Below are 1,153,433 nucleotides of genomic sequence, written 5' to 3'. Positions count from 1 at the left end.
GAAATGAGTCTCCAACTTGAGATGACCTGTGACTAAGACTCATTCACACTAGAGTATCAGCAGGTACAATTTTGGAAATGGAGAGGAAGTTCGAGTATGAGAGGAATTTGGAAAAGCCCTGGACTAGGATAATCAAACAATAATGATATAATATTTATTGTGTGCTAGGTCCCAGGTGGCGTTCTAATTGTTTTCCATGTATTTTCCTCACTTAGTCCTCATACCAATCTTATGAGATAGGTGGGATGATTTCCTTCATTTTTGCAGATGAGAAACCGGAGGGGGTGTTTACCCAGAGGGGGTAAATAATCTAGTCAAGGTCACGTAGCTAGAAAGCTATGGAGTTGGATTCTGTGCAGACTCCTACCCAGTATTGATTCTCGTCTTCCTTGGTCAGTGCAACCCTATATTGCTGACTGTGGCAAGGTACCCACCTGTGAAACTGCTTCACCCAGCCTACTAATGAGAGGCAAGAAAAGGTTGCTGAGTGTGGTTTCTAGAAAAATTCTTTAAAGGGGACCCAACTGCACAGGATATCCTTTTGCCCTTATCACCTCCCATCCCCCTTACCAGGAACGAGGATGTGTAGCTCACTGCAGCCATCCTGGGTCATGAGGTTATCTTGAGGATGGAAGCCAGGCGCTGAGAATGGTGGAGCAGAAAAATGGATGGAATCTCAGTTTCCAGTGGTAATAGAGTCATCATATGAGCTTTTGATTGCCTGCTCCTCCTTTATTTAAGAAAAAATAAACTCTGTCTTATTTAAGCCACTGTTCTCTTAGGTCTTTTAATTAGCAGCTGAATGCAATTCCTAACTGATAAAAGTTCTGACTTGTTCCTATTTTTCTCTCCTTACCACCAGGCTATTTTTGTTAACATGAGGTTACCTAGGTTCTTGTTGCTATTTTGTACTTTATTATAATGTGACCTTGGACAGATAACTTAAAGGCCCCTCCCTTTTTGCATCTTTTGAATGGGAGTTATTCATTCTCTAAATACAAGTTTACTATGGGAAACATGCTTTTAAGCGTCACATTTTCTCATGAGTGATGTACATTTCTTGAAGAGGGTCATGGTCATACTTGGACAAGTTTAAGGGTATTGCAAAGGAAACCTATAGAATCTGAAAACAGTTTTCTGATTTTGTCATTTTGCTGAGTGCCAGGTCTGAATACCTCTCAGGGAACAAATAAATAGAAGCTGTGACAGGAGGTGATTTCGTCCTGCTCTGATATGCATACGAGCAGATTCTCAGTGGCACCACTGATGAGCGTATAACTCATGCCGGGGCTGCTGCGTAGGATTCAGAGTTTGTTTCCGATGCGGCTGCCTTCAGTGTACCGGAGTGTTGTTTTCTGAAGATACATTAATCAAGGAATCACTATACTGGAAGAAAGGTAAATGCTTTTTCTGAGAGCCGGCCAAGAACATGGCACAGAAGAAAACGTTTGCAACATGTGGAGAATAACTATCACCATTTCCAAAGAGTCCTTTGAAACTAGTACAGAGGTGTTCACAGAAAACTGGAAGGCCCCTCCCTCAGCACGGGGCCACCCATGTAAATGACCCTTTCTTGCTTTGTCATCACCCTTGTTTCTTTATTTCCTCACAAGGACTCCCCCTCAATACACACTAGCTCAGTGGAGATGAGCTATCTGGAGATTATAAGGTAGATTTGTGTCACTCCATTGAGGTATAACTCTTGCCAGTGGAAGGTGTGGTTTGTAAGGGAAATTCATTTGGAATAAGGCGTGGTATTTCGAGTTTTAAAAGGTGCAGACTTGTGTTTGAATATTACTCTTAATTAGATGCTTAATAATGTGAAATGCCTAATATCACAAACATTCTATCTGTTATGCTGTTCTATTCCTGTTTCTCCTTTCTTCTTGAGGCATTCAACTTTAAAACGTGGTGTGGTATTTCTCGCATTTCTGTAGCAATGGGACCTTTAAACAGTGCTTCTCAAACTTTAATATGCCTACAAATCACCTGGGGATCTTGTAAAGATGCAGATCTTGATTTAGTAGGTTTGGGGTGGAGCCTGAGATTTTGCATTTCTAACAAGTTCCAGGTGATGCTGCTGCTACTGGTCCCTGGACCACACTTTGAGTTACAAGGTACTCAATTACCTCTACCTCAGTGCCAGGGTTCTCAGTGCTGGCTGGACATCAGAATTAAGTGAGGAGTTTTTAAAAGGACCTATACTCATGACTCCACCCTCAGATTTTCCTGATTAATTACTTTTGGAATAGTATCTAGAGAACTGTATTTTGGGAGTTCTATGTGAGGTGAGACTCACTGGCTTAGTGTCCTATTAAAAAATGTGATGTTGAGTGGTTTCAGTGTGCTTTCTTGTAATTTGAACCGTAATATTTTTCCATCATAAGTAATTTATGTTGTGATGCCTTTTGGTCAAACAGAATAAATAAATGGGATCCACATGCATTTTATACATGGATTTTATTAAGTCCCTCTGTTATCCATAGCCTACGAAGACTCCACATAAAGAATGATGTAAGGACCTATCATTGAAGTAACTGGAAAGCAACGTATGGGATAGTTAACGTTCTTTCAGATTGCAAGAAATAGAGGTCTGTTCTAACCTCGGCTGACGGGAGGCAGCTTATAAGGATACTCCAGTAAGTTGGAAGACACAGGAAGTAGCCTTGGAAGTCATTTGGAAATAAGAGTAGCTCTAGGAAACTGACAGCAAATATTTACCCCAGAGAACATTCCTTTGTAAGTTGCGAAGGCCGTTATTCTTTATGTAACTAACACCACCATTCTGGTGATTCAGTTCACTTCTGTCTCCTTCCATGGCTTCTGAACTTACTGAATAATTGGCTCTTGTTTTTCTTACAGTCAGCCTCCCTAAGAAAGAGACTCTTAAGTAGGCTGGCCAGTCAGGGTCCTGCACAGAGTGCCCCTTTGGGGCAGGGGTCTCATGCTGGTTGACCTCAGAGGCTAATGACAAAGTATATAGTAGCCAACTTTTCAGGCCCATCCCTGGTCCCTTCTCCTGGAGGGGATGGTAGGGTCTTGTGGTACCCACACGAGAATTTGAGCATCGCCTGCAGCTGATTCTGTCAGATGGGACTCTGGGCCTGGGGGGGGGTGTTCTGAGGTTTCTTAGAATGGAGAGAAGGTAAAATTGGCAGATTCCATGCGGACACTCTTTCAGTAATGAGTTCCACGAGGGAAGATTTATGTTGTTCATTGTTATAGCCCCATAACGCAGAACGGTGCCTGGCACATATATTCGATACATGTCTGTCAAATAGAATAGAATTTTTTAAACGATGTAATGTCTTTATTGTTCATTTGATTACATTTTATTCTAACCCGAATGCACGGGCAACTGTGGAGAGTGAATTTGTACTCTGCCCGTGGCTCACCGAAGCAATATGCTCTGACGCGCCAGATCTTTCCTTGTTGCCTTTTTTTTTTTTTTTTGCAGTACGCGGGCCTCTCACTGTTGTGGCCTCTCCCGTCGCGGAGCACAGGCTCCAGACGCGCAGGCTCAGCGGCCATGGCTCACGGGCCCAGCCACTCTGCGTCATGTGGGATCTTCCCGGACCGGGGCACGAACCCGTGTCCCCTGCATCGGCAGGCGGACTCCCAACCACTGCGCCACCAGGGAAGCCCTCTTGTTGCCTTTTTAGCAGTGATGAGCTTTAGATGTTTGCCACTTGGCGGCATCAGTACGGCTGGCGTCAGGCTTTGGGCTGAGGGGCAGCAAATGGATGTCAAGTCCAGCGCTTGGAGTCCTTCCTAACGGCCTCCCTCTAGGGTAACCTTGGCGGCGGTGGTTTCTCCTCTGGGAGGCGAGCGGCCCCTCCCCATCCAAGGGCGCAGCCATCTTGGGTCCCAGTCGCATCGGCTCTGAAAGGTCAAGTGTGGATTTGGACGTTTGGCCAAGGAAAGGAGGCTACTTTTCAGGTAAAGAGGGAGACACTGGGAAGATGGGAGTCGTCGTTACTTACAGCAGCTGCTGCCTCTTAAAAAGCTCCAAACCCCCTATCTGTGTGGAATGGGTGGAGGGTGGATGTTAAGGATGTTTTCGAGGAAGGATGGACCCGGCTGATGATGGATGGGATGTAGGGCAGCACAGCGAGCGCCAAGTCCAAGGATGCTGACCTGCCCCGACTCGGGAAAAGGAGCTTGGAGTTGGCACCTTCCCAGGAGAGAGGAGGCAGTGATACCCACCATTGAGTACTAAGCCTTGATTGGAGCGCGTTTGCTCTTCGTGTGAAATATCACGGCCAATACCCACGTAGCTCTGGGAACAAGCCTTTCAGTAGTAGCTCCTTGAGCTCAAGGTTTCTATAAAACTTGAAGAACATAATTTGATACTGATCACCTCATAGGTTTCCAGTGAATGTTTAATGAATGTGATGAAGAATTAGGGGTTTTAATCCCAATATTCTTCAATTCTTTGCTCTTTTAATTAAAAACTAGATTTCTTCCTCTTGCAGTGGGTGTTTTAAAAGTACCAACTTTTTAGCATGTCTGAACAAAACATTTTATAGATCACTCACCAATTTAGTGCCTAGCATATGCTAGGAACTCACGTAATCCTTCAGCAACACAGAAAGTCAGGTTGTTTTTAATAACAAGGAGGCAAAGAGAAATAGAGCTGGGATTTGAAGCCCTGCAGTCTTTTTTCTCCTTTAATTTTTAAATTTACATACAGTAAAGGTGACTTCTTTTGGGTATGTATTTCTGCGAGCTGTGATACACGTACAGATTCTTGTAACCACTCCCATAGTCAGAATACAGAACAGTTTCATCACCTCGAAATTCCTGTGCTGCCCCTTGCAGTCATATCTTCTCTATACCATTTAACTCCTGATCTGTTCTATGTCTCTGTAGTTTTGCCTTTTCCAGGATATGATATAAATGGAATCATTTCACCCAGCACATTGTTGTGGAGATTCATTCATGTTGTTAACTGTGTCAATAGTTTGTTCCCTTTTGCTGCTGAGTAGTATTCCATTGTATTAATGCACCACAGTTTGTTTATCCATTTACCTGATAAAGGATATTTAGGTGATTTTCAGTTTTTGGTATTTATGAATAAGCTGCTGTAAACATACAGGTTTTTGCATACACACAAGTTTTTATTTCTTTGGTTTAAGTACCTAGATGTTGGTTTAATGGGTAATATGTAAGTGTATGCTTAACTTTACAAGAAAATGCCAAACTGTTTTCCAGAGTGGTGCTAAACCATTTTGCACTATTATGAGCAATGAATGAGAGTTCCAGTTGCTCCACACCCTCATCAGCACTTGGTATTATCAGGTTTTTCTCGTTTGCTTTTGTTTTTGTTTTAGCCTTTCCGATAGTTGTGTAGTGATACTTTGTTGTGGCTTTAATGTATGTCTCCTTAATGGATAATGGTGTTGAGCATCTTTTCACGTGGTTAATTGCCATCCATTATGTCATCTTTGGTGAAGAATGTTCAAATCTTTGCACATTTTAAAATTGGGTTGTTTGTTTTCATATTATGGAATTTTAAAGAGTTCTTTATATATTTTGCATTCAAATTGTTTGTTGGATATGAGATATGAAAATATTTCTCCTAGTCTGCAGTTTATTTTTTCATTCTGTTAACAGTGTCTTTAGCTCTTTGAATATATTGGAAATAGCTGATTTGAAGTCTTTGTCTAGTAAGTCCAATGTCTGGGCTTCCATAGGAACTGTTTATATTGATTGCTTTTTTTTTCTTTTTCTTTTTCTGTGCATGGGCCATTACTTTCTTGTTTCTTTGTGTGCCTCATAATTTTTTGTTGAAAACTGGACATTTTGAGTATTACAGGGTAGCAACTCTGGAATCAGATTCTTCTCCCTCCCCAGGGTTTGTTATTGCTGCCTGTTATGATTGTTGTTGCTTGTCTAGTGATTTTTCTGAACTAATTTTGTAGAGTGTGTAATTTTTGTGTGATGTGAGGCACTGAAGTCTCAGTTTCATTAGCTTAGTGGTCAGCTAGTGATTGGACAGAGTTTTCCTTAAATGAATGCCTAGAATCAAAAAAAAAATCTCCCAGTCTTTGCAGGGGAGCTCTGTGTGTGTATCACAGCACCCCTTCAACTCTCAGCCAAGCAGTGTACAACTAACCTTAGCCTTCACTTTCTGCTTGTGCAGAGCCTGTAGTTCAGCCAGAGCTGAGGTTAGGGCCCTCTCAGATTCTTTCTGAGCATGCACGCACCCTGGGAATGCACATGGACTTCTAGATTCCTAGGAATATGTGGGACCTTTTCAAAGCCCTTATTTCCCAAAGCATCTCATCCTTCAGCCTTTCCCCCCAACTTCTTTGGTTTAGTCTGTTGTTTGCCCCAACTATTATCCATTGCCTCATGCAGCAGCAACAAATATATTTATTTGCCTGTAAATGATTTCAGTAAGCTTTCTCGAGCTAGCCACTTCTTAGCACTTGGAGAGTTTTGAGTTAGGCAAGATAAAGGCAAGTCTTTTGTGCTGGTCTTCCAGGGTTCCACCGGACAAATCAAAGCAAATTATTATAGTCCTTTGTGAATGAGGTCTTTTCTGCTCCCTCTGGTACTGGTACTGGTACCAGTACCAAGAGTGCAGGCTATTATTTTCAAGGCTTCACTGAGCTGGAGAATGAGGGCTGGGACCAGGGTAAGTTAAAATGCCACAAAACTTGCTACTGCAACCAACACCCAGCTAGTTTTCCTTGATTAAGTGTTTCACTGTACTTAAGTGCATCAGGTGGTTGCTATAAGCTTTTGGTTCGTTTTCAGTGTTCAAAAAGGGTTGATTCTGCCCATTTTAAATTGCTTTTATGGAGGACAGACTTTCGGAGTTCTTTACTCTGCCATTGTCACTGATGTCCCTAAAGTATGGATTAAAAGAAAAACTGATTAAGATTGTTGGTCTTTTTATGAGCAAATTGGCCCAAAATTTCCCAATAAAATACCAAACGAGAAAGTATGGATAGTCTTACTCATTTTTGAAGTGTTTGCACATCCCACAGTAGCATCAAGGTATTTGAGGAGCCTGACTCATCTGGTTACAGTGCTGGGGTCAAGACCCTCCGTTTAAACCCTGCATAGGCAGCTTGCTTTTCTCAATTCCAGGCCACAGACCACACCTAACCTGTCTGTTGCTTTTTTTTTTTTTTTTTTTTTTTTTTTTTTTTTTTTTTGTGGTACGCGGGCCTCTCACTGCTGTGGCCTCTCCCGTTGCGGAGCACAGGCTCCGGACGCGCAGGCTCAGCGGCCATGGCTCACGGGCCCAGCCGCTCCACGGCATGTGGGATCTTCCCGGACCGGGGCACGAACCCGCATCCCCTGCATCGGCAGGCGGACTCTCAACCACTGCGCCACCAGGGAAGCCCTGTCTGTTGCTTTTTAAAAAACATGATTTTCAAGGGATATCTGGTCAGGAAACCTATATTCCTCTTTGTTTTTGAAAGAATGACTTAGAGAAGGTAGCTTTATTGCACTCTCCTGATATAAATCAGTCACGTGTTAACACTGGGGAGTGGAATTGAGGAGGGTGCGGACTGTTTAACTTTATATACTTCTGTATTCAGTTTCCTCCAATGAGTATTATTTTGGAAATTAAAAGAAAGGAAAATAAATGAAAAACACCATGTGAAATAATTGCCTTCTGGCCTAGTGTATTTGTTGCTCATTTTGTGGTATGTTTTTAAACCGGTTTTGCCTTAAGATGAGTTACTGCAATGACCATAGCAAATGCTGTCCTGTTGATAAAAGAAATGATTGATAAGTATTGGAGAAAATGATAGTAGGAAGGAAGTATATAATTACGTTTCCTCTGAAGATCATTTTTCAGACACTGGCTAATTTATCATTCGTTCACCTATTCCATCTTATGACATTCACTTGTTTTTATGAAAGCCATAATCACTTGAAAAGCAAATCCTCATCTATAACCACACTGTTGAAAGCTGTTTAACATAATCAAAACCTACCCTTAGCGTTCTCCACCTTATTTTTTGCTGTGTATTTCATCTCCACGTTGTGATGCAACAGAACCTGTTCTAAAGCAGTAGATTGAGGAGACCTGCATTGTAATGCTCAGCTTGCCACCAGCCAGCTGTATGTCCTTGATTTAATCTCTCTAGGTCTTAGATTCCTCATTGACAATATGAAGGATTTAGACCAGGGATCTGGAAACCATAGCCCTGTGGACCAAATCTGGCTCACTGCCTGTTTCTGTAAATAAAGTTTTATTGGAACACAGCCACGCTCATTCTTTTATATATTGTCTATGGCTGTTTTTGTGCCGTATCTCAGAGTTGAGTAGTTGCAACAGAGTCTGTATGGCTTGTGAGCCTAAAATATTTACTGTTTATCCCTTAACGGAAGAAGTTTGCCGACTCCAGACTATCAGCTTTTCTTTCAGGTTAAAAGTTCTCTGTTTCAGTTTTGGGATACTTGGGCCAACTATTTCTTTTTTCCCATCAGATTGCTTCTTAGCAGATCACCAGAAAATTTCAACTGGAGGAGGGGAAATACAAATCATACATTGTTATTTGTTAAACACCTATATCCATCATACGTCTGTCATATTTTGTTAATGCTGTGGTTACAGACAACCTCTAAAGCTCAGTATCTTATGACAGGTATATTCAGAGGTGAGCTACAGCTCAGCCTCACTTGTCTTCTTCATTCTGGGATCCTGGCTGGAGGAGCAGTTCCTAACTGGGAAAAGGAGCCGTGGACAAACGATGTGCCAGCTTTTAAAACTTCTGCTCAGAAGTGGCATATATTACTTCTACACACATTTCTTTAGCCAGCTGGGTGTTAGTGGTACAGGGAAGGATAATCCTTCTGTAGGATACCCTGCAAGTCACCTGGTACCTCGAGTGGGTGGCTGGCTCATCCTTCTGCAGGGAGAGCTGTGGAACACTGAGAATAACGTCATCTACCACAGCCTCCTTAAGGGTTCCCTGGTGTGAGCAGACTGAAACTAATGGCAAAAACTTGGTTTCAGAATTCTTTGTGTGTTACATTTTTCATGAACTCTCTGCAGTTAACAAGTAACTAGAAGTTGGCCTGTTGAGCTTTTGGAATATATTCTAAATCTCTCAATGTGCTTATTTAATAAATGCTCATTGTAAGAATGTAGTATCTGTTTGGATTTCTCTTTTATAGACTCCTGATGTCTTTAACTTATAATTCTCACCGCGAAGCTGTCTTCTCCAGGGTTCCATATAATGACACAACTCAAGTTGCCCCAGCCAGAAACCTGAGTGAAGTTCTTAACTTCCTCCCTCCCCATTATTACTTATATCTAACCAGTCAGTTACCAGAGTCTATTGAATACATCCCGTAGGTAGCCCTTTGACTAAGTCCTCTTCCCTCCATCCTCATTGCTACCATCCTTGTCCAGGCATCTCTCACCATGCACAACAGCCTTGTAACTAACTAGCCTTTCTACCTCCTGACTTGCTTGTCTGTAATCCATTCTCTACACAACCACTGAAGTGATTTTTCTAAAATGCAAACTGATCATGTTATTCTGTATTAAAACCTTTCAGTGTCTTATTTAATCTTCCCCTTAAAGCTCAAATTTCTTAGCATGGCCTTGAACCTTTTTTTCCTTTTTTTTTTCTGGGAATTCCCAGGTCTGTCCTCTTATACTTAGCTTACATTCATGGCTGGAAAAATATAATCTTTCTTCTAGAAAGATTTTTCTAGAGCATATTTTATGAACTCACATAGTATTTGGCAGACGTTTTTCACTTGTAGAGATTCAAACACTTGATAAAAAGCATTGTGCAAAGCTGACTGTGTGCAGTATTGAGGATGCTCCTGTTCGGATGCTCAGTGGGTTGCTCCTTCTTGGAAGGGTTTGGATAAGCCAGATCGGCTCCAAAGAAAGGCGGGTTGACACAGTTTTGTTTTACTTTCTCAGTGACCTGTTTTTAGAAGTTTAAAATGTGCCCATTTTGGAACTAGTCATTTATTGGCCCTCTTTAAGTGAGCTAACATTTTTCCTTATGATACCAACTCAGCAACTTCAGACAAAAAGAATGTGAAGCAAATGCATTTTTTAAAAATACCATCTCCTCTAGGTCTTTCATGTTAGCTCTCTGTTTCAGAAATAAAAATAGCTTCATTGAACTCATAGGGGGATAGTAGAAATCCAAATACTTGCCTTTGAAGATGCTCTAGTGATTTTAATTTTTCAGGCAAAAATGTTTTCATTATTTAAAATTCATTGACACAAAATTTCTTTGATCAACCAACTGCTATCCTTCTTTTTATCTAGCCTAGTTATGTGGAATTTTTTTTTTTTTTTTGCGGTACGCGGGCCTCTCACTGTTGTGGCCTCTCCTGTTGCAGAGCACAGGCTCTGGAGGCGCAAGCCCAGCGGCCGTGGCTCATGGGCCCAGCCGCTCCGTGGCATGTGGGATCTTCCTGGACCAGGGCACGAACCCGTGTCCCCTGCATCAGCAGGCGGACTCTCATCCACTGCGCCACCAGGGAAGCCCTATGTGGAATTTTTAATAGAAGGAATCAAAAGTCTCAACTCTGAAGCTTTGTAGTTGTTGTAACCAGCTTTCTGTTATCATAAGCTAATTTTAAAAAGCAAGCTTAATCAAAGAAAAAAGCAAGGTTAAAAAAACGTGTATATCTGTATACACATTTAAAAAGGAGTCAGAGGTGTGTTGGCCACATCTTTAAGCAAGAGGAGAACATGTAAAGGGTGATAGTGATGAACACAGTGGGTACATGGGGATTTGAACTTCCTATGTTAGATATTTCTGTAACATTGTGGGGTTTTTTTTTAATAAGCAGAATTAGGAAAAAGAATTTTTTAAAAAAGATTTTTTTTTTTAAATGAGTTACTTGGTTTCCTCCTCCTTAGGGAGGGAACAATCATCAGAGTTAGAACAGGCTGCTTTGTGATTACTTACACTATTCTAGAGGTTCCATGAGTATAGAGGTTCTTGACCATCTTGAAATTTCATGAAAAGTTGTGTTTGTGCATGAGTGCTTTTTTGGGATGCAGGGTTAGAGTAATGTGGGAAAGAGGGTCCATAATTCAAACAGATTCTTCTAATTTTTTTTCTCTAGTCCTGCCCTCTCTGAGCTCCAGACTGCCTCCTCAACATCTCTACTTGTATATCTAATAGACATCTCAAATCTAACATGTATGTATGTTTCCCATTGCTGCTGTAACAAATTGCTACAAATTGTCCTACAGTTCTGGAGGTCAGCAGTCTGGAATCAGTTTCACTGGGCTAGAATCAAGGTGTTGGTAGGGCTGCGTTTTATCTCCAGGCCTAAGGGAGAATCATGTTTTCCTTTTTAAAATTTCTGTAGGCCAGCTGCACTCCTTGGCTTGTGGCCCCTTGCTCCATCCTCAAAGCCAGCAGCATAGCATCTTTGTTCCTCTCTTCCTTCTGCTTCCATTCTTCTGCATAGTCTCATAAACACCTCTGACTCTGACTCTCCTGCATTCCTCTTTAAAAAGATTTGGGATTATATTGGGCCCACCCGGATAATCCAGGATAATCTCCAGATCTCAACATACTTAATCATATGTGCAGAGTTGCTTTTACCAGGTAATGTAACATATTTACAGGTTTGGGGATTAGACAGGGACATCCTTGGGGGCCATTATTCAGCCTATCACTGCATTTGATAGCCCAGCAAACTGTTCCTCCTCCAGCCTTCCTCATTTTATTTAATAGTATGGCCGTTCTCAGGCCACTAACCTAGCAGTCATTCTTTTTTTTTTTTTTTCATCTTTATTGGAGTTAAAGATTGCTTTACAATGGTGTGTTAGTTTCTGCTTTATAACAAAGTGAATCAGTTATACATATACATATGTTCCCATATCTCTTCCCTCTTGCGTCTCCCTCCCTCCCACCCTCCCTATCCCACCCCTATATACACTGCCATACGTAAAATAGGTAGCTAGTGGGAAGCAGCAGCATAGCACAGGGAGATCGGCTCGGTGCTTTGTGACCGCCTAGCAGTCATTCTTGATTTCTCTTTTCAAATCTTTATCTTTCCCATCCTTCTATTCCAGTTACCACCCTCACTCCCATCACCCACATCCAATCCATCGAATCACATCTGAATCCAATCAAAATGTTATCACAGTCCTACCCAACTGTGTCTAGAATCTGTCCTCTTCTCACTAATTTCCACTAAAATCAGGATGCCTTTAGCATTTTGGAGCCTTAGGGCCTCATCCCATCCTATTCTTTTTACTCCTGGGTGTTAATTATCAAAGTTAATTATGGTACAGGGCAGTGTGGGCTAGGTGTCATAAGAGTGGCACAAAGAGCCACGGGACTAGACTTCAGTCACTTCATTCCAACCACATGGAGATGGGAAGTGAAGACTTACATGGTAGAAGACACTGTGGAGAGAATTTGGATTGGTTGAGGATAATTATCCTGGAAAGCAATTAGAATTTCCCATTAAAAGGCTTCCCTGGTGGTGCAGTGGCTGAGAGTCCGCCTGCCTGTGCAGGGGACGCGGGTTCGTGCCCCGGTCCGGGAAGATCCCACATGCCGCGGAGCGGCTGGGCCCGTGAGCCATGGCCGCTGAGCCTGCGCGTCCGGAGCCTGTGCTCCGCAACGGGAGAGGCCGCAGCAGTGAGAGACCCGCGTACCGCAAAAAAAAAAAAAAAAAAAAAAAAAACAAAGAATTTCCCATTAAAGATTTCAGTCTTCTTTTATTCTTATGACGGTGAACATTTCCTCTCAATTATTGATTGTAGGGGAATAAAATTAATCTCTGGTTATTTTGAATGACTCCTTCCCTTCCCTTCCTTCCTGAAGAAGGAACATGTTTAACAGAATTCTCAGGCAACTGATTTCTAGTATGTAAATAAACTGTATGTAGTCAAATTTGGTGTAGAGAATATTATAGCTTCAGGATGAAGCCAAGCATCTGAAAAGGGAAAATACCCATTGTTGAAATAGTATAAAAATAAAGCGTCCACATTTTATTATTCTGAATCCTTTTTCTGTAATATTGCTACATGTTGGGGGTGACTTTACAATTTAATGAAATAAAGAATAAAAAGGGCGATTACTTGAAATAGTCTATTTGTTATATGAATAGAAGACCTGGAAATAACTGTATTTCCTCACTTTTGGGGGAAAAAAAATTCTGGTTGGATTTCAACAGCCTTAGTGTATAGCTTTATTTGTTAAATGTGACCTTAGCAAATCCAACCTTAATTAAAATTCCTCAAGACAAGAAAATGAAAATTGGAGCATATTAAAGCAGATATTCCAAGGAATAAAGTATTCTGCAAATTAAAATAGATTTTTAAGGCAGAAAGGCTATTGAGCCCACCTCCAAAATAAGATGTAAAGTTGTTCCTATTAATTTTCTCCTCATTTGGTCAGTAGTGGTATGGACTAAATTCGTTACCAGTAAGTGTGACATTTTAGTTTTGTGAATACAAATGTTTATTGATTTTTTGGTCCTCCAGTAATGTGTTACCAGTTGCTGTACTCATATATTGGGTTAAGCTTTATATTTTGTGTTTTAGCAAGGAAACAGAAAATGTATATAGTTATTTTGAGCCTTTTCTTGAAATACAGTCACAAGAATTATTTAGAAGATCTTTAGAAAGCCCTAAATACACCATAGACTAGTTGTTTTTTGTATAAGCAGGAAAAAACTTCCCTGCTCATTTTTTAAAAAAATACTTTATTGAGATATAATTCACATACCGTATACTTCACCCATTCCCTGCTAGTTTTTAAAACCATTTCCTAGGGTCCTTTCAGTGTGTATTTCAGATATTCACTGCCTCCTTTTCTAATCAACAGATTGATTGGGTTGAGGTATACAAGAGTAGGGCATTCCAGGTATAGAGGACAGATTAAATAAGGCCTTGAGGTGGAAATGGGAGGAAGGAATGAGAAAAATACTGCTCTGGGTAAGAAGGGAAAAAACAAATAGGAAGTAAGGTAGGTGTCTTAGTGATGAATTATAAAGTGGATGGTAAAAAACTTGGGCTTGTGCCACCTTGGTTCATGGGGCCTTATTATAAGGGTGGTGCAAGTAGGGGACAGGGAAAACAAACAGCCCACAGCCTCCTGGAATCGAACCTTCCTCACTGATGTTCAGGTGCTGTAGTCCTCTCGTGTTTTGCTTGTTAGCTCACTGGGGTTGATTGTCTTTTTCTCTGCTTCTTGTCTAATTCTGCTACCATCCAGCTACCCTGTGTACCATCCTAGCTCCCTCACAGCCTCTGCAGACTCCCATGAGCAGTGGTGTGGGATCTTCTGTTCTTCTATTCTTTGATCATTCCCCTGCTCTCAGCCCTCAATACCTTCCCATCCCACTGAGAATGTGATTCAGAGCCCTTACCTAGGGCACTGCTCCCCCTCTGCTCCCAGTTCCCAGCCCTGTCCCCCGGCCTCCGCTCAGCAGTGACCTCTGTTCAAGCTCACACACACACAGCCGTGTGCTAACTCATCCTCCCACCTCAGGACCTTTGTACTTGCTGTTCTGTCTACCCAGAAGGTTCTTTCTCAGGTATTTGTTTTGCTTCCCTCCTTCATGCGGGCCTCTGTAAATGTCAACTCCTTAGAGAAACTTCCTTGACCACCTGACCTAAAGTGGAGTCCCGCACCCTGATACCTTATCTGCTGCTTCGGTGTTATCTTCCTTTATCAGACTTTCTCGTACTTGACATTATAATAAACATTTGACACTCCACAGCCAGAGTTTTGCATCTGTGGGATTGGTTGAATCCACGAACATGGAACCCACAACAGATTTGGAGGGTCAGCTTACTATGCCATTTTATATAAGGAACTTGAGCATCTGCAGATTTTGGAACCCCTGGAGGTACTGGAACAAACCCCAGTGGCTACTGAGGGAGGACTGTATTTTGCATTTGGTTATTGTCTCTCTCCCCCACTGGAATGTAAACTCCTTGAAGGCAGGCTTGGTGCACTGTATATGTTGCAGTATCCTCAGTACCTAGAATATGCCTGGAACGTGGTGGGCACTTAATATTGTTGATTGCACACGGACATACTATAGGGCCCATTTTCAGACTTCCCATGAGAAGAGGTCTGTTGGATTGTCCAGTATTTAGTGCATCTGTTGGGTAAGATGCTTGGCCAACCTGCCCTGCTACCTGCTAGGCAGCTCTTTTTTTTTTTTTTTTGCGGTATGTGGGCCTCTCACTGTTGTGGTCTCTCCAGTTGTGGAGCACAGGCTCCGGACGCGTAGGCTCAGCGGCCATGGCTCACAGGCCCAGCCGCTCCACGGCATGTGGGATCCTCCTGGACTGGGGCACGAACCCGTGTCCCCTGCATCAGCAGGCGGACTCTCAACCACTGCGCCACCAGGGAAGCCCTAGGCAGCTCTTAGGTCAGGTGCTCATCCCTAGTAAGTCCAGCCAGTAGTGGTCAGGTCAGTGAGGTCATGTGGTCTTCTTCTATAGTTATCCCTTTCTTCCCACTTGAATGGCCTGGTTTCTCCAAAAGGTTTACATTTCAACTCTTGTTTCAGGAGAAAAATTTTGTCAGGTTCCCATGCTGTGGAACAGTTGCTTCCTAAGGGTCTGGAGGAATGATAGGAAGCAGTGTTTTGGCTTTCTGGACCTTCTTTATGGCCCCTTGCCGTGTCATTCTGGCTCATACATTTGTGTGTTTTCTCTTCCTATTTGTTCTTCTCCAGTTCTTGAGTTTAGTCTGTCCTTTCTCCTCCATTTTCCTTTCTTGACCCTCCTTTCTCTTTTTCTTTTCTCTCAGCTGCCATCTTGCTTTGCTTTGTATCATTCCAGAGCTTGCTTAGCTTGAATTATTGTCTCTGAGAAAGATTTCAGTTTACCTGCTTTGTGTACTGTTTGTTCCTTTGTGCCGTATACGTGGAGAGAGGTAAGAAAGAGAATGGGGCCCAAACATTCTTTCCTTCATCCTTTTATTTAACCTGTATTTGAAAACCTACTTTGTGTAAGACACTGTGCCAGGTTCTGGGCTACCTCAGTAAACAAAAGGTCCTTAGTTAGGGAGACAAAGAGACTGTGTATTTATTTCTCATTCATTCATTCACTCATTCAACAAATACTTATTGAGACTGGAATATAGTGGTTGGCAAAAGCAAAATTTCTTCCTCTCATGGACCTCATTGCATTTTGGTAAGACAGACATACATTAATTAGACAGTTACACAAATGAATGTTAAATTACACCTGTGTTGAGTCCTATCAAGGAGGACACCATAGTGCAAGACTGTATATTGGGGGAATTTGTTCTGGGAACAGCTTCCTTGAGGAAGTAAAGAATGAACTGAGATCAGTAAGACTTAACTATGCAAAAACAGCAGGGAAGGGGAAATAGCAGGATACAGAAGTCTGGTGCTGAGAAGGGGCTTCTGGAGCATTTGAGGAAGTGGGAGTGTAGAGAGCAGGTGGGGGGAGGCCAGATGAGGCTGACGAGGCAGCCTGGGATCAGATCCAGCAGGACTTTGTAGGTCCTGTTAAGGACTTTGGTTCTTATTCTTTGAGCAATGAGATGCCTTTGAAGTGTGGTAAACAGGAGAAAGGAGGAGAAAAGCATTTTAAAAATCTTTATTTTTCAAACACTAGTCTGAATTCTGTGGAGAACAAATGCACTTGAGCATAGGTGTGAGTGACGGTAAGGAGGTGGGAACAGCAGTTGGGAGGCTGTAGTGGCAGCCTAGAGGAGAGGTGAGAGGTTCAGGGTTAGCAAGGGCTTTAACTTTCCAAACCTACCCTCACTTCCTGTTAAATGTATTTATTTATCCAAAAACATTGTTTTTGAAGTTGACTTACCCCAAAAGACACAGATGCAACAAAACTTAAATTCATTCAAATGAGAAATGAAGGATGATTGAAATAAAAAGGAGTATGAGTAGAATTATACCAGAGAGTATAGGATAAAGGTAATGACTGAAATCATGTATAAAACTTAGCTCTGAGCTCCTGGAAGCCTAGGCAGAAAAGGAAATAGTACAGGTCACGTGATTGTTCAACAAAAAGAAGCATGCTAGTTAAGCAAGGGAAATAATCTTTTCCTTATAAACATTTAAAGTACTTTATTAAGAAGTAAAATTAACCTGGATAGGTCCAGATTATTGAAGCCCAAAACCTCAGTTCTTGAGATTATTGCATTAATCCATTTTTGGTGGTAGTTATTTCAAAAAGTAAACATTTCAGAAATATTCAGAGCTGAACTACATACATGGATTTCTTATTTGATGCCTGGTTACAGAGGGGAAGCACAAAGCGAAGAGAAAGTAGAGAAAGACAGACCAGATAAGATGCTCATAATGTAACCTATGGGCGCGAAGTAAACCCATAATGTACTTTCTTGAGGACCTTCCCATTTGCTTTCCCAGATACTTTTTTTGTTGCCTGCTTCTGTCCCCATTTCATTTGTGTCTGTAAATACTTCTTCATGGAAGGCATCCCTCCTGCCTTGCAAGATGCATAGTCAGGGACAAAGAATGCCATGCACAGAAGTGGCATTCTTATTTCTCAGTTGTTCACATTCCAGCCAGTGAAAACCTCCTTCCAGAATCAAGAATCTCAAAAACAAAATCACTTCTCATTTTAATGAAGTCATCCAGAGTTCCCAGCGACTCTCCTTGTGAGTTCTCTGCCCCTGGGGCTTCTTCTCCACGCATTCCTTCCTAGCCCTGTACTTGGCCAGCAGCTTCAGTTACACTGCCTACTCTCCCGGTAAAATGTTAGGCCCAAAGGCGCAGGAGGGTCCCAGGAGAGCCAGAGACAGCAGTACAGTAGGGAGCAAGAAGTCAGATAAGTCCAGGTTGTTGGCATCCAAGGCCTCAGCTCTTGAGATAATGGACATAATCCATTTTTGGTAGTAGGTCACGTTGGTGTAGACCCCAGGAAAAGAAAGACCACATCCTGTTCCCCAGCTTGACAATCCTATCTGGATCCATATACCATCAATATGACATGACGGAGGCCCTCCAGAATCGCCCTAAGGAAGAGAGAAAGATCATGAGCCTAGTGAAGAAGGCCCACGAAGAGGAGCGTGGTCACAGGGGTGGAGGTTCCTTCGAATGGGGCAGCGGAGCCCATGGAGCTGTAAAAATCCGGAGGGAGCTGGATTTCCCACTGACATGGAAATTTAGAATCATAGAATCTGAAATTGGCAGAGACCTTAGCTAAATACATCAGTAGTTTCAAACTACTCATCTCTGATTGAAAAGAAATAAATATGATGAGTTTTTCACTAAATTCATTCAGTTGAATGAACTGTCCTTATTTTTCTATTTTTAGGTCCTTTTTTAGTGTTAAGATAATGCTCTCTTATATAAAATGGTGGTGACAGTAGTTGGTGATGTATCTCTCAATCTTGCTATTATTTTGGTAACAGCTTTATTGAGATATAATTCACATACTGTACAATTCACCCATTTAAAGTTCAGTTTTAGTATATTCACAGTGTTGCTCAACCATTACCACAACCCATTTTTGTCACCCCCCAAAAAAAACTCCATACCCTTTAGCAGTCACCCTCATTTCCTCCCATTCCTTCCAGGCCTAGGCCAGCCAGTTACCTACTTTCTGCCTCTGTGAATTTGCATATTATGGATATTTTGTATAAATGAAACTATATATGACCTTTTATGTCTGGCCTCTTCCACTTAGCGTACTGTTTTCAAGGTTCATCCATGTTATGTCAGTAGCATGTGTAAGTACTCCATTCCTTTTTATGGCTAAATAATATTCCGTTTTATTGACATACCACATTTTGTTATCTAGTCATCGGTTGATGGTCAGTTGGGTTGTTTTCACTTTTTGGCTATTATAAATAATGCTGCAATGAATATTCATGTACAAATTTTTATATGGATGTATTTTCCATTTCTCTTGGGTGTGTACTTAGGAGTGGAATTCCTGGATCATATGGTAAGTCCATACTTAACCTTTTGAGGTTTTCCAGAGTGGCTGCACCATTTTACATTCTCACTAGGTATGTGAATGTTCCCATTTCTCCACATTCCTTGCCAACTCTTGTTATTATCTGTCTTGATTATAGCCATCCTCCTGGGTGTGAAGTTGTGTCTCATTGTTGTTTGATTTGTAAATAATGAATATACAGACAGGAAATTTTTGCAGAGATATAGAAAAATGCGTGTGAGTGGGGCGGGAGGGAGGGAAGGAGGAAGTAAAACCCAAATGGTCATTCTAGAACTAAAAAATAAAATACCTGAAATAAAAATTTCACTAGATGAACTTAACAGTAAAATGTAGTTGGCAGGAGAAAGAAGCAATGATTCTGAATATAGATTAAACTATCCAATTTGAAAAACAGAAAAAGGTAAAAATAAAACATCAGGGACTTGTGTGAAAATATCAAAAGTTGTAACTTACAAATTTTCAGTTTCACCCAGAAGGGGAAAAGAGAGAAATGAGGCAGAATAATAGTTGAAGAAATTATGAATGAAAATTTCCCAAGTTTTGATGAAAGGTAAAAGAGTAGATTAAAAAAACAAGTCAGTGAATCTCAAATAGGATAAAGACAAAGACAATCACACCTAGGACATGACATTCAAACTTCTAACAATCACATATGAAGGACAGTGTATTGAAAGCCACCAGAACAAAACACATCACACCCAGTGGAGGAAGACACAAATGATTGCTGAATTTTCATCAGACAGTTATGATCAGGAGACAATGGAATGACATCTTTTAAGTGTACAATGAAATGTTTCTTACTTCAGAAAATTAAAAAGTTGGCACTTCTATGTCAACCTCTTAATATATTTATAGAAACATATGAGACTGTGAAAATCGAAGCACCAGTGGTTAGCATTGCTCTAGATCAGTAGTTGAAGAGATTAAATTAATAGATAAAGGTTAAGTGACTTATCCAGGTTAACACAGAATTATCGTCGGAATATTTGTCTCCTGATTCCCAATTCACTGTTGTTTACAGATGGGCAAACCTGGATCCAAATTAAGATCTCATGTTAAAATAATTTCAAGAGCAAACCCTGACCTGGCAAGTATCCTTTCTTTTCTCAAGATCACCAGTACAAATCGTGCTTTCCTGGATGACAGGCTCTGTTTGTGGTAGTAGGTAACCCACCGGGTTGTAGATTATTTCTCAATGCTGGTGTTCAGTGATGGGTATTTCTGCTTCTTGGAGGATGGTAGGGTAGTCAGAATATGTAGAGATAAATGGGAGTGAAAGGAAAAGCAGCCTGGAAAGGTGCAGGGACAACATTCAGTCATGATATGCAGACATCTCTGAATGGGAATCCAAAAGCAGAACACAGTCACTTTCCAATCATGTTGGCTAATGGAAGAGTTTTTTTGGTACAGTTAATCTAAAACAATGGATAATTCAAAATTCTGTTTGTTTGGGGCTTTTCTAATGTGCCACTTGGGGCATTCCTAACGTTCTAAATAAAGAGAAGTGCTGATACATTTTGATTAAGTAAAGACGTGAGTATTCAACAGTATTCTAAAACTTTTTCCTTTCTCATTTTTCTGCTCCCAGATCATTTCCTGTCTTTACCTTATCCTGGGAAAGAGTGACACAACACAACACTTTAAAAACAGATTTAAAGTACTAGACTCTTTCCAGCCTTACATCAGGCTTGTTAACCTCTGTTTCAGAGGGGTAATTGTGTGTTTAGATTGTTAGTATTAAAAAATAAATTAAATAAATTGTTAGTATCTTTTCTTGCTGCTATAGCTAGACTCTAGGCAGGATATAAGAGTAAATAAACATATAAATAAGCAAACATTTTATTTGAAGACTTTTAGATAGTGTCTGGTTTTGTTGAAAATATTTGCCGTAGTAATGAAATGCCTAGAATATGAATATTCTAGAATGGGTACAAGAAGGTGATGTATAAAACAGTCCCTTTCTCTTCCCATTCTCACCTTCATCTTCTGCTTTTCCCCATCCAGTCACCCAGCAAGAGTCTGGAATTGTCCACTGCTTTTTGACACTGGACAAGCAAATAGGCAGGATGGAAGAACTGTAGGTGACTCGAGAACAGCCTCAACAAGGCAGTGTCTGCCGTGGTACCGTGGTGTTTGGGATGGATGACAATTTGGAACACGATACTTCACGCCTGTATTTGAATGGCCTATGTCAATTGATCCCAGCCACACAGTATATAAGAAAGGAATCCAGCGCCTAAGGGGAAGAGAAAGAGGAGAATAAAAGTGGAGCATGCTTTTGTGCTACAGCTGGGTCAGAACAAGCTGCCTGTGTGTAGCACTAAGTCTTTAGGTAAGAAAGGAGAGTAACAGACTTGGAATTAACCAGGCTGCTTCCAACTTGGCATAGGGTTGGTTTGTCTTCTTTTCTCCTTCCCTCACTCCCTGATCACTCTTTCTTTTGTTATCTGCTGTTTCTGTGGTCTCCTTTTATATGATTATGGCCAGAGTTTTGTCCTGTATTTTTTCCCTGGTTCTCTTATTCACTTCTACTATTCTCCGTGGTTTCAGCCATAGCCTATATGCTTAACAGTCATTGTTGTTTTATTTTCACTTTTGAGTTCTGAGCACTAGACCTTCATTTCTAAATTTAAAAATTAAAGCAAAATATAACCACCAAAGTTCATATATATATATGATATATATGTAATTTAAATGTTCAGTAGTTTGATCAGATTTATAAAATAAATAAATAACAGAAGTTCTCTGCCCTACTGCCCTCAATTCATGCTATCCAAAGGCAATCACTTTCAACTCTTAGCTCTTTCTTTTAGCATTTTCCCTAGTGTTTTCAAGAAACCCTATATATTGCCATTAATATTTTTCTTTCAGTTTTAGAATATTGTATTCCTCCTGTAGAAGGTGAGGATTGACCCAACAATTACTGCCAACTCCGCACTTCCTTTTCACCATCCTCCTCATCTAATATAACTTTCTGTTAGATGAGTATTTAGTATGTATGTTCTTGTGACTGTGAAAACATTATTCACTATGAGGCCATATTGAGTACCATAATGCGATTTCTTGTAAAACTTTTTGCTTCTCCTGGAATTAATAATGTGGTCTCACTTGTTTGTTTTTTTTAGTTTTCTATGTACCTATCACTGACTCATTATTTGTTCCCCAAACTGTCTGCCAGAAGTGTAAATCTCTCAATATGTTGACACCTGTTAGGCTTTTTATCAATACTATCCTTTTTTAAAATTAATTAATTAATTTTTTTGGCTGCATTGGGTCTTCATTGCTGCGCACGGGCTTTCTCTAGTTGCAGTGACCGGGGTCTACTCTTTGTTGCGGTGCGCAGGCTTCTTATTGCAGTGGCTTCTCTTGTTGCAGAGCTTGGGCTCTAGGTGTGTAGGCTTCAGTAGTTGTGGCACACGGGCTCAGTAGTTGTGGCTTGCGGGCTCTAGAGCGCAGGCTCAGTAGTTGTGGTGCATGGGCTTAGTTGCTCTGCGGCATGTAGGATCTTCTTGGACCAGGGCTCGAACCCGTGTGCCCTGCATTGGCAGGCGAATTCTTAACCACTGCGCCACCAGGGAAGTCTTTTTTTTTTTCTAAGACCTCTGCCCTCTAACTCCAACCTTGGTACTTTTCTTTATGATTTTCTTGAGGGTTTTCTTCTGCGTTTTATTCTGTTTCTTCTGGATCCCATGTTTTCCTGTCCCCACTCCACCCTTTATTTTGGTAAAGCGCATTCTCCTATGGCTTCCTGAGAAAATATGCATGAGGGGTAATATTTTTTCTGCTTTGTATATGTGAAAATGTCTTATTTCTGTCCCACACTTGATTGATCATTTGTAAATATGAGCAGAACTCTAAGTTGGAATTCTCTCAGCATTTTGAAGTTATTACTCTCTTTTCTTTGAGCTTTCAGTTTGTTATTGAAAAGTCCTGTCGTTTTGATTTCTGTATATATGTCATCTCCTGTGGCATAACAAGTTACCACAAAGCTTAGAGGCTTAGAACAGCAAACATTTCACGGTTTCTGTGGATCAGGATCTGGGTGCCTCTGACCAGGCAGCACTCAGGGTGGACTGCAGTGTCGTCTCAAGGCCCGACTCAGGAGGGTCTGTCACGTCTTCATTAGCTGTTGGCTGGAGACATCAGTTTTACATGTGCCTCTCTCTACAGCTTACTCACCACATGGTACCTTACTTCTCTCAGAGATTGTGTTTGTGACCCAAAGCAGCTTAAGACAGAATTCCCTGACTGGTGTTTAGGAAGTGATGTGGTGAAAAGTAAGCAGTTTCTAATATAGTGACTATTTTCATCATTTTTTTTTCTACCTCTATGCCCCGTCCCTAGTCCAAGATGACCTAGGTTTCCTTCTGCCTGTTCGTCTTGGCACTTTCCTTAGTCTGTTGGTTCATTCTTGGGTTCATTCAGATATTTATCAAGAACCTCTCTGTGTGCTAGGCGCCAGCTAGGACTCACCTGTGTAGGCGGTGTGCTGCTGTCAGTATCCACCTGTCACTGATGAGGGAACCTCTACAGACGTGGGACTCGCCCAAGTACGGGCTGACCTGCCAAGGCCAGTGCTCACCACACACAATACGGCTCGAGTGTACAGGTCGTCTGCACACTAGAGAAAGAGGAAAGAGAGGAACATGGGAATCTGGTTGTGCTGTTCTTCTGATCCCCATCTTATCATCTCCAAACTCCCATCCATTCCTGGGACCTGAGTCCTCCTGAGCCTCCATACTCCATCCTCTTCCAGTTCCAAACCCAGCAGTTTTGGGCCCAAGGGGAGACCACTCACCTGACTGCAGAGATTTCCTTTGGAAAGAAAAGGATAGGCAAGACCTTAAAACAAATACAGCACATCATTAATATATAACAACACCTCTTATATCCAGATTCACTGAATAGAGAGGCTTCCTACCTACTTAAATTTCTCAGATTGGTGTTAAAGGCCAAATTTTTTTTTTTTTGCAGTACGCGGGCCTCTCACTGTTGTGGCCTCTCCCGTTGCGGAGCACAGGCTCCGGACGTGCAGGCTCAGCGGCCATGGCTCACGGGCCCAGCCGCTCCACGGCATGTGGGATCTTCCCGGACCGGGGCTCGAACCCATGTCCCCTGCATCGGCAGGCGGACTCTCAACCACTGTGCCACCAGGGAAGCCCTCCTCCATACATTTTTAATGGTTTTTGTTTTATGCATCCTATGTTTTTTGTGTGTGTGGTTTATCCATTCATTCTGGTTATGTGTCCACCACTCACTGTGCTTTTTATCATTATATGATGACCCTCTAGGTACTTTTCACCTTAATTTTTTCCTGAAATTAATATTGCAACCTGCAATTTTGTCCTGTTCATTTAATCAGAGAAAAGATTCCTTATTCATATCACAGTTGATATTCCAATTAATTTATTGTATTCACAGGCAATTTTAACTATTTAATCAACTCACTTAAATATAGCTTTTAAGAGTCAGACCTCAATTTGAGATTTGCCTTCAGGTCATGTTTGGAGTAAAGATCATCTTTTTGCAAAGTTACTAAAGGTCTGAACAGGTCTTTCTGTTGATTTACCAAACGAACAAAATTTGACCAGACACTCCTTTCCCTCTGAGGGTCCTGTGGTTGTCCTAGACCTTTGGACGTTTTTAATATCCCTGGACAAATCTGTGGTCACTGAAAACTCTTTACATATTAACTGGGTCATTCAGACGATCTTTTTTCCCTTTTGCTTAAATGTTTTGTGAAAATATATTTTTGGTTCTAATTTAGTTGGAAGTAAACTTTATTGTAACTAAGACATGAGCTCCTTACTATTAAAATTGGAAGTAAAAGGAAAGAATTAAATAGCTATCTTGCTTTTCTTGTCCAAACTGTAGTTCAGGGTAACAAAACGGGCTTAGTTGATGAGGGAAGAATTTCAGCTAATAAATTCTTACTGGTTGGAAAGTGATAGAATTTGAAAGCAATACTTACAGCTCTTTATGAGATAATTGATTCAGGGGATGATTCTCAGTAGTTGAAAGTTTTAGATGAAACAGCTCAGGCTGTTACTATTTGAATGATCTGTTCCATCTTAACATCATGAAAAGTGGGATCAGGCAGACATGAGCCTCCCGATGTGACGTAACGTGAAGGAATATCCAATGAAGTTTTCTTGTCAAAAAAGTGAAACCTGAATCTCTAAAGCTACTTCCACTTATAGCAAATACAAGGGATGAAGGAGTAAGTTAAATTACAAGGCCAAGGAAGTTAACAGTCACATCCAGAATGTGGGACATTTTATAAAACAACTAACACTGGTTTCTATAACGAGTCAATGGTATGAGGGTACAAAGGGAGGGAAACTCCTCTAGGTGAAAAGAAACATAAGAGTCATAAGTGTGTGTGGCCCCTGTTTGGATCCTGATTTAGCAAATCAACCCTAAGAGACATTTTGATACAAGCAAGGAAATTTGATAATTAACTGGGTCTTAGATGTTATGAAGGAAGTATTGTTAATCTTGATGGGTGTAATAATGATACTGAGTTATGTAAGAAAATGTCCATTTTTAAAGAGACAGTTGGAACCTATGAGTCCTTTCTAAATCTAAGCTAATCTCTTCTATCATATTGGAGAAATCGTCTTTGGTTTTCAGCCCACAGAGCTATGCTGTCGTTTTTATGGGGAAGACTGCATGACCTTAGGCAAGTCACCTTTCCACTAGGGCCTGTGTTTTCCCGTTGTACCATGAAGGCACTGGAATCAGCTGATGATCTCAAAAGTGTCTTTGCAGATGTAACATTGAATTTTGACTTCCTTATCTATTTACCTGTATTTACTTATCTTTATCTATTACCTCCATTACTCCTCTGCAAATATTTCATTATTGTTGGTTTAGCAATCAAGAAATGTGTCGGGTCTTCCATTTTAATGCTCCCTTGCTTCTTCTAAGGTAAGGAAGTACCGAGGAGTTGGAAGTGAGAGAGCAGGTGCTTGATATCCACTCTAGAGATTTTCCTGAAGACAGCCCTTGTCGCTTTCTGCCTTCTCTTCATGCCCTGTCTCGAGGTCCTAGAGTCTCTGTTCCCAGATCATTACCCTGTTATCATTAACGTTATCTTTAAATACCTCTACCGTACACAATAACTGTTGGTTTGGGAAGTGGCCATGTGGTGGTGTTGGTAAGAGCTTTATTGCTTGCCATGTGGCTGTTGCCTAGTTACAACCTTTTCATCTCAGCAAAATGGGAATAATAATACCTCACAAGATTTTGGTAGGAATTAAATGAGATAGAGGGCAAGTACTTAGCTTGCGTTTAGGCTATTTAAGCACAAACTAATAAATAGTAGCCACTGTTTTTATTATTGTTTTTGTTGAACTAATATCCTAGTTTTAAGTACTAACTTAATTCTGGGCAAACAGGTCATCTTGGTGGTGGCTTAGATTGATGTGAATGGTACCTGTAGACCAGGATTTCTCAGCCTTGGCACTGTTGACGTTTGGGGCCAGATGATTCTTTCTTGTGGGGGGCTGTCCTCTGCATTGGGGGACGTTATGCACATCTCTGGCCTTAACCTGCTGGATGCCAGGAGTACCACCCATCCCTAGTGGTGACAACCAAAAATGTCTTCAGACATTGTCAAGTATCCCCTGGGGTTGGGGTGGGGAGCAGAATCACCCTTGGTTGAGAACCACTGCTGTAGAGTAAGGATGCCACTTCAGGGTGCAGTCTTCTCTTGAGCACCCTGAAAATAAAACAGGGACGACAGTAGAATTGCAAGTCTTGTAGATTTTGTTTTGTTTTGTTTTCTTGGCCACAGCTTGCGACCTGCAGGATCTTAGTTCCTGCAAGCCAGGGATCAAACCTGCGCCCCCTGCAGTGTCATCTTAACTACTGGACCACCAGGGAAGTCCCCCAATTTTGTAGCTTTTTATCTGTAGTTCTAAGAAGGGCAAATGGATTCCATTGTCCCTTTTCTAATTCAATCCATCAGATCAATCTGTTATATTGATCTGAAAATGAATAATTGAAAATGAATAAATCTCTTTATAAAATGAGTAAATGTCTTTATAAAATTCTCCTAAAGAATAACTAATTTCTCACTGATTCCACTTACACAAGGTACCTAGAATAGTCTAGTCAAATTCATGGAGTCAGAAAGTACACTGGTAGGGCTTCCCTGGTGGCACAGTGGTTGAGAGTCTGCCTGCCGATGCAGGGGACACGAGTTCGTGCCCTGGTCCGGGAAGATCCCACATGCCACGGAGTGGCTGGGCCCACGAGCCATGGCCACTGAGCCTGTGCGTCCGGAGCCTGTGCTCCGCAACGGGAGAGGCCACAACAGTGAGAGGCCCATGTACCGCAAAAAAAAAAAGAAAAAAAAGAAAGAAAGTACACTGTTAGATGCTAGGGGTGGGGAGGGGGAATGGGGAGTTAGTGTTTAATGGGGACAGAGTTTCAGTTTAGGAAGGTGAAAAATTCGGGAGACGGATGATGGAGAGAGTTGCACAACAAGGTGAATGTACTCAGTGCCACTGAATTGTACAGTTAAATATGGTTAAAAGAGTGTGTTTTCTATTATGTGACTTTTACCACAATGAAGAAACATTAAAAAGAAAAGCATAATTGATTTCTCTAGCACATGTGTAGCAGCAACAGACGCCTATGCCCTCTATTAAAAGATTCAGTTTGGTCTTCGTTCTTGAACTTGGACAGGAAACTTTTAGTCCAGCTGTGGTTCCACTAACCAGTATGTCCTAGAACTAGTCCGTATACCTGGCCTCCGTTATGTCAGGGCCAAGGCCTGGACAGCCTTTGAGAGACGGCCTTCTTCCTCCTGTTGCTCTCCACCTCGTTGTCCAGTCTACGGTTTCCCTCCCCTGCACTCCCCTCCTCCACAGGGACTGATCCTGCTCGGAACTCCATCCTGCTTGCCTTAGGCCCTACTGCCCTTTAACTAGTTCCCCTCTGCAAGAGTTGGTCCTGTTCTTTTGATCACTAAAATAAAATGTTTGTATGTTTATTCACTTATACTAAATGAATTCTTCCTTTCTGTTTTGACAGCTAGCCTTCTACAGTCTATTGCTCTCATTTTGTTATTTAGAAAATAAGATTTGATACTTTGTTTGCGACACTCTAATAGATGCTGTTAGAAGAGCAAGAAGATGACTAGGACAGCAGTTTCTCTTTCTCAAGGTTGTTCTTATCTATTCAGAAGAAGTAAAGCTGTGTGCGCTCAAATAATTACAGATGGAGACTGGAGTATAATAAGAGGTACAAATAACAAGAACCAAAGGGCAGATGTTATTTTGGCATTGTATAAGGAAGACCTTTATTAGAGCTTTCTAACAGTAAATGGAGGTAACTTGGTATAGTGGAAAGAGCCAAATCTTTTGAGTCAGACAGTCCAGGGTAAATCTGTTTAATCAAATATTAGCTGTGTGATCTTAGGCAAGTCACTTAACCTCTCTGATCCTCAGTTGTTTTTTGTGTGTGTGTTTTCATTTGTAAAAGTGGAATAAGTAATACCTTCTTGAGTTGTTAGGACAAAATAAGATGATTTTTAAGTGGCCCGCATAGTAACTGATAGAAGGCATAAGTAAGTACAAGTTCCTGCCATAGTTAGAGGTAAGATAAAGATGGCATGACCCTCAGAGAATCCACTTTGGCAGGCAGCATGACTAGGCTGAAGTCATCCCGTAGCTTTTTAGCTTCTGAAGTTCTTGTCAGAGCACCTAGAAGAGATCAAATTCAAGAGACTAACTCACTAAAATTTAAGAGACTTGTATATGAACCAGAATGTTGATTTGCAAAGAGGACTATTCATTTTTATCATTTGGAATTTGCATTTTTCCCAGCCAGGGCACACCTTCTCGATATTGAGTTGGGAAACCAAATAAGTAGGTGGGTGGTGGTTTGATGAAGAGTCTTCGGATCAGAACAAGTGGAAGTGGCAAATCACTCACTAGGAGGAAATATCCCTTCTTCACAAAAACTGAGTGAGTCAGTGCTTATCGATAACAGAGCGTGTTTTTCTAAATAGATACAAAGTTTATATTCATCAGACTCAAGAGTCTCTCTTCCTTTACAGCCTAGGGTCTGATGAACACAGAGCTGCCTGGCTTGTGCTTTCTTAGATTCCATGCTGACCATTCCCTTTCCTAATGATGTTTTTCTTCAGTTTAGTGCCCAATACTGTTGATTACACTTAAGCATTCTCAGGTATGATCTTGTTCCTGGTGTGCTGCTTTGAGATTATACCCAAATCTCCAAGTTTAGCTTACTCCTAAGACACGTAAGACGTGTATTTACTGAAATTTTGGGCATCCTTTCTACAGAAAACCATCTCCTTCCATCTCACCCATTTTGCGTATATTTTACTTATTAAGTTTCAGTTTTAGAGGATTCTGGTGGGCAAGTGGTGGGACAGTGCCATGTAGTAAAAATAGTTCCCTTTCCTCCATTACCAAAAGTTAGTTAGTTAGTTAGATAGTTTTCCAGTTCTATGATATTAAGAAGCGTAAGATCATCGTGTCTGTGAAACAAGCAAACGTGCCTTGAGCTGAGAGTTGTACCAAATAACTTGTAAGGTACCTTCCAACTATTTTATTTTATGATTCGAAAACCTGCTGTTATCTCTTTGTTGGATTTCTTGGCTTTAGTATCTAGATCCATCCTCTTCGCTCACATTCTTTTATCGTTTTTTACTTATTTAGCATCTCACATGTTTAATAGGTTTATCTCTTCTTTTGCCGAAGCATTGGCACAGTGTCAATTATGCCTTGCTTCCAATTCTGTAGTGTTGCCATCTAAAAAAAAAATCTGAGAAGATCTTGTTAACATGAACAGTGTTCCTTTGAGAATAAATTGTAATCAATCTTTGAATCCTGCTTATACTTTGTATAATTTTTGCATTTGGAAAATTAATTTTTTTCCAAGTTCTTACTATTTTCTTTGTATGTGTGGAAAGCTTTTTAATGGCCCAGATTTAATTTCCTTATTTTTATGTAATTATCTTATCTTTGCAGTTATTAATGAAAATTTTCATTCTCAAACAGTGATTTTATTGGTATTTAATGAAATTTGAGCAAGGGATGATCATTTTGCTGCTGTTCATTCCACCATCTTGCCCAAACTCCTTCTAATCATTTTTCACTATTATTTGTTGAGTAATACAGAGCATCCTGTATTATTTTAATCAGTATCTTATGAAATCCATAAATTAACTCACTGCTGGCCAGGGTCAGATCCCATGTTCCTAACTACTCTTTGTATACGTATACCACAGGCCCAGGAAAAGGATGGGGATAAAGCAGCCATACGTTTCTTATATGAGACATGTTCTTGGACCCCTCTCTGGTCACAGGATATTGCAAGTTGGATATCTCTCTAATAAACACCTTCCCTAACCCCAGTGCACCTCTGAGCACAACCATGAAGTGCTCTTAGTGGGTGGGGTGAACAGGAGACTCCGAAGGCATTCTCCCTGAAAACCTCAATTTAAACCCGCCCCCATGCCTCTCCTTAATCTGTGACCACTAAACACAGTCAGTTTTCAGCTCCTTAATCCAGACCCTTCCCTTATTGCATTTACAGAATGCAGCCTTTGAGATGTCCTCAGTGATTCTTATCAGCTCACTTCTGAAGAATAGAATACAATAGAAGTAATGAGATGTCCGTTTTGAGTTATAGAGAGACTATAGCTTCCATTTGGGGTATTCTCTCTTGCTTTATCTTGTATCACTCATCCTGGGTGAAGCCAGCTGCCCTGAGACAGCCCTGCAGAGAGGCCCGTGTGAGTGAGCTTGAAGCAAGAAGTCCTTTCCATTTGAGCTTGGAGGTGACTGTAGTTTACAGCAGCAGCCTCTTGAAAGACCCTGAGCCGGAACTACCTGGCTAGGCCCTCCCTGATTACTGACCCACAGACACCAAGAGATAGTAAACATTTGCTATCTTCAGCCGTTATGTTTTGGGGTAATTTGTTATACAGCAATAGATAGCCAATACACTGCCCTAGGCTCCTTTTGCCTGGTGTGCTTCAACTGAAACCTTGTAATCTTCTGAGTCCCTGCTTTTTCTTCAGAACCCGGTCTAGTCCCGGACTGGGTGGTTTTCATCTTGACTTCAGCCAAGGGCAAACTAGTTAACCTCTCCGTACCCTAGCTACTTCTTCCTTAGAATGTGATGAATTGGTTGGGTCAGGTGATTTCCAGATCCCTTTCAGCCCTAAAGTTCTTTGCTTCTGTATTTCCCCAGACCCTGACTCCAGTTTCATAAAAAAATAAGTGAATATGAGAAGTAATAGTTAGAACCAACCAAACTTTATTCATGCCGGGGACCTTGCTTCCCAGGTTGACCTTCAGGAGACAAGGCAGCAAGCAGACTGGGCTCCTGGGGGCTGCACCCAGTGGTAGCAGAACTGCATCTGTCTTGCTAAAGCTTCGGAACCGCTCCTCAAAATCTTCAACTTCTAGAATTTCCACTTTCTCCGTCATTCTTAATTGCCACTTCACCTTGGCCATACTGACCTCATCCAGTTAGGGTAGCCCTGGGAAAATGAGAGGCAGAAGCACAACAGGGAAGAGCCCGGAGAAGTCCGGCCTGAGGTCAGCGTGTGAGATGGCTGACTTCTCAATCCAAGACTTGCAGAAACTGATGTTTGTAAATACTCCAGGCTCATTGGTTCTGATGCAGTTTGATTCCCAGCTCACCACTCCTGCCAGGACCCAGAAATCCTCCACTTTACACATCAGGGGATCTCCTCTACTGCCCTGGGGGAGAGAGGAAAGATGGCTGGGCCATGCACGGGGCAAAGGGAGAGACTCCAGTAATTCAGCCAAGAGCAGTGGAGTTAGGGCCTGTCCAGACACTCCTGGGTTCACGCAAGGACCCCGAAGCTACGAGACATGGAGGAAGCACACTGGGGAATGGAAGGGCTCTGAAAGGTGCCTATAGAATGGATTCTTACTATGCACTGATCTGTCTGACCCACTGGGAGCCTGGAGCAGATCATGGCTTCACTGATGGGCTCAACTCCATGCAACAAGCTTTCTTTCTGTGGCGGTTGTTGCATGTCTGGAGATCACTGAGGGGCACTTTTAGCTCCTTCAGCGTATAAGATGGTTTCATAGCTGTAAGGGCAAAAAGAGTCAAAGTTGTCTTAAAAAATTAGGAAGCAACTTTCAGCTATGGAAATAGCTTTCATGCCTTTGATTTTCAGGGATAGCTCTGATTTCAAGTTTCTGCCCCCATAACAGGCAGCATTCTGATGTCTGGTTTGGCAAATGGTCTAAAGGCTGAGTTCCCTGGGTCTGAACAGGACTGATGGCAGTTGCTCCTGCTGTACCACAAAAAACAGAAGAATCTTCTGATTCAGAAAAACCTAAAATCATGAAAGATGTAGTATTAAGTTGTTTGGCTTTGGAATATATTTTTATATTCCATAGAACATAAGAAGGTGGATCTAATAGATTAAGAAGAATCAAGACTATTGAGGGCTTCCCTGGTGGCACAGTCGTGAAGAATCTACCTGCCAATGCAGGAGACACGGGTTCGAGCCCTGGTCTGGGAAGATTCCACATGCCGTGGAGCAACTAAGCCCGTGCGCCACAACTACTGAAGCCCACGTGACTAGAGCCCGTGCTCTATAACAAGAGAAGCCACTGCAATGAGAAGCCTGTGCACCACAATGAAGAGTACCCCCCGCTCGCTGCAACTAGAGAAAGCCTGTATGCAGCAATGAAGACCCAAGGCAGCCAAAAATAAAAATAAATAAAAATTTTTAAAAAAGGACTATTGATACATGTAGCCCTACTCTCCTAGTCTGACTTGGGACCTGCTGAGCACTCTTAACTTTCCTGGATCCATCTTTGTGTCTGCTTCCCCCTACCCACCTACCCGCACACACTCTACCCAGGTGCCGAAGGAGAACTGACAACTCTCCTTAAATTCATTGCCCTGTCCTTTTCACTTTTAAGGTCTTAGTAGTATTGTGAAACAAGAGCAGAAGCAGATGTAGATAAGCAAAGCAATTACAGCAGCAGAAGTATGAAGGAGGCAGAGGAAACCTGGGGGTTGAGGAGAACTGAAGTCTGCAGTACCTCGGATTAATTTCCGGAGAGCGGGAGTGCACCACGTCTGGTGCCAGGAGTGGGATAGAGAGTAGGGGGAGGGACTGTCAGTGGAGGAAACAGAGCTCAGAAAGTCTACTTATCCTCACCTTGGGATATCCCAGAATTGCCCCATCCAGTCACCCAGCAGGAGGTTGAGTTCTTCAGCTGGACTGCCGATGATGGGAGGCAGATGGGCAGGACAGCGGGGCCTAAGGAAAGCAGGTGGGCCAGTTCTGCCACAGCAATGGCGCTGGATGCATTTCTCTGGAAGTTGGGGTAGAGAATAATCCTGGACACGGGGATGATCGTCGTTTTGGAGTCTTGGTGACCAGAGACCTGAAGTGACCCCACCAATACCTTGTATTTTCTGGTGTCCTTAGACCTGAGAAGAAGAGGAGCAGAGCAAGTACCGTGGGTTTCTTGTGACTCTGTCATGGAGTGTCACAGCAGAGCCCAGAGTTCTGGAGGTTGTATTTTTCGTCTAGCTCTTCCTAAGCATATGTTCCTTCAATAAGTGCTGAGCATCTCCTGAAAATATAAATGAAACTTAGACACAATCTGGCCCTCACAGGGCTTTTGGTCTCAAGGATTATGTGTGTGTGTGTGTGTGTGTGTGTGTGTGTGTGAGAGAGAGAGAGAGAGAGAGAGAGAGAGAGAGAAAGAGAGAGGGTGGAGGAGAGGGAGGGAGGGAGAGAGAGAACACACAAGTAAACAGGTATAAAATTTTAAATTGTGATAAATTTTATGAAGAAAACAGGATTTTGAGGTAGAGAGTAAAAGATGGGGGAAGAGCCTATGAATTGGTGATCAGGGAAGGTCTTGTTGAAGAGGTAACTTTTCAACTGAGTCCCACAAGGTGGGAGTCAGCCATGAGAAGAGCTATAAGGAAGAGCATTCCAGAGGGAATAGCGTATGCAAAGGCGCTGAGCATAAGAAAGAGCTTGGCAGTTTCTAGGAATTGAAGTATACCTGGAGTAGAATGGAATGATGTTAGGGAAATGAGCAGATACCTGGCAGTTCATAGCTTAATAGGTTTTATTCTAGGTGCTTGAGCAGCGACTGGAGGATTGGAAGGGGGGAATGACACGATCCTGCCTCTGACTTTAAAAAAAAAATCACTTTGTTGTGTGTATGAAGGTAGCAAAACTTATTTTGCTATTGCAGTGGTCCAGAACATTTGTGCTGGAGTGAAAGTATTCTGTGGAAGTAAAACTGAAGAATTGGTTTGTGCAGTGAATATGAAGGGTGAGGGAAAGTGAGACTTCATATTTCTGGCTTGAGCAACTGGCTGTGTTGTTGAATGAGATGGGAAGAAAGGGAGAGGAAAGGTTTGGGGATATTGCTGGTGGTAGAATTGTAGTTCTCTTTTGATTACATCACCTTTGAGATACCAGTGAGATATCTGAATGGAAATGCATCAGAATTAGAGTTCGAGCTGGTGATGTTAACAAATCTATGACATTTTAAACCGTGGGAGTAGATGAGGCCACCTAGGGAGAGTGAAGAGGGCTCAGAACTGTGCATCCAGAGTGGTATGCGGATGTGGGCATGCAGTAGAGGGAGTGGCTCCCCCTGGGGAATGTCTCCTTGGGTAAAGAATTAGATGGGGGGGGGTGGGGTGTGTGTGTGACATTTTCTAGGCACTCATTTCAGTCAAGATGATTGTCAAACGTAAAGATACCCGAAGTCTAAGAGTAGTCGTATTGAACTGAGAGCTAGGGCAAGAAACATTTGGACCCACTCTTAGGCACAGATACTGTATCGGGCAGTGCAAGGTAAACAACTCTCTGTCCTCAGCCCAGGAGCTCCAGTCACCCTCGTCCCTGATGGGTCTGCCCGAAGCAAGGCTCCGCACTCACCGGAAGCAGCTTGCCACCGTCAGTACCCACTGCTTTCAGATGAGGGTGGCCACACAGATGTGAAACAAGCCCTGGCGGTTGCTGACCTGCTAGGGCCACTGCCCCACGTTGGCCTCCGTGCCTGAGGCAGTGCCAGATAAGGCCGTGGGCCACCCACAGACTGCGGACAAAGAGGAGAAAATCCTGGGAGGCCTGCCCCCTCCCCACACTGGTGTCCCCTCCTCCCTCCTCCTTCGCCCCATCCCCTCCCACCCCCCCTCCCATGCTGGCCCTGGCTGGGGCGCCTTACTTGACTTCACGAGATTCTTTGGTCATCTGTGCCTAGGAAGAGGAAAGGTGGACCGTGGGGACACCCAGGATGGCTTCTTATTGCCGAGGGCGGCCCACACCCCAGGCCCTGTGCAGCCCCCTCCCGGGACTCGCCTCACCCCAGGGGTTCACCTGAGATCCCCAGCAGAAGGGGCAGCAGGAAGACACAGCCCGCAGGGCCCATGTTACTGTCCTCAGAGCCAGCACTTCCTGCCGTCTGGACTCAGGCTCCCAGGGCGAGGCCCGCCGGGGAGTAGAGAGGCAGGGCTAGCTTCACCTCCTAGCTGGTCCTCGGCTTCGCCCCCTCCTGTCCTTTGGTCCTCACCCTGGTCAGCCCAGATACTGAAGGGTGCAGCTGCAGGACCCAGGGGGCGGAGCTAGGGCCCGAGGCAGAGCAGGGTGCCTGGGCTTCCTGCCTGCGGGTGGAGAAGGGGCCGTTGGGGGAGGGCGCTGGAAGGAGTAGGGCTCACGCAGTGCAGAGACCCTGGTGTGGGCCGAGGCCAGGCTCACAGGCTCCCTCTGCCCCGTCTGCCGCATCTCAGGGACTTGCCCTAGTTGCTCCCATCTTCTCCCCCACCCCCCGGCCGAGGGTGAACAGTCCAGGGCAGGTCCCTGAGCTTGGGTCATGGAGGGCTGTGCAGCGGTCTGCCCCGAGTCCTGGGCCTCGAGAACGGCTACAGGACTGACAGGAGAAGATAAAAAAGAGGAAATAAGCCAGCCAGTTAGCTGACCAATACGTCCTGCTTTCTCACTTTCCCTTTTCTGCTTCAATCTCTACCTGTTGTAACTGGTTCCTTGCCTCCCTGAGTCAGGGAATATTTATTGGATGTTTATTGTGTACAAGGAGCAGGACCTATAAAGGGGCATGAATCATGGGAGTGCCTGCCCCCCAGGAGCTGACGGTCTAGTCCGAGAGAGGCGGAGTAAGGAAGTAACCCTGGAGGTTTTGCCTTACAATTGGTACCCTGTTCATTAGAAAAGGAGGGGCGGGTGGCTCTGAGACCCGAGGGCAGAGCGCTGGGTCCTGGTCCTGGTCCTGGTCCTGGTCCAGAGTGTTGAGCCTCTTTCCTGGCTCCGCCACAGACTGGTTTTGAGAACTTTTAAAGTTAGACAAGACACAGAACCTAAGTACTGAGCAAGTGTTGCTGCTGTTTTTAAAAGCATGGCAATGATGAGACAGCTATTGAGACCCTAACGTTCCATGCCTGTTGCTTGGCACAGGAGGGCATCGTGGGTACATAAAGTGAACGGGATTAGAAGGCCTGTGGGAGGAAGGGGGAGCTTATACTTGCAAATATTGAGAATGGGATTATTACAGTTACTGAAATCGAGAATTTATTTAACTTGAAGCTTTCAAGATCAAGGTGTGGGGAAAAAAAAGGTGAACTACATAGCTCACATCATCTGATAATAGGAACCATATTCTTTAGTCAGGAGATAACTTTTTCCCCCTTGGCAATTAATTCAATGAGTTTGTTACAATATTATAAAAAGCACATTTATAGGTGACTAAGAAGCATTTCTTGCTTTTTACATTATCTCTCACTGAATGGGGATGCCATCATTTTGAATCACGATTAAGTCATTTCTGTGAAGAACTAAACTAACTTAAAAGAAGTATTGATATTTCTCGTTATGTAATTTGAAATAAAAGTAGAATTTAGAGAAGATGCCTCTTGCCGCTTCCAGATGCCTCTCTTGCCAGCTGTGCTTCGGTGGGGTCCACATTCTCTGGATACCTTTTGGACTGTCTTGACATTTTAGTGATGTTTTATTTCCTAAGGAAGCTGGCTCTTATTGCTGCCTCTATGAGATCCCGCCTCAGCTTTGCCTGGTTGTCGGCTGTAGGAAGGGCAGTTCCAGAGCCAAATGCAAGTACCAAAGACCTCAAGATACCAAGTCTCTTCTGTCCCTATTTAGAAGAGAATAGATAAGGTCTCAGAATAGGAAACAAAAATAATTATAGCCATGAGGCTAGAAGTTAGACACCAGTATTAAGATACTAATGTGTATAATTAGGGCTTCCCTGGTGGCACAGTGGTTGAGAGTCCGCCTGCCGATGCAGGGGACACGAGTTCGTGCCCCGGTCCGGGAAGATACCACATGCCGCGGAGCGGCTGGGCCCGTGAGTCATGGCCGCTGAGCCTGCGCGTCCGGAGCCTGTGCTCCGCAACGGGAGAGGCCACAACAGTGAGAGGCCCGCGTACTGCAAGAAAAAAAAAAAGATACTAATGTGTATAATTAATAGTGTAGACAATTAAAAATTCTAGAGCAGGAAGGACTGTTTAAAATCTTTGTTATAATTCAAGTTTGGTTTTTTTTTTGGTTTACAAAAAGCATGAACTAGTGTCTACAAATGTTACATTGATTCTAAACAGTTTAACGTGATCAGTTACAGAAGCTTGACAGTATTTTACATTTGCATAACATTTTCATCCACACATTGACTCTGTGAGAGAAGCATGTTTTCATTTCTATTTTATAATTGAGGAAACTGAGGTTCTTGGAGGTTAAATGACTTAACGAGTTGTATCGTACTGTTCACTAGCAAAGCTTCTATTTCCTAGTCTAGTAATCAGATTTAAATCTAAGTCTTCTGATTTGTTGTCTAGAAATCTGCCTCCATGCTCTGGCAGCCTCCCAGGTCCAGGGTCAACACTCATTTATGTAGCAGTCATGTTCTCAGTGCCCATGCCAGGTGCTGTTCTAGAATAGTCAGGTGACAACATAGCAAAAGCCCTTCATCATGGAGTTTATATTCTAATTTTAGCTCAGATCATGACAGATTCTTTGGAGAAAAGTAAAACAGGGTAGGGATGCTGGGGTGGGCATCACTTTTAGATAGAGCCGTCAGGGGAGGCATCGCTGAGGTGGTTTCTGAGCAGGACTTTGAGGAAAGAGAGGCAGTGAGCCAAAGGGTTATCTGGGATAAAGGGGTTGAAGCACAGAGCATAACTTACAAGGTTCCTGAGCAGGGGTGTGTTTGGGATATTTGAGAAAAACTGAAGCTAGAGCAGAGTGGGCCAGGGGCTCCAGTGATAGGAAATGAGGTCAGACAGGGAACAAGGCCAGACCACATGGGCCCTCATAGGCTACTGTGAGGCCTTTGGTTTCTGTTCTAAGTAGAATGGCAACATTTTGACCTGACTTAAAGTTTTAAATGGATCCCATTGGCTACTGGATTGAGAATGGTCAGGGGTAGAAACAGGGAGACCAGTCAGAAAACTATTGCAGTCATTTGGGCAGGAGGTGATGGTGGCTTTGGACCAGGGCCATTGAGACAGAAGTGGTTAAGAAGTGGCAGATCTGGTTGCATTTTAAAGGCAGAGCGAATGGGACCTGCTGATGGATTTGGTTGTGGGTAGGAGTCAATAATGACTCCAAGATTTTTGGCCTGAGCCCCCGGAAGTGTAGGCTCTCCATTTACTGAGATGGGGTGCACAGTAGAGGGAGGTTGTTGTTGAGGGGTAGATAAGAAGTTCATTCATAGGCATGTTAAGTTTAAGATGCTTGATAGGGACTTCCCTGGTGGTCCAGTGGTTAAGAATCCGCCTTCCAATGCAGGGGACATGGGTTCGATCCCTGGTCAGGGAACTAAGATCCCACATGCCACGGGGCAGGTAAGCCCATGCGCCACAACTACTGAGCCCACACGCCTCAAACTACACGTAGAGAGCCCACGTGCCGCAAACTACAGAGCCCATGCGCTCTGGAGCCCACCCGCCACAACTAGGGAGAAGCCCACACACTGCAAGGAAGAGCCTGCACGCCGCAACGAAAGGTCCCACACGCCGCAACGGAAATCCCGAGTGCCGCAACTAAGGCCCAACACAACCAAAAATAAATAAATAAAATATTTAAAAAAAAAAGATGCTTGATAGATGTCCAACTGGAGATGTCCTCTAGGCAGTTGAATATACCATTCTGGAATGAGGAGATTCCACAAACTGAAGGGCTAGATTAGGGTGCTGTCAGCATGTCATAGTATTTAAAGCCAAGAGATGAGATAAGGTCACCTAGGGAGTGAACATAAATAAAACCCTCTGAGTTTTAAGGACTGATCACACCAAAGTTGGGATGAGATAAGCAGGAAGCAATAAGAGACTGAGAGGAAAGCAGAGAGGAAGGCAGAGAACTGACAGAAGTATTCTGGAAGCCAAGTATGTAGAGAAAGTGTTTCAAGAAGGAAGAAGTGATTGGCTGCTAAATGCTGCAAACAATGAAGAACTGACCGTTGGATTTGGTATCGTGAAATGGATTCAAGAGGAAGAGGAGAGTGATTGGAGACAGCAAATATAGGCAATTTTTAAGAGTAGGTTTGCTATTAAAGGAAGTAGAGACACAGCTGGCAGAAGAACCTGGGTGGTGCAGAGTTTTTAGTTGTTTTGTTTTAAGATGAGGGAAATTACATCATGTTTGTGTGCTGATGGAGTTATCCAGGAAAGAGGGGGAAATTGATGATGCAGGAGAGAAAGTGAGAGAATTACTGAAGTGGTGTCCTTGACAGACAGGAGGGGACTGAGCCTAACTCACTAGTTGGGGGTGAGGATGCTTAGATTGGAGCACAGACCGGTCTTTCCTACAAGAGCACAAGCAAGCATGTGGGCACAGATGCCAGCTGGTGGGAGATGTGGTTGTAGAAGTCGTCTGCTGATGGCTTTCGTTTCCTCAGTGAACTAGGAAAGACATCATCTGCCGAGGATGGGAAAGGAAGTGTTGAGGACTTAAGGAGTGAACTGAGTGTGGGAGATGAATGGACCAGAGAAATAGTAGTGTGACTGCTGAGCACAGAATAGGACGTGAAAGTGGCATCGTTGTGTGTTCACAAGCAATGTTCAGTAACGTGGGTGGAGGCGTAGAGAGGGCAGAAGGTTGACTGTAACCGGGTTGAGGATTTCTGACGCGCATGTGGTGAAGAGGGGGGGAGAAGAGAGTGATTATAATGATCAATCAGGGACTTCAGCTGGAAAGGAGGGAAGTAAGGGATGGGGGGGGGGATGTGCAGAGAGTAAAGCAAGGTGAAAATCAGTGGATTATAAATCCTAATGGTGTTGAAAAATAGTGGAATTGGCATTTTTGCTATAGGGAGTGGAAGAGAGATAATTAATGTTCTGGGAAGGTGAGATGCTTAACATGGAGATCATGGAGAGGGTGCAGTTCTTGGTGATTCTGAGGCCAGGGAGGACCACAGAAGTAGCATCTGAGGCTGGGTGAAAAGATCAGTTAGTCCTAACGGTGGATTATGCTGGAAAGGCAGTGAATGTTCGGCTAATCAGGAGCACGCAGAGATCCGTGGCTCTCCTTTCACTTTCCCTGAGTCCTTCAGAGTGAGGACCAAGATAGATTTCAACCCATGTTTATGGTTCCAAAGTCAGTGCTCTTTCAACTTCTCCAGGAGTCTATTTTCTGTTGATTTTTATCATTGGAAGAAATTCTTGATGCTCAAAGACGTTTTGCTAATCTTAGATCTAAATGTCTCCTGACTGGATTATGCGTGTTTGAACATGTAAAAATATTTTCATGTTAAATTAAGTTTAATCTTTTACTAAATGTTCCCTATTGTATGGGGAGAACTTTGAAGCAAAGATCAGAAATCAGATGACACTAATGCTTCCTAATTAAAGAAATTTCTACTTAATCCTAACTAAAAATATATTGGCTGGACTTCTAGTCAGCTGGGTTTGATTCTCAGCCCTACATTCCTGAGCATTATGGGTAAAACACTTTGTCCAGTTTAGAAATAGCCAGACTCTTATTAGGGGAAAAAAAGAAAAGAAAATGAAAATTATTTAAAACTATTTTATTGTTAGAGAACAAGGTATAACGCACAGTAAAGAAGAACGGCAACCTCTGATGTGTCAAAAGGCAAGGCGATCATGTTTTAGTATTTGCTTGCTGCCCATGGGGCTATTAAGAATAAGTGTTTCTGGAAGTCTCAGTACTGAAGATAGGAAAATGAGAACAATCATACTGCTTTTTTCCCATGAGTACCAGGTAGCTTTAATAAGCAATGAGAAAATTATACCACTTGTTCACAGCACCACATTGTGGTCTCAAAAGTAAAGAACTTTTTAATATAATATAGTCACATTATATGCAATTCGACTCAAGATTTGAGTCTTACTGTTCTATTTAATCCATATAAAATAGATGCATCTTTCCATAAACATTAAGGTTATAGACTTGTGCTATTAAAATGGAGGGGCAGGAGATGGCAGCAGGGGTTGACTCTAAATGGGCAGATGGGATCTTTTTAGGGTGATGGGAATGTTTGAAAATGATCGTGGTAATGAATGCACAACTCTGTAAATTTACTAAAAATCATTGAATTGTATGCTTCAAACAGGTAAATTTAATGGCGTGTAAATTATGCTTCAGTAAAGCTGTTAATTTTTTTTATTGAAATGGAAAGTATGTGACCCCGGAAGACAGAAAATCTGAAAGAAAATTTATTATTGATGAAATAAAGCTGTTAAAGAACTACCCTCCCTTCCCTCTCCTTCAGGTTTACAAGGCACATCTGTCACACCTTAACACATCATCCCAATATGATTTTTTTTTAACATCTTTATTGGGGTATAATTGCTTTACAGTGGTGTGTTAGTTTCTGCTTCGTAACAAAGTGAATCAGTTATACATATACATATGTTCCCATATCTCTTCCCTCTTGCGTCTCCCTCCCTCCCACCCTCCCTACCAATATGATTTTAAACTGTTTCAGAAGATAGAAAATGAAGGGAAGTTTCCATATTCCTTTTTATGAAGGGAAAATAACATTGATATAGAAACAACGAAAAGATACTTATCCTAAAAGAAAAACAGAGATCAGTTTTGCTGTGAATATTGAAACAAAAATCGTTGGAAGAAAAATTATAAAATAGAATTCAGTATCACATTTGAAAAGTAACATACAAAACAGCAACGTAGTATATGCTGAATAGTTTGGGCTCTGGAGCTGGACTGGCTTGGAATCCCAGTACTAGGACCTAGCTTCGTGACCTCAGCAAAGTAACTCAACTTCTTTCTTTTCTGATCAGTAAAGTGGGACCAGTAAATAAGAGAACTTACTTCATAGGGTTCTTGTGAAGGCTGAATGAGTAAAGCACTTAAGTAAGTGCCTGACACTCAGTAAATGTTGAATATGATAATAACTGCATAGCTTATAAGAGTATGAATGTGTCAGAATTTATTTTGTCATTCCTCTATTGTTGATCACTTGGATTTGCTATTATAAAGAACAGTGCAATAATTATCTTCATATGGAAATTTCCCTCACTTTTCTCTCCTGAAGATAGATCTTTAGGAGTAGCATTTTGGAGAAAAAGCCATAAACTTTTTAAAAAAAGTTATTGAAGTATAAATGATTTACAGTGTTGTGTTAATTTCTGCTCTATAGCAAAGTGAGGCAGTTACACATATATATTTAAGTTCTTTTTCATGTTCTTTTCCATGATGGTTTGTCACAGGATATTGAATATAGTTCCCTGTGCTATACAGTAGGACCTTGTTGTTTATCTGTTCTATATATTGATGTAATATATAGTTTGCACGTGCTCATCCCAAACTCCCAATCCATCCCATCCCTCCCCCACTCCCTACCCCCTTGGCAACCACAAGTCTGTTCTGTATGTCTGTTTCTGTTTTGTAGATAAGTTCATTTGTGTCATATTTCAGATTCCACATATAAGTGATATCATATGGTATTTGTCTTTCTCTTTCTGACGTATTGCACTTAGTATGATAATCTCTAGGTCTATCCATATTGCTGCAAATGGCATTATTTCATTTGTTTTTATGGAAAAGCCGTAAACTTTTTAAAGGCCCATGTTGCTCTTCAGAAAGATCATACCCCTTCCTATCGATGGTGATAAGAGTGTTTATATTTGCATTACTCCTACCACTACTGAACATCATCATTGCAAAGAAAATCTGAGGTGATTGGATTAGCCCCAAATAGAATGTAATCATTTTATCTTCATTTATTGAGAGCATACAACGCAACCTTAACTCAAACATTGTCCCAAAACACCTGAAACCCTGAAAAATAGAAATGTTTTCAGTGCTCCTCTAGATGGATACCTGGAGTTGAGTTTTCATTTTCATATTCAAATTTTACATGCTGTTAGGATATTTGCCTTTTGTAGCTTTGCTTTAGCTACTTAATCTGATGGAGAAATTTTCCCTAAAAACATGAGTTAAAAAATAATCTACCAAAACAGTTACCACCAGGGAAAACTGTTTATATTTTCAGCTTTATTTTAATTATTTATTTTGCCTCCAAGACAGTTCTAAAGGCATGCATCTTTCCAGCCCTTCTCTGTATTGTTCCTTCTCCAGGTAACGTCATCCCAATCTTTCAAATGACTTTTTTTTAGGCCGTGCCTCACGCGTGGCATGCAGGATCTTAGTTCCCTGACCAAGGATCACATCCATGCCTCCTGCAGTGGAAGCACGGAGTCTTAACCAGTGGACCACCGGGGAAGTCCCCCAATCTTTAAACTCTTTGGGAACTGAGAATGGTTCGGGTCTCAGAGAAAGACTCATAAGACTGCATCGGGCCAGTGTAAATCCATTCAATTAAATCTGAATTTAGATGACTTTTCAACTAGAGCACACCAGGAACTTTTATGATCTTTTACAGGGAACAGGTATGCCTGTCCTAGGACCATCTAGCAGAGCCTTGGGTACAGTCATCACTAAAAGCCGGGAGAGTGAAAAGAACCCATCTCTGTACTGGATTTGTTCTCCTGCAGACTTGACACTTCAAAGGGAGGAGTCCCTTTTCCTGTGGTAGAACTTTCATCTGAAATCTTGCCATATAGCGAGGTCCCCTTAGTTTTTCCCTAAAAAACAAATTAACAGGGAACTGTGTCTTGTTACACTATTTACTCGACTTGAACGAATTAATATTAATATATTAGTTTTAAGACTTAAAGTCAGAAAGTTCAGCAGTGATAAAATTCCTTAGAAGTTTATTCTTGTATAGATTTGAATTCTATTTAATAGAGATTGCTCCTGTTCACCTGTCGTGTTTTCTATGGCTGTGTTTTAGACACAGCCATACCCATTGACATGTGGTTAACATTTCAATCCAATATTGGAAACATGTTCTCTGTACAGATTAATTATTTTAAATTGGATGGCACAACTAAGAGACTACCACGGTTCTGATGTGCGCTAATGTCTCAGGCTCTTCCAGAATGTATGTTTCACTTGACATATGTATCTTATGGTCTCTGACTATAACATGGTATAGTTAGACCTTTTAAAAATAAACATTGGATTTATATTTAAATCTTAGTTTTAATCTCCTTTTTTGTAGTTGTTATTTCCTTTTAATTTTTTAATTGAAGTACAGTTGACATACAATATCATATTAGTTTCAGGTATACAGCATAGTGATTCAACATTTATATACATTATGAATTGGTCACTGTAAGTCTAGTAAGCATCTGTCACCATATAAAATTACCATAATATTATTGACTCTATTTTCTGTGCTGTACATTACATCCCCGTGACTTAATTATTTTATAACTGGAAGTTTGTACCTCTTAATCCCCTTGGCCTATTTCACACCCCCCCAACCCCTTATTGCTTTTTTTTTTAAAGGTAATTCTGAGAAAAAGTCATTTCTTTTATCCTCAGATGTAGAAAGAAGCAATTTAGAATCAAGTATTAGCATCCTCCTTTCTTAACCTAGTTGCAGATTCTGTTTTCCTTAGGTTAACTGGATGTTGAGCTTTCCCCCGTGCCCTATTATGGTTTGCTTTTTTTAAAAAAAGATCTTTATTGGAGTATAATTGCTTCACAATACCGTGTTAGTTTCTGTTGCACAACAAAGCGAATCAGCCATATGTATACACATGTCCCCGTATCCCCTCCCTCTTGAGCCTCCCTCCCATCCTCCCTATCTCACCCCCTAGATCATCACAGAGCACCGAGCTGATCTCCCTGTGCTATGCTGCTGCTTCCCGCCAGCCAACTCTTCTACGTTCGGTAGTGCATATATGTTGATGCTACTCACACTTCGCCCCAGCCTCACCCTCCCACCCCATTTCATCAAGTCCATTCTCTATGCCTACCTCTTTATTCTTGCCCTGCAACTAGGTTCATCAGTACCTTTTTTTTTTTTTTAGATTCCATATATATGCATTAGCATACGGTATTTGTTTTTCTCTTTCTGACTTACTTTACTCTGTAAGACAGACTCTGCGTCCGTCCACCTCACTACACATAACTCAATTTCATTTCTTTTTATGGCTGAGTAATATTCCATTGTATATATGTGCTACATCTTCTTTATCTAGTCATCTGTCGAGGGACATTTAGGTTGCTTCCATGTCCTGGCTATTGTAAATAGTGCTGCTGTGAACATTGTGGTGCATGTCTTTTTTTGAATTATGGTTTTCTCAGGGTATATGCCCAGTAATGGGATTGCTGGATCATATGGTAGTTCTACTTTTAGTTTTTTAAAGAACCTCCATACTGTTCTCCATAGTGGTTGTATCAATTTACATTCACACCAGCAGTGTAGGAGGGTTCCCTTTTCACCACACCCTTTCCAGCATTTATTGTTTGTAGCTTTTTTAATAATAGCCATTCTGACCAGTGTGAGGTGATACCTCATTGTAGTTTTGATTTGCATTTCTCTAATAATTAGTGACGTTGAGCAGCTTTTCCTGTGCTTCTTGGCCATCTGTATGTCTTCTTTGGAGAAATGTCTATTTAGATCTTCTGCCCATTTTTTAACTGGATTGTTTGTTTTTTGATATTAAGCTGCATGAGCTGCTTGTAAATTTTGGAGATTAATCCTTCGTCAGTTGCTTCATTTGCAAATATTTTCTCCCATTCTGAGGGTTGTCTTTTCGTCTTGTTTATAGTTTCCTTTGCTGTGCAAAAGCTTTTAAGTTTCATTAGGTCCCATTTGTTTATTTTTGATTTTATTTCCATTTCTCTAGGAGGTGGGTCAAAAAGGATCTTGCTGTGATTTATGTCATAGAGTGTTCTGCATATGTTTTCCTCCAAGAGTTTTATAGTGTCTGGCCTTACATTTAGGTCTTTAATCCATTTTGAGTTTATTTTTGTGTATCGTGTTAGGGAGTGTTCTAATTTCATTCTTTTACATGTGGCTCTCCAGTTTTCCCAGCACCACTTATTGAAGAAGCTGTCTTTTCTCCATTGTCTGTTCTTGCCTCCTTTGTCATAAATTAGGTACCCATATGTGTGTGGATTTATCTCTGGGCATTCTATCCTGTACTGTTGATCTGTATTTCTGTTTTTGTGCCAGTACCATACTGTCTTTTTTTTTTTTTTTTTTTTTCCTGCGGTACGCGGACCTCTCACTGTTGTGGCCTCTCCTGTTGCGGAGCACAGGCTCCGGACGCGCAGGCTCAGCGGCCATGGCTCACGGGCCCAGCCGCTCCGCAGCATGTGGAATCTTCCCGGACCAGGGCACGAACCCGTGTCCCCTGCATCAGCAGGCAGACTCTCAACCACTGTGCCACCAGGGAAGCCCCTGTCTTGATTACTGTAGCTTGGTGGTATAGTTGGAAGTCAGGGAATCTGATTCCTCCAACTCTGTTTTTCTTTCTCAAGATTGCTTTGGCTATTCGGGGTCTTTTGTGCTTCCATACGAATTGTAAGATTTTTTGTTCTAATTCTGTGAAGAATGCCATTGGTAGTTTGATAGGGATTGCATTGAATCTGTAGATTGCTTTGATAGTATAGTCATTTTCACAGTGTTGATTCTTCCAATCCAAGAACATGGTATATTTCTCCATCTGTTTATGTCATCTTTAATTTCTTTCATCAGTGGTTTATAGTTTTCTGAGTACAAGTCTTTCGCCTCCTTAGGCAGGTTTATTCCTAGATATTTTATTCTTTTTGTTGCAATGGTAAATGGGAGTGTTTCTTTAATTTCTCTTTCTGATTTTTCGTTGTTGGTGTATAGGAATGCCAGAGATTTCTGTGCATTCATTTTGTATCCTGCAACCTTACCAAATTCCTTAGTTATAGTAGTTTTCTGGTGGCATCTTTAGGATTTTCTATGTATAGTATCATGTCATTGGCAGATAGTGACAGTTTTACCTCTTCTTTTCCAATTTGTGTTCCTTTTATTTTGTTTTCTTCTCTGATTGCTGTGGCTAGGACTTCCAAAACTATGTCGAATAAGAGGTGAGAGTGGACATCCTTGTCTTATTCCTGATCCTGGTGGAAATGCTTTCAGTTTTTCACCATCAAGTATGATGCCTGCTGTGGGTTTGTCATATATGGCCTTTATTATGTTGAGGTAGGTTCCCTCTGTGCCCATTTTCTAGAGAGTTTTTATCATAAATCAGTGTTGAATTTTGTCAAGAGCTTTTTCTGCATCTATTGAGATGATCATATGATTTTTATTCCTTAATTTGTTAATGTGGTATATCACATTCATTGATTTGCGTATATTGAAGAATCCTTGTATCCCTGGAATAAATCCCACCTTGATCATGGTGTATGATTCTTTTAATGTGCTGTTGGATTCTGTTTGCTAGTATTTTGTCGTGGATTTTTGCATCGATGTTCATCAGTGATATTGGCCTGTAGTTTTCTTTTTCTGTGACATCTTTGCCTGATTTTGGTATCAGGGTGATGGTGGCTGCATAGAATGAGTTTCTGCTGAAAGATCATCTGTTAACCTTATAGGGATTCTCTTGTATGTCATTTGTTGTTTTTCCCTTGCTGCTTTTAATATTTTTTCTGTGTATTTAATTTTTGATAGTTTGATTAATTTGTGTCTTGGTGTGTTTTTACTAGGGTTTATCCTGTATGGGACTCTCTGTGCTTCCTGGACTTGGGTGACTGTTTCCTTTCCCATGTTAGGGAAGTTTTCTACTATAACCTCTTCAAATATTTTCTCAGACCCTTTCTTTTTCCCTTCTTCTGGGACCCCTATAATTCGAATGTTGGTGCATTTAGTGTTGTCCCAGAGGTCTCTGAGATTGTCTTCAATTCTTTTCACTCTTTTTTCTTTATTCTGTTCCATGGCAGTGATTTCCACCATTCTGTCTTCTAGGTCACTTATCCGTTCTTCTGCCTCAGTTATTCTGCTATTGATTCCTTCTAGTATATCTTTCATTTCAGTTACTGTGTTGTTCATCCCTGTTTTTTTGTTCTTTAGTTCTTCTAGGTCTTGTATTTTCTCATTCTGTGCTTCCATTCTGTTTCCGAGATTCTGGATCATCTTTACTCTCATTACTCTGAATTCTTTTTCATGTAGATTGCCTGTTTCCTCTTCATTTATTTGGTCTTGTAAGTTTTTACCTTGCTCCTTCACCTGTGACATATTTTTCTGCCACTCCAATTTTTCTTTTTTTTAATATGTGGGATTGTGTTCCTATTTTAGTGGTTGTTTGGCCTGAGGCTTCTAACACTGGAGTTTGTAAGCTGTTGGGTAGAGCTGGGTCTTGGTGCTGAGATGAGGAACTCTGTGAGACCTCATTCTGATGAATATTCCCTGGAGTCTGAGGTTCTGTGTTGGCCCAGTGGTTTGGACTTGGAGCTTCCACCGCAGGAGCTTCCGCCTGACCCCAGGCTCACAAATCAAGATCCCACAAGCCACATGGGGTGGCAAAAAAAAAAAAAAAAAAAGAAAACAATAACAAAGTAAAAGATAAAATTAGACTAGGAAACTAACAGATGTGTTAGAAAGAATCTAAAAATAAAAATATGATGAATCAACAACTGGAAAGTACCACAGTAGTAAAAAAAAAAAAGGAGGGAAAAGGAAAAAAAAAAGGTGGGGCAGGGGGTGGGGTGGGGGAGGCCGTGGCTGTGGAGAGCAGGGCCTAATCAAGGGTAAGGTTGGTCGGTGGGCGGGGCCAGTGCTTAGGACCCACAGGGCTGGAAAAGGCCCCGGGGGCTGTGGGGGGTGGGGCTTAGGCTCAAGGAAGAGAAGGGGCCCAGGCATGCCCCCACCCCTGGTCTCAGAGGGCAGGGGACCTCACCTGGGAGCCTAGCAGGCTTCCTGGGCTCGAGTGGGCAGGGCAAACGCCCTCCTTTACTCTCGTGCTCCTCTGGTCTGGGGTCTGGGAGGGCCCCTCCCCCCTGCCTCTCCTGATCTCTCTGGCCTCAGGGGCACCGATCCTGTCTGGCCTCCACTGCCGCTCCCTGCCTCAGTCCCGCTATGTCCTACCAGTTCATTCTGGGGTTCCTCCCATCTCCTTGAGGGTCAGAGTCTCCCACCAGCGGCCAGCAGGTGCCCAAGTTGTGGGGAGATGCTAACTCCAGGCCTTCGCACCCGGACATCTTGACTCCTTCCCCTATTAAAGTTTTGAATGATGTCTCTAAAATCTACAGGTGTAGTTCCCCACAGTCATGTATTAGGGTGTCTTTGAGCTCAAGAAAATCCTTAAGCATTCTTTTTTCCAAGATGTGAAAAGATTCTGTGGCTTCACAGTAAGATGTCCATGTCTTGTTTACTATAGACTCTTAAAGGTCAAATCAGCTTTCGTGTCCTTATTATTAAATTCAGGTGCCAGTAGCTATTTCACTAACCCACAGAAATCACTTAGCTTCCCTACCAATCAGCGCCTGCTAATGCTTTGAAGAAACATATGTTAACACCTTGGAAGTTAAATTCCACGATGAGTCTTGAAAATCCATTGAGTTTTTCACTTTTTGAAGAGGATGTGTTTGGATATATATTCCCTGTTCAGTTCTTGTTCTTGCAAGGATTCGAAAATTTCCCTGTTTATGGTTTGTCTCCTTTTTAGCAGTGATTCTCAAACCACATTACCCGGTCTTCCCTTAGCTTATATCAAAGAATTACAGTTTTCCTCAATACTCAGGAAAGGAGTAATAAATCAAGAGTTTTTGAACATTCAGTTTTTTCCCAACAGTTGTGATGCATTGACTTAGGAAATAGCTTTGGGAACACATGGTATAGATCTAATATCTTATGCTTTGTTTTGGTCTTTCAAAATAATCACAATATTGATTACCATTTGTTAATCTCTTTGTCCATTTATGACTTAATTTCTGCCAGTAGGCAACATGGTATGAATGCCTAAAACAGTTAAGAACTTCATGTTGTCAGTTGTCCTTACCAGAGATGGAAGTCACTTAACTTACCCCTTAATACAGTTTGATTCCAGCATGTTAATGGTATTTATGGAGAGAAACAGAAAGCAAGAGACATTTCTTTTTCCCTATTATAGTGTAAGGACTTACATTTTTATTTGCTATTTATTGTATTTTTTATTTGATCTTAGCAGAGTACTCTCAACTTACATATTAAGTGATTTTTTGCAACTTTATTTGCCTTTAGTTGATTAACATCGTAAAGTTTGAGGAGAGAGAACCAGTGAGAGGTCTTTCCTCTAAACAATGCTGTTTGTTTCTGGGAAAAAGGAAGAAAAGTTTGGAGATATCCTGTTCTCTCTAAATCCTTTTACAATGTGTCTAATAGTCAGAATTATTCCTGTGGAATTATCAGTGTGTCTTTCACCTGGAGTTATTATTGGAAATTTCTTCTGCTTATTCTTTTTCCCCTCTTGATTCCTCCAGCTTAATTAGCTGTACTACTATCAGTGCCAAATCTATGTCTGGGGGAGACTTTCTTACAGCTTTTTATTGAAAGATCATTTTTCATTTTTATTTCCCATGTATCATATTTAGCGATTAAGAATCTTCTAGCCCTAGTTAAATACAAACCCCTTTATTATTGAAGCTGTCATACCAGAGGCTTTATGTCTTAGAATATTGTCATTAATTTCCCAATCAACTGTCACCCAAGGGTATAAAGAGCAGCTTAAAGTCATATAAAACCTATACTTCTAAATACATCTTCCCCTTTCTGTTTCATTGCAGTTTTTTTCTTTTTACAAGCAAAATTTTGACTTATTAATAGAAATGTGATGTTTTTACTTTCTTTTACTATTTATTTTAAAAGATAGATCAGGAAAGCCTATGCGTAGTAACGAAGACCCAACACAGCCAAAAATAAATAAATTTATGAAAAAGAAAGACCAGGAATGGGCTGTTGTGAAAAGCCATCTTGAGCATGAGATTGGAGTCAGATCAAGCTGAGTTCCAGTCCCAGTTCTGCCCTTTGCTGGTCTTGTGATCCTGGGCAAGTTAGTTACCCTCTGGGAACTTCAGTTTCCACATTTTCAAATGAGAATAATTGCAGGGCTGTGAGGGTTAGGGTTGATGCACATGGCACATGAAATGGAAGTCAGTAAGCACAGCTCAGATTATTACCAATTCTCTCCAGTTGGGCCAGGTCAGTATGTGAACTTCACAAATATTAAAGAACCAGAAATCCACTTCTACAGTATTTTAAATTGGAAATCTGAACTTTTAAAATGTGAATATTCAGAGTTCCAATTCATGTCTTAATCTTCCATAAATATTAAAATAAAAACCTCAGCCATTCACTCATTTAATCTGGACTGTTATTTTTAGCAACTTTTTTTGGGTAAAAGCTTCATTAAATATAATTCACATATCATATAATTCACCTATTTAAAGTATACAATGCAGTAGTTTTTAGTATGTTCACAGACTTGTGCACCCATCACCATAATCAGTGTTGGGGCATTTCATCACCCCAAGAAAAAACCCTGAACCCTTTCACCCTCACCCCTCATCCTTCCCAGCCCTAGGAAACCACGAATTGACTTTCTATCTGTCTTTCTATAGATTGCCTATTCTGAACATTCCACATGAAATGGAATCATTGACTATGTGGTCTCTTTGTGACTAGCTTCTTTTCCTTAACCTAATGTTATCAAGGTTCATCCATGTGTAGCATATATCAGTACTTCATTCCTTTTTATTGCTGAATAATATTACATTGTATGACTATATCATATTTTGCTTATCCATTCACCAGTTGGTGGATTTGGGGATTGTTTCCACTTTTTGACTGTTATGAATAATGGTGTTATAAAAATTTGTAAACAAGTATTTTTGTGGACATATGTTTTCATTTCTCTTGGGTATACATCTAGGAGTGGAATTTCTGGGTCATATGGTAACTTTGGGCTGTTTTCACAGAGGCTGCCACATTTTACATTCACACCAGCAGTGCGTGAGGGTTCCATTTTCTCCACATCCTTTTTCACACTTATTATTGTCTGCCTTTTCAATTATAGCCATCCTAGTGGGTATCAAGTGGTATTTTCTTGTGGATTCTTAGCCAATTCTTAAAGTCAAATATATGAAAATCATATGACTCATGCTTTGGTACAATAATATCTGATCAATGCTGAGAGTGATGGAGAAGTTAAGCCTCATATGCAGAATCTTCCCTTATTGAATACCTAGTGAACAGAACTTCCCTAGACTTCTTTCTCTTCCCATAATCTCTATTTTGTCTTCTCCTGATTTGCAGTTTTCTGTTTCCAGCAGTTCTCCTGGGCTTATGAGCTCTCCTCCAGCAACCCCTCTCTGTAGATATTACAGCAGAGTGAACAGAGCCATAACAACCTTTTCGTTTTGCCTTTCCTTTGTCCATCCTTCTTGAGAGATTTTCTCCTGACAGAATTTTACAGCATGTTCCTAAAATAAATCTCCTTCTGGATGTTTATGTACTAAGTCCTCAGGATAGATTATTTCTTGTTCATAACTTTTCATCTGTCACTTCTTGAGCATTTTGTCCCTTCTAGCCTCTCTGTTTTCTTCTCCTGAAATGCTAATTTTAGAAATGATGTGCACCTCCCAAATCTAGTGTCCATTGCTGTTAATTTTTTTCTTCATCTCTTTGTGTTTTTAAAAATTCTGTCAACTTATTTTTCAGATTTCAAATTCAGCTTTCAGCTGTGTCTATTCTGGTTTTTAGCCTGTTTAATCTTTTATATTCACAATCATATTTAATTCTTATTTTCTGGTTGCTCCTTTTTCATGGCAGAATCTTCTTCTTTTATAGATGTAACATGCTTGTTCATGTATGAGGATGCCAATTAGAATATCTTAAATGTTCCCTTTTATTCCGTAAATTTTCTTTCTTTTTGATCCAGAGATGATCGTACATTTTGGTCTTTCTATTTTTATATCATTGATTTTCCGTAGATGTTTGCTTATCATTGGTTGTAGGTACATGTTTATGAATAAAAGACTAAATTGACTGGTATAGGTAGTGGGTTTGTTTCTCCAGAAATGCTTTCTTCTGGATGATATAACTGCCTGTGTCAACAGGTACAGTAATGGGTGTACCAGTAATAGGTGGGCTTTTCTGTAGGGGAGGAGGAAGGCAAGCTCAGGACCCCCCCAAATTGCCAAAATAAGGAAGGGGTTAGATGTATCTGGAGATGGAGTAGTTGACTGTGTTTTACCTCTAGGACATGTCTTTCTCCTCCATCTCTCAATTTCTGGGACTGAAGTTACCGTAAATCATAAATTACCTTAAACTCTAGTCTTTTTCCCTCGCAAGCCCCAGGTCCCCCACAGGGAATCTTCCCAGGCAGATCACCAACTTTGTGTGGACAGTAGTTTTCTGCCTTTAGCTCAAAAGGGAAGCCTTGACTGCCTACTAAGGTGTAATTGGTTGTGGAGTGGTCTGGGCACTGCTGAGTAGCTGGATCTGGTAACCTGAATGCAGCTCTTTAATTAACTGTCTTTTTGGTTGCTTCAGGGCCTACTTTTTATTCTTTGATGCAGAAGGAGCTCCCTAGGGAGAATTCCTGTTTAACCTCTGATGTCTTGGACTCTGGTTTCTCAGGATCTCTGATCCCTTGATGACTCTCATTCTTGGTTTGTTTGTTTGTTATGGTTCCACTCAGTTTTTTTAAGTTCTGTTTTATTGTCATTTCACATCTAGAGGGAGGGGAGGTGGATGTAACTACTTATTCAGCCATCTTGAATGAGTCAAGTAAACATGTCCGTGTGATTTTTCACTTAGAAGCCTCAAACTTAATATATCCTAACGCTAAAATCTCCCTGTCTGTTCTCTCATCTTGCTTTTCTGCTAACCTCAGTTACTGGTAGCAGATGCCCCGTACCATGTCATTACTGCTGCTTCCTCCTGCAAAACCGTACCATCCATTCCTAATCCTGTCGTATCCCCTCAACCTTCCCACTTTCATTTCTTCTTACTCACTCCTTATGTCTGCTTTTAATCCTGGTTTATACTGTTGTTAGTGGTCTCTCTGCTTCCATTCCCCACCCCTCTACCAAGTCCATCCCACCAGGTTACTTACCTTTCCTCCATTGCCTACAGAAAAGTACAGATGCTGAGGCATGACATTGATGAATTGCTCCAAGTGATCCTGAATTAATTTTGTAATATTATCTCCCAGTATATTTTCCTCACACCTTGAGGTCTACCTACAACTGGATTACTCAACACTTTCCCTCAGTTCTTCGCACTGTCACACTTTTGTACGTATGATTCTCCTAAACTTAGATGCACTTCATCCCTTTTTACTTCTCAAATTTTGCCAACCTGAAGTGATGCTCAGGGAATTCCCTGGCGATCCAGTGGTTAGGACTCAGCGCTTTCACTGCCATGGGCCCAGATCCAATCCCTAGTCAGGGAACTGAGATTCCACAAGCCACGAGGGGCAGCCACATAAATGAATGAATGAATGAATGAATAAATAAATAAATACTGTTTTAAAAAAATAAAGTGTTGCTCAAATCAAATGCTATCTACTCTGGGAAGCCTTTGGAGATTTCTTAGTCACAACTAAACCTCTTATAATTCTGTATTTTGGTAACTCTTGGGCATTCATTTATTTTGATATTCACCATTTGATTATTCACTAGCAACTCTGTAAGTCCAAGTAATTTGCATGTCAGCTGATGCAGGAAGTTTTTTATTCCTGCTGCAAAGTAAGTACAGCTGTGCAAGTGATTGATAAAACTAGTGAAAGATGAAAATGCAGTTGACTCATGCTACAAAGATATACACAGGAAATACATGGATTTTGATGATATTGTTATTTGAGAGAGGTCTGGGAATTTGTGCAAATATTTTTGTTGAAGCCTTGGCAGATTCTCACAATTCTTGTTGATATGTCAATCAAGAATGTTAAGGTTCTTGGGCTTCCCTGGTGGCGCAGTGGTGGAGAGTCCGCCTGCCAATGCAGGGGACATGGGTTCGTGCCCCGGTCCGGGAAGATCCCACATGCCGCGGAGCGGCTGGGCCTGTGAGCCATGGCCCACGTACCACAAAAAAAAAAAAAGAATGTTAAGGTTCTTATGTACTTTTTGTATTCGCATTATCCTTTAGAAATTGTTTGTTCTTAACAGTCCTCAACATGGATTGTGAGTTTGTCGAAAGCAGATTTTGATGTGTTCCAGCTGTATTCCTTAATCTCTTATCCTCCTAATCTCTTATCCTCCAAGACAGTCAGCGTTATCTTTGTTTCTTTTTTCTCTGGCCCCAGAGCTGAGTAGATCAGAGGGCTCTCTACCTGAGCAAACTGAGCCAGAAAGTGGCTGAGATCATCTCACTCACCTGCATCTGCTGGTGTTTCATTTATGGCTCTGTGAGGAGAAAGCACACAACACCTTACTCTGGTTTCTGACAACGTTGAATAGGTCCTGTATTTCATCCCTATATTGCTGCATTTGTCCCCTGATCAAATGATCACTCTGTTTTTCAGATCTAATTTTTAACTGCCTGTGGCGCATGGGTTAATCCATGAATGATGCAAACAAACATATTTCACCATGTGCCCATGAGTCTGGGTGTGGAGTAGTGTGGTGATGACAGGCAGACCCAAGATATCTGAAAGTCTGGTGTGCATAAAGGACACACCAGCTGCCCCAGAGCCAATTTCTGGTCACGTGGCTAATATATCTTATAGTTCTTCCTCCTCATCCCCCAATGTTTGTGTGTCTTAGCTGTCATTAAGAGTGGACTTCGCATTGCAATAAAAAAGATAGCTAATTGTATTTGAAAAGAAAATCAGCAACATCCAGATTGGTATCCTATAAAAATATAATAATTCTCTGAGGTCACTTTATTCTTTTTTAAAAATTTCACTCCGAGGGTACAAGAATTAACAACAAACAGTATTCCAACAGAATTCAAGCTTTTCTCACAATCTGTTAATTTTTAAATGAATTGTCCCTCCCATCATGTACCTGTGTCCGTACTCTGCTGAGCCCATAAATTTCATGTTAGTAGCATAAGATTATTGAGAGCACGAGGTAGTGAATTGAAACGGTTTGCCCAGACATCTTGTTATAAGATGCCCAAGTCAAAATCTTCTGTATTCTTGGGAATTTATAAGAGGGCGTTTGTATGTTTTGTGGAGCTGAGGAAAACATCAGAAACAGTTGGAAGGAATTTGAGGCCCTGGATTCAGTCTCTACACAAACAATATACCATCTGATGCTGAAATATAAGTGTGGCTTCTGGTGAACAGCATTTCTGCACATTTACCCTCTAGTTCATCAAACGAGTGGGACTGCCAGCCTTCTGATGTAGTGGGAAGAGCAGGGACTTTGGGATTCTTCAGATCCAGATTGAAAATTCATACTCCCTTTTAATTTAACTGGCTTCTCTGAGACTCTGTTTTCTCATCAGTAAAATGGAAAAGACTTGCATCATGGGACTTCTGTGAAGATTAAATGCGAATGTATTAAGAATGCTTCTAACATAGTAAACGCTGGGTGAATAACAGCTGTCATTGGTGGTGGAGTTGGCCCACTGATAGCCAGTTCTCGAACTGACCTCAACTATTTTTTGTGACCAGGCACCCACAGAAGTGAATCCCTTGTGCAGCTTCCTGTACTTCTTTGTGATCATTGCCTCCCCGCCCTCACTAAACAGTGCATTTTTTCATGACATGAATATGTTTTTACTAATTCTACAACTCTGAAGTAGCACTTCAAAATGCTTTCATTCCAAATCAAAATTATTTGAAGCCTTCCCATGGTAATGCACAAAATCTCTTCTCTAGGAATTAATAACAGCCGCCTCCTCCAAAAAAACACCAACAACACAAAGGCTGTCCACTTTGCAGAGGTGTTGGAGAGGTTTCATACCAGTATATTCAATGACAGATACTTGGGTTTCCCTACTGTGTGTAAGGGGCTCTGCCAGGCATTACAGGGTACGTAAGGCCCTGTCTTAGAGGAACTGATAGTGGTGGAAGCGTGAAGACATAAAGAGAATTATAACATGAGTCAAAATGTGATAAGTGCCAACAGGTGCGGGGCACTGTGTGTGTTGGCGGGGGTGGGAGGCCCGTGGGGGTTGGAGGGAAAGCATTATTTCTGCCCATGGGAAACAAACAAGCTTCAAAGCAGAGATGGAAGATGCCTCTCGGACCTCCTCTCACCCTGAGTTCCTTTGAAGAGTCAGAACTGAGCCACAGAGCTAAAGAGCAGGAGGCCACTGGGCATGCTCCTTGTCTGTGTTCCAGTAGCCTTTGAAGGTGCCTGCGTGGATGGTAGTTTGTTAATGGAGTGGAGAGGAGGGAGCTCGGCGGGCCCGAACTTGCAAGAAGCCGTGTGGTGTTGTACAGAGAATACATTCTCTACCCGTCAGTAAGGTAACGTGGCCAGGCTTGGATGTGACCTTACCTTTTCTTGAGTAAAAGAAAAAAAATGTTTTTCATCATTCTAGATTAGAGGCCAAGACTGCCCCACTGTGGATAAAAATAAGACTCAGATCAGAAAACTCCTCAACCATGTAGGAAAGGTTTGCACATCAGAGTGAGGTGTGTGGTGTTTGGAATAATGTGATCTTCCCTTTGTTTCCTGCTTGCCCAGATAAGGGAGTCTCTTGATTCCAGTGGTTTCTGATATTTGCTCACTTTGCAGAGTCAGTTCTACCAAGGTAAAACCTTGTTGCGACATCTGTAAATTCATCCTGAGTTAAAGGGAAAGGAGCAGTAAGAATGGACCTTTAGGGCTTCCCTGGTGGCGCAGTGGTTGAGAGTCCGCCTGCCGATGCAGGGGACACGGGTTCGTGCCCCGGTCTGGGAAGATCCCACGTGCCGCGGAGCGGCTGGGCCCGTGAGCCATGGCCGCTGAGCCTGCGCGTCTGGAGCCTGTGCTCCGCAACGGGAGATGCAGCAACAGTGAGAGACCCGTGTACCACAAAAAAAAAAAAAAAAAAAGAATGGACCTTTAAGGGGGAAAAGAATCATCTTTATTTTTACCCTAACAGCTGAAAAGGCAACCTGTGGTTAGAGATGTTACCTATCCTTTGACACCTGAAATAACACATTTTAATCTTTGTTTTCTGGGTTCTTATAGAAGAAATCCATAGAATCCTAAAATATAGAGGCAGATTTCAGTCATTTCGTAAACAGATAAAATATCTATATTTAGTCTATTTAGTTTCTGTCCTTATATCACTCATTCATCCTTGAGTCTCAGAAAATGACTGTGAGGGCTTAACACCTTCAGGATGAACTCGGATTGGGAAAGGACTTCAAGGGGTGGGAGGGGTGGTGATCCTTGGTTGGCACAGTTTTTCATCCTGAAGGAACTACCTCTGTCTGCCTTTTAGTTCTCTTTCTCCCTTCTGCTGCTTACTTTCGGGGCTTATTTATCACTTCTGTCAGAGGCTGCAGTGGGAAACTGAAAAAAAAGTGAAAATCATATGTATTAATTTTTTGTAGCAGCCCTTGGTTCAAAAGAAGGGGAAGGGAAAGAGGCTGGAGCCGTTGGGTAAAGGAAGATTTTGGAAATTATTTATTAGTGCATTCCTGTCCTCTTCACCACTAATAAGCAAGAAAAAAATCCTACAGAATTTCAAAATCCATATTGGACAAAGGATGATTAACCTTTTAGATAATTCTACTCACAATATTATGAACTCTATGAATATTCTGTATCCCTCCTATTATCATCATAATAGTAAACATTTATTGAGCATTTATCATGGTCAGCCACCATGCTATCCTTTTTATGCATCTCTTCATTTAATCCTTGTTCAGCTTGATAAGATGAGTACTACTATGACATGTCCCCCTTTTACGTGTGGATGCTGAGGCTTACAAAGGCTAACTATCTTGCTAAGGTCATTCAGGTAGTATACAAACAGTGGAGCAAGAACTCAACACAAGGCCTGTCTGACCTAGAGTTCCTGCCCTTAACCTCTATCTAGGTTGTCATCCTGAAATAGCAACTGATTTCCCATTATGGGTATGACCCGGTAGTCGAGACCTGGAAGCACTACATGCACAAACCTTCTTTGTGGAACCTGTAATTCTAAAATGCACAAATTAACCCAAACAATGCAAAATTAAAGATAAATAAGTGACGGGATTAAAGGAAGGACGCATTTAATATAATCTTCAAAGATCAGGGTTTAACCCGATCGGGTTGGGGGATTTGTTCATCGTTAGTTCCTTCTCCTTTTTGCGTTTGGGTACCGTGCCTGGCCCTACATCGGCTGGAGTTGAGTTAATTAGAGAAGTGCCATCTACATGTCAGGGGTGGCACTGGACGTGGAGATGCAAATACTAGCTCTGTAAAGGGGCCTTGGGTTCCCAGGGGAGTGGATGGTGATAATTAAATAACATTGTTCATGCTAAGGTACCAGATATCAAGTCTGATTTTGTATGAAATGTTTCCTCTTCAAATTAGTTTGGGAAATGCTAGTTAAAGTCGAACAGATTTTTTTAATTGTAATTTTTCTTAGAGCCTTTAAGATACTAATATGCTTTGTGACTACCCCAGAGGTTTTTAGAATTTGGGAAATACTGAAAACAATCCCTGTTATTGGGTCACTTTCTCAGGTTACCTTTCTTGTAGCATATCTTATTCCAGGTAAAATTTATGCCTCCTTTAGAAAAACCCTTAGGAGTGGCCTAATATTTTGAATATGGGTCTAATATTTTTAACTTGGCAGTTGGGGGAATAGAGATTTTTTTTAACTAAAAGTTCTTTTTATCCCATCTTAAATCACAAGTTTCACTTGCTGAAAAAAGTGAGATTTTGTAACAAGAAGAGTTACAAAAGGGGCTTCCCTGGTGGCACAGTGGTTAAGAATCCGCCTGCCAACGCAGGGGACATGGGTTCAAGCCCTGGTCCAGGAAGATCCCACATGCCACGGAGCAGCTAAGCCTGTGCGCCACAACGACTGAGCCTGCGCTCTAAAGCTTGTGAGCCACAACTGCTGAGCCCATGTGCCACAACTACTGAAGCCTGTGAGCCTAGAGCCTATGCTCCGCAACAAAGAGTAGCCCCCGCTCACCACAACTAGAGAAAGGCCGTGTGCAGCAACGAAGACCCAACGCAGCCAAAAATAAATAAAATATATCAATTTATTTTAAAAAAGAGTTACGAAAGTAATTATTAAGAGACTCACTAGGGAGCTTGAGGTTGGAGCAGCAGGGAGTGTTGAGGACACCTTGCTGCGAAGCCTGCTTCCATCTACTCCCCTCATCACCTTGCCTACCAGGACCTGAGTGGCTCTGATGGAATGCCCACCTTCCAGAAGTCTCTACTGAATTCACTTTGAGGTGAACATGGGCAGTGTAGATGGTGGCTCTGATGTTTCATCTGTGAAACTAACACAAAAACCTCAAATCATATAAAGCCTCTTTCAGTAGTGAGTTGCACTCAACAATCAAAATGATTCAGTTGAACTATTTAAGGAAGAATTATTAAAAAGAAGTAGCAGCCTGTTATCAAATAGCTGATTCTTCCAGTTCAAATGTGCTATGTAGTTTTTTTTTTTTTTCTCCTGTGTGTAGTTTGGTTTGGTGAGAGCTACTTTGAGACAGAAGAATAGACCAAATGTGGATTGTTTTAGGGCAGAGGTGATCCTTAAATCACTAGAGTGTTTATAAAAAGTAAAAATGTTTGGGAATTCTTAGGAAGGCACATTTTTCAGCAATATCAGATATATCAGTGAACCAACCACAGCCTAAAGAATGCAGCGCAGGAAAGGAAAGGGCTTGGGAGGGCATTGGGTCTTACCATTATCAACAAACGTTTACAGGGGGCAGTCTGAAGCAGAGTCTAAGATAGAGTTCTGCGTTCATCAGACACACTGATAGGATAAGGGGGTAGACAGATGCCTAAAACTAAATAATAGTACAGTATTATTTAGTATTGCTAAATGTCAAGTGAATGGTATAGATAGTACGAGAGTTCAGGTAGGATGTGGTAGGCAGAATAATGCTCTCCCCTCAGAGATGTCATGTCCTAATCCCTTGGCACTTGATCATGTTGTATTGCATGGCAAAGAGGAATTAAGGTTCCTCATCAACTGATCTTGATGTAACATTATTTTGGATTATCCTGGCAGCCCCAATGTAATCAATAATAAGCCTTCTCCACAGTGGAAGAGGGAGTCGGAAGAAGAGGTCAGGGTCAGAGATTTAAAGATGCTACATTGTTGGAGGAAGGGACCACAAGCCCAGGAGTGCGGGTGACCTCGAGAAGTTGGAAAAGACAAGGAGACTGATTCTTCCCTAGGACCTCCAAAAGGAATATAGCCATGCACACACCTTGATTTTAGCCTTGTAAGACCTATTTTGACTTCTCACCTCTAGAACTGTAAGATAATACATCTTCGTTGTTTTAAGCCACAAAGGTTAAGGTGATTTGTTACAGCAGCAACAGGAAACTAATACAAGGGTGCTGAAGAGGAAGAAGAGTTAGGGGCAATTTCATGAAGAAGGTGGTTCTTGAGCCAGGCATGAAGGATAATAAGAATAGTCATAACAGGGGAGTTCCCTAGTGGCCTAGTGGTTAGGATTCTGGGCTGTGGCCTGGGTTCAATCCCTGGTCAGGGAACCAGACCCTGCAATCTGTGCGGCATGCCAGAAAAGAAAAAAGAATAGTCGTGGCAGAATTTGAGTTGTAAAACTTATGTTCCAGGTACTGCACTAAGCTCTTTATACAGTTTAATTCATTTATCCTCACAAAAACTCTACAAAGGTAGTATTCTTCCCCATTTTGTAGATAAGAAAACTGAGGTGTAGAGAGGTTAAGTAACTTGTGCAATCACTACTCTGCAGTACTAGTCACTCCACCTAGTTAATAGCTGGCCTTTTAATGCCAGATGGCAGCTGACATTTATTACTATGCACAGGCAAAGTTCTAAGGATGTCACTGTCATTACCTCATGGAGTCTTCTCAGGGTCTGGGGCACATAGTAATTTGTAATTTTCCTGAGGCATGGACTTATCTGGCCAGCAATAAGGCTGTATTGGAGGGGAAGAGACAGGAACCAGAAAATTCGATCAAGACACAACCATTCATACGAGTGCTGATCAGAACCTAAAATGCAGGTAAAGGCAGCAGGCATGGGAAGGAGAAAACAAGATTCCAGAGACAGTCTGCTTCTTTGTTGAAACATAACTTCCACATGGAAAAAACTTCCCTTCCCTCTCTAATTTCTCTCCCCCTGTGATTTTAGCCTGCTGCATTTGAACGAGTTGAGGCGCTTTATAATTAGAATTAATGAAAGGCGTCAGTATTGGCAGTGATGTAGACCAGACGTTTCCACTTACCCACAGAAGCGTGGGCAGCGCTCATGTAAATACATCTCACTTCTCTCATGCAACAGTCACTCACAGATGTTGTCTTTCATTCCTTGGACCAAGAGAGTAGTAACTTTCTTGCTTAAATTCAACAACAACAAATACATATGTATTGAAAACCTACCATTTAAAAGAGCAATATACTAGGCACTGTGGGAGTCTCAAAAGTGGCTAAAAATCAGTCTGTAAACACCTGAATGAGAGTGGTGAAATGGAATTAGAAAGGGGAGGTGAGGGACTTCCCTGGTGGCACAGTGGTTGAGAAGCCTGCCAGTGCAGGGGACACAGGTTCGAGCCCTGGTCCAGGAAGATTCCGCATGCCGCTGAGCAACTAAGCCCGCGAGCCACAACTACTGAGCCTGCATGCCACAACTACTGAGCCCATGCGCTGCAACTACTGAAGCCCGCACACTCTAGGGCCTGTGTGCCGCAACTACTGAGCCTGTGTGGCACAACTACTGAAGCCTGTGCACCCTAGAGCCCATGTGCCACAACTACTGAGCCCACGTGCCGCAACTGCTGAAGCCTGCACACTCTAGGGCCCATGTGCCACAAATACTGAGCCTGTGTGCCACAACTACTGAAGCCCACACACTTTAGGGCCCGTGTGCCGCAACTACTGAAGACCCTGTGCCTAGGGCCTGTGCTCCACAACAAGAGAGGCCACCGCAATGAGAGACCTGCACGCTGGAACGAAGAGTAGCCCCTGCTCGCCACAATTAGAGAAAGCACAAGCGCAGCAACAAAGACCCAACACAGCCAAAAAAAAAAAAAAGAAGAAAAAAGAGGAGGTGAATAGGTATTAGCTGGTGTCAGTAATTTCTAGAACGAATGCTGAATTTTTTTCAAGTAGATGTATTTGCCATTTTCTCAGCCTACATATAAGAACCATTTAAAGATTTTAGGAAAGCCTCTGAAACTCTCATCTGAGATATATAAAATTCCATTCACGTTCTATTTGAGTAGAACCAGTTTTGCTATCTTTTAAAGAGTCATGAAAGTAGGATTTGTGAACCCTGCGTAGATACCCTGTCTTCTAATGGAGGGATTCATTGTTTTATTTATTCTGCTTATCATAAGTAAAGAGGCAATAATACCGTAGGTGCAAAGAATTCTTCAGGGCTTCCCTGGTGGCACAGTGGTTGAGAGTCCGCCTGCTGGTGCAGGGGACATGGGTTCGTGCCCCGGTCTGGGAAGATCCCACATGCCGCGGAGCGGCTGGGCCCGTGAGCCATGGCCGCTGAGCCTGCACGTCCGGAGCCTGTGCTCTGCAACGGGAGAGGCCACAACAGTGAGAGGCCTGCGTACCGCAAAAAAAAAAAAAAAAAAGAATTCTTCAGAGTGTGTGTATCTTTCAGTTAATACTGACTGGCATTGACCATTTTTTTAAAAAACATAAACTATTCATATGTACTCCCAAGCCGGAGCACGTAAGTAATGCTTTGGAGTCTGATCCAGAATCCCTTCACAGATAATAGCCATTCTAAAGAGACATGTTAGTATTCTAATATGAGGTATAAGACAGATTCCCAGTCTATGTATTTTCATTCCCATGGACTGTCTTCCCACTAATTTCAAAGAATGATTTCGGACCTTTTGTTGCCGACTTGAGCAAGTAGTGTAAGTCCCTACCCAATGGGGTTTGATTTTTCTCTCCAGTTAAAAGTGATCAGAACCAAATCCTCAAAGTCTGAATGTCTTACAGTAGATTCTAATAAGCTCTGAGTTGGCCATTCTTCTTAGTTTTAATCAAAGCAAAAGATGACATTTGCATTTTTGTCATCTTCATTTCAAAGTGTTTGTCGTATTATTAGATTCAGAATCACTCTGAATGATTAGCATCAGTAGAATCTGTCTAGCCATTCCCAAAAAGCTGTCCCTGCCAGAATAAGGGCCTATTTCTACAATGGTGGTATACCACCTAAATATATGAACATTGGAATCATGTATGTCAGATTACTTAGAACCAGGAGTCATCATGGCAGGAAAATTTGGGTAATCTCGACTTCTCACACAGACCCACGGAAAATTCCCAGCACTCTCCTGATTCTTGGTCCCCTTGATGTGCACGTTGCCTCCTTTCCATGTCCTCACAACATTTACACACATCCAGGCTTCAGCACCCTTTGCACCAGTTCTGCCTACTTTCTGCCTTTGTTCTTCTTGCAGGGTATTCTTCCATTTCCTCAGTTAGCTTTATCAACTAGGAGACGTGGATGAATGGGGACAGGGAATGCAAGGTTTCTCGCTCTCCCTCTCTCTGTCTCTCCATTGGCGTGTGTGTGTGTGGGGGGGGTGTGGGGTGTGTGACATACACCTACGAAACCAACACACTTTCACACAGCCACCCAGCCATGCTGACCTTCACATTGAGAGTGTACTGCTCATCTTTGAGTGACCTAAAGATCATCACGCTCTACTCAGTGGGCCCCCAGAGTTAGTGCATTATCCACAGCAAATGTGCACCATTTGGCAACTAAATTTTAGAGTTAGGGCATTCTTATCTTTTTTTTTTTTTTTGCGGTACGCGGGCCTCTCACTGTTGTGGCCTCTCCCGTTGCGGAGCACAGGCTCCAGACGTGCAGGCTCAGCGGCCATGGCTCACGGGCCTAGCCGCTCCGCGGCATGTGGGATCTTCCCGGAACGGGGCACGAACCCGTGTCCCCCGCATCAGCAGGCGGACTCTCAACCACTGCGCCACCAGGGAAGCCCGGGGCATTCTTATCTTTAATAACTCTTTTCTTTGTGGAAATGGTGAGACTTTGGGCTAGTAAGTTATTTGTGTGATTTCTAAGTATATAAAAGTTTGGGAAGCCTTTGCAAGTATATTCTAATTATTTAAAAATTAGAAACTCTGAAAAAAATTGGGGGGAGTGTGCCAAAGAGTATTTAATTTGAAATAAATAGAAACCATATGCTTAAAGCACTGTATGTAGTCAAGATGAAATTTCTATGTTTGCTACAGATCTGTTCTCATTTTTCGTAAGGGGATTTTAATCCAAATGTTTTATTATTGTTGGCAAGATCCAGATCCCAAATCTGCCCTCAGTGCTTTGTTTTGTTCAGTCTTAGCTTTTGGATCAAAATAAGCCCTTACTATTTTGCCAGAAATTCAGTGTTACCGCTAATGTATCTCCTGACAATGGCACAATAGCCTCGGCTCTCATGAAAATTACTTTGCTTAAAATAAGTATATAAAAATATGTGTAGACACAGAGGTACACAACATACAGACACTACATATTTATATGTTTTCAAGCTAAAGATGACTTATGGCAAAATGTGAAGTACAATTATTTGTATACTTTAAGAAAAAAGATCAAGCCAAGAACATGTATTTTAATTTGTTTTCCATTGCCAAGAGCTAGGGGCTGGGGAATATTGTGAATAATGGATAATTTACCCTTACCCTCAAATTATCAAATATATGGGTCTTAGGAGTAATTGTGTATGCATATTTACATAGAAATGTAACACATGTAACACTAAGAGTGAATTTGGGAGGAAATGTTTAAAATGTCCTCCAACAGATTATCAAGTTATTGTCTCAGATTTTAATTACTTCTCAATAGGGAAGTACAGTGGGGAGATATTTGTATTTTCTTAGAGCAGAAAGTATTAAAGTGACTGTAGAATTTCCTGTTTTAACCAGGAAAGAAGGAGAACCATGAGCCATTCACTTCCTGAATGGCCACATTCCAGCTGTGCAGACTGATGATAACACATCTGCCAATCAGAACAGGCCCTGGAGGGAAGCCCTCAGATGCTGGGTCTTGTTTACATGCATTGTGACTCTGTTTCTCCCCTCCTCCTGTGTGTTGTACGACTAGGAAGATTTGTAGGGGAATTCGCTATTACATGCCTAAAAAAACTGAACGAAACTGGGACCACAGCCACAGCAAATGGTTTTACGGGCAGACTTTTAGCTCATCCTTAGCCGCAGGTAAGACTTGTTGCTTTGTTATGAGGATAGCTGATCTACATCTAGTAGATGTGCACTGCATTCCTGACTTTAAATTTTTAGTACTCAACAAGTGAAAAACTCTATTTTTATTTAAGGGAGGGGTAAACCAAGTTACATTAAAACAAAAGTTTTAAAAGCAGCAGTAGCACTCAGTGTGTAGAGAAAGTGGAACCAGAAGCATATTAACCTTGTGCCTTTTGAAGAGCATTATATCTTAACAAACATGTTTTATTGTGACTCTTCCTACTTGTTAGTATTTCAGAGTACAGTGTCTTCCTGTGTGCTAACTCCTTGGTTTAAAAAGACGTTTCTTGTTTATTATGAACCATTCAGAAAGAATTTATATTTAACTATGTAAATCTGATTCCTTTTCTTCCATAAATCTCTCTAGAAGTTTTAGAGAATGTCTTCGTTGCCTTTATGCTACTCCATCAGCAGTAAAATTAAGGAAGAAAAAAAATGAGAATTCTTGTCTAATCTTTGTTTCACCATTAAATTATATCATGTTAGTGTTAATTCAGAAGATACTTTAGAGAACTGTATTTTGATAACATTGCATAGGATTTTCTTTCTTTTTTTTTTTTTTTTTTTTGCGGTACGCGGGCCCCTCACTGTCGTGGCCTCTCCCGTTGCGGAGCACAGGCTCCGGACGCGCAGGCTCAGCGGCCATGGCTCACGGGCCCAGCCGCTCCGCGGCATGTGGGATCCTCCCGGACCGGGGCACGAACCCATGTCCCCTACATCGGCAGGCGGACTCCCAACCACTGCGCCACCAGGGAAGCCCCTTACCCACTGCTTTCTGTTGTTAGTTTTTTCATAACACTGAGATCTTTTTACTTCATTTATTTATTTTTAAGCATGCCCTGAAGAAAAAATAATTACTCAGAGTCAAAAAAAAGACATCCTGTGGGTTTCGTGGCTCTTTCTCTTGTATATAATAGTCTTCAGGCTGATTGTGACAACCAAAAAAAGTCTCCAGGCATTGCCAGATGTCCCCTTGGGGAGGAGGAGCAAAGTGGACACTGGTTGAGAAACACTGCCTTGTGGCACATTAGACCTAATTATCTGTGAAACATGGAAATCCAACTTCTGAGAAGTTCTGGGTGGTAGAGAGTTAAGGAAGAGGCTCTACTGGTCTCTGGGTATTTGCAGATGTAGCTGACTGCTCATTTTTTCCCCCTCCGCATCCTGTTAGAAGCTTTTGCCAACCATGATTCATGGAATGATTTTTTTGAGCTGAGTAATTTGTGGCTTTTCAGTTTCCTTACTTTCTTTCCTTAGCTAAATTTGTTTTGGTTTTAGCAAAGTGTTTAAAACAGCAAAGATCTTTGAAAATGAAACAATACATGTAATGATATATTTTCTAAGTAGATGATTTTAACAAACTGTAAAACCCTTACACGCCTGTCCTTCTTTGTATCGTTCGTACCTCCTCTGTCAGACAAATCCTTTCAACTCTGAAGAAGAGCCTTACAAGGGGAAGACACAGCAACCTTTGAACAGTCCTTTGTGAAATCTAAGGGTACGGCAGCTGGGATGTAAGAACTTCTTTTCCAGGACGTCTAAAGAGCATTTTAAAATGTAACTGTCTTCTTTCTTTACAGATCGAAACGAACGAAATAAACCAGAGCATCGTTCTTCAAGGTATGAATTTATAGTATTTACTAGCTCTGTATAAAGCTTCTCATTTGGAAAATATTGTTTGGAGGGAGTGCAAGTATCCCTTTTAGAAATACTGTATACCTGAATCCTCTGTAGCACTCAAGCTTCACAAGGGAAATACTGTTCATTCTCTGAACAAAAATTCTTTATAAAATTATTGACTACCTGGAAGACATATTTTATTTTGAGAATTCCTATCAGTGACAGGTATATCTTTGCAAAAAATTATTTTATCCCTGCTTCTTTCCTTTTGTGGTTTACTTTCCTCCTTGTTCTTTAATTGGTATTTTTATAAATATGTACTGTTTTTTTCCTAATTATAAAACTAACATGGGCTCATTGTAGAAATTTTTAAATTACTTTTTAAAATATAAAGCATTAAAAAAAAACAGCATGTCTTTCATCAGCTAGAAATGGCTGGCTACTGCTAAAAATTTGATGTAATTCTTTCTAGATTATCAGTATATATGTATTCCAGCTGAATTCTTTAAGTTCTTGTTAGATAGTTTCAAACGGCTGGGAAGGTTCTATTACTTCAGCCTCTTTCTCATGCTGTCTGAGAGTATGTCTCACAAGACCTTCACCAGCACTGAAGAGTATTTTTTTAAATCCATGTCAAACTTATATGTGGAAAATTGTCTAACTTCCACTCCTAGGCAAGAATGACAGACCTGTATTTGATTTTTTAACCCAGTTCTGTGAAGGATTGTAATTTTTTAAATACTATTTTCACCTTATTCCACATTCCATCACTTTTTCTTTGCATTTTATATTGTGGGAATTGATAAAATGGTAATAATACATTCACTGGGTTGAGTGGCCTGGTAAACAAATCCTGATGCTTTTTCAAGGTATCAAACTCTAGAATGCATTGACCTCAGATGAATAAAAATACAAAATCTATGAAAACTCTATTAGTTAGAACAGCAATACATTTTGCAGAGATTGTCAATCAGAATAAGTTAGTGAGACCTAATCTGGGAGAAAAATGTAAATGAGTATTTGGGATATAAGGCTGATTTTTTTTTTCAGTTGTAATTCACATACATTTAAATTTACTCTTTTTGCTGTATGATTCTATGCGTTTTGACAAACACATACAGTTATATAACCACAACCACATTCATAGAAATATGTGTAAGAGTGATTTTTTAATACTTAAAAAAATAATAGAAGGGACTTCCCTGGCGGTCCAGTGGTTAAGACTTTGCCTTCCATTGCAGGGGGTGTGGGTTCAATCCCTGGTCGGGGAGCTAAGATTCCCACATGCCTCGCAACCAAAAAACCAAAACATAAGACAGAAGCAATATTGTTAACAGATTCAATAAAGACTTTAAAATGTCCAATTCAAAAAATTATTTTAAAAAAATAAATAATAGAAAAAAAGACAGGGACTTACTTCCCTGGCGGTCCAGTGGTTAAGACTCTATGCTTCCAATGAAGGGGGTGAGGGTTTGATCCCATGTCGGGGAAGTAAGATCCCACATGCTTCGCGGCCAAAAAACCAAGATGTAAAACAGAAGCAATATCGTAACAAATTCAATAAAGACTTTGAAAATGGTCCACATCAAAAAAAAATCTTTAGAAAAAAGAAAAAGAGACAATGTAAGAGGACTCTGACGGCGTGCTTGACTGACATAAAGTTGGAAGGGTAAAAAATAACTAGGATTATAAAATCAGGATGCATAAGACCCTTGACATACCAAAAGTTTAACTGAATTAAGCAATGTGTGTTTTCATTGAAACAAATGTAAATCCTTACACCTAAGGCTGAAGGATCAGTGGAGCATGAGGAGATAGGGGAGGTAGACCTTAACAATATGTTGGAAAAGATCTGGAGGATTCAGAAATTCATCACGAGGGGAGTTCCCTGGTGGCCTAATGGTTAGGATCCTGGGCTTTCACTGCTGTGGCCCAGGGTCAGTCCCTGGTTGGGGAACCGAGATCCCCCAAAAGCCCCGTGGCGGGGCCAACAACAGCAACTAAATAAATAGATTCAGTCATCGTGAGTCAAAAATTTCATGTCATTGCCTCCACCTCCCCAGAAATGTCAGCATTGATTTAGTTACGCTGAAAGAACTCTAAAGTCCGGTACAAGAAAAGTGGGTAGCTCTAGGCCACACTTTTGATATTGTATCCAATACTGGGTCCACAAGGCCTTAAAAAATTGGCATACGCAGTGGGCTGGCTATGTTGGTATTACTTGGGGAACTTAAGAAAAAGAAACAGAGTCCCATGATCTACTCCAGAGATTCTCATCCAGTAAGTGTGGAGTGAGTGGATCCTGGGAATCTGTGTATGAAAGAAGTCCTCCAGTGAATCTGATGCAGAGCCGGGTTGGGAACCAACCACTGGGATAGAAGACAGCAGCTGAGTTGGGACAGGGACTATGAAAGAGACGAGCTGGGTAGAAATCAAAGCTAAGTTGCAGGAAGACTTGTGTAAGAAATTGGGTGAAGTTAGCCTCGGTTTGGAAGTTTGGGGAGGGGTATGGGACAGAAATAACTGGCTTCCAACACCTGGAGGACTGTATAGAAGAGACTAGCAAAACTGTTCCTCATAAGTGCTGTTCCCTCTAAGAGGAACCAGGGAGCCTCAGAGGAATGGCTAATTCTAGGCCCTGGGAAGGGGAAAGTACAGGTAAGCTTGGACCCCTAGTGACAGAAAGTAGGAAATGCTCAACTAATGGGGTCATGTCAAAAAGGCCTAGGAGGCAGCTTCAAGAGGCTCCCACTGGCCAAATCTGGGACAATTTGAGTAGCAAAAAATTTTTAAACGATAGTGGATTCTAACACACTGGATTTAAAAAAATCCATGTAGAAGAAGAAATAGAATCAGAAAATTAGCATTTTATAATTCTCAATGTAATAATAGTTGATTCAGGTAAAGATCACCAGTGGCTCCTAAAACTTGGGTAAAAAAATTGCTGGAGGAGTAGATATTCATACTCCCATAAGATGATATTTAAGTTTTTAATTATAAAGGGGAAAATGTACCTTTCCAATGAAGAGATCTGGTGATCACATTCTTAATCAAGTGGTCAACTTATATACACATCACCACTAGTGAGACAACCTGACAGTATGTGGCTCCAGCTGATGCTTTAGCAGTGTACACAGATATCACTTATGTAGTAGTGTTCCTGGCCAAAAAAAAGGTAATGTTATGAAAAATACAAAAAGGCTAGAAAAATATTCTAGATTAAAAAAGGCTGTGATTTTTTTTAATCTGGAATTTTAAAATCCAGGTTTAAAGAAAAAAAAACCAAAAAACACTTTGGGGAATTCCCTGGCGGTCCAGTGGTTAGGGCTCCATGCTTCTTCCACTGCCGAGGGCCTGGGTTCCATCCCTGGTCAGGGAACTAAGATCCCACAAGCCACGCAGTGTGGCCAAGAAAAAAATAAAGAATAAAAATAAAATAAAAGAATAAAAAAACCACTGGGGATAATTAAGAAAATTTAAATACGAATTTTATTTTAGATAATATTTGATTAATATTACTTTGTTTAGGTGTATAGTAGGAAAGCTGTTATGTGGGAGAATGTCTTTATTCTTAGATGTATGCAGACATATTAGAGGTGATGCAGGCTTATGTTTGCAGCATACCCTCAAATAATTCATGAAGAAAAAAAACAGCAAGAGATAAAACAGTAAATATGGGAAGATATTAATAATTGGTGAACAGATGATAAGTATATATGGGTGTTCATTGTACTGTTTCTTTAACTTTTCTGTAGACTTGAAATTTTCACAATAAAAAGTAGCAGTGGAGGGGAACGGTTCTGTGTGTTCTGTGGCATCCCAGAGGGTAGAATATGCGTCTGTGGGTGGAACCTTGAGGGGGTGGATTTCTGCACAATGCGAGGAAAGATTTCCAGGTGTAGCAGGTCAAGGATGGAATGCGCCATTCTGTAGGGGAACATGTCAAGGAAAAGCTGGACAAACTAGTGCTGGGATAAAATAGGAAAGATTCATGCATGGCTACATCATGATTCTAGATGGCTCCAGTGCTTGCTCATTCAGTAGCAGATAAATATCCAGGCTCAGGATACAACAGAAAACAAGAAAAAGTCTCCAGCTTCCTGGAGCACAGAGCGCCCATTGTTTGGGATTTACATTCCCAGTCTCTCACGTCAGGATCCAAGTCTTCCTAGTTCTGCTTCAGGCAATGCTTGTGGTACTCGGTCTTCAACCTCTAATTTATACTTTCAGGTTCTCAAGGACTCTGCTGCTGGTCTTGGTAACCTTCCCTACCAGTTAGCTTTGTGCCTGGTCCACAATGAGTACTTAATAAATGAATATGGAATAATGGAATGAATGTCAAATGTAGCGCGAAGAGAGAAAAGAAGTGCCAGTGTTTTTCCCTTGCAGATTGGGAAGAACCTGACTCTCAAAAGCTCGCCCATGACTGTTATTGAATGTTTGTTACTACAGCAGCAAGGAGTAATGTCCTGTAAGAAAGGAGAAATGTTTTCCAGGAAAGGCCATCGTTGTCTGTCCAGGGTGTCTGCTGAGATTGGCAGCGACCTTCTCTTCCCCTCCCATCCTTAGCTGAGCCAGGCCACCCTGCCAGTCCAGCAGTGCGTCAAGCAAATTAATACCTGCTGCATCAACAGAGCAGAAAGGAGAAAATATAAATAAAAGTCACTTAATTTTGGTATGTTTTTTGGTTCTCCTCAGGCCACTTGGCAGCAAGAACATGGGCTCAACGCCCAGCAAGGATAAGAGATGCATTTCTTTGGTTTGTGTTTTTCTAAGGCCAAACACTCCTATAGCTTTCACAGTGAGAGGTGAATAAATCTGGGATGGCTGCCTGTTCTTTCATGTCGGTGCTGAAATAAGAAGGAAAGTAAAACTCTTGTCAAGTTAAAGGAAAAGTCTTATTAGGTATAGGTCAACACTAAGACCCCAAGCTAAAAAACATCACTAAGGCATTTTCAAGAGGCTTGCTGGGTGCTATTTGATTAGTTTGTTTTGTAGAAGTAAGAAATATCTGAATTATTCTTGTCTTTTCGTTATTAGTTTAAATATACCATTTCCCAAATTGCTGTCCCATGGAACATTCTTTGTGGGATATCAGGATGCAAGAAGTGAATAATTAGTGCATGCAAAAAGTTTGGAAATGGTGAGTTAAGACAAAATTAGACATATTTCTTTACTGAGAGTCTTTGATATACTGAAGTGCATTATAAAACTCCAAGTGAGAGACTTACTATAAAGGATTTTAAAAATTTGTTTGAATTTGTTACTTCCTTTCCCAGACACAGCTATTAATAACATCTAGAAGAATGTACTATGGAATGGCAGTTTGGGAAACTAATTGAGAGGGAGGTAAGAGCTAAAGATAATGAAGAAAGTTAAGCCTTGTGGCAATCCGTGCCAGCAATGGAAAATTAGGAACTCTTTTTATCACCCCACCAGCTCTGAATAATAGATCCCAGTGACTTATGGAGGCTGAAAAACCAGCTACTTTGCCTTAAATGCTTTACCAACTGCAAGGAAATAACTTACAGTAGGAAAAAAAAAGAAGGCAGCAAAACAGAGAACCCTTAATCTCTTTCTCAAAAATTATCATTTGAGGGCTTCCCTGGTGGCGCAGTGGTTGAGAGTCCGCCTGCCGATGCAGGGGACACGCGTTCGTGCCCCGGTCCGGGAAGATCCCACATGCCGCGGAGTGGCTGGGCCCGTGAGCCATGGCCGCTGAGCCTGCGCATCCGGAGCCTGTGCTCCGCAACGGGAGAGGCCACAAAAGTGAGAGGCCCGCATACCGCAAAAAAAAAAAATTATCATTTGAATATTAGTCTTCCTAAAGCCTGTCATAATCCCCTTTGATACCCATTTATAAAGTTCAGTGGAATTTCAGTAAAAATCACAAAATGTTTTAAATATTAGACAAAATGATTCTAAAATTTATAAGGAAGAACAAGAATAACCAAATAACCAAGGAAACTTTAAAGATCAAGACCAGGAGGTAGACTCTTGCAAGTGTTTTGTCAGCAGAGAAACAGGTCAAGGGAACAGGATAGAGAGTCCAGCAAAGACACAGATGGATGCGCATGGTTCTGTGTCACATGCTGTGATGGAGCTAGCAGTACAGGTCAGCAGGGAAAGCGGATGTGTCAACAAGTGGTGCAGTTGATTACCCGTATTTAAAAATCTAGATGGAATTTGCTTTATTTTATCCTGTAGGGTAGAATCTAAAGACATACAAGTAAAGAAGTAAAACATTTTGAAGAAATACATAAGGATATCTTTATGACTTTAGAATAACGAATGAGTTCTTAGACAAGTACAGACCACAAAGAAAAAGACTGATAAATTTGACTGTGAAAACTTTAAACTTATGTACATCGAGACAGCAAAAGCATGTGAAAAGACAAGTCATGACTGCAATGCACATAGGCAACAACAGGTAGTGTCCAACATAAATAAAAAACTATGCATCAGAAAGAAAAAGACAAATAACTCAGTAAAATAGGGGCAGGGAGCTCAGAAAAGATGAAATCTAAGGAGCCAACTAATATTTGAAAAGATTCTTTACCTTGCTACTACTAAGAAGATGTGTTCCGTGGGATAATGAGGTACCATTTCACTTCCATTGAGTTGGTACAGGTATGTCAAAGATTGACAGTAACAGTTCTCAGAGGTTGAGAATAATTTGGTACGCCATATTTAGAGAGTAATTGAGCAATGTCTCGTAAAGGTAGAAATGCCCATACCATACAACCCAGCAGGTGTTATATACCCTAGAGAAATTCTTTCACCTGTGCCAAAGGAACTATGTATAGGAATGTTGAAAGCAGCACTCTTTGGACTGAGGGAAGTACAGCTACGTGTGACAACATAGATAAATCTCAGAAACAGAATTTTGGATGATAAAAAGCAAGTTGTAGGGAACTATATCCAATCTCCTCAGATAAACCGTAATGGAAAAGAACATTTAAAAAAAGAATGAGTGTATGTGTCTAACTGGGTCACTTTGCTGTACAGCAGAGATTGCCACAGCATTGTAAACCAACTCTACTTCAATTAAAAAAAAAAAAAGCAAGTTGTAGAAGAAAAATAGATACAGTATGATACCATATATGTAAAGCAGAGGTCAGCAAATGGTTTTTATAAGGACATGAGTGTAAAATTGAGTGAAATTTTCTTTGATTATTTCTGAAAGAGGAAAACAAAAAGGAGGAAGTAATCAAGAATGTTCAGAGGGGCTTCCCTGGTGGCGCAGTGGTTGAGAGTCCGCCTGCCAATGCAGGGGACACGGGTTCGTGCCCCGGTCCGGGAAGATCCCACATGCCGCGGATAGGCTGGGCCCGTGAGCCATGGCCGCTGAGCCTGCGCGTCCGGAGCCTGTGCTCTGCAACGGGATAGGCCGCAACAGTGAGAGACCCGCGTACCGCAAAAAAAAAAAAAAAAAAAAGAATGTTCAGAAAAAAACATGATCAAACACTGCTCCCATTTCATTTCTACTCATAGTCTACTCCTGTAGTTCCCACTACTCAAAGCACTATTTATTGCTCTGTGGATTTTTATCTCATTTTGTTACCCAAGAGTTAAACAAGTAACACGTGAAAACATTTTTTAGTAGTATAGAAATATGTGGTGTCTGTCTTTATTCCACAAGCAACTATTATTAAAGGAGTCTGATGGTTCATTGTCTATCCTAGTCTGCTTTCTATGCACATACATAGTATATATTCAAATAATATTTACAATAAATGAGGATATATATATGTGTGTAGTGTATATGTATATATATGTGTGTATATATATTCATATATATATTTATGCCAACTTGCCTTTTCACTGGTATCTTAGAAAGTTTTATCATGCCACTTTCCACTTCATTGTTTTTTTCAGCTGCTACATAGAATTTTCTAGTGTAGTTATATTATTATTTATTTAACCAGTCTTTTATTGGTAGCATTTGGATTGCTTATTGATAGCATAACAGGAATGATGCTGCAGTAAACATCTTTATGTTCATACCTTTGTGTACATGTGTGAGAAAACCTCTTGCTTCTTACAAGATAAATTTTTTACTCAAGTTTCTGTCGAACTCCTATTCTCATTCACACTTAAATTTTGACATTTTATATACCCTACATTTCTGTTTTCTTCGCCAAATCTCAGATGGCTTCATGGTGGTTTGGTCCCAGCGCAGGTTCAGTAGGGCCTGTTGCAACCACTGTCCCCATAATGGGCCTGAACTGTCACCCACATAGGGAGGTACGTGAACTCAACATGAAGAATATTTATAGCACATAGTTTGGTGCACTCACAGTTAATAGTTGATGATATTAAAACTCATAGCAACCACTTTGTCATTAAGAATTTGAAAGGGTCTTGGTTTTCTGCATTGGTACCCTACTGTTGGTCTTATAAAGATGTTTAGGATTTTGACACTTTACCATTATCACATTATGGTTTAAACAGATTAGCTAAAAGCAGAAGATTTAACTTGTTTTTGCTTTTCTCCTTTCTAAATATGTCTATTAAAATGTCATGCTCTGCTGGGCTTACTTTAACTACTGTCATTCTGTAGCATTTCCCTACCCTTATGTTCTGATTCCCATACCTCTACAAACTATAGCTTGTGTGTACTTACTTTCTGGCATTATGTTTTCTAAGCTATAAGAAAAACATTACTTTTGCTGTAGCATCTCTAATGCTGTAAACAAGGTGAAAAATTAAAGTGTATGCAGGTTTTGGGGGAAAAAATCCTTTTGCAATGGGAGATGAGAAAGGATTCTTAACATTTTATGTCATTCTGCAGAGAATATATACTTTTTATTGTGGTTTTAAGAAATGTGACTTTAGCATTCCCCCCTAGTGTGATGGGAATGAAAATGAAGCATTTATATGGTTTATCAGTTGGGTAATTGAAAAGTTTTATCAGCTGGCCTATCACTGCTCTAGTGCTTAGTGTGGGGGGTGGGGGCCTCTCTGAAGCTGTTTCAAATTAAACTATCAGCAGGCAGTTAACTTTGGAACAGCAGCTGGTTCTGTGTTTGCTGCTTTTCTCAAAACTGGCAGGTGCGGCCCACACTTCTCAGCAGTCCAGGGAGCGTGTGGACATCCTGGCCCTTAAATCTTTTCATCCTAATTCTTTTCTCTCTTTCCCTTGGGTTATATTTTATATTAGTTCTTTACTTTTCTGCAGTATAATTTAGAAGCAGTTATTTACACAGTTCTACAAAATCTATATTAAATAGCCTTCAGTTGAGTGAACTTTGTATACATCTTTGTGGATCTCTGTCTGCCCTTCAGTTATGATTTTACCCCGATTAATAAATATCCTTGTACAGCTAGACTTTAATTTTTTATTTTAATTTTTTATTTAAGTGCTTTCCCTTACTGGCAGAGCATGATCACATTTTTCAGTGTGTATATTGAATAGGACTATAAACCATAAAAGTGTACTAATTCCTGGAAGCATCTTAGTGTGGACAGAACTCCTAAACAGTCATTCAGAAGCCCAGTCACCTGCTGTCTCGTTAACAGTAAACTGCTGTTGATCAAAATTCAGTCTTGTTTCATACATAAAACGCTTCCTTATTTTCTTTTTGTTTTAAGTTGAAGTATAGTTGATTTACAATATTGTGTTAATTTCAGGTGTACAGCAAAGTGATTCAGTTATATATATGTATTTATATGTATTTTTTTCAGATTGTTTCCCATTATAGGCTATTAAAGGGTATGGAATATAGTTCCCTGTGCTATACAGCAAATACTTGTTGCTTATCTATTTTATGTATGGTGGTGTGTACCTTTTAATCCTATACTCCTAGTTTGTCTTTCCTCTCCTCCCTTTCCCCTTTGATAACCATAAGTTTGTTTTCTATGTCTGTAAGTCTGTTTCCGTTTTGTATATAGATTCATTTGTATTATTTTCTCGATTCCACATATAGGTGATATCATATAATACTTGTCTTTCTCTCTGACTTAATTTCATTTAGTACGATATTCTCAAGATCCATCCATGTTGCTGCAAATGCAATATTTCGTTCTTTTTATAGCTGAGTAACATTCCATTGTGTATATATACCATATCTTCTTAACCAATCGTCTGTTAATGGGCACTTGGGTTGCTTCCATACCTTGGCTATTGTAAATAACGCTGCTATGAACATTGTGGTGCATGTATCTTTTTGAATTAGTTTTCATCTTTTCCAGATATGGAATGGAATTGCTGGATCATACAGTAGCTGTATTTTTAGGTTTTTAAGGAACCTCCATACTGTCATGAAACCATTCTTGAAACCAGAAATCAGGCCTGCTCCCAAATATATAATTTCAGGGTTGAGGACTTCCTTTCTGATGAGGGGTTCCTCTGGACACCAAATCAGAGCATTCAGTTCTGCCCCGTGAGAAGTTTCTGTCACTTTCCATCTCGTTCCAGTTGTAGAGCAGCTCTCAGGAGATGCAGAGTGAGCCTGCCCACCCTTGTACAACACTTCTGTTGATAAATGCAGCAAAAATAAGGCAGGTGTGCCAAAGAAGGACTTCGTGTGATTCTCTCTCCTTTTGGAAAGGAGAATTGAGAATGAGTTCCCTTTGATAATTAAGAAAATAAAAGAATAGAAGGAAAGTATAGATTGTCTGAATGCTTCAGAGTAACATTGTGTCTAAAATACAAACATCCCATCAATTGTAAACCTGTTTTCTAGAGATAAAGTTGTCCCTGGCTGCACTGCCTTGTGTAGACAGTCCAGGGATGTTATCACGGAATGACAAGCAGGCCTTAAAGTTTATCACCATCCCTTGCCCAGTGGTTTCTCTTTGGTTACAGATTCCAGAGAGATGCTGTAAGTAGAAAAAGTCCTTATATGCTGAATTGCACTCTTCGGAATTATTTTTTTTTAATTATTTAACTTTGGGCTTGGTCGGGGCGTATATATTGATTAACGCTGCCGAGGTATGCTGATGAACAAGCAGAAAGAGTCCAGCTCTAGCAGGAGTTTTAAAGAAAGAAGCAGGGATAGCGTGGTCTCAGAGGAAGAGAGCTTGTGTAAGAAGCTACCTTATTTCCAGCGCTGCATGAAGTTCAGGTGTACTTCCTCTTTGTGGGAATTCCTGAGATAACCTTGTATACTCATAATGAAAATTCCTTTTATTTAATTCAAGTTGAAAGGGTTTCAGTTGCTTTTAACCTCGTGAGTTAATATAATATCATTAGAAGGAATATCAACAATACTGTAATTTAGAAATGAAAATCAAATACTTACATTGACTTTAGGACTAGCCCAGACTATAGCCTTGATTCTAGGATTTATTTCCACAGAGGTTAGGGTACCATGAGTATATCGACCAAATCCCTGCCATATAATATATTGTGTGTACAAGAAAATGTATTGCTTGTCTTATGAACACTGACAGCAGATCTATGCCTTGGGGAGTAATAGAAGGCTTTATTGTTCTGTCGTCTTCAACAAAAGGCCAAAAAACAAAACAAAACAAAACAACCCCTCTTTTATTTTATTTTTTTTAAACATCTTTATTGGAGTATAATTGCTTTACAGTGGTGTGTTAGTTTCTGCTTCATAACAAAGTGCATCAGTTATACATATATCCCCATATCTCTTCCCTCTTGCATCTCCCTCCCTCCCACCCCTCTAGGTGGTCACAAAGCACCGAGCTGACCTCCCTGTGCTATGCGGCTCCTTCCCACTAGCTATCTATTTTACGTTTGGTAGTGTATATATGTCCATGCCACTCTCTCACTTACCCTTCCCCCTCCCCATATCCTCAAGTCCATTCTCTAGTACGTCTGTGTCTTTATTCCCGTCTTGCCTCTAGGTTCTTCATGAACTTTTATTTTTCTTTTTTTAGATTCCATATATAAGTGTTAGCATAGCGTATTTGTTTTTCTGACTTACTTCACTCTGTATGACAAACTCTAGGTACATCCACCTCACTACAAATAACTCAATTTCGTTTCTTTTTATGGCTGAATCATATTCCATTGTATATATGTGCCACATCTTCTTGATCCATTCATCTGTTAATGGACACTTAGGTTGCTTCCATGTCCTGGCTATTGTAAATAGAGCTGCAATGAACATTGTGGTGCATGACTCTTTTTGAATTATGGTCTTCTCAGGGTATATGCCCAGTAGTGGGATTGCTGGGTCGTATGGTAGTTCTATTCTTAGTTTTTAAAGGAATCTCCATACTGTTCTCCATAGTGGCTGTATCAATTAACATTCCCACCAACAGTGCAAGAGGGTTCCCTTTTCCCCACACCCTCTCCAGCATTTATTGTTCATAGATTTTTTGATGATGGCCATTCTGACTGGTGTGAGGTGATACCTCATTGTAGTTTTGATTTGCATTTCTCTAATGATTAGTGATGTTGAGCATTCTTTCATGTGTTTGTTGGCAATCTGTATATCTTCTTTGGAGAAATGTCTATTTAGGTCTTCTGCCCATTTTTGTTTTGTTTTGTTTTGTTTTTTGTTTTTTTTTTAACATCTTTATTGGGGTATAATTGCTTTACAATGGTGTGTTAGTTTCTGCTTTATAACAAAGTGAATCAGTTATACATATGTTCCCATATCTCTTCCCTCTTCCGCCTCCCTCCCTCCCACCCTCCCTATCCCACCCCTCCAGGCGGTCACAAAGCACCGAGCTGATATCCCTGTGCCATGCGGCTGCTTCCCACTAGCTATCTACCTTACGTTTGTTAGTGTATATATGTCCATGCCTCTCTCTCGCCCTGTCACAGCTCACCCTTCCCCCTCCCCATATCCTCAAGTCCGTTCTCCAGTAGGTCTGTGTCTTTATTCCTGTCTTACCCCTAGGTTCTTCATGACATTTTTTTTTCTTAAATTCCATATATATGTGTTAGCATACGGTATTTATCTTTCTCTTTCTGACTTACTTCACTCTGTATGACAGACTCTAGGTCTATCCACCTCATTACAAATAGCTCAATTTCGTTTCTTTTTATGGCTGAGTAATATTCCATTGTATATATGTACCACATCTTCTTTATCCATTCATCCGATGATGGGCACTTAGGTTGTTTCCATCTCCGGGCTATTGTAAATAGAGCTGCAGTGAACATTTTGGTACATGACTCTTTTTGAATTTTGGTTTTCTCAGGGTGTATGCCCAGTAGTGGGATTGCTGGGTCATATGGTAGTTCTATTTGTAGTTTTTTAAGGAACCTCCATACTGTTCTCCATAGTGGCTGAACCAATTCACATTCCCACCAGCAGTGCAAGAGTGTTCCCTTTTCTCGACACTCTCTCCAGCATTTATTGTTTGTAGATTTTTTGATGATGGCCATTCTGACTGGTGTGAGATGATATCTCATTGTAGTTTTGATTTGCATTTCTCTAATGATTAATGATGTTGAGCATTCTTTCATGTGTTTGTTGGCAATCTGTATATCTTCTTTGGAGAAATGTCTATTTAGGTCTTCTGCCCATTTTTGGATTGGGTTCTTTGTTTTCTTGATATTGAGCTGCATGAGCTGCTTGTAAATTTTGGAGATTAATCCTTTGTCAATTGCTTCATTTGCAAATGTTTTCTCCCATTCTGAGTGTTGTCTTTTGGTCTTGTTTATAGTTTCCTTTGCTGTGCAAAAGCTTTGAAGTTTCATTAGGTCCCATTTGTTTACTTTTGTTTTTATTTCCATTTCTCTAGGAGGTGGGTCAAAAAGGATCTTGCTGTGATTTATGTCATAGAGTGTTCTGCCTATGTTTTCCTCTAAGAGTTTGATAGTGTATGGCCTTACATTTAGGTCTTTAATCCATTTTGAGTTTATTTTTGTGTATGGTGTTAGGGAGTGTTCTAATTTCATTCTTTTACATGTAGCTGTCCAGTTTTCCCAGCACCACTTATTGAAGAGGCTGTCTTTTCTCCACTGTATATTCTTGCCTCCTTTATCAAAGATAAGGTGACCATATGTGCGTGGGTTTATCTCTGGGCTTTGTATCCTGTACCATTGATCTATATTTCTGTTTTTGTGCCAGTACCATACTGTCTTGATTACTGTAGCTTTCTAGTATAGTCTGAAGTCAGGGAGCCTGATTCCTCCAGCTCCGTTTTTCTATCTCAAGATTGCTTTGGCTATTCGGAGTCTTTTGTGTTTCCATACAAATTGTGAAATTTTTTGTTCTAGTTCTGTGAAAAATGCCATTGGTGGTTTGATAGGGATTGCACTGAATCTGTAGATAGCTTTGGGTAGTATAGTCATTTTCACAATGTTGATTCTTCCAATCCAAGAACATGGTATATCTCTCCATCTATTTGTATCATCTTTAATTTCTTTCATCAGTGTCTTACAGTTTTCTGCGTACAGGTCTTTTGTCTCCTTAGGTAGGTTTATTCCTAGATATTTTATTCTTTTTGTTGCAGTGGTATATGGGAGTGTTTTCTTAATTTCACTTTCAGATGTTTCATCATCCGTGTATAGGAATGCAAGAGATTTCTGTGCATCAATTTTGTATCCTGCTACTTTACCAAATTCATGATTATATCTAGTAGTTTTCTGGTAGCATCTTTAGGATTCTCTATGTATAGTATTATGTCATCTGCAAAGAGTGACAGCTTTACTTCTTCTTTTTCAATTTGGATTCCTTTTATTTCTTTTTCTTCTCTGATTGCTGTGGTAAAACTTCCAAAACTATGTTGAATACTAGTGGTGAGAGTGGGCAACCTTGTCTTGTTCCTGATCTTAGTGGAAATGGTTTCCGTTTTTCACCATTGAGGACGATGTTGGCTGTGGGTTTGTCATATATGGCCTTTATTATGTTGAGGAAACTCCCTCTATGCCTACTTTCTGCAGGGTTTTTATTATAAATGGGTGTTGAGTTTTGTCGAAAGCTTTCTCTGCCTCTATAGAGATGACCATATGGTTTTTCTCCTTCAATTTGTTAATGTGGTATATCACATTGATTGATTTGCGTATATTGAAGAATCCTTGTGTTCCTAGAATAAACCGCACTTGATCATGGTGTATGATCCTTTTAATGTGCTGTTGCATTCTGTTTGCTAGTATTTTGTTGAGGATTTTTGCATCTATGTTCATCAGTGATATTGGCCTGTAGTTTCTTTCTTTGTCACATCTTGGTCTGATATTGGTATCATGATGATGGTGGCCTCGTAGAATGAGTTTGGGAGTGTTCCTCCCTCTGCTATATTTTGGAAGTGTTTGAGAAGGATAGGTGTTAGCTCTTCTCTAAATGTTTGATAGAATTCACCTGTGAAGCCATCTGGTCCTCAGCTTTTGTTTGTTGGAAGATTTTTAATCACAGTTTCAATTTCAGTGCTTGTGATTGGTCTGTTCATATTTTCTATTTCTTCCTGGTTCAGTCTTGGAAGTTTGTGCATTTCTAAGAACTTGTCCATTTCTTCCAGGTTGTCCATTTTATTGGCATAGAGTTGCTTGTGGTAATCTCTCACGGTCCTTTGTATTTCTGCAGTGTCAGTTGTTACTCCTCCTTTTTCATTTCTAATTCTATTGATTTGCGTTTTCTCCCTTTTTTTCTTGATGAGTCTGGCTAATGGTTTATCAGTTTTGTTTATGTTCTCAGAGAACCAGCTTTTAGTTTTATTGATCTTTGCTATAGTTTCCTTCATTTCTTTTTCATTTATTTCTGATCGGATCTTTATGATTTCTTTTGTTCTGCTAACTTTGGAGTTTTTTTGTTGTCCTTTCTCTGATTGCTTTAGATGTAAGGTTAGGTTTTTTATTTGAGATGTTTCTGGTTTCTTAAGGTCGGATTGTATTGCTATAAACTTCCCTCTTAGAACTACTTTTGCTGCATCCCATAGGTTTTGGGTCGTCATGTTTTCATTGTCATTTGTTTCTAGGTATTTTTTGATTTCCTCTTTGATTTCTTCAGTGATCTCTTGGTTATTAAGTAATATGTTGTTTAGCCTCCATGTGTTTGTATTTCATACAGATTTTTTCCTGTAATTGATATCTGGTCTCATGGCGTTGTGGTCAGAAAAGATACTTGATATGATTTCAATTTTCTTAAATTTACCAAGGCTTGATTTGTGACCCAGCATATGATCTATCCTGGAGAATGTTCCATGAGCACTTGAGAAGAATGTGTACTCTGTTGTTTTTGGATGGAGTGTCCTATAAATATCAATTAAGTCTATCTTGTTTAATGTATCATTCAAAGTTTGTGTTTCCTTATTTATTTTCATTTTGGATGATCTGTCCATTGGTGAAAGTGGGGTGTTAAAGTCCCCTACTATGATGTATTACTGTTGATTTCCCCTTTTATGGCTGTTATTATTTTCCTTATGTATTGAGGTGCTCCTATGTTGGGTGCATAAATATTTACAGTGGTTATATCTTCTTCTTGGATTGATCCCTTGATCATTATGTGGTGTCCTTCTTTGTCTTTTGTAATAGTCTTTATTTTAAAGTCTATTTTGTCTGATATGAGAATTGCTACTCCCTCTTTCTTTTGATTTCCATTTGCATGAGATATCTTTCTCCATCCCCTCACTTTCAGTCTGTATGTGTCCCTAGGTCTGAAGTGGGACTCTTGTAGACAGCCTATATATAGGTCTTGTTTTTGTATCCATTCAGCCAGTCTATGTCTTTTGGTTGGAGCATTTAATCCATTTACATTTAAGGTAATTATCAATAAGTATGTTCCTATGACCATTTTCTTAATTGTTTTGGGTTTGGTATTGTAGGTCTTTTCCTTCTCTTGTGTTTCCTGCCTAGAGAAGTTCCTTTAGCATATATTGTAAAGCTGGTTTGGTGGTGCTGAATTCTTTTAGCTTTTGCTTGTCTGTAAAGGTTTTAATTTCTCTGTCAAATCTGAATGAGATCCTTGCCAGGTAGAGTAATCTTGGTCGTAGGTTTTTCTCCTTTATCACTTTAAATATGTCCTGCCACTCCCTTCTGGCTTGAAGTGTTTCTGCTGAAAGATCAGCCGTTAACCTTATGGGGATCCCCTTGTATGTTATTTGTTGTTTTTCCCTTGCTGCTTTTAATATTTTTTCTTTGTATTTAATTTTTGATAGTTTGATTAATATGTGTCTTGGCATGTTTCTCCTTGGATATATCCTGTATGGGACTCTCTGTGCTTCCTGGACTTGATTAACTATTTCCTTTCCCATATTAGGGCAGTTTTCCACTATTATCTCTTCAAATATTTTCTCAGTTCCTTTCTTTTTCTCTTATTCTGGGACCCCTATAATTCGAATGTTGGTGCATTTAATGTTGTCCCAGAGGTCTCTGAGCCTGTCCTCAATTCTTTTCATTCTTTTTTCTTTATTCTGCTTTGCAGTAGTTATTTCCACTATTTTATCTTCTGGGTCACTTATCCGTTCCTCTGCCTCAGTTATTCTGCTGTTGATCCCTTCTAGAGAATTTTAAATTTCATTTATTGTGTTGTTCTTCACTGTTTGCTCTTTAGTTCTTCTAGTTCCTTGTTAAATGCTTCTTGTATTTTCTTCGTTCTATTTCCAAGATTTTTGATCATCTTTACTCTCATTATTCTGAATTCTTTTTCAGGTAGACTGCCTATTTCCTCTTCATTTGTTAGGTCTGGTGGGGTTTTACTTTGCTCCTGCATCTGCTGTGTATTTCTCTGTCTTCTCATTTTGCTTAACTTATTTTGTTTGGGGTCTCCTTTTCACAGGCTGCAGGTTTGTAGTTCCAGTTGTTTTTGGTGTCTGTCCCCAGTGGCTAAGGTTGATTCAGTGGGTTCTGTAGGCTTCTTGGTGGAGGGGTCTAGTGCCTGTGTTCTGCTGGTTGAGGCTGGATCTTGTCTTTCTGGTGGGCAGGTCCACATCTGGTTGTGTGTTTTGGGGTGTCTGTGGCCTTATTATGATTTTAGGCAGCCTCTCAGCTAATGGATAGCATTGTGTTCCTGTCTTGCTAGTTGTTTGGCATAGGGTGTCCAGTACTGTAGCTTGCTGGTCGTTGAGTGGAGCTGGGTCTTAGCGTTGAGATGGAGATCTGTGGGAGATTTTCGCCATTTGATATTATGTGGAGCTGGGAGGTCTCTTGTGGACCAGTGTCCTGAACTTGGCTCTCCCACCTCAGAAGCACAGCCCTGATGCTTGGCTGGAGCACCAAGAGCCTTTCATCCACATGGCTCAGAATAAAAGGGAGGGAAAAAAGAAAGAAAGAAGATACAATAAAATAAAATGAAGTTACTGAAATAAAAAATAATTATTAAAAGGAAAATTTGTTAAGTAATAAAGAAAAAAAGAAAGAAATTAAGGAGAGAGCAACCAAACCAAAAAACAAATCCACGAATGATAACAAGTGCTAAACACTATTGTAAAAAAGAAAAAAGGACAGACAGAACCCTAGGACAAATGGTAAAAGCAAAGCTATACTGACAAAATCACACACAGAAGCATACACATACACAGTCACAAAAAGAGAAAAAGGGAAAAAAGTATATATATCGTTGCTCCCAAAGTCCACCTCCTCAATTTGGGATGATTCGTTGTCTATTCAGGTATTCCACAGATGCAGGGTACATCGAGTTGATTGTGGAGCTTTAATCTGCTGCTCCTGAGGCTAACACCCCTCTTTAATGTAGGATTTTGTAAAACACAAAATACAGCCAGACCCATGAATTTTCAAACATTTATTTGCATATACTCCTTGACATTTTATATATTATGAATAAATCCCAGAAGTGATGACAGTCTTAAATAATTTTCTAATACTCTTCAAGACACCTTCCCCTTTCCTCTGATTTTAAAGCTTCCACCCATGGAGAGTCAGTGAAAGAAGACAAGTTCTCAAGTATCCTTGGTAATTGATTCACAATTCTTATTTAAGTGTTTTTTTGGTGATTTCCTCTCAATGTTCAGCTGTAGGTAAGGCAGTGATGAACAGTAGTAGCTAAGAACTCAGGCTCTGGGACCAGATCATCAAAGTTTAAATCCTGGCATCATCATTTGCAAGCTGTGAGACCTTGAATGTTTAAATTACATAAATTCTTTTCTCATCTGTAAAATTGGGATAACAATAGTACATTCCTCTAAGGGTGGATGTGGGGATTAAGTGAGTTAAAAGATGTAAGGCATTAGAGCAGTGCTCAATAAGGTTGGCTGTTATTACCATTGGAATGGATGTTACCAACTCCAGTGTCCTTCATTCCAGGTGGATTAAGTAATTGATTCTTATTAAGTGGAATTTAAATTGGGATCTTGGAGTTTTTTAAGTTTCATATTGAAAAAAAATTTAGAAGGTAGACTAGAGATCATCCAGTCAAAGTGTATGATAGATGAGGAAACTGACATTACGGTTATGCTCAGAGTAGTGGCATGGCTGTAACTGGACCTCGGACCTCTGAACTCTTCTCACGGTCCACTCTCTGTGTCTGACAACTGTCAGGATCCTTGATTCTGAGCCCTACATGCCCTGTGTCTCCAGGAATTCACTTGTAGCATTATTGCTATCAGATGCTTTATGTACAAGGGTGGATCACCTCTCCCCTCTTCTGTTTGGCCCTTAGTTGAATAGAGTAGAGACTTGATCTTGGTATTATTTTATAATAGTGATTGTTGAGAATATAGCCTTCAGATCTCCCGTAGGTTTGTTCTGCTTAAGTCTGAGGCAAAACCACAACTTGCATTTAGGGTAGGCGTCATGTTGGGAAAGGATCGTGACTTAAAAAAAAAAATCTCCATGAAACATCGATGAATGCAAATTTGATATCAAACAAATGTATTGGGGTTTCTGTATGATGATATATTTGAAAGTGGGATTCACTTATATTCAACAAGTAGTTATTGTGTGTGATAAACATTTATAGGGCATTGAGGTAGTTTTATACTAAATCTGGGGAATTGGAACCCTAAAAAATAATCTACAGAAATTTTGCCCCTCCCTGATTTACCTTGCATTCTTAAGGTTAGCAGTCTTTCTATCTTCCTTTTATTAGTACTTCTCTTCTCTGTAAAACAGCACTCCAGATGTTCCTTCTAGTGGTGCTAGTCTAAGTGGCGAGCCCCATGATTGAGTCTTCTTGACCTCACTCCTCATTTTGAACGTGACCTCACCTTGAGAAAAAAATATTTGGGTTTTGACAATGTTACGATTCCTGTAGGGGAGCTTTTCTAGTGCCTCCTGTAATCTCTTACAAATAAAACATGGAAAAGCAGAGTCTGCATAATCAGAGTGGGTTTTTTTTTGTTATAATTTTTTTTTAATTTATTTTATTTTTGGCTGCGATGGGTCTTTGTTGCTGCGTGCAGGCTTTCTCTAGTTGCGACGAGCGGGGCTACTCTTCGTTGTGGCACATGGGCTTCTCGTTACGGTGGCTTCTCTTGTTGCAGAGCACGGGCCCTAGGCGCACGGGCTTCAGTAGTTGTGGCACGTGGGCTCGGTAGTTGTGGCGCACGGGCTTAGTTGCTATGCAGCATGTGGGTTCTTCCCAGATTAGGGCTCGAACCCATGTCCCCTGCATTGGCAGGTGGATTCTTAACCACTGCACCACCAGGGAAGTCCCAATCAGAGTGTTTAAAAACACACAATAGGGCTTCCCTGGTGGTGCAGTGCTTAAGAATCTGCCAACCAACGCAGGGGACACGGGTTCAAGGCCTGGTCCGGGAAGATCCCACATAGCGCAGAGCAACTAAGCCTGTACGCCACAACTACTGAGCCCGTGTGCTACAAACTACTGAAGCCCGTGTGCCTAGAGCCTGTGCTCTGCAACAAGAGAAGCCACTGCAATGAGAAGCCCATGCACCGCAGTTAAGAGTAGCCCCAGCTCGCCGCAACTAGAGAAAGCCCGCGCGCAGCAATGAAGACCCAATGCAGCCAAAAATAAATAAATAAAATAAATAAATTTAAAAGAAAAAAAAAACACAATGATGATAAATGTAACATTAATGTAAGATGTGAACAACGGAGGGAACTGGGTGTGGGGTATACGGAAACTACTAATCTTTACAACTTTTCTGTAAATCTAAAACTATTTACAAAAATTTTTAAAAAGGTCTTCCCCCCACCCCAAAATACATATAAAATTACTGTGACAAAATAAGTTACAGCAATTCAGTATTAGCACAGTGAGCAGTTTTTATTCTACTTTACCAGATAATCTAAGATAAAATGGTCAAGGCTGAATCACTTCAATAAGAGAAAGGTCACTATTCTTATACGAAGTCCTAGTTTGAAAACAAACGTTTCTAAGGAAATGTTAGATGTAAAAGGGAATATGAGTACAGTCTTTATGTTAAAATTTTAAAATGGGGCCTAAAGTCATTATCTGTAACATTTTGATATCCAGGGACAAAAAGAAACAAACAAACTGACCAACTAAAGACTGCTTCCTAATTACTTCAGCATAGTTCTATCTAGAGCACAGATCACCCTGCATGATAGTTCATCATTATGTTTATAAGTCTCACTCCCCACCTGAAGGCACTTGTTCATCTTTGTATCTCCAGGTTTGGTACATGACAGATGATCAGTTAGTGTTTCCCAACTTGAGAAGAGATACTTTCAAGTGAACTAGAAACAACTAGAAATCTGAGGATCTCAAGAAGTGTACTCCGTTTTGAGGCTACTTGCAAAAGTAAATAAATGATGTAGAAAACACTTTCTGATTTGTACTTGTGTCGGTTATCTCCACACGCTGCTGTTTTCTCCGGCTGCTGAAATCCTCCAGAGGCCCTGCTGCCCCATCACCAAGCATAGTCCCACATCAGCAAACCTTCTGGTAGAGGTGCTGGTGGGAACAAAGAGGGAACCTTTGCTGTTCCTGTCCCGGGAATCCCACCCCGTCTTTCTTAGACCCTTGCCATCAGGGTTGTGGCTTGTGGGAATGAGGTGAGATTAGGAGGAGAGCTTGGAAACATGTCTTAGATTCTAACCCCACCATCAGTAGTTATGTTTCTTTCCTCTTTTGTCTCCATCTCCTTCTTTCTTCTTTTCTTGAAATTCCAGAAAGAACCCTAAGTATCGTTGGACTGGGTTCAACTCAGACTGAAACAGTGGTACATCTCTCCTAGGAAAACTGTGGCCCCAGTTTTAACAGAGTGTTTGTCTAGAAGCAAAATGTGTAATATTATCACACCACCTTCAGGTGTGTGTGGGGCTTTCCTCTTTTTGCAGCTCCATTAAAGCAGGAATGATATTTGCTACCTAGATAGGTGGGATGTATAGGCGGTAAGAGTTACTAAATAATGTATCTTCTTTTTTAAAAGTAACATCATTAAGAAAAAACAGGTCTGTCTACCCGTCCATCTGCCTGTCTGTCCACCCACCTACCTGTCCATCCATCTGTCCATCCACACATTCATTTCAGTTGATTTCCGTTGTCAGGAATGCTTGTAACAGGAGGGGCCTTGGCCCAGGAAACAGTTGGCGTATCTTATAGGCATTCTTAAGGTGACATAGGCATTGGTGGCAGGTGAGCAGGTTGTCCCTGGCGCCCCTGGAAGTTTGAGTTAGGACTGGATTGTTGTGCTAAGCCCATTCTAGAAACGCCAGCCCTGGACTAGCTGGGAGCTTGAGGAGTGGTTCTGGCTTTGGCTGCTGCAAGGAGGTAGATGTGACTCTTCCTATCTGCACCGTCTTGCCACTCAGAACCCATTTTATTATTTTTTAAAGTTTGATTATACTTTACCATCTCTTTCAATTGCATTTCATTTGAATTGACATTCCTGATTTGTTTTATATTTGCAATATTATTTTTTAAAGGATATCTGGAGATGTCCTTAGGTTGTCCCACACTTCCTAATGCAGATTAAAATTGCCTGATTAAAAAAAAAAAAGGAAAAGGAGCTTACCTGTTTACTTTTCTGTCTTTTCCACTAAACTATAAGCTCTTTGAATGTGGGGCTCACCATTTTTATTCTTATCCCCAGCACCTAGGAGAATCTCTGGAACATAGAACACACTAAGGAAGTAATAGTTACACTAATGATTTTTAAACTCTAGATGCTCGTGTTCATTTAATTTGATTATTAACTCCCTCTTTTAAATTTTCATGCTGGAGCAATAGGGGTTTGTAACATATGTAGATCATTTTCTTTTTGTAAACTGTCGTGAAGTTGTATGCATGCTGCTATCCATACTAGGATTCTGGGGGATTTTCACCCCATAATGGCATTTAGGTTTGACCTTAGCCTGCTGCTTCCATAAAGTGATTCATTATCTGATGGTTTGAATGTAATTTTAATAATTATAAAGTCATGACTTTGATATAAACCGGTCACTTTTTTTGCTTTTTGCCATAACAAATCTTTTTTTTTAATAAATTACAAAAGTAATAATGTTCATTACATAAAACTTGGAAAATACAGAGATACAGGTAGATAACAAATCATATGCAGTGGTGTCCTGATAAACGTTCAACAACCAGCTAAGTGTAATTGCAGTATGAATGTTGGTTGATACTTCTGTTTATATAGATAAGATGACAGTGAAACAAGCAAAACATAGGTCAGAATTTCCACTCATTTTGTCAGTGACCTGAGCAAATTTTTTGCTGATTCAGATAATAGTTTTCAAATACTGGAAGACTGTTTCCTCACTTTGGGGGTATGTTCCTCATGGAACAGCTACAAACACAACATACTTTTATTTTGAATCTGCATTATTAACATTTTATCCATCACTTTCTTAAGTCTAGACAATCAGTAAAATGATAAATTCAACCCTGGTTTGCCAATTTCTGCGGTGTAAATACTCCCACCTTGACCAACATGACACCACTGATGATGAACTGGAAAGAGTTGCACAGTAGCTCATCATTATTATAGAATTTCCACCATTCAGAAATGACAGGCATACGTCATCTCGAGAGCATAGATAATAGTGAAATGTAGTAAAGTAATTAGGAGATGATAAGTTTTGAGTATTACCTTTTTTATGTGATTTATTTGCTTGTAAGTTTATATAATTTAAATAAGTTTATATAATTTTTAATAATGGCTATGTTTAAAAAACTGGCCTGTAGAATTTCTGAAAATTTAATTGTCAGCTTTCATGAGCCAGTATGAGCTGTCTCCAGTGCACTGCTGGGTAGATGTATTCTCACTTTTCTTGTATAAATATAAAATATAAATATATAAATTATATATGTGTATATATAATGTGGGTATATATATATAATATGTATATGTGTATGTATATGGTTTTTTAGGTAAGATTTAAAAAATAAGATTGGGATCACACTGAATATTCAGTTTGGGGATCTGTTTATCTACCTTATAGAAGAAACTTCTGTACTGGTCACACTCTGTTGCTTTGCCACAGACTGTACTTTAGGCCATTTCACTGTGGTATAGCTGGTCACGAGGCAGACTGGGTGAGAATGGCTGAATACAAAGCCTCTCCTCTCCAGTGTGGGAGGGAAGAGGAAAGAATGAATGGGGAGGGGACCCCAGAAATCTCCTGAGTAGCGGGCCGGTTATATCACGGTGTGGCACTGGTGTGGGCTGTTCATTCCTCTTCTCTTTAGAGCCTTGGCTCATCCACATTCTATATAGCTGGACCCCATCCCTGCCATTCTCTCCTGTGTTCTCTTCAGCATTTTCTTGCTTCCCTCCTTTCTGCTGCTTTCTAGTGCTTATAGCAGGCAGATTTACTCTCTCTGAATCTTTTAAAATGTCCTGTAAAGATAGAACTGCTGGGACCTCCCTGGCTGTCCAGTGGTTAAGACTTCGCCTTCCAGTGCAGGGGGTGTGGGTTCGATCCCTGGTCGGGGAGCTAAGATTCCACATGCCTTGCAGCCAAAAAACCAAAACATAAAACAGAAGCAGTATTGTAACAAATTCAATAAAGGCTTTAAAAAATGGTCAACATAAAAAATATCTTAAAAAAAAAATAGAACTGCTAGTTTGGGGGCAGTTGTACTCGGTGGCTGCAGTCTTCATCAACAGTCATACCCTTAAATGAAGGTATCTTCAAATATCTAATGTGTATCCTAAAACCTGTTTTTCTGTGGGCTCCCTAATCTAGCGATTTACTGTACCTGTTAGGTAATTTCATGTAACTCTTAGTAGTCATCATTTTAAATGCCTTTAAAGTCTTTTGGCTGCCAAACATGTTCTTGTTTTACAGTGAAAAAGATTTCCAGTGGCTTTGCAAAAACTAGGTATTAGCTGGTAGGTGCGCTGCTTGCAATCCTTATTGTAATGGAGAAGTTGTTGAATATTGCAGTAAACGTTTTCATGCCTACCCGCTGCTGAAGTTCTGTTCCAGTTCCCAGAGGAGAACAAATCTGCATGTTTGTTGTTAGAATGAGCTCAGCTATCTCCGTGTTCTCTTTTACAATTCTTAGTCAAAGTTTTAAGCTTTAACAGAAACTCTAAGAACTGCCAGCTTTTGAAGTACTTGGTTAAATGATTTTTTTAATGTATTTGTTTTTATTAGCAAAACAAAAGCCTTTTTAGGCCTTCAACATATGAAAATGATCAGATTTTTCTGTTTTTGTTATGTTTATTGCTTCATTATTATTTCCTCCACCATTGATTGAACCTATTTTATTCTGGCTTAGACATCACTGAGATTTGGTGAAAAGATAGAAATGTAATGCTGTAGGAAACTATAAAAGGGTAAAAGGAAAGACTTAGCCAACCTAAAACCTTTGATCAAGAAATTACAAAGCTAAGAAATGTGTGGCTACGACATTCACTTTTAAAAGAGATTTTTAAAAGAGTATTGGTCTAGAAAAATCTTGTAGTGCCTTATAACAAATAATTTATGCATTTTTATTAATAACATTTAAACCTAGCTTTTAAAAAATATCTGCCTCACTATTTCAAATAAAAAATGGAGCCAACATTTTACAAATAATACCTTTGTAAAGTTTTAAAGTCAAGGTTTCAAACTGACCTAATTTTCTATCTTATTGGAAGCATCACTTAACTGATATTTTGATCAGTTTCAGATGCTTAAAATATATATTTGTTTTTGCAATGAAAAATAGCAAAACTGCCTTGTGGCAGTTTTATTTTCATCCCATAAAGAATGGAGAGGGGACTTCCCTGGTGGCGCAGTGGTTAAGAATTCGCCTGCCAATGCAGGGGACACGGGTTCGAGCTCTGGTCTGGGAAGATCCCACATGCTGCGGAGCAACTAAGCCCATTCGCCACAGCTACTGAACCTGCGCTCTACAGCCTGCGAGCCACAGCTGCTGAGCTCGAGAGCCACAACTACTGAAGCCCGCGCACCTAGAGCCCATGCTCCGCAACAAGAGAAGCCACTGCAATGAGAAGCCCGCGCACCACAGCGAAGAGTAGCCCCCGCTCACCGCAACTAGAGAAAGACTGCACGCAGCAACGAAGACCCCACGCAGCCAAAAATAAATAATGGAGAAACACGAAATCATGTTTCTCACCTTTTTCCTTTCCCTGCTGCCTTCTACTAAACCCACTGATTTTTCATATGCTATTATTAATAGTAAGATTTCATTTTTTACAAGAGGATACTACAGTGGTTAATTGAGATGAATTTGATCTCATTTGAAAACTACCACATGCTGAGGTTAAGGCATCTTCCCAAATATTCATATGCCTGCACACACCCCTTTGTTTGGAACATATTTTGTTGCTAGCCCAGCTCCAAATATCAGCTGCTTCTGGAACTTCTGAGTTTTGGTACTGATTTTTTTTTTTTTTTTAAAGAAGATGTTGAGGGTAGGAATTTATTAATTTTATTTATTTATTTTTGCTGTGTTGCGTCTTCGTTTCTGTGTGAGGGCTTTCTCTAGTTGTGGCAGGTGGGGGCCGCTCTTCATCGCGGTGCGTGGGCCTCTCACTGTTGTGGCCTCTCCCGTTGCGGAGCACAGGCTCCAGACACGCAGGCTCAGTAGTTGTGGCTCACGGACCTAGTTGCTCCGCGGCATGTGGGATCCTCCCAGACCAGGGCTTGAACCCGTGTCCCCTGCATTAGCAGGCAGATTCTCAACCACTGCGCCACCAGGGAAGTCCTTTGGTACTGATTTTGATTGCCCATGTCATCAGGAGACACCAAGCATCTATGCTATGCAATTATCTCTTCTAGTTAATCCTGAATTATTCAAAGTGAGTTAGGAATGATGTCAAAACGAAGGCCAAAAATATTGGTCTGTACTAATTGTACCTAATTGTACCTCCACTAAAAATTAATCCCCTCACTTTCACTCTGATAGATTTATCAAGTTGTGTGTAGAGTGTAATTCCTCTTTTCCTCCTTCCATCCTTCCTACCTTGTCCTCCTGCATCTTTTATTTATATGACCTAAAATTCAAATAATCTATTAATCAGATACTCTCCCTTACTTATCTATATATATATTCCTTTGATTTTTTTTTCAGTGTCTCCAAAGGAATAGAGTTAATCTCAGGTTATTTTTTAAGTGTTAGATTTGTTCACGTACTAAGGAAGGAAAAAGATAAATAAAAGCTGTAACCAGAAATGTTAGAAAAGAGCCCATCTCCATAACTGACATCAAAAAGTGTTACCAGCTACGTCTCTGAGTTTACAGCAGCAGTGAAGGGGTGGGGTCATTACCTCTTTCTGCGTCCCACCCTCTTCCATCCTTTTGCATAATAGGACAAAGAGAATAGAAAAATAGATTACATCTTCTGATGAGAACTGTCATATAAAAACACACTTATACCAAAAAGCAGATTTTTCTAGGTAGGTGATAAATTAATGTTATGAGAAATTCTTCCTCCTTCTCTTTTCTCCCTGAATATTTTTTTCATCCTTGAGCAGAGGGTTTTCACTTGGTGTTTGCTTCTTATTATCTAGGCATTAGGACTCTGTATATGGTCTGTGATGTAGGAAACATCTGCCTTTAATTGTTCCTTCTGTAGTGTGACCAAGTGACTCTGGATTTCCACCAAGCTTCCTGTGTCCTAATTTTTCTTGCCAGGTGGAGTCCCCTGCCAGTCTCCTGTCTGTCACAGGAGTTTATCCCAGGTTTTCCCTAACATCCGTAAGTGTCCAAAGGGATGTGGCAACCTTTTCCAGTAGAAGCTCTGCCGCAGAATGACAGATTTTAGGGAAGGGTGTGGATTTTCTTTTTTTTCTTTTTTAAAAAGAACTTCTCTTTAAAAAATTTAAAAGTCATTGTTAAATAGGGTGGAATTGCAGGGGTCATTTGTTTTTAGGAGACTTGTTCTTTACTTATGATCTAAAATATTTTATGGCATGGAATCTGAACATGCCAAAAGTACTTTAAAAGTTGTCTTACTTTTTATAAATTGGCCCTACTTATTTTTTTTAATTTAAGGTTTATATGCAACATCCTTCCAATATGTACCTTGCCTGAGAAGGAGTTTATAGACTAGCAGAGGAAATAATACAACAAAACACCTCTAATACAAGATACCAAGAATATGAAAGACCTAATTTTAAGAAAAGCAGAACTACACACAAATTGTGAGCTCCTGCCCACAGGCTTCTCGCTAGACCATCAGCATCTTACAGCCAGGGACCATGTCCTAATTGTAGATCTTATTTCTTTGGTATCTAGCATAATACCTGGAATAAAATAAGCATTAAAGTTCCTGGTTGAAAATTAAAAATTTCTCTTCATAACTGGGTACATGCCTGTCTTTTGGTCAAAATTACAGACATCATCAGCTAATGAGACAGAAGTTTGAAAAATCAGGCTCTGGATGTTTTGGGTGCTTCAAACTTGAAACTGCCATCTATTTATTTGACATTTTATTATCCCTCACTCTGTCCTGGCATATATATAATGGACGCCCCTTTAGAACCGTGAGATCTTTTTCCTGCCCTTTACCAACAAATAACTTTTAATCATAAAATTTAATCCTCCTATATTGCTATATATCCAGCAAGGGGAGGGGTAAATTTTAGCCCTTTTTCTCTTTCTGGGTTTTCTATGTAAACTCATTCTATAGATCACTTTAGGTTGACTATAAAGGAAAGATATAAGCCCAGAAAAGATTTATTCTGATTATTATTTCCTCGGTTCATTCGATAGGTGTTTGTTGAACACAGTTATACATCAGACCCACAGTTTTCACCCTTTTTGTGTTAACATCTGAAGATCCAGCTAAAGACCCTATTCTCACATGTTGCAGTAAATGCCACCTTTCTTAGGTGCTGACTTGACGTTATGCCTATTCCTCTTAGAGTAAGTTGTACGTGCTCTACATCATATAACATAACCCACGGTTGCATCTGATTAATATCACTGTACGCTATTGTGTATGAGACATGGTTTGAAATTTAGCAGCACACCAGTGAAGTTCGTGCTGCTTATGGGTTGGGAATTACCAGAGGCTTAACTTATAAAATTACCCCTGAAATTCCATTAATTGACACTTAAAGTACAGTATTTGTTGCCAAATTAGGTGCCGTGTCGATGCCATCTCTTAATAAGGTGAACCTGGCCAGTTTTCCATCTACTGTTAGGAGAGAGTTCTGTTCTTCTTTGAGCACCCAGATGCTCGTCAAGGTGACATTTTGTAGGAAAAATACCTATTTTTAAACATCAGACCCAGACACTTTTGGCAAGATGGGCATACAAGATGTACCTGGGAACTGAAACCAACAGAACAAAGCCAGCAGCAAAATTATTTCTGGGGATTTGCTTATTAAGTAGATTGTAGGTGGGATCACCTGTACTATTCAAGTTACATGTGTTTCTGCCTGTGAGTAGGATTGAGTTTGCGTTGGTTCAGTGAGCACGTGATCCCACTGAGCTGCACTGTAAAAGCGAGTGGAGACCGTTTCTTTCCTTGAGAAGTTTGCAGGCTAATTAGGAAGTCGAGACGTGCATGTGTGGGAAAAAAAGAAAGAAACAAAAAAGTGTTGGAAAGGACAGGGCAACATATTCTAATTTTAAATGTACTCTAGTTATTAATAGTAGAGCTGAAAGCCTCTTTGCAGGATCTTTGAACACTTTTGTGGGGTTTGTTTTTTAATAGAGCTAAAGAAATATGAAACTCTGCAGAGCTACTGATCACCCTGCCCATTTTGTGAGAAACATCATGGGAAGCATGACCTAAAGGAACAGAGATCTGTGTTCTCAATGGGGAAAATACAGCGCTCACAAAAGCCTGGTGGTCTGCTTTGTTCTCTCGGCTTTGTTGTTGCTTCAGCTTCGTAGGAGATTAGGTACACGAGAAGCATGCATTGTGAAACTCAGAGTGGTTGTTAAGTTGTGAATAATCATTGCAACTGAAATGCGAATGGTCAATTATTTGAATTTATAAGGCAGGGTTATGATAACTACCGGGCAACTCAACGGGCGTGGGCAGAATAGCTCCAAAAATTTCAACCACATGTAATTATGGACTCCAGAAGTTTGTGTATTGGCAAACAGGGTGGGAAAGAGAACTAACGTTTTCTGAGACTCTAATAAATGCCAAGCACTATGCTGTATATTTTATGTAGTATTTTTTCATTCAGTTTTAGTAACAAGCCAAAAGATGGGCATTTGTATCCACATATTACAAATAAGAAACAGTCCCAGCAAGTAAGTAAATTGGCCGAGCTCACACAAATAGGAAAGCAGGTCTCTGGCCAGCTCCAGATTCTGTCGTTTTCCTACTACAGTCATGATACCCCAGAGGTACATCATGCATTCTGTTTGCTTTCTTTCTGCCTGTCCTCTGTATTCTTCAGGTTCACCGGCACACTGTCAATAGAACTCATTTTACAAATTTTATAACACGTAGAGTGTGTTAATGAGACTCATTAAAATATGTATTAACTTTTTTTGTCCAGAACCCAAATATGTAAATAAAGGTTGTACATATGATTTTCTTGTCTTTGAAAAAGATTAAGTAGAAAAATACCTGATGTAACTTGATGTTATATTATAGATCTCAGTGATTATACTTGAGCTGTCAACGTGATGAAAAAGAAAGTTAGTAAACTCAGAACTCATACAACTTTTTGCCTAAAGCTTTCAAAGTATTAATAGAAGTATTTTATAGTTTTGTTTTAGTTTTTAACTTTAGCAAAAGTCATTCTAATTGGATCTCAATTATTTTTCTTTACTAACCTTTATTTTCTAATTCTGAAGAAGGAATTCACTCCCCTTGCCATACCCAAACTTTATGGAAGCCAATCAGAGTTTTAGAACTAAAACATAATTTGTTTTCATTAGTTTCAGATAACTACACTTAATCTTATTTTTTTCCATTCCCCACAGTGTATCAGATCTGGCTCTACATGTTATGATGATGATATTAACTTAGACACTTTTAAAATGACATCATAGCTTTATATTTGTCTCAGTGCCAAAATATTATTTACTAACTCATACTTTCTTCTCCCATTACATGATATTGTCTTAATCTAGCAGGCAATATAGGGTGATAAATTTTGATTGATGCACGGAAAAGATGAAAGCACAAGTATTTTTGTTGTTCTGTAACACTAGTGCTTTCTGTTTCGAGAAGCAAATCAAGGTTGGCCCAAGGCTTTGTTTATAAAAGTGCTATATATGTAATGATTTCTTTTTCTGCAGTGCAGCAAGTCAAGGTTTATTGTAGTCCTGAAATTAGTATCATAAAAAAAGCCGTGCACATAATCCTTGGTTTGTAAACACCTGACTTAAAAAGGTTATTTTCATAGAATGACTGACTTCTTTTGTTCCTTCTTAGAAAGACTAATTTTTTCACCTGATATAGCCATAGTACCGCTTTTCTAAAACTGTTCTTGGTGCTAGAAGTTGCTTTTACTTCTTCTCTTCTCGTCACTGCCTTTGTCCTATTCCCTCGCATTGAGCCTCTACCCCTGCCCCATTTATTCCCACTGCTGCCACCATCAACTTGGCAGCCGGAAATGGCAAAGCCAACATCTTTCCCATCTGTATAAGCACTGTTACTCTTTTTTGTTGCCATTGGCTTAGTGGTCCAACTGAGGGCAGTTTTCCTCCACGGGACATTTGGCAATGTCTAGAGACATTTTGGGTTGTCAGAACTGCAGAGGGGTGGGGGGAGTGTGCTTTTGGCATCTGGTACGTATAGGCCAGGGATGCTGCTAATCCTCCTATAATACACAGGACAGCCCCCCACCCCTACCCCCTTAACAAATGTCAGTAGTACCAAAGGTGAGAAAACCTGCACTAGTTCTATTCAAGCATCAGCTCTGTCCTTTCCTCACCTCTCCCAGGGCTAAACGTAGACACTCCTCTTTTGAGCTCCCATAATACCTTGTGTAACATTTTTTTCATATCCTGTTTATATCTTTTATTTGTTGATCTTGTCAATAAGATTGCATACTTCTTGAGGGAAGAGGGTATTTATTACCAATATTTGTGTCGCCAGTTTGTGGCAAAATGTCAGATACATAGTGAGAACTCCATACCTAAATAAATGCATTTTTGAATAAGACACCCTAGACTTCTCCAGTGCCTTTCTGGAACTTCCAGAAACCTCCTCTTGCTCACTTTTATCTTCTTTTTCCTACATCTACTCATTACTTATTTTTTAAAACGTTAGTGTGTCAACCCTGTCATTCATATATTTAGTTCCTAAAAATATGGATCTACCCACAATTCAAGACATATAGTGGGATAGGGAGGGTGGGAGAGAGACGCAAGAGGAAGGAGATATGGGGATATATGTATATATATAGCTGACTCACTTTGTTATACAGCAGAAACTATCACACCATTGTAAAGCAATTATACTCCAATAAAGATGTTTAAAAAAAAAAAAAAGACATGTAATGCCAGATTCCCGGGTTTATTCATAAACCCTTTAAAAATGTCAGGCATGCCATAAACATCATGGCTGGTGCATACAGACCAGCTACAGTCAACAGGGCTTGTTCTAGGGAGATGTCCCAGACAAATTCCTACTTGCTTTTGAGGCACTTTGCTGTCATATCCCTGACCCATGGATTCTTAGTGTTTAACCTAGCTAGTCATGCCTGGCATCAACACTGCCCTCTGTAGCACGTTCCCACATCCTTTGGCATGGCATTTGGGTTCCATTCCTTTCTTATCTTTGACTATGGCTTCTTCATATGTGGGGCTCAAACCATGCTCAACTGTCTGTTTACTCCTGATGGTTTGCTACCTGACGCTCTCTCTTTAGAACCTTTCCTCCTACACATTCTTCAGGTCTCAGTCAAGACACATGTCACATGTTAGAAGCCTCTCCTTGGACCCCAAGATTGAGTGATGTATACCTTCTCTGCATTCATAGCACCTTGTGCCTACCCCTGTATACTATTAATAGAAAAGCAGTTGCAGTATTTGTCTTTCTTACCAAGGTCAGAGTCTGTGCTTTCAAGGCATTTCTGGTGCCTGGTACATATTATACATGTAATAAGTATTAGATGTATGAGAGAACGGATAAGACAGGATACCTCTTCCAGCCTGCAAATATCACACCGATCTGGTTAAACCTTTCTGCTGGGATGTGGAGATAAATCAGTCCAAATGTTGAGAGCCTTTGGAGAAGATGCTACATACAAGGAGATAACGTTTATGTTCACTGGCAGCTTTATCAGGTTGACTAGAGGGCTGTACCTCTAGATCACATTAGTTTAACTCCTTGTTAAGCTGATGGCTTTATTAACTAGTACTCTAATGATATGCCCATGGCCTTTATTGAGGATTTTTATATAGAATGCATTTTTAAAAATATACTTAGTTGCCTCTGCACATAGAAAGAACTCCAAAACCTATAAGATGTTGCGGGATGGGCACTTGCAGGCATTGTTCTGATTTGTTTACCAGATAAGCCAAATCCAGCAACTCCTGGATTTGGGAAAACAGTTTTTTCCTTACCAGAGAGAGTGGTGGGGCAATGAATTTAAACTTGGGAACAAGCTGTTGCTTTGAAAGTTGGATAAAGATTTTTTTTAATCTGTTTTATTTTGATAAAACATGATCCAAAATAAAGAGAGATTGGATTTTCTTAGATTAAGAACAACCATTGTGTTTGTTGTTGACAACATTACAGTGTCATACTTAGCAACTTTTATTTTGTTTTTTCCTGTCATCTGCAGAGTCTGGATGAAACTTCAATGTGAAATTTTGGGGGCCAGCTTTATGCCTAGGGGCGATTTGCTTACATATTGAACTTTGTGGAACAGTGGAACATTCAGAAACTTAACACCCATCCACCCAAGCCTGAATTGTAGACTTTTGGATTATAATCAGACACTAGTGAATCCACATCTGGCTCTGCCACTCACCAAGCTGTGTGACTGCAGCCCTAACCTCTAAGCCTCAGTTTCCTCCTCATTTTCAAAATGGATCGTGTGTTTGGCACACGTTATAATAAGCTGTTCTCATCGTCATCTTCATTGCTGAAATCTCATTTCATTATGTTGAGAAACTTTTTTTTAATGCAATTTTCTTTGTTAAGGACACTTTCTTAACAACTAAGCAAGGTTCTGTGCAAAAACAGTGGGAGGGAGTGATCCTACAGCACAGCCTGGGAAGGGCTATTGGGAGAAAGTGGGAAGAAAAGATAGAAGGGGACCGAGAACAGCTGGGGACCCCAGAGTCCTGGAGGAAGACAAATCAGCATCAGCAGTCACACCTGAGACAATTCTGTCTTGACTGCAACTTTTGGTTCTCCTCCTCAGGATAGAAAGCCATTTCCCCAAGCCCTCGTTTCCCTTGGAAGCTTCTTTGACTCTCATACTCTGTAGTGGGTTTATCTGCCGCACCAAGAACAAGGGCACCTGATAATAGGGCAGCAGTGCTTGAAGAGCAGAAGGCAAAAGATCTGGGTCAGCTCTGCCAGGCGCCAGGACGTGGGCTTATAAAATTAGAATGGAGTAAAGATGCAGTTTCACAGTCCTGTGTTTTGTCATGGAGGGGCCTGGGCTCAGGTTCTGTCTGAACAGCAGAAACCAGAGGAGAGCAAGTGAATCTCAAAAGAAAAAAAATCTCTTGAAAACATAAACTGTTAGGCCTACTATCTGTATGATATCAGACCCCAAAGTGAGACCCTGTCAAGGGCTGTATGTGTTGTCAAATGTGTTGTGATGGCCCTAAAGATTGTGAACAAACATGAACCATGCTGATAGCAGCTCGCGTTTATTGAACGAACACACACTTTGTTCCAGGCACTGTGTGAAATGCTTTAATGGATTCTCTCTCTTACTGTTCACAATGACCTCATGCGGGAGTTGAGTTATTCTTGATTTTATACGTGAGGAAACGAGGGGCCTTGGAGAAGCTAAGTAATTTAATTTGCACAAAGTCACACCAGCCGACAGGCAGAGGCGCCAAAAGTGAATATGGGCAGTTGGACCCAGAACAGGCTCTGCTGCCCCCTCCTCTGACCAGGGGTCATGTGGCCGTGTCTACTGTCCCGTGGTGGCCATCCTGCTTGGATGTTCCCAGCTGAGACATGAGCCTGAGCTCGTGCTGAGGGAGGATTCCTCTGAGGTCTTCTCTTAAGACTATAGAGTGGTACCTTCCACTGCAGTCTGGGCTCTGCAGAAAGATGGAGATAAAGGCGCATCTTCAAAACCCCAGATTTTGCACCTACAGCTACGTTTGAGATACAGACATTGTATGCACTGCACAGCCTGGAGGCTACTCCAGCATCTCCCAAAACTGCTTCCCATAGAGATGTGTTGGACCACTGGCCTTCTTTCTAATTCTCCCTTCCACAAAACATGTCAGCCTCTAAAGGAGAACTTTAGAGCTTGGAAAATGTTGTTTTAGACATAAGATGGTTGTTTGGTTGGTTTTTAGATCTAGCCTGAACGTGGTGCTGCAAGTCTTGAATTGTAGAACCTGAGCTGACCTCAGTCAAAATTCTATTTTGTGCCAAAGTTTCCACCCCCGACACACAACTTTTCATTAAAGTATAACATACAGAAAAATACACAAAGTGTACAGCGCCACGAATTATCACACCTACTCAGCACCCCTGAAGGCCACCCTGTATTAGTTTCCTAGAGCTGCCCTAACAATACTATAAACTGAGTGACTTTTAACAACAGAAGTTTATTGTCTCACAGTTCTAGAGTCTAGAAGTTTGGAATCCAGCCTGTCAGAGGGGTCATGCTCCCTCTGAAAGCCGCAGGGGGTCCTTCCTTGCCTCTTCTTAGCTTCTGGGGGTCTGCCAGTGTCTTCGGTGTTCCTCGCCTTGCAGCTGCATCCCCGTCTCCCCACCTCCATGGCGTCTTCCCTTTGCATCTGTGTCTTCACATGGTCTTCTTCTAATGACACCAGTTACATTGGAATTAGGGGCCCACCCCACTCCAGTATGACCTCATCTTCACTATAGTAATGACATCTGTATTGACCTTATTTCCAAATAAGGTCACATTCTGAGGTACTAGGGGTTGGGACCTCAACGTATCTTTTTTAGGGAGGAAACAGTTCAACCCAAATGACCCCTACCATGTTCCACCCTAGTCAATATACCTTTCTCCTTCACAAAGGTAACAGAGTGTTGTAACATCCCTTCAGATCAGTGGAGACATTCAATAACACCCCTTATACCCTGCCTGGATACATACATGAAACTTTGCATTTTTTTTTTTTTTTTTTTTTTTTTTGGACCCTGCCACACGGCATGCGGGATCTTAGTTCCCTGACCAGGGATTAAACCCTTGCCCCCTGGAGTGGAAGCGCAGAGTATTAACCACTGGACCACCAGGGAAGTCCCCTAGACTTTGGCTTTTTGAGCCCTGCTTCTAAGTACTGTTTCTGATCTTTTTAATTACTGTACCTGAGTCAATGTAATACTGACATGCAGTCTCTGCACTTTTACACCAGGAAGTTTCTTCTGAAAACGTCAGTCATCCTATTTGCATTTTCGTGCTGTTGCCTGTTCTGTGTTACCTTATACTAATTTTTTTTAAGTAGTTTTTTACAGAAAGACTTCAAGAACCTTTTAAAAAAATAAGTATTGCTGAAAATACTTATATTTTTATATTACGATCCTAGCTTCATAATATTGGAGACCTCCTGGAGCTTTTTTTTTTTTCTTGTCTGTCAGAATAGTATATTCTTAAAGTATCCCTCCCATAAAATGAACTGATATATCATTATATCTTCCTGAAGTTTTATCTTATCTACCTAAGTAACTGGCAAGAGGATTTATACAGATTACCACAAGCATAAACTTTAAAAGAGCACAAATTCAAAAATAAGTATACATTTTTTTAAAAGCATTCTGAAAAAAAAATTTATAAACAAGTTTTTTTTTCCCTAAATCACATCATTAAAAGTTCATGGTTGTATATTTTTTCTAAATGACTCCAAAGTTTGAATAAAGACAAGAAACAAATGAGCAACAACCTTACAAACTAGAAGCACTAACCTTTGCAGCTGGAGAGTTTTGGCCAGTGAGTAAGGTGAGGCACAGAAGGCTTCTGTGACTCGCCCAAGGTCACATAGTCTGGGGTAGCCAGGACCAACCAGCTATTGAACAAAACTCAAAGCAAGCAAAGACTTCTATTTTTAGGTGGTGATACTTTTAATTCTAATCTTTGAAAGAAATGCTGTTGGTCCTGAGGTCAAATTGACTCTAAAAATGATCTATTTTGATCTGACATGAGAAGACAAGAATTCTGATTTCAAACACAAAAGAGATATAGGGGGGGTCAGAATTCTTTGGGGCGCCATGTAATTTCTACCTTATTTCAAGTAGTGTCCAGAAGTTCACTGGAAGACTCAGTATGTAGATAGCTATGAAAGCAAGCTTAAGGCAAAATTTTATTTACGCTGTAGACACGTCACCAGCCTCGTCAGTTCCCATAAAGCATCTTAAATATCAAAGGCAATTTGAAAAGTTTTAAAATTTATGTTTCTTAAATAGGATAGACCAGTAACTCATGTATCAAATTTGCTGCTTGAAGCCATTTGAGTCCCAGAAATGACCTGTCATTGTAAGTAATTCTTCTTTAAAAGGATTAATCAATGTGTAATAATTTTTCTTTCTTTCTTTTTCTAGCCAAGGACCCTTGTCATCCATTAGAGCAGTAATCAAGAGATGTAAGTTTGTTTCTTCCTGCTCTGTATTTTCCTCTGCAATAATTTTGAATGATGATTTAGATTTCCAGCAAGTGATTGTATTTGATGAATCTTACAAAGAATCTGACAAGAGTAGTTTCTCCTGAGAAGTAATAAACCATTTCAGACAAGCAGCTAGGTTTTCAGCGTTCTTTTCAACTTCTGTTTATTGATAAGCGAGTTCCTCAGAACAATATTTTTCTCTAGAGAACTAAGCTGTTAAAAAAAACCCAAAAACTATATTATGTAGTCAGTTTTAATGATCTAATATAAATTGTATGTAACCATTTTCTATAGGTAGAGACATCTGATGGGTTTCAAAAATATCAAACCCTGTCCTTTGTTATTGATTTACTTCCCCAGTATTTTAATTTGACTCTGTAAATAAATGCTTATGGAGATCAGCTCACACTTCCACATACATGCTAGAAGTGCCGTAACAGAATTCTCTCTAAAATGGCACATTCATACTTTCTGACTTTACTTCTTGGTTAAAGCCTTAAAACTTGCTTTTGGTGCAGGAGTTCAACATTCTTTTTAATAAAAGGCTCTGCAAATGTCCCTTTTCCAAAAAACGCATGGATTACCTGTTTTTATTTTTTAAAAGATAAGAAAGGGATATTAAATGTTCTTCGCATTCTTTGAGCTGAGGTCACCACCCTGAGGAGAATGTATCGTATTTCTAGAAACATAAGTTATAATATTTAGTATGAATTTAGGATCTCCACAGGTGTGAAGAGCATGCATTTGAGCCATTGCAGTGAAAAAGTTGTCAGGTGGCAACACAGAAAGATATTCCACGCTTTCCCACGTTTAATTTTTTGTTGGTGGTGGTGAATTATGAAGGTGTGGGAATGCCACAGTGGATATTGATGGGAATTCATATATGAAAATGAAAAATTCATGGTAACTTTATATGCCTTAGAGCCCTTGGGGAGAAAGGGGCAGATGGGGCAGGGAGGGAATTTAAAAAGGAAAGTAGGGTTTGGAATTTAGACAAGATGTTCTTGCTGAAGATATAATTTGGGGTAATTAAGGTTATAGGGAAAACCTTGGGAGTCGCTCAGTATTTAAGGAGATAGTGTTGAGAATAGAGAAGGCGGGAAAAAAAATTAAAGAAAAAAAAGAGAGAATAGAGAAGGTGACAAAAGACAGAATCTTAGGAAATATTGGTGTCAGAGATCAAGCTGTGCCTTTAAGGTTCCATAGGGCCAGAGAGGCGTGAGGTCCTCTCACCGAGTCCTGTCTGCTGGCCCCTGCCTTTGTTCCCTGGCTTCTTACCTTTCCTCCCTCTTGGGTTTCAGAAGGGATTTGTTGGGGATTGTAATCCATTCCTGATTTCCCGTAGATCCTCCAGCATGGCACTTGCTTACACTGAGGCCCCGGTGCCCTGCAAGGCTTAGGAGAAGGCAGCTAAGGAGGAGTGGGCCAAAATAAGCTGAAAAAGAATGATCCCAGTAATAGAAAAACTAGGAGACAGCTATATGTTAGAGGTCAAGGCGGGAGAGGTTTTCAAAGAGAATGAGTGAACCACAAATAGCTCTTAATGCTGCAGCAGGTGAGGTGACAGGAGCTGAGAATAGGCCGTTGAGTGTGGTGCTCAGCAGTGACCTTGGAGCGGGCAGGTTCAGGAGAACGTTGAAGCTGGAAGCCACACTTCATTTCAACAATGAATGGAGCTCGTGAGGTTGGGGCAGCTGAGTAGGCTACTCTTTCATGAACCATGGTGGTAAACAGGAGGAGAAGGATGGAGGGTCAAGCAGAGAGGAAATCTGGGCACATTTATACACTGTGTAGGATGAGGAAGCCTGGAGACTTGGGGAGGGAGGAAGTAGGGGTGAGACCAGATTGGAGCAGGAGAAGAGAGGAAATAGTGAAGCTGGGCCTAGGAGAGAGGGAGGGAGGAGGAGATGAAACAGAGGAAAAACGCCTGCTTTGAGGTGTCTTTAAAAATAATAATAACCCAGTGATCTTTTAATTCTTATATGTCACTCACTTTGTATACACTGAAGAAATATGTGTTGGTTGTATTTATTCCTGACGTTTAGGCAAGAAGGCCAAACAGATCCTTAGGTGCTGCCACGTAAATACAGAATGAAGAATAATTGTGTCATTCCTTCTATGTTTTCCCTTTTTGCCCATTCTATAAGAAAAAGTTGTAAGCAAATTTTGCCTTAGCCAACTCATTAAAATGTTTGCTTTCCTATCCCAGACTCAGTCATCTATCCTTGGCAAGGAGAAAGACTTTACCACATTGTTAAAGTAATATTCCTTAACTGGTTGTATTTTAAATTCTTTCGGAATGATTCTGGATCCAATCAAGACTTGAGATCCTTCTTTTTGTGTTCCTTCTTGGGAGCCCTAAATATTTTGGGCAAAGATCTTGAAAGTGTTCTAAGTGGATGTTTCTGGAAGTTCGTGCTTTTCCTTTCATTGACTTTTTAAGAGAAAATTATTCTTTGAAATTCACAGACTTAACTAGTATTTATTGCTTTCTGTGAGTCAGGAACTATTCACTTACATTGTAAAATAACACTCTGCGTGGTAGGCGTTAACCCCATTTTACAGATGGTAGGGATACTGAGTCTCGGAGATTAAATGGCCTCACAAGGTAGATCTGAGATGTGAACCTAGACTTCCTGACTCCAGCGCCATTTTGAGCTTTCCACTCCTTGGGTGTTCCTGTTATCATGTCAAACACCTCTAGTTTATACCCTGTCCCAAGCAAATGTAGTTAGTGAGTTATTTTTATTATTGTGATTTTCATTGGTAAGGTAGCACTGGAGCAAGGATGCTTGTAATATAATAATCCTTCTTTGTGTTTTTTTCTTCTGACAATCATTTAATTGATAATTTTGAATTATTTAGAATTAGGATTAGCATCCAGCTCTCCTGGCTCCACAAAGAGTTTAGTTCAAGAAGCAAACTGCTCCCAGCCCTTCCCATAATGAGCTGTGTGAGGCGGGATAATTCATTGACCCCCTCTGATCTCAGTCTCCTCATCTGTAAGGTTGGAGTAGGATGATCATTAAGGGTGCCTCCAACCCTGGTGGCACAGTGGTTGGGAATCCACCTGCCAATGCAGGGGACACAGGTTTGAGCCCTGATCCAGGAAGATCCCACATGCTGCGGAGCGACTAAGCCCGTGCGCCACAACTACTGAGCCTGCGCTCTAGAGACCACGAGCCGCAACTACTGAGCCCTCCTGCCACAACTACTGAGCCCGCGTGCCACAACTACTGAAGCCCAAACCCCTAGAGCCCATGCTCTGCAACAAGAGAAGCCACCGCAATGAGAAGCCCGTGCACCACAACGAAGAGTAGCCCCTGCTCACCGCAACTAGAGAAAGCCTGCGCACAGCAATGAAGACCCAACACAGCCAAAAATAAATAAATAAATAAAATTTTTTAAAAGCAGAAATTTACTAAAAAAAAAAAAGAAGAGGGTCCCTCCAGGCTTATGATCCTGTGGAAACTTAGGAGAATTCTTTATTAGTGCTAATAATGCAAATCCAGATCTCAGTCTTTTATAAACAGCTGAATATGAATTTGCCCTGTACTTAGAATTTAGCCATATGAACTAGAGAAGTTTGAAAATAATTCTGTAAAATGATATAACTTTGACTGAAAAACCTGCCTTTATTCTGCGGCCTTAATCCAAAATGCATGGAAGACTGGCCTTGTGTGGCAGGGTTTAAAAGGAACATGTTCTGTGTGGGCCCTGGGGGCAAATTTGAGTCTCCTGGTAACAACCACATCAAATCTGTTTAATCTGGGAAAGTGAGAATGAGATTAAGCAGATAGTTGAGAGATTAGCAGGAAGAATGTGAGGCACTACATGAAAATCTGCCATGAAAATCTAAAGTGTTTCTAGCTACTACACTTGTTCAAAACTGACAAAAAGTGCTAGTCATTCTGTAAGGATCAAGAGAAAAAAGAGATTTCAAAGATGAGTGAATATGAGAAAAAAAAAAAAATCAGAGCAGGAGAGGGGAGAGCAAGTGTTTCTCCAAGAGTGTGGAGGAGGTCTGTAAGCATGATCGGGAGCCCTTCTCTCCCCTCATCCTGCTGCATGCAGTGCAGGAATACCACTGTGCCAGCCGGGGGTTGGGGTGCTGTTACTAATGACTGCTGGGGTGAAGGGGCAGAATCAAGTGGAAGGCCACTGATTTGAAAGATGTAAACTGACTACTGAATTACCTTTTGAGTACTATTCATACTTTAAAATTGATCCCTGTTGAAGTAGCAAATCGATTTTGCAGAACGATTTTTAGATTTTTTTTTTTTGGCACTGTTACTAAAAACTGTAGGAAGATTTTTTTTTTTTTTTTTACCGTGGTTATATGTGTGGATATCCTGGTCTGTACAGATATATCTTTACCTGCAACATATTTCTTTACTCTCTGAAACTATGGTTCATCAACTTTTCCATCGAAGCACAGAGGTGGGTAGAAACAGTGGCATGACAAGACAGTTTTGCTGCTTATTCTTTTTAGAGCTTAGGCAACTGCATTCACTCTTTTTTCTCCCTTTCCTCTTCTGTAACCCCATCTTTTTTTCCCTTAGCACTCATGAATAGTGCACAGCAAAAATGCCCCGTGGACGAGGTATGTTTGTGACGATAAATAACATGATGTCTTTTAAAAGTGCTGTGTCTGCTGATTCTGGCTTTAGTGATGGTGGTGATGGGATTGTAGCACACTCGGTGAGCCTCTGACTTAATGAAACCGTTCTTACAAATCAGACCTGCCACTCAGAGCTTTAGCCTCTCAGTCCTCCTTTATTTCAGTAGAGAAAATGCACCTCAAGTTGGTTAACTCTTGATAGAAATGTACTAGTCCATCATACCAGTTGATGGTATGAGTACAGAACATCCTCCAACTCTAGATCCAAGGGTTATGGTTTCAGATGTCAGGTTTGCTTTGCTAACCCCACGTAGGTTTGCTGTCACAGCTCCAACCCCAGCCTAAATTTCATCCCCACCTCCCGTCTTCACCCCTGCCTTCCAGCTTTGGCATCCTCCTTGTTCAGAGAGAACCAGAACTTAATAGGAGGAAGAAAGAAAAGATTCATACCTTCAACCTTTTCAAGTCAGAAGAATTGAAAAAGTAGAGTATTGGAGACATAGGAAAGTAGAAGTAGTTTATGTCTGAAACAAATTCCCCTTTGTCCACAAATTTTTACAGTATAGTATTTGAAGATTTTTTTTGAAAGGTATCTTTTAAATGTGCTCCTTAAAATAGAAATACTATTCTCTATTACACATGTGTGTAATATGTGATCCCATATGTGACACATTTTCCAGGTCATCTGGTTAAGACATAATTTAATTTTAAAGTAAAATTTGGAAAAAACCATCTAGCTTTTTGAGTTTGAGGTTTAAGGGAAAAGTTAGTGCTGCAAATACAATAATACTATCTACTATAAACATTTTTATAAAAGTGCTTTGAACACTTTTTGCATGTATTATTATTATCTCAATGTAAGTAATAAAACAACTTAAGGCTTGTAAAACTCCAGAAAAATTAGAAAATAGATGGAAATTTGACCACTTCCACTCTCTTTACAATAGAGTTATAAACAAACATTACAAAAGTGTAGTAATATGGATTAGAATAGATATTTAAAATTTTTTCTGCCCGTTGTTATTTCGTGTCATCATAATGCTCTTACCATGCAATTTCTATTTAGTAGCTGTCGTCTTTTCTCTGTTCATTCTTCAAATTATTTTTCAGAACCACGGAATGTGCTTTGAGGAGTTTTTGAAATCTATATTTTCTTATGCAATTCAGATATATAACTATAATTAACTTTATGCCATATGAAAAGATTGTTTTGATTTGCTTTTCTACTATGGATGTTAAAATTCATGCATTCTCTCTGATGTCAAATATAAGCTAACTTTTTCAAATAGTATATCCTATAAAAATTTAAACCTTTATTGAATATACGAATTTTGTACTTTATCAGTGTACTCTTTCTTTTATAGCTTCTCGGACTTCTATTCAGAGTGAGCTTCATCGAGATAGGAGGTATGGTTATATTTATAATAGAGGACATAGATTCTGCTAATTATGAAGTAATAGTATGTCATCAGTTAGCAAGTTAAATATTTCTCTCTCATAAGGAGTGTATTACAGCCTCATCAGTACGTTTTCTGAATTAATCTGTAAGTTTGAATGATGATTTCGCTTGAGAGAAGAAGCAGTACAAGCCTGAAAATCTTCTTTTGACAGTAATTATTTACTGAAGCCAATCTAAAAATGTTTATTAAGCAACTGCTCTATGGGAAGCATTGTAGTAACTACTTCAAAGAAATGCTTTGTACCTCATAGCTACTTAGTAAATGTCACATGGATGAATGAACTGGTGACAGCATAGAAAATTGAATAAAGGAAGGATAAAGAAAGGAAAAGAGTCAGGCAGACTAGGTGGATAGCTGAATGAATAAAAATGGCTAGACGGCTGGTGGGAGGGAGGGATGGAGGGGAGCAGGGAGGAGGGAGTCACTGGATAGATAGAAGGAAGGGCCAATAGACAGACAGATGATAGGATGGATGGAAGTGTGGGCAGGTGGATAAATAGAAAGATAGATTTATGGTCCCTACTGTCAGATTTCTTAAAGTATTGTGTTGACTAATGAAGAGCAAGGAGTTTATAGTCAGACATAGCCAAGTTCAAATCCTGACTTCGTTTCTCACCATGTGACCTTGGGCAAGGTCCTTAACCTTTCTTAGCTTCTATATCCCCACCTTTAAAATGGCGCTAATCATACTTACCTCATAGGGTTGTCATAAGGGTTAATGCATGTATAGTGGTTAACATTTATTAACTAGTAATTCATTATCTGGTTAGATAAAAGCTATATAACAATTGGAATGACTCATTTGGATTCCACACAGGGAAGTGAAAGTAAGTTCACTGTGGCACACTTAACATAATGTCTAAGAGGGGATTGGCTAAATGCAATTTGTGAACCGCTTTTTCTAACTCTGAGTATAATACATGCTCATTACAGAAAATATTGGAAAACTAATAAAAATATAAAGAATAAAGCACAGCGTATTCACTCTCCTACATAAGGACAGCAACAATTAATAGCTTTGAATAGTACATTCCAGATTATGAAGATAGGTAACAAGATTCTGTACATACATCTCAGAATCTCATTTTTCTCTATAATTAGATCTTATATTTCCCTTTGTCAATCCAGTCTCTTCTAATATATGACTGTTTGTGTTTAAATAATATTTGTCTGTGAGGTGATGATATTCTTTGTTTAATCATTTTTCTCATGTTGAATATATGTGTTCTTATTTCAGTTATTTGTGCTAATAAATAATCCTTGTTATTTAAATTTTTAAAAGCTATAAGTAGAGGTTCTTAGGTAATGCAATTCATTTAATCAATGGGCAGTTTCTCCTGATTCACAGGCTAGCATGAGAGTGTGTGTACGTGTACAGTTTTTATAATGGCGGTGCTTTTTATTTTTATTTTCCATAGAGTTCTAGAGAAAGGCAGAGGAGGTATCATCATACCTATTTGTTAGATGAGAAAAGTGAGGCTCAGAGAGGTTGACTGATTTGCTCAGAGTCACGCAGTTGGTATTTGTTAGGAAATCAGGTTGAAGGTAAAGTGTAAACATGACACCGTAGAATCAGGTTAAGAAAATGATGAAAGAAGCCACACCTAAATCACTGTGGCTCCAAGTATTGAAGATTAAGCATCAGATTCCTATACAAACTGACCAGGAACACAGACACACACATCAGGGTCTAGAAGTGAACAGGTAAACTCTAAACACTTAAAGATCATTCTGAATGGGGGAAAAGATCATTCTGAATGGGGGAGAGGTAGAGTGAGGAGGAGGGCGCTGTTCTTCTAATACATAGTATCATTTCAGAGTATGTACTTTATAACGGAAAACTAAAACATTTCCATTCAACCAGTGCATTTTTCTGTCTTATGATACCCTATGTTTGTGCCATAGGCTAGATAGCAGAGCCCTGGGTTGAAGAGGTTGTATGGGTCTTGGTCCTCATTCTTATCAGCCAGGGCAGAGCGAAGTGTACTCAGGGTACATCTCTAACTCTCTGAGGCCAGTGTCATGGAGGATGGCTGTCACGTGCTCCCTCAAAGCCTGCCTCGGTGTACTGTTAGAAAAAGTGCGGGTGAGACAGGTCATTTCTGTGACTATGGCAGTTCTTATGTCACTTTCTTGGGTGGTAGTTATTTTCATGAATCTTTGAACATTTACAAATAGACAATAGCTTGTTACCAAGCTGTAAAATCTCACTGAGGCTTCTGTCTGCTAGGCGCCCAGAGATCACCATTGTGGCAGCTGAGCCACTGAGGCCGACCTCGTGGTTTCCAGGAGCCCCACCCCCAGGACTGGCATTTCCCCCATCTTCCGCAGCAGGCCCTTGGAGGCCCAGTGAGCTGGTTCCTGCCGAGGTGAGTAAACATCGCATTATCTCTCTGCATTTTATTTTTAATGAAGTTCAAAGATAAGAACAGTGAGACCGTTAACACCTTGGCTGTCACCCATAGGTGTCTAAAATCTTCATCCTTCATTCTGCAGCTCCCACCATCGTATGAACAAGTCATAAAAGAAATCAACCAAGTTCAAGTTAACACTACAAATAATAATAATGCTGCTGCCACTCCAAGGCACACTATTACTTCAGCAACTCAGACTGACTTTTCAGAAGAAATAGACAACCATCTGCCTCAAAGTAATGCAAGTAATTTGTCTTCCCTAATTCTGACCTAGTTCTAGGGAAGTAATCAGTAGGCTCCAGCCTTTAAAATAATTTGCAATTTGTGCATAATTCATTGAGCTCTGCTTCCCAGTCGTTGTGATCACTGTGCTTGCTTTATTTGGGTTTGCTGTGATTATTATAATAGGCCATTCTTCATCCTCACAAGCCGCAGCCCCAATCTCTGGGGTTCACCCTAGTTCATATCACAAAAACATCATCTTTTTTTATTATTTTTTTAAATTTCTTTATTTTATTTTATTTTGGGCTGCGTTGGGTCTTCGTTGCTGCGTGCGAGCTTTCTCTAGTTGTGGCGAGCAGGGGCTACTCTTCATTGCGGTGCGCGGGCTTCTCATTGCGGTGGCTTCTCTTGTTGCGGAGCACGGACTCTAGGTGCGCGGGCTCAGTTGTTGTGGCATGTGAGCTCAGTTGTTGTGGCTCGCGGGCTCTAGAGCACAGGTTCAGTAGTTGTGGCGCATGGGCTTAAGTTGCTCCACGGCATGTGGGATTTTCCTGGACCAGGGCTCGAATCCGTGTTCCCTGCATCGGCAGGCAGACTCTTAACAACTGCGCCACCAGGGAAGTCCCCAAAACATCATCCTTTTAACTCATGGTTGGTATTACTGCTGATGCCCTTTATTCCCATTGAGAAAGCTGTTATATTTAGCACTTAACTTGATAGGGTGCTAAAAGTGGTTGTCCCGTTAGGCTTTTAAAAAGCATTCTATTAAGATAACAAATGAGAGTAAGTTACTTTGGAAAAGTAAAGCAAGAATTTTGGGAATTTTGACAAGAGAGAAATGGTCATTGATAAGTCTACTGAGAATCAGGAATGTAATGGTGTTTTAAAATATTATATAGGGACTTCCCCAGTGGTCCAGTGCCTAAGACTCTGCATTTCCATTGCAGCGGAAGCACGGGTTCCATCCCTAGCGGGGAACTAAGATCCCTAGCTGCACAGTGTGACAAAAAGTAAATAAAAATAAAATATTATATAATGAATATTTAATATAATATGAAGAACCCTCCTACAGGAAGCTGAATATAAACATCTCTCCATTGATTTTAGAATTACTTTTTCCTAAGGAAGGAAACCAAAATCTCTTGATAGTCTACATGTATCTTTTTAAACTCTGTGTATCCTTTTTCTTTGAAATTATAACATGGCAGCTTCTGTTCGTTTTGGTCTTGTCAGCACTGCCGGCACCTCTGAAACCTCTCCTGCCTTCCCCAGCAGCCTCAGCCAGCGATCCTCCGACAGACGAGACGCCTTTAATAGTCTTTGATATTTCTGAAGAACAGAGTTGTCCAGAAAACTCCAGTGCTACAAGATGTCCAGTGCCCAAACCAAGATCAAAAAGCAACCTCAGACCAGTGGCCAGAGAGCCTCACGTTAAAGAGCAGGATCCCCAGAGAAGCAGCCCAGCGGCCACGCCAGAGGAGGCAACCCCGAGCCGGCCCCAGCCCCTGTGGGACGATACCGGCCACTCGGACAGTCAGGCAGTGATGAACATTATGAACGCAGAACGGAGCCCAAATACCGTCGTTTCCAGGATCAAAGCACTTGAGGGTCAGACAAATGCGGGAAGCGTGGGACTGCCCAAGAAGCCAGAAATTGCCCCCCGCACAGTCCCCCCGAGGCCTGCTCCTGCCTCAGGGAAACCCTCTGTGGCTCCCAAACCGGCAGCTGACAGAGCCTCTGGAGGCTGGGACTCCTGGACCACAAACAGACTCCGGGGGTCCTCTAGGGAAGGCCTCACCCCACACTCTCCACCGCAAGAAGCAGGGAGCGTCCCTGCAACCAAACCCGAATTGCCAAAGAAACCGAATCCTGGCCTCATACGAAGTGTTAATCCCGAGAGTCTGGGAGGAGGGTCCATGGCCGAGAGCCCCGCCAGTGGGAAGAAAGCCCCGACTCCGGCTCCTCGGCCTTTGCTGCCCAAGAAATCAGCTTCTGCGGGAGCGGCCCCGTACCCTGCGGCCTCAGAAACACCCCCCTACCCTGCGACTTTGCTGAAACCCATCACTGTGCCTCCCCGACTCTCCGTGGCATCACAAGCCAAAGCGTTCAGGTCCCTGGGAGAAGGACCCCCGGCCAGCCCCCCAGTCCCGGTTCTGCAAAGCAAGCCTCCGGGGGACATCGACCTCATCAGCTTTGACGATGAGGTTTTACCCGCCCCATCTGGGAACCTGGCTGAAGACTCTATTGATTCAGAGATGGTTCTGGGTGAGTAAAACTCAGAAGTGGAGGGCAATCTAAATTCATCATAGGGTATCTCAAATGGCACTTGCTGTTTTCGTTTCTGGCACATAAGTTATTGAGGCGTGGACGTGCATGTGTGTGCACATGCGTGCATGTGGATGTGTGTGTGTGTGGATGTGTAGAGACAGGGAGAAACACAGCGAGATTAAGAAACAAGGAGCCGGGGCTTCCCTGGTGGTGCAGTGGTTGAGAGCCCGCCTGCCGATGCAGGGGACACGGGTTCGTTCCCCGGTCTGGGAAGATCCCACATGCCGCGGAGGGCTGGGCCCGTGAGCCATGGCCGCTGAGCCTTCGCGTTCGGAGCCTGTGCTCCGCTACGGGAGAGGCCGCAACAGTGAGAGGCCCACGTACAGAAAAAAAAAAAGAAACAAGGAGCCGGGTGGGAGATGGAATCAGAGAGCGAAGGGAAAATCTGGGATGGGGAGATGGTGACGGAGAAAGAGGGAGGCACACGTGTTGATTACTCTCACATGAGCCAGAAATAAGCAGACTGGGACCAGGGACTTAACTAGATGAGAGGCCGGCTCCCTCCTCGGGCAGGTGGAGGTTCAAGCATTAGGAGGAAGAGAGGGAAAGTTCTCAGAGTGGGGAAGTCATGCCCCAGAAGGGCTCCTCAGATGGAGCCAGCCCCACGAGAGTGCCGGGAAAGGGGCCAGCCCTGCGGAGGGCTCTGGCAAGAGCAGTAAACCCGGCCATATGTTGCAGAATGTTGTTCCGTCATCTTCACAGAACACCTTCCCTTGGGAATGGAAAGTTTTGTAAATAAACTACAACAGTTGTAAGCTTCCTGCCAAGATCGGGACAATTAGATTTCCTAAGAGGCAGAGAGTATGTTTTCTTTCCTCACACTGTTCAAATGGAGAGTGTGATGGTAAAGCTTATCTTTGATTTGTCAAACTAAACTGCTGTACTTGTCATTGCTAAGATTCCTTTCACTGCTGTTTACTTACTTGGGCACAATTTATGAACATGTAAGCGTAATAGTATTTTCAAAAGGTTAGCTGTCATCTTCTAAATGTTTAACATGCATCAAAATGATATAAGCTCTGTGATTCAGAACCAAATCCTGCTAAGTACAGGCATATTTTAAATGATAACAACCACATATTTATTAAATATTTGTCATGCACACAACATTGTAACTGGCTATAGCATGCCTCCTGTCCATAAGGAGTGGAAAGAAAAACATTAGGGTGTATTGAACTTCTGCCTAGCTCCAAACCCTCTGCTAGATGCCCAGGCATACATTATTTAATTTAATACTTACCCTAACCCTTTACAAGGCATCATTGGCCTCAGTTTGCAGATGAAGAAAATGAGACTGAGGGAGATCAAAGGGTAATTACTCGGTTTTCCAAAGCAGGATTCAAAGTCCGTCTTTTCTTTCTAAGTCTAGTTAAATTTTCACTCCATCATGTTGGTACTCAGCATTTTCACGAATCCTTAAACCAGGCGACACATTAAAAACTTTTCAAGTTTTTGTTATACCATTTTCTTATTTAAACCTTTTTGGTGTTAACAGGGTTCAGAGTAGGCCAGGGAGGGGTAGATCCAACAGCAGTTCAGGGGTGGAAACAGTACAAGCCAAAATAGTAACCACCTTCTGTAGAAGCTGCTAGGTTCCGTGGGAACGGCAACTTGGTTAATAATTGCTGAGAATTTATTCTGTGTCATCAAGCAGATAATTACAGTCATCTTCAAAAAGGAAGGTCAACAGTATACATCAGCATGAATACCGTATCGTGCTTCCTACTCAGCCTTTTCTGTTTCTTGATTTCTACCACTTCCTTGCACAATGTTTAATTACTGAGGCAGTCTTTCAGCAAAAGGTCTAATTTGCTTGCCCCACCTGACTTTAACCATTGCTCTTACCTGTGGAGTTATCCTGAACTGAACACTCTGTCTTCTTTTTTTTTAAATTTTATAAATTTATTTTATTTATTTTTGTCTGCGTTGGGTCTCTGTTGCTGCGCACTGGCTTTCTCTAGTTGCTGCGAGCGGGGGCTATTCTTCGTTGCGGTGTGTGGGCTTCTCATCGCACTGGCTTCTCTTGTTGCAGAGCACGGGCTCTAGGTGCGCGGGCTTCAGTAGTTGTGGCTCGCGGGCTGTAGAGTGCAGGCTCGGTAGTTGTGGCACACGGGCTTAGCTGCTCCACGGCATGTGAGAGCCGGACCAGGGCTCTAACCCGTGTTCCCTGCATTGGCAGGCAGATTCTTAACCACTGCGCCACCAGGGAAGTCCACTCTGTCTTCTTTTTAAACCTGCTTCTCTTCCTGTATTCTGCTCCTGTCCTAGTGACACCATCACACACCAGCCCCCACAAAGGATCCTATCCATCATCCTTGGGCCTTCCTACCTGTCACACACAGTGACTAGTTGTTTGGACTTAGAGTCAGGCAGGTCGGAGTCTACCGCTTAAATGCTATGTGACCTTGGGCAATTTACTTAACTCCACAATGCCTCGGTTTCCTCATCTGTAAAACACGATAATAATACTCCTCCTGGAGGTATTGCAGGGTTAAATATGATTATGGAGGAAAGCCCTATCACATTGTCTGAAACATGGTAATAATACTCCTCCTGGAGGCATTGCAAGTGTTAAATAGGATTATGGAGGAAAGCCTTATCACATTGTCTGAAACATAGTATGTGCTCAATAAGTGGTAGTCATTATTCTTACTTCTTGTCCTTCACATCCAGTTAGTGGTCAGGTCCTGCTGGTTTTATTTTCTGAATAGTTCTTAAATTTTCCTCTAGTTTCCATCACTCCTGCTACTGGCCCACTTTTCTAATCTTTAGGCCCAGATTCCTGCAGTAGCCTCCTAACTTGAGCCTCTGCTTCTGCCTCAAATCCATCATCATATCATGGTTACCCAACGGACTTTTCTAGAGTGTACATTGGACCTTGTTGCTTCCTTGCTTATTGCCCTCCAGAGGCCTTCAAGATCACCTCTGAATTCCTCAAACTGTAGAGGGAATTTTTGTTTGTTTACTGACTGGGGCTTTGTGACTTTTTTGGGGTGGGGGAGCTACACATTTTTTTAATTGAAGTATAATTGACATACAGCACTATATATAATTGACGTACAGCACTATGTTAGTTCCATGTGCACAGCCTAGTGAGTTGATATTTCAAGAGGCTCACCATAAGTCTAGTTACCATCTGCCATCATACAAAGTTATTACAGTATTATTGACTATATTCCCCATGCTCTAAGGCTTTGTGACTTTTTGATGGTGTATTAATAGCATTGTCTTGTAGATAAAGGGTTATGGTCTCTTGGTGAAACCTTGCTTAATCGTCCTGGCATCAGCCAAAAACTGGGGGAGGAACACAGGAGAAAGGAGAGAAACTCACAGATACGTCTTTCCTTCTTTTTCTTTTCCCTCAAAAAATAAAGAAAATCCAATAAAGTGGTTTTCATAAAATGAAGTTGCCATATTAATCTCAGGAAATAGAGATCAGAAAATACTGAAGCTATGAAAACACTGTAAGGATTAGAAAAATTATTAAAGGGAAACTCATAAAACAGGCAATTTAATATTGGATTCATTTCTTAGGTAGAATGCCTTCCAGGTTAATGTAGTGGAGCTGAGAAACATTAGCAATTCCTCGTCACACCTTTACAAATCATACCCAGTTGTCAAAAAAGCAGAATACTTCTGCTGTCAACCCCATTACACGGAGCAGAATGATAGTTTAGCAGCCAACTTCTGCTATTAACAGAACTCAAGGGCAAGAAAGAAATGACAGAAGAGCTAGCCAAGGATGGTGAAACTAATTATGATGACAAGCATAGTATTGGAGACAGGTAATGGGCAGAAAACTACATTATCATCAACGTTTTTCTCAACCCAGTAATGAAGACCATGTGGCTATAGGTGTAAAGGGGCAGCAGGTGTGAGGGGGCTGGAAGGAGGGCAGAGTAAACACTGCAAATAAAAGTAGAGAAGGATGCCATGGACTTTCCTTAGACTTGGTTAGGAGATGCTTTTTCAGGTAGTTGGGTTTTCTCTATAGAAGCAAGAGCAAAGAGTCTGTGATAGAGGAAATTATGACACTGGGGTTCTTAACCCTTAATGGATCACAGAACTCAGCCTATGAATCTTTTTTCTCCCTTGAAAATAACCCTTTTGCACACGTATGCACAGTTGGAGGTACAGTTTCCAGAGCTTCAAGGGCCTGTTCTTGGAACCCAGATTAAGGACTTCTACAGAATGTTGGAAATTGCCTTCAGTGGACTTCTGAAATAAATTCTGGTTGCATCCATACAATGGAATATTGGGCAGTAGCTAAAAAAAGAGGCAGACCACCTATTATCCCCTACTATGGACCAACCGCCAAGATACTCTGGGTGAAAAATGCAAGGTATAGATAGTATTCATGGTATTTTAGCTATAGTGTTGGTGTTAAAACGCATATCTACGTGTAAATATGCTGTGTCTTTGGAAGATGTATTAAAAATGCTAACAAAGGTTGTCTTTTTCAAGGGAACTCCATCAGCAGGAGAGGATGGGGGAAGCTGGTTTTCAAATAGATGACCGTAAGCAGAATTAGGATGAAAGAAACTAGGAGGCATATCCCTTGTCTTTGCCACAGAGAAAGAGCTGCCCCCCACACTGTTCCTCAGCCTGTGAGGAGTAGAAATTTTAAGAATAATAAAATGCGATTTTTCTAAACAATTATATTATTCAAGGTTACAAATAAAAGCTAATTATTATGAACTAAATATGTCTAAATTAGACAAATTCAAAAATATGTATCTGCATTATTTCCTATTAAATAGAATCACTGAGGAGTATTAGCCAAAAAAAAGAGTTTTTCTCGTTACTTTATGGAAAATTTTATGGCCATTATTGTCTTGAAAAAGCAGCTAAAGGGACAAGTATTTTCATATTTTTCCTCTTCTTTCTTTCTTTTTTTTTTTTTTAATTTTTATTGTTGGCTGCAGTGGGTCTTCGCTGCTGCGTTCCGGCTTTCTCTAGTTGCGGTGAGTGGGGGCTACTCTTTGTTCTGGCGCACGGGCTGGGTTGCTCCGTGGCATGTGAGATCTTCCCGGACCAGGGATCGAACCTGTGTCCCCTGCATTGGCACGTGGATTCTTAACCACTGTGCCACCAGGGAAGTCCCTCCTCTTATTTCTAAGTGATTTTTGTTTCAGTTTGTTTGGCAGGGGTGTTACTTCAGCTTAATTTTGTAACTTTTTTCATGTGATTGAATTTATTTTATTGGATTTTTTTTCAGTCACAAAGTAACATATATTTGCGGTAACAAGTCTAACAATATAAACATTTAGTAAAAGGCAAAAACGAATCTCCCTCCAATCCATTCAAATCCCCAGGATAACCAGTGTGAACCATGTTGTATGTAGCTTTCTGTGCCTTTGGACGTTCCAAGCCGAAGCTTACAAACACGTACACATACATGTACTTCTTCCTGTTTTTTACAAAAAGTTTTACCTAACTGTACCCATTACCCAGCAGCTTACTTTATTCATTTAGTAATGAGGTTTAGGGACTTCTCTCCAGGCCAGTAGATCTAAGTCTGACTCCTTGTTCCCTGATACCTGCCTGATATTCCCTGGTATGAGTGCAACACAGTCAAGTCAACGTTTCCCCTATTGATGGACACCAGTACAAAAAATGCTCTTGTAAACACTCTTGTAAATATTTTTACTTCTACTAGTGCTTTTATAAAGAAATTTCCAAAAGTGGGACTACTGGCTTAACGATCATGAACTTTAAACTTATTAACAGTACCAACAATCCAGTTTCCCACCTGGCAGTGCCAGGAGTTCCCAAACGTGAGGTGCCATCCTTGCCTTCTAGGTTAGGTTGCCCACTTAACATTGCTGTTGGAGAAAAATACCCCTCTCATGAAAAGACGCAAAAAGTTAACATACTGTGTAGCTAGAGAGAGACTCTCACACCATCGTCAAGATGAAAAACAGGCCACTGGCTCCACCTTCTCACTGAAGTGATGCTGTCTCTCCTCTCCGCTCATCGGCACGCCTCTTCTGGAAGGCAGCCTGGGACAGGGCGCAGAGAGGCACAGGCCGAGCTCACTGACTCAGGGAGCACAGCTAGGGGAAGTCATTAAGCAGACCCACTCCTGCCAAACAGCCACAGTACTGGAACACTCAGACTTCCTTGCTTCACTGTACTGAGAAAGAATTTTTTTTCTTCTTTGTTTTGGAGACGTGTATACTAGAATAATTACACATGATCTGAGTGCCAGTTATCAAAGAGCAGCTAATGATACTAAAAATAAAGACCAAGAAAGAGAGAGAAAGTGGGTAGCTGGGACACTTTGAATACTTTGTATTTAAGTTGTATCTTGCTACTTCAGTTTAAATCTAGCAGGTTTTAAAAAATGACTGGACCCTTTAATGCGGTAGTTGAGACCTGCAGGATTTGGGACGGGGTTCCCTGAGGCTGGTCCTCCAAGAACAAGCACATTTGGGATCCCCCTGTGCCCAGCCCTCCAAGGGCACTGAGTGGCCTCTTTCTCCTTCTCTGCCCCCCTTGTTCGTCCTCTCACTCCTGGGATGTGAGAGAGAGAGACTGTACGTGGTATCCTGGCCCAGAACATCAGATGAGTTGGGAAACAATTGAAGTGATTCCATGCTCAAGATTTTCTTCTCCCTCCACACTCACCCCCCCCAAAATCACCAACTAAAAAACCTATCCTAATAACCACCAGATCGTAGGGGCCCAAAGCAGCTGTTAAAGCAGAAATACCACTTGAATGGGAGAGCACTGTGAACAGTTATCAGCCTTAATCCTTTTCTTGAATTTTGGTCCTTTTCCCAGCAGGAAACAGCCCTGAGAGGATGGGCTGTTACAACCAAGGTTGAGGGGACGGGGGACAGTCAAGTCTGCAGCAGTAGGGGAAGGAAATTCGCTCCTTGGAGGTCAGTGGGTTCCAACGAGGGCCAAGGAGGCAGAGCAGGGGCAACGGCAGGGGAGAGAGACGAACAGGAAGGAAAGGTGTGCCCACAGGAGAGATACTATGTTTCTGTGTTTGAATAAAATATATGTTGAGATTGGGGTCTGCAAATTCTTTCATTCTAGCTAGCATTACTCAGAACAGATGACACGTTCAGGGAGTTCAGTTTCAGGTAATGTTTGCAATAATGGGCTTTAATACCAGCCTACCTTCCCCTTTTTATCCATCAGCACTGCTGTTTCCTAAAAACCCAGAGTGTATTTTTCAGCTTGGAAGAACTGTTAGAATATGCAAAATCCATCTGTTGGAAAGAGGATCATGGAGCCCTCCTCTCCCTCGCCCCCTGCACTCCTGTGTCACGCTGCAACCTGCTTCCCTTCTGCCCACAACTGAAGTTCCCCCTTGCTCTACGTTTCCCTTTTTCAGTAGCATGTCTCACCTTCTAATATACCACATGAATCACTCAATATATTTACTGTTTATTGTCTCTGTCTCCTGCTGGGGTGTAAGCATCACAAGGGCAGAGTTCTTTGCTCTGTTCACTGACGTATTCCCAGCATCTAGAATAGCATTTGATGTGTAGCAGGCACCCTATCAATACTGAATGAAAAAAAGTGAAAGAGTAAGTTACAAAGAAATAGGTATAAAATGATCCTGTTTGTGTTTTTCAAAATACCTATGTAATAATACATATGATACAGAAAAAAAATCTGTAGACAGATACACATATTTTAGATAATAATTACTAATGCAGGGATGGGATTACAGGAGACTTTCTATCATATATTGCTTTTTTTTTTTAAAGATCAACTTTATTTTTTAATAAATTTATTTATTTTTGGCTGTGTTGGGTCTCATTGTTGCGTGCGGGCTTTCTCTAGTGGCGAGCGGGGGCTACTCTTTTTTTTTTAAGGCATCTGAAGAATCACCACTATCTTAACCTGAGTTTTGGCAACTCAGGTTAAGGTTTTTTTAATTTATTTATTTTTAATTTTGGCTGTGTTCGGTCTTCGTTTCTGTGCGAGGGCTTTCTCCAGTTGCAGCAAGCGGGGGCCACTCTTCATTGCAGTGCGCAGCCTCTCTTGTTGTGGAGCGCAGGCTCCAGACGCGCAGGCTCAGTAGTTGTGGCTCATGGGCCTAGTTGCTCCACGGCATGTGGGGTCCTCCCAGACCAGGGCTCGAACCCGTGTCCCCTGCATTGGCAGGCAGATTCTCAACCACTGTGCCACCAGGGAAGCCCGGGGGCTACTCTTCATTGTGGTGTGAGGGCTTCTCATTGCGGTGGCTTCTCTTGTTGTGGAGCACAGGCTCTAGGCGCATGGGCTTCAGTAGTTGTGGCATGCAGGCTTCAGTAGTTGTGGCTTGTGGGCTCTAGAGCGCAGGCTCAGTAGTTGTGGCTCACGGGCTTAGTTGCTCCACGGCATGTGGGATCTTCCCGGACCAGGGATCGAACCTGTGTTTCTTAACCACTGCGCCACCAGGGAAGTTCCTATCATATATTTCTTAATGTTTCCTATTTTTACAATAAATGTTACTTTTGAAATGGAAAATAATGTTATAACAAAATAAGGAATTGACGAATTTCCTTAGACCTAAAAGAAGAAGCTTTGTTTGTTTTCTGGAGATACAGGTTACAATGGAAGAAAGTGATATTATTACAAGAGCCTTTTTTGAAAGTTTGATATTGTTTTGATGATGTTGAGTTGGATTTTTGAGCACAGACAAGACTCGCCTCACTAATGAGCTAATAGACCGGTTTCCATAGAGGGGTCATCTAATTTTTTTTTTTCTAACTAGCCTAATAATTATTATTTTACCTAGCATGCCATCTGGGGGCCTTACTTAGGTGATAGATAATAAACTTAAAATAGGATTGTACTTAACCATCCTATCTCCCCACCTCGCACCGTTACTGGCACGTGGTAAGCAGACATGTGAGATCAAGTGACTAGTGAGTGGGTGATGCTCTGGTAGCAGGTCTGAGAGTGGGGTTGCCTGAAAGCTGGGTGGAAGGGAAGGGCAAGTATCAAGGAGCTGAAAGGCCATCTTATCCTTAGCTCAGCTCTTCGTGTATTCTGAAAGGAGCTGGTCAGCAAAAGATGCTTTATTGAACTGCAGCTCATAACAGGCAGAACATGAATGCTGTTCATCACAAGTGCTGTGAAGTGCGTTGTTTATAGGGAGTATCTCCCTACAGGCGAGATCCAGAGAACAGGTTCTGAATACAGTATGTATTCATTCTGCCTCTTGCTGAATAAAGGCAAAAGTGGCCTCTTGAGACCCTGTGCACTGTATAGAGTATGCATTATACAGCATTTGATTTTATTTTTGCTAATCTATTTATTTTTAGGTTTTTCATCTTCTAAAAATTTTTTGGTCATCTTCCCAAACTACTAAAAAGAACATTTACATTAAAGAAAAAAAGACTATTTCTTTCAGTAAAAAAGTTTGGTGGGGGATTTCTCTGGCGGTCCAGTGGTTAGGGCTCCACGCTCTCACTGCTGAGGGCCTGGGTTCCATCCCTGGTTGGGTAACTAAGACCCCACAAGCCTTGCGGCATGGCCAAAAACGAAAAAAGGAAGAAAAAAGTTTGGTGGTTATGCTTTTATTTAAAATACTCTCCCTAAGCACATACTGTCCATTTTAAATGAGTGGGTTAAGATGGAGAATATATATCCTTGGCCCAAAATTAAATATTTGAAGGGTGATGTCTTATTTTATTTCCAGGATAAAACGTTTTCCGTTTTCATGTTAGCAAGGTGTAGTTTCACTTCACTACTCAATCCGAGAGTGCTGCTGCCAGGCTCCGGCAGGGTGGGATGAGGGGTGGGGACGAGGCCCAGGGCCAGCCCTTCAGGGAGGTTTTCCAATGCAGGCACAGGGGTGGGGCAAAGAGACCTTCCTTCCTGGGGGATCCTGGAAGCTTCACTATAGGGGGGAAATTGGCTGCATGTTTCAATTGCCCCTCATTTTCAGGCAGACACTTATGGAATGATTACACTCCTGTGAAAGATAGCTTCTACATAATTGAAGATTGTCCTGGATCTCTCTCATCAGAGAGGAAGAAAAGCCACATGAATTATTTACGGAGCGCCAAGTTATTTCCTTTCATGAGCCCTGACTTTGTTTTTGTCTCTGCAAACTGAGATTTTGTTTATCCATGAATAGTTTTCCCTAGGGCATGAAAAATATGACTCTTTAATTATGAATGAGGTTTTTTTGTTTGAGTCCATGTTAACTAAAACATGCAAAATACACTGTGTTTTTCATTAGATCCCTTTCAGCTCCCCACAAGAACAGAACCAGCAAAGGAACGAGCAGTTCAACCAGCACCCACCAGGAAGCCGACTGTGATACGAATTCCAGCCAAACCAGGAAAATGTAAGCACTTCTCTGCCTCATTTATTTGCTTCTCCAAGAGCCAGGGAGAAATATATGCTAATTATCAATGTCTGCTTTTGAAATTATGTGTAATCAGCCACTTATTATTATTTTTCTGTCGAGAACATTTTCTTTTAACATCTTTATTGGAGTATAATTGCTTTACAATGGTGTGTTAGTTTCTGCTGTATAACGGAGTGAATCAGCTATACCTATACATATATCCCCATATCTCCTCCCTCATTTATTTTTTAACATCTTTATTGCAGTATAATTGCTTTACAATGGTGTGTTAGTTTCTGCTTTATAACAAAGTGAATCAGTTATACATATACATATATCCCCATATCTCTTCTCTCTTGCATCTCCCTCCCTCCCACCCTCCCTATCCCACCCCTCTAGGTGGTCACAAAGCACTGAGCTGATCCCCCTGTGCTATGCAGCTGCTTCCCACTAGCTATCTAGTTTACATTTGGTAGTGTATATATGTCCATGCCACTCTCTCAGTTTGTCCCAGCTTCCCCTTCCCCCTCCCCACATCCTCAAGTCCATTCTCTGCATCTGCATCTTTATTCCTGTCCTGCCCCTAGGTTCTTCAGAACCACTTTTTTTTTAGGATTGCATATATATGTGTTAGCATATGGTATTTGTTTTTCTCTTTCTGACTTACTTCACTCTGTATGACAGACTCTAGGTACATCCACCTCACTAAAAATTAACTCAATTTTGTTTCTTTTTATGGCTGAGTCATATTCCATTGTATATATGTGCCACATCTTCTTTATCCATTCATCTGTCGATGGACACTTAGGTTGCTTCCATTACCTGCTTATTGTAAATAGAGCTGCAATGAACATTGTGGTACATGACTCTTTTAGAATTATGGTTTTCTCAGGGTATATGCCCAGTAATGGGATTGCTGGGTTGTATGGTAATTCTATTTTTAGTTTTTTAAGGAACCTCCAAACTGTTCTCCATAGTGGCTGTATCAATTTACATTCCCACCAGCAGTGCAAGAGAGTTCCCTTTTCTCCACACCCTCTCCAGTATTTATTGTTTGTAGATTTTTTGATGATGGCCATTCTGACTGGTGTGAGGTGATACCTCATTGTAGTTTTGATTTACATTTCTCTAATGATTAGTGATGTTGAGCATCCTTTGATGTCTTTGTTGGGAATCTGTATATCTTCTTGGGGGAAATGTCTGTTTAGGTTTTCTGCCCATTTTTGGATTGGGTTGTTTGTCTTTTTGATATTGAGCTGTATGAGCTGCTTATAGATTTTGGAGATTAATCCTTTGTCAGTTGCTTCATTTGCAAATATTTTCTCCCATTCTGAGGGTTGTCTTTTCATCTTGTTTATGGTTTCCTTTGCTGTGAAAAAGCTTTTAAGTTTCATTAGGTCCCATTTGTTTATTTTTATTTCCATTTCTCTAGGAGGTGGGTCAAAAAGGATCGCGCTTTGATTTATGTCATAGAGTGTTTTGCCTGTGTTTCTTCTAAGAGTTTTATAGTGTCTGGCCTTAACATTTAGGTCTTTAATCCATTTTGAGTTTATTTTTGTGTATGGCATTAGGAAGTGTTCTAATTTCATTGTTTTACGTGTAGCTGTCCAGTTTTCCCAGCACGACTTATTCTCCATTGTATATTCTTGCCTCCTTTATCAAAGATAAGGTGACCATATGTGCATGGGTTTATCTCTGGGCATTCTTTCCTGTTCCATTGATCTGTGTTTCTGTTTTTGTGCCAATACCATACTGTCTTGATGACTGTAGCTCTGTAGTATAGTCTGAAGTCAGGGAGCCTGATTCCTCCAGCTCCGTTTTTTCTTTCTCAAGATTGCTTTGGCTATTCGGGGTCTTTTGTGTTTCCATACAAATTGTGAAATTTTTTATTCTAGTTCTGTGAAAAATGCCATTGGTAGTTTGATAGGGATTGCATTCAATCTGTAGATTGCTTTGGGTAGTATAGTCATTTTCACGATGTTGATTCTTCCAAACCAAGAACATGGTATATCTCTCCATCTGTTTGTATCATCTTTAATTTCTTTCATTAGTGTCTTATAGTTTTCTTCATACAGGTCTTTTGTCTCCTTAGGTAGGTTTATTCCTAGGTATTTTATTCTTTTTGTTGCAGTGGTAAATGGGAATGTTTCCTTAATTTCTCCTTCAGATTTTTCATCATTAGTATATAGGGATGCAAGAGTTTTCTGTATATTAATTTTGTATCCTGCTACTTTACCAAATTCGTTGATTAGCTCTAGTGGTTTTCTGGTGGCATCTTTAGGATTCTTTATTTATAGTATCATGTCATCTGCAAACAGTGACAGATTTACTTCTTCTTCTCTGATTTAGATTCCTTTTTTTTCTTTTTCTTCTCTGATTGCTGTGGCTAAAACTTCCAAAACTATGTTGAATAATAGAGGTGAGAGTGGGCAACCTAGTCTTGTTCCTGATCTTAGTGGATATGGTTTCAGTTTTCATCATTGAGAACAATGTTGGCTGTGGGTATGTCATATCTGGCCTTTATTATGTTGAGGTAAGTTTCCTCTATTCCCACTTTCTGGCATGTTTTTATCATAAATGGGTGTTGAATTTTGTCGAAAGCTTTTTCTGTTTCTATTGAGATAATCATATGGTTTTTCTCCTTCAGTTAATATAGTTTATCACATTGATTGATTTGCGTATATTGAAGAATTCTTGCTTCCTGGGATAAATCCCACTATATCATGGTGTATGATCCTTTTAATGTGCTGCTGGATTCTGTTTGCTAGTATTTTGTTGAGGATTTTTGCATGTATGTTCATCAGTGATATTGGTGTGTAGATTTCTTTCTTTGTGACATCTTTGTCTGGTTTTGTTATCAAGGTGATGGTGGCCTCATCAAATGAGTTTGGCAGTGTTCCTCCCTCTGCTATATCTTGGAAGAGTTTGAGAAGGATTGGTGTTAGCTCTTCTCTAAATGTTTGATAGAATTCGCCTGTGAATCCTTCTGATCCTGGGCTTTTCTTTACTGGAAAATTTTTAATCACAGTTTCAATTTCAGTGCTTGTGATTTGTCTGTTTATATTTTCTATTTCTTTCTGGTTCAGTCTCAAAAGGTTGTGCTTCTCTAAGAATTTGTCCATTTCTTCCAGGTTGCCCATTTTAGTGGCATATAGTTGCTTGTAGTAGTCTCTCATGATCCTTTGTATTTCTGCAGTGTCAGTTGTTACTTCTCCTTTTTCATTTCTAATTCTGTTGATTTGAGTCTTCTCCCTTTTTTTCTTGATGAGTCTGGCTAATGGTTTATCGATTTTGTTTATCTTCTCAAAGAACCAGCTTTTAGTTTTATTCATCTTTGCTATCGTTTCCTTCATTTCTTTTTCATTTATTTCTGATCTCATCTTTATGATTTCTTTCCTTCTAACTTTGGGGGTTTTTTGTTCTTCTTTCTCTAATTGCTTTAGTGTAAGGTTAGGTTGTTTATTTGAGATGTTTCTTGTTTCTTGAGGTAGGATTGTATTGCTATAGACTTCCTTCTTAGAACTGCTTTTGTTGCATCCCATAGGTTTTGGGTCATTGTGTTTTCATTGTCATTTGTTTCTAGGTATTTTTGATTTCCTCTTTGATTTCTTCAGTGATCTCTTGGGTATTTAGTAGTGTATTGTTTAGCCTCCGTGTGTTTGTATTTTTTACAGATTTTTTCCTGTAATTGATATCTAGTCTCATTGCGTTGTGGTCAGAAAAGATACTCGATACAATTTCAATTTTCTTAAATTTACCAGTCCTTGATTTGTGACCTAAGATATGGTCTATCCTGGAGAATGTTCCATGAGCAGAAGAAAGCGTATTCTGTTGTTTTTGGATGGAATGTCCTATAAATATCAATTAAGTCCATCTTGTTTAATGTATCATTTAAAGCTTGTGTTTCCTTATTTATTTTCATTTTGGGTGATCTGTCCATTGGTGAAAGTGGGGTGTTAAAGTCCCCTACTATGATTGTGTTACTGTCGATTTCCCATTTTATGGCTGTTAGCATTTGCCTGATGTATTGAGGTACTCCTATGTTGGGTGCATAAATATTTACAATTGTTATATCTTCTTCTTGGATTGATGCCTTGATCATTATGTAGTGTCCTTCTTTGTCTTTTGTAATAGTCTTTATTTAAACATCTATTTTGCCTGGTATGAGAATTGGTACTCCAGCTTTCTTTTGATTTCCATTTGCATAGAATATCTTTTTCCATCCCCTTACTTTCAGCCTATATGTGTCCCCAGGTCTGAAGTGGGTGTCTTGTAGATAGCATATATATGGGTCTTGTTTTTGTATCCATTCAGCCAGTCTGTGTCTTTTGGTTGGAGCATTTAATCCAATTACATTTAAGGTAATTATCGATATGTATGTTTCTATGACCATTTTCTTAATTGTTTTGGGTTTGTTATTGTAGGTCTTTTCCTTCTCTTGTGTTTCCTGCCTAGAGAAGTTCCTATGGCATTTGTTGTAAAGCTAGTTTGGTTGTGCTGAATTCTCTTAACTTTTGCTTGTCTGTAAAGGTTTTAATTTATCAGTTGAATCTGAATGAGCTCCTTGCTGGGTAGAGTAATCTTGGTTGTAGGTTTTTCCCTTTCATCACTTTAAATATGTCCTGCCACACCCTTCTGGCTTGCAAAGTTTCTGCTGAGAAATCTGCTGAGGAATCAGCTGAATCCGTATGGGGATTCCCTTGTATGTTACTTGTTGCTTTTCCCTTGCTGCTTTTAATATTTTTTCTTTGTATTTAATTTTTGATAGTTTGATTAATATGTGTCTTGGTGTGTTTCTCCTTGGATTTATCCTGTATGGGACTCTCTGTGCTTCCTGGACTTGACTGACTATTTCCTTTCCCACATTAGGGAAGTTTTCAACTCTAATCTCTTCAAATATTTTCTCAGTCCCTTTGTTTTTCTCTTCCTCTTCTGGGACCCCAATAATTTGAATGTTGGTGCTTTCAATATTGTCCCAGAGGTGTCTGAGACTGTCCTCAATTCTTTTCATTCTTTTTCGTTATTCTGCTCTGTGGTAGTTATTTCCACTCTTTTATCTTCCAGGTCACTTATCCGTTCTTCTGCCTCAGTTATTCTCCTATTGATTCCTTCTAGAGAATTTTTGATTTCATTTATTGTGTTGTTCATCATTGTTTGTTTGCTCTTTAGTTCTTCTAGATCCTTGTTAAACGTTTCTTGTATTTTCTCCATTCTATTTGCAAGATTTTGGATCATCTTTGCTATCATTACTCTGAATTCTTTTTTGGGTAGACTGCCTAGTTCCTCTGATTTGTTTGGTGTGGTGGGTTTTTACTTTGCTCCTTTATCTGCTGTGTATTCCTCTGTCTTCTTATTTTGCTTAACTTGCTGCATTTCAGGTCTGCTGTTAGCAGGCTGCAGGTTCATAGTTCCCATTGTTTTTGGTGTCTGCTGCCAGTGGGGAAGATTGGTTCAGTGGGTTGTGTAGGCTTCCTGGTGGAGGGTACTAGTGCCTGTGTTCTGGTGGATGAAGCTGGATCTTGTCTTTCTGGTGGGCAGGACCATGTCCTGTGATGTGGTTTGGGGTGTCTGTGACCTTATTATGATTTTAGGCCGCCTCTCTGCTAATGGGTGGTGTTGTGTTCCTGTCTTGCTAGTTGTTTGGCATAGGGTGTCCAGCACTGTAGCTTGCTGGTCATTGAGTGGAGCTGGGTCTTAGTGTTGAGATGGAGATCTCTGGGAGAGCTTTTGCCATTTGATATTATGTGTAGCTGACAGGACTCTGGTGGACCAGTGTCCTGAACTAGGCTCTCCCACCTCAGAGGCTCACGCTTGACACCTGGCTGGAGCACCAAGACCTTGTCAGCCACTCGGCTCAGAAGAAAAGGGAGAAAACGAAAGAGAGAAAGGGAGGAAGGGAGGAAGGAAGGAAGGAAGAATAAAATGAAGTTATTAAAATAAAAAATAAAAGAATTATTAAAATAAAAAGGTGATCAAAAAAGAAAAAGAAGAGAGCAAGCAAACCAATAAACAAATCCACCAATGATAACAAGTGCTAAAAACTATACTAAAAAAAATAACCACAAAACAAACAAACAAAGATAAAAACGACAGACAGAACCCTAGGACAAATGGTAAAAGCAAAGCTATACAGACAAAATCACACAAAGAAGCATACACACTCACAAAAAGAGAAAAAGGGGAAAAAAATATATATATATATATATTTTTTTTTTTTTTTTTTTTTTAAAAAGGGGCGCTTCCCTGGTGGCACAGTGGTTGAGAGTCCACCTGCTGATGCAGGGGACACGGGTTCATGTCCCAGTCTGGGAATATCCCACATGCCGCGGAGCGGCTGGGCCCCTGAGCCATGGCCATTGAGCCTGTGCATCTGGAGCCTGTGCTCCGCAACGGGAGAGGCCCACATACCGCAAAAAAAAAAAAAAAAAAAAAAAAATATTATTTTAATTAGTATAACACTACATTTTGATACACTTCCTTACTTGATTTTTCAGTGTTACAATAAATGAAATTTTGGATGAATTTTATTTAATAAGTCCTGCAGATACATCTGATATTATCATAAGAGAGAAGCCAAGAGGGCCAGAACTGTTTACCTTAGGCCCTAGAGATTAGAAAAAGCGTGAGTATGTATGCACATGAATGCACATACAGTGGGTTCCAGAGCAGTTCCTGGGTGATCACAGAGCTTTCTCTGTGAGCCTCTGCTTTCCTTTCATTTCTTTTAGTGCTTTTGCATAGCCCAGTTGCATCTTTGCCTTTGTCTAATGAGATTCTGCCACTCCATTCCTGCCAACAGCAGAGCAAGTGTCCCAGTACTTCACCTGCAGCATCCCAGGGTTACACTGTAGGCATCCCCTGGCATGCCATGAAACTTAGTTTAGGGGTATGGTTTCTCTATAAAATACTACCTAGAAGAATCATATTGGTTTTAGTCTCTTGATGGTTTTATTAACTGATGGCTCTAAGCCAAGTAGTGAGAAGATTGAACGGAGTTTCTATGAAGAATGAGGAGGAGAGAAAGTCAAGGGTACCAAATTCTAGTGGGTTCTCACTTCTTAGGAGCTTATATTGTAGTGTTAGACTGAAGAACTGGTCGTATGTTTCTTTTGACAGTATTATATAGCCTACAGATCAGTGACAGGACAGCTCATTGGGTTGTCGGCCTGCTCACTGTTACCTTGTTAAAAGTATTTGGGGGCTTCCCTGGTGGCGCAGTGGTTGAGGGTCTGCCTGTTAATGCAGGGGACGCGGGCTCGAGCCCTGGTCTGGGAAGATCCTACATGCTGCGGAGAGGCTGGGCCCATGAGCCACAACTACTGAGCCTGCGCGTCTGGAACCTGTGCTCCGCAATGGGAGAGGCCGCGATAGTGAGAGGCCCGCGCACCGCGATGAAGAGTGGCCACCCGCTTGCCACAACTAGAGAAAGCCCTCGCACAGAAATGAGGACCCAACACAGCCAAAAATAAATAAATAAACAAAAACAAACAAACAAAAAAAGCCAAGCATTTAAAAAAAAAAGTATTTGGGATTTTAATAAGCTGCGTGAGATAGAATAATAATAGATATTACCCGAAGCTCATGTGGCTTTATGCAATACAACTTTTACATTTAAATGTATTCTCCTGTTGTGTCAGGGTCCCCCAGATCCCCATGTTTGAGGATTTGCTAGGAGGACTCACAGGATTTAGCATATAGTTGTGTTCGTGGCTGTGATTTATTATAGCAAAAGTATGTGAAGCAAAAGCAGCAAAGGAAAAAGGTGCCCGGGGCAAAGTCTGGAGGAAACCAGCACAAGTTTCTAGGAGTCCTCTCCCAGTAGAGTCACACAGGGTGTACCTAACTCCACTCAGATGTGAAATGTCCATCAGGGAAGCTCATTAGAGACTCAATACCCAAGGGTTTTTGTTGGGGGCTGGTTACATGGACACCTCTAGGAATTTGGGCATGTACCAAAATTCCAGATTTCCCAGAAGGAAAGCAGGTGTTCAGCATAAACCATATTCTTTTGTTCTATCTATTCTAGAAATGGTGCGAAGCTTCCCAAAATCCAAGTTCCTAGGTGCCAGCAAGGACCAACCTTGTAACTCAGGCCTGCTGTGTTTACTCTTTTCTACACACTTATAAATTGGATTAATAGTCCTGATATCCTGAGAAGGGTATATTGAGAAAGCACCTTTATTTATTATCCTGACAAACCTCCAGGAACTATTAGAAAGCTGAGTTCTGTACTGCTATATGTGAGAGAACTGAAGTGCCAGTTCCTAGAGAATTCTTTCTATGTATATCAAAAACCAGTTCCCCAGGGCTTCCCTGGTGGCGCAGTGGTTGAGAGTCCGCCTGCCGATGCAGGGGACATGGGTTCGTGCCCCGGTCCGGGAAGATCCCACATGCCGCGGAGCGGCTGGGTCTGTGAGCCATGGCCGCTGAGCCTGCGCGTCCGGAGCCTGTGCTCTTCAACGGGAGAGGCCACAACAGTGAGAGGCCTGCGTACTGGGGAAAAAAAAAAAAAAAAACAAAACCAGTTCCCAAGAATTTTATTATTACGATTATTAAGCAATGCATATATTGCTGTGGAGGAAAAAAAATAGGACTTTTGGGATCCAAAGAACTTGGAATGGACAAGAAAAGAAAGGAACAGCTTTGTGGTGCAAAACTCCTTGCTCTGAACCTGTCAGCTTCTTCCCCTGGGGACCTGTTTCTTCTGACTAGGATGTCCTTTCCCCAGATCTCTGCATGGCTCGCTCCTTCACTGTTCCTTCAGGTCTTTGCTGAAATGCCACTTTTCTCACTGAGCACTCTGCTGACCACACAGTTTGAAATTGAAAATCTCCACCTCCCCCACATACCCACACCAGATAATTGCTATGTCCCTTCCTTCCCATAAGCTATCTCCTCTCTGCTTTCATATTCTTACTGCTTTGTACCCTTCAGTAAGGAAACTGCAGCACAGAGAAAATCTTCAAGATGGTGACTGAGTTGGACCATCCCTGTGTGTGTCTTAATTCCCCGCGCAGCACTGCCTCTCAACTAAGAACGCTCGTCTGTCTCTAAATCATTGTTTTCCTAGGAGCTGGCCTGGGTATTTTCCCCCTTTTGAGAGTGTTTTCCTGTCTGTGGATAAAACAGGAACCTGACAAATCATCCTCTTGTTTTGTTATAGGTTTTTCATGTGAAATGGAAGCAGAGAGTGTTCATTTGAACGGGAAAAATTCCTCTCTCTCCTTTAAATGCCCGAACGAGTAAAAGGTGGCTTTAGCCTCCTTTAGTATGTTACAGTCATCCTCTCTCCAAGTGTTTTGCACACAGATTTTAATTAGCTGTCACTAATTAAATCTGGTCATCTTTGTTTTCTTCTTTTTAAAATAAGTTGGGAGTGCACTATCTCTGGGTTAAGGATGTAGTTTGGATGTAAAGTTATTATTGCTTTTTAAAATGGAAGCAATGAAGCCCATTAATCTGGAGCTAATATATTAGAAAACACATTTAATTATTTGGATGGGGGAGGGTTGGATACACCACCTATTAGGAAGCCGCATGCTTTACTACAATGAGTACAGGCTTTTGGTTTCCAGCCCATCTGACCATTACTAGCATTAAGACCTGGCTAGCGCATTTATTTTCTTCTCAGCGTCAGTTTCTTCATCTGTAAAATGGGTAGGATATTATCTAGTATAGTGCTGTCCTATATGGTAGCCAGTAGCCACTTGTGGCTACTGAGCACTTGAAATGTGGCTAATGCAACTGAGGGACTGAAATTTTAATTTTATTTAATTTTAATTAAGATTTAAGTTTAAATTGCCACATGTGGCTACTAGCCAGTAGACTCAACATCTAGCACTTAGATTGAGGTTGGTTTGGAGAAATGTATATGAATAAAGTGCCTTAACTTAATGCGCGGCCCATAGAAGGTTCTCGACAAGTGCTGGCTTGCTGTTACAATTATTTAGTAGTATTTTTAATCTCTATAAAACTTTTGGTAAAAATTAAACGATGCCTACTAGCTCATCAGTTTTCTGAGGTTTGCCAGAATACCTTTCTCATTTGCTTAGCTCTCCATTCTTTGTGTGCATCTTTTACAATAGCCATTTTCCTAATAGGGAACCAAGCTGTAATCATTTCATCCCTTGAAACCCCGGAAGACTAGAAATTATTGATTAATTAATTACTGCTATTTTTCCAGGTTCACATGAGGAGGATCCACAAAGCCCACCTCCTCTCCCTACTGAAAAACCCATTGGAAACACCTTCAGCACAGTATCCGGAAAACTCGGTAATGCTAACAGAACTAGAAACTTGGTAAGTGGTCATTATAGGTAATCTTAGGTTGAAGACTAAGCTATGCACTAATTTTAAGTAATCAGCTGATGTCTAAATTATTTTACTATTGGCCAGATAAAACCAATTTCTAAGCTCCATGTACTTATTTAATATTTTTTAAATTCCTATAAAATAAAAGAATTAGGCTAATTCATTGTACTTCATCATAAAATAATTTGCCCTATACCGATATTATGGCATTGTCTTTTAAATAGCACTAATAATGAGAAAGTTACTGAAAATCTCCAAAAACCTTTAATTTTTGTGGGAAGATTTAGTTCAGTTATCAGGTTTTATTTAAAATACCAAATTAGGGACTTCCCTGGTGTTCCAGTGGTAAAGAATCCGCCTTACAATGCAGAGGACGTGGGTTCGATCCCTGGTCAGGGCACTAAGATCCCACATGCCCCGTACGGGGCAACTAAGCCTGTGCACCACAACTACTGGTGGTGTAGTTGTACGCCTCATCCAGAGCCCGTGTGCCTTAAACTACAGAGTCCACGTGCCCTGGAACCCGTGCGCCACAACTACAGAGCCCATGCTCCCTGGAGGCTGCGTGCCACAACTAGAGAAAAGAAAACCCACACACCTCAACTAGAGAGAAGCCCGTGCGCCACAACAAAAGATCCCACATGCCTCAGTGAAGATCCTGCATGCCACAACTAAGACCTCATGCAGCCAAAAATAAAATAATAAATAATAAATAGATCTTTAAAAAAATAAAATAAAATACTGAAATAGTGACATAATTTTAAGATAATTATCATAAGAATTTGTTCATCTGAAATTTAGGAGAGAATTATTTTTTAAATTTAAAAAGTAGTGCTTTATCATGTACTTGTTAACAGATGGTGGTAAAAAGTTTTTTTTTTTAATTTCAACCTCGATACTGTTTTTCTGTACTTTTTCAAATTCCCATATGATAGATTATCTTTAAGGTTTGTTTCAAAAGAAACCAGTTCTTTAAAGTCTTTGAGCAAAATTTTCAGTTCAAACTTCATAATAGTTTTACACTTGTGCATTAACTATGCTATTATACATGCAAACCCATCTAATCATCTAGTGAAGAGAAATTTCTTTGAAGGAGACATTAAATTGAATTAGCCAATGTCAAGTTAATGAGATTTTTCTGTGGGCTGAATTAAAATTTAGTGATCACTTGCATTTCAAAATACTTGGTTAATAAATTTTTATTAAAACTGGGCTAGAGACTTCCCTGGAAGTCCGGTGGTGAAAACTCCACACTTCCAGTGCAGGGGGTGCGGGTTTGATCCCTGGTCAGGGAACTAAGATCCCACATGCCATGCATCAGAGCCAAAAAAATTTAAAAAAAACGGCCAAGATGACCCAAAAGAGGATGATAGGGCTCCCACCATACTATTGTTGAATGGGAAAATCCCAAATTTCCATAGAGGAAAAGTTACTTGAGAAGGTTACTGGCTTCTACTCTAAAGGGTTGTAAAGAGGAATGAGAGGATGATGAGTGGGCATACAAAAGCATTCACTGAGTCATGTCATGGGCTTTGTAAACCCATAAAGCTCTATTAAAATATTAAGTATTATTCCATTTGGTGTTAAGGAGTCCACAGAGCAACTCAAACATTTTAGAAAAAACAAGGAAAGGAAGTTAGGATAAACTAAGCCATCTGGAGAGGGACCATATTCATAACTGCATCTCGCATAAACAACATGAGGGAAATCCTGTCCTGCGCTGTTTACAAAGGGTGGGGGCCGGAGGGGGGTGTGGTCAAAGCACTCTTTGCTGTACTGTAATGAATACATACCATAATAGACACACTGGGTCTGAAGGAAGAAGATGAGAGAAAAGGACCCCAAGTTAAATGATTTGGCTGAAGTCATGCACTTAGATTTCCAGGGCCCAAAAGTCAAAACTGTGCCTGAGAAATTCCTTTGGTTTTGAGGATTACAGTTACTGAGCGAATTTTAGATCAGAGGCCAGAATGGCTTCAGGTGTTGGGGAGGGTCTCTAGAAAGAGTGCTTCACCACTGGGATGACCCATGAAGAAAGGCACGGTCTTTGAAAGTCGTGTCTTCTGATGAGACGCAGGACAAAGACCCTTGACTATTTCTCCTGCCTTGAGTGCCAGGGAACTTTCCATCGCAGGACAAGGTGGCTGTAGTTGCAGAATCTCACTTTCTTCGCTTAAACGATGAGGGAATCCAGGGTGAGGAACCACAGGAGCCACTGGTGCTATTCTCTCAGCAGGAGCAGACGCTTCCGTGGAAACCCAAGGCTGCCAGAGCCACCCGCAAGGTGTCTGTCAGCCGGTGCCAGAGGAGAGTCAGGGGACGCTGCCCAGAAGGTGGAAGGAGTCACAGCTGCAGCATAGGAGATGGCTAATGAATTCAGGACATGAGAAGTGGCACCGATTCCTGGAGAAAAAAGAGAAGGCACATCTTCAGAGGCTGCCCAGTGATTCCAACAGACAAGAATGTGGTTTTGGAAGAAATATCTATTTTTTGAAAAAACAAACAAAAAAACAGGGAATTATTTTGAAATTAGAATATAAGAAACCATTCCAAAGAACATGAACAAAAAGATGGCAGCAGGCCTCCCTGGTGGCACAGTGGTTGAGAGTCCGCCTGCCGATGCAGGGGACACGGGTTCATGCCCGGTCTGGGAAGATCCCACATGCTGCGGAGCGGCTGGGCCCGGGAGCCACGGCTCCTGAGCCTGCGCGTCCGGAGCCTGTGCTCTTCAACGGGAGAGGCCACAGCAGTGAGAGGCCTGCGTACCGCAAAAAAAAAAAAAAAAAAAAAAGATGGCATCTGCAGGGCTGTACAAGGCAAAAAACCAACTTCACCAGGAGCTAAAATGCTTACCGGAACACATCAGAAGCCAAAGTTCAGGGATGTCAGAGCTAGAGAAAAACTACAAAAAGCAGGTACAGAGGAGCTCCATTCATGTGTGGACTATTGAAGAGCAGGAAATCCCTAATCAGTAATCTTCCAAAGACTGTCAGCAGAACCTGCACACAAACCTGGACTTTGGCAAAAAAGAGACAGTGGCTCCTACAGGAACCAAGCCCCTACTCTCAGTATTTGACGTGTGTCAGGTGCAGCAGTGCCTTTTGGAATGTGCCTAACAGTCCCAGGGGATTTGAGTGTGCTGCCTTTTTTTTCTGATTTATTTTTGCTCATTATAGAAAATTGAGAAATTAAAAATATATTTAAGATTGCCCATAAAAGTAAAACCAATCAGAGAAAACTATATTCGGTACAAGATTTGCATTTTATGGTATGTGTTTATTAAAGTACACCATCTATAGCTTTCCATGTCAGATTTATATATCTATATTTTTTAAAATCTGCCCTTAATTATTAAGGTATCTAACAACTATAATTTTGAGGAAAGCTATAAAAGTTCCTACCTATCTGCTAGAGTGTTTTTCTCTTGGCTTTGGCTTGTTTGTTTTAATTTTAAAGGCGGCCAAAGAAATAAATGAGTTTTTCAAGTATCATAGCAGTTATTTGTCAGGGGGCACATAGGCAACAGTGTATTTATAAGGCATGGATGATAGCCTGGAATATTGCAGGGTTTATGAGCTGGTGACTTGCCTCACTACATTAACTGAGTTCATTAGTGAAACCAAGTTTTAAGGGCAAGCTTAATTTGTTTTTCAAAATGGGATTATAAAACACTGAAACATATTCACTTGATCGCAGTTATTAGCAATTAATCATTTGGTATTTAAGGAAAACTGGTAAATATTCAGTTTGAATTAAAAACCATAGAAGTGAGTTTTAACTCATTTGTAAGATAAGAAGGGGGAAAACAGGCTGAATTAACCCAGAGATTTCCAAGCTATAGTTAAACCTGTTTTACAAAAAAAAGGCAGTATATGGACTTCCCTGGTGGTGCAGTGGTTAAGAATCCACTTGCCAATGCAGGGGACACGGGTTTGAGTCCTGGTCCGGGAAGATCCCACATGCCACGGAGCAGCTAAGCCCATGCGCCACAACTACTGAGCCTGCGCTCTAGAACCCACGAGCCACAACAGCTGAGCCCACGTGCCACAACTACTGAGCCCGCACACCTAGAGCCCATGCTCCACAACAAGAGAAGCCACTGCAATGGGAAGCCCGTGCACCGCAACGAAGAGTAGCCCCCGCTCGCCACAACTAGAGAAAGCCCATGCGCAGCAGCGAAGACCCAACGCAGCCAAAAATAAATAAATAGATAAGATAAATAAATTTTTTTTTAAAAGGCAGTATAATTTTAAAGAGCTGGCATTTTTCCCTCTCAGGTGGTCTTGGAGAAATATTATTTTCTGGAGGTCAGTGGTGAGGGCTTAGAAAGTAGGAAAGGTGAAAAAAGAGACTCAATCAGAATTAGAAGGATTTAGTGAAGACTTTTGCCTAAAAAACAGAAGTCTTGGCTTTAAGATCCTTTGACTTCTCATTCAGCAGAATATCTGAAAATGTTTTCCATGTATTATACTCATTTCCCAATCCCTGGACCATAACATGTTCGGAAAACCTATTTAATTAGCACAGTTTGAACCCCTTCTGAAGAAATCTTCTTGTTGATCCCCATACTTCCAATTTCTCTCATCTACTTTGAGGCCAAAACATTCCAACTCTCCCTATCTTTTGTTTTTCACACTATCCCCCTTTGCTTTTTCCTACAAAATTCTTCTCAGCACATCCAACCCCTTTCCTGTAGTGGTACAAGCTAAGCTGTCTACTTTCTTGGGCCTTTTCTGTTCTTCCTCACATGCCTTCCTTTCAGGCCACCCCTTAAGCTTCTGTTGTGTTCCACCTCCTTCCAGTTCAAAACCCACCACACAATGTGGAAACCATCCAGTATAAGCAAAACGAACTGATCACCACCTCACTTACTATGTGTTTAAACTTAGGAGTACTGCATATCTTAAACGTTGTCATGGGATAGATAGCTGCCATATTTTTTAAAAATTCCCTACAATGTCTGCTTAAATTGCTGCTGTGTAACCCAACATGGTTTAAACAGCATCCTTAATTCCTCAGAACATGCTGGATGTGTAACCATGCAGTGCAGTTGGTTGAGCTGGTGCCCACAGTAGCAGGACACCCCCCTCCCTGCGCCAGCCTCTTCCTCTCTGTTTTCACTTGCATTGTGACATGGACAATGTAGGTAGGAATGAGAAATGAGTTAATATTGCTTAAGACTAAAAAACTCTTTTAATCTCCTTTCTGTAATTCAGCTACATTTCCACTTTATAGATCCAGCCCAAAAGTTGTCCATAATTCCTCTTGAAAAGCTCTTGTTTCAGATTCATCTTAACTAAAAATCATTCTCTGATACTTGCAGGAAACTGACCATGCTGGTCAGTCAGGAGGTTCTGTGCGAGGACCCCCAAGGTTGCCACCGAGGTAAGTAAGCATGGGAAAACTTCTAAAAAGTCAGTTAGAGAAAAACTAATGACTCCGAGACTGGACTCTTTTCTATCATGAAAACTGAGTGTTGCTGGCCTTCGATCTTCTTTTAGAGGTACATTTAACTCACAAATTCACCCAGGCCACTAGCCCACAGTCTGCTTCTGACAGCAGGTGTAGGAGTCTCTGCTCCTTTTTTAATGCAATCCAAAAACTCACAGAGCACAAACATAGATATCTATTACTTTTCCTCAAACAAATGAACAAGACTCCTTTCTGGACCTAAAACTCCACTTCTGGAACACACACGCGCGTATACACACACATACATACATACACACACTCGCTCGCTCTCTCCCTGTTCCCAGAAACCAGCCTGAGTTTTGGCGTTTCCAAAGGGAGACAGGCCTCGTGAGCTCAGAGGTGGCCAGCCCTCCTGAGTTCCAGGGCTATTTAGACAAAAAACTGTGATGTTATCATAAGACATTACTATGTTCGAAATTATTTTTATCATAGGGATTAAGGAAAGGCTTTCAGAGTAATAATTGTCCTGTCCCATTTTCGGAACTAGCTTTCTTTATATTAATCTAAATTAGTGTTTTAATAATGATTCCTATAACATGAATATTAGGGGAGTTTGACGTACCTTTTCTAATCATGTACAAGACCCCATCACATATACCTGATATCTTACTATAAGCTTTTCATCTCAGACTTTGGTAGAAAGTCCTTAGTTTTCTGAAACAGTCATGGTGTGTTTAAGAGCAAATGGAGCCTTAGAGAGCTCATGATAGTAAATGCTTGTTTGTCTTGAACTAATGAATATATAGTACAAGATAAGAGGAAGCTGGAACATCATGGCATTTCCTCAGATAATATAATGTTTAATGCAGCAGTCATTTGCTAAAAAATAGCATAGCCTGCATGTTTCATTAAATGGTATTTACACTAGCAAAACGCTGTGTGTGTGTGTGTGTGTGTAAGAAAGGACAAAACAGAACCTACTATCGATCAAACACTGACTCACAGATACCACGTTGACTTTCAGACCTGTGAATGGAAAAGGCGTACTAGCTCGACAGCCTCCTCCCAAGGGGGCCCCTGAGAGACCACCTCCCCCAAAACTTCCTGCAACCAGAGCAGCAGATAAAAAACTGCCTTTTAATCGGTCTTCTTCTGACATGGATCTTCAGAAAAAAACAAGTAACCTGGCATCTGGACTCTCAAAAGCTAAGAGTCAAGTCCTTAAAAATCAAGATCCGGTGCTGCCCCCTCGCCCCAAACCAGGACACCCTCTCTACAGGAAATACATGGTAAATTTAGCTTTTAAAAATGTTTGTGGTCAAGAGGTTTGTCCTAAAGTATACATAAGATCCTTATTCCTTAGAAAAAGATGATGAGACAACTGTGGAATTGCCCCTTGACACTGAGTGCTTTAGACAAGTAGGCCATGTTTAAACCTAGGTCTTTTAAAACAGGGTTTCATTATTAGGAAAAATACAGGAAAAGGAAGTAGGGCAGACAAGGATTGCAACCTGCTGTCTGGCTTGACCAAACAGAAACTCTGAAAAACCTGACCCAGTAGGTTACACTGATGGCAGTATCTCTGCCAGATATTATATTCATATCTTGATATAGTTTATATCTTATAGCTACCTTGCCCACAGAGTAAAATTGGAAGTAGAAAGTTCTTATTAAAATGGATGGTTTGGGGCTTCCCTGGTGGCGCAGTGGTTGAGAATCTGCCTGCTAATGCAGGGGACACGGGTTCGAGCCCTGGTCTGGGAGGATCCCACATGCCGCGGAGCAATTAGGCCCGTATGCCACAACTACTGAGCCTACGCGTCTGGAGCCTGTGCTCCGCAACGAGAGGCCGCGATAGTGAGAGGCCCGCGCACGGCGATGAAGAGTGGCCCCCGCTTGCCACAACTAGAGAAAGCCCTCGCACAGAAAAGAAGACCCAACACAGCAAAAATAAATTAATTAATTAATAAACTCCTACCCCCAACATTTAAAAAAAAAAAAAAAAAAGTCTAGCAATAGAAAATGGAAACCTGGCTGCCCTGGGTTAAAAAAAAAAAAAAAAAAAAAAAGGATGGTTTTTCCCTCATTTTCCACTTTTGTAAACCTGATTATCATGGTCCATTTAATAGTTACCAGTTAGAAGTTTTCATCAGTAATTGAGATAGTTGAGATATTAATTTTGTTCCCTTTGAATGTTTTTCTCATCATACGACCTTAAGCCTTTGTCTTCGGAGTTGATGTGCTCTGTTTTGGTCAGGTTAACCTGATGAAATCTAGAACAAATTAAAATGATAAGGAGAGCAGGAGTGTTGGAGCTTCTTAAAACAGTTGTACAACAGTAGGTCTTAACAAGAACAGCAATTATTCATTTCATATTTGTTCTACATTTCCATCACTGAGCTGGAAATTGTTTTCACTTTAAGCAGTTTAGGGTTTTTTTCATCTTCCTAAGGAAGGGTGCAGACAGATAAGAAGGAGGTAGGATATTCATATATATTCATATGCATTTAAACTGATAAAATTTTAATTGCTAAAACCCAGGGGTGTACTTTGGGATAGGATACTTAAAAATAATGAATAAATAAAAGCAGTAGCTGATGTGTTGAATACTTATAAGCCAAGGCATGCTTCGAAGCACTTTATATGTAAATAACTCATTTATTCCTCACACCAACCCTGTGAAGTAGATCCTATTATTATCTCTATTATACAGATGAAGAAAGTAAGACTCAGAGAGCTTAAGTAGCCTGTCCAGGGTCACACATCCAGTAATGGTAGAGCCAAGATTCTGTAAAGTCTCTGCTTGCGTTGGCTGTTCCGTCTCAAGAGCCTCGTTTGGGGGAATGAGATTTTGCTTATAGGTCTTAGCATAGTGGTATAATGTCAACAAAGCATTTGAACAAGTCAAAGAAACTTAATAAATTCAAAATGATGGTGTATTAGTGTGTCTCTTTACGAAATAATTCCTTAAATCCCTCATTGTTCCCTGTGGCCGCCCCACCATTAAATTGCTAACCAGGGTAACCTGGGTACCTTGGGCGCCCTGGTGCTCTGACAGAGATGCTGGGGAGCAACACGACCCGCCCCAGCCCCCGAGGGCCACACCCACGTACTCTACATCTTTGCTCCTGAGTGCAGCCTCCCTTTCCTTGTTGGAAGCGAGCTTGTGTGATCCCACGTCCTGGGCACAGGCCCTCCGACCTGTGCTCATCAGCCAGAATTTACCAAGGCGGGGAACAGAGTTCTCTAGCCAGAGTAAAAGCCATTCTAAGATCAGACAGGGCTGAGTGGACCAGGAATGACTGAGGTCAGGCGGTGAGATGGGTTTAAGTAGATGCTTGTACCAGAGCGACTGCAGGAGCACATGAGATTGAAGGCGGATGGAAGCGGCCAGTCCAACCCCGCAGGGGAGGCACCAGTCCCCTGTCAGCCGCCCCTGAACTAAAGGCCGTGAGGCCAGGTGCTGAGTATTTACCCTTCCGACGCCCTGGGGAGTTGGTGGACCTTGTCCTGTAGAGCAGAACTTCCTGGATGTGGTTGTTAAGGGAACTTTAGGCCACTTTCAGCTGCCGAGGTCCTGTGGGCTCAGCCTCAGGCCCCCGAGGACTCTGAGCAGCCTGAGAAACGGCAGCCCCACCGACTAGATCCCGAGCTTGAGGAAGCCGAGTGAAGAGCTTAACTGCCGGAGGTTATACTGCAGCCGAACGTGCCAAATCCCCACGTGATCAGCCGCTTAGGACGAGGTTATTTGATTGTGAATAATCCTTTTATTGGTTTATGTTTAAGCTGTCTGTGCCTCACGGAATTGCCAGTGAAGACATTGTCCCGCAAAACCCTGGAGAACTTTCTTGTAAGGTAAAGTAGAGCTCTTTCTTTACTGACTAATGTAAAAAAAAAAAAAAATCTCTGGCCTCTGTTACTGTTTTACACGTTATTATAAATGCTTTAGGCTCCAAAGATTAAAATGTGGAAAAAGTAATAATGTTTTATTAAATAATAATTGCTTCAGAGACTGATATCGTACCTTCCAGCGTGGGGACGTCCTTGTGATACTGAAGCAGGTGGAAGGTAATTACTTGGAGTGCCGGAAGGGAGCCGCTGCTGGCAGAGTTCACCTGTCTCACATGAAGATCATCACCCCACTTGATGAACATCTCAGAAGCAGGCCGAACGTGAGGAATTAATATTGTACCGCCTTCATGTCACACGTGGCAGCACATTTCATAGAACTATTAATTATAGCTCATTCTCAGGTTTTTATTAGCACGTTTATTTTAACCAGAGTAAAAATTACGGTAGCGTTTTATTCCATTTTAAGAGTAAATTACTTCGAAGAGACTTGCCACTACCATACTAATCACTCTGATACAGAGTGACTACCATGTGTTTTGCCTTTCGTGCATGGTGCTGACTTACAGCAGCCAGGACACTCAGTCATTAATTTTCAACCGTGAGAGCTGTTTATTTTTGAAGTAATGTAAACATGTTTACCCAAGTACTAGAGATTAGTTTTCTAACAGAATGAATAATTATTTTAAAGGTGGCCCTAGAAATGCTAAGCCTGACATTAAAAAATACTTCCCTTTAAGATTTAAGCTTAATATAAACCTCGTTTCTCTGCTTATAGCCCATAAACGTAATGAAATGAGATGTTCCAACAACCTGAAGTCACAGTTTAGGCCTAACAATTTGTCGAGCCTGGGAGAATACAATGATTTTTTTTTTTTTTTAAACTTCACAGTTATTTAATCTGCACATGTTCCAGAGAACCCCCTCCACCCCTCCCAGCTCCCCTTCTCCAGCCCCTCAGTCCTGGAGTCCCTATATCAGCCCAAGGAGCTGTCAGGGACTAGAAGAGGCTGGATTCTCAGGCAGAACACTAAGAAGGGCCCAGGGGCGTGGCAGCAACAGCAGCTGTCTGACCCAGAGGAGCTGACTGTTAGTGGGTGCGGAGGGCCAGCTGCCCCGGGGGATGGCCCAGAGCCATGAAGGTCACAGGGAGGGGTCTCCACTGGCCCCTGGAGTGCTCTGCGGCACAGTGCTGGGCTCCAGGGTAGCCGGAAGAGGCAGGTCGGAGAGGCAGGCCTAGGCAGACAGCAGCTCCCGCCCTGTCATGGGGAGCAAGGTCCGAAGGGGCCAGCAACACTGCCAAGAGCCCGTGGAGGCACTACGGGCGGAACACGGCAAAGGCCAGGAGACTGTGGAGCAGGGTGAAGCCGGCCAGACCCAGAGTGGCGGTCCTGGGAAAGAAGGGCCGGTACTGGATCTGGCAGTCCCAGAGCAGCAGCAGCTGGCCGCCTGCGGCCAGCCCAGAGGGGACTGGCTCTGACCCCGGTGGGCAGGGTGGGTGTGGGGGACCCTCCCGAGTGGGCACGTGGCAATGGAGAATGCAGTTAGGAGGGAGGTGAAGGCTGCCCAGAGGCTGGGTGTCGTCTTCTAACGGCTGCCCTTGGTAGATGAGTCGCACGTGCTGTTCCCGGCCAGGAAATTGGGTCCTTTTCAGGGAGTCGATGGTGTCATGGGGCCAGGCCCTGGCCACCTGCTCTGAATCGTTGAGGAATTTCAGCCGAAGTACTAGGGGCTCCTGGGGGGGGTCTGGAGGCGGCGGCGTTGCTGGGAGCCCCACGCCAGGCTCTGGCTGTGCAGCCTGACATCTGCATCTCAGGCTGGGGGTCTCGGCTCCTGGGGCCTCCCCTCCGATGCTGTTGGTGACTGCCATGGTTCCTCTGGGCTGTGTTGGTGTCGGGGTCCCTGATGGCTGGGGCAGTGGGTCAGCGCCCTTGGCAGTGTGTGTTGAGGCACAGGTGAGAGCCAGCACCGGAAGGCAGGCACGCACCGCGAAAAGGATGGTCACCTCATCACCCACCCCTTCGGTCAGGGCCATGGCACCTGCCTTGCCCGCTGCGCTACCGAGCTGGAGAGGCACAAAGAACCCGAGAGGGGCTGGCTCACCCGCCAGGAGCCCTCTGAACTTCGGGGGGCGTCTAACCCCACCCCACCCCAACTCTCCCACAGTCCTCATAGCTCTGCCCGCATACCCGAGCCCTGCCTTGGGACACGGACTGCTCTGATGCCCAGTTATCCCAGACCTGCCCCACGTACCCCTTCCCATCACCAAATCCCAAGTCATTTTTTGTAACCTAAGATCTAGGTCTTTAACCAGCTCCCCAGTTCACCCAAACCCTATTCCGAGGTCAGGGCCTTGACCTTCTAAGCGACTCTCCCTTAAATTCAACCCCCACCAAACTGCACCCCAAAGCTTACCTGTTCTTCCCGCCCAGGTCATCCCAAAGTTCACCTACTCCTTCGTCTCGTTGACCCAAAGCTTATCTACTCTTCCGTCCCTAAAGTTTCTCCAAGGGAGAAAAAGGTGGTCTCTGCACACGCCCGCGCACGCGCGCGCACACACACACCCACACCGCCCTGTTACCATTTACCCAAACCCCGACCCGCTTCCCAAGCCTTCCCCACACCAAACGTCAACCTGCGCCCTTTGGCAAACTGGAACCTCCGAGGGTTGCCACCCCCCGCCCAACTCAGTCCCTCCTGGTCAGCTCACACCCCAGCCCAACCCCGCGCCTCCCCTGGAAGCCTCTCCACACCCAGCCTGCTGCAGGACCCCAGATCTCGCCTGGGAATCTGAGACTTCGCCCTCCCCGCCCCCGTCCTCCATCACCGCTCCCATCTTCCCGCCCCACACACCCATCCCCGAGAGGTGGGAACGCCAATATAATGACTATTGAAGGTCGTTTGTTCAGCAAGAAAAATGCCATTGGACAGTTTATAGAGTTATATATATTTATTTTTATTTTTATTTTATTTATTTATTTATGGCTGAGTTGGGTCTTTATTGCTGGGTGCAGGCTTTTTCTAGTTGCGGCGAGCGGGGGCCGCTCTTTGTTGCGGTGCGCGGGCTTCTCATCACAGTGGCTTCTCTTGTTGCGGAGCACAGGCTCCAGGCTCATGGGCTTCAGCAGCTGTGGCTCGTGGGCTTTAGAGCGCAGGCTCAGTAGTTGTGGCGCACGGGCTTAGTTGCTCCGCGGCATGTGGGATCTTCCCGGACCAGGGATCAAACCCGTGTCCCCTGCAGTGGTAGGCGGATTCTTAACCACTGTGCCACCAGGAAAGCCCTAGAGTTATACTTTTAAAAGAGCTTCTTAAGGTATCCAGTTAAAATTTCACTATCTATTAGGTAATGTAACAAACATGAAAAATGAGACCCATCTGTCATTTAAACCAAGTAAAGTACTTCGTCATTCAGCCTAGTTTTCATAATCTCGTCCAATTCTTTCTTCTTAGAAGGCAGCTTACCATTTGAGGTTTGCTAAGAAACTAAAAATTTGAATTTCGGAGAGCAGCAAAGCTATGTCTTACGCTAGTTGCAGCTGGGATACTGAGATTTCTGACTTTGGTCCATATGGGGAGGGTTCTTCTGTTAACTCATTTTCTCTCTGTTTTGATGCAGCATTAACATCTGTCACCACTCTTCTTCCTCTCTCAGAGCACACTGATGGGTAACCATGGGAGTTGTACTGTCAAAAAGCTCTCCTTGATGAAAATAGAAGCTGAAAAAATTACAAGTTGTTCTTCTATAGAAGCCCACAGTTTTGTCCACTTGAGACATTATCATACTCAGGCTTGTGCTGTAGACTGGCAGAGAGGTGGCCGCTGAGGGCCGACAGCTGGTGACACTAAAGTGGAGCCTCCCTTAGGCTCTGGGTCATGACTAACAAGACATTTTTTTTTAGAAAAATAAAACTTACCTATTTGAAAGCTTAGTTTTAAGGTAAATATTTCTAAAAATGTGTTATGCTTTCCCCTACCTTAGTCAACAGAAGGCACTGCAGATTATCAGTTGAGGCTGGGCTGTCAGAGCTGGGAGGCGGGGGATTGTCACCTCACTTGGTTCTCAGCACAGACGCGGGTTTCAGTTTCCCTCCCACTACCTGAGGCGGTGATCTGACCTCTCTGAACTTCATTTTTTTAATATGTGAGATAATATGTATGATAATTCCTCACAGAGGTGATTATACAATTGATTTATCATTATGATTCCATTTATATTAAGTCCAGAATAGGTAACTCCAGAAGGTAGATTAGTGGTTGCCCAGGGCTGAGGGGAGGGTGAGTGGGGAGAGACTGCTGATGGGTGGGAGGCTTCCTGAGGGAGTGATAAAAATGTTCTAAAGTTAGATTGTGGTGATGGTCACACAATTCTGTGAATATACTAAACCTAGGTGCACTTTAAATGGGTGAATTTTGTGGTATATGAATTATATCTCAAAGGTGCTTAAAAAATTAAATGAGCTAATTAATGCATATAAGGTGTTTGACACAGTGAGTAGTGCATAGTGGGTGAACAGTGAATATCAGCTTTTTTTTTTTTTTTTTTTGGCGGCACTGCGCGGCATATGAGATCTTAGTTCCCTGACCAGGGATAGAACCCGTGCCCCCTGCAGTGGAAGTGCGGAGCCCTAACCACTGGACAGCCAGGGAAGTCCTGATATTAGCTATTCTTTTTACTCATTAGTATTAACCATTATAGCCATACTGTCATACTAGAAAGAGCTTTGAAATATGTTGGATTTTCCTCCCAGATACCCACCCTAATGGTATGGTCTGAGTTGTACAGTCCCCGGTGGCCAACCCTGTTCACCTGTGCCTCTCGCCCTTCATCTGCCAGGCCAAGGTGATGAGCAGCATTCCAGGGGTAGCCATGCATGGAAGGCAGAGAAGGGAAACTGGGAGGCCCAGGTTACTATCCCACCTCTTCTGCCTTCTCAGGCTTGTGTTTAGATCTTGGTCCATCTGGAGGTTCATGTTTGTGTTTGGTGTGGGGTAGGCCTCTGACTTTACTTTTTCCAGCAGATGGAAAGCCATCTAGCCTAACACCCTTTAGTGAGCGGTCATTCCTTTTTCCACAGATGTAAATCAGAAAAAATGAAAACCACACATACACACATGTAATAAATTGTGTAAATAATTTTTAAAGCCCTCTAGGCTTAAAATATCTCACAGTTCCTTTCCACAATCCCTGAAATTCCCATAATGCCCATTTATTTAGGGAAAAGCGCTGAGCATCCTCTAAGAAAATGTCAATGTTGCTTTGGTAAACTAATACACTGAGCTGCCATTAACTGTTCCTCTATTACCATTCAGCTGACATGAGAGAAGACAGCGTGCCTGTGCAGGTGCGTTTTGACTGATTCAGAAAAGAGTCGAGCAAAGGTGCTGCAGGGCAGAAGTGGAAGGAGTGGACCTCAATCCCTGCTGAACATCATGGCCAGGGGATGGGCGAGCCCTGAGGGGACAGGAGCCATTGAAGGAGGGAAGAGAAAAGAAAGGGCACAGGGCTTCCCTGGTGGCGCAGTCGTTGAGAGTCCGCCTGCCGATGCAGGGGACACGGGTTCGTGCCCTGGTCTGGGAAGATCCCACATGCTGCAGAGCGGCTGGGCCCGTGAGCCATGGCCGCTGAGCCTGCGCGTCCGGAGCCTGTGCTCCGCAACGGGAGAGGCCACAACAGTGAGAGGCCCATGTACCACAAAAAAAAAGAAAGGGCACAAAATTTGCCTTCATTTATTCCACAGGTTTGCCAATGTTATAATTTCAAATAATATCCTTCAGTCAGATTTGATGATGATGATGTGGATAAGCCTGTCTCTTCATGTAAAGAAACTAAGAATAACAGCTGCCTGTCAATAAGAAATGGTCACTCTTCAAATTCAGCTTCTCCTCTGGCCAGTCTAAGCACTTGGTTAGATGGGTAGAGAATACTGAATTCTCTTTGCTAGTTTACTTAGAATTACTGGTGAATAAACCGTTCAGATTAAAAAGGAAATCCAGGCCAGGCATGGGAGGTAGCGTTGGCTTTCAAATTAGAGAAAGCATTCAGTTAAGTGGTAATAAACGAAATGGATTTTAACTTTTTGTGAATTATACTTTTGTGGAAGTCATTAGCTCTTTTCATTACAAAAGACGAGAGCATAAATTGCAGAACTTCTTTCTTTTCCCATCTTAATGAAGAGACTGCTTTTAAGGCTCTGTTCTTAAGGTTTAGTCCTGATCACAGTTTATGGGAAAAGTGACCCTTGAAAGGTAAAAAGGTCAAAAACCACTACTTCAGGATAGAATAGGTACTGCTTTAAAAAAAAAAAAAAAATTATGTAATTTCCTTTTGTTTTACTCTCTTGCTTTAAAAAATGCTAAGGGATATTATAATTGAGAGTTATTTCTGTTTTCCTCTGGCAAGGACACATACCTTTTCAACTTGGTAATGATTCCCTTGTGTGGCTCAACTGTGTGGTTTGCATCTTGCACTCATAATGTAATTGTGTCAAGAGGACCCTAATGAGGAAAAATAAAATGGTCTCAGAGTGAATAATAAATCCAGCGTCCATCCTGCACACTCCATTCACCGCCCTGTTTTCCCCCTAAGGATCCAAGCCACGCTCAGAAGCCTGTTGACAGTGGTGCCCCTCATGCTGTCGTTCTTCATGATTTTCCGGCAGGTAAGGCCATAAGTAATAAAGTGGTAGAACCTTAGGATCTGGGATCAGGCATCCTCCCCAGGTTAACCTCTCAAGGACATCCTTCTCATTTTCTGCACCAGCAGAGCCCTGGACTGGACAGGTCATCTCATCCATCACCCCACCTTCAGGAAAAGTCAACTGTACTCAGGCATTCCAGAAAACTTAGCTGTAATAGCTTTGCCTTTGAAACTCCTTGTGACAGAGAGAGGAGGAGTGTTTCCCTTACAAATGAACAATTAGCAAATTGCCTACCAGTTGCAAACTTTTTCACTCTTTCAAAATGGGGTACCAAATACCAGTTATAATGAAATTAATTTGAATTTAATAAGTGGAGTTCTTTTCTCCTAAGGGTTGTAAAACCAACACACATAGCTCAGCTATTACTTATGAAATGAGTACAAAATAAAAAATAGGGACTTCCCTGGTGGCGCAGTGGTTAAGAATCCGCCTGCCAATGCAGGGGACACGGGTTCAATCCCTGGTCCGGGAAGATCCCACATGCCGCGGAGCAACTAAGCCCATGTGCCACAACTACTGAGCCCACATGCTGCAACTATTGAAGCCCATGCACCTAGAGCCCATGCGCTGCAACAAAGAGTAGCCCCCCCAGCCACACCTAGAGAAAGCCCACATGCAGCAACGAAGACCCAGCACAGCCAAAAATAAATAAATATAAATAAATAATATAAATTTTTGTAACCAATATTTAAGTACCTTTTATATCCAAGGCTACAAATAAAATAAATTCCTGATTTATTTATAACCTGTTTTTTATCCACTTGGTAGACTGATTTTTATTTCACTGTGAGTAAATTTATTTGCAAAAGAGCTGTAGGACTCCCTTAGTTAATATTTTGAGATTGAAATGATTTTTAAGCATGGTTGAGAATAATATGAATATTATACCATGTCTATAAAACTCTTTTCATTGTTAAAATATGTATTCAGCAGAGGGTTTATATTGACACAGGAAGAATCCTTGGCCAGCACAATGTTTTGTGTGTGTGTGTGTGTGTGTGTGTGTGTGTGTGTGTTTTAACCATTTTCTATCAATCAGTGCCTGGTAAATATATCTAATTTGATCTTAAAAGAGGAGGCTCATAACAACGATATCCAGGAAAAAAATAATATATTTTTAAAGTCAATTTGATTAGTATAACCTGTTCTCAGAATCAGTAGAACATACTGCCTCGGTAGACAGAACTAAATGCTACTTTAATCAGATCTGCAAGCAGGGTAATTCATCATACATAATTATTTTATGTTACAGAGCAAGTTGATGATTTGAACCTCACTTCAGGAGAAATTGTTTATCTTCTGGAAAAAATAGGTACAGATTGGTACAGGGGGAAATGTAGAAACCAGACTGGTGTATTTCCTGCCACCTATGTCAAAGTGATTGTAAGTAGATTGTGCTTGTTTAAATTGGTCATATATTCAGTGAATTCTGTGTAATTTGCAGTTTGGAAAAAAAATAACCAGAAGCCTAGATTCTTGGGTTCTGGTTCTCTCTCTTCCATTAATTCATTTGGTGTTTGAAAAATTCAGAAATAAAGGTTTGTTCAATTAGATACTAGCTAATTATTCATATATTATGGAGTATTAGCACTTAATGCTTAAATGCTATCTGAAATCCTAAGGTGAAAAACTACAGGTCCACTGGTGAATCAGCTATTCTTGGAGGGCTGATAAGCACTTGAGGGTATATGTTAATTCTTTGCAACATTCAGCAAACAAGAATTAAATGAGGGGCTTCCCTGGTGGCACAGTGGTTGAGAGTCCGCCTGCCGATGCAGGGCACACGCGTTTGTGCCCGGTCCGGGAAGATCCCACGTGCCGCGGAAAGGCTAGGCCCGTGAGCCATGGCCGCTGAGCCTGCGGGTCCGGAGCCTGTGCTCCGCAATGGGAGAGGCCACAACAGTGAGAGGCCCGCGTACCGCAAAAAAAAAAAGAATTAAATGATACTGGATTGTCCTGAAGGAATGTTTGTTCTCTGAGGTTATGGTACCACTTCTCCTTTTCTTTGGAGTACATTTCGTTACTGGTTTCTTTCATCCTTTCCATTCCCATTTATTTCAACCTTTAAAAAAATAGATTTGGGAATACCAAAGTACCTTCATTGGAGGTAATGGTCCATTAATGATTTTTCACATAATAATTCCAAATCTGACTGGGAAACATATATTAAAGTGTCCGAATTTTATACATCCCCAAAGCCTAACTTGTGTAAGTAGAGCCCTGAGTGCTAAGCCCGGGTGGCTGAGAAACATGGGGATGAAATCAGACTGCCACTTGAACGTTTATATCAGTAGGAAGAGAATGACTCAGTCTCTAATATAACTTATTGATACTGGAACATATCAATAAACCTGGCTTAAATAGTTGAGCATTAACTGCTTGGCGGGGTGGGGGTAAGAAAATGATTTTCCATTACATCAGAAACTTAGCAAACAAACATAACAGAAAACCTGTATTTTTCAAGTATGAATGAGGTTGAGTCTCTTGAATTACGAAATGTGGGTCTTAAAAATTGTCTGGTATATAAAAATACCCTGATTCTTTGGAGAAATCCAACCACATACTCTAAATTAATATTAAAGAGTAATGTTAGTTTTAGCACTCTTCCTCATTTTTCTTCTGCCCAATGTAGCAGTACTTTAAAAAGCACAATTACCACACTGAAATCAATCATACTGAATTTGCCAGATTATTGGTGTAAGTGTTATTTCTAAGCCTACAAGTTTAAAAAATTGTTTTAAGACTTCAAACTTTTGAAATTCATTAAGAAGGGCACTGATTTATTTAATGTAAACCTCAAAGCCTTAAGTAGTTTTCAGAGTTATAGTGCATTATGGTCAAATATTTCATCACAACCCAGTTCTCTGGAGCCTTGTAGATGAGTTATTATATAAAGTGCTCGCCTCTTAGTAGATGCTCACTGAGTACTAAGTCCTCTCTTCCTTCCCTACTCACGTTGAAGGGGAAAAAGTGTTCCAGGGTTATGAAAATGGAGAGAATCCACAAGTTTGATTAAAAGATTTTATTTTAGGGTCATGAAAGTATTGCAGAGTTCTACCAACAGTTTGAATAGGTGTCTATGTAGTGCCTGATGCCTAGTTTCTATCCTAAGCCCTCCTCCCCTGAAGTTTTCAACTTGGGGGATAAGGGGTAGAGTATACTCAGTCAGGGGTAGAACGACATTAATGTGCTTATTCCAGCAAATAAGAGGATTGATTGGTTATTCAAGGAAGGCTACATCACAAGTTACGCATTTTTTAAAAAACCCAAATTCTGGATTTCATACCTTTGTAGCACCTGTGGTACATTTCGTCGGTTTAACACCTAGCGAAACTGGCTAACTTCAGTCATGAATTTGCTAATTACTTAGCTTAAATTTATCTTATTAAAATCTGAAAGAATACAGCTGTTGTCTTGATTTTTGTCTTTACTAGACTGATGTTCCAGGAGGAAATGGGAAAAGGGAATCCGTCACATCTCATTGTGTTAAGTAAGTTTTACTTGTGTTGTTTTGCACAAGATACAAAGGATGTGAGCATTTATGTCATACAGAATAAACACTTCAGATGTATGATTATTCAGATTCTCAATGTGTCTTTTTAATTATGAGGAAAACTACTTGTTTAAAAATTCTGGTGAAATTGCAACATGCTGATAGAGCAACTCTCCATATCCATACAGGCCATATAGACAGGCACAAACAGTCTATCCCGGTGCGTCCCACAGCCTGGCCTCACCCGAGCAGAGAGGTTTCATCATCCAGGGCATTTTGTGTTGGCCTTCTGCTGTTTATCTACCAACAGATTTCTAGAAGGTTCAAATATTTTTGTCATAGTGTTAGGGAACCGCTGACCGAAACCACCCACCTTGGCTAGGCACGATGATAACCACTTGTACGAGTTGTGTCACAACAGGAGGTCCTGATAAGGAACTTGCTGCTAACCAGGAGAATTCAGGAGGGGCTGAAAAGAGGGAAGAGATACCAGCCCATAATATGTCTTGTAAAACTAACTAGAAGAATTCAGGAGGGGCCAAAGGGAGGGAGGATACACTAGCCCATAATATTGTCCTACCAAAGTCCCAGAATCCTTCACACTGGAATCCATCTTGGCTGAGGATGGGCGCACCACCAGGAAGGACCCTGAGTCAGACTAAATATGGGCCAACCAAGATGACTGGGAAGAGACAACCCAGAAACTAACCCCATTACCATAAAACCTGAGACTGCGAGCCACGTGGCAGAGCAGTTCTCCTGGGGTCTCTTACCCCGCTGCTCTCCATCCAGGCGCCCCTTCCCAATAAAGTCTTTTGCTTTGTCAGTACGTGTGTCTCCTCGGACAATTCACTTCTGAGTGTTAGACAAGAGCCCACTCTTAGGCCCTGGAAGGGGTCCCCCCGCTTCCTGCAACAATAGAAAATATTTAAACCTGATAGAGGGACTTCCCTTGTGGTCCAGTAGCTAAGACTCCATGCTCCCAATGCAGGGGGCTCGGGTTCAATCCCTGGTCAGGGAACTAGATCCCACATTCCGCAACTAAGAGTTCACATGCCGCAACTAAAAGATCCCGCATGTTACAACGAAGATCCCACATGCCACGACTAAGACCCAGTGCAGCCAAATAAATAAATATATATATTTTTAATGAACAGAAAAGTAAACCTAACAGAAATATGAACCCTACAAAAACTGCTAGGCATTTTGTATTGTTTTGTTTTTGAGAGGAACTAGAAGAAAGTAAAGGAAGAGTTAATTTGGAGGGGTCTTCTTTATGTTTGAAGACCTTTCCGTGAATTTATGTACCCTTTTCTGCATCACTGTAACTCCTTTGTGATTTAAAACATTGCCACAATGCAACTTTATATTCCAGTTAAATGAGCAAATTAATAGAATTCAGTACCTGCTGAAGACTGTAAACCTGTCTTTGAATAGGTCAGACATAAGAAGATATGCTCCCTGAGGACTTTAGAAAATAAATGCAAAGGTTATCACAAATAAGAAAACTTCTGATGCCACGATAGTTTAATTCTGTTTCAGGTTCAGTTTTTCTCCTATTTTTAAGCAGTGTTTACTGTGTCAGCAGGTTGAATTTAAAGTGGGCTCTCATGGCTGTTGATCCATTGACCTGACTTAAGTCAGACTTCATTGGAGCGAGTACCCACCTGTTCTCTTCAGGCAATTGCGTCTCCTTAGTCATAGCTGTTGAAACTTCCTTTCCAAAGCCTCAAATCAAAAGTTTGGGATTCAATCATGTCTTCTAGGGACACAGTTTCATCTCTGTTTTTATCTTATTTTCAGTCAAAGTTGTAGATCATATAAGGATCATTCTAATTCTCAGAAATGAAGCCTTTTTAAAGGAGATACAAAAATCATTTTTAAAACAACAGTGTAAGATATAAGATTAAATGTTATAATAAGCCGAGTTTCTGTTTTCTTCGAACCTTCTAGTTTTGAAGGCCATTCATCTATATACACAGCTCACTGATTCAGCATACATTGAGCATCTACCCTGCCCAGCTGGTGCCCATTGCATTTCTGCCATGGAAGTTTGATGTCTTGCCCTGAGATTCTCAGGGTTAACACTCCTAAACTCAGTGCATTTATGACTGAGAGGGTTCAGACTTGGCCCTGGATTACTGTGGCCCAAGGATACAAAGACAAGGAGACTGGGGAGATTCTGTCATGAAGAAAAGGTGATCAAAAGATGTGCAACATTAACCAACCACTAGCTGCTTATCTGGGATTCTGCCTGTACTTGTGACGTTGACTTTAGCCTTTCTGAGTGAATAGGTTCATATCTAAAAAGTAAGGACTATCATTTAGAAATATAGCTTATTCTTTTTCATGGAAAATTTTAAACTATGCCTAGTATACCTTGTTCCAAAGTAAACACAGAATAAATATTTATTGAAAGACTAAATGAAGGTTTTAAAGCATTCTGAAAGTTAGTACTCTCTAGTTTAACCCACAAATGTGGTCTTCTTTCTTCAGAGGCCCAAGATGTGTTGCTCGATTTGAGTATATTGGAGACCAGAAGGATGAGTTAAGTTTCTCAGAGGGAGAAATTATTATTCTTAAAGAGTATGTGAATGACGAGTGGGCAAGAGGAGAACTTCGAGAGAGATCTGGGATCTTCCCCCTTAACTTTGTGGAACTCATTGAGGATCATCCCACCTCTGGTACAAATGTTTTAAGTGAGTACAGAGAATATGGGTTTTTATTATGTCCTATCCTAATTCAAATAAACCAGATAATAGGTTAATTCTTAAGTTGCATAATAATCCATACTGCCATATTTTTTAAGGTAGAAGGAAAAATGATTTTTAAATGGTCAACATCATTATTGGGATAGTCATTGTTGTGGCAGTCTCTCAAAGAGCTCGTTTTGGTGTTTTAGGTAGTTAGTGGTGGCTTCATATTAGAAATGGCAGAAAAAAAATCACTGACTTTCAAACAGAAATGGCCTATAGAGTATAACTAATGTGTATCCTCCTTCACCTTACAGTAAAGGAAACAAATCCGGAGAGGGTAGTGCTGGGCAAAGTTATACAGCCAGTACATGAAGAGACTGATCTGGAATCCCAGACTTTTCACTCTCCCCGCAAAGTTTTTCTCCAATACTATATGGTCTTTACAGCTGAAGTTTTGACATTTTTTTAAAATACAGGCACAAAGGTACCACTGAAAACCAAAAAAGAAGATTCTGGTGCAAATTATCAGGTAGGCTGCTTGAATAGATAACTAGTGAAAGCCAAGTTTTATCTCTGGGATGACTATTATTAAAATCATAATTATCAAAAGAAAATGTTATAAATCATTTTTTGTATTTTTTTAAAAAATTTATTTATTGATTGATTTTTGGCAGTGTTGAGTCTTCATTGTTGTGTGCGGGCTTTCTCTAGTTGCAGAGAGCGGGGTCTACTCTTCATTGCAGTGTGTGGGCTTCTCATTGCAGTGTCTTCTCTTGTTGCAGAACACAGGCTCTAGGCACTCTGGCTTCAGTAGTTGTGGCACACGGGCTCAGTAGTTGTGGCTCGTGGGCTCTAGAGTGCAGGCTCAGTAGTTGTGGTGCACGGGCCTAATTGCTCTGCGGCATGTGGGATCTTCCCGGACCAGAGCTTGAACCCATGTCCCCTGCATTGCCAGGTGGACTCTTAACCACTGTGCCACCAGGGAAGCCCTGTAAGTCATTTTTTAATTCATGTAGCAAATATTTGAAGTAAATAGATGATTAATATCTTTATTGCATATAGAGCTCGTACAAATGAGTTAGAAAGACATGCAAACCCTAATAAAAAACAAGGAGAGATATTATTAGAATATTCATGAAAGAGATACTATAAGTGGCTGATATTAAAAAAGTATTTAACCTTATAGTAATCAAAGAAATGCTTTGTAAAGAGACAATAAAATACCATTTAACGTATCTAGTTAATGAAGATTCAATACAACTCAACAGTAAATAAGTGATTATAAGTATGTGAATGTTAAAACAGAGAAAGTGGGCTTCCCTGGTGGCGCAGTGGTTGAGAATCTGCCTGCGAATGCAGGGGACACAGGTTCGAGCCCTGGTCTGGGAAGATCCCGCATGCCGCGGAGCAACTGGGCCCGTGAGCCACAATTACTGAGCCTGCGCGTCTGGAGCCTGTGCTCCACAGAGAAGAGAGGCAACGATAGTGAGAGGCCCACGCACGGCGATGAAGAGTGGACCCCGCTTGCCACAACTAGAGAAAGCCCTCACACAGAAACGAAGACCCAACACAGCCATAAATAAATTAATTAATTAAAAAAAAAATTAAAAAACACATTTGTTAAAAAAAAAAAAAAAGATGTAAAAGTATTTAAAAAAAAAAAAAAAAAAACAGAGAAAGTGCAGATTATTGTTATCATTATTTTTATTTCTCACCCTAAGAAAAGGATGAAAAATGAGACAAGGTTTTAGTCACAAAGATGGTCACGGTGGTGTTATTGTAACAAGAAAAAATTGGAAATAACCTAAATATGGTCATTATCGGGAGAATGTTCTGAGGACATTACAAACTAGATTTGTAAAGTAAATGGCATGGGAGGAAAACATGTATTATAGGGAAGTTGAATATATAGCATAAAAAGACTATGAGGAAATGTGTTTGTTACCATTCAGTTGCCCTTAGGTAGTGAGATTATAGGTGGTTGGGTGTTCTTCCCATTCTTCATATATTTCCGAACTGCCAAGTGTTTAGGAACATTTGTATTATTTTATAATGGGAGAGAGAAAAAAATGGATTAAAATTTTTACACTGTATAACATGGCTTCAGAAGTGTTTAAACTGAGTAGGAATGTGGGTGACTTCCCATTGTTTTTTGTGACATTATTTTAGAAGAGTGAGCCTGATGGGGTCATTGTTTGTCAAAAATGTCAGTGGTAATTAGGCTGTGTGTCTCTCAATTCTTTCATCTTCCCCCCACTGCTAAAGTCAAACAGGAAAGAAAGGGACTACAGTTCTCTAAAAGGAAATGTTCACATGGTTCCCTGTATTTCTTGGGAGTGACAAGTACTGTTCTTTAGGGTTGGTTACCCAAGTACAGGAACAAGACGGTAGGGTTACGGTTTTTTGTTTAATTTTTTGTTTTTCTTTCAAGCCATCAGTTGATGAGAACTTAAGATGTACCAGGCACTGTGCTAAGCATTCTACACGCATTATCTCATTTGATCCCCAAAGCAACTCTAAGATGAAGCTGAGGCTCAGAGTAGAGAAGCTTCTTGCCCAGTGTCAGCTAGGAGGTAGCAGAGCTGACTGGCGGGCTCCAAGCCTTTGCTCTTAGTGTTATCCTTGCCTCTCGCTTGGGCTTCTTGAACATAGGGCTCCCATCGTGACTTGGCAGTGATGCCTCTTCTCAGGGCAGAACCTTCTTCTGATGTGTTTGCAGTAAAAGCATTACTGTTGGAGCATTCCCCCACACTAGCCCACCATATCTGGGTGATTATCCTGCCAGCCTTGGAGCTAACTATGCGTCATAAAATTAAAAGTGTGGGGACTTCCCTGGTGGCACAGTGGTTAAGAATCCGCCTGCCAATGCAGGGGACACAGGTTCAATCCCTGGTCTAGGAAGATCCCACATGCTGTGGAGCAACTAAGCCCATGCGCCGCAACTACTGAAGCCCGCGTGCTCTAGGGCCCACATGCTGCGACTACTGAAGCCTGAGCACCTAGAGCCCATGCGCTGCAACAAGAGAAGCTACCGCAGTGAGAAGCCCGTGCACTGCAACGAAGAGTAGCCCCTGCTCACTGCAACTAGAGAAAGCCCGCATGCAGCAACGAAGATCCAATGCAGCCAAAAAAAAAATTAAAAGTGTGAACTAATGAAGTCCTGTGCCATGGAATCTGATAGCCTCTGAAACATGTAGAGACCTGGGAATTAACAGATTGCCCATTCTGATCCTTCCTAATTTAGATAAAGAAGAACCTCACTGAAAATTATATGCTTTTCCAGAATGTTTTCATAGTGTCATAAATACTATACACAAATATTGCAAGCTTTTATCTAATTTTAGTGTAACTGTCATAGATAATAATTAGAAAAAATTTTTGCTTAAGCATTATATAGCCCTTGAAAGCAGAAAGTCACAAATTTTATCACGTCTATCATTTAGAATTCTATTTTAAGAAAAAGTTATTGGAAACTTTTATTTCTGAAACTCAATAGTGACATAGGGTATTGAGTGATTTAAAGTGGCCTTCAGGCTTTGAAATCTTATGACCCCTTAGCTTTTTTTTCCACCACTTTTTAAGCTTTGCAGAAATTAATCTCAAATAAAATCTCACATTTCTTACCAAACTTCTGATTTGAAACAGGAGAACAGTCTTTCTGCAGAATGGTGCGAAGCTCTTCACAGTTTCACAGCGGAGACCAGTGACGACTTGTCCTTCAAGAGGGGAGACCAGATCCTGATCATGGAACGTGTGGACTCCGACTGGTACAGGGGCAGACTGCGCGACAGGGAGGGCATCTTCCCCGCAGTCTTCGTGCGGCCCTGCCCAGGTGCGACAGCTGCAAGGAAGGCTCTTACCCTCTAAGGGGAGCGTGAGGCCTTTGAAATGATACATATTCCGTTTCCCTCTGGCCATGTTCAATTTAAGTTGTTTGCCTACATTTGCAAGTTGATTCATAAAGTCATGCAAACTTTCTTCATACAATTTATTAAAGTTATGGGGAAAAGAGATTTTAAAATGCCTTCAATTAAGAATGGCTAATTTTGTCTCCTATATATTAATATATTTTGTATAATTTTTTTCCTGCTAAGACAGCATCCTTCATCTTGTTGCCAGTTAAGTAAATTCAAAATTAATTGAAAGTATTATGTCCTGGGAATGACAAGGGGGTTTCTTAAAATGTTCAACTTGTGTTTTAGTCCAATGTCTTTCTATATATTTGAATTTTTGGTGTCTTCACAGCTGAGGCTAAAAGTATGGCTGCTTTAGCACTGAAGGGGAGGAAGGCCAAAGCCTTGTATGATTTCCATGGGGAGAATGAAGATGAGCTTTCCTTCAAGGTCAGAATGTGTATCTTTTTGTAATTGCATTAAGCAGCTATAAATTTTGAAATGTCTTCCACTGAAGGGTGGAACATTTGGGTGGAGTACTGATCATTAGTCAAGAATGAACAGGGCTTCCCTGGTGGCGCAGTGGTTGAGAGTCCACCTGCCGATGCAGGGGACACGGGTTCGTGCCCCGGTCCGGGAAGATCGCACATGCCGCGGATCGGCTGGGCCCGTGAGCCATGGCCGCTGAGCTAGCGCGTCCGGAGCCTGTGCTCCGCAATGGGAGAGGCCACAACAGTGAGAGGCCTGCGTACCGCAAAAAAAAAAAAGAACAGATCTCAGACCCTCATTCTAAAGGATGAGATTAGAGAAAGTGAATAGGGCAAATGTAAATAATCAGCAAGGCATTTAGGTACTTAAAGAAAGCCTTATTGATATCCATAGCACCACAGTCGCCTACCAAATTCCTTAGCCTTATAACACGTCTCACTAATGTTGGAGGTTTCATTGGTAGCCCTAGTAAAGGATGATCCTCTACATGGCCCTTGCAGCCTTCATGTCTTTGAAACCAGCAGAGAAATCAGGTGGCAACTACTACAGCTGGCCTCTGCAGCAGTGCCTCATAAGACACCGGAGTCTTGTCCACAAAGACACTGACTAGACTTTAGGGAAATGATCCCAAAAGGTTAAGGTATTTTGCAGAAGTTTTTTTTTAGAAGCCTAAAATCTAATCTTAATCTTACTTCATCAAGGAAGTACCTTTTATTTTTTTAAAGTAAAAAGAATACTTCCATGATCCTGTTTCCACAGTCCACAGTTCGACGGTGGTCAGAGGAAAGCACCCAGGGTAGTACTTTGGGATTGGGCCAGAGGAAGGAGGGTGGCTTTAGTAAGTCATCGCTGTCAGAAGAGCCTGTGTCAGACAGTGGGAAATTCTCCATTATCAGAGATACTCAGAGGCAGGGGTGCCATAGAAGGAATTAAAGTATCCAGGAGTGATTGGACAAGATGAGACTTAAGACAGAGGGTACCCAAACAAGGTTTTCATCTGTCTACAACAAAATGAGGAAAACAGTGATATTGGGTATGTGCAGGCTTTAGGGGAGCCATGGAGAAGGGGAGGCATGCCTAGATATATAAGGTTGCTAACTTTTCTGTTTTGTGATGGAGCTTTACTTTATTCTGAGAATTTCTTCTTTTTCATATTAAAATGTCATTTCTATTATAAAATATTATTAGTAAATGTATAGATTTCTTATGCAAAATTATAATTGGTAACCCTATATCAGTTTTTTTTAAATTTATTGGTCCATAAAATCCAAATGTTTAGAAACTTTTGCCCTAGTCCTTTTCAATCTTGAGAGTCAGTGGCTCAAAATTAATTCCTTTTATCTTTACATAAAATGTTACTGCAAGTGAACACTCTGGATTCAGACTTTTTGGATATTATTTTGGCCTTCATTTAGGTTATGTCAATGTAATAGAATTCACAGTATCATCCAGAAAATAGGTTGTCTTCATTTTACAAATGCCTGGCTGTAAGCAAGATAGTTCTAGAGATTTTTAGTTAAGGGATTCTGCACCACTTTCAGAGTTGTTGATCATTAATATTTTATTAAATATCCACAGAATATTAGTAAATAAAACTTTTAAAAATTGTCCTAGCCCTCAGAAAACTGACATAGTATGTATGTATGGACCAGAGCTAAGAAAAATAGTTTTAGTCAGTGATTATGTTATAGTTTAGGAAGTGGAAGGAACTTACTTGTTAGTCAGTGATTATGTTATAGTTTAGGAAACGGAAGGAACTTAATTGTAACAGAACCTTTGAATGCCAGAATTTTTACAGATTTTAGCAAGGTAAATTAATGACATGGGATAGTCAGCATTTTCCCTTAAGAAAGGCCTTAAATCAAACCAGTTTTCCAAAGGGCAGTGTCCTAGGGCTACAAATAAATCCATTTAGCCTGATAAAGATATTCTTTAAAGGAGCCAGGGTCATCTTGGACCATTATAGAATCCTAAACCCAGATTCTAAGCAACAGTTAGAAACCATAAAGAACAAAATAGTTTCAGGAGATAACAGATGAAGACATAATTTTTGAAACTGAGGAATTATAATTCATACACGAATAAGATACACAACCCCTTTGACTAACCTGATGAGGATAAATCATGTGCTGAGTCAGGGTGAAGCTCTTTAAGACAGGAAAGAATGCAAATTTGATATTGAGGCCGTGGAGGAATGGAATAAACCAAATGGTAGAGGAGAATACCATTATGTGGAAGAATATAGAGTACAAAGTGCTCAGGATGTTGAGAAAAGGCAATTGCAGTAAAAACCTTTCTAAGTAAAAAGGTCTACTGTAAAACGTGGTGATCTCATGCCTAATAGCAATACGGGCCCTGGAATCACACTAGGTTTGAATTCTGTCTCTACCACTAACTAGACATGCAACACTGAGCAAGTCACGTAATCTGACCTTCAGTTTCCTTTTCTTTAAAATAAGGAAATCTATAAAAATATTTCTCAAAAATGGGGATAATAATAGTACCCACTTCTAGGACTGTGTTGTTTAAATGAATTAATTTCCACTATTCTTAGTTTGTTAAAAAATAAAAATAGGGCTTCCCTGATGGCGCCGTGGTGGAGAGTCTGCCTGCCGATGCAGGGGACACGGGTTTGTGCCCTGGTCCGGGAAGATCCCACGTGCCGCGGAGCGGCTAGGCCCGTGAGCCATGGCCGCTGAGCCTGTGTGTCCGGAGCCTGTGCTCCCCAACAGGAGGCCGCAATGGTGAGAGGCCCGCATACCACAAAAAAAAATAATAATAAAATAAAAATAAATGAGTTAATTCCCATGAAGTACATAGAAGAGGGCAAGGCATACAGTAAACATATGGCTCACTCTCTCATCTTCAGATCTTTGCTTAAGTGTCACCTGGCTGCCCTAAAGAGATGGCAGCCCACACTTTCTGTCCTCCTCTGCTGGCTTATTCATCTCCCAACTCTAGAATAAGGTCTTTACTCTTTGCTGTATCCATAGTGCCCAGAATAGTGTCTGACACACAGTGGGTACTCAATAAATGTTAGATGGGTGAAAAAAATTTTATATATATGATAGCTGGTATTTTTACTTATTAAAGAAGAATTTTAGATTAAGAGTGGTGTATTTGGGGGGCACAAAATACAACCAGGAAAATAAAAGTGCAACAAGGGTGACAATGGCAAAGGAATGTGCTTTGATGAAAAGAGCATACAAGCTAATGGCATCATTAGGGTTAGATCATCTTTGTGGTACATTGTTTAATCCTCTTGGCAAATCAAGATAAATGAGTTATATAAAGAGGAGATGTACATGCCTCTCCAGGTGGGCTGCTTACCATGCTTATCCTCAATAGAAACTAATAATTATTTTCAATTCCTGTCTTCTTACAGGCTGGAGACATAATAACAGAGCTGGAATCTGTAGATGATGACTGGATGAGTGGAGAATTGATGGGAAAATCTGGAATATTTCCCAAAACCTACATTCAGTTTTTACAAGTCGGCTAAAGGTGAAGCTTGACTGTGTTCCTTGGCACAAGAACTCACTTGAACTATCACTTTGACTATCAGATACGTTTTTGCACTATTTTTTTAAACTGAAAGAAATATCTATGCTGTACATGGTATATTAGAACTTTCTGAAAGCAGAAAACATCTGATTTTGTAGTTAGCTTTCATTCACAGTAGAAACGTGCACACGGAAACCCATGAGCACATTTCTACCAAGGAGGACATCAAGCAGGATTAGCAAGGCAGGCAGACCCTTCCCCCGGGAAAGTGTCTGGTGACAGGGCAGCATGAGGACACGTAGAAGCAGAAGTTGCACTTGGACCTCTGTGTTCATCAGCACAAGTAAATTAACCTGCTTCTTCATTTTCTACTTTAGTTTTAAAAGAGGATATTTGTTATTCTACATGCTGTAACTATCAGGCCATGGTTGGTAACCTAAATTTCATTACTGATATTCAAATTAATTCTAACAGCTTGAGCGCATTATCCTTATTACTGGGGCAAAGCCTTGCTCCAGGAGAGGGCAGTTCATTGACTAGTGGGAGCCTTTGTGAGCACATGGTGAATCAGCTCACAGTCACCACATGCGCCTGTGGTAGCGGGTGTTTCCCCTTTGTCCCAGTGTTTGAAAGGTGTTGAAATTTGATGTATCTTAGTCAAAAGAACCAAAACCATCCTGAAATGCCTTGCTAATACAACTAACCCTTCCACATACCTACAGTACTTAATTTCTTTCCTCTGTGTATACTTTATGTTAACAGGGTTATTATAAGCACATTTTCTGAATCTGCAATCATTCTTTTGACTATTACTGGTACCCAAAGAAAAATTCATTTTCTTTGAGTTACCCCAGTAATATATAAAACTATGTCTTGTTATAGTGGTACATTATGAATCACATATATCTCAGAATACAGAGCAACTGTTAAGATGGAAAACAATGCCAAACCCCCAGCTCATTCTTCCAAGTATAATCAGAGCGAAAAATAATTTGAGAATCTGAAGGCTGATACTTTTGGGGTTGTTTTCTTTTTTTCTCCAGCTCTTCCCTGCAGTTATTAGAGTAAATAAAAAACCACTTTCCTGCTATCCATTGTTATGCATTCCAGGCTTACGATAAAAGTGGTTCCTTGCAACACTGAATCAATTGCAGTTTATGGACTAAAGCCAAATAGGTTGAAGACAATCTTCCGAACAGATCGATGGAACAGAATTTCATTGAAAATGTAAAACACTTTCCCAACTATGTTCATAACTTTCTTCTATTTTTGAGAAGAGTTTCATATGCTGGGCCACTTTTTAGCTTTTGGTTTTGTTACCACTGTCTGAATTCAAAGTTAGGCAGTAAGTGATGAAACCATCATGTGAACACCACGTGGGGTTCTGTAAGGGAGGAGATATTTACTGTCTTTTATTAAAGTTCATTTCCCAGTATATGGTTAAAATTGATTTTGGAATATGGGAGCTGTTTGTTCTACATGTTTTGGGTAAAGAGGACAGTATAAAGAAAACTAGTCAAATTTCACTCAAGTTATTTCATAAGAAATGGATGACTTAAAGTATATTATCCCAACTAAATTCCTATTTGCAGCAAGCTTGTACAACAGCAGGAAAGTGAGAAGTGGGGGGTAGTGTCTGGGATAGGACATGAGGTATATTTCTTTGCCTGTGTAATTTTAACATCTTATATCAAAGATCATGAAAACCTAGCTTTACTGGAGAAAAATATTCCTTTTAAATTTTGGCCTCTGTCAGCAGAATGGTAAGTGCAATAGTTGTAAATCTACTTGACACTATAATAAACCGAACTGAACTTTTCAAAGTCGTTTTCTCATACATATTAGACTGAGGTTTTTGAGAACAGAGTTGGTATCTTATATCTCCAGCCCTTTGCACCATATAGGCTCAATAGAGGTTTTTTGGTTGGCTGATTGGTTGGCTGGCTGGCTGGACAACTTTCACATAATAGTGATACTATCTTGGATCCAATATGCTCCAATATCTTTCCTCTTTATTGACAAAAATCTTTATTGAAACAAAATTTGCAGTTTTATGTCTTCCACTCCATCATGCTACATTTTTTGCTTGCCATTTATTACCTACTCAACTGACAAAAAGTAAAAATGTAGCATGGTGTAGGTTTTTCATAGGTACTTTTTTTTAAATTTATTTATTTTATTTATTTTATTTTTGGCTGCGTTGGGTCTTTGTTGCTGTGCACGAGCTTTCTCTAGTTCCGGCGAGCAGGGGCTACTCTTCGTTGTGGTGCGCGGGCTTCTCATTGCGGTGGCTTCTCTTGTTGCAGAGCACGGGCTTTAGGTGCACAGGCTTCAGTAGTTGTGGCTCATGGGCTCCAGAGCACAGGCTCAGTAGTTGTGGCGCACGGGCTTAGTTGCTCCGCGGCATGTGGGATCTTCCCGGACCAGGGATCAAACCCGTGTCCCCTGCATTGGCAGGCAGATTCTTAACCACTGCACCACCAGGGAAGCCCCTTCATAGGTACTTTCTTATTCTGTATATTGACTGAACATGATTTTTATACTCAGTGAATTTCATAGTGAAGAAATAGAAATGTATTCTTGTTCCTTTCAGGAATTTTAGTTGAAAACCTAATGTTCATCCAATCCTCCTCAAACTAGAATCTCCAAATCCTTTTTCTTTGGTGGGTTAAAAATAGCAAAGTCATTTAATATGTTATTCTTACCCTTTTGAACACTAAAAGACAGCAGATTTCTTTAAAAGATGCCCTTGCTTATATGGCTGTCATTTGTGCTCATGGAAATCACAGGTTTTTAATACAGTCTGAAATGTTCATAATGAAAGAAAAATCAGTACATTTATCAAAATTTTAGAAATGGCATTTGAAAAAAACAAAATATATTTTTCTATAGGGTTTGTTATATATCAGTACTCTTAACAATAATTGTTTACAGTTTTTGTTCAGCTTCTTAAGCTTAGATAAATATACGTAGAGAAATAGTGATGATATAGGCTAATTATAAGGGGATATTTGGTATAATCATTAATGGTTTATTCTTTTTAATTAATGTCAGATGTACATGGACCATATGATTCATAATTCAGTGCCATTCTGAATGCCATTTTAAACGAATGCTTTAAATGAATGCTTAAAACAGTGAATTTTTCAGAAGTAAATAGGAAATAATTTTCTAACCTACTCCTTTTTATTTCACTGTAGTTACAGAGAGGGGAAATACAAAGCCTAACTCAGAACAACACCACCATCTAGGGGCTTTTCACCTAATTGCAGTCTCATCCTGTTAAACCACAGAAAAGTCTGAGGATCAGAGCTCAGCCTGCAGAGGTTAAATGATTTGCCTAAGGTCATAAAGGTATGGCAAAGCCTAAAGCAAAACCTAGCTCTACTGATTCCCGATTCAGAACTTTTTATATTTGTTTTGCTAAAGTGATACATTTCTCTTTAACAGTTAAACAAGTAGAATTGATTTGTTTTATTGTAAAAAGTTGTAACTTCTCAAATATAATAGTTATTATTAGAATGAATTGCAGAGAACAAAGCCTTGAATTTATTCCTTTCAAGAAGAAAAGAAGGGGCTTCCCTGGTGGCGCAGTGGTTAAGAATCTGCCTGCCAATGCAGGGGACATGGGTTCAAGCCCTGGTCTGGGAAGATCCCACATGCCGCAGAGCAACTAAGCCCGTGCACCACAACTACTGAGCCTGCAAGCCTAGAGCCCGTGCTCCACAAGAGAAGCCACTGCAATGAGAAACACACGCACTGCAACAGAGAGTAGCCGCCGCTCACTGCAACTAGAGAAAGCCCATGTGCAGCAACAAAGACCCAACACAGCCAAAAATATATTTTAAAAAAAAAAAAAGACAATTTAAAAAAAGAAGAAGATTCGTGCTTGGCTTCTCAGTTTTATATAGGCAATTCATATTGATGTTACCTAGAAACTCAAACATGGACTGATCCATTAATGGGGATTCCTTTTTTAGTTTAATAGGAAATATCTGAATGCTTGGAACATCAGGTCTTGAGAAGATCTGTGTCTGTAGAGCTGTGCTCTTGGCAACAGCAAAGCAATCTTAAGCTGAGGTTTTCATACACATGCAGTACAAAACATTATTTTAGTATTTTGGAGTCTAATAGATCAGCTCAACTACTTATGCCAATAAATTGGTATTTCAGATTCTGGGACACATTTTGGATTTTTAAAGGAATCTTAATTGTATGTACACCATGGACTGTTTATTTATCTACAAATACTACGAATAAGGCAACTCAATGAAACTTTTTTCAGGCAAAGTAATGATTCAAATTCATTATTCAGAAAGGAGCATTACCTGCCAGTTACCTGTCCTCTTTTAACAGGAATTGACTGACAATCTCTTAATACAAAAATATTGGCCCACATTTAGTTCTTCTTTACAGTTAAAATAGGAAACAACTACATTTATCTCTCCAATCATATCCAGGTTTTTAATAGATGACTGATAGAGCTCAGACTCAGAGGATCACCGAGGCCCACCACATTGTTTCTCAGGCCACCATGTGGCCAGCAGCTTTAGAGCAGAGTTGTTGTTAACTGAAGAGCCTTAGAGCATGTGGCTAACTCTTCAGTGCAGTACTATGCCTAAGCTTATGCTAGGGAGACGGTGGTGTCTTCTCTTTAGACATATAAAACATCAAAGCTTTTAAAAGATAAATGTGGTGATAAACAAAGTACCCGATTATTCTGTACGTACAGAGCACTCTAGGGAAGATGAATGCGGGGGTGCAGGCAAAGGCCTGCATCTTTGCTGGCCAGAGGGGCCTGGCTGGGCTATAAAAAAGACTAGTTGTCTACTGCAATGAGGGAATTGGGGGCAAGGTCAGAGAGTAACAGAAAATAGGGCACCAAGACACTGTGCATCTATAAGACTAACTACCAAGTGGGACGACTGCCCCTGTGCATGTGTGTCAGGCTATCCCTGCTGGATGGGAATGGATGGTCTCTGTATCATATTATATTTGAGAGATACACATTCACAAATAGAGCTGCCAAGCAGACTCCTCCCACTGATGTTCCCCACAAAGCCAGGACCCAAATCACTCAAGCTGGTGCTCAGCTACAGAAAGTGAGCTTTTTTTTAGTATTTAGCAATAAGGGCTACTACCATCAGGACTGAACTTGCCTCCTCCCACAGACATGCCAAAATTACAACTACTTACAGAGCAACTATCTATGCAGACAACCTAAAGACTAGCAGAAAAGATTTTCCACAACTAAAGACATAAAGAAGGAATCCAACAAGATGGGTATGGGGGTGTAGACTCAGTATACTCAGGACCCACACCCCGGGTTGATGACCCACAAACAGGAGGAATATCACAATCATAGGCTGGAAGGGAGTGGCACGATATAGTCAAAGTGATGAAAAGAAAACCCCTACAACCAAGCATGCTCTACCGAGCAAGGTTCTCATTCACATTTGAAGGAGAGAGAAAGTTTTACAGACAAGCAAAAGCCAAGAGTTCAGCACAACTAAACCAGCTTTACAAGAAATGTTAAAGGGACTTCTCTAAGTAGAAAAGGCCACAACCAGAAAATGAAAATTATGAAGGGAAAAATCTCATCAGTAACGGCAAAACAGTGAAAATAGTAGATCAACACTTACAAAGCTAGTAGAAAGATTAAAAGACAAAAGTAGAAAAATCATCTATATCCACAATAAGTAGTTAGGGATACACAAAACAAAAATAAGTAAAGTATGACATCAAAAACATTAAATGTGGTGGGGAGTAAAAATGTAGGGTGGTTAGAATGTGTTCAAACATAAGAGATCATAAATTTATGCACACACATACACACGTGGTAACCACAAACAAAAAACCTAAAATAGATACACATACACAAAAGAGAAAGGAATGCAAACATAACAGTAAATACAGTCATCAAATCACAACTGAAGAGAGCAAAACAAGAAGGAACAAAAAAGAACTACAAAAACAACCCCAAAACAATTAACAGAATGGCAGTAGGTACATATCTATCAATAATTACGTTAAATGTAAGTGAACTAAATGTTCCAACCAAGAGACAGAGTGACTGACTAGATTTTTTAAAACTCAAAAAAACAAAACACATATATATGCTGCCTACAAGAGACTCCAGGGACTTCCCTGCTTAGGACTCTGCACTTCCACTGCAGGGGGCACAGGTTTGATCCCTGGTCAGGGGACTAAGATCCTGCATACTGCGTGGCACAGCCAAAAAAACAGACTCACTTCATGTCTAAAGACACACAGACTGAAAGTGAAGGGATGAAAAAGATTCTGTGCAAATGAAAAGGAAAAGAAAGCTGGGGGAGCAATACTTACATCAGACAAAATAGACTTCAAAACAAAGACTGTAACAAGAGACGAAGGGCAGTATGTAATGATAAAGGGGTCAGTCCAACAAGAAAATATAAATGCATCCAACATTTAGGAACACCTAAATACATAAAACAAATATTAACATACAGGGAGAAACTGACAGTAATACAATAATAGTAGGGGACTTTAATACCCCACTTATATCAATGGGAAGATCATCCAGACAGAAAATCAATAAAGGCAACACTGACCTTAAATAACACATAAGACCAGATGGAATTAATAGATATCTACAAAACATTTCATCCAAAAATAGAATTCTCTTCACCTGACATGGAATATTCTCCAGGATAGGCCACAAAACAAGTCTCAATAAATTTAAGAAAACTGAAATAATACCAAGCACCTTTTCTGACCACAAAGGTATGAAACTAGAAATCAACTGCAAGAAAAAAACTGCAAAAAACCACAAACACGTGCAGACTAAACAACATACTACTAAACAACTGAAGAAATCAAAGAGGAAATAAAAAAATACCTGGAGACAAATAAAAATGGAAACACAATCCAAGACCTATGGGATGCAGCAAAATCAGTTCTAAGAGATATTTATAGCAATACAAGCCTACCATAGGAAACAAGAAAAATCTCAAATAAACAACCTAACCTTATACCTAAAGGAACTAGGAAAAGAAGAACAAAAAAACCCAAACGTTAATGGAAGGAAAGAATTCATCAAGGCAAGAGTGGAAGCAAATGAAATAGAGAGTTAAAAAAACAATAAAACTAAATACTGATTCTTTGAAGAGAACAGAAATACAAAGGATCATAAGATACTACTACATCAATTACATGCCACTAAAATGGACAACCTAGAAGAAATGGATAAATTCCTAGAAACATACAACCTCCCAAGAATGAATCAGGAAGAAATAGAAACTATGAACAGACCAATTACCAGTAATGAAATTGAATCAGTAATTAAAAAAAAAACTCCCAACAAAACAAGTCCAGGACCAGATGGCTTTACAGGTTAATTCTACCAAACATTTAAAGAAAAGTTAACGCCTAACCTTCTCAAAGTATTCCAAAAAGTTGAAGAGGAAAGAATGGTTCTGAACTCATTCTATGAGGCCAGCACCACCTGGATACCAAAACCAAAGACACACAAAAAAAGAAAATTACAGGCCAATATCATAGATGGAAAAATCCTCAACAAAAGATTAGCAAACCAAATTTAACAACACATTAAAAGGATCATTTACCATGATCAAGTGGGATTTATCCCACAAATCAGTCAATGTGATACACATTAACAAATTGAAGAAAAATCATGATAATCTCAATAGATGCAGGAAAAGCTTTTAACAAAACTCAACATTCATTTATGATAAACACTATCCACAAAGTGGGTATAGAGGGAATGTACCCCAACATAATATAGGCCATCTATGACAAACTGACAGCCAACATCATACTCAAAGGTGAAAAACTGAAAGCATTTCCTCTAAGATCAGGAACAAGACAAGGAAGCCCACTCTCACCACTTTTATTCAACATAGTATTGAAAATCCCAGCCACAGCAATCAGACCAAAAAAAAAAAAAAGAAAAGAAATAAAAATCCAACTTAGAAAGGAAAAAGTAAAACTGTTTGCAGGTGACATGATTCTATATGGAAAATCATAAAGATGCAACCAAAAATGTGTTAGAACTAATAAATTCAGTAAAGCTGCAAGATACAAAATTAATATACAGAAATCTGTTGCATTTCTATACATGAAGAATGAACTACCAGAAAGAGAAATTAAGAAAACAATCCCATTTACAATTACATCAAAAGAAATAAATTACCTAGGAATAAATCTAACCAAAGAAGTAAAAGACTTATAAAACTATAAACTATAGTTTATAAACTATAAGACACTGATGAAAGAAAATGACAACACAAACAAATTGAAAGGTACACCATGCTCATGGATTGGAAGAATTCATATTGTTAAAATGACCATACAACCCAAGACAATCTACAGATTCAGTGCAATCCCTATCAAAATACCAAAGGCATTTTTCACAGAGCTAGAACAAATAATTCTAAAATCTGTATAGAAACACAAAAGACCCTGAATAGTCAAAGCAATCTAGAGAAAGGACAAAGCTGGAGGTATCACACTCCCTGGTTTCAAACTAATTACAAAGCTACAGTCATTAAAACAGTATGGTACTGGCACAAAAACAGACACATAGATCAATGGAACAGAATAGAGAGCCCAGAAATAAACCCACACTTAAATGGGCAATTAGTCTATGACAAAGGAGGCAAAAATATACAATAGGGAAAAGACAGCCTCTTCAATAATAGTGTCAGGAAAACTGGACAGCTGCATACAAAAGAACCAAACTGGACTACTTCCTCACATCATATACAAAAATAAATTCAAAATGGATTAAGGACCTAAATATAAGACCTGAAACCACAAAACTCCTCTTAGAAGAAAACATAGGCAGTATGCTCTTTGACACTGGTCTTAGCAATATTTTTTTGGATTATCTTCTCAGGCAAGGGAAATGAAGGCCAAAATAAACAAATGGGACAACATCAAACTAAAAAGCTTTTGCACAGCAGAGGAAGTCATCAACAAAACAAAAAGCCAGCCTACTGAATGGGAAAGTATATTTGCAAATAATATATTCAATAAGGGGTTAATATCCAAAATATACCCAGAACTCATACAACTCAACATTTAAAAAAAAAAAAGAAAAAGCCAATTTTTAAATGGGCAGAGGATCTGAATAGACATTTTTCCAAAGAAGACATACAGATGGCCAACAGACACATGAAAAAATGCTTAACATCACTGTCAGGGAAATGCATATCAAAACCACACTTCAGGGCTTCCCTGGTGGCGCAGTGGTTGAGAGTCCGCCTGCCGATGCAGGGGACACGGGTTCGTGCCCCGGTCCGGGAAGATCCCACATGCCGCGGAGCGGCTAGGCCCATGAGTCATGGCCGATGAGCCTGCACATCCGGAGCCTGTGCTCCGCAACGGGGAGGGGCAACAACAGTGAGAGGCCCGCATACCACAAAAAAAAAAAAAAAAAAAAAAAAACCACACTTCACACCTGTCAGAATGGCTATCATCAAAAAAGACAACAAATAACAAGTATCTGGGATATGGAGAAAAAGAAACCCTTATGCATTGCTGGTGGGATTGTCAATTGGTGCGGTGACTATGAAAACAGTATGAAGTTTCCTCAAAAAACTGAAGACAGAACTAGCATACGATCCAGCAATTTCACTTCTGGGTATTTACTAATTTGAAAAGATATGTGCACCAGTGTTCACTGCATTTTTACAATAGGTGAATGGATAAAGATGTGGTATATACATACAATGGAATATTACTTAGACATCAAAAAAATCTTGCTATTTGTGACAACATGGATGGATTTGGAGGGTATTATGCTAAGTGAAATAAGTCAGACAGATAAATATATGATCTCACTTGTAAGTGTAATCTAAGAAACAAACAAAAAAAAAAGACTTAGATACAGAGAACAAACTAGTTTTCTGTGGTTGCTGGGGAGTGGGGAGCAGAATAGGTGAAGGGGACTAAGGGGTACAAACCTCCAGTTATAAAGTAAGCCATGAGGATATAATATACAGCATAAGGAATATGGTCAATATTGTAATAACTTTTGGAATAGTTTAGTAACTTATTGTGGTGATTGTTTCATAATATATGCAAATGTCAAATCACTATGTAATGCTCCTGAAACTAGCATATCAACTATATTTCAATTGTTTTAAAAAAGCATGTGATCAGCCAGACTGAATCAAGATTGTGTTGTTCTGTTTGTACATTTGTACTCATTTGCATTTGGAAGCTGCCGTTGATGGCACCAGGCACAGCAGAATAGTTCAGGACCAGCCATGTCTATATGAATTTTCCTGTTTACATAGCTCATGGACAGAAATGACAAGTCAGTAGCAAGTCAGACTGTTTAGCTGCAACTGCCACTTGATTCAGGTAGCAGTTTTAGATGAAAAGTAGTGGTTCTCAACTGGGGGAAATTTTGCCCCATGGGGGACATTTGGCAATGTCTGAAAACATTTGTCACAACTTGGGGAAAGGTGCTACTGGCATCTAGTGGGTAGAGGCCAGTGATACTGCGAAATGTCCCAAAATGCACAGGACAGTCCCTCACAACTACGAATTATCCAGCCTAAAATACCAATAGGCCCAAGGTTGAGAACTGATGACCTAGGGGTGAAAGAGTGCCATTAATTGTTCCCCTTCCCTGGGATCTAAGTTGTTTTCTTCCCAGGTGCCATGGTTGTCTTCCCTCCACTGCCACAAAATCTGTACCTATAATTTCATATTTTCTCCAGTTATCCCTACTTTGACCTAGACCTTCTGTCCTGATTATCATCCTGGAGGCAGCCAAGATGAGATGATCCTTTTTTGGGGATTGCCATATTCTGTGACCCAGTAAGGTATGTAGTACAGGAGGTGAGGGTGACAGAGTCAGAAACCTTTTTAAAGCTCAAGAGTGCTAGATATCCGTGGATGGTAGGCAGCTGTGAAGTAGCCATCAAATACCCTGTGGGCTCATTGCCAGGTGGCCTTTGTAACAAGAAGTGCTGCATTGCTAGATTGCAAGTGGTCCAGAAAACTAAGAACATGACACATATGACATAATAGCTTGAAGGGCTGCAGTTGTGTGGCCAAAGTCAGTTGATCCGACTGGGACAGCAACATTGTAACCTAAAAGTGTGTCAACAGTGCTGAGGCACCATCAGCCACCCTGAAAGGTGACCAAAGGACCGGTGTAGTTAGTCCATCAGTACTCAGTCTATGTGATATGGCCTCAACTACCTCAAGACAAATGGGCTGACTTTTGGCAGGAGTCACAAGTCTGCCATGCATGAGGAAGAGTTCTTTACTGTGTGCACAGCCCATGATGGTGGACATGTAGCCATGTGTGAGGGCAGTCTGGGTGGTGCAGGCTTGATCAGCACCTTGATTTTACTAGGTCATATCAGAGAACTGGCCTTTACCACAGGCATCTACATGAGTGACCCAGATGGTCCAACCAGCAGCCACAATTTGTTCCCACAACATACGGCCTCTAAAAGGGGTGTTTTAATCTGCCTGAATAGTCTTGGAAGTGGCAGGCCCAAGAGTCAGCAAAGGTGACTGTTCATGACCAGATCTACGAGAACACACCCGAGTTCAGCTCACTGAGCAGTGACCAACCACATTCACTTTAGCTCTGCATAGCTGGCGTTGAGGTTGGACAGCCACAGCAGCACAGTGGATACCATTAGCTTTTAACTTAGCTGAGCCACAGGTGATTCAGGTCCAGGTTCTTAAGGGTCTCTGTGAAGTGAGGGTCCCTTTGAGGCAGCAGCTGTGCTTCAGGTAATGGGGTGGGAGACAGTTTTCCAAGAGTTTCTGAGGCTGGCGCATTCCAGAAAACACTATTTTTACTTGACCAGGAAGGTCTCCAATACCCAAAGCATCCAACAAGGAGTCAGGCCTCCGTTCAGTCAATCTCACGTTTAGCAATGGAAGTGTAATAGTACACTGGACTGGCCCAGAGAACCTCACACATACATAAATACTCATAAAATATTTATTTTATAAATAAAATAACTTTTTCTTCATTGTGAGTTTTGCTGAAACCCTATCCATGGGATTTGAATGCTTTATTTCCTTATTTACAGCATGTGCCAGTAAGCTTTTTCTGTAAACGGCCAAGAGGCAAAATTGAGGATATTACGTAAGCATAGAGAGGAAACAAATCTCTATAATGAAGTCAAACTATGATGATTATTGAGTAAATTTTTTTCTATAATACAGACCTTTCTTTTGGGGAGGAGTATAACATTTCACCTAATTAGGGCTCAAAGTTAGTGATCCTCCATCATTAAATCAATTCACCTGGCAGCTTGGAGTCTAGGTTTTCAACTATTTCTTCACAATTTGAACACTTGATGGTTGTCCCTTTTAATTTATTTGAAGTGCTATTTTTTAAAGATTCATCTGTACATGCAAGAAAAAACTGATTCACCTGTTAATGCTTATGTGTAATGAGATTTTATGTATTACATCTTTGAGGATATTTTCTTACACAGGTCATAGATGTGGCACTCAAAACGTGGAGTTACCATACACAAAAATAAGCTCAAAATGGATTAAAGACCTAAATGTAAGGCCAGAAACTATCAAACTCTTAGAAGAAAACATAGGAAGAACACTCTATGACATAAATCACAGCAAGATCCTTTCTGACCCACCTCCTAGAGTAATGGAAATAAAAACAAAAATAAACAAATGGGACCTAATGAAACTTCAAAGCTTTTGCACAGCAAAGGAAACCATAACCAAGACCAAAAGACAACCCTCAGAATGGGAGAAAACATTTGCAAATGAAGCAACTGACAAAGGATTAATCTCCAAAATTTACAAGCAGCTCATGCAGCTCAATAACAAAAAAACAAACAACCCCATCCAAAAATGGGCAGAAGACCTAAATAGACATTTCTCCAAAGAAGATATACAGAATGCCAACAAACACATGAAAGAATGCTCAACATCATTAATCATTAGAGAAATGCAAATCAAAACTACAATGAGATATCATCTCACACCAGTCAGAATGGCCATCATCAAAAAATCAAGAAACAATAAATGCTGGAGAGGGTGTGGAGAAAAGGGGACACTCTTGCACTGCTGGTGGGAATGTGAATTGGTTCAGCCACTGTGGAGAACAGTATGGAGGTTCCTTAAAAAACTACAAATAGAATTACCATATGACCCAGCAATCCCACTACTTGGCATATACCCTGAGAAAACCAAAATTCAAAAAGAGTCATGTACCAAAATGTTCATTGCAGCTCTATTTACAATAGCCAGGACATGGAAACAACCTAAGCGCCCATCATCGGATGAATGGATAAAGAAGATGTGGCACGTATACACAATGGAATATTACTCAGCCTTAAAAAGAAATGAAATTGAGCTATTTGTAATGAGATGGATAGACCTAGAATCTGTCATGCAGAGTGAAGTAAGTCAGAAAGAAAAAGACAAATACCGTATGCTAACACATATATATGGAATTTAAGGGAAAAAAATGTCATGAAGAACCTAGGGGTAAGATAGGAATAAAGACGCAGACCTACTGGAGAACGGACTTAAGGATATGGGGAGGGGGAAGGGTGAGTTTTGACAGGGCGAGAGAGAGTCATGGACATATACACACTAACAAACGTAGTAAGGTAGATAGCTGGGGGGAAGCAGCCGCAAGGCACAGGGATATTAGCTCGGTGCTTTGTGACAGCCTGGAAGGGTGGGATGGGGAGAGTGGGAGGGAGGGAGACGCAAGAGGGAAGACATATGGGAACATATGTATATGTATAGCTGATTCACTTTGTTGTAAAGCAGAAACTAACACACCGTTGTAAAGCAATTATACCCCAATAAAGATGTTTTAAAAAAAAAAAAAACGTGGAGTTAAGTCACTGCGATTTGCAGTGTAGTGCAAAGTGATGAGGGTACCACATATGGTCTGTCACAACTACTCAACTCTGCCACTGTAGTGCAAAAAGCAGCAACTGACAACACATGAAGATGAATGAATGTGGCTGTCTTCCAATAAAACTTTACTTGTGGATACTGGAATGTGAATTTCATATAATCTTCACATGTAGTGAAATATTTTAACTTTTTTCAGCCATATAAAAATTGAAAGGCCATTCTTAGTTTTGCAAGCCATTCCAAAACAGAAACTGGCCAAATTTATTCCATGAGCAGTAACTGGCCAACGTGTCTTACAGAGATACATCCCAAGGAGTTTATCACCATGGATGGTTAGGGACTACAGCAGCTGCCAGATTATAGGCAAAGGTCCTGTTAAAAACAAGTCAAGAGGGACTTCCCTGGTGGCGCAGTGGTTGACAGTCCACCTCCCAATGCAGGGGACGTGGGCTTGATCCCTGGTCGGGAAGATCCTACATGCCGCAGAGCAATTAAGCCCATGAGCCACAACTACTGAGCCTGCGCTCTAGAGCCCATGAGCCACAACTACTGAGCCTGCGCTCTAGAGCCCATGAACCACAACTACTGAAGTCCAAGCGCCTAGAGCCCGTGCTCCGCAACAAGAGAAGCCACCGCAATAAGAAGCCCGTGCACTGCAACAAAGAATAGCCCCCCCTGGCCGCAATTAGAGAAAGCCTGCAGGCAGCAATGAAGACCCAACTCAGCCAAAAATAATTAAAAAAAAAAAAAAAAAAGTCAAGTAAACAGAACAAATGCCAAAAACTGTAATTTAGGAAAATTTTATCCCCCCCAAAATAGTTTTTTTTGAAACTATACATAAAGAGTGTACACACATTCCTTGGTTTGACTACGCTTTGCATCAAGCAGTTCTACTGGTGTCATTTTTCCAACAGCATTTGCTCATTTCCTGTCTGGGTCACATTTTGGCAATTCTTGCAATATTTCAAACCCTCTGCCAGCAAAAAGATGATTCACTGAAGATTCATATGATGGTTAGCATTTTTTAGCAATAAAGTGTTTTAAAGTTAAGTTATATACATTTTAAGACAATGCTATTGCACACTTAATGGACCACAGTATAGGGTAAACACAACTCTTATATGCACTGGGAAACCAAAAAAATTCCCAAAACTCACTCTGCTGTGATATTCACTTTATTGAGGTGGTCTGGAACCAAACCCACAGTATCTCCAAGGTATGCCTGTACTGCATACCTGAGACTATTCAATCAGACTATTACCAAAACCCATTTTATAAAATTACTCGATTTTAAAGAAAGAAAATATTCTTTGGGCTTTTAGCCAAAACCAGAAAGTGACTTGTAAGGGAAGGAAAATTAATTATCCTCAGACTTCCATTAGCAATTCTTTATTGCCAGAAGGAAATAGGAGTGGTATACTTAAGGTGCTCAAAGAGCGAACTGAGGACTTTAGATCCAATAAAAGTGACTTTCAGATATAAAGCAAATAACCAACTGTATTCAACATACAAGAACTCAGAAAATGAACTTCCTGAGCAATCAACCAGAGAACAAGCTTCAACCAAAAAAACTAGAGCACAGAACTTAAGGACTGCAAGTGGGCATTAAGAACATATACTTGTAGCACTGAGACTACACAAGGGCTAAGAAGGAGAATGTAAGTTCTGGCCATGTGCTCAAGCAGTGTTAACACAATACTGTAAAAATGTAGTGGGCCATATGCCAAAAAGTTTTAAAACTGTTCTCAGTAATTATATTGGTGGTGGTGTTATTTTGAGACTTACGCATGCAATGTGGGATAATGATGGGACATTCTATCAGTCAACTTGTCACTGAGAACTTCTTTGCATTTTCCAGCTTTAAGAGGCCACTCACTTCCCTTGGCCCCTGGCCCTTTCTCCAACCTCAAAGCCAGCAACATCGGGCAGTCTTCACATCGCATTATCCCAACCTCCTCTTCGGCCTCACACTTCCACATTTAAGAACTTGTATAATTACATTAGGCTCACCCTAATAATCTAGGATACTCCCCCTAGTATCTCTTCTCCCCACATGAGCACTCTCAAATTAGTGGTGCTGCTGAAATGTACACATTAAAGAAGCAAAAGCCAATTTCAAATCAAGTGTTAGTTTTGCTACCTATTTCAGTCATACCTTAACATAAAGGTCTTCAATAACATTTTCAAAAGACTCAAAATTTGTATCCCTGGTTACAGAAATTTTCCTGTGAAAGACCAAGATAAATTGTTCTGGGTGGAAAGAATCAAGTAGAGAAAAGCCACCAGTTAATATCTATGTATTAAGTATGTAAGATATTAAATGGGAAACTTAAGAATTACCTCTTATAATATTTTTTATTAGATGGATGTTAAAACTCCTTCAAGTTGGCCTATAAGAAAGTAACTTGATTATATCAATCATCAAACAAGCCAAACCATTTTTAAAAAAGGAAACATTCTTTTTGGAAGCATTTTCAAATGAACCCTTCTAAAAGAGAACCATGCCAAGCCCTATTCAGAGATGTAGCAGATGGGAGCTTGACTCGCAGCATCATCTGACTAAATGATGTCCCCCATCAAGAAAACCACCACTTATGTAACTCAATTCCTGGTCCCCACCCTCAACAACCACGCTATTGACCCAATTTCTTTCTACCCTGAAAAGGAAGCCCCTGTCATCAATGAGCTGGACCAAAAAATAAAAGAAAAAACCTCTCCACATGGAATTTTTCTAGTAGCCACAAGTGAAACTGCAGGAAAAAAAATAATAGGGAAAACAAGGACTGAAGGACAGGGTTTTTAATAAAATGAACCGATCAGCAGGGTCTGACTTAAGAGGTAAAAGAGCAAGCACTGTGGCCATCTAAGTGAAGAGTGTTCCAAGCACAGGAAAAACAAGTGCCAGAGCCCTACAGTAAGAATGTTCCTAGCTTGTCCAGGACAGTCTGGCTAGAAGAGTAAGGGAAGTGGTAGTAAGAGACAGGTCAGAGGCAAGATCACAGGAGACCTTTTGGGGGAACTGACCATCTAAAATAAACTTCCACAAAGTGTGTGGGCAGGGGGACAGACAGGGACATGATGACACAGGGAGACCAGGCAAGCAATAAAAATCCAGGTTGGTAATAACTTGCTCCAAAGTGATAGCAACAGAGGTAGTAAGAACTGGTTAGTTTTCAGATATATTTTGAATGAACTGTGAATGGTCAAGGATGACCACAGAGGACTCTGGTCTAAAACAGAAGGGTGGGTAAAATTGTTGAGCTCAGGAACACCATTTCAAACATGTTAAATGCCTCACTGACATCCAATGAAGATATCAAGTAGGGAGTTGGATAGGCAAACCTGGAGTTCAAAGAAAGGTACAGATTAGAAGTAAAAATCTGACAGCTTATTTAAAACCAAGAGATTGAGTAAGAATACCTAGAAAGAGTATTGGCAAACGTCCAGGGACTAAGCCCTAAGGCTCTCCAACACTAAGGCCTGAAACAAACTAGCAAAGGAGAGTAGCCAGCAACATGGGAGGAAAAACCGAGGTGCAATTCCAGAAGACAGTTAAGAAACACAGGGAAAATCGACTGTCAAATGTCACTAATAGAGACCAAGTAAAATGAAAGCCAAGAATGAACCACTGGACTTAGCAATGACATCTGGTAATCTTGACGGCAACAGTTTCCTTAGACTGGTTGCAGCAGATTCAAGAAAAGTAAAATTAAATACAAGAAATATGGTTAACTGTTTTGAACTTTGCTATAAGGGATTTGAATAGGGGGATATCTGGAAGGGCAGAGGATTTCTGTATGCTGATAGAACTTGTAGAAGGAATATTGATAAAGGTGACAATTGGTGGAGCCAAGAACTTGACTAGGCAAGAGAAGGTGGAATATGATGCTTGTCCTTGCATAATTCACCCAGTTACAAGAGGGAAGGCAGAAAAAGTGAGAAACACAAGCACAGATGGCAGGGTAGAAAAAACAGCCATTGATGAGGTTCTCTTGTCATCCGTTCTCAAGAAGCAAGGTCATCAGCTGAACTGAGAATGAGAAAGTTGGAGGTTTGGGAAGAGAGGTATAGAACAGAATGGGTGACCGACTAGGAGGAAATACTGGATAGTGGGCAGCATTAAATGCCCACTTAATAGGAGACCAATAACCAATTTCTCTATCTCTCTACCCAACTTCAGCTTGACCATTAAGTGATACAGTGGGGCATTTACTGCTAGAGAAAAGAGAGCATTTAGATTTTTAAAAACCTCCCCCCCGCAAAAAAACCCCAAAAACCCAAATGCCAATGAGCTCTTCTGTTTCTACTATGCTATCAGTCTAGCACAGTGGTTCACAAAGCATGGTCCCTGACCACCAGCATCACCTGAAAATTTGTTAAAAATGCAAAATTTCAGAGCTCACCCTAAAACTACTAAGTCAGAAACTCCAGGGGCAGGGCCCTGCAATGTTTTAACAAACCTTCTAGATGATGTGAGAACCACCTTAAAAACTTAACTCAGGGCTTCCCTGGTGGCGCAGTGGTTAAGAATCTGCCTGCCAATGCAGGGGACACAGGTTCAAGCTCTGGTCCGGGAAGATCCCACATGCCGTGGAGCAACTAAGCCCATGCGCCACAACTACTGAAGCCCGCACCCTGGAGTCCATGCTCCACAAGAGAAGCCACTGCAATGAGAAACCCATGCACTGCAACGAAGAGTAGCCCCCACTCGCTGCAACCACAGAAAAGCCCATGCGCAGCAACGAAGACCCAACGCAGCCAAAAAAAACCACACTTAACCCATGTGTTTCCTTTTATTCACCATCTCTAACACATCCAAACCATTCCAGTTGAAAACAGATCACTACCCTTTCTCAGCTACTTAGTAACTAAGAACAGTGAATAAAATCCACACAAAAGGTCAGAAAAATTCACCGCATTACTATCAAATCAGAACACCTGACTATTGTCAGATTATTTAAAAAGAGTGATCAGAAATTAAATATCACAAATGAGGTCTTTTATTTGTCACCATTAAAAGTCTGATTTTTAAACAGATTCCTGGACTGGTGGCTCATATCCATCAGCTCGTTCAACTTTAGCACCTGTCTCGTCCCCAGTAGCTTTTCCAGAACTACTACCTTCACCATGTAGCTCCATGAGTTTTCCCACTAAAAGGAAGAAGAAATTTTGTTAGTTATAGTGTACCGTATCTTAAAACAGTTATGTTCAATACTATGTAGGCAAGACAAAAAAAAGTGCCATCATCTGGACTCAAAACAACAACATAAAACCACCAAACAATGTATTTGTCCACACAATTTTTTCTTTCAGGAATCCTGTGGTTTCTCACTTACATTCAAACTTGGGCTTCTTCAGCATTTTTACTTTTCTAACAAAGACATCATGGAGTGGATAAATAGATTGGCAGGCCTTTTCGATGTCTTTTCCAATGCTGTCTGGAATCCTGCAAACCAGTAGTGATAAATTAGAATAAACCTACACTTCATTTAATCCACAGTAATCCTCATTCTGTTATTGCCCCTTCATAGGTGAAGGTTAAATGATCTGAATTATACAGCTAGTTACTAGCAAAATTAGCACTTGAGCCTTCTGAGTCCAAGCCTTATGCCTTCTTCATATACCCCTCTTAGCCAACTGCATGGGAACATCAGAAAAATGTTAACAGTTTTATCATCGGACATCATCTGGGACCGAAACATTTTCTCATCACTTATTCCCATACGTTACTGATTGTGAAGGGTTTATCTATTCAATGCCTTTTCTAAGGCAAAGGCAAGTCCTGGGCTTCAAGTCTCACTGCCAGGAGAGAGCTTCATCCAAACAAAGGATAAATAAACCAACAAATAACATTTACTGAACACTTAATATGCTTTCATTTCAAGAGATGCAGATAGACGGTTTCACAGATAGAATTTAAACATAGGTCTGACCCCACTTTGTCTCATCTGAGGGTTGTGTTGTGAGGGAAAATACTTACAATTTATTGACCACCTCTTTCAAGTCATTTGTCTGCACCTCTCGGGTCATGATTTCCATCATCTTCTTACGGATCTGGCGGACCTGCTGGTGCTGGGCATAAGAGGTCTTCCGAATCTGATTGTTGCGTTTTTTAGTAAAACCCACACAGAAGAGACGAAGCAAATAACCATCGGTAGTCTTGACATCAACGTGAGCTTCAATCATGGTCTAGTGAAAAAAAGATGCGCCAGGTTTTAATGTTATCTATTTTTACCTCTCAAATCTAATTTAAAGAAAAGTGGGGCTTCCCTGGTGGCGCAGTGGTTAAGAATCCGCCTGCCAATTCAGGGGACACAGGTTCAAGCCCTGGTCTGGGAAGATCCCACGTGCCGCGGAGCAACTAAGCCCGTGCACAACTACTGAGCCTGCGCTGTAGAGCCTGCGAGGCACAACTGAGGCCACATTCTAGAGCCCACATGCCACAACTACTGAAGCCTGCGCACCTAGAGCCCGTGCTCCACAAGAGAAGCCACCGCAATGAGAAGCCCGCGCACCACACCTAAGAGTAGCCCCCTCTCACCGCAACTAGAGAAAGCCCGCATGCAGCAATGAAGACCCAACACAGTCAAAAATAATCTTTTTAAAAAAAATTTAAGTGGAGGCCAAGTACTCATTACACAATATTAACTATAATATAAATGACTAATTTACAGAGTTAACCTCCTTGAAGTGAACTTACCAACAATTACCCCAAATTCTTACTATCCTCCATGTCTAATTAAATAAGTACGGAGTCCTCTCAGCTGTCTTCACCCCTCCCCTCTAGGTAACTTCTCTCATTATCACTATCTCCCCACAGCAACACCCCCTTTCACATATACATCCCTTTTACAGACACATGCCAGCCTTTAACAACCTGCTCCTCCCCCAATCAATTCTTTAACTCTGCAAGGAAGAGAAAAATAGGTTTGAAGGGACTCTACAATACCAACATCTAAACCTATTCCATTTAAAAAAATGTGTTCTGAATAGTTGAAATTTTGTAATAACACTAAATACATATATTTTAAAATGTCCTTTATGTTCCAAACTAAAGCCACACTGAAGATTAAATATTCAATTTCATGACTATAATTTTTAAAAATCCATCATTAGTCTTACTACTACCTAAATTCAAAAAACAAAAACTAGGGCTTCCCTGGTGGCGCAGTGGTTGAGAGTCCACCTGCCAATGCAGGGGACACGGGTTCGTGCCCCAGTCCAGGAAGATCCCACATGCCACGGAGCGGCTGGGCCTGTGAGCCATGGCCGCTGAGCCTGCGCGTCCAGAGCCTGTGCTCCACAACGGGAGAGGCCACAACAGTGAGGCCCGCGTACCACAGAAAAAAAAAAAAAAATTAGGTACCAACAAAAACTGAATTGCCTTCTTTGCATTTTGTTAACTTTGTCTTAGTCTAAAAAATGAATACAATACAAACATAGTGAAAGGACCTTAAAATATTTCCAGAAATGCAACTATAAAACCTTAGGAGAGCATCAGAAATAAATGTAACGGAATAATCATATCATAAGAAACCGAAACATTTTGTCGTCATTCATCCCCCCACAAAAAACATCCCCAAACGTGACGGTTAGCCAGACACATCTGAACCATCATTTCCTGTAGTTAAACCAATAGGTACTAAATGCTGTGTCAAGCTCTGTACTAAGCATGTTTACATGGATCTTTTATTTCATCCTCATAATTCCATGAGCTAATATTCTTTTTTTTTTTGTCTGAGCTGTGTCTTCATTGCTGCGCGCGGGCTTTCTCTAGTTGTGGTGAGCGAGGGCTACTCTTCGTTGTGGTGCACGGGCTTCTCACTGAGGTGGCTTCTCTTGTTGCAGAGCACGGGCTCTAAGCACGCGGGCTTCAGTAGTTGTGGCTCAAGGGCCCTAGAGCGCAGGCTCAGTAGTTGTGGCACACGGGCTTAGTTGCTCCACAGCATGTGGAATCTTCCCAGTCCAGGGCTCGAACCCGGTCCCCTATATTGGCAGGTGGATTCTTAATTACTGCTCCACCGGGAAGCCCCATGAGCTAATATTCTTACCTACATTTTACAGATAAAGAAATCAAGGCTTAACAAGCTTCAAGTTACTTTCCAAAGAGCACATAACTGGGATAAAGAGCCAAAATTTCAGTCTCACACCAGAGGCTCTGCCAGTCCTATTATAGCACAATAGAGAATCAAAACTAGCCCAATCCATCCTTTCACTATAAAATTCACTAGATTCTGATGTCCAAAGGTATTCTGAAGACAGGCAAAGCTAAAACTGCAAACCTGCACCTAAATATTCTTCAACCAGCCACTAATCCATGCAGCAAAAAAACCCTGATGATAATCCAATATTAAATCTTGAACTCAATTTAAACAAATAACTAAATTTAATTTAAACAGCCTCACTGCTGTTGCTCAAGTTCAACAGTGCCAATCCAAGACCGCACACTTAATAACAGCAAGAAAACATCAAGGACTTAAAATGAAATCTAAACCTCAAATGCACAACACGCTCCTTTCCTGACATTAAATCATGACATCTTTGGTCATGCACGGCACAGCACCACGCACTTTAGAGAACTTTTATTCTCACCTGCCATTTTTTGACCATGGAGCACATTTTGTCACGGGTAAGATCCATGCCATGGAAATTAGTCAGGCAGTTTTTGCCCTGAACATCCTCAGTAATAAGCTTGAATTTTCTAAATGCAACTTCATCATTCTGCAGATCAGCAAGGCTCACTTCAAACACACGACCCTTGAGGCCATCAGATGCGATTTCTATAAAACAAGAATCAAGTGTTAACGTTAGGAACCACATAAGCAAAGTCAAGTTAATATTCAAGCATTAAGTTTAGAAACCTAATGATAAAGACCTTAACTTCTGTCAACTAAATCCATATGCACACCAACGACTTACTGACAGGGCGCATTAGAACCTAAAAACTACCCATGCACATTTCACTGGTAATTCTAAAAGTGCCATCTTGCTTCTACAAGTGCTGCACTAAAAACAAGCCCCAAAGGGCCCAAAGCTGCAACCAAGAGCTGACACTTCCTTAATGTATCCCACCACACGACGAAAAGTAGACCAAGATACATACATGTCTCAGTTTAAGAAAAATACAAAGGTAAGAATAATATACTCACTGGTTCCTTGAGTTCTCGTGACTAGTGTTTTCCCAATATTTCTTATATTGAACATAGCTGGTGCTTTCACATCATACCAATCTTTCTTAGAAAATGGGTCAACCCTGGATTTAAAAAACATGCTTAAATTTTATCGCAGATCACATAATTTTTTTTTTAACTTCCCTCATTCCAATTACTCTAAAAGGCTAACTGACATGCAAACACTGGTGTAAACTATTCCTCTCAGTTAGGTGAGGGGCGCATATGTAAAATCTAGTACTTCACACCATGTCTATTTCACTGTGCAAGCCTGACACTTTGGTAAAGTATGCCACGAACATATACACTCCCACCCCACCCACCCACCCATCGGTGCTTCCACTACACCGGCAACACTGCCTCCAAACAACATGCACGTCTCTTCAACTTTACTGGTACGTTAAGACACATACTGGTAACCCGGGCTCCTTACGGCCTCAAGCTATCAGGAGCGCCCAGGTTCCACCCGGCCCAAGCAGGGGAAGGACGCGAGGTCCCGGGTGGACAAAAAAAAGTGCCTTTCACAACTCCAGCTCTTGGAAGGGCATTACCCGAGGAACTTACAAGGCCCGTGAGCTCACAAAACGGAACACGCCAGTCCCTAGTCACGGCAGCAATCCGTCTCAAAAGGGGCGCGCATAAGGCCCACAAGGCCAAGAGGGAAGCAACAGGTCCGCAGCAGAACAGCACCCGGATCCGCTAGGCCGCGGTTCAGAATTTACCAACCCGGAACGGCCCGCGCAATCCAACTAGCATCCTCGCCATCCGGCCCACACCACGACTGAGAAACCGCCCGCCGACTCCAGTAGGACCCCCAAAAGCGGGGGGCCACGATAGTTACCACTTACACTTTCTTCTTGGCTCCCTTTTTACCGCCTTTCGTAAGGCGCTTGTTCTTTCCGACCGCCATGGTGCTGCTCCGAGAGCCAAAAGGACGGAAATTATACTCACGCGAGATCTTAGGGGTAAGGGGGCGGGACGCGCTGTCTACATGACCTTCGATCTTACGTTCTTCCGGCCTCAAGAATATCGCGACAACAGAGAGAGGCACGCGTCTGACCGTGGCTGCGACAGCGCCCTCCAGTGGGGGGAGTCTGCACAGCACGCCGCGGGCCGCTCGCTGGGGGGCCGCGCTCGGAGGCAGTGGCACTGGCAACCTCAGGTGCGGACTCCTTGGTTACCTGGGGTTCCCGTGGCTCTGACGCCCGGAAGTAGGTTTCCGTGGGAGGACGCCCACTCAGCATCATTCAAAGCTGAACTCACCTTCAAGCCTGTTTCTTCTCCGACAGCGTGATTAGAGATCAGACAGCAGATCTAGGTTCATAAGCTAATTTCAGTATTTAGCCTTGTGACCTGTCTGTGCTTCAGTTTCCTCGTATTTAAAATGGAGGCAGCAGTGTGATCTATCTCGTAAGATTGTTAGGATTAAATATGTATAACTTCTGAGATATTGATAAGGTTCTAAGGTACTGGTAAGGTTATTGGTAAGGTTTGTTGATAAGGATGCTGGTTAGTGGAGTACGTTTGCTTTGTGAACATCCATCAAGCTGTACACTTACTTGGGTACTTTTCTGTAAGTTTCTTATACATTAATAAAAAGTGTTGGATTTTTTTGTTTGTTTGTTTGTTTGTTTTAATGGAGTGAGTTCTGCTCATTTTTTCCCTGGCGGACTATGGTTCCAGTGTTCCCAGATACTTCAATTTCTCAAGAAAAGTTTATTTTAATTGCAGGGGATAACGAAATACATTCTGGCTAGATGTGGCCTGCTAGCTTCAAGTGTGACGTCCCTGGAAAGCTGGCCCCATACAGGCTTGGTACTCAGCCAGTGGTATGTTGAATTCCCTTCTCTAACTTCTCATCTGGCAAAAAAACCTGCAACCAAGCCAGAAACCTATCCCGACTCACATCACTCCCACAAGCCTTTGAGTCCTTTAATCTCTTCCAGTCTTTCTAACCTACATCCCTTACCTCCTATGACCCTCACTTTCTAAAACAATCTTCCTAAATCTCCAATCCTAGCCTAAAATCTTTCCATTCCATTCATCTCAGTTGCTTATAGGATAGTCAAGTTCTTATTTCACAACAATGTGAATATACCTAACACTACTGAGCTGTGCACTTAAAAATGGTTAAAATGGTAAATTTTATGTTGTGTTTCTTTATCACAATTATTTTTTAAAAATCAAAGTCCTTAGCTGAGCCTATAAAACCTCTTTTATCTTGAGTTACCTCCCTTTTCATCCTCTCCTTATCTTAGTCTTTAGTGGATACCCCAACTCTGGCCATTTGGAGCTATTTAAAATTTTCTCTTGCCTCCATTGCTTTTCCCCTCATCAGCAGGCAAATACCTGTGCATGTTCAAGACAGCTCAGCTTCATTTCTTCTTTCACTAAGAGGTTGATTCCCCAAACAGGCTTTCCCTCACACCTGCTCCCAGAAGACCTAACACTACTTAACTTGTTAGTAACTACAGATCAATGTGTCCCTTTCTTACTGTAAGCAGGAGGGCATACAGTGCAGTCATTTTCTTATTTGTGCCCATTTCTTAGCACATAGTGGGCCCTCATAATATTTGTTGGCTGAATAAATAATAGTAGACAACATTGATGATATTCCCAGTCTTTTGAACTTGATGGGTCAGTCTAAATTTTCAAAATAATTTTGGGAATCAACATGACAGCAATTTTAAAATTTCAACAATCTGTGAGACAAAAACAACTGCCATTTTCTATTAGCCTCATTTCATTTAAAAATTATATTTTGACCCCCCAAATAAACATAAAAAACATATCCTCTAAAAAGTCAGTGCTTTTAAATAAATAAATCAGCTTTATGAAAAACTCCACAGACCTTATTTTTCTTATCTCCTCGCAAATTAGTGAATACTAGTAACCAGTGGAAATCAATGAGTCCTTCCAAATATAATATTGAGTCTAATAAACTCTGTATTAATTCTATACTTACAGTTACCTTAACTAAGTTTACTTCATACGTGGCACTTCACTAGCTTAAAAATTTCCCAATGGAAAATGTTATCGACCCCCTGGTCAGACTAAAAACTGAACTTAGGGCTTCCCTGGTGGCGCAGTGGTTGAGAGTCCGCCTGTCAATGCAGGGGACACGGGTTCGAGCCCCGCTCCGCGAAGATCCCACATGCCGCGGAACGGCTGGGTTCGTGAGCCATGGCCGCTGAGCCTGCACGTCCGGAGCCTGTGCTCCGTACCGGAAAAAAACAAAAACAAAAACTGAACTTACCTTCTACCTAAGGTAAGTCTGATTCCTCTTTCTGCCCAAGAGTGAAAGAGTCACAGGGGAGGCGTTAATGAAGTCAGCTGCATCTTGTTTATTCTGGAGAAACCAGCACCTAAGAGATCTGTCTGAGGTACAAATTTCAGTCCTCAACTTTGTCTTGTAATGAAAGGTTTTTTAAAAATAAAATTGTATTTCCCTTACACTGTTACATTAAATGGTGCAATCATCAGTTTTAATTAAATTATATTGAATAAAAGATAGCATGGGAGGTGTGAAATCAGTTTATTGGGTCTCAACCATCTAGGAATTTCAAAATTCAGATAGAATAAAATGGAACAGAAAAACATGAGTACCTCAAACCTAGAAAGGTGTCCGTAGCATTTTATTAATTTTCTTTCCATCTGTGACTAATCTATTAAATCCATCCAATGATTTTTTTGAATTTTGATTGCTATGTTTTTTATTTCTAAAAGTTCCATTTCGTCCTTTTTCAGTTTCCGTCACTTTTTAAACTTTATTTTTTATTGAGGTTTCATTGCTTTATAACATCATATAAGTTTCATGCGTTCAATTTATATCACTTTGTTGTTCCTTATTCTTTCAGACATCTTCAATATAGATCTAAACCCAGTAAGCATAATTGTGATTGACATCTGAAGCGGGGTGGGCAATCTTGTAACCTGTTAACCTGTCGAATTGAGATTTGAGTTAAATTGTAGGACACCCAGCTGGTGCCCAAGAATTGCTTGTTTGTGTGGGAATGGCACCTGCCCATGTTGGAATGGGTTCCAAAATTGTTGTAACATCATTTTCTCCCAGTCTGTAAACACCCCCGATCTCATTTCCTTTTCTTCTCAGCTGCAACCCATGGTTGTTCGTGTAAACAACATACTTTTGCACTAAAACTCTGTACTTCCTTGCAGCCTTAGCCTTCTCTGACCCTGCCCAGAAAACCCTAAGCCTAGTTCAATGCGTAATTAACCTTCCCATGGTAGTATTTCCCCCAGTTCTTTCACTCCTCCCTGTATCTATGACCTTGTGTTGTCCCCTCCCACACTGACGTTGGGCTTGATAGTGTTTCTTGCTTTAGTCAAGGGACATTAACAACTCTGACTTGAGCAATGGCTTAAAAGATGCAGGCACATGTGGGCTTTGCTCGTTCTGGTCTTTGGAACACTGAGCTCACTAAGTGAAGAAGCCTGAGCTAGCCTGCTGGAGAACGAGAGGACATTTGAAGCAGAAATAACAAGGCCCAGCTGAGATCTTTCCAGAACAACAAGTCTACCAACCATCAGGTATTTGAAAAAGTCCATCCTAGACCATTTAATCCAACTGAGCTGGCCCAGAACAGAAGAACCACCCAGCTGATGCATAGAATCATGAGAAATAATAAATGTTTGCTGTTTTAAATCATTAAGTATTGGGAGAATTTGATTTGCAGCAAAAACTAGCATGCATTTTTCTCTACCCTTACATTTACCCTTACCCTCATGGTATGGTTAGAGAAGACTGCACATTTCAGACTGGAACTACTAGAAATGAATGGTATTAAAGGATTGGGCCCCTGACAGTCCTTTGACCTGTCAGCTCCCCTTCCTGTTCCTCTCAATATTTCAGTTGCTCACCATGCTATTCCTGCCCCCAACTCAGCCTGTCCCCTGTCATTTTTATAAAATGACCTCGTCACCTACTTCAGATAAGGTGGGGCTTGCAGGCTGCAGGAAGGACTCAATGTTCTTCTGTGTGGGATGAGAAGTCATTGGAGGCTTTTGAGCAGTAGAGTGACACTGGCTGCTGTGGGGAGAATAAGCAAGAGTGGTGGAGCAAGAGTAGAAACAAGAAGTTAAACGAGATGACGGTAGCTTGGTCTAGGGAGATAGAGGAGGGAGTGCAGAGGGTGGAGAGCTGTGGAAACAGGACACTATTCATGGAGACCAAAATGGAAATGACTTCCCCAGGACTTCCCTGGTGGTCCAGTAGCCAAGAACTCGCCTTCCAGTGCAGGGGACGCGGCTTCAATCCCTGGTCAAGGAACTGAGATCCCACATGCCGTGGGGCAACTAAGCCCGCATGCTGCAACTACTGAGCCTGCACGCCACAACAAGAAAGAAGCCTGTGCACCGCAGTGAAGAGCCCACACGCTGCAATGGAAGATCCTACATGCCAAAAGACTACAACGAAGATCCTGCAACCAAGACCTGATGCAGCCAAATAAATAAATAAGTACAATAAATACAATAAAATGCAGATGACATCCTCTGGACTTGTGAAGTGCAGTTGCCCTGGGTGGAAGGACATAGCAAAAATTCTGGTTATATTTTGACGATAAGAGCAAAAAGAATTTGCTGATGAATTGATACGGGAAGACAAAAAGGAATCAAGGATAATCACATTTTACTATAATGATTTTTCTTTAAATTGGTGCTTACCTACCCCATCCCCTTCTTAGAAGAAGGCAGAGACAGTCCTACATATCTCTCTTTGTATACTAGTCTTGAATGAATGACTCAATCAATAGATGAATCCTGAGTAATATTTTTACTTTATGTCAGATTATACATTTTTGTTGGAAATTTAGCTTTTCTCCTTTCTTTTCTATTTACAAAATGAAATAGTACATATAATGAGTTCTCATTGTAGAGGTGTTCCATGTGTGATTATGAAAATGTACCCTGTTGTCTCCCAAAGTACAATGATCAGAACAGTACAGGTCAACAAACTATGATCATCTGGCAATGAAATAAGGAGCTTTTGATAGAATGAAATCAATTATGTCACTGAATACACTGTTTAGTTCAGTTGACTGTTTTTTTCCATAGTAAAACTTTGTCTACTGAGGAAGTGGTACTGTGATTTGCATTCCAGCTTGAGCTCATCTTGTTGCCAGCTGGCATGTTTTGTTGCACTGCAACAAAGGATCGGCTGGATTCTGCAGCAGAGTATCTTGTCGGGCATGCCAAACACATTAAAGGCCTGGAAAATTTCTTGAAGATGCTCTATCAGAATTATATAAGGGAGATGATATATTTGAAAATAAGAAAATAAAGTTTTGGAAAGGACTTTAAAAAGTTTAAAGACCACGAGGTATAGTGGAAAAACATGGATTTTGAAGCCAGACCTGGTTTCAAATCATTGCTCCGTCACCTACTATGTGACTTTATATTATAGTCTTTGTTTTCTCACCGGTAAGTGGGAATAATACCTACCTCCTTAGTAGGTATTGGTAGGTACTTGTAAAGTTTAAATGACACAATATACAGTGGAAGCCTAGCACCGGGATTAACACATAGTAGACACTCAGTAACTGTTAACTCTTTTTCCCTATCCAGTATAAATGTCAGATTTACCATCTAGCTTTGTCTCAGCTGCCCACTCACACTCATGTCAACACCTCACTGTCCTCGACCTTGTTAAACATCAAGGGTCGCTCTCGTTGGAGCCATTTCCCCTGCCTAACTCAGCCTGTGTGGTTTGCTGTGGATGGCAGACAGGAAGAAGGAACTTGTCCAGGGAGCAAAGCAAGACAATTGAGAAGGAAGGCTGAGATTGTATCTGTGCTCAGTGATATTAGTGTCATTGCAGAAGTACAGTAGTACGATCAAACAGGATTCCTTATTACCATTGCTATCACTAAGGACAGCACACATCCTAGTGACACTCACATTTTTTGCTGTTGTTGTTGATACCCATACAGCCATTGCTGCTGGTTTTAGGTGGGAATTGAAACGACTTCCCATATACTGTAAGAGTATAAGTAGTGGAACTTTTCTTCTGGACAACATTTCACAAAGTGAAAAGCTAGGATAGAATCTAGTATTGTCACTATTTGGTATCATGTAGATCTGTGTTCAGTCTCACATCACATAGTAGTTTGACTTCAGGAAAGTTTTTAATCTTTCTGAACTTGTCTTCACCTTACTCCGTTAGTGGGAAGTTGAGTTCAAGGTCGCCATGCTGTACAACTCCAGGGAGCGCCACTCACGTAGATTGCACAGGCTGTTGAGCAAAAACTTGATTCAGAAACTGTAACAAGACTTCAATAATAGTGACATAAACAAGGTAGAAATTATTTGTTACTCATGTGGCAGTCCCAGTGTATACAGTCCGGGGCTGATACATAGGCTCGATGATATTAGGGATTCAGATTTCAAGATTTCATCAGTCTTATTATTCTGCCATCCATAATACGTTGCTCTCATCCATGTAGCCCAAGGTGAAAAGTTAACATTTAGTCCAGCAAGAAGAGGGAAAAGCAAAGAGGAAGGCATGTTTCTTTCCTTGAAGAATACCATCTACAACAGTGGTCCCCAACCTTTTTAGCACCAGGGACCGGTTCGTGGAAGACCATTTTTCCACGGATGGGGGTGGGGTGTGGGGAATGGTTCAGGCGGTAATGTGAGCAGTGGGGAGTGATGGGGAGCGGCAGATGAAGCTTCGCTTGCTCGCCTGCCTCTCACCTCCTGCTGTGCGGCTTGGTTCCTAACAGGCCACAGACGAGTACTGGTCCACGGCCCGAGGGTTGGGAAGCCCTGATCTCCAAGTTCTTTTTTTTTGGCCAAGCTGTGCTGATTTTGATCAGAAACTTAGTTCATAAGAACTGAGTGGGATAATGAAAGTGGTGGTAAGCAAATTTAGGTGAGCAGTACAGATGACCCCAACACAGCGTCCAAATGACTGAGAGTCATTTTGAACTGTCACTTAGGGGATAAACCAGTGGTACAGGGAAGAAAGGATCTTGGTTCTGGAGGGAATTTAGTCTGGGCCTAGGTGGAAATATTTTGTTTGTTTGTTTGTTTTTAAATTTATTTTATTGAACTATAGTTGATTTACAATGTTTTGTTAATTTCTGCTATACAGCAAAGTGATTCAGTTATACATATATATATATACATATTCTTTTCCAATATGGTTTATCACAGGATATTGAATATATTTCCCTGTGCTATACAGTAGAACCTTGTTCTATATATAATAGTTCTATTATTATAGAACCCATTCTATATATAATAGTTTACCTCTGCTAACCCGAAACCCTCACTCCATCCCTCCCCCTTGGCAACCACAAGTCTATTTTCTATGTCTGTGAGTCTTTTTCTGTTTGATAGATAAGTTCATTTGTGTCATATTTTAGATTCCACATATAAGCGATATATGGTATTTGTCTTCCTCTTTCTGACTTACTTTGCTTAGTATGATAATCTCTAGGTCCATTCATGTTTCTGCAAATGGCATTATTTCATTCTTTTTTATGGTTGAGTAGTATTCCATTGTATATATGTACCACATCTTCTTTATCCATTCATCTGTCGATGGACATTTAGGTTATTACCATGTCTTGGCTATTGTGAATAGTGCTGCTATGAACATAGGGTTGCATGTATCTTTTTTTTTTTTTTTTGCGGTACATGGGCCTCTCACTGTTGTGGCCTCTCCCGTTGTGGAGCACAGGCTCCAGACGCGCAGGCCCAGCGGCCATGGCTTACGGGCCCAGCCCCTCCGCAGCATGTGGAATCTTCCCGGACCGGGGCACGAACCCGTGTCCCCTGCATCGGCAGGCGGACTCTCAACCACTGTGCCACCAGGGAAGCCCTGCATGTATCTTTTTGAATTATAGTTTTGTCCAGGCATATGCCAGGAGTGGGATTGCTGGATCATATGGCAACTCTATTTTTAGTTTTTTGAGGAACATGCATATTGTTTTCCGTAGCAGCTGCACCAACTTACATTCCCACCAACAGAGTAGGAGGGTTCCCTTTTCTCCACCCCCTCTCCAGCATTTGTTATTTGTAGACTTTTTCATGATGACCATTCTGACCAGTGTGAGGTGGTTAGGTGGAAATATTTTTGACTAACAGGACAGAATAGGTCTGTTTCTGATTTTGTGGGTCAGAAATAGAGAAAGGTACTTTGACAAGAGGGGAGTAAACAGACAATGATTTTAAGGCAAATGCATTCACTCACACATTTATGTATTTATTCATTCATTAGTGGTAGGTACTATGAGATCAGGGGGGTATAAAACATAAGCTCTGCCCTCAAGAATCTTACGATCTAGCATGCTAAGGAGATTGAGTAATGTACTCCTGTATACTTACATATGACCTAATCTGTACACAGATTCTACTCAGTGACACCTTCAAATGGTACAGTAAAACAGCAATATATGTACCACCATAAAGTCCGTGTATAGTCAAGTCAAATTATGAAGACTTCAGAAACATTATGCATGTTGTCGGAATTCCCTGACAGTCCAGTGGTCAAGACTCTGTGCTTTCACTGCAGGGGGCCCGGGGTTCAATCCCTGGTCGGGGAACTAAGATCCAATAAGCCCCTCAGTGTGGCCAAAAAAAAGAAACATTATGCATATTGTTTAAACTTTTGGTCAGAATAAATATCCACATACAATTTTCTACCCTCAGCTCCTGAAGTCTGTATTGCAAACAGCATGGACATCCTCTTAAGTAGAATCTCTGCAATGATGTTCATCGTAACAAGATTTTTACTTGTAAATCAGATATTTATTCATTCGATAGTATTATCCAGATAAATAGTGTGACCTTTATCCTCTCAGTATGTCCTTTATTTTGAGACCTTCCCCAAAACTGTGATAACTGTGTAATTTGCAACTAACTAACATGCCTTCAATCCCAGCTTCCCCATCAACTAGTCCTGTAATCACAGGCAAGTCACTTAATCCCTCTGAGCTTTAGGTCCCTGCAAAATGGAGAGAGTAATGCCTGGCCTATCTACCTGGCAGGATTATGTTCATACTCTCATAAAAGTATTAATAAAAAAATACAGAGAAACAGTGATTTTTTTTAAATTGCTATAATTTCAGACCTTGAGCATATATCAGCATCCAAAGTGGTATTTAAATTGCCACCTAATTTTTCTGGGCATCTTGAAAGATGAGCTCAGACTGAATTTCTCTTTTTCTCTGCTAACCTACCACACAACTTCATGTTTTCTATTCCTATTCCTGTTTCTGCAATTTTCCTTCTCAATAATTGCTAACATGAGAAGTGGTTTAAATTATTTAAGCTGCTGGCAGTTACACTGAAAATACAGAGAAAACAGGTAGAAGTTTTTGTTATATTATGGCAATGAGAAAGAAAATTAACACTGTAGAAGTCCTGACGTGGTAGTAGAATTATTTACATTATCTCACTTAATCTCTTACAACCTTCACAAGAACACTGTAAGACAGCATTATTAAATGAGGAAACAAGACTCAGTGGTTTAGTGACTTGCCCCAAATCACACAGCTATAAATGTAGAGCTGGGATCAAACCCAAGTTTGATTACAGAGATTAATGTTTTTCCTCTAACAAATTCCCAGGTGATATTGCCTCTGCTGGTGTTGCTCTACATTTTAAGAACTGCTTGACAAGACTACTGTATTGATCACCTAGTATCTGTAATACTGTACTCAACATTGGGTTAGAAACTCAGCATAATACGGGATAGGGAACAGCTCAGGTTACCCCTCTTGAAACACATACATTCCTTTTGTGTGTGTGTGTGCACTAAAAAATAGTTAGAGGAATAAAAAACACATGAGTCATATAAGAAACAAAAATGACCATTGTAAATGCAGTCCAGTAACTTTTACATGTGAATGGATTAACCAATCGGATCAAAAGACAGACATTGTCAGACTAGATTTTTGAAAAGGTTCAACTGTATACTGTCTACAGGAGACACACTTTATATTCAAAAATACAAAGAAATAGAAAGTAAAAGAATAGAAAAGGATATATAATGCAAACAGCAAAATAAACTAGGGTGACTAATATAAGACAAAATAGACTGAAAGTCTATTAATAAAAAATGTTATTAGAGATGAAGAGGGATAGTTCATAGTGATAGAAGGGTCAATCTATATCAGGAAGCTATGATAATTATAAACATACATGCATCCAACAACAGATCATCAAATACGTAAAGCAAAAACTGACAGAAATGAAGGGGAAAATAGACAGTTCTATAAGAATAATTGGAGACTTTATACTCCATTTTCAAAAATGGATAGAACAACTAGATAGAATGCTGGTAAAGAAATAGAAGATTTGAACAATGCTATAAACCAACCAGATTTAATAGACATCTATAGAGCACTCCACCCAACAACAGCAGAATACACAGTCTTCTCAAATACACATAGGAGATTCTCCAGGATAAAACAAACCTCAGTACATTTAAGAGGATAAAAATAACACAAAATATGTTTGCAAACAAAATGTCAACAAAAATCAGTTGATCTAAGAAAAGAAATGGGAAATTTCATTCAAACAAAATTTGAGGATTATAACCTTGGAAGAGTATCTCAGAAAGCTCCGAGAACTGTTCTGCCAGTTAGAAGTCAAGACACAGTTATATAAGAACTTTTTGAGACAGAGGACTGTACATCAAATGATGTATTACTGACAGTTTACATAATCCAGATCTGAGTGCGACCTCTTATCAAGATGGAATGTTATCTTCAAGGAGTTATTTTAAGAGAATATTGCTCTTTATGTTTGAGCAGAAATTTCTGCCAATGGAGAAGGTTTGGTCAATGCAAAATGCAGATACACAATGCACAGTGGGGAGAGAGAGGAGGCCAAAGGGCAGAGAAAATTTTGTTAAAATTTTTCTTGTCTTGCCATAAAATATGAATTTTATTTCACAAAAGAAAGGAATGAAATTAGAAATTAATAACAGAAAGAATATGGGGAAACACACAAATATTACAAGTATTTTGAAATTAAAAACACACTCCTAAATACCCAAATGATCATAGAAGAAAGCAAAAGGGAAATTAAAAAATACTTTGAGAAAAATGAAACAACAATACGCCAAAACTTATGGGATATAGCTAAAGCAGCACTTAGAAGGCAATTTATAGCTGAAAATGCCGGTATTAAAAAAAGAAGAAAGATCTTTAATCAAGATCTTAATCTTCTACCTTAAGATACTGGGAAAGGGGGAGCAAATTAAGTCTTAGGCAAGCAAGGAAGAAAATAATAATGATTGAGAGGAAATTAATGAAATAGAGAATAGAAAAACAATAGAGAAAATAATGGAAACAAAATCTGGTCCTTTGACAAGATCATCAAAACGGACAAATCTTTAGCTAGACTGACCAAGAAAAAAAATTTTAAGACTCAAATTACTAGAATCAGAAATGAAATAGGTGGGCTTCCCTGGTGGTGCAGTGGCTAAGAATCTGCCTGCCAGTGCAGGGGACACGGGTTTGAGCCCTGGTCCAGGAAGATCCCACATGCCACGGAGCAACTAAGCCCGTGCACCACAACTACTGAGCCTGCACTCTAGAGCCTGTGAGCCACAACTACTGAGTCCAGATGTCACAACTACTGAAGCCCGCACACCTAGAGCCTGTGCTCCGCAACAAGAGAAGCCACCACAATGAGAAGTCTGCACGCTGCAACAAACAGTAGCCCCAGCTCGCCACAACTAGAGAAAGCCCACGTGCAGCAACAAAGACCCAACACAGCGAAAAATAAATAAATAAATAAATTTTTTAAAAAAAGAAATGAAATAGGGGATATCATTACTGGCCTTACAGAAATAAAAAGGATTGTAAAGGAATAATTGTATGAACGATTGTATGCCAATAAATTAGATAAATTAGATAACGTAGATGAAATGGGAAGATTCCTATAAAGACACTAACTACCAAAACTGACTCAAAAAAAAAAAACAGACAGGGCTTACTTGATGGCACAGTGGTTAAGAATCCACCTGCCGGGCTTCCCTGGTGGCGCAGCGGTTGAGAGTCCGCCTGCCAATGCAGGGGACACGGGTTTGAGCCCTGCTCCAGGAAGATCCCACATGCTGCGGAGCAACTAAGCCCATGTGCCACAACTACTGAAGCCTGTGCGACTAGAGCCCGTGTTCTACAACGAGAAGCCACTGCAGTGAGAAGCCCGTGCACCTCAAGAAAGAGCAACCCCTGCTCACTGCAACCAGAGAAAAGCCCTCATGCAGCAATGAAGACCCAACACAGCCAAAAACAAAAAAAAAAAAAAGAAAAGAAACAGACGATCTTAATAGACCCAAAACAAACATATTAAATTAGTAATAAAAAGTCTACCCACAGAGAAAAGCCAGGACCCAGATGGCTTCACTGATATATTCTACTGAAATTTAAAGAAGAATTAGTACCAATTCATCACAAACTCTTGCAAAAAGTAGATGAGGGAACATTTCCCAACTTATCCTATGATGCCAGTGTTACTCTGATTAAAAAAGCTAGTCAAAGCTATCACAAAAGGAAAACTAAAACCCCATATCTCTTATGAATATGAATGCCAAAATCCTCAACAAAATACCAGCAAATCGTGCTTCCCTCGTGGCACAGTGGTTGAGAGTCTGCCTGCCGATGCAGGGGACATGGGTTCATTCCCCGGTCCGGGAAGATCCCACATGCCGCGGAGCGGCTGGGACTGCGAGCCATGGCCGCTGAGCCTGCCTGTCCGGAGCCTGTGCTCCGCAACGGGAGAGGCCACAACAGTGAAAGGTCTGTGTATAGCAAAAAAAAAAGAAAACAAATACCAGCAAATCAAATTCAATAACATATAAAAAGAATTATACACCATGACCAAATGGGATATATTTCAGGAATGTGAGATTGGTTTAATCCCCAAAATCAATAAATGTAATACACCATATCAACACAACTAAAAGGAAAAACCAAAACAAAAAGACAACCTATGAACTGGGAGAAAATATTTGCAAACGATGTCATCACCGACAGCTTAATTTCCAAAATATACAAACACCTCATACAACTCAATAACAAAAAAAAAACAAACTACCCAATCAAAAATGGGCAGAAGACCTAAATAGATATTTCTCCAAAGAAGACATACAGATGGCCAATAGTCACATGAAAAGTTGCTTGACATTACTAGTTATTAGAGAAATGCAAATCAAAACTGCAATGAGGTATCACCTCACACCAGTCAGAATGGCTATCATCAAAAAGTCTACAAATAATAAACACTGGAGAGAGTATAGAGAAAAGGGAAGCCTCCTACATTGTTGGTGGGAATGTAAATTGGTGCAGCCACTAAGGAAAACAGTATGGAGGTTTCTTAAAAAACTAAAAATAGAGTTGCCGTATGATCCAGCAACACCACTCCTGGGCATATACATAGAAAAGATGAAGGTTCTAATTGGAAAAGTTACATGTACCCCCAATGTTCATGGCAGTACTGTTTACAATAGCCAAGACATGGAAACAACCTAAGTGTCCATCAAAAGATGAATGGATAAAGAAGATGTGGTATTTATATACAATGGAATATTACTCAGCTGTAAAAAAGAATGAAATAATGCCATTTGCAGCAACGTGGATGAACCTAGAGGTTATCATACTAAGCAAAGTAAGTCAGAAAGAAAAAGACAGATACCACATGATATCACTTATATGTGGAATCTAAACTATGACACAAATGAACTCATCTGTAAAACAGAAACAGACTCATAGACATAGAGAACAGACTTGTGGTTGCAGGGGGGTGGGAGGGAGGAATGGATTGAGAGTATGGGGTTAGCAGATGCAAACTATTATATATAGAATGGGTAAACAACAAGGTCCTACTGTACAGCACAGGGAACTATATTCAATATCTTATAAAAAAAGACTATAATGGAAAAGAATTAAAAAATGTAGATCTCTACATATATTTATGTATAACTGAATCACTTTGCTGTATACCTGAAACTAACACAATATTGTAAATCAACTATACTTCAAGAAAAACAAAAGCAAAAACGACATGATCATCTCAATAGAAGGAGAAAAAGCATTGACAAAAATCCAACACCTTTTCATGATAGAAACACTTAACAAACTAGTAATAGAAGGAAGCTTCCTCAACCTGATAAGAGCACCTATGAAAAGCCTGTAGCCAACAGTATACTTAATGGTAAAAGACTGTATGAATTTCCCCTAAGATCAGAAATAAGACAAGGATGTCCACTCTTGCTACTCTACTCAACATTATGCAAGAGGTTCTAGCAGGGAAATTAAGCAAGAGAAAGAAACGAATGGAATTCAGATTGGCAAGGAAGAGTAAAACCATATTCACAGATGACATGATCTTGTATACAGAGAATCAAAAAAAACAAGTGTACAAGCAAAAACTTGCTCACAAATATTCATAGCAGCACTACTCACAGTAGCCAGAAGGTGGAAATAACCCACATGTCCATCAACAGATAAATGGAGAAACAAAAGATGGTATATCCATACAGTACATTATTCAGCCAAAAAAAAAGTGCATGCTACAACATGGAGGAATCTTGTAAGCATTATCCTAAGTGAAAGAATCAAGACACAAAAGGCCAAATATTATATGATTCCATTTATTGAAATAACCAGAGTTGGCAGATCCTTAAAGACATAAAACAGATTAGTGGTCCCCTAGGGTGGGAGGTGGGGGGAGAGGGAAACAAGGAGTAACTGTTTAATGGGTACAGGATTTCCTTTCAGGATGATGAAAATATTCAGGAACTAGATAGTGGTGATGGCTGTATAAATTGTGAATGCATTAAATGTCACTAATGGTAAATCTTTTTGTTATGTATATTTTACCACAGCAATAATAATAAAAACAAAGCACATATACCCACCATCCAGTTTAAGAAATAAAAGTTTTCAAATATGAAAAAGGCAAACTGACTTCAACAACAAAAATGGATTAATGTTTTAAAAAAAACCTGGCGACGAAAAATTAATCAGTTGATCTAAGAAAGAAATGGAAAATTTTATTTGAGCCTAACTGAGGATTGTAACCCAGGAACAGCCTCTCAGAAAGCTCCGAGAACTGTCCTACCCATTAGAGATCAAAATGCAGTTGTGTAAGTTTTTTTTTTGAGACAGAGGGCATACATTAAATGATGTATTATTGACAGTTTACATAATCCAGATCTGCAAGTACAAAGTGGTGGGTCATTGTGACCCCTTACAAGAGCAAGAAGGAATGTTATCTTTTAAGGAGTCATCTCGTTGATGCCAGGAGAATGTTGCTCTTTATGGTTGAGCAGGTATTTCTGCTGATGGGGGAGGTCTGGCCACTGCATGATGCCGATACACAATACACAGTAGAGGGGATGGAGGAGGCCAAAGGGCAGAGGAAAATTTTTATGCTTAAAATTTTCTTTTCTTGCATACAATAAAATAAGAATTTTATTTTTGTTTTTATTCACAAAACAAAAGCAAGTTAGAGCCTCTTCCTTCAAACATTATAGTATGCCAAATAACAAAATAATACGGTTCAGAGTTCCTTTGGTAGGTTGTGGGGAGCCATCATTTATTGAGCAATAAAGTGACACAATCAGAACTCTGCTTTAGGAAATCCATCTGGCATCACAAATTTGATAGGAGGGAGATGGACGGAAGGCACAAGACCTCTTGCAGTGGTCTCAGCTACTTGAGGCACTAAATTGGGCATAGTAGGAATGGAAAGAAACATATGAAAGCCTGTATTTGCCCTTTTGTCTTTTTTTTTTAATGTTTATGGAGTATAGTTGATTTACAAATGTTGTGTTAGTTTCAGGTGTACAGCAAAATGAATACATATATGTATTCATATACGTATATCCACTCGTCCTTTTTTTTTTAGCTGCTTCTCCCATATAGGCCATTAGAGTATTGAGTAGAGTTCCCTGTGTTATACAGCAGGTTCTTATTAGTTATCTATTATATATATCGTAGTATGTATATGTCAATCCTAATCTCACAATTTATCCCCTGGTAACCATAAGTTTGTTTTCTATATCCGTGATTCTACTTCTGTTTTGTAAATAAGTTCATTTGTACCCCTTTTTTTAGATTCCACATATACACTGCACTTACAATCAGATTTCTGTTATGGCAGGAGATAGCTGACCAGAATATATATGTAGCAGTACCCCTCTAGATACAAGCATATCTAGAGCTTCCCCAAAGAAAACATCAGACCAGGAAATATCAGGCAGCCTAAGATTTTTTTTTTGTTAAGCAAGGAGTTTACAATGTTTGTTTTCTTAGTCTATATCCAACTGGCCTAAAATAAGCAGCAGCTACCATGTACTGATCATTAGCTAACTGAATCATACATATTTTCTAATTAGCTCACTTAATCCTTTTTTACCAGCTTGTGCAGTGAGTACTACTTAGGTTCATCTTATGGATGAGTAAACTGAGATTCAAAGAAAACAGGAAACTTGTCCTTTAAGGTATGGTGAGTTGCACTTCACACCTGACTCCAAAGCCTGTACTCTCAGGAAGGAAAAAAAAAGTTAAAATTGAGAGGCGTGGTGTTTTTGCTGTTCTAATCATGTGTCTATGCCACCTGAGCTTATCATAGTCTCCTTTCAAAAGGGTTAGAGTAAACTTACCCACTTTCCGGAAGTTTGAACATATTTATTTTAATCAGCCCTTTGGGAACTCACAAAAAGATTTATGTACATCTCTTCCAAGAATGTTAAGCTGTTGCATTATCGTCTCAGAAGGATAAAGCCACAGGGCAAGGTCATGCTCCTGAGGTTGGGGTTGAGGGCCTCCACTAAGGAGCTGGCCTTTACTGTGCCAAGTATCAGAGAAGAGGTGGGAACTGAAACAGGAACCCAGAGACTAGATGGCCAGGAGGGGGAACTGCAGGTATTTGGCTGAGAGTTACTCTGTTGTTTACTTGAGAATTCATTTCAAGTCCCTCCTGGAAGGAAAGGAAAAGATGACCTTTGCAGCTTGGAGGCAGCCAGGCCTAGGCACCAAAGCTGAAGATGAATGAGTCTTATCTTAACAAAAGATCTTCCAGGCTCCTGTTACTCATGTTGTTCATTTCCCTCTTATCATCCCTCAGCCTTTGGTAAAATCTTATTTAAATTAACTAGGCCACAAAGAATTAAGAGAAGAGCTCTGTCTACTTTAGACCAGAGGCTAAAAGGCGGAACAAGAGTTGGGAGTTCAGCAGCCTACCCATGTCTCACCATTGTGCACCAGTGGTGTCCTTCCCCCCACTGCCTGTTGTGGAGGAACAGAGAGGTGATTTGTTTTAAGGAATCAGGGGTTCCTTATCCCTTGACCTTAGAACAGTGTTTTTCAAACTGCAGGTCAGACCCATTAGTAGGTTATGGAATCAATTTAGTGAGTGTCAATCAGCACTTGTTTTTAAATGAAATGGAATAGGACTGGCATGTACTTAGAAAGTTTAACTACTGTTCTGTGAGTTTTTGTTTCAGTTTTAGAAAATATAAAGTGGTGTGTGGGTATTGGTCACCATGTAAAATGTATTTCTTACTGTGCATCACGGCCAGAAAAGTTTGGATACCACTGCTATAAGTATCAATATTTATCTAATGAAATCAGAGTTATCAAGGGAAAAAAATGGGTCCTCATATTTCATTGTATTTTTCTTGCACTTTAGAATTTCAGAGATTTTTCCCTTTAACACATGTAAAAAATAACCTCACTTTAACAAATTCTTTTGGGTGCTTTCATTGAGGAATTTTGCACTATTTAATAGTTCACAGCTCTGCCAACTCCTTTGTTTGGCCTGCCAGGAATGAAGACACAAAACTGCTAGTGAGTTTAGGTGCCTGGAAATAGTGATCTTTGGTGGGACTTGAACTTCTTTAACCTCTTCACTTCCTTTAAGAGTGAAAGGTATACGCTCTCCCCTGTTGCATCTGTGATGTAATTCACCCAGGCCTGCTTCTGGACAGGTACACTGTGACTTCACCTGAAATTGCTACTCATCACCGCCTAATTGCTTGGTCCTTGTAGTCATTATTTGATGCTAGATAAGTGTCATTGTATAATTTAACTACCTGTCTTTCTGGAATTAAGACAGGTTACAATGTCCCCTCTCGTACCCCTGCTCCCTTGAGTTCAATAATAAATATTTATACCATTAATTCTAAACCTTAATCATACTGACTTACATGTGATTAAACTGTTTCACACGTGTATGCCATAGTTAATGTGAATTCATTTCTCTCCCAGACATTTTTCATCACTTTATAAGTTTAGTTTACAAGCCAAGTACTCAGATATCTGTTTCCTTCTAGGTCATCACAGAAGGACAGTAGTACCTCAGTTATGGGTCATGGCTTGGGAGAATAAAAAAGTTCTTTACCAAAGCAGATGAGCAAAAAGATTAAGTAGTATCTCTTTAGTGATAGCAGTCAATAATTATAACTTATAATAATTTACAATTTAAGGGGAAACTGAAGAAACCCCAACAAAAGCAAAATCTTAGTATAAATAGTTAACTCTGACATTTAATCCATCCTAGATGACCAGTCTAAACCAATCATGGCTATTCTATTCCCTTGTCAGTAATTGGTTCCAAATTAGGTGTGTGACCACTGGTACCAGGGTTCTTAGATATACTTCTTCACTTCTAAGATTGGTCTTCTTTCTCTGGATATTGGCATGTCTGGGTTATGATGCCAAGAACTTTTGCTATCATCTTTCTCTTGTCCAAGGATGAAACTGTTACTTGAAGGATGAAGCTCTGTCAGAAGCATGACAGAGTAAAGGTTGGAAGAGCCCTGGATCCTTCATGACATTGTTATGCAACGGCATCTATCAACCTTGCCCTACCTCTGAACTTCCTAGTTATATGACATAATAAATTTCCTTATTGTTTGAGTATTATTCACAGTGTGAATGGGTTTTATTAATTATTTACAGACAAATCATTCTAACCGTACTAATGAATGTTAGTGCCAGTTGGTAACACTGATTTTCCCCAAATGCTGGTAAAATGCTTTCTTCACCTCATCCCATATTTTCCAGCAAAGTTAGAGAACCCTTAGGAGAATATACATGGCTCCAAACTTTTTAGAAGCTCTAAAATTTTTAGAAACTCTCCCAGGTACCCAGCCCTCAATGTCTTGTCAGGATTAGTTTATGTCAAAAGCTGCTATTCACTTCCTTTCAGCCAAGTACTCCATTGACCTCCATTGCAGACTCAGACCAGGTTTGAGAACTTAATTCTTTCCTTAACAGGAAGCATATGGAAGTTCCCAGGTATCAAGATGCTGCATACTGTTTGTGCCTGTATCTGTTACTTAAACTCTGCATAAGTTCTGAACTCTTTTGACTAGACTGCTTGACTAGGTTTCTGACTCCATATTTCCTTTCTTCTTGCCTGTGTTACTAACACACGTTGAAGAGACTACTTCCAATTTTACCCTCACCAGCTCCCCTGTTGTTTAAACCTCACCTGCCTACCTGAATTCCTTATTCATTCCTTCTATGTCTTGCAGTGTCTTTATGTTTCTTTAAAGCATGGTAAAATGTATTTACAAGAAGGAAATAAATAGCCCAAAGTACATCAGAGAAGTCTTTGAGCAGGAGTGACTACAGTAGTGGTTCATAGTTTCTTATGCCCATTTTCTTAGTTAAGAATTTATAAGCTGTTATGGTTGAATGCTCTGCATGAATTGTTGTAAAAGTTTCACATGTATATTGAATTTAGTTTAACTACGAAAGATTCCAGAGAGAGAGGAGAAATTAACCAGAGAGGTTTATTTCAAGAACAACTTTTGTTAATTAAAATATCGTTAGAAATAGTTCAGTATATAAAGTTAATAACTTCTTTCATATAGCCGTTTGTCATTTATAGACACCAACCCATTAACCTGAGTAATCAACTCTGGTTTTGCTTCAATTCCACTTAGTAGGTTTAGGGGTAAGCACAGATTTTTCTCTGGCTTGTGTTTGTAAAATAACTTCCTGCAATCTGCTTTATGTGCATTTACACATATGAAAAGAAATCAAAATATATTACAGAGCCTTTATTCTTATATATTAACTATGTGAAGTTTAATTTCCTCCCCATCAAAATATTTTTCCTTTTAATTAATTATCAATTAGGTTCTCTTTTTCTTCTTATAATACACTCCCAAATTACTTTTCTACCTGCTATATAATTCTATGAAACTTTTATTATGTGTAGGAAAACATTATTCTGGATCCAGATCTCCAAAGGCTTTTCTAAAAAGCAATTTATCATTGCTTGTTATTTAAAAAATTTTATACTTCAAAAGACTACCAAGAAAATAAAAAGACAACCCAAAGAATGGGAGAAAATATTTGTAAATCATATTTGATAAGGGATTTGTATCCAGAATATATAAAGAGCTCTTACACTCAATGACAAAAAGACAAATAACCCAGTTAAGAATGGGCAAAGGACATTTCTCTAAAGAAGATATGCAAATGACCAATAAGCACGTGAAAATACACTCAACATCATTACTCATTAGGGAAATACAAATCAAAACCACAATGAGATACCACTTCACACCCACTAGGATGGATGGTTATAATAAAAAAGACAGACAATAATAAGTGTTGGTGAAGATTTGGAGAAATCACAGTCTTAATATATTGCTGGTATGATTGTAAAATGGTGCAACCACTTGAGAAATCAGATTGGAAGTTCCTCGAGTGGTTAAACATAGAGTTATCATATGAGCTAGCAATTCCACACCTAGGTATATACCCAAGAGAACTGAAATCATGTGTCCACACAAAACTTGTACACAAGTGTTCATAGCAGCATTATTCATAATAGCCAAAAAGTGGAAACAATCCAAATGCCTGTCAGCTAATGAATGGATAAACAAAATGTGGTATTTCCGCACAATGGAATATTACTGGGTCGTGTTATGGACTGAATGCTTGTGTCCCCACCCCTCAAATTCGTATGTTGAAGCTCTTACCCCCAGTGTGATTTTATTAGGAAGTGGGGCCTTTGAGAGGTAATTAGGTTTAGATGAGGCCATGAGAGTGAAACCCCCATGCTGGGATTAGTGCCTTTCCAAGGAAACAAAGAGATACTAGAGCATCCTCTTTTCACTAAATGTGGCTGACTGCTAGCCAGGAAGAGGGCCCTCACCAAGAACCAAATCTTCTAGCACCTTAATCTTGGACTTCACATTCTCCAGAACTATGAGAAATAAATGTCTATTGTTTAAGCCACCCAGTGTATTTTGTTATAGCACCCCAACGTGACTAAGACAGGTTGTGAAATGAATGAAGTATTGAAGTATTGATACTTGCTACACAAGGCATGTATCAAAATATACAAAATTTTGTTTTCTTTAAAAAAATTAATGATTTTAGGGCAGTGAAAACACTCTATATGATATTATAATATAGATAGATATGTCATTATACTTTTGTCCAAATCCATAGAATGTTCAAAACCAAGACTGGACCCTAAGGTAAACTATGGACTTTAGGTGATTATGATGTGTCAATGTAGGTTCATCCGTGGTAAAAAATAATGTACCATCTAGTGAGTGATACTGATAATAGGAGAGGCTATGCATGTGTGGGGGTAAGGGGTATATGGGAAATCTCTGTATCTTTCTCTCAATTTTATTGTAAACCTAAAACTGCTCTGAAAAGAATTGTCTTTAAAAAAAGAGATGAGGAATTTCCCTGGTGGCACAGTGGTTAAGACTCCGTGCTCCCAAGCAGGGGGCCTGGGTTCGATCCCTGCTCAGGGAACTAGATCTCACGTGCATGCCGCAACTAAGGAGCACACCTGCTTCAGCTAAGACCCAGTGCAACCAAATAAATAAATAAATATTAAAAAAAAAAAAAAGATGAATGAGGGACTTCCCTGGAGGTCCAGTGGTTAAGATACCAGGCTTCCATTGCAGGGGGCACGGGTTCAGTCCCTGGTGGGGAACTAAGATCCCACATGAAGTGTGGCGAGGCCAATAAATAAATAAATAATGAATGAATGAATGAATGAATGAAAATTCCCAAGTATAGCAACAGACTAGCACCCAGATGCACACTAATTTGCCTATGCTTCCCTCCTCTACAATTTCTTACAATTTTAAATTGAAATGATCAGAGAAGAGACTGGGAACAGTAGGAAATTCATAGAATCAGAAACTTTGAAATCTGAAAGAAACCTTGGTCCAACCACTTCCTTTCACAGACCAGTTACCAAGATATAGGAATTGATGACTGGTATAAGGTCACACCAGAGAGGCAGTACCGTGTCCAGGGTCCGGGTCTTCTGACTTAAGAAAATGGTTCTTCCCGTTGAAAGGAAAGAAACAAATTTGAAAGCTCTTTTTCTCTACTTATCAAAAACCTATATGTTTTACTTTGATGGGGTCTCTGAATCAGATCAGTGATTCCTAACTTGAAATGCACTTCCTTAATTTACAGTATACCACAATCTGCAGTGTATCCAGGGAAGGGCAATAAGGATTGTGAAGGAGCTAGAAACCATATCGTACAAGGAATCTTGGAGTGAACTCAGGGCATTAAGGGTGGAAAAAAAGTAAATTTAAGGAGGAATTTGGCAGCTACCCTCAGGTATCATAAGATTCTATGGAAGAGCTACTGGAAGGAACTTAAGAGCTAGAAGAGGTCCAACCCCTTCATTTTCATTTTACAGATCAGATGGTGTAATGAGGCTCAGAGTGGTTATGATTCTGACCTAACCTCACATGGCTAGTTACTGGCTGACCTGAGACTATAACTCTGGATGTCTGAATCAAAGGCAGTTGTGCTTTTTGTAGTTCCAGGGATTTATGAATAGAGGATATAGGAAGGCCAATTTTTTTTTTTTTTTAAATATTTATTTATTTATTTTTGGCTGTGTTGGGTCTTCGCTTCTGTGTGAGGGCTTTCTCTAGTTGCAGCGAGCGGGGACCACTCTTCATCGCGGTGCGCGGGCCTCTCACTGTCGCAGGCTCTCTTGTTGAGGAGCACAGGCTCCAGACGCGCAGGCTCAGTAGTTGTGGTGCATGGGCTTAGTTGCTCCCCGGCATGTGGGATCTTCCCAGGTCAGGGCTCGAACCCATGTCCCCTGCAGTAGCAGGCAGATTCTCAACCACTGCGCCACCAGGGAAGCCCAGGAAGGCCAATTTTAACTACTTGTGAAAAAGAACTTTCTGGCAATTAGAGCTCTTCAAAAATGCAATGGACCGCTATGTGGTGTAGTGGGCTCTCTGATGCTGGAAACAGTTAAAATAAATGGCCAGGGTACCTGCTTAATTAGACATTAAGGTGAGTTGGATTGCTTCCAATCAACTCTAACATGTGGTTCCATATTAATTTTAAAGTTAAAAGAATGTAAAACAAGGCAATATTTAGCATGACAGTAAAAGCAGAATTCTAGAATCTTAAAAGCGAAACAAAACTCACTTTGTAGAAATAAACAATACATTTCCATTAAAAAATACCAGAATAAAATGCAGGCCCGGTAATCATTGTCAAAATAAGGGTGATGCTCTGAAAACAAAGAATTTTACTTTTCAAGAAATAAAAACAGAAGAGAAGAGTGTACATTTTTAGATTTGGATTATCTGTCAAAATAGAAATGGACACCACTGTGAAACAGACCGTATGAAGTGGAGTGGAGGACATATTCTCATCGCATTTACATCATAATGAACAGGCTTTGGAGTTACCAGTGTAGGACAGTGGATAATCATGGTAGAAATTCTATGTATAATTTTCTCTAGAGGTAATTAAAAATCAGGAGATGGATAGGCTAAGAGATAATTCCTACAATTAAAGTGCTATACAGACAGTACCAGCACTTCAACACCCACAATGAGACAACAAAACATAAGCAGCTCAGCTGGAGCAAAGATTGCAAGTTGCACCTAACAATTATATAAGAAGTGCTTTTTTTAAAGAACAATTGTGAATTTTTTTTAGTTACCAGATCCTCAGGAATAAAAAAGTCACATTCTAATTCAAGTTGCTTTTTAATAACTAATGAAACATTTTTTACAAATAAATTCATAGCACTTATAAACTCAGAGGCTCATATGCATGATAGAATGTTGTCTTTCCCATCTCAGTAATGGCAACTGAATTCCTCTAGTAGCTCACTTTAGAATTATCTTCAACTCTTCTCTTTTTTCATATTCCACATCTAAAACCTATCAGCTCTATCTTCAAAATATATTCAGAATCTTACCACTTCTTACTATATCCACTGCTGCTACCCTGGTCGAAGCCATCATTATCTCTTGCATGGATTCTTCTAACTGGCCTTTGTACTTTGGATTTTGCCCTGCCTTCAGCCTATTCTGAATCCTGCAGCCAGAGGGACTCTTTTTTTTTTTTAAGTTTTGTCTACAATTTTGGCTTTCAGGATTTCAGTTCCCTGACCAGAGAAGGAACCTGAGCCACAGCAGTGAAAGCACAGAATCCTAACCACTAGACCACTGGGGAACTCCCCAGAGGGACTCTAAAAATAAATGCCAACTTCTCAACACAAAGAAAAAAAATTTTTTTTCTATTTCTTTAATTTTGTATCTATTTCAGATGATGGATGTTGACTAACCTTATTGTGATAATCATTTCATTATGTATGTAAGTCAAATCATTATGCCGTACACCTTAAACTTATACAAGTGCTATATGTCAATTATATCTCAGTAAAACTGGAAGAAAACAAAGTTTAAATAAGTAAAAACAAAAAAACTAAAGTAATGATGTTTTTGTGTTAGTAATCTAATTATAATAAAACAAGGCATTCATGCGTTCAACAAAAACAAAAAAATGCCAACAGCATCCACCCTCCAATGGCTTTCCATCATACTCCTCACAATGGCCTGCAAGGCCATCTATGATCTGGCCCCTTATTTTCTGATCTCATCTACAGCAACCTTCACTCGTTCCACTCCAGTCACACTGGCCTTCTTGTTTATCCACAAATATACCATGCATACACCCATCTCAGGGCTTTGTACTTGCTGTTCTCTCTGCCTAAATTGCTCTTCTCCCAGATAACCTCAGGTCTCACGTCCTCATCACCTAACTGTACTCCAACACCACTTTCTCAGTGACATCTTCCTTAACCATGCTGTTTAAAATCTCAGTTGCCATGACATATGCGTTCCTTGCCCACTATATTTTCCTCCTTGTTTCCTCTTACCTTATTACATGCCATACAATGTAACTGTACTTTTTATCGTCAGTCCCCCCATTAGAATATAAGCGCTAACGGTCAGAGATTTTTGTCTGTTTTATCTACTGTACCCAGTACAGTGTTGTACTGGTACTAATGGACCTAGCATAGTGCTTGGCACATAGTAGGTACTAAATAAAATTTTGTTTAATTAATTAGTTAATTAGCAAGACCTCACTTTTTGTAGTAAGGACTTTTATATGGAAAGTACTTAGGCTATTGATAACTAGAACAAATGACTTATTTTTAGTTTTAGATTGACAATTGCTTGCAATTGTAATACATTTTAGAAATTTTCAGGTAGAGGGTAAATGGCAGTTTTTGGGGGGTTTTTTTGGCCACGCAGCACAGCATGTGGGATCTTAGTTCCCTGACCAGGGATCGTACCCCCACCCCTGCTGTGGAAGCACTGAGTCTTAACCACTGGACTGCCAGGGAAGTCCCCTAAATTGCAGTTTTAATGAGTGATGAATTAGACAACCCCTGGGCATAGGTAAAAGGAGACATTTGCCTGAGGCAATGTATCCAGAGGGAAAATTCGAATTTTCTTAACTATAGCTTATATTTAGCCAAACTAGAAAAATATTTATGTGTTTTATGAACCTGTGTAAAATTCCTTTACCGGACCTCAGCAATAATTCAGGGACTGAAAATAAAATAAACCAAAATCCAAAACAGGAGCATCAAAATGTCACTATGTTTCATCAGCTAGTCTCAAAACCAAAGGTAAGCAGATTCACTTAAGATTGCCAAAATTGATTTAATAAGTAAATCCAAATACTATATATACTTCAGTGTTTTAAGAAGGGTAAATAGTACTTGAGATTGGTCAATTAGTGGCAACATTAGATCTTCTGATTTCTAATATACTTTAAATTACCTAATTAAATATTATTACTAAAATATGTATTTGATATTTATTAGAGCTGCTTATAGAGTTATCGTAAACATTGAGAAAATATTCCTACTTTTTTATGTTTATAAATAACCAAGTCTATTGCCAGTCAGGGGCGAAGAAAATTTACTCAGTGCAAAAGCATGCTCCATTATGCTATTTGAAAGGAAACTGCTCTCTGTTTTCTACATAGCAGCAATATTATTTCATGTGATTTCCTTTCGAATGGAATATTCCATGAGTACAGGAGAGATGAGGGGTATTTTTTTCTAATTTTTTTTTGAAATAAATAATTGTACCAGGAGAGATGAAGTTTTATAAACACTTTGAATCTGATTAAGATATGAAATCAGGGGAATTCCCTAGCGGTCCAGTGGTTAGGGCTCCACGCTTCCACTGCAGGGGGCATGGGTTTGATCCCTGGTTGGGGAACTAAGATCCCCGCACGCCATGCAGTGTGGCCAAAAAAAAAAATTAACAACAAAAAAAAGATGTGAAATCAAAGTTGGAAATAAAATAGAAGAACCTTTTAGTAAAATGCAGTTAAATATTATAATTTTTATTAAAATGCCTGTTTCATTTGTATGGAATAGTGTATAAATATCACATATGCATAGTTTTGAATAACCATGATAAATCTGTGTACCCACTACCTGGGTGAAGAAAGAGCATTACTAGTACCAGTGCTCTGTGTGCCCCTCCCCATCACATCTCCCTGTTTCTTCCCAGAGACAACTATCGTTTTGATTTTGTGTCCACCGTTCATTTGCTTTCCCCAAAGCCCCACCATATGTGTATCTATCCCTACAGAATATATTGTTTGGTTCTGAAAACCAGAGTAGCAATAACAAACTTAGCTGTATAAGGAAAAGGCAATATTGTCATCACTTGTTGAAGGCTATCAGGAAAAAATATGCTGAACAGAGTCTCTGGGTGATAGTCTGGCTTCAGCTCCTCTGAGGGTTTACAAGAGACTTCCTCTATCTGTAGTAACTCCTGGGAAACAGAAAGCTTAATATACTCCCCCCATCTGACACAGATGTGTTGTGGACCAGATACCGGTCACACAGCTGAGGTTTGGTCAGACAGGGAGGGCTGCTCTGAAGTTTCTACTTTTAACTCCTATGGCCTACATCTAGGTCTTAGGAGTAAGTCAAGCCAGAATCCTTTTGGGATAGAATGATGGTCCTCAGATGAAGAGGAGAGTAGACCTTCATCAATACAGGAAAGAGACATTCAAACACAGATAAGAACCTGGGTCAAACTCACACAGGTATCCTCAGGCTAAAAGAGGGTATAATGGCAGAGGATGTTGGTGATGACAGGGCTGACTGTGTCTGATTCTTGAGTCATACTGCCCTACCTGGACTGGTTACCCCCATGTGTGGGGCACAGCTGTCATCTGAGATTCCCTCTCCCCTATGTTGGGTCTCTTACTCCCTTTATTACGTCTTCCCCTTTCTTGGTTTATTCTCCTATATTGGTGAAGCATATCTTCCAGTAGCATCTTAAGAAATGATAAATGGGAAATAAATTGAGATTTAAAAAAAAAAATTTATTTATTTATTTTTGTCTGCATCAGGTCTTTGTTGCTTGGGATCTTTGTTGCAGCATGCAGGCTTCCTCTAGTTGTGGCACGAGGGCTCTGTAGTTGTGGTGTGTGGGCTCCAGAGCCCATTGGCTCTGTCACTGTGGCACGCAGGCTCTCTAGTTGTGGCGCATGTGCTCAGTAGTGGCAGTGTGTGGGTTTAGCTGTCCCGCGGCATGTGGGATCTTAGTTCCCTGACCAGGGATTGTACCTGCGTCCTCTGCATTGGAAGGCAGATTCTCAACCACTGGACCACCAGGGAAGTCCTACTGAGATTTTTTTTTTCCTATTTATTTATTTGGTTGCACCGGGTCTTAGTTGCAGCTTGTGGGGTCCTTAGTTGTGGTAGGTAGTCTCCTTAGTTGCGGCTTGCTGGCTCCTTAGTTGTGGCATGTGGGCTCCTTAGTGGTGGCAGGTGGGCTCCTTGGTTGTGGCAGGTGGGCTCCTTAGTTGCAGCTCACCAGATCCTTAGTTGTGGCATGCGAACTCTGGGTTGCGGCATGCACGTAGCTCCCTGACCAGGGATCGAACCTGAGCCCCCTGCATTGGGAGCACAGAGTCTTATCCACTGCACCACCAGGAAGTCCCCTCATTGAGATCTTGAATGTCTGAAAATATCTTTGTTCAATTCTCATTCTTGATTGATAATTTCTGAGGATAGGACTTTAGGTTGGAGATCACTTTGTACAGAATTTTGAATGTATTTCTCTTCTTTCTTGAAAGCCTATCTTCTTGCTTCCAGTGCTGCTGTGGAGCAGTCCAAAGTTGTTGCTTTTCTTTATCCTTGTGTGTAATCAACCTGTTTACATTTTTTCCTGAGAGCTATAGGAATCATTTCTTGGTCCAGGTGTTCTGAAATTTCACAAGTGACTTGTTATGAATCTATCTTCATCTCTTTTCCTTGGCACTTCATGGGTTCTTGAAATCTGGAAACGCAAGTCCTTACATTTTCATAATTTTTCTTTAATAATTTTGATGATTTTCTTTGTTCTACTTTTTCTGTTTCTGCCATTTTATTATCCTTTTTCTCCTATTTTGCATCCATCTCTCTCTCTCTCTGTCTCTCTCTCTTTCTGTTCTACTTTCAGGGATGCTTTCTTCAACTTTATCTTCTAACCCAACTTTTAAGGTTTTTATTTGTTTCATTTTTGTTTTTTCTCCTTCTATCAAGCTTTTAATTCCCAAAGACTCTTTTTTATTCCTGTTACATGGCATCCTGCTCTTGTTTCATGGAAGCTGTATTTAAAAAAAATTAACTCTTGGGCTTCCCTGGTGGCGCAGTGGTTGAGAGTCCGTCTGCAGATGCAGGGGACACGGGTTCGTGTCCTGGTCCGGGAAGATCCCACATGCCGTGCAGCGGCTGGGCCCGTGAGCCGTGGCCGCTGAGCCTGTGCGTCCGGAGCCTGTGCTCCGCAACGGGAGAGGCCACAACAGCGAGAGGCCCGGGTACTGCAAAAAAAAAAAAAAAAACTAGCTGTAGAGAAAGATGGTGAAGCATTCATTCCTGGCTACTTTGGTATATCAGGAGGTGGGTCTTTTTGTCTAGCAGGACTTTCTCTCCGTTAAAAAATTAGCTGTTATGGGAATTCCCTGGCAGTCCAGTGGTTAGGGCTCTGCGCTTTCACTGCAGAGGGCACGGATTCAATCCCTGGTCAGAGAACTAAGAACCTGCATGCTGTGCGGCACAGCCAAAGAAAGAAAAATTAGCTGTTAGTGTGCCATTTTTTCAGAGCCATGGTTTCCTCTAGATGACATGAGTAGTAATGAATTCGTAGAGCAAATGAACACAGGGACTTACAGTTAAAATGCACGCAAAGAAAACCTTTAATGACTAATCCCACTGTTGACTTTTTAGGTGTGGTAGAGCACTGACTGGGAGATGATTTTGGTCACACCACTTATGCCTAGGTGCAGGATATATTAGGATTCAGTAAAATGTTCCCATTTGTCATCCCTCACCACACGAAAATTCATTATTTTTTAAAAGTGAAAGTGATTAATTTTACAAACTGGGTTTTTTGTGATATGCAAGAAACAGCTAACTGAAATGCTTACTGAAACTCTATGCTTAGAGGCAAAAACAAATGCCTCTGCAAGGTGGCTTCTAAATATACATGGGGCACATAGTTATTAGTGACTGAGCAAGCTTAGCTCTCCTGAAGCTAATGAGGGGAAAGGGCAAGGAGCTAAGTAGAAATTTGTACATTTTACGTGTCTATTTCTGGATCCCTCAGGAAGGAAGCATTGTGAGATAGGACACTTTTTATGCTTCACACATTCTAGACATTGAAAAACGTGTACCTTTTTTTCTTTGACCTAATACTACCATAAAATTTCATCCCTCTCAAGAACAAATCTTAAGCCTCAGTAAATGCTGCAGTTTAATATAATAAAGGATTTCATTAAGAGTTTCCCCTGATTATTTCTGCCTGAATTTTTGTCATTTCTGTAAGATGAAGTATGTCTGAAAAAACTAAGAAATTAGATATTATTACTGATATTTTTACTCTGTTTGAACCTAAGGAAAAATATGATTATATAAAAGTACACTTGGCTCGACCGGCAGAGGCACAGGCACGCGAGCAGGTGAGGGCGGGGAGGAGACCAAGGCAGGAAGATACGGCTCTTGGCCTCAGAAGATTCAGTCTCAGCAGGAAAATGCCAAAAAGCAAGCTGAACAAAAGAAGCAAGGACATGACCAAAAGGCTGCTGCCAAAGGTGCCCTAGTGTATACCTGCACTGTCTGTAGGACACAAATGCCAGACCCTAAGACCTTCAAGCAGCACTTTGAGAATAAGTATCCTAAGACTCCACTTCCTCCAGAATTAGCTGATATTCGGGAGTGAAGCGGTTTACAGTGAATTCGCGACACCTTTGACTTTTCTACTGTCTCAGACCTTAGGTAACAAACCTGAAGCTCTTTTCTAACAAACCACTGATCAGCAGAAATAAAGGGGCTGCAGAAACACTCTTTTCTTTTCTTTTTTTTTGCGGTACGCGGACCTCTCACTGTTGTGGCCTCTCCCGTTGCGGAGCACAGGCTCCGGACGCGCAGGCTCAGTGGCCATGGCTCACGTGCCCAGCCGCTCCGCGGCATGTGGGATCTTCCTGGACCGGGGCACGAACCCGTGTCCCCTGCATCGGCAGGAGGACTCCCAACCACTGCGCCACCAGGGAAGCCCAGAAGCACTCATTTTTATGCTGTTCCCTTTTGGGCTTCATGCAAAGACAATTCTGTGTAAATGTACAGTTGACTCTGATTTGGAAATCTGAGAATTGGTCCATCCTTGTTGTAAAAAATTTGTTTACAATTATAATTATATTGATGCTCATATTGTGTGAATTGACTCATTTAATAAAGTGGTACCTTGATTTCACAACAACAGCAGTAACAACACAAAAGTACACTGTGTGTACCAGTCGCATGTGTACTGATGATAAATAGCCAAAACAAAACAAAGTTTCCCTCCTAGTATTTTATAAGTAAGAGCTTCCTGTAATAATCCAGGAGACTGATGTTCAAGTTATTCCAAAGAACAGAAAAGTTGAAAACTTAAAAGCATTACTAATTATCTATAAAATTGGTCTTATTTATATTTTTGTACCTTATTTTGATGTTCAAAGACATTTATAGAAAACCCTCAATAAAATAAAATGTATGTCAGGTGTCATACACAAATTAGACAGTCAATTAATAAATACTTTTAATTTTTATGAGACAGGTACTTTTTCTAGAAGCTGGGAATTCAGTGGGATGGAGATGGAGGCCCTGACCTCCAGGAAATTCCCTTTTTGTGAGGGAGGGCAGAATTCTTAGGAATTTCATTAATCAGGAAGCCATTTATTGAGCACCTACTATGGTCAGGCCCAGTATGTGCCCCGGGGGTGCCAAGATTAAAGACAAATTTCTTGCCTTCAGGGAGCTCACCTATGTCGAGTCAGAAAAAATAGTCTAAAATGGACTGAAGACCTTTGAAAATCTCCAGATCCTCTAATTTTACTCTAATTTGTGATTTCATCAAACTCTTTATCTATAAAATGAGAATAATATGACTTCACTTAGAGCTTTGTTGTGCACATTAAATAGCATCATGTAGCAATGTGGACCCTGGGTGGTCAGGCTCCTGACTGGCTCAGCGACTTCTCAGCTGTAGCAATCCTATTTCATGCCTCAGCAGACTGACAAATTACTACTTGTCCTGGAGATTCATGGCCACTTGTGATATGTAAAAACTTAAGTGTTAAATTGTGGGATGCTGGGTCCATGTGGTGAGAGATATGTTTGGGGTAAAAACAGGCTGTCATGAGACTATATAGAAAGGACACCTGAGTGGGGAGGTAGGATAGGTGTAGGGAATCCTGAGGTGAGACCTGAAGGGAGTTAGTCTGAGGGTGGAGAAAAGAACAAGCTTTTAAAGCAGAAGAGATTGGGCAAGTAGGTCAAGGTCAGGGAGAGGAGCCTGGTGCTTTAGAGTCACACGTATTTCAGTAGAACTAGAGCCTGAGCAGGGATTTGAAACCATTTTTTGTGCCACAGCTCACTTTGTCCATCTGGTAAAGCCAATGAACACTTCTCAAGATTAATATTTTTATTTTTTAAAATATTTATTTATTTAATTTTGGCTGCATTGGGTCTTCGTTGCTGTGTGCAGGCTTTCTCTAGTTGCGGAGAGCAGAGGCCATTCTTCTTTGTGGTGCGTGGGCTTCTCATTGTAGTGGCTTCTGGCATGTGGGCTTCAGTAGTTGTGGCACACAGGCTCAGTAGTTGTGGCTCACGGGCTTAGTTGCTCCGCGGCATGTGAGATCTTCCCGAAACAGGGCTTGAACCCGTGCCCCCTGCATTGGCAGGCGGATTCTTAACCACTGCGCCACCAAGGAAGTCCCAAGAGTAACATTTTAAAATGTATAAAGTAGGAAACTATTAACTTACAGTGAAGTTATCAGAATACCAAAAATACAAGTGCAACATTTGTATTTTTTATTAATCCATTAATAATAAGTTCTACTAGTGGGTGTAATAACTACTATAATTTCAGAGTAGCAATGAGGATAAATAACATCTGTGATATCTGCAATAACTGGAATGTACTGTGAAAATATCTGATTTCTGTTGGTTGCAAAGTCACACATTTAATAGTACTGTGGTTTATTGCCCACATTTATAACTGGAGGAATTCCTAAATTTCAATGAATGATCAGTAAAAATAAAGATGTATTTTTTTTTTCCTATCCAACTTCAACTTACTATAGACCCCAGGTAATGAACCCCTGTTTTAGGCTCTATCTTCTAAACAAGTTTCCCTGCCTTCAGTCAGATCCTGCCTCTAATCCAGTGTCTGGTTTGGGAATGCACAAATCTGATAAATCCATTCCTTTCCTTAAAACTCTTCATTTGTTCTCCTGGCCTTTAGGATTAAGTCTAAATTCTTTTTTTGTGACTCATAAATCCCACCAGGACTGGTTTCTCTCCACTTCCTAACTCCTCTCTTTCCCAGCCAAACAGGACTTAAACACAATCCTCTCTTGCCTTCCCACTTACTATTTGTTTTTTTCTGATGGGAATCCTCTTCCTTGACTCCAACCCTTCTCTGCTTGGTAAACTCCTTAGTGATCACCTCCTTCAGAAATCTGATTTACCAAAGTCTGCATGGTTCCTGGCCTCCAGGGTTTACATAGCACTGGGGGAGACAGATAACTACACTTCTAATTATATAACACAATGTGAGAACTGCCTTGTTTACTCTTTTACCCCCAGAGCTTAAAACCACTTGCCCCAGTACCTGCTTAGTGCCTAAGTGTTAACAACTCACAATGTTCATTTCACTGCAGTCCATGTGAATGGGTCCCTCTGGAATTGTGTGACTATACTATTTTATTGATAAATAAACAAATGAGTGAGTGGCCTCAGCTGAGTGAGGAAGAGTCCTGCAGAGATTGGGGCAAGAATCATTCTTAGATTACGTGTAATTGTTTTTTTTAATTAATGATCTTAATGTTTTTTTAATTCACTTTTATGTATAGTTTAGAAGAGAGGAACCTTTCAAGGGCTTAAAAGAGCCACTTGTTCTGATTATAAAAGTATTACAAGTTCATTTGTAGGAAACTTGAAAAATGTACAAAATATACAAAAATAAAATCAGATATTATAAACAATCCCATGGCTGGATGGAACTGTCTTGGAGTGTTTATATCAATGATATTTGAAATTGACTATAAACCATATTGAATATATATTTGGGCACTGCTTTCTTGACTCCGAAAGTGTAAATTATGTAAAACATGAAGAATATGTTTATCATTGAGATTTGGCTTTTCCTTTATTAATCATTGCATTTAGCAAATATTTTCTAAACATAAAACATGAGTCAGGCGCTGGGCTTGACAATCTGAAGAATATAAAGATAAATTGGACACTGATCCCATGACTCCAGTATTTACAGATTACTAGGGAGATCAGACCCATTTGGAACCTTAATGCAAGGCAGTAAGGATATGTGACTTAAGAAAGCTGCAGTCAGCCAGAGGGAACTTTTTAAAGCTAAATTAGGTTAGGTCATGTCATGTTCCTACTTAAAACCTTCACTGGATTCTCATGCAATTTATTTTTATTTATTAAATTTATTTTTATTTTAATTAAATAATTTTTTATTGGGAGATAATTCACATATCATAAAATTCACTTTTTAAAGTGTACAACTCATAAAGTTGTGCAGACATCTCTCACTGGATTTTTAAATAAAATCCAAACCCTTAACAATGGCGTATAGCTTTGTGTAATGTGGCTCTTGCCTGCACCTCTCCAATTTATTTCTTGACACATTTGCCTTTGCAATTGATTTTTCCTTAACCTGGAATCCTGGAATCCTTTTTCTACTGGCATTTAACACTGCTGTCTCATCTTGAGGGTCTCAACTGAAATGATACCTCTGAAAAGAAGTTTCTTCTGAACACAGTCTCCAAAAATAGCCCTCCCATCTACCCAACTACTCTTTGTCATGTCACTCTATTTTCTTCATTGAATTTACTTACAGTCTGGAAATGGTTGTATATTACTTATTTGTTAGGGTATAAGTTTCATGGAACAGGGATTTTTTGTTTGTTTGTTTGTTTTGGCTCTCTTTATTCATTGGATCAGGGGTCAGGAAACCATGGCCCACAGGCGAAATCTTGTTTGCCACCTGTTTTTGTATGGCCCACAAGCAAAAATGGTTTTTACATCTTTAGATCATTTTAAAAAATCAAAAGAAGTATAATGTAACATGACATATGAAAATTCTATGAAATCCAAATTTCAGGGTTCATAAATAAAGTTTTATTGGAACATAGCCACTCTCATTGGTTTAGGTAGTATCTATTTGTAGTTGCTTTCTCACTACAGGGGCAGAGTTGAATAGTTGAAACAGAGACCATATGGTTTGCAAAGTTTAAGATATTTACTGACTATTTATTAAAAAAAGTTTGCTGACTAATGCATTAGATCTTAAACTCCTTGAGGGCACAGTGTTTTGCACACAAAAGATATTCAGTACATGCTGCTGGATTAAATTGAAACTCGAATATCTCTTGATTTTATTTTTATGACTTAAAATTCCTTGTCTGGATCTACACAATTATATACACCCATTAGGTAGTATCTAATACGGATAGGTAGTATCTTAATATGAAAAGAAGTTTTAGTTAAAGTCTATTTATCCCTTACAGACTAATAAGGGATACATTTACCTAACTCTAATACTAGGCCGAATGTGTTAAATGCCATCACAAAGCTTACATGTTACCGACTTCAGAGTAAAACAGAACATATTAAGCTAGAGCAATTGAGGAAATATCTCTGAGTTTCAGAGTACTTGACACTGGACACTCAGGTCATATGGGAAGACCTAGAACAAAATCCTGCAGATAGGAAATCACTATGTGTAAAGAGGAAGCTGTAATACGTCTGGCTTTGCTGGAGAGTAGACTTTTGGAGGTCAAAGATGTGTCATGCTGGATTGGAGCTCAACCCTGAAGCAGAGATAGGGTCTATCTATACTGTCTTCCAGCCATTTATCACTACCCACTCACTTTCAAGCCTACAGTAATCTGACTTTTCTTTGTCATTTAACTGAGGCAGTTCTAGTTCTATTGAACTAGAACCACCCCTAACCACCAGGAAAACCAATGGACTTTGATCAGCCCTCATCCTTCCCTACCTATCTGCATTTAACAATTTAACCTCCTTTCTTTCTTTCTTCCTTTCTTTCATTTTCGCTCTGTTGGGTCTTCGTTGCTGTGCGTGGGCTTTCTCTAGTTGCAGCGAGCAGGGGCTACTCTTCTTTGCGGTGCACGGGCTTCTCATTGCAGTGGCTTTTCTTGTTGCGGAACATGGGCTCTAGACATGCAGGCTTCAGCACTTGTGGCACGTGGGCTCAGTAGTTGTGGCTCGCAGGCTCTAGAGTACAGGCTCAGTAGTTGTGGCATACGGGCTTAGTTGCTCTGCAGCATGTGGGATCTTCCCAGACCAGGGCTCCAACCTGTGTCCCCTGCATTGGCAGGCGCATTCTTAACCACTGCGCCACCAGGGAAGCCCATAACCTCCCTTCCTTCTTGAAACCCTTTCCCTCTCCAGCTCATTCTGATGGTAGCTGTACTCCCTCCTCTGGTCCATTTTCCATTGACAGAGAGCAAAAAGGGCTCCAATTAGGATATGACTGTCAATGGGAAACAGGTCCTACGACAGGTTCTATGTTCAACTTCTTTCATTTCAACACAGACTTTTATGGAAAATGTACTACATCCAAGACACCATGCCAGATGTTGTAAGGGGGAAAAGACCAAGAATGTTCAATCTTGTGGAGGAAAGAGATTGGTAAACAAGTAATTAAAACTCAGAAAGAAAAAGGTGAGCGTTGATAAGAAGCCTAAGCAGCATTCTGTGGATGTGAAAAGAAGGGGCAATTAAAAGTGACCTTGAAGATAAGAATTGTTCATATCTTCCCAAGGAGGAGGGTGTTTATTGCCCATGCTCCATTGGTTAAGAAAGAAACTAAGCTATAAAGTTTGTGTGATCCTCAAAGAAAAATTGGTTTTCCAATTATTTGTTTATTATGTTATAAATGTTAAAACATTCTTTTAAAAGTGATTGCTATATCTAGTGGTAATCCTTTCCTCCCTTGATCTTTGGAATAATCCTATTTATAGGTATTATTAGTCCTGTTTAACAGATAAAGAAAATGAGACTCAGAGGAATTAAATAAGAATATACAAAATGGGCCCCAAATAAAATTAAACTCTCTTTTCCTCATTATTTGAAATGAATTCTTTAGGGAACTAGAGTGAGAATATTTATTTAAGGATACTCCTTCTTTTGATTTCTACTAAATCGGGAAGCTAAATGCCAGCACTTAAACTGAATGGATTCAGGGGCCCCCAGATTCAGTAGCTTTCATTTAACCCAGGAGACTCATTTTCTTCTTTGTCAGAGTGGCCCAGCAATTGGTTAGGTACTTGGGGACCTAACTCTTTCAATCCAAGAGGGTATAATAGAGTCTGTGCCGTTGGTAAGAACAATGCAGCTCTCTAGAGCTCTGTCTACATGGCAGTCCTGAAATAGTTAAAAAAAAGTGTACTGGTAGTTGTTCACAGCCCTCAAATTCAATTTCCACATTAGGGAATCCAAAGGCTGAGGTTATTCTGTATGTTCCATTTTTTGCTAAAACTGGGGTAACCAGCTATCTTCAGGCAGTCAAACCAGTTTGATGGGTACCCCTCCCACTTCCCCCATTAGAAACTGGCTTCAGACTTTAGTGTTCACTGGCTGATGGTTACAGTTGGATCAACAGGTTCAGCTATGGAAAAAAGGAAAAGAAAGAAAAAAAAACCAACTTCGCAACTCCACAGAGAGATTTTGTAAGTAGAAATGAAGGCTGTGTAAACATAGTACCTGTATTTTTCTAGTTGGCACGCTAGGACCCCAGCAGGAAGAGATCACAGTAGACAACCCACAATCCACAAAACAGAGTTTTTTTCCAAGGGGGTGGAGGTGGAGTAGGAAGGGTGTCTGGTTGCTCCTGCTTTTGGCCAAAAAAAACTGTCCAAAAGTTTTGATTCAAATAATTCACATGTAGGAATCCTGAAGAGTTTTCAGTAATTAAAAAAAAAAGTGACCAAGAGGTGAGTGAGAACTCAGCTTACTACAAAGGAAGTCAGCATAATTCTTTCTTGACAAAGGAGCAAAATGATCTGTTAAGGTTAGAAACCTGGTGCAGTTTGTGGTCTGTGAGCAGCTGGGGATGTGCCAGAGGCGAGTGTAGGATGAAGGGGCTCTTGTTTTAGGCAGAACGGAATTCAGGAACTCCATTCCTCCTCAGTGCTGGTGAACTTTGCTCAGCCTTCTCTTCTTTCACTCCCTACAAAAAAGTGGTGGAGAGGAACTATGCGATGGGCAGAGCAGGAGTTTGTAACCGTTTGTCGTGTTTAGTCCTAGATTCTTTTGGACATATTTTGACAGATTGACACTGTCTATGTGATTTGTGATTTGGAATTTTCAGAAAAAAAATCAAGTAAATAGTTTGGATATACGGATTCCTAATGGTCTGAGTGAGCAAAGAAAAACCCATTGTCAAGAGCTACCTCTTTGCTGATGTGCTAACTAAATTTTGGAGGTAAATTCGCAGCATGACTAATTAACCACCGCTGTCAGTAACCTTCAGACAACACTCAATAAAAAAAGAAAGAAAAATGAGAGTTACCTCTTTGGGTCCAAGAAACTAATGAAATTTGAGACTGAATCAAAGGTTATACGCAGGGCCCAAATGGCAATCAGACTAGCTGGTAAACAGAACAGTAAGTAGCTATATTGACTAGAAAAGTGTTTAAAATGTTTTTTTCAAAAAATTAAAAATACAGTCATTTAACAACATATGCTTTAATTATTGTTATAATGGCTTACATTTATTGAGCAGTAATTACTTTTAGGGTACCATGCTAAGTACTTTACCTGTAATCCTTACAATAGGTACTATTATTATAGTCCTTTTATACATCAGGAACCTGAAACTTCAATAATTTTTTCAATAATTTCTCAAGAGTACACAGCCAATAAGCCATGGAAGTAGACTTTAAGCCAGATGTGTTCAGTGTCAAAGCCTATGCTCTTAACTAGTGCACAGTTTCACTACGTTTGTAATAGCAAAACACTGGAAACAGCTTGAATTTAAACAATAGAAGGTTGGTTAAATTATGGTCTTGTTAATAATGTAATAATATAGAGTTATTTTTAAGGTCACATTTAAAAGACTAGGGACAAAGAAAATGTTAATGATATATTTCTAAGTGAAAGAAAGCAGGCTACAAGCAGTATGTTTCACCTGATCTCAAGTTTTTAATAACCATTTATTTATGGGACTACATATATACACCAAGTGTCAGAGATGTGTGGGTGTTGTAATTATGGGTGTAGTTTTTTTCTTCATTTTTGAAATTTTCTACATTTTCCAAACTTTTTTCAATTAACATGCATTACTTTTTTTTTTTTTTTTTAATGGTACGCGGGCCTCTAACTGTTGTGGCCTCTCCCGTTGCGGAGCACAGGCCCCGGACGCGCAGGCTCAGCGGCCATGGCTCACGGGCCCAGCCGCTCCGCGGCATGTGGGATCTTCCCAGACCGGGGCACGACCCCGTGTCCCCCGCATCGGCAGGCGGACTCTCAACCACTGTGCCACCAGGGAAGCCCGCATTACTTTTTGTTTTGCTTTTTCTTTCTTTTTTTCTCTTTTCTGCACATGCATTACTTTTTAAGACCCTTCAATGTTATTTAAAGTAGAAGAGAGAAATATAGGAAGAGGAATAATCAATCAATCATCAGTTTTGTGACAGGTAATGAAATTTGGTGGGGAGCAAGGGTGGCGAGAACTGAACATATGAATGTAGCTGTGACACAAATGAACATTCTTTCACAGGTGCAGCCACCAGTGCAGATATGTCTCATAATTTTCCATTAGCCGATATCATATTGACCACGGTCATGAGTGAGCACAATCATACCCTGATCATCTTCCTCCTTCTTGAATTGTTTTCCTCTCTTGGCTTCCGTGACACCCCACTCCTATTGGCCTTCCCTTTCTCAATCTCCTTTGCTAGTTTCTTCTCTTCTCCTCACCTCCCTTTACATTTCAAAGAGTCCCAGGCTTGACCTTGAGTCTCCTCTTCACCATCTACTCAGAGGAAAAAAAAAAAAAATTAAAATGCCTTCAGGACCCATGCCAGTAACAAGCGAGTGAAGCAAGTCCTTGATTTCGCTGCCATCTCTTCCCTCAGCCCAATACCAGTCACCCCGCACCTCAGTCAATAGCATATCCACCAACTGCTCAAGTCAAAAAGTAGAAGCCATCTTTCATTGCTCCCTTTTCCTCATCTTTGCCCACATACATCCAATACATCAGCAAATCCTGTTGGTTCTATTTTCAAAATATATCTTGAATCCTTTCCTTTCCCCTTTCTGCCACCATCTTGCGTGGGCTATTTAAGTGTCATCCTAAGTGGTCTCTTTGTTTTTGCTCTTGGCCACCATATTCTTCATGCACAGCCAGTCGTACTAATAATCTCTGGATTTGGAACTGAAAACTCAGAAGATGTGGCTCTGGTCTTCTTTCATTCTTCCTAGTGAAAAGGTAAAATTTACCTAGTTTGACTGAATTATCATAATTCAGAATTAATTTAATAGTACCGCCCCCCCAAAAACGCAAATTCATTTTGGTTTCTTAGCAGTCAAATATTTTGGAACCTAAGGATAAAAACAACAAAATTTATTTGCTCAGTTGTTCTGTTCACTTTATACTCCACCACCTTGGTTAACAATGGTAGAGGGAGAATTTAAAAAAAGGAAAATTATATTCTATTCTTAATTCTCATCCATCTGTAAAGAACAAAACAGAAGGCTGACATAAATGTGTATTATAATCTGGGGGTGGCTTACCATACTTGTTTCTGCTTAAGTTCGTCTTACCTCATTTTTCCAGGACTTCAATTCAATAGTTTTTTTTGGGTTTTTTTTTGCCATTTAAGCTTCTACGACTATGACTCATGGAACTAGAACTAGCTCAGTACTGCTTTGTGTTACTTTCTGTATGAGATTTTTCTCAACTGATTAAAATGACATAAGTAAAATACATTTTGTTTTTCTAAAGCTTAAAGACATAAATGTTAAACTAACAACTTTCCGTTAAAAGAAATTGGATTTAGCAGAGAAATACTTTCTAATTTTACTTTACAACACAAAATAATTTTCCTCAGTTCTTTCTTCCATAGCTGTTGACCACAGAACTTTCAGTAATCTCATTTAGATCCTGGAAATTAAAGTACTGAATACATTTTCCTAAATGCTAATTTCTTACTACATTTTGCTTTAGAAATAAACTATTTTGAAGTTGACCCTACTTCTGTCTTGCCTTTAACATGAAATCTAGCAACTGTCTGTTATTTTCTTTTCTTTTTTTTGTGGTACGCGGGCCTCTCACTGTTGCGGCCTCTCCCGTTGCGGAGCACAGGCTCCGGACGCGCAGGCTCAGCGGCCATGGCTCACGGGTCCAGCCGCTCCGCGGCATGTGGGATCTTCCCGGACCGGGGCACGAACCCGTGTCCCCTGCATCGGCAGGCAGACTCTCAACCACTGCGCCACCAGGGAAGCCCTGTTATTTTCTTTTTACACAGAACTCTGGATTGTTTTCCCTTCTGATTTAGAAGACTGTTGCTTTTGGAATAGAAATACATCATGCAGATTGTCCAGATTTAGGGACATTCTAGGTTGCTTCCAATAATCTGAGTGACGCTAAAATTTTTATACGTTATTTTCGTTTAACATTAAACATATATATATATGTCATCAAAGAAGTATTGAAATCAAATAAATATTAGTTCAGTGGTTGTAAACCTAGGCCCTACATTGTAATTACTTGGGAAGCTGTAAAGAATATTGATGCCTGGGTCCTACTCAGGATTCTGATTTCATTGGTCTGGGAATTGGGATTTATAAAAGGTTCCAGGTGATTCTAGAGAATGGCTAATATTAGGACCCACAGAATTAGGCAATTATGGTTTCAAAATGTCACTTTCTATATTTGAGGCTAACAGCATGTGTTAAAAAGGTGGCACTGTATTTTCCTTTCTTAAGGTCAGAATTCCAAAATGGGTTTCAACTGGGCTAAAATCAAGGCATTGGCAGTGTTGCATTCCTTCTGGGGACTGCAGGTGAAAATCTGTTTTGTTACCTTTTCCAGCTTCCAGTGGTTGCCTGAATTCCTTGGCCTGTGGCTTCCTCCTTTATCTTCAAAACTATCAGTGTAGCATGTGCAAATCTCTCACTGACTCTATGCTTCTGCCTCTCTCTTTCACTTATAGGGACCCTTGTTATTACACTGGGCTGACCTATTTAATGCAGGATAATCTCCCATCTCAAGATCTTTAATCATCTGTAAAGTTCTTTTTCCATGTGAATTAATATATTCACATGGTTCCAGGGATTAGGATGTGAACATTTTTATGGGAGATTCTGTTGTCTACCACAAGCCCCATAGTCTGTAATTGTTTTCCTCTTCATTTTACACACTCTTCCTGATGATCTTTCTCATCTTGGTGGAAGATGTCACATTTCTATCTCCAACACCAGGTGCAACTATTCACTGGACCTCACCCCTGTGTGGTCCCACAGGGCCAGGAACCAATGCTGTTTCTCACCTTTAGGTCTTGACACACTTTGCTGTCTTGGTTTGAACACCTTTTTCTCCTTTTCTGAAGTCACACTATATTCTTTGTCCTTCTAGACTCAAGGCGTTCCCTTCTCCAGGAATTTTTTTTTAAAATTGAGATATAATTGATATATAACATCATGTAAGTTTAAGGCATACATGTTGATTTGATAATTTATATATTGCAATGTGATTACCACTGTAGTGTTATCTAACACCTCTATCACATCACATAATTATTATTTCTCTTTTGTGGTGGGAACAATTAAGATCTAGTCTCTTAGCAATTTTGAAGTTCATAATACAGCATTGTTGACTATAATCACTATGCCGTGCATTAGATCTCTAGGACTTATTTTTCTACTAGTTGTCGGTACCCTCAGACAACATCTCCCCAATTCTCCCACCCCCCAGCCTCTGGTAATCACCATTCTACTCTGTTTTTATGAGTTTTGCTTTTTTTTTAGATTCCACGTATAAGTGATATCTTATTATTTGTCTTTCTCATTGATTTATTTCACTTAGCATAATCCCCTTATGGTCCATCCATATTACCACACATGGCAGGATTTCCTTCTTTCTCTTGTCTGAGTAGTATTCCATTGTATATATATGTACCACATCTTCTTTATCCATTCATCCATTGATCGACACGTAGGTTGTTTCCATATCTTGGCCATTGTGAGTAATGTTGCCATATGGGAATACAGATATATTTTTGATATCCTGCTTTCATTTCCTTTGGATACATACTCAGAAGTAGAATTGCTGGATCATATGGTAGGTCTATTTTTAATTTTTTGAGGAACCTCTCCATACTGTTTTCCATAGTGGTTGAACGAATTTATATTCCCACCAACAGTGTACGAGGGTTCCCTTTTCTCCACACCATTGCAACACTTGTTATCTATTGTCTTCTTGACGATAACCATTTTAACAAGTGGGAGGTGATAGCTCAATGTGGTTTCGATTTGCATTTTCCTGATGATTGACAGCTAAATAATATTTATAAACTTCTGAGCCCCTCACTAAAGATAGTGCAATGGGGAGATAAGACATTTTTACTTTATTTTCAGTTTCTCAACATTTTGAGGAAAAGGCCTAAAACTAAGCACCCTCCTACAATGAATATGTTAATCATCTCATTATTCCACACAATTGTGTACCTTTATAAATGCAAATTATTGTAAAGTAATATAAACACTGCATTCCACCAATACTATAAAATGGATGATTCCACCCAAATATGTATCGGGGTTGGGTAGCTGCTAGTGATTTTCTTAAGAGGCTAATGAAAGCCTATCACTTTATAGTTTGAAATCTGAATGCAGCAAGTTGCCTTCAGGGTAGAATCCAATCCTTAGCCTGGTTTATCGTGGTCCCCTCTGCCTCTGTAGCTTCATTTTTAGTCAACTTCCCACTAACTATCTGCCTGCTGTCCCACGCTCATCATTTTCATGTAACAATTATAACTTAGGCATGGGGTCATGCCTAATTATAACTTAGGCATGGGGTCTTAACTAAATTATGCTAACCTAATTTTCATTCATAATAAAGCCAGGAATGGAGCATAATCTATTCATTTTCCCTTCTGCAGTCTATTGTGTAAGCACAGGTTCAACTCCATTTCCCCCTTTGTGCAGGATAATAAAAACTATAATGATTTTTTAAAACAATCACAATACTATTTAACTTCATGGGATGAGAGTTTCCAACACTTCCTCATATTTAGAGTATCTGTAAAGAGGGTGTGATCCAAATGGGGGTGGTAGGATGTGCTTTTCAATATATGTATTAACAGAACAAGCTTTTATACTGTTCTATATCTCTATCCAGAAGAAAAATCTAATTATTTAAGAGTGACAATTGGATTAAATTGTCCTCTAAGGTTAAAATGTCCGACCAGACTGGAGATTCTTCTTTTTCCTTTTTATTTTAAATTGAAGTATAGTTGATTTACAATGTTGTGTTAGTTTCAGGTGTACAGCAATGTGATTCAGTTATATATATATATATGTATACTTTATTTTCCACTATAGGTTATTGCAAGATATTGAATATATTTCCCTGTGTTTTATAGGAACTTGTTTATTTTATATAGGGTAGTGTGTATCTGTTAATCGCATACCCCTAATTTATCCCTCCCTTCCCCTTCGGTAACTGTAAGTTTGTTTTCTATGTCTGTGAGTCTGTTTCTGTTTCATAATAAGTTCATTTGTATTGTTTTTTAGATTCCACATATAAGTGATATCATATAATATTTGTCTTTCTCTGTATGACTTACTTTACTCAGTATGGTAATCTCTTGGTTATCCATGTTGCTGCAAATTGCAATATTTCATTCTTTTTTATGGCTGGGTAATATTCTATTGTATATATATATCTCTCACATCATTTTTTTTTTCTCATAAATTTATTTATTTATTTTTGGCTGCTTTGGGTCTTCCTTGCTGCACATGGGCTTTCTCTAGTTGCGGTGACCAGGGCTACTCATTGCGGTGGCTTCTCTTGTTGTGAAGCATGAGCTCTAGGTGCATGGGCTTCAGTAGTTGTGGCATGTGGGCTCAGTAGTTATGGCTCATGGGCTCTAGAGTGCAGGCTCAGTAGTTGTGGCATGTGGGCTTAGTAGTTGTGGCACATGTGCTTGGTTGCTCCGCGGCATGTGGGATCTTCCCAGACCAGGGCTTGAACCTGTGTCCCCTACATTGGCAGGCGGATTCTTAACCACTGCACCACCAGGGAAGTCCCCTAGGATACATTCTTAAGAGTGGAAGAGCAGTATAGTGGTAAACTGCTTCTTAGTGATGTTATATGTTTGTTGTAAATATTAATGAGTGCACATTTCTCCTTTGCCCACACTGAATACTATAAATATTTGCAATGAGAGACGTAAACCATGTTATCTCAATACTATTTTAATTTACATTTCTTTGATTATTAGTAGAATTGAACACTTTATTCCTGTATTTTTAGTATAGGTAGATTACCCATAGTGGCTGTAACATTTCTCAGCAGAGAAAATTATTTGGAGTGTCTGTAAGGAAATGGGTGCTTTCTTTAATCAAATTAAATGTAAGTCTTCTCAATTAGCAACAAATAGAAAATCTCCCTGGAAAATTTCTTGTGAACTTTATAACCCAAAATGTGATCACACAAAATCTCCTTTTCCCTTGTGCATATCTGGGATGTACCACTGTTACCACCTTTTTTAATATACAGGCCCAATTATGGGGACTCTAAATTATAGCATAGCTATGACGAGGCTGGAATATTTTTTAAAGTTTATACTCTGGATCAACAAAAGTAATATGGTTAGGGAAAGTAATCCAAAGCTAAATAATCTGTTTTACCTGATATTTTATTTTATTTTTAAAATATTTATTTATTTAGGCATGAGATCTTCATTGCTGCATGCAGGATCTTTCATTGTGGCGAGCGGGCTTCTCTCTAGTTGTGGATCCAGAGCACACGGGCTCTGCAGTTCCGGCACATGGGCCTAGTTGCCCCGCGGCATGTGGGAATCTCAGTTCCCTGACCAGGGATCGAACCCATGTCCCCTGCATTGGAAGGCAGATTCTTAACCACTGGACCACCAGGGAAGTGCCATACCTGATATTCTAGTTTTCTACCTATTGCTGTATAACAAACAATCCCCAAATCCAGTGGCTTAAATCAACAAGTATTTATAACCTCTTACAATTTCTATGTGGGTTAACTGGACCCAACAGTGCAATTCTATACCATGTGGCAGGGCTGCAGTCTTCTGAAGGCTCAACCCAGCTGGAATATCCATGATTGCTAGCTCTTGTAGCGGGCAGTTGGTGCTGCTTGTCGGCTTGGAACTCAGCTGGGGCTGTTGATTGAAGGCCTTGATTGTTCTCCACACAGCTTCTCCATGTGGCTTAGGTTCCAAGAAGGAATACTCTAAGCATGCTTCTACATGACAGAAGTCACCTTTCTCATTTTGGAGTACTAGCAAGCAATTCAAAGTTCGAACCTCAGAGAATAAGGGCTGGAAAAAGTAATTTCCTCTCCCGTCTGCTTGAAGTCAATCTCCTGGTGGTCTCATTTCCTATTTGAACCACCACTTGTAATCTTGGTGACTGAAATGGCAACCTACCACTTTCAGGGGAGACACTGGCCTCTCAGAGACCTCACCTAGACAAGCAATTCAGAGTTGAGCTGACAATGCCAACAGTCATTCTAGGGATATGCACTTATATAGATTGCAAACGGGTGGGGTGGGGTGGGATGGTGGTACATTTCATTGCAGTCTCATGACAATTACTATCTTACTATTGTAAGAGAACACTGCAAATGGGCTACGTATTTACACACTACTTAAGAACAAAATAGATGTGGGAAAACAAAACAATCAACCAATCTAGTATATGTCCATGTCAACTATGCTAAATACTTCATTAATATTTTATGTCTTAAAGCATATGTCTTGGCTAGCATACCTACTGATAGTAGAGTTGCCCTTTTCAAAGTCTTTATCCCTCATGTGACATACACAAGGGAAACAAGAATTTAAAAATGCCCCAAACAGGACTTCCCTGGTGGTCCAGTGAGTAAGACTCCATGTAATGCAGGGGGCCTGGGTTTGATCCCTGGTCGGGAAACTAGATCCCGCATGCATATCGCAACTAAGAGTTTGCATGATGCAACTAAAGATCCCGTGTGCCGCAACTAAGACCCAGTGAAGTCAAAATAAATAAATATTAAAAATGCCCCAAACGTAATTAACTTCATGTGGATCATTTTGAACTTCTAGATATTGAACAATTGTGTGAACTTTCAATCTTAAACATTTGAATTTCCAACTATAAGGGTGGGCAATGTCTTTTCCTCTTAAATTGCAATTGTTCCCAGAGTCTTGCCCAATAAAAGTGTCATTAATAAATATTACTAACATTCGAAGTTTTACTTAACATTAGTAAGATTTAGTGAATAGTAAAAGCAATGTTTGCCTTTCTTGTGAGGAGGGTGCTGCAAGCCAAGGCCATGAATTTCCATTCCAGCCTATGATATAAGCTACGCTGAATAAGAATTTGAAGAATTCTCCAAATTCTCTAGGTGCAGAGCAAATCATGTAGATGGTACCTTTTTCCTAAATTATCATTTAATCTACAACCTAGCAAAATGCCAATAAGTTACAATTGGGTGGATTGGGTGTATTTTCTGGTAGAAACAAAGAAAAATTCCATCCTATCTTTGTTATCAAAATTTTCTTTTCTTTGCATATAGGTAAAGGCTTGCAGATCAATAATCATTTTGATTTCACCGTGAAATTACATTCTCTTTGCTTGAGTTCCTTTGAGTTATGCACAAGGCTTCCTGTTCTGAATCCACTCTTTTCTTTTCCTCTCTATTATGATGTCAATGTATGCTGAAGGCAAGTAAAATTATGAAAACCTTTAGTCCTTAATTCTGTCAAGGTGGTGATATCAGAGAGAAATATAAATTAGATGATGATGAAAAATTTAAGTCTGGATTTATAAAAGGTAATTTTTCCCCCTATTCCTTCCTTTTCCATTTTAAAACAAAATTTTTTTCATCTTTATTCTCCAAATTTAGGTGTACTTCCCTCTCAGAATTCCAATACATTTTTTTCTTTCTGTTAATGAAGACTTGTGATGATCTGTTTTCCCTTTCATCTTAGAACATTTTGCTTTTATGTTTCTTTATGTGATGTATACAATTCATGTACCTGTTTTAGTTGGTGTTTCTGTTGATCTTAGACATGAGGAAGGTCCAAGTGACACAGCTGATGTCAGGGTATCCAGAAAGCTTGAATCCATCTGTAAACTCTTCAGCACTCATAGGTCAGTTAGTGCCCTGCTGGTTTTGGAGACCCTGGATGGGGGGTGTGGGGGACAGTTGCGGCTCACCCTGGGGACACAGACACTGGTGGCAGCCATATTCGGGAACACTCTACTGCCCTCTTCCTTTTTTTCTTCTCTTTTGTGCAGCAGTTGAGTGTATGATACAGGGATACAAGTACGGCAGTCCTATAATATCACATGCTGGGGCTTCCCTGGTGGCGCAGTGGTTGAGAGTCCACCTGCCAATGGAGGGGACGCGGGTTCGTGCCCCGGTCTGGGAAGATCCCACATGCCACGAAGCGGCTGGGCCCGTGAGCCGTGGCCGCTGAGCCTGCGCGTCCAGAGCCTGTGCTCCGCAACGGGAGAGGCCACAACAGCGAGAGGCCCGCGTACTGCAAAAAAAAAAAAAAAAAATCATATGCTGATAGTTCATATGAAGTCTTTTGACTAGAAAACTTCCATAATAGTACTAAAATGTAAACAAATTTTAACAAATGGTAAAACTGCTCTCCATATTATTATTAATTTATTTTTTATTTTTGCCCACGCCGCATGGCTTGTGGGACCTTCGTTCCCCAACCAGGAATTTAACCCGGGCCCCCGGTAGTGAAAGCGCTGAGTCCTAACCACTGAAACGTCAGGGAATTCCCAGCTTTCCATATTAAAGTATCCTTTTATACCAGGATCTTCCTCTCTCTAACTGGCAATAGTTGTATAGACTCAAGCAAGGGTTTTCAGGCCAGAAAAATTAAAGCAAGTAACTTTAGAGTTTTAACTCAATCCAAATAATATGTATTGAGTACCTACAATGTTCAAAGTATTGTGCCGTGAAGGAGCTTAATAGCTGAAGAACAGTTTACCTGAAGCACTCCATGGCTGTATTCTTTACAGCTAAACAATAATCCACAGCTATTGTATTTTAACTGTGACTTGGCTAGAAGTGAAGTTTCCTTCTGCAGTGAACCTCTGATTTCTGGCAACTGTTTTACTGTAACCAGGGGCAAAGTAAAGCAGGAGGGTGGATAACTCTGAAAAATTGTAAAAAACAGTTGGATTATTGTCTTACATCTCTTTTTGTTTCATCCGTGGAACAGCATTAACGGTGAGATGGCAAATCCATAACAGACATAAACCTTAGCCCTAGGTCATTTAGACTGAATAACTGTGACCACACTGTGTTTAGGGCATTTCACTATCATCTGCTTCTTCTCAATGGAGGACATTTATTTATTAACAAATACTCCACTAGCATTTATATGCCAGATATATTAACATACTCAAGGTTAGACTATTTGCCCAAATCTGAAGCAGCAAAATGCTATGAGAGGCCTTTCATTGTTTAATGCCTCCCTTCCTCCCTCCAGATGTGTTCACAATGAAGTGAAAGTTGTCTCTCTCCTCCTGGCACACCCACTTCTCCTTATTCCCGACTTCTTCGTTTAATGATTTAAAATATAAACCTGACGTGTTTAAATTTTCAGGAATGGCAAGACGTTGATACTGCCTCTTACCCTGGCAATGCACAAGTCATCATTTCAGATCTGGAGAAAAATGTCTGCCTCATCTTTGTAATATTAAACCCACTTACAGGAAACAAATCTTCAACATTTGCAACCATGAGATGTGGTACAGCTGAATTCATTTTAGTATTTTTAAAAAGGTGTAAGCTTTTAAAACTTTTCTGAAGACGCTCCTGTGCTTCTTGTCTTTTCTCATGCCACATCCTTCCTCCCAAATTTCCATGTGCTAAAGTCCAGTTCATTTTCCAAGCCCATCTCAAATAACCCTTTCTCTAGAAAACTATTTCCTCCCTAGAACCAATATAATTTTTCTTGACTGTCCCACAATACTTCCTAACTTTGACCCCACTTTGGCTTGACTTTTAAATGCGAGTATTTTAAATATTATATATGTTTTAAGGCCTTACGTCTTCAAAGAGTACCATAAGGGTGAAAAGCCACTTTCCTCTATAATATTTGTTTGTTTTTCACTAATGCGTCAGGAAGAATACTGTTAACGGGTGGTGGTGGGGGAACAGGACACAGATTATGATGATCTGTGCTGGTTCCAATCCTAATATAATTGATCTCTTAAACTAATCTGAGAATAAGGCGAGCCTAACTTTCACATTGGAAAATCCCGAGAGGAAAAACACCCCTCCGAGATCTACAGGCAAAATGCACCCCGCCTCCACGCTGCTTGGAGCAGCTGTCTCAGGAGTCCTCCCTTTCTTAGAACGTGGGAGAGGTTTGGTCGGGCGGCAGCTGCAAGGAATTTTCCCCGTTCCTCGTCCACACGATCTCCCCGCCCCACACCCCGCTCCGAAAGGAAGGTGGCAGCTGTCAGGGAATCCCAGTGGAAATCTCTTTCCGAGTCTTCGCCGAGCGCGGCGGGCGGGCGGCAGCTGAAAGCTGTCAGGGGTGGAGACTCTTTGCTCCTTTAGACAAGGACAGCAGCCCCGCTGGCTCCGGAGCTGCCACCTCTCTAGCTCGTGGCGGTCCCTCAGGTGTCCTTCTCCGAGTCCAAGAAGACACCCTGGCAACGTGGGGCGGGTTCCTTCCGCGCCAGGAGGCCCTACGGTAACTTAACAGAAGGAGCGTCAGAATCACCGCCTCGGCACTCGCCAAAGCACCTACTCAGGTCGGGGAGTGGGAGGCGGGGGAAGAGTCGGCTGCTGAAAATAAAGGTCTTTTCTGGCCGGGCCGGGGATACACCTGGTGCTACCTGCGTAGCGCGCCAGCCCTCACACGCAATCCTACCAGCAAGCCCGCGCCCGGCGCCTCCGCCCTCTCCGGCCCCCGGGGCCGCCCGCGCGTACCCACGCCGCCGCGCGGTCGCCTCCGCCTTCGCGCCCGCCCGGCTGCTCGCGCTCGCGCACGCGCACGCCGCACCCGGCCGCCCTCGGCGCTGTCATGGCGGCGGGGAGCAGCTTAAGTGGGCACGCGGACAGCCGCGCGAGCAGTGGAGGGGCAAGCTGTGGCAGTAGCATCCTCATCGCCCGCAGCAGCCTCAGCCGCGGCGTCCGTAGTGCCGGCAGCGGCTGATTTTGCAAAGGCTGAGCGCAGGGGTGGGGTGGGGTGGGGTGGGGTGGGGCGGGCCAGGAAGCCATGGAGTTCTGTGCAGCCGCGGACTCCCGGGGAGCGGACTAGGGAAACTTGGAGGCTGCGATCAGGTGCACTGACCTCTCTCTCCTCCCTCCTCTCTTCGTCGTAGCCGCCGGGACTCCCCTCCCTTCTGGCCACTACACACACCACCCCTCCTCTGCCAGTCGAACCTCAGGTGCCCGAGAGGTGCTCCACTCCTCCCCCTGGGCCGAGCGTTGAGAATCATCACCGCCCCTTTCCCCCGCCCTTTCCTGCCCTGGATCTCAGCCGCCACCTCCGTCTCGCGGCTGCCTGGCGGGGGGCAAGGACGAGGCCGGAGTGTCTGGGTGAGGAGGAACTTTCTCCCTCTAGGGTAGCTTGGGGACCCCTGCTTTCCTCCGACCCCCCCCCCCCCGCCCTTTCCCAGCGACAGTTTCCTTTTCCGTGCACCTGTGAGGAGAGATTGCCCTGCGCCTGGAACCTGCGAGAGTGTGGGGGAGGAGTGAACCTGTTCTCGGGCCTCTGGAACCAGCCTTCGCTCAGAACCCCGCGCCTTGAGGCGCGGGGAAGCGGGTGGCTGGTAGCGGGGTCCTGTGAGGAACTTATTTGACGGACACTACTCCCTTCTCTCCCCGCAAAACCCTAAAACAAAACCTAGCCTATTTAACATTGATTTAATCTTCCAATAGGGTTTGGCGTTGTTGTCAGCCTCGGGGAGAGAGATTGGACAAATATTCCCCAAGAGGAGGAAGGCGACGCCAAGGACTTTCCACATCAACTGCTTTTGGGGTTTCTCCACAACTTGGAAGAGTGACCCTTTCCGTTTTGCTTTGCGCCTGTGTGCTTATTACTAGCGCAACGACTGCTGTCCCAGAGTGACTCCGAGTGTTCCTTTATCGTGAACTCGCAATGGCCAGTGAAGACAGTATTGCCCCTTCCCCGCCACCAACAGGTGATGACGGGGGAGGTGGAGGGAAAGGAGAAAAAACCCCTGCCGAAGGGGGTGCCTTGTCTCTGAAACCAGGACTCCCTATCAGGGGCATCAGAATGAAATTTGCCGTGTTGACGGGGTTGGTTGAAGTTGGAGAAGTATCCAATAGGGATATTGTAGAAACTGTCTTTAACCTGGTAAGTAGATCTCTATTTTACGAGCATATCTTCTCAGTGGGTTAGGGAACAAGACGTTAGCGCTGGAGCCATGTGCTCTACTCAGGCTGATGATAGAAACAAAATTCTGCTGACCTAAATGAAACAATTTCTTGTATTTTTCAGTTTAAGGGGAATTATGTAAACTTAGATGCTCCAGGTTTTGAGAAAGTGAACAGATCACTTTGGTCCTAAGGAAATAATTGTTGCTATGGAAGTATTATGGAGGATTTCAGTGGAGGAGTTTTATTCTATAAATTTTTTTCCCCCTTGGGATGTATATCTAAGTGTGAATTTCGGACATTTTAAGTAAGTTCTTTTGACCTTCTTTTGGACTTGAGAAATAATGTCCTACCTACTCTTTCGAGTCTGCCTAAGTTATGTTTTGCCATAAATTTTGAACAGAAAATTCTTGTTCACAGGGCTGATGAAAGATTAATTTTCTGCAAAGTTAGCATTTATATTTAATTTTGATTAGTTTTATTTTTAGACATAATTAACAAAAGTCAAATTTTGGAAAGAATTTAGGGTTACATCTTGTGAATATTGAATGGCAATTTAAAAAGAGAATTGCAGCAGATATAGTATAATCTTTATTTCATTTGTGAATTCATGTCTATAGCAAAGCATATTTGGTCATTGGAAGTTGCTGGTTATACTACTATGAGCTATGAATGTTATTTTTAAAATGTGGATATGCGATACTTTCCTTTTTCTCTAGTCTTAGAAATGGTTATCATTTCTAATGGGGACTTTTTAGATTTCTTTATTCCGATTTCTGTTGCCCATCAACGTAAAATATAAAAAGTAAATTTGGCCTTTAGATATTTCCCCTTCTTCCACCTATTCACCTGTGTTAGAAGATAATAGATGGGAACAAATATGAATGTGCAATAGTTGAATAACTGTTTATTACCTTTCCCCTTTGCCTCTTTTTTCAAGGTTAGGCTTGTTTTATTCAGGGCAGTTAATTATTTCCTTCACTAGAGCTTTACTAATGGACTGGCACCTGTGGTACAACTTCTAGAATGAGAAAGTAGCTTGATGAAATTCACTTACCTATGGGATAAGAAAATTTTGAACAATTGGGTATTTCTCTACCAGTTTGTTATGTTGGGAGTTTATATACAAATACTGACACGCACGTACACATTTTAAAAAAATTATGTATATTATGGAAATGTTCAGGTGTGCACAAAAATAGAACAGTTTAATGAACTCTGGTGTCTATCATTCAGTTTCAACAGTTGTAAACATTTTGGGGATCTTGCGTCTATGTGGACTTCCAAAGTTTGTGAATCTGAAGGAGATAAATGGCAAATCTGTGTATCCCTTTGTCTCCAAATAGACTTGAAAACTTTCCTTCTCAATTTTTTTCTTTTTCTTTTTCTAAACCTCATGTATCTTGGATGTTAAAGAGAAATGTGTGGTAGTGATATAGTCCATCATTAGTTGTTTGTGTGTGAAACACAACATTCCTCTGGCAGAAGGATTCCAACTCCTCTGTTCTTTAGAATGTCTTCTGTGGAGGTGGATGACCGAACATGAGTCACTTGCATTTTATCATTAAGGAAAATCCAAATTCTGTAGTAATAGTTCGTTCATATGCTGCCTAGAACTGTATACCTGGTAGAGATTTTAAGGTGACTGGTTAAGTCTTTCATAGCTACATATATGCAGGTCAGTAGGTGTCTGGGTAGAAGGAGAGGGAAAATCTGTTCAATTACACTTCCTCTTCACCATCGTTCTCCTCTCATGTAGGGCAGAGAAAGTTGCTGAGAGGATTAGATTAGTTCTTTTCCTTCCCTTCTCCCTTACAAAACTTTTCATGCTCCTACAGATATCCTTCCCTTCTCCCTTACAAAACTTTTCATGCTCCTACAGGGCCTTGGCCAGTCTCTTAAATCTTGGGAACTGAAAATATCGGGAATGTGGTAAACTAGTCCATTTCAGGGTTAGTACTGCTGCACTTAAATATTTTCTAATCGATAGTTATCAGCCTTAGTCTCAATTCTACTCAAAGAAAGAAGTTACATTAATAATGTGTGATTTAAAAAAAGTCACTACAGTTTACTGTGTGCTGGGCAATGGGCCAGGTGCTTTACATATGTTTTTAAATTCTTCCCTCATTAAGTGTTTAATACATAGAGCTCATTATATAGTTAAGGAAACTGAGAGCCTGAAAGGTGAAGCAGATTGGTGATTCTTAGAATGACAACCCTTCTAGGAATACATCTGTCTCTTGAGTTGATGTAGAGTTGTTTGCTTCCCTAAGCAGATATTTATAGCTTAGGCATAGCTTTCCCCAATGTAAGGACAGCAAAATCATTGGTCCTGCTAAATATGAATTGCTGAAACCTTGTTCAGTTTTCATATCTTCTTATTGACCATTCAAATAGCTTTCAAAAAAAAGTAAAAAAAAATTTTTTTTCAGGTTATTCAGTCAGTTTTTTCACTCAGAATGTAGATGCAGAAAGTTGATTATTAAGTTTTTTTACAGTCAATATATTGGATTAAAATTGTGAAAATTAGGATACAGACAAAAGAATGTGTGACATGTATAACTAATGAAATATTATAAACCCTTTGAAACTTCATTTAACTTAAAGAATCAGCATATTACCAGTATCACTGAATCCTCATGCATGCTCCTCCTTTATCCTTTCTTCATTGGATTTTTCATTAGTAAGTTTATTATATTTTATATTATATATGTATTTATTAATATTATATATATATATATGCAGCTATCATAACTTTTTCCTACTTTTCAGGCATTTTATTAAAATAGTTTGTATGCTACCGATTCTCTCGTATTGGTTACATATTAGTTACTTTAAGCCATAAAGTTTGTACTGTTAAAATTAAACAACCTCCCCTCCCTGAGAGCTGTCCAAATAGTAAGAGGTAGTAGAGCCATATAACTTCAAAAGTCTTTCTTTACAAAGTACTGCCTCCAACTTTACTAATGTAGCTTGACCTTACACAGTTATAAATTTCCTTTTTTTTTCATGATTTATTTATTATTTTATTTTTGGCTGCGTTAGGGCTTAGTTAATGCGCACGGGATCTTCCCTGAGGCATGTGGGATCTTTTGCTCTGGCATGCGGGCTCTTCATTGTGGTGCGCAGGCCTCTCTCTAGCTGTGTTGTGTGGGTTTTCTGTTCTCTAGTTGTGGCGTGCAGACTCCAGGGTGCATGGGCTCTGCAATTGTGGCGCACGGGTTCCAGAGCACGTGGGCTCTGTAGCTTGCGGCACACGGGCTCTAGTTGAGGGGCACGAGCTCAGTAGTTGTGGCGGGCAGGTTTAGTTGCCCCGTGGCATGTGGGATCTTAGTTCGCTGACCAGGGATCGAACCCCCGTCCCCTGCATTGTAAGGCGGATTCTTTACCATTGGACTACCAGGGAAGTCCCTGTTATAAGTTTCTTTGGAATTTACCACCCTTCTAGTAATTTCTTTTGCAAATCTGTTTTATAGGTAAGTTTTGATTAATAGTACACCTGTGTATTCAGGTGTTTAAAACCTCTGGTCAGCTTTTACATTTTTCTTGTTGCAATTTAAAACCATTTTTTTTTGTCTCCATCTGTATGCTAAAGTAATTTGTCAAACTTTTGGACCCAAATAATTATATTGGCATGTTTTCAGGAACTCATTGCTGAGTTTAAGGCTTCCACCAGGTATTTATAGGTGTTCCATGCTATTTAATTCAAGAATAGTGTTTCCCGTGGGCTGGTGACAGATACATGTTTTCATGAAATTTTTTTCTTCAAAAAGTAACTGTACCAAAAAAAAAAAAAAAAAGTAACTGTACCATTTTAATTAAACTGTTAAAGCTTAGGGAGTTCCCTGGCAGTCTGGTGGTTAGGACTAGGCACTTTCATTGCCATGGCCGGGGTTCAAACCCTGGTCAGGGAATTAAGATCCCACAAGCTGCACAGTGTGGCCAAAAAAAAAAGAGTTAAAGATAAGAAGATGGAATATAATTTTTCATTACTCATTACGTGGCATTGATACAGGTTCTGCGAGATATTAATGGTGCAAACTCTTAACACCTATAGAAGCTGAGCAGGTCATACAGAGGTTCTGTTTGTATTGACTGTGCAGAGACTATACTTGTGGGGCATCTGCTGTTCCATTTTAGCTGATTGTTGTCCTACAGTAACATGAGCCCAGTGATGTGTGAACCTTTTGATTTTTTGGGAAGAACTGGAAATCTAGATTAAAAAAAAATAACATTTAAAATGTCAAATTAAAATATTAAAAAATACTGTGTGGGACATAAAATTGCAGGCAGTTTCTTTTCCGGCTTTTATATGAACATTTATTAGACGGGTAATCATTCATCATGTTTCTGTTTTGATGTGTGTATCTAGAATTATTTCCTCCTTAATATCTGACATCATAATTTAAAGGTTAAGAGTAATCTATTCTAGAAATATGCTTGTTTGTGGGCTTCTCCTCCATATCAGTTTGTATTGATACTTCATGTTATAATAGAAAACTCAAACTGGTTTAAACACAATAAAAAGGATTTATAGGCTCATTTATCAGGAAGTCCAAAGGTAGGGCATGATTTACAGTAACAATAATATTAAAAACCAGTTTCTTTCTGTTGCTGTTTTCCTTTCTGTAATGTCAGCTTTAGTCCATTGCTCTTTCCCTCATGGTAATAAGACTGCTGCCACTGGTACTTGGGGCCATGTGTATTCTTGTTTAGAACTCTTGGGAGAGAGAGCCTCTCTGTCCTAACATTCTAAACAAGAGTCCTGATTGGACTGCTGAAGCAATGATTGTGGCCATTGAAATGTGCTGATTGGCTTAAGCAAACCAGGGCCAACTGCTGTACCTAAGAATGGGGTCAATTTCCTCTAAAGTACTTGGGCTGTATGGGGAGAGATGGATACACAAAGATCTGGGTAAGAAATTCACAGAGTGAATGGATGCTGGATAGGCAACCAGTGATGTCCACTACTCTCCTTTTCAAATGCATAATAATACAATAGTAATGTTAAAGATATTTGTGTAAAGAGAAAAAAAAATCACTCTCTTAACTCCCTGTCGTGATCTTGAGCAAGTTTTTAAAAAAATTCTTTTATTTATTTATTTTAAAAAATATTTATTTATTTTATTATTTATTTGGCTGCATCAGGTCTTAGTTGTGGTATGTTCGTTGCAGCATGTGGGATCTTTCGTTGTGGTGTGTGGGCTCTTCGTTGAGATGCGCAGGCTTCTCTCTAGTTGTGGCGTGCGGGCAGTAGTTGCGGTGCACGGGGCTCTCTAGTTGTGGCTCGTGGGCTCTAGAGCACGCAGGCTTAGTTGCCCTGTGGCATGTGGGATCTTAGTTCCCCAACCAGGGTTAGAACCTGCGTCCCCTGCGTTGGAAGGTGGATTCTTAACCACTGGACCACCAGGGAAGTCTTTGAACAAGTTTTTTTAACTTCTTTGTGCCTTGGTTTCCCCAGCTCTACAATGGGGAAACTATATTGTAGAAAGGATTAAGTGAGTAAATACTTGTAAAGCACTTAAAATTATGTGTGGCACATTAAGTGCAATTATAACTATTTGCTATTATTGTAGTATTTGCAATTTTAGATAGTTACAGTCCTCATATTCCAACCTTATAATTTTTTTGTTTCTATATAGTCATTAGCCTATTGGCTCTGCAATATACTACTTCATTCTTAATTCTGTGGTTTATTTAATAGCCGTTGTCACTTTTAGAGGTGACTTGATTTTCAGCATCTTTATTGAGGTGTAATTTACATACCATAAAAGTCACTTGTTTTAAGTATACAATTTAGTGATTTTTAGTAAGTTTCCAGTGTTGTGCAAGCATTACAACAATCTAATTTTAGAACATTTACATCCTGTGTTCAAGACATTTTATACTTTTAGCTCTTACATTTAGGCCTATGATCTATTTTTTTTTTTTTTTTGCGGTACGCGGGCCTCCCACTGTTGTGGCCTCTCCTGTTGCGGAGCATAGGCTCCGGACGTGCAGGCTCAGCGGCCATGGCTCATGGGCCCAGCCGCTCCGTGGCATGTGGGATCTTCCCACACCAGGGCATGAACCTGCGTCCCCTGCATCGGCAGGCGGACTGTCAACCACTGCGCCACCAGGGAAGCCCTCGCTTACTATTTTGAAGATACGATTCTGTTTTCCTCTAGTCTCTTTTGTTGTTGTTAAAATTGTCACGGTTATCATTCTAATTTAACTTTACAGATAATCTGTCTCTGTTGTTGCTTTAAAATTTTTTCTTTGACTTTGGAGTTCTTTAGTTTCACCATAACTTGTCTACGGGTGGCTGTGCTTCCTGAATCTGAAGATTCATGTTTTTCATTAGTTCTGGAGAATTCTCATGACTAATGCCTTTTCTTTATTTTACCTACTTGCATTTTGGAACTCGTAATACATGACATTTTTTTTTTTTTCTTTCTATCCTTCATATGTCTTTTTTTTTTTAAAGATTTTTTTAATGGGGACCTATTTTTTTTTTAATTCTTTATTGAATTTTTTACAATATTGCTTCTGTTATATATGTTTTGGTTTTTTGGCCACAGGGCATATGGGATCTTAGCTCCCCAATCAGGGATTGAACCCACACCCCCTGCATTGGGGCTGCCAGGGAAATCCCTCCTTTATGTCTCTTAATCTTTAATATTTTCAGTCTTTCCTGCGGCTAATATCTTTTCTTCTAGTTTACTGTTCATTTCTTTATCTCCATCTTTCCTTCTTCTTCCCTCCCTCCCTCCCTCCCTTCCTTCCTTCCTCAGTAGCCCAGCCAAAGACTAGTAATTTGTAATTTCCCTGTGCCAGTGGATGGATTTTTTTTGGGGGGGGTGGCGGGGCAGGTTGTGGGGAGGATCTGCTTTTTTACCTTTTGAGAGTCCCATGTTTATATGGAGATTTCATTCCTTGAGTGAGCACCACACTGTATTTTGTGTTTCTACATAGGCATTAAAATTTAAGTCTCTAGCTTACTAGCTTCCCCTTCTGAACCCCTTCAGCAATTGTAATAGCAGTTCAAATACTTATTGTTTTCCTGTTTCTTCTTCATCTTGATCTCTTGGAGTTGCCTTTTCTTTCTTGCAAGTTCAGCTGTACACTGAAAAGTATTTTTTGTTATATTTAATATTTGTAGGTATTTGTGAAGTGATAGTTTTTTTTTTTTTTTTTTTTCCCGGTACACAGGCCTCTCACTGTTGTGGCCTCTCCCGTTGCGGAGCACAGGCTCCGGACGCGCAGGCTTAGCGGCCATGGCCCACGGGCCCATCCGCTCCGCGGCATGTGGGATCTTCCCGGACCGGGGCACGAACCCACGTCCCCTGCATCGGCAGGTGGACTCTCAACCACTGCGCCACCAGGGAAGCCCCCGAAGTGATAGTTTTTAGGTTATCTTAGTCTACTCACTGTCTTGCTGGAACTATAAGGTATAACTATAAGGTATAACAAAGCAATTGGTATATAATAGCCAATGAATAAATTATAGTACCAATTTAGGCTACATCAGGCCATGGTTTTACCTATCTGGCAATAATTTGGAAGATTATTACCTTAGATAAGTCCAGATAATGGAGTTCTATTGTAGATCAATGAAGAAATTGTAGGTAAAGAAGATTTGTCATTTTTCATCTTCTTCAAATTCTTACCTTTATATGCAGGCAGATGAGCAGTTTTTATGTTAGAAAGCAACCCTATGTTTCCAAAACCAAATATAGATTCTTGGGAAATTTTGTATATGGATGTAGTGTTTTAAATTTTGGTATTTATATGAGTTTTCTGAGATTTTAGAATTATAGAATGTTGTGGGATGGTGAAAGGAATTCAGTTTTTTTCTTCCAACCCCTACCCACTTAAAACAAACAACTCAGAACAATACACTACCATTCTTTGAATCTTAATTCTTTTTAAGTTCTTAATCGTTTAGCTGGAATGCTAATAACCTGCATAGAAATCTCATTTGTATTAACAGGGAACTTTATTATTTTACTATTTTTAATATTTTCATCTGCCCAGGGATGAACTTTTGAAATAAAATAGCAGTAAGCAAAGCAAATGATGACCATTTGTTTATTTATTATTTTTTAATGAGGTATAGTTGATTTATAATATTATGTAAGTTTCAGGTGTACAACATAGTGATTCACAATTTTTAAAGATCATACTATGTTTAAAGTTGTAATAAAATATTGGCTGTATTCCCTGTGTTGTGCAGTATATCCTTGTAGCTTATTTTATACCTAATAGCTTGTACCTCTTAATCTTTTACCCCTATATTGCCCCTTTTCCCTTCCCTCTCTCCACTGGTAACCACTAGTTTGTTCTCTATATCTGTGAGTCTGCTTCTTTTTTTGTTATATTCACTTGTTTGTTGTTTGTTGGTTTTGTTTTTGGCTACATCGGGTCTTAGTTGCAGCACGTGGGATCTTCATTGAGGCATGCTGGATCTTTCATTGTGGTGTGCAGGCTTTTGTTGCAGTGTGCAGGCTCTTCGTTGCAGGGCAAGGGCTTCTCTAGTTGCAGTACAGGCTTCTCTGTCTAGTTGTGGTGCGCCGGCTCAGTAGTTGTGGCGCATGGGCTCTCTAGTTGTGGTGCATGGGCTCAGTAGTTGTGGCTTGCAGGCTTAGCTGCCCCTTGACATGTGGGATCTTAGTTCCCCGACCAGGGATCGAACCCGCATCCCCTGCATTGGAAGGTGGATTCTTAACCACTGGACCACCAGGGAAGTCCCCTGTTGTATTTTTTTAGTTTCCACATATAAGTGATATCATACAATATTTGTCTTTCTTTAATGTTTTTCACTAAGCGTATTACCCTCTAAGTCCATCCATGTTGTTGCAAATGGCAAAATTTCATTATTTTTTATGGTGGAGTAGTATTCCACTGTGTGTGTGTGTGTGTGTGTGTGTGTGTGTGTGTATGTATGTATGTATCACATCTTCTTAATCCATTCATCTGTTGTTGGACACTTAGGTTGCTTCCATATCTTGGCTATTGTAAATAATGCTGCCATGAATATTGGGCTTCATATATCTTTTTAGATTAGTGTTTTTGTTTTCTTTGCATATATACCCAGGAGTAGAATTGCTGGATCATATGGTGTTTCTATTTTTAGCTTTTTGAGAAACCTCCATACTGTTTTCCACAGTGGCTGCACCAATTTGCATTCCCACCAACAGTGTATAGAGTTCCCTTATCTCCACATCCTCACCAGCATTTGTTATTTGTGGAACCATTTGTTAATCTCTTAGGAGCTACACTTAAATTGACAAGATGGCTTTTGACATAAAAATTTTTGGAGCCATTTCTATTTGTCGGGACTATTTTGCTGATTTATTTAACTTAACTGTTTGAAATAAAGAAAATTCCTCGGTTTAGTCAAGTTCAAAATTCAGCATATCATATAGTTCAAATATTTTTCTAGTTTATATTATTAGACATTGACTTTTATTTTGTGGTGCTAAATATGCTGTGCATGAACAGTTATATCAAATTATGCAAGTGGTGCTCCAGAAGGAAAGATTGAAATTAATGCTTTGTCCTGTGATCCATATATAATAGGGGTGAAACTGGATCTAAATCAGGCTGTGTGACTGAGTCTGTTGATTACATGTAGGCAACATAAGTGTTTTTTACAAGTATTATCTCATTTAATCTACACAACTCTTTGAGGTAGTACTTTATTAAACTTGTTTTATAATAAGGAAGTAGGATTGGGGAGGTTAAAGATGCTCAAGTCCCATAGTTAGTAAGATGGGATTTGGACCCAGGTTGTTTGAGCCTGAATCCTGTACACTATATTATACTGTGTGACTATTAATTTAAGGTGGGTGCTTATATTAGAATTGTAGAAAATGGCCACTTAACTAAATTTCTCAAGAATTGTATTTATTGAAAAACTAGTTCATGATAATTAGAAACATAGTAAAGAATGATAAGCTTTGAGAAAATGAATTATCTTAAAATTTTATCATTGACTTAACAGTGCATACTTTGATATTTTTACATCAGTTTCCCTGTGTTTCAAATGGTACGTGGTTACTCGTATATGTTTAAGATATCCACCGATCAGTTTTCTTCTATTCTGATAATCAGGAAAAAAATGAAATGACCAACTCTTTAATATTTAGGGACTAATCATACATCTTATTTGTCATTGATAAATGTTATTCTTAATCTGTATTACTTGTGGTTTGTTCTTGGTTTTGTTATATAGTACCTTAGCCTGAGGGCAGAAGTGTGGAAGAAAAGAAAAATTAAATTAGTAATTTTCTACTTGTCATTATAGTATCTCTTGAAAAGATTTGGAAAAAGTTTAACATTAAATCAAATAGTTAAAATGAAAAAATTTGGCATATGTTTGGGAGTTTCATTTATTCTAAATTCTCATTGCTATGGAATGGAATATTTTTCTTTTTTTAACTGGTACTTTTTTTGTTAATTAATTTTTATTGGAGTACGGTTGCTTTACAATGTTGTGTTAGTTTCTACTGTACAGCAAAGTGAATCAGCTATAGATATACATATATCCCCTCTTTTTAGGACTTCCTTCCCATTTAGGTCACCACAGAGCATTGAGTAGAGTTCCCTGAGCTGTACAGAGGTTCTCATTAGTTATCTATTTTATACATGGTATCAATAGTGTGTATATGTCAATCCCAATCTCCCAGTTCATCCTACCCACCCCCCTTCTCCCCCATGGTGTCCATACATTTGTTCTCTACGTCTGTGTCTCTATTTCTGCTTTGCAAATAAGATCATCTATACCATTTTTCTAGATTCCACATGTATGCGTTAATATGTTTGTTTTTCTCTTTCTGGCTTATTTCACTCTGTATGACAGTCTCTAGGTCCATCTGTGTCTCTACAAGTGACCCAATTTTGTTCCCTTTTATGGCTGAATAATATTCCATTGTATATATGTACCACATCTTCTTTATCCATTCGTCTGTTGATGGACATTTAGGTTGCTTCTGTGTCCTGGCTATTGTAAATAGTGCTGCAATGAACATTAGGGTACATGTGTTTTTTGAATTATGGTTTTCTCTGGTTATATGCCCTTTAGTGGTATTGCTGGGTCATATAGTAGTTCAGTTTTTAGTTTTTTAAGGAATGAAATGGAATGTTGACTTCACTTGTGAAATTTTTGAATACTGAGAGGATGTCCTAATTAATTATAATTGATACTTAAGTTTGAAATGACGATTTTAATGGATCCTTTTTTTTTGTTGTTGATCATTGTTGCCTCTGGATATTTATCTTCTGAATCACATGGGGATACTTTTCCATCTTCCTTCTTCTCTGTCTTGCTCACACAAGACCCAGATTTCCTTTTTGACACAGAGACTATTGCTTAAGACTCTTCCCACTTCATAGAAAACCAGTGTTTTCTTACTCTCTTCTGAACCTAATTGGGGTCTTCTAGAGCTCTGCTCTGGCTGCTGTACGTGATGCTGAAATGGGAAAGAAAAAAATGACTACTTCCATTATCTAAATTTTCCCCACAGAATCTATGAGATAATAGCTAGTATTTATTGAGTGTTTTTGTGACCTACTAAGTAGTACTTCTTTGTCCTTATTCTACTCTGGTTTAGACCATTCTGGATGCAGGGGCCCCTTTACTCTTGTTTTTCTCTCTGCCTAGAATGATCTCCTCTCAGTTATCTAATAATATATATCAATAAACAATATACTATAATATAAATATAAATTATAATTTTTATACCTTGAACTTCTGTTTGATTTTTTCATATTCATATTTTTATAGTTTCTTTTCCTTAGTCATACTTCTAATATCTTCTTTATTTCCTTAAACATTAACACTTTAATATTGTGTATGTGATCATTTTTATTTTTTTCAGTGTTTGGAGTCTGTTTCTGTAAAGCTTGTTCTGCTGGTTCTTGGGGGTTTGTTTCTTCATTATTTTGTGATATTTAAAAAAATGAGCTTTTGTACTATAGATTATTATTATTTTAAAATGTGGCTGTACTTGGAGATGAGGCCTTTTAAAATATTTATTTATGCCGGGTCTTAGTTGCAACAGGTGGGCTCCTTAGTTGCGGCTCCAAGGCTCCTTAGTTGTGGCATGCAAACTCAGTTGCAGCACGCATGTGGGATCTAGTTCCCTGACCAGGGATTGAACCTGGGCCTCCTGCATTGGGAGTGTGGAGTCTTATCCACTGCGCCACCAGGGAAGTCCCTGTTCTATGGATTATTATTTTTGAGTATAGTTTGAGGTCTGGTTTAAAGTGCACTCCTCCTGGTGGTTTGGTGTTCGCTTCTGTCATGCTCCAGTGTCTTCAATTCTGAACCTCTTGATACTAAATTTTTAGTTGAGTTTTGTTAGACCTCATAGGTAGTATGAGTTCTGGTCCCAAATTGGAGTGAGAGGAGAGAGACTTCTTTTTTTCTCTTCTACTCAGGTTGAGACTGCCAAATATGTCCACTTGCTTATGATGAGCGTGTCCTGTCCCTGTTACCACACCCATTCACCCACCGACAGTGTTGCCCTTCAGATTCCCCACATTCTTTAGGCCCCAAGCTTTTATCCTTCTCCCCCTTAGCAGTCCCTTAAGACTCAATTTCTAAACCACTAGAGATTGGTGGATGCTCCCAGGGCAGATACTGGCCTCAGCGCTCGCTGAAACTCGGTTGTTTTTTGCCTCCAAAGATTTTCCTTGGTTTCTCTCTAGTTCAGCCGTTCATGAAAATTTTTTTGTTTGTTCAACAATCAGTATTTTAAGGAATTCTGAACAAGTGTTTTTCTGGACACCTAAGTCTTCTGTATTGCCAGAAATGAATCTGATTTCTTCCTCTAGTTATCTATATGACTCTCTCCCTCATTCCCTTAAGGTCTCTTTTCAGATGTTACCTTATTAGAGAACCTTTACCTACTACCAAACGGGTACCCTCATTGTCACTCTTTATCTCCTATATCCTGCTTTATTTTTATAGTATTTATCTCCATCAGATATTTTATTTTGTTTTTCCTTATATTAGAATATAAGTTCCATTTTTTGGCTTGTTTACCACTTTATTGCCAGTACTTAGAATAATGCCTGACACATAGTTGGTGCTCAGTAAATATTTGTTGGATGAATGAATGTGCTTAATGCTTTAAATGATTATTTCTTTTAATCCTCATGGTAACTCTGTGAGGTAGGTGATATCATCATCTCCATTTTAAAGGTGTGAGGAGTCTTAGGCTTGCAGAGTTAATTAAGTTGCCCAAGGTCACACAGTAAATGGCAGAGGAGATAGAAGTTGAACTCCAGGCAGTTCACCTTCAGAGCAACCTGTTCTAACCAGTGTGCTTTGGTGGTCATAGTGAAGTTGGTTCTTTAGCAGGTTTGTATAACACTGGTATAATTCTAGAATTCAGCTATACTTTGTATTCTGTTTTTTCTTTGGGAAAATATTTTCTAGATTTCACATAATTGATTTTCAAATAAAAACTTGGACCCTGATATGTAACTTGGAAATCTTACGCAGTACAGCGGTCCCCCCTTATTTTCAGGGTTACGTTCCAAGACTGCAATGGATACCTGAAACCGTGGATAGTACCAAACCTTATTTACATTATGTTTTTTCCTACACATACATACCTGTGATGTACTTTAATTTATAAATTAGGCACAGTAAGAGATTAACAACAATAGCATAATAAAATAGAACAATTATAACAATATAATGTAATAAAAGTTTTGTGAATGTGGTCTCACTCTCAAAATACTTGTACAGGCAGACTTTGTTTTATTACACTTCACAGATACTGCATTTTTTAGAAATTGAAGGTTTGTGTCAACCTTGCATTGAACAAGTCTATTGGTGCCATTTTTCCAAAAGCATTTGCTCAGTTCGTGTTTCTGTGTCACATTTTGGTAATTTGCACAGTATTGCAAACTTTTTTATTGTATTTATTATGGTGATCTGTGATCAGTGATCTTTGATGTTACTTCTGTAGTTGTTTTGGCATGTTTTAGCAATAAAGTATTTTTAAATTAAAGTATGTACTTTTTTTTAGACATAATGCTATTATTGCACACTTAACAAACTGTAGTATAGTGTAAACATAACTTTTATATGCACTGGAAAAGAAAAAATTCTTGCGACTCACTTTATTGCAGTATTTATTTTGGTGGTCTGGGACCGAATCTACAGCATCTCCTAGTTATGGCTGTACAAATTTAATGCTTTTTCCATCTTAACTAAGCACTTAATATGTACTGTGGTCATAACTTTTGCAGTTTGAGGTGTGACTGCAAAACAAGCATGGCTCTTCTTTTTCCTTCTTTGCAATTTCGTGGATAGAAGATTTGTTCTTACCATAGATCTTAGCAACCTTCAGCATGTGATTTTTTTCTTTCATTATTAAGTCGAGGACTTTGACCTTTTTGCTTAAAGTAAGTATTTTACAGCTTCTCTTTGGAATACCCAAATTGCCAGCATCACTACTCTTGCACTTTGGGGCCATTATTAAGTAAAATAAGGGTTACTTGAACACAAGCACTGATACCTCAACAGTCGATCTGATAACCTAGATGGCTATTAAGTGACTAAAATAGTGGGATATGCTGGACAAAGGAGTGATTCGTGTCCTGGGTGGAATGGAGCGGGATGGCTCGAGATTTCATCACTCTACTTAGAATGGCATGTAACTTAAAACTTATGAATTGTTTATTTCTAGAATTTTCCATTTAATATTTTTGGACCATGGTTGACCTAGGGTAACTGAAACTGTGGAAAGTGAAACCATGGATAAAGGGGGAGCTACTGTATTTAAATCTGATAACTTTTTCCTTTTCTAATTTCATTTCTTTCATTCAATTTTTAAAAAAAAAATTATTTTTAAAATAACTATTAGGCTGCTGTCTCTTAAGACATTGTAAAGATTCTGGTGAGGTTATGCTGTGTTGCCTCTATTTCCTACAGTTATTTTATACAGTAGTTCAAATATATAATTTATAATAATCAATTTTAGTTACAGGCAAGTAACCTAATTAGTAGATAGGAAAACAGAAGCTGATGATTCCCTCCGAAGGTTATCAAACAAACCTGTATTTCCTTTTGAAGTCCTCATTTCAATGCTATCACTTTACCTTTACCAGAAACTTGACTTAACCTTGACTTGCCTTCCTTCCTCATTCCCACAATCAGTGTGACACCAAATAGTCTACTCTTAATTTCAGCCCCAGGTATCTCTTGCTAGTATTATTTTAAGGCCTTTCAAACTGTTCTTTTCCTCTGCCATGCCATTCCACAGCACGGTCTATGAAGCCCCAGCTCCTCCTGCACTTTCTTTCCTCTCTCATCATGCTTTTTTTCCTTTTCTGCCTGTTATAGCCATGCTCATACTTTAAGACAGCTTAGATATCATCTTCTCTAAGAATCCCAACTCTTTGCCCAATTCTGAGACAGATGTTCTCTGTCCATTCCACGACAGAACTTTTTTCATAACTTATAGCATTTACTTAGCTCCATTATAATTATATGTTTATATATTTCTTCCACTAGACCATGAGCTTGAAGCCAGAGATTATACCATTATTATCTTCTTTTTTAAAGTCAGGTTTATTAAGGTAGAATATACATAGAATAAATTCATTGCTTTTAGGTGTAGAGTTTGATGTACGTTGTCCTATAACCATCATCATAGTTGAGATGTAGGATATTTTTATCACCCCACAAAGGTCTCTTCTGCCCCTGACTACATCAGGCCTCTCTGCCTCATTCCTAAACCCTGACAAACACTCATCTGATTTCTGTCCCTATCATTTTGTCTTTTCCAGAATGTCAAATAAAAATGAAATCATGCAATGGGTAGCCTTTTGTGACTAGCTTCTCATACCTAGCATATTGTGTTTGAGAGTCTTTCATGTTTTTGCATATATTAATAGTTTGTTTCTTTTTATTGCTGAGCTGTATTCTGTTTTATGGATGTGCCACAATTTGTTTATCCAGCTACCGTGTGGTTTCCACCTGGCTATTATGGCTAAAGCTGCCTCCAGACATTTGTGTACTAGTCTCTGTGGGGACATATTTTCATTTTTCCTGGATAAATAGCTAACAGTACGCTTGCTGGCTCATATAGTAAATGCATTTTAAATGTATAGGAAATTGCCAAACTGTTTTCCAAAGTAGCTGTGCTGTTTTGCCTTCCCACCAGTAATGTTGAGTTCTAGTTCTCCATTCTTGACAACACTTGGTATTGTCACTGTTTTTAATTTTAGACATTCTAGTAAGTTTGTAGAGGTGTTTTGTTGTGGTTCTTCATTATTTTTAAACCTGTAATATTTAACATAGTTTCTGGCATATTCAAGATGGAATAACAAAATATTTACTATCTTTGACCAGGCAAGTGTCTTACAGTATTTTATGCTGCTGTTCGTCTTAAGCTGTATCACTTTAAGTGAAATCATCTTTAAGCTACAATGGCTTGAATTAAGTCGTAAGAATAAGAATCATACTCAGTTCTTTCTGTGGTTGAAGTGATGTTCTCTGCAAGCTCTAACATATGTATTCAGAAAGAATTAAAACCCACCAAAATTTGTTGGTAACATTGTTTAATCCTCTTGTGGGATGTGAATTTAGTCAGTCAATTACTTAAAATAGTCTCTAATTTTTCCCTTCTAGGTTCTATTCTTCAGATGATTGTCCTTTGATTTTTCATTTCTGGTTCTTGACAATTTCTCCCCTTCTTAATTAGCCTTAATGTATTGTTTTGTTTTGAGCTAGAGGCATACTTAGGAGATACTGCATATTCAATTCCAGACTATCACAATAAAGTGAATATCACAATAAAGTGAGTCACACAAATTTTTTGGTTTCCCAGTACATATAAAAGTTCTATTTACACTGTAGTCTATTAGGTGTGCAGTACTATTATATCTAAAAATAAAATGTACATACCTTAATTTAAAAATACTTTATTGATAAAACATGCCAAAACAATTACAATAGTAACATCAAAGATCACTGATCATATATCACTGTAATAAATATGATAATAATGAGATACCTGGAAGAGTTTCTGGCCCTAGAAGAGTTTTCTGAACCTTGACTGGGGTGAATGGACTGAGGACTTTGCTGCTGTGAGGGTGATCCCTGCCAGGCACCAGTGATGGCAGAAGCCTCAAATGGGACAGCTCCATTTTTGAAAATGACAGCCAGGAGCAACGATGGAGGAGCAGTGATTTAGAAGGAATCTAAGTCTCTGAGTGACCGTGAGGAGCAGAGTTGCACTGCTGACCTATACCTTTTACACTATTAGAGGCAAGAGAAATAAACTTTTTTGTTCATTAGGCCACTGCAAAAAAAAAAAAAAATACACACACACACACACATAAAATAATAATGAGAAAGTTTGCAGTATTGTGAGAATTACCAAAATGTGACACAGAGACATGAACTGAGCAGATGCTGTTAGAAAAATGGCACTGATAGACTTGCTTGGTGCAGGGCTGCCACAGACCTTCAATTTGTAAAAAATGCAGTATCTGCAAAGCACAATAAAGTGCATACAATAAAATGAGATATGCCTGTATTTGCATATCTTAGCATGTTACAGAACCTGTTATAGCCTGTCAGAGCATGGAAGGAACCTTAGAAATAACACTCTAATCCTCTCAGTTTTTAGGTGAGGAAATTGAGGATCAGAGACATGTCCAAGGTAGGCCAGCTGGTTAGGGCCAGAACTGGTTCTGGAACCCAAGTTTCCTAAATTCTCATACATTTCTCTTTTTACTTAGATATTAATGGCTTTCAATTGAGTGAATCAAGTGTTATAATTCCTTTTTCATTTGAGGCATTTTTTTTTTTTTTTTTTTTTGGCCGTGTGTCATGTGGGATTTTCTTTGACCCGGGATTGAACCCTGCAGTGGAGGCACAGAGTCTTAACCACTGGACTGCCAAGGAAATCCTGAGGCAAAAGTTTTGAATTTTTCTCTTGCCTTTCTCTTTCTTCAAATTTACTGACACTCAAAAAGCTCAATATGATTATAGTTGTTTATATGTAGTTTCTAATTGATTATGTTTCTGGAGACCAGTGGTCCATAATAGAATTAGTATTTTTCTACTATGACCTTAGAGACAAATTGAGGAACTAGGATTTTGTCAATTAAGATGTGAGAAAGAAAACTAGCATTTTTTGAGGTCCATGTACTTTAGAATGTATTTTTATACTTAGAGTTATTACTTTTAGATACTTGCCTTAACCCTGGAGGATTGGAATAATGTATCTGCACAGTGATCTTAAAATATATTTATTAGTATATACCAAAATTTTCTGGATTACACAGTACCATTTTAAGTATGTTATGACACTTCTTGAGAGTCTTTTCTTAATTTATTCTGACTTGTGGTTAGGTAATTAAACAAGGTTTAGGGTAATTTTGATATATACGTGTGTGTATTTTTTTTATGGTTACTAGCATGGCAGAAATGGAATTTCTTCAGGATCTAGTATATTGGAGCTAGAGTAAAATACACAAGTATTTACATAAACAGAATAATTACAGGTATTTTATTTTTTTATTTTAAAAAATTCATTTAATTTTTGTCTGCTTTCGGTCTTCTTTGCTGCATGTGGGCTTTCTTTAGTTGCAGTGAGCAGGGGCTACTCTTCGTTGCGGTGCGAGGGCTTCTCATTGTGGTGGCTTCTCTTGTCGCGGAGCATGGGCTCTAGGCACGCGGGCTTCAGTAGTTGTGGCATGAGGGTTCTGTAGTTGTGGCACGCAGGCTCTAGAGCTCAGGCTTAGTAGTTGTGGTGCATGGGCTTAGTTGCTCTGCGGCATGTGGGATCTTCCCAGACCAGGGATTGAACCGTGTCCCCTGCCTTGGCTGGTGGATTCTCAACCACTGCACCACCAGGGAAGCCCCAAAGTTTTAAAATTCAGTTGTATTTTTGTCTTTTTTTCCTTGAATACTTGTCATTGAATAATATAAGAATCTTAACTTGTAGAGTTTTCTCTAAATTCTATTCTCTGATTTTGTCTTTTGTGTATTACTGCAATGGTGTTTTTCTTTTCCCTTTAACCATCCTATTGTCTGCTTTCTTTTTTTCCTCCCGTGTTCTCTCTTTTCCCCTCCCCTTTTTTGGTCTCAGTTAAGCTTATTTATGATCCTGGGCAAGAACATTTACTCCTTTAATTCTCAATTTTCTCATATGTAAAATAGGGCTGATTCTGTCTATCTCATAGGGGTTGTTATGTATTAAAATCCCTACTAGGCACTTAACGCTAGTTACCCATTTTTTTCCTGCCCCCAGTTTAAAAACATTTAACAAAAACTCACTTTTTGGGGTTTAAAATTTTACCTATTGGCAATCAATAAAAATAAAACAAATTTACCATGGAAAATTTCAAACATATATAAAAGCATGAGAGAACTGCTATGCACCCATCAGGCAGCTTCAATTATTATCAACAGTGTTTCATTTATTGTTATTTTAACTAATGATATATGGCTTCTATATTTTTGTTTTCTTTAGCTCTCTATAATTTGTTCCTTGGCTTTAATTATGATTACTAACCTTTTTAAAAATTTTATCTATCTATCTATCTATCTATCTATCTATGTCTGTGTTGGGTCTTTGTTGCTGCACGTGGGCTTTCTCTAGTTGCCGAGAGCAAGGGCTACTCTTTGTTGCGGTGAGCGGGCTTCTCATTGCGGTGGCTTCTCTTGTTGCAGAGCATGGGCTCTAGGTGTGCAGGCTTCAGCAGTTGCAGCATGCGGCTCAGCAGTTGCGGCACACAGGCCCTAGAGTGTGCAGGCTTCTGTAGTTGTGGCTCACAGGCTTAGTTGCTCCCCGGCATGTAGTATCTTCCCAGACCAGGGATTGAACCCGTGTCCCCTGCATTGGCAGGCGGATTCTTAACCACTGTGCCACCAGGGAAGACCACAATTTCTAGGCTTTGGGGAGCAATTTTCTAGGAACTTAAAGTCTGCTGCCAAAGTTTATAAAAAATTGATGAGATAGTATCCATGGTATGTTGGATGTGGTAGTACTGTGTTCAGTAACAGGATCCAGTGTGTGCTGTACTCTTGTGTTTTGAGAGCAGTGGTATTTTGCTTCTTTGTCTCTCCAAATGATTATATGTTTAAAATTGTCTAGGGTCACCACGTGTCTATACATGGGGCTTGACTTTATTTTTTTCTTCTGTATTTGAGATAGAAGTCTAATAATCTAATATAAGATAACAGGTACTGCTTTGGGTTTGTTATCATAGGGACAGTTTTCAGTAAGGTGAGTGAACTTGTTGAATTGGCGTTTGTCCTATATGGTAGAGATTTATATGCATACTCTCCTAAGTACCTTATCATTAGTAAGCTTGAATGTATTAGCACAGTTTCTCTAATATCTGTATTGGTGTATTTTTGTTTTAGCTCTTGTCATTACTGGAGTGGGGGTAAAATATTCTTATTGCAGATTATTGTCCACTGCAGTCCCAAGAGCCTCTAATCATTGGGACTGTTGTATAATTTTAAGTTCTTTCTGTCTGGAAATGCCAATTTGCTGACATGGATGAGGCAAACCTGTCCCGTATAAATCTGAAGACATGAAAACTTGCTGTGGAACAAAATTTTAAGAATATTTTTGCCTAAGGCAAGTCAAATTTTGACTCTTAATAATAATGTTTTCAGCTAGCTTCTCTGCTCTCTAGCCCCACAGGGTATATTGTTAGTTGACTGGTACATCCTATTATTTTTTCTTCCTTTAGAGGAAGGTGGAAATTTCCACAGATATCCTTTTCTTTTCCTCTACCTATGGCAAGTAGAACCGTCATTCCCCTTTCTCTCCTTGGGCTGCCTCTTCTCCTTGAAACCTGTATTCTGTTGTTTTCAAATTGGAAACTTGTATTCCTTAGAGTTTGAGTCAAAACTAGTTGGAGGTGGTATTTCCTAAGTATGAAGTGTTATTTGGTGTTTTTTACCATTAACCTCCTCATACGTGATTTCGGAATTTCTTTTAGGGCTCCATCTTGTTTTCTAGTTAGAAAAAAAAAGCCCACAAAAAACAAACCCAAAACACAAAACGACTTATGTTTCTCCTCATTGCATTTATAATTACCTTTGAAGTAAATTTGAAATAGTGGAACATTTCCTTTGATATCTTTTATCTTATATTAAATTTAACCCAGATTAGTTCTTTTTAAAATACAACTTTTAGATTCTGGCTACCTGAAAGCACTATTAATAGACTACTCAGTTCCACATTGCATATAGGTAAATATGCCTGTGTGACTGTAAAGAGTATGTTTTTATATATTTAAAATGTACTCAGTTATAAAATTTATATATTCAGTATACAGTGTACTGGAGAAAATTTGGTATTGGTTTAGTAATTGGATTAGTGAAGAGTCATTTGGACTTTTAGATGTCACTCTTGAGTATCATTTTCTTCCCCAACAGGAGGATGTAAAAATATGTCCATTAAAATTATGTGAATTCTGGATTTCAACATGTATAGATTAAATTTTTGTCTTGGCTAAAATGCTAAATAAAAACACTTTAAAGTATGATTTACATTGACCCAACTAACATAAAGTAGTTACTTTGATTTTATTATTTCCATAGTGGAGCTTATCTCACAGGATTTATTTTGGAAGTAAATAAGTTTGTTTAAAAAAATCCTTTAGGGCTTCCCTAGTGGCGCAGTGGTTGAGAGTACGCCTGCCGATGCAGGGGACGTGGGTTCGTGCCCCGGTCTGGGAAGATCCCACATGCTGCGGAGCGGCTGGGCCTGTGAGCCATAGCCGCTGAGCCTGCACATCTGGAGCCTGTGCTCCGCAGTGGGAGAGGCCACAACAGTGAGAGGCATGCGTACTGCAAAAAGAAAAAAAAAATCCTTTAGTTTAAAACTTAAGCTTTTTTAGACTTATTAAACATAAGATTACTCTCTGATGAGTAAGATAGCTAGGTACACAAATGAATGTTAGAGAATTTGATGCTGCTAGCAAGAATGGTTTTGTAATTTGTACATTGTAGTTATGCTACCACTTTTTTGATTTCATTTACTACTTTTCTTCTCTATTTCTTTCTTCCATGTTAAAATGTGAGTATATTAAAATAAAAGCCAAAGCCTCTCTTTTTGTTTGCCTGGCTCCCTGTTACACGCACAGACACACACAATTTGAAATTTCTTTAGGAAATCAAAGCACAATAAAGAAGAAAATGTTTATGTTAGCATATGAAGGAAGGTTAGTGTTTAGGGAGAAGATTTATAGCAGATTATCATTTTAAGTTTTTAGTGGAAGATGGCATGTCAGTTAAGAAATTGTGTATTTATTTTGGAATATTAGATAAAATAGCAAATCCTAACTATTAAGTCATTTAGATTGCAAAAATTTTCTTATATATGGCATATATTTCTCTCTTACTGAATGTTAACAGGTTGTATGTAATGAACTAGTTTTATTGGCAGTTTCTTTGTGGCTCACTTTCGTTATCTTATGATTCAGGAAAGTTTGAGCTGCCTTTGAGCTATGTAAGGGAGCAGTGTAGGAAGTGAGGCTTATGACTTGCGTTAAGATGTCTTCTCCAGAGGCTGGAAAGAGCATGGCATAATAGGACTAAATAAATATTTCTTAAATAAATGAATAAATAATGCATGCATAAATGAAAACTTTTCAGGAGTAGAGAGATGGACATGGCCATCCATCGTTTCTTTTTCTAGTGAGTATCTTGAGTATTCAGATGACTAGTCTGTAATTCTTACCCATCAGCCATTTGTAGCCTTTTGAGAATCCTAGCTACAGATTTGAGAATACAAAGAACCATCATCTGGGTGAGGGTCCTGGGGAAAAAATTCCTACATGCCTGCAGTTTGCTTATGGCAGTATTTCAGCACAAAATAATCAGGAACTTTTGCTTTATGGAATATTTATATATCACCCAGATAAGAGAATTTCAAATACTTTAATACATTGTATTTATTATATTTTTTATTGAAGTATAGTTGATATACACTTTATTTTAAACGAATTTTGTGCCATGGAGAGAGAACTGGTTTTAAACCTAATTCTTCCACTTCCAAGCTAGATATGACCTCATCCTAATCACTTAATCACTCTTTACCTCCTCATTTACAAATAATTTAACCTTATTGGAAATAATTCACTTATTAGCTTGAATAATTGTTGTACAGTTTTGAAAACATAATGATGCTCTTGAGAGCTGTTGAGTTAAGTAGTATAATTTACCCTTTTGCTGAATATATGGAGATTATTAGATTTTGAGATCATTAGTCTGATTTTTATAGGATTTTTTTTTTACTTACTAATGTTGGGTTATCAACTATTATTTTCTTTTTTTCCCTAATTTTAAAAATTGTGTTGGGACTTCCCTGGGGGCGAAGTGGTTAAGACTCTGTGCTTCCAATGCAGGGGGCCCGGGTTCGAGCCCTGATCAGGGAACTAGAACCCACCTGCGTGCCACAATTAAGAGTTCAAATGCCACAGCTAAGGAGCCCATGTGCCGCAACTGAGCTGGAGAGCCACAACTAAGGAGGCTGTGTGCTGCAACTAAGGAGCCCACCTGCTATAACTAAGACCCAGTACAACCAACCAAATAAATAAATAAATATTAAAATTTTTTAAAATCAAAGTTAAATTTGTTGAATAATTGAAGTTGATAATTGTATTTTGGTTATGGCATTAAGGGCTAAACTGCCAAGATACTCAACTTACTTTCAAATGTCCGAAAGAAACTGTGTATACGCATATATAGAGAGAAGCAAGCAATGAGAAAGCAAATGAGATGGATTATTGATAATAAATGAATCTAGAAAAAGTATATGAAGATGTTCTTGCAACTTTTAAGTTTGCAATTATTAACAAATAAAAGTTGTTTTAAAAGTCAGTGATAATAGGGGGAAGGGTAAGCTGTGACAAAGCGCGAGAGAGGGATGGACATATATACACCACGAAACATAAGGTAGATAGCTAGTGGGAAGCAGCCGCATAGCACAGGGAGGGAGATCAGCTTGGTGCTTTGTGACCGCCTGGAGGGGTGGGATAGGGAGGGTGGGAGGGAGGGAGACGCAAGAGGGAAGAGATATAGGAACATATGTATATATATAACTGATTCATTTTGTTGTAAAGCAGAAACTAACACACCATTGTAAAGCAATTATACTCCAAAAAAAAAAAAAATCAGTGATAAGAAAGCATTGTTTCATAGTTTAATAAATAATGTTTTTTCTTTCTTAATGATACATGAAATAATGATGCATCTTATAATTAATAGCATCTTAGAGTCAATTAAAAATAGTAAGTGGATAGGCAAAGAAAAAAACAAAACCTCAGTAAGTTTTCTTTATCCAGCTAACAAGCTCTTAGGGAAAAAAGACAGAAGACCCACCCACCACATACACTAAATTAAGACTACTTGAGGTACAAGAGACTTAGTGTTGTCAATCTGGTCTTCAAGCAATTTCATTATTTAAGTTTCATTCCTTAATATGTGTGCTTACTTACAATCGTAAAAGTACCTACATATATTGTGAGGAAATCAATGTATAGCTGTTTTAAATATGTAATATGTTTTAAATAGGTTCTAAATGATCAAAAAATAAAATGCCCCTTCAAAACTAGGCTTAGAGGTTATTGAAAACTGTGAGATTGGTTAATTAATAGGTGACCACCCAAAATTAAATGTTAATAAAGGACAAACTAAAAACAAGGGAAAATATAAGATTACAGTACATCTAGGATTCAAATATAGTAAGTGGTAAAAACATAATTCAACTGTCAGAAAAAAAAAAAACCATAATAAAGAGATAAATGCTAGGATTACCAGAGATTTTTGCTTTCATCTGCATGCTACAGTGTATTTGCCAAAAAGAAAAGCCCAGAGTTAAAAATACAGGTTACTTTTGTAATTCACATGATTTTTACCACTGCATTTCTACTTCTGGAAGGAGCTAAAGAAAGATCACTTAGGTGGGTCAAATAAATGGCTACAGAGGACAGACAGCGAACAAAAAAGCCACAGAATGTAGGGCAATGCTTATCAGTATAACCAAGTGAATCAGGAGACTATGAATGTAATGTTAGAAATGTAGGCAATTCACTGAGCTGGGAAAACAATCTGAAAACCCACACTGTGACCTGTGTATTTATACAAATGACAGGTGCAGAACTGAGAAGTGGGAGGAAAAAACTGTGTACTAAATAATTTCCTAGGAATTATCCAGTCTGATGATTTTTCCACTTGAAATTTTTCCATTCCAACTTACAGCTATCAATTGTGAATTCAATAAACATCCTTTTTATTTTTTTAGTGCTTTTATGTTGAACTGTCAAATGTAGAAACTGAACTGAAATAACACTGTCACAAATGGTACCTCCAAGTAAGTCACAAATCATTCACCATAAGCTGGTCCAGCATTATTACATTTCCTCTAAATTCTTCTCTAAAATGTCAAAAACTGAAATCTGCAGTATCATGAAAATGTATTTCTCCACTTTGTGTTTTCATTATTATTAAAAAATAATTGCTTGATTAAAAGAAAATGATTCATAGAGACAAAGTAGAATGGTGGTTGCCTGGGGCTAGGTGTAAGGGGAAAATGTGGAGTTGTTATTTAATTGGTAAAGAGATTCAGTTTGGGGACTTCCCTGGTGGTCCAGTGGTTAAGACTCTGTGCTTCCACTTCAGGGGGCATGGGATGGATCCCTGGTCAAGGAAGTTCCACATGCTGAGTGGTACGGCCGAAAAAAAAAGGAAAAAAAAGATTCAGTTTTGCAGGAGAAAAAGAGTTCTGCAGATGGATGGTGATGGTGCTTGTGTACAACAATATAAATGTACTTAATACCCCTGAACTGTATGCTTTAAAAATGGTTGGGCTTCCCTGGTGGCGCAGTGGTTGAGAGTCCACCTGCCGATGCAGGGGACACGGGTTCGTGCCCCATTCCAGGAAGATCCCACATGCCGTGGAGCGGCTAGGCCCGTGAGCCATGGCCGCTGAGCCTGCACGTCCGCAGCCTGTGCTCCGCAACGGGAGAGGCCACAACAGTGAGAGGCCCGCATACCGCAAAAAAAAAAAAAGGTTAAGATGGTAAATTTTATGTTATATATATTTTAACACAGTCTTTTAAATATGTATTTATTTATTTGGTTTTGCCAGGTCTTAGTTGCAGCAGGCAGGCTGCTTAGTTGCGGCTCAAGGGCTCCTTAGTTGCGGCTTGCGGGCTTCTTAGTTGCAGCTTGCCAGCTCCTTAGTTATGGCAGGCGGGCTCCTTAGTTGTGGCATGCATGTGGGATCTAGTTCCCTGACCAGGGATCAAACTCTGGCCCCCTGCATTGGGAGCACAGAGTCTTATCCACTGTGCCACCGGGGAAGTCCCTGATAAAATGTTTTTAATAGACTATCCATACTTCATTTTTGCCAGTTGACTCTATAATATCTTACACTTTTTTCCTCCCTTTCTATCAGGTTCCAGTCTAGGGTCAGGTATTGAATTTACTTGTCGTGTTTCTTTAGTCTTCTTTAATCTGGAATTTTTCCATATTCTTCCTTTGTCTTTTATGATGTTGGTAAGTTGAATAACCTTTTTTTTTAAAATTAGAGTGTTCCTCATTTTGAGTTTTTCTGATATTTGCTCATGATTAGATTCAGCTTATGCATTCCTGATAAGAATTCTACATAAGTGATGTTGTTTTTTTCTTAGGGCATCAAATCTGGAGTCTAACAATGTTCATTTCGTCTTCATTGGTGATGGTAAATTTTATTGTTTGAGATGTTGCGTGATTTCTCCACTGCATAGCTATTCTTTTTGCCCTTGCAATTAATAAGCAATCTGTGAGGAGACAGTTTAAAACTATGCAATTATCTTGCTCCTCATCGAAAATTTTCCCTAGATTTAGCATCCATGGATGATTCTTGCCTAAACAAATCTTTATAATGATAGTTGCAAAATGATAATTTTTCAGCTCTAACATTCCCTTCATGTTTACCAGTCAACCTTTGGCATTCTACCTTAAGCAAGAATCCTCTGTTCTCCCACATTTATATATTTATCTATTGATATTATTGATATAAACTCTTGGATTCCTATTTTTTCCTAGTTGTTTATAATTCATTACTGTCCTTAATTATTTTGATGCTCAGATTTTGATGTATTGCCATACATTCTGACATAATAATATGTTCCAGGCTATTTTTTTTTTTAAATCTGTGTCCTGACTTATTTAAGTGATTTACTTTCCAGTTGTGGTTTTCTCTTTCCTATAGAATCTTGCTTATTTCTTTTAGGATAGGTTTAGTATTGCTGTATTCTTTTAGTTTTTTCTTATTTGAGAAATTCTTTCTCTCTCTTTCTATTATAAATGATAATCTTGCTGGGTGGAGTATCCTAGGTTGTAGGTTTTTCCCTTTCAGGGCTTTGAATATATCTTGCCACTCCCTTTTGGCCTGTAATGTTTCTGTGGAGAACAGCTGATAGCCTTATGGGGGTTCCCTTATGATTAAGTCTTTGTTTTTCTCTTGCTGCCTTTAGAATCCACTATCTTTTTTTTTTTTTAACATCTTTATTGGAGTATAATTGCTTTACAATGGTGTGTTAGTTTTTGCTGTATAACAAAGTGAATCAGCTGTATGTATACATATATACCATATCCCCTCCCTCTTGCGTCTCCCTCCCACCCTCCCTATCCCACCCCTCTAGGTGGTCACAGAGCACCGAACTGATCTCCCTGTGTGATGCAGCTGCTTCCCAGTAGCTATCAATTTTACATTTGGTAGTGTATATGTATCAATGCTACTCTCTCACTTCTTCCCAGCTTCCCCTTCCCCATGTCCTCAAGTCCATTCTCTACATCTGTGTCTTTATTCCTGTCCTGCCCCTAGGTTTGTCAGAACCATTTTTTTTTTTTAAGATAGAATCCTCTCTTTATCTTTAACTTTTGCCATTTTAATTATATGTCTTGATGTAGGTCTGTTTGGATTCATCTTGTTTGGGACTCTCTGTCCTTCCTGTGCCTGGATATCTGTTTCCTTTTTTAGGTTTGGGAAGTTTTCGTCCATAATTTTTTTTTTTGGCTGCGTTGCGCAGCTTGCAGGATGTTAGTTCCCCGACCAGGGGCTGAACCTGGGCAGTTGGCAGTGAAAGCGTGGAGAACCAACCACTGGACTGCCAGGGAATTCCCCATAATTTCTTCAAATACATTTCAATCCCCTTTTTCTCTTTCTTGTCCTTCTGGGATCCGTATTATGTGTAGATTGGGACGTTTCATATTATCTCATAGTTCTCGCATATTGCTTTCATTTTTTTTTTCATTTGTCTTTCTGTCTGCTGTTCTGATTGGGTGATTTTCATTATTCTATCTTCCAGATCACTTATTCGTTCTTCTGCATTATCCAGTTTGCTATTTATTGCCTTTACCTCAGCTTTTGTCTCAGCAAATGAGTTTTCTCATTTTAATTGGCTCCTCTTTATAGTTTCTAGTTCCTTTTTACAGTAATCTGCATTTCTACTTATAGCCTTTCTTAATTCCTTCAGTATTTTTATTTCCTCCTGTTTGAACTTGGGTCTGGCCGACTGTAGATGTCTGTTTCATTGTTTGTTCTTTCAGGGGAATTCTCTTGATCTTTTAATTGGGAGTGGTTCCTCTGCTTCTTCATTTTATTGATATTTCTCTGACTCTATGAGTTTAGGAGAAACAGTTATCTACTGTGGTCTCAAAGGGCTATTTTTATGTGGGAGTGTCCTTTGTGTAGCCTGCGTGAGTCTAATAGTTTTGGTGAGAGGGCTGTTTTTAGTATGGATGCCTACTGCATCTTTCCTCAGTGTGTGCTGGCCATTATCCCCTTGATAGGGGGTGTACTGGTGTTGTGGTGAATCAGAGCCTACACTGGATGTTGAGCGGGACCTCCTCTTTGCTCTGTGGTTGTCACAGCTCTGTTGGAGGCAGAGTCTGCTCATCAGTTGTTGGAGTAGATACTCCTAGATACGTTTCTGAGCTGCAGTGTGAGGTAGATAGAACTGGACGGAGCACTTCTGCTGGGAGAGGAGCCACCGAGTTTTCCTCTGCAGGAGCTGTCTACCAGGAAGTGCATTCTGATGTCACCTGTCACCTGTTATGTGGGCTCACAAAGTACACTGTTTTTGGCACTGCCCTCGGCCCTGTCTCAACCATGGAAATTCAGGGAGTTGGTCCAGGTGTTCTTCAGGTGCTGCGCTTACAAAGCCACCAGTGCAGATCCGTAGGCACAGATCCACTGAAGTCAGGTACTAGGACTGTGGTAGTTGCATACTTGGACCCTCCATGGGAGCTACTGAGTCAGCCCAGACCCTGGCCCCGCCTCCAAGTGTGCACACCCACAGAAACCTGCAGCCGTCATTACTCCACCTGCCCCAGCCACGGGAGCGCCAGTAATCTGCTCGCATGTCCCGTAGGCACTGAGTTTTACAAAACCACCTGTGGTGCTTAAATTTGCAGATCACACAGTTGTTGGGACACCCAGATTTCAGCCCTGTTTCCAAAGTTGCAGCCCCTGGGGATCGGCTTGGATTTCAGCCTCGCCTCTGCATGTGGGCAACCTGTTGGCGCTTGTGCACTCCCAGAACTTGTAGAGGCCGCGCGCACTGTGAACACACCAAGAATGAGGCTTCTCTGGTGGACTGTGCCCTTCCCTTTGTGCATGCATGTTGACAGTGGGGTTTTAATGGCAGACACGGGCTCCTTCCCGTGTACATCCCTGGGCTTGGACCATACCTCTGGTTGTGGCTTGGACCATACTCTAGCCCCTTCGGCCTGTCTCCACACAGCCAACCCCAGTCCTCTCCCTGAGTCTGTCCTCTGAAGCCTGAGTTTCAGCACCCAGCCTCCGCCCGCAACCCCCATTCCCTGCACCAGCAGACATGCATGTTGGGCTGGGAACTGCAGTGAGATGACCAGGACCTTCTATGCAGGTCTCTCTCTGTTCTGTCTGCCACAAACCAGCTGCTTCGCTCTTCTCCGAGCCTCTGACGCTCCCTTTCTGTCCTGGCTGATCTCCCCGCTGGTGAAGGGGCTTGCCAGGGTGAGGGAACCTTTCTTCTTTCACAGCTCCCTCGCAGGGGTGCCGGTCCCATCCCGATTCTTTTTTCTTTCATCCTATCTGGTTATGTGGTTATCTTTCTTGCAATTTTGGTTTTATGAGATCTTCTGCCAGCGTTCAGCAGGTGTTCTGTGACAGCTGTACCACATGTAGATGTATTTTTGATGTATTTGTGGGAGGAGGTGAGCTCCATGTCCTTCATTTCACCATCTTGATCTGTTCCCATTCCAGGCTAAGATTATACCTATTCTGGAATGAGCCACTTTTCTGAGAAACTTAGGTTCCTTTGTGGAGAATGGTCTTAGAGACCAAGATTTGGATGTTAGGTATTCTCATTATCCCTGAGACATCTTTGCTTCTGGGTTCTTTCAGTTGACAGAGGAGGAAATATATGCATATATTATGTATGCAAATATGAGTATATGTACTTGTATGCATACACATTCATATTTAATTTTATATGTGCTTACATATATGTGTACATACACATATACATATTGTAGAATTTATGAGTTCGCACTGACCTCCCCACATCAAGTCCATCCCTATTAGATTCTTGACCATCTCCCCTCAGTCTATATGTGTATGTCTCCTTCACAGTGAGAACCCTGGCTTCCAAAAGTATCTACATATCCCATTTGCTTATAGTAAAATACTTCTTAAATAGTTTTATAATTGCTGTGCCTCTGCCAGTACCACACACCAAAAGCTCACCTACTAAGAAGAATCAGAATTTATTGGCAGTTCAGCCTCCTACTCCATCTAAGACTGAGGGTTTTTATATATATATATATGTCACACACAAGCACACAGTCAAATAATTTGTTCACAAATTACTTGAGTTAGCTCTTTCTCTCCCTTTTGTATGATTATGGTGTTAATTTGAATTGTAGTTGAATTCTTGGTTTTGATTTTATTTTTACCCCCTTTTTATCTTTCTTGATTTAATTAAAATTTTTGTTGAATATGTGTTGTGAAGATGTTGAAAACATCTTCTTTTCTCTTTCTTGTAGGCAGTCAGCTTCATTGTTTTCTGATTTGCCTTTCATTTGCTTATTTTTGTTAAGCAAAGCAGGTATGTGTATGTTTTCTAATTTTCTCTTTCTAACACAAAAGGTAGCATATGCTTTTTTTCCCCTAATTTTTTTTATTGTGGTAACATGTATGTAACATAAAATTTACTATCTTAACCATTTTTAAGTGTACAGTTCAGTGGTATTAAATACTTTTATATTGTGCGACTATCACTACCATCTATTTCCAGAACTCTGTTCATCTTGCAAAACTGAAACTCTTTACCCATTTAACAATAATTGCACATCTTCTCCTCCCCCAAGTCCCTGGCAGCCTCCATTCTACATTCCATGTCCATGATTTTGACGACCTCATGGAAGTGGGATCATACAGTATTTGCCTTTTTGTGACTGGCTTATTTCACTTAACAAAATGTCCTCAAGATTCATCCATGTTGTCATATATTGCAGAATTTCCTTTCTTTGTAAAGCTGAATAATATTCATTGTATGTTTATGCCATATTGTGCTTATCCTTTCATCCACTGATGGATACTTGAGTTATTTCTACATTTTAGCTCTTGTAAATAATGCTGCTGTGATACAAATATCTCTTTGAGAACTTTTTTTTTATTTGGTATATACCTAGAAGTGGAGTTTCTGGATCATATGGTAATTCTATTTTTAATTTTGCCCATCAGTGTACAAGTGTTTCAGTTTCTCCCTATCCTAATACTTCTTACTTTGTTGTTTTTTTTAAATAGTAGCTATCCTAATGGGTGTTCCATTTGTACTTCCCTAATGATTACTGATGTTGGACATGTTTTCATGTGCTTATTGGCCATTTGTATTTTCTTTTTTGGAGAAGTGTTTAAGTCCTTTGACCATTTTTGAATAAGGTTGTTTGTTGTTGAATTTTGGGAGTTCTCCATAGATTCTAGCTGTTAATCTCTTATCACATATTATGATTTGTAAATATTTTCTCCCATTCTGTGGGTTGCCATTTTACTCTGTTAATAGTGTCTTTTGATGCACAAAATTTAAAAAATTTTCATGAAGTTCAGTTTGTCTGTTTTTTTCTTTTGTTGGTTATACCTGTGGTGTCATATCCAGGAAATCATTGCCAGATTCAATGTTGTGAAGCTTCTGCCCTGTGTTTTCTTCTAAGAGTTTTACAGCTTTAAGTCTGACATTTTGATCTTTGATTCATTGTGAATTAATTTTTTGTATATAGTGTAAGGTGTAAGGGTATAAGTTCATTCTTTTGCATGTGGATATCCAGTTTTCCCAGCACCATTTATTGCAAAGACTGTCCTTTCCCCTTTGAATGGTCTTGGCACCCAGCATATGCTCTTTTGAACTTTACTATTTTCACCTAACACTTTCTTATGGAAACCACTCCGTATCATTCCTTACAGATCTTCCTCATTATTTTTTACAGTTTTCTTTTGTGTGTATGTTTCATCATTTATTTTTTTTTTTTTTTTTTGCGATACGCGGGCCTCTCACTGCTGTGGCCTCTCCCGTTGTGGAGCACAGGCTCCGGACGCGCAGGCTCAGCAGCCATGGCTCACGGGCCCAGCCGCTGCCGCGGCATGTGGGATCTTCCCGGACCGGGACACGAACCCATGTCCCCTGCATCGGCAGGCGGACTCCCAACCACTGCGCCACCAGGGAAGCCCCTCATCATTTATTTAACTAGTTTCCTGTACGTGGACATTTAGATAGTCTGCAGTATTTCTAAATAATGCTATAATAAATAACCTCATTCAAATCTGTTTGGTATGGTTGGAGGTGTATCTCCAGGATATATTCCTAGAAGTAGAATAGCTGGGTAGGTGCACAAATGCATTTGTGGTTTTGTTAATTATTAGAAAATATTCACCTTCATGTGGGTTGAACCATTTTGCATTCCCACTAGCAATATATGAAAGTGCCTGTTTACTCACAGTGTGTACTGTCAAGCTTTTGATGTTTTTTGCTAGTCTGGTGTGTGAGAAATTGTATTTCAGAATAGTTTTAATTTGCATTCCTGGGACTTCCCTGGTGGTCCAGTGGTTAAGAATCCACCTTCCAATGCAGAGGACACGGGTTTGATCCTGTCGGGGAGCTAAGATCCCACGTGCTGCGGGTCACCTAAGCCCACGCGTCGCAACTATTGAGCCTGCAAGCTCTAGAACCCGTGTGCCACAACTAGAGAGCCTGCACGCCGCAGCTACTGAGCCTATGTGCTGTGGAGCCCGTGCACCACAATGAAGAGGCCAGGTGCTGCAACGAAGATCCCGCATGTTGCAACTAAGAGCTGACGCAGCTAAATAAATAAATATTTTAAAATTTTGCATTCCTTTTATTATGAGTGAACTTTTATGTCTTTTCACATGTTTAAGGACCGTTTTAATATCTTTTTGTAAATTGTATGTTCATTTTTCTATAGAGTTTTAAAAATCTTTTTTCCCTCATTTAAAAAATGTTTTTGCATGTAAGGGATATTAGCCTTATATCTATGTTGTATGTAGCAAATGCTTTCTCTCAGTTATTTGTCTGTTAGCTTTGTTTATGGCATTTCTCCATGTAAAATTTTTATTTTAATATAGTCAGATTTAATAATCTTTTCCTTTTTTGCAGCTGGATTTTTAATCATAATTGGAAAGGCTTTTCCTAAATTCAGCTTACATAGAAATTCACCCATGTTTTTTTCTATTCCTTGTATAATTTCATTTTTTACATGTAGATCTCTGATCCATTCTATGTGGTATGGGGAATGGATCCAATTTTGTCTTTTTCCAAATGTCTATTCACTTCTCCTAATACTAAAGACCAACCTCACCCCAATGATTTGGGATACCACCTTTTTCATATACTTGATGTTTTATATCATTGGTCTATTTCTGGACTTTTCTGTTCTATTTATCTGTCTATTCATGCTTCCATACCACACTGTTTTAATTTTAGAAGCTTTATAGTACTTTTTATTTTTTGGCCATGCTGCATGGCTTGTTGGATCTTAGTTCCCTGACCAGGGTTTGAACCTGGGCCGTGGCAGTGAAAGTGCTGAGTCTTAACCCCTGGACCACCAGGGAATTCCTTATAGTACTATATATTTTTTTAAATAAAGTTTATGTATGCTATTTATTTATTTATTTAGCTGCATCGAGTCTTAGTTGTGGCATGCGGAATCTTTCATTGTGGCACGCGGGCTGTTCATTGCTGCAGGCAGGCTTCTCCAGTTGCGGCACACGGGCTTCTCTCTAGTTGTGGCACATGGGCTCCAGAATGCGTGGGCTCAGTAGTTGTTGTGGCTGGGCTTGGTTGCCCCTCGGCATGGGGAATCTTAGTTCCCTGACCAGGGATCGAACCCGCATTCCCTGCATTGCAAGGCGGATTCTTAATCACTGGACCACCAGGGAAGTCCCTCCTATAGTACTTTTTAATATCTGGTAGTGTTTGTCTTCATAGCTCTTACTTTTTAGTGTTTTCCTAGCTAATTCTTATAAATTTATTTTTCTATATTAATTTTAGTATCCACTTGTCTAATTCCATTATAAAGTTCATTGGTATTTTCATTGGGAACACATTACATTTATTAAATATCTTAGGTAGGGCCGATATCTTAATTACGTTGAGGCATTTTCACCTAGAATATGGGACTTCTTTCCATTTGTTCAAGTCTACTTTTATTTCTTTCAGGAAAGTTTGTTATTTGCTTTATGTAGATTTCTTGTTAAGTTTATTCTTAATTATTTTTCTCTTTTATGTTTCCATAGTAAATGGGGTTTTCTCACCCATTATATCTTCTAACTGGTTATTATTTGTTACCAGTGAGATATTTTATTCTATACTTATTGAAAGTACTCTTTTAGACTTATTTGCACGTGAAAATTTTTACCATATGTCACTCCTATGTGTATATATAAAGGAAAATATAAGCAAAATAAATTGTGTAAGGTATATCTAAAACTGTTTGATATTCAGAGTCCAAATCTTCTGAATCACTTTTTTTTTTTTTTTTTTTGCGTTACGCGGGCCTCTCAATGCTGTGGCCTCTCCCGCCGCGGAGCACAGGCTCCGGACGCGCAGGCCCAGCGGCCATGGCTCACGGGCCCAGCCGCTCCGCGGCATGTGGGATCTTCCCGGACCGGGGCACGAACCCGCGTCCCCTGCATTGGCAGGCGGACTCTCAACCACTGCGCCACCAGGGAAGCCCCTGAATCACTTTTTGATTAAGAGTTCTTGATATCTGTGTTAACTACCCAGTATTATTCTCTTGGCCATTAAAAATATTGATGAGGTAGCATTTTTAGGAGCGCTTCATTATCATCTTGGATTTTCTTCCAAGCCACTGTGACCCATTTTGCAAATTAAAAAAAAAAAATTATTTTTGGCTGCGTTGGGTCTTTGTTTCTGTCTGTGGGCTTTCTCTAGTTGTGGCAGGTGGGGGCTACTCTTCGTTGCGGTACATGGGCTTCTTATTGCGGTGGCTTCTCTTGTTGTGGCGCATGGGCTCTAGGGCACGTGGGCTTCAGTATTTGTGGCATGTGGGCTCAGTAGTTGTGGCTCGTGTGCTCTAGAGCGCAGGCTCGGTAGTTGTGGCACATGGGCTTAGTTGCTCTATGGCATGTGGGATCTTCCCAGACCAGGGATCGAACCTGTGTCCCCTGCATTGACAGGCGGATTCTTAACCACTGTGCCATGAGGGAAGTCCCCATTTTGCAAATTTTGATGCTGGTGTTTTCTTGATTTTATCAGAAGGTGTTATCGGAAGGTTTTAAAGACAAACAACTAGAACTCATGTTTCTTTCTCAAATGATACTTGAGTGGTTTCTTGACATGAATGGTTGCATCATCCAGTCATACCACTAGACATAATCACCAAATTTCTACAGGACTGATGCCTGACTAAAAAAGATACCACTGAATATAATGAACTTTATGTCAGAGATACTAAAATATGAAAATTAAAAGAGCCTTAGAATCGATGAACTATGGTATCTACTACTATGTTTCCTTGTCTATTTATATTTTCAGTTAACAGCTCTATCTTCAAAACCATGGTTTATTTGATTGAAATTTTCCTTACTAAGAATTGAAATTTCATTATTGATAGGTGTGATTGCCAAAGTGGGGTGAAGGAAGGAAATAACAGCTTCTAGAGTTTAAAAGTCATGTCCTTTTAAATTTCAGTTTTGGTACATGTATTTAAATGTATTTACTACATTAGTAAAGTATTATACTGTATTAGTGATATACCACAGATGTAGAGGTCAGACTGTGGGGAAACGCGGCTTACTGAAAAACAGCCCTGAGGCAGATGGTGTTTTCCAAAGATGACAGCAACAGTATCTCCCATCTCACATGTTCTTCTCACATATGAGGTCTCTGTCCCCTCCCTTTGAAACTAGAAGGGTTTTTGTGGTTTTCAACCTATAGAGTATGATAGAAGTGACATGATGTAACTTTTGAGGCTAGTTGAAATGCTTGTACTTGGGGCCCTGTGCTGCGATGCAATTTCAACTGTTTGAGACCATCACGCTGTGAGGAAGCTCAAATTAGCCCATGCAGGGATATCACATGGAGAGGCTCTGAAACTATAGACGAAAGAGATGTCCAGCCACCAGATTCTCCAGCAGTCCCTCTCCCTCAACTGTTCCAGATCTAGCCACTGTGTGACTGCACCTGCCCCAAACTGGAAAGTGAGAGCGCTTGAATATTTAGCATAGCGTTGTAGTCAAACTGCATTAAGAAATAAATGGTGTTATTGACTCAATATTTTAAATTTTTATTATTTTTATTGAGATGTGGTTCACATATCTTAACCAACCAACCATTTGAAAGCCCACAGTTCACTGACTTCTAGTGTATTCTTAAGGTTTTGAGACCCGTACCATATCCACATAATTCCAGAATGTTTCTGTTACCCCAGAAAGAGATCTTGTACCCATTAACAGTCATACCCCATTCCTCCTTCCCTCCAGCTCCTGGCAACCACTAATCTACTTTGTCCCTATTATCACTCATATTTAGCATTTAATTTTTAAACTTGCCTGTCTAATTTCTTTTCCTTAGCACATTTTAAATAATACACTAGAGGGATCTTGAGAGTGCTTTAGACTGATTTAATTATAGCAGAAGTGACAGCTGAGAATGTAACAGTATGGAGGAACCAGAATTAAAAAACAAACTACGGTGCTTTATTATTCAAAGAATAGTAATGACATGACTAGTGAATGAATCTGTCATGTCAAGAAAAAGTTATATTTAGTTCTCTTTGTAAGAAGCCAGGGAATTCTGCATTTCTTATTAAGAAGTATATGGGGAAAATACCGCAAATAAAAAGGGCAAATAAAATTAGGAAGAGTACTTTATTCCGTCTCTAATCTCTAAAATGAAAAAAGTAGATTTTAGTCTGCTCTCTGTCTTTCAGGGCTGTTAACATTAAAAGAAACCTTGTCAGAAAGAGGTATATGCTATTAGTTATTCTTAAAAGGTTCATATAAATTTTATCCTACTTTCAAATATACATACATATATTTAGCTTTTTTGATTGTTGAGAAAGATATCCAAGCCATCCATATATTTTCCCTTTGGAAGGTTAACACTTGGTAAAACTTATATTATAACTTTAAACTTAGAAACAATCATTGTCTAATAAAATATGGGAGCAACCGTAGTCTCCAAAGTGGGATGCTTAAGATGACTCACAAAAGTCATTAAGAAAGTATTAGAATTTATATTCATTTTCTTAGTGAGTAATAAAATAATAAGAAAAAATTTTAGCTTTACAGTGGTTACCCTCATTCTGTCTGATGGTCAAGTGAGATTTATAGCTTGGGTGGCATTCTGAGGAAGCCTGGTGGGGGTGATAATTGAAACGTCCCCTAAGTGTTTCCTTTCAGTTTATTGTAATATGTTTACTTGTGCCTGGGTAAGTGAAATTAAAGATAATATTATTTTAATAATAGACTTTTTAAAAATAATGGACTTTTAACAGTATTTTGTGATGAGAAGTGTTTATAAAAATCTTTTAATACTCAAAGTTTCACAGTTATAGCATGATAGAGTATCTAAACTTAAAATTTAAAAAGTGAGTTACGCATTTTCCTATTATAGAAAGAAAGGTCTTCTAAATTTATCTTTTCTAAGTAATTGTCAGTGTTATTTTTATAAATATAAACATAATGTGTCCTTCAGCTTTTAGCTATGAGTGAGAAAGTAACTTCTTTTTGAATGAAATTTGTCCTGTGGAAATGGATATTTGGAAATGTTTATATTATTTTCTAATTTTGTTTCTGAAAAGGATGTGTCACTTAAAAAAGTGGTTATATTGGGACTTCCCTGGTGGCACAGTGGTTAAGAATCTGCCTGCCAGTGCAGGGGACACAGGTTCGAGTCCTGGTCCGGGAAGATCCCATATGCTGCGGAGCAGCTAAGCCTGTGTGTCACAACTACTGAGCCTGTGCTCTAGAGCCCGCGAGCCACAACTACTGAGCCCGCGTGCCTGGAGCCTGTGCTCTGCAACAGAGTAGCCCCTGCGTGTCGCAACTAGAGAAAGCTCATGCACAGCAACAAAGACCCAACACAGCCAAAAAATAAATTAATTAATTAAAAAAAAAGTGTTTTACTTACTAAAACAGGGGACAAAATTTTCTAATCCATTATTTTTTTTCAGAATTGTAATGAATTTTGAATTTATATTTTAAAACAAAACAACACTTTTATTTTTTTAAATCCTTTTTAAAAAATTTATTTATTTATTTATTTATTTTTGGCTGCGTTGGGTGTTTTGTTGCTGCACGTGGGCTCTCTCTAGTTGCGGCAAGCGGGGGCTACTCTTTGTTGCGGTGGGCTGTCTTCTTATTGTGGTGGCTTCTCTTGTTGTGGAGCACAGGCTTTAGGCCTGCGGCCTTCAGTAGTCATGGCACGTGGGCTCAGTAGTTGTGGCTTGAGGGCTCTAGAGTGCAGGCTCAGTAGTTGTGGTGCACGGGTTTAGTTTGCTCTGTGGCACGTGGGATCTTCCGGGACCAGGGCTCGAACCCGTGTTCCCTGCATTGGCAGACAGATTCTTAACCACTGTGCCATCAGGGAAGCCCCCAAAACAACACTTTATAATTAAGTTTGTAAGAAAAGCTGGAAAATTATACCTGAATTTCAGTAAAGCCAATGTATCCCATCTTACAGTTGGATTTACATGTGTTTGTGTCTTCCTGTTTCTAATTTATTATGACATTAAAACCAAACTTAGACCTTCTAATTGCTATTTCACAAACTATTAAACCAAGATTTTAAAAATAAGCCTATTCATTCACATTCCTTTCAATTAAAAAAGCAATAAAGAAGAGAATACAAAAGGTTTTTTGTATCAGTATAAAAAAATTTTAAATTATCTCTTTACCTCAATTTCTTTTTATTTTTATAACATAGATTACTATTCAGTAGTCCATATATAATTTATGCATTAATATGTCTATGATCTGACTACTTAATTTTTTACTGAGAGGAGTGTGTAATCTGAGGTTTGGAGATCGTTAATCCAGATTACTGTCTGCTATTACGGGGAGAAATTTGAACTCTACATCACTAATGAAGTGCTTTTGCTTGGAGGGCCACTATTCTGTTAGCCTGTGTAAAGCTGGAGCTCATGATGATGCCGTATTCAAAGTAATTTGTGTTTCACCTAGTCTGTCAAGTTTAGTTAAATATTTTTCTGCCTCAGTCTCTTTCTGCTCTCCTGAGTCTCCAATGACATGTACATTAGACTTTTTGATATTGTCCCATGTGTCCTGGAGACTATTCATTTTATTCTGTCTTTATCCTCTCTGTTCTTCAGATTGGATAATTTATTTTGATTTACCTACGTATTTACTGATTATTTCCTCTGTTATCTCCATTATACAAGTGAGCCTGTGCAAGTTCAATTTATTTTTCAATAGAACTTTCACTTCAGAAATTTCTCTGCTGAGAACCTCTACCTTTCCATTCATTTTGCATTTCTCTATCTTTACCTCCTGAAGCTTAGTTATAATAGCTGCTTTAAAATCTTTGATAATTCCAACATCTTGTGGGTATCTTTTATTGTCATTTTTATTGAAATTCATCACATTTTCCTGGTTTTTGTTTGTCAGGTAATTTTGAATTGTATCTTAGATTTTGTGAATGTTGTGTTCGTAGACCTTGAATTCTGTTCTATTCCTTGGAGAAAGTTGATTTTTTGTTTTAGCAGGTGATAAACTTGGTTAGGGTCAGACCATGGGTTTTGTGTTGCTTTCTGTGTATGGTGATTTCAATATCAGTTCAGTTTTCAAGGCTTTTGCCTTTGCTTCTTTGTGTCTGTGTGTCCAGTGCATGTGCCACTCAAGGATTAGTCTGAGACTTGATCATGCTGGCTTGAATGTGTCATGTGCATAGCTCAGGGATGAGTCTGAGACTTGTGTGGGTTCATAGCAAGCTTTCTCCTCTCTATGCCTCCTATATCCTCTGCAGCCTATCCCAGTTTGTCTGGGACAGGGTTTCTATCAGCATTTTAGCTACCCGTTCCATTGCTGTGCTGTGCAACTCCCTCAAGGCAGAGTCAAGGCTTGTTTTTTAAATATTGCCATGGTGGATATGGAGTAGCCTTTACTCTAAGAATAGTTCAGCCGTACTACTAAGGCTTGATCCTTTTGGAATCTCTCCTCAAAGTCTTGGTTGTTCAAGATCTTTCTGCTTTACTCAGAATTCAGACTCTCCCAGCCCTGTGCAATCTGTTAGAATTTTTTAAGCTTATAATCCCCAGGAGTTGTTCTCTTGGTGGTGTCCTGAGTTACACCCTATGCCTGTGCAGCTTAGCATTCATCCATATATTCAAAGGGACCACTATTTAGATTGCTGGAGCAGTTGCCCAGGTAATCTTTTCCTCTGGTGCCCTACTCCTTAGACTTCTGGCTGCCTTAGTCTACCTGAATTCTGATCTATGTCTCTTCAACTCTTGAGATTGTCTCCTTAGCTCAGTTAGAAAAAAGTGCCATCTTTTCAACTCTTCGAAACTTCTGTGCTCTGCTTGGGTTCTCCTTCCCTGTTTAGTAGTTTAAAAAGTGCCTCTAGGCACAAGATTGGCGGAAATCTTACCTTGTTCATTTCCCTTTTCTCAGGGATCACAGACCAGTTCTGCCTATAGTCCAATGTCTGAAAATCGTTGCTTTATATACGTTGTCTGGTTTTCCAGTTGTTTATGGCGAGAGGTTAAATCCAGTATCAGTTACTCTGTTGTAGCCAGTGGGAGATGTGTTGTCCTGTTGTTTTTGTTTGTTTGTTTTGTTTTTACTATTACAACTTACTAGATAAATTTGTGCTGCATAACAAATTAACCCAAAATTTAGAGGCTTAACACAAACACCCAAAATCTCATACCATTACAATATCTCAACAAATTCCAGAATCTCAGCATCTAGTCCAAGTATGGATAAGACTCCCTAGGTGTAGTTTCTTAAGTAGAGCTTTTTTTTGGACAGTTCCTCTAGCTCTGTAGATTTGTAAAACTAGAGACAAGTTATCTGCCCCCACTCCACCATAAAATGGTGGACTAGTGTTGAATAACTGCTTCACACATTCCTCTTTAAAAAGCACAGGGGAATACATAAGGGAGCCATTAGTCTATAGTTCTGAAATTCAGCCAAATGTTGAAAGTTCCTTGGTTAAGTCTCAAGCTGGAAATAGTTTTCCAGGGCTCTTGGTTTACCCTCTAGGTTCTGTGTTCTACCATCTGAATCATGTTCCCTTTTTCAGAAAGATAGCATATCTTTACAGCTGAGCAGAAGCCTCAGCTTGCTTCCTGCCCGTAAAATTCTGGGAGTCCGAAGGCCTCTCCTCAGTCTGTCCTGTCTCTAGCTTCCTTAGTCCAAGCTGGCAGTGTTTTGGCATATATAACTTTTTAAAGAATTTTGTGGGTTTCCTGTGAGTCTTCTTGGCGTTGACTCCATTAGACAAAGCCTCACCCATAAATATCTTCTAGATGTGGATTTGTTAAGGAGATTTGACTGTACCTGATTGTAGGAGTCAGTTAAACCCTGTAGTTGAAGTAAGGCTCTTGTCTTTGTGTCTGATTCTGGACTTTGAAGTTCATGAGGCAATGGGTCAGGAAGAGAGAAGATAGATGTAAAGTAGAGGAGAGCAAGAGTAAGCTGGAGCCCACAAGTACAAGTTGGAGCCCACAAGGACAGACTAAAACCCATGTCAGGTCTTGCTTGTTGCCTCTGACCTTGTTGGTGTGAGTGTCTTGCAGAAGTTGTGTTCCTTTGTCATGAAGGTTAACACACACATCTGGTCCAGAAGTAAAAGAAGCCAAAAGGAAATGAAGGGGAACATGGGGCACTGGTAGGCCCAGCCACTGTGTCACACCATGGAGATGAGCCATCAGATAAGTGAAAGTGTATGTGAGCTACAAAATGGCTGCTACCTTGACTCCAGCCTCCATATTTCCCACAAGAATCTCTCCTGTGGGTTACCCTAACTATATGAACAGGGAAGGGACTTCTGGGAACTGTAGTTCAGTCTAGATAAATTGGAACATTATAATGCCACCACTGTTAGATGTCTAAGTTGTTTGTTTGTTATATGCACTGCAACAACTAGTGTGTATAAAGTACTTTAAATATTTTGGCTTATTGGGATAGATTTCTATTAAGTCCAATTGCTGGATCAAATGGTATGAATTTTTCCTTAAGGCTTTTGAGGGTTTTATACTATATTTCATTCCAGAATGCTTGTATTAATGTATAATCTCATGGTGGTATATCGGATTTACTGTCCTGTTGTATACATATATGCATTTATACATTTATTCAAATATCCTTTTTGTGTCATCCACTGCATTCAAATAGATGCAAAGAACAGAATGGATTAAGGAATGGTCTGTCACTTTTTTCAATTTGGTATTTAAGACATTTTTATGCCATTGCTTTACTATGAGTAATATATGTTTTTGGTTGTATGTGTTTTTTTTTTAGTACTTTGTATATATCTCGTTAATTTTGCCCACTGAACATGAATATTATCCCAAATCAATGTATACATCTTGTACTTGATCTTGTGCATGGTTGCTGCTTGATTAATGCTTGTTGATAGATTCATTTGCAGTGACCCATACTTGTGTCTGCTCTTCTAAACTTTTCGTCATTGCTGATACTTAAAAGCATTTCTGGTTAATATTTAATTTAGCGCTACTGAAGATTGATTGAAGCTGTCATATTTCAGTGTGGGCAGGGTAAATGCAGTTAGTGCTCTCATTTTGGATAATGAAATTTTAAATTCCCATAGCACAGGGAGATCGGCTCGGTGCTTTGTGACCCACTAGAGGGGTGGGATAGGGAGAGTGGGAGGGAGACGCAAGAGGGAGGAGATATGGGGATACATGTATATGTAGAGCTGATTTACTTTGTTATACAGCAGAAACTAACACACCATTGTAAAGCAATGATACTCCAATAAAGATGTTAAAAAAAAATTCTCTTTTGGAGGGTTATATGAGGTAGATGTAAGATAACTTTCATTAATGTTAATATTTTCAAACACAGTCTTTTTTACTTTATGTTAACTTAAAAATATTAGAAAATATAAAGGATTTTGTTGACTTTATTATAAACTTTTAGTATTCAAACATTGTAATTAACATAATGTGCAGCCACTTCTGAGTAATGCGAGAGATTCCCCTGCTTCCCCTTTAAATTTGTAAATACTTCAGTATCTTTAAAAGATAAAGACTTTTAAAAAGTGAGTCACACCACAGTACCATCATCATTTTTATAAGCAATTCATAAAATACTCAGAATTCAAAATTTCCTAATGTTTTATTAGTTTTTTTGTTTTGTTTTAAATATAGTTGGTTTATTTGAATCACGAACCAAATAGTAGGTACACATTTCATTTGGTGTGTGTCTCTTAAATCTTTTTCAACTTACAGGTTCCCCTTTGCTCCCTTTTTTCTTGCTATTTTTTTTTCCCATAGAATTGCATCATTTTTTTCTATAGAATTTTCCACAGTCTGAATTATTTTCTGTAAACTGGTCAAGGCTTGATTAGATTCAGATTCAGTTTTTTTGTAATGAGGATTCTTTATAGGCAGCATGTGTACTTACTATTGCATCTTGTCAGGAAGTACATAAAGTCTAGTGTGTCTCTTTCTGTGACGTTAAGATTGGTGGGTGTGAGATTACTAATCCAGTGGGTTTAGGTATTGATAGCTCTATTTTCAAGTTCCTTTGAACCTTTTACTTTTTTTACCTAGTGGCTTTAGCAGTCATTAATAATTATTGCTTAAATCCATTATTTCATCAGGGGTTCCAAATGGTGGTGGTCTAAATTTATCATTTTCCACATTCATTAGCTGGAATTTTCTATAACGAAGAACTTTATGAAATCAACAATTTGGTTTCTACAGGAAAAAAACAGGGTAAATGCTTGGTTCTTTCCCTTTGTTTTACATATTTCAGAATAATGAGTTGGTTTCTTTAAAGGGAATTGACTAATAGCTTACTTGGCAAAAATTCACACAAATTTTCATTCGGACATCTTTTTATCTTAAGTCTCATCACATAGCTGTGAGAACAGAATTAATGTTATAATAAGTATTGATTTATACATTTTGCTTATTTTGAAATACTAATGTAGAAAAAGATTAAACTTGATAAGACCAATTATTGATAGCTTTTTAAAAATTACAGTTTTTGTCCTGTAAGTTTGCCAGTCCTTTTAACAATATAAGAAGATACTTGGTCAAGCTATTAACTTACAGAAAGTGAGTCCATGTAATCTGAACTAAGAGAGAATTTGATACTGAAGGGCTTCAGTGAGTGTATATTGCTATTGGATGAAATTTCAGGTAGGAAATAATTGCATTATTTGGTATCAGGTAGTCAAGTTAGTATATTCCACTTGATTGCTTTTGGAAAATGAACTTTTGTTGTACATGAGGGGGTCAGAGAAGCTTTAGCAAAAATTGCTTTAAAGTACTTGTTTCTCTTTGAATGGGAAATTCCTGTATTTTAAATGCACAACGTTAGAAATGTGAAACTTTTTTTTTTAAGCATTTCTTCTGACTTTGTTTTTTTATTTTAATAGAAAATCTTTTAGTGGCTCCAAGAAAGGATCAGTTTTTGTTACTTTACAGAGTTGCTAAAGCCATCTAAAGGTTCACTTGTTTAATACTGTTGTATTGTTTTCTTTTTTCTCCCAGTTTGAGATTTTGCTTCTATTTAACTCTTCTACAGTGTTTATTTTATGTTTGTCATTGAGAATCATTTTTTAGCTCTTACCCTGATATTTGTTGAAGCTATTTGGATACTGACTTAACTATTATTCCTGTTTATTTAAACCATTGCTAACTTTTCGGGATATATGTACAAAATTTGAAATTTTCAAAGAAGATTTTATAATCAAGCCTTTACTAATTAGCCTGGCTTTTAAAAGCCATTGCAAAGGCTGATTTTATATTACTTCAAATGCCCATGAGATGGTGCTTATTTGTTTCATTTTGATAGTATTGATGTTTTGTAAGATGCTCATAAGAGAATCTATAAATATATTTTGCTGTAAACTTCTAACTACTTTCTTAGTAATTATTATTGTATGGAGGTACATTATGCCAGTATGATATAAATCTGTTACTCACCTTAGGCTAATTATATTTATATATTTCTTCCTTAACCTGTTTATTGGCTAACATTATACATTGATTTGCTATAAGTCTTCAAATGAATGATACCTTAGATGCATCTCAGTTTAATAAAAATGATTTTATTTAATATTGGAGCATAGTTGATTAAAAATGTTGTGTTTCAGGTGTACAGCAAAGTGACTTGGTTATACATATACATGTATGTATTCTTTTTCAAATTATTTTCCCATTTAGGTTATTACAGAAAATTGAGCAGAGTTCCCTGTGCTGTACAGTAGGTCCTTGTTGGTTATCTATTTTAAATATAGTGGTGTGTACTTGTCAATCCCTAACTCCCAATCTATCCCTTGCTGCCACCCTTCCCCTCGGTAACCGTAAGTTCATTCTCTAAGTCTGTGAGTCTGTTTATGTTTTGTAAATAAGTTCATTTGTATCATTTTACATCTCAATTTTGACCTTCTTTACCATAAACTTCAGATTGTATCTCTGTATTTTATAACGTGTGAATTCTTTTCCCTTTCCTCTTTGGGCTAAACCAGAAACAGTAGATGAAATTCAGAGCTCTTATTTATTTTCACTTGCTGTGGCTATTTGCTAAATAAACTTCAGTATATCTTTTTTTTTTTTTTTTTTTTTTTTTGCGGTACACGGGCCTCTCACTGTTGTGGCCTCTCCCGTTGCGGAGCACAGGCTCCGGACCCGCAGGCTCAGCAGCCATGACTCACGGGCCTAGCCGCTCCGTGGCATGTGGGATCTTCCCGAACCAAGGCACGAACCCGTGTCCCCTGCATCGGCAGGCGGAGTCTCAACCACTGAGCCACCAGGGAAGCCCAAACTTCAGTATATCTTATGATTAGGAAGAGAATGGTATTTTGTGATCTAGGTCCTCTAAAGTGAAAGCATTCTACTAGTTCTTTGACCTTTATTTTTTGAATATATATTTTAGTAAGATGTGAGGAGCAATGATTGACATCCCTACCAGGACTATATGAAGTCAGGAAAGAGTCCCCCAGAAGAACCAGAGGAAGGGAAATATGAAAGCATGTTTGCCAGAGAAAGGTGTTAGTAACTATAAAACATCACCTTTAAGCGTTGCTACAAAGATGAAATAAGTGTATAAGTGAGTACACTTTGAAAATATGCTATATACTGTAGAGTTTTATAACAGTTTTGAATTTTTTTTTTTTTTTTTAGACAGTGTTTTGGACAGAATCAAACAGACTTCAGTGTGATTTCCTAACTGTGTCACTTCTTAGGCTGTGATCTTGGGCAAGCTATATAATCTTTTTGATCTAGTTTCTGTATCTGTAAAATGGGAATAATAGTACCATCTGTATAGGGTTGTTGTTAGAATTTTTGGGAATAATGCCTGATACGTAGTTCTTTCTACAGTTTTCCTTTTCAGGAGTTTACAGTTCTTGATGGAGATGAGACTCATGTTAAGGTAACTAATAATCCAAAGCAGTAAGCGTGAACTGCACGTGCTTTGCAATAGGCAGGCTTTGACAAGTCAGAGTGGGGAATCATTACTTCCTTTTTGGTTTCATCTGGATATTAAAGGTGAGAATTGAGCTTTGAAGGATGAACAAAGGTAAGGAAGTAAAATTTTAAAGCTTGTTTTTGGCATAATAAGTATTCTGGACTGGCTTGACCACTAAGATTATATGGGGACAAAATGGGAACTGAGGCTTTTTTAGATTTTGTGGGGTAGGCCAAGTGATTGGAAGTTTATTCTGTAGGTAATGAGCCATGATGACTTCTGTGCAGGGGTTATTACATGGTTAAAATGCTTGATAAGGTGGTCATGACATGATATTGAATTCTGAATTAAATTGGATTATTTTTCAGTGAGAATTTTTTTCACGTAATTAATATTTTGCTGATTTTAATTTCTATTTATTCAAATTAAATTAGGCTTTCATTAAATATCAGTGTTAGTTGATATTTTAGTTTGCTCAGTGAATAGTAGATCTCAAATAGCTAATAGGAGCTAGGCGAAGGCATATATTTCTGTGTTGTTTAGATTTCAAGGCCACAAGCTTGTCTCTGGCCTCGCCTGGGGATTTCTGATGGCAAGATACTGAAGAAGTCATTTAAATATTAATTCTTGCCAAAGCTGTTTAATTTTAACCCTATTCTCTGTACTTGTTTGTTTATACTGATAGAAAATGTACAGTAACATGTTTTGGGAAATAACAGGTTCATTGACTTTAAGGTGCTCTTGTTTGGGAATATCTGTTAGTTCTGTTAAGTACTTCAACTTCTAGCACTGTTTACCTTGCTGGTTTTCTAATATGTTAAGCTATGTAGAAGAATCCTGATTTAGCATTTAGCCAATTTGTACAACTAAGAGTGAAATATCAACATAAGAGCAAGAAAGAAAAGCTTAGCACTTTTGAGAATAAGATTCAGAAATACCACTTGGATATTTTGCTTTTAATGCATTTATTTTGTAAGTAGCTGATTCATTAAATTCTCCTTCCCTACCCATCTTCCCCTACAACCTCCATTGTGCGTTATCCTTTCTTTGGCAGTAAAATACGCCACATAATACCGAGATGAAAAAGAAAATGAAGATGGATCATGTATTAAAGGCCATCTTTTTTAAAAAATAAATTTATTTATTTATTTATTTTTGGCCGTATTGGGTCTTCATTGCTGTGTGTGGGCTTTCTCTAGTTGCAGAGAGTAGGGGCTACTCTTCATTGCGGTTTGCGGGCTTCTTATTGCGGTGGTTCTCTTGTTGTGGAGCACGGGCTCGAGGCACTTGGGCTTCAGTAGTTGCGGTGCGTGGGCTCAGTAGTTGTGGCTCGCGGGCTCTAGAGCACAGGCTCAGTAGTTGTGGTGCACAGGCTTAGTTGCTCTGCAGCATGTGGGATCTTCCCAGACCAGGGCTCGAACCCGTGTCCCCTGCATTGGCAGGTGGATTCTTAACCACTGCGCTACCAGGGAAGTCCCTAAAGGCCATCTTTATTGATACTAACATGTTAGTTGGCTGTAGAATCTAATTTAGCATTAGTGATCTGTGGGATCATATTTTTCCAGGATTTATTGGTTATCAAATACATAACTTTTTTTGTTTGTTTAATATTTTATGTAGGTAATACAATAATAGTTCAAAAAACAAGGAAAAGAAAATGTGGTAATATATACAATAATATTAGCTACAAAAAAGGAATGAAATTGGGTCATTTGTAGAGATGTGGGTGGACCTAGAGAGTGTCATACAGAGTGAAGTAAATCAGAAAGAGAAAAACAAATATTGTATATTAACGCATGAATGTAGAATCTAGAAAAATGGTACAGATGACCTTATTTGCAAAGCAGAAATAGAGATACAGGCATAGAGAACAAATGTATGGATACTGGGTGGGGGGAAGGGGTGGAGTGGGAGGAATTGGGAGATTGGGATTGACACATATATACTACTGATAGTATGTATAAAATAGACAACTGAGGGGAGCATACTGTATAGCACAGGGAACTCTACTTAATGCACTGTGGTGTCCTAAATGAGAGGGAAATCCAAAAGGGAGGGATATATGTATATGTATGGCTGATTCATTTTGCTGTGCAATAGAAGCTAACACATTGTAAAGCAACTATACTCCAATAAAAATTAATTTAAAAAAAAGTCAGTATAATGGTTTATCTCCCTTGCACCTCTGTCCCCCATGTTTTCAGTATACCTTATCCCTGCCAAATCCTCTCTCATACCAAATTAAGTCAGTCACTGCTAAGGAAAACCTAAAAGATAACTATTATTATCATATTATATATCCTTCCAAATATTCTATAGGTTTTTATAAACAAATATAAAATGTATGTTTAACCTCTTTTTAAATGTACATTTCCAAGTTTATATGTGCAGAATTGAAAAAAGTGGTCTGAGTGGAATATTTTAATGTTTAATCTGTAAGTAGTTTATTTACCCGTTTTAATTTCTTATTTATTAGAATATTTTTTTCATTGTGGTAAGTACACTTAACAGGAGAGCTACCCTTCTAACAAACTTTTAAGTATCAAATATAGTATTATTAACTATAGTCACAAAGTTGTACAGCACATCACTAGAACTTATTCATGCTGCATTGTTTTTTTAATGTTTTTAAAACCTGAATGCCCTTTTTGGCCAACCCAATCATTGGTGATGTTGAGCAGCTTTTCATGTGCTTGCTTGCTTATTTACTTATTTATTTATTTATTTATGGCTGCATTGGGTCTTTGTTGCTGTGCATGGGCTTTCTCTAGTTGTGGCGAGTGGGGGCTACTCTTCATTGCGGTGCGCAGGCTTCTCATTGCGGTGGCTTCTTGTGTTGTGGAGCATGGGCTCTAGGTGTGCGGGCTTCAGTAGTTGTGGCACACGGGCTCAGTAGTTGTAGCTCACAGGCTCCAGAGTGCAGCCTCTGTAGTTGTGGTGCATGAGCTTAGTTGCTCTGCAGCATGTGGGATATTCCTGGAACAGGGCTCGAATCTGGGTCCCCTGCATTGTCAGGTGGATTCTTAGCCACTGTGCCACCAGGGAAGTCCCTCATGTTGTGTTACTGAGACTTTATGTCCATTCATTAGCAATTGCCCATTTCCCCCTTTCCCCAGCCCCTGGCAACTACCGTTCTACTCTCTGATTCTAGGACTATTTTAGATACTTCATATACGTGAAATCATGCAATATTTGTCCTTCTGTGACTAGCTTATTTCACTTAGCACAATGTCCTCAAGGTTCATCCATGTTGCAGGATTTCCTTACCATTGTATTTATATACTATATCTTCCTTATCCATTTATCTGTCAGTGGACATTTAGATGTTTCCACATTGTGGATATTTGAATAGTGCTTTAATGAATATTGGAGTGCTAATATCTCTTCTATCTCCTGATTTCAATTCTTTTGAATAAATACTTAGAAGTGAGATTGCTAGATCATAATGATAGTTCTATTTTTAATTCTTTGAGGAATTTCCTTATTGTTTTTTTACAGTGGTTGCACCATTTTGTATTTCCACCCTCAGTGTACAAGTGTTCCAGTTTCTCCACATCCTTGCCTATACTTGTTGTCTTTTGCTTTTTTGTTGTTGTTTGTTTTTTGGATAATAGCTATCCTTTTACGTGTGAGGTGATACCTCTTTGTAGTTTTGATTAGAATTTCCCAGATGGTTGGTAATGTTGACCATCTTTTCATATAACTGTCGGTCATTTGTATGTCTTCTTTGCAGAAATGTCTATTCGAGTCTTTAGCACATTTCTTAATTGGATTATTAGTTTTTGCTATTGAGTTGTAGGTGTTCCTTATATATTTTGGAAATTAACCTCTTATCTGATATATGGTTTGCAAATATTTTCTCCCATTCCATAGGTTGCCCTTTTATTTTGCTGATTGTTCCCTTTTCTGTGTGGCGATGTTTTAGTTGATGTAGTCCCGCTTGTTTATTTTTGCTTTTGTTACCTGTGCTTTTGGTATCAAATCCAAAATATAACTGCTGAGAACACAGAGCTGAGACCACGGAGCTTTTCCCATAGGTTTTCTTCTAGGAGTTTTATAGTTTCACATCTTAACATTTAAGTCTTAAATCCATTAAATCCATTTTCAGTTGATTTTTGTGTTTGGTGTAAGCTTAGGGTCTGATTTCAGCATATGGATATCCAATTTTCCCAACACTGTCAAAGAGACTGTCCTATATCCATTGTGTATTTTTGGTGTCTTTGTTGAAGATCAGTTGATCATATATGCATGGATTTATTTGTGGGCTAATTCTATTCCATTGGTTTATATGTCTTTTTTTGATGCTAGTACCATACAGTTTTGATTTCTGTAGGTTTGTGATGTAGTTTGAAGTCAGTAAGTGTGATGCCTCCAACTTTGTTCTTCTTTCTCAAGATTCCTTCGGCTATTTTTGTGGTTGCATTTGAGTTTTAGGATTGTTTATTTCTATGAAAAATGCCATTGATAAGAATTGCATTGAATCTATACTTCACCTTGGGTAGAATGAACATTTTAACAATCTTCCAACCCATGAACATGGCATATCTTTCCGTTTATTTGCATCTTCTGCAATTTTTTTCGTCAATATGACATTGGTCTTACAGTTTTCAGTGTACAGATCTTTAATCTTTTGGGTTAAATTTATTCCTAAGTATTTTATTCTTTCTTTTGCTATTGTAAATGGGATTGTTTTCTTAATGTCTTTTTAAGATACTTCCTTGTTAGCATATAGAAATGCAACTGAATTTTTTAATGCTGATTTTTTATACTGCAACTGTAATGAGTTCATTTATTAGTTTTAGCAGTTATTTGGTAGAGTCTTGAATTTTCTATAGGATCATGTTATCTGCAAACAGAGATAATTTTATTTCTTCCTTTGCAATTTGGATGCTTTTATTTCTTTTTCTTGCCTAATTGTCCTAGCTAAGCCTCCAGTAATTGTGTTGAATCATGGTGGTGAGAGTAAACACCCTTGTCTTCTTCCTGATCTTAGAGGAAAAGCTTTCAGCTTTTCACCATTGAGTATGATCTTAGCTGTGGGCTTATCATGTTTGGCTTTTATTATGTTGAGGTACATTCGTTCTACACCTAATTTTTGGAGAGTTTTTATCATGAAGGGATGTAGAATTTTGTCAGATACTTTTTCTGCATCTATTGAGATGATCATATGATTTTCCCAGGTATAAATCTGACCTAATCATGATGTATAATCCTTTAAAAGTACTGTTGAATTCAGATTGCTAATCTTTTTTTTTTTTTTTTGCGGTACGCGGGCCTCTCACTGTTGTGGCCTCTCCCATTGTGGAACACAGGCTTCAGACGTGCAGGCTCAGCGGCCATGGCTCACGGGCCCAGCCGCTCCGCGGCATGTGGGATCTTCCCGGACCGGGGCACGAACCCGTGTCCCCCTGCATTGGCAGGTGGACTCTCAACCATTGCGCCACCAGGGAAGCCCAGATTGCTAATCTTTTGTTAGGGAGTTTTGTATTTATGTTCATTAGGAATATTGGCCTGAAATTTTCTTTTTTTGTGGTGTCTTTGTCTAGGTTTGGTGTCAGGGTAATTGTGGTCTTGTAAAATGAGTTTGGAAGTGTTCAGTCGTCTTCAGTTTTGGGAAGATTTTGAGAAGTATTGGTATTAGTTCTTCTTTAGTATTTGGTTGAATTCATCAGTGAAGCCATCTGGTCCTGGATTTTTGTTGGTAGGGAGATTTTTGATTACTGATTCGATCTCCTTACTCGTTATGGATATGTTCAGATTCTCTATGTCTTCATGATTCAATCTTGGTAGGTTGTATGTTTCTAAGAATTTATCCCTTTCTAGGTTTTCCAATTTGTGTGTTCATAGTAGTTCTCATGATCCTTTGTATGTCTGTGGTATCAGTTGTAATGTCTCTCCTTTCAGTTCTGATTTTATTTATTTGAGTTTTAACTCTTGTTTTCTTAGTCAAGCTAAAGGCTTTTCAATTTTATCTTTTCAAAATATCAGCTCTTAGTTTCATTGATCTTTCTATTATCTTTCTAGTGTATGTTTCATTTCTTTTCTGATCTGATCTTTATTATTTCCTTTCTTCTAACTTTGGGCTTTTTTTTTTTTCTAGTTCCTTGTGGTATAAAGTTAGGTTTTTTATTTGAGATCGATTTTCTTAAATAGGTGTTTATTGCTATAAATTTCCCTCTAAGAACTGTTTTTGCTCTATCACATAAGTTTTGGTATGTTATGTTTCCATTTTTTGTTCGTCTCAAGATATTTTTTGATTTCTCTTTTGATTTCTTCTTTGACCCATTGGTTGTTCTGGAGTGTTTTACTCAATCTCCACATATTTTTGAATTTTCCAGTTTTCCACCCATTACTGATTTGTAGTTTCATACCATTGCAGTTGGAAAAGATACTTGATATGATTTAAGACTTCTTAAATTTGTTAAGACTCGTTTTGTGGCCCAGCACATGATCTGTCCTGGAGAATATTCCATGTGCACTTGAGAAGAATGCTTATTCTGCTGCTGTTGGAAGGAATGTTCTATATCTGTCTGTTAGGTCTATTTTGTCTGAAGTGTAATTCAGGTCCACTGTTTCCTTATTGATTTTCTGTTCATACTTTATTAGGAACTTTACCGAGAGTTAAAAATCATGTTTAGTTGGTATACAATAGAGTATGAGTATCCAATGCACTTCTTAATCCGTGTGCTTAGCTATTGTCACATACATTCATATAGATTCTTTATTTAGGTGGTCATTAACAAGGATTTGTATATTGAAGAAATATTTTAAGTTATTTTTGTTTCTCCTTTATTTTGGTTAGGGTACTGTATAATTTTTTTTTGTTGTTTCTTGGTCAGTTTTATTATCTGTTACATTTTATCAAATCTAAGATGACCTTATTTGAAACATTTCCCATTATTTTATTGAACATTAAGGAAAAAACCTGTTAGTTATAATTTATGATGCCACTGATTGTAAGACACATTCTGATTTTTGAGTTTTTTTTTAAAGAAATGATGAAATCCTGTATATGAAATTTATTTCAGGTAGTATAGGAGTGTTAACAAAGTTTTTTTTTTTTTTTAATAAAAAGAAGGCATTGGGTCTAATGTAGTTAGATTGTTAGTAGGGAAATATGGATGAAAATGAAATACTTCATTTAAAGAAGTGGCTGCATTATATACAATGTATTCATGTGCTAGTTTATGCTACTAGTTCACACACAGTTCAGCTAGTTTCTTCTTTTTCAGATTAGTCTGGACTTCTTTTGGTTGTAGAGATAGAAACTTGTATCAAACTAGCTTAAGTATAATGGGGGTTGATTGGACTATAGGACCAGGATAGATCATTGAATGAGGTTGTGAGAACCAGGGGAGCTCTGGAACCTGGTGCTGGAACTAGCAAGTTGATGCAATTAGTTAATTTATTATTATTTTTTGGCTGCAGGGGGCCATTTATGGAACCAGTGGGTTTCTCTGTACACATGGCAGGGAAGATGTCTGCTAGAAGCCGCCAATTTACCTATCTTTCCATCTTTTGGCCCCAAAGGTCAAAAAGCCTCTTTTCAACTCCTAATTAAAAATTCTTGATAATGATTTTGATTGGCCTGACTTATACCACATATTCGCCTGTGGTTTAATCACTGTGACCAGGAGAATGGGGAACTATATGTGCCAGACCTGAGACTGGCCTGTGCCAGTCTCTATGGCCTGGGTGTGAGGTACTGTGACTTTATTGCCTGGAGAATGCTACAAATTGAATGGGGAATTAAAGGAAGAGTGAGTGCAATATAGACAGAAACAACAGATGTCTATTACAGTAGACATTTAGGTTGTTTCCAGTTTATTCCTCTGCTTCTTTTTTCACATCTGATAAATCTTCCTACTTAAGAATATTGATGTGAAATTATTAAAAGTTTCTAAAAGTCCATCTTTTGTGGAGAAAAGTTAGTAATGTAGAGCTCTCTTTTATGTATTCTAAATTTTGCTATTCCTCAAAATGGGATTTGTAGAGTCTTCAAATGATAAACTATGGAATTTAACAATGTATTTTAAAATAGCTTGAAGGCACCGAGACAGTGATAACATAATACAACTAATCTTGTTAAAGCTATAAGGGATCTTAAAGTGCATGTGATGCTGTAGTTTTAAACAGTTATAAACATAAAATCAAACTCAAATACTGAAGTAATTGATTTGACTATAGACTGCATGATGTTTTGCTATCTTTTTTATAACCTATGATGTTTTGATTCCAAATAATGTAAGTTCAGTGGACTTGGAACTGGTTGTCACACAGTGACAGATTTCTGAATTTTAAAATATGTTATTGCTGTAAATCACTAGTTTGCTAGATTGAACTAGCAAGCTATTAAAGAACATGGCAGTATTTACTGTAGATAAATGCAAATTTAAAAAGGTTCTGTGTATGAAGGTTTAAATGATTTATTAGCCTTCAGTGCACATACGAATCCTAAGTTATGTAATAGATTAAGAAAATTTCATTTCCTGTTTGAAGGTTTGAATCTGCATGCTTATTCTATAATGCAAGTATTTGATGTAAGTAAATAGGATATATAATTAAACTATGTGATATCAATATATGCTTAATCCTTTTTTTGTGTATTATATGGCCACTTTTTTTAGGTGTAGGGTAAGTGATTAAGTATTATAGCAACATTTTTTTTTTTTTAACTGGGGTGGGGAAGTAGGGAGAGTTAAAGAAACTGGCACTATATGTCTTTAGGTGGCCTCAGAATTTGTACTCACAGGAGTTTCTTGAATGCCCTTTAATTTGGCTCTCATTTCCTGCCTATGAGAGATTCCTCTAGGTTAGTACAGTTTTCTTTTCAATGGGAAATAATCAGTGAAACAGCTAATCCTATGACAAAGTTACACTTCAGATACGTTTGATTATTTTTTAAATTAAACTTTATTTTGAGATAACTGTAGATTCACATGTATTTGTAAGAAATAATACAGAGATATTCCTTATACCCTTTACTCAGTTATCCAGTTGGAAAATCTTACAAAACTATAAGTACAATATTGACATTGATATAATCAAGATACAGAAAATTTCCATCGCATAAGGCTCCCTGCTGTTGGTCTTTTATATTCATATTTACATTCATCCTTGCTGCACCCCTCTTTAACCCCTGGCAACCCCCAATCTGTTCTTCAGTTCTATAATTTTGTCAGTTCAAGAATTTTAAATAAATGGAATCATATACTATATGACCTTTTGTTGTGTTTTATATTAGCACAGTTCTCTGGAGATTCATTGAGATTGTTGTGTGTATCAGTAGTTTTTTGTTTTTTAATTGTTGAGTAGTGTTCCATAGTATGAATATACCAGTTTGTTTAACCATTGTACCTTTTGAAGGACTTATAAGTTGTTTCCATTTTTTGGCTATGTTGAATAAAGCTATTATAAGCATTTGTGTACAGCTTTTTATTTTTTGTTTTGTGTTTTTTTTTTTGTTTTTGTTTTTTCGGTACGGGGGCCTCTCACTGTTATGGCCTCTCCCGTTGTGGAGCACAAGCTCCGGACGCGCAGGCTCAGTGGCCATGGCTCACGGACCCAGCCGCTCCGCGGCATGTGGGATCTTCCCGGACCGGGGCACGAACCCACGTCCCCTGCATCGGCAGGCGGACTCTCAACCACTGCGCCACCAGGGAAGCCTGTGTACAGCTTTTTAAAAAAATTAGTTAATTTATTATTATTTTTTGGCTGCATTGGGTCTTCATTGCTGCACGTGGGCTTTCTCTAGTTGCAGCGAGCAGGGGGCTACTCTTCATTGCCGTGTGCAGGCTTCTCATTGCGGTGGCTTCTCTTGTTGCGGAGCATGGGCTCTAGGCGTGTGGGCTTCAGTACTTGTGGCTCACGGGCTCTAGAGCACAGGCTCAGTAGTTGTGGCACATGGGCTTAGTTGCTCTGCAGCATGTGGGATCTTCCTGGACCAGTGCTCGAAACCATGTTCCCTGAATTGGCAGGCGTATTCTTAACCACTGTGCCACCAAGGAACTCCCTTGTGTACAGCTTTTTGTATGAATATAAGTTTTCATTTCTCTGGGAAATATGCCAGGAGTGCATTTGCTACATCATGTAGTAGTTGCATATTTATTTTTTTCTTTTTAAGAAAGTGCCAAACTCTTTTACAGTGACTAAGTAATCTTACATATGAATTAGCAACATATGAGTGGTTCAGTTTCTCCACATCCCTGTCAGCATTTGATGTTTGTCACTATTTTTTATTTTAGCCATTGTGATAGATGTGTAATGATATCTCATTGTAGTTTTAATTTGCATTTCCCTAATGGCTGATGATGTTGGACATCTTTTCATGTGCTTATTTGTCATCTACATATATCTTCTTCTGTGAAATGTGTGTTCTTGTTTTTTGACAATTGGATTTTTGGTTCTAGTATTCTAATTGGATTGTTTGTTTTCTTTGCTGTTGAATTTTGAATGTTTTTTAGGTATTATTCCTTCGTCAGACGTGGTTTGCAAATATTTTCTTGTAGTCTGTAGCTTATCATTTCATCCTCTTAACAGGATCTTTTGGAGTGCAAAAGTTTTTTTTTGTTTTTTTTTACATCTTTATTGGAGTATAATTGCTTTACAATGGTGTGTTAGTTTCTGCTTTATAACAAAGTGAATCAGTTATACATATATTTCCATATCTCTCTCCCTCCCTCCCACCCTCCCTATCCCACCCCTCCAGGCGGTCACAAAGCACCGAGCTGATCTCCCTGTGCTAGTGCAAAAGTTTTTAATTTAGATAAAGCCCAGTTTATCAGTTTTCCTTTTATGGGTCTTGCTTTTCACATCAAGTCTAAGAACTCTGCCTAGTCCTAAATCCTGATTTTCTCCTGTGTGTTTTCCTAAAAGTTTTATGTTTTACATTTAAATCTATTATCTGTATTGAGTTAGTTTTTGTCTAAGGTATGATACTTAGGTAAAGATTCATTTGTTTTTTTATGGATATCTAATTGCGCTAGCATTATTTGTTGAAATTCCTCCACTGAATTGTTGAAACTCAATTGGGATATTTGTGTGGGTCTAATTCTGGATTTTCTTTTGTGTTCTATTGATTTATGTGCCTGTCACTCTGGCAGTACCTCATAGTGTAGCAATATAAGTCTCAAAGTTGGGTAGATGAATTCCTCCCACTTTATCTTTCTTTTTAAAGATTTTTTTTTTTTTTTTTTGCTATTCTAGTTCCTTTGCTTTTCAATAGAGATTTTAGAATAATCTTTCTGTATCTGCGAAGAATCTTGCTGAGATTCTTCTAGGAATTGTATTAAAGCTATATATCAGTGTGGGGAGAATTGATGCCTATACTGTGAACACAGTATGTTTCTACATTTAATTAGATCTTTTTTTGTTCTTTTCATCATCATTTTATTGTTTTCAGCATCCAAGTCCTGTACATGTTTGGTTCGCTTTACATCTAAAAGTATTTCAGAGTTTTTTGAATGATTGTAAATAGTATTACATTTCTAATTTCATCGTCTACATGTTTATTGCTAGTATGTAAAAAAAAATTAAGAAATACAATGGTTTGTGTGTGTTATTACCTCTGACCTTGCTGAACTCACTTATTTGGCCTAAGTGGTTTTTTTTTTTTTTGTGAAATGCCTTGGATTTTCTCATAGATAATCATGTTATCTGAAAATAGAGACAGTTTTATTTCTTCCTTTCTGATTTGTATGCCTTTTATTTCCTTCCTTTGCCAATAATTGCCCTGACTGGAACTTCCAGCATTGTATTGAATAAAAGTAGTGAGAGCACAGATCCTTGCCTTGTTCCTGATCCTAGTGTGAAAGCATTCAGTCTTTTACCATAATTTCATATACATGCTTTTTATCAAGTTGAGGAAGTTCCTTTTTATTCCTGTTTTTTTCTGAGAGGTTTTATCATGAGTGGGTGTTGAATTTTTGTTAAATGATTTTTATTTTTGCATTAACTGATTAAATCATGTGCTTTTTCTCTCTGCCTATTAAAATGATGAGGTACATTGATTCTTGAGTACTGGAACAATGTTGCCTCCCTGGGATAAAATCCATGGTGTATAATTCTTATATATTGCTGAATTCTACTTGCCAATATTTTGTTAAGAAATTTGGGGTCTATATTCATAAGGGATATTGGTATATAGTGTTCTTTTTTTAAATGTCTTTCTCTGGTTTTGGTATCAGAGTAAAAGTAACTTCATAAAATGAGTTGAGAGTGTAAAATTGTTAATTCTTTTTTAAACATTTGGTAGAATTCTCTAGTGAAACCATGTGAACCTAGAGATTTCTTTGAGAATTTTAAAGTTATGAATTTAATTTCCTTAACAGTTATAGGGTTATACAAATTATGTATTTCATATTGGGTAAGTTGTGGTAGCTTGTGCTTTTTGAGGAATTGGTCCATTTAATCTACATTTTGTCATATTATGCATTTAAGTGATTTGTGGTATTATTCTTTGTGATCTGCATAGTCTGTAGTGATATTCCCTGTTTCATTCTTGATTGTGGTAATTTGTGTCTTCTCTCTTGTTTCTTTGTCAATCTTGCTAAAGTTTTCTCAGTTTTATCGATTCTTTTCAAAGAACTAGCTCTTTATTTCATTGATTTACTCTGTTGTTTTCCTGCTTTCAATATCATAGACCATTGCTTTTCTCTTTGTTATTTCCTTCCTTCTGCTTGCTTTTGATTTATTTTGCTCTTCTACTAGGTTCTTAAAATTGAAGCTTATATTACTGATTTAAGACTTCTCTTTTTTCCTAATATATGCGTTTAGTGCTATAAATTTCCCTCAGAACACTGCTTTAGCTATGGCCCACAAATTTTGATACATTGTATTTTAATCTTGATTCAGTTCATGGCATTTTTAAAGTTCCTTTGAGACTTCCTCTTTGACCCATTATTATTTAGACGTTTAATTTTTACTTTTCAAGTGTATGGAGATTTTTCTGGTATCTTTGTTTTTCTGTAACTGAGTTCTAGTTTGATTCCACTATGGTCAGAGAATCCACTTGGTATGATTTCAGTTCCTTTAAATTTGAAGTTTGCATTATGTCCAGGATACAGTCTAATTTGGTATACATTCTATGATCACTTGAAAACAATATGTATTCTACTTTTGGTGGGTTGAGTCTTCTATAAATGTGAATTAATTCCTATTGGTTGATGGTGTTCTCTGTTTCTTCTTATCTTTGTTGATTTTCTGTATAGTAGTTCTATCAATTATTAAGGGAGGAAGAGTTACTTTTATGATACACTGCTACTTTTTTCCCTGAGAATGAAGGAGAAACCCATGGAAGAGATGAAGTTTTGGGCACTTTAATAGAATATAGATCTGGGTGGGATTTTCCTCTTGGAGGAAAATGATTGAGCATCCAGTGGAGAAGATAAGATTACTTCCATCTGGGGAGAGAAAACAAGTAGTGCCAAAATGGAGAATAATGCACAAAAAACGGTGAGAATATAGCATAGACACACTTTACAACACTATTCTGAAATGTGAAGATGGTAGGACATTTGTATACCTTGGGATGGAGTATATCTAAGGTACTGGGACAGGGATGTGGAGTGTAATGTGGTGATGATGATAGTAGAGGTAGTGTGTTAGTTAAATTAATAATAATAAAGGGATGATGGTATGAGAGAGTTATGATAAAGGCATTGAGGAATGATATGTATCTTTTTTGTTTGGTGTTGAAAGGTTTTAAGAAATACAGTCATACAGTTAAATATGACAGGAATGGGGATTCCCTGGCAATCCAGTGGTTAGGACTCTGTGCTTTCCCTGCCGAGGGCCCGGGTTCAATCCCTGGTTGGGGAGCTAATATCCCACAAGCCATGCAGCAGGGCCAAGGGTTGGGGGGAAGACAGGAACAAAGAAAACTAAAGTATGGATCATATTGTCATATAATGAAGAAGTGACTTAGAAATCAGAATGATAATAGCACAACAGAAAGGGCTGTCACCTTTAGCTTACCTTGATGTTAAAGTAGTTATGTTAGTGCAATACATTAGGGTGATATTTTGTTTTAAGTGGAATATGCTTTTTCTTTTGATTTGTTTATTTCCAATTTGTTTTCAGTTCACTAGGAAGAAAGACTGACAGACCACAGCTTTACCATGACTGTCAGATGAAGTTATTATTCTTTTTTTTCTTTAAATTAAAAAAAAATTTTATTGGAGTATAGTTGATTTATAATGTTGTGTTAGTTTCAGGTGTACAGCAAAGTGAATCAGTTATACATAGACATACATACACTTTTTTTTTAGATTCTTCTCCTATATAAGCCATTGAGATGTATTGAGTAGAGTATTGAGTAGAGTTCCCTGTGCTATACAGTAGGTTCTTATTAGTTATCTATTTTATATATAGTAGTGTGTATATGTCAATCCCAATCTTCCAGTTTATCCCTCCGTGCCCCCCCCATCCCCTTGGTAAGCATAAGTTTGTTATCTACATCTGTGACTCTACTTCTGCTTTGTAAATAAGTTCATTTGTACCCTTTTTTTAGATTCCACATATAAGTAGTGTCATACGATATTTGTCTTTCTGTGTCTGACTTACTTCACTCAGTATGACAATCTCTAGGTCCATATATGTTGCTGCAAATGGCATTATTTTGTTCTTTTTTATGGCTGAGTAATATTCCATTGTGTATATGTGCTCATCTTCTTTATCCATTCCTCTTTTGATGGACATTTAAGTTGCTTCCATGTCCTGGCTATTATAAATAGTGCTGCAGTGCACAATGGGGTACATGTGTCTTTCCAAATTATGGTCAGAATGGCCATCATCAAAAAGTCTACATACAATAAATGCTGGAGAGGGTGTGGAGAAAAGGGAACCCTCCTACACTGTTGGTGGGAATGTAAATTAGTACAGCCAGTATGGAGAACAGTATGGAGGTTCCTAAAAAAACTAAAAATAGAACTACCATATTATCCAGCAACCCCACTCCTAGGCATATACCCAAAAATATTATTCTTTTTTTTTTTTTTTTTTTTTAACATCTTTATTGGGGTATAATTGCTTTACAATAGTGTGTTAGTTTCTGATTTATAACAAAGTGAATCAGCTATACATATACATGTGCTCCCATGTGTCTTCCCTCTTGCGTCTCCCAACCACCCACTCTCCCCCTCCCACCCCTCCAGGCTGTCCCAAAGCCCCGAACTAATATCCCTGTGCCTTGCGGCTGCTTCCCCCTAGCTATCTACCTTACTACGTTTGTTAGTGTGTATATGTCCATGACTCTTTCTCGCCCTGTCAAAACTCACCCTTCCCCCTCCCCATATCCTCAAGTCCGTTCTCCAGTAGGTCTGCGCCTCTATTCCTGTCTTATCCCTGGGTTCTTCATGACATTTTTTCCCCTTAAATTCCATATATATGTGTTAGCATACGGTATTTGTCTTTGTCTTTCTGACTTACTTCACTCTGTATGACAGACTCTAGGTCTATCCATCTCATTACAAATAACTCAATTTCATTTCTTTTTAAGGCTGAGTAATATTCCATTGTGTATATGTGCCACATCTTCTTTATCCATTCGTCCGATGATGGGCGCTTAGGTTCTTTCCATCTCCGGGCTATTGTAAATAGAGCTGCAATGAACATTTTGGTACATGACTCTTTTTGAATTTTGGTTTTCTCAGGGTATATGCCCAGTAGTGGGATTGCTGGGTCATATGGTAATTCTATTTGTAGTTTTTTAAGGAACCTCCATACTGTTCTCCATAGTGGCTGAACCAATTCACATTCCCACCAGCAGTGCAAGAGTGTCCCCTTTTCTCCACACCCTCTCCAGCATCAAAAATATTATTCTTGAAGTGAGAATTTTAATAGCAGGTGGAAGGAATTGTGAGTTCCAGTATCCTCATCTAAGAGGATATGCATTAACGAAGATATGTATTAGTTCATTTAATCTTCACAACAACTTTAAGAGATGGGTACCGTTATTACCCCAGTTTTAAAGATGAGGAAGTGAGCCATAGAGAGGTGAACTGTCCTGCCCATGCCCATGCCTTTGGTATCTGGTAGACCCAGAAGTCAAGTCCAGATAGTCTGGCTCCAGAGCTGATGCTCTTAACTACTGTTTCTCGTTAGAGGAACTGTATTTCTGAAAACTCTCAATGTGTAATTGTTTATGGTTAAGGATCTTGGGAAAATATAGTTTGGGAGTGTCCCATTAAGGCACTTTACTAACATTAAAATTAAGACATCACACTAAAAGGTAAATAATGATATTTTACTCATCTTTCATTGGTAATAATTGAGACTGTACTCCTGATTTTCATTTCACATCATTGTTGCCAGGAGCTCTCTTTCCCTCAATTTTGATGGAAATGCATACAGTTTGATTTGTTACAGACAGTGTACAAACTAAGAAGCATAATTTTTCCTGTCTAGTTTTACACATAAATGTTCAGTGCATTTTGAGAAGATTAGGATGCTATTTTTTTCCCTTTGGGTTCAAAGAAAATATATACGTATTTTGAAAAATTGAAATGTGTCATGAATGTAGGATTTTGAAAGTGAAATCCTTTTATAATCCCATTCTCCAAACTATCACGAACAGCCTGGTGCATATTCCTCAGGCTTTTTCTATAAAAATACTGTCATACACGCATAAATACGATATGTGTATGTTAGAGATGTACAAAATAGACTTTTGACTGAATAAGAAAATGCACATGAGACTGAAACCAAATATCACCATCTTAGAAGGTGCTTTTGAGGTATGAGAGTACTTGTAAAATTTTATTAAAAATTTTATTGAAAATTTATTATTAAACATTTTAGTAAAGTTTTGTACCTTTCATATCCTAATTCAGAGAATACTTTCTTGGCGCCATGAATTAGTACATTGCTCTTGTGGTCACTGAATAACACATTTGTAAGCCTAAATAGCCTCTTTTTACAGCAGATGTTGATTGGGGAATAAGATACTATTTTGGCTAACTCTCTCAGTAAAGCGTTGATGAAAAGTAAAAGCTGATGGTTATGTTCCCACCTATGTGTTGAACTTTCTTTCTCTCCGCTAGTAACTGTCTTAAGATAAAGTTTTATTACATTTTGTTCAGTGTTAAGAATGATCTTAAACCAAAGGCTTATACACTAATTAAATTATAATGGAATCTAATCGTTTACTATTCTTTATTTTAATATTTATTACTTATATACAGTGAGATTCTACCACAGTAAAACATGTGGAGTCTAAAAATTTCACTTGTGTAAAATTTGGGGATTGGACTATTTTAAGATTAGTTAAATGTAGTATTTTTTAGTCTATGTTGTCTTAAAAAGCACGAAAGTAAAATAACAGTGAAATTTAGTACTACAGAGATTTGGTGTATTGTGCTGAATATTCTTTTGCTTATAAAATATGTACTACTAGAATTTTATTTTAATTCAGTGAAAGATTAGTGCTTTACAATTTTCAAAGGTTTCTCACACATGATTTTATATAATCCCATAATAACTCTCCCCCCATACCCTCTTACTTATCAGAGTTTGCATTGTTCTGTTTGAATAAATTTAATACCCGAAGTCTTTACCTTTTGATTCTAGAATATCCATTGATACCTTTGTATGTGGAAACTTGGTATTATTGTATCATTTATCTGATTAAAGTTAACCTTCTTGGAATATTTTATTATTTAGACAAATGCAATAAAATAGCTACTGTTGTTTATCCAGAGATATTATATTTCATAAAACAGGAATTGCTGTTCATCGTTTTTACTTCTGTTGTGTGTATTCAGTTTAATTGTGTTTGGTTATCACTGTGATAGAAAGAATTTTTCTAAGGTACAAAATGAATCGTAGTCGCTTAAATTAAAACACACGCTTTTGAATCATATTAAAAACAGTTTTTGTTGTGTTGCTAAACAAGATAGCTTTTTCTGAAAACCCACTCATTCATTTATGCACCATTTGTTGAACCTCTTTATATTAGTTAGGTTTGTGTTCTGCTGAAAGTAGCAGAATACACATCTAATAGCAATTTCATGAAATATAGGTTTTATTTTTCTCACATAACAAGGAGTTTGGAAGCAGGCAGTTGCTGGCACTAGTGGTTCTACTTAATAATGCTTCAAGAGCTACATACTTTATGCCTTTCCTTTTACCATTTTTTTTTTTTTTTTTTTTTTAACTGCATTGGGTCTTCGTTGCTGCATGTGGGCTTTCTCTAGTTGCGGCAAGCAGGGGCTACTCTTCATTGCAGTGTGCAGGCTTTTCATTGTGGTGGTTTTCTTGTTGCAGAGCATGGGCTCTAGGTGTGCGGGCCTCAGTAGTTGCAGCATGTGGGATCAGTAGTTTGGCACGCAGTCTCTAGGGCATGCAGGCTTCAGTAGTTGTGGCACGCGGGCTCAGTAGTTGTGGCTCGCGGGCTCTAGAGTGCAGGCTCAGTAGTTGTGGCGCACGGGCTTAGTTGCAACGTGGCATATGGGATCTTCCCGGACCAGGACTCAAACCCCTGTCCCCTGCATTGGCAGGTGGATTCTTAACCACTGTGAAGGGAAGTCCCCCTTTTACTATTCTTAATGTATTGGCGTTTTGTCTGTCCTTATGCTTGTAAGCTGCATGATAGCAAGATGGCTCCTGTACCTCTGGGAATCATGTCTGTGTTCTAGGGAGGGAAGAAGGTAGAGGGCAAAAAGCTACTCCAGCTATACTTATTTTATTTTTATCAAGTGAAACCCTGGTTCATCCACCTTGTGAGTTTGTGTGTTACTTATGTTTTAGTTCCTCATCTATTAAGTGGAGATACTGTAGTGGTGGTATTGGTTTTTTTGTGTGTGTAATTAAAAATGATAATTCATGTAAAGTGCTTGGCACAGTGCATAGCTCACAGTAATCACTCCATGTATGTTATTATTGTTTTATATTATGTTATTAGTAATAGTTTGTATTTTTATTACTTGTATTTTTATATTAGCTCACAGTAGTCACTCAATACATGTATGCTATTATTGTTTTGTATTTTTAATAATTATTATTTATTTTATTTTGTATTAGGATTCAAAAAAAAAGCACAGAAATATATAGGGTAAAAAAGTTTTCTCCAACTGCTATTAACTGTTTGACTTGCAATTATATTATTTATTGCTGTGTAACAAATTATCCCCAAACCTTGCAACTTAAAACAGTAATAAACATTTTTTTAAAAAATTTATTTTATTTTATTTATTTATTTTTGGCTGTGTTGGGTCTTCGTTGCTGTTCATAGGCTTTCTCTAGTTGCGGCAAGTGGGGGCTACTCTTCGTTGTGGTGCACAGGCTTCTTATTGCAGTGGCTTCTTTTGTTGCAGAGCACAAGCTCTAGGTGCCCGGGCTTCAGTAGTTGTGGCACATGAGCTCTAGAGCATAGGCTCAGTAGTTATGGCGCATGGGCTTAGTTGCTCCGTGGCATGTGGGATCTTTCCAGACCAGGGCTCGAACCCATGTCCTCTGCATTGGCAGGCAGATTCTTAACCACGGCACCACCAGGGAAGCCCAGTAATAAACATTTATCAGCTCACAGTTTCTGTGGGTCAGGAATTTAGGGGCAGACTGACTGGATAGTTCTAGGTCAGGGTCTCTTAGGAGGTTGCGTTTAAGATGTGTTAGCTGGGGTTACAGTCATCTGAAGGCTTAACTGAGGCTGGAGGACCTGCTTCCAAGGCTTCTTATGTGACTGGCAAGTTGGTGCTGAATATTGGTGGGAGGCCTCTGTTCCTCTCCAAGAGGGTCTGTCACAGAGCTGCTTGAGTATCCTCATGACATGGTGGCTGATTTTCCTCAGAATGAGTGATACAAGGGAATTCATAAAGTCCTCAATTACCTAGCCTTGGAAATCACACGTTACTTCTGCTGAACTCTGTTGGCACACTGAGCAGCTCTAATTTAATGTGGGAGATGTCTGTCTTGCTTGGCTTTTAGACTGAATTGTTCATGAAGGGATAGGGGTTCATTACAAAATAAAAAAAATATATATATATATTTATTTATTTATTTGGCTGCATTGGGTCTTCGTTGCAGCATGCGGGATCTTTTGTTGTGGTGTGTGGGTGCTTCGTGTGGTGCACAGTCTTCTCTAGTTGTGGCGCACGGGCTTCTCTCTAGTTGTGGTGCACAGGCTCCAGAGCATGTGGGGTCAGTAGTTGTGGCACACGGGCTCTCTAGTTGTGGTGTGTGGGATCCAGAGTGCACAGGTTCTCTAGTTGTGGCATGAGGGCTCTCTAGTTGTGGTGCATGGGGTCAGCAGTTGTGGCACACAGATTTAGTTGCCCCATGGCATATGGGATCTTAGTTCCCCAACCAGGGATCAAACCCATGTCCCCAGCATTGGAAGGTGGATTCCTAACCACCGGACCACCAGGGAAGTCTCGATAGGGGTTCGTTTTGATGGATTTTGATTGCTCATATTTTCTTTTCCCTTGAAGGAATCTTAATTTAAGATGTCTCTTTCTTTGCCTAATTATTAAGTTCTATAAATCGTAAAAAGAAACCTATGAAAAATAAGTAGGTTGTTTAAAACATTTACCTAAAAATGTGAAAGGCCTTCTAAATGTTTGTGTAAACATAGTTAATTCTGTCATATTATTCATAGCAATAAACTTCAAGAACACAATACATTATCCTGTGTTTCTCAGAAAAGCTTTTGAAGAATGCTATTACTGTGAAAAGCTCTTGTCAAAAAAAAAAAAAAGTTAAAAGAAAAAAGAGATTTGTTTCATTGTCAAATAAGTTGTGGGAAGTCCATACATTGGTTATACATCTTTTGACATTTATAATGCACAGTGGCATATTAAAGCTCTGAGAATTTCATCGTGTAAACATGTCTCGCCTTGTTTAATCCAGTGTTTCTCAGGCTTATTTAATCATAGAAACTTTTTGCTTAATACTGGTTTTGTATACATGCCATAGTGCAGTGAAAATTTCTAATTCTTATGAAAGGTACAATGAACAGTGAGAGAGGAGAGGTTATTTGCTACTTTCTGGTACATTTGGGGATTTAAAAAACTATAAAGATGATAATTTATTATCAGACATGCATTTTGCCTAATTTCCTGTAGATAGTGAAGTTCACAAATTTTTCAAATACTTACTGTAGCTCACTATATAAAGAAACTTTAGAAAACCCAACTTAAATGTTGGATTATTAATGAAGATGTAAGGAAAGCATAAGGCTAGGAGTTAAATAGTCTGATTAGAAGTTTTGGCTGTGAATTAATGCAGTCTTTCTGTTCCTGTATAAATAGCTGTGAAATAATTGATATCTATGACTTACCTCGTTCTTGTAAGGATTAGTTACAATAGTAGAAATGGAAATTTTATATCAGTATAAGTGTGTTGATAATATTACTGAAACTACTGATGCTTTTGGGCATTCTAACAAATTAGTGAAAGACCTGAAAGACAGTCAGTGGAAGAAGGAGGACAAAAAACTCAAAGGGAGTAATTTTAAATGGCTGACAGGAAGTTATAATTGTTCCTTATGGAGTTTACGTTAATTCTCTTAATTTGCATATTTGGAATTTTATGATTGTAGAAAATCTTGATAATCTTTGTTAATATATTAGTGTAAGGCCTCCAAGCCCAGACCAGTCTCACTGTGAGATTATGGTATAATTCTATTCTTTTTACTCTTCCTGGGGTATTTGTGATTGTAGTATACATTACAGAATGCTAAGGATTAAAAATTTCTGTTCACCTCTTCTAATTTCCTTGTATTCCGTGTCTTCTCCATCTGAATTCTACATTGTTGCCTCTAGTCAGTGGATTTTACTTTTCTCTTATCTTTGATATAAATGACTTGAGCTTGTTTTTTTAGATTTATTTTAAACGATAGTTTACTAAGACACACAGTAAAATTCACTCTTTTTAGATGTACGGTTTTATGAAGTTTGACACATGGATTTGCTTGGGTATCCAGTACCGTAATCAAGGTATTGAAAATTTTATCATCCCAGAAAAGTCCCTTCATGTTTTTCTGTCGTTAATTCTGTCCCTCCTTCCTCAGCCCCTGGCAACCACTGATCTAACTTCTTTCCCTATACTTTTTTCTTTTCCAGAGCATCGTATAAATGGAATGATACAATATGCAGCTTTTATGTCTAGCTTCTTTGACTTAGTATTATGTTTTTGAGATTGATTCATATTGTTAATGGTATTGCTAATTTGTTCCTTATTCTTGCTGATTAGTATTCTGTTGTATGGTTGTACCACAATGTGTTTATCCATTTACTAGTTGATGGACATCTGAATTGTTTCCAGTTTTTGGTGATTATGAATAAAACTGCTGTAAACAGTCATGTACAGATCTTTATGTGGACAGATGCTTTCATGAAATGGGTTGAGCTTTTTCAGGGATCTTAATACATCATTATTTTATTGTTGAAACTTTAGTGCCTACTTTATCTTTTGGAGAGAGATTAAGATACTAGAAGTAGGACTTCAGGTTTCTTGCTTATTGCACTGGGATGTAGTAAGAACTCAAATTTGTTTCTTTAATTTTTAAATTATGAAAATAATAAACAATATTTAAACCTAATGGTATATATACTAAGGATCCATTACATGTCAAACATAGTGCTAAGATTAAAAAGGATAAAAAGTATTTTTTGAAATGGTTCCTATTTTCTGGGATCATCATTTATACTCTTTGAGTGGAAAAGATTTATGGGAAATAATTGAAGAAGAAGTGGGGGACTTCCCTGGTGGTCCAGTGGTTAAGACTTCATCCAGTGCAGGGGGTGCAGGTTCGATCCCTCGTCCGGGAGCTAAGATCCCACATGGCCAAAAAACTAAAACATAAAAAACAAGCAACATTGTAACAAATTCAGTAAAGACCTTAAAAATGGTCCACATCAAAAAAATCTTTAAAAAAGGTGATTAAAATTTGTGATATGAAAAAATAATGTATGATACGATTGAAATATTAGGTTAAATCATATGAAATTGTTATAGTCAGAAACATTTGAATATTGGTAATATAATATGGGTCATCCAGGTTTATTGTAAGCTGGAAAGGTCAGAATGGGTCTCAGAAGAGATAGGTCTTAAGAAAATGTTAAGATATGGTTCTTCAAACGATACAGGAAAGTGAGAAGCCAATTGTAGAGAATAGCAAATTTAACCTAATTTTCTGAAATGAGAAATTTCTTGTATTAGACTAAATATTCTGTAATTCCTAGGACTTGGATATAGTTTTTAAAAATCATAGTTTTAGAAGGGACAAGGGAGAATCAGAGTGAAGTGCTAAAAAGAAAATTTGTTTAATCCAACCCTTACTGTTGAAAGTATTTTATAATTCATATTGGATCCTAAAATAGCAGATTTGATTGCCAGTACCTAAAAATTAGGATCTATTTTAGACTCTTATATTTATGTGAAATTCTTTGGATGGGATATGTCATTTTACTAAGGGTCATAATTACTGTAATGCATAATGAACTTATTGCCTTTTCTTACATGTATTGCATCTAGTTCATAATTATTTCTACTTATATCTATAGCAGTGAGAGAAACACCTTGCTGTCTTTACTTACATAAATTAAAATTCCATCAGAGAGAAATATTACTATCCAGGAAATTTCTGATCTGAAAGTAGACCTGACATTACCAAAATAAGTCTGATTATATTAGTGTAGTATCTGTAGTGTTAAATCTTGCCTAAGAATTGGGGCTTTTTGTGTTCAGATTCGGAGGATTCACAGTATTGATGACTATTAGAAAGGGCTCAGTTATTATAGATGAATGTACCATCTTTCCTTCCTTTACTTTTGGACCTTTCTATTAAACAGATGTTTGTCCTTCTCGTATTATCTTCTATGTCTCTCAACCTCTCTTTCATATTGCCTCTCTCTCTTGCCTTCTGGGACTTTGCTTAGCTCTTTTAGTTCTCAGATTTTTTTTTTTTTTTTTTGGCTGCACCATGTGGCACATGGGATGCCAGTTGTCAGTTGTCCAACCAGGGGATCGAACCTGTGCCCCTGCAGTGGAAATGCAGAGTCTTAACCACTGGACTGCCAGGGAAGTCCCTCAACAATGTATATTTTATTTTTGAAAAACTGAGAACAAATTACCGAACTATTTCTGAAAGGAAGGTGAAGTGCTGTCTCTATTAAATGAAAGTGCTGGGAGGAGGTAAGCTGAACACAGTTTCTAGGTCATGGTCTGGCTTTTTAAAGAGTTATATGAACCCTTACTGGGATATTTAGTAGGCAACATCAAAAATGAACCCTAGGGAATACAGAGGTGTATCAGTTTGCTACGGCTGCTGTAGCACAGTACCAAAAACTGGATGGCTTAGACAAAATATAGGAAATATCTAGTTAGGGGCATAAGCTGCAATTGTCCTCTGTCCAGTTTCTGCTATACTGTACTCCTACTACATCTTTGAGGAAAAATCTAGCAAGTTTCCAGGGAAAACATAGCTTTACTTTGAAGTATTAGAATTTTCTACGTATGATAGTCTTTCCAGTTTTATAAATCTTTTGAAGAGAAAATAATTATTTTTGGTCTATATTTTTTTCTTGGTTTTTTGAAAATACAAGTGACTTAGGTTTAATGACTAATTTCAGCTTAAAGCCTTTAATTAATGTAACCATTGTGAAGAAAATAATCTTTGTGCCCAATTAAACTCCTAATACAAAACTTGTGAAGGTTTATTTAGATTCTTTCAATAATACACTTTAAAATTTCTATAATCTTGTACATTTAAACTATAACCTATAGAAAGCATGTTATGCCACCCTGAAGGTGGGTATATAAATTGTTTATGAGGTTCAGACCAAGACTAAAATATGTTGAAAGGGAGAGTTTTGAAAAACGTTCTGTATAGCAAAGGAGACCAAATCATGCTAAAATGCAGAAAAAGACTATACATCAGTTTCCAGGCTACATTATTCAAAAAAATACAACCATAAAAAAGGTAATAAGATTACATTTTCACATTTCATGGCTAGTAAAGTGCATTAGGCTGCTCAGATATTCATAATTTACTGTGACATTTGGGAAGATTACATTTTGTAGTGCACAGCCATTACTGCAGCTCACATAATAACTAGCCAGTGCCTAGGCTTGGATCATGATCCCTGTCATTGGAAACAAATTTGTGTTTTGAAGGTTGATCAGTTTCAAATAACTATTAGAAAGGGTTAATGTGACATACTGTAGACCCTGTGCATGATTTTTAGGTATAATAGATATGCATATATATAGTATATCAAATATGCCACATATTTGTATGTACCAATTTCTGTCCTCAATTTTCTCCTTGAAAGGCATATTTTATAATATTTAAAGCAATGGAGAAATATTTGAAACACCTGTCTGGATACTGCTCTCACAGTATAAACTCAATTTAAAATCTGGTGAAATATTTGGAGGTTTTTTGGAAATTACTTTCAAAAATTAATTCTACAGCTTCTTGGAAGGGTGGTTACTGATGGTAATAAACACAGATCAAAATGAAAGATTGATGTAAGTAGTATTAAGGGGAAGGTAAGGTAACTTAAGTTAGTTGCAACTAGGTTTTTTTTAAATAATAAATTTATTTATTTATTTACTTATTTATGGCTGCATTGGGTCTTTGTTGCTGCGCACCGGCTTTCTCTAGTTGTGGTGAGCGGGGGCTACTCTTTGTTGCAGTGTGCGGGCTTCTCAATGAGGTGGCTTCTCTTGTTGCGGGGCACAGGCTCTAGGCGCGCGGGCTTCAGTAGCTGCAGCACACGGGCTCAGTAGTTGTGGCACACGGGCTCTAGAGTGCAGGCTCAGTAGTTGTGGTGCACGGGCTTAGTTGCTCCGCGGTATGTAGGATCTTCCTGGACCAGGGCTTGAACCCGTGTTCCCTGCATTGGCAGGCGGATTCTTAACCACTGTGCCACCAGGGAAGTCCTGCAACTAGGTTTTTGACCTATTCAGATCTGTGTGGAGGATGTCCAAAAGTGTATGTATACTACAAACTCTGCCCTGGCCCTTGTTCCCCAGATGCTCAGTTACCTCTTCAGAGGCAATCACTATTTAGTTTCTTGTGTATTGTTCTTAGGCATATGTCTGTATGTATATGTTTTACACTCAAATTGTAGCCCACTATCATGCTTTTTTCCACTTCAGTTTTCTCAACTAAACAATGTATTTTAGAGATCTTTTTCTGTCAAATGGAGCTCCCTCATTTTTCAGTGGCTGCATCATATTCCATTATATGGTTAAACACAACTTTACTTTATAATGTGTTTTTTTGGGGGAGGTATTGTTTCTTCTATTTTCTATTAAAATGCTAAAATGAAGTTCTTGTATGTAAATATATCTGTGGAATAAATTGCTAGTTGTTAAGGTCGTCATTTGTGCTTGCTTCTATTTAGCATAATTCTTTTGAGCTTGATTCATATTGTTAACTGTAGTCAGTAGTTTCATTACCAAATAATTTTGTCATTTATAGTAATTTTTCAATTTTTCAGATATATATCATATCATCTGAAAATAATTGGAATTTAAATCCTCTGTTCTGATATCTATACATGTTGCTGCCTTTTGACCAAATGTGACTTCTGTATCCCCAGAATAATATCAAATGATAGTAATGATAGTGCATCCTAGTCTTATTTCTGACTTTCATGAGAATCATTCCAATTTTCCTATGTGGACATAATGCTGGCTTTTTTGGGTGTATTTTATTATTAAAGAAAGTCTTTTGAAATTAATAAATGTAGAAAGTTTGATGGAAATATAAAACCACCATTTAGCTATGCCACAGTATTTACAGTTGCAGGTAAGATCCATCGATGGACGCTAAAAAGTACGATGAGAAACAAGATATTTGTATAGTCTCAAAGTATTCTTTACAAGAATGCTTAATAATTTAAAAATGAAAGATAGTAACTTTAAAATGGAAATAATTTGACAGACACTTCCTTAAGCAGGTGATCAAAGCTAACCTCACCAATAGCGAGACATACTGACTTCAGGTACCATCCAAAATGATACACCGAGAAGGACACACATCACTTCTGGGGTATTTTTACCAAAAATGCATAGCCTGAATTTAAACATGAAGAAATGTTCAGATTGGAAGACAGTCTATAAAATAACTGGCAAATACACTTAAAAAGTGTCAAATTCATGAATGTCAAAGAATGCCTGTGCCACTGTGTCGGTTTGGAGAAGACTAAGGGGATGCTGATCCTTGATCAGAAAAAGGACATTAGTGTGACAAGTGTCTATTTGAGTAAGATCTGTAGTATTGTACCTGGTTTTAATGACTGTATTATGATGATGTAATATATTCACATTAGGGGAAGCTGGTTAAAGGGTATACAGGAACTGTATATTTTGCAATTTTTTTTTTTTTTCCGGGTACGCGGGCCTCTCACTGTTGTGGCCTCTCCCGTTGTGGAGCACAGGCTCCGGACGCGCAGGCTCAGCGGCCATGGCTCATGGGCCTAGCCGCTCTGCGGCGTGTGGGATCTTCCCGGACCGGGGCACGAACCCGTGTCCCCTGCATCGGCAGGTGGGCTCTCAACCACTGAGCCACCAGGGAAGCCCTATTTTGCAGTTTTTGAATGTCTGAATTATTTCAGAATAAAAAGTTAAAGACAAAACAAGCAAAAAATAGTCACAAATAATCAAAAAAAATATCTCTATTACACTTCTTATGTAGCTTACAGAATTTTGGGGAGCACTTAGGGAACCAAGCATGTATACTTCATAGCCAGGACCATGTAGCTAGGAGAATTGGCCCAATCACACCAAGGGACTCTTTTAGCAGAAACCCATCTGTCATCACCTTATGCTGCATGTTACTGATTATGCAAAGAATTGTACACTAAAATCTCTGCCAGAGCTTTCCTAGAAATCCCAAAAGCCTTTATGACTGTGCTTGCTAGGAATTCTTATCTCCCTGCATGCAGATACTGCCTCCTGTTTTTCATTTTTCCATTTTTTCTTTCTCATGCCAGTGTGTATCTTTGACAGAACCTGGGACGCATATCAGTCCCTGGCTGCAAAGAGTTTTAATTGATTTCCTAGTTCTGTACCATCTTTGCTTTTTTGAAGTAAACTCTACGTGGTCATGTCTATTATTCTTTTTTTAAAAAAAATTTATTTGGTTGTGCCTGGTCTTAGTTGTGGGAGATGGGCTCCTTAGTTACGGCTCATGGGCTCCTTTAGTTGCGGCTGGCAGGCCCCTTAGTTGCGGCTCATGGGCTCCTTAGTTGCGGCTTGCTGGCTCCTTACTTGTGGCAGATGGGCTCCTTAGTTGTGGCAGGTGGCCTCCTTAGTTGTGGCATGTGAACTCTTAGTTGCAGCATGCATGTAGGATCTAGTTCCCTGACCAGGGATCGAACCTGGGTCCCCTGCATTGGGAGCACGGAGTCCTAACTGCGGCGTCACCAAGGTAGTCCCTATTCTTTTATGAGCTGTTGGATTTTGTTTTGTACAATTCACTTTCTCCTAATTCTTGCCTACCTTTTAGGTTTAGGAAAGCATAATGAAAAATGAAGGTGTATTCAGAAGGACAGGAGTGTAGGTGAATCATGTATGTAACTGTTCTGACAGAGATCTTTAAAAAACTCTAGTTAAAAAAGATAGGCCTGCAAAGGTAATTCTAAAAGTATTTTAATTGCTTTAAACAATTGGGGTTTGTTAAAATTAAAAATTTTCCCTCTGTGAGGATGCTATTGGTGAGATGGCAGGGTAGAAATAGGTCAGTACAGCTTTCTCTGGGTGGATTTTGTGATAGCAATATATATCAATGAAAATAAATTTTCTTGATTACTGACTTTGAGTGTGTGACTAAGTTTGAGTTATCCTGATTATTGACAGGGGGGATCAAAGTGGATAGGTGTAATAAACCAAGAATTTGACAAGTAAAGTTACATGTTTTGTGTCCACTCTAAGCCTCTTTCAGCTTTTCATTTTTGCTGTGAGCTCATACATGTATAAGTAGCAAAGGACATTTAGGTTGCTGTGAGTAGCTCACAGATTACCTAATTCATAAATGAACCACTGAATTAGAAGCAATTATAGAGCTAAGTTAGATCTTTATTAGTATCAAGGCAGTGGTAGTGATTTACCTAAACATCCTCCATTTGTTGAAAATACTTCCATTTTTATATTCTAAGTCTCACTTGACTTTGTGCTATCTTAACTTGAAGATTTCTTTAGAAGCTTTATTTTTTTAGAGCTCTGTGTGTGTGTGTGTGTGTGTGTGTGTGTCTGTATTAAAGATCGTTTTATTGTTGTAGGGGGTAGAGAAGAATGTGTATGGGAGCACTGAATCCTAATCACTAGACTACCAGGGAAGAGAAGAATGTATATGGATAGTTACTGTGAACCTAAAGCTTAGGAGTGTACTCTAGTTATATTGAAGAAGTACTAATGCTTTTAATGTTTTCTTTTTTTTCCCCCTCCTTCCCTCTGCCCCTGGAAGTTGGTAGGAGGGCAATTTGATTTAGAAATGAATTTCATTATTCAAGAAGGTGAGAGTATCATCTGCATGGTGGACCTATTAGAGAAATGTGATGTTACTTGCCAAGCAGAAGTCTGGAGCATGTTTACAGCCATTCTGAAGAAAAGCATACGAAATCTTCAGGTCTGCACTGAAGTAGGCCTTGTTGAGAAAGTGCTTGGGAAAATTGAAAAAGTTGACAGTATGATAGCAGGTATGACTTTCCATAATACAGTGGTTGTGAAGAAATGAAGTTTGATTCTTAAGTACTCTATTTTTCTTATTTAATAATATTTATTAAAATAAATATTGAGTATCTAACATGTATCTGGAACTTCAGTGTCCAAACTGTTAAGTAAGCACCATATATTTTAATCTTTCAAGAAATATAAGTAGCTTTATTATTTTATTTTTTGCTTTCTTTGTTTCCAGATCTTTTAGTTGACATGTTGGGAGTGCTGGCTAGCTACAATTTGACAGTTCGAGAACTAAAGCTGTTCTTCAGTAAACTTCAAGGAGATAAAGGACAATGGGTAAGCTTAAATACTCTTTGATATTTGAAACTGTTTCCCTCCCCAAACATATTAGTAGCTTTTAAGAAATTGATATTGTTGCACAGGGGGTAAATGTCAAATTGAGGGGGAGAGATCAGTTAGAATAGCATTTAGCCCCCTACAGCTACTTTTTTGTTTTTTTACATCTTTATTGGAGTATAATTGCTTTACAATGGTGTGTTAGTTTCTGCTTTATAACAAAGTAAATTATTTATACATATACATATGTTCCCATATCTCCTCCCTTTTGCGTCTCCGTCCCTCCCACCCTCCCTATCCCACCGATCCAGGTGGTCACAAAGCACCGAGCTGATCTCCCTGTGCTATGCGGCTGCTTCCCACTAGCTATCTATTTTATGTTTGGTAGTGTATATATGTCCATGCCACTCTCTCACTTTGTCACAGCTTACCCTTCCGCCTCCCCATATCCTCAAGTCCATTCTCTACTAGGTCTGTGTCTTTATTCCCGTCTTACCCCTAGGTTCTTCATGACATTTTTTTTCTTAAATACCATATATATGTGTTAGCATACGGTATTTATCTTTATCTTTCTGACTTACTTCACTCTGTATGACAGACTCTAGGTCCATCCATCTCACTACAAATAACTCAATTTCGTTTCTTTTTATGGCTGAGTAATATTCCATTGTATATATGTGCCACATCTTCTTTATCCATTCATCTGATGATGGACACTTAGGTTGTTTCCTTCTCCGGGCTATTGTAAATAGAGCTGCAATGAACATTTTGGTACATGACTCTTTTGAATTATGGTTTCCCAGGGTATATGCCCAGTAGTGGGATTGCTGGGTCATATGGTAGTTCTATTTGTAGTTTTTAAAGGAACCTCCATACTGTTCTCCATAGTGGCTGTACCAAGTCACATTCCCACCAGCAGTGCAAGAGTGTTCCCTTTTCTCGACACCCTCTCCAGCATTTATTGTGTGTAGACTTTTTGATGATGGCGGTTCTGACTGGTGTGAGGTGATACCTCATTGTAGTTTTGATTTGCGTTTCTCTAATGATTAATGATGTTGAGCATTCTTTCACGTGTTTGTTGGCAATCTGTACATCTTCTGTGGAGAAATGTCTATTTAGCTCTTCTGCCCATTTTTGGATTGTGTTGTTTGTTTTTTTGTTATTGAGCTGCATGAGCTGCTTATAAATTTTGGAGATTAATCCTTTGTCAGTTGCTTCATTTACAAATATTTTCTCCCATTCTGAGGATTGTCTTTTGGTCTTGTTTATGGTTTCCTTTGCTGTGCAAAAGCTTTGAAGTTTCATTAGGTCCCATTTGTTTATTTTTGTTTTTAGTTCCATATCTCTAGGAGGTGGGTCAAAAAGGATCTTGCTGTGATTTATGTCATAGAGTGTTCTGCCTATGTTTACCTCTAAGAGTTTTATAGTTTCTGGCCTTACATTTAGGTCTTTAATCCATTTTGAGCTTATTTTTGTGTATGGTGTTAGGGAGTGTTCTAATCTCATACTTTTAAATGTACCTGTCCAGTATTCCCAGCACCACTTATTGAAGAGGCTGTCCTTTCTCCACTGTACAGTCCTGCCTACTTTATCAAAGATAAGGTGACCATATGTGCATGGGTTTATCTCTGGCTTTGTATCCTGTTCTATTGATCTGTGTTTCTGTTTTTGTGCCAGTACCATACTGTCTTGATTACTGTAGCTTTGTAGTTTAGTCTGAAGTCAGGGAGCCTGATTCCTTCAGCTCCGTTTTTCGTTCTCAAGATTGTTTTGGCTATTCGGGGTCTTTTGTGTTTCCATACAAATTGTGAAATTGTTTGTTCTAGTTCTGTGAAAAATGCCAGTGGTAGCTTGATAGGGTTTGCATTGAATCTGTAGATTGCTTTGGGTAGTAGAGTCATTTTCACAATGTTGATTCTTGCAATCCAAGAACATGGTATATATCTATTTGTATCACCTTTAATTTCTTTCATCAGTGTCCTATAATTTTCTGCATACAGGTCTTTTGTCTCCTTAGGTAGGTTTATTCCTAGATATTTTATTCTTTTTGTTGCGATGGTAAATGGGAGTGTTTTCTTGATTTCACTTTCAGATTTTTCATCATTAGTCTGTAGGAATGCAAGAGATTTCTGTGCATTAATTTTGTATCCTGCTACTTTCCAAAATTCACTGATTAGCTCTAGTAGTTTTCTGGTAGCATCCTTAGGATTCTCTTTGTATAATATCATGTCATCTGCAAACAGTGACAGCTTTACTTCTTCTTTTCCAATTTGGATTCCTTTTATTTCCTTTTCTTCTCCGATTGCTGTGGCTAAAACTTCCAAAACTGTGTTGAATACTAGTGGTGAGAGTGGGCAACCTTGTCTTGTTCCTGGTCTTAGTGGAAATGCTTTCAGTTTTTCACCATTGAGGATGATGTTGGCTGTGTGTTTGTCATATGTGGCCTTTTTTATGTTGAGGAAAGTTCCCTCTATGCCTACTTTCTGCAGAGTTTTTATCATAAATGGGTGTTGAATTTTGTTGGAAGCTTTCTCTGCATCTATTGAGATGATCATGTGGTTTTTCTCCTTCAGTTTGTTAATATGGTGTATTACATTGATTGGTTTGCCTATATTGCAGAATCCTTGCATTCCTGGAATAAACCCCACTTGATCATGTTGTATGATCCTTTTAATGTGCTGTTGGATTCTGTTTGCTAGTATTTTGTTGAGGATTTTTGCATCTGTGTTCATCAGTGATATTGGTGTGTAGTTTTCTTTCTTTGTGACATCTTTGTTTGGTTTTGGTATCAGGGTGATGGTGGCCTCGTAGAATGAGTTTGGGGGTGTACCTCCCTCTGCTATATTTTGGAAGAGTTTGAGAAGGATAGGTGTTAGCTCTTCTATAAATGTTTGATAGAATTCGCCTGTGAAGCCATCTGGTCCTGGGCTTTTGTTTGTTGGAAGATTTTTTCACCACAGTTTCAATTTCAGTGCTTGTGTTTGGTCTGTTCATATTTTCTATTTCTTCCTGATTCAGTCTGGGCATGTTGTGCATTTCTAAGAATTTGTCCATTTATTCCAGGTTGTCCTTTTTATTGGCATAGAGTTGCTTGTAGTAATCTCTCATGATCTTTTGTATTTCTACAGTGTCAGTTGTTACTTCCTCTTTTTCATTTCTAATTATATTGATTTGAGTCTTCTCCCTTTTTTTCTTGATGAGTCTGCCTAATGGTTTATCAATTTTGTTTATCTTCTCAAAGAACCAGCTTTGAGTTTTATTGATCTTTGCTATCGTTTCTTTTATTTCTTTTTCACTTATTTCTGATCTCATCTTTATGATTTCTTTCCTTCTGCTAACTTTGGATGTTTTTTGTTCTTCTTTCTCTAATTGCTTTACGTGTAAGGTTAGGCTGTTTATTCGGGATGTTTCCTCTTTCTTAAGGTAGGATTGTATTGCTGTAAACTTCCCTCTTAGAACTGCTTTTGCTGCATCCCATAGATTTTGGGTCATCGGGTGTCCATTGTCACTTGTTTCTAGGTATTTTTTGATTTCCTCTTTGATTTCTTCAGTGATCACTTTGTTATTAAATAGTGTATTGTTTAGCCTCCATGTGTTTGTATTTTTTACAGATCTTTTCCTGTAATTGATACCTAGTGTCATAGTGTTGTGGTCGGAAAAGATACTTGATACAATTTCAATTTTCTTAAATTTACCAAGACTTGATTAGTGACCCAAGATATGCTCTATCCTGGAGAATGTTCCATGAGCACTTGAGAAAAATGTGTTCTGTTGTTTTTGGATGGAATGTCCTATAAATATCAATTAAGTCCATCTTGTTTAGTGTATCATTTAAAGCTTGTGTTTCCTTATTTATTTTCATTTTGGATGATCTGTCCATTGGTGAAAGTGGAGTGGTAAAGGCCCCTACTATGAATGTGTTACTGTCGATTTCCCCTTTTCTGGCTGTTAGCATTTGCCTGATGTATTGAGGTACTCCTATGTTGGGTGCATAAATATTTACAGTTGTTATATCTTCTTCATGGATTGATCCCTTGATCATTATGTAGTGTCCTTCTTTGTCTTTTGTAATAGTCTTTATTTTAAAGTCTATCTTGTCTGATATGAGAATTGCTACTCCAGCTTTCTTTTGGTTTCTACTTGCATGGAATATCTTTTTCCATCCCCTTACTTTCAGTCTGTATGTGTCTCTAGGTCTGAAGTGGGTCTCTTGTAGACTGCATATATATGGGTCTTGTTTTTGTATCCATTCAGCCAGTCTGTGTCTTTTGGTGGGAGCATTTAATCCATTTACATTTAAGGTAATTATCGATATGTATGTTCCTATTCCCATTTTCTTAATTGTTTTGGTTTCGTTATTGTAGGTCTTTTCCTTCTCTTGTGTTTCTTGCCTAGAGAAGTTCCTTTCGCAGTTGTTGTAGAGCTGGTTTGGTGGTGCTGAACTTTCTCAGCTTTTGCTTGTCTGTAAAGGTTTTAATTTCTCCATCAAATCTGAATGAGATCTTTGCTGGGTAGAGTAATATTGGCTGTAGGTTTTTCTCCTTCATCACTTTAAATATGTCCTGCCAGTCCCCTCTGGCTTGCAGAGTTTCTGCTGAAAGATCGACTGTTAACCTTATGGGGATTCCGTTGTGTGTTGTTGTTTTTCCCTTGCTGCTTTTAATATGTTTTCTTTGTATTTAATTTTTGACAGTTTGATTAATATGTGTCTTGGCGTGTTTCTCCTTGGATTTATCCTGTATGGGACTCTCTGTGCTTCCTGGACTTGATTAACTATTTCCTTTCCCATATTAGGGAAGTTTTCAACTATAATCCCTTCAAATATTTTCTCAGTCCCTTTCTTTTTCTCATCTTCTTCTGGAACCCCTATAATTCAAACGTTGGTTTGTTTAATGTTGTCCCAGAGGTCTCTGAGACTGTCCTCAGTTCTTTTCATTCTTTTTTCTTTATTCTGCTCTGCAGTAGTTATTTCCACTATTTTATCTTCCAGGTCACTTATCCGTTCTTCTGCCTCAGTTATTCTGCTATTGATCCCATCTAGAGTATTTTTAATTTCAATTATTGTGTTATTCATTGTTGCTTGTTTCACCTTTAGTTCTTGTAGGTCCTTGTTAAATGTTTCTTGCATTTTCTCTATTCGATTTCCTAGATTTTGGATCATCTTTACTTTCATTATTCTGTATTCTTTTTCAGGTAGACTGCCTATTTCCTCTTCATTTGTTAGGTCTGGTGGGGTTTTGTTTTCTTTATCTTTATCTGCTGTTTTTCTCTCTTCTCATTTTTCTTATCTTACTTTGTTTGGGGTCTCCTTTTTGCAGGCTGCAGGTTCGTAGTTCCCATTGTTTTTGGTGTCTGTCCCCAGTGGCTAAAGTTGGTTCAGTGGGTTGTATAGGCTTCCTGGTGGAGGGGACTAGTGCCTGTGTCCTGGTGGATGAGGCTGGATCTTGTCTTTCTGGTTGGCAGCTCCACGTCTGGTGGTGTGTTTTGGGGTGTCTGTGGACTTATTATGATTTTAGGCAGCCTCTTTACTAATGGGTGTGGTTGTGTTCCTGTCTTGCTAGTTGTTTGGCATAGGGTGTCCAGCACTGTAGCTTGCTGGTCGTTGAGTGGAGCTGGGTCTTAGCGTTGAGATGTAGATCTCTGGGAGATTTTCACTGTTTGATATTATGTGGAGCTGGGAGGTCTCTTGTGGACCTGTGTCCTGAAGTTGTTTCTCCCACCTCAGAGGCACAGCACTGACTCCTGGCTGCAGCAGCAACAGCCTTTCATCCACACAGCTCAGAATAAAAGGGAGAAAAGGTAGAAGGAAAGAAAAAGAAAGAAAGAAAGAGGATAAAATAAAGCAAGATAAAAGTTATTAAAATAAAAAGTAATTATTAAGAAAAAAAGTTTTTACAAGAAAAAAAAAAACGGACACAAAGAACCCTAGGAGAAATGGTGAAAGCAGAGTTAGAAAGACAAAATCTCACTAAGAAGCATACACATACACACTCACAAAAAGAGGAAAAGGGGAAAAAATAATAAATCTTTCTCTCAAAGTCTACCTCCTCAAGTTGGGATGATTCGTTGTGTATTCAGGTATTCCACAGATGCAGGTACATCAAGTTGACTGTGTAGCTTTAATCCGCTGCTCCTGAGGCTGCTGGGAGAGATTTCCCTTTCTCTTTTTTGTTCTCACAGCTCCCAGGGGCTCAGCTTTGGATTTGGTGCCGCCTCTGCGTGTAGGCCGCTGGAGGGTGTCTGTTCCTTGCTCAGACAGGACGGGGTTAAAGGAGCCGCTGATTCGGGGGCTGCCGCTGATTCGTGCGGATGCGGGGCGGGCCTGCGCCGGCAGAGGCCAGCGAGCGGGTCGTTTCACCAGCCTGAGGTGCGCCGTGCGTTCTCCCGGGGGAGTTGTCCCTGGATCCTGGGACCCTGGCAGTGGCAGGCTGCACAGGCTCCCTGGAAGGGAGGTGTGGAGAGTGACCTGTGCTCGCACACAGGCTTCTTGGTGGCGGCAGCAGCAGCCTTAGCGTCTCATGCCCGTCTCTGGGGTCCGCGCTTTTAGCCGCGGCTCATGTCCGTCTCTGGAGGTCCTTTAAGCAGCGTTCTTAATTCCCTCTCCTCGCGCACCAGGAAACAAAGAGAGAAGAAAACGTCTCTTGCCTCTTCGGCAGGTCCAGACTTTTCCCTGGACTCCCTCCCGGCTAGCCGTGGTGCACTAACCCCCTGCAGGCTGTGTTCCCGCCGCCAACCCCAGTCCTCTCCCTGCGCTCCGACCGAAGCCCGAGCCTCAGCTCCCAGCCCCCGCCCGCCCCGGCGGGTGAGCAGAGAAGCCTCTCGGGCTGGTGAGTGCTGGTCGGCACCGATTCTTTGTGCGGGAATCTCTCCGCTTTGCCCTCCGCACCCGTTGCTGTGTTCTCCTACGCAGCTCCGAAGCTTACCCTCCTCCGCCACCTGCAGTCTCCGCCCGCGAAGGGGCTTCCTAGTGTGTGGAAACCTTTCCTCCTTCACATCTCCCTCCCACTGGTGCAGGTCCCGTCCCTGTTCTGTTGTCTCTGTTTATTCTTTTTTCTTTTGCCCTACCCAGGTACGTGGGGGAGTTTCTTGCCTTTTGGGAGGTCTGAGGACTTCTGCCAGCGTTCAGTAGGTGTTCTTTAGGAGTTGTTCCACATGTAGATGTATTTCTGGTGTATCTGTGGGGAGGAAGGTGATCTCCGCGTCTTACTCTTCCGCCATCTTCCTTCTTCCCCCCACTCTACAGCTACTTTTGCCATCACCTGACACAGGTGTGGATGAAGAGAACTGGGTGTTCCAGGCAGGTTGGTAATTTGGTCCTTCCTCAAATGTTTTAAGTAATTTTTATTTTTTTAAAATTTCAACATTTTAAAATTCAACATAAAAATTCAACGTTAAGTTAGAGGGAAAGGGTAAGGACAGAGAAATAAAAATGTTGGGTAGCAGCATCTAGCTTCTCTTTGTATCAGTCTGAGTAGTTTAAACTTGAATAACCCACCCACTGAACAAAAGCGCTGTGCTAATTGGCTCCGCCCTCTTTAGATGCAATTTCCTGGTACTTTGCAGTGGGTGGTAGTGGTCAACTGATTTTGAACTCCAGGTGCCTTATCAAACTGTTTCTTCCTACTCTTTAGTTACTTATGCCTTAGAGGAATACTAGTAAATATTTTCTCCGTTTTTGTTGCATTTCTAGGCTTATTTTAGAGCTCTTTAGAAATCATTGCCTGCAGCAAGTACTCAGCCAGCTGATCCTTAATCTGCCTCTGTTTAAGTATATGTAAATTTGTGCTCTGCAATTGTACACTCTAATTTATTGTATTAAAATGATTGTACTCTTTAGCTTCTTTGTATTGAACTCTGGTTCTCTGCCTGCTTTTTTTTTTTTTTTTTTTTTTTGTGGTACGCGGGCTTCTCACTGTTGTGGCCTCTCCCGTTGCGGAGCACAGGCTCCGGACGCGCAGGCTCAGTGGCCATGGCTCACAGGCCCAGCTGCTCCGCGGCATGTGGGATATTCCAGGACCGGGGCACGAACCCGTGTCCCCTGCATCAGCAGGTGGACTCTCAACCACTGCGCCACCAGGGAAGCCCTCTCTGCCTGCTTTTAAGGTTTGCAGTGATTTTATTATGTTTCTTGGTGTGGTTTACCTTGTATTTATCCTTATTAGGGGTTCTTGCATCTGTGGGCTTATAATTTTCATCAAATTTGGGAACATCTTGATAATTATTTTTTCAAATATTTTTTTGTCCCTCTCCCCCTCCTTCTGGGACTCCAGTTACATGTTTTTTAATCTTCTTGGTAGTGCCCCTTGGGTCACTGAGATCTGTTCACATTTGTTTTAGTCTTTTCTCTTTGTGCTTCATTTTATTTTATTGATTTTTAAATAAATAAATTTATTTATTTATTGGCTGCATTGGGTCTTGGTTGCTGCGCCTGGGCTTTCTCTAGTTGGCGGTGAGTGGGAGCTACTCTTTGTTGCGGTGCACAGGCTTCTCATTGCAGTGGCTTCTCTTGTTGTGGAGCACAGGCTTTATGCGTGTTGGGTTTCAGTAGTTGTGGCTCATGGGCTTAGTTGCTCCATAGCATGTGGGATCTTCCTGGACAAGGGCTCGAACCCATGTCCCCTGCATTGGCAGGTGGATTCTTAACCACTGTGCCACCAGGGAAGTCCCTGTGCTTCATTTTAGATTGCTTTTATTGCTGTATTTTTAAGGCAGTTGATCTTTTCTTCTGTAATGTGTTAACAGCCATTAAAATTTTCAGATTTCAGATACTTTTAATCTCTGTCAATTCTATTTGGTTCTTTTTAATATCTTTCATTTGTTCCCTCATTCTTGTTTTCCTTTAAATCATTGAGAATATGCAGCATATTAATAGTTGCTTTAATGTTCTCATCCACTAATTCTGTCATCTCTGTCATTTTCTAGGTCAGTTTTTTGCTCACTCATTCTGCTTTTACTTGTAGGTCATATTTTCCTGTTTTTTTGTGTGTGTTTGTTTTTTTTTTGTGGTACGCGGTCCTATCACTGTCGTGGCCTCTCCCGTTGCGGAGCACAGGCTCCGGACGACGCGCAGGCTCAGTGGCCATGGCTCACGGGCCCAGCCACTCCGCAGCGTGTGGGATCTTCCCAGATCGGGGCACGAACTCGCGTCCCCTGCGTTGGCATGTGGACTCTCAACCACTGCACCACTAGGGAAGCCCTATTTTCCTGTTTTATACTAGTGATTTTAGACATAGTGATGTTAGTCATAGTGAGTTATTCCCTGTTGAGTGTTGGATTCTGTCATAGTTCTTTTAAGATTGTTAGACTGTTTTTGCAGGCAGGTAAGTTGCTTGTGGATTAACTTTATCCTTTCAGGCTAGTTTAAAAGTTTTTTTGGTCAGCCAATCTAGGCTGTTACTCCAGGGCTTATTATTATTAAGGCAGCCTTATTCTGGCCTGACTTTTCTAGTGTCTTTGTGAATGACCTTAAGTCTCAGACATGAGGCAAGCAAGACTGTGGTCTCTCCATAGTGCCTAATAGGGTCTCAGCAATTCCTGGCTCTATATTTGCTCTGGGAATTCTTTGACTGATGGCTGTCAAAATCTTGGCTACCCCACCTTGTTGAGTTTTAAGGTAGAAATGAACAGTTTGGTATTATGCCAAAGGGTCAATGCAGATTTCTGGAATTTCTTCTCTGCATAGGTCCTTCCTCTGTAGTACTCTGCCCTGAAGTTTCTGTCCACCTCAGACTACCCATCCTCGAATTTCTGCCTCATCAGCTCAATGAGAATTTCAAGTTCTGTTTGGTTTTCTTCTCCCTGTGCAATGATATGTGATAAGGAAGTTGACTGCAGGTAGAAAGTCTGGGTAATCTCATGCCTCATTTTGTTTCCCTTTCTCAAGGATCACAGTCTTGAGCTAGTGTGAAAACAGTTTTAGTTTCATACATTTTGTCCAGTTTTCAAGTTGATTATGGTGAGTTCGAAAGTATAGGTCCTGTTACTGTGTCATGTCCAGAAGAAGAAGTATACTGGTTTGATTTTGGTTTTGATTTATATTCAAATAATTTATGTATTCTGAATATGTAATTAAAACATTTTTTGTTATATTGGTGAATATAGAAAACTATAAGAAAATAGGAAAGAATATGAACAGATATCTATTTACAGAGAGAGAAATCCCATAATCAAATAAACACTAAATCACTAATAATTAGAGATGTTCAAATGAAAGCAGTATTGATATGTCACCTTACGTCATTTGTATTAAGAATTATAGAGTTGGATAATAGCAAGTATAATTGGAGAGATAGAGTTATTTTAAAGCTGTGTGCTACTGGTTGGAATGAACACCAATGGAGGCATCCTCAAGAGTAATCTAGTACTAGTTAGTCACTTAAATTATACCCATATCCAATGAATTAGTAGTTTGCTCCTGAGTGCATGTTCCAAGAAATTCTCACATAGTCTGTAAGGAAATATGTATGAGGATGTTCACTGAAGCATTATTTTTGATGGCAGTGAATTGTCAACATGTGTTTATCTTTAGGAGAATAGATAGGTAAAATGTATTGGATGCATAGAATAGATTATTATATAGCAGTTAGAATTAATGAACAGAGTAATAAGAATAGATACCAAAAAGCAGGAAGAAAGTAAGAAATAGAATGATATATCTAACCCAACATCATTTAAATTTTAAGTATAGGCACACAGAAACACATTTTTAAAGGAACACATAGAAAAAGGTTAAGCATGTTAATGTAGCTGCTTATGGGAGGGAAAAAAATAATGAACTATTAATAAAACAAGAGCAGGGCCTTGCTCAGAGCTTATGTAGCTTTTGCTATCATATCAGTGCAGTGAAAAATCCCTGTATCTAAATCTGTGTCTGCTTTTTTGATTATTACTTTAGCACATATTTTTATATGTGGAAATAGTGTATCAATGGGTGAACATTTTTAAAGACTCTTGAATTATTTTCTGAAAGGCTTTCTTAGTATACAGTCCCCTAGCAGTATCTGTGGATTAAGTGCTTGTCTTAATGTATGCTTTTTGATTGGTTTATAGAAAAGGAAATTTTGAGGATTGATTTCTCTAGAAATGCTACAAAGTTATATTTTTATTTTTGACTGCATATTATTTTTGGTGATTTCATTTTAGAATTTACTTTAAAAAATCATTGTGATTGTAATAACTTGTTATTACACTTTTATAATTGAACAGTGTGGTTAATTGAAAATTTCTTGATCACTTACGAATGAAGCTTTCCACTTAACATTTAGGTAAAAGGTTGCCAAACTCTTTTAGGTAGTTATTAATGATAATTTAGAGCAGCTACCAGATAAGATGAAGGCAAGCCAATGATTTCACTTGTAGTTTGACACTGTTTTGAACTTTTAACTTTTAGGAGGAATGTACTACACTTTCTAAACTGATTGAAATGATAAGGCATATTTGATTGTCCTTTGCTTTTCCTAAATGTAAATGTGCCTTTTCGTTTTAGCTGTTGGTTGTTTAATGGATTAGAGGAGACTTGTGGGTCAAAGAGGCATTAATCAAATAAATGTAATGTTACAACTTTTATACATGCTGTATAGTAGAGATATTTTGTAGAATGAAATGTGATAGGGAGATTTGATCCATTCTCAGAGGTCAGGGAAGACTGCCCTGAGAAGTGATCATTAATATGAACTTCAATGAATGGATGGGTAAGATTTATTTAGTTAAGGTGGAGGAGGCTGGGGAGGGGGGAATAGGCCTAGTGAGAACATTTTAAGCAGAAGGAATAGCTTGTGCTCAGGCCCTATTATGGGAAGAAGACAGAGAAGGCATTGTAGATAGAGTGCAGAGAGAGGCAAAAGAGGTTAAGGAGATATGTAAACTATCTTGTGGGCCGTGTTAGGGATTTTGGTCTTTATTTTAAAGACAGTGGGAAGCTATAGGAGAGATAGAATAATGTAACAGTGAAAGTGTAGTAATTAAAAGCATGGACTCTGGAGTCAGACTGAATTCTTATCCTATCCTTGTCACTTACTACCTGTATGACCTTGGACATGTTCCTCTGACTCAGATTCCTCCTTTGCAAAATGGAGTGAAAATAACCCCTAGTGTGGTTATGAGGCTAAAATATTTTATTGTTTTTAAAGTGCCTTTAACAGTGGGACTTGGTAAGCATTATTTTTTGGTGAAATTAAAAAGTGCTTTAAAAAGGGATGGGTAGTGGGTTGATGTAGTTTGTAATTTTGAAAGGTCGTTTTTGCTGTAGTGTGAAGAGTTACGTGTGAAATGCTGTTGGCTCATATTAATCCAACGCCTCATAAAAAAAATGGCATAGAGTGCATTGTTCATTTCTTTAAGGTAGTTGAAATAACCCTCCTTTAAGGAGGTTATTTTATATGCTTTTTAGCTTGTAGAATTATTTAGTTATTTGGGGATATATTAAAGTATGTCTCTACTAAAAGTAGGTATTTTTGTTTTATGGTGAATGATGTGGTTAATGAATTGTTGATTCTTTTCATAGCCTCCACATGCTGGAAAGTTGCTGTCTGTGTTAAAGCACATGCCACAGAAGTATGGTCCGGATGCCTTTTTCAACTTTCCAGGAAAGAGTGCTGCAGTAAGTAAATCTTAGCGAGGAAATCACTTGAAGTTCTTTTTTCTTTCTTTTGCTTCCTGAAAGTACGGCCCTGTAAAACACTCCTGACAGGTTCTGTGTTAGGGAGAAACTTCTTTGCACAGCCTAACTTAATCTTTACAGCAATTGTGCATGTTACTTTTTCCTGACTATTTTAGAGGTGAAGAAATAGAGGCTCTAAGAAGTTAAGAAAGCTGTCCACTCACCACTTGGGGCCTCAGTGGAGTAAGAGCCCAGTTCTTTTCAACATAAGCCATTTTGTCTTATGAATTTTATCTTTGCATTCTCATACAGAAATTTATGGACTTGAGGACACGGGGAGGGGGAAGGGTAAGTTGGTACGAAGTGAGAGAGTGGCATGGACATATATACACTACCAAATGTAAAATAGATAGCTAGTGGGAAGCAGCCACATAGCACAGGGAGACCAGCTCGGTGCTTTGTGACCACCTAGAGGGGTGGGATAGGAAGGGTGGGAGGGAGATGCAAAAGGGAGGAGATATGGAGATATATGTATAGGTAGGGCTGATTCACTTTGTTATGAAGCAGAAACTAACACACCATTGTAAAGCAATTATACTCCAATAAAGATGTTAAAAAAAAAAAGAAATTTATGTGTAACACTTTCAGTTTTATCTTTCTGAAGATCTTTCTTTAGCCTTACATTTCCTGATTCCTGTTTCTTTTGCACCTGAGAGTTACTCTTGGAAACTTTCTAGGCAAGTTTTTCTAACCTGTGTGTTTCCATATAATATCAATCTCAGCATTCTTGTAATCTGTTAATCAGTTTATAAATAAGACAGTTATGTATGGCAGTAATATCTGTAATGTTTCAAAATATTATAGGATTACATTATATAATGTATATGTATTATTTATGGAAGCATTTTTACTTCATTATGACATTGGTGTGCCTGTTACAAGCATACATTTTTTGAAGATATTTCAGCCTATTCTTCTTCTGAGGTTACCTTTTATTCATTTTTTACTTTTGTTCTCATAATATCCTACTTGCTTGTGGCCCCTATGTAGCCAGGCAATACCTGCAGAAAGAAGAGAGTGTTTTGAAAGGATATTTGTGATATTTGAATGCTTCACACAAAATACACAGTTTTCTTTGGAAAGTTTTACTGCTCATATTATTTTTTTCTTTATAATTTTTCCTTAATAACCATTTTAGATTTGAAGCTTTCTAGAATAATTGTACTCTGTTGGCATTGAGCTTATCGTTTGTCTCCAACATAAAAAAGTATTCTTGGGACTTCCCTGGTGGCGCATTGGTTAAGAATCTGCCTACCAGGTGACACAGGTTCGAGCCCTGGTGTGGGAAGATCCCACATGCTGCAGAGCAGCTAAGCCCGTGCACCACAACTACTGAGCCTGCACTCTAGAGCCTGCAAGCCACAACCACCAAACCCGCACGCCTGTAGCCTGTACTCTGCAACAAGAGAAGACACTGCGATAAGAAGCCCGCGCACCACAACGAAGAGTAGTCCCCGCTCGCTGCAACTAGAGAAAGCCCGTGCGCAGCAACGAGGACCAAGTGCAGCCACAAATAAATAAATAAATAAATAAGAGAAAAACATATCCAGATCCACCCTTTAAATATATATATTTAAATATATAGTTTTTTAAAAACATCTTTATTGGAGTGTAATTGCTTTACAATGTTGTATTAGTTTCTGCTGTATAACAAAGTGAATCAGCTATATGTATACATATACCCCCATATCCCCTCCCTCTTATGCCTCCCTCCCACCCTCCCTATCCCACCCATCTAGGTGGTCACAACGTACTGAGCTGATCTCCCTGTGCTATGCGGTTGCTTCCCACTAGCTATCTATTTTACGTTTGGTAGTGTATATATGTCAGTGCTAGTCTCTCACTTCGTCCCAGTTTACCCTTCCCCCTCCCTGTGTTCTGAAGTCCATTCTGTACGTCTGCGTCTTTATTTCTGTCCTGCCCCTAGGTTCTTCAGAAACAGTTTTTTTTTTTTTTTTAGATTCCATATATATGTGTTAGCATACGGTATTTGTTTTTCTTTTTCTGACTTACTTCACTCTGTATGACAGACTATAGGTCCATCCACCTCACTACAGATAACTCAATCTTGTTTCCTTTTATGGCTGAGTAATATTCCATTGTATGTATGTGCCACATCTGCTTTATCCATTCCTCTGTCAATGGACACTTAGGTTGCTTCCATGTCCTGACTGTTGTAAATAGTGCTGCAGTGAACATTGTGGGACATGTCTCTTTTTTAAATATGGTTTTCTCAGGGTATATGCCCAGCAGTGGGATTGCTGGGTCTTATGGTAATTCTATTTTTAGTTTTTTAAGGAACCTCCATACTGTTCTCCATAGTGGCTGTATCCATTTACATTCCCATCAACAGTGCAAGAGGGTTCCCTTTAAAAAAATAAAGTATTCTCATGAGATTAATCTCTTTTTCACGCATGTTATGACTTTATTATTTATAATTCTTTGAGATAGTAATGTGTCCATCCATTCTATTTACTTATATGTATCTTGAAAGTGGCGCAGTTCAACTACACAGCTTTTGGAACTTTCAGAGAAAAGGTGTTTTAAATATATTTAGTGACTCATTTTTTCCCTTAAACATAGCTTTTAAAGGGACCTTAAAGTATTTATGGGTGAATTAGTTTTAGAAAGCTTTCACATCCTCTACTCTCATGTTTCAGTGAGAGAGAGCATATGTATACAGTGAATATGTACTTTAAAATTTTTTTTTCTTATTGCAACATTCGTTTTATTTTACTTTATTTTATTTTATTTGTTTATTTGGTTGCGCTGGCTCTTAGTTGTGGCAGGTGGGCTTCTTAGTTGTGGCATGTGGGATCCTTAGTTGTGGCAGTCAGGCTCCTTAGTTGCGGTTTGTGGGCTCTTTAGTTGCGGCTTGCTGGTTCCTTAGTTGTGGCATGCAAACTCTTAGTTGTGTCACGCATGTGGGATCTAATCCCTGGCCAGGGATTGAACCAGGCCCCCTACATTGGGAGCTTGCAGTCTTAACCACTGCGCCACCAGGGAAGTCCCCAACATTCAGTTTAAATCAGCCTCTTGAAGTATCAATTGTGTTATTACATAAATTTGGCTCTATGATTTTTTCATGTTTTATGGAATATCTTATACATATAAAAGAATATATGTGTATGTATGATGTCAACAGAAATGCCTACGTACATTATAATAACAAGAAATTGTTAATTATAAGTAACAGTAATTATTGTAAATTATAAGTAACAAGAAAACAAAAACTTTGTAGTATGATCTTTTTTTAACAGCTTTATTGATTTATAATCCCCATATCATATGATTCATTCATTTAAAGTGTACAGTGAATGGTTAAGTGTGTTCACCAAGCTGTGTAACCATTATCACAATCAATTTTAGAAATTTTCATCACACCCAGAAGAAACCCTGCATTCCTTAGCAGTCACTGGACACATTTCACTGCAAACTCCCAGGCCTAGGCAACTGCTGTTCTACTTTCTGTCTATATGGATTTGTCTCTTCTGGACAGTTCATGCAAGTGGAATCATGTGATGTCTGGACTTTTGTGATAGGCTTTTTCTACTTACCACTACTGTTTTCAAGATCCATTCATGTTGTAGTATGTATCACTGCTTCATTACTTTTTTTTTTTTTTTTTGCGGTACACGGGCCTCTCACTGTTGTGGCCTCTCCTGTTGCGGAGCACAGGCTATGGATGTGCAGGCTCAGTGGCCATGGCTCACGGGCCCAGCCGCTCCGCGGCATGTGGGATCTTCCCAGACCGGGACCAGGCCAGGAACCCGTGTCCCCTGCATCGGCAGGCGGACTCTCAACCACTGCGCCACCAGGGAAGGCCAGCTTCATTACTTTTAATGGCTGACTAATGTTGAAAGGATATAGCACATTTTGTTTAATTATTCTTTAATCAGTGGATTTTGAGTTGATTGCACTTTTTGGGAATGCTTTATGGGCTTTTATGTGCAAGTTTTTATGTGTACTTATGTTTTCATTTCTCTTGGAAATGAAGGAGTGGAATTGCTGAGGCATATTGTCTATGTTCAACCGTTTGAGGGATTCCCAGTTTGTTTTCCAAAGTGGCTATATTTATTTCATAATCCCATCAGCAATTTGGTAGAGTTCAAGTTTCTCCACTTGCTTGCCAACACTTGTTAATGTCTGTCTTTTTGATTATAGCCATCCTAGTGGGTGTTAAGTAATATCTCATTGTGGTTTTGATATGCGTTTCCTTCATGACTGATGATGCTGGGCATCATTCCATGTCCTTATGGCCATTTGCATATCTTCTTTGGAGACATGTTCATTCAGGTATTTTTGCATTTTTCATAGCGTTGTGGTCGGAAAATATACTTGATACAATTTCAGTTTTCTTAAATTTACCAAGGCTTGATTTGTGACCCAAGATATGATCTATCCTGGAGAATGTTCCATGAGCACTTGAGAAAAATGTGTATTCTGTTGTTTTTGGATGGAGTGTCCTATAAATATCAATTAAGTCCACTTTGTTTAATATATCATTTAAAGCTTGTGTTTCCTTATTTATTTTCATTTTGGATGATCTGTCCATTGGTGAAAGTGGGGTGTTAAAGTCCCCTACTATGAATGTGTTACTGTCGATTTCCCCTTTTATGGCTGTTAGTATTTGCCTTATGTATTGAGGTGCTCCTATTTTGGGTGCGTAAATATTTACAATTGTTATATCTTCTTCTTGGATCGATCCCTTGATCATTATGTAGTGTCCTTCTTTGTCTCTTCTAATAGTCTTTATTTTAAAGTCATTTTGTCTGATATGAGAATTGCTACTCCAGCTTTCTTTTGGTTTCCATTTGCATTGAATATCTTTTTCTATCCCCTTACTTTCAGTCTGTATGTGTCTCTAGATCTGAAGTGGGTCTCTTGTAGACAGCATATGTATGGGTCTTGTTTTTGTATACATTCAACCAATCTACGTCTTTTGGTGGGAGCATTTAGTCCATTTACATTTAAGGTAATTATCGATATGTATGTTCCTATTCCCATTTTCTTAATTGTTTTGGTTTCGTTATTGTAGGTCTTTTCCTTCTCTTGTGTTTCTTGCCTAGAGAAGTTCCTTTCGCAGTTGTTGTAGAGCTGGTTTGGTGGTGCTGAACTTTCTCAGCTTTTGCTTGTCTGTAAAGGTTTTAATTTCTCCATCAAATCTGAATGAGATCTTTGCTGGGTAGAGTAATATTGGCTGTAGGTTTTTCTCCTTCATCACTTTAAATATGTCCTGCCAGTCCCTTCTGGCTTGCAGAGTTTCTGCTGAAAGATCAACTGTTAACCTTATGGGGATTCCGTTGTGTGTTGTTGTTTTTCCCTTGCTGCTTTTAATATGTTTTCTTTGTATTTAATTTTTGACAGTTTGATTAATATGTGTCTTGGCGTGTTTCTCCTTGGATTTATCCTGTATGGGACTCTCTGTGCTTCCTGGACTTGATTAACTATTTCCTTTCCCATATTAGGGAAGTTTTCAACTATAATCCCTTCAAATATTTTCTCAGTCCCTTTCTTTTTCTCATCTTCTTCTGGAACCCCTATAATTCAAACGTTGGTTTGTTTAATGTTGTCCCAGAGGTCTCTGAGACTGTCCTCAGTTCTTTTCATTCTTTTTTCTTTATTCTGCTCTGCAGTAGTTATTTCCACTATTTTATCTTCCAGGTCACTTATCCGTTCTTCTGCCTCAGTTATTCTGCTATTGATCCCATCTAGAGTATTTTTAATTTCAATTATTGTGTTATTCATTGTTGCTTGTTTCACCTTTAGTTCTTGTAGGTCCTTGTTAAATGTTTCTTGCATTTTCTCTATTCGATTTCCTAGATTTTGGATCATCTTTACTTTCATTATTCTGTATTCTTTTTCAGGTAGACTGCCTATTTCCTCTTCATTTGTTAGGTCTGGTGGGGTTTTGTTTTCTTTATCTTTATCTGCTGTTTTTCTCTCTTCTCATTTTTCTTATCTTACTTTGTTTGGGGTCTCCTTTTTGCAGGCTGCAGGTTCGTAGTTCCCATTGTTTTTGGTGTCTGTCCCCAGTGGCTAAAGTTGGTTCAGTGGGTTGTATAGGCTTCCTGGTGGAGGGGACTAGTGCCTGTGTCCTGGTGGATGAGGCTGGATCTTGTCTTTCTGGTTGGCAGCTCCACGTCTGGTGGTGTGTTTTGGGGTGTCTGTGGACTTATTATGATTTTAGGCAGCCTCTTTGCTAATGGGTGTGGTTGTGTTCCTGTCTTGCTAGTTGTTTGGCATAGGGTGTCCAGCACTGTAGCTTGCTGGTCATTGAGTTAAGCTGGGTGCTGGTGTTGAGATGGAGATCTCTGGGAGATTTTTGCCATTTGATATTATGTGGAGCTGGGAGGTCTCTTGTGGACCAGTGTCCTGAAGTTGTTTCTCCCACCTCAGAGGCACAGCACTGATGCCTGGCTGCAGCACCAAGAGCCTTTCATCCACACAGCTCAGAATAAAAGGGAGAAAAAGTAGAAAGAAAGAATTAGTAGAAGTAGAAAGAAAGAAAGAAAGAAAGAAAGAAAGAAAGAAAGAAAGAAAGAAAGAAAGAAAGGAGGGAGGGAGGTAGGGAGGGAGGAAGGAAGGAAGGAGGGAAGGAAGGAAAAAAAAGAAAGAAAGACAAGATCAAATAAAATAAAGTGAGATAAAATATAATAAAGTTATTAAAATAAAAAATAATTATGAAGAAAAAAAATTTTAAAAAAAAGGGATGGATAGAACCCTAGGACAAATGGTGGAAGCAAAGCTATACAGACAAAATCTCACACAGAAGCATGCACATACACACTCACAAAAAGAAGAAAAGGGGAAAAAATCAAATCTTGCTCTCAAAGTCCACCTCCTCAATTTGGGATGATTCGTTTGTCTAAAGGAGGGAAGGAAGGAAAGAAAGAAAGAATGAAAGAAGATAAAGTAAAATGAAATAAAGTTATTTAAATAAAAAATAATTATTAAGAAAAGAATTAAAAAAAAAAAAAACGGATGGATAGAACCCTAGAACAAATGGTGAAAGCAAAGCTATACAGACAAAATCTCACACAGAAGCATACACATACACACTCTCAAAAAGAGGAAAAGGGGAGAAAATCATAAATCTTGCTGTCAAAGTCCACCCCCTCAATTTGGGATGATTCATTGTCTGTTCATGTATTCCTCCGATGCAGGGTTCATCAAGTTGATTGTGGAGCTTTAATCCGCTGCTTTTGAGGCTGCTGGGAGAGATTTCCTTTTCTCTTCTTCGTTCTCACAGCTCCCAGGGGCTCAGCTTTGGATTTGGCCCCGCGTCTGCGTTTAGGTCGCTGGAGGGCGTCTGTTCTTCACTCAGACAGGACGGGATTAAAGGAGCCGCTGATTCGGGGACTCTGGCTCACTCAGGCTGGGAGGAGGGAGGGGCACGGAGTGTGGGGCGAGCCTGCGGCGGCAGAGGCTGGTATGACGTTGCACCAGCCTGAGGTGCGCCATGTGTTCTCCCGGGGAAGTTGTCCCTGGATTCTGGGACACTGGCAGTGGTGGTCTACACAGGCTCCCCGGAAGGGGGGTGTGGATAGTGACCTGTGCTCGCACACAGGCTTCTTGGTGGCGGCAGAAGCAGCCTTAGCATCTCATGCTGGTCTCTGGGGTTCGTGCTTTTAGCCGCGGCTCTTCTCTGGAGCTCCTTTGAGCAGCACTCTTAATCCCCTCTCCTCGCGCACCAGGAAACAGAGAGGGAAGAAAAAGTCTCTTGCCTCTTCGGCAGGTACAGACTTTCCCCCGGTCTCCCTCCCGGCTAGCCATGGTGCACTAACCCCCTGCAGGCTGTGTTCACGCCGCCAACCCCAGTCCTCTCCTGAGATTATTTTTGTGTATGGTGTTAGGGAGTGTTATAATTTCATTCTTTTACATGTAGCTGTCCAGTTTTCCCACCACTTATTGAAGAGGCTGTCTTTTATCCATTGTATAACCTTGCCTCCTTTGTCATAGATTAGTTGACCATAGGTGCATGGGTTTATCTCTGGGCTTTCTATTTTGTTCCTTTGATCTATGTTTCTGTTTTTGTGCCAGTACCATACTCTCTTGATTACTGTAGCTTTGTAGTATAGTGTGAAGTTCGGGAGTCTGATTCCTCCTGCTCTGTTTTTTATCCTCAAGACTGCTTTGGCTATTTGGTGTCCTTTGTGTCTCCAAACACATTTTAAGATTTTTTGTTCTAGTTCTGTAAAAAATTCCATAGGTAATTTGATAGGGATTGCATTGAATCTGTAGATTGTTTTGGGTAGTATAGTCATTTTCACAATATTGATTCTTCCAATTCAAGAACATGGTATATCTCTCCATCTGTTGGTAACATCTTTAATTTCTTTCATCAGTGTCCTATAGTTTTCTGCATACAGGTCTTTTGTCTCCCTAGGTAGGTTTATTCCTAGGTATTTTATTCTTTTTGTTGCAGTGGTAAATGGGAGTGCTTCCTTAATTTCTCTTTCAGGTTTTTCATCATTAGTGTATCGGAATGCAAGAGATTTCTGTGCAGTAATTTTGTGTCCTGCAACTTTACCAAATTCATTGATTAGCTCTAGTAGTTTTCTGGTGGCATCTTTAGGATTCTCTATGTATAGTATCATGTCATCTGCAAACAGTGACAGTTTTACCTCTTCTTTTCCAATTTGTATTCCTTTTATTTCTTTTTCTTCTCTGATTGCTGTGGCTAGGAGTTCCAAAACTATGTTGAATAAGAGTGGTGAGAGTGAACATCCTTGTCTTGTTCCTGATGTTAGAGGAAATGCTTTCACTTTTTCACCATTGAGAATAATGCTTGCTGTGGGTTTGTTGTATATGGCCTTTAATATGTGGAGGTAGGTTCCCTCTATGCCCACTTTCTGGAGGGTTTTTATCATTAATGGGTGTTGAATTTTGTCAAAAGCTTTTTCTGCATCTATTGCGATCATCATATGGTTTTTATTCTTCAGTTTGTTAGTATGGTGTATCACATTGATTCATTTGAATATACTGAAGAATCCTTGCATTCTTGGGATAAACCCCACTTGATCATGGTGTATGATCCTTTTAATGTGCTGTTGGATTCTGTTTGCTAGTATTTTGTTGAGGATTTTTGCATGTATGTTCATTAGTGATATTGGTCTGTAGTTTTCTACGTGACATCTTTGTCTGGTTTTGTTATCAGGGTGATGGTGGCCTTGAAGAATGAGTTTGTGAGTGTTCTTCCCTTTGCTGTATTCTGGAAGAACTTGAGAAGGGTAGGTGTTAGCTCTTCTCTAAATGTTTGATAGAATTCACCTGTGAAGCCATCTGGTCCAGGACTTTTGTTTGTTGGAAGATTTTTAGTCACAGTTTCAATTTCATTACTTGTGATTGGTCTGTTCATATTTTCTGTTTCTTCCTGGTTCAGTCTTGGAAGGTTATACCTTTCTAAGAATTTGTCCATTTCTTCCGGGTTGTCCATTTTATTGGCATAGAGTTGCTTGCAGTAGTCTCTTAGGATGCTTTGTATTTCTGTGGTGTTTATTGTAACTTGTCCCTTTTCAGTTCTAATTTTATTGATTTGAGTGTTTTCCCTCTTTTTCTTGATGAGTCTGCCTGATGGTTTATTAATTTTATCTTCTCAAAGAACCATCTTTTAGTTTTATTGATCTTTGTTATTGTTTTCTTTGTTTCTATTTCATTTATTTCTGCTCTGATCTTTATAATTTCTTTCCTTCTGCTAACTTTTGGTTTTGTTTGTTCTTTCTCTAGTTCCTTTAGGGTTAAGGTTAGATTGTTTATTTGATATTCTTCTTGTTTCTTGAGGTAGGCTTGTATAGCTATAAACTTCCCTCTTAGAACTGCTTTTGCTGCATCCCACAGGTTTTGGATTGTCATGTTTTCATTGTCATTTGTCTCTAGGTATTTTTTGATTTCCTATTTGATTTCTTCAGTGATCTCTTGTTTATTTTGTAATGTATTGTTTAGTCTCCATGTGTTTATGTTTTCTATGTAATTTCCCCTGTAATCGATTTCTAATCTCATAGCACTGTGGTCAGAAAAGATGCTTGATATGATTTCAGTTTTCTTAAATTTATTGAGGCTTTATTTGTGACCCAGGATGTGATCTATCTTGGAGAATGTTCTGTGCGCACTTGAGAAGAAAGTGTAATCTGCTGTTTTTGGATGGAATGTCCTATAAATACCAATTAAATCTATCTGGTCTATTGTGTCATTTATAGCTTCTGTTTCCTTATTTATTTCCATTTTGGATGATCTGTCCATTGGTGTAAGTGAGGTGTTAAACTCCCCCACTATTATTGTGTTAGTGTCAATTTCTTCTTTTATAGCTGTTAGCAGTTGCCTTGTATATTGAGGTGCACCTTTGTTGGGTGCATATATATTTATAATTGTTATTTCTTCTTTTTGGATTGATCCCTTGGTCATTATGTAGTGCCCTTCCTTGTCTCTTGTAATATTCTTTATCTTAATATCTATTTTATCTGATATGAGTATTGCTACTCCAGCTTTCTTTTGATTTCCATTTGCATGGAATATCTTTTTTCATCCCCTTGCTTTCAGTCTGTGTGTGTCCCTAGGTCTGAAATGGGTCTCTTGTAGACAGTATGTATATATATAGGTGTTGTTTTTGTATCCATTCAGCAAGCCTGTGTCTTTTGCTTGGAGCAGTTAATCCATTCATATTTAAAGTAATTATCGATATGTATGTTCCTATGACCATTTTCTTAATTGTTTTGGGTTTTTATTTTTTTTTTGCGGTATGCGGGCCTTTCACTGTTGTGGTCTCTCCTGTTGTGGAGCACAGGCTCCGGACGTGCAGGCTCAGCGGCCATGGCTCACAAGCCCATCCACTCCACAGCATGTGGGATCTTCCCACACCGGGACACAAACCCATGTCCCCTGCATCGGTAGGCAGACTCTCAACCACTGCGCCACCATGGAAGCCCCTGGGTTTGTTTTGGTAGGTCCTTTTCTTCTCTTGTGTTTCCCACTTAGAGAAGTTCCTTTAGCATTTGTTCTAGAGCTGGTTTGGTGGTGCTGAATTCTCTTAGCTTTCGCTTGTCTGTAAAGCTTTTGATTTTTCATCGAATCTGATTGAGATTCTTGCCGGGTAGAGTAATCTTGGTTGTAGGTTCTTCCCTTTCACCACTTTATCATGCCACTCCCTTCTGGCTTGTAGAGTTTCTGCTGAGAAATCAGCTGTTAGTCTTATGGGAGTTCCCTTGTATGTTATTTGTCATTTTTCCCTTGCTGCTTTCAATAAATTTTCTTTGTCTTTAATTTTTGCCAGTTTGATTACTATGTGTCTTGGCGTGTTTCTCCTTGGGTTTATCTTATGTGGGACTTGCTGCACTTCCTGGACTAGGGTGGCTCTTTTGTTTCCCATGTTAGGGAAGTTTTCGACTATAATCTGTTCAAATATTTTCTCTTGTTCTTTCTCTCTCTCTTCTCCTTCTGAGACCCCTATAATGCGAATGTTGTTGTGTTTAATGTTGTCCCAGAGGTCTCTCAGGCTGTCTTTATTTCTTTTCATTCTTTTTTGTTTAATCTGTTCCGCAGCAGTGAATTCCACCATTCTGTCTTCCAGGTCATTTATCCGTTCTTCTGCCTCAGTTATTCTGCTATTGATTCCTTTTAGTGTAGTTGTCATTTCAGTTATTGTATTGTTCATCTCTGTTTGTTTGTTCTTTAATTCTTCTAGGTCTTTGTTAAACATTTCTTGCATCTTCTCGATCTTTGCCTCCATTCTTTTTCCAAGGTCCTGGATCATCTTCTCTATCATTATTCTGAATTCTTTTTCTGGAAAGTTCTCTATCTCCACTTCATTTAGTAGTTTTTCTGGTTTTATCTTGTTCCTTAATCTGTTACATTGTCCTCTGCCTTTTCATCTTGTCTATGTTTCTGTGAATGTGGTTTTTGTTCCACAGGCTGCAGGATTGTAGTTCTTCTTGCTTCTGCTGTCTGCCCTCTCAAGAATTCTTTATATATTCTTCTAGATATAAGTTTCTTATCAGATAAATAACTTGCAAATATTTTCTCTCATTCTTTTGGCTTGTCTTTTCACTTTCTTGAGGGTATCCTTTAAAGCACAAAAGTTTTTAATTTTAATGAAGTCCAATTCATATATCTTTTCTTTCATTGCCTAATTAAGAAGGATTTTTCTAACTCAGTGTCATGTAGATTTAACCGTATTTTTTCTTATAAGAGTTTTATGTTTTTAGCTCTCATATTTAGGTCTATCTATGATCGATTAGGGGTTAATTTTTTGTGTGACACGTAAGGAAGTGGTCTGCTTCATACCTTTGCTTGTAATTATTAGTTTTCTCAGCAAATTTGTTGAAAACACTATTCTTTCCTCATTGAACTGCCTTGACACTCTTGTTGAAAATCAGGATCACAAATATAAGGGTTTATTTCTGGGCTCTCTGTTCTATTTCATTGATCTTTATCTTTATGTCAATATGGTAAAATCTTCATTACTGTATCTTTGTGTTGTATTTTTAAAATTTGGTAGTATGGGTCTTCCAACTTTGTTCTTCTTTTTCAAGTTTGTTTTGGAGATTTGGGGGCCCTTGCAGCATGTAATACGATGTTTTAAATAAAAGTTTAAGCCAAGTGGTAAAATCATTTATATAGTGACTTGAATAAAAGTTTAAAATATTATGAAAAAAATGTTATGAACGAATCCTCTTCAGCTATATATTTGCTGTTAAAAAAATTATATTCCAGGCTTTTTCCTTAACTTTTTTCTTTCCTTTTTTGTCCCTCTTTCTCTCTTCTGTTACCTTATGTAACATTTCAGCAACAAATTTCTAATTTGATATCACTGCCTACCTCTTTTTTTAAATTTTTAAAATTTAATTTTGGCTGCATTGGATCTTCATTGCTGTGGGCAGGCTTTCTCTAGCTGTGTGGAGTGGGGGTACTCTTCTTTGTGGTGCACGAGCCTCTCATTGCAGTGGCTTCTCTTGTGGAGCACAATCTCTAGACATATTGGCTCAATTGTTGTGCCTCATGGGCTCTAGAGCACAGTCTCAGTAGTTGTGGCACACGGGCTTGGCCGCTCTGCAGCATTTGGGATATTCCCAGATCAGGGCTTAAACCCGTGTCCCCTGCATTGGCAGGTGGATTCTTAACCACTGCACCACCAGGGAAGCCCACTGCCTAACTCTTTTAATAGGAATTTCTTTGGACATGTTTATTGTAAGAAATGAAGCACCTATGATTAGTGCATCAAGCAGGTCACTTGGAATGTTTCTATTGTTTAATTATATTATCATCATTACTATATATTTTGGAATATTTAGAAGTTATTAAAATCTTCTTTGAGATAAAGAGACTACTGCATATTTTAATCATGATGTAGAATAATATCTAGTAGGAATATATATAGCATTGTAAGGTCTCATTTTCATGATTTCAGTAACAAAATTTTTCATTGTGAGTCAGTAACTCAAAGCTTTTTCGTTTAGGCTATTGCATTACCTCCTATAGCCAAATGGCCATACCAGAATGGTTTTACATTTCATACCTGGCTTAGAATGGATCCTGTAAATAACATCAATGTGGATAAAGATAAACCATATTTGTATTGGTATGTATTTCTGTAATTTAGTGTTGTTACTTTACTTTGAAAATGAGAAGAATATTTGGAGATGAAATGAAAACTTATATTTTATAGTTTCAGAACCAGCAAAGGTCTTGGTTATTCTGCACACTTTGTTGGGGGATGTTTAATTATAACATCAGTAAAGTCAAAAGGAAAAGGCTTTCAACACTGTGTGAAATTTGATTTCAAGCCACAAAAGGTATGTGATCTTACTGAGTCATAGTTATGTTACCAAGCTATTCTAACCTTTAGAATGCTTTGCTTTAGTGTTATTGACATAATATGTGGTAAATCATAGCTCTGTGTTTATACTCTTTTAGAAAATGAAGTGTAAATCACTGGACAATTGTTAACCTCTCTGATTTGGATAATGAAAAGAGTGAATATTTAGTTATTTGTAGAGTTTAAAGGAAATACAGGGGGAAAATATCAGTGGCAATTATTTTAGTAGTAGTAGTAGTGTTAGTAGTAATATGTATTTTCTTTTGTACCTTAAAATTTAGAGATTAATAAACGGTTTATTAACAAAATATACATCTGTATATATGTAGATAGGTAAATAGACAGATAAAACAGATATGATAAAAATGTTGACAGTTGTGGAAACGAGATGGTGAGAGAGTTTGCTAAACTTTTTACTTTTGGAGGTATATTTAAACATTGTCATAATAAAAAGTTTGAAAAATAATTTCATGGGAAGCTGTTATTTGTTGAGAGTTCCCTTGAATCAATATGGTTCAAGAGGTAGAATATTGAATTTAATAAAGGTAGTCTTATTTTATTTTTAGTTTTAATTGTAATTTAGAATTTAATTTTTACTCGTTATTATCAATGAGGTTGAGTTATTGGAAAGATCATTATCGTTATCTTTTTTTTTTTTTTAACTGTTTTGCTTATTCAGTGGTATATGGTAACTATAGTGCACATTTATAACCGGTGGAAGAACAGTGAGCTTCGATGTTATGTGAATGGTGAGCTTGCTTCCTATGGAGAGATAACATGGTTTGTCAACACCAGTGATGTAAGTAATTTGAGAAAGTTACAGTGAAATAAGAAAAATATATTTTACATTGAATATAAATTGTAGAATACCACAATGGTGGAGTTTTATAATCATAGTTTGGCTAGCATGTTAATATATTAAGAGAGTAGAGCTGTGCTAATATGGCACATATTACTCAGTCATTGTTACAAAATTATTTTGGAAAGGGTAGAGAAGATTCATAGGTAACAGTGGGTATATCTTGAAAGTATTTGTGTCATTGGTCCATTGATCAAATTAAACCTGAGAGCTCTACTACAGGCTTCTGATGATTTTTATGAATGAGTTAGATGATGCATGCTTATAAATTTTCCATAAAATTCATGTAGATAACTATTATGTTATAATATTTTCAAGATTCAAAAAGAGATTCATAGGTTAGATTTAATTTAAATGTTCTCCCCCCCACACCCCACTTACATTTTTAATAGAAACTTCGAAAAATACAGATCAGGAAAATGAATGCAAGCTTGCAACACTCATTTACCAATAACTCCTCCTTTCATGTTTTATCCTATAGATATTTACATATTTTGAAATGCTGACCTTAAGAGCCCAGGTTGTTATAAAAGATAGACTTAGGTTTGAATCCCTTACTGACTGTATGACCTTACTTAGTCTATTAGGCCAAAGTTTGCTCCACCTAAAAATGGGTGTAAAATAGTATGTATCTCAGAAGGTTGATTAAATGAGATACTGTTCACAAATTCATTAGCAGAGTGCCTTGTACAGAATAAGTGCTCAATAAATGTTAGCTCTTATTTTTTTAAATATAAAAAAGGGGTCAGATATGTATACTGCTTTTCAACCTGTTTTTTTCCTTACATTAATCCTTATTGAGTACTTATTGTATTCCAGGCATTGTAATAAATACCTTTATTTTCTGTAAGCCCCAACCTTGCAAGGTAAATACTGTTGTAATCTTCATTTTACCAGTGAAACTGAGCACAGAGAGGTTAAGTAATTTGCCAAAATCAGCAGCGTGGGAGGCAGTGATTTGATATAGGTGGTTTGTCTTCAGAACCCAAATATTAAAAATTTTTATATTATATTCCTTAATGTCAACACATACATAGTTTTCAACATCCTTCCTAACAGTTTCATGGTATAAAATGATACTTTTAAAGAGATATGGATACTTTTCTTCCTCCTTGTTGTATACATGAGTTTTTAAAATGGGGTCTTTGCAACCTGGATGTTATTAAGAGGAATTTTTTGTCTGAAGAAGAAAAACATACACCTGATTTTCTTGATTTACACATTCCTTTTGAGAGATTGCATCTACTCCATGACTTCACCCATTATTTGTATCTTGATGTCTACAAAAAGTTACAGTCTTAACTCCTCACCATGCAGAACCTTGTTGGCAATTGCTTCTTCATCCACATTAGTTCACAGAAAAGACGCATTCATTATATGTCCCACACTTAACTCATGATTTTCCTCATTGCTCCAAAGCCTGCTCTTCTGTCTGGTTCTTTGGCTGACCAAGTATGAACCTTCAGAGTCCATAATGATTTCTCTGGCTGTTTCCTATATCCACTTTGTCATCAGGTTTTGTTTATTGTACTTTGGAAAACTTGTCTTATCTCCTTTCTATGATGTCTTTCCTGATCTCTACACCAAATGGGAATGAATGAAGTGAAATGCTAAATGAATTATTTTAATCTATTCCGATTATATTTTAGAGTGGGCAAAATATTTATACCAGTATAGTTTGTTATTATTTCTGGAGGATATAATTTTTTGTTTTTTCTCTAATAAACTTTTCTGTTTTCTTTCACAGACCTTTGACAAGTGTTTCCTGGGCTCATCAGAAACAGCAGATGCTAATAGGGTATTCTGTGGTCAGATGACTGCAGTTTACCTTTTTAGTGAAGCTCTTAATGCAGCTCAGATTTTTGCTATTTATCAATTGGGCCTAGGATACAAGGTACTTTACTTGCTGTTCCCTGCTTAACCAGTGTTAGTTGAGCTTGATTTATAGGTGGGTGGTGCATGGGGCAGCTTACACCTTGGGTTACTAAACTGTATGTGAAAGTGACCAAAGGCACCATAGGGAAGTCACAGGAGTCCGTCCAAAGGGTCTTTGAAAGTTTTGTGGGAAGCATAGTATACTTGTCATATGTGGGGCACTGTGCAAAGTACTAGCTCAAGTTTCAACTTTAATTTATGCTGCATTTCTTTTGGTGATATCATATCCTTGCACAGCTAAGTTTTTAATGCTTGCTGTGATAAAGAGCAAGTACCATGTGAAAATCAGTGTGGAACAGGAAATGAGGATGAGCTATGAAATCTGATTCCAAAATTTGAGAATTTGTGCAGTACCCAAGACGCATATACATCCCATTAATAAATAATTTTGCTAATATAATAATGAAGGAAACATTTTTTTCAATTTGTGCATTAAGTTTTTCAAATGGCTAATAAATTGTTAAAATATAAAGTAGTTGGGTCAAACTAATAAACAGAAATGTTATTTTAGTCTGGAACACCATAAAAAATTACTGTGAAGCTAAGAGTGTCATGAATCAAGGAAGTTTGGGAACCTTTAGGTTAAGCCATTGTTAATCTAGTTTGGTTTCAGGGAGTGATTTGTCTGTTATGTTCCTTTGAAAACAAAATCAACTTACGTTAATTTACATACTGTTGGAGTCAATAAAGTATACATATTTTAATTAGTTTTGACAAAAGTATAATGCAGCAATCAAGACATAGAACATTTCTGTCACAGCAAAAGGTACCTCTCTGCTCTTTCCTAGTCAGTCCCTTGTGCTTCTCTAACCCCACCCCGTTTCTGTTGACGGGCAACTACTGATCTGTTTCTGTCACTATCAAATAGATTTGTTTTTAATAAGGTTTTATGTAAATAGAATCATGCAATGTGTGCTCCTTGGAGTTCGGTTTCTTAGCATGTTTTAAGATTCATCTATGTTGTTTTGTATTACTAGTTCCCTCTTATTTATTGCTAAGTAGTGTTCCTTTGTATGAGTATATCACAACTTTTTAACCCATTCATCTCTTGATGAATATTTGGGTTGTTTCCAGATTTTGGCTATTATGAACAAGCTGCTATGAATATTGCTGTACAATTCTTTGTGTATTTCATAAATATGTAAGAGTGGAATTGTTAACTGGTATGGCAGCTGAAACTGCCAAGCTCTTTTCCAAGGTAGTTGCACGATTTTTCATTTCTACAAGCAATGTATGAGCTTTCTACTTACTTCACATCCTGTTAACACCTGGTATGGCTGGTCTTTTTAATATTAGACATTTGAGTGAGTCCCTAGCAGTTTCTCGTTCTGGTTTTTTTTTTTTTTTTTTTTTTTTGCGGTACGCAGGCCTCTCACTGTTGTGGCCTCTCCCGTTGCGGAGCACAGGTTCTGGATGCGCAGGCTCAGCGGCCATAGCTCACAGGCCCAGCCGCTCCATGGCATGTGGGATCTTCCCGGACCGGGGCACGAACCCGTGTCCCCTGCATCGGCATGCGGACTCTCAACCACTGCACCTCCAGGGAAGCCTCTAGATGTATTTTAGAACGAGCTTATCGCTTTCCACAAAAAAGTCTACTGGGGGTTTTATTTGGTAGTGTATTAAGGTATAGATCAGTTAGAGGATAATTGACATCTCACTAATACTGGATTATCCAATCTGTGACCATGATATCTTTATTTACTTAGGTCTTTATTAATATCTCCCAGCAGTGTTTTTTGGTTTTCATTGTACAGGTCATGCATATATTTTGTTAAATGTATTTTTAAATATTTCATGTTTTTTAGGTAATATCTTAAGTTGCATTTTTAAAAAAGTTAATTTCTAATCATTTGTTTGTAGTGTATAGAAATGTAGTTGAGTTTTATTGACTTTTTAACAAGACCTTGCTGAACTTGCTTATTAGTTTTACTAGTTTTTTGTTGTTGCTGTTTTAGTATTTTCTACATACATGTTCATGTAGACTGTAAGCTTTACTTCTTCATATCCAATCTGTATGCCTTTTCTCTTTTTTCCCTTATTGTACTAAATAGGACCTCCAGGATAAATAGTTAAAATATAAATGACAAGAGTAGACATTTTTGCCTTGTTCCTGATTTCGGAGGGAAAGCATTCATACATATTTTATAGATGCTTTTTCAAGTTGAGAAATTTCTTTTCTATTTCTAGTTTTCTGAGAGATTTTATTAGAAGGATACTGAATTTTGTAAAATGAGTCTTGCTTTTTTATTGAGTCAGTCAATCTCTGCCTTTCATTGGAATGTTCACATAATTTACATCCAGTGTATGAATAAGTATAGATATTGTGGGACTTAAATCTACTGTCTTGCTATTTGTTTTCTGTTGTCTGTTCTTTGATTCTTTCCTCTTTCTCTGCTTTGATTTAGATTGCCTATTATTTAGTATTCCACTTATTTCTACTATTGGTTTATTAGTTTTTTTTTTAAACTTTAACTTATCATAGTCTACCAGTAAATGACATTGTGCAGTGTAAGACCCTTCCAACATAATCCTGCAATTCCCCTTCCTGTCCTTGGTTTTGTTATTTTTGTAGATTTTACTTCTTCATATATTATGGTCCTTTTGATACATTTTTATTATTTTTGATTCATTCATTTATATTTTAAAAAAATTTAAAGTGAGAAAGATCATATACTTTGTATTTATCTATGTATTCACCATTTCTAGGATACATCTTTGTGTAGATTCATGTTTCTGTCTCATATCATTTTCCTTCCATTTGAATTGTTTTATTATTTCTTATAATGGAGATTTACTGTCAGTGGCTTTTCTGAGCTTTCATTTGTCTGAAAAAGCTTTTGTTCTTCTTTCAGCTTTGAAAAATAGTTTTACTGATTATAAAATTTGAAGGTGACAGTTTTCTTTTTTGAGCTTTTTCAAGATATTCTTTGTTTAACTGACTTGCCGTTTCTAACAAGAAGTGTGTGGTCTTCCTCTATATGTAATATGTCTTTCTTTTCACTTGCTGGTTTTAAGATTTACTCTTGTCACTGATTTTTAGAAAATGAATATAGTATATGTTGGTATGGGTTTGTGTGTGTGTGTGTGTGTGTGTGTGTGTGTATGTATGTGTGTATGTGTGTGCATATTTAGCCTACTTTAGATTATTTGAACTGCTCAGTTCTGTGGGTTTATGATTTTGGTGAAATATGAAACTTTTTGCTATTATTTCTTTAATATATTTTCTGTTTTTTATCTTCTTCTAGAATTCATATTACATTTATTTTAGACGTTAGATACAAGCAAACAGAGCATTGAGATGCTATTTTTTGCCTGAATTATAAGAAATGTTCTGCTTTGGATTGTTTTCATGGTATTATCTTTATGTTCACTAATCCTTCTTTATCAAATGCCTTATTGCCATTAATTCTATCAAACGAATTATTCATTTCAAGTATTTTGTGTCCTGATAAGTTTTGATAATTATCATTATCTATTTTTCTCCTTTCAACATTGTCTTAAAAAAAATACCTGACCATAGTTGTGACTATTCTAATGTCTTTTTCTTCTAATTTCATCATCTATATTTCTGGGTTTATTTTTATTTACTGATAGTCTGCTGGTTGTTTCAGACTTTGTGGTTTGTTTAGTAATTTTGGATTAAATACTGGACATTATGATTTTTACCACGTAAATGTCTGGATTTTCTTGCTTTTTTTTTTTTAAAGATCGTTGGGCTTTGTTCTGCTAGTCAGTAGATTACTTTCAGTTAAGTTTATTTTTTTGAAGTTTGTTTTATTTCACCATTTATTTTTAATTTTATTTTTTTAACATCTTTATTAGAGTATAATTGCTTTACAATGGTGTGTTAGTTTCTGCTTTATAACAAAGTGAATCAGCTCTACATATACCCCCATATCTCCTCCCTCTTGTGTCTCCCTCCCACCCTCCCTATCCCACCCCTTTAGGTGGTCACAAAGCACTGAGCTGATCTCCCTGTGCTATGCGGCTGCTTCCCACTAGGTATCTATTTTACATTTGGTAGTGTATATATGTCCATGCCACTCTCTCACTTCGTCCCAGCTTACCCTTCCCCCTCCCTGTGTTCTGAAGTCCATTCTCTACGTCTGCGTCTTTGTTCCTGTCCTGTCCTTAGGTTCTTCAGAACCATTGTTTTTTTTTTTAGATTCCATATATATGTGTTACCATACGGTATTTGTTTATCTCTTTCTGACTTACTTCACTCTGAATGACAGACTCTGGGTCCATTCACCTCACTACAAATAACTCAATTTCGTTTCTTTCTTTTTTTTTTATATAGCTTTTCATAAATCTATTTCACCATACAATGGTTTTTAACATATTGTAAATATGTTTTCATTTTTAACATCTTTATTGGAGTATAATTGCTTTACAGTGCTGTGTTAGTTTCTGCTTTATAACAAAGTGAATCAGCTATACATATACATATATACCCGTATCTCCTCCCTCGTGCGTCTCCCTCCCACCCTCCCTATCCTGCCCCTCTAGGTGGTCACAAAGCACTGAGCTGATCTCCCTGTGCTATGCGGCTGATCCCCACTAGCTATCTATTTTACATTTGGTAGTATTTATAAGTCCATGCCACTCTCTCACTTTGTCCCAGTTTACCCTTCCCCCCCATATCCTCAAGTCAGTTCTCTATGTCTGTGTCTTTATTCCTGTCCTGGCCCTAGGTTCTGCAGAATCATGTTTGTTTTTTTTTTTTTTTAGATTCCATATATATGTGTTAGCATACGGTATTTGTTTTTCTATTTCTGACTTACGTCACTCTGTATGACAGACTCTAGGTCCATCCACCTCGCTACAAATGACCCAATTTCGTTCCTTTTCATGGCTGAGTAATATTTCATTGTATATATGTGCCACATCTTCTTTATCCATTCCCCTGTCGATGGACACTTAGGTTGCTTCCATGTCCTGGCTATTGTCAATACAGCTGCAGTGGACATTGTGCTACATGACTCTTTTTGAATTATGGTTTTCTCAGGGTATATGCCCAGTAGTGGGATTGCTGGGTCATATGGTAGTTCTATTTTTAGTTTTTTCAGGAACCTCCATACTGTCCTCCATAGTGGCTGTATCAATTTACATTCCCACCAGCAGTGCAAGAGGGTCCCCTTTTCTCCGCAACCTCTGCAACATTTATTGTTTGTAGATTTTTGGAAGATGGCCATTCTGACCGGTGTGAGGTGATATCTCATTGTAGTTTTGATTTGCATTTCTCTAATGATTAGTGATGTTGAGCATCCTTTCATGTGTTTGTTGGCAATCTGTATATCTTCTTTGGAGAAACATCTATTTAGGTCTTCTGCCCATTTTTGGATTGGGTTGTTTGTTTTCTTGATATTGAGCTGCATGAGCTGCTTGTATATTTTGGAGATTAATCCTTTGTCATTTGCTTCATTTGCAAATATTTTCTCCCATCCTGAGGGTTGTCTTTTCATCTTGTTTATGGTTTCCTTTGCTGTGCAAAAGCTTTGAAGTTTCATTAGGTCCCATTTGTTTATTTTTGTTTTTATTTCCATTTCTCTAGGAGGTAGGTCAAAAAGGATCTTGCTGTGATTTATGTCATAGAGTGTTCTGCCTGTGTTTTCCTGTAAGAGATATATAGTCTCTGGACTTACATTTAGTTTTAATCCATTTGAGTTTATTTTTGTGTGTGGTGTTAGGGAATGTTCTACTTTCATTCTTCTACCTATAGCTGTCCAGTTTTCCCAGCACCACTTATTGAAGAGGTGTCTTTTCTCCATGGTATATTCTTGCCTCCTTTATCAAAAGTAAGGTGACCATATGTGCGTGGGTTTATCTCTGGGATTATTATCCTGTTCCATTGATCTATATTTCTGTTTTTGTGCCAGTACCATACTGTCTTGATTACTGTAGCTTTGTAGTATAGTCTGTAGTCAGGGGGACTGTTTCCTCCAACTCTGTTTTTCTTTCTCAAGAATGCTTTGGCTATTTGGTGTCTTTTCTGCTTCCATACAAATTGTGAAATTTTTTGTTCTAGTTCTGTGAAAAATGCCACTGGTAGTTTTATAGGGAGGGAGTGCATTGAATCTGTAGTTTGCTTTGGGTATTTTAGTCATTTTCACAATGTTGATTCTTCCAATCCAAGAACATGGTATATGTCTCCATCTGTTTGTATCATCTTTAATTTCTCTTATAGTGTCTTATAGTTTTCTGGATACATGTCTTTTGCCTCCTTAGGTAGGTTTATTCCTAGGTAGTTTATTCTTTTTGTTGCAGTGGTAAATGGGAGTGTTTACTTAATTTCTGTTTCAGATTTTTCATCATTAGTGTATAAGAATGCAAGAGGTATCTGTGCATTAATTTTGTATCCTGCTACTCTACCAAATTCATTGATTAGCTCTAGTAGTTTCCTGGTAGCATCTTTAGGATTCTCTGTGTATAGTACCATGTCATCTGCAAATAGTGACAGTTTTACTTCTTTTATGATTTGGATTCCTTTTATTTTATTTTCTTCTCTGATTGCTGTGGCTAGAACTTCCAAAACTGTGTTGAATGTTAGTGGTGAGAGTGGACAGCCTTGTGTTGTTCCTGATGTTAGAGGAAATGGTTTCAGTTTTTCACCATTGAGGACGATGTTGGCTGTGGGTTTGTCATATATGGCCTTTATTATATTGAGGTAAGTTCCCCCTATGCCTACTTTCTGGAGGGTTTTTATCATAAATGGGTGTTGAATTTTGTCAAAAACTTCTTTGCATCTATTGAGATCATCATATGGTTTTTCTTCTTCAGTTTGTTAATATGGTTTATCACATTGATTTATTTGCGTATATTGAAGAATCCTAGCATTCCTGGGGTACACCCCACTTGATCATGGTGTATGATCCTTTTAATATGCTGTTGGATTCTGTTTGCTAGTATGTTGTTGAGGATTTTCGCATCTATGTTCATCAGTGATATTGGTCTATAGTTTTCTTTTATTGTGACATCTTTGTGTGGTTCTGGTATCAGGGTTATAGTGGCCTCATAGAATGAGTTTGGAAGTGTTCTTCCCAATGCTATATTTTGGAAGAGTTTGAGAAGGATAGGTGTTAGCTCTTTTAATGTTTGATAGAATTTGCCTGTGAAGCCATCTGGTCCTGGGCTTTTGTTTGTTGAAAGATTTTTAATCACAGTCTCAATTTCAGTGCTTGTGATTGGTCTGTGTATATTTTCTCTTCCTTCCTGGTAGAGTCTGGGAAGGTTGTGCTTTTCTAAGAATTTGTCCATTTTATTGGCATATAGTTGCTTGTAGTAATCTCTCGTGATCCTTTGTATTTCTGCAGTGTCAGTTTTTACTTCTCCTTTTTCATTTCTCATTCTATTGATTTGAGTCTTCCTTTTTTTTTTTTTGATGAGTCTGGCTAATGGTTTATCAATTTTGTTTATCTTCTCAAAGAACCAGCTTTTAGTTTTATTGATCTTTGCTGTTGTTTCCTTCATTTCTTTTTCATTTATTTCTGATCTGTCCCTTATGATTTCTTTCCTTCTGCTAACTTTTGGGGTTTTTTTGTTCTTTTTTCTCTAATTGCTGTAGGTGTAAGCTTAGGTTGTTTTTTTCAGATGTTTGTTGTTTCTTGAGGTAGGATTTTATTGCTATAAACTTCGATCTTAGAACTGCTTTTGCTGCATCCCTTAGGTTTTGGGTTGTCGTGTTTTCATTGTCATTCTAGGTATTTTTTGTCATTCTAGGTATTTTTCATTGTCACTCTAGGTATTTTTTGATTTCCTCTTTGATTTCTTCCGTGATCTCTTGGTTATTAAGTAGTGTATTGTTTAGCCTCCATGTGTTTGTATTTTTTACAGATTTTTTCCTGTAAGTGATATCTAGTCTCATAGCATTGTGGTCAGAAAAGATACTTGATATGATTTCAATTTTCTTAAATTTACGAACTCTTGATTTGTGACCCAAGACATGGTATATCCTGGAGAATGTTCCATGAGCACTTTAGAAGAAAGTGTATTCTGTTGTTTTTGGATGGAATGTCCTATAAATATCAATTAAGTCCATGTTGTTTAATGTAGCATTTAAAGCTTGTGTTTCCTTATTTATTTTCATTTTGGATGATCTGTCCTTTGGTGAAAATGGGGTGTTAAAGTCTGTTACTATTATTGTGTTACTGTTGATTTCCCCTTTTATGGCTGTTAGCATTTGCCTTATGTATTGAGGTGCTCCTGTGTTGGGTGCATTAATATTTACAAGTGTTATGTATTCTTCTTGCATTGATCCCTTGATCATTATGTAGTGTCCTTCTCTGTCTCTTCTAATCGTGTTTATTTAAACATCTATTTTGCCTGATATGAGAATTGCTACTCCAGCTTTCTTTTGATTTCCATTGCATGGAATATCTTTTTCCATCCCCTTACTTTCAGTTTGTATGTGTCTGTAGGTCTGAAGTGCATCTCTTGTAGACAGTATCTATACGGGTCTTGTTTTTGTATCTATTCAGCCAGTCTGTGTCTTTTGGTTGGAGCATTTAGTCCATTTGCATTTAAGGTAATTATTGATATGTATGTTCCTATTACCATTTTCTTAATTGTTTTGGGTTTGTTATTGTAGGTCTTTTCCTTCTCTTGTTTTCCTCCCTAGGGAAGTTCCTTTAGCATTTGTTGTAAAGCTGGTTTGGTGGTGCTAAAGTCTCTTAGATTTTGCTTGTTTGTAAGAGTTTTAATTTCTCTGTGAAATCTGAATTAGATGCTTGCTAGGTAGAGTAATTTTGGTTGTGGGTTTTTCCCATTCATCACTTTAAATATGTCCTGCCAACACCCTTCCTGCTTGCAGAGTTTCTGCTAAGAAATCAAATGGTAACATTATGGGGATTCCCTTGTATGTTACTTGTTGCTTTCCTTTGCTGCTTTTAATATTTATTCTTTGTATTTAATTTTTGATAGCTTGATTAATAGGTGTCTTGGCATGTTTTTCCTTGGATTTATCCTGTATGGGACTCTGTGCTTCCTGTACTTGATTGACTATTTCCTTTCCCGTATTAGGGAAGTTTTCAACTATAATCTCTTCAAATATTTTCTCAGTACCGTTCTTTTTCTCCTCTTCTTCTGGGACCACTGTAATTTGACTATTGATGTGTTCAGTATTGTCCCAGAGTTCTCTGAGACTGTCCTCAATTCTTTTCATTATTACTTCTTATTCTGCTGTGTGGTAGTTATTTCCACTATTTTATCTTCCAGATCACTTATCCGTTCTTCTGCCTCAGTTATTCTGCTATTGATTTCTTTTAGAGAATTTAAAATTTCATTTATTATGTTGTTCTTCACTGTTTGTTTGTTCTTTAGTTCTTGTATCTACTTGTTAAACATTTCTTGTATTTTCTCCATTCTGTTTTGAAGATTTTCCATTTTGTTTACTATCATTACTCTGAATTCTTTTCAGGTAGACTGCCTGTTTTCTCTTCATTTGTTTGGTCTGGTGGGCTTTTACTTTGCTCCTTCATCTGCTGTGTATTTCTCTGTCTTCTGTTTTGATTAACTTAGTGTGTTTGGGGTCTCCTTTTCGCAGGCTGCATGTTCTTAGTTCCTGTTGTTTTTGGTGTCTTCTGCCAGTGGGTAAGGTTGGTTCAGTGGGTTGTGTAGGCTTCCTGGTGGATGGGACTCGTGCCTGTGTTTTGGTGGGTGAAGCTGGATATTGTCTTTCTGGTGGGCAGGACCGTGTCCAGTGGTGTGTTTTGGGGTGTTTGTGACCTTATTATGATTTTAGGCAGCCTGTCTGCTAATGGGTGGGGTTGTGTTCCTGTCTTGCTAGTTGTTTGGCATGGGGTGTCCAGCCTTGTAGCTTGCTGGTTGTTGAGTGGAGTTGGGTCTTAGTGTTGAGATGGAGATCTCTGGGAGAGCTTTTGCCATTTGATATTACGTGTAGCTGGGAGGTCTCTGGTGTTCTAATGTCCTGAACTCAGCTCTCCCACCTAAGGGGCTCAGGCCTGACACCCGGGCAGAGCACCAAGACCCTGTCAGGCACACAGCTTAAAAGAAAAGGGTAGAAAAAAAAGGAAAGAAAGAAAGAATGAAGAAGTAAATAAACCAATACATTAAAGTTGTTAAGATAAATAATATTTATCTTAATAAATATTATTAAAAATAAAAAAGTAATAAAAGAAAGAAAGAAGAGAGCCACCAAAGCAATAAACAAATCCACCAATGATAACAAGTGCTAAAAACTATACTAAAAAAAGAAAAAGCCAACAAAACAAACAAAAAACGGAAAGACAGAACCCTAGTACAAATGGTAAAAGGAAAGCTCTGCAGACAAAATTAGACAAAGACGCATGTGCACACACACTCACAAAAGGAAAAAAAGGAAAAAGAAATATATATTAAAAAAAAAGGAAGAGAGCCACCAAATCAATAAACAAATCTACCAATGATAATATGCTGTAAATACTAAACTTAGATAAACATAAAACCAGAAATAAATTAGATGCAGAAAGCAAACCTGAAATCTACAGTTGCTTCCAAAGTCCACCACCTCAATTTTGGGATGATTCGTTGTCTCTTCAGGTATTCCACAGATGTAGGGTACATCAAGTTGATTGTGGAGATTTAATCTGCTGCTCCTGAGGTTGCATGGAGAGATTTCCCTTTCTCTTCTTTGTTCACACAGCTCCTGGGTTTCAGCTTTGGATTTGGTCCCGCCTCTGCGTGTAGGTCGCCTGCAGGCATCTGTTCTTCGCTCAGACAGGACGGGGTTAAAGGACCAGCTGATTAGGGGCCTCTGGCTCACTCAGGCCTGGGAGAGGGAGGGGTAGGGAATGCGGGGAAGCCTGTGGTGGCAGAGGCCAGTGTGATGTTGCACCAGCCTGAGGCCTGCTGTATGTTCTCCCCTGGCAAGTTGTCCCTGGATCCCGGGACCCTGGCAGTGGGGGGCTGCACAGGCTTCTGGGATGGGAGATGTGGATAGTGACCTGTGCTTGCACGTAGGCTTCTTTGTGGCTGCAGCAGCAGCCTTAGCGTCTCATGCTTGTCTCTGGTGTCTGCGCTGATAGATGCAGCTTGCGCCTGTCCATGGAGCTTGTTTAGGTGGTGCTCTGAATCCCCTCTCCTTGTGCACCCTGAAACAATGGTCTCTTGCCTCTTAGGCAGGTCCAGACTTTTACCGGACTCCCTCCTGGCTAGTTGTGGCTCACTAGCCCCTTCAGGCTGTGTTCACGCCGCCAGTCCTCTCCCTGGGATCTGACCTCCGAAGCCCAAGCCTCAGCTCCCAGCCCCCACCCACCCCAGTGGGTGAGCAGACAAGTCTTTCGGGCTGGTGAGTGCTGGTCAGCACCGATGCTCTTTGTGGGAATGTCTCCGCTTTGCCCTCTGCACCCCTGTTGCTGCGCTCTCCTCCACGGCTCTGAAGCTCCCCGCCTCTGCCACCCACAGTCTCCGCCCACAAAGGAGCTTCCTAGTGTGTGGAAACCTTTCCTCCTTCACAGCTCCCTCCCAGTGGTGCAGGTCCAGTCCCTATCCTTTTGTCTCGTTTTTGTTTTTTTTCTTTTGCCCTACTCAGGTACGTGGGGAAGTTCTTGCCTTTTGGGAAATCTGAGGTCTTCTGCCAGTGTTCATTAGGTGTTCTGTAGGAGTTGTTTCATGTGTAGATATATTTCTGATGTATTTGTGGGGAGGAAGGTGATCTCCACATCTTACTCCTCTGCCGTCTTGAAGGTCTGTGAAGTTTGTTTTACTTTTAAGCTTTGTTAATTGGTCCCAGAACAGCCTTTATTCTGAATGAGATTTTCAAAATAGAAGTTTTGTTGGGATATAATTCACATATCTTACCATTCACCCGTTTATTATGTATAATTCAGTGATTTTTATTGTATCCCAAGGTTGTGCAAACATTACCACTCTGTAATGTTAAAGTATGTTCATCCGCAAAAGAAATACTGTAGTTATCAGCAGTCCTTCCTGATTTTTCCTGCTTCCCAGTACTGTAATCTAATTCTATTTGTATAGATTTGTCTCTTCTGGACAATTCATGTAAAGGAAAATATACAGTATGAGATCTTCTGTGGTTGACATTTTTTCAGTTAGCATAATGTTTTCAGGGTCCACCCATGTTGTAGCACGCATTAATACTTCATTCCTTTTTATTACTAAATAATATTGTGTGGGTATATCACATTTTATCTATTCGTCAGTTGATGGTCATTGGGCTGTTTCCACCGTTTGGCTGTTTTGCACAATGCTGCTATGAACCCTTCTGTGCAAGGTTTTATGTGCACACATGTTTTTATTTCTCTTGGGTATATACCTAGAGTGGAATTGCTGATAATATGGTAACTCTACATTTAACTTTTTAAGAAATTTCTAGATTGCTTTCCAAAGTGGCCATATCATTTTATATTACCGCAACTGTATATGAGGATTTTGATGCCTTCATATTCTCTTGAACACCTGTTATTATCTGACTTTTTGATTATAGCCATTTTAGTGGGTGTGAAAGGGTATCTCATTGTGGTTTGGTTTTGATTTGCATCTCCCTCATGACTAATGATGTTGAATGTGTTTTTGTGTGCTTATGATAAGGCTATTTATGTCTTTTTTTGAGAAATGTTTATTCAGATCTTTGCCTGTTTAAAAACTGAGGTCCCTTTTTATTTGGTAAATTTTAAGAGGTTTTCAAAAAAAAACTTAATTGTGGTAACATACACATAAAACTTACCACTTTAACTATTTTTAAGTGTACAGTGAAGTAGTGTTAACTATTTTTACATTGTGCAACCTAGCTGTACAACTGTCTTCATTCTGCAAAACTGAAACTCTATACTTATTGAACAACAACTCTCCACTCCTCCTCTCCTCAGCCTCAGTTTTAATAGTTTTAAAAATATATCCTAGAAGCAAATCCATTATCAGGTATATGATTTGCAAATATTTTCTCCCATTCTGTGGCTTGTCTTCCCACTTGCCTGATGTTTTCCTTTGAAGCACACATTTCAGTTTGATGCAGTCCAGTTTGTCTACATTTTCTCTTATTATTTGTGCTTTGGTGTCATATCTAAAAAATTATTTCCTAATTCAAGTTCATGAAGATTTACTCCTGTGTTTTCTTATAAAAGTTTTATATTTTTAGCTCTTACATTTAAGTGTTTGATTCATTTTGAGTTAATTTTTGTATTTGGTGCAACGTTATTCCTTTGCATTTGGATTTTTAGTTGTCTCAGCATCATTTGCCGAAAAGAATATTCTCTCCTTATTGTATTTCTTGACAGCTTCACCAAAAATCAGTTGATCATAAATGTAAGTGTTTGTGGACTCTCGATTGTGTTTCATTGAACTATATGTCTGTTCTTAGTCTAGTAGCACAGTCTTGAATACTGTGGTTTTGTAATGCATTTTTTGAATTAGGAAGTATGAGTTCTCCAACTTTGTTCTTGTTCAAGATTGTTTTGGCTGTTGTTGGTATCTTACATTTCTGTATGAATTTAAGATACACTTGTTAATTTTTACAACAAAAAGTAGCTAGGATTTTGATAGATATTGCCTCAAATCTATAGATCAATTTGGAAAGATTTGTCATCTTATGAGTATTAAATCTTCCAATCCATGAATATGGGATATTATTCCATTTATTTAGGTCTTTTTCAGTTTCTTTTTGTAGTTTTCAGTGAACAAGTCTTATATGTATTTTGTTAAATTCATTCCGAAATATTTTCTTTTTTTATGTGCAGTATCAAATGGAATTGTTCCTTAATTTCATTTTTGGGTTATTTGTTGCTTATGTATGGTAACTAAATTTATTTTTATATATTTATCTTCTACAGTACAACCTTGCTATTCTAGTTTATTAGCTCTGATAGTTTGTTTTTTTATGTGTGGATTTCTTGGCATTTTCTATGTTTAATTTTATATATAAGATGATGTATTTGTAAACTGCCCTCGTTTTAGTTCTTTCTGGATACTCTTTATTTCTTTTCCTTGCGTAGTGGCCCTGGCTAGATCCTCTAGTACAGCATCTTGAGGACATTATGCTATGTGAGATAAACCAGCCACAGAGGGACAAACACTACATGATTCCAATTATATGAGATAAAAGCAAAGTCATAGAAACAAAGAGTAGAATGGTGGTTGCCAAGGGCTGGGGGAAGGGAAAAAAGGAATTACTAGTCAATGGTACTAAATTTTTAGTTATGCAAGATAAATAAGTTCTGGAGGTCTGCTGTACAACATTGTGTTTATAGATAATAATACCTTATTATCTGTTAAATAATTATCTTATTACCTGTTAATAATTATCTGTTAATATCACTTAATATCCGTTAATAAGGTAGATCTCCTGTTAAGTGTTCTTACCACAATAAAATTTTTAAAAAAGTGGTGAAAACAAACATCTTTTTTTTCCCCTGACCTAGGGGAGAAAGCATTTATTCTTTTACCATCAGCCTATGACATTAGCTATCAATTTTGTATAGATGGTCTTTGTTTATTGAAGGGAGTTTACTTTTTATTCCTGGCTTGTTGAGTGTTTTATCATGAAGAGTTGTTGGATTTTGTCAAATGCTCTTTGTGCTTCCACTGAGATGATCATGTGATTTTTGTCCTTTATTTTTATTAATGTAGTATATTACATTGATTATTCAAATTTAAACCAACCTTGCATGTCTGGGATAGTCCCACTTGGTTATACTTTATTTTCTCATCGATTTAAAAGACAAAAGCAAGAAAATTTTCTGAATCTTTGTTAATAGATGCACAATATAAAAAAATGTAATTAAAAATTTTATTTATTTATTTTTGGCTGCATTGGGTCTTTGTTGCTGCTTGTGGGCTTTCTCTAGTTGTGGCGAGCAGGGACTACTCTTCATTGCTGTGCGTGGGCTTCTCATTGCGGTGGCTTCTCTTGTAGTGGAGCACGGGCTCTAGGCACACGGGCTTCAGTAGTTGTGGCTTGCAGGCTCTAGAGCACAGGCTCAGTAGTTGTGGTGCATGGGCTTAGTTGCTCTGCTGCATGTGGGATCTCCCTGGACCAGGGATTGAACCCATGTCCCCTGCATTGGCAGGCAGATTCTTAACCACTGCACCACCAGTGATGTCCCAAAAAGGTGTAATTTTTAACATCAATAATATAAAGTGGGGGTGGTGTGGAGATATAAATGAGTAGCTTCTGTTTGTGATTGAAGTTGTTATCAGTTTAGAGTGTTGTAACTTTAAGTTATTTTACATAATTTCCATGGTAACCACAAATAAAATACCCATAGAAGTTACACAGAATAAAAGGAGGAAGGGATCAAAGCATATAAATACGAAAAAAGTCAATGAAATACAAAGGAAAACAATTAACAAATTACAATGAAGAAAACAGCAATACTAAGTCTTTCCCATTCAGTAATTACATTACATGTGACCAGATTAAACCTCCAACTAGAAAGAAGTAAATTGGCTGAATGGATTCAAGAAACAAAGTGCAACTGTGTTTTGTCTAGGAGAGACACACTAGGGACATACATAGGCTGAATGTGAAAGGATGGATAAAGATAGTACATGCAAATGATAACCAAAAGAGAGTGGAGGTAGCCATACTTATAATCAGAAAAGATAGACTTTAAGTCAAAAACTGTTACAAGAGACAAAGAGGAAAATTATATAATGATAAAAGTGTCAGTTCACCGGGAAGATATAACAATTAAAAATATCTACACCTAACATCAGAACTCCCAAATATATGAAGCAGAGATTGACAGAACTGAAGGAAGAATTATGCGGAAACACAATACTAGTAGGACACTTCAATATAGTGCTTTCAATAATGGACAGAACAACCAGACTGCAGATCAGTAATGAAACAGTTCTTGAACAATATTGATCCATTGCACCAAACAGACAAATATAGAACATCCTGCCCACCAATAGTAGAGTGAGTACACATTCTTCTCAAGCTCACATGGAACATTCTTTAGGATAGACCACGTATTACCACGTATTACCATGTAACAAGTCTTACCAAATTTAATAATATTGAACTCATACCATGTATCTTTTCTGACCACAGTGGAATGAAATCAGTAGTTGAAGGAAACTGGAAAATACACAGATATGTGGAAATTAAGCAACACAGTCTTTAAAAACTAATGGGTCAAAGGAGAAACTACAAGGGTAATTAGAAAATATCTTGATACAAATGAAATCTAAAATTACATACCAAAACTTACGGGATGCAGAGAAAGCAATATGAGGAGGGAAGTTCATAGTGATAAATGCCTACTTTAAAAAAAAGAATGATCTCAAGTCAATAACCTAATCTATGCTTCAAGGAACTAGAAAAAGAAGAGCAAACTAAACCTAAAGTTAGCAGAGGAATAGAAGTGGTAAAGATTAGAGCAGAAATAAATGAAATAGAGACTAAAAAAGAAATAGAAAAACTCAACAAAACTGAGTCAGGTTTTATTTTAACAGACCAAAAAAACGGAGAAATTCTTAGCTAGAATAATTAAGGAAAAAAGAGGACTTAAAGTAACTAAAAGCAGAAATGAAAGAGTAGGCATTACAGCTAATGCTAGGAATATAAAAAGAATTATGGGACTACTATGAACAATTACATGCCAATAAATTGTATAACCTAGAAGAAATAGATGTTCCTAGAAACATACAACCCCTCAGGACTGAAGAAATAAAAACCTGAACAGACTATCGCTAATAAGGAAATTGAATCAATAATCAAAAACCTCTGAATAAGGAAAAGCCCAGGGCTAAATGGCTTCACTGGAGAATTCTACCAAACATTAAAGAAGAATTAACACCAATTCTCCTCAACTCTTCCAAAAAATAAAGAGGAGGGAACACTTCCAAACTAATTTTCTGAGTTTAGCATTGCCCTGAAACCACAGCCAGACAAAGACACTACAAGAAAATAAAGCTACAGATTAATATCCCCGATTGGTATTAATGCAAAAATCCTCAACAGTATTGTAGGAAACCAAATTCAAGAGCACATTAGAAGCGTCATACCCTATGACCAACTGGGATTTATTACTGAAATGTAAAGCTGGTTCAACATATGAAAAAAAATCGATGTAATACGCCACATTAACAGAGTGAAGGACAAAAACGACATGATCATCTCAATAGATGCAGAGAAAGTATTTGACAAAATTCAACACCCTTTAATAATAAAAACACTCAACAAATTACAAATAAAAGGAAACTCCTTCAAAATGATAAGACCATATATGAAAAGCCCACAGCCAACATCATATGCAACAAAAATCAGTTGTATTTCTACATACTATCAGTGAACAATCCGAAAAGGAAAATAAGACAGTAATTCCATTTATAATAGCATAAAAAGCAATACTTAGGAATAAACTTAACCAAGGGGGCAGAAGACTTGTACAGTGAGTGAAAAGTGTAAAATATAGCTGAAAGAATTAAAGAAGACACAAATAAATGGGAAGATATCTTGTGTTCATGGACTGAAGGACTTAAAATTGTTAAAAATGCATGCTACCCAAAGTGATCTACAGATTCAGTGTAATTCCTATCAATGTCCCAATGGCATTTTTTTTACAGTAATGAAAAATCCACCCTAAAATTTACATGGAATCTCAAGGGTCCCTGAATAGCCAAAACACTCTGAAAAAGAATAGCAAATTTAGAGGTCTCACACTTCAGGATTTCAAACATATTACAAAGCTACAGTAATCAAAACATTATGGTACTTGCTTAAAGAGAGATACATAGACTAATGGAACAGAATAGAGTCCAGAAATGAATCCTTGTATTTACGGTGAAATGATCTTCTATAAGGATGCAAAACCATGCAGTGGGGAAAGATTAATCTCTTAAGCAGGACTTCCGTGGTGGCGCAGTGGTAAAGAATCTGCCTGCCAGTGCAGGGGACACGGGTTCGAGTCCTGGTTTGGGAAGATTCTACATGCCGTGGAGCAACTAAGCCCGCAAGCCACAACTACTGAGCCTGCGTGCCACAACTACTGAAGCCTACATGCCTAGAGCCTGTGCTCTGCAACAAGAGAAGCCACTGCAATGAGAAGCCAGCGCACTGCAACAAAGAGTAGCCCCTGCTCGCTGCGACTAGAGAAAGCCCGTGTGCAGCAATGAAGACCCAACACAGTCAAAAATAAATAAATAAGTAAATAAATAAATAAATAAATTTAATCTCTTAAGCACATGGTGTTTTAAAAAATGGATAACCACATGGAAAAGAATGAAGTTGGATCCTTACCTTCCATACATTAAAATTAACTCAAAATAAAGACGTAAACATAAGACCTACACATAAGATTTCTGCATGAAAACACATGAAGAGCTTCATGACATTGAGTTTGGCAATGATTTCTTGGATATGACACCGAAAAAAATAGGAAACAAAGACAGAAATAGACAATGAAATGAGACTTCATCAAGCTTAAAATCTTTTGTGCATTGACATTCTTGTGCATCAAGGAACAGTGTAAAAAGGCAACCCATGAAATGGGAGACAATATTTTAAACCAAATATCTGATAAAGTGTTAATAATATCCAGAGTATATGATGAACTCCTACAACTCAACAACAAGAACAACAAACCCAGCTCATTTAAAAAGTGGGCAAAGGGGCTTCCCTGGTGGCGCAGTGGTTGAGAGTCTGCCTGCTGATGCAGGGGACACGGGTTCGTGACCCGGTTTGGGAAGATCCCACGTGCAGCAGAGCGGCTGGGCCCGTGAGCCATGGCCGCTGAGCCTGCACATCCGGAGCCTGTCCTCCGCAACGGGAGAGGCCGCAACAGTGAGAGGCCCGTGTACCACAAAAACAAAACAAAACAAAAAGTGGGCAAAGGACTTGAATAGAATTTTTTCCAAAGATAATATATAAATGTGTGACAGGCATATGAAAAAATGCTCAGTCACTAGCCATCAGAGAAATGTAAATCAGAACCACAGTAGATAATCATCTTACACCCATTAATGTGACCATTATTAAATAAAAATAAGTGTGGAGAAATTGGTACCCTTATGCAATGTTGGTGGGAATGTAAAATGGTGCAGCCTCTATGGAAAACAATATGGTGATTCTTCAAGAAATAAAAAATAGAATTACCACATGATTGAGCAATCTTACTTCTATGTATATATCCAAAAGAACTGAAAGCAGGATATGAAAGAGCTGTTTGTACACCCCTGTTCATTGCAGCATTATTCACAATAGATAAGAGGTCAAAGAAACCTAATTGTCTATGGATGGATGAATAAAGAAAATGTGGTATGTATTTACAATGGAATATTATTCAGCTTTAAAAAAGAAAAAAACCGCTGACACATCCTACAGCATGGGTGAATCTTAAGGATGTTATACCAGTCACAAAATGACAAATACTCTGTGACTCTCCTCGTTTGAGTTATATAAAGTAGTCAAACTCATGGAATCATAAAGTAGAATGATGTTTGCCAGCGTACAGGGGGAAGTGGAAATGAGTTGTTATTCAACGGGAATTTCAATTTCATGAGACATAAAAGTTCTAGAGATTTGTTGTACAATAGTGTGCTGTAGTTAACAAGACTGCACTGTACACTTAAAAATGTTTAAGATGGTAAATGTTATATTATGTTCTTTTTACCAAAATTAAAAAAAAGACAATACAATAAAAAAAAACAAAACATGCTGTGTAGGATATTAATTTTACATTTTTTTAAATGTAAGGTTTTAATGTCAAGTTGACTTGATTTCCATTATATCTTTAAAATAAATTCAGTCTACTTTAGAGGTAACTAAGCATGCAAGGCTTCTCTTAATTAACATTGTTAGGAAAATGATCAGTGTTCTACTTAAATTTTTATATTTCTGGTGATTTGTAGTTAAGTTTTCTTTTTGTGACCTATCTTAACTGTTCTACTTTTTATTAATTCTTAGGGTACATTTAAATTTAAAGCAGAAAGTGACCTGTTCCTTGCTGAGCATCACAAACTTTTATTGTATGATGGCAAACTCTCTAGTGCCATTGCATTCACATACAATCCACGCGCCACAGATGCCCAGCTTTGCCTCGAATCTTCCCCTAAGGACAGCCCTTCAATTTTTGTTCATTCACCACATGCACTCATGCTCCAGGTACTAGTGGTAATATTTTAAGAATATTTTTAATGGTAAATTTTGATGTATTATTGAGTTGTATTTGGTAGCTTCTGACATGTAATGTAACATTTTATTGTTCTTGTTACGTTTCATTTTGAATTGTTTTGGAAAAGAATCATTGGAATCTTTACTGTGTTTTTTTGTTTTACAAGGATGTGAAGGCGGTTTTAACACATTCCATCCAAAGTGCCATGCATTCAATTGGAGGAGTACAAGTGCTGTTTCCACTTTTTGCACAGTTGGATTATAGGCAGTATTTATCTGATGAAGTTGACTTGACTGTATGGTGAGTGCTTTTGTTTTTTCTTTCATTTGATGTGAGAGTTATTTTCATCACTGTTGAGCTACACAATATTTTTTTCAAACTTTAAAATTTGTTGTAGGGTTAAAAGAGAATATAAAGAAATTTTTGAACTATAATGATTATAAATTCAGTTCAATAATAATAATATTAAAGTTCTTTATCAGTAGGAAGTATGGAAGCTCTAAAAAAACATAATAATGTTTTTAAAAATAATTATTTTATGGCCGCGTTGGGTCTTGGTTGCTGGGCGCAGGCTTTCTCTAGTTGCGGCAAGTGGAGGCTACTCTTTGTTGTGGTGCGTGGGCTTCTAATTGCGGTGGCTTCTCTTTGTTACGGAGCATGGGCTCTGGATGAGTTGGCTTCAGTAGTTGTGGCACGTGGGCTTAGTTGCTCCACGGCATGTGGGATCTTCCCAGACCAGGGCTCGAACCCGTGTCACCTGCATTGGCAGGTGGATTCTTAACCACTGCGCCACCAGGGAAGTCCCAATAATGTTATTTTCAAATAAAGTTAGACATAGTGATAATAGATTTATCAGAAATGTATGTATTTTTGTCTAAAATATAGTTTTAAAATATTTTAAATGGTTATGCAGTAGTGATTTCTTATGGTAATTCATCTTTCCATATTTAATTATTATTGATTGCTAGTAAGTAATTGAAATCTAAAAATTTTTGATTATGTTACATAATAAGTGATATGGTTTTTAAAAATTAGATCATAAATTTGGCACCTTTGTCTCCTTTGTTGTAGTGTTGAGTGTAGAAAAGGAAGAGACATGAATTCTAGGACAAGTTATTACAATGTTGGAAAGGGTGTCTAAATGAATTTTTCATGGCTGTATAATTTAGTGAATCTATTTATAATAAAGTAATTATGTTTATTTGAGTGATTTTAATGTTTTTCGTTCTCCTTTTTTGAAATTCTCTTTCTAATTTCTACTTTTATGTGCGACTTGAGGTTTACTACCAATGTATATATTTAATGATGTAATAATTTTTCCAGATTATTTTTAGGCAATAGAATGACTTTTTTTTAAAAGGAATTATGTATCAAAGCTAGTATTGACTACATTTAAAAATTTTAAAATAATATTATTCTTGACATATTGCTACTTCATAAAATTTTTTTTCATCCTGGTCTAAAACCTTTATAACAGGGCTCAGTTTCTTTTTTTTTTATTAACTTTTCACCATTATTGGAATTGCTGACAGTTAAAAGTACTTTTGTAGAGGAGGTTGGCTGTTCTCCCTTTCTTTGTGGGAATCTGTCAAGACTTTTGAGAAGGACTAACAGCCAACCTTATTCCATTCCATTTTGAGTATCTACAAGTTGTGAGGTTGGGAGCATGGCTGTAATCTTACTACTTTACGATTTTTCTGTTGGGATAATGCAAAAAATTCTTAAATTATTATTCAAGTACTTCAGTTTGTCTACAGCTTTACTTTCTTATTTTCCCCTTTATGAACCCTATGCTCTGTTCAAATTAGGCCAGTTTGGAGCCCTAACACATTTGGAGGCTATCTATCCTAGTCTGTTTGCTCCACATCTTTTCCTTCTATTTGGCCTCTAACCCTCCAAAATTGAATACACTTGCTCATCTAAGTTACATCCATTCTTCAGGGCTTTAATATACTTATGTTAGTCATTTTATTACTTGTTTTTGGACATTCCTAATTTTGCTCTATTTCATGCATGTTTTTCATATTGTTTCTAAGTGATTCATTTATTAATATATTTGTGATAAAGGACATGAACTAAATATTTGAGTAATAAATCCTAATCTTCCATTAAATTTTAGTCCTAAAATAATGTTGGAGGCAGTTTTAGTAGAGTGTCAATTTCCTTGGAATAGAAACTTTTAATTAAGATGGATGAAAGACTGCATCTATTTAACCCCCCCTCCCCCCTTTTTTAAAAATAGAATATGCTTTTTCAAACCAATGTCTTTTTTCTTATTCCAGTTCAACTTTGCTGGCTTTTATCATGGAGCTGTTGAAGAACTCAATTGCTATGCAAGAGCAGATGCTTGCCTGCAAGGGCTTTTTGGTAATAGGATATAGTCTTGAAAAGGTAAAGTATCAAATGCGTTACATTTTTGATTCTTAATTTGCAGGCCATGAAACTTAGTCTCCTAAGTGGTTGAGAAATTCTGTCTGCAAGTGTGTCTCCTTGGTTATATAAAATCATCTAAATTAAAATAACCTTTTGTTGTTTTAACTTGCCCCCACTGCTTTATTAGAGGACTGTGGTATTGAGTCTCATGGCATCTTTAACTTTGAGCATATAATTTGTGGACCTACTTTTTTCTGGTATTGACAGTCTTTAATTTACTTACCTTGCTTTGTGTTGGTAGTGACCTTTGAAATATCTTCCTCTGCAGTCTTCCAAATCCCATGTCAGCAGAGCAGTACTTGAACTTTGCCTTGCATTTTCAAAATATCTGAGTAATCTGCAGAATGGGATGCCCCTACTCAAACAATTGTGTGATCACATTCTTCTTAACCCAGCTATATGGATTCATACCCCAGCCAAGGTAATACATATATTGATTTTGTGCTAATATGTTCAGTAAGTTTTTGTACTTGAGAAGAGTGATAATTACGAGGATTTTCTTTTATCCTTTTACATGCTATTATGTAAGATTTCAGTGGAATGCATTTTTTGACTAAATATACTTTTGCAAGTCAGTATTTTTTCCCTCCCTTCCTAAAGCAATATCAGTATTTCTTTTTTAAAAAAGCTATAGTCTTTATTTTCTGTTGTTAAATAAAATTTTATTTGAGAGAGACTTTGATTTATACTTACTAAACCAAAGTTGGATAGTTCCAGTGTAAATATAATGTTTCCTATCAACTGTAGCTCTGTTCTATTGCAAATATACATACATATATATCTATGTATCCATATGTATGTATGCATACATATATATAAATACATACTCACTGTGCTCTCTCTCCCTCTTATACACACATATTCCTTCCACCAACTTGATGAGCTCTTGAGTTTAATCCTTACAGGAACAGCTGAAATGTCACCGTTTCTTGAAGGCTTCCATGATATACAGTTCACATTTAATCACTTTAATTTCACATTAATTCAAATTATTAAATACAGTTATATTTTACACAGTAATTTATTTAGTACTGTAACAGCAAATCAATTACATTAAGTGAACATAAGTGAATTTGTGATAAAATATATAAATAAAACCTTTGATAAATCCTAATGTTCTATTAAGTTATCCTAAAAATTTGATTTCCCCTCTCCCCCTCTCTCTTTTGGTTCACTTGCAAGCGTTTACCATCGTTCAGGTTGGAATAACACATACTTACTCTAGTTGTCAGAAAAAAATGTCTGCAGACTTTTCTGCTTTTCTGGAGTCATATCTTAGTTTCAGCTGCTCTTTTCAAATGTTAAGGAGAAAAACAGCTGCTGACTCTGATTGCCATTTGGAAATAATCAAAGGAGGCAGCTGGAGGTTGTAGCTTTTTATCTCTGGGTTCAAATTTGACCTTTTTCTCTTCTATGACCCTCAGTCTTATTTCTTTTCAAGGATTGTTTCAAGTTACTTTTTAAACCTTTACTAAACACTTCTTTGTCTTACTAAGCAGCCTATTTGTAAGGCTTTGGGCCTCTTTTGAAGCGGTCAAAAAGCCTCTTCTTATGAGATACTTACTTGTAGGGGAATATTTAAAAATTTTCATTGTATCGTTTCCTTAAGTCCATCATATTATTACACTCTATTTCTTAACCTTTTCCTTGTTAATAATTTTCTTTAATTTCCTCTTCAGAATTTGCAGTTGATTTGGTAATGTTAAAGTTAACTTTTGTTTCAACCTCCTGCTTTGTGTATCCATGAGGGGTTATATGTAATTTTATTATAAAGGTAGTTATAACAAACGGCAGATGCAAAGTTTATTTTGACCTGAAGGTCATACAGTTTGGGGGAGGAAGGAGCTTTTTAAGAAAAAGAATACAACATACTGCATGCAAAATTAGGTTTAGGGTCTTGGAAGGAACATGTCTAGATGAGTGGGCATGAAGTTTAAGCTTCATTAGCTTCATGGTAAATTCACCTCTGGTTACCAAAGTTGAGGAGGGTATGATTGTATGAATCAATCTTTGCTTTTGGAAAAGGGTGCTCACAGTCATTTATAATATCTATTTAAGTTTGATCTGCTCAGAGACAGGCTTTGAAATGACCTAACAAGAGAGATGAATTTTCTTGTAGGTAGCAGTCTTTCATTTGCTGAGTGGCTGCTTTATGCTGGGCACTGTGGATACAGTGGTGAGCAAGACAGATCTGATTCCTGCCCTCATAGAATTTAGGTGTAATGGGAAAGACAGATGTTAGTGTGTAATTTGTGTGGTTATTAGATTATATAAAGAGTGAAAGAGGAAAGGTTTATTCATAAGTAGAATATGAATAATCTTGAGGTCTCCAATATGTTGCTGTTAAATCCTGTTCATTTTTCTTTAACTATAGTATCATTCTCGGTAGACTGACTTTCTCCACTTTTCCATATCTTAATTTATCATTCTTTGCCAGAATTCCATTATGCTTTTAACATATCACTCTCATCAGATCATTTCTTAGCCTCCAAACTTGTAATGGTTTCTCGTTGTTTTCAGAATAAAGCATTAGGTCTTCACGCCAATTCTTTCTAGGCTTGCTTTGTGAAAAACTCACTTGTCCTCAATGTCTAGGTGGGTACAGAAGGTTATCCTAGAGCAGTGGTTCTTAATCTTGGCTGTCTATAGAATTAGTTGGGAGAGGCTTTTTGTTTTTTTTCAAACAAAACAAAACAAAACCAGAATCCCACTCCCTCCACCCTAGATTCTAATTTAATTGGTCTGGGACAGGACCCAGACATCGGTATTTTAAAAATGTTTTTCAGGTATTTTAATGCACAGTCAAGAATGAGGATGGTTGTTCTAGAATTGGCGAAACTTTTTGTATGATCCACCGTTTTCCCTGTTTGAAATTTCCTCTTTTGTTCTGTCTACCTATTGTTCTACTCATCTTCAAAGGCTACCTTAATACTGCCTTTATTAGTGAAACTTTTCTTGACTGTTTTAGCTTACCCTAAAATAATTTCTCTGGCCTCTGAATTAATAGTATTTAATAGCTGTATGGCACTTGCTTATTGCCACATGACCTTTCTTATGTTTCAGTAGGTGAGGTGTCTTTATTACCTTTTATTTTTCCACTTAAATTTGTGTATTTTTTATATCCTCCATTAGATTTTCAGCTACTGAGGGACAGTGTCTGTGCCACTGTATTTTCAATAATACAGTGCTGCACATAGAGGTGGAGGTAAATATTTTCTGCATGACTGAAACAGCATGGTTAAGAATTTGAACCATGTCGTAGAAAGTGCTATGTATCCTCAGTGACAAGTAAGCTGAGCCTATCTATTTGAACAGCAGTGGCTACATCAAAGTAATGTTATATGGATTATAGCATATTTGTGGTTTTCTAAACTACAAGCATCTTCCAAGCCTCAATTTTAAGTGGTTCAGAATCTGCCACTCTTTACCATGTATGATTACTGATTGACTCCCTAATTATTTAACCTTGATTGTTTATAGGGCATGTGGAAGATACACAACTAATTTTTATCTTTCAGGGTTAAAAATGAAAATGCCCTCAGTGTCTGGGAAGGTAACATAAATGTTCAGTTGTGAATGATCAGGGGTAGCGTGGGTTTTGGCCAAATTTAATACCGTACTTAGTATTGTTTAGTTTATAAAGTATTCTTGATTTTGATATGAAAGTAGACCAAAAGTGGTCCTTATTTTGTGCTATTATGAGTACTAAAGTATAATTGTTTTTGAATTTTAGAGACTATAATTTTATAATTACAGTCTTTGTAGTAATAAGCTGTTATAACAGAATCCTATTTTTCTAATAAATATTTCTTAAGGTAGGCTTTACATATTTTTATATGATTTTCTTTCTTTTGACTTTTTCTTACTTTTTTTGTTACTTCTACTTCTTTTTTTTTTCTTTTGAGTTATTCCAGCTGCTAATTTTCTCTAAAACAGAGACAATTTTCTCTAAAACAAAGACAATTTCTAGCTTTTGAAAACAACTATACATAGCATAAGTAGTAGGTTTGTTCTAAAGAAGTTACGTAAGTTCATGAATAATTGCTGATTGCTAAATAGAAACCAGTTTTTTCCATGGAATAGTGCTGCAAAAATTTGATATATTTGGGGGTGTTTACTTTATAGTGCTACTGTATAAGAAGCATTTGCCTGCTTTTATTTTATAAGGAGTATGTGTGCTTGTATGTGTCAGTGGATATGTGTTATCTGTTAACATGAATGTTATTATCAAGCTAAACAGCTTGCTTTTTGGAACAAGTATGGTCCAAGTAGAGCAGCTGAGGGTATTCCTGGAAACAGAGGTAAAATGCTGGTCAGCTTCTTTGATTTGAGCTCTTCATTTTGATTCTCTAGGTTCAGTTGACACTCTATACTTATCTGTCTACGGAATTCATTGGTACAGTCAACATATATAATGCCATTCGGAGAGTTGGAACAGTGCTTCTCATCATGCATACACTGAAGTACTACTATTGGGCAGTGAATCCTCAGGATCGGAGTGGTATCACCCCAAAAGGATTAGGTATATCATCTCTGTATATTACATTATATACATATATGGCAAATCAGGATTTTCTTTTTCTTTCTTTCTTTTCTTTTCTTTCTCTCTCTCTTTCTGTCTCTTTCTGTCTTTCCCAATACTATTACACTCTTCTGGAAGTTTTCCTAAATCTCATCATGGTAAAATTTTAAATCTCGTTGATAATTTTAATAGTTTGTCCTAAATCGTGGTTGCCAGAGGTTAATAACTCGCTACTTTTATAGAAGAATGGTACTTTTGCTAGTATGAGTTGTTTGAGGGCAAATATGACTAGGATGATTTTTAAGGCATTGAGAATGAGAAGAAATTCTATATTAGCCACTGGTATTGATGTTGAGTCTAGTTATCCCAATGAGAATCATTGACAACAGTGTTGTTTGGGAGATGGAGATTTTTTCCAGGAGTATCTGCTTCTAATAAATAATATAATGAAACTACAGAATTTCAGTAATTATTTTCCTATATAATCAGGACGAAATTACTGGAAGGATAGTGTTCATTGATCATGTCAGTAGTTCTTGGAAGGGGTCATAATAAAAAGTTTCACAAATGGTGGCTCTTTTGGTTTTAAGTATTGCCAAACCTGCTTCAAATTGGCTTATATCATAAAAGAGGGTTAACCAGCTCATATAAACTGGTAGTTTCAGTAGGACTTGGTACAGGGGTTCAAAATACAGCCTTTGGACCCAGTTTGTCTCCCTCAATTTCCCAGTTCTTCTGTGTTGGCTTTTTTCATATAATCTCTCTCTTTTTAGAGTGGCAGACAACCACTCTGCCTTCACATCCTCACAAATTTAAATCCAGCAAAAGAGCATCTGCCTGTATTGAGCATTTCCAGCACAAGTTCCTTTTAGTCTCTTTGTTGCTCGTTGGCTCGTTTGTCCATCTGTGTGGCAGGTATTCTTCAGATTGCCCAGGCATGGAGGCCCTTCTTACCTCCAAAACACATGGTGTGAGTGTGAAGATGGGTTCAATCCCTTTATAAAAATTGAGAGCTGTTGCTTGAAATCAGGAAATAGATGCTGGAGAGTCTAACAACATACATTCTGATTTTACTCAAAGGCTTTGGTTGTTCAATGATTTACAAAGACGAGGTTTCATATTTGTATAATACTTTTTCTATCCCTTTCAAAATAAACTCGATTTATTCTCAGACAATATGCTAGCTATAATTTAGAAAGCTATGAGGACATATGGAAGTTACATGATCTGTTTAAGCTGGAGAGGTTGTGGCAGATCTAGAACTAGGCTATAATTTCCTGCTGATTATTTCATGGTGCTGTAGGTGTGTCATGTACTGTCCTAGGTGTTAGTATTATATTCTGGCCTTGATTTTATAACTGATTAGTGACCTTGGGAAAGTCTTATACTTCAAGTGAGAGAGCTGGACAAACTTTGCGATTGTATTGTAACTCTGTAACCTATTCTTTGTCTAGGAATTGTCATGTGGAACAAATTTTAAACAATTTTCTTCCTATTTTAATTGATCTGTTCAAGGTAATGGTGGTCCTATGCTTTGGTGGTCCAGGAGCTAGCTGTAAATAGTGATTAGTGGGGGGAAAATTGCAGAAAATATGAGGCAGACAAGTACTTAAATTAGGATCTTAGGACAATGGGTGTTTGGTTTCAAAAGCTTTCTACAAGCTTTCTACTTGGGAATTGTATGTTTGAGACATGAAAATTGACTTTAATGTGAGCCATGTGTGACCAAGCACTTTCTCAAGAAGAGGAGGAGATGTCAGAGGAGGTCAACACAATGTTTCCCTTCTTCATGAACGATACTGTGTTGAGGTATACTTTGAGCCTTTTGTATTAGCTTATACAGTGGTCTCAATAGAAAAAAGTTTTTTCATACTAAATTCACATATAAAGTTTAGATTTTCTTTTGCTTTTTTCTTTATAAACTTATGTTACCATAGTAACATTCCAAGAGAGTCTTTTAAAACTAAGTATAAACTTGTTACCTCATTTTTATGTTTTAAAATTCCTTTGACCTTACCCAAAAACAAACATTTTCATTGTAGTTTCTACATAACCCATTTTGTACATTTGGAGCATTGTATATACAATTGCACGTGAGATTGAATGCTCGTCCTTCTAGAGGCATTAAACTCTTCAGGAAACTGACCTTATGTTTCTTATAAATAGGTGGAAAAACTATTGGGAATGAGAATTTTATACTTAACTTTGAGGTTTTTGAAATACTCAGTGTCTGTGTATGTGTTTGTCTTTTTAAAAGATGGACCACGACCTAATCAAAAAGAAATGCTTTCTCTACGAGCGTTCTTGTTGATGTTCATTAAGCAATTAGTGATGAAGGTGAGTTCATATTTCTTACCCTATAGCATGTGTGTATTGAACTTAAAATTTCACATAAAATACAATCTTGGTTTGTTTACTCTTTGCTCTATTAATAGGTTTACACAGTGGAAAAAACTTTTAAAGATATTTATTTCCTTGTTTGTTTTTTCTCTGTAGGCATATAATTGATAAACATTAATGCAGAATTGGAAATTGATAATCGTAATATGTATTATATGAATTTATATTGGAGTTCAGGTGTATTCATTTTTCCATTCAGCAAATATTTACTGAGTTTCCATTACTTCTACTATTCTTAGAACTGGTGATACAGTAGTCAACAGAGCTCCTCAAGGAGGTTTCAATTTTAGAGATTCCTTGTACCTGACATTCAGATTTTGAAAAATAATTTTCCTATATAAATGTACCAGATAGAAATGATTACATTTTGTCCCATTTCATTCTACTATCAGTAAAGTAAAATTTAATATTATTTTTAAGGATGGTGTTTTGGTTTTATAAGATGCCAATATATAAATATATTTGTTGCCAGTGTTTTATTCAGTATTTTCCTATATCATTTTATTTCTTATTCTTTACAATTTAATGCTTTATTAGCTGTCACATAATGTTATGGTAAATGGACCTAACTGTTAGTATATCTTTCAGAGTCAGATATCTTATTTCCATTTATTAAAAAATTTAACCTTTAAATTGTCGTTTCTATTCTTTCCTAGTGTGTTTTGTTTCCTAGTTCTTATTGTTCATTTTTGAGATTTCAGCTTTGTTTTATGATTAATAATACAGTAGTTTGAAAATTTTCATAATGCATTCATATTTAAAAGTGCAGTATTTTTCCCAGTGAAATTACTACTCAATTTTTAGTACCTGACATTTTAACTTGGTAATTTTAGAAACTATTCATTTTACTGTCCAAATTTAATAGAAAAAAATAAACAGAAAAATTGTCTTCTGTATTTAGAGGAGTGATAGGTGTTGAGTAATACCCTTTTACTTGTTTTTAATTATTATTTTTCTTATGTCAGGATTCTGAAGCTTTACTAGATAGGTTATCATATAAGGTGCCAAAAACAGGATACTGATGTCTGATCTCTTTTGACTTCTACACTGTGTTGCATACTGCATGTCTTTAGTGCTTCCCCAAAATTTTATTTTAAATTTAGATTTTTATATTACATTATCTTTTTATATTTATAGCAACTCACCAAGTTGAGAAATCTGTGTGTATAATTTCCGTTTTCAAAAAAGTTTTATATATGTAAGCATAAGATATTTGTCTTACGTTTTTAAAGGATTCTGGAGTAAAGGAAGATGAGCTACAGGCCATTCTTAATTATCTACTCACTATGCATGAGGTAACATTTGAATTTTATATGTTGGGATTTTATTTTTTGAAGTTGCATGATGCGTGTTTTTAAAAGTAAAATAGTTAAAGAAATCTTTCATTAATGATGTAACTATAATGGAGAGTATTTAGTATCTAGGAACTAAATGTTAGCAATCTTCATTTAAATATTCTTTATTACCACAAGATGCCTTTGCGAATAATCATGAAAGGCTTTTAAAAAGTGTTAAAATTAGATCTCATTGACCTAGTAATAAACTATACCAAAGAATACTTTCAGTTTATTTCCAGGAACCACTGTAAGAAATGGAAAAATAGATAATGAAAATGACTAAAAAATGATTGGACTTTTAAATTCATAAGTCTTCCCACTGATTTTGTATAATCAAATACCGTTAAGTCAAACAACTCATTTATGGTTGAGTTAAAATTATATGGTTGAAAAGGAGGTTGAAAATAAATAGGTTGAAATGTCTGGAGTTTTTTCCTTTATTTTTTAGCATTGCAAAAATGTAATATATGCCAGATATAGTCTAAATAAATAATCTGATTAAACATGTTTTAAATAAGTAGAATCTGAAATTAATTTCATATAAAGCACAGCATGTATATGATAATTTACATTCCTGTGTTATAATTCATTTTTTCTGAGTTCACATATTTGTTACAGCATGATATAGTGCCTTTTAAAATCATTAATAGATGAGAGATATGGTTTGGACCTATCTTTGTTAATTGGGGCAGAAAAGAATGGGTTAAATTTCCTGATTGGATCATATTTGACTCAAACATTAATGATTGTGATTTCTTTTTCTTCTTGAGTAGGATATTCTATTTTATTTTTAGATTTTCTTGACCCTTAGGGACCAAAATATTTCATAAGGGAGAAACTGGAAGTCACAGTGATCTGTTTTGTCTGAAACTATTAAATCAGGGATTTTTCAGGTCCTTCAAATAACAGTTTTCCAAAGGCTCAGTGCCCTACTTCTAGACCATTTACTTAGCATATTGAAAATTAAATATTCAAGTAGCTTCCACAGCAAAAGTTCAAAAGCAGTGAATGGAAACCTGGAGGCAGGGTACCATAGAGGTGACTAACTGCTGCTTCCCTTTAGTCTTTGGATTTATAATGCCCAAGTAGGCCCTAATGATGTGCAACAGAGGTTGTAAAGGATTTTCCTGAAATTTTTAGATTTCAGTACTCATATGTGTTTACTACTGTGCTCTTATGCAAATGTTATCAAATTATACCATACACAGTAGCATGTTGACACAATAAGCATTTATTGATCATCTATATCTTTAATACTAACAACAGATAATATAAGAAAACTATCCAGTTATCATTTCCCAAAAGGTCTTCTTTCAGAACTAGTATCTTGAGAGGCTTAGTGCACAGTGGTCCTAGTTAAATAAGTTTAGAAAGTGATACACAGTATGTTGTCCCCAGCACTACCAGCATATCACAACATCTATTAGCATATTAAAGCTTCAATATGTCTTGCTGTAATAAAAAGAACAACCTGTCCTTCCTCCCCACTGCCCAGTTTCTTGCCGTATAATCCTTCCTTTAAAAAAAAAAAAAAATCTGTAAATCAGTATCTGTTATATCAATGGAATATATTTTAGGAAATCTTGATACAATATAAGAGACATTTTATATCTTTGATTAAGAAATTATTTGACTATTTGGTGTTGTGTATTTTGAGTTATGCAGGTGAACATGCGTATGTAAAGAATGTTTGCTTAAAAAGAGTGGATTCGTATAGCTGTCTACTTATTTTTTTTTAAGTTAAAATTCATTGTTTGAGAAATAGTCATTGTCCAAATAAGTTGTTTTTCTTTATTTAAAAAAATTCTAAAATAATTTTAGGATGACAATCTAATGGATGTCCTACAGCTGCTTGTTGCATTAATGTCAGAACATCCTAATTCTATGATACCTGCTTTTGACCAAAGGAATGGGTTACGGTAAGAGTTTAACATTTCAAGAATTTTAATATATTTAATAGAAGAGATCAGTTTGGAAATGACAAATTCTTAGATATGAAAATTATTACTGGATCTTATAAAATGATTTAAGATATAAGAGCTTTTTATTTCATGTCTTACGTTTTTTGAAAAAATCTTTAGATATAGAGGCTGTGTTACTACTATTTAGTATGTGAGGACAGATCAGGCAAATCATTCCAGTATTTTGTATGGTTAGTGCTATTATACTGCTATTGTAAGGTCGAATTCTTCAGAAGACTTATCTTTAGGTCCTAAAACAAAAATATTCAATTGTGATCCGAGAGATGATCTCTAACTTCCCTTTAAAACATAACCTCTTCCAACCCCAATCCCAAATCATCATTGTATTAGTCCTCTCGGGCTGCCTTAACAAAATACCCTAGAGCAGGTGGCTTAAACACCAGAAATTTGTTTTCCCATAGTCCTGGAGACTGTAAGCCCAAGATCAAGGTGCCAGCAGGGTTGATGTCTGGTGAGGGCTTCCCCTTTGGGTTGTACACAGCCACCTTCTTGTTGTGTGTTCACATGATTTTTTGTGTGTGTGCACGAACAGAAAGAGAGAGAGAGCAAGCTCTTTAGTCTTTTTTTTTTTATAAGGACGCTGATCCTGTCGAATCAGGGACCCGCCCTTATGACCTCATTCAATCTTAATTGATTTCTTATAGGCCCCATCTCCAAATACGGCCACTGCGGGGCTTAGGGCTTTAACATGTGAATTGAGGAGCACACATTCAGTCTGCAACAATCATCGTAACGAAAGAAAATACTTTTTTTTTAAATCTTTCGTTTAATGAGAAGGTTTTTGGGCTACAAAAGTTTAACAGCTACTTTGCTGGATGATCAGCTACAGTAACTAATTTACTGATTTAGTTATAATAAATTTCCCATATCAATCCTCTATTACAAAGTTTTTATTTGTTACCTTTCAGTACTTATTCTCTGTAAGATAGAAGATGACTTTATACATTATACTTAAGGAGTGTATTTTCAGAGATTCGCAGAGAAACAGAACCAAAAGGGTGTGTGTATGGGTGTGTGTGCGTATGCCTGAGAGAGAGGGAGGGAGAGAGAGAGAGAGAGGGAGGGACGGACGGAGGGAGGGATATTGAGATTTATGTTAAGGAATTGGCTGATGTGATTGTGGAAGCCTCCAAAATTTGCAGGCTGGCAGGTGGAGACCCAGATAAGAGTTTATGTTGCAGTTTGAGTCCAAAGGCAGTCTGCTGGCAGTATTCCCTCTTCCTCTAGGGAGGTCCTTTCTTTTTTTCTATTAAAGCCTTCAACTGTTAGGATGAGGCACCCACATTATGAAGGGTAATTTGTTATATTCAAAGTCTGCTGATTTAAGTGCCAGAGTAAGTGCTGACCTCATAGAATGATTTGGGAAATATTCCCTACTCTTTAATTTTCTTGAAGAGTTTGTATGGAATTATTATTATTTATTCTTTAAGTGTTTGCTAAAAGTTACCAGTGAAGTTAGCTAGGAGTGGAATTTTCTTTGTAGGGATGTTTTTAGCTACAAATTCAATTTTCTTAATAGATACAGGGCTGTTTAGGTTATCCGTTTATTCTCTGATAAGTATTGGTAAGTTTCTATCTATCAAGGAATTGTCTGTTTCATTTAAACTGTCAAATTTATTGATATAAAGTTGTTCCTTTATTTTCATTTAAATATCTGAGAAGCCTGTGGTGATTTTACCTCTCTCATTTCTGACACTAATACTTTTTCTTCTTTCTTTTTTCCAAATCAATCTGGCTAGAGGTTAATCAAATTTATTCATTGTCACTGTTTTGGTATCTTTCTTCTTTTTGAATATAGGTATTTAGTGCTTTAAATTTCTTCCTAAGCACTTTCAGTTTAATGTCATTTTTATTCAGTTTGAAATACTTTTTTCTTTTCATTTCTTGTTTTATCCATGTTATTTAGAAGTATATTCCAGAGATCTTTTTATGTTTGAATTTTAATTTTTTTTTAATCATTAATTCCTGGGCTTCCTATGCTAACTTGGCCATGGGATTCTTTTCTTTTTTTAAAAAATATTTATTTATTTATTTGGCTGCATATGGTCTTAGTTGCGGCATGCAAACTCTTAGTTGTGGCATGTGGGATCTAATTCCCTGACAGAGGATCGAACCCTAGCCCTGTGCATTGGGAGCATGGAGTCTTAGCCACTGGACCACCAGGGAAGTCCCTGTTTGAATTTTAATTTCATTTCATTTTGGTCTATGAGGATCTTTGTATGACTTGAATCCTTTAAAATTTATTGAGACTTGCTTTATGGTCCAGCATATGGTATATCTGGGTAAATGTTCCATGCACACCAGAAAAGTACATGTATTTTGATGTTGTTTTGTTGGATGGAGGGTTCTATAAATGTCAAGTAGGCTTGTCAAGTTGGTTGATACCGTTTTTCAAATCTTCTGTGCCATTACTGCTTCTTTGTCTACTTGTTCTGTCATTTATTGAGATACGATTATTGAAATCTCTGACTATAAATATGCTTTTTTCTCTTTTTCTTTCTTTGTGTTTTTATCATTTTTTGCTTCAGGTATTTTAAGTCAGATATTAAGTATATCTATATTGAGGATTTTTATGCCTTGTTGGGGAATTAATGCTTTTATAATTATGTTTTTTTCTTTTTTTCCACCTGGAAATGTTTCTTGATCTGAAATCTACTTAGTTTGATATTTATATGGCTAATCCAGCTTTCTTTTGCTCTGTGTTTGCATAGTATATCTTTTTTTTTCCATTTTAATTTATCTATATCTTTATAGTTAATTGAATTTCTTATGTACACAGTGTGATGGATAATTTTGTGTCAACTGGCTGGGCCGTAGTTCCTTGATATTTGGTCAGACATTATCCTGGATATTTTTGTGAAATCATTTTTTGAATGTGGTCAACATTTAAGTTGGCAGACCTTGAGTAAAGCAGGTTACCATCTATAATGTGGGTGGGCCTATCAAATCAGTTGAAGGCATTAATAAAATAAAAAGGAATTCTACCAACACAATGCCTTTGGACTTGGGTTATGTTTTCCTCAATCTCCAGAGTACTTGTCTATCCTGCAGATTTTGGACTTAGCCTCCATAGTTGTGTGAGCCAGTTCTTTAAAATAAATATCTGTCTCTCTCTGTATATATACACAATCTGTTGGTTCTCCTTCTATAGAAAACAATGACTAATACACACAGTGTAGTTGGGTGTTTTATCTTTTAAAATGTACTCTGAGGCACTTAGTCTTTTCATTGTGTTTTGACTATTTACTTTTAATGTAATTATTGATTATAGCTTTATTTGCATCTAGTGTTTTATTATTTATTTGTCTCAGTATAATTTTTCCTTTGTTTTTCCTTTGCTTTGTATTTGAATTCTTTTAGAATTCTTTGAAAATTAATTTCTATTAGGTTTTGGATCTATCTCTTTGTGTAAATTTTTATTGGCTGCTTTAGAGATTTCACAGTATACCTAGAGTTAATATTCTGTGTCTTCAAATAAAATATAGAACCACTGCAAGTATATTGATACCTTTAAGCTCCACCATTGTTCCTTTTTGTATCTAATGTATCATAAGCCTCTCTAGACAATGTTATAATTTTTAATTTCACTTGTAATATGTAGTTTAAAGAATTTAAGAGGAGAAAAAACTTATGTTTATTCAGATATCTATAATTCTTTTATGCTTAATTCATGAAGGAAGCATTTCTTGTTGAGTAGTTTTGCTGGAAACATGATTTCTTAGTTTTTCTTCTGAAAATGCTTTTATTTGGCCTTTGCCCAAGGATATTTTTGCTGCATGTAGAATTCTCTGTTTCTAGTTTTTGTTCTTTCAATACTATTTTCCCGCTGTCTGTTGGCCTCCCATGATTTCGAAAAAGAAACCTATGATAAATCAAATCTTTCTCTGCTAAATATAATGTATTAGATTTTTATATTTGCTTTCAGGACACATTCTTTCGTTCTTCCCCAACCATACTCCCTGAAATTTCATTTTCTTTGTTTTTATCACCAAGTCTGAGGAGTCTTATGCTCTTATTTTAAAATATTTTTTTGTTTCAGGTGTATCTTTCTCTTTCATTTTGGATTTCTAGTGGCTTGAATATTAGAGGTCTTAATGAACATCTCCCTCAGCTTCCTTTTAGTTTATTTCAATCATTTTTGTCTCTGTTCTTCAGATTTGATACTTTCTATTGATATAGAAATTTGACATGTATGATAAACTTGATCTTCAAGTTTATAAACTTTTTCTTTGTTTTTTCTATTTTGATGTTGAGCCCATCTCATGAATATTTCAGCTCTTGTACATTTCAGTTGTATAATTTCAATACAGTTAATTTTTATACTTTCTTTTGATGAGAACTTTGTTTTCTGATCCACTTAGACTGTGTTTACTTTTATCTTCTGGAACATAATTATAATAGCTTTAAAATCTTTGTGGGATAATTGCAAGAATTGCCTATCCCATCAGCATCAGTTCATTGTGTTTTCCCATGAGAAATTGTCACATTTTCTTTGTTCTTTGTACATTAAGTGTTTTTTAATCTGTCATGGATGTTGTGTTATCTTTTTTTTTAAATCAACTCTGGGACTTGTTATGATCTGTTAACAAATGTTGATTTGTTTTGCTTTGGTTTATTTTAGCAAGAAGGGTCAGACTGCAAGTTCTGCCTGTCCTTTGTGGATGGTAGTTCTGATGGCATTTCATTTTTAAAACCTCTCTTGTCTTGCTTTGGGTTTTTCTTGTACATGCACTACTCAGGGATTAGGCTGAGAATTGGGTGATAATTCAGGTCTTCTTTCAATTTAGAATATTAAATTATTATTCTGGTCTGAGTCTGCCCCATACATTGCATCTCTTTGGTCAGTTTAGGGTTTTGCAGGTTTTTACACAGATTTTGATGATCCTTCTCTCCTGTTTGCTCCTATTCATGACTCTCTCTAGCCTATAAGGACCCATTTTCTTAGTTCCTCTAACCAGAAGGACAGTTTTTCTCAGAATATTAGCTGCCTGAACTTCTGACAGAAACGAACTCTGAGACAGGGACCCACTTATGGGTCATATTTACAAAAGAAAATTGAAAATTGAGACTCTTACCTCTGAAATGGGTAATCTGCAAGTATTAACTCCCCTACCCCAATGCACCTAGTTTTGTTTAGTCTTTGGAGTACTTTGGAGGTTGCTTTTTGTGTTTTTTCTATAGTTGTGGTTCTAATACACAAAATAGAAAGGCTGTATTATCCTTACTCCATCTTGGTTAGTCAAGGTATCTATTAAGTTCTTTGGCCTATTTTTTTAAAAATCCAGTTGTTTGTTTTCTTATTGTTGAGTTTTAGAGTTCTTTGCATATTTTGGATAACAGTGCTTTATCAGATGTTTCCTTTGCAAGTATTTTCTCTTAGTCTATGCTTTGTCTTCTAATTCTCTTGATACAGTCATTTGCAGAGCAGTTTTTAATTTTAATGAAGTCCAGCTAATCATTTATTTTTATTGTGGATTATGTCTTTGGTGTTGTAAGTAAAAAGACATCACCATACCCAAGGTCATTTAGGTTTTCTCTGTTGTGTTCTAGGAGTTTTATGGTTTTGCATTTTACATTGAGGTCCATTTTGAGTTAATTTTTTTTAAATTTAATTTTATTTATTTTTTTATACAGCAGGTTCTTATTAGTCATCCATTTTGTACCCATCAGTGTATACATGTCAATCCCAATCTCCCAGTTCAGTACATCACCACCCCCACCCCCTGCAGCTTTCCCCCCTTGGTGTCCATACGTTTGTTCTCTACATCTGTGTCTCAGTTTCTGCCCTGCAAACCGGTTCACCTGTATCCTTTTTCTAGGTTCCACATATATGCGTTAATATACGATATCTGTTTTTCTTTTTCTGACTTACTTCACTCTGTATAACAGTCTCTAGATCCATCCACGTTTGAATTAATTTTTATGAAGGGTGTAAAGTCTGTGTCTAGATTCATTTGTTGGATGTGGATGTCCTGTTGTTTCAGCATCATTTGTTGAAAAGAATATCTTTGTTAATTGTCTTGCTTGTGCTCCTCTTTTGTCAAAGATTGGTTGACTAGATTTATGTGGGTCTATTTCTAGGCTCTCTGTTGATCTATTTGTGTATTCTTTTACCAGTACCACACTATCTTGATTACTGTAGCTTTACAGTAAGTCTTGAAGTCAGGTAGCATCAGTAGCACTAATAGTCTGTAGGGATAGCCCTGCTTTCATTTCTGATTTTAGTAAATTACATCCTTTCTCTTTTTCCTTAGCTTGGATAGAAGCTTACTGATTTTATTGATCTTTTTGAAGAAGCAGCTTTTGGTTTTGTTGATTTTTCTCTGTTGATTTTTTATTTTCTATTTTATTGATTTCTACTCTAATACTTATTAGTTTTCTCCTGCTTACTTTGAATTGAATTTTCTCTTCCAGGTGTCCTAGAGTGAAAACTTATGTTATTGATTTCAGATATTTCTTCTTTTCTAATGTATGCATTCAGTGCTATAAAATTTCCTGTAAACACTGCTTTTGCAACATTCCAGAGATTTTTATAAGTAGTGCTTTCATTTTCATTTTGTTGAAAATACTTTTAATTTTTTGAGATTTCTTCTTTGACCCACATGCTATTTAGAGGTATGTTGTTTAATCTCCAAGTATTTTGGGGGTTTTTCAGTTATCTTTCTGTTACTGATTTCTAATTTAATTCCACTGTGGTCTGAGAGCAAACTTTATATAATTTCCAGTCTTTATATTTGTTGATTAAGTGTGTTTTATGGCCCTGGCTGTGGTCTACTTGGTGAATGTTCCATGTGAGCTGGAGAAAAATGTGTATCCTACTATTGTAGAATGAAGTAGTCTATAGATGTCAGTTATATCCTGTTGATTGATGGTATTTTTGAGGTTAACTATGTCCTTACTGATTTTCTGCCTGCTGGATCTGTCCATTTTTGAGAAAGGGGTTTTGCAATCTCCAACTATGATAATAGATTCATCTGTTTCTCCTTGCAGTTCTGTCAGTTTTTGCCACACAGTTTTAGGCTCTATAATTAGGTGCATACATGTTAAGGATTGTTATGTCATATTGGAGAATTGACCCCTTTATCATGATGTAATGCCCTTCTTTATCCCTGATAACTTTCCTTACTTTGAAGTCTTCTCTTTCTGAAATTAATATAGCTGCTCTTGCTTTTTGATTAGTGTTAAATTAACATGGTATATTTTTATCCATTCATTTACTTTTTATATGTGTCTATATTTAAAGTGGTTTCTTGAAGACAACATGTAGTTGATAAAGAAGTTTTTAAATGTCAGAAATGTATATTAAATTCACCCATATCTTACTTGAAGTTAGGTTTAAAACTATGTGACTATATGAAAAAATATACACGAGTATATCTTAGGTATTTACTTTTGAAATATATACTCATAGTAATTTGTTTTTAATTTTTATTTATTCAGAGTTATCTATAAACTTATGGCATCAACAAGTGAAGGAATCAGAGTACAAGCTCTCAAGGCAATGGGCTATTTTTTAAAACACCTGGCCCCAAAGTGAGTATGCATGAAATCTAAAATGGACTGTTGTATATTACATATTTATTTTATAAATCTTGGGAATAGTATTTACGTTCTGTGGTTCCCCTCGTCTATCTTTTATTTATTTTTATTCATAAAATGCTATATAAATTTAATCCCATTTCTACACGTTAAAAATGAAGTAGGGAGCAGGAGTATATGGTTTATGTTTTTATTTAAATTTTCCTTTTTTGTTGTTTATTGTAAGAATACATTTGTATAAGTTGAATTCTAGGTAAATCTAGGTCGGGACTTCATTTCAGGTGGCTTGATCATTATTTGCTTTTTACTATAAAGCTAACATAGTAACCTGGTTATTTGTCACATACTGTGTTCTGCTGTATGTGTAACTAAAAACTGAAACTCCCATGTTTCCTTTTGTCTTAGCTGAATACAGATATTCATGTCCTACCTATTGTTCCTTATACCAGAAATGGACACCACCAAATTTGTCCAAAATGAACAATTTTGGTGGTAGAAAAGTATTGGTAAACTTGTAATCTTTATTTTGAATCCAGCTGGCTGACTGTAAATAAAGTTTCATTGGAACACAGCCGCAATCATTTATTTGCTTATTATCTATGGCTGTTTATACATTATAACAGCAGTGTTGATTTGTTACTACAGAGAACATATGGTCCACAAAACCTAAAATATATAGCATCCAGTCATTTGCAGAAAACATTTGATAAACCCAGGGGTAGAATTAAGTTTGTGATCCTTCAGTTTCTAAAGTTTTGCTTGGAAGTTTAATTTAGTATTGATATATTTATCTTTACAGTATTCGTTTAAAAATTCTCTTGCATGTCTTCTACCTTTTCTTCCACATTGTTTTTCTACTTTACTTCGTCGGCTTTAGATTATTATTTAAGGTAGAGCTTAGCTCATGGCTAATGGAGAGAAGCAGCTAGTTAATAAATAATTGTTTTGAAGATTTTGGTGACAGTTTTTGCTGTGCTGTGGCATAGCCAGTCATATTTTTTTAAAACTTTAATTGTGGCTATGTATTTGTATTTCTCTATTAAAGATTTTGTGGCCTTATAAGTTCTAGGTGTAAGAAAATTGGGGCATTATTGAGTTGGAATTTGTTAATAATGTGAAAAACATTTTTGTGTCTCCTTCATCAGCATGCGTACTAAATAGTGAGTAATAAAACTCTGCATTTGATTTTCTTTTTTCTATGTAATTGCAGAAGAAAAGCTGAAGTCATGCTTGGACATGGATTGTTTTCATTGCTAGCTGAAAGACTCATGCTTCAGACAAATTTAATCACAATGACCACATATAATGTCCTATTTGAGGTAGGAATGTAGTTAGAATTTAATCTTCCTAATTTCTTATGAAAATAGCTGTATAATTGAGTTGGTAGTGTCTAGATGAAATAACATCATTTAGGTTTGATGTACGATTTTGAAACTAGCTATATAAAGGAAATGTGGCTGCATCTTAATAAATCTATTATTCGGTGAATTTCTAAACAGTGTGGACATCTCTGTTTAAGTATTTTCTCCATTGTATTGACTGTTTGATGTCTCTCTTTTTTAAAAAAAATATTTATTTATTTATTTTTGGCCGCGTTGGGTCTTCGTTGCTGCATGCGGGCTGTCTCTAGTTGCAGTAAGCGGGGCCTACTCTTTGTTGCGATGCGCAGGCTTCTTATTGCAGTGGCTTCTCTTGTTGCAGAGCATGGGGTCTAGGTGTGTGGGCTTCAGTAATTGTGGCACGTGGCCTCAGTAGTTGTGGCTCATGGGCTCTAGAGTGCAGACTCAGTAGTTGTGGTGCACAGGCTTAGTTACACCTCAGCATGTGGGATCTTCCCGGCCCAGGGCTCGAACCCATGTCCCCTGCGTTGGCAGGCAGATTCTTAAGCACTGTGCCACCGGGGAAGTCCCAATGTCTCATTTTATAATCGAGTAAAAGTAGAGTTACAATGTTGAAATTATTTATTCCATATAATGCAAGAGATATTTAGCATGACAATACTGGACTGTATACTTAATGTTGTTTAGTGTTGTACTTAAAGTTCATAAATAGTGATGCTAATACAGTGATGATGCTAATACAATCTATTGTTTCATTTCTGTAGATTCTTATAGAACAGATTTGTACTCAGGTGATACATAAACAGCATCCAGATCCTGATTCTTCAGTTAAGATACAAAATCCTCGTATGTATTTAACATACTTTTATTTATTTTTTTGATATTTGCTTTTTGTTTTTCCACCTTTATTGTAATATAATTGACATAGAACATTGTGTACTTTTAAGATGTACAATCTAATAACTTGATATATGTATATGTTGTGAAGTGATTACCACAGTAAGGTTAGTTAACACATCCATCACTTCACACAGTTATTTTTTTTGTGTTACGTGTAGTGAAAACTTTTAAGATTAACTCCCTTAGCAACTTTCAGATATGTAATATGGTATAGTTAACTGTGGTCTCCAGGTTATACATTACATACACAGAGCTTATTCACCTTATAACTGGAAGTTTGTACTCTTTGAGCACCTTCTCCCACTCCCTTCCTTTTTATACTTTTATAAGTAGATTTTGCTACTAAAAAGGAAAATCACTGAAGAACCTGAAGTTGGTATTGTTGAAAACACATTGTTCAAATAATATTTCATTATAGGCATTAATATAATACTAGTTTTATTTGTGTTTGATGTTGAATATAACTTCACATTGACTTTAGGTTATGTGGAAATGTTTATATAGAGGTTTTGAAGAATTATATGCATAAGATCTTGGGTTTTTAATATATGTTCAGATTTTTGGTAAAGTTTTGGTTGCACTATTTAGTGATGTCAGGCTAAGTTACATGGACCATGGAGGTAGCTTTCATCTTAAATTACTGTCAAGTTAAGAATACCAAGTTTGGAATTGAAAATTTTCCATCTTCTTTATTGTTTATGCACTTAGTCTTGGTTATCAGTCTTTTCTTTTGATATTTAGAGTTCTTAAACACTTATAAAACGTGTGCATTTCTCATCTTGCTTTTTAAGATTATTGATATTAAAATAACTGTAGAGTTTCAAAATTTAATTACTTTTTGTGTGGTGAGTTATGATCATGTTTGTGGTACTCTCTTTCAGTATTAATTTTAAAAACACATGTCACATGGTTAATTTTTCTCAGCCTTTAGGGAGATGTGGTGTCATTATTTTAGAGAGTAAAAAAGGAAAATACCTTTATTTTATTATTTTTAAAATGTTTATTTATTTGGCGGCAACCGAGTCTTAGTTGCAGCACACGGGATCTTCATTGCGGCGTGTGGAATCTTTTAGTTGGCATGTGGCATCTTTAGTTGCGGCATGCGACATCTTTTAGTTGTGGCATGCAGGATCTAGTTCCCTGATCAGGGATTGAACCCAGGCCCCCTGCATTGGCAGTGCAGAGTCTTAACTGCTGGACCACCAGGGAAGTCCCAAAAATACCTTGATTTTATATATATAATGTAAAATATATTTTATGTAGCTATGGAAAAATGACTTACTAAAGTAAGAATTTTAAAATATATTATCTATGTAATATACTGGCAGAAAAGATAGGCAGTGTAATGTGGTGTTTAAAAACATAGGACGTCTAGCTTTTCAATCTTGTCTACATGTCTTAATAGTTATGTGATTTTTGGGTAAATTAATTAATTTAGGTGTTCCTTAGTTTTATTGTCTCTAAAATGGGGATAATAGTAGTATCAACCTATCATTGTATAAGGATTAAATGTATTAATACCTGTGTTTTCTTAAATATTTTGTCTCACAATAGTATATCCTCAAAATTAGTGGCTATTATTATCGTCATTATCATTATTATGATTATCATCATTGTGCAGGTAGAGAAAATTTGAATTTGTCATTTAAAGAGTTCAGAAATTGCTCCTAAAATATCATTAAATTTATGATAAAGTACCTTCATATCTGGTATTTTGAACTTGTTGCTTCAGAATCACCAAAAACCTTGGCAAAGTGCTGGTTTAGAAAGCCTCAATTTTTAATTGGGTAAAACTATGACATATTATTTAATTTTAAATTCAGGGTTATAGCTGTTGTTGTTTCTTTAAAGTTCCGTATCTCAGTATTAAAAGAATTTCTTTTCTTAAAGTTAGTACTGGAAATTTATACAACATTATATTTAAGACCATTACGGTAGCAGTTTTATTTGTTCGGGGTGTTAAATAGGTTTTAATTTCCTTTTGATATTTTTGTATCTAATTTTAGATTTAGAATTATGGAAAGAAATCTTGATAGCTTTTAAAATTCACAATGATAAAGGAAAGAGTATGTGCATAGTATAGATTTTGTTGAAGAAGCTGAGAATTTATTCTCTTTTTTTCTGAGATTTTGATTATATACAGATATTTTTAAGGTCAGTTTTACTAACTGGCAGAGATAAGGGAGAGGTGTCTGCAGTTTTACCATCATTTAATTGTTTACAATTTAATTTCATTTATTATAACCTTTTAAAATTTAGCTTTATACATTCTAATGACAAAATTAAAAAATTCCTTTCTTGTTTGTGGATGTTTTCTATGTATTGTCAGTCTTGGCTGCAGGTGATTTTTTTTTTATAACACAGAAGAGGATGTTTTCAGTAGACATTTATGTCAGGGAAATGAAAGAAATTGAAATATACTGATGATATTACATTATGAATTTTTTGTAATGTTTTGTTTTTTACTAGTTTATGAATTGTCTTACAGAGATACTAAAAGTAATTGCAACCCTACTTCGAAATTCTCCCCAGTGCCCAGAGAGCATGGAAGTTCGCAGAGCCTTTCTTTCTGACATGATTAAACTTTTTAATAACAGCAGAGAAAACAGAAGGTAAGCAGGATCAGAAAGCATTTATTTGCAATATTCAAGTCTAGCTTTGAATAATCCCATTTTTTCTAAGAAAAATTGCTTTAAATACCATGAAATGAATTTTCTATGTGCTTTTTTCATTAAGGTATACAAGTAATGTACCAAACAGTTAATTGAGCTTTCAATACCACACTGTTTAATTGTTTTCGATGCATAATAAAGGTGGTTGTTTTGTTTATTTTGATTTAAACTTTTACATTTTTAGAATTCTTTCAAGTGATTTATTTTTTAAGTAATTCCAAGTCCTCTTACAATTTTCAGGAGCTTGCTACAGTGTTCTGTGTGGCAAGAGTGGATGCTTTCTCTCTGCTATTTTAATCCTAAGAATTCAGATGAGCAAAAGATAACAGAAATGGTATACGCCATATTCCGAATCCTACTTTACCATGCAATCAAATATGAGTGGGGTGGCTGGCGTGTGTGGGTAGACACTTTATCAATCACACATTCAAAGGTAAGTTTTTTAAAATGAAAGTGTATTTTAGCATTTTAAATGTCTGTAATTTTGAGTTTTATTCTTCAACAAAATTTTATATACTTAGAATCAAGGAAAAAAGGCAGATTATTCTCTGGAAATGCAGTGAAGTGAACAACTAAAAAAGGGAATAACTAAAAAGAAATATAAAATATTTCCAACTTCTTCTCTATCAAAATAGTTTTGTTCCAAATGTCATTTTCATGCGTGCTTAAGTTGATAAAGTGAAACCTTATAACACAGCATGAAGGAATTTATATTTTCAAGTAGCCATTTTCAAGATATGGTTCTCTGAAATTTGTAGTATTTTGAAACTTTTTGAACACAAGGTGGCGCACAATATTCAAAGATGAGAAGTTATTTTAGTAGTATAAGGTGGTTGACGAAACAAAAAGCTCTGGCTAATTTTGCCTTTGCTCATGTTGCAGTCAGTTAAAGAACTGGTTTAGAAGAATCACTAATCTCTCTCTTTTTTTAAACTTAAGCCAGTGTTAGTTATTTATGTATAGCTTTTGTTTAAAAATATTAATGAAATGTCCTAGACATACAAAAAAGTATAAGGAATAATGTACCTACCAGTGTTTATGGAATTGGGTTCCCTATCCCAATTGCTTTGTCTACCATTTTCAACCCCTCTCTCTTCTTCCACTCACCTGAATTTGGTGTTTTCATTATTTCTATGTCTTATTTATGTTTTAACTATAGAAACACACAGACAACACACTAAAGAATTTTATTTTTCATGTGTATACTTAATATGAATGGTATTGTATTAAATGCATTTTCCTGCAACTTTCTATTTTTACTTATCATTGTTTGAGATTCATCCATATTGACCAATGTAGTTGGTCAATTTTCTCAATTGTATGTATTCCATGGTATGACTTTATCTGCTTACCAGTTGATGAGCATTTTTGATGTGTTTTGTATATATTGGGAAGTTTCTCTCTATATATGTTCCTAGAAGTGGAATTGATGATTTGTAGTGTGCAGATGTTAAACATTACAAGGTAATGCAATTCCTTTTCCAAAGTGGTATATCAGTTTACATTCTTGCCAGCAATGTATAAATTCTCATGGCTTCATATCACCTTATCACTTGTTATGTCTAGAGTTTAAAAAATTTTGCCAATTTGATGAATTTTAAATGCTGTGTTTCCATAATACTAATTTTCATTTTTTTGTTGTTTTATGGGAGTTCTTCATGTATTCTTGGTCTTAATCCTTTGCTACCGATATTGTTTATGAATGTCTTCTGTCAATTTGTGCTTATCTGTTTATGTTTGGAGTTTTATGTTTGTGTCTTCTGAGGAAATTTTACATTTCAAATAATTAATGTAGTAAAATTTATTAGTTTCTATTATGGTTTATAGTTTTTATATCTTGTTTAAGAACTCTTTCTATATATACACAGAAGGAATATAGTTAACAAATAAATATTAATTATAAATTGACTAGAAGGATAAAGAACAGAATTGATAAATTTGGTATATCTTTAAATGTTTTATTGACTATCATAGTTATTACTCTGGAATATTTTGCCATTCTATTGGAATATATTGTCATTTCCTAAATATATGTTTTTGGGTGTTTGAATAACTTTTAGCTATTTGTAAGTACTTAACAGTTATTCATTCTTCTTCCTCCTTCTTCAGTGAGAGGAAGGTGTGTTATTATCATAAGGATTTACAAAGATATCTTAGATTGGAAGATATTACTCTACAGATTTATGTTTGAGAATAATCCAGTGCTAAATGAGGCAAAGATGTGATTTTATAAAATGGCTTTGTTTTAGTCACTACATTTTTAAGCTGACCAGTTTTAAGCTGACCCCCTAAGGCAGGGTTCAGCCAAGCATGGCCTGAGGGCCAAATCTGGCCTGGCCTGTTTCTGTAAATAAATTTTTATTGAAATACAGCCACCTGTATTTATTTATGTATTTTCTAAGACTGCTTTCATGTTAAAAGCATTGAGTATTTGTGACAGAGACTCTTTGGCTCCCAAGCCTAAAATATTTACTATTTGGCACTTCACAGAAATGCTTTGCCACCTCTTGTCTAACTTACTTTAGTTTGTGCTGATGCCCAGCTATTCTGGTTTCGGTTGTAGTGGGCTACTGCAGTCTGGACTGATTTTCTGCTAGTATTATTTTTCCCTTTACAAGAGATAATGAGAAAAACGGTTGAGTTTTAGTTTCACGTAATTTGGATTGGACTTCAGGTATATCTGGGAGAATTCTCAGTTAGGGAAGTGCCCATATAAATTAGATTTAAAAAAATTGCTACATATGCTATGTTAATTCAGCACTTTTGTATACACTCCAGTTTGTCGTGTCCTTAGGAAGAATGGCTAAAGGAATGTAACCTTTAGAGCAGTAATTCTTGAAGTACAGCCTGAAGACCTTGGGAGCCCAGGAGACAATTTCAGGGAGTGGTGAGGTCCTCCTTTTCCAGCTACGTATCTAGTTAGAGGATGGATTTTTTTCATGTACTGCAACCAAAACAATGTAATACAACAGATTGAATACAAAAACATATATTAGAATGTAGCCATCTTCTATTAAACCAGAATTGAAAGAGATTTGCAAAAATATGAAATAATAGCGTTCTTCTCATTATTATTATTATTGTTTTGAAAAAATCATTTTTCAAAAAATATTTATATTAACATTTACTGGGTTTATTGCTTTTTTGAAATGAATTAATATTTGTAGAATTTCATAGTTTTAATTTCTAATATGGTAGCTAGTAATAGACATACCCCATATAAGTAAAGATTTTTCGGAGGTACCAGTACTTTGGATCCTGAGACTAAAATGCTTGAGAACTGAAATGATAGGCTATTTAGGTCCAATAGCCTAGTCTCGTCCACAAAACAAAAGAGTCAGACTTGGAGAAATCTCAGGCACCTTTGAGCTATTGAGCATTTATGGCTAAATATTATATCCAGTCACCAGTCTATTTGTGTAAGTAATGAAGAGAACATGGGCTTTGGAGACAGGATAGTCCTGGGTTTGAATTCTGATTTATAGTAATTTTTAGTTGTGTAAACTCAGGGAAGTTTCTAAACTTTTCTTAACCATTGATGTCTAATCTAAAAATGGTAAATGTGGTAATATATGTGTATATCTGAAGTTAGGAGTTAATGAGTGAAATCACAGGAAATAGAATTAAACGACTATTTTCCTTTGTTATAGTTCTGTCATTCCTCCTGTTAATTCTTTTGTTCTCATTCTTACTGCCAGCATACTAGTTAAGGCCCTAGTCACTTCATGTTTGGTATAAATACAGCTTTTAAAATGAAGAATTAATTACATCTAAAATAATTTGCATGGCATATATGCTATGAAGTGTTATAAAGGAAGCTGTGTTGACTACCCAACTTAAAAAAGGTTCTCCCTTTCTAATAACTACCCTCCTCAACCCAAATCTAATCACCATTTTGAATTAGTGTTTATTATTCCCTTCTTGAAAAAGTTAAAAAAATGTATTCCTAAATAATATAATCTCTCATTTTACCTGTTTCTGTATTTTATGAAAGGGACGTCGTACTGTGTGAGCTCTTTGTTACTTATTTTTTCTCGTCAAACCTTTTGTCTCTAAGATTCTTTCTTATTGTTACATATAGCTTTACTTCATTCATTTTCACTGCTATGAATAATTCAGGTGCTCAAAGGCAAAGGTTTTAATACCCCCCTTCTCTCTCCTCTCTCTCCTTCTCCCCTAACCTCTTTCCCCCCACTTCCTCACTCCCTCTCTTCCCCCTACTTTCTTCCTCTTCCCAATATCCAACGAATCACCACCCAGCTCCCTGCATTGGCATTGACTGTGGGTACCTGGTGCAGTCTGTGCTACCCTCTATCACTGCCTAGCTAGCTTGCTCCCTCTTTGCTTATTTCTCTGTTTCTTCTTTTAGCCACCATCTCCTTCCTTCCCATCCCTCTCCTTCTCTTTCTTTGTTTTTCCCTCCAGTGTTCCTCCACCCTTTCTGTACCCCCTATCTTCTCTCTCCCCACCCCTCCCCAACCTCTTCTTTTTCTCTGTTTATATTTGTTTTGTCTCTGCTCCCTTCCCCCCTCTCCCCTGTCTGTTGGTCAGACCCTCCATGGGCTCTCTTACTCATTTTCAGTCACTCTGTGTCTAGGTCTTACTCCAGTGGCCCACCTCTTTTCTTCCCCTTTCTAACTTTATGTTTCCTCTTTTTCTTCTTAACTCTCCTCCCTTTTGTTTTTCCTGTCTTCTTCTAGTTGAGTACCTTCAGGTTTACTACGAAAGATAGAAAGATGAATCCGGAACAGATCTTATCCTGAAAGAAGTTACTTTCTAATATGGGAGATAATACATGTACTGAAAGACAGGGCAGGAAGGAATAAGTGTCCTAGAAGAGAGATTCACAGTGAAAGGAGAGGGCCTTTGAGAGGTTTGTAGAATGGATGCCATTTGACTACAACCTTGAAGGGTTATAAATAAGATTTGGGTACGTAGAGACTGGGGTGATGAGACTCACTGGTGGAGGAATTGGCATAAGCAGAGGTGCATAGATGATTTCCCTGAGGGAAAAGCATGTGGAATTGTTTGGTTTGCTTGGGGGTGTGTAAAGTACATGAAGAAGAGCAGTAATGTGTCATATAGGAAATGTAGACTAGTATTTATTTAAGCAAGTATGATCCTGTAATAACTCTCATATTATATTCTTGGTCAAAAGTGGCTGTTAATTGTAAGCTCTCAGCAGGGATGAAGGGTTTTATACTTCGTCATATCTCCTGTAACTGTGCATAGTGTTGAGTGCTTGGCAGTTGCATGTTAAATATTTGTTTCAGGAAGGAGGAAGAAGAACTACGCCATCATTGTTTAGGGCTATTTGGTTCCACTGTCATGTGGCGCCATGCCACCCTGTGTGTGCCTTAGTGCCTCAGTCTTCTCTTATCCACGACCCAGGAAATAGCCGTAGCAGCTGTCTTTAAATTACTTATGTCAGAATCTATGTCTGTGTCTATCTGAGTCTATGTCAGAATCACACACAGTATGTTTTAGGGATCATCTCGTCAGAGGAACTTGGGATGTACATCTTCTAGTTTCCTGGACCCCACCTCAGAATCCTAATCTGAATCTCGTGGTATGTTCCTAGAAATCTGCATTTTAAAATAAGTCCTTCTTATGTACTCTAAATTTTGAGGGCCCCTCAGATTGTACAGGGAATTATTTTGACTAACTTTTATAAAATTATCCCCTTCCCACTTTCACATTAAGATGCTGATAATAATAATATACTCTTTAGAAAGCATAATGAAGATAGAAGAAGTCTATGTAAATTAAATATGGACCCCAGTTATGACCCCCTAATACATTTTTTATCATAAAGGAAAATGTATTTTTTCTTTCTGGGAGCATATTTTAAGGCACAGAAAATGTTAAAGGAAGAAATATAAACTACTTTTCTTATGAAGTATCTGAAATCAGTATTTTTTAGACTCAAATTTATACACAAGAAACCCAAAACACGCTTTAAGTTTCCTGTGTGAATTTATATATATATAAAATTAGTTCATATTTTTCTTTACTCCAGTGACTTAGGGCTTTAAACAGATCTTAAAACCTTTGCAAGGAAAATAGTTACTTTACGGAGAGGCTTCTTTTGCCTACTTTGAGCCAAGAACCAGTCTTTGGCTCAAGTTTTAGGATTACAGTTATAAAATGGAGTAAACAGTGATTAAGTTCATGTAGAGTATTTTGTCTGAGTAAAACTACACCTGTCCCTTTTTGCTGTTAAAGTATACTTTAAAGAATAAGTGCTGAAGCTTTACTTTATGAGGGGGAAAAGAAAAACTTAAAGTTACAAGTTGCTTCTTGTGATTTTCACCTTTAATTTTAATGTTTCATAAATGTCTCTCAGTTTTATTTCTCTTTTATGAATTTTCTTCATTGATTAAAAAGCTTTTTTCTCTTTAATGAAGTTTATATAAAGTAATTAATTTGAATGTAACTATGTTAATTTTTTTTGAATTTTAATATCTTGATATCTGTTTTTAAAGTAAAATGGAAAACTTATACTCTAAAGCTCTTCAAATCAATATTTAATAAAGTTTAGGATGGAGCTGAAGTGATTGAGTAAGTAGGTGAACAATTTGTAGCATGCTGATAAAAGTTCTGAAATTATTGGAACCAAATTTTTTTCTCTGAAGATATTAATTCTAAAGGTTTACAAATATTTCAATGCATATAATACTGAAGTAATGTATATTTTTTCCTGCTTGCAGTCATTTAAAATCTTAGTATCACAGATTTATAACATGGATCTTCATAAAGAACTGGTGTGTAAAAAACTAACATTGCAGAATTGGATAGCTTTTGCAGAGTTACATCAGGATACATGTAGCTGCTATAAAAAGCCAAAGAAACTCAATTGCAATTTTATTGTCCAGTTTGATAGATATCCTGCCACCTTTGTAGCAGGGAAGCTGTTTGTCACTGTATCCCTCTCCTCCAACAGCTGAACTAGGTTTTATAAGCAGTAATGGGCTCTTCTAGTGTAACTGTACTTTGTGTGTTTTCTAGGCTTTTATTATTCCTCTTTTTCTTTACCTTTTCTTAATGCTTCAAATTGAACATTATCTTGAGTAATTAAATAATACTGTTTTCACTTGGTACGCTAAAATGCTTCTAGTCTTTAATTGAAATTTAGATTAAGGCATTTAATATATTCTGAATTGTAAGAACTGTCCAAAAACATTTTTTTCTAAACAGATAAAACTAAAACTGTGTTTTGTCTAGGCGGCCTATATTGCCAAGGTAGAATCGATCTATGACTTAAAATAATCAAGAAGTAAAAGTTTTTTTCACTTGACTTAAAGATATAATATGACTTAGATTTTTTCCCCAGATGATAAATTTGGGGTAAAGTATTTAGTTATCTTGGATTATTTAAATTATCTTTAGATTTATTTGCTGTTAACAGTATGATGAAATGGCTTAAACATAAATGTCAGTCATTTTATATAAGAAGAAAGTACAGTTTAGGTTGGGTAAAAAGCATGTGGAAATCAGTTTTGTTAGAATTCACTAAGTGGTTTCTTAAAAGTATTTTTAAAAATCACAAGGTATAAACTGGCAAATATAAACATGCATGTGTTTGTATGTGTGAGTTTATGGTGTGTATGTAATAAAATTAAAAGCTACGTATTCTTGTAAGAAATTTCAAGAGTTATAAAATTTTCATATTTCATGGATTGCCAGTATTTTATACTTAATTGCTAAAGTATTCGTTGGCTTCAAATTTTTTAAACAAATAGTATTTATTGTTTTTTATTTGTACAATTATATGTGCTCATTGTAGGAAATGTGGAACCTACTGCAAATGTATACACACAAAATCCAGAAATCACCTCTTATCCAATCACCTGTGCATGACTTAATATTTTGGTGCAAGACTTTACAGTGTTCTGTATATAAATATACACATACATATAATTATTTTCTTATAAAACTATAATACTTATGTTATTTTACAGTACTCTTTCAATTAATGATACACTTCTTACATGAATTTAATGGCTGCATATTATTAGGTATATGTATATTGCATAATATTATGGGAGAAGTAAAGTTAAGAACAAAAGCTGCAGCTTTGATGTAACGTCTGAATGCTATCAGACCACATGTAGTTCTAGGAAGGAATGATTGAATAAATGATTCAAGTTTACTTTTCATATTCTGGCATTCTCCAAAATTTTATTTGGAAAAATTGGTGGAGGTGATATTTTAAAAATCTATTGAGTTGTATTATAGTGTATTGCATATGCACTATAGTTTAATTTTCCCTTGTTTTTGAGCAGTGATGAGCCTGTGCCTATGTAACTGTCTCTTATTTTGTAGGATAAATTCCTAAGGTTCGATTAGGAGTCTGTACATGTTTTTAAAAGTTTTAGTAGGTATTGCTAAGTTGCTATCTAAAAACTTGTGTATGAATTTATATTCTAGCTTTGCACAAGAGTACCTGTCTGGATTGTTCTTAAGAAAATAAAATGGGTCAAGATTAATCTTTGTAAAAACGAAAAGATTAGTAAGTTAGTAGCTGTGTGATACTATTTTATGTCGTTGTGCTTCCTATCTTCATGCATATAAAATGAGGGTTATGCTACCTGTCTTTTTAGGGTTGCTCTGAAGATTGTCTCAATATATGCCAGATGATTAAAATAGTATACACTAAGCATTCTGTGTATCTCAGCTGTTGTGCAAGTATTTAAAAACATATCTGGTATTGCCCATCAAAATGAGCTTAACTTAGTATTTATTACGTGTATATTTTTAGGCATGTTGTGGAATAGGGAACAATTATTGATTAGATGGAAGTTTTCATACTTTAAAGAAGTTGGAGGGAAGAATATTTCTTTAAGTAAATTTCTTTTAAATTAATTCTAGAATGTTTCCATGTGTTAGTATGATTTATAGAGATTAAGAGAATACTAAGTTGGTTGGAAGGCTTTCTTTAAATTGCATCCTCACTTGGTGTTAATAAGCAAGTGTCGTTCAAAAATCATTTTATGAAAGAGTAAAGTTTGTTTTTATATTCACTAGCATTGCTTACTAAAAGGGGTGAGCTTCAGACCAAAAGTTGCAACTTTGATGTAACATCTGAATATCAGACCACTTAAAATTCTAGGAAGAAATAATTGAGTGAATTAATTTGCTTTTCATATTCTGGATTTCTCTAAAACTCTGTTCAGAAAAATTAGTGGAGGTAATTTTTAAAAAATACATTGAAATTAATTTAAAATATAGTTGAAGAGAACCAGAGTCAGACAATAGTTAAAGCAGTAAAATTAGATTTTATTCAGGAACTCTTGTAATTGGGGAAAAAAAGACCTGAGTGTAGAGATTGGCTTAATTCTGAATACAGCAAGGAGAAATGGGGATTTTATAGCCACGGAACAAGGTAGGAATGGGGGGAAGGGCTTCAGTAGATGGAAATTTAATAAGAGGAAACATGTGGGGTGGGGGAGATTCTGGTTAACCGGACTTTAACAGGACTCTTGCTGAAGACAGGCCAGGCTGATTAGATATCACCTGGGAGATGGTGGGGAATGAGGAACTGATCAGATGTCAGTGTGAACAGATATTGAGGATGGGGGATTCTCTCTAAACTGACCTAGGATTCTTGCTGAAACTCAGAGCTGTAGGTCTGACGAGGACAGAGGGCCCAGGTGAGATGAGGATTCAGAGCAACCTTACTAAAATTTGGTTCCGGAGAGAGTGTTTGTCAATGTAAACAAAAATACAATTGTATTACTTTTAAATTTGTTTTTTTCCCTTCCTTGGCAGTTTGAATATAGGTATTTCCCATTTTTTGTTTTTCATTATTTTTTTTTGTAGTGGGTTTATTTTAAGCTACATATAAGTGGAATAGTAGGATTTACAAGTCAAATTCATTAGAAAATAACTTTGTAATTTGTCTGTGTTAAATCAGAGTTGCCTTCTAAAAAGAATTTTTTAAAATTTATTTATTTGGCTGCGTTGCCTTTTAAGCAGTGAATAAATAAAGCTTGCCCTTACCTGTATGATAAAATTTTGATTCCTTCTCATGGTTCCCAAAGCCTTTAGTAGTCTATTACCTCCTTGCCATTAACACTGCTTACACTATTTTTATTGCTCGTCACTCCTAGAAATGCTTTAATGTTACTGCTTTACCAAATAACTTCAGTGTCTTAAATGAACCATGTTCTTTCACCATCTATTCTTACACATACCTTCTTAAATTCCTTCTACATGGCATCTCCCCTTGCTCTTAATCCTTTTGTTTCCTCCATATGAGTAATCATTAATGAAGACCAAACTTAAATGTCAGCATCTTCTCGGTACTTCCATTTATTTCTAGGTACAATTAAGTAATTTCTGTATACTGCCAGTAGTATCTTGTATATATCTCTAAATGACACTTTGAATTACTTGAAAAGGTCTTTAAAACATTCCCAAAGGGCACACAAAAGGCATGAACAAATGGAAAAACATATTTCCTAGAATAGGAAGACTCAACATCATAAAGCTATAATAAATTAACATTTCTTTAGGTTATTTTATAAAGTTAATGAAATCCCAGGAAAAAACTAATTAATCATTTTTTTCTTTTGGTGGAGAAAAAACAGAGTAAGCTAATTATTAAGGAAATGTAAGACAAAATGAACAAGTAAAAATATCCAGGAAGACTCTGTAAAGAACAGTGAGGGGGACTAACTCTACTGAATAGTAAAATACATTACCAAATGTCAATAATTTAAAAAATGTAGTATTGACACATGAAGAGATAGGCTGACCAGGGGAGTAGAAGAGAAAGTCCAGAAATATACAAAGTTCCATATAAGACTTTAGTATATTATAAAGGGAAAACTTGAAGTAGTCCATAAATATTGTTGGAATAATAGAGGATTCGTCTAGGGAAAAAAAAGTTGGAGTACGAAGAAATTTAACCTATGGATCAATTAAATGGGCTGTGATGGGGGTGGAGGGAGAAACAAAAGTACTTGAAGAAAACACGGATAATTCTTCTGTAACCTTGGAGTGTGTAAGAATTTTCCAAGTATAATTTAGAATCTAGAACCATTAAAGAGAAAAAAAAGACTATTTTTTTTGCTACATTAAAGCATATAAAATCCTTTGTGACCAAAAACCAAACAATACCATAAACAAAAGTCAAAAGGCAGATGACTAATTTGGGAAAACTGTTTAGGACCAGAGCAAAGATAACATTCCTAATATATAAAGTGCTCCTAGAAATAGATACAAAATGACAAACTAATAGAAAAATGAATGAAAACCATGATCAAACAACCCATAGAAAACTAAGTAAAAAGTACTTTAGATTTATGAAAAGACACTTCGTAAGGGACTGTAAATTAAAACTATCCTGAGATAGTTCACCAAGATATATTAAGTGACAAAAGAAACTGTGGAACAGTGTGTATAGTGGATATTAGTGAGTTAGACAAGTGGGAAAGTGAGAATTTGTATGTTTATGCACAAAAATACTCTGGAATGACACATAAGAAATTAATAACTGATTGTTGGGGAATTGTACAGGTGAGGACCAGTGGTGGGAGGGAGACTTTTACACTATATACTGTTTTATATTTAAATCATGTGAATTGTAGGACTTTCCTGGTGGCGCAGTGGTTAAGAATCCACCTGCCAATGCAGGAGACACGGGTTCGAGCCCTGGTCTGGGAAGATCCCACCTGTCGCGGAGCAACTAAGCCCGTGCGCCACAACTACTGAGCCTGCAGCTCTAGAGCCTGCGAGCCACAACTACTGAGCCTGTGTGCCACAACTAGTGGGCCTGTGTGTCTAGAGCCTGTGCTCTGCAGCAGGAGAAGCCACCACAAGGGGAAGTCAGCACACTGCGTTGACAAAGAGTAGTCCCCGCTCACTACAACTAGAGAAAGCCCACACACAGCAACGAAGACCCAACGCAGCCATAAATAAATAAATAAATAAATGAAAAAAAATCATGTGAATTGTAGAGTAGAAAAACTTTTCCTTGACTGTCTTAAGGTCCCTGGCAGGACACGAAAATTAAACTAACAAAGAGAGATTATTAGGAGAAAAGCATGTGCATTTATTTAATATGTTTTACATGAAATGGGAGTCTTCATAAGGAAGTGAAGACCCAAAGAAACGATTAAGCCTGAGCGTTCTTATACGAGGTTTGATGAAGGGTGGAAAGTCGTGGAAAAGCGTGGAAGGACAAAGGGTATGAACTAAGAGTAGTAAACTGGGGGAAAATCATCAAGGCCTATTTATTCCGATTCCTCTCGGCATACTTCTGTCTCTGAGATAAGGGTGCTCTTTTCCTCTGGGCTATAGGCACCTCTCACATACGAAGCTTCAGGGAGAAGGGGGAGATGAGAGAGTCCTTCTAGAACCTGGTGTTTCTATGATTTGCTTCGGGGAGGATGAAAAGGTCAGAGAGTCTTTTCTATACCTACTGTTTCTCAAATTCCTTCATCTTAAAATAGTGTGCCAATGTGCCATATTTTGGGGTAGTGTGTTCTGAATGCAAAGTATACTACCTATGTCAAAAAATGTTTTTGAGCTTATTACATGATGAGTGTATAGCACTTATTACATATGTGACTTGTTTTCCTCATGGGATTGTTTCTCTTTCCTTTGTTATCGAATGTATAATGTTGTTTTCATAACTAATTATTTTAGGCAGTTTTCTTAGGATAACCTAGGCTATATGCTTGATATCCCTTCAGTCAGGTTGTATTAGGGTAGCATTTAAGTGCTTAGGTTTGACCAGAACATTTAGATTTGTAACCAGGGTACTTTGCATAAAATAGATCAGTAAATATGTGTAAGCTTATAAATATTTATAATTTGATTTTAACTGTTATATCTTTTATACCATTATTGTTGTAAGCTGTTGCAACAGAGTCTCTGTAAAAGATCTCCTGTTGTGTGGTGGTGATCATTTTGAGCTATGCTTATTGATATTCCATATGGGAAGATTCAGCAAGTTTTATTTTTATTATTTTTTTAATATTTATTTATTTGGTTGCACCAGCTCTTAGTTGTGGCAGGTGGGCTCCTTAGTTGTGGCATGTGAACTCTTAGTTGCAGCATGCATGTGGGATCTAGTTCTCTGACCAGGGATTGAACCTGGGCCCCCTGCATTGGGAGTGCGGAGTCCCATCCACTTGCACCACCAGGAAAGTCCCTCAGCTATTTTCAAAGAAAAATATATCTTATTTATCAACTGTGGAAAACTTGGTAACCTAAGAATTAGAAGTTAGCATATCATATACAGCTGGTATTTCCAAAGGAAAATAACATACAATGAAAGAGATATATTTGCTTCCAAAAAGAAAGCCAGTTCCTAAACATTGCTAACATTTAAAAGTCTAAATTTTACAGGTTAAATTTTTTAATACATGGATTAATAATGTTAATCTCTTGATATATTGCATTCATCTTTTATCTCCTAATCAGTAAATTTGAATGTCAATTAAATTGAAAGTAATGGCTGAAGAAATGTTATAGTTATTAGCTTATGAGTATCTTTAGTAGTTTATAGAAGTACTTTCCAAACATTACAAACAGCTATAGATTAGCTATCTAATGATTGTGAACATTAATAACTAGTCTTTTAGCTGAATAATTGAGAACAGTATCTGGTAATTAATTAGGAATTATCAGTCACAAATACCTTTAGGAGAACGGTATCAAAAAAAATAACAACAGTGATAATTACTCAGTTGCCATTTAGCTTTTCGACTATTGGAATAAATTAAAAGGAGATTTAAAAATCAACTTCAAAAATGTGAAAGCATTTCTAATATTCATATTTACAAAGGAAAGAGTTGGTTTGCTTAGGAAAGACAAAGCACTATTTTGGTACAGATTTGACTGCAAATCTGTTTATCACAAAAGGAAATATATTCCTTGTGGCACATTAAGAATGTACTTTATGAAACTGTACATTGCATTGAATTGAAATATGTATTATAGAAACCATCTTCTTGTGCTTGAAAAATTAATGTTAAATACTACCTTTTAACCTGTCTTTTCCAATGGACAGTTGAAAGTTTGTCTGCTGGTTATGAATGTGGTTAGAATTGAGAAAGAAATATATTACACAGACCTATATTTCACCTTTAGAATGAATGGTCTCTTATCAAATGGTTGAAAGACTAACTATGATGACAGTCATGGAAATTGTAACTTAAGTGAATACTAGTAAGAGCATCATGGAAACAAATCTTTAAGAGAGAGTTTGTGATAGCAAAAATATGTATCTTCTGTTGGCCCTGAAGGGGACATGAAAATCCAAGAGGAGTTCCTCAGATTGTTTATGAACCACAGGAAAGATCAGTTCTATATAATTGACTATATGCTATTGCTACAGTAAGGTGTTATAAAACTTTTGTTTCTATGATACCACTACGTTAGTAACCTTAATAAAAGCATTAACATAAAAGTGTGAATGAATTTTTTAGGACTCTTACCATTTTACACATTTTTTTCTGTTAAGTTTGTATCCTATTACCTAATAAGAAAAAAAAAAAAATATATATAGTAGTATTTAGACGTAAGCTTTGGAAATGTCCATTAAATCCCTGTTGTACACCATTTTAAGATGATGATTGACATTCATCATAAAAATACATTGGTCAGGTATAGTCATAGGATTTTGAAATTTTACTGTACTGTTTTAACATCCTGGATGAGTTTTATAGTGGCAGTAATGTAGGTTCTAACCCTTCAGTTTCAAGTCTGTTTTATTCATTCTTCAAAACAGTGCCCTTTAGTATAGGAGCATACTTGGTTTTGAAATGGATTGCAGTGTTTTTGCTGATAACTTTCTTTTGTGATAGTTATATTAGTTGAACTAGGGAGGTGGCAGTCCCCCCTCACATTAGGAGTATCACTTGGTCTTGTCATAGGATGAAAACTTACCCTTACTCTACTAATTATCCAATGTCTCAGTTTATTTGGATTTATTTTTAATTTCAATCACTAAAAGTTTTAATTTTTTATTTACATTCTGCTGCTTCAAAACTTTGTTGATTTTTACTTATGTGTTTTTCCAGACATTTGCAGTGGTTCTGTCTGTTTCTATCACTTGGTACTTTGTGATGTTGGCTCAGAATACACTTACATTGTTAAAACATTTGTGATTCTTTTCACTTAATGCCCCTGTTTCATCTTTCATTATTATTATTATTTATAAATTTACTTATTTATTTTATTTTTGGCTGCGTTGGGTCTTCGTTGCTGCGCACGGGCTTTCTCTAGTTGCAGCGAGCGGGGGCTACTCTTTGTTGTGCTGCTTGGGCTTCTCATTGTGGTGGCTTCTCTTGTTGTGGAGCCCAGGCTCTAGGGCGTGTGGGCCTCAGTAGCTGTGGCACGTGGGCTCAGTAGTTGTGGTGCACGGACTTAGTTGCTCTGCGGCATGTGGGATCTACCCGGACCAGGGCTCGAACCCATGTCCCCTGCATTGGCAGGCAGATTCTTAACCACTGCGCCACCAGGGAAGTCCTCATCTTTCATTATTTAAATGTAATTGATTCAGTCTTATTTCCACATGTCTGTGATCATCCAGAATTATTCTGAGTAGTTTTTCGGATGTTCAGAGGTTACATCTTGGAGCCAAGCACATGAGCTGAAACTCTCACTGAGACAGGAGACAGGGCACCATCATTCTTGATGTTCATGTTTGAAAGAAATGTCTCCGGTGCCCCCAGGAAAGATATCCTAGGGATGCTAAACTAGAAAGAGGTTTATTATCTTTTAAAAAGATTTACATACATCTCCAGTTACCAGAGAAAGTATTTGCAACTTAAGGTTTTCTAAAGGAAATGCTAAAGAGGAGAGAGGGAGTTTTCTTTCCCTTTTTGCACCAGGGAAAATTTAAAATATGAAATCTTCTAGGTCTGTATTTACCCTTGTACTACCCATTTTAGAGAGGAAAAATATGAGCAGCAGAGAAGTCAAGTGACTAGTATAGAATCACATAAGAGAAATGAAAAACATGTTTAAGAGTTAGATGAGGAGCTCTCCCAGGTAGTAGAACCAAAAGACAAAGGGATGAAAAATAGAGAAATGGTAAGAAAATTAGAGGACCAATCAGTGCAATCCCAAAAAATAGAAATCCCGGAAAGGGAGAACAGGGGTAAAAGCGGGGAAGAAGGTATAAAGTATTCAAGAAAATTTCCCAGAACCAACGGATATTTGTTACTAGACTGGAAGGGCCCAGTGGGTATATTTAGCACAGTGGATCAGAATAGACCGGTGGCAAGAATCATTGTGGAATTTCAAAGCACTAGGAACAAGAGAGGACTTCATAAAATTTCACGAAAAAGAACAAAACAAGTCGTATGAAGGATCAGGAATCAGAAAGATCTCAGACTTCCCAACAGGAAGCACAAAAATAAGAAGGCAGTGAAGAAATACCTTTCATATTCTGAAGGTAAATGTTTTCCAACCTACAATTTTATCTGACTTTTAAGTTTGAAGGTAGAATAAATTTACTTTTAGGTATCAAAAATTTCAAGCAGACACTGGAGGATATACTGCACCAAAAGGAGAGAATAAAACAAAGAGGAAGATATGGGTTATAGGAAACAGGAGAAAGATGAAGGGGATCTCCAACACTGTAGTGAAGGGAGGTCCCAGAATGGCAGCTGTGTAGCAGACATATGACCGTCCATCTAAACTGGAATAGTTTGACTTAAGATACAGATATAGGGGGAGCTATTATTATTGAAATGCCAGATGCCTTTGTAACATCTTTTTAAAGCCTGAGGACAAATTACCCACATGAGATGGGCTCATGTTCTCATGACTACTTGTCTTCACCATGTGGTGATTAGTTCCTGTTCTCTCTAGTCCTGCTGCCTGGATCACCTGAAGATTCTCCCTTCACCCCTCAAAAATGTGGTCTGCTTTGTTCTGCTTCTGAGAGTAGAATAGTGAGCTTAGAATTGGACAATACAATATAAAATAGTTTTCTTCTTGGACCTTACTTATGCCAAATACCCACTACCTGGCCCCCACTAGCCCTCATAGATTCTCTTATCCTGTATATTTCCCAGTGTTTCCTAATGACCTTGCCTATAGACTTCCCAGAAATAGCCTTATATATCCTCTTAGAGAAGCTGGAGTCGGCTCCAATACACAGATTCTGTGTAGCTTGTCTTCTCCTTGGAGCCTTTCTTTGTTGTGGCAATATTGGCCTTTCTTTTACAAAACTAGCTAGGTTTATGGTATACTTAGTTTCTTAGTTTTTAGGTAGTAAAGCTATTAAAAAACAAGTAGGAAACAGTTAATAGAAATGCCAGGATACTGATTTCCTCTTGATAGGGGTGGGGAGATTGGGAGCACCATTGGGGATGGGCACATAGGGGAATTGTGAGGTAGTAATAGTGTTCTGTTTCTTGATGTGGGTATAGGTACATGAGATTAAAAAATTACTCTTTAACCTGTACCTATAGATTGTATATATTCATGTTTATTAATACGTTTTATAATAAAAATTTTAAAAATCCTTAATTTGAATAAAATCAAACCCAATGATTATTCAAAACTAAACTCATTCTATAAGACTGTTGTATTATACATTACATGTGTATCAGAATAAAATTCAGCCTTTAACATAGTCTGTACTGCTCTCTAATCATGATCTAGCCAATGGCTGCATCTTTGACTTTATCACCTACAGTTCTCTGTGTGCTGGGTTCTTATTGTTTCTCAAACGTACGGAGCTTATTTTGGCTCCAGGGCCTTTGCATTTGTTCTTCCTTCGGCCTGAAAGTCTTTTCGTTACATGATATTCATGTAACTTGCTCTCTCACTTTATTCTTGTCTCTGTTGAAACATAACATCTCCAGAGACCTTTCCCAGTTACCCTAGTAAAACATACCCTCCCATCTAGATTGTCATCTTCAGTTATTCTCTATCTCCTTTTTTTCTTCAAATCTCTTACTATTACTTGACATTATCTTATATATTTACATGTTTATTTTTCATCTACTCCATTAGAATATAAGCACCACGAAGGTAGGAACATTTTGTTTTTCATCACACAGTGTCTGGCATACTGTAGATATTCAGTAAAGTTTTCTTGAACGAATAAATGAAGAATTGGTCAATTAAAATAAAGAACATCGTTCAAAGAAGATATCAGCCTTCTGGGTGTAAAAGAAATTGATATTTTGTTAATGTCATTGTGCCATTTTACTCTTTAGTGTTGAATACGTGCATTTCATTTTGAAATATTCAAAAAAGTTCCCCACATATTTAAAATTAGGAAAATGTTTATTTCCTAAACATTTTTATTTTTAGCTATATACCACATTATGGCAAGAATGTACTGTATATGTAATGAGCAAAGGCTAGTTAATAGCTATGGAAGGAACTGTGTACATCGTGCATTATTTATAATTTTGTTTGCCTTGTATCCATGTGGATACACATCTGTGATTCAAAAAGGCCTGTGAATCTTTGGGCATGAAAAATCATCTTTTCTTTTTTTGTTATCATCTACTACCATCCTCCTATACTAGGGCTCAATAAAGGTTTGTTGACTAAAAGATTCAATTTACTATATATGTTATAATAATATAGGTTACATAAACAAACAATTCCAGCATTGATAAACTATAATTATGCTTATACCTTCTGTATGTATTATACTTTTATTTTTTTGAGAGGTGTTCCCATTGAAATTCACTAGCAGCAGTCACATAATGGTGGCTATAATATAATAATGCTTGATGAGATAAGAAATTCATAAACCTTTTGACATTGAAAATCACAGCACTGTCTTTTATACTTTAACCGTAAAAGTTTTCCATTTATTTGAGTAAAAGTCTAATAAGCATGATATGAGGATGTTCACAGTGCTGAATACATGGTAATCTCTTACATACAGCATACAAGTGGAATGAATGGTTGTGTGGATGGATGAACTGGAACTTTCAGACCATTTGTGATCAGTTCAACTTTGAAAATTATGGTTGACCTTAGGGAAAGGGTTGGATCTTTTCATCTCATTGCTAAAAGAATTTATATTCTTTAGCTTAGTAAGAGAAAGTTTTAGTAGCTTAATAAATATATAAAGAGCTGCTATAATATATATAATATCTAAGTGTGTGATTTGCATCATATATGAAGTGAACATAATTGGTATTTTTTATCTCTGCTGAGAATAAATCATGGGGAAATGGGTTTTCATTGCATTTGAAACGATATATTACGTAGTGCACAAAGCACTTCCCAATGGTACACACTTAGATCCTGGTACAAGTTATAGAAGTCAGTAGAATATAATGTACTCTTTTCCTACATTATATGTCTTTAAGAATAGGCTAAATAACTATATTCTTGTTATTGTTTGATGCCATGCTACCTGTTAGCATTAAGATTAGCTATAAGTTTTTGACTGTTTAGATTTTTGTGATTGACTTACCTTTTGTTTATCATTCTATAAATAAAGATATTATAGGAAAACTGTCTTACTGCATTATATAAACCATATATTTGAAAAATTAAATATTTTTATGTTCTGTATGCTCTGTTCTTTCTTTTTTTTGCATGTTTTGACTGCTTGTATGTTTTTCATGTAGGTCACTTTTGAAATACATAAAGAAAACCTTGCCAATATATTTAGGGAACACCAGGGAAAAGTTGATGAAGAAATAGGGCAGTGTTCTTCAAGTCCAATTCAAGCAGTCTCTGGCATTAGCAGGGATGTTAATGTTTCAGTAGGACCCCAGCAATCGGATACAAAGGATTCTCCTCCTTCTTCTCATATCACCAGAACTAGTGATGAAAAGTCAAGCATTGGGAAGACAAGTTCAGTAGAATCTGCATCCATTGTTGAACTGCAAACTCACAATACATCTAATGAAGAAAGGACAACTGTGCAAGAAAATCAGGAGTTACTGGATGAAGTCCCTTTAGAAGAAACACTGAAAAATGAAACAACTAATGCAGAGAGTTTAGAAGGATCTTCTGACATGATAGAAGCTGTGACTCTTTCCTCTGATTCTTTTAAAACAACTGGCAAAGATATAATGACTGTCAATGAGGTAACTGCTTCCATAAGTTCTCCTTCAGAAGAGGATGCTTCAGAGGTGCCAGAATTATTGGATAAGTCTGTAGTAGAGGAAGAAGAAGATGATGATTATGTAGAACTGAAGGTAGAAAATATTCCTACTGAGGAAGCCAGTCTACCTACAGAGCTCCAAGGTAACAGTTTGTCTCCAGCTGCTTCTGAGGCCAGTGAAAGAATGGACATGTTTAGTAATGACCACAAGTTAATATTACAAGAGGAACAACCTGTAAGTAAGAAACAAACTGACACTGAAACTCGAGATCCTAAAGATTCTGCAGTCTTGACTATGACAGCATCAGGGTCTTCAGCTACCTCACCAGGAACTACTGCTTCCCAGGCAACTGTTCAATCAGATGTTGGTCAGATGCTGGAGATAGGGGAGAAGACTAACCTCGCCGGAGAAACCAAACTACATAGTGATTCTAATAGTAGTACCTTCGAGTCTCCTACTACTTCTGAGCAGAGGATTGCTAAGTTGGATGCTTCCAGTGTTGCTACAGATACTGAGAGATTGGAATTGAAGGCCACTACAAACATGGAAGCATCTCAGCGTCATCAGCCTGTGCTTGAGGTGATTATATTTATTATCTTCTTGAAGTGTGTTTGCATTGAGTTGAAATAGAACAAGTGTATAGACTTAGATTTTATTTTATTTTATTTTGGAATTGGTTCATAACCTATTTGCAATTACATAAATGCAGTGAATGTGAAGATTATTATCTTTAGCACAGGGTTTGGCTTTCAGTATGAGTTTGTTAAATGGCAGCTTTTATTATTATTTTCACCACAGTATCATCAAAAGTTACTACTTTCAAGTTTCAGTGTTAGTGTATTTTTAGCTTATAAAGCAAACATTGGAAATACTTTTACCCTTTATTTGATGACCCAGCCATAGTTAGGACGTTAGTTTTTAAGCAGAATCTAGGACTACCTTCCTGCAAAACCACCTGCCAGTGTGTAATTTTAGGTACAAAGTATGTGGTTTAAAATTGTTCCATGAGGTCTGTTTACTTTTTTAAGAGACAGGAGCCTTTGTGCAATCCAGAGACACAGCTTTCTTCCTTACCAGTGTCTCAGAGAGATTCATGACACCACTGTGGGTGCATGTTGTCATTTCCCACTTTAATCAACTCTTACTGCTCCTCCTCCAACTCTGTTTTTTTTGCGGTACACGGGCCTCTTACTGCTGTGGCCTCTCCCGTTGCGGAGCGCAGGTTCCGGATGCGCAGGCTCAGCGGCCATGGCTCATGGGCCCAGCCGCTCTGCGGCATGTAGGATCCTCCCAGACCGGGGCACGAACCCGTGTCCCCTGCATTGGCAGGCGGACTCTCAACCACTGTGCCACCAGGGAAGCCCTCCTCCTCCTTCTTTTGTTGGCTTGGTCTTCATTCTGTTGTCTTTATTTTTGTTTTTTCTTAATTCTAGCCAATTTATAATCCAGCTATGGCTTTTCTTTTATGTCAGTGTTCAAAACCAAAAGCTTCCTGATTCCTTTATAAAATGTTGCATTAGCTGGTGATAATACTAATGTGGTTCCTGGCCAGTTACTGCTGCATTGTGCTGATTTTGCATTTTTTTATATCTTTGCTTTAAATGTATTAATGTTATTACTCATTGATAATTTTTCTCTGATTTAGTCCCTTAGTATCTTAAAATGTGAGTATTTGTTAGATGAATTACATAGAAGCTATTAAGTTATTAATGTCTACCTTTGAAGTTGAACTGATTTTATTCTTTTTAACTTTCTCTATTAGATGTCAAGGCAACAGGAGCAACCAGGGCAAGGAACAGCACCAGATGCAGTTAATGGACAAAGGAGGAATTCCAGATCTATGTTCCGTATTCCAGAGTTCAGATGGTCTCAAGTGCATCAGCGTTTGCTCACTGATCTATTATTTTCAATAGAAACAGACATACAGATGTGGAGAAGGTTTGTCCATATGTTTATTATAGAAGATGTATATAAATTTTAGTGTTTGTTTTCAAAGAAATTTATATAGTTGACATTTTGCAATTAATTTCAGTCATTTGCTTAAAAAGTAGGTTATAACTTATTTCTGTGGTAGGGTTTTATTGAATTAATGTTTATTCTCATATAAATGAGGTACCATATTTAGAGTATAAAAACTTGAAAATTTTTCTTTTAAAAAGTTTGCTGTGTACTTTACAGCATATAATATAGCATATAATTTGCCTGAATGTAGGTCTACTGACTGGGTTTATTTCTAGAAATAGTAAAAAAAAGAAAATTGGGATTTATGTAAAACATCTAATTTTCCATTGTATTTTTAGTATAAAGAGTCTGTGTATTTCAGATTATCCTCCATTGTATGATTTATGATTTTAAAAGTGCCTGATGTGTTTATTGTTATTTGTATACTACTCTTATTCTGTTTAAGAACATTTCATGGCATTGTCTAAGAAAACGTTATTAGAAAATTCATTTTTAATAGCACATTTAGCACCATTTACCTCTTAGTTTTTGCCACTTCTTAATTTTGGTCCTAGTTAAGGATAATTTAGTTCAACTTTTATATTAAGTGTAAGATGAATAGTGTTAACATTTCAGCACTGAAAAAGGGCATGTGTAGTAACTGCTGATATGGAATGGTCTACATCTTCTAAGGAAGTATACACCCTCCTCCAAAATGCCTGCTGCATCATTATCTTTCCTCAGCTTTCAAGATGAAGCAAAAGCACCTTCTTATCCTCCCTCCCCTCAAGTAGGCAAACTGTGATTTCCATTTTTTAGCTTTATCAGTAAACATCATTTATCTTTGGACAGCCATTCAACAAAGACAGTCATGGACTTCGTGAATAGCAGTGATAATGTCATCTTTGTACACAACACAATTCATCTCATCTCTCAAGTGATGGACAATATGGTCATGGCTTGCGGGGGTATACTGCCATTGCTTTCAGCTGCTACATCGGCTACAGTAAGGACTTAACTACTATATGAAGTTGGTGTGAAAACATGACTTATGCATTCTTATTGATTAAAACTTGAATGTGGTTGTTACTATGCATCATAGGTTCTGTAATTCAAAAGCAACGGAATCCTTTTATAATTACTTGAAAGGACCTTAGAATCTGTTCCATGAATGAAGGGACTAAAAAGAATGTTTAATTATTAGGGATGAATGAGTTAGTGAAGAATATGACTGACAGTGTTTCACCTGTATGTATGCTTTTTTTTTAGATGAAATGATAAGAAATCCCTCTGTTGAAGTAGATTTGTGAAAGCCTGGCTTTTTGTAAAATTTAGAAATCTGTGGAATGTATCTCATAAAATTGGATTTTTATCAGAATATAAATGTAAATGTCAAACTTTATTCCTTACAGCATGAGCTGGAGAATATTGAACCTACTCAAGGCCTTTCAATAGAAGCCTCTGTGACATTTTTGCAGAGACTAATCAGCCTTGTGGATGTTCTTATATTTGCAAGTTCTCTTGGCTTTACTGAAATTGAAGCTGAAAAAAATATGTCATCTGGAGGAATTCTGCGGCAGTGTCTCCGACTGGGTGAGCTGTTAAAACCCATTACTTAGGAATTTACTTAAAAAATTTTCAGTGATCCAGACATATTAAATTGAACATTTTCTTTTTCCTGTTGGTGGGAAAAAGTGTGCTAGGCAATTTGTCTTATGCTACTTTTTAGCCTCCAAAGAGTGAAGGACTGTGCATGTACTGGCTATAGTAGTACTTGTGAAGGTAATAGAGGAGGAAGACGTGTTTTGAAAATTCTGCATTGATTCTGGTCAGCATTACTTCTTCTCCGCCCACCCCCAATCCCCCAATCTCTTTTTGCTTTAAAGTAGTGCTTCTCAAATTTTAAGATGATTCATACACATGGATCACCAAAGGATCTTGTTGAAATGCTGATTAGATTGTATAGGTCTGGGATGAGACCTAAAACTGCCTTTCTAGTAAGTCCCAGGTAATGCTGATGCTGCTTCTCTTAACAAACACACTTGAGTAGCAAGGTTCTAAACTAGCATCATTCAAGCATAGCCTTTATCCAAATAAGCTGTGATAATTTGTTAAAGCAGTTAGTAAGATTATTAAATCTCTGTTCTTCTCCTGGAGGCAGTTCTTCCTTAGGTGAAAGTTAAAGTAAATTAAACGAAGTTTTAGTGACATCTGAACTTCCTTAGGTGAAGAAGAAAATTTTTTCTCTATGCAGAAGGTGTCCTGTATCTAGTCGTAAATACTGAGACTTTGTTAATGATTTGCTTATTAAATGGAGAGAAGTAGGTGGAGAAATGGGTACCAAAAAATGGAAGCAAAATCTTTAGGAACCATGGCCATATGAAGACAAATTAGAAATAAGGCATCTATGAAAATATAATACCAACAGTGGAAAATCTGATTAGTTAATGAAGTATTTCCCCATATTTAGCAAGAATATCTGTTACTTAAACAGATGTACTTACATTTTTTTTGGTACAATAATTATTTTTACTCAAAATGCTATTCAAAGTACTTTTAAACTTAGGATGCTCTAAAGGACTTGGTATACTATTTTTAGGGAGTTTTAAAAAAAATTTTAATTGAGAGAGATTGAAACGGTAAGCACAACAAAACAGAAGCTATCATTTATTGACTACTGTCATATGTCATTGCTGATTTTCACGAGTCACCAATCATTTTCTTCCAGCCATTCATTCATTTGTATTTTCTTCCTTTTTTTATGAGGAAAATTGAGATCAAAGAAATTAGGAAATTTGCCAAAAATTTAAAAGCTATAAATTGATAGAGCTGGAATTTGAATATAGTTTAACTAATGTTCCTACTCTTTCTGTTATAGGATACACCCTTAAACTTTATATCAGTAATATAATTAAAATATTTAGAACCCATTGCTTTTGTATATGCCATTTTTAAAACCTTTCCACTTTCCTAAAAAGAGTGCACTTTTGGAATTGAAAGTACAAGACTACACTAGCAGTGCTTCACTATACTCAAGAAGTATTAGATTCAGAAGCTAGGGGAATACCGTATCTCCCTCATTTTCATAACTGTAGAAGAAAATAAGGAAATAATTCAGTGTACTCCAGCACCACATGTTCTCCTTGTTCAGGATCACTTAATAGAATATGGTAAGCTTGGTAAACAGTCCAAATGTTTTTGTTTTTGTTTTTAAACATCTTTATTGGGGTATAATTGCTTTACAATGGTGTGTTAGTTTCTGCTTTATAACAAAGTGAATCAGCTATACATATACATATGTTCCCATATGTCTTCCCTCTTGCGTCTCCCTCCCTCCCACTCTCCCCTGTTTTTTTTTTAAAAAATAAGTAATTAATTTATGGCTGCGTTGGGTCTTCGTTGCTGCGTGCGGGCTTTTCTCTAGTTGTGGTGAGTGGGGGCTACTCTTCGACGCAGTGCGCAGGCTTCTCATGGTGATGGCTTCTCTTGTTGCAGGCTCTAGGCTTCAGTTGTTGTGGCAGGCAGGTTCTAGAGCGCAGGCTCAGTAGTTGTGGCGCACGGGCTTAGTTGCTCCGCGGCATGTGGGATCTTCCTAGGGCATGAACCCGCGTCCCCTGCATTGGCAGGCAGGTTCTTAACCACTGTGCCACCAGGGAAGTCCCAGTCCAAATGTTTTGATCCCTGGTCTCCTCACTCCTGTTTTCCTGAAGTTGGGGTTGAGAAGGTAGGATGGCAACGGGAAGAAGAAACTGTGCTACTGAGATTGATTGATACTAGGCATTCAAATGTGGTTTTTAACTTTGTAATGCAGACCAAACTTGATTTTATGCAACATGTGACAAAAGTAGTGGAAGAGTTATATTCCTGGGCCTGACTCCAAATTTGACAGAGTTGTATTCCATATTCTCTCTCCCTCCCTTCTTCACTGTGTTCCTTCCCTTTTCCCAACTGTTGTTGCTCTCTTTCAGCACCTTTCTCAATACTTTCCCTTTTCAATTCTGTGTGTGCTAGCCATATGATAGTCTGGTGACAGTTAAGGTCGTTATCACTTAAGTTTGCTATTTTGTTCCTAATTTGCTCTCTCACTCTTGTTGAGACAAATACCTTCAGTGCTACCAAATTGGTTGGGAATTGAGATGATTACATTATATCAATCAATTCGTAGTCAATTGTGTATTACCTAATTTATTACTTAAAATTCGAAATTAATTTCTAAATAACTTGAGTTAATTGCCTGAGTGAGATGTTTAGAGAGGTAATTTTAGACTGTATATTAATCACAATCTCTTTTTTGTCCCCCGCCTTTTAAACAGTTTTAATGAAAGCCAGTAAAAGGTAGATTCTATAAATATTCCTTTTAATGCTGTACCCTCTCTCAGTCTCTATTAATATCATGCTGTAATGATAAAAATTTTAAGAAAAACATGCAAGTTTCTAGTTTAACTATTGTACTTTAATGAAGGTAATAGAAGGTTATTTTACCCTGGACTAGTTGATGGCAATGTGATTTACTTTCTACTTTCTTAACACCTTCAAAAAAAGTTCTTTTCTTCCCTATCTTTTCCTCCATAGAAGATTATTTCAAGTAGCTTATGTGATACCTAAAGAAACAGTACAGTGTTTATTAAGGTTCCTGAACTGATTTTCTTTTAGCAGTGGGCCCTAACAGAGTAGCTAACAAAGTCAGAAAACAAACAGTGGGTGATAAAGCCCAGGGACATTTTAGAAATTTGCTGAAGGTAATGTTTCAAATCTTATGTAACCCGTATAGGTGAGTTTCGTCAGTCTCATAATCTTAAATATAATTTTTTCTTGCCCAATTTTTTCCTTAAAATAAATTACAGTGTGTGCAGTGGCAGTAAGGAATTGCTTAGAGTGTCAACAGCATTCACAGCTGAAAACTAAAGGCAAAGCAGGAAAAGTCCAGAAAACAACACACAGCCTGATTCCCATGGGGAAATCTGCAGCAAAGGTAAGCATACAGAATAATTAATTAAATAAAAAAGCATTCTCTCATTTTACGATTAAGATCTTAAATTTATTTGTTCATTTCAACATAAAGTTAAATAAATTTGACAGAGGTCCTAAAATAGTTATTTTAGTCTGTGGACATAACCTTCAAATATTTGTGTTTAAGTATACAGTAAAGATTTGCTTATACTTAATCTTGTCTGCTTTTCCAAATGTTTACTTTCCTTGTGTCCATGATACCTTTTCCTTCAAGTATGTCAATTTGTGTTTCGCGTACTCCGTGAGTTAGCATGCAGTTTCTTTTTTCCTTCATGACTCCCTTCTACATCCCCCACCTCCATCCTGACACCCAAAAAAAGAAGACAGAAAGAAGTAGGAAAATAAACTGGGAAAAACAACATTATAGCCTATGGAATACTGTTTATTTTTTAAAATGTCTGTGTAATGTATATATTTATATTTTTTTGTCTTAAATAGAGTCCAGTGGATATTGTAACTGGTGGTATATCTCCAGTAAGAGATTTTGACAGGCTTCTACAAGACATGGATATTAATCGACTTAGGGCAGTTGTCTTCAGAGACATAGTAAGTTACAGTATTTCTTTTACATATTCTCTTAGCTGATACATATTTCCTCTGAGGCCCAAAGTATTGAGAGTGAACACTCTTTGTGATATAAAATAGTCAGGTAGAAATAAGAAGGCCTAGATACCAGTTCTCTTGACAATGATTTTAGAATCTTAGAATATTAAAAATATTGTTTATATAAATGGAGCTAATATATCAGAGTATTGCTACCAAAAAGAAAAACACATTATTACATAGTAAGCATTGTAAGTGCTTCATATGTTCTTATTCATTCCAACAACTTCTTGAGTTGTGTACTTTGTAATTCCCATTTTATGAATGAGGAATTTGAAGCACAGAGAGCTTGGGTAACTTGTTCAAGCTAATGGAGCTAGTAAATGATAGGATTCTAACTCCAGAATCTGTGCTCTGAAAGTTTTATATGATATAAAAATACACGACGAAATGTTGGGAGTGGTGTTTTAAATTTTTTAAAGATTGAAAAATAGTTTCATTTTAGCTAATTTTGATATATAATATGGCAGAATTTCATGTAGGAATGTAAAGTCATATAAAAAAAGTATAATCATTAATATTTATTGAACACTTACTGTGTGTTTAGTACTAGCTGCTCTATATTACATATACGTTTTTTAAAAATAAACTTTATAACTTCAATTTTTAACTTTCCCTTCTCTTTCTCCAGTGTTTTAGTCCTCTTTTGATTCTTCACTAAGCTTTATACAAGTATACAATTTGTTAAAAGTAGTTATAGGTAATAATTATTAGCTATAACTAATAGTTTATTTTGTATTAAGCATATAACTGGATGATTTATATGTATTACCTCATTTAATTCACAGAATAATCCTATGAGAAAGATAGCAGTATTAGCTTAAATAGTCTGCTTAAAATCCTACAAGTAGTGAGAGGTAGAAGTGGATTAAGGACCTAGGGAGTCTGATTCTTGAAACTTTGATCTTAACCATTGTACTATAATGCCTCCCTGGATCTCAATTTTTTGCTTTTTGGTAGCTGTTATTATTCCTTTAATGAAGAAACCATTACTTTTGCTTTTTAGAACCCACTGACTGTGGTCCACTTCAGAACCAAATATTGCTGCTTCCTTCTCTCCCCATTCTCTTTCCTTGAGCAGTTGTTGAGTCTATTGCCCTGTAACTTTGTATTTCCTAGAATGAAGTTTCAAAATCTAGAATAGATGATGTAACTCTTTGGCTTAAAAAATGCTCTAATGGAAATGCAAACCAAAACTACAGTGAGGTAGCACCTCACAGTGGTCAGAATGGCCATCATCAAAAAATCTACAAACAATAAATGTTGGAGAGGGTGTGGAGAAAAGGGTAACCTCCTGCACTGTTAGTGGGAATGTAAATTGATACAGCCACTATAGAGAACAGTATGGAAGTTCCTCAGAAAACTAAAAATAGAACTACCATACAACCCAGCAATCCCACTACTGGGCATATACCCTGAGAAAACCATAATTCAAAAAGAGTCATGTACCACAATGTTCATTGCAGCACTATTTACAATAGGAAGGACATGGAAGCAACCTAAGTGTCCATCGACAGATGAATGGATAAAGCATATGTGGCACATATATATAATGGAATATTACTCAGCCATAAAAAGAAACGAAATTGAGTTATTTGTAGTGAGGTGGATGGACGTAGAGTCTGTCATACAGAGTGTAGTAAGTCAGAAAGAGAAAAGCAAACACCGTATGCTAACACATATATATGGAATCTGGAAAAAAAAAAAAGGTTCTAATGAACCTAGGGGTAGAACAGGAATAAAAACGCAGACATAGAGCATGGACTTGAGGACACAGGGACGGGGAAGGGTAAGCTGGGATGAAGTGAGAGAGTATCGTATTGATATATATATACACTACCAAATGTAAATTAGGTAGTGAGAAGCAGCTGCATAGCACAGGGAGATCAGCTCGGTGCTTTGTGACCACCTAGAGGGGTGGGAAAGGGAGGGCAGGAGGGAGATGCAAGAGGGAGGGGATATGGGGAAATATGTATACATATAGCTGTATATGTTATACAGTAGATTCACTTTGTCATACAGTAGAAACTAACACAACATTGTAAAGCAACTATACTCCAATAAAGATGTTTTTTAAAAAAAGTTCTCTAATGGCTTCCCATAGCACTTAAAATGAAATCACAGCTCCTCACCCTGGCTCTGAATGATTCGGCTCTTTGGCACTTTCTGATTGGTTATTATATCACGATATTTGGACAGAGAAATAGAGTGTCTCCTGTGTCTACCGTGTTCATTTCTGAAAGTAACAAATTAATTTTTTTGGTAATTATGAAAGTTATATAATCACCTTGCAAGAATTTTAGAAAAGAGAAAAGACCACATTTCCCAAACTACATCCCAGAGCCTCTCTAGCATAAGCAAACTTTGAAGAAAAAAGAAATGACCTAAGACTGGGGATATAAATAAATTATTACCTTGAGGTTAAAAGCTAAGGTTTTTAATCAGTCTAATCTGAGTTCAGATTTGCTTTTTCATTTACTGTATGCCCTTAGGTAAATTACTTAACTTCTCTAGGCCTCATCTTATTTAAATGGGTTAATGAATATAGCACAGTGCCTGACTCATAGTAAGTATTCAATAAATGACAGCTACAATTGAAAGTAAACTTGTTTTAGGAGTTAGGACTTAAACATAAGGATCTATGGGATATTTTTTATTTGGGCACAAATCAGGCATACACCATAAACTTCATACTGTAGTTAGTAAACACTGAACATATTAATGGGCTAAATAAAGATTAGATAGGTGTAAATAATTTATAAAAGATTAAGCAGGGCTTCCCTGGTGGGGCGCAGTGGTTGAGAGTCCGTCTGCCAATGCAGGGGACACGGGTTCGTGCCCCGGTCTGGGAAGATCCCACATGCCGCGGAGCAGCTAGGCCTGTAAGCCATGGCCGCTGAGCCTGCGCATCTGCAGCCTGTGCTCCGCAATGGGAGAGGCCACAACAGTGAGAGGCCCGTGTACTGCAAAAAAAAAAAAAAAAAAGAATAAGCAGACCAAGCAAGTTATTTGCCTACATTTTTAATGTTGGTACCATTAACAGCAGTTACTATAATAGATGGTGGGACTGTGTGGCAGAGGAACAGAGGAGTTTCTGGAGAAAAGGGATGGTTACTAAAAAAAGGAAAAATGTACATATATCTTTTCCATCAAAACTGATAAGATCTTACACATGAACCTAAAAAGTACCATAGATTCTTGTTAGATTATATATACAATACGTCTAATAATCCTATCAAGTAGATATGTTCAGTAGACTCTGAGATCTCATTTTTTCTCTGAAATTGTGTCCAAAACTTTTGATATTTGTTAATTGTTAACCTTCAGTTTCATTTGTGCCAATTGTTTCCATTTATTTATCTGCTAGGCAGCCGTGTTCTTTGTTTCGCTTATCCTATATTTAGCTGCTACTTGAGGTACCTTTAGTTTTCAGGATTTGCTGGAAGAATTTGAGTTTTTCCATTAAATTAAATAAGTTCAAACCTATTTTGAAAAGTTATCAAAATCAGTGATGTGTACAATGTTCCTTTGAAAATGGGGAATTTGACTAGGTGAACTGGTCATTGATGTACAGGTATGTAAGTGATCTGTAGAGCTGAGATGAAGCCTGGACCTCTTTAGAGGTCAGTCTAGTTTGTCCTTTTCTTTCTGGCAGACACTATATTTTCAGTTGTGGACACTTGAGTCTGTATTATTTTAAAATACTCTTGAGAATTTCTTTGGCATCCAGTTCTGTATGTGATAACGTTACTTTAAAAAATCTTGAATGCTTGTCTTTTAGGAAAACTGTTATTCTGATTTTTTAAAACATTTTAATTCTTATGGTTGGAAGCAAAAATAGTTGTTCACATATAATGATAATTGCTGTTTGATTAACCTCACAAAGTATATTAGGACATATCTCTTCAGATTTAGTTACTTAATTTAAAAAAACAAGCCAGCTTCTCTCTTTTCATGTTTCACAAGCATAAAACCTAATATTTACAGGCATTTTTCCAAGAGTATTTGCCTAATCTTTGCTCAGGTGAATTCATTACTATTTTCTGTGTATATTGAAAGATTTGTGAACATGTTTTCTATTTGAATGTTGTCATGTAAAGTAAGATTCAAACATGTTATTTAATAGTGGCTTGATCAACTCCTTTTATTTTTCCCCAGGAGGATAGCAAACAAGCACAGTTTTTAGCCTTGGCAGTTGTATACTTTATCTCTGTTCTTATGGTCTCGAAGTACAGAGACATTTTGGAACCCCAAAATGAAAGGCATAGCCAGTCTTTTAAGGAAGCTGGTAGTGAAAGTGGGAATTTATCACTTCCTGGTAAGTTTCTGTATTTTATTATCTGGCATCCAAAGTTCAAGTAAAACATTACCTACTTATGATAGTTAAAATATTGATTCTGGAATTTATGTATAAAGTGAGAGTATGTATTTATTTTTACTAATAACCAAATATTTTAAGTACCATGTAGTTAATTGCAATTGGGAGATGGTTTCTGTTTGTTAAGTGAGCCATCTATTTGAAAGATGAGAAAATGTTATTCTTTTTTTTAAAAAAATAAATTTATTTATTTATTTATTTTTGGCTGCTTTGGTTCTTCGTTGCTGCGTGTGGGCTTTCTCTAGTTGTGACAAGCAGGGGCTACTCTTTGTTGTGGTGCGTGGGTTCTCACTGCGGTGACTTCTCTTGTTGCGGAGCATGGGCTCTAGGCCTGCAGGCTTCAGTAGTTGTGGCTCACGGGCTCTAGAGCGCAGGCTCAGTAGTTGCGGTGCATGGGCTTAGCTGCTTTGTGGCATGTGGGATCTTCCCGGACCAGGGCTCGAACCTGTGTCCCCTGCATTGGCAGGTGGATTCTTAACCACTGAGCCACCACGGAAGCCCGAGAATATGTTATTCTTTACAAATAAAATATTAAACATTTTTGTTTAACTCCACATTTCTTGTAAAGAATAAATAACTTATATTTTCTTATGAGACAGATTTGTTAACAAATAGCTATAATAATTGGAGTTATAAAATTAGCTGCCAGTTATAGGGAAAGTTATAAAATTAGCTGCCAGTTATAGAGAAGCAGGTATTGTAGTTATAGAAGTAGCTGTTACCCAACAGGGGTGATTTATTTATCCAATCAATATTCATTCCTTACCTCCTAGGTTCTTGTTCATTATTAATGAACAAAAGAAAAAAAGTCTGCCCTCCTGGAGCTTGAATTCTAGTGAGAGGAAGTAGAAAATAAGTACATTTATTAAATAAATTTTATAGTATTGATTATTTTAGAAGGTGTTAAGTCCTAAGAAAAGAAAAATTGAATGGGGAAAATTATCAGGAATGACCAGGAGAAAGGGGGTATTTCACTCTAAGGAGAAAGGGATTTTCACTCTAAGGAGAATGAGAAATTATTGGAGGGTTTTGAGTACAGGAGTTAGAATTGATATGTTTTTAAAAGTAACACTTGGGATTCTGTTTTAAGAATACACCCTACAGGGCAAGAAAAACCAATGTTTTAGTTATATACTGCTGTGTTACATGTTACCTCGAAGCTAAAACTCACAAAACTCACTGTTTTAGTCTTGTTAACATCATTCCATGAATTTGATTCAGATAAGTCACAGTGGTAATGATTCATCCCTGCTACAGATGTTGTTTGCTGGGGTTGGAAAGTCCGAAATGGCTTTTCTCCTCATTAATCTAGTGCCTCAGCTAGAATGGCTCCAAGAGCTAGGGCTGAATGACTGAAATGGCTAAGCTGGGGTTGTATGTGTGGGGCCTTGCTACTTGTTCTCAGATGAATTTCTTGGTTTTACTCCAACCAGGTAGCCAGATTGTTTATAGAGGTGTTCAGAGATTCTGAGAATGTACAGATTGCCAGATCTTAAGCTTGGGCACAGAACTGGCCCACTTCTACCACATTCGGTTGGTTACAGTGAATCAGGCCCAGCCCAGACTCAACGACTTCTCAAGGGGGTGAATACCAGGAAGCATGGCCAATAGAACCATTAATGTCACAGTCTTAACATAGCCAGTTAGGAGGATATTGCAATAACCTAGGCAAGAGGTAATTTTGAGGATGGACTAGGGTGGTAGCTGTAGGGCTAGTGAGAAGCAGTCAGAGTCTGGATATATTTTGATAGTGAGAAAACAGGATTTTAAAATATTAGCTGTGGATATGCAAAAGATGGAAGGTAGTCAAGAATGATTATAAGGTGCACTTGGATAGACTGAAGGTGAAACATACTAAAGGAAGAAGATAAGAAATTCAGTTTCCAACATGTTGAGTTTGTGATGTCTTTTAGACATTTAAAAGAAGATTCAGAGTAGGCAGTTATATATATAACAGTCTGAATTTTATTTATTTGTGTATTTATTTATTGAAATAGTGGTATTTAAGACTTTGAGAGTTAATGAGACCACTAAGGAAATAAATGTTGATAGAGAAGATAAAAGGATTAAGAACTGAGTACTAAGTCCCTTCAAGTTAAGAAATCCAGGAGAAAAAGAAGTGAAGGAGGTAAGGAAGGAACAACAGTAAGGTAGTAGATGAAAAACCAGGAGAGCATCGTGTCCTGTAAGCCAAGTGAAAAAAGTATTGTCACGTTGGAGAGAATAATCAGTTGCTGCTGCTATGTCAAGTGCTGTTAGGACTGAGAACTGACCATTGGATTTAGCAAGATGGAGCATTTTTGTTGGAATGGAGTGAACACCTGATTGGAGGGAATGAAAATCAAGTAGAAAAGGTGATGCTCCCTGTTGAACTAGATTTTAAGGACCATTGAATTATTCAATTATTTAGGAGTGGTAACAAGTGTTCTAGCAGTAGAAACCATGATTGAGGTAGAGGTAATTATTGGTGTTGTAAAGTATTATGTGTTATGCCATGAGTAGCAGGAGATAAAGCTGGAGTTGAATAGTCATCTGAAAAATACTTATTGACTACCTACTACTTGCCAGGCATTGTTGTAGGCCCAGGCACTGTCATAGGTGCTGGAGATGAAGTGTTAAAGAACGTACATTCCCTGCCCTGATAAAGTTTACAACTTAGCCGACTCATATTATTGAAGAACCTTGTACTTTATCCTAAGGATTTTGGACTTTTTCTTATAGGCCAATGGCTTTCAACCTTGTGTTGCTACCCATTGGTATGTCATATTCAGTTTGGGGTTTTCTAAGATATTTTGTTATTATTTATTATTATTATTATTTTATTAAACCATCTAATTATTTACTGAGTACATTTTATAGATTATTTAATTTGTTTTTTACCTTTTAGCACATGCTGTATATTTCATAATTTAAAATAATTAGGACTGAGTGTACCTTTTTAAAATGAGTTGTAAATTTTTTAATTCATACTTTTCTTCTTTTTCTGGGTAAGATGTAGAAAACTCACCAGCAGCATTCAGTCCATTAACTCCAGCATCCATGGAAGAATCTGAAAGTGCATCATCTGCTCGAAGGAGGGACTCAGGCATTGGGGAAGAAATGGCTACTGGTTTAGGAAGCAACGTGGACGTAGCTCCTCCTGTAGCACCTCCAAATGTCAGTGCAGGCCCAGATGCCATCAGTGAGGTGCTGTGCACTCTTTCTTCAGAAGTCAGTAAATCTCAGGAAACCAAAAGTGATGGAGAAAATGAATTGGATAACAAGGCTGCACCATCAGTTCCTGTTTCAAAAAATATCAACGTGAAGGACATTCTCCGAAGCTTGGTTAACATACCAGGAGATGGAGTCACAGTGGATCCTGCCCTTCTGCCACCAGCCTGCCTTGGAGCTCTTGGTGATCTATCTGGTGAGCAGCCTGTGCAGTTCAGATCTTTTGACAGGTACTGTAAATAGTCTTTAAATATATAAATATAAGGATTTAAATATATAAATTATAAGGATTTAAAGGTTATAAATTTATTGGAGTATAGTTGCTTTACAATGTTGTGTTAGTGTATACTGTACAGCAAAGTCAATCAGCTATAGGTATACATATATCCCCTCTTTTTGGGATTTCCTTCTCATTTAGGTCAGCACTGAGTAGAGTTCCTTGTGCTATACAGTAGGTTCTCATTAGTTTATAAATATATAAATTATAAGGATTTAAAGGTTAAACAAGAATTTAACTTTGTTAAATTTTGTAGCTTCAACATTAAAAAGGGATGTTTTGATATAGTTTTAAAAATTATAAAGATATTTTGTTGTATGTTTGTATATCATTTCAAATTTTTATTTACCAACATAATTATTAAGATTGTTTAGGAATAATTTTAATATTACATTGGCAAGTTGTATATTAAATAACTTTTTTCTTCGTTTGTTACAACTTAAAAATCACCTATATTTACAAATGGTTACCTTTCATTCCCCTGCTGTCGGTACTGTGCCAGCCTTTGTGAAAAAAGGTGGGACTCTGTGGATTCCGACAGATTCAGGAATTCAACAAAGTGTTCAGAGTCTTGACAGCTTGAGAAAGCTAACTATAGATTCCTGACTTTGTTGGTTCTGCTGTCCTAAGAAACCTTTGGCCAATTTGCTTGAAAATTTTCTGAAATTCTGCCTGTAAGACATGTATGTTTCAGAGTTGTTAAGCATATTCTTTTTCAAAAATCAATATTTTTATCTGAAAACAAGCTCTGCCTTATAGAAAAGTTGCCAGTTAAAAGAAATTTTATTTTTCCTGAATCTGTTGAGGGAAAATTGATACAGTACTACACGGCCTTTGAATATTTTATTGTATATTTTCTACATAACCACAATACATTCATCAAAATAAGGAAATTAACATTGATATAATATTAATACTACTGTCAAATCTTGAAACACCTTTGAAGTTTCACTGATTTTCTCGGTAATGCTCTTTATAGTAAAAGGATCGAATTCAGACTTATGTGTTGTATTTTGTTGTGTCTCTTTATCCTCCTTCAATTTGGAAGAACAGTTCTTTAGTCTTTCCTTAAATTTAATGACCTCGACACTTCAGAAGATGAGAGCCCAGCTGTTTTGTATAATGTCCCTCAGTTTAGATTTGTCTAATTAGTGTCCTGGGGATTAGATTCAAGCTAAAGCATCTTTGGAAGTAATATCACAGAAGTGATGCTATTTCTTCCTGTTGTATTCTAACAAGTGGCACATGGTTTTATCTCATTACTGGTGATACTCATTCTGATCATTTATAGGAATGGTATTTTCTGGGTTTCTCTACTGTTAAGGTACTCCCTGGGAAGAGGGGTTTAGGAACTGTTACCCTCCTCATCAAATGAATTCAGTACATTCATCATATGACCTTATGGTTTCATACTTTATAGGATGAATTATAATATTATTGTTATTGTTTATATTGATGCTCAGATTGTCTCTGATTTGGCCAGTGGGATTTCCTTCCAGTTGGCTTCTGTTTTCTTTTGATATATCCTCATCATAATTTCCCTCTGTCTGGTTATTTATTTCTTTGTGTCTCCTGTTCTCTGTGTTTCATCTCATCTCCTAGTTTTCTACTTCAGACTTGCTGGCACATTAGATATCCAAGCTGGTTAAAATTATTTATATAATTAATATGCTCTGAAAGAACACAGGGAATATATAATTTTAATGGAGAATCTTTTTGCCATCATCCTCTATCATCTTACTCCCTCTACCTCTGTTTAAAGATTAGGTCAATGTCGTGGAATGATGAGATTGACAGAGTCTAAATTCCAGGTAAATAGCATATTGGTATATGTCTAATGTGACATTATAGATATAGTGGCTGCTAGATTCAGATGTCTTTTTCTTTTTTATTAGGCTTTATAATATAGGAGTTAGAATATTGACTCTAGAAATGAGATGAAACTGTTTGAGTTCTGGCTCTGTTACATATTAATGAATTTGGACAAATTACCTCATCCTCCTGAGCCTCAATTTCCTTATCCTTAACACTGTGCAATACTGTACAGCTATTAAAGAGAAAAAAAGCAGAACAATATATACTGGTGTGAAATGATATTGAAGATATATTAATCTATAACACTTAGCATGAAGAAATCCAGAAGTTTAAAAGATGATACCTAGTCTTAACGAGGGTATGAAGAAACACTTTTATATTGTTGAGAGGGCATATTGGTACAATTTATCTGAGGGAAAATTGGTAGTTAATTAAAATTTAAAATATGTAAACCTAATTATATAAGCTTATACAGAAGATATATGCAAGTATAAAATGTTTTCTTTCTGCAAGAGGAATTTCATAGTTAAGCTAATACCTATTGAGCTTTTACCCTGTGAAGGTGTATTAAAGTGCATTTTTTAGATAGATAGGTAGGTAGGTGGATAGATAGATACTGTTTTTATTCTTACTTTACAGATGATGAAACCTGAGGCACTGGGAAAGTAAATAAATGCCTTAAGCTTTTGTGCTAATAAATGGTGGAGCTAAAATTTAAACCGTGGCCAGTGGACTCTAAATCCTGTCATTTGGCTGTGCTATGCAAACATAGTTGCCAATTTATTAAGAATTGGTTACATGTGTTGTTTCCTGTGAATATAGTAAATACTATGCAGCCACTGATGAGAGAAAAGCACAACTGATGTATTGATGTAAAATGATATTCAAGATATATTATTAAATGGAAAAAGCAGAGTACAGTTTAGTTTGGAATTTATGATCTTTTGAAAAAATAGATATATATGTTCCCATATGCTTCAAAAAATTTATAACAAACTGCAATGGCTATATTTTGAGGGTGAGAAGAGGTGTAAATGGTTAGGTTTTTTCTAATATTCACAATTTTTATGAATTTGTTTAAATTTGTATTAATCTTAGATTGAATAGTGAGAATAACTTAAGGGTAGAGTTTTACATTTAATAAATCTTACTAATATACTCAAAGTTGTTTCCTTACAAATTCCCCAAATTTCATGTACTTGGGCATTTATTTCTTTTTAAATAGCATAGAAATTGTCTATGCCTTAGTGATACCTTCAGTGAGTAGGTTACAAACTTATTTAGGAAACTGTGCACAGGGAATACATTTTAAAGGGGTTTATTGAAACAGGAAACAAAGCGGAATTTTGGTGATAGCATTTTTCAGGAGGTTATTTGGAACTTACATGTCTGGTATGCATTTAACATACTATCTGATGGCAAGCAAACTGCTCTGTTTTTACCCCCTCTTTTTCTTAGCAAGAGACACCTTTTGAAAAACTATTTTCATGCAGCTTTAGACCAGAGGAATATCTTTGAGAATTTCAAAGCGTCCTTCTGATCATGTATTTATCTCTGGAATGCTGTGTCAGAAATCACAACTCTCCTCATATCTTAAGAATTATCAACTTCCAAGCAATAGCTGGAACGTTTAGAGTAACAGCTACATGAGTGGAACCTTGCTGAAAGGCTGCCAGGTTGTGGGCCTTTGTGGATGGCAAGGTGTTTGTGTTCATTCCCATGCCAAAATTCTTGCTCTTATCTAATTTGAAGATCCTCTCTGGTGATTAGCGGATGCCAGGGATTTATCTTGATAAAGTTCAAGGGCTTGTCTGGCTTTTCAGCTAGATCCTTAGGGACTAAAGTACTAGGCTTAAAATGCTTTTTTCTCCTTTCGTGAACTATTTGCATGTTAAGGAAAATAGCATTTATGTGAAAGTTTGTGATAATTCAAACTGATATAATTCTGAAATGGAACTTCTGAACCTTAGTGATCTGTAAGACATTGTTGCTTTCTGTCGTTACTCAATAAAAAGAAATCTTTAAAAAAGTATCCCTAGTTCAGGTAAGAAAAAAAAAAGTCAAGTGTTTACACTCTCTATCTCTGGAGACTTAGAAAACTTACTTCTTTCTCATCTGTAAAATGGGGATAATAATATGTAGTACTTACCTCATGGGTTGTTATAAATAATTCCCTCATAGGTTGTTATAAATATAAATAACAAAATTCATATACGTCCTTAGCATAGTGCTCACAAATACTAATTATTCATTAAAGTTGGTGAGTATAAAGAAAAAAGCAATAATATGTGAAATTTTATATTTTAATATTTGGTTTTTAATTGAAAGTTTGGAAAAATAGCTTATATAACTAAAAGACTTACCTGTCTTCCAAATTTTTTATGCCAAAAAACTTTGAAGTGCTTTTTGTTAAAATTGATGGCTGGTATTAAAAATTCAGTAATTTGTTTCTTGAAAATTAACAAGGATTTCATTTTGTCTTTTAAATGTAAACTTAAGCTGTAGCCTGAGAACAATGGCATTTTATTAAACTTTAAGACATGCTTTACTAGTTTAGATTTACACTTTCATACATGATAAATATGATAGCTTAAAGATCCCCCTGTGTTGAAGATTTTAGTCTTGTACACAGAAATTTTATAATTTAACAATAGTAAAAACAGTTGGAATGAAAATATCCTGAAATCTGCCTACTGCCCTTTTAAGGGAATCTTTGTTACTGAATTTTCTTTGTTTTTATGTGGCACAAAGCTAAAGTATTATTATGTTACTTCTTCAGTGATGATTTGAATCAGTCATTGAATTTGGACATAGATTAATTTTATTTTTCTATTATGTATTAAGTACATAGCAGGGCTAAAGAATGCAACTTTTCCATTTCTGAGCAGATATATTTTTGTATTTTAGTAGTAGTAGTACATATATAATTTAATATCTTGGAAATCTTTATTACCATTGCTTATAGATGATTATATAGAATTACCTTTAAATGTTAATATGATTGTGGTGATGGTTGCACAATTCTATGAACATTCTAAAAACCATTTAATTGTGTACTGTACATGAATAAATTGTATGGAATGTGAATTATATCTCAATAAAACATAAAGGTCAGTATGAGGAAACAGTTCAAATTAGAGACTCTTGTTTAGATAAACCCAGAATTGTGGGACAGTTCTGCCATTTACCTTGGCAAGTTACTTTACCTTTCTGAGGTTTACTTTTTAAATTTTCTTAAATGGAGGTAATTTGTATGTTAGGATTGTTTTGTGAATTGAGTAATAATTCTTGGCATATTGTCAGCACTTAATCGTAGCATTCATTAATAATTTCTTAAGTTTATATAATAGGATCATGTAGAAGCACAAAGAATAGTGGACTCTGACTTGGCAATCTGGGGAGGCTTACCTTTGAGCAAGGTTTTGAAAGGTGTGAAGGAACTTTGCTGGCAAGCAGGACTAAGAGGAAGGCATCTTGGTAGAGATATAGCACATACAGAGGACTGGAGTTGTGAAAGCATGTACATGCTCAGTTCAAGAACCATAACAGCATATTGCAGTAGTGTGTAAGGAGTGCTAGTTAAATGTAAATTCATATAGGAAGCCACACTTCAGATGTATCAGGAATGAGAATATGTGAAAGATACTGGACAATAAATATTTACTGAACTGAAATAAAGTATAGCTATTATTCATGGTTGAAAACATTATTAGGGGCTTCCCTGGTGGCGCAGTGGTTGAGAGTCCTCCTGCCGATGCAGGGGACACAGGTTCGTGCCCCGGTACGGGAAGATCCCACATGCCGCGGAGCGGCTGGGCCCGTGAGCCATGGCCGCTGAGCCTGCGCGTCCGGAGCCTGTGCTCCGCAGCGGGAGAGGCCACAACGGTGAGAGGCCCACGTACCGCAAAAAGAAAAACCAAAACAAAACATTATTAATGACAGTTGTTTAAAGGAATAGAAATGAGGTCAAGTTCTTTTGTTATCTTTTATTAACTGTACCATCTTGGACACATAGAGATTGTGCATATTATGGGACATCTGTGGTAAACAATTTTTTTTTTGTTACCAGCTTTCCAACATTTTATTATGAAAATGTTCAAACATACAGAGAATTTGCAAGAATTGTACACTGAACACCCAGAGACCCACCACTGAGATTCTGCAATTAGCCTTTAACTGTTTGCTTCATCATAGAGTTCTCCATATAGCCATCTCTCTATTCATCAGTCATTCTTATTTTTCTGATGCATTTCAGAGTAAGTCGCATACATCAGATCACTTCACTCAAACATTTCAGGTGCAGATCTCTAACCAGACATCAATACTGTTTTTAAGGTGAAATGTACATACAACAACAGGCACAAATTTCTAAGTATGCCATTTGATGAGTTTTGACAAATTAAACACCTGTGTAACCTAAATTTCCAATCAAGATATCATCAGTCTTGAAAGTTCCTTCATGCTCCTTCTCAGCCAATGCCTGTCTCCACCCCCCACAGGCAATTATTGTTCTAGTTTTTAAATTTATTTTTATTTATTTTTTAAACAATAGATTAGTTTTGTCTTTTCTAGAACTTCATGTGAAAGGAAATACAAAGTTTATGTTCCTCTGTATACGGCTTCCTTCACTCAACATAATGCTTTTGAGATTCATATGTGGTATGTTAATCAGTAGTTTGTATGTTTTTATTGCTGGATATTATTCCATTGTAAAAACACACCACCATATTTTTATTCATTTTTCTGCTTAAAGGATTCTGGGCTATTTCCAGTTTTTGGCTCTTATCAGTAAAGCTATCTGAATGTTATTGTACCTATTTTTTGTGGACTTCAGTTATCTGGAGGAAATTTCTAAGAGTGGAATTGCTGGTACATAGGGTAGGTTTATGGCTTAAGTTTCAAATATAGAAAAAGCAATTTCACTTTTCTAAATGTTAATTTCTATTGCTCCTATCAGTACTTGCCTATTGGATGATTAAACTAAATCTTGCTAGTTCTTTCTTTTGTGAGCAAACGTCAAAGTAAATTCTCCATATTCCACACCCTCCCCGCCCCCGTCCCCCCAAACTAGGTTACTAGGAAATAGGTAGCTAGAGATTTTCTTAAACAATAGGCTTGTAAATATTTGCCCCATGGTAGGTAATATACAAATTACATTTTTTATTGTTTTCTGAATGTGCTACCAGCACACGTGTACACACACACACACACACACACACACACACACGCACGTGCGCACAGAGGGGGTCATCTGCTCCCCCTAAAGTCAATAATCTTCATCCGATATAAGCTACCATGATTTAAGCCACACCATTTCGGATTGAGGGCTCAGGTGGCTGTTGCTTCTATTTTTTAGTGTATAGTTAACATTGGCAGTCACCCTTATAATGATGTGACACCAGCTACCCCCAAGTACATTGAATAAGCCATGCCTAGCACAAGAGAACTTGATTTAATTGGCAACAGTGTTTGCTGTCACATGATAGGCACTGAAGTAAAACGAAACCTATTTCACTTTGTATTATCTCTTTTTGATGTAACAGTAAAAACAAAATGTATTTTTAAAGTGCTGGAATTATATAATTTTGACTGTGGAATACCTATATCTGGATCAAGTATCTAAGTAACTTTATTTAGGAACTGAATACTTTAAAGCTGTTAAGGGAGTACTTGAAGCTTGCAGTTACAATATTGTCAACAAAAGATGTGATTAAATAAATTGAATGTTGAAGACTTTAGGCTTATGGTTAATACCAGGTAATTAAAAGTAAGCACTGCTGTGGGAGTGCATTATATATTAGCTGTCCTCTTTACCTCATTAACTGGGGTTTTGCATGTTTATGGAGCTAACTTCAATTAAAAATGCCTTTTAAGTTATGCCTATTAAGGTCTTTTAGTTACTATTTTGGGATAAAGTATTACACTTAAATGAAATTGGTATATCGTAAATACCTGTGTTTAAGTAATACCCAAGCTGAACAAATTTGATTATTTGATATTTTTACATCTAGGTTTTTTATGCCTATGCATTGTTTTTTCTATGTAATATAAGACAGTCTACGAGAGTTAAAAAGTAAAACTTTGGTTGTATACATGTTAAAAAATTGTTCATACCTGCATTTTCTTACCTTATAAGATTTCTAAGGTTTTATCATTTCAACTTAGTGGTGCTTTAAAATCCTTACAGAAACATGTTGAGTTTTCTGCTTTACTTCTGAGGTTAAGAAAAAGTTAATTAATTTTCCACTTGAATGCCAAATTCCTATTTTCCTATATACCTTTGGTTATATTTTAAGGTGGATAATTAAAGATGATCCTAAATTTAAAGAATATTATAAATATAAATTGAAATGTTAAAACTGATTATTATATTTCTGTAGAACATTGTCTCGACTCTAAACAAATGAAGTATAAATAACTGTGAACACCACTGAAGAGATTTCTTATTGAGAGTATATTCTAAGTTGTACATCAAAATAGAGATAAGAAAAAGTTAGGAAAAAGAAGTTGGTTTCCTATTTTCTGTTTTGAAATTCATGTAATTAACTTGAGTGATTTTCTGTATTTTAAAATTTATTTACTTTCTTTATTACAGAAGTGTCATCGTGGCAACAAAAAAATCAGCAGTCTTACCTTCAACACTTACAAGTATACCTACCAATGCTGTCAGTGTGGTTTCTTCAGTAGATTCAGCCCAAGCCTCAGATGTAGGGGGAGAATCACCTGGTGAGTTTGTTATCAGTGATTTCAACAAAAAAGTTCTTAATCCCATTGCAAAGCTTAGGATTTTTGATTAAGTTAAGAAGTTTTGTTAGGGATATTTTGAATGATTATGCTTTTGTATTATGTTGTTGATTATTTGATGATTTTCTGAATAAATTTGAGTAATATGAAATAAATTAAATCAAGTATTTTAATACTTTCTCCACTTAAACATAGTAGTGTATGACAAATTGGATGCTGCTGGTTGGGTGGTTGAATGAATGACAGATTTATTAAAATACTTTTTTCCTTTCCTTTCACTTGAGAAGATGTGTATAGATAGTGGTTAATATGAGAAAGTTTTGCTGACATTTGGTCTTTTAATCTGGTTATCAGTTGCCAGATGTTTATGTGGTATCCAGTACTTTGCTTTCTCTTGCATAGTTTTTGAATTAGATGCTTGGAAAGGGAATGCTGCCCTCAAGTCTATCATCATTCTAGCATTAGTCATAGTAGTTCAATAACTCTTACTACAATTTGATTTTTGCCCTGCCTCTCTCTCTCTATTCCTTCCAAATGTAAAAGCCTTTTGGTGCACATGTATGGGTGCAAGACCCTAAATCCCTAGATGTTGATTGGAAGCTCAGTGATAATAGCAGGTGAACTTGAAGACTATGTGATATTAAAAAGACCAAGTTAGGACAAAGGGAATATTATTTTATATAAGTAGTATATTTCTAAGTGTTGTGCTATTTCATTAAAAAAAAAACAACTAAAAAAAAAAAATGAATCCCCCAAAGGATTCATCCTTTCTTGTTACTCTAGGATGAGATTAATGAAAAATAAAAGGAATTTTTAAGGAATGACTAGGTGCATTATGTTAAAATCAGAAATAATGTTTTTCCTTCATCTTTTGTGACATCTCAGGCCTCCTATCCAGTGTTCTACCTTTATTTGGTATATCTCAGAGAGTTTTGCTGCTAACTTGATGTTTCTACTAGCCAGTTGTCAGGGACATTTAATTTTTCCTTTCTGTGTACTATGTATCATGTGTTCCAGAAACAAAGACTAGTATTTTTTTAAAAAATATTTATTTATTTAACTTTATTTGCTTGCAGGTTTTAGTTGTGGCAAGCAGGCTCCTTAGTTGTGGCATGTGGGCTCCTTAGTTGTGGCATGCGAACTCTTAGTTGCAGCATGCATGTGGGATCTAGTTCCCTGACCAGTGATCAAACTTGGGCCCCCTGCATTGGGAGTGTGGAGTCTTAACCAGTGCACCACCAGGGAAGTCCCAGGATTGTTTATTTCTTTTGTCTTTCCTGCTTTTCTTTTTCCTTTCATTGTAGTTATTTTACTTGTGCTAACAAAAACTTTTTTTTCAAAGTTTTAAATGTGATTAATTCTTTACAAATTTCTTAGTGTTAAGTGATAATAGAAAATGCTCACAGTAGGTTAAGTAAAAAAAAAATTACATGCGATACTTTACATGCTATGAAATCGTAACTATGTGAAGTATGTATACTTTTCATACATGGAAGAAGCAAGGAAATGTACTCTGAAGTTACTTGATTATTTCCATGAATTAATGGAAATTTTGATTTTCAAAATTTTTAATTTTAGTATATTTCCCAAAAATTTATCAGTAATCCTGTATTATTTTTATAATTAGGAAAAAATAGTTGTTGAAGAAAAATATCCACAAGGAAACCAAAAGCTGCAGTGGTAATAGACAGTTTTGTGCTGCCTTGTTTCTTTTTTTAATAAAACATTTTTTAAAATTAATAGACCTTATATTTTAGGTCAGTTTTAGGTTATAGAAAAATAGAAAGGAAAGTAGAGAGTTCCCATATATGCTCTCAACCTCACCCTCTCTGCATTTCTCTGTTGTTAACATCTTGCAATAGTGTGGTATATTTGTTACATTTTGTTTTTCATCATTCATTGTCTTAGTGAGAAACAATAAAGGAAAGTAAGTGTAGAACTCCAGCAAAATTTCCTCTTCTTTATTTTCTCCTTCTTTATTTCCTTCATCATTATACTCTGGTACTTTTTTTTTTTTTTTTTTTTACTTTGGTGAAGAAGCAATTTGGGGATCTATTTTGGGCTGGTTATGCAAATTTCTGTTCTTCCACCTCCATCCAAAGGCCTTAAAAAAAATCAACTGTGATTTTTCTAGACAAGCCCCTGTTGGGAAAAAGTCAGATGTTACTAATATCTATGAAACTTTCTGCTGTCTTTTAAATTTAGTAATAGTGAATTCCTAATAACTTCCCAGAGCATATGTAGTAAATTCAGAGGTTCACAGTACACTGAGTAAAATATTATCATCTTATTTTGAATATATTACCCTTTAATTTCAGTTTATGGGGCAGGGTAAATAGGATCCTCTGATTTCTTTTAAATATATTTTTCAAAATTCATGCAGTCTTTGACTTATTTCAATAAAGCCAGAAAAAATGTTAAACAAGTAAATAAAATTGGTACAAGGGAAAGAAAAAAAATTCATGCAGTCTTCAGAAGAGATAAGAAACAGAAAGAAAGCTGGTATATGAGTAATATTTCATATAAAACAGCATAACACATTTCTTTCTGAAGCCATTGTATATTTTCCAGTAAGTTCATTATAATGTAAAATACCCTGAAGAACCATATGCAGAATTACAAAATAATTTGCTATCTTGAAGGCTATCATATTTATTGGTAAAACCCCACAAAGCCCTGTATCCAGCCCATAATGTACCCTTTTCCCCCCTCTTATTTAAATTTTGTATAATTTGTGGTGGTAGTGTTTCTCAAATAGTTCCCAGTTTTTTCCATTTTGGGGTAGAATTTGTAGTTCATTTCCTTTATTTAGCTCCCTTTATTTAAAAAAAAATTCGTTCCTTTTTAAAAATGACTTAAGTCATTCTGAGTTGTTCTTGTGATGATGGTCTTTATTTTTGTCACTTGTTTTGATTTCCATACCTGACTTTTCCTTTCCTCTTCCTCTGTCACTAGGCTCTTGATGTCACTTATATGGTGTCTCGATTTTAGTTTATTATTTCCATTCCATTGATTGCTGCCATGAACATTACTGCCTTGATAAGAAAGCTAACCCAACTGAGTGTTTTCAGTCATCCTATTTCTTACTCTCCTACAGCCCTATTTTTTGTGCTTTTGCCTACTATACTTGCCCTTGTAGTCTGTTCTCTTTTCACTTGGAATCCAAACAAATAGTTATCTCTCTGCCATCAATATTTTTAGCTGATAGATTTTTGTTTTCTTTTTGGTAGAATAGAATCTCTTGATTTAAGTTATTTGCCATTAAAAAAAATAGGCTATACAGTATATCAAAGCTTATTATGCTGCTTCTGGTTCAAGCAAGATTTGGGAAAAATGATTTGTGGATGAATTGATTGCTATTGTGATTACATGGTGAGCTGGGCAGTTTATTCTTGCAGATCTGGGTAACTTAGGTATTATTCTTGGTATGATCTTGGATTATTTTCTTTACATGAAAGTAGTTAATATCTGTCTCTGTGGACCATAAACCTTTGTGTCTTTGATGACTTCAGTTCTGAATTTTATAGTGAGTCAGCAACAAAAAGTGAACTGCTCATAGTTAGTAATAGATTATTGGTTAATAAAAAAATATACTTGATAGTACATAGTACATTAGCAAAAATGGGAACTTCCTTGGAAGAAACCATGTTGAACAGAAAACATAAAATATGAGTTTTGTAGCAAAAAAGTTTAAACTATTTGGAAATTTTGATATCAAAATGGGATTTCTGTGTTTTACATGTGGCACAATTAAAGACAAACTAGGACTGGATCCCAGAAAAAGAATGAGAACTTGTCAACTTATGTGAGGTCAAAGATTTTTCTGTCAAAACATTACCACCCAAATAATTTTATAATTTTGTGAAAAAATTAAGGATTTGTTAATACATTTTATTTTTATTTCTTTATTTATTTTTAAAATTTTATTTTTATTTTTGGCTGCGTTGGGTCTTTGTTGCTGTGCGTGGGCTTTCTCTAGTTGAGGCGAGAGGGGCTACTCTTTGTTGAGGCGCGCGGGCTTCTCATTGCAGTGGCTTCTCTTGTTGCAGAGCATGGGCTCTAGGCGCGCTGCCTTCAGTAGTTGTGGCACGTGAGCTCTAGAGTGCGTGCAGGCTCAGTAGTTGTGGTGCACGGGATTAGTTGCTCCGCGACATGTGAGATCATCCCGGGCTGGGCTCAAACTCTTGTCCCCTGCATTGGCAGGCGGATTCTTAACCACTGTGCCACCAGGGAAGCCCTGGAAATACATTTTAAAACAGTGTACATTATTAAAACTATGATCGGTATTCAAGTTTTGACTCATACAAATTTCAGATTTTAGTTTGAATAATGTTTCTTAGCTTTTGTAGCATTTTATTAGCAAAAAAGTGTAATATAATAATAATGGCAAACCTTTCATAAGAAGTGGTAAAAGATTCATCAGAAGAAACAAGGTTTGCCCTTTGTGTATGCATATTTATTTATAAAGAACACTAAAAGAGAAAATAGAGTTTTTAGTAAATACATCAAAATCTGTAAATTTTAGTTACTCATTAGTAAAGGTTTAATTGTCTAGACTACAATATATGTTAAGATGCAGTTACACTTTTTTCAAATGTCCGGTGGTGTTTTCAAATATGTTTGATTTGCAAAGCGGAAACGATTAAAACAAAATTGAAGCTAACCCAATGAAGGAACTAAATAGACTGTTCTTAAATAATTTATGTGCTGAGTGTTTGCTAATTTGCAAAATTTAACAGTTACACTACTTACCAGAGTATTAGGCTCTACTGTGTATCAGAGCCATGCATATTATAAATTAGTATGTTTATTTTTAATGTTGAAGGAAAATTTTGATTCTTTGCTTTATATAATCTTTGACCCAAGAGGCTTATCTTTACTTATCCAATAAAAGTTTCTTTTATTTAATGAAGAATTTTAGCTGGGCATATAGACTATCCCTCCCTGAATTGGTCTGGAATGGGTGGGGAGGGAAAGAGGGAGAAAAGGAGAGAGAGGGCAATTAAAAAAATAACCGTGTTTAGGGATGAAATATTGGCATTTGTATTAATAGTACTTTTTTGCAAAGAACATTATTTATGTAGACCCTTAGGGACCTTGAATTAACAATCGGCTATTCCCTGGATAGATGCTAGACAGATGATCTATTTACATTTTCCCTTTTGTTCTTTTGAATGTCTGGAAGACTGTCAGTTTGAAGGAGCCAGTTTATCAGTGCAAGGATAAGGAAAAGATAAGTCAGTACCATTCCATATGTTGGAAGTAGCTTCTGAATTTACATGTTTGATCACTTGTTGAAAATATTTTTATTGTTAAATTGATTAAAAACAAATTTGTCATAACTTTATGATTTTTTAATCTTGAGTTGAAAAAATGCCAAACGTATTTGGAAGTTAACATTTTTCTGTCTGGTAGGAATGAAGGTCAACCTGGTGTGAAATTACTGATATATTTAGTTTATTTTTTATGTGATTTTTTTTTTTCCTTAAAACAATTGCTAGTTGATTCACTTATCTTTGTTGGTAATGTATTTTCTTATGATTTGAAAAGATCACTTTATAAAAAATCCCTTTCTGCTATAGTCTTTTTAAGGTTTGAAAATTGGCATTATTTCTAGGGTAGTGTCAAGAAAGCGTTTTTGTTACTGTTTCATGTAGAGCCACCAATGCTCCTTGACTTTTTCAAATTTTGATATATATATTTCACCTCATTAAAATTAGTCTCAATTTGTGCAGTAAAAGCTAATGTTGTTTTAAACTACTGTCTGAAGCCTCATACAAACATTTTCTTGCAATTTATTACTGCTATCTCTTTTTAAGTAGATGAGGCCTTATGTGTTCCTTTTCGTCAACTTCAGAAAAGCTCAAGAAAAAATACCAATTAGGCCTTTTATTTTATTTTTATTTTTATTTTTTGTGGTACGCGGGCCTCTCAGTGTTGTGGCCTCTCCCGTTGCGGAGCACAGGCTCCGGATGCGCAGGCTCAGCAGCCATGGCTCATGGGCCCAGCTGCTCTGCAGCATGTGGGATCCTCCCGGACCGGGGCCAAACCCGTGTCTCCTGAATCGGCAGGCAGACTCTCAACCACTGCGCCACCAGGGGAATCCCAATTAGGCCTTTTAGAGAAAATATCTCATATACTGTAAATAAATATGGTCTTTAAAAAACTACCACTAGAAAAATAAAGCTCAGAAATAATTCATTAATTACTGGTAATAGAAGTCAGTAGCCAACCATGGTTCAATGATCTTATTGCTGTCAAGAATTTAGAAAATTGCAGGTGTCATTAACTGAGTGTAATAACACTCTCTGGTCTCTGAAGTACTTCATTGAGTGTTGTGTAGGAATAGGAGGATTGGTCCTGATTGTCAGAAATACCACATACTGAAGAGTGAAAAAAATTTTCAATTTCACCTTGTCTTGCCCTCTAGTTTGAAATTTTATTGTGAGAAATGCAAAAATGGAAATCTTTTAATGGTGAAATGGGAATTGATATATATACTTTAAAAAGTTGTCAGCACGAAAAAATGTGTACATACTTTAACTTCATTTTAAAATTAATCCTATGCATTAGGATAGATTCCATTCAGTTTGTTAGAGTTTTTATGTATAATTAACTCTTGATTGAGCAGGATGGTAAGGATGGGTGGAAGGTCAGCAAGAAACTATAATCCCAGTAAAAAGAAGAGTCAACTCTAATTATCAGTGGAAGGGGAAGAAAATGTGTTGAGGAAAAGAGAGATTCACTGTGGATAAATTCATCTTGTTGTGGGAATATGCTCACTCTAAGAGATAGGCTCAGTAATTACGCAGAAGTTAATTGTGGAAGATTGTTGCAATGCCCTCTCTCCAAAGGAACCAAGCCTGTGGGGGGTAAAATAGTCCAGATTTCCAGATCCTTCTGTTTGGCTGAGAACTGTAATCATAACTGCTGATTATTGATCACATTCTGCCTAAAGACTAAGCATGTTTCAGGGAAGGTCAAGTTGTCCCAGATCTTTGCTGTTTCTTAATCAGTTAAATCTACAAAACCTCTGATTAGAGCCTGGCTTTGTTTATCTATATCCAGAATTAACTTTGCCTTAGTTAAAAGAGGCAGTTGAATCAAAGTGCCCAGATAAAATTGAAGTGAGCCTTAGAAAATTGTGGGAGTGGTGTGAGGCAGTGACAGGCTGTAGAGGACAGTGGCTAGGTTTACCAAATGTTTATGGCCATGGGTGATTTTATACCAATCTGATAAATAAAGCTGTTAGAAATCCACTTTTTACAGAAGTTAAATCTGGGATTGGTTTCTAGACTTCTCAAAAGAATTTACCTTTGGTTTCCTTAAGTTTTTATGGTGAATTTTTAAAAAGGCACTTTATAAGCTTCATTTCATTTAAGTTACCTATGTTTAATGTCATGAATAATTGTTGAAAATTTGGGTGTCTTTTCAGCCTGAAGTACAGACTAAAGGGAACCATAACTTGGCAATCCTAGAGTAGCAGGGTAGGAAGGGAAGCTGTCACTCACTGTGTGTTTACTGTGGTACAGGCTCTAACTACGTTAATCCTTGAAATAATTTGGTGAGGTAGGTATCGCTGTTAATTTTACAGATGAAGAAAATAAGGCACAGAGAGCTTAAGTAACTTCGCCCAAGGTCACACAGCTAGTAAATGGCACAACCCTTACTGTTTCCCGAAACGTTTCAACCCTATAACCACTTAAGGGTAGTTGTTATCAAAGAAACTGGCCTGATATTGATAGAGCTAGGATTCAATTTGAAAATGGTTTAGTTGTGAGTGGCTGATGAGGAAGTGTTTTCTGTAGTGTAGAACACCTTTTCTAAAAAACATGGTAATGGAAATTATGAGAATTTGATGGTTGAGGTAGCTTGAGAGGTTAGCAGCGTTTCCTTCAGATGTGGAAGAGAAAGGCTCTGGTCTTGGATGACCGGGCATTTCTTTTGTGTGTGTGTGTGTGTGTGTGTGTGTGTGTGTGTGTGTGGTACGCGGGCCTCTCACTGTTGTGGCCTCTCCCAATGCGGAGCAGAGGCTCCGGATGCGCAGGCCCAGCGGCCATGGCTTACGGGTCCAGCCGCTCTGCGGCATGTGGGATCCTCCTGGACCGGGGCACGAACCCGTGTCGCCTGCATCGGCAGGCAGACTCTCAACCACTGCGCCACCAGGGAAGCCCATGGCATTTCTTTTTGAAAGCAGGAAGAGAAATAGGTTTCAGGCTGAGACAACTTTTTATACTTATTATACTTTTTATACTTATTATGGGAATTTAATAAGTTAGTAATATATAAATAGAAGGCTCTACTAAAAATGGATAGCATGAATCATGGATACATAGTAGGATCACTCAGAAGAGCTCTAGACTTTTTTTTTTCTATAGTACCTTGCAGAAATGTGGGAAAGTAAGATTGGAGAATCTTCTTTATCTTAGGTGCTTTACATTTTAAAATTTAAATATCCTAACAACCCTGTTAAAAATTTGGTGATATTCCTATTTTCTGTATCATGCTGGTATAGATGGTTTAAAGGGAAGATTATAGAATTCTCTGTGGCAAAAAATCACTACAAACTTAGGAAGAATTTATAATGAATGATAAAAGCTAACTGTCATAATTATATAGAATGATTACAAATCATAAAGAAAAAGATTCTAATGAAAATACTCAAAAGGTCAGAACAGTCATTTGTTTCCTGTTTTGTTTCCAATAAATTGGGAAAATACATTCAATTTTATTAGTAATCAAAGAAGTGTAAATTTGTTTTTTCTTTCTTCAGGGTAATTTAGCAATATGTATCAACATTTAAAGTGTGTGTTTATTGACTTCTAGGAAGTTACTTCAAGAATATAAAGGAGTGTATATAGATTTATATACGCATATACAAAACATTGTTTATTGTAAAAAATTGGGAACAACTTAAATGAGCATCCCTGAATTTGGGTTGGTCTGATGTTTCCTCATGATTAGAAGCAGGTATTTCTTTGGTAGGAATATTATGGAACAGACAGAGAATCTGATCACAAGGCACACAATTTTGATTTGTCAAAATGCTGATGGTGACCACTTTCGTCAGTTGATTGAAGTATAACTGCAAGGTTTCTATATTGTAAAGTTATTCTTTCGCTTTTTTAATTAATAAGTGTTTTGTGGAGAGGCATTTTGAAATTATTTAAATATCCTGTTCCCCAGACTGTTAATTTATCATATCGGTATGGCCTCATGGCTTCCTATTTTATTGGCTGTGTTACAGTCAGTTACTATCATTATTTATTTTGATGCTCAAATTGTCTCTGTTTTGGTCGGTGGGAGTCCCTTGAAGTTGGCTTCTGTGCCATCGTGACATATCCTAACATTCCTTGGAATTTCCTTGCTTTCTACAAAAGAAAACTAGATGTTTCAAACTCATTTTGCTTTTCTTCCACTGTTATTGAATTAGCTATTTCTGATTTATTTATTTAGTGGAGAATAGTATTTAGAGGCCAATATCTGGACATTAGGTGTTAGGGTATTGCTGCTCCCCGATTTTCTCAGTGGACAGAGCTAGCGACTCTATATATATGTATGTATGTGAATGAGAGTATATATTTTATATACAGGCATACCTTGGAGATAATTGTGAATTTTGGTTCCAGACCACCGCAATAAAGCGACTATCACCAAATGAGTCACATGAATTTATTTTGTTTCCCAGTGCATGTATAAGTTGTTTACACTATGCTGTAGACTATTAAGTGTGTAAAGCATTATGTCTAAAAATACCATGTGCATACCTTAATTTAAAAATACTTTATTACTAAAAAATGCTAACCATCACCTGAGCCTTCAGTGAGTCATAATATTTTTGCAGTAGTAACATCAAAGATCACTGATCACAGATGGTCATAATAAATATAATAATAATGAAAAAGTTTGAAATATTGTGAGAATCAACAAAATGTGATGCAGAGACATGAAGTGAGCAAATGCTATTGGAAAAATGACACTGATAGACTTGCTTGATGCAGGGTTGCCACAAACCTTCAATTTGTAAAAAACACAATTTGTTAAAAAAATGCAGCTATTGTGCTTTACTTTTTTTTTTTTTTTTTTTTTTTTGCGGTACACGGGCCTCTCTCTCTTGTGGCCTCTCCCGTTGCGGAGCACAAGCTCCGGAAGCGCAAGTTCAGCGGCCACGGCTCACGGGCCCAGCCGCTCCGCGGCATGTGGGATCCTCCTGGACCGGAGCATTGGCAGGCAGACTCTCAACCACTGCGCCACCAGGGAAGCCCTGTCAGCTGATTTTGTATGCACTGGGAAACCAAACAATTTGTGTGACTTGCTTTATTGTGATATTCACTTTGTTGTGGTCTGGAACCAAACCCAACATATCTCCGAGGTATACCTGTATTCAGACAGTATATTTATATTAATTATTCAACCGTTTTTCCTTTGGTTTATGTAATCTTGAGGTTTTACATTGGCAAAATAATGAATTCAAAGAGTTACGCAATTCCTCCTTTAGTCATTTACCAAATTTCAGATTTGATTCTGCTCCTGCGTTCTTGATTTTATCCACTGTGTTTTCTCACAATTAGATTTCAACTTCTGGCTGACTACAATTGCTAAGATGCCTTTGTAAAATGCATTAATTTGAGAGATGTTACCATGTAGAAAAATGTGTAGCTTACCACGATGAAATAGGTTGTCTGGAAAAGAATTCTTACTTAGAGATTTATTAAATTCTGGTTCTTTTACAATAAGCCCATGATTGCCATCTTTCTCTGCCCAACTTCATCTGAAGTCTGTGTCAATATTCTCCAGCCAGAGATCCCAGTAGTAAACCTTTGGTTGAATAAGTCAGTGAGGGAGAATGCACATAGTGAAACTTGGGGCATCTCAGGAATAGTGTTAGAAAAGATTTATTATAGGATTTGAGCTTGCATGTAAGTGCAAAGAACAGAGTCTGAAAGGATATATTCCAAATTGCTGATAGTGGCTGCCTTTGGGGAGGGACTGGGACTAGGAGGGTTTGTGCAAAACACTGCTGAATTTAAAAATATGGATGTATTTGTGTTTTGTGTAATTAAAAAATAACTAGAAAAAAATGATGATTGGGGGAGGGGTTAAGGAAGTGGGGCTTTCTTCTGTCAGAAAGCATGGGTAATTCTATGATTAAATATCCTAATAAATCTTACCTATAATCATGGAAGACTTGAATGAGGCTAAAGCTCTAATTTGTAAAGAAACAGCAATCTTTCATATTAAGATTTGGGATGTTTGACCATCTTTGTTATTTGGCTGGAGTTCATGTTTTTGTCTGTTGGGGCATGATTACAGAGTGGTATTGTTTTATGTTGATTCATCATGGTCATGGCATGGCTTTGTCTGATGTTGCTGTTTTATGAAATTGTTTATATTCAGGGAGAAAATAACAAGACCTAGCTGTGGGCTCTAAGCCAGCTCTTAACAACACCAGGGCCTAGTTGACATTACAGGGCCAGCTCCCAGATGTCAAAGAGGCTGCTTTTCTACCTTCTCATCTGTTTCTGCCACCTTTCTTTCTACATCCTAGGTGAACATTTCTTCTTCTATCTTTCTTTTATCTTTCTGTCCACACCACTTTGTCTCCTTGAGGTGTTTCCAGGCTACCCATGCCTGAAGTTTTAAGAATAGATCAAAAGAATCTGACCTCTGATAGTGCATCCTGATAGGTTCCAGAATCCTTTGAGGCCCTCTTCCCTCCTTGTTTATAAGCTTTGTATCTTTGTTTCATTTGCTTCAATATGTTTGCTGCCTTTCTTGGTCTACCTTTCTATAGAATTGTGATGGGATTTCAGTCTGCTCTAATACTAACTTGGTGCCCTTTTAGGACACTACTTTTAGAAAGAGAAACTTTATGTCTTGGATTGCAGCTGCAAGCAAGTTGTGCACACCTCCTTTGCCTATACTGTCCAGGTTGTTAGGCTATCATCCCAGTTGGATTCCAGTGACTCTTATGGTCCCTGTGTCAGAGAGGGGCATTTGACACTGTGTGTGTATCCATTCTTTTCTTCCTTCTCCCTATTATTGTCCTTAGAAAGAAAATGGCTCTTCTGTTTCTTCAGGTCCTACTTCTAGCTTAAATTGAATGCTTTTCTATCCCATATATCCTGATTCTTAAATGGGAACTTTATTTTTCCCCTACTTTCTTGAGCTTTTTAGAACTCTTCAAGCCTCAGTAAATTATCCTCCGAATTAGTCTTCTAGACTTTTTCAATACTTCTCATAATGTGTGTTGTTTCTGTACCTATCCATTCTTTGACTCTGTCAAAGTTAATTTCCTGGTAATTATTTTTCTCTTGCCAAGTAAAATTTATAAGCACAGTTATTTGTTGAAAACATAAAGGAGATAGCTCCTGTATAGGGCAAGGTAGTTTGAACATTTTGTGCTATAAGACGGTGAGTGAGCATTTAACAATACAGATATACAAGAGTAAGGACATCTGGGAGTGTTCATTGGAGAGTAAAATAAGATCACATGGTGAAAATTAATTTTACAAAGTAGTTTGAACAAAGATAGGGACATAAAATTGTAGGAACTAGAGAGGGAAGTATATACCAGATGGGAAGATTGACCTACTAAAATATGGGAGATGGAATGATTAAGGGAATCATTTCTGCAATTAACATAAATTGAGAACCTTGTATTGTGTCAGTTTGTCTAGGTGCTAGAGATCGATGGATGAAAAAGATGAGATCTCTGCTTTCAAAAAGATTAGTATACTAGGAAAAAGGACATTTAAAAAAACAATTGAAATACAATGTGACAAATGCAAACAACAGGTTATTTACTAATTACAGTGAGGACACACATGAGGGAGTTTATGTTCTGCTTGTATCATTTAAGAAAGGTTTCTCAGGTGGTTATTGCATAATGTTTGCTGGACTAGACTCAGAAGCATTCAGGGTATAGCAGAAGTTATTTGGTGGCTGAATAAAGACAGTTTTCATGGTAATGAGGCATACCTATTTAAGCTAAATTTGGAATTAACCGTTTCTGTTTTTTGCTTCAATTTAAAAAGTTTCTAATTGTAAATCTCTGTTGCCACTTGATGTTCAATGGAAGGAATCATGACCCCAATTTAGTGAGTCAGAATTTACTTTTCTATTACGTTTTCAGCTGATGGGTGGAAGCACTGCTTGGTGTGATAATTGAACTGGTAACTGAGATTTATATATTAAATGATTCAAGAAAAACCTTGTTAACTGGTAGATTTTAATATTATCCAAATTAATAGGCATTTAAAAATGCAGTATAGTATGTTTTTTGGTAACTTGCTATCAGGATATCTTTTTTGTTTGAATTCTTGTATCTAAAAACAGAAAATCCCCTAAATGGTTATTTTCTTTTATAGGTGGTAGATCATCTAATGCAAAATTACCTGCAGTTCCAACAGTTGGTTCAGTTCCACAAGACCAAGTTTCGAATATGAGGTATTCAAGCTACTAACTTGGATATTTGTGATTTATTCCTTTTGATGACTCTTAAAAATGTCTAGCTACAATTTTTAGAAAAATTTACTTTGTTTCTTTTTTAAAAAACGTGCATGACGTTTAGAGGCTTGGGAGTATTTTAGAAGTGCCTTCTTAAAGATTATGAGATGTAAAAGATTCCCGAGAAGTAGCTTTTTGTGATTAATAAATGTGGAATGCATAACAAATATTTAATTTCACAGGTAGTTAGTAGCTTATGGCTTACGTTTCATATGATTGTAGATTGAACATTTGGAATTCATTGTTCATCTTCCCTAGAAATGCTGAAATGAGAAGTTTATATTGATACTGAATTTATAGATAGATTTTTACTGTCAGTTATCTTGTTTAATTGGGTATATGCGTTTCAAATTCTAATTTGGAAGGCTGTGAATATATTCCACTACTAGGACCTTTGTGGCTAGAGTTCTTAATCTGCCTTATTACAATTGGGAAATGCATAACACTTTAAAAATAAACGTACTTGGGTGCTACGTTGTGATATCATCCAGGGATAAGAGGATCCATGAGATAAGTAGAGAGAAATAGTTTTATGGATAGTACCTGGGAAGAGATGGTTATTGAGCACAGAAATTTCCAGCAGCTTACCAGTTGATAGTTTCAGTAGCATCTCTTGTTGGTTGTATGAATAGAAAGTACTCTTTGTAGGAATAGTAAATAAGTAGTGGCTGTTTATATATATGTTTGGTTCATAAGTTAGAAACTGAATTTCCTGAAATGCAGAGGGCTTGTTTTTTTTTTAAAACTCATTAAATATATATATATATGTATACAGCTGGATATGGATCCAACCAACCACAGATTGAAAATATTAAAACAAAATTTCCAAAAAGTTCCACAAAGCAAAAATTTGTCTCACACTGGCAACTATTTTTTTGATGTTTCTTTTTTTTGTAGTTTTCTTTTTTTAATTAAAAAAAATTTATTGAAGTATAGTTGACTTACAATGTTGTGTTAATTTCTGCTGTACAGCAAAGTGACCCAGCCATACATATATATATATATATATTCTTTTCCATTACAGTTTGTAGGACCTTGTCGTCCATCCATTCCACACATGATAGTTTGACATTGGCAACTATTTATATAGCATTTACATTGTATTAGATATTATAGGTAATTTAGATATGATTTAAAATATAGGTTATATGCAAATACTATGTCCTTTTACATAAGGGACCTGAGCATCCACAGATTTTGGTATCTGTAGGGAGTCTTGGAACCTTTCCACTGTGAAAACCGAGGGACAACTGTGTGTGTATATACGTATGGGTTTATGTGTGTATACATATATATAAGAATATATGTACATATAGTCACAAAGAGATATATTGAGTAAATTGATATCATTATAAATGTGCCAGTATACTATTTGCAAGTGAGAAGTTGTTCAGATTGCATTAGAAATTGTTTATAGAGATAGATGTTAGTGAAAAAGAATGTAGACTGATTCTTTCAGTTTATAAACATTATTGAGTTTGTAATATATGCTGCAGCTGAGAACTTAGAAGTGAAGGCATAGTTCTTGATCTGAAGGTGCTCATAGTTTAATGGTCAATAGAAAATTTGTTAAAAGATTGATAGTTTGTTTAGGTTGTAATGGGACTAAAATCAAGTGCTCTCTGCTGGCCAGTTAAGCCTTCCAGTAAGAGCTGATGTGTGGAGTGGTTGTTAACCAGGTTGTTTGTGAGGGCTAGGGGTGGCAATATACAACAGAATAAAAAAGGATATTCCAGGCAGAAGGAATGGTGTGCATAGCAATAGTGAATCTTCAGGTAATTTAAAATTTTTCACATAATTTTACAGTTCTATGAAAACTCATTTTAAAAACTAGAAAACTGATAAATACTAATGAATAGTACAGGTAACCTAACATCTTTCTATTAGTATTACAGAGAGGCTTGAACATGCTTTGGAAAAGGCAGCTCCTCTTCTACGAGAGATATTTGTAGATTTTGCACCTTTTCTTTCTCGGACACTTTTGGGTAGCCATGGGCAAGAACTGCTTATAGAAGGAACAAGTAAGTGATTCTTCTTTCTTCATATATACATTTAAATTACAGGGTTGAAAACTGAAATGAATAATAAGAGATGCATGGAGTTTTATTGTTTGTTTTCAACCTTTGACAAGGCTTCTCAAAGAGTCTGTACATATCTTTTAAAGAATATGGCATGACTGCTATCCTAATCTGTTCAAGGTTTTTTATCAGTGACTTGCATGAGATTTGTGTGCATTAGATTTATTACTGTGTGTTTTGGGGAACAATAAAAAAAGAAAAATAGTATTGAATGAAAGAACTAAGAAATGTTTTAATACATTAAAATTAACTATGAGAATTGAGAATTGGAGAGACTGGTGTTATAGTAGTAAGTGGGGTATTTACCTGAGATTTTACTTGAATTTAAGATCTATATAAACAATAGTGTATTGCTACATATTAGGAAAATGAGGAATGCATTATTTGTCTCTGTTAGTGGAATTCCATTTTACAAATAAGTAGGAAAAACAGTAGTATTTTACTCTGTATTGCTTATATCATACATAGATTACTGGATCTTTTCTAGGTAGGGTACTTTGAGATTGTGTCAAACTAGATAACATGCATAAGTAAGTTGCTGCATGGATTGGAAACCATGCTATTTATGGAATGGATGGAGGGGTATTGGGACTTTTTTTCTACATGAAGCACTTGTCAAATAGTTAAGTGTCTTCTAATATTAAAGAGGTTAACTCAATCAAGTGAAAGTAGACCTTGAATTTCCTCAGACAGCAGGAATCAGTTCAATAGAGATCAACTTTTCAAATGATTAGCTCTATTTAAGAGCTTAACAGACTGACTTCAAAATACAAATCTTCATTCCCATAGCTAGAATTTTTTTAAGGAGAAGCTAGAGGATTTTCATCAATGATAATGTCAAATTGATTTTTTTCATTCAAAAGTGTTTGGACTAGATGTTTGCTAAGTCTGGCTTGTCTGTATCCATGTTAGATGGTTTAAGGATGAGACACGTATTCTCCTAAAGCTGAAAAATCATAGGAAAGCATAATTATCTGTATGCAAGTATCTTTAAATATCAACTTACAGCTTTAGTTATCATGACTTTTTGTTGGTTATCAGTCACTAGATGATCTCCTAAGGAATTTCTTAAAACTTGTGAAAAAAGCCCATCTTTTTTTTGCGGTACGCGGGCCTCTCACTGCTGTGGCCTCTCCTGTTGCGGAGCACAGGCTCCGGACACGCAGGCTCAGCGGCATGGCTCACGGGCCCAGCCGCTCTGTGGCATGTGGGATCTTCCTGGACTGGGGCACGAGCCCGTGTCCCCTGCATCGGCAGGCGGACTTTCAACCACTGCGCCACCAGGGAAGCCCAAAGCCCCTCTTTTTATAGAAATAAGGATATAATGGTAATCAAAGTTATAAATAGGTTAATGTTCAAGGTATCTGTGTCTGAGTGTTAACTATGGGATATCAGCACTTTATTTGACCCTTAAAATATGTATCTATAAGAGTAATAATCATTAGCTTAAATAATAATTTCATTATCATCCCTGCTGTAAATTTATATGGAGTTGGTGATGATTGATATCATTTCCGTATAGTCAAAGAATAGCACTGAATTTATTTGAAAAAAAGTTCAGATTTTAGAAATACTGAACTAAGTTTGCGGTGGAAATTTATTTCATCTGCTGAAGGATATAATTGTTTAGCCAAGGACTATTTGACCTAATGAAGTAATAAAATTTGAAAGGAAGTGAATCGATACATTGAAGGACTTCACCCTAATTTATGTTTCACATATCAAACATTTATTCTTTTAAAGTGGTGTGACAACTTATTAACTATATTTCATTTTGTAACAGTAAATTGAATGTATTAATTTTAGCCTTTCAGTGTAGCAAGACATTTTGGCTACTTAGTTGATCTTTGAATTTTATAATAGACCCAGAAAAATAGTATCACCTTAGATACTCAGAAGTATTAAACTTGCCAATTCTAGATCCTGGAACAAAATTTAATTTAGAATCAATTTCTTATTGGTAAATTCTGATAAAATGATAAAAAAGAGGATGATGCACTATTGCTCGTCTATAAACTTGAGCAGTGACTAATCATTGGTCTGTGTTCATAAAAATGGCAAACAAATCTAAGAGTTTTATATAGCTTATGTATTTTAAGTTGTGAGGAATCCTTTGGGTGCTGGTTTTATGCATTGTAAAACAGGAAAGTTTTGAAGGGAGGTCATCCCAGCATAGTTCTGTTCAAAAAGCATTGGACTAAAAGGCAGGATACCTCAGTCCTTGTCAGTCACTAGCTGTGTGACCAGGTACTTGAAAATTTATTACTTTTAAATTTTAAATGTGATTTTTATTAATAATTTTAAATGAACATTTAAAATATTTACAAAGTAGGAATTTTAATATCCATGAACTGATTTTTGGCAACTACCTAGACCATCTTTGTTTTGTCATAATTGTTATATCCACCTCCCTTTGTTTTGCTTTAGTGTTTCAATTAATCCCGGACATCACGTTGTTTCACCCCTAAATAATTCATAATTCATATAAAAATATATTTTCTTACATAATCATAATTGCTCCTATTATACCTAATAATATTAATAATAATTCTGTAATACTCAGCCCACATTCATCTTTATTTAAAAGTTTTTTTTATATTGATTTTCTTCCAATTAAGATCCAAAGTCAATTTTACTGAATTTGATATGTCCCTTAAGTCCATGTTAATGTCAAATAGTTTCCCCCTATTCTTCCTCTGTTTTCATGTTATTGACTCATTGAAGAAATGTGGTTGGTGGTTCTGTAGAATGTTATACATTTTGGCACTCTGTGGCTATTCTTGGTGATGTTATTTAACAGTTTCTCTATTTTGTGTATTTTCTGATGGCTTGAAGTTTAAAAGTTTAATTAGATGTAATACTTCATGTTACATCATGCCTAAAGTCACATATTTTCTGATTGGCTCAATTTTAGTGATATTAACCCCCTTTTTCAAGTAGTTATAACCTGTTGTAAGAATTGATGTTTTATTACTTTTATTTTTTAAAAGAAGTCTTCCAAAAAGAAAGAGACGATTACTTTTTTAAAAGTTTGTTTTATCTGACAATTACCTTAAGTGATTTCATTGAACACTTCTTATAAATCTAAGGTTCATTATGAGGTCTTTGTGATCTTAATTTTCCTATATCTTAAAACATTTTGCTAATTATCATTACTCATCAGTTATTTCTAGCTATACTAAGGACTAAAATAAGAAGAAAACAAGAATACTGGAATTGCCCCTATAATCCTAGGAAAACAAATCATCACTCTTGGATCACCCTCAGTTTTCTTACTGCGTTGGCCAAAGTATTGCATTGTATTTTAATATATACCTTTTTTATTTTATTTTTATTTTTTTGCGGTACGTGGGCCTCTCACTGTTGCGGCCTCTCCCGTTGCGGAGCACAGGCTCCGGACGCGCAGGCTCAGCGGCCATGGCTCACAGGCCCAGCCGCTCCGCGGCATGTGGGATCCTCCCCGACCGGGACACGAACCCGTGTCCCCTGCATCGGCAGGCGGACTCTCAACCACTGCGCCACCAGGGAAGCCCTGCATTGTATTTTAAGAAGATATAAATTTGTTTTCTCAGGGGGATCAAAAACTGGTATCTGGGGAGGGCAAAAGTATCTTAGACATTACAGTGGTTTTTGACCTTCTGATGGACAACAGTACGTCTGTATAGTTTATCTTTAGCATTAAAATTTCATGGGGGCACAGTTAAGAAAAAATGGTCTGAAATGTTCCTTAGGCTCCTCAAAAAAGGTTGAGAAATATTGGTATAAAAGAAGTCTGTGGATACCGTCTTCGTGGTCTTATTTTTAGCTTTCACTGAATATAGTTAAGAATTCAGAATTTTTTATTTTCTGCCCATAATAGTGAGGTGAAAAAAATTGACAGGAGAAGACATTTTATAATTACTAGACCAAGTGTGGGTGAATTTGAAGAGACAGGGAGTAGTACTCATAATTTTTATCAAATCAGGACTTCATTAATGCACAGCATATTTCTGTGGACAAAAAAGGAAATTGGTTTTCTCAGCATCGTGTCATTCAATAGGAGGAACGACTTCATTCTACAAAATTTATACAATGTTTTGTGACAAGAACCTGGGACATCTCATTTTGCTAAGAAGGCGTGTGACAGTGTTCATCCATCGTTCATGGACTGTGCACCACAATTTACTTGGTGCAGTTCTAAGTGAATAGATACTAAAGCAGGTATATGCCGGAGACAATTGGAAGGAAAATTTCATATAGAAATGAAAAAATTCAGTTGATTAATCATTCTAAATGGTGTTTATAATCTAAAGAAGAAAATATTTTGGAATTTGAGAGAAAAGAAAATGGCTGTTCTCTCTACAACAAAATTTTGAATAATCCAACTTTTCCAAAGTATTGCATTTGATGATGTTAGTTCAAGAAGAAGGACCAGAATTAACGATAAAGTTGCACCTATTAGAATTTTATTTGAAATTTAGAAGCAGTATTTTTAAGATGAATATCATGTTTATAGATTCATGAGGAACAGTTAATTATATCCAAATTATAGACAAATACTTTCAAAACCTGGAAAACAGGGAAAAATTTTTGAGTTTATTATGCTTAAATTCTTACTGAAACTTATAATAATGTTTACACCATCGCTTTATCTTTTTGTAAATTATTTAAGGTGACTTAAGATAAATAAATAAAACAACAAACAGGGTTCTTATGTTCCAGACAGTAAATGGTCATGACCATTTTTCATGGTACACTTGAGAATTTAGGTATCTCAGTGCATTCGGATGTTGATAGCTTAATATCTGGTAAGCCATTTAGTACTTCTGAGTTTAATAGTATGGAAAAACAGTGGTAATAGAGGTGGGATAAATAGTCTCTGGTGGAGAAATTGAAGTGGTCTTTGGTTGTGAAACACCAGAAGAGTATAAATCTCTTGGCTTTGGCATTTTCAGTTTGTCTTTTTTGAGGAGACTAAAATTCCATATTGTTGAAAAATCAGTCAAAGGTAAAACCAAGAAAACTGAACCCAAGGGCCAGATTATGAGGCTAGTCAGATCCCTGAGCCTACAGTACCTTGTTCACTTTCTGCTAAGTGGGACAATAATAGGATTTGTGTGTGTAAAATGAAAATTGATGCTTCTGCAACAACTTACAACTTCACTCCAAGTGTTGTTTTAAGGCCTTCCTTTGGGTAATCCTTAGAGTCTGAATGTAGATCTGAAGACAGATTTACTGATTTATAAGTCATTTCTTGCTTTTTTGTCCATGCAACCAGTGTCACAAAACAATTTAGGTCATAGAGAGATGTGATTAAGTTGTGTAATCTGATATCAAGTCCCTTATTGGGATTATTTCCTGTTTATTTATTCCCAAAGTTATATATTTTTGTTTGCAGTATTGATGCCCTTTAGGTAGGAAGCTTAGTATTAGAGGTCTAATATAAGCTCTTTTTTTGTCTTCTGAAGCCCTTTCTCATTTAAAATCCTCCATCGCCCCCTACCCATGCTTTACAGATCTATAAAATCTCACTCTAAAAAACACATGAATCATTCTAATCAAACTATGAAACGTTATTTGACATCTTACTGTCCCTGAACACTCAACCCACTGATCAGTGGTTGTGTCAACCTTCCTGTGGTTTTCTAATCTTTATTTTTGAGAAATAAGACTGAAATAAGTAATTTTTTGAAAGTACGAGTATTGAACTATCCTACAATATGCTGTAGAGAGACAAAGGAAGATCTAGAAATCTTTCTAACTTTGAATGGCCCAAGGCCCTTTTAATCATTATTGTTCATTATCTGAGTGGATATAAAAAGCTGAGCCAGATCAGGGCCTAAATGCTTTGCCAGAAAAGGAAAGGTGGTAGGAATTCTGGTTCCTCTAGAATCGAGCAGTAAGGAGTAATATCCTAGTTGTAGAAAAGACCTGAATTTACTTGCTGCAAGTAGTGGCTTTTGAAGTTGAAATATATGGAACTTCCTGTAGTTGGGTAACATTTTATGAAAAGTGACAGGTTTTCAGACCAACAAAGGCTACACCACCAATAAGAGATGGAGTACTGCTGTGCCCTTCCTTTTGGCCTTGGCATTAGCCTGAGGAGGTATGGTCATCTTAGCTCTATAGAAACAACAGTTTAGTCTAGTTAATGGCCTGTTTGCTTAATGCAACATGTAGATGTTCTGTAGCTAATTTTCATGCCAGTGCTGACACTGTTACCATCATTTCTATGTTACACATTTTTTCAGACATGGAGAAAAATGGTTTTGACTTTTCTAGAAAGTGAAGGGGGTGAACAACCTGTTTAACTTGAATACTATTTGTAAGGCTACAGAATGCCAACATGTGGCGTCAGCAGGTATGAGGCATCATGACTAAAAGAGGGAGAAAGAAAGAACTACAGAGGAAGATTAAAGAAAGGGAATAGGATGGGATAGGATGCCTACAAGAACTTTAATGTGGAGAAAGAAATAAGGTAATTCTGTGGGGTGTGTGAGGGCCATGAGGAATTATTTTAGTTGTTATACTTAGTTTACTTTGAACTTAAACTTACGTTTGCTTAGAAAAATATAATAATAAAAATTTTAATTTTTCTACTTATTACTAGTGTAATTTAGTAATTTTGTGCTTTTAATTATTGGCATTGCTTTTTTTGAGATACTGGTTATAAAATTTCTTTGAATGTTCTTTAAAGTAGTTACTTTATATCTTACTGTTAATCAAAACTAAAGAATTCTTTAGATAGTTATTAACTATATAAAACTTTCTTCCTGAGATATTTTTGGTGAACCCAAATGAAACATAAAAGAGAAATTATAAATGCATTTATTTATAAAAAATCAAGAATATATAACAGACAACGGCTTGCACTTCTGTTAAGGTTTAGAGTGAGGTCACAGGTCAAGGTACTAATAAGAGTGTTTGGGATGTCTGCTGCCATGAAACAAAATGGAAACTTGATTGATAGCTAGAGGGTTGAAGGGAGAGAGTGTGGTGGAGAAAGCAAAGGTCAGGGAGCCATTTCCCTTCTCTGCATGTATAACAATCAACTCTCTCCAAAACAAAATTTAGGTGATATTGGTCAATATGGCATATGTTGTGCACATTTCTATGAGTATTGTGAAATGTCAGTATATATGAAGTTATAATAAATGTTTTAGTAATTTGAAAGCTGAAATGAAATTGGCTACAAAAAATTATGGTTTTGATGCCAAGTTTAAAGTAATTACAGAATGTTTTATTTACACATATGATCAAATATGTATAGGTTTGGTTCTTAGCAAGAAGTTAAATTTTATTTTAAAAACAATTTGGACAAAGTTGTATAAGAAATAAATCCCTTGTTTTTTACTTTGTAATTTAAAAAAAATTCTCTTTGATATAGGTCTGGTTTGCATGAAGTCTAGTAGTTCAGTTGTGGAATTGGTTATGCTACTGTGTTCTCAGGTGAGTGACAAGAATAAATGTTGAATTAAAAATAAATTCTCAAGTGAATTCATTTTGCAAGAAAGTTAAAATTGATTAGAAATTTTTGCTACAATAGTTTTGTGCTTGCAGTTTTAAAATAATTTATTTGTATTGCAAAAGGGTTACTTCTTGTGTTTGGTGCTAACAGTTTATTTCGAAGTGAGTGCTGAGAGAAATAGGATAGATGAATGAGAAATAGAGGTTTTTCGAGCCACATTTTAAAATGTCCAGATCAAATGGCCTTGAGATGACTAAATTTCTTTGCCTTGCATATTAAGGTTACAGAAACAGATTTATTTCTATACCTCGCGGAGTGCCACTCTGACTCCCATGGGAATAATGGGTTTACTTCCCTTTTGTGCAGAGGTTATAAAATGAGTGATAAATAATTTTGAATTCTTGTCATTGCTAATTATTTTTGACATATCTAGTAGATTTGGGAAAACATCAACAAAAATATGACAGCCATCATAATGAGATGTAGTGAATAAATTCCTAAAAGCGAGATTACTTTCATTGTTCAGAAACCTTATACCTCATGTGGTAAACTTTAATGATTTTTTTTTAAACTTATGTAAAAATCATGTATCCTGTAATATTTTCTTTTCTCTTTAGCAGTTAAACAGATGAATGTTTTTATTGAGAGTTTTTTTTGGTAGTCTTTTAAAAATGATATCTTGCTGGTAGTAAATTCCCCTACTTAAAACTTTAAAATAGCCTTTTTTAATAGGAAGAGTATTGGTCTAGAGGTCAAGGGTTCTGACCCATTTCAAAACCTTTGACCTTCATTTAAAACTCTCCTGGTTTACTTGCCTGACGAATAAGGATAATGCAAAATTAATGTTTCTTTTCATCGATTTATTCATTTTAGTGCCTATATTGCCAAATTTATTTTGACTGTGCTGATGGACATTTCATGAATACAAATTAAAGAATCATAGAAGGTGTGAAAAATCAATACTATGCATTGTTAATAAAATGCAATAAGAACAATTACTTCCAGAGATTACATCTAATGGATTTTTAAAATGAGCTTGTGAAGAGTAGTTATGTTTGTAGTGGGCTTATTATTCTTAGATTTAGTGAGAGTCATGTTTTTAAGTGAATTATCTACTTTAGAAAACTCCCATTCCTTTACAAACTGACTGGATAAAATTTCCCATTTAGTAATCTGATTTGAAATAATTGGTCGTTTATTTCTTGAATGGAAATTACCATATACCATTCTTATACTGACATGAAATTACCCTTACTTTAAGAATCATTTGCTTACAGTTTTATATGTATACTCACAGCAGTATGAATTTATTGTTTATAGAGCTGTAATTGTTTCATAGGTGAAGTTTGATAGTGAAGTTTCACTTTCTAGGTTAGAAGAATTTAATGTATTCTTGATACATGAAAGCTGTTTTAAATATAGTATATTACACAGTGGAATGTTAGAAGCTGAAAAGATAAAGAATGACATGTTTTAAGACACCTATTTGTCATGTATGTCACAGTGCTGTTTAATACTATTCCAATCAAATGGGAATATGAAGATCACTTAGAGTAAGTTGCAAAAGTCAGATCATCTCAAAGTTTTGTTTAAATAAAACACATTATTGGTTTGTTTGAAGTTCTTACCATTTTTTATGGGTTCTCCAAAAGTTCCACGGCATCTCTATAAGATGTAGCACAGTGCAAAAACTGACATGAAAAATGAAGCTAGAATTAGCTCCAGATGTATACAGATTGTTCTGGGGTGATAATTACATTTTTCACTTTGAATTTTCCTAATTCAAAGAGGTCAGATTGGCAATCACAAAAGTGATTTATTTTGTTAAAAAGTGAACTGTCTTTTTCTACGTGAAAGCTTAAGAGAGATGAAATTGAATTTGAAGTCGACATTTTGCAGATATTGGGTGGCTGTGGCTTGAGTTTGACTGATAATTTGTTTTAGTCTGAGATAGGGTGGGAAGTAAACAGCTAGCATCATGCTAAAATTTTAATCAATTTTGTAAAGAAGAGATGTAGTGGATTGAGTGCCAAAGATCGAAAGATCAGGTCAAAAACTCCTTTTTAATCACATAAATAATGGGATATGCTTATGAACTTAACGTCTGCAAATTTGATTTAAAACTTTACAAATTAGTTGATGTTAATTTCATGGCAATCAGCCATGTTCTGATTATTTTTCTTGAATCCATTCAAAACTTTTTTTTTGTATTCTTCTTAACAAAGTGTTTAAATCTGCCGTATTTTATTACAGAAGAGAGTTTAGAGCCTGAATTTAAGAAATGAGGAAATGATCACGTTGGGTTTGCTGTCATTAAGACCAAGTAGATCACTATATATTTTGTTAAAGCTTCAGCTAGGATCGTATTTTTCAATATCCACTCATTCATTAATAGGTTTATTAGATACCATTTCATATTTTATCCCATTTAAATTTTAACATTTTAAGACAAAATGTTATTATTTAGAGTTGAAAATCTTTCTTAAAATATTTAGCATGTTATTTTTGAGTAAAGTTTTATATATATATATACTTACGGTTTATTAGTTATGTTTATTCCTATACTGAAAATAATTCAAGAGCTATTTAAGCTCCAAAACCTGATTTTAAGTCTTCTTTACTTCTTTAAAATAAGACTGTATACACTCCTCAGGAAACTGTATATTCTCTGATGCACAGAAAATAATCGAACAACTTCTTAATTATATTTCAGATTCAGTTTTTCAGAAGCATGTAACTTTTTTTTGCCCAATATTTGTTGTGTATGTGTATAAACCTTGTAGAAATCCATATGAATTTAAAGAAAATGTTAAATAAATATTTCAAGTAATATTACTCCAGCATTGTGTAAAGTGTTTATATCCTGCTCATTTGACATTAATATCATTTTTCAAGGAATTGACATTGTATTCAAGGCCACTTTATAAAAGTGTTGTGTTGCTCATCCTAATTCAGTCTGACATACATTCCAATAACACCACCTCCCTTCTTGGGTTTAAAGCTAAATTTATGACTGTGCATTGTGAAGTGCGTCATTTAAAAATGGTTTCAACCCAAAACATCTAATAAATAAATAATGTGTATGGCTACTCAGTAGTAGACTTTCTAGACTAGAAATCATTCCATCGGATACTCAACAGTCCACTATCGGAGAGGGCTGTCAGATAAATCTTATGGTAGCTGCATTCATGTCCTGTAAATCACATATTATTGTCTGAGCCTTCTGCCAGGTCATCTATTCTTTTCCCATTTATCAGAAATGCATAGAGTATATAGAAAAACTAGAAGCACCATGTAGTCTGGCCTGGCATCCTGTGTGAGTAATTAATTAGCAGTAAAAGTTAATTTAAAAATAGTGTTAGTTTGATTTTTCTTCAATACATTTTTCAACAAAATATGTAGATTGTTGCTATTTTGGGAAATATTTCCTTTGCATGAAGGTAATAACAAAAGGTTTGGTCATTTCTTTCAATATCTCTGAATTATTAATTTTAAAACTATAATGTTCATAATGAGAACCAGCTATCACTATTCATATGATTCTTTAATGTCTGTTTCGTGGTTGAATTATTGCCATTTGAATTTTTTCCTGAATCTTCATAGTAAAGTGTTCCTCTTTTCCATCACTCTCCTCTAATTTCTTTTCTCTAATTCTGGTTTTCTTCTCCTTTTTGAGTTTATTCCTTCTAAATATGTGACATTAATGTTATTGCTCTTGGCTTTTTATTTCATGAGCTTTTCTTTTTCATAGTTGTGATGAGTATTTTGGGTAAAGTAGATAATTTAAAAAAAAAAAAAACCCCGAGAGGGATAGGGGAAAGCAAACCAGCTCTATACCATGGCACAAAGGCATCTTTCATTATTAGGCCTCTCTTACTGTTTGGACCTCATTTCTTATCACTTTGTTTTTGTAACTGTTCTCAAGCTATGCGAGCTATTTAAAGTTACCCAAATGTGCCATCATAATTTTGTGTCTTGGCGTAGGCTTTTTCTTTCCCTATAATTTCCTTCCTTCAAATTTGGTGAGTCTAATTGTTGGCTTCTTCTCATCACTCCGAACTCAGCTTAATTATGCTCTTCTCAGATCATATCTATAGTTGGTATCTTTTTTGCACGTCTTCATCTTAGCACTCATCATATCACAAATTTTAACTATACCTGTGCTAGTTTGCTACTTCTTTATTGCCAGTCTCCCTCTCTCTACTCTAGGTCCTATGAAGGTTACAACTATTTCTGTTTCATATACCTAGTATACTAGGTAAACTGTGAAATGTGCCTAGTACCCAGCACAGTCCCTGGCATCTGATGGCTGCTCAGTAAATATATATGGAATAAATAAATAATTCAACTCCCAGCTAAATTGCCATCTCCTCTGGAAAGCTTTCTTTGACTCCTCTCTTCCCCACAACTCTAAGCCTAGGTGAGGTATACATCCTAAGCACTCACTTGACCCACCTTATAGTAATTTCATTCTTTATTTAAATTGTATATTATTTTTTTTCTTTCCCGTTAGACTTTAAGTTTCTTAAAGGTAAGCACTGTGTTTTATTTTCTATTGTATCTCCAACATTCAGCATAATTACTTTTCAACCAAATATTTATATAATTGTACAATTAATAAATGAATGGTAACATTGATCATAAACACTGTATTTTGGGCTTTTACCTTTTGGTCCTTTTCATTATGAAACATCCTCATTCTTTTGTGTGTTATTAAGTGTGTATTAATTGTTCATTTTTATTGTCAGCTATTTTGTCATTGCCAAATATTGTAGTCATGTTCATTTATAAATGAGAGTCTTTTTTCATTTTCTTTTGGCTTAATCAGATTTACTTCTTTTTAAAAAATCAAAGTTATTGAAGCATAATTAATATACAATATATATGTAATATTTTACAATATTATATACAAGAGTATATATACAATATCTTAAGTGTACAGTTCAATGCATTTAGATATATACACAACCGTGTAACACCCATTTCAATCCAGAAAGTTCCCTGTGCTTCTGTAATCAGTCCCTACTGGTATCACCTCAAGTTGCTACTGATTTGATTTCTCTTACTGTGTGTGCGTTTTACTTATTGTGGAACTTAATATAAATGGAGATTTACTTCATTTAACTGTGGTGCTTAACTCCTCAGAGTGTGCTGTATATAGGGTACACGTCAACCTTTTAAACTAAAACTCACTATCTAATATTAAGAAAATGGTGTGGTTTTTAAAAAGAAATAATTGAGTCAGTAAAACATAGGTTATCTTCTGCTAACCACAGAATAAGAATTTTGAGTTTAAGTTGCTCATTGAAAATATAAAAGTCTTCTTAACTTCCTTATGCATTTTTTTTTACCTATAAGGAAATCTTATGGTATGGAGCTTTTATGCAGCAGTATTGTGAGGCCATAAACTATACTTCGAAAAAAAAAGTTCTAGGTTTTTGTTTTCACTGTCTGTCAGGCTCAGTTCAAATGCTATCTCTTATACAGAGCTTTGTGTCAGTTTATTTACCCTGAGTCCTCCTTAATATGCCTTAATATGCCTGCTTGTGGTATTTCTTTTTTTATTTAGCAAACATGTCCTGAATGATTTTAAGACAAGTCTCTCCTTTTAATCTAGTAAGAGAGACAAATAATTGTAATACAACATAGAATTTTTATGAGGACTTTAAGAGAAATAGAAGCAAATAGTAGGGGCAGGGAGTGGAATTAGGAATGGGGCATAAAAATGTATTTATTAATCCCTGTTTAATTTAACTAATTTTATTTCTGTTCATGAACAGATCATTTCAGGCTCCTTTGCCTTTCAGTCAAAAATTTTTTTCCAGGTTCTATCTATGTTTTTTTTATAATTTCATCGAGATCAATAGATATTCAAGTTCTTAAAGCATTTCCTCTACTCTTTGCTGTACCTATAATTTTCCTTGGTTAGATTTGTGGTAGCCGGCTACTTGTTTGATCAGTTCTCACTGTCCAAAACTTCCAGTACAGCAAATCCTAGTGTGTACTGTGTGATGAAAATGGATGTTCTCTGAGAAAAGCAGACAGTGGTAAATAAGCTTGGAAAATGTTCATTTAAATTTAATTAGGATCTTTACTGGAGGGTTCCTCAAGGCCTTTAGTCAATACATGTGTGTATGTGTGTGTATGTGTATAAAAAATATATATATAAAATAAAGTGTATTGTTGAATCTGTTATGAGAATAATATTAGTATATTTGATCACAAAATGCTTTTTATGGCCATAGTGTGTATGGATAATTTTTGTGAAATATACTTTAGGAAAAGCATCAGTGTTGACACAGTGAATAATACAGGAAATGCTTCTTTTTGTATTCTGCTTCTGGTTTTCTCTGCTTCTCCAATCACAGTGATTACAGAAAATCAGTAGATTTGCAAAAGTACAGCTGTTTTTTTCATGAAACACTGTGATTATTTTTACTTCATTCAAGAATTAACTCAATTACCTGTTCTCTCTCCTTTGTAGGTAATTTGGACTCAATTTACATGTTGTTTCTGAAGGGATAGATGTTCAGAACTGATTATAGTAAGATTTGGTATTCTTTCTAGAACAACTTAAGTTTAACCAGGAGTGTGTGTGTGTTTGTGTGTATTTTTACACACACATATATGTATTTTTACAATATTTATGTAGAACTAATCCAAGCTTAAGAATAAATTCAAATATTTTGACATCAATTGATTATATAGCTATTTCCTACATTAGTTGAGTGAATCCAGTTACATTTTTAGTCAATATTGTGGCAGTTTATGCTCTGTAATCATGTTTAAGTGTCTGGCATAAAGTCTAGAAACCAGGGTCAGAATATATTTTATATTAATGGGATATTACATACATTGTTAGTGACCCATTTGTAGAATCGGGCTTTGCTATGCACTTAAAGAGGTGCAAGAGGTCCAAATAAAATGAAATTAATCTGTATGTGACTGTCATATGATACAATGTCTGGTGAAAGAAATTTTCAGTATTTGTCAAATAAATGAGTAAAATTTTAGCAATAAAATTTTAACAATTTTTAATAGAATAAAGATTTAGTGATAATTTATAGTTACACAGCTAAATTATACAGTGGCTGTTGCTCTTCTTAGGTCATCCATTTATCCATTCAAACAATTAGGATTTGAGATAGCTTGTAATCAAGACGTAGACATAATAAAAATATGAAGTCATTATAAAGGTTAATTGGGTTAAAGAATTAAGAGTCATGAAATCACTCTGATGCCTAAGTCCAGGGGTTTTCACTAAAATCTGTTTATGTTTTTTGTTTTTTTTTTTAAGTATAATTTGTATATAAGGCATTTCCTAAAGTTAGTAGACAACAAAAATCTATGTTGATATCCTTAACCCTGAGAAGTGAGGGAGAATGGAATGCTGCTAGGAAATTCACCCAGGTATATTTAGGAAGATTCATTAAATTAATAGATGGGAGAGGAATTTACTCTTCTTCTGATATGGTCTGAAGAACTCTATCTTTGACATGTACAGATATTTTTGGCATAAGAACATATAAAAATCTTTCTGTGCATATATTGTGTAATAACAAAACTCATTTAATATGTGGGTTTTTTGCTTTTGCTATAAATTAGAATAAAAATAGTTTAAATCCTATTAACTCTTATTAATCTTTATTTCTTTGCTTAGATGCCCCCAACATTGGATTATAAGTTGTGAATACACCAATTTAGAGAACTCCATCTTAGAGTTAAATTTACAGAGATAAGTGCTAAAGAAGGGTTAAATTTATGCACATAAGAGCTATTTTCGTACTTATGCTATATTATAAGTTTTGTTTCTTTTGTTAGATTGAAAACTCCTTGAAGTCAGGAAGCCATTTCTTTTCTTTTTTTTTTTTTGCGGTATGCGGGCCTCTCACTGTTGTGGCCTCTCCTGTTGCGGAGCACAGGCTCCGGATGCGCAGGCTCAGCGGCCATGGCTCACGGGTCCAGCCGCTCCGCGGCATGTGGGATCTTCCCGGACCGGGGCACGAACCCATGTCCCCTGCATCGGCAGGCGGACTCTCAACCACTGCACCACCTGGGAAGCCCCAGGAAGCCATTTCTTAATTGTCCATTTTGTCTATGTTGTTTATTAGTGTCAGATTATAATAAAATAATCATTTAATAGATATTTGTTGAATAAATCAATATATTTACCTTATTTAAGTAAAGTTCCCTTTAAATTTAATTCTTGAGTTTTTGATTCATTAAAAAGTATTTTTTTTAGTTAAGGAACAGACACCATTCTATTTAATACTTTTATTTCTTCTATTCAATTTTATCTTAATCTGAAAGGCAATTTACCCCTTTTATCGAGGTTTCAGACCCTAATTCTGAACTCTTACCCTATGCTTACTTAAATGTTTTAAAGTAAGAAAATGATACGTATTAAATCTCTTTCACCTGATCAGCTTTGGGTCTCAAAAAGATCCGTTAAGAGTCACAAAAGGACCTGTTAAAAGTCTCAACTGATGACCTCTTATGAAGAAATCACTTTGTGCATGTAGATTTTCCTCTTTCTGTAGAATTATTTCCATCACGTTTAAGTCACTAGCTTCAAATAACTCAGCATTCATTTCAGGCACCACAGCTTCTGCTAACAAAGGGAATATGACAAATGTTGAACCTCTGGCTCTTAAAAATGATGTTTACCCAAATATTTTAGCACATTGTTCGTGAAGGTTTCTTAAAAGAGACAAATCTATATCTGAATAGAAAGATTGCTAAAAGTGCTTGCATGGCAACAAATTTGCAAAATGTATTAAATGTTTAAATTTATACTTTGATATGCTGTCAAATCATTCAACTTTCTTTGTAACCAGCCTTCCTTTTTCCAATGTAAATGGGACTTTAGGGGCAATTGGATTCTTTAAGACCAGTTTATATGTAGCATGGTCCAACTAGGATCAGTATAATTTAATATTTCAACCTTTTCTCAATGTTACCCCTCCTTTTATTTTATTTTGGATGCCTTTATTCCTCATCCTTAGAATATATTTATAGAAAATTAGTGAATGTAAATTGATTGTCTCTGATTTGTTATTGTCAGGGCTTGTGACCTTTTGATTGCGAATGGATGAGAATCAATATGGTAATGATTAACACTGGGTTCAAAAAAGTAGGCTTGCAGTACAATCACCTGTTTTTATCTTAGAGCTGCTGTGAATGCTTTGTCCTTATAATGTCAAAGGCTGTGAGCATAGGTGTTCTGTATTGAAGTGCTCAGAATTAACTTAATTTTGTGTGCAATCAAAATATTTGACCTTATGAGAAGGAACTAGAGACCTTTGAAGAAGCATGATGGGAAGCCTGTGGGAGTTGGAGAGGGTAGTTTAAGATTCATGCTATGTTAACCGGTCATGAACATCTTAAATGCACTAATACTTGTGAAGCATTTGAAACCAGCTTAATAACTGCACTTTATGCTAGTATGGAAGAAAAAAATTATAGTTTTACTTGATTCAGATTTTTATAACTTGCTTTTATAAGGTGGACTCATTTGTCTTTAAACAATAGCAAAAACATTAAAAACAAATAAATCAGACTGAATTATTGCATTCACTTTTAAAAAATAAAATATTTAACTTGATGGATTAGTGAACATTAATTGATCTTTATTTGAATCTGGATGCAGACCTTTCCAGTATTAATTTAAAGTGCTTTGTAACCAAAGAGAAGCATAATTTAACTTTAGCTCAGGATTTATTCTGAAATACAGGCATCCTGTTGATTCACTAGCGCACTAGGATTTAGAAAACAACACCTTTTAAGGTAAATTTTGTGGAACTGGCAGTACACCCTGTGGCTTGGCAGTCTAGTCAGAAGGATGATACCATGCTGACTATATAACTAGATCTTTGAACGTTATTCTCAAGGGTGGTAAATGCAAAACAAAGTAATATCAACTGGCACTTAATTCTGCAAGTTCCCTGCTGATTGGGGTATTCAGAGAAATGGAACTCTTCCTGACAGGAAGTCAGCCTATGAGTATGGAGACATCTGAAAATAAAGTGTGCTTTAATTTGGCACCCCACCGTTTTACAGCTGGTCTTTTAAATTGGGATTAGGCAGCGAGTGAGAAGAAAAGGGGAATACGTGAATGGAAATATTCTAAGCATAGTGTTTTCCTTTGGTTTTAACATAATTATGATTACAGCTCGGTTTCTGTGTTTCTCAGCTTTGACTGCTTATTGTTTGGTTTTGCTTAGTCCTTTCTTTTTTTTCTATTCAAATTAATCCACTGAAGTTAAAGTATTACAAAAAGGCTAGATTAAAAGCGTAAAGCTTGAGATTGTCTTTGTTTTTATACCAAAACTCTCTGATAACTTTTTTTCATAAATAGTATATAATTTAATAGTTTTTAAGCAGAGTAATCAGAGTTCTTAGGATCTAGATTTAAGATTTGCTGTCAATTTTAAAGTGTTTACACTATTTGCCTCAGTTGACTGAGTTTAGTACTTTAGTGCAGTTAGACTATAATAGCATTATGTATACATATATATATATATAAAACACAGTATAGTTTAGGGAGGGACAATTATTATATATAAGTAGTTGCCCATATATTCCATATGTTATGCATCTTTTAGTCAGGCAGCTGTTTTTAGTCAAGCTGCCATTTTATAATATGAGCTTCCAGAAGCATGCATGCAATTTTAATAAAACCTGGAGTTTGCACTTTGATTTAGGCCTGAATAAAGCACGAATCAGAAGCCTGAAGGCTATTTGTTTTTCTAGTAGTTACTTCCTCAGTTGCTGGAGATGGACTTTGTAGAGGTGGCTGTTGTCTCCATCATGGGTAACAAAAGGAGAAAGGGAAAAGTCACTTTGGAAAGGGTCTTAGGAAGAGACTGAGGTCAGGAAAATGCTGTGATGATAGATTTTTGAATTTTAATAAACGTTTTTCCCTCTACCACTTGTTAACTCTGTAACCATGGGCAAATCACTTCACTTGCTTGAGACTCAGTTTCTTATTGAGTGAAATGGGTGTAATAAAGATTATATTAGATAATATATGTAAAAGGATGTAGAACAGTCCATAGAGCAAAGTAGGTTGTAAATTAAAGTTATTAGTTTCTGAATCTAAGTGTTTTTAACAGCACACAAAATCTTCTCTTCAGTATTTTTAGTGCCTCTTGTTTTCTTTTAATGAAATTAGATTTTTCATATCTATGCTTTAGTTCACCATTATTTTCTGCAGTGTCTCTTTCATTATTTTCTCTTCTTTCTATGATTATATGCCCAGTCTAGTCCATTTTCATCTCAAACCATACATTATTAGATCTATGAGATATCCCATAAATTTGCAGTTTTGGGCCATTTTCATGTAGGCAAGGTTAATGGTTAACATTCATATTTTCCATAGGCTTCCAAAGGTGATCCCACTGTTTCCTGTGCTAGCTATAGTGATCACTCCTTTGGAAGTCAATAAAGTATACCTTAATACAAGTGAGATGGATGTCATTTTAGGGATTAGTACTCCAGTGATTTTCTTAAAGATGTCTTCTGTATATTTCAGTGCTTTTTATTTATACTACATTACTTTCAACACACCTCCTGTGTTACCATAGTTGAGAAATGCTTTTATAACAGTTAACCTAGGTCACTGATTATCAACCTTTTTTTTTTTTTTCTGGCCAGATACATCATCATTAACAGTTGCTTATTATGATGAGTCTCACCCTGAGTGCTGTCAGAATTGGGGAGACAGGCAGGGACAAAAGGAGGTATCATTTGAAAAAGGTCTCCATAAAGAATCAGAAATTCTGATCCAGCTTATTCCTGAATTAGAGAAATGGCCTTTTCCTTTGTGTTGATTTTTACCTCTTTCAGTACGTACTACCAAGTTGACTTTCCTACAGGAGTCTCTTTGTATTTCCTTTCCAAGAGAAGCTGCAGTTTTACTGACTTATCAGATTCACACCCCACTGCCTTATTTTGAAGTTCTCTAATATCTATTTTATTTTAGTTTACACTTATTTCTCTGCTGCTTTGTAAGTAGCATTCAGGTATTTGACATATGCGTTATGTGTATCATGTCATTTTCTGGTTATTTTACCAGAAAAATCAAACTGCCTAAACCCGAATCTGTTCTGACATTCTTCTGACATCTTCCTTTCCACAAGGTGCTTTTACATATAGTGAGTATGAAAATGCATGGCAGTATCCTAAATACTGGATACATAGGGCATTCTTTTTGATAATAATTATGTATTTTTGAAAAATTTTTGTTGGAATCTCAAGTTTTCATTAAACATTCAGTTAAAACAGTGGAATTGTCTTGTTCGGTCTGTTGATTTGTCATGTTATTCTTATTATCAGATACCACATAATTGAGAGCAAACTTAAGTCTGGTTTCTTATTGTTCTTTTTTCAGAGGGGAGGTGGTCTGTTCCTTTACCTAAGAAAGCTTACAGCTTTGCTTAATCTTTCAGAGTTGTGTCCTATTTATATGTATTGAAAAGATTCACTGTTGTTTTATAGCACTAATTTGTAGCTTAGTTTGTGAACATATGTTTCTTTTTTTCTGGTACTGTAAGTTAAGGAAGAGAAAAGGAGTTTGATCATTGGCAGTGAGAAAGTAAAACAACGGGAAAGTTTTTTACAAAGAAGCTTTCTAATTCTTGTTAGTATCTTAACCAAGTCTGAATTGCTGCCTTACTTATTTGGACATTTGGCAGTGCTGTCATTGCTTTTCTGCTAATTATTAGGAGTTGTTCTTAATGATATCTGCTTGTTACCTGTATCTTCTATCTCAGCTGCCCAGATTTGAGTTTCTTGTAGCCTGGTAGCTAAATTTCTGGAACTGAAAACAAAACCAATCACAACTCAATCATTGTTAGAACCAACACCTGTAGCACAAGTTAACTTGCTTAAAAACTTTTCCAACTCTTGCCACAATATACTAATTATTAAAAAATGCCTTTATATCTTTTGAATTTTGTTGAACTTTGTAGTAAAGTTCACTTTTGTTCAACTAGCTCTTTCTGTTCTTTTAATTTGGTTTCTCTAGTACGATAGGCTGAAAAATCGTTCCCCAAAAGATATTCACGTCAAATCTCTGGAACCTATGAATGTTACCTTATTTGGAAAGAGGGTCTTTGTGTGATTATGTTAAGGATTTTGACATGAGGGATACTCCTGCATTATTTGGATGGGCCCTACATACTGTTATATGTGTCCTTATGGCAGAGAGTCAGAGAGAGATTAGAGATAGGTACCCAGAGGAGGAGGCAGTATGATGATGGAGCAGAGAGCAGTGTGGTCACAAGCCAAGGACTGCTGAGAGCCACTAGAAGCTTGGGAGAGGCAAGGAGCAGATTTTCCCCTAGAGTCTCCAGGAGAAGAGCAGCTTGATTTTGGCTCAGTGAAACTCATTTTGGACTCCTGGCCTCCAGAACTGTGAGAGAACAGACTTCTAGTAATTTAAGCCACCAAGTTTGTGACGATTTGTTATAGCGGCCACAACAAGTGAGTAATCTATCTAGTGAGTGTTCTTAGTGCCATGCTCTTCCCTCCTTCACCTAACAGTGTTAAATTATGGTCTCTTTAAGAAACACTTGAATGTTTGTTATAAGGGAAATTGAGTCAGGTACTGTTGAGAACCCCAAGAGATAGGCATCGCTACCTTTAAAGAATTTTACTGTAGTTGAGACAAATTCCAATTTGTAAAGTTACTGACCCAGAAAAAAAAGGCAAAATAAGCTAGTATTGCATATATTTCTAATGGAGATGAAATTGATATGAATAAAATACTGCCAGAGAGATGCACCACTGATTATTTGCGCAGCAAAACCAGGTTATCAAGTATTTCATTTCACTATTTTAGTTATGTTGTAGGTCAAAATGACCTACATGGTAATGTTTATCCATAACATGTTTTAGGACTTTTGCATTAAGCTTAAAGTTTATACCAAATAATATCTCATTAGGTACATTGATAACTATTTGAAAATATTATGGAATCATTCTGGACTGAAAGGCCTTACTCCTCTTCATTGGGAAAGTCATTAAGCATACTGTGATTGGCTATAGCTTGTGGCTGTTGACAACTATAACATACTACTGCAGCACGTAATGTATGTGTCTTAGTACTGTAAAATTAGGACCAAAGCTTTATTGGTAGATGTTGTATGAGGTTTGGAAAAATTTGATTCTGAAGATGTAATTTCATAGCATAAACATAAATGATACTTTATTTTCTCCTAATGAATACATTTCACAGTTATTTACTTTTCATTTGATGTAAAATTTTGAATACTGAAATTAAATCTCACTTTGTATTAAGAATTTATTCAATGAGCACATAGTATCAGTTTACAGTGGTCACTGTTCAGAGTGGTAGACTCCAAATGGTTAAACAGCAGGGGAGTTTTCTGCTTTTAGTTAAAAACTGCTGTTTTCTATATGCCTTATTTACTACATTTTAAATTCTTAATGTTGTGTGCTGTGGGATTGGGCATGCAAAAGTCAGCAGAAAGAGTCTGGTTTTTTCATCTAGAGCTATTACTTGCTGTACAATAATAAAGGCACTATTTTATTGGGTTACTTGTAATTAACTTCAGCACTAGGCATTCATATAAATCATTCGTAATCTGTTTTCTTTAGATTTTTATTCTTTTAAACTGGTTTAATGTACTTGCTTTCTGTTCTCTTTTTACATATGGATGGAGGTTGTAATTGCTTTTTGGAATTAGGCTGTCAGAAATCAACATATATGTGAATTCAATAAATGACTGAGGCAAGCTAATGAATTTTATATAACATTTTATAGAGATTTGTTACTGAAGTATTATCTAGTAGTATTTGTTTTGTTGCAAATTTAATAAATAACCATACTTTCAAGTTAAAAAGTGTCTACAGATTTAGAAATTTAAAATGGCAACAATTATTAATTAGAAAATATATTTACTATGTTTTTCAAAATCCTGAGATAGCAAAGACATGAAATTTCCTTGAACACTTGTCTGTCAATTTATTGACATTCTTCTTTTAATTTTAAACATTTGAATCTTCATATATTTTCCATAATATTAGCTGGTAAATGCCCTTTCATAGATTAACTAGTATGTAATTTATATTATTTTGTGTTTACAACTTTTTTATGATTATTAGTTTAAAATTGAGTGAAAATGAATTAGAGGGAGCCTAAAAGAGGCATCTAAAAAGAAACACATATGTATGTCTGGCTGAGTTTAAGTAACTGTATTATTCAAAATTAATGTTAGAAAACAAAACTTTGTCTCTAAAATTACCTTCATTTTATAAATGTTTACAGTGATCTGTAGAAAGAGTTTAGAGGTATAGGTAGTTTTATTCTCTCCCAGGACACCAAAAGCTTGACTTGATGATCCCTATAAAAGGAATGTTAGGTGTATTGAGGTGGGGGATGGGAGGCATGAAGAATGTACCATGTCCTGAAAGTAGTGCTTTTAAAAATAATTAAGTTGGTAAATACTTTTTATTATAGCTGAGTACCTGAGATGGTTTAAAAATCTTTTTAAAATAAGTAGCTGTTTTATATAGTTTTAATGGAAGTCTTTCATGTTTCCTCTCCAGCAGTCTCTAATGAACGCTCCTTGTAATTTCAGTGCAGGCTTTGAGATTCCCTAAAGACTTGACTTCAGACCTCAAAGGGCAGCAATTGCCACATGTCTGGAGAACTGGAGTTGCCAAACAGACTGACCATGTACTAATAGGACACATTTATATAGCTTCTGAACATGAAGCCTTGATATAAGCTTAATGATGATCGTCTGTTGAGAGCTTGTTGCTGGAAAGGGTTAGAGCAACTTTTGTCACCTTTATTGAAATCAAGCTTTCTTTATTGATTAGTGAAAGATCTTGACTATATTGACGCCAGTTTGGAAGTTATTTGAAAGATCATTGTTGACTGGAGAATATGTTTTTTCTGAAAAAGTTTAAAAACAGATTTTTTAAAGAAACTTGCAAATTTATTAATTTTAAAGTATGCTTAAACACAACACCAGGGGATTATTGCTTTTTTGATTATTTACAAACAGTTTAAAACTATATTGTAATCACATACTTGATTGCATGGTTATCTCAACTTTTTGGTTTTTTTTTTTTTTTTTTGCGGTACGAGGGCCTCTCACTGTTGTGGTCTCTCCTGTTGTGGAGCACAGGCTCTGGACGCGCAGGCTCAGCGGCCAAGGCTCACGGGCCCAGCCGCTCTGCGGCAAGTGGTATCTTCCTGGACCGGGGCACGAACCCGTGTCCCCTGCATCCAGGGTTGAGGTGGACTCTCAACCACTGTGCCACCAGGAAAGCCCTATTTTGTCAATCCTATAAACAGTTATTTTCTCAATATTCAATTCCTTCCACATAGTAAATGTTCAAAAGCATTTGTTAAATAAGCAGTTATGAAACTGAACCATTTGCTAATCCAACTTTAATAGAATTTTTCTTTCTTTTCTCTATTTTGTAGTTATCTGTGTGTATATTTTATTTATAAACTGAGCCATACTACTTGTACAAACTAGGTGTACAATTTAGATGTACATGTTCACAAAAATCATCAAAGCGAAAACTTGCCAAAAGGTAAAATTTTCTTTTGATATTTCATGTAATGATTTGTTTTACCCTCTATAGAGACAGTGGAATAAAACCTGTTCTTTACTATTATGCTATAGTCTTTCCTGGTATGTGGTTCCTCAAGTTTCTGTTAGATATGCTGTTGAGAGAGTGCTGACACAAAGTGCAAACAATGCTGAAAAGTTCTTGATAGTTTACTTTGAGCACTTAAGATTACTATATCATGACTATGAACCAGTTTTCTCTGGTTTTGACCTTTAGTCCTGTGCATAATGTGGTTCTCAATTTTGTGTTAATACATTCCCTTCCTCATTTGAGCTCTCCTTTGTGGCCTACTCCCTTGACTCCTAATAGTGTTTCTGACATGTATTTAGGTACTTGGAATTATATCCAGCCAATTTGATTTATTTAACAAAGGCATAGATAACTGTAACATCTTAAAATATTAATATTGATATTCCATTGAAGAGCAGAAGCCTTTACATTTTTAATTTCTTATAAGAAAACTGAAATAATTTGATGAGTTTAGGTGTTTGTTAACAAATTATTCTTCATTCCATTTTTAAGTTAAATTATGTTTGGATCCTTAGGTCAATACTTAAAAAAAAGGAGAATATTTTATTACCAATAGCAATGAAGTTAATTTTATTTGGTAGCATGTAAAATACTATCTTTAAAAAAAATTCTTAATAGTTTATGATACATTTACATTTTCATAGTTTTTTTTTAACATCTTTATTGGAGTATAATTGCTTTACAATGGTGTGTTAGTTTCTGCTTTATAACAAAGTGAATCAGCTATACATATATCCCCATATCTCCTCCCTCTTGAGTCTCCCTCCCACCCTCCCTATCCCACCCCTTTAGGTGGTCACAAAACACCAAGCTGATCTCCCTGTGCTATGTGGCTGCTTCTCACTAGCTATCTATTTTACATATGGTAGTTGTATATATGTCCATGCCACTCTCTCACTTCATCCCAGCTAACCTTCCCCCTCCCCATATCTTCAAGGCCATTCTCTACGTCTGTGTCTTTATTCCTGTCCTGGCCCTAGGTTCTTCAGAACTATTTTTCTTTTTAGATTCCATATATATGTGTTAGCATACAGTACTTGTTTTTCTTTTTCTGACTTACTTCACTCTAGGTCCATCCAACTCACTACAAATAACTCAATTTTGTTTCTTTTTATGGATGAGTAGTATTCCATTGTATATATGTGCCACATCTTTTTTATCCATTCATCTGTCGACGGACACTTAGGTTGCTTCCATGTCCTGGCTATTGTAAATAGTGCTGCAATGAACATTGTGGTACATGACCTTTTTTTAAATATCTTTATTGGAGTATTATTGCTTTACAATGGTGTGTTAGTTTCTGCTTTATAACAAAGTGGATCAGTTATACATATATATATGTCCCCATATCTCTTCCCTCTTGCGTCTCCCTCCCTCCCACCCTCCCTATCCCACTCCTCTAGGTGGTCACAAAGCACCGAGCTGATCTCCCTGTGCTATGCGGCCGCTTCCCACTAGCTATCTATTTTACGTTTGGTAGTGTATATATGTCTATGCCACTCTCTCACCTTGTCCCAGCTTACCCTTCCCCCTCCCCATATCCTCAAGTCCATTCTCCAGTAGGTCTGTGTCTTTATTCCTGTCTTGCCCCTAGGTTCATCAGAACTTTTTTTTTTTTTTGCGGTACGCAGCCTCTCACTGTTGTGGCCTCTCCCGTTGCAGAGCACAGGCTGTGGACGCACAGGCTTAGCGGCCATGGCTCACGGGACCAGCCGCTCTGCGGCCTGTGGGATCTTTCTGGACGGGGGCACAAACCCGTGACCCCTGCATCGGCAGGCGGACTCTCAACCACTGCGCCACCAGGGAAGCCCTGAATTTTATTTTTTATCAGGGAAAACATATATTATTTCACAGATCTAATAATAGTATAAAACTTAAACTGACAACAGCAATTCCCTGCTACAATTCTTCTTCTCTCCCTTGATTCTTACTTTCTTGAAGGAGCCACATTCAGATCTCCTAGCTTTTGACTCTGCTAGTTACTTTCATATTTCTAAATGATAGCTATTTCTGGATTTTTCTGTTATAGGTATTATCTAATGTCTTCTATGGAAGATGACTATTGAGTACTTATATTGCTGTCCCTGTTCATTTTATGTACTCTCTTGTTTCCAGGACAGTTATATCATAGTGTTTAGTTAAAACCATACCTAGCATTTACATTTTCGTGACAATGTAAATATCTGTGCAGACCCACAAAATGTACCATGCTTACCCAACTACCTTCCCTCTCCTTCCTCCCTCCTTCCTTTCTTCCTTCCTTCCTTCCTTCCTTCCCTCCTTCCTTCTTCTCTCCCTCCCTCCCTCCCTCCCTGCCTCCCACTTGTTTGTCTCTTTCTTTCATTGATTCTCCTGGAATTAGTAACTTCCTACTTTTTTTGTTAATTTAAATTTCTGTGTACCCACCACAAATTTATTTCTGAATTTTCCGCTGAAATCATATAACTTCTACCAGTGTAATGAACACACTTGGTATCTATTGGTTCAATTCTTTTCCTTGGAGATACAGTACCCAGAGTTCTCTGTTTTCTTGTTCTTGCCTGGATTGGTTATTCCTTAGTTGCGTAGAAAGGTGTCATCTGGAGGCTTCTTTTATCATCAACCTAGATGTTTCCTCTTCTCCCTCATATGCTATAGTGTCTACTTCCTGTGTCCTATAGTGGCCTTCTTTTATGAAAGATACACTGATTCAGCATTTATTGATCACTTATTCTGTATGTGCTGGTCACTGTCCTAGCACAGGAAATAGGAGAGAATAAAACAGAGAAAAGCAAAAAAGAAATCTAATCGGCAGTAAGTATGCCATGGAAAAATTAAAGCAGAACTGGGATGGAGGATTATAGTGGGGTCTCTGTATTAATTTTGATGAGGCATGTCCTTTGTAATTTCTTAAAAGAGAATGCATGACAGAATTTTTTAGACCTTGCTTGTATGAAAATGTCTTTTTTTTTTTTAATCTTTATACGTGACTGGTGGCTTGTTGGGATATTAGTATTATAGGCTGAAAATTGTAATCTTTCCAATTATTTTTTTCTCTGTGAGAGCTTTTAGTATTTTTATTATTTTAAAAAGTGTTTGTTGTTACTGGATTGTACCTTGATGTGGGTGGATCTTTTAAAATCCATTGTCTTTGATATTTAATGTAAACTTTTTCAGTCTGAAAAAGTATGTACTTATGTTCAGAGAAGTTTTCTTGAATTATATCTATGGGAATTCCTTTCTCTGTATTCTCATTTCTGTTTCCAGAACTCCTCTTAGTTAGATGTTGAACTGTCTGGATTAATTATCTAATTTTCATATCCATTCTCACCTGTTTTTCCTTCATTTTATCTTTTATTTTACTCTTCTAAGAGCCTTTTTCAACATCTTCCAGTAGTTCTTTCAAAATTTTTATTTGTTATTATACTCTTAATTTCTAATAGCATTTTCTATTTTTCTGAGGTTTTCAGGGGAGATGGGCGGGGAGAGCTGGATCGTTAATTTTATGTCAAATTGACTATGTCATGGGGTATCCAGATATTTGGTCAGACATTATTCTGAGAGTTTCTGAATGAGATGAACATTGAAATCGGTAGGCTTTGTAAAGCAGGTTGTCCTTCCTGATGTGGATGGGCCTCATCCAATCAGTTGAAGGCCTGACTAGCACAAAAAGGCTGAGCATTCCCTGAGTAGAGAGAATTCTACTTGCTTGACTGCCTTGGAACTGAGATGTCACTTTTTCCTGCCTTTGTCCTCAAACTAACATATTGGCTCCTTTTGGGTTTTGAGCCTAGTGCCCTTCAGTCTGGAACTACACCATTCATTTTCTAGATTTTTATGCTTTTTGGCTTGGAGTAGAATTACACCATCGGCTCTCCTGTTTCTTCTGCTTGCTAACTCGCCCTGCAGAGACTTGTCAGCCTCCATAATTATGTGAGCCACTTTCTTAAAATAAATAAAATACATATCTCTGTCTTGTTGGTTCTGTTTCTCTGGAGGACTCTGTTTTTCATACGACAAATTTCATCTGTTGTGCAAAGAGAGGGTTATCTGGCTCCCCAGGTGTTCTGGGCTCCAATAAGACGGTCCATGTTACAACTCCTGCTCCAGTTCTTCTTAGAGATTAAAGGAGCTCCCAAGGCCTGTGATCATGGGCACTGCTGAGGGCCACAGACTCTTGGCTTGGAGAACTCTAATACAGAGGCAAAGAGGTACCAGTGAATAAAAAAGTAACCCTGCCCTGAATTTTTACATGAAAGTTTTTACCTTTCTGATGGTATTAATTATACTTTTCTTTGTCTTCCTCTCCCTACCCCATTAACAATATTTTTTAATATTTTAATTTGTTAATATTTTGTCCTTTTTTTTTTTTTTTTTTGCGGTACGCGGGCCTCTCACTGTTGCGGCCTCTCCCATTGTGGAGCACAGGCTCTGGACACGCAGGCTCCGGATGTGCAGGCTCAGCAGCCATGGCTCACGGGCCCAGCTGCTCTGCAGCATGTGGGATCTTCTCAGACCGGGGCACGAACCAGGGTCCCCTGCATCGGCAGGTGGACTCTCAACCACTGCGCTACCAGGGAAGCCCCCTGTCCATTTTTAATAATTATTTTTTTTCCTGCTTGTTTCTTCGGTGTCTGTCATTCATATGAGTCTTTCCTCTAATGACTAGTGACCCTTTGTGCTCATGTTTAAGTGTATTGCACAAAAGTCTATGTGCCTATGTATGTGCTGTCTGCTGGTGATGAATGAGCTTTATTTTAAATGTTATCATGGCTTCTCATTTTTCTCAGAGGACACTTCTCTAATATTGCTTGATGTCTCATGGTTCAGTAAGCATACTTTCAAGTTATTTTGTTTTTTACAATAAGGCTTTTTAAAGTGTTCAGAGGTTTACTCCTCTGGAAAGTAAATATCCAGTCTCTTACCATGGTTGGGATGGCCATCGTTATGAGGAGAGGAGCTCAGATTCTGGGTTTTTTATACCAGCTTTTATTCATTTAAACTCTTTTCATCCCTGTCCCTCAGCCATCCATATATGTAATCAGTGCCTTCAATTCTTGGCCTTTCTAAGGGGTTTGTAACAAGCATTTGTCTGCTTCTTCAAGTTATTTCCCTTCAGGTTGTAGAGAAATTTTTTAACCCTCTCTCATTACTCTAGTCCTCTCTTTATTATTTTTGTTCTTGTTTTTTGCTGTTTAACCAAAGTCACTCATTTTATACCTTTTTTTTTTTTTTTTTTTTTTTGCGGTACACGGGCCTCTCACTGTTGTGGCCTCTCCTGTTGTGGAGCACAGGCTCCGGACGTGCAGGCTCAGCAGCCATGGCTCACGGGCCTAGCCGCTCTGCGGCATGTGGGATCTTCCTGGATCGGGGCACAAACCCATGTCCCCAGCATTGGCAGGCAGACTCTCAACCACTGCGCCACCAGGGAAGCACTATACCTTTTTTATTTTAAGAGTAGAACATAGTTTAGTGATTTTCTAGCCGACTCGAATAAAAAAAAAAATTGATATACATTTAATGTCAGTATCGATGGCTTGACTGAAAAAGAAAAAAGGTGGCAGCATGGAGTATATGTAGTCTATCTTGTCAATCTGTAGCTTGATTTTATTTGCTTTAGAGCATGGTAATATTTGGAAATTACTTTTAAAATTCATGTGCTGTACTCAAGACACTAAAATATGTTGTAGGAGATTATCAGATTTATAGAAAACTGTCACGTTCACTTTAGGGAAGTTAAAGTTGTATCAAAATATTATAAATTAATATATAGTACATTTATTGGTGCCCTTTTTCTCTATATTTGTTTGTTGATGGTGGGGAGGCATAGAATTAATTTAGTTGATGAAGTCATTTTTTTCCCCCAACCCAAGTTTGGTGGACTTTTAGCACCAAAAGCACATGTTTGAAAATTGGTGTAACTCTGTTTATTTACTAGATTTCACTAATATATACTATCTCTGTTGTTGTTGTATGACTTAAGAGCATTAGTAAGCTAAGAGTATATTTTAGTAAAAATTGACTAATCAACAGTTATGGCCTTAGGAAGTGATAGTCAATTAAATACAGCTTAGAACAGGTATGAAATTATTGACTCAGTTGTGTTTTGAGTCCTTCCTCTCCAAAGTGCTGAAGTGTGTTTTAAAATTACTTAGCTGCATTAGTGGTTGGATTTGAGGCTTTTAACATGTTTTTCATCAGTACCTCTGGGAAAAGAATAACCAAAACCTTTAAATGTATGGTGCATTTTGCATTGCGGTATATTTGTAAATACTATGATGAAATATTGAAATGATCATGAGAGATGATAACCATTAAGCTTTTCTTTCAACTGTTAAAACTCACTAAAGGTTATCTTGAGCTGTGGTTTGTGAAATTGTTTAGACTAACACCTTCTTTAGTAATTGTCTCAGAAGTGCAGAAAATGCTTTAGGATAGCATGAATCTTCTTTGTAGTTTAGGTGGCTTCCTTAAGGATTGTAGTCAGTGTTTTAGTATGGAGAAAACTTGTTGGCTTTGACTAACAGCTGGGTTTATTAAAACAAATTAATTTCCTATTCTCATGGGTTTCAGCTTCTTTTTACCTGGGTTATTAATTCCTATCAGTATATCTTTATGTACCTGGTATGTGATATTTTATTAAATGTTAAATAGTTTATAATTAGGAATGGATTATAGGCAAATTAAAACTCTCATATCTTTAAGAATTGTGAGATTTTTAGAACTACCCAAAGCATAGGTAAGATTTGTATTTTCACTTCATTTCTCATTTTGTCTAATTTTTTTAACTGGTGGAAAAGTTTTATTCCAGGTGTTTATTAGATAGCTGTTACTACAAGTTAAATAGTATGAGTTTATAGATGATGTTTGAGAAAGCAAGAATCCAGATGTATTAGCAGTCATAAATATGTTTCTGAGCTTTTGTAAGAAAAATTGGACTCTTCCAGTTCTATGTGTATTTTCATGTCTAATTTGTTTTTAATTTAAAAGAAAAAAATTGTGACATACCAACTTAAGTTGAAGTCATAAAATTTTTAGATGGTAATGTTTTTATAGTTATAGTAACTTTAACTAGTTTTCTATCTGACCTAAATCATGCTGTTTAAAATCTTTGTGAAATTTAAATTTACATTATCAGTAAAAGTCAGTTTGTATACGTAAATGAAAATAAAATCAAAGTGATGTTTACCTGTATACTTAAAATTTGAGTGTCTCTACTGTTACTGATTTTTTCATGTGGGGTTTGAGTTTTGTATGACATAAAAATCCCCACCTGTTGCCGATTTAAATCAGAGAAAATGGATTTGAGAAAAATAATACTAGTAGATACTTTTGAAAATAACATGTGTGATCTGAAGAATTATATATGGGGTAACCTCTTGCCTTTCTTCCTAATTTCTTTTTTTCTAGCGAGAAAAGTAACTTTATTTTCTTTTTACTAAATTTAATTTCCCTTTTGAGATTTTTCCCTCAAGTAAGTGATCTAAAGGAAAACTCAGTTTAGGGTCTTGCCCCCTCATACTCTGGTGCTGTATCAGATTTCCAGGTGGCTTGCTGAGAGTGCTCTGTTGGGCATAAGAGCTGAGGAGTGAGATTTTGCTTCTGTTCCTTGACTAGGGCATCCCTCTGTTACCATCCTTTCTGATTCCCTGCTGTCTATCAACAGAGGTTACAACTGTGTTTTCCTTATCCCCTCAAAGCCTCAACTATGTGTACATCTTTCTGTGATAATTTTCTGACTCCTCCAAGGGCATGCGTTACTGTGAGGCTGTTTTAGGTCCATCTACCATTAAATCTGTCTCTATCTACTCTTCCTGTCCATTACTAGGTTTAGGGCAACTCTTTGAGTCTTGGCATCTCCCTGTGCTCTGCCTCGGAAGTGAGGTGTGGAACCTTCTGGACCAGGATCAAAAGACTTACCTGCGGTTTCTGCTTTTTTCTCTTTTCTTCCTCCTATTTCTGAGAAGAGTGGAGGGTATGACACATCCTCTTCTCTCAGAGGTTTACTTCTTCATGGAGTTTGATTGCTTTCCTTTGTATTGTCTGTCTGTTTACTTCATTTTGCTGGGAAGAAAAGGATTTTAAATTAGATGGGTATTTCCATTTCTCCTTGACTTGGTTTACCTTAGTGAAAGAAATATAAGATCTCTTATTTTGTTGTTTCAATATGCTGGCAATTGTGAATTTTGAGACTATGTATTTTGGACTTATGAGCCACTAATTTCTAAATGTTTAAAAGTTGTTGAATCATAAAATCACACATCTTTAAGAATTTTTTAAAGGGGGTATCGAGGGCCTAGAGATGTATAGTGATCTGTTTATGGACATATCCTGTTAGTGTCATAGTCAGTTTGAGAACATAGATCCCATGACTTCTTGTTCCTCAGCAACATATTGCTTTATCTTCTCACCTAGTCCTAGCCAATTACTACCCTCAAATTTTCTGACTGACTTTATATCTACTTTTCATTCTACTGTATATGTTCTGCTAGTATATTCTTGCTGACACTATTCATGAAATAGAACTCTATAACAAAATTATGGCTAAAGCCATTTCAGTCCTGAGGGCCATCTTGGGTTTTTCAAAACATGAAAGTAATAAATACTGGGGATAAAAAGGAGAAAGTAGCTGTGAAAGGATGAGGCTTAAAACTAAATCAGAATTTGGCATGACACAAAACAGTCTTCAGGGGTGAAATTACATGGAATTAAAAACTCTTCAAGGTGTTAGATTCAGAATATATGAATACTGCTTATGATAACAGTGGTAAGGTCCCCAGCACTGTCTTTTGTTTTGACCATTATAAAAGGACAAAAAAAGATTAGTTAAAGGATATTATGTAGGTGGAATATAAGGGCTCTTCAGTTTTAAGGAACATAAAGATTATGTATATATGTCTAGTTCTTTAAAAAATACACATATGCATGCATTGGCATTTCTCAAATCTAGCTACATTTCAATTCGTGTGGGCCCAGCTTTATTGGATTAATGCGTATTTTATATCTGTTTTGAGATGAGGCTTAAAAAATTCATTTCTGTATATATTAATGGTTAATTTTCTTCTGAGGCTTTTCTAAGAAAATATTTATTTACTTTTTACTTTTGGCTGAGTCAGGTCTTAGTTGGGGCATCGGGGATCTTTCGATGCGGCACCCAGGCTCTTCGTTGGGGCATGCAGGCTCTTTGTTGCAGCACGTGGGCTTCTCTCTAGTCGTGTTGCGCGGGCTTGTCTGTAGCTGTGGTGCACAGGCTCCAGAGCATGTGGGCTCAGTAGTTGCAGCACGGGGGCTCTCTAGTTGTGGTGCTCGGGCTCCAGAGCACGTGGGGTCTGTAGTTGCCGCACACAGGCTCTCTAATTGTGGGGCGCAGGCTTACTTGCCCTGCGGCATGTGGGACCTTAGTTCCCCAGCCAGGGATTGAACCCACATCCCCTGCATCGGAAGATGGATTCTTAACCACCGGAACACCAGGGGGCTTTTTAATGGATAACTTGTTCATAAAGAATATATTAATAATTTTATACCATCTTTTGCTAATTCATATGCTACTAAATTATAGTTTTTCAGCTTACAAGTAGTCTAGCCAAATTCACTGATCTCTTGTCTCTTTCTTAATCATTAATCAATTTTTGTGGAATGTGTGCTATTATTAAGTTTAGGGAGGTACTTAATTCCGTCTTCCCCTCATTTGGGGTGATGCATCTCTTAAAGAAACAAAAACAAAACCTCTGTCCTTGGTCTTCTTTGCTGCTTTCCTTTCAAACTGTTTCAGTTAAATTAGTAGGATATAATGGTACAGAACTAAAAGGGCAAGATAAATATAGATAGGCTCATTTAGTTTATCTAGAATCAAATTGTTGCTAACTTGTTTAGTTTACTTTTTAATGTCAGCTATTTATGTGTTCATGGGGCTGCAATGGGTAGGCAGCATGTTTAACAAAACTTTTCCATTAAGATCTTTTGGAACTTAATTAATTTTCATTAAATCAATTTCAATTAAGTATGAAATTGATATGGGTGATGTTTTTCATAATTATTGTTTTAAAGAAATAACCTACTGAGTGAAATTTGTTCAGCTATTTTCTGCTGTTTTTTAGGAGTGGCAGAATTCTATTCAGAAGAATGCAGGCCTTGCTTTTATTGAACTTGTCAACGAAGGAAGGTAATCTATTTTATATCCATGTATATTTTACTTTAAAGTGTTATTGTATTTTTGCCATCGGAACTGGTATTTTTGGTACTATATTGTTTTTGCAGTCAGTGATATAGTGAGCTTAGATATTAATTATTACAAATATTTCAATATTTAATCATTTTGTTCTCTTCATCGTTATGTGCTTAATGATCAAGTCAGTTCTTTGTTTTTCAGTAAGTAAACCTTTGGCAAAAGTATACTGATGGTTCTGTTAGCAGATATAAGGAAAACTGATACTTATTTGGGCTTCCTAGAAAATTCTATTATATTTGTAGAGCCAATAAATAGACTAATATGGTCTATGTTATCTCTCCTATGTCATGGCCTGGGCATAAGAGAAGAAGAATTCAAGGAAAGAATAGTCAGTAGTAGGAAAGAAAAGTGAAGTACAGAGATAAAAAGAAAGATACAAGGAAAAAATAGATTTAAGAAAGTGAGAGAATTAAAGAGTAAGAATAAATTGAGGAAATGATGAGTGGACTACTTTGGGTCTGTTTCGTGTCAGTTGATTTTTTCTTTTTTTAAAAAATAAATTTATTTATTTATTTATTTTGGATGTGTTGGGTTTTTGTTGCGGCCCGCAGGCTTTCTCTAGTTGTGGTGAGCGGGGCTACTCTTCGTTGCAGTGTGCAGGCTTCTCATTGCAGTGGCTCTTGTTGCGGAGCAAGGGGTCTAGGCGTGCGGGCTTCAGTAGTTGTGGCTCGCGGGCTCTAGAGCACAGGCTCAGTAGTTGGGGCATATGGGCTTTGCTCCGCGTGCATGTGGGATCTTCCTGGCCCAGGGCTCGAACCCGTGTCTCCTGCATTGGCAGGCGGATTCTTAACCACTGCGCTACCAGGGAAGCCTGTGGCAGTTGATTTTGGATTACTTGGACTGAAGACCCAGGGTATAGATTAAAAGGTGTGATTGGCTGTCATTGGAAATAGAATACTGAACAAAATTATTGTTTAAGAACGTTTTTTATACTGTTCTGTCTAGAGTTGAGAGACTGACACCATCACTATAGGAATAATTTGAACCAGTAACTAGGAATTTAGTCTCTGTCTCATTAATGTTGTAGAAGAGGGTTCTGTTAACTTTACTTTATAGTAAATGCTACTAAAATTATTTCACTCAGTAAATAATTATAGGTGCTCACAGACTAGTGTTGAATACAAATAAATAAACCTGCAACTAATGCCATATAGTAAATTCTGTGCTAGAAGTATTTACATATAGGTTATTAAGGTAGGAATGTGAAAAAAGAGAACGACTACACAATTTAGTTCAGAAGAATTAGGTAGAACCTCCCCAGGGAAACATGATTCCTGAGATGTATTTTCAAGGCTGAGTAAGGTTAGTAATGTAGACTTTGGAAAATTGGGATTATTGATAAATTGGAGGACATATGTGTGAAAAGCATTCTAAATAGAGGGAATAGAATATCTGAAGATACTGTGATGTGGGAAGGTGTGTATGTACGTGTGTGAGTGTGTGTGCATGTGTATGTGTGTGAATTGTTGGAACAGAATTGGTTATCTGGACCATAAAAGGTCTAATGTGGTGTATTTGGATTTTCATCTAAAGGCAATAGGAAGCCTTGAAAGGTCTTAAGAAAGTATTATCATTGTGATACTTGGGTTTTGGGAGGATAACTAGCAGTGATGTTTAGGATGGGTTGAAGCAGAGGAGACCTAATTGAAATGAAGAACAATAACAAGGCTATTGCAGTGATCTATATGAGAAACAGAGCTAAATTGTAGTCTGGAGTCTGGAAAGTGTTGGGAAATCAATAAATATTTCTCAATGAGTGAATGACTAATAATTTAGTCTTTTAGCAAAAATTTCAAAGTGCTTATTCATCAAAAAAATAAATAACTCTTTGGCTGAATTTCAACACTGAGGTATTAGATGCTTTTAAAGTTTATATATAGAAAAAGAGTTAGTGAGTGCTGTTGATCGAATATGTATTTGTTCTACTTAATGCAAAACACTGATTAACACTAGTTCTTTTTTTTAAGAGAAGTGGTTATAAAAGTCTATTTTGCAAATGAAGCAACTGACAAAGAATTAATCTCCAAAATTTACAAGCAGCTCATGCAGCTCGATATCAAAAAAACAACCCAGTCCAAAAATGGGCAGAAGACCTAAATAGACATTTCTCCACAGAAGATGTACAGATTGCCATCAAACACATGAAAGAATGCTCAACATCATTAATCATTAGAGAAATGCACGTCAAAACTACAATGAGGTATCACCTCACACCAGTCAGAATGGCCATCATCAAAAAATCTACAAACAGTAAATGCTGGAGAGGGTGTGGAGAAAAGGGAACCCTCATACACTGTTGGTGGGAATGTAAATTGATACAGCCACTATGGGGAACAGTATGGAGGTTCCTTAAAAAACTAAAAATAGAACTACTATGTGACCCAGCAATCCCACTACTGGGCATATACCCTGAGAAAACCATAATTCAAAAAGAGTCATGTACCAAAATGTTCATTGCAGCTTTATTTACAATAGCCAGGACATGGAAGCAACCTAAGTGTCCATCAACAGATGAATGGATAAAGAAGATGTGGCACGTATATACAATGGAATATTACTCAGCCATAAAAGGAAACAAAATTGAGTTATTTGTAGTGAGGTGGATGGACCTAGAGTCTGTCATACAGAGTGAAGTAAGTCAGAAAGAGAAAAACAAATACCATATGCTAACACATATATGTGGAATCTAAAAAAAAAAATGGTCATGAATGACTTAGGGGCAAGACGGGAATAAAGATGCAGACTTACTAGAGAATGGACTTGAGGACACGGGGAGGGGGAAGGGTAAGCTGGGACAAAGTGAGAGAGTGGTAGTGTATATATTGACATATATACACTACCAAATGTAAAATAGATAGCTAGTGGGAAGCAGTCGCATAGCACAGGGAGATCCGCTCGGTGCTTTGTGACCAGGTAGAAGGGTGGGATAGGGAGGGTGAGAGGGAGGGAGACGTAAGAGGGAAGAGATATGGGGATATATGTATATGTATAACTGATTCACTTTGTTATAAAGCAGAAACTAGCACACCACTGTAAAGCAATTATACTCCAATAAAAATGTTAAAAATAAAATAGAATAAAGTAAACAAATGAATTTATAAGCTGAAAAAAAAGTCTATTTTGTTTAGGTTCTAATAAGTCTAAATGCCCTCCATTATGCAAGTTAGTGTTACAGTTAGTAGATTAGGCAACATACTCTTGTGATTAATAGTTTTAGCTCTGAAGTTAGCCTTGGGTTCAAGTTTCAGCTTTGATATATGGGAAGTACTTTTACTTCTGTGAGCATCCGTTTCCTCATCTGTTCATTCAGCCAATATTTATTATGCACTGACTGTGTACCATGACTTGTCCTTGGTTCTGGGGATACAACAATAAACAAAACAGATAAGGATTCTTTTTTTTGTAGATCTTACATTTGAACAGTCATTGGCAGACTATGAACAATAAACAAAATAAGTAGTGGATTATATATGAAAGGTGGTAAGTTGTTTGGAAAAAGATAATGTGAAGCAGGTTGAGGGAAATGGTGATTTTTAAAGGAAATATAAAGGTTTGATACCTTTATAGAGTAGCTTAAATAGAGCGGTTATATTACAGATCACTGAGCAATTGACACGTAAGCAAGCACTTGAATGATGTGAAGGAGTTAAACATAGGGACATGTAGGGGAAAAGCATTCCAGTCCTAGGGAACAGCCAGTAAACAGATGAAAGCTTCCCTGGCATATTTGAGGAATGAGGCTAGTATAGCAAGAATAAGTGATCATAGTGGAGAGAAGTAAGAAATGAGGTCAGAGGCATAGGGCAAGATTCGTGTAGATCCTTTGCAATTCATTCTGCAGGAGATAACAATCATTGCAGGATTTTGAGTAGAGGAGGGAGACAATCTGCCTTATGTTTAAAAGGCTGATTTATGTAAGAATTTAAGGATAGAAGCAAAGAGATCAACTAGGGCACTACTGTAGTAACTCTAGTTAAACATGATGGTGTCGCGGACTAGGACAGCAGCAGTAGAGGAGGTAAGAAGTAGTAGGATTATGAATATATTTTGAAGGTAGAGTTGATAGGATTTACTAATGGATTGGATGTGGATTGTGAGACAAAGCTAGGAGTCAAGTATTACTCTTAAGAATTTTGGCCTCTGCAGCTGAAAAGATGGTGTTTCTATCAACCAGATGGAAAAGGCTGTGGATAAAACTGTTGTTGGGGAAGATCAGGAATTCAGTTTTGGAAATACTGATTTTTATATCTCTAGTAGACATCCAGGTAGAGGCAGTTGTTAATTATTTCTCCAGACTAGAGCTCTAAACTTGAGTGTTATAAGAATATAGATGATATTTAATGCCTTGAGATTAGATGAAATCATTAAGGTGGTAGGGTGATGACTGAGATTTGACCACGGGCTCAGAAGTTGTTTCTGACTTGGTCAGGAGTAGTTTTGGGAGAGTGGTGTGGAAAAAAGCCTATTTGTAGTGAATTTAGAAAAGAAGAAGAGAATAAGAGCAGAGGAATTATAGAATGTGTATAAACAGTTCTTTAGAGGAATTTTGCTACAAAGGGGAGCAAAAATAAAATGGAGTGGGGGGAATAGAGTCAAGGGAAGTAGGGTTTTTAAAAAATGAGAACAAGAGAACAGTTTCATGGTGAGGAGTGGGGAAATTAATGTAGAAGAGATAGGTGAGAATTTCTGGAGTGATGTTTTTAAGTTGATTTGAGAGTGGGTGAATTTGTATGCAAATGGGGGTTTGGCTTTAAAGTAGAGCATGGATGGGTCTTTTACAGTAACCTGGGAAGGCATTTTATGTAGTTGCAGAGTCTGGGAGGTAAATATGGAAGTCGAGTTAGAGTTGGGTTTCGGTGGGTTTAGGTTTTGCCAAGTGAATATGGGGGAGAGAAGGCCAAGGGAGTCTCTTTGTGCTAGAGAGTGATTGTAATCATTGACTACAGGATTATGATTATTAAGCTAGGTAAAGAGGAGAGTGACTGTAAAGAAAACGATAGGATGGATGGATTGGAGCTCTAAGGACTGTTAGTTGTGATAGTAATAGAATGAGTGAGCTATAAACATGAGAGGTAATAGTTTAGAGAGTGGGGCAAGTAGAACCAAGGCCATTCAGTTATTGGAAATGATGAGGTCTGGCATATGACTGTGCAATAAATGGCTGAGGTAGGGTGGAAGACAAGCTCGGAGAAGGAGAGGAGTTCAGGGAACTCTCAGACCAGGATCTCAGTCAGCTTGGAATCTCATGTTTGTAGACTGTATCGCTTACCATCCCTCATCAGTGGTGTCTCTACATACCCCCAAATAATTTCCATTTATTTCTCATTGCTTTTAGTTTTTGGATCACTGTCACTTTCTCCAACACTGTTCTTGTAATAATTCCTGGTGCTTTTACCCATACTGTGGCATGTATCAGTATTTTGTTCCTTTTTACTGATTAATAGTATTCCATTGTACAGGTATACTACATTTTGTTTATCCCTTCTGCAGTCAGTGAATGCTTGGATTGCTTTCCGTTTTTGGCTGTTATAAACAATGCTTCTACGTGTGTTTGTGTACAAGGCTTTGTGTGGACATATGTTTTCATTTCTCTTGGGTAGATACATAGGAGTACAATTGCTTGGTGGAATGGGAAGTCTGTGTTTAATTTTTTAAGAAACTGCCAAGCTATTTTCCTAGTTAGCCTAGTAGGTATCTTACCCTGGTTTTTGTTTGCATTTCCCTAATGGCTAATCCTGTTGAGTGTTTTTTCAGATGCCTTCTTTGGGAAAATGTCTGTGTACATCTTTTGCCCATTTAAAAATTTCATTCACTGTATGAGTTCTGACTTTTAAACAGTAATTTATATATCAGTATTTCTGGATATAAATATTTTCTCATATACATGATTTGCAAACATTTTCTCTCAGTCTGTGACTTGTTCTTTCATTTTCATTGAAGAGCAAGTTTTTAATTTTGATAAAGTACAATTTACCTATTTTTTTCTTCTATGGATTATGACTTGTTGGCAAATTCAAGAAATCTTAGGTCAAAACAAGTACTAGGGTTTTCTTTCTTTTTTTTTTTTCATCATCCCACTGATGAGGGATGGTAAGCGATACAGTCTACAAACATGAGATTCCAAGCTGACTGAGATCTTTTCTTTTTTTCTTTTTTTTTTTCTAGAAATATTTTTTAATCCCTAGAAATTTTGTAGTTTTAGCCTCTACATTTAGGTCTGTGATTCATTTTGAGTTAATATTTTTGTATGGTGTGAGATAAAGGTTTAGCTGTTTTGGATCTTCTACATAGATAGTCATGTCATCTCTGAGCAGAGATATTCTTAGGTGTTGCTTACCAATCTGTATACCTTTTATTTCCTTTTCTTGTCTTCTTGCTTTAGCTAGGATTTCTGGTACAATGTTGAAAAGGGGTATCCTTGTCTTATACTGATCTTAATGGGAAAGTTTCTAGTTTCTCACCATTAAGTATGGTGTTAGCTTTTGGATTTTTCCATAGATATTCTTTGTCAAGTTGAGGAAGTTTCCTTCTATTCTTAGTTTACTGAGAGATTTTATCATGAATGGGCGTTGGATTTTATCAAGTGCTTTTTGGGTATCTGTTGATATATCATGTGATTTTTCTTTTTAGCTTGTTTATGTATGATGGAGTACATTAATTGACTTTGGAATGTTGAACCGACTCTGCATACCTGGGTTAATTCCTGCTTGGTCGTGGTATATAGTTCTTTTTATAGTTGTTGGATTTGGTTTTATTTGTTGAGTTTTAGAAGTTACTTGCTTGGGCTTAATTTGCAGAATTTGTCTCTCTTGTGGTAAGGTGTTCTTAATATTGTTGCTAAGCTGTTTTAGAATTCTTCTTCATATTTTTTTTTTTTTTTGGTCTAGCTTTTAAGGGGTCACCCCTTTTTTTCCATAGCTTTGAGGTCAGTGAATGATTGATCAGAAGTCTTTCTGAAACCTTTGACCGTGTATGGCTGGTAGATCTGCATTTGGTTTTGATGGACACATTTAAATTTGAAGTAGTTTTCATCCTCTAGCTTTTACTTCTTGTTGATCTTTTTCGAGTCTGCCCTGTATCTGCTCAGGGACCCAGATAGCCATGTGTGAAATTCTTATTAAGCTAGTTTATTTCCAGGATCTCCCTCTCTGATTTCTGGTTTGTTCTCTGGTCTCCTGCTCTCCCTAACTTCAAATGTAATCTCACTCTAGGAGAGCTATAGGTCTTTCCAGTTTTCGGCTTGGCATGCATTTTCTTCATTTTCTGTCCTCTCTTTCAAATCAAGTCATCCATCTCTGGCAGTGAAGTTGCTGGTTTCCATAAGCAGCCAGAGACCGATGGAACTACCACACCTGTGGTGTCTGGGCGGGGAATTGCCAGAAAAGATTGCCACAGACTTCGTTTGTTCTTACTTAGTGTTTAGCACATTTTTGTGAATAAAATTATTATGGATTTTGTTGTTTGCTTTTGGTCAGTTTTCAGAACACTGAAATGATTTTTATTCTTCAGTTCTATACTTGTTTTTCTGGGAAAGGATTTGTTGGACTCTTTATTTTACCATAGCTGGAAGATCTACCCCCAGATCTTTACACGTCTGATTCATTATGATTTAAGTCCCAGTTCAGATGTCACCTTGTCAGAGAAGTCTTCCCTGAAATCTGTTGCCCAGGTTATTTTTACCTCATTTCTTAAAATTTTTCTTTAAATTTCTTAAAAATTTTTCCCCATATCTTTTATTCTTTCCCCATGTTTTGTCTTTATTGTCTGTCTCCTCCTGTACAGTATATGTTTAGTGAGGGCAGTCCCTCTGTCTCTCGCTTATTGTTATATCCCTGGCTCCTAGAGAAGTGCCTTGCAAAACCAGTAAATATTTGTGTTTAATTGATAAGATACTTTCAGCTTAAGTATATTGTTTTTATAGTTTTTATTTAAATTATTTATATTTTTCATGTAAATAACATACTTTCTTAAACAGAAGTTTGCTTTATACAGATAATCTTGACAATAGTCAAGTGATATTTCTTTGAAGATTATTACCAAGAGGAAAGAAAATACATATACATATAATAAATATTTTACATTAAAACTTTGTCTCATGAAGAAATAAATTTTATGTTCTTAAATATTTAATCCAGAACAGCTGATTCTTATTATTTCTTATTGGAGAAAGAATTATTTGAATAACTTATTTGTTTTTATATCACATGTAATTGTAGGTTTTGTAATAACTTTTTCCTGATTTCTTATCTATGTTTATCTTACTCTGTTTGGATTTGTTTGCCTCCTGTCATTAGGAACTGTCTTCTTTACCTTAGTGCTTAGCCTATAGAAAGTACTTCAGCCTTTGTCTTTTAAGCAGATGTTACAAAGAAACTGTGGTATAAAGAGAACTAACATTCTTTAGTGAAATAGTGGAGGTAATATTTGAAATTTTTATTCTCTCTTTCTTTAGAGAGTAGAATATATTTTAAAGGGACAATTTAGAGATTTATTTTTCTGAAATCAGTAGGTTGGACTTTCCTTTTATAAATATTTAATACAGTAAGGTTAAATGAGTTTACATAGCAATGGATGTATTTGTGTAGCAGTGTTCAACTACTGGACTTAATCCCAGGGGCAGGAAGAATAAGTAATAAGGGTTTTCTTTTCACTGCAGAGACCAACCGTTTTTTTTCTTTTTATGTATGTCTGACCTGACTTGACCCCATTTATAGAGTAGCTGCCATAAATTTGGTCCTTGATTAATGTTTTATTAGTGTAAATAACATGTAGACCTTTACAGACTGAGAGAGACTACAGCATAGGGTTTATCAGATTTGATGGGTATCATTAGCAAATCAATTAACTTAGGTCAGACATAAGTAATTGTTGTCTGGTAGAAATGTTTCTCTTAACTTACCTGTTTAATTGATTAGATACTTCCTCTGTAAATACATTGTTTTGATACTTTTGAGATGAATTATTTGTATTTTTCTTGTAAACAACATTCCATTTTAAACAGATTTTTTATAGAAATAAAATAACCAGTAATCACTGACATAATCAAGTTATGTTTCTTTGGCAATTTTTACCAAGGGAAAGTAAAATATATAAACATTAATAAGAGATATAAGTTTAAAAAAATTAAATTTCCACATTTTGTGAGTAGTAACATTGTTATTTCTGGATCATAATTTTTGTTTATGGATATTTTGTGATATATTGAATCATCATCATCAATTGACTTTTCAGATATGCAAATAATTGATCTAAAAGTGTTATTTGTTCTGAAAGACACAGGTTTCTTTAAACAGTTTTAAATTCTTTAAAGAATATTAAAGCATTCTTTTAGAATGTTCTGTGATGCTGTGGCACCACATTAATAGGGTATAGGAAAATCTGTTCTAAATTCAGACGTGGTAGGTAACATTATTATGTATATAGGGCTTCAGTTGATTTATTTGTGTACTCAATTTCATTTTATGTTAGTTGCTTTTTCTTTCACCTTAAGGTATATTTAATTGAAAAATGAATTTAATTAAACTGATTCCAGTAGAACTGTTGCTTATATATTTAAATTAAAGTCTTTATCAGTGAACCTTAAAAGTCTTTTCTCATTTGGATAAAGGGGTTTAGATTTCATATTTTGCTTTTCTTGTTATTCCTATTATCCCTTAATGGTTTTATTGATCTCTCTTCTAAAAATTTTAGTATCTCAATTTGGGTGTTAATTTTGCCAGCAGAAATTGATCCAGCTGCTAGGTAGCCTTCTTTCTTCCTGCCAGCCTGCCTGCCATCCATCCAACAAATATTTTTCTGAGTATTTTAAGCCCATGATGTTGTTCTCGGCAGTTTTGATCAAGGTAGCTGCTCTGTGAGCATTGCTAAGTCTTATAACTTCACTTGTTTGACTTGTGTTAGAAGGAACAATGTAATGGATAAATATTGATCATCTTGCACATTTTATATATTTAGGTGGTCCTGTTTTTGTTTTTATACTCTGAGATTCTGAAAAATCAGTTCAGATTCCCTATAAGTAAAATTTTTAGAGCTTAAAATGTCAAGGGATCCTGTCTTTGTTAAGCAAATTTTTAATTTGTCTCCTCATTTATACAGTTGAAAAGAGACATGATTCCATTGGCCAATCAAAGCTTTAAAATTTTTGACGGTAAAAATCAGGAAAGTAGTAGACTGTGGAACCTAGTTTAAAGGAATAATATCTGTTAAAATTTTTAAGATATAAATTCTCATTCTGGATTATAATACTTTAAATAGATAAGTGATTATAAAATGACCTATATTTAGGTCATATTATGGGTTTTGTTTATTAAAAATACATTTTGAGAACTTCTATAGCCTCCTAGGATTTTACTCTTAAATTTCTTCCTAGGACTCTTTCCTTTTTGCCAGACTGGAAAAGCACAGAAAGGGTAGATTACCCCATATACTGTTGGACACATTGCTTAATTATCCCCTGGGAATGGTCAGTGTCTGCTTATTACAGCAATAATTCAGACTTGTATACAAATATGTAAATAGCCTCATAAAAGACATAATGTTTCTAGTACTAATACACTTGTCTGTCTCTTCAGAATTCAACTTCTTAGATTGCAGTTGTGCTTTCTGAACATTTATTTAGTAGCTCCAGCATTTTCTTTCACTCCAAGAGTCATAGATTCCTAATAAATACCTTTTGAACAAGTTAGTAGAAGACTGAATGGAAGAGAAGGCAAAGAGGGAGAAAGGAGGGAGGGAGAGAGGGCAAAAACACATTTCATTTTATTCTGACCCACTTGGCTATTATTTGGGTTATAGTTTGGTAAAAGACCAAGGTATTTGTTGCACTTACGTAAACAGTGTAGCTAAGATACATTACTATCTGAGCCAACCAAAGATATACTCTAAATCAAAGTAATCTCTTGGAAACTCGGGAGTGTTTCTTAAAGAGTCATATGCTTTCCAGTTAAATTTTTAAATTATGTGTGTAGTAAGATTCCAATTAAATATTATGAACAGTTGTTTGGATATGGTCTTATTTTTGGGGTAGAGTAAGAGGTGATTGTTTCAAAGATTTGTTGAGAGGAGGCTTTCATCTCCGTTTACTCTAGATTGAATTGGTGTAGAAATTTGTGTGGAGTGTTTAGAAAGAGGTATGTGCTGTTCTTCCCTCTTGAAGATTAGGTTATTTAAATTACTGTTTATTATTTTTGAAAGTTTAATGGCTTATTAAAGAGGACTAGAATTTTCTCCCCTTAATTAGGATACACACATTTTTCTTATTTCTTCATGTGTTTAGGTTTAGAACAGTCATATGGTCAAATTATTTTTCACTTTTAATTTTCCAGCTTGATCTCAGTTTTCTGTGGTTACTTTTTAGGCTTGTTTTGTTGTGATCAATGTAAAATAATGGTGGTGCATTTAAATTATGTTTTTCACTCCCTAAAAATGCTAAATTGCACTAGGTTTAAGGGCTTTATGTGTTTGGCATTGCAGTTGACCATTCTCAGCAAGGATAAGTATATAATTTTCAGAAAATGTGGTGTGGATTCAGAATGCCTGTAGAATATGCTTGTGTTTGTATAGAAGTTTCATAACCTTATGCATCATTAAAAACTACAAGGGTTTATATATAAATGGAATGATTTACTATATTAAATGAAAATGAGTATAGAAAAAGAGAGGCAAATGAGGGGTGGGAGAAACAGGAAAGACAGCTAAACTTTGAGAAGAATTAAATGAAAATAAGATGAAGACAGAGTCAGTTCACTTCATTCATTTAGAAAATATTTAGGAATGCCTGCTATATGCTGTTATGGGGGTTCAGCAGTGGATACAGTAGACATTCCCACTCTCTTATAGTGTATTTTAATTGGCATAGGTAGACGATAAAGAAATTAAAAACTTCATATTAGGTCAGAAAGTGATAAGTGCAATGAGAAGGTTAAAACATTCAAATTAAAGAGAATAGGTACAGTGTGGGGCAAGGGATGTTGCAATTTTTTTTTTTCTTTTAGTTTTCAAATTTTAGTTTTATTTAAAATTTTGGTCATAAAAGTTTCCTATTAAGTTTTTTAAACAATATTTAACTTAGGAAGTGAAAAGTCTTCTGTTTTCCCTATACTATAGTTGGTTATTATATATTCTTACAGATCTTCTTCCACATGTTAGGATTTTTCTTTTGTTTTCCTTTGTTGTTTTTTTTTTTTAACATCTTTATTGGAGTATAATTGCTTTACAATAGTGTGTTAGTTTCTGCTTTATAACAAAGTGAATCAGCTATATGTATACCTATATCCCCATATCACCTCCCTCTTGTCCCTCCCACCCCTCTAGGTGGTCACAAAGCACCGAGCTGATCTCCCTGTGCTACACGGCTCCTTCCCACTAGCTATCTGCTTTACATTTGGTAGTGTATGTATGTCCATGCTGCTCTCTCACTTCGTCCCAGCTTACCCTTGCCTCTCCCCGTGTCTTCAAGTCCCTTCTCTACGTCTGTATCTCTATTCCTGTCCTGCACCTAGGTTTTTCAGAACCTATTTTTTTTTTTTTTAGATTCCATATATATGTGTTAGCATATGGTATTTGTTTTTCTCTTTCTGACATACTTCACTCTGTATGACAGACTCTAGGTCCATCCACCTCACTACAAATAACTCAATTTCGTTTCTTTTTGCAGCTGAGTAATATTCCATTGTATATATGTGCCACATCTTTATCCATTCATCTGTCAATGGACACTTAGGTTGCTTCCATGTCCTGGCTATTATAACGAGCTGCAATGAACATTGTGGTACATGACTCTTTTTGAATTATGGTTTCCTCAGGGTATATACCCAGTAGTGGGATTGCTGGGTCGTATGGTAGTTCTATTTTTAGCGTTTTAAGGAACCTCCATACTGTTCTCCATAGTGGCTGTATCAATTTACATTCCCACCAACAGTGCAAGAGGATTCCCTTTTCTCCACACCCTCTCCAGCATTTATTGTTTGTAGATTTTTTGATGATGGCCATTCTAACCGGTGTGAAAGGAAACCTTATTGTAGTTTTGATGTGCATTTCTCTAATGATTAATGATGTTGAGCATCTTTTCATGTGTTTGTTGGTAATCTGTATATCTTCTTTGGAGAAATGTCTCTTTACGTCTTCTGCCCATTTTTGGATTGGGTTGTTTGTTTTTGTGGTATTGAGTTGCATGAGATGCTTGTAAATTTTGAAGATTATTCCTGTGTCAGTTGCTTCATTTGCAAATATTTTCTCCCATACTGAGGGTTGTCTTTTCATCTTGTTGATGGCTTCCTTTGCTGTGCAAAACTTTTAAGTTTCATTCGGTCCCATTTGTTATTTTTGTTTTTATTTCCATTTCTCTAGGAGGTGGGTCATAAAGGATCTTACTGTGATCTATGTCTTAGTGTTCTTCCTATGTTCACCTCGAAGAGTTTTATAGTGTCTGGCCTTACATTTAGGTCTTTAATCCATTTTGAGTTTATTTTTGGCTATGGTGTTAGGGAGTGTTCTAATTTTATTCTTTTACATGTAGCTGTCCAGTTTTACCAGCAACACTTATTGAAGAGGCTGTCCTTTCTCCACTGTACATTCCTGCTTCCTTTATCAAAGATAAGTGACCATATGTTCGTGGGTTTATCTCTGGGCTTTCTATCCTGTTCCATTGATCTATATTTCTGTTTTTGTGCCAGTGCCATACTGTCTTGATTACTGTAGCTTTGTAGTGTAGTTTGAAGTCAGGGAGCCTGATTCCTCCAGCTCCAGTTTTCTTTCTCAAGATTGCTTTGGCTATTCAGGATTTTTTGTGTTTCCATACAAATTGTGAAATTTTTTGTTCTAGTTCTGTGAAAAGTGCCAGTGGTAGTTTGATAGGGATTGCACTGAATCTGTAGATTGCTATGGGTATTTTAGTCATTTTCACAATGTTAATTCTTCCAGTCCAAGAACATGGTATATCTCTCCATCTGTTTGAATCATCTTTAATTTCTTTCATCAGTGTCTTATAGTTTTATGCATACAGGTCCTTTGTCTCCCTAGGTAGGTTTATTCCTAAGTATTTTATTCTTTTTGTTGCAATGGTAAATGGGAGTGTTTCCTTAATTTCTCTTTCAGATTTTTCATCATTGGTGTATAAGAATGCAAGAGATTTCTGTGCATTAATTTTGTATACTACTACTTTACCAAATTCATTGATTGATTAGCTCTAGTAGTTTTTTGGTGGCATCTTTAGGATTCTCTGTGTATAGTATCATGTTAACTGCACACAGTAGCAGTTTTACTTCTTTTCTGACATGGATTCTTTTAATGTCTTTTTCTTCTCTGATTGCTATGGCTAAAACTTCCAAAACTATGTTGGAGAATAGTGGTGAGGGTATCTTGTCTTGTTCCTGATCTTAGTGGAAATGGTTTCAGTTTTTCACCATTGAGACGATATTGGCTGTGTGTTTGTCATATATGGCCTTTATTATGTTGAGGTAAGTTCCCTCTATGTGGGTTATTTTTAATCATAAATGGGCATTGAATTTTGTCAAAAGTTTTTTCTGCATCTATTGAGGTGATCATAGGGTTTTTCTCCTTCTGTTTGTTTATATGGTTTATCACATTGATTGATTTTCGTATATTGAGGAATCCTTGAATTCCTGGGATAAACCCCACTTGATCATGGTGTATGATCCTTTTAATGTTCTGTTGGATTTTGTTTGCTAGTATGTTGTTGAGGATTTTTGCATCTAAGTTCGTCAGTGATATTGGCCTGTAGTTTTCTTTTTTTCTGACATCCTTGTCTGGTTTTGGTATCAGGGTCATGGTAGCCTCATAGAATGAGTTTGGGAGTGTTCCTTCCTCTGCTGTGTTTTGGAAGAGTTTGAGAAGCACAGGTGTTAGCTCTTCTCTAAATGTTTGATAGAGCTCGCCTGTGAATCCATCTGGTCCTGGGCTTTTGTTTGTTGGAAGATTTTTTTTTTTTTTTTTTTTTTTTTATGCGTTACGCGGGCCTCTCACTGTCGTGGCCTCTCCCGTTGCGGAGGACAGGCTCCGGACGCGCAGGCTCAGCGGCCATGGCTCACGGGCCCAGCCGCTCCGCGGCATGTGGGATCTTCCCAGACCGGGGCACGAACCCGTGTCCCCTGCATCGGCAGGCGGACTCTCAACCACTGCGCCACCAGGGAAGCCCTGTTGGAAGATTTTTAATCACAGTTTCAATTTCAGTGCTTGTGATTGGTCTGTTTATATTTTCTATTTCTCCCTGGTTCACTCTCAGAAGGTTGTGCTTTTCTAAGAGTTTGTCCATTTCTTCCAGATTGTCCATTTTATTGGCATGTAGTTGCTTGTGGTAATCTCTCATGATCCTTTGTATTTCTGCTGTGTCTGTTGCTATTTCTCCTTTTCCATTTTTTTTTTTTTTTTAGCGGTACGCGGGCCTCTCCCGTTGTGGAGCACAGGCTCCGGATGCGCAGGCTCGGCGGCCATGGCTCATGGGCGCAGCCGCTCTGCGGCATGTGGGATCTTCGTGGACCGGGGCACGAACCCGTGTCCCCTGCATCGGCAGGTGGACTCTCAACCACTGCACCACCAGGGAAGCCCTCTCCTTTTTCATTTTTAATTCTATTGATTTGAGTCTTCTCCTTGTGTTTCTTGATAAGTCTTGCTGATGGTTTTCTTTTGTTTTTTCAATATCTTTATTGGAGTATAATTGCTTTACAGTGGTTTGTTAGTTTCTGCTTTATAACAAAGTGAATTAGCTATACATATATGTATATCCCCATATCTCCTCTCTCTTGCTTCTCCCTCCTACCCTCCCTATCCCACCCCTCTAGGTGGTCACAAAATACCGAGCTGGCATTCCTGTGCTATGTGGCTGCTTTCCACTAGCTATTTATTTTACCTTTGGTAGTGTATATATGTCCATGCCACTCTCTTACTTCATCCCAGCTTACGTGTAACCCTCCCCATGTCCTCAGTTCCATTCTCTATGTCTGCGTCTTTATTCCTGTCTTGCCCCTAGGTTTTTCAGATCCATTTTTTTTTCGATTCCATATACATGTGTTAGCATACGGAATTTGTTTTTCTCCTTCTGACTTACTTCACTCTGTGTGACAGACTCTAGGTCCATCCACCTCACTACAAATAACTCAATATCGTTTCTTTTTATGGCTCAGTAATATCCCATTGTATATATGTGCCACATCTTCTTTATCCATTCATTTGTCAATGGACACTTAGGTTGCTTCCATGTCCTGGCGATTGTAAATAGTGCTGCAGTGATGGCTGATGGTTTGTCAATTTTTTTTATGTTCTGAAAGAACTGGCTTTTAGTTTTATTGATCTTTGCTGTCATTTCCTTCATTTCTTTGTCATTTATTTCTGATCTGATATTTCTGCTTTCTTTCCTACTGCTATCTTCGGATTTTTTTGTTCTTCTTTCTCTAATTGCTTCAGGTGCAAGGTGAGGTTGTTTATTTGAGATGTTTCTTGTTTCTTGAAGTAGCTTGTATTGCTATAAACTTCCATCTTAGAAGTGCTTTTGCTGCATCCCATAGGTTTTGGGTTGTCGTGTTATCATTGTCATTATTTCTAGGTATTTTTTGATTTACTCTGATTTCTTTAGTGATCTCTTGGTTGTTTTGTAGTGTATTGTTACCCTCCATGTATTTGTATTTTTTACAGATGGTTTCATATAATTGCTATCTAGTCTCATAGCGTTGTGGTTGGAAAATATACTTGATACGATATCAATGTTCTTAAATTTACCAAGGCTTGATTTGTGACCCAAGATATGGTCTATCCTGGAGAATGTTCCAAGAGCACTTGAGAAGAAAGTGTATTCTATTGCTTTTGGATAGAATGTCTTATAAATATCAATTAAGTCCATCTTGTTTAATGTGTCATTTAAAGCTTCTGTTTCCTTATTTATTTTCATTTTGGATGATCTGTCCGTTGGTGAAAGTGGGGTGTTAAAGTCCCCTCCTATGATTGTGTTACTGTCGATTTCCCTTTTTATAGCTGTTAGTATTTGCCTTATGTATTGAGGTGCTCCTATATTGGGTGCAAAATATTTACAATTGTTATATCTTCTTCCTGGATTGGTCCCTTGATCATTATGTAGTGTCCTTCTTTGTCTCTTGTGATAGTCTTTATTTTAAAGTCTATTTTGTCTGATATGAGAATTGCTACTCCAGCTTTCTTTTGATTTACATTTGCATGGAATATCTTTTTCCACCCCCTTACTTTCCGTCTTTATGTGTCCCTAGGTCTGAAGTGGGTCTCTTGTAGACAGCATATATACGGGTCTTGTTTTTGTATTCATTCAGCCAGTCTATGTCTTTTGGTTGGAGCATTTAAACCATTTACATGTAAGGTAATTATCAATATGTATGTTCCTATTACCATTTTCTTACTTGATTTGGGTTTGTTATTGTAGGTCTTTTCCTTCTCTTGTGTTTCCTGCCTAGAGAAGTTTGTTTAGCATTTGTTGTAAAGCTGGTTTGGTGGTGCGGAATTCTCTTAGCTTTTGCTTGTCTGTAAAGGTTTTAACTTCTCTGTCAAATCTCTATGAGATCCTTGCTGGGTCGAGTAAACTTGGTTGTAGGTTTTTCCCTCTCATCACTTTAAATATGTCCTGCCACACCCTTCTGCCTTGCAAAGTTTTTGCTGAAAGATCAGCTCTTAACCTTATGGGGATTTCCTTGTATGTTACTTGTTGCTTTTCCCTTGCTGCTTTTCATATTTTTTCTTTTTTTTTGAATTTTCCTTTATTTTTTTATACAGCAGGTTAATAATTTTTCTTTGTATTTAATTTTCGATAGTTTGATTAATATGTGCCATGATGTGTTTCTCCTTGGATTTATTCTGTATGGGACATTCTGCACTTCCTGGACTTGATTGACTATTTCCTTTCTCATATTAGGGTAGTTTTCAGCTATAATCTCTGCAGATATTTTCTCAGTCCGTTTCTTTTTCTCTTCTTCTTCTGGGACCCCTATAATTCGAATGTTGGTGCGTTTAATATTGTCCCAGAGGTCTCTAAAACTGTCCTCAATTCTTTTCATTCTTTTTTCTTTATTCTCCTCTGCAGTAGTTATTTCCACTATTTTATCTTCCAGGTCACTTATCCCTTCTTCTGCCTCAATTTTTCTGCTATTGATTCCTTCTAGAGAATTTTAAATTTCATTTATTGTGTTGTTCATCATTGCTTGTTTCCTCTTTAGTTCTTCTAGGTCCTTTTTAAATGTTTCTTGTATTTTCTCCATCATATTTCCAAGGTTTTGGATCATCTTTACTATCATTGCTTTGAATTCTTTTTCAGGTAGATTGCCCATTTCCTCTTCATTTGCTTGGTCTGTTGGGTTTTTACCTTGTTCTTTCATCTGCTATGTGTTTCTCTGTCTTCTCATTTTGCTTAACTTAGTGTTTTTGGGGTCTCCTTTTCACAGACTGCAGGTTTGTAGTTCCTGTTGTTTTTGGTGTCTGCCCCTAGTGGGTAAGGTTGGTTCAGTGGATTGTGTAGGCTTCTTGGTAGAGGGGACTGGTGACTGTGTTCTGGTGGATGATGCTGTATCTTGTCTTTTTGGTGGGCAGGACCACGTCCAGTGGTGTGTTTTGGGGTGTCTGTGAACTTAGTATGATTTTAGGCAGCGTCTCTGCTAATGGGTGGGGTTGTGTTACTGTCTTGGCAGTTGTTTGGCTTGGCATGTCCAGCACTGGAGCTTACTGGTTGTTGAGTGGAGCTGGGTCTTAGCGCTGAGACAGAGATCTCTGGGAGAGCCTTCGCCATTTGATATTACATGGGGCTGCGAGGTCTCTGGTGGTCCAGTGTTCTGAACTCAGTTCTCCCACCTCAGGATCAGACGTGACACCCAGCCAGAGCACCGTGACTTTGTCAGCCACATGGCTTTGTTTTAACCCTGCAGTACCAGTGGTGTAGATCACTGAATTCAGATGTAAAGGGGGTTACCTGGTGCTGCTCTGGCCCTCCGGCCCTCCGTGGTCCCCTGATTCCGGCCGTAGTGGGTAAGCTTCTTTCCTTGTCCGCTGCTTTCCCGGGTGTGGATATTGCAGTTTTAAATAAAATGGTCAAGGTGGAATCTAAAATGGTGTGTTCCTATGAAAATGATATGCAAGTGCAGCTAGCAGTGGCAACAAAGGCAGTTACAGGAAAATAGAAGATGGTAGATATTTTGTAACAGAGAAATCCTAAAGTGGATTCCAAGTGGGGAGTAAGCAGAGTGGTTTCCCTAGTTGTTTTATATAAGACTGTCTTCTCTCCCACTTTATATACATTGAGAATAAATATTTCATAGTCCTAAGAACTTGTTTTGTCTAAAAATGCCACCTTGCCAACAGCCCATCTGCTTCCATTCTAGCCTCTCTACTACCTTGAATTATTGTTTTGAAATGCTCAACGAGGGATTTCTGTACAAAATACGTTTGGAAAAATAGATTCATATCGGGCTCTGACATTTATGTTAAATTTGAAACTTATATTAAGTTACTGAGTTCTTACATTTTCAGGAGAAATATTTGTTCTTTCCATCCCAGTTGTAAAGTGTATTGATATATTATAGTCTGCCTGATAAAAGGTTATTAGCCTCCAGAAGTACGTACCACCTGGACTACTTCTAAACAGAGAAAGATCTAGATTGGCTTTAAATACGTATGAAGCCTGTTAAAGAATACTGAAGAGTTTATTTAAAAATACTCTTTAGTTAGTGATCAGTCTGCTCTTTCTCAGACTTCAGGCTGTGTATTCTATGATGTTAGACCCTTTGTGTCTCTTACTCAAAGTTGTTACTGAGGGCTTTACCTCAGAAAGGAGTAGAGAGATATCAATTTAAGGATTTTTGTGATACTGATTTATTGGCTATCGTGTGTGTGTGTGTGTGTGTGTGTGTGTGTGTGTGATGTGAGCAAAGAGGTAGTTACATGGAGATTTATGTAATACTTCTACAATATAAGAATAAAGAATATGCTGATAAATGAAATATAGTCTGAGAAGTGAGGTTTTATTAGTTGTGATAATACTGAAGGAAGACTTTGGAAACAACTTTTTCCTCTCAGATTTGGTTTGTGTCAATTCTCTGTAGTTAATTCTAAAGAAATTACAATGTTAGAGAGATTGCCAATTCAGACACATTGCTTCCATATTCTCAGTTGTTAGGGTGCAGAAAAGTGGTAACTTTCCTTTCCCGTCAATGGTAAAGACGTTTTGTAGAGAAAATCTGACAGTTGCTGCTAATGGGGGTCACAGAAAACCCAGGAAACAGAGAATAATATTGGAAAACTCTTGGTGAAAATGTGTGGATGTGCTTACCCAAGGTCTAGAATAGTATAATCAGATGTGGACAATGGGCTGTAATGTAGTTATGGGAGATGGTTGTCATCATTAGTGTTATTTATTGAGCTGGTAGCATGAATCTTTCTTAGTTGGTCACTTGATAGGGCTGTTTGTTTCCTAGGGCTGACACAAGCACTTTTTTTTTCTCCTTGTGCTGTAGGTATAAATTATACATAGTTTTTCTCCTTAATAATAAAATATGTGAATCATTTCGTACTCTGCATTTAGAGATTTAATTTGCTAAATAGTAAGCCTACTATTTTGAGACTGCTTATTATAATTAAAAATTTAACTCACCTGTAATTCTTTGTTGGAAAGAATAGTTTTCACAACTGTTAGTTAAAATTACAGTTACTAAATACTGTATAATTTGTATATTTGAGAAAATATGCACATAGATGGAAAATATTGGCCCCTTAAAAAAGTAACAATTCTTTATTCATTTAGATATCTTATTACTTATTTTGTGAAGTCATTTTTTCTATATTTTCCATAATAAAAGGAAAAGTCATATTTATGTGTCCAATTTTTAAAAAATGGGAGGCATGTAGTGAGGGCCTTCTGAAAGATTGGATTTTAAAATCATTTTTTAAGTTATGAAGGAAAAATATGCTTCCTTTCTTCTTTGGAAGTAATATTAAATACTTTATATACATTCTAATCAAATTTTAAAATATTCTTTTAAATAAATAAGATTAGACGTAATATTTTGTATTATGTAGTGAAAAATTTTCAAACTTAACATTTCTGACATAGTTGTTTAGTCTAAAATCTCTAGAGTTTTACTTTAAATTACCTAGATACATTTAGATACTTGAGAATCTTTACTTTAAAGCATTGACACAAACTATCCGTTTATCAAATAATGATTGAGTACAGTTGGGGTCCCAAACCAGTCTATAGCCTGTTAAGAACTGGGACACACAGCAGGAGGGGAGTGGGGGAAGGCGAGCGAAGCTTCATCTGCCGCTGCCCATCACCCCCCATTGCTCCCCATTGCTCGCATTACCACCTGAACCATTGGTAGCATTACTGCCATTACTGCTCGCATCCCCTCCATCGCTTGCATTACTGCCTTATCCATCACTTATAGTACCGCCTGAACCATCACACCCCCCGTCCCCACGCCCCATGGAAAAATTGTCTTCCACGAAACCAGTCCCTGGTGCTAAAAAGGTTGAGGACTGCTGGAGTATAGTCTACCTGAACAGTACCTCTCAGGTACTATGGTTGATTAAAAAAGAAGAATAGGTAAAAGATGTGCTTCCTTAATCACTTGTGGTATGATACAGAGGATAGAGTAATATAGGTAGCAATTGAGTGGAATTTTTATGATACTGTGTAATCAAGTAAAATATCTGCTATGTATATAATAAGCATTAAGTATAAGTTGGCCTAAAATAAAGGCCTTTATAGAATTGTAGAATATTCCTTAGAGGGAAAGAAGATTCAGCTGGATCTTATGGAAATTAAGACTTTGGATATAAAGAAAGGACAAAAAATAAATTGCAGGTGGTTTTGGCACTCATTTTCCATCATTCATTTAGTACTTATTTACTGATTGTAGCCTGTGTGTCAGGCACTGTTCTGGAGACAGACGATGTAGCTGTGAATAAGACTCTGCTGACATACATAGAGGAGAGGACAAATAATAAATGAACGAACAAATAAGATAATTCAGGTAGTAATAAATGCCTACGAGAAAACAATACAGGATAAGGTTATGAGAGTGAAGAGGGGAGAGTTTATAGGGAAGCCAATATAGCATGTCAAGAGGAGATTTGTGAAGAACTGACACTTGATTTGAATGAAGAGAAGTAGCCAAATAGTTTGAGATCTAGGTCACAACCTTTTAAGGTGAGGAAATATCAAGAGCAAAGGCCTTGAGGAGGGAATGATGTTTGTGAATTATTGAAACAAATAAAAGGCCTGAGTGGCTGGAGAGAGTGAGGTTTGGAAATGTCAAAAGTATCCATGTTTCTGATCGCATAGGTCCTTGTAGGCTGTGGTCAGAAATTTGATTTTAATTTTCTTTGGTAAGAATATGTTGCAGAGTTTTAAACAGAGGAGTGGCATGATGTGACTTAGGGTTTTATGTTTCGTTTTTTTGATGGTGACATTTAAGTGTTTATTTTTTAGGTTTTAATTTACTTATTTTTAACTGTGGTAAAATATACATGATATAAAACTTAACCACTTTAACCATTTTAAAGTGTACACTTCCGTGGCATTAAGTACATTCACTTTTACATGCACAGCCACTGTCAGCATCCATCTCCAGAACTCTTTTCATCTTACTGTACTGGAACTCAATACCCATTCCTTCCTACCACTGGCAACCACTGTTGTACTTTCTGTCTTGATGAATTTGACTACTCTAGGCATCGCATATTAGTAGAATCATACAGTATTTGTCCTTCAGTGTCTGGCTTTTTTTCACTCAGCATAATATCTTTAGGGTTCATGCATGTTGTAGCACATATTAGAATTTTCGTCCTTTTAAAGGCTGAGTAATATTCCATCATATGTATATACTGCATTTTACTTATCGTTTCACCCATTGATGGACACTGAGTTGCTTCCACCTTTTGGTCTGCTAGTCCCTGCTTTGGATTCTCTGGCTATATACCCGGAAGTGGAATTGCTGGTCATATGACACATGTATGATTCATATGACATATGGATCATATTTTAATTTTTTAAGTTAAATATGAAGAACTGCCATACTGCTTTCCTTAGTGGCTGCACAATTTTACATTCCCACCCACAGTTCACAAGGGTTTCAGTTTCTCCATATCCTTGCCAACATTAATTTTCTGGGGTTTTTTGATAGTAACCATCCTAATGAGTGTGAGGTAGTATTTCATTGTGGTTTTCATTTGGCATTTCTGTAATGATTAGTGATGTTTAGCCTCTTTTCTTGTGTTGTTAGCTATTTTATATCTTCTCTAGAGAAATAGCTATTCAGTAGTTTGCCCAGTTTTTAATTGAGTTATTTATTTTTTATTGTTGTTGAATTGTAGGAGTTTTTTACATATTTTGGATATTAACCCCTTATCAGGTATATGATTTACAAATACTTTCTCCCATGCTGTGGATTGCCTTTTTCCTTTGTTGATTATGTCCTTTGATGCATAGAAGTTTTAAATTGTGATGTAGTTTAATTATTTTTTTCTTTTGTTGACACCTGTGCTCTTGATGTCATATCCAAGAAATCATTGCCAAATCAGAGGTTATGAAGCTTTTCACCTATGTTTTCTTCTAAGACTTTTATATTTGTAGGTATTATATTTAGATCTTTAATCCATTTGAGTCAAGTTTTATACATGGTCTAAGATAAAGGTCCAACATCATTCTTTTTCATGTGGTTATGCACTTTTCTGTACATCATGAGCTATGTTTTTAAAAGAATGAATGAATTGTGGGGAATTCCATGGCAGTTCAGTGGTTAGGACTCCACACTTTCACTGCCGAGGGCCCAAGTTCAATCTCTGGTCAGGGAACTAAGATCCCACAAGCCACACAGTGTGGCAAAAAGGGGGAAAATAAATAAATAAATAAAGAATGAATGAATTGTGATAGGGTGAGGGTATGGGGCAAGAATGGAAGCAGATATATCAATGAAGATACTACTGAAATATTTCAGGCAAGAGGTGAAGGTGGCTTGGACTGATGTGATAGCAATGGTGATATATGATATATTTAAGAGTTAAAGTAGTAGAACTTGCCTTTCATGATTTGGACTTGGAGGTGAGGGAAAGATAAATCGAGAATTAATCCTAGGGTTATACTTAAGGGGACTTAGGAGCTATTTATTGAAGTAGGAAAAAATGAGGTAGGGATAGGGGAAGGGTTTTTATTGACAGTGGGTAGGTAAAATCAAGAGTCCTGTTTTGGAAATGTTAAATTTGAAATGCCCATTGGGTATACAAGTGAAGATTTAGTTCGACAGTTGACTATGTGGGTTGACAGTACAGGGAACCAAGAGTAGGGTTAGAGATATAGGAATCAGCAGCATGCAGGTGAGATTTGAAGGCTATAGGTTGGATGAAATAATTTAGATAGAGGAAAGGGCACAGAACTGAGCTCTGGGAAACTACAAAATTTAGAGGTAGTACAAGAAGGAGGCAGTAGGAAAGGAGACAGTGAAGAAGCAGCTACTAAGGAGAAGAACCAGGAATGTGCTATATCGCATTGAAGAAGATAAGAGAAGAAAATGTTTTTAAGAACCTTAAGGTACTTAGAACAGTTACCTTGCTATTTGCATGTAGTCCTAACTTCCTATGTTAGATTGTAAACTCCCTGTGGACAGTTCTATGTATCTTTGTATTCCTCACATATAGTACCCTAGAATTGCCTGACATAAGGAAACGTTCAAAGAGTTTATTTTCCATGCAAGCACTGCTAGTCCCCGAGCAGTGATCAGGCACTGTTCTGTATCTGGAGATAATAAGGATAATTTACTCAAGGTTGGTGCAATCTGGAATGGAAAACAGACTTGTAAATGTATCATTGAGATGGTGTCAAACAGAATGGTACATTGTAATAAGTACTACAAAAGAGGCATATGTACCTTTTGTTTTTGAGTTCTGTGGAGGGAAATCATATGTAGGATCAGAAAAGGTTTTATGTAGTTAAATCTTGAGTTTTGCTTTGAAGGATTAATAAGATAAGCAAGATGGAATAAGAAATGATGTGTTTCCTGGCTGAGAGAATAGTAGGGACAGATGTAAAGTGGTATAAAAATACAGGTATAATGTTTGAGAAAGCAGTCTTACCGTACAAAGGAGTAGCAAAATTTCTGGAGCTCTTGGGAAGGTAGTTAAAACTTTAAAAAAGTGTACAGTGATGATCAGATTTTCATTTCAGAAAAATGACCCTGATGAGGCATTGGCTGGAATAATGAGATTAATGGAAGAACATTTGATTGGAGGCTATTGTAAAAATTGAAGCCATGATGTTGAGTGCCTGAGGCACTGGAAAATGTTACAGAGAGAAACAGCTTTTAGAGTTATTGCAGAGGTAGAATGGACAGTACTTGGTCTATTGAAAGTGAAGGGTGATGAGGAAGGAAGAGTCAAATATGACTGGTATTTCTAGCTTCAGTAACTAGGTAAATAGCAGCGATGTTAGCAGTCAGGGTAGAGGAGGAAAGAATGCATGATCTCTGAATAAGGGACTAGTTTCATAAATTATGTTACATTCCACCCTCAAAAGTTCTCTGTATGATAATGGTGCACCATTAAGTAAAATAAATAGCTTTGTATAGTATGACTCCTTTATACATGTGTACATAAATATTTATATACACAGATACATATTTACTATATATGCACATGTATACCACAGATACCATGTATGTTTTTATAAGTTTAGAAAAATGTAAGGACAGGAACATAAACTGTTAATGGTTGTGTGGATTATTCTGAAAAATGGATAGCAAAGGGGGTTGTGGCCTTTCCATTGTTGCTTCATTATTTAAGTGTTGCATGATTTTTTTTTGTTTTACATCATATGTTACCTTTATGCAAAGCACCAAAACAAAACAAAGCAAAACAAGACAGTATGATCTGTCTGTCTAGATATCTGTACATTGTGTCCATCTGGGAAAAAAATGGCAGGAAGGGGTGTTTTGGTTCTCTTCAAAATATAACACATTTTTTCCCCTCTTCATAACTTTTTGTTCATGCTGTTGTCCGCAATGACATTTCCTCTTCTTTGTGCTTTTGCCCTTGATTCAAGGCTCATCTTTATGCTCTAGCTCTCTGTTGGTGCTTTTTTTTTTTTTTTTTTAATCTTGAGGAGCTCATAGGGATCTTGGCTTCTACTGAATTATGATAGCACATGTATTCTTATGTCCTAATTGTATTTGTATTTCTTATATATAGGTACATAACAAATTCACACAAACGTTGCTGCTTGAAACAACATACATTTTCTATCTTATAGTTTCTTTGGGTCAGGCATCTGGGCACAGCTCAACTGGACCCTCAACTGAGAATTTTACAAGTCTGCAATAACGGTATTAGACAAGCTGTGTTCTTCTCTGTAGGTTGGAGTCCTCTTATAAGCTCACATGGTTGTTGGCAGAATTCAGTTCCTTTCACCTTTAGGACCGACGTCTCCATTTTCTTGCTGGCTGTCACTAGGATCTGATCTCAGCTCCTAGAGGCTCTCCTAGCCCCTTGTCACATGGCCCTCTCATGCCATGGCAGCTTACTTTTTCAAGGCTGGTGGGAGAATCTCTTGTCAGCCAAGGTAGAGCCTATATAATGTAACATATCACAGGAGTGTCTATCCCATCATCTTTGCCATATTCTATTTCCTAGAACCAAGTCCAAGATTCTGCCCATGTTAAACTCGTGGAATGGGGTCATACAAGACCTTGACTCATTGGAGGTCACCTTAGAGTGTATCCACCTTAGCACATCTATTCGTATTTGAAGCTGGAGAGGACCTCAGAGTGTTCTCTTCCTCTCCAAGTAAAATATAAGGAAAGTTCATCTCCAGTGCTTAGCATCTTTATAGCATAGTAGGTATTGAATAGATACTTGACAGTGATTCAAAAGGCAGAGGGAATCGTGCACAAAAATGTTAATAGATCAGAGTAAATACTCAGAAAACTTATTCAGTTATACTGTGTATGAAATGGTTAAAGCTTGATATTTTAGGACATGGTGAAATTGAGAGCATAAATTAAATCTGGAAATATTACAGAGGAGATATTGGCAGTATTTGTTGATTGATTAGGGACCTGGAGGAAGGTGATAGCGAAGAGGGAGGGACTAGAATAACTTTGAGGTTGCTTGTTTGGGGACTGAGAGGCTGGTGTGCCAGTGACTAATCAATCCAATTAATATTAGAGTGCTGTGAGGCAGTATATTGATGTTAAATTCACGATGTGGTTTTTGGTCTCTAGAGAGTAACTAAAGCACAAACCAATATTTCACATCTACACTATGAAAGCAGTTGCTTTCTCTATCTGTAGAGTCAGGAAGTTATTCATTAGCAGGTTTTAAAATTGCACTAGGGATTGTTTTTATCTATAATGCCTGAATGTGTACTGTTTACCCTAATGATGTTACCCAAAAATCATAGATAGGACATTGCATTAACTTCTAAAGTGACTGGGAGACAGTTTGGGGTTAATGGAGAGGGTCTGACAGACCTGGAATCAAATTATAAGTAGTGTATATGAACTTAATAGAGATATGGAAAAAGTGGTAGAAGAGCAGGAAGCCTTTTTATTTTCCTTAGGGATTTTCTCTTTTCCTTTCTTTTAATTATTGCTTGTTGTAAAACTTAGAACAATAGGGAAATATGAGGAGGAGGACACATAGCCTAACTTTCTAGAGAAGGGGGTGGAACGCTTTTTTTTGTAAAGGGTCAGATAGTAAGTATTTTAGACTTTGCAGGCCATATGGTCTCTGTCACTACTACTCAATTTTAGTATTATAATGTGATAACAGCCATAGATAGATAATAGTTATTAAACAAATAGGCATGGCATGGCATGGAATGGCTTTGTTCCAATAAAACATTATTAACAAAAATGGTTGGCAGGCCAGATTGGCTCACATGCCATAATTCTAGTAATTCTGACCTTATTCTCAATGACTGGAAATTTGGTATATTCCCTTTCATATTTTTCCCAAACTCATATTGTACATAATATTCTTCAAAATTTTTTTCCACTTAATAATATATTGTGGAAAAACTTCTGTTGTTAATTCAGAAGACTCTATCTCATTATATGATTGTATATTTTGGTTCTTTCAGTTTTTCACTCTTATTAAGTGTTATAGGGAACTTCCTTGTACACACACGCATCTTTCTGCACTTGTGAGAACATATTCATATGGTAAGTTACTAGGAGTGTAACGATTGCTTTGTATCAAAGTCTATGCATACTTAATTTATACATATTTTTAAAATTAATATTTATTGGAGTATCCAGTAGTTGATTTACAATGTTGTGTTACTTTCAAGTGTACAGCAAAGTGAATCAGTTATACATATACATATATCCACTCTTTTTTAGATTCTTTTCCCATATAGGTCATTACAGGGTACTGAGTAGAGATACTGCTCAATACTCTGCTACACAGTAGGTTCTTATTAGGTATCTATTTTATATATAGTAGTGTGTATATGTCAATCCCAATCTCCCCATTAATCCCTCCCCCCTCCCCTTGGTTTGTTTTCTACATCTGTGTTAATTTATATTTTTGAGAAAAATGTTGCTACAGGGACTTCCCTGGTGGCACAGTGGTTAAGAATCCACCTGCCAATGCAGGGGACATGGGTTTGAGCCCTGGTCCAGGAAGATCCCACATGCCGCGGAGCAACTAAGGCCGTGCACCACAACTACTGAGCTTGTGCTCTAGAGCTTGCGAGCCACAACTGCTGAGCCCACGCACCACAACTACTGAAGCCTGCACACCTAGACCCGTGCTCCACAGCAAGAGAAACCACTGCAATGAGAAGCCTGCACACTGCAACGAAGAGTAGCCCCAGCTCGCTGCAACTAGAGAAAGCCTGTGTGCAGCAATGAAGACCCAGTGCAGCCATAAATGAATAAAGAAATAAATTTATTTATTTATTTTTAAAAAGTTGCTACAAAGAGATGCAAGAACCCCATGGAATGTCTGTAGACATGCCATTGTTGATGACTGTTGGGTCTTACTTTTATAGGTGGGCCTTATCTAATTGCAGTTTAGCTACTCTTGCTGTTGACATAAAGAACATAATCGTAGCCCTGCCCATTCTATCTCTCCAGTTCCTTTAAAGAAGGGAGTTTAGAAGACTTTTACATAACATATTCCAGAAGACTCCCATTTCGATAAAATGAATCATTCTGTTGGTATTTATGGTAGGTGAATGGTATTATGGAAGCATTTACCAAGAATGGGTCAATCGTTTATATATTCAGGGTATTTTTTTGCAATGTTTAAAAGTGTATGATCATTACTAGCGTTCAGTATGAATCATTATATGGAGAGGTCTGTAGTATCACCAAAGTTAATCACCTGTTAAATTGTTGACTTCTATTACCATAAATTAGTTAAAAAACATTTTCTTATAGAGAAGATTTTTTAAAATATTAATTTTATTAGCACTTATTTTTGGCTGCGTTGGGTCTTCGTTGCTGCATGCAGGCAAGCGGGGGCTACTCTTCGTTGGGGTGCGCCAGCTTCTCATTGCAGTGGCTTCTCTTGTTGCGGAGCATGCGCTCTAGGTGTGCGGCCTTCAGTAGTTGTGGCATGCAGGCTCTGTAGTTGTGGTACATGGGCTTAGCTGCTCCGCGGCATGTGGGATCCTCCTGGACCAGGGCTCAAACCCGCGTCCCCTGCATTTGTAGGCGGATTCCCAACCACTGCGCCCGTCACCATGGAGGCCCCCAAAAATATTTTTTTATACAAGATGATTCATATGGTATATATTCTTTGGTGTGCCTTTGCTTAACACTGTTAGTGAAATTAACTTTCTTGTGCATAAAAGTAGTTGTTTCTTTTTAGTGTTTTATTATATGAATATTCCACCATTTAGAAAATTCATTTTATTCTTAATGGGCATTTGGGTAGTTGCTAGTGTTTGGCTGTTATAAATAAAGTTGCTGTAAACATTCTGTTAAGTATATTTTGTGATTGTGAGAGTCCTAGTAGTTTCATATCCTTGCCAAATTTTGATACTAGAGTCTTTTTTTTTTTTAATATAGTGATTCTGGTGGGGTGTAGTATATTTTTTATGGTTTTAATTTGTATATCCCTGATGCTTAGTAATCCTGAACACCTCAACACCTTTTCATGAACGTTTTTGCCATTTGGAAATCTTTTGTGAGGTGCTTATTTGTGTATTTGGTTGTTTTTATTTATTGTGATTATTGCCTTTTCTTTATTTCTAAGATTTTTTTATGTATTTCAGATATAATTTCCTTGTTGACTATAAGTATTCCAAATCTCCCTTACTAAAGTTTGGTTTTTAATTCTCTTAATGTTGGCTTTAATAAGCATAAATCATTAATTTTATCAATTTTCTTCTTTATGGTATGTGTACTTTATATTTTGTTAAAGAAATCTTTATTTTAACCTAAGTCATGAAGATACTCTCTTATGTAATCTTCTTCTAGAAGTGTTTAGGTCTTGTCTATGATCCAATTAGAATTGATCTGTTTGTATGATTTGAGATAGTAGTCAAGATTAATTTTGTCCATATGAACGTCAGTTGATTGATGCAGGACCAGTTCTTGAAATACTCCATCTTCCTCTTATTGCAGTAAATATGGAATCTGGTGAAAAATATAATATATATATTTGTATATTAAATATTTATATAAAATATATTTCCATATTAAATATTTATATATAACATTTATATAATTATTTATATATTAAATATATATATATATATTTGTTTCTGCACATTCTTTTCTGTTTCATTGGTCTGTTCATCTGTCTTTGCTCCAATACCACATTAATTACTGTATCTTTATAATAAATCCTAATATTTGATAGTGTAAGTCCTCTATTAGGATTATGATTATTATTCCTCCTCTTTTCCCTTCTTCAAGAGTGTCTCAGATATTCTTTGTTCTTTACATTTTCCTATAACTTTTAGAATAAAGTTGCCAAATTACACAGAAAGACCTGCTAAGATCGGGATTGGGATTCATTATGATGCCAAAAACTTGGCCTCTGTGCACTGGAACTGAATCGAATCTCAGTGACAGAGTTTTGGGTGAAGTAGAAAAGAATAGCTTTATTGCTTTGCCAGGCAAAGGGGGACACAGTGGGCTCCTGCCCTCGAAAACTCATTGTCCCAACCTAGGCAGGGTCACTGATAAGATCAGGGTGTGCGCAGGCCCCTTTAATCTGGTCTCTGGTAATTTCTTGATGAGCTTCTCTGGTACCTTTAATCTGGCCACTGGTGCTCTTCTCTGGAACGAAGAATGCCGACATCTTCCATTTGTTGGGGATTTTAGTTCTATAAAGAACACAAAAGATATTGTTCTGTATATCACTTGAGGCAGAATCAGGACCCTGCCCCAAAGCTGCACTATTGTTTTTCGGCAGCTCCTCCCTCGTATCTGCATCCTCTCCCTTCCCTGATTAGCAACTGCTTGAATCTCCCCTTTGGAACTTAGGGAAGGCCATGGAGGCTGGAGTGTGTTCCCTACAAACAAGGAATGGGGGACACAGGAAGGCTTCTGTACCCAGGAGCGCCAAAGGGTCCTGCTTGGTTTCACTATGAAACTTTACTATATTTGTCGGAAGATTTTTAATCACAGTTTCAATTTCATTACTTGTGATTGGTCTGTTCATATTTTCTGTTTCTTCCTGGTTCAGTGTTGGAAAGTTATACCTTTCTAAGAATTTGTCCATTTCTTCCAGGTTGTCCATTTTATTGGTATATAGTTGCTTGTAATAGTCTCTTATGATGCTTTGTATTTCTACGGTGTCTGTCGTAACTTCTTTTTCTTCATTTCTAATTTTATTGATTTGAGTCCTCCACTTTTTTTTTTTTTTTTTTTTTGACAATACGTGGGCCTCTCACTGTTGTGGCCTCTTCCGTTGCAGAGCACAGGCTCTGGACGCACAGGCCCAGCGACCATGGCTCATGGGCCCAGCCACTCCGCGGCATGTGGGATCCTCCCAGACCTGGGCACGAACCCATGTCCCCTGCATCAGCAGGCGGACTCTCAACCAGTGCACCACCAGGGAAGCGCCTCTCCACTCTTTTTCTTGATGAATCTGGCTAAAGGTTTATCAATTTTGTTTATCTTCTCAAAGAACCGGCTTTTAGTTTTATTGATCTTTGCTGTTGATTTTGTTTGTTTGTTTCTATTTCATTTATTTCTGCTCTGATCTTTATGATTTCTTTCCTTCTACTAACTTTGGGTTTTGTTTGTTCTTCTTTCTCTAGTTCCTTTAGGTGTAAGGTTAGATTGTTTATCTGAGATTTGTGTTGTTTCTTGAGGTAAGATTGTATTGCTATAAATTTCCCTCTTAGAACTGCTTTTGCTGCCTCCCATAGGTTTTGGTTCATTGTATTCTCATTGTCATTTGGTTCTAGGTATTTTTTGATTTCCTGTTTGATTTCTTCAGTGATCTCTTGGTTATTTAGTAGTGTATTGTTTAGCCTCCATGTGTTTGTGTTTTTTACAGTTTTTTCTCTGTAATTTATTTCTAGTCTCCTAGCGTTGTGGTCAGAAAAGATGCTTGATATGATTTTAATTTTCTTAAATTTACCAAAGCTTGATTTGTGACCCAAGATGTGATCTATTCTGCAGAATGTTCCATGTGTACTTGAGAAGAAAATATAATCTGCTGTTTTCGGGTGGAATGTCCTATAAATATTAATTAAAACTATCTGGTCTGTTGTGTCATTTAAAGCTTGTGTTTCCTTATTTTCTGTTTGCATGATCTGTCCATTGGTGTAAGTGAGGTGTTAAAGTCCCCCACTATTATTATATTACTGTTGATTTCCTCTTTTATAGCTGTTAGCCTTATGTATTGAGGTGCTTCTCTGTTTGGTGCATATATATTTATAATTGTTATATTTTCTTCTTGGATTGATCCCTTGATCATTATGTAGTGTCTTTCCTTGTCTCTTGTAACATTGGTTATCTTAAAGTCTATTTTATCTGATACGAGTATTGCTACTCCAGCTTTCTTTTGATTTCCATTAGCATGGCATATCTTTTTCTATCCCCTCACTTTCAGTCTGTATCTGTCTCTAGTTCTGAACTGTATCTCTTGTAGACAGCATACAGGTGGGTCTTCTTTTTGTATCCATTCAGCGAGCCTGTGCCTTTTGGTTGGAGCATTTAATCCATTCACATTTAAGGAATGATATGTATGCTCCTGTTACCATTTTCTTAATTGTTTTGGGTTTGTTTTTGTAGGTCCTTTTTTTCTCTTGTGTTTCCCACTTAGAGAAGTTCCTTTAACATTTGTTGTAGAGCTGGTTTGGTGGTGCTGAATTCTCTTAGCTTTTGGTTGTCTGTGAAGCTTTTGATTTCTCCATCAAATCTGAATGAGATCCTTGCTGGGTAGAGTATTCTTGGTTGTAGGTTCTTCCCTTTCATCACTTTAAATATATTGCGCCACTCCCTTCTGGCTTGCAGAGTTTCTGCTGAGAAATCAGCTATTAACCTTATGGGAGTTCCCTTGTATGTTATTTGCTGTTTTTCTCTTGTTGCTTTCAGTAATTTTTCTTTGTCTTTAATTTTTGCCCATTTGATTACTATGTGTCTTGGCATGTTTCTCCTTGGGTTTATCCTGCCTTGGACTCTCTGCACTTCCTGGACTTGGGTGGCTATTTCCTTTCCCATGTTAGGGAAGTTTTCGACTATAATCTCTTCATATATTTTCTCGGGTTCTTTCTCTCTCTCTTCTCATTTTGGGACCCTAAAATGTGAATGTTGGTACATTTACTGTTGTCCCAGAGGTCTCTTAGGCTGTCTTCATTTCTTTTCATTCTTTTTTCTTTATTCTGTTCCACAGCAGTGATTTCCAGCATTCTGTCTTCCAGGTCACTTATCCATTCTTCTGCCTCAGTGATTCTGCTATTGATTCCTTCTAGTATATTTTTCATTTAGTTTATTGTATTGTTCTTCTCTGTTTGTTTGTTCTTTAATTCTTCTAGGTCTTTGTTAAACATTTCTTGCATCTTCTTGATCTTTGCCTCCATTCTTTTTCCGAGGTCCTGGATCATCTTCACTATCATTCTGAATTCTTTTTCTGGAAGGTTGCCTATCTCCACTTCATTGAGTTGTTTTTCTGGGGTTTTATGTTGTTCCTTCATCTGGACATGGTCCTCTGCCTTTTCATTTTGTGCATCTTTCTGTGATTGCGGTTTTCTTTCCACAGGCTGCAGGATTGTAGTTCTTCTTGCCTCTGCTCTCTGCCCTTTGATGGATGAGGCTATCGAAACTTTACTGTCTTGATTTTCTATGAGTTGGCTTTTGTTTGGTTTTCATTCACTTGTTGTTGTCTCTTATTTTACCTGTTCACTGGTGATTTTTAAAAAAATATTTTATTGGAGTATAGTTGATTTACAATGTTGTGTTAGTTCCTGTGAATCAGTTATACATATACATATAGCCACTCTTTTTTAGATTCTTTTCCCATATAGGTCATTACAAAGTATTGAGTAGAGTTCCCTGTGCTATACAGTAGGTACTTATTAGTTATTCATTTTATTATATAGTAGCATGTATATGTCACATTCATTTGTGATTAAATGTTGGACATTGTATTTAATAATGCAGGAAATTGTATTTAACAGTCTCTAGATGATGATATCTTCCTGTAGAGAGGATTTCCTTTTGATTTTTGATTAACAGTTAAATTAGGTGCCAATTATTTTAATTTAAGACTGAGCTGATTCAAAGGTGGAATTTTTAAAATCTTTGTGAGAGTTGCCTTATTTACAGTTCCTACTCCTATCTTGCAGCCCTTCTAGGTCTTCTTAAAGCCCAGGCTTTTACAGTGAGTCTACAACACTGTTCTTTATGTTGTTTTTTTTTTTTCTTCTCACCATATGAGATTCTGAAAATTTTGTTTAGTTATTTGACTGCCAGTTAATCTACGTGCAAATTCCATAATGTTGTTTGAGGGTCTGTTTTCATGTTTTTGAGAACTGTTGTCTGTTTCCTGGGGTATACTTGGACTCCTTTTGTAAGCCTTGGTAAACTACTAGGATTACTCTACCTTGACAGGTTATAAAATTCAATTTTTGTCTCCCAGCTCTATAAGACTTATAACAGCTCTGTTTAGCTTCTCTATTCCCACCTGTGACTAGCAAATGTGTCAGTGGGAAAGGTCATGCTGAACATCTTCTCTAGGATCCTGGCTGTTTAAATCTTGGCTACCTTGGAAACTCTCCAATACCTTAAAAAAGATTAAAAGATAAATTTAATCTAGCATTTTCAGTTGCTTTTCTTGGATAGTTTGATAAAAGCGAATCTGCTGTTGCCAGAAGGATAACTTTTGGCTGTTGTGTTCTTCAATTATTTAGTGTAAAATAACGGTCCTTCATTTGGTGTGATGTCAGAAAAGGGGAGTAAATGTTCTTTGCTCTCCCAAGTAATAAAATACATCACCTTTGAGCAATGAATAATCATATATGTCATGTGTATACATATATTTATTTGATGATGTTTATCTCTTTATAGGTTGCTTAGTCAAACCATGAAGGATCACCTAGTAAGAGTAGCGAATGAAGCTGAATTTATCCTGAGCAGGCAGCGAGCAGAGGATGTTCACAGACATGCGGAATTTGAGGTAGGTTAAACCTAGGAGTGGTGTGAGGAAGGTACCATTTAAAAATGTTAGTCATGGGAAACTGTGTAGGTAAAATGGCAGCATGGTCTTAGCAAACATGTATTATCAAAAAATTAAAAATAAATTTGTGAGAGAATCATGGGGATTCTAGGCAGATAGTGCAAGACTCTGTAGCCTTGGCTTTGATAGTTTTCCAATAAAGTAAATAGTGAAGGATTTTTGCCCTCTCTTGGCATGACAGAGCTAGTTAACTGGAAATGAAAACCCCTATGGTAGATGAGATCCTTTAGGTTTCTAGAGAGAAGCTGAACAAGCGGCATGAAGTTTCTTTAACCTTGAGGTGGTAGCTGAGGAAATGAGGGAGAATACAGCTTTCTTCTTGGATCCTCACAGGGGCGACAAAGTGAAAGACCCATCCTGGGCCAGTGCTTGTCTCAGCAGTTGCTTCTGAACATGTGTAACAAACGTGAATTCATAGAGGAAATTAATGGTGTTATAGCTGTATAAATTACAAAAATTCACACTTAAGGAGAACTAGAAGCATTTGACAGGAACATTTGTTAAAAATTTGGAAAAAAAATTTAAAAAGCACCATCTGGGTTCTTTCTAATATATTAAGAGGGGATAATTCACATGTTGCTGATATTTCTCTGGTACATTAAAAATGATGAAAACCTCTCCCAGTTCTTTTTTTTTTTTTTTTTTTTGTGGTACGCGGGCCTCTCACTGTTGTGGCCTCTCCTGTTGCGGAGCACAGGCTCCGGACGCGCAGGCCCAGCGGCCATGGCTCACGGACCCAGCCGCTCCGCGGCATGTGGGATCCTCCCGGACCGGGGCACGAATCCATGTCCCCTGCATTGGCAGGCGGACTCTCAACCACTGTGCCACCAGGGAAGCCCCCAGTTCATTTTATACACCCTTCATAGTATGAAAAAAGATACTGGAAAAATAAAACTGTAGAAGAAAAATTTCAGTTAACAATATAGTCTCAAAATTCTAACTAAAACTTTAACCAACATAATCCAACAATGTAATGAAGGAACTATACAACTGACTCTTGAACAACAGAGGTTTGAACTGGGGGGTCCACTTATCAGCCAGTATTTTTTATTTTTTTATTTTTATTTTTTTTGTGGTACGCGGGTCTCTCACTCTTGTGGCCTCTCCCATTGTGGAGCAGAGGCTCTGGACGCGCAGGCTCAGCGGCCGTGGCTCACGGGCGCAGCCGCTCTGCGGCATGTGGGATCTTCCTGGATCGGGGCATGAACCTGCATCCCCTGCATCGGCAGGCAGACTCTCAACCACTGTGCCACCAGGGAAGCCCATCAGCCAGTATTTTTTGATAGTAAATACTAGAGTACCACAGAGTCTGCGGTTGGTTGAAATTATAGATGTGGAGGAACCTTGGATATGGAAGGCTGACTATAAATTATATGTGTATTAACCTCCATGTTTTTCAAGGGTTAGCTGTATAGTGTAGACTGCTTATAATTTATTTATGGATGCTAAAGATGATTTGGTATTAAGATATCTACCTATAAAATAAATTATATCACCAAATTAAAAATAGGAAAATCATGTGAATATATCAATAAATGTAGAAAAAAGCATAGTACAAATTTTAGTATCCAGCTCTAATGAAACTGAGAAAAAATCATGTATATCAGAAAACAATCTAAATATGATAATGACTATTTACTAAGTATTATTTAAAATGTTTCAAGCCGTTTCTATTAAAATCAAGAAAAAAAGAGTGATTGATATCTTCTATTAACATTAACAAAATTTTTAAATGTTTTTGCAAGTGCAAGATATTGTTAATATAATTGGTAGATAAAGAAGATGTAATATTACTTTCAGATTGCTTATGCTATGATCTAGGAAAATGTAAGAGATTCTTGAATATTTTTCTACCAGAATTAATAGGGACTTTAGTAAGATTATTGGATATAAGATAAATATGCAGACAAATTAATAGATTATCTTTTGAGTAGCAAGCAGTAGCCAGCTAAGAATGGAAATCAGAAATGTATACAGTTAGGACAAAAGTACTATTTTGGGTTGAATTCTCTAAGAAATGTACAGACACTGTTTGTAACAAAAGTATAAAATCTCATTAATACAATACAAAATATAAACTGCTGGAGAATCATTCCATGCTGGGTAGTGTAACTTGCTCTGTGTGTGTAAGAGAGAGAGACAGCAACAGAGACATAGAATCCTTCTTTTATTTTGAAATAATTTGAGACTTATAGGAGAGTAATGAGTAGTACAAGAACTACCCTCAACACTCGCCTAGATTCTGTAGTTGTTAAAAGTTTAACACATTTGCTTCTCTCCTGTTTTTCTTTGGTTTTCTGAACTTGAGAGTAAGTTGAAGCCATGATACCCTTTTACCCCTAATTACTTAAGTGAGAATTTCCTATGCCCATTCTCTGTTTTAATCTTGTACAGTTATCAAATCAGAAAATTTTCACTGGTGCAATGCTATTATTTAAATATAGACCTTATTCATATTTTTCCAAATGTCTTCATAATGTTCTTTATAGTCAAAAAGAGAAAATATTACTGCCCCAAAAGATGTCAGTTTTTCTCAAATTAATATGTAAATTCAATACAGTAACATTAGCATATCATTCCATTAGAATAACAGTGGAGTATTTGAAATTTAAATATACCTTTAAAAATATCTAAATATCAAAATCTTCCACAAAATATATTTGGATCTGCAAATATCCAGTTAATGTGGGAAAAGAAATGCATTAGTGTAGCCCTAAGATTGATGAAATAAAAATATTGAGGATATACTTGATTTCCCAGATAAACAATACTAATTAAAACAATACTATAAAGACAATATATATAAAAAATTTTCCAGATAGAGTAAGGATATAGGATGAAAGATGACATAGTAAGTATTTTAGAAACAGATTTGGAAAACTGTAAAAGTGGCACTGAGGCATATGGGAGAATTTTGAAACCAAGACAGGCCACTTAGAAAGTATAAAAAGTAAGCGTCTGTTACTACATATAATATTAAGCTGAGGAAACATACCATCAACAACATGGAAAGACATAATGGAACATGGAAAGACTGATAAATTAATATGTTTACTATATTAATAATTCTCATGAAATAAGTGAAAAATTGACCCAACGGGCAAATAGAGGACAGGAATAAGGATTTCACAGAAGAATATAAGTTACCAGTAGCATTTAGAATGGTACTCAAATGATTGAATATTACACAAATATTTAGGGAAATGTAAATTAGAGAAATTATGATATAACTTCTCTGTTCTCAGGTTGAGAGAAAGAAAGAGTGATAGCTAGTACTGTTGAAGGAGATAGGGGAGATGAGATGGGCAATGGTATTATATTTTTAGTGGAAATGTACATTTTTGTGTTATGGGAAGGCAATATGTTCATATGTATTTTAATAATAATTATATAGGCATGTGCACACACACCCATTTACTCAATAACCCTATTCTGTGAATATATCTTTAAGAAAAAGTAGTAGTATATAAGCATAGATATGTAAACCTGCTTATTGCAGTGTTGTATGTAAGTTTAAGAAAATAAAAACAACAATGGAAAAACAAGAAAATGTTTCTTTAACAAAAGAACCATCATTTTCTCAATGAACAGGATGTTAATAAATTATCAAAAAATGAAGAGCTTGATTTTTTTAAATAAGAGCTTTATTCATATCTTTGTTTTTTAAATTGCATACTTTAATCCACAACCTGCTATGAAAGTTGAAGATATTAGTCCCCTCATAATTCTTTTTCATTTTTGTCTCTTCAACTTCTAATTTTTAAAGTTATATTTTATTTTTCATATTGTCTAAATATGTAACACTCATTTATTTTAACAATTGTGCTAGTACTTGAGTGTTTGTAATATGTTTAAGTGAATTCATTACCCCACCCCCCTCTTTTATTAGTCATAATAATTTCTTAATTTCCCCCAGGTTCTTTCTTTGGACTCAATTTTTTTTTTTTTTCCCAGAAAGAAAAGTAGGAGAAACATATATTTTACCATTTATTATGCTCTGTTTAAATTTGACTGAAAAAAATATACATATGGAAATGTGCACATATCAGTAGTGTGCAGTTCAATGAATTTTCACAAACTGACCACACCTGGGTAATCAGTCCTCAGATTAAGAAATAAAATATTACCAGCAATTTAGAGCCCCCTTCTAGTCTATAACCTTTTAAGGACCACTACTATCCTGTCTTCCAACACCATAAATGAATTTGTATTTTATATAAATGTAATAATACAATATATATTCTTTTGTGCCGTCATTTTTTCACTCAGCATTGAGTTTTATGTTATTATGTTACGCTATTAGATTGTTCCCTCTTATTCCTATAGTATTCCACTGTGTGAATATTGACTCAATTCTTAATTGGCTAGGTTTCATCTCCTCCCCTCCCCCCAACAAAAGGTTCATGTGTGCTGTAAATTTAGAATTCTTTCATGTTTAAGAATATTTGCCAGCTGTCATTATATCTGAATGACATCCTGATGGATTGAATATTCTTGGCTAACCCTTGCATTCCTTTAGAACTTTATAGACATTGCTTCATTGTATTTTGGCTTTGAACGTTGCTTTCAGAGAAGTTTGAGGCCAGCCTGATATTTTCCCTTAGTTGATAATTTGTTTGTTTTTGTCTGAGATTTATTTGTCCATGGAGTTGATTTCTTAACAGGAATATGACTTAATATTGAGCATTATTTATCAAAAGTTCCTGGAACATAGTTTTTTTTGTTATAATCTGAAAATTCAGATTTTTCCTTCAGTTCTTAGTAATTTCTATAAATTAAAATGTGAACTATCTTTTGCATTTTATTTTCTTTTTCTTAGTGACACATAAATCTATGTTAGATATGTCTGTCTTTCATATCTATTAGTTATTTCTTAATTGCTTTACTTTCTTTGATCTCCAGTCATGAGTAAAGTTTTTAATGTTTTATTTTCTCTGTCTGTGGTTTGCCTATAATGATTGTTTTGTTCTTCATTTTGTTTATTTAGATCTTCAGCCTCTCTACCTTTTTCTCTTATCTTGACTTTTATTTTTTTTGGTTTTTTTTTGAGTTATATTTTTATGTTGTTTTTTAGAAGAAAATAATCATGAGGAATTTCCTTTCATTTTTTTGTTATATATTCTTTGTCTTTTGTATAGAATCTTCCAGTTTTATTTAAATATTTTATTTGTTTTTTATTTATTCATTGATTGGCAATTTATGTTTGCATAACTACTGTTTGGCTTACACAGACATAATATCTTGGTGACTCCTTCCCTTCTCACTGTCTCTAAAGCTAAAGCTAATTTTTTCGGTCACTGAGCTACACTTTGATGTTTGAAATTTGATTTTTGCCCAGTTTTGTTTGCCTATTATGAAAAGAGGGAGAGAGATCTTTGACGTAGGTGAGGAGGCCTTCGTAGCACACCTAAGTCTTGCTTTCTTTTACAAGATTTCATTAAGTATTTTCTACCAAGTTCATTCCATCTTATTAGAAACTATGGACAATTCTCATCAGGGAAAAAGTGCTTAGGCTGTGAATCATTATCCGTCATTTCAGAGAGTACTCTGGAGGCTACTGCCCTGGGAAGTCAGCCCTATTTTTCACTTCCTTGTTTCACCAATTTTTGCACTGTAGATTTTTCTAGCATCTTCAATAAGAGGAAACAAGAGAGAACAGTAGTTACCCGGTTTGTGTCTCTCCATATATGAAGGCATTAAGAAAAATTATCAGAATGTTGTTAGTTTACCAACATTGCTTCGGGGACATGGTTAGGAACTGAGCTTACTGCAACCTTAGTTCTAATACCAGTATGTTTAATTTCCCCAAGGTAACCAGTTTTTTAATGTTTGGTAGTTTATGTTATGTTTCTTTTATTTTGGTTATTTTTGTTAGGGTTTTATTGGTTGTTGTTCAATATTTTTGTTTTTGCTAATTTGTTTAGGATTTGAAGGAAGAAAAAACTTTTAAAATTGCCATTTCAGCCTAATATCCTAACCTGGAACGTATTCCTTAGTGTCCTTTCTAATTGGTTATGGAGAAGTTCCTTTGTAACTCTGGGTTGAGATTGCAGTTCATTCTTTTAAGTTTTAGTGATCATGGTGCTGGTGATATATGTGTTCTTATGTGAATGAATTGAGAGAATGAGGAAGGAGAAAACATGTGGAATTGAAAAGAGGAAAAATACTTCTAAAACAGTGTGCAGTACAAGAAATTAAATTGATCTGACCCAAATGGTACATACATTTGCAATTTAGATAAGGGATAATGGTGACAATTGTAGCTTATATTTCATGAGTCCTTATGTTGGCTCAGAAACTGTCATGGGTGCTTTATAAGTTTTAACTATTTTAATTCTTACAATAAACCTCTGAACTAGTACTGTTATTATCTCTCATTTTATAAATGAGAAAACGGCATAAAGAGGAAATAACCCAGAATTAACAACTGGAATCCAGATCTAGGCAGTTTATCTCTTAATCACTAATCTGTGTATTTGTTTCACATTTTATTAGATTTCCATAGAATGTGTGAATAGGATTTAATCCTGGCATATACAACAGCTGTATTCTAAGCTAATTTAATTTTACACTTTCTACTAGTTTTTCATTTTAATCTTTATAATCTTGCTATGAGATTTATAATATTTATAGTAATGTTCTAAAGCATGATTATAAAATATCTAAATAGAAACAAATACTTACGAACTGATTTTATTGTTACTTGAATTTTTAGTGGAGAAAATGTATTTGTTTCACATGAGAGTCAATTTTAAGAGAGCAAACATTTTTAATATTTTCATAGAAATAGAATTCCCTTTATTTATACCACAGAACCCCAATTGATTGAGGCATGTTCATGTTTAATATATTTCTAACTACATTGGTCTTAAATCTTAAATAATACTCTACAAGATGAAACATATTTTTTCCTAGACAGCTTATATTCTAAAGGTTATCTATATTCAGCCTTGAATTCATGTTGTGCATTCTTAAATAATACATTTGAACTTTTGCTACTGCTAGTTACTTCCTCCTTCAAAAAAGAGATGTCATGTATTTAATATACCATTTGTGGTTGTAAAGTAGCTGACTTGTTTCATTTATTATCAAGGGATTGATGACAGTGTAGATCTGAAATGCACATCTCTTTAGTTCATTACATGATTATCACTGGAGTGGGATATCCTTGACATCTTCTGCTTTTGATTTATGTAGATGGTCCTTGAATGTCATGACATCATTGATTGGGTGCACATCTTAACTTTATTATTTAATCCTACAGTTGTAAACAGAATGTTTATTAAAAAACTATGTTGTGCAAAACACTATACGCTGTCTTGTAAGTATAGTGTATGTGTGGGTGTACACAATTCATGACAATCTTTTGTTAAAAAGTTGTCTATCAAAGTTTAGTTTATTTAAACTGATGTGTTATATCTGTAAAACATGTGATCAGGATTATCATTTAATAGCTTTGTTTTTAGGAATCTGTGTAAGTTAAAGTCCATTTCAGTAAGAATGTCGTAATGCGCTTTTGTCTGATGTTGCTTTGAATTTTATCTATTATAGAGTAGAACTCAATTCTTATTAGCTTCAATGGAATGGTAAAGTAGGTGGCAGGTCAGCTTAGTTGAAGTAATAAAAACAGTCTTTTTTATGAAATAAAAGGGCATAAAAGCGCTTGATCAATTATTAATATAGCAATCTATAGATTTTTCTTTTAGTTGAAGGATTTCAAATATTTTATCATATTAGCAAACAAAATATTCTTCAATAAAGTAGTGATTTTTTTTTTGCCATTTAAGTACTTTTGCATTTTTTTAATACATTTTATTTGTTTATTTTTGGCTGCTTTGGGTCTTCATTGCTGCATGTGGGCTTTCTCTAGTTGCGGCAGGTGGTGGCTACTCTTTGTTGCGGTGTGCGGGCTTCTCATTGCAGTGGTTTCTCTTATTGCAGAACACGGGATCTAGGCACGCGGGCTTCCGTAGTTGTGGCTCATGGGCTCTAGAATGCAGGCTCAGTAGTTGTGGCACATGGGATTATTTGCTCTGCGGCATGTGGGATCTTCTCGGACCAGGGATTGAACCCATATCCCCTGCATTGGCAGGCGGATTCTTAACCACTGTGCACCAGGGAAGTCCCACTTTTGCATTTTTTAATATTAGTGAACACTTCTATGACAGCACTTATTTATGTAGGCTGTTAACAAGCAAAAAAAATTCTTTATATCAACTCTTTGATGTAAATATTGTTATTATCATCGTCTTGGTTTACAGGTAAGGAAATGTGAAGTACAGAGAGGTTAAATAATTTGTTCTAGGTCTTATAGCTAATATATGGTGAAGCTAGGATTCAAGCCCAAGTCAAGTAGTCTGATACAAAGTTAGGACCAACTAACTTTTTTTTTTTTTTTACATCGTTATTGGAGTATAATTGCTTTACAATGTTGTGTTAGTTTCTGCTGTACAACAAAGTGAATCAGCTATATGTATACATATATCCCCATATCCCCTCCATCTTGAGCCTCCCTCCCACCCTCCCTATCCCACCTCTCTAGGTCATCACAAAACATCGAGTTGATCTCCCTGTGTTACGCAGCAGCTTCCCACTAGCTATTCATTTTACATTTGGAAGTGTATATATATCAGTGCTACTCCCTCCCTCACTTCGCCCCAGCATTCCCTCCCTGCTCTGTGTCCTCAAGTACCATCTCTATGTCTGCGTCTTTATTCCTGCCCTGCCGCTAGGTTCATGAGTACCGTTTTTATAGATTCCCTATATATGCGTTAGCATACGGTATTTGTTTTTCTCTTTCTGACTTACTTCACTCTGTATGACAATCTAAGTCCATCCACCTCATTACAAATAACTCAATTTTGTTCCTTTTAATGGCTGACCATTGTGTATATGTGCCACATCTTCTTTATCCATTCATGTGTCGATGGACATTTAGGTTGCTTCCATGTCCTGGCTATTGTAAATAGTGCTGAAATGAACATTGTGGTACATGTACCTTTTTGTTTTTTGTGTGTGTTTTGTTTTGTTTTGTTTTGTTTGTTTTGTTTTTTTTCCGGTACGTGGGCCTCTCACTGTTGTGGCCTCTCCCGTTGCGGAGCACAGGCTCCGGACGCGCAGGCTCAGCGGCCATGGCTCACGGGCCCAGCCGCTCTGCGGCATGTGGGAACTTCCCGGACTGGGGCATGACCCTGTGTCCCCTGCATCGGCAAGCGGACTCTCAACCACTGCACCACCAGGGACGCCCACATGTACCTTTCTGAATTATGTTTTTCTCAGGGTATATGCCCAGTAGTGGGATTGCTGGGTCGTATGGTAGCTCTATTTTTAGGTTTTTAAGGAATCTCCATACTGTTCTCCATAGTGGCTGTATCAATTTACATTCCCACCAACAGTACAGGAGTGTTCCCTTTTCTCCACACCCTCTCCAGCATTTATTGTTTATAAATTTTTTTGATGATGGCCATTCTGACCGGTGTCAGGTGATAACCTCATTGTGGTTTTGATTTGCATCTCTCTAATGATTCATGATGTTGAGCATCTTTTCCTGTTTTTGTTAGCAGTCTGTACGTCTTCTTTGGAGAAGTGTCTATTTAGGTCTTCTGCCCAATTCTGGATTAGGTTGTTTGTTTTTTTGATATTGAGCTGCTTGTATATTTTGGAGATTAATCCTTTGTCAGTTGCTTCATTTGCAAATATTTTCTCCCATTCTGAGGGTTGTCTTTTTCTCTTGTTTATGGTTTCCTTTGTTGTGCAAAAGCTTTTAAGTTTCATTCGGTCCCATTTGTTTGTTCTTATTTCCATTTCTCTAGGAGGTGGGTCAAAAAGGATCTTGCTGTGATTTATGTCATAGAGTGCTCTGCCTATGTTTTCCTCTAAGAATTTTATAGTGTCTGGCCTTACATTCAGGTCTTTAATCCATTTTGAGTTTATTTTTCTGTATGGTGTTAGGAAGTTTTCTAATTTCATTCTTTTACATGTAGCTGTCTAGTTTTCCCAGCACCACTTATTGAAGAGGCTGTCTTTTCTCCATTGTATATTCTTGCCTCCTTTGTCAAAGATAAGGTGACCATATGTGTGTGGGTTTATCTCTGGGCTTTCTATCCTGTTCCATTGATCTATATTTCTGTTTTTGTGCCAGTACCATACTGTCTTGATTATTGTAGTTTTGTAGTACAGTTTGAAGTCAAGGAGCCTGATTCTTCCAGCTCCATTTTTCTTTATCAAAATTGCTTTGGATATTCGGGGTCTTTTGTGTTTCCATACAAACTATAAAATTTCTTGTCCTAGTTCTGTGAAAAATGCCATTGGTAATTTGATAGGGATTGCATTCAGTCTGTAGATTGCTTTGGGTAGTATAGTCATTTTCACAATGTTGATTCTTCCAATCCAATAACATGGTGTATCTCTCCATCTGTTTGTATCATCTTTGATATCTTTCATCAGTGTCTTATGGTTTTCTGCGTGCAGGTCTTTTGCCTCCTTAGGTAGGTTTATTCCTAGGTATTTTATGCTTTTGGTTGCAGTGGTGAATGGGAGTGTTTCCTTAATTTCCTTCTCATCTTTCGTTGTTAGTGTATAGGAATGCAAGAGATTTCTGTGCATTACTTTTGTATCCTGCTACTTTACCAAATTCATTGATTAGCTCTAGTAGTTTTTTGGTAGCACCTTTAGGATTTTCTATGTGTAGTTTCATGTCATCTGCAAACAGTGACTGTTTTACTTCTTGTTTTCCAATTTGTATTCCTTTTATTTCTTTTTCTTCTCTGATTGCCGTGGCTGAAAGTTCCAAAACTGTGTTGAATATTAGTGGTGAGAGTGGACACCCTTGTCTTGTTCCTGATCTTAGAGGAAATGCTTTCAGTTTTTCAACATTGAGAATGATGTTGGCTGTGGGTTTGTCATATAAGGCCTTTATTATGTTGAGGTAAGTTCCCTCTGTGCCTACTTTCTGGTGAGTTTTTTAACAAAAATGGGTGTTGTATTTTGTCAAAAGCTTTTTCTGCATCTATTGAGATTATCATATAGTTTTTATTTTTCAATTTGTTAATATGGTGTATTACTTTGAATGATTTGTGTATATTGAAGAATCCTTATATTCTTGGGATAAACCCCAATTGATCATGGTGTATGATCCTTTTAATGTGCTTCTGGATTTGTTTGCTAGTATTCTGTTGAGGAGCTTTGCATCTATGTTCATCAGTGATATTGGCCTGTAGTTTTCTTTTTTTGTAACATCTCTGTCTGGTTTTGGTATCAGGGTGATGGTGGCCTTGTAGAATGAGTTTGGGAATGTTCCTCCCTCTGCTAGATTTTGAAAGAGTTTGAGAAGGATAGATGTTAGCTCTTCTCTAAACGTTTGATAGAATTTGCCTGTGAAGCCATCTGGTCCTGGGCTTTTGTTTGTTGGAAGATTTTTAATCACAGTTTCAATTTCAGTGCTTGTGATTGGTCTGTTCATATTTTCTATTTCTTCCTGGCTCAGTCTCAGAAGGTTGTGCTTCTCTAAGAATGTGTCCATTTCTTCCAGGTTGCCCATTTTTTTGGCATATAGTTGCTTATAGTAGTCTCTCATGATCCTTTGTATTTCTGCGGTGTCAGTTGTTACTTCTCCTTTTTCATTTCTCATTGTGTTGATTTGAATCTTCTCCCTTTTTTCCTGATGGGTTGGGCTCATGGTGTATCAATTTTGTTTGTCTTCTCAAAGAACCAGGTTTTAGCTTTATTGATCTTTGCTATCGTTTCCTTCTTTTTTATTTATTTCTGATCAGATCTTTATGAGTTGTTTCCTTCTGTGAACTTCGTGATTTTTTTTTGTTCTTCTTTCTCTAATTGCTTTAAGCGTAAGGTTAGGTTGTTTATTTGAGATTTTTCTTGTTTCTTGAGGTGGAATTGTATTGCTATAAACTTCCCTCTTAGAACTGCTTTTGCTGCATACCATAGGTTTTGGGTTATCATGTTTTCATTGTCATTTGGTTCTAGGTGTTTTTTGATTTCCTCTTTGACTTCTTCAGTGATCTCTTGGTTGTTTAGTAGAGTATTGTTTAGCCTCCATGTGTTTGTATTTTTATAGTTTTTTCCTATAATGGATATCTAGTCTCCTAGCCTGTGGTCGGAAAAGGTGCTTGAGACGATTTCAACTTTCTTAAATTTACTGAGGCTTGATTTGTGACCCAGATGTGATCTATCCTGCAGAGTGTTCTGTGTGCACTTGAGAAGAAAGCCTTTTATGGATGTTAGCATTTGCCTTATGTATGGAGGTGCTCCTGTGCCACCTAACCTTGTTTTGTTAGGACATTTGTATACTAAGTGGTTTAACACACATTTTCTCTTTTCAACATCACAACAGATCTGTGAAAGTATGCAAGATAGATTGAGAGAATTTGATTTGGCCTTGGTTACACAGCTAGAAAACTGATAATTTTGAGCCAGAACTCAGGTCTTGTAAAAGTAACCCAATGTAGTCTCTGTCTTCATATCCTCTGTTGACGCCAGGGTATTACATGAAGTATTTTGCTGTTGAGAAAATATATTATTCAACGTATGTTTGACAGTTCTGAAGGAGTGTGAAGCAGATTAACAAATGTAATATTAGAGACTTGACCAATTTTAGGGTTATGATGAATTATCCAATTTACCTGTTTAATATTGGCATTTTTTGTGATTGATGGTCATTTGCTTTCCTTTAGTTAAAATAAGTATTTATTTTCCTAATTATAGAATTATAATTAGGAAATACATATTTAATACATATTTAATAAAATTAGGAATACACACATATATGATATGTATTTATTATAGAAAGTTTAGAAAATAAAGAAAAATATAAATAAAAAGCATTCATTGTTTAGCTTTGACAATGGTTTATCTCTGTTGTTTTTATTTTAACTTTAACTTGAAATAATTATAGAATATAAGAAGTTGCAAAAGTAGTACAAAGGTCTCATGTATCCTACTGTCTTTTAAAAATACACATTTACTCGTTCACTGTAAGTACCCACTTACCAAATTACAGTCATAAGGATGCTTTTAAAAAGCAGGGAATACAGATATGTCACGTTTCATTTTTCTTATATGAATGCATAGTATACACATTTTTGCACCTTGTTTTTTGTGTGTGTGTCTGTGTATTAGTATATACTGAGCTTCCTCATTTTTTTGGTTGCTTTGTAGTATTCCATTGTATTTTTGTATGTTTCTGTATATATAATTATTATTGTAGTGCCAGACTTCCATTATTAGACATTTAAGGTTTTTACATTCTTGTCGTATTATGAAAAGTGCTGCAGTTTATAATTTTGTACTCTGCATTTTTTTGTTATGTACTTTTGTAGGTGGCTACTGAATTTTCTGTTTTATTTTCATCATTATCTTTAAGATTATTATATAGTTTTATTATGGAATCTGTAGAAATTATCCTGTATGTTAATAATTTTTTTTAGATTCTCTAATAGGAATAAATCCTACCAGCTTGAATATTTTAAAAAACATAACCAATTCTAACTTTTTAAAGGAGTTTTATAATTATTTACAAGTGATGTTGATTTCCTTTTTTGTAAATTAGTATTGTCAAAAAATAAAATATATGTATTAGCTTTTATTTTTATCTTTCAGAGAGTCAAATGTTGGACTTATTTATTTATTGATTGGTTGAGTTAATTGTTTTCTAATTCTCTTAAATGTTTTGGCAAATATATTTTTTACCTCCCCTTGCATTCTTTTTTTTCTTGTTTATTTGAAAGCATACTTTTATTCCTTTCTAAGTAATGAGAACAAAAACAATAATATTAATATTATTCGGAGGACAGCAGTGATGTCATCCTATTGTTTACATACTCATTTTTCTTAGTTTGTATACTTTTAGTATACTTTTTAATCTGGTAGTTATTTAATAGTCAAGGGATTTGTCCTTTATTGTTCAAATTTTGTTTTTTTATTGCATTATAAGCAGATAGTATGATATGTGGAATTACTACCTTTGAAATTTATTGAGGATTTCTAATTGGCCTAATTTGATATTGAGCTTATATTTAGTCTTTTTTCTGTGATAAACAAACAAAAAACGTAAAGCACACAACACTCTGATCTATCATCATAAGAAAATTTCCAGTAGGAATTTTTAAAGACTCAGATAAATGATTATCAGTCCCATTTGAAAAGATAAATGTATATACTAGGCTGTTTTGCTTGATGTTCAGTAAGATACGATTAGCTGTATGAAAATTATATGTGGAAATTATTTTAGGGATCAAGAGCAGAATACAACATAATAAATTTTTGAAATTTCTGAAGAGGATAATTTTCTGGAGTTTCAAAACACCAGGCAATCTCAAAGGAATATATTTATAAATTCTCATTGTAGACATTGTATGACCAAAATAATGAATATTAAAATTGAAAATTGGAAAAAATTTAGATGAATTATGAGGTATTAGTATTTAAATATATAAAAATATAAATTTGGAAAATATGAAAACTGTAATGGATATGTGGAGGAAGGATGGAGACTGGAAAGAGAGTACTGCTTGTCAGTAATGGAAAAGTGCAAATTCAAATGGCAAAACCATTAAAATTCTTTGTACCTGGTATGCTAGTAATGCTACTCATAAAATTATAACTTGAGCACAATTCGTTTGGAAATCTTTTTGAGATGAGTCCTATCTTTGCCTTAATTTTTATTTAGATTTTTTTAATGTAAATAATTTAGAAGAAAAAAACAATCATGTCCTTGAAAATGTCAGTTATTATGATAATTATAGCAGAAGAATATTGGAAAATGTTGTAATGTCATATTAACAATAGTTAACAACAGTTAATTTATTAATAAGACTTAATGAATAAGTAGTGGCAGGTTTACTTTGTGGAGCTTTGAGAATTAATAAAAATACCTGCATTATTACTTTAATTTTTGAAATATAGGACTTGAAATTAGGCCTTGTGGTTATAGCTTATGCATCAATATTGTCAAAGTTCAGAGTGAAACTGGAGAAATAACACAATTGTTCATTTAGTACTTTTTTCTTTTACTAATTTTTTTTTCTTATAAAGCTATGATTTAAAAAATGTTGCTAAAATTAAGGGAGAAAATAAGGAGAGATTACATACCACAGTTCATTCAGAAAGATAAAGGATTGAAATATTTTGGATATTTCCAACCTGAATTACATCTTACCTGCCCCATGCTCAGCTCTCTTTTCATCATAGGAGCAGTAATTCTTCCAGTCTTCCAGAATTTAAAAGTGACAGTCAAAACCAAAAAAACAAATAGATAAATTGGACTTTATCAAAATTAAGATTATTTGGGGTTCAAAAGGTACTATGAAGAAAGAAAAAAGACAATCCACAGAATGGAATAGCAGATTGTAAATCTTATATTTGATAAGGGTATAGTATCTAGAACATACAAAGAACTTTTAGCACTCAACATTAAAGAGGGATCCCCTTCCTCTTGCCTTCAGGCAACCCGGAAGTTGTGCTTGCCATGCTGCTTTCCTTTTCTCAGAGTACTTTGTGCTCTTTCTTTCCATCCTGGGCCCAACAGAATGGCTCCTACCAAAAGGGTGGCAAGAAGATGGGCTCTTCTGCCATCACCAAGGTAGTGACCAAAGAATACACCATTCGCATTCACAAGTGCATCCATACTGAGGGCTGCAAGAGGCATGGCCTTCCGGCACTCAAAGAGATCCAGAAATTTGCCATGAAGAAGATGGGAACTCCTGATGTGTGCATTGACACTGGGCTCAATAAAGCTGTCTGGGCCAACGGAATGAGGAGTATCCCTTACCTTATCTGGGTGCTGTAGCCCAGAAGATGGAAAGAGGATGAAGAATCATCAAACAAGTGCTATCCATTGGTTACCTAGGTACCTGTCACCTCTTTCAAAAATCTACAGACAATGTGGATGAGAACTAACTCTTGATTGTCAAGTAGTCATAAAACTGCAAAAAAAAAAAAAAAAAAACCCAATAAGGAGACATATAACACAATTTAAAAATAGGCAGAGAATTTGAATAGATATTTCTCTGAGGATGATATACAAATGGCCAATATGCACATGAAAAGATACTTAACATTGTTATCAATAAGGAAATGGCAAATCGAAAGCATAATAAGATACCATTTCATACCTACTAGGATGGTTTTCATTAAAAAAGTCAGCTAATAACAGGAGTTAGTGGGGATGTAATAAAATTAGAACACTTGTATGCCAATAATGGGAATGTAAAATGGGGCAGCCATGTTGGCAAACAGGTTTTCAGTTTCTTAAATGGTTAATTATAGTTACCATGTGACTCAGTAATTCTATTAGGTACATATCCAAAAGAATTGAGAACATAACATCCACAGAAAACCATATACACGAATGTTCACAGCGCTGTTGTTCGTAATAACCAAAAAGTGGAATTAATCCAAATGTCCATCAACTGATGAATGGATAAACAATATCTGGTATATTCATACAGTGCAGTATTATTGATCCATATAAATATGTACATGTATAATGTATATATGCTTGCATATATTGTATATGTATATATTTACATATATGTATAAATTCCCAGAGTTGAAATCACAAGTTGAAGAATAAATACAACTGTTGCAGAGACAAATAAAATTCTCCGAGTATTCTTTTTAATAAGAATTATCTATAGTGTATTCATTTAGTGTCAGTTGTGCTTTAATTGGTTTGTCTAATTAATGAAAAATGGTATTGCTTGTTTTATGTTTCATATTCCATATAAAGTAACCTGTGTTAAAATTGTTTTTAATTTTACTACTTTTTTGTTGGGCTAACACTATACTGATGCCAGAAGCTTGGCTTTTGTGCATTGGTGCCAAATTGAAACTTGGAGACAGAGTTTTGGGTGAAGTTGAAAAGAATAGCTTTATTGCTTAGCCAGGCAAAGGGGGACACAGTGGGCTCATGCCCTCAAAAACAGTGTGTCCCAACCCAGGAGGATTTGGTGAGGAGTTTTTTGCGGTACGCGGGCTTCTCACTGTTGTGGTCTCTCCCGTTGCGGAGCACAGGCTCCAGACGCGCAGGCTCAGCGGCCATGGCTCACGGGCCTAGCCGCTCTGCGGCATGTGGGATCTTCCCGGACCGGGGCACGAACCCGCGTCTCCTGCATTGGCAGGTGGACTCTCAACCACTGCGCCATCAGGGAAGCCCTGTGCTTCGCAGATATAGTGTGGTGTTTTTTGTTGGTTTGTTTTAAGAAATTGAACGTTTGTGGCAACCCTATGTTTTTAGATGATTGATTTTTTTTTTTTTTTTGCGGTACGCGGGCCTCTCACTGTCGTGGCCTCTCCTGCTGCGGAGCACAGGCTCCGCACGTGCAGGTCCAGCGGCTATGGTTCACGGGCCCATCTGCTCCGTGGCATGTGGGATCTTCCCGGACCGGGGCACGAACCCGCGTCCCCTGCATCGGCAGGCAGGGCGGCAGGCGGACTCTAAACCACTGTGCCACCAGGGAAGCCCTGGTGAGTTTTATAGCAGTTGTTCAAGTGCAGAGTCGCTGATAAAATCAGGGTGTGTGCAGGGCCTGGCAGGGCCTGCACTCCTTTAATCCACGCTCAGGTAATCTCTTGATGAGCTTCTCTGGTTTCTTTCACCTGGCTTCAGGTGGTCTTCTTTGGAATGGAGAATGCTGACATCTTCCATTTGTTGGGGGTTTTAGTTCTGTAAAGAGCTCAAAGATAGTGTTATGTGTATCCCTTGAGGGGGAACCAGGACCTGCCCCAAGGCTGCACTGTTGTTTCTTGGCTGCTCCTCCCTTGTCTCTGCATCCCCTCACTTCCCTGATTAGCAACTGTTTGAATCTGCACTTTGAACTCAGGGAAGGTCATGGAGACTGGAGTCTGTTTCTTACAGACAAGGAAGCTGGGACAGGTAAAGCCTTCCGTGCCCAGAAGCCCCACGGGTCCTGCTTAGTTTCAATTATATTCTCATGCCATAGAGTTTTGGGGATCATATATATTATCTATACATTCTTTAAATCTAGATTTATGATCATCAGTGGATATTGAAAAATTTTTGGTACTTTTACATGACTTCCTGCATTTATTGTAAATCCTGTTTGGCAGCTAGCTTCTCTGCATGATTTCTCTTCAGTAATTAAATTTAGCACTTCCAGCTGCTTAAAAATTTGTTGGCCTTTCCTGTTCATTTGTGTTTCTTCATGTGTAAAATGTGGGACATCCACATAGTTTTACTTCTTTTAAAGTGCCATTTTATAGTCTGGGTTTGGCAGTTATATACTGTGAGTGGTTTACTTTCTTATTCTAAATATGAATCTAAAATTTTAATTTTAAACTAAATATCAATGTGATGTATATCAGATATGTGATTGCCCTAAGTGACTTGCTTCTAGTAATTGATACATATTTATAGTTTTTTTCTTAGAATGTCAGACTAGGTTATTTGTAATGATGTATAATTTCAGCCACCTGTATTCTTTAAGTACAGGTATAAGCAGTTACACAGAACTATAAGTTGGGCTAATTGCCATAGGATTTAATGAATCTTTTGGTTATAATATAGCAGAATAATTTTAAACATAAGAAATCTTGTGTCTTTTTTTAACAGTACTTTACAATTATGTTTGTGTGAGGGATATTTTTTGATATAGGTAGTTTGAGAAGGTGTTTACTGATACTACTGAGCCACATATCTGTCTTCAGAGTGTATCATGCTTATAATTCAAGGCCCATTATTCTCCATTACTGGAGAAAGCACTTTTCATAGGTAAAGTAGTTCCTTGTAATAAATTATGAGCATCTACCTATAGCTTACTGTTTTTAGATGTCCCAAATGGTCATTATTTAAAATATTAATGAGTTCATATGTGAACAGCCAATAAAAGTCCTGGTATAATCTTAACTTGTGGACTTACTTAGAATTATAGTATTCAAACTGTTAATATTTCAGGTCCTTTATTGAGAATCTGATTTTACAAATGGATGTATGGTGTATGGTTGATTAGGCAAGTTAAAATAATTACCAGCCTAATTCCCCAAATCTATTGTGCTGTTTTATTCTTCATTTATATTACATTCTAAAATACAATTTGCTGACATAATAAATTGATAAGGCATCAGATAGAGGAGTGGCAACAATACAGATGTTGTTGTTTTAACTGGTAATTATCTTTGATTTTTCCTTGTTTTCAGCAGAGTATTAGACCATTGAATATAATACACTAGATGAAAGTTTTAATTTGAGAATGAAAAATTGCATCTAAAAGTAAATGGTGATTTAAAAAATTATTTTAAAAATTGTTTATTACTGAAATTCATTTGGAATCGCAAGTGGCCCTGAGTAGCCTAAACAGTCTTCAAAGAAAAAAAAGAACAAAATCAGGAGCACTCAAACTTCCTGATTTTAATATTTACTACAAAGCTGTAATAATCATGGTACTGGCACTATTATAGACATGTATAAGAGAATAATAGAATTTCAAATCCAAAAATAAATTTGTTCATATAAGGCCAGTTGACTTTTGACAAGGGTGACAAGGTAGTTCAATGAGAAAAGAATAAGTCTCTAAAGCAAATTGTGCAGACATAACTGGATATCCACATGCAAAAGAATAAAGTTGATCCTTACCTCATACCATATATACAAATTGACTCAAAATAGATCAGTGACCTAAACATAAGAGTGAAATCATAAACTCTTAGAAGATAATTTAGTGGTAACTCTTCATGACTGTGTATGTAGAAACGGATTCTTAGATATGACACCAAAAGCAAAAGAAGAAAAGAAAAAATGGATAATTGGATGTCATGAAATTTAAAAACTTTGTGTATCAAAGGACATTATCAAGAATGTAAAAAAATTACCTATAGAATGGGAGAAAATACTTGCAAATCTATATCTCATAAAAGGGTCTATTATCCAGATGTTAAGATTTCTCTCAACTCAACAACAAAAAACTAAACAACCCAAATGAAAAATGAGCAAAGAACTTAAATGGACTTTTCTCCAAGGATATACAAATGGCCCACAAACCCATGAAAAGGTGTTCAGCATTAGTCATTAGGGACAAGCTAAAATAAAACAGATAGGGAATAACAAATGTTGGCAACGATATGGAGATATTAGAACCTTTATACACTGTTGGTGGAATGTAAAATGGTATAGATGCTGTGGAAACAGTTTAGTAGTTCCTCATAAATATAAAAGAATTACCATGTGACCTAGCAATTCCACTCCTAGTGCCATATCTGAAAGAACTGAAAATAGTTACTCAGACAAATACATGTGCATGCATGTGTAGTTTATCATGTGTGTCATCTTGAGTAGGATGCCCAGATAGCTGTTTAAAATATTATCTCTGGGTGTGTCTGTGAGGGTGTTTCCAGAAGAGATTAGCATTTGAATAATAGAGTGAATAAAGAAGATCAGTGCCAATGGGTATCATCCAATCCATTGAGGGCATGAATAGTGCAGAAAGGTGGAGGAAGAGTGAATTCATTCTCTCTAATTTAGCTGAGACATTTATCTTCTCCTGACCTTGGACATTGGTACTCCTGGTTCTCAGGCTTTCAGACTAAGACAGGGACTTACACCATTAGCCCCTCAGTTCTTGGGCTGAATTACACCACCAGTTTTCCTGGTTCTCCAGCTTTCAAATGGTGGATTGTGGTACTTCTTGATCCCATGAAACAATGGCTTTAATAAATCTCCTCTTATATATATGTCTCTATATCTTACTGGTTCTGTTCCTCTGGAGAACCCTGACTAATATAATGTATGTTCATAGCAGCACTATTCACAATAGCCAAAAGGTGGAAACAGCCAAAATGTCCATCAGTGGTTGAGTAGATATACAAATTGTGGTATGTACATAAAATGGAATATTATGCAGTAATAAAAAAGGAGTAAAGAGTTGATACATTCTACAGTAAACATGATCCTCAAATCTTAATGCTAAATGCAAGAAGCCAAAGACAGAAAAATATATTGTATATATCATTTATATGAAATATTCAGAATAGATAACTCCATAAAGACAGAATGCAGATTGGTGGTTGCCATTGGTTGGGGAGTGGAGAATGGGGAGAAACTGCTAAATGGATAAACGGTTGACTTTGGAGTGATGGAAATGCTTTGGAACTAGATACATGTGGTGGTTGTACAACATTGTTAATGTACTTAATGCCACTGAATTGTGCAGTTTAAAGTGGCTAATTTATGTGAATTTCACCCTAATTATTTTTAAAAATATTTTTTAGTATTTGCACCTATTGAGTATTGCAAAAGGCTTAAGAGTTTATTTTGCTGAGTTGCTAGATACTATAATCCTCCTGATTAGGAAATAAGGAGAAAGAACATGTTGGAGGGAAAATTGAGAAGAGTAGTTTAGAACATATTGAGGGTTTGGTTTTTGGGATGCTGCAGATGGACATATCTGATAGCAATTCGGAAATACAGATTTAGTGCCTAGATATGTTTGGATATTTGAGTTATATTTGGATGTTTTTAGCTGATTCATAGTAATTGATGTGTCACTCTTATTGAGCCACCGATATAGTGGATAAGAAGAGTACCAAGGCATCTTAACAACTGAGCGTCATAGCATCCTTTGGCAAGTACTCCGTTGAACTAATTCATTTACTATTACATTCACGCTTTCAAACTTTAGGCATTTAGTAATTTCCAGTCATCCTATTAGGTTTCTCTGGGAGGCTTTAATTCCCATACCCCAAGTAAGTTATTTCATTCATACTTTTTCCCCCTCTTCAAAACCAAGTGCCCCACTCTACCCATATTGTCAGCCAAAGCCCTTAACTCATTTATTGGAAAAGTAGATTTCATCAGAGTGGAATGAACACTGAATCTGTCCATCACCAAGCTAATCAATATATATATTTTTGTATTAATTTCTCTCGCATCAGAGAGCACCACCTTTTTCAGTGGCAAATCTGTTTGGCTGTTTTTTGGGGCCCTTCCTCACTCCCACTTCTCAAGACTTTATTTCACTTTTCTCTTCCCGTAATCAAGCTTCCTTTTCCCCTAGGAAAGAACAGGAGCATGTTATAATATATTCCATCTTTAAATAAACTAAAAACAAACTCAGAACCTTCTCTTGACTTTACTTTCCTTCCTCCTGTTTTTCTTTCAGTCTAGTTGTCAAGCTTTACATTGTTTTTCGACATATATTCTCTCTCTTTCCTCTGAGCTTCCTCATGACTTTTTGGCTTCTTGGCAATCAGGCTTCTACTACCACCACTATTCCCTTGAAACTTCCTGGGATTACCAGTGACCTCAGTGTAATCAAAACCAGTATTTACCTCTTTTTGTTTTTATTTTAGTAAACTTCATCTCAAGATGTAATGCTGTTGACTGCTCTCTGCTGTCTGGACTCGTTCTCAATAGTTTTTGTAGCTTCTTTTCTCTGTGTAGCCTTTAAATGGGGAAGTTCCTTGGGACTTTATCCTAAGCCTTCTCTTACGTGTCTGTGTTCCATTGCTAAGTAATGTAACCTGTTTTCATAGTTCTTAAATACTATGTTTAGTCTGGTAATTTTGGTATTTATGTCTGTGGTACAAGTTCCTTTTCTGAGTGCCAGACTTATTTATTTAACCTTATTTTACATATCCACTTGGATTTTTCACAAACATCACGGTACTATATAGCCTGAGTTTTACGAGCTTGATCTCTAGATTCAGATAGCCAAGGTTTTGATATGGACTCTAATATTCAGTATTTTAACCTTCATAACTTCTCAGTTCTTGAGTCCCTCATTTGTGAAGTGAGGATTATAACAGAGTTGTGAGAATTAAATGAGATCCATGTAGAACATCAAGAACAATGTCTAGCATATAGTAAACACTCAATTATACATGAGCTGCTATTATCTTATTACATCATACTTAATATGTTTTAAAAGGGCTCTTGATTTTCCTTTCCTACCAACCTACCAAATCAGAAAGCTGAGAGTCATCCTTGAATTCTTTCCCTCCTCTCTGCTGTACATTCAAACATCCTGAAGTTCAGTCTCTATAATTTTTCTTGAAATTATGTACTTGTATCATTTCTCTCTCTTTAGCTTAGACTACCATCTTTCATCTGTAGGACAGCAACAGCCTCCTATTTTTAATCTTACTCCGTTCTCATATGTTTTCTACATATCAGTCCAAATGATCCTAAAACATGAACGGGGTCATACCGTCTCTTTCTTTACATAACATTTCAGTGGTTTTCTATCACATGTTTTTTAAAAAAAATCCAAAGCACTTATCATAGCTTTTGAGGCCCTGCGTGATCTGACTTCTACTTTTTTCCCATTTCATCTTCTGCTACTCTCCCCATGTTATTTTGCATTAATCACACTAATCTTACAACTCTTATAACATGTTGATCTCTTTCTTCTGTCAGAGTCTCTATACATTCATTTGCTTAAGAGATATTTATTGAGCGTTGGCTGTGTACAAGACACTGTTCTGGGCCTGAGAATAAAAGAATTTCCAAAAATGACATAAATACGTGATCTCTTAGAACTTACTTTTTTTTTTTTTACATCTTTATTGGAGTATAGTTGCTTTACAATGGTGTGTTAGTTTCTGCTTTATAACAAAGTGAATCAGTTATACATATACATATGTTCCCATATCTCTTCCTTCTTGCGTCTCCCTCCCTCCCACACTCCTTATCCCACCCCTCCAGGCGGTCACAAAGCACTGAGCTGATCTCCCTGTGCTATGCGGCTGCTTCCCACTAGCTATCTACCTTACGTTTGGTAGTGTATATATGTCCATGCCTCTCTCTCGCTTTGTCACAGCTGACCCTTCCCCCTCCCAAGATCCTCAAGTCCATTCTCTAGTAGGTCTGTGTCTTTATTCCTGTCTTACCCTAGGTTCTTCATGACATTTTTTTTCCTTAAATTCCATATATATGTGTTAGCATACGGTATTTGTCTTTCTCTTTCTGACTTACTTCACTCTGTATGACAGACTCTAGGTCGATCCACCTCATCACAAATAGCTCAATTTTGTTTCTTTTTATGGCTGAGTAATATTCCATTGTATATATGTGCCACATCTTCTTTATCCATTCATCCGATGACGGACACTTAGGTTGTTTCCATCTCCGGGCTATTGTAAATAGAGATGCAATGAACATTTTGATACATGACTCTTTTTGAATTATGGTTTTCTCAGGGTATATTTCCAGTAGTGGGATTGCTGGGTCATATGGTAGTTCTATTTGTAGTTTTTTAAGGAAGCTCCGTACTGTTCTCCATAGTGGCTGTATCAATTTACATTCCCACCAGCAGTGCAAGAGCGTTCCCTTTTCTCCACACGCTCTCCAGCATTTATTGTTTGTAGATTTTTTGATGATGGCCACTCTGACCGGTGTGAGATGATATCCCATTGTAGTTTTGATTTGCATTTCTCTAATGATTAATGATGTTGAGCATTCTTTCATGTGTTTGTTGGCAATCTGTATATCTTCTTTGGAGAAATGTCTATTTAGGTCTTCTGCCCATTTTTGGATTAGGTTGTTTGGTTTTTTGTTTTGAGCTGCTTATAAATTTTGGAGATTAATCCTTTGTCAGTTGCTTCATTTGCAAATATTTTCTCCCATTCTGAGGGTTGTCTTTTTCTCTTGTTTATGGTTTCCTTTGCTGTGCAAAAGCTTTGAAGTTTCATTAGGTCCCATTTGTTTATTTTTGTTTTTATTTCCATTTCTCTAGGGGGTGGGTCAAAAAGGATCTGGCTGTGATTTATGTCATAGAGTGTTCTGCCTATGTTTTCCTCTAAGAGTTTGATAGTTTCTGGCCTTACATTTAGGTCTTTAATCCATTTTGAGCTTATTTTTGTGTATGGTGTTAGGGAGTGATCTAATCTCATACTTTTATATGTACCTGTCCAGTTTTCCCAGCACCGCTTATTGAAGAGGCTGTCCTTTCTCCATTGTATATTCTTGCCTCCTTTATCAAAGATAAGGTGACCATATGTGCATGGGTTTATCTCTGGGCTTTCTATCCTGTTCCATTGATCTATCTTTCTGTTTTTGTGCCAGTACCATACTGTCTTGATTACTGTAGCTTTGTAGTATACTCTTAAGTGCAGGAGCCTGATTCCTCCAGCTCTGCTTTTTGTTCTCAAGATTGCTTTGGCTATTCGGGGTCTTTTGTGTTTCCATACTTGTGAAATTTTTTGTTCTAGTTCTGTGAAAAATACCAGTGGTAGTTTGACAGGGGTTGCATTGATTCTGTAGATTGCTTTGGGTAGTAGAGTCACTTTCACAATGTTGATTCGTCCAATCCAAGAACATGGTATATCTCTCCATCTATTTGTATCATCTTTGATTTCTTTCATCAGTCTCTTATAATTTTCTGCATACAGGTCTTTTGTCTCCTTAGGTAGGTTTATTCCTAGATATTTTATTCTTTTTGTTGCAGTGGTAAATGGGAGTGTTTTCTTGATTTCACTTTCAGATATTTCATCATTAGTGTATAGGAATGCCAGAGATTTCTGTGAATTAATTTTGTATCCTACTTTACCAAATTCATTGATTAGCTCTAGTAGTTTTCTGGTAGCATCTTTAGGATTCTCTATGTATACTATCATGTCATCTGCAAACAGTGACAGCTTTACTTCTTCTTTCCCGATTTGGATACCTTTTATTTCCTTTCCTTCTCTGATTGCTGTGGCTAAAACTTCGAAAACTATGTTGAATAAGAGTGGTGACAGTGGGCAACGTTGTCTTGTTCCTGATCTTAGTGGAAATGCTTTCAGTTTTTCACCATTGAGGACAATGTTGGCTGTGGGTTTGTCGTATATGGCCTTTATTATGTTGAGGAAAGTTCCCTCTATGCCTACTTTCTGCAGGGTTTTTATCATAAATGGGTGTTGAATTTTTTTGAAAGCTTTCTCTGCATCTATTGAGATGATCATATGGTTTTTCTCCTTCAATTTGTTAATACGGTGTATCACGTTGATTGATTTGCATATATTGAAGAATCCATGCATTCTTGGAATAAATCCCACTTGATCATGGTGTATGATCCGTTTAATGTGCTGTTGGATTCTGTTTGCTAGTATGTTGTTGAGGATTTTTGCATCTATGTTTATCAGTGATACTGGCCTGTAGTTTTCTTTCTTTGTGACATCCTTGTCTGGTTTTGGTATCAGGGTGATGGTGGCCTCGTAGAATGAGTTTGGGAGTGTTCCTCCCTCTGCTATATTTTGGAAGAGTTTGAGAAGGATAGGTGTTAGGTCTTCTCTAAATGTTTGATAGAATTCGCTTGTGAAGCCATCCTGGGCTTTTGTTTGTTGGAAGATTTTTAATCACAGTTTCAATTTCAGTGCTTGTAATTGGTCTGTTCACATTTTCTCTTTCTTCCTGATTCAGTCTTGGCAGGTTGTGCATTTCTAAGAATTTGTCCATTTCTTCCAGGTTGTCCATTTTATTGGCATAGAGTTGCTTGTAGTAATCTCTCTTGATCTTTTTTATTTCTGCAGTGTCAGTTGTTACTTCTCCTTTTTCATTTCTAATTCTATTGATTTGAGTCTTCTCCCTTTTTTTCTTGATGAGTCTGGCTAATGGTTTATCAATTTTGTTTATCTTCTGAAAGAACCGGCTTTGAGTTTTAATCATCTTTGCTATCGTTCCCTTCATTTCTTTTTCATTTATTTCTGATCTCATCATTATGATTTCTTTCCTTCTGGTAACTTTGGGGTTTTTTTGTTCTTCTTTCTCTAATTGCTTGAGGTGCAAGGTTAGGTTGTTAATTCGAGATGTTTCCTGTTTCTTGAGGTAGGATTGTATTGCTATAAACTTCCCTCTTAGAACTGCTTTTGCTGCATCCCATAGATTTTGGGTCATCGTGTCTCCATTGTCATTTGTTTCTAGGTATTTTTTGATTTCCTCTTTGATGTCTTCAGTGATCACTTTGTTATTAAGTAGTGTATTGTTTAGCCTCCACGTGTTTTTTAATTTTTTACAGATCTTTTCCTGTAATTGATATCTAGTCTCATAGTGTTGTGGTCAGAAAAAATACTTGATACAATTTCAATTTTCTTAAATTTACCAAGGCTTGATTTGTGACCCAAGGTATGATCTATCCTAGAGAATGTTCCATGAGCACTTGAGAAAAATGTGTATTCTGTTGTTTTTGAATGGAATGTCCTATAAATATCAATTAAGTCTGTCTTGTTTAATGTATCATTTAAAGCTTGTGTCTCCTTACTTTTTTCATTTTGGATGATCTGTCCATTGGAGATAGTGGGGTGTTAAAGTCCCCTACTATGAGTGTGTTACTGTTGATTTCCCCTTTTATGGTTGATGGTATTTGCCTTATGTATTGAGGTGCTTCTATGTTGGCTGCATAAATATTTACAATTGTTATATCTTCTTGGATCGATCTCTTGATCATTATGTAGTGTCCTTCTTTGTCTCTTCTAATAGTCTTTATTTTAAAATCTGTTTTGTCTGATATGAGAATTGCTACTCCAGCTTTCTTTTGGTTCCCATTTGCATGGAATATCTTTTTCCATCCCCTTACTTTCAATCTTTATGTGTCTCTAGGTCTGAAGTGGGTCTCTTGTAGACAGCAAATATATGCGTCTTGTTTTTGTATCCATTCAGCCAATCTGTGTCTTTTGGTGGGAGCATTTAGCACATTTACATTTAAGGTAATTATCGATATGTATGTTCCTATTCCCATTTTCTTAATTGTTTTGGGTTCATTATTGTAGGTCTTTTCATTCTCGTGTGTTTCTTGCCTAGAGATGTTCCTTTAGCAGTTGTTGTAGGGCTGGTTTGGTGGTGCTGAACTTTCTCAGCTTTTGCTTGTCTGTAAAGGTTTTAATTTCTCCATCAAATCTGAATGAGATCCTTGCTGGGTAGAGTAATCTTGGTTGCAAGTTTTTCTCCTTTATCACTTTAAATATGTCCTGCCAGTCCCTTGTGGCTTGCAGAGTTTCTGCTGACAGATCAGCTGTTAACCTTATGGGGATTCCCTTGTGTGTTATTTGTTGTTTTTCCCTTGCTGCTTTTAATATGTTTTCTTTGTATTTAATTTTTGAGTTTGATTAATATGTGTCTTGGCATATTTCTCCTTGGATTTATCCTGTATGGGACTCTCTGTGCTTCCTGGACTTGATTAACTATTTCCTTTCCCATATTAGGGAAGTTTTCAACTATAATCTCTGCAGATATTTTCTCAGTCCGTTTCTTTTTCTCTTCTTCTTCTGGAACCCCTATAATTCGAATGTTGGTGTGTTCCATGTTGTCCCAGAGGTCTCTGAGACTGTCCTCAGTTCTTTTCATTCTTTTTTCTTTATTCTGCTCTGCAGTAGTTATTTCCACTATTTTATCTTCCAGGTAACTTATCCATTCTTCTGCCTCAGTTATTCTGCTATTGATCCCATCTAGAGTATTTTTAGTTTCTTTTATTGTGTTGTTCATCGTTTGTTTCATCTTTAGTTTTTCTAGGTCCTTGTTAAACGTTTCTTGCATTTTGTCTATTCTATTTCCAAGATTTTGGATCATCTTTGCTATCATTATTCTGAGTTCTTTTTCAGGTAGACTGCCTATTTCCTCTTCATTTCTTAGGTCTGGTGGGTTTTTATCTTGCTCCTTTATCTGCTGTGTGTCTTTCTGTCTTCTAATTTTGCTTATCTTACTGTGTTTGTGATGTCCTTTTTGCAGGCTGCAGGTTTGTATTTCCCGTTGTTTTTGGTGTCTGTACCCAGTGGCTAAGGTTGGTTCAGTGGGTTGTGTAGGCTTCCTAGTGATGGGGACTAGTGCCTGTGTTCTGGTGGATGAGGCTGGATCTTGTCTTTCTGGTGGGCAGGTCCACGTCTGGTGGTGTGTTTTGGGGTGTCTGTGGCCTTATTATGATTTTAGGCAGCCTCTCTGCTAATGGGTGGCGTTGTGTTACTCTCTTGGTAGTTGTTTGGCATAGGATGTCCAGCACTGTAGCTTGCTGGTCGTTGAGTGAAGCTGGGTGCTGGTGTTGAGTTGGAGATCTGTGGGAGATTTTCGCCGTTTGATATTATGTGGAGCTGGGAGGTCTCTTGTGGACCAGTGTCCTGAAGCTGGCTCTTCCTCCTCAGAGGCACAGCACTGACTCCTGGCTGATGCACCAAGAGCCTTTCATCCACACAGCTCAGAATAAAAGGGAGAAAAAGTAGAAAGAAAGAATTAGTGGAAGTAGAAAGAGAGACAGAAAGAAAGAAAGGAGGGAGGGAGGAAGGAAGGAAGGAGGGAAAGGAAGAGAAAAAGAAAGGAGATAAAGTAAAATAAAATAAAGATAAAATATAATAAAGTTATTAAAATAAAAAAAAATTAAGAGAAAAAAATTAAAAAAACAAACAAAAAAACGGACGGATGGAACCCTAGGACAAATGGTGGAAGCAAAGCTATACAGACAAAATCTCACACAGAAGCATACACATACACGCTCACAAAAAGAGGAAAAGGCGAAAAAGTGATAAATCTTGCTTTCAAAGTCCACCTCCTCAATGTGGGATTATTCGTTTTCTAAAGGAGGGAAGGAAGGAAGGAAAGAAAGAAAGAAAAGATAAAGTAAAATAAAGTTATTAAAATAAAAAATATTAAGAAAAAAATTTTTTTTAAAAAAGGACGGATAGAACCCTAGGAGAAATGGTGGAAGCAAAGCTATACAGACAAAATCTCACACAGAAAGAAGCATACACATACACACTCACAAAAAGAGGTAGAGGGGAAAAAATAATCTTGCTCTCAAATCTACTTCCTTAATTTGGGATGATTGGTTGTCTATTCATGTATTCCACAGATGCAGAGTATATCAAGTTGATTGTGGAGCTTTAATCTGCTGCTTCTGAGGCTGTTGGGAGAGATCTCCCTTTCTCTTCTTTGTTCTCACAGCTCCCAGGGGCTCAGCTTTGGATTTGGCCCCGCCTCTGCGTGTAGGTCGCGGGCGGGCGTCTGTTCTTCGCTCAGACAGGACGGGGTTAAAGGAGCCGCTGAGTCAGGGACTCTGGCTCACTTAGGCGGGGGGTGGGCGTGGGGGGCGGGCACAGCGTGCGGGGCGGGCCTGCGGCGGCAGAGGCCGCCGTGACGTTGCACCAGCCTGAGGCGCGCTGTGCGTTCTCCCGGAGTGGTTGACCCTGGATCCCGGGACCCTGCCAGTGGTGGGCTGCACAGGCTCCCTGGAAGGGGGGTGTGGATAGTGACCTGTGCTCGCACACAGGCTTCTTGGTGGTGGCAGCAGCAGCCTTAGCGTCTCATGCCCGTCTCTGGCGTCCGCGCTTTTAGCCGCGGCTCGCGCCCGTCTCTGGAGCTCCTTTAAGCAGCGCTCTCAATCCCCTCTACTCGCGCCCCAGGAAACAGGTAAGAAAAAGTCTCTTGCCTCTTCGGCAGCTCCAGACTTTTCCCCGGACTCCCTCCCGGCTAGCCGTGGCGCACTAATCCCCTGCAGGCTGTGTTCACGCCACCAGCCCCAGTCCTCTCCCGGTGCTCCGACCGAACCCCGAGACTTTACTCCCAGCCCCGCCCGCCCTGGCGTGTGAGCAGACAAGCCTCTCGGGCTGGTGAGTGCCGGTCGGCCCTGATCCTCTGTGCGGGAATCTCTCCGCTTTGCTTCCCGCACCCCTGTTGCTGTGCTCTCTTTCTTGGCTTCGAAGCTTTCCCCCTCCGCCACCCATAGTCTCCGCCCGCGAAGGGGCTTCCTAGTGTGTGGAAAACTTTCCTCCTTCACAGCTCCCTCCCACTGGTGCGGATCCCGTCCCTATCCTTTTGTCTCTGTTTATTCTGTTTTCTTTTGCCCTCCCCAGGTACGTGAGGGGTTTCTTGCCTTTTGGGAGGTCTGAGGTCTTCTGCCAACATTCAGTAGGTGTTCTGTAGGAGTTGTTCCGCGGGTAGGTGTATTTCTGGTGTATCTGTGGGGAGGAAGGTGATCTCCGCGTCTTACTCTTACGCCATCTTCCCAGAAGCCTCCCTCTCAGAGCTCAGAAGTTACTCTTGAGAGAAAACAGTTTATAAACATTAAAATTAAGGTGTTGATTCTAAAGATAGACTGTAGGAAGTGCTGTGGAGAAGAAAACAAATGTTGTGTGGCCATTTTAAATAGCGTGATAGGAAGGCCCAGAAAACACAACTTAAAGGAGGTGAAGGAGTAAGGGATGTGGATGGCAGGGGCAAGCGTGTTCCAGAGAGAGTGAACACATGGTACCAAATTTTTCAGGCAGATTCATGCCTGGAACATTTGAAGGATAATAAGAAAGCCAGTATTTTTAGATTGGATGAGTTAATGGGCAAATAGAAGGAAATGAGGATAAAGCGTTAATGTTGGGCTAGATCATGTAAGACATTATGAGCTATTACAATGAATTTGATTCTTAACATTTGGGAAACTCTTGGAGGGTAATGAGCAGAGAAGTAACAATCTGAGTAAAATTTTAAGTGCTTCACTCTGGTTGCTGTTTTAGGAAGAGACTGAAGGGAGGCAAGTGCCTAAATAGGAAGGTCAGTTACTGCACTAACTGATGTAGGAAATGATTACTTGGACTAGGCTAATGGCAGTGAAGGTAGTAAGAAGTGGTTGTATCTTAATCTATTTCATTTTAGAGCTAACAGGATATGCTGATGGATTTAATGTGTCAATGTTGAGAGAATGAAGGGTATTAAGGCTGACTGGAAGGTTTTGGTTTGAGCAGCTAGAAGAATGGAGTTGCTCAGGTGATAAGACTTTAGAAGGAGCAGGTTAGGGCAGTGAGGTAAGGTCAGGAGCCCAGGTTTTTTTTATTTGTATTTTGTTTTTGTGGTACGCGGGCCTCTCACTGTTGTGGCCTCTCCCGTTGCGGAGCACAGGCTCCGGACGCGCAGGCTCAGCGGTCATGGCTCACGGGCCCAGCTGCTCCGCGGCATGTGGGATCCTCCCGGACAGGGGTACGAACCCGTGTCCCCTGCATCGGCAGGCAGTGGACTCTCAGCCACTGCGTCACCAGGGAAGCCCAGGACCCCAGTTTTGAACATGTTAAGTTTGAAATGCCTATGAGCCATCCAAGTGGAGATGTTCATCAGGCAGTTGGGTATAGAAACTTGAAATTCCTGGGAGGAATGTAGGCTCAGGATACAAATTTGGGAGTCCCCACTGTAACTGGTGGTATTTAATGCCATAATCAGGACGAGATCACCATGTGAGTCAGTAGCAACAGAAAGTTGTTCTTGCTGTGGGTAGATAGAAGGCCAGAAACCGGTGGTTCTGAAAGTCTAATTTTAAAAGTTTTGGAGGGCTTCCCTGGTGGCGCAGTGGTTGAGAGTCCGCCTGCCGATGCAGGGGACACGGGTTCGTGCCCCGGTCTGGGAAGATCCCACATGCCGCGGAGCGGCTGGGCCCGTGAGCCATGGCCGCTGAGCCTGCGCGTCCGGAGCCTGTCCTCCGCAACGGGAGAGGCCACAACAGTGAGAGGCCCGCGTAACGCATAAAAAAAAAAAAAAAAAAAAAAAAAAAAAAAGTTTTGGAAAGAATAAAATGTCAAAGGATGCTGATATGTTAAGAGTAGGACTGCTCATTGACCATTTGTCTTCGCAAAGTGTGCTTTATGTTTCTGCTTTTTACTTGTCTTATTTCCAGCCTTTATCTTCCCCTTTCTAAGTCATCTCCTCAGAGGCCTTCAGGGACCATCCTACCAAAGTTGGTAACTCTTCCCTTCTGCAGGTTATATCTTAGGCCACCCCTCTTTTTTTTATTGACTTCATAATGAACAACTTTATAAGGTTATTCCTTTATTTACACATCATTATATCTCATAATAGTGTAATTTTCAGTTCTTAGTAACAGATACATAATTGATGTCCAGTAAATATTTGTTTAATGGATAAAAGGATAGAACCCTTGGGAAGTCTATTAGATTTAATAGTGCGAAAATACATTTTTAACTTAGCATTTGCTTCTTTGCCTTATTGGTGTTCATACATTAATAACTAATATTTGTTGAGTGTTCATTGTATGTCAGTAAGCATTATAGTATGCTGGTTGTTTCTCTATAATACCTTAATTTGACATTTGAGTCTAGTATAAACATGAATATTTCTTCTGCTAGTTAATATTTTATAGGATTGGAAGTCTCTGTAGATTATATAGTTGGGTTATATATGGAGTTGGAAGTTATTTTAATAAGTAGGGAGAATGATCTTCAGAATACAGAAAATGTTCATACCATTCAGAGATTCCTCAACTGTTCATGCCTGCAAGGGTTGTATGCTGGTTTAAATAACAAGTTAAGGTCAGCAGGAAAGAAAGTTCATTCTTGGTTACAAGAGGCAATATCACTTAAATAATCACTTCTTTCCTTTAACATGAACCCTTCTTTTTTCCCCCATTCCAGGCAGTCTTAGTCTCTTTCTGAATTCTCATTGACAGACAGTGCAGGTGTATGCTTTATGTTATAGTTACTTGCTTCATGTTTTAATCTCCTCATGATTTCTGAATGTAGGGCTGGACTTCCATCCCCCTAAAGCTCCCAGCATAGTGCTTTTCAGATAGCCTTTGCTCAGTCAGGTAAGTTGATGTATGTAGCATCTTTTTTTTTTTTTTTTTTTTTGTTTTTTTGCGGTGTGCGGGCCTCTCACCGCTGTGGCCTCTCCCACTGCGGAGCACAGGCTCCAGACGCGCAGGCTCAGCGGCCATGGCTCACGGTCCCAGCCACTCCGCGGCATGTGGGATGTGGGATCTTCCCGGACCAGGGCACGAACCCACGTCCCCTGCATCGGCAGGCGGACTCTCAACCACTGCGCCACCAGGGAAGCCCGTATGTAGCATCTTTGCTTTTAGGAATGTGTACCTCTCTTCACCCTGTCAGACAACGTGTGACCATATCTTGGAGGTGAGGTTGGAGAATCTGACCAATGGAGATGCAAATGTTTTGTCTCAGAACTTTATTAAATATCTGAAACTATAGTGTAGAATATTCATCCAGAAATATACTTTGCATGTGCACCTACAAAGGTTTATTTAAGGAGAAAGCAAATATATGGTTCCATTTTCAATATCTCTCTTTTTTTTGGTGTGTGGAATTTCATTCAGTGGAGGTTGAAGAAAGAAGATGAGGAACTATCCTGTCACTTCTTAGTAAATGCAAGCCACCAAAAATGAGGAAATTTAGATCTCATTTTTTACCTTTTAAATGCCTTTTTGTTCAGTTACAGCAAGAAAAAAAATTGCTTTGTAAATAATATATGGCATTTATTCATGCATAAGAATACAGCACATGCATATTATTTTATCTATATATTACTGAGAAGATCGCTGTGAAGAGAGTTATAATGGCATGATGTCTGGGTAATAATTTTTAGTTGACTCACTCTGTCAAATCATAGAAAAGCATTTTTCTAATAAGTCAGTATTATGTGAAGGCACTGTCTTCTATAGAAAAGCAGAATCTTTTTCCTTTGTGGGAATTTAACATACACATGTAAAATTTGTAAACATATGAATTTAACATACACATTTTCCTTTTAAAAGAATCCAAGTAAGTTATTATTTTAAAAGTTAAATTTTTATGTTTTGTATCATTTAGACAACTTTTTTTTTAGTTTTTTGTTATATATATATTTTTTATACAGCAGGTTCTGATTAGTTATCTGTTTTATACATATTGGTATATATATTGTCAATCCCAGTCTCCCAATTCATGCCAGCACCACCACCGCCATCCCCCCCTCCCGCTTTCCCCCCTTGGGGTCCATACGTTTGTTCTCTACATCTGTGTCTCCATTTCTGCCTGGCAAACCACTTCATCTGTACCATTTTTCTAGATTCCACATATATGTGTTAATATATGATATTTGCTTTTCTTTTTCTGACTTACTTCACTCTGTATGATACTCTCTAGGTCCATCCACGTCTCTACAAATGACCCAATTTTGTTCCTTTTTATGGCTGTGTAGTATTCCATTGTATATATGTACCACATCTTCTTTATCTGTTAATCTGTCGATGGACATTTAAGTTGCTTCCATGACCTGGCTATTGTAAATAGTCATGCAGTGAACATTGGGGTACATGTGTCTTTTTGAATTATGGTTTTCTCTGGGTATATGCCCAGTAGTGGGATTGCTGGGTCATATGGTAGTTCTATTTTTAGTTCAAGGAACCTCCATACTGTTCTCAATAGTGGCTGTATCAATTTACATTCCCACCAACAGTGCAAGAAGGTTTCCTTTTCTCCACACCCTCTCCAGCATTTGTTGTTTGTACATTTTCTGATGATATATCCCATTCTAACTGGTATGAGGTGATACCTCATTGTAGTTTTGATTTGCATTTCTCTAATAATTAGTAATGTTGAGCAGCTTTTCATGTGCCTCTTGGCCATCTGTATGTCTTCTTTAGAGAAATGTCTATTTAGGTCTTCTGCCCATTTTTTGATTTGGTTGTTTATTTTTTTGATATTGAGCTGCATGAGCTGCTTTTAGAGATTAATCCTTTGTCAGTTGCTTCATTTGCAAATATTTTCTCCCATTCTGAGGATTGTCTTTTCATCTTGTTTATGGTTTCCTTTGCTGTGCAAAAGCTTTTAAGTATCATTCAGTCCCATTTGTTTGTTTTTATTTCCATTTCCCTAGGAGGTGGGTCAGAAAGGATCTTGCTGTGATTTATGTCATAGAGTGTTCTGCCTATGTTTTCCTCTTAGAATTTTATAGTGGCTGGCCTTACATTTAGGTCTTTAATCTATTTTGAGTTTAGTTTTCTGTATGGTGTTAGGAAGTTTTCTAATTTCATTCTTTTACATGTAGCTGTCTAGTTTTCCCAGCACCACTTATTGAAGAGGCTGTCTTTTCTCCATTGTATATTCTTGCCTCCTTTGTCAAAGATAAGGTGACCACATGTGCGTGGGTTTGTCTCTGGGCTTTCTATCCTGTTCCATTGATCTATATTTCTGTTTTTGTGCCAGTACCATACTGTCTTGATTATTGTAGTTTTGTAGTATATTTTGAAGTCAGGGAGCCTGATTCTTCCATCTCCGTTTTTCTTTATCAAGATTGCTTTGGTGGGGCTTCCCTGGTGGTGCAGTGGTTAAGAGTCCGCCTGCCGATGCAGGGGACATGGGTTCATGCCCCGGTCCGGGAAGATCCCACATGCTGTGGGGTGGCTGGGCCCGTGAGCCATGGCCGCTGAGCCTGTGCATCCAGAGCCTGTGTTCCACAGTGGGAGGGGCCACAACAGTGAGAGGCCCATGTACTGAAAAAAAGAAAAAAAAAAGAAAAAAGATTGCTTTGGCTATTCGGGGTCTTTTGTGTTCCCATATGAACTGTAAAATTTCTTGTTCCAGTTCTGTGAAAAATGCCATTGGTAATTTGATAGGGATTGCATTGAATCTGTAGATTGCTTTGGGTAGTATAGTCATTTTCACAATGTTGATTCTTCAAATCCAAGAACATGGTATATCTCTCCATCTGTTTGTGTCATCTTTGCTCTCCTTCATCAGTGTCTTATAGTTTTCTATGTACAGTTCTTTTACGTCCTTAGGTAGGTTTATTCCTAGTATTTTATTCTTTTTGTTGCAATGGTGAATGGGATTGTTTCCTAATTTTTCTTTCTGATCTTTTGTTGTTAGGGTATAGGAATGCAAGAGATTTCTGTGCATTACTTTATTATCCTGCTACTTTACCAAGTTCATTGATTAGCTCTAGTAGTTTTCTGGTGGCATGTTTAGGATTCTCTATGTATAGTAACATGTCATCTGCAAACAGTGACAGTTTTACTTCTTCTTTTCCAATTTGGATTTCTTTTTCTTCTCTGATTGCTGTGGCTAGGACTTGCAAAACTGTGTTGAATAATGGTGGTGAGAATGGACATCCTTGCCTTGTTCCTGATCTTAGAGGAAATGCTTTCAGTTTTTCACCATTTAGAATGGTGTTTGCTGTGTGTTTGTCATATATGGCCTTTATTATGTTGAGGTCAGTTCCCTCTATGCCCGCTTTCTGAAGAGTTTTTATCATAAATTGGTGTTGAATTTTGTCAAAAGCTTTTTCTGCTTCTATTGAGATGATGATATGGTTTTTATTCTTCAATTTGTTAATAATGCTGTATCACATTGATTGATTTGTGTATATTGAAGAATCCTTGCATCTCTGGGATAAATCCCACTTGATCATGGTGTATGACCCTTTTAATGTGTTGTTGGATTCTGTCTGCTAGTAGTTGAGGATTTTTGCATCAATATTCATCAGTGTTACTGGTCTGTAATTTTCTTTTTTTGTGGTGTCTTTGTTTGGTTTTGGTATCAGGGTGATGGTGGCCTCGTAGAATGGGTAAGCTTTTTATGGTACGTTTATATTTATCTTGTTTTGAATGTCAGTGAACAACAATGTAAGATTATTTACTTTGTTTAAAAACTAGTAAACTTGCCCTAACAGGAACTGTGAAAAGTATTATAATCGTTTTTTATCCTATTGTTAGAATGAAGGTAAGCATTTTAAATTCAAACCAATACTCTCAGTAGCAAGTAGCTTGTTCTAGATTCTTTGCTTTGGAAAGAGTTGTTTTTCCTCCTGATTTCTCTCACTTAACACAGTATGTGGCAGATAATAGATTGGTTGTTTACAGAATTAAAGAGGACTGCTTTACATTGTAATGTGACATCGTTTTTCTTTCGCTTTCTGTAAAAGAGAAATTTTTACTTGGAAGTGAGATACAAAAGCAGGGAACCCATTTGTATTTCCTAAATTGCATCATACCATATTAACCAATAATTTACTCTATCTCATTCTTTGTTCCATTTCTTTTTTTTAATCCTCTTGACCAGTGCAGCAGGCATGATTCATTTTTCATTGTTTATCCTCCTGTTAGCTGATAAGGTTTATCCTCTTGTTAACGCAAATAATTAAAATGGATAGAAGCAATGAAAATAGATAATAAGGAAATCTTGTAGAGAATGTACAAGCTTCTAAATAATTGGTCTTTTATTGTAGCTTGATATTTAATATAGACAGTGATATTCTTATTTCAATAATAGTGCCTAACGTTTACTTGGTGCTTAACATGTGCCAGTGTCTCAGAGTGCTTTGCATGGCATATCTGTTTTATCTTTGGAACCCTAAAGTTGTTTTACAGAGGAGGGCATTACTATTAGGCCCATTATGCAGAATAAGGAAGCTGAGGCTAGAGAGGCTTAATAATTTCCTCAGAGTTATACAGTTAACATGGGCGTTAGAATCTGGATTTGAATCCCTTTTGTTTTTTTACTTTGTACTTATAATTCAGTTATGTCAGTTATTGTCTTATTTTAATTATTATTCATTTTACAGAGTCAAATTGAAATAAAATATTTGTAAATTTAAAAAAATCATAGAGGTTAGAAGGAATTAACTTCATATACAAATAATGACTGAACTATGAGAAATTCAGGTATTTAGCTATATATGTTACCCATTGTATCAAGGAATCAGTAAATGACTGCACTTTTATTTAGGTATAATATTTTTATTAAGACTGAAGATATTTTGTTAAATTCAACTTAAATATCTTTCTTTTCCCTTTTTACAAACTTACATTCTTTTCCTATATAAAAATCGTTAAGATAATTGAGTCACTGTTATGGTGGAGGAAATGTATTATGTAAGGTAAAGGTTTTCCTCAACGGAAAATGGACATGATAGTCACTTACTTATTGTTTATCTTACTGTAGTATAGTAAGTTAGCAGAGAGATGGCTTCCTTAGGAAGAGAAAACTGGGACTTGGAGGCACTCCCAAATCACAGAGCAGTAACCATAATAACCCTGAAACCAACAGAGTCTGTTACTTGGCAGTTTTGATGTTATATCAGTTTTGTACATCTGTACTGTCCAACATGGTAGGCACTTGCCCTATATGGCGATTCATCTCTTGAAATGTGGCTGATCTGTACTGAGATGTGCTGCAAGAGTAAAGTAAACATCATTTTCAAAGACAGTAAGAAAATTTTAAATTCTCTTATGAATAATTTTTGTGTTCATTTTCTCAGACCTATCTTCCATTTTACAAATTCTTCTGTTTAATTCATTTCTGATTTTTAAATTTCAGTGAACGTCCTTTTCATTTGTAGAACTATTTCTTATTCTTTTCCATTATTTCAATTTTATAAATAATACCTTAATCTTTATTATGTATATAATTCTTTCACATCTTTAATAATTTGCAGCATACTCATATTTTTAAAGGCTTTTTAAAAAATTTATTATTTTTAAATTTATTTATTCGTTTGGCTGTGTCGGGTCTTAGTCGCAGCATGTGGGATCTTTGTTGCGGATACTTCGTTGCGGCGCATGGGCTCTCTCGTTGTGGCATGCGGGCTCCAGAGCATATGGCCTCAGTAGTTGTGGCCCGTGGGCTATCTAGTTGTGGCACACAGGCTCAGTAATTGCCACGCAGGATTAGTTGCCCCAAGGCATGTGGGATCTTAGTTTCATGACCAGGGATCGAACCTGCATCCCCTGCATTGGAAGGCAGATTCTTAACCACTGGACCGCCAGGGAAGTCCTGAAGCGTACTGATTTTATAGCTTAATTAATAATATAATATTGGTGGAGGGGTGTGTAACCTTGCTGTTTGTTATGTTTTCTGACTATAGTTCATTGCATAATTGCATAGTGAATTGTGAATGTGGTTTATCTACAGCGTAACCTTATCAGTGAGGATTCATACTTTGTCTGAAGGTGTGTCTCTTCGGAGGTGTGTCTCTTTCATATTTGCTTCTGCCTTATTTCCTGGGCATATTAACAGCCAGTACTGCTTTAACATTAATTTGTTAAATTGGACCGCAGGCCAGTGTATATGCAGGCCCATGATTATGAACTCTTAGGTTACATGTTTCCTCCACTCAGAACAGGCAGAGAGATACAAGATTGTTACCTCCCTCAGCTGGTTGACATATTTCCTTTCAGTGAGAGTATACTTTTAAAGGTAATGGGTTTGTGATGATGTCTAAGTTTAAACTCCCTACCTTACACTGGCCCAAGGCGTGTCTTCTATCTCCATGTGGTCATTAAACCAAAGGCCGTTGGTCTTTACTGAGAACCCTCTCACAACATGCATCCACGTAGATACACTTGCTCGAACTCTTAGCTAAGGCAGTGATAGTACCTGTTTATTCTTACTTCTTTGGTTTTGAAATCTTCATTTGATTTTTGTTACAGAGGGTTTTCTTTACTTTCTTTCAAGTCCAACTCTGCATTTAAGACAATTTAGTTAGCAGTTCTGGATGTTTTATAGTGGTTTATTTTGAACAATATTTGCCAGAAATGTTATCCAAGTAATTGTCTATAAGGAAAGAATTTATTATGATTCATAATTTAGATGAGGAGAAGGAGCTCTGTCTACATACAGAACAGCCATATAAACTCAAACCATATAAGACTGCAAAATTAATTTACATTAATTTTTCAAAAGAACTGTTTCCTGATGAGCCCCTAAAATGTACATGGAAGGAATTTTTTGAGAGAATACTGGGGCATTTTCATTACTTTAGGTATCTGTATAGTAAAAGCTATATCCTATCATAATTAGGAATAGGAGGGTTGTTAATGTGTTTTATCTCTAAGTTACTGGCTTGTTTTGCTTCTTTAACTATGAGTTCATAATTGATAAAAATACAAATTACATGATTAGGAGAAAAAGAGTTTAAAATTATATAGTAATCTAAACTAGTACTTTTCAAAATGTGGTAAAAGACCAGATTTTTTTTAAAGCTCAAATTCATCATAGGTATGTAACTTTTCTAAAATAAAATTATATTACTAGACAAAATAAAAAGAAAACTATAACTAATTTTTTGCTGTTAAAGTCAAAGGGTGTAAGAGGGTTCTATTCAACAAATTGAACAAACATAACGTAGGAAAAAAGAATTACAGAAGCACTGAAAGACTGGAGTTGATACAAAGAATTGAAATTCTGCCCATGACTTCTGGTTGTTCCATAATTGTAACTAAACGAAAAGTTGTGAAAGAAATAGCAGTTCTTTGTATTAAATGTCTGACACATGTACACTTTGAACAAACACCATTTATTACAGTATTCAAAGTTTTTAACATTTTGACTTTTTTTAATACTCAAAGTTTTTAATGTGGCAAATGAGTTTGCTTTTTCAAAACTTACTTAAAGTCTGCTTTGGATTGAATATAATATTACCCTCAGGGAATAATGAAATTGTCTCATTTTTTAACTACTAATAACTCAGAGTTATGTTCATGAGAATGGAAGAAGAGATTTTTTTAAGCAGTCTCAACAACTCACGATACTCATTTTCACCTTTTATCCAGAGTGAAGCAAGAGATGCTCTATTTTCAAAATTCATTTCTTTGTCATAACCAGTTACACCAGTTTGCTCTATAAATTCATAGTTAAATTTAAATGATCTTTTGGTGAAATAAATGGATTTTACAGCCATGAATTTCCTATGTATAGATATTCTTCTGTTGGAAAAAATTTCAGAACATTGTTATGTATTTCAGGTGTTTTATAATAACTTTTCACACATGTGCACTATCAAGATCATCATCTACTTTATTGATCACAGTCATCCTTTGATATCCTTGGGGGATTGGTTTCAGCACCATCCCTTGGATTCCAAAATCTGAGGATGCTCAAGTTTCTTATGTAAAATGGTGTAGTATTTACATATAGTCTAAGCATATCCTCCCATTTCCTCCCTTCCTCCCTTCCTCCCATTTCCTCCCTTCCTCCCATTTCCTCCCTTCCTCCCATTTCCTCCCTTCCTCCCATTTCCTCCCTCCCTCCCTCCCTCCCTCCCTACCTTCCTTCCTTCCTTCCTCCTTCCCCCTTCCCTCCCTCCCCCCCCTCCCCTCCATCCTCCCTCCCTCCCTTCCCTCCATCCTCCCTCCCTCCCTTCCTTCCTTCCTTCCTTATAATGTTGACTTGTGTGCCCTCAGGTTTTAGTTGTGGTTATTATGTTACAGCAGTCCCCCCTCATCCGGGGTTTTGCTTTCTGCGGTTTCAGTTACTAGCTGTCAGCTGATGTCCGAGAATATTAAATGGAAAATTGCATAATTAATTCATGAATTTTAAATTGCACACTCTTCTGAGTAACATGATGAATCTTGGTCTGGCCTGCTCCATCCTGGACTTGAAGCATCCTTTTGTTCATTGTATCCCACCTGTTAGTCACTTAGTAGCCCTCTAGGTTATCAGATTCGAATGCAGAGTTATCTCACTGCTTGTGCTCAAGTAAACTTCATTTTACTTAACAATGGCTCCAAAGGCCAAGAGTAGTGATCTGGCAATTTGGACACGCTAAAGAAAAGCAGTAAAGTACTTACTTTAAGTGAAAGGTTAAAGTTCTCTACTTAATGAAAGAAGACAATCCTATGCTGAGGTTGCTCAGATCTATGTTAAGAATGAATCTTCTATCTGTGAAATTGTGAAGAAGGAGAGAGATTTGTGCTAGTTTTGCTGTTGCACCTCACACTGCAAAAGGTACAGTCACAATGCATGATAAGTGCTTAGTTAAGATGGAGAAGGCATTACATTTGCACAATAAGATTTTGAGAGAGCAGGAGAGAGAGAGAGAGAGCACGCACCTTCACGTAAGTTTTATTACAGTACATTGTTATAATTGTTCTATTTTATTATTAGTTATTATTGCTAATCTCTTACTATGCCTAATTTATAAATTAAACTTTATCATAGTTATGTATGTATAGCAAAAACATAGTATATATAGAGTTTGGTACTATCCACAGTGTCAGTCATCTGCTGGGGGGAGGGGATCGGGTCTTGGAATGTAAACCCCACGGCTAACGGGGAACCAACTGTATATGGATGCAGATGGTCCTGTTCCCAAAACTGAATTTAATATGTGAAACGTAGGATAATTATTTGGAAATTACTTCAGTTGTCATCATTTAATTTACTGCTATTGCCACTTTATTAAAAGGCATGTCTTCTTCTTGAAAAGTCCAGTGAAGTTTGTTACTCTAATTGTAAATTATTGTTAAAACTAAATAAGAAAGAAATTGCTTCGCTTATGGAGCTAGTATCGTTACACCATGCATTTAAAAGAATAGGTTTAAAAAGTAAATAAATAAAAGAATAGGTTTTATTGAAAGTTAAAAATAATTGTAAAATAAGTTATAAAAATAAGTAAGTGCTTACATTTTGGACTACAAATTATAAATTGACCTTAAAATATCATGAACAGTACGTCATCCTTCTGTACATGAACACTGTGCATATCATGGGAATTTAGTAACACATAAACTGTTCAGATGAGTCTACTGATCTTGCGTTTGTATGTTTTGACCATGTCTACTTGGTATACAAATTTCTAAATATTTACTCTCAGTATCTATAGTTATCTCATTGTAGACTGTAAACAAACAGTTCTCAAACTAGCACCCAAAACATGGATCAATCATACTTGAAAGGCACTGGTGTGAACTGTCATACTGACTCACAAATAACTTGAACGTCTTTGTCAAGAGCATGCTCATCTCATCTTCATCAGTAGCAACAAATGATCAAAGTTCGCTTCACATACACCTGTAGACCTTTCTGTTCCTCTTGTATCTTTGGTGTTATAGGGAGAAATGGTTAATAATTGTATTTATTGATTGAATTTTTTCTGTTTCACCTTTAGCATTGTAAACCCCTTTAACTTTTCTATAATTTCATTAACTGGGAAAAGATATATTCAAAACCTGAGTTTTATAGTGTTAGGAGTTCATCTGTGGTATCTCAGGGATTTCTAGGATCAGGGTAGGCCACGTGAATTTTTCCATAATACATGCTTGGTTTTCCAAATAACATTTTCATGGTAAAAAGCATACTGTTGAAAAAGACAGCTTGAAAAACAATTTATTGGACTTTTAAACTTGTTATTTCATTTTGGGGGCTGCTTTTCTGAGCTCCTATGTTGCTCTTCATAGGAAAAATTGTGAGTAATGTTCCATCTTGAAAGTAGGACAGCAAAATGTAACGTGCTAATTTTTTTCTCCATTTATATAGCAAATAGTGCTCTTTACAGACAATGACTGATGAACTGAAGAGTCATTGATTATAGTTCTTTATAGAATTGATTATCATTACATCAATAAAATGTTATTATTGTATAGAACTGTTATATTGTGTGAGTTGTCTTTGAGGATTTTTTTTTTAAATAAATTTATTTATTTATTTTTGGCTGCATTGGGTCTTTGTTGCTGCGTGTGGGCTTTCTCTAGTTGCAGCAAGCAGGGGCTGCTCTTCGTTGTGGTGTGTGGGCTTCTCACTGCAGTGGCTTCTCTTGTTGCGGAGCATGGGCTCTAGGCACATGGGCTTCAGTAGTTGTGGCATGCGGGCTCAGTAGTTGTGGTGCACGGGCTTAGTTGCTCCGCAGCATATGGCATCTTCCCAGACCAGGGCTCGAACCTGTGTCCCCTGCATTGGCAGGCGGATTCTTAACCACTGTGTCACCAGGGAAGTCCCAAGGATTTTTCTAAAATGTAATTTTTTTGCGTGTTTTCCTATGATTGTCTATATGAAGTAGTATTTGGTAAAGAAACAGTCTTATTTCTACTTATTGTTAGGAAAGTTTTTTTCACTTTGCCGTTTTATAGCTTGGTAATATACTTTGAGGCTTTTTATGTATGTTGCTGTTTTCTCTACTCTGTATGTCTTGCCCAGAAGAATTGTCATCATGAGCATATTTTTTGGCAGTAAATATTTTGCTATATGCGAGAACTTTTTTGGTGCGTCATTCTTGCCCATTGATGTGAAATTTAGTTCTCAGATGGCAGTTAAGAAATTTTCTAAAGAAGGAAAATAAAATATAAACATTACTTCTTAAGAGAAAATTATAAACTTTTACCTTAAATTAGATTTTGATTAGAAAAATCTTTGGTGGTACTGTAGACTTTTAAGTTTTTTAAACTAACAATTGTGATCATATTTTATTTTTTTCCTATAATATAATCATCAGCATGTTAGTGTATCTGGACTGTCTTAAGTACTTTGGAATCATAGCCATTTGTTCTTAAAGAACTACATACAATGCCAGCCACTTACAGTGTACCCAAGCATTAAGGATGTGGGTAATAACAACAACATTAATAATAGCTATGATTTATTGCATGTTTATTATGTATCAGAGACTATTCTAAGCACTTTTTCATACCATAATTCATTTATTTCTCACAATAACCTATGAGCTAGATGGTCATTTTTTATTATCCCCATTTTACACATGAGAAAGACAGTTGTTAATAAGTTGCACAGTAGATTTCAACTCTAACCTCCAAGTTCTGCTCTTCTAACTACTAGTGTAGTTAGAATTGCACAAAATAAGATGAATGAAAGGTTATTTCACTTCCTAAATTATAAGAAATAGTTTAGGTAAGGTGTCATTGTAGCATGATGTACTTTGTTAACATTTCTAAACCTTGTAAATGTAAATGGGTAAACTTTCACATTAGTTCAGAAGAGACCTGTTGATAACACTGATCCTCTTTTGCTGTTATTACATCTTTTCATATATTTTTATGTTGCACAAATAATTTTTGGTTTGACACATTGATGTCCAAAATACCATTACTCTAGTAGTGTTTAATAGTGTAAATTATGTAGAAATGTGTTTAAAAATAATTTTTACAAGTGCTGGATGAAGATGAAGTACATTTTTAGTTACTTTTTTTACGCATTCTCTTAAAGATAGTCAGTGTTACTAAACATGACATTTTGCTTTTACATACCCGAGAATGCTGTTTTTAGTGCAACTCTTGAAGTTACAGTGTGATTAAAAAATTTAACTTCTGGGATTTGACTTTCTATTTTGGTGTGTTTACTATGTTATAAATGAAAGATATGATTTAACCACCAACAGACCTCTTTGTGGATATAAATGTATCATTACTCACTTCTAGTTAGTAGGGTGTTCAGTAAGTCAATTTTCTTCTCATTGGGATTTCTACTAAAACACTAAAATTTTTTTGGTATAGCTTTTCTTTTAAGCTAGAACTTATATATGAGAAAGCTACTTGGAATTAGTGGTACAACCTGTGTTCATGAAGTCACATTTTTGGGAGATGTTTCACTCTCAGTCTTAGAGCTAGAACTGTAAAGTTAGCCTCGGTAATAGTATGTGTTAGCCAACTGAGCTAACACATTGAATTAGGCAGAGACTTAAAAAGTTTAGCTCTAAATAAACAAGGGCCTCTTTTTCTCCTAATTAATGAGTCTGCATCTGCCATCACATTATTGTAACATGAAGTTAGATTGCCATAGAAAGTAAAACACTAATTCTTCAATGCCTTATTAGGGTGAAAGTAATTCACATGTAAGTGATATATAAAGACTATATAATTGCCTGAAAAAGAGAAAATTAGGAAATGAGGTAGATCTTTTTTTCTTGTGTTTACTGCCTGTTATCAAGAGCTGGGCTAGAATATATGCCTTTCTGTGAATAAGGAATCGTCTTAGTGTATAATTTTATGTTTCATAACTCTAAAAGTAATTATTTTACTTTTTCTTATCCAATATTTCTGAAGACCTTCTTCCCCCATTTTCTTAGCACATATTTATTATCTCCAGCTTCCTGATTTTTAAACTCTGATTTCTCTTCTGAGCCTTAGACCTATATAGTGTAGAGCTATCTACTCTTAACCTCCGCTTGAAATTTCTTGTAAGCAGCCCGACTTCGGGGGGAAGAATTTCCCAAACTGAAATTCTCTCCTGTACTTTGTTCCTCCATTTTTACCCATCTGAAGAAATATCACCCATTTACTTACTGCTCACACAAGTCAGTCATCACCCATTTTTTCCCCTCTTACACCACATTTGGTGTCTGTCATCAAGTTCTGTTTATCTCTTAAATGTATCTGCTATCAATATTGTTAGTTCTTAACCATCACATCTCTGTCCAAAAACCTGAAATAACCTCTTATTTGGTCTTTTTCCCCCCACTGATGTCTCCTTCATTTTCCACAGAATAGCCAGAGTAGTTACTCTGAAACAATTGTTTAAAAATGTTTATGCTGATCATGCATAAAACCATCTGGTGCCTTCCTGTGTTAAGAGTAAACCTACAATAGTCAATACAATCCACAAGACCCATTATAATGTGGCCCCTACTTACCATTCCCACCTCATATCAAGTACTATACTCCTTTTAACTTATGCTCTAGTCACAATACCCTTTCATTTATCTTGACTTCTACACATCTTGCAGATCTACCTTTAGATGTCACTTTTATACAGAAGCCTTCTCTGCTCTTCTCCTCTACCTTCGTCAATCATCCGATGTAAATTTTAAATCACATCTTTCTGTTATAACCTCCCATAGCATTTACTAATAGTTTGTAATTATATATTTACTTATGTGGTTGTTCCCTGCTCTTCTGTGTGCTTCATGAAGGCAAGAACTCTGTGTCTTATTCATCACATATTCATAATGCCTTACACATAGTGCTCAGTAAATAATTGGTCAATAAATGAATGTTAATTACAGCCTACACATTCTGTTTCTTTTTCTTTTTTTCTGATTAAAGGTAGGAATGTGTTTCTTTATGGGAACAGAAAAGATTCAATTCAGCGAGAAAGGCCATGGCAGAACTATATTCTACCTATTATCAGCAAGGGTGATATTTTTGTAATAGTGTCTCAAATTACCATGATTGGTGGCTTTCAAATTACAGTTTTGAGTTCCTTCATCCAAAAAGTACTAATTGTGATTGAAATGAAGGAATAGGCAGGTTGAGCTATAAAGTACAGGTTAGCACTCTTTACATTAACAAATGCAAGGAGCATTGTTGGCCATATTCTTTGAACTTCTCTCTGGTGTCCAAAAGTAATGTAAATTTGAAACTTAACAATGTTGGGGAGTTCCCTGGTGGTCTAGTGGTTAGGGTTTGCTGCTTTCACTGTGGTGACCCAGGTTCAGTCCCTGGTTGTGGAACTGAGATCTCACAAGCTGCTTGGCACAGCCAAAAAAACAAAAACAAAAACCAGTTTTATAACAGGAACATGGGGTGTTAGAAAACATGTTCTGATTCTCAGCTCTGCAGCTTATTAGTTGGAAAGTATTGGGAAGAATTCCCTGAACCTCTCTGAGTCTTAGTTTTCCTCCTATAAAATGGTTATAATAAAACCTTAATCAAAGGTGTTATTATGGAGAGTAAATTTTATATTTTTATATTAAATATTTTTATTTTATATAAAATAATTATATATAAATTTATAACGTGGGTTAGATAGTTATGTTTATTAACTGTTTGAATTTGGATTAATCTTCTGAATAATCTTAGTTATGTATATTCCAAATTAAATTAGGAAACATAAACTTATAGGATTTCTGAGACATTGCCCTTTATTTTAAGTTAGTTTTTTTTTTCATTTCTGTTATGAAATTCTGGTTTAGAATACAGATAAGAAATACAGGGCTTCCCTGGTGGCGCAGTGGTTGAGAGTCCGCCTGCCGATGCAGGGGACACGGGTTCCTGCCCCGGTCCGGGAAGATCCCACATGCCGCGGAGCGGCTGGGCCCGTGAGCCATGGCCGCTGAGCCTGTGCGTCCGGAGCCTGTGCTCCGCAACGGGAGAGGCCACAGCAGTGAGAGAGGTCTGCGTACCGTAAAATAAATAAATAAAAATAAAAAAGTTTGGCTAAAAAAAAAATACATTTCCTGGTAAGTAATATTATTTAAGCTATTTTGTTAATGCTTTTTTTTGAGAATGAATTTTCTAATATTGTCTTTTTTAAAAATACGCTTTACTAAAAGCTATTCAAGGATGAAACAGTTGAAACAGTATTTGTGCAATCATAAGTATCCTCTGATTAATAGTATTTTTTACCTGAACTCCAACTGTTACAGGTAACTATAAATACAAATTGAAACTTAAGGTAATATACCAATTCTGTACATCAATAGTATTTTGTGTGTGTTTTTAAGAATGATTAAGTCTTTTTTTAAAGTCATGGAAGCCATTTCAGTTGACTTTATAACTGCAGACCATATATTTGTCTCATGATTTCTTCTATCAAAGCATGAAGAAGTGAATTATTGAAAAGATAAAAATAAATTTGTTTGCTTTCTGTCAGAGTTCATATCCACAGCCAACCTTGATAGAAGACCAGAATGATTTAGACAAGTTTGCTTTGGAGATTCATAACATATGCTTGCTGGACAGAATTGAGTTATCTCTGCTCTGGAGAGTAAGTTATTGTAGCAGGAGCTGACAGAGATGAAGATAACTGAGGGAAATTCAATTCCCTTTTAGTGTTTTCTTTCTAATAGGATTTTTAATGTGAAAAAGATCCTTAGATGATGTGCCCTTGTTATGTATGAGATCTTCCTTGATACCTGTTTCCAGAATACCATGAATGTTCAGTTCCAAGTTGTCATTAAGCATGAAATAGGCAGCTTACTGTTAAGAGTAGTTTTGATCGAAAGGTCTAATTTTTACTTGATGTCATTGGTGATTATTACAATCATTGACTGCCCTCTGTGGTTTTCTTTAACAAAATATATATTATTTTGTCTGAGTTTATTATTTAATATGTTAGGAGGGTTTTTTTCCCCCCTTTCTTTCAAATGACCCTTTCTGGAAGTATCCTATAGCTTCTCAGTGTTGATATAATTGATATCTCTCTCTAATTATCATATACTGAGGCTTGGCAACCTTGTGTAAATGCTGTTAGAATTCTCAAGCTTCCATTTTCACTTTGCTTTGTCATTCTGCCAGACTTTTTGTTAATGGTGTCTTTACTTTCTTACTCCCTTTTACTGTTCAGTGTCTTGCAGCCTGGCTTCTCTCCTTTCCTTTTCATCTACAATCCTAGAACAAAAATATTACAAATGTTCTCTTGATATGATCTAATTATATTACCTGTTGACTCCTTTTTATTATTCATGTTCCTTGATCTCCACATCATTTGACATTGATGATCAACCCTTCCATTTTGAAATTCTTTTTTTGTTTGACTTTTTTACCAGGTGCTTTCCTGGTTAGCTTTTTACTTCTCATAGTTCTCCTTCTAGTTTCATTTCTATCTCCATTTCTTATTTCTTTACCAAAAGTATAGGTCTTTCACAAGAATATCTCATTGGTACTTAAAAAAAAAAAATATATATATATATATATATTTATTTATTTGGTTGCATCAGGTCTTAGTTGTGGCAGGCGGGCTTCTTAGTTGCGGCTTGCCAGCTTTTTAGCTGTGGCACGTGGGCTCCTTAGTTGTGGCAGGCAGGCTCCTTAGTTGCGGCTCACTGGCTCCTTAGTTGTGGCATACAAACTCTTAGTTGTAGCATGCATGTGGGATCTAGTTCCCATACCAGGGATCAAACCCAAGCCCCCTGCATTAGGAGTGCAGAGTCTTAACCACTGCGCCACCAGGGAAGTCCCCCATTGGTACTTTTAACTTTTGTGTTTTTTAATAATTTCATATAATCTCATCATGATATAAAACCTCTATATAGAAGATATTAAATGTTTTTAAACTTAAAACTTTTATATTTATTGTCTTCTATAGCTAATTTAAATTTTAACAATTATGAAAAGGCACAGGGTGAGACATACCTTTCTAATCTCCTCCTGGATGCCTTCAACCTCCTCACCTTGGTAGGAAGCCATTGTTAGTTTCTTGTGAATCTTGTCAAGGTTTCTTTATGCACATATATACAGATAGGAATATATATTCTCATCTCCCTTTCTTTATACAAATGTTAACATATCTGTAATGTTCCAAACTTTGCTTTTTAAACTTAATATTATTTTTTGGAGATTTTTTTTTTTTACATTCCCATCAGCAGCATATGAGTATCTGTTTCCTAATAGAGTGTGTTATCAAACTTTTAGACTTTTGTCATTCTCATAGATTATGCATGATCGTATGTAGTTTTCATTTATTTTTCTCAGTATAGTTTTAACTTATATATCTGATTTTTATGCCTTTTGTATTTCCCTTTCTAAAAAATATCCTTTGCTTGTTTTTCTGGATGTTCTTATTTTCTTACTCATTTGTAGAAGTTCTGCATATATTAAGGAATTAACTCTCTGATATATGTTATAAGTATTTTTGCAGTTTGTTGAGTTACATATGGTGGAATTTTTGGTGTCCTGCAGAAGTTTTTTACAAAATGTTTTTGTTGTTGAATTTATGAATGTTTTCTTTTATGACCTGATTTTTTGGTTGGTAGTTGGAAGATTATAAAGGCATTTCTCCATATTTCTTCTAGTATTTCTGCAGTTTTATTGTCTTATGTTTAAATATTTCATTTATTTGTAATTTTCTTAGTATATGAAGATAACTGGGATATGAATCTAACTTTATTTTATATGACAATCTAATTTTCTCTGTACCATCTGCTACATAGTCCAGAATTTCTCCCTTGATTTGAGATGCCATTGTTATCAAATAATAAATGCCTATGTTTTAGGCATTTTTTTGGTATAATCTATATTTCCGTATTAGTCTCTGTGATTTCATTTATTGGTGTTAATTTTTATTTAACTTATTGAAGCTTTATAATGCGTTTTAATACTAAACGCAGTATAGTAGTCCTTTCCCCTCATTGACTTTTAAAAATATAAAATTTTGAGAATTGCTGTGGCTAGTCTTGTTTAGCTAATAATGTTAAATTCAGCTTGTCTCTTTCAAAAAACTATTTTCATTTGATTCTCTTGAGCTTTTCGGGTATATAGTCATTTCATGTGCAGATATTGATAGGTTTTACATCTTATTTCTGATTTTTATTCTTCTAATTGCTTTTTCTTATCTAATTGAATTGGCTTATTCAGTTATTATTATTGAGTATTAATAGTAATTATTGGCTGCCATATTCTGTTTACTAATGTTTTGTTATTTTACCATTCTGCTCTCTATGAGTTCAACATTTTTGGTTTTTAGATTCCACATAAAAGTGAAAATATTCATTTAGTTCTGTTTCATCGAACTTATTTTTTTAATGAAAAATTTATCCAATTTTGTCATCCTTAAGTGGAGTTGTAGAGTTGATAGTATGCTTTTTAAATGTTAGATATTCATGGATTGACATTAGATATTCATGGATTGACTGATTACATTTTAACATAATGATAGTCCAAATTAATGCTTATCAGGTCATTATAAGTTATACTCTTTCACTTTAAGCAGTCATAAATAATATACATTCGTTGATATTTGTGGTGATGCTTGAAATTAATTTGTGATTAATTTGATTATAATTGTATAATAGCTATGAGTGTGTGAAATGCTTCTACGTATCTATAATCCAGATAATCCCAAATCTATTTTTATTGATTTGTTTACATTATTATGGAAATAAAAACAACAACAAAAAAGGGTCATTTAAAAGTAGAATTCAGATATATCCTAGAAGACTGACCTGGGAAACCCTGACTTAAGAAAAAATTTTGTTTAGAATTTTGTTTGTAATTTATCTTAGGATAAGCTGTGGTATGAATCTAACTTTATTTTATATGGCAACCTAATTTTCTCTGAACCATCTGCTACATAGTCCAAATTTTCTCCCCTGATTTGAGATACCATTGTTATCAAATACTAAATGGTTCTTTTTAAAATTTTTTTATTAAAATTTTTTTTTTATTTATTTATTTTTGGCTGCGTTGGGTCTTCGTCGCTGCACGTGGGCTTTCTCTAGTTGTGCTGAGCTGGGGCTACTCTTTGTTGCAGTGCGCGGGCTTCTCATTGCGGTGGCTTCTCTTGTTGCAGAGCTCGGGCTGTAGGCATGTGGACTTCAGTAGTTGTGGCTCATGGGCTCTAGAGCGCAGGCTCAGTAGTTGTGGCACACGGACTTAGTTGCTCCATGTCATGTCGGATCTTCCCGGACCAGGGCTCAAACCCATGTCTTCTGCATTGGCAGGCAGATTCTTAACCACTGCGCCACCAGGGAAGCCCGGTTCTTTTTTTTGAATGCAAAAAAAAAAAATGTATTAATCTGAAGAATACATGTGGGAAAAAAAGAGGGAAAAAACGTAACAATAAAGAGAATATTCTCCAGTATCTTTTCCCTTACCATACTCCCAAGATAATGGTTTGGCACAAAACTTTCCAGACTTTTTATTATTAATGTATACTTTATGTATAATTGTATGTATATATGTTCCATACATAATACACATTTGACCAAATATGGAATTATATTATGTAGAATGTTATGTATTTTCAACCAGTAGTTCTTATATTTTTATTTGCCTATGGACTCTTGAGAATCTGACCTTGAGATATTTATAGAAATATAACCATGCAGTTTTACATGTAATCTTTGGAGGTTTACAGTTTCTGACTTGAGAGTATCTTATGTAAGAGTCTGTGTGGTTTGCATATATCACTTCTCTTATAGCAGTCATGTAGGGGAAATAGAGGCTAACCTTTCACTGATATTTCTCTTTGTTATGGATATTATGTTTTCAAATTCTGGATTAGGTTATTCTTATTGGAGACTTTGTGAGAGTTACTTGTATCTGTTAAGAATGTTTCAAAATTATTTGTCTGTTGAGGGAAACAAACCTTCGGTATTGACTCCTTTATAATAGGATCTGTTCATTTTAATTTCAGTTCCTAGTATAGGCTTGAAACATAGGAAGTTCTCAGTAAAATATTGTTAAATTAATGAAAATATCAACTAATAACAAGGTAGAATATAGGATTAATGAAGGTTTTCATATCCAACTAACAAAAATTTGGGGATTCAATCTTTTCATGTGAGATCCTAGATTCTTTTAGCTTAAGAAAATGTTCTGTTCATATCCTGGTAGAAGCATAAAGAAAAATAGTAATCATTATGCTCCTTTGTATTTTTGATTAGATTGCCACTATTTTTCTGTTTTCCCCCAGCTTTATTGAAGAATGATTAAGTAAATATTATATATATTTAATGTGCACAACATGATATTTTCATATATGTGTATATTGTGAAATGGTTACCACAGTTGAGCAAATTAACATATTCCATCACCTCACACCATTGTTTTGTGTGTGTGGTCGACCACTTGAGATCTACTCTCAGCAAATTTCAAGTATACAACATATTCTTATTAACTATTGCCACCATACTGTACGTTAGATATCCAGAATTTACTAATCTCAGAAAAATTCTGTACCATTTGATTAATATCTTCCCTTTCTCCCCACCCCTTAGCCTCTAGCTATATTACCGTTCTACTCTCTTACTATGAATTTGACTTTTTCATTTTTTGATTCCACATATAAGGGAAATCATGCAGTATTTGTGTTTTTGTTTATGGTCATCTCATTTAGCATACTGTCTTCCAGTTTCATCTGTGTCATCACAAATGGCAAGAATTCCCTTTTTCTGAGGTTGAATAATATTCCAGTATATATATATATATATATATATATATATATATATATATATATACCACATTTTCTTTATCCATTTATCTGTCAGTAGATACTTAGGTTGTTTCCATATTTTGGCTAGTTTTAATAATGCTGCAAGGAACTTGAGAGTTCAGGTATCTATTCGAGGTAGTGAGTTATTTCCTTTGGATATAAAGAAGTGCATTGCTGAATCACATGGTAGCTCTATTTTTAACTTTTTGAGAAACCTCCATACTGTTTTATATAGTGGTGACACCAATTTACAATCCCACTAACAGTGCAGAAGGGTTTCCTTTCCTCTGCATCTCCTCCAACACTTGATATTGCTTGTGTTGTATTAGAGTATCACCTGTGTAATAATCTCTAAATTTCCTTTCATTCACTTTTGTAGGAAATTTTTGAAACCATAAACATGTTTTTCTGTTTATTTTGCTCTTTCTAGTGACTTTATATATTTGTTCTTACGTGTGTGTAAAATTGGTAGAGTGCAAAATAAGTCGGAGCTATTTAAAGATTAGTTGAAGGACAGACTTTTTTCATCTTTGTCCGCTTCTTTATTTTATATTCCCATTACTGAATTGAATTCCCCATTTTGTCTTTCAGTTAGTGGTTGAAATACCAGGCAAATGAAATATAATGATACTGTGTTTCTTCTTACTAACTTTAAAAGTAAACTTGTAATTATGACACAGTGCAAAGCATTTTCAATTGAACCTCCCAGTTTTGCTTTCCTATTTGTCTTTCCTTCAGAGAAATGGTAAGTTTGACAATATATAAATTCTTTAACTGTAGCTTTTGTCGTTATTTTCTTTATGTTAGATAAAAATGATGTTGATAAATAATCATGAGAGTGATGGAATACTATCTTAGTTAAGGTGTATTATAAGTCCTTTTAAATGTCAAGATCACTTTACTTTGAGCACCCAGCCAGGGAGACCACATGATTACTATGTTGCAGTTTCACATAGCTCTGACTTTCCAGTCAGATAACCATGTGCATTAATCTTGACTCTGTCATTTACTAGCTGTGTGAGCTAAGACATTATTACCTCATGTTAAAATCAGGATAATAATTGTGCCTACCTATAGTAATTTTGTGAAGAGTAAATGGGATTTGATATATGTAAAGTGCCTGTTACTGTGAGTCCATATTAAGTGTTTAATGATGCAGCTATTATTGTTGCTTTAAAAAGGGGAGTATTTGTTTTATTCTAAGTAATCTCAAGGATTATCCAAGGAATGCTTACATGTCCCACACTTCTCTTCTGGAATGCTTACCTCTGCCTTAGGGCCTAGATCCAGTCTACTGCTATATCAGAAGTCTGGAGGCTACCTCTTACTCTCATGCGAGTAGCTTTCCAGGAAATAGCCATTTTTTCTTTATTCTGTTGCTCAAAGCATGGACATAGGCTTTTCTTTTTCTCATTTGTAGGCGTAGCAATGATAGAAGGACATCACAGTGCAGAAAGGGAAAATAAAACTCATTATTGAATATTGCATCTCCTAATTCATAGGCCATGCTCTTGCATAGGAGGTTTTCTCTTGATTTTTTCTTGACCTCTGTCTCTCTTATCCCTTCACCCGGTTGCAGGGGCTTGTTCAGTTTCCCCACATAGGCATCTCCTTTGACCACATTCCTCCTCTTTTTAGTCCAGGCCTATTTGCCTCTAGTCTTAGAATGGAAAGAATGTTGGTTCTTAGTAAGTCCAAGGTTTGCCTTTATCCTTCCTCTGGTTGATTGACAATGGGACCATCAGATTCCTTAAGGGAAAGTCTCACCCCAGTTTATCATACATGTTCTGGTATATCTTCCACACCTGGACTCTGCAATCATAATATTTCTCAGTATATTTCCAAAGTGTGCTGTATTCATTCTGGAATGCACTATTTTTAGAGATTCTTCTAGGATGTGCTTTAACTTGTTTCACTTTCTATTTTAGCTTCTTGATACTGGCCAGATTAAGAGCTAGGCTCATGACATTTTCTGCTGTCAGTCTTCTGTGGGTAACTTTTGAACAGAAAATATGCATACCTACACAGGGCCCATGTATACATGCACTTATTTTTAAAAATCATACCTTTTAGAATTATATGTGAAGCTAAAGAAGCTATCATTGTTGGGGCAAAGGAAGACCATTCTAAAGTAAGCTGATGTTTCTGCCCTTGTTTGAAAATTATAAGTAATGCTTCTCTAGCTTCAAAAAACAGAGCTATATTTACTGGGCACTCTGTTAAAGTTAGGAAGCTAGAAAAAAGCAAAGGAACTATCGCACAGTTAAAATTGAATTCATACCTATGAGCAGTGCTTATCAAATTAAATCCAAACTGAAAAATATATTTTTCTTCATTATCTTCTCAGTGTATTCTGATAATATAAAATATATTCATGATAGAGAACTAGATCTCTTACTACTGTTGAAAACCCTCTTCTAAGAAAAGGTCCGAATATACTCCTTATAGATAGATCAAGCCTGTATTTAAGGTTTCACTTTATGATATATCCTAGTTACCTTAACAGTTGACCAGATCAACTATTTATATGTTAAATGATTTATAAAAACCTTTGCGGAATGATTTTTTTAATGAAGGAAATGGGTAAAAATACATTAGGCACCCAATGAAGATATAAACAAGTGTGTATTGGTGTACTTAAAGAGAGAGCTCTGGTAATTACATGTCTTATTCTGTTATTCTTATTTAAAACTATAGTCTTTTTAAAATATTTATTTTCTTTATTTTTTTGGGTCCGTCGGGTTTTAGTTGCGGCACGCGGGGTCTTCCTTGAGGCGTGTGGGATCTTTTCGTTGTGTCACGGGCACTTCATTGTGGCCAGTGGGCTTCTCTCTAGTTGTGGCGTGCGGGTTTTTCTCTCTCTAATTGAGGCGGACGAGCTCAGTAGTTGTGGCGCGCAGGCTTAGTTGCCCCGCAGCATGTGGGATCTTAGTTCCCTGACCAAGGATTGAACCCACATCCCCTGCCTTGGAAGGCGGATTCTTTACCACTGAACCAGCAGGGAAGTCCCTCTTATCTTTACTTTTTTTTTTTTTTTGGGGCTGCATTGGGTCTTCGTTGCTGCAAGCGGGCTTTTTTTCTAGTTGTGGCCAGAGGGGGCTACTTTTCGTTGTGGTGCGCATGCTTCTCATTGCAGTGGCTTCTCTTGTTGTGGAGCACAGGCTCTAGGTGTGCGGGCTTCAGGAGTTGGGGCACAAGGGCTCAGTAGTGGTGATTCGCAAGTTCAGTAGTTGTGGCTCGTGGGCTCTAGAGCGCAGGCTCCATAGTTGTGGTGCACGGGCTTAGTTCCTCCACAGCATGTGGGACCTTCCTGGACCAGGGCTTGAACCTGTGTCCCCTGCATTGGAAGGCAATTCTTAACCACTGTGCCACCAGGGAAGTCCCCTCGTATCTTTACTTTTAAGAAAGGTTTTTATTTGAGCTGTTCTCTTTTTTTTTTTTTTTTTTTTGCCTTCTTATTTTGCCATATTTTATTTTTTCTATCTTAAATGAGCCCTTTCTTCTTGGTGAACAGTTACATAGCCTGTAATTCCTTTGTGAAACCCTCCCTGGTTCTGAATAGTTCTTTCTTGTTTCCAAACACACCATGAATATCTTTCTTAGCAGGTATCTTATATTCTAATTATATTTTCTCCTGTGTCTCTCAACTACATTGAGATGTTGGAAGAGAGGGACTGTTTGCTGTATAGTTGGTTAACTTCATGACTGAGTCTACAGTAAGTGTTGGGTGTTAGTATATATGCCTGTCAGCCTTCTGATTATTTCATGTCTCTTCTTATTGGATCCTTATGAGAAGCACGTCACATTATGTCCTTTTTATATGAGGAAACTGAGGCATAGGGAGATTAAATACCTTACCTGAGCATGAATGTGTCAGAGCCAAGATTTAAAGTCAGGTTGTATGGCTCTAGAGTCTGCTCTTAACCACACTGGTAACTGTGGTTTTTTAAAGAATGAATTAATCATGTTTTGAGTTTTTGGTTTTCATGCTTGTTCTTGAACTACTTTTATTTGAAATTTAAGCATAAGACTTACCTATTTGTAGTCGTAGTACTGTGTGTGTGTGTGTGTGTGTGTGTGTATGTGTATATACATATATCTCCTTTTAGTCTAATACAAGTAAGACACCCTAGTTTTGTATGCTTTTCAAAGAATCTAATGGTTAGCTAGATATGTTGAGTTAAAAGATTATAGGATTTACTTAAGATATCCAGCTCTTGTGCAGATTAGCAAAAAGTAAAGTTTAAAAGATTAAAACTTCTCTCTCTCCTCTCTCTCTCTGTATATGTGTTTGTGTATAATCATATAATCTTATGCAAAGATATATTTGTCTCATATTATGATTTTTTAAAACAAAATTATTTGAGTTTAACCCTATTTAAATTTCATGTTAATTTTGTTGATCACAGATTCTAACCACATTTTACTTTATTTACCAAGCTGATGTATGATGTATGCAGGCATTGTTAAAGAAATTAGTTTGTCTTTATGGAAAGTGTTTTGTTATCTACTTAAGAATTTTGTGATTTTCATTGTTAATAAGTAACTCTAATGAAGTAATGAAATAATATAAACAATGTTGTGTGTGCAGTTGACACACAAGTGGAAACTGTAGCCCTCTAGCCCTCTTCTTAGTGTTGACTTTACAAATATGTAAAAGCTTTTAAAACAAATGTTTTATTATCTAAAGTAAAATATTAGAAGTTATATTAATCCTCAAATTATTTAAAAATACTGTTTGAAGTCTGCAGTTGTAGAGATAAGAACCCAACATATTGTATCCAGTGCGTTAAAACAATAAGAAATGGAAGCGATACTTTGATAAGTGTTCTGCCTGTTTTAACCTTGAATGCTATTATCGTGGGGATGATGCTATATCTGTTTCATTGGCGTAGCCTTTTTCACGCTGAGAGAAATCAATACTTTGAGGCATTGGATGACAGAGGAATCACTTTAGAATTAAAGGTGGCTGTCACACATTGTCATTGGCTGACTTTCGTTGGCTATTGAGGTTTTTAAGCTTTCATTTTTCTAAGTCTTTTTCAGGAGTCTTTGTAAGATTCCCGAGGACAGCTTTTTTTTTTTTTTTTAATGATTAGTCTTTACATCTGAGTTGAGATCAAGTACAAAGACCTCCAAAAATGCAGTATTGAAAAGCTTCTTAATTTGTTGTCCCTTAGGTGATTTCCCTTTTAAATCGTTTACAATGAGACAAGTAATTTATAGTGTAAGTGATTTTGAGATAAATTGGGACATAAGGTAGTACTGTTAAAAGTGTTTACCAGAAGGTATAGTTAAATAAAAATACAGTACTCTGTGTGTAGCCGTGAAAAAGAATGAAGATAGAACTATATGTCCTGACATGGAATGATGTATCGTTTGATTCTGTTTATATAGGCACTACATCTTACTGTTAACAGTGACTACCTCTGTAGAAAACAATTAGCCAAACAGGGAGGAGGTGGAAGAGAGAACTTTCTTTTTATTTCATATAAGTCATTACCTTTTTATTTGAGTATAAGTTTGTTTTAAAAACGGAAACACAAAACTTGTAAAACCAATACATTTCAATTGCTTAATTAAAATTAAATGTTACTAAATTAGGCGAAAGGGTTATATAATATTTAAAAGATTTTAGCCTTGAACTGTTTTTTTAATTTTATTTATTTTTGGCTGCGTTGGGTCTTCATTGCTGCGCACGGGCTTTTCTCTAGTTGCGGCGAGCGGGGACTACTCTTCATTGTGGTGCACAGGCTTCTAATTGTGGTGGCTTCTCTTGTTGCAGAGCACAGGCTTTAAGTGCGCGGGCTTCAGTAGTTGTGGCATGTGGGCTCAGGAGTTGTGGCTTGCAAGCTGTAGAGCGCAGCCTTAGTAGTTGTGGTGCACGGGCTTAGTTGCTCTGCAGCATCTTTCTGGACCAGGGCTCAAACATGTGTCCCCTGCATTGGCAGACAGATTCTTAATCACTGTGCCACCAGGGAAGTCCCCTTTAGCCTTGAACATTTTAACTGGAATTTATTTTTATTTCACAATATTATGCAAATTTCATGAAAATTTGCTTTATAACCTGTTTCTCTTAAAATATACTGCAATTTAACTCTAGAAGAAATGTGCATTTACCATTACCTCCTTTTCCTGATGCTGAAAGAGTGATTGTGAGAAGCCTTGTATGCATGCTCCATTAAGCTAAATTATGTCATTTTATGAAATGATTTATTTGCTTCTGTTTTTTCTTTCAACACTTAAATTTTTTTTTTATCATTGTAATTTCTTTTTCAGTTTTTGAACTTTATATAAATGGAATCAAAGTTGGTTTTGTCTGGCATTTTTGGTTCAACATTATGTTTGTGAGATTCATTTGATTTGTTTTCCTATTTCATTTTCAGTGCTGTATGGTATTCTGTTATATTAGTAGAGCAGTAGTTTTTCATAATCTCTTCTGCTATTGATTGGCAATTCAGTTATTTCCCATTTTTAACTGTTATGAACAATGCTGCTTTGAACATTTTGTAGTCTTTTGATGTACACGCTCATGTATATCTGTAGGGTGGACTTACTTGACTGTAAAGTATTCATGTTTTTAGTTTTAATAGATACTGCCAAACTCTCTTGCAAAAGCATGTAACACTCCCAACATCAGTGTATAGCTGTTCTCATTACTCCAAATTTTCATCAAAAATTGGTTACCACTTTTAATTTTAGCATTCTGGTAGTTGTGTAATGGTAATTCATTGTGTTTTATTTTGGATTTTATTTACAAATTCAACTGTACATCTTTTCTCCTGCTTGTTATGTATTATCTTTTTTTTTTTTTTTTTTGCGGTACGCTGGCCTCTCACTGTGTGGCCTCTCCCATTGCGGAGCACAGGCTCCAGACGTGCAGGCCCAGCGGCCATGGCTCACGGGCCCAGCCGCTCCGTGGCATGTGGGATCTTCCTGGACCGGGGCACGAACCCGTGTCCCCTGCATCAGCAGGCGGACTCTCAACCACTGTGCCACCAGGGAAGCCCTGTATTATCTATTTTTTATTGTACTTTTATGAAGTACCTGTTTATCTTTTACCCAGTTTATTACTTGTCTGTCTTACTGGTTATCTGTCTTATTGATTTATAGGGGGTATTTACCTACTTGGTATATGAGCTAATTTTTTCAATAAGAATTTTTTAACTACGTTCTTCTCAGTGCCTTGTCTATTCATTTTTAAAAAACTTCTTAAATATAATTTACTGAATAAGTATAGTTCATACGTAATAAAATACACCTGTTTTAAATATACAGTTTGATGAGTTTTGACAAGTGTATATACCTTTGTAACTGTCATAATCAAGATATGGAAAATTTCTGTCATCTCAGAGAATTCCCTTGTGATTCACTGTGGTCAGTTCCTCTCCACATATACATACCCAACCCTAGGCAACTGCTCATCTGGTTTCTGTTATTATAGATACTTTGGCTTGGTATACAATTTCATATAAATGGAATTACATAGTAGTTACTCAAATTTCTGGATTGTTTTTGTCAGCATAAAGTTTTTGATATTAATCCACATTGTTGTGTGTGTATCACTCCTTTGTTTCATTTTATTGCTGAGCAGTATTACTTTGTTTACCCATTCATCTATAGGTGGATATTGGGTATTTCCAGTGTTCGGGTCTTATGATTAAAAGCACTATGGGCATATTCATATAATACATTTTTGTGGAAATATGTTATCATTCATTTTGAAGAAATACTTAGGATTGGAATTGCTAGGTGCTGTTGCAAGTTTATATTTAGGCTTAGAAGAAACTGCCAAACTATTTTCTAAAGTAGTTGTAGATTTTATACTTCATCTGGCTAGTTGGTAGTTATGAGAGTTCCATTTCATCCACATCCTTGCCAGTGTTTGATATTGTCAGTCCCTGTAATTTCAGCCCTGCTAGTATGTATGTAGTGATAGTGTATTGTGGTTTTTATTTAAATTTCCCTACTGACTAAGCATTTTTTCACATACATATTAGTCATTTGTATATCTTTTGTAAAATGTCTGTTCAAATCCTTTATGATTTTAAATTTGTCTTATTGCATTGTAGGAGTTCTTTATCCTGTAAGGAAATCTTTTGTTAATTATATGTATGGTGAATATTTTTTCTCATTGCCTTTTCTCTTGCATTTTCATTTTCTAAATGGTGCCTTTTAAAGAGCAGATTTTATAAATTTTGGTGAAGTCTTATTTGGCAGTTTTTCTATGGTTATGATTTTCTTTTATGGTTTCCAGTCTAAGAATTTCGGTCTAGGTAATCTCTGCCTACACCAAGTTCATCAGATTTTCTGCTACTTTTTTTTCTAGAAGTGCTGTAATGTTAACTTTTATATGTAGATCTTTGGTTCATTTTGAATTAAGCATTTTTTGTATGGTATGAGGTGAAGACAAATTTCTTTCTTTTTTTTCCCCTGTGAGTGGCTAGATGTTTTAGCACTAGTTGTTGAAAACATTCTTTTTTTCATTTAAAAACCTATGCTCTATTGATTTCTAATTTTTAGTGTGATTCAAAGAGTATAAAATTCTACAATTTCATTTCTCTTTTGTAAAATTGTTTTGCTATTATTGTTTTCTTTTTTGTTCAAGTATATTTTGGACTCACCTTGCCAATTTCCATAGGAAGTCCTGCTAAACTTTTAATTAAGGTTGGGTTGAATCTATAAAATCAATTTGAAGAGAGTAGATATTTTAAAAAACTGAGTTTTTATGTATTTATTCACATTTTTATTAGCGTATAAATGCATTACAATGTTGTGTTAGTTTCTGCTGTAAAACAAAGTGAATCAGCTATATGTATACCTATGTCCCCATATACCCTCCCTCTTGAGCCTCCCTCCCACCTTCCCTATCCCATCCCTCTAGGTGGTCACAAAGCACTGAGCTGCTCTTCCTGTGCTATGCAGCAGCTTCCCACTAGCCATCCATTTTATATTTGGTAGTGTGTATATATGTCAATGCTACTCTCTCGCTTCATCCGAGCTTCCCCTTTCCCTGTTCCCTCAAGTCTGTTCTGTACATCTACGTCTTTGTTCCTACCCTGCCACTAGGTTCATCAGTACTGCTTTTGAAAATCCCATATATATGCATTAGCATATGGTATTTGTTTTTCTCTTTCTGACTTACTTCACTCTGTATGACAGACTCTAGGTCCATACATCTCATTACAAATAATGCAATTTCATTCCTTTTTATGGCTGCGTAATATACCATTGTATATATGTGCCACATCTTTTTATCCATTCTTCTGTTGATGGACATTTAGGTTGCTTCCATGTCCTGGCTATTGTAAATAGTGCTGCAGTGAACATTGTGGTACATATATCTTTTTAAATTACGGTTTTCTCAGGGTATATGCCCAGTAGTGGGATAGCTGGGTCATATGGTAGTTCTATTTTTAGGTTTTTAAGGAACCTTCATACTGTTCTCCCTAGTGGCTGTATCAATTTACATTCCCACCAGCAGTGCAGGAGGGTTCCCTTTTCTCTACACTCTCTCCAGCATTTATTGTTTTTTTTATAACATCTTTATTGGAGTATAATTGCTTTACAATAGTGTGTTAGTTTCAGCTTTATAACAAAGTGAATCAGCTATACATATATATATATATATATATATGTATATATATATATACACACACACACACACATATATATATCTCCTCCCTCTTGCATCTCCCTCACACCCTCCCTCTCCCACCACTCAGGGTGGTCACAAGCACTGAGCTGATCTCCCTGTGCTGTGTGGCTGCTCCCAACTAACTATCTATTTTACATTTGGTAGTGTATATATGTCCATGCCACTCTCTCACTTCGTCCCAGATTACCGTTCCCCCTCCCTGTGTCCTCAAGTCCATTCTCTATGTCTGCATCTTTATTCCTGTCCTGCCCCTAGGTTTTTCAGAACCATTTTTTTTTAGATTCCTTACATATGTGTTAGCATACAGTATTTGTTTTTCTCTTTCTGACTTATTTCACTCTAGATCTATCCACCTCACTACAGATAACTCAATTTTGTTTCTTTTCATGGCTGAGTAATATTCCATTGTATATATGTGTCACATCTTCTTTATCCATTTATCTGTCAGTGGATACTTAGGTTGCTTCCATGTCCTGGCTATTGTAAATAGAGCTGAAGTGAACATTGGAGTACATGTGTTTTTTGAATTATGGATTTCTCTGGGTATATGCCCAGTAGTGGGATTGCTGGATCGTATGGGAGTTCTATTTTTAGTTTTCTAAGGAACCTCCATACTGTTCTCCACAGTGGCTGTATCGATTTACATTCCCACCTACAGTTCAAGAGGGTTTCCTTTTCTCCACACCCCCTCCAGCATTTCTTGTTTGTGGATTTTTTGATAATGGCCATTCTGACAGTTGTGAGGAGATACCTCATTGTAGTTTTGATTTGCATTTCTCTCATGATTAGTGATGTTGAGTGTCCTTTCATGTATTTGTTGGCCATCTGTATGTCTTCTCTGGAGAAAAATCTGTTTAGGTCTTCTGCCCATTTTTGGACTGGGTTGTTTGTTTTTGTGGTATTGAGCTGCATGAGGTGGTTATATATTTTGGAGATTAATCCCTTGTCAGTTGCTTTGTTTGCAAATATTTTCTCCCATTCTGAGGATTGTCTTTTCATCTTGTTTATGGTTTCCTTTACTGTGCAAAAGCTTTTAAGTTTCATTCAGTCCCATTTGTTTGTTTTTATTTCTATTTCTCTAGGAGGTGGGTCAAAAAGGATCTTGCTGTGGTTTATTTCATAGAGTGTTCTGCCTGTGTTTTCCTCTAAGAATTTGATAATGTCTGGCATTACATTTAGGTCTTTAATCCATTTTTAGTTTATTTTCGTGTATGGTGTTAGGGAGTGTTGCAATTTCATACATTTTCATGTACCTGTCCAGTTTTCCCAGCACCACTTATTGAAGAGGCTGTCTTTTCTCCACTGTATTCTCTTGCCTCCTTTATCACAGATAAGTGACCATATGTGCATGGGTTTATCTCTGGGCTTTCTGTCCTGTTACATTGATCTATATTTCTGTTTTTGTGCCAGTACCATACTGTCTTGATTACTGTGGCTTAGTAGTATACTCTGAAGTCAGGGAACCTGATTCCTCCAGCTCCATTTTTCATTCTCAAGATTACTTTGGCTATTTGGGGTCTTTTGTGTTTCCATACAAATTGTGAAATTTTTTGTTCTAGTTCTGTGAAAAATGCCAGTGGTAGTTTGATAGGGATTGCATGGTGTCTGTAGATTGCTTTGGGTATTAGAGTCATTTTCACAATGTTGATTCTTCCAATCCAAGAACATGGTATATCTCTCCATCTATTTGTATCATCTTTAATTTCTTTCATCAGTCTCTTATAATTTTCTGCATACAGGTCTTTTGTCTCCTTAGGTAGGTTTATTCCTAGATATTTTATTCTTTTTCTTGCAGTGGTAAATAGGAGTGTTTTCTTAATTTCACTTTCAGATATTTCATCATTAGTGTATAGGAATGCCAGAGATTTCTGTGAATTAATTTTGTATCCTGCTACTTTACCAAATTCATTGATTAGCTCTAGTAGTTTTCTGGTAGCATCTTTAGGATTCTGTACGTATAGTATCATGTCATCTGCAAACAGTGACAGCTTTACTTCATTTTTTCCGATTTGGATTCCTTTTATTTCTTTTTCTTCTGTGATAGTTGTGGCTAAAGCTTCCAGAACTATGTTGAATAAGAGTGGTGATAGTGGACAACCTTGTCTTGTTGCTGATCTTAGTGGAAATGCTTTCAGTTTTTCACCACTGAGGACGATGTTGGCTGTGGGTTTCTCATATATGGCCTTTATTATGTTGAGGAAAGTTCCCTCTGTGCCTACTTTCTGCAGGGTTTTTATCATAAATGGGTGTTGAATTTTTTTGAAAGCTTTCTCTGCATCTATTGAGATGATCATATGGTTTTTCTCCTTCAATTTGTTAATATGGTGTATCACGTTGATTGATTTGCGTATATTGAGGAATCCTTGCATTCCTGGAATAAACCCCACTTGATCGTGGTGTATGATCCTTTTAATGTGGTGTTGGATTCTGTTTGCTAGTATTTTGTTGAGTATTTTTGCATGTATGTTCATGAGTTATATTGGCCTGTAGTTTTCTTTCTTTGTGACATCTTTGTTTGGTTTTGGTATCAGGGTAATGGTGGCCTCATAAAGTGAGTTTGGGAGTGTTCCTCCCTGTGCTATGTTTTGGAACAGTTTGAGAAGGATAGGTGTTAGCTCTTCTCTAAATGTTTGAGAACATTCTAACATTTGCCTGTGAAGCCATCTAGTCCTGGGTTTTTGTTTGTTGGAAGATTTTTAATCACAGTTTCAATTTCAGTGCTTGTGATTGGTCTGTTCATATTTTCTATTTCTTCCTGGTTCAGTCTCAGCAGGTTGTGCATTTCTAAGAATTTGTCCTTTTCTTCCAGGTTGTCCATTTTATTGGCATAGAGTTGCTTGCAGTAATCTCTCATGATCCTTTGTATTTCTGCAGTTTCAGTTGTTACTTCTTCTTTTTCATTTCTAATTCTATTGATTTGAGTCTTCTCCCTGTTACTCTTGATGAGTCTGGCTAATGGTTTATCAATTTTGTTTTATCTTCTCAAAGAACTGGCTTTTAGTTTTATTGACCTTTGCTATCGTTTCCTTCATTTCTTTTTCATTTATTTCTAATCTGATCTTTATGATTTCTTTCCTTCTGCTAACTTTGTGGGTTTTTTGTTCTTTTTCCTCTTTGCTTTAGGTTTAAGGCTAGGTTGTTTATTTGAGATGTTTCCTGTTTCTTAAGGTAGGACTGTATTGCTGTAAACTTCCCTCTTAGAACTGCTTTTGCTGCATCCCATAGGTTTAGGGTCATTGTGTCTCCATTGTCATTTGTTTCTAGGTATGTTTTAATTTCCTCTTTGATTTCTTCAGTGATCACTTCGTTATTAAGTAGTGTATTGTTTAGCCTCCATGTGTTTGTATTTTTTACAGATCTTTTCCTGTAATTGATATCTAGTGTCATAGCGTTGTGGTAGGAAAAGTTACTTGATACAATTTCAATTTTCTTAAATTTACCAGGGCTTGATTTGTGACCCCAAGATATGATCTATTCTGGAGAATGTTCCATGAGCACTTGAGAAAAATGTGTATTCTTGTTTTTTTGGATGGAATGTCCTATAAATATCAATTAAGTCCATCTTGTTTAGTGTATCATTTAAACCTTCTGTTTCCTTATTTATTTTCATTTTGGATGATCTGTCCATTGGTGAAAGTAGGGTGTTAAATTCCCCTCCTATGATTGTGTTAGTGTCGATTTCCCCTTTTATGGCTGTTAGTATTTGTGTTATATATTGACTTGCTCCTTTGTTCTGTGCATAAATATTTACAATTGTTATATCTTCTTCTTGGAGCGATCCGTTGATCATTATGTAGTGTCCTTCTTTGTCTCTTGTAATAGTCTTTATTTATTTATTTATTTTGCAATACACGGGCCTCTCACTGTTGTGGCCTCTACCCTTGCGGAGCACAGGCTGCGGACACGCAGGCTCAGCGGCCATGGGTCACAGGCCCAGCCACTTCGCGGCATGTGGGATCTTCCTGGACCGGGGCACAAACCCATGTCCCTTGCATCAGCAAGCGGACTCTCAACCACTGTGCCACCAGGGAAGCACCAATAGTCTTTATTTTAAAGTCTATTTTTTCTGATACGAGAATTGCTACTCCAGCTTTCTTTTGATTTGCATTTGCATGGAATATCTTTTTCCATCCCCTCACTTTCAGTCTGTATGTGTCCCTAGGTCTGAAGTGGGTCTCTTGTAGACAGCATATGTACGGGTCTTGTTTTTTTATCCATTCAGCCAGTCTTTGTCTTTTGGTGGGAGCATTTCATCCATTTACATTTAAGGTAATTATCGATATGTATGGTCCTAGTCCCATATTCTTAATTGTTTTGGGTTTGCTATTGTAGGTCTTTTCCTTCTCTTGTGTTTCTTGCCTAGAGAAGTTCCTTTAGCATTTGTTGTAAAGCTGGTTTGGTGGTGCTGAACTCTCTCAGCTTTTGCTTGTTTGTAAAGATTTTAATTTCTCCATCAAATCTGAATGAGATCCTTGCTGGGTAGAGTAATCTTGGTTGTAGGTTTCTCTCCTTCATCACTTTAAATATGTCCTGCCAGTCCCTTCTGGCTTGCAGTTTCTGCTGACAGATCAGCTGTTAACCTTATGGGGATTCCCTTGTGTGTTATTTGTTGTTTTTCCCTTGCTGCTTTTAATATGTTTTCTTTGTATTCAATTTTTGACAGTTTGATTAATATGTGTCTTGGCATGTTTTTCCTTGGATTTATCCTGTATGGGACTCTCTGTGCCTCCTGGACATAACTATTTTCTTTCCCATATTAGGGAAGTTTTCAACTAGAATCTCTTCAAATATTTTCTCAGTCCCTTCCTGTTTCTCCTCTTCTTTCGGGACCCCTATAATTCAAATGTTGTGCGTTTAAGGACCCAGAGGTCTCTGAGACTGTCCTCAATTCTTTTCATTCTTTTTTTTTTCTGCTCTGTGGTAGTTATTTCCACTATTTTATCTTCCAGGTCACTTTTCCGTTTTTCTGCCTCTGTTATTCTGCTATTGATCCCTGTTAGAGTATTTTTAATTTCCTTTATTGTGTTGTTCATCATTGCTTGTTTCCTCTTTAGTTCTTCTAGGTCCTTGTTTAATGTTTCTTGCCTTTTCTGTATACTATTTCCAAGATTTTGGATCATCTTTACTATCATTCTGAATTCTTTTTCAGGTAGACTGTCCATTTCCTCTTCATTTGTTAGGTCTGTTGGGTTTTTACCTTGCTCCTTCCTCTGCTGTGTGTTTTTCTGTCTTCTCCTTTTGCTTATCTTACTGTCTTTGGGGTCTCCTTTTTGCAGGCTCCAGGTTCGAGGTTCCCATTGTTTTTGGTGTCTGTCCCCAGTGGCTAAGGTTGGTTCAGTGGGTTGTGTAGGCTTCCTGGTGTAGGGGACTAGTGCCTCTGTTCTTGTGGATGAGGCTTGATCTTGTCTTTCTGGTGGGCAGGTCCACGTCTGGTGGTGTGTTTTGGGATGTCTGTGGCCTTATTATGATTTTAGGCAGTCTGTTTGCTAATAGATGGGGCTGTGTTCCTGTCTTGCTAGTTGTTTTGCATAGGGTGGCCAGCACTGTAGCTTGCCAGTCATTGAGTGAAGCTGGGTCTTGGCGTTGAGTTGGAGATCTCTGGGAGATTTTCGCCATTTGATATTATGTGGAGCTGGGAGGTCTCTTGTGGACCAGTGTCCTGAAGTTGGCTCTGCCACCTCAGAGGCACAGCACTGATCCTCCCTGGAGCACCAAGAGCCTTTCATCCACATGGCTCAGAGTAAAAGGGAGAAAAAATGGAAAGAAAGAAAGAAAGAGGATAAAATGAAATAAAGTAAGATAAAATAAAATAAATGTATTAAAATAAAAAATAATTGTTAAGAAAAAAAATTTAAAAAAAAAACAAAAAAATGGACAGAACCCTAGGTCAAATGGTGAAAGCAAAGCTATACAGACAAAATCTCACACAGAAGCATACATATACACACAAAAAGAGGAAAAGGGAAGAGAATATGTATATTGCTGCTCCCAAAGTCCACCTCCTCAATTTGGGATGATTCCTTGTCTATTCAGGTATTCCACAGATGCAGGGTACCTCAAGCTGATTGTGGAGATTTCATCAGCTGCTCCTGAGGCTGCTGGGAGAAATTTCCCTTTCTCTTCTTTGTTTGCACTGCTTACGAGGTTTAGCTTTGGATTTGGCCTCACCTCTGTGTGTAGTTCGCCTGAGGGCGTCTGTTCTTCACTCAGACAGGACAGGGTTAAAGGAGCCCCTGATTTGGAGGCTCTGGCTCACTCAGTCCAGGGTGAGGGAGGGGTTTGGATGCGGGGCGAGCCTGCAGCGGCAGAGGCTGGCGTGACCATGACGTTGCACCAGCCTGAGGCGTGCCGTGCGTCCTCCCGGGGAAGTTGTCCCTGTATCCCAGGACCCTGGCAGTGGCGGGCTGCACAGGCTCCTGTGAGGGGAGGTGTGGATAGTGACCTGTGCTCGCACACAGGCTTCTTGATGGCGGCAGCATCAGTCTTAGCGTCTTATGCCGGTCTCTCTGGTCCGCGCTGATATCCGAGGCTCACGCTCGATCGTTTCTGGAGCTCCTTTAGGCGGCGCTCTTAATCCCCTCTCCTCGCGCACCAGGAAACAAAGAGGGAAGAAAAAGTCTCTTGCCTCTTTGGCAGGTCCGGACTTTATCCCGGACTCCCTCCCGGCTAGCCGTGGTGCACTAGCCCCCTTCAGGCTGTGTTCACGCTGCCAACCCCAGTCCTCTCCCTTAATTGCTTTTTTAAAAAAAATCGATTAAGGTGATATGTTTTTCTCCTTTTTTATTGTTTTATAGTGAATTATACTGATTGATATTTAAATATTAAACCAGCTTTGTATTTCATAGATAAACTCTACTTCATCCTGATGTATAATCCATTTTATAGGTAGTATTTTCTTGAAAGTTTTTGTGTTTATTTGGGCAAATTATACTAGTGTTTAGTTTTCTATCCCTTTAATGCAAAATTGGATGCACTGTATTCCTTAGCTTCTGTCATCTGATTTTAATATTTGTATTATTTCTTCCTTCAGTATTTAATATTTTCTAATATAAAATTGAAAGCTATAAATTTTATTTTAAATGCTCTTGTGGCCAATTCCCACAAATTTTTCTAATTTTCCTTCTCATTTCATGTTTTTTCCATATTTTGTTACTTGGAGATGAATTGCTTAATTTCCAATTATTTTGGAATTTTTCATATTTTTTTCCATTTTTATATTCAGCCAAAGAATCAAAAGGATCTATTTCTATATCTTTCTGCATGAGTTCCTCTTCTCTAGTAGTTTGCCTTTCAAATTCCCATCTTACATTCTCAATAAACATCTTTATTCTTGTTTCACCTGTAAAAGCTGTAGGAGAAATATACTTTCTGGGTCTTGAAAATGTCTTGAGGATATTTCGGAAATAGCGTATAATCTGAGTGTATCTGGCATATAGGATGGATAGACAAGCATGTAAAAGATTATATGCCATGGTAGTGAATTATAAGAAGGCCACGCACACACAGATCTAGCTAGTAAAATTTGGTTCTAATTGTTTGATATTTTAGACAATCATGTTTTTTTTGAGGATGGGGTATATAAATATATCTGTGTTTTACCAAGGTAAATTCTTTTAGGAACAATTCTGGGACTGCTCATAAAATGAGAGAAGATTATTTGAAGAGCTGAGTTGTGAGTGAATAAAGATCTACGTTAGGACAGTGATAAGAGTGGTTAAGAGGTTTTGCTAAGTGTAGTGGTGGGGTATGAAGTGCGGGAACTTGAGAAGTCACAGATGACAGAAATAGAAAAGCTTTCCCTTTTCAGTTTAATAGCATGTTTCGGATAAAGGTGGTAGGTTCAGTTTTGTACATTTTTAATTTTAGGTACTTATTGAATGATTGAAAACTATCCTACAAATAGAATTGTGGGTTTGAATTTAGGAAAACAGCTGTGTTAGATATGAAAAATTTGACAGCTAGATCTAAGTTGATAATAATAGATGATATGGGAGTGGATATTGCCAGGGGACATATGACAAAGTCTTGAGAAAATGCCAGCATACTGGGAAATGATGCAGAAAACGTCTGACCACCAAGAATGGTGATCAGAGTGATAGCAGAAGGATAATAGAAAAATCTGCTTAATTTTAAGTTCACTCCTCTCTGAGCTTTCATAAAAAGGGCACATAGTAAACTTAGGTAGAGACGTAGCATCTGGAAGGAAAGACTGAATGTGGTATTGTCTTCATTTCTTTATTTACATTTAAAGAGCCAGAATAGTTACTTGAATTATAAATGTTCAGTCTAAATTGTTTCTCTCTTTATTTTCGCCCTGCAAGTAAGTGAATTTTGTTTCAAAACTAGGTGTATTTATCTTATATTTTATTAATTCTATGCTAATAAATCTTAGATTTCTTTAGCAATAATCAATTATATTTGAATTAGTAGTTTCCAAGATGCTTATTTCTTTTGTTTTTAAGATTCAGATTTTTGGGGGTTATTGTGACGTCTTATTACTTAGTTTATGTGTTGCTTAAAATAGGAATATAGAAAAGTTGATGTAAAGTAAAATTGAATGCAAGTACTAGACCTGGCCCTTGATTTTATTGATAGATGGTACATTTTGGCAAGGTCTCTTGGGGTACCTCCACTCAAAGTTTAAACACAAGCACACACACACAAATATATACTCCTTCAATAAGTAACGTGTGTTTGATCTTGAAGCAGAATTCCTCATCTGTACTTGACTGTGAGTGATATGTCATATGTTGAATTTGTTATTGGTTTTTAATAAGAATATATTCAAATTCCATTTTTAAGTTTTAAAGAATAGATACAAGTTCAGTATATCTTTACAAAACATTCTTGTTTGGTTTCCTTTTATCATGTTTTAAGGTTACATGTGACTATAATGTTCCACAATGAGACAGAGATTGATAATCAGGAAAGAATAGCCCTTTAATGTGATTTATATCTATAGATTTTATGTCAGATATGAAAAGTTGCTGTTTAAATTGTAAAGGAGGATCCATTAAGGAACACTTTAAACCATTTTACTATTTAACATACCTTGAGCTCTTCTTTATAGAATTATGCCTTTTAAAGCAAACTTTAGTTGCTTACCAAATGTTTGCAAAATATGATTTGATAAAGTTAAATTATTCTAATATTAATAAAATACAGAAATAATAGCCTTTAAAATAGTACATTTAATATGAAGGTATGTGGTGTTTCAGGGGAGTTTAGAAGCCAGTTATTTTCTAATTTCCATTAGTAATTTTAATTTCCTCTTGTCAGGTAAGGTTAGACAAGGGTAGACAATGTATATAGTAGGGAATGGTGAAGGTATAAAAATTCTTCAAATGTCTCCCATTTTGTCCTGTTGTCCTATTGGTTTCAGTGTATGGTTGGGTTAGATGTGAAATAACCTGTAGGTTGTTGCCTAGTTCTGGGATGAATCTCTGAAAATATCACATAGCAGTTGACATTTTTGTTACAATGGAATCATTCCCTAGTTATCTTCACTTAAACTACTCCCCTTCAAGTATTTATTAATAATATTTTCTTTTATTTGCTCAAATCATATTTTTGACAAACTGAATTGTCCTATGGTTTGGCTCAGTCTTTTTAATGTACTATCCAGCATTTGCCTTTAATTTCTTATAAATCTAATTTCTAACATGATTTATTTTCTTCATATCAGTGTTTAGGTAAAAGAAGTACTTTGCCTTTACTAGTGTACAAAAACTAACCTCTTAGAGGTTGGCCAAAATCTTCCAATTGTACAATTCCTAGAGCTAATATAATCTCTCATTGTGCAGATGAAAACAGTTAGACCTGGCGAGGTAAAGTGAGTTAGTTGCCCAAGACCGACAAGAGATACTACCAAGGATGATTTAATCTGGTTTTTGATTTGCTTCCCAATCTTATGTTTATTCATATGCATATATAATATATATATTGAATATAGTATATAGTATATGATATGTGTGAAAGGGACTTAAGCATCTGCAAATTTTGGTATTTGTAGGGGTCCTGGATCCTATTCCCCCCACCCCATAGCAAGGGACTACTGTACTTTTATTCCCACTTCCCTCCTCATAGTCTATAAGGAGTGAGGATTCTCCAGGGCAAAGGCTGTCAAGCTAAGTCAACTTTTTATCCCTATAGCCTAGTGTTTTGCACAGACTAAGAGATATTTGATTCCTTATGCATGTACGTAAACACCATATCAGTTGGGTTGCTTATGGTGTTAGGAGCAGAAAACCCACTTCACACTGGCCTTCAGTGACTGAAGAGGAGCTTACAGGTTCTAGTAAAAAGTCTTAGGGAAAAAAAAAAAAGGTCTCACAGAAAGTATAAAGGTAGGCTGGTCTTTGATCCAGAAGTTCATGATTCCATTTGGAATAAACTCTTACTCTTTATTTCTGTAATTCTCATAGCTCTGCTCCCTTTGGGTTTTGGCTTCATCCTCAGGCTTGCTTCTCTCCTACAGAAAGAGCTTTCAATACTCCTGGAATTATGTACTTCCTCTTTTACACTGTAAGAGGAAGGAAGGAATTACCCAGCAAAACTTCTGACCTTTCCTCTTAATTGCACCAATTAGATCAAGTGCTGTTCCCTTAGACAGTTTGTCAGTGTGGGTGTGATTATTACCCTCATTGGTTTAAGACAGTTAAGGCCCTCTCTTATTGCTGGGACAGTGCTGGGGATAGTGTATGGCAACAATCTATCTAAACTGGTATACAGTAGGAAAGGGCTCCAACATCAAATTTTTATTACTCATCATAGGTTGTGTATACATGTGGATGTATATGTGAGCTTTCATTTGGAGCTTAAGGGAAAGGATCCCAATAGACTCTGTGACCAGAATTAAGTTTACATTAATTGTTTTTTTAATTTTAAACAATTAATTAACTAGGTAGTATAGCACCATAAACATGACACCACAAGTGTCTGAATTCCAAAAGAAAAGAAATAAGCAACTTGGAAACTAGTGATTGTATTGTACTGAGTATTGCTAAAGAATCCTAAAATTTTGTGGCAAAATTGATATCTAAGAAAGTACTTTTCAAGCTTTAATGTATAAATCACCTGGGGATCTCATTAAAATCCAGATTTTGATTTAGTAGGTATGGAGTGGGACCTATAATTCTGCATTTTTAATAAGTTTGTAGGTGATTCTAGTGCTGGTGGTCCATTTTACAGAGCTGGGGTTTAAAAGACCAAACTGTTTTTGTCATTTTCTAAAGGTGTTGAGAACCAGCTCAGTTTACTGTTGCAGGCCACCAATGTCTCTTTTCTGGACTTCTGCAGTAGCCTTGTAGTAGCCTCCCTCCTTAACCCTCTTGTCCCACTACAATCCATTCTCTAAATGGAGCTTATAGTGATCATTTTAATATGTAAATCAATCACATCACTCCTGTAATTAACCTTCTACTGGTATTCCATTGCATTAGAATGAAATCTAAACTCTACCATAACTACACTGTACTAAATGATGCAGCCCCTGCCTGCCTCTCCAAATGCTTTTCATACCACTCTTCCCTTTATTCACTTTGCTTGAGTGCTTTGCAACCACCCTTCATGCTGCTTGTAATGTGGACCCTGCATCTTCACACGACTGGCTTCTTCTCTTTATTCAGGTCTCTGCTTAAATATTAACCACTTCTGAGTGTATCTTATGAGTGACTTCAGAGAAATAAATTCTTGGGGTATTGTTGTAATGAGAGTAGATCACCAACTCTGTCAGTTCAGTTAAAGAGTGATGTAAAAGTCACTTTAAAGTTTTGGTTGGTTCAGTTCATATTAGAGATTATTTCATAATGCATGTAAAGGGTTTGTTTCCATATTTTTATAGTATTAATGGATATTTCTTTTTCCTATCCAAGTCACTGTGTGCCCAGTATTCAGCAGACAGACGAGAAGATGAGAAGATGTGTGATCATTTGATAAGAGCAGCCAAATATCGAGACCATGTGACAGCAACTCAGCTAATCCAGAAAATTATCAACATTCTCACAGACAAGCATGGAGCCTGGGGAAATTCTGCAGTGAGGTAAAGTTATACCTTTAGGATTTGGCCACTGATTTTCTGTAGAAGTCCTTGGTTTAGATAAATGGCTTTGGATATGATCAAGGCCAGATGAAGAACAAAGTAATTTAATTTTGTATTTTATCTTCTGCAATGAATTTAAAGCAAAGGGGAAGGAGAAAATCAGTATGGGTATAGTTATGGATCTTTGTGGAGATTTCAATTCCCTTCAACTACTTCAAAAAGAATAGTTGCTCATATATTTATTTACTTTGAAGTGAACTATTAAGGGAAGTAGTGTAAACTGCTTTTACTGGTTGCACTTATATCTGAATTCATACAAGTACAATACTTTATTTAAAGAAACTATTCCCTATTTTACACTTTTGAGTTTTTAACACATAAATTTGAAAACATAATAATATGTGTTGTTTTGTTGCAAATTACAGGGCTATGATGAAACAATACCATCTTTAAAATTTTATTTACTACATCTACCTCCTTTTAAGATTACCAAACTGAACGTGCAATTTTTTATTCTAATTTTAGAAACAAAATATTTACTTTCTAGGACTAAGGAACTTAGATAAATCATAAAATTTAGTCTTTTTGGAATATTTTATTCTACAAGTCTTAGGAACATGTTTTGACTCATTTAAGTAATGTTAATGAAAAAGTTCTTTATTTTCCCATTAGAAAGATATTTTTTAATTCCTCATTTCTGCATAACTTTTTCTGGAAGACAAACACAAAAGAAAACAGCAAATTACTTGTATATTATATATAGGCGTAACTGGTTTCTGCTTGTGTTTTAAGCAATTCACGTGTCTAGCAGACATCAAAGTCTAGTTTTAGAGATTTTCCAGTAAACAGAAAAAGATTTTAGTTTTTTTTTAAGCTGAACTTTAAACTAGTTGAGTTGAAACCTATCTGATATGGGATGTTTTTGTTTTGAGTACAAGTATTCACTAATATAGAGTAGATATGTCTCATCATGCTTATTGTGAAGAATACTTAAATAAAATGAATTACATTTCTGGGCATATCATTTTTGGTGTTCAGAGGAAGGAATGCAGGTCAAGGTCTTGAAGGCAAAAGGACTGAGTAAAAGCAGAAACCATGTTTGTTTGTTTGTTTTAATTACTGTTCCAGCTGATCTCAGCTGCAAGAATGGTCATGGGAATGACATGAATTACTGGGTCAGGGCTCTCTAGTGCCTTATATTGCAACATGTAAAAGCCTATGGGTGTGTGTTTGGAGGGGACTGTGGAAGGGGAGTTGTATTGAGGATTTTAGAGTTTCCAGATACTTTAATGTAACAGATTTGTTATAGTCATTTTGACACCTGGTACTGAATAAATTAGAAGATTACTTTGATGTACAGTGCTTGGCACATACTGGGAACTAAATATATGTTTGTTACATTTTTTTTTTAGGCTTAAAATTTTTGTTTTTGACCTAAAAGGAGTTTTACAATTTTAAAATGAAAGCCTTTAGGCAACTTATGCCAAAGGGGTCATTTTTATAAGATCAAAATTCTTTCTCGTGATAGCTATACCATTGTATAGCTCAGTATACCTGTGCTGTCAACACGAAAGTGTTTTTCTGAAGTGATTTTGGTGTAATAAAGTATCTTGGAGAACTAAATGGACTGTGAAATGTATTTGTCTAGAACTAATTAGTGTTTCTGTAATAGAGTTGTTCAAGGGTTCAACTCTGTTATTCTATAAAGCCAGAAAAAATTGAATTCTGAAATTTTAATATTTCCCCAAATTTACAGAACATTTTTTACTTTTTTACTCTTGAGTAAAAACAGCTGTCAAACTGTTTTCTTTTAAATGTGTACATTTTTAATTAAAAGCAACAACAAATGATTCATCATTGAAAGGAAAATTAATATTAGTGAATTGATATTTTCCTCTTTATAGATCTCATAACTTACCTAGATTTTATTTAAAACAATGCTTAACAAGGCACATTGCCTCCATGCTGATATTTTTGTCGTTGTATTTAGTTCAGTGTCACATTCAACTGTTACTTATTTGGAATACCTGGTTGCTCCCTAATGCCTTTAATACAATTATCTTAAAATAGGCCTTTTCAGTATTAATTCCAATTAGAGTGGATTTCTAGACCTTGGTGCCCTTTTTTAGGAAGCTGTGTAAGAAAATGTAGTTGATAAAACGTATGCTGACTTACCATTCTTTGAGTGGTTAACTATTCTGATTTCCCTTGTATGAGGCTTGCATAATCAGCTTGTAAATTATGGACATGGTTATAATAAATGAGACTAACACAGTGTACTTTGTTCTTCACTTAGCATAATTCTAGAAAACATAAATGGCATTAGAGAGAAATCAGAGTCATACTGTAGCTATAATGCATTTAACTATCCTAAGCCTGTTAAAAGAAATATGCACAATGAGCAAAATTCTAGTAAAGAGGATTAAATTATTTTAAGTATAATTCCTTTGTGTTTTATCTTAAGAATTATAGTAGCATTTTGTCTTATAAATTCAATCATATTAGAATATATAGAAATTTCATTTGTGGCATTTTTTATTTTGACCCTCCTTTGGAATCCACATAATTTCCTTGTAGCCATGGCTATGTAGGCCTAATACTTTCCCATTAATGTCATTTGTTTTGTTTCACTATTGATGGCTTTTCTAATGCCACACGATCAGCCGGCTGCAATCCTGGCAGCTGGCCTGGGATCGGCAGTGGTTTTAATAAATCACAATCAGACCCATGCCATTACATCAATATTTTTAGTCAATTATAGAGAAGGTCAGGTGCTACATTCAGTATAGGAGCCTCAGCATGTGGCATTTGAGAAACATCTGGTCCTGCAACAAAACTGCAAGCTGGGAAAAAAAGAATCCAATTTATCCCATCTAAAGAGACCAAATGAAATCTGCTGCTTTATGGATAACACAATGATGATTATAGCCATTTTGAACATGTTATACTTGCTAGACTTAATACCCTTTATAAAGACATATTCCCAAAAGTTTCCATTCAATAAAAACTGAAAATGAAAATATTATTTTCTCAGAAGCAGATGGGAATTGTTGTTTCCTCACAGCAGGCATCTAATATCTTTTGACACCTAGTGACCTGCCTGAATGCAATTTGTGTCTTAATATCCTGCTTATACCAGCTTTTGCCACAAGAGAAAGAGAGAGGAGCTCTCTCTTTCTCTCTCTCTCTTCTTTCTTTGATGCCTAGACTATTGCATTGACAGGTAAAGAAAGTATTCCTCCCTTAGAGCTCTTATAACTGTGTGCCCTTTACTGTCATTGCATTTTTTCAAATGCTTAGAGATTTCAGGAAATAATGGGACAGACAAGTACCTGTTCATCCATACATTACTGTCACCTGGAGTGAGGCTCAGGTGAAAACAGAGAGAGCTTGATAAGAATAGTGGAATAAGCAAGAAAGAGGCCACAAATGAACAGAGTGGCAGAAGTAATTTTTTTCCGGTGCATGGAGCAGGCATTGTGTTTATTTGGGTCAGGAGACAAATCATCTTTCATGTAGATGACACCTGGTAAAGTGGCTGAATGTAAGAAGGATGAGGAGAGATGATGGAGAACACTGGATGGAAGTCTCAGAGGACATACTACCCTTTTCTCATATCGTCCTTCATTGCATTCTAATAGGCTGACTAATGTACCATGGAAATTCTCTCTTGGTATTAGTCCGGGAAAGAAGGTGGTTCTCTTCTTCTCTGAAAAATGCGTGGATAGAGCTAGAAACATAAATTATCTTAGAAGTAATAAGGTTTAGGAGTTTCTAAGAGAATCTCTTATCAAGATTCTTGAATGCTTTTGATTAGTTTAGGAGACTGTATTTAGGTTTAGATTTCTGCTGCTTTAAGAAACTCCATTTCAGATTGCTTGAATGTGTTCTAATGGATGCCCTCAAGCTAGAGGCGTCTCTTCCTGAAAGACATTCATCTTTTTTCTGTGTCACAAGCTTGCCGGTAAAATCTTTGTGATGCTCTCTCCAATTTTTCTTCAGTAAATCAAATCTTCCTTCTTTCAGAAAGATGAATGCTGTAAGGTTGGAGTGTTATAAAAAAAAAAATCAATGCAGGCAAAATTGAAACAGTATGCCTCTGTATTGATTGGCCTTGTGAAATCGAAACTAACAGCTTTGTAACTGTTCCAGTGGACAGTTAGCTGACCTGTAATGGGCAAACTATCAATATTAACATTACTATTTTATCTTGTACTATGTCATTTTAAAATCCAGAGTCCAAGGAATGGAAAGGCCTAAAGAATTTTTAATCTTTGTAGGAAATATCCCATTTTCTTTTTATATACCATTGTTTGAAGAAAGCAGTAGCTAATGTACTTGACCTATAAAAAACTAAGACTACGGCAGTGTTGGTTTTATATCAGTTACTCTTTTTAAAACACAACAACAAAAAAAAACCTTGATTTTTTTTTTTTGAAAATAATTTCTGATTAAAAAAATTTCGCTGGTGAAATTTAATATTGAACTCATCTTTTTATATGTGTTTCCCATTTCAACGGAAGTGTATTATGTCTTTTGAAAACATTCTTCATCTCCAATTTTTTATTAAGTAGGCAATACCAGTGAATTTCTAGAGAAATTAAAGTGCTAATACGCTTTCCTTATCAAGAGTTCATTTTAGGCATTTGATTTCATTATAGTACGTGGGTAATCAAGCAGATCTCTAGTCATAGGTATAATATACTCAATCTTATTCTTTCAAATGCTTTTGTTTTTATTCCTACCCACCCCTGGGAGCTAGTACTTGACATCAGTACAAGCACCACTCATTGCTCTCTCTGGAGCTCTGATGATGCTAGAAATTCTTTATAACCAATCCCGACAATAACATTGTAAGATGGCTTAATAAACCGAACATTTTTTCCATTTACCCCCTCCTTGTTCCCTTTCTTAGAAAGGAAAGAAAAAAATCAATAGCTTACAAAACAAATGGAGGAATCTATGGAGATGTCAGTTAAAGAAAACAGGTGTATTTGAAAGTGTTTACATGAAAAGAATAGTTTCAAACACTAAGCACATTAAATACCTATGCCCAGAACATAATGAGACTTGTTCATGTTCTTAGTTTCGTGATAAGTTGATATTTTTTTAAATTTATTTTCTTACTGAAGTATAATTGATTACAATGTTGTGTTAATTTCTGCTGTACAGAAAAGTGACTCAGTTATCCATATATATACATTCTTTTTTATATTCTTTTCCATTATGGTTTATCACAGTATACTGAATATAGTTCCTTGTGCTATACAGTAGGACCTTGTTGTTTATCCATCCTATATATAATAGTTTGCATCTGCTAACCCCAAACTCCCGGTCCGTCTCCCCCCACACCAACTCCCTCTTCCCCTTGGCAACCACAAGTCTGTTCGCTATGTCTGTGAGTCTGTTTCTGTTTCATATATAAGTTCTTTTTTTAGATTAGATATATTAGATTCCACATATAAGTGATATTATGTGGTATTTGCCTTTCTCTGTTTGACTTTACTTCACTCAGTATGATAATCTTTAGTTGCATCCATGTTGCTGCAAAGAAATTTCTGGTATTGTGTCAGTACTGAGGAGCAGTTCTTTTTCCCTCATATTTTATGGCCACGGTGTAGTTGTGTTATATAGTTATACATGCTTATGATACAACTTTTATTATTAGTCAAATCTAACAGTACACTGAATGACTTATCAGAAATGTATGACTGTTATGTTTTGTAAATCAGTGATGCTGAGTATATGAGAATTGAATAGCTATATTTTCTAATAATGTAAGGCAAAAAATACATAATTTTATAGGCCATTAACATGTTTTACAGTATTCAAAATGAATATGTTCTTATAATAATTTTGGGTAAAATATTTTTGCTACAAAGTAATTTTAAAGAAATAAACAATAAAATAAGTTATGGTATTAAGTACCAACAATTCAAAGTTAATAAATTGCAACCATAAAAAAAAACACATTGAAAAAGAAATACAAATTATTGCACGTATGTTCACTAAAGACACCAAAACGTTTGTGTACATTTTTGCAATCCCCTTTCAGTTTCATTATTCAGTGAAGTCTCTTCCTGTTCTTCTTGATAGTCTTTCCTCCTGAGTTCTCTGACAGTTATGCACAGTATATGCTGCAGAATTTTGCTTGACAGTATACTGTGTTGTTTGTTTTGTGTGTAGATTATAAGATGTTTAACTTATGCTATTGCCATAGTTCCTAGCTTAGTGATGAGCCTGTAGTATATCCTAAATAAATTTTTTTTAATCAGGTAGACTACTTGTCTTCATTCATAACTTATCTTAAACTTATCATTATGCTAGGTATTAAATCAGATAAATTTCTTTCAACCAAAGCAGCAAGAAATTTAAACAGTAAAGTTCAAAAATATTTTTATCACAACTGGTGGTATTTTATGAAGGATGATATTAATTCAGAAATTAGGAAAAAATGTAGTAGAAATAGAATATATCTGAAAAGAGATGTACTGTAGATAATAGTTACAGACTTGGAAATTTCGGTTTCTATTTGTAAAGAACACTTTTCTGTAACAATTTACTTTGAATATTTCGATTAGAAAAATTTGAAGCTCAATAGGTAATTTTAAGTTGTAACTTGGGTGGGGAGTCCTTGAACTTTAATAGTCCCTGGTATAATTTTTGGTAAAATCAAAAATTTTCAGAAGTATCTTAAAGGGTTGGAAGCAGATGAAATTCTTTAAGGAGTTTGAGAAAATTTAGTGGTTTCATGTAAATCTGGAGAGGAACCATACAATCTGTGTTTTTAACAAGTACCCCAGTACAAAAATCACTTGAAAACCACAGCAGTAGTTTAGCCAAACTTGCAATTTGTTGTCAGGGCTCCCTTCCACTTAAGACTACTGTAGGCTATTCTTGTAGCTGATACTTGGCTGTTTCAAGTTTTGTTTCTCCTGCCTATTGGAGCACTTTTTCTATTCATATTTGTTTAACACCAGCTGTGCATCATTTACTGTGCACAGTAAGGCACTCCAAAAACCAATATGAGTAAAACAGATACGTTTCTTGCCCTCATAGAACTTTCTGTCTAAGAGAGGCAATGGGAAAGTGAACAGAAAATTATAAATAGCTTAAAAGCAATGATTTTAATTTCTCACTGTATATAGCCATAAATAAGGAAATAGAAGGCTTTTTTTTTCATCCATCTTTAGTTTTCCTTTGGTAAAAGATCAGTGTGATTTCGTGGAAAGAACACTAGTGTGACATCTGTATTTCTATTCCTGACTCTTTCACTAACTGGTTATGTGACAATGAACAAGTTAAACTAACAAAATCTTATTTCATATGCATTTTATTTATTTCAGACAGATTACCTGTGAGAAGAAAGCAACAATAGTTGGTTTGCATTAGAGCCTGAGGCTTAAAGGAGTAGGGAGATGTTAACACAAATTATTGCAAATATGGCAAATGTTACTATTAAAGTAAGTTGATTAAATGTAAAATAGATAGCTAGTGAGAAGTAGCCACATAGCACAGGGAGATCAGCTCAGTGTTTTGTGACCAGACCAGCTAGAGGGGTGGGATAGGGAAGGTGGGAGGAGACGGAAGAGGGAGGGGATATGGGGATATATGTATACCTATAGCTGACTCACTTTGTTATACAGAAGAAACTAACACACCATTGTAAAGCAATTATACTCCAATAAAAATGTTAAAATTTTTTTTCTCTTTCTGATATTTAATTGCTAGTGTATAGAAATGCACTAGATTTCTGGTTATTACTTCTGTATACAGCAACTTTGCCAAATTCATTGATGAACTCTGGTAGTTTTCTGGTAGTGTCTTTGGGATTTTCTATGTATAGCATCATGTTATCTGCAAACAGTGACACGTTTACTTCTTCCTTTCTAATCTGGATTCCGTTTATTTCTTTTTCTTGTCTGATTGCTGTGGCTAGGACATCCTAAACTATGTTGAATACAAGTGGTGAGAGTGGGCGTCCTTGTCTTGTTCTTGATCTTAGAGGGAATGCTTTCAGCTTTTTACCATTGAGTGTGATGTTTGCTGTTGGTTTTGTCATATATAGCCTTTATTATGTTGAGGTGTGTTCCATGTATGCCCACTCTCTGAAGAGTTTTTATCATAAATGGATGTTGAATTGTATCAAAAGCTTTTTATGCATCTATTGAGATGACCATATGGTTTTTATTTTTCAGTGTTTTAATATGGTGTATCACACTAATTCACTTGTGGATATTGAAAGATTCTTGCATCCCTGGAATAAATCCCACTTGATCATGGTATATGATCCTTTTAATATATTGTTGGAGTCAGTTTGCTAGTATTTTGTTGAGGATTTTTGCATCCATGTTCATCAGTGATGTTGGCCTGTAATTTTTTTTGTGTGTGTGTGGTATCTTTGTCTGGTTTTTATATTAGGGTGATGGTGGCCTCATAGAATGAGTTTGGAGGTGTTCCTTCCTCTGCAATTTTTGGGAATAGCTTCAGAAGGATAGGTGTTAACTCTTCTCTAAATGTTTGGTAGAATTCACCTGTGAAGCCATCTGGTCCTGCACTTTTGCTTGGTGGGAGTTTTTAAATTACTGATTCAATTTCAGTACTGGTAATTGATCTGTTCATATATTCTGTTTTTTCCTGGTTCAGTCTTGGGAGATTGTACCTTTCTAAGAATTTGTCCATTTCTTCTAGGTTGTCCATTTTATTGTCATATAGCTTCTCTTAGTAGTCTCTTATGATCCTTTGTGTTTCTGTGGTGTCAATTGTAACTTCTCTGTTTTCATTTCTGATTATTGATTTGGGCCCTCTCTTTTGAGTTAACATTTGAACCCAGGTAGTCTGACTCAGAGTCTATACTTACAACTATTATGTAACTTCTTAATGTTAGTAATTGGTACTAGGTTTTTGAGTGCTTACAGTCTGCCTGGCACTGGCTAATTCCTTTACAAAACTTTCATTGGATCTTCACAATAACCCTGTAAAGTGGATACTATTATTTCTAGTTTGCCTTGGAGTAAATGAAGGCTTAGACACATTCATGACTTTTCAAATAATAAAGCTTCTGTTTTTACACCTTATAGTTTGCTACTTCAGTCAACATTGAAAGGTTTATCCATGTTTGATGTTTTGTTTCAAGAAGTACAGGTGTGAGTGCCACTCTTATTTTTTGGGAATTTGATTTTTCTTTTCTTTTTCTACTCTTTCTACCTACCTTTTACTTACTTATTTTTTTAGTTTTACTTATTTAGCTTGCTTGTGTCCAAACTTTTTTATGCAAAAATCAAATCACCAATAAAAAGCCTTATAAATATTGTTCTTAATTAGAACCCAGTATATAATATAGATAAGAAGGGTCCCATCCTAGTTGACATCAAGAGATCATGGGTTTCTTACTCATTGCTCTACAATCATCTCATGATGTGAAAATCACTCCACAGCCTGAAAAGGGAATATTGGTCCAATGGAAGCTTGTTAGAATAAAATCAAAGTGGAACCTAACCTCCTAATTTATAATCTAGGACTCTTTCTAGCTTTCTGCCCTGCCCCCCTATATCTCTCATCATCTTATATTGGGTTATTTTTTTTAAGTGTATTGAATTTTTAGTAAATGATACATACCAGTGTTCAAATATTACTTACATATGAAAGTGATGCTTGATTGGACCTGGATCAAAACCACCACATAAGCAGCTATAAATATTATTGGAATAATTTGAATATAGATTCAATATTATATATAATATTGTTTTAATAGTTAATTTCTGAATAATTAGTACTATTTCTAAATAATAATTGTATTGTTTTATAAGAAAATATCATTGTTGTTCTTAGGAGATACGTTTGCTTAAGGGTTGAGACGTCATGCTGTCTATAACTAATTGTCAAGTGGTCCAGCAAAAAATAAATAAATAAATAAACATGGGGGAGAGAGATTGAGTGGAAGCATGTTAAAGCAAATATAGCAAGATAAGTAAACAAGGTGGTTTAGGTAAAGGTATGTAATTTTTTTCGATATTCTTCTTGCTGCTTTTCCATAGGTTTGTAACTTTTGCTGGGAAGAATATACTTCTGAGAAAATACTGAGAGATTGTCTCTTGGGTTTCCCTTACATTGTTTCCCTCTAGCTGTGGTTAATTGAGAATTAAAGCTTGATGTTAAAAATAAAATTTTTTGGTTGCATATTCAGAATTAGAAATTTTTTTACTTTACTTTCAGAGTTCAGTAAATTCTTACCAAATGCTTTCTGTGTCTTAGAAACAACACGTAGGTTAACGTATTATGCACTTTCCTTGAAAACACCTGGTATAGTCATATTTAACACTGTAAGGTATGGTTGGATGCACCTAATCTATGCCTTACCTCATTTTATAGGTGAGGAAACAGTTGGTGAGAGGTTAAATAATTTGTTGGAGATTGTACAAGTGATCTCTGACAAAACCAAGACTCAAAATCTTCACCATTTTGAGCTTGACTGAATGACTTTCATGAAATCATTTAGTTACTTATTCGTCAGTCATTCCAAGTGTCTTTTTCTTTCTTCCTCCTTATTTCTTCCTTCCATCCTTCCTTTTATTGATGTTTTTCTGATTAAGTTTTCAAAATTGGTTAATTTTGAAACTAATATTTGTTAAACACCTATTATGTGTCAGGCATTGTGCTAATTGCTGAGGCTGTAATAATAGAAAAGACAGACATGGGTTCTGTCCTCATAGAGCGTAGAATTTAAGAGATTGTTACTTCATTGTGAGTATGTCCTGGGATTTTCTGGCTCTGCTGGTATCATGCTAAAGCAGTCATATAGCATTTTCTGTTTAGAATGCTTTCACTTTGTGCTTCATGCTCTTCTCAGTGTTTGTCTATCTTGTCTCTAAGCCTCTTGCATATATATTGTTTCCTTCTCTAGTTTAGGTGTCCTGCCATGTCTCCTATAACAACCTCTACTTCCCATGTTACAGCCCTTGTGACAATGAATAGTAATTGCTTTTGAAATCGCCCCAGACTCTTAACCTATAAATGCCATTAGGGAAATTATTATATTTATTTTTGTTCATTAACATGTGCTGGGAATATTACCTGGAATATTTTAGGCAGTTTAATAAGTGGCTTTTTAGTGATTGAAAAAAAGAAGTATATATTTCAAAGTTTAACATACGATAAAAACAGAAAGGAACTGGAAAATCAAGTTTGTGGTTTGGAATTTGTTTTATCATTCTCTCTTTTTCATAAGACCTAGGCCACATGCCTAATTAAAAACCAAACCAAACAAAAAACAACAGCGGATTGCTCTGTGCACACTGTCTGTAGCTTGTCTGGTCCCAGCCTGTGTTTAGTATGATTTGGTAACACTAAATCATTCCCAAACCCAAGATTCACTTGAGGTCTTTTGATACCTCTCTCTCTCCCTCCAAACCCACCAAAGAATTTATATTGTTTTAAAGTCAGCCTGGGGAATAGTTTATGTGAGTATTCTTCCCGGGTTTTCAAAGGAGGCTCTAAAGATTGGACACAGACTGAATTTTGGACTTTACCCATAGATATCTAGAGTCCACAGGAATAAATATCCAGTGAGTTGTCTTTCATACGTTCTCCCATTCCCAAAGAATCCATCGTTTCCATCAATATCAGGAACTTTTACTATATGCCTAATAGACTGAGCACTTACCGTTGGGAACAAAGAACCACATTGACTGTAGAGCCTGTATTAGTCTCTCATTGCTACTGTAAAAATTACCACAAATATAGTGGCTTGAATAATAGTTGTTTTTTAGGTTCAGAAGCCTAAACTTGGTTAGCAGCACTGTGTTTCTTCTGGAGGCTCTGGAGACAATACATTTTCTTGAGTTTTTTGAACTTCTAATGCCTGCATTCCTTGATTCATGGCCCCTTCTTCCAGCTTCAAATTCCCCAACACAGCATCTTCAAATATTCAACTCTGCTTCTGTTGTCTCCTTCTTTTTCTTTGTTTTTATCATCATTTGCCTTCCCTCACTTTAACCCTCCTGCCTCTCTCTTATAAGGACCTTGTGATTACATTAGCTTAACGAGATAATCCAGGGTAATTTCCTCATCTCTATACCTTTAATTTAATCACACCTATAAAATCCCTTTGCCACGTAAGGCCATGTATTCACAATTCTGGGGATTAGTATGTCGACATCTTTGGGGGCCCTTATTTAGCCAATTGCAGCACCTATTCTTTTAATTCTTTCTTTCAGATGATATACTAATATTGTATAGCTAGTGATTTAGTTTGCATCTCTTTTCTTACTAGATATATAATACTGGCAGAGCACTTATTAGTTATTGCTCTTCTTTTTTTTTTTGGCCACACCACATGGCTTACTGGATCCTAGTTCCCCGACCAGGGATTCAGTCTGCGCCCTTGTCAGTGAAGGTGTGGGTGCCTAATCACTGGTCCGCCAGGGAATTCCCTAAAGTGTACAGTTTTTATGTTTATATATATATATATATATATATATATATATAATGTATGTATCTCCTTCAAATCATCACCGCAATCAAAAGATTTCCTCCTGCCCTTTGGTGATTCCTTCTCTTCTACCTTCCCTACCCCCAGGCTTCCACTGATCAATATAGACTAGTTTATATTTTCTAGAATAACTTGTCAATAGATTTACCCAGTTTGTGCTCCTTTTTTTTCCTGGTTCCTTTCACTCAGCATAATTATTTTGAGATTCATCCATGCTGTTGAATATATTCATAGGTCATATTTTGCATGTGAATATCCATTTGTTCCAGCACTATTCATTAAAAAGACAATTCTTTATCCACTGAATAACCTTTGCACCTTTGTCTAAAATCTGTTACCCATCTGTATGTCGGTTTATTTCTGGACTTTGTTTTCTGTTCTCTTCACCTCTGACTGTCCTTCTGCCAGGACCACAGGGTCTTTGATTACTGGCTTTACAAGTCTTGAAGTCAGGTTGTATTAGTCTTCCAGCTTTATTCTTTTTCTGAGTTATTTTGGACAGTGTAGGTCTTTGGAATTTCCAAATGTAGTTTAGAATCAGCTTGTCAGTTTCTGTCCTGGGATTGGATTTGATTTTGTTGATGAATTTGGGGGGAATTTACATCATAATTATATTGACTCTACTAACCCATGAAAAAGGAATGTCTCTGCATTTATATAGTCTTTAATTTCTTCCAGCAATCTTATGTAGCTATCAGTATATACATATTGCCCCTCTTTTCAGATATATACCTATGTATTTCATATTTTCTATTGGAAACATTATTTTTACTTCAGTTTCTGAGTGTTCATTGCTGGCAGATAGAAATACAGGATGTTTTGGATATTGATCTTGTATCCTGCATCCTTATTTAACTCAGTTATTCTAGTAGATTTTTGTAGTTTCTGTCTGATTTTATATGTAGGCAATTATATTGTCAGCAAAACAAAGACAGTTTACTTCTTCCTTTTTTTTTTTTTTTTGCTGCACTGCAGGGCTTGTGGGCTCTTATTTCCCCTACCAGAGATTGAACCCTTGCCCTCAGCAGTGAAAACTTGGAGTTCTAACCACTGGACCACCAGGGAATTCCCTACTTATTTCTTTATAGTTTGGATTTTTTTTTTTTGGCGATATGCGGGCCTCTCACTGTTGTGGCCTCTCCCGTTGCAGAGCACAGGCTCAGCGGCCATGGCTCACGGGCCCAGCTGCTTCGTGGCATGTGGGATCTTCCTAGACCAGGGCACGAACCTGTGTCGCCTGCATTGGCAGGTGGATTCTCAACCACTGCGCCACCAGGGAAACCCTATAGTTTGGATTTTTTTCAGGAGGGGGTTGTTCTTTTCCCATGCCAGATTATCTAGCATAATGTTGAATAGAAGTGATGAGAGCATAAATCTTTGTCCTTATCCTGATCTGAGGGTGGGGGAGACATTCAGTCCTTTATCATTAAATATGATGTTCTTGTAGGTTTTTCATGGATACCTTTTATCAGATTGAAGAAGCTAGCTTCTATTTCTAGTTTGCTGAGAGTATTTATCAGGAATGGTTTTCTCTTATTAGTTTAATTTGGTGTTTAATGTTAAAACAATAATTTTTGGATGTTAAACCAATCTTGCATTCTGATGATGTACTCATCTTGGTCATGAAGTATTATTATCCTTTTCATATATCATTGAACTTGATTTGGTAAAATTTTGTGATTTTGTGTAGAATTTTTACATTCATGACTAACATTGGTTTATGGTTTTCTTTTAACACCTTTGACAAGTTTTGGTATCAGGATAATGCCAGCCTCAAAATGAGTGGGAAGTCATTCCTCCACATCATAATCTGAATAGTTTATGTAAAATGGGTATTTATTTCTTTAATGTTTTATAGAATTTGTTAGCCAAGTCAAGTAGGCCTGGAATTTTGTTTGGTGAATTTTTAAACTACAAAGTCAGTTTTTTTAATACTTTAGAGCTCTTTTCATTTATTATCAAAGTTGTCCAATTTAGTGGCATCAACTTATTCATAATATTCCTTTATTATTCTTTTAATGTTTGCAAAATATGTGGTGATGTTGCCTATCTTATTTCTGATCTTGGTAATTTGTGTCTTCTCTCTTTTTTTGCTTCATGAATTTTTCTTTCTCTTTTTTCTATTTCTTTGATTTTCATTGTGATATTTATTATTTCCTTTCTTCTGCTTTGGGTTTTATTTACTATTGCTTTACTTAAGGTCAATGATTTTTAGACTTTTTCCTAATACAGGCTTTTAGTACAATAAATTTAGCTCTAGGTACAGCTTTGGCAGCATCTCACATATTTTGATGGGTGGTATGTTCATTTTGTTTCTGTTCAAAATCTAATTCTCTTTTGACTTTTCCTTTGAACCAGGGATATTTAGAAAGATGTTACTTAGTTTGCAAGTAACTGATATTAATTTTTTGAAATTTGTTTTATGTCCCAGAATATGGTCTGTTGTGGTGAATGTTTCAAGTACACTTGAGAAGAATGTGCATTGTGCTGTCATTGGGTATAGTGTTCTGTAAATGTCAATTAGGTCATGTCGGTTGATAGTGTTGTTCACGTCTTATATAACCTTACTGATTTTCTGTCGACTTGTCCTATCAGTTATTGAGAGAGGGATATTGAACTCTCCCATTGTCGTTCTTTCTCTGGCCTTGGGTAGTTTCCTTACATGCTTGCAGTGAGTGGTGCTCTACAGAATGCTTGAGGGCAACATCCTTCACATGTCTAGTGTTCTTTCTCTTTTCAGCCCTCTCCTCTTCAGTACTTAGTCCTAAGAACTCTCACCACCTTCTCTCAAACACAGGTCTGTCTCTTCAACTCAGAGAACTGAACTGGACTGGTCTTTGCTTAGCTTCCCTCTCCCTGTGTTTTGGGCTAGAAATCTTAAAACAGTGAGCCTGGGAAACTGTAGGACTCCTTGTTTTTTTCCATCTCTAAGGGATCTCTCTCTTTAGTTTTCTGAGGTCTAGTGTCTTAAAAACTGTTGTTTCTTTTATTTTATTTGGTGTTTTCCATAGTTTTATTTTGTAGGGTAAATTGTAGTTACTCTGTCTTAGCCAGAGTGGAAGTTCTCCCCTTATTTACTTTATTTTAGCAAAAATTGTTTATTGCTTGGTATGTGGCACCACCTGACATGATAAAAATTCAGACCTGAATAAGTCATAATATTAACAAGGAATTCAGAACAAACAGCGAAACAGATACATATAAATAACCATGACATCAGATAGTAAATACTATTCAAACTCTAGTATTATGAACTAAGTGATATGACAACAGTAAGGAGTAATAAATTCTAAATTTATAGGGGAAACAATGACATTTAAACTGAATTTTGTTAGATGAGTGAATTTTGCTGTGTGGAAAAGCATTTTGGTATATGCTTTTTGTTATGTGATTACTCACTCAACCAATCAGATTTCTTCTTTAGTGCCTGCCTGGAGTTATGAGAAAACCACTGAATATCTCTATTTCAAACTATTATGGAACTTATACACATTGCTGATGGGAATGCAAACTAGAATAGAATGCAAATGGCATTGCCACTTTGGAAAACTATTTAGCAGCTTCTTATAAAGTTATCATGTAACTCTAAAGTCCTACTGTTAGATATTTACTCAAGTGAAATGAAAATACAGTTCATAGAAAAAAAACCCCACTATTCTGAATGTTTGTAGCAGATAAAAATATCTGTGCTATATCTGTACAGAGGATATTATTTAGCAATAAAAAAGAACAAATTACGGAGACACGCAGCAGTGTGGATGACTCTTAAGTGCATTGCACTGGAAGAAGCGAGACTCAAAAGGTTCTGCATTATGATTCCATTTGTATGACATTTTGGAATAGGCAAACTTAGGGGTAAAAGTCAGATCCGTGGGTTTATAGAGGTTGACTACAAAGGGGTACAAGAATATTTTTGTGTGTGATGGAACTGTTGATTGTGTTTGTGGTTACACAACTGTGTAGAAAAAAGTTAATATAACAGACTCATATCCTTAGAAAGAGCTGATTATAAGACGTATGGGAACTTGAATGGTAAATAGTTCTTTATACAAATATAAAGCTTTCTGTAAATGATAAAAGTAGCTCAGTTTGCCTAGACTGTTTGTACAAACAATGTGGTTTATGCTAAACATCAGTTTTTATTCTGGGAGTCTGGTATTATGGTACATGCTAGGTAGAGGATACCTTAACAACCAGCACCAAATAAAAACCTTGGGAGCTGAGGCTCTAATGAGCTTCCCTAAAGAAACATTTCACATATGGTCTCACAACTCATTGCTGCAGGGATTAAATACATCCTGTGCGACTCCACAGGGACAGGACTGTTAGAAACTTGTGCCTGGTTTCCTCCAGACTTCACTCCACGTGCCTTTTCCCTTTGCTGATTTTGACTTGCATCATTTTGCTATGAGAAATTATAGCCGTGAGGATGACTATATACTGAGTCCTGTGAGTCCTCCTAGTGAGTCACTGAATCTGAAGGTAGTCTTAGAGATCCTGACACAACTATGCATTTATCAAAACTCATAAAATTGTGTATGAGTTATGCCTTCAAAAAGCCCTTATATCATGTTTTAATTGTGTTTAAAAAGACAAAGCTGCCAAAGTTGTTAGACTTCTTAAAGTTGTGATCCATTCATGACTACAAGAAATTATCTCATGAAGTAATTTTGGCCTAGAAGAATGAACATGGGGGCTTCCATGGTGGCACAGTGATTAAGAATCTGCCTGCCAATGCAGGGGACACGGGTTCAAGCCCTGGTCCGGGAAGATCCCACATGCCGTGGAGCAACTAAGCCCATGCGCCACAACTACTGAGCCTGCGTGCCACAACTACTGAAGCCCATGCACATAGAGCCCATGATCCACAAGAGAAGCCACTACAGTGAGAAGCCCGCAGCCCGCGCACTGCGATGAAGAGTAGTCCCCACTCGCTGCCACTAGAGAAAGCCCACGTGCAGCAACAAAGACCTGATGCAGCCAAAAATAAATAAGTAAATTAATTAATTTAAAAAAAGGAATGACCATGGGATTTGGCCTCATATAGCTGTGGATTTGAAAATCAGCTCTTTTATTTAGAAGATCTTTTTTTTTGCTAAGCCTCAATTTTCTCAACTCTTAAATGGCAATGTTAATTCCTGTCTTGCATATGAAATGTTATAGAAAAGCTTGATGGGGATAAAGTTTAAGAAGGGGTCTTTTATTTTTTTTAATTTTTTTTTTTTTGCGGTACGCGGGCCTCTCACTGATGTGGCCTCTCCTGTCGCGGAGCACAGGCTCCGGACGCGCAGGCTCAGCGGCCATGGCTCACGGGCCCAGAGGCTCCGTGGCATGTGGAATCCTCCCAGACCGGGGTACGAACCCGCGTCCCCTGCATCAGCAGGCGGACTCTCAACCACTGCGCCACCAGGGAAGCCCTATTTTTTATTTTTTTATATTTTTTGCGCTACGCGGGCCTCTCACTGTTGTGGCCTCTCCCGTTGCGGAGCACGGGCTCCGGACGCACAGGCTCAGCGGCCATGGCTCACGGGCCCAGCCACTCCGCATCATGTGGGATCCTCCCAGCCTGGGGCACGAACCCGTGTCCCCTGCATCGGCAGGTGGACTCTCAACCACTGCGCCACCAGGGAAGCCCAAGAAGGGGTCTTTTAAATTAGATGTATGTTAAGAGAGCAAATCCTGTGGACCTGTAACATGAACTCTAGGTTGCATGTGATTAGATGGTGTTAAAGTGGAAAAAAAAAGTGAAAAGTTAGTGACAAACTATTATGTTTTAGGCTATACTTGTATTAACCAATGCATTCATTTATATCATAATCCATTTTAGATAAAATATCAAGTCACAATTAGGCATTTGTTGAAAAGAGAAAACTCCAGGGTCTGTTCTAAAATCAGAACAGCTTTCTGTGGTTCATATCAGCTCTACCTGTATCCCATTTTAATAATTGGTTATGATTATAACCTAGACTTGTTGAAAAACTCTTGGTTATAAAAGTCTGCAGGTAACCTACCAAGTGATGTCCTTGCCTGCAGTCTCTCTTAATAGTATTGCAGCTTCAGCGTGTTATTAGTAAACTCATTCTCTGTGGAAAAACTTAAGATATGACATTCAAGGCCCCTTAGTGCCAGTCCTTAAATCTGCCTTGCCATTCATCCTTTCTATGTGTCTTTAGCCATACCAGGCAACTTGCATTTCAAGCACATTTTTCTTTTTTTTCCCTCATGTTCTTCTTTGTGTCTTCAGTGCTCTTCCCATCTTATTTGCTTAGTGAGTTCCTATTTATCTTTCAAAATCCATCTGAAATGTGTCTGCCTCTATGTACTTTACCAGCCTTTGTCTCTTCTTTTTCTCAGAAGCATTACCTGATAGATTATTTCCTTGCTCATGTATGTTATCATAGCACTTGATAAATGTATATATCAAAGCACTTGTTGGTTTGCAACCTCCAGAATTCCCAGGTGACATTCAAAACTGGCCTTGTACACGGAGGGCAAGGAGAGACCAAGGAAGAGGCAGACCACTCCAGATTGGTAGGTGGCAGTTTAAATAAGCAAGGGAACTTACACACGAGGCTTGGCTTGGGCAGCTGCTAGATGAGTATATCTCTGCACCCACCCCGAGAATCTTAAGAGTTTATGCAGAAGCCTTAATGTTATTTATACAGGCCAGATAGTTGCAATAACATGTTACACTCTCAAGGCTATGTCCTTGAATTGGCTCCTGTGTGGGAACAGTGGGCAGAACTTAACATTCCAAGGACATGGAGGGAATAAAGAGCCTCCAATTGCCATGGTCCAGTTTGTGCATCAACCAGCAGTCACATCCTCTTGATGACCTTCTCCAAAAGCACTAGTACACATTTCGTATTTATATATTAGTGTACACATTTTTTGTTTTTCCCACTATACTAAAAGGTATTTAGAGAATGGAAGACCGTAATGTCTTCATTTTTGTATTCTCAATCCTTGGACCGGTACTTGGCATATACTAAATATTCAGTATTTGACACTAAATGAAGGAAAGAACATTGACATTAGAATGTATGGATGTTTCTTCTTACACTGTTATTTTTTTAACAGGAGAGCATTGGGTGGAACTATCCTAAGTTGAATGGGAAACACAGGAATAAACTCCATATTCAGGGATGACAGTTATTATACTGAAAATAGTTCTTGTACTTTTACATCATATTTGCTATCCTAACAAATTTTTGTAGGTAATAATGGAGATGATACTCATTGGCATACCTTCTCTCATCAATATGACATGCTTTTGCTATCATATTGTACCCTGGTCTTACCTAGGCTCGTTTGACTTCATAAGTATATAGCGCCTTCAAAGTTTTCTCTAGAAATTCAAAATCTACATCCTAGATCGCTTTATTTTCTAAAATGACCAATTCCCTCTAGATAGTCAAAATTTCCATTATCTGAGTGTGACTTAGTAAAGGACATGGCTGTGTCCTTGAAATGGCATGTACTAAGTATTCAGTATTTGACACTAAATGAAGGAAAGAACAAATACATTATGTCAAGGTACACATACGAACAATTCAGTGAATTGATTCAAGTTGTATTTGCATTTTTAACAGTATTTGTTAATCTAATTAAATTACTAATTTATAAAGTTTGTTGGAGCTTTCCTCTAATCCATATCCCTTCATTCTTTGGAGATTTTGGAGTAAATATAATCACCTTTGTTATTAAACAGTATTCCCATTTCCATATCTTGCATTGCTTCTTTTTGTCTGTTTCTTTCAAACCTTTTCACATTTTCAAACAGATATAGCAGTAGTTCTCAACCATGTCTACATTTCAGAATTTGGGAGAGTTTTAATTGGTTTGAGGCTGGCTATTTATCTGAAATTTTTAAGCTCCCTAGGTGATTCTTTTATCCTAACAACTCTGTACTTTGGGAGGGATCAGATTGCTACAGCCCTGTAGAACAAAGGTGATATACTGTGTTTTCATGTAGTATCCCTTCTCATACTGACATTTTGTAAAATGGCATTTTGTACTAACTGTCGTGTATTCACTCTCATCGTCTACAGTAGTGATATTATACTATCAATACCAAGTCTAAACTTTTATAAAGTTTAATTTTATAATCTTTTACATTATAGTAATTTATGATATTTTATAGATTATATTTGCAATAACATAAGCCTCTGTGAAAAGAAAAATTTATTAGAATTTAGAATAGATTTTGCTTTTTCCTTAATTATCTCTTACAGGCTTTGAAGTATGTTTTATGTTTTAGATACTTGCCTTTTTAGTTACAGATACTTTATATGCAGTATCCAAAAACCCCAGACATTCTGTATTATGTAATTTAAAAATGAAGGGAAATAACTATACTTTTTGATGCATTTTAATGAATTTTAAAACTTTTTAAGGTAATAGGAGTTATTCTGAGATACAGTCTAAGGATTTAAAATAAAGATTGATACATTACATTAAGATAATTCTAATGTGATTATCCTGTAAAATCATTTTGTAAAATATTTTGATACATTACATTAAGATAATTCTAATGTGATTATCCTGTAAAATCATTTTGTAAAATATTTTGTGGACTTAAAATTTCCTTTTATTTTAAAAGTTTCTTTCTGCTTGCTTATTACATAGTCAAATCACTTGCTATTTATTAAATATCTACTTCAGTATGTATACTGAAATCTCTTTTGGAAATTTTAATTTTGCGATAGATTCTATTTTTTCTGTCTTTGGGATATGTACCTGTCATGTGTTAAGTATTATGATAACTTGGTAACAGCTAATTGTTTATGTAATAACGAAATACGGATTTCAGTAGGTTTTTTCCTCGTAGGACTGTCATTATTATAGAAATGTGTTAAATATCCATTTGAAAGAACAATCCAGAGATAGAAAGGATTTATGTGTTTCATATACCTTTTTCAGAAAGTATTGCTCTTCCAGAATAAGGTCAAGATAGGTCCCTGATCCATATCAGAAGGAGGGGGGAATCTATTTTCAAACTTTTTTAGAATTCAATTGTTTTTGAGAGCACACTATCTGTGGAGTATCGATTGTTGGGGTTCCGTAGTTAGTCAAAGGCTATCTCCTTTGACTCACCCCTTCGTTTGGTGTCATCCTCCTTCATGTGATAGATTGTTACAATCTCAGGCAGTGTAATTACACACTAGTCAAGTGGGTCATTTATTTCTTTACCTTCACCATGTACCAAAAATCTCCTTTATCTTTGGGAACCAGATCTTTCTTTTGCAGTAAAAGCAAAATAATGGCACATAAAACATTACATGTAAGAACTAAGCACCATAAAATTATTAAGAGAATAACTTTAAAAAAGCAAACTGTTACATTTTGTATTATTAATTATGTGATAAGTGTATGTAAAGCACTTGGAATAGGGTTTGGCACATAGTAAACATACATTGTTAATTATTATGATCATTATTAATAAGTTAAAATCTAAATATTTAGTATTTTTGGATAATAAAACGTAGAAATACTTCATTTTACTCTGTTATTCCTAAGAAAAAAGCTTAAAATCATCCTTTAAAATATTAATTTTAGTGTTCTGAGAAAGTATACTATTAATGTATCTTTAAAAATTTTAAGCCATGTTCCTTGAGAACTTAATTATTTTTTCTATAATATGAGGTATTAATCTTCAGAATAAATATTCTTCTTTAACTTTACATATAAAAACAATGTTAAATGCTTCTATATATCAGAAACAAGTCATGTTAATAATAAAATTATAACCCATAGAGATTGTTATTACTAGAAAAATACCTATGTGTGCTCATATGACCTTGAAGCATTTTAGCATAATTATTAAATATAAAGAAGAAATTATGTTTTCTTTTAAAGTACAGTTTAAACTTAAAATGTGGTTTGTCTTTAAAAAAGGAGAACAAAACTCATCTCCTTCATAAGTGAAGTCTGTCTTCTCATGGATTGCTTCCCAGCCTTTCCTGATTTTGTGTATTTGCTCACATCATTCCATCTACCTGTACAGCTCTCCTCTGTGCTTGTCTGAGTCCTACTTTTGCTTAAAAGCCAGGTGTGAGTGGATTCTTCCACTGGGTCATGGTATTTGAGTTCTATGAGCTGTTATAACATTGGTAGTCAGTACCATTCCTTTGGCTTATATGTTACACATTTGAGCTTTTATTATTTTTTAAATTGATTGATTGGTTGATTGATAGCTGCTTTGGATCTTTGTTGCTGCGTGCAGGCTTTCTCTAGTTGCAGAGAGCAGGGGTTACTCTTTATTGCAGTGCACAGGTTTCTCATTGCGGTGGCTTTTCTTGTTGCACAGCACGGGCTCTAGACACACAGGCTTCAGTAGTTGTGGCGTGAGGGCTCAGTAGTTGTGTCGCGCGGGATCAGTAGTTGTGGCTCGTGGGCTCTAGAGCGCAGGCTCAGTAGTTGTGATGCACAGGCTTATTTGCTCCGCGGCAAGTGAGATCGTCCCAGACCAGGGCTCAAACCCGTGTCCCCTGCATTGACAGGCGGATTCTTAACTACTGCGCCACTAGGGAAGTCCCTTGAGCTTTTAATACATATGTAACCTATCCCAACCAGATTAGCAGTTCTTAAGGGCAGAGACTGTTCCTGTTCATAATACTTTTATGGTGCCATATATATAACATCATTTATTTATTCATTCATTCAATAAATATTTACAGTCATTTTTGAGGGCTGCTTGTAATTAAAAGTCTAGACCTTTCACATGGGAAGGTGAGAAGCATGATAGAAGATAAAAGCAGCACCAAAAGTTAAAAACAAAAACCCACGAGTTGGAGGGGCACTGGATCTTAGCAGCAATGGCAGCTGCAATTAGGATTGGTGGTGTGGATTGCAAAAAAATACCTTATAGGCAGAGAAGTGAGAAATTTGACAAACATAAACAAAAAATGTTATCCTCACAACCCCCTCTCCCCATTATGAAAAGATCCTACAGGATAGTCTCAGTTTGGGATGAGAAGAGAATACAAAAGAAGTTTGAGGAGTGACAGTTGGCATCACTCCCTGAACAACATTCCAATATAGATCTTTCAGAGAATAGCTATTTGGAAACCCTTGAGGTTCCATGTCACCAAGATTTTTATTGAATAGAATTTGATATTTTGAAATCATGTGAAAATCTAATTATTAGACAAAAAAATGAATCCTGAAGGGTAACTAATTTTTATTAACATTGCTGACTATGTTTTACTGAGTGGAATAAATAGGTAAGTGTTGCTCTTGGCAGTGGTGTGAAAAATGGAAACAGTATATTTACTATTTCTAGTATATTTGTGTATCCCGACAGCAAACTTTTAATTTGACATATGACAGTTTTTGTGGCAATGCTCATGGAGTGTTAAAAAGGCATACATTAGAAAATGCAAAATTATATAATTCCTATGGAGGGCAATTTTGCAGTATCTACCAAATAATATATGCATTTATTCCCTGAATCCAGTTTTAGTAATCTGTCTTAAATAATCAATGACAAAAATAATTGAAAAGATGTTTGTACCAGGGCTAGTCATCACAGCACTATTTGTAATAGCAAAAGATAATAAATGGTCAAAATGCCCATTCATTATAGGAGACACTGAATAAATCATTGTGAATCTACACAATGAGGAACATCTCTATAAACTGCTTTAGAAATGGTCATTGGGATAAATGAAGAAAACAAGGTAGAGAAAAATATGTATAGTATGTTACCATCTATCTAAGGAAGTGGGCAGCAAATATATATATATGAATATCTATACATATATATATTGCTTATATTTTTAAAAATGGAAGGTTTAACAAAAAACTAATAAAAAAGACTTTAAAAGGGGATAGAGGAACAAAGAAGAAAAGCAGAAATTGAAAGTAGACTTCTGAATATACCTTGTATCATATATGGAAATTTTTATCCATAATTATAAAAAAGTTTTAAAAATCAATGGCTTATTTGAAAGCCAAATGAAATAAATCAGTTGGATATTTTATACTACATGTATAGAGAGATTATTTCAAGTGACTTTATAACATAGTAATTTGAAGATTTCTGCTGGGAACTTTTCCTTCTGCCTGTCTTTCTACCTACCTCACACCCCACCAACATACATATGCTAAGGACAAAGAAAAAGCTATAAAGAAATCTTAAGCTGTTTTTGGTTATCTTATTGATAGTAGTATAATTGGAATTGTTATTCTCAACTTAATTCTTATACTTTTCTCAAAAGTGGTAGACTTTATTAATTCATTCTGTTAATTCTCAAATAGTTATTGAGTGACTTTCTAATATATGCTGAGATATAATTATGACCACACAATTCAAAGCCAATAACTAATTATGTTAATGCCATTAGGAACTAAGATTTTTTCAAAGCAAGAAAAAACAGAAACATAAAAATTAAGGAAGTTAAGTAAAAATCCTGTTATCCTTAACTTGAATTGAAATATCTGTATGAATTCATATTTTCTTTATTAAAAAGTATCTTTTCCAATTCTGCCCACTGGAAAAGCCTAGAAGCAACAAACAATAAGATAACAGTAAGCACCCTTTAACCTAGATTGTGGTCTCTAAATACCATTTTCCAATAAAAAGAATCAAGGCTCCTTGGAGAAATGCCTGATTCCAGGACTGGCAAGATCAGTCTGGAGGTTCCTGGTGTCAAGTAAAAAGGTTTCAGGAGCTAAAGTGAAGAGACTTCCATTGGCCAAAGATGGGACTGTCTGAATATCTAAAAGAAAAATAACTATTAGATCTAAATGCAGCAAATTATGTTTAAATCCATGAGTTTATAATAATAGTCAAAAAAATCTTTATAGCTTACCTTCAGAGGATTCTAGGGAACCAGCCTATAATTCTCAAAACTGATTGTTATAGGGGAAAAAAATCACACATTCATCCCATTTTTAAATATAACTTGTGCCTCTTGGTAACTACATTGTTGAGGGAAAGGTTTTTTTACTTGAAGAATTGCACATAATAAATGCAGAAGGAATAATAGAGGAGCAAAACTGAGATCTGGGCATGATCATCTATGGCTACTAAAACCACTATGTAAAAAGTTATGTGGAATTTTTTAATGAATGAACATCAGAATTCACAGACCAATGTTGAATCATAAAAAAGAGACAATTAGACATTATATGACAAACCTCCATTTTGTTAAGTCTTGATATCTGTGCAGTGTAGTATGGCAGCCACTAATCACATGCGGCTTTTGAGAATTTGAAATGTGGTTAGTCTGAACTGACGTGTGCTAAGTGTAAAATACATACTGGATTTGGAATGAAATCCAAGTGAAAAAAGGGTGGAAATATGTCATTTTTAAAAATATTGGTTACTTGTTGAAATGATAATATTTTGTATATACTGGGTTAAAAATAATTTCACCTGTTTCTTTCCCTTTTCTAATGTAGCTACTAGAAATTTTAAATTCCATGTGAGGCTTGCATTATATTCCTATGGGACATTGCTGCTGTAGATCTAAAATCCAGTTTATGAGAAACCAAGGGGAATGGGAACATGTTAAGTGATGATACACGACTACAATTAGGAAGATTGAGAATGTGGAAAAATCTGTAGTATAAACAACTCAGTTTCTTCAACAAATAAACGAATACAAATAAAAAGAGAATTAAGAAATATCTCAACAGGCACAATAAATGGAGCTGATTTGGATCCTGATTTTTAAAAACCAACAGTAAATAAATAAAGATAATTAGGGAAGTTGAATATTAACTGGATATTTAATATCTGAAGAGATTTTCCTCTAACTTGCATGGATATGAAAATGATAATGGGGCACTGGGGAGTCCTCAGTTAAAAGAAAAGAGCCATCCATGGGAGCTACTCCATGACTTATATCATTTGTACATGTGGGCTTATTATTGTTCTTTAGACTGTAGTATTTTGCCTACTGAAAAATATGATGTCCCAGGAAATTTCAGTCTGTAGTAATATCCTTTTTGTTTATGTATTCACTCACTTCCTCACTCCTTTCAGAAATATTTATTGACTTCCTTTTAAAAAAATTGAGGTATAATTGACATAACATTGTATTAGTTCCAGGTGTACAACATAATATTTAGATGTTTGTATATATTGCAAGATGACCACTTCAGTAAGTCCAGTTAATATTTGTCTCCATACATCGTTACATTTATTGACTTTTTGATACGTGCTGGGTACTATGATACAGTTAGAAATGAGACAAACTTGGTTTAGGCTATCATGGAGATATTGTATATAAAATAAACAATTATATAAACAGTTTTAAAAATCTGTAATACAGGAAGTGCTATAAAAACAATCAGTAAATGAACTGTGTGGTAACATTTGAAGATCCAGAACCAGAAAATGAATAATATAAATAAATCACAAAAATATTTCCATTTCCTCCCAAATAATTTCTTCAGTAAATACATAAGTACATACCTATGCCGAATACTGAGATGGTGTTGGGGATTCGGGGTTTGCAGAATCGTCATGCTTCCATCCTTGTGGAACCTACAGTTACTGGGATATTCTAATACTGTAGCTCTGTGAATTTGCAGCAGGAGCCCATGCTGGCTTCACACCACACGGTGTTTTTCGTTTAGTAAAATAATTAGTCACTGTATCACCTAGAATTTGATATTTTATTATTTATTGAGCCCATAGTAAAGTACACACTAAACATGTGCTTTACAGTATAACAATTAGCATATAATTTTCACTGTTTCAATGAACTTTTGCCATAAAATTTACGAGGATTTTAATTGCAAGTAATAAGGATTGCTTGTTAACAGGCTGTAGATAATTAGGGAGCTCTTTGCATTCTCTCTCCACAAATTTTCTTAGTGTTCTGAGCTTCACTTAATTCATAACTTTATCTCATGAGGATTAATTAATCCCATTTAGTCACAGTAGTAATAGACATGATGTTTTCTCCTCTTCAGCTCTCTCCCAGAGTTCTAATGATTCTTTGGAAAGATTATAGCATTGATTAGTTTTATTTATTGTAAGTAGAAGTAGAGTATTTTTCTCAGTCTTTTACTCTAATGAAGTAAAATATCACGGTAAGTAGCACAGACATTCACGGCAGTTAATTTTAGTTTTGCTAATGTAAATTTTACTATGGCATTTTCGTATAAATTTCATTTCAGATATTAACAGATTACTATTTGAACAGAAACCGTTACAGAAAAGTCCTAGCATGAGTGGGTTTGTACAATTTATGCATTTTATTGTATCCTTTTGCTGTATTTTAAAATAAGATATTTACAATGCTATTCAACTTCTAGTTTGAGATTCCTTACTGTATTTGGCATTTTGTTACTAACTATATAATTTTTTCAGTTTTTTTCTGGAAACAAATTTCACCTCAGATGACAACTTTTAGGGCCCCAACCCCCAAATCTGCTTGAGGATATTAGGAAAAGCAGAATATTTTCTTGGTTATTATATGGCATATTACATTTGTTAGACATCCACTTACTTAATAAAACAAAAAAAAAGGGAAATATAAGCCCAGATTTGTTTTTCTTTCAGGCTGAGGCTCCTTGGGCCTTCTCACTAACTACTATAATCTATAGTAGAGTAAAGTAGTAAACTACTATAGAGTAAAGGCTTTTAAGTCAGAAAGTTTGGATGTCTATGTATTTTGGCTTTGGAACTTTGGCCTTGTGACATAACCTCCCTAAGCCTTGGTCAGTGAAAACATCTATTCAGTGAAAGTATATATTCTAAAGGATTTGTTGTGAATGTAAATAACATGTGGAACATGCTGTGTGCATTGCCTGGCAACTAGAAAAGTGCTCAGAGTAAATTGTAATGGTTAATATTATATTATATTTGAAACAACCTTTTACCTCTGCTGTGCTCTTTTCTTACATATTTTTGGAGCTCCTCCCTTGGTTCACTTAAAGTGAAACGTATTTATATATTTTTAAACGTTTAGATTGATACTTCATCTTGGAATAATCATTTATTCATTTTAAAATATTTATTGAGTATTTGCTAATCTATGTAGTTTTCTTAATTTTTAATCTAAGCTAAGCTTTTGAATGGCTGTGGAGCAAGTAAGTATATTCAACTTGTATTTCTGACAGAAACACGGCACTAATGATGGTTGAGTCCGTGAGAGTGAACAAGTTCACCATTGACACTCCTGGTTCCATAATTACATGATAGATTCAAATATTTTTTTGCAGAGTACCTGCCGATGAATAATAAAATGAGTAACCATAAGTTTAAAATACCTTGTATTGGGCTTCCCTGGTGGCGCAGTGGTTGAGAGTCCGCCTGCCGATGCAGGGGACACGGGTTCGTGCCCCGGTCCGGGAAGATCCCACATGCCGCGGAGCGGCTGGGCCCATGAGCCATGGCTGCTGAGCCTGCGCGTCTGGAGCCTGGGCTCCGCAATGGGAGAGGCCACAACAGTGAGAGGCCCGCGTAACGCAAAAAAAAAAAAAAAAAAAAAAAAAAATACCTTGTATTTTCACAAGCTTTGTAAATTTGCCTAACTTGGCCTTGCTCTGTTTGACACCTATTTTTACCACCATCAGTTGTAACACATCTTAGGAGATTCCACTTCAGCTTGTACTAAATTACTTTTTTCTCAACTTTGAAAACATTACCCTGTAGTTGTTCAGGCAGACTATTCATAGAGAACAATTCTTCAGTTACTTCAAAATCACCATTGACTCCTCAAATAAACAACAACGTAATAGTATAGGTAACATCCAGAGCCAAGGAAAACCACATGAAATCATTTGTTTTGTTTTTTAATTGCTCCCAGTGTTTTCAACTCCTTGAGCAACTGTTCTCATTGAAAGGCTAATATTCTTAAACAAGTTTATTTTCTCTGGACATAATTCTTTGGCTGTCAAATCAAACTCCATTTAATGAACTCATCATGTATAAATGGCCTTCCTTGCTTGCTTAACAAACAGGCACTCAGAAACTTACTTTGGTTCCAGCCTTATTTTTATTTTTTATATGAAGAAATTCTTTTGTAATGAGATAATCTGTTTTAAATTTTCTATTTTTTTCTAACTGTTGCATGCCTGTGCTTTGACAATATTATATTCAATTCTTTATCTAGTAATGTTGATGTATGTTGTATTCTTTTATCATAGCTATACTATCATTACGTAATAAACAAAATGCTTTGTCATTTAATTCTAAAACAAATAATCCACACTCCGCTGAACTTTTAAAAGCATGACATTCAAAGTCCACCTTCCTTTTTTTTTCTTGTTTTGATGTGATAGATACACATGGTAATAAAAAATAAAAATAAAAGCTAGTATGGCAATATGCATGACACTCAAAACACTGTCAAGTTAAAACTGTTTCACTGTGACCTGTAGTGTGCTGAGCAGCAGTGTGAAAGGATGAGGCCACCACATACTCTGCTGTTGTAGTGCAAAATCAGACTTAGCATATAAATGCATCAGCATGTCTGTGTTCCAGTATAGCTTTATTTATGGAAACTTCGATTTGAATTTCGTATAATTTTTACATGTCCTGAAATAATCATCATCATTATCACCATCATCATCATCTTCTTTTCAATTACTTAAAACATTTAAAACCATTCTTATCTCAACAGGCTATACAAAAACAGTTTGCTGATCCCTGCCTTAGTCTCCTAACTCTCCCCAATGCTACTTTTATCCCTTTGTCCCTGTTATATACCTGTAATATTACAGCTAAATGATCTTTTTTTGAAATGGACAAAGCTCTGGATGGTCTGACCTCAGACTAATACTGGATCACTTTGCTTGGGCCACACTGCGCTGCTTGCTTTTACTTGAGTGTACTTACCATGCTCCAACCTTAGAGCTCTAGCACCTGCTCTTCATGCTGGAACATTCTTACCCATTAATATAGCTTACACTCTCTTCATTCGTGGTCTTAATCACATGTCATCTTTGCCCATCCTTCTTTGACCAGCCTTCTTAATCAGCCTTTTCTGCTCATCCCATGTACCTTCATCACTATCTCTTTACCTGCATCAATAGGGTAAAGTTATTTTCCTTCATCGTATCTTTTATGGCATTCTATTATAAATTAATTTTTTCTATGATTATTTGCGCCCCCCTTCCATGAGAACAGAAACTTTGTTTTATTTACTTGTGTTTACCCAGTGCTTGGCACATAATAGGCACGCAGTACCTATTTGTGGAATGAATAAATGATCTATAAGGGTCTGTGCTTTCTTAAAATGCAGTAGGTATTTAGGGCAGGTTAATTTTTTTTCTTCATGTAGGTTTCTCAGCCTAGAATGGATTAGTGGTGGATGGAGGTTGTTATTTGAAAACTTTATGTTCGATGAAAGGGATAATGGTTGGATTATATGACCTTCAAATTTCCCTTCAGGTGATTCATGGAAAAAATTCTTCTGTGGGCCAAACGATGGGCGCAGTCTCTGCCAAATCACCAGTACATTACTTTGAAAAATTTCCATATTATGAATATCTTAGTTTCATTTTGATATAATTACAGATTTTTGTTCCATTGCTTCAGAATGTGAAAATCCTTTCTTTGTAGGCTACCTCTTCTACTACCCCCTTCTGTGTTATGATTTGTAATTTTAATACACAATTAACATTTACTTTGTAAAACACCTTCAATCAGTGTAACTCTTTTATTTTTCGATTTTTTTATTTTATTTTTTTTACGCGGGCCTCTCACTGTTGTGGCCTCTCCTGCTGCGGAGCATAGGCTCCGTACGCGCAGGCTCAGCAGCCATGGCTCACGGGCCCAGCCGCTCCACGGCATGCGGGATCTTCCCGGACCGGGGCACGAACCCACGTCCCCTGCATCGGCAGGCGGACTCCCAACCACTGCGCCACCAGGGAAGCCCCAGTGTAACTCTTATGTGAAAATTTCTTTGAAGTGATTTGACCACCAAAGATTAATTTTGATGAAACTTCGATATGTCATATCATTGAATTTAACTGAAATACTATTTCTTTTATGAAGGTTGTTATATATAGAGCAACATGAGGATATAACAGAGAATTGATCTTTGTTGTGATTTTGCCTTGTGTATACTTCCATGTTTCAAATAACCCTTCGTCTACTTACATTCTTTATTTTGGGATTTATTTTGAAACAGTAATATTAGTTTTACCATCAGTATGTTTCTGTATACTCCCCAAGTTATTTTGTCTGTTTCATCAGTTTCACATGTTACTGTATAACTTAGAAAATGAAAATATATAAAACTTCAAATATGTTAATTTATGGAGAAGCAGTCTACTACTATCTTTTCTTTGGTAGGGGCAGAAAAAGTTTTCCTCCACCCTTTTAGGGTCCTGGCCTGGGTTTGAAATGTAAACTGCCAAAGACAGATTAACAGGAGAAAAGCATACAAATTTATATATTATAAGTATTATGTGACATGGGAGCCTTCGTAAAGAAATGAAGACCCAAAGAAACAGACTTGTACACTTTTATGTTAGGTTTGATGAAGAGTGAACAGTGGTGGAGGAATGTGATAGGTTAAGGAGTATGAGATAATAGTAATAAACTGGGGGAAACTTAGCAAGGCCTGTTAGGATTCTTTTTGGCTTTCCTTTGTCTTCAGAGGTAAGGATGCTCCTTTCCTCAGGGTATAGGGAGGACATCTCTTGCTGGAAGGTTCTGTAGCCTTTTCCCAGGAAGAAGGGTGGGAGTGGGAGGGGGGTGGCAGGGGAAGATCAGAGTGACCTTTCTGCTTCTTCTGTTTACTCAAACTCCTTCAGCTTAAAATAGTCAATATGCCGAGGTGCCATATTTTTGGGGTAATATGACCTGAACCCCGTCATGTCTATAAAAGAAAAACAACTACTTAAAAACTTACCATTTTTTCTTCATTTAATGGTCTCATATTTTATACCTAACTCGCTTTCCCAAACCTTCCCCAATTCTCTAGCTTTTATCTGCAAGAGAAATACTATGCAGAAATAGCAAACAACAAAACCAACTAACAACAAAATCAAACTTTAAAAATGCGTGCAGAATTTACATATTAATGTATTCTTTGTGCTTTTGAATTGTTTGTTGGTGACTCTTGGTGCCAAAGTGAGGTTTTATTTCCACAGCATATTAATCAAAATGTCCTGGGCAATTTTAATTTTTTTAATAAAACTTAGAGTAATAAATGTTATTTGCATTAATATAATGTGCTGTGAATTAAATTTGATCCAATATGATTTAAAATATGATAGTGTCAGAAAATTTTTTTATGAATCAAGTTTATATAGCAAATACCACCTAATGTGTAAGTAGATAAACATTGATATTAACCTTTATTCATGAAAAGCAGTAATAACCTAATGCCTCACTTAACTCAGTACTTTCAAAATCATTTGCTTGATATGATAAATTATGCAGTCTTGCATTTGACCTCATGACCCTTTAGAATTTACTTAAATTGACTCTGTATTCGCCATATTATAGCATAATGACTAACTAATTCCAGTACTCCTAAACTTGATTTTTTTCCATTGTGCATATAAAAAAGAGCATATAAAGATATTTATTGATGTTTTGTGATGTTTAGATAGTTCCCATTGAATGTAAACAATCAAGGGCTAGATTTTTTTTTCTAAATCTTTTTGTTGCAAAGGAAAAAAATAGGCAAATGAAGGATTGCTTGTAAATTAATTTTCCTCTTTTAAGTGTATAAAAGGTGCTGAGATGTTATTTAAAAAGTAAATGACTGTCAAGTCTAGCTGCATATTTCTGTCATAACATTTAGAAGAAGAAAGTAATAACTTCTGTGGCATAAATTTGAATTGTGTCATTATGAATATTTAGTTATTTGTGGCTTATGTCTAGAATTTCAGAAAAGATAGAATTTGAGAAGAATGGAAAATTAGTTAAATATTCATTAAATCAGCAAATCTTGATTAAGGACCATTGATAACAATTATTTATTTTGGAACATAGAGACATATTATTGGGTTTGAAAATATTGTGGTTTAATGATAAAGTCATGCATATAATTAATTACATTACAATGGAATACGTATGGCAAAAGATCTGAAGGTTTGCTTTCGGACTTCTGTGAAGCACGATGTGGATTTGGGGAGCGACAGGATTGTTAGGATTTCACACAATATGTGAAGTCCAGAGAGACAAAAGATGGGGTGGGAGTGATGTTGAGAAGTCATGTCAGAATAGGGAAGAGGTTATGCAAGGAGCTGCCATGAAACATGTTGAAATTTTGAGTAAGTCCAGAGAGAAAACATGATTTTGAACTCAGGATATGTGGTAGGGAGTGGTTGTAGATAAATCTAAAGCAATGAAAGCAGATCATAAAGAGGTCCTAAATTCTATGGTGGAGAATTTGGACTTTTTCTGAAGGAGATAGGAGTCCAGAAAAATATTTTGATACTATGCGCATCTTGGATAGCAGTGTCTTTAAAGGAAAAGCAGTAGCATTTTTGGCAATTTGAAAATTGCCAGGGAATTGGAGGGAAGGTTCAAGTGATGGAGACTAGGTAGGAGGCTGTCAAAAGAAATTAGAGGACCAGAGATAGTAGGAGTATTAACTGTGGCAACTGTGGCAGTGCCAGTGGGTATGGTGAGAAAGGGACAGATTTAGGAAGTAGTTTCTGTTCTTAAATTTAACACTTTATCAAATATTTTGTAATTTTCCATTATTTATGAATTTTAGTTTAAAATAGTAAATAGACCTTTCCTAGATAAATATTAAGCAAATCAACAGAATGCCCAAAACTCCAATTAAACAGAAATAAAGTAAAAATAATTTAAAATAAGTAATATTTCAATATTCAATAAGTACTCTAGCATGATGATGCTAAAAGACATAATGAAGTACTTGGATGCTTGCATTCATATACAGATTTACTGTAACTGTGACAGCTACAAATCAGACTGATGGAGGTAGGACGTATAGTCAGTCTATCTTGATACCATGAGCATATGACTGGCTATGATGTGACTTTCTTAAATGGTGAAAAACTGTTGGTATAGTATTGGACAAGACAAAGTTCAATTTTTACCTTAATTTACACAGCAATTACTTGAAAAAGAGAAGCAAAAATATTTGGGGCACAGGTTCAGATAATCATCTAGTTATCTACTTTCATGTCTACTGATATCCAGTAGAATGTTCTAAAGTCATACAGGATCTAAGACCATTATTAATATAATACTGTTCTACTTCTTGTAGGATCTTTTCCTGACCATTCTTCTGCCCAATAAATCATAGTCACATCCTTTGTCATTGTGACAATCAAAACTTTCCTAACAAATTTTCATAATTCTCTCTAGGGAACAGTACTACTGCGCTTATTGAGAACCAGTGGTGTGGTGCAAACAGCACTATTTTTAGTTTCAGAGATACCTGAGTTCAGATTTCATTCTTCCCATTTTTTGCTTATGTGACCTTAAGTAACGTAGTATGTGGACCTCAGTTTTATCATCTTAAAATTAAATTTTATTGTTAAAAGTAAATGAGGTCCCTCATAAGCATAGATGCAAATATTTCTAATAAAATATTAGAAAAAATTGAATAACTTACAAAAGTGATAGTATACTGTTACCAAGTAGATTTTACCTGAGGAGTGCAAGGTTAGTTTGCCATTCAAAATCAGGTAATATACCATATTAATCAAAGAATGGGCAAAACTTCATGATCACTTCAACAGATACAAAAAAAGGATTTGTTAAAACCTATTCATAATAAAGAAAAACTATCCAGGAATTAGGAACAGAAGGAACCTTCCTCAAACTGATAAATGACACCTTTAAAAAACTTACAGCTGACAACATTCTGGTGAAACTGAATGCTTTCCCCCTAAAACTGGGAAAAGGGCAAGGGTATCCTGTCTCATCACTTTTACTCAACATTGTTTTGAAGGTTCTATGCCTTGCAGAAAAACAAGACAAAGAAATAAAAGGCATAGGGATTAGAAAGGAAGGAAAGAAATGTCCTTGTTTGCAGACAATATGATATTGCATGTAGAAAATCCAAGGATTCTACAAAAATATTACTAGAACTAAAAAGCAAATTTAACAAGGTGTGGGAATGCAGGATCGATATACAGAAGTCAGTTGTATTTTTATATACTAGCAATGAGCAATCCAAAATGAAATTATGAATACAATTTCATTTGCTGTAGCAACAAAAAGAATAAAATATTTTGGAATAAAACACTGGGAGGTATAATGCCTATCCATTGAAAACTGTAAAACATTAGTGAGAGAAATTGATAGCAATTGAAGAATTTCTAAATAAATGGAAGATTATTATTGAATATAGTGTTAGTATACTAATACTCCCCAAAATGATCTATAGATTGAATGTAATCCCATCAAAAGTCTGACAATTTTTAATAAAAATTGATAAGCTAATCTTAAAAGATACATGGAAATACAAAAGACCTAGAATATCTGTGTTTAGGTATCTATTGCTGAGAAGCAAATTATCCCAAAGTTTAAAACAACACACATTTATTATTTCATAGTTCAGTATATCAAGAATCTAGGCACTGTTTAGCTGGGTCCTCTGGTTCACCATCTCTTATGAAACCATAGTAAACATGTCACCAAGTGGGGATCTCATTTGAAGGCTCAACTTATTATTGGCCCACTTCCAAGCTTACTTATGAAGTTATCAGAATTCAGTCCTTTAAGGGCTCTTGGACTGAAGGCCTCAGTTCTTTGAGGTGGGACCTCTCCAACATGGCAGCTTACTAGCTTCATCAAAGCCAGCAAGAGAGTTACCTAGCAAGGTGGAAGTCACAGTCTTTTGTATCATCATGAAAGTGGCATTCCCTCAATGTTGCCATATTCCATTTGTTAGAACAAGTTACTCAAGGGGGATTATACAAGGCCATAGATATGCGGAGGTGGGGATCATAGGGGACCATCTTAGAGGGTCTGCCTCAATAACTAATACAGTTTTGAAAAAGAACAACAAAATTGGAGGACTTCCACTACCTAATTTCAAAACTTAATATAAAGATACAGTAATTAAGACAGCATGGTATTGGCATAGGATAGATATATAGACCAGTGGAAAAGAATAGAGAGTAAACCTTCATTTTATGGTGAACTGATTTTCAATAAAGGTGCCAGTTTGATACAGTGTGGGAAGAATTTAACTTTATTTCTAATGTCAGAGATCCATATGTTACCTAATACGTTTATTAAATATATAAATTATAAAAGTAATACATTTTTACTAAAGAAAATATAAATATGTTTAAGGTAGACCAACAAAAAATTACCTCTTATTAAGCCATTCTCTCTGAGCCACCATTGATATTTTAGTGTAGTTGGTTCCAGACTCATACTGGGCTTTTTTTTTTTCTGGCTATGCTGTGAGGCATGCTGGATTTTAGCTCCCCAACCAGGGATCTAACCCGTGCCTCCTGCAGTGGAAGCGCAGAGCCCTAACCAGTGGATTGCCAGGGAATTCCCTGAGCTTTTTTTTTTTTTATTGTAGTAAAGTAACAAAATTTATCATCTTAATCATTTTTAAATACACAATTCAGTAGTGTTATGAAAGCTTAGACTTAATAAAGGGTGCTGCAACAATTATATATTCATATAAAAAAGATTTTAAACATTACCATGTATTATATGAAAAAATTAATTCAAAATTGGTCATAAGCCTAAATGTAAATGCTAAAAGTCTAATACTTCTCAAAGAAAAAAAGACAGGAAAAATATTTGTGGCCTTCTATTAAGTTACACACAGAAGAAACAGCCACAAATATAGAAGAAAAAAGATAGATTGGATGTCAGTAAAATGAAAAATGTTTACTCTCCATAGAACATCATTAAGAAAATGAAAAATAAAAGGCCAGCCACAGACTGGGAAAAAACATTTGCAAATTATATGTCTAATAAAGGACCTATTTCTAGAATGTATAAAAACTCTCAAAATTCAGCAATAAGACAACACAATAAAAATGGTAAAAGATATGAAGAAAAAGTTTTTACCAAATATGTATATATATATGGCTAATAAGCTCATGAGAAAATGCTCAACATCATTAGTGGTCAGGGAAATGCAAGTTAATACCAAGTGAGAATCACTACACACTGAGTAGAATGGGTACAAACCAAAGGTCTGACGTTATCATGTGCCAGCAAGGATGTAGAGAAGCTAGAAACACACATTGCTGGTATGAAAATGAATTGGTAATCCACTTTTGGAAATATTTTGGCAATTTCTTAAAAAGTTAAACCTGCATGTACCAGCAATTCACTGCTAGGTATCTACCCAAGAGAAATGAAAATATATGTCCACATAAAGTCTCATGTGCATATATTCATAGCAACATTGTTCATAATCGACACAAACTGGAAACAATTCAAATGTTTAGCAATTAGTGAATGGATAAAGTGTGATATAACTATTAAATGGAATATTACCTAACAATACAAAGGAAAAATGACTGATAGATATCACAACATGGATAAGCCTTAAAAACATGCTGAGTGAAAGAAGCCAGACATAAAAAAACTATATATTGTGTGATTCACTTTTTATGAAATTTCTAGGAAATTAAATAAAGATAAAAAGCAGATCATTATTTACCTGAGTTGGTGGTGGGTAGCAGCAGAGATGATCTCACATGGGCACAAGGGATCTTTTTGGGTGTGGAAGCATTCCAAAAATGGATGATGGTGATGATTGCACAAGTGTATAAATTTACCTAAAACCATCAAACCGTAAGTTTAAAATAAGTTAAACAAACAAAATGTATAATATCTTCTTCCTCTTTTTTTTCCATTTCATTTCTTAGCAGTTCAGTCCAGAAAACACTGGGTGGGCTGAAAAATGTAGGTGTCTACAACAGAAGGTAAGGCCAGCAGGGTGGCAGTACCTAGGCAGGATGAGGAGGCTGTCTCTGCAGAGCAGTACCTCAGCGTAGAGTGTTGGAGCCCAAGTGGGTTAAGGAGGATGTCCGCAGTGGGGGATGGTAAGGAAGATGAAGGATATCAAAGTCTGAGTAGAATGAGGAGGACGTCTGTGTCTGAGTGATCCAACACAGGATGTTGGAGCGAGGTGGGGTGAGGAGATGTCCACATAGTGAGGAAGCCAATGTGTGATGTTGGGGCCTGAGAAATGTGTGGAGAGCATCTATGCAGAGTGCCATGCACTTGCCCTGCACAGGACAATGAGCCCAGGTGAGCTGAGTAGATCATCTGTGTGTGCGAGGAGGCTGCTGTGGTGGTGAGAGGAGTTTGGTCACTTTCACAGGAATTGATCAAATAATATGTTAAGAAAAATAGTAGCCAAGTTTCTGTCTGTTAAATAAGGGAATTGCAAATAAGGAAAGGGGGAAAACTGGAATGAACCCTGTGGTTCATTCTTGGTTTGGTTTTTCATTATCTATCTATGCATCTATCTATCTATCATCTATCTCGAATGATAGGTAGATGGGTATATGGATATAGTTATACAGATACTGAAATAAATGCAGATAGATAGGCGTAGAAATAAATATAGAAGTGTATGTGTGTATAAACTTAGCTATATTCCCTAACTCCATTGAGAGGGCCTGGGAGCAGTGACATCCCAATAGCAGTGAATATACCTTGAGCCCTGATCTTGATTTTGAAATAAGATTCCACATTGAAACCAGGGCTCTGTGGATTAATGGGAACTTTTAGGGCCTTGGCAAGGGAAACTGAAAATGAGCCTGAAATACCTTGTGGTAGAAAGTAAAGAAGTGCTGAAAGAATGTCGGGACATGTTAGAAGGAAAAAGAATTAGCTTGAAAGATTCTCACTGGCTAAATCGTGAAATTTAAACATCAGAATAAATAATGATAGAAACAGATTATAACCCACTGAATAAACTAGGAGACCAAAAATTCATACTAGATGAAACTACAACACAGAGCTTGTAGTTTCAGAAAGGGTAAAACCATATATATAAAATTATAAAACAGTTGTATAACTGCTATGACACAGGAAGTACAGGTTGCTGAGATCAAAATACCTATAGGAGCTGACGTCTAAGCTGAGAGTTAGTTGATGGATGATACTTGTTAGCAGGTAGATGGGGAGCTCCTGAAGAATAGGAGACAGAGAGCATGGAACAGAAAGTACTTCACTGTGGCTGAAGAATGCTGCAGGGAGGTCCCAGGACTGATTGACAGTTCTCGTTCTTTATCTTACTTGGCTCAACTTCTCTGCTTCTGGTGCTCTTCCATTTTGATGGCTCTGTCTCATTCTCATACTAATTAGTCATTCAAGAACATTTTTTTGAAAACCTACTCTGAGCAAGGCTTTTTGCAAGACCACTTTCTTGCCCCTGAATCTTACCTTTTCCTAATTCCACTTCTTAGAGTCATCCCTGGAAAGTTCTGTTGCTGATATATATATTTTCTAATTAGTTCTTCAGTGATCTTCGTCTCTCCCAGCACTTCATCTATTGCTTCTATGCAGATATCTTACATCACTGTATGTGGTTCTTACCTCTCTTGTAAGCCCCACATTTCTGTTTTCAAGGACCTTCTAAATGTTTCCATGTGGGTATACTTCTGGCCCCTCAAACTCAACACCCAAAACTAAATTCACCTTCTCTTGTAAGCTTTCCTGTATTTCATGTTTTTGTTAGTGGAATCATTTTTGAAATCTAAGCTTAAAGCTTTGGATTCATATTCAGCATGTCCTGTCATATCCCTCACCTGTAAGTTTGGCAAAAATTAATAAGGCCGATATTGCTCAGTGCTGATTACTGTCAGGAAACAGACACTCTTATACAATTTTGGTAGAAGAGTAAATTGGTAGTATCTTTTTGGAGGGTGATTAAGTAATATCTATGGAAATTAAAAACAATTTTTTCTCATCTTAAAACCTCTGCATATATGCTACTCACCCAGAGGGTCCTGTTGCTTTGCTGCAAAATGAGAAATCCATTTTTTCTTTAAAGCCCACCTTGTTCTCAGATTGGACACTTTCAACCTCAGTTTTCTTAGAAGTTACACCAAAGATTGTACCCTCTCTTCCAAGAAACAAGTCCCTTTTTGTCTACTACTGCTAACAATGTTATGGGTGGTAGTAGTCGCAGCAGCAACTTCTATTACTAGTTAGAGTTTCCTTTACTTAGTTCATAAACCTTATTAGTTATTTTGTGAGGTAAATAGTATTAGCCCCCACGTTTACTAGTTTAAAAAAAAAACCCGAAACAGAGCAGGTATAGTCTAAACATTGTGAATTCTCTAATACTGAAAGATTGTCAGTCTGAGAAATTAAAAGATGAACTAAAGCTGAAGAGAATATTTTAAAGGCAATTTTATTATTTAATTGTACAAAAACTTTTGGTTGTTTTCAAAAATGGATATAACTATTTTAATATTTTTATCAAATGTGTACAAAACTCATTGAAACCCTAGGTTAGGAAGCTCTGCTGGTTATAGGTTGTTTAAATTAAGGGTAGAAATTTGTGAGTTTTCATAGGTGATACAAATAGTTTTTAGCAACAAAAATCACATAATGATGGGGATATTTCTAAATCTGTTTCTGTAGTATGTGTTTTTCAAAGGTAGTTACTTTTTTCAGTTAAAATGTCATGTTTATGTCAAAGGGGTATGTTAGATGTGTTTATTTTTAAATAGCTGCTATGTAGCATATTATTGCCACAGAAAAGTTCAGCAGCTTTGCAATGATTGTCTTTTTTCAACAAAAATGAGCGCCATCATCCCATTCAACCATTATCAGTTATATTTTAGTCCTTTTCATTTTATTACAAAGTATTTAAAATATTCTACTATTTAAGATAGTGAAATCTGTAAATGTGTTCAGCTAAGCAGAAATAAACTACAGTATGTCTCAATATGGTAAGATTGCATACCACATAAGACATGATTCCTGATAGATTGAGTAAAAATGGTAGAATTAAACTATATATATTAAACTTTAGTAAAGCTTAATTTCTTGCTTCTTTTTCCCTGCAAGTAAATACAAATAGAGGTTGAACCTTTATCTTTCAGCATACAAATGAATTATGTATCTCGTGGGTACACATAACCTACTTTGGAGATCACTGTTCTAAGGGATGGGGTGCTATTGAAGTGTTCAGAAAAAGCTGTTGAGGTCAACAGATTTTCTTTTTAATAAATCATTCTGGCGGCTCTTTTTGGTTATGGATTTGAAGAAGAAAAATATTGCCAGTAATGAAACAATAGAAAAGTATCACAGTAGCAGTAGCCTAGGCAAGAGAGATGTCTTTTCTGTAGTAGTGGGCGTGGATTTGAGATTTTTTTAGGAGGAAAAATGTTTGAGGTTTGATTTGTGTGAAGGTTAAGGAGAGGGAGGGATCAAGGTTGATAGCCAGGCTCCTTGCCTGGGTAACTGCATGGATGATGCTCAACATTAGAGTTAGGAAACAGCTGATTTTGCAATTTGTATTTCTTTATATACCTTTTTTAAAAAGACCTATTTTATAATTGGTCAACCACTTTCATTTATGTTCGCACTCTGTGTTTTAAAATTGACAGAATACAGTTATAAAGAAACAGTATTGGAATGTTTTCCTTCATTTCCTTCCCCATGACACTGACATTTTCTTGAAGATTTTGAATGCAGTGACTTATATACATGTATTAATACTTGTTATCCATTAAAAATTTAGTGTTAATTATCCAACATGACTTGAGTTTAAAAAATGACATTAATAGTAGCTTACAAAAGGAACAGAGAAACCAAGTACATACTTTTGAACGAGGTTTTATTACCTATGATATATCCAACAGAAGTTAACAGGTTAAAGAAGGAAGGATGCAAAATGATCACAAGTACTTATTGTCTTTCAAAACTTTAACACTTTACCACGAACATTATAAATGATTGTTTTTCCTTTAGAAACTGACTTGCTTTAAAATGATGTATGAAATAATATGTGTTTTGCATGTCCTGTTGTAATGATAAAGGTCATATAGTATCATTTACATAATCTCTAGCCAGAAATGAACTCAGTAATATCCTTGGTATAACATATACATTATCTGAGGTTTAAAACTCTCATTATTCATGAAAGTTAATTTTACAGTGGGTGTGAATGATCTATCTTATGGCTGGTTTTTTGATCATTCTATAAAATAATATGGAGCAAAGCCTGCTCAAATAACAGGAAAACCAGTAAAGAATGATGCATTTGCCTGACTCTCTGTATACCCGATTGGATCTTGATTGATGGCAATCATTTGTCTTTGTCAAAAATAGGAGAAAAATTCAGACATTGAAATAGGAGTGCTATCAAACTTTCTACAGTGGCAGAAAGATTCTATTAATGTGGCCTTAGAGTATTAACTGTCTCTGTTGGGTAGTGATAAAGAATGTTAATTTTTTTCCTTGAGCATATTTAAGTATAAAATACATTGTTTTATCTACTGTTGGGATTAAAAGAATACTTTTGATTTATGGCAGACTAGAATTGATGAAAGCAAAAAGAAAGCTTAAAACAAAAAAGATCTTAATCCTTTTTATTATTATTATTTTTCACAATGAAATAATAAAAACTTAGCATAGTATCATAAGATCCTTACTGCTGCATTCCAGTTGGTAGTGGACCTTTGAAAGGTTGACTTCAAAGATGGTTAAGAGTAGAATAGAAAACATATTTTTAACTGACTGCCTTTTCTTTGGATTCTTCTTTCTTCCCAAATATTAGAGCAAGAAGATATTCCAGATAAAATTATTTATTATTTTTAAATCTAAAAAATGATCTTGTTATGATCTAGAAATGGAAAGAGAATGTTAGAGCTGTAATATAATAAAAGACACAATTAGGTAAATAGCATTTTGCATCAAGACCAATTCTGACTTTTCATAATTTCTTACAGTGATAAATATATCTTATATATTATTACATAAATACTTTGTTATGAGGGCTGAATATACTTTGTGTTTAATTTTGAATATTTGCTTTCTTTTAACTACAGTATTTTAGATTGTTAATTTGGCCTTAATTTTAAACTTATGTTGAAAATAATTAAAAATGCAAATTATATTCTGAAGAAAATATTTTTAAAATAAAATAGCTTTGTGTTTATATTCATAATAATTTGAAATTTATATAAAATGAAATAAGACTTGTTATATGTTATTTATTAGAGAATTTTCTTTGTCAAAGCACTTTGGAATATTGCACTGTTTTATTTGTATATCTATTGATTAATTTTCAGTGTACAGTCAGACTCTCATTTTCTGTGGTTCCGTATTGGAACCGGTAATGCTGAACAGCCCCAAATTATTTATATCTAGCTTTAAAATGTGCTTTAATTTTTTTTTTTTTGAAAAAGATTTTTTAAAAAATCTAATGAGAGATGAACATAAGTTTATGTTTTCACAAAGCTGTATGGTTGAAACATTTGAAGTTGATAATTTTGTTCTAATAACTGAAAGGTGATTTTATATTTTAAATTAACAATATAAATTTTGCTATCTTTAAAATTAGAAAAATTATTATGGCTATAACATTTTAAAATAGTTCTTTTATTGTCTTTCTATTCAAATTAAATTTGAGTATGTAAATCTCAAATTATATGCACTTCAATTAAATTTTTTGAAACTCTTCATTTGGGTTTTCATGCCTTTCTAATGTTAATCCCATTCTAAATGTTCAAGTGGAAACAATTTAGTGCTTGTATAATATGGGGCAATGAAATGTTGATTTGTTAAAAATGGCCTTGTTGGTTGTTTCTTGTGAACAGTTTTTGACATGTGCATTTAATTCCTTAAGTCTAATGCTGTTATTATCTGTAAATTAGTTGTTGATTTAGATGAAAACAATTCACGTGAAAACTATAGTCTCTTATTTATGATTTTTGGTGTCTTTTGCAACAAAGAATAAATGTTAATGATGTGTGATACTGAAAGTGTGCTCCCAGAGTGTAACGATGATTTCAGAATTTTTAGTGAATGATAGGATTTCATAGTAATTTACTTTTTTCTTTTTGTTTCTGTTATTTTTTCCAGTTTTATTGAGAAATAATTGACATACATCACTGTATAGGTTTAAAGTGTACGGCATGATGGTTTGATTTACACCATTATGAAATGATTCCAATAGGTTCAGCTTCTCATGTAGATACAATAAAAAGAAAGAAAAGAAAAAACAATTTTTCTTGTGTTGAGAACTCTTAGGATTTACTGTCTCAACAACTTTCCTATACATCATACAGCAGTGTTAATTATAGTCATCCTATTGTACATTATGTCCCTAGTATTTATTTATCTTATAACTGAATACTTGTAACTTTTGACCACCTTCCTCCAGTTCCTCTTCCCCCCACACTCCTCTTCTGGTAACCACAAGTCTGACTGATCTCTTTTTCAATGAATTTGGATTTTTTTTTTTGATTCCGCATATAGTGAGATCATACAGTATTTGTTTTTCTCTGACAGACTTATTTCACTTAGCACAATGCCTTCAGGGTTCAACCATGTTGTTGCAAATGGTAGAATTTCCTCATTTTTTTAATGGCTGAATAAAATATATGCGTATATATATATATATACATATATATGTGTATATATACATATATATATACACACACACATATACACCACAGCTTCTTTATTCATTCATCCATTGATGAACACTTGGGTTGTTTCCATTCTTGGCTATTGTAAACAATGCTGCAATGAACATGGAGGTGCAGATATCTTTTTGAGTTAGTGTTTTTGTTTCCTTTGGATATACTCCCAGAAGTGGAATTCCTGGATCATAGGGTAGTTCTATTTTTAATTTTTTGAGGATCCTCCATACTGTTTTCCATAGTGGCTGTATCAGTTTATAATCCCACCGACAGTGCACAAGGGTTCCCTTTTTTCCACATCCACAGTAATCATTTCTTCTCTCTTATCTTTTTGATTATGGCCATTCTAACAGGTGTGAGGTGATATCTCATTGTTTTAATTTATATTTCACTAATGAATAATGATTTTTTTTGAGCATACTTCCATGTACGTTAGCCTTTTGTATATCTTCTTTGGAGAAATGACTGTTCAGGTCATTTGCCCATATTTTAATTGCCTTATTTGTTTTTTTGCTATTGAGTTGTATGAGATCTTTATACATTTTGGATATTAACCCTTTATCAGGTATATGGTGTGCAAATATTTTTACCCACTCTGTAAGTTGTCTTTTCACTTTGTTGATGGTTTCTTTTGCTGTGCAGAAGCTTTTTGGTCAGATGTAGTTTTATTTGTTTATTTTGTTACTTGTGCTTTAGGTGTCATATCCAAAAAATTATTACCAAAATCCATGTCAAGGAGTTTTTTTCTTGTTTTCTTCTAGGAGTTTCATGGTTTCAGGTCTTACATTTAAGTCATTAACCTATATTGAGGTAATTTTTATGAGTGAGGTGAGGTACAGGTTAGTTTCATTCTTTTACACATGAATATGCAATTATCCCAGCACCATTTGTTGAAAAGACTGTCTTTTTTTAATTGAGTATTCTTGACTCCCTTATCAAATATTATTTGTCCATATATGCTTGGATTTATTTCTGGATTTTAACTTCTGTTCTGTTGGTCTATTTTTATGCAAGTACCATACTATTTTGATGACTGTAGCTTGAAATCAGGAAGTGTCATGCTTCCTGCTTTATTCTTCTTTCCCAAGATTTTCAGCTGTTCAGGGTCTTTGGAGGTTCAATATAAATTTTGGAGTGATTGTACTTTTGTAAAAAATGCCGCTGGAATCTTGATAGGGATTGCATTGAATCTATAGATGGCTTTTGGTAGTATTTACTTTTTTTAAAAAACTTTAAAACATTTATTTATTATTATTATTGTTGCTGTTATTATTTTGGCTGCATTGGGTATTTATTGCTGCAAGTGGGCTTTTCTCTAGTTGCAGCAAGTGAGGGCTACTCTTTGCTGCATTGCACGGGCTTCTCATTGCAGTGGCTTCTCTTGTTGTGGAGCACAGGCTCTAGGTGCATGGGCTTCAGTAGTTGTGGCACGCAGGCTCAGTAGTTGTGGTGCACAGGCTTAGTTGCTCCGTGGCATGTGAGATCTTCCCGGACCTGGGATCGAGCCTGTGTCCCCCACACTGGCAGGTGGATTCTTAACTACTGTGCCACCAGGGAAGTCCCGGTATTGACATTTTAACATTATCAATTCTTCCAAACCATGAACACGGGATACCTTTCCATTTATTTGTCTCTTCTTCAATTTCTTTCATCAATGTCTTGTAGTTTTCAGAGTAGGGGTCTTTCACCTCATTAGTTGAAATATGTTTTAAATATTTTATTATTTTTGATGCTATTGTAAATAGAATCGATTTATTTATTTTTTAGAAAATTATTTGTGTATAGAAATGCTACTAACAACTTTACTGAATTTACTGATGAGATCTAATCGTTTTTTGGTTAAGTCTTTAGGGTTTTCTATATATTATATTGTGTCATACATAAATGGAGACAGATGTACTTCTTCCTTTCAATTCTGATACCTTTTACTTTTTGTTCTTGTCTGATTGTTCTATCTAAGACTTCTAGTACTGTGTTGAATAGCAGTGGTGAAAGTGGGCATCCCTGTCTTCTTCCTGATCTTAGAGGAAAAGCTTTCAACATTTGACCACTGAGTGTGATGTTAGCTGTGGGCTTGTTATATATGGCTTGCTTATTCTGTTGAGATCTGTTCCTTCTGTACTTAAGTTTTTAAGAATTTTTATCATAAATGGATTTTCAATTCTGTCAAATGCTTTTTTTTTCCCTCTGTTGAGATGATAGTTTTTTTCTTTACTTTCAGTCTATTAATATAATGTATCAGATGGATTGATTTGCATATATTGCTACCATCCTTGCATCCCAGGGGTAAGTCCCACTTGATTATTATAATGAATGATCATTTTAATGTGCTGCTGGATTCAGTTTGCTGGTATTTTATTTGGAATTTTTGCATCTATATTCATCAAGGATATTGGCCTGTAGCTTTCTTTTCTACTAGCATCCTTTTTTGGTATTGGTATCAGGATACCAGTGCTGGCCTCATAATGAGTTTACAAGTGTTCCTTCTTCTTTCATTTTTTTGGAAGAATTTAAGGATTGGTGTTAATTCTTCTTTAAATGTTTTTTAAAATTCACCAGTGAAGCTATCTGGTCCTGGGCTTTTCACTGTTGGGAGATTTTTGACTACTGATTCAGTTATCTAACTAGTAATTGGTCTATTCGTGTTTTCTATTTCTTCCTGATTCAGTCTTGATAAGTTGTATGTTGCTAAGAATATTTCTTCTAGGTTGTCCATTTTGTTGTTGTATAGTTGTTTATAGTAGCCTCTTACGATTCTTTGAATTTCTATGGTGTCTGTTATAATGTCTCCTTTTTCCTTTATAATTTTGTTGATTTTTTTTTTCTTTTTCCCTTTGTTAGTATTGGTAAAGTTTTGTCAATTTCATTTATTTTTTTCAAAAAACCAACTCTTAGTTTGGTTAATCTTGTCTGTTTTTCTTCTGTTCTCCACTTCATTTATTTTGCTCTAATATATATTATTTCCATTCTTCTAATAACTGTGGGCTCAGTTCTTTTTCTAGTTCCTTAAGGTGTAGAAGTTAGGTTGTTTATTTGGGTTCTTTCTTGCTTCTCAACTTAGGTATTTATTGCTATGAACTTCCCTCTTATTAATAGATATGCTTTTGTTGCGTCCTGCAAGTTCCTGGTATATGGTTTCCATTGTCATTTGTCTCAAGAAACTTTATTTCCCCTTTAATTTCTTCTTTGTTTTTTGGGTTGTTCAGGAGGGTGTGGTTTAATTTTCACGTGTTTGTGAATTTTTCAGTTTTCCTGTTGTTACTGATTTCTAGTTTCATGCCATTTGGTGAAAGAAGATATGTAGTATGATTTCAGTCTTCTTGAATTTGTTATGACTTGTTTTGTGACATAACATATGGTCTATCCTAGAAAATGTCCCATATATTCTTGAGAACTTGTATTCTGCTGTTTTCAGGTAGAATGTTCTAAATATATCTGTTAAGTCCATTTGGTCTTTTCACATCCACTCTTCTTTTTTATTTATTTTATTTTTTTATTTTTTGCTATACGCAGGCGTCTCACTGTTGTGGCCTCTCCCGTTGCGGAGCACAGGCTCCGGACGCACAGGCTCAGTGGCCATGGCTCATGGGCCCAGCTGCTCCGCGGCATGTGGGATCTTCCCGGACCAGGACACAAACCCGTGTCCCCTGCATCAGCAGGTGGACTCTCAACCACTGCGCCACCAGGGAAGCCCTCCACTCTTCTCTTATTGATTATTTTCCTGAATGATCTACCCATTGTTCAGTGGGGTATTAAAGTCCCCAACTACTGTATTACTGTTTGTCAGTTTTTGTTTTATATGTTTAGGTGCTACAGTGTTGGGCATATAAATATTTATGATTGTTATATCTTCTTGGTGCATTGCCCCCTTTATCATTATACAGTGACCTTTTTATCTCTTTTACCATTTTTAGTTTAAAGTCTATTCTGTGTGATATCAGTATAGCTATCTCTGCTTTATTTTGGTCACCATTTGCTTGAAATGTCTTCTTCCATCCCTTTACTTATTTCAGTCTATGTATTTTAGGCTAGTGTGAGTCTCTTGTAGGTATCATATTGTTGGATCCTTTTTTTTTAATCCATTCAGCCATGCTCTGTCTTTTAATTGGAGAATTTAATCTCTTTATATCTAAAGTAATTATTGATAGGTAAGTGCTCTACATTTCTTGTAAGGCAGATCTGATGATAATGAATCCACTCAGCTTTTGTTTGTGTAGGAAAGTCATTATCCTTCCTTTCTTTGTGAAGGACAGGTTTGTTGATTATAGAATTCTCAATTGCCAGTTATTATCCTTCAGTATTTTGAATATGTCATTTAATTCTTTACTGCCCTGACAAGTTTCTATTGAGAAATCTACCAGTAGTCTTATGGGGGTTCCCTTGTATGTAGCTTCTCTCTTCTCTTTCTGTTCTTAAAATTTTTTCTTCATCTTTGACTTCTGACAATATACTGTGTCCCTGTGTAGCTTTATTTGGGTTCATTCTGTTTTGGGTGCTTTGGGCATCATGTTTCTGGATGTTCATTTCTCTCCCCAGATTCTGGAAGTTTTTAACCATTATTGCTTTAAATATACCTTCTGTCATTTTCTCTATCTCTTTTCCTTGTGGAATTCTTATAACTCCAGTAGTTTTTTTTTTTTTTTTTTCATTGTGTTCCATAACTTCTGTAGGCTTTCTCCACTCTTTTTTCATTCTTTTTTGTTTTTGCTTCTCTGCGTAATTTCCAATGTGGTATCCTCCGTGTTGTTGATTCTTTACTTTGCATGGGTGAGACTAGTTTTGAAACTCTCTATTGAGTTCTTAAGTGCAGTTATTGTGGTTTTAATCTCTAGGATTTCCTTTTTTTTTTTTTAAAAAAAATTGTTATTTCCTTGTCAAGGTTATTGTTTTGTTTAGTTGTCTGTATTTTCTCGTAGTACACTAAACTTCCTTAAGAGGATTATTCTGAATTTTTGATAGTTCATAGATCTCCATTTATTTAGGGTCAGTTATTGGAGCCCTATTAGTTTTCTTTGGTGGTGTTATATTACCTGATTTTTTTTTTTTGTCATTCTTGATTCCTTATATTGGTAACTGCACATTTGAGTAATTGGGCTCCTCTTCCAGACTTCAAAGGTTTGCTTTCGCAAAGACAGATCTTCACCTGTCAGCTCAGTTTGGGTTTCTGGACATATCTGCATGTAATATCCTTAGTCAAGTGGGGCCTGCTATTATTGTCCTTTTTTGGGTGAGGCAACTGTTTGACCTCTGTGGACATGGATGGAGGTGCATGCCACTGGCTGAGAACAGTTGGATAGGACTGCTTGCTTGGTTCCTTACCCAAGTGAGGCTGAAGAATGGCCTCTGCAGTTACCTGGATTCTCTGGTCAGCCTTCTGGATGGTCAGGACTTGGTACAATATTCAGTAGTAGATAGGGCTGTCAATTAGCTTCCCTGCCCTGGTAGGGCAGTAGGACAGGCTACACAGCTTCCAGGTGCTCTCACCAAGAGCACCAGCCCTTCTGATCAGATGTGCCTGGAAGACAGTCTCCCCAGGGGCAGGGCTGTGATTCACCACCTTGCCTGGGTGTGGGCACACCGGGCTTGAGGGCCGGCAAAACTCCTCATTCGAGGATTCAGATCAGGTGGATCTGCACCCTTCTGAGTCTCCTGGTCAGAGTTCATCCTTGACTTGATTCTGCAAATGAGCAAAGCTACTGTTTGGCGTTACTACTTGGGAACTGCGGGAATGAACTCTGTCTGCCATGGCCCTTGTGCTGGTAGTTGCAAGTCCCTCCTTAACTCTCTGTCACAGTCAGATTCCTAGTGGTTGAGACTCTCAGATTCCCCTGCAGTTTTCTTGGGGTGAGATCAGAGGAGGGACTTCTGTAAAGCGACCCACAGTGCTGAGTGGGGGCTGATTGTTCCCCACCCCTCCCCCGGGTTCTCTTTTCCCACTGGAGAGACTAGGAGATCTCTCCAAATGGTGCTCAGTGGCCTGGGGGAGGACTGTGAAGTCAACATGCAGCTGCTTCTCTTACCTTCCAGTGAAACCTGTCTTCTCTGTTGGGTGGGGGGTGCTTCAGCCTCAGCCCTGTGTTTTAGGGTTCTCTCAGTGATGGAAAAAATATGAAAAATGAAAAAAATACATTTGTATCAGGCTCCCAACCCAAGAGATACTGATTGGGCATGGATATTTTTATTTTATTTATTTATTTTTTAAACATCTTTATTGGGGTATAATTGCTTTACAATGGTGTGTTAGTTTCTGCTTTATAACGAAGTGAATCAGTTATACATATACATATGTTCCCATATCTCTTCCCTCTTGCGTCTCCCTCCCTCCCACCCTCCCTATCCCACCCCTCCAGGCGGTCACAAAGCACCGAGCCGATATCCCTGTGCCATGAGGCTGCTTCCCACTGCCTATCTACCTTACGTTTGTTAGTGTATATATGTCCATGCCTCTCTCTCGCCCTGTCACAGCTCACCCTTCCCCCTCCCCATATCCTCAAGTCCGTTCTCCAGTAGGTCTGTGTCTTTATTCCTGTCTTACCCCTACGTTCTTCATGACATTTTTTTCCCTTAAATTCCATATATATGTGTTAGCATACAGTATTTGTCTTTCTCTTTCTGACTTAGTTCACTCTGTATGACAGACTCTAGGTCTATCAACCTCATTACAAATAGCTCAATTTTGTTTCTTTTTATGGCTGAGTAATATTGCATTCTATATATGTGCCACATCTTCTTTATCCATTCATCTGATGATGGGCACTTAGGTTGTTTCCATCTCCGAGCTATTGTAAATAGAGCTGCAATGAACATTTTGGTACATGACTCTTTTTGAATTTTGGTTTTCTCAGGGTATAAGACATGGATATTTTAAAATATTTCCCAGATAAGGGGAGCAGTGGTTGAGAGTCCGCCTGCCGATGCAGGGGATGTGGGTTTGTGCCCCGGTCCGGGAAGATCCCACATGCTGTGGAGTGGCTGGGCCCGTGAGCCATGGCCACTGAGCCTGTGCGTCCGGAGCCTGTGCTCCTCAACGGGAGAGGCCACAACAGTGAGAGGCCCGCGTACGGCAAAAAAAAAAAAATTTCCCAGATAAATCTAATGTTCAAGCAAGATTGGGAACCACTGAATAATTGTATCTCTTTCTGTGGAGCCCAAAATAGTTTGTGATCATTAAGGTGGGTTTTTAAGTTATATTAAGATTCTGAGCAGAGCTACATACAGTATTTTGCAAATAATATTATATAAAAACTGCTGATTTTATGTTAGTATCTAAAAGTGGGGTTTTTTTGTTGTTGTTGGTATTTTATATAAAATATAATTCTGGCCACCCCCTTAAAAAACTTTAAAGGTTTGGCTTTTTAAGTTTATTAGTCACTTGTCAAAAGCAATAGGTTACATTTAGTTACTGTCTCCACACTGATCAGTTGTGTGGCTTATATCTATTGGTAACTTTGCTCGTAGGAAATCTCAAAAGGTAAGAGTGGGGAGAACAAGTAGCCCGTGCAGTTTGAAAAGCTCTTCTGAATATTTTCATCTTTTCCCTATTTGACATGACACTCTCTACCCACTGCTTCCCACTCCCCATAACTGTTCTAAAGCATTAAATTAATACATGTTTCAGTTTATAACTTGAAAACTCTATTTTCTGGTAATATTTCTTGATTGCAAGGAACTGTTACAAATAAGTAATAAAAAGTCAGTCTAATAAAAAAGTAGTGTTTCTTATTGAAAATCAATTCAGGATCATTTTGTTTGAGATTTTTTATTCCTTCATTATCTAGAAGAATTTAATTTTAAACAGTATGTTTGACATGCTTTTAGTTCCTTATCTTTATCTAGTTTTGTTTAATTAACATGTTTTTATGTATGCATTAGTTGTATAAACATGACTCAAAGTCTACTACTAACAAACATTTAAACAGATTTGTTGGTCAAAATTATATGATAGGATTTTTTCCTTCTCTTTGTATGTAAGTGTGAGTAACTCTAGGTTTGATATGTTGTTCCTGTCCACTTGGCAGCAAGGGAGAGAATAAGATTCTTGTTGGGGAAAGCAAAGATTACTGAGCCCCTTTTAGGAGTACTAAGAAAAGGGTATAGTGTTTGCGGGTCTTAATTTGATAAGAAGGAGAACTAGGAGAGTAGGAGTACAAGTCAATTGTATGGGGGGATTTTCATTGATTGGAGTTGTTTTTTTCTTTTTTTTTTTTTAAACATCTTTATTGGGGTATAATTGCTTTACAATGGTGTGTTAGTTTCTGCTTTACAACAAAGTGAATCAGCTATACATATACATATGTTCCCATATGTCTTCCCTCTTGCGTCTCCCTCCCTCCCACTCTCCCCATCCCACCCTTCCAGGCTGTCACAAAGCACCGAGCTAATATCCCTGTGCCTTGCGGCTGCTTCCCCCCAGCTATCTACCTTACTACGTTTGTTAGTGTGTATATGTCCATGACTCTCTCTCGCCCTGTCAAAACTCACCCTTCCCCCTCCCCATATCCTTAAGTCCGTTCTCCAGTAGGTCTGCGTCTTTATTCCTATCTTACCCCTAGGTTCTTCATGACATTTTTTTCCCTTAAATTCCATATATATGTGTTAGCATACGGTATTTGTCTTTTTCTTTCTGACTTACTTCACTCTGTATGACAGATTCTAGGTCTATCCATCTCATTACAAATAGCTCAATTTCATTTCTTTTTAAGGCTGAGTAATATTCCATTGTGTATATGTGCCACATCTTCTTTATCCATTCATCCGATGATGGGCGCTTAGGTTGTTTCCATGTCCTGGCTATTGTAAATAGAGCTGCAATGAACATTTTGGTACATGACTCTCTTTGAATTTTGGTTTTCTCAGGGTATATGCCAAGTAGTGGGATTGCTGGGTCATATGGTAATTCTATTTGTAGTTTTTTAAGGAACCTCCATACTGTTCTCCACAGTGGCTGAACCAATTCACATTCCCACCAGCAGTGCAAGAGTGTCCCCTTTTCTCCACACCCTCTCCAGCATTTATTGTTTCTTGATTTTTTGATGATGGCCATTCTGACTGGTGTGAGATGATATCTCATTGTAGTTTTGATTTGCATTTCTCTAATGATTAATGATGTTGAGCATTCTTTCATGTGTTTGTTGGCATTCTGTTTATCTTCTTTGGAGAAATGTCTATTTAGGTCTTCTGCCCATTTTTGGATGGGGTTGTTTGTTTTTTTGTTATTGAGCTGCATGAGCTGCTTGTAAATTTTGGAGATTAATCCTTTGTCAGTTGCTTCATTTGCAAATGTTTTCTCCCATTCTGAGGGTTGTCTTTTGGTCTTGGTTATGGTTTCCTTTGCTGTGCAAAAGCTTTGAAGTTTCATTAGGTCCCATTTGTTTATTTTTGTTTTTATTTCCATTACTCTAGGAGGTGGGTCAGAAAGGATCTTGCTGTGATTTATGTCATAGAGTGTTCTTCCTATGTTTTCCTCTAAGAGTTTGATAGTTTCTGGCCTTACATTTAGGTCTTTAATCCATTTTGAGCTTATTTTTGTGTATGGTGTTAGGGAGTGATCTAATCTCATACTTTTACATGTACCTGTCCAGTTTTCCCAGCACCATTTATTGAAGAGGCTGTCCTTTCTCCACTGTACATTCCTGCCTCCTTTATCAAAGATAAGGTGTCCATATGTGCGTGGGTTTATCTCTGGGCTTTCTATCCTGTTCCACTGATCTATCTTTCTGTTTTTGTGCCAGTACCATACTGTCTTGATTACTGTTGCTTTGTAATATAGTCTGAAGTCAGGGAGCCTTATTCCTCCAGCTCCATTTTTCGTTCTAAAGATTGCTTTGGCTATTCGGGGTCTTTTGTGTTTCCATACAAATTGCGAAATTTTTTGTTCTAGTTCTGTGAAAAATGCCAGTGGTAGTTTGATAGGGATTGCATTGAATCTGTAGATTGCTTTGGGTATTAGAGTCATTTTCACAATGTTGATTCTTCCCATCCAAGAACATGGTATATCTCTCCATCTATTTGTATCATCTTTAATTTCTTTCATCAGTGTCTTATAATTTTCTGCATACAGGTCTTTTGTCTCCTTAGGTAGGTTTATTCCTAGATATTTTATTCTTTTTGTTGCAATGGTAAATGGGAGTGTTTTCTTGATTTCACTTTCAGATTTTTCATCATTAGTATATAGGAATGCCAGAGATTTCTGTGCATTAATTTTGTATCCTGCTACTTTACCAAATTCATTGATTAGCTCTAGTAGTTTTCTGGTAGCATCTTTAGGATTCTCTATGTATAGTATCATGTCATCTGCAAACAGTGACAGCTTTACTTCTTCTTTTCCGATTTGGATTCCTTTTATTTCCTTTTCTTCTCTGATTGCTGTGGCTAAAACTTCCAAAACTATGTTGAATAAGAGTGGTGAGAGTGGGCAACCTTGTCTTGTTCCTGATCTTAGTGGAAATGCTTTCAGTTTTTCACCATTGAGGATGATGTTTGCTGTGGGCTTGTCATATATGGCTTTTATTATGTTTAGGAAAGTTCCCTCTATGCCTACTTTCTGGAGGGTTTTTATCATAAATGGGTGTTGAATTTTGTCGAAAGCTTTCTCTGCATCTATTGAGATGATCATATGGTTTTTCTCCTTCAATTTGTTAATATGGTTTATCACATTGATAGATTTGCGTATATTGAAGAATCCTTGCATTCCTGGAATAAACCCCACTTGATCATGGTGTATGATCCTTTTAATGTGCTGTTGGATTCTGTTTGCTAGTATTTTGTTGAGGATTTTTGCATCTATGTTCATCAGTGATATTGGCCTGTAGTTTTCTTTCTTTGTGACATCCTTGTCTGGTTTTGGTATCAAGGTGATGGTGGCTTCGTAGAAGGAATTTGGGAGTGTTCCTCCCTCTGCTATATTTTGGAAGAGTTTGAGAAGGATAGGTGTTAGCTCTTCTCTAAACGTTTGATAGAATTCACCTGTGAAGCCATCTGGTCCTGGGCTTTTGTTTGTTGGAAGGTTTTTAATCACAGTTTCAATTTCAGTGCTTGTGATTGGTCTGTTCATATTTTCTATTTCTTCCTGATTCAGTCTTGGCAGGTTGTGCATTTCTAAGAATTTGTCCATTTCTTCCAAGTTGTCCATTTTATTGGCATAGAGTTGCTTGTAGTAATCTCTCATGATTTTTTTTATTTCTGCAGTGTCAGTTGTTACTTCTCCTTTTTCATTTCTAATTCTATTGATTTGAGTCTTCTCCCTTTTTTTCTTGATGAGTCTGGCTAGTGGTTTATCTATTTTGTTTATCTTCTCAAAGAACCAGCTTTTAGTTTTATTGATCTTTGCTATTGTTTCCTTCATTTCTTTTTCATTTATTTCTGATCTGATTTTTATGATTTCTTTCCTTCTGCTAGCTTTGGGGTTTTTTTGTTCTTCTTTCTCTAATTGCTTGAGGTGCAAGGTTAGGTTGTTTATTCGAGATGTTTCCTGCTTCTTAAGGTGGGCTTGTATTGCTATAAACTTCCCCCTTAGAACTGCTTTTGCTGCATCCCATAGGTTTTGGGTCGTTGTGTCTCCATTGTCATTTGTTTCTAGGTATTTTTTTATTTCCTCTTTGATTTCTTCAGTGATCACTTCATTATTAAGTAGAGTATTGTTTAGTCTCCATGTGTTTGTATTTTTTACAGATCTTTTCCTGTAATTGATATCTAGTCTCATGGCGTTGTGGTCGGAAAAGATACTTGATACAATTTCAATTTTCTTAAATTTACCAAGGCTTGATTTGTGACCCAAGATATGATCTATCCTGGAGAATGTTCCATGAGCACTTGAGAAAAATGTGTATTCTGTTGTTTTTGGATGGAGTGTCCTATAAATATCAATTAAGTCCATCTTGTTTAATGTATCATTTAAAGCTTGTGTTTCCTTATTTATTTTCATTTTGGATGATCTGTCCACGGGTGAAAGTGGGGTGTTAAAGTCCCCTACTATGAATGTGTTACTGTTGATCTCCCCTTTTATGGTTGTTAGTATTTGCCTTATGTATTGAGGTGCTCCTATGTTGGGTGCATAAATATTTACAATTGTTATATCTTCTTCTTGGATCGATCCCTTGATCATTATGTAGTGTCCTTCTTTGTCCCTTTTAATAGTCCTTATTTTAAAGTCTATTTTGTCTGATATGAGAATTGCTACTCGATTGGAGTTGTTTTTACTAATATCTATCTTTTCTTCCCTCCTCTTTATAAAGAGAAAAGAGAAGCAATAGTAATTTTAAATAGTATAAATTACCTAAAGGGAATAAATAATTTAATTGCAAGTTAGGAAATCTATAAAATGAACTAAGTGATTTAACCTATTTACATATATAAAGTATAGCATCTCTACTCTACCCTAAGATCTTGTAACTTCATTGTTATTGGTATATCATTTTATTGGAATAGTATTTTCAAGTTTCCAAAAATGTGTTGGAAGTTGAGTATTGAACGATTTTTTTGTATTCACAAATGCTGTAGGATTTAGGTAAGAATTAGCAAAGAACTCTAATGAAAACAAAAACTTAATATACATGATATAGTTAATCATTCACCATCCTTTTGTTTGCATTAGTGATATTGTTCATTGAGGCATGATAATATCCAAATATATATATAATGATAGCTAATATGTTTTACTTTGTGTTTGTAATCTGCCAAGTACTTAACTACACCATCTAATTTTTATTACAATTCTGTGATGTAAGTGCAACTTTTGTTCCTACTTTAACTTTGAGAAGCCAACAGTTAGAGAAGCTAAGTCTCTTTCTTAAGATTGTTTAACTCGTAAGTGGTTGGGCCTGAATAAGAAAGATGTTAGGATTCTGTGTTACTTACAAAAATTTACTGTAGAATTGCTTATGCAACAAACTTAGAGAACTTTACCAAAGCTTGACAATGTTTAGCAGAATTTTCCTATGAGAAAATCTTTAAGTTTTTTTTCTACTTATTTAAATCCTATTTAGAATGATCATAATGTTTGAATACATAGGTAATTTAAATAATGATTAGTGTTTGTAATAGAAATGTAAAAAGGATTCCCACTGATGATGAACTTACAAAATATCCTTGTCCATTGTTGATTTTAAAGCACCTTTTTGATAGCTTTCTTGAAAATGGGTGAAAGAGTCTGTCAAGTATGAGGTATGAATGAATGCCTACTAGTGTCAGTGATTTTTGTGAGTTAAAGACAAAAATATTTTTTATAGTTGTAAATTTTTGTTTCAGATTTTTCTTGCTTGGGAGACAGAATCAGCATTATGATACAGGAAAGGCATGTGAATGCATTTTAATATTCTGAATTCGTACTGCTTGAGCAACCCTGAAGGTTTCCAAACATGTATGTTTCTTGGCTTTTTCATTCTGCAGTAAGAATGCAAAATGAGCACATAGCTGCCTTAAAATAAGTATTTGAATTAATGACATTGAAACTCAAAGAAGATTTATATTTTTAAAACATTTTACTTCAATACATTCACGAAGTGAAAACAATAATGTTCTCTAATTCCTGTAGCTTTTTGGTATATGCATGCTGTGGAGGGCAGTCCTGTTGTTTATAACATGCCAAATTTAATAGAGTGCTATGGACCTTGTTTCAAAAACTATTGATATTATTAAATTTAAAAAATCTTATATAGGTGGGGAAGATTTTTCTCAGATCAAGATTCAAATTGGCAAACTTTATTTTCTTTTAAAATTATATAGCATGTATTGAAGTACATTCTCATAAAATAGTCAATCATTCTGTGTAATTCCCCTTCACTACCTCAGCCTACCCATGAATCCTACTTTCCTCCCAGTGTTGAGGAGGTAAATAGTTTGATCTATATTCTTCTCACTTCTTCTACGTTCATAAACACATGTAATTTTTAAAAATATAATTCTAAATGTGTTATTTAACTACTTACCCTTTTCACTTGTATTCCATGCTCTTTCACATATATCGTTCTTTTTAATAGGTAAATAATATTTCACAGTATGAACATTCTGTAATTTATTTCAGCTTTTTCTCCTGGTGAACATTTAGCTTGCTTCTAATATTTACTTATTATGGAAGTGCTACAATCCTGGAAGATTCATCTTTGTGAATATGTGTGAGTGCTTCCATAGGATACATATCTAGAAGTGAAATTTCTATGTCAAAAAGTATTATATGCAATAAAAATTTTGTTAAAATTGTCAGAATGCTACCTCCTTGTGGTGCTGGGGAAAGGCTGCCAGGCAGGGTTCGTTGGTAATTGACCTGCCAGCAGGAGCTTTCTACTCTTTCTTGTCATCATTGGCTAGCTAGGGCTCTGCCTGTCTTCTAACTCAAGAGTCCGTACCTTTTTAACTGAGAGCAGGCAATTGTATTGCCTGCTGCCGCAAAGAAGTAGTGGGAGAAGAGAGGTGAAATCAGCCTAAAGATTGTCTTAGGTGACCATCTCTACCCACTGCTTGTATCTGTTGCATTAGACTGGAGCTCTCCCTGTTTCTCCTTCAGAGGACTCCTCTTGTGCGTTGTCTGGGTTTGATCCTATCAGCTTTCTCTGTTTTAGGAATTCCTAATTTCTCCTTTATTGGTTATATACTTATTTTCATGTACTAAGTATACGTTTCAAGTGCCTGTCTAACTATTCAATCCAGTGGACATTGCATTATAAAACCAGGTAAACTTGTTACCTCATCCCTCAACTTCAGTGTCCTTCTAGCCTGTGGCATTCAACAGGGTGAAGAAAAATAAAATGCTACCACTTCCTTCCCAATATGCTTACCAAAGTTTAATTTACCCTTACTTCTTCATTTACTGTATGTCCTACAGTCTTGGGTGGCAAGGGGAAAGAAAAAGTTCATCCCAGTGTTCTTGGTTTCCACCTAGGAGTGTTCATCCATGCTAGACCTCCTTTTCATGGATGAAAAAGGTGCAGCATTTCCCTCAGTAAAAGCTAAGACTTTTTACAACTGCACAAATAGACATATTTTATTGCTTTCTGCCCTCCCTACTCCCAAGAGAAATATGTGGTTATAAGGAAGTAAAATAATTAATTCCAGGAATTTCCTTGCCCTTCAACAATATTCTGAGATTTCTGAGGAACTGGAATAATAAGATTTTGAGCATTCACAGAGAGAGATGTGTGGAGTACTCTAAGAGTAGAATATATTTTTTAAAGTATAATAACAAAATAACAGCATTTTGAGGATGGTAGAGACTTAACAGATTATTAAATTCAACCCTCTTATTTTATAGAAGAGGAGACTGAGGCCCAAATCGATTAAACAGGTTTGCTGAGGATCCAACAGCTAATTAATTATGAAGTTAGAACTAGAACCTAGATAATTTTTCTCTCCATCTGGTACTGTTCTTCACACAACATCTTGCTTTTACAGTAGTATTACAGAGTGACATAATTAAACTGTTTTTTAACATATGTATGGAAACAACCTAGAATATGTAAAATTTGCTAAGGAATGAAGAAAAAGGTAATTAGAAAGCCCACAGTTTTTCACAGGTGAACTTGGAAAAATTAAAAGAAAAAACAGTTTTAATAATTGAAGAGGTCAAGTGTAAGAAGAGCATTTGAATCACCATAAAGTAGCATCTTTCAAAGCATATATTTGGAGACTACTTATGGCAGTAGTTTCCATTTTCATGCAGTGTTTTTTCAGTCGCTTTTTCCTGAGAGTTGTTGTTCTTTAAAATCCTTTGCCTTTTTCTTCCTTTGTTAGATTGTATTTTTATCCAAAGTAGAGAAAGAAGTTGGAGGGGAAGGGGCCAATACATAAGAGGTTGCTTTTGGGAAGCTTTAACAAACAGAGTAAAGTTAAATTCCTTCAAAGAAAAAGCAAAACAAATATGTGTCTTTTAAAGAAATATACTGTCTCAGTTTCTTTCTTTAAGTCTAATAAAATTTTTACATTAATGAAAACCTGACTTTTTTTTTTAAAAGCACATTCTCTGCATTCAAAGACCTTATTCTTTTTTTTATTTTTAATTAATTAATTTATTTTTGCTGTGTTGGGTCTTCGTTTCTGTGCGAGGGCTTTCTCTAGTTGTGGCAAGTGGGGGCTACTCTTCATCGCGGTGCGCGGGCCTCTTACTAACGCGGCCTGTCTTGTGGAGCACAGGCTCCAGACGCGCAGGCTCAGTACTTGTGGCTCATGGGCCTAGTTGCTCCGTGGCATGTGGGATCCTTCCAGACCAGGGTTCGAACCTGTGTCCCCTGCATTAGCAAGCAGATTCTCAACCACTGCGCCACCAGGGAAGCCCCTGACTGTTTTTAATGTAGACATTCAAACATATGTCAGTATGTCTTAGCAAATCTCCTTTCACTAATAGATATACAGTAATTTTTTTAAAGTTAAATTACGTTAAATTAGGAATTGTATGCATTAGTAGTGGAGCACAAGTTATCCAATTTGTGCCATATTGTATAAAATGGAGGCTTCTTTAAAAATTGTAGCTCATTTTTACCTTGATTTTGAGAGTAGAATCATTTAACTTTGAATATATAAACTTCATTTTAGGTTTAGGAAAGAATGATTAGGATAAAGAAATTACATATTTATCTTCTTGGTGGACTTTTTAAAGAGTGTACTAGATGCATTGTGGTAGAAGCTGAGTATTCATACATAGTGAAAAAAGAAAATAGACCCTGCCCCCTTATAGCCTAGTGGTATTGCAGATGTACATGTAGTTGATTAAAACCTACTGTTACAATCCTAACAAAAATGATACAATTATGTTTTAATATGTATATCAATAAGAAATACTCATTGAAAAAGAGTTAAAAAGTATAGAAATTGCAATATAAACACACTCAAATATATAGGTATGACTTATTATGCTAAGCTTGTAAAAATATCTTACACTTAGGAATAAGTGTTTATTGTAAGCCCTCATTATGAGATGCTGAAGACTCACTGAATTTTTTCTAAGTAATTTGGAGTTAAACAGGTGTTAAGCTTTGCTATACTTGATAAAGATCTATTTCATTCCCCTTGAGAATGATTCAAATCTTCCTGGAGAGAAAAAAAGTCACATCAGCTTCCAATTGTCAAAATTCAGTTTTAAAAAACTCAAGTCTTTTTCCCAATGGGTTTCCAGGTTGAAAAACATATGGACTCTATCTTCTAAGTAAAATACTTTCATTTTCCTTTTGAATTACTTTTAAGGCTTCACTCTGATATGAGAAGTGTAAAATGAAACCATGAGGTGTTTAGACATCTACCCCTCTGATTTTTTTTTCTTTTTCAACTTAGATTGTTAATAATTTTATAAAATTTAGAAATAATGCTTTCTCTTTTAAAATGAAATGCATTTCTTTACAGGTACCATTGCATTTTTCCAGGAGATGAAAACATGTAGGTTATTCTTGGTGTTAGTCTCTAATATGATTATTTTATTGATTTTAGTGGATTTTAGGTAGATACTTAATTGGCTTTTGATTTAGACTACTGGCTTGGGATATATGTCATGTTTGTTGTGAATTTACTACATGATTGAAATAAACAGTATTTTTAATACTTCTGTGACCAAAGAAAATGCTATAGCTGACTAGGAGACTTTTATCCATATTTGCAGTAAAACTAATAAGCTGAATAGGACATAACAAAAGAAGTTTAATCAGCATAGCTTATTGCTGTTTGAGGAGAGTAGGACTGAAAAAATTGGTTTGTTATTGAGAAGATGCAGCTAATTTCTTTTATATAAATTTATTTTAAACTTAGGGGCTTATAGCTTTTAACTCTTATCTTTTTGTTTTTTAATTAGTCACTTTCCCAAATATTGGAAGTTGAAAAGGGAAGAGCCACAACTCAATTTAATTTTCCTATTTTCTAGTGAAAGCAAGGTTAATGGAATCTCTTGAACCATTTGGAACATTTCTACCTTTCATTATATTTTTATTAGCATGCATCCTCATTTACTAAAAAATGTGGCAAGATCTTTTTTGGGATACAGTCATTCAGATTGACAAGTGCATAAATGATATGAGAATAGGGTCTTTGTTTGCTTTTTCTTCTTTTTTTCCCATGCTGTATCTCTAGTCCAGCACGAATAACCAAATGAATGTAGAATAATAAAAAGTAGGGCTTCCCTGGTGGTGCAGTAGTTGAGACTCTGCCTGCCGATGCAGGGGACACGGTCCGGGAAAATCCCACATGCCGCGGAGTGGCTGGACCCGTGAGCCATGGCCACTGAGCCTGTGCGTCTGGAGCCTGTGCTCCGCAACGGGAGAGGCCGCAATGGTGAGAGGCCTGCGTACCGCAGGCAAAAAAAAAGTTTTAACTACAGTAATTTGCAAAAGCTGATTATATGGGTTTAAAGGCAAGAATATAAACTCTCAGTGGAGAACCTTCTAACAGTGCCAGTGCATTTTGCTTTATTTTATTTTATTTATTTAATATTTTGGTGTCTAAGCAGTATTTATTCAAAAGGTATTAATATGATAACTCATAACATTAATAGTCAAAATCATTTATTTAACAATCCTTTCTTTTCTCACTGATCTGAAATATTTTACTCTAATGATATGCTCTACTAAATTATTTTATATCCTTGAGTTTCAGAAATGTCTTTTGTTTCACTGATTTTTCTATTCCTGTGCCAGTGCATTTTAATGTGGTAGTGTTCTAATATGATTAAGAGGTTTAGTTGCTATACTAAAGAACTTTTAGAACAAAATGGCTGTGCAGCATCTCTCTGTATATATTATATACCGCCAATTAGAATGTGGAAAAGCTCTGACACAGACATTAAGTTGTACAGGTTGGTAGTGCTGTTATTCATTTTAAATGTACAAAATTCTGCTTTTCTTGAGTTTATAGCATTTATTCTCAATCTGTATTAATAATGTAATTATATAGGATTCAATGTCTTATTAAAACTTATTTGATTCTTTGTGGGTTTTTTGAGACAGTCCATATTTTAGTTATTGAAATTAATAGAGATAATAATGTTGCCTATTGGAGCTATTTCAGCTCTAATTAATGAATTTTTAAGAATCATTTTCTCTTAATCTTTCTCTTCCTATTCAAAGTTGAATATTGTTACTTTCGTATCAAGCCCTAGTTAACAAACTTGCCAACACAGTGGGCTAAAATCCTTGCCTCTGAAGATTAATGAACTGAGCATGAATGAACCTTTAGATGTCTATTCAGCCTTTGTGATTCTGACCTTTTGTCTTTTCAGATTATACTTATCCACACCTAGGGTATTCTACTGATATGTCCAGGTCTAGTAGAATCTCCTCATGTTGCAAAATTCCATGAGATCTATATAGTGTTATTTGGTAGGACTGTTTGTATTCATGATGTTTTTCCCACAAATCTACTGTGCACAGTATAATGTACTGTGTACAGTATAGAATGTAAATGGCCTCTTTGCTATATTTAAAGAACTCTGAAAGATTTGTTTCTGCTTGCTGAGTTTCTCTTTTCTCATTTCTCTCTGGAACTCACTTCACTCAGGCTTTTGTCTCCCCATTCTATGGAAGCTGCACTTTTCAAGGTCACCAGTGCGATCCATATTGCTAAATTAAATAGTAAATTCTCAACCTTCATCTTCCTTGACTTATGGATACCCTTTGATATGGCTGGTAACTGCCTCCTCCTTGAAATACTTTTCTATTTGGTGTCTGCAACACCATATTCTTCTGATTTTCCTCCTGCAAATTGCCGCTACTCAGAATTCCTTGCTTGTTTCTCATCTTTTCAACTTCTTTATTATTGGGGTTACTCAGACCTTAGTCTTCGGCATACAGCTTTTTCCTTCTTTGGCTCTACTCACTTTAAGGTTTCAGTCAGTCCACACCGGTATTATATAAACATGATAAGTGATTCCCACAGTATATATCCTAACAGGTGATTTCCTTTGAATTCCACACTCATATATTGTCTACTCAACATCTCTGTTTAGATATCTGTATTGCTTATAAAATACAAGCTGCTTTAAAAAAACAAATCCCAGAATCTCATTCAGTGGCTAACCATAATAGAACTTTATTTCTTTTTCATATAAAGTACATACAAATTAGATGTTTCTGATAGGTGATTTATTCCATCTTATAGCTCTGTTATCTTTAGTTCTTGGTTTCTAAGATTGCTGAATTTATCTAACTCAAACCATTGGAAGAAGCTTGGACGATTGTGTATAGAAACGTTTTATAGGCCAGGTTTGGAAGTGGCTCATATCACTTCTGCTCACACTTCACTGTCTAGAGCTCAGTCACATGGCCACACTTCATTGCAAACGAGACTGAGAAAAGTGGTCTAGTTGTGTTCCCAGACAGAAGAGGAGAATGGGTTTGGTGAAGAGTTAATCCTTTTCTGCCACAGATTTCTTATAGGTACCTCACACATAACATGTTAAATCCAAATTCCTGACCTTCCTTATCAAAACCTATTCTCGGAATTCCCTGACAGTCCAGTAGTTAGGACTCCATGTTTCCACTGCAGGGGGCACGGGTTTGATCCCTGGTCAGGGAACTAAGATCCCACAAGCTGTGCAGCCAAAAAGAAAAAAGAATCACCAAAACCTATTCTCACATTCTCTTCCATTTTTGTTAATTCTATTCCTCCAGTTTCTCAGATAAAAAACTATGGCCTCCTATACTCTCATACCCCATATATGATTTGTTAGCATGTTCTTTTGATCACTAAACCTTCAAAATATGTTCAGAATTCAATGACTTTTTACCATTTCCATTGCTTCCTCTTGTTCCCAGACATAACCAGCTTCTGGATTGTTACAGAAGTCTACAAATTGGACTTCCTGTTTCTACGATCACCCTCCCATGTATACCAATGCTCTTGCAGCAGCCAGAGTGATCACCTTAAAACGTGGTAGATCATGTTTCTTCTCTGCCTAAAATATTCTAATGTTCTCCTCATCCTCAAAGTAACTTATACTGAGACTCTTCATCCATTCAAAATGGCCTCCTTGTAATTCATTGTCTTAATTGTGTTTACCTCAGGGCCTTTGGATTTAGTGTTGTCCTTGCCTGAAATTTTCTTTCATATGCATAACTGGTGCTTTCACCTCCTTCAGGTCTTTGTTCAAGTGTTACTTTCTCTTGAAATCCTTCCCTAATCATCCTATTTAAGATATAAACATGTCCCCTGCTCCCTTCTTGGTATTTTCTATTCCTCTTTCATGTTTCATTTTTCCTATGGCACTTACTGTCCTCTGTGGCAGATATGGCTAGCTGATCATCATGGTTTCATGCTGTCTTCCACATGTAGGTTTTTGCTGGGAAATGGCTACCCGGCCAGTGACCCCATTTCCCATGTGGAATCATATGATTTGGTAAGACCTGTGGAATGTGAGTAGAGGATGTGTATGTCATTTCTGGGCTGGGCTGATGTAGCATCTACTGGACCATTCCTATGCTCTTTACCCATTTCTTCTCTTAGCTTCAGGACTTTGATGTGTACTTTAGTTCTAGGCCTCTTTTACTCCATGTAACATTAATTAGCTTTTTACATCATATGTTTTGGAACCCATTTTATTTTGAACAAACTGCCTTATATCCTTGAAATTTTCTTTTATGTGTTATTCATTTATTACCTATACTGTATTTCAGAGAACTTTAGGCAAATTTCAATAAAATATTAATAGGCTAAATCAGAAAAATAGGAAATTTAAAAATTAATGCTGAAGACCCTCATCTTGTTTAAATTATTTCAATAATACACTTGTGTCCTTATTTCAGATATTTTTTCCCTCTAATCTAATTTTTATATATTTCCAGAGTTATTGTTCTGCAGTCACAGTAGCCACTTAAAACTCATTCAGTATTTCCCCATTGCTGCAGGATAAAACCCACACTCCTTAGTGTGACATGGCTGGTGTCAGAAGCTAACCTAGCTGGGAGAGATTGTTGAGCTAAAAGGTGTCAGGGTAGCTGATTAAAGTGACAAACCAAAATGAAAGAGTTAAGCCTTTAATTACTTAACTGCAGTGGAATAAGCAAGAGTTTAAAACTGCAGGACTCCCCTTGTTCCATTTTCCTCCTGGAATATTGAACCAGGGGACAGTCAGATGAATCAGCGTGGATTGGTTTAGATTAGTGTAGAAATGGGGGTGATCTCACGGTTGAGGGAGCCCTGAACAAAAGACTCCAGCAGTTTTATGGACTCTGAGTTTGGAAGGAGGCAAAGGGGAAGGGCTCAAGTGGACTGAGTGAGAGTAGGGAAAAGTGTCTTCAGGATTTCCCCTTTCTCCTCTAGTAAGAAGGCCTCACCAAAGGCACCTGAAGAGGACCAGGGCCAAAGCTTCAGATAAGAAACCTAGGGATGAAGGTGCAGACTCTAGGAATGCAAGCAGGTAAAGAGCATGACTGGCCAGTGGAGTCTGAGTCCCTGTCTGTAACTTTGTTCAGAGACTGCAGTACACTGGCTATACACCAAGTCTTGTCTGAGGGGAAGGGCAGCTTTCCCCAAAGATGCCTGGCAGGTTAAAGTCTTTGTAATTAATTGTCTGTGGTTAGGCCTGAAAAAAAAAAAAAATTCACACATAGTCCAGGAGTTGGAATCCTCAGATGATTCTCCATGATCTGGCTTCAGCCTATTTCTGTAGCCTCTTCTTTGGCCACTTCTTGCCTTATACCCTCCAAAAGTTCTGGAAACACTTAACTTTGGCATATATCCAATTATTTCTTACTTATTTGGCTTTGCTAATGCTATTCCTTCAGGAGGAATGCTTTTCCTTTTCTTATTCTCCTGCTTAGCATCTGTTAACTCTTAGACTCAATTTGCATGTTATGGCCTTCCAAGTAGCCTTCTATTACTTTGAATACTGCCCCTCCAGTGTGTTTTCAAGGAATGTTTTGAATATATTAAAATTTTCTCTTCATATATCTGTTTCTTCCTTTGGACAGTGAAGTCCTTGAGGATAATGACTCTATCACCAAATGACTCTTTAAATCTCCAGTACCTGACACAGATCCTTGTGCATCATTGGTGCTCAGTAACTGTTGATTAAGTAGGTGAGTGAATGAGTGAAATATAAACTCATTAGTTTTTCATCCCTACTCCTTTACAGTATGGCCAGGCCCCAACCCTTCTTTTATACCTCATTTCCTACTGGGACCAACCAAATAAGATTGCTTAATTTTCTGACCTCTATCTATACTTTTGCTTATGCTCTCCTAAAAGCCTACAATGCCATCTTCTTCCTTGTATATCAGTTGAAACTTGACCCCTTCTTAAGGATCTTTCTCAAAAAATCTCTTGCTCCTTAAAGCATTTCCTGATCCCTTTAAAACATATGTGATCACTTACTCCTTTTTCTGAATTTCCAAAGCTCTGGATTTTTACTTTTCTTATGGCGTGGATCTTATGCCATATAATTCTTTGTTTGCTTATTTTATCCCATTTATTAGATTGTAAGTACCTTGAGATTAGAGACTCTGTTTTCCTCATATGAGTATCCCTTATAGCACCTCAACCAGTGCTTTCCAAATAGTAGTAGACATTCAAAAAAATATTTGTAAATGAATATAATTAAGCCAAAGCAGAACCGGTTATTAAGAGCCAGAAATAAAATGAGTTGCAGTAAAGAAAGAGGGGAAAATAAATCACTTCCGAATGTGAATAATTGCTTCAAAATTGAAAGTACTAGAAACTTTCTAGGAGATGACAGCAACTATTGAAAGAACTGGCTTCCAACTGTCTTAAAAACCTGGAAGTGTAACATAATAAGCCCATTCTCCCCTGTGGATAAGGAGCACATACTTTTTGTTTTGCTAATTTATCTAGCTTGCAAAGCACAGTATATATATTTTTTCTTTTATGCTAGTTAAAATCAGTTGTTTGCTTTTACCAGTATTTCCCTGAGAGTTTTCGATTAAAGGCAGGAAGTGTTGGATTATGCTGGGTTGCTGATGCATTTCAGCCTTTAAATTATTTATTTAAAGATATCAGTGTCGGGCTTCCCTGGTGGCGCAGTGGTTGAGAGTCCGCCTGCCGATGCAGGCGACATGGGTTCGTGCCCCGGTCCGGGAAGATCCCACATGCCGCGGAGCGGCTAGGCCTGTGAGCCATGGCTGCTGAGCCTGCGTGTCCGGAGCCTGTGCTCCTCAACGGGAGTGGCCGCAACAGTGAGAGGCCCGCGTACCGCAAAAAAAAAAAAAAAAAAAAAAAAAATTTGGGAACCTGTCATTTTATAAAAGGAATGTTAAAGCTTATACCAGTACAATAAACTGTCATAATGAATATATTTATGGGACTAGTATGAATATCTTACCCAAAATAGCACCGAAGTAGCATTACCAAAATCCTTTGGTAATGGAGTCACAGATGTGAGGTCTAGCTATGTTTCTTGGTAGCTAAATTACTTGACTTCTGAGTCTCAATTCTGTATCTGTTAATTTGGGATTATATTTCTAATTTATAGGGTTGTTTTGAGAATTAAATGAGATCACATGTAAAATACTTAGTAGAGTGCCTGATACGTTATTGGCAATCACTAAATTTTAGTTCCCATCCCCTTTCCAGGAGCGTAATGTAATATGTTTCTCAAGAGAGTGAGGTCCTGTCTTCCTGAGGCTTCAGATTGTTCTCTGTGTGTACGTTGTCCAGCCCTGTGACTATTTACTACCATGATCCTGAAGCTTGAAGACTGAAGACAGTCTCCAAGTACAGCTTAAGCCTCCATTCTTTCATTCTAGGCATGTTTTAATACAAATTGAAAATTCATAACAGCATCAAATAGAAGGACTAGATACATTGATTAAACATAATATTGATTAATTAATTGGGAAGCCAAATTATCAATATCAGTGACTTGGAAAGCAAGGTAAATTTGGTTTCCCAATGAATCAATGTATATAGTAAAGCTTACATTTAATTTTTTATTTTATTGAGGTCCAGAAAGATCATGCATTTATCATCCTTACCCATCCCAGACATTGTCACCATTTTCTTACTCATTTTCCTTTACCTTCCTTATTTTGGCCTGGCAGCCAAATTAGTTCTAAATCTTGAGTAAATTTAGCCAAGTGCTCTTTTTACTCCTGCTGTTAGGTTGCCGAGTATAGGTGGGGGTGGGAAGGATCACGGCTGTACAGATTAGTGCCACTATAGACGAATGGTTTCCCATCTCTGCTAGACCTTCATAACTACTTAAGTCATCCTTAACCTCTCCTATAGTCAGCTTTCTTTCATATTCCCCAAGACAACTTTTCTGAATTTTATCCCTCTATTCTATTCTTTAATCGAAACCCTACTATTTAATAACAAATAGAAATACTCAGACCAAAATCAGGCCTTCAGTTTTTCTTCTCTTTAACCCTAAACTATTTATTAAAATGCAGAGCCTTACAGCTTTCCATCTTGCCACAGAGAAGCAAGTGACTTTGTTTACTTCCAAAGTAATCATGCTCTTTTCACAGGATCGTACCTCTTCTCTCTTTCTAAAATTTGTTCCTCCCCTCCTCCCCCATGCTATCTTCACCCTTTAGACTTTGTTTTTTCCACCTGCGCATATGCTTAAGTCTGTTCTTTACCCTCTTTAAATTACCATCATATCTCCCACATTCCTTTCATTGCCCCCAATTTTTTTTTTTAATTTTTTTTTTGCCCCAAATTTTTAAAACAAGGTATTAACTGTCTCCACCAAAGCATGAGTTCATTACTATCTAGTTTTCTTTCACAATGGTAATCAAATGGCTAATGGCATCACCAGTAATCTTTATATCTGTTAAATGGTTTCAAAGGCAAGAAAACCTGACTCTAACCGAAGTGAATTTCCTCACTTAAACTGTGAAGAAGTATATTAACATTCAGAATAAGCAGTGTGGGTATGTAAAGGTGTTGGGGCAGGTCCTCAGCTCTATTTTTCTATAGTTCTTTCAGTGTTGTGTCCCTGGATGTGTAAACTTTACCCCAGTCTGGCTTCTTTATGGTTGTATTATAGCTGCCAGCAGCTGAGTCTAATATTTCCTTGTTCCAGTCAATCAGGAGAAAGGCAAAATTACTGTCCCAACTACTGAATAGAAGTTTTGCATTTCAGATTGGTGAAAAAATGATTGCCAGGAAATTTAAGCAATATTTGGCTTAAAGCTAGATTCTGGAACCAATCACTGGAAGAATGACGGAATTATCGTAATTGGCTTAGAGTCAGCTTTCTATAAGTCATTGAACCATGTAAGAAGTAATAGATATTACAATATTACAAAATAGTAATCCTTAGGAAAGAGTAATTAGGAAAATTGCAATTCTAAGGAAAAGGAAGAGGATTGACTATTAGATGAGTAACTGAGTACATAAATTTTGTAATCATAAAGCCCAGAGATCCTCCTAAATGGAAACACTTCAAATGTCCATGAACTGATGAATGGATAAACAAAATGGGACCCTTGAGCTTGAGGGGGTTAGGAGCTCTGACATCACCCTCCCTCAAGTTGAAAACCCGTGTACAGTCATCCCTTGCTATTCATAGGGCTTGGTTCCAGGACCTGTGCTGGATACCAGAATCCAAAGATGCTCAAGTCCCATAGTCCACTTCCACATCACTGGGTCCGCATCCACGGATTCAACCAACCGCGAAATTGTTTAGCGATGTATTTATTGAAAAAAGTTAGCATACAAGTGACTCACTCAACCAGTGTTGTCAAGGGTCATTTGTATATCAATACAGTGAAATATTTTTCAGCAATAAAAAGGAATGAAGTACTGTTACATGCTACAACATGGACAGACCTCAAAAACATTACGTGAAGTGAAAGAAGCCAGTCAGAAAACTCTACATACTGTATGATTCCATTTATGTAAAATATCCAGAATAGGTAAATCTGTAGAAGCTAATCATTGCCAGGGGCTGTAAAAGGGCTTTTAATCTTTTTTTTTTTTTTTTTTGACTCACGTTTGAAGTCACTGGTGATATCACTTTAAGCACATGTTTTATCAAAGTAAATGGCATCTAGAAGTATCCAAACACTTAATTTCATTATTAACTGAAAATAATGCCTTATATTTACATAGAATTTTTCTGTTGTTAAAGCAATTCCATAGACTTCATTTCATTTGATTTCTCACAACAGCCCTGTTGTAACTGAACAAATTACAATTATTTTATTAAAGCAGTGGAGGCCCAAAGATGATAAATGATTTATGTAGGTCATAGATCTAGTACATGGTACAGCTAAGGTGATTATCTTTACTTTAAAAGAAATGAAGCCAAAATATTTTTATATCATACCCAGAAATTTTAAAGACTAGTGGTTTTTAATATAAATTACTTTGAAACTTTAGCTGCTGTATATTTTATACTATGAATTAGTTATAAATTTGATTTTAAAGAATTTCCCTTAAAAGATAAATTAGACTCAGTTCTTTGGTATTGGAGATAGAGATATTGGAAATGTTAAAGAAAAAATGCATTCTCATAGTCCTTAGGCTCTCCAGAAAGTTCCAAGACTAATAAAAATGCCTTTTATCAGTCACTTACAATTTGACTGGTTTTAAGACTGGTCCAAACTTCAGAAGCTCCAGGCCAAAGCATTCACCTACCTTCTAACCTGTATACTGTGAAATCCTGTACATATCCATTCCCAAGGAAGGGGGAATATGGGCTGACTGGGAGTGGGTATTGGATTTCTTTGGGGGGAAATAAACATTTTAAAATTAGATTATGGTGATGGTTGCACAACTCTGTACGTATGTTAAAAACCATTGAGCTGTACACTTAAACAGGTGAACTTTATGGTATATAAATTATATATCATAAAACTGTTTAAAACACAAAAACAATCAAAAGCTTCTCTCCATTCTTCATCCTTCTGGACATTTTTATGCAGAATTAAATATTGCTGGCCACTCACTGCTTTGAAGAGTCTTTGCTTCTTTGTCTTTTTTGGCAACATTCTGTTTTGGTTCTTCTACTGTCTTATTGATTGTGAGAAGCAATTACTTCCTTCCCTATTTATTTCTTTCCTCTTTTGCAATTTTTTAAATATTGGAATTTCCCATATTTCATTTTTACTTTTTCCTGTCCTTTCAATATAGTTTTCTATGGATCTAGCACAATACCTAGCTAATAGTAAAAACTCAATAAATTTTTGTTCAACAAATACCTGAATCCATTTACTTCCAAGGCTAATCAATCTCCCAATTTTATATCTCTAGCCCAGGCTGCTTTTCTGAGTTCCCAAGTTATATTGCTTATTTATTAGACATACCTACCTAGACATTATTAGGTATCCATGACATTGTTATTCTCCCCAACCATGTCTACTTAACCTGCATCATTTCCATTATATAGCATGTTTTCCCCTCATTGCCCTGTTTTGTCACAAACCTCAATTGTATTCTCATTATCTCCTCTTTTCCTCACCTCCCATGTTGAATGTCTCATCAAATCTTATCTATTCCACTTCAAATATGTCTCTGAAATCTTAGCCTCTACACTCCATCCCCACTGCCTTATTTTATATTGCTGCCATGTAACATACAAGGCTGATCATAAATAATCCTGTATTAAGAAAGTTTGGTCGTCTCTCTGTTGACTATAAGATCTAAAGGGAACTACTTTAGTTAACTATGCAGTGACTTTTGAAATCTTGATTCTAAACCTGTGTTTCCTACCTTAGCTTTTTCCACTCTGAGACTGCCTTGAAATGATCTTTCTCACCCAAACTCCCTTACATAGAAGTGCCTTTTTAGGTTTCCATACCTTTGCTATTTCTTCTGCTTGTAATGCCTTTTCCATTTTGCCCAGCAGACTCCTGTTTATCATTTAAGTTTCTTTTAAAAAGTCATCTCGTTCATTCTTTAATTGATTATTTATGAAGTTCCTGCTTTGTTTCAGTTACTGTGCTTCTTGGTCAGTGAGTTACACAGACACAAACTCTTGTCCTCATGGAACTTACAAAATAGATCCTCACTGAAAGCTTAATGAAATCTTCAATCCTCCCAGGCAGGGTTAATTAGAACTTTCATCATAGCTATAAGAGTATCCAAAGGAGTTTCTAGAGGAAGTGGCATGTGAAAAGCTCACTGGCTTTGAAGTCCATAGACATACCTACCTAGGTATGTCTATTTATTATTTACTTATTATTACTTATTATTTACTACTGATGGATAAGACTTATCCATCTTATTATTATTTACTTATTATTATTTACTACTGATGGATAAGACTTAGTTTCTTCATCTTTAAAATGAAAATATCAGTATTAAATCATGGCAGGGTTGTGAGGCATGGTGATAATGTGTATAAAAGAGCATGATGTCTAGCACACAGTAGCCTAATGCAGTAAATGCTGTCTCCTTTAAAGTTGTATTATTATGGATGTTTGACAATTTTCTTATCCTGATTATAATATAAAACAAATTTTAGGCTGAACCTAGCATAGTTTATTTGTATGTACCAAGATCTGGTACATAGTTGGCATTCAACTGTTTGGTGAATTGTTTTTCAAATTAGATTTTTGGGGAAGGTAGAACAGTTTTGTGCAAATGGAGTGGCTACTGAGGTGAGTTTTAGGACTTCTTAATCCAACAGTATCATTTATTTTAATTTTTTTTTCAGTTTTCTATTGTTAGAGTTTTAACTGGTAGTACAATTAACACTAGATCTTTATTTTCTCGTAACTTACTCCTGGTAAGAATGCTAAGTAAATAAATAAATGGTTAACAGGCTAACAACAGCTAGGAAAACCTTGGGATTATTTCTTGAATAATTGACTTTGTTGCAAAATTATATTTTTTTAAAATATCCAAAGTAATAACTAATTGAATGAAGATGGGTCGCTAGTTATCTCTAAAAGCAAATAGAGAAATACACTGAATAGTACCACTGCAGAAGTTCATAACTACATAAAATGTAATTTTATATAATTAAATAATATATATGATGCTCTTACTGACTCAGTGTAATATAAACTCTCTATGTCAGGCCTCAATAAAGAAAGGATTCTGCTTTGGAAGATGTCCCATCTGCTGGATTCCATACAACTGAAGGATCTTTTTCCTTTTTTTTTCTTTTTTTCATTAAGACAGCACAGTGCATAGATCACCTGCATTTGATTTATAGTTGGTACTTGGTAAACAGAGGTTTTAGTTAATATTCTTTCTGTCTATCTGCATGAAGGCACGATAGATTTCAGTTTGTGAGATAAAGCATTCTTTTATATTGTACGATATCCGATAGTACCTGCACATTATTTCACCAAGATTTATGCAGAAAGTGAAACCCTTCTAGAACTTAAGCACTTTTATCTTCTAGCTGACAGTGCACTGGAAATATTTACTGTACTTCTTTTAGAGGTTACCATTTATTTAAGTTGTAGCTAATGTCTAGCATTAATTTTTAATCTAAAACTATAGAAACAGAAGGTAGCCAGATATAGGAGTTAGAAAAACAGGTAGTATACAAATTTAAGAACAAAATATGAATACTAAAATTTTCTAGGATTTAGAACTTTTTTCTGGCCAGAAGAATTTATTACTAATTTCTCTTAAGGTCATCAAGATTTATCAGGTATTGTCACAAGAAAATAGGAAAGCTGGAAAATAGGAAAATTTTCTAATATACTTGAATTGTGACTAGCAGTTCTTTTATTGATGTAGATCCAAGTTACATTAAAATAACACTAAATCCAGAGGGATGACAAGCATGCATATATCTGACTAATGTGAATAATGTGTCAATACATTTAGATTATGTAATAATTAGAATATTTGTATAGCTACTCATTTCAGTAATTAACATTGTTCTACTTTAATAGAGTGATAGTAAAACATAATATACCTTGATAAAGTAATATGAATTTAATGACTTCAGTGAAATAAATGTCAATATTTCTCTTTTGTTCTCAATTATTTATTCTGCATGTTAAATTTTGCCTGTTTTTTGACAACCATACCTATTTGTGGTCTGAACACCTTTTCCTACATCAGGGAAATACGAACTGTGTGACTGCTACTGATAACATCTGAAGAGCCTTGTTCTGTTCCCTATTCTGAAGATTAGATTTAGCTCGAGGAGAGAAAAAAGCCTGAGCAAAGAAAGGAGAGGGGAGAAGATAAGGTGTTCTCAGAGCACCGTATCACTCTCATAGGGTGCTTATGCAGCAGTGCAGAATGAGCATCGCACAACTCCAGGAGCGCCATTTACACACATTTTGATGTGGATAGTGCTCCTTCTAGTTGTGCACTTTAATGCTATATAATAGAGCTCCGCTGTGTTACACATTTTTTTGAATTCTTACTATTTATTTTCACATCTGTCTTCTCCCGAGGTCAGAGACAATATCTTAATAATCCTTGTATCCCTAGCTGCTGACTCAAGGTAGAGTCAATCATGATTAGAAAGTATTTTAAGAGTCTAGTTCAATATCCATCCATTCAACACTGTTAATAGGCTGATTAGATTGCCATACTTTCTCTGAGGAAAACTGAACTTTAAGAAGTCTTATAATTTACATGTGGAAAATAATATAATATTTGAACCATTCAACTGTTAGGGGAAAATGTGGATCATCCCTTACTTACTGATTCTCTGTTTTAATATTTCTTCCTTTTCCAACTGATTGTCTTTTGGCTCTTTCTTATTCATTTGTTTTACTAGATCAAATCACTGACCAGAGTGGGCCCAGGAGGAGAACAAATAGCCTATCTGTTGATGCTTGAGTTGTGTTTCTTTCTAAGATTTATTTCAACAATCTATCTGATTTTGTTCTTGTAGAACAGAAAGACATATTCTGTAAATAAAAATGGCATTGTTTTATATTATTTTATGTAGATTATAGCAACATGTTAAAGTTTTATGTGTACAAACACATAAATGTGAAGGTTTTTTAAAAAGTGGATAATTAGATGATTTATGCTTAGACTTTGAAACAGACAATTAGACCTATATTGTCATTTTAATCTTAGACTTTGAAATTAGGCCAAAGAAAGGGAGAGAAATAATTAGAAAGAAAAGTTAGAGCATTTAATTTCAGTGACATCCTCAACTTTTCAAAGACAAATATATTCTTGTTAGTCAAAGGTTTTAGTACTTGGAGCTTGTATACTAAAAGGGGACCGAACTACTAGACCTTTTATAGAGAAGGCTTTATTTCCAGATCTAACAGAGCCTAGGCTTACATCCTGAATTTGAAAAGTGTGGGGGATCTTAGTTTTAATTATTAGTAGAAATGGATATAGATGAAGTTTGTGAATGTGGCATCATGTAATACTAATGTAATTTTTTTGATAGATACAGATATATAGAGGTATAGGTATATAGTGGTCTAGATATATATTTCTAAGGTCTCAGAATAAGTGATTTCTCATCTTATCCATGCATGTGTTCAGTCAAGAGTCTGTTTCTGAATACATGGAGTCTTTTAAATTTTTCTAGCCATACCATGGTGATAACTCCAAAAATATATAATAACTTATTTAGTTAATTCATAAACTTAAGAGTGTTGGATTGATTTAAAAAATTTTCCAATTTCGTATCCTTTTTCCCCTAGAAGGGGCTTTTGGAGAGGGGGTGGCAGTATTTCCTAAATAAGAGTGAAATCTTTATGTGAATAATCAAAACTTACAGTAAGTTGATGATTGAAACCTACACATTCTCCTTTCCAATACTGTTCACAAATTGTGACTCATTTTCTTGGTGATAGAGCTTTATACTGAGACTGTATGTCGTTGGAAGGAGCAGAATTGGGAGAAAACAGTGAATTTTTAGGTCCTAGTCTCTTTCTATGTAAATGACTTTAAACATGCTAGTAATTATCTTCATCTGAAAAAAATGAGTATGCCTTTTTTTTCAAAGAACATATATTACTCTAACCATAAGAAATTGGATGATAAATGCTATTTTTTTCAAATGAGGTTAATAACTCTTGCATTTTGAGTAAATTCCTTGAAGGTTTGTATTCTACATCACCTGGAGAGACTTTTAAAAGTGTATTGAAATTGTTGTTTTCTCTAGTTGATTTTTGTAATCTGTTCTAGATCTATGATCTGAAATGAGTGATTTTGCTTTGTCTTGAGACTATTTTAAGTTGTTGTAACAGGAGGTAGACTACTTGTCATGAGAAGATAGTCTGAGATGTAGTTTCAGGGGGGGTGTAAAGATTATCATGGTGAGAAGATAGTCTGAGATGTAGTTTCAGGGGGGGTGTAAAGATTATCATGGTGATGTTTAGATTATTTTATTTGGATGGTATCTTTTTAATATTTTGGTTAGAACATTTAAATTTGAAGATAGAAGTACATAATTAAGGTAAGTAAAACTTACCTCAAAATTTTTTCTACTTTGTAAATAATTTCTCAGTTTCTAATGTATCAGTACTTTTGTTTCAGCCAAATGTCACCATTGTGGCCATTATTTGTTAGTGTCAAAGAGCACAAAAATAAATATTATAGTTCTGTTTCCTCCTAATTTTGATTGTTATCCTCATAGATATTGTCTTTGAGTTTCTGGCAAATTTGTGACTGATTTTATAATTCCTCTGGTTTTTCTACTGTATGACAAAAATTATTATGTACATTCTTTAATAACCATCAGATTTGACTTCACTCTCGAGCATTATACTAGAATCTATTGTTACCTAATTTAGTAATAATTTTATAATGGCAGCTTAACATCTCTTATAATTTTAGTTGTTATCAAGAAGAATGATATCACTTAATTTGACTCAGAATTCAGAAGGATGGATGAATGAAAAATTTACCACCTTTGCATAATACTGAAGCATAGAATATTAGAAGGATTGATGGCAGAAAAGGTTAACAAATTTTAGCAGCTTTCATTAGCTTTACACCGTCATATGTTTGTGGTGCTGACTGAAATAGGCTTTGTAGGAGATCTCAGTCTAGGGAACTAATTACTTGTGCCGATTGCCGCACTGATGAATAGACCTTCATTGTATCATTCCCCTGAAGACGAGGAGCAGCCTGTGATTCACGACTGCATCCTGGCTGATATTTGATAATAATTTTAACAGATAAATGTAGGTAGGCAGAATGATGAAGTGCCTATCCAAGCTTCATGACTATCAAAGCCATACACATAGCCATCTGTGTACTGCCTTTTCCCCACTCACCTAAGGAGAATTTTATATTATTAATTGAGTTCAAACAACTGTTTTCTTTTGCTTATATGTATCTTCTGTATGTATTTCTTATTTAATTTAAATGAAATCATAATACTAGTTTTCATTTAAAATGTGGACAGCAAAATAACAAAGAAGAGTAAAAGAGCTTTTTAATTTTTCTTTTCGAGAACTGCAATTCTTATACTTTTTTGTATGCCATTTAGATTGCTTTATATTTCTTCCTCTTTATGCATGACCAAAATCAACAAAGGAGATCTTTGCTGTTCCCTTGTCTCCCAGCATTCTCAGAAAAGAGCATAAGATTCCTATTGTTTTTTAAAAAATATCTTCTTTAAATAATGCACTATTTGTTATCTATGCTTTTATTAATCTGAGATAATTTTTAATCACTGAAGTACTTATTTACAAATCTATTTTGAATTTTTAAAGGTAGCATCTTTAAAACATCAAAATATGGGTAACTTTTATGTAGTTATTTTGGGACTATCAATTGGTCAAGGCTACTAATTTGTCAAAGCTGACAGGTAAAATTTTATTAGCTCATTAAATACAAGTGAGATTTTATTTTGCATTAGTCATTTTTTGCAGAAGTTTTGATTATGAATTTTTAAATTTCATTATTGAAACTTAGAGGTTTTCATATTGTGTACCTTTAGTGAATAAATACATTCTGCGGAGATTTTTTTAAGGAAAATATTTTACAACATGCTAGATCACGATTAGTTAATAGGAGAGAAAGTTGACATTTATATATTGCCATGTAAAAGATCTACATAATTGGGGAAAATATAGTAGAACTTGAATTGTGTGAGCCCTTTAAAAAATACATTTCTAAAAGTATGCTTTTGATATAGCAATTATTGCACATCATATAGCATGTAGTTTTTAATTAAATATAAAAACAGTCTACATAAAACAGAAATCCAATCTGATTTGCGTGAATATAGATTGCTGTTTCACTCTATAGGAATGGTTTATTTAAAAACAGTAAATGGAAAAGAAATGCATTTTCTTGTGTTGTTCTAAGCCTCAGGGGCTAAATGTAATGAATATTTTAAGAGATTATTTTAATTAAATTCCTGCACATCTAAACAGTAATATTTTATTATCACATGCATAACCATGTAACTGAGATATTCATTAAAGTTAACACTTTCTGGACCAAGAATTCACGGTATGATTTACTGATCTTGTGCAAAAAGGCACAAATTAGGAAGAAAAATGAAGGGGGACAGACTTTGATTAATATAGGTAATGCTATACCATATTTATAATAGCCTTTTCCCTATTCTGGTTTATAAATGCAGCCACAGAGAAAGGTGCCCTGCTGAGGCTGAAATGAGGCTGAAATCAGAGCACATGCCACTAGAGTGTGGGGAAACTGATCACACTGTCAGCAATTCATTTCAAAATGATGTATTTAGTGCTCATTTCACCTTCCAAGAAAAAGGAAAAGGAGTTCCTTAGACTGGAAGGTGATATTGTTATTTTCAAGGACATACCTAAGTTAAAGATTGCAGAAAGGGGAGTGTGAGGTGGAGGGAGAATTAAGAGGAATGGGAGGAAAAAAAAGGCAGAGCAAACAAGGAGAGCTTTATGCAGAAATTCAGTGCTACCACGCTGTTTGATAATTGCTAACATATGTGGCTTCTCTGTTTCATTGTAGTCGTCCTCGTGAGTTCTGGCGCCTCGACTACTGGGAAGATGACTTGCGGCGCCGGCGACGATTTGTGCGTAACCCTCTAGGATCGACACATCCTGAAGCGACACTAAAAACAGCCGTGGAACATGGTCAGTGTATAAACCACTCCTTGCCAATAGCAGCAGGTACAGTACTTGGTAATGAAGAGCATAACTTCATTACTACAAGGTACTGTAAAATGGTCCAGTGCCACATTTCACAGTTATTCACCCCAGAAACAGAAGTTCAATTTTTTATAGTTAGTGTAGGGTCCTATTAAATTATGGTGTCAAGTGTATTTATTTATTATGTTACACATGCAAAACTTACTTAACATAGACCCTTTGTTTCAGAGTAGGAAGATAAAATATTTCTCCTTTTAAGTGACACATTCAGCTTTGAGTAAATTAATCCAGGATGCCTGTCTTAAATCCATGAATATCAGAAAGACAGCATTTACAAACCAAATATGTTTCTAGGTTCTGTTGTGTGTATATGGTTTTCCCTCAACCATGGTATTTTAGCATGAGATGATGAAGCGGGAGAGCTGGTAATAAATGTCCAAGTGCTTAGATACTTTCTGAGCCTTGATTTGTAGATGGTTGTGATAGACGCCTCCTGGAAAAAGAGAATAGACATTATTTTCATATGTTCCTGTTCTGCATCATTTTGTTATTAGAGCTTAACAAAACATTTTCCCTTTTTTGATATAATGCATAGCACTATGATTCAGTTTAGGTAGAAGCCTGATGAGCAAATTGGAAAAACTGAAAAAGTCCTTTGGATTTGGTAATATGCTCTCTTTGATCATAGGGTTTCACATAATGTTTTATAATTTTTGAAAGCCAATTAAGATTTATTGATTATGGGGGAAAATGTACCTCTCCATATTAAATTGTTTTTGATTTTATAAAATAAATATTGGTTAGTTTTAGTAAGATGAGAAATAGTTTTAATTTCCCTTTTTCAGGGTATTAGTTTAACATGCAGCAGCTTATGGTTAAATGATAGTATGTAGTATACAAAGTAGATGTTTCAGGAAGGATATTAAGAATTTAGATTACAAGTCTGTGATCTTAGGTTTGGCCTCAGTCAGGCAGCTTAACCTCTTGCACTCAGCCTTAAAGAGCCATTTCTGGAAGAAAATGTCCACAATATGTCATCAGATATAACACCAAATGTGACATCAGTCCTTTAAAATAAATGATCATACAGAGAATAGTCAATAACAAAGTGATCTAAAAGCAATAATAGTTGCAGGACCCTGCATCTTCAACTACAGGAGGTGGAGAAGGAGAAATAAGATGTAGAATTAATTGGGCCACTTTTGCTTTTAAGGTTCAAGTACTTTTTACATGGTGCTATACATTTCAGAGTTATATATCTATTTTTATTTTGCTTTCATTTTGTTTTTGTTTTTTTGGCTTTGGTTAATGACCCTTACATTGAAAAAGCTTAGCCTTTTCATAGTTTTATTCTTTTCAGTCAAAAAGATGTTACCATATGCACTTAAAATTTAATAAGTATCTTTCTGTCTTATTAACTGTCATTTAACATTGAGTTGTGAGTTCTGAAGTCTATGAATGACAATACAAATATTTTTATGAAAAATTTTCCTGTTATAGCTGGAGAGGGGGACCTGGTTTCTAGAACTGCACATAGGCAAATTGTTAGTCCTTTATCCTGAAAGAAATAGCAGTAACTGAATTTAAAATTTGTTGTATAGATTTAATACAGAGCTTATTAAAATCATTTCAATCAAAAATAGTACATTTAACTTTGGGAAATTATAGGATTTTTCATAATGAATAAATTTTAATTTTGTTGTTGAACTTTACCTTTTAAAATAACATTATCATGTCAACTGTTTTAATGCTAAGAGTCTGATTTTTAAAAAAGATATTTATTAGCAATGCTTACTGTCATTGAATACTTAAAATCCTGTATAGGAGCAAATTTCACTGTAATTACTCTAAATAGTAATTGAAAGTTTAACGTAATATTAATGATATCTATGTTTTATTATGCACTTTTAAATTAAGAGAGAGAAGTAAAGTTTAGCATTTTATGTAATTCCATTCTATTTGGTAATATTTTATGCTAGTTTCATAATGATTAATATTTAAAGTACTCTGAAAGATTAAGAATATAAATTTAAATCTGAAATATATTTTTAAAAACGAACTAAATGTGTAGTAGATGCTTCCAATTAAGGGGATATGTTATATTTAATATAGCATTTTTTGAAAAAAGGTAAAAGCTCTAATCCTATTTTACTTTTAATTTTAAATAATAAAGAACTATTAGTTTTGGAACTCAGCACACAGATTGTAGTGTGGTATTGTTTGATGTCGGCGTAATTTATGCTAATACATTAGGTAGGTGAAGAGCTTAATTTTTTAATGTTTTATTAATTAGAGTATCTTGTAGTTGACATTCAATTTTAATTTTGTGTTAATTGTGAAACTTTTTTTTTTTAAACATCTTTATTGGGGTATAATTGTGAAACTTTTTTTTTATCCTAACTTAACTACAATAAGGAAGCTAATAAAAATAAATATATTAAGAATCAAGAATGCAAAACAAAACAGTTAATGTGATCAAAAAGCATGTGAAATCATAGAATTTATCGTGGATGAATACTATGCTTCAGTGTTGAATTTGAATAATTAAAATAGATATTACTGAGGATAGTATGTCAGTTTCATACTATTTTATGACTTCTCACTTTTATTTGTAATTGATTTACAAACAGGACAGGAGACAGGACATTTTGAAAACGCAGAACCTTAAAACATCACAAACTATATTATTATTATCAAAGGAGGACATCTAAATAGAAATACTGTTGGAGATTAGTTATGTATTTTAGTAGTACCAGCCATCTATTTTATAGATTGATTTGATTTGAAGGAAAGCCTCTGGTGTAAGGGTGGCAGAGTAAATACCTGAAGAGTGATGTTCTCTGTTCAGGCGATCAATACCAGCCCCATGACTCTACTTCTGGCTACCTTCTAGTTAAAAACAAATTTTTTAATTCTGACAATTTAATTGCCCTTCCCAAGTTCACATTAACTTGCTTGGGGAAAAGAGCTTCAGGTAATTTTTCAAAGAGAGACCCTCCAAAGTGGTTATTTATAAAAGTCATTTTGTAATGGGAGAATTCTTTAACTTTGTAGAAACTGAGTCATATTTTTAAATTCAAATTAATACTTCCTCTTATGATTAAATATCCTTTATGGAAATTAGCAGCAGGAAACAGAGGTGCGTATGTGATTCTTGAGGGCATTTTCTCCAATTTTATAGTTTTAAAATTTATTAGAAATCAGTTGTAATGATTTGTAACATTCTCCTAATGCACAGAGACCAGTTTGTCAGTTATTTATTATCAGAGCATCTTAGATCTGAAAAGAACCTAAGGCTAAAGTCTAGTCTAACTTTATTCTTTACAGATAAGGAAACTGAGGAAACAAAAGTCCAACATAATTCTTGGTAGATATAGAGCTAAATCCCAAGTTAACTGATGACTAGTCAGATTTTCTTATCATTGTGCTATGCTGTCTTCTAAAATTCATTGTTAAATATAATGGGAATTTTATATTCAAATTAAAGCCATGTAAAAAATGTTTTAAATGGTGAAAAGACTGATTTTAATTCAAATGCTAAAGCAGTTTAGCACTAGAATCCTATTGAATTTAAGACATTTTTATTTTGTAGAGAATGTGCGTGCAATTAGAAGTATATGAGGAGTATTTAACATAGTTTTAAAAGTATCTTGCAATCACATGGAATGATACAAGTAACTCATTTGATTTTCTAGGAATGACAGACCATGTAAAGATCCTAAATCATGTCATTTTCTCATATCTTCAGTAATGCCAGATACTACTGCTTCCTTCTTAGGATCAAATACACTAGGTTCTTTAAAACTTTTGAGAAATCCATGATCATTAGGAGATGAACTTGGCTTGTTCTCCTAATTATCCTTTGTAGTTTCACTAATTTTTCTAGAGTAAATTTTCTTGACCTTGGAAATTGCATAAGCTATAAAGGGGAATTAGTTGAGGACAATAGTTGTATATAAGGTATTCTTTATGTGTCGTGTTCAAAATAAACAGTTATGGTATGTACTGCACATCACACTAAGTGGACACTCATTTTATGTACAGTTGAGGTCACTTTGTTATCCCAGTAGTTATCTTTTTTTTTTAATTAACAAAGTGGCTAATTCTTAATGTATCAATTTTTCTTACTATAATATGGGCTATTGATAATTCCAGTTCACTTGCACAGTGGACTTCTAAAAAGGGATTTATATATCATAGGTAGAACAGTTTTCTGTTTTAATTTTACTTACCTAGTCTGTGTTGCATAGATAAATCAACTCCTGCCCAGAGCTAGCTCTAAAGAACTTGAACTTTACATTTTGAGGACTAGCTTTTCTCTGAGCCCTCTCATTGCTCTTACCCTCAGTGAATCACAAGTTACGTTTCAAAGAAAACATTTTTTACAGATTTCTCCAATTTTATATAGCAATTGCAGTTTGGTTATTAAGTTAGGATAAATATTAAATCCGAATAATATATGAGATTAGTGATAGTGATATGAAAAATTTAGTTCGTTGATAGTGGTATGATAGTGATATGAAAAATTTAAACAGTTATCATGTTTGGTAATAATTTCATTAACCAGAAAATAAAAATTTAAACAGTTATCATGTTTGGTAATGTTTGGTAATAATTTCATTAACCAGAAATGATCTGAATCAAGCTTTAAAATTGAACCAAAAGTATATTTTGACTTCATCCAATTAACTTTTATACAAGTGTAGGATATATTCACAGAAAATATTAAAATAATTGATTCTTGTTTTAATGGTTGATTGCGTATAAGACAAACAAAATTTAAAAATACGCTTTTCCCAGCACATATAAATATGATAATTATCTTTTATTTTATGCTTGGGACAGTTTTGTTCTAATTTTGAAAAAAAAAGTTCTTTAGCAGAAAGCTATTAGACCACTGAGAATTGAACACCAGCGCATGTGGTGTGTATTAGAGTACTGTTGGTAATTTTACTGCTGCTAACTTAAAATCCTCAAGGGGGAGTTAATTACAGGAAAACCATTCTAAATATCAGTAAGCTGCATATTTTCCATGACAAGAGCTTTTTCAGTTGAGGTTGAACAATTCCAGAATCTGAGCTTGTAAAAATAAGTAAATAAATAAATAAAAGTGGTGTTTGTATGCATACAGTAGACCTATAGTACTTAAAATTTTTTTCATAAAATTTTAATTCAAAAGCTATTGTGTTTTAATTTGTTGTCAGCATGATGAGAACATATTTAAAATTTTAAAATTTCAGTTGGAAGGGATAAATTATTTTTAGTGGTCATTGAAATGAATGTAATTTATTTACTGAGCTATTTTTAAACCATTGTGTATTGCCAATGACTATTCTTACTGTCATTTTTTGTAAATGTTTTCAGATTAAAGAGTTTTTTCCTTTTTTTCTTTCAAATAAGTTTGGTGTACTTCAGGACATGTATGGCAATAATCAGAGAAAGTAATGATCGAGCTGTTGAATTTAGTTTTTTCTGATGTGTTTGCCTATGCTCATCAAATTTAGGTTTGGAAATGAATATGTTTTTATTCTGTACTTATTTATTATAATCCTGACTTAAGCTTTTTAAAATGCATTATGAGAAATGTAAGAATTAGTAAACTAACCAGTAAATTACATATACATTCATATTTGTATATTGGTTATTTTCACTTTCTATGGCATTGTGGTTAGAAGCCCAGTTACTGGTGCCACACTGACTGGATTTGAATCCTGACTCTCCTTATCGCCAGCTGTGTTGCCTTGAGCAAGTTATATAACCTCTCTGAGCCTGTCTGCTCATGTGTAAAGGAGAATTTAGCAGAGGGTATATGAGAATTGAGTTAAATGTATAAAGTACTTTGAATACTTTGGCACATGATAAGTGTATTTAATATTAGCATTATTATTATTATTATTTCTGCTTTGATGAAGGAATTAGAAACCCAGGAAATGAGGATGTAGCATACTGATTTTATACTAAAATCTGACTGGGAACTGTTAATTTATTATAATTTACATTATAACAAACTATAGAAGATGGTGATTTCTCTCGTGTTTCTCAGTGACCAATTTATTTTTATTAAAATTGCTAGTAAATTGAAAAAGATCTTGTTTGGGCTAAGAGCAATGTTTGTGATTTCAAGGTAAGGAAATATAAATGCTTGAAATAGAAACAATGATATAAAAACTCATACTCCTGTCTTCCTAAAAATTAGTGTTTTTTGGGTATATTTCTTTATAGCATTTAAGAAAATGGAGCCATTTCAATTAGATACTTTTAGTTCTTTTCAAATATTTACTGAGACCTTCATATGTGTACAGCATACTATGCTGTATGTGGGTATGAAGGAAAATAAGATTTTATTCATCCATAGAGTATTCAAAGCTAAATATAGAAAGCCTCTTCCTGTGACTTTCTTATTTAATAGAAAGCTTCTATGTTCTTTTAAGTAGTGCCATAAGTATTACATATAAATGATATACATGGTGAACTTACAATAAATATGGTAAAAATAAACTTTTACCTTTAACATTATCAAATAACCGTACCTATTAAACTCAGAGAAGCTTTGATTTGTCTAGTTAACTAGGTAAGATATATGTAGTTTAACTATTTAGAATAAATTATATAGATAAATATTAGTCATGTTACTGCAAACTGAGTGCTTTATCCTTTCTGGGTTTGGGGCCTTATGCCTAGGCTGATACTGCAGTGGAGCAAAAAGCCTAGCCATCTTATTTCTATATCAATAGCTGTTGCCTGGTGGATCAGGTGCTTTACCTCTGGAATTTCCCTAGCTGGAGACTGGGAATGTCAGTAGTGTAATGAGGATTCTGAATTTCCCTTATGTGACACTATGTGCTTTTAAAACTCCCAGTCCAGAAGTTAATATCTGCTTTTATGTATTTCTTAAGGAGAAAGCTGCTCAAAGCAATGGGAGTCACCTTGGAGGGATACGGGGTTTTGACTTCAGAATTTGGAGTCTCAGTGTTGACTCCTTTCAGCTGCTCCCCTGCTCCTCTTTCTGGTTCCGTTGGTGGCTGGAGGTGCTCCGCAGAGCTGCTTCTTTACTCTCTATATTTGCTGTACCCTTTCCTTCCTTCCTTCCCTTCGGCTGCCTTGTCACAGTGCCTTTGAGTCTGGCGCTGCTGCTCTCCACAGGCTGCTCCAGTTCAGGCGGTGTGAGGCTCTTTGCCCAGATGCCTCTCATCCCAGGCTTTCTGTTATGTTTGCCCCCGGGGTGTCTTAGCCCTTTAGTTTAAACACATGGAGGAGGTGGTGTTTGAGCCTCCACTTAGTTTCCACACTGCCTTGCTCTTGGAGATTTGTATAAGGGCTGGAGTAGGGCTATGGGTGGGGTGAAATGTGGGCAAGGTTAGTATGAAGGAAAGAGGGAGGATGGAGTAAGAGGAAGAGCATGCCGCTTCTAAGAGCTGCTGTAGCTTTATTAGTGTCAGATATGGCTGCAGAATCTCGCCTAAATCCTCACTGGCTGTGGATCTCTCTTAGCTCTGTATTTATGCATTCTTCTTCACAGCCACACCCCAACCATTTCAGAATGTTTGTCGTTATAATATTATTCACAGGAATAAATCAGTATTCCTTGTTTTTCAGTGTTAAGCAGGTATTGTTTCCAAAACTAAGTTCTGATTTTTTTTTTCTACTAACAAATTTCAAAACAATGTGCTGCTTTTGAACCCTCTTCTGCCCTAAATATAAGTAAATAAAAGGCTTAGTGAGCAGTGCAAGGGTCAGATTTAATGGGATTAGGGTTCTTGTTCAAGGTAACATTAGACTAGGTTTGGGGAATCATGGTTGTCAGAAGGAGCGTGTGGGCCATCCTGATCACTTTCCCCACCCTGGATGACTCTGGGTAAAAACAATTGACCATCTTGGGCCACCTATCCTTACCTCGGTTCCCTGCCCCTCGGCCATGGTGCTCTTCCCAGACCTGATGGACAGCTTTGTTTCCTTTTCATTTCAGCTGCAGATGAAGATATTCTTGCTAAAGGAAAACAGTCCATCAAGAGTCAGGCTTTAGGAAATCAGAACTCAGAAAACGAGATCCTCCTGGAAGGCGACGACGATACTCTGTCATCCGTGGACGACAAAGATTTAGAGAATCTCACCGGTAAATTCAGGGGTCGTGCACATACTTCAGCTAGCTCTGAGCCAACACGCATCTAATTACTTACTTTTTCAGCTCTGCCTGAAAAAGCAGGACTACCAGCTTTACACCCACAATTACATTAAATGAAGATTGTTTTTGTTCTTCTAAACATTTCCGCCCAATCTTCAATAGTTTCCCTGTCATTTTTCTATTCTGTTTACCCTACTCATCTTTTTCTTTTATGAATAATCTTTACTGAAAAAGAAAAAAAGTACAAAAACAGCAACAACAAAACAAACTTGCTTTACCCATCTAATGGGAGTTACCTAATCTCTACAAAATGAGAGCTGTAAGTAAAATTATGCCAGTTGCTTTGTAAATAAAGCTTGGAGGTAGATGAGCTGTTTGCTTTGATATACAGGTCTTAGGGAACATGCTGCATATACACTTAACTCTCAAAAAATCCATTCCAAGAATGCTATGGCTTTTCACAGGATTCACGTATTTTATCTGATGTAGCAATTTTTGATTTGCGCTCTGCAGATTTTCAGTTTTACTTCCCTTATGGGAAAAATTCTCTTGTTTAGCTTGAAATTTTAGTCATTCATTAAATACCTTTTTTTCTTTAATGCCTGTGGCTCTGTCCCTCAAGGAGGAAAGTCTGAAAGATTCTACATCTTCAATAGATGCAAGTTACATAATCTACTATTTTGATAATTTAAAAGGCATGAAAAATCTTTTATTTAGTGACATATCTGCAACCATGAAATGAATAATAATGAAAAGCAAAAACAGGTGATGGCATCTTCTCTGATGGCTGTAAATCTCTCTGTAAAGTAAAATAAAATTAATTGGAGCTTACTGTTAAGGGATTTGGGGCAGGAGTAGAGAGTAAGGTGGACACTGCTATTCTCTGGTCTTTTCCTTCACATCCATTTCCACTCATTTCCTCCTCCTTTATTTTGCTTCTATTCTTGCTACTAGTAATACATTCATACAGTAATAGAGGTGAAAGGGGAGTTTAATTATATAATCTTGACAATGGAAATAGGATTAAGAAGTAATCCACACTAATAAAGTGGTGTGGGTTAGAAATGAAGTGGAAATTGTCAGGGGTCTTCTGTAGGACCTAGGCTGCCCTAGCTCCTGCAGCTGTCTGCTTACCCTGTAATTGAATGTCTGAGAATGATTGAAAAAATGTTATTTCTTTTCAGGATTACATGCTAATGTACGGAGGGCAAAGGAGACAGCAAAAAACACATAGCTGCTTATTTCATCCATTTATAGGGATGAGCTTTGGGAAATCATGGCTGTTCTGCAGTTATCTGCTGCCCATCTGCAAACACAATGTATTTGTACATTGGGAATAGAGGGCAAAACCTGCTCTGATCTCTGCAGAGCATCCCTCCTATTGTCCTGCTGGCACACATTAAGATTGATGTGAGATTAAGGACCAACACCCTTCTAACAAACGATGGAAATGTCAATTCATCTGAATTTTGAAACACTTATTCACCCATTGATTACCTGAATAGGTGTACCGTGTTTATAGGCACTATATTAATTCAGAACTATAAATGCCAATCTTGTCTTGCTGTTTTTGTCACCTATAGGATTTTTACAATGAGGAATTTACATGGGATTTCAAAAACTTACTACATCTCTCTGTACATAAATATATATATGTATAATTATTATTTTTAGTCCTTATTTTAGGTTTGGCTCTAATATACTTTATGCTCTTCTATCTATAGTGAATCTATTGTCTTCAGTAGCAGGCTGATTTGTCTTTTTGATAAGCCCTGTGGAGATTTGATTATTCCAATAAAAATTCATTCACTTGGAAACCCACCCTCCAGCTGTTTACTCCCAGAGTCCCTGAACTACACTAATACTAGATTTGGACGCATTGAACAATATTGAACAATGGAAAGGCAGGCTTGGAAAAGAAGTATTTTTACCAATCTTTCATGGGGTAAAGTTGTTATGGAAGAGGTTTTGTGCCAACCTGGCACAAAATCTTTATCAGAGAATATGGTTTAATGTTTCTCACTTCATTAATAAGCTAGTAATCTTTCTGTAATCATGCCTCAGCCAAACTCTAAGCTAACCTCTGGCCTTAGAAGCCTATTGAGTCTTCCTTGCTCCTGGTTGTTTTTCTATGTTGTTTGATAGCCTGAGGCTTGTTTTCTAAATGGAATGTGGATGGACTTATTTAGGCAGAGCCACCTTCTAACCAGGAGATCAGACCAAAGCTAGGCCGACTCCCTATAAAATAATTGAATCCTAGTTTACTGTTATCATTAACCGCCTATTATAGATCTCTTAATATGAGAACCCTAACTTTGCATTTTCAGAGGGAGATTTGGTGTGGACAGAATTTGTAAGTGTAAAAGGGGTAAGCAGGCAATTTGGTGCTAGAGGTGAGAATTTAAAATTAAATGAAATTTCTGCCTGAATCCACTTGATATTTTGAAAAATATCATTCCAACTTGTTTGGCTTGTCTTTTCCTTTTGGCAGGTCCTGTTAGCCTGAGCACACCAGCTCAGCTTGTGGCCCCCTCTGTTGTAGTAAAGGGCACTCTTTCTGTCACCTCCTCCGAACTCTATTTTGAGGTGGATGAAGAAGACCCTAACTTCAAGAAAATTGACCCCAAGGTGAGGAATGGGTTTCATTTTATGGAATTTTTTTTTTTTTTTAATGATGGGAAAGTGTGTGTGTGTGTGTGTGGCTGCTGCTGGGTAGGACTGACATTAATAAACTATGATAGAAATAGTTTGAATTTCTTGATGAATTGCTTCTGCCTATATGCAAGGCAACTATCTCCTTTAGCTTATGATTCCCTTACCAGCTAGTTAGATTATTGAAGTTCATTTAGATTCAAAAACAATTTCCATTTAATTGCATTTATCATTAGCTCATTCAGGGGTGGGGGGAGAACCTCAGGGAATATCATCTATAAAATACATTTTGCCTCAAAGGGTCCGGGTGAATTAAGCTACAAAATTCAGTGAGATCGAGAGTGGAATTATTTTGTTTAGCCTTTATATTTTTCTGGATATAATACCAATATATCACTCTCCTTGCTTTGTCCTCCTGACTTACTACTCTGACATGCATGCAAGCATGGCTTGTATGTGCGAGATACCTCTTTTTCCAATTACCTGTAGTCAATTTTACAAGGTATTGCATAAATTCCTATTCTTAAATGAAAATGTAATTTCCCCTTTAAAATGTATTTCTGATTACTTTTCAGACCTTGGCAGCTTTATTTTACTAAGAGACATTTGTGGCATAGCCATAAAGCCAAAATTAGGTTTATTTCATGAAAGTGAATGGTAGAATTTGTTCTGTCTCTTTTAAAATTAGCAAAATAAGCAACCTGTAGAAAGAGAAGAGGTTTTAAAAAATGGAGTAATTTCTTTTACAGGCTGTTAGCTAGTGTGTGTGTGTGTGTGTGTGTGTGTGTGTGTGTGTGTGTGTGTGTCTACGTAATTGTTTTCTGAGTTTATTGGTAGGAAATTCTTTGATTTGGGAATCATGTGAATTATTAAATTTTAGTGACCTAGAAGTATTTCAAAGTCATTCATAATGAAAATGTTATAATTTTATGAAAAACTTTACAAACAAATCATATCTTGTCTTATGCATGTTTTTAGCACTTGGGTTCAGCATTGCTGCTTTTATTAAGACTGGACTTGGTAGACTATGTGAAAGGAAGTCTATGCTGAAACTGATTGTTTTGAGTTTAAGAATGTAGCTAATCCAATGTAGAGAAAACTTTAATTCTGAAATTATATCAGCTAGAAAAATTTTCTACTTTGTTGTATGGCTGAAATGTCTGAAAATGTATTTTAGTTTCTTTAGGAAAGAAAGGTAACAAAATTACTCAAACTCTCTAATTTATGGTAATTTGTGAGTTAGACTGAAATTTAATTCAGAATACTATTTATTCTATTATGCTTTTAGACATACATGGCTTAAAATCTAAAATGTGATTTGTTTTAAACATATCTAATGAATTGTCCTCGTGATTAAAACCCCTGCCAATCTTTGTGATTAGGATCTTTGAAGTTATTGACTCCTTTTGGGGAAAGTTATAACTTCTTTTTCTGTCTGATCTTATTCTGTACAGCATCATTAAGTTAATTTTTTTCCCTGCTGTTTGTGCAATACAGGATCTTTGAGCCTAGACACAGAAATGGTCTGTACTGCTGCAACCTGCCTAATGTTACAGAAATCAAAACTTTTGCTAATTTATATTCTCAAAAAATTTTCAGCCCATTATTGGAAGAATTTTTGATTTTGTGTAGACGTTGATGTTTAAGGTATTTTGTAAATGAGGACACTGGAGTGTTTTTCTTTTTTTGTTGGTGATACCTGCATTAAATTAAATAAGGATGGAAAAAAAGATACTGAATTGGGGAATTTTTATTTCTCCTTGTCAAGACTTAAAACTTTTTCTCTGGGATAGTTGGAGGGACATACGTGTCTAATGCTTTAAATACTTTTGTGAGTGAAAAAACGGTCATTTAAAAATGTCATTTATATCTTTTAAACTAAACACTGTGCCCTTAAGTAATTTCTTTGTAAATGTAAGCACCTACTACTTGCTTTGAAATTGTTCTTAAAAAATCAGAACATTTTCCCTAGAGAATAAGTTCATTTGTATTATTCAAAAAATTAGTATATTTGTCTGAACCAGTTAGTATTACAGTGAGTTTATTCTACATCTGCAGGAAGAGAGACCTGAAAAAGATATAGTATAGGTTGAAAGAGTAGAGATGATTTCAGAACTGATAAGATCACAGTTTATATTTCTAACTCAGAACTATTTTTACTACGGAATTTTTACCTAGCAATCTTAAAACTTAAGCCTGTTTTATCAAGTGAACTAGGCACCAGAGCTCTGAGTAGCTCCCTTGTTTTTCATCCACCTCTGCTATCCTGCCGCTCATCCCTCCATACACTGCCTCCCCCACTCAGACTTCTTCCTCTGATCTTTAAAATTGCTTTTTAGAACATTTTTCTTTGTATCTCTCATTCCTGGATTTTCTCAGTAGGTTAAAAAAGTGGGCTAATTCAAAGAATAAATTTTAAATATTAAAAGGTAACATCTGACATAGATTCGGTACCTGTGCCTCTCATTAACATATGTAATGGAGTATAGTTACCTCCAGCATGAAGAAGAGGAACCAGTTCCTTTGGGATGCTTTCAGTTTTACTAATTATTTTATTTTTGTAATCAGATATTTCCTTATATTAAAAAGAAACGTTTGTTAAAGTTGAAACGTTGAAATGAATACACTGGATTGTTACCTTAGAAAAGCAGAAAAAGGAGGAACATACTTTTCTTATATTTAATTTTTCTTTGGTCATAAAATAGTATTAAAACCTTTTTTATTTAAATTGAGTATAAGCTACTTCTGAATAATTCTGGGACTTTGATTAAAAATGATCATAGTTACAGCATTTATAACTAGCCATTTAAAAACTTGAAGTAATTTATACATCTGGATTGTTCGTATCACCATTTGCTGGGGAAAAGGAATATGGCTATATCCATTTTATCCTCTTTTAATGTGACTGATTTAATTGTTAAGTTTTATTATTTAAAACTTGAAGAGGACAAATGATTGAAGGATGAGTATAACTCATTGTGTTAACTATTCAGAAAAGATCCATAAATGTTTCTTTTATAATTCAGACTCAGAGTGCATTTCATTTCTTTTTTAGATTATGGCATGAGAGAGCAAATATCTTAATTTTTAATGTGAAAAAACTTTTCTTGTAAAAATTAGGATCAAAATCAGTTCTTTCATACAAAATCTGTTCTTTCAAGTGTGAAATAAGATATTACTTTTAGTCTTAAAATCTACAGAACAAACATATATTATAGTTGTGTAAAATTAATATTTTCTCTTTTCTAAAGATTTTGGTGGGAACTTGAATCGTTAAATCTACAAAATGTGCTGCATTTGTAAATTTTGCAAACGAGTTAAAATGGAAGATTCTTGCATTCCTCAAGTTCACATCTTTATATTGTAAATAATAAATTGTGATCTCACCTTCCTTCATTTAAGAACAATCCACAAACAGTCATTTACAATGTAAAGTAGTATTTTTATTACTGTTTTCAACAAGACTGCTTAGGGTGAGGGAAGAGGTGTGGGGGAGGGAGGGGCACATCTGACATTGGCACTGAGATACATTTAACATCAGCAAAACTTTGTTTAAAAGAGAAATTTTACATATAATTAAATACTTTTTTTTCACTTGGTGACAACATTCAGGCAACCCAAAACAAATTGGAGAGAGAGACAGAGACAGAGAATGAAGAGGGGGATAGAAGGAAAAGGGAGAAACTACTATATTTTGATTGAAAATGTACCTTGGGTTTCATTTTGTTGTGGCAAAGCCCGATTGCTTCTGTTGTGTGACCTTTTAAATTCACATTGTTTGGAAGAGAAGGATCACTTTTGTGCAAGAATGTGATTTTGTGTGTTTGGTTGGTTTGCTCTCCTTTTGTTTGCTTGTTAATTAAGGAAGTCTTCTGCCAGGTTCCCGTTTCTCTTAGGTGGTTTACATAAAAGTCTGTGTCTGGAGTTTCCGCTGTTTGTCGCCGAGTTGTGTGTTGTATGTTTGAGAGCATTCCTGTTTATGTCGCTTTTCAAGCAGTCCCCAGCACCCTATAGTTTGTCCAGGCTTTTGGGATTGGTGAGAATTTCCCTGGCCAACCTCCAGGTCTGCTTGGCAGCGCTCTCCAGGGCCGAGTGGGGCTTGCCCTGGAAAAGGTCGAGGTTGGGCAGAAAGTAGTGAGGGCAGCGGCGGCACTGCAGGCAGGAGATGAGCTGCAGCAGGATGCCGTTGAGCCGATCTCCGAGGCACGCCTCGTCCCAGTCCGTTTCCCGCGGGTGCTTCTCGCACTCGTACAGCAGCAGCGTCTTCATGTGGTAGTTATTGAGCGGCTGGCCAGGCAGCTCCAGGTGGCGGTCCCGCAGCGTCTTCAGCACCGAGAGACACTTGTTTCGGCAGCCGCCCATCAGCAGGCGGTTCTCAGCCTCTCCGAACTGCAGCACCCAGGCGTCGCTCTCCGCAGAGCTCTGCTTGCCGGTCAGCGAGTAGCACTCCTTAGAGAGCAAGTTGAACCCTTCGGCCTTGACCTCCGCCACCCGATTGGGGCCGGGCCAGGGGATGTGGGGCATAGGCCACTGCGCAGCACTGCGAGGCCAGATACCGGTGCACTTGAACGCCGGAGTGATTTGCACCACGTAGCGCTCCCTGATGCGCAACTTGACCTCGCTGGTATCCGCGATCATCTTGACCACATCCCGGTAGCTGCACTTGTCCACCGCCTGAGCCACCAGCGTCTGGAAACGTGAGCGGATCTTGCGCGCCGAGAGGTAGCCGGACGCTGTGATGAACTCGACCCAGAGAGACATGCTCCGCTTCCGCCCATCGCTCAGTTTGAGCACTGCGCAGCCGGGCAGAGAGCCGTCGTCCACGAAGTTGAAGACGCCCATCTGGTTTAGGTAGAGCACCACCTCGAATTCTGTGGGCGAGATGACCTCCAGCCCCTCGTAGCGGGCATCGATCTCGCTCAGGGAGCTGATGAAGCGAGGCTCCTGCACCTCCACTTCCTTTAGCACGTCCGAGACCACCTTACAGACCTCTCGGATGGTCTTGGCGATGGCCGCCTTGCGCGCTTGGCAGCGCTCAGTGTAGTATTTATTGAGCTGGTAAACCAGCTTGGCCTGAGCGGCGATCATGTTGGGGCACAGGTCCGGGCTGTACACCGGCGTCTCGCAGTACGTTGAGGGATCCAAGGCTCACGTGCTGGTGGTGGCCCTGCGGCTTGCGAAAGAGGCGCTGCGCTCCCCTAAGCCCCACTTTCACTCTTGTTTCCACCTGGGCTGCCCGGCTGATGCTTCAGCCGTCTAGCTCTTTCCTTCCCCTCTTTTGAAAGCTTTTTTCTTCTCCAGAAAATAAGGAAAAAAGAACAAAAAAAAAGGATGATCTTTGAAAAAGAAAAGTACCTGCTGGGACTTTTTTGCTTTCTCTTGATATGTGAAATAAAGATGTGCCTGCGGGCGAGATGAAGGGGAGGGGGGTGGGGAGACAGGGTGAGAGAGAAAAATTCTGGTTACCAAGAGGTTAGGCTTAGACGTCTGCAGCGGAGATGGCCCAGGAATCTGGAAATGAGGTCTTTTAAATGCCAAAGTAAATTTAAAAATAAAAGCGAAACATTCAGTGTTTCATTCTTAAACTTCTCTCCCACCCTGGTAGCACTTCTTTATTCAGATTAGGTGAGCGCTTTTCTCCTCACCCTCCCCCAGATGGAAGGTGAAGGGTGTAATTAATGTCCAGAGAGCGGCGAAGTGCAACTCAGTCCGCAGCACACTCAGAGGTTCGCAGATGCCCCGCACTCTCAGCGTGTAGGTCTGGTCTCTTCTCAGGGGGTCCTCTTGTAGCGGTTTTCCTCTTTTCCTACTGGAGGCGTTGTTTGGACTGGGTTGGTTTGTTTGCAGTGCGTTCTTCTTGTCTTTCTCTAGGTGCAGACCGCTGGAAGTTGTTTGATACTCATTTCTGCTTCGTAATTTATAATTTTGGCCGTCACAAAATCTATTTTAGTGTGACGAAGTCTTTGCTTGCGTTGCATCTGGGGTTTAGTTATAACGATTCGAGGGTTTTTCTTCTCCTCCCCCTTTAGGTTGCTTGTGCAGATTCCACTTTCTGAGTCGCCTCTCCCTCCGTTGTCTCTCTTTCCCTCTCCCTCCTAATCTCTCTTCCTCTCTCTCCCCCTCCCTTCCTTTCTCTCCCTCCCTTTCTCTTTCCCTCTTTCTCTCTCTCACCCCACCCCCCAGCACCTCCTCTCTCTCTCTCTCTCTCTCTCTCTCTCTCTCTCTCTCTCTCTCTCTCTCTCTCGTTGCTGTTTCCTGGAGTTATTTAGTTTATGAATGGTCCTGGGCCATCATGAGGGGGGTGGAGCTTCAGTTCCTACAATCGCTGTTGGAGCTGTCAGTGCTTTAGCCAATCCGAGAGAGAAGACAGGCATGCTTGGCAAACGGTAGCAGCCACCGCTGCACTTGATAAAGAAAGGGGGTAAAGAGAGAAGTAAGAAAATAGGAAGAGATAGTAGAAGTCAAATGCTCACACACATTTTGCAGCCCCCTCTTCTTTATCCTCCTTTCTTATCAATTGCAAGGAAGAAAAAGAGAGTGTATAGAGAAGGGACTTCTTGGAGATGGCTGGAATGACTCAAGGGAGAGTAGCAGTGGTTCAGAAAGGTTCACTTTTTTTTTTTCTATCAACATTGTGAAGAAGGTGCAAAAGCTAACAAAATTACTTTCGCTTGAAGGCAAATGGGAGGAGGAAGGGAAATCTGGGAAAGGACCTAAATTTTTCTAGATTTTTTCCTTAGGCAAAGTCTTCCTCCCTTTTCTTCCCCTCCCCTCCCATTGTTGCTAAGAGCCAGAGCAATTGCTGTATATGTGCGCCAGTTGGGGGGTGGGTGGAGTGGACATGGGGTGAGAGTTTATAATCGTAAATCTCTTTTCAGTAATTTCCATATGCTGTTGAAAAATGAGGCAGGACAAAAATGGTACAAGCACCTTGTTTGATAATTCATAATTAAGATTCAGATATATTTAATGTTATTACTTTATTGTTACAAGGAGTAACTTGTTATCAGAGAGAAAATATGTTTAAGTTGTGAGAAATGGTACAGATTTATATATGGTAAAATTTTGTTGGATATACTTTTTAAATAAGCCACTAAAATTATTTTAAACTTAATAAAAATGAAGGGAAGTAAATATGAACCTGATTTAAAGTTTTCTTAAAATGTTAATGTTGTAAATCTAATTTTGAGTATATTTTCAGGCAGTAGAGAATTTCATTTGTAAACTCATTTTATTTTCATAATTGACTCTTGCTTTTAAAAGACTTCACTGCTGCAGAAATCTATAACTATCCTGTTATTGATTACACAGATGGCTTCACTCCTCCCTTGACATTTCAGTGAAACTCATGCATGTGCTTTTAGTATATGTATTATACTTTCGAGCTGTACCATGGTAGCCTTTAGGTACTTTTGGTTGAAAGAGCTGTAACAGTGTTTCTGATTTGCTTAGAATTTATGTTTGAACCTCAGGTGTGTGGATTCTGAGTCTTTTTAAGGCAAATCAAGTAGATGGGAATGTTTTTAGTTAGAGTTTGGACGTTATGTACTCCGATAATGCTGTAACAAAGAAAATCTATAAGCCGGTTGTGCGAAGACTTCATTTTGCAAAACCTGGTATGCGGCTTTTGCAAAACCCCGTGGGAAGGCTTGACTTGCTGTCTTAAGGCTGAACCAGATGAACCTGAATTCAGTTGCATAGGGAAAGTTTGTTTCATCAGGTACTTGATGGCAGACGCTTGGACCTCCTTGGTTCGTTCTTACACATCTGGTGCGGACTACTGGTATCTTGTCACCCCTTCACTCTCGTAGCGATATGTCTCTTCCTAAAGAACTTTGTCCTTTTTTCCTTCTTTTAATCAAGTTGGCACTGTTACCAGGGATGTCTTCAGTGGCCAGGAGTTGAGACGAACAGTCGCGTCCGCGGCACTCCGGGACGCAGAGCTTTAGTGACTTCTCGGGAGTCTCAGCGGCGCCGGCGGCCGCGGGCTCCAGCGGGCTCCGGCGTGCGTGCGGCTGGCGTCGGACCCCGGGCGGCAGGAGGATGTACGCGAGCCGGCGCCTTCAGGGTCCGCGTGTGTGGGACGCCCAGGCTCTGCCGGCACCCCGGCGATTGGCCACGAGGCCACAGCGGCGCTCTGGGAACTGTTACTGGCAGGAGGGGCACTTTGCGGCGGGCAGTGGTGTGGACGCCAGAAGAGGATCCCGCGCGGCTTCTCCCGAGGGCAGTTACTGGGCGGAGACTGGTGGCGGGGTGAGAGGGTGAGGAGCTTCCTTCCCCCCGCCCCGACCCTCGCCCCTCGCCCCCGGTTGGAGCCGCTGAGGCCTCGCGCGTGGACCGGCCGGGCCCGCGACGCCCCAGGGAGTGTTTGCAGAAGGCCCCGGGGTGACGGCGTCATCCCTCCTCCGTGTTCCCGCGCCCGCGGGCAGGCGCCCAGCGCCCTCTGTCCGCACGCCCTTTTCGCGTGGGGCGGCCCCGGCCGCGCGGGTCTTGGCGCCACCACTCGCCCGGCACCCCATTCCTCCTCTCCTCCCTGCTCTGTCGGCACGACCAAGCTTCGCCCCACCCTTGTCCCCTCGCTTCTCCACTTTTGCGTACTGAGGCCGAGGGAATGATAAAATGTTACAAATGTTTTGATTTAAAAACAATTCATTACCAATTTACCCTGTCCAAGGTAGATGCTCTAGTAAATAATAAATCAGTTAAACAAAGGCGGCTTTAATTTATTGCCGTGGTACTAATTAGAAACATCATTTGAGCAATAAACTTAAACACTTCCAGCAAATAATGCTCCCTCTTGCTGGTTCCCTTCCTTCCCCTCCCCCACCCCAACTCACTCTGGCTGCCTCTGCTCTAAGAGCTGCTTCAGCTGTGTGTTTGCGGATCCGCTCTTCCTCTGGTTGAATAATTGAAGGGGGAAACGGTATCCGAGGAGGCTGTAATTGAAGAGCCCCTGTCACCTCTGCTTTTATGTATGTTAGTATAGAAGTCCATCAGCAGCTCCTTGATGGTGTATTAAAACGGAGTGGCAGCCCCTTCTGCAGGAGATACCGTATTCTATTAAAGGAGACCAAGTGAGAGAAAGAAACTCTAGAGGCTAAAAGCCACTTCAAGTCTTCAGACCGATTGATCTGTATTCTCTTGTTATAATCCGTCTCATCATACTTGAGTTAATGAGGCAAAAGAGGGGGAGCGAAATCTGATGGTCCTTGACAAATTCATTAGGGAGGCTGCAGGACATTTTATTTGACTGTTAAACATCTTGTTTGTTTGGTTTAGGCAGTGCCAACATCAGCATGCTTCTGCCCAGACTTATCATGTTGGTCTGACTGCAGACATTACTAAAAAGAGAAAGAGGACATTCAGGGTGTGATTTGAATATTTTGTTTTGGATTTCATGAAGCCCATAACCTTCAGACTTCTCTAGGATTTACCTTCACCATCCTTACACTTAGGAACATTTATGAAAATTTAGATGATGATAGTGAGGTGGGCATGTTTTTAGTTACTATAAACTATGTATGTTTAAACTTTAGTCGGAAAAGTTCCCATTTCCTTAAAAAATTGAGTCAAGTTACAGAAATTACTGTGCTAGTTTTTGAAAAATATGAATGTTTAAGCTCCAGAAGAGTAGCCAGATCATACATTAGATCCTATCTTTACTTGATCGTGGTTAAATAAACTTTTAATTATTAATTGAATTTCCTTTTTCAGTGAAACACTTATGGGTACAGAAACTTGGAAATCAAAATGTTAACTATTTATACAAATATGATGTTTTTGAAAGAAAATGTGTGTATTTTAATTTGAATGCCTTTTTATATTTAAAATTAGAAGCAGAACCAGGTACTTTATGAATGGCGCTAAAACAATGTGATGAGTTGACAGGATACTTAAAAAACTGAAAATATTTCTAATTGAAGAATAATGGGCAACTAAGTTAGAATGCTAATCTTGTAATATTTTATTCTAGGATAATAACACAGTACTTGATTTTTTCAGTTTCTCCATTTATGATACTTTCTTGCATAGAGAATTCAGTCATATTTTCTTTCAGCAATTGACTTAAACATCCTCAGCTTAAGTGCTTTGAGAAAAAACCCTGTCTTCCATTTACAGGCAAACAGTATGAGAGAAAAAAGAAAACTAATGCTCTTTGCCTGTCATTTTTATACATTCTTGCACTGCTGATGAAGCTTGAACTGCTGCAGGGAATGTATGGATTTGAAAAGAAATGATTCAGTAGTTCATGTTGTGTTTCTCAGAAGCAAAACCAAACTAATGGCTGCAGTCAGTGCTTCTGTACATCTGACAGTTATAATCCTGTTTACATTTCCAGAGAATACAAAATGCTTAAACTGTTTTATTTTTTGCTGATCTTTACTTAGAAATGTGCTTACTGAGTTAAACTTCAGTGCAGTTTTTACTTTATCATATCACTGGGACTTAAAAGATCCATTAATTATCTCTAGAAATGGCATACAGTATTTCAATAATCTTTCCTAAAGAGTATACAGATTTTAGATTATATGATTTTGTTTTCCAGGAAAACATTTTAGAATTATTAAGAAAATAATCAGGTTATTGACTTAAAAAAATCAACTCTCTGAAGGATTTATACTTTTTGGAAAACAAAAGACCACGTGTTTACCTGTATATATTCTTATCCTCTAAAATCTAACTTTAAAATATCTGTACAGTTGCTAAATGTTTGGTTCTTATATGCTTAATCATTCAATATATTTATAAAAATATTTTTTAAGAAAAAAATTCTTTTTTAGGGGGTCAAGATGTATAAGGGGCAATAAATAACGATTAAATTCTCTGAATTTAAAAACGATTCCAGTAAAAACAAGAAGAAAAATAAATAACCCAAACACAATTTGTTAGTGTATTAGTTGATGAAATTTTATTGAAGTAATTATATTAAACTATCTGTAAGAAGCTTTAACAGCACCAACTGTCAGGATTATACTATGCACATTGTATTAAAAGTCAGGGTAAAGCTGCATTCTCTTCCATTCCCTGTCAAATGATCTAATTTTCCAAATCTCCTAAGTATCATAGAAATTGTTTATAAGCTATTGATAATTATTATTCTGGAATCAATCAGGAGAATAATCAGTAATAGAATGTTTTCTTTGAGCAGTTCACCATAGTGCCTGTTAATTTTAAATGGTCAATCATGCTGCTAAAACAAGTTGTTTTTTTAATTTCTTTCACAAAATAGCTTTAAAAAAAACCTGAAAAAACCCCAAACCTTGTAATCACTTTGATTGGTAACCCAAGGGTATTGTCATTTGAACAGTTTGAACTTAATGTTCTGTAAGGTCAAAGCAATGGCATTAACTTTGCATTACTAAGCCTCAAACTGTACTGAAAAGTAAATGCTTTTATGTACTTTTGAATATTGTTTTGTGGGGTTAAGTTTGTTTGGGTTACCTTGGATAATGTATTTGATTAGTGATATTTACACCTATTAAACTTTTACAAGTCTAATTCTTGTATAATTTAGTAGGATGAGAATATTGAAAGTACAATAGATGTTTGTTTTTTCCCCAAGTTTAGTACTCAGCTGTGTATATGAGTACATTATTAAGCTATACATAATATCATCAAAATGAACAGTGATAGAGCAAAGAACTTGTACTCAGGAGAATGGAAGTGAGCAGCTTTTAGCCTGACTGAAATGTAAATACTCTTGTATTACTGAGCTAGGATATACAGTGTTAAGACAATCTGAGTTAATTCGGCAAGTATTTTTCATTGAATTTACTATATTTTCATTTATGTCTTTTGACTTTACCAAGAAACATTTAGCTTTTTCTCATTTTAGAGAAACACAGTTTTGAGTTGTAGCAGTCACATTCCTTTATTTCTGTAAGACAGTTGAATAGTTCTGAGAAGTTAAATAAGAGTCTACCTTTCTGTCTTCTTTCCTTCCTTTTTAACAATTTTAACTTATTAATATACTATGAGGTATATATTATATTTTTTCTGTTTAATAACTTTGGCTTTCATGATTCACTATAAATTTCAACAAATGAAAGGGTGCTTTTAGTAGAAGCCAGTTCTTAACTATTTACGGTATGATTGTGTAATTAGTGGATTATTATTTGTGTCTCCTCCACCTTTGAGAAACAAATTTTACTGGTCTTTAATATCACTTCCACAAAATAGAAAATCAGGATTATTGATATTAAACTTGATGCTAAATAAATCAAGGCTCTTGATTTCAATTTCATTCATTTCCATTCGGAACATTGAATTTTATGCTTTAAAGAAGATGCGATATCCTTAGTTTAATAAGATAATACTACTGATTCACATTAGGATATGTTTCTTGGGATTTCAGAGTCATTCCCACTCCCATTTCCACTTTCCTTTGCCATCAGTGCCAGACATTTACAAAACAGATGATTGAGATTAGGGGTGTAGATTATGCCTGTACTGAGCTGTACTTAGTTCAAAATATAAGACTTGGTGTTACGTTCTATATTTCTTTCAGGCCATACGAGACATTTTGTGGGCCTATGTTTAAAATTATCAGTTAAGCATATCGTAGGTAAATTTTTGTTACACTTCAGGAAAACTAGCCCTTTTAAACATCTTAGTTTCTCTTGAAATATACAGGTTCTGCAGCACTCCATCTATAATATTATTAGTAGTAGTAATTTTGCATCAATCTTCTGCTAAGATTACAGGAAATTTTTAATAAGCTTGTGTTATTTTTAATGAAAATGTTAAAAAAAATCTAGCCTGTTCCTTCCTTTAAACATTGTGAATTAGCGTAAAAGTGATGTGCTGAGAGGTTTCTCTGATTCCTGGTAGTGGTTGAATAACAACAACAAAAATCCTTCATTGGCTCTAATCTACGTATAGAAGACATCTGTGTAGTATAAATGAAATAATATTTGATGATCTAAGGAATGGAAACTTTTCCTTTAACCATGTGAAATAAAGCTAGGATATAAAACAGCTGTCTTGGCCTATGTATATCAAGGTTCTGCCAGTCTGTTTCTTTTCTGAGTTTTCCCTCTCTCTCTTCCCTTGTTATCTTTGGATCCTAAAGAGTCACTCTCTTATTTTCTGACTGGTTTTGTCTGTAGACGAAACCTGGGTTAGTAGGTTTAAATCAGCCAAGATAGAGTGAAAAATCTTTGATCTATGGCTATGACTGTTTCCAAATGATTTGCTTGCTGGGACCAGACACTATCCATGCCCTTTCACTTTGCTATCAGATAGGTGCACACAAAGGACCTGAAAGGCTACCAGATGCACAGTTAATCATCATATTAGATAAGTAAAGGGTTCCAACCATACTTAATTAGATCTTCTATTTCTAATAGTTATTTGTTCTATAGTACCTTGTTGGTTAAATGCTCTACAAATCTAATCTTTTCTTCAAATTAGTTAAAACTTTCTATAAATTGTAGCATCAATTTAAAACAAATGATACAAAGCTATGTATTTTTTTTAATAAAAGTTCCTTGCTGTTACATAGCTTACCTGCATAGATAAGATAAAGAAAGGGAGACAGTATGATAGTATTAAAGAGCATTAGTCTAGGGGATAAAAAGCCCTGAATTTTTATCCTAGCTTGGCTACAAACCCTGTGAGTGACCTTGATCAAGTCACTATCTCCACTCACTATTTTCTCAATTGTTAAATGGGATAGATGAAGAGTGTTTTCTACCTCTTCTAGATAGACAAAAATCTGTAATTTCCTACCCTAACATGATTAAAGTTCTTTTTTATATCTTTATTCATTGATTTTAAATCAGAAATCTTTCTGCACACATTTAGAATTTCAGTGCTGTTTTAATATATGCATATGAAAGTTTTCAACGTGAAAAAAATCACAGAAAGAATAAGCTTACAGATCGTTATATTCCATATTTTAGACTTAAGGGAAAAAATGCAAATTATAGATTGGAGACAGTTGTGAGGGACAACCCATTAGCAAATTGGAATAGATTCTAAGAGTATACTAATTATTCTTTGATAGGAGTTGGATCATAAAAATATGAAAATGAAACAGGCTGTGTATTCTTGTATATTCAGCAGAACCGTATGTGTTTAAAGGTATATGCAAGGTTGGCAGGTGTGTTTTTTTTTTTTTTCTCTCAAATTGTTGAATTGTCTTTCAATGTTTCTGATATTTTCACTAAGATTAGCTATTCTGTAAATATTAGTTCGTGGAGCCAAATAAAGTTCAAGTTCATAATTAACTTAAAAAATTTTTTTTAAAAATGGAAAGGTCAGTCCTCTCTTTAGAGAAATGACACTGCTTTAAGCAACTATAACATTACCGTATTCATGTTGTGTTAAAAGATAGACCCAAGCAGGGAAATGGTTTTCAAAACATGAGTTACTAAAGTAAGTTTTATACTACTTTCTCATGCTTTTCACTTGTTTTCATCAGAAGACCTGACAAGCATAAAAGTGTTAACATCTTTTATTTTACAGATGTTCTTAGTTTTCCCTCAAACTGTAAAAGATGCTGTATCAGAGTAGCATGGTAGGAAGTAATTTCAACACCTCCTTTCACTTATGCGATAACTTATTATTTGTCTGAGCTTGTGGATATTTTCGGAGGGAGGGAAGTGAGACAGGAAAAGACAACATATTGAGACCTAATTGTTCTCATTTTGAGATATAGATCAATCAGTCTGTCTGCTGTATTATAAATTCTCTCTAAAATACCTTTTCAGTGGGCATAGTTGAGTTATTTTACTTCTATATTGTGTTCTTTGGAAGTCTGTCGTCAATGCAGTAGGCGTGCCAGGTGACCACCGAGAGAGTTGTTGATGGACACTTGGTGGGTTTGCAGAGTGCAAACCTAAAAGACTAAGAGATGTGAAAGGCATTGCTATTTGTGAATTTATGTTTTATCTCACTTCCCTTGAAAATTTATGAGTAGCGTGGCTTAAGGGTGCTGGAGTTGTGTGTTCCAGGGCTTGCCCCTACTGATAACACCCTTGTTGGCGTGAAAGTGCAATGCAAATTATGACAGTTACAACCTTCTGTTTTGTTTAACTTGTCAGTAGATTTCCTGGCTCAGTGCTGAGGGCAATGGTGTGTTCAGCTAGTCCATATTCACCTAAACTTAAAAGGTCAGGTTTCTACAGGCAAGCCTAGTCAAAGCCTAATTGATGAGGAGGGCAAAGAGACAGAATTTACTGTTCTGTTGGCTAGTTTCATATCGTTAGGTTGTCCTGAAAGCATCAGGCAGTCACAGCCCCTTTCATGTAAGTGCTGACCCTAGACAGGAGCTGACAATCAAAGGAGGCAGCCACAGGAACCAGTGCAAGTAGGCTATTGATTTTTCAGTTAGGTCTAAGTAGTTTGTAGTATGGGTAATGGGTGACAGAGGCAGGTATGTCATTATCAATGAGCTCCAGAACAGTAGCGACAACCCTCTCTCATATTTCCTTCAGCACTGACAGTATGCATCCAGGGCTGGTCAATAAATCGCCCAACCCTTAACTGACAAGTGACTTGGAGGTTTAGGTTGAGGGGTGGAAGTTATAGAGCTAAACTTCTCTACTTGAACACATACTGGATCTAGCAATAGAGTCAGTAACTATATTGTAAGTTTTTGAAGTTTTCATTTGGAAAAGTCAGTGCAACTATGAAAATCAGAGTTTACTTTCAAGCTTTTGAGAATTTAAGAAGCATGTTTACTTAGTTAAGAAATAAAGAAATGGGCTAATCATTTGTAAAGATACTCTGCAAGCATAATTAAGCTAGGTTATTACTGTACGGTTTCGCTTTTAATTTAGACTAGATCTTTATTTAATCACGATATCTCTGAACTTATAAAAGTTTAGCAGTTAGAAATTCTCTTAAAATCCTTTATAATTCCTAATCTCTTCTTAAATGTTTTAACTGCCAGACTAATTTTAAGTAGAAAAAAACTTGAACCATTTGTAAATGTTAGGTATTAGCCATTAACCAGTTACTATTTGACCTTCAAATTCGTTTTATATTACTTTTCAAAATAAAATAGTCAGGAATTGAACATTTAATGATTAAAGTTTGATGAATTATGGTTGCTTCTGAATTTTGAAAAGCAATGAGGCTGACTTGTTTTAAAAGCCTTTCACATGGATATTTAAATTTAAAGGTAGATGTAGTTCGTATTCACATAAACACAAAAGTGTAACAGGTTTTGATTAAAAGTAACATGTTCTAAAAGGGATATAAAATAATTGAGAAATATTTTAAATTTAAACCAATCTCTATTTTGTTACAAAATATAAGTAATATAAAGAGAAGATAGTATTTATAACTAGAAGTGGGAGTTTGGGTTGTACCAGGATCCTTGCAAGCTATCACATGCTTACATTTTTTGAAAACTTTAAACAAATTGAAATAAAACAGAAAAGTAAATGTTTTTTAAAACTTCCTTAAATAACTTATCGCTATGATATCTTGTTTAACACTGTGATATTGTACAGAACCAGAGTTTAAGTCTGTAGTATCATCTAGCCGTGGGGTAGCCTGCCTGACCACATGAATCATTTTCATTTGTCCAATACAACTGAAAATACCACACACACACCCTTTTTTCTTTAACAACAGCAGGTTAATGCATACAGAGGGTATGGATGCTTAAATATTTTCTTAAGTTTGCAGTGACATGTCTGTGTGAATACCCATCTTCCTTCTTAAGAAATGAGAGAATGCGCATTTGAAATGTAGTGAAAGATGGCTACTTTGGAAATGTGATAGTCTTAGTTTTAAAGACGCTTTGGGATTATGTAATTAATATTTAGAGAAATTTTATTCAAATCTTTTGCTTTAGTCACCTTTTGAGGCTTATAGATTCTTAAAGCAAGATTCCTTTTAGAGTCAGTGTTTTCCCCCTGTTTGTTAATCATTCACTTAATCTGTGTTTTTCTGTTGGATTAGATAAAATATTTAGCTGGGAATCTTGTAATCTTTATATTGTTAGCTATATTATAGTTGCAGCTTCTTCTGCTGTATTTGAAGTCTTTCCTGAATACAGTGTTTTTATCAGGAATAAAAAAAGAAAAGCTGAAGAAAGGGGGACAAATTAAATTTTCATGAAAGAAAATCCTAATCAGTAGTGACAGTGTAAGAGAAAGATGATTGCCACTTGGTCATTGTGGAGAGGCACTTAGATTTGGTGTCAGTGCTTCTGTTAATGATGACTAATGTCTTTCTCGGAGCAAGTGCATGCTCCAACATACTGCTACAGCCAGAGAGAGGGCTCCGCAATAGACACCACTCAGCAAAAGCATTAGGTGTCCTAAAACAAAGGCTTTTTAATGCAATCAGTTTGACAGTCTCTATTATTAGAAAAATGCAAACATAATTCTAAGGCATTTATCAACACACTTTAAGCTGTTTTATGTCCAGTACTAAGAGATATTATTTTAAAATTAAAATTGAACAATATTAATAAGATGTGCTCCCTACTTTGTTACTTACAGGAACGGGGGCATATGTTGCCGTTGCATAAAATCAGTTGTGTTTAAGAAAAGTTTGCAGAAGAGACAAACATGCAGCAGATTTTTTTTTCATACTGCATTGCTGTATCCTGAATAAATGCTTTATAGTTACAAAAAGAGAATGAATGACTCAAAAGATCTTTTTAGATCTTTTACTCTTAAATATACTGCTTACAAAAAGATGACATGTGTTATTTCTTCAGTTTTCCCCCAAAGTGTAAGACCTTTCAGAAGGGCATTTGCAATGCTTGTCATATTTTTTCATATACATCTTATTGGCCTGATGTGTCTTGAGAACCATGAGAACACAGATGTCATTGCATTCAGACAACACTAATTACTCTGGGATTTTTGCAGCCTCAGTGCCTGCATGTAACTGTCGACTATGATTGTTCATGCAGCCTACAGTGGGGACGTTTTGCACATGAAAATAGTGAGACACAAAAATTGTAAGACAGGTCTTTTAGTCCCCTATTGTTCTCCAGTAGAACTTGGAAGAAAAAAATTCCTGACACATCAATTTCATTCAGTATTTTGCATTTGAACCATGTTTTACCAACATCTTCCTTTCTAAAGTAAGAGTGTTATGCTTTAGTGTTCAGTGAAATCTGTTATCCATCTGTTCTTTAACCTTCTTGTACAGTCTTCTACATTATTTTGTCTTCAAGCTTCATGGGAAATTTCTTTATGCAGCTTATAGTTTGAGAGGAGCACTAATTGTGATACGAGTCTTTCCAAAGTGACAGTGCAAAACAATAAATATGTATGATGTGTTCTTCTGGTGCACAGTTTAATGTTTAATGAGAAGCTGCAGCAAATATGGTTAGTCTCGATGTCGGTAAGTCCAATCATCTTATGCTTTTAACACAGGTCAGTTCTTTTCTTTGTTTAATTTTCTCTGTAACGTTCTGGATTTCAGTTGATGATTCATGGTGTTTAGGTGGTTTCAAAGTATCAGAGGTCAAATGGTGGTCACATCTGGGCCCTCACTACTAAATGTGAAGACCAAATATATGTTTTGATAAAAAAGCATAATCTGTGATTGAAAATAAAAAACTCCAGTAATGTAACTTCATATGCTGATGAAGCAGAAATTGAAGCAGCTTGATCAAAGATGTATGATGAGATAAAACTGCAGTCTCTGCTGTACAGTTATAGTAATTATGACTAATGAACCATCCAGTCTGGATGAAATGGCATGCCCACAGGGACTGTGTCCAATCAGTTGTGACTTATGCAAACTGAACAAACCATTGTGATGGGGTTCCATATTCTATATCATAAGAAGTATACTCTTCATTATTAGTATAACTTTTGTTAGGGTAATGTAAAGTGATTGGAAGTTATCTAAATTTTGTTAAATATGGATTATAATTCTTTTTCTCTTTCATATACTTATTTAAAATTAAACACATTTATTTTGTGTTTGTGACCTCTGGTTTACCTCTCCTTTCCTAAACACACTTAAGTCACTAACACAATTCTGTGACTTCCTACTTGTTCTTCTGTTGTGCTACTCTTGAACACCCCCTCTGTTTTAGAGCTCTTGTTTACTTTTGTCAGGAATTATTGTTCACTAACTGGATATTGGAGAGATACTTTTACGATAATAGTAAGACGCATGAGGCAGTTACTGTGTGTAAGCACTTTTCTAAGTGCTTATGTTATGTTAACATAACATAGGTTATATTAACCTATGTTAACTCAAAAATCCTTTCTTACAACCCTTTGAGGTAGTTGCTATATATATATTAGCACCATTTTACAGATGAAGAAACTGAGATGCGGGAAGGTTGAAATTTGCCCAAGGTTACACGCTCTTATTAATGTTGGATTACCTTGAGGAAGTTAGTTATAGTCTTCTGACCCTAATGTATTTCTAAATTATTCTCACTTTCCCTTTTCCCACCCTGGATTAATTTTTTGTTGTTACTGGTTTTCTGGCAACTGACAAAACTGCTAGGGTATTTTAAATGCGAGGGCTCATGTGCAGTTCTAGCATAAGTTTTTCAGGTCCCTAAACTCAAGTTATATTCAGGTCCCTAAACTTCCTCGCTTGGTATGTTTTAAGTGACTAGCGCTTTCAGGATGGAGTTTAGGAGTGGGTGCTTTATATCTAAAACGTAATAAATGTATCAATTGGTACACTCTTGAAATTGTAAAATCTTTAAGTTGTAGTGAGAATACAGCATACTCACTTAAAAGAAAATAAGTAATGCTGGGAAAATAAGTTTGGTTGGTTTTCTTCTGAGATTATCTACCCAGAAGTTTTTCTCATCAAACCAGACATAGTTTTCATCTTAATGATTTCTTATTCCTGGCACCTTACACACTACGGGCTAGCTAGTAGGTATTCAATAACTATTGGCAGAAAGGAGGGAAAGAAGGGGAACTTTACAGTGATTCAGTAATTCAGTGATTCTGTCGAATACCTGCTTTAATTCTAGTTTCCTTGACAGGTTTTTACTTATAGGAATAGAATAAAACAGACTGTCATTATTCTTTAAAATCTTTAAAATGCTATCTAATCAACTTTGTTTCCCACTGACCCTCAGTCTGAAATCTTTGTCTTTTCAGGCTGACTTCCTTGCATTTATCATGTAATGCTCTACAGAGAGCTTTCTTTGAACTGATATTCTAGTTACCATCAATCTCAGTTTAGTATGTTTTCATTTTTGTTGTCTCCTGTATGTCATTATCTATGTGTTCCTCTTCCTTTATGACCTTACCAATGTGAAAAGTTATTGAAAGGCAGGTATCATCTTATTTATTTCTTAGCATTACATGACTAGATACATAGTACATGCTCAATAAATACCTGTAGATTGATTGATAATTTTGGTGCCCTCCTCTCTCTAATACGTTTCTTCCCATCACCAAAGTCAAATTTTCAATGTGAGATTTCTAGAGGTGACGTTTTGAAAGTCTTTAAAAAGCTCAATTGAAATGAGATTTAAACAAGAACTATATTGAGCCCTTATTCTGTGCCACGCACTATACTAAGCACTTTAATTATCTTAATCCTATCAGTAAATGTATAATGAGTTATATCCTTTTATTATCCCTAACTGTACAGAAAGCAAGGCACAGAGAGATTAAGTAACTGGATTAATTCTAAAGCTCGGAAGTAGCAAAACATGACTTGCAAACATGGTGAGAGTTTATTTTAAAGCAATCAACATATTTTTGTTATCCTGTCAATGCCATGCTCTTTTTGTTTTTTTAATGTCCTTTCTGCAGTTGTCTACAGTGGTTTCTCAACTTCTGCTTCTCAACAACTTAAAGGATATCCATTGCACACCTACTTATCCTGGCCTTCTCAAGATACTCCAAAGCCCTTTTCTATCCCAATCAGAAGATGAGAATAACTTGCTGTACAGTATTTTAAAATGTTGTGACATAATCAGATAATGCAGAGAGAGGTAAAGAGATCCCAGTCTCATGTTTTTTTGTTAGTTTGTTTTGCTTTGCTTTTTTTTTTTTTTACATCTGTATTGGAGTATAATTGCTTTACAATGGTGTGTTAGTTTCTGCCTTATAACAAAGTGAATCAGTTATACATATACATATGTTCCCATATCTCCTCCCTCTTGCATCTTCCTCCCTCCGACCCTCCCTATCCCACCCATCCAGGTGGTCACGAACCACAGAGCTGATCTCCCTGTGCTATGCGGCTGCTTCCCACTAGCTATCTGTTTTACGGTTGGTAGTGTATATATGTCCATGCCACTCTCTCACTTTGTCACAGCTTACCCTTCCTCTTCCCCATATCCTCAAGTCCATTCTCTAGTAGGTCTGTGTCTTTATTCCCATCTTACCCCTAGGGTCTTCATGACATTTTTTTTTCCCTTAGATTCCATGTATATGTGTTAGCATATGGTGTTTGTCTTTCTCTTTCTGACTGACTTCACTCTGTATGACAGACTCTAGGTCCATCCACCTCACTAAAGATAACTCAATTTTGTTTCCTTTTATGGCTGAGTAATACTCCATTGTATGTATGTGCCACATCTTCATTATCCATTCATCCAATGATGGACACTTAGGTTGTTTCCATCTCCTGGCTATTGTAAATAGAGATGCAATGAACATTTTGGTACATGACTTTTTGAATTATGGTTTTCTCAGGGTATATGCCCAGTAGTGGGATTGCTGGGTCATATGGTAGTTCTATTTGTAGTTTTTCAAGGAACCTCCAAACTGTTCTCAATAGTGGCTGTATCAATTTACATTTCCATCAGCAGTGCAAGAGTGTTCCCTTTTCTCCACACCCTCTCCAGCATTTATTGTTTCTAGATTTTTTGATGATGGCCATTCTGACTGGTGTGAGATGATATCTCATTGTAGTTTTGATTTGCATTTCTCTAATGATTAATGATGTTGAGCATTCTTTGATGTGTTTGTTGGCAATCTGTATATCTTCTTTGGAGAAATGTCTATTTAGGTCTTCTGTCCATTTTTGGATTGGGTTGTTTGTTTTCTTGTTATTAAGCTGCATGAGCTGCTTGTAAAATTTGGAGATTGATCCTTTGTCAGTTGCTTCATTTACAAATATTTTTTCCCATTCTGAGGGTTGTCTTTTGGTCTTGTTTATGGTTTCCTTTGCTGTGCAAAAGCTTTGAAGTTTCATTAGGTCCCATTTGTTTATTTTTGTTTTTATTTCCATTTCTCTAGGAGGTGGGTCAAAAAGGATCTTGCTGTGATTTATGTCATAGAGTGTTCTGCCTATGTTTTCCTCTCAGAGTTTGATAGTTTCTGGCCTTACATTTAAGTCTTTAATCCATTTTGAGTTTATTTTTGGCTATGGTGTTAGGGAGTGATCTAATCTCATACTTTTACATGTACCTGTCCAGAATTCCCAGCACCACTTATTGTAGAGGCTGTCCTTTCTCCATTGTACATTCCTGACTCCTTTATCAAGGATAAGGTGACCATATGTGCATGGGTTTATCTCTGGGCTTTCTATCCTGTTCCATTGATCTATATTTCTGTTTTTGTTCCAGTACCATACTGTCTTGATTACTGTAGCTTTGTAGTATAGTCTGAAGTCAGGGAACCTGATTCCTCCAGCTCCGTTTTTCGTTCTCAAGATTGGTTTGGCTATTCGGGGTCTTTTGTATTTCCATACAAATTGTGAAAATTTTTGTTCTAGTTCTGTGAAAAAATGCTAGTGGTAGTTTGATAGGGATTGCATTGAATCTGTAGATTGCTTTGGGTAGTAGAGTCATTTTCACAATGTTGATTCTTCCAATCCAAGAACATGGTATATCTCTCCATCTATTTGTATCATCTTTAATTTGTATCTATTTGTATCATTTTCTATCATCTTTAATTTCTTTCATCGGTGTCTTATAATCTTCTGCATACAGGTCTTTTGTCTCCTTAGGTAGTTAGTTTCTGCCTTATAACAAAGTGAGTCAGTTATACATATTATACAATATGTATATACAATTAAATATTCCTAGATATTTTATTCTTTTTGTTGCAGTAGTAAATGGGAGTGTTTCTTGATTTCACTTTCAGATTTTTCATCATTAGTGTATAGGAATGCCAGAGATTTCTGTGCATTAATTTTGTATCCTGCTACTTTACCAAAGTCATTGATTAGCTCTAGTAGTTTCCTGGTAGCATCTTTAGGATTCTCTATGTATAGTATCATGTCATCTGCAAACAGTGACAGCCTTACTTCTTCTTTTCCTATTTGGATTCCTTTTATTTCCTTTTCTTCTCTGATTGCTGTGGCTAAAACTTCCAGAACTATGTTGAATAAGAGTGGTGAGAGTGGGCAACCTTGTCTTGTTCCTAATCTTAGTGGAAATGCTTTCAGTTTTTCACCATTGAGGATGATGTTGGCTGTGGGTTTGTCGTATATGGCCTTTATTATGTTGAGGAAAGTTCCCTCTGTGCCTACTTTCTGCAGGGTTTTTATCATAAATGGATGTTGAATTTTTTTGAAAGCTTTCTCTGCATCTATTGAGATGATCATATGGTTTTTCTCCTTCAATTTGTTAATATGGTGTATCACGTTGGTTGATTTGCATATATTGCAGAATCCTTGCATTCTTGGAATAAACCCCACTTGATCATGGTGTATGATCCTTTTAATGTGCTGTTGGATTCTGTTTGCTAGTATTTTGGTGAGGATTTTTGCATCTATGTTTATCAGTGATATTGGCCTGTAGTTTTCTTTCTTTGTGACATCCTTGTCTGGTTTTAGTATCAGGGTGATGGTGGCCTCGTAGCATGAGTTTGGGAGTGTTCCTCCCTGTGCTGTATTTTGGAAGACTTTGAGAAGGATAGATGTTAGCTCTTCTCTAAATGTTTGATAGAATTCGCCTGTGAAGCCATCTAGTCCTGGGTTTTTGTTTGTTGGAAGATATTTAATCACAGTTTTAATTTCAGTGCTTGTGATTGGTCTGTTCATATTTTCTATTTCTTCCTGATTCAGTCTTGGCAGGTTGTGCATTTCTAAGAATTTGTCCATTTCTTCCAAGTTGTCCATTTTATTGGCATAGAGTTGCTTGTAGTAATCTCTCATGATCTTTTTTATTTCTGCAGTGTCAGTTGTTACTTCTCCTTTTTCATTTCTAATTCTATTGATTTGAGTCTTCTCCCTTTTTTTCTTGATGAGTCTGGCTAATGGTTTATCAATTTTGTTTATCTTCTCAAAGAACCGGCTTTGAGTTTTATTGATCTTTGCTGTCGTTCCCTTCATTTCTTTTTCATTTATTTCTGATCTCATCATTATGATTTCTTTCCTTCTGCTAGCTTTGGGGTTTTTTTGTTCTTCTTTCTCTAATTGCTTTAGGTGTAAGGTTAGGTTGTCTATTCGAGATGTTTCCTGTTTCTTAAGGTAGGATTGTATTGCTATAAACTTCCCTCTTAAAACTGCTTTTGCTGCATCCCATAGGTTTTGGGTCATCGTGTGTCCATTGTCATTTGTTTCTAGGTATTTTTTGATTTCCTCTTTGATTTCTTCAGTGATCACTTCGTTATTAAGTAGTGTATTGTTTAGCCTCCATGTGTTTGTATTTTTTACAGATCTTTTCCTGTAATTGATATCTAGTCTCATAGCGTTGTGGTCAGAAAAGATACTTGTTACAATTTCAGTTTTCTTAAATTTATCAAGGATTGATTTGTGACCCAAGATATGATCTATCCTGGAGAATGTTCCATGAGCACTTGAGAAAAATGTGTATTCTGTTGTATTTGGATGGAATGTCCTATAAATATCAATTTAGTCCATCTTGTTTAATGTATCATTTAAAGCTTGTGTTTCCTTATTTATTTTCATTTTGGATGATCTGTCCACTGGTGAAAGTGGGGTGTTAAAGTCCCCTACTGTGAATGTGTTACTGTCAATTTCCCCTTTTGTGGCTGTTAGTGTTTGCCTTATGTATTGAAGTGCTTCTATGTTGGGTGCATAAATGGTTACAATTGTTATATCTTCGTCTTGGATCAATCCCTTGATCATTATGTAGTGTCCTTCTTTGTTTCTTCTAATAGTCTTTATTTTAAAGTCTATTTTTTCTGATATGAGAATTGCTACTCCAGCTTTCTTTTGGTTCCCATTTGCATGGAATATCTTTTTCCATCCCCTTACTTTCAGTCTGTATGTGTCTCTAGGTCTGAAGTGGGTCTCTTAGACAGCATATATGGGTCTTGTTTTTGTATCCATTCAGTCAGTCAGTGTCTTTTGGTGGGAGCATTTAATCCATTTACATTTAAGGTAATTATCGATATGTATGTTCCTATTCCCATTTTCTTAATTGTTTTGGTTTTGTTATTGTAGGTCTTTTCCTTCTCTTGTGTTTCTTGCCTAGAGAAGTTCGTTTAGCGTTTGTTGTAAAGCTGGTTTGGTGGTGCTGAACTCTCTCAGCTTTTGCTTGTCTGTAAAGGTTTTAATTTCTCCATCAAATCTGAATGAAATCCTTGCTGGGTAGAGTAGTCTTGGTTATAGGTTTCTCTCCTTCATCACTTTAAATATGTACTGCCAGTCCCTTCTGGCTTGAAGAGTTTCTGCTGAAAGATCAGCTGTTAACCTTATGGGGGTTCCCTTGTGTGTTATTTGTTGTTTTTCCCTTGCTGCTTTTAATATGTTTTCTTTGTATTTAATTTTTGACAGTTTGATTAATATGTGTCTTGGCATGTTTCTCCTTGGATTTATCCTATATGGGACTCCCTGTGCTTCCTGGACTTGATTAACTATTTCCTTTCCCATTTAAGGGAAGTTTTCAACTATAATCTCTTCAAATATTTTCTCAGTCCCTTTCTTTTTCGCTTCTTCTGGGACCCCTATAATTCGAATGTTGGTGCATTTAATGTTGTCCCATAGGTCTCTGAGACTGTCCTCAGTTCTTTTCATTCTTTCTTCTTTATCCTGCTCTGCAGTTGTTATTTCCACTATTTTATCTTCCAGGTCACTTATCTGTTCTTCTGCTATTGATCCCATGTAGAGTATTTTTAATTTCATTTATTGTGTTGTTCATCGTTGCTAGTTTCATCTTTAGTTCTTCTAGGTCCTTGTTAAATGTTTCTTGCATTTTGTCTATTTTATTTGCAAGATTTTGGATCATCTTTACTGTCATTATTCTGAATTCTTTTTCAGGTAGACTGCCTGTTTCCTCTTCATTTGTTAGGTCTGGTGGGTTTTTATCTTGCTCCTTCATCCGCTTTGTTTTTTTCTGTCTTCTCATTTTGCTTATCTTACTGTGTTTGGGGTCTCCTTTTTGCAGGCTGCAGGTTCATAGTTCCCGTTGTTTTTGGTGTCTGTCCCCAGTGGCTAAAGCTGGTTTAGTGGGTTGTGTAGGCTTCCCAGTGGAGGGGACTAGTGCCTGTGTTCTGGTGGATGAGACTGGATCTTGTCTTTCTGGTGGGCAGGTCTACGTCTGGTGGTGTGTTTTGGGCTGTCTGTGGACTTATTATGCTTTTAGGCAGCCTCTCTGCTAATGGGTGGGTTGTGTTCCTGTTTTGCTAGTTGTTTGGCATAGGGTGTCCAGCACTGGAGCTTGCTGGTCGTTGATTGAAGCTGGGTGCTGGTGTTGAGATGGAGATCTCTGGGAGATTTTAGCCATTTGATATGATGTGGAGCTGGGAGGTCTCTTGTGGACCAGTGTCCTGAAGTTGTTTCTCCCACCTCAGAGGCACAGTACTGACTCCTGGCTGCAGCACCAAGAGCCTTTCATCCACACGGCATGAGTGAGAAACTGTTAGTGGTGGTTTCAAATTATGTCCATAAATTCCTCAGTACTCCTTCCTTTAAGAGTTGGAAACTCGTTCTTCTTCCCTTGAGTGTGGCTTCACTTCATTTAGCACAGGGAACTATACTCAATATTTTGTAATAACACTGCATGGCTAAGGCATATTTGTGGGAGGCTCTTCTCCATGTTGTCACTGAGGGATCCAAGCTGACAGAAGCAGCATCCTCTTACAATTCCAACATCTCAGATCAAGTCTGCTAGTGTTGGAGGTTCTCCTGCCGAGGTGTTCACCGTGGGGACAAGGACACTGGAAGCAGAAGTTCTGGGAAGTACTCCTTGGTGTGAGCCCTCCCAGAGTCTCTGCTTTGATTTTTAAATTCATGGAGGACCAAATAGCAGTTGTCATTATCATCATCTTATGCATGTTTTAAGAGATGGTTACAGTGTGAACTGTTAGGAAGTCTGGTTAGGAAATCTCCAAAGTAATATGTGCTAAATCATAGGAAAAATACTTGAAATTTACATTTGGTTTCAAAGTGATTGGTAGTTACATCCATGGCTGTTTATAAAAGGGAAATGGAGTTAATAAAATGCATATTTTATACTTAGGAAACATTGTGGCTTATAACGAGTCTTTATATAAAATTGAAACCACTGTGTTATCAAAGAGGAAGCAGTCTACCAAATATAGTAAGCTTTCAGAAGTAAACTGACATCAATTTCAGTTTCTTTTTGGATTTCAGCTTTTATGTGGAAGTTGATGGCATTCTATTTCATAAGCGTTGTAGTACTCTCGGTGTATTTTTAAAAGTCATGTCCGTATATTTTGCTTGCAGGAATTTAGTTATTCAAGTTCTTGCTCAGTCAATAAAGGTCAATTTATATTTAGCTAAAAATTTTGTCATGGTAATTACTATTTGTATTACTAAAAACATTTTAGTCTGAAGTCAATATCAGTTATTGATCTTCCTTTAACTTTTAAGGTTAAAATTACTTTGAAGCTTTTCCTAAATAGTTTAATTGGAAATCTTTAATTAGAAGGAAGTCCAGTAAGATCCTAAGATGATAACATTTGTTGAAATGAGTCTGTTTCATATTATGCTTTATTAAATCACATTTTATTTATTCATGAATTTTCCTGTAACTTTGACTCTTTCAGATATAATTCAGATATAGTAAATTATATTCAGATCTCATAAAATGCCATATGATTCTTTACAAGCTTTTTACAGGGGAATTGAAATGATAGATTTATATAATTAAGACATTTGTCATATTTAAAGTATTTCAAAAAGTAAATTTTAACTAAAAAAGCAAAATCATTTCTGCTGTGATTTTACATATGTTAAGTTTATGTTATATTCATGAGGACTTGAAGAGAATGAGCAAAAAAATGAAAAGAGTTGAAGTATAGTAATTTTACTTTTATAATTACTTTTGGGGTATTTAATTTCCTTCATTGTATTAATATTTTTCAATAAATTTAAATATTTGTACACATAAATAATTTTCAAAGTCGAATTTGTTTTTAAATAACTCTTAGGTTGTATAGGTTTACCATATTTTATATATTAAATAAATAAGCCAGGATTCCATTATGTGCAGCTTATACTTTGCCGTGGAATTTGGCAGCTGGAATTACCTTGAGAGTTGTCTATATATAAAACCGTAATTCATATGCTACTACTCTACACTGCTGTATGTGATCAATATAAAACATAGCCCTGGCGGTCCAGTGGTTAAGACTCTGTGCTTCCACTGCTGTGTGCACTGGGTTCCATGCCTGGTCAGGGATCCCTCATGCTGCACAGGGCAGCCAAAGAAGAAAATAATAATTAAAGAAAAAAACATAGCTTTTAAGAAGAGTATAAGGCTAGTATTTCAGCCTTGTGATTATGTGATGCTAATTGGTAAGTTTTATTATTGTCAGATTGCCAAGATCTAGGCTTATATACAAATTCTAGGCTTACATACAAATTTGTCATAAGGCTGAAAAAGATTAGCCTTCCAAACACACCTAATTCTGGGAAGCAGGGAAACAGAAATGAATAAGACATAATTTTGAATATCTAGTAGTTCTCAGTTAATAATAGTTGCACTATTTAAATATTTGAAGGCCTTTCATGTATTGAATGCAGATAAGTTTTAAGAAAATATATTGTAGATTAAGTGTGTATTAATTTCTGTTCCGATACTTTCTGCAAATTGACTTTGTTTTGTTCTCTCTGCTTCCTATAACTTTCACACTGTGAAGTTAAGAGCGTATTTTCTTCCCTGTCTGTTAAACATTTACTGAGAACATACAGGGCAGGGGTGCCTACCTGTAGAGAAAATGAATATGCACTTCAATTGCCATTTATCACAGCTGCCTATAGCAGTGAGAGTATGTGTATAACTGTAGTATCATTAACTTCGCTTCTCTCCTATTCAAGTTTGCAAATAGAGTAAATATACGCAGTCTTCTGTGGAAAACTTCAAGGTTCAGATTGCAAATAGGGAGAGAAATACTCTTGGAAAACAGCCAGTGAATACTCAGCAACAGTGAAAAGAGCTGAGGTGAGCAGACTATTATTTGCTGATTGATAGATTTACAGACAAGGCATTGACTAGCTTTGTGCATTTAAGGCCAGTCTTTATGCAGGAGCCAAGATCATTTGGAGAAATATGACCAAAACTAACAGGAAAGAATTAAGAGGGGGACTAAGTGGGAAAGAGAATAATAGAGACCGAGGCATAGTTAGTGATGTGGAGTGTAATGAGAGCAGAGTCATTCACAGTAGATGAAGTGCAATCAACGATAGATAATAATAGAACATCTCTGTTGTCAAAAGATCACATGGAAACTGTTGACAGAAAAAAAAATGGACAACCTGAGGGAATTATGTTTTATTCAGCGGACTTGCTGAGGACTTAAGCCCAGGAGGCAGCCTCTCAGAGAGCTCTGAGGGACAGCTCCAAAGAGGTAAGTGAGGAGCCAGGATGTACAGGAGTTTTTGCAACAAAAACCAGGTAGTTGGAACATCAAAAGATTACTGTTAATTAAGGAGAAAACAAATATCTCAAGTTAGTGAATTTAGTGCTTTTCTATACATGGGAAGATGCAGGAGTCTGGGCTTATTCAAATCATTCCTTTGAGATACACCTTAACTATCCAGGGCCAGTAGCTTCTCTTTCTGCACCCTGAATCTCCTCGGGTTGTGCAGTCAGGGGTGGCTGCAGTGGCCGATGGCTTGATGGCCACAGCCTCCTTTGTTTACTGATATGGCAGTAATGAGTTTTTCCGACCACAAAACTATATCATATTCTAAGCATGGATGTTGGCATTTTCTCTGTGTATCACTGGAGGTTGGGTATGGACAGTTTGTTGGTCAGAACAGTAACTGATTCCCATAATGATTCTCTTTGATTTTAGAGTTTAAATTATATATGTTACACATTCTATAAAAGAAAAAAGTGTGTGTTGGTTTTGTATTGCTGCTTTAAAAATTACCAAAGCTTAGTGGCTTGAACAATGCATGTCTCCCTGGGCTGAAATCAAGGCGTCAGCAGGACTGCATTCCTTTCCAGAGGCTCTGGGGGAAGAGTTGTTTCCTTGCCTTTTCAGCTTCTAGAGGCCTCCAGTATTCCTTGGATCATGGCCCCCTTCCTCCATCTTCAAAGTCAGAAACCACAGCTTGAGTGCTTCTTATATCACATTACTCTGACCTACTACCCTTCTGCCACCCTCTTCCACTTTAAAGGACCCTTGGAATTGCATTGGGTGCCCTGGATAATCCAGGTTAATCTTATTTTAGGGTTAGTTCATTAGTAACCTAATTCTATCTGCAACCTTAATTCCTCTTTGCCGTGTAAAGTATCATATTCATAGGTTTCAGGGATTAGAAAGTGGACATCTTTAGGAGGGAGAATAATTCTGCCTACCAGAGTACCATTATGATTTAGAAATATTTCCACCTAAATGGATACAGTGTTATGAAATCTTCCATTATTTAGAAAAAGTTCTCATCTAGCATAGTTCTTCACTGGTTTCAGAATAACATAGTTTTATCACATTAAGAGTAGATTAAAAATATGAAACTTGAGACAAAGTTTTCAGGAAGAATTTTATTACTGTAATTTGAAGTAGAGGACCACTCTTTATAAATTGTTATTGTAGTTTCAGGTAGCACTTACTAATGGTAATTCTTTTAATTACTAATGATTTGAATTATGAATATAGGCCGATATGCTACTCTACTGAGCATCAATTTAGAGTTCTTAATGGTTGAACTAGGGTAACTCCTTAAAGAAGAGGCCAAAGTTGTGTTTGTGTATACTCTATAAATATATATCAGCCAGTGGTACTAATGAAATCTTAGTTGGAGGTCAGTTTCCATATTGGCCAGTTAGCTTTACCCTATTTACCAAATAGCCTTTATTTCACAGGAGAAAGTAACTATTTCTGAAAAACATTTCAAAGCCCATGCTTCACTAATGTTGGTTCAAGCTTATCAGATATAATCGTATATTTATAATATGTGAAATGTAGGACATGTTCTTTTAAAAACTTATTTGAATATACCTACCTTTAACATTTTGCCCCTTTTGTTTTAGCATTTGCTCATTCATATTCTCTCTCTCTATATATATGTATGTATGTGTACAAATATGTATATGTATGTAAATACACACTTTTTTTCTTGAACCAATTGTATACAGCATGCTCCTTTATCCCTAAATATTCAGTGTTTATTTCCTAGGAATAGAAATATTATCTTATTTATATAACCTTAATAATTACCAAATGTATGAAATTTGGCATTTTTACAATACTTTAATATACCATCCATATTTCACTTTCATCAATTTTCCAAATAATGTTCTTTATAACATATTTTTTCCTCCAGTGTAGGATCTAGGTCTAGGTAGGATTAAGCATTACATTTAACTTTTTTAGTCCCCTTTAATCTGGCACATTTCCTCAGCCTTTCTTTGTCTTTTCTGGCATTGACAGTTTTTTTTTAAATACATTTTTTATTTTATTTTTTTATTTTTGGCTGCCCTGGGTCGTTGCTGCTACACATGGGCTTTCTCTAGTTGCGGCGAGCGGGGGCTGTTGTTCGTTGCAGTGCTCCAGCTGCTCATTGTGGTGGCTTCTCTTGTTGCGGAGCTTGGGCTCTAGGTGCGCGGGTTTCAGTAGTTGTGGTGCACAGGCTTCAGTAGTAGTGGCTTGCGGGCTCTAGAGTGCAGGCTCAGTAGTTGTGGCACACGGGTTTAGTTGCTCCATTGACAAGTCCCACGTTGACAGTTTTGAAGTACATTTCCACCCTCCCTTTTTAAAAAAAGTAATCCTCATTTGAATTTATGTACTTTTTATGATTAGGTTCAGGTTATGCACCTAGTTGGAATATTACGTAAGTGATGTGTCTTTCTCAGAGTTTCACGTGTAGAGGCATACGGTGCCCATCTGCTCTTCAATGCTTATATTAATTTTAATCAGCCTGTCAGAGTGTTGTCCAATATCTCCAGTATATTTATTATTTTTTCCTTTGCAATTCAAATCTGTAGTGAGACCATGAAAATATCCTACTTCTTGGGACTTCCCTGGTGGCACAGTGGTTAAGAATCCGCCTGCCAACGCAGGGGACACGGGTTCGAGCCCTGGTCCGTGAAGATCCCACATGCCGTGGAGCAACTAAGCCTGTGCACCACAACTACTGAGCCTGTGCTCTAGACCCTGCAAGCCACAACTGCTGAGCCCACATGCCACAGCTACTGAAGCCTGCGTGCCTAGAGCCCGTGCTCCACAAGAGAAGCCACCGCAATGAGAATCCCACACACTGTAATGAAGAGTAGCCCGTACTCGCTGCAACGAGAGAAAGCCTGCGTGCAACAAGGAAAACCCAACGCAGCCATAAAGAAGGGAGGGAGGGATCTTACTTCTCATAAAAATTTCCCCTCTGCAGGCTAGAAGAATCATTTAGTACCAGATGAGAGAGTCTGAGACTACAGTGTGGACTCCATGTTTATCTGGTTATAGATACTAATGGATATATACAGAAATAATTTATAGATATGTATCTATACATATGAGTTAGTATATATACACATATGTTTTGGCTTTGTCTGCTGAGAGGGTCTAGAAGCAGTGATATCCCAGTAGCAATGAGCATACCCAATGCCCAGATCTTAGTTTCTAATACCAATCTCCAATGAAAGGAACCAGGGCTCCTTAGAGAAATGGCTCATTCTAGGTCTGGGGCAAAGACTATATATGAGCCTTGAGCATATTGTAGTGCCAGAAAGTAAGGGAGTGCTCACAAAACAGAATGGCGTTATGTCAGAGGGACGCAGAGCCAAATGAAAGAACTCTCCATGGCCAAAGCTGGAACAATTTGAGCAACAAAATAAATAAATTAGTATTGGATTATAATCCAATACATGTATAACAAAAATATCCATGAGTCCATGCTGATATAAATAAATACTTGAATAAATATAGGAAAGAAGAGACAAATCTGCCTTTCAGAAGAATTCCAACTAATTTAGTAGGTACTTGCTTCTAAAGAAGGTGGAGTATAACTCTGCACCCATGAAGTATGGACTGTATTTAGTGACTTGCTCCAAAGAGTGCAGTATGGAATGGAGAAGAGGAAGTTACTATACAGTGGAGAACTGTCAAACACATACCTTAGCCAGGTAATCAAGGTTAATATCATCAGTGATAAGCCATGTTGATAGCATGTATCTCATACATGATGAGAATGGCACTCTACCTTTGTGGCTTTCCTCGTCAAAACTCATAACCCGTGAAAATATCAGACAAACCCAGATTGAAGGACATTCTACAAATGGCCTAATCAGTACTCCTCAAAGCTTTTAAGGTCATCAAAAACGTGAGGGTCTTAGAAACTGTTACAGCCCAGAGCAGCTTAAGGAGACATGAAGACTAAATGTAATGTGGTGTCTTGGATGAGATCTTGGAACAGAAAAACGACATTCGGGGGAAAACTCGTGAAATCTGAAGAAGCTACAGAGTCTGCTTAACAATTCTTGCCTGTATCAGTCTTTATAGCAATTGTTATAAAATGATCATTTTCCAACATCAGCTCTTCTTACATATTGATCAGTTGACATGATAGTTAACATAATATCCTTCTTTCTCACCCAATTTTATTGATCTATATTACTGTGGACTCATGAATTTCTTCTCTTTTTAATGGTTAGTAATTCATTAATGTTCATAATCATTTTAGTGGTCAAGTTATTCCATATTTGGCCAGTAGGAGCCAAATATGGAATAACTTGACCACTAAAATGATTCAAGCTTCTTCTTAACGTACTTTTGACATGCCCCTTCATTTTCTTGAGCACTTTCTGACTTTATGGGATAGCAAGAGTTTCTAGGTTCCTCTTGTACCTTCCTTCTTGCAGCCATGGAATCAGCTATTACTCTGAAGAACCTTGATTCCTTTCAGTGAGGATTAGTTACTATTAGAAACCAAGATATGAGCACTGGGTGAAACATAACACGTGACACATGTTCTTTCAGTTATCTTTCTTTGATAATGGTGGGACCCCTATTTTTGTGACATCTTCTTAATCAGCTTCATGTTTTTTTAAAAGGTTACGTATTACTTTTAGGTCTCATTCTGTTTGTGGTTTTTGAATGCCACATTGGTAAAATGTTGACAAAACATTGCAAGACCACTTTGGAAGTAGTATCCAATTTATACACCACAACATTAATAAATGTGATGACAACTTACATTTGTATGGTGACAAAGATGTCTTTTAAAATGTCCAAACTGCATCATGTGTCTTTCTGTATCTTCACAGTGTTTCCATAATTTATAAGTAATCAAAATTTATTTTATAGGGAAAATTGTGGTGTTAGAAAGTTCAAATTTAATACGGAAGTCAGCAATGAACTTTTAAGTAAATATAGAAGTTAATAAGCTATTCAGATCCTTTATAAGTATATATATATAATCATTCATTCCACAAAAGTTTTTGAATATCTACTAATGTACAAGCTATATCAGATGCTGAGACTATAAAAGTAAGTAAAAATAGTTATGATTTGCTTCCTTGTGGAGCTTTAGATATTAATCATATTATAACATTTTTGAATATATTTAAGCATCATAGTATAGTCGTTTAACATACCTTATGATTTATTCTCAAATTTTTCTTTGTTTACCATCATTTAGAGATAATGAGTTTTAAAATTTTGTTTATTGGCTATTTAGAACAAATTTATAAAAATAACTCTTAACTATGTTGAACATATTAGAGTGCATACTTATTTTTGAGGTCCTATAAAAATTTTATTTATTTTTTATTTATTTTATTTTTCTATAATATTTGTAGATCCCATATTATGATACAATTGTTTGTAATTCATATTTGATGAGTTAGCTAGGTATTAGTTTAGTTTAGATATATGGATTAGCTAAAAGTTTATTATCTTTATAAAACCTGCATATAGATTTGAATTATTATGTGTTGGTTAGAATATTAGTCTTAGGATCTAAAGTGCTTTAAGTAAATAGCAGAATCTACAATTTGTGGGTGGATGGTGGCAACATGGTAATGTGTGTGTGTGTGTGTGTGTGTGTGTGTGTGTGTGTGTGTGTGTGATGGTATTTCCTTCTAAAATATAATAAAACAACTGAATAGTTCATCACAAAACCTGGAGTTGATGGAAGGAGTTGGTGTAAGATTTTATAATAATCAACTGATTTTCAGATTTTTTTTTCTGCCTTGTTTATTTAAACAGTAACCCCAGACATTTTAAGGTTCTTAGGTTCTGTTTTTCCATAAATAATAAATATTTACTTCTCAAAATATAGGTTGAATAGGCTATTTAGAGTGACTTTTCTCTAAGTAAAATATTTCTTCACCCAACCCTCTACCTCTTTGTTGTTGTTGATTTCTGGATCTCCAGTATCGAGAATGGTGTCTGGCACACAGTGGGCATTCAAAAAAAATTTTTTTAATGAATGAATGTGTAAATATTTCCCTTAAACATTGACTATAATGTAAAGAAAGCTCATTTTGCTTGCTGCCCTAATAGATTTTGTTTTTAAAGTAGCAACGAACATTATTTAGAAGAGTTGATATTTCCTTATACAAAGGGTTACATTCTTTAAAAACCTCATTGATAGTAGAATTTTTTGAAGAATTTAACATAGTATGGGAAAATTAAGGTTAGAAGGACTGAGGTCAGAAGTGAACCTATAAAAGCCCTTTTGATTATTATTATATTTATAAAATATGTTGATGAGGTTTGTTAAATAAAGGAACTATCATTTCTTACTTCTTTGGTTATGATTGATTCTGTATTGTTAATTTCCATATATCATTCTTCATTTGCTGAAAGCATTTTAGGATTTCTCATCTCTGTGGTTTCAATTAGATGCTTCTAATTTTATTTTACTTTTTTGTAGAAAATAAGCAAAATTAGAAGCATTCTTTCTGGTCTAATCCTTTAGCAGACTACTAAATTCTGATTTCTGTCCTGGTTTTAGTAACTCTTATTTAGTTATTTCCTGGATTTTGCTTCCTTGCTCCAGCTCAGTACAGAAACACCAAGTAATTTGATTCTTCGAGATTTTTTTTTTTTAAAAGATGTCCCTTTAATGAAACTACCTGCCCCTATTTTCCTTCCTCCTTTTTGTTCCCCTTCCTTTGCCCTATCAAACCCACAGTTTTAGAGCCTTGGTTCTACCCATAACATCTTACCAAAACGCATGCCTTCCTCATCCTGTCTCCTACACATCTCTCTCCTTAGGCACCAGCTGGGTGTCGATCAGAAGGTCCTGGCTTTTTATTGTATATAACCTGTTATTCATTCCACAAATATGTTAAACATATAGGCCCCAACAAGTCAGCTAATGGTGAACTTTTAATAACTTTCTGTAAAATTATATAAATACGAAGTTAATTGTCAAAGAAATAGAAATTTCTTCTTTTAAAATTAAGGAACCTTTCTAGGGGTTTTGGCAAGTGTGTCTGTGCATATACAACTGTAGGGTACACAGTTATTAGTGTGGAGACTGGAATGATGTTCCTACCTTTCTGACTTCATTTCTTTGGATCTTAGCACAAACTACTTTTGAATTCTGTTTTCTAAGGGGTAAACATGATGTTAAAAAAAAAAGTTTAATATAAGCTTTTCTCTGGTACTTAAAAAATTTTTTTGTTAGTGATTTAAAATGCCACTTTGATGTATAACATATGAGATTCTTAGTGTTTGAATCCAGCTTTGCCCTCAAAGTTTTATCAGTTGTTCTGGTTGAATATGTTTATACATATATGTACATACATACATATATATATGTATATATATATAATATATTTAGATATTTATTTGCATATTTATTTTGTTTTAAATATTTTATAATACAACAGAATAGCCAATCTTATACAGAGTCTGGGTAATCTCATTGTGGGAAGCCAAGATAATGATAGAGTCTTTTAGTGAAAGAACTATTTTCCACATAAGGTTAATTGCCTCTTACTGAGCAGCAAATAGAGGCTTGAAGTTCTTATTTGATGCTCTAGAAACGGTAATTTATTGTGAATGAACACCCAAATGGAAGATAACTTTTAACTCATCGTGGTTTTTGGCCAGCCATTTAAAACTAAACCATTAATGTGTAGAAACTTAGCTGAAGTTGTAAAGAAGCATAAATGCACATGGAATATGATTAAATAATTATACTTTACTATGATATTTACATATTAACCACTGAGAGTTACATACTAACTTACCTGTTAGTTGAATGGCACAGAGGAAAATCATAGTTGATTTCTTAATTTTAATGGGCTTCCAAAATAGTGAATACTTATTACTTTTAGATTCTACACATGTTTCAGCAAGTAAGTCACTTTATTGGAGATACTTACTGTAACTTAATATTTCTGAATCCTTGTCTTGTTCTTTCCCAATAGTTGCTTTTTTTTTTTTTTGCGGTACGCAGGCCTCTCACTGCTGTGGCGTCTCCCATTGGGGAGCACAGGCTCCAGACGCGCAGGCCCAGTGGCCATGGCTCACAGGCCCAGCCGCTCTGCGGCATGTGGGATCTTCCCGGACTAGGGCACGAGCCCATGTCCCCTGCATTGGCAGGTGGACTCTCAACCACTGCGCGACCAGGGAAGCCCCCCCATAGTTGCTTTTTTAAAAAAGTAAGTCAACAATCATTCAGAAGAACATATTTTGGGGTGTCATAAATGGAACAATTCAGCTACCCCTACAATGGAACTTGTGTACTCATGTTATTTTTCTTAAATATAATTTATGTAAAATGCTTTTAGCTCTCCAATTAAAGATTGGTTTTGAAATGCATAATATGATAAAGTTTTGCCTTATATGAAATTTTAACATAGCCATTCAACATATATTTACTAAGCCTCTACTAATATGCATGACATTTTGGTAGGAACTTAACTCAACTTGGTGAAAACTAGGTCTCTACTGTACTAAATTACCCCAAACTAATTTGTTTATTCTTTGTTCACACACTATGTGTTACATGGGTCGACAGGGCCTGCAAGGGCTGTGATGGCCAGGATTCATCTTTATCCTCTGACCTTGCCTTTTATTACCTACCTCTGAACCCTCATTCTTAATGCTCTCAAGAATCAGAACCTCTCCCTGAAATGTGTGCTTTCTTTTTTATTATTCTTCCAAAAAAGGCTTCCTTTGGCTTCAACAGTAGAGATCCGGCACAGACAAATGGATGTTCCTTAAAAAGTGGTTATGAAAACTGGTCAATTAAATTTTCACAAAAATTTTAAAGCTATAAAACCAGTTTTCAACTAATTACAATACTTTTAAAATATGTAAAGGTGACAGACATATACTAAATACGATAAAATGTTGGAAAAATAGACAAGACTGTGAAAAGAAGTAGAAATCAGTATAAATTGGAAAATTCACTTATGAAACACAGAAATTTAAGTTGTACATGTAATAGGACAAGACAGCCCTATGATCTTAGTTTTGAAAAACTGAACAGTTCTTGAAATGTTGCTAAGAAGAATATAATTATTAATTATGTCTTAGAATAATATATTCACTAGAAGAATATAGTCATATGTTTAATATATTCAAGAACAATATTCTTTAAATATTTATAATTGGTAAATAGGTAATTTTGATACTTTAAGCAAGTTCAGCAGATTGACTTCTGCAAGACCACATTTTTTTTTTTTTTTTTTCTTTTTGGCCATGTGGCTCACAGGATCTCAGTTCCCCAACCAGGGATTGAACCCGGGCCGTAGCAGTGAAAGCATGGAGTCCTAACTGCTAGGCCAGCGGGGAACTCAGATTGACTTTTGGAAAATTGGTCTCCTTTCCTGTGCAAAACATTTGCAATACAGTAACACAGAAGTTTTCATAGAGCTTACTTTCTTTGGAGCTGTGTAACCCTGGACAATTTTTTTTTTTTTTTTTTTTAACCCTGGACAATTTAATTGAACTTTGTAAGACTTAGTTTCCTCATATGTGTAAAATAGATAATAACATTTACCTTGTAGAGTTATTGAGCAAATAAAATGAGATAATTCATGTAATAGTGTTAGCACAATGCCAGACACTTAGAAAGGTTCAGTAAATGCGCAGTTGTTATTAAGTTGTGATAAGGGTTCCAAAACAGAGGTGATACTTCATGAGGGTTTTCTTGAAATTAACTGAATTTCTTAAAGAAACCGTTTTCAAAAGTACTATTAATTAAATCACCAACACTGATTTACTTTTATTTTTATTTCCTTTTAATGAAGACTAAGTACCCTACACAAAATAAGTGTCAAATTTAATTGGAATCTTGATCTCTCCTAACATTTCTCTTTCACAATTCCCTATTGTTTTGATAAAGAGTATGTGTATTTTTGAGAGATTAATTTAAAGTTGGTAGGTACATTCTGGATTTCATTTTACTTTAGATGTCAGGTGTGGCACATTCAGTATCTTTGGTTCAGTAGGAGAATAACTAAGTATGAACTGTAGCCCCATTTCTTGTTGAAGACACCCCAGATGGTTGGAAGTGCACTGTAGAAGGGACAGAGGGCAGAAGTACTATAGTCTAAACAAAGGATATTTGAAGGTAGGGTGTGTATGAAAGAAACCAAAAGGGTGGTTGGCTAATGGAAGAAGAGTGACTACTGATTATTTGTATCTGATCCCCTGTTAAGAACAAAATGTATTTTTGCTTAGAAACAAACTTGTTTTATAGCAGTGTTTCCAGACCATGTGCAGGAATGAATTAAGTTAAAATATATATATATATATTTTTTGCTTTTCTCCTTAGACATTTAATGGGGAAATATATACATGTAGAGTAGGGAGAATATAAATAAGTATGTTTGAGGCATTCCGGTTGTTCCCTGGCATAGTAGTTGTGAGCTGAAGAAAAAGGAAGTGTAAGTCATTTATAAAGCCAAAAACTATTAGTGTAAATGTATTATTCTCCTTAGAGTAAAATTTTAATTTCAGTTTTGCTATGCCATTTATTTGGAAAGTTACCTGTTTAAGGAAGCAATTCATTTGTGTTCTGGAGTTGATGAATTTAAGAGAGCCACATTTTAATCCTTGATTGCCTGAGGATTTTCTTTCACAATACCTTTCTCCTTTAAGTCCCTAAAACTACAGTCCTTTTGAGTGAATAGGGGCTATTTTATACACCACCCTGCTCCCAATCCAATTAAAGGTCCCATAATAGATGGATTAGGGAAAGTTTACTTCTTAGCAGAAATAAAGCTTTAGAAAAATGGTGCCCAGATAGCAAGAGAGAATGTGAGGGAAAGCGGAGAAAATTAAGGAGATAATGGTCAGTAATCTTAACTTGTCTGATGTTTGCGCTGTTCACAATATAGCGGACTTTTAAAATAAGGGGAACAATGCTTCAGATTCTTTAACCATTTTGTTGCTGAAGTTTGGCTGTCTCTTCAATTTTCTTCACTTTTGCTTTTGTTATCTGCATCTTGGGCAAATATGTCTAATCCTTTACTTCAAGTGTCTGTGTGTTTTGTCGCATTTTCTTTTTCTTTTTTTTCTTTCTAAGTGTGAGTGATAGTGTTGGAAGGAGGCAAGGGGATGGAAAAGTTAATCTGGATAACAATCCACTTGCATAATTATAAAAAAATAATGTAATAGCAATGAGTATACTTCAGATTTAATTTTTAAGTGTTGTATATATTTGTGTTTCAAAAATTAAAGAAATAATTTGTTTTAAAAATTATTTTACAAGTATTTTTTGGTACATTTTGTTTCCATTGGCTCTAATAGACAAATATATTTGAATATGGTGATTTACTTGGACAAAACAAAATATAAAGTCCAGAATTAATTGTTTGTTGTTGTTTAGAAATAAATATTACCTTTCATTGCAGATCAGTTGAGTTTTTACTTCAAATCTCTCAACATAAACTTAGAAGATTTTGTCTTTTAGTTGCTTTGGAAAATCTGGTCTTTTTTATCTATGATCAACACATATTAGCCAAAATAAAGAGTTGACCAGGGAAATATCACCTTTAGAACAGTTAAATCAGGTATTTCCAAGTCTATAAAACAACCAATAGTCATTAAAAAAAATAAATAAATAAAAATAAAAAAAAGAACTATTTCTGAATTGGCTCTAGAACTTTTCTTTTCCAAGGATAGTGGATTGTGGTAAGGCTAAATGTTTAATGAGTCTCTATGTTAAAGGCTGCACTTATCTTCCAATTAACCCCAAGACCACTCTGGCATTTTTGTAAATCCACTGAAGTATTTTGAGTGAGGCCTAAAGGGTAAGCTGCAGGCTGCCTGTGAAAAATGTAAAAAGACTAACCTGCTAACAAACCCTGTGCAATGGGACAAAGAAAGTTTAATCCGTATTATGGTAAATGCAGGCTTAGTGTCCCAAAAGGCCTTTGCAGAGTGGAGCAAAACAAAGAAGGGGCAGCACTAATAAAAATCCAGTGCTTTTATTTTTATACACAAAATTGTTGCAAAAGAAAAACTGATAATAGCATTAAGAAAAGGTTTGAATGGTGGTTTTAAATATGATACTAAACATTGTATTTGTTCACCAATTGAATGCAGTTTGTTGTACATAAAGAAGCTAAAAGTAACATGTGCAGCGTGGTCATGTTAATATTGCTAAAGAAACCTTTAGTTGAATAGTATGATTTTGGAGCTTTAGTTCAAAGTCATAATATCATCGCAACAGTGTTCCTTCTGCAAAATATACAAATACTTCTTGTATATGAAAAATGGGGATTAAAAAGACTTGTTTTGTTCAAGCTTTAACTATAATAGTTTGTTATATGCCGTCAGAGCTTTTGGGAAGCATATGCTGCTTGTGATTATATCTGTATTTTATAATGGGTGAGAAGAAAGAAAACAAGTCTTTTTCCTTTTCAAATTAACCATTTCCTCAAAAGGATTATCTCTGAATATTGGAAAGCTTAAATTTTATACCACTCAAAAATTAAGGATCGGGGTTATTTTTACTCTAGGTAGGTAACAGAATCATGAGTAACTGTCCCAAAATGAGTTTAAAGAATTTGGTTTCATTATTGAATCACATTTTAAATGACTACCTTAGTGAGGTTTTAAAATGAGTTCCAATCTAACTTATTATTTTCTTTAAACCCTTAACCCCAAATCTGAAATAAAATGTTTACTATCTTAGCCATTGTTCAGAACCTATATACATATTAAAAAGCTTAAAATAGTTTTAGAGATTATATAGCAGACAGTTCTTGTTCACCATCTGATACAGTGTTAGATTGCAAATTCTTTAAAAAAAAGGGTAAAACGTTGAAGTTTTTATTTTAAAAAAGAGATTGTGATTTTTGTCTCAGAATGATAACAGCATCCATGTGTAGAATTTTAAAGTGCAATAAGTGAAATAAAATAATTCAAGTGAACTTAATATTATCAGATATTACAAAGGACAAAAAATTTCAGGAGGTATTTTGAGATTATAGCAGAGGGATCTTAGTATATTTGAACTTATTTTATGATTGGTTTGTAACATTCTTTTGACTATAAACTTTTGTGAATATTTTTAAATAGTATGTTTCAGTTCATATAGAAGCCAAAAATTTTCTGAAATGATTAGTAAGCATTCTTTTTAGCTATTATCTTAATTGAGGTATTAATAAAGATATTAACAGTTACTTTTATTATAAAGTGCTTCACAGTTTTTAAGGGCTTTCACAAGCTTAATTTCATTCATACCTCACAGCTCTCTGAGATCTGTGGGACAGGCATTAATATTCCTTATTTTACAGATAAGGAGATTGAGGCTTTGTGACCTTAAGCAACTTTCACGGCATCGCATAGGTAACAGTTTGTGCAATTCGAACTCAAATCTAGGATAGTGAATTGAAATTCACTACACACACACACACACCCCATTGCACCAAATTGAATGCCGTGCGCAAGCATGGCACAGCTGCTTCTTCCTCCTTGTCCCTCTCTTCCCTCCTCCTCCTTTCAGTCCTTCTTCCCCTCCTCATTCTGCCTCTTCTCCTCCTTTTCCTTCTCCTCCCTCTCCCCCCACAACTCCCTTTCCCTTCCAGTTATCAGAACATTTTATGCTCATAGAAAGGGATTGATAATGATGGGAAGATAGTATAATATTTAAAATGGATATTATAATCCACAGGAGCTCTGCTTTGACTTGATATATATACATGTATATATATATATATATATGCCAGTTTTAGAAATCAAATAATTATTGAGGGTCAGGCCCTTATGTGTAGACCTTGGGAATCCAACAGTGAGCAAGACAAACATGGTTCTTAGTGATACTCACAGAGCTTATATTCCAGCAGAGGGATCAATAAGCAATTCCAGTATATTATAGTAAATGTTATGATAGGGGTGGTATGGAAATGTATATCCCGACACCTGATATATTTTGGGGGAGATAGGAGGAGGGAGTTCATGGAAGGCTTTATTGAGGAAATGACCTTTAAACTGAACTGGAGGAAGACCAGGAATCTGTTGATACTAGATAACTAGGGAAAGTGTATTCCAGACTCAGGGAAATAAACCAGTTTGAGAGAGAGCATGGTTGAGATGGAGAAACAGAAAGAATTGTAGTGTGGTTGGAGCTTAGGGTACAGGGAGCAGGTTGTAGGAGAGGAGGCTGGACAGGTAGACAGATGCCAGTTAAACGCATTATTCTAAGCGCAGTGAGCAACCACTGAAAAGTTTTAGGCTGGTAACTAACCCAATCAGATTTATTTATTTAAAAGCTTAATTGGGAGTAATATTTGTTTGTTTGTTTGTTTGTTTTTGCGGTATGTGGGCCTCTCACTGTTGTGGCTTCTCCTGTTGCTGAGCACAGGCTCCGGACGCGCAGGCCCAGCGGCCATGGCCTCATGGGCCCAGCCGCTCCACAGCATGTGGGATCTTCCTGGACTGGGGCACGAACCCATGTACCCTGCATCGGCAGGCGGACTCTCAACCACTGCGCCACCAGGGAAGCCCAATATTTGTATTTTAAGAAGTTTCTTTGCTTTACAGAGTTCTTTTTATATTACCTTTAAAACAATATGTGTACATATTAATATATGGGATATATTTTAGTTGCCCTTTTATAAATGACTAGTATTTATTGAGGTACTCTGGTAATAATAAATCTTTAAAAGAACAGGGCAGGGCTTCCCTGGTGGCGCGGTGGTTGAGAGTCCGCCTGCCGATGCAGGGGACACGGGTTCGTGCTCCGGTCGGGGAAGATCCCACATGCCGTGAGGGGCTGGGCCTGTGAGCCATGGCCGCTGAGCCTGCGCTCCAGAGCCTGTGCTCTGCAACAGGGAGAGGCCACAACAGTGAGAGGCCCGCATACTGCAAAAAAAAAAGAAAAGAACAGGGCATGTTTGAGCTTTTTGAAGTGATGACTGGTATACTTGCTAAATAAGAAATTGATTATTTCTAGTGTTTCTATTGTTGAAAACCTTTTTTAGAGAAACAGTCAGAGATATAGTTGACCATATATATCTAATTTGCTAGGATCGATCCAATTTGAAATATTTTTTCTTGTAGTCAGATGATTTGTCACCTGATATTTCCACAATTTCTAGTTCAGAAAATATGTTTGCCATACATAAAAGTTTCTGTATTCACCCTGAATTTATTAAAAGAAAAATGAAGATTATTTTTATAGCTTGTGCTTCAAGAAAATATTTGTTAAAACAAATGAATGGGTAAGTGAAACTACCTATTTGTCTGAATGAAATAAAAAGGAGGGAGCATGGCCAATTTCGTTCACATAGCTGGCAGTGGATAGTATCTCCTTTCTAGGTGTGAAATGTTATTCCTAGACATTAAACAAATTCAGGATATATTCCCTAGTGCAAGCTGCCTGCTGGCAACAAGATATAGGAGTTCAATGTGTATACAGAGATAAGAATGACATGTAATTTGTGTTAGAATTTGACTGTTAATTGTGTATAAAGCTGTGGCCTTTTCGAGTCCAAGCATTTGGCAGCCTTGTTAATTGGGGAAAAGAGAGGAAGTTTGAATGAAATTACATGTAGAAAAGATAGACATTTACATAATTAGCAAAGTCCTTTGAGTTAATAAATGTATGTCCATTTTCTTTTCTCGGAGGGTTGGCAGATTAGTACTTCCGTTTATGTTTTTTGTAATACCAACGGCAATTTATTTTCATTTTTGTGTTTTAGTGGCAAGACTCAATATAAAATTATTTTGGTCTGACTTTTTAATACTGCAAGGTATCTTGAATGTTCTTAAAGTTTGCTTTAAGAACTTAAAAAAAATTTTTATATTATTATGGCTATGTCATTATCAAATTTATAGTTAAATGGAAGAGAAAATCTGGAAAGATTGCATAACTGTTTAAATTATTAATAATAATAATTTAATAATTATTAAATTATTTTTGTTTGATTCTAGATTTGTCTTTTAAGGACATTCTTACCTGGTTGTTATACGAAACGGGAACTTGTCTAGAATCTTCAATTCCTTACAGATTTTTTCATTGCTTTATAAAGGCAGGCTCATGTATGATTTGGTCATAACATGAATTTCTAGTGTTTATTACAATGTCTGGTATACAGATAAGTACTTAATGAGTATATCTCAAATGAAGGAAAATGTAATAACAATGACAGGAAAGAAAACTTATAACACATGATGTGCTAGGAGTTTTATATGTGTTAACACATTTAATTCTTATAGTTACAATTATTATTACTATTTTACAGTTGAAGAAAGTAAGGTCCAGAGAAATTAAGTAATTTGCCCAAAATTGCTAGAGTCGTTTTGAACCCAGGTAGTCTGATTCCAGAATTTATTCTCTTCCCCATTGGTTACAGGGCCTCTGGGGGATGGGGTAGGGCGGTGGGAGAGGAGAAAATGTCTAGAAGTACGTTTGGGAGGGAGACAGTAGTACATTTGTTGAGATTTATTTCCAAAGTAAAAAGTTGGTTTAAAAGTACTACAAATTGTAGAGTACCGTTCTAAAATGCAATGCATGATTCAGACATAAAATAATGTATGCTTTATTGTCAGATATTTTTAAATGGTAGTAGAAACGACAAAAAATTTAAATGTCTTAAATTGATACCGTTGCAAAATAATTTTTCCTATCTCTTATGTATTTTTTTTTCTCCTCAGGTGTTTTTCAAAGAGGGGCAAGGTCTATATTATAAAATAAGAAGTGGTTTGGATGAAAATAGTTTCAGACATATTTTAAGAAAACATTTAAGAAAAAAGACAAGACTCTGAATTTGAAAGGCACCAATTTTCCCAGCCTCACACACACACACACACACACACACACACACGTGCGCGCGTGCGTGCGCTTTCCTTGAAGGTAGGACTGGCAATTAGATAAAGTTTTGGCCAATAAGATATAAGTGGAAGTTGCTGGATTGGAGTTCTGGGAAAGCGTTGTGCAGGTGGAGCTGACTTAGCTCAGCTTTGCCTTTTGCTCTTTGTCCTTCTTCCTCTTATCTCTTCCGAAAACTTAAACATAAGAGTTGGAACAAGCCAAGAAAATCAGAGACCTCAAGCTCTGTGTTTTTGAATTACTGATCCAATAACTGGCTACCTTTCGATTACCTTTTTACTTGACAAGAAAGTAAAAGTCTCTAATTTGCTTAAAACATTTTTACTTAGGTTTCACCTATAGCCAGATGTAACCATAGTTGACTGAGCCACCATTTTTTGAAACCATCGTTATGATTTCCTGTGTTTTCTATTAGCAATTGTAAGATTCATATTGAAAATCAGAAAAGTTACTTTATTTATTTATTTTTTGCGGTACGCAGGCCTCTCACTGTTGTGGCCTCTCCCGTTGCGGAGCACAGGCTCTGGAAGCACAGGCTCAGTGACCATGGCTCACGGGCCTAGCCTCTCCGCAGCATGTGGGATCTTCCCAGACCGGGGCACAAACCCGTGTCTCCTGCATCGGCAGGCAGACGCTCAACCACTGCACCAGCAGGGAAGCCCCAGTTACTTTATTTAATAGTACATCTGTATGGTTAAAACTTTTAGGGCAACAAAATAGCTTTAAATTTGGGTTAGTGCTGTCTCGTTTATTCTAAGCAGGATGCTCTGTAAAGTTGATTTTGCCTATATAGAGCCCCTCATCCTAGGTTGTGTGGCTATATCTTCTGTTAGATAATTACACTAATTTATACAGCCCTTATATATCACTGAGTTGGGTAATAACAACACTGTAAAAAGAAAAACATTTTTAAGAAAGCATAAGTTGCTATTTTAATAAGGAATGTTATGAACATTCTTGTAATTGCTTATTGTTGCGCTACTTTGCAACTACAAGATTAACCTAGGCTATTTTGTAAACCATGGCAGCATGCCTTAGAATCTTCAGTTTCATTGCTTTTCAAAATGTTGTTCAGCATACTATCTAATAACATTATAGTATAATTTTGAGAATACAAAAATAATTCTGTTTATTAAAATATCTGTTAAACCTAGAATATTTGATATTCATTTCCAAGAGGCAGGAAATATGGAAAATACTTAGAAGTTAGCAACATTTTAATTTAAAATCTATTTAATGTGCTTCAAATGACATCAACATCATTTTTTTTTTTTTTTTTTTGGCTGCATTGGATCTTTGTTGCTGCGCGGGGGCTACTCTTTGCGGTGCACGGGCTTCTCATTGCGGTGGCTTCTCTTGTTGCGGAGCATGGGCTCTAGGCATGCGGGCTTCAGTAGTTGTGGCACGTGGGCTCAGTAGTTCTGGCTCATGGGCTCTAGAGCACAGGTTCAGTAGTTGTGGCGCACGGGTCTTAGTTGCTCCGCGGCCTGTGGGATCTTCCGGCACCAGGGCTTGAACCCGTGTTCCCTGCATTGGTAGGCGGATTCTTAACCACTGTGCCACCAGGGAAGTCCCAACGTCTTAATAGTTTAAAAAAACAAAAACCAAACATTACAACAATCATTGAAAATATTAAAGCAATGTTCCTAAAGTACAGAAGTGTTTTTGTTCCCTTATTAATATTGTTTAACAAACTGTTATTCTAAAAGATATTTTAGATATTTCCATTTCTGATAAAATATATATACTTCCAGTAGTGATAAAATAATCTTGCATAGTCTTCTCAGCAATACCATCTTCATTTCCCCTTTATGAACTCTTAAGATATATATGTATCTCAGTTTTTTATTTTCCAGATCACTTAGCATCTTGAATGGTATTCAGGTCAAATTCATGTGCAATATTCTGGTATATGTTACTTTGGGCTAGAATTGTACCACAGAATCACTGCCACTTCCGAGTAATTATCTAGAGCAGACATATCTCTTAACATGCACTTAAAACTAAGTTGATGTTGCAAATTAACTTTCAACTTTTGAAAACTACAGGCATTTAGTTCAATTCAAAGCTCACATTGTAGATTTATTTCAGAATGTTTCCAGTTTTCAGAGGTAGGGAATTAGAACTCTGTTTTGGACTGAATAAGGAAGGTAGTCTAACACAAAAAAATGGCAAATAAAAACCAGAATTTACCTATAAATTGGGGTTATTGATGTAAAAGAATAATTTTGGCTAACATTTTGCAGGTGAAGAGGTACAGAGATGGTTAGTAACTTACTCATGGTCAGAGCTAGTACATGGTAGAGCCAAAATTTAAACCTAGTCAGTTGGTCGCAGAGCCCATGCATTTGAAAATTAATTCACTTAATTATTTTTTAATGTTGATGAAGTTTAGATTTTTTTGTTGAAGTGTAATGTATACAGAAAAGTGCACATAATTATATAACTTGCTGACTTTTTGCACACAGATCCATGAAACCAACAAACAACCAGAGCAGGAAACGAACATTACCACAAGCAGAGGCCCTTTTTGTGCCCCCTTTCTGTCACTACCAGAATTGAAATACTGAAAGATTTTTAAAGTAAATTGGATGCCCAACTGTGTATCCCAAATACTTCTTTATATTCATTAAAAGAATGTAGATTCCTACATAGACCAAAATAACATTATTACCTAACAAAATTTAATAACTTTGTAATTGTCATATGCCATTTTTGTGTATATTTTAAAGTGAAATAATTTAATGGATAAAAAGGAATTTTTTTAAAGCAACAGAGTAATAAGATAGATTTATAAGTATATTACAAGTTTTTCTTTCATAATAAAGATGAGTTTTATTCTTAACAAGTGGTACGGTTTGACGGCTCAAATATTGATATTAAGTCAGTTGGTAAAGTTTTTCAGGATGATTGGAAGATAATATTCAATGAGCCTTGATTTAAATTTTCCAGCATTTACTGTAAGTCTAGTTTTTAGTCAGTTGGTGAGCATGCACCATTTACAAATAGAAGATTCCCACCCAAATTAGTGGAAAATCTTTTCTCCACAAAAAGGTAGCTATTTTCCCCCTAACAGTTTCAGGACTATTAGAACTCATTTCAACAAGGATTTGTTGTAATGTATATAAAAATGTGTAATTTTTAACAGTCATTTTTCCTTTTCCTTCTTGAAAAGCACAGTATAATTATATATTGGTTCCATTCAAAAGGGCATAGTTTTAAAATCTTAAATCATTATGTCTTTCTATTTTGTGTATATATCTATTCTTCTCTTTCTGTTTTATATGACAGTTATAGACTTCTTCACTAATAGGGCTTGCATTTCAAGATAAGGCTTCATGTAAACAAATTAACTTTTAAAAATAGAGAGCAATTTCATCTGTAATAATGTACCAGTTCATAAATTATCACTGGTATTTTTTTCTTAAAGATAAATGACCCATCATCTAACACATACTATTAGGTAGTATAGATGTCTTTGTGTTCTGGAAGATAAGGCTCTTGTATTATTATACCCTAATAATATGAGTTAATGTTTTAATATTATCGATAAAAGAGCACTTGGATATATTTAATAACCGAACTGAGAAACACTTAATTTTAGTTGTCTGTAGCAGTATAACACAAATTCTCCTGTAAAACAAATTGCACTTTTGGAATATATTTTAATGTGTATTCGACAAAGGAGAAAATGAGGTGATTGAAGTTCAATTTGTAGCATGTTATTAACCATTTCCGCCTGACTAGATGAGTAAAAGGATAATGGATGAGGGTTTTATTTATTACCTTTCTACTAAAATGAAGTGGTATGAAAGATAAGGTGATGAGATTAATGAGCATAAGGAAAAGGAGTAATCAATCAAGCTCCAAGAAGGAGGTGAGAATGACAGTAGCCTATAAGATCTGTAAGAGCATGCCATATAAAATAGTCTACTTTATCGTTTTTAGTTTTCACCAAACTGTTGAAAACGAACAGTTGCGGCTGGAAGACAGAACTAAAACTAACAAGATAATGTTAAATCAAACATGCATGAAGTTTTGTATTTAGGTTTAAATGGTGTACATGGTAGAGATCTAGCATAGCAGCTGCATTCTGAGAACTAGAAAGTGTATCTTTTGAGTCCATGTGCTGTTATCTTCCTATTTTTGTTGTTTTTTATCTGTATCTTCCTTTAATCAGTAGAATATAAACATAAGGCCCTTCCATTGGACTGTGGGTTAAGCATGGAGTTCCACTTACCCAACTCTTCCTACAGTTTCATATTTTTTATTGATACTTCTTAGAAAAGATTTCAGCAAGCCAGAGTAATTTTGTGGAGGTTGTTGCTTTCATAACAGTATTTAGATTGTGCCCATCCATTCATTCAACAACATTTATTGAATGCCTACAAGGTGCCAGGGACACTAAGTGTTGAGAATACGACAGTAAGGAAATATGGACAATATACTTCTCTTATTGAGCTTAGAGTCTAGTAGGGATAGACATACAAATAAATATGTATGTCATTTGGTGATAATTATCAAAGAGAAAAATAAAGCACTAATGCCTCTCTAATAACATGCTGTTGCAGAAGAGACCTGAATAAAGTGAGGGAACAGGCCACTAGGGCTGTCTAAGGAAAGAACATTCCATGTAGAGAGAACAGGAAATGCAGAGGCTTTAGGAGCAAAAGGACAATTGGAACAGCAAGGAAGCATGGTGTTTCTGGGAAGTTAGCAAAGTGGGATTGAGTTACAGAAAATCTAGAGAAGATAAAGGAGTTATAAAATACAAGCCAAAGTGTTTTGTTTGATTATAAGGGTAGATTGTTCATTCAACAGATATTGAGTACCTAAATTTACTCCCAGCTCTGAGGATATACTAATGAGGATAAAAGTTCTTGCGCTTATGTAGCTTCCATTCTAAAGGGGGTGAGAGAGAATTAATAAGTAAATAAATAGATGAACAAAAAAAAATAGATGAACAAGATAATTTCGTGTAATACAGTGCTTTGAGGAAATAAAACTGGGTGAAGTTGGCTTGGGGAAAGATGATATGGAGATTCAGGTTTAACTCACTCACATTGCTGGTACTTTTCCTAATCTTATTCCTGCATTCAAATCGCAACAGTGAGACCATGGACACAACTTTTTGAGTTTCTCTATCTGTATAATGCTTACCTTACATTACTGTTATCAGGATTTAATGAGATATAATGCATGTAAAACATCTACCATGGGGTCTTCTTTTCTTGCTCATCTAAAATCTAAAAGAGCAAGAAAAGTATCTTGTTTAGTAATTTCTTAGTTTAGGTCTCCCCAGATTGAGATGCTGAGACAAGGGTTCAAGAGTAAGTAGTTTGTTTGGGAAATTCAGGTGACACCAGTAGGGGAGTTGCAAAATGATAGAGGGAAAAGGGAGACAGTGATGGGCACCTATTAAACCTGCTGCTGAAGGGGTTTCTATGGAAATTTTTGGAAAGAGTGCAAAACATGTCACAAAATTATCCCTTCTGAGAGTTGAGGGAGCTTTGATATTTATACATCAACCTCTGGGAATTATTCTAATTAAAGTTTCAGGTACAGGCAGTACTCCCGTCAGGTACAGAGCCCTCAGTCACAGAGATATAGATACTGGTAGTTGGAAGTCTGCAGGAGGACACTTTAAGTTCCAAGGTTTTATGAACAGGGCCCTGAAAATGTCTGTTATAGTCATTATATATTTTTCAGGCAAGAGGTGTTCCTGGGTAATTTAGTATTTGTCTCTAAATTCATATTTTACCTATTCCCTTGATGATTCTTTTCCTAGATCACTTTATTTCTCCCCTTGTTTTCCCTAAACTTTTCTGATTTCTTAACACTTTTGTACCTTCATAGTAGATGTCCTGAAGGGCTAACAACCTTTATGTTTCATGCCTGAGGATGGGCAATTCTCTTAGATCATCTTCTGAATTTATATGAGCCATGAAGGGAATAAATCACATTGCCTAAGATGTATTTCTCCTTATGCCAGGACAGTCTACTCAAATATTAAGTATCGAAAGATTCAAATATCTACTCATATTAATTACTGCCAAAGTCAGCAAAGATAGTTTGTTCTGCATTTTGGTATGCAAGGTTTGTAAAATGACACGGTGTCTGGCATTAGTTTTTAAAATACTCTAGAAAGAAAAGTATAGAGAAAACAAGAATGCCAAAAATAGATAATTATTGAATCTAGGTGATGGGCACGTACAAATTCACTATATTCTTTTCTCGGCTTTAGATGTATGTTTGAAATTGTTCATAATAAAAAGTAGAAAAAAATTTACTGATTGTTAGAGTCTACTTGTCTTAAGCTGAATTCTTGCTTTAAATATGAGCTAATAGTGTTTGTTTTACATGGGGCTCAATGACATCACCACTCCCACCAAGTTAACTAACTAACTTCCTAGACAATACAAACTTGGAAACAATGGAAATTTAACTTTTAGATCAGTACAAAATAGATTAGAAAAGAAACGTGTGTATCACTGTAAAGGTATAGTGGCTTCCGGAACAGTTAGTCTTAATCTCTAAACCCATTTTTTACAGACACACAAACCTACCTGTGCAAATAAGCCAATCATCTGGGGGAACTGGAGAATTCTAGAAGCATAAACAGAATAATTACAGAAGGAATCATTGGAACTACCTATCATATATTGTAGGCATAATATATGGTATTTAGATACATGACAATACGTTCTTTCTGTAGGAAAGGCAACCTCCACACTCTTAAGTCTAGGTGATATGTTTGGTCCCACCATAGACACGGATGCATCAGGCTGTGATAAGCTAAGGAAATTAAAATTTTAATTATTTTGCTCAACTTCCTTCATTTGATGCATACCAGAAAAACAATCTAATTGTAGTTTGATCTCTTCTGTAAATAGATATAAAAGGAGTAATGTCTTATTCAAAGGACTGAAGATCCCAGTTATTTTACAACTGTATTTTGTGTTTATTTTATAACTTTGCTCTGTTTCTTATTTCCATTGTTTTTCTTTACTAATCTTTTAAAAAAAAATTCCTTGTTATTTTTAAGAAAGTACGATATTACCTACCTAAAAATCCTAATGTTGCTTACACGTTCTTTATTACCTAAAAGCAATCCTTTGCCCTGTGCCTTAACCCACTCCCCTAAGTTAACTTTACGGCCTTAAAAAACAAAAGAATGGACGAATGCTGCTATTTTTAAAAACTCATCAACTTTAAACATTTATATATAGACTTCCTTTTTGTGGAAATTGAGAATGTGTCCCTCTATCATCATATTCCTCTCGAACGATTTCCTCTATCTCATATCCTCCAACTATAGGTATATCATAATCTTATTAATCAGAAGTTGAGTGTACAGCGTGGTGGCTATGTAAATAATGGTTATTGATGAAAACCGTGTAATAATGGTTATCAAATGGTAGATAACTTCTGTATTTTTGCCTAATGGATCCTGATTAGTCAGGCTTAGGTTAGGAAAGCAGAAAGTATTTTCCATAATTCAAAATGAATGGAATTTAATAAATGGAATTGGAGGCTAACACAACCAGTGGAAAAACCACTGCTCATTTTTAAGAATGTGGCAGGGCAGTACAGGAATTGCAGATAAACCACATCTACTAATATGAGTTGTCTTTGGCACCTAAAAGTCACTGCTTCTGCCTTCTGGGGACCCTAGAGAATAATGGTTTCTCATTTTCTTCTGCTGTCTAAATTTTGTGCAAATGCTTTCATTGTGGGCTCTAAACTAAAATCTGCCGGCAAGGGATGTGGGAAATAAAGTTTATAAGTTTTCAGTTCCTGTTGTTGTAGGAAGGGGGACCCCTTCCAGGGCCTGAGAGTGGACTCTTGTCTAACACTTGGAAATGAATTGTCTGAGGAGACACATTTACTGACAGGGCAAAAGACTTCGTTGGGAAGGGGCATCCGGGCAGAGAGCAGCGGGGTAAGGGAACCCAAGAGAACTGCTCTGCTATGTAGCTCGCAGTCTCAGGTTTTATGGTAATGGAGTTCGTTTCTGGGTTATCTTTGGCCAGTCATCTTGCTTGCCCCGTAAATGGTCTGACTCAGGTTCCACCATCGTGGCGCTTGCATCTCTCACCCAAGATGGATTCCAGCGTGAGTGTTTCTGGGAGGTTGGCAGGACATATCGTCTCCTCCCTCCTCCTTTTGGCCCTTCCTGAATTTTTCTGAGTTAGTTTTAAAAGACATACTATGGGCTGGCATGTCCCTCCTTTCAGTCCCTCCTGAATTCTCTTGGTTAGTTTTCAGCTACAATACTGTTTCCTTTATCGGGACCTCCTGTTGTGAGACAACTCAGGCAAGTGGTTATCATTGTGTCTGGCCAAGGCGGGAGGTTTTAGTCAGCAGTTCCCTAACACTACTATACAGGATAGAGCTTAGAAAAACAGGGATGGTGCTGAGAGTAAACAAGCAATTTCCAGCACATTTTAGTTGTCTTCCACTTTTCTGCTCCAGCCTCCTGTGTTGTTTGCCTTTTAGGCTTGGCTCATAGCTCTCATTGTAGGATTTATGCTGCATTGGATTTTGTTTCCTAGATCTCATTCTTCCTTTTCCTTGGCTTTTTACTCTCTTGTGTTGTGAATGCTCATCTTCTGGTAACTTCTCAAGAAGTGCATAAGATGTGATTTTTTTTTTGGAGATTTTCAATATCTGAGATAATCTTTGGTGTTTGTTCATGCTTGCTTGATAGTTTGACTGGGTATAGAATTGCAGGTTGAATATCACTTTCCTTTAGAATTCAAAATCTGCCTAACTCTTCCACTGCTGCTGTTGAAAGTGTTAGATAATTCTTATTATTGTTCTTTTGAATAACATTTTGTTTTCTTTTTGGAAAATCTTGGGACCTTTATCTCAGTTTTTTTATTATTTGCCTTAATGTGGGTCTTATTGCATTCATTGATCTGGGCACTGGGTAGACCCTATATATCTTGAGACTTGTGACCTTCAGTTCTGAAATTTTTTTCCTTTAATTATTTCCTTCTATTTTCTGAAATGTATATCTTGGATTCACCCTTTAATTTTGTGTATATTCTTTCCTTTTTTTCTCTCTTTTTTAAACCCCTTCTGTGATATTTTTCTCAACTTTAAGTCTTTTCACTGAAGGGTTTTGTTTGTTTTTTCCTTAAAATTTTAATTGTAAAGAATTCATTTGTTTTCCTTCCTCATTTAGAGGGAGGGATAGCTTCTTATCTTTGTTATATGGTTGTAAGGTCTTCTATTAGCTACTGTTTTTTTAAAGTTTCATTCTGTTCACTGAATTCTCTTTCTTCCTTCTGAGTTTATTTTTTTTCTATTTGTTTTGATCTTTGTCATGTTGGAGTCTTTCCTCAAATTACAGGGCTGTTGACTGCAGCCCTTTGAAACCTAATTGGACACTCTGTACTTATATGCAGGTATGCTTCTTGGGCTTTTTCTATAGCATTAGCAGTTGTGAGCCATCCTGCCCATTGGCAAACCCAGTCAAGTATCAGCATCTGAATGCTTTCTCTTTGGGACCCAAATAAGAATCCTTTTTTTTTTTTTAAACCTGTCAGAGGGTTTATGTATTGGGGATGGAAGGAGTAGAGGATGCATAATGAGCCTGCTTTCAGTCTGAGAACAAATAGGTGGAAGTATGTTGACTTTTTCTTTTCTGCTTTGTGGCATTGTGCACCTTATTCCTATTTTCCACTGTGTAAATAATTTCCTAATTTCTCAGCAAATGAATCTCAGGTTTCCCATGGGAGAGAAGACAGGAGAGAAAAATCGGAGAAGAAAAATCTTCAGCTTGAGGGAGAGATTTGGGGTCCACCTAGTCTCTGTAGACTTATAACCTGTCTTCCTCTTTTTATGAACTCATTTTCTGTGTTCCCTAATATGTTTAAGGGCTGAGAATTTTGGGAGGTTTGCAGAGTGAATAGGTGACTTCTTACCACAGTCATCTTGGTGACTACTTAGGTTGTAACTCCATTCCTTTCGTTAAATTAATGACCACTGTATATATCTTTCGGTCTTCTGAAATGTTACTGAAATCTGTGCTACAGTCTTCCTTTTTATACTACTTTTGTTCTTTGGGTTGATGCCTTTTTATTCCTTTCTACATAGTTTTATTGAGGTTTAGGTTGTTTAACAGATATGAAGGCATTTTGCTGCAGGTAACTAAAACCCCAACTAAAAGTATTTTACATAAATAGGAAGTGTATTTCTCACCTACCAGGCAGTTATTAATGTGGTTCATCTGTTCAATCATGTATTTAGTTATCCAGGCTTTTTGTACCCCTCTAGTTATTACACACTGTCATATGTTTTCATGTGTGTCTCCCCATGATTGCAAGATGATATGTGATGTGCAGGAAACAGAGAATAAAAATCAAAACAATGAAAAATAAATGAATTAACTATCCGTCAACTTTGTGGCAAACTACACAAATAAGAATTATTTCAGTAACACTGAAAGTATTCTGATTATATATTTATAGTTGGATATGTAATAAGAGTAAAATTTACAAAGAAATTCTTAGACTTACTGTTTCATGTAATATTGATTTGCCTTTTTGAAACTATTATATGTATTTTCCAAGATAAAGGGACTAAGTACTTACATTAATTATTATTAGGAACCAACCTTTTCAGCATAAGAAAAAAGATTCAGATCTAAAATCCAAGAATTAAAAGCACTGTAATCTTAACTTTGAATTAGAAAGATTGGTACTAACTCATGTTTTTTGTTTTTTCCTAAAAAATACATCAGTTTCCAAAACCTACTTGATTCATGGTACCCTTAATGTTTCAGTAATTTTTTTTTTCCCAGTGGCTCTAGGCCATTGGTTCTCAGTCAGCAGTGATTTTAACCATCTCACCCACTTTCTCACCCCCTCTGACAAAACATTTGGTAATGCCTAGACCCATTTTTGATTGTCATAGCTGAAGGAGTGCTGTTAGTATCTAGCCAGGGATACTGCTAAACATTGTGTAATGCACAAGATACAGTTCCTCACAACAAAGAATTATCTAGTCTAAAATGTCAATAGTGCTGAGGCTGGAAACCCTACTCTAGCCTAAAAGAAATGCTTAACAGCTCTGTTTATTAAACAGTTAGATCCAAACGACTTACAAAGTATTTATGCAGTGGTTGTTTGAAAAAATAATGCACATAAATTAAAAGAAAAAAAATATTTTTTTATTCTTAAATAACCATAATTACTTATTAATGGGATGTGCTTCTCTTTGGTATTGCACAGCTTCTTCTAATCTTGAAATCGTATCTCCATTCTTATTTCCTGATCCACATTGATTTTAACATGACACTTGCTGCTGCTGCTGCTGCTGCTGAAAACTCAGTTTTGCAACAATGTGACATGACTGAAAGAAATGTCTTGTGATCTAATATTAAAACTTGATCTCAAGCTAGTAGCTCATATGACATTTGACAGATTTGATTATTGCTGTGTTCCTTAAAAAGTATCCTGCAGTGTCCTTGTGAGTTTGCTGCAGTGACCTGGGGTGCCTCAGAGCACATGTTTCTTAGTTGTTTCTACTTAAATTTGTCTGGAAGCATTGAATGCTCCCAATGCCTAGGTTATGGTCTCTAAATACCATTTTCTACTAAAAGGAAAATTCTCTATATTGAGAATGTGAAACTTTTCCTATAAATCACTGAGCAGATTCCATGAGATGCTTGCATCTCATTTGGGGGAAATGATTGATTCTAGGAGAAATTAAATGATGCCATGAAGAAACAATTAGCCAAATACAGCATATGGGAAATTTTATAGGATAAATAACCCAGTTTCTTTTTTAAAATGGTATAAGGAAGGGGAGATTCTCCTTGAATAAAAACATGAAAAGCATATCAAGTAATATGTGGACTTCATTTCATTACTGTTTGGAACCAGTTAAAAGGGAAAAAGGGTATTTTTGAGACAGGGGATTTTTACATGTGGATAATGTTAAGGAATTGTTTTACATGTAATAATGACATCATGTTTGTGTTAATTAGAAAGGGATCTCTTCATCTGTTAGAGATCCATATGACACATTTATGGATGAATATTATGATTATTTACTTTAAAATCGCCCTAAAAGAAAAATACTCCCCAAAGAAGATATTCACATAGGAGAGAGAAGATACAGAATTGTCAAACTTCTTGAAATTGTATGATGGGTACATAGACTAAGTCTATTTTTATGTATGTCTGAACATTTTCATAATAAAAAGTTTTAAAGGAAGAGAAGTGAAAGGAATGAGAATACAACAGCACATCTTTACTGAGAATATTATACTTTTCCTACAGTTTGTCTCTGTTTGCAAGTTTCTTTATGAGTCTCATTAACTAAAACTAAAAGACAGTCTGTCTGTAAGAGAGGGCATTATGGAGCAAGAGAAACCTCTCTTATAGAGGAAGGCAAGGAAGAAGAGTGTTGGAAAAGGAGGTTAAGTGATCTAACCTTTAAAGTTAGTCATAGGGCAAGAGAAGAGGTTAATTATAGTCACTTTGCTAGGATTAACCAGAGGAGAGCTAGTATATTCCTTATTTTAAATTAGTAAAATGTCATTCTGAATTTAATCAGACTTCTATTTTTTTCCCCTATAGGTAAAGAATGTAGTCTATGTCTAGTTTTCTCATCAGCAATAAAAAATCATTTTTCTATATTTTGATCTTCGTGTACTTGGTTAATAGGAATCTATTCCTGACAGATGAATCTTGTTTTGTTTCTGTTTCTGAACGTGTAAGATTAGTGAGTAAACTCTGGACCAAGGTAATTCCACCCTGTGAGGAATGTCAGGTAGCCAGCCAGCCTCCCTCTCTAAATAATGTTTACTCTTTCTTCTAATAGCAAGACAAATGGGGAGAGAACAGAAATTTGAGAGGAATACAGAAAAGCGTATTTGAATATGGGAAGAGATATGCCTATAATGGCTTTTCTTGTCTGCCACCTTAGCATAGTATAGTGTATATACTTTTTTTTTACACTTTTAAATTAGACTGAAATAGCAGAAATTTAGAAGATGCTCTAATGTAAAAGAGAAGTCAGATGTAAGTATATATTGAATAATTGGTGGTTTGTAAAACTTATGAAATGTCTTTATCATTGTATTACTGAATCTTGGTTTTTTAAGCCTATGCCATCATTTTTTTATAATATTGTAACTATCTGAAAGGGAAGAATCTACACTAAAACTGAAACATCAGCTAAAGTGAACTTCTATTTTCTTGTTTTTGTTGTAGAGATCTGTGGTTAGTTTGAATGATGACCTAATCTATGTCAGAGGCAGGTAGGCCATTTATCTAGGACACAGCCCATTTTCACACACATAGTCACTGAGGCTGAATTATTTGCTATCTCATTGGATAGTGTGGATTGAACTTGAGTCTCTGATAAATGGTCATCAAAGTAATGAATCTTTGGGACTATGAAAAAAAGAACATAACTGAAAAACTATTAAACCAAAATGTGTTTTCTTAGAAGGAAAAAGAAAACCCACCAGACTGTTTCATCTGCTGCCTAGAAACAGCATGCAGTAATATTTTGTTGTTTTCCAAGTATGTAGAATATGAACAATACCTTTTGATGCTCACTTTATAGCTGATATCTTACATAAAAATATTAATAGAAAAAAATGGTATATAAGTCTATTTTTGGTAGTGTATATATATATATATTTTTTTTTTTGGTAGTGTATATTTTTAAAGAAATTTAGCCTTAGTAGAATTGGTCCTGTGTAGTTGGACAACGTTTTAAGGAGATCCTGAACTTTCTGAACAAATATCAAGATATACGTAGGCTATTCTTAGAAAATTTTAATTGTTATTATTCTCTATAAAATTATTGCTTCTGTCAAGTTTTGGGGTTGAGATGGGAAGAAGCTAAGAGGACTTTTGCCCTTGGATGATTAGAATTCAGAGTTTTTATATGGTTCAGTCACTTTTTGGTCAAAATAGCACTTTGTGAGCTAACCTATGAATTGAACTAAAATTTATAACATTGTTTTGATGGGCTAATTGCTAGTTTATGGCCTGTGTTTTGAAACACACCACATTTGTAGGTTGAAGGGACTATTGCCTTTAGCCTAAGTACAAAACTTAATATTTTTTTACTCAGATTGCTACCTACTGTATTTCTTTATCAGTGAAATGTATAAGTACAACTATAGAACCCCTCTATAAATATAATATCAAGTTTCAGAAGCAAAGCCCATATTATTGATAAATGTACAAAATACCAATTGAGTTGGTTTATTTTCCATTAAGTAAAGCATAGTGAAATCGGTGTTTATGTGCATTGATCTTGGGTTATCCCTAAGAAACTCCAGGGTTCAAATTAGCCTGGGTGTACCACCCGTGTCCACTCCAACCTTCATGTTTATCAAGGTAAAATTGTGTTGAAATAAACATTGGAAGATGCCCTGGATTAATTTCTGTGGAGGGAAATGTGGAGTATAATCTTTTGCCTTGGTGAAAAGTAATGTCAGCAAAGGAAGGTAGTGTGGATTGTTAGGTGAAATCAATTTCTGCTACTCCTGTCCTGCTCCAGTTATTCCATTTTATGACTAAGTATAAAAAGCTTATAGGGGACTGATCTGCCCTGTCCTTGAGTAATAAATATAATAAATACTAGTCTGTACTTGTCTTAACAAAGCCTAAAACAAACATGAAAAGGAACTGTCTGATCCACAAGTAAATTAACTGTCTTCCAGAACAAAATTTCACCCCTCTCTAAAGAAAGACAACAAAATCTAAGCAAAATAATTGTAATGAGTCCACAATATCCAATATAAAAAGATTCCAAGACATACCAAGAAATGTGATTTGAAGAGAAAAATTCTTTAATAGCAAAGGTCCCAGAAATGATAGAGATTATGGAATTAAGAAATCTAATATATATGTGTGGAAAGATAAATAGATAAATACTCCCCATTAGTTTCACTCTACCCACCTCTTTCCAAGGGTGGGCCAGACCTAGTAACAACTTCCAAAGAACAGAGTAAGGGAAGGGAGTAATAGTGACTTTACAATGGAAAAATCTGCCAAATGATACTTTAACTAAGTGGTGACGGTTACTGTTATCAGTGATGTCAGGTGAATATCATGTAACTCCCTCATAATGTGACTTAAAGCACCCTTCACCTCTATGATATTAGTAGCAAAAACCCATAACCCCATTATAATCATGAGGAAAACAACAGACAAACCCAGAGTGTGAACAGTTTACAGAATTTCTGGCCAATACTCTTCAAGATTGTTAAGGCTATGAAAAACAAAGCAAGACTGAGGAACTGTCCCAGACCAGAGGAGACTGAGGGGACATGAAAACTAAATACAGTGTGGTATTTTTTTATTGGATCCTAGAATAGAAAGGGGACATTAATGAAAAAACTGGTGAAATCATAATAAAATCTAGAGTTTAGTTAATGGTAAAAATACATAAATGAAGAAAATAAAAAAACTTCTGTGTAAAAAAAAGCAGTTACAAATATATTCAAATATTTAACAGAAAACAACAAAATAAGGAAGCCCATGGGGAATCTTAATACAAAAATGGGAACTATAAAACAGAGCCAAATGAAAGTTTTAGAACTGAAAATTATAATATTTGAACTGAAAACTTAACTAGATGTGCTTAACATTTTATTTGATACCATAAGAAAAAGATCAGTTAAACTAAAGTCAAGGCAATAGAAACTCTGCCAATGGAAGCACAGAAAGAAAAAACAGTCATACAAAATGAACAGGACATTAGTCAACTATGGGACAATGTCAAGTATATATGACATAATACAAAAATACATATACTGTGCAAACACTAATCATAAGAAATGTGAAACCCCAATATTAAAAATGGATGAAATGGATTTCAGGAATATTGGCAGAGATCAAGAACGTTTTATAATAAGAGGTCCAATTTATCAAGAAGGTATAACAATCCTGAATGTACATATGCTGAATGTATATATGTCTGTGGTAGACAGGCTAAGTGTTCCCTGAAGATGTCCATATCCCAATCCCCAGAATTTGTGAATATGTACCTTACATGAGAAAGGAACTTTGCAGAGCTGATTAAGTTAAGGATCTGGAAGTGGGGAGATTATCCTGGGTTATCTGAGTACCCAAAGTAAATACAGGGTTCTTAGAGAGAGTAGAGATAGGAGAGATCAGAGAATGAAATGTGATGTCAGAAGCAGAAGTCAGAGTCAGAGAGAGATTTAAAGATTCTACACTGCTGGCTTTGAAGATGGAGGAAGAAGGGGCTGCTGGCCAAAGGATGCATGTAGTCTCTAGAAGCTGGAAAAGACAGGGAAGTGGATTTTCCTCACAAGCCTTCAGAAGGAACTCAGATTGGTGTTGTTTATTTTAGCCCTCTAAGATCTATTTCAGAATGGTAACCTACAAGACTGTAAGGTAATTTTACATGTTTTAAGGCACTGTTTGTAGTGATTTGTTATAGCAGCAATAGGAAACTGACATAGCATGAAATAATAGAGATTGTAAAATAGGAAGCAAAAACTGAAGGAACCAAAGGGAGAAATAGATCTCCCAATAGATTGAATAGATTCAATTTTTAGCTGGAGATTTTAAAATTTCTCTCTCAGTGATTGATAGAACAATAGGCATAAAGTCAATAACTATATAAAAGGCTGGAAAAATGCTATCAACCAATTTGATTTTAGGATTTTCTATGTATAACATCATGTCATCTACAAATAGTGACAGTTTTACTTCTTCCTTTTCAGTTTGGATCCCTTTTATTTCTTTTTCTTGTCTGATTGCTATGGCTAGGACTTAAAACTATGATGAATAAAAGTGGCAAGAGTGGGCATCCTTGTCTTGTTCCTGATCCTACAGGAAACTCTTTCAGCTTTTCACCATTGAGTATAATGTTAGCTGTGGGTTTGTCATATATGGCCTTTATTATGTTGAGGTATGTTCCCTCTATGCCCACTTTCTGGAGATGGTGCTGATAACATAGATGTATAAATTTATTAAAATTCATGAAGCTGTATACACCTATTATCTGTGTATTTTACCGTATGTAAGTAATACCTTAATAAATTTTTAAGTATGAAAATAGTGATTGATTTCAGCACCTAAGTATTTTCTCTTCTTTTACTTTTTACTTGTGGGGGCTTTGAATGTTGAAGGTGATATTATATGGAATTAGTTTGCTTTCATTTAAAGGTTGCTATTTTTGATATAAATTATGAATGAAGTAAAATAAACCAAAGAAAAAAACGTGGCCTAGGAAAGGTCTATATTTGTATCAACATAAAAACACATGGACAAATACGAACAAACCTTACTATTAATGCTACAGGCAGAGGTCAAATAGATAAGTATTTTAGCCTATTGATCCTCAGAAATAAAATATACTCATTGAACCCCAGTAAATTCCTATTCTGCTCTCATTGTTGTAACAGGTGTACAGAGGTGAGAAATAGAAGGTAAGAAAAAAGGTTTGGTGAGCTCTCAGATGGTTACTGAGGTCCATGTTGGTTTTCATTTACCTTTTCTAAATCAAGTCTTCACTCCATTGACTGTGAAGGACCGTGACCTGAACCTGAGGTAATTGACGGAAATCAGGAGTAAAGCATTTAAAATTGAAAGGAGTTGTATTCTTGTCTTTAAAGACAGTGAGCAGGAAGGCAGGCTGCTCCTAAGTGATGAAGAACTCTAAGAATCTATAGAAAGAATTTTGGAAACTTTAAAGGAGAAAAAAAGTAAGTAAGTTGAACTCTGAAAACTACTGAAAGAAAGAAAAGAAAACGTCATTCTTATCCTCCATGACAATATACAAAAAGTGATAACATAGTCAACAAATTTAGAAAATGGTGACATACCTTTTCTCATTCAGATTTTAATAAATGTTTTTATGCATACCTACATAGTTTTATTATATCAATAAATGTAATCAACTCAGTGGTTGTTTTTGTTGCATGTGTGTTTTATTTTCAGGCATGCTTTTCCCCCTCTTTTCTTGGCTCTCCTCAGCCCCATCTCCTTCCCCACAGATCATCTCCCTCCATACCTAACATATATTAACAATCTAATATGTATCCTTTCATATTTTTCTCTGTTTTCATATAAATTTTTGTGGTGTTCGTGAATTTTTTTGTTGATTTACAGAAATGAAATCCTATTATAAATGCTTTTTGGTATATTGTTTTTCTTGCTCTACTATATTTTGATGCTGGATATTCAGCCAAGTCAAGCTGATGTGGGTTTCATTCATTCTTTTCAATAACAGAAGAAGACGATGTATCATAATTTTTCAACCATTTTCCTAATGACATACATTGGATTTCATAGTTTTGTTTACCATTTTTGTTTATGTCACTATGAAAAATGTGGCTATCTTTATTTTTAATAAGTAATGTAAGCCTGCTTTCCAAAGGGGTTTTACATTTCATGTTTTCACCAGCAATATACACTTTTCTTTGCATTCCTGTCAGCAAAATGTGTTATAGCTCCTTATCACATTTAAGCCTGATAGTTGTCTTCCAGAGTGTCAAGAACTATCATGGACCTGAAATTTTACGTTACTTGCAAGGTAACAATTTATCTTGCCAAAATTTCCTGAATGCTAGCAGAAGACATGAGACGCCTGGGTCAGAGGCAGAGACCTTTATTACAACACAATGAAGAGAATAGCATCATGTTAATGTCTGTTCCCCTTGCCCCCAAGTTTCTCGAGGTGCTGTGGACTTAATTGTGTCCTTCGTTCGTGTATTGAAACCCTAACCACCACCACCACCACCACCACCACCTGCCCCTGCATTGTGACTGTATCTGGAGATAGGGTCTTTAGGAGGTAATTAAGTTTTAATGAGGTCATGAGTTTGGTGCCCTAATGTGATAGGACTTAAAAGAAGAAGAAGAGTGATCTCTTTCGCTCTCTATCATGTGAGGATACTGTGAGAAGGTAGTCATCTACAAACCAGGAAGAGAGCTCTCACCAGGAACTAAATCTTCTGGCACCTTGACCTTGGACTTCCCAAAAGTGTGAGAAATGTATTTCTTAGGGTTAAGCCACCCAGTCTGTGATATTGTATTATGGCAGTATGAGCAGACTAAGCCAAGAAGCCCAGACAGATACTGTGCACCCACTGAGTTTACATCCCAGTTGAGCAACCTCAATCTTTAGGAACCCAGAATGTTTACAATGGACAGTGAAGTCTGACCCTTGCCCCAAAGGTCATCATTATCTTTATTATACTGGACAGTAAACAAACTTGCCCTTTGCTCTGAAGCAAGACACTGTCTCTCTCTTCCAAGGCTGTTCTCTATACAAACATCCTTGAAAAGAATGTCTGGAACAAAAGGGCAATTTTGCCTTGCTCTGAACTCCTGCAGAAACATCAACACCCAAAACAAAGTTGTCATGATTATCTTATGACTTGGTCCTTCAATCTCTTTCTGTTACACTCTTCTTTATTCTGTCATACATTCAATATACTATCTTTAACAGGTATCTAACTTTAAATTTATTGTACATGTTTAACACCTTTTTGAGATGTCTCACAAGCTACGTCCTTACTCATTATCTCTACTTAACATAACCTGTGAATTTTGCCTGTATCTCATACCCTGCTCTCAGTGTTTAATGTTTCTTTTGGTTTTCATCTATCCCGTTTTTTCCCTTATCTTCTATAGCAGAATTGAATATTTTTAGATAATATAGAAAATTCATATTACATATATGTTCAGGATTTTTGGAGGGGGGTGAGGTATTAGAAAACTTATATTTCTGTTAGGTGCTGATAATTCATCATAGGGGAATGATACTTTTATAGGATTTTTTCCCAATTTCTGGAAGAGTGTCCACTTTTTTGTTCTTATAATACATTCCTTTTAAAGTGAACCAAATAATAAATTTTTGGTACTTATGAGAGGTCATATTAACCACCCTCTCCGGGAACAGTAAATTTTGCTAACCTTGATTATGGCCCCACTGAATGCCCTTACTAGGAGCTGAGACAGAGTTCACTGTTTTACAAAGTCTAGAGATCTCTTTTCTATTTAGTTTTGAAACTAATTGTGGAAGCAAGGAGTGGGAGATAAGGAATAATTTTCAGCAGAAATAGTTAATTTCATCATTTATTCATTAAGTATACATTCAGTTATATAATGTACTAAGTACTCCAGGTTTATAGAATTGGTAATACGTATGTCTATCTAAGGAAATTTATTGTCTGGTAAGGGATACATTACAAATAAATGGAATTCGTACTAGGCCTGTGATAGCAGAAAACAGAGAATTGTTGCATCTGCTTGGGAAGTCAGAGGTTTTACAAAACCTTGACTTGGCCTTTAAGGATGAGAGTTTCACCATGGAGGAAGTACTAGGTAGTGGCTTAGAGCACAGTGTTAGAAGCCTGATAGACTTGGCTGTACCACTTACTAGTTATGTGATATTGACTAAGTCATCTAACCTCTCAAAAATCATTTCCTCATTTATAAAATGGTGAAAATATCTATTTCATAATGCCATTTTGATAATGAATTGAAATAAAGCTCTTAACATAGATCTTGGCATATAGCGAGCTCTAATTAAATTGTATTTGTTGCTGCTGTTGCTATTACTGTCTACTACTACTGTAATACAAGCACCCTCACTACCTCCTCTACCAAGCTCATTAAGAGTTTGCTTTCCAGATAAGACCACCAACACATGGAAGGCATGTAAGCATGAAACAGCATAGCATGGTTGAATGAGTATATGTTGTGTGACATGGTTGGAACATGAAATATGTCTGAAAATATTCAAATACGATGAGGACTTGCTCTAAAGTAGATTTCAGTGTGCATGACTGAGAGCAGATGGATGTAAGTGCTGATAGGGAGATAGAATCTATTGAACTTGTTGACTGAGAGATGACTGAGGTCAAAAGGAATGATATGTAGGCATTAGGATGACTCAGATTTCTGTGTGGTTTTTGTGATTCCCTTTAGCAAAATAGTGTGTAATGGACTAATGGTAGCTCCTGAGGGGACAATAATGAGTTCATTTTTGGGTATGTTGAATTTGACAATTTAGAGGATATTGTTGTGGAGGTATCTAGTAAGTGGTTGGATATGAGTCCAAAACTGTCCTCTCCATGTAGAGGTAATCACCTCTAATGTCTTATCAGTAGATTCTAGCACTCCTGTGTGGTTTAGTATTAGAAGCAGTGGTCATGGATGAAATCCCTCACTGTAAAATGAGAGGGCTGAGAATTCAGCCACCCTTCTAAAATCCAAAGAATGTCAAATTGGAATACACAAAAAAAGGAAACTGATGTAGACATTCTTGAGAAATGTAGGGGACAGTTGGGTACATTCAGGGATAATTTGTGAAAGTGCAGGAGTGGGAAAACTTCTCTTGGTAGTTCGCTGTCCATTGATAAAAATTGTCCAATTTAGTGGTGTAAAGTTGTATGTAATATTCCCTTATTATTCTTTTAGTCTCTGTAATCCATAGGGATGCTTTTTCTCTTCTGATATTGATAATTCCTGATATCATTCTTGATTTTGGTAATTTGTGTCTTCTCTCTTTTTTGCCTGATCAGTCTGGTTAGAAGTTTATGTATTTTATTGATCTTTTCAAAGAGCCAGTGTTTGGTTTCACTGATTATTTTTTCTCTATTTTTCGATTTTCTGTTTCATTGATTTTCACTTTAATTTTTATTTCTTTTCTTTTGCTTACTTTGGGTTTAATTTGCTCTTATTTTTTCTAGTTTTTTTAAGGTGCAAGCTGAATCATTGATATGAGACCTTTTTTCTTTCCCACTAATATAGGTGTTTAGTGCTAGAAATTTCCTTCTAAGTACTACTTTAACTGCCATTCCACAACTTTTTATATGTCGTGGTTTCATTTGTATTCAATTCAAAATACTTCCTAATTTTTTTCTCAGACCCATGGGTTTACTTAAAAGTATACTATTTCATTTTCATATTTTGGGAATTAAAAAAAAATCTTTCTGTTACTGATTTCTAATTTAATTCCATTGTTGTCAGAAAATATACTTTTATATGATTGGAATTAACTAAATTTATTGCAACTTGGTTTTTGGCTCATAATGTGCTTTATCTTTGTAAATGTATATTCTACTGTTGTTGGATGGAGTGTTCTATAGATGTCAGTTCATGTTCAGTTGTTCAAGTATTCTATATCCTCACTGATGTGCCATCTACTTGCTTTATCAATTATTGAAAGGGGAATGTTGAAATCTGTTTATAATTGTGGATTTGTGTATTTCTAGTTTCGGTTCTCTCAATTTTTGCTTCATATATTTTTTAAGCTCTGTTATTCAGTTCAGAAACCATTAGGATAATTATGACCTCTTGAGGAAATGATCTGTTATTATTATGAAATGACCCTCTTTATTCCTATTAATGTTTTTTTGCTCTAATATCTACTTTGTCCAATTTGATGTCTTTTACCAATAATTCTATCATTTGTGTTATTTGATTAATTAATTTCTCTCCTCATTATGGGTTATATTTTCCTGATTTTTTTTCAGGCCTGGTAATTTATGAATTGAGTACCAGCTGTTGTGAATTTTACCCTGTTGTGTGGTGGATATTTTTGTATGCTATAAATATTTTAATTCGTTTTTCTAAGATACAAGTATGTACCTTGGAAATGGTTTGATCTATGTGGATCTTGCTATTAAGGTTTGTTAGGCAGGACCAGAGCAGCATTTAGCCTAGGGCTAATTTTTCCCCGTCTACTGAGGCAAAACCCTTCTGAGTACTCTAACCAGTGCTCGATGAATTATGAGATTGTTTTTTGCTCTGGTTGTGTGAGCTCTGCATATTGTTCCCTGTAATTTGGGGGAATGATTCTCAGGTTGTTTTCTTAAGCTGATCAGATCTCACCTGAAGACTGCAGATCTCAGGAGCTCTGCTACTTTTCAGCTTTCTCCAATCTGCTACTCTGACTTGCAGTTTTAGCCCCCTTGATCTCATAGTACTTCAAGCTGTTTTCTCTGTTCCTAGAGACCACTATGTTCCTGCCTGCTCTGGGGCTTGCAGAGTCTCCTCTGGCAGAGAGCTGGGGCAGTAGGTGGTGTCACCACTTTTTTTTTCCTGTCTCTCAGAGATCACTGTCTTTCACTGCTTGGTGTTTCATCTCTTAAAAACAATTTTTTCCACATGTTATATCTGTTTTAAATATTTTTTGTGTGCAAGGGTAAATCCAGTCCCTGTTACTCCATCTTGGTCAGAAGTTGAAATATGCTGACCCTTGAATTTAATTTTTTTTTTTAAATGCTGTGTTGTAGTTTTCCTTTTCATTTTTCTGTCCCTTTCTGCTTTGTGTTATGTTTGTGTTCATGTGTTCCCAGAATCTTAGACTGTATGTAGTTTGTGAGGTTGAGCTGACTCTCCATCCATCAGTCAATGTCTTCCATGTTCCTGGCACCATGTTTGGTATGTGAATAGAAAGATGACTAAGACCAGTGGCCTAATCTCAAGAAGCTCCAGGAAGTAGGAACTCCAATCTAGTGAGGGTGTGCAGTGTTATTGAGTTATGCAGTGAAATCATGTTAGCCCTCAAATCTTATTTAAATAGCACTCATAATGTTTTCTGTAATATAGGTCCTTTAAAAAAATACCTTTTTAGAAGATTATATCTGAAGCTGAATATGAGCACAGTATTTAGTTTCATACTCTAACATGGAAGCAAATAAGAACCTATACTAGTCATTTATAATTGACTCCAGCTAAACAAGATGAGTACTTAATAGGAGGAAGAAAGCTAAAAAAAATGAAGTGGAAAAGTATTTCCCTCTAATTAGGAAGAAAGTGTCCTGATTTTAGCATCAAGTTCTAATGTAACTTTTTCCTTTTCCTTTTGCTTTTTATTTCTGTTCTCTGTTGTGTTTGAAGAACAAAAGCAAATTTCTTGAAGATAAACAAAGGTTTTCCCTTTAATTAGTTTAAATAGGTTAAATAGGTCACCAGAGAATCTTCCAATGACTAAACCATGTTGTATCTGCTACAAAGAGATAAGTAGTCTAGCTACAGGCTGATATTACTCCAATTTGAAGATTGGATTTCCTGTATGTAGGGAGGGCGTTTGATACCAATCTGAGATTGAGATTGAGTTCATAAAGTAAGAATTGGCATCGAGAAGAAAGGTAGTTTGTGTCCATTGCTTGTTTTAAAAGTATATATTATAGAATATTCCAGCACATTTAAAATTAGGTGGTTTTTTATTAGTGCTGATTTAAATTTAACTCTTTGTTCAGGAATAGAAAGCTCATGACCTTAGAGAGTCAGTGTGCAGAATAATAGCTAAGAACATTTTGTAACTTGAATTCAGTGACAATAGCATGTCATTCTCACAAGTTTTTGAGAAGTAACTAGGAATTTTTCCAATCTAAATGGAAAAATTATAAGGTATTATTTATATTACCATTTCCTTATATCATACATGTAAGGAAAATTAACTATAAATATTTTTGAAGAAAAAATAATATGGATATTGTTAGCATAAAAAATGCAAAAGTGATTTTGGGAATAAAAAGTTAGGCAGACTGGTATTAAACCATTTTGGGGAGAAAATAGCTAAACTAGAGAAATGTCTTTTTTGACCTTTTTCTAATTTTGAATATAGATTAATGCATAAATTAATGCATGTTTATGTTTAATTTACCTCAATAAAATGAAGGGTATTGGTCTAATGATTGTTTTCTCAAGGCATTTGAATTAGACAAAACTCTTTACTGGATAAAGGTAATAAAAACTTGGTAAGGTACCAGACTGTATATTTTTTAGTAACATTTCTACTACTCCAAAATATTTAAAATTTTCTTTGTACAGATTTCAAGGTAATTTCTGTATCTCTATACTAAAATCATATGGAACACTTTCACATCTTGTTCATGGTAAAACTGACATTGTGGCTTTATTTTTATTATATTTTTGTCTTAAAAGGTACCTCCAAATCCAAATGTCTCTATTTTAATTCAGGTACTTATCTAACTTTATTCTACTCTTTTTCTGAAAACTTAATACCTAGCTCTTTACTTTATGTACTGTTACGAAAAATAAAGTAAGATGCATTCATATTGCTTATTATTCTTCCTTATTAACCTTTTGTGGTGTATCTGGGTTCTTCTTTCAAAAAAAAAATCAGATTGGAGATACAGTTTAAATTTTTAAAAAATCTAAAAATTAGTTAGCTGGTGGATAAATACCTTCTTTGTTCTGCTTATTCATTATTATATTTGGCTTTTGACTCATTAGGATATATACTAAATGTTAGTTCAATAAGAGGTGGCTTTATGATACATCATTTAGAATGCAAATTATTTTTAAGCTGAAGAATATTGAAAATAAAACAGAACCAAGTGAGTCTGAATTATTTACAGGCCAAGGGCTTAAAGGTGCACTACTCCAGCACAAATATTAAATTATGAAATGGGAATTTCAGTTTGCCATAAATCTGTCTGCCATAGCAGCTTAAAATAAAATAGTTTTACCCATCTAAAGCAACATCAATTTGCCAGTCATTGCTTTATGTATCAAAGAGCGTTCTGTGAAAATATCAATATCATTGGTTAATATAAATGAAATTAATTTTTAAAGCTGGGCTAAAGGTTGACATCTGAAAAATTGCATTACTTTGCAGAAGAGAAATTTCTGTCTTCTAGTGAAATTTCAGGTCATGAGGGCAAGTAATTTTCACAGTCTTCAATGGGAGCCAGTGAAATATGAACTTCATTGTCACCTAGCCCCAAAGCGATAAGATAAAATGAGCTGATACATCATTTGCTGTGGTTTTATCATCTCTCTCAGTAATTGGAAGAGAAAACCTAAGAGTGTATGTGTTTGTATGCTCCCCTCTTGCTCCTCCCAGCTGCCCCATCATCCACTCCCAGGCTAAAACCACTTTAGCCCAATCAATACAGAGGTCACATAGCATTTTATTTATATATTTAAAATTTTTCATACTGACTAAGCTGCCAGGTAGAACATTAGAGTAATGAATATGTTTAATTGAATTTTTCACCCATGAAAATGCTAAGAAGAATACTGTACTGCATCACAGAACTAGTAAGCAGAAGGAGGAAATTTACTATATCGATGAAAAATATCAAATGACTCATAATTAATTTAAAAGGTAATTTTCGCTGTATTCATAACTTTTATACTTTTGTTGTCATTGTTCTGTTCTTTTCCAAGTTTGGGGACATTCTGTGTGTTCATGGATCTATATTAAATAACAAAATTACCATCTTAAAATTTCTACCAGAGTCAAGTATATGCCATTTTTCAATTCAAAAAGACCTCTGTTTTGTTTTAAAAATATATCTTTAAAAACTTTACTAACATTTATATAGTTGATGATGAAGTACATCCTTAAATCAACTGGAATTCAGTATTAGAATAAATTTAATGCTGTGCTTTGGTATCAAGCTTCAGAGAAAGTTACATGCAGCAAAATCCAAAAACTATGTTAATAATAGAGTGGTGCAAATTTAAAATACTCGATTAAAACTACTTTAAACTGTTTTGGTAAAATTGCAATTATCGTAAATAAAACATTTGCACATGTATTTAGTGGTGAGTTGATAGACTATTTTTAGACTAGTGTCTATTTTTTAACATGTGTTTTCATTTTAAATATATTTCAAATATTTACTGTTTTCCCATGTTAAGGTATAATCCTTGTGACTAATTTATAATTTTGTTCCATGAAAATGGGATATGAATATTTTCTAACTGTGGTATCATTATTTAACTGATGGCATGATTAGTTTATATTTTGTATGCTAAGTTTAAAATGTTTTTCTTCATGTTAAATATATATCCATATACTTTGGAAATGGTTTTGTTGTGAAATTTTAAGTTCTATTTGTATATTTTATCTAATTTTACTTTTATTATTGAATTCTTCAGAAATCAGTGTGGAATTCTCTGAAAGGGTAAAACCTCTCCAAAAATTGGTGAATATTTGGGACTAAGATATGCAGTGCTAGCTGTAAACATTAAGAATAGTGTTTCTAAAAACACTTTTCATTGATTCTGTATGTGCAGACTCCCATGTAAATATTTCTTATTTTTGAGGTTAAAACATTTGATCACTTTTTAGTATCTTTCCCTTTAAAAAGAATTTAAAAACATTTTATATTTATTGAGGGTAGATTTTGAAAACAAAACCTTTTTTTACTTAAATGGAACAAATATGGCTATATTTTCAGAGACTTTAAATCTATTTTTTGAACATACCTAATATTCAGTAAATAAGAGTATCTTGCAGTTGGGCAATAAATGCAGGTTTCTTTTTTATTCTTTCATGAGGATGAGAAAGCAGGAGAAAGTGTTATTTGGATAAATTCATTAGCTTTTCAAAATGAATGGTTAAAGGTGAAAAATACTTTGCTTTCAAGCCAATTAATGCAACAGGGTGAAGAAATTTTCCCACGTATTCATAGTATACTATTTGAAGTGTAGAATAAAAGCTGTGTACTATTCAGGCAAAATAATAAATCCTTTTTCAGAGTCACAATTTTCAGATAAAAATTTTAAAGAAAATATGTTTGATATTTTTAATGTAAAGAAATAGTATGTATGCTTTTATATGTGTGAGTATATATACATGTATATATTAAATACTGATTTTTTTCCTCTCTACAACCTTATGTCAACATTTAACCAATAAACTATCTTTGTTCAAACAAATTATTAAAATATGAAAGTTGAATTCACTAATAATAATACTAACGATATGAAAACAAGGTGGTAAACATTCAAAGAGAGTGCTGAGGGCTTAAGCTTTCAAGCTGTTCAAGACTTGTGGTCATAACTGCAGAGCAATGGTAATGATACGGTTTCCATAGCAACTGATTCATTGGAGGGCTAGACCTCTGTCTAGGGTGCTGTCAGTGTATGTAGAGTTTCAGTGAACAGAAAGTCCCAAAGAAGGGTCTGCTTCTACCTAATCCAGTTTTAATTGAACTCTAGAGACTTTGAAGTGAAGCCTCAGACCAGGAATATACCAGTCCAATAAGAAATAAACCTCTTGCTGAGCTAGGCCTCAGCTGCTTTTCAGTACTGACACCTTTTCCTAATGAATACTTAAAAGAAATGTTATTATATCAATTTCAGCTAGTAATTCTGTTAGTTAAGAGATTCTTTGTTTCTATTTTAAATCCCACTATCTTGACCATAAGTGCAGAATTTCATTTGTTACTTTTTTTTTAAGTCAGTCTAATTTTTTGTGTGTAAGATTTTAAATTTTGATAGCTTTTGCAATTTTAAATAATTTTCTGTCTCTCCTCCTGTTTCTTTTTCTCTAAGTTTTAAAACACTACTTTACCTGCTTATATTTAACTCTGATTGCACACTGTCATACATTCAGTATGATACCATTGATGTCAGGTTTGAAAACATGTAGAACAATTCTAGATATTATTTGTGGATGTGTATGTACTAACAGTATAAAAACTTACATGGGAATGTTAAACCTCAAAACACGGATAGTGATTAGCTCTGATGAAGGAGGAAAATGGGATCAGGAAGGGTTATACATGGGAATTTCAACATTATCTGTAATGCTTTATAAGTTTTTAAAATATATAGGACAGTGTGGCAAAATGTTAGAATTTTCTAAGGTTCTGTAATGGGTACGTGGGGCTTATGTCATTTTCTGTAGTTTTGCGTATGTTTGACATTTGGTAATAAAACAAATTTTAAAGGACCATACCACTTGCTATATTTCAAGTATTTTTTAAAATAACTATACTGCTTAAAGGAATGGGATATAAATTGAACTTTTTGATTGATTGGAAAACTATTACATGAAAAATCTTGTAAGAGTGTTTTAGTATACTTCTGCTAGTAATTGGAATAGTCTAGAAAATAATTAAATCTTTAGTTGCATGGCCATGATCTTGCAATGATTGGCATCACCATTATGAGCAACAATACTTGTTATATAGCTTTATAGTATATAAGAGGTAGAATTTTCAGACCAGTGTGTGATATTTTTAGCGTATGACAGAGCTTAAAGCCTAATGCTTTGTTGTTTGGTTTTCCTCTTTCACTTTTAACACAAGTACAGGAAAACAAATGTAGTTGATTAAAATTTCTGATGAGTTGAGTTGTAGTTTAACAAACATTTAAACCCTTTTTTAGAAATGTGGCAATGTAGTATATAAGTAAGCTCTGGACATTTGGATTAGAAAAGCTGGGAGGAGGCCAGACTGCCACTAACTTCCCAAGGGACATTGTATTAAGTATTTATCTTGTTTAAGTCTCATTTTCCTTATTAATAGTTGGATAGATTGGGCTACAAGTGTTACAGAACATGTATTGGATTCTCTACTACTTGATAAGTTAAGTATGGCAAACTCAAATACCAATGGAAACTAGACAGATAGTAAATGAGTGAATGAGTGGAGACTGTTTCAAAACCGAGAGTGCATGCCAGTTGTACTATGTGGCGTATATAGATCTAGGTTTGACAAATGCTCCAGTTTTTCCTTAGAAACCAGAAATCTGAATATTTATGTAAATAACCATTTTCTCAAGTATTTTCAACTACTTGAATTTTGGGAAAATACCATACGGCCCCCCCAAAATTAATGTGGATCATATATGGAATTTTGGTTGCCATTCATTGATTCATTTTAATCATTCAAAAACATCTACTTTGTGTCAGACCTTGTTCTAGAAGATGGAAATAGAGTGCATTCAAAGCCTTTGGTCTAATAGAACTTAGATTCTAATATTCTAGTGCTGAAGAGAGGCAATAGACAAGCAAGGAAATATTGTAATTTCTGGTGGTGATAAGTGTTACAAAGGAAATCTGATGAGTTTGGGGTGGGATGAGGCAGTAGTGGCAGAAGTGGGGTTTAGATCCTGTGGCTTCTCTAAGGAGGTGACATTTGAGCAGAAATGTGACTGTGAGGGTGAGCCAGCCATACAAAGATCTGGGAGAAGAACATTCCAAGCAGAGGAGAAAGCAAGTATAAAGGCCCTGAGGAAGAATGAGTTGGGCTCATCAGACAGTCCCAGATGTAAGGCTTTATAAACAGTTATAAAGAGCTTCAGAGTTTATTAGGCGTATAATGCAGAGCCACTGGATGATATTAAATATACGAGTATATGATCTGATTTATACTTAAAAAGTTATATTTTTTTGGCTTCTTTGGTCATAGTAGATTCTCCAGGTAAGATTAGAAGGAGAGAGACCAGTCAGGAGGCCACTGCAGACTCTGGAGCCTTGGAGCTACTGGTTGTGGTCGGAGAAAGGGGTGCATGTAACCTCTGATTTAAGAAACTATTTGAGAGTAGAACCGATGTTTTGTCCTCTTTTTTTCTCCTAATTTCTCTTGATCTTACTTATATAGGTATTGATTGTATGAAAGAGATAGTAGGATTTTCTCTATCACCTGTTTTAAAGCTGAAAGTGTGATTAGTTGTTTGGGACTTTGAATTGTTGTCTTGTTTTTTCAAAAAACACCGAGCCTAAGAATTGTACCCAGTCTTTCATTTCTAGATTGTATGGTACCAGAAATAGAATAATTTCTGTAGAAAAATCTAAATACATATTTAGTGAGTTAAATAAGGTTGCTCTCTTTTTTTTTTTCCCAAAAAAATCCTCTGTATTTTGCATTGAGGAATGTAGTTTTTTTACAATTAAGATCTAGAAAATGGAAATCAAAAATGAACATTTACGTAGGATACATTCTTACTATTCATTATTTTTCCTCTCTTTGTTTATCCTGTCTTTGTCCTTACAGTGCAATATCATAATCAAATGTCATTTTATTTGTATTTTTTAATGGTGGTTACTTTTGAGAAATTTATCTTAGTTGTTTAACTTAATTTGCTGTCACGGATTTTCATCAGTGTTTGATTGCAAATACATCTCATTTTCTTCATTAATATTCTGTGACGTACTAGTGTGGAGAAATTCCAGTTCTGGTTTTCATTTAACACCTTCATAATTAAGCTTTTGAAATGAACTTTTTAAAAAACAAAACTTGAATAACAAAGCAACAAAGTGGCTTAGGACTAAAGACAGGATTACTTTGAGTTGGCAAAGATTCTAAGCCATTGCGTCTGTCACATGGGATGACAGGAATTGTAACAAGTCACTCTGACAACCTCCTACTCCATAGAGAGATTACGCTGAGTTCATTCGCAGGTTTGTGTTTAGCCTAGCTGACAAGATGATACTTAACCTCTCATACAGTCAGTCTTTGTGCTTTCTGAATGAGTGACTGTTGCCTTAACAGTGACCTTATAAGTGTGATTTTTTGAAGTTATGAACTTCAATTTGTAATTTTAAAGTATGCAAAAAGTATTTATGGATGTTATAATCATATTATATGAAACTGAATTTTATATGTCATCTGTTAGCATGTAGGACATTCTTTTGAGGTCTTCTTTTTAAGGGTTGTCTAAAATTTTGCTTTGTATAATATGACTCAAAAATCAATCAATCAGTAATACAATATGTATTTCCTGAAAAGCAGTAGACTACATCATTGCTTTAAAAGGCCCCCAAATATATTTATAAATAGATGTGTTACAGTTTTGTTCTGCTTTTTCATTTAAACATCTTTTTTCATGAATTGCAATCTATTTTCTTAGTCACCCTCCAAATTATTTCAATAACTATTCAGTTCTTAGAAATTATTTTTCTTAATAGGGACTTTTTTGTTTAATTGGGGGGAAGAACAAAAAAATTCTATTGTTACTTACTCTGGATTCTTTTTTTCCTCACTAGATCCTGGCATATACAGAGGGGCTGCATGGAAAATGGCTGTTCACAGAGATACGATCGATCTTTTCTCGTCGTTATCTTTTGCAAAATACAGCCCTGGAGATCTTTATGGCAAACAGAGGTAATACGTTGCAGACGTATATTGTTACAAAGCTAAGCTCCATCTCCTTAAGATTTCATTTTGAACATGCCATATTGTTTCCATTTAGACAGAATTTTGTAGGCCACTCTCTGTCCTACTGACCTCTTTTTGAACCATGTGCATCTTCATGGTTTTTCCCCCTTTGGTCACTCTTAGAAATATCTGTAGTAATTTATTTTTCTGGCCAAATCACAAATTAGTGCAGTGCTTTATAAATATGGGGGATAACTACCCATTTAATCATTCGTAGAGTTTTCGTATTGCTCTGATGCTTAAACTCCTTCTGGAAGGTGGTTGCATTTCGAGAGGGGAGAGGGTAATCAAATGATTCATACATTTATTTAATTTTTTGTCTAATCTATTGCCATTTATAAAGGGACCATCAGAAAATGGTACTGAACTGTCCTGGTTGCTTTGTATTACATCATTCTTGAAAGAACTAAAATTCGATTTGTGGGTTTAGAATTGAACTTGGTGAAATTCATTAAGACAAAAAAGAGAGACAAGGTGAACTTGAAGGAAAAGCATCATTGGGTATGAGTGGAGGCATACAAGGAGAATATGTGAAAGCTTGTGATTTATTATACATACTCATTTCATTTAAATAGATTTTAAGTTTTCTTATTTTCTCTTTCTATAATCTACAAGTTATCATTTAAAAGATCTACACATAATGTATATTCCATACATATTTTCTTTTCTAATGAAATCATGTGTTTTAGGGAACGCAGACTTTTTTAGGAAAAGATGCTTTTCCCTTCCATATTTGGTCTTCTCCCACACACATACCTCTTTTTCTAATGTAAACATTATTCGTCCAGGCAAATAATCAAGTGAATGTTTCACACTTTAGTTCAGTCTGCATTCTTGCTGTCCCAAAGGTGTTTTGACCTTACAATATTTATTACTTGCTCATCTTCATTTATTTTCCTTCTTTGAAATTTCTCATGTATCCTTGCTTTGCATCTTTGTTTTTCTATTGCCTTTCCCTCATGGCCTTGGTCACCTGCCATAACCTGAGTTTTTTCCTTTTTTCCCCCCCTGTATTCAATGTAATAGTGGATATGTAAGAAAGGCATATTAAAAAGTTATGTTGGATATGTATATGACAGTTCTAAATATATTTTAAGTGTTTAGTGAATGATCATATAATTATTTACCTAAAACATGTTATAAAGCCTGTGTTTAAAAATTGCACTAACACTGATAAAATTTTTTGGCTCATAGTATTTTTTTAGGCTAGGTGGAGAAGAAGAATCATCTTCTAGATGAGTACTTGTAGATTATTTATGGTTCTGATACAGAAGTTAATATAATTAAAATTTCAAGACTAACCAAATTAATATCTTCTAAATTCTCTGTCATGATTTTATGACTTTGTTATTTTCATATTTTAAGGATAAAAATTTATAGATAACTGTCATAAATTAACATTTATATGCTGAATATATTTATATATATGATATACATTTATTGATATTCTCAAAATGTGTAATTGTTGAGATAGAAATGATTAAAAAGCATTTGAATTGATTATTGACCAGAGAGGAAAAATTTTTCTTCAGGTTACACATTTTTCTGGATTATAGGAACATACAAAGCATAAACATGTAAGGATTGTAAAGAGAATATTTTTTTAAGCTGTTGATTATTAGTAGTAAGTACAGCTAACAATTTTTTAGCTGTATATGTAGACTTTTGGGTATTAGATTGTTAAATATATAATCTTAAAATTTTAAAGGTCTTTATAGAAATTCACAGATATATTTTCAACTTGCTAAAATTCAATTTTGCAAATTCGAAGTTGTAGCAAGATAAAATCTCAACTTCATGTCACATTAATGCAACAATAGTTGTTATTAGTTCTGACAGTATTTAGAGAAGGTACTGTTTGTGGTAGTTCATGAGTAAAATGAGTATCATCACCAGCATATTAATGCTAAAACTTGATATATACTATAATAAAAGTAATACAGTAAAAATTCTATTTAAAAGATACCTGAACTAAGAGTAAACATTTTATTGGACCAAGAAGTGAGTTTTCCAGAAAGAAAATCATATTTCATTCTAACTTTAAAAAATTATTTTTCCTAGTTGCTATAATGTTCAACTTCCCAGACCCTGCAACAGTAAAGAAAGTGGTTAACTATCTACCTCGTGTTGGTATTGGAACCAGTTTTGGATTGCTTCAAACCAGGTGCTGTTTTATATGTGAAAAATAGGAAAATAATCTATATTAATATTTGTTCTAATTTGTTTTGAAATGTATGACCTTCTGTTTTATGCTTCATTGTAAATGATGATTATTAGTGTACTGTTTTGCGTCAACTGAACTTCTGTCTGAAGAAACTAGAAAAAGAGGAACAAATGTAAATTAAACTAATCTGAAAAAATAATAATAAACAAAGGCAGAACATCAATGAAAAGGAAAAGAAAAACAATAAAGAAAAATCAATGCAATGAAAAATTGTTTCTCTGAAAAGGTTAATAAGGGTAATAAGTATCTATACCAGACTTCTGAAAAAAAGAAGATACAAATTGCCAATATCAGAATGAAAGAAGGGGTATCACTACAGATCCTATAGATATTTTTAAAAATATAAGGAAATATTATGAATAAATTTATGCCACTTAGACAACTTAGATGAAATGGGCAGATTCCATGAAAGAGACAAACTGTCAAATCTCACTAACGAAAATGGATAGCTTTAATAACTCTACAGAGGAAATTGAATTCGTAGCTTAAAATCTTCTAACAGAGAAAATTCCTAGCTCAAATGGTTTCACTGGCAAATTCTATCAAATGTTTAATGAAGAAGTAATATAATTTCTGGGAAAACTCCTACAGATAATAGAAAAGAAGGATAAGTTTCCCAAGTAATTCTGTGAGGCCAGCATTACCTGAATTCCAAATCCACAAAAAGGCATTACCAGGAAAAGGAAACTAAAGACCATCTTGATTGAAAAGGAAGAAATAAAACTGTCTTTATCAGTATATATACATGACTTAATGTGAAATTACCAGGGAAACTGCAAAATTTTTAAAAAGAAAAAAAGCTATTAGAACTCATAAACAACAAATGTAAAATAGATAGGTAGTGGGAAGCAGCTGCATAGCACAGGGAGATCAGCTCGGTGCTTTGTGACCACTTAGAAGGGTGGGATAGGGAGGGTGGGAGGGAGACACAAGAGGGAGCGGATATAGGGATATATGTATACATATAGCTGATGCACTTAGTTATACAGCAGAAACTAACACAACATTATAAAGCAATTATACTACAATAAAGATGTTTTATATATATATATATATATATATATATATATATATAAATAGGGAAAAAACCCTCATAAAAGAGTGTAGCTATTTCGTAGCATATATAATTTTTTTTTTTTTTTTTTTTTTTTTTTTTTTTTTTTTTTTGTGGTACGCGGGCCTCTCACTGTTGTGGCCTCTCCCGTTGAGGAGCACAGGCTCCGGACGCGCTGGCTCAGCGGCCATGGCTCACGGGCCCAGCCGCTCCACGGCATGTGGGATCTTCCCGGACCGGGGCACGAACCCGCGTCCCCTGCGTCGGCAGGTGGACTCTCAACCACTGCGCCACCAGGGAAGCCCAGCATATATAATTTTATTCCTGTATACTAGCGATGAACAATTGGAAATTGGATATATTTGAAAATATATTCTTAAGACTTGTTCACTGAAAACTATAAACACCGTTTAGGAAAATGAAAAAAACCTAAAAATTGAAAGTTGTACTATACCATGTTCATGAACTGGAAGACTCAATAAAAGTAAGATGTTAGTTCTCTCCAAACAGATCTATAGGTTCAAAGCAATCCTATCCAAAATCCTAAAAGGCTCTTTTGAAGAAATTGAAAAGCTGATTGTAAATTTAAGTGGAAATGCAAATATCTAGTATTGCTAAGACAATTTTGAAAAAGAAAAAGTTGGAGGACTTTATCTGATTTTGACTTAATATAAAATTACATTAACTAGTGTAGTTTGGTAGTTTTGTAAAATAGACTTATAGAGCAATAGAATATATTAGTGTCCAGAAATAGGCCCATACATAAATGGTCAATTTGATTTTCAACAAAGGTATCAAGATACGTCCATGGGAAAAGATAGTTTCTTCAACAAATGGTGATCAACAATTACATATCCATATGCAAAAAAAACAAAACAAAACAAAAAAACCCCACCTCATCCTTTATCTCAAAATGTAACATATGAACTCAAAATGTAACATAAATTAACTCAAATTAACTCAAAATGTAATATATCCTAAATGTAAGTGCCAAAGTAAAACTTCCTAAAGAAAACATAGGAGAAAAATCTTTGTGACCTTGAGTTAGGCAAATATTTCTTAGATAAGATTTTTTAAAGAATCATCAATTGGCCTTTCAAATTAAAAACATTTGCTTTTGAAAGACGCTCTTAAGAAAGTGAATCGATATGCTCTAGGCTGGGTTAAAATATTCAAATTATATGTGACAAAGGATTTATATACAGGATATATAAGAAACTCTTACATTTAATTACAAGACAAGCAATCTGTTTTTAAAAAATAGGTAGAAGATTTGAAAAGATATTTCAGCAATGAATAGATACAAATATTAAGCACATGAAATGATGCCAAACATCATTAGTAATCAAGGAAATGCCAGTTAAAACCACAGTGTGATCTCATGGCACACCTATTAGAATGACTTTTTAAAAACTGATAACAACAAGAGCTAATAAGAATGCAGAGTAACTGGAACTTCACATGTTGTTGATGGGAAAGTCAGCAGTTTTGCGGTTTCATATAAAATTAACCATACACTTACCATACATCCCAGTAGTCTCACTTAAAGGCATTTACCCTAGAGAAATGAAAATATGTATATTCATGTAGTGACCTATTCACAAATGTTTATAGCAGCTATATTCATAGTCACAAAAAATTGGAAATAGCCAACATGATCCTCAACTAGTAAATGGATGAATTATGGTACATTCAACCATACAACAGGATATACTGCTCAACAATAAAAAGGAATAAGCTACTAAAATACAGAACAAGGCAGATGAGTTTAAAAAGTATTATGCTAGATGAAAGAAGGCAACACAAAAGATTACATTCTGTGTGATTCCATTTATATGACCTTTTGGAAAAAATAAAACTACTTGGACAGAAATCAGATAAGTGGTTTCAAGAGATTGGAGGTGAAGAGGGAGGATTAGTTACAAAGGAGGGTGTGAGGGAACCTTTCGATAACATGGAAATATTTCCTGTCTTGATTGTTGTGGTGTTACACAACTCTCTTTGTTTGGCAAAACTCATTGCATTGTATACCTAAAAAAGGATGAATTTTATGCTATGTAAAGAAATCAGTAAACCTGATTTTCAAAAACAGAAAAGGATAAAGAATGTGAAATCAATATACAGTGTTAGTAGCTCTAAAACTATGCTAGTAGGAATGCAAATTCGTATAGTCACTCTGGAAAATTTGCCAGATTTCTTATTAAGTTAAATATACACTTAATTTATGTCCTGTCACTTCCACTCCTAGGTGTTTACCAAGAGTAATGAAATATATGTACACACATTCACTTGTAAGCAAATGTTATTCATGTAGTCCCAAACTGAAAACATTTCTAGTTCCATCAACTGTAAATGGATCAATAGATTGCACTACATCCATGCAATGAAATACTACTCAGAAATAAAAAGGAATTGAGTACTGATACATGCAACAACATGGATGACTCTCAGAAACATTGTGCTGAGTAAAAGAAGTTAAGTACCGTGGGCTACGTACATCATAGCCATGGGCTATGATTCTACTTAGATGAAATGACTGAAAAATTATGTGAAATTATATGATTCTATTTAAATGAAATTGTTGAAAAAACAGAAGCATGTAGTGACAGAAAGCCAGGAGCCAGACACTGGGACAAAGGAATTACCTTTTTGGAGTCTTTCTATGGTGGTTGGTTACAGAAATAGGTACATTCAAAACTTACTAAACTACACACTTAAGTTTAGTAAATGTTATTATATTAAATTTTATCTCAGCACAGATCATAGAAAAATAGACTCTCTGTATTTAAAATATCTAAGTTACAAAAGTGCTTATTACATACCCATTTTCAAGTGTACCATTATTTAACACGTATGATAAATCAGATTGAAAAAAATGATTAGACTTCGCTTTATTATGTCATATTTGTTGTAATTTTTTTCTCTGTTGATGTAAATATCGAATCCATATATTAAGGATTTTGAATACAACACAGTTAATTAAAACTTTTATCTTTAACCTCTGGTAAATCAGAGTTCAAATATTAACTTTGTGTATACATATGGACTTAATAACTAGTATTTATATTGTTCAAAGTAACTTAATAAGTACTTGAAAAGAATGTTAAAATGCCAAAAAGCATCTCTCACAGTACAGGGAATTGGGAGAGTTTGGGGTTATACCTCTCTTTCCTATGTGCTTACCAGTTGTCTATGTTTAAATAGCACCATCATCAACTGTTTTCTTTCTTGGTAGGTGTTAATGCTTCATCAGTACAATTTAGTTAACTAATTTAAGAACTAGGAGGAGAGTTAACACTGGGATTTTTCTATTGATTGAAATGTATTAGCAGTAGAAACTTAGAGTTTACTTTTAACATACCTCATTTTGTGTTGATTTTGATTAGTGTTTATTTCAATTTTTTTAGTTAGTGTCTTATTACAAATGCAATTGAGATAGAATCAACAAATAATAGGATATTAGCAGGAGCTGCAGTTATCCTAGGCTGGAGGACTTTCTAAGAGGATGCACTCCCATGCCCATTGGCAGTTGGACTCAGTTCTGCACCAAGTCTTCCTCTCCATAGGCTGCTTTTGAGTGACTATATGACTTTCCCCAGAGCAAGTGATCCTAGAGAGAATGACAGAAGCCCCAGTGTCTTCTTATGACCTAGCCTTGATAGTCACACGCCATCATTTCTGCTACATCTTATTTGTTACAAGTGAGTTATTAAATATAGCCCAGGCTCCATGGCAGGAGAATCAAGTTCCACCTCTTGAAGAGAAAATATCAAAAATTTCGTGGACATGTAACAGGTTACAACTTCTATGTAAACAGGATACATAAAAAGGCCCTTCTGGTTTATTAGCCATAGTTGCTTTACAATCCCAGTAAAGCTTTTGATTCAATAATTTTATAATTTAATGAGGAATTTCAGGGTTCAGGAGGAAGCAGCTCAGAATGGCATAGTATATTTCCTTATCTTAATAAAAAATTCTACTGATTATCTCTCTTTTGTTTTTAAAGATATATTTATTTATTGGCTACGTTGGGTCTTCGTTGCTATGCGCGGGTTTTCTCTAGTTGTGGTGAGCAGGTGCTACTCTTGTTGTGGTGTGCGGGCTTCTCATTACGGTGTCTTCTCTTGTTGCAGAGCACAGGCTCTAAGTGCGTGGGCTTCAGTAGTTGCGGCGTGTGGGCTGTAGAGCGCAGGCTCAGTAGCTGTGGCGCACAGGTTTAGTTGTGCTGCAGCATGTGGGATCTTCCCGGACCAGGCTTGAACCTGTGTCCCCTGCATTGGCAGGCAGATTCTTAAGCACTGAGCCACCAGGGAAGTCCTTACTGATTATCTGTTTATTTTAAAAGGAGTTTTATGTGTTGTCATACTTTGGAACTCTTTGTAATGTTTTCCCACAGTTAATGAAAGGTGAAAGTCTTAATTTATTAAGTCAGTCAGTTAAATAGATCTTCAGCACTTACAGTGTATCAATCACCCAGTAATGTACAATATAAATATCATCTTGCCCACAAACATTTAAACAAATATGTAAATAAAAGAAAAAACCATGTAAGTGAAGGAAGGATGTTTTAGGTATTTTAATAGTGGTTAGTTGAGATGGAGTGCTTTGGATAAGATGGTCAGAAATGTCTTCCTATGTGACTTTAAATTTTGATTTGAAGGACTGGAATCAGCTAACCTTTGTAAGAGTGAATAGCATGTGTAAAGGCCCTGAAACTTCCAGTGTTTTAAGGAATGTTGGAAGGCAAGTATCACAGGCACTTAGTGATGTCAGGAAGATAGTGTGTCAGTTTGGAGGCGGGAACTTACTGTAGAAATCGAAGTGAAATGTAGTATCATTGAAGAGAGACATCTTTCTTTTGGGGGGGGGGAGTATAATTGCTTTACAATGTTGTGTTAGTTTCTGCTTTACAGCAAAGTGAATCAGCTATTTGTAAACATATATCTCCTCCCTCTTGAGCCTCCCTCCCACCCACCCCCCCATCCCTCCCCTCTAGGTCATCACAGGAAGAGAGACATCTTGTTTAGAGACTTTAAGGAGATACAATTTCTGTGACTTGGAGATTAGCTAAATTTGGAGGAAGATAAAAAGGGGAGGCATCCAGTGTGTCTCCCCAAGTTTCAGCTTGAACTGCTCAGTAGCACAGACTGAGATGGGGAACACTGTAGAAGGAGTACCTGTATGTATCTACCCTCCCATACCCCCCATGGTTGGGGTTGGGGGGGGCAGAAGTGAATGAACTGAAAAGGAGAAGGTTAGTTTTAGATCTGTTGAAATTGAAACCCCTGAGAGATGTCTAGACTGAAATGTTGAATAGGAAGTTAGATATAAGAAGGTATGGCTAGAGCGCAAATGAAAAGCGTAGTAATTGGGAGTCATTACCATTTAGATGAAATTTGAAGCCTTGAGAGGAAGTGAACTCACCTGGGGAGAGACATAGAATGGGCAGGAGAAAAGAGGGCTGCATTCTGAGGAAATGCAACATTTAAATGTTAAGTAAATGAAAGAGAAAAAACAAAACAAAAACAGAAAGGCCTTGAAAAATGGGAAATCCAGGAAAATGTGATGCCAAAGAATGAGAGTATTTCAAGAAGGTAAGATGTGATGAGAAATCAGTAAGACGTAGACTGAAAAAAGGCCATTGCATGTAGCAGCAGCAGTTTTTGGCAGCCAGAGGTTGATTGTTGTGTTTGTCTATTCAGTATCAACAAGTTCTAGTTGGCAAGCAGGCCCTTGAATTTTGTTGCAGCCTTTGGGCTGTCTCTCTTGGTTCTGGTTTAGGTGTGAGACTTTTGACTTCTCAGTCAATAGGACATGAGTAGGTAGAGATATTTGGATTAAATCCTGACCTACTACTGTTGGCAAATGTCAGGAGAATTAATCCTACTATCACTCATCTACCTGTAGCTCTTGATCTGGAATATTCTCTCTGACACTTTATGAGTACTTGACAGTATAAGCATATACACATCAATACCAGTTATAAGCCATAACAACATACTGAACCAACCCAAAGTTTCTACCTACAATATCATTTTAGTTTTCTCTTCACTAGTTTTGCCCAACCCTATCACTTGATTCAGGCATTTTTTTTTTTTTTTTCTGTAAGGGAACACTAATCAAGGAGTTTCACACATAAATAATCAGAGGTTATAACAGCTACCAGGAGATCATATTATCTTGCAGTTTGAAGCTTGGTGTGAAGTACATGGATGAGGTTAGGATGAGCAGAGGTTAGGCCATAGGGGGTGACTGGAGTGGTAGGAGGGCTTTTTTCTCCTTTTATTTCTTGCTCCATGGTCTGTACCAGTTTCTCCCCTACATACCTCCCTGCATTTAGAGTGCCTGGGCTTGAGAGCTCCTTTTTTTTTTTGTTTCCAGACATGCTGCTGCAGCTCTTCAGAGTAGCCCTTGGTGCTTTTGGTAACTTCTGCACTCAGCAACTCCTCCTACAATGGTACAGAGAAGGACAGTGATTTGGATTTCTGTATCCAAGAGAGCTATAACATATCAAAATTTATGGGATGCAGCTAAAGTAGTATTCAGGGGGAAATTTTATAGCTTTAAATACCTATATCTGAAATACAGAAATGCCTAACATCAGTAACCTAAGCTTCCATCTTTAGAAACTAGAAAAAAGAAGAAGCTAAATGGAAAACAAGTAGGAAAAAATGACTAAAGAAAATTAGAGCAGAAATCAATGAAAAACAGACAAAAAACAATAAAGAAGATCAATTAAACAAAAGCTGATTCCTTAAAAAGCTCAATAAAATTGACATTCTTTTAACTGCCTAACTATGAACAAAAGAGATAGTATGAATTACCAAAGTCAGAAATGAAAGAAGGGACTGCACTGCTTACCATGTAGAAATTAAAAGGATTAGAAGGAAATATCCTGAACAGCTTCAGCCTACAAATTAAGACAATTGAGATGAGATGGGTAAATTCCTAGAAAGACAGAATTGTCAAAACTGACTCAAGAAGAAATTAAAATTCTGAATAGACCTATATAACAGGTCCATTGAATTAGTAATTTAAAAACCTTCCCACAAAGAAGAGTCAAAGCCCAGATGGCTTTACTGGTGAATCTTATCAAATAGATAAATTAGAAAAGATATCAATCTTTCATAAACTCATCCTCAAGACACAGGAAGAAGAAACACTTTCTAGCTCATTCTATGAGGCCATCTTTACCCTAATACCAATGCTAGGCAAAGACATCACAAGAAAAAACAAGCTAGCAAGAGAAAACTGTAGACTAATATCCCTAATGAACATGTATTCAAAAATCCTTTACAAAATATTATCAAACCAAATCCAGCAATATACAAAAAGGATTATAAAGTAGCCATGTGGGTTTTATCACAGGAATGCAGATTGGTTTAAATGTGAAAATCAATTAATGTTATGCATGAAGTTAATAGAATACAGGACCAAAAAAAAAAACCCACATGATCATCTCAGTAGACACAGAAAAAGCATTTGACAAAATGAAACATGCATTCATGACTAGAAAATCTCAACTGACTAGAAATATAAGGGAATTTCTACAAACAGATAAACAGCAACCATCAAAAACCCACATAACATACACTGTACTTAATGTTGAAAGACTGAATGCTTTTCCTCTAAGGTCAGGAAGGCTAGGATGTCTTCCATTGTCACCACTTCTATCAATATTATATTGATATATAATGTGTGCTAAGCCTGTGTGATAGGAAAGGAACGGAAGGGAAAAATCAAAGGCATCCAGATTGGAAAGGGAAATGTCTTTATTCCTAGATGACAAAAGACATGTACAATTTTTGCAATGAAAAGTATAAAACACAGCTGTTAGAAAGTAAAGACAGACATCAGTAAATGGAGACATTCCATATTCATGGATCAGAAGGTTCAATATGATTAAGATGTCAATTCTTTCTCAATCTATAAACTTAATACAATTCCTGTCAAAATTTAGTACACTTTCTGGGAGAAATAGAGAAGCTGAAATACAGTGGATCTAGAATTGCCAAAACAATTTTGAAAAAGAACAACAAAATTACAGAACTTATACTATCTGATTTCAAAACTTACCATAAAACTATAGTAATCAAAATGTGTGCTATTTATACAAGGATAGGCACATAAATTAATGAAACTACATTGAGAATAACGAAATAAACCCTTGCATTTAGGGTCAGTGGCTTTTTAAGAAACGTGCCAACACAATTCAATGAAGAAAGGGTAATCTTTAAACAAATGGTACTGTAATGACTGGATAGTCACATGCAAGAAAATGAACTTCAACACTTACCACACACTGTTCATAAGAATTAAGGTGTGTCATAGACCTATATTTAAGATCTAAAACTAAAAAATTTCTCAAATAAAATATAGGATAAAAACTTTATCATCTTGCAGTAGGCAGAGAGTTCACATGTGACACCCAAAAGCATAATTCATAAAAGACAAAAATTGAGAAGACGGATTTAATCAAAATTTAAAATGTTTGTGCTTTAAATATATCACTAAGTATGTGAAAAGGTAAGCCACAGACTGAGAAATATTTGCACATCACGTATTTGATAGACTTGTATCCAAAATGTATGAAGACCTTTGACAATTCAATAATAGGACAGAAGCAACCCAATTAAGGTAAAAAAGATCTGAATAGTAATTTCCTCAAAGAAAATAAACAAATGGCTGATTAACACATGAAAAGATGTTCAACAATGTACATTAAAATTATAATAAGATACCATTTTACACTCACTAGAATGGCTATAATAAAAATTTCATACAATAGCAAGTATTGGCAGAGATGTGGAAAATTTGGAACATCATACATTGTTTGTTGGAATGTATAATGGAAGACAATTTGGCAGTTTCTCAAAAAGATAAATATTAAGTCAACAGACAACCTGGCAATTTCTGTCCTAGGAATCTACCCAAAAGAAATGCAACCATATGTTCAGCAACAACGTGTACGTGAATGTTCTGAGTAGCATTTTTCATAATAGCTAAAAACTGGAATAATTTAAATGTCTATCAACTGGTGAATGGATTTTAAAAATGTGGTATATTCTGTATTCATACAATGGAATACTATTTACAGTCAAAAGAAATCAACTGCTCATACACGCTGCCACATTGATGAACCTCAAAACATTATGGTTAGTAGAAGAAGCCTGATGCAGAAGATTACATGATGTATGATTCCATTTATCTGAAATGTTCAGAAACGGCTAGTTCATAGAAACAGAAAATAGATTGATAGTTGCCTAGAGCTGGGGATAGGAATAGGAATTAACTCTAAATAGGCACAAGGGAAGTTTTAGTGTTGATTAAAATGTTCCAGAATACAATGTGGTGATAATTGCACAACTCTAGAAATTTACTTTAAAAAATCATTGAATAGTACACTTACAAGGGTAACTTTTGTGTTACGTAAGTTATACCTTTGGAAATAAAGCTTGAAAAAAATATGTATCTTGTCCTTAGTAGTAGGAAGAACTGACAGCATACTTCTCTGAGATTCTGGGCTCTGAATGTAGTAATTAATCCTCCCACCTATTTCCCACTGCTACTTAGTATTGGTCAGTTATATCCTTTGTTACTTACATTGCATTAAGAAAACAGAAAACTTGGTCTACTATTAGGCTGTATAAAAGAATAATAGTTTCCCTTACCTTTATCCGAACCCACAAATGGACACCTGAGGAGCTGGGATCCTCTTTCCCCTATTACAATGGGTATACAAAAATAATGTTTAAATTTGCAATGTACAAATATGCTGTCTTTAAGAGATGACTATTTAAACTGATAAAGATGTGAATACAATTTTATGTGTATTACTTAGTTACTATAATTACTTTTGTATCAGTAAGGCAGTGAATTATTAATCATACAGTTATTAATCAACATTTATGGAGCCTAGATATTATAATGGCTTTGTAATGACAGCTTATCTTGATGAATAGAATATGGGTAATAGACCTGTGACTCATCCAAATCATTCATTTAACCATTAATTATAGATTGAAACATCTCTAGCATTCGTTAGTATAACATGAATAGAATGTCTCAGAATAATACAGATGCCATTTTGAATGAGCACAGAAGTCATGATTTATTATTGATCTAATTAATCTTAAGTTTAATTTGATTCTATATCAAATTCTTTTTCTTGCAGGCGTATCTCATTAGCTAGTCCTCGTCAACTTTTTAAAGCTTCTAATATGACCCAGCGATGGCAACACAGGGAGATTTCAAATTTTGAGTACTTGATGTTTCTCAACACAATAGCAGGTAATTTAAGCTCACATGTTGATGTATTTCAAATTATAAATTATTAATAGTGATATGATTAGATTATTTTGAGTATTTGTATAAATAGAGTCATTCCATGTAAAGCTAAAGGCATAAGCAAGCATACAAAGATGGGAAGAAATGCAGTATAGCTAAAGAACAATTAATGGTATAGTATGTGTGTGTGTGTGTGTTTTTGCGTGTACATAAAATATATATTCATAAAGGTATAATGAAAAAGAACTAGAAAGGTACTTGGAGACATTATGCAAGATTTTTTTGTCAGTTTGAGGAATTGGCAGTCAACTTACAGGGAAACGTTTGAAAGTTTTTGAACAAATGAGTAATATCAGAACTGTATGAAAAGTTGGAAGCAGTATGAAGGATAAATTATGGTGTAGAGAATCTAGGTAGAGAGCAGAAGTTAGGAAGCAATTACATATAAAAAGTAATGAGGGCCTGCATTAGAGAGGTGACAATAGGAATTAAAACAAAGGATTAGATAACACAAGAATTGGACTTCCCTGGTGGCGCAGTGGTTGAGAATCTGCCTGCCAGTGCACGGGACACGGGTTCGATCCCTGGTCCTGGAAGATCCCACATGCCACGGAGCAACTAAGCCCATGTGCCACAACTACTGAGCCTGTGCTCTAGAGCCCATGAGCCACAACTACTGAGGCTACGTGCCGCAACTACTGAAGCCCACCCGCTTAGAGCCTGTGCTCCACAACAAGAGAAGCCACCGCAATGAGAAGCCCACACACCACACAGAGTAGCGCCCGTTCACCACAACTAGAGAAAGTTTGTGCGCAGCAACAAAGACCCAATGCAGCCAAAAATAAATAAATTAATTAAACAAACAAAAAAAGATAACACAAGAATTTACAAGGTACAAACCATTTGCCATGCAGCCGACTGAATGTTGGGATTAAATGAGAAAGATGTGTCAGAAAAGACTTCCAGGCTTCTGCTCTAAATCATGAGGAAAATGGTGGTGCAATTAAAGGGAGAAGTCAAAAAATTGATCTAGAGAAAGATGAATTTACTGTGATAGCAGGACATCCAAGATAAGATATCAAAAAGAATTGTTGGAGTACAGGTTAAGTGAGGGTATTTGGAGCTTAGAGATAGGACATTGGATTTCATCTGCATAGAGAGGAAATCACCAAGAGAGAGAGTTGAGATTACCAAGCCAGGTGATATAGAAAGCAGTGAGGTAAGGTCTGGGGAATGCACTTGAGCATAACAAAAAGAAAGAGGGAAAGTTATTAAAGAAGAGAAGAGAATGACTGACCCCAGAGTTTATAGACTTAGTAGGAGGAGAACTAAGGTGAAGCAAATGTCTTGAGATACAAGGGGAAAGGGAGAAAGGCCTTGGCCACTGTATTAGATGTGGTGGAGAGGTAAGGGAGAATTAAGAGTGAGTACAGGCCATGCCTTTGGCTTTAACATCTCAGGACTTACGGATTACTTTATAGGGGTTTGTTTTCTTTCTTTTTTTTTTTTTAAATATTTATTTTATTTATTTGGTTGTGCCAGGTCTTAGTTGCGGCAAGCTGGCTCCTTAGTTGTGGCATGAGAACCCTTAGTTGCAGCATGCATATGGGATCTAATTCCCTGACCAGGGATCGAACCCAGGCCCCCTGCATTGGGAGTGCTGAGTCTTATCCACTATGCCACCAGGGAAGTCCCTAGGGGTTTATTTGCAAAACAAGCAAAATAGTTTGATTATAAGGACTGAATGGTTCGAGATTAAACGAGAATATTAGATGTAGATTACAGTTTTCTTGTGTAATAGTAAAGAGAGGGTGAGTTAAGGCAGTGGAGAGTAACTATGAAAGAGGAAGAGAGAGGAAAAGTAACAATTCACATTATGAGGGAGACCTGTTCAAGAGCTCAGGTGGAAGAATCATACCTCCCAGAGAATACAGACACTGTTGGAAAAGTGGAGAAGAAAGGGCATAGTACGAAGAATTGGAATTTCAGGGCTTACACTGAAAAAGTCTAAGATTCATCAGTTAGGAAGATAGTCATCTGAGGGTCCATTGAGGGAAAGGAATAAAGAAGGTTTGGACAGTTATGTGGAATTTAGTAGGGATTGTATAACTAGAGACTGAAAGGATTTTTAAGTAATAATGAGAGACAGGAAACTTATGTAACAAGTTTAAATGGGCATCTTTTGTACATGATAAATCAGTTAACACCTAAATTGAATGCAGTGTAATAATTATGGACAGCATTTATGAAATGGTCTACTCTCAAATAACTTCTAGTGTGCTTATAGTGTCTTTTAAATATATCCCCTGTATATTCTCTTTAAAGAATAGAATCAATAATTTGTTTTGGATGGTTTTTACGTACACTAGAGGCTGGGGTGGAGTCTCATGTTATTTAATATTTCTTTTACAGTGTTATCTGTGATACGTATAGGTTCTCATGATATCTGACACATTTCCCAAAAGACAGTCACTAGGCGTTCAGTAACTAAATATTGAGTTTAACTTACTTAATAAAAGTCTGTTTACAGTGAGCAGGTGCGTACTCTTTTTCTCGTAGATACAATAAACTTGATTATTTAAGCAGATAGGCTAAGAAGAGGATTTTACTGTTTACTAACATCTCAATCAGGAAAATGTGAGAGAATGGAGACATCAAAATAGACTGTTTTTTGCTGTTTAAGTTTGGTTATTTTTTTCTGGGAGAAGTTAAAATTGACAGAAATATGTAATGACATACATACTTCTGAATTAAAATTGTCCTAGTTATTCATGTTTCCTAGGACTATTTCCAGGTCAATCAAGGAAGAACTCTGTTACTCTAATAGACCTCAAGCCCATGATGAATACAGTGAAATAAAATGTTAAAAGCATCAAATCAGGTTGTAGTCCTTGCTCTGCTCCGTCCAATCGGGGAACTATTTACCCTCTGCTCCCAGGTCTCTCAGGCAGCCACTCTCATGGGCACATGCCCAGAAGCTGCTCCTGCCCCACGCTCCCTCCCTCTGCCTTTCACTTCCCAGCTGCCAAGATCTTGGAAGCTTTGAAGCTCAGCAGAGAAGGCAAATTCATTGAGAACAGTCTGTAAAGTGTCAAGCAATATCCAGATATTACCAGCACTATGCCTGTCCCCTGCCTGAACCTTGGATTCTTCCACGGAGTGAGTGGTCCTGGGTCCTACATTGGCATTGCTCATTTGGCTGATGAAGACATATTGACAAAGTTGTTGGTTATTCCCTTTTGCATTCTCACTAGCAATGCAAAAGAGGGACTGTTTCTCCACACTCTTGCCAACAGAGTATATTGTCAAGCTTTTGAACGGTTGCTAATCTGGTACCACAGGACTGCCTGCTTGCTGAGACCCCCTGTAAAAGCTCCATACACCCTGGTATTGAGCTTTCCGAGGAGGTAACAGTATTCAGAGAGGGTCTTGGTGCTCCGACTGGGTGTCAGGCCTGTGCCTCTGAGGTGGGAGAGCCGAGTTCAGGACATTGGTCCACCAGAGACATCCCGGCTCCATGTGATACCAAACGGTGAAAGCTCTCCCAGAGATCTCCATCTCAAAGCTAAGACCCAGCTCCACTCAACAACCAGCAAGCTACAGTGCTGGACACTCTAAGCCAAACAACTAGCAAGACAGGAATACAACCCCACCCATTAGCAGAGAGGCTGTCTAAAATCATAAGGTCACAGACACCCCAAAACACACCACCAGTTGGGGTCCTGCCCACCAGAAAGACAGGATTCAGCCTCATCCACCAGAACATAGGCACTAGTCCCTTCCACCAGGAAGCCTACACAACCCACTGAACCAACCTTAGCCATTGGGAGCACACACCAAAAACAACGGGAGCTACGAACCTGCAGCCTGCAAAAAGGAGACCCCAAGCACAGTAAGTTAAGCAAAATAAGAAGACAGAGGAACACACAGCAGATGAAGGAGCAAGGTAAAAACCCACCAGGGCAAACAAATGAAGAGGAAATAAACAGTCTACCTGAAAAAGAATTCGGAGTAATGATAGTAAAGATGACCCCAAATCGTAGAAGTAGAATGGAGAAAATACAAGAAACGTTTAACAAGGACCTAGAAGAACTAAAGAGCAAACAGACAATGATAAACAGCACAATAAATGAAATTAAAAATTCTCTACAAGGAAACAATAGCAGAATAACTGAGGCAGAAGAACGGATAAGTGATGTAGAAGATAAAATAGTGGAAATAACTACTGCAGAGCAGAATAAAGAAAAAAGAATGAAAAGAATTGAGAGAGTCTTAGAGACCTCTGGTTGGTATTAAACATACCAACATTTGAACTATAGGGGTCCTGGAAGAAAAAGAGAAAAAGGAAGGGACTGAGAAAATATTTGAAGAGATATTTGAAGTTAAAAACTTCCTAATATGGGAAAAGAAATAGTCAATCAAGTCCAGGAAGCGCAGAGACTCCCATACAGGATAAATCCAAGGAGAAACACGCCAAGACACACATTAATCAAACTATCAAAAATTAAATACAAAGGAAAAATATTATAATTGACAAGGGAAAAACAACAAGTAATATACAAGGGAATCACCATAAGGTTAACAGCTGATCTTTCAGCAGAAACTCTGCAGCCACAAGGGAGTGGCAAGACATATGTAAAGTAATGAAAGAGAAAAACCTACAACCAAGATTACTCTACACAGCAAGGATCTCATTCAGATTCAATGGAGAAATTAAAACCTTTACAGACAAGCAAAAGCTAAGAGAATTCAGCACCACCAAGCCAGCTTTACAGTAAAAGCTAAAGGAACTTCTCTAGGCAGAAAACACAAGAGAAGGAAAAGACCTACAATAACAAACCCAAAACAATTAAGAAAATGGTAATAGGAGCCTACATATCGATAATTACCTTAAATGTAAATGGATTAAATGCTCCCACCAAAAGACATAGACTGGCTGAATGGATACAAAAATAAGGCCCGTATATATGCTGCCTACAAAAGACCCACTTCATACCTAGGGACACATAAAGACTGAAAGTGAGGGGATGGAAAAAGATATTCCATTTAAATGGAAATCAAAAGAAAGCTGGAGTAGCAATTCTCATATCAGACAATATAGACTTTAAAATAAAGACTATTACAAGAGACAGAGAAGGACACTGCATAACGATCAAGGGATCAATCCAAGAAGATATAACAATTGTAAATATTTATCCACCCAACATAGGAGCACCTCAATACATAAGGCAAATGCTAACAGCCATAAAAGGGAAATCGACAATAACAAAATGATAGTAGGGGACTTGAACACCCCACTTTCACCAATGGACAGATCATCCAAAATGAAAATAAATAAGGAAACACAAGCGTTAAATGATACATGAAACAAGATGGAGTTAATTGATATTTATAGGACATTCCATCAAAAAACAACAGAATACACTTTCTTCTCAAGTGCTTGTGGAACATTCTCCAGGATAGATCATATCTCGGGTCACAGATCAAGCCTTGGTAAACTTAAGAAGATTGAAATCATATCACATATCTTTTCCAACCACAATACTATGAGACTAGATATCAATTATAGGAAAAAATCTGTAAAAATTACCAACACACTAAACAATACACTACTTAATAACCAAGAGATCACTGAAGAAATCAAAGAGGAAATCAAAATATACCAAGAAACAAATGACAAAGAAAACACGACAACCCAAAACCTATGGGATGCAGCAAAAGCAGTTCTAAGAGGTAAGTTTATAGCAATAAAATCCTACCTCAAGAAACAAACATCTTAAATAAACAACCTTAACCTTACACCTAAAGCAATTAGAGAAAGAAGAACATAAAAACCCCAAAGATAGCAGAAGGAAAGAAATCATAAAGATCAGATCAGAAATAAATGAAAAAGAAAAGAATGAAACAATAACAGATCAATTAAAAGCTGGTTCTTTGAGAAGATAAACAAATTGATAAACCATTAGCCAGATGCATCAAGAAAAAAATGGAGAAGACTCAAATCAATAGAATTAGAAATGATAAAGGAGAAGTAGCAACTGGCACTGCAGAAATACAAAAGAACATGAGAGATCTCACCTCATATAGGTGCCATTTTATTGGCACCTATATGCCAATAAAATGGACAACCTGGAAGAAATGGACAAATTCATAGAAAAGCACAACCTTCCAAGACTGAATGAGGAAGAAATAGAAAACATAAACAGACCAATCACAAGCACTGAAATTGAGACTGTGATTAAAAATCTTCCAACAAACAAAAGCCCAGGACTAGATGGCTTCACAGGCGAATTCTATCAAACATTTAGAGAAGAGCTTACACCTATCCTTCTCAAACTCTTCCAATATAGCAGAGGGAGGAACATTCCCAAATTCATTCTACGAGGCCACCATAATCCTGATACCAAAACCAGACTAAGGTGTCACACAGAAAGAAAACTACAGGCCAGTATCACTGATGATCATAGATGCAAAAATTTCCAACAAAATACTAGCAAACAGAATGCAACAGCACGTTAAAAGGATCATACACCATGATCAAGTGGGATTTATCCCAGGAATGCAAGGATTCTTAAATATGCACAAGTCAATCAGTGTGATAAACCACAATAATAAATTGAAGGAGAAAAACCATATGATCATCACAATAGATGCAGAAAAAGCTTTTGACAAAATTCAATAGCCATTTATGATAAACTCCCTCCAGAAGATAGGCATGGAGGGAACTTACCTCAACATAATAAAGCCCGTATATGACAAACCCACAGCCAACATCATTCTCAATGGTGAAAAACTGAAACCATTTCCTCTAAGATCAGGAACAAGACAGGGTTGTCGACTGTCACCACTATTATTCAACATAGTTTTGGAAATCTTATCCACATCAGTCAGAGAAGAAAAATAAATAAAAGGGATACAAATTGGAAAAGAAGTAAAGCTGTCACTGTTTCCAGATGACATAATACTACACATAGAGAATTCTAAAGATGCTGTCAGAAAACTACTAGAGCTAATAAATAAATTTGGTAAAGTAGCAGGCTCAAAATTAATGCACATAAATCTCTTGCATTCCTATACACTAATGATGAAAAAATCTGAAAGGGAAATTAAGGAAACACTCCCATTTGCCATTGCAACAAAAAGAATAAAATACCTAGGAATAAACCTACCTAAGGAGACCAAAGACATGTATGCAGAAAACTATAAGACATTGATGAAAGAAATTAAAGATGATACAAACAGATGGAGAGATATACCATGTTCTTGGATTGGAAGAGTCAACATTGTGAAAATGACTATAGTACCCAAAGCAATCTACAGATTCAGTGCAATCCCTATCAAACTACCAATGTCATTTTTCACAGAACTAGAACAAAAAATTTCACAACTTGTATGGAAACACAAAATACCACGAATAGCCAAAGCAAACCTTGAGAAAGAAAAACAGAGCTGGAGGAATCAGGCTCCCTGACTTCAGACTATACTACAAAGCTACAATAATCAGGACAGTATGGTCCTGGCACAAAACCAGAAATACAGATCAATGGAGCAGGATAGAAAGCCCAGAGTTAAACACACCCACATATGGTCACCTTATCTTTCATAAAGGAAGCAAGAATATACAATGGAGAAAAGACAGCCTCTTCAATAAGTGGTGCTGGGAAAACTGGACAGCTACATGTAAAAGAAATTAGAACACTCTCTAACACCATACACAAAAATAAACTCAAAATGGATTAAAGACCTAAATGTAAGACCGGACACTATAAAACTCTTAGAGGAAAACATAGTAAGAACACTCTTTGACATAAATCACAGCAAGATCTTTTTTGATCCACCTCTTAGAGTGATGGAAATAAAAAGAAAAATAAGCAAATGGGACCTAATGAAACTTAAAAGCTTTTGCACAGCAAAGGAAACCATAAACAAGATGAAAAGACAACCCCCAGAATGGGAGAAAATATTTGCAAATGAAGCAACTGACAAGGGATTAATCTCCAAAATTTACAAGCAGGTCATGCAGCTCAATATCAAAAAAACAAACAACCTAATCCAAAAATGGGTAGAAAACCTAGATAGACATTTCTCCAAGGAAGATATCCTGATTGCCAACAAACACATGAAAGGATGCTCAACATCACTAATCATTAGAGAAATCCAAATCAAAACTACAATGAGGTGTCACCTCACACCGGTCAGAATGGCCATCATCCAAAAATCTACAAACAATAAATGCTGGAAAGGGTGTGGAGAAAAGGGAACTCTCTAGCACTGTTGGTGGGAATGTAAATTGATACAGCCATTATGGAGAACAATATGGAAGTTCCTTATAAAAGTAAAAGTAGAGCTACCATACGATGCAGCAATCCCACTACTGGACATGTACCCTGAGAAAACCATAATTCAAAAAGAGTCATGCACCACAATGTTCATTGCAGCTCTATTTACAATAGCCAGGACATGGAAGCAACCTAAGTGTCCATCGACAGATGAATGGATAAAGAAGATGTGCCCCATATATACAATGGAATATTACTCAGCCATAAAAAGAAACGAAATTGAGTTATTTGTAGTGAGGTGGCTGGACCCAAGGTCTGTCATACAGAGTGAAGTACGTCAGAAAGAGAAAAACCAATACCGTATGCTAACATATATGGAATCTGAAAAAAAAAAAAGGTTCTGAAGAACCTAGGGGCAGGACAGGAATGAAGACGCAGACGTATAGAATGGACTTGAGGACATGGGCAGGTGGAAAGCTAAGCTGGAACGAAGTGAGAGAGTGGCGTGGACATATATACCAAAGGTGAAATAGATGGCTATTGGGAAGCAGCCGCATAGCCCAGGGAGATCAGCTCGGTGCTTTGTGACCACATAGAGGGGTGGGATTGGGAGGGTGGGAGGGAGACGCAAGAGGGAGGAGATATGGAGATATATGTATATGTATAGCTTATTCACTTTGTTATAAAGCAGAAACTAACACACGATTGTAAAGCAAATATACTCCAATAAAGATGTTTAAAAAAAAAAACAAACATCCAATCATAAGGGAGGCTTAGATACCAAGAATTTGTGTTGAGAGCTACTGTAATACTCAGCTGTATATTGATTTGATATCCGTATATATTTGAGAACAGGAAAAGAATGGAGATGGTAGAATACACTGTAAGAAAGGAATTCAACCAGTATTAATATCCTTGTTTGCCTTGTAATTTAGCCATAAGAGTCTGTTCACATTAACTCTAAGTAAAAATAGGTTTTAGACTAGTAAAATCGTGGAGTCAATGCCAACATTTTTACTCCAGAAACAATGATGTCATCTACCGTGCTGCCTCCCAAAGGGGTGATATCCAGAAAACTGCTGTTTCTACATGGATGGGCACCTCATTCTTTGTTTTATTCATATTTTTAGTAGACCTGAATGTGTCGTTGAATGTCATTAGTTTAGAAGAAGCATAGAAGAGTATGTGGCAGCATTTGGGAATGGAGTAAGCAACATCTATGATGCTGTGCATTATGTTCAAAGGAGCACAGAATTTGAAAGCTGTCACAGAAATTTCAGAGTTATTAAGAGCAACCTGGTCATTTTACAGTTGACTGTGAATGCCCATAGGGGTGAAGTCACTTGAACTTGGTTGATCAGTTGATTGGTTGGTTGGTTAATTAATGGCAAAGAAAGGATTCTGGTTTTGAAAAACTCTGTGAGATTGCAAATTGTTTTTTGAATTCTTAATGAAGATTATTTTATTTGGTGCAGGCTTTCAACTAATAAAAAATAGTTGTGTAATTTATAAGATGTGGGTACAGAGTATGTGAATTTGAATGTAGTTCAACCATTAGTAGTTGCATGATTTGGGGCAAGTTACATAAACTTTTGTGCCTCGGTTTTTTTATCTGTAAAACGAGGGTGATACCAATTTCATAGGGTTATTGTGAGAATTAAATGAAATCGTGAATGGATAGCACTGGAAACAATGTCTGGCACTCAAAAATTGTTGTTCTTGTTACATTTAGTATATTCCTGAATGTTTATCATTTCGTTCTTTTAAATTAAGAATGACTTTTTTTTCCTCTTCCAGGACGGAGTTACAATGACTTAAATCAGTACCCAGTGTTTCCCTGGGTCATTACTAATTATGAATCAGAAGAACTGGATCTTACTTTGCCAAGTAACTTCAGAGATTTGTCCAAGGTAATTTCTTAGTAATCATCTGAAATATCACTAGCTTGAATATAAAAATATTCAAGTGATTATCTTTATTTTCACATCATATTTAAAAAATATTTTTAATATTATTATAACTTTAATATATTTGTCCTTTAAATGTATTTTCATTACTCTCAAATTTAAATTAGAAAAATTTAATATACATGCTAACCTTGATGACAGTTAAAAATATTAAGAGTTATATTTTTTTCTTCATATACATTTAAGAAGATATTATTCCCAAATATCACCTTCTTCTAAGGGTGTCAGTACTTGATAAAAGATACGAAGAAGAAGTTTGCACATGGAAACTTCTCACCAGCTCTCTTGTAAAAAGAGAAGTAACCCCACACTGTTCTGTGTCTCCTAAGTGATTTTCCTCTACCTTTTGCCCTTCTCTGAGCCATTCCTCACTACAACAGAATGGATCCTCTTTAAATGTAATTTTTTTTTTTTTTTTTTTTTTTTTTTTGCGGTACGCGGGCCTCTCACTGCTGTGGCCCCTTCCGTCCCGGAGCACAGGCTCTGGACGCGCAGGCTCAGCGGCCATGGCTCACGGGCCCAGCCGCTCCGCGGCATGTGGGATCTTCCCGGACCGGGGCATGAACCCGTGTCCCCTGCATCGGCAGGCGGACTCTCAACCGCTGTGCCACCAGGGAAGCCCTAAATGTAATTTTGAATTCCATAAATTCAGTGCTTAAACCTTTCTTGACTTATCACTGCATGCAGAATGAATCTTTCCCAACTCCACAGTTTGCTTTCTCTGCTTTGAACGTTCATCTCCCTGCTCTGTGAGTGGCTGACTGTCTCAGTCCTTTAGGAACAACACGTCTTTATAGAGACCATTACTGATTCCTTCCTTCCTCTCTTTCTTTCAGAGCACCTAAAATATCATGCATTTTTACATATCTTTCTACCTACTTGTTTTGGTTCTTCTTGTGTGCTCCACTAAAGTTCATAAAGATAGAGTTCTCGTTTACCATTATTTCTCCCTTGCCTAGTATAGGACCTGCCATTCAATAAATGTGTTAAATGAATTAAATAATAAAATATACATTTCTCCCAAGTTCTAAAAACTTAATTTTAACTGTGTTAAAGTTAATCAGTCTGTTTTTAATTTTAAAATGTGAAACATGTAAATAACAAAAATTACCTCTAATTTACTGCATATCAATAAGGAACAGTTACGTTTTATGCACACACACACACACACACACACACACACACACACACACAGGTTTTTCTATAAGTATATTCTCATATCATCAGGTATTCTTTAAGAATTTTCCTTTTCTGTCCTGAATTATCAACAAACAGAATATCCTGAATCCTTTTTCACTTTTAAAGGAGAGTTTTCATTTTCAAAAGAAAGCCCTGTTTGCACATTAACTATCAGATATGGGATTAATGTGTAGAATATATAGAGAACTCCTAAAACTCAACAACAAAAACCGAACAACCTGATTCAAAAACGGGGGAAGAATTTGAATAGACAGTTCTCCAAAGAAGTTATACAAATGGCCAATAAGCAGATGAAAAGGTGTTCAGCATTACTAATTGTTAGGAAAATGTATATCAAAACCAAATGAGATGCCACTTCACAGCCAGTAGGATGGCTTTAATTAAAAAATAAATAAATAATCATAAAATAACAAATATTGGTGAGGATGTGGAGAAATTAGAGCCCTTGTGCACTGCTGGTGGCACTGTAAAATGGTGAAGCTGACATGGAAAAAAGTATGACAGTTCCTTCAAAATAAAAAATAGAATTACCCTAAGATCCAGCTATTCTACTTTTGAATATATACCCAAGAGAAATAAAAGCAGAGACTCGAAGAGGTATTTGTATACCAATTTTAATATTTATAGTAGTATTATTTACAATAACCAAAAGATGGAAGCAATCCAAGTATCCACTGATGGGTAAATGGATAAACAGAATGTGGTACATATATACAGTGGAATATTGTTCAGCCTTAAAGAGGAAGGAACCTCTGACACATGCTACAATATGGATGAACCTTGAAGACTTTATGCTAAGTGAAATAAGCCATTCACAAAAGGACAAACACTGTATGATTTCACTCATGTGAGGTATTTAGAGTAGTCAAATTCATAGAGACAGAAAGTAGAATGGTGGTTGCCGGGGCCTGGCCGGGGGGAGGGAGAAATGGAGACTTTAATGGGTATAGAGTCTCAGTTTTGCAAGATGAAACAAGTTCTGAAAATGGAAGGTGGTGATGGTTGGCCAACAACCTGAATGTAATGCCACTGAACTTATACTTAAAAGTGGTTAAAATGGTAAGGTTCATGTTATATATATTTTATAACAATTAAAAAACAAAAACAATACAAAAGGCCAGTAAGGGGAGAAAAAGAGGTAATTAGTAAACTAGACACAAAATAGAGGTTTGAAAAAGTGCCTGCATGCTTCTGCTTTTACTTTTCTTTGATCACCTTGAGAAAAACATGCCCAGGTTAACTAGCTGGAGGGTCAGGACTGACACCTGGAGGATGGCTGAGCTGTGTGAGCTGAGGCCATCCTACACGAGCCAGCCCTCAGCTGACCATGAACATATGAGCAAGCACAGCCAAGAGCAGCCAACTGTGGCCCAGATCAGCAGAATTTCCCAGGTGACCCATTGACTATGGGAAATAATAAATGGATAAATGTTTTTTGGTTTTTTTTTTTTTTAAAGGAAAGCCTTACTTACATTTAGGTATTGTACTTGTTCTAAGACCCTGTAGTATTTCACTGGAATCTGTAGAGCTCTCTTGTCTAATAAATGAGGACTGTATTAGTTTGACTTGTGTAGTGAGCCATGCAGTAGGTCAATAGTAAAAACTGGACAGCTTTTTAATTCTCAGACTATTATATCCTACTATCCTTTTTTGAATTTTGTGTAAGTGAAATTAAAGATCTCATTTTTCATTAAATTGTTAAAATGTAAAATTTGCCTCACAAAATAAATATATAACCTTTCTAGACATCTAGAAGAATTGCCTTTTTTTGTTTAAGCCGAGTCCTTCAGTTTGGACTTCTGTTTAAGCACATAACTTATTAAGATGTTTTGTGCTCTAGAGGACTTTTTGCAGGCTCTTTCAGATGCAGTGAGTAGTTGGATGGATTGTGGACAAGGTGCATGTTTATGTCTTGATGGAACAGTAGCAATGGTGATAAGTGGGAGGCTATTTGGATTTTTCTGCTGCGGCTGTATTTCTCTCTTCTGCCATCACTGTACCTGAACAAGAACTCCCATAACCCTATCACCTCGTCTTACTACTTCCTTGCCAAAAGCCTCTGTTCTCTGACCCTCATCTTTGTTCTCTATTCCACTAAAAATCTTACATGACCAGAAGAAATCCTTCAAAACAATTTTTTTAAAGTAGGTCCTATGAATTTTTTCATTATGAGAATCCGATGAAATAGTATCAGCAAAATGCTGTTATTATTTGCCAAGTAAACAGAATCTTTTATTCAAATTGAATCTTATTTGTATGTTGCAGCTGTTTCTAAGGAACTTGCCAAATAGTTTTGCTAGGTGTGTAAAACACTGTTTTAATTCATGTCTTTATAACTTATCTTCTGTATGTGATAAATAAGGTTATTTTTATGCCCCACTAGACAAGCAATAGAAATTTTGCTTTTTTTATTTTATTAGATTAAAAGTAAAAAGGGGCTCAAAAGCCAAAGCAAAAGAGTTATTTTCATTATTCTCTATCTATAAATGTCCATATCCACTATACAAAGACATAAAAATATCACTTTTGTGATTTAGTGTGTTTAATTGTAGTAGTATCCATTTTTATATTATAAGAGATTTTATAAGAGATTTTATATTTTATATTATAAGAGATATTATAAGAGTTGTATTTTGTGCTGAGGAAGGAAAATTTATAAAGAGTGTTTTCAACACTAGCTGAACAGCACTTAATTGGCTAGCCAACAGTAGTGCAATTATCAGAGCTGGGAAGAAGTAGGGAGCTCTAATACTCAACCACATAACCTACAGCATCTCCTTTCCTATAAAGCAGCAGTAGTTCAAATGCTACAAAAGTCATTCAAGTTCATGAAAATGGAATTCTGCTACTACTAATTGTTTTCATTAAATATTCATGGAACTAAGTGAGTTTGGAATTAACTGAATTATTTTAAGTGAAATAAGCATATCAGGTATTTGAAAGTTGTACTTTCCATGTATAACATTGTTTACTTTATAAAATGTGTCTCATTCCTATTGGTATTAAAATCTGCCTAATGTTTACAGTATGATTCCATTTTGAAATATCTGTTTATATACATATTTTCAGGAATGCATCACATACATAAAATGAGCTATATCTGTATGAAAAACGATTATAATAGAATTATATTGAAGTTTGTCCCATAGTATACATTTAGCAAACATTACTATTTGTTTAAATAAACTTGTGAAATCAAAGGAAACGTGTGCAAAGCTTAATTTAAAATATAAACAGAGCTTACCCTCCTTCTTAAGATAGTATAGCCTGACTAGCTTTAAAATGCATTGAATTATTTATGTGTGTTTATGTCCATTTAATTTCCCCAAAGCTGGTTTTCAGAGGACTTTTAGTAGCATTGATACAATTTTATTTGGTAATCTCTTCCATGTTGCACAGGGAATTCTCTTTTTGAAGCTGAATTAATGTAATCAACACCCTTTCTTCTGTATTATGTTTCTGATCATTCTCTTCAAAAAGAAAGTCTAAATGGGGCAGTGCAAAAAAAATGTCTAGTCTGAAAATCACAATGAAAATTTAATATTTCCTTGTATTGAGAAACTCCTCATTTAACATAATGGTTTAATTTATTCCTTTAAAGCTGAAAAAAGTAGAGATCAGTTTTGAAGTTGATTTTTTTTTCTCCACCTTCCCTGTTGTTTCATCACTAGTCTGAAATTCTGACTGATGAGAAGACAGATCTAACCATGCATAAACTTTGAAGTGACATTAATCCATATTTTACAAATACACACTGATTTTTATATTTGGCAGTCTCCTTGGAAGAAATAAGAACATTTTTTTGTCTTTTCTTTATAAGAAGTTATAATTAGGACAAGAATATATTTACAAAGTGTCATACCATAAAAACAAATTATGATGGCTGAGTGTTTCAGTACCAGGGCTTCCTTGGGTTAGTAAGATTTTTTTGTGCTATTGTGATTTATTTATTTATTTTTTTCCTTAGTAGGAGATTAGTTGTGTAAGCCAGTTTTCTAAGTGAGAAAAATCAAGATAATCAGGTACAATCATTTCTGTTCTAATTGATCAACAGTTATTTTGGAATATTTAATGTATATACCTGGATACCTATTCCAAAAAACAAGTATGTTGTTAGATTGAAATGGAACCATCCATTTCCAAGTGAAATCTTGCAAATGAAAACTCAGCTGTAAATTTCAGAAGGTAGGAACATCTCACTTTATTACTGTTAACTAATGTTTATTAAGGACTTAGTATATGCCGGGCTCTTATTTAAGAATATCACATGTGTTAATTCTTTTAACCCTCACAAAGGCCTTCTAAGATTGGTAACGTTATTATTGTCTTGACAGGGGCAGAAATTGAGGCACCATGGGGTTAAGCAAGTTGTACAAAGTCACACAGCTAGTGGATAGAACCAGAATTTAAACACTATGCAGTTCACAAGTAGCATTTTAAAAAAGGAATGGAATAGTATAGCATTACATTAAAAAAAGAAAGTAATGTGCATCATGTACGAATCTTCTGCATAACGGGTGTGTGTGCATGTGCGTGTGCATGTGCGTGTGTGTGTGTGTGTGTGTGTGTGTGTTGGGTTATGATTTGAAGTGACAGATTTCTTACTATGAGTTTTGGCCCAGAAACCTTGAGAAACGCTGCAGTATGCTATACTGCTTTGTACGTTTGGCATCAATTGCTACGTCTGTTTTGATGTTATTTCATCAAGTTGCTTTTCACCTCTCATGCTGAAATGCATGGTAAGAGACAACCAGCATTCCATTGCTTGAAAAAGGAAAGCTTTTCCCAATTGCCTACTCCTGGTGTGTTTGTCCCAGGTTATGCCCCAAGCTTTTTTGACTAAGCCTGTTTTATGAAAAAGCTGAATGTTTGCTTAAATCTAGAGAATACCTGATGTTACTACTCGAGCATTCATTTGTGTTTCTCATTTATTGATTGTTCATTGAGTAATAGTGTGTGCGAGGGACTCTTAGTTTCTGGAGATTAGATAAAATAAAATCTTCTAAGTTACTATTTTAGTAAAAAATAACTGAAGATTGGGGGGAAAAAGCAGGACTGGCCAACGTATAATGAAGTATTTAATATTTATTAGAGCTCACATTCTTAAAGTGAAGGAAAATACTGAAAGAAAGAGTTCAAGGTAGAGGGAAAAGAAAAATCATGCATTTTTCAACTGTAGAGTGCAAGCACAATGTGAGCTGTTATTTTGTTTAAGAATCAAGAAAAGTAAACGTTAGGGGAAAATGACCCTACACCACTATCTCCTAATTCGTACCTTGCAGTGTAGAAATTTGAGGAAAGTTTACTATTATCAGATCTTCAAACTGTATTTTAAATTTTGGTCCAGGTCCCAGTTAATCATAGGTTTTTGTTTGTTTGTTTTAAACCTATCTTACAATGTTGTACCATCCACACTCTGTTAAACTAGCAGCTTTCATTGCTCTAGTCTGGATCAAAATTCTGAGATAACTGAAGAGAACTGAATGACAAGGCTGTTCTGAATTTATTTACTGATTGATGAGTTGCTATTGTTTGTCCTTGTATTTATTGTGTTTTTTCTCTCTCTCTCTCTTTGTTTAAAGCAAAAGTAGATGATTTCCACCACCACCCCACCCCGCCTCCTGTCTCCTTTTTATCTCCTACCATTTGGTTGTGTGTTTTTATATGTGAGATATTTCTCCTAACACACACATTTAATATACAGCATTCATCTTGACCTGGAATTGACTACCGACATTTAACTGTTGTTGATCAGACAGCACTTCTTTATCTCTTTAAGTTTTAAGTGCTGTTTCTGACGAATGCCAGTCCTTTTAGTAGGCTCTGTAACAGATATACTGGGAATCAGTATACCATCTAGATGTCACAGAGGGAAAAGAACACTCTTTTGGCGGAGGGGGGGGCAATATTGTTTTAAAATGATAGGGGTTATAGCTTTTACTTTGTTTTTCTATTTATTGGGCTTCAGTCAAAACCAAAGGAATTCAAAGTTAAAAAAATAAAACAACGTTATTGTATTATAACAGTAAATAGTGGATCTTAAAGTATTTAAATAAAACATAATGGCAGAGAAAGAAATTTAGAATTACCCCACATCTGGCTATTTTTTATTGGCTGACAAAATATATTAAAAATATTTTAATCTTGGCATCAAATATACTGTTATATGCCACATGGATCTTAGGGATTTTGATATAAATTACATTCCCTGGCCTTGGGGCGTTTATAGTCCAGTCAGCAAAAAAATGATATTGGGAAAGGTTAGAATCTTTTTGTAGGATTGTGAGGGAAGCCCTAGTAGGTGCCTTTAACAAACATTTTGTATAAGCGCCCTTCTTTAATCCCTTCAACAACACTGTAAGGAATGTGTTATTATCTTTATTTTACACATAATGAAACTAAGATATAGTGAAGTTAAGAAACTCTCTAAGGTCATACATTTTCCAAGTGTTCAGGCTATGAGTTGATCTCAGATCTGTCCCTATCACTGAACTGGTAGACTTTAGATATAACCAGAAGAATAGTTTACATTGAATACTTGCATTTATACTTCTTTCCAATATGCAACTACTTTTACCTTCATCTTGGCAAAAGACTAGAGGTTTACTTTTTGGAGAAATTGTACTGGAGAAGTTTCTGATTTGAGAACAACAAAAACAGCAGAGGGAGAGTTGAAGGGTAAGGAATGGAAAACAGGAGGATTAACAGAAAGCTTTAAGAACTGAATGGTGAAGGCCCCCAGACCCCTTTTGCTGTCATGCTATCGGAACTCCGACAGCCAGGCTTGTACCAGCCCCACCCTGTAAGACAGAAAATTGTGTTACTCTTTGGACATACTGACTGGCTCAAGAGAAAAGACCTGAAAAGTACCGACATTTAAGGATCCTACTTGGAGCCCACCTGATTTCTCTTCAGTGAAGTCTACCCGTTCACGTGCTGCTTATTAAAAGTGTACTTCAGTGTACTTCAGTCAGCTCTTTCGTGCCTCATTCTTAAAAATGAAGGTAGCAGACATTTAAAGACAGCCTTCAGTGTGAAGGACAACAGAGACTAAATGGAATAGAAAAATAAAAGAAACCAGAAGAAGCAAAGACAATTTAAGAAGCAGAAGAAGCCTTAAAAACAAAGCAAGAATAAATACCCTCACAGAGAAAAACTATTACATTAATAGAAAAAGAAAATGATTTTATAGAAAGTAGAGTGTAAGTGCAGATGTTTTCTAAAAGGAACATCCAAAATGAAAGGGGAAATAGCCTGGAAAGATAAAATTCAAGAACCAGAGTAGGAAATTTTTGTATTTAGATAGACTTGTGTCAGCCTGCCTCCATTTATTAGAAGGGACCTTTAGCAAAGTACTTAATTTGGGGGATCCTATATAGCAAACTGCTTTTTATGTAGTATTTGTATAATACTGAAGAAAATTTTTCATGGGTACACTGACCTTTTAAAACTTTAAATTATTACATGTTCAATGTGATAATATTTTGTTTAAAATATGGCTGTGCAACTTTTTCCTCACAATTTAAAATTAAGTTTAGCAAAATGTGAACATACACACACAGGGCAATATATTGTGGTGTGTTTAGAGGATTTGCTGAAGTTTTGTTTTTAAATTAGGAAAACAATCTATTGGTTTTGTATGACTATTCTTTTTAATTTGTATTTTTAAAGTATTAGCACTCTGTATAGCAGATTTGTTTTTTTACTGGAAGTTACCTTCTAGTGGAAGTTTTTATATGACTGTAACAGAGGTTAAGCCTACACTTAGTTTAAGCAGCCTTCAGTGACATTGTTTCTCTAACATTAGTCAGAAAATGATAAAGTGAAGTAACTGAAATGGATTGTGGTTAATATTACTGTCAGGGAGATGAATAATCTTGACATGTACCAGCAACACACTGCCAGTCCAATAATCCTTCTCAAAGTTAAGTATTTATTCTCAAATCATCCTAAGTTACTGTGGTGTGGAGTGATCATTTATTATTATTTATAAATGAACTGTTTTATTTACATAGCATTACCAGTTTTATCCCATAGTACTTCCTGTTTTCTTAGTTTAGTGCTGGGTGTACTAACTTGGGTAGATCCTGAGTAAGGAACATGTACTTAGCCATAAATTCACATAAAAATTGTTTTCGAAACACCTAGAAAAAATTTTTTTAAGTTGAATAAGCTGTGGTATTATACTTCTGATTTCAGGCTGGAGTATTTTTTTCTAAGAGAGTAAATATAGTAGGAAGACATTTTAAAAACCTATATACATTTGGAGCTTTCTTTGTATCTTTGTGTCAACTTCTCATTCTTATATTTCCCTGTGATAGTCAAAACTTATTTTATGTGAATGTGTAATAGTCTGCTTTTTATAGTGGGTAAGTAGTAACGTATCTTTTAGTCACATGTCCACATTCCTGTCCAAATCTTTATTCTCCAAGTCCATTTATTAGAATAAGCACATTTTTCAACATAAACAAAGGTTTATAGTACCCTGTTTATATTGAATAAATGTTTTTATTCAAATAATTGATTATTAAACATTTTCTGGGTACCTTTTGCAGACATTGTTCTGAGAACTGTGAGAAACAAAGGTGAATGAAATAGTCCCTACTTTTAGAGTTTTACAACCAAATGAATGTTATGTAGGAACCATTTATACAAGAATAGTTTTATATCTGTGTGACTGTGACACATTTCTATGTGACTGTGAAACATCTTATTTCTGCGTGACTTAACTTTAGACTGTCCCACTTTCAGAAAAGGAGTTTTTAAAAAAACTGTGAGTTCATGATTTATAACGTCAACCAGCAAATGATTGGAAAATCTGAGTGCTACCTTTCTGAAATACGGGCAAGGTGATTAGAAGACATTCATAGCTTTCAGAATTGTTGTATCATTTACAACTCCACTGTTTAATGCCCTTTATAAACTTGAGGTATCATCCTCTTTAGGCCATCTTTCCAGGATTCTGTTCTAGGACCTGATTTGTTTGACAGTTTCACCAATATTACAAATTGATCATACAGCTTGCATTGCAGTAATTAAAATATAAAGTTTTAAATCATTTTTCAGAATGAAATACTCATGTAAAATATTTAGTGACATACAAAGAAAAAATGTGACATCTTACATTTAGGCTTAGAAATATACAATATTAAAAAAAACAGGAAGAAGAGAGGATGAAGATAAGTCGGAGTTCGAAATATAAATGTCAGTAGTCTTATTGGTGGAAAGGAAGATAAAGATGTAGCAGTTGTTTTCAACCTATAGCCTCAGGTCACTTGAAGGTGGGACTATGGGTTTACTGCAGGAGGCCTGTGAATTCACGTCTACGTGTATATATTTGGAGCCTGTCTTACTGGAAAAATTTAAAGCTGCTGATGTACATTATTTAGTTGACTACATGCTTATTATTACCTAACAGTGATTTGACTTTTCTAAAAACAAATTGTGTCAAACATAATTATTATTACCCTCTTCTACTGTTGCTGCTGATGCTACTTATTTTTATCTATAATCTATCATAGTTGCAAGATAACAGTTGAAGTTCATTTGTTTTACAAATGCAAATCCAGTTCTTCCAACACCATTTGTTGAAAAGACTTTCTTTCTCATGATTGTCTGGGAACCTTTGTTGGAATTAAACTGACTACATATTGTGTAGGTCTATTTCTGGACTGTATTCTGTTCAGTCAATTAGCATATCTGTCCTTGTATTGATACCACACTGTCTTGTTTACTATAGCTTTATAGTTAGTCATAAAATCAGGTCATGTGAATCCAACTATGTCTTCTTTTTCAAAATTGTTTTGGCTATGCTAGGTTTTCTGTTTTTCCCATATAAATATAGGAATCAGCTTGTCAATTCTGCTGAGATTTTGACTGGTATTATACTTAATCAGTAGGCCATCTTTACTAAAAAAGGTATATTAGCAATATTGAATCTTCCATTCCATAAATATGGTTTATTTTCCATTCGTTTAGGTTTTCTTTAATTTCTCTCTAATGTTCTGTGGCTTTTAGTAAACAATTCTTGTACATATTCTGTTAATTTATCCTTAAAATTTTCATGTTTTTTATGGTTACAAAATTTTCAATTCCAGTTGTTCATTGCTAGTATATGGGAACACAATTGAATTTTTTATATTGACCTTGTATTTTACAACCTTCCTAGATTCAATTATTCATGCTAGCAGCCTTTTTGTAGACTTTAGGACTTCCTCCCTCTCCCAATGAATACTTACTGCATTATATAATGTTAACTAGAAGTGCTGAGAGTGCCTTGTCTTTGATCTTAGGGGAAAAGCCTTTACTTTCATCATTAAGTACGATAGTAGCTATAGGTTTCATGTTTCTATTGTTTTTTTCTGTTTTCAGTTTCAGTGACCTTTGCTTCCCTTATTATTTTTCTTTCTACTTGATTTGGATTTAATTTCTCCTCTTTTTTAGTGTCTTAAGGTGGAAGCTTTAAACTGTTGATTTCAGATCTCTTTTTCTTTCTAATATAAGCATTTAATGATACAGATTTTTCTCAAAGCACTGATTTTGTAAGGTCCAACAAGTTTTTCTATATTGTGTTTTCATTTTTATTCTTTTCAAAATATTTTCTAATTTTCCCTGTGACTTTCTCATTGACCTGTAAATTATTTAGAAGAGTATTGTTTCCTTTCCACAGATCCTAGAATTTGTCAGATGTCTTTCCCTTGTTGATTTCTAGTTTAATTCCATTTTGATTGGAGAACATACTTTGTATGACTTCGGTTCTTTTAAATTAGTTGAAATTTGCTTTATTGCTCCAAACATGATGTACATTGGTTAATGCTCCATGTGTACCTGAAAACAATACATACTCATCTATTATTACATAAAGTGCTCTATACATGTCAACTAGGTTAAATTGGTTGAGAGTGTTGTTAATATCTTCTATATCCTTACTAATTTTATATCTACTTGTTCTATGATTACTGAGGGAGGAGTGTTGACTTCTCCAACTGTAATTTAGATTTATCTGTATCTTTTTTCATTTCTCTGTTTTCGTTTTATTTTTTATTTTTAGCATTTGTTTCTGGGTACCTGTTTGAGTTGAATTATGTCTCCCCAAAAGATATGTTGAAATCCTTACTCCTGGCCCCTGTGGACATGACCTTATTTGTAATAGGGTCTTGGCAAATGTAATGAAGTTAAGATGAGGTGATTAGGATGGGCCTAATTCCAACATGACTGGTATTTTCATAATAAGAAGATGAAAACACCATGTTAAAACAGACATCAAAGGAAAGAACACCATGTAGTGATGGAAACAGAAGTTGGAATTATGTTGCCAGAAGTCAAGGAATACCTGGGGCTATAAGAAGCTGGAAGAGGCAAGGAAGGATCCTCCCTTAGAGGCTTGCAAGAGAGCATGGCTCTACCAACACCTTATTTTGGACTTCTAACTTCCAGAACTGTGAGAAAATAAATTTCTATTGTTTTAGGCCACACAGTTTGTGGTAGTTTGTCATAGGAGCTCTAGGAAACTAACACAGTGCATACACATTTCAGATTGTTATGTTTTCCTTATAAATGAATTCCATTATCTTTATGTAAGGTCTCCTTTCATACCTGGTAATAGTCCATGTTCTGAAGTCTACCTTTTCTGATGTTGATATGACAGTGTTATTTTGATTATTACTTGTAGTATCTTTTTCTTTTCTTTTCTTTTCTTTTTTTTTTTTTTTTTTTTTTTTGTGGTACGCAGGCCTCTCACTGTTGTGGCCTCTCCTGTTGCGGAGCACAGGCTCCGGTCATGCAGGCTTAGCAGCCATGGCTCACAGCTGCTCCGTGGCATGTGGGATCCTCCTGGACTGGGGCACAAACCCGTGTTCCCTGCATCGGCAGGTGGACTCTCAACCACTGCACCACCAGGGAAGCCCTGTAGTATCTTTTTCTATCATTTTTTTAAACCTGTCTCTGGCTTTATTTTTTAAATTTCTTTTCTGTGGACAATATATAATGGAGTCTTGCTTTTATACCCATTCTGATAAGCTCTGCATTTTAATTGGGTTGTTGAGACCATTTACATTTAATGTAATTTTTGATATAGTCAGTTTAAATGTACTTTCTTGCCATCTGTTTTTTATCCCTTATATCAGTTCTTTGTACCTTGTCTCCCTTTATCTGTTTTCTTTTAGATTATGTATTTTTATTATTCTATTTTATCTTCACTGTGTCTTGTTATTTATACTTCTTTTTAAAAAGTTTAGTGGTTTCTTTATGGTTTGAAATATATGTCTTCAACTTATGACAGCCTTCCTTCAAATAATAATATACCATTTCATGTATAGTCTTCAAACCTTAAAACAGTATACTCCTGTTTTCCCTATTCCATCCTTTTGGAGTGAGAGCCCATTAGGAACAGTGTTTTGTTTAGTTTTGTTCTTTCTTTATCTGCTGTACAGGCATATCTTGTTTTGTTGTGCTTTACTTTATCGTGCTTTGCAGATATTGAGTTTTTTACAAATTGAAGGTTTGTGGCAACCCTGCCTTGAACAAGTCTATAAGTGCCATGTTTTCAACAGCATTTGCTCATTTTGTGTCTTTGTCGTATTTTGGTAATTTTTGCAATATTCCAAACCCTCCACCGTTAAAAAGATTATGACTACTGAAGACTCAGAAGATGGTTAGCATTTTTTAGCAATAATGTATTTTACAATTAGAACACGTACATTGTTTCTTTAGACATAATGCTATTGCACACTGAATAGACTACAGTATAGTGTAAACATGACTTTTATATGCACTGGGAAACCAGAAAATTCACGTGACTCACTGTATTGCTGTATTTACTTTATTGCAGTGGTCTGGAGCCAAACCTGCAGTATCTCCGAGGTATGCCTGTGTAGTCATGTGGGTCTCGAGAATGCAAGCCTCGTTGGCTTTCAGAGCTAGGTGTTTTGGGGGCCTGTCTCACAAGTGGAAGTCCTAAATGTTGAGGTGCTAGGTGTTTGGTCCCAAACTCACTCCTCAGGGAGAATCCATGAGCTGTGAATTCCCTCCCCATGGTGCGTCAGCTGGTGTGTCACTGTCAGGGTGGGGTTTATGAGATTGTGTTATAACCTTTCCTACCTGTTATGATGTGGGTTTTTCTTTTTTGCCCAAGGTGTAAGAGTTGCTCAGCTAGGTTTTAGATTTCTTTCAGAGGGAATTGTTCCATGTGTAGCTGAATTTTTAGTTTCTCTGTGGGAAGAAGTGAGTTCAGCAGCCTCCTTTGTCACTTCTTTGGACCAGAACTCCTGATTTTAAGGGTCCTAAATGTTTCTTTAATTGGATAGGTGAATCGCTCAGGAAATGAAATCGCTCAGGTTTTGTTATAATAGCATTGAGTCTTTTGGGTGTTTGTCATTTTCATAATTACTTAAATCATCTTTTTTTTAGTTGACCTTGGATTGTTAAGATTGTTTTTTGGGTTTTTCCAGGCATTTAGCTCAACAATGACATTGGATTATCAGATTATTTTAATTGATTTATGTGCTTTTCTCAAACAGATAAATACCTAGAGTGAAAATCATGTAGTATGAACCATAGCTAAATAACATAGAACTGTGAAGGAATTGCTACTAAATCTACCAATGTGAGCCTCTGAAATGATTTAGATTCTACATCGGTACAATAAGTAATATGGAACACTATCTTTTTCCCAAGATGTGTTTGTTAACTTGAAATAGTATAGGGGCTATCTGTTTACTGCCACTTGGAAGAATGTGTGTTTTCAAGGGATTAAAATCTGCTGGTACTTCAAAACAAAAGTGCTTCTTTGTTAACTCTAAAAGCCATAATAGTGTGCCAATGAAAGTATTTTCTCGACAATACTAAATAAAATGTAGAGTGTGTGAAGATAAGTGCCAAAGCATCTCAGCTGCATATAGCACATGATGAAATATCCTAGAAGCCAAGGTTGAGTAAGTGTTGATGAGTCTGTTTGTTTTTTTGTCATTTAGATAAAAGAGCTGCTACAGCTGACACAAAATAGTTCCGGCACTCCCTAACAGTGGCAATATTACTTAAATGACAGGGGCTATTCTTTTATTTTCTTCTCTTTGGGGGTGGGAGAGGAAGGCAGGGGTAGAGAGGCACAAAATAAAATTCATTGGCTTCTTTAAAAAGTTTCAACAACACATTGATTAAAGGCTTTCATTTGGATTCATAGATGTGGATATACAAATATAAAAGTTAAGAGGCAAGTAAAGCAATAAACTTTGGTGACAATGTTTATGTTTTGTGTTCACTTGTTTTTTTTAACATCTTTATTGGAATATAATTGCTTTACAATGGTATGTTAGTTTCTGCTCTATAACAAAGTGAATCAGCTATACATATACATACATCCCCATATCTCCTCCCTCTTGAGTCTCCCTCCCACCCACCCTATCCTACCCCTCTAGGTGGACAAAAAACACCCAGCTGATCTCCCTGTGCTATGCGGTTGCTTCCCACTAGCTATCTATTTTACCATTGGTAGTGTATATGTGTCAGTGCTGCTCTCTCACTTCATCCCAGCTTACGCTTCCTGCTCCCTGTGTCCTCAAGTCCATTCTCTATGTCTCCGTCTTTATTCCTGCCTAACCCTAGGTTCTTTAGAACCTTTTTTTTTTTTAAAGATTCCATATATATGTGTTAGCATATGGTATTTGTTTTTCGCTTTCTGACTTAACGTCACTCTGTATAAGTGTCTCTAGGTCCATCCACCATGCTACAAATAGCTCAGTTTCATTTCTTTATATGGCTGAGTAATATTCCGTTGTATATATGTGCCACATCTTCTTTATCCATTCATCTGTCAGTGGACACTTAGGTTGCTTCCATGTCCTGGCTATTGTAAATAGAGCTGCAATGAACATTGTGGTACATGACTCTTTTTGAATTATGGTTTTCTCAGGGTATATGCCCAGTAGTGGGATTGCTGGGTCGTATGGTAGTTCTATTTTTAGTTTTTTGAGGAACCTCCATACTGTTCTCTATAGTGGCTGTATCAATTTACATTCCCACCAACAGTGCAAGAGGGTTCCCTTTTCTCCACACCCTTTCCAGCATTTATTGTTTGTAGATTTTTTGATGATGGCCATTCTGACCAGTTTGAGTGGATACCTCATAGTTTTGACTTGCATTTCTCTAATAATTAGTGATGTTGAGTGTCCATTCATGTGTTTGTTGGCAATCGGTATATCTTCTTCGGAGAAATGTCTGTTTAGGTTTTCTGCACACTTTTGGATTTGGTTGTTTGTTTTTAATATTTAGCTGCATGAGCTGCTTGTATATTTTGGAGTTTAATCTTCTGTCAGTTGTTTCATTTGCAAATATTTCCTCCCATTTGAGGGTTGTCTTTTCATCTTGTTTATGGCTTACTTTGCTGTGCAAAAGCTTTTAAGTTTCATTAGGTCCCATTTGTTTTTATCTTTCTTTTTATTTCCATTTCTCTAGGAGGTGAGTCAAAAAGGATCTTGCTGTGATTTATGTCATGGAGTGTTCTGCCTAGGTTTTCCTCTAAGAGTTTTACAGTGTCTGGCCTTACATTTCGGTCTTTCATCCATCTTGAGTTTATTTTTGTGTATGGTGTTACGGAGTGTTCTAATTTCATTCTTTTACATGTAGCTGTCCAGTTTTCCAAGCACCACTTATTGAAGACACAGACTTTTCTCCACTGTGTATTCTTGCATCCTTTATCAAAGATAAGGTGACCATATGTGTGTGGATTTATATCTGGGCTTTCTGTCCTGTTCCATTTATCTGTATTTCTGTTTTTGTGCCAGTACCATACTGTCTTGATTACGGTAGCTTTGTAGTATAGTCTGAAGTCAGGGAGCCTGATTACTCCAGCTCCGTTTTTCTTTCTCAAGATTGCTTTGGCTACTGGGGGTCTTTTGTGTTTCCATACAAATTGTGAAATTTTTTTTCTAGTTCTGTGAAAAATGACATTGGTAGTTTGATAGGGATTGCACTGAATCTGTAGATTGCTTTGGGTAATATAGTCATTTTCAAAATCTTGATCTTCCAATCCAAGAACATGGTATATCTCTCCATCTGTTTGTATCATCTTTAATTTCTTTCATCAGTGTCTTATAGTTTTCTGCATACAGGTCTTTGGTCTCCTTAGGTAGGTTTGTTCCTAGGTCTCTTATTCTTTTTGTTGCAATGGTAAATGGGAGTGTTTCCTTAATTTCTCTTTCAGATTTTGCATCATTAGTCTATAGGAATGCAAGAGATTTATGTGCATTAATTTTGTATCCTACTACTTTACCAAATTCATTGATTAGCTCTCGTGGTTTTCTGGTAGCATCTTTAGGATTCCCCCTGTATAGTATCATGTCATCTGGAAACAGTGACAGCTTTACTTCTTCTTTTCCGATTTGGATTCCTTTTATTTCTTTTTCTTCTCTGGTTGCTGTGGCTAACACTTCCAAAACTATGTTGAATAATAGTGGTGAGAGTGGGCAACCTTGTCGTGCTCCTGATCTTAGTGGAAATGGTTTCAGTTTTTCACCATTGAGAACGATGTTGGCTGTGGGTTTGTCATATATGGGCTTTATTATGTTGAGTTAAATTCCCTCTATGCCTACTTTTTGGAGGATTTTCATCATGGGTGGGTGTTGAATGGGTGTTGAATTTTTGTCAAAAGCTTTTTCTGCATCTATTGTGATGATCCTTCAGTATTGGTTTTTCTCCTTCAGTTTGTTAATATGGTTTATCACATTGATTGATTTGCGTATATTCAAGAATCCTTGCATTCCTGGGATAAATCCCACTTGATCATAGTGTATGATCCTTTTAATGTGCTGTTGGGTTCTGTTTGCTAGTATTTTGTTGAGGATTTTTGCATCTATAATCATCAGTGTTATACGCCTGTAGTTTTCTTTTTTTGTGGCATCTTTGTCTGGTTTTGGTATCAGGGTGATGGTGGCCTTGTAGATGAGTTTGGGAGTGTTCCTCCCTCTGCTGTATTTTGGAAGAGTTTGAGAAGGATAGGTGTAAGGTCTTCTCTAAATGTTTGATAGAATTCGCCTGTGAAGCCATCTGGTCCTGCGCTTTTGTTTCTTGCAAGATTTTTAATCACAATGTCAATTTCAGTGCTTGTGACTGGTGTGTTTGTATTTTCTATTTCTTCCTAGTTCAGTCTCAGAAGGTTGTGCATTTCTAAGAATTTGTCCATTTCTTCCAGGTTGTCCATTTTATTGGCATATAGTTGCTTGTAGGAATCTCTCATGATCCTTTGTATTTCTGCAGTGTCAGTTGGTAGTTCTCCTTTTTCATTTCTAATTCTATTGATTTGAGTCTTCTCCCTCTTTTTCTCGATGAGTCTGGCTAATGATTTATCAATTCTGTTTATCTCTCAAAGAACCAGCTTTTAGTTTTATTGATCTTTGTTATCATTTCCTTCATTTCTTTTTCATTTACTTCTGATCTGATCTTTATGATTTCTTTTTTTTTTTTTTTTATAAATTTATTTATTCATTTATTTATTTTTGGCTGTGTTGGGTCTTCGTTTCTGTGCGAGGGCTTTCTCTAGTTGTGGCAAGCGGGGGCCACTCTTCATCGCGGTGCGCGGGCCTCTCACTGTCGCGGCCTCTCTTGCTGTGGAGCACAGGCTCCAGACGCGCAGAGCTCAGTATTTGTAGCTCACAGGCCCAGCTGCTCCATGGCACGTGGGATCTTCCCAGACCAGGGCTTGAACCCGTGTCCCCTAGCATTGGCAGGCAGACTCTCAACCACTGCGCCACCAGGGAAGCCTTATGATTTCTTTTCTTCTGCTAACTTTGGGATTTTTTGTTGTTCTTTCTCTAATTGCTTTAGGTGTAAGATTAGGTTGTTTATTTGAGATGTTTCTTGTTTCTTGAGGTAGGATTGTATTGCTATAGATTTCACACTTAGAACTGCTTTTGCTGCATCCCAAAGGTTTTGGGTCATCATGTTTTTATTGTCATTTGTTTCTAGGTATTTTTTGATTTCATCTTTGATTTCTTCAGTAATCTCTTACTTATTTAGTGGTGTATTGTTTAGCCCCCATTTATTTGTATTTTGTACAGATTTTTTCCTATAATTGATATCTAGTCTCATAGTTGGAAAAGATACTTGACAGTATTGCAATTTTCTTAAATTTACCAAGGCTTGATTTCTGACCCAAGATATGATCTATCCTGGAGAATGTTCCATGAGCACTTGAGACAAAAGTGAATTCTGTTGTTTTTGGATGGAATGTTCCATAAATATCATTTAAGCCCATCTTGTTTCATGTATCATTTAAAGCTTGTGTTTCCTTATTTATTTTCATTTTGGATGATCTGTCCATCAGTGAAAGTGGGGTGTTCAAGTACTGTACTATGATTGTGTTACTGTTGATTTCCCCTTTTATGGCTGTTAGCATTTGTCTTATGTATTGAGGTGCTTTATGTTGGGTGCATAGATATTTACAATTGTTATATCTTCTTCTTGGATTGATCCCTTGATCATTATGTAGTGTCTTTGTTCTTTGTCTCTTGTAACAGTCTTTATTTTAAAATCTATTTTGTCTGATATGAGAATTGCTACTCCAGCTTTCTTTTGATTTCCATTTGCATGGAATATCTTTTTCTGTCCTCTCACTTTCAGTCTTTATGTTTCCCTAGGTCTGAAGCAGGTCTCTTGTAGACAGCCTATGTATGAGTCTTGTTTTTGTATCCATTCAGCCAGTCTGTGTCTTTTGATGGGAGCATTTAATCCATTTACATTTAAGGTAATTATCGATATGTATGTTCCTATTACCATTTTCTTAATTGTTTTGGGTTTGTTATTGTAAGTGTTTTCCTTCTCTTGTGTTTCCTGCCTAGAAAAGTTCCTTTAGCATTTGTTGTAAAGCTGGCTTGGTGATGCTGAATTCTCTTAGCTTTTGCTTGTCTGTCAAGGTTATAATCTCTCCTTTGAATCTGAATGAGATCCTTGCTGGGTAGAGTAATCTTGGGTGTAGGTTTTTCCCTTTCATCGCTTTAAGTATGTCCTGCCCCTCCCTCTGGCTTGCAGAGTTTCTGCTGAATGATCAGCTGTTAACCTTATGGGGATTCCCTTGTATGTTAATTGTTGCTTTTCCCTTGCTGCTTTTAATATTTTTTTCTTTGTATTTAATTTTTGATAGTTTGATTAGTATGTGTATTGGTGTGTTTTTCCTTGGATTTTATCCTGTATGGGACTCTCTGCCCTTCCTGGACTTGATTGATTATTTCCTTTCCCATATTAGGGAAGTTTTCAACTATCATCTCTTCAAATATTTTCTTAGCCCGTTTTTTTTTTTCTCTTCTTCTTCTCTGACCCCTGTAATTCGAATGTTGGTGCGTTTAATATCGGTCCAGCAGTCTCTGGGATTGTCCTCAATTCTTTTCATTCTTTTTTCTTTATTTTGCTCTGCAGTAGTTATTTCCACTATTTTTTCTTCCAGGTCAGTTATCTGTTCTTCTGCCTCAGTTATTCTCCTATTGATTCCTTCTAGAGAATTTTTTATTTCATTTATTGTGTTGTTCATTGTTGTTTGTTTGCTCTTCAGTTTTTCTAGTTCCTTGTTAAATGTTTCTTGTATTGTCTCCATTCTATTTCCAAGATTTTGGATCATCTTTACTGTCATTACTCTGAATTCTTTTTCAGGTAAACTGCCTATTTCCTCTTCATTTACTTGGTCTGGTGGTTTTTTATCTTGCTTCTTCATCTGCTTTGTGTCCCTCTGTTTTCTCATTTTGCTTAACTTACTGTGTTTGGAGTCTCCTTATTGCAGGCTACAGGTTAATAGTTCCCATTGTTTTTGGTGTCTACCCCCAGTGGCTAAGATTGGTTCAGTCAGTTGTGTAGGCTTCCTGGTTGAGGGAATTAGTTCCTGTGTCCTGGTGGATGAGGCTGGATCTTGTCTTTGTGTTGGGCTGGACCGCATCCAGTGGTGTGTCTTGGGGTGTCTGTTACCTTATTATGATTTTAGGCAACCTCTCTCCTAATAGGTGGGGTCTTGCTAGTTGTATGGCATAGGGTGTCTAGCACTGTAGCTTGCTGGTCGTTGAGTGGAGCTGGGTCTTAGCGTTGAGATGGAGATCTCTGGGAGAGCTTTTGCAGTTTGATATTACATGGGGCTGGGAGGTCTCTGGTGGACCAATGTCCTGAAGTCAGCTCTCCTACCTCAGAGACTCAGGCCTGACACCCAGCCAGAGCACCAAGACCCTGTCAGCCACAAGGCTCAGAAGAAAAGGGAGAAAGAAAAAGAAAGAAAGAAAGGAAATAATTTAATTAATTAAATAAAATTATTAAAATAGAAAAAAAATATTTAAAATAAATAAATAATTAAAAATAAAAGAAAGAGGGAAAGAATGAAGAGACCAAACCAAAAAACAAATCCTCCAATGATAACAAGTGGTAAAAACTATATTAAAAAAAAGAAAACCATACAGTCAGAACCCTAGGACAGATGGTGGAAGCAAAGCTATACAGACAAAATCACACGAAGAAGCATACACATACTGACTCACAAAAAGAAAAAGGAAAAAATATATATATATGAAAAATTAAAAAAGGAAGAGAGCAACCAAATCAATAAACAATCTACCAATGATAATAAGCTCTAAGTATTAAACTAAGATAAACATAACACCAGAAACAAATTAGATGCAGAAAGCAAACCCCAAGACTATAGTTGCTCCTAAAGTGCACCTCCTCAATTTTGGGCTGATTCGTTGTCTACTCAGGTATTCCACAGATGCAGGGTACGTCAGGTTGATTGTGGAGATTTAATCCGCTGCTTCTGAAGGTGCTGGGAGAAATTTCCCTTTCTCTTGTTTGTTTGCACAGCTCCTGGGGTTCAGCTTTGCATTTGACCCTGCCTCTGCATGTAGGTCACCTGAGGGCATCCGTTCTTTGCTCAGACAGGACAGGGTTAAAGGAGCAGCTGATTTGACGGCTCTGGCTCACTCAGGCTCGAGGCGGGGGGGGGGGGGGGGGGGGGGGGCGGGGAAGGGGAAGGGGTCCAGAATGCGGGCTGAACCTGTGGCGGCAGAGGCCTACGTGACGTTGCAACAGCCTGAGGCACGCCGTGTGTTCTCCCCTGGAAGTTGTCCCTGGATCATTGGACCCTGGCAATGACGGGCTGCACAGGTTCCTGGGAGGGGAGGTGTGGATAGTGACCTGTGCTTGCACGCAGGCTTCTTGATGGCTGCAGCAGCAGCCTTAGCATTTCCTGCCTGTCTCTGGGGTCCACGCTGATAGCCCTGGCTCGCACCCGTCTCTATAGCTCGTTTAGGCGGTGCTCTGAATCTCCTCTCCTGGCGCATCCTGAAACAATGGTCTCTTGCCTCTTAGGCAGGTCCAGACTTTTTCCTGGACTCCCTCCCGGTTAGCTGTGGCACACTAGCCCCCTTCAGGCTGTGTTCACGCAGCCAACCCCAGTCCTCTCCCTGGGATCCGACCTCCGAAGCCGGAGCCTCAACTCCCAGCCCCACCCGCCCCGGCGGGTGAGCAGACAAGCCTCTCGGGCTGGTGAACACTGGTCGGCACGGATCCGATGTGCGGGAATCTCTCCGCTTTGCCCTCTGCACCCGGGTTGCTGCGCTCTCCTCCATGGCTCCAAAGCTTCCCCCCTGCCCAGCCCCCGTCTCCACCAGTGAAGGGGCTTCCTATTGTGTGGAAACATTTCCTCCTTCACAGCTCCCTCCCACTGGTGCAGGTTCCATCCCTATTCTTTTGTCTCTTTTTCCTTTTTTCTTTTGCCCTACCCAGGTACGTGGGGAGTTTTTTGCCTTTTGGAAAGTCTGAGGTCTTTTTCCAGCGTTCAGTAGGTGTCCTGTAGGAGCTGTTCCACATGTAGATGTACTTCTGATGTGTTTGTGCAGAGGAATGTGATCTCCACGTCTTACTAATCCACCGTTTTGAAGGCGCCCGTGTTCACTTTCTCAAAAGCTGTTTTTGCCAACTATTTTTCAGCATCCCCAAGACAAAATATTCATCTCTCTCCCCCTTTTGTGAAGCCTTCTGCTAAACTGATATCCATGCACATTATATAGGTGGGAATAAAAACATAAATAACATTTTTTCAGAAGAGCATTTAATCTAAACCTCCCATGAAAGGATTCCAGTGCCCTTGCAGATTCAGCACCAACACTTTCATCAATCCACACAACTGTAGTTATTCTGGGATTTACTAGTCAATTTAGTTAGATGTGACTCTGAATCTTGGCTCTGCTATTGACTGGGGAACCAACCTTTAATAGTCATTTAACTTCTCCCAGATGCAGTTTTTTCACCTGTAAATTGGAAATGCTAATAGTTTTTTATATTAAGGTGTTGTTGTAAATATAGTGAGATAATTTACTTAAGACTCTTAGACCCTTCACGTATAGCTAGTAAATAATTGCATTGTCATCAGATAGAATAGCCTCTTTAATATGTTTATCATAGTTATTTCCTATAATATTCCCAAAACAAATCATTATTCTCTAACCAGAAATGACCATCTTTTATGATGTCACATTTCCTGATAGTCCATCCTCTTTCATTGTCTGAATTTGAAGATTTTTGCTTAATTTGTTCATGAATATCAAGTACCTTACACTTAATTAACATGATTCTTTCCTTTAACGTGACATTTTTATAATATCAGATTCATATAACGTTGGGTTCAACCATATTGTTACCTTTTCCTTGTCTTCACTTTGTGATTGCTCTTTTTTGTTATTTATAGGATTACCGTACTTCCAGAATATAATAATGTATAACCTCTCTTGCCTGTATGCCCTCTTATATGTTGTCGGACAGGGTTTATGTGTAGTCCTGGAATTAAAGGATATTTCCAGTGTTCTAATCATACCAAATGAAGATAACATTGACAGATGGCTTTAGGCCAGTCATCGAGATCGTAAGCAAGATCCTAAAAGTAGTCATGCTCTTTTGCCTCCCCTTCATGAGCCCATTTTCACTTTTGACAGCTCTTCCCCACTCTGCCCTTAACCCACAAAATGTATGTTTATGATACACTGTACTTTAGCGTGTCCAACGGCCCCATTTCTGAGTCTGTTGCTGCATAATGACCTTTTTCTTTTCCTCTAATCTTCTCTCCTGCTTCTCATCCCCAGATGTTAAGGTTTAATGATTACCAAATAAAGCTTTCACAGAAACATGGAAAAAAATATCTTTTTAGACTTAGATTTTAAAAAGAGAAGGTTGTTAACTCAAGCAAATCTATACTTTGTAGAATTTCTGAGATTTATTGCCAGTTCCCTACAACTTTCTTACTCTTAGTAATTGTAACCATGGTCCAGCAGTTTGGAACTTCACTTCTGAAAAGTTGATATAAATTGGAACAGTTCACATATAAATCTCAAAAGGAAAAAGAAATTCTGGTGATGGTGATAATAACAATTACAACAACATTAATAGCAGCTATACTTATTGAGTACTTTGTGCCAGGAGCTCTTTACATATATACATTATTAGTCTTTTAAATAAACCTGTTAAATAAATATCATATTTGAAAAATGGAAGTGTAAGAAAGTGGGAAATTGTTGAAATCAGGAAAAACATTTTATAATACAACCGTTTATGGATAAAATGGCCCAAAGACTGGATTTGAGTACTGACTTTTGTTTCCTAGATTTATGTTGATTTTGAGCTAGGTTATTCAAGATACTTATTTTCTTCATTATTAAAATAGGGATATCTAGCTCACATTTATTGTGAGAATGTATAATAATGTTTTCTAAAATACAAAATGTAAGCTAGAGGTTATTAATTAGATAACTTCAGGTAAGAAAATTTTTAAAAAGAAAGCAAAAACTTAGAATGTATGAACACTACAGTCTTTACAGCTTAACTTTTACTAGTAATCAGTTGAAGGAGTCTGTGTTGGGTGGTTATAGGGGCCTTTGAATCCAATACCATTTGTTTTTAATTAATGTAGTACTAGATAATTGTAACTTGCTTGACATTTCATATGCTTTTCACAGTAAAATTTGGAGGCCCTTTGGACTTTTGAAAGATAATTTTGTTTTTGATTATGTTTTTGAGATAGCGTAATGCAGTTTTGATGTCTACTGTGTACTCTTAGGCTTCTGACAGATAATGCACAGTACTGCATGTACCATTAGATGATTGTGATGCTTAATTACTTTCTTTCTTAATAGACAACATTAATTTCATCAGGCTTGTTTAATGGCTTTTTTTCTTAAATATTCTTGATCAAATGAGCTGAAAAATAACAATGATTATTATTACTAATAACTTACTGCATTCCAGGCACTGAACTGGGCACTTTACATGCAGTATTTTTATATCTCTAATAATTAGCAAAATTACTTCTCAAAAAAGGTAACAAAAGATTTTTTTATTGTAATATTCTTAAAAACCTGATTTAGAAAGTTTTGCTTTGCATATCTTGTTCTGAAAGGTATCAGATGAGAATTTCAAACAGAATACTTACCAATCTACCACAGTTGTCAGTTTGGCTATTCGTGAGAATAATATATCCTATGTGTAGTTTCTTTTTGTTGTTGTTGTTTTTTTGCTATTTATACATTTTCAAGAGTTCTGGTGTTCTTTTTTTCTTTAATTTGTCTTTTCCTATTTTAATCCAAGTTCTTATTTCCTTTTTTTTTTTTTTAACGTAAATGCTTGTGTTGGTAGTCCTGATACTCTAATTTTTAAATAATTCCATTTTATTTGAATCACTTTTTCATCTTGTTATGATTAAGGTTCTTTTATTATTTTACAGATTTAAAAAATATAATTCTATTTGTTAGCTTTTTGTAGTGTTTAAAATTATTTTTCTATATCCTCAGCCTATTTATATTTACCTGGTTATGAACTTGAATTATACCTCTCTAATCAATACTTATTTTTTATTGATTTTTTCCAGGAAGTCATGACCATTTTAAATGACCAGTATTTTTGATCTTCTTCCTTTAATCAATTTGCTGATTTTGAAAAATAATCTGTCAAGCTTTTGCAGTTAAATTGTACAAAGAGCTTTCTGTAGGATGATAGTACTAAGGCATCTTCCTGAATTGCCCTCCATTTGTTGCTCTTAATATACTGTATAAGTAAGAGGAACCATCAGCATTTACTTTTAGTTCTTTTGCAGAGATGAATAAATATCTTGAAATGCTGATTTAGATAATGTTTCAAAAATGCTATGATGCACTTTGGTGTATGACTGACTCTTGCTTAGTTAAATGTTTTGCAGCATTATAACATAGTTGGATTCAGCTCATCTTTTGAAGCAATTGTCAGAAAAATATGGGCCAGCATGGTAGAATGTATTAGCTCAATACATTGTCTCCATTTTATTATGAAACTGCTGAGGAAGCTGTGATATACAGCACTGTCATTACAGATCTATTGTTAGGATGGTTCTGCAGTCTTCTTTGCACTGCCATTAATTTATAGCAGTAAACAATATGTAGCCTTCCAACTGCAGCAAAGCAGAATCTTTTAATGAGGTGGATGTTATTACCACAATAAATCAGTGCTTTCGCGTAATGTATAATTCAATGTGTGTATTCCCACTGTAACTTCTCTGAGTAAGCTGATAGTGTATCATTGTCATTGCACAGCTCCACTAGTCTTTTTTTTTTTAACCTTCTTTTATTTGGGGACTTCTTTTTTATATGCTTGCAAATAAATGTGCTATGTCTTGATAGCTGTCCTGTAGCAGGCTTCAGAAATCAACTGTAACAATCACAGCCAGAATCAATACTGTGGGTTCTACGTATATGGATCTCTGCACGATGCCATTTTTTTTCGGATGCTAGTGAAATCAATCCTAATTGGTTTTAGCATTATATTCAAGAAATGTGATTCTATAACTATTGATTTTGGGGGTGTACTCATTTGGAGAGTAATAAAAATAGGAGCACATAAAGTGAATACTTAATATGCTGCAGAACCATACAAAAGGAACATTGATTTTGTTTTCACGTAATTTGTCTTCCAGTGATTTTATTTCTTCTTTCTTTCCTTTGCATGGCTCAGTCTTCAGGGACAACAGCTAAAATACACTTAAAGGCATCCAAATTGGTTCTGTAACAAAGATTTCTTGGAGTCAGTTCCATCCTTAACTGGCATAAGTTTAGTAAATCAGCTTTAACTCTTTTGTACAGAAACTAATGCTTTAAAAGATGGCATTTTAAATTGGTATACTGTGATACTGGTTTAAAATAATAATCAACTAAAGGTTTTTAAAAATTTGCTTGTAGAGTTAAAAAAAGGGCTTAAAATAAAATGTTGATTAGAACCATCCTATTGAAAGAGAATGAAAGGTACTAGAAATAAATGGCAGTTTTGAAAAAATAATTAACAATTTTAAGAAATATAGCCAAAATGATCATTTAAAATACTGCTTAAAATTACTTTTTAACATGAAAAGCTACTTAAAAACTAGTTTAACATTGCTTCATTTTCCATAGAATATTTCTGAATGCATCTGTTTTAAAACCAGTATTTTAAATTTCAGTTTAACGTTTTTTGCATAAATATCAGATATTTTCTTTCTCATATAAATGAGTGACTAACTGATAGGTTTTCATTAAAGAAAGTAATCTTACATTTTTTTTTCAGTGAATTGGTACTTATATTTTAAATAAAGAGTAGAGATTTTCTAGAGATTAGAATGTTTTATGAGAATGAGTTGTTCCTTGTTTTTTAAGCCCTTAGACCCCTTTGAGAATCTTAGAATACTCTGTATGTCTTCCTGAAGAAAATGTACATGTGCATAATCACATGAAATTTTGCTTACTGGTTAATGGAGTTCATGAATTCCCTGAATAACAACAGCAGCAGCAACAGTAATGATACCAGCTAACATTTATTATTCTCTTATCTTATACCAACCAATATTCTGGGGGTTTATAGGCGATTGTTTGAATTATTCAAACTTTACCCCATTGTTAAAAGATAACCTTAAAAATAATAGTATTCATTGAATATTGTCAGGTATGGTTTGTCCCTCCATGTACTTACTCATTTTATTTTCCAAAACAACTTTCTGACTGGGTATTGTTGTCACTCCAGTAAACCCAGGCTCTTCATCACTTCGCTGTGCTGCTTTAGGGACCTCTGCTGTAAAGTATTGTTGTACACGCTCGTAATCTGTCTAATATTCTATTCATGTTACACATTTTTAAAAAATTTCATGCCGGCATGTTTTTATCTTTTAAATTGTGGTTTTACTCATACTATTAGAAATTTCTAGATTTACATTTAATCCCTTTTTCACACAATCTCCTCCTTGCACTCCTTCTCCCCCACCCTCGGCCCCTGCCAAATTTTGTTGCATTGTCTTCTCACAATCTATGATATGTTAATCCTTTAGCTTCAAGATTCTGTTTCTGGTTGTCGCTTCTAATGGACTAAAGAGGATTTTATAGATGCTTTCCAAAGTATCATATAACTAATATTCACTTCATGTAATTATCTTCATGAAAATGCTTGTTATGGGCTGATTAAAGACTTTTATTCAACAGAAAGTAGACTTATTGAGAAATGACAGGTTTCTTCATTTACTTATATGTGTATATTTAATGTGCATTGAAAAATAAATTTATATTTCAATCCACTCTCTGATTGTAACACAGCTTTAATTTGAACAGTATGTATTTTTAATTCTTTCACACTTGCTGATTAGATAATATTTGAAGAGAGAAAGAAATAAAGGACTATTGTATTTATGTGTTCTTGTTTCTTCTCCTCCCCGTTGGCAGCCAATAGGAGCTTTGAATCCAAAAAGAGCAGCATTCTTTGCAGAGCGTTATGAATCCTGGGAAGATGATCAAGTTCCAAAGTTCCACTATGGCACTCATTACTCAACTGCAAGTTTTGTTCTTGCATGGCTGCTAAGAATAGTAAGTTCAATTTGAATAATAAACCATGAATAAGTAAATTCAATGTTGTGGAGACTATGCATTGATTAAAAATCATCAGCATCTTTTTTGAATGGTGAAATTTTTTTCAGTGATTGAGACTCTAACTATATAATTATCTCTTTATCCCATTTGGGCTGTATTTTATAACACATTACTGTAGAATGGCCATAAAAATGTTTCACCTGGAATTGCGTGAATTTTTTTCCTTAAATTTGCCTCTTCAAGTCGTTGATATCTTACCAGACTCTAAATTGTAACATATGTTATTTTCCAATGTAGTCTATTAAAATAAGAACTAAATAAGATTCCCTTAACACAGGCATATATTCATATATTTTGGAAACTTCAGTTGCCCAAAATGGAATAAGGTGTGTTTGTAATTTACACCAAGACTGCTGTGTATTGATAACATATTGGTTAAACAAGAAATGTTTCCGTAAAATTGAAAGGTGATTCATCTACTAGAAAGTAATTTCTTTGGGAAAGCATTGGCAGCACATCATTAATTAAAGCTTGTTAGAGGGTACAGGCAGATATAAATCCTAGAGGTAATTTATAGTGCTTAGCTAATTTCAAGCAATTATCCACTAATATGTGTTTAAGTGTTCTTTAACTAAAAGGAGGCTTTTAAATCTTCCAAACATTTTTCTTTTCTTAATCATAAATTAAATATTGAGCCATAACAATAGGAAAATTACATATTGGACTGTTTCCCTGGACTGTGAAGCAAATGCAGTCTAATTTATGTCTGAATGTTATTAATAAATTGTTCTTGGAAAGGAAGAGAGTCTGAAAAATATTGAAGAGAGTCTGAAAAATACTAAATTTTGGAAATATTTTTTCTGAAACAAGAATAATATAAGAATATTAATGTAATAATTTAAGTATAATTCCCAGTCTATGCCTAGTATGTATTACTGGCTAATGTCTATTGGTAACTAAGTATTTAGATATAAAGATTTATAAAAACCACATTTTTATGCATGAGGGAATATATGGCTTTTTTAAATGGCTTATTTTTTAGGAACCCTTCACAACTTCTTTCCTAAATTTACAAGGAGGGAAATTTGATCATGCAGATCGAACTTTTTCATCGATTTCCAGAGCTTGGCGAAACAGTCAGCGTGATACATCTGATATTAAGGTACAGAAATACTTCATTTTACAATTATTATTGCCAATGTGTTTCTTATTGAATGGATGTTGATAATTTCTCTCCTGCAATACAGCCCTGTTTACTAAAGATGAGCCTCAAAGGATGAGGCCTTAATTAAGTGGCCAATAACCATTATATAAGATTTCTCTCTCTTTCTCTCTCTACCTCCTGTGTCTATCTCTTTCTGTCTATCTGTCTCGTCTCTCTTTAATTGTGGAGCAGTTGTTTTCCTTCCTCCTTGGAATCCTTTTTAAAGGAAAAATATAGTAGTATGGATGTAAAGCAGCGTGCTTAATGGAATTCCAAACTCAATGAATAAAATTAATATAGTCACAAAAATACTGTGAGAAAGATCTCAGATGTTTAGTTTAATTCAACTTATTTCATTTTATTGATACTTTAGCAATCCCCTGTCTCTATTCTTAAGGTAATCATCTTTTACCTACTGCTGGTTCTAAATGCCTACCTGACTCTGCTTGTTATAGAATTGCTTTATTGTTGAGGGGAAATGAGTTCTTCTATCTATATATATGTTCAGTAGATCAAAAACTTTGCACAGTAGCTGATACAATACTTCTGCTTCTGCCCTCAAAAGTACTGTATTTTAGTTTTGTGACATAGTATCTGTTTCTTCACTGTTTAGATGCTGTTGAGTAAAACAAGATATGCCTGTGGTTGTGTCCTTAGGTGTCATAAAGAGCTATGTCTTATACACAAATAATTATACTATATGGGAGAAAATGATAAGTACATATGAGAAATATTTGGGCTTGAAAGAGGAAAAGTTACATTATTAATGTTTATGTTACTATAGAGTACTTTAAAAAATTAATTAAAATTATAATTGTATCTTACTTTTAGTCATGATACATTACAGTCTATAAAAAGTGTTCACATACTTTATCTTACTGTAGATATCCAAGATATTTTATTGAAGATTCCATCATATGCAGAAATAATCTCTTTTTAAAATTTTTTTTTGGGGGGATGGGGGCTGTGTCAGGTCTTAGTTGTGGCATGCAGGATCTTTCATTGCAACGTGCAGGTTCTTCGTTGCATTGTATAGGCTTCTCTCTAGTTGTGGCGTGCGGGCTCCAGAGCGCACAGGCTCAGGAGCTGCAGCACGAGGGCTTAGTTGCTCCGTGGCATGTGGAATTTTAGTCCCCAACCAGGGATTGAACTGGCATCCCCTGCATTGCAAGATGGACTCTGAATCACTGGACCACCAGGGAAGTCTCCAGAAATAATCTTTTATATTGGAACATCTATAGGAATTTTTGATAGCACAAATAATGTACTCTGAAATACTCTTGAAATTATCATATCCCTTAAGAATCATCAGTAGATAATTTTGAAATGGATAATTAGATAACAGTAAATCAGAATAGTTAACAGATTTAATAATGGTTTCTACTTCTAATCTCAAAGCTATTTCTTTACTTACTTTAAACCTTTTGAGAAGTCATAAGAGATATGGACATAGGAAAACATTGATAAGACTTTTTGTTATCAAATTGAAGACATGAAAAAAATTTTTTAATTTCTAAGTTCCTTTTTTTTTGTGGTACGCGGGCCTCTCACCTCCACGGCCCCTCCCGTTGTGGAGCACAGGCTCCGGACGCGCAGGCCCAGCGGCCATGGCCCACAGGCCCAGCTGCTCCGAGGCATGTGGGATCCTTCTGGACCGGGGCACGAACCCGTGTCCCCTGCATCGTCAGGCGCACTCTCAACCACTGCACCACCAGGGAAGCCCCTAAATTCCTTTTGTTTTTTAAGTATCTCAGGACCAAGTTATAACCTCATACTTAAGTTTGGTAACAGAAGTGTAAACAAGAACAAAATTGTGAATTTGAATTTTTTTCTGCTCTGTAATAGAGAGGTAGTGTATATCTTCAAATTTCTACCTCTCTGTATTAGACATTCCCACTTAATGCTTTGTTAGACGGGAGATACATGTGATAGATAGATCCTTGTAGTTTTGTTGTCTCTTTTTCCTAAATCTCCTCCTTTTTCTCTCAAGATTCTTTAATTAGCACATGTCTGGTTCCATTTCCCCAAACATTTCCTTCAAAATACCCCACTTGTAAAAAATAAATAAATAAACCCACACAAAACAGCTACAGCATTAAAAAATAAAACCCCCAAAACCCCATATGAACTTTACCTTTCTCATTCCTTATTTTTCTCATTACTCTTGTTTCTTCACAAATAATGACTCAAATCCATCTCGCTTCCCTTTGAATGCCTCAGCAGATTTTGATAAAAACAGCCCCAATTACTAAACCAATACTAGAATTTTAGTTCTTGTTATTGTGCTACTTAATTTCTAGCTTCCTAGCCTAGTTATATAGGGCATCTAAATGAAGAAGTAGAGTACAAAGTTAAGGCAAAAGTTAAAAGAAAAAAGAATTAAAAATTCCAAGTGTCAAGTTGATTGGAGCCTGCTTAGAGATACAGCTTTATTTTTTTATTTTTTGCAGTACGCAGGCCTCTCCCTGTTGTGGCCTCTCCCATTGCAGAGCACAGGCTCTGGACGCGCAGGCCCAGTGACCATGGCCCACGGGCCCAGCCGCTCTGAGGCATGTGGGATCCTCCTGGACCAGGGCATGAACCCGTGTCCCCTGCATCGGCAGGCGGACTCTCAACCACTGTGCCAGGGAAGCCCAGATACAGCTTTATTCTTAAATACCATTTCATTATGTTCAGAGGCACAGAAATTTTCTTCAGGACTAACTTGGATGAAACCCACTTACTCTTCTAACCAATATGTATATTTTCCTAATTTTCTTTTTTTTTTTTTTTAAACCACAAAATATCTGTAAGGTGAATAGGACATTGATAAATTACTCCATTTTCTATATTAATAACCTGGTAATTTGGACCCTACAACTTAGTGAGCACTTTGAAAAGTATATAATACATGGTTACACAGGCTATAGGCTATTTAAAGAGCCTCCTTATTTTTTATTTTTTGTTTTTTGATCTTGCCTCCTCATGTTACATTCTAACACTTTATAAAGCATGTTTAAATTATTATAATAATATAATGTATAAGAATGAATATATTAAGAAAGCACATTTAAATTACTATAATAAGCATTTCATTGAGATATAACATATTTCAGATGGAATCATATTAATTATAGTCTGATCTTTATTTGTGTTGTCTTGTTAGAGTTTCTAGAAATACGAAGGAAAAAGTTAAACAGTAGAGAGGGGATAGTGAAGTATGTGAGTGGGTGGTAGGAATCACTTTACTGAGTGGCTTCTAAAGTATACGTTGCTAGATTAATATGCATTCTCTAATGTTTTCATGACATTTTACAAAAATGAAATATTGTTAGGTAGATAGAAGATTTATTTAAATTACTTTTTCAGGGAAATTCTCTGGCAGTCCAGTGGTTAAGATTCTGCACTTTCACTGGCGAGGGTACAAGTTCAGTCCCTGGTGGGGGAAATAAGTTCCCTCAAGTTGCACAGCGCAGGCAAAAAAATAATTAATTAATTAATTAACTAATTTTTTGGAAAAAATAAGAATAAAATAACATTTCTAGTACTTAACTTTTTTTGCTAAAGGGGAACTGTCACTATAATATCTTAGGATCCCTATTTCTTGCATTCTGCTAATACTCAGAATAATTTTACTGAAAAAATATGTTATTCCTAAGAAATAAAGGTTAAAATATTAATTATTTTTATTTCAGAGAAGAAAGAGACATTATCAGATTTCACTAAAGCAGTCTTTCATTTTTAGCATGATTTACCATTTTAAAATTGGGGGGTTCGTTTGTGTTTCGGTTCATCATTGGTGGTTCCATTTCAGGCTTGACCCTCAGTGATGCTTTTTATTCTGTCTGGATAAAGAGTTCAGAAGTGTTGGTCAGTTCTCTAACTAGGCTTACCACACTGTCCAATAGAAATGTAATGTCAACCATAATTACGATCACATATATAATTTTAGATTTTCTTGTAGTCACATTTTAAAAAGTCAAAAGGACCATGTGAAACTGATTTTAAGAATATATTTAAACTTATATATATCCAAAATATTTTTATTTCAGCATGTAATCAATATAAAATTATTAATTGGATATTTTACATTCTTTTTTTTTAATATTAAGGCTTTGAGATCTGGTGTGTATTTTATATTTACAACAGGTCTCTTCTCAGACTAGCCACATTTCAATTGTTTAACAGCCACTTGTGGCTAATGGCTACTCCATTTGGCAGTGCAGACTTAGGGCATTGTTTTGGCATCACACCAAGGGATAGCTTTCTGCTTATGGAAGGAAGAATGCCTTCTTGCTCTTTGAGCAACGATGTTCCTGATGTTGTACTCCATCTAAATATGAACTGACAGGTAGTAGCAATAATAGCTAGTCTTGAGGACTGAAATAGAAAGTGCTAAAATTGGGTTGGAGAATCATCACTGTGATAAGTAATATTTTAAAATCCCCCAGCAGAAAACTGGACAGCTACATGTAAAAGAATGAAATTAGAACACTCCCTCACACCGTATACAAAAATAAACTCAAAATGGATTAAAGACCTAAATGTAAGGCCAAACAGTATAAAACTCTTAGAGGAAAACATAGGCAGAACACTCTATGATATAAATCACAGCAAGATCCTTATTGACCCACCTCCTAGAGAAATAGAAATAAAAACAAAAAATAAACAAATGGAACCTAATTAAACTTAAAAGCTTTTGCAAGGAACTTCCCTGGTGGCGCAGTGATTAAGAATCCACCTGCCAATGCAGGGGACATGGGTTCGATCCCTGGTCCGGGAAGATCCCACATGCCGTGGAGCAACTAAGTCCATGCGCCACAAGAACTGAGCCTGTGTTCCAGAGCCCATGAGCCCCAATTACTGAGCCCATGTGCCACAACTACTGAAGCCTGCACTCCTAGAGCCTGTGCTCCTCAACAAGAGAAGCCACCGCAATGAGAAGCCTGCGCATCGCAACGAAGAGTAGCTCCTGCTCACCACAACTAGAGAAAGCCCGCGTGCAGCAACGAAGACTCAACACAGCCATAAGTAAATAAATAAATAAATAAATTTATTTATTTTAGAAAAATATTTTGCACAGCAAAGGAAACCATAAACAAGATGAAAAGACAACCTTCAGAATGGGAGAAAATATTTGCAAACAAAGAAACTGACAAAGGATTAATCTCCAAAATGTATAAGTGCTCATGCAGCTCAATATCAAAAAAACAAACAATGCAATCCAAAAATGGGCAGAAGACCTAAACAGACATTTCTCCAAAGATATACCAATTGCCAACAAACACATGAAAGGATGCTCAATATCACTAATCATTAGAGAAATGCAAATCAGAACTACAATGAGGTATCACCTCATACCAGTCAGAATGGCCATCATCAAAAAATCTACAAACAATAAATGCTGGAGCGGGTGTGAAGAAAAGGGAACCCTCTTGCACTGTTGGTAGGAATGTAAATTGACACGGCCACTATGGAGAACAGTATGGAGGTTCCTTAAAAAGCTAAAAATAGAACTACCATATGACCCAGCAATCCCACTACTGGGCATATACCCTGAGAAAACTATAATTCAAAAAGAGTCATGTACCACAATGTTCATTACAGCACTATTTACAATAGCCAGGACATGGCAGCAACCTAAGTGTCCATCGACAGATGAATGGATAAAGCAGATGTGGCACATATATACAATGGAATATTACTGAGCCCTAAAAAATGAAATTGAGTTATTTGTAGTGAGGTGGATGGACCTAGAGTCTGTCATACAGAGTGAAGTAAGTCAGAAAGAGAAAAACAAATACCGTATGCTAACACATATATATGGAATCTTAAAAAAAGAAATGGTTCTGACAAACCTGGGGCAGGGCAGGAATAAAGATGCAGACATAGAGAATGGACTTGAGGACACGGGGAGGGGGAAGGGTAAGCTGGGACGAAGTGAGAAAATAGCATTGACATATATACACTACCAAATGTAGAATAGATAGCTAGTGGGAAGCAGCCACGTAGCACAGGGAGAGATAAGCTCATTTCTTTGTGACCACTTAGAGGGGTGGGATAGGGAGGATAAGAGAGAGACGAAAGAGGGAGGGAATATGGGGATATATGTATACATATAGCTGATTCACTTTGTTGTACTGCACTAACACAACATTGTAAAGCAATTATACTCCAGTAAAGATGTTAAAAAAAAAGAAAGAAAAGGGTGGTTATCGTAGGTCATGGTGATGCTGTGCTTCAAAGAAGTCCTACATCCCTTGATGCAACCCTATCCATTTTAAAAATACAGATACCCAATTCTTTCTCAAAAAAAAAAAAAAATCCCCCAGCAAACTCTGTTTCAAGTTTTAAAAAAATCATTTAAGTTTAGAAACTGAGGTACAAAATAGATTACTGTCTTCAACCTGAACCATCATAACCAAATCTTGTGGAACAAATCAGACTCATAAAGCTTGAATGAATTTCATAAGGCAGTCACATGTAAATATTAGGCAAATATCTAAGCTTTTCTAGGCAGTTCATTGTTACTGATTCCCCAGCCCCCCAGCTCCCCGTTGAGGCAGCAGGCAGCATACACGTTTTCAGGTACCGTTAGTGTCAATAAATTTAATCTAATGATTAAATAGAATCTGATTTGCTGCAGTTTAAACTTTTTTCCTTCTCTCCTATAGAAGTGATTAACAAATCAGGATCTGAGAGTGGAAAGAGTCATAAATGTCAGCTAGGTTCATTATTTTAGAAAGGGGGCAGTAGTAAATGGATCTTTTACATTCTTTATATCTTTTACATGGAGATTGTTGGAGAACTATACTTCTCTAGAAGCTTGGAATTTAGTACAAAAATATTTTTTAAAATAACCTGTGCTAAAAATAAACTTAGGGTAACAAGTTTGGTGGAATCCTGAGATAGCATTTAATTTTTAAAGTTTTTATTTTAATCGAGTTTATGCACAATCAGGCCCTGGTTGTGATACAGCATCAAATGAGACAGAGCATTGCCTTCAGTGAACATTTGCGGTAAATGGGGTACTGACGATAAAAGCATTCCAGCAATTCAGTATAGTAAAGGATCTGTGGCTCATAGCTACAAGATCTGAAATGAGGAGAAGGGAGAGGAAAGAGGCAATTCAGGGCCTATCATGGGGTGCCTTATAAGCTTTAGTAAGGAGATTGGACTTTATGCTGGGGGCAGTGGGGATATACTGGAAAGGTCAAAGCAGAGGGGATTTTGTGGTTTTAAGTGACCGCTGTGATCGGTGTTTGTATTACACTGAGCAGGAGTGGAAACAGTAAGTAAGCTGTTAAAGTAATGGGGTGAGAGGCAGTGGAGGCAGTGGTACTAGAGAAATGTGATGAATTTAAGACATATTTAAAAGGTAAGAACTGTTAGGATTTGCTGATTGATTTGTCTCCTAAGATGAGAGAGAAATTAAATTTGACTTGGACAGGTACTTAGAGAACACAGAAGAACAAGTTTAGTTAGGGCATGGGGATCTAGCTCCCTGCCTTCAGGCAGAAAACTTCCTATGACAGGTGAATTCAAGTCCCCCCAAACACATTTAGTTAAGCCAGCATTTACTGATTATTTTATCATATGCAATACATAGTAGGGAGTTTTGGGGGTTAAAAGGGTAAGATAAACACAGTTCTTTACTTCACATATCTCCAGGTGAGAATGACACGTATACATAAAACTATTTTTAATACAAGTTAGACAGTGCCAAGTGCTATAATAAGATATAAACAAAATGAAATTACTTCTTCCTGGAGGAAGTGGGGTTGTGAATGACTTCACAGAGTAAGTGGTATTTGAGTTGTATCTTAAAGGATGCAAGGGAGCCTTCCACCTCCCAGATTTACATCTCTAGCACGTACGTTTATCCTGGTATCTGACTCGCTCCTTAGCATCTCCATTTTAGCATGTAAAATGTATCTCAAATTTAACACATTCAGAACCAAATTCCTGATCTTCATTCCTTTAAACTTGCTCTTCTCACAGTCTTCCCTTTCTTAGTTAATGGCTTCCAAGTAAAAGCTGTTGTGAGTAAAAGCTGAAGTCCTTACAATGCAAGACTCTACAGCAACTACCCCTCCCCTCCATAATCCTGTTACGTCTTGAACTCTTTGTACCATTTGCCCTCTTGTCCACTCTGTTCTAGCCAAACAGGACCTCCTTGGTATTCCTCACAAACTCCAGGTATCTTCCCACCTCAGGGCCTTTGCTTTTACTTTTCTTTTCACCTGAAAAATTCCTCCAGATATCCTTATGGATTCATTCCTTCAGCCATTTTAAGTCTTTACTCAAATGTCACCTTCTTAGGGAACCCTCTTGCACTGTTGGTGGGAATGTAAATTGATACAGCCACTGTGGAGAACAGTATGGAGGTTTCTTAAAAAACTAAAAATAGAATTATCATTTGACCCAGCAATCCCACTACTGGGCATATACCCAGAAAAAACCATAATTCAAAAAGACACATGCACCCCAGTGTTCATTGCAGCACTATTTACAATAGCCAGGTCATGGAAGCGACCTAAATGCCCATCGACAGACAAGTGGATAAAGATGTGGTACATATATACAATGGAATATATGGAGTATACAATGGAGTATATACTCAGCCATAAGGAGGAATGAAATAGTGCCATTTGCAGAGTCATGGATAGACCTAGAGACTGTCATACAGAGTGAAGTAAGTCAGAAAGAGGAAAACAAATATAGTATAATATCGATTATATGTAGAATCTAAAAAAAAATGGTACAGATGAACTTTCTTGCAAAGCAGAAATAGAGACACAGATGTAGAGAACAAACTTATGGATACCAAGGGGGAAGGAGGGTGGGATGAATTGGGAGATTGGGATTGACATGTATACACTGATGTGTATAAAATTGATGACTAATAAGAACCTGCTGTATAAAAAAAGAAATAAAATAAAATTCAAAAAAAAAAGTCACCTTCTTAGTAAGGCCTTCTCTGTCCTCTTTCTTTAAAAGTACATGCCTCATCCCATGGACTTTAACTGACTTCTCAATTTCAGTTTTCTTCATATCACTCACCATCCAACATACATGTCTCTATTTATTTATTATTTATGTCTTATCCCACTAGAACATTAGCTCCATGACAGCATGAATTTGGACTGTTTTGCTCATTGGTTTATTCCTAGAGCTTTAAAACAGTACCTGGAACACAGTAGGCACTAAAACATTTATTAAATTAATGCTTTGATTAAATATAGAAGAGTATTCTGAGCAAAGAAAATGACATGAACAAAATTCAGAGAAAAGGCTTAGCACATTGGGGAATGCTTATTGGTCTGCTAATTGGTCTTATGTGCTTGGTGTGTAGGAAACATAGAGAAGGAGAAACACTGAAAGGCAGTTGTGGTCTAATATGAAGACCCTCAGTAATATTCTAAAGATATTTTTCAGTTCGCAGTCCATGCAATCTCTGGCACAGCTACTCAGCTCTACCACCGTAGCCCAAGAGTAGCCATAGACCATACCATATGTAAACAGATAAGTGTGACTGTGTTCCCGTAAAATTACATTTACAAAAACAGGTGGCAGCGTTTTGGCCCCTGGGCTGTATTTTACCATCCCCTGCTATAGGCAATGAGGATCCATTTAAGATTTTGTACTAATTGGCTCTATTATTTAAAAAAAAAAAAAAAAAAAGGCGCTTTGGCAGCGGTATGGAAAGTACTGGGAATGGGGAAGAGAGATGAGAGCTGGAGATAGGGAGAAATTTTAGGAGTCTATGACAGTTAAAAGTAAAGACTCTAGGAGCCTCAACTAGTCAAAGAGCTAAGGGACTGACTCAAGAGGTGGGTTAAAAGTAATTCTCCAGGATTGGAGATTACAGGTTGACTGTAAAGGGATAGGAAGGCATAAAGATGATTCCTTAGATTGGGTGCCTAGATAAATGATGATGCTGTGAATTATAATGAAGCTGGTATGTAGTCCAAATGTGTGAATTCAGTTTTTGACACATTGATATATTTTCAGAATAACCAGGATATTATCACCTACTAGTTGAAAATTCAAACCTAAGCTTCAGAATAGTGGCATAGGCATGTAGGGTAGGAAGGAATATTAGGCGATACTTATCTTGAACTCCTCAAAACGGTTTTCTAGTCTCTTGATCTCCACTTTTTCAGCTCCCGTCATCTCCCGAGCCCACTCGAATCAAGCTTTCTTTTCCACCATGTTATCGAAATCAGTCTTGTCAGAGTCATTGATGAACAATTTCCATGTTGTCAAATGCAAATTTTCAGTTCTCATGGTACTTGATCTGTCAGCATTATTGACACAATTAATTTATCCATTTTCCTTGTAACATTTTCTTCACTTGGTGAAGGAGCCATCTTCTGGCTATCTCTTTGCCTTTTTTTCAGTCTCCTTTACTGGATTATCTTGTTTTCATACCCTAAATTACTGGAGTACCTTTCGGCTTCATCTTTAGATTTCTTCTAGTGTCAACACTTGCTCCCTAGGTGATCACACGTTACCTCGTGGCTCTCCCCTGAATTCTAGAGCTATACAGGTAGCTCCCTTTGAGCTAGTTGTACGTTTACAGGCATTTTAAACTGAACATGTCCAATATCAAACTCTGTCTTTCCCTCTCACCCTCCTCTCTACCCTAAGGAAAAAGTCCTGCTCAATACCTGCATTTGCCATCTCAGTGAAAGACAGCACTGTTTATCCAGTTTGCTCAGACCTTTAGAAAACTTGGAATCTTTGATTCCTCCCTATCACATACACCTCACTGCTCATCTTATCAACCTTCAGAATATGTCTAGAATCTGACCAGTTATCACCACGTCCATCACGAGAGCCCTGGCCCAATTTATATTATAAATCAGATCATATCCGTGTGCTCACATCCATCCAGTGCCTACTCATCTAGCCTAGAGCAAAATTCAGGTTCTTAATGTAGCCACTGAGGCCCTGTGTTACCTGGTTGCCTCTTTGATGACACATCTCTTTTACTCTCCTGCAGCCTCACTTGCCTTTGTTGTGGTTCCTTTTCAAAAATGCCAAGCCCAGGAGTTCCCTGGCATTTCAGTGGTTAGGAGGCTGCGCTTTCATTGCCATTGGCCGAAGTTCGATCCCTGGTTGGGGAACTAAGTTCCTGCAAGCCGTGCGGCATGGCCAAAAAATAAATGCCAAGCCCACTCCTGTTTTGGTGGCTTTGCGTATTACGTTGTCTCTGCCTGAACCACTTTCCCCTAGATAATGCTTCGTTCATTCTGTTTTTTTCATTCAGGTCTTTGCTCAAATGTCACCTCCTCAGAGTGGACTTCCCTGGACACCCTCTCTAAAATAACACTGCCCAACCCCCATCATTCTCTATCCCTTCATCTTTTTTTTTTAACATAATACTTGCCAGCATTTGACACAGTACATATATTCGTTTGTTTACGTTATGTCTCCATAGCTACAGTTCTGTGAAGGTGGGGGCTTTGTGTGTCGTTCATTTGGTAACCTCGGCATTTAGAACATTTAGTTAGAAATCAATAAATATTGCTTGAAACAATGAGTAGATATAAAGATATCGAGAAAAGAGGCATCAGTGAAAAAGCCTGGGAAAAACAGAGAGATAGTCTGAGGAGAAAAAGGAGAGCATATGGCCATTTATGCCAGAAGGGCACAGCAAAATCCAGTGGGTAGGTGCTCCAGTGGGACTACTAACATCTTGTATTTTAGGAAGGGGACTTATCTCTCCACAAGACAACTGGTGCCTGGATGTCATCTGCTGACTAAGAGTTGTTAATGCTCTAATTTTCTACACTTTTACAATTAAGGCACATTGAGTTTTTACTGTTATAGCTTTACAAAAGAAGTCCATGTGGACATCCTGTCACTGATTATATCTTGGATATTCAATTTAAAACTCTGGGCTTCCCTGGTGGCGCAGTGGTTGAGAGTCCGCCTGCCAATGCAGGGGACACGGGTTCGTGCCCCTGTCCGGGAAGATCCCACATGCCGCGGAGCGGCTGGGCCCGTGAGCCATGGCCGCTGAGCCTGCGCATCTGGAGCCTGTGCTCCACAACAGGAGAGGCCACAGCAGTGAGAGGCCCGCGTACCGCAAAAATGAAATAAAATCTATCTTATAATTTATTGTGTATCATTAGTGATGAATGTAAAATTTTATTGTTATGAAATCAGAAGGGTCAGTACAGCATATTCCATACTTAAAATTAAGTAAATAGAGTGCAATTAAATCCTAAGAATTTACTAAATAATATTTGAAAAATAAATGACTATCAGTAATATTACAAGAATTCGTTTTAGCTTTAAAAATTAACCCTTAAAGGTATTAAGTGTATACCTGTTTGTTAGAAGTAATAATACAAAATAGAGATGATCAGAGAATAGTTCTATTTGTGTCTTGTGAGATTTGTTAAACATGAGACCTTTGACTTGCCCTCCACTACCTCAGAAATCCCAGGGGCTGTGATCTGAAGATAAGTTAGGTTTATTTTTTCCTCTTTCAGCATGTCTTCTACCATAATACATTCCACAGATGCTGATAGCATCAGCTTTAGAGCCTTTTATAAGAAAATGTTCAGCTACAGTTAGTAGAACATAATTGCTGGACATTTATTTCTTGATGTATTTGTTAAGAGAAAAAGCTTAAATTAGGATGATTTGATAGTTTTATTTTCTTCCTATTTTCAAACAAACTTTTAAATAATTCAGAATTTTTTAAATGCTAAAAGAAAGTAAAATTAAAATCTTACCCTTTTCTATCCATCCTTTGCACATTTCTGGCATATGTACTTCCCTCCCTCCCTTCCTTCCTTCCTTCCTCTTTACCTCCCTCCCTCCTTCTCTTTATCTCTCTTCATTCTCCCTCTGTCTTTCTCCCCCTCTTTTTTCTTTCTTCTCTCTCTTCCTCTCCCTCTCTCTCTCTCTTTCTTCTCTCTCTCTCTTTCTTTTTTGGTCAGTCCCTCTTCCACCCCCTGCCACACACACACTCACAACCACATTAGAGTCAGCTCAAGCTGTCTTGCCGCTCTCTTAACAATGTAGAACACTCATACTCTTAACTGAACTATATATGTGTTCATCCTTGTTTTTATACATAACTTACAGATTTGTTAATTTAACCCTTTTTAACACTTTTCTTCTTCATGCATCAATAGGTTAAATGATGTACCCATGTACTATTTTTTTTTTTAGCTTTGAACTTTGTACTCTTTATGTCTACAATGAATCATTTCTTTTTCGTGTGTTCTTTGAGAAAAATTACTTGAAAAACTGAATATTTTTCTTCTTATGCTACTTACATAGTGGGCAGAAAAAAACGTTTTTATAAAGCACTTAGAAAATGTTCCTATCTTCCTGAATTATAAAAATGTACACAGGTTAGCTGTAATTTGTTTTTTGACCTGGTGATCTTATATTTTTGTTCAGTGTAAGAATGTAGACTATTCATTAATATATTTATAAATACTGATATTAACTGTTCTCCTCCATACTCATGTATTATACAAACTGTTCCAGAAAAGATTTAAGGTGGGCATTTTATTTATGTCTTCTCTTCTGGCAGTCACAGCTTACCCATTATTTGTATTATTAATGTCCATTATCTCTCCCCAAATTACAATTTCCTTGAAGATAGGAGTCTGGAACAGCAAAAGGTTCAGCAAAGATGTCCAGTCCAAATTTAGAAGTGAAAAACATGTGTTGAAAGCGGGAGAGAACTATAAAGTATTGAGAGTATTCATCATAAAGTGAGGCATGTTGAACAGTACTGTCATTGCTAATAAAAAATAAAGAAACTTGTTTTGAATGTGATAGCTATTTAGTAGGAACTATTAAGTCTCAAATATTTTTGTGGTCATATTTACTTTTACAAGTAAATTCTATTAAATTCCCTTAGGATTATGTTAAAAGCTTTTAAGAATGGCCACTATCAGTGAATTACCTGTTGACTTTAAGAATCGGGCAAGTTGAGTCTCTAATTTGGGATTGTTATCAGGGGCCACATTAATGATAATAATAATAATAGTAGTAATAGTAGTGGTAGTAGTAACATCTTTTGTGCATGTAGAATTCTGTATTATCTCATTAGCCACACAACAACCCTGTGTTTTAGAAGAGGCGACTGAGGTAAGTAAGGGTCAGAAAAATTAAATTAAAAGCACGTGACCAGTAAGTTGAATAGATAAGACGCAAACCCAGTTATTCTCTTAACTGTATTAGATTGAGATAGATTATCTATTTGTTCGTTTGTAATCCATGATTTTTATTTATTTTGAATTTGAAATGGCAAGTTTAATATCTAAAACCATACAGTATTTATTTGATCTGTCTGGAAGCATTATAGATTATTTTTTCTTCTCCAATTTAAAAATTGCTGTTAACATTTCTTTTACTAAAGGAAGAAAATAGCATTTTATCTACTCGATAAGGAGAAACTAAATATCAATTTGAATACTTTCAGATATGCAGTCCATTTAAAATGACTTATAGGTTCAATTCAATTCTAATAACTCTCTAAAAGATTTTCTCATTTGTGGGCTAACAAAATAAATACTTGCAAGTTAATATGTATCAGAACATATACCTTTTTTTTTTTTTCAGAACATATACTTTTAAAAAAGATATATTCATCAACTCTTTTCTTGTTCATTAAGAAAGTTTACTTTGGAGTTTTTCCTTCATAAAATATACAGTTTTTCCAATGTAAAAAGCTAAAATTTTGCTTTCACATCTTTTTTTACCATCAGTATCCCCAAAGCAGTATACATTAAATTAGTTGCCTTGCTATCATGCTTATGTTTGACTTGTCAGGATTTCATATTTTAGTAAAAATAAAATAAAAATTTAACTTTAGTTCTGAAGTAGCATCTTGGTTTTTATTTCAGGTTTTATTATCTTGTTTCTTTGGATTAATAGACTAGTATTTGGCATGATTACCCAGGTATTATTGAAGTGATGGCTTTAATTCAATGGATAGAATTGGTGACTATTAGAAGGTGAATCATACAGCCTTGCTGCAGAGGCCATTCATATCAATGGGGATCATACCTTAGAAAAGAAAACTAAAGCATATGTGTGGTCACAACCAATCCTTGTCATTATGCCATGAAAGCCTTGGGATTTGTGATCAAAGCAATGGGCTTATCCTGAACTGTGGTATAACCTCTGGTTGAACCTTTCAAATTTTTATTTTAGGAGATGATACACTACTTTTTGACCATGTTACTTACCTCTAAGACCTGATGGCCTAATTAAGTGATAGTGATTAAAATTATTGTAAGCAAGTCAGAAGAAAATGTGAATTGTAAATATCTCTGTCCTCTGTCAGTGTTGTTTACTTATCATTTTCCCCTGATGTTTTAAAGAATTGCTGAACATGTGGTTTTTATCCAGAGCTGAATGTTCTGTTCTGATGAATATAAAACATACTGCACTTTGTAAATGTACATTAGAAGTATTAGAAAGACATAATCTTTGACTCTATCACTAAATTTCATCTGTCAAAGGAGATAATTCTGAACTATAATATTTGGTGTTATATCAAGGCATAGTTCTTAGAAAGATGCTTTTAGGATTAAGACGGAATTCTACTTATAACTTGAATGTCACTATCATCCATTGTAAAATTCAGGCAGTATATATACTTATTTATCTTTTTGTTTACATGTTGGTGTACCTCAGTTGCGTTCAGTATGTTTATTTTATGTTAAGAGGGTATTCAACTCCCATCAACTGATTTACTTATGCAGATTTCCTTCCAACGAGATTGTCATATGGTTTAAGTATATATACTCACTCCTTTACTTAATTGTCTTTATTTGATGATGTCCTTTATACTATATTAGATTCTTTGTAATCTTTCTTTTCAGTGCTAATTTATTGGAAACATTTGTCCTATTTTAAATTACCTCCTACTTCATGTATATAGTCCTCTCTAAACCAACTAAATAGTTCTTCATTGATCACTGGAAACACATGATATATTCAAGTTTCCATCTCTGTACCTCTTCTTAAGATATTCCCCTTGTCAGGACTGTTCTTGTGTTTCCCCTCTGCTAATATTTATCTTTGACTTTAAGTACCATTCTTCAATCATTCATTCAACAGATTTTTACTGAATATCTAACATGTTTCACTCACTATGTCTAGGCTTTGGAGGTGTAGCAGTGAACAAGATACTTAAAGTCCTTTATCTCCTGGAGCCGTCAATTTAGAGGAAGCAATACAGTTTGATGAGTGTTATATTAGGGAAGTACAATGTATTATGTTCTTCTCCCTAAAGCTTTCTCTGACCACCCCAACTTATTTTTTTTTTTGACCACCCCAACTTTTAGACATCCTTTTCTCTTTTGAATTTCTAGAGTACTATTTGTGCCTACAACCAATTTCCTCCTAAAAAATGTATCCTTTCACTGTTAGATCTGTGATCTGATCTGTAGAGGGGAAGTAGCACTCACGTCTCCATATCCCAGATCCTAACACAGTTCTTTGCAGAGTAAAAATGAAATAAATGCTTTTTGTGATTATGATGTGTTATATCACTCTTCATACCTACCTAAAGCTTATATCAAATAATCAGTTAAATGATGGGAAATTTTAAAAGTTTTATACTGCTCATACTGAATTTTCTCTACCATTTTGTCTCCTAGAAATAATTGTCAGTGAATATATTGGTAACTTTTTATCACTGAAATACAGTTGACTCTTGAACAACATGGTTTTGAACTGCACAGGTCCACTTATGTGTGAATTTTTTAAAATAGTAAATACTATAGTAGTACCCTGTCCAATGTTGGTTGAATCCATGGATTTGGAACCGCCCATGTGGGATATAGAGGAACTGCAGATAAGGAGTGCCAACTATAAATAACACTCAGATTGACTGAGTAGACAGTAGGAACCCTAACCCCAGTGTTGTTCACATGTCAACTGTGTGTATAAATTCATAACCAGCAACTCAAGTATATAAGAAATGTCCTAATTTGAATTCAAATCTTCTTTATATTATGCTAGTAGGAAGTTCTTTCACAGTTATTAGATGGGTAGGGCAGAGACCTCCTTTTCCCAGGGCTTGAATGAGATCCAGGCTTATGTGATATCTAGAAAATTGGCTCTCACATCTTCAGTTCATCTTGTTCACTAGTAATATCTTCATTGTCTAGGACACATGGTCTTTTAGAAGCTGGCAGCTCTGCTGATTATCTAAGCTTGAGTTAAGAAATATTTGCTGATGCCAAATCCCTGGTGCCAAGGGACTGTCTTCCATAAGTGCACCATCATGAAGCCATTGTGTAGAGGTGGGCAAATTGTTCTCTATGTAAGGGTGCTTGACTGAAGGAAAGGAGAAGCAGAAATCCAACCTGTACTGCACTTACCAAACTGAGTTCTCTTGGGGCTGAATTAGCCCAGAAGGATTGCTTTTTTCTAATTTATACAGAGGCACTATATGGACAAGTAGGGACCTTGATTACCACTTACCATCCCCTAGGTTCCAGCCTAACCTCTTCATCCCCTCCCCTTGCCCTCAGGCTAAAGAAAGCTGACTACAGATTTTGAGAAACTTGGTTCCCTAATCTTGAGGAAAAACTCTTCTTTGGTTTCTGTCTTTTTAAAAATATTAACCTTTGACACTCCTTCTCCTAGACATTTTACATAATCTCCTGTTTGCTTAGACTTTCACAAAGGACAGAAAAAGAGGATGTCTTCAGGAGGTCTCTGCTCTGGACCTTGCAAATGTTCTGGAAGTGCCTGAGAACTCTCTTGAAATTGGAGAAGTGTATGGGATGGGAGGTTGGGAGGTAAAAAATAAAGAAGCAAAATGTAAAATTCCTATCTCGATAAATTTCAAGTGAAGTATTAAGCTTAATTTTTAATTAATAAAGTTTAAAATCTTAATTTTGAAATATTTTTATAATGTCCACTCTACAAAATTATAGGGTATCTATCTTTAATAGGAAATTGCAAGTAAAATCTATGGTAATTATGGAAACTGATAAAGTATTACCTTCCTCCCAGCATTACAGAAATTATGCAACTGAATGTTTAACATAGTCCAGTAAGATTTAAAATTGCTTTCTTCATATCTTTTATTACAAATTTCTTGTTTATTTTATGTGTAATTTTGCTCCATTTAATTTTGAGTTAAATTAACTGAATTTATATTTAGAGTAAGCTGTCAACATTAAAATAAAATAAATTCATAATAAATTTATGTGTTTAAATAAAGTAGGGCACAAACAAAATATAGTTCTGTTAATTGAATGTATTTTTAATAAATTTATTTATTTATGGCTGTGTTGGGTCTTCATCTGCTGTCTAGGCATGGTCTCAAGAAAGAGTATATTTTTTGCATATTTTTACTATGCAATATGTATCTCTGATTTATAATGCAGATGACTGATCTCCCAAAACTTGGGAGAAACCTAGCATCTAAAATTCAGCCATTATATTTGTTTTGATTCCTAGGAGAATTATATAGAAGCATAATGAGTATAACAGGCAAAAGAAGGACAATATCCTCTAGTTGTGAGAGCATTAGTGTGAGGGTACGGGTGGGCAGGTATTATTGAAATTTAAAGAATAAGTAAATAATTAAACCAAAATGCTGCTTTGATTTTGAATACACAAGGAAGGCATGGTCCTCCATTACTACTGTAGAACAAGACTTGGAAATAGTAACATTCCTCTTTACTAGCACAAGCAATATGGAGTGAAAATAAGACATTTTGGGAAATTTTCTCAAAGCTGGAATTTATTGAATGCATACTTCAGCAAATTGATAGTTATAAAGTGACATATTTATATATGGGTAAATAATAATTATAGCATATTTTTAAAATTCTTCCTATATGTGTAGTATATATACATATACACATATAAATAAAATATTTTTTTCAGGAGAACCAGTTGTTTTCTTATCATAGAAGAATGAAAAGGTTTTGTTTACTTTTTAAAAAAATTGCTTAGAATATATGTTAAAAACATATTTTAAATGTGTAGCACTGTATATATTATGTAATAGAACCCATGCTTTTTTGATGATTAAGGACACAGGCTTTAGAGTTAAACAAATCTTGATCTAAGTTCCAAATTTATCATAAATCAGCTGCATAACCTTGGGCATATTACTTAACTTCTTTGAGCCTTAGTTAATTTTTTTAAATGGAGATGATACCTTACCTTGTAAAGTTGTTGTGAAGATTAAGTGTGATAAGTTGTTGTGAAGATTAAATGTGATGTTTATTAAGAGTTTTATTTTAGTACTTGACTCATGTCATGCAGTAAGTTATTTAGCTAAAACAAATTGAATATAGCTTTTTGTTGCATAAAATATGTCTTTTGTTAATTAGACTTATATGCATCATTGTGGAGAAGAGATTCTTAAAATTGTTGTATGAACATTGCATCATTTCATTTATGGTTAAACTTAACAGGATCTTCCTTTTAAAAAAATTAATTTTGTTCAGTTTAAATGTTTTGCAAGTCAATGATCAGGTGGTTGTCAGGCATTTGGAGGGCAAGCTCATTTCTACCCTGCTTAGTTAATTATTGTGATTGTAAACAAAGGATGTACGATTCAAAGTCAAGGAACATTTCACATGGATGATGGAGGTGATAATAGCTTAATTCCTGCTGAATTTTTTTTCTTTGCTCTAGTGAGTTCATACTGACCTTGTCCAAAATCTGATGACCTCCCTATTTCACTCAACCATTTGGAAAGCCGGGCCTGCCATAGCTGGCCCTGAGGGGGTATCTGAAAGACCACTGAGTCACTGACCCATGTCAAGACTGGATTTCAAGTCTGATCTATAGGACCTCTGAAATAGTTATACATGGGGCTTATTGTACACAAAAACCTAACTGGCTGCATTTTTCTGCTTATTAAGTATCCTGTTAAAGCGTATTTTAAATGTCCTTATTAAAGTCATGTTTATATGACTTAGTTTCTCATGCAGGTCATTTTCTAGGCTGATTATAAATTTTGATCTTTTATAAGAGTTAGTACCCTAAAACTAAACTTGAATGTTTTGAAATGTGAGCAAAACATACTGTTACACTGTGGCTAAATGCAATGAATATCTTCCTGGTTGGTGATGGACCAAAGCATTTTAATGCTTATAAAGATTTTGGTTTTTTTTTTCTGGCAAAAATTCCATATACCTCAAAAAAATCTAGTTTAAGCTATTCTTGATATTACAGCATGTTAAACTGTTTACGTCTTGTCAAACCTCAAATATTACTCAAATGTTGGTATATAAGAGTTTTGAGTTTGTAAGACTTGTCCTAAAGGAAAGCATGTGACCACCCAGTAAGGTGTTATTTAAATTTGGTTGGATGGGATCTGTCTACCTTAATAGAACTTTGTGATAGGGCTATGATATGAAAAGAGTAAAAACTTTCCTATGTTTATTTTGTTCTTCTGCACAATAGGAAATGATCAGCCCTTTTATGAATACCTAGTCAGTATTCTACAATTTATAATATGACATTGTCTTTTATTTTTATATAGGAGTTGATCCCTGAATTTTATTATCTCCCTGAGATGTTTGTCAACTTCAATAATTATAATCTTGGAGTGATGGATGATGGGACAGTAGTGTCTGATGTTGAACTTCCTCCTTGGGCCAAAACCTCAGAAGAATTTGTTCGCATAAACAGATTGGTAAGATAGTAATCATCTACTCTGTCTGTCATGAGCCTTTTCTCAAAGTATCTTTCATGTGTTGGTATAATCATTAACCCTTACTCTTCTGGGCAAAACTGTAGTTGATAGGGATAACTAAAAGTGATGTAATAGTTCATGAATCTCCATATATACTTCATAAAATCTTATTGACATGAAAGGTATAATGTGTCTTTTATTCTTTTATGCAGAACTTAGGTTACTTTTATATGAACAAGATGATTCAAGATTATAAGTGAATTTCTTATTGAATTCTATGCTTTTTCAAATATGAGTTTCTTGTACTAGGAGAAGAACATAATTCTGTGTTCAGGTTGGAAGGCCATTGTACGCTTTGATAATAGAAACAAGATTTTCAAATTATATGCTGTATCTGTCTTTTGAAGGAAATCTTCATCTAATATTTAGAATATGAAAACTTAAAAAGTGAAAAGTGCAATAATCATTGTGCTTACAACCAACTCTTCATAATCCTCTCCTGTGGACTCTTTAATGTCCTCTGTTGTGTAGGTTCTGGATTATTTTATGAAAAAATATATGACTTTTCCTTTTTGCCTTTAACTTTCATAAATGCCTAGAATCAGGGAGCTTTATTCTCAGTTTTTGAAAGTAGTTTCTTTATCATACTTCATACTTCATATTAAAAATGAAACCTAGGGCTTCCCTGGTGGCGCAATGGTTAAGAATCCACCTGCCAATGTAGAGAACACAGGTTTCACCCCTGGTCTGGGAAGATCCCACATGCTGCAGAGCAACTAAGCCATGCACCACAACTACTTAGCCTGCGCTCTAGGGTGCACGAGCCACAACTACTGAGCCCAAGTGCCACAGTTACCGAGCCCAAGTGCCACAACTACTGAAGCCCGTGCACCTAGAGCCCGTGCTCCACAACAAGAGAAGACACGACAATGACAAGCCCTCGCACCACAACGAAGAGTAGCCCCCACTCGCCGCAACTAGAGAAAAGCCCACGCACAGCAACAAAGACCCAACAGCCAAAAAATTTAAAAATAAAACAAATAAATAAATTTATTTAATAAATAAATAAGTAAAATAAAAATGAAACCGAAATTGCATTGTGTTTTTAATTTTACTAAAACAAGGAAAATTATTTCATTTTAGTTTTCTTGGTATGCTTACCTTTTCTACCAACAATTTTTTATATATATATATATATATATATATATATATATATATATATATATTTTTTTTTTTTTGCAGTACGCGGGCCTCTCACTGTTGTGGCCTCTTTCGTTGCGGAGCACAGGCTCCGGACACGCAGGCTCAGGGGCCATGGCTCACGGGCCCAGCCGCTCTGCGGCATGTGGGATCCTCCCAGACCGGGGCACGAACCTGTGTCCCCTGCATCAGCAGGCGGACTCTCAACCACTGCGCCACCAGGGAAGCCCAACAATTATATTTTAATCCTGTACAGTATTCTAGATCCTAATTGTAATCCCATTATTACTGAAAATTCATGTTTTACATATACTGGAAGCAGTGCAGGGAGAGTGGAAAGAGTGTAGGCTTTGAAGTTAGACCAGTTTTCCTAATCGTGGATAACTCACATTGCTGGTTATGGGACCTTAGGCAATTTAACTTTTCTGAGCCTTGATTTCCTCATTGTAATTTGAAAATTATTTGTGTAAAACTGTAATTATATATGTAAAATACCTAGAATTTTCTCTGGCTTACAGGAGGTCTTCAGGCAATAGCACCTAACATTATTCTATCACAGTCTTAAGGTACATGTTGCATTTTGGTTTACTGCATGTATTTTTCAAGATTTTTAAGTTAACTGTAATTATAATGAGAGCCCAAGACAAAGCTTAGCTCTGAAAGATGTTAAAGGAGATGTCAAACTTTTAAATGTGACAGTTGTCTATGGTCGTGTTTTTTTTGTTGTTTTTTTTTTCTCTCCAGGGGTATGTAGATGTCAATAGAAGGTCTAGTCATTCTGCAGTTTTGGGGTTATTTTTGGGGGTTTGCTTTCAATAATTTTCTATGCTTTTAAAACACATTTATTGAGGTATAATTTGCATACCATAAAATCCATCTTTTTAAAAGTGCTCAATTCAATGAGTTTTAATAAATGTGTACAATTATGTAACCATCAGCACAATCAGCTTACCTCACTGCAAAAACTTTCCTTGTATCTGTTTGCTCCCAGTCGTAGTCCCAGGCAACCACTGATTCTGTCTCTTTAGTTTTGCTTTTTCTAGAAATTTTATATATATGGAATCCTGCCGTATGTAGTCTTTTTGTACCTGACTCTTTCACTTAGCATGATGTTCTTGAGATTCCTCCATATTGTGCACGTATCAGTAATTTCTTTGTGTTGCTGCATAGTATTCCATTATATAGATATGACACCTTTTGTTTATTTACCAGTTTATGGACATTTTGCTTTTTTCCAGTTTTAGGCTCTTAAGAATATTTGCATATGTCTTAGGGTGGATATCTGTTTTCATTTCTCTTGGATAGATTCCTAGAAGTTTAATTAATTGCTCAGTCATATGATAAGAATATATTTACCATTTTGCATTCCCACCAACAATAGGTGAAGTTTCAATTTGCCATAGCCTTGCAAAGACTTGGTATTGTCAATCTTCTTTATTTATTTATTTATTTATTTTTGGGGGGGTAGGGGGTTATTAATTAATTTATTTATTTTTGCTGTGTCGGGTCTTCGTTTCTGTGCGAGGGCTTTCTCTAGTTGTGGCAAGCGGAGGCCACTCTTCATCGTGGTGCACGGGCCTCTCACTATCGCAGCCTCTCTTGTTGCGGAGCACAGGCTCCAGACGTGCAGGCTCAGTAGTTGTGGCTCACGGGCCTAGTTGCTCCGCGGCATGTGGGATCCTCCCATACCAGGGCTCGAACCCGTGTCCCCTGCATTGGGAGGCAGATTCTCAACCACTGGGCCACCAGGGAAGCCCAGTCAATCTTCTTTGTTTTAGCTCTTCCAGTGATTCATTGTGATTTTAATTTGTATTTCCCTAATGACTAATGATGTTGACCATCTTTTCACAGGCTTATTTCCTATCTTTAATATGTACTTTGGTGAGCTATCTATTCAGATCTTTTGCCTGTTTTTTAATTGGGTTGTATGTCTTTTTATTATTTAGTTGTAAGACATCTTTATATATCCTCCATAAAAATCCTTTATCCAACATATGTTTTGCAGATATTTTTCTCCTAGTTTGTGGCTTGTCTTTTCCTTTTTAATGGTTCCTTCTGAATCACCATTTTTTTTTTTTTGAGAATTATGTTTTATTCAGTGGACTTTCTAAGTACTTCAAGCCCAGGTAGTTGGAACATCAAAAGATTACTGTTAATTAAGGAAAACCAGGTATCTCAAATTAATGAATTTAGTGCGTCTCTATGTATGGGAAGATGCAAGAATCTGGGCTCTTTGAAGTCATTCCTTTGATATACACCTTAGCTGTCTGGGGCCAGTATCCTGTTCTTTCCCTCCTGAGTCCCGGGGGTTGCACCGTTGGGGGTGGCTGCAGTGCCTGAGGGCTTACTGTGGGGCGACAGTGTATGGCTGGCTGAATCACCATTGTGAATAAATGTTTCTGCTATTAGGTAGATACAAAATAATATTTATATAAGATTTGAAAGTTGTAAATAATCATCCCCATTCTTGAGGAATATATTTTTTAAAAAATTAAAACCATGTTCTGATCATTTTATTATTGAAGCATTTTTTCTCAGTTTATACTTTTAAGTCTCAGGGGAACCAACTCTCTATTAATCATTACCATATTTAGTATTGTTAAAAATACAAAGAAATTTGTTAATGTGTTTGCTTTAAAAGAGGTCTAAGAGGCAGAAACATTTGAGTAAGTTATATTTAAAGCTCTTCAACAATATTTTGACAATTAAGAAAATGTAACTGTATAAAGTAAGCCACTCTCCTGATAGTACCCCCATCCCTACTCTCAGTACCCTCTCCTCAGAAGAACCAGGTCTATTTGGAACAAGTCTCACAAGGGCACCAAGGAAAAGAAGGTCGCAGCTTACCAAATTGTTTTCCAATAAGATTTTGGTTTTGCCTGCTCATGCTCTCAACTTATGTATGCCTATCAAATGTTAAACAGTAGTATTTTATAATACTAACTGCACATTTAATGTAACTTCTTATTGAGCTATTAAACATTTGTCCCAGTGATTCCTCTTTCTCTGAGTTTTACAGATGTCTTCATCTTCTGAATAAGCTTATATTCTTAACAGAACTTATAAAAATTTACTGCAAGTTAAATGCAAACATTTTACAGTGAAATATTTACATCTCTGATAATTTTAACTCATAATTAGAAAAATACTTGATTTTACTTACATGTGCCTTTAGGAAAGAATTTAATAGCTCATTCATTCATTCAAAAATATTTATGATACACCTGTGATGAACAAAGCTTTCCTATGGTGCAGTTCATATTGATTCGTTTAAAATTTTCCTGTTAACTTTCTGTAAGTGACTAAATTATTAGTATGGTATTTTATGTATGTTAGCCTGTTATCACATAAGGGTTTTATCGCCCTCCTCTTTGGTTTACCTCTTCAAGTCCACAGATTTTATGCAATGATTTTAGCTCATGAAATGCATACTACTTTGATCTGTGACCTTTTTGTGGTGCTAATCGGGTTCCTGATATCATTATACCTTGCTCATTAATCATATTTCCTGCAGCCCGTCAGGCAGCCAGACAGCACAAGTCCCTGTTTTCAGCCCTCTGTTGGCAGGTTTCTGCTTTTCCAGATTATTACAGACGATACTTTGGCTTCTCATAGCCAGAGCCACATCAAGCTGTGTGTTACAATTAAAGTCAGATGGTCCTCAGGTTGAACAGGGATATAGTGTTGCAGCTGTCTCTCTTCCTGGAACAAACCAGCACCAAGAACAGATGATCTATAGGACAGTGAATAATAACAGATTGTACAGTACTCCATTGGTAGCGGGGGATCATAGATTTAATTAACTGACATACTCATTTTAAGATACCCAGCACGCCTTTTTTAAGTATTTGGTTGCCCAAGTATTATTTCAAGGGAATAGAATATTTTTAGGAGCATGATTTTGATGGTGGACAGTAACGCTACATTTTCTTTGTGTTAGAGGCCTGTAACTGCTACCTTATCTATAACTATTTTACTCCTTGAGCTTTCTGTAGGTAGTGAAGATGTAAATAAGGATTTGTGAGTTGGCCTTAAGTGTCGAATTTATACACAGAAGATAATATCCTGTGTATTTTAGAAAGAAAACCTTCATAGGTCTGATTATTCTTTCAGGTATATAAGTTAAATTTTCGTTGTTCTGAAGAGTTGGAGTCGGGGTAAAACCAAAGCAGTCTTAAATACATCCAAGAGATTGGTCTGTTTTATTTAATACTTCCTAGACCAGAAGAAAAATTATTCCAAATATTGCTTCAGAAATATAAATGAGAAACAGGCTCTCATACTTCCAAATAATATGAAAATGTGTGAATTCAGACTGCTCATCATTATCTCATAAGGTCGATGTTATGGACCTATATTATACTGCCTCTTACAACCTTTGAATTTTAAGTTGAATAACAGATAAAGAAGGTCATACTCTCAGCAGTAATATTTTTTGTAAAAGTTTATAAAAGTTGGTGAGGTGGAGCATTTTGTTTTTTCCACAGGATGTGTAATTTATTCAAGTTATAATAATAATGAAAGTAATTTGTTCATCTAACAGGTACTTACTGAGTTGCCTATCTACGTACCAGCACTGTTAGACTCAATGAACCAGGCAGACAATACCTCTACTCTTTGGAGGTAACTTCCTTTTTGATAACTTAGGCTGTTGAAATAGAAAGCTTCTCAGGGCTGAGAGGTGGTATGAATTTAGTAAAGGAAGGCTCCTATTAATGAATTGTCCTGAGGTTACCAGTTAGAGTCACCTTTGCTTTTGTGTATCTTCTGTAGCTTCTCTCTTTCCTACTGTTTCATAAAGGTGGGATGGGTTGTCACTTGCTTGAGAAGATAAAGAAAAATTAAATGAGTATGTTATCTTCTTTCCAGATAACATATGGACAGATTAAAAGTGATTTTTTATATTGTCTACGAGAAAAATAAAAATTTCAAATTTTATTTCACCACCAACCTAGTCTTTTCCTATCTATTGGTAAAATTTAAATCTCTTCAGTGTAAATCTTCATAGATCTTATATATGTGCATGAACTAGGTCAGTCTTTTCTTTTTCCTTTGAATGGAAAATTTACAATTCTTAAGTGATGAGACTAAGACTCTCTTTTCCCTGATGAAAACGTGCTATATATGTACATATAGCAAGACCTGCAGCTTGAGATGGCTGAATTTGTAGTGATATAGCAATTAGATTATTGTAATAGCATATTATGTTCTAAATTACAGTGTTTAGAAACACTGTAAGGTTGAAAGATTTGGTTGAGGTTTGAAAGGGGTTGTACTTTTTTGACCTGTATTCATATCCTTGTTTCCATTTTCTGAAGAAATGGGATTCAAAACCCTGTTTCTTAAGAGAGCTGACTAAGCAACTTTTTTTTTTTTTTTTTTGGAATACAAATGCCAGAAGCTAACATGCTCTTTTCATACTGTTCCTTTTCCAATTGCCTTTCCATTTTACACATTGATAATGATATGGCCAAGAATGTAAATAGTCATGGTGGTATAGTTGGTGATAATTATTCTCAACTATGGGCGTATCCTTCCCTCCACTTCCCCACTTCCTGCAGTGGCTGGATCTAAAGCCCTGGGGAATGGGGGCAGATATGTATGAAAAATTTTAAAAAGCTAAAATTAATATTGTTTGGTTTGCTTTTAGTTCTGTATATCATTTACCGTGAAAATTCTAGTTCTGAATGGCCACCTAAATAAGTGGGAATAAAAAGATGTACTGTGTTGATAGATTATTAATTCTCCCCAAATTTGTTTATAAATGCAATATGAAAACCAATCCAGGTCCCAGTAGGTTTGTTTCATTTTGTTGGAATATAAAAAACTGATTGCAAAGGGTAAAGGGCCAATTATAACCACAACCCTTTCTGAGAACAAGAACAGATTTCAGAGGGACTTGCTTTACTATATATCATGAATTATTTTAAAGCTGTAGTAATTAGGGAAATTAGGAGAAAGAGACTAATCAAAGAGAACAGAGAACCCAGAAACAGACCAGGACATATAAATAAACTTCATCTATTGTAAAGTTGGTATTACAGATCTGTGGGGAAAGGAAGGACTTCTCAATTTAGATGCCGAGATAAATAGTAATTGTGTTGGTTTCCTAGGGCTGCCATGACAAAGTACCACAAACTGGGTGGCTTAAACAACAGGAATATATTGTCTCACAGTCCTGGGAGGCTAGAAGTCTGAAATCAAAGTTCAGCAGGGTTGGTTTCTTCTGAGGGTTGTTGGGGGAAGAATTGGTTCCAGGCCTCTTGCTGACTTGTATTTAGCTATGCTCTCCTTACGTCGGTTCACATCATCCTCCCTCTATGTGTGTCTATATCTGTGTCCAAATTTTCCCTTTTTATAAGGACATCAGTTATATTGGATTAGGGACCCACTCTACTCCAGTATGACCTCATCTTAACATAAGTAATTACATATGTAATGGCCCTATTTCCAAATAAGGTCACATTCTGAGTTACTGGAAAGTTAAGGATTTCAACCTATGAATTTGGGGGAATACCATTTAACTCAGATATTAATATGGAAAAAAATTAAGTTGTAACCTTATACCATCAACAAAAATTAAAATATATTAAAGCTTTAAAAATAAAGTAAAAAGTGAATGAATGAATAAAGAAACAAACAAAAGGCAAAATTATAAACTTTTAGAAGATAATACAGGAGGAATTCTTTGTGATCTTGGAATAGGGAAAAGTTTTCCAAACAAAAAGTGAAATATGATATATTACATTAATTGACTTTTGGTTGTTAAACCAACCTTGCATTCCATGAGTGTATCACCCTTGGATGATATAAATTCTTTTGATCTGTACTGTATTTTTTGTTAATATTTTGTTGAGAAATTATTATTTTTTAGGACTTTTGCATCTGTATTCGTGAGGAATATTGGGTTGTAGTTTTCTTGTGATATCTTTGTATGATTTTAATATCTGGATTTATATTGGTCTCATAGAATGAGATAGAGCAAAGTGTTACCTCTTCCTCTATTTTCTGAAAGACCTTGTGAGAGATTGCTATTATTCCTTCTTTGAATGTCTAACTGGATCCACCACTGAAGCTGTCAGGACATTTTATGTGTGTGGGGGGGGGTGTGGGGGGAAGGTATTAAATTACTAAAACAATTTTTTACTTGTTATAGGTTTATTCAGATTCTCTATTTTTTTCTTGAATCAGTTTCAGTAGTTTGTGTCTTTCTAGGCATTTGGCCATTTGATCTAAGTTGTCTAATTTATTTGTATGAAGTTGTTCATTGTATGCTTTATAATCATTTTAATGTCTCTAAGGTGGGTAGTGGTATTACCTCATTCATCCCGGATTTTTGGTAGTTTGTATCATTTTTTTCCCTTGGTCATTCTTGCTAACAGTTTGTCAGTTTTGTTGATCTTTTCAAAGAACTGACTTTTCACTTCATTGTTTTTTCTCTGTTGTGTTTCTATTTTTTTTCCTTTCATTGGATTTTCACTCTAATATTCATTGTTTCTTTCCTTCTGCTTGCTTTGGATTTGGTTTGCTCTTTTACTGAATTCTTAATTTGGGAAACTAGTTTGTTATTTTTTATAATTGAAATATGGTTGATTTATAATGTGTTAATTTCTGCTGTACAGCAGAGTGTTTCAGTTATACATATATATGCATTCTTTTTTTAATATTCTTTTCCATTATGGTTCATCATAGGATGCTGAATATAGTTCTCTGTGCTATACAGTAAGGAAACAAGTTTTTTTAATTTGAGTTCTTCCTTATTTTCTTTCTTTCTTTCTTTTTTTTTTTTTTAATATTTATTTATTTGACTGTACCAGGTCTTAGTTGCAGTATGCAGGATCTTTTTAATTGCAGCATGCGGGCCATATTAGCTGTGGCATGCGGCATGCAGGCTCTTTTACTTGTAGCATGTGGGATCTAGTTCGCTGACCAGAGATTGAACCCTGGCCCCCTGCATTGGGAGTGTGGAGCCTTAACCATTAGACCACCAGGGAAGTCCCTCTTCCTTCTTTTCTAATATTGGCTTTTACACCTATAAATTTCCCTTTATGTACTATTTTTGCTACATCCCATAAGTTTTGATATTTTGTTTGCTTAATTTCATTTCTCACAACATTTTCTAATTTCTCTTGTGATTTTTGACTCATGGGTTTTTCAGAACTATACTGCTTAGTTTCTAGATATTTGTGAATTTTCCAAATTTCCTTCTGCTTTTTATTTTTAATTTAATCTCATTGTGATTGGAGAATATACTTTGTATGATTTCTGTTATTTTAAGTGTACTGAGACTTGCTTTATGACCTAGTGTGTGGTCTGTGTTAGAGAATTCTTCATTTGCTTTTGAGAAGAATGGGTATTCTTATGTTGTTGAGTATTCTATAGGTGTCAGTTGATCAAGTTTTTATGTTTAAATCTTCTGTATCTTTGCTGATTTTGCCTATGTCTATAAACTTTTGCTAGTTAGATGTTGAAGTTCCCAAATATTATTTTCTGTTCTGTTTTGGCTTCCTGTGTTTTTGAATCCTGCTGTTAGGTGCATATATTAATATCCAATGGCTGCTATAACGAATTACCAAAAACTTGGGGGCTTAAAACAATCGCAGTTTATTCTCTCACGGTTCTAGAGGCCGGAGGTCCAAAATCAGTGTTATACTCCCTTTAGACGATCTCTGCCTCTGTCCTCACATTGCCTTCTCCTCTTCTGTCTATAGTGAAATCTCTTTCCACCTTCTTCTTAAAAGGATACATGTGATTACATTCAGGGCCCTCCCTCATAATCCAGAATGATGCTTCAATCTCAAAATCCTGAATTTAATCACATTGCAAAGACCCTTTTTCCATATATAACATTTCCAGATTCTAGTGATAGGAACTGATATCTTTTTTCAAGGTGGGGGCATTTTTCAGCACTATTTTCCTGAACTTCTTTTTCATCATAAATTGTCCCTCTTCGTTTCTAGCACTTTTTTAGTCTGATTTGCTTAATATTAGTATAGCCAATCCAGCTCTCTTGTGGTTGCTATTTGCATGGTACATAGATTTCCATTCTTATACTTTCAAGCTATTTTGTCTTTGAATATAAAGTCTATCTTTTGTAGATAGCATATAGTTGGATGATGTTATTTATCCAGTCTGATAGTCTCTGCTATTTAATGCTATTGTTGATATGATTGGATTCATGTCTGCCATTTTGCTGATTATGTTCTTTAGTCTTGGGTCTTATTGTTTCTCTTTTCTTACTTTAAAATTTTCTTTTATATTAAATAGATATTTCTAGTCTACCATATTATTTCATTAATTTTTTTTTTTACTATTTATTTCTTTTAGTTATTTTCTTAGTCATTACTCTAGGGACAAAATGCATCTTAATTTATCACAATCTACTTCAGATTAATATTAGCTTAATTCCAGTAAAATATAGTGACTGTTCAAACTTAGTTTCATCCCCTTACCCATATTTTGTGCTCCTTTCATGTACAGTACATCTGTATATGTTATAAACCCACTGTACAGTATTATAACTATAGTTTTATGCAATCTTATGTCTTCTAAAGTTAAGAAAGGAGAAAAATGCCTATTAATTTTGTTTACTACTCTACCTTGATAGAAACGTTCTGAAATGAATAGAAGAGTGCCTGAAATACTCAGCATCATGCAGGAATGAGATAATTCCCATAAAGAAAAACTTCCATACAATTGAAGTTTTTACTTTCAAAATTCCAATGTTTTTCACCATTTTCCTTGAAAATAAATCTTTTTGTGAAATAGATTACACATTTCCCTGCCTCTTAGAGAATAGCCTTTTCTGGTATACTCATTGTTAAATATTCAGGTATTTTTCGTGATATCCTAAAAAGTTGAGATACATAGAGCTTTTTGTTCTTTAGCTAAAATGACTCACATTTTTCTGCCTCTTTTTGGCTTTCCTGTTAGCATTCTAGAGTTCTTACTTGTGCCAGCTGTCATTTTTCTGTCAGGGTTTCCAATCTTCTTTTGACCTATTATGTTATTTTATGCATATGTGACAAGGTAAAAGCTTGAGGGATGCCCTGGTGACCCCCACTATTAAATTTAAACAAAACTATATTGTAAAGCTCATAACCTTATCCTTACCACTACCACCTCAGAAAACAAAATAAAACGAAACCCTGCAAACAGCTCTTCTCAAAACTCTCATTTTCCTTTAAACTTTTCATAAAAACCCCCTACATACCACCCTATGGACTTTCTACAACCCATTCTCAATCTGGTTTCGTACACATGTGACTCACTGGTCATTATTCTCCTTACCCAGTGGACCTTCTATGCCTTTTTGCATATAGAATCCTGGTTTCAGGTGTAAACTGTATCTTTTACAGAGGTGTATCTTAAAAGTTTGGTGTATGGAAAACATAATCTGCATCAGAATCTCCTGAGGTACAGTTAATAAATAAGGCACAATTATTTATTCATTCATCAAATACTTTTGAGTACCTACTTTGTACTGATACTATCCTAGTGGCTTAGTGTTGGTTAAGGGAAGAGAAGATGTAAACCCCCATCCTAACCTCAAAACAGTGGGGAAAATATGGACTTTATAATAAATGGTATGGGTTAGCTGTATGAAAAAAGATAACCTTAGTTTTATTTGTCCTACCAAAAACCAAGGACTAGATGTCTAAATGTGAAAAGATGAAACAAATGCTAGAGGAAAACTTTAGTGAATTTCTATATAACCTGAGGGTGGGAAGAAACTTTCCCAACTTTGACTGAAAACCCAAAGGTAACAAAAGAACTGATCACTTTGATTACATAAACACAGATAATTTTCACATAGCAAAATGCATCAGAAGCAAAGTCAGACAAATGACAAACTGAATAAAAATATTTGAGAATTAAAACTTAGACAAATGCTAGGGAACCTCACTTATAGAGAACTCCTAAAAATTATAGAAAAATAAACCCAACAATATAATAGAAAAATGAGCAACAATTCACAGGAGAACAAATGTTAGTGCCCCTTAAACATATGGAAAAAAATATTCAGCCTCACTCATAATAGGAGAAATATAAATTGTACTGAAATTCCATCTTCATCTTTCAGATTGGCAGTATTCCAAAAATTCACCAAGATGCTCTGTTGATGAGGCTGTGGGAAAAGAGGCATTCTCCTACATTGCTGATGTGAATGCAAAATGACACACTCCCAATGAAGGGAAGTTTGCCAATCTCTAGCAAGGTTACCTATTTATCCTTTGACCCAGCTTACAGGTGTCTTTTCCAAAGTTACACTGGCCAAAGTAAGAAATGTCATATTCACAAGTGGAATCTATTTTCTTTAATAATTTTGACTTTGAAATTATTAAATGTTTTATATAACTTAAAAAATAAGATCAAAAAGAGGAAAAATCCAATGAAATTGAAAAGACTTTGAAATAAATGACCCTAATAGGATAAGTATACCCCTACTAGGATATGTATTATGGACAAAAGAACCAGAAAATATCTTAAACCTTTTTTATTAGCCTTATACTTAGGTAATATTGGTGTATTTCTTTTGAAACTATTATGGGTATATTGTAAATCAAGCAAATGAGTAACTGTGTTCATGTCATCAAGACCAAGATTTTTAATTTAAGAGGAAGAGATTCAAATGTAAGATCAGTAAAAATCAGAAAATTTTAGGAGCAGCCTGACAATGGCAGCCAGACTTAATTTTTTTCATGTACCAACTGTTGATAAATATTTCAGTTACTAACTTGTACTAAACAGATGTGCAAGTGGTAACATATAAAGCAAAATTATTTGTCATGAGGAATTTAACCATCAAAGAAACCAGCATATTTCTTTTTTCTGGCCAGCAGTTTCTCTCTCAGCCAAAACTGTATGGGAATCCAAATACAAGCAAAAATCACTGTATGGTAACATTGATTTAGCATAAAAGACAGTTGGATGATCATAATTAACTGAACAATACTTGTTCAGTGCTTACATTCGTCTAGGTTCTGGGGATACAGAGGTAACCAAAACAGACAAGGCCCCCTGCCCTCATGGAATGACATGTAAATTCCAAAGGAAATCTCAATGGCCATGTTATTAGCCTGATGCCTCTGTCTCCAACACAGAGATAGAGTGCCTGCCACAAAAATCATAATATTCATATTTATGTGGTTGAACAACCTCTCTTCTAGGTTTATTTAGGACACACTGCCAAATTCTTACTTTCTGTGCTTCCCTTCTATAATCTGTGTTGACCATCCCCCTCCTTTAAACAGAGCACCGCTGATTAAATATGTTAATCACGTCATACTTCTATAAAAATTCACCCCAGTCACCATGGTTGGAATTTGGATATTCTTCCCAAGTTATTACCTGGGCTATTATTTTGCAGATGGCTGATCTGATTTATTTCAGAGCAATTTTTCATAATTTAATTTCTTTCTTTAAGTTCTTAAAGTGCCTTGATGCACTGACTTCAGGGGGAAAAAAAAAAAAAGGAAACCTTATGATAATGTACTGCTTGCCCAGAGCAGTTTATGTTCTCTAGAGGTTAGTTGTAACGAGAAGGGGAAGGGTGGAAGGAGAGAGACTTTTTATAATAGAAAAAAAAGGAAGCGGTTTAGAAAGTATATTATTTACCTTTTCGTTTTTAATGTTTGTTTAAATTATCACAGTAGTGTGCTGTCTGGTACAGCTGGAAGTTATCTCTGCCAGGGACTAATGGTGATGGTTGCAGAAGAAAAGTGAGACTAATGCGCTCACAATATGTGACTGGAAGTGGAATTCACAGAGGAACCGTGTTCTCCTGGTTCCCCTCACGAGCACCATTGCTGCTGGTGATGTTCCATGGTGTTGGGAAGAGGTGCCTCCAGTCCCTCACTGCCTTTGTTCCTGGCACTAGACCATGTCACCTGCAGCAGCAGTCGATCTGACACTCAGCATCTCTGCTGGGATGCAGGTGGGGGTTGTTCTGCCTATGGACACTTTCATGCAACTCTGCCCAGTGATACCTGGTAAATGACTGCTTACTATGGTATTTATGTCTGTGTGATTTGCCAATAACTGATGTATGTCCAAAAAATTTTTTTCCAACTAAAAATTTTGTGTAAATCAGCAACTATCCTTAGTTATGGTAACTGGAAAATGACCTCTCCCCCAAAAGAAAGAAAAAGAAGAGAAGGATTGCTTCATGCTTTCCTAGCATTACTTATTTTTACTCTATTTTAGAATTGCTTAGAAAGTAAACTTTAGGATGGATATCAAAGAACTTGCAATGCTAGGAATTAACGAATAGCTGTATGAGTACTGTGTAAATACGAAAAAGAAGGCCATTTTTCTCTCTATTAACAGATATTCCAAATAAGTGTTAGGATACTTTCTACAGAGTAGATATTCTGATGTTTTTTATTTTTAAGCAAAGACAAATTTAGTTAGCATTACTGTTATAATATTAAAGAATATATTCAATTAAATGCCGTGACTGTGATACTTGATTTTTATTTTACATGGAAATGTATGTCTCAGATTTTCCTGAGGCATTTTAGAATTTCTTTGGCTTAAATCAGTTTTGGATGTTTCTTTTCTTCTCTTACTTATGTCCTACTAAAAATATTTTATTTCCAACCATGTACATTAAAAATTTTTTTGATAAAATGTAGAGAATAAAGCAATAATGATCAGTACTTAGCTTTATCAAATCTTAACAATGGTCCCATTTGCTTCAGGTTTTTTTTCTAAGTGAATATTACAAAAAGAATTGAAACCTTGCAAAAACCAGTTCTCTTTCCTCCCATTCTAAAGGTAATGTCTTGAAAGTAATCACCATTCTATGTGGGGCATTTATTTCTCATGCACGTTTTATAATATAATTTCATACTCAGCCTTAAAAAAACAATTTTTAAAACATTTTATTTGGGAATAATTTCAAACTTAGAAAAAGTTGCAAAAATAAAAATAGCTCACAGAATTCACTATTGGTAACATTTTATACACCCCGCCTTTTTTTACGTGAGCTTTCTCCCTCCCCTTCTTCCTCTCCCTTCCTTTCCCCACCCCACTCCCCTCTGTGTGTGTGATTACAAATTAATACACGTTTATGTATATATATATATATATATATATATATATATATATATGCATATATCTAGAATATACACACATATATGTAATATTTTTACTGTATCATTTGAGGGTAAATTACGTGCTTCATGGCCCTTTACCCCCAAATACTTCAGTATATATTCCCGTAGAATAGGGATCTTTTCTTATGTAACCATAGTAACAGTTACCATTTCATAAATTTAAATGAATGTAACATGTGTAATCTACTTTCCATGTATCAATTTTGTTAGCTAAAATGATAATGTTCTTTATAGAATTTTTACCTTACTATACTAGGTCCAGTCTAGGGTAAATTATTGCTTTTAGTTGTCATTTAAGTTCTTAGAAGAAGTCACTTTTCCTATAATCCTGTTTTATTAGTTTCCTGGGGCTGCTGTGACAAAGTACTATAGACTGGGTGCCTTAAGCAATAGAAATTTATTATCTCACAGTTCTGGAAGCTAGAAGTATGAGATCAAGGTGTCAGCAGGATCATGCCCCCCTCAAAGGCAGTGGGGAAGGATCTGTTCCAGGCCTCTCTCTCAGCTCTCAGTGTTTGGTGGTTCCTTGGCTTGTAGCAACAAACACCAGTCTTCATATGGTTTTCTCCCTGTGTGCATGTCCATTTCTGTGTCCAGATTTTCCTCCTTTTATAAGGAGAGTAGACATATTGAATTAGGGCTCACCCTAATGATTTCATTTTAACCTCATTACCTTTGTAAAGGCCTTCTCTCCAAATAAAGTGACATTCTACAGTACTGGGGGTTAGAACTCCTATATGTTTTAGGGGGGAATACAACTTAACCATTATCAACCACTTAACCTGTCTTTTCCAGAACATTCTTTAAAATTGTCTTTTTAATGATATCCTCTCAATTTTATTTTCATTAGACTATATTACAGTTATTCTATATACCAGAAAATTGTATATAATGGATTCTGATTCATCCCTCTTAGAAGTAAAATGGCATAAGCTGTGACCCAGATTCCTTGAAGAAATTTAATCTGCATCTCAGAAGCAGATCACTTGTATATATTTCTGGGTCATCCTGAGAACATTTCATTCGGCATCATAGGAAATCATGTAAAACAACTATTTTTCTTTATGCTATTTCAAGATGCTTCTAAATTGTATACTCCCTAAATTGGAGACCCTAAAAAAAATCGCTTTTACCTTAGTGGTTACATATAGGCTTTTTGACTCGTAGCCTGACATACATGGTTCTTTACAATCTATCTGTGTACTTCCCCAAATTCATCTCTTGCAGAAGATAGTTTAGTCATACTGAACAACTTACACTGCTCTAAAAGTGCTGTGTTCTCTCACATTTTATAAGCTACTTCTTTTGCTTGGAAACATTCCGCATTGCTCCTCCAACCAATACTTCTTCTTTCCCCCTTCTTTGTTCCCTTCCCCTAACCCCCAACCTTCACTTAGCTGATTTCTGCACATTTTTCAGAATTCCCTTGGGGAAGCTTTAATTATATCTCCATCCACACTCCACCACCACCAAAATACACCAACAGAGTCTGCCTTAGATGCTTCTCCTATGTGTTCTTTTAGCTACACATGCCACTTCTAGCATTTTGATGGTCTTTCTATTTGCCTGTTTCCTCCACAAAATGTTGAGCCACTTGAGGACTGCTCTTATTTTTCTTTGCATCCCCAGGCCTATCACAATATCTGGCCCATAATGGGTACTGAGGGCATGTTTGTTGTAAGAATGAATAAGAAACGGATGAGTCGTCCAAAGGTATCAGGGAGAACCAAAATGCTTCAGGACAACAGTAGAACTTAGTGTTTTCTTTGAGGGCCAGCTCTGCTCATTTTGCAGTGTCTGCCTGGAACATGCCATCAATGATTAGTAGTTTCTGCCATGATCACAGGGGAGGGGAATTTAGCCTTTAGCTTCTCTATGTCTCAAACCTGAGTACTAGTCCATTGGTTTAAGAGATCATATCCAAGGCTGAGAGTCATGAAATAAGTTGCACAAAAGACTACATGCAGGGGCTTCCCTGGTGGCGCTGTGGTTGAGAGTCCGCCTGCCGATGCAAGGGACAGGGGTTCGTGCCGTGGAGAGGCTGGGCCCGTGAGCCATGGCCGCTGAGCCTGCGCATCTGGAGGCTGTGCTCTACAACGGGAGAGGCCACAACAGTGAGAGGCCCGTGTACTGCAAAAAAAAAAAAGAATACATCAAAACAAATCAAAAACATCTTGAAACAATTGAAAATGAAACACAGTATATCAAAACTATGGGATGCAGCAAAAGCAGTTTTGAGAGGGATGTTTATAGTGATAAATGTCTTATTAAGAAAAAAGAATGACCTCAAGTAAACAACTTAACTTTACACCTCAAAGAACTAGGAAATGAACAAACTAAGCCCCAAGTTAGCAGAAGTAAGAAAATAACAAAGATCAGAGAAGAAATAAATAAATTAGAGATCAGAAAGACAATAGAAAAGATCAACAAAATTAGGAGATAGTTTTTTAAAAATAGCAACAAAATTGACAAACCTGTAGCTAGACTTAATAAGAAGAAAAGAAGATACAAATAAGATTGGAGACCTTACAACCAATACCACTGAAATGCAAAAAATCATATGAAACTATTGTAAAGTATTATACACCAACAAATTTATAGTCTAGAAGAAATAGATAAAATATTTTTACAGACGTACAACTTGCCAACTAAATCATGAATAAATAGAAGATCTTAACAGACCAGTAATGATTAAGGAGTTTAAATCAGTAGTCAGAAACCTTTCAACAAAGAAAATCCCAAGACCTGATGGCTTTACTGGTGAATTCTGCTAATACTAATACTTAAAGAAGAATTAAAATTAATTCTTTGCAAATCCTCCCAAAAAATTGAAGAGGAGGGAACACTTCCAAACTCATTTTGCAAGGCCAGCATTATCCTGATACCCAAGCCAGACATGGGTACAACAAAAAAAGAAAACTACAGGTCAGTATCCTTATTTGACAAAATCCAACACTCTTTTATGATAAAAACTGTCAACAAACTACGTATAGAAGGAATGTTCCCCACCATAATAAAGGCCAGATAGGAGAAGCCTACAGACAACATCATAATCAGCGGTAAAAAACAAAGTGTTTCATCTAAGAACAGGAACAAGACAAGCGTGCTTACTCTTACCATTGCTATTTAACATAGTACTTCAAGGCCTAGCTAGAGCAATTAGGTGAGAAAAAGAAATGAGAAGTATCTAAATCAGAAAGGAAGAAGTAAAGTGACATCTCTGTTTGCAGATTTCACTATCACATTTAGAAAACCCTAAAAACCACGCACACACACAGTTAGAACTAATTCAGTAGTTGCAGGGTACAAAATCAATATACAGAAATCAGTTGTATTTCTATACACTAACAATGATATATCAGAAAGAGAAATTAAGGAGACAGTCCCATTTATAGTAGCATCAAAAGGATAAAATACTTAGGAATAAATTTAACCAAGGTGGTGAAAGAACTGTACACTGAAAACTGTAAGACATTGATGAAAGAAACTGAGGAAGTCTGAAATAAATGGAGATATATCCTGTGTTCATGGATTAGAAGAATTAATATTGTTAAAATATCCATACCACCCAAAGTGTTCTATAGACTTAGTGCAATCTCTATTAAAATTTTATTGGTGTTTTTCACAGAAATGGAAAAATATAAACAATCCTAAAGTTCATATGGAACCACAGAAGACCCCAAATAACCAAAGTAATCTTGAGAAGAGCAAAGCTGGCAGCATCACACTTTATGATTTCAAACTCTGTTACAAAGCTGCAGTAATCAAAACAGTATGATACTAGCATAAAAAAAACACACACACACACATTGACCAATGGAGCAGAATAGAGAGCCCAGATATAAACCCACTTGTATACAGTCTGTTAATCTTTGGCAAGGGTGCCAAGAATATAGCGTGGCGGGGGAAGGATAGTCTCTTCCAAGTGGTATTGGGAAAACTGGTTATCCATATGCAAAAGAATGAAACTCCTGTCTTACACTAGTCACAGAAATTAACAAGAAATGAATTTAAGACTTAAATGTGAGAAATGAAACTGTAAAACTTCTAGAAGATAATATAGGGGAAAAGCTCCTTGACATTGGTATTGTCAGTGATTTTTTGGATGTGACACCAAAAGCAAAAATAAACAAATGGGACTACATAAAGCTAAAAAGCTTCTGCACAGCCAAGGAAATAAAATGAAAAGGTAACCTATGGAATGGGAGAAAATATTTTCAAATCATATATTTGAAAAGGGATTAATATCCATAATATGTAAGGAACTTATACAACTTAATTTTTTTAAAAACCTGATTAAAATATACACAAAGGACCTGAATAGACATTTTTCCAAAGAAAACACACCAATGGTCAACAGGTACATGAAAAGTTGTTCAGCGTCACTAATCATCAGGGAAATGCAAATCAAAACCATAATGTGATAATCACCTTACACCTGTCAAGGTGGCTTTTATCAAAAAGACAATATAAAACAAGTGTTAGCCAGAATGTGGAGAAAAGAGAACCCTGTACATTGTTGATGGGAATATAAATTGGTATGGCCATTATGGAATATAATATGAAGTTTCCTCAAAATATTAAAAATAGAACTACTATATGATCCAACAATCCCACTTCTGAGTATATATCCAAATGATACAAAATCAGCATCTCAAAGAGATATGTGCATACCCATGTTCATTGCAACATTATTCACAATAGCCAAGATATGGAAACAACCTAAGTGTCCAGCAGTGGATGAATGGATGTTATGGTATATGTACCATGGAATAGTATTCAGCCATGAGTGAGAAGGAAATCTTGCCATTTGCAACAATGAACCTAGAGAATATTACACGTAGTGAAATTAGCTAGGCAGAGACAGACAAATGTTCTATGATCTCACTTATATGTGGAATCTAAAATAAGTCAAACTCACAGAAACAGTAGAATTGTGGTTACCAGTGTCTGGGGGTTAGAAGAGATGCAGAGATGCTGGTCAAAGGGTAGAAGCCTTTAGTTGTAAGATGAAAAGCTCTGAGGATCTAATGGACACCATAAAATGAAAACCTACAGTTAATACTATAGTTAATAATGCTGTGTTGTATAGTTGAAATTGCTAGAAGAATAGACCTTAAGCATATACACACACAAAAACATGGTAGAACTATGTGAGGTGATAGATGTGTTGGTTAACCTCATTGAGGTAATAATCATTTCACAAAGTATACATATGTGATGTCATCACAGTGTATACTTTAAATATATACAATTTTATTTATCAGTTGTACTTTGAAAATAAAATTGTTTATATTTATGATATCTAAGCATTTTAAAAATTATAAAGGAATATATGAACATCTTAATAGCTGATGTTTGGGTGTTTTTGTCTTACTCTTCTCAAATTTCTATGGTGAGTAGTTCTTGTTTTTAATAACAAAAACAAATATACTGTGTTTGGAATATGGTAATGTGTGGTGTATTGTACATTAGATAAAAGTTTAGTAATCTACAGGAAAATGTGTTGAGGGAAAAATTTTTTTCAATCACTCTAAAGAATCACCTACTAATAGAATACAAAGATTATTGGTTTATTTACTAAACAGAGATCGATTTAAAATGTCCCTTGCCCAGGCACTGACATTTGACAAGTGCCATGTGAAATGAATAAACTTATAGTCTGGAAAATGTATGAAATGTTTAGGAAATTATGGGATTTTCTATATGGCTGTAGCATAGGTTTCTTGGGAAAGAATAGCCAAGGATGAGGCTTGAGAAGTAGGTTGAGGCCACATTTATGAAGAATTCTTTATACCTTGCTAAGGAGTTAGTATTTCATCTTATAGATAGTGAGGAACCACTCATGGAAGGGAGATAATTATGTTTATTCATTAGAAAGATAGCAGTGTGGATTTCATACTAGACTTGGGAAAAAGTAGATACTGGAAAATCAGTTAGGAGGCTTAGTTAAAGGGAACTAAGGAAGAGATGATGATGACCGAAGTTAAAACAGTGGCAGAGGGGATAGGGAAGAGATTCTGAATATCTTAATAATAATAGACATAAGAGGAAGAGGTTGAAGATGATCTTGAGATTTTTAACTAAGGTTATGGGGTAAATTATCTTATAAAATAAGTATTACAGGAGGAGGAAGAAATAGGCTTTTTGAGAAAGATAAATTCAGTTTGTTTTAAACACATTATAGTTGAGATTATATTTTTAATATATATTTCAAAATATATTAAGGTAAGAAATTTTAATAAGTAATAAGATAAAAGATAGTTTTATTAAGTTACTTTTGAAATCTTGTTTTATCTTAAAAGTACAGTAAACGATAATATTAGCATATAATTGATTAATTAGAACATCTTTTTCTGACTCCTCTGGTTCATTTTCACCACACTATTCTTTCTTATCTCTTATTTGGACTATCTAATAGCTTCCTTCTGGTTTCCCTACTCTTTATACATTTAATATGCCCCTGATAAATTTATCTTCCAAATGGACAGTGCAGTCATATTGTTCTCATGCATTTAAATCATGATTCTGAGTGTATAGTAGTGTTTATTCAGGTAACCCCTGGTCTCATGTGGAATTCCTTCTTAGAGAATAACTCCCCACCAATCTCACTGTTAAGACCTCCACTACACATAGAAATTATGGCTGCAATATATTGTCACAGGAATTCTGTGTCTCAGACATTCTTTTTCAAATATCTCTTATACTGAGTGAGATCTGTTCCCTATAATTTCTTCCCATAGATACTCCTTCTATCTCCAAGACCCCCCGCCATGAAAAAGCAAATTTAAACCTCACTTTAGTCCTTCTGATATGTAATAAAATAAGCATGACTGCCAGGTCTTTTTTGTTTCTGTGAAATCCAAGTGTACTTTTTATTTATTTTATGACTCTCTTTACTCTACCATTTATTGAACCTACTGTTATTAACCATATTTTCCCTCCCTCTGATTACTTATAAATGGTGGCTTTAACTATATATGATTCACAGAATATTCATTGATCGACCTACGATGCTCATTCAAATAAATTTAAGTAACATAATAATCATATGTAATGGATTCCATATCAACTACCTCAGTAATTTTGTAAAATTATATGATAAATGCATCAACATGCATAATGTATATTTACTCATACTGAGAATATTAGGAGAGTAGTCCCAGGTCTTCAGTGTTAGCTAACTTGTGACCATGGTTAAGTTACTTAATTTCTCTTCGCAGTAAATAAATAGTGAGTATTGAATCGGGGAAGTAGGTTTTAAGCATTATGCCAGATTTAGAATACATGTAATACTGAATGATCCATGGCCACTGAAGCAAGGGAATTGTGATGTAAAAGAAGATTAAATCTTCTCTACTGTGGTAACGTAAAATAATGACAGGTAATGCTTTTTTGATGTGGAAATGCACTCAGTAGAGAAAATTAATAGGTGAGCCCTATCTCTGAGTTTCTTACAAGGACATCTGAAGTTATTTATTACTCCTGTGAAAATGTGTTTGGCCTACTCTTTATGTAAAAGTGTCTGCAATTCATGAATTAAGTGTTTGTAATCTAGCACCGGTTGATAGAATCTGCATTTCAACTCCAAAGAAATTAGTGGTTATACACAACTTGAGATCGATGATGCCATAAGAGATATAAACTATGAAATCAGGGTCTGGAGTTGTAGAGGTGAAGGAGAAATATTTTATTATAATGCATGACTTGCTTGTAGGGAAAAGCATTTAAAAATATTTTCACACATTTCTTTCATCACTTCTAAAGTCCAGTGTTTCATTCAGCAAATATTTATTGGTCCTTACCAAGTTCCAAACATTATGCTTAATTCTGGGAACATAAAAAGATGAGTATGGTAAAATTCCTGCCCTGCAGGAACTCACTATTTAATAATGAAAATAATCATTAGAGAATGTGGTAAATTGGAGCATAGATGACAGAGCAACTAACTTCATTCAGAGGATGTAGATATTTTAGAGACATTTGAGCTGGGTATTGAAGGATTCTCTGTGTCATTCTAAGAAATACATGTTATGTTTGAGTGTAATTGATCTCTCAGGGCTTCCATCTGACCATATTGCCTTTTTAGACTTTGTATACATATCCTGTTTTTCTAAATATAACTATTTTTTTACTGCTGGTTTTATGCTTTACAGCTTTCATACAGACCAAAGAGTAGTTGTTTAAGTGGAAGTGGAAGGTTTCTTTCTTGGGTAAAGTCTAAGCCAGTAGGCAATCCAAGGAATTAGGGAAAATCTAATGTATTATGTCACTAGGCTCCTCCTGCCTTGTTCCACTGTTGCCTCAGCTTTCTTCTTCTTTTGCAGTCACTTTTTATATTCACATTATAGCCCTTTGGAAAGAGGCAAGAGTAAGTTGAGGATAAGCAGCTTCTTTTTTAAAGGATGTGACCAGGAATTTGGATACATCACTTCTGCTCACATCATAATTTCTAATGTAGTCACACGGTCACTCTTAGCTGCAAGGGAATTTGGGAAGTGTAATACCAAGCTGAGTTCCCTAAAACTGCAAGGGAGGATGGGTCTATTGCTAAATGTAATAAGGATAAAATACATAATGGGAGATAATTAGTAGTTAATGCTACAATAACAAATCAGGAAATTGATATTATAGAATATGCCAGAAGAAAATTCTGGTTTTTGTTGTTTTTTTTTTTTTTTACTTTTTTTTAAAAAAAATTCTGGTTTTGACTTGGGAGGTTCTAATGTAATAATTTTTTTAGACTTGGTACTATCACATTAGTTTATTAAAACTGTCTTCGTCATCCTTCGTGTTCCTTTCCCAATTTCACCCGAGAAGAATGAAGGCATTAATAGGTAAAAGAAATGGGCACCCAGTGGTAGGAAAAAAGAAGAAACTAAGAGAATAAACTTGTACTCCTTGAGGAGAGAATTTTTATGTGTCTTCTATCCCATTCCCTGTGGAACAAGAACTATTTGTGGAAGGAAGAAGAAGTCAAGGGTTCTAGAGTAAGACCAGCAAAAAACAGGTCAGAAAGCTTTATTCACAGATAGCAGTAAGGCCACTCCTAAAATGAGTTTGCTTTGAACTTCAGGAGGTCCTCAGAGAGTAACAAAATTAGATCACAAAGGAGGGGAGTATGTTGTGTCCACATGGCAGAGAATATGGTGTGGGGAGTAAGGCAGGTGTTCCCGTAAGATTAGGTTACCATTTTCAGTTCTCAGTAAAGATGATCTAATGTGCAGGAAGCCTATACAAGAGATTAGTTAACCTTTTTCAGTTCTCAGAAAAGATAGGCAAAATATAAGTCCAGGGAAAGCATGTTCTGTGGTTTAATTTTATGAAGAAAATAGATGGGTTAGGCAAGTTCAGGGAAAGTATATTCTCTGGTTTTGTACTTATAAAAAAATAGGCTAACTTTTTAAAATGAGAGTTACAGAAAAAGCTTAACCCTTTACAGAAGGAACCCTCCTTTATTTGTGTGATAATCAAGCTATCAAAGTACAAGATGGAATTACCAGTCAGAATGCCTTGTAATGGCACTGAACTTTGTGCATTTCCAAGTGCTTGGAAGATTAGAAGTTCTCATCTGAATAAATAAAAATTAGTTGCAGATATTCTATACATCCTCATCCATTGACAAACATAAATTATCTAAACAAAAATAGAAATCCAGATCCTTGTATTTTCACAACAGATTCCCTGTCCCACGTTTATTGCCAACAACCCTGACAATATGTGCCATAGGAACTTGTTGGTGAATCCATTCATTATTGATCCTGCTGCTTACAGTGGCTCAAGTAAGACTGCTGGTACCTGGGAGTGAGACTACTAGACACATTCATGGCTTGTCTCTAGAGTTTTGATTCCTCTTTTGATTCAGGTCATAAGAAAGCAAAATTCTGAACAGTATTATCTTAATCTCCCACGGAAATACTTCTTAATTTAAATCTTCCTAGCATTAAACTTACTGCTTCTCTAAAGGTGAATAAGAGACTCTTCTTAGGTTGCAAGTGATTCTTTTGAATCTTTCACAAAAAGTATAAACTAAAGATCATTCCTTCTTCTGCATGTAACTATAATCTTCTTGAACCATGCTAATAGTTCCTTACATTTCTTTATTCATCCAACAGTTACAGTGTCATATACCTTTCTAGGCTCTAGAACAGTGTTGTCTACTAAAATTTTCTATGATGGAAATCTGCACCAACCATTGTGACAGTCACTAGCCACATGTGGCTTTTGAGCACTTGAAATGTCATGAATATTTACTGAGGAACTGAATTTTTAAATTTTAACTAACTTAAATTTAAATAACTACATTTAGCTAGTAGCTACTGTATTGACAGTACAGCTCTTATGATGTAATGGTTAAAAATAAACTCCCTACCTTCTTGGAGTTTACACTTCTATGATATCCATAAACTAGCTTAAGCAACTTATGGTATATCACCTCACTTAATCCTCCAACAGCTTTTTAAAAAATGATACCACTTGTTTGGAAACTTTTCTTAGTGTTTTTTTTGTTGTTGTTGGGGGATGGGGTTGCTTCATCAGGTCTTAGTTGCCCCAGGGCATGTGGGATCTTAGTTCCCCGACCAGGGATCGAACCCACATCCCCTGCATTGGAAGGTGGATTCTTTACCACTGGACCACCAGGAAAGTCCTGTTTGGAAACCTTTAATGACACTCCCTGCTATGAACCATATTGTTTCCCTCCAAAATTCATATATGGTAGCCCTCCCCCTCCCCCATGTGACTCTATAGGATATAGGACCTTTAAGGACGTGATTAAGGTTAAATAAGGTCATAAGGGTGGCACCTTGATCTAATAAAACTAGTGTCCTTATACAAGAATGAGTGACACCAAGAGATCACCCTCTCTCTGCCAGGGGAGGACATAGTAAGAAGTCTGCAAGTCCTATTAATGAGGAAGAGAGTTCTCACCAGAAACTAAACCCTGCCAAAACCTTATCTTAGACTTTCCAGCCTCCAGAACTTTGAGAACATAAATTTCTGTTGTTTGAGCCCCTCAATCCAATATTTTGTTATGGCAGCCTGAGTATACTAAGACACCCCCAATCTTCCTTTTCTATTGATACTTTAGTATCATGACTCTAGCTTCAGTATTTTCTATCATCTAGTTGCAATAACTGTCAAATATAATTTTCCTGTGGTAACTCTACAAAATATAGTTGCATGATCACTTCTGCTTCTTATATTTACATTATTTTCATGTCTTTGCCTTCCAAATAATTTTTATCCAAATGTTATTTATGGCTTAAGGACTATCTTAAATTTTACTTCCTTGAGGAAATTTTCTCCTACTCCATCCCTTCCCACCTTTTGAATTCCTATAGAATCTAGAACTTACAACTTAATCGATATTTCTTACTTTTCAGTTTGATTTCCTTAAATATGTAAAATTCTTCTAGGGCTAGAATCTTACTTTTTTCATAACATCAATCTTAAGTTAGCTTAATTCTGATGAAGAAAAGAGAGAACTGACTTACTCTCAGGCCAAGGGAGTGTATTTAATCAATTACAAATTGCAGTTTATCCAATATATCAAACCTAGTAATTTGAAAAACTACTGTGTTTGGTAATCTTATCTTTGGATATTGTACTGAAATATTGAACAGATGCTTATTTAAAAGAAGAAGTCTAACATTTTACCTTGTGATCTAAAACTATAGAAAGGTAATATAGATTGCCTTCTGAAAATATTTTGAACTTTTTAATGGCAGAAGATGAATGAAAATAACATGAGAGAATATTATTTCAGAAGTTTCTTTAAAGATTTTCATGTTTCCAGTTTTTCACTTCTCTTTAGTGTCCAATATACCATATTGATTGGATTGTCATTAATAACTTATTGATATATATCCTTTTTAGTTCTATGAAATAATGTTTAGAAAACATTAAGGAAATACAGTGTTAGAGAAAGGTATTCTAAGTATTTTTTTCTTCATTTTAAATATTTTTGAGTAGTGGTTAGATAGTTGTGAAGAATGCTGATTTTGATTATTGGAAAGGTAAACACTGCGAGTGTCTTAGTTATATGCCTTTTCAGCAGAGCTACTATTCCAGAGTTAAATCAATATTTAGTATAGTTTGGCAAACTAAATTTCAGTCTTTGCATCCTGGTTGAGGATTAGTAACCCACTGGCAGCAGAAAGATGGCAGTGTTATTTCCAGACAGTTTGTTCTTCTCAATATCAAGACAAGGCCTAGTTGGCCCTATGTGTCTAAAGCTGCCAGTTTTCCTGTGGCTTCTTTATTCCTTTATCCAGCTGCTACTCACTGCTATTGCCACATTTGCCCTCTGGCTCATGGGATTGAATGCTCAGCTTCCCCTGAGGCTACTGTTAATGCTTCCTTTTTACTCTATTGGCTGGAAATGCACTTGGCATCCTCAGTCTCAAACCTCTCCTCCCTCTTTTTCAACAGACACCAAGCACTTAAGTAGCACTTTCAGCCTCCACCAGTTATCAGTAGTAGCTTTCAACCCCTCATTTCTGATCTGGTAACTCAGCACACTGTCCCAAGAGAGCTTGAGTAAGCCAATTTGCCTCCTCTTCCCTCCTTCCTATGTCTGTTGGTCTTCCTTTTCTCTTTTTCCTCTTTATCCATTTCCTTGATTGCGGTTTTGTTTTTGTTTTACTCTCTGTATAATCTTTCTGATGATTTTTTTCTGTTTGCTTTTAGTACTGCAGATGCCACAGAGTTAGGCAAATATTTGAAGTAGAAAATAAAACATTAGTAAATTTTTTAAAATAAACAAGTTTGTACAACTCAGAATTGTGTTTAGTTTTTTTATACCTTAGTCTACTTGCCCATGTATGGCTGTAATACAGATTCTGTATTATAAGTTTATTGGGTTGTGGGTATTTTTGTTTTTGCTTTTATATGCAGAGTTGTAGATTTTATATTTATTACAGGTCTACTTGTTCAAGACAAGTATATAATATATAATATAATGTGGGAAAAGGTATTATTTCTACCAAGGGTTTCACAAGGAAAAGAAAAGCCATTTAGGTTTTTGTTTGTTTTTACCTAAAATGATTTGAATATGCAATTTGAGGTTTTTTTTAAACTAACTCCCTTCTGAATATTCTATGAATGTTAGCTTTTCATTTTTTATGTAATGGTTTGTAAACATCTTTTAGAAATTTATAATCTAAGACTTGTGACCCAAAGATTAGAAAATAAAGATAATACCTGTTAATCTGGGAATTAAGAATAATAACAGCACTCTGCAGGCCTCATTTATTAAATTCTGCAAAGGCTATCCAACAGTTCCAAATGTCTGCAAAATAAAAACATGAAAAATTCATATTGATGGTAATAGACCTGGATGAGCCATTTAAGGCCTTATCCCCTTCTATCCTCACTTGCTTTTATTTTAATGCTTTCCTGTGGGAAGAAAACTTCAGATGAACTTTATGTTTTATAAAAATCTAACCAATTGTATATTCTTTTTCTATAACCCTTTTTAACCAAAATAAATACTGTTTTACTCTTCCTCCACAATTAAGTCTGCATCTTAAAGGTACAAAGTTTTTCTCATTATAATCCCCTAAATGTGTTCTTGTTTTTGTTTAGTTTTTAAGGTTTAATGTTGGCTTTATGTTTAAGGGAAGCATCAGCCCATAAGAGGGTAGTTGCCTTTTCTGAACCTTAAGAGTCGTGGCCACTCTGTTTCTATGCAGAGAAAAGGGAGTAGGGAGGGGCAGAAAGGAGAGGAGGATCTGCTTTATCACACTCCTAAGTAAGTATTCTCAGTTTAAAGATCTTTAGAAAAGGTGTTGTATATATCAGTGTTTCATAGCCTTTTTAAAATTTTTTTTTTTAACTTTTATTTATTTTTTTTTGAATTTTATTTATTTTTTTATACAGCAGGTCCTTATTAGTCATCCATTTTATACACATCAGTGTATACATGTTAATCTGAATCACCCAATTCATCACACCACCACCCCCACCCCACTGCAGTTTTCCCCACTTGGTGTCCATAGGTTTGTTCTCCACATCTGTGTCTCTATTAATGCCCTGCAAACCAGTTCATCTGTAGATTTTTCTAGGTTCCACATATATGTGTTAATATACGATATTTGTTTTTCTCTTTCTGACTTACTTCACTCTGTATGACAGTCTCTAGATCCATCCACGTCTCTACAAATGACCCGATTTCGTTCCTTTTTATGCCTGAGTAATATTCCACTGTATATATGTACCAGATCTTCTTTATCCATTCGTCTGCCGATAGGCATTTAGGTTGCTTCCATGACCTGGCTATTGTAAATAGTGCTGCAGTGAACATTGGGGTGCATGTGTCTTTTTGAATTATGGTTTCCTCTGGGTATATGCCCAGTAGTGGGATTGCTGGCTCATATGGTAATTCTATTTTCATTTTTTAAGGTACCTCCATACTGTTCTCCATAGTGACTGTATCAATTGACATTCCCACCACAGTGCAAGAGGGTTCCCTTTTCTCCACACCCTCTCCAGCATTTGTTGTTTGTAGATTTTCTGATGATGCCCATTCTAACTGGTGTGAGATGATACCTCATTGTAGTTTTGATTTGCATTTCTCTAGTAATTAGTGATGTTGAGCAGCTTTTCATGTACTTCTTGGCCATCTGTATGTTTTCTTTGGAGAAATGTCTGTTGAGGTCTTCTGCCCATTTTTGGATTGGGTTGTTTGTTTTTTGAATATTGAGCTGCATGAGCTGTTTATATATTTTGGATATTAATCCTTTGTCCATTGATTCATTTGCAAATATTTTCTCCCATTCTGAGGGCTGTCTTTTCGTCTTGTTTGTAGCTTGCTTTGCTGTGCAAAAGCTTGTAAGTTTCATTAGGTCCCATTTGTGTATTTTTGTTTTTATTTCCATTACTATAGGAGGTAGATCAAAAAAATCTTGCTGTAATTTATGTCAAAGAGTGTTCTGCCTATGTTTTCCTCTAAGAGATTTATAGTGTCCAGTCTTGCATTTAGGTCTTTAATCCGTTTTGAGTTTATTTTTGTGTATGGTGTTAGGGAGTGTTCTAATTTCATTCTTTTACATGTGGCTGTTCCAGTTTTCCCAGTACCACTTATTCAAAGGACTGTCTTTTCTCCATTTTATATCCCTGCCTCCTTTGTCATAGATTAGTTGACCATAGGTGTGTGGGTTTATCTCTGGGCTTTCTATCCTGTTCCATTGATCTATATTTCTGTTTTAGTTCTAGTACCATATTGCCTTGATTACTGTAGCTTTGTAGTATAATCTGAAGTCTGGGAGTCTGATTCCTCCAGCTCTGTTTTTTTCCCTCAAGACTGCTTTGGCTATTCGAGGCCTTTTGTGTCTCCATACAAATTTTAAGATCTTCTGTTCTAGTTCTGTAAAAAATGCCATTGGTAATTTGATAGGAATTGCATTGAATCTGTAGATTGCTTTGGATAGTAGAGTCATTTTCACAATATTGATTCTTCCAATCCAAGAACATGGTATATCTCTCCTGCTGTTTGTATCATCTTTAATTTCTTTCATCAGTGTCTTATAGTTTTCTTCATACAGGTCTTTTGTCTCCCTAGGTAGGTTTATTCCTAGGTATTTTATTCTTTTTGTTGCAACAGTAAATGGGAGTGTTTCCTTAATTTCTCTTTCAGATTTTTCATCATTAGTGTATAGGAATACAAGAGATTTTGGTGCACTAACTTTGTATCCTGCAACATTACCAAATTTAATTGATTAGCTCTAGTAGTTTCCTGGTGGCATCTTTAGGATTCTCTGTGTATAGTATCATGTCATCTGCAAACAGTGACAGTTTTACTTCTTCTTTTCTGATTTGTATTCTTTTTATTTCTTATTCTTCTCTGATTGCCATGGCTAGGACTTCCAAAACTATGTTGAATAAGAGTGGTGAGAGTGGACATCCTTGTCTTGTTCCTGATCTTAGAGGAAATGCTTTCAGTTTTTCACCATTGAGTATGATGTTTGCTGTGGGTTTGTCATATATGGCCTTTATTGTGTTGAGGTAGGTTCCCTCTCTGCCCACTATCTGGAGAGTTTTTATCATAAATTGGTGTTGAATTTTGTCAAAAGCTTTTTCTGCATCTGTTGAGATGATCATATGGTTTTTATTCTTCAATTTGTTAATATGGTGTATCACATTGATTGATTTGCGTATATTGAAGAATCCTTGCATCCCTGGGATAACTCCCACTTGATCATGGTGTATGATCCTTTTAATGTGTTGTGGGATTCTGTTTGCTAGTATTTTGTTGAGAATTTTTGCATCTATATTCATCAGTGATATTGGTCTGTAATTTTCTTTTTTTGTAGTATCTTTGTCTGGTTTTGGTATCATGGTGATGGTGGCCTCAGAATGAGTTTGGTAGTGTTCATTCCTTTGGAATTTTTTGGAAGAGTTTGAGAAGGATGGTTGTTAGCTCTTCTCTAAATGTTTGATAGAATTCACCTGTGAAGCCATCTGGTCCTGGACTTTTATTTCTTGGAAGGTTTTTAATCACAGTTTCAATTTCTTTACTTGTGATTGGTCTATTCATATTTTCTCTTTCTTCCTTGTTCAGTCTTGGAAGGTTATACCTTTCTAAGAATTTGTCTATTTCTTCCAGGTTGTCCATTTTTTTGGCATAGAGTTGCTTGTAGTAGTCTCTTAGGATATGTTGTATTTCCGCAGTATCTGTTGTAACTTCTCCTTTTTCATTTTATTGATTTGAATCCTCTCCCTCTTTTTCTTTTTTTTTAAAATTTATTTATTTACTTATGGCTGTGTTGGGTCCTTGTTGCTGCATGTGGGCTTTCCCTAGTTGCGGTGACCAGGGGCCACTCCTCATTGCAGTGAGCGGGCTTCTCACTGTGGTGGCTTCTCTTGTTGTGGAGCACGGGCTCTAGGTATGCGGGCCTCAGTAGTTGTGGTGCACGGGCTTAGCTGCTCCGCGGCATGTGGAATCATCCCGGACCAGGGCTCAAACCTGTGTGCCCTGCACTGGCAGATGGACTTCCAACCACTGCACCATCAGGGAAGTCCCTGCCTCTTTTTCTTGATGGGTCAGGCTAATGGTTTGTCAATTTTGTTTATCTTCTCAAAGAACTAGCTTTTAGTTTTATTGATCTTTGATATTCTTTTCTTTGTTTCTATTTCATTTATTTGTGCTCTAATCTTTTATGATTTCTTTCCTTCTACTAACTTTGGGTTTTGTTTGTTCTTCTTTCCCTAGTTCCTTTAGGTGTAAGGTTAGATTGTTTATTTGAGATTTTTCTTGTTTCTTTAGGTACGCTTGTATTGCTGTAATCTTCCCTCTTAGAACTGCTTTTGCTGTATCCCATGGGTTTTGGATCCTCGTGTTTTCGTTGTCATTTGTCTCTAAGTATTTTTTGATTTCCTCTTTGATTTCTTCAGTGATCTCTTGGTTATTGTTTAGCCTCCATGTGTTTGTGTTTTTTACATTTTTTTCCCCAGTAATTGATTTCTAATCTCATAGCGTTGTGGTCAGAAAAAATGCTTGATATGATTTCAGTTTTCTTAAATTTACTGAGTCTTGATTCGTGACCCAAGATGTGATCTATCCTGGAGAATGTTCCATGCACACTTGAGAAGAAAGTGTAATCTGCTGTTTTTGGATGGAATGTCCTATAAATATCAGTTAAATCTATCTGGTCTGTTGTGTCATTTAAAGCTTGTGTTTTCTTATTAATTTTCTGTTTGGATGATCTGTTATACACTCATTGGTGTAAGTGAGGTGTTAAAGTCCCCCAGTATTATTGTGTTACTGTCGATTTCCTCTTTTATAGCTGTTAGCAGTTGCCTTATGTATTAAGGTGCTCCTATGTTGGGTGCATATATATTTATAATTGTTATATCTTCTTCTTGGATTGATCCCTTGATCATTATTTAGTGTCCTTCTTTGTCTCTTGTAATAGCCTTTCTTTTAAAGTCTATTTTGTCTGATATGAGAATTGCTACTCCAGCTTTCTTTTGATTTCCATTTGCATGGAATATCTTTTTCCATCCCCTCACTTTCAGTCTGTATGTGTCCCTAGGTCTGAAGTTTGTCTCTTGTAGACAGCATATATATGGGTCTTGTTTTTGTATCCATTCAGGAAGCCTGTGTCTTTTCGTTGGAGCATTTAATCCGTTCTCGTTTAAGGTAATTATCAGTACCTGTGTTCCTGTTACCATTTTCTTAATTGTTTTGGGTTTCTTTTTTTAGATCCTTTTCTTCTCTTGTGTTTCCCACTTAGAGAAGTTCCTTTAGCATTTGTTGTAGAGCTGGTTTGGTGGTGCTGAATTCTCTTAGCTTTTGCTTGTCTGTAAAGCTTTTGATTTCTCCATCGAATCTGAATGAGATCATTGCTGGGTAAAGTAATCTTGGTTGTAGTTTCTTCCCTTTCATCACTTTAAATATGTCATGCCACTCCCTTCTGGCTGAGTTTCTGCTGAGAAATCAACTGTTAACCTTATGGGAGTTCCCTTGTATGTTATTTGTCAATTTTCCCTTGCTACTTTCAGTAATTTTTCTTTGTCTTTAATTTTGGCAGCTTTATTACTGTGTGTCTCGGTGTCTTTCTCCTTGGGTTTATCCTGCGTGGGACTCTCTGCACTTCCAGGACTTGGGTGGCAATTTCCTCTCCAATGTTACAGGAGTTTTTGACTATAATCTCTTCAAATATTTTCGCTGGACCTTTCTCTCTCTCTTCTCCTCTGGGACCGCTATAATGTGAATGTTGTTGCATTTAATGTTGTCTCAGCGGTCTCATAGACTATCTGCATTTCTTTTCGTTCTTTTTTCTTTATTCTGTTCTGCAGCAGTGAATTCCACCGTTCTGTCTTCCAGGTCACTTATCCGTTCTTCTGCCTCAGTTAATCTGCTATTGCTTCCTTCTAGTGTATTTTTCGTTTCAGTTATTGTATTATTCATCTCTGTATGTTTGTTCTTTAATTCTTCTAGGTCTTTGTTAAATATTTCTTGCATCTTCTCGATCTTTGCCTCCATTCTTTTTCCGAGGTCCTGGATCATCTTCACTATCATTATTCTGAATTCTTTTTCTGGAAGGTTGCCTATCTCCACTTCATCTAGTTGTTTTTCTGGGGTTTTATCTTGTTCCTTCATCTGGTACATAGTCCTCTGCCTTTTCATCTTGTCTATCTTTCTGTGAATGTGGTTTTTGTTCCACAGGCTGCAGGATTGTAGTTCTTCTTGCTTCTGCTGTCTGTCCTCTGGTGGAAGAGGCTATCTAAGAGGCTTGTGCAAGTTTCCTGATGGAGGGACTGCTGGTGGGTAGAGCTGGGTGTTTCTCTGGTGAGCAGAGCCCAGTAAAACTTTAATCTGCTTGTTTGCTGACTGGTAGGGCTAGGTTCCCTCCCTGTTGGTTGTTTGGCATAAGGCGACCCAACACTGGAGCCCTGGCTCTTGAGTGGTGCTAATGGCAGACTTTGGGAGGGCTCACGCCACAGAGTACTTCGCAGAACGTCTGATGCCAGTGTCCTTGTCCCTTGGTGAGCCACAGCTGCCTCCGGGCTCCGCAGGAGACCCTCTAACACTAGCAGGTAGGTCTGGTTCAGTCTCCTATGGGGTCACTGCTCCTTCCCCTGAGTCTCGATGTGCACACTAGTTTGCGTGTGCCCTCCTAGAGTGGAGTCTCTGTTTCCCCCAGTCCTGTTGAAGTCCTGCAGTCAAATCCCACTAGGCTTCAAAGTCTCATTCTCTAGGAATTCCACCTCCTGTTGCCGGACCCCCAGGTTGGGAAGCCTGATATGGGACTCAGAGCCTTCACTCCAGTGGGTGGACTTATGTGGTATAAGTGTTCTCCAGTCTGTGAGTCACCCACCCAGCAGTTATGGGATTTGATTTTGTTTTGATTGCGCCCCTCCTACCATCTCACTGCAGCTTCTCCTTTGTCTTTGGATGTGGGGTATCTTTTTTGGTGAGTTCCGGTGTCTTCCTGTCGATGACTGTTCAGCAGTTAGTTGTGATTCCAGTGCTCTCGCAAGAGGGAGTGAGAGCACGTCCTTCTACTCTGCCATCTTGAACAAATCTCCACCGATTTTACTTTAAAAAAAAAATATGGGTGGGCTGGGGAATTGCCACACAGGGTGGAAAGAAGCATAAGAGTGGCTCAGGTGGTTTCAACGATCCTCAGAGAAGTTCTTAGAGACTCTAGTCCAACCAGGTCATCATTACCATTCTGGGTCTGGCAGAAAAACCACAGTACCCAGATAGAAGGCATGCTACTCGCCACTTCTTGTCACAGCTTGTTGATGAAGTGGCAGGAACCATTACCTGGGCATCGCAGCTATCCCAACAGCACTTCTCCAAGAGGAGAATTCCAAACTTTAGGCCTTCAGCCACCAGGCTAGCCCTGAATCTCTGTGAAGGGGCACTGCCCCAGCTGGGCTTCCAAAGCTCTCAAGCTTTATTCAAAAATAACACACCAGTGAAAATCTTAAGCTCCCTCGAGGTGCTGTGGACCCTCCTTTGAGAATCAGGGGCCTGGGAAGAAACCAATGAGTTAGCAGAAGCCAGGGCGACTACCAGACGAGTCCCCCCTTCCCTGGGCTGGGTCAGTTCCAAGCAATGTAGTCACAGAGACCTCAGAAACTCTAGTCTGTAATGATAGTTCATCCTGCTCAGCCCAAGACTTCGGTCCCCTATTGTCCAGCACGGCCCTGAGGTACCTGTACACCGGCAGCTGTGCAAAGATGGCGCAGACAATTGCCTTCCCTTTGTTGGAAGGTTTCACAGTGGCCTCCAGGTGGACCCCAAAGCCACCATCTTCACCATCCACAAGTTCACTGCACAAAGAGCTCACAGCCTTTCAAATAGGTATAAAAACTGCACCACTGTTTTAGTGTTTGCATTAAGGAAACAATAAACAATGGCTATCTTATTATAATAAATTGAATATACTTTTTAAGCTACACATATGATCCCTGCCAGACTGTAATGCCACACACACACCCTTTCCACTACCCATAAGGCAGATGGGTAGCTATTGACAATTTTAGCATTTAGAAATTCTTTTTGATAGTCTTTACCTAATTTTTAAAATTATTTATTTATTTACTATTTCTGGCTGCATTGGGTCTCCGTTGCTGTGTGCGGGCTTTCTCTAGTTGCGGTGAGCAGGGGCTGCTCTTCATTGCGGAGCACAGGCTGTATGTGTGTGGGCTTCAGTAGTTGTGATGCACAGGTTTCTCATTCTGGTGGTTTTTCTTGTAGAGCATGGGCTCTAGGCACATGGGCTTCAGTAGTTGTGGCAGTTGGCTCAATAGTTGTGGCGCATGGGCTTAGTTGCTCTGTGGCATGTGGGATCTCCCCAGACCAGGGCTTGAACCCATGTCCCCTGCATTGGCAGGTGGATTCTTAACCACTGCGCCATCAGGGAAGCCCCTTGATAGTGTCTTGCTCTAATTTAAGCGTACTTAAAAAAATTCTGCCATCAGGAAGGTAACAGTTGCTACCTACATTTTGTTAAGCTTGTGTGCTGCAAATACATAGAATACAATAACGATGCTCTTGGTCCTTCATATACATTTTATTCATATACATTGCCCTACAAGAGTTATATGATACCTGCATGGCAAACTTCTATACATTATATAAGTGCTTCATGTCCTCAAAGTTTTTAAGTTACCTATAGAAAATTGACCAAGAAATAATTCTTATTTTAAGTAATTTTTCATTTGGTGGCATCAGTAAGTGATTTTTTAAAGATCAGTGTACTTTTTTAGTACCACTTTGAGCAATACTGTCCGATTTCTGCATGCAGTACTCCTTGCTTATGTTCATATAATCATCCATAAGACATAGTAATTTGAAATGAGTTACTAAGTATTCTTTGTCTGGATGCATCTAAAAACAGAAATAGATATCCATAGACCTGGTGAAAGCTGAAGTAGAGTTTGTATAGATATTACAAATACAGATCATCTTGGCATATTTCAGTACTTGTTTACCATTATTTTGGCTGCCCATAACATTTTTGCTATTCATTTCTATATTTGTTGTTGTCATCAGTAGGTTGGTCTCTGAACATTAGAAATTTTTATTGTGTCAGTAGTTTAGGCCATATTTTCCATTTTTATTACTTTCTACTATATTCTTTTTTAAGACCCAATTTAATGTCTACTCTTGACTTTTGAGGGTCTATGTCAATTTAAATTTAGTTAATCAGCTATCTTAGAAACTATTGGATTAATTTGCCTTGAAAAAAATCACAAAACCTTGTTCATATATACAACTTAACTTTTCAGAGCCACAATCCTTTGGCCTCAGAGAGGGGCTTTCTCCTGTCATTCCAGTTGTCTGTATGTATCCTCTTTCTTAAGCAGTTTTCTAGCAAATCTCTGGTGGCATGAAATGAAACTTCAAGGCTACTTTCTTGCTTTAGCACCCTTAAACTTAGTTAAAATTAGTTGCCTTCAATTCTTTATCTGTAAATTATATATTTGTGTATTATGTTATTTTTTATTTTTCTCATTGAGAATTGTTATTTTTGGAACCTCCATAAAGACAGAACATGAAACAACCTGAATTGTCTGCAAAATAGATCATAGATGATCAAGTGTTCGACTAATTTTAAACGATTAAGCAGAGAAGAGTATGTATATTCATGTCTATCAGAAGTACAAAAAAACTACCACCTCTTCGGTAACGTTTTGCAGTTATCAATCTGCCATCATTTGAGAATTTTCCCTTTTTTGCACCCAGTGTATCATCAGTGATGTTCTTTTTTTTTTTTTTTTTTTTTTTTTTAAGTGTTTGCGATTTTTTTTTTAAAGGAACTCCTTTATTTATTTATTTATTTTTTGGCTGTGTTGGGTCTTCGTTTCTGTGCGAGGGCTTTCTCTAGTTGCGGCAAGCGGGGTCCACTCTTTTTTTGTGCGGTACGTGGGCCTCTCACTGTTGTGGCCTCTCCCGTCGCGGAGCAACAGGCTCCGGACGCGCAGGCTCAGCGGCCATGGCTCACGGGTGCAGCCGCTCCGCGGCATGTGGGATCTTCCCGGACCGGGGCACGAACCCGTGTCCCCCGCATCGGCAGGTGGACTCTCAACCACTGCGCCACCAGGGAAGCCCATCAGTGATGTTCTTAAGTGCTTGAGGAACTATGGATTTTATAGCTGATAGACATGTGGTATCCACATATTTTCTCCCTATCTTTACTCTTTTTTATTTTCTCTGCTTGACCCAGGAATAAATAGGAATAAAAGTGGTAAATCACACCAGTTAGACAATGTTTGTTTTTTTTAAATGATACCAAAAACATCAAAGAAAAAGTAAATTGGACTTTATAAAAATTTTAAACTTTTGTGGTTCAACAGACACTATGAGGAAAGTGAAAAGGCAATCCACAGAATGGGAGAAAATATTTACAAATAATATATCTGATAAGCGTCTACTATTCAGATTGTGCAAAGGACTCTTACAATTCAACAATAAAAAGGTAACCCAGTTAAAAACTGAGCAAAGTATCTGAGTAGGTATTCCTCCAAAGAAGATATACAAATGGTCAAAAAGCATATGAAAAGATGTTAACATCATTAGTCATAAAGAAATGCAAACAAAACCACTTCACAGCCACTAGCATAACATGAAAAAGACAGACAGTAAAAAGTGTTGGTTAGCATATGCAAAAATTGGAACCTTCATACACTGCTAGTGGGGTAAAATGATGTACTCTGGGAAAGTTTGGCAGTTCCTCGAAAAGTTAAATACAGAGTTACCATATGACCCAGCAGTTCCTCTCTCTTTTTTTTTGAATTTTCATAGGGATTCCCTTGGTGGGAGGGATTGCCCTATCACAGCAAGGGAGCAAAGACCCGATGACCATCTGGCAGGGATTGTAGAGAGAAGATTCATGCCAGGATGGAACTGCTGACCTCCAAAATCCCTTCTGGCCCTGGAATATGCAGTGACACCAGTTAACAGAGATGCCTGGGTTTACCCAACAGCCAAGGTGGTCAATGTGACGTTTTGGCTCAGGACTACTGGGCTCATGACATCATTCCACAGGCTCTGCTGCCCTCTGTCCAGCTCGGACACCTTTGGTCCCCTGGGGTGGCCTGTGCACTCCCCAAGAGCTTGAGAACCCTTAGCAGCTCTGTGGTCCTGCTTTGCAAATTGGATTAGGCTAAGATTCTGTACTGTGGGAAGGTGCCAAGAAGCCATCAAAGGGGATTGGTTGCAGGACCCCCTGATTACCTTAATCCACTAATGCTCAAGTCCCTTGCAGTTGGCCCTCTGTATAGGCAGGTTCCACACCTGCAGATTCAACTTGGATCCATGGTTCATTGAATCTGTGGTTGCAGAACCTGCAGATACAGAGGGCCAACTGTATACCCAAGAGATTGAGAACATAGGTCTACACAAAAATTGTACATAATGTTCATAGCAACTTTATTAATAATAGCCAAACAATGAGAACAACCCATATGTCCATCAGTTGATGAATGGATTAACAAAATGTGGTATATCCATACATTTACTATTGTTTAGCCATGTAAAGGAGTGAAGTACTGGTACATTCTACAGCGTGGGTGAACCATGAAAACTTTATGCTAAGTGAAAGAATCCAGACACTAAAGACCGCATATTATATGATCCCATTTATATATGAAATATCCAGAATAGGAAAATCCATAGAAAGACAAAGTAGGTTACCAGTGGGTGGAGGTGGGGAAATGGGGAGTGAGTGCTGATATGTATGGGGTTTCTTCTTGGTGTAATGAAATGAAAATTAGTGATGATGGTTGCACATCTTTGTGAATATACTGAATTGTACACTTTATTTTTTTTAATTAATTTATTTATTTTGGGCTAAGTTGGGTCTTCGTTGCTTCACACAGGCTTTCCCTAGTAGCAGTGAGTGGGAGCTATTCTTCATTGTAGTGTGCGGGCTTCTCATTGCAGTGGCTTCTCGTTGCGGAGCACAGGCTCTAGGCACATGGGCTCAGTAGTTGTGGCTCATGGGCTTAGTTGCTCCGCAGCATGTGGGATCTTCCTGGACCAGGGATCGAACCCCTGTCCCCTGCATTGGCAAGCGGATTCTCAACCACTGCGCCACCAAGAAAGTCCTAATTGTACACTTTAAAAGGGTGAAGTCTGTGGTGTATGAATTATATTTCAATGTTTAAAAAAAGCACACCAGTTGTCATTTTAATTCATAAATTGTGTGAAGGGATTTGAAGTGTCTCTGGAAAATTTAAGAGTTTTAGAGCTAGGCATAAATTATATTGGTACCTTTACAAGAGTCTATTAGATTAAGACACTTAAATTTAGCTTTTCAAGCTTTTTTCCTAGAGTAATGTTAAAAAACAAAATGTACTTAATTAAGAAAAATGAACAAATAGAAAATAATGAAAAGCTGTCTTTTTTTATATTGTTAATGTGTGCATTTTTATAAAATACAAATTTTCTTTTTAGTTAGAAGTTCTCACACTTTTAGTGTTTAAGAGTTTGTTAGAAATGCAGATACCAGGATCCCACACCATACTTGTTAACATTGATTCTGGGTGTCTGGGGATTAGGCCCTAGAGTAATTTTCTAACAAACTTCCTAGGTGATCCTGAGGTAGATGAGTTTCATATCTCTTGCCATATTTGGATTATTTTAGTTTTGCATTTATTTTGAAAGGCAAGTAATGATTAAGAGGAAAGAAAAACTCTAACTTTGCTGAGGGTTAGTTCACAGGTACTTTGGAAACCTTATTATGAATAGAGTTGGGAGATCCTTGTGGTTCTAACACTGGCTTGACCCTTTGCCAGTGAGGAGTGACATTGTTGTGATCCTGAATTATCTATTTGTTGTTATTTTTTTTCCTGTGTATGGATTTCATGGTTTATCTTTTATTTGCCTTCATGAATGCTACCTTGGCAACATAATAACCAGTGATATGTGAACAGTGTTAGAAAACAAAGCCAAGAAGTCCAGCATATCTTCCTGGAGTTAATAACAGTGCAGCTGAAGATGTTATTCACAAAGAAAGTGGCATTCTCATTTATCATCAGAGCATATGCTATGAGTTATGTTTCTAGTAATGGTGATAGTTTTGGAGGATTTTTGTTTTGTCTTTTGTTTGAACCATTTTCAACATAATTCCCTTTTCAACTAAAGCATGGGTATGTGACTCTCTACTGAGATCAGAGACATGTCTTTGACTATGAAATGTTGTTTTCTAAGTGTGAAACCTTAGGATTGGACCAATAACGTGACACTCATTACTGCCATCTTCTATCCATTTTAACCAACCAACAACCATTGTTTTTCTAATACAAACTTGATATTTAAATTTTTAGCTTCTGGTGATATTTCTAATTATGGAATTTTTGTATATAGGCATTTACAATGATTTTTGATCCAATATTTACTTTTCTATGTAGTGATTTTCTATTAGTATATTTTGTTAATTGGTAAATTAATATATAAAATTGTTAGTAGTATATAATTAATACGAATGGCTGAGAAATTATTTTAGTGAATTTTTTATTCTGAATCTAGCATATTATTTTATTCAAGTGATCATTAAGATACTAGTTATATTTTTTAACATTACTGTCATTCTATTTGAAGACATTTGTGCTCTTGCTTTCATCAGATGGCAGTGTTTTTCCTACATTACACATGTAATGTATATGGCAAGTTTTTCCTACACTACATGTATGTTAAAATTACCTTTAGATTGTGACTGTCAGTTCTCTTCACCAGAGCTCCTGTGACTCTTTCTTCCATGTCTATAAGGCAGCCTAATGGCTTTGCTCAAAACCAGTTTCCCTGTCTCTGATGGTCGCATGCAAGTTGCCTGGTCTGCTCTTGATATTTCCCAGCGTTCCACATCTTGAAGTTATTTTTAGTATCTGGACTTCCTTTTTAGAAAATTGATCTGGGGAGTTTACATTCTTTAGACAATTAAGATTTTTGAAATTATAGCATTTTAAAAAATAATAAAAGCCATTAATAAAAGTGTGTTTTATTTTTGTCTGGAAATGTGATGATTTTGCTCAGGCACAGAAGAAATAGAGGCTGTGAAGGGCTATGACCAATTTATAAATGCAGCAGTTTTTATTGTGTACCTTTTACAGATTTCTGTCCAGTCAAGCAGAGGACAGTTAATGAGAAAAAAAATTCATAATATTCCCTACCTTGATGGGAGGATCAGTGTTCATTGGAGTTCAAAAACCAAACTGGGCAGGTTGCCTATAGTCAATCATTTATACATGAGAAGTGTGGAATTGTGCTAATAATAACATGTTTTGTTACTTCTAATGATTGACATGATTTTTGACTGCTATTCAGAATGATGGCAAGATATGGGAAATTTAGGAAATATGGACTTAAGATTTTTGAATTCAGGTGATTGTCAAGTACCAATACAGAGTCTACCTGGTATACTCAATTGGGGCCAACAGGGATCAGGCACTTATAAATTCATATAGAGCAAAAATTTTAAACAGATATGAGAGACTCCCAGCTCCTGTTAAGAGGGTCGTTGGTTTACAATCATGATTAATTACTTACATTATTTACAATGTATTATATTATAAAACCTGACATGATCTCCTAAATGGGCATGTGTAATATGGAAAATTGGAGATCTTACAGAGACTTGAAGTACTGTTTGTTTCTTTAAGGAATATGACTTTCTCCTCTCCCACTTCTAAAATTAAAACAATCCTCTGTTTCTAAAGATTTTAAATCGGGTCCCAGTTTGCATCAGCTGCTACATAGTATAGGGATTCTTAATTTACTTGGTAGACATGTTTACTGCATACTGTATAGTTTATGAGTATTACCCTAAATGGTTAATTATGGACCCGGGAATCCATGTGTAGAACATTTGCATGAACTAATATAGTTGCTCTATTGTTTGCATATTGGTGGACTCTATTAAAATACTTCACACTAAAGTGTTTAAAGCACTTTTACTAAAGGAAACAATGTTTCTGCTTAAAAGTCTAATGACATTTAACAGCAACTTTAACCAATAAAAAGCTGCAGTTCCTAAACAGATTTTATTCCTACTAAAATATTTATAGTAGTAGTATTTAAGGTATGAAATTTACAGATCATCACCAAAGAATGCATAACAATAATAACCTAAATTTGTGTAGTATTTAACATATTATAAATAGCTTTCACTTATTAGTCATTGGAGCCTCATAATGTGCTTGGGAGGCTGATAGTGAAGATATTCCAAATTTTCTAGAAATTCAGGAAGGCTGATAGGCATGGTCACACAACTAATAAGAAGAAGTAAAATTGTTCTTCTTGCACATGATATTATCTTATTTATAGACACCCTAAAGACTGCACACACACAAAAAAACTGTTAGAACTAATAAATGAATTCAGTAAATTTGCAGAAAACAAAATTAACATACCAAAATTTGTTGCTTTTCTATACACTGACAATGAACTATTTGAAAGGAATAGGAAATTAGGAAAACAATCCCATTTATAATAGTGCTAAAAAGAATAAAATACTTAAGAATAAATTTAATTAAGGAGATGAAAAACTTACACACTGAAAACTACAAAACACTGATGAAAGAAATTAGACACAAAAAAATGGCATGTACGTAGATTGGAAGACCTAATGTTATTAAAATGTCCACACTACCGAAAATTATCTACAGATTCATTGCAATCTCTATCAAAAATCCCAACATCATACAGAAATAGAAAAATAATTCTAAATTCATATGAACAACAAAAGACCTTGAATAGCCAAACAATCTTGAGAAAGGACAAAGTTGGAAGCATCACACTTCATGATTTTAAAATATATTATAAAACTACAGTAATTAAAACAGTGTGGTACTGGAATAAAAACAGACATTTAGACCAGTGGAACAGAGTAGAGAGCTCAGAAATAAATCCATGTATATATATGGTCAGCTGATCTTCAACAAAGTTACCAAGATTATTCAATAGGGGAAGAGTAGTCTCTTAAATAAATGATGTTGGAAAAACAATATCTACATGCAAAAGAATGAAATTGAACTCTCATCTTACATCATATACAAAAATCAATTCAAAATGGATTAAGAACTATACTCCAATAAAAAATGGACTAAAGACTTAAATGTAAGACCTGAAGCTGTAAAACTCCTAGATAGTAACATAGAGGAAAGCTTCAGGACACTGATCTTGGCAGTGGTTTCATGGATATGACACCAAAAGCACAGGCAACAAAAATAAATAAGACAAGGGAGACTATTTCAAACTAAAAAGCTTCTGCACAGCAAAGGAAATAGTCAACAAAATGAAAAGGTAACCTATGGAATGAGAGAAGATACTTTCCAACTATATGTCAGATAAGGAGTTAATCTAAATAAAATATGTAAGGAACTCCTACAACTCAATAGCAAAAAATCTAATAACCTGATTTTAAAATGGGCTAAAGGCTAGAATAGATGTTTCTCCAAGAAATACTTCCCACTAACAAATGGCCAATAGGTGTATAGAAAGATGCTCAAAATCACTACTCATCAGGGAAATGCAAATCAAACTACAGTGAGGTGTCATCTCACACCTGTTGGGATGGATATTATAAAAAAAAAAAGACAGCAAGTGTTGGTGAGGATGTGGAGAAATTGGAACCCTTCTACACTGTTGGTAGGAATGTAAAGTGGCTGTGAAAGTAGCAGAGCAGAAAGGGATTTTGTTGTCTGGTGTGAATAGAATTGAAGAGTGGTTAACATTGGAGATAAACTGTCTCAGGAGATGAGTCCTACCTCGTTTCTGATATTGAATGTACCAGAAACTTTCTAACCTCTAGAATTTTGTATTCAGCTTATCTAGAATGCTCTTTCCTTAGTACTTCTCTGGCTAACTGATTTTTTTCCTTAAGTCTCCAGTCACATGCCTTTCCAGAGGAACCTTCCTTGCTCATTCTATTCAGAATTCTCAATTACTCTATATCCATCACTTTGTAGCACTAGTCGCTATCTGGCATTATCTTGTTGAATAATTTGTGTGTTAATGTCAGTCTTCCCACAAGAATGAGGATTTTGTCAGTGTTATTCACTGCTATGTTCCCAGTTTTTAGCACAATCCCTGACATATATGGTAAGTCCTAAATGAATGTATATTGGAAGAATAAATGAATGAACTAGGGGTCAAGGGGTTTTGTGGATAAGGAGAAGCGGTAACCAGAAGAGGACTGTCATTTGTTGAACACCTACTGTGTGCCAGACGTTCATTGTTTTAGGCATTCTTTCAGATATTATTCTACCACTGTAGATATTATCCCTATTTTAAGGAAATTGAGGCTTAGTAAAAATAAGTAAAAATAACTTACCCATTTTTTACAGTTGGCCTGGTAGGGGCCTTTTGAGTCTTAAAGAAATCCTGACTCAGATTATGGTAGACTGGGTTTTTGGTTCCACTGAGGAAGAATCTGTTCTCTTTCAGATCGAAAGTCTTCTGAGACAGTCTCAGATGTCAGTAAAGTAGGGAGAAGGAAAATACTACCAGACACTAGATAGAAGCCATGTTTCCAGAATCATTCGGGCCATCTGTTGGGCTTTGGGTTTTTATTGGTTTGGGTTTTACACCTAATAATCTTCTTTAATTGGAGAAAGATCAAAATTGAACTAATTTATTTAAAAGTTGTTTTTATGAGTCTAAAACAGGGATCAGCAAACTATGGCCCAGGGGCCAAACCCAGCTTGCTGCCTATTTTAGTAAATAAACTTTCTTTTGGAAAACAGCCAGAATGTTTATTTGTTTATATTGTCAATGTGTGCCTTTGGGCTACAATAGCAAAGTTGAGTAATTGTGATAGTGATCATATGGCAACGCCTAAAATATTTACTATCTGGTCTTTTATAGAAAAAGTTTGCCAACCCCAATCTAAATCATAGTTCACAGTAACATAAACCAAAATAAAACCTATTCTTCCAAAAAGTGAACAACCAAGAATCCACAAAAATCACAAGATTACAGTGATTAAATTTCTAACTGATCTTGAATATCTAGCCAAAGATTGGACAACCCTTAATTTCCTTTCCTGCTCTAAATTCCTGCTTTTTTAATTGTGTAACTGTTCATCCAGATCAGATCATTGTTCTCTTAGGAAGTGAACAAAATGATTCTTTCATTTTAATGTATCTTTTATACTGTGCTATCAAACAGAGAATTTACTACTGATTTCATTGAATCATATATGCTTTGCATTTCAAAACCCATCTCAAAATTATCTTTTCAAAGTAAACTTTCTTGAGTAATTTAGAACCATCATGTAAGAATAGCATTTCTGGTTTCATATACAAATATATTTAGCTAGAATAAGGACATAATTTATAAATATGCAAGGGAAGTGGAATATTTTGTTTAATTTTATGATCAACTGAAAGTAAATCAGAAATCATATATTTACTTTGGCAAAAACGACATAATGATGATATCTTTTGTTGGCAGGCTCTTTGATTGCTCAGGGTCACATTATAATATTAATAGGATCCTCAATCTAAGAGAACCTGGAGTATGTTATTTTGCTCTGCTATATATGAAATGCCATAAGCTCCTCTATATTTCTGTTAGGGATGATTATCTGGCTTCTGTGCGACCACTTTAGTTGACAGGTGGAAATGTGTGTGAGTGTGTTGAATAAGGGAAAGCATGAAAGGAGAGGAAGTTGAGGGCATTCCCTCATGAGACTCAGACAAAAAACTGGGTGTGAATAAGTGAATAATTTGTTTCCATTCCATCCCCACCTCCCTGCTTCTGAACACAGGCATCTAACACAGAAGAGACTCTGTAGATATCTTTAAATTTTATTTTAATTGAATTCCATTAGAGGAAAGAATATATACAGAAGAGAGTTAACAAGTTATTTTGGCTAATAGTGAACCAGTTTGACTAATGTAAAGAAAAGAGTAGTTGATACTTAAGACCAAAAAGGAAGTTTGAGGTCAGATCTTCAGAGGGACTTGACTGCCATGATGAGGAATTGGCTGTATCCTGTGTGCACAGAGGAGCATTGAAGAATTTTATGGAGAAGAGTGGTATGACTGAAGTTCCAATTTAGGAAGTTTACTGTAGTATTAATAGCATCATATAGGATTGAATCTAGTAGGGGCAGTTGACACTAGAGAAATCAATTTAGGGGGCTTTTTCAAATGTTTAGGTGATGTGAGCCTGAAGTAGAATAGTAACAGTGGGAATGTATAGCACAGAAGACAAATATATAGGTAGAATTTGTAGGATTTTATATGAATAGAAGTTCAGTGGTATTCTACAGTTTTGACTTAGAATAACTGGGAGATGGAGCTGAATTTAACAGAAATAGGGAAGTCATGAAGAGGAGACAGTTGTGGAAATACACAATTGCATTCATCCTTGGACAGGTTGAGTTTCTGATGTTGATGCAACACCCAGGTGGAGGAAGCCAGACAACTTAAGTTCTGGATGTACAGCAAAAGTTGCCAACTGGTAGCCCATGGGCAGTGTAGAGCTATGGAAATGTTTTTTGTTTGACACCGTGGGTTTTTTTGTTTGTTTTAATCTAAAATGATTTTTTTCCATCTTACTCTTTAGCTAATAGGTTGACCATAGCTTTCTCTCCTAGCATTTAGAAGATATTATTATTGCATTATTATTGCATTATTTTTATTGCATTATTTCACTTCTGTTGTTGCTGCTGAGAAATCTATCAGCTGATCCTTTTTAGGATGCTTTTAACATTTTTCCAACTTTCTGATATTTTGCAGTCTTATTATAATGTGTTTAAGTGTGTATTTGTTTTTATTTTGATTGGGACTTATTTTGCATGCCGAACCTAAGGATTTGTGTCTTAAATACATTCTGAAAAGTTCTCAGGAATTATCACTTTGATATTGTCTCCTCCCCATTCTCTCAATTTATTCTTGGTAGAATTCCTTTCAGATGTAAGATTCTTTCTCATTCCATCCTCCAGGCCTACAAAGCATCTCTTGTATTTTCCATTTTATTATTTCTCTGTTCTCCATTCTTGTAATTTCTTCATATTTTTTATATCAGTAATTGTCCCTTCACCTATTTCAAATCTGCTGTTGAAGCAGTCCACTGTAAACTTAGTGGCTGTATTTTTCATTCTAGAATTTGTTTGGTTCTTTTTCAAACCAACTTTAAAAAACAACTGTATCTCCTTTTCTTATATTATCATTCTTTGTATGTCTCTAGTAACTTAAAACATTTATTGAACAAGGAGCCTTGTTCAATATTACCAATATCTGTAGTTTCGTTTGTGCTATAGGATGACTCTTGCTTACGATAGTCTGTTCCCTCATATATTTGGTAATTGGGATTGTGTGTTCATCTTTAGGCGAAGCTTTACCTGTTAGAATCCTTGATTGATAGTATGCCTCTCCAGAGTGCTTTGTGTTTGCTCTTCTAAGTATCTCAGTCAGGGACCAGTTTGTATATAAATTTCAGACCTCTTGGTTATACTTTTAAATCCTGTGTCCATATGAGGGTCAGACCTTTAGATATGAACTCCTAAGGGAGGCTTTCCTACCTAAGCAGATCAAGACAGAGAAGCTTTACTCTTTATCCTGCTGTTTGTAAATAGATGTTTTTTTCCTGGCCTTCTTTTCCCTGAGGTCATGGCTCTTCATGGGTTCCAGCATTGTATAGGGGGAAATCTCACTTCCAACTCCCTCCTCTCTCACCAGCCTACGAGAGGAGCCAAGGTCTCCTGTACCTTTTCTTCATGGGCATTAAAATCAAACCCAGCAATCCCACTACTGGGCATATACCCTGAGAAAACCATAATTCAAAAAGAGTCATGTACCAAAATGTTCATTGCAGCTCTGTTTACAATAGCCAAGACATGGAAGCAACCTAAGTGTCCATCAACAGGTGAATGGATAAAGAAGATGTGGCACATATATACAATGGAATATTACTCAGCCATAAAAAGAAATGAAATTGAGTTATTTGTAGTGAGGTGGATGGACCTAGAGTCTGTCATCCAGAGTGAAGTACGTCAGAAAGAGAAAAATACTGAATGCTAACACATATATATGGAATCTAAGAAAAAAAAAAAAAGGTCATGAAGAACCTAGGGGTAAGATGGGAATAAAGACACAGACCTACTAGAGAATGGACTTGAGGATATGGGGAGGGGGAAGGGTAGGCTGTGACAAAGTGAGAGAGTGGCATGGACATATATACACTACCAAACGTAAGGTAGATAGCTAGTGGGAAGCTACCGCATAGCACAGGGAGATCGGCTCGGTGGTTTGTGACCACCTAGAGGGGTGGGATAGGGAGGGTGGGAGGGAGGGAGACGCAAGAGGGAAGAGATATGAGAACATATGTATATGTATAGCTGATTCACTTTGTTATAAAGCAGAAACTAACACACCATTGTAAAGCAATTATACTCCAATAAAGATGTTAAAAAAAAAAAAACCAAAAAAACCCTAACTTCTCAGTGACTGAGACCGAAAACAAACAAACAAACAAAAACCTCGAAGGTGTTATCTTTATCTGTTTACAACTCTGTAGTACTTTTTTCTCATTTTATTAGTTATTGTTTGTTTGTGACTCCTGGGGATTTCTTTTGCTGCTTTCTTTATAACACAGTTTTCGTTTAAAAGCTTATTTGTTTTTATTTTTCCCTTTGTAATTGGTGCATGCAACAACTAAATGCAATGTGGGTTACTGGATTTGATCCTGGAACAGAAGTGAGGGCATTGGGGGGAAATGGTGAAAGTGACAGTCTCTGCATATACCAGTATAGATTTTCTGGTTTTGATATTTATGTGATTATATAGGTTAACATTTGGAAAATTGTGTGAAGAGTATATGTAAACTGTACTATTTTTGCAGTTTTTCTTGAAGTCTAAAATTATTAGACTTAAAGAAATTATTTCAAAACAAAGCTTTAAGAAAGCATATTTGTTTTATTCAGCACTTCTGAATGCTTTATAGTGAGGATTTTTAAATTTATTTCTGAAATAAACTTGATATTTTAAGATTTTAAGTAAATGGAGTTGGTTGCCATCATTAAAAAAATAAAATAGAGATCCCTCCCTCTCCCAACTTTAGATTTCTGGCCTTTTCTTTAGAAGTTAGATTATCTGATTGTACTGGAACTACATTAGTGCATGGCAAAATCAGGTGGAGCTAGGTGATGTCCACACCTTAGGCATAGCTCTCTAGTTTTCTGCAACCTCTATCCTTTTCTGCTGTTTTATATCCAGTTTGCCATATTAATTTCCTCTTACCTACCTGGATTTCATAGATACTTAAATATGTAACCTTTGATCCAGCACTTAGGGGAGAGATCAATGTTGGAGACAGAGATTTGGCAGTCATCTATATTGAGTGATAGTTGAAGGTAGCGGGAGTTCATGACTTTACCTTAGAATGAAAGGCACAGTGGCAAGAAATCCAGGGGCAGAGCCCTGGGAAACAATTTTCTTCTGAGAACAGGAAGACAAAGAGGAGTGAACCCATAAAAAAATCAGTAACAGTTTAAAAAGTAAGAATGTATATGTAATGTTAAAAGTATATAAGAGAGGGTATTTCAAGAGCAATTGGATGGTTTAAAATATGCTTCACAGTGGTCTCACCAAATGCTGATGTGATATATTTTTTTGTTTGTTAATAGCTATGCTTGTTATCCTTCCTCCCCCTTCCCCACCCCTTCCAAGTCATTACCTCCACTCCCTTCTCTGCTCTCTTTTATGCCTTGGAAGGCTGATCCGCTATGGATTGCAAAAGGCAGGTGGGGGACAGGATAGCAGGCAAAGGAGGTCACTTTGTTTCTTGCTGTCACTCCGTGCCTGCTTCAGGACTTAGACCTTCAACAGCTACAGCTATTGATACATCTAGGCAGTTTCCCTTTCATAACTTAAGCACTTGACAAGCCCTAGTAATATTAATTCCTCCCCTTACTCTTTCAGGCCTATGGGTTGTAATGCTATGTCACTGTCGAGTCTGCAGGTTCCTCAGAATGGCTTGTTGGTTTCGTTGACCCTGTATGTGAATAGAACCTTCATCAGAGTCTAGTCTAATTGTGCCTTCTGATTCCTGCTAGGATCCTGACCAGTACATTGGGTGTATTAGTTATGGTACAGGCTAAGTTATTCTCTGTCATGTTTAAGCCACTGTATCTTGGAGTCTTATTATTTCTCTTTCACGTACCTAAGACTTATATACTTTTAATTTGTCATGGGTAATATTATTTAGGGTCTCCTTATTTTTCTCTCATACACAGAGAAGAGGAACCTAAAGCTGGAGAGCGAATCTGGCAGTTGTAGCACGTGACTTCCATCTCTAGGCCCAAGATGGGTCTAGTTTGTTTCATTTCCTAGCCGGTAGGAAGGGGAATGGAAACATGGCCATTCTTTTTGAGTTGAGCAACCTGGAAGTGGAACATACTTACTTCTGTTCATATCTCATTAACCATAACTTGGTCACATGGCCTCATCGAGTTAGAAGGAAAAGTGGTAAATGTGTCTCTGGCTAATATTTTTATTATTAAAGAAAGTAAGAGTGGATATTGAATGACAAACAGTCTTTGCCACAATAGTTCACTCTCAAAGAGGGAGAAAAATTTTAGACTTAAAAGGGAGGATACTGGCAACTTTCAATAGAAAATTTCAGTAGCGTATGGTGAAATCTAGATTTTAAGGAATTGAGGAGTAATGCGGGGGAGAGATTATGGAATGAGAGAATGAATATGGTCTCTTTTGAGAAGTATGATATCCAGTGAAGCAAGAGATGATTCTGTGATGGTAAGGGAATTAAGGAAAAGATTCTAGGTAGGAGAATCTGAATAGTCTCAGAGTAAGAATAACTTAGAAGGGGAGAAACTGAAAACCAGGCATAAAGCATAATTTTAGGAGATATGAAGACACCTCTTACCCCAAAGTGCAAGATAAAGAGGAGAGGTAGGGTTGAAATATAAACATTTTACAATGGAGAAGAAAGTCAAGAAATAATTTATGATGTCCTCTTTTTGACATCAAAGGCCAGAGAATCTACTGAGAAAGAAAGTGAGGCAGGTATGTAATTTAGGGCAGCCACTGTAAGGGAGTATGACATTAAGAGACACAAAAATTAGCAGAGTAGAATTTGAGCCCCAGCTGAAGACAGAGAGCTTGGATTTATAGTAAAATCATTGGTATATGTTTTGATTTTCTATAATTAAGCATGGCAGCCCATGTATAGAAGCTAGAAAAATAGCTCATGGGATTTACCAAGATTAAGGATTAACAAAATAGGAATAGGAATAGCCAAATTGGTGAGAGTCTAGATTGTTTGTAAAAAATCTAGGTGAAAATAACCACCATGGGGTCTGGTGTGGGTTAAAACAAGTCAAGCAGGTCTAAGGAAAGTGTGGACTGAAAGATGTGTTTTTGTATTACTGTACTATAAATTACTCCAAAATTTAACAGCTAAAACAGCAGTAGGCATTTCTATCTCACATAGCTTTTTTGGGTCAGGAATTTAAGAATGGCTTAGCTAGGTGGTTCTGGCTCTCTAGCTCTCATGAGATTGTAGTCAAGATGTTTTCTGGAGCTACTGTCATCAAAGGTATGACTGGGGCTTCTAATATCACTCACTCACATTGTTGGTGAGTTGGCAGGAGACCTCAGTACCTCACCACATGGCCCTCTCCATAGAGCTTCTTGAGTTTCCTCACCATAAGGCAGCTGACTTTCCCCAGGCCAAGCCATCCAAACTGGAGAAGGGTAGAAGGCACAGTATCTTTTATGACTTAGTCTTGAAAGTCCCACTATGTCATTTCTACAGTGTCCAGTTGGTTGCACAGGTCAGCTGTATTTAGCATAAGAGGGAACCAGCAAGAGCTTGAATACCAGGTGGGGGCCATCTTGGAGGCTAACCACCACACAAGGAGAACTGGAAAGGGAATTGACATCTATTAAGAACTTACTGTGTACCAAGTGTATAATTTAATTCTTGCAATAATTTTATGAGGAATGTAGTATTTTTGCATTTTAGAGATGAGTAGCTTGAAGCTTTAAGAATTTAACTATTGGGCTTTCCTGGTGGCACAGTGGTTGAGAGTCCGCCTGCCGATGCAAGGAACACGGGTTCATGCCCCGGTCCGGGAAGATCCCACATGCTGCGGAGCGGCTGGGCCCGTGAGCCATGGCCGCTGAGCCTGCGCGTCCGGAACCTGTGCTCCGCAACGGGAGAGGCCACAACAGTGAGAGGCCCACGTACTGCAAAAAAAAAAAGAATTTAACTATTGCCCAAGATTTTATAACTATTTCAGCCAGGCTTGGAATCCAGATCTGTTAGCCTGTTTCCATAATATTTCATCATATAGAGAAAAAATATGGTGTAGTGGTTTGATACATCTACTTTGGAGACATAAGGTTGTCTGAGAATTAATTGGTATAATTTATGTAACTTATCACAGTAATCCAATAAATAGTAAGCCATTACTTATTGGCTGTTTTTATTGTCATGTGTCTTTGTAATTTAATAACTGAAAGAAATTACAAGAAGTGAGGTTAAAGGGCATGTTTGAAAGAAAAATTAACTAGCAGAAAAGTAGGTTATGGTTATTCAAGGACAGTTGGATTTGAAATGCTTGGATTGTTAAGTCAAAGTATATATGCTTAGAGGTGACTAATGTGAGCAGAAAAGGAAGACTTTGAGGGAAGAGCCTTTAGTAAAAATTCTCAAGCCATCAAGAATGATGACAAGGAATAGAACTGAGAAGCAAAAGCTGAAAAAATTGAAGGAAATGGTATATGCTTCATAAAGGCAGTTCACAGTTTGCTCAAGAATAATTTGATGAAATGTTAAAATGTTGAGAATATAGACAGTATTTTAAGTTTTAAGCTTTATGGAATCTTGAGTGTTGATAAATGCAAACTATATTTTTACCCCACAAATATATAAAACAGGATGTTTCTTTAAAATTATTTCTATATTTATATGAAAGCTTATGCTACTACTTAAGCTGGTTTTATGTTCTTAGCTCTCTGCTCTCTACACCCTTTTGCACATACTTGTTTTCATACCTGTGTCTTCATTGGACTGGGAGGTCCTCCAGGGCAGGTACAAAATGTCTCACTTATCTTTGTCCCACAGTGCCTAGCACAATATTTGCACAATAATATGTAGTAAGTATTAGATAAATTAGTGGCTTGGCCGCTCATACTTTTCAACTCACTCTGAAAAAGAGACTGATTATATTCCTACTGGGATGTGTTCATATAAATAATATGAAAAGTATGGATTTAATATTTATTAATGCATGCCATTCTGTAGGCCATGGCACATGTGCTAGGAATGAAGGCACTGAAAATCCTTTGATTAGGGCAACCACACTCCTAGCGGTTCAAAAAGTAGCAGTGGAACCCCCTAACATGTCCTAGCAACTGTCTTAGGTGTGAGATCCAAAGATAAATGAGCTGTGACTCATGTCTTTAAGTAACTTATAGCTCAGTGGAGGAAAAGGCAGACATATAAACATCATTTTAAAAAATATGATAAACTTTATTTTAGAGCAGTTTCAAGTTTATTTAAAAATTGGGCAGATCATAAAGAAAATTCAGTGTACACCCCGCATTCCTCTTGCCCCCAATTCTTCCTGTTCTTAACATCTTGTAGTAGTGTGGTACATTTATTACAATTAATGAGCCAATATTGATACATTTTTATTAACTAAAGTCCATAGCTTACATTGGGGTTAACTTTTTGTGTTATACATTCTGTGGGCTTTAACAAATATATTATGACATGTGTTTACCATTACAGTGGCATATAGAAGTTTCAATGCCCTAAACATCCCCTGAGCACCACCTGTTCCTTCTTCCCCCTTCCCCCCACTCCACATTCAGGCAATCATTTATCTTATTATTGTCTCCATAGTTTTTCCTTTTCCAGAATATCATACATTTGGAATTATACAGTATGTAGCCTTTTCAGAGTGGCTTCCTTCAGTTAGCAATATACATTTAAGGTTCCTCCATGCCTTTTCATGGCTTGATAGCTCATTTCTTTTTATTGAGGAATAATATTCCATTGTATGGATATACCACAGTTTATTTATCTATTCAGTTATTGAAGGACATCTTGGTTGCTTCCAAGTTTTAGCAATTATGAGTAAAATTGCTGTAAACATTCATGTACAGGTCTTCATGTGGACATAAATTTTCAACTCATTTGGGCACATACCAAGGAGTGCAATTGCTGGATCATATGGTAAGAAGTTATTTAGCTCATAAGAAACTGCCAAGCTGTCTTCCACTAAACAGTGTTGCTCCACCAAACATCTTAAAATGTATGTTGGTAAGTTTTAAGATAGAGTTATCATAGTAGAGGTGTTCAGATAGAGGTATCATGGTTAACAGACATATAAACACAGTTAGAAGAGCATCGAGGTAGAGTAGTCATGAGAAGTGCACTGACAGCTCTGAAAAAAAAAAAAAGCAGGGAGATCAAGAAAATGTCAGCATCAAAATTTGTAAAATGCATGTCTGAGGCTTGGAAGAAAATTCCAAAGGTAATAGTGGAGAATTCTTTTTAAAAGATGCTGCATCACTAATGCTTTTAAAGGCATTGAGAACAGTATTGTGAAGAAAAACACAGATTTCAACAACTTCAAATCAGGAAGTAATTCAGAAGAGTTGGACTCTGAAACGTTTTATAAATAACTAGTTAATTTCATTTATATTTTCTTTTTTACATATGTACAATACTTAATAAAATCTAAGTCAAAAGTCTGATAGCTCTTTTTTTTTAACATCTTTATTGGAGTATAATTGCTTTACAATGGTGTGTTAGTTTCTGCTGTTTACAGAGTGAATCAGCTATACATATACATATATCCCCATATCTCCTCCCTCTTGCGTCTCCCTCCTACCCTCCATATCCCACCCCTCTAGGTGGTCACAGAGCACCGAGCTGATCTCCCTGTGCCATGTGGCTGCTTCCCACTAGCTTATAGCTCTTTCAATCAGTATAATTTTAAAATTCTGTATCATATAGCATTCTGTTATCATTATTTTGCAGCTTTTTATTTGTTAGCAATCCATGAAATAAAGGTTCATCTTACAGTCAAGTGGAATCTTAGGTTTATGAAATTAGTATATTTTACTAGGCATGATATGTTTATTAATGTTTAATGGATCTCAACCAAAGGTCATTGTACTCCTAGAGCTGCCACAGCAATTTCTCAATGCTTTGAGCGTAGATCTCTTACCTATAAAAAGGCAACATGGGTTAAATTCTAGTTCCTGTGCTTTGGCTGAATTAGATCAGTGCCACTGGTTATCTCATTCTAATCAGAAGGTCTGGCAGACATATATACATCTTGTCAAATGTATTTGATAACATTTGACTATTTGATAGCTCTTTTCAAAACATGTTGTCCATGGAAAAGAGAAACAATTAAATAATAAAATAAAGACACTGAGGTAATATTTCCTAAGAAGAAGACATCTTCAATATGTAGTATTTAAATAACATCAATTTCTTATTTTATACCAGGTAATACTTCCCTTTGGGTCTAAATTCAGTAAGTCTTCGAACAGCTGCGCATCTGCTAGGAATACTGAGCCTTATAACTAGCGTTTATAAGATGACTCAAAGTTCATTCATTAAAAAAAAAAAAAAAAAAAAAAGCCAGATTGCAGCTGTCAGCTTCTGAGTCCCCACCTCCTTATCCCCACACTCCATACACTGTCAGATATTTAAAAACTCAAAAAAATTAAATCCACTTTCAGGCTGTGTTCCAGTAGATCCAAATATGGTACACAAAAAGACAGCCATCCTGTTCACAAGAGTGAGAGGAAGAGAATTAGATAATGCAGTTATGTTTTTAAATGTGTACATAAGAATCTCTTTTTAGAATATGTTTTCTTAAGTTACTTGACATCAGCATGTGTAAGTTAAACAGGGTTTGGTTCATAGTATTTTCTTCCTTCAGAACTGTCTTTCCAACAGGGATGATAAAGTGAAATATAAACATCACAGGAGAAGTGAGCTGGTTTCTAAACATTTCACTGATTTTTTTCAAAATAAACAACAGATCATTGTTACCTTTAGTGAGGAAATATCCCCTCAGGTCATTACATAATGAAAAGTAGATTTTAAATGTTTTTATGTATTTGATAGAGTCCAAATGCTTCAGTAGTGGTTCTGACTATAGTTATTGTTTAAACTTGAGATTTTTTGTTAGACTATAAGCCAGTACTCTATGAGGGTGCTTTCCAGAATGATACTATGATGCGATATAGTAGGTATAAATTGGCCTTGCATTTAAAAAAAAGATAGTTTAATTGACAATTTTGCTTTATAGGGTTTTGTTTTGTTTTATTTTTTTAGAGAAGTGTCTGAGGTTTTTAATCTGTGTTTGAATAGTACTACTGATGGGAACGTTTTCTGGAGCTCAGATGATGAACAGTGAGTTTTTCTGAAGGTAGGCATTGTGATTCCTCTCTTCCACAAGAAGCGAGAATTGGAATCTCAGAGGAACAAGCAGCAGCACAGGGTGCTGTGAAAATCTGGAACCTGGCACCTTTGGAGAATGAAAGTTAACTCCTGAGTCACTGGTGGCTGAGTTTGACGGACCACTCACTTTCCTTGTGTTGCTTTAAATCCTTTTAAATAGCACATAGTGGCCTTTTAAATAATACACTACATATATCTTAGTCTGTGCCTTTTTAGTATTGCTGCTTCTAAAATTATAGAAAATAGCCAAAGATAAAGTTTAGGCTTTGTCTTAAATCTGCTTATGTTCCCTGTGTTGATATTAAAATCATCGGCAGTATTCATAAGTGGAATATTCTTCATAAGAGAATTAGCTAAAACATTTGGATAGACATTTGCCCCTCTCTTTGTGCTTTTTATTGGAATGCATGGCTAAAAATGGTTTAGGGTATAAGCAAATTTTGATTCTAGATGCTGAGCTCCTAATAGCTTTTAAATTTATACAGTTTTTGTTTAGCTGTCAAAACATTTAATTATATCATACCCAAAGGTGTAAAGCTGTCAAATAAATCCGAGTTTAGGCATAAACATTTGCTAAGTTACATGTGCTACTACACCATAGTTGCTCCTGGGCAGCTTGTGAACCTGTTTAAGGGGGAGGGGTGTGTCTAGGAACATTAACTCAGCAGGTACAGAACAACATTGGCCCAATGAATTGATGATTACTTGTAAAACAGCAGGTAGTAATTCCCCCAGTCTTTGTAATTCCCCTCTTTGTAAAATAAAGCAGACTAGAGAGTGTGGTGGATTCTTTGGCTCAATTTGCACTGTAAGAAAGCTGACTTTTTGCAAAAATATGTATTCTTTCTTTCCTTGACTTAACATTATTCTTTTTTTGTTTTCTCTTCAAAAGCAAATGTACACCATTTGTACTTTATATCCTTCTCCCCTACTCAGGGGTCTCTTGCTATAGGAATGATGATCCCAATGGATTTTATAAAGGAAGTATTGACACTGATCAACGATTATTATAAATTTAAAGTTTTCTGTGTAAAACATTTTTTCCAGCTTTATTGAGTATGATTGACAAATAAAACTTGTATATATTTAAGATGTACATGTGATGGAAAATATTCTTAGAGAAAGAAAAATTTTTAATTTTTTAAAATTCTTATCTGGTTATTTCATAAATAACAATTTTGGGTATTTGATGACATTATTTGGAGGTACATTGTTAGCATTAATACTAATGCAGACTTCACTAATGCCAATTCACTGAGAGGTAGGGGAGTAAAGTAAATTAGTTCTACTTTGAAGCTTTTATTTTCTTCCCCTTTCAAAATGAATGGGAAGGCCCTTGAATGAAAGCTGCTTTTCATTAGTGCTACCAAATGCCTACTTGAAAGAGTTGAGTTCTAACTGAACACCCACACAAGAGAAAGGGAAAGCTTCCTTTTTCTACTAGAGGACCATCAGCTAAATAGCTCTTGGCTTCTCTTTTCCAATCAGGTGGTTTCACATCAGAGTTAATTACTCCAGTCATTTATTCTAATCACCCTCCTCTTATGGCTAGCTGCATTCTGTCATGGGGTGGCATCGTTTGAAGCCAGTTAAGTTTGAAAACCACTGCAGGGTACTTGAGACTCATTAGTGAGGCCTATCCATGCCTGGCTTTGGATTTGCTCCCTGATTAACTCTGGATCTCTCTGCCTTGCTCCCTCCTCCCGCCATCCACCAGCCCCCACTCATCAATGCAGTTGCTCTAAAGAGGAATGTTTCAATTAACTCTTGCCTTGCTGTTTGTCTTTTCACCTACATATTTAAGAAAAATTTAAATGCTTACATTGCTAATAATATATTTGATAGATTCTGACCTTATAACTGCATCCTTTGAGTTGAATTTAACTGAAACTGTAGACATTCTATAAAGAAGAGTTATAATTTTGAACAAGGGAGGAAAATGGTGGTCTTTCAGAATGAATGCATCTATGTCTCGATCCAATTCTCCTAACATAATAAAGGTAGTGGTTCCAACTCTGGTTTTATAGTACTCTAGTGTGTCTTACCAGCTTATAGAAAAGGTCACCTGGAAAGCTTAAAAAAAGTCTCAAAACAGTTTGATGTTTGACATTTTTATTATTGTAGTTTAATTTAAAAGTGTTTGCCAAGTGGCACATTTAAGAGTACTAAAATCACATAGACAAATAATATTTGTGCTATACTTTTTTTTTTCTAATTTATTTATTTTTGGCTGCATTGGGTCTTCATTGTTGTGCACGGGCTTTCTCTTGTTGCAGAGCACAGGCTCTAGGCACACGGGCTTCAGTAACTGTGGCTCGTGGGCTCTAGAGCGCAGGCTCAGTAGTTGTGGCGCATGGGCTTAGTTGCTCCCCAGCATGTGGGATCTTCCCAGGCCAGGGCTCGAACCTGTGTTCCCTGCATTAGCAGGCAGATTCTTAACCACTGCACCACCAGGGAAGTCCCTGTGCTATATATACTTCTTGAAAAATAAAAGAAAAATGTGTAGTCAGTGCCCTGAGTAGATAGTTTGAGACAGTGTTATTGCATGAAAGTATTTAAAACATTCTCTAAAAATTAACAAAAACGTATTGAATTTGGTAGTTAATTGAAAGTGTTTATTTAAATAGGAAATAAGAGAAATTTTCTCCTTTCGTTTTGCACGGTAGTTTGATTTAAAGAAGTCAAATAGTTTATGTGTCAAAACAAAATATGATACACATTAAAATATATGAAATAACATGTTTTAAGTTGCTAATGTTTAGCAGAATGAACTCTTATTGTTAATTCTCAGAGCAAAGAAGTTTAATGGATTGCTTCTTTATTGAGGGTCTTTGGACTTAGCAATTAACAAATATGTTGGTATTCTCTGTCTTGCTCTAAAGGCTGATTTTTTTAATTCGATTTTTAAAATCTCCTAATGAATGTACAGTTCAATTAGTGAAAAAGAGGCCTAGAATATAATTTCTTATTTAGCTCTATATTTTTTTTTTTTTGCGGTATGCGGGCCTCTCACTGTTGTGGCCTCTCCCATTGCGGAGCACAGGCTCCGGACGCGCAGGCTCAGCGGCCATGGTTCACGGGCCCAGCCACACCGCAGCATGTGGGATCTTCCCGGACCGGGGCACGAACCTGTGTCCCCTGCATCGGCAGGTGTCCTCTCAACCACTGCGCCACCAGGGAAGCCCTATAAATATTTATTGAGTATTTACTGTGTGCTCAGTTCCAAGAATGAGATATAATCTCTGCCTTCCAGGAATTCAGCTACTAGTGAGCAGGGTAGAAAAATAAACTATAATACAAGGTAAAAGTGTTAGTTTTGAAAGGCAGGTGTAAAAGTGAAAACCAGTTGAAAGAACAATAAAATCTGTAAATAAAGCCTTTGGGTTGACATGACACATCAGATTTAGTGTATACTCAGCAATACTTAATACTAGTGTCACCAAATGGTATATGTGAAACCCATTAAAAATAATTCTTGGTATGAAATGGTTTCATATTTTTAGAAGTTTCATAATGCAGCTTTGGCATATACCATTCTATTTCAGAATTTTTCAAAAAGATGTGTACTGACATGGCTTCAGGAGTCAGATTTGGGTTCTGACATTTACTAGCTGTGTGATATTAGTCTATTTACTTAGCATTCTTAGCCTCATTTGTAAAACAATTTTTTTAAATGTAGTGCTTATCTCATAAGATTACTGTGAAGATTAAAGAAAGTAATCCATGTAAGACATTTGGCAAAAAACCGGGCAAATTATACGCAGTCACTAAACATTAAGTGCCCATGTTCCTGTTATTATAGTGTTGTTTAGTTGGTCAGTGAATTTGACTTTATTTGCATGCATCTTCCTGACATTGTTCAAGAGAAAATAAAATATGAAAGATGATACTGTAATATCCACTTCACTTTTTCTTCTTTCCATGTAATCAGCCTACCCTAAATTTGATTGTATGGTTAGCAAACTGTAGACAAATCATTTGTAATAACTAGTAATCACAGAAATTCTTCACATTTTCTAAAACTCTGCTCAATTAGCACAGTATCAACTGGATAAAGTTTCTATGGTCAATTTCATGCTTCTTATACAATGCCTTAAGAACATAGTCCCTCAGCATAGATGCTGAATTGTGCTAAATCACAAGAATTTCTTAAATGCCATTCATTCATTCAACAGACATTTTTAGGGGCCTGCTGGGTAATTGGGTCTGTGATCACAAAATTGGAAGAATATGACACCTGCCCTTTGGGGCTGTCATTACAAAGATCAAACAGACATGGCAGTAACTAATTAGGGAAATAGATTAAGTGATGTGTTTATTTATTCATTCAACAAATATTTTGTGAGTGCCTACTACTTATTAGTCTTTGGGAATATAGTAATGAGAAAGAGCATAGTGTCTACCCTTTTGCACCATTTTGTTTAGTGAGGGAGATGGATAATAAATAAGAAACTAAACAAATAAATATGTAACTTGTGATAATATATAACAAAAAATATAATACTTGTGGCATGTACCATTAAGGAAAAGCTCAGGCTACCATTAAAGCATTCAATATTTTATTTGTTTGTGTGTACATACATTTTTTAATATTAATTTTTATCGAGATATAATTGACATATGACATTATCTTACTTCAGTTGTACAACAAACTGATTCAATATTTGCATGTTTATGAAATGATCACAAGTCTAGTTAACAGCTCTCACCATGCATAGTTATAATTGTTTTTTTTTAACTCTGAAACCGAAAGGAAATGCCTTATGTTGCTTCCTTGGGAAGGTTGGGCAAGGCTTAACCAAGGAAGCTACTCTTGATCTTAGTCTTTAAGAATGAGTAGTAGTTTGCCAGGGAGGGAGCAAGATGACAGAAAGGGCATTACAGAGATACAAAGCAGTGTGAACAAAGATCTTGATGTTATTACAGTACAGTATGCACGCTCAACTTAACTCAGGAGGTGGCGTGCAGTATGTGTGTAAAGAGAGCTGTGAGTGACACCTGTGGAGGGAGAAGACTGGAGGCACATTATATGAGCAATCCTTAGTGTCTTGTAAGTCAGATGGGCTTTTTCTTTGGGGTAGTGGTGCCCAAAACGTGGTTGCCAGACCAGGAGCTTCAGTCTTACCTGAGGACTTGTTAAAAAGGCAAATCTTGGGCTCAGCTCCAGACCTACAGAAACAGAAACTCTGTGGGGGGGAGCCCAGCAATCTGTGTTTTAACAAGTCCTCCAGGTGATCTTAGTGGCTGTTCAAGTTGGATATCCACTGCTTTAGAGAAAGGAGAACCATTGAAAAGTTTTAAGGAGAGTCGTGAATTGGTCAGGTTTTAGATAGGAATTGAATGGAGGGAGGGGATTTTAGAGAGAAAGAGAACAGTTTGGATAGTGTTAGAATAATTGAGCCAAGAAATAATGAAGCATGGGACCAAACATAGTCACAGTGGAAGGAAAAGAAAGAACGAATTTGAAAGATACTTTGGAGGCTTATTTTCTTAGTAGATAATATTTTGGAGGGAGAGGAAAAAGGAGCAGCCAAGATGACTGCCCCATTTCTGAATTGGCTGAATGGATGAAGATCTCCTTCCATAACCAGAAAAGCAAGCAAGAAAGCAAGTTTAAGAGAAAAAGTTCTTCATTATTTTTTTGATGTATTAGGTTTGAGTTACCTGAGGCAGAGCAAAATAAGTAGTCTAATTTGACGTTTTGGACTTGAAACTCTGGAGATGGTCATAATAGTCGGTTGAGATAGCTGAAATCTGGCTCATCTGGTCTGAGTTATATTAGAAACAAGGGCCTGGGACTGAGTTGCGAGGAGAACGAACACTGAAGATGTCGACAGAGGAAAAAGACCTTCCATTAAAAGGTGAGAAGGAGGGCTTCCCTGGTGGCGCAGTGGCTGGGAGTCCGCCTGTCAATGCAGGGGACACGGGTTCGTGCCCCGGTCCAGGAAGATCCCACGTGCCGCGGAGTGGCTGGGCCCATGAGCCATGGCCGCTGAGCCTGCGCGTCCGGAGCCTGTGCTCCGCAACGGGAGAGGCCACAACAGTGAGAGGCCCGCATACCGCAAAAAAAAAAAAAAAAAAAAAAAAAGTGAGAAGGAGAATCAGAAACGCAGAAAGAAAATCTGGAGGGACCTTAGCAAGGAAGCTTAGAGAAGATAGAATTAGAGACATAAATGCCGTAATGCAGAGAGGGGAAGTGATAAGCATCCATAGGATTCAGACAGATGGAGGTGGTAATCTTAGCAAAAACATTTTCGGTGGTGTAACTATAATAGAAAGACGAGAGATTAGTTAAGAAGTGAAAGGTAAGGAAGCATAAATAACAGATTTACTTGAATCTCTCAAAAGGTTTAGATTGTTGATCTCATATTGCCTGTGTATTCATAACTACATAAAAATAATTAAACAAGACTGACCCTATTTACTAATCATTATTACATTGATAATTCCAAAAGAATCAGACCTACAATTTAGAGAATCATAGACTGTTATTATAGATGTTATGGGATTTCTAAGAGTGGGCAAACAGGCTAGTTTCATATGCTGCTAAAATGAGGTGATTCTTATGAGGTTTATGAATGCATCCGTGTTGTCTCCAGGTTTCATGTATCTGACTTTCAGCAAACATTGTGCTTCATATACTAAATCGTAGTCTGTGGCTATATGTTAGTTCTTAAAGTACATAGCTGATACAGTTGAGTAGATAGTATGTAAGAATTCTAACCAAGGACTTTTAAGGATTGAGAGTTTACAGATGATATCATAATTGGTAAAATTAGCCCTTTACCTTTGCTGTTAGAGGAGTCATAGTGCCATGTTTTGAATGCTGCCACATTTCTTCAGGTATTTGTAAGTGGCTGAAGAATACACATTGCAGAATATTGTGTCTGTTTAACAAGTGAAGATGTTATATTTCTGCTCTCATGTCCTAAGATATAGCCGTTCTTCATGGCACTGAGAATTGTAATGAACACTTCAAAACTGCATCAAAGGTCACTTTATAGTCTGCTGCAGGTGTTTCGTGCTTTGTAAGGTTTATCTCTATTTTCAGCAAGAGAAGGTGTATATTTTAAAGTGTTAAATATTGCTAATCCCTGAATTCTATCTTTTATAAAAATACTGTAAAAATCTGAATGCAGATTCAGTATTTGGAACTGAATAAAGCTTTACTGCCCAATGTTTTAACCACTAGTCATGTGTGACTATTGATCACTTGAAATGTGGTTAGTCTGAGTTGAGATGTGCTGTATGTTGTAAGTGTAAAATGTATACCAGATTTCTAAGATTTAATACAAAGTAACTTAATATTGATTATATGTTTAGATAATTTTTTGATTATACTATATTAAAATTAATTTTTCCTATTTTTAAAAATGTGGCTACTAGAACATTTTAAACTCCATATTTGGCTTGCATTATATTCCTACTGGACATCGCTGGTATAAAGTCTGGTGGTTATTTTGTTACCCAGAATTTTTTGGCTTAGACATCTCAGTATTGAACATGAACATATTTTAATATTGAAGCAGTATACAAATTTCTGTTATAGTTATCAGACTTAGATCCAAGAAAGGCTTAGGGTTAATTCAAATCTATAAAAGAAAGTTCAAAATATATTTTTTTAAAGATTTAATTTTATTTATTTTTGCCTGCGTTGGGTCTTAGTTGCTGCGTGCGGGCTTTCTCTAGTTGCAGCAAGCCGGGGCTACTCTTTGTTGCGGTGCACTGGCTTCTGCTCCTTGTGATGGCTTCTCTTGTTGCGGAGCACGGGCTCTAGGCACACAGGCTCGGTAGTTGTGGCACGCGGGCTCTAGAGCACAGGCTCAGTAGTTGTGGTGCACGGGCTTAGTTGCTCTGTGGCATGTGGGATCTTCCCGGATCAGGGATCAAACCTGTGTCCCCTGCATTGGCAGGCGGATTCTTATCCACTGCACCACCAGGCAAGTCCCTAAAGTTCAAAATATTAATGCTAAGTTCAAAACTGAATTAATCTTTTACCATGTAAACTCTTCCTTATCCAGTGTGATCAAGGTCCAAACTTGAAATCTGGGTGTCATCCTTCACCTCTCACATTGGTAATCAGTTGGTGGTATAAGTAATAACATATCTTAAATCTTTCTGAAATCTGTCCCCTCTTCTTCATTCCCACTGCTTCTTTCTTGACTGGGGTTCTCAGTACCTCTCACATAAGCTATTTTAGAGATGACTTTACCTCCCTACCCTCTCTCCAAAGGGATATCTGATCTCCTTAGCCCTAGAATCTAGCATAGAACAGAACTTACAGTAAGCACTCAATAAAGGTTTGTTGATTGAATGGATGACAGAGCTGCTGATATTAATCAAAAGTTGCAGAATGAAAAAATACTTTTAGCCCTACATAATATACATGTATACAATTGGGCACACAAAGTAAGTGCAGATGTAATTCTCTGGCTGAACTTGTCAGTGCTTTAAAACTGACATTTGTTGTCATATTGTTCAACAATATGAATGCATATTCAACATTTGCATTCATATTCTTTAGTTCACGTTTCTCTTTATTGGTTATTCTTGGAAGTAGTGATAATAATAAGTGTTCTGTTTTGCCAAGGATTTTGACTTGCCAACGTAAATTTGTGGCAGTCAGTCCAGAGAATCATTGGTGCCATGAAGACAGCTCCTTGTTTTTATCTGGAGTCCCTGTGGGATTAAACTACATCTGGCAATAAGTAGGGATTCTGGTCTGGGCATCTTCAAAGGCAAGAGACTGCTAGTATTTATCAGATCTATGTGGATAAGCAAATGGGAAGGGATTAAATTTTTTTGGGTTTGTTTTCCTTCTTTTAATAACTGACTATAAAATTAAAACTTCCAGAAGTTCATACAGCAAATTAATACATTTTTCTACGGTTGTTGAAGAGGAAACCTGTTCTCTTTTTATATACCTAGGCAGATAACTAAGAATTTTAGATTAGTATTTTATTTACTTAAGCATATATTTTTTTATAAGTACTTTATCTCAGAGAGCATAACAGCAGTTTACAATGCTCAAAATTAATTTTCTAGGGATACTTTACTAATTCTTTTTAAAGGGTTGATCATTTAGTACCGTGGTTTAAAACATTTTAACATCTGTGTGTATTTGGACATCATGATTGGCATTTGGAGGCTTCTCTTGCCATTTATCTATGTGGGAAAGTTTATCCAGAATTTCTTTCTGAGGAAAATCTTGAATCTGTCTTAGGGAAGACCACTCCCCCTTCCAAGTGAAGGTGAGCTTGCCTTCCATAGAGTCTTGTTTGTGTCTTTCCTTTCACATTTTTAAGAGATTATTAGTCCTTTGACTCAGTTTAGCTGTTGTTGAACTGACAAAATAAAATGGCTGCATTCCAGGTACTTGTCATGGAATGTAATCTAGAATTTACCTTTCCAAGCCTCACCTAAGAGAAATAATGTTTATGCAGGATTGCCTGAAGAATATGTAGTCTCTTCATTTGTCCATACTCTAAATCTATCCCAGGATTAAGTCAGTCCCTCCGAGAGTCACATACCTGGATTCCATCATATTGCCAAGGGAGGAATTTCTTATCTTAGGAATAGAAATAATGTGTTTTTCTAGGCCATCTGGTTTGTTTTTACATTATAGTCACTTTTGACTCTTGTAAGTGTTCGTGTTTCTTTATGTTGCCTGCTAGAAAGCTTAATGTCAAATACATGGCACACCTCTAACAAGTCTATAGAATTTCATGGCATAATTTTCATGTACTTCTTATCCTTATTTTTGCATTGTCTTACTTCTCTTTTGTTAAATTTATTTTATCTTGATGCATATACATCATATCTATCCTTCAATTATAGTTGTTCTCTATCGTTCCTTATTAGATTTTTTTTAAAAGCTCCATCTCCCTATGTGTGTTACACTATAACTAGTTTAACATATCTGTATATTGTGAATTCCTAGATTTTAGATTAAGAGTGACCTAAGGTTGAAATGTTAATTAAATGTTTTAATGTTCTGTAGCTCTAAAGAAAATAGTTGGATAAAATGTCAGCATGTAGGACTATTTTAAACATTAGAAAAAAATCATCTCTCTGAAAAGGAGGGTAATTGTGCAAGTTTGCCTAATCCTTTTGATCTTGGCACACAGAAATACAGACTTCAGTTGAGATTAAAACTATGAATTTCAAAGGAAACATGGCCTTCAGTGTGTAAAATATATAACAGCTGGTTGACTACTCCATTTAAAACTACACAATAACAATCGTAGACAGAATGAGTCTCCTGCCAAAAGATGCACGAGTGCTTGATGGTTATTATCAAGATATGATACTAACTCACACTTTTCTTTAGTAATAGTATAAATGTAGAAATGAACAGTGTGCTGCTGTCTCCAAAATCTCTCTTCTGCCCAACAGTTCAAGGGCAGTTTAGAAGTACAGAACTCCATGAGTGATTTCTCTATCTGCCTTTCAGCCCGTACTTCAGTGTGTTGTTGACTAAATTTCATTTTTTTAAACTGTCAGATAGAATTTTTATTCTTAGCATCCCACAATTTTTTCCTAAATACTTGATCCTCCTTTTTATCCCACTTGACATTCATGAATTATTGTTCTTAATGTCACAGCTTCACACATAGTTAAACTTTTTTTAAGCCCCCAAAGTTAAACTTTTCTTTGTAAATAATATAAAATTTGTTTAACATTCTTGTTCTATGTTTATATTAAGGTAAATATCTAAATTCAGAAGCATTTTTGTGATGTATTTGTAATCAGTGTGGGAGAATGTTAAGCTCATGTTAGTAGATTATAGTTCATGAACTACTTCAGTATTTTCACTGTTGTGTTTCACCTGAACAAGTAATCCTTAAATAGGTTAACTAATGCATTTTTTTTTTTAAATGGGGATTAATGTGGATTTGTCACATCTGGAAAAATTCCATTTGGAAAGCATATTTACATTTTGAATTTGTATCTGTCCAATATGAAAAAAGAGTTGATTTTTCTCTTACCTTTATTTCTCAAAGAATTTGATATAACAGCAATTTTTCTTTTATATTTTTTCAATCTATTTCAAAAAAGGAAATTATAGGTAAATTAAAAATTTGCTGAGGTTACTTGGATTCATCACAAATTCAGAGCCAGCATTTAAGGAGTTAATGTATCTTATTAGGGGGACAGGAAATCTGGCAACTATTGCAGAAACTAGACCTAATGGTGCACACAAACAATTTGTCAGTCTTCTTAAATGTGAATAGCTTTCCGCAAAGTGGCTGCTTTTGCTTTGTTTGAACAGGCTAAACTTTTCCTTTTTGGACTTTAAATCTTAGAAGTGAAATGTGATCCACATATTCAATCAAAATCATTTAATTCAAAGCATATTTTGATTGGAACAAAGTTGACATGGAAAGAAACTCTAGAATAAAAAAGTTGAAAGGACTTTATATCATATATTTAGCAGGAAAATTTGAAACAGTTCTAATTAGGCTGAAAAAAACAGCTTTCTTCAATGTAAATTACAAAGGTCATATATCAATGTTAAGGAAACATTACCACTAGTGTTTGAAATCCAGCACATGCAAACATAACAGACCAGTTCATTTTAAATCTGTGTGTGTGTGTGTGTGTGTGTGTGTGTGTGTGTGTGTGTGTGTTATAAGAAGGCCTTATTACATGTTTTTAAAATGAAAAATACTTAAAATTCCAAGTTTATAATGTTGTATATAACATTTTTGCCAATCCAAACATTAACTCCTTTGAAACTTATTGCTGTCTACACTCAAATGAATTAAGACTCTTAATTATATGTACAAAAAGTTATAAAACTAATTTTTATACTTTCTTCCATTAAAATATGTTTAAATACATCTTATAATTCAGTGCATATCAAGTGATTTTTCTTATTTGAAGCTTATAGCTATGACATTTTGTATCTTGGAATTGAACTGGGCCTTCTCAAAGCCTGGGAATGGAAGTAGTAGTATTGGGTGCAGATATGTGTATCTGGGCTGCACAAGCCTATTTCTTTCTAGTTATATAATTATTTCTGTACTTAAAAGTTTGTAAATAATATTTGATTTATTTATTTGATTTTTTATAAAAATTATTTATCCTATAGATATCAATAGCTTTTATTTAGTTGCTTTTTTTAAATGGCATGGTATGAGAAGAGTTAGCAAAAGTGTAACTAAATATTAGCATCAATCTGGGAATTACAAGTATGAGAAACACAAATAATACACAATTAAGGTTTCCTGGTCTTGAGGTAAACAATTATCTAATAATTTCTTTTGTTAATTGAAATTAGTTTTCTTGATTTTACGTAGTTTTTACATTAGAGGAAATATGATTTTTTGAAGATAAAAGGAAATTGCTAGAGTATTTCTAAGGCATGCATAGATTACTGAACACATGATTAATGCTTTTTATTTTACAATTTTTATTCTCAAATAGCTTAGAATTTCTTGGAAAAAGCAAACGATTTCTACATGTTATCATATTATTTGACTCCACTATAAGAGGCAACAATAATTTTATATAACATTTTTTATCAGTAAATAATTCATTTCCTTAATGGGTTAGTTTCAGGAAGACGTAGATTGCGATCTTTCAATGAGATTTATTGTTAGACACATATTCATATATGTTATAATTATTTCTGACACAGGGCTACACAAATGAGTTATTTATGAATAATTTTCTATTTTCTTTATCATATTAAACCTTTAAGTTGTTGATGTTCTGCATGTGGGCCAAACAAATGAAAGTTACTAATAAGTGTGTGTATTTGACATCTGTATACTCTACTTTTTAGCATATCTCAAGTGTTTTAGTCTCTGCTTAATAGATCTCATTAAAAATACAGATATCAGCCCCAAGACAGTTTGTCAAGACTAATATGAGTCCCCCTGGATTGGATTGACAATTTGTGTGAGGCTTCATATGATTGTCTTTTCATAGTCTTATTTGAACCTTAACAATTGAATATTAGTCACTGATTTATTTTATAACTCAGATGAGTTGAATATTATTGTATTGTGTTGGACATTTTAGTGGATTTTCTTTTTTACAGATTTTACTCAGAGCACACATTGGATGTAAATGATGCATCTAGCCTGCTAGGGGAGTACTAGCAATTGATTGGTTAGGTTTGATAGCAGCATGGGAAGAATGTTTCTATCCCCTAGCTGCAAACCATATTTAACTGCAGTCCTAATGAGGACTGTCTGTCCTAAAGGCTTTGAAAAATCTCAGATGCTTAGCATTCCACTGGCATGTTTTTATTTTTTTGTGACTGAAAATGTGCATATAAATAAGTATTTATATAAAGAGTATTTTAAAAAATCTTAACATATGAAAGGGGAATTAAAGAATTTTTAATTTCTGTTTTTGAATCTCAAAAACAGAAGTTATAAAATGTATTCCCAGGGTTTTCCATTTTGAATTATTTGTATTTTTTACCCTCAGTAATTTCCTCTTCCTTCTTCTTACCTCTTCAGTCAAGTCCTTAGTAAGTGCATTTGTTTATTATCATATATATACTTTTGGTTAGGCAATTGCCATTCACTGGTATCAAAAGGATGTTAAAGTCCTGAACTGACTTTGTATTAAATGATTTTTAAACTTTTGGAAATTCCTGTATATCCATGGCAGTTGTTCTTGTGGGTCCCTTTTTAAAGCTATGATAGATTGCAAGAAATGATTGAAGACTGCTGAGATTTTTAGTTTATTTTTTTAAATGTATTTAAAGTTTATTCCTTAAAGTAACTTGTTTATCAACCTCTGGAAGAGATTTTGCCAATAATTGGGTGAATTACTGGTCAACCCCTTAAGGACTGACCAAGTGTAACAGGGTAAGGGGAGGGATGAACCATGGCACTATGGTGACTTCTGCATGCGTGCTTGTGGCATAATGTGAGCATCGTGTCTGTCATTTCAGCATTTTTGCTTAACATTTTGATGTGGTGTCAAGATGTAAAGGTTTAAGCATCTAAATCTAACAAACTTCACCATTTTGAATGTGCATAAAGAAGTAATCAACATTAGGAAGACACAATTCTTTGATGACACATAAAATAAAATTGCCCTGGTTTTTAGAGCTTTAATATTGAGAAAATTCATTTGTACTTTGTCATTTGCTGAGCCTTCTGGAATTTTATAGTCTCAAATCACAACACCACGGACACTCAGGAGACTCCTGACTGTTTTATCTTATTAAACAATTTTGAAATCATTAATTTTTAATTAGCTTAGATGCGGGGGTTTCTTTTTATCATTTCAATAGTGTGTGTGTATATGAACTAACGTTTTTTATTTGAACTACCGGCGAGAGTATTATTTACATAAATAAGTGTAGATTCTTTCTTAGAGTATATACTGTGAGTTTGCTTCATATAGTCACACATTTTTGTAGACTCAGATATTACATGCTAATCTATTATAGTAGAGCTTTTCAACTGTTTATTAACTCAGATTTTGAACAACTAAAAAGGACATAAGCTCAAAGATATGTATAGGTCCTTCCCTGATTGAAAGTTCTAATTAAGTGAATTGGAGAAAATTAACTGAAATTAGCTGTCAGAAAGTCACATTTAAATGAGTGATGAGCTAGTCTGGCAGTAAACATTTAAATGATATAAATTGCCATTTAAGTGTATGGTTTAATGTTTGTCATGCATTAATGTGACATGAGACTGCAGTGACAATCAAGCAGCTTGCTCTAATTTGAACATATTTAGGGCTTTTGTGTAGAGTGCGCTGCTCACAAATTAAGACAATTGCTGTTTTTATGTGTCTCTTTAACATGTCCTCCAGCCCCACCCCCTCACCCCATCACTACCCAAGACCTAAGTTAATGAAACAAGCATATCATTTTTTGTGTGCAACTTGCACTAATAGTTCCTGGATTTTCAGATTAATTTTAAATCCATGTGCTTAAAATAGGACTTTCCTGAAAGTTATTACAAGCCCTTCTCTTCTTATTTCAAATAAAATATGAAGCAGTTTTGTGTTCTCTTAGCTGTTTACTAAATTTATAAATATAATGAGTTTTATAAGAGATGTTTTAAACAGTGACTTTTACAATTGAAACTAAATAAATATTTTTTAGGCATATTTCAATTCAGGTATACTTTAGAATATGAGAATTGCCTAGAGTTTTATTTACAGAATTATTTTTTAGACTTTATGATATATGATATATTATGAAGCCATGTTAAATATTAGTTAAAGGAAATATATTAGTTGAATTTAGCTATAAACAATTTTCTTATTCATAGGCAGTTTTTTTTGTTTTGTTTTGCGGTACACGGCCCTCTCACTGTTGTGGCCTCTCCCGTTGTGGAGCACAGGCTCCGGACGCGCAGGCACAACAGCCATGGCTCACGGGCCCAGCTGCTCCGCGGCGTGTGGGATCCTCCCGGAACGGGGCACGAACCCGCGTCCCCTGCATCAGTAGGCGGACTCGCAACCACTGCGCCACCAGGGAAGCCCATAGGCAGTTGTTTTAATAAAGCACATATCTACACAAGTGTATACCTGTGAACTAATAGGAACGTCTTTTGTCGCGAGATGATTTATATCTCATTGGTTGCTTGCTATAGAAGTTAGTCAATTTTGTTTTAAAACCAACAGATTTCTTTTTATAATATTGAAAACGTAGCAGCAAGCCACACCAAAAATACATCACAGTCATACACTTATGACTCTAAAAATAAGAATTTCAGTGAGATACATTACCTGATACAACGTGGTATGCTTCAAATTAAGCTTCACAGTTTGAGTTTGTGATTTGAATAACATTATTTATTGATAGACTAGTCCATAATGCTAAGCTTTTATGTTGGAATAATTTTTAACAACATTAAATAAGTATGAATACTTTTCTAAAAATAAGAAGTCTCTGCTTATTAAAACTCTTTAGGATTTTTAACATTATTAAGTTCAGGAAACGTTTATTGATACCTGTTGTGTTTTAGGTACAGTGCTTGGAGCTGGGAATGTCATGATGAATTGCAAGTGGATCTTGAACCCAGCATTTCTGTTGAAAACTTGATTATGTTCATTCATTATTTATTGGACACTTATGTTAATAGCATCAAATATTTGGTCTGATTTGATACTAGTACATAGAATAATAATTCAGTAATTATAAGTATCCTTCCCAAGATCTAATTTGATGACATAAAAACTCAGTTGAAATAACGAAACAATTTGTTTACAGTTGTTACAGTAGACAATAAAATGTTGTAATTCTAGAAAAATTATAAATATTTCAAGTGAATAGTCAGTGTTTAATATTTTCACATTTGCTATCCCAAAGTAACATTTACATTGTATGACCTCCTTTCTCTGAAACGTTAAGTTGAGTACCTGTCAGGCCCTGAGTTACAAACGTGACCAAGATAGACCCAGTCCTGGTCCTCACAGTGCTTACAGTACAAGTAGACTAATACTGAAATCTAAGCAGTTGATTGTAATTCAGTGTGACAAGTGCTGCAAAGTCTCTATAAAAATAGAGGGCAAATTCTGGTGGAAAATAGGACATCAGAATAAGTCTGTTCACAGTCAATTTAGAGGTAAACTTTACTGCTTGTTCTAAATTTCTCTATATATTTTAAAAATAGAATTCAGCATAATAATAAGATCTACACCTTTTTTTCAGGCTCTGGAGAGTGAATTTGTTTCCTGCCAGCTTCACCAGTGGATTGATCTCATTTTTGGCTATAAACAGCAAGGGCCGGAGGCTGTTCGAGCCCTCAATGTGTTCTATTACCTGACCTATGAAGGAGCTGTCAATCTGAATTCAATAACTGATCCTGTATTGAGAGAGGTAAGTTATCTGACTGGGTCTAACAGGTATCTGTAGGCCAGAAGCTATTAGATCTCATCTTCCCCATGCTTTCATTTTACTGATAATGAAACTGAAACCAGATGGGTAAAGTGCCCTTAAGCAGGATGGATAACCTTTAAGTTAGTGACCTAGCTGGGACTTGAACCCAGAACTTCCCTCCAACAAAATGTTCGACTCAATATAAAATGAGAGCTTTTTCAATTTGAACCCATTAAGGGATCAATAATCATATTTCTAATTTTTATAACTTTGAAGGCTACTCACTAATTTAAAGAACTAGGAAAATAATAATTCATTAAAGAAATAAGATTATAAGCATAAATCTATTTAAATGTGATAAAACACATATTTATATATGATACATAAGTACATGTATAACCATATAGAAGTTAATAGTAAGAATGAGGTCTATAACTTTCCTACATCATCAAACTTGGTGTTGGATGTTACTGAGACTTGTTTTATCTTTGTCATTGATTTTCTTAAGTAAAACCCTCAAAACTTGGTTTTGACAAATACAGTATTCACCAAAAACTGCATATAGCCTTGCTTTTTTTTTAAAGTATTTTAATTATACATCCTCCTGCTAACATACATCATACACAAAGATGTATGTATGTTCATGGAATTGAACAGACAACACCTTACACTTCTGTACTATTTTAGAAGAGAACTTTATTAAGGAAACCAGGGAGTTTTGATTCATAGGGAAAGTTGTATATGACTGTAAAGGGAACATCGTTTGCAGTAAGATTTGTCGTTTTTCACCGTCACTTGATGTATTTCTTTATAACTCTACTTATGACCTGATCACGTTGACAGTATATGAAAGTACATATTTAACTATATTTGCTAACAGCGATTATCACCTGGTTTATGTGCTAGATAAAGAAGGTTAATACACAAACAAAAGCACTATGCACTCGATGCACATTTATCTTAAATTGCACAGGTTTTGAATTGCAGTGTTTCGCTTTATTTTAGAACTGGATCAGGTGAACTCTAAAAGACTCTTCCAGTTTTTCAGTTGTTTGAAAATGTTCCTTTCAGGGGGCATTTTATTTTATTAGAGCAACAACTGACTGCATGACACAAAATATGCATAAGCTCCATGTATGAAATTGAGGTGGGAGCAAACATGCAAATGGTGTTACATAACTTCATTGTTAGAATAGAATTGAATAGGCCCATTTACTTTCTTTTTTATTGTTTTAACAGTATTTGAACAGTGGTTCTATTAATGTCCATAATTACTTTTCAGATATACCACCTGGTTCTGTTTTTTTGGGTTCCCTTGTAGTAATTATCCCTATCTCTACTTAGCTATTATATGCATGGAATCAATATAGATTTGATTTTGTCATGTCCTGTTTTGCTTACCATACCAGCATATATTATTTTATGTTGCTATAAAGTCTGTGTAGTTTTAATTTTGAAATTCCATAATATTTTGTAGAGTTGCTATGAAAATGTACTTAATACCATTTCTCCCAATGTGGGATCCTATTTTTTTTTTTTTTTTTTTTTTTGCGGTACATGGGCCTCTCACTGTTGGGGCCTCTCCCGTTGCGGAGCACAGGCTCTGGACGCGCAGGCTCAGCGGCCATGGCTCCCGGGCCCAGCCGCTCCACGGCATGTGGGATCCTCCCGGACTGGGGCACGAACCCGTGTCCCCTGTATCGGCAGGCGGACTCTCAACCCCTGCGCCACCAGGGAAGCCCCCTATTTTTTTTTTAAGGCTTGTCTATTGGTGTGTCCAAGTCGATACAGTGATACTTTTCCTGTCATTAAAATTTGTGCAACATGTGGTTGATAAAGGATGGCTCTCTGTATCTGTGTGATGCTGCTAGTTAAAAAGTGAAACATTCCATCAGCTGGATGTTTCCTCTATATAGGAAGAGTCAGTATAATTGGCTCTTTGTTTTTACTCTGGATTGACCCACCCTGCTTCTCACACACATCAACTATTTACCAAAGCAGTTTACCATATACTGTTTACAGTACAAGCTAAAAGAGCACTGTCCAATAGAACTTTCTGTAGTAATGGAAATGTTCATTGTATCTGCACTGCCCAATACAGTAGCCACTAGTCACAGGTGGCCATTGTGCATTTGAAATGTGGCTAATGTGACTGAGGAACTGAATGTTTAATTTTAGTTAATTTTAGTTAATTTAGTTAATTTAGTTAATTAACTAATTTTAGTTAATTTAGACATATGGCTAGTGGATACCGCATTGGACGGGGAAACTAGAAGACTGTTGTGTATCTTTGGTTACCAAATTTTCAAAATCCAGATTCTGGGCAGGTGGTCAGACAACGGGACAATAAATGTTTGTTAAATTAACTTGGTAGAATATTTGAAATTGGGCATAGTCCATTTAGACATTAGATATGTAGTTGACATACATGTGTAAACCAAATTATATTTTTTCTTTCACTTAAAGTAACATGTTATGACTTCAAATATTGGTTTTTATTGTGGTAAATAAATATACAATTTACGATGTTAACATCTTTTAAGGTATAATTCAGTGACATTAAGTATATTCATATTGTTATGCAACCGTCGCTACCATCCATCTCCAGAATTTTTGTCTTTCCCAAACTGAAACTCTGTATGCATTATACAGTAACTCCTCATTCCTCCCTGCCCTCAGGCCTTGACAACCACCATTCTACTGTCTCTAGGAATTTGACTATTCTAGGTACCTAAGATAAGTGGAATTATACAATATTTGTCCTTTTGTATCTGGCTTATTTTATTAAGGTTCATCCGTGTTGCAGCATGGGTCAGAATTTCCTTCCTTTTTAAGGCTGATTAATATTTCATCGTATGTATATACCACATTTTGTTTATCCATTCATCTGTCAATGGATATTTTGGGTTGTTTCCACTTTTTAGCTATTGTGAACAATACTGCTGTGAACATGGGTATATTAATACCTGTTTAAGGCCCTGCTTTCAAGTCTTTGGGATATATACTCAGAAGTAGAATTGATGGATTATATGGTAATTCTATGTTTAAATTTTTGAGGAACTGCCGTGCCAAATAAGTTTTCAGTATTTATTTTTCATGATCAGCCTTTGCTAAAGACTATTTAAAACTTTTGCTGTAAGTTTCTTTTCTTCCCCACATCTCCAAGTGGTTAATTATTAGCAAATTAAACTTTAACTGGAGAGCTTTCCAACTCATGGCACCCTATTTTTTTTTTTTTTTTGACTGCACTGGGTCTTCCTTGCTGCACGCAGGCTTTCTCTAGTTGTGGCGAGCGGGGGCTACTCTTCATTGCGGTTGCACAGGCTTGTCATTGCAGTGGCTTCTCTTGTTGCAGAGCACAGACTCTAGACATGCTTCAGTAGTTGCGGCGCGTGGGCTCAGTAGTTGTGGCTCGCAGGCTCTAGATCACAGGCTCAGTTATGGCACATGGGCTTAGTTGTCCTGCGGCATGTGGGATCTTCCCGGACCAGGGATCGAACCCACGTCCCCTGTGTTGGCAGGCAGATTCTTAACCACTGTGCCACCAGGGAAGTCCCACCCCTTAATTTATTTTTATATTATATGTTATATAAACATGTATTATATATTAGATTCAGCATTCACTCAAAAAACGTGGCCTATGGTGTATGGTGGGTACTCAGTGTTCTTGAAAGACTATATCAGTTCATTACTTTAGCACTATTAGCATTAATTCATTAATATACATTAGCATTATTCATATAAGTATACATATTTGCTTTCTGAATGTTATTGAAACAAATATGATCTTTTATCATAGCCATTCCTTATTATAATGCTGAATTTTGTGACACAATGCAGTGTGAAACAGTAGAATAAACAAACAAACAAATGTGGATTTGATTCCTGGCTCCAGTGCCAACTAGTGGTGTGACTTAGCTCTTCCTGAGATTCCGTATATGGAATTGCTACGATAACGCCCACCTCATGGAGAATTAACTGTTGTATAATACATGAAAAGGCCTGCCATGGTACCTATCCCATCATAAGTACTCAGCAAGTGTTAGTTCCTTCCCTTATGTTGTTCCCTGTTAAACCCGTGGGTTAGAAAACACAACTATGAAAAAGAATATGTGGGCTTCCCTGGTGGCGCAGTGGTTGAGAGTCCGCCTGCCGATGCAGGGGACACGGGTTCGTGCCCCGGTCTGGGAAGATCCCACATGCTGCGGAGCGGATGGGCCCGTGAGCCATGGCCGCTGGGCCTGCGCGTCCGTAGCCTGTGCTCCGCAACGGGAGAGGCCACAACAGTGAGAGGCCCGCGTACCGCAAAAAAAAAAAAAAAAAGAATATGAATTACCGATTGCATCATAGAAAGAATCATAAAGTGTTAACACTGGCGAAGTTATTAGAGATTGTTTTTTAGAAGATTCATACAGAATTCATTGTAAAGTGAGGCAAGGTGAAAACAGAAAACAAGAATAGGTCATTAATTTTTTTCGACAACCTTTTACTAAACCTAAATTATGTAATAAGGTTAAAGAGTTGAAAGGCAAGTCCCTGCCCTCATCAGGTAGAGTTCATTGTCTAGTGGGGAAATATGGATAAGTAAACAGTTATAATACTGTGATAAATTCAGTGTAGAGATAAGTACACTGCATGCATGCACAAGCATGGCGAATAGGCACTAAACCTAGACTGCCAGAATCCAGCCATGTTTTTTGGGAAATGAGAGGCCGGAGCTGTAGATTGAAGGGTGAATAAGAACATTGGATGAGCAAAGGATAGCTACACAGAAGAAACTGTATGAACCTCCTGCACAATGTGTGAAAGAGATCATGGCTGGAGATTATGTTTGTGGAATGAGCCAAAAGTGATAAGGGGAAGCACGTAGACAGGAGCCAGAAAAAGTAATTTTAATGCCATGGAAAGTAATTTTAACTGCATTTTAAGGCAGTGGATTGAAGGTTGGAGGTTGGTGACATAACCATGTGTGTTTTAGAATCTGTCTGAAAGAAGGCTGAACAAATAAGAACTGAAAAGTCCTCATTGTATTATTCTAAGAGTCATTAGAGAAGGAGGCTTAGATGGTAGAGGACTGTGCTGTGAATGGGAGGTGAACAAGTAAACACAGTGAGGAAAGGAAATAATGGAAGGGAAAACTTCTCACTGCTTTATTAAGATATAGTTCACATATGATACAATTCACCCACTTGAAGTATACAATACAGTAGTTTTAGTTTATTCATGGAGTTCTACAAGCATCACCACAATCTAATTTTACAACATTTTGTCACCACAGAAAGAAATCCTGTACCCATTACCAGTCACTCTGAGGGAGATTTTTTTTTTAAATGGGTAGGTAATTGTGTTAACTGGAAAGATCCAAAAAGAGAGAAGCACATGAAACATAGGAGAAAGAAAGCATGAAATAGACTGCCAAGCTCTATGAGGAAAAGGAAAGGAACAAAATCCAGAACACAGATAGATAAAGCACTGGACAGCAGGAAACAATACTCCCTTGTCTGTGGTTAGAGAATGGAAGGTTAGCCTGGGGACTGGTGTAAGTAAATGTGCATGAATGAGGTGGAAGGGCAACAAGATTATGAGGGTTTTTGCCAAAAGTGAGGTAATATTTGTGGAAATACCTGACATAATGATAGGTGCTTAATTGATGCTCAATAATATATAAATTATTATTTCCTTTACATGTTTTTCTCTGTTCTCAATAGTGGGAGAGTAGATGTAGAAAAAAGTTGAATAGAGAAGGGGTGTACGTGTGTGTGTGTGTGTGTGTGTGTGTGTGTGTGTGTGTGTAATTATACATGTGGAGAGAGAGATGGGGTTTGGCCATGAGAGTATGGTGGAATATATAAAAAAAGATTGAGGGACTTCCCTGGTGGTCCAGTGGTTAAGAATCTACCTTTCAATGCAGGGGATGCAGGTTAGATCCCTGGTCAGGGAACTAAGATCCCACATGCCCTGGGGCAACTAAGCCTGTGTGCTACAACTACTGAGCCCACACGCTCTGGAGCCCGCCCACCACTAGAGAGAAGGCCATGTGCCGCAACACAAGAGCCCATGTGCCGCAACACAAGAGCCCACGTGCTGCATCCAGGACCTGGCACAGCCAACTAAATAAATATATATATATATTTTTAAAAAAGACAACTAGGAGCAACTGTAAAGGGATATAAAAGAAGATTTTTCTTTAAAAAAAAGAATTGAGAGTGGAAGAGTGGTTGATGAAATTGTTAAAGGGATGTTGTTGAAATGGTGGATCTAGGCTGGTTTGGATAAATAAGACAGACTTATAAATTGGGAAGGTTTATTCTTTCATTAATTATTCATTCACTTATTCAACAAATATTAATTTTGTTCAAGGTGCTAAAAATACAGAGATGAGCGAGAAAGTCAGTCCAAACCCTTTCCCTCATGGAGCTCACATTCCAATGAGGTGCACAGAAAATAATAAAAACTAATTTCAGTTAGTGATAAGTGCTGTAGAGAAAAAAAGCTGGGTTACAGAATACACAGTGACTTGGGAGTTGAGCAGTCTTTCAGAGAGGTTGCTCACAGACTGCCTCTGTCTTCATAAAATGTTTCCTTCCACACGTTGAGAACAACGTAAATTCGTATAAGCAAACCCTGGGAGGCAGCTCCCACCGCTCTACTCGGGCCAACCATGTGCCTGTAACCCCAGGCCAGGACAGCCTCCCAAGTCTTGTGAAGTCTTGCTAGTTGTAAAGCTTCCACTGTCACCATCTTCTAATTTACTCTCCACCCCATCTCCAGGCCGTACCATTTTTCCTTCAGAATCTTGTTCTTCTAAGAGGCTTTAACATCCCTAATACTAGGAAATTTGTGCATACACTTGGCTTATATTGAAACATTATCCCTGTGAAATCACAGTAATGGTACCAGGATGGATTTTTGCCTCTCTAGTATTAAAAGCAGACTAGACTAGACTTATTTCTGGTCACTATGATATACTTGGTTCAATCTGGGACACTTAGGTGTCCACAAAGTCATACACAGAGGCAGGCTCTCCACATACAAGTCGTGTATTCACTTACTACTTGGGAAAAGCTCCATTCCTCTTGAGAAAGTTTTATTCTAGAGTGAATGATTAATACATATGGTGCAGTAAGTGATCATAAAAATAATCTCTCTATAAAAAAAGCACTAAACAATAGAAATAATAACCATAAGAGGAGGAAGAGTAATCAGAGAAACAGCCTGCAGCACATTAAACTTTTATGTTGTTTTTAATTTTTAGAAAACAGCTGGGTTATCAATATACAACTATGTCTGTATTCGCATATGTCACACACCAGGAAGAATTATTTTTCAGGCAAATATGCTTTTCCTCCCCCCACCCCCAAATATCTGTGACCTCTGACTAGAGGATATATTCTTACCTTGAGCTCTTTATTCTAACAGACCTTTTTACTCTTCATTATTTCTCTATTTCCTTGGGGTACCTTTTTCCCTTTTTCTCTACCTTTACCACTTTTAATCTACTCTATTTTCCTAGCATTACATATATGTTTTTATAGACAAGGTACAAATAAATAAAAATTGGTTATTTTCTCATGTTTAATTCTGCTGAATTTGGTTTGACTCATTCACCTTTCTTCCTTCCACCAGCATTTCAAAAAAAAGAAAAAAGAAAAATTAAAAACCATGGAAAGAAGAAATTTAAAAAGAGAAAAAAATTAGGTTAATTGAATTCAGAGTCAGATCTGAGTAAGAATAAATACTTTTATTAAGGAAAAAACCTTGTTCCAAATTCACAAATTAAATTAATGATGAGTTGAATATTAACTTTACAAAATAATTTTTCTTTTCCTAAAAAATGTAAAATAAGTATTTTCCTTAAAGAATTTCTTTAATATATTCAGAATATAATTGTATTTATAGGCATAGTTTCTAGAACAACTCTATATCCTTTCTTATATCCAGAGTTCTATCAATTATCATGTAAATGATATTTGCTATATCCAAAAGTTCAGAGCTCAGTTAGCTATTCCTTAGTGTAAAACAGTTCACTGATGGAGTTTTATTAGGTCAGAAATAAGTGTTTAAAAATTGTAAGTACAGTGATGTGCTCTGAGTGAGATGTGTACACTACATATCCGAGCACAAGGGAGAAACAGCCAACCCAGATTTAGGCAGGAATGACCCACCTGAATATAATCCTTAAAGAATGAGGAGTTAAGTAGGTGAAGCAGTGGAAAGCAGAGAACACAGTGTATGGGAAGGACCACTGTATGGCGCCATGGCTGGAAAACAACATGTAGGGAGTGGCGCGGGGGGAGGCATAAGAAATTGGTGATGAAGAGCAGTTAGGTTGATGGTGACTCCAAAGCACATTTGGAAACCATTTATGTCTGTCATTAGTCTAAGCCACCGTCATCATCTCTCCCCTGACTAGCATTAGTAGTCCTGGTCACCCTTTTCTACCCTTAACTACCTACAATCCACTTTCCAGAGAGCTGCCAACGTGACATTTTAAAACTGTAAATCAGATCACATCCCACCTCTACTTAAGCTTTCCTATTTCACATTAAACATAGAATAAAATTCTGCTTGGTCCACACGATCTGGTCCCTGCCTGCCTCTCTGATCTCATGCCATGCCGTTCTCATCCTCATTCGTGTGTGCTGTTTCACTGACCTTCTTTCTGTTCCTGAGCCTGTGAAGGCTGTCACTGGATTAGCACCTTTTTATGATAGCCATTTTCTGACTATCCCAGATTTTCACATGCGGGCTCCTTGTCATTCGTGCCTCGGCTTGAAGGTCATCTCTTCAGCAAGGGCTTGCCTTCATACATCCAATCTAGTATCTTTTTGTTATTAATTTTAGCTTAATTTAAAGCTGAAGACTGATACATATGATACAGATTGAGACTTGAGTCACCTTGGGCATAGTCAGTTTTCATAAATGTTCTATGTGTACTTGAAAAACAATGGGCGCGCTACAGTTTTTAGGAGTAGAGGCAATTTTACCGTATGATATGAGTGATGACAAGTGAGGAGTGTAATTAATGAATGTGATTTTTGTTATTAACATTAGTTATTGTTCTGTGGTATATTTGAACTTAAACTAAAGAATCCCGTACTGCTATTCTTTCTCAGTTGTTATGCTTTCTTTTTATATTTTTCCTATTTCTACTCTAAAACTACCAGTTCTTACTTCCTGTTACCAGGTCAGTATGTCTGCCTTTTGGGCACCTGTCCTCTTACTCAACAATTAGCTATTTTTTAGATGTGATAGCCTGAGAAACCAAATAACCAGATATGATAGAACTAAATTTAAAGTAAATACATAGGTTTTGATTACTTCCTCAGCTACAAAAGTATAAATGATAGTAATCAAAACTCTATGCTCTAGTTCTAAGCTTCAATGGAACAGAATAGAGCTTCCATAAATAGGCATATGATATATGAGAATATACGATAAAGGTGGTATTTTAAATCACTGGGAAAAGGCTGTCTTATTCAACATGTGGTGTTAAGACAGCTAACTAACTGTTATAACAAAAATTTAGATCCCTATTTCACATCTTAAGGTAAAAGAAATTACAAATGAATTACATGTTTTTGTTTGGAATAAAGATTATATTGTAAATATAAAAAGTGCAACTACAGAACTTAGAAAGTACTGCAGGTGAGTATTTTAATAATTTTTGGAATGGAGAAGGCCCATTTTATAAGTCAATATCAAAACCAAAAGTCATTAAGGAAATTGATATATTTGTCTACATAAAAATTGAAGTTATTGTACATCCAAAAAAAACAACAAATGACAAAGTTCAGGAACGGCTAATTCACAAAAGATGAAATACAAGCCACAAATGTATGAAACCTCACTAGAAATCAGTGAAATTCAATTTAAAATCCAACAGCATTTTTTACCTATTAGATCATCTAAAATGAAAAATAATGAAAATTCCTAATGTTGGTTAGAAACAGACATTGTCATATATTTGGTGAGGATAAAATAGATTGAATTTTTATACAATCTATTAGTTTTTAAAATACTCACCCACTGTTTACTTAGAACTTTAACCAAAAGGAATAATTGAACACATATGTAAAAAAAGATGTTCAAGTGTATAGTTATTCATAATAGCAAAAAAACCCCGTGAAAACCAAAACCACATAAATGTCTAACAATAGAGAAGCTGGTTAAAAAAGTATTGGTAAATCCATACAGTGGAATGCTATATACATCATTAAAAAATATTGCTATCTAGGTCTATGTATATTGCTATGGAAAAATACTTCACCATATTACATGGCAAAACAGATCATGTTATGAAACATAGAAAGTGCAAATTTTATAATGTGTATATATACATTAGGAAATTTCTGTAATTATAGACCCCAAGATGTTTATATGGTCATCTCACCAAAGATAGTCATTATCTTTGGTTAGTGAGATCATGGAATTCTTTTATTTGCTACTTTCTGTATTCTGAAAATTGTTTCTTTTTAAAATCAAGAGGAAAAAGCCAACCCACAACTCTTTCTGTCTTCTGAGGGGGAAAAGTCTCTGCTTGAAAATCCAAACAAGTGATGCACGTTAACATGAGGATAAGGATATTGACTTTGCTTTTGGCTGTTTGGAGGTCTCTTGTAATTACTTTCTGGCACTGGCCATGTTTAACATTGCTAGGATAGTGACTTTGTATAATGATCTTTGTGTAACTTTGATAAAGATGAAGGAATTTACAATTTCTTTACTTTTATCTCTCTCAGAAATTAGAGTACCTCTAATCTCTTAGATTGTTATTTAACTCACTGAACTAGGATTCTTTTTCATACTTTTTAGCAATTTGAATTTATTTCCTCATTGTTTCCAGCATATTTGAGGAGGACCAAAAAAGATTACTTGTAGTCTTAGGGAAAATATCTTAGATATATCACTGTTGATTGTAGTCCTTATCATCATTTTCTAAAAGCAGGAGGGCTTTTGACCTAAGATGCATGGATTCTCAATCTCTGGGTTCACTACTAAATTGTGTGTGTGATTTAACAACTTATTTATCAAAAAAATGTGCGTTAACTCTAAAAATTCAAATACTATGAAAGTATAAAGTAAAAGAGTAGAAAGCCTCCGTCCCTAAGTTTAGACTCTGTTAGCTAATGCCAGTCTCATGCTAAAGTGAGCTATAGCAATTTCTATATGATGTGCTTTGATATACACAGAAAAAAAGCCTCTGCCATAGACTTCATTGCCTTTCACTTAGTGCTTGAAACTTTACCATTAGACATCATTTATTTGGTTACAGAGTTTTTTGAACAATTTTTTCCAGTCATTCAGCTCTCTGTGCATAGAACTTGATAGGAGGTTTTGACAAAAGGAAAAGTACAGACACAGCACAGGGTCTGAGCAGCCATTATGAAGGGAGGGCAGTGGCAGAACCTGGGATGCGCTGGAGCTTGGAAGCAGAGGTAGAGGTTCAAAGAGCAAAAGATACACTGCAGGTAGATGTTGCATAGGACAGCATTAATATGAACAATATCATCTGTGCTTTTCCATGTTGCACCTTATTGTAAGTACTCAGTACATTTCCTCTGGAAGCAGCATTTTCTCCTTTACTTTTCAAGCAAATACAATGTTATTTTATGTTTATGTGAGTTCAGAAATTAAAGTTATTTATTTCCTTCTGAAAATGGAACTCAGCTCTATTTACATAGATGGGTAGGGAAGAGGAAAAGGAGAGCCATATATTGCTCAATTTAAACAATTATATACAATGAGTCTCATAATATGAAAGTAAAACCTGAAAATTTCTCCCTAAGTTGTGTTTAGTGTCAGTGGTTGATTTTCCCTCTTCCAAATTTATCCTTCCAAATGCTGTTTTAGTAACACATAATCACTCTGAGAAGGTCTGTTTTCCAAAAGAAGCAGCAGCAGTGTTTAAGTTCACATGACCCCAGTTTCATGACAGCGGTAGCAAATCAGATGTCTTATCCAAGGAAAAGCATTTTTGGCTTAGAATTCAATCACTTTCATGGTGGGAGTCAACAGCTTATTTCAGCTCTAACACTACTGCAGAACCCTGGCTGCAGTGAATCTTTCAGAAAGCATAAACACAATTGGTATTTATAGCATTGTTAACATTTGTTAAATAGTTCGGAGAATGGTCTGTAAGCCCGTTTTAAGCAGGTGGGGCAGGAATTTTTGTTGTGACTGCAGTGAAATTTTAAAAGTAGGACATTAGGACCACATGGTTAGGATGGTTGTAGCAAGAGAATAAAGTAGAAGTATTGAAGACAGTAAGTTAAGACTTCAGGCAGCCACAATTCAGGGTGTTACAAAAATAATCCTGAAGCATCTCTAGCCAGAAGTGTGTTACACAGATGGCATATTTGACACAGTGCAGGGCAGGAACTGTACAATGAAAAGACAAACAGTAAGGATTAGTCAAGTTTTAATTGAAAACCTACATTTAAAAATACCTTGAAATTATGCCAGACTTTCTTGTATATTAAAAGCACAAAGTTTCCCTTAGTCAATTAAGCATTAAAGTTTGTCAGGAAAGCTAATCTTTGTATTTTGCTAGTGATTATGCCTATTGCAGACTTATTAGTTAAATAGGTGTAGCTGAATTATACATCCAAGGACATAAAGCAAGGTATTAATATTTTTATGATTTTTTTTCTCTATCAGCTACCCAGGGAATCCTGAGCAATTCCATATGCTGATGACTTCTGTCATAAACCCCTGATCCCTTCAGGCACCATCTTCATTTTAAATTGAAAGTATGAAAAGTACTCTCAAATCAAGTGACCAAATTTTGTTCTCAAAATTTTTAACTAAATTCAAGTTTCTAGAAAGATTAAGATTAAAAAATTACTTAGATTTGAAAAATCTATGTAGGATTATTGCAAGTATAACAGATTGCTAACTGTTAGAATAGCATAGTCAAATTTCTAATTTCAGAATAGCAATGTTGTTTTATTTCTAACAAAGACGAGGAAGTTTACTTAGAATCACTATTTTTAGTTTCCATTATTGGTGCAAAGAAGGAACTGAAATTCTATTAATACAGTATTTAGGAAATGCTTAAGTGCAAACTTTTAAAATGTTAAATATTATTTAACTATGTCATAACAGTAAATGTATCACCTTCCCTCTCTCTGTCCCTGCCAGTACTGTGTAACTGGGGTGTGCGTGTGTGTGTGTGTGTGTGTGCATGTATTGTCTTTCAGGCTTAAGTTCCTTGAGGTCAAGGATTCCTAACTGCACCTCATTCCAGTGTTTGTACATGGTAGATACAAATATTATTGAAAAAATAGATGAAATGATTCTTACCAAATGACTGTTTCTTTCTGTAACATAGTTTAAACATATTTGTCTGGTTTTGAGAAATAATTTAACCTCCTGAATGCAACTATCCTGAATTTTTTTTTTTCTTTAAGAACTTTTTACTATGTTTTCACTATGTTTTCCTCTTAGTATTGGCAGCCTTTCTGAAGCAACATTCCACTTATTTTTCTAGGCAGGCTGCTTTATCTACTCGTTTCCAGTAGCTAGAGATGGAGGTGTTTTGAATGAGCACATCAGTGTTCTAGACAGAGATACTGTTTGAAATTATCCATGAACACAGTGCCGCTGAACATTATTGAGTGACGTTTGTTTCTGTTGGTTGTGTCTGCTCTGACTAGCTGGTTTCTTTCAGATTGGCAGCTGGGATTATGCTGCAGTGGATGGACAGCTTCGAGAAGTGGAGATTGTAGTGAGGCTGAGCTGGGCTGGGCTGGGCCTCAGGGTAATGTGCCTGGAATATATGGGCTCGGTTAAAAGCACTAATAGGAAATCTATGCATATTTTCACAATTTATAATTACATTATGTTTCACCGTGGTAACTTCCATAATATTATTGAGTAAAAATATAAGTAAAAATAGTCCTTTTCCTAATTTCCCCTCTACCCTGGTTTCTTATCACTGCATTCTTTTTTTTTAGAGGTTTATTTTATTTAGCTAGCTGCTTTTTCTCTTTGCTCTTTATGTACTGTATGCCATCATGATATGTATATGCTTCCAAATACCTAATGTACGTAAAACATTGTTTACTTGCAAAGTGTATATACCTTTCTAAATATTTAGTTAGCGATAAATGATGGTAAAATATTGCTAAAACTAATGGCTCCTTGAAATCAGATAGAAATAATTTAGGAAATAAGCTCAAAATAACAAAATTAACTTTGTAGCAAGGTCTGTTGATTTCATAGTGTTTGACCAGTTTATCAGTTAGAATTGTCCCTAGGTGGTTAAGAAGTACTTCTGGTTACTATGTTAATGGAAAAATTAAATTTCATAAAGCTATATTTCATATTGTCAGATTTTTCTTTAGATTTTTATGATTTTTAGTTTTAGATTTTTTTCAAAATGGAAATTTTTTATTACTCTATTTTAAAAGTAATACATGCTTTGTCTAAGATATCAAATAGTATAAAAGTGAAGAAGGTATTAATTTTTATTCTGCCAGTCTTTTCATCTACCCCCCACTGGAGATGATAGCTGATAAGTTTATGTACCTTTCCAGATTTTACATGTGTGTATTTATGTATGTGTGTACATGTACTCACATAACACATGTTAGTGTGTGTTTATATAATTTTATTTTTAATTTTTTTATTTAAATGAGATAATAAACTATATTCTTTGATGATTTGGAATTGTTTTTAATCAATATACTATAGACTAGTTTCCATGTCACATATATTCAGTTCAACTCACTCATTTTAATGACTGCATAGTATTCCATGAGTATAATTTCATTAGTTTTTTCCCCTAATTTTTACTATTATAAAGTGCTATAATAACCATCTTTGTATCTTAATCTTTTCTCATTCATCTGACTCCACTTTTATGAAAATTTGTAGAAGTGGAATCAATAGCTCAATCTTTATCAGAAAACATAGAAATTTGACTTTTAATTAAATTTTTGTTTTTCTCTATATCTAATTTCTCAAAATTAAAAAAAAAGTGTCTTTTAAGTCCAAATTTACATAGAATTACTTCTGTTCAATTAACTTATTTCTTCACTATATACATCTTTTGTGTGGATTAGTTTGCATAATTTGTTGGTTAAATATCATCTGGTGTTTATTTTGAATGTAAAATCTGACTTTTTAAAATTCCATATGCTGGTAGTATATCCATGACACTTGTTTCTTGATAGGCTACTTTTACATTATGCTTTACAAAGCTTGATTCCTATATATTTTTTATTTCCAGGGCACTATGAATATTTATATTTCAATCTCAAAAGATTTCTTTTAGGTTCATTATGCTATTTTTTAAAAAATTTTGTTCATTTTTTGTTCTGACTACTAAAAAGTGACTCTGTATTTAATTTCTTATGTTAAGAGCGAGCCTGGTTTCCCAATGTTTCTAAATGATGCTTTGCCTTTTTCTTTTTTTAAAGCAGCTAGAGGTATTATGCAAACAAGACCATTTATATTATAGAGATAATTTTCTCTTTTAGATTCTTCATCCATTTTTAATCAAGTGCATCTAGTTGTTATGGGTTTTCTTTTGGCCTTAGTAGTTAATATTATCAGGATTTTTGGCCTTTAGGAATTGAATACTAACATATATAATAATTAGTATGCTTTTTTAATTTGCTAATACCAAATCTGGATTTTAACAGTGGCTTCAGAGGGCACTGAGGCTGGTTAACTAGAAAGTTGGTCAGTAAACAGTGGAAACTGGTCAAATATCCAGCAAGTTTTTCTCCAACTTAATTCAAATGTGTGAAGGGCAAGGGGGAAAAATAGGCACAAGTGATAATATGATACATAACACAGGAGAAATCACTAAATGCCCTAATTGTGACTCTTTTTAAACATTGAAAAGTGAATTAATTCTGAAATCCAAAATATGAAGTCTTATTTGGATTTGTAAATATCTTTTGGTAAGGGCTTACTCTAGAATCTTAAGATAGCCTTCTAGTACTTAATTTTGGTAATGTCAGAAATTTTTAATATACTAATAAATGGCATGTTATTTCTTAATAAATGATTTTTTCAGTTTCCCTATCCCAATTTTATAGTGCTTTTAGATGTAAATATATAGGGGATAAAATGCAATTTCAGAGTTGTGTGCTTAAAAAAAAGTGGAGTACATATGTGTTTACCTTAATTGCATCCATATGTTTAAGTTATTCCTCCCCCAAACCCATCTTAAAATAAAGTTTTACAGCTTTATTGGTTACTAAGTGTTGTACTGAGTTAACTTGTTTCCTCTGTTAGATTAAAAAGACCACTTCAGAGAGACTAAAACAGTCACTGTTAAATTGAAGGCCCTACATTGTCACTAAGCCAGTCTACTTTCCTTTACTTTTCTCTCTCTTCTTTCATTCTTTCATTTTGTCTAGTGTGTGTATCTATATTCTCCCTATATGTAATGTCCCTTTCTCTCTATATATAATGTCCATTTCTCTCTATATAGCCATAAAATCATGCAAGTATGCAATGGTTGGCACAGAAAACAATAGAATGCACAACTTGCTGAAAATCTTTTCATAATATTTCCATTTGGAAATCCATTAATAAATTCTCTAGGTAATATTTGAGATGCTGTTTATAAAACATAAATATGTGGTTTTACTGGAATGTCTTGAAGTATTTGCATAGTCTTTTTTTATTACTATGTATTTCAACATCTGGAATGCTGCCTGCTGAATTCAGGTTTATTATAGAAAGTAGTAACAGGCTATTTACAGAAATAATTGGGAATTGATGAATAAGAATGAAGTAAGCTTTTTAGTAGAAAATTTTTTAAATTTTTATTGGAATATAGTTGCTTTACAATGTTGTGTTAGTTTCTTGCTGTACAGCAAAGTAGTAGAAATGTTTAACAGAATGTTTTTTCAGTGCTGGGCTGCTCTATAATAGTGTTAGGAGTGTATCTCTTAGCTTCATACCTGCTGAATTATGCTGACTTGGATAACCATTCATTAAGTAAATATTGATTGAGCACCTACTGTGTGTCAGGCCCCCAGAGGCACAGAAATACTTAGAAGTCTCTGGTCTCAGGAAGACTTATAGTCTAATTGATAAGATAGAAATTAGACCAGTAATTAGAATTTTAGTTAAGTAGGTAGTAAGGGTCTGTGTGCATTGCTCCAAAGCAACAGGGCAGGGCAGCAACAGTCTGGCTGAGATCTAGAAACAGATTTCTCAGAGTACAGAGATGCTGAGCTGAGTCTTATAGAATGAGGAGGAGACAACAGCACAGAGAAAGGGAATAGAAAAAATCGGAAAACAAATATGGAAGCAGTTTGACACGTTACATCGCACATTATAGAGTGTGAGAGGGACAGTGTCAGGGCATGAGACTGGAAACATAGGCAGGAGCTAGATTACTATTATTAATCTTAATTATAAGTGGTTAGTAACATTTATTAAATGCTTTCTTAACCTCAGCCAGACACCATGTTGTCTTTTATGTATATGCTGTAATAATAACATCAAACACTGACCTGTCAAGAACTGTCCCAAGTGTTTTATATTATCTCATTTAATCTTCACAACAACCCAGTAAAGACCCACTGTCATTATTACCATTTGTAGACGAGGAAACTAAGGCATAACTTGCCGGAGTCACTCAGCTAATATGTGATAAAGCTAATATTTGAACTGAGGCGGTCTGATTGCAGTGTCTGCATACTTAACCCCATGCTACGGGGCCACACCGTGATAAGGAATTTGGATGGAAGGATTTTAACTAGAGAAGTCACATAATCACATTTACAGCTTTAGGATTGAACATCTCCTTTCAAGTCCAGGTGTGTTTAACCCTTCTGAACAAAGATGAAGGCTGCTGGCTAATGTTTATAATTTGGGGTCATTTTTTGATATTTTTGTTCTCAGTGTAGTTTTGCAGTAGACCTGAAAAAATAAACTGCTTAAAGGCAGGCACACTCTCCTATTTTCCAATAAATCTTTCTAGCACATTGCCTATGCTGAACCACCACCTTAAAATAACCTAAGGCCAAATGTGTAAATAATTATTGAAATTGACTAATGGGTACATAGGGATCCATTATCCTATTCCATAATAAAAATTTAACATAATAAACAAATTCTAAAAATATATCACCTGGGACCAAAACTCTCTTGGTGAAGGAGAGTTCATTAAGAACAGTTTAGGCATTTGGTAGAGTTCATTAAGCTACGCTTTTACCTAATCACCTTCCTGAATGTTATACCTGTATGTTTCCTGTGATTTCAAACCTCCCTTATACCTCTGAATTTTCTATTGCTGTATACAAAGGGCTGAAGGGAAAAGTGAAGAGAGTAATAAACAATTACTTGAGGGGCTTTTGCAAATCACACATATTCCCCCAGGATTTCTCACTTAGCCCTTAAGAATCACTGCTACAGGGCTTCCCTGGTGGCACAGTGGTTGAGAGTCCACCTGCCGATGCAGGGGACATGGGTTCGTGTCCCGGTCCGGGAAGATCCCACATGCCGCGGAGCAGCTGGGCCCATGAGCCATGGCCGCTGAGCCTGCGCGTCCAGAGCCTGTGCTACACAACGGGAGAGGCCACAGCAGTGAGAGGCCTGCATACCGAAAAAAAAAAAAAAAGAATCACTGCTACAGTGAGACACTGGAGTGTTGTCATATCCCTCAGGTGTGTAGGGGGCTGAAAGTGAGAATTACTGCCTTTAGTGACATCCTTCAGAACTTTTCTAAGAAAGACTCTTGACTTCTTTGTAACAGCAGCTATCAGCCTTCACTTATCACCCCTGCATTCTCCTCCTCACCCCCATTTTGCCTCATCAAGAACTGTGCTTGTTTTTTGTCCCAGTATAACCCTAGATGAGGCACAAGGGTCTGGGCGGCCTTGCTGTATAAAAGGTACTCAGTAAACTTTTTTGTTGTGTGAATACTATATACAAGGTACTGTTCTTCCTGCTGCACACTACTAAAGTATGATAATCGGACCCTATAGTATAGTTGCTGAGACAGACCAGTAATCTCATAAAAGCTAAATAACATACAAGGAAGCCTGAGTCGAGTATGTAATCAGCAGCATGAATAGGCTATAAGATTTGGGAAGTGTTACACCAACAAGGTAGAACTCAAGCAGGGTTTTCTAGAGAGAGGTATGACTTAGAAAACTGAAGACGAGGGGGACTAATCTAGGACAGTCAGCGGCATGAGAGAAAACGTAAGGCAGAAATGGCTGGTTACATTTGTGGAAGAAAATCAGCTTGACAGTACAGGGCATAGGGTGAGGGAATAAAAGAGAGGTAGAAAGACTTATATTGCCTAGCGGTAGGTCTTTATCTTTTTTTTTCTTTTTAAATTTTTTATTTTGAATAATTTTAGACACAGACAAGTTGCAAACATAGTAGAAAAATTTCCTGTGTACATTTCTTCCCAGGCTCCCCTAAGATCAGCACCTTACATAACCTTAGTTAAAATGATCAAGACCATAAAAATAACATTGGTTCAATATAATTAACTTAAACTACAGACCTTGTGAAATGTCATCACATTCTTTAACGATTCTTTTTCTGCCTAATGATCTTATGCAGAATTCCACGTTGTATTTAGTTGATACTTTCTTGGTTTCCTTCAAAATGTAACAGTGACTCAGTCTTTGCTTCTCTTTTAATGGTCTTGATATTTGTGAAAAGTGGTCAGATATTTTGTTGAATGTCCCCTAATTTGTCTTTCTGATATTTTCATGTGATTCGAATGAAGTTATTTATTTTTTGTCAAGGATACCATAGAAATTATATAGCGTTCTTCTCAGTGCCTCATATCAAGGAGTAGGCCTTTGTCTTTTAAGTACCGGCAGTTAATTGAAGACATTTGATCAGGGCAGTATTATATAAAGGAGAGTTTGAGCTCAATTCTGCAGGATACACACATAAACACAGTGAGAGGGCAAGGTCAAAAACCATTGACTTGAATTTCTCTTGCATGAATGACACCCAAATCAATACCTCTGATGTTTCATCCCAGAGCGAGTCCCGGGGCTTTCTTTTGAGCACTGGACATCTCAGCCTGGCTCGACAGCTATCACTAGTTCTCCCTCAGAGAAACTTGTATTTCTATTTATTGCTTTACTGCTCTAAAATATGCAAGTTCGAAAGAAAAGAATTCGTGTTGTCTTTTCTCTTTTCTTCATTGCTCAAAGTCATCAGTCTCTAAGACCTGGTGAGTTTGCCTTGGATCATGGTTTGCGTATTTATCCCTTTCTTGCAAATAGCACAGCTTCCATAAGGACTGAGGTATACAGTTCCTTATGTTTTAGACTGCTCTCTGAACCTCCAAGGAGATCTCCCTGTCTCTGGGCCCTTAGCCCTGCAGTATACTTTGAAATCCTGAGCCAGATTTCAGTTTTTTTCAATAATGTATTCATCATCGTCATGGTCATTGTAAACTCCTGAAGCATTTCTTCCTTCTCTATTTTAGCTGTGTTAAATGGGGATCGTGCTGAGCACCAAACCCAACAATAATACAGCATTTTATTTAGTGCCTTTTATGTGTTTGGTATTATGCTAAGCACTTTATATGTATTATTTAATTTTCCAAACAATTCTATGAGCTAGGCATGATTATTATTATCTTTATTTTATCAATGGGGAAACAGATTAAGCTACTTGTTCAAAGTCATGCAGCAGATAAATGGTGAAGTCAAGATTAGCACTCTGAACCATCTGACTCCATAGACCCAGTGTGGAAGCAGTCTGTTGCCTGCTCCCCTTCTTTTTAATGGGGGGAGATGCATGTGGGCTGTTGGACGGGGACTACCGAAGGTAGCAGCAGTCGAAGGAAAGGGCACTGGCCTTGCTAACTGTTTTTAAAAGAGACGTAAGGTTCACATTCATAAAGCAAGTCATAAATCCATACATCATAAAAGAGCACGTCCTTCTTTGTGACTACCTTAGGCTTCAAGTTGCCCTTTTGTGATATTTTTTTCCTCAAGACTGTCCTTGATGTTGATCATAAATTGATTTTACCCCATCAAAAGATGTTTTACGTGCTGATCTGAAATGGTCCTAATCTCTACTCCTTACTTCCTGTTGGCTTCTTTTCTGGTTTCTGAAGTCTGAGACCAGCCTTATCTCCTACTATATAAAACCAACCCTTGCCTAGCCGTGCTGCTCTAATTGTGTGTGCACATACTTTGTTCACTGTATTGATGATGATGATGTTGATATTAGAGGTACTTTATTAATTCAGTCATTAGATTGTAAGCTCATGTTTTTTTGTGTGCTCAATCTTATCCCTAGGCCCTGACCTAGTCCCTGGCAACAGATAAGGAGAAAGAGTAGCTTAATGGTTGAGCATATGAGCTCTAGAATCAAGCTGCTGGGGTGCACATTTTGAGTCTGCCATTTCATTACCATGTGACTTTGGACAAGATACTTAAGTTCTTGGTGCATTATTTTCCTTATCTATAAAATGGATACAGTGAAGTACTCACATCATACAATTTAAAGACTAAATGATATGATAGTAAAATCACTTAGAAAAGTTCCTGGCAATAATAAGTACTAAATAAATATTTGTTATTGGTGTTGTTAGCAGCCCTCAATGAGTATTTTTTTTATATAAATTTATTTATTTATCTTGCTGCTTTGAGTCTTCGTTGCTGTGCGTGGGCTTTCTCTAGTTGCATGGAGTGGGGGCTACTCTTCTTGTGGAGCACAGGCTCCAGGTGTGTGGGCTTCAGTAGTTGTGGCAGGTGGGCTTCAGTAGTTGTGGCGCACGGGCTTAGTTGCTCCGCGGCATGTGGGATCTTTCTAGGCCAGGGCTCAAACCCCTGTCCCCAGCATTGACAGGTGGATTCTTAACCACTGCACCACCAGGGAAGCCCCTCAATGAGTATTTGTTGACTGCATTTTGAGGGACTAATCTGTACTAATAAGCACTTTGCTGTGTGTTTTACATATATATCATTTATTCATTAATGTAACACTATGAGGTTGGTACTATTATCCACATTTTACAGGAAGAAAATTGAAACTTAGGTTGAATGACTTGCCCTAGGTCACACAGCTTATAAGTGCTGTGCAGTCAGGATTTGCACATGGTCTGTGTGACTTCAAATCCTGTGCTGCTTCCACCGTAACACTCAGCTTTCACAGAGCTGCTTTCCAGTCTTTTCTGCCTAAGCAAGTCATAGTGCATTCCTTGAATTTATTGGACTGACTGCATCAAACTGTTATTCAACCATCCAAGTACATGCCCTGCTTTCTGTATTAGGAATACTTTCTTCAAGGGCAGAAACATTGTCACCTAATACTGCTGTATACATAGTTGACAATTATGATTGAATGCATAAATGAATGAATTGCTATCATTGTTTCTTCAAAGGTCATTGTAAAGGACTACTAATGGTATCCTTATCAAATAAAAAAAGGAAATTAATACTGGATAATGATTATATTTCCCTGTTTATGATTTATTAATTGCCTACAGTCCTGTAGAGCATATAATAATTGAATACTCATTTTCTTAAGGATTAAAAAATAGCACGATGAACATATATTACCTTACAAAGAGGTTTTCTTCATCCTTTTAGCCCAGAAGTTAAGAATACTGACTGTGGGGGGTGTTGAGGTCATCTTTATATATCTTTGCTTCCTTCTATCCCCTCACACATACTATAGTATTTATTCATTCACCCAATTTAGGGATCTAAAAGTGAAGAAGATAAGTAAGGTCCTCGCTCTCATGGATCTTGTATTTTAGTGGGAGGAGACAGGCATAAACAGGTAAACAAACAAAATCATTACAGACAGTGACCGCATCTGGAATTTAACAGTTTTCCTTGATGAGGTTGGGAAGTGAGCATCTCTGCTGGGTGGACAGGAAGAGCCATGGTCAGAAGCACACGACAAAGGGCACACATCTTTCGAAAAGGGCGCACACACGTGTTTCTTGTGTTTGGTCAGTCCCCGGTTTAACCCTCTCATGCTTGGATACAACATATGGCTTTTACTTTGTTGTTTAGCCACTTAGGTTCAAAGAGACTGTCAACAATAATGCTCTTCAAAAGTAATAGCATGAAGCGATTTTCACAGGTGCTGGGTTTCTTTTTTCTACTTCCCAGGATGAGATGGGGCCTAGAAGCAAAGCAGCAGTAGGTTTTCTCTATACCTGTAAAAGATTAGCTGTAGTCATCAGGGATGATGCAAGCAACGGAAAAAAAATGCAAGAAAGAGATGAAGCCAAAAAGGACAATTTCTGATTGTAATAGCTGGTTTCTGTTTCCTATCACTGAGCAAGATGAGAAAGTTTTGCAGGGTTTTGTAGGAACAGCTTCCACGGTAGTGAAGAATGACCTCACCCTAAATGCCCTACCAGGTGCTTAGCCCCACTGTGAAAATACAAGGTTGATTTCCAACATGAAACAAGCCATAAGTATGGAATGACATTTTCAGGTGACAGTTGTGGTTCTTTTGCCTGTAATTAGCACCTCTTAACCCTCAAACTTGCCCGTGCCTTTTTCAGGCTGTTGAAGCTCAAATCCGAAGTTTTGGGCAGACGCCTTCTCAGCTCCTCATAGAGCCCCATCCTCCCAGAGGTTCTGCCATGCAAGCGGTAAGTGCTGCCTGCACTCTCCTCATTTCTTGCCTCTATTTGAGACCCTGCTTGACATTCATAACCGTTTTTCATTGTGCTTGAGATTCTCCACCACATCTGGGCCTGTTCTTCTTATGCACTGTTTGTGAACTTGCTAACAGCCAGCAAATGCTGCCTGTTCTGCAGTCTTCGGGAAGCCGACGTTGCTCCAATGCTCTAGTATTTCATCAGGTTGTGCTCTGTGTTGCAGAATTAAAAGGTCCATAATTGTCTCGTACCCTCACTCTAGGACAGAATCTCCAGACATGGATAACTTTTCTGGTTTGATCCTATGAGTGTCTAGATTCATTTTCCTATTTTGTTTATTCTTTACATCCCAATATGGTTTTCAGTTTGGGAGTTTCAATTTGGGAAGTAATCCTAATATGTAGGAAATGTTATTGAGAGTCAGGGACTTTGGAGGAAAAAATGATGATGACGATGATGATATACTATACATCAAAGCTTAGTGCATAAAACAGTGATTTATATTTCCTGTGATTCTGAGGGGCAGATGGGCATTTCTTGTCTTTCACCTTGGCTCCCTCACAGACTGCTGGGGCAGGTGCTGAGACGCCAGACCGCTCTTTCCACGTGGTCTTTCATCATCAAGGAAGTTCGCCCAGGCCACTCCCATGGTGGGAGCCGTGGTTCTTCCAGGAGAACGCTTTGGCATGACTTCTTGAAGCTTGCTTTTGAACGTGCATAACACTGTTTATGCTGCATTCTATTGGTCAAAAGCAAGTCAGTCAGAGGCCAGCCCAGAATCAGGAGTAGGGAAGTAGACTAGAGCTGTAAAATACGTGGCTGTTCCTCTTTTATGGTTCCCGAAATTTCAGGGGGAAATACTTTAATGATAAAGAAAATTCAGCATAAGAACAAATACTGAATGGCATAACAAAAATCATATTTTAAAACTACAGGCAATAGGCATTATATTTTTTCTTGAATTGTCCCTCAATAAAACAGGTTGCTCATTACTGTTTTAAATTAAGAGTAGGGGATATAATGTCTGTTTCCATAAATGTAATGAATAATTTTTTTTAATTTATTCATTTATTTATTTTTGGCTGCGTCGGCTCTTTGTTGCTGCACGTAGGCTTTCTCTAGTTGTGGCGAGCGGGGGCTACTCTTCGTTGCGGCGCGTGGGCTTCTCATTGCGGTGGCTTCTCTTGTTGCGGAGCATCAGCTCTAGGCACGTGGGCTTCAGTAGTTGTGGCACACGGGCTCAGTAGTTGTGGCTCATGGGCTTACTTGCTTCGCGGCATGTGGGATCTTCCCGGACCAGGGCTCGAACCCATGTCGCCTGCATTGACAGGCAGATTCTTAACCACTGCACCACCAGGGAAGTCCCTGAATAATTGAAAATGGATTCTGATTCCATGTTGTGGCTTAGAATGGTAGAATTTTTTGTTAGATGCCAAGAGGGCCAGGGATACAGATGTGGTCCTCTCTGCCTCTGACCCTCTTTCTCTTCCTTCCTTTCTCTTTCCATATTTCCTTCTTCTCTGTGTCTTTTCCCCTTTTGCCCTCTTTGTCATCTTCTTTCTTCTTCCAAGTCTTTTTTCCCCCTTCTTTCTCTATATGAATTGACCATTATTATAAACTACAAGCATTTAAACAATTGTTTGCATAACCTTTTCCCCTCAGTGTTTTTAAGCAGGTGAAATCATATTTAAAAGAACATAAAGGGTAGCTTTAGTGAAAAGACTACACGAAAAATGAACATTTGGCAAGAACAATGGAAGATAATGCCATACAAATAGTAAGAATGATTTATGTGTGGGGTTTGGAATTAGTTTTAGTAATAGCTTGTCAGTGAGATGCAGGCTGCGGCGGTGCTGGCTAATGGAAGCACCTCCACTGCTCCATTGACTTTCTACCTGGGTCACGGCACAGCCTTGGTCACTGGGACCAAGAGGGAGTTCCTACTGCCAAGCCTCTCTCCATGGCAAAAGGATGACTGATTCACTGAGGCAGGTCAGCTTTACTGTCCCGAGAGTGGCAAGGCTGGGAAGGCACATGCTTATTTGAGGATGGGAGGTCATGTCTCCCATTATCCTCGTCCTCTGAATCGAATACCTGAACCCCTTTTCAGACCTGTGCAAATTGTGTTTTTCCTCTTATACATATGTGGGTGGGAAAGAAAGGTGTGTTAGAAAGAAACCAGAGTTGTCAGCGAGTGCATACTTAATCTGGGAAAACCGAATGAAATCTGGCTAGTAATTTCCTACTACTACCTCATATTGGGTTCGCAGAGGCACCCAGGATTGGATGAGGGTTTTTTCTCTTCCCCCTATTTGACCAGTTGTCCTGCTCATCCACAGCTGTTACTGTGACTCTAGACTAGCCCAGTATGCTGGGCTGGGCTTTTTCTTATTTCTAGTGTTCCTTATTCCATACTCACTAGCCAAGGATGTGATGTTGCTCCCAAGAGTTTCCTGCTACTTGCCTGCACGGGGAGCCCTAGTCAGGATGAAATGCACAGGAACAGCCGGAGAAACAGCTTGTTGGAAGGAGGCAGGGGACGGTTCTGGATATGGTGTCTGCGGCTTTCTATGGAAAAGGGCTTGTCCTTGCCATGTGGCTAAGAGATGGCCACTAGAGGCACTATGTAAACAAGACATTCTTCCTATACGTTAGAGATTTTCCTGTGTTTTTTTAAGGGCATAAACATTGGAATTATTCAATTTGAGCCTAATTGTATTTACAACATGAGCTGTTAAGCTCAGAAATATGTATCAACTTCCTTTCAGTGAGACTTCATGATGTATGTTTTAGTCTGACTTTCTCAGAGTTTATAAATTGACTTTAGTAAATATTATTTTTTTAAAAAACCTACGCAGTTGAAAAGTAAGGCTTGGTGTTTTGAAATGACATTTGTTTCCTTTTCCCAGAACTTCATCAAAGCTAGCTTATAGGATATTTTGTGGTTGGCTGATTGTTTCTCATTTTTACCCAATTTCACAGAATTCCTTAAAACTGTGTAAGAGGCTCTTTGTATAGCAAAGGTTACTTATTGGTATCAGAGGTTTTAAAAATCAAAGACCCAAATGTTATTGTTTTTTATTACCATTCAGATGAGTTCCCCCGTCAACCATCACTGCAGCGCGCACACACACACACACACACACACACACACACACACGAATGTAGCAGAAATTAAAGCCACCTCGTGCTGCGTTAAGTGCATGCACCATAATATACACCAGGTGTAGTAATTAGCAGGCACACGAAGGCTGCCTATTTGTCTGGTTTTGCTGCTGTTGCTGTATCCCCCTGTGTTTTCACACCATCAGATAGTTGGATTTAATTGAGGCCACATCAGATGAGGCATTACTGACACCTTTAATTGAATGAGCATCCAGGGAGGATTAACTCATAATATTGATTGGCTTTTAGCCACTTGCTTAGAAGGGTGTCTGGGTAGCTTATTAGTTGCCTTTATTTACACCTTTATGCAAAGAGTGCAAATAGGAATTCTTAGTGCAATATGTTTTTCTAAGTACTCTTAATAACTTTTTTTAAAAAGCACTGATAATAAAAATGCAAATGTATTTAATTTTTTATTAGCAGTTCTGAATAAATACGTGTTAAATATATGTGCCTACACATTTACATATACCTGGTGTTTTGAAATGTGGCAAGAGGAAAGCAGCCAGGAGCACTTCATCAAAGTGTTTCAATTCTGAATGATACTAATCAGCTATTAGAAAATAGACATGGTAGAGGAGACTTGCTGAAAATGCTCAGTGCAATTACTGTATGATAGCATACTACCACAAAGTATAAATAAAGCCAATAAATCAGAGTGGTGTTATGTATGTCTTGGATCATGACATATGGTTTGTAGGAATGTTCTAAATCTTAGTAGTCTTCCAGATTTATTTTGTTGCTAGTTATTAGAACAGACAATGTTTTGTTTAACATTTTCAGTTACTTTTTGCTTTTCAAAGGAGAAATCAAAAGTCTTGAGCTTTAGTTTCTTTACCAAGAGGGAGGGGCGCATCTAGCTATTTCTCTTTATCCTTAGCTGCAGCAGAAAGCAGTGGCATTTGCATTATAATAGGGCAGTGTTTATGACTTGGTACACTATATAAATATATTGTTTTTACAAGTACATTTAATTATGCATTGCTTTGAAACACCTTTATAATTAAGTTTGTGTATTACATTCATAAATTATTTCTCTACTGTAATAATACATGCATGCTGTACAGCTATTATTTTTAAATATATTTGTTAATTAATTATCTCATTATTTAGTTGTCAAAATCTTCATGCTAACTCAGCACAACTTTTGATGATCTTTGGAAATTACCATGGCTTGCTTTTGTGCCTTATTGCCTAGTCTCATTCCTTTTTTTTTTTCTCTCTTTTGTATCAATACTTGACACATAATAGCAATTGGAATGGTTTAACACAATCCCCAATACTTTGCCTATTTAGAATTGAAATCAAATCATTCTTTTAGTTCTTCGTGGGAATTGGGTGGGGAAGGGAGTTAATAAAATTTATGGATTTTTAAAGTGTTTCTGTTAATGTAGTTTACTTCAATCACCTAGAAATTCAACTAATGACATACATGAAAACCAAACAAATACTAATTGCTGTTTCTATAAGCCTTTCTGCTTCACTGTGCTCTCACTTGCAACTTGTGTTAACATGGTCTCCCCTGTTCTTTTCCTGCACCCTGTCTTTCTTGTCTTTCCTTGTCTTTTCCTTCTTGTATATTTGGATCTTGTCTTGCCCACTCAACAGTATCTCCTCCTGCAGAGTCCATTGATGTTCACAGACCAAGCTCAGCAGGATGTTATCATGGTTCTAAAGTTCCCCTCCAACTCCCCTGTCACTCACGTGGCAGCCAACACCCAGCCTGGGTTGGCAACTCCCGCTGTGATCACAGTCACTGCTAACAGGCTATTTGCCGTGAACAAGTGGCACAACCTTCCGGGTAAGTAAAGAAATATACTTATAAGGCATAGTATAACTGCTGAACACTGTATAAAGATATTTTAATATCCACCTAAATATATTATATCTCAACATTTAAGCTTTTTAGTTTTCAAGCATTAGTCTGAATCAAAATTAAACATACTTTGAAAGGTTTAAAGAAGTTCCCTCTGAGGCATATAATACAAAAGTTAAAACATAAACTCTTTAAAACAAAACAAAACAAAAAAAACAAACTTTTCTTTGGCATCTGGTGGTTTGTCTTTATTCCTTGGAGATAAATATTATTTCTCATATAATGATATTCTATATTGTGTCCATAAACAGTATGTATTTATTTATCAGATGTTCCTCTTTTTTCTACTTATTCATCTGCTCAATAAACACTTCTGATTGTCTACTATGTGCCTTTTTGTACATGGCATGGAAGTATTTGTTGTGGATGGTAGAAAAAAGAACACTTAAATTACCCAGCTAAAATATTACAAACCCATAAGTACATTCTGTTCTTTCATTAAGTGCTGAATAATTAGGGTAACTAATGGCGAGATACTGAAATAACCATCAGAATCACAAACAGTCAAAATTTGAAGAGACACGAGAGTTCGTCCAGTCTAGGCCCACATTTTACCAGTAAAGATACTGAGCCCCAGGGAGCTTGCCTTGTTCAGTATAACATATGGCAAGTCAGTGGCAGAGCCAGGTTTGAACCCAAGTTTTCTGACTCAAATTTTATGATCACCCCTCTGTGATTTATTGTCTCTCATTAGAACAGGAATGTTGGGATCTGGATTTAGCACTGTTCCTTTTGGCCACTAGTTAGAAATTCTTCTTTTACAGAAGGAAAATCTTTTAAAGTCCTGGAGATTATAGGCTTTTCTTCCCAAGCCATTGTTTTAGGTAGGAAATTTTAAAAGATAGATTTTAATAGTCTGTTAACTTGTTATTAAATCTGTAAAATGTGCATAAAGCACTATCCATTATAATACCTGAAATGGTTGCACAAATATAAATTCTTGAACAAGGGCCTCATGCCAAATTAAATGAAAGAGATTTTAGAATGGAGCAGGATTGAATTGACGTTCAAACAAAAAGTAGGTGCACTAACTATGTTCAGTAATGTAATATGGTATGCATCATGACGAATCTGTGGTTGGTATCAGAATTTCTTAAATATAGGCATTTTCCTGGCCATTAGAAATGAAATGAATGGCGATATTTGATTAGAGAATAGATTTTATAACAGTAGAGAAGGTAGAAATCAAGGCAGGTATAGTATCTCTATTATTAGGCCCTTTTAGTCCCTTTTCTTCAAACGAACATATCTTACAGCGGTAAATGTGTATGCAAATGACATACTTATATTTTGGGACCAAAGATTATAATTTGATTAACAACTGTGATTTCTTTTTTGTTTGTTTCTTTCTCTAAATACGACTCGTTAGAAGAAGAACATGCTGACGGTGTTTTCTGCAATGCACACCAGAGGATCTACCTCTGCTGTGTGCAGTTACCCTTAGAGCTTGGCAAAAGCACCAGTGTGTGTGGCCTAAGGGCCCCTGCAAACCATGCTTATCCTGGGTGGCTAGCTGTGGTGGCTCTGAGGACCTCTTCAGTCTAAACAGAGTGACAGTACATGTGAGGAAGGACAAAACTTTTCAACTGCTAGAAAGCTCTGAGCACTCTCCACCCCTATCTTTGGTCTTAGGCTAGCAATGAGCTAGCTCAGCAGGAAGTGAACTGGCTCAACCAGAGGGCTGCTAGGTCTCCAGCTGATACTTAGTCGTTAGGCTCTCTCCCTCAGCACCGATGACTGAGCTCCTGACACACCCCTTTGGAGCAAGCCCATTTCCCTGGGCTCCCCTTAGTATCAGTACTCGATTGTCAGCTGTTCTCTTCCCTACTCCACACTTTTCTATAGATCTGTAAAGTGATTTGGGGGCCGCATCCCTCTGCTGGAGTACCACATATGGTACATCCACCTGCTCTGAGCCCAAGCTCACTTTTCTGTAAGGTAAGAGCTTGGGAGACTGCATACGTTTTGCCAATTCTTTGCCTAGAATTCTCCCTAGTGGGCTTTCTTTGGGTCTGTACCTTGTGTCACTGGTGGTTTTTGTCCCCATCCTCTGGCTTTATAGTACGACACAGCAACTCTTCACCAGATAAATTACAAAGAATGATAACATATGGAAATACACAGGTGATTCTCTTTCTACAATGTGATCTCCAATTCTCAATACACCTACACCTAAAAATATTAAGCATCCATTTTATTAAATCTGTGCCTCATTTCAGGTATGTTTATTTACATAAATCTGATCTTTCATCCTGTGTTGTGCTGCCTTTACCTGTCAGTACGCCTTGATTTAAAACAAATGTCAAAACTTCCTAACAGCTGCTTTTTCAATGAATATCAAATTCATGTTGCAGGTTTTTTTTTTTAGTTTAGATTCTGGTTCTTTTCTGAGGTTCTGTGATTTCCATAGCTTGTTCATTAGACAGCTAGCTCCTGTCAGTGCAGTGTCTGAGTCCTGATTTAGGGGAAAAATCATCTTTATCCTTCCATCTCACTCAAAGGACCTTGCAGAGCCTCTGAAACAATAAAATAATGGCACCTAATGTCTATAGAGCATTTTGTAGGTTCTGAATACTGTTTTAATCACTTCACACATATTAACTCACTGAATCCCCTCAACAACCTTAGGATGTAGGTTCTGTATTTAGGTTGAAATTGCCATTTCTGTAGGTCAGAAAGCCAGGTATTGGTGATTTCATGTGGTTCAACCTAACCCATCTAACCTGTTTTACAGAGCAGGAATCTGAAACACCGAGACAACATAATTTTCCCAAGGTCACACAGGCAGTTAGTGACAGAACTGGGATTTGAGGCATGACCAAAGATAGTTAACCTCCTAAATCTCTTTCACTGACAGTCTGGTTTCAATGTTTCTATGATCCCAGATTCTCAAAGTCGTAGCGAAAACCTCTCAAGGTATTGGTGTTGATTGGCACTGGTATTACTGGAAGTAAATGGCCCTGTTGGGTAAATCAGAGGCTGTGGTGCATTTTCCCCGATGATTCCCTATATGTGCCCTGTGATTTCTTTACTGGCAGAGCTAGTAATCAGCAACGACAATACCTTCAGTAAAAGAGGGAGTCATATGCCTTCCTTTTTTCATCTACTTTAATGTCTTATATATACTCAACTCTAATTTTTAGTGCTAATATTGTACTTAGGTTATTTTATCAGTATTGATCTTCCAAAAGATCATTGAAAAATCATTGAAAAGTTGGCATTTACTAAGAGGGGAAGTGCTAACATCAGAAATTTAGAATTAATCTAATGAACACATTGGAATGTATCCCATTTTTATTTTCAGCCCCTCAAGGACAGTCAGAAAGACTTCTTAAAATCTGATGATAGTAATATCATCTTAATCTTAGTATCTGATGATATTAAGCAGAGCTCTAATACCAACCAAGCAGTAGTTTAAATGCTTATGAGTCTATAAAAGGCAGATGCGGACCAGATTGAATGGCTGAGTTATTGGAGGAAAATCATTTGGAAAAGGACCGAGAATTTAACTCTCAGATTTACAAAGCTGAAAAAGATCATCTATTCTAAACCCTTTGTTCTGGGGCTTCTGATTTGCCTAAGGTTGCACAGCTGGCCAGTGGTCACTCCTGCTTCTTACAGCACTTCCTCAGGTCCTTCTGCCTTTCACAGGGAAACAGCCTACAGTATCTCTTTTCAATCACAAAATATAAGTACATCTGAACCTTTAGAACTATTTTGAGAATTAAACAAACTGTTCTTAGTATGGATTGATTTTTGTTACTCATTTGCTTCTCAGAGTATTTTTAAATTGAAACTATGGAAATATTAAATATTAATAGAAGTTCTTTTAAAACTGCAATCAGATCTTTAGGAAAACATTTCAGCCAAATGCATTTAACTAAAACATTTATCTGCAGATAGCTTTCTTTATTTTTATTCAAACTTTCAATTGATTGATTTTACGTGATGGATGAAACATTAAATGCTCCTTGACTTAGAGCTTTCCCTTTCTCCATCATAAATTGACGTTTTTGTGGCTCCTTTGTGCTGCAGCATTCAAAACTGCCTTTTTAAGAAGTAACAAAAAAAATAGTCTTTGCTACAGTCAGCAGATGGTTGTCACATTTTGTTTTCAGTGCGCCTTACCACTTAATTTTGTTTTGTTGCAGAATCAGAGGTTGCCAGTGAAGCATCTGCTATAGCTTATGGCCTAGGACTGGAGCCACTGCTGATGGCACATGCTCAGAACAGCACTAATCTAAAATCAATGTTTAATAAGCTAGCCATAGAAGCACCTGGAATTTTTTTTCTTTAAATTTTACAAAACCGTACGAAAAATTTGGAGGTCAGAAACAATTCCACGTGAGATTCGACTTACACATTTTAATGTAGTTTAGTATATGAAAAATAATGTTTTTTTTTTTTTATCGTTTGTGAATTCCAGCTCATCAAGGTGCTGTACAAGACCAGCCATGCCAGCTGCCAGTGGAAATCGATCCTCTCATAGGTCTGTCACTTCCTCCTCTCTTTGCGATTCATTAAGCTCTGTATGGTGGCCCTGAAGTGGAGATTACAGTTGTTTTTCACTTGCTGGTTGCTGGGAATGGAATTTTCCTGATAAACCATTTGCATGCAAATTGGAATGCAATGAGCTGTGGCTATGCTGGTATTTCATCAACTCCCCCTCGTTGGTCTGCCTAATTTGAACAGGCCGAGGACGCGTGTCACTGAAAATTAATATGGATGCTGTAATAATGTGTGATTGAGAATGCGCATGAAGTTCTGTCAGGATAATATTGGATCTTTTCATCACTCAGACTTGTTGATGAGCAGGAGCGAGGCTCGTTATGATGAATTGGTATACCAGTAATGTGATGGAGCTTCTTTGCTCGGGAAATTTTCATAATAACAGTGGGGTTCTTAGCAGCACTGTTGAGACAAATAAAACTGTAGTGCCAGGGCTTCATCATTAAAGGAGATCAGTCCTTTCTTCCCGGACGCTCCATTCAGCCTGAGGGGATTAATGCACAATTGCAGAGCAGTTTCAAAGTTGAAATATATGGCCCAGCCAATGGCAGTGTTAAGGTATTTGTATTCATTTTCCTAGGATCCTACAGCCCAATAAATTGCCATTGGAGGTTAAATTTGTTCAGGGTGGAAAAAAAAAAAAAGAAAAAAGGAGGAGCCCGGAAAGAGCCATTGGGATGAAATGACTGTCTGCAGCAGATGACTTAGAATATATAATTGCTGTTGTGCTTTTTGAGTAGGTTAGCTGAAATCTCCACTTGAACATTTTTCAGCCTATAGTGGGGATTTCAAATGTGGCCCCACTAAGAGTGTTAAGCCTTGATATTGAAGATTTTAGTCAATAACTTTTAGAATAAAAAACTTAATTACCTAGCTGCAGGGGTGTGCTACTAGCATGGATGTTTGGCCTGCAATTTTGTCACATTGCCCTGGCACGAGTAAATTTGCTAGTATTTTAAAGTTTTTAGATAAAGCATATGAATAAGCTCATTGATTATTTTAAAATTCAAGGTGTTCCCTTTGTGTATGTCACCTTTTTTTGTCTTTAACACCATTGTTTCAGTGGAGAGCTAAATGACCACCATTTGCAGATTAATTATCAAGATGAACTAAAGTAACCTTAAGCTCAAAACTAATTCTTTCATCATTTCCCCAAATCTAATCAGAAATCTAAGAAGTAACTATCTATATGAAGGATAATTACTACCCTGCTTCCTCAATCTTATTTTGCTTTGAGTAGATATGATTTGCCGTATATTTTTTAAAAACTTAAATCCTCACTTGGGTAAAGTTTTAAGAGTCAGGAAAATAATAAAACCCACTTGCTATGCTACTTAAAGCCTGATTTCTGAAGTATAGAATCATTGTTTGTCTTAAACCTTGACAATGAATATCATATAGCATAAAGTCTAAATTAATTCAGAAATTGTGACCCTTTAGACAAGGCGTGGTGAACTTTTTTGGTAAAGGGCCAGATAGTCAATATTTTAGGCTTTGTGGGCCATAAGGTCTCAGACACAACTACTTAAGCCTGCTGTCATAGCACAAAAGCAGCCACAGACAATACATAAACAACTGAGCATTGCTGTGCTCCAATAAAATTTTATATACAAAAACCAGGCACAAGCCAGATTCAGCCTGCAGGCCATAGTTTCCTTCCCTACTCTAGATCATTGGTCCTCAGACTGTTTGCTCCTGTATCCCTAAAATAATTGTTTAAAACCACGTACCTTCTCACGCATTTTTAAGTTGGCATCTGAAAGTTTAAATGTGACATCATCACAAGTTTAAGTAGTTACAATGGTTATTGTTTTTGGCATAGTGTATAAAATTTTAAATACATCCAGTAGAATCTAAATATCAAAGTCACTTGAGAGTCAGCATTTTCTGTTTTAAAAAGTGCATGAAAAAGCTTTTAACATTTGAAAATTTTACGTATTCCTTTCTCATCTTGAATTTATATTTTCATTGTACTTTCCTTGCACAATTTTATTTTAACTTTAGAAAATTGATTACCCTACTATACTGTTTTCAGCAATAAAAATATGTATGTAAATGTAAACATTGAAATTTCCTGTGACCATAAGGCTCAGCTCAAAAAGTTAATCTGCATTGAGTTATTACAAATATTATTAATACACACTTATTACAATTTAAAATTTTAATAAATATTATTGAACATAAAACACATATTTATTGGAAATAGGAAATACAGTTTTAATGAAATGAATAGGGCTTTTCTGTTCATGTATTCATGGATAAACATTATTTGTTGCTGAATGAGACAGAATTTGTCAACAGTTCTAATCTTTTGGGTTTTTTTTAATAGATGGAAGCTTTGAGGAATGTTACATAAGAAAATAGATGGGAAAGGAAAGAGTCTTATTTTAACAATGTCATTCAAATCTTTGAACTCTTTCTGAGTTATGTGACAAAATTCACAGAGTGATGTATTATTAAGGATTACTTTTACGGTCTATCATTAAATAACCATTTTAACAATCTATCACTGAAACTTATTTTTAATGATCTATCAATTGACAGCATGATTAGATCCTCCTTCCATTTTATAGAAAGCAATGAATTGGAAACCACCTGCCCTGCAGAATGATTTGATACCTAGGCGTTCACCTTCCAGCATCACATCAGTATTTTGAATTGGCCCCTTTTTACTATGGTGCTTTACCTCAGGGTAAAAAAAGAGATTTTTTTACCCTGGGGTAAAGCACCATAGTAAAATTCTGTCTAGTGGAACAAGAGCATGCAAAAAGGGAGGTAAGAAAGGAAAACTCACAGGAGAGTTCTCAGGCAAATCTGTTTTAGGCAAGAGAACATATGAAAGTTGAGGAACTAGAAATTGATTCCCTTAAAACCATCTGTGCCTGTGTGTCCCTTGGGAAATCTTATACCCCAAGGGATATGCATGTCCCAGTTTGAAGACTGCTTATCTAGACAAATATACCTAATTTTCATCAAATAAAAATACTTTCCGTATGGAATCTTAGGAAGTTTACTAGAGAAAATAAAGAGAGATAAAGGAAAGGCAGTTGGGAGATTATATCGATTGGATGGATGGATGGTGGATGGATGGATGGATGGGGGGTTGCAATGTTAAATTATAAGTAAGCACTTATTTGGAAAATAGATCATCTGAATGCTGAAGGGGCATCAGCCTTTACCCATGGGTACTTTGTGGTCATTCAATTCAAAATTATGCACATGCCCAGATCTGTCAAATTAGGTCCTCCCAGGAAATCATGCCAAAAAGGTGAGTGAAAGTTTGTATCATAGGAGCGAAAGTCATATAAACATTGGCAAAAATAAACGTTGTTATAATTTTCATGTAGTAACCAGTAGTAGTAACCAGTATAGAAAATACTACATATCTTGTCTTTAATTGCTAGGTTTCTTGGAATTAAAAAACTAAATGGTATCGCACAGCTTCACTGCAGTGAGATGCTAATGTCTCTCCATGATACACTATGATACATAAAAGCTTTTTTCATCTGCCAGCAAGTTCCCTTTGTGTGGAAGGAGGTAGGGAGTGATTCTCGGCTAGAATCGGCCCTTTTTACTACCGCTATCACTTACTAGCCCATTAATCTCCCCAAAGTATATGAAGCCTATTATCAAATAGTATCTAATAATCCTACATGGTTAAGTTGTATAGTCAGACACAAGCAGAATTTTGCGGTATTTCACATGTATATGAATATGTTTGCTGTGTTGCGTATGCCATGAGGGCGAGGGATATTTTATTCCTCTGTATTCCAGCATAGGACTGGAGAGTATTTCGAACACTTTTTTCTTCCATATTACTTTCTGAGCCTTCTATTTAATTGGCCATATTAACTTAGTTACTACATACAATGAATATAACATAGATATATTTCTTTTTTAAATTTTTATCAACAGTGCATCTATGGTATTTTTTTCCCCAAAAAACTGCAAACTATGGTACAAAGAACATAATAATCAGAGGCAGAAATTTATTTTGTTTGTTCTCATGTCTGGTATGATCAAGTTTCTTTAGCAGTGTAAGAACCCTAATTTGTATTGGAAAGTTGGTGATGAAATAACTCTTAGATCACTAGCACCAAAGCTTTCTATCTGTTTGGCTTCATAATGCCAAAAAAGGCATCTCAGTGAGAATTCCTTTGCAGATAATGACACACTTGATAGTGTATTTCTGGAGGATTATTACTCTTCACATGTGCATGATGTTGCTCTGTGTCTGACCTTGTGCCTTGTGACAAAGCCCATCTCAGGTGCCCTGTAGCGCTTCGAAAACACACTGCCAGACTGGCTTGTTTTATTGCTTACAGGAGTAAGAAAGTGGCAGTGTGCTATGCTTTGACTTCTTCAATTACAAGTATCTTTAATAAATAGTCATTTTACCCTTTCCTTACATGCAAGTGCAGCTGTAAACAGGGGAAATGGGAGTTCACATGTAGTCAAATTAAAGACCTGTTAAAGCCAAAGTAGTACAAGATGCTACAATATTTCAAATACATGACATTTATATTCTAGTATCTCTTCCTTGTGACAAAAAGTTAAAGGTAATAGATTGTCACAACATGAATCCATTCTCATGACAGTAGATGTAATGAGATTGTCAGAAACACAAACCTAACTGTGATGCGATCTGGAGATTCTAATCTAGTTTGGTCCTGCCCAAGAGCTAGATAGCATGTTCTGAGAATTGTATACTATGTATTTTAAAATTGTAGTGTATTATTGTTTCTTTCCTCTAGGCAGAATTTCTTACTGAGCTGTTGAATTTGGCTACCCCTGTTCTTCCGGCAATCAGATTGTGTTTTCCTACTTGGTTTCTCAAATATTACTATATTCAATATTAAAGATCAGATATTCTTATCCTGGAATGTATTGTCTCTCCTCCCTCAGCCCCAACCCCCAGTATGACAAACTATGGGATTTCTTTGCGCATGTGGGTTTAGGAGGCTTTTTTTTCTTCCTCTGTTCTCATAGCCAGCAATACAGGAATGCACAGGAGGCAAATCACTGACCTTTTAGACCAAAGTATTCAAGTGCATTCCCAGTGCTTTGTCATCACTTCGGACAACCGCTATGTTCTCCTCTGTGGCTTCTGGGATAAGAGTTTTCGAGTCTACTCTGCAGACACAGGTAACTTCATCATTTCTTCATCAGTGAACTAAAGTTTATGACAGGTGATGTTCAGAGGCTTGAGAATGCTTTCTCATCTTCTTCCCTCTAAAAATTACAGAATTCTAAAATTTGTGAAATAAAGACAGTTTTCTCCTTTCAAGTAATAATCTACTCTGTAGTCCATTATTAAGTTAACTTCAGAATGCTTTTAAGAGGCAGTTTTTGGTAGGCTTGTCTCCCAAGCTTCATACTTGCAGAATGAACGATTCATTTCGAAAGCATATCCTGGTATGTAAATACTATATGCACGTGTATATGCATAATCTTACGGCAAGTGCACATACTTATAGGTGTAATTCCCCACCTTAGTGTTATATAAAGGTTATTTTTTCCCTACTGGAAATTCTCATTAAGTGTATTTCTTGGGAGCAGATATCTTGCCTACACACAATTCTGCACAGAATCTTGCTGAAAACTACACCATCATGAAGGAAAGTAGCTGACTACTGATTTTATGTGTGACAGGAGGTCTTGTTAAAAATATAAAAGTTTAAGTATAGGACTTCCCTGGTGGCGCAGTGGTTGAGAGTCCGCCTGCCAATGCAGCGGACGCGGGTTCGTGCCCCGGTCCGGGAAGATGCCATATGCCGCGGAGCCGCTGGGCCCGTGAGCCATGGCCGCTGAGCCTGCGCGTCCGGAGCCTGTGCTCCACAACGGGAGAGGCCACAACAGTGAGAGGCCCGCGTACCGCAAAAAAAAAAAAAAAAAAAAAAATTTTAAGTATGTATATTCATTTGCATGCATCTTCCCAAGGGACAAACCAAACTCAAATCAGTATTATTACACAATATCCAGTCCAGTAAATGGTTGTATATTTTTGCATATAGGAAATTGAGAACATTGAAAAATTTAATGGAGTCTCTTTAAAGTATTTTAGAAACTGTTAGAGGATGAAGTAAACTTATAGTAAATATATAGTTGTATATTTAAAATAATTAAAAGTAGATATTAATGCATTAGAACTTGATAGATACTGTGGAAGTAGATAGTTCAACTAAAACAAGGATCTACAAATAAATATCTTGATTAAATGTTGTGGGATAAGAAATTTTTAAAAACGGAAATTTCTAGTTAATTAAATGTTTTACAGCAAATCATCTTTCAGTTATGTTAATGATCTCTATAAAATATGTGAGTCCATGCACCTGCCTTAGTAAGTGTAGCATATTAAAAAATTAATTCTTGGGCTTCCCTGGTGGCACAGTGGTTGAGAGTCCGCCTGCCGATGCAGGGGACACGGGTTCGTGCCCTGGTCCGGGAAGATCCCACATGCCGCAGAGCGGCTGGGCCCGTGAGCCATGGCCGCTGAGCCTGCGCGTCCGGAGCCTGTGCTCCGCAACGGGAGAGGCCACAACAGTGAGAGGCCCGCGTACCGAAAAAAAAAAAAATTAATTCTTGGTTATCCAAGGAGTTTGTCCTAGGTATATTTTGATGATAGCATTGTAACAATAGCAATGAGAGAGTAGGGGAAAATAGTTAAATATGTACTGTGCATAGAATAAACCCTAGAAGTTGTTTTCAGGCATGGTCCTGTTTAATTTTTGTTTTATGGAATTGATGATCTAATTTTCTCGTAATTTCCATCTTTATTCTGTAGAATAAAGAAAGAAAGAAAACATTATCATTCAGGTCTTTCTGATTACTTGGGTTTTTACTAGATGTTTAGGTCTGTGAGGTTGATTACTATTGAATCTAAAACTCCTCTGGAACTCTTTAAAAATGCAATAGAGATTGAAAAGCTTTCCTAAAATATATTTATTATTATAATGAATTTTCTCTGATTTAATTATCAGATTTAAATTTTAACCTTTTCTTTCACTATTATGGTAATGACAACCTTGGCATTATTTGACCTCAAACTGTGGTCCCTTCTCACACAAACTTTCAGATTAAAATTGTTACATCCTCTCACAAGTTTTCCTTAAACATTCTTATAGATTGCATATTGTTTTTTATACATTAAAAATTATTTTTTAACTCACATACAGCAAAATTGATTTTTTTGGTTATAGTTCTGTTCGTCTGGGCATTGTATATAGTTACGCAGCTGCCACCACCACCACAGTTAAGACGCAGAGCAGCTGAGGTCCCCCAGAACCCCCTGTGCTGCCCCTTTGTGGTCAGCCCCTTCCCTCAGCTCACCCCCCTCAGAACCGCTGATGTAGCCTTCATCCCTATAATTTTGCCTTTACCAGAATGTCAGAAAATGGGATCATATATATATCAGCCTTTGGTTTTGACATTTGAGGCTTTTTGAATTTGTTGACATTTCATACCGTTTTAAAAAGACGTTGAATATTAATATTTGTAAAGTAAAGCTAACCTCCCTTTTATATAATACTAATAATTAAAATAATTCCTGTAGTCACACAGTTCCCTAGAATTTACAGAATTCCTTCTTTCTCATACATGATATTGTGTCAGCCTGACAATAATCCTATGAGATACAACAGGTGTCCTTCGCTCCATTTTTCAGGTGATGAAACCGAGGTTTAGAAAGGGTAAGTAACTTGTTGATATCTGCATAGATAATGGTGCTAGAACTGGGCAATGGAGCCAACTCCTCGGACTTCAGGTGTGGCATCTTTGTGACTATACCATGTTATCTCATAAGTGTTACCTGTTTAAAAACTAGGTTCCTAGAGCATCTGCCATGTTACTTTACTTAATAAACTAGATGACGTTCCTTCCCCTTTCCAAAAGCCTTCTACTTTATTACTTTTTAAAACATGCATATGCGTGTGTATGTATAAAACATTTTCTAAGAAGTAGCCTCATTTTAAACTTCATTTCAGTGGGACTGACTTACCACGTACACTAAAAATATTTATACTTGCCAGGAAAGTTGTGAAAAAAATCTCAAATGATAGTTCTAATATCTTTCTTAGTATCTTGTATACAAACTCTGATGCTAGTTTTATTTTAAATTATTTAAATTTTAAACGTGTCTGTGTTTTTATGATAATAGGACTATTAAATATTTTCTCCTAAGTTTGGCAGAGACACAGGGAAAAATTGTATGATCAATAATATATAATGGCATAGCTATCACAAGTATTGAATTCAATTATATTTTGGCACTTAAGCCAGAAAAAAAAGTCCTTCTCTTATTAGATTTGGCGGGGCAGGGAAGCAGGGGTAGAGAGAAACACGGTTGTAATAGGAAATTCTTTAAACATAAATCATGTTTTCGGGACACAACCAGAACGGCAGAGGCAACAATAAAACCTTCCCTCGGCAGTGGGAATTATTTTCAGGCCACATTTTAGATTCAATGGTGCAGAGTCCTGAGCTTGAATTTTTTTTATTTGTAGCACAGCTGTCAAATAAAACATTAACTAGAAAATCTGTTCTGTCAAAAAGAAGATATTCTAGTGCTTGTGGTAATATTTGATATTAGTGTGTGGAGAGGTGGACTGGTATTAAAGGAAACAAAAAATAAAGGTTGAGGAACACTTATGAGATTATCAGAAAATAATTTACCAAAAAGAGCAGCAGGTATTTATATGCTGTGATTTATTTAGGAGGAGTGAACCTCAACCTCGTAGCAATAACAAATATTGCTAAGGAAGGCTGCCAGAAGAGGAAAAAGCAAACTGAAAAAAATAATGTTTTCCAAAGTTGAGCCCAAAGGATAAATTGTAGAGAATGAAGTTAATTTGTATTAAAATATGAAACTCTTTAGATGTAAATACTTAAATGTCACTCCCTCATCTCGATCTTCCAAGCAAATAGCTGCTCCTTTGCAAGCCTCCTGGTGTACGTGGAGCATTTGGGTTTCCTGTATGCCATGACCTCAAGCACCTAATTGTAGTTGCTTTACTCATCCTCACTTCTACAACCCACTGAATTGATGGGTATCACATCTTAAATAGGCCTACTCTGAATAACCCATTTAAATCACTCCTGTAGTTGACATGCTCTCAGCATTTAGTATAGGCTGAGGTAGAAGTCACTGTACATACAGAAGTCAAAAACATAATCACATTACGGAGTGTTCAGTTTTTTCAGTAGTTAAAACTCACTGATTTAACCTTCAGTTTTCGAATGAGAGTGCATTCAGCTCCCTAACTTTTGTCTCATCCTTAGTAAGGCCTGCCTCTAATCTAACCCCACCCAATTTACCCCTAAACCTCTCTACTTTGTCCTTCATATAAATTGTAAATGATGCAAAAATTATTAGATTTTTAATATTTAATTTGCTTTCTTCTTTTCCATTTTTTTATTCTAGAAAGTCTTGACTTCTTCTTACCATATCCTTTATTGATAAAAGCTAATTTTTAAAATGAATGTTTTGGTGTTCATTTAAAAGGTTGAAGAAATTCAGAAGTGAACATTTTTAACATTTAGCAGTTAAAATACCTGCTTTGACTGAAGTCTTTATCCATAGGAGAAAAAAAATGTCCTTTATTAATTTTGCAATTTGAGATTGATATGAGTCTAATCTTAAGTTACTCTTAGTAGACTGTGTACAAGAGAAAACACTGTATTTGACTTTCCATCTGATTTGGATAAAGTACATCTCAGTATTTTACTTGTAAATGTGCAGACTTTATAATAAGCTTTGGGTTTATTAAAACCAATAATTTAAAAAATTTAGTGGAAATACTTTTAGTTCTATGTATTGTTATCTTGAAAAGTTTATACATGTAGATACCAATACTTAATTGAGACCTTAAGCTTTAGAATAGGTTATGATGTGTTCCAAGTTAAACATATAAACTTTTTAGGCATACTTATTTTTTTCCAGCTTAATGGCTTTTATCTTGAACATCTGAATTGTATTTTTTATGACCCCACTGAAACGCTTATTTGAAAAAGAAGAAACACTCATGCTGAATATTAAGGTTAGACATTCTATGACATTCATTTGTAGATTCTCTAGACATTTCAAAGAGAAACGTTAGCTAGAAACTATAGGGAGAGAGTGGAAGGGCTGCTATAGATATTTAATTCTTTAGACAAGTTTGTGTGAATTATAAACACCATATCTGATTAAGCAAAACAAACCTAAACGGTTTTTTTCTCACACTGTTATATGAACAGTTCATCCTGTGTTTAACATCCTAGATACACAGTAAGTTTACTGGATACCCCCGTCCTCACCCTACGCCTAATCATTACTGTTAAACCGTCATAATCTTAATTTCATCATCCTCCCGCCTCCCCAGGAACTTTCATCCTTCAGGCAATTAAAACAAAGAAAGAATGACCTGGCTCAGATTGTGGTGACAATATGTTAGTTCTTTTATCAAAATTTAGTTCATGTAAGCCTGATTTGAAGAAGCTGGGGAAGGGTAAGCTGGGACAAAGTGAGAGAGTGGCATGGACATATATACACTACCAAATGTATAAAATAGCTAATGGGAAGCAGCCACATCGCACGGGGAGATCAGCTCGGTGATTTGTGACCACCTAGAGGAGTGGGATAGGGAGGGTGGGAGGGAGGCGCAAGAGGGAGGGGATATGTGGATATGTGTATATGTATAGCTGACTCACTTTGTTATACAGCAGAAACTAATACACCATTGTAGAGCAATTATATTCCAATAAAGATGTTAAAAAAAAAACAGAAGCTGTCCAAAGTGGCTAATACTGTCCTTGTACAGATCACTTTGAAGAATAGAAGAAGAAATAAATTGGCTTTACTAATTCAGAGATGGGTTTGTATTAGTGAAGTTTGAATGATAGAGTATCTACAGAAAGGCAACTAAGTTTTGCTTTGTTTTGAATCATACAGAGTAACTTAAATTGTTGAAATGGTTCCAAATAAGGGTTTTCCTGGGCCTGCTTTAATCAGTAGACATGATTCATTTGTAATTTATAGGAACTATGTATAATAACATTATTAGTTGAAATAGTTTTAACATATGTCTTAAATGTGACTATCACTCTTCAATTGATTTTGTGGTTGTTGTTAACTATTCAAAGAAAACTTTTAGGTTGGACCAGGTCAAATTTTATTATAAGATCAGAATTATCAGAATCAGATTGATACAACTTCATTATCTTCTTAAGTGAAATGATCACTGGAAATTTTTTCAATTTTTTAAATAGCAGTTTTAAAGAAAATCGTTTTGTATTTCAGGAAAATTGATCCAAGTGGTGTTTGGCCATTGGGATGTCGTCACTTGCCTCACTCGTTCGGAGTCATATATTGGGGGAAATTGCTACATTCTCTCAGGGTCACGTGATGCAACCCTTCTGCTCTGGTACTGGAATGGAAGAAGCAGTGGGATTGGCGATAATCCAGGCAGTAAGTACAATTTATTTTATAAGTAAACTTTTACAACTGATGTATAACATTTTGCAGTGAAGTTACGTATTTCATCATGGTGAAAGTGAAACTGAAGTATCAAGTAGTTTTAATTTCTTAGTTATAATTTAAGAAAGGTCTGGATAGCCTTGTCATTAACATTTTGTGACCATTGATAATTCAAATTCAAGCATGAAATCTCAGTTTTCATGTTATCGGTTATTCTTATGATCTGAAAATACTAGTTCTTCACTGATAATGGCCATCACCAAATAAAATAGAGGTGTTTCATTCACAAACAATAAGATATAACATAAAAGAGCAATCACACATTATCTTGTTTATTGAATTCATGTTTTAAAAGAGCAAAAACATTATAATTTCATGGAAACAAACCAGTCTTTAGAAAAAATATGCTTTCATTTACGTATCAAAAGATAAAACAGGTCATAAAAGGCCAATACGGAATATTCAAATTGGCTCTTGGTTTTTCGGATGGGAAATGAAAATGTTCACCAACAGCCTTAAACATCTTTATGAAACTATGCTGAAGGCAGTAAAACAAAAAATGTGTAACCATTTAAAATTGTAATTCACAGAAGGCAAAAAAGGAAGCAGCTACCATTAAAACCAGTCGCACACAGCTGCAGAAAAGAAATGGCTTTAGAAAAACACATTAAGAAGTAGGAAAAAACAATTAAAGGGACCACCTGAAAAATGAGAATTTAATTAAAATGATTATGACAACACTGAAGAGTTCCTGCAAGAATAGCTTTAGATTTTTACTTCATTTTAACTGCTCTTAAATATTTAGTTTCTTAATTTAAAGCAAGTTGCAATGTATTTGGTTAAGGAAGGATCATGTTGTTCCTGATTACTTTACCTGAATGCTGTGGTACTTACTTCTGTCCCTCAGTCCCAAATTATAAAACAGTTTGAATATGTTTAAGTCCATCATATTTTGAATTGACTTCTTAAAGTTATGCTATTAAATGTATATTATTTGTATGAAAGTGAAACCTTCTAAAAAAATTTACTCAAGAGCCAGTACAGTTTTAAAAGAGGTATATGCAAAGTATTTTTAGCAACGTTGTGTCTGCTTTGTATGTATTTTGTTTGGTGTGGTAGTGAATCAAAGTTTTTATTTTATGAACCTAATATGTATTTCTTATTTTAATCAGGACAGGGGTAATTCCCTATACTAATAGAATATGAAAAGTAACTTTAAGGCTGTGATGCTATGGGTAATAGTCTTTATAGTCAGATCAAACTTTATTATGTGTATCTATATGGGGAAGTAGTGTGTATCTCTCATATTTACACAACATCCCATTTTATATGTAATTACAATAATTTTAAATATGTAAATTTCAGGGGTTTTTTTTTTCACATTCTTTTGAGAAATACTTCGTGTTCTTTTCATTATGGAGTCTTATATTCTGCTCCTTCTTTCTGGCCTTTTAGGATGAGTGACTACTTTCAATTTCTTTTTTTTCTGTTTCTATAAATTCAGTTATTGAGATTCACTAAATTATCTCAGACAAACCTAGATTTGACATAGGTAATAAGTATACCATTTTGTTATTTACGTGAAAATATTTAGGAAGAGCTTTCTTTTGTTTTAAAATTGTGTGAGATGTTTCATGCACGTATAGCAATCTAAATGAAAAAAGGATATTTTTTTGTTTTTTGTTTTTTTTACTTCTTTGACCTAACCATGTTCTATATGTCATTACCAATGGGTATGTTGAGAAGTAGCTAAAGGCTACTTCTCTAAACCTAGCTACACTTGTATGTAATTGTTGTTACATTTCAAAAATTTAAGTATATTATAAAACTAGAAATATTCAGCTTTTCCAGAAGGGAGAAATATATATATATATATATATATATATATATATATATATATGTTTAAATACCTTGTAAATCACCCTAGAGATGGTTTTTACATGTATGACATTTTAAGAAATGAATCAAGTAGGACTGACCAAATTGTGGAGTTTAGAGTAAAACAAAGCTAAGTTCTAAGCTTTGCTGTGCTGTCTTGTCTATGAAATGAAAGCAACAATAGTAACTGACTTAAGGTGTTATCAGAAGCACAGAATGCTTAGAACAAATAAATCACCACACACACCATCTTGCTGGCGTTAGAGTATATATTATAACGTTCTTTTTTTCATAAAGCACTTAATCTGTACCCTCATTGTCTGCAGTATGGTGGACAATAACAGTAATGCTGGTAATGAAAAGGGAAAAAAAAAGAAAGAATAACGTAACAGGACATCTAACAAAAATTTTAGAAAATTATAATGCATCTTGACTAAATTAAATTACCTTTCTCAAAGTGAACCTCGGCCTTTTTGGCCCTTTTATAACGTCTGATGTCCCAATTTAATTTTGCTTTAGCTTTGAAGGATGAATCTGGGAAAAAGACAAATAGGCACTTTTACATATAATGAGAATTTCCACACATTAGAATAGAAAAATGAACAAGCCAGTCTAAGCTTTTCAAACGAAAATGACAAATAAAAACAAAGACATTTTTACCGCGTGTGAACTGTTTTAAACATTCATGAGAGCTGGTTCGGATTTTATAAGCCTGTGGCTCATTGATGGCTCCATGACGCAGCCGCTGAAGTCACAGCTTTTCAGATGAGGAATTTTAGGTTATGCTTATTTCTGTGTTGTATCTCTTGGATGAAATATAATTGACTTTTAAGAAATAGTCAGGCTTTTATATACATAACGGCAGTGTGGTCTCTAAATGCACACAATGCCTCAACTTAAATTTTTGAATTTAGACTTTCTTCTTGCTTGGAAGGAAAATGGGTAAATTTTTTAAAAACTAGGCTATTGCTTTTCCTGCATTTTATAGGTCTCATTCAAGTATTTAGCTTTTTTAATTTTAAAAATAATGAGAATAAGCTAGTAATTTTACTTGCTCGTGTCATAAGCCTATGCCATTTTCTCCAAATCTAATATTAATGCTGTATGTAAAGTTGTTAGCTTTAGTACTATTTTTTTTAAAATCATGTTATCCACTGTTAATAAGCACATTGTTCAGATAAAATCAGGCTAATTCAAACTGGATAAAACCTATATATAGGATAACTTGAGGCTTTTAAAAGGATGTACATGTTTTATGAAATCTGCCTAGATTATGTAGCAAAAGCCTTATTTTCCTATATGACAGATAGTGTTTCACTTTTGACTCTATTGTCTTGTGATAGTTATCTCCTGTGGGATGCAGTTTTCTTAATGAGGAGAAAAATTAAGATAGGATTCCATTTAGTTGTAGATTTTTTAAATAAAATTAACCAAGAACATTTCAAAGAAAGACATTTTCTACATGGAAGCATCTCTCTCTTTGCCTTAATATTCTGTGTGTTTTAGAACTGAATCTTGTCCACCAAAATGCTTTTCTTGGAATACTCATTTTTCTATCCAGACTGTACATTTCCAAATTTTGAAGAAAGTGTTCCCTGATGCATTCAATTGACATTTAAAAACTTTAAACTTTAAAATGATCTTATAATCAAGGTGAAAATTTACAAAAGAGTTATTTATCCACTATTTTTATATTGTATTAATAGATCATAAACTTAAAATCAAATACTTATTAAGCACCTAAAAGTAAATGCTTATTAAGCTTTTTTAGGTATCTGAGTAATTTTTTAAAAGCCACAGTTGATTAGCTTTAGAAGAAAATGGTCGCTGACTATGAGGTGTTGCATAGATGCTGTGTAGTAGTTCAGTGAAGTAGTTTTCCATTCTCGCTTTCTGTTTTTGATTTGATTGAAAGGTGGCATTTTTTTTTCTTCTTTGCAATCAGACATGCTAATCTATGTCAGCTTTCTCCTTTATGGGAATGGCGTCTACTGAAAAAAAAAAAAAAGTTTTTTTCATAACCAGATTCTGTTAAGAATATTTCAGCACCGTCAATTAGAAGGAAGCTTTTATTAACCATAAGGCTAGCACAAACAGACCACAGAGCTGTTTTTTACTGTATGCCATAGCTGCCCTGCTTTTTCTCTGTCTAAAACTTCATTTTGTTATACTCTCATCAATCACTTAAGTCATTACCGTAAATCCTACTGTTGTTAATTTTACTAGTATCACCCTAATGAGACATTCCTGCTATAATTAAAAATGAATTCTAACTTTAAGGCATTCTAAATTTTTTTTAATGGATTTAGAATGATCTTGCCATATGACCATAAATACCACTGATATACATAACCTACTCATCAAGTCTATAAGAAAAGTGGTATCACAATATGTCCAGGTGTGACTTATTTACTGGTAGCCTCTGTGCACATGTGCTTATGCATATGTATATTTTTGTGCACATATTTAGGAATTATGTTCTTTTTATCGTAAAGCCTAATACACTTTACTAAGCTACCGATAAATCCTTATTCTTTGTCTTGCCAAAAATATAGGTGGATGTAACACAAACAGTATGACTCCCTGTAAGTAGGCGTCCTAGAGCACCATCTGCTGGATGCATTTGGGGACTTAATGTTGGTAAAATTGAAAATCAGTACTTGTCAAAACAGGTGTACTTTGTTTTTAATTGCCTGTGATGTATTATTTATGGTTCACAAATGTCAAGATATGTACATCTGTGTTGAACCATATGAGTTTGTAAAAGAAAAAACTTTCTGATTTTGCCCTGCACTAATCTGGATTTGGAATGTTATAATAAATATTTTGTTTAAGGAAAAAGTAGACACAATATATACCTAATGAAACAAAGCATCACAGTTTGTCATGAATAAACTCTTATTAATTGCGGGTCTTCAGTAAGCTAGTTGGAGAAACTTGTTTAGATGATATTTTAACTTTAGTTTCCTTATGTTCACTAGATTCTGAATATGAAAGCGACATTTGAAACATAGCTTTTTTATATTTGGGATATGACTCCATCTGATTCTTTGTCAAGAACATGAGTTCTTATATGTATCTCATCAAGAACTTTCCTCATGGCCCTACTTTTGCTTTGCACTATTGCACTAACACAAAGATTGCCCTGTATTTTTCTTTTTTCCTTGAAGAATTCCTCAAGCAGTGTTTGAAGCAATATGTTGGCAGTGTTCAACTTCAGGTGACATTAAAACTATGTCTATGAAATTCTCCAGAAGGTCCAGGATGTTTAGTGCTCCATGATGTAATGCAGACCCTCCCGTTTCAGCAAAACAACTCTGTATTTACTGCTTGTAACTAATAGTAGATGTGGTAAAAGGAATTATATTCATATGGCAAATGAATACAACCTTAATGTGCACCATATGCAGAGTGGTGGGGTGATGTGCCAATATATCACATTTATTTACCTTGTTTAGTTGCAGAAAAAAATGACTCTACCATTCAGCCCGTAGGCTCTGACCATATAAATATGGGAACAGAAGAACTGATGATTTATGCTCTCAAATTGGAACTGAGTATCTTCATATGTAGGCTTTAATAGTGCAACATCAAAGAAAATTGTCTAATACTTTATGCTCAGATAGGAAATTTAATTTCAAACAATGGCTGGAATTAACCATTAGTTAGAAGGTACAAATTCTCTCTAGTCAACTAAGTATAGTCCCTCGAAGAAAATGGTAAATGTGTCTTCTTTCATTTAATTGAGACTGAATATACTCTGAAATTACAAGCTGCTTCCTCACCCACCTTCCTTTTTTAAGCCTAAAATCGGGAGCCTTCTGCTTTTAGAATGTTGCATGTGAGAGAGAAAGTGAGAGGGAGATTACTGTAGAACTACTAAGGATTCGTTTAATGAAGACCTCCTGGAACAGCATGTTAGACCGACTTTACCACCTTCCAAAGAGTTTGCTTCTTTAGAGAAATTATATGACAACTTTGTGCATGTGTACCTCGTGTTGTACTTTAGATAGTCCTGAGAATTCATGAAAAGAGACCCATTTTTATATGAAACTAAGTATTAAATTCCTCTGATGATTACAGTTGCCCTGTTTTCAAAAGTAACTTTTTTCACATTCAAAGAGGTTTGGTCAGACTTCATATTTTGGATTTGAAGTGTTTTTAGGTAGGAAAAAAAAATCCTTAGAATTCTTTCTGCCTCTCCTAGCTGAGGTCTTCATGACCGTTGAGCTTTTTAGCTTTTCTTCTCATAGCTTGTAACTTTCTACAACTGAGAGATTGCTTTATTTCCTTAGAGTGAGCAGGGTCAGGATGTTTCTTTTCTTTTTTTTTAATTGAGATATAATTGACACATAACATTATATGAGTTTCAGGGGTACAACATCATGATTTGATATTTGTATATATTACAAAACGATCATCACACATAGTTACACACTTTTTTCCAATGCTGAGAACTTTTAGGATCTACTCTCTCAGCAACTTTCAAATATACAATACAGTATTATTAACTATAATCAACATGCTGTACATTACATCTCCAGGACTTATTCACAAGTGGGAGTTTGTACCTTTTGACCACCTTTGCCCATTTTGCCCACTCCCTACCTCTGGCATTCTGTTCTCTGTATCTGTGAGTTTGGTGGGTTTTTTTTTTTTTTTAATTCTACACGTAAGTGAGATCATAGAGTATTTGTCTTTCTCTGTCTTATTTCACGTAGCATAATGCCCTTAAGGTCTATCCATGTTGTCACAAATGGCAGGATTTCCTTCTTTTTTTGTGGATGAATAATATTCCATCGTGTGTGTGTGTGTGTGTGTGTGTGTGTGTATGTGTAGCATTTTGTTTATCCATTCATCTATCAGTGGACACTTAGGTTGTTTCCATGTCCATTGTGAATAATGTCCATTCACATTTGTGAATAATGTTGCAGTGAACATGGAGGTGCAAATATCTTCTTGAATTAGTGTCTTCATTTCCCTCAGATAAATACCTAGAAGTGGAGTTACTGGATCATATGGTAGTTATATTTTTAATTTTTTGAAGAACCTCCTTACTGTTTTCTGTAGTGTTTGCACCAATTTACATTCCCAGTGCACAGGGGTTCCCTTTTCTCCACTTTCTTATCAACACTTGGTATTTCTTGTCCTTTTGATAAAAGCCATTCTAGCAGGTATGAGATGTATCTCATTGTGGTAAGCATTTCCCTGGTGATAAGTGATGTTGAGTACCTTTTCCTGTACTTGTTAGCCATCCGTATGTCTTCGTTGTAAAAAACGTCTGTTCAGAGCCTCTGCCCATTTTTAAATTAGATTGTTCTTTTGATATTGAGTTATATGAATTTTTATGTGTTTTGGATATTAATCCCTTATCAGGGATATGATCTGTAAATATTTTCTCCCATTCCATAGGTTGCCTTTTCATTTAGTTGCTGGTTTCCTTTGCTGTGCAGAAGCTTTTTAGCTTGATGTAATCCCACTTGTTTATTTTTTACTTTTGTTGCCTTTGCTTTTGGTGTCAAATCCAGGATGTTTCTAATAGCTAAAGATGTGAAAACCCTCTATACTTTTCACTAGTGGCTTACTTATGTATCTTTAACAAAGGAACCTTAAAAATGTTAAGGAGGACAAATTACAAAGAATTTCATGTGGCTTGGGTATTTAGGATAGACAGATAAAAATAGTTACGTTTTCATTTTTCATATATTTTCATATTCATAAGAATGGTAATAGTACTTTTCAAAAATATGAACAAGATTTCCTTTCAACAACTTTTCTAAGTATCTGCATTCTTTTTTGGAGGCAGAGTTTTATAATGTTTATGTTTACTAGACACTCATATGCAGCTGCAGGAGCTATCAGTGAATTAGAGCCAAAAATAAGCCCGTCTGTGGGGAATTGGCAAGTGAAAAAGTCTCAAGAAAGTAGGATAAAAGAAGTACATTAGTTAAGTAAAGTTTGATATGTCCACACAGTGGAAGACTGTACAGCCATTAACATATTATGCATTGTGATACTGACATGGAAGAATATGCTCTCTGTATTGTTAAGTGTAAAAGATCACCAAACTACATGTATAATATGATATATTTTAAGTGTCTGTGTGTGTATACCTTGTATGTATGTATGTATATTTACGTATAGAAAAAAATCTGGAACGATAACCAGTAAATGTTAGCAATGGTTGTTTTTAGGTAGTGGAATTTAGAGGCAGTTTTTCATTTTCTTCTTCATAATTTACTAAATTATATGAATGTTTTATAATGAGTCTATATTATTTTGATAATAAGAGACAATAAAGATATTTTATTTGGGAGGAAAATACCTAATTATTGTAATGTACCTTCCCTTCCTGCTCTAGGCTTCATGCCCTAATTGTATCAGAATTAAATGGATGGTCAGGGAAGGTTGGAAAGTCTAAGAAAAGGAGGAATGGGAGAAATCAAAGTATAATTTCTAGAAATGAAGGTATATTTTCTCCCTGACTGGAAACAATAGTAATGAGAACCATCTCTAATTGGCATTTATATGGCACAGGATCAGATATTATACTTTTGCTGGAGAGAAGGTCTGCAACAGAGGGTGAAAATACTGCTACTGCTTGTACTACTAGATGATACTTATTGAGCGCTCACTACACACCAGGCACCATCCTAAACACTTCACGTAGTAACTCATTAATCCTCATTGTAGTCCTGGTATTATCCTTGTTTTATAGATGAGGCACAGAGAGAGTATTAGTATGCCTCTACTTTCTGCCCTGGGTTTTGAAGTTCCTAGATCTTACTAGAACTATGAGAACTTGCCCAAGGGAGGTGCCGTAGCTAGCAATGCTGTAGCTGGGATTCAAACCCAAGCACTCTAGGCCAGAGACACCATTCTTTTTTTTTTTTTTTTTTTTTTTTTTTTTTGCGGTAAGCGGGCCTCTCACTGTTGTGGCCTCTCCCATTGCGGAGCACAGGCTCCGGATGCGCAGGCTCAGCAGCCATGGCTCACGGACCCAGCCGCTCCGCGGCATGTGGGATCTTCCCGGACCGGGGCACAAACCCGTGTCCCCTGCATCGGCAGGCGTACTCTCAACCACTGCGCCACCAGGGAAGCCCCCAGAGACACCATTCTTAACCACTAAACTGTACAGCATTTTTAATTTGATTTCATTGGATCGTCATCTGTAGAGAATTTGATACAACCTGGTCACTAAAGCCATCTTAGGATCTGCAAAGGACAATATAGAGATAATTTTGTTAGTACTGAGTTCTTAAGACAGTATATGTCATGATAGGATTTTGTACTTTTTAAATATTACACGTTAGGGTTATACTTTATACAATTGTTGGTATATACTCACACAAACCCATTTTCCAATGTAGTCTTAGAAGATGATTCCATTGTCATAAACTTATGTATATATGTTTAAGTTTATATATATGTTTATATGAGATATATTGATATATATATCATAGAAGAGGAGAAAAGTTATAAATCAAGAACTTAGTATTATTGTTTTTTGTACCAATATTGTATTGTCTTGCATTACTAATTCTAACAGTATTTACAAAAGGAAGTTACCAAATTTTACTGTTGGTTGTCACATCCTAAATGCAGCTATGGCTTGTTTTCTGTAGTGTATATGTTTAACCAAATCAACATTTTTCCACCAAAAAGGCCATAATGAAAGGAGAGGCGAGGGAAGAGTTGGTAGAGATGGAATAAATAGAACAAACTCAAATAATTTCTCTTTGTATAATTTAAATGTAGTGTTATAATTCCCATTGAAAAATTAGGAAGTTAGTGGAAAGATTTAAGAGACATTTAACAACTAACCTCATTTCCGCTTCAGAAAAGCCATTTCCTCTCTCGATTTACCATTATGGTGTGAGCCACGTGAGAAACTTTAGTATTCAATTTTCATGTGAATTTTTTTGTTGATGAATGTTTACAGTAATCAAATGTAATTAAAGTGGAACAGAAGGCATGTGCAAAACAAAAGTATCCAGCTTTAGGAAATGGCTGGCATGTATAACACCTAGATTTTCTTAAATCTATATATACTTAATAACTTAATTATATATTTAGGTCCTTAAACAAACTTATGTTTTCTTTCAAAATGAGTACTCTATTGAAATGATTTTGTTTTTTATGTCTCTAAGAGGTCAGATGGTATCAGATTTTACTAACCTGGAAAATTATATTGGTTGTTTTTATTTTAGAACTTCATTAATTGATGGTAAATATTCATTTTATATAAAAATTAAGTTGTAATAAATAATTTGGACTTCAGTACATCTTTTTGACCTTTCCAATAATAGGTATTTATAATTACAATTAGCAGGCTTATAGTAAGGTCAACAAAACCTGACCCAATGACAATTTAAAATCAAACCATTTATAAATACAAGGTCATATTTTATTCCCCTCCTTGTTTCCACAGTGCATTGCACATAATACATACCCAGTAAATGTTATTTAGTGAAGGAGTGAAGGAATGAATGAGTAGACAAATGGGAAATACTAACTTCTGTCCGAAGAGTCATCTAAACTAAGTATTAATTGGAAGAGCTAATTTTATTTCTAGAAAACTAAGACTAGGGAAGTGCTGAACTGCCCTTCATTTCATGATAGATGATATGAAAAAGGTAAATGAATGAAGGGGGTTCTCTCTCTGCTAATAACATATTTAAACTGCTAATGAGAACTTTGCAGTGCCTTTTTAAAGTGATTTAATTTTCATTAAGACTGAGGAGATGGTGCCAAAAATACCAAGAACTTTATTCATTTTTAAAAATGTAACTCAGAGTTTGCCAGAAATACGTGTCAGGTCTATTTTTACCTAGCTTTTAATCCCCTTTGCCTTAATGGAGACAGATCTTTTGAAATATTTTTCTCATTGGATATTTATGAACAGATACTAGAGAAATTACTGTTTCCTCCTTCTCTTCTTTCAGGTCATAGTTCATTTGATGGAGAAATACACTTAGTGTTATGAGGCCACCAAAGAAACACATTTAATAGCAGCATTTGTTATTCTGCCTAATGGTGTAAAACATTTCACGTAATATTTTAAAACATAAGTCCAATATAAATGCTAAGCGGGTATTACGGAGATCTTGTGCTGCTTAAACGCAAGTTGGGTTGTTATAACGGTGCCTGTAAGTTAGTAACTGATATTTGGTATTATGTACTGAGAAAAGCACATCTGTAAAAACCGGTGTGTCCTGGTATTCGTGGCAGGATTTGGACTGTCTTTAATCTCCTTTGACTTGTTCATCTTCCTTTAAGGCCATCCATAAAGATGCACTGAGTATCCTTTTCAGCCTTTGGTTAGGATTTGCATCAGTAGTCATAAACCTGCTCTCCGGACAAAGACACCCTTTCCTTTGAAGTAATTGCTCAAGCTTTTCAAAGCAGTCCAAGAAGTCTATCCTCTTTCTCTTTTTATTTTTCTTTAAGAAGAGTTTGAAGTGTAGTCCCTTAAACTAGAAGCAAGATAAATTTTTCTCTTCAGCTTTATTGAAAGCCATGACGATTTTTCAAGCAGTAAGACTTTAAAAGGTTCTTAAGGGAATGTGTTCTGCTTTATGATCCAGCTTTTGGTAGATCCTACTATCTCAGAAAGCAAAAGTAAAGACTTTTTGTATCCATTAACTACTGCAAATTTTTATCAAAGAATTAACCTGATATTTTTCAGAAGACTTTTTCCCCTGCTCCTTACTCAGTTTAGAGACTTCAGTGAGAGATGGCCATAGCTTTGGGGTCTTTGAAAACGTAATACATGGCCAGTATTGTCTTATTTGAGCTGATTTCCCCCCTAGGTATTAACTCTGTGGGTTGACAGGTAGTTGGGAGGGGCAGATTTAGATGGGTGCTGCAGTCAGAATGTTATATGGTTCCCAGATTTTGTTTCTAGGCTTTGCAAACAAATATACATGGACACATATGTATATCGTTATTGGTATGTGGGATGTTATTGCTGTGTTGCAGGATGATGTATAAGGATGTAACTGTGGAGAAATAGATTCTGTGAGCCACATATGAAGCCTGTGTTCCGCCTCCCATCAACCCTTCTACCCTTCATAATTTCATTCCAAAGGGCTTCCCAAAATATCTGTTGAACTTATTAGTTTGGACCTGTTGGATTTAATTCCCATATCATAGAATTCTATTTTCTGTAGTGAACTTTTAATACATAAAACATTTGGTTTATTGAAACTCATAAAAATCCAAGTATTTATTTTGAACAGATTTTTTAATGAGAAAATGTAAAGAACACCCAAGCTGCACTGCATATAATAAAGGGAATACAAACTTTAGTCTTTAAACAAGACTGGAAATGGCTTTTCTTAGAGGAAATGATATCTCTCCTCGTATTGTTGTATGTGGATTTTTAGAGGCCATGAATATGCGTTTCCTAAAGGGGATGAAAGTTCAGTAGCAGAGTCTTTTTTACTAGACATCTAGTGAGTGTTTGTGAAGCCAGTAGAACCCAGTGATCACAAGTTTACCCTTATGCTTTCAATTTGTTTTTTTCTCTTTCCTTTCCTTCCCTTCCCTTTCCTTTCTGCTTTCTCCTTTTTTCCCCCCATATTTCCTGAACTGTCTAACCTGCTTCCTGGTTTAGAAAACATTTTGCCAAACTTTGAAGCCAGAGTCCTAGCATTGAACAGGCCTTTATTTAGAGATCAGGCCCTAGGAAAAGGCAAATCTCTTTTCAGTTTTGAAATTACACAGCATGTACATGTGTCTTCTTATTTGTGGAGGGGCAAATGATTGGTACAGTGTAGATTACTGGAAAATATTATTTTGTAAGTAAAGCATACTTATAAAAATCTTAATTATGAGTTTACAAAAAAGAATGCTTATATCTTAATTCACTTTATGGGATAAATTGTGAGGCTTCCTAAACTCTAACTTTATAGTCATAGAAAATTCTCAGTATTTCAACTGTTTTACATTAAAGAAAGAAATCCAGTTGACAGCAATCTTCTCACTTCCTCCCCATGTCCCTGAGAAAATATTCTTAGATCTAGAAAACAAAAAATTAGCATTGGCATGCTTAAGTGACAACGTCCTCTGTGTCCCCACTATCCATCTGTCCTTCGTTTACTTTGGCTTACACTTAGATTGCTTTCAGTTGTCATCAGTTTTCCTTCAGACCCTCATTTTCCACTGAGGAATTCCAAGACAATTCAAGCTAAAACACAAATCTTGTTCCCCATAAAATGGTACCTTATGAAAACAAAAAAGGAACAATCGCACTGAAAATATATTCCTTAGATCTTAATGATTTTAATTATTGATTTTAAAAAAGTTGCCAACAGGTATAATTAGACATTTCAAAAATAACATTGTATGGTATTTTCATGGAATATAGAGCATCTTGGGATGGGGGATGGGGGACCATGAATCGGGGCTGAAGTATTGGTGACTTTTAAAAATATTTCTATTTTTTGTGGCAAGACTTATCTCCAGCAGAAAGTTAAGTAGTTCAGATAGGTTTGTAATATTTGCTTCTTTTCTTAACAAATTTACCAAGTTTGTATGCTTTTTAAGGGAAAAAAAATAGCTGCTATTGTAACAAATGCTTTCTGGTTTGGAAAATATCAAGTAAACTTTGTATTAAGGTGAGCTTCTCTCCCCAAAGAAGTTTTAAAAGTGAATCAAATGAAACCAAGCCCCTGGTTCTACTTGTCCCCTGGCCTTTTGCTATGCCATTTGAGGTCTCCCTTGGTCACCAAGCATGCAAGCCAGTTTCTGACTCTCACTGCACATAGCACAGCCAACGTGGAACAGAGTTTGATATGATGCCTTTTCACCCACGTCTCACTCAGAAGTACCTAGAGTCACCAAGAGTGAGGAAGGACACTGTGGGGACACCGCTGTACATCACGCACTCCAATAAATGCACTGTAATAATTACGTGAGACGACCAGACATGAAGTAACTGCAGGCTCTGGAGGCAGCGGGGCCAGAAGCACAGAAACCAGGCCCTGTCTTCACAGTAGAGGCCCTCTCCTGGTCTGCGCATTCAATAAACCCTACTTTCCTTCTTCCCCTCCCCAACTCCCAGGAAAACATAGGCATGTACAGAAATTTGCATGACATTTCAAAGAACACATTGACCATCATAAAAACTGCTAGTTAATTTTTGTGACCAGCAGCATTTGCCTTTTCAAGGACAGTAGGTTTCTGCTGCATTTTCCCTGATCTGCCAGATCTCTCTCCTCAGGGTAGGTGACTGTTCCAAGGATAGCCAAGGGTATGGGGTTAGGATGACAAGTTCTTCTTTCCCACAGAGTTCCACAGCTGGTAGTAGTGACCTGTTTTCTGGGCACAGTTGCCCCTGTGGATCACACAGTGCCATTTGTCAGTCTTACTCTAAAAGCAGTCCTGGGCTTCCCTGGTGGCGCAGTTGTTGAGAGTCCGCCTGCCGATGCAGGGGACACGGGTTCGTGCCCCGGTCCGGGAAGATCCCACATGCCACGGAGTGGCTGGGCCCGTGAGCCATGGCCGCTGAGCCTGCGCGTCCGGAGCCTGTGCTCCGCAACGGGAGAGGCCACAACAGTGAGAGGCCCGCGTACCGCAAAAAATAATAATAATAATAATAAATAAATAAAAGCAGTCGTAATCAAGGAAATCTCAGAGTGCTGACAGAGTCCTGCTCATTAGTCCACTTCATGAAGGCGTTTTTTGTCCTTGTCCCCAGAGACTATAAAAGTAGAGGACTCGTTTGCCTTAAAATAGTATTCTCCAGGCTAAATAAGGAATTCAGTCTCTCCTGTGGCTTGGCCCGAAGCGCGGCCCAGATGGAGCCTGTTGCGTCGGCCCCTCGTGGGGTGCCTCCACAGCCAACCACAGTTTTCCTTGTAGTTTGGGACTGAGGTACAGGATGACGTCTTCCACCTGTGAAGACGTTTTGAAACATCTTCCATTATTTGAATAGTCCTTTTCTGTCCCACCTTCATCCTCCTCCCCTAGTGTTCAGTCACTATCAGAATTAATTTAATATTAATAGTTTTACTCCCCCTCTGTTCTTTGAATGAACCATGGAGAAATATACTCTGTAAGATTTTATATTAGGATGACACATAAGCTTGGGAAAGACAATCTGAGGCAGTTTATAATAGAGATTTTGTCTTATTTTTGTTCTGTTTTAAACTATTGTTGCTTGATAATCACGTAAGGCTTAGAAATTCAGCAACATGTGTTCCTCAAGCGATAGCAGATAGTTTGTGTCTACTCCTAAAATAGGATTTGGGGACAAATTCCCAAACTATAAATTAAAGATTTAAGCATTATGGGAATCAGGAACAAATGATATGATGATTTAATCTGAGTCGAGGGAGGTCATCCCCTACACGAACTTGAATTGATTTGTTCGTTTAATTTTTTTTTCCTTAAGGTGAGACCACCACTCCTCGGGCCATCTTGACAGGCCATGACTCTGAGATCACTTGTGCTGCCGTCTGCGCTGAGCTCGGCCTCGTGTTAAGCGGTTCTAAAGGTAAATCTGTGGGGCCTTCAAAAAAAATGGATGCATTTTTTTGGTGTCTTCTAATAACAAATTACCAGAGGTGAATTTGGTGTCTTTTTCTCTAAAGCTGTGCTATCTGTGACAGTGACTGTTAGCTCCATGGGACTGTTCACATTAACTGAAACGAAATAAAATTTAAAATTCAGTTCCCTGGTGGCACTAGCCACATTGCAGGGGCTCAGTATGCACCTACAACTAGTGGCTACCGTATTGGACGGCCCAGAAAGGGAACATTTCCATCCCTGCAGGAAGTCCTGTTTCACAGCATTGCTCTGAAGAGTGAGGCGAGAACAAGGACAGTCTCAGCGTATTTGTTTATCCTTCTGGACTCTGACTGGGCTGGGTTCCACCTCACACCTGAACGGAAACTCCTGACCCAGTCTGTTTGACTTTCCAAATCTCTGAACTAGGCAGGGGCCAGGATGGCATTGAGAATGGGGTGGAAAGATTCTTCAGCTGGTTGGCCTGGAGGTCTGTCCCATAGCATCGTCACATATTTAGGCCAAAGATATTCAGCAAGCTTTCTAAGAGCGCACACAAGAAATCAGGATCTGACCAGGAGCAGAGCTGTTTCCAATTCATTGCTTATTCAGCTGTAATAGTCTATTCATCTCTCTGTCTCTCTGCCCTGAACTGAGCTCTGAACACAAAAAAGTACTGTAATCACATATCTCCTAGGCTTATCTGAGGGAGAAGCGTAGAGTTTTTGAGTCACCTTATCGGTGTCTTGAACTATGATACTTTGTATAGCTAACGAGACTTATTAATGAGTCAAATGTTGGTGTTTAAAAATTTAGTTGGTCAAAACAATGAAATAGTAACAATGATAGCAAGAATTCTATAACTACTGGATTTTTTCCCCTTATACCCAATGATTTCATTTATCCTGAGCTAACATGAGTTCCCGGATTGTACGTGATCCAAATTGGACATGTAAAGTGAGCCTATCATATTACAGGCTGTCCTCACTTTGCACGGTGGTACAGCACCATAAAAATGACCATGCAAGATGAAACCATGCAGAGATATTAAAAATCAATAATTTCAATGGGAAATATTATGAAAAATAATGGGAAATTTTATGATTGTTCCGTGGCCTTTACAAATTTTTATCAAAACAGTAAAAATTCTCTTGTTCACTTTTATACATATATGCATACATACACATATGTATGGACATGAAAAAAATAGTAAAACTCACATTTAGTACACTAATTTAAAACATTAGAGACATTAAGAATGAAAGTATTTTAGTTCTTTGTGAAAAAATTCATCAAGAGTACTTGGAAAGTGCTCGCCCCCCTCTCCCCATGTAACTTAAGGAGTGAGAATCGTCTCTGTGCCTTGACCAGTTGTCAAACTCCTTCCTAAGTTTGGATCAGCTTCCAACATTTCATCTTCTGTGCTTTCAATGTCATGAAATATCTCCTAGGTTTCCTTTAATGTGGAGATTTTTGCTGACATCACTTCTGGGACATCCTCATGTTTGTTACAGCACTTTCCATACGTTTTACAGAACTTATGTCAGTAAGATCACCTTCACTCACTTCCTCTGGCTGCATCTGTAGCGATGTCAACACTCCCACGGTCAGCTCTATCTTCTGTAACTCCGTTTATGTTGGCTTCCAGTTTTACTTTCAGCTTTGTCACTTCTCATTTCCTTACTTCAGATCCATCTTTGTTGGCCACTGCCCTCTTTTGATTATCCATTTTTGTAAAACGTCATACAGTTCCATCCCTGGGAGACAAGGAGGCAACACAACTACAGAGTTTGCTGTCTGTGCATGAGCTGAGTCATAGACGTGCAGTGGCCATTCACTCACAGACTTCGAAAGAAGTGATGGGGGTTGGTCACCCATCATGACGCACACCTGTTATTTATAGTGATTTGTGGACTGACAAGCTGACCATGAAGTGTGTACCTTATGCAGTTCCTGTGATAACTGAAATCTGAACTGTGGCATTGAGGGACTGGGGTCATTTAGAGTGACAACTGAAATTCATGTATGCTGGAACTGTGCAGAGCAAAGCCTGCCTTCTGTATTTATGTCGAGAACACTAAAAACCTATCAACTCCCTGAGTGGTCAAGAAAAAGCCGAGAGACACATTTTAATGGTCATGTGGGGAACACGTGATGATTCCATGTAGCCACGAGAAATTTAGCCCGGAGAGGAGCAGGGCATATAGTCTAATTACCCCATTTGTCCGACTCAGACATTTCTGAGAACTTACTCATCACACAAGCAGTTTTGGTTACCTGCTCCTCTTTTGCTTTTCATGTAGCAGGCACTCAGTAAAGATGCAGTTTCTCCATCCTCCGCAAGCATCTCAGCCTGGAGGTCAGCCCGGAGAGTGGCGAGTGGTGGATGCAAGCTGCTTGGTTTCGGGGACAGCAGGGGGGCACACTTGTTTTCCAAGGAGAAGTGGCAGAAGGATCTCTGTATGAATTTCCCTGGGGGCTGGGGTGTGAGGAGGTGGACCACCAGGCACCTTCTTTCATCGCGAAGTAGCAAGCAGTGGGAGGGAAGATGTTTTAGGCCTTCAGAAGTTGCCTTAATGAGTTCTCACCACACAGGCCCCAATGCTGCTACCATCGGGACCCTGTGTGCCTTACAGCAGCCGATGTTAGTTATAACTGAGGCCCAGCCTTCCTGGACGTTCTTTTAGGATTTGTAATTTGTCCTGTTCCTTTCTGAATTCCTCCAGCTCTTATTATCCCTTGGCATAATGAATTTCATAAAGTAACTTCCTGTCTCTTGAGAAGTGAACTTGAACATGCATGACTCGGCTTTCTTCTTTCCCAAGTGGAAGGTGAGATTTAGCCAGCATGCAGATTTTACAAAATAACTGATATCTAAGATATAATTTTTTAAGGCTTTCTACAACTGTGATACGGTACTGGCAGCCTGTTTCAACGGTGCTCAAGATTCAGGTCACATTTGTCTGTTCTTATTCAGAAACTTCATTTTGGCTTTTGTTTCTCCTGTTTTCTCAGAAGGACCATGTCTCATACATTCCATGAATGGAGACTTGTTAAGGACTTTGGAGGGTCCTGAAAACTGCCTGAAACCAAAACTCATGCAGGCTTCCAGAGAGGGTCACTGTGTCATATTCTATGAAAATGGCTTCTTCTGTACATTCAGTGTGAATGGAAAACTCCAGGCCACCGTGGAAACAGATGATAACATAAGGGTAAGTATACCTTACAGACTTTTCAGCATTCTATGTTTTTACCTCAAAGTGTAAAGGCGAGTGAGGAGGGAGAGGGTTCTCAATTCAGTAAATGGCTTTCTTCTCTCTCCCATTCTGTGAGTTTTCTCCAGTGCATTTTGACCACCTCTGCCACGAAGGCTGCATACAGAGATGCTCACACTCTGCTTTTATTTTTCCCTCCCTTCATTTAAACCAAGTACACATTAGAGGATTTTCCTTTCCTCTTTTCTTTACGATAATAATGTTGATAATCTGTCACTTTGAGTTGCGATTATTTTGTCAGCTACACTAATAAATCTGTAAAGTAATTTGAAATCCCTTGCTGGCTAAAACAATTTCTGTGGCACTTCAGTTAGTACCAAAGGCTCTGGGAAGTTCCTCAAGGCAGCAGTCGGAGGCTTTCTGCAGACTGTTGGTACACACATGCTTTTCCTCTCTGCCCTATGGCCGTTGTTTTTTTCCCTCTGTAATATTTCCCACTGGATTTTAGGCTTAAACAATCCATCGCCTTTTCCCCAGCACGCCTGCACTTTATCATACTAACTTGTAAGTGGCAACTGTGTGATTAAAGTGAGCTTGCCTAAAATGAGCACTGCCCGTGCCCGGCTCCAGAGACCCACACTTTCACAGCTAACTGCCTTGGGAAGGGTGGAAGGAAATCACAGGCTTGGACTAAGAGACATCACAGAACAAAAATCTCCACCTCCATCCTGCAGTCTGAGCCTGTATAAGGAAAGGAGACCATGGAAACAAATTAGTCATTAGCTCAGACCAGAAATGAAGTTTCTTTGAAAGAGCAACAAGAACCCTGCAGGCAGGTGGCCTGGGGAACCTCTGCACTAATCAAGGCCTCCCACCTGTTTTTATTTAGATGCCAGATTGTGCAGTGGCATTTGGTTAACGTATCAGAGCACATCAACTAGGCAATGTTTAGATGTCTTAACGAATAACTTAAATTTAAGTGGGCAGCCTGTACAGAGCAGCAAAGTTATGTTATCCTAAACAAAGGATCGCCCCCCCCCCCCCCATTTCACCCATAGGAACTCATTTATTTTGTTTTCCTGGGGAAGCTGTGTCTTAGGATATGATTGTCGCCAGCAGACTGCTGTGGCCTGCTGGTACCTCCTGGAAACTGGTGCAACTACGGTGTTGTCCGAGCAACTACGGTGTTGTCTGAGCACTCAGGAGTCCAGGGGCTGAGATTCACACGTCCCCAGGGCCCTCCTAAAATCTCTAGTCTCAACCCAACCTGGATTGAGACTGGAAGAGGCGTATGAGAATTGAGAACAATGTGAATGCTGGTTTGGGTGGGAGATAGGGTGCTATTCAGGAAATGCTACCCTGGCTGTTATTCTCAGGGAAATTTGACAAGTCCCTCATGAGAAAGGCCAACAAAATATTTTTTAACCTTGGCAGGCACCTGGTTTAATAAAATGTTTTAGGTGCTGATACATGTATAGTCCTAAAAGTCCAGGTTTTATTTATTTCAACACAGAGCTAGGAGTAGGGATTCTTTAGGACAAAGAGTTGAAGATTAATGGTTTTAATTTATGTTTTAATACAGCACTTATCCAGTAAAAAGCCTCAAGTATAAAACTCAAGTGAACCACAACCGTAAGGTTAATGGATTTTCATCAGCTGAATTTTATAAGTGTAGCAAATAATTATTTGTTGTAGTCTTCATTTCATTTCCCAGATAAGCCCCTAGAGATTGACGTTTGTGAAATGAATGGGGGAAAAGGATACTGGTTTTCACTGATATTGAAAAATCTTACTATGGGTATTTGGTTAAAATTTAGAGAATGCTTCTTGAGTGAAAGTGTCTTCCACCCACAGGTTTTGATTTCTTAGATGTATTTTTGTGTTCTTGCGAATAAGCTGTATTTAAGAGACCTCTGAAAGTTCGCATTTACTTGAATGTGAATTGAATGGCTATGAAACATTTCTATAATTTTAAAAAAATTTTTTGTCAAAGGGTTAAGGCAACTATACTAAAACTCTGAGTACGGAACAGTATAAATATATTTTTCAGAAGATAGATAGTTTCTTTCTGGCCTACTAGTACAATCTGGATTCCCACATTCACTGTATCCAGGTGGACATAAGATTACAGGTATCTGCAATAACTTTTAGAACTCCCAATGTCACCCAGCTAAAGAAAGGAAACGTGTATGTTAATAAACCAGGAAAAGAAGGTTTGGAGGGAAGGGGGCAGGAGGAGAGGAAGGGGCAGTAGGATCTGCTCCTCAAGTAAGGAGGGACCTTTTATATCAGGAGCTGGCATACTTTCTCTGTTAAAAAAAAAAAAAAAAAGTAGCCAGAAATGAATGGATGTGCCTTTGTTCCAATAACGCTTACTTATGAGCACTGAAATTTGGAATTCATATAATTTTCACGTGTCATGAAATATTCTTTTGATTCTTTTTTTCAACCATGAAAAAAATGTAAAAAGTCATAAAAAAAAAAAAGAAAGTGGCCTGCCTTTGGTAGGTTTGACAGGACTGAAGAGCAAATTACGTGTCTGTCCTTTGAGTTCAGCACTGGCAGGAAGCAGTCAGTCCTGGGGCAAGAAGAAAATGCTTAAACTGGGTTTAATCACCCTGGGAGTCACGGTTCCCTACCAAGTTGTCTTCCCACCTGCTGTAAACTTCCAGCAGGCCTAGTGAAGGTGCTCAAGCTGTAGGTGGTCTCCCACAGGCAGCAGGGTTTTATCAGGGATATGAGGTCAGCTAGCACTGTCTGCCCAGCCTCGGTACAAAACAGGCTTAGCACGACCACAGTGCAATGGAGAGATGCCAGGAAGCGCTTCGTTTTACAGTACTGGTCCCCGTCCACAACACGGACCATTTAACTAGTAGTCATAGAATTGGAAGAGTTTGCCACCTCATCCTTAAAAAGCAAAAATTAAAAACAAAAAAACTCAAAAACTCCAGCATTGCCTAACTTTGCCCATTTGACTTTTGAAAAATAGCAAGAGTCTTCTATGACTCATGATTTCCTGAAAACTCCTCAGGAACACATACACACTCTGTCCCTTTGTGGCTCCAGTAGCCGGCTGGAATCGTGTCGAATTAATCAGAGATGCGGTGAGGGCCCAAGTTTTCCGAGAGCCGTGTCTCTACTGAATGTTGCTGTGTCTCACAGGCTATCCAGCTGAGCCGGGATGGGCAGTACCTGCTCACCGGAGGAGACAACGGTGTGGTCATGGTCTGGCAGGTGTCTGACCTCAAGCAGCTCTTCGCCTATCCAGGCTGTGACGCCGGGATCCGGGCCATGGCACTGTCTTACGACCAGAGGTAACACTGGAATAGTGGTCTATGCTGGTGGCATTAAAAACTGGCAAGGGAATGTATGTAGTAAATGGGCTGATGGATGGGCTGGGTTGTGAGGGTCACCTGTGCAATCAAAAAAACTGATGAATATTGGGGTTTCCAAGGTGCTTTCTAAAAAGCATGATTTTGTTTGATGGCATTGCCAATCTTGGACAAAGGCTGAATTCTCTAGGAATAGACAGGATTTAAGTAACAAAGGCTCCAATTATATTGCTGTAAAGCTTTTTATGTTAAAGTACCTTTTTTCTTAAACAACATTTCATGTGAAATGCCTGTATGTCTGTCCATAAGGATTCCATTGAGAAATCTGGCTTATTTCCTAAAACCTCCATTTTAGGGAGATAATCTTTACCTGGCATCTTATTTCTTTTTAATATACAGTCTTTCATTTTAGTTCTTAACTTCTTTTACTGTGATAACATATACATAAAATTTACCATTTAAACCTTTTTCTGGGGTGCATAATTCAGTGGTATTAAGTATATTCACATTGTTGTACAACTGTCACCGCTATTCATTTCCAGAACTTTTTCATCATTCCATCTCATAGTGTCCTTTGATGTGCAAAAGCCTTTAATTTTGATGAAGTCTCATTTATCTATTTTTTTCTGTTGTTGCCTGTGCTTTCGGTGTTACATCCAAGAAATCATTGCAAAATTCAGTGTCATGAAGTGCTTCCTCTATATTTTCTCCTAAGAATTTTACAGTTTTAACTCATATTTAGTTTTTGATCCATTTTGAATTAATGTTTGTTTATATATGATGGTCATAAGGGTCCAACTTCATTCTTTTGCATGTGGATATCAGTTTTCTCAGCACTATTTGTTGAAAAAGACTGTTCCTATATATGAGAGATTATTTCTGGATTGTCTGTTTTATTCTATTGGTCTATATGTCTCTCTCTAAGCCAGTACCACACTGTTTTGATTACTGTAGCTTTACAGTAAGTTTAGAAATCAGGAAGTATGAGACATCCAATTTTGTTGTTCTTTTTTGAGATTGTTTTGGCTATTCAGGCTCCCTTGAGATTCCATGTGAATTTTAAGATGGTTCTTTTTTCCTATTTTTGCAAAAAACATTGAGATTCTGATAAGAATTAGGTTGAATCTGTAGACAGCTTTGGCTAATATTGTCGTCTTAACAATATTAAGTGTTCCGATCCATGAACACAGGATATCTTTCCATTTATTTATGTTGTCTTTAATTTCTTTCAGCAATATTTTCTGGTTTTCAATATACAGGCCTTTTGCCCCCTTGGTTAAATTTATTCCTTGAGCATTTTATTTTTTTGTCGTCATTGTTGTTGCTGTGATGGAATTGTTCACTGCTTGTATGTAGAAATACAACTTATTTTTTGTATTGTTGATTTTGTATCCTGCAACTTTGCTAATATAAGTTCATCAGTTCTAACAGTTTTTTTGTGTGTGGAATCTTTCGGATTTGCTACATAAAGATCATGTCACTTGCAATAGAGGTAATTTTACTTCTTCCTTTCCAATTCAGATTCCTTGTATTTCTTTTCCTTGCCTAACTGCCCTGGCTAGGACTTTTCGTACTATATTGACTAGAAGTGGTGAAAACAGGTATCCTTGTCTTGTTCCCAGTAAGAGGGGGAAAGCTTTCAGTATTCACCATTGAATGTGATGTTAGCTGGGAATTTTTCATAAATGCCCTTTATATCGTGTTGAGGTACTTTCCGTCTATTCATAGTTTCAGTGTTTTTATCACGAAAGGATGATGAATTTAGTCAAATGCCTTCTCTCATATGGGTTTCTTTTGTTGTTGTTAATTGTTGATGTGATATATTACAATTGATTTTTGAATGTTAAACTATCCTTATATTCCAAGAATAAATCCCACTTGGTCATGGTGTATATAATCTTCTTAATATGCTACTGAATTTGGTTTGCTAGTATTTGTTAAAGATTTTTGTATCAGTAATCATAAGGGATATGGTCTGTGATTTCTTTTCTTGTACGGTCTGTTTCACTTTGGTGTCAGGGTGTGTTGGCCTCATTGAACGACTTAAGAAATGTTCTCTGTAGTTTTTTAGAGGCATTTGAGTTGGTGTTAATCCTTCTTTAAATGTTTGACAGAATTCACCAGTGAAGCTCTCTGGTCCAGGGCTTTTCTTATTGAGAGGTTTTTGATTACTGATTCAGTCTCATTACTAGTTATAAGTCTATTCAGATTTTCTGTTTCTCCATGATGAAATTTTGGAATAATGTGTGTTTCTAAGAATTTTTCCATTTCATCTAGGTTATCCCAATTGTTGGCATACAGATGTTCCTAGTATTCTCTGATAATCCTCTTTTTATTTCTATAAAATTGGTAGCAGTGTCTCCACTTCATGATTTTAGTAATTTGAGTCCTTTTTTTTTAGTCTAACTAAAAGTTTGTCAATTTTGTTGCCCTTTTCAAAGACGCAACTTTTTTTTTTTCTTTTTGCTGTACGCGGGCCTCTCACCACTGTGGCCTCTCCCGTTGCAGTGCACAGGCTCCGGACGCGCAGGCCCAGTGGCCATGGCTCACGGGCCCAGCCGCTCCGCAGCATGCGGGATCTTCCCGGACCGGGGCACGAACCTGTGTCCCCTGCATCGGCAGGCGGACTCCCAACCACTGTGCCACCAGGGAAGCCCCAAAGACTCAACTTTTGACTTTGTTGATTTTTCTGTTTTTCTATCCCGTTTTCATTCTAATCTTTATTGTTTCATTCCTTCTGTTACCTTTGGGTTTAGTTTGCAGTTTTTTCTTGTTCTTTAATGTGTAGAATTAGGTTACCGATTGAGATTTTAAGTATCTGTGTTTACAGCTCTGAATTTCCCTTTTAGCACTGGTTTTGCTGCATCCTGTAAGTTTTGGCTTGTTGTTTTGTATTCATTTGTCTTGGTATTTTCTAATTTCCCTGAGATTTTTTTCTTTGACCCATTGGTCAGTTGCCACAAACTGATGAATTTTCCAGTTTTCCTTCTGTTATTGATGTCTAGTTTAATTCTGTTGTGATTAGAAAAAATACTGTGTGTGATTTCAATCTTTTTAAAGTGTATTAGGACTGTGGCCTAATGTATGGTTTATCTGGGAGAATGTTCCGTGTACATTTGAGGAAAATGTGCATTCTGCTGTTGTTGGGTGAATGTTTATATATGCATTAGGTCCAATTGGTTTTTAGTATTGTTCAGATCCTCCATTTCCGTATCTTCTTTCTGGTTGTTCTACCCATTATTGAAAGTGGGGTATTGAAGTCTCCAACCATTATTGCAGAACTGTTTGTTTTTCTCTTCAAGTCTGTCAGCGTTGGTTCCATATATCTTGCGGGGGGGGGGGGGGGGGCGGTGCTGATTGGTTCATATAGGTTTGTAACTGCTGTATACTCTTGATGAATTGACCCTTTTATCATTGCTATATAGTGTCCTTGTCTCTTGTAACATTTTGACTTAAAACCTATTTTTATCTGATATTAGTATAGCCACCTCAGCTTTCTTTTCATTATTATTTGCATGGAATATCTTTTTCCATCCTTTCACTTTCACTTTCAACCTGTTTAGCTCACAGTGAGTCTCTGGTAGACAGCACATAGTTTGATCATGTTTTTAATTCATTTTGCCAGTCTCTCTGCCTTTTGATTGGAGAGTTTAATCACCTTACACATAAAGTAATTACTGATAGGGAAAGACTTGCTTTTGCCATTTTACTGTTTGCTTTCTACATGTCTCAGTGCTTTTTTGTCCCTCATATCCTCATTACTGCGTTCTTCTGTGTTTAGCTGATTTTCTTGTTGCGACACATTTTAGTTCCTAATTTTGATATGAGGTACTACTGAGGATACTAAGTATGACATCAAAGGACTCTCCTAACCAAACCATACAGAGAGAGGTCTGAGATAATTAATAAATAGGCTTCTGCCTCCTGGAGAGGCTCCTCTGAACCGCCTGTCTTACTGCTTCATCTCTTTCCCTGCACCACCAGCTCAGGGACAGGGGAAGCAAACAGCAACTCCTGTCTATAGTGATCATGGCAGTGAGTCGCTGTGTTGGGAGGACAAAGCCCCTCTACCCTTAACACTATGGGACACAGAATATTCTTCTGCAGGGTGGTCAACACTCTGATTTCTTACTCTTCATTCATTCTGTATGTGTCACATACCTCTGTCAGTCACTTGATTGTATGCTGCTTCCTCCACCAGCAATTACTTTGAGATTATGATTCTTTATTTTGCTTCCAATACCTAATATAAAACGTTTACCTGCCCAGCCTCTCCGCCTTAGAAATTATCTAGTCTGTTCAGGTTTTTGTGACTCATCTTGCACAAACTAGCTGTACTTTCAATATAAAGGCAAGCTGTGAATTGGATCCATGTGGAGTGTCAGAGGTGGGACTCTGAGCTTACTCAGGACTGCACTTTAGTCATCAAAAAAACATACCGTAAATCTCACAAATTGTAGGTCTGGCTGCCATCTTCTGTATTTACCTTGTGGATTTGGGGAGGGCAGTTCTTTCTTTAGTAACGAAGCCTAGGTTTGTAAACCCCTCCTTCTCTCTCTGCTTCTCCCAGGTGCATCATTTCTGGCATGGCCTCAGGAAGCATCGTTCTGTTCTACAATGACTTTAACCGGTGGCATCATGAATACCAAACCCGCTACTGATAGCGACAGCTGGGCTTCAGCCTTGCCCCCCAGCCAGGGCACAGGAAGCGCCCTCAGCATCTTTCTCTTAGAAATAGCAATCACATCTGAATGTAACTTAAATTTGCTCTAAGAAGCAAAATATTTTTTAAAGTTAATTGCTATTTTTGTAGACTTTGCTTGACTTTTTGGGGGGGAATAGCAAAGCAGAAAACTGGCTGCTGGGTTCTGTAGTTTAGTTTAAAAAAAAAAATCTATATTTTTAGTCATAATGAGAAGTCTATTTTCACCAATTATGGAAATAATAAGTATACAGTGGAGCAAGTAAACCCACTTATGCTAGTTATATTATGGAAAAACACTTCCCGTTTATCTGTAATCTTGAGACATGTATGATTTTAACAATAAGGAATGGGTTATAATACTGGGATGAGGGAATTTTATTTACGCTGTACTTTGGGTCCTGTATTTTTCCAAACAACTGTGCTTCTTCAGCACTGAAATTTCTGGGATTTAAAAAGCAATGTTTAAATTACAGTAAATGTAATTTAAAACATCTCAGTGAATTATTTCTATCAATATTATTCTTCGAGCATGTTTTAGGCCTAGAAAATTAAGGTTCGGGGGAGGGTATTTTATTTTATTGTGTGGTTATCATAAAGGATCTAATGTTATCGCAAGTGTGAAATATTTACAATGTTTTCCTGATCTGTCCTCTTCTTAGCACACCCAAATGAAATGATGGAAATGCTCTTGGGCTCACAACCTCTGTTTTTCTTTTAAAGTAAATGCAAGTACCAGAGCTCACTCCCCGAGGGCTGACTGTGCTCACGCACTGAGACAGAGCCGTTGTTGGGGCTCCCCCCACCCCAACCCCGGGCCGAGGAACAGAGGCTACTGGGTGCTGTGTGAAGCAACCCTCGTTTTACCTTCTGTTTGTTTGTTGTTAAACAATCTTCATCTTCCTTTTGATTAGCAATTTGTACTACAAAAATGTCATTTTGGTGTTGTAGAATTCTACTTTTCTAGCAGATTGCTGTGTGGAATTCTGTGAAAAATATTGAGAAAAGGTCTGTATTGCATAAATAAATTCTTTGCATTGAAACTGACATTCCATCTCTATTTCTCTTGCAACTTACTTACCTAAAAGGGGTCGCCTCCTTTCTCCTACACATTCAGCTCTTCTCTAAAAGCAAAGATTTTAGGAATGGAACAACTCAGTTGTTTGTCTGCCAGAAAAATTAAATAAAATGGTATTTGTTTTGTTGGTAATAACCTTTTTCACTCCTCCTTTTGAAACAATGATGATAATATAGTTATTGCAAGCAAAATGTCAAACCCTGGTTCAGTCATAGTTTTTGAACAATAACCAATAGGTGAGCAATTCTCTTGAATGAAAACAGGAAAATGGGCATTACGGAAATGAGAACGAGACCTTTATCTAACAAACGACCAAAGGAACTTTATACACTGTTCTGTCTAAAACCCATCTAAAATGGGTTTTATAACCCATTAACAAAACAATAGATGGTAAAATGTGGGAGAGGGGAAGTACATCTTAGAGTCAAAGACATACCAAAGTTACTGGTAAATGAATATCCTCACTGGTACTAACCTGTGATATCACACTTCGGGAACTTTGGAGAAAGTGGTAGAAGAAAATTAGGAATATCTAAGTCATATGCCAGGCATACGCTACTTCAACTACCTATTTCAGCAAGCCTGAAGCAAACAAAGTTCATGAAGCAGCTTCCTCTTGGAGCCCAAGAAGAAAATCGGTGCCTCTACCGCCTTTATTGTTTACAACTGTGGAAAATCCACTGAAACTTAATACCTTACAACTGGCATCAACACACAACTACAGCCAGCCCCCCACATCCGTGGCTTCCACCAACCATGGATGTAGAACCTGCGGCTGCCGAGGGCTGACTGTATTATCTACTCATAAAATGAATCCCGCCGGCATCAACACAGGGCTTCTTAGGGGTAGACTCTGTTTAGTACTGTATACGTTAGGGTTTACTCAACATTCACTTATTTTATCCAATTTTCACTCCTTAAAAAAAAACTACTTCGAATAAATATAAACCGATTAGGGAAAAAAGTCAAAACTGAGGTGGCTTGGGATGAAACGGGCTGACCTACAACAGCCAGGAACCACGGCGGCACATTCAGTAGGTGGTGTGGCTGAGAGTGTGGAGTGTTAGAATGCACTCTGCCTCGGGAAAGTAAGGTTTCCCTCACCGATGGTGTGGATTCTGACGGAAACATCATCAGTCAAGTCCGTGAGGCTCTAATTTAAGAAATACCACTGGATCTCTTGGGGAAAGCATATGAGGGCTTAGAGCAGAGAGAACATGAAAACCTGAGAGGCACACGGATGAGAACTGGTGGACAGTCCACTCAGGAGAAGTTTGTTCCCAAAGTGGACCAAACAGCCACAAATAAATGTTCCAATAAATGAATCCAGTGAAAAGGAACAATTCTGCCTTGAGATAGCCCCACACTTCAGTTCTGCTTGTCAGCATGCGGGACGGTCCCCTGCCTGGGACCCACGGAAGCCGGGTGTAGCACATGAGGTCGGTAGCTTACCACCAGGCTGCCCATTCCCATTCAGCTCCGAGAGCAGAGCCCAGCCAGGGGCCTGACCTCACATCTGGGGCCGTGTGTCCTCCCACCTCGCTGTCGGAGGGGCAGAGAGAGATGGCAGAGGTCACACGTGGGTCGAGTTGGCAGACAGCCAGGGAATCTGGATGTAGCCAGACCACACGTCCGCTTTGCACCTTTTTCTGAAGATATAACTGAATTTAAATGGCACATGACAGTTTAGATCCACCAAGATAGGACTTTCACGGGAGAGATTTTCACTCGGGATCTTTGATACTTTTTTACCAGACACGATTTCAGGAGCTCTGACCTGGTTTGGTTCTCCTTCCTGCAGCAGCCCCACCCCCTCTCCATCACCGCTGAAGAGCCCAGCAGCCCCGGGACAGATTCCTTCCACATCAGGAAGCAGAAATGTCTTTAAACAGTTGGAAGGATCCCACACTGAGCTTGATGGAGCAGCTTTGCCACTTTCCGGCGTGCGTTGGATGATGGAGGAGCAGCCAGCCCAGCCCCACAGCCTCACATCATCACGGGACATCACATTAGGCCAGAGCATGTTCACAAACACAGAGAGGAGGAGGACGTGAATCTGAAAGTCTGCATAAACCATGCGTATCCGCAAATACGCCCGTGCCTCCACTTGGCTATTTCTGCCCCACCACAGACGGAGGGAAAGTGTTCTCCACTTCAACTAGGAGAGCAGTCAGCCTCGCTACCTCCCTTTTCGGTAGCATAAAGTGTAAGTTAATTCCATAGGCATCTCAAGTTATCACTGCAGGGAAAAGCAAGGAAGCTGGGAAGGCAAAGACCATATAAAGTAGCATATCAAAAAAGTAAAATTAAAAAAAAATTTTTAATTCTACCTCTTCTATTTTCTCTCAGATGAGTGGGAGAAACATCTTTTGGATCTTTCTTTTCAATAGATATGAAAAGTAGAGTCCGTGATGCATTTCCTGGGTCCCCCAAATCACACGATCCCCATATAAAAGCCCAAGGCTACGATGAATGACACACATCACTCCCTGCCCTGCCTGTCTGAGCCAGAAATGCAGATTGCTCAAACCAGAGGGCCTCACATCGTTCTTTCTGGAGAACAGGGTGGTCTGACCTGCAGGCAAGGGAAGCAGGTGACCTACAAACGTTCCTCTGAATTCCACGGCAGTCACGTGCCAGAAATATGCAGTGAATCCTTTTCCTGTCTCAAGTTCAGGAATATTTTTCCTTGCCAAAACCAAGATTCTGGGGGAGCCTGGCAGAAGCAGCTGGCTGTGCTGCAGCTGCAGACTTGGATCAGCTGAGAGACACTCCCCAGGCTTGACCCTAGTGCCAGCACAGGCGGTGCCCAGCCTCACACCATCAGACTCGGGCTGAAACCCTCCTGACCGCCAAAGGCCATGCTGCCAGCCCTGCCCCAAATGAAGGAGGCTTCTGTTTGAGGAGTATGGCACGAGCAGGTCAGTCTCTGTACCAAATACCTTTTTCTTCCGCTCAGCTGCTCGATGATGGTAACACAGACCCCACTGAGTTCAACAGCCCCTTAAAATCCATTGGCCAAGACTAACCAAAGTTGCACACATCCGCCTCCCTCAGAGAGACTACTGCCTTCCTTCATCTAAAAGAACTCACACGCCCCTGCCCTGGGAACTTCTTAGCCGCCTCGATTTTCTACCACTTTGTCAGGTGTCTTCCCCAGCCCATCCCAACTCCACCTTAGGACACAGACGCTATCCCTAAAGCATCCCTGACCACCTGGAGGGGCACAGCAGCTCCCAGGACACCTGCCCCGGGGCCGGGAGAGGCATGTCCAGGCTCCGTCAGCTCGAGACCCATCTGAGTTTCCTCATTTGCTGAACAGGGATGTTAGCTGTTCTCTCAGGGCTGTGGTGTGGCTCAAACAAGACAGTGTGAGATAACTCTGTACAAACTGTGAGCTTTTGTTACTATTTAGCACCTAGGCATTTCCCAGAACTAGACAATCGCTCCTTTAGAAAGCAGCGAATTCTGTCACCGGGCTGCTCCTGCAACGCTGCGTTCACACCTGACCCTCATGCCTCCTACCCACTGACCTCGGGCCACCACCCAGAGCGCCCAGAAGAAGTCTGCAGCCCCTGCCACAGAGCAGTTCACTGTGAAGCCACACATCAGGCGGAGGTGCCTCTGGGTTTTCCTAAGCAACACCTGACCGCTTCTCCACCAGTCCTTGGCTCCCAGGGCTTTAAACCCCTCGCCACCCTGGCTGCCTTCTTTTGGGCAATGGTGCTTCATCTGCACCACACCCCCCGAGGCCCCAGTGCAGAGCCGTACCTGGAAGGCTCGACCCACGCTGCCCACGACCTGCACGGACTTTTCAGGATGCAGCTTAAGGTTACGCTAACCTTTAAGCAGTTCTGTTGGCGCCTAATGACGTGATGCTCTTTGCCCTTCTCCCCTCCCAGATCTTTCCCGTGAAGCAGTGAACGCCAAGGCCTTAGGCCACTGAATCACAGGACTTCGCGCTTTGATTTCACATCTCAAGTTTGGATCAGTGCTCTAACCTGCTGAGATCGTCTTAAATCAGTCCATCCCATTTAAAACAGTGGATAAGGGTTCCTTCTGCATTGTCATACACATCATATGCAAAACTGAACAAAACAAGGAGGCTGAGTGCTGTGGCCTTTCTTTAGAGCTGCGCTGTCCAGCTTGGCAGGTGGAGCAACACGAGGCTACTGAACGCTTCAACTGTGCCTGGTCCCACCCGAGATGTGCCACACATGTCAATACACACCAGGTTTCAAAGACTTAGGACAAAGAAATAAGGGCAAGTATCCCAATGATTTTTTTTTTTACATTGATCACATGTTGAAATAATACTTTAAAGGGATGTATTTAGATATATTGGGTTAAATAAACTATACTATAATTTCACCTGTTCCTTTTTAGATTTTTTTAATGTGGTACCAGAAAATGTTAAATTATGTGGCTTACATTGTATTTCCATGGGATGGCAAACTGCCCTAAAAGTCCTCCTCCAAGACAGCATCACTACCCAGCACTCTTCTTTCTGAACCGTCCCCCATCTCCTGATTCACGTTTCACAATCTTATTCGTGCAGATATTCTGGGGGAGTTACGCCAAACGCTTCCATCTGTATATTCCATGTACTTTCACGTCACGGCAACCTTTTTGAAGAAAGAGAGACAGACTCCCGCTGACTCTTGGCTGGGCCCAGCAGGCAGCCCCCGATGGCTTTGGCAGGTCACTGCTTCCCTTGCTCTATTCAAAGGTCAACTTCTGTAGACATGGCTCCCCTGCTGGAATAAGGGGATGAACATAAACCAAGCACATGCCTCTCTCTCAGTGCGGGAGCGGAGGAACCCAGCAATAAAGGACCTCTATTTAATTTGGATCCTGAGACCAGAATAAGAGCTCAATAACGTTTGCTAAATGCGTGGGTTAACGAACAATTTGCTGTGGTGTCGGAGCCTTTAGTTAGGATCTTCGTCTAGATGACCACTCATGTCCAGGCCTTGATTTACCCTGGACAACAGGCTGCCTTCAAAAGAGCACAGGTTTGATGTCCGTGGAATCTGAAACCACATCATGGCTCTGTCTCCTGCCAGTTCTATGACCCGGGTTATGTCACCTGACTTCTGGGCTTGTTCCTTTACCACCGCTTAACACTGTAGGTGTTTGTGGGATTCATTACTAAAGAACTGCTTGGCCACTGCTAGGCCACGGTGCCACACCCAGCTCAGCCTACTCCTGTCTCCAGGCCACCCAAGGGTGCCACAGAACGTGGGAGCATGTGCGGGACAGAAGGTGCTCCAGCTCCTGTCGCCAGTGACTGGCACTGCCCTGGCCATATATTTTCTTAAGTCTTTAGCAAACGTCTTTGAACCTTGCAGTTTGAGAGATGGGGTCGAGTTTCAGGCTCCGGTCAGTACACTAAAGGCCTCGCTCCGTCATTCTTCCATTTTCCTTTTCACTATCCTCATTTTTCTCCTCTTTCTTTGACATTAGCTCGTCGCTGCCATTAACAAACATTTTTCTATTGGAAGCTATGAAAAAGCTTGCTCTTTAACCAGTGAGAAGAGCGACAGGCAGAATGTTCTGGACCTGCCCATCAATACCCTCTCTTGAAGCCTGCACCCACTGGAGCTGTGTGCCCAGGAAGCCCATCTGCATCCTGTCACCTGCCTCTGGATTGGATCACGGGTCAGCACCAGCCCAGAGAGAAATCATCACACAGCAGTGGGAACGAAGAGAACCAGAGCTGAAAGATACAGTTTCAAGCCGTGGAGCTGTACCGCCTTGCGAAGCTGGGGACAGAAGCAGTTGCAGGCTAAGCCAGAGCCCAGGCAAGCAGACGTTATGAGGGAACAGAAACCAAGAGCCAAAACGCAATGAAAGAAGCAGAGACAGGAGACGGCACAGTCTCTGAGACAGACACAGACAGACGAGCACAGCTGCCCCAGCTCCCCATTTCCTATAAAGCCTGACCTTCCTGTCTCTGGTTCCATCGAAGTCCCCTGTTGTACACTAACAATCTCTATTCGTTTTTGAGCTTTTGTGAGTTTCTGCACCTGTAATCAAACACACTTCCAGGTGCACCTCCGTGTGTTCTTCCCAAGCACCTCTCTTCCCCGTTGCAACCCCGAGACAAAAACAAACACCGGCATCAGCCAGAACCTGGGCCGGGGAGGTGTTGCTTTGACCACACACTCTTGGCAAAACCACCACGCAGGAACCTCTACCCACCCTGACGGCTATTTCTCAAGAAGGAAAAGTTTATTGGATACACTTGTAGGCGGCAAAAGTCTAACAATGAGAATGAACTACAGGCCCACCCGTTTAGAAGATGAGCAGGTAAAACAAATTCACTGATTATATACAATCATTAAAAAGAGCAGGGTGCTGGAAAAGAAGGAAAAACTGCCAGCAGCCTTCCAGAAGGTTAGTAACAGAGGATGTCTGCAGGCACCTTCCCGCCCAGTCCCCACTGCGCCCCGCGCTCCCTGGGGGTTGTTGCCGCCGCTGCAGACGAAAAGCAGACGGAGAAGGGAGGCTCCGGCGGCTCCTGGGGCCGCTGGTTGGTCCTGCTCTGCCCGCAGCCGGACCTGGAGAAGGAAGCGCCCCGGCGACTCGGCATGCACCACGCCTCTCGTTAAAAAGCCCCAAGGACAAGGTCGTCAGCATCTCCTAATACGGTCGTGGGAAGAGTCAGGGAAACACAACTTCGAGGGAAGAAACGGCCTTCCCTGCGGTCTGCACACAAGTCCAGAGCCAGTGTCGTCCTAGACGAGCCCCTGAGGCTGGGCGGAGTACCGGGACCAGCGTGTCCACTCGGGCTCCGAGCCTTGCGCGGGAAGCCAGCCCCCGACCCCCATCAGCAGAGGAAGGGCGCCCACAAAGGGACAGACGCAGTTCTGAGTTGCTTGTAAGAAAAAGGGAGCCCTCCTGAGTTTACTTAAATAAGAGAGAGATCTTGGTGCACCCAAAGTATTTCTATAAAAATGCGCTCAGTGTCAGATAAAAGTTGCACATTCTCCTGGTGACGCCGTCAAATGGCCACTGAACTGAGAAGACAGAGAATTTAAACGAAGCCACTCCGAGGACCTGTCCCCGAAGGCGACGCGCACAGGCCCCTCCAGGACCCGAGCGGAGCGCGCGGGAAGCGGTGGCCCTGGAGGCGCGCGCTCTCCACCCCGGCGATGCGATGCGATGCGCGGTGCGGGCAGCGATGCGGGCGGCGGCGGCAGCCGGTCAGTCGCGGTGGCGGCGCCAGGTCCCCGCCCGCTCGCACTCCGCGGCGGCGGCGGCGGCAGGAGAGCGCGGGGGCGACTCCGGGGACGCAGAGGGCTCCGGGGCAGGGGGCTCCGGGGCAGCGGGCTCCAGGCCGGGCCGGCTGCCGTCCGCGCCGAGCTTGCTGCCGAAGATCTGGCCCTCCTTATCTAGAGCCGTGTTCTGAGAAGAGATCAGGAGACAGTTAGCCCGCCGCCTCGGTCCCGGCACCGCGAGAAGGGCGCGCAGAGCATGCACGGCGGGAACAGTAGAGGAGAAGTAACGCCCGGCTGCCCCCGACGGCGGCCCACGGGCCAGCCCGTCCCCGGTGCCGCGGCCTCTGCTCCTACTGCCCTGGACGCGGCCTGGGCAGATCCTCCCCGGCTCCGGCTCCCAGCTGCCTGGGTTCGGGGCGCTTCTCCCCATGCCCCTGAGCCCAGAAGAGTCCTGGACAAGAAGCAAACCCCATAAGAATGCGAGGTCCCTGACAGCTAACTCTTCTAAAGAAGGTTCCCCGTCAGGGATTCGAAGAGTACTCACAGGTCATCTATAGTAAGTACCTCCCACCCCTGCATCACACCGGTGCCCCATAACCTATGGAAGCCCTGGGAATCGATGGCGCTGCATTACCCATCTTTCCATCCTCCACCATCTCCTCCCTGCTCTTCTCTTCTCTGTGCGGGTATCTTATCCTGTCACACCCCCAAGGGCTTTAACCTGCTCCCCTGCTCCAGGGGCGCAGAAGTCGTCTTACCTCCTGACCCTAGCCTGGGAGGTTGGCCCTGACCTGCCTTCCTCCTCCTCTGAGTGGGCTTGCGGACTTCTGCTCGGCCAGGCAGGCCGGGCCAGCAGCCCTCTCACTGGGTTTTCCAAACGTGCGGAGCCTTCGGTTCTCAGGCACCTTTAGCTACAAGGCACGTGGACCAGAAGTCCTTTTGTGGTCTAACCACCTTGAGGGGGAAATGCACCACTGATTCTTCCAGTACTCTTACTGGAAGGAAAAAAAAGTCTGGAGAAAATATGAACAATGGGGCTTCCTAGGACAGACTTGGGCGGCTGCCTTTGGGGCACTTGGTGTCAACTGGAAGACAGGTGTTCTCCACAGGCCCTTCCCAGCTCGGGCTGAACGCTCACGGATTGCCAAGGACAATTTCCGTTACCTGGAGAAGAGGTAACTGTGGACAAGCCAAATCAGAAACTCAGCATCGCTCTTTAACAACCTTCCAAGCTCCCAGTATGAGCAGAGGCCAGGCCACCCCTCAGTGAAAACACTGAAAGCGGGGAGAGGTGGCATTCACTTTTTTCTACCATAAAACTTCCCCTGGGTAGAAGAAAGCAACAGTCCCGCAGTTATTTCTCCTCTTCCCTTCCCGTCAAGAAGACGCATGTGTTCAGCGGAAGGAAGCACTGCTGTGCAGTTAGTACATACCATCGCCTGGGACCTAGTCAGAGGAAAGCAATGCAGGCGGCGTGAGAGGCAAGAGGGGCGAGGAGAGAAGCGGGGACAGAAACTAGACTTACTTTCAACAGAAGCAACACAGTCGAAACAGTTTTGTCTATCTTAAGCCCCAATCCTTCCCAGCTTCCCCCCGAAAGAAGCATAATCCCCGAGTGGGGAAGCACTCTTTTTGAATCCATCCTTTCTCCAGTCAGCTACAAGGCTACAAAATGCAGCGAGAAGGGGTTTCTTATCATTCCCTTTCCCACCACGAGATGGCCCCTTCTGGGCGAGGTGGTGAGCCCCCTCTGCAGGTGCACGGTCCTTTCTTAAGCATCTAAGGATAAGCCAGAGCAAATGCAAGTGCATTCTGAAACCACAGGCCCGTCTTAAACCAAAATCCTATCCAATCGTGTTCTCCTATCCCAAAGCCTAGCTGACCCTACACTGTCTTACCGCTAAAAATGCATCTTTGGAAATGTATTTGCAGAAAGAGAACAAAAGCCTTCATAAACGTCCCCATGTTATGCTCTCACTCACAAAAAGATGCTTTTTCACCTAAGTGAAAAACAGCCTTTAGCAGGAGAACGACTGGAGTTCTCCTCCCGTACACTCGCCAGCTTTTGGTCTGGGAAGGGAGGCAACGTGGCAAGGCGAGAAGTTTTAAGTAAAGTTTCCAAGGCTGCGTTTGGCTGAAACGGGTGTCAGTAGGTACAGGAGACCTGCACCCATGAGGAGCTGAGAGCTGGATGCTGGTGTCAGAGTCCAAGAGAAGCATGCAGATTGAAGAGGGGTGACAATTAGAGGCGGCTCTGATGAAGCATAGCATGTTGAATACCAGAATTCTGCTCCGGGGTCCCCAGAGTCTCAACGGGGTACAGAGTGAAACTCTGAAGTGTCTCTCAAACTGTCAAATCAAACTGTCAAACAAAATGCAGACAATAGCATCAACTTGACTTTCTTGCACCGTTATTTACCATTCCTACCCTATTATTTTCTCACCAGAGCCTCAGGCTCCAATCCTTTGGGGGGCGTGGGGGGCCAAGGCAGAGAGAACACTAGGGGTGGCAGAGGAGAGCAAGGTTCCGTCTGGGAGCGACACAGCCGTTCCTGAGGGCTCCGCCTCGGAACATTTATGCCCTGTTTCCACTGCTATTTGTATCTGTAGGAAACCACATGAGCCTCACATACCCCAGTTATGAGAACATATAAATACCAGGGAGACTCATTTGTGAATAATGATTTTTAAGAAAACATTTGAAACTGTTCCCAAGGGCAGGACACAAAGACGCACAGTGCTGGTGAAGAGAGCTAGGCAGACGACAACAGAAGCCTTGCAAGCTGCCCGGACGCAACCACGCCAGGTCCTCGGTCGGGGAAGGATGAGTATGACATCCCTGCGGAGGCCTGCTCACCGCTGCTCTGGGGGACAAGCCAGAATTCACAGGCCAGCTTTTTGGCCGTGGAGAACTGGTACCCCCAGAGGCAGGCTCTACTGATTCCCCCGTAGGCAGCGAGCGTGATGATGTCGTCAGCACCTCCCCAGAGCTAACGAACGAGCTGTGGAGTTGTGTACGGAATGCGGGGTTAGATGGAACCCTACCAACATGCCCAAGATGACACTGAACACACACGGGAACACACAACTTTCACAATCACCGCTGGAATCACAATAAAGCATGGTTCATTCACACAAACATCCGGTTAAAGCTCAGGAGTTTGAAATTTAACAGTTGAAATCCATCAGCAAATGGAAAAATGCCATTTGTAAACCGTGAGATGTAGTTTCTGTCTGAGAGAACCTAAACGTCCTTAACCAGAACAGAGCCTACACTGGGCCAAAAGGCAGAAGGGCTGATCATTCCAGAACCTTGGTGGGCCACAGGCCTTGGGCCATCCATTCCCATCTGGGCCGTGAGTTGACGGGTGACCCAGGGAATGAGGGGGGAGCTGCCGTAAGCCCTGGGCGCATTTTTAAAGTTTAAGTTTTTTAAATTTTAAATTGTTGTAAATTTCCCCAGAAGCTGCCTAATAACGCAGCCGGAGGCAGGGCGGTGACCCCTAACCCCAGCCGGCAGCCTTGCTCTCAAGGGTGAACCGCCTGAGAACTCTCTCATGCTCAGTCAAGATGGTGCTTTGCAAAGGGTTTAAGCTGACACTCCGTGACAACTCTGACTTTCTCAGGCTCTCTGCAGAACACTGCTGAGATGCCAGGAAAACCACAGCTCAAGAGGCCTTCCCGCTCTTTCGGCCCGGAGTCCATCATCACCCCCACTCGCGAGTCCGGCAGCACATCAGCCTGCAAGCCTGGCCTGGGGTCTGGAGCGGGGAGCGCCGCCACCCACCCCGCGGGAGGAGGACGGTGCGGCGGTGCCAGGACGGTGGTGGAGGCTCCAGGAGCAGCCCGCCTCCCCGCACTCACGAGGGGGCGGGGCTTCTCTCTGCCTCTGTCTGGACCCGCGTCCTCGCTGGGAAGCTTCCGAGGCTACGGTGCGCCCTGAGAATAAGCAACTGTTTTCCTCCCAGTCGCTAGGACATCGAGCCTTTCCAGAGGGTGAGGGCCTGTCCGGAGGTCAGGGTGACGGAGCTGTCCGGCTCCACAGATCCCCTCAGTACTGGGGTGGCCAAGACCCAGCTCAGGCCCCCGCCTCCGGAGAAAGCCAGACTCCCGGCCGCGGCTCCCTGATCCTGTGCGCGGGACGGAGATCACGCCAAGGATCCGTGCTCTACACACGGCACCGGAGCAGGTGCGGACACGCCAGGGGCCAGTTTCACGGCCCCACTTGGGCGAGGACTTGGGTCTGGACAGCTGGTGGGAGGGTGCGCGCCACGCTTCTGGCTCAGTTTTATTTTTTCTGCCTTCTCCCATTTGCTGAACTTACTTTCATGCTACTTCACTTACTTTAATGCCACTTTTCATCTGCTGTGTTTGTGGATTTAGGTAAGCTGCCTTTTTAAAAACATTTTGGAAGAAGAAAGATTTGAAAAAATATGGGGATCACTGTTACTGACTTCTCATAAAATTTTACCAACCCTGAAAAAACTAATACATTTTTTTCATTCTTCTGAACTTTTAAAAAACACAAAACACTGACTTTTTAAAATGGAATTTGCTTAACTCTGGCTGTTTCTTATCCCAAGTTCCAAAGAATCATTCAAAGCTCAAATAATCTATTTCTGAGGCCTTGAGTAGTCAGGGAGTCACTTCCTTTTGCTGTAAGTCCCACCTGGGCTTGGGAACCGCTCTCTAGACGGGAAAGCAGAGGTGAGACAGAAGTAGCTGCCTGGAGGCCACCAAGCCCAGGAGAAGAGGCTGGGACGCCCCGGGCCAGGGGCCCATCAGCCTGGCCTTGCTGGGACCTGCGCAACCTCTGATCCCAGGACCCAAGGCCTGGGAGCTGGCCAAAGGGTGCCCTTCACGTGCCAAGCCATTCCTGAAGTGGAGAGGAACACGACAGCGCCCACGGCCGCGTGAGGGAAGCGCCTGGCGGCTGACTTGATAAGATTCGATGTCGGCCGGAGCAGTGAGCCAGACGCTGCAGCTGCCCAAGGGCAGAACCACCCATTCTACTTACCATGATAACGGAGACCCCGGTGGTGGTGCTGTTCTGTTTGGGGAGCGCGTTATTAAAGTGCTGTTTGAGTTTACCTGTTACTTCAGCCTGCATATTATTCTCCTGGGAGGCATCGTCCTACAGGAAAGAATCAAATACACTGCCTTTGATTCTCACGTCTATGTTGTCTCTTCCTCAGCAGTCACACACCAGCCCAGTCACCACCACCATCTCCTCCTAAATGGGCCCATCTGAGCCACAAGGTCGGGGGAACAATCTAAGTGAAGTAATTAGAAATGATTACCATTATTCACCAGTCCCCTGCCCTCGGAAAGACCCTCTGCCATTCACCTCCCTCCTTAGGTCTGAAGGGGGCCGAGGAGAGGGCAGAGGTCCCAGTGGCACAAGGACATTCTACAGGGTTCTGAGACCCTTCCCCCGCAGCACAAATGCCACCTAATTTAGTATAGAGCCCTCCCACGGAAACATCAAAATTCATGAACAGTTTAGCATTTTAATCAAGAATGCAGGTAGCTGTTAGTCCTGATCGCTCATTTAAAAAATATGGCATCTCAGCTACTTGGCCCAAGAGCCAAGTCACTTAGCAGGACCCAGAGAGTTTGAACGGAAAGGTCGGGACATGTGGGACAGTGGGTGGCAGAGGTGCCTGGGGAGCCAAAGTCAGCAAAAGCCCCTGAATTAACGTCACTGTCCCGGAGCCTCCAGGACTGAGGGGGACGCAGCCTCTTCCTGCTGTTGCCATTTCGTGGATCGTGTTTACCACGAGCCCAGAGCCACCGCCCAAGCTCAGAGAAATTCCAGGCAACGTCACACATCCTCTGCCTATCTCTGGCAGGACCGCATCCCGGCCACGCCGCCTGCAGCAGGAGTGCTCCTGGGACCACGTGCCATGAAGACAGAGACCAGGGTCTGACACAGGCTCATCTCTGGGCAAATCCTAAAAACTCTCAAACCCCAGGATGACAGAAAAAGCTCCTTAGAGAGCATCCTGGCCAAACCCTTCTTCTCACAGACAAGGAAACTGAGGCCCAGGAAGGGACAGTGACGTGCCAGGTCACTCACAGAGCGGGATCCTGGTGCCAACCGCTTTTCTCCCAGAGAAGTGCCTTCATGCTACTTGCTCATTAGAGAAAACAGACATTTAATCCTCCACGGAACTTGGATGCAGAACTTTGCCTGCGCAAAAGCCCTGGTGAGGAAGCACGCTGTTGGCCACAGGACACAGAGACGTTGGTTCCCCGGGGACGTGGGTACTTACTGATACCCAGGGGTGACTCAGGATCTGTCCCGCAGTGCACCGCGCTTCAACGTTTACCTGAAGCATTTGACTGATTAGTTCCTGGAAAGAAATAAAGAAGGTGATAGAGCAGGCGACAGGGGGTAATTCCAGCATCAACACAGAAATCTTGAGTTTGCACCAAGTACTTCAAAGAACAGCCAACACAGCTGCTCAGCCATTTGAATGCAAAAGCTATTATCACCTCCACTGCCCGTGCCTAGGAGGCAATTACGCAGACACAGCTGCCTCCTGTCAGCGGCACTGAGAGAGGAAGAGGTCTCTCCCGAATCTACATTAAACCCAAGATGTTCTCTCCTAAGAGTTCCGGCCACTGTCATCATTCCACAGCGCAGAACCGCAGTGCTGCTCCTTCTGGCAATTCAGCAGGTCTCACAAATCCACCCCTAGAGTCTGACGGGTGTCCGTAACCCATTTCTTGAATAAATGAAAGAACAAACGTTTAGGGCTTAGAGGAGCACGGGAGGATGGTAGCGGCAAACTGGGACGACAGCCAGGAGGATGGTAGCGGCAAACTGGGACGACAGCCAGTCCAGCTTTCAGAATTTGGTTAAGCATTGCAGAGACCACACTGAGGAAGGAACTTAATGAAGAACCACACATTAAAAGTCAAGACAGGGGCTTCCCTGGTGGCGCAGTGGTTGAGAGTCCGCCTGCCGATGCAGGGGACGCGGGTTCGTGCCCCGGTCCGGGAAGATCCCACATGCCGCGGAGCGGCTGGGCCCGTGAGCCATGGCCGCTGAGCCTGCGCGTCCGGAGCCTGTGCTCCGCAACGGGAGGGGCCACAACAGTGAGAGGCCCGCATACCACAAAAAAAAGAAAAAAAAAAAGTCAAGACAGACACGGAGCTCAACACCAAGAGCTGCTACAGCCCCACACAATGGGTGAGGACCCTCAACACGACGCAACCCCTAGAAACGGGCCTGGATGGGTACCTTGGCTGAGTCTGTGATGTTGTCCCAGTAGGGGGCTGGAAACTCTAGCTTCCCAGCCAAGATCTGGTCGAAGAGATCTTCCTGGAGATTGTTCTCACTAAGTCAGTGATGGAGAAACAGAGAAAGAGTCAGAGTCACCATACAGTTTTTAACAAAATGCTCATGGGAAGGCGGGGGAGGAGTCCAGTCTCTCTGGCTTGGGCATTTCATAGCTCAGCTGTGGATCTCAACTGCATTTGGGATGACACTCTCTCCCTTTTAGACAAAGAACCGAAGAACATTTCCGGCCTGGGAATCACAGAAAAAGAGGGAGGTCTGTGTGTGTGTGTGTGTGTGTGTGTGTGTGTGTGGGGAGAGGTGGGGAGAGATGGGGAGAGATGGGGGGGGCGGAGGGAGGGGGGAGGGAAAGAGAGGATGAGGGAGAGGGGGAGAGGGGGAAGAGAGGGAGCGGGGAGAGAGAAGAGACAAAGATGCAAGAACTTTGTTCAGTGGGTACAGGGTTTCAACGTGGAAAGACGAAGATGTTCCGGAGATGGACGGTAGTGATGGTTGTACAACATTGTAAATGTACTTAATACCACCTAACCCTTAAAACTATACACTTAAAAATGGTTTGAATGATAAATTTTACGTTACATATATTTTTCCACGATAAAAAAAGACTCAAGAAAAAAATGGCATCCACAAATGATGTAAATCCTCATTTCAGCAAAAAAACAAGCTCAGCACCTGCCCTCAGTCTCTCGTGGTAGTAAGAGGGGAAAAGCAGCACATTTGAGTCAGATCTCCTTGTCCTTCCTCTTTCTACTCTTCCAAGAAAACAGCCAAAGATCAGTGAAGTAGCCAACATATGAAAACATCACAAGGAGTTCAGAATCTGGATAAACATTCATGACACAATGTGCTCCCCGCTTTGGAACTTGCCTTTCATTGAAGCTCAGTCCGAGACAAAGAGCCCATCCAAGGACATCGACTAGAGAACTGCACGGTTGAGGCAAACCCACCTCGCCACCCCTGGGTGAACATACCTCCCCACCCTGTGCCTACCTGCCCCCCCCACCAAGGTGCACCTGCAAACACAGCTGGTGCCTACCGGATAAATGATGACTTGACTTTTTATGGATGGCGCCATGGAAACACTGCTGGGAAAAATTCAGGAAGCTGGGCGTCCCCTACCTCCCAGAAAACTGCATCTCCACGGCCACAGAGCCCCTTCTCTTGGCGGGCACGTCAATGGCCAGAGTGAGAACACAGTCATTGGCTTTCTAGGCCATCACAAAGCCCTAGGAGAAAACTTAGGATGCATTGCTGGGGTCAAGATCAAAATCCAGGAGCGAAGTTCCGTCTCACTCGGCAAGGGTGCAACATTCCTCCCGGAGCTCCCGACAGGCTCCCTGCAGCCTACTTACTCCTCAGGGTGCTCACGTGGGACCCTGCCCAGTCTTCTGGACAGGAGGCTGCTCATGGTACCAGCCCTCCAGGGTCTGCAAGGGCAAGTGTGGTGTCCCTAGAAATACATCGCTCCAGGGAGTGTCCAGCGACAAATTTGGGGGCTGTGTGATGAGATGGCTGCCTCGTTCCTGTTCTAGGAAAAAAAGAGTAGAGTTCGTGGGCCGGTGAACATTCGTGACCTCTAACCAAGCCCAGTGGAATCGACACCGCTGGTCCATGACGTCTGGGTCACGCAGCACACAGAGCAGCACAAGTCAGGCCAGATCACCGGATGAGGCAAAAGATGCCCCCACCCACCTCGCTCTCCTAAAAAGTGATATTCTTGGAGTGAGCACAGACTCTTTCTAGGTGTCTAAATATTTTCTCTCCTTTTCACTGTTACTTCTCTACTGATTTAATTCAGCTCAACTCTCCTTCAAAATGAGTAAAGGATGAAAAAAATAATAAAAAATAAATGAGTAAAGGATGCATCTAAGAACACAATGGGATTTTACAGAAATCTTTAGAAAATTGGAGGACCCCAGGAGACAATGTTAGAAGGAGACAGAAAAAAGTCAGCCATTTCCAGAATTTGTTCTTTGTAGCCATTCCTCTCTAGGACTGCACTCATCTCCTTTTTGGTATTTTCCTGGAATCTCGACTAGCTTATGTTCTTTTAATATCTATGGCTTTTATTTTGTTAACAAACAGCTAAAACATTGGGGGTGTGTCTGCAGGATTTAGGTCCTTGGCAAAACAGCCTAAGTCAACAACAAAACCCCAAGATCCTGGCAATTAGAATGGCACCCTCAGGACCCGTGCTGTGAACTGCAAGAGCTTTGGGAATTTCGGGCTGCCCTCACGAGAGCAGAGCTGAAGAGAATTTATCCTTCTTAGCAGTCACATAATAAAAGCCTCTCTGATTAAACCTTCCCTGGATTCATAACACATTTATACTGTACAATCTGGCTGAGATGCTTCAGGCACTTTTTAGTGCTTCAATAGCACAGTGCTCTAAGTATGAAAATGCCCATTAAGAAAAACACTTTGAAAACAGCAAGAGTCTGTGTACACTCTTTCCAATGCCAAGTCATTAAAGGCCGGACAAGGTAACCTGAAAAGATGTTGTAAGCTATTTCACAAATGATGTGCAAACATCTGACTTCAAGGGGGGTATGTACGTGTGTGTCTTTAAAAGAAACATCAAATACCTCAGCATGGTCAGGCAAGTATTACTTGTCAGTGGCCCTAAGAACAGACTTGCTTAGGCAATAACTAAACTTCCAGTTGCCTCTGAAAAACCAACATCCTTCTCAGTAGCAATGAATCTGGTGTTGAAAAGACTGGAGGGAAAATATATGTCAGCCCAAGACTAAAGCCCGAAAACCCTAAAAGAAGAATGAGAGATGCTACAGTGAAAGAAGTTGAAACTGTCAATTCCAAGGAACAATTTTAATTAAAAAGCTTTGGGTGAAAATCATCTTTTGTAGAAAACAAATATTTTGAGATATCTGTTTGAAGGACTTTATTTTAGGTACAAATTTAAGTAGATAATCTGTCTTATACCATAGTCATTTATCATTCTTTAAAGGACCACTTCCATAATTTATATATATGATACATAAAATATATAAAAATAATATATTTTATATTATAGAAGGTTATAAAGTCTATCCAGAATGTCTCTGTACGCTGTGAAGATGTTTCTGTAACTAGTATTTAACATAATAGATTCTCTTTCATCACAACATGGTATGAAAGAGGGAAAACATTTTCAAAAGTAAGCTATCTAGAGTTGTAGGACCAGCTTCTGAATATAACATCTAAGGCAGCAGCTTTCAGAATGTAGTTTTACTGCTTTTGATTAGCCAGACTTATCCCAAGATCCCGCAAAGCTGCTGCTGTCCATTGGATAACAAGTCACAATAGATACATATTGTTCAATCTGAGTCTCACTTTTGTTAAAAAGTAAAAAGCAAAGTCAAAGAAAAAACTCCCAGGCTGCGCTGGCAAGTGGCAACACTAGAGGGAGTTGTGAGCACACATTCCTCTACAACTGATCCCTGATACCCTTTTCCAACTGCTCTTAACTTGGGTTAACCAAGGAGGGAAACTCTACTGTAAGTGGTCCTAGAATTACTTACTATCAAAACCCACTACCCTAGGGGCTTCCCTGGTGGCGCAGTGGTTGAGAGTCCACCTGCCGATGCAGGGGACGCGGGTTCATGCCCCGGTCCGGGAAGATCCCACATGCCGCAGAGCGGCTGGGCCCGTGAGCCATGGCCGCTGAGGCTGAGCGTCCGGAGCCTGTGCTCCGCAACGGGAGGGGCCACAGCAGTGAGAGGCCCGCGTACCGCAAAAAAAATAAATAAACCCACTACCCTCTGCACTTGACTAGTTCCCAAAACAAGTCATCACTGAAACCAGCCAGGGCACAGTGTGACTGTAAAAATAGCCACAAATGATCCCCCTCCCTCTATGTACACACTTAACCTTCTCCCACATTTACCCCAGGCTTAGCTATTTGATTTCGTTTGGTCAACGGGACATCAATGAAGAAATATGCGGCAAGCAGAGACTTGGAAAGTGCTCTGGCTGCTTTGGGATATCCTGTATCCACCATCATGTGAAGCCCATGCTAGCCCACCGGACGCTGAAAGGCACATGGCCAAGTCATATCTGTTTCCCAGCTGACACTGAGCCAACTACCAGGCATATGAGTGAGGCTACACTGGACCTCACGCCCCCACTGAGCCAGCCCAGAGCAGAAGAACTGCTCAATGGACTCACAGAATGATTTACACCCCTGCCTTTAGGGGAAGTTTATTATTCAGCAAAAACTGATACGTCCAGTAATCCTACAGTCTGTATAACCCACCTGAGTAACGATCTTGACGGAAAACCATGATGTTGATGGCCAGATGGAAAGAACTTTCCACCTACAGAAACGTAACCCATGCCACAAGGACAAGGTCCCACGCAAATGTCATATCTTTCACGGAACCTTTTGTGATTTCTAGCCCCCAACTTAGCATGACCTCATATGCTCAGTTATTCTGATTGATCGATATTCTCGTGATGTATCTACACCAGAAGGCTCTCACAAGTACAGACGGACATCTCTGTCATTCTTGTGTTTAGTGTCAGCAAAAGAAAAAAAAACCTGTTCAACTCAATTAAAAATTGATCATTTAAAAAAGATAAACCTTTCAACTTTTCTGTGTGTTTGAAAGCTTTCACAATAAAATGCGGGGTGGGGGGGGGTAATGGAATAAACTTATTTTTCACTTACTGACCGAATACTACAATGTAAACGCTATGGCCTCAGAGAATATGTTTTGTTCACCACTCGATTCCCAGCACTTAGAATAGTACCTGGCCCACAGGAGCTACTCTACAAAGAGTTGTAAAATGAACAAAGAAGGGATTAAAAGGAAAAGAGCATTCAAGAAAACTCAGAGGAAAATCAAACATGCACCATTAGATGAACTTCTGCTTCAAAGTGTTCATTTGCTCCAAAGAGGGAGACAGAACTGATCAAAAGAGATGCTGTGTCAAAGCCCCACACGCCCCCTAGTCATGGACTGCTGGGTGCGAGTGCACTCTGTGGACCCCAGCACACACCCAAACACCATGTGTGGCCACCAGACGAGGCGCAGGGTCACCAAGGGTCAATCTGCTGTTCCCAGTTCTGTTTATGCCAAAAGTATTTGTAATTCTACTTAATATTACGTGAACGGACAAAATAAATTTAAAAAGAAAGAATTCCCTGTTTCTACAAGAACTAGGTCGAATGCTTTGCAAAGTGAGTTGTTTAAAAACTGCTGTTGAGGGCTTCCCTGGTGGCGCAGTGGTTGAGAGTCCACCTGCCGATGCAGGGGACACGGGTTTGTGCCCCAGTCCGGGAAGATCCCACGTGCCGCGGAGCGGCTGGGCCCGTGAGCCATGGCCGCTGAGCCTGTGCGTCCGGAGCCTGTGCTCCACAACGGGAGAGGCCACAGCAGTGAGAGGCCCGAGTACTGCCAAAAAAAAAAAAACTGCTGTTGAGGGGGCTTCCCTGGTTGCACAGTGGTTAAGAATTCGCCTGGCAATGCAGGGGAAACGGGTTCGAGCCCTGGTCCGGGAAGATCCCACATGCCACAGAGCAAATAAGCCCATGCGCCGCAACTACTGAGCCTGCGCTCTAGAGGCCGTGAGCCACAATTACTGAGCCAGTGCTCCTAGAGCCCGTGCTCCGCAACAAGAGAAGCCACCTCAGTGAGAAACCCGCTCACGGCAACAAAAAGTAGCCCCCACTCTCAACAACTAGAGAAAGCATGTGCATAGCAACAAAGACCCAACACAGCCAAAAATAAATAAATAAATTTATTAAAAAAAAAAAAAAACCAAAAAACTGCTGTCGAATTAAGTAGAAGAGACAACTCTTTAAGAACTAGAAAAAGGCTTACCTGGAAGGATCAGATTGCTTCACAAGGATCTTTAAATCTATTCCTCTTGAAAAAGACTGAGAATGGAAATCATAGACACTGGACTATGGGTGTGTTTTACGGAAGAATGACCGCAGGAAACTCAGGGGACCAAACAAAAAGCAAAGGCCTTGGCCTCACATCAAAAGTGTGGACAAGGAATATACATTAATAGGTTGTAAATTAAGATAAAAAAGTGAAAGGTATGTTTGTGTAATTTTTAACTGACATTTTTATTGAGCAGTTTCTGGTCCTGATTGCCAGAAGTAGAATGTCTGCTTCCTGATCAAAGGGAGAGGGTTTACAATTCAAATATTGTCATTCAAAGAGCCACTGACCTTCGGAAGGGTGGGAATCCACAGAGCAGTATGTACGTGATCACCCCAGCTGCCCAAATGTCCACCTTCAGGCCATAGCTGGGGAAACAAAGTGGGTGGGAGGAGAGAAACAGTGATACTACTCCCAGGAACCCTGCACATTACTGGAGTACTTGCCTTTGTTTGTTAGGGAAAAAAGGCCTTTTGGTACCAAACTGCTCGTTTCATGTAAAGGAATGAATTACCCTCTGGACAAAAGGTGTCTGCTCTTCTCCCAACCTCACCACCATCTTGGGGACTCCAAGACTGGCCTTGGAACAGAAGTCAAGGCCTAGGGCTCTTGGAACTAGGAGCACAAACTCAAGCTCCTGGGATCAAAATCATGGTGCAGGTAACAGTCTCTCCTGCCCTCCACATTCCCAAGAGGCATGTGAATACACAGCAGGAGTAGCAGCAAAATATACCCTTTCCCAAAGTTAAAGCACTAACCCAAACCCCCAGGAGGCATACCCGGTTTCAGCAATGATTTCTGGGGCCACATAAGTCGGGGTGCCACAGACTGTGTATAAAGGGCCTTCTACCACAGTGGCCAGCCCGAAGTCTCCCAGTTTCAAAGACTTGGTCCCATCAGGATATTCACACACCTGGAACAGAAACCAGCCAATAATCAGAAGTCTTTTTTTTTTTTTTTCCTCAGTGATTGCAAGGGGTGGGGGGCCTTTGGAATTAGGCAGAAAGGACACAGATACATTTACTAACAAATCAAAAGAAATCTCTCCTTGTGATATTAACGGCATGGTTTATCTTTGTTGCTTCTTAAAGCTCTAGTTTTTCTTTTTAGAGATTTTGCATGACTGTGTGAAATAGGAAAAAGACAATATTTCTACCTTTGCAAAACGTTCCTTACCTAGGAGTATAATGAACATGTCTGCATGCTGAGGAGTGTAGGTGGCTGCTTACCTGGTTGGCTCGAGAGCCCTCTAAAACTTCTGTTGTGTGTTTCCTGAGCGCTGGCGGGAAGGGGGGATGTGAGAGCCTCAGAAATGTTTATGAAGTGTCCACTGGAGGGCTAGGTGGTCTCCAACTTGCATGTTTAGTTTAGAAAATAAAATTAGAACTTGTTCTCTAGACAATGATGAATATAAATATTACATAGGGGAGAACCCTGGAAATTTAGAAAGAAAATGACTTTGGGGATCAGACAGCCTGAGCTTGCATAACCAACCACCCCACCCATTTTCTGGTGATGTGACCTTTGAAAGTCTCTCACTCGCCCTGGGCAGGATTCTTCATCTGTGAAATGGGAGGACAGGGGTCCTTGGCTCACGGGGTTGGTGTGAGGATGAAATGAGATGAAGTACAGATCAGGACTTAATGAATGTTCCTTCCTTTCCTAGAAGGACCGACTGATTACATCAGGTAAATCATCATCTTGGAAAAGGTTTAACAATGCTGATGAACATGTAACAACTTTTCTAGAAAGCACTGCAACCATATGTAAATTTCTTAATATCCTTCATAACCTTTGATCCTGTAAATCTACTTCTAAGAACCTGTTGCTCTGAGGCAACAGAGATGGACCGAAAGGTTATACACAAGAATGCCAATATCAGAATTCATCTGTTTTTAAAAACTGGAAGAAACATAAATGGCCAACAGGGTAATGACTTAATAAATCATGGTAACTCCAATAAAGATGTTGAAAAAGAAAACCAAACAGACAAAAAAATAACCAAAAAAAAAAAAATCATGGTAAATCCCTACAATGAAATATTATACAGTCACTAATAAGCACATTTCAAATAAATATTAATCATGGGAAATATTTACTATATTACATAAAATTTTTTTAAATATTCAAAATTATATATATGCTGTAACACCCCAAAATGTTAAGTTTATCTCTAGGTGGTAGCATTACAGGTTACTTTAATTTTCTTCTTTATACTTTTCAGTAGTTTCCAAAATGTTTACAATGAACATGTGCTGGTTCCATAATTCAGAAAAAATTAATTTTATATATAAGCAAACTTTGCTTATAGGATAAAAATCCGGAAGTTACATTTTAAATGGATTGTTTTAGAAGCAAATGAGTGTGTCTGAGAACAAAACTGAGATTTGACTGTGGGATCTTTAACAAGCTGTCTATTTGCCTCTTGGACGTCCATTCTGAAAACACTCAATTTCAGAGGATAACTACAAAAACCTAACTTGTACTCACGTCATACCTTTCCTCTACTTTTACATTTTAAACATATTTTGTTTGTGTTTCCTTGTATTCTACCATGAACTGAATCAGATTTTCATCTAAACCACTACTTACTAAAGGAAGTGAAAAATTTAGCAAATTATGTTTTTTCAAGATAAGCATGTTCACAACATCATCCATTAGTCTGCTACTTAATGAGGGGGATGATTTATAAACTCCTCAATAAAAAGACGTCAAGAACCTCCAGCCTTCCTCATGCCAATGACCCCACCACCTTAATAGGCATTTTTTTAAGGATGACACTGAAATACCTTCCCAGCCTGTGATGTTCTCAGCAGTTTAAGAAGAGTATTTTTCACCTTAGTATTTTAATAACTGCTTCCATGTTGATGTACTAAATACCCATGTGCAGCATGCATCTTTATGACTTACAAGTTTCACAGGACTAATGATGAGGATTTGGAGTCCCTCACAGATATTTATCATTCTGAGTCAGCCCACAACTCAGCAGAAACATATTCAAAGCTACTAATGAGGCTTCCCTGGTGGCGCAGTGGTTGAGAGTCTACCTGCCGATGTAGGGGACACAGGTTCGTGCCCCGGTCTGGGAGGATCCCATGTGCTGCGGAGCAGCTGGGCCCGTGAGCCATGGCCACTGAGCCTGCGCATCCGGAGCCTGTGCTCCGCAACAGGAAAGGCCACAGCAGTGAGAGGCCCGCGTACCACAAAAAAAAAAAAAGCTACTAATGATTCAGCCTAAAGCAACAGAAACCAGGTTCTTAGTCATGCTTAGTCTTAGGACGACTTTCCATCCGTTATGTTTAATATAAACATGAACAAGAACAATCTGAATTACAGTTAGAATTTATGATGCATTTACTGAAACCCAGACTTTAGAAATTCCCTGAGTAATTGCAGTGATAAGAACATTATAACCGACATTATAATTCTAAATGTCTCTATCATGAGTAAAAAAAAAAAAGTTTTGTTAATGTCATTTTGTTTTTACAACTTTAAAATACACTCATTAGGTACATTTTTTAAAAACAGTGTTTATTTTAGACATTCAATTTAGGGATGCCTAGGGGTATTTAAGTGTTGTCAGATACTCCGAAGTCCCAGAAGTCCCGTTTTTCACATCCCCTATAAGGAATTCAGAGTCAGATGTAGGAGTATAAATAGAAAGGGACTGAACAGTCTATAATCATTGAATTATGTTTGGGCAAGTGGTACTCCTTGGCTAAACATCAAAAGGGAAGTGTCATAAGGGCCAGACAAGCCTGGAATAATAATATTTTATCTGATTCATCTCTCCCCAATGCTAGACACAAAGGCAAATATGTGGAAGAGAATGTAAGTAAATTTCAAATCTTAGCTGGAGATTCTCTTCAAAGCAGGAAAAAAAAATACATATATATACATCTATAAATCTACACATATACACACACACATTTATGACATTGCTGGGACTTCCCTGGTGGTGCAGTGGTTAAGAATCCTCCTGCCAACGGAGGGGACATGGGTTCAATCTCTGGTCCAGGAAGATCCCACATGCTGCAGAGCAACTAAGCCCATGCACCACAACTAATGAGCCTGTGCTCTAGAGCCCACAAGCACAACTACTGAGGCCGTGTGCCACAACTACTGAAGCCCGCGTGCCTGGAGCCCGTGCTCCGCAGCAAGAGAAGCCACCGCAATGAGAAGCCCGCACACCGAAACAAAGAGTAGCCCCGCTCGGCGCAACTAGAGAAAGCCCACGTGCAGCAACGAAAACCCAATGCAGCCAAAAATTTTTTTTAAATTTATGACATTGCTTTAAGAAACTGACACGGACACACACACATGGCTTTAAGAGACTGGTTTTAAGAAAGAGGTGGCTAAATGCACAGGGACTCCAAAGGCCTTCTGTTCTGGCAGAGAGTTCAGTTCTCCCCAGTAACGTGCATCCTCGCAGGACTTGGGAGATTCCAATATTTTCCTAAATGCTGTCTCACTGCACTACTATAGTCACCCTGCTGGACAATTAGGAAGAGAACTTTTGCTCCAATTTACAGATGAGGAAACTGAGGCTCAGAAAACTCAAGTTACGAGCAGGCAGCCAAGGGGGGCTCCAAACAAGACCACTGCCGTCCACCGCACCCTCCTGCGTCTAAAAGCCTGCACGGCCTGCAGACTCTCGGTGAGATCTGAACAGCCACCACTGTGAGAACTCCAGCCCTGCGGTGCTCAAAGGGCCCACCACAAGCTGAGAGATGCTGTCAAAAGTTGCTCTCAGAATGCAAAACTGAAATATGTGAGAAATGCAGATCCCACATACAAAGTGAATGCCACAAGCTCTCTAAATAAAATGTCAGCATCATGATTTAGCAGGACTTCAAATATGAGAAACCAACCCTCTTCTCTCCCCTGCCCCCAGAACTCCTGGAAACGTGGAATTTATCGCTGGTCTCTCATAGTTAACTCTGACAGGGCACCGCCAGGCTGTAACTCACGGCATTAATGGCCACCCCTGTGCTCCCTGACACAGTGACCCATACATCTCTGCTGGCAGGGGTTTAAATTATGACACTGCTGCCAGAGGAGGGGATGCAAATCAGATGTCTGAATGCTCTGGTGTTCAAAGGCCCAATTCTCTTCTAGAGTAGGAAGAGCTTGGCAGTCCCTCTGCGTATTTCCTTTTAGTGCCTCGATGGCACTTTTTCACGCCAACCTGCTGACTCTATCTAGGATCAGCCGAGGGGTCCAGTTAGGTTTCCAAAGGCAGGCACATATTCTACTTGGATATGCACAGCTAAGGGTCTCCAAAGCCCGACCCCACGGCCCTTTCATGTCACACATTAGCCTCATCCCGACATCAGTTTTATCATCTCCCTTCTCTGCCCTTTGGGCAGCACAGCAGGGTTAGAGCAGGTCTCGGAGTGGGGCGGACATTCATCCAGGTGGGGCAGGTGGGGCACTCGATTCCAATCTCCTGCCTACATTCTGAGACTCATCCTAACGGGGACTGATGTCTCCAACTGCTATCTTCCCTTGATGTGTAACAGCAGAAGAGGATGAGGGGCGGTTTTCTGAGATTCTGCATACAGTAAGGAACTGTGAGTGGAAAAGAGGGGAAATGGGGTGAGAACGGAATCAGTGAGCTGGGAAACGGGCACCCTCGGGTTTACAGGGAAGCTCACTCACCCCTCCACCACCCTCCTCGCCAGCTGGGCCCCCGCAGTCAGAGCCAGGCGGCGTGGGCACTGTGGTAACCACTGGTCCTCGGGCCCCGTGGCCCCGTGCTCTCAGAGAACGTCAATCACAGCGGCCACTGCGGTGACGTGGGCCGTGGAGAGCAGGGGCGTCCTCGTGAACACCTCGGCACTGTGTCTGGCTCCGCGGGGGGGAAGCCTTGTCCCCTCTGCCCCCGGCCAAGCTCTGTCAGTGGGGGAGGGGCGGGGCCAGCCCAGACTGCAGCCTCAAGGTGCAGAAGCAGCCCGTCGAGAGGAGGGAACCCCACGCCCTCACGTCCACCCAGGGGCCTGGCTTACCGCTGCCTCCATTCCTCTTTAGAGTTCACATAACACATCTTGTTTTACAGAGCAGGGGTGTTTACTTTCCTAATAGGAACAAACAGAGATGAAACATATTCCCTCAAGGCAGGAGACAGTAAGAAAAAAAACCTCACATACTTTTTAAGTGGACACTCGGAAATTATCCAATGGCATTAACCAAAAGGCGAAATGGATACCCTGAATTAGCAGAAAGCCCCAGGACGGCCCCAAAGCCTAGTCCATTCAGTTGTTATTTGCGTGCTGGGCGTATGAGGCAGGCTGTGGAGACTTGTGTTTGAGGGCCAGCTGCTGGCGACCTAGGTGACCATGGTGGTCAGTCACCAGCCGTCTACCCACGTCCACTGTGTGCTTCCTCGGCCCTGGGGATATAAAGTAACCGAAACATAGACCTTGCCCCGTTAGTGCTTACGACCTAGAGAAGACAACAGACAAGTAAACGATAAAATCACTGCACCACGGCAAGTGCAGTAAAAACCAGAGGTGGCCGTGACTGACTCCGCCGAGGGAGCCTGGGGTGATATCAAGAAGACAGGCCTCGGGCTGCCCTGGTGGCGCAGTGGTTGAGAGTCCGCCTGCCGATGCAGGGGACGCGGGTTCGTGCCCCGGTCCGGGAGGATCCCACATGCCACGGAGCGGCTGGGCCCGTGAGCCATGGCCGCTGAGCCTGCGCGTCCGGAGCCTGTGCTCCGCAACGGGAGAGGCCGCAACAGTGAGAGGTCCGCGTACCGCAAAAAAAAGGAGACAGGCCTTGCTCAGTATCTTACAAGAGGAACGTGTTTGCCACGTTGCTGGGGGAGAGGATGCTGCAAACAGAGACCAGTGTGGACACCAACAATGAGGTGTAATGCTGCTGAGGAAGTCAAGTCTTCACCAACTCCTGGACCCGGGGAAACCTGTGCTTGGATGCACACGATATGGGAGACTCAGATAGGCTCACCTGCCAAGCAGTAACGATGATGATGGTGACGCTCAGCCCTGAAAGGTGGAAACAGAGAAGCCAAGAGTCCTGTGTGCGTTTGGGAGATGTGTGTGTGCAGAACTCCCAAATCGCCTTCTCTAAAATTTCTCTACAATGTAGACACGAGGACTGTCCCCATTAGCAATGTTTGGTTTGAAGGCCACCATGAGGTGAGTTAAATATGGCTTGAAGGTGAGTGCCATGCTGGCCAGATGGGTAGGGAAGAGAGTAACAGGAGAAGAGGCTGGAAAGGTAAACTGGAACCAGATTATGAAGCTGAGTGCATATCAGAATAAGACTTTCATCTGTAGAACAACAGGACAAATGAGACTTTTAAACAAGAAAAGTTAGCATATCTGGGTCTCAATTTCCATATCTGTAGAGCTGAAATGAATGGACTAGATCATTTCCAAAGTTCCGCCCTGCACAGAAACGAACGCTTGTGTTCTACTGCTGTCTCCTACAAGCCTCTAATTCTGTTTCTGTCTCCAATTTATTCTTCAGAATTTTTTGCCTCATAAAATAATTTTCCTGCTCACCTTTCTTCAGTTAGCACCATCCATCAAATCGTAAATGAAAATATGTTTTCTAATGTCTGGTAAACAGTAAATGCAGAAGTGCAGATCAATTCGAGAAATCCATTAACATTTTATGGTCATTGACTTGAGTCAGGCTGATTTTCTAGATTTAAATTCTCTCAGCCCCGTATCTGCAGGGCTGGTATAGACTTTAAAATGTCATTGGGGCTTCCCTGGTGGCGCAGTGGTTGAGAGTCCGCCTGCCGATGCAGGGGATGCGGGTTCGTGCCCCGGTCCGGGAGGATCCCACATGCCACGGAGCGGCTGGGCCCGTGAGCCATGGCCGCTGAGCCTGCGAGTCCGGAGCCTGTGCTCCGCAACGGGAGAGGCCACAACAGTGAGAGGCCCGCGTACCACAAAAAATAAATGAATAAATAAAATAAAATGTCATAGTCTGCATATGATTATTTGCATGCAATTACTGTCACTTTAAAGGGAGAGAGGCCTGAGTTGGAACAGAAAAGGCAGAGATGACGTACCAAGAGGTTCTCTGGCTTGATGTCTCTGTGCACAATGCTGAGGGCATGGAGGTACCTGAGGGCGTTGGCCAGGTTGTACACCATGGCACTGCCATCTCTCTCAGTGTACTTGGTTGAAGAAGTAATTGCATCAAAGAGATCTCCACCCTAAAGGACACATAAAAGAACATATCAAAACATCGACAGTGGGGACTTCCCTGGTGGCACAGTGGTTAAGACTCTGCACTCTCAATGCAGAAGGCCAAGGTTCGATCCCTAGTCCGGGAACTAGATCCCACATGCGTGCCGCAACTAAGAGTTTGCACGCCACAACTAAGGCGCCCGTGTGCCGCAACTAAGGAGCCCATCTGCCATAACTAAGACCCAATGCAACCAAATAAATAAATAAATAAATATTTTAAAAAGCAAAACAAACCAAAACATCAACAGTGGCAGTTCTGTGAAGGTAACAAAGAAAGCTCATCAGCCTGGAGTAGATGAAAAAAATGACACAAGTGCCACTAAAACTGATGATTATAAATAATGGAAGTTTCAAGGTAGCAAAACACTTTTCCAATTAGGTCCTTCAAGAATATTGTACGTCTTGGGATTTGTCATCAATGAATTCTCTTGAAATCTCTCCATCCCCTTACTTTGACCAATTCCATCACCAGAAAAAGCTCAGTAGCTGTTTCCATCTCCTCAACCAGCATGATGATATTTGGATGTTTCACTCTGCGCAGTATCGACACTTCGTTCTCAATCAGATGCTCCTGTCAAAAAGGGTTTAGAGAGGTAGGTCAGAAATCACAGAACCCTCTGCTCTATCCCTGTGTTCTGGAGGACAACACAGGCTGTAGGTCTGACACTGAAGGAACAGAGACAAACCACACCCTGGCCCAGCTGGTATCCCTAGGGACAGGACAAGTCAGCGTGACACCTCATTGTAACTAACAGAAAGACATTCTTCAATACATCCCTCGAGGAGTTTCCTGGTTGCGCAGTGGTTAGGAATCCGCCTGCCAATGCAGGGGACACGGGTTTGAGCCCTGGTCCGGGAAGATCCCACATGCCGCGGAGCAACTAAGCCTGTGCGCCACAACTCCTGAGCCCACGTGCCACAACTCCTGAGCCCACGTGCCACAACTACTGAAGCTCACGCGCCTAGAGCCCATGCTGTGCAACAAGAGAAGCCACCATAATGAGAAGCCCGCACACCGCAAAGAAGAGTAACTCGCGCTCAACGCAACTAGAGAAAGCCCACACGCAGCAACAAAGACCCAACACAGCCAAAAATAAAATAAATAAATAAATTTATTAAAAAAAATACATCCCTCAAAAGGCTCGGCATGCTATCTGGCATATAAAACACACTCCTTTCTGTCTCTTCTTTATTTCTAACACCTTAAGAGGTTGTGATGCTATGAAAGCTTGTGTACGCCACACTGTGCTTTGCAGTTCAGCTGGAATCACTTTTCCCTTTCAGTATACACTCAGAAATAAAGACTAGGCATATAAGGAAATTTGGCATGCTTATGGGATACAACTTCTAGCATTACAAACATTTTTAGTTTTTAAACTATTACCAATATGAATTTGAATTTCATGGTGAAATTCATAAAAAAGAAACTTTCTTCTTCTACGATTGGGTATGAAATCATTCACCAGATGGATGTTCCTTATCATCTTGTATTTCAGAAATCAGGAGACATATAGTACCATGGGGACCATCACTTCTCTGAAAAGACCACCTGATTATCAGTCCTGGTGAGTAATGCAGTTGAGATCAGCATTGTAGCAAAACGTTTACTCACGGCATTATTATTTTCAATACACCAACCCATGAATCATGGGCAACAACTGGTCTCTTTTATTATGAGACATTAAAATCTCTCAACGATGTCATATGTGTTAATCCTCATTAACTGGAATAATAAATTGTTTAGAATTTAGGAAATGCTCTATAAAAATTGCTAATTGCCCTATTACACACTCTAGGTTTTCAAATATAGCTTTTATAAAATTTACCTTATAAGAGCTATCATTTGCTACCTAAATATTCAATACACCTATATGCATATATTCATATTATATGTTCGTCTGTGTGTGTGTGTGTGTGTGTGTGTGTGCGCGCACGCTTCCCTCTTACGCCCCTTTTGCCTCCTTTGCTCTCATGAATTTCAGGGTTCTGCCGCAGTAGTAAGATAATTATCTCTAGTTCAGGATACCATTTATGGTTCCTCTCCTCTTCATGCATCCATGTATACGTGTATTTTTACTCAAAGCCATCTCAAATGCTTTTCGACAACAGGTGGAAGTATGAATTATAACAGATGAATAACTAACGTTCAGAGAAAATCTGTTGCTGGCTGCTGCTCATGGAGGGTGGTGTTTCTCGAGCACTGAATGCACTGTGTTTGTTCAGGTAGTCACTCGGTAAATGTTAGATAAAATGACAGTGCAAATGCTGAACCAACAAGGGGGAAAGAAAAGAACCAACATGATCTAGGAATCTAGTCACTATCTGTCAGTCGCTGTGCAAGGTACTTGTGTAATGTCTTAACGCTTATCCTTAGAACAGTTCTTGGAGGCGGGGTGCACACCTAGGGTCCTGACATCCCAGTCCACATTTTGTGTACTGTACAATAATATCACCTTTCAAAGGGGGAGGCTTTAGTCAAAGTTGTAATTTTTCAAAATGATAGCTGCAAAGCTGAAACTATTCAATTCCTTGAAAAGATAGGAACTAGAGGTAGTCTCACACCAACTTGGGAGTCAAGGCAGAACCACACCAGGCTTTGTACAGGAAGAGAATCTATGCCCATTAATGAGCAGGGCTGGGAAGACTTAGACTGGCTTTGGAGTCAGCAGACAGGGAAGAACAGTGGTTCTCAGAACCTAGCCAACCACAGCTGGGAGGCCACAGGGCCCCCTACGTGGTTCCAGTCCCACAGGGCAGCAGCAGTAGGCACAACAGCCCTGGTCCCTCCCAAGGGAAGCAGCTGTGCAGCCAACTCCTCGCGGCCACAGAGACAAAGGAAAGATGCAGCAAACCCTCCACATTTGTACACCTGTTTAGAAGCCTTTGGCTCATCTGTGCCAACCATGTCCTTAATCACAGTAACAAGCAGAGGCAGATGTACCTTTGTGAACATGTAAAGGCAACCAAATGAGTTTATTTCACTCTGTATGAAGCCGAGACGACATGGTAGTAAAATGGGTGTTTGATTTTTAAGCTAAGTGGAACTATCACGTCAGTTCTCCTCCCTCCTCCCCATTTCCCCCAGGTTGGGAGAGTCTATAAATTTACCTCTCTTCAGGGGCTCTGTCTGTGATGCTAATTTAGAGTGACATATGTAAAATAATCCCCATCACCAGTACCCCAAGAATTCGCTCAAATTGGAGCTAAAATAAGGAGTCTACCACATACGGAGACTACACCTCCCCCAAGTTATCTTTTTCATTAAAAGGCACAATAGAGAGTCTTCTGAGACGCATTGTGGAACTTCTCCCAGGGCCTCTGGGCAGTGTTACATTTCAAACATTAAGTAAATATTGCAACATTTTCTCCACCATTATTTATTATCTCGGCTTACTGTATGCTACTCAACGATGGCTAGTATTCTATGCACATAGTGAAGGTTTTTGCTGGGATGTGGGAGCTATTAGCCTTTGTTTCCCAACCTCTGACGATGCATGTAAATACGTCTTTGAAGGAACAATCCACTTTTTAACGTAAACCATCCTCAGAAGCAAAACAAAACAATGCACAAAAATCTTTACAAACGTTATCTTCCTATTTCTTATGCAACCCGTATGTAATCTTTGTTTCTAATACATAAAAATGCTCTCTAGGTTACATTTCCCAGGGAAATATTTTTAAATACAACGTGAACATCACTTTTGTCTTGAACTGCACTGAACTTGCATTATTCAGTCATCTACCATTATTTATGTTAAGTGATTCATGATTCTAACTCCAAATAATTTACACATGAATCATTTCATGGCGGTGTTCCATGGTTTTGTATGTGAGAGTAAATGACAAAGAAAACTGCTCACTTGGCAAAGGATACCGCCCTATCCTTGGCCAGGGTGGTTTTTAACTGCCAAAAGAGAGAGAGAGAGAGACAGCCAGAGAGAAACAGATTCACGGAATAAACAGCTCTCTCAAACCAAACGAATCATCTTGTCTCCAGTCCTTCCCTCCTGTGTCCTTTGTCTCACTGAATGAACCTGGCTGCCCAGAGCAGACAGGAATTCCACCCGGACCCTCCTTCCTGCATCCCCCTGCACAGCCAATCCATCACAGATCCCTGCCAGGTCAGCCTTCTCAATAGCCTCGGGATATATCCATTCCCATTTTATCCCTTTTGCCAATCTCTTATCTAGACCTCCAGGCACTTGCACAGGCGGTTTTGTCTGGAGCTCTCTCTCCCCGCTTCTTGGTGAACTCCTATTTACCCCTCAGCACCACATGAGACCTCACCTCCTCCAGGTGGCCTCCCCTGCTCAACTGTGACTGGGTTAGGAGCCCCTCGAATTTGTTCTCAGTGCCCCTGCGCTCTGCTCCAACCACAGCCCTCACCCTGCTGTCCCGGAGCTTTCTGTTTACCTCGCCCTCTAGCAACTAGCACAGTTCGTTCTGAAGTGCTCAAGAAAGCGGAAGACATAAACACATCATGCCTGATCTCGGTCAACAGTGGCTTTACAGCTGGTATATATATTGTGGGGTGAGTACTGCTGAGGATCATGCAGTGAGAGAGATGAGATGCTCAGATCACTACATGTAATTTCTGCGGTAGATGAGTGTGGTTGGTTGAATAACGGCCACACAAAGTTACCAAGCCTTAATGCCTGGAACTTGTTAATATTACTGTATTTGAAAAAATGTCTTTGGAGATGTGATTAAAGATACTGCAACGAAGAGATAACAGTGGATTATCTGGGTGCCGTCACAAGTGTCTTTATGAGACAGAGGCAGAGGGAGATTTCACAGACAAAAGAGGAAAAACAGACACACAGAAGAGAGGGAGGTGAAGACGGAGGCAGGGTTTGGAGTGATGTGGCCACAAGCCAAGGAATACTGTCAGCCACTAGAAGCTACTTAGAATCAAGGTACAGATTCTCCCCTAAAGCTTCCAGAGGGAGTTTGCATTTCAGACTTAGCTGCCAGAACTGTGAGAAAATAAATTTCCGTTTTAAGCCAGTAAGTTTGTGGTAATTTATTCCAACAGCCTCAGGAAACTAATACAATATACATTGGGATTTATGTCCTGCCTGGACCCATATCATGTAGATAATGAATGCAGAACTCCGGGAAGAGAAGGAAAGACCACTTCTAAGCACCACAACAGAAAGCTCAGGGCTTCATACACTATGGGAATTCAATAAATATTTAGAATATTATTTAGAATACCAAGCTTGGAAGAATTCTTAAATTTACAAACACCATAGCCTTCTCAAAAGCCTCCTTAAATTTGGTCCCAAGGTAGATCTTGCAAAAATCTCCTACGTGGCATGTAAATCAATAAAGTTACAACACTCCTACACAACATACACAAAAATAAACTCAAAATGGCTTAAAGACTTAAATATAAGACAGGACACCATAAAACTCCAAGAAGAGAACACAGGCAAAACATTCTCTGACATTAATAATAGCAATGTTTTCTTAGGTCAGTCTCCCAAGGCAATAGAAATAAAAGCAAAAATAAACAAATGGGACCTGATTAAACTTATAAGCTTTTGCACAGCAAAGGAAACCATAAACTAAACAAAAAGACAACCTACGGACTGGGAGAAAATATCTGCAAAAATGATGCAACCAATGAGGATTTAATTTCCAAAATATATAAACAGCTCATACAACTCAATAACAAAATAACAAACAACCCAATCAAAACATGGGCAGAAGACCTAAACAGACATTTCTCCAAAGAAGACATACAGATGGCCAATAGGTACATGAAGGGATGCTCAACATCGCTAATTATCAGAGAAACGCAAATCAAAACTACATTCAGGTATCACTTCACATCAGTCAGAATGGCCATCATTAAAAAGTCTACAAATAATAAATGCTGGAGAGGGTGTCAAGAAAAGGGAACCCTCATACACTGTTGGTGGGAATTTAAATTGGTGCAGCTACTACAGAGAACAGTATGGAGGTTCCTTAAAAAACTAAAAATAGAGTTACCGTATGATCTAGCAATCCTACTCCTGGGCATATATCCAGAGAAAACTCTAATTTGAAAGGATAATGCAGCCCAGTGTTCATAGCAGCACGATATACTACAGCCAAGACATGGAAGCAACCTAAACGTCCATCAAAAAATGAATGGATAAAGAAAATGTGGTACATATATACAAGGGAATATTACTCAGCCATAAAAAGAATGAAATAATGCCATTTGCAGCAACATGGATGGACCTAGAGATTATCATACTAAGTGAAGTAAGTCAGACAGAAAAAGACAAATACCATATGATATCACTTATATGTGGAATCTAAAATATGACACAAATGAGCATATCTACAAAACAGAAACAGACTCACAGATATAGAAAACAAACTTATGGTTACCAAAGGGGAAAGGGGGTGGTAGAGGGATAAATTAGGAGTTTGGGATTAACAGATACAAGCTACTACATATAAAATACTGGGTTGACCAGAAAGTTTGTTTGGTTTAAAGTAAAAATAAAAGACACATTTTCACAAAGAACTTTACTGAACAACATATTCAGTAACCGAATGAACTTTTTGGCCAAACCAGTAGATAAACAACCAGGCCCTACTATATAGCACAGGGAACTACTACTGTATATTCAATATCTTGTAATAACCTATAATGAAAAAGAATATGAAAAAAAATACGTATGTATAACTGAATCTCTTTGCTGTAAACCAGAAACTAACACAACATTATAAATCAATTTAAGAAAATCTCCTACTGAGGGACTTTCCTGGTGGTCCAGTGGCCCACACTCCCAGGGCAGGGGGCCCAGGTTCGAACCCTGGTCAGGGAACTAGATCCTGCATGCATGCCGCAACTAAGAGTTTGTATGCCGCAACTAAGAGTTTGTATGCTGCAATTAAGAGTCCGCATGCTGCAATGAACATCCCGTGTACCGCAATGAAGACTCAGCACAGCAAAAATAAATAAATAATAAATAAATAAATATTTTTTAAAAAGAAAAAGAAAACTTCCTACTTGGAAGAACCCAACATGCTTTCCATCTTCTGGGCCTCTACTCAGGCTGCGCTGGCCGCCTCAAAAGCTTTTCTGTCATTACTGCCTACTCAAGCCGTACCTACTGCTCAAATCCAGCTCGAACGCTTCTTGCTCTAAGGCATCTCCACTGAGCACCTACTTCTCTCTCATGTGCTACCCTGAACTCCCATAACACTTTTACAGAACTGGTATTGTTAAGTTACCTTATTCCTAGCACAGTATCTTGCACAAACGTCAAATGTTAGGTAAACAAGTGAATTAATCTTGTACATTACAGAAAAGCAAACAGAAAACTGGAGGTTAAGAATTTTTCCCAGGTTCTTATTATAGGAACAAATGCATAAGTTGAACTTGGAGAGGGATCATGGTAGATTGGCCAGTGTAGACTGGCTGTTCAACCAACTAGCCCAAAGGTCCAATCACTGCTCTGCTTCTGTGTGACTTTTGGGAAGCTATTTAATTTGAATTTCTGTTTCTTTATCTGTAAAATCAGTACATCTGTTTTGCAAGTCATTAAAGATAATGTGCAAAATTTCTGTATGTCCAAGCCTGGATAGATAATACATTTTGATAAATGGATAGATAATACATTTTGGATAGATAATACATTTTGATAAATGGCTGATATTATTTTCATCATTATTACTTTTCTGTATACAACCCACAAGGCAGAGGTAACGAACGATGCCCCCGAAGAGTGGCTGAATACCTCCCCTTAGATTTTGTTTTAAAAAAGCAAATTCTGGGCTTCCCTGGTGGCACAGTGGTTGAGAATCTGCCTGCCAATGCCGGGGACACGGGTTCGAACCCTGGCCTGGGAAGATCCCACATGCCGCAGAGCAACTGGGCCCGTGAGCCACAACTACTGAGCCTGCGCATCTGGAGCCTGTGCTCTGCAACGAGAGGCCGCAACAGTGAGAGGCCCGTGCACCGCGATGAAGAGTTGCCCCTGCTGCCAAAAAAAAGCAAATTCTCTATATCAATTTTTTTCCTAAATATAAACTTTAGTGGAAAAATCTACCTATTTAGAACAAGTATGGGATTAACAGATACAAACTACTTTACATAAAATAGATAAGTAACAAGGATTTACTGTATAGCACAGGGAATTATATTCAATATCCTATAATAACCTATAATGAAATATAATCTGAAAAAATTACTGAACCACTTTGCTGTACAACTGAAACTAACACAATATTGTAAGTCAACTATCCTTCAGTTTTTTTTTAAGTTTTAATATTATAATTTTATATAGTCAATGTGGAAATAATTGTTCAAATAAGCAAAATATAAGGATGGAAATAAGTATATGATCGTGAATTATAAAAATAAAATGACATTCAATAACAAAGAAAAATAAGATCCAAATGTTTGAAGTGACCTATTCATTTGCCTCAACACTTAATGTACCAGACTGAATTTTTTTACATAAAGATTTTTTTTCAACTACTGAGACAGCTGCTTAAATTTTAATCATGTAAACAATATCCTTACCAGAGCAATTATTTTTAAACTTTTTTGAAAAAATACTTTAATACAGTTGGTTAGAACTTGGCTTCCCAAATTATGACACATTCTGCTTAAATCACACAGTACCAGATACAAAGAGCAACACCTACTTACATATGGAGACAGGCTTTGCAGCTGAAAATGTAATAAAATTGTTAGCACAATAACTAAAAACACATAGAATTATTTAAAGAAAATTACATTTAGAAAAACCTTATTCAAAGAAAAGGGGGGCATTTTGCACAGACTCTGCTTCATTAGCTGTCACAATGTAGTAAAAAAAAAAAAAAAAAAAAGTATATGACACATTTGTCTATTGGATTTTCCATTCTGGGTCTCTGAGAAGACTCTTCTAACACTGTATCATAATATTTTAAGTTTCCTGTTAAAAATACACAATTTTGTAAATGTCTGATGAAGAATAGTTTTAGGAGTTCCATAAATATAAAACCACTACTATCACGTCAAATCCTCCTAGCTATAACTTCTGAATTCCTCTGGCATATTAATAATATTGACAGTTAACACGTGTTAAATCCTTGTTATATACTGGTGCTTTTCTACATGTTTTCTATGCCTTAATTCAATTAATTCACAATAACCTATGCCTTCGATATTATTAACAACTGCATTTTATAGGAAGAAACAGAGGCACAGAGGGGTTAACTAATTTTTTCAAGGTCGTACAGCAAAAAGAGGCAGAGCCAGGATTAAACTTTATACAATCTGGCTCTAGAGTAGTACTGTTCAATAGAAATGTGATCCACATATGTAAATTTAAGTTTTCTAGTAGCCATGTTAAAAAATATAAAAAGCAGGTAAAATATATAACTTATTTAACCCAATATATCCAAGATATTATCATTTCAACATGTAATCAAATATAAAAGATATTAATGAAGTATCTTACATTCTTCTTTCTGCTTAAGTCTTCAAAATCTGTTGTGTTTTACACTGAGAGTACGTTTCAGTTCAGACTGGCCATACTTCAAGTGCTCAGCACCACAAGTGCGAGCAACTCAGAGTTGGACCATGAGATCTAGAGCCTTCTCTCTCTTTTTTTCAATTAATTAATTAATTTATTTATTTTTGGCTGTGTTGGGTCTTCGTTGCTGTGCGTGGGCTTTCTCTAGTTGCAACGAGCAGGGGCTACTCTTCATTGCGGTGCACGGGCTTCTCATTGCGGTGGCTTCTCTTGTTGCGGAGCATGGGATCTAGGCACACAGGCTTCAGTAGTTGTGGCTCGCGGGCTCTAGAGTGCCAGCTCAGTAGTTGTGGCGCACAGGCTTAGTTGCTCCGCAGCATGTGCGATTTTCCCAGACTAGGGCTCGAACCCGTGTCCCCTGCATTGGCAGGTGGATTCTTAACCACTGCGCCACCTTCTAGGGAAGGCCCTAGAGCCTGCTCTCTTAACTGCTATGCTACTTGCCAGAAAGGAATCTAAAAAGGTCTTTGTCATCACTATTGTAGAATATTTATCCTTTCAAACATAGTTGAAATGGCAGTAATCTAGCAGCATTCTATCATTTGATTTTTTTCCCAGTCCCATCTTCAGAGTAGGACAGAGAAAAAAGTTCTTCCATTTGGGAAGACAATCCATGGTGTTTCTGCACATCCCACATCATCTTTAGTTACAAACTATCTTTCCAAGTATGTCTGTATAGCAAACATCCTTGGAAGACAGAGACAGGGTCTCCCCCAGGGGTGGAGGGCGATTTGTTTCCTGACCATGATAATAAAAATAATGCTCTCCTCCGGGGCAGAGGCTGGGTAGGATGCTAGTGGCCCCCTCATAAGATTGGGGGGTTCCTAAGCTTGGGGGTCCTCCACTGTGACACAAATCCACTGTATGGACAGCATCCAGCTGGGCCCCTCTGCATCACTTCTGTGGGCTTTGGGAACCAGTGCAAGCATGGAGCTCATGCTATCTGCTATGGCACCAGTAGTAGTTTTTGTCTGACCCAGGAATCTTGTGTCTTCTGCCACATCTACAAAGCTGGAAGGCTAATTTCTTAGTTTGAAAAGTCTCAGAACCCTCACAGTTCTTGAGGCACCTTTTGTGTGTTGCTGGGTTTTGATACAGACATCTCCCAGAGAGAAGAACTTGTATTTTTCAATGGTTAGGACAGAGATCAAATCAATTTACTGTTTTAGGATTAAGGTTTCTGAAAAATGGCAGGGGAAAAAAAAGCTTGATAAGGTTTCCCCCGCTACTATCAGCAGACTATTCCTATTATGATCTTGTCAAATCACCACTTAAATTCCTTCACCGCAGTAAACATCTCTAAGTTTTTTCAGTTTCTTTTACAAAACAGTTATGTATACTTTACCTTTCCACAACATTTGGCTTTGTCTATAATCTTTAGGGCAAACTCCTTTCCTGTGGACCTATGGAATAATCAGAGGAAGGCCATTTAAAGACATAAATCAAAGACACCATCCATCCTGATTTCCTCTACAGCACAGACCCAGGGAAAAAAGAGTGGCTTCCTTCTCTATACACCAGAGGGGATGCTGAGTGGGGTCAGGGAGAAAAATACCCACAAAAGATTTTTTTAAAACCCACAAAGCCACACTGTCAATCTCCTTTTATAAGTATTAATCATTACAATATTAAGTAACTCACATATTTAAAGTATTTAAATTCTGTTGTATCAGACTTGGACAAGAAGCTGTTCTTCCATACTTAAATCTCAAAAATAGTTCTCTTAGGAGACAGAATAAAATTAAGAAAAATGAATCAAAGTAACAGAAACTTTTCTTTTATCAATGTCTTTACATGAGTCCATTAGTCACTAATTAGCCCATAATTCAAAACTGAAAAGTCCCTAGACTTTCAGTTTCTATTTCTCAGCCAAAACTCCACTTAGGATCTGGTGCCACCTTATCCACACCTTTAAACGTCCGTATCTGGTACTAGAGATGTCATTCATTTGACACAAGAGTCCTGATGTTGTTATTTAACTTTTAATCACCTTTAGTATAATTGAATCTGAACATGTCAAAAATACATCTTTTAGAATAGGAAAGCAGTTCAAGAAAGAACACTGTGGTATTCTTGGAATAGGTTAGTTCTCTCAAGCACAAGCTGCTTTTGCCAGGTGGTCACAGTACACACTGATGAGACCGGCCTTGGAAGAATAACTTTTATTTAAACTGCTTCTCCATAATAGAAACCAAACACTGCCTCAGATTTCTAATGAGTCTTTAGAAGTCATATTTTAGATGCTTGTTGCTTGAGCAGCAATCTGTGTACCAGAGCTAAGCAGAGGGGCTTAGAAGACAGGGAGCTACTTTGTATACCATATAAGGAGCAGTAAAGCTTCACTGGAGATGTAGCAGAACAAGAAAACTGTAGTCACCAGAACTTTCTGGAAAACTCCCCCTCACCCATCTCCCACCACCACAACAAAAATTACCACTTAGAGCAGCTAGAATAACAGGCTATAAACACAAAGACTCTAATCTGAGTCTTTTCCAGTTTTAATATTGTTTACAAAAGGCCTGGAATGTAAAAGAATGGATTTGTTACCATCTGAGAAATTAGGACCTTAAACAAAATAAGGCTGGACAAGCAAAAATATAATTTTAATATGAGCAAAAGTTGGCTGATTCTGATACTGAATAAAGTCAGAGCTCATGTACCTGAACTACTGATAATATGCAATTAATTATTAGCTGAGAGGGTTAATGACTTACTATAAGTACAGCACTGAGAATAGAGCCTGGCACAGAAGTGCTATAGGAGATTTTTTTTTTTTTTTTTTAATGAACCGTACTCTTTCCCATTTTTCTCCGGCTCATGGATGAGACCTGATATATCTCCCAAAGTACAAAGCAGGTTTATATTCTACATATATTTTCCCCTGTCAAGTTGCGTGTGGGCATGCAAAACACTAGCCCTAAGAGTAGACTCTTTAAGAAGGCCTTTCGTTCATTCAGATAAGAATAAACTCCAAAGGAGAAATGTATGTGTCGGTGAACAAACGATTATCCTCACTACCCACTCACCGGTCCATGCACTCTTTGACTACTGCAAAGTTGCCATCACCAATAACCTTCCCGATTTTGTACTTCTCAAGAAGAGTTGACGATTCAGAGCACCTGTTTCCATTCACACCTGCAAAAACGGATAAACACAAAGTCTAGTGAACACATCACATTTCACCTTGATTCCTACAGATTGGTGAAATAATAAATCACAATGGAGTTATTTCTAAATCTGTGGTAAAACTAAAGAAAATCCTCTGAGCATATTCTCTGAATAGAACACCTGAACCACCAATTTCCTTTTGGCCTTGTTGGTTGGAATCAGAAACCAACAAAATCAATAAACCTGACAAATCCCTGAAATATCAGCTGAAAATAAGTGATTAGCTTTGGGTAAAAGGGAAGTCTAACCAAAACTTTGTAAACTTTTTGTCAACTCTGGAGAAAGGGGGAGGGGATGATGATGGGGACTTGATCTTAGAAATTTTCTCTTCAAGATTTTCTAGTAGGGCTTCCCTGGTGGAGCAGTGGTTGAGTCCCCTGCATGGGTTCGTGCCCCGGTCCGGGAAGATCCCACATGCCGCGGAGCCGCTGGGCCTGTGAGCCATGGTCACTGAGCCTGCGTGTCTGGAGCCTGTGCTCCGCAACGGGAGAGGCCACAACAGTGAGAGGCCCGCGTACCGCAAAAAATATATATATATATATACATATATATATATATATATTTTTTTTTCTAGTAAAGAAAATTCTGGCCACTTAGGTATACCTTGTTAAGGCTAATTTCTGGCTCAAAGTGTCCTCAAAAAGGAGGGGGGGGAGGGGCAGGAGAAGGAAGTGGTTAAGATCGACCACTTTTCACAATGTATCCCCAGTGCCCTGTACATAGCTGACATCAAACAAAGAAACCCACTTAAAGTTATCTAAGAACAAGGAAAGTCTACATTTAGGAATTGTGAGCAGATTGCACCTAAGGAAAAATAAAGGAAACCCAAGACTAAAATCTGAAATCGGATAGCTTAATTAATGAGATTCTATACATATTGATGTGACCCCTGCCCCATAAGGCTAAACAGGCTAACTGGTGTCATGATCCCATTGCTGTTTAGGGAGATAATTCAGCACAAGTGGGTTTGGGGGGCGACCAAGTTCACATGGATGGCTTCCCTTACAAAAGTAACCATAGGGCTTCCCTGGTGGCGCAGTGGTTGAGAATCTGCCTGCTAATGCAGGGGACACGGGTTCGAGCCCTGGTCTGGGAAGATCCCACATGCCGCGGAGCAACTAGGCCCATGAGCCACAACTACTGAGCCTGCGCGTCTGGAGCCTGTGCTCTGCAACAAGAGAGGCCGCGATAGTGAGAGGCCCGCACACCATGATGAAGAGTGGTCCCCGCTCGCCGCAACTAGAGAAAGCCCTCGCACAGAAACGAAGACCCAATACAGTCAAAAATAATAAATAAATAATTTTTTAAAAAAAAAGTAATCATAGGCTGAGAACTACCTTCAGGACTCATGCAACGATCAAGTTCAGGCCCGCCATTTACATTGGAAGAAGATCGGCCATGTGCAGAAACCTGCTGAAAGAGGAGAGTGCCCATCATTATCAGGATAAGTTTCCGAATCTTTAGCTAGCTCATCCTTAAGAGAACAGAAAATGCTTATATAATAGAATGCAAGAAAAGTAAAATAAAATGGTACAGAAACAGAGGAAGCACTCCCTTGCTTCTCATCTCACCTTTCTCCCTATATACAATCCCATTAATACAGATCTTCCTTAGATACAGTATTTTCAATTCATATTAGTATCAGGAAAATTGATGTATGTTACTCTTCTTTGATACTGTGTTACTTTTGATCTCAACGATGTAAAATAAGGAGACTTTCACGGCATCACCCACGAACAAGGTAGTTACTAGCGGCACAAGAAGGCTTAGAACTATAGATAATTACAAGAATGTCAGCACAGAGTCCCCAGATCCCACATTCCCCACCCTTCCCCACACCCTGGCTGACCACCAGAGTCCCTGCTAGGGTCGAGCTCTTCTCAGAAGTCCAGCCCCATGTCCGGGAGTGCATCACCTTCCACACCCTCCTGTAGTTTCAGGACCCAGAGAACAGCCCTGGCTCAATCAACTCCTTTGCCACCCTAAGACAGCAGGAATTCCTCTGAAGCATTATAAGGAGCTTTTTTTACTAGGAACCAGAGGGGAATAAGAGATAAAGCTTTTAGGTAGGTTCCAACTTCACAAAAAGCTGAAGTTCCCAGTCTAACACAGAAATATCTCTAGTTCTTAGGTAAACTGAAAAACTCATATTATGGCTATTATTCATATATTTATTACTATTTTGTTTTATTATTTATTTTCTTTATTATTCTGTAGGCTTATGGAATTTTTTCTTAATTTCCAAGGGCTATTACACTTTCAAACTCAATCTTTTCTCTTTCATCTTTAATTTTCTTTCTTCTCTTTCAAAAAAAAAAAAAAAAGTATTCCTTTCAGGAGTTTAAACATCAAAAGACTTACCAAATACTGAGAAGCACCTTTGGCATGTTTTGTGCTGGTATGTTTACATGCTTGCCTCTATGCCAAACTATCCTGGCAGCTTCTGCCCCAGAGCAGCTGTGCCTTCTTCATCCCTGCATCCTCCATGTGTAGCACAGGGTCTGGTGCACACACTACTTAATTCACACTTGCTAAATGAAAGCACAGATAGCACAGGTCTAGGGCAGGGACCTACCCTTCCCACAGTGCCCACAAGCTGGAGACACTGAGTCCACTCTCTTCCTCTGGGTGAAGTGGAGAACCCCACAGATGCTGAGTTTGGTGCAATCCAGGAAAACCCAATACTTACAACATTCCTTCAAACAGGATCACCCAGAAGTTCTTTGGGGATAAAATACGAGCCTCAAGAATGAGAGGCACGTAAAAATTAGGCTGTTTTCTCAGGTCCCACGTAACCACACCTGTGTAGACAGTAAAACCAGGAGCGGCGTGTCCTGCTAGGAAACCCAGGGCCACGGAAAAGCAGTGGTGACAGCCACCAAATGAGCCCCCTCCTGAGGGGCAAACACACCTCTCATAAGTGTCTGTGTCCTACACGCTGACAGGGGAGTAGTCGTGCAGGAACGTGGGTGTGCGTGTGGGTCGCTTTCTGGCCACCCTTAGCCTGATGAAAATGCTGCAGCCGGATGAACACCTGGCTCCTCAATCACTGTTTCCTCACAATACAGGTAATTTGGTGGACAAAGTTTTTCAAAATGGAGTTTTGTTTGTTTTATTCTTTTTTTTTTTTTTTTTTCTGCTGAAATTGAAGGCAACTCCAAATCCAGCAGGAGTCTATGCTAGGATGTTTAAAAGCTAGACTTTTAAAATCAAGCCCCAGAGAGGGAACATAAAAGGAAGCTGAAAAGAAAACCACAGCATTCTCTGCTCCATTCATGGCCACAGCAACTACCCCAGTCCTGGTCGTCCTCGGCTTCTCTCGGCACCTCTACCAGAGGCCTCCTCAGTTCCATCAGTCTCTCCCACTCCACAATTATAGCCAGAGAAGCTTTTCCGAAGAATAGTTCTGACATCGCCCCTAGGATCCCAGAAACTCATTTGGTCTTCGTTAGCAACAGAACCCACACGTCTTCAGCATGGCACTCAGGTCGTGATTCATCCCCTTACCTACTTGTCCAACTTGTTTCCCACCACTTTTTTTCATGTATTTCATACTTACATTAACTCCAATAATCTTTCTTTTTTTAAAAATTTTTTTGGGCTTCCCTGGTGGTGCAGTGGTTGGGAGTCCGCCTGTCGATGCAGGGGACACGGGTTCGGGCCTTGGTCCGGGAGGATCCCACATGCCGCGGAGCGGCTGGACCTGTGAGCCATGGCCACTGGGCCTGTGCGTCCGGAGCCTGTGCTCCGCAACGGGAGAGGCCACAGCAGTGAGAGGCCCATGTACGCAAAAAAAAAAAAAAAAAAATTTTTTTTTGAGTAGCTTCATTTATTTGTTTATTTTGGGCTGTGTTGGGTTTTCGTTGCTGCGCGCGGGCTTTCTCTACTTGCGGTGAGCGGGGGGCTACTCTTCGTTGCGGTGCGCAGGCTTCTCACTGCAGTGGCTTCTCTTGTGGAGCACAGGCTCTAGGCACATGGGCTTCAGTAGTTGTGACACGCGGGCTCAGCAGTTGTGGCACGTGGGCTCTAGAGCACAGGGTCAGTAGTTGTGGCGCACGGGCTTAGTTGATCTGCGGCATGTGAGAACTCTCCAGACCAGGGCTTGAACCCGTGTCCCCTGCATTAGCAAGCGGATTCTTAACCACTGCGCCACCAGAGAAGTCTCCAATAATCTTTTGGTTTTCTTTGAAACGTTGCTAAAACTTCCTAAGTCTTAATTTTCTGCTCTGAATATAGGGATAGGAGCAGCAGCTAGCGCAAAGATATGCTAAAGAATTAAAATTAGCTCATGCACGTAAAATCATTTAGCACAATCACTGACATGTAACAATAACTCAATATTAGTTATTAGTATTTTTCCTCAAAACGCCTAGCATAGGGTCTTGAAGTGAGTGTCAGAGAAATGCTTTTGAGTTATTGAATGTACAATGGCTATAAGAGATCTTTTGCTAAATAATTCATTCGAAGTCTGTTCCATTTCTAATCCAACTCTTCCTAGATTGAAAACTGTCAGTCATGGGAATAAGAGATCCAAATTAAACTCGTATCAGCCACGTTCTTAATGGAATAAAGATAAGAAGAATGTCATTTTGGGGAAAGTTTTAGATCTCAAAAGATAACTGGAAAGATCCCCTTTGATCACGACTTGCCTTTAGGTTACAGGGATGGGGGAGGTGGACTGTCGATGTCCGGGAGCAGCAGTGGACAGTGGCTGGCTTGCCTGAATGTCTATATCTCACAGCCCAGAATGGGGCCGCCTCACAGCCTCAGGACACAGCTGGCTGGGTCCAGCCTGGGCACTGAAGGAACCATCTGCCTTCCCAACACTCAGAGCCGGTGGGAGTGTGCAGTGTGCAGACCCCACGCCCACTGCTGAGGTCCGAAGACCTGCCTTCCCCCAGGCCTGCTTGCTCAGCTCTCCTGGAAGCAGGTAACGTTCTTCTCACAGGTCTCTTTCTTGAGCTAATTTGAGTAAGTTAGTTCATCACAAGCTGATATGTTCTGACTCAAGGGCTAAGAAGTCTTGGAAGGAGCTAAAATGCAGGCATTTTTACCTCTTTGTACATTTTCACATGGATGCGTGACTCTCTGGAGTGTTTACTGAGCTCCTGTCAACCCCTGTAACTTTCTCAATGTTTCTTTTGATTAAACCCCCATTCCCAGATATCCTGATTCCCTGTACAGTCCAGCAATTACAAACCTGGTTTGTGTTGGGATTCAGAGGTGGCAAGGAGTCAGAACAGGTGGTGGAAGCTGGTCCTCCAGCAACTGGGCTGAAGCCCGGCCTCAGAGGTTGCCTCATGGGCAGTGTGAGGGCGCAGGCCCACGTGAGAGGCTACTTTCATGTGTACCTGACAAAAGTTTTCACTAAATCACCAGGAAATGCAGCTTTCTTAGCAAGGAATGATGGCAAGAAGATTACTTTTCAAGACTCTCAAACAGAATGATTTTTTTTCAAAGTGCTAAACCCCAAGCATTTAAAAACTAGAGAGTTAACAGAAGTGACATAACTGATTACCTGCCCCAATATGTTTCTTTATTTGAAAAGAAAGCTTTCATGCAGAAAATGAAAACATAAAGAAATGAGGGAATCATCTTATTATAACACAGCTCAACAGACTGGACATGATTAGACCCACAGACAGTTTTCCTTTCCTCCCTCAGCTACAACCTGTGCTGGCTGCAAAGGATGCAAAGATGTAGGGCCAAGGTCATTACTGCCGGAAGCTTGCAGTCTCAGGAAGAGGCATGTGTGCACCCTTAAAATCCTTCCCAGAAACCTCACCTAACCATTTGAAGGTTCCTTCTGATGGTTACAAACGCCCGTGAGGATCCATGCGATGGAACCACTTCGCTACAGCACGAATCTGCACTGGGTGTGCTGGAATCACACCGCTAGCAATTAAGCTCACGTGACCTCCTGGCAACGAAGCCTGGTGCTGTGAGAATCCAAGAAAAGCTGGGTATTCACCAAGATCTCTGGACAGATCCCTGGCAAACGTGAAGTGTCTGTTTTTATATATAAAGCAAAGCATTCCCGGTGCCCTGAGAGACATGCAGACAAAAGAGGAAGGAAAACACTAGGGCGAAAGCTATGACTACAAAATTCCCACCATTTACCAGGCAGAATTTATGGATTTCCCTGTCCCTTGTAAGAGAACTATTCTCTTATTGAAGCAAGGAGAGATTAAAATATGGCATTCCTGATTAAAACCTGCCCCATTTCTATTGTTCAACTAAACATTTTTTTTTTAATCTCTTAAAATTCTAATGAGCTTTCATGCTTCCATCAGCAACCAGGATGCTGAGACAGCACGAAGACTGTGCCTAGATGCTGCATTTGGGTGAGCTGCTCCTCAGTAAAGCATAAACGGATGGCAGCAACTGGGTTCTTTCAAGATATCTTCCATAATTACTAACTGGTTCAAAAAGATGTGATGATGTTTAGGGGTGGGGAGCAGAGGGGACATATTTCCTGGTGAGTGAAGGAAGGAAAGTGATTAAAAAGACTGAAGACATTGCCGAGCACATTCTCTGGGACCTGCTCCACTGCGTCACCACCTACCTACTCTCTGGCAGCAGTGGCTCCGTTTTTATGAGTATGCAAGGCAGGAAAATGCACAAGAAGCCACTTCTGCTAAGAACTTTTTAAAAAAGACTTGAAAACAAGCAGAAAAAGCTATACAGTACTCTCAACTAGCTTCATTTAAAAGGGCATTCAGGGTTAAGTACATTTGATAATCATTAACATGCCAGCTTTCCACATTTTTAGTAAGGAAGTTAAGTCAAAGTGTCCTACATTAAATTTCTTACTATTTCTACAAAACTTAGAATTTAAAGAGAATGTTAAGTGCTATACTAAAATTGTGAAGTTTTGTTCAGAAATAGGCAATTCTCAAAAAAATATAGCAAAAATAGTTCTCTTAATGCTACTTAATAGAACTACTTAATAGTCCCAACTTCATTTTGGTTTTTCATAAAAGGAAGCATTTGAACAGAATCTAGCAGATATACTTGTGTAGTGAGTTGACTTTCTTGAATGCATCTTGGAAAACAGCATTATGATTCAATTTTTAAGTGGCCTACTGCAGGGGTCAGAAACATTTTCTGTAAAGGGCCAGAGAGTCATTTTAGCCTTTGTGGGTCATATGGTCTTTGTCACAACTACTCAACTCTGCTGTTGTAGCGTGAAAACAGCCATAGACCAAATGGAAACAAATGAGCATGGCTGTGTTCCAATAAAACTTTATTGAGAAAAACAGGCGTTGGGCCAAATGTGGTCACAGGCAAATAAATCCCCGGTCTACAAGAACTTTCTTAGGAAAGCTTTTCCTCCAATATCATTCTTACGCTTTTAAACGCTTAGAACAGAATAAACCCCAGGGTATGGTTGTTATAAAGCAGTGGTTCTCTGTCCTTGGCTGTACATTAGAATTACGAGGGAAGATTTGAAAAATTCTATTGCCAAGCTGCACCGCAGATTAAAGAATTCTTGCGTGTAGGGCCCAGGCATCAATATTTTTTTAAGCTTCACAGAAGGTCTAATGTGTAGCTAAGGTTGAGAACCTCTGTGGAGGAAGTTTCTGGCAGTAATCGTAATTAATTGTCCAGCTATCTTAATTTAAGTTCTCTCTATCACTCATCCAGTAATCTAGCCATTGTGAGTTATCAATAGCCCAAGAACAATGTTCTCTTTGTAAGAAAAGGAAAGAAGCAACTCATTACAGTTTACTGAATACCTACTTTGTGCCAAGTCCTAAAATGAGTACTTTTATATCTTATGAATTAGGTATTATCATCATCTCCATCCATCTGTGAAGAAACCAAAGCTCAGAGAGGTTATATAACTTGCCCAAATGCCACAGCAAATGTGGATTCAGAATTTAAACCCAGGTCTGACTGCAGAGTCCAGGCTATTCGGCTAATCTCACACTATGACCTCCTCAAGAAGTCTTGTACCCTATGCCAGACTCACTGATCAAAATATTCACTGGGGTATATTTAGAACATGCTTTCAGAGTACATAACTATTATCACATTCTTATAATTTAGTCAAATAATATACAAGTCGATAAATACACAGCCTTTCTTCACATAAAGCAATCTTAAGAAAAATTTTTCTTTAAAAAGATGACCTCTGAAATGTACCGAAGATTTTTTAAAAAATCAGTATTCTAGATATTACTTGTAAATAGATTTGCCTCATTATCATTTTTGTGGTATTTTTAAAAAAATATCAGAAGTAACAGTTCCATTAATTAGAAGGAAAACAAGTATAAATTAGGCATCCATTTAAAAATAGAAGCTTTATCACTTTAATATTGGATTTGTGATAATTTACTTTGAAATACTTCAGTATTAGTAATGAGACGTGAACAATTAATCTGAATCAGCACCTAAGGGTTAGTAACGTACAAAGTATTTTTATCTGTAGCCATTGGTTTCATTTGGTAAAATCAGTGGTGCTTGAGACTTGTGACTGGTTCATAGTGGTGAACAGCAGTAAACAGAACCCACTGTGTGTGCATGTACATGGTTTGAGATGGTAGCCAGCTCAAGTCCATGAAAGTTTAATAGGGAAGAACAAACCTGACTCCATACTGGATGTTTCTTTTACTTTAACCTTTATATTCTATTGCTTTTGCTACAAGTTAATAACTAAAAGAATGTTGCTTATAGCCTGAAATATACAGGACAGCCCATTCTCAAGGCTCTGACCTTTAAAGATATAACATTTTCCCATTCATATAGAGATAAAAAGTTGCAGAACAGAGAATAACATTTGTCTTGTTGGAGGTTGAGAGGAACATTGTGACCTGAACTACCTGGACAGCTGCAAGAACAAAGGATTCTGGCACCAAGAAGTTTTCGCCAACCAACCACAGCTCCTCCCCTAGTAGTATAAAAGAAGCCTGAATTCTAACTCAGGTAAGATGGTTCTTTGGGACACTAGTCCTCCATCTTCTCGGTCTGCTGGCTTTCCCAATAAAGTCTCTATTCCTTGCCTCAACAACTCCTCTCTCAATTTATTAGCCTATCATGTGGTGAGCAGTACGAGCTTGGACCCAGTAACAAAAGGAGCTGTATGGAACCTGCTGACTTTGGCTTTCTGTTCCTCTGAGTATCGCTGCCACCTCAGTTGACGACATGGCCTGCCAAAACCAGCACAGAATCTCATCACATCCCTATGAGTGAGCCTTTCAAGCATTGGATTTTGCTTACTGGATTACTGGATTTTTCCGCAACAGGTGGTATGGCCACACCTACCTGCTAAATATGTCTACATGATTTCAGTGTGAGGTACCACCAATTTCTAGGATGCCTGCATGGTGGGGGAGGTGGTGCCTGTCTCTTCAGTGCCAACAATGGAGGCTATCACTGTCTGTCACTGGTACAGGTCAGCTCACTACCACAACCTCTAAGTATTATTGCCATCCAATTTTCTAATGCGTGACCGAGAAGAAGGTCTAATTACCCACTTTCACGAATAAGGGGGTGTTTAAGAGAAACACATATGCTGCTTATATTCAAATAAAGTTTTTACAGTTGATCCAATTTCTACACTGATTTGCTTGGCAAACTCTCCCTCCACCCCCATAAAAAAGGGCTTCCACCCAGGTGAGCCATTTACCCACCAAATGCTTCTTTTTTTTTTTTTTCCGGTACGCGGGCCTCTCACTGCTGTGGCCTCTCCCATTGCAGAGCACAGGCTCCGGAGGCGCAGGCTCAGCAGCCATGGCTCACGGGCCCAGCCGCACCGCGGCATGTGGGATCTTCCCGGACCGGGGCACAAACCCATGTCCCCTGCATCGGCAGGCGGACTCTCAACCACTGTGCCACCAGGGAAGCCCCCAAATGCTTCTTTTTTACTTAACAACTACAATGTACAAATCACTGTCCTCAAACAGAATCTGAGAGTCATTGTGACGATTTATTTTGTTAGGGCACTGAAGTCTTCAAAACTGCTTAGTCCCTCTTTTGCTTTTGTTTCTGTCAACAAAATCAATTATGTTCAGAGATGAAGTCACCACCCAGCATTTCTGAGGTAATAAAGGAGGTATATAAGTTGTCAGTCTCTTCTTACTGAAGACCATTAACTAGTTTTAAATACCAAAGAAAAGCCAAAGCTCCAGGGAAAAGCGAAAATGTTGAAGGTCAGAAGCTACCGTGGATTTACATTTCACAGCTTCGAAAAGAAGTTTTGAGTTCAGAAGGTCAAAGAGTTACATTTTAGCTCTGCCAATCAGTATGAGATACTACCAGCCCTTTCATCACACTTCACAAATCTGGAAAATCTTTCACCACCAGCAGACCCAGGAGACATTCATCAGACAAAAATATCAGCACATCAGACAGTTTATAATCTCAAGATGTTGGATAATGTTCCAAATGTACTTTTTTCTTTCTTCTTTCAACCAACAAGAATGCTCACAGTAGACAGCCCCTGGGCATACACTTCAGCATCAAAACAGGAGACATTTCATCCCCCAGTGTCCACAGATGTGCCCCTGACTCTGAAGCCTTGAGTTACTACAGCCTTGAAAGTCTTAAACTGGGACATGGATGATGAATTAAATTTCAGGGAAATGCTTTCTTCATCCATCTGGCAGCTGATGACACATTTAGTACTCTTCATTGCCTATCTGTCCCAAAGAAAATGCTGTGATTTACTCACAGTAAATATTCCTGAAGGGAAGGTTATCAGCTAGATCGAAGGGACTCAGAGGAACTTGGGCAGAGGAAACAGGAGATCACGGGCTGAGGTCTAGGAGAAAATGGAGGGTCAGGAAGATGGGGGATTAAGAGAAGAAAACAACAGTGGTGGTAGGATTCTAGGATTTGCAGGGGAAAGAAAACAATGCACGGGGGAGTGATCGGTCTGGAGAACAAAAGGACTGGAAGGAGAACAAAGCAATGAAATTGATGGGGAGAGAGACATTTGTGGTACTCAAAAGGGAGAATGGACAGAAGGCTATTGAGGGAGCAGAGGCAGCCTAGGAAAGAAACTCTGGGTGAGATGAAAGCAGAGAGAAGAGGAGTGGGAGCCAGCCTCCAAGATGGTCCCCATGAGCCTCGTCTCCTGATGTCCATGCCCTCACGTAGTCTCTCCCCACGCTTAACTGGGCTGACATCTGTGACTACTGAGCTATGATGGAAATGATGGTGTCTGACTTGCGAGGCTGGGTCATAGAAAGGGGAACTTCTGCACGGCACTCTCTTTTAGACCACTCACTCTGGGGAAATGCAGTCGCCACATTCTGAGGATCCTGAAGCCAATTTATGGAGGGGTCCACATGGTGAGGAACTGAGGCCTCCTGCCAAGAGCCGGCACAACTTGCCACCAAGTGAGTGAGTCACCTTGGGAGGGGATCGTCCGTTCCCAGTCACGCTTCGGGCGACTGAAGCCCTGGTATACATATTGACTACAACCTCTTGGAAGATCTTAAGCTGCTCCTGAATTCCTGACCCACAAGAACTGTGAGGGGAAATAATTTTTTATTGATGTTTTAAGCTGCTAAATTTGGGGATAGCTTGTTACTAACAGAATTACCTATAGATTACTAATAGGGTTGGAACATGTAGAGAGGGCAGGAAAACAAAGACGAAGGGTAGAGCTGGGAGGGAAAGTCATAACAGAAAAGCAGAGAAGGTAATAAGAGAGGAGAGGAGTCTGACTTCTCTCACTTTCTCTTTCCTTCTCCTACACTACTGCATATCATTTTATTTTTCTAAGTGAAACTTCCCTCATGTGAAAACTGAACCTGGAAACCCCAATGCTTACTGTAATACAAATAGAATATAAAAGTATAACAATAGAATAATAGAGTAACAAAGCTATTCTTAGTCCTTTCTTTATATTTAATCAGTTAATCTCAACCCTGTGCAGTAGGTCCTAGGAATCCCCTTTTATACAGATAACGGTGATGTGAGTTGCCCAAGGCCACACAGCTAGTGAGTAGCCAAGATGGAACCCAGACACTCGGGTTTCCGAGCTCACAGCCTGAACCACTGCACCATCTTGTGTCCATCTCAGAGCAGGGGCCTCTGGGCTTCTCCCTTCTCTGAGCCCCTCTTTCTATGTAACTAGCGGGTGCCATCTCTGCCTTCAGCCTCTGGCCTAAAGGGGTCCCTTATCTTAACTGGGACAGACTGGAACATTCACAGAAAATTTTAATAAGCAAGGAGAATAAAAGGAAAATAAACAAGAGTTCTTCCTGACACGGGCCTAGTACAACCTGGCATGAGCTGGCCTTACCTCAAGGCCTTTGGCTCCCCTTCTGCCTGGCTTGGTGGGTAGCCTGGTCCACAGTGGTGGAAACAGCTGCAAAAACACCTCCTCCCCACGTGACTATCACCACGAGTGGTCCTGTCTTTTAGAAAAGCCGGATTCCCCAAACTTGTACAGAAGCAAAGCCATCTTCTCATACCTAGGCACTAGGTTCTAGGGAAGAAGCCCAGTGGGTAGCCCTAGCAACTCATTTCACTAATTTTTGGTCTGACTACATAGTTCCTGTCATCTGTATAACAGACTTGCCCTGCTTTCTCACTGTGTCTTTGGGGGCTAGTAGTGGTTATGAGCGTGCACTCTGCATGCAAATCCCAGTCACGCCAGCGTGCTCACAGTGTGGCCTCCATCTCAGGCCCACTATGGAACATTATCCCAGGTCGAGGTACCCATGCACCTGCTGGGGCAGGACTACACAGTCTGTTTCCAATCTGTGCCAGTCCTGACCATACTCAGCTCCATTGCTGGCTTCCAAAAAAACCCAAACAAACCAACCAACCCAATAACCCCAACCCATTGTGAACTTGGTCATTTTACTAAAGCTGACCCACTAAAGTAAAACTGTTGGTCACACAGTGTAACCATTTCACTTGAAAAGAATCCGCATTAGATACGATGAACAATCCCTTACACCAAGCCTCCCAGGAAGAGCTGCCAACAGGAGTTCTCTGTCTTCCTCGCCCTTCCTCTGGCCTCTCCCCCCTCCCCTACCCCAGGATCACCTCTCCCTTTTCCCTCCCCTCCCCTCTCCTTATTCCTTTCCCAGTCTCACAACCCGTTTTTCTTCAGAGCATTTGTGTGTATCTAAACCCAGGCACTCACCCTCCTAAAAGGCCTATACAGCACAGCTTTTCCAAGGGGTACCTGTGTTGGGGTCACTGAAGCAGGCCCACCAGGGATGGGGGAAGGTCAAAAGTTAGAGATGGAGACTGTGAAAGGGTCAGAGATCCCAACTGGCCACTGGGACCTAGAGCCACTCACTTCACATCTCGGCACCTCAGATTCTTTTTTTTTTTTTTTTTTTTAGGTCAAGGTGAGTTTATCGTCCCAATAGCATAACCTAACTGCATCCGAAACCATCTCAAATCCATCTTTAAGCTAGTCAGGAAAACAGGTTATTATTTTTAAAAATCACTTAACACTGAACAGACAGGACCTCTTAAAAGGCAGCTGACTATACCATGGCACCGTCATGACCAGTGCAATGTTTTTTTCATACTTCCTAAAAAGCTGCTGTGAATACTGATTGTACTACTTTAGCATATACTCAAGTGCTGGCCAAATACCCACACCCACCTCTTACAGAGTACATGGTGAGAGAATAACATTGACTTCATATGGCATCACACTCGTTTTAAAGCAAAAAAAATTAAAATAATAATAAAAGAAAGTCCAAGATGAGAAACTGTAACAGAGGGAGAGATTTGAGTGCACCTCAGATTCTCCATCTATACAATGAAGACAAACTAAAAGATCTGAGGCCACTTCCAGTTTCCCTATTCTATGGTTTTGGGTAACTGTCTAGCAAAACCAAAGAGTTATAATTGAGGGACAACTAACTCTCAGTTGTCCTAACATCTTTTGGTTTTAGGTTTAAAGAACCTTAATTACTTGGTCGCCACACTATTTCTTTTTTTTTAAATTTTCTTTTATTTATTTTTTTATACAGCAGGTTCTTATTAGTCATCCATTTTATACCCATCAGTGTATACATGTCAATCCCAATCTCCCAATTCATCATACCACCACCTCCACCCGCCTCTGCTTTCCCCCCTCAGTGTCCATACGTTTGTTCTCTACATCTGTGTCTCTATTTCTGCCCTGCCACACTATTTCTTAACACCCCACCTTGCAAAAAAACATTCCCAATTTGAGGAAAGCTTTGCTTCTTCTCCTGCCTTTGGTCCAGCCCCTTAGAGAGCTCGACCTTCTATCAACAGGTATAAATGGAGCAGAGTTGTCTTCTTCACAAGAGTCCTATCGAGAAAACAATGAGGGCTTTTTGTGGAGGAGGGGGAGCTGCTTCTGAATTCCTGTCTTCTTCAAGGAGCAAACAAAAACGACGCTCTGGGTCAGAGATTAAACATCACAATGTCACTATTTCCATTTTCAGTTCTTTCAGTGTCTCCACCCAAACACAAAATGGTTCCCAGAAACTGGCACAAAGGGGGGAAAAACTGTGACAGGATATCAAATTCTGCTTACCTTTGACTTAATTTTGCTTAATTCCCTAGTAAGTAAAACCCAGATAGTAGAGAAAAAAAAGCCATCTGCCAGAAACTGTGTCCTGGGATACAGAGTGATGTGGGTGCCAACTCCTGCATACGTTGTCCTGGCTTGGTTTGCTTGCTTTTGTCAATTCCCTGATTCTCTGGAAAAACACTATCCCCAAAGCCATGAAAGTATCTAAGTAGGATAAATAGTGGTAAAGGGTTCCTGCCCATGAAAAACAGCTCTCCATTGTCAGACATCTCCTCTTAAATGATCTTAATAAGCTATTTTGAATGAAGGGGAAGGAAAAAGCATAGCACTAACACATGGTAATTATCTGTAATTCTCCATTTGTAATGTCACTGAATAGAGAAAATAATGCAAACGTGGACAGATGCTGACTAGAGCTCTACAATGACATTGAAATTACGGTATTTTGTACAGTGAAGAGAACAACTAAGCTGCAGTATTTCAAAGGCAGGTTTTCATTCCAAGGACAATACACACCATGGACTGTGGGGAACTGTGATGAGATGAAATGTCCACAAAGTACGACCCCTGGGAACAGGCAGGGGTTAGAGGTACTTAGCTTTGTGTCCAAACAGCTGATGGGTGTGGCAGAGACTTGTTTAGCTGCGAATATTTAATGTAAGATTCAGTGATTCTCCATCAGCTTTAAAGTGAGAGGAAGAGAAATAGACTCCCCAGCTTCCGAGACAGATTTTTGGGCAACTTAAAAGAACTCTAATCTTAGCACTCTAGAAGTTATCTAAGGTCAAACATCCTTATTTTACAGATGATCAAAAGAAAACTCAAGAGGAGGTCTCACAGCTGTTAGCCGAGCCCCAGGTGTGGTAGAGGAGAAAGGAATGGGTGGGAGGTCATGGAAGAACCACTACTCTTTATCTTACTGGTAATCTCATCTTTACTCTTGACCAGGAATCAGCATTTCCCTAACCTTCTTCATTTATTTCTGCATCAATAAGTGATCCTTGAGCGCTTACCATGTGCCATGGAACTGTGTGTGCTAAAGGCTGGGGTTACTCTAATAATTAAGACACACCTAGTGTAGTGAGAACAATTTTATCTAATGTCTCTGCAATAATACAACTTATTAGCATGTTTTAAAAATCCCATGCCTCTTCACTCCAGACTTCGCATCTGTGGGTGATCTCCTGCAAGTCTGTGCGCATACATGAAGGAATGGGTCTGGACTCAGAGCATTAAGCAGCACCAATTGAGCCAGTGGCAACAACAAAAAAAGGACAATCTTGGGCTGAGAGCTGAAGATGGACTGGGAAGAAAGATGGGAGACCAGGTTACCAATGGATAACAAAAAAAAAGGGGAAATGACCAAGACCCTGGGTAAGGTACCTTCTGGGATGGCCGCACGCAGTCCTAGGTCAAGGATCAGAGCAGCCCTGCCTACAGCAACAGCCTGAGGGAGAAATACAAGTGACCTTTGCAGGTGGACCACTGCAAAGCTTAGGTTAGGTCTGCCCTAGGTTGACAATTACCAGCACTTGGAACAACTTGCTTTAGTTTTAACAAAGGATGAAACAACTGGAACTGGAAAAGAGGTGAATCAACTTGATCTTTAACTCTAGTTCTCTTGAAAGTTACCCGGATTAAAAAGAGAGCATCTCCAATCTATTCTGGAGAAAATAAGTTGGGAAAGAAAAGCTGAAAATAATTACATGAGTGATTTTTAACGGAAATAACTTTTTTGGGGGGGTTGACATTTAAGAATTCCATTGAGGGACTTCCCTGGTGGTCCAGCAGTAAAGAATCCACCTTACAAAGCAGGGGACGTGGGTTCGATCCCTGGTCAGGGAACTAAGATCCCACATGCCGTGGGGCAACTAAGCCCGCGTGTCACAACTACACAGCCCATGCGCCCTGGAGCATGTGCGCCACAACTAGAAAAGAGAAGCCCGTGCACCCCGCGTGCCAAAACTAAGACCCAACACAGCCAAAAATAAATAAAAATAATAATAAATAAATCTTTAAAAAAATTCCACTGAAATCATATTATACACTGACCTAAGCCAATTTAGCACTTCAGAAAGTGGCCAGTTCTTTCGATAAATATAAGGAACTTCCAGCACGTAGAGGTTACTGAGAGCTTATGTGTTCCCAATCCCAAACTGACTATTCGTCTCAGTCCAAATTCTGCCAACATACATAAGCAAGCAGGCACAAAAACAGACAATCTGATCTGTCCTTTTCCAGAAGAAACTTCTCCTTTTGAAGTCAGGCACTCAGACAAGAACCATGCAGTTCACTCTGAGGTAGATACAACATCCTCAGGACAGGACAAGCACACCTGAGTGTCAGGTGGAGAACAGAGCACCGCAGGCAGTGAGGACCCGCAGGCCCACCGCCCTGCCGGCCCAGCAGGTTCCCACCCCACATTCACCAGGCGTGCTGGGGCTTTTACCTTTCACTTTATCAGTGAAAAATGTTTTTCAGCATCCTTAAAGTCAAGAAAACCACTTGGACGATATCTGAAGTGTTGGGGCAACCAACTTTCAAGAATGTATTCCTAACGAAGGTGCTTCCGATGTTAAACACTCCAAGAGAATGAAAGTTAATACGCGTGTACATCATGGCGCTGTGTACACTTCCATCTTCCTAAAGTGCATTACCATACAGACAATGTGACTGTTTCTACAAAAGGACACTTTCAATCTTTAAGAAAATTCATGTACTGCTTTTTTACCGGGCAAATTTCCTCTTATAAACTTAAATTATTGAGGGCTACTCAATCAAATTAAACTTGTGGAAATCCTGCAAATTTGGTTTTGCTCATCATTCATTCTTCTCCTTCTCTATTAGATAAAATGCCTATTAAACCAACTGCTTAATCATGTTAAGTTACTGTTTATATTTTTAGGACACCACAGTCAAAACCTAAGATTTATTCCTAAGTTCTTCACCAAAATGAACATATTTTTCTTGTGTTACTAACTTGTGTATATAAGTATTATGCTAGAATTTCACTCTGTTTTAGACTTTCACACAGTCAAATTATATTAATGGTATTAAAATCATGATTTTAAATGACATTTTAAAAAAGAATCATGGTGTTCTCCAAGGCTTTGCCATTGTAAATCATTTTGATAATAATAGGAAACCTGCTATTTATTTATATAAAACCACATTATGTTCAACCCTAACCACAACTTTATATTCCCATTTAAGAGATGGGAACACTTTAGCTCAGAAGAGTTAAATGAATTGGCCCAAATTACAAGATGAAAAAGGACACAAGATTCAAAGCCAGGTCTTCCTGGCTCCAAATCCTAAACTCTTTCCTTTATGATTTGTTACTGCACCCAAGCCCCTGAACAAGTTAACTAAACTATGCATCTCAAAATAACAAAATCACACAAATATGCCATATATCCTATTTCATACCTTTAATCCTCTGAAACTTCCTGGGCTAGTTGGAGAGGAACTGGAGGATTTCGTAGATTTAGGAGTGGAAAGCTGGCTGCTGGGAGTTCCATTAACTGATCACGAGACAACAAAGGAGACAAAGGTCATTAAAACCCAGAACCACCAGATTGTGTAAAAACACTAAGCATATGCCCAGTATAGCTCCAATGGAGCTTCAATTCATTCAAAGCTCAAAGCAGACGGTAACTCAGCACAAAGCAAAAATAATGTGTCTTACTGCATTACAGACAAAGTATCAGACAAATAAGCAGCGAAACTAGAATTATTTTCAATAATAGTTTTCCAACAGTGACATAAACAAATATATAAAACGTTATGGAGTTAGAGATGTGAGCAACAACTTGTCCATATATCCTGCCTGCCATCAAGGGTAGAGAAATGCATGGCTGTTATATTTGTAATGGTCTCCTCTGAAGGTTGTCCTATAACTACTCCAATATCCAGTGTCTTAGTATACACCAACCTGAGTAACCAAGACGTTCTTGTGGCTCTCCCAAATCAATTCCACCATGATTCTAACACATTTTTTAAGTATATCCTTAACGGAAAAAGAAAATTACTGGTCATTTTCCTTGTAATACCTACTTATTTATTTGAAAGCCAATTTCTTATTATCTAGACGAGTTATTTCTAATTCCTTCCATTTTCTTGTCTTCTCAACTTAATTTCCCCACTATTTAGCAAGTCTTGGTGTTTTTTTGTACACCCTCCTCCAAACTTCCATACACTTCCTATGTTAAAAGCTCAATTTAGAGACTCGGTAGGGAAGAGTATGGGCACGGCTCTTTCAAGGGGAGGGTTAGTTTGCAGATTTTATACTATACAATGCTAGTCACACATCTCAGTATTACTCAGGCTTATTCCTAATTATACCAATGGGATCCACTTTGGCTGTAATTTCACAAAACTATTAGTTAACATCTGGTATTGGTGTGTGTGTGTATATATATATATATATATATATATATTTTTTTTTTTTTTTTTTTTTTCCCCTCTTCTAAGGAGTGCTTTAACCCCTTTTATCATTAATCTTCAATGCTTCTGCCCCAAGCAGATGAAAACTGGCATTCGTCTCTATGGAAAGGAAAGCAAAGTCCATTTCCTTTTAAAAAAATCTTTTTAATAAAAGGGAGGAGACAACTGTTATTTTAAATGATGCTAATAAATATAAAAAGCAAAATGCAGAGATAAAGGTCCTGAATAGGTGACTCAAAAAAGTAAGCACCAGTCCTTGAATGGAGGCCGAATTCTGGATCTGTAAGTATGTGTGATTAGATGAATCAGTCATGTATGTTTATTATATTCCTCCTTGTAAAAATTCAGCAAAGATGAAAAAATTTTCCAGTTATTTTTAAATTACCAAACTTGAATTTTTCTAGTTTAAAACCACTCATTCACAAATCATTATCAGTTATCTAGATTTTCTTAACAAATGTATGTGGGTATCTAGAGCACAAGTACAACACAAGAAACTGTACAATTAATTAGAAACTTTTAAGAGTATTCAATAGCCCTGATTATTTTTCAGTAAAGTTACACTTCAATTAATGCTCTTTCTTTTAAAAATTCTCTTTAAAGGGAACTGGTGGTAGGAATTCACGTAAAATAGAGATTACTATGAGCAGTGAACTAGTAAGCTTGCTGTGAGCTGATACTGAGTTTGGCTCTGTTTCTCCTTCATTCCACACAGCAACCTGTTCAGGTCACCAGTTCCTCCTCACCAAGGGCTGTTACCTTTCACTGATATTCAGAAACCACTTCGATATCAAAGATTTCCTTGGAACAGTGACAGAAAAGGGACTAAAGAAGAAAACTTGGTTCCTGCAAATGGTAAGCCCGTGGCAGACCAATTTCCCTAAAAACACACCTCCTGCCTAAACGTAATTTCTTAACAAAACTCACTGCCAGGGATTGAACTGGTATCAGTAACTACATATCCATAGTTACCCTCAAATAACTCCCATCCTAAAGAGACACTAAGCCATATATAGCCCTCTCAGTTTCTTATAGCATTTGAAAGGTTCTAAAAAGTTGTTGTCTAGTGAGAAGTTCTTAACTCCATTTATTTGCACATCTCTCCAGTCTCTGGGAGGATAAGTGGGGCCTGGGACAGAGCCACATTGTACTTTCTCCCCCGACACTGCTGCTACCAACAGGAAGGTGGATGGACAGTGCCCAGCGTCTCTGCAATGCTCCCCTCCTTCACCACAGCCTGGATTTTCTCTCCCAAAATAAGGCTCTTATCCACCCTTCCCCTCAACTGTAAGGTAAGAAACCAACTTGGGGGCTTTCTTGTTTGTTTGCTCTGAATGTTTTTTATCCTGGTGGACTACGACAGATTCACAAGCTAGAAATCTGAAGTGAGAATTTTTAAGATGCAAGTTGTGGTAAGTATTTACCCACTTGTATCACCCAGATTAATTTCTATGTGTTTACTACATATCATTTAGCTATTCAGATAAATTTAGAGTTTTGTTGAGGAATTTTGTCAGCCAAAAGACTTCACTGATGGGAGCACTTCCGTCCCAAGAGTGAAAAAGTACAATATGACATTTACAAAGTTACTTGCTCTGTTTGAAATTCCAGTGAGTCCCATGGAATGTTCTAAATGGTAACAGGCATACTACAGCTAAAGCAGTCCGTAAAAGCGAGTCATACTTCTGTGTACTGTGGCATTTAATAATACAAAACTCTCTGTCCATTTTCTGTAACTGCAGTGTGGGCTGAACATGCTTTTGAGTTAATCTCTTATAAAAAAGCCATTTGCCCTCTGAAACGCGATTTACATCTCACAACTTTTACTTGTAAGTTAAGATAAACTTTATTAACCCAAACCCAAATATGGACTCACTTGAAAATCTGGAGTACTGGAATCCTAAGATTTTCTCAAATCAATTTCTAAGCATTCCAAATTCCAGTTTAAAAGATTTATACACTTATCAGACTATGTTACGAAGAAGTTGGTCTACAAGACAAGTATGGCTATGGAACATGCTTTTAGTTCAATATGTTAATTCCCCTCTTTAGACCTCAGGCAGACAAAATTCGATTAATTTTAATACCTGATCCTTGAACCACTCTCCCCACTTTTATTTATATTACTTACGTGATAAGCATCTGTAAACCTATCACCAAAACAAAAGCTAAGAACCTGACAAAAGTCTAATTTACCACGTGGTAAACTCAGTGAAGTGTATTTATGCAAATTTCATGTGATATTAGCTTTCCCTGCGTGTGAGATACTTTACAGAAAGCACAATATGATTTGAAATAAGCTTAACATCAGAGAGATGCATTCAGTTAAAAATATTCATATCGTTGATATTTTAGAGAGAGAATGTTGGGCCTATCAACCCCAGGGTGGGGAGGAAGGAGAGGAGAGTATAATTGCTTCTATGGCCATTTTCATATTACCAACAACCCTTAGCCTTTTTCAATAACAGGCTATTCTCCCAAATTAACACCCCTTGAAGCGCCGTGTCTCCTCCATCACTGTGTACCGTGACTACACACAGACAGGCACCTGGCAACCTTCTGAGGATGACTGGCTCTCTAACAAGTAAGGGAGGCTGAAACATTGTGAAGCGCTTGATAACTGCACAGATGTCCACTGGTAAAAGCCAGATGCATTCATGGAAATGGAACAAAAGGAAACAGAAATATGGCGAAAGACGAAAACAAAAACCCAGCAGAGCGACAAAGCCATAATAATCATGGCTCACCTGGGGATTTGGCCGTAGAGTAGGCCCTGGAGTAGTGGCCACCCCTCTTTACTGGACACATTCAGTATAAACAAAGGAGACAGTAAGGAGAGTGGTTATTCAGCAGGTCTAAATGTGTACACAAAAAGGAGGGCAAAACAACCCGACCTAGAGAAAGTGGGATAGGTGCAGCAGCAGCAAAGTAGAACACCCCCCAAATTCAGTATTTTATAAAAAGGCTGATGCTTCAGACAGTTTTTGTTAATACTACTTTCACATGTTCTAGATTTACCACATGTAAAATCACAGTTTTTTCACAATCCTTTCCTTAATGGGAAATGATATCAGCAAAATTATAACTCACAGAATCAATATATAAAGATTTAGGGGATATTTTAATTCTTTAAAAATGTCAAAAGCTGTCAAAATTATGACAAATCTATAGGCTCAAGATCTGAAAGAAACTTAGAGGTAAGTCTGACTCTGAAATAAGCAGTGCTACTTTCTAACAATAATCGTTGCTCCTATTAAATTACTCGATGGTGGAAAAGCCTGTGGAAACTTATCAAGTAAATACATTGCTGTTAGGCGTGTATGTTTATGTTTTAAACCAATAAGATAAGGAAATATCCACAATCTTATAGCACAAAATTAAAAATGCAGCACACAGCGGTCAAAACCGTGAAACACTTCTACATAAATACCAGAAGAATCTAGGTAAGATTGTTCTTGAGAAAATTTGTCAGAACAAAACCAAGTGTTAGGACACTTATTATAACTTTGAGAAACAAACTTAAACTTCTGGATTTAAAAATCATGTCATGTATATGTCATTCTGGAACCTGGCTGCATACAAGGATGGGAATGACTACTAATTCATATTAAAGAAAACTGAAGAATGATCTGCTCCTTTTGTGACTATCCATTTCCTTTTCCCTTTAACTACCTGAAGCTGGTGATTTGCTGCGTCGAGAAGGCCCAGGGCTCTTGGATCCAGAATACTTAACAGCTGAGGAGCGAGAATAAGATGACTTCAAGACGCGGCATTCTAGAAAGGAAGGAAAGTGCTTTAAGTCGAGCTGGTTTTAATTCTAACCAAAGGAAGAGCACAGATCACACATTACAGTAGTTTACTGCCTAGAACTATTACCTGATCATCTTTCCCATTAATGTTAAACAACTTTAATACACAGAGCAACCGTCCCAAAAGCACACCTGAGGTTACCTTAAATTAGGCTTCACACCTTGTGACTTACCTCATTGTTCCAGATGGAGTTCTTAATAAATACAGAAATCCTGATGTCCTAACTTGATTCACGCATACCCACAGCCTAATCTACACATGTGCAACTTATTATTATTATTTTGGTCAGTAGCATTGATAGGCAAAGGCTACAACAAAGAGTTCGCTCCAACTCTCTGATAACAGTTTGAAAGGGTACAGGACTCTAATTTATGAACCCCTTACTGTCTTATTTTCCATCTTCCTGAAGCGTCAAAAATGAGGAAACACGGGCTTCCCTGGTGGCGCAGTGGTTGGGAGTCCACCTGCCGATGCAGGGGGCGCAGGTTCGTGCCCCGGTCCGGGAGAATCCCACGTGCTGCAGAGTCGCTGGGCCCGTGAGCCATGGTCACTGGGCAAGAGTAGCCTCCGCCTGCCGCAACTAGAGAAAGCCCGTGTGCAGCAACGAAGACCCAACGCAGCCAAATATAAATAAATAAATAAAAAATGAGGAAACTAGCTTTAAACAATAACTTTGGTCTTTCCATAAACTGCCAAATAAATTAGCATGTAAAGAACCAGAACTAATTAAACAGCTTAAATAATCACTTCTAATTTGAACAATTAAGAACCTGGTTTTTGGAGTCATGCAGATTTGGGATGAATCATGGATTTGACTTTGCTAACTGGTGGACCTTGGTTAGCTCTACGTCTCAGTTTTTTCCCCTATGCAACTGGGATGAAAATCAATCTGCTTCACAGCCTTCTTATAAGGATTCAATTAGATAACATATTGTCTGTAATTCACATTAAAATACTTCAATTTTCGCAGAAAGATTAAAATGGGGGTTGGTTTTCATCTATACCCCAGGGGCAATAAATTAACAAGGGAAGTACACTAATCAGGAAAATACACACCAGGGAGGTGAGTTAGCATCTGAAAGACTCTAATCAGAACCTTACTCAGAGGGGGCTGCAGCAATAGCAGCTTAGTTAATCAGCAGCACGGATGTTAGAAAGTACTCCACTGCTGGAAGGAGTGGTGTGTGGGTTAGTGAGAACTTCCTAAAGGTACTGCCACTCCCTTACGAGCAGGATGGGTAAATCTAGAAAGCCCATAACCAGAACTTCAGAACTACCCCCAGGGTAGGAATCTGAGCCAGTCCTGCACCCAGCTCGTGAACGGAGGGTTCTGTTCCTTGACTAAGACCAGCTTAGCTGAATTCTATGGATTTTGAACTGATTTTTAACATAAGATGTTGTCAGCAGTGTAAAAGGACAGAGCTGGGACTCATCAAGATTACAACACAAGTTAAATAACTGATTTAAAAAAAAAAAATCTTTGCCTCCTGAACCCTACCAGGACCCTGTGGGGCTCCTGGGCACAGAAGCCTTTCTGTGTTCCCCGTTTCTTTCTTTTCTTTCTTTCTTTCTTTCCCCCTCTCCCTCCCTCCCCCACCTCCCTCCCTCCTTCCTTCCTTTTTCTTTCTTCCTTCTTTCCTTCCTTCCTTCCTTCTCTCTCTTTCTTTCTTTCTTTCCATCTTGAGTATAATTGCCCCACAATGGTGTGTTAGCTTCTGCTTTATAACAAAACGAATCAACCATACATATACATATATCCAGAGATATGTTCCCCGTTTCTTGGAGGGAACAGACTCCAGCTTCCATGACTTCCCCTGAGTTCCAAAGGGCTGGTTCAAACAGTTGCTAATCAGGGAAGGGAGGGGATGCAGAGACAAGGGAGGAACAGCCAAGAAACAAAATAGCGCAGCCTTGGGAAAGGGTCTTGGTTCCCCCTCAAGGGATACACATAACAATATCTTTGAGCTCTTTCCAGAACGAAAACCCTCAATAAATGGAAGAAGTCAGCAATCTTCATTCCAGAGAAAACCACCTGAGGCCAGATTAAAGGAACCAGAAAAATTCATCGGAAGACTAGTGAGACCAGATTAAAGGAGTGCAGACCCTGCACGCAACACCCTGATCCTTATCAGCAACCCTGCCCTTGAACCATTGCTATAAAACTCCTCACCAAATCCCCCTGGGTAGGGACACACAGTTTTTCAGGGAAGGAGCCCACTGGGTCCCCCTCCGCCTGGCAAAGCAATAAAGCTGTTCTTTTCTACTTCACCCAAAATTCTGTCTCCGTAATTTGATTCGGCACCGGTGCACAGAGGCTGAGTTTTCAGCATCACTCCTAGTAAACGCACTTGTGGCAGAATTACGTCTGAGACTTGCTTTCATCATAAAATTTCATGACCTAATGGTGGTGATATAATAATAACATTAACAGCAACAACAGGGATAGCACATACTGTGTAATGGGCACACTTCCAACTGCTTTACACATATGAACTCATTTAATCCTCATCAAATTTTATGAAAAAGCCACTTTTACTATCCCCAGTTTGCAGAAGGTTAAGTAGGAATCAAGAGGGAAGAAATCAGTAGCTTTCACCCACTTCTAATTATTGGAGTTCTTTGGTAGCCAAAACAACAAAAAACTATGAACAATTCAAATAGCTTAGGTAAATTTACAACATACATGTAAAGCCCTGAGGACAATGCCTAGTACATATATAGTAAGTGCTCAATAAATGTTTTATTGCTGTTGTTGCCACCCAAATTAACTTTACAACCTGGAGTATAATATTATTGAGTTTCAGCATCTCAGCTTTCAAAATGACTCATATTGACATCGAAGAAATACTATGAAATGAAATTAAGCTACAGTCAAAAAAGTGGTAGGGGCTTCCCTGGTGGCGTAGTGGTTGAGTCCGCCTGCCGATGCAGAGGACATGGGTTCGTGCCCCGGAGCGGCTGGGCCCATGAGCCATGGCCGCCGGGCCTGCGCGTCTGGAGCCTGTGCTCCACAACAGGAGAGGTCACAACAGTGAGAGGCCCGCGTACCGCAAAAAAAAAAAAAAAAAGATGTAAAATACAGATGATATGTAAATGCACGTTTTTCAGTCAACCCATGAGAACAGGGGAGAGCATTAGCATAGATAGCATTGGCAATTCTTTATGGACTTTCCAGTGGCATTACAAATCTAAAGCAGGGCCACTACAACAGAGTATAAGACAGTACAGAAACCCCCAAGAAATTTGGCAGCAGTGGAAAAAAACGATAAGAGTAGATGAATGAGCCCCAAGCACAAAGTAGATAAATCGCCCCAAGGTAAGTGACATAGTGTAACAGGAAAGAATTACACAAGGAAGTTTGATACCACAGAATGTATCATCTTGAACTTTAAAAAGTCTACGGGTCGCCATATTTATTTGGTAGTATGTTTCTGTAATTTTGGACTGTCGGAACCACTACAACTGGAAAGGGTTTACCCACCAGTTTAGTTTTTGAAAAGTCAACTTTCCTCATTCGTGAAATTAAAGAGTGGGACTGAACCTCCAACATCCCTCTCTTCTCTGTGAAATGTTATGTCTGTATGATTTTATCTCATTTAAAGATGAAGTTGACTTTACTATCAGCTAAGATAATCACTAATACTGCAACAGGTTTAAATTAGTTCCAGACAACAGATTAGAACAATATTCCCAGGATCAAAACCATCTGAAATCACTGAGGTTATTGCTAAATAGTTGAAAACTCCATTTTTTGGCTAAAATTAAGAGAAAGGGATTTTCTTATCCCATCAATGAAAATAGCTTTATTTTTCCTGCATATATAAACAATGCATGCTATTTTTTTTCTAAGTTGCGAACAGAGCAATGAGATAAAAAGAAACCTGAGATAATCACTATTAACAACCTACTATCCTTTTATGTATCTCTTTATGGACATGGAAAATGTATAATGAACTGTTTCAGGTTCAACACTATCCATACATTTAAGGTGGCATAGCCAGGCACCATTCTGGAAGAAGGTAGGAAATCCATTTCAGAGGCAAAACAATGCAGTAAAAAGAGATGGAACCAACTTGCTAAAAAATGAAAACTATTTCACTTGAATTAGGGTTTTTTGTTTTTTGCAACTAGGTAAATACCTTCAAGTTATTTTCTACTTTCATTAATTCAAAAAGAGTACCGCCAATGCCATCTTTCTTCAACACACCAGACCACTTAACATGCACCAAGTGAGAATCCCAAGCCTCCATTTCAGGGTTACAAAGATGGTCAATGAATTGCCTTACCACTGTGATCCAGGACAAAGTCATCTTGGGCATAACGGAATTTTTCAGGTCCACACGCAATAAAAACATCATCATCACCAAAAAAGTCTTGCAGACAAGTAACCTAAAAAAAAAAATCATGTCCAAGAAATAAATTAGAAACATTAGAAGTGAAACAAAAGTCAGCAAAATTAAATATATTTTCTAGCCTCACCTATAATACTGAGTCAGAATGAAAAACTATTTAATCGCACACATTTCCAAGCATTTCACCCTCCACAGAGCACTTCCACACAATGTCTCCTGACCGACCTCAGAACAACAAAAGGAGGGGCTCCTAGCTGGCATCAAAGTTCCTGTTTACAGGTGAAGTCAAGGGCATCCACAGGAGGCTCAGTGATGTATTCCAGGTTTCCCATTAACAGGTGGCAGAGAGGTCTCTGCTCCCAGTTTACTGGTCTACCTTCTTCTCTCCTAGCAACTCCATGTCCCAGCCGTGTCACCTTGGGCATGACCTCTCTGTACCTTTGGTACCTTGCACCTTAGGTTGTCCTGAGGATTAGCATATGAAAACCACTTGGAATGGGTGCCAGGCATATAGGTACTCAATGTGCTAATACTCACCTTCACCACCACCACCATTATTAAGATCAGAGGAAGACTTGCCACGAAGCTAATGATGGCCCTTCCAAGGCCCTGTACCTAAATGTAGTCTTAATTTCATATTCTTTTTTCACCCTGCCCTCCCCAATACTGTATCAGTGTCAGATCCCACAGAACCTGGACCCACCTCAGGGAGCACATTCATCCCTTCATCCCGGTGGTGACAAGAAGAACCATCTTCCAGGACTTTGGATATAAACAGGCTCCAATTTTACCTGGTTTTTTAATGGGATGTATGATAAGATTTCTTTTTAACAAAGTACTCCTCTCCCAATAATAATGCATTTTAAAAAAAAAATCAGTGCTCTAGTACTTGAAAGGATTGAGAACCTCAATAATTCCTTAAGTCTTCCTGATCACTATTTAGCTTTTTATTGAAAAAAAAAAATCTCACTCTAGAGTTAGAAAAAAATGCTCTAGAGAGAAGATAGTGAACTATACACAATAAGTGGAACAGGCGTGGAAACTGCTCCAGTCCCTCATCAAGCAAGATGTAGCTTCTGTACTTCATTGAAACTCAGCTCAGGTCACAGTGTTTTTAAGGCGTGTTTTAGTCAGTTTGGACTGCTATAACAAATTACCATAGACAGGGTGGCTTAAATGACAGAAACTTATTTCTCACAGTTCTGGAGGCTGGAAGTCTGAGATCAGGGTGCCGGCATGGTTGGGTTCTGGTGAGAACCCTCTTCCTGGTTTCATCACATGGAAGGGGGGGGACAACACAGGAGGGAGCCAGCTCTCTCCTGTCTCTTCTTATAAGGGCACTAATCCCATCATGGGGGCTCCACCCTCACAACCTCATGCAACCTTATTTACCTCCCAAAGGCCCCACCTCTTAATAGCATCACAATGAAACCAAGCAGGACCCTGTAGGGCTCCTGGGCACAGATGCCTTTCTGTCCCTCATTTTCTTGTTTGTAGGGAACAGACTCCAGCCTCCATGACCTTCTCTGAGTTCCAAAGGGCAGATCTGAACAGATGCTAATCAAGGGAGGAGCACTCAAAAAACCACCAGAGGCCAGATTAAAGGAACCAGAGAAGCTCATCAAGAAATTACCGAGATCAGAGTAAAGAAGCACAGGCCCTGCACACCCTGATCTTATCAGCAACCCCACCCTTGAACTACTGCTATAAAACTCTGCATCAAACCCTCCCAGGTGGGGACACACAGTTTTTCGGGGCAGGACCCCACTGTGTCCCCCTTTGCCTGGCAAAGCAATAAAGCTATTCTTTTCTACTTCACCCAAAACTCTGTCTCTGAGATTTGATTCGGTGCCGGTGTACAGAGGCCGAGCTTTCGGCATCAACACTGGGGATTAGGGCTCCAAGATATGAATTCTGGGGAGACACAAACCTGCAGTTCATAATAGAAGAATAACATTTTTCACCATTCCTGTGAAAACTGTTTCTCTTCATCTCAGGTGGCGATCACACATACCCCTTCATCCTTGCTAGGATCCTGGGAGTCATTCTTTCCTCCCTTCTTCACCAATCCCTCACATCATTTTCCCTTCCTACACTGCTCCCAAATATTTCTATCCCTACTCCTTGGTTCAGCTTTCACTTTCTCTTGCCTGGGCGCCTGCCACTGCCTAGTAACAGGCTTTCTAACCCCAGTCTTTACTGCTCCCCTCCTTCTAGTCATCACTGTTCTCACGGGTGTGGAAATAAATGAAGACCACGTGGGCACATGCAGTCTCTTAAGGTGCCAGGGTGCCCGCACCATTCACAGTGCTCACAGACCTCCTTCCTTGACAAGAAAATGCTCCTTCACAGGGCACACGAGACTGACCCTGCCTGAGCCTCCAACCTTGTCTTTGCCATTTCGTCTGCACACCTGTTCCTCAGCCACATCGTGACTTCTCTGGGTTCCCTACCTGTATGGTGCTGGTGCTTCTTTTTTGTTAAACAGCGTTATTGAAACATGATTCACAAACCATACAATTCAGCACAGAATTCAACAGTTTTTGGTATATTCAGAGTTCTGCAACCATCACTACAATCTATCTGAGAATATTTTCATCATCTAAAAAGAAAGCCCCAGGCCCATTACCATTCACTCCTCATGCCCCCATCTCCTCATTCCTAAGCACCCATAATCTACTTTCTGATTCTATGGATTTGCCTATTCTGGACATTTTACATAAATCAAATCATACAATATGTAGCATTCTGCAACTGGCTTCTTTCACTCAGCATGTTTTTAAGGTTCATACGTGTTGTAGCACATATTAGTACTTCATTTCTTTCTGTGGCTGAGTAATATGCAGTTGTATGGATATATACCCCATTTTGTTTAGTCATTCATCAGTTAATGGACATTTGAGTAATTTCTACTTCAGTGTTGCTTCTTACTACTATATTTTTCCCCATGCTGTTTCTCAGCCTGAAGTGGTCTTTCTGACCACTCTTTGGTGCTGTGACCTCCAGGTAGGCAATGATATTTCTGATTCATCATTCCCTAGGGTCTAGGAGAATTCTGGCTTTGGTGGATGCGTAATACATGTCTGTTGAGTGAACTGTGGCTTGGTATGGAGCTGCTCCTATTGGAATTGAGTTCTCAGACACTGAGTAACTTCTCTGGGGTGAGTGGTGTCACAGATGCAATCTCCACTGCCATCTCCACCACCATCACTTCATGTAAGACTTACAGAATTTAGGCATCACTTAACCTCTCAGAATTGTCTCTCTGTGTTGCATATGTGTTACCTCATTAATCCCTACAACATCCCTGAGGTTGATGCTATTATCACTCCTCATTTACAAACAAGAAAACGGATCTAGAGTGACCAACCTGCCCCCACACAGGTAGTGAACACGAGCACAGGAATTTAGACACAGGTCCTCCACACCTGTATCTCTGCTTTAGACTTAACACCATGGTGTCATGTACACACTGCTATATTTAAAATGGATAACCAAAAAGTACCTACTGTATAGCACAGGGAACTCTGCTCAATATTATGCAACTAAATGAGAAAATAATTTGAAACAGGATACATGTATAACAACCACTTTGCTGTACACCTGAAACTATCACAACATTGTTAATCAACTATAGTCCAATATAAGATAAAAAGTTAAAATAAATAAATAAATAAACAACACCATGGTGCCTCCCCTTATGTGGAATCCCAGAGTTCATCTTTCTACTTTTATCTCTTTTTTTTTTTTTTTTGCCGAGCCGCACAGCATGCAGGATCTAACCCCAACCAGGGGTCAAAACCCATGCCCCCTGCAGTGGGAGTGCAGAGTCTTAACCACTGGACCACCAGGGAAGTCCCTTTCTACCTTTATAGTTCTTACCACATTCCACCTTGCTTTATAGTCATTTATGTCTCTCATATCTCCCACTATTTTGTTTTTTACACACATACATTTAATAAATGGTTCTTAAATGGAACTGAATCCAGTTTTACTTTCTTGGCCAAATAAAACAGACATCTGCCAAAGTTTAATCCATTTTTTTAAATCAACATTTCATTTGTTTTTGTAATCAATTTAGCATGAAAAAATGACAACTGAATTTTCTAAAATATACCTGTATGAATATCTGTTTGAAAAGTCAATTAATTTTTAGTTGATTTTATTACAAGGAAACATTTCATCTGGCACTAAATTAGTTGGTATTTGAGTAGAATAAATGTCAAAGTAAATAATTAAGTTGCCTATTATGTGGAATAAAGGTATTTATCAAGTCTAAGGAATATAACAGATCAAAAGGTGGTTTATTCCCCCTCCCCCAGCAGTTCTGTTTATGGATAGTTCTTCCTAACCAATTGTTTAATGATTTCACCTGTCAGTATAAGTTTGGTTTTCCAAACATGGTTTGCATAAGATGTCTGCATCCCTTTAATTCAGATTCTAGCCACTAAGTACATATCTGGTTAAACAGTTAACCAAATTATATAATTAGCAATGGGTTCAGATTACTTCAAATAAGTCACCACTACTCTCAAGAAATGATAGGTGTCATACAAATAAATGATAAACTGAGATAAGCAAACATGCATTTTGGCTAATTTTATTTTATTAACATGTACTCAGGATACCAACATACCTCATAACATATTAAACAACTCCCGTTTTCATTCATTCAACAAATTTGTATTGAGAACTTATGTGCCAGGCACCACGCTAGGTGCTACAAGAAATATCAATAAAACAAAACGAAACAAACAACAACAAAAAACAGAGCAAGAAAGAAATCCTTGCCCTCACGAAGCCAGTGTGAGTTGACACAGGATAAAAATGTATAAGTAAATGTATGCAATGTCAAAAGGTGATAAGTGCTACAGAGAAAGAAAACAAGGATGGGGAATAGTGAATGCAGGGCATGGGTGCTGCAATACTAAACAGCTTCACTGCAAAGGTAACATTTGAACAAAATATTAAGAGAGGTAAGGGAGAAGCTGCATGAACGTCTAGGGATGGAGGTGGGAGGGCAGTGTTCCAGGAAACAGAAGAGAATATTCAAAAGCCTTGGCATGGTCACGGGAAACAGTCCTGGAGCACAGTTAGAGGGGGAACAGTCATTGCAGGAGAGCAGGTCAGCAAGGTGATGGAGGCAAGCAGACGGGGTAGGGCTTCGTCAGCTGCCGGTCAGGACTTTGGCTTTCCTCTGGGTGAGATGGGAAACCACTAGAGGCTTTGGAGCAGAGGACCGCATAACATGACTTACTTTGAACAGGATACACGGCGCTCAGACTAAACTCCAAAAGGGCAAGGACAGATGGCAGCGTAGCTGGAGGCTATTGCTACTCGGGCAATGAGAGTGGCCTGTGCCAGGAGTGGATGGAATGAGAAGGCTATGGGGACCTGAGAGAAGAGAGAAGAATGTGATGGCTCAGGGTTTGTGGCTTGAGACACTAAAAGGATGGGCCTGCCATTAACTCTCATGGAAGAGTACAAGGTAATGGGCAAGGTTGGTGGTGGAGAGGATGTCCACGAATTTAGATTTGGCATGTGAACTGCGAAATGCCTATTAAACATCCAGGTGGAGGTGTTGGGTGGAAAGTGGGATATAAACAAATCTGAATTTCATGAGAGAGATCTAGCCTGGAGATATAAATTTGGGACTCACCAGCATAGGAATGGTATTTAAAATCTTGAGCTCAATTACAGCAATTAATGCACAGAGGGAAGCGGTCTAAGCCCTGAGCTCCGAAACCCAGCAACTTTACAAGGTCAGGGAGAAGAAGCAAAAACAGCGAAGAAGACTGAAAGGGAACAGTCAATGAGGGAGGAAGGAAAGCGAGTGCTTGTAGTTTGCTGGAAACCAAGCTAAGAAAGTGTTTCAAGGAGGAGGAGTAATCAGCTGAGTCAATGTTACTGACGAGCCATGTAAGATGAAGGCTGAGAAGTGACCACTGAATTGAGCAACAAGGAGATCGCTGGTCCTGAAGATCAGAAGTAGTTTTGGTGCAGTGGTTGAAAAGAAAGTCTACTTGCAGCACCTTTAACAGAGGACAGGAGAAGAACTGGAGACAGTGAATGCAGACAACTTTTTCAGGGAGCTGCAACTGGAAAAGTGGAGCAGAGGAGTGGGAAGGCGACAGAAGGAAGCAGGAAGTCCATGGTCAAGAGAGCTTGCTTTCAAGATGAGAGAGATAACACAAGTTACTATGCTGTTGAAATGATGTAGTAGGACAAAAATGGTGAGGCATGAAAGGGAATTGCTAGAGCTGCATCCCTTTGTGAGAGGGCATGGGATCAGTGTGCAGGTGGAAGGGCTCGAGTTGCATGAGACTATGGTCAGTCTTTGGCAATAAAGAGAACCAGGTGGAAGCTGCTAGGTGGGGACATGTGGTGGGGGTGGGAGAGCTGGTGGATTGCTTCCTGCTTCACTGAGAAAGCTTGAAGCAAAGTCATCAGCTCAAAGTGAGGCAGGGGCCAGGGGTGGGGGAAGGAGGAAGTACAGCAGACTTGTGGAGAAAAAAAAAGGTGTGGAATTGCAACCTGTGATTGTGGGGAGAATGAATGGGGAGGGAAATATGACATGCCTGCAGGCAGCAATAGGGGCGCATTCAGGGTCCCACAGCCTGCATAATAGACATTCTTGCTTCTAAAACTAGAAAGCAGCTACCCAGCCGATACAGTGTTTTAGAAAAATCAAACCCTTTTAAGCTGGAATTGTTACCGTTTCATGGGGTTGCACCTGACCGGTCAATAGAAGAAAATCGATAGGAACACACATGATGCAGAAACCTAGAATCCACCGATAATGAGTAAATAAGGAATGAATGGGAACTTCTCTCCCGCCGCTGCTGCTGATTTAAAATACAAGTCTCTGTTCATATTTTTCACAGTGTAAACACGGACTGTTATGCACTGTCATTACTATGTTTAACTAAACCGTAAACCTAAAACACGCTAGAAACAGAACGCCAGCAGGCAGAGATGCAAGCTGATGAGCATGATTAAAGGTGAGCTAAAAAACTAACAGGCACAGAAGAATGAGCAGATTTCAGTTCTGTTTCTACTTTCATTGTACAGGATAACTCACTTATGGTATTGTTTAGACTACAGATGTCCGTGCAGGAAGCACTGGCTCGGCACAAGCTTTGCTGGGAGCAGAGGACCACGGTGCTGCACCTCCTCCCTTTCATACAGGTGGGACCTTGAGGAGATACTTAACCTCTCGGAGGCTCATTTCTCTGTCCACAAAACGGGCAGCAGACCAGTTTCATTTCGTCTTTAAGGGAAAAATGTGATAGTACGTGAAAGGAGCTGGTACATGTTATTTCTTCATCTTCATTAATTCACGGCCTCAAATGTTTTTTAAAAAATTTAACTTAATGGATAAACTTTTCTTTAAGTATACACAAAAAAATAATACGTGCTTTCCTACAAATTCAATAAATTAGATATGTTCCGAGAAAAAAAATCACTGACAACTTGGAAAGCTGCCACTGATTGTCTTCGCTTGTGGAAAAATCACTGCCTCCCAAATTAAGATATCTTAAGCTCCCAGAAATTCTACACAAAAATGTGATTCATGTAATATACGATAAACACATATAGGTATACATATGACATGTAAAATATATATAAATGTTTATATGCATATATTAAAAAATGTTTCTCCCAACAGCTCCCTAGAAGAATTACAAACGAGGAAAAGAATTCACTTAAATGTAATAAATCAAAGCAAAGCATTGGCTTATATCTATGTATGTAAGCTATACCTAAAAATGTCAACATTTTTAGATAATATAAAGACAGAACTGTAAGCATATCAGTCTAATTTTATGCCAAAATTATATTTGTGTAATACTAGGCCTCCATGTAATGCAGTCATTACTTGGCATGCTTAAATTTCACAAGCATATGGGACCACATACTTAATTGTTCTTCATAGTGCCCCAAACTCAGTTGATACTTTTCAAAGTAAAACATCTGAGGGACCTCCCTGGTGGTCCAGTGGGTAAGACTCCACGCTCCCATGCCGCAACTAAAGATCCCACAAGCTGCAGCTAAGACCCGGTACAGCCTAAATAAATAAATATATATTTTTAAAAATCTGATAAAATGCTCAGGGTCTGATGTAAGCTAAAATAACTCTCTCACCAATGGAAGCCACATTAGTTTACTACTGTACATTCAATCTAACATGAATCATGTCCCTACTATATGCCAGGCATAAACAAAAGACAAGAAGCACACAGTCTAGTGGTGGAGATGAACAAGAATAGTAGTAAGTACCATCAAAACGTTACAATAAGAGAATGCTGTCATAGAAGAACACCCAAAAGAAATAACCTGATGAAAAACAGCATCCCATAAAATATTTAATACCTTTAGAATATTTCATATGTTTGGACACTTAGATAATTCTACCTTTTATAGTTTTTTTAAACATATTTCTTGTTCTTCAGCTCTGGTGGTCTGTTTGCTCCTTTTATCAGACATTTTTAAAACTGGCATTTAACACTGAGTTATGGGCCATGTCACTAAACCTGACTCAGAAAAAAACGTATCAATACCTTGAATAATGTCTCAAAGTCATTCTTAACAGGGTGAGGAAAAGCCTATCAGTTTAGAAGACCTCTTACGGTTTGCTTCTAAATTCTTTTTCCCATGCAAGAAGCTCCTCACGAATAATGGATGTTCTGTGGCTTACGAAAGCAAGCTACACACACGAGGGGAAAGTAATAATTCTGCTAAGGTACAAAATGAAAGCCATCAGCAGGCTCTAAGGGGGAAACATCAGACTGAGAAATAATGTATCTACAGGAGCATATCTGAGTTTTCCAAATGAATGTGGGCCATTTAAAAACAGTAATTTTTCTATCCTTCAGTCGACAGATTAATTAGATCAGGGTAAAAAGGTGGCAGCCATAATTCCAGTGCTAGTTCTTAATAGATTGCCCCAACCACTTTTTTTTTTTCTTTCTCTTTTTGGTCTCTGTCAAAGGATACAGAAACAAAGGGCTTGAGGTCTGATAAAAATACTATGCATGTATTAGGAGCATAATAAACCTTTTCCTCCGAAGAAAAAAGGTGGAGGACACAGAGATGTCATCCTCCCTGGACACTTGCTTTCTGAACTACAGAAGGTCTCCATTTCCTGACCCCCCCTAGCACTCTGGAAATCTTGTGTTTCTTACCCTTTCCAGAGTTACAAAGGAGTTGTTAGTAAAGCAGGCTGGATTTCTCTAAGATCACTTCCTACTACAAAATTGTATAGTCTAAGTATTTTAGTTTCTAAGAAAAGCTTATTTATATTTTAGGACAATGCTTTCAGAAAAGTTAAGTGCATTTTTCTGTGAGAGAAACAAAGGAACACTATTATACGTGGGTAAACAGCAATGTCCATTTGGGATTTATTTCTGTTCGTTTCAGCTTCGCATTTCCTCAAAGAGTTTGTCGTCAACGCAATCTTCATGCCCTCCAAATCCAGGTGTTGCCTTAATACTTACTCTGTAATTTGCCCAACATAGATACTATCATTGAGGCAATTGCCTGGTTTTTGCGCCTGGACCTCTTACCAGAGTGCGAGTTCCACACGTGTAGGATCATTGTCTTGGGCACCACTAGAATTCTAGCATAGTATCAATACATAGCACCTAGCGTGTAGGATCTGTTCAGTAAATTTCTATGGAGTTAATGAAATGCCGAGTCCCTCTTCTTCCAGGTAGCCCTCCCTAGAGGCTCTATCTCACACTCTTCGCATGAATTCTTATCAACCTGTTATCATGCAAGGTAGTCTTTGTTCCCAGATTTATGATGTTAGTTTTCTATGCCAACATAATCTATAAACTCTTTGACCACACCAGTCAAACCCTTAGCTCCCTATAGGAGGTATTCAGCAAATACTTGGTAATCAAATTTTGGCTCCAGATACCTTAAAATACTCATCTTAGATCATGTAAGCCCTTTCAGGAATTAAATCTCATCATGATTTTAGAGTGATTTGAGAAAAACTGCTTATGAACTCTACTACTGCAACTACTTGGTAGAGGAAAGCATTTGCAATTAAACTTGCCATTTGGTGCCATTCAAAACTACTTGGGGTTCTATCAAATAAGGATCTCTTGAGATACTTTCAAAGCCTATTTTATGGAAAATCTCCAAGACCTGATAAAAATGCAAAACAAACATCACTGGATCTCAGTGAGAGACTAGTTTAAACTAACACCAACTTATCTAATTAAGAGTCAGGGTCAAAATCTTAGCACCTGGGGCTTCCCTGGTGGTGCACTGGTTGAGAGTCCGCCTGCCGATGCAGGGGACATGGGTTCGTGCTCCGGTCCGGGATGTTCCCACATGCCGCGGAGTGGCTGGGTCCGTGAGCCATGGCTGCTGAGCCTGCGCGTCCGGAGCCTGTGCTCCGCAACGGGAGAGGCCACAACAGAGAGAGGCCCGCGTACCACAAAAAAAAAAACCAAAACCTTAGCACCTTTGAAATGTCTACCTTTTGGAGCAAGGATCGCACTTTATCAAAGGAATAACGGCATGATGGATATCAGAAGTAAAAAAATACATGTTGGAATTTATGGGTTTTCTTTCATTTTAACTGTGTGTGTATAGGAAAGAAAGAGGGAGAGAGAGAGAGAACAAACGTCCACAGTTCCTGTTGAAATCAAATGCTTTCACTATCAGAGTTCAGCTTTGAAAGGTGGCCTCTACAGAAGAGTAGTTAGGCAGCAACATTTTTTTCTAGCTTACTGCTAAAGAGCATTTGAAGGAGCTCCAGAAAGAAAATCCAGTAAGTGGCTTATATTTGAAACTAAAATTATTATATAGGCTTTTAATGGAATTGCATCGATACCCTTGCTTTGGTTTTTTCCTAAGAAATGGTCACATTACAAGTCATAAACTGCCAAAAGAGAACTGCATTTTGAACCCCCCATAGACTTTTGTACCATAATTTTTCTATCATATAAACAAACAGAAACATAACTTTTTTTAATATTTAAAAAATCCAAAGAACAATTTTAATATACAGTAAAGGATAAGCCTAATAATATAACTGCCTGAGCCATTACCTTCCTGTTTCTACTGCTAGCAGGGGACACTTTTTTTTTTTCCATACACTGCCCTTGAAAGCTATAAATTCAGCAGATTGACTTCACCATAACTAGCATTATCCCAGACACACACCACTACCACTGCTACCACCACTCTTTTTTTTTTCTTTTTTTTTTTTAATCAGTTCTATCTCTGGAATATAAGTTCTGTTTAAAATGAACAGGGAAATCATACCTGAAATAAAGAAATAAAATAAGTCACTTGGTTCTTCCAAAATGCTAGAAACAACAACCAGAAAAATAATTTCACAGGTCAGTCGGCAGGGGCTGGGGTTCTCCCCATTTCTTTACCCTCTACCAAGAATACAGTTAGCATAAACAGCCTGCTTTGTTCCCAGTAAATGCTGGCTAGCCTGCAGTCAGGGAAGGACTCCTTTCTACAACAGAAAAGAAAGCTATTTAGAATAGCAATGTTTTTCAGCTTCCCGTAAAACCATTCAGCCGGGCACCCACCAACCAAGCGGCTGCCATGGAAACAGAACTGAAGCTAAAAGATGACGGTACTTACAGTAAAGGGCTTCTCAGCAGCCTGCAGACAACTCTCTACACTCAGTTTGCTTTCATTTAAAAATACTGGACCTAACCTTCCTTTTCTCACTGTGGCCTCCCCATAATAATGATTCTCCAATCAAGACTAATCATAGAATCTTGAGGCCAAAGATTTGTTTCAGGAAGAAACCTTGAAAAGACCTTGAAAAATTCAGAGATAGTTAGCTATGAAACGTTATTCTGGGAGGAGACACAATGATCACTCTTCCTATAAAGGAAATGATTTCTAAACTGACCCTCTGACTGCCCCCCACTGAGGGCCCCAGTCTTAATTCCTACAGGAAAAAGTTACAAATCTACTCCAGAGCTTTCCACCAAGGGAAAGAGGCTGGAGCCAAATTTTAGAAGAATTCAGGTGAAAAAGTCAGAAGAAATTTATTAAACCAACCATCATAATTTTCCTCCAGTTCTGAAGTGGGAGCCAAATGTTTTCAAGCAGATGTGACTAGAACTTTGCGTCAATGTTCCCTAGCACTCCGGCATCTTCCAACAATAAACAAACAATGAAATCATAAGTGTTACAGAAGAGGCAACTGAGAACCAAAATGAAGGTGGCAATTTTCTAATCCAAATTTTTCCAATTTTCTAATCCAAATCACTTCCAACAGAAAGTGAAAGGGAACAAGCACCCACGGCACACTCACCTACACACTGTACACCACGAACCTCTCATTTACACATCAAATTCATTGAACCCCCAGAACAACCCTGTGAAGTGGGAGCGATTTTTCCAATTTTACAAAAAAAGAAACAAAGGCTCAAAGAGGGTAAGTAACTTGATCAAGGTCACACAGCCAGTGAGGGAGGAGCTGAGATTTGAACTCTGCCTGTCTGACTTGGAATGTATCCTTTGTACTTGACCACACACTGTCTCCCTAAAGAAGAAAACAGTGTGATTTACAATCTATGAAAATGGCATAAGAGACTTTATAGAGATAAGTCAGAGAAGTTTTTATACTTGTCTAAAGCCCAAATAACCAGACCATTTTTCTATGTCATACTTTTATGAAGTAAATGAATGGCAAGTATGTAAGTGTATATCTAGGTGTTTTTTTTTTTTTTTTAAGGATCAACTTCTAAGTAATGCCATAAGGTCAGTACAAGTTCGGGCCAACCTCCTATACTTTAGGGAATACTGAATATATTCTGAAATTGATATCTTCAAACAAACTGGCTAACTCTTACTAAAAACAAATTACAAGCACAAGTTGGAATCATATGGTTTTTAGAATAGGACTCCATTTGCTGCCAGACTGGAGATTCTTAGAGTACAATATGTAGTAAGAAATACTGTGACCTTTAAGATTTTAACATAAAGGCAAAACCTGCAACACTTCCCAGAAATTCATCCTCTGCACACAGTTTAGCATATGGTAAGCACATTCAGGTAGTAAAGACCCTTGGAATCAAGACTAAGAGAACAATTAGTGAAAGGGGTATGGGAAAACTTGGTCAGTTAATTCCATACTTATTGTGCACTATCAGAGCAAACACCATTACATAGGGCTATTTAGGTTTGTAGGAAAATCATCCCTATCTTTATTTTTTTAATAGTTTTTTTTTTTTTTCTTTTTTGGCTGTGCCCTGTGGCTTGTGGGATCTTAGTTCCTCAACAAGGGATAGAATCCAGACCCTCGGCAGTGAAAGCACAGAGTCCTAATCACTGGACCGCCTAGGAATTCCCCTTATCTTTAAAAAACGAATCCTGTTTTTTATGTTTCTTTCATCTTTTTTTAAAAATTAATTTATTTATTTGTTTTTATTTTTGGCTGGCTGTGTTGGGTCTTTGTTGCTGCGTGCGGGCTTTCTCTAGTTGCAGCGAGCGGGGGCTACTCTTCATTGCAGTGCACGGGCTTCTCACTGTCATGGCTTCTCTTGTTGCAGAGCACGGGCTCTAGGAGTGTGGGCTTCAGTAGTTGTGGCATGAGGGCTTCAGTAGTTGTGGCGTATGGGCTTAGTTGCTCCACGGCATGTGGGGATCTTCCCGGACCAGGGATCGAACCCGTGTCCCCTGCATTGGCAGCCGGATTCTTAACCACTGCGCCACCAGGGAAGTCCTGTTTCTTTTATCTTAATAAAGTTATTTTCCTCCTCCCTTGCCATCATGCTCTGAACCTTCACTTCTTGTATCAAAAGGACCACCCCAACTACTCTTTTAGCAGCCCCTCTGCCCACTTCTAATTCACTGTATTTAACGTTCGAGAGAGCTATCTTAGGTTTTGTGAACCAGTGTAAAGGAAGAGTAAACTGGGTGAGAATTAGAGGCTTTGTTTGGAAAGAAAGAAACTTTAGTGCCCAAATTTTACACCATCTAATGACAAAGTTCCCTTTGTATATTTCCTAGTTTTAAGCTATGGTCCAGCCTGCCAAGTAGGCTAGAATTGAGTCCAGAATAAGTAGGCAGTTCTGTGCTGCAGAAACCGTAAGATGTTGCTTTCTACAGCTACACCTATTTTCACCATGACAAGGAATCAAAATTTTCATTTTCAAACCAACATCAATCCTACATGAAAAGCAATGAGAAAATATTTTCCAACACAGTCTTCTTAGCAGAGGGAAGTCTCACTTTTACAGCCGAGAAATCCTCTGAATAAGTTATATGCCTGGGGCTATTTAGAAATGGAAAGCATGCCATCCGTTTGAATCATTTAGGGCAACACTTTTAAAAGGAAAGCGATATTGGCAGAGGCAAATACCACAATTAGATTTTCCTGTTTAAAAGGCACCTGTTCCTGAAACACAGCCAAGACTTGTTACACTAACATATACATAACTGATTTGCAAGTTGTTAGAACAAGTCCTTAGTTTAGGAGGACTTACAGCAAGATACGCAGCAGTCAGAGTCATCAGTTTATCAAAGATACAAACACCCACAGAAGAGTTGTATCTATTGACTGCACCGCTACTCCCATTTGTGTGAAACTTTAGAATGAAGGTAGAAAAATCTTTTTGTTACTTTTTCATTTTAAGGTAATTGAATATATTTAGGACCAAAGAGTAATGTCCAGCCCCCAGAGTTAACAAATGTTATTTGGTCATGTTGGTCTCAGATCTCTTTAATATATGGAAGTAAAACATAACTTAAAAATCTCTTTTGTTCCTGGTCCCAAGCCCCAACCCCCTCCCTCTTGCCTGCCTTTCTTCTCCACCACCCCAGGAAAATATTATGACGTATTTAGCCTGGGTCCTTCCAAGCCATGGTTTTAGACTTTGTATCATAGACAACCAGCAATATTGTTCAGTATGCTGTAAAATCTTTATATAAGTTATAGCATACTAAATACATCATCCTGCAATTTGCTTTTTTCCCCCGGTATTGATTTTAAAATCTAGCCAGGCCTTAGTTTTTCTTATTCTTTTTTTTTTTTTTAGCTCATTAATCCTTTCCTAAAGTTTTTGTTTTTAAAAGATTATCATTGTACCATTTAACATTACTATTTTTGATTGCAAAGATAAATTGTACATACCCTCAAAACTTTCAGATAAATGCCTATTTTCTCAGACTATTCATTTCAGTTTATATATTATAACCATTAGGGTGACCAAGTAAGTTCCCAGATAGAATAACAGATGTGTGAGTCAATTCCTTCTTTGCCCACAGACTTCATCTCCAACTATGAGAAAGGAATGTTCAGCAAATGCTTGACATTTAGGTCTAGAGACTTAGGCATAACTGTGATTCCAAGAACAGGGTTTCTTGACACCAAAAGAGTATAAACTCTGGAAAAAAGAATTTTTAAATTACTAAAACTTAAAATTATTCATGACAGGGCTATATCTAAGCTTTCAGAAAAGAAAAGTCTGCAAGATGACTTAAAACTACTAATTCATAGGAATAGATCCTTCCAAAAGACAAAGCAAAGGAAGAAAAAAACAACATCATATGTCAGATTTATTGTACACTATAACACAAGACAGGTTTTAAAGGCACAGGAAACTTCTGTTTCACAGGGAATGCATAAAAGGAATCCCTCCCTGAAGAGTTCCATAAGCTGGGAAATACTGATGAACTGAATGCATGTAGAACTTCTTATCTTTTTCTTGCATCCAGAGAGATGATATTCTTTCAAAGAAACATCGTTGTATTTTTTTGCAAATCTCCGGGGGTGTCAGTTAAACTGGGACTGGGACCAGCGAGTAAGGGAAGTTGTCTGTAAGCATTTATCATCAAGTTATATGGCTTGCATGGGGAGCCAGCTGTCTTAAATAACCATCCCCTCCCTGGGGCCACAAGTCTGGGCAAGAATGCTACTCATGTCAGAAACCCATGTCATGAGATTAGATTTGAATGGAAAAGCAAAGGGAACGTGGTCTCTTTTCTCCATCTGGGATTGATTATTCCCTTCCCAACAAGGAGACTGTTATTTAGCCTGAAAAGAAGAGCCTCCCTTCCTTCTGGGCCATTTTCCAATCCATCGTGGCACCTGAATGACTTAAAGAATACCCTGCCACAGCACGGCTTTAAGACCGCTCAGCCTCTCTCCAGGAAGACGTTTTGGTACATTATTTCTCCATCAATATCAACAGAAGTTACCCTTAAATTCTTGTGGTGTGGCAAGGTACCCTGGAAACCTAAGCAGGTGGCTGAGGCCAGATGGAATATCAAGATGGGGGCTTAGGTAGGTCGGCATGAGCTTGGAGCAGCAAGGAGGATGGGGAAAACACCTGGCACCTGGAGACTGTGTCTATCTTTCTCCATATTGTACCCAGAGCACCAGCACCATGCCTGAGTGTAGACACACAGGGAATATTTGTCCAATGAATGAGAGGATGAGCAGCACAGAGGCAGGGGCTCCAGGTTCAGCGGCTCATAGCATTAGACTCACGGGGGGTGGGGCAGCTTTTACTACTACATCATGGTGATGGCCATGGACCACCAGGGGGCTTAGAAAACAGACATGATCAGAAGGGGAGAGGGTGGCATGACTGCACAGTAGTAATAATTTGAACACCAGCAGGATCCCAAATGTAAGTAAATGTTATCACCACAATAAACCCCACCCACCTATCCCCTACCACCATAGCTGTTTGGCTCTAGCAACTTAGAAGACTTGAATGGAACATTCCCAGCTTACAGTCAGGACAAAGATAACTGGGACCCCATGTAGACCCCAGTATCAGGAGCCCTGCAGACAGGAAAAGTATGCTCAGAGAACAGGGAAGGAGCTAAGGAGGGAACAGGCAGGAATACTTCCACTTACTAAAACATAAAGACATGTGAGAACGGGTTACGGTCATCATTCTACCGTATATATTAAATTCATTCGGTGATTTTTTTTTTTTTTTTTTTTTTTTTTTGCGGTACGCGGGCCTCTCACTGTTGTGGCCTCTCCCGTTGCGGAGCACAGGCTCCGGATGCGCAGGCTCAGCGGCCATGGCTCACGGGCCCAGCCGCTCCGTGCCATGTGGGATCTTCCTGGACCGGGGCACGAATCTGTGTTCTCTGCATCGGCAGGTGGACTCTCAACCACTGTGCCACCAGGGAAGCCCCATTCGGTGATATTTTAAAAAACTAAATATGAAACCTTCACAAATGTGAGGTCTAGGCCAACTAGCTCACAAAGTCTGCACCAGCACCTCTACTGGCTGGTGACAAGTCCTGGCAGGGGACCGAGGACGATTCCTTCTTCACGGTCTGGTTGGTAAAGGGCAGCCCTGTTCCTCATCTCCATTTCTCATGTGTTCTGCCTTGGTCTGGCTTGAGTCCCAATTCCTCATCATAGTGACACAGTTGACGTCTGAAGAACAGGGGCATGAATGGCGCAGGTCCACTTATACGTGGATTTTTTTCAATAAATACTACAGAACTACTACATGATCCGTGGTTGGCTGAACCTCGGATGTGGAACTGTGGGTGTGCAGGGCTGACTGTGGGACTTCAGCATCGGTGGACTTTAATATTCACAGCGGGTCCTGGAGCCAGTCTCCCCTCGGGTACTGAGGGATGACCTTACTCTTCTCCTTCCCCTCCTACTACAGGGGAAGAACCTTCTCACAAACCAAGACATTAGTTCCATCTTTAATATCCCATTTTGAAATGGCAGTTGCTGCTTTTGCACAGTATGTGGTGCTTTTCTTCATTCCTTCCTGAATAAACAGTACTCAGAATGGCAGCCAGCACTCTCTCAGGGAACCATCTTTGGCTGAAATATTCCCAGGTTAAATAATCTCACCAACAGAGGAACCTCATGAACAGAGCTTGTGATGTATTTTTTTTTTAAGTGCCATCTTCATTTTAAAAAACTATTTCAAGGGCTTCCCTGGTGGCGCAGTGGTTGAGAGTCCGCCTGCCGATGCAGGGAACACGGGTTCGTGCCCTGGTCCGGGAAGAGCCCACATGCCGCGGAGCGGCTAGGCCCGTGAGCCATGGCTGCTGAGCCTGCGCGTCCGGAGCCTGTGCTCCGCAACGGGAGAGGCCACAACGGTGAGAGGCCCGCATACCGCAAAAAGAACAACAACAACAAAAACCTATTTCAAGATCTACTCAGAAAAATGGGGTTCTGAAATGATCACGTTCCTATTTAGAAGCAGTCCGAGCTTCTGACAAACGCAACTGGTCTGGGTGTGGCTCGGCAGGCGCAGTTGTAAAGAGGTGGACAGGACCATGTTCTAAAAAGAGAAGCATTCCTTTTATATATTCTCTGCAGTGGACACTCCTTAGGAGACCACCTTGGGAATATGAAGAGCAAGAAGCAACCACATCGTGAAGCGACCTGACAATGGGAACAGATTCCACCCCAGGACAAACAGGATGCTGGTGGCGACTCAGGAGGGGAAGTGCTATGCTCAGCAAAGAGGGCTGCCGGAAGGACGTCCTGAAACCCGCCCGGTGGACGTGTGCATTTGCCTGTGCCCGCCTGTGGTCTGTCCGAGCAGGAGGCACTCTCATCTGTGGGGTGGTGATGGGATTCCCAGGCTCATTTCCTGGGCGCTGCTGATGAGGGGTGTTGAAGGACCACTCCTGCTAAACAAGTCACGTTTTGTTGTCCCTGCCTTCTTTGCCTTCAGTACTGTGGCATTAACAATCATGGGAGATTCATAACCCTTTCCACTTCACAAGAGTTCTGCAATCCTTCCCTCTTAAATCATCAACATCCGCTGTGGGATAAATCATTTGAATTTTACTCTCATCACTGCCATGAGCTGCAGGTGTAATAAACCCCCTTCTGCTCCCTTTGTTTGAATTGGCTTGGCTCTCTCCTCTCCCAACCTCATCCAGGAGCAGCACTCCTATTAAAATTCATGATGTTTCCCTCAATGCAAGTGTCTGATTGCAGCTGTCAGTTTCCCAGTTCAAGGATTTTCTTACCGCCTGAGAGGACAATGCGAGGCTTGCACTGCTAAGGAAATAGGTCAAGCTCAATTTCTCTGTTTTAGTTCTGCTGCCAAAAGTGAAGGTTTTTCCTTCTAGAAAATACACATCCTTCTGGGTAGGCTCAGCACTTAAAAAGAGGTGAAGGGGGCATGCTTCTTTCCCTCCGCAAGGGGCCCTGCCGTGGCTTCCTCACACAATGCCTCAGGAACCTTTGTTCCATCACCGGTGACACCCTGGAAGAGCCTGTCTTTTTGCTCTCTGTGTTGTTCTGTTTCACAGACGTAGATACCAAACAAACCGACCACATGAGAACTAAAGATAGGGTATCCCACACTGAAAAGATTCGTAATGTCCTGAAGTCCACAGTCATTCTGCTGAGTTGGTTTTTTCATCCTGAGCCACCTGGAGAATGAAGGGCAGCAGAGCTGGAACCACCAGGCCTGTCTCACACTGAAGCTCAGATCCATCTCCCTGACCCACCTTTCCCTGCCCCCTCACTCCGGACATGCTTACACTTTTCTACTTTTGGCAAATGCTGTGGAAACACTTTATAAGAGGGAAGGAAGAGAAGAACGGAACATTCTTTTTTTTTTTTTAATTAATTTATTTATTTTTGGCTGTGTTGGGTCTTTGTTGCTGTGCGCGGGCTTTCTCTAGTTGCGGTGAGCAGCAGCTACTCTTCACTGAGGTGCATGGGCTTCTCATGGTTTCTCTCGTTGCGGAGCTCGGACTCTAGGTGCGCGGGCTTCAGTAGTTGTGGTACGCAGGCTTCAGTAGTTGTGGCTCACGGGCTCTAGAGCGCAGCCTCAGTAGTTGCGGCGCGTGGGCTTAGTTGCTCCGCGGCATGTGGGATCTTCCCGGACCAGGGCTCGAACCCGTGTCCCCTGCATTGGCAGGCGGATTCTTAACCACTGAGCCACCAGGGAAGTCCAAGAAGAATGGAACTTTTTTTTTTTAACACCTTTATTGGAGTGAATGGAACATTCTTGATCTCCCAAAAAGACAATAAAATTCAGAACTATTGCTGAATTACTGAATGTAACTGGAAGGGACAGAGCGTGTTTGTGATGTCAAATCCACGCCCACCCCATTTTACAGATGTGGAAACGGAAGCTTAGAGAAGATAGGTGAATCCCCGAAGGCACAAATGCAGTGGCGGGGTTAGAAAGAAGCCAGGTCCCCTGACTCCTAGGGGCTCTTTCTACTTTACCCCCAATACAGGAAAAGGAGAGAGGCATGCCACAGAGACAGACAATTGAATACTTTGAATCCAGCTAATTGTTCTTGTACTGCCAGGCAAAGATGAGAAAAGCAAGGCATCCTCTAAGTAAAAAAAATTTTTTTTAAAAGCACTTGCTAGAGTGAGGAGACCTTCATTCTAATGCCTAAAATTTGTTTGGTAACCTTGAGAAAGTTACTAACTGTTCCAGCTCTCTGTTCTCTCACCCATAAAGCTAGGGGTTTGGGGTATATGATCTGTAGATTCCTTCCTGTCACACACATGCGTATTTCCACACATTCCTTCCACTGAGATTAGCTATGTGGTCCTGGCACTGCATTAGGCACTAAGGGAAGGAAGGTCCCTTTCATCAAAGAGCATTTACGCTTCTTTCCTATTACCTGTTAAGTCAAACATGCAGAACAACAAACAATTTGGAACAAATTACTACGTTACTGAATGCTTACTGCATACAAGGCACAATGCCTGGTGTTGGAGGAGCAGCAACTAAGAGCAAGAAATGAATGACAATCTCTGTAAGCAGGAGATAAGATACGTGCATGTGAGAAGCAAAATAATTTAACAACATTACTGAGCCACATTCTGGACATGTCACAAGAGGGATTCATGTGCTGATTTATCTTCTATCCAATCAAATGAGGGAGTGGCCTGGAGGACTCTGGAAAAGCCTCCTTAGAGAGGAGGTGGAATGAAGAGGCCAGACTAGCCAGAGTGGCTCAGTTATGACTGTAAAGAACTAGGAGAGAGAGAAGGTACAGGACAGTGGAGGTTGTGGCAATACTATCTGACACGATTTCTAAGCACACATTTTATGCTATAGCCAATGTTTGAATTTCTAGAACATTCCATGATCATTTTTATTTCTGTATCTTGTTCATGCTTTTCCTACCTCTGTGACCCACTCCCAATCCTAGTCTGCAAGCTCTTCTGCCCTTTCAAGGTTAAGTTCAACTCCTATTCTTCTAGAAGATTCATTCCAGTTCATACTGCTATCTCTTTCCTTATGCCTGGCAACATTTACTTTCTACATCAAACATACTGAATTTTAATTTAATTAACTAAAATTAATTTTTGACCAATTTTATGATGACCTCTTTTATAAGGGTATGTCTTCTATCAAGAAGACTGTAAATTCCTTAAGAGAGGTTCAGATAATACAGATTTTTGAGTCACAGAGTTAGAAGTCACCAATGTGATCATTTTAACCCAAACTCCCTTAATTTATACGTCAGTAAACTGGGATACTCCCTTCAGGAGTCCAAATAAGTCAGGAATATATGTTGAGGACATCGTGAATAGGAGAGAGTGCAGTTACTGAAACTGAGAAGCTTTTTTGGTAATTGCTGCTTCAATTTCTGTACTAATCACTTTTACACAAGAAAGCTCTCTTCAGAGGTCTCCACCATCAAAAGTACTTGATTTTATGTGGATTGACTAAACTTAACGGTATGTCAAAGTCTTCAGGTACAGGTTTTCAGAAAGGAAGGTTCAGAGACCTAGGTTCTGTTCTTGGTTCTGCCTCTAAATGATGATGAAAATGTGGTCAGGTAACTTAGCCTCTAAATATTTCACTTCCAATTTCCTTCTAGGGGAAATGAAGAAATCAGACCAAGTAATCTATAAAGAACCTTCCACTATAATATACTATGGTTCATTTCCCATATTACAGGGGACATCTTCATCTTCTACGATCCATGCTACCCCTACTGTCTATGTATTCTGCATCCGCTTCCCTCTTCTCATTGTTTCTAGCCTAATTTTGAAAACTTCTAGTTTCTTGTAAGCTGGACTGAGATCGACGTTTCTCACAGTCACAGTAGTGAGGAAACACTTTTACTGATGTCTCCCCTTCCCCGCTCCAAATATCAGCAGGGATATCCCTTTTCCTTTAATTTTCTTTTTCTCTTTCTTTTAACATTACCTGCACCTATGATTGCCTGATAAAATTCAGGACACCCAGTTAAATTTAAATTTCAGATAAGCAACGAATCATTTTTTAGTATAAGTATGTCCCATACATTTTTTCTCTTTCTGAATCTGACAGCTCTACCAGTACAGTCCCGTGTAAGGATTGTTAGAAATTAATTTTTATGTTGGAAATATTCTAATAATTTTCCAGAGGAAAGGTCCTACTTGCGTCAGATGAGAAGTTTCTCTGATCAGAGAGCACTCCTGGATGCGAATGACACTCTCTTCACTGAGAACAGCTGGGGGAGGGGCCTGGGTACGAGGGCAGCCTGGGAGGGGCCAGGAGTCTTTGCCTGCCTAAGCCAAGAAGAGCAAAGTTCACGTGTGAAATCTGACCAGCACAAACACAGTGACTCTCCGAGGCGGACCCTCTTGCTTCCTATGTGCAGTGATGGCAGAACAGGCTCTTACTGAGCCCTGGAATGCTCATGGGACCTTCCTTCTCATAACATCTATTAAACAACACATCTCCAGATCACACCAGATCATTTATCTTTGACCTTCCAAAGCAACATCACCTGGAGGAAACAGAGATAGCTCAGCTTGGTTAGCAGCTCAATAGTCAGCTCAAGCTAAAATCTAGAGTTGATCGGTGAGAAATGTGGACTAGCCATTCCAAGAGCACTGGCTGATTACGTGAAGGGAATATACTGCGCTAAGTGTCACTGCCAACCCAGGGCAAAGTTATTCACCTATGAGTGTTAATGGAAGGCTGTTACAGCGTTAGGACTGCAACAGCTGCCACACACACAGAAGTAGAGATCTTGGTTCCTGTCCTGGTCGACTAATAATCTAACAGTAGTTCTACACAGAAGTACAGTCCCCTCCATTTTGGGGCAGGGGATGGGGAAACCACAAGATGCAATGTCTTTCTAGCTTTTCCACACAATTATTAGATTTAGGTCTCAAAAGTTAAATGCTGTTGGGTCTTAACTGAGGTCTGTAGTATCATTTGGCTGACAAATAACTAGCAGATTGGTGCCAGGTCAGAAGGCAGATACAAACTATTTTCTTCTGTAACTTTATGGGAAAATGTCCATGAATATTCAATACATGGAAAGAGTCTCTGTTCAGAGTCACCTGTGTAGCCACAAAGAGAGTCTGCCCTTCCTAAGCCAAGGATGTAACTACTGCAAAGGCCCAAAGAGCTACGGTCTGCAGGCCTGAGGCCAGGCTCCTGAGACGTTCCTTTCCCTTCCCCCCTTCCAGTTGAAATTGGTAATTTGGGGGGGCATTTTTCCCTGAAATGAGAAAAGCACATTTTAAATTGCATTTAACTAACTGATGGTCCTCTGATGAGAGCAATTTATCTCCTGAATATGAAAGAGAATTCCCTCAACCCCACCCTAGTAATGTGTCTCCCAAGAGAATAATGCACCCAGGCAGGCCTGCTGAGCTGCTCTTTAATCAGAGGCTATTTTACATGATCACAGTCATCATTAGGCAGTGTTACGCCCACCATTTATCCCTGTGAGGAAGAACTCTGAAAAGGAGGCAAGGCTCCCTGCCATTCAGAGGGATCTGAAAAAAGCCAAAAGCGCTGCTTTTTAAGGGTTGTCTCCTAACCAGAAAAGGACCAGCAATCAGCCCGGTGAGAGCCCACCTCTTCCTAAAAGTGCACAAAGATTGCATGAGCAGAGAGGACTTTTAAGCACTGCTTGGAGCTGTGCTTAAAAGTGCAAACTCAGATAAAATATGCATTAACATTTGCATTTTAGGTAGTCATTTGTCACACAAAGAAAACAGGAAAATGTTTACTCTTCACAGAAGTCAGCGCCCAGAACTTCACCCCTTCGGGGATAAAACACCAGGGAAATACCCTCCTCCATTTCACAAGCAACTGAAAATGCTCATGTAAAACAAATAATGTTGCCCACCATCGAGTTCTACAAGGATCAAGTTACTAGCCACTGCAGTTGCTGACTGACAGTACACCATGTAAGGAATTGAGGATGAAAAACGAGATAAGGCACTCTGTGCTTTGGAAAAACAGCCCTCTTAGATAGAGATATCTCAGGAAAACAAAAATTTAGTGAACCCAGATTCTTGCATCTTCCCATACATAGAAAAGCATAATATCATTAACTGAGATATCTGATCCTTGTGAATAGCAGTGACGTTTTCCCGATTTATATACCTGACTACACGTATTCCTTAGCCAAAATCATGCATATACTGGCTTCTCCCTCTACCTCTTTGGAGCAGGCCTCTCAGAGCTACTGAGACATTGTTTCCTGGGCTGTAGTCCTCCAGAAGGTCTTCAAATAAAACCGAAATGCACAGCTCTCACAATGTGCGTTTTTCTTTCAGTCGTGTGAAATATAATTCGTACTTTATAGTAAGACAAGAAAAATTTAAATGTAAATAATTCTTTTCTGCCCTTTGGCGTCCCCTCTACCCCCCACTGTGGATTGTATGTCTGCATTATGCATCAACCAAACTTGCCTCATCAGTGGAAATACCTGCTCAACTATAAAGAGCAACAAGAGGATGAGCATCGACAAGAGGACTCCTTAAAAGATAACATTCCAGGGCTTCCCTGGTGGCGCAGTGGTTGAGAGTCCGCCTGCCGATGCAGGGGACACGGGTTCATGCTCCGGTCCGGGAAGATCCCACATGCCGCGGAGCAGCTGGACCCGTAAGCCATGGCGCTGAGCCTGTGTGTCCGGAGCCTGTGCTCCGCAACGGGAGAGGCCACAACAGTGCGAGACCCGCGTACCGCAAAAAAAAAAAAAAAAAAAAGATAACATTCCATCTTGATCTTGTAAGGGTCACGTGACCCACCACGATGATGCTTAGATCTGGATTATGTAAACTGTCGATAAGAATACATCATTTAACGTACAGCCCTCTGTCTCAAAAACCTTATATAACTGTGCCTTGACCTCTAATAGGCAGAACAGTTCTCAGAGCTTTCTGAGATGCTCTTCCTGGATTATAATCCTCAAAATTTGGCTCGAATAAAATGTTTCCATGTCTTTCCTAGATGGACTGATTAGTTTTTCATCAACAGTCAACACTAGCAACAAGTGGAACTTTGGTGAGAATTTTAAACAAATACTGTGTTGGCATTAGCATCTGAACTCTCTGCAATGATTAGAATCCAGACTCAGACACTGAGTGACTCAATGAAAATGAACGTAGATAACACTGTAAATATAACTGAAGGATTCAGGGCAGCCCTTTGTTGATTCTAAACAGGAATATAGCATGTCGAGGTTCAAGGTTTCCACTCGTTTTTTTCCAGGTCGATTTATGTTCTCTCTGAAATAAATTCTCTCCTCCAAGCAACACTCACTATTCCAACCATAAAATGTTTACCATGTGTTCAAGCTAATACACTGTGTGCAGCTGCTTATGGCAACGACTGTGGTAACATGCTCCACATTTAAAAAGCAATTGTTAGCAATTGGAGCAAATTCCCCAACCTAACCAACTTTATGTGGGAAGACAAATTAAAAAAAAACAAAAACAAGCCTCAACCCTGAGCAATCTAATCAGCAGCGCTGTATATAAAATTACCACCTAATTTCAGCAAACATCCATGGTATTTCTAACAGCTGCTAGACCTACAGAACAGAAATAGTGCTAATGCACCCAAAGGTAGACAAAGATCAGAAGAAACCACAGAATTAAATGCTCACAGTTTGATGACCACTGTCGTCTAACTACAAAACCCCAACAATGTCCACAGTTGTTAAGGGTCTTTAAACAAGGAAGTTCCTTCCCTAAAGTTCCTTCCCTAAACATTCCTTCCCTATGTTCCACCATTAAAGACAGAAGGAATATTCATGCCCTCAAGGAACCTTCCCTAAAGGTTATGAATAAACTTGTCTTGGATGACTGAACCCATTTCATGTCTACAAAATCAGAAATTACTCCTGTAAACCAGAACAAGTGTTTTCATAAATCAGGGTGATCAAAACAGGAGGGTCTTAAAGAGTGACAAGAACCAAGGGGACTGTCTCCTCTGTATAATGTTATTGCAACTCAAAATTACCCAGAGAGACACATATGATTAATCTACAATCAGATTTCAAATACTTTAAAATAGTATACACACTTATTAATGCGTCTTTAATAGCTGTAAATCTACAGAGTATCTAGAATTACTGCAATTTGCTGACGAATTATAGACTTTTAATTTAGGGGAGGAGCAGGGGGTGGGGAAGGTATGTGCACTAAAGAGAGAACATATTCCTTAGAGCAGTGGTTTCCACCGGAGTTGCATATTTTTTAAATGTTGATGTCCTGGGCTCCAGCTCCGGACCATTTAATCAGACTCTCTAGGGCAAGGGGTCAGCATTTCATCAGCAGAATTCAAAATCTCTACCAGGTGATCCTAATATGCATCCAGGGTTAAGATCTATTATCTTAGAGAGACATTATACCCTAATTTCCAAAGCAAAACTGAGGTTTACCTTTCCATTGCTGGCATAAAAATCGTACAGTAATATCAGGAATAAAATTTGTACGACAAAGGGTTGGAAAGGTGGCTTAATGGTGTGGTACTGTCCTTAACCATGGAAAGTTGAGAAAAATTAAAAATAAAATAACCAACTTCCTAAGATTGATGAGCACTTAATTATGGGCATTCATCTTAATCATGGGCATTTTCTTTATTATTATGAGGTTTGAATGGGAATGCAAGCCAGGGTATTTTAGAAATGGAAAAATCTCATACAAATTAAATAAGTTATTTAAGTGTGTGCCTCACACATATAATCTTCTTAAGCTTGCCTACACAATTTTTTTCCACATAGTAAATACTCAATAATAACTAACGTTTACTGAACTCTTATTATGTACTAAGGCCAGAGAGAACACTTCCTGAATGTTCTCTTATTTAATCCTCACAACCACCTTGCAAGGTGGGCACCACAGCCTCATTGTATAGGTAAGGAAAGGGGCTCAGAGATTAAGCTACGGAGCAAGGGGGTAGGAGGTGGCCTAGGACCCTGGGCTCTGCACTAGTATATGATCTATCTGTTATTGAATAAAAGAGGGAACGAATAATGATGTAAATAGCTGGTTTCATCACCTCGATCTGATGAGGTGACCGTCCTGCAGAATGATTAAAAAATGGTTATTTTACCAATTTTGGAAGAAAGGAAGGTGTGTCACAGCCATAGTTCATTCTCAGTACCACTACCCGCTAGGCAATTCTATGGTCATAATAAATATTAAGCCGAATGATGGGACCAGGAGACAGAATAAAGGAGTGAAAAGATTTTTCCAAACCTGAGTCTGAGTTATTGCCTTCTACACTGCAACTACTTCCAGTAGGAATCAAGCAAGGAAAGCCTGTGAAATAACAACCTCAGGGGGAAAAAAGCTCAGAAAACATCACTGAAGTTACCTGTACATTTGATTTGAAATTATATTCACTAAAATACCTCAAAATATCTAAATATTTATCATGTTAACTGAAAATAACACTCTGATCTTTCATAATATGGGTCTGAGATTTTATGAGGAAGGCCATACAAATGTATATGGAGGATAATACTATTTAATAGATTTAGGTTAGCCCTAAAACCCACTCTTAAAAAAAATGCAGAGTCTAGATTTGCTCCTCTGTTCCTAATAATTCTACTTTTAATGTATTAGAAATATATCAAAATCCATAAACAGAAGGTGGTGACATGAAGGAAGTCACAGTAGGAAAAATGTTTAGGACTCTGCCTGGGAAGAATCACCAACCATCAGCCCCGATAATACACAGGACTCAAAACTTGAGGGATTACCCCACTACAGTGGTAAGGAAGCAGACATAATATCTTATTATCTTCTTTTTAATTTAAGTCCCCTGGACAATTCAGCCCTAAAATAACAATTTCACAAATTGTGATCACTCATCTCCCATTTTCCCGGCACTTTGTAATTTGCCAGTGGAATAAAATACTTACAAATGGCAGCCCCTCTCTGTGGATTCCGGGTGCATCTGTGCATCCTTTTAAATGGATGTGATCTGGATTCCTTCCTTTCCTCACAAACTGTTAATATATTAGAAAACCAAACTGATTCCAGAGATCTTTAGTGAGTTACTGTACTGAATTAATGGGGCGTTACATTGTCTTTTATCAGTTCCACATCTTATAAATTATCTGATATAATCTAAAGAAGTGGAAAAGATCTTAGACCGTTGGGAACTGAAAAATTTGTATTTTGTTTCTTTGTAATGCACATCCTAGATGTATTACCCTGTGAACACACAAACAGACTGATATCTATTTCTTGAGGGAAGACCTATCAAGTGGCTCTCTAGGCTTCAGATTCACCAGTATCCATTAATTTTTCTAATTTATAGAGGTTAGCTGAAACTGCAAATAGAAAGCACATTTATTACTGTTTTACAAGACCCATATGAGTTAAAAGATAGCCTACACCTACGCAATTCTATACTGATTTACATCACAAAAGGAAAGCTTCCCCAACTGCTCTTAAAATAAGTTCTCTACATCCTCAGTGACTGATTTTTACAGCCCCTCTTCACAATCTATATAAAGTTCCTACAAAGCAATCAGATGTTTTACCTAAATATTGCTTCCCTCATTTTTCTCATTTCCATTTCATGCAGATGGTTTTAACTAGCTCAGTGAGTTTTTGTATGTTTGTTTTTTAAACTTAAAGGAGTGGGAATGATTGAAAAAACAATGGATTTGGAGTCAGGAGTCTTGCCACCAAACAGCTCTGTTATTTCAGTCAAGTCACAGCCTCTCTGGAGCTTAATTATCTCGCCAATGAAACAAACAGCCTGCAGTAGAGGATTTATAGGTTTCCTCCTACCTATAACCAAATAACACAGAAGTTTCCCTTCCCTTTCCTACTCTCAGAAGAGAGTCCATGGGGAGCAAACTTTCTGGTTGGATGGGACAGTCTGCCTAATCACGCCTTGTCTAACACTGGAGTCTTTGAACACACTAAGGAACACCAGTCTTGGCTCTATCCCAATCCACTGTGAAACAAAACAAGCCCATTAGTTTTTGTTTTTTTTTTTTTTTCCGGTACGTGGGCCTCTCACTGTTGTGGCCTCTCCCGTTGCGGAGCACAGGCTCTGGACGTGCAGGCTCAGCGGCCATGGCTCACGGGCCTAGCCACTCCGCGGCATGTAGGATCTTCCCGGACCCGGGCACGAACCCGTGTCCCCTGCATTGGCAGGTGGACTCTCAACCACTGCACCACCAGGGAAGCCCCATTAGCTTTTTAACACTGCCATTTCCTCAGCCTTAACAATACCCCTGTAGAAGCAGGAGTAAGCTACTTAACCTCCTTGAGGTTTGGGTTTTTAAGTGCCCAGGGTCATCAAGAATCCTAAGCTACCTGGACAAAGTTCAGTCATCCTCAGGACCTCCACATCAACAAGGTGCTAGAATACTGAAGGTAAATAAAATCTCAAAAGCTGCAAAACAACAAACATGATTACCAGGGGGGAAAAAGTACTACTCTTAAAGCACCCCATCCCCTACAATGAAAGTCATCAGGGAGGGTCTGCAAACAAGAAAAAGGAAATCTTTTATATGCTAGACCATTGTGGATTTTACATGCTTCTCTCTTTTCCTAAGTCCAATGCCCAGGGATTCCTGAGCTTTCTAGTGAGGAAATAAAGAAAGATGTTCCTCTCTCTTAGCCACCTCCCTTCCTTATGCCCCAATCCCTATTTAATCCAAATTTCTTTTTGCCTCCAAGATTATCCTTCTAAAACACCTTCCTAATTATACCACTTTCACTGTCATTACTCAATTTACCTGTGTGCAAATTAGAAAAAGGTCCCCTTTCTTCAATAAATATTTCAAGTTAGTATACTAAAGTGTCAGAGAGGAAAAACTTTTTCCTTTATCCTTCTAGGTTCTTTGGGCTAGTATAAGAATTAAATTGACATGAGACAGATGAAGAGGAGAAAATCAAACAAATGTTTAATAACATTTGTATATATGGGAGGGACCCAGAAAAACTGAGCAACTCACCAAAATGGCTGAAGCCTTCACCTTAAATACCATCCTCAGCTAAAGACAAAAAGAGGATGTTGAGAATGGGCAGAGTCAGTTACAGAAGGTTACCAGGGAAAGCACCAGTAAACAAATCTGGTATGCAGATTTAAGTCATCACCTTCTCTGCTTACAGGAGTTTCTCCAGATTTGGTCATCCTCCTCTTTCTGGTACAGTGAAGTGAGGGAGACAGCCTTATGAATGGAGATTTCTCTTACAAATGCAAATGTTTCTTTAAAAGGGTAACTCCTACTTGGTCCTCAGAGTTTTTCCAAAGTCTGTTATTTCTTAGAAAATAGCCAGTTTAAAACAATCAATAGGCCAAAGAGACATATTTGGGGATGACAAATCTTGCTCCCTTAAAACTGCATACCATGAAAGCCCCGTTAAGGGGAGCTATCGGGGTCATGGCTTTGTCTGCACATACAGAAGCCCGACACTCTCATCTGTTCACAACACCTCCTCCCTCAAATGCCAAGCAGAGCACACATGCCACAAGTGCGCTCATTCCACTGGCCCACGCCTTCCAGGTGACTTTGTGAGGTTCCAAGTTGACGAAAGGTGAGTATTAGGTTCCTAAGAGTGGCAGGTGGGCAAGAGAAGCCACTTTAGGGGACATTCAGAGGCAGACGAAGCACCACTAAGTTAACTCGGAGATCATGCATGTGCATAGACAGGTGAGCTGGTGGGATTTACGCCAGAGGGCCTCTCCTCCACAGCCCCAGAACTCACCTGAGCAACCTGGAATCTCCACACCAGCCCCTCTCATGTTAGTCCATATCTAGGAGGTACTGCTGAACCCAAGTTCACGTGCCCCATGCACAGCGGGGCCAAACTGAAACGTCAGAGTTTGGAGCACAGAAAGGTTTATTGCAGGGGCCAAGTAAGGAGAACAGGCAACTCACGCTCAAAGACCCGAATCCCGCAGATGGTTTTCAGGGAAGAGTTTTTAAAGGCAAATTTGGAGGGGAGGGCTGCAGGGTGTATGACTTTCTTCTGATTGGTTAGTGGTGAGATAACAGGGTGGAGTTCCAGGAATTGTGTGCTCCGCCCAAAGTTACCATCCTCCACCTCTGGAACTCAGGGAGGGCCTACAAACCATAAAAAACAGGAGACACAGAAACGCTTCTGTACCTGGGAGGGCCCCACAGGGTTCTGCTCGGTTTCAGATATGAATGGTTTCTCCTGTGATGTGGTACCTTCTGTAGGGCACAATCTGAGCATGATACGTGGCCTCTTTCCTGCTTGCTTTGTTAACTTCTCACTGCTCAAAGATCAAAATTCAAATCCCTTAGCAAAATCCTTGTTCAATATCCTTCAGAATCTGGCTACCATTTCTTTTCTATCATATTCCCTAAGGTTTCCATACACCATAATATTCATGAGTCTTTCAATAAGCCAAGCACTCTCACTCCTTCATGCCATTGATTCAGCTATATTTTTGCTTGGGATGCCTTTTTCTATATTCAAAACTCCAATTCATCATTCAAGATACCCCTCCTCATGTCACCTGTCTTATCAAGTTTTTCCTAACCTTCTTCTTTCAGCAGAAGTAGTCACTCTAACACTTCAATTATTCATTCAACAAATATTCATTCAACACCTAGGAATATATCACATTATAGTATTTTAGTTTGTGTGCCTGAGAATTCCTAGAGATTGGCGTGGTGCCGACATATATCAGGTGCTCAACAGAGGAATGTAGCTTTACGTCCCCATCACTCAGTCCAGTAAGCAAAATCTCAAGTCTCTCCCACCTCAAAAACAAAAAGTCTCCACAAGCCCCACTTCATCTTCCCCATTTTCCCTCCCCTTCCCTGCCAACATTCTTAGAAGACTGTCTTCACATCCTCGCTATGTGAAGGCACTCTAACGAGGCTTCTCCCTTGCGTCTCACAGACGATTGTAGATCACCAGCAACCTCCACGCAGCCCGATCCAAAGGGCAGGTTTCAGTTCTCACCTCACAAAGACCTCTTGCCGGCATCCGTCCGTTCACCTCCTTCCTTGAAAGACCCTTTTACACCTTGGCTTTTTACTCCACACTCACCTGTTGTCCTCAACCTCCCAGGCCTCTCCTCCATCTACCCTCCTCCCTCTGTCCCTTACAGCTGGAATTCTTCAAGGCTCAGTCCTAGGACCCCTTCTTCCTTCCTGTTCTATACTCCATGCAAATGACTTTGTTCGTGACTTCGATGACCATGTCTAACTTTCCCTCAGTACTGCCTCCACCTACACATCTGCACAGTCTTAACTCTGCTCTCTTCCCATTATCCCTAGGGCAAAAACCGACGTTCAATGCCCAGCATAACCTACTCCCATGGATCTCTCAAGATTCTTCCCCTGATGCCTGGAAGCCTTCCTCTGTACCTACTATCAGTACCCATTCAGCCTCTCTACTCCCCCCCACCACCACCATTCCTGACCCTCCAGAGGGACATCCCCATGGCCCACGTCACCATGGTCACCATCCAACGTATTTTCAGACACGCTGTAGTTTATTCATTTCTCAAATGTCAGTACAGCCATTGTCTTTCTCTCATAAAGTAGTGCTCTGCTGTATACAAAGACTGAGTCTCTTGAAAAATATATTCTAACCCTACAGTTGATACGAATTATATGCTTTAGCTGGTATAGAGAAGGAAAATAAAGGTCTTGATCCATAGGAAAGCTATGCAGCATATACTTCTCTGTATATTCACAATGCTGGTGGTTCAACCTTCTGAATTAACTTTCTCTTGAGTCATTTTCATGCACTGTAAGCAAGCAGGACCTTATGGGGCCTTCTCAGAACAGATACCCCTCCCCCTGCCCCATGTCCTCCACCTGCCTCTTATCTGTAGAAAAACCTCAGCCTCCTAGGCCTTCCCTGAGTTCCAAAGAGTAAATTTAATCAGAGAAGAGAGAAAATGCAGAAAGAAAGGAAAACAGTCAAGCAAGACAAAATAATAATAGTTCAGCCATTAAACAAAGTCAAGGACCTTCAGTTCCTCTTCAAGGGCTGTAGATGATATCCTGAGCCATGTCTTTGGAGCTGTTTCACAGGTACTGAAACCCCCACCAGGTGGGAGAAGTTAACTGTGTGCTGCCTAAAAGCACATGGACCCCAGACCAGTTGGAACCAGAAGGTTGAGGATGCTGACTCCCACTTACCTCCCCACCAGCCAATCAGAAGAACGTCCCCGAGCTGATCACACACCCCACAACCCCCCTCCCTCACCCTGTCTTTAAAAACCTTTCCCTGCGAGCCTTGAGGGAGTTCGGGTCTTCTAAGCACTAGCTGCTCTGGACTCCTTGCTTGATACCCCGCAGTAAATGCTGCACTTTCCTTCACCACAACCTGGTTGTCAGTTGATTGGCTTTACACAGGCAATCAACAATTACACAGGCAATTGGCTTTACACAGGCTTTGCCGCTCACAGGCAAGCGGACCCAAGTTTGTTTCAGTAACAGAGCTACTGTTACTTAAATGAGAACGTGCATTCACATACATTTTAATTGCTTATAAAAATAAGCTTTCTAATATGACAAAGACAAAAATGAAAAAAAACCCATCACCCACTTCTGTTTCTGCACCCTTTTCTAGCAGAGGCTTCTATCGTTAGTTGATTAGCTTCTGCTATGTTTACAATGCACTTGATAACATGAAAGCTTGTTTCTAAAAAACTCAAAGCAAGGAAATTAAGTACACATCATCTTTCCACATAAAACTTTAAATCTTTTGACAGAAATGAAGTGTCCTGATGTGAAGCCTGAGTAAATCGCCTTTCTGACCTGAGTCCCTCCTCCACGGTAAGTACCCTAAGAGAACAATAGGGTCCAAACTTGCTTCTCTTTGCATCCCTAACACATAGTAAGATTCTTGGTACCAAGTGGGTGTTAACACTACGAAATGAATAAATGAATCCTCGAGTTCAAGGAGCTTCTACTCTAGTGGAGAGAAAATGTAATTAAAGGACGCTGGTCAGTATCCATTAGTGAATGGAGAGAAAGAGTAACAAATGGAAAGAAAGAGTAACAATGGATGACTGAGCACACTGAAGACAAGGAGACCTTTGAACTGAGCTTCTGCAGCAAATTGGGTTTTGTTGCCCAGCACCCATGTCCTCGCTCTGCTTATAACAGAACACACTTTTTCCTCGGGGAACTATCTCTCTCCACTCAATCCAGGGCAGCCTTTGCCAGCGCAATCAGAGCACCGAGTCTCCAATTACAGTTTGATTCTGAAATTATGCTGTGGTGTCAGAGTTCCTTCAGAGATGCTTGCTGGAAGGATGGAGGGGAACCTGGACTGTCAGAATAGCCTCGAAGCTGCTAGGGGCCACCTGGAGGAAAGCAGCACACACAGCGATGCTGGGTTCTTCCACAGTTGCCAGTGGACTTCAATACCTTGATGCCTTTGCTCAGACCACCTAAAATTCTCCTTTATTCCTTCACCAGCTGAAGTCTTACTCATTCATCAAAGCCCTATTGAACTATTCCAGCCTTTGAGAGGAGGGAAGATCCTCTCAGTTAGAATGAGTCATTCCTTTGTTCTCACAGTATGTTGTTTAAAATCTTAAAGCATTTACCGAGCTTTACAGGGCTCCTCTCACTGCCAAAATAATAATACTGGCCTTGAAGTTGCTCTGTAAGACTGTTCCATTGAAAGCACTGTTTAAAATATACAAACACCGGCAAAACAGGAGTCCTTTTCTTTCTTTTTAAATAAAAGAGTTGGGTTTTTCTTTTAATTAATCTTTAAGCAGTGATGATGCATATTTTTGGTTTTACCTTCATCATTAATTATGGTTGTTTTCAAAAGTTAAATCTAAGTCACAGCGTGGCTACTCTGAAGGCAGTATATGGGGAATTCATTGTTTTGGACGAGTTACTGGGCTTTCACTTTCGCTGATGTGCATATAGAGTAAAAAAAAAGCAAAACCAAAAATCATTTATGTCACACAAATGTTTTCCAATTACATATGCATTTCCCACTCGGTTGTTATTTGCCAAAGTCTGAGATCCTGAAAGACTCATGGGATGCAAATCTTGTTGCTAAGGTTGCTGTTTTCTCAGGTTTTTTTTCTCCTAATCACTTACATATATATACATATGTAAAAGTTTCATAAATATATATGTAATCTATGTATACATTAAATATTTCTATATTATTTATATATTTAAAAAATGCTTTCTTGGGCTTCCCTGGTGGCACAGTGGTTGAGAGTCCACCTGCCTATGCAGGGGACACGGGTTCGTGCCCCGGTCCGGGAGGATCCCACATGCCGCGGAGCGGCTGGGCCCATGAGCCATGGCCACTGAGCCTGCGCGTCCGGAGCCTGTGCTCCGCGACAGGAGAGGCCACAAGAGTGAGAGACCCAAGTACCGCAAAAAAAAAAAAAAAAAATGCTTTCTTACACTTCATTGAACAATTTGGTACATGATTCAAATTGACCTAAAATATGTCAGTTGAGTGACCTGGTATTACAATAACAACATTAATATTATGCATTAGCACCTCATTTGATTATCTAAAATTTTAACCAGAGCCACATTTTTAAAAGTCTTATCGGGCTTCCCTGGTGGCGCAGCGGTTGAGAGTCTGCCTGCCGATGCAGGGGACACGGGCTCGTGCCTCGGTCTGGGAAGATCCCACATGCCGCGGATCGGCTGGGCCCGTGAGCCATGGCTGCTGAGCCTGCGCATCCGGAGCCTGTGCTCCGCGACGGGAGAGGCCACAACAGTGAGAGACCCGCGTACCACAAAAAAAAAAAAAAAAAAAAAAAATCTTATCAATAATTATGGGGAAAACATCACTGGAGCTTCTTAGGTCTCATCTAGAGACACATTTTCCATTTCGAGCTTGTTGAGGAATAAAACATTCAAAATGCTATTTTCCTAGACTTCCAAAGTAATTAATTCAGTGGTCCTTATCTGCAGAAACACGCCAGGGGCAGAGGGAAGGCAGTGGCCTCAGGCAAGGAGCTAGCCTGTCTTCACTCTAGTTTATTCCTTTCTGGGGCCTGCAGTTACATGTGACTGTCCCAATATCCAACTTGAAGATCTCAAGTCTTCCACGAGGGCTCAGGTATGCCGACCAGGATGCCTCCCCAGACCCCCAAGTCATCTGTTCTCTGCAAATTCTTTACGTTGGGTGCCCTTTCCAGAAATGAAGGTGGCATAAATGTTGTACACAACGTTTTCCCTCCTTCTTACATAGCTGGCTGGGCTGGGATGTGGGAGGGATAAGAAAGCATCTGTCAACAACTCCCCTGGGAACAGTTTCTTCATGATACAGTTAGCTGCACTAAAACCAGAACAGAAACAAAATAAAAACCACCTGGGGAGCAGCAAGAGTGCTGGAAACCAGAAGGGCAGGGGATGCTGAGACACTGCCTACCTGGAGAGCCTTCTCTGGCAGGGCAGGTGCAGCTACTAAAGCCACTGCCTCCCTGCCAGGACACAAGAGAGAAAAGGGAGGGGGAAGCCCTGACCAACCCTTTCAGCTTTGCCCTCCTTTATTTCAGCTGGGGAAGTTCCCACAGGGGGGGCTTGCAAGACAGGCTGAGAGAAATTCGCAGCTCATTAATGGTTAGCTGGCAGCTCACAAGACAACAAAGGCCTAGATGCAGGCAATTGGCTATTTCTGTTAGCTAATTTCACCCTATTTGAGGGCAAAAGGCAGCAGATGGGAGGGAACAGGCCTGAACAATGTGTGGAGAAGTGCTCTTACTCAGCGAGAGGGCATTAAGTCTACTTAACGAAGCAGCAAGGGTAAAAGCCTGGAGCAATCACCTTGGTATTTTTAAAACGATAAATGCCATTTTATCAAGCACTTACTCTGTGCCAAACATACTGCTAAACGTTTTTCATATGTTATAGTCTCACTTAATCCTGACAACAGCCCTATGAGTTGGTACAGTCATTCCTATTTTATGGATGAAAAAGGTCTTATTGCATCATTTTACAGATGAAGAAACTAAGGTTCAGAGTGATTAGATGCCACTCTAGACATCACCCAGGTTAGGGCTTGAAATCTAGGCTTCTGTCTCCAGTTCCATTGTGCTTTCTGTCAAGGCACAGCACATTGTTTTCATTATAAAGAGAATGAAAGGGGCTTCCCTGGTGGCGCAGTGGTTGAGAGTCCGCCTGCCGGTGCAGGGGACATGGGTTTGTGCTCCGGTCCGGGAAGATCCCACGTGCCGCGGAGCGGCTAGGGCCGTGAGCCATGGCCGCTGAGCCTGCGCATCCGGAGCCTGTGCTCCGCAACGGGAGAGGCCACAACGGTGAGAGGCCCGTGTACCGCAAAAAAAAAAAAAAAAAAAAAAAAAGAGAGAATGAAAGCGTACCAATCTTTCTGAAATGGGAAACGGTGAGACTATGCGTGACTTACATGATATACATTGTTACATTGTATACGAAGATATACATTGTTCTCACTTAAAAAAAAATTATTTATCTCAAACACTAAATTTAAACATCCCATTAAACAGCAGAACTGAGGACTTGCCTGGTGGTGCAGTGATTAAGACTCTGCACTCCCCATGCAGGGGGCCTGGGTTTGATCCCTAGTCAAGGAACTAGATCCTACATGCATGCTGCAGCTAAGACCCAGTGCAACCAAATAAATAAATTAAATAAATATATTTTTTTAATGTATAGGTTAAAAGAAAAACTGGAACTCGCAGAAAACAAAAAACCTTTCTATTTTTGACAAGTCAGCATATTATGTAAACATTCACGTGTACTTCAACTATGCTCTTTGTCAAAATGCCTTTTGAAAAAACAACAAAAACATTCATTTAAAAACACAAGCAATTTAAACATGTAAAGTTTTGCTTGGACTAAGATTGGGTCGTTTTGGGTTTTTGTTTTTTGTTTTTGCGGTACACGGGCCTCTCACTGTTGTGGCCTCTCCCGTTGCGGAGCACAGGCCCCGGAAGTGCAGGCTCAGCGGCCATGGCTCACGGGCCCAGCCGCTCCATGGCATGTGGGATCTTCCTGGACCAGGGCACGAACCCGTGTCCCCTGAATCGGCAGGCAGACTCTCAACCACTGCGCCACCAGGGAAGCCCGGGTCCTTTTGGTTTTAACAAGAACTGGATGCACAATTCAGTAGCACTTTAAAAGTCACTAGACTACCTCATTTCTATCCCCAACCAACCTGCCAAGATTTCTTCCACTCAGGTCCGGAATCACTAGACTTTATGTATTAAACACAATTCCAAAGCCTGGAGTAAGGGACACTCACAGTAGCAAAGAAAAATGTTTTCTTGCTTCTTGCCCCATGAGAAAAGAAGCTATCATATCGTGAAACAGCACATGGTTGCCAAATGACCTTAAAATAGTCTTCACAGGGCTTCCCTGGTGGCGCAGTGGTTGGGAGTCCGCCTGCCGATGCGGGGGACGCGGGTTCGTGCCCCGGTCTGGGAGGGTCCCGCGTGCCGTGGAGCGGCTGGGCCCGTGAGCCGTGGCCGCTGGGCCTGTGCGTCCGGAGCCTGTCCTCCGCGGCGGGAGAGGCCGCAGCAGTGAGAGGCCCGCGTAACGCATAAAAAAAAAAAAAAAAAAAAAAAAAAAAAAAATAGTCTTCACAAAATGGTAAGTAAAAAAAAAACAACCTTCCAAAAAATAAAACACTTCACTTCATGACAGGCATCTTATAGCCAGTGGTCAAAATGTATACTACAATAAAAATTTGCTGTCTCTCCACCATGCTCTCCATTTCTTCTGTGAAGCATTCTGCTGAATGACACACTGACCCCTCAGTACTCACAGGCTACTTCCTGATACCCCGAACACATCAGCTTCTACCAGGTGCATTTTAATATATACTAGGAATCAGTTGCTTCCTCCCTAACCTGTTTATGCCAGTTGTGCTTGTTAAAACTATAACGTGTGTTTCTTCAAACAGTAGAAATACAAATATGAAAACAAAGGTTTTCAATGGAAATTAATTTGGATGATTTGAAAATGCTCCATAAAGATAGGTTACTCAAATAAATTGCTACTGAATTAAATGTTCTCAAGACATTTTAGATTTGCGGGATGAGATCTGAAAAAAATTTAAATGGATTCTGCCCTCAGATTGATTCACAGGTATCTAATGTCTCACTCCATTTTTACGAACTGAAACTAGCAATTATAGACTCTACAGTGTAGATATGGTTTATATAAGAGAGATAAGGTATACCTTTCTTCAGGTGATCAGACTCCAAGCAAAGGCCTTGACATCAAATGTTTGGTGAATCAGAGTAGACTTATTGTTTTAAGTTAAAATCTACTATAGAAAGTACATGTAGGGCTTCCCTGGTGGCGCAGTGGTTGAGAGTCCGCCTGCTGATGCAGGGGACACGGGATCGTGCCCCGGTGCAGGAGGATCCCACATGCTGCGGAGCAGCTAGGGCCGTGAGCCATGGCCGCTGAGCCTATGCGTCCGGAGCCTGTGCTCCACAACGGGAGAGGCCACAGCAGTGAGAGGTCCGCGTACCGCAAAAAAAAAAAAAAAAAAAAGTTAGTACGATTGTCCAGGTGATGTGTAGTTTTCTCTTGTATTGCTTTCTAAAACAGTGAGTCTGAAACTTGTGCATACAATCAGTTGGAGACTGAAAATGCAGAGTCTGATGCAAGAGAGTTGAGGTCGAACCTGAGATTCTGTATTTGTGAAAACTTCCAAGTGATGTTGATGCTAGTCCTTGGACCACACCTGGAGTGATAAGACTCAAAAACACAAGCTACTTTTCTACTGTAAATCTTGTCATAAGCAAAGGACTTTATTGGGTTAGGTATTTTACCGTTTTTAATCAGAATGGGTCTCAGGTCCTTGATGTCACTGATGGCCACCATTTGAAGAAGAACCGGAGGCTAAGAAGTAGGAATCTGTTTTGCTCAAAATTTTATCTCCAGCTATTATTTGAATAAATTCATTTTGTTTGCGATGTTGTACAAACTCTTTAAGATCAGAGCCTGAGAAGATTTGATACTCTATGAATATTCAATAGAAAATCCCCTTTTGATAGTTTTGGTACTCCTCATTTTTTGAGAGTCCTCTCATAAGTATTTCTGTGAGGTACTATAGAAGAAACATGAGCTTTTGGAGTCAAAAAGACCAGGAATTGGCATTCCAGCTCCAACTTCGTATTAGTTGAGTGACCTTAGGGAAACTGATGTTCAAAGAGGTTGTTACTTTGCTATCAGTAAAACGGAGCTAAGGCTACCTACACCTCCTTACATCTTTCATGACTATTAGGTGAAATAATATACCTAAACCAACTAGCACAGTTTCTGCCACATGGTAGGTATTCGATAAGTATTGGTTTTATCAAGAAAATTTATTTCCTACAATGCCAGTCTGTTTCAATTGGCAAAAGTGAATGACAACAAGAAGATATTTTTGCCAATGCTTGGGCTTTTAAAGGGAAAACAGTGTAAAAGTAGTAAGAGCTAACATTTATTCAACATCTATTAAGTCACTCTCCAGGGACGTTTCTATTATCATCCCCTTTTACAAGTAAAGTCACAGGTTCAGAAAGATCAAGTAACCAGCCCAAGATCCCAACCCAGCACTGAGACTCCATGGTTTGCTCCCATAACCTCTAACCACCTGCCTCCCTGGGGGTGGGGGTGGTGCTTGGTGGTGCAGAGAAAAACCAAAGGCAATCCCAAGGAAAGAGGGAGAATCAGAGTCAGCATCCCTTGAAACATCTTATCTCACTGTCTGGAACATTCCTCCCAAGGCTCTTAAGAGAAACCTTACACAGAACTGAGGGGTTTTGCTTTTCTTATTGAATCTGCTTCTTTTATACTTATTTTGACAATTTATCCATAAGTTCACTAAAGTTATGAGTCATATCTTAGGGACCTTTGTGTCTCTTAAGCATAGATTCTTGAATTCAGGGGCGCTCAAATATTTGATTTAATATACGATTTCCCCTGGAGCATGGCTCATTGTTAACTCTAGCACAGATTTCATAAATAAAATGCCTTAAGTCGATTCTGAGGTCAACAAATACCAGAGGAAACTGACTCTAATTTGAAACATAAGTGAGGGAAACAAATGCTGTAAAAGGTTAGCATGCTAAATAATAAAGGAAACAAAAGAAACTAAAAACATCCAGGAAGACTCTTTTCTTTTTTTCTTCTTCCTTTCTTTCCTTTCTCTCTTTCTTCTCCTTCCTTTCCTTTATTTTCTTCCATTTCATTCTTTTTTCCTTTCTGTCTTCCTTTCTTTCCTTTCTTCCTTTCCCTCTCTCTCTTCTTTCTTTCTGTTTTTTAACCCTACAGTCTATTAAACTGAAAGGGTACGATGGCTTAGAAACCATTATCTACTATTACCATTCAGAGAAGGAAGATCTGGGGTCAATGATGACATTTCAAATTACCCAATCGTTATCCCTGTTGAGTAATTCAGATGACACCACCTGAGACACCGTGCTAATTATATACAAGATGATGACAGATGTGCTACTGAAAACTGCAGATCTAAAGAGGGAGTCAGAAGGGAGTGATGAAAGAAAGATTCATAGAAGAATATTTGGCAATGCACGGAAATAAGTGGAAACTGCGCTAAATAATTATTTTATTTGTAACAGGTTCATAAACCTTTTTCATGACTAACGAGGGAAAAAAAATTCAGACATTTCATGCTCCGCTGTCTAAAAGAAAGATACTAACATAATTTAACTTAACACAGTATGATTTCATTGTTACAGAAATTTTTCCTAAAAGAGAACTGATGCATTTAACATGTCAAGCATTACACCTCAAACTAGTGTTTGGGCCAATTTAGTGTGTTCTAATTACAGCTATACGGTTCACCACAATGGCCCTACTCCAGAGCATGAAATCATGCTACTCTCGTGAGGAAAGATTCCCTGTCTTGGAAAACAGAGTTAACAAACCACACACACAAAAAAAATGTTTCAAAGTCATCTTTCAAACCTTTGTAAAGTAGTTCTCATTTGCTCTGAAGTCACATTTTCCTTCACATCTTTCTGCCAAGAAATAGATGTGCACCACAAGTTTATCACTCTCTAATCCCTAATATCTTTAAAATTCTCTTTTGTGCCATGACTTGTTTGTATATTTCCAGTGAGAACTCTGTGATGAAAAGAGACAATGAATATTCCTGGAAGACTAGTCTTGTAAAGACGCTGATTAAATGGTAAGAGGCAAATACTGAGAAACTAACAATGCTCTATGCACCAGATGTCCTTGAATGGTTTCCATCTCCTAGGAACCAAAACCTTAAGGGCTTATTCTTCTGTTTCAGCACTCCCTTCTAACCCCCTGTTTAGATCTACAAAATGAAACACCAACAGGAACACCTGAGAAATAAAACCTAACCCTGTCATCACACTCACTGCTGGCAGAGACCAAGTGAGTAATCGGGGAAATAACCAAGTGCCAAACTCTAAATATTTCACCTTAACTTACAAAGCTTTTCAAATACAACTTTGAAAATGAGTCATGATCTGGAGGGAAGGCTAGCGTGAATCATCCTAGAACTTTTATATAAGATTAAATTTCAGAGGATGTAATGAAATCTGGCCTAGTCTTAAGAACTAAGAAATATTATGGAATTAAAACTCACAGGCTAAGGAAATGCCGTGAGGACTTCTGCCACCCAAAAAACAGAACATTCAAAGCCACACACAGTTGGTTTCAAAATCATAAATGAAATACCTGACTAGCTGAATCTGCATGTGTGAAGGAAGAGAATGAGTTAGAATGAAGTGGCCTTACTCATTCCCCTGACTAGGTAGACAGTTTTGTGGGTAAACTTTTTTAAAAATCTGAACAATAAAGACGTTTCCCATCCAACTTCTCTACACATTCTGCAAAAGCTTTGAAAACTATTAGATACACGAATATGATGATGCTAGCTATAATCTAGTGCACTTATTTTATTTACTAGTTCCAAACACTTCACTGTTGTTATCAACAAATTATTTTAACCACTTTACAGTACTCGTCATCTTTAGATCTGAAAGAATACACGGACTATCACAGAAAAACATTTTAAAAAAATAAAAATAAAACAGTAGCACCTTCATGGATTCCTGTGAAAAGCACACCAGGAAAGAATAGGAAGAATAAACAGAGTATATTAAATTTCTCATCAGCACACTGACTTATCTGCAACCTTTGAGCACAGGACAGTACTTCCATCATCGATACTGCAAAGCCTCTTGTGAAAAAGCCCGTTTCTCCCAAGAACTGTCTTCATGACTCTGGCACTTTCTCCTGCCTGCCACACAGCATCAACATGGAGGACTTCAACACACAGACCCTCTTGCTGGCACTGTCACAGCTCCCCCGAGTCCTGGAGACCCATGGAGTCTAGGAGGACCTACATTCTTGCTGAGGGGTGGGGGTGGGGGAACCTATTATATATCTATTTCCTCTACGGCCCCACTCACCTGGAGAGAACAATGATAGCTAATTTCTTCTATCAGAGCTTAAATTCTAAGAAAGAAAGCACTGCAAAATAACAAATAGAGAAGGGAAACTAACAAATCGTAACCTTTCTATTTCGCTTTAGAATTTGTTCTGAGTTACTTTAATGTACTTTATGAAAGAAATCTGTTCTGTTTATGGTTTTTGCAAAGGTAAGATTATATTCTACGTTCCCCTCCTTACTCCAACATTCCCCTCCTTACCCCTCCAGAGTCTTTGATTCTGTTACATACAATGGTTCATTAAAGCTTTACTTTTATGCCACATTAAGATAAAGACCAACACTCACCTTTACAGACTATATAAGGCTAAGCGAGAACTAAGCATTGGCATTCCAGAGGTATATTTTGCTTGTTACATCTGCCAAAATGTACAACAAACCACATGAGTTGGATAAGAAATAAACAAGATGAATTTCATATAAACTTTGAAATTATACTTTTTAAAAGACAGATTGCAAAGACGATAATGCTCACATATACCGAACGATATACTCTTGGCTCAAAACGGCATTAGCTTTGGCACTGCATAGCCACCGTACCCTGAATGGGCCAGTTTCTGTCTCTCCTGGCAATGGCCAACACCACTTCGTTGTTAATGATACATAACCCATTGCTCTGTAAGGGAGAGGCACAACGTGTGCTGACTTAGCTTTTTTCTGCAATCTCTTGGAAAGGAGGGGCCCTTTCTGAGTCCTCCGCAGCATTGTAACATCAACTAGGAAACTCCCCTTCTCCCTCTGTGGATTCTCATTTCAATTGCAGACACCTGGTAAGACCGCAATTTAATTCTGCGTCTCTGCACAAGTTAAGTACATAACCACCCTATGCTGCGGCTAACCACTGAACTGCCATCTGAACCCATGGACAGAATTTCACTGGCACCCTTCCAGCAGCCTGGATACACACTCCTTTTATGCACCTAGTCTGCACTGTATCACTTTGCACTGGCAACACTTCAGATGTGATAACTCTGCTTTTCCCAATGGCCTGCTAGTTTCTTGAAGGTGGAGACCATATCTGAAGTTTTTTGCTAGGTATAACATTATTGTATACGTGGCAGGTCCACAGTGTTTCTTTCTGCAAAATAATTCTCACCTTTAAATAACTGAGATCTGAAACATCCAAAAGCAGATACAACCCTTCAAACTTGTCCACTCAGATTCCTAAATTCACAAAACTTACCACATATCTTTAGACTTGTTCTAGCTATCATTGAGCCTAATTCGCCAAATAGCAACTTTGTCTGTATTTCATTTATTGTGGCAAAAAAGAAAAAAAAAATGTAACCCTTATTGATAGTTACAGCAGGCCAGGCACCGTGCCCACCACAAGGTTTACAAGATTATACCTCACTGAGTTCCTCGCACCACCTCAGAAGGTAGATAGGACTCTTACTCTCTTTTAAACAAGGAGGAACTGAGGCAAGGGAGTTAACCCACCTTGCCCAACATTTCACAGCCAGTGTGACAAAGCCAGAAATCACACCCAGGCAATTTGGTTGTGGTACCCAAGCGCTTACCCTCTCTGTTCTTGGAGAAACGACTCCCATTTATTACTGGTTTATGATATTCAACTTTGAAGCTACTTTCACATACTTTGTTACGTCTAATCTCAATCAGTAACTTGTGAAGGGTAGATATCATTGCAAATGAAGAACAGACAGAGACAAAGAAATTTCATGCACCTAGCTATAATGAAAGCATCAGACAGAGTACCAATTTCCTCTGTCTTAAAATCCAATGTGTAATGCTTCGCACAAGCTCCCCTCGATATGCAACCTTGTAATTAGATGGTAGCTGAAAAGGAAGTGGTCTGGGAGTTCAATTATGTTTTACAACACATTTTGTTATAGAATGGAAATATGGAAAATACAGGTGGTCACATTTTATGAATAATTTTCCAAAACTCATTTAAATCCTGTATGAATTTTCCTATGGGGAGGAAAAAGGTACAAAGGGAGATAAATTTCCAAAATCCTGCACACAGCCCCCCACACAAGCCTGTTTAACTCTGAGAGTAACTATTATATGTTACTAATCCTTTATTACGGGCAGTTCCTGGTCACTTTTTCTTGGAATTTTACCATTGAGCCTGACATAGAGTAGATGCTTCATCAACGTTTTTTTTTTCACCTGCAGTCATTTAACTTTCACTAGTAAAGACCTATGTTTCAGGCTTCTGTGACAGACTGCACTACTGAACCTCATTCCTCACCCCTCCCTGTACCCATGTCCTTTGCGTATATTTCACCACCCCTTGACAAGAGGGCTTGTCGCATGTGATCCACATTGGCCAACAGAATGAGGAAGAAGTAATGTTTTTTGTTGTTGTTCTTGTTGTTGTTGTTTTGTGGTACGCAGGCCTCTCACTGCTGTGGCCTCTCCCGTTGCGGAGCACAGGCTCCAGACGCGCAGGCTCAGCGACCATGGCTCACGGGCCCAGCCGCTCCGCGGCATGTGGGATCTTCCTGGACCGGGGCACGAACCCGTGTCCCCTGCATTGGCAGGCGGACTCTCAGCCACTGCGCCACCAGGGAAGCCCAGAAGTAATGTTTTGAGTCTAGGCTTCAAGAGGCCACACGTATTTCCACTTGCTCCCTTGTGCTTCTGACAGACCCTGGGAAGGCCTGGGCTAATCCACTGGTGCAGGAGCATGAGACACTTGTGGAGGAAAGCTGTGCCAGCCAGCCCCACCCCACTCTATCCTGCAGCTCAGCTGGCATCGGCAGAGCTGCTGCAGCCAACATTTAAAGGGTGAGAAATAAATGCTTATTTTGACTATTTCTGAATGCCACTGTATTTAGGGTGACTTATTATGCAACAAGAGATAACTGATACAACTTCTTGAATTGCAGTTATGGACTAGGCAATTTTACTTAATCCTGATGACTTTGGGAAGTTTTTATTATTAGTCCTACCTTCTAGCTCTATCAGTTCATACACCTGTTTATACACATTTAAAAATCATTTGTGCAGGCCCTACTCCAGGTCTATAAATGAGGAACTCCTGGGGCATGGGGTCTATGTACCTATTTTTTTTTAAGTTCTGCAGGTGATTCTGATGTGTAGTCATGATTAAGGACCCTAATTGACAGTCCCAAAAGATGAAGGGCCAGCCTATTCACAGTCCAGATTTGGCCTTTCACTTTTAGGCAGGGCTTCAAAGTCCATGGGAGACTGGGACTTATGTCATGTTCACAGTGAAGCACATCAAGAGTAAGGATGTCCCTGTTGGGACAAAAGATTCCAAAGCCTCCTCCTTGCTACCCCCCACCCCCTGCCATCAACTCCAGGTTTTGCAAGGATGGTTCCCAGGACCCTCTGGAGATTCTGAGAGCCACTACAATTCATCAGTCAAGTACCACGGGTTAGGCCCTGTGCTAAGTGCTTTAGCATAAATCTTATTTCATTCACATTAAAAAAGAGAGCAATGAGGTTAATAAGTACTTTGATGAAACTTATACCATTAATAAATGGTGGACCCAGGAATCAATTTCAGGTCGGTGCAAATGTAAAACTCTCAATCCTTTTTCTCTTTTTTTTTTTTTTTTTGGCCACGCTGCTCCACTTGCAGGATCTTAGCTCCCTGACCAGGGATTGAACCCGCACCCTTGGCAGTGAAAGCGCCGAGTCCTAACCACTGGACTGCCAGGGAATTCCCCAAAACTCTCCTTCTTAATCTCTAAAACGAACCATTTTAGCACCAGTAGCTCTCACTAAGGCTCCAAGGAAAATGCATTTGAAGCAATGACCTCTCAAAGTCTCTAGGGATGAGATGCAGGCCTGATTGGGTTTCCAACAAAAATTTTAGCCACTGTCAGGGCCAAGGCAGGATGGAAGGGAAAGGAGGAACATGGCAGGGGGTAAGGGACCAGGGGTGGGGAGAGAAAGTCACAGATGGAGATCTGGGAGCCATCATTTCGTGAATCAGGTAATTTTTCAAGTATTGGATGTCCACAACTCAAAAACCATCTCATGAAAATCTAGAAGCTTGGTCCATTATGTACATAACTTCACACAGTAAATATAGTACCGACAGCATTCAGCAAAGAAGTATTTGTTTGGCTGCTTATGAATTTATGATTATTTTTCACCTTGTAGCCTCTACATCTCTGCAATAAGGGTGAAGTGCTCTGGACAAAGAGCCAGAAGACATGGTTTGAACTTTACTGTCTGCCAGTTACCACCTACACTGGAAAAGTCACAGCCTCTTCAGAACCCAGGCTGATCGGTGAAACCACGTTCCAGGCACCTGGAGGCGGCTCTTTCTCCCACATCCTAGGATAAGAAGAACCCCCTACATGCTCACTGTGACTTTTCTAATCACTTCTCCACGCTTATTTAAAAGAAATTACCTATTCCTTGGAGTCTCACACCGTCTAATTATACCACTTTGTGTTTTCCAGTTCTGACATGGCCCCTTTTTCCTGAAGGCTTTAGAACTTGGTTCATAGCCTCTCCATCCCAAGTATCCCTTCCATTACCCCTTCCATTTTCTTGAGTGATATCACAGCCCATGCTGATGGTCAGGACAACCTCCTCAGCTCCAGTGGGGTCAGTACCACCACAGGTCCTCAGCCATCATAGCCCACTGCCGCATTCTGGACTTCCTCATTCAGAGGGACCCCACCTCTGAATCCTCAAAATAAAATACCCCCGCCTGACCACAAACTTCCTGATCTTCTTGCTCTCTCACCCCTACTACACCTAGACATCAATCTCTGAAATCCTGGCCCCTTCACCACCCTCCTTCTTCCCTCTTTGGGTTTCCTTCCCCAACCAGCTCAGCCTCCATGATCTTTGTACCTGACGGAGTCAAAACTCCATGACCTGAGATCTTCCTCTCAGTGCCCACGACTGAGGAAACCCAAATTCCTGTCAACGCAACTCTTCACATTCTTTGTATCTCACCTGGGCAATGCATGCAGTTGGAGAAAATCCACAAGGCTCTGTACATTCACGATGCCATTATTAAATCCACATTTTCTACTTCACCAGAATCCTCTTAGCTGCTTCCTCCCTTCGAGCTCTCCTCCATTTATACAGCAGCTGTTTCAAACCTTTCTCATTTTCCTTATAGAACTTTTTACTATCAAAAATGCGAAATGGGGCTTCCCTGGTGGTACAGTGGTTGAGAGTCCGCCTGCTGATGCAGGGGACACGGGTTCGTGCCCCGGTCCGGGAAGATCCCACATGCCGTGGAGCGGCTGGGCCCGTGAGCCATGGCCGCTGAGCCTGCACATCCGGAGCCTGTGCTCTGCAACGGGAGAGGCCACAACAGTGAGAGGCCCGCGTAACGCCAAAAAAAAAAAAAAATTTTTTTTTAAATGTGAAATGATTTACTTGCTTATTTTCTGCCTTCCCCAATGGAATTTAAGCCTTCATGCGGGCAGAGGCTCTGTCTTATTCACAGTTGTATTTCCGCATTATAGAAGACACTCATTTTTGCAAAATGAATGAAAGAACACTGACTTTAGGTGGTTTTCCCTGCTGAGTATGGGTTAGGTTCCCCAGCCTATACATTCTTTCATAGCAGCACCCTGTACTTATTCTATCAGGCACCTATCACAGTGTGTTCACTGCCCCTTAGGGGCAGTGAAGACTCCTAGTCACCAATTGTATGCCTTTTCCTTAGTTCAGTGCCCGGCCCGTAGTAAATACTCACTGTATCTGAGTAAGTAATAACGTTTAAATGCTTGTCTTCAGGACAGCATTTTACAGAACACTAGTCCAAGGGGATATGAATAGGGTATTCTGCAATGAAAGGGTCCCATGACAGAATAATCTGGGAAATGTTCTAACAGGTTTCTTCACTGCAGGATTTTTCAAAGCTTTTAACATGCTAATACGCACTTTGAGTCTCCAAGAATGAAGCTGTTCTCAAATATAAGCTGAAACTCTGATACATGGCTAGATAGATAGGTACAGATATAGATATACAGATACAGTATGTGTGTATGTTTGTGAAATGGGGGGGGTGAGACGCAATGGATTTTGATTGCTTTGGGACCACTGCTCCAGAGAATAGAGAAAAACAATAATTTACTTCTAAAATTTAGTTCATAAATTGTTTAAAAGCATTCTAAGTAACCATTTCATTATAAAATGAAAAGAATTGGGATTTCCACAGAGTCAACAGTCTAACATTATCATCTGGCTCAGGCAAGTCAGTAAACAGTTATTTAGAAGATGAACTCATTTAAAGAGCAAAACGGTATTAAAAGGGACACTGGGGCAGTTGCTAATCTAGTCTCTTGAGTGAAATGGGAGGCTGCAAGGAGAAAGAACACATGATTTAGGGAACTACTGTGAAGAACGGCAACAAACCCAAACTGTAATCCCACAGCACACCAGGCTTCAAAAAAACAGGTGGATTTTGAAAAAAACAAAAATGAAAATGTTTTGATATTTCAAAACATTTGCAACAAGAAAGCAATTATTGATGCTACCCCAGGCACTTAGGTACTATGCCATCACAATATAGAATTGTCATAGAGGTGATAAGATGACTTAAGGAGATCGAAAAACAAAAAACATTGACACATGCCATGAGCCCTTGCTACATACACATAAACACAAAGAGACATAAACTGCATCTTATGAGTGACTGCAATTTAAGACATTTTCAGTTATCTTGTCAACACATGAAGCACTGCCTTATCTAATCTGTTTATTTCACACAATAGTCCCTATCATAGGAATGTCTCAAAGTATTTTGCACACGAAAGTGTCATTCAGAAGAGAATGCTTTCAAAATGTGTAATCTCATTTCCTGAATTTTAACATTGTATCACAAACACTCACTGAAGTCTGTTTTCCGAAGGAATTCCTTTAATCGTGAAATAATTTACGATTCGTGAAATAATTAGACTGGACAATATTTTGGAGCCGGCCAGTTTCTTTAAGGGGGTAAAGCCCTTAAACTCTTTTCCAATCTGAACTCTTTTCATCTCTTCATTTTGTTACAACCTTTGTTTACACAAGATGACTCATGAACTGAAACTAATTAACCTACTATTAGTTGGACATTTTATTTCTACACATTGTAATTAGCTGACACTCAATGACTGTTATTAGCACAGTCGTTATCAAACCCACACCACCTTCATATTCTCTTATCAGAGAGAAGTATATGCATTTCAGGTTTAATCTGAAAATGTCTGACATAGAACAACTTTTTCTATACTCTGAATCAGCTCTCCCAAATTTTAGAAAACACTGCCTCCTTAATTTACATCCTATTATATCAGCCTTCAAAAAAAATAAACAGTAACCTCCTTTTGCCATGTTGATATATGGTTGTGTATTACAGACCAGCTCACTATGACAAAACAGCTGAAATTCAAAGCGCATTTGATCCTCATTATCTGCAGATTCTACATTTGCAAATTTGCCTACTTTCTAAAATATATTTTTAGTCCCCAAATCAATACTCATGGCACTTTTGCGGTCATTCGCTGACATGAGCACAGTGCCAAAAAATTTGAGTCACCCAACAATTCCCAGCTGAGGTCGAACAAAGTGACACTCTGCTGTCTGGTTCCTGCTCACGTACTTCTCATGGTCTATTTCGTGCCGCTGCTTTTGTATTTGGGGGCTTTCTGTTGTTTCTCTCTTAAAATGGTCCCCAAATGTACAGCTGGAGTGCTACCTAGTGTTCCTAGGCTCAAGAAGGTTGTGATGTGCCTCACGGAGAAAATACATGTGTTAGATACAGTTCGTGTGGGCATGAGTTACAGCACTGTTGGTCCTGAGTGCAATGTAAATGAATGACTAATATATATTAAATAAAGTGTCTTTAACAGAAAAACACTTAAAACAAGATTATTTATTGACTGGTTGATACCAAATTGTAACCATGGGCTCACAGGAACCTAACTTTGTTCCCCAAGAGCAACAGATCAGTATTTGCTAATTCAGTGTCTGCGGCAACTGTACAGAACATAACTACCACAAAGAGTGAGACTCTCTTGCATTTTGTAACCTACCATCTAGCACCTGAATGTCTGGAGAAGTCAACCAATACTCTCAGAACAATGCCCCTGTTAACAAAATCGAACTGAGTGTGGAGGGGATGGAGGGAGCTCCTGCTGTCCCTGACACTGGAGCATGGGCGGGCCGTGTGAGGGGGTGAAGCAGCAGCCAGTCTTGAGTTCTCCCTCTCCCATTTGGTGGAAGGTAAGGCAGTCCTTCTAAGCCTCACAGACCCTGAGAGAGGGCAAGGAAGCCACAGTTTATCCCCACACTCAGGACTGGCTCTGTGGGCGTGTGACCTGCACAGACACACAGGGGCCCTTCTGGGTTTAATATTCTGATGTCACTGGCTTAAAATTCTTAATAATTTTTGAACAAGGAGTCCTGCACTTTCGTCTTGCACTAGGCACCACAAATTATGTAGCTGGTTTTGCCCACAGGATTCCTACACTGCTACTCAGTAGGTTAGTCTCACAAAAGGGAGGCTCACCTCTGTATAGGAGGGAGGGGCAGCACATATCATCCAGAGAAGGAACGAAAGGTCCTGTCAAGAAGCAACAAGGATGGGGAGAGGGACCAAGGTGGCAGAGTAGAAGGACCCTAAGCTCACCTCCTCGCATGAGCACACCAAAATCACAGCTAGCCGAAGCACAATCATTGATGAAGACTGGAGCCTACCAGAAAAGATCTTCTACAACAAACATAAAGGAGGAACCAAAACAAGATGGGTAGGAGAGGTGGGCTTGCAGTATAATCAACTCCCATAACCCCTGGGCGGGCAACCCACAAACTGGAGAATAATTATATTATGGAGGTTCTCCCACGGGAATGAGTTCTGAGCACCACATCAGGCCCCCCAGCCCAGTGATCTGGCACTGGGAAGAGAAGCCCCCAAAGCATTTGGCTTTGAAAGCCAGCAGGGCTTGATTACAGGAGCTCCAAAGGACTGGGGGAAATAGAGACTTCACTCTTAAAGGGTGCACACAAAATCACACACACACCAGAACCAAGGGCAAAAGCAGTAATTTGACAGGAGCTTGGGCCAGACCTTCCTGCTAGAATTAGAGGGTCTCCTGGGGAGGCAGGGGACGGGGGGAGTTGGCTGTGGCTCACCTTGGGGACAGGGACACTGGTGGCGGACATATCAGGAAGCACTCACCTGCATGAGCTCTCCTGGAGGCTGCCATCTTAGCACCAAGACCTGGTCCCACCCAACAGCCTGTAGGCTCCTGTGCAGGGACACCTCAGGCCAAGCAACAAACTGAGCGGGGACACAGCCCCACCCAGCAGCAGATAGGCCACCTAAAGATTTCCTGAGCCCACACATGCCTCTAAACACACCCCTAGACATGGCCCTGCCCACCAGGGGGCCAAGACCCAGCTCCACTCACCAGTGGGCAGGCACCAGTCCCTCCAACCAGGAAGCCTGCCCAAGTCTCTAGACCAGCCTCACCCACCAGGGGGCAGACACTGGAAGCAAGAAAATACAGTTCCACAGCCTGCAGATCAAGTCCACAAACACAGGCCAGACACTACCCTGGGACCAGCTGGCCCCTGGTCTTTGGGTGACAAGAGGGGAGTGCACTGCTGGGAGGCATAAAACATCTTATACAGAGGGCCACTTCTCCAAGGTCGAGAAGCATAACTAACCTACCACATACATAAAAATACAAGTAGCAATTCAGACACAATGAAGTAACAGAGGAATATGTTTCAGATGAAGGAACAAAATAAAACCACAGAAGAAGAGCTAAGTGACATGGAGATAGGCAATCTACCTGAGAAAAAGTTCAGAGTAATGATCATAAAGATGATCAGAGAACTTGGGAGGAGAATGAAAGCATAGAGCAAGAAATTAGAAGTTTTTAACAAAGAATTAGAAAATATAAAGAACAGCCAAAGAGAAATGAAGACTACAATAAGTGAAATGAAAAATACACTAGAAGGAATCAATAGTAGACTACATGAGGCAGAAGAACAGATCAGTGAGCTGGAAGACAGAGTAGTGGAAACCATTGCCGTCGAAGAGAAACAAGAATGAAAAGAAATGAGGACAGTTTAAGAGCCCTCTAGGATAATATCAAGCATGCTAATATTCACATTATAGGGGTCCCAGAAGGAGAAGAGATAGAGAAAGGGCCTGACAAAATATTTGAAGAGATAATAGCTGAAAACTTCCCTAACCTGGGAAGGGAAACAGTCATCCAAGTCCAGATTTGATGGAGAAATCAAAACCTTTACAAACAAGCAAAAGCTAAAAGAATTCAGCACCATCAAACCAACTTTACAACAAATGCTAAAGGAACTTCTCTAGGTGGAAAAGAAAAGGCCACGACTAGAAACAAGAAAATTACAAAATGGAAAAGCTCACTGGTAAAGGCAAACATACAACAAAGGTAGGAAATCATACACACACAAAGCTTGTAGGGAGGTTAAAAGACAAAAGTAGTAAATTCATCTGCAACCACAAGAAGCAGTTATGGGATACACAAAACAATTAGGTGTAAAATATAATATCAAAACCAGTAATCATGAGGGGAAGAGAGTACAAATGCAGGGTATCTAAAATGCATTTGAAATTAAGAGATAAGCAAATTAAAACAAGCACGTAGAACAAAAAATTTTTAAGTTTGTATGGAAACACAAAAGTCCATGAACAGCCAAATCAATCTTGAGAAAGAAGAACAGAGCTGGAGGAATCAGGCTCCTTGACTTCAGACTATACTACAAAGCTACAGTAATCAAAACAGTATGATACTGGTACAAAAACAGACACCTAGATCAACTGAACAGCATAGGAAGCCCAGAAATAAACCCATGCACTCATGGTCAATTAATCAACAACAAAGGAGGCAAGAATATACAATTGAGAAAAGACAATCTCTTCAATAAGTGGTGCTGGGAAAACTACACAGCTACGTGTATAAAAATGAAATTACAACATTTTCTAATACCATATACAAAAATAAACTCAAAATGGATTAAAGACCTAAATTTAAGACAAAATACTATAAAATTCCTCGAGGAAAACATAGGCAGAACACTCTTTGACATAAACCGCCACAATATTTTTTTTGATCCACCTCCTAGAGTAATGGAAATAAAAATAAACAAATGAGACCTAATTAAGCTTTTGCACAACCAAGGAAACCATAAACAAAATTAAAAGACAACTTACAGAATGGGAGAAAATGTTTGCAAACAATGCAAATGACAAAGGCTTAATTTCCAAAATATACAAATAGCTCATACAGCTTAATATGGATAAAAAAAAAAGTCAATCAAAAAATGGGCAGAAGACCTAAACAGACATTTCTCAAAAGAAGACATGCAGATAGCCAACAGGCACATGAAAAGATTCTCAATATCACTATTATTAGAGAAATGCAAATCAAAACTACAATGAGGTAATTCAGAATGGCCATCATTAAAAAGTCTACAAATAATAAATGCTGGAGAGCGTATGTAGAAAAAGGAACCCTGCTACACTGTCGGTGGGAATGTAAACTGGTGTAGCCACTATGGAAAATAGTATGGAGATTCCTTAAAAAACTAAAAATAGAGTTACCATATGATCTACCAATCCCACTCCTGGGCATAGAGCCAGAAAAGATGAAAACTCTAATTTGAAAAGATATATGCACCCCAACGTTTATTGCAACACTATTTACAATAGCCAAGACATAGAAGCAACCTAAATATCCACTGACAGATGAATGGAAAAAGAGGATGTTGTATATATATGCAATGGAATACTACTCAGCCATAAAAAAGAATGAAATGTGCAGCAACATGGATGGATCTACAGATCATATTAAGTAAGTCAGACAGAGAAAAACAAATATCATAAGATATTCCTTACATGTGGAAGTTAAAAACATGATACAAGTGAACTTATTTACAAAACAGAAATAGATTCACAGACATAGAAAAGAAATTTATGGTTACCAAAGGGGAAAGTAGGGGTAGAGGGAGATAAATTAGGAATTTGGGATTAACAGACACACAATACTACATATAAAATAAACAACAAGGTCCTACTGTGTACATATGGTGCAGGGAACTATTCAATATTTTGTAATAACCTATAATGGAAAAGAATCTGAAAAAGAATATATATATATATATATATACATACATATATATATATATCTGAATAACTTTGCTGTGCACCTGAAACTAACACTACATGGTAAATGAACTATACTTCAATTTTTTAAAAAAGGGTTAAAAAATAAATTCCAAAAAAAATTATATTTGGGAAAAAAAAAAGATGCAACAAGCTGGTGACCAGTGCCTGGGGATGTCTCCCTACGATTCTTATAGCATTTCTACTTCTAGTACAAAGGTTTTTAACCAGGAATAGTGACTACAGGACCCAGTCCCTCTGGTAACCTAAGATGGTCATAGGCTCAGATAAGAGACTCAGATAAACATTAAAAGGGGACCTCAGCTGTTTTCTCACAGGACAATCTCATGGGTTCTTACACATAGTATGCAAAGTTTGCTCCAGTCACAATGTAGCTCTTTTTCATGTTTTTAGGCTAAGAGCAAAATAAGGATATCTGCTACATAAACTAGGTTTAAATTTTACTTAGGTAAAAACAATAGTTTGTTTTCTTCACACAAAGAACATCTACTTCAAAAAAAAAACTCCCATAGAAGCAATTGGTGGTATGGAATTCAACAAAAACTTTATTTCTACCTCATTAGGCTAACATAAAACGAAGTGGGTATTTTTAAAAATAAAATAGTTTAATTTACTCCTGGATGAAAATGTACTTGGCTTTCTTCTACCTCAAACATAATAACAAGCTGCCATGCCCCCAAAATAAAATGATCAACTTACTGCAGAAGCCATACTTTGGGTCTGTGATATTTCTGCTTGTTCAACCTTTAGTGGTCCCTTAGGAAACCAGGACTTTGAAGGGTTTCTGTGGTAGAGCCTGTAGCCAGCTCTGCAGCTTGGCAATTGTATAAAGGACACTGGGCCAGCTCTTTTCAAATCTACTCAGTCTGGATTCTCTGCTTCACATCGCTTGCTGCCGTCCCACTTCTGCCATGCTACTTTGGACCAAACCCTGAGTGCTGAGAGGGTCTCCTGATGGGCTGTGCAGTCCTCCTCCTTCTATTCCAAAATCAGTCCAGTGGCAGACTGACCTAGAGCAGAGTTTTATTACATCATTGTTTCATCAAAAGCTGACAGTCCCGGGCTTCCCTGGTGGCGCAGTGGTTGAGAGTCCGCCTGCCGATGCAGGGGACACGGGTTCGTGCCCCGGTCTGGGAGGATCCCACATGCCGCGGAGCGGCTGGGCCCGTGAGCCATGGCCGCTGAGCCTGCGCGTCCGGAGCCTGTCCTCCGCAACGGGAGAGGCCACAACAGTGAGAGGCCCGCGTAACGCATAAAAAAAAAAAAAAAAAAAAAAAGCTGACAGTCCCTCTCTGCACTGCCCTTTCTTTGAACTAAAGTCCACTCCTCCCTCCAATTTCTCCAAACTCATTTCCTACTATGACCGGACATTATTCTCATTCCCCTCAGTACTGCCATTGTTTTTCACACGTGCTTTTCCCTTACTGCTGCTGTGTGTGTGTGTGTGTGTGTGTGTGTGTTTAACAGGGTGTGTGGTAGGTGGGAACAGTCTTTCTAAATCACCCTCCCCAACTGTAATCCAATTCACGTTCTACTTCTCCAGGAGCTCTTCCCAGCTCCTCCAGTTCACATTTCTGTTCTTTAGCTGCACAGCAATATCTATTAGGCCTTTTTTTCTTTTTGTTTTTGGGCCCCACCATGAGCATGTGGGATCCTAGTTCCCCAACCAGGGATTGAACCCATGACCCATGCCCCCTGCGGTGGAAGCGCAGAGTCCTAACCACTGGACTGCCAGGGAAGTCCCTAATTATGTCATGTGTGTGTGTGTCTTTTTTTTTTTTTTTTGCAGTATGTGGGTCTCTCACTGTTGTGGCCTCTCCCGTTGCAGAGCACAGGCTCCAGATGCGCAGGCTCAGCGGCCACGGCTCACGGGCCCAGCCGCTCCGTGGCATGTGGGATCCTCCCGGACCGGGGCACAAACCCGTGTCCCCTGCATCGGCAGGCGGACTCTCAACCACTGCGCCACCAGGGAAGCCCATGTCATGTGTTTTATATTTCCTCACCAAATAGTGTAGAAGCACCTCAAGAACACAGACCTCACCTCATCTGAATGAGCTGAGCATTCAGAAGCTCACCCTGAATACATATTCAGTCCATCTGAGCCTCAGTATTGCAGATTCATTAAGTCGACTGGTAGACTGGATGTTTGCTAAACGACGAAATTTTACACAGATTTTAAAATGTATATAAAATTTATAGATATCTATATATCTGTCTATATATTTGTGGAGAAAAAAAAAACCTTCCAGGCAAAAAGTCCGTTGACTTAATCCTGCTCTCTCATTTCTCCACATCGTTGCCTAAATTGTTCTAAACATCCTTTGAGTAGGCCATTAACCAGGAATCACCGTACAGTATAAACGATACAAAATTGCATGTCATCAAACTAGCCTAAATAGATCAGCATGAAAACTGCAAGTACAGCTGCATGAAAAAGCCAAATCATTTAATGGAGATTAGGCTCTTCTTCAAAGCAATTTCTACTTCCATAAGTAAAGGAGAAAATTTTGATTTTAGGAAGAAACACTTCTGATTTTTAAAATAAAGCAGTGATAGTTCTTCAGTAACTGACTTTTATCAATATACTTCTGAGGACACAGCTTATTAGCCAAAGCATAAGAGTGTTTACACTTTTTAAAGCTATAAAAAGTTTTGAAGTATTCCAATAGATATATCATGACCTTGCTCATGAAGAATGAACCATGTACTTTTATGCCATGCTAATAATTTTAAGGAAAAGTACCTTTTCTTTTGCTACCAAGAAGCACTTTTGTATTCAAGTTTCCTAGTTGTCATAGTGACTATCTTTTAAGTCATTCATAAATGTGTTATTGGGGACAGAATATTGCAGTACTTTCCATACTGCAGTAACAGGTTCTCCAAAATATAAATTTGCCTCAGAGTCACAGATTTTACTTCCAATTAAAAATTAAATTAAATTAATTCCAATTAAAAATCCCAATATCCATCCTGCCACAAACATCTCTGACAATATAAAAAGCATAAGGAAGGGCTTCCCTGGTGGCGCAGTGGTTGAGAATCCGTTTGCCAATGCAGTGGACTCGGGTTCGAGCCCTGGTCCGGGAAGATCCCACATACCGTGGAGCAACTAAGCCCATGTGCCACAGCTACTGAGCCTGTGCTCCAGAGCCCACGAGCCACAACTACTGAGCTCACGTGCCACAACTACTGAAGCCCATGTGCCTAGAGCCCATGCTCCACAACAAGAGAAGCCACTGCAATGAGAAGCCCGTGCACCACAACGAAGAGTAGCCCCCACTCACCATACCTAGAGAAAGCCCGCGTGCAGCAACGAAGGCCCAATGCAGCCAAAAATAAATAAATAAATAAATAAATAAATAAATATTTTTTAAAAAGCACAAGGAAAATTAATGCTCTTTTTAAAACACTAATATTGAAAATAAAATACTACTTCTTTCCAGTCACTATGAGGACTTTGTATAATCCCCAACCAAATGACACTTTCTGTCCGTTGACTTAAGAGACTCCATAATTCTGACCCATTCTCTTTCTCATTTCCTGCTAAAATCAAATCTTTATCCTCCGAAACTATGTAAATTTCTTTAGGAATGTCTGCTTCCTATATGGAATAGAGTTTAAGACCCAACTCCCATAAGCATTTAGGAAACTATAAAACATATCACAACTCTGAAATAATATTATCTGAGACAGCTTCTGGGACATTCAATCCTTTAGGACTGATCATCTTTGTGAACTCATTTTACACTCTCCAGAGTAAACGTTCTAAAATGCAAGCCTGATCCTCTTACCATTCTTCAATGGCAACCCACAGCCTAATGGATGAGGTTCACATCCCTGGAAATGCAGTGTATCCTGTGCATAACCTTCCCTTGCCTAACTTTTTAAATTAATTAATTAATCTATTTTTGGCTGTGTTGGGTCTTCGTTGCTGCGCGCAGGCTTTCTCTAGTTGCGGTGAGCGGGGGCTACTATTTGTTGCGGTGCGCGGGCTTCAGTACTTGCAGCGCATGGGCTCAGCAGCTACGGCGCACAAGCTTAGTTGCTCCGTGGCATGTGGTATCTTCCCAGACCAGGGATCGAACCCGTGTCCCCTGCACTGGCAGGTAGATCCTTAATCACTGTGCCACCAGGGAAGTCCCTTGCCTAACTTTTTAATTTCAAAACCTACACTCAACCATACATATCTACTTACATCCCTTACACTGGCCATTCCAAAACCACTTGCATTTGCCTCAATACGCCATCTCTTTCCTCTTTACATCCATTAAATTAAGCCATGGTTTCTCAGTCTCAGCACTATTGATGTTCTGGACCAGATAATTCTTTGTTGTGAAGGCCTGTCCCGTGTACTGTGAGACACACAGCAGCATCCCTGGCCTGTACACATTACATGCCAGAAGCACACTCTCCCCCACCCCTCTCCAGTTAAAACATCCAAAAATGTCTGCAGAAATTTCCAAATGTCCCCTCTGGGGCAAAATTACTCCCAGCCAAGAACCACTGAATCAGAAAGTCACTGAATCCCCTAGATGCCCTGCATACTCACAAGTCCCTTAAGAGCCAAGTTCATTGCACATAGGCTGCAGGGTCATACAACTCAAACCACAGCAGTTCTGTTCACAACAAATCGTGAGCATTTCCTTAAAAGCAGCCATCTCTAGGTCAAGAGCAGGGAGGCTAATGGTCTACGATGATGTTCTTACACTGGATAATAACAAATCAACTCAATCAGACTTACGCTAGGCCCCCAGTTTCTAGGGGTTTAATGGCAAACATACTAAGACAGACAAAGACAGAGTTGCAGAGAAACTAGTAGTCATGTGCAATGAATAGAAATTACGTGTCTTAGACACACATGGAGAGAAGACACCCAAGAACAGTGGGTCTGGAGCTGCCTCTGGGATACAGAATTACTGTCATACTTTTCTTCACCGCAAGGTCTAATTATGAACCTGACAAGGTTCTCTATGGTCCTTACTCTCCATGTATGCTTAAATATCTCCAAAAGGCATAGGATCCAACTTGGAAAAACCTAGGACAACTTGACCCACAAAATAAATGATAATAAGGAATTATGATCCATAGAACAAAATTAATAAACTGTTCACCATTTGAGGGTGAATATAAGTTTTGGGAAAAGTCTAGCAAGACATTCTGAGCCAAGACTAAAGACTAAAGAAAATAATCATGCTACATAATAGATTTTGGAAAACAATCAGGAATAATTAGAGAGTGGTGAGATAAATATTCCTTTGGTTCTTGAAAACTAGCTCTGAAAGTAAATCAAAGATGTCTGGAGCAAAGGCAACCTTGTAGGGTAAGTGCACTGTCACGTCAACATGTCTAACTGAAACCAAAGGGCCGAAGTTCTGTAAACATGATCTGTAACATTCCTTGCATAGAGACATCACCATATACCATCTCAGGGTGCTCCCGAGACTTAAACGACAACACGTGTAAACAGTCTGCCACAAGAGCTGGCATTAAATGTTGGTGTCTTTTCTTTCCCATTACTAAAAACCTTTAATGATACCCCTCATTGCAAAAGTATGAGCCTTGCCTCACTCAATATTAAAATGCCATTGTGCGTCATTGGAAATAAATATATTTAAATCAAACTTCAGTTTGTATTTTCTGACTCCAATGCATATAATCAGCTCCTTAGGGCACAAATCACACTGACCTCAACTCCCTTAACTCCCAGAAATTCAAGAAGTGATTAAGACATTGATTGACTAGTGCTGCCTAGGCAGGAATGCTCTGGAAGCAAAAATCACTTTTAAAACTTCTAGAAAAGTTAAACCTTTTATCTACATGTAAAAGTCTGGACTACTGTATTAAGTGAAAAGACATTTAAAATGTGCATTAAGCTACCTAACTGGGCTTTTACAAGTTTCCATTTACACAACTTTTGCATTTTATAAAAAGAAAGACTGTCTTTTTAATTTGCATTTTCACAATGGCATGTGTAGCCATAGTATTTTACCACTAAAAACACATAGCATAAATGATACCAAAGACTAGGTGTTTAATAGACTTAATCCTTCAGAAACAGAGCCATGTTAACTAATGTCAGTTTTAATAAGTACCAATACACAGATATTTAAATATCTTCCACAACTCATACTTAAAATGGCATTTAATGACTTATCATGTGGGCAAACAAAGAGCAATATTTAAAAATATAATCAAATGTCTTTACGCTCACATTTAGAGAAGTTTACCATAAACCATTATAAAACAAAAAAAGAAAATTTAAAATAAAACTTTACTGTTTCAAGTCTTAAACAAGCTCGAAATGCATAAAGAAAACCAGACTGCTCCTTCTGGGTAAGTGTTGCTTCATTTCTAACACTCCTCAGGCCCAGAGAATTAAACTTCTGTGGAGGCGAACCTCTAATGACTACAAGCTTTCCAACACTTTGCTGGGAGTCTGGCAGCTCACCCGAGTACAATTAAAATGTTCTAAAAATACACACACACAGAATATTCATGAAAGCTAGTCTTACTAGCTTTGAAATGCGGTGCTCTTCCTTACTTAAGAAAAATGCAAGAGGTTAATTTTTAAATCTAGAAGACTGCACAGGGTTACTGAAAACGCATATACAGACTCTAGCACGATTTTTCTCCATGAAGCCATTTTTAGTTTAGATTCAATTAATTCCTCTTCTATGAGACAGCACCCTAAGAACGTGGATGACCACGGTCAAGCTTAACTTTTGCTCTCTAGAAACATCAATGACTTTAAGGCTGAAAATAAAACACTTCCCCCTACTAAAGGGAAGAGAGTAAAACAGGCCAAAGAAGCGTTTCTTAAACTGCAAACAAGCTGATCATACACAAAATTTTGAGTCAGGCTTTACTTGGAAGAGAAGAGCCACAGATTTCATCAGGTTCTCAAAAGCTATTATGAGCCCCGAAAGATTTCTCACCTATTAAATTAGCAAGCTGGACTAAACAATTTCCTATCTCAATTATACATTCTAAAACACCATGCTGACTTTGCACCTGTCCTTGTTTTTACCGTAAGGCATGATGAATAATGACCCTTTCATAAAATCTAGTAAAACTTGTAAAGTAATACTATATATTGCACATATTGGTAGAAATTGTGATCAGCAGACACTCATGATAGCATACAAAAACAACAAAACAAATCCAAAAGTTAGCTATGACTAAAAGCAATGAAGTTTACAAAGTGACTACTGCAAGTAATATCCTTGACTCAATTCTGAGTCAAAATACCACAAAGCAAAAAGTTACCTGACTTCACTAAATACCAGAAATATACTTGGGGGATTTTTGGCATCTAGGCAAAGGTTATTTAAAAAAAAAAAAAAACTGAATGAAATGATGGGTCCTTCAGTTCAAGATTAAGGTGATGTAGTAGCATAATGGGGGCTATTTGCTTAAAAAAAAAAAAAAGGTTTCTCCCTACTAAGCTTAATATTTTCAAGACTAGTTGGTCGTCACTTGCCTTGAATATAAAACTGATACACAGGTCAACTGGCTTTTCTCCTTATACTACTCTCTAGAACAGAAAGTAGCAAAGGTGGTAAGAGGAATGCACGTAGGCTTCAATTTACACAACAGGAACTGTGCAGAATGTACATTTTTCCATGCAAAAAATCAAATTATGACCATTTTATACCCGGCTGTCATGTCTAATCCACTCCCAAGCCTCTCCTAGCCTCAGAAATACTGGGGCACATGCATTGCCATCTAGGACAACTTTGTGTCTACAGCTTTGATTGTATCTCTGAAACCCCAAAATCCGTAAGAGTCTCTTCTAGTAATCTGCCTCTAGGAATCCATCCTAAAGAAAGGAACTGATCCAACGATGTTAAAATCTACATGTAGCAAGATGATCAGAGGATAAAAGTATGAAAAGCTGGAAACAAGCCAAATGTCCACCAATACGTTAGAGAAATTACAGTCTATCTAGCCAATTGACCATTATTCACTCATTTAAGTATGAAATGTGCAGATTATATAACACGGAAGAGTATGATTAACAAGTGAAAAAAGCAGGATACACGATTACACATAAAAACCACGTTACGTAAAAACTATGTGGGGCTTCCCTGGTGGCGCAGTGGTTGAGAGTCCGCCTGCTGATGCAGGGGACACGGGTTCGTGCCCCGGTCCAGGAGGATCCCACATGCCGCGGAGCAGCTAGGCCCGTGAGCCATGGCCGCTAGGCCTGCGCGTCCAGAGCCTGTGCTCCGCAACTGGAGAGGCCACAACAGTGAGAGGCCCGCGTACCGTAAAAAAAAAAAAAAAAAAAAAAAAGTGTATATATGTATTTAAATTGCATTAACAAAACTTATTAGATGGTTCCTTTTAAGAAGTAGAGTGAGGTTGGGGAAGTAGGGCAGATGTGAAAAAAACTTTCATTCTTTGCATTTCCCTGAATTTTTTGCATTTTTCCAATAGAAATATACTGATTTTACCTGGGTAGTTTTCTCTTAAAAGAGAGACAAAAACGTGTATATGAAAATATTGATAGGAATACTCAATTATGAAAACAAAGGGCTAAAATGGAAGGATTGTGCATTTAGTTTTTCCTATATTTTCTAAACTTTCTGCAATGTCATATACTTTATTTTTTTTTAATCTATAAAATAACCCTGAGTCATCTTTTTGTCAAGCATATAATCACTCCTTAACCTATTATTTCATTTTTCAGATCCCACTCCAAGTATAATTTTACCACACGACCTATTATTACACAGATTTTAGAGAAACCCCAGGTAAAATTGCATCACTCTAAAACTTAAGAAAGATTTTTTTTGACATAACCTGTTTTTCTTATTAGTTATTTGTCCTGTCCCTCATTATCACTGAAGCCTTTCCCAAAGCCTGACCACAGGTGGCTTATACCGTAGCTGTGGAAAGTGGGGGATCTAGGATCACACTCTCTGGATATGAACCCCAGCTCTGCCACCAGCTGCATGATTCTTGATTTCTCTTTACTTCAACTTGCCCACTGCTAAGTGGAAAATGCACTACCTAACTCTCAAGGCTGCTATGAAGATTAGTGAAGACGACTAATGTAAAACACAACATAATGCCTGACACAGTAAGCGATTAGCTATTATCTATTAGCTAATTAAGCTATTATTCTAAGCACTGCACAATACATATGTGACAAAATATATATTTTAATAATTATTATAATCAGTGGAAAATTCATTTATAACAAAATGAAACTAATTCAATACAATCTTTATGTTCTATGCATTACTCCAACTTAGACATCAAAAGAATAAGGAAACAAAATAGTTCGCGATAACGTCATTTTTATCTCACCTATACTTTACCTTGCATAATTCACTGAGAGCTAAAATTGTTTTTCTTAAGCATCTCTCCTCCTAATTTTCAACTGCCATCATTACTAACAGGATTTAGTGTTTTCCTTCAGTTTCCCATTAAAAAGGAAAAGGTATTATTTAAGGTCAGGGGAAATTGCCTACACCATGGATATCAAAATGGCAAAACACAAACTTTACTTGAAGAGGGATATCTAAATGCTTTCTTCCCACTTTTCAGATCACTCTTTGAAAAAAAGGGTTCGTTAAATAAAAAACAAAGATTAAGCTTCTCCCCCCCCCCCTCCTTTTTAAGGGCAGAGATATATCTGCTTAGATGAGGAATCGAAGAACAAATGAAAATACCTTTCTATACCTGGACTCCAGCTGTACTGAAAAATCCCACTAGTTACTCACAGTCTGTTAATTCCTGATTGGGATAAATCTTCCACTACTTGAGATAGATCAGCTACCCACACTTCAGAGATGTGAATTTATCTAAGAGGACAAAACACTGCTGTCTGGATTTTTATTATCTACAAAAGGATGTGCATGCACTGGCAGCAGAGTGAGAATTAACACCGAACTGTTCTCATCTACATCAAGGAAAAATTCAACCATATGATTTTTCTGCAGCAATTTGAGAAGAGATTGTTTTAGGTAAGTACGGTTGGGTCATTACAAAGAAATGAATCTTCACTAGAAAATGTGATGCTGGAAAAATAAAAGATACAAAATAAATATTATTAATAGTATAGTACCCGTGAAAAAAACTTTAAAAAAAAGTGAGGATGGGAACCTTCATAAACTCTAATACGGCTGATAAGATGAATGCACTCCAAGGGGTTGCCATGTTCCCCAAGAAGGACCCACAGCACGTGGGCATCCCGAGGCTGGCAGCGGTCCCAAAGTCTGGAAGTATTTTACCCCCAAAGCATCAACTGCTAGCAATTTTTGAGTCTGTTTTGTCTCTGCCCATGACAAGAATCAACTTGTTCCAAAATTCCACTAAGTATGTTTCTTTTATGTTAAAACTCTGTTGTTTCTGGGAAAGCTAAAAGCTAGAATTTTTTACACATGTGGACTAAAGCTATAGTTGGACCTTTCAGTTCCTTAACAGAATAAATATATATATATATTTTTTTTTAAAGAACTACCACCCTGCTGCAGTTTATTCTGAGAAAGTCACTCTGTTTTTCAAAAAATTAAAAAAGTAAACCTTGTTTTTCTATACAATTTAACTTAAAAGTTCAAGAACATTTTGTTTTTAAGAAGAAAAACAAGAGTCAAGCACTTAATCTAAATTAATTGCGAGTTCAAAGAAAACTACTTAAGGGAATAGTGATGACTTCTATTTACGAATGCTTTTTTCTAGTCATCCCATCTATAAATACCTAGGTTGTATATTTTTTAAAAATTGATAATCACGCTATCACTGTTAAGTATTAAATACTTAAAACTTCACGAGACTAAATCCTGATTTCTTAGGCTTCTCTTTAAATACAGGTGAAATGATTTGGGACATCTTTATTTAATCCCCTGTGAAGCTATACTACCCAACTGTACGTCAGCCTCACACAACGAAGACAAATAGTTCGAGATCCTGGACAAGAAAGAGTACAAACCATGACATTCTAACACACCTGCCTCAATTACATAAAAAGTGGACAGAAAGTGAGAACGTCTCTAAGGTCTGAGATAAACAGAACTTATATCATGTGGCCTAATTGATAACAAAGTTACTATTTTAGTAAGCATCATTTCCCTTTGAATCATTTCACTTACTTTACACCAAGATTTCTGAATCTCAGCATTACTGACATTTTTGGACCCAGAGAATTATGCTGTGGCTGTCCTGTGCACTGCAGGATGGTTAGCAGTTTCCCTGGCCTCTACCCACTAGATGCCAGTAGAATCCCCACCTCCAGTCAAGACAATCAAAGAATGACTCCAGACATTACCGAGTGTTCCCTAGGGGTAAAAGTGTGCCCAGCTGAGAACCATGTCTTGACACTAAAGAAAACCCAAGAGTTAACATGGATAAAATCCTAAAATGTGATTTTATTTGAAGTGATTTCATAGAGACATAAAATACATCAATTAGTTGTACTAACCAAGTCAGACCTTGTAAATGGAGACAATACTACTAGGAAGATGTGATCATCCATTTTGAGGGACGCAAAGATTTCAGGGACATCGTTTTCACAACATGAATGCTAACTGGCACGTGACACCCCATTGCTTCTTCAATCAAGAAAGTTTTCAAGCCCATAAAGGATAAGCAGGGGGCTTCCCTGACGGCGCAGTGGTTGAGAGTCCACCTGCCGATGCAGGGGACGCGGGTTCGTGCCCCGGTCCGGGAAAATCCCACATGCCGCGGAGCGGCTGGGCCCGTGAGCCATGGCCGCTGAGCCTGCGCGTCCGGAGCCTGTGCTCCGCAACGGGAGAGGCCGCAACAGTGAGAAAAGATAAGCAGGGCCCCTTGAAACTCTAGCACAAGTATCAGAATGGGCTCATTGACTGTTCATGATGAATTGCCTATAAATTGTTCAATCTCTATCCTGTGTCAAAGATCAGACTAATTAAAATGAAAACAACAAATCTGAGTAGGAAGTAACCAGAAAAAAGAACATTAAAGTCAAGGCAGACAGTCTAAAATTTTGTACGGGGACAACTCATGGACACATCTTAGCTCCTTTCTCTTCACCTAAGCAAAGCTGTTCTTGAGAATTTTCAGAAAGCAGATAATTTTTTAAAAATCATTTTATGGAAAAAATTCAAGATGAACACTGTCCATTTAAAGGTTTGCATTAATCTTAAGAACAAGAAAAATCTCTTAGGCTATTTCTAAAGCAAGATTTCATCTCTCTTTAAACTTACAACATAAACCAACCAAAAGACAGACTTGAAGTTTAAATATAAGTCCACTTATAGTACAAATGTTGAATCAGTGCCTAGAAAACTACAGCTTTTAAGGATACCTGGCAATCTGAAAATATAACATCCAAAGCTGTATCTATCAAAATGAAATCTCTAATTTTTCCAAATAAACATTTTATTTCTAAGTTTAAAAATATCTCTTTTCTTTGCATGTGGGAAATAATATTTTAATTTTTATAAGACATAAAAAGTGACAAAAGCGATACCAACATTTTATAACCACATGCCAAAATTTCAACGATTAACTCAATGTTTTGATTTCTTCAGTCTAATTGAAATCAGTCTTGTTTTCTTTCTCAGTGCTTGAGTTTCTGCTTCTGAGCAGACATGAGAAAGAAGCAGTGGAAATCAGAACAGCAAATTCTGGATTTCTGACGGCAAGTATAATCTTTTTTCCTTCTGAATTCATTAAAAACATTTTCTTCCTCACTCTTCTTTCTTAACATAGATTGAAAACATACTACAGAGTTTTTTACTTGCTTAACATTTTCCCATGTTTTTAAATATTCCCCCAACACGATTTTCAATGCCCACTACATATAAATTCTATGGTCAAATCATTTAACTGTTTTTTACTTTAGAGATGTTAAATTGTTTCCAATCTTTTGCTCTTAGTGCTGGGATGAAAATTTTTGTGCATAATTGTGTTTGCATCTTCGATTATTTAGGATAAATTCCTAGAAGTTAATTTACTAGTTCAAATAGTAAAAATATTTTTGAGTTGTACATAATAAATTGCTTTCGATAAAGATTGTGAAATTTGCACTTCCATCACTGAGAATGCCAATTCACTGCACGTTGAAAAATAACAGACATTTTCTGTTTTAAAAAAAAACCTGTCAATTTTAAATATGAATATCTCATTGCCTTCATTCACATTTTTATTAGCGAGACTGAACTTTTTTTATGCTTGCGATTTATAATCCTATCTTCTCAAATTGTCTGTTTGGCCCTTTATCCACTTTTCCATTGTAGTGGGGTTTTTTTTCATATTAAACTAGTATGACTCTACATAAATGCATATAACCCTTGCTTGACATCTAGACATTTTCTTTGTCTTTTAAAAAAATTTTTTTTTCTTTTTTGAATTTTATTTTATTTTTATACAGTAGGTTCTTATTAGTTATCTATTTTACACCTATTAGTGCATATAGATCAATCCCAATCTCCCAATTCATGCCACCACCACCCCTGCCCCCGCTTTCCCCCCTTGGTGTCCATACGTTTGTTCTCTACATCTGTGTCTCTATTTCTGCCTTGCAAACCAGTTCATCTGTACCATTTTTCTGGATTCCACATATATGCGTTAATACATGATATTTGTTTCTCTCTTTCTTACCTACTTCACTCTGTATGACAGTCTCTAAGTCCATCCATGTCTCTACAAATGACCCAATTTTGCTCCTTTTTATGGCTGAGTAATATTCCATTGTATATATGTACCACATCTTCTTTATCCATTCATCTGACGATGGACATTTAGGTTGCTTCCATGACCTGGCTATTGTAAATAGTGCTGTAATGAACACTGGGGTGTATGGACATCTAGAAATGTTTAATTTTTATGTTCAACCAATCAACTTTTCCCTCTGATTTTTCCACTTCTTTACTACTTAGAAAATCCTTTCCCATTTCAACATAACTACTGACATATTTTCCTTTCATTCTTGTGTCTCATTTTGACACCTATATTTTTAAAACACCTGGAATTTCTTTTTGGTATGGTTATGAGGATACTGATTTAATATTTGGTAGCATGAGAGCCCATTAATCATTATTTCCAAAATTTTCCTGCTTATTTTTCCAGATTAACTTTTAAAATCACTTTGTCAGGTATCACTCCCCGCACTCCAAAACAATCTCATTTACATTCTTATGGAAACTGCGATTAAACTATAAATAAAAATCAGGAAGAATGTATAGAAGAATGTTGAGTACTAGGTGCTATCAGGCGTCCTTATCTTGTACCTGACTGTCATAGAAATGCTTCCTGTAACTCATTTGTTTACCAATACATGGACTTTTTGTTTCAGATAGGAATTTTTCTTTTTTTATTGTATTAGAGAATTCACCTCCCATTTTTATTACTAAATCTTTAACTGAATATAGATTTTGTATTTTTTCAAACGCCTTTGCGACATTTTGGGGGGACTGTGTATACTATCATGCTTTTTCCTCTAGATCTCATGTATAAACAGGTTTCTTAATAGTAAGCCATCCTTTAATTTCTGTCGTAAGTCTACTCATAACAGCATTATTCTTTAATATGTTGGTGATTTGGATTGCTTGTGCTTTAGTTAACAATTTTACATTTCTAGTCTGGAGCCTTTTAAAAGATAATTTTTTTGAATACCTATTAAAATTTCAGTGATTTCTATTTTAATTAGCTATTCAACTTCTTTATTTTACTTACATTTTCCCTGAACATTTATTTGTAGATTTCCAAATCTGTTTCAGTTTTTAAATCTTTATTGAATTTCCTATTTATATGCCATTTATGTATTCTAATTTGCTTCAGCTTTGATTTTCCTTTCATTAGGTATCTTAAATATTTGTCTTCCCCATTTCTTGTCTTCACTGTGTCCACCAAAAATCAGCTATTTGATTTACCAAATCTCCTTTCTGTCTTGTGGTCTAATTTTTTTTTCACTTATTTGCAGGGTGAATCTTAAGGTGTTTCGTGTTGTGATGTGCTATTAACTCCATTTGTAAAGTGTCTATTTCCATTCACACTGTGAACCTATCTTGGGGCAAGCTGCTATGAAACGTTACGCCTTCTAACTCTTAATTTAATTAATTAGAAAAGCCATTGTAAACTCACTATAATCTACTGGAATTTTCAGAACGTATTTTTTAAAATGTTGTTTATGTTTATGAAAACAACCCAGTAACTAGATCTGATCTTAGAAAATTAGAAATTAATTGCGTTTTTCCAGAAGACACCATTCCAGTGTTTTATATTATTCATTCTCAGCACTACACAAGCCAAACACTTCAAAATAAATTATGTTAGAGGGAAGAAACAAAATGGAATGAAGAAACAAATTGAATGCTGGAAACTATAGTTTAATACAATGTAAATCTAAACAACTTAACTTTATTGAAATTAGGAAAAAATACGTTTTAGAAGCCTCATGTTTCTTTTTAGGAATGATAATCTGATTGTTATGAAACTCAATACTTGTATAACTGCTATTCATGCATTCCTGCAATTTGCTCAATTTTTTTTAGCCTATTAGATTCCCTGGTATATTGTTACCATAATTTGGCTTGCATCTTCCTGTGTAATTTGTGTACATTTTTCAGAAATGCTGCTTAATTACCTCTATTGTTTCCTATGAAACTCAAATGGACATTCCTATAAAAGAACATTCTTTGAAATGCATTTTCTATATTATACATAAGTAGGGAGGAAAGGCTTTTCTGAAAGCATTAAATATCTTTTATTTTTACTTCTGTGATTTACCGAAACCCATAGACTCTACTGGTCAACAGATGTTCTTATTCTTAACTAGAGAATATCCCACTTAATGTAGGAAGCCTCTTCAACACACACTCTTTCCTCAGAAGTTTACATTTCCCTTCTGGTGCAACCACTGTGGAAAACAATATGGAGGTTCCTCAGAAAACTAAAAACAGAATTACCGTATGATCCAGCAATCCCACTCCCGGGCATATACCCGGACAAAACTGTAATTCAAAAAGATACATGCACCGCTATGTTCATAGCAGCACTATTCATAATAGCCAAGTCATGGAAACAACCTAAATGTCCACTGACAGATGAATGGATAAAGACGACGTGGTATATATATACAATGGAATACTACTCAGCCATAAAAAAGAACGAAATAATGCCATTTGCAGCAACATGGATGCAACTAGAGATTATCATACTAAGTGAAGTCAGAGAGAGAAAGACAAATATCATATGATATCACTTATATGTGAAATCTAAAATATGACACAATGAACCTATCTCTGAAACAGAAACAGAATCATGGACATAGAGAACAGACTGTGGCTGCCAAGGGGGAGAAGGCTGGGGGAGGGATGGAGTGGGAGTATGGGGTTAGCAGATGTAAGCTTTTATATATAGAATGGATAAACAACAAGGTCCTACTGTATAGCACAGAGAACTATATTCAATATCCTATGATAAACCATAATGGAAAAGAATATTTTAAAAAGTATATACATGTATAACTGAATCACTCTGTTGCACGGCAGTAATTAACACAACACTGTAAAGCAACTATACTTCAATTAAAAAAAAAGAAGAAGAAGTTTACATTTCCCTTCCAATAGCCATAAGAAGTGTATGATAGATTTCTCTACATTCACTTTTGAGATATTTGGGTAAAGAGGCAGGTAAGCCACTTACATTTTTCATGATAAAGGCCAACACACACAGGCCTCTCACAAGTAGGACTGCTAGAATAACTTCTAGGGAACTATGAAATTCATATTAACTATGTAACCACCGTGGTACGGGGAGAGTTTAAAAGTAAGACAGAGAGTGTGGGGCTGGAAACATCCTACCTGCTTCCCGTCCAGCGTGCAGAGCCTCTTCACCACTCCTGAGTCCAGTTTAATGGCTTCGGTGATATCTGTTAAGACCTGTTCGAAGGAATGAGCCGTCTTCTTATTCAGAAGGATCCGCACTGCTTTTCTAGGCTTCACTCCACTTCGAATCACAGTCACTAATTTGGGTTTGATGAAATCTTTACTTTCCTTCACCTCACTCTTCACTGAGGAGGGGGCAGCCACGGCTCGGGTGGTCCCACCCTTGATGTTCACAGACCAGTTTGGATTAATGTTTTTGGTGTAATCAACTTTACGAAACGGTTCATTCGACGCACACACGTAACTCTCACCTAAAAAGCAAAAATCAGTTTTATCAACGTGGTTATCCCCACCACAGGAGCGTTTTGTATAAAGCAAAAATGCTAGAAACCCATTAAGTGAATCCTTAACTTAACAGGTTTGGCATTCTACCCACACCCCTTTCTTTTCAATAGCATCTAAGTTGGTTTTGAGAGAATAGCATACATTAGAGTGAAATGCACTGGACGAAGAAACTAGAGATCTGGGTTTTATTCTGGTCAAATGTCACCCTGGATAGCGCAGCGTAAGGGATCTTAGTTTCCCAACCAGGGATAGAACCCGCGCCCTCGACAGTGCAAGCGCAGTGTCCTCACCACTGGACCACCAGGGAAGTCCCTGCACTTTCCTTCCCAACATCAGTATCTGTAAAGGGAAGTTGTTGAATCAGGTGAATTCTAAGGTACTCTCTACTTCCAAAAGTCCATTAACTAATTTAATTTTTAATGTCTCATTCTGGAAGAAATAACTATATCACAAAATAATACATTCTCATAAAGAAATAAAACTTTCTTCCTCTTCTTTCCGATTATAGATTTCAGCCCTAATCAAAGAAAAGTTACCACAAAATTCACATAGCTGACTAAATTCACATATTCAGGTATATGATCATTTACTCAATTAATGAAGCACTGCAAAAAATGAAGGAAGAGTTTTGACAGCTCAAAGAAACATACCGAAAGCATTTTTTTCCTTAATGGAAGAATATGAATTTAAAATAGTTTAAATAGACAACCTTTTCAGCGTCTACTTAAATGAGGAAGGATATTTAGTAGTTAAAATGATGTATTCATTATTCATGTAGGCTTCTGCTTAATTTTTACTAAGTAAAACATAAAAACTATAGTATTTGTCAACTGGTTAACTGATTCAATGTTCATTAATTTTAAGTTCCAAAACTTTATGTTGAAAAATCACACTTTTTCTCTCAGGAAACTCAGAAGTCACCCACTTCTTTTTAGTCTCAACTTTCTGGCATGCAAGATAAAAGGATTACACTCTAAAATTTTCTCCAAGGTATCTTCTAACTCAAGAAGAATTTATTGTTTTTTCACACATGCAGTTTAATGGCCTCATTTTTAATATATAGATTTGCCTACAGGGAGAGAATATGCAGACAAAAGCATTTAAGATTTTGGTTCCTTAGGCAGTTATAGCTCTTGCTGTTAAACAATAAATTCTTATTCTTTGTTAGACACTAGGCACCTACAAGATTGATTAGAAGCAATCAGTCTTCCCCCAACCAGAGTCATGCTACTGTAGGGATTCTTGTTTAAGATTTGTTACCGCCCCCCCGCCCCCCCCGGCCAACCTGTCACTTCTCCATTCCATCCATCCTGTTGAGGAACATCACTTCCTACTCAAACTCCTCAGCTAGAAACCTAGGCATCATCCCTCACCCTTCTGACTTCCCTACACACTGCATTCTGACATCAAGTTCTGTCCACTCTACCTTCTAAATATTTCTTAAAATGCCCCTCCCCTCTGCCTTCATCACCACCCACTTCCCACCTGGATCCATGTAAGAACCTTCTGTTTTCTACTCATTCCCCAGAGAGAGAACAAGTTTTCCAAATGATAGTGCATTTTATGTTACTGCTATAGCTGAAAAAGTATATCCTAAAGTAATGAACCTTGATTCATGGATAAAATACCACACTGTGAGAGAATTTTTTAAACTCTTACCAATACATATTAAAACTGCACTCACCAAAACAAGGAAAGGATAAACATCTCACTTTAAAATTAAAGATATAAATGTGTTATGCCTCTCTCTCTCTCTCTCTCTCTCTCTCTCTCTCTATATATATATATATATATATATATATATATCATACATGGATATATAAAAAATAAAGCAGTCCCTGAGGTCCGGAATTGATCTAACATTCACAGCTAGACCTCAATGTTACTATAACCTGATCTGACCTGTGGTCTTCTGTGGGATATCATCTCACAGAATATCTATATCAAATGAAGCCATTCTGGGACTATGATACAGTGACACAAAAATAAGGTCACTCAATGAGTGATTGCCACTTCGTTACCAACTACAGCTTTTTCCTAAATCTTGTCTGCTCTCACTGTAAATAGGATTTAATGAGATATTCAATCACAGAATTGTCCTTCCTCTGACAGCACCCAATACAGAATGAGTCCCTTCTTCCCTGGAACCAAAGCCCAATTTCTACGACAGCTCTCGCAGCTCTTACTGAGCTGCCCTGAGGTATCCTATAATGTCCATTCTTCCTCACTGCAATGAGTAGCAAACTCAACTTGTTCACTTCCAGGTATGTTCTGGGTGGTCTTTAGCTGAAGAGAACTGAGATACATACACACAGACTCAGACATATTCATATTCTCGCTCTCTGTGTCTCTAAAAGCAGTTCTTTGACCATAAGACATTGGTGGGAAATCATTTTGTAAATAATGATCTCATGAATACTACATAGAAGAGGATTTGTGTTACAGAGAACAAACTAGTGGTTACCAGAGGGGAGGGGAGTTGGGAGAGGGGCAAAATAGGTGAAGAGGATTAAGAGTTACAAACTACTAGTTAGAAAATAAATAATTCACAGGAGTGTAAGGTACAACAAAGGGAATATAGCCAATATTTTATAATAACTTTGTATGGTGTGCAATCTATAAAAATATCAAATCACTATGTTATATGCCTGAAACTAATATTGTTAGTCAACTATACTTCAATGAACTTTTTTTTTTTTTAAAAAAAAGAGGATCTGTTTTCTGTATAGAAAGAGGATGGACAGAAGCAGGAAGTGGTTATACACCTTTACTGTTTTCAAGCACAGTGTGGAATAGAAAGTCTTTCCACCTCCTTTGACTCTCTCCAGCAGCATGCCTATGGCTTCCTACCACTAACATCTGTTCAGAGACACTCTGCATTACTTCATATGTAGCAGGTTGACAAACCAATTGTCAACAGTTGTGTAATACAACCTGGGTACTTGTTAACCATTAACTTTCATCCTTACTCAACCAAATGAACAGCCTCCTATTTAAGAGGCAAGAGGCTACTAAAAGCTAGCAACTCCCCAGTTCCTTGTTCTCTGAAAACCGCCATCCCTACAGATGTATTTCAGCCTGTGCCAATTTCCCCGCCTCTTCTCCCTTTTCAGTGACAAGGGTACCCTCCTCCTATTCAACGTTAAGTCTCTCACAACATTTGGGTCCTTCCTGCTCCTCGTGCCAAGGTTTCAGGCACATTCTCCTTCTCTCCTCCATTTAACTACACAGGGCTTTATAGAGTATCTCCCACTGTGGCACACACAGATCTTACCCCTCTTCGTTCCTCGCCCCCCTCCACCTAATGTGCTTCGGCTTCCATTCACTGCCCAGCTCCTCATCTGGTTTCTCCCGTTTCCTCGCCCACAATCGGCTCTTAAGCCACTGCAGCATCACCTGTGCTCCCGGGCTGAAACACCCTGATCCCAACCACTTCTCTCCTAACTGCCAAATGCCAAGCACTTCTTGTAATTCCCCTTGGTGTCTTCTGAGGGCACTGGACACCCGTCACGATTCTCGTCCTGCAGGGCCTTTTCCTCCTCAGCTTCCAGGACCTAATTTCTTTTGGCTTACCTCTTACTTCTTTGGTAGCCCCTTCTCGGTCTGCTTTTCAGGATGCCCTTCTCCCCTGCAACCACCTCATCCTCCTCAGACTCTCTGTGCGCAGCCACATCCCACGGCTTCAATCACCACCCAGACTCTGAGACATCTCCAGCCCAGTCCTTTCTTGAGTTCAAACCACTTCAAGAGCATCTCTACGAGATCATCTACAGCTGTCTCGTGTGCCACAAGTCTAAAACTAACTTCACTCCCCATGACTGCCGCCCAACCTCAAACACTTCTCTTCTGGAATTCCCCAACTTAACGAAATCACCACCTACACAGTCACCCAGGCAAAAACCAAAACTCCTTTCTCTCTTCTTTTTGCCCCATATTCAACAGATTTAGCAAAACTGCTGACTTGGTCTAAGCATCTCTGGAACCCAACCCTTCAACCCTGCTCCCTCTCTTTTCTCCCCAGATTACAGTAGTTCATGAGACCCCCTCATCCTCCACAGAGCTGTCAAGACAGTATGGTACTGGCACAAAAACGGAAATATAGATCAATGGAACAGGACAGAAAGCCCAGAGATAAACCCACGCACATATGGTCACCTTATCTTTGATAAAGGAGGCAAGAATATACAGTGGAGAAAAGACAGCCTCTTCAATAAGTGGTTCTGGGAAAACTGGACAGGTACATGTAAAAGTATGAAACTAGAACACTCCCTAACACCATACACAAAAATAAACTCAAAATGGATTAAAGACCTAAATGTAAGGCCAGACACTATCAAACTCTTAGAGGAAAACATAGGCAGAACACTCTATGACATAAATCACAGCAAGATCCTTTTTGACCCACCTCCTAGACAAATGGAAATAAAAACAAAAATAAACAAATGGGACCTAATGAAACTTAAAAGCTTTTACACAGCAAAGGAAACCATAAACAAGACCAAAAGACAACCCTCCGAATGGGAGAAAATATTTGCAAATGAAGCAAATGACAAAGGATTAATCTCCAAGATTTACAAGCAGCTCATGCAGCTCAATAACAAAAAAACAAACAACCCAATCCAAAAATGGGCAGAGGACCTAAATAGACATTTCTCCAAAGAAGATATACAGAGTGCCAACAAACACATGAAAGAATGCTCAACATCATTAATCATTAGAGAAATGCAAATCAAAACTACAATGAGACATCATCTCACACCGGTCAGAATAGCCATCATCAAAAAATCTAGAAACAATAAATGCTGGAGAGGGTGTGGAGAAAAGGGAACACTCTTGCACTGTTGGTGGGAATGTAAGTTGATACAGCCACTATGAAGAACAGTATGGAGGTTCCTTAGAAAACTAAAAATAGGACTACCATATGACCCAGCAATCCCACTACTGGGCATATACCCTGAGAAAACCATAATTCAAAAAGAGTCATGTACCAAAATGTTCATTGCAGCTCTATTTACAATAGCCAGGACATGGAAGCAACCTAAGTGTCCATCATCGGATGAATGGATAAAGAAGATGTGGCACATATATACAATGGAATATTACTCAGCCATAAAAAGAAACGAAATTGAGATATTTGTAGTGAGGTGGATGGACCTAGAGTCTGTCATACAGAGTGAAGTAAGTCAGAAAAAGAAAAACAAATACCATATTCTAACACATATATATGGAATCTAAGAAAAAAAAAAAGGTCATGAAGAACCTAGGGGTAAGACGGGAATAAAGACACAGACCTACTAGAGAATGGACTTGAGGATATGGGGAGGGGGAAGGGTAAGCTGGGACAAAGTGAGAGAGTGGCATGGACATATATACACTGCCAAACGTAAAATAGATAGCTAGTGGGAAGCAGCCGCATAGCACAGGGAGTTCAGCTCGGTGCTTTGTGACCACCTAGAGGGGTGGGATAGGGAGGGTGTGAGGGAGGGAGACGCAAGGGGGAAGAGATATGGGAACATATGTATATGTATAACTGATTCACTTTGTTATAAAGCAGAAACTAACACACCATTGTAAAGCAATTATACTCCAATAAAGATGTTAAAAAAAAATGTAAATCTGATATCTTTTGCCGGCGACACTGCCTTTAGAATAAAGACCAAACTCCCCAGCGTATTCACATACTTCCATCTCACCTCTCACCACTTTCCCACAGGCTCCTAGGTTAGTGTCGCACCAGTGTACTTGCCCTTTCCTTCCAAACTCGTCACACCCTCTTATTCTCATTCCTTCTTACATGCTTGAAATAGCCTTCCTCCTCCTCTCTCCTTACCTCTTTTTTTTTTTTTTTTTTTTTACTGACCAGTCAAGATTAATCACCCCAGCTAAGGAGGTAAAGCAACAGGAACTTTGATATATTGCTGGAACTTCCATGTACTTTAAATTGGTTCAATCACTTAGGGAAAACAGGTGGGCATTATCTAGTGATAGATGAGCTGACAATATATACGTTTCCACCCCAGGAAAATACCCTGGAGAAACTGCTGTATATGGGCACCAGAGTATACACATACACATACACACACACACACACACACACACACACACTCTCTCTCTCTCTCTCTCTCTCTCTCTCTCTCTCTCTCTCATAGAATGGGCTCAGTAGCCAAAGATGATAACCAATCCACATATCCATCAGCAAGAGAACAGACACACAGATTGTGGTATATTCACATAATGTACTACTACTATGCAGTAATGGAAATGAACAAGCCAGCTATACACAAGAACTTGGATGAATTTTACAAATAACGGTGATCAAAAGATAACAAAAGCATAGAATGCAGTAGGATTTAATTTCTTTAAGTTCAAAACTGACAAAAGTAAAACTATACTGATTAGGGATGCCTTCATCAGTGGTAAAAATATAAAGAAAAGCAAGAGTCAGGCTACCATAACTTGGGAAGGGTTGTAATTAGAAAGGGACACAGGGAGAGCTTCTCGGATGCTGGCAATACTCTCTTTCTTTCTTTTTTTTTGGGTGGGGTGCATGCCATGTGGCTTGTGGGATCTTAGTTCCCTGACCAGGGATTGAGCCCGGGCCCTGGCAGTGAAAGCGCGAAGTCCTAACCACTAGACAGCCAGGGAATTCCCAATACTCTGTTTCTTGATAGTAGTCACAAAGGTGTTCACTTCATAATAACTCACTGGGCTGTACGTGTATGTTTTACGATATCTATAGATATGTGTTTACGATATCTATAGATATGTGATATGAAACACGTATCTATAGATATGTTTCATAATTTTAAAAATTATGTCACTCTTGTGTTCACTTGTTGTATCCTGAGGCCACAATATGTTAACTTCTCATAATCCTTTATTCTTTATCTGTCTCTTCCGGTGGTTCTTAGAGAAGAATCTTTTTTTCGTCAGGTGATTTTGTTGTAGAAGCACAGTTGCCCAGGCCTCACCACAGTTCAACTGAACCAGAATCACTGGAAGGTAGCACCAGAACCTGTGAGTAAGGCTTCCTAACTTCACAGGTGACTCTGAACACAATCTCTGGTTACAAACTACTGCCTGGACTGGAAGCTCCTTGAAAACACAGACTGACTGTCCCCTTCTTCGTGTTACCCACACCTAGCCCAGCACCAACAGCAGGCACTCAAAAGATGTTTGTCAAAGTCATGACAAAAATGCATATTTCCAAAACAAACTTGTACGTCTCACGGTTTGGATTTGCATTACTTCTAGGTAAAACATTTGCACAGTGTAGGTGTTGACACCCAATGACTGTGAGAGGCTCAGGTCAGGCTCCTGAGGACATCATGTGTGGTCTGAGACACTCTTAGGTCATTCTACCCCATCAAAGGGCAAACTAAGGCACAGAGGAAAACAAGCAGGCTGTGAGGGCTGCCTAGTACCTACCAACTTCTTTTTTTCACTTCACACCATCAAAGCACCAAGAGTCCATGGCATATTTTAGTCCAATAAATGCACTGTGTCTTTCAATCAATGGAACATGTGTGTGGGTGTGTATGGGTTTGTGTGTGTATTATATACAAAATATATCTTAATAGCTAAATCAAAATAATCCCTTAACATTTAAAATGTCAATTTACTGTTAGAAATTACAAATAGCTAAACACATATTTACACAGTTGGAAGTTCCACAACAGAATGTTTTAGCCTACTTTTCTATCAGTTACTATGAAAGTCTCTTATCCACCTCTGTTAAAATACTTACATTAACTGCCTAAAACCACTAATTAGCTTGTAATTACAAACTATTTTTGACATTTACGGCAGAAAATCAGTTATACAGAATTTGGACATTGAGACTATACCTAACTCTTGGAGCAGAAGCAAGCACTGAACTTTACGGTGAAAAAGAAAACTTGTTTACAAGTCTAAAGTGCAAGGACTATTTGTAGAGACATGGATGGACCTAGAGACTGTCATACAGAGTGAAGTAAGTCAGAAAGAGAAAAACAAATATCGTGTATTAACACATACATGTGGAATCTGAAAAAATTGGTATAGACTGTCTTTTTCCAAAGCAGAAATAGAGACACAGACATAGAGAACAATCATATGGGATACCAAAGGGTAAAGGGGGGGCGGGTGGGATGAATTGGGAGACTGGGATTGACATATATATGATATTGACACTATGTATAAAATAGATAACTAATGAGAACCTACTGTATAGCACAGGGAACTCAGTGCTCTGTGGTGACCTAAATGAGAAGGAAATCCAAAACAAAGGGGATATATGTATACATATAGCTGATTCACTTTGCTGTATAGTATAAACTAACAATATTGTAAAGCAACTATACGCCAATAAAAAAATAATAATAAAGTGTAAGGACTCATCAAGCTTAAGGAAAAGCCTCCCTACACACACACACACACACAGATTAAATATGGTAACAGAGAAAAGACAAAGAGGAAAGAAAAGAAAGTATGGCTGACACTTAAGGTCTAATATCTGCAAAAATCTTAAAAACCTAAATTCCTTCCCAACTTCCAAAATTGAGAAAGAAATTACTTCCAAAGGAATGTAACCAAGGAAAATAAATTTGGGTATGTTGCATCTACAAGATGGTTTGATGTCTTTAATGAAGTACAGCATCTGTGAGACTGTCCTATCGGGTAGACAATAATGTGAATACCTCCATCTAAAGCACATCAAGGACACATTCCCACACCCAGCTGGTTCAGAAGAATACAGGGTAAAGAAAAGACAGACTGATTACTATTCTGTTGTGGCAAACAGCTTATTGGGTTTTCTACCCAAACTGTACAGTGTGCAGAATTTAACCTTATGGGAACCAGCATGGCAACATAAAGTACACTGCTCTCACATGGATGCTGTTCCCTTCTGTACTCATTTGGTTTATCTCTGGACCACTGCTGGCACATTCACAAAATGAATGTAACAGCCTTTCCTACAGGGAGGGGCTGAGGACACAAGATGAGATCTTTCACCCCTAAGACCAGTGCCCCTTCAACACATCTGAAGGCAACAGGCTGAAAATGACTGTGATACCTTCCACGGAGAAAGGTGTGGAGACATTACACTGAACATCTAGATATGTAGGAAGAAGTATGTCCACAAATCCACGATTCAGCATTGAAGTTTGGGAGGAGTTAACTTAAGACCAAAGAAATTATGTAAAAGTAAAAACAAAAATGCTACTCACTAACCAAAAAGCCTTAAAGCTTACCCACTGAAAAAAAAAATTCTATCTAATCTCCTGGTAGGATGGAACCTACAGATCAGATCCGTTACTTGTCTTCTTGCTGCTCAAACCTGAGCCAACTGTATCCCACAATCTATAAGCGTTCACCTTGGCAATTTTAATTCTGTCCTTTTTTTTTTTTGGCTGTGCCGCGTGGCTTGCGGGATCTGTTCCCAGCCAGAGAGAGAACTGAGGGCCATGGCAGTGAAAGCCCAGGATCCTAACCACTAGGCCACCAGGGAACTCCCAATTCTGTAGTTAATTTGATGATAAGACCTAAAATGTTTATATCATCTTATTCTGGAACATCTGAATGTCTATTTCTAAATCAAGTGCAGCCAGGCCACTCCGTGCCCACAGCCTCAACCCCTTTGGCATCAAGTGGTGTAACTTTGCTGGGAGTTAATGAGGAAGAAGTGGACTTACTATGTGTACAAGACATGCACAGAGAGTTAAGGCCAGAGGACATAATTTTACTCTGCGGGAATGAAGTCTTGTTAGCAGTGCAAAACTGACTCGTCACACGGCATTCTGAAATACAGCACACCAAACTCAGCACTCAGCACCATGGTCACACTGGGAACAGTTTAGTTTGAGCAAATAGCATCTGGAGCTTTATGTTGCTATTCTACATTTTTATTGGTTATACAGTTTTGTTGGTTTTTAGGTTGTCTCGTTTGGGTTGTATTGGTGTGTAAGAGCTATATGCATAAGTACATCTACCTTTATAAATATTTAAGTGACAATGTATTTAAAGTAATTAAGGCAATGCTGGGCTTCTGCAACTTGGTTGTTAGGATTTTTACACTGTTTTTCAATTTTAATTATCCCAAACCTTGCAAAAGTTTGAGAAACACTGCAATTTTAAGGATACTGAGAAAGAGATCTTCAAACCAAAATGTGCCCATCTTACACTTATTTGTAAGTAAACTGGGACATAATGGATATAGGGTCAGTCCTTCAGTTGGCTCATCATCTGAGTAGAGGTAAAAACCTCCCTCAACAGAGTTTCCCCAGCTTCTGGAGATCTTTGCTTAAGACCTTCCTCCCTCACCGCCACCCCCCCCCAACCCTTTAAATCTCACTTTGAGTCTAAGAGGAAGACTTGGCTCCAGTTTTAAGCAAGTGACAATAGTGAGAATAGCTCAAAAAGATTCAGTGCAAGTGATGAAGGATTCAGAAACCAGATGTTTGTCAAAAAAGAGTAGTGATGTTTAGGGGATGGGCAGAAGGGGGAAACAGTAAAGCATGACCACTGTCATAAAATGTCTGAAGGGCTGCCATGTTGCTCCACCTGGAGTCTTACGTAGCTCCAAACGGTGGCTCTAGAATTATGGGGGGAAGTTACAAGGACGCACATTTTGGTTTCAGATGCTGAGGACCACTCCCATTTATCGAAGAGACACTGCTCACCAGGACTCTGCTAAGTGTTACAAGGTTCATGTAGAACCTTCCAGCTATTGGCCTTGATCACTAAACTAAGAAGAGATGAGTTTACGTCAGGCTATTTCTCAAGTTCGTTCTTTTGCAGAGGCTTGATGAAGAGTATAACCAGTAGTAAGTTTCCATAACTCCTTTTTCTTTTCCTGCTTCCTTAAGAGATGAGGTAGAATACTGTTAAAAGACCAAGATAATGGACAAGGATATTGGGGAAGAGAGCATCAATCACTGCCTTTCAGAAATAATGACATTGTTATTACATAAAAATTAACAAAGTAATCTGAGGTTTGTAAAACATACACAGTGGAGGAAGAAATAAATCAATGACAATTTAAAAACTTCTATTGTGATACATTTTGGTTGCAAGTGATTATAATTTAACCAACATATAAACAAATGGTAACATAGTAGGTCATAATTGTAGATTATTTCAGTTATGTTGAGACGTTAGTAAATGTTATAGTGTAATCAAAAGTACTGAAGTTGATCTCACAAATCAGTATTTTCCCATTCCTTGTCTTGAAGGTAGTAGCTTCTGACAAATTACAATATGGCTAGTCTACTGCTTCAGGCTGCAAGAGATATGGCAAACAGGGTAAAATAGCCTGGATTCGAGCAAAAATTATAGCATGTCAATGAATGAAAGAGTATCTAAATTCTAGCCTTAAATTATATTTCCAACTCATAGAATTTAAAAAGTATTGTAGAGGGACTTCCCTGGTGGCACAGTGGTTAAGAATCCGCCTGCCAATGCAGGGGACACGGGTTCAAGCCCTGGTCCAGGAAGATCCCACGTGCCGTGGAGCAACTAAGCCCGTGCGCCACAACTACTGAGCCTGTGCTCTGGAGCCCGTGAGCCACAACTACTGAGCCCACGAGCCACAACTACTGAGCCCACATGCCACATCTACTGAAGCCCACGCGCCTAGAGCCTGTGCTCTGCAACAAGAGAAGCCACCAAAATGAGAAGCCTGCGCACTGCAACGAAGAGTAGCCCCCGCTCTCCACGACTAGAGAAACCCCGCGCACAGCAACGAAGACCCAATGCAGCCAAAAAAAAAAAAAGTATTGTACAATGCAGACTGTATTTAAACTATATGTGAAATAAATTTTCTAAAGACAATGCTTAAAATAAGAATGCTAAAAGATGAACGAATCTAAGTCTTAGCTACGTCAGAGAACAAACTCAAAGCAGACGCTGAAAATATTAGGGGGCTTAGAATAGTCCTGGGATTTAAACATACATTCAAAATAAAGGTACAAGAATTTGATTATGAAAGATGTCCAAAGAGAAAAATCACGTCAGGCATCTCAGACACTAGTGAAACTGATAAATTGTTAGCATACAAATATAGCGCATCTCTTTTTTCTTGAATAAAAACTTATTTCAAAACTGAAATATGAAGGGGCAAGGAATATTTGCCTTTTGCATGACCTTATCTGACCTCTGCAAATCTAGCCAACTGTCCAGCTGGCTGTCTTAACTAAGAAAGATTTTTTAAAAACCAATATCCACCTATTCGCACCTATCAAAATACCTTATATATGGCACAAAAGTAAAATTAATCATCAAACATCAAGTGCCAGAAGTATTTATTGTTAGGATAAATGAATTAACAAAATGACCATGGTCTCAGCCCTCAATGGGCCTGTACATAATTTTCCCTTTCCTGAGAAGATTCTATGGGGAAGAGCCTCCTATAGGTTATTGAGGGTTTAAGAACTCCATCTAAACCCAGGTAACCACATTCAATCACAAAACCTGGCCAACTTTTAGAGACATGGAGCCAGACAGATCATTTCTCTTTCCCACTTCCAGAAGCATTTCCCAAGATCACTGAACTTTAAAGGGGAAGCAGCCTTAGCAATTACCTAACCTTCCTCATTTTGCAGATAAGGAAACCAAAGTCAAGCAAGACAACCCTGCAGAATTTGAATGCAGAGACCCTACTATGACGGTGTATAGGATAATGTATGGTTCATTTCAGGAACCATACACAAAGCATCCTAAAACTGTCTTCGCATCTGCAGTGACTGATGAACTACCACCATCTTCATTTTCCAAATATAAATAACTAACAGGTTTGGCTGCAGCGGTGATGCAGCTCTAGATTGCTGATACATGACCTATGCACACTTCAGGGGTCAGAATGGACCCCATCTCACAGGTGGTAGAACATAGCAGTTAAGAATACAGAAGTTGAAAGGCCAAGGAGAAAGGCCTCAGGTTCCAGCCCCACCTCTTCTGACTGGTACAAGGGGACAATTTCTCTATCCTCTGAGTCTCAGTCTCCCCAGCTGCAAAATGGGGAAGACAATGCAGCCATATTCCATAAGGGATAACAAGGGTGCGATAAAACACAAAGTATCTCACATAATGATTGCATATAAAACATCTAAAAAATGGTAGCAATGTTGAGAAGAATAGGATCCCTAATCTTTAGGGTAATGGTTTATCAATAGAAGAGACAAAAACAGAAGTGGTAGGAGCATGGGCGAGTAGGGATGAGAAGAGACCTAGCCAGGCAGTACAGACCCAGAGAAACTCCCCTGGCCCTCTCTACAATGAAGAAAGCAGTTTGACAATCACTAGTCAAGGGAATATCTAGTTTCCCTTATTTCATATGACAGGGCCATAAAATGTCCATTTCCATAGTTTAAAACCTCATGAAATAGTGATCTTTTCTTATAACTACCAGTGTATCATTCTGTCTGACCCCCATCTCATAAATGCTCTCCCAAGTATTTCCCTTCTTCCCCCAACCCTTTAGAATTCTTTATTCTGCAAATGAAAATTTCTCTTCCCATTACCTCTGGAAAGAGCTTATTATGCAGCTGCATTATAGCAGACCTGAGTTCCCCTGTTTTGAGGAAATGAGAAGAAGAAAACAATCAGATTTATAGAAGCAAGTACTGAGGAAGAGTCATTCTCTCCACAGCGATGAGCCAGCAGAGCAACTCTGATTTATCTGGACTATAATCCAATTTTTCAAAATACATATTTTCACAAATACATAGAAACAACCCTATTCAAACTTAATTCATACAAAACTTCCCTTGACAATCAAGAGACTTAGAGGTAAAGTCCTTTCCTGGGCTATTTATTTAATGAACTTATTGCGTCCAAGATCCCTAACCTCACGACATGCTTAGTCTAGTGCAAAAAACAGACCCAATATACCTGTAATTATAAAGGTAAGTGTTACAATAGAGGAAAGGAAAAATGCTGTGAGTAAGCAAATGGCAGAGTTCTAAGCTTGACCTCAGGCCTTGGTTCCAACATCTGTTCCTCTGGCAATCCTTTTCCATTGTCCTGGCCAGTGTGATCCTCCTGCCCCACCTCATTACCACTTCACTTACAGCCCTGCAGCTGGAACCATCGGTCTGTGTGTTTGTGTGTGTGTGTGTGTGTGCGCGCGTTCACTCTCTCTCTCCCTCTAGAATGTGAGCATTCTAGAACTGTACCCCCAGCACCTGAAACAACAACAACTATGCTCTCAATCGACAACAGTTTGAGACCAATGCCCCTGAGGTCTGGGAAGAGATTTCATAGAAAGATGATATTTGAAGAGGGTCTTGGATCTAGGAGGATCTAGGAGTCTGCCAGGTAGAGAAGGTTTTGCAGACTGATGATTCAATGTTAAACTGCTATGTCCAATCATCCTGCTTGCCTTATATAAATGTGTACTGCTTTTGACTACTATGTGCAAATACCTTACATCTCACGGGTTTATGTTGCCTTCCTCACTGTAACAAGTTCCAAGAGCTCAGTTTCTATTATTACTCTAAAAATCTATCATTCAAGGGGATAAAACCTATAATCTGAGTTCTTATGCATTTTTACTGAAATGTTAACTTAATTTTTACTTAAATGTAAACTCATTTTTACTTAAATATAACTGTCACCATATTTTGGTTTAACACCTTCAAAGAGACTGAATAACCAAAGAGATTCAACAAACTAGGCTTAGTAGGAGAATCTCAAAAACTTCAAATGCTTGATTTTCTTAGAACTTTATTTTTCTTAAATTCAAGTTAATTCAAGCTAATTTTCAAGTTAACTTAATGGAAGTTTTCAAGTTAACTTAATGGAAGAATGGAAGTGTCACCTGTCAAAATAATCAAAATTCTCTCACATGCCAAAAAATCCAATCAGTTTATTTATTGGTGACTGAGGAGTAAAAGGTATAAACAACATAAACTGACATATTACTTTGGAATGAAAGAGGCAGAGACGGGTAGTTCTTAATTTTTTGGCTCCTGTCAAACACTTCATCAGAGCCATATACCCACTCCCTGCTGTGTAGGACATTTGCAGCTTTGTCGATTTTCCGGAAGATAGGTTCTGGGTAGGGAAAGGCAGCCCAGGCCATCAGACACTCAATGAATAATCAGTTAGGCAGGGGAAGGGTATATACTTTTAGACCAGAAAGGATCTAACTTAGGTGATCTGCCAACCTCTCTTTCAACAGAAAAGGTCACTAAGGCTGAGAACAGAGGTGAATTTTTCTCAAATCCACAGAACCCAGGGACCCCAACTTGGTCACGCATTGTTTCTACCGTCCTTGGGCATCTCTCTTTGGGACATCAAAATAATTATAGCTTAAATGTTCTGAAGAAGAGAACACTCACGGAAAAAAAAACTAAGACCAAGAGTTCTGACTGAGAACTTAGGAAGGTGCCATCCAGACATCTTCAGCTGTCTATCAGAGATGTGACACAGTTGGCTGGCTCATGGCTTCAGACAGCTCAACCTGATTTTCCCAGTACTGACTATTATGACTCACAGTCCTCCTTTGAGAGGAGGTCCCCATCCAGTTGTAAAGACTAAATAGGATTACAGGGACGCACAGCACTAACTCATTGAAATTAATGCAGCAAGGGGAGCTAAAACAATAGGGCTCAAAATGCCTGCTGGTTTAGTGTAGAGCAGGAGTACCAGCCTACACCTGAACAGTCTTTGGTCTCCAGAGACTCTCAAGGGCAGAAGAAAAAAATCTGGGCCATGCAAATTTCTTTTGTCATCTGAGTTCAAAGGGACTGAGGCTCTGAGTGAGTGTTCATGCCTAGCTATCTTGAGTCATCACTTTCTATTCTCCACCGAAAACATTTTAGAAAAACAACGTTTTGGGAAAAACAGTTTCTCCTAAACTACAAATTTCATGGAATGGAAGAGGCAAATGAGAGATCAGCTGAACATAATGGTGTAAAAAATACTATCAGAGAATCTTTATTAAAAATGATGAACTAAGATGAAACAGTCAATTTTGACAACATGGGAAATACCACAGACCTATTTTTACTGATGCAAAGAATAACTTCACAGGTAGCTGGTTAGTTCTTCTGCATGATAAATCTGAACATTCGAGTACACAATTTTAACTAAAAGTTGAAACTATTTAAATTCTTGAAGAGTTGGTAGTAAACATTGATGGTTCTTTTCTTAAAAACCACCTAGAAACAGGGTATTCCACTCACTTTGTGGGAAATTCAAGACTTAGACAAAGATCTATTGTCAGACAGAATGCCACTATGACAAAAGAAGTGCTCAAATTTTCTTCTTTTGCAGTATTTGTAGTATATTTAATAAAATGTAATTTTATTATATTTGAAACAAGTGGGCAATTGGCTATACTAGGGAAACATTTCCATGGTGCAAATATTTGTGTTCTATCATTTTTCATATTGTGGTGTAATTTGGACTCTACATATGCTTATGGTTCCCCCTCCTCCACAAATCAGTGAATGAATGATTCAAAGGATATTTATCAACCTTCAATTTATAGCTGAACCTACAGTTTGAGAATTAGACTCAGTGGACCATGCACCACTTGGGCAATAACAAACTCAATGTACAATATGTGCTCACTTAATATGCATAATGGACACCTTGACCATCTTCCCTAGGATCATGTTCACTTCTGGAGTACATTCATTTCATGTAGCAAATACACTGTTAAAATTACTTCTGAGAAGGATATTAAAACTACTGTCCCTCCTCAGACCACACCAGGCACAGTATCCCAAGGGCATGTGAGTAATGAGTGTTTAAGTAAAAAAAGGCATTGCCTTGATCCTTCCACAGGGCTACTAATCTAGCTTTGGGTCAATCAAAAAATTCATTACTCAGTTTTGAAATATCTAGGCAAATGTAGCTTTTAAGTATGTAACAATGTATCTTCATTTTATTTATACTCCTCTGGTTGTCATCTCCTCCTCCGGAAGCCTTTAAAACCAAAACACTCAAGTGAGCAGGAGAATTTGTGAAGTGTCTCTCTCTCTCTCTCTCTCTCTCTCTCTCTCTCTCTCTCTGGCAGGGAACACTTTTGGTAACAGTGACTAAATAGAATCTCAACCTGTTTCACGACTCCGCAGTGTGGCTACATCAATTTATTAAAAGTGAATTGTAGATGAAAGGCCATATACTGCAGGTCCTGTATGACAAGGCATGTTGCTTAAGTTTCCCCATGTGTAAAATGGACAGTGTCTTCAGAACATAAGAACATGATGTGCTAATATAAGAAAAATAGTTGGCTTCAAGTTCAGTTTCCTTCCCCTGCCAAGCCAACATTGCTATGACTACCATAACAATATGTGCCATTTGCATTAAGAAAGATGCATGAGAGCAGACTGTATATAAACACACAGTCAGCACATACTTGGGTTCTGTCTGATCTTTATGGGTGGTGTTTAGTTCTGGATATAGGTTCTTAACTACTAGTAATGCTTTCTCTCCCTGAAGTGAAAGAAGAGTAAATACTGCAGTAATTCAAGGATGACACAACATACAGCCAAGCAGTCCCTTCGAGTCAAGCACGGTTGACACCCTAGGCCTAATTTATAAGGGGCCCCAACTGCTGATTCCAATGGCCTTTGTCACCCTAACTAGCTACTTTCAGTAGGGGAGGATGCAGGAGAGATTGACCTTGATTCACCTCATTATCAACCAAACGTGGAAAACCCTTTAGCACAACGGTTCTCAATCTCTGCAGCACATTCAAATCTCCTGAGGAGCTTTGAAAACTCCAGATGCCCCGACCACACGCCAAACCAATTACATCCAAGTATCCGGGGATGGGACCCAGACACCCATATTTCTTAAAGTCCCCAGTGATCCAAGATGCAACCAAGGTTGAGAACCACTGTCTTGGATCGCCCCTCCTGACCTCATGGAACTTCTGCTGCAAGGCAAACCAGGAAAGCCAACCTAGAGTGTTTCACAACCACGGCTTCTGAGTAGAGCAGGTGCAACAGGGTCCTGAACACTGAAACACAGGTGCCGGCACTGAGCTCCACACAGAGGGCTGAACAGACAGCTTATGAGCTAGAGGGTTACCCAGATCCTCACGTGAGACTTTGCACTTCAAAAAAGCAAAAAACAAAAGCAAGTCCGCCAATCTTAAGAGATGTCACCAAATCCCGTTAGGATTTCTTTCTTTCTTTTCTAAGGCAAATCTTTTGGGAAGGACAGTCAGAGTATATGTGGAAGCGCGCCCCACCCATAGAGCCTGCGGAAAAGAAGACAGAGCCGCACAACTCCTGCGGCCGCCTAGAAAACCCCCCGCAGGCTCCCCCAGCGCCGAGAGAGCGCGTGCACCTGTCGGCACGCGGGGCCGCACCTGCCGCGCCGGGCCTTCCCTCCTACCTTCCAGCAGCTCGTCCAGGCTGGTGACCTTCCGGCTGCCGTCGATGGTGTAGATGGTGCGGACACCCTGGGGCAGGTTCACGTTGTCCGACAGGGAGCGGGTGAGCTCCATAAGCAGCGCATCGAAGGACCGGAAGCGGTCGCCGGAGATGGCAAACACCAGGCCCTTGAAGTAGCGGTCCCCATTCCGGTAGAAGCGCGCCTTCTTGGCCTTCTTCTCCGAGCTCAGGGCCTGCAGGGTCCGCGTACGGTAGAAGCTGCAGTGGGCACTGTGCGCCGGGCTGGGGATGAGCCCGTTCCCCTTGGGGCCGGAGCTGCTGCTGCCCCCGGAGGAGCTGGGCGCCCCTCTCCGCGACCCCGGCCGCGGCCTTTTGTCCCGTTCCTCAAAGTGTTCCAGCTCGATACTCCGGGTGCTGGCCATCACGGCTGCTCCGGGGGCGCCCCCACGAAACACGTCCCAGCCAAAGCCTGCAGGTAGCCCAGGGTCAAGGCGAGCACCGGCTCAGGGACGTCTAACTGCGAGCAGTCTCAGAGCGCCGGGACACCCAGCTCTGGCATCCCGCCCTCTCCTCGCAGGTGGAGTCGCGGAGGCGCCGGCCGGCCCGCGCCCCCCTAAAAGTGGCCGCAGCGCCGAGCTGCCCAGCTCATTGTCCGGCGCGCCTCACTCTGTCCCTCCCG

At 37.6% G+C, this 1,153,433-nt stretch overlaps 6 protein-coding genes, 3 non-coding genes and 1 pseudogene across 13 annotated transcripts; 2 read left to right on the top strand and 8 right to left on the bottom strand.

Annotated features, from left to right (window-relative positions):
- Positions 1 to 17,575: 17,575 nt before the first annotated feature.
- PRSS48 (serine protease 48) lies at positions 17,576 to 31,380 on the bottom strand. The gene is given in 10 exon segments (XM_065877204.1): positions 17,576 to 17,643; positions 17,646 to 17,694; positions 17,697 to 17,960; positions 19,992 to 20,157; positions 20,890 to 21,000; positions 21,002 to 21,067; positions 21,069 to 21,143; positions 23,381 to 23,528; positions 23,706 to 23,722; positions 31,202 to 31,380. Coding segments are annotated over 10 exon segments (1,143 nt in total).
- Positions 31,381 to 110,703: 79,323 nt separating this feature from the next.
- Positions 110,704 to 167,810, top strand: SH3D19 (SH3 domain containing 19). Its single transcript, XM_065877202.1, has 19 exons — positions 110,704 to 110,719; positions 112,102 to 112,144; positions 114,428 to 114,566; positions 114,694 to 114,847; positions 116,067 to 117,098; positions 127,357 to 127,464; positions 137,651 to 137,766; positions 143,102 to 143,163; positions 144,215 to 144,479; positions 146,977 to 147,045; positions 147,222 to 147,362; positions 153,626 to 153,698; positions 154,990 to 155,120; positions 157,172 to 157,227; positions 159,727 to 159,929; positions 160,403 to 160,455; positions 163,572 to 163,758; positions 164,172 to 164,269; positions 167,694 to 167,810. The coding sequence occupies exons 1-19, from the start codon at positions 110,704 to 110,706 to the stop codon at positions 167,808 to 167,810; spliced, it is 3,063 nt and encodes a 1,020-aa protein (XP_065733274.1).
- LOC136123913 (transmembrane and ubiquitin-like domain-containing protein 1 pseudogene) lies at positions 148,358 to 149,074 on the bottom strand (annotated as a pseudogene).
- An 18,866-nt stretch (positions 167,811 to 186,676) lies between the features above and the next one.
- RPS3A (ribosomal protein S3A) lies at positions 186,677 to 191,797 on the bottom strand. The gene is made up of 6 exons (XM_065877188.1): positions 191,718 to 191,797; positions 190,849 to 190,952; positions 190,292 to 190,479; positions 187,680 to 187,888; positions 187,036 to 187,145; positions 186,677 to 186,849 (listed from the first exon to the last, which is right to left on the bottom strand). The coding sequence occupies exons 1-6, from the start codon at positions 191,777 to 191,779 to the stop codon at positions 186,728 to 186,730; spliced, it is 795 nt and encodes a 264-aa protein (XP_065733260.1). The 5' UTR covers positions 191,780 to 191,797; the 3' UTR covers positions 186,677 to 186,727.
- On the bottom strand, positions 187,346 to 187,417 carry LOC136124026 (small nucleolar RNA SNORD73). Its single transcript, XR_010655967.1, has one exon. It is a non-coding gene; the product is annotated as a small nucleolar RNA SNORD73 (small nucleolar RNA).
- On the bottom strand, positions 189,193 to 189,260 carry LOC136124027 (small nucleolar RNA SNORD73). Its single transcript, XR_010655968.1, has one exon. It is a non-coding gene; the product is annotated as a small nucleolar RNA SNORD73 (small nucleolar RNA).
- A 52,315-nt stretch (positions 191,798 to 244,112) lies between the features above and the next one.
- Positions 244,113 to 992,299, top strand: LRBA (LPS responsive beige-like anchor protein). Of its 4 annotated transcripts, XM_065877625.1 has the most exons (58): positions 244,113 to 244,331; positions 320,942 to 321,173; positions 321,392 to 321,492; positions 333,995 to 334,090; positions 347,602 to 347,723; positions 347,811 to 347,937; positions 348,640 to 348,759; positions 350,567 to 350,713; positions 370,619 to 370,816; positions 370,993 to 371,126; positions 373,109 to 373,217; positions 373,528 to 373,680; positions 377,613 to 377,781; positions 380,039 to 380,118; positions 381,414 to 381,476; positions 383,340 to 383,437; positions 390,941 to 391,033; positions 392,250 to 392,358; positions 393,144 to 393,225; positions 395,768 to 395,891; positions 396,192 to 396,384; positions 415,523 to 416,584; positions 417,768 to 417,943; positions 418,799 to 418,952; positions 419,359 to 419,539; positions 422,791 to 422,918; positions 423,395 to 423,502; positions 427,718 to 427,877; positions 430,936 to 431,377; positions 439,835 to 439,965; positions 453,354 to 453,432; positions 455,380 to 455,513; positions 462,937 to 462,998; positions 489,738 to 489,802; positions 525,361 to 525,469; positions 601,355 to 601,521; positions 682,229 to 682,353; positions 684,267 to 684,298; position 685,175; positions 690,335 to 690,481; positions 692,982 to 693,118; positions 771,350 to 771,467; positions 773,583 to 773,685; positions 784,974 to 785,089; positions 795,163 to 795,275; positions 824,249 to 824,389; positions 825,435 to 825,554; positions 846,085 to 846,237; positions 920,621 to 920,788; positions 944,271 to 944,360; positions 949,158 to 949,335; positions 953,837 to 953,899; positions 958,909 to 959,064; positions 965,195 to 965,362; positions 980,649 to 980,750; positions 983,777 to 983,973; positions 987,139 to 987,290; positions 991,879 to 992,299. In XM_065877625.1, the coding sequence occupies exons 1-58, from the start codon at positions 244,113 to 244,115 to the stop codon at positions 991,967 to 991,969; spliced, it is 8,598 nt and encodes a 2,865-aa protein (XP_065733697.1). In that variant the 3' UTR covers positions 991,970 to 992,299. The 4 variants fall into 4 exon arrangements, with proteins under 4 accessions (XP_065733697.1, XP_065733699.1, XP_065733700.1 ...); XM_065877627.1 differs by lacking the exons at positions 684,267 to 684,298; position 685,175; XM_065877628.1 differs by lacking the exons at positions 684,267 to 684,298; position 685,175 and having other exon boundaries at positions 965,195 to 965,359; positions 991,879 to 991,969.
- MAB21L2 (mab-21 like 2) lies at positions 697,151 to 698,230 on the bottom strand. Its single transcript, XM_065878156.1, has one exon. The coding sequence runs from the start codon at positions 698,228 to 698,230 to the stop codon at positions 697,151 to 697,153; it is 1,080 nt and encodes a 359-aa protein (XP_065734228.1).
- On the bottom strand, positions 881,659 to 881,741 carry LOC136123983 (small nucleolar RNA ZL8). The gene has a single exon (XR_010655936.1). It is a non-coding gene; the product is annotated as a small nucleolar RNA ZL8 (small nucleolar RNA).
- A 7,998-nt stretch (positions 992,300 to 1,000,297) lies between the features above and the next one.
- DCLK2 (doublecortin like kinase 2) lies at positions 1,000,298 to 1,153,182 on the bottom strand. 2 transcript variants are annotated; one of them, XM_065877311.1, is made up of 17 exons: positions 1,152,756 to 1,153,176; positions 1,134,054 to 1,134,388; positions 1,061,462 to 1,061,564; positions 1,057,038 to 1,057,139; positions 1,056,113 to 1,056,163; positions 1,052,349 to 1,052,443; positions 1,035,769 to 1,035,841; positions 1,034,290 to 1,034,398; positions 1,032,609 to 1,032,666; positions 1,022,185 to 1,022,304; positions 1,021,553 to 1,021,699; positions 1,014,285 to 1,014,418; positions 1,013,796 to 1,013,873; positions 1,007,561 to 1,007,657; positions 1,006,587 to 1,006,667; positions 1,005,329 to 1,005,445; positions 1,000,298 to 1,000,498 (listed from the first exon to the last, which is right to left on the bottom strand). In XM_065877311.1, exons 1-17 carry the CDS (start codon positions 1,153,174 to 1,153,176, stop codon positions 1,000,298 to 1,000,300), a joined length of 2,322 nt encoding a protein of 773 aa, XP_065733383.1. The 2 variants fall into 2 exon arrangements, with proteins under 2 accessions (XP_065733383.1, XP_065733384.1); XM_065877312.1 differs by lacking the exon at positions 1,056,113 to 1,056,163 and having other exon boundaries at positions 1,035,769 to 1,035,844; positions 1,152,756 to 1,153,182.
- Positions 1,153,183 to 1,153,433: the final 251 nt, after the last annotated feature.

This window comes from Phocoena phocoena, chromosome 5 (genome assembly GCF_963924675.1).
Source record: "Phocoena phocoena chromosome 5, mPhoPho1.1, whole genome shotgun sequence".
NCBI lineage: Eukaryota > Metazoa > Chordata > Mammalia > Artiodactyla > Phocoenidae > Phocoena > Phocoena phocoena.
This window is presented reverse-complemented; position numbering and strand designations above follow the sequence as displayed.

Bases quoted from the DNA above. Each gene is read 5' to 3' on its own strand.
- SH3D19 (XM_065877202.1), top strand. The intron at 114,567-114,693 runs GTGAGTAAACAT...TTCATTCTGCAG, and splicing joins GTGAGCTGGTTCCTGCCGAG to CTCCCACCATCGTATGAACA. The intron at 153,699-154,989 runs GTAAGGCCATAA...TTTATGTTACAG, and splicing joins TCTTCATGATTTTCCGGCAG to AGCAAGTTGATGATTTGAAC.
- RPS3A (XM_065877188.1), bottom strand. From the start codon at position 191,779: ATGGCGGTCGGAAAGAACAAGCGCCTTACGAAAGGCGGTAAAAAGGGA. The intron at 190,953-191,717 runs GTAAGTGGTAAC...TTTTAAATCCAG, and splicing joins AAGGGAGCCAAGAAGAAAGT to GGTTGACCCATTTTCTAAGA. The intron at 187,889-190,291 runs GTGAGAATAAAA...TTTTTTCACTAG, and splicing joins CCATGGTCAAAAAATGGCAG to ACCATGATTGAAGCTCACGT.
- LRBA (XM_065877625.1), top strand. From the start codon at position 244,113: ATGGCCAGTGAAGACAGTATTGCCCCTTCCCCGCCACCAACAGGTGAT. The intron at 373,681-377,612 runs GTAATACATATA...TTGATTCTCTAG, and splicing joins GGATTCATACCCCAGCCAAG to GTTCAGTTGACACTCTATAC. The intron at 980,751-983,776 runs GTAAATCTGTGG...CTGTTTTCTCAG, and splicing joins CGTGTTAAGCGGTTCTAAAG to AAGGACCATGTCTCATACAT.
- MAB21L2 (XM_065878156.1), bottom strand. From the start codon at position 698,230: ATGATCGCCGCTCAGGCCAAGCTGGTTTACCAGCTCAATAAATACTAC.
- DCLK2 (XM_065877311.1), bottom strand. From the start codon at position 1,153,176: ATGGCCAGCACCCGGAGTATCGAGCTGGAACACTTTGAGGAACGGGAC. The intron at 1,013,874-1,014,284 runs GTATGCCTCCTG...TTGTTTCCCCAG, and splicing joins GAAATCATTGCTGAAACCGG to CTATGGCCTGAAGGTGGACA. The intron at 1,000,499-1,005,328 runs GTAAGTAGAATG...ATCTCTTCTCAG, and splicing joins CCGGGGTCTCCGTTATCATG to AACACGGCTCTAGATAAGGA.